We start from the raw sequence: 1,153,433 nt of genomic DNA, 5'->3' as shown, positions 1-1,153,433 counted from the left end.
GGAGAAGAACTGGCATTCCATACTCTGTGTGGTTTATGAGTAGCAAAATGTATCATGTCGACTACGGTTAGCAGACAGAACAGCAAAAATATGAGTAAGAAGAGTAATAGAAAGGAAAAAATGATACTGGACCTCAAAGTGCTAAGCTGCACTTTTATTTTTACCATTTTGTGACTGGCTTGTTCAGAAGCTTGGGCCTATTAATGCAGAAATTCTGTTGTTACACTAGCAGACCAAATGCAAATAAATAACTTCTCAATTTGCTGAGGTAGTGATTTTCTTTTAACAAGCTGAATCACTTCCCAATCTCTGTTGTATATTTAAAACTTGACTAACTTTCAACAAGTATCATTGTTGCTTGTGACTGTCATGATTAAATTTAAAATACCTCTAAGATGTACAATTATTCCTGGGAACCAAAATGGCCATAATACTCATTTGATATGAGGCTTACTCATGAGTTGGGTTCTGACACCAGAGAGACTATTTTGTCTCTGTATAAAAGATGGCTAGAAATAGGACAAGAGCATTACCTCTTTTGATTTTATTTGGAAAGCATTGCTAATTTCCAATTTCGGCTTGCTTTGGCAACCTTTTTCAGAGTGCACCGTAGATTTATTTGCTCTAGTTTCTTTTTGCCTGTAATTTTCTTCAGCTCTGTAGTATTTAGCTTTGGGAGGACTATCTGGAAAATGGGACAAAGTTAACTTGCAAACTCTGCAATTCTCTGCTGAAACACAAAAACAGCCAATCAGTTACTTAGAGCCAAGAGTGTCTCATTCCATCTAGAAGCACTGTCACTAGCCATGTAGCAAAAAATACTGAGAAGAGGCAAGAGCTGATTGGTTGTGTGAGCTCATCATAATGATAATGTCATCTGTCAGCTAATTTACCCATATCTGTGACACGAGACTCAGTAATTCACAGTCAATTACTGGTCTAACATGTATCTTAACAGTCAAGAGAGGCTCCCTGTTATACTTTGAAATACAGTTCAGATTTTTTTTTATTCAGTTCATGTTCAGATATCTTGGGGGAAAAAAGGTCAATTTTAAGATTTCGGCAAATTTTTACATCATCTCATTATATCATCATCTGCATTTTAATATCTCACAGATATCTTTAAAAAATTACAATTATGTCATGTTAAATTTAATGTTTTCAGAAGCACCATCTCTTTAAATACCTCAAATAACATTCAAAATATCTCAATATAAAGGAAATCACTTTAAGAAATCTTAAAATAAATTAATGTTTTTTAAATGTTTGAAGTAATGTTGAGATAAAGAAAATTTTAAGATACCTCACAATAAGTACATTTGTTCACAACTTTACACAAACAGGCACCAAAATATAAAAAAAGAATTCAAAAGTGAAAATAGTAGCACAACATGCAGTGACCTTTCCCCCCCAATACGCTAAAAGAAAGGCTTTTCATACTTTTGCCTTTCATTTAATTACTATTGCTGTTGCTTTCATTGAAAAGCAATCAAAAGTGAAAAATTAATAACAATATGAAAATGTTTATTGTTTTCATTAAATTGTCATATCATTTTCCCTGCTATCTATCATTTGACCCCTGTGTATTATATATATTCAATTAAACATTTCTTTTTCTGAGATGAATGCAGGTCATTTTTGTGTGCATATTTTGAAGGGACCTACTCTGTATAACACATGGGTGTCAGAGATGGTAATGCTGCCGCCTCACCACTCAGAAACTCAGGTTGATTTCCTGGCTTGGTCATTGCATGTGTGGATTTTGCACATTCTGTCAATATACAAGCTGGTTTCCTCTGGGCACTTTGGTCTCTTCTAGTGAAAAAGGGTATGTTTTAGAGAAACTCCTGAATCTAAACAAGCCCAAAAACAGTGATTGTGCTCGGCAAAGTGCATATTGCCTGATGGTGCCAGGGTAGGCTCCAGCTACCAACAAGCCTGAATTGACAGGAATGTGTTCTGGACATAAATGGATGTTTAACCCTTTCATCTTGTGTTTATCTGGACCATATTACTGTGTACTTTGTGAAATGTGGTTGAAGCTGATAGTCAGAGACCCTTTTTAATATAACAACATAATTCATTTCTGACACATTTGCACATAATGACAATACATAACTTCTTTGAATTTTGTTTTACTACTGTGAGTTCATCTCCTTCAAAATTAAGACTTTTATGCACGCCACTTGCAGTAAACCTATATAAAGAAAATAGGGGCCTGAAGCCAGTATTTTGAAGAAATCGTCTGCAGCACAGAGAAAAACGTGCCATCACCCTTGCCAGACAATGACACTCAAAATGACCAAGTTAAAGAAAGAAAGAAAACAAGTTAAAAGAAAGCAAATCAAACCAAAAAAGGGAAACATGAATCAATCATTGAATAATCTAATAAGAGCTGCCTTTCAGCAAAGAGGTTTTGAGAAGTTGGCAACATCTGAGTGCCATTGATTGGGCCAGGGAAAACCATTTAAACAGAATCATATACAGTTTAAAATACTTCACAAACACAAACAACACAGAATTTATATTTTGAAAATAATGCATATCATTGTTATCCTTTGAGTGTTACTTGAAATATCTTGTGTTTTATGTAGCTAATTTCCTTTTTCTTTTTTTAAAGGGAAGTCAAAAACACATTTTATTCATTCAGAAGTGAAAGTAGACGGGTAAATTATTTGATGGGGAAAAAAAAAAAAAAATCGCAGTGCATCATTCTTGTAAACAATCAAAGGATTTTTCTTCCAAACCCACTGGGCTAATAAAAAAAATAAAAAAAAATACAATATAACAGCTTCATTTTATTACTATTGCTGTTGCTTTCATTGAAAAGCAAACAAATGTGAAAAATGAATGTCAATATGAAAATATTTATTTTTTCATTAGGCACTTGGTATGGAATAAATAAAATTAAACTTCATTCAATTAGCACAAACTTGCGAAAAGATAAAATGCACGCCAAGAAGTCATTTATTTCACATGAATAGCAGGATCTATTATTGTGGGCTTTCATTATTATGCACAATGACTTTTTATGGTTTTGACAAAAAATCTCTGATGCCACATAAAACTGAAATAAATAATACAGAAATAAGAGTATTACGCCCATTAGTAGAAAAATGAATATTCCTATCAATCCAATTAAACATAGTAAACAACTATCTGATCTGTACAAAAGTGGCACTCCTTTAGACATTCTTACCTTCATTTTAATTAAACAAAAATCAATATAATGCTTAAAGGTGTACTGCTCACAGCAAAATTGTTCATTTTTGGGAATGATATTGAGAACACCAGATATAACCAGTAGTGAAAAATTATATTCATTCAGGACCAGATTTACAATTTAGGCATGTACGGCACTGGCTCCAGGTGGCTGGCTGGCTGGCTGGCTTGCCACTTGATGATTGTTTCTTCAGTTTAAGGCTGGCAATGACCAGTAGGTGATGTATCTAACACACTATCAGTATCACAGTGACACCAACCCCCTGAGGAACTGCCAAGGCATTTGCCAAAAATGTTCTTCATTTAAAAAAAACACTGTTGCATTTGTAATCAAGTAAATTAACATATGCTGTCTCCAATGTGGCAGTATCCTACTTGAAAAGAATTAAACATTAAGCACAAGGAGCCAATAAACAATGAGAAATATAAATCAATAAAGAGTGACCTGTCATATGACTTTTAGTGTAACTGGGTCATTGTAATTGTCAGAATGGTTGTTGCTCCCAACATGAAAGTATTTAAAAAGTACAATGGTCAAATGTCTTTTGAGCATGGAGAATATTAAGTCAAAGTCCATGGTATGGTGTACAGGGGAGGTAGAAATATGTATGCAGAGTTGTGGTGTGACTCTGTCATTAAGTCTAACATGTAAATGTTTGTGCTTGGAGGCCCCTAAGCGGTAAGTTCTTCAATGGATTCATATATATATATATATATATATATATATATATATATATATATATATATATAGGAATGTATATATGTATAGGACAAAGATTTTTCAATAAAACACCTGTGTCTATAGGTCTGAGTGGTAAATCTGGCCCTGAATTTATTATTGGTATAGTATTACTGAATTACTGAGTGTCATGTAGAGAGAAAAGTGTGATGTGTTGGTGAGACAACAATTGGGCACAAAACCTCCAGTGCCTTTAGATTCTTGAGAGATAAATCTGGCCCTGAATTCTTCATTATCTGTGCCATTGTGTACCTTTAAGCAGAATCAAAGTTTGAGTGCTATAGCATGTCCTTTTTATAAATGTTAGTGATAAGTCATGAAATGATAAAAAAGGCTCATTCAGACACAAAGCAGTGATTTGAAACAGCCAAGGCAGAAAGTATTCAGTTGCAAGATGACACGTTTCAAGTGAGAAATGCACAGCAATAAAGAAAACGCGGCGGCTCAATTACAAGGAAGTTACTTACAAAACTGTGAAATGGGTGCATCTAGCTGAGGAACATTTCCTCCTTTAGCATTCAGTTTTTGGACCTGGGTAGGTGGTACAGGTTTATGGGACTGGCCTGTGGCACGGTACATTGCTTGGACCCAAAGAATGCGGTCTTGCTCGTCATCACTAGCAAAAATCACCGTGTCACCCTCTTTGACAGCATTAAAGAAGGCTCTGCCACCATCCAAACCTGAGAAAGAAGAGCAAAAAAGTAATTATCTGAAAGCTTGGCAGTCAGGTATAACCTCGCCCTTTACCCTTGTTCCTCAATTTATTCTAGCATTGTTTCTTCAGTTCTTCCATTTAAATGAATCTTTTTTGCTTCTATTATTTAATGTGATTTAAATGACTTGGTCATGGTTTTCTGAATTTTCCCTTTTGTTCTTGTCTTTTAACAATTTACTTCTTTCCGCAGATTGGTATTTTGACCTTTGCATGACTTTGACTCTGCCTCTGCCCAAAAGAAATGAAAGTAAATATTTTGCTTTTACCTGCATCTCTCAACCATTGCTAATGTTATACTTCCTATCTTTCCAACCACCTCAAGAGCTCTTCTTAGTTTGTCCTAACCAAATGTCTCATACTGACAAAGACACGTGTTGAAGAGCTGCTAACCTCCCCACCTTGCTGATTAAGAGTGACAGCTCAGAGGAAACTGCATTTTTGAAGTGGCCAAGCACAAGTGTGAGGCTGGGGTCCATTAGAACCACCACACTACACCTTTGTTTCGATCGCCTGACTGACTTCACGCGTCACCCAAGCTGTATACTGAACTTTGTATGAAGGTCAAAAATTCTTCTGGATATACTTCAAGACAACACCTTAATATAAACACATTGACCAAGTCCTCACTTTTCCGGGGCATGTCAAGGGCTTTCCTTGATGTGCACACAGGCCTCTGACAAGACCAGAGAACACGGTATCACCATAAAACAATGAAAGAGGAATATTATAAATACATAAACATGGTTTTAGACAATATGGTGAAAATAAAAATAATACTTCTAATATTACGAATGAAGAGGACTCAAAAGCAATTTGGTACTGGTTCCAGGTGTCTATCTTTAACAAGAAAGAATACTACAAGAGGTGAAACTTGTGTATAAAAGGTCAATTTTCTGTATACCAAACACAGAATGTATTTTTTGTTTTCTTCATAATGTTTAATGCATGATGCACGATGCCATGTCATTCCAGTTTTATTGTTATATCCACATAGACGTTGTTGCTGTGCGATTATAGTTCAAGATACTGTCACCAGACAGTATTGCTTCCCACAGTTTAGTATGCCATTAAAAAGGGAAAATGTCTCCACTTTCATTCATATTTCTGTAGCATCCTTGAAGGAGTGATTTATGAATGATATTTTAGCAACAAAATGGAACAACTTATTAATTATTGGTATAATTACTTCTTGCTTAAAGACTCCTCTCCCTTCATTTAAATGGACACAACTGAAACTATATTCTTCTATTGCAAAAACTGTACTAATGCTAATTATTCCATACTGTCATCCCAGACTGTCCATCTGTTCCACTGTACATTTCAGTTTATAATAAAAGTTTATAATCTTATTTAAAGATACTTTATTTACTATTTATTCTGAAATGTATCCTTCTTTATTATGTAGAATGTATGGTGATGATGAACTTCATGAATGGCACTATATAAAGTTTAATTTATGAACAGACTGAAGCATTACACTCTTCTTTCTGTTACATATTGCACTAGTGTCTGTTCATTCAAAAATATTTTGCCATTTTCTGTTATTTTAAAGAATCTTGAAACAGTACCACAAACTTCTCAGATTTAATTTATGCACAGCTGTAATATAATGCAACATTCTCAGACTCACTTAATCCAATACAGAGTGGGTTAGAAGACACAGTGTAATATATATTCATAATACTTAATTAAGCAATTAAAACAAGCTAAAATTAGCCTAAATACCAGAGTCCTTATTTATGTCCAGAACAGCTTTTACAATAAAAAATTGTACTTTTGTAATGGTGTTACATGATGAAACATATAAGCAACAAAGTTAAGTGCATTTCCTGCAGGCATGCTGTGTGTGCAGTTTTAAAAATGATAATAATAGAAAAGCATTGTGCTTGTGTTTGTGTAAGCCCGAGTCGACAACGCCCTCTAGTGCACGTGACAGCATGAATAAAGCAAGAAGCTCGCTGAGATTTTTGTGTATTAGATGGGAAGGCAAAAAATTTCCCTGCACTCATGTTTGAGCAGAGTGTGCAGTTAATTGGCATTATAACAAAACTCATATTGAGTACATTTGTCTATTGTAGTCTTGCTGCATTACACCAAATGAAACTGATAAAAGCAACATAGTCATACTGAGTTGGTAAAAGGGCAACAATATGTCAAACAGAGTCTTGTAGTCAGCATGACGATACAGGCAGAAATCTAATCAGTTAACCTAACAATAGCATGGTGAAACTGTAGGAAATTCCAGGTTGGTATGCATTGCACATACTGAGAAAGGCTAAAAGGGGCTGTAAGATTTCATAGGGGCTCCAAGGTTTCATGGGTAGTTCCAGTGACCTTTAAGAAGAAGAAAAAAAACATAGTGGAAATAAAATGCAAATAAGGCAATCTTGGCTCCAACTTCTTCCTAATTGTAGTGGACTTTCTACCTTACACTCAACAAAAGGAAACAACAAAGTCAATGAGAGAAAAGAAGCCTAACCACAGGCTGACTAAAATTAGACAGAGAAGAAGCAAAAGTAAATAACAAAAATACAAGAACAAGTCCACAAACACAGAGAAACCAAACAAATGATAGCACAGAAGAATGCATAAAAAGAAATGTTAGAGAGAGAAAGATGCAGCTCTGCTTTAAATGCAGTAATATGACTGAAGAATAATGCTAAATAACTTAAGATGGACGGGGTCCAGCAACATGTGAATGGAGGGTGAGGGGCAGATTCTAAAACAGATCCCAATTCTGCATTTAACCACTCAGCTCTACTTTGAAAACCTTGAAAGATTTCTGACCATATCAGTCCTTAATGTGTTTCGGCTATGCTTGTAAGACAAACTTAAGTTATGTTTTTGACACATCTTACACTGCACAGATTTTTGTCAGTGCTTTATTACCTGCAAAAACTTGGCTCTAATTTTCAGTACCAGCTTAAGCCTGAAGAAGGCATGTTAAAGTTTGATAAACCTTTTGTATAAACAATCAGAAAACCTGTAGACAATTGTACAGAATTTGGATCTCAAATTACAGAAGTTCATAATTTGCAGATTTAATTTTCAGAGTATATTTGTATATTCTGCCAAGCACTGGAAGGTCAAGTGAACCACTTTGTGCATCTGGGATATTTGAAGAAGTGTCAGAGAGGCTACGATACTTACTCTAGGTTTTATGCTTACAAATGTTTAACATTCTAATACTAATCCTCTGGTACAAAGAATACACAGTCCCAAAATGTAACATTTGCTTATTTAATATGGCAACATAAACTGATAAAAAGCACATACACAGAAGTTGGGAAACCACATGCCATAATGCAAGACACAAAACTTAACTCGTGAAGAACCACCACTTGCTTATTATGCTTGTTTTATATCATTAATTCCTCCACAATGCAAAAGCAAAACCATAGGATGGTAATTTCTTTCTCATTGATACTGTTCTGGAGTGTCATATAAAGAACATGCAAGCACAAAATCCAATTATGACTACACACAAAATTTGGTAAAGGACAGAAACAACACCTTAGGCAAATTTGCAGACATTCTTCTCTAAGGAGGTATTCTACATACTCAGAAATGGATTAGCACCACTAAGGCTATTACAAGAATCAATACTTCAGAATCAAGTCAACACCAAAATGCTGAAAACATAATGGTACTAGTTTTTTTATAGTATTGGTACCAAAGTGAAAGTCAGTACCACAGTGGTGAGTTACTGCAAGCAGTTGTAGTACTTCTGAAAGCACAATAATATGTGATAAAAGTAAAGACTAAACATGAAAATGGCTAACAGTGATGATTATTTATTAAAAAAAGGCCAGAGCTAGCTCAGAAATAGATTCATGTGTGCACTTAGAAATCATGATGTCACTTACTTGATGCGAGTTATAATTATTTAACTTACAGATGTATTAACTGCTCTAATACCTACTCTTACACTGTCCCAATAACAGAACAGAAACTTTGCATTCATTTTCTTATTGTTTGTGTATAGATATCTGTCTGAGTATCCATCCATTTTCTAAGTAGTGTCAGGGTCACGCAAATAGGACCGTGGGTTGTAGGAGGAAATTGCTCATCAGCAGTGCTAACAACAACTGTAGCGAGTAAAAATCAAGTCAGGTTTCAAACAAAGAGGCTAGCTGGCTTGTATACACCACTGGTGAAATGAGCTGCTCCATTTGTTAACAGCAAAATAAAATGTATATTGTGCTTTGAAGTAACAGAGTAATATGACATGTACTGTGATGCAGAAATGCATCAGAGATATGCAGTTATACCAATACAGACAAAACAGCATACTGAATGCAAATCTACAAATACTAAATTTGTATGAGTAGTTTAGTTTTTAACGTCATATATTAAAAAGTTGTGTTGGTGAATGTAATGCAGTCTCCCAGATACAATTATCTGAATGCAAATAACAGCAGCCCAGTTAATTAACATATTCTGGATTTATACACAGACTAAGCAATAATGAAGTCTGATCACTTGTACTTTCTTTTACAAAAACTAAAAGGGAAAACAGCGTAACACTCTGCACCACCAGCCTACCAAAGAGTCAAGTGGCAGAAAAAGCTTCCCAGCTGCAATAAACACCATCAATCCTTATAATGGTTTAAGGAACAACTGTTTCAACAACAATTACATATGATAAGCATGGCTTAAATTCTCACTATATTTGTCCTCAATCTGAGAATGTTTCAACACCCCTTTTCTTAGAGTGTATAAACTACACACCCCAGTATTTCAGTATCACTAAAGCACTCTTTGTGCTTGCTGTTTGACTAGAATCTCACTGTTGCTTCCATACCTACATATGCTATAAAATGCAAATTCAGTTGTGCAAATTTAGCTTATAGCTTCCATGTCAGACTGTTTATCAAATGATTTCTCTGTAAAGTATACTGTGATTGAGAGGAGATGAAAGGGGCTGGAAGAAGTTGTTCATAATTTTTTATATATTTGATAAATTGTTTTCATCTTCAAATAGGCTAAATATTCCAATGATTTTTTTCACATTAATAGCTTAAAACAAAAAAAAAATGGATGGAAAGAGACTGCTATAACAGGTCATTGCAGAGAGGTGGCATCATTTCTGTGTAAGTAAAGCTAAATGAATATTACAGAAATAAACCTGCAGTTGAAGAAACACCTTGTGATGTAACTGATTGGGGCTACAATGGATCATATTTGGTATCATATGGTATAAATACAATGTCACAATGACAGCTGAATCAAGAGTTCTACTTGTGCAAATTCAAAGACTGAAAAAAGTATAAAGCATCAGAACATCGCCTACACCCACTTTGTTCTTCATGATTTTTCTTCATTTTCAGAAACATCCAGAAAATTTGCCGAAAACTGCACTAAATTATTTCAAGATTTAAAGGCTTCCTGTGCCATTCTAGTCAATAAGTGATATGAATCTTAAACCTCACATCTAGTTATTTATCACTTTACCAGCAGTGTGCAGTAGCTTCATTACAGGGCCTTTTAATAATCTTCCAACTAATCCAAGGTTTAGTCCTAATAACAGTTTGTCATTCTTTTCATTCAGATTTTTCTCTGCCATTAAAACAAATAAAACGGTAAGTAAAAGACTGAAACATATTTTTGAGTGGAATATTAAACGGGAATTTCTAAGATAATAGTAAATTATTAAATTAATGGAGAATATTAGCCACTGAATATTTTATGTCAGAAGATTTCTCCTCTTGTTATGTTTTGCCAGAAAATTACCTATAATGATCGTCATGCTTTGCTAGCATGGCCAGTAGAGGACGATTAAAGTTCTTTTCTTGCGTGAATGTTGTCAATTTCTGTTAAATTGACATGAATATTAACTCATATTGCCAGCATCCTCCAGTTTCACCAATACTAATGAGGATGGACACTGAAGAATTCTTTTTTAATTTTCTCATAGTAAATTTCACCTCTTTAACTTAAACATGCTTCTATCCATTATAACTGTCCTTTGTATGTAACCCAGGCTTACTGTATCTTTATAGGATGCACTGACATGAAAGATTACAATTTAAAATTTCAAGCAAAAGGTTTGATTGGAAGCTCATTACATTTATGATCATGAGGTACTTACTGCCATGACTCCAATAGACTAGAATCACTAATACAAAACAAACATAAACAATAAACACAGCATTGACAATGAATGCAACCTCAAACAATAGACAAAAGAAACACAATTCGAGTATACACAGTAAGTCAGCACAAGTAGCTTCTGATTACATTTATGAACTAAAGGTAAAAAAACTCACCCTGACACTATATTCACGGACCATAACCAAAGTGGCTTTAGAGCAAAATGTATTACATTTATTCAACTATTTTATTTTAAAGACCTATGCCTTATTTGTTTTTGTTGCATATACAGTATTGGTTTCTTTATTTCATTGTATGGCTAGCAGTTATTTTTTCAGTAAGGCTTATGCCATACTTCAGTGCCACCACTTCCTAACAAACTGAGTGAACAAGGACACTATCTTATCTGTCTTCCACTGACCTTTCTCTAACCACCTTGGAGTACTTTAACTTGTGAAACTTGTACCACTGGTGGCATGGCCACAAGAGTTACCACTGCCAGGGTACTAAATCTTATGCCCCAAGTCTGACCTTTTCAACATTTCACTGATTGCAACTGTAATTTATATCTCAGCATTTATTTCTCAGTTTGTCCAGTTGCACTTTAAATATGGTTAAACATTTAGTCTTAATGTATTCATTTGAATTAATCTTCACTTGGTGGTAAAGTGGTTGTAGCTCACAGCACAAGGCTTAACTCAATGTCACCTACAGTAAGTCAAGGAAGTCACTGACATAGTAGCCAGTGAGTTGAAAAAAAACTGATTATGTCCTCAGACTCCAGAACAATAAATAAAATAACTGGAGGCGTTTCACTGTCTTTGAAGAGCCAAACGGTTTATAGCCCTTTGGAAAAACATGCATCCGCAAGGTCAATGGGTTAGTTGTTCGTTATTCAAAAATTAAATGACAGCCTGTAACCTCTGATGACATTCAATTTACGTTTTAAAAATTCGAGCACAAACACAGTTTAAAAAGTAAAGCAAATAGAGAATTACAGAATAATTATATATTCAAAACAGAACAGGCAAAACAGGTAGAAAAGAAGACTTTCTGTATAAATCACAAAACATACAGCTGACCCATAAAAAGTTCACTGTGACTAATAGTAGCTTAATTCAATTGTGAACTTCCAGAGAGGACCAGGAGCACTAATCTTATAACTAACCACATAATTTTGGGATAGGTGGTGGTCTTAATAGGCTCTCTCTAAATGTGTTGTTTTGCCATTTTAATTACTGCTGTTGCAGTATGAGTTATTGGCCAAATTTTCCTACCTCAGTTATTATGTTGAAGTCAAATCATATTATTAGTATTATTTTATTAGCGCTTAAATGACAATATCAACAATGAAAATTTTTCAACAATTGTCAATTATTCATATGCAACAAAGGACTGATCTTTTTATCCCCACTCCTGTCTGCATTTTAAACTGCTCCCACGCAAAAAGTGCCTTCATTTTACTCAGTCATGGCTGCAGCAGAGAATAAAAAAATTCTGTGAAATAATAAATAGATGAAACTGTTATCAGCACACTTTCATTTTAAGGTCAGATCACACTATTTCAGAGGAGCCAAGGAATGTTTAAATGAAACAGTGCTGCCAACAGAAAGTAAATTAATGATGTAATTACACTCTAATAAATAGTGAATGGTGTGATCATGTTTTGTAGAAACAAAAGGTTTTGACTACGTTAATTTAATTTTTGAAGTAAACTATGCATAAATGTATTATATGTTTGTATAACAGACCTGCATTTAACTTCGGTAATGGCTTTGTACAATTTACCAGCAGGTGCCTCTACTGGCTGAAGTGAAATTTTGAGCCCCAAAAAATGTGTAGAAAGTTCCAGAGACTGCTGAATTTGAACACTAAGCGTGATATGGGAAACAGACCTGAATGGGTCACCAGATCATTTTGGGGTACTTGAACACACACATCCAAACTCACTCACACAGGAAAAAATTAGAGTTGTCAATCAGAAATAGCCTAGCGATTTACATTATGCACAACCTTGATAGAGCGAGAATTCAGTAAGAGATGCAACTTCACAAAAACAGAATACATTTCTTGGGGAAGAATAAATTAAGTACAAAATGGAATCTTTGCAAACTCTTACATTTTCATCTAGTTCACCACAAGACTTAGCTTTTATCCCCAAGAGCAGCTATACTGCCATTATTTAGTGAATCATCTGCAGAAACAAAACAACAAGTAATGTATGTTATGTCTGCAGCTTTTAGCTGTATCAGAAAATAGCAACATCTCAAGTAAATATCATGAGCATTCAGCCAATTGCACTATTATGAACAAATGTTCTGAACAGATTAAACAGTTTTGGTAATGGATGGATACATCAGATGGGAGGGGACATGTGGAGTGTAGGCCCCATCTTAACAAAAGCCAGTTCAACATATAGACAAGTGAAAACTAACTAAAAGAAAATATTTTTCACACAGAAAACTATAGACATCTATAAAGAATCACATTGAAAATATCCAATCTTTAGTGCATCTTATGATATATCTATCATGCTTTAAGTTTCTAAACACATTTAGTGTTATTTGTTTGGTTATTTAGATATTTTTTTGTTCTTTTGTTGATATGTTTTCCCATCTACTACCTCTTCTCTATGAAATCATTTAGTCCTAGCATGTAACAAGTGTTGCTATGTGTGCAGTTGCCTTGGCCAGGAGTGCCATTTTCTGCATGAAAAGAGCTACATATAAATTGTGTCTGAACTTTAAAAAGTAAAACTATTTTTACGTGTCAACAAATCATTCTAGTGTTTAAATGAATAAAAAGAAAAAATATATTTTGTAGCAATATTAAATGAAGAAAGTCAGTACTCTGGGTAGCTCATTTAACTTGACGGAGAAAGGAACAGAAATATTTTGCCTGGGGGATATTAAGAAATCAAGAAACATCCATTTTCCAACCTGATTATCCAGTGGCTATAACAGCTTGGCATAAGGTGGGAACCTAAACAGAAGGGAAAAAACGACCTATGGCTGTAGTAAAATGGTCAGGCTATGCCAAAAGCTGGCTTTACTACTTCACATCTAATTATTAAAAAATACTGTGTATATACATATGGATATATTTATGAAGAAATAAACCTGACTAAAATTAATGTCAGCCTAGTACCTGAATGAGAGCTAAGACAGAATGGCTAATTTTCTTCAGACCCTTTATTTTCACACTTTACCCCATGGAAAGTGGTTTACAGTGACTATACATGACACTCCCTTGGAGCAGCACTTCTTACCTGGCTGCGGATCTGTGTAATCCACTGTATACCCGTCAAGCTGCAGCAGTTCCTGTGGCTCTGCTTTCTTTTCTCTGTAACTGCACATAGCAAATGTATACTGGCTGACCTACGACAACAAGAGAAAAATTAGATCAGCATAGAGTCCTTGAAATAAGACAAGAAAATGGCAATAACCAAGCTAATAACGCATGGAAACACCTTCCAGACGAACTGACTCTAAATGGGGGTGGGTGAAAAATCTCCTTCTCAAAGAATTAAAATGGCATCCACAAATAAGAAAGCAAGCAGGACTGTCAGCATGAGGCAGTGGCAGGGCCTGATGCTTGGAGAGCGATGTCATTCAGCCCAGACAAGTTTAAGAGTGACATACTGTCACAAACGATGCAGGCTGGACTGCTAGGTGCCAGTCATATTAAGGAAATTTTAAAATCCTGGCGACCAGTGCAATCGTCACCTCTGCCGTAAGTGGCAGCTCTCACTCCTTGGTATGGGCCTTTCTGACAGGATAAATTCAATGTCATGTTCTTGATGGAAGCTTTTCAAGCTGTAGGGCAAGAATAGGACTCACTAGCTCCGAGAGCCTTTGGGATGCCGAGAGGCCACATCAAGGCCCTAGACCATATTCATTGTTAAAGTTGGAGACTGTCAAGGACTAAAAAGCTGTTATAACAGAGCAAAGGATGCAAAATCCCACTGGCTAGTGACCTTCTGTCAAACTGAGAGTTAAAGGATTTTAAATGACATTGCTTGTTATGACTTCATGCATTGTAGACTTTTAAATAACCTTGTTATTTTGGGTAGTATGTGCACTTCAGCAAATACACAACATGAACACATTAGCAATGTTGTCAATATCCAATTAACATTTTTGTTCTTTAACCTTGGAATGAATGATTGCCATCAAATAAAGAACATGACATATTTTTTGGGTGAAATACTCAGTCCTACTGTACTTCAGGCAAGAGGCAATCACCTTAAAGTTGATTTATTAATCCTCTGGTCTGCCAAACAGCTGAAGGCTTCATTTCATTTGGTACTCTGGTGACACACAGTGGCTAATATGTATTAGTGCATTTATATTTTACACCTTTTTTCTTGAATCCTTTTGCAAAGTGTTTTGATGTGAGAACATCTGTAAATATTCAACGATGCTGATTTAAAAATTAAAATAAAAATTAAAATGCCTACAGGCATCACAACTACATGTTGACTGAATGACAAAGTGGTATCTTGAGCAGAGATTGTACCAAGGATCAACTGGGTAATGCTCATTAAGGATTAGACAATTAAAGAAAGTATATACTGGCATTTAAGGTGCCACATCTACACCTTAGTGTAAGTGAACAGGTAAAAATATAATTCTAATGGCACCAGAAATAAAGTAGCACCATGAAGGGCAGGGCAGGAAGTCAGTTTAGTTATTATAATAATAATAATGTATTTTATTAACGCATATGTCTGAATGGATACAAAATGAATAATAGCACAGAAGATCATTAAATATGTAACAGTGAATATAAACTAATTTCACATATTAAACACCAAATAATGATAATAATAATAAATTATATTTATTTAGTGATTGGCATGGCATGGAAAAAGGATCAGGAGATGAAAATGAAACAGAAAACTAGCAGGGGTCAAAATCTTAAAGGCAAAATAAAGTTAAAAGCAAAAATCTCATTCCAAGAAACAAAGCACTAAGACAGTAAACAGAAAACTAAATATATTCACTCATTGTTCCCCAGGTGAAGCTGGCTTAAAATGTCAAATTAACAATAAGGGGTGATAGAAACTACTTCCCTCACAATGACTTGCCACATTGTTTAATCAAACTACAAAAAGGTGGCCGCTGCAGGAAAAACAGGATGGCAACCCAGTAAATAAAATATATAAATAAAGTTTTTTTCTTGAAGTACAAAATGAGGAACTAGTAACAGTTGTGTGTTCTCTGACCTTTAAAACCATCAGTATTCCACAACATAGCATTCCTAGATAAATGAACTGTTAATTTGCTCTGGTTTTGTCATTCACTATTTCTATTCCACAATCACTTTTTGTGTACTGGTTTTCACACAAATTGGGGTACGGTTTCAGGTTGTTACTATTTTGTTTTGTTTTTTTACTGGGAGTACGTTATGGTATACAATATGTATTATATAAGAATCTACTTGTTTAGATAGATTGTCATAGTTTATTATGCCTCATCTGACAAAAACGTGCAAGGAACATAGAAGAAGCTCCTCTTAAGAGATTGGAGAACTTGTAAGAGCCTCACAGCCTTCTCTGTGTTCTTTGCAGGAGGCATCACAGTATCTGCTGTGCTGAACGCACCCTTGGAGTTTGTCAGGAAGTTCATTAAAACCAGAGTCAACTATAGAGGTCATAGGTAGACCTATCCCTTCCAGTCATGTGTCCCCCAGACAGCAATAAAAGTACAGCAGAAGACAAAAGGCACTTTGCTGATGATCACAAGAGCTGACAGCATTTCCCAGAATGACCACAGGATTATGATAGACCCTCTTTTTATTTCTACAAGCTTTCCTCCTCTAATAAACAGGACTGGACTTAGACTTTGAGGTGATTATATATACTGATAACTTAAACTCTATTTGGTCTTTTGCCAAGGAAACATTAACGTTTAAGAAAGCGCTGTGTTGATAATTGGGGAAAAAGAGAATGGGTTTATTTCTGAGAAAAAAAGTGATTGGAATTACAAATTTTATTCCAAACCATAAAAATATTTAAACGCTGTCTATTCTGGTATTATACAACTATATTATTTTATTATACTGCTTATATATTACTCATTAAGAACTAATATCCTACATACAAATGAAGAGTGTACTAGTGCTACAGGTTTAGTTTTTGCCATCTCAGGTTCTCTCTCCATGTTTAAGTGAACAGCCAAGCTTTACTGATACAAATACATTTAAACAACTCAAATGCAGGAGACACATAATGCATATTAAAAGTATGTTTAGTTCTGGTACTCCCTCCTTACTTAGTTTTGTTTTCTTCTGTCTTTTTTCTATTAACACTCATTCGATAATACAGAGAAATCCTTTCCCTTTTCCATTAGAGAAGTGAATACAAACATAAAAAAATCATTCAGCACCTTTTGATTAACCACACCATCCTTTTCTCAAACACAAATCTCAATAGGGTGGCAATGAACTGGTATAATACTGGAGTAAATGTAAAGAATTTACTTTACCATTCAAACTCTGCTGCCTGAGTTTCACCCATTAATTACAGCTCTTAAGGTTGAACAAAACATTGTAATGAAAGAGCTTACTGCACCTTCATATTATCATGGCCAGTCATGATGCACAAATCCTTACAATTTAGAAGGAAATAACAGCTATTAATTAAAATCTCGTTTTGGCCAATTATAGCAGAGAAAAACATGACAAAAATTAGTGCACTAAAAGAATAAAGTAACAATGAAAACAGATTTCTGAGCTGCACTCTTCCAAAATGAACTCCTCACCTGATTAAGGGTGACATTGAAATTACAAGATCCCATTGAGCATATCGTTCCAATTCACCAAAACCACAAACTCACATTAGATATGTCCTCAGATGAACTGGCAGGCAACAAATTTAGATGATGTCATCAGAGCAAAAATATTTCTTCTTTAACTTCAATCAAAAGACAACCAGGAGACAAAAAGCCTTCAAATATGATCATCCAAAGCTGCTGGGCTATACACATTTTTGATATGTCACTGCTTAGCTAATTACAAAAGCTGCTTTACAGAGTTTTTCGTGTCTTGAGGGGCAACATCTTTGTGCAGCGGACCTCTTCTTTATCAGTAGCTTTCTTATGCCGTAAAATGGGGCTAGCATTCCAAGGCCAATTATATTTAGGAAGACAAGTCAGACCATGCTGTTCTATTTGAATAAAGATTTCAAATATTGTACCAAAAACCTGAATTTGGAAACTTGGCATTAAACTGCAGAATGTCATTCTTTGTTAAAATGCTGCCTTTAATAATGAAAGCAACGCTCCCAGATTCAGTATTTCTATGTTATAAAAATTCCTATTTGTGTCAACTATGTCTTTTACAGCCTTCGGGCAGTTTCATTAATATGTCCTGGAGACCTACACCCAGTTAATTCCTTCTGCTTAGTCGTCTGTCTCTTGGAATATTTACCAACTTTACTTTATTATATCACTTTTTCTTCCCCATATTTTAGTCTCCCTTCCCTTTCCCTTAGTTTCTTTTTAGACAATGTCTAATGTTAATTTTCCTTTATGGGTGTTTTTTTCCACCAGGCTTCTCCTAACATCTGGGTGAAGCCTCCGTCAATAAGTGAGTATGTAGTAGCAGCCTAATTTAGGTGAAGCAACCAACAGTTGGAATAAACAAAGTATTTCCAAAAGCTTTCCGATTTGGCCACCGACTGCAGACACCAATTAGGAAAGTGTGAAAACCATTAATTTAATTCCATTCCCCCCATTTGTTGTTGTAGTGATTGATTTCTTTATTACATACTGTATGAAGTATGTCTTGTTTTAGTAACTAAAAATGAAAAATGGTAAAGATAATTAAAGTCAGAAACATATTAATTTATCTGTGGAATCTATGTTGAATTTGGTGGTTAAATTTTGAATTAACAAATTACAAGTTACCTGAACAAGAACAAAAAATCTCTTCTTCCATCTCTTCCACACATTTTTACCAATTGCCCATAGGTATCTGCAAAAAATGTATAAATATGTTTAATTTTTTTCATCCTCCACCCTTTATTTTTTAGAAATATTCAGAGAGTTTTCAAAGGCAAGCAGTCATATTGGTAATGCAGGTTTTATACCATCCACTAGAGGGAACTCTATAACAAAAATACCAGAGATGTCTTCAGTTTAACTTCAGTGATGCATCTCTGTTGTTTCAACAAGTTCTTTGTGAAAATGCAGTACAACATACACAGAAATTGATAACAGTAAAACCTGATCACTAGAAAACACCCCTCCAGACACTTTTTTTCTATAATTTATCCAATGAGGGTCTCAGAGGCCGCAGTCAAAGCAAAGACACTCAGATGCCCCCTTTCCCCATCAACTCCTCTAATCTCTCTGGGGGAATACTGAGGCGTTCCCATGTAAGCAGGGTGATGACATGAATATTTGTGTGCAGCCACAAACAGTAAACTAAACATTTTTAAATAAAATAACCTAAAATTCTTGAATTCATACATTTGTGTTTGGGTTGCCCATGAAGCAGTGGGCACTTAACAAGAACTGTGAAAAAAGTGCAAGCCCATCACAGGATACACACAAGTAAACAAACACACCAGGCAAATTTAGACTCACCAATCAATTTGATATTTATGGGAATGAGAATGGGAAGAAAAGCAACATGAATATGGACACCACATACACTTCATGCAAGCTGTAACCAGGCTACAATTTGAATCCAGATTCCTAGAGCTATGAGAAGTAGTGTAAACACTGTGACACACTTTAAATAAATAAATAAACAAGCAAATAAATACATTCACACATAGTTAATTTAAACTGGATATTTCCAATTTAAGAATTGTTGGGCATTTCATGCATCAGTAATGAAGACAAGACATGGATAAACTATTTAGAAATATCTTACTTTTTTATTTTATTTTTCAGGTTCATGATTTTCAAAGTTAAACTAGGAATTATCAGATATTTTACAATAACTTTTTTTCTCCTTGGCTAGTGGGAAAAGTGATAAGCTGTACACCAATAGGTTGTTGGTTCAGCCCGTGCCAATGAATTTGCTGATTGCTGTTTGTTATTGTCTAACCTGATGTAGTAATGTTACTTGTCTGTAGGAGACACGCAAGTAATTATATTCTTGTAATTTGAATACATTCACTTGAACTTGATCTGCTTGAGTTCACAGAACAGAAATAAGAAAACTATCCCTCTAGATACTTAAACTTTGTATGTTGCTGGAATTTAAAATGTGCCCAAGATAAATAAAATAGAAATTTGCAGCATGTCTGGTTGTGAAGGAAATATGTTAAAGCACATGTGATCCTCTTGTTCAATGAATCAATCACATGCTCCAAACTAACATTAAAGGGGAATCATTCCAAAATGGAGAACACCAGCCGTGCTGATTGCAAACCTGTTTTCTTCAGCCTTAAGCATCATCGTCTGAGACATTGCCATGTCTGAACATACTACTCCAAAAGGAAGGATGACTCCTTATATAGCCTGCAGAACTTCAAGAATTCATTGATGTGGAACTATCACCTCTACTATAGAAGGTCTTCATGACCCTACAAATTGCAGTATTCTTTTGTTTAGATTAATTATTTCTCTAAAGTGAGACTTTGACACTATGGTGGTGTAGTGGTAGTAAGGAGACCCGGATTCGCGTCTGCTCTGATGAGTATACTAGCTCTCCCCATTCACATGCGAGTTTCCTCCCACAGTTCTAAGACATGCAGGGTAGGTGGGCTGGTGATGCCAAATTGGCCCTAGTGTATGCGTCTGCGTGTTCTCTTTGTGATGGGCTGGTGTCCTGTCCAGGGATTGCTCCTAGCTTGTGCCCCACGTTTGGCTTGGATAGGCTCCAGTTTCCATAAGACCTTGTGCAGGATGAAGCAGGTTCAGAATTTGGATGGATGAATTTTGACTCTCGCCATGTTCACATTATTATTTAGTTTATGCACCGGTAAAAAAACAGTTTATAAAAATAAAGTAGATTTTAAATTGTTTAAATGCTCCTCAAAATAAACCCTCCTTTTCAGACCACTTAGGCAAACTGAACCACTGAAGGTCATCAAGAGAGGCAGCAGTAAAAACTGCAGTGAAGGTCTTGTGATGTATAGTTGAACAATGTAACCACTAGGGGGAAATGATGGCTAAGTAAACCAATAAAATAACACCAAAATAATTTTCCATTTGAGAAATTAAATGATAGCTAAGAAAAACTTTCCAATCTCAAATTATTGATTCATTAAAGTAAACGTTATTTTGAAAGATTGGATCACTAAGAATAATTTGAATTTTTTAATAGGCCGAAATTCATAAAAAAGTTGACATGCTATAATCTTTTTTAACATTTTAAACATCTATTAAGCACAATATGAGAAAACGTCTCAGTTATAACTGAAGTATTAACCAATGTAATGAAAGTCTTAGGTTTTTTAACCAGTTTCCTCAGGTATAGTCTTGCAATATATACCACATAATGCTAGCCTGTGCAGGCCCAAGTGTTCAAGCAGGCGGAGGGGAACATTTCACAAAACCAATCTTAGCTGGAAAGGTGTATGTGTAGAAGTATGAGAAATCAACAAGAGGGATATTAACAAACCCTTAAGGGAAAAGTTTTAAGAAATTCAGCTTTGCATCAAAAAACTTAAAGCAGAATTTATCACTGCGTTATAATTTTTTTTCCAAAAGCTATAGGATGTGTACATTAAAAAATTTGTCAGTATTTGAAAAACAGAATATAAGTATATAGGACAGAGATCATCTCTAACAAACAACGTTGATATTACCAAGTCATGTAACTGGAAACAGGACATGTCAAAGTGAATATTTCATATGGTTTTGAAGGTGCAGTAATAAACATAGATGCCAGAGATGAGAAGTTGATTAGAATAATTCCAAGGCCACTTGAAAGACTAACTGCTGTTTCGGTCTATCTATACCTTTCACATTTGTATATCTGCAGATCTAATAAAGTATGTCTGCAGCTGGTTCCAAGACACTGCTGGAAGTGTGTATGTTAAAATCCTCCTTCACAAAGTGGTCTATATATCCATCCATCCATCCATCCTCTTCCGCTTATCCAGGGTCAGGTCGCGGGGGCAGCAGCTTAAGCAGAGAGGCCCAGACATCCCTCTCCCCGGCCACTTCTTCCAGCTCTTCCGGGGGAATCCCAAGGCGTTCCCAGGCCAGCCGGGAGACATAGTCCCTCCAGCGTGTCCTGGGTCTTCCCCGGGGCCTCCTCCCGGTTGGACGTGCCCGGAACACCTCACCAGGGAGGCGTCCAGAAGGCATCCTGATCAGATGCCCAAGCCACCTCATTTAACTCCTCTCTATGCGGAGGAGTAGCGGCTCTACTCCAAGCCCCTCCGGGATGACTGATCTTCTCACCCGATCTTTATGGGAAATATATACATTATATTTAAATATTATGAAGTATTGTCTGACAATTCCGATGGCAGGCAGGAGGTATAGTACAGTAGCACTATATGCTACAAGGTTCTCAGTTCAATCCCCAATAAAAGTTGTAAACTTAAATTAGTACAACTCCTAACTGTCCACTAAAAATTAATTAAGTTGTACTATGTCTCTATATTTGTAATGCTTCTTGGAATGTTGCTCATTACATGATGTCCAACATATAAAAATAAATGTTATTTTTTGAGGAATTAAAAAAAAAATGTCATCCTTCAATTTTTTTTGCCAGCTTATCCATGTTGTGCCTAAGACATCAACTCTGCCTACAAGAAAGGAAAACAAATCTGGTCAGGATGCCTGTGCTTCTCTGGGCACAGACACACAAACCAATAGTCATTCATACCAGGGCTAACATAACCAGCATTTCTTTGGAACATGGGGGAAAACACTGTGTGTGTCAAAATAAACTACTAAAATGTTTATGAGTCTTTAAGATTTGATACTTTGCGTACATGGCATTTCTGTGACATCAAGCCCACTCAGGACATCCTGTAGGTCATAACAATAACAATAATAATAATACATTTTATTTATATGGCACCTTTCCCATGCTCAAGACACTTTACATTTATTTACATACAAAGCACACAAACTAGAATGGGGTCACACTATTGGCTGAACTGAAGGTCATGAGCAGTGTTACTGGATTTACTCCTTTTTACAAGGTTAAGTGCTCAGTAACACAGGGCAACTGAGAGGTGCCAGTTGAGGTGGTTGGATGTAATAGGATCGCCTCAGGCATCTCCTTACAGGGCTGTATAAAGTACGGTCCAACAAGAAGGTCCAGGGCAGACTCCAACATACACTGAAAATAATGATATCTCGCAGTTAGCCTGAAATTGTCTTTGAATTTTCCAAAAGAAGGTGGAAAGTTTGCTAAGAACAGATGTCTGGTCTGTTAAGCATTCAGTGCTACCACAATAGCCCTGACCAGTAAAAGTCAATAACTTTACAAAAAAAAGCATGTCAAGGCTAGCCATAAGTCAAAGGTAATGGGATCTATGAATCCACTTCCTGGACAATGAAAATGTGTTTCTAGTGTTATCTCCTCATCTTCATTGGATCAAGCCAGATGAAAACAATTTCATATTTTCCATACAGCTTTACAGGTATGTACAATTACAACACATAGTTAATTATTCAACACTAAACATCTCCAGTTCTCTCATATAAAAGATCCAGTATTATGCACTGTACAGCTAACATAATTGACTTACCCGGAGTGCTTCATATTCTGGGGTTTGTCCATTCGAATGGCAAGCTTGATTTTGAGGTCTTGATCTGGGCAATTTTTGTAAACTGTCATTTTGTGTAATTCTGCTTGTTTTGGACTGTTTGGTGTTGGATGTAAGACAACCTGAGGGAATAAGAGTATTTACAATGGTAAAACTAACACAAAATACCAAGAACTGCACAACACGTTTACTTATCACTCTGGAGACAGCAGTAACTATTACAACAAGCTAATCCAAACTGCAATAGGACAAGCAGAGCTAAGATGGGTTAAGGTCTAGAAGCAATACCAACCACAAAGAAGTAGGGGCATAGAATTTTCAAACTAGCAGAGGTATAGCACATGGAAACTTTCAGTATATGCACTTATCTTATGTAGTGCAATACAAACAGAAGTTCTGCTGCTTAAAATAAGTTGTCTTACACCTCAGAGTTCATGTTAATATCCCAAAGAATACATTTAATTTAGTATTTAGAAAATAGTATTTAGAAAAATACTACTCTTATAAATTCTTAACAATCACTTTAGGTATACACAATGTATTTTAAAATTGATATTATTTTAATTCATAACATTAATTGCCTTGAAGCAAAGTTGGCAGTGTTGGTCTGGTCAGGCTAGGGTTAAACTAGTGACTCTATAAGTGTGGGTGTGCACATGAATGAGCCCTAAATTAATAGTTATGTAACTAGCAAATGGTACACAAGGACAGTAAAGTATAAACATAATTCATTCAATCATGAACCAACATATTCTGATAAAATGTCCTGGTTGAGATAAATAAATAAGTTCATGTAGTGATGAATTAGGGCAAAAAAGAGTAAGTAGTGGTCTAGGAAAACAGTTCCTATAAAAACAAATACTTAAAATGCTAAAAATGAGAAGAATATGTTTTCCTCTTATTCCGAATACCAAATTATTGCTGAGTCACAAATGTAGTGGGATTAAATGTAAAGATATGATCAGAGCAACTACTCTTGCTTGTACTTTCATATTCAAGACATGACTGCACCAAGTGATACAACAAGAAAAAATCACTAGAGATGCATCCAGCCGCAGACAAACATTTATGGGCTCTTATGGCCCTGTCAGAGAAGGACATTTGTAAAACTGAGAGAATATTGTTCTTAGACAGAAGTCAGAGACCTAAGAGGTTCTGTCTTTCTGCATATCAACATGCTAAACTTTCTGTGTGGCTTAAGAGCTAAGCGATTTGATTATGAAGCCCAGAACTGTGTGCTGACTTCCTGTGTAACCTTCTACGAGTGTTGATTCTAGAAAGTCACTCTAGTAGCTGTGTATTCCACAGGTTCACAGGTCTAACTTCAAAAGACATTTCATGTATTAACTGAAGAAAAAAACGATCATACAGTACATGCCACAATTAAACAATTACAATTTTTGTGGTAACACATACTGCACACAGGTTGATGATTCTGATCATACTGTAAACAAACACGACAGTGAAGGATGTTGCAGGTAATATTCTGTCCATTATGACCTATCTGCCTCTCTGTACTAGGAGGAATCTCAGGATATGGTCAATTGACCCAAAGCACCAACAGACCAATGCAGTTACTGACCTAGACAGCACTTTGGGGTAATAAATAATAAAGTGACATGCTGCTGCTCCACATCCTTATGGTCTATCTCTCCTTCTGTAAAGATCCATGACCTCTGCAAAAAAAAAAACCTCCAATATTGTTGGCCTGGCAAAATGGAACTGTCTTAAGTAATGGTGGTAGGAAATCCTGGTCAAACAAGATTAAACAGACAACACAAGTGCTAGCAAGCCTCCTGTAGCAGGGACTGAACTTCACCAGTAAAGACCCCAAATGTCTTTGCTGCCACCAACACTTGCATCCAACTGCTCCATCAGACCTATGATTGACTTGCTTCACTCGAACCTCAGTGTTAACGCCATCATTGGTGCCCACGCATCTTATAGCTCATTTTCAACGTGGCCTTCTTTGATCTCCTACTAATGCTGTCATCCCAAATGAATGCCTTGCATTATAACAGAAACAGAACTCTGCTGACAGTCTTATCAGGCTTTTTTTTTTTTTTTTTAAATTCACTCTATTTTTAATTATCAGTTCCCTTTCACTTACACTAAAGAATGTACACAGTCATGCCAAGTCTCCCTGACATTTCAGGAAGCTCCAAGAGTTACTTAGAAATCAGTGTCTTTTCCCAGACTCATGTAAGTGATTCCCAATATCCTGGAAATCCCTCTTCCCCCAATTATTTTAGCAACACCTTGGAACAAAAAAAAAAAATCACTATTCTTTTCTTTCATGGAGTAAACCCCTTCATGGGCAATTCTGTCTAGCATTTTACGGAGGTCCCTTTACCGCATGCACATCATGCATGCATCCAAACTCTTTACTCTTTCAATGTTTGTGTACATGTCACAACAAAATGAAGAAGCACCCTAAAACGTAACGATACAAAATCAGTTTTTCATTAGACTGCACAAAGGCTGACTCTTGCCTAATACCTGTTTAAAGTAACATTACAGTAGCTTATTGCTCTGTTTGTAATCTTTGTTTTAAAGGATTGCCAAGAGACATGTGGAGGTGATGGTGGAGTCAGATATTTGAGTTACTATTAGCTGCTATGTTGTTAAAACAAATAATAAAATACTTAAAATAAATTTGTGTGAAAAGGCAGAATGCGGGTATATTTCTCAGAGAAATGAAACCAAATGAATTCCACTTTCAAATAGAATGTTTACTTACAGAAACTGAAAAAAAAAAAATAATTGTGATATGCTAGGCGGTTCCCCCTCGCAGCTGTTCTCCATTACTTTTCTTTAAAACGGGGCGCCGGTCAGGTGCTTCTCGCGAATACTTAAAAGGCGCACATCGGCCTTTTGCCCTTCAGTGCGTTTAAACTTTTCATTTTACCATGTAGGGCAGTCGTCTGGAAATTTACTCCAGATTATAAGATAAACGAATTCATCACATGCTTTTCCAAGGACTTTACACTAGTTAATGCCAGGTGTTCGTTATGTTTTTTCCTATCCATACACCACCGTTACACAAATAGAGCGGTCACTGGCAGGTATGCCATTTGCATTTTCATGTAAAGTACCTTTTTTTTTTACCTAAAGTCCTAACAACCGTAAGCTCCTCGGTTATCCTCAGCGCCTGCCATAAAAACAGTAATAAGATCATAAATACGTGATCCTAACTCTATTTTTACCTATAAGGTCCTCACCTGCACTCTTGGATTCGTTGTCACGCCTTCATTTCTTTGACGCCGTCTCCTAGGGCTCGGTCCGCGCGCCAAAACTGCTATTTATACTTGCCGCGTTAAGTCACCGGCACGCGACTCGAAAAACGCGCATGCGCTTGTTTGGCTGGCGCCAGCAACTTCGCTGCGGGCCGTGGTAGTTTAGCTATGAGGCCTTTATTTTTCTGCATAATAGCCGGTAGTTAAAAGGGCGAAAAAATATTGAAAGATTTGGTAAAAAGAGATACAGTACCATATAATGATAATTCGGGAGTGTTTTCTAAACTGTTCAAACGAACAATAACGAGTCAAACACTCAAATCACTGCAGCGAATCGGAAGACTCGAAGTTGAATCGGAGAATCCATCATTAATGGCAGCGCGGTTGACAGAAGCCCAATCACTTCACCTTTGGCTCGGTTGGTTAAGACTTGATTTCTAAACCTGGAAATCGCATGAGGACCACCCTCCGTCCATGTTTCGGAAGCTTGGCGGCATGTACACACAGACAGACGGTGCAACCGCGGGCCGTACGCAAGATAAACACTGAGTTCATTAAATTAATCTGTATTAAAACGATATAGCCTTATAGATAAAACATAACCAAACTCGACGAATCTGGGATAAGGCTCCCGTGTCTGACTTTAAAATGTGAACACAATGGAAGTGTTTTGCAGCAATGTTTGGTTTTCCGTTTCACTGTTTGACATGAAGGATGATGACCTGAGAAGGCGGTTTGTGAATCTTTTATCTAATGGAGAATTTCACCACATTGACGTCCTCGGCCTGTACTCTGAGCTCAAGGAGCTAGCAATGCACTTAAAGCCCTCTAGTTTCTGAAGTCCGTCATGGGCACGTTTTCCAACTCGGAGTTCGTATATTGGAGTAAAGTGACCATCACAATGACTGTGGTTTCATGAGAACGGAGCTTTTCAAAATTAAGATTAATTAAGAAAATATCTACGGACATCCATGTCTCAGAAGATGCGATTTGAACTCAGCAGTGATGTTTTTTTGTAGAGGACGTTGTTACAGCCCTCGATTATTGTGATTTAAATTACGAGTTTGCCACAAGGAAGGCCAGAAGGATTAGACTGTAAAACGGGTAAGTTTCAGGGTTTTTTTTTTGCTGTTTATTATAATAAATAGTGTGTAGTGTAGTAGTTCTGCGGTGGGTTGGCACCCTGCCCAGGATTGGTTCCTGCCTTGTGCCCTGTGTTGGCTGGGATTGGCTCCAGCAGACCCCCGTGACCCTGTATTCGGATTCAGCGGGTTAGAAAATGGATGGATGGATGTAGTCGTTCCCAAACCCGGTTATTTATAAGCTTCGGCGTGGGGGGGGTCAATGAAGAAATTACAAAATTTAAATGTGGTAAATTATTATTAAAATGTACTAAGCAGCTAATGTAGTTTTCTATTTATTGTTATCCTGATTTTCATTCTGCGTTTCTTGCAGTTTTGGTTATTTAATCAATTATTTATAAAATAGCCATGGTATCTGTCAAATAATGAATAGCAAATCTTTTGAAATTATTATTTTACTATCTCTTCCCATACGTTTGCTTTCAGCATCTTTCCTCGGTATTCGTTTGTGTTTATCTCAAGTGTGTTCCTGTAAAACTTGTATATTTTCAAGGTACCCTTTATTGTCACCTGTCCAGTTTTATCCTTTCCGTCTTTGAAGTAATCTCTCTCTCTCTCTCTCTCTCTCTCTCCTTGGCGCATGCCCAATCTGCCTTTAGTCTTTTTATGTTTCACTCTCTTTCAATTGGATCACCAAAGCCAAACCAAAAAGATTGCTCTGTGAGACAGGACACACAGACCTTAGTGTTTCATTCATTATACAGTAGAGTAGCTAGGTTAGTGAGGTTAGCACTGAAGTTTCAACATTTCATTATTCACTGCCGTTTGCTTCTGTGCCATTGGAGTAGCATAAATGCATATTCAGTTTGAATGTACTGTTGGCCTGTAAACCAGTTGGTTGTCTTGTCTTATGGAGAATGATATGAAATTCAACTTTTTTGACATTTATAAAACGTGCAATTTAGATTCATACTTGTATGTTAACTACAGGCTTGTAAAGTAACATATGTAAGTTGTGTATTCCTTCCCCCCCCCCCGGTGTCTTCCTGACGTGTTTTCTTCAACCGAGTGTGTTTTTGTTCTGATAATCTGGTATCTGGTCATCATAAGGTGTTTTTAAATAAATGGAGTAGAATTATTATCTGCTATTATTTGTGTTAATTATTATCTGAACTTAAAATACACGTTAGAAACAGTATGTTAAAATTTCCCCTTTGTTGATCACTTTGTTATCATAGAAGTACTCAAATTATTGAACAGAATAGGGTGGGGGTAACTTTCAAAATGTTGCCACAGGGTAAAAGGAGTGAAAAAGTTTGAACTCCTGTTCAATCCAATAACATAACTTTCTCAAACTTATTTAGATGGATTCAGGATGCAAGGTCAAAGGTTTTTATTAATCCTGTTTACACTAGAAAACATTGTCTTGTCAATTACATCCAATAACAGACAGAAATTAAACAAACACAAACAAACAGGACGGGTTAATACTTGCACAGATATTCTGAAATATTTACATAATTTTTAACCAAATTCTTTTGTAACTACTTCTAGCACTTTGATATTATACTTTTTCTTAAAATGGTCATATTATGCATATGAAAAAACTGCACTTTTGGAAATTTTAATATCTTCTATATTTATTAAAAAGATGTATAACTCGTGAAAGAAGTAAATTTCTGTAGCGATTTGTGTGGGTCTTTTAAAGTGAATATCTTCTGTTTTTACTGAAGTTATGTTTTACGTGTAATGGCTGTATGTCATCAGTTAAAATGATTTCAAGTTTATTTAACTTTGCCAATGACACACACACTTCCCAAATCATCTATGTCATCTTTAGGAATGTTAGTGGCATGTTTGGAAATTTGAGCATTTTTAAACTTTAGCTTCAGATCCACTGGGACTCTGGTACAGACTTGCATTCATGTGCAGGGAGGTCAGTGGAGGCAACATGTACATGGAGAGTGATAGTTCAGGTTTGTGATAAGTTTCTTGGCATTCATACAACTTAACATTTAAGAGCCTTACTTGAATGTCTCCTGCAGACTTGTAAATTAACAGATGGAAATTGTGTATTCTTTCCCCCCAATAACATTACATTCTCTAAGTTTCTGTGATGGATTTCAGGTTCAAGGTTTTTATTTATTCGAATTTGGCTTCTCAATTTGCATCCCATTACAGACAGAAAAAAAACACGGAGACGACATGCATAGGATAAGAACTTGCAAACGAGCAATTAATTAAGCTTATGCAAGTCCAGCTAGACACATGCGAAAACCTCTGCATTAGCAAATTGTTTCTGCTTTATAAAGTCTTGAACACAAATAGAAGGGAACCAATGATCAGTATTTCAATCTTGTCAATGCTTAAGTCCTAACAGGTATGTTAAATGATCTTTCTAGCAGTAAAAGGTGTAAAATGCAAGCAAGGAATACTAAAGGTTATCTAGATATGAGTGGCTTACATGCCACAGGCTACTTCATTCTGCAGAGGGGAAATGAACATTTATTCAGTGTTAACCTCACACTAACCCAACCTCACAGCTGTATTATCTGCAGATTATAATGATTCATAGTTTCACTGACAGTTTAATTTACCACATTCAGAGTGCCACATTCACCTAATAATACATAGTGGTCAGTTGCAGTAATAAAGTTTGCCTTTCACTTCTGTTAGTCCTTAACATTTGTCATAACTGAATAGCTCTGAATAATCCCATTTCCAGAAAATTACTGTAGCAAGACATGCTCAAGCAAAGAAGATTTTTTTTTTTAAATTTGATGATTATATTAATTGGCAATTGCAAATGGTTATAGTGTGTAAATATGAGGTGTGTGTTAATGTGCATATGTGAGTCAGAGTGGTCCCTGCTAACATTACTCAGTTATTGTCTGCTTTTTTATTTTTATTTTTTTCATTTTTCTTACTATTTAATTTCATATTGTTTCTTTTATTAATAAAGTGTCTGTCTGTCTGGCCATCCGTCCGTCCGGTCAGTCAGTCAAACTCCTATCTAGGCCTTATTCAGCGCTTTTTTTCCAATCCTGGTGTGACAGCCTTTGGCCCCTGCAACCCTGAAATAGTTTGAGAAGGTTCTAGAACCTATGTACTAAACTGTCTATTGAAGGCTACAGTGTCTGCACATCCCTCAAACACTGTTGAATGTTATACCATGCGCATATTTTCTGACTTGATCAATTCTGATTTGTCAGACCACTAAACCTGGTAATGAAGCTGAATGTGATGACAGACTGGATCATACTGCTGTAAAAGAACAACGTGACGTTTAAATAGTCTGAGTTTACAGAGGAGAAATAGACACTAATTGCAATTATTCCAATAAAGATTATTGACTAGTTCGTACTGTAAGTATTTGTATTTATTCACAATTCTCCCCAGAGCAATGATTAGTGAACATGAAGATTTCTGAGAAAGCCTATCATAGCAGATCATAGACAGAATTATGATTCATGTCAACCTGAAAACCAAAAAATGAATTCCTGGCTGCACCCCTGCCTAGATGTATTCACTTCTTCCTTATTTTATTCTTAAAATAACTTGATAGACATCCAGCTGTCTGGATTTTTCAGTTCTCCATGCATGCTGCAGGTAGAAACATTTACAGAAAAATCTTCTGCAGCCTTACTACTTATCAAACACACCATCACAAGAGTTTTTAAAATATAGGAGATCTTTCATTTTGTCACCCGGAGAATTCCATCCAAGGCCTCAACGGCTGAAAATATTTCCCATTCAAAATGGCTATTTTGGAAATTTTCCTCTGCTGTAATGCACATTATGAAATGACATATTTCAAAGAGGCACACAGTGTTCCACCAAATATACCTTGAAATACAAACTCTAGATTCAATTTCCCTTGAAATTTCTCTTAATGTGCAGCATTAACCTCACAGAGGACTCACTTTTTTATGCAAGCTCAAAACTGTTAAAGGCCAGAGCTGAGGTCAGCTAATGGAGGGTAATTTTGTGATTCTTTCAGGAAGTCATTTTCAATCACATTATAGAAATGAAAAACTCTGCCTTTCAGAGAATTTTCTACTTCAATTTTGTATTGCAAGAATTGTTAACCATTTTTCTCCCATGACATTTCTGATTTTTTTTTTCCTGAGTTTTATATACTTATTTAAAACTTCAGTAAATGAAGGTATGTTACAAGTGCATATACTATTTAAGGTGTACAGGTTAACGTGATATGCAACACTGCAATGTAGTCTTTCCAAATGTTGTGTTTGTATTTCCATACAGTATATTTACACTTGTATACTTCACATAGGACAGATCCATGTGGAGCTTGCATGTACTGCTCAAGTCTTTTTCTTTGGGGTTTTCAGATTTTCCTCTCGCATTGCCAAAGTTGTGCATGTTATTTGAACTGTTGATTATAAATTGGCCACTGATGGTAGGTGATGTGTGTGAGTGGGCTCTGAGATAAACTGGTAACCTTATACCTTTATACTTTATATGTTAATTAAGTTATAAGTTCTACATTATTTTAATATTATGTTGTATATTGCATATACTGTAGGGAATGTAAAATCAAGTTTGAGTAACCTCCTATTTGGAAGCATGCATGGTGATAGGCAAGGCATCAACAGCTGGGAATAACAACATGCATTAGAAAAGAAGGCCAATGTGTCTAAAAGCTAATGGTGTAATTGCCACCTGGAAGTCATATAAAAGACAGGGGCGGACATTTAAATGTTGGAAACTTTTAGTTTCTTGATTAAACTGACAAGAAAGAAATTGTTTGTGTTTGTGTTTTTACTTGCTGCATTTTGTTGCCTGTGACTTTTTTTTCCTCTTTCCAAACTTTAAGAACTGACTGTTCATTTGTTGCCTAATATATCCCACCCCTTGACAGGTGCCATTGGAATGAGATAATAAATGTTATTCACTTCACCCATCAGTGGTTTTAATGTTGTGGCTGATATATATTTTATAATAAACAAGAGGGCAGATTCATAGAGACAAATTATCCTAATGTACATTCAATGTGAAAGTGTACTCAAACATTTCAGCTAAGCTGTTGGCGGCTGATAGTTCATGTAGAGACCCAAAATGAGAAGCTTTTAGAAAATTGTTTTCCACACCACTAAACCTGTGGTGAAATCATTTGAAAGGTGAAAGGTCAATGGAAAAATCTATTGAAGACCATCCAAATGATTTATTACTTGTAGGCAGTGGCCATAAATGGCCAGCTGAACAGCACATAATTGTCTTAGAATGGTTATGAATTACATATCAACATATAAGTAATATTGTTTTCAGCCAGAGTTTGTCACTAATGTGTTTGCTGACAAGCTTAAGGGGCCTAATGTAATCAATAAATCATAATCCTAGATAAGTAGTTTTGACCACTCCAACTTTGGTTGGCAAAATCAATTATTCTTCGAAATTGATAGATTTAACTTTAGATTTCAACATTTGTGTTCATTCCATCTTCAGTGGACAGCCATGTAACGATTATATGTTTATGCTTCTGGAGAAAGTTTTTTCATATGGCTGCTAAGTAGCTTGAATTTAAACCCAATTGGTATGTAATTCATTTGTTTTGCCATATCCAAATAGCACCCTGGAGTAGAAAGGTTGCAAATGAAGGATGGATGGGTACATTTTTGTAATGTATCAAAACAAGTGGACAGCCATCCAGGTCTAACTGCTATCTCCTATAAGCCCAATTTAAAAGCAAGCAAGTAAGTCTCTGTTTTCAACAATAATAATAATGCATTACAAGAAACGATTTGAATAATAACAAAGTATGTGTATACAGAGATGTGTATACAAAGTATGTGTATCTAGAGATCTTTGAGATAAGACAGCTCTATCACCCATGTCAGTGGCATTTACTACTCTTTGGGGACAATCTTATTTTAGGACTTGAGTGATGGGAAGAAAAGATCAAACAAAAAACATGAAATTAATTAATGTGTTACACAAGTTATTAATAAAGTCCAGTAATTATTGATTTTAATTAAATAAGACAAAGGCCAATTTAAAACTGCTTTTGTTTTGCTCAAATATTTTAACCCATAGTGTATATCCAAATTGTTGAAGTTACATAAAGTTCTAATTTTTCCAGTGGCATGATACCATAGTGATTAAAGCTGCTGTCTCGGCTCCAGAGTTCGTGGTTTGAATCTAGGAACAGTCACTGTCTGAACATTGTATGAACGTTTCTACTGTGTTCAGGAAATAAATTGATGTCTCTATACAAATAATGCGTTTCTTTTGTTAACCTCTGTTACTTCCTAAGTAACAATTTACATTTCATGGAAAATAAATTACTAAAGGGCTTCATTACTTTTAAAGGCTTCCTGCGCATGTCTTGATTGGAATGGCCACCAATCTGCTGTCTGAATCCACAAAAATGACTTCATTCAAACTATGCCTATAATGCAGCAGGTCACTAACAAACAGATAACACTTGACCTTCATTTTACTCTTCAGTTTGACGCAGGCTGCTTTCAGTTAGTGAAACAAGAGAGCAGTTAGATTATTAGCTGGTTTCTGAGAATCAGACAAATCAAATGCATTGGCTAATGCATCAGAAAGCCTGTGATTCTGTATAATTTAAAGACCAAAATTGATTTTTTTTTTTTTTTATCTGACCTTTCAACTGTATGAGAAATTGTACTTGACTTTTCAAGGAGAGTCAAAATATGTGCTCTTTGTTTACCTTTTTATTTCAGATGATGTTTATAACAGAAACTAAAATGAACTTAAACACTTTACTATACCTGCAAAAATGTATACTTTTGAAAAACGAATGAACATTATATCCTGAGAGCCTTTCACATGTGAATCTGGTTCCTAGCTCAATGAGGTACTCCTCATCAATATGCAGATAATGTGAGACATCCTAAAAGGAATGCTAAAGAAGGTCCGGTTTAGCACAATCAGAACAATAAAAGAAACCCAGAAACATGAAAGGTACTTGACACATCCAGGCCCAATATTTAATTTGCTGACGACACTACCGTTGTAATTCTAATTACCAGCAATGATGAGATGGCTTCCAGTGCCAAGACAACAGTCTCTAGGAATGAGAGATTCCGTTTTTTGATTTCAAATAAATTTGCAAACCTATCTGAAAAAATGTTTGCACTTTGGCATTATGGGATATTGAGTATACATTAATGGGTCATACTGTACTAGCAAATTTACCCATTTAAAATAAAATGTACAACACAGTAAAGTATGCATAAAGTGAAGAAATCTGAGTACTTTCTGAATCCACTTTGTATTCTATCTATCTCTATCTATCCATCCATCCCCCTTCACCACATAATAGCTAATGTGTCATGAGCATACTGGTGTAGGAATGGCTGCAGTGACATCATTCAGGTGCTGGTTAAAGCAGTTCCCCACTATATATGTGAAGCACTTTGTGTAGGCTTTAAAAGTGCTATTTAAATGTCATTAATTATTATTATTGGTCTGTGCTGATTTTGGGAGTGGACAAAGGTGGACTCCTCTTTACTAATAGCTGTAAAATAATGTTTATTATGTATATAAAATGAGGATCTCATGGTTAGGCTGCAGGATAGACCACTAGAAAAAAAATAATAGTATTGTGGTGCACTGAATCTGGAGCCTCAAAGTGGCAGCACTGACCTCTGACTCTGGCAGGTTAGAAAGGGGCTTTCCTGGCAAGAGATCTTTGAACTAAAGGAGGAAGACAGGAGAAAGAGTACCAAGAGAGAGCCCAGGTGAAGTTGAGTGGGATAAACTGTGGAAGATGGAAACGGACAAAATTGTCTGCATACAGCTCTTAACAGTACAGTAGACCCATATCCAGATAAGAGTTTATTTTTTATTATCTCATTTGTGTATATTTTTATATTAGAACAACTACAATAATTACATGTAGGGGGATACATGTTTGTGTTTTGACCTTTCTTTAGAGTGTGTGTGTGTGCAGGTGAAAGTACAATCATAAATACACATGTGGTTTAAAAAAAAAAGCAGCTTAATCATACTCTTAACTTCTTCCAGCACATGGGGTTAATCTTATGTGCATGCATGTAGCTTGTGAGATCCTAGCACCCCTGTACGGAGTTGGTTTTCATCTTGCATCCAGTGTGGGTGGGATATGCCATGGCATCCTGTCTCCCTGAATCAGATCAGTGGGTTACAAAATGAAAATTTCCCATTTTTTTTTCTCCTGATAGAGATCTACTACCAACTTTTTACTTCCTGTGCGCAGTCACTAAAAGGTGATGTACTGTATAATAACTGCAGAACACACTACACTTAACACTTCCCTAGCGTCCACACAGGCCAGCAGTGCCATTATAAAGCAGTGGTAATCCATTAAAGTGTCAGAACAGCACATATTTATCATATTCGTTAGGCATAAATGCCAGGACAGCATTGGCCAGTTCAGAACCATAAATTACAAATGTGTGGCTTACTCTCCCAAGCTCTTTGTCTTCCAATGCCAGAACACCAGTGCTCTCTGTAAACAGTTTCACTTTCACAGCAGGAAGTGGATGTGTCGTAGTAAAATCACCTTGAGTCCCCCACCTAAAAAAAAAAACAAAATAATTTCATGTAAATATAAAGGTTAACGCGTGTAGCAGCAGCAGTATGTATGTTAAATGTACAGGTTCTCCTGTCTACTCCACATATCGGAGCTAGACCTGTGTCATCTTGGTGTTTACATCTCCATTCATTCCCTTTTACAGGTACAAGTGCACTGACCGACACAATAAAAGTAACAAATGAAATTTTTACAAAAGCCTGTGTCATCAGACAGAGGTTCCAACTGAATGAAAAATGGCTTGATACCATTGTTGGTCTACATTTAGCATTGTAACTATTTTGGTGTTTGTATAGCCAAACATCTAGGGTTCAGCTGACAGAAGGGAGAGTGGTAAAGTGATTGGGGATGGAGTGGGGCTTATTATAGGAGATTGGTGACACTTTAGCATTTAAGTAAAAATGTGGATGTAGATTGGTCTTTAGTGTCAAGCCTTCATTTCACTTATCTGCAAAACTTGGACATCTTGGAACTTCTCCACTTGGGGCAGTTGTTTATCTCTTGAATGAAACAAGCCTCCATTTTCCATAGGGTAACTATGACCTTAGGCTCAAAGGTGTAGATTCACATGCAACCACATCACACTGAACTGCAAACCATTCTAGTGAATGACTGAGATCATGGCCCCATGAAGCCATGAGAGCAAAATCATCTACAAAGAGCAGAGAGGCAACTAAGAGATTCTCATACTGAATACCCTGCAAACCTCTGCTGCACCATGATATTCTGTCCATAGATAATCGCTGAGTCCCACATCAAATCCTCCTGATTTGTGATTTTATTTTATTTATTTATTTTTATTTTTTTTTAAAAAAACATGAGATTCACCAGTTGAGATGATTTGGCCTTATCATTAAGCATGCCTCCCTTGGAACCAACCACAGAAGGTGTAACAGGTACAACCCACTGAGAAAAGACCAAAAGGTCAGTGCCAGGACATAGTGGAGGGATGACTGCTGCAGGACTCTCTGTGTATTTCCCATGAGGGGCTGCAAGAAGTTGCTGGTAATAGGGAAGTCTGTTGAGCCTGGTCAGCCTTGCTTCTTGTAACCATTACCAGGAAAGGTGGAATGAGAATGATGATGATGAAGACATCCAAAACAATGTCATCTTTGAATCACTTTAGTCATCTTTATAACATTACAGAGCACACGTTTCAGGTTCTTTGGCCTTCAGCAGGGGTACTGTACCCTCAAAGTAGTTTTGTGCAGCATTTCTAAAATTGTGGGTTGTTGCCTCCCCTTTTTTGAATATTCCTACTGTTCCAAACTCAAATGTAAAGTCCTTAATATATACCCTCTCCCTGGGTCAGTTTACAACAGGAACACCAAACTCCATTAAAGTACTGACCCACAAGTTAGGAGATGCATACAATTAACAACTTGAACTTGTCTTTTGCATTAATATAATAGATATGGATAAATTTGTTGGTGTTAAACTGGTTGTCTGTGAGCATTGCTGGATGAAGATTCCTATTGTGCTTTGGCTTTGTGTTTATTTGAATGTTTTCTTTTTATGATCTTCACTAAGATCAAATTCCATGCTATTATCTATCATTTTGTAATAAAGTGTAGTAGAGTAAAGAACAGCATCCAATCTACAGTACATTAAATGTCTCTCCCCATCTTCCTCCAGCTCCGTGAGACTGAGGCCATTAGGCCGTCGTAAAACCAAACCACCTGCCTGCCTTTTTTTTTTTAAAACTCCATTTCATAGCATTTTGTCTTTATTTCTATACCAGTACCAAATAGCATTACATACACCATTTTCTGAACCTGCTTTAACTTCAGTGGGTCATTTTATTATGGTAACGATGGTCACACTGTACATTCTGTTTAATTCTATTCTTCTTTGAGCACTTTGTGTTATGGCTTTTTGACTCAATCAATCCTCTATTTGCTGCATCATGGCGCAGGCCTTACATTCTTAGACTTGCATCAGGGGCAGACAAAAAAAAAAAAGAGAGAAAATTTTTACACTGACTCTAGGACTGTTCAACAAACTTCAAAATTAGGAGATGCTATACCAAGGTTACTTGTACAAACAAATCATAATTAACTGTAGCCAGTAAGTTAAATTTACTTTAATTTATTTTGGTTAACAGGTTAGATTAGGTACTAATTATAATGCACCTATTAATCACATATTGTTAATGTAATAAGGTCTTAACAAAGGGTTCTTTTGGTCTTAATAACACTTCAAAAGTGGCATATGAGGAGCTGGCAATATGCTGGTGGAATGACTTGTGAATATGACAACTTCATTTGGTCCCATTCAGCATTCATTAAGGATTCACAGACCTTTTGCTGTGTATGCAAAATAGAGAGACAGCCCATGCATTCAAAAAGTATTCAGACCCTTCAGTCTTATTTTTTACATTTTTATATGTTGCAACCTAGTGCTTAAATTGTTTAAATTCATTTTTTTCCTCAAACGACAACACTCAACACCCCAGAATGACAAAGTGAAAATAGGACTTTAGAATTTTTTACAAATGTATTAAAAGAAAAAAACCCAGAAATATCGCATTGGCAGTAATGCCAATTAAAGAAACGGTGTGAGGAGCCCGGAGAAGGACCCACCGGAACACTGGGGTAACATGCTAGCCGCACTGTGCCAACATATGAACTGACATGTGCCAGAACATACCATACCATTTTCCAAGCCTGCTTAATCCTTTGCAGAGTCGCTGGAGAGCTGGGGACTAACCCAGCAAGTAAGGCACAAGACTGAAACAATCCCTGTAGAGGGTGCCAGTACATCACAGGGTGAACACCCTCACACACACAACAGCCAATTTTAGCATTGCCAGTCCACCTAACCTGCATGTCTTTTGTCTGCGTGAGGAAACCAGAGCACCTGAAGGAAACCCACACAGACATGGGCAGAATATACAAACTCTATGTTAACCCTGGTCACCTTACTGCGAGGCAGCAGTGGTATCACTGTGCTGCCCTGTGCCCGAATATACAGCCCCAATTGATTTTTAGGAGGCAGAAACGTGCCATTGTTGCTTTTGATGTTTCACCAGTGTACATTTTTATTTCCACTATAAGTTGGCTAGGAATGTGATTAGGGCATACAGATTTATGTGCCACTCAGCATCTAGAACTGCTTGTGCCCAGGCTGTGCACCCTTATTTCTGCTTTATCCACCAAATGAGATAATGTTTTAATGAAGTTGTTTATTTTTAGATTTCCTGTGTGAAACCACAACCTCGGTGAACACCACACCTGAGAAAAAGTGACAGTCTATAAGGAATCAATGTGATGGAGAGAAATTTAGAGGCATCAGTCATGTTGTTCGCATAAAAAAAACATCCATGCCATTGGATTTGCTGGGAAATGAAGGCTGGCATGATGTCATTCGTTGCTAAGGCAACAGCCTGTGCAAGGCCATGCTTCAAGCCACAGAGACATTTGTATTCATACCCAGCCGTCTTTCCTGGGCGGACTAAATTCCAGATGAACAGCTTTGATTAAATTAGCGAGCATGGCTAGTAAAAGGACATATGTCATTGGAAGGAAGGCTAATGAAGGCCGGATGATTGTGTTGGTATTATATCTAAACCTTGAAAAATGGCTGCCAAAAAGCCATCAGTTCAAGCCTTTCATCTTTATATCTCCAGTTTCCATCTTCTTGGTGTTTCTTTGTTGCTGCATTCTGATCTCTATGCCAGGTCAGTTCCAATTTATAAAAAAAAAAAGTAGCCACACCAAGCATAAGCTCAAAAAATCATAAAGTTCACCTGTGAAAAATACAAATGGCTTACTTCAAGTCTGACATTTTACATATTTTTATCCCAACTCAAAACAGATTAAAATTTTTTCACAATTATGAAAGTTGGCAAAAAATAGTCTTCATGCCTAACCTTCTAAGATGCCATGCAGCAGGGCTTTGCTGTTTCCTTAATTGAAATGCAGATGTGAAAGGCGTTACATAAAATGCACAGTGGATTCACAAAGTATTCAGACCCTCAAACACCTTGCTTCACAATAGGGATAATATTAAGCAGGTGTCGAGCAGTGCCTGTTTTTCACCAGATGTAGTGCTTGAAGTTCTGACCAAAGAATTTGTTTTTTGTCTCCTTAGACCAAGAATCTTTTCCCTCATGTTCTTAGAATACTTTGGCTACGCAAGAGTGGTATCCATCTGGCCACTTTACCATAAACACCTGATTGATGGAGCGCTGCTTAGATGGTGGTCCATTCTGCAGATTCTCAGATTGCAACAGGTTACTTCTCTTAGAGTGACCATGGAATTCTTAGTCACCTGCCTAACCAAGGCCCTTTTTGCACAGTTACTCAGTTTGGCTTGATAGCCAATTTTAGCCAGAGTCCTGGGGCCTCATGTATAGTGCCGTGCGTAGAACTCCCACTATAACATGGCGTAAGCACAAAAGCGGGAATGTGTGTGCACACAGAAAAATCCAGATGCAGGAATCTGTATGTACACAAACTTCCACTACATAAATCCCGATCAGCGTGAAAAGTAATGCACGTGCACGCACCTGCTGTCCCGCTCCAACTCTTCCCAGAATTACGCCTCTTTGAATATGTAAACCAATATTAATTGCCCTTAAGCTCAGTGTTCTGTGAAAAGACAATGGCAAAACCACAAGGAAAATAGAACAATTTCAGTGAATACCAAGTGGAGGCAAGGAAAAACGTACTATTTGTTGGTTTAAACAGTGGTATAATCAACAAAAGGAAGCTGATCGAGTGACATAGCGTATCAGAGAAACTCGACAGCTCAAGTTCACAAAGTCGCACGGTGCCGAAATAAAAAAGAAGTCGCATATCAAAGTTGCTGTGAAAAGGCGAGTCGTGGCCCACCGTCTGAGTGTCATATGAAAGTTTATTAAGGTACAGAGAAAAAAAGGCGCACAGTGGGGAAGAAGCACGAAATGTCAACTTTAATCTCGAAATTTCCACTTTAATCACGTAGTTTATTTTGTCATTAAAGTAGAACATCATAAACTTAGTCGTAAAATCGTTTAATTTACTAGTTTCTCAAATCCCAGCGTAACTAAAGTAGTACGTTAAATGCTTTGTTTTGTATTTGATCTTCTATATGCTCTATGTGTGTGAATCACTACGTGCTTCTTAAACCGTCTTTCTCTTCCTCCGACAGGACACAGAGTCCATTGCATTCATATTACAGCTCTCTGAATAACTAAAATACTGAGATGTATACATGATATCATTTTCATGATGAAAGGAGTTAAAGCACGTTATTAAACATGGGAACACGGTGGCACAGTGATTGTGCGTAACCTTTGATGAAATAATTTATTGCAGCAGTACTGTCTCTTTCAAACGTACTAACCTCCAATTCCTTTCCGTCCTTTTCTTCCTCCAAATACCCAATCGCCACACAATCAACTCTGTAATGGACGTTAAGCCATCTGTAAACTTATAACGCAGATTCTTCAAAACTTTTAAGGAACATTGAAATGTCTTCGTAGTACATGTTTAATTATTCTATCCTTCACACCAGTCCCAGTGAAGCATACAGTGCGAGGCAGGAACAATACGTGAACGGAGCGCCAGATCCTTGCTAGCATAGCGACACTGTGTCCTTTAATTATTAACAATATAGATTATTTAAAGTTAGTTTTATCTGTATAATAAACATATTTTTATGCATTTCATCTTAAAAAATGATATTGTTATCATATGTAAATACACGCTTTATAAAGTGGCTCAGGTTGTGCAATATTATAACTGTATCGCAAGTTTACAGTGAGGTAATTGTACTTATAAGTGCAAACAATTCTACAAGGTGCAGTTGATGGAGTGATAGTGTGCATTTAGAGCTGTTGGGATGAAACTCTTTCTGAACCGCGATGTCCGTACAGTAAAGATTTTGAAGCGTTTGCCATGTGAGAAGCAGTTCATAGAGGAAGCATGGCAGAGGCAGCGTCTGCTTGATGCTGTATACCGATAATTCTCTTTCCGATCAGCTGCTCCGAGTGGTGCAGTGAGAGTAATATGGAAAAAGATGATCCGCTGTGCCAACCCCTAACGGGAGCAGCTGGAAGAAGAAGTTGCAGTGAGAGTAACAACACTAAAGCAGCTATGGTATTTAGAGTAGTTTGATCATTCTATGGACCATTATATTGTTACTGGTTAATTACAATCAGATGCCTTAAAATAATAAACAATATGTGGTTAATTTCAGGGTATTTAAAAAGCTGCGTCAGTAATGTGGATCTGAAAAAGAAAGATAAACCACACAGTAACAACAGCATTGCTTTGACGCTGGGCGCCGGCAGTTTGCAAAACCGAGTGGAGAACTTGCGTACGACATGGTATGAGGTACAATGGAAATGTGCGTGGCTTTATGCCAAGTTTAGGTTTTATACATCACGATTTGAATGTGGAGACGTTCTTGCGCAACATTTCTGTGCGTATGTACTGCTTATACGTGAGGCCCCCGGTGGTTCCAAACGCCCTTCAATTCACAATTCTTGAGGCCACTGTGCTCCTGGGAACACTCAACGCTTTAGAAATGGTTTGATCTCTTTGCCCCAATCTATACCTGAGCATAATGTGATCATGGAGGACTACAGAGAGTTCCTTGGATTTCATAGCTTGTTTTCTGTCCTGACATGCAGTATGAATTTGTACACAGGAACACGTGGACCTTTCTAAACAATGTCCAAGCAATTCATTTTGCCACAAATGGACTCCCGTGAAGTTCTGGACACATCTCAAGGAGAAATAAAGCCAACAGGGGGCACCTAAGCACAATTTGGAGAGACGTAGCAACAGGTCTGAATATTTCTAGGGATGAGAGATTTCAGTTTTTAATTGTTAGTAAATTTGTACACCTTTCTGAAAACATTTCACTTTATCATTATAGGTTACTGAATATAGATCGATTTGCAGAAATTGCATATTTGTCAATTTTAAAATTAAACCTACAACCTAAAAAAGTGTGTAGAAAGTGAATATGTCTGAATACATTCTGAGTCCACTATAGATAGATTGAAAATATATAATAGACTGATGGATATGAAATTTTATATATGATGGATAAGTAAATAGATACAGAAATGACTAGGTGGTTGTTGTTAATGTATACATCACTGTGATAGTGTGTTTTTTTTTTTTGTTTTTTTTTTATTATTATTATTTAGTCAGGCATACAAAAATGCGACATAAAAATATAGGGGCAACTTCAGAAAAAGCAACATGTGTACTTTACAGCCAGCATGAGGCTGAACTATGGAAGTTTCTAGAACATTACATGAGCTTTCATAATGTAATATGAGACTGAAGCGGGTTTAGCCATCAATTCAGTTGGAAAATGAAACTAGATTCTGTATTTCTGCCAACAGAAAATGTATGTACATTAGTGCAGATTAATCTTCATATTTTTGAACATATATATTGCCCACTTGGATGATTTATTTGAGAAAATGGACTTTAGGAATAATAAAAAAATTGGCACTCTGTGGGAGAAGTTGAAAGTCTGCCAGTGGAGAAAGGACTGATGATAAGTACTTCACTTACTTTGTAACTACTTTTACTTTGTGAATCCACTCATGAGAAAATGTGGGTTGGTCTATGGACTTCTTTCAGCTATTTCAGTCGTTGAAGAAAGTAAATCAACATTCATGCAAAAAGGAGTATGTTTTCCTAGTGTTTTAATTTTCTAGCAGTTTTGGGCTGGGATGTCATCTCGGTTTTGTTGTGGGCCAAAATAACACTTAAACATGGGCCAGAATATATCTACAAACATCTACTGGCTCATTTTCTTTACAAACACGCATGCATTACATCATAATCTTATATTCTACCTCACGTCTCCTTTGAAACTGTCTTTCCTCTTTATCAGCTTTTCTTTTCTTGAACTCTGCTGCTTATTAGGAAAGTTACCAGCTATTTGAATAATTATTTGCATTTATCAGTAACCTGAAATAAAAGTGTCCAGTAAGTGAATCTATATACGGACTCACTCATCAACAAAAACACTATTTCACATTTAGTTAAAACGTTAAAATTTTCAGGATTTGTACATCTGAGGCAGTAATTATCCACTAAGAGAATATTTCAGTGTATCACTATTTAGGGGTAAAAAACACCCCTGCAATAGAAATACTAAATATTCCATAATCTAAAAAATGCTTTGACTGATTCCATTAAAATTTAATGACATTACAGAAAAAGAAAAATTAGCTGACATGTTTTTTATTTGTCAATAATAATACTGTACTGAGTATGGCATATTAACATGCTGTATCCTTTTTTGGCTCAGCTCTGAGGTGAAACCGAAACACATACAGTACCACTCGGCTGTGTGCGACTTTCTAATTTATACAAATGAAGGCTACTAGCAGAAGGGATTGGAGGGGCGCACAATGAGCAGCACTAACCAATGTGGTGCACAATCAAGTGAAGAAGGTAAAAGTCATGGCTTGTTATGTAGTATGAAGAATAAGTCAGAGGAATGTTCAGTGAGGCTCAAATAAGATTTGGTTATCAAGTGCTCTATTAGACTTGAGTCTGCGTACCACCTACTGTGGCTATGAGCACAACTGTTGGAGTCATAGTACATTTAAAGGGTTAAAACAATCCCCAATGTAGAAAACGTTCAGTTCATTGCATGGACCATGTATATCAGCAGCCTATAGACATCATTGCTGTTTGTAATAAGTCAAAGTAAAACAAGCTGAACTATATTATCTAGCTATGGCTTTTGGAATAAATCCATACTAATAAAGTTTAAAAAAAAAAAATCAACAAAAAATAGATTAAACATACAACTGATGTAAAACACAAAAACAAATGCATGAGTAAACAATGTAAACAAATGAAAATCATAAACATCTAACAATAATAATAATAATACTATCATACTGAATCCCCCCACATTACAAGAGAACATTGTGAGAACTGGTGATTTAACTCAAAAACAAATTCTTGAGTGAAGGAATTAAAAACACACATCTGAACCTGAGTTTAATTCATTTGGCATTACTGATACATATGCAGTGTGCATAGCAGAGTTAGATTTAAGGTTTGCTCTACTTTCTATTTGATTGTCCATTGTTTTCAATTTTGTAAGATTATCTGAGGTTTATTTCACCTCTTTTATAGTTCCTCACTTTTCTCGGAGGTAAACTGTTGCCTCCATATCGTGGGCCTCTTTCAGTTTGTATACTGTTTTGCTTTTCATCTAAACCATCTAAAACTTTGTAATGGTGCCAAGTTAATAGATCAACATGTTACATTAAAATCTGATTGAAGCTAACATTTTTGCAGGATGTCCTACAGTATAGATATATACAGTATATACGTGGCACTCTCCAACCGACTCCTTGCTTGCTTTGGAGAAGGCAGCTCGAGTGTTCACTGCCCCTCTCCCACATCATGGGCTCTTGTCCATTAGGCGATGGTCCAGGCAACACAGAGGTGACCTACTGCTCTGCGTCCTTCCTGTGTCCAGTGGGCATGTCATGCCTGCGAGTAGCGTGGCGGGGTCTTCAGTGCTCGGATACTCGTAGCTCGCATGGCTGTCAGCTTCCTTGGGAGCTCAGAGCTACCAAAACATCCAACACAACAGGCAGAGGCATAAGTCCCAGCACAACTCGGGCTTTATTTTAGTGGGGTATTGCTTTTCTTTTGCTCCCCACCTTATTCAGCATGGTAAAAAGCACCAAGCACAATAAATAGGCACACCGCACTTCTCCTTTTCTCTCTCTCTCCTTTCGCCTCCACTCCTCCTGGCATGCTTAGTCCACTTCCTCCCGACTCTGGCTCCTCGAATAGAGTGAGGCAGCATCTTTTATGTTACAAGTGGGAGTGTTTCAGAAGGCTCATCAGGCTTAACTGGAACTACTCCCAGGTGAGATGGAAACTCAAAGTAGGGTTCTATAGCTTCCCCTGGCGGCACCCACAGAACCCAAAAAGGGCTCCGCCAAACTCCAACTCGTAACGTACCCTGTGGGAATCAGTGCTGCCACAACTGCCCAGGAAAGCTGCCCTCTAGTGTCCCGGGGAAGGTAGTGCCTTGTGGATGCTCTCTCCCCCAGTCCTTATATTCCGGCATCCTGGCTGGGTAATGGCCGTGGCCTCACATCACAATATATGCATTCAAAATTCACACTATTCCTACTAATTACCCACTTCAGTTCAGACCATTACAGCTTCCTATAAAATTGTGGTTTCAACAACCATCAATAGAATCCAAGGTCAGTCACTAGGAAAAGCAAGAATTGATGCATGGCAGGAATGTTGTACTCGTGGGTAATTGTATGTAGCACGTTCAAGAGTAGTGAGCTGCACTGAACTAATCACACTAGCTCCAGATAAAAACATAAAAAAAATATAAATATTGTGTACAGAAAAGTACCCACAGATATACTGATGGCACTATGACTGAGGCCCATTGTCTTACAAAATTCCAGTTAGTAGTAGTAATAATAATAATAAAATAATGGTGCCTCATGGATGCAGCATCCCAAGTTCAAATCCTGCTCTCGGTCATTTGCTCGTTTCCCCTGTGCCTGTGTGAACTGGCCTCCAAGCATTCCTGTTTCTAACCAATCCTGCCCCCAAGGCCCTGAAGACATGAATGTAAGGTTGTCTGGCGATTCCCAATGGGCCAGTGTGTGATATTTTGTTTTTGTGTGTTTCCTACAAATGACTGGCACCTTGTCAAGGGCTGCTCCCTACCTTTCACTCAGTGATGCCAGGATAGGCTCCAGCCCTGCATAACCCTGAGAATGCTATGCCAGTAATGATTCTTTAGGTTATGAATGAGCTGTTTTCTTGTCGGTATTCTTTTCACAATATACAAGGAGGATTTTTCCAAAAAGCGGTATTACAGTTTTTGTTAAATCTTTCAATATTATTTGAAACTTTTGTAGAGTACCTTGTTCTGAATGGATACAACGCCAAGATAAATGAGACTGTACTTGTCACTGTGTCATGTTGCCCTGTGTATGCATCTAATATGTACAAAGAAGTGATTTTCAGCTCAACTCTGTGCTGAGACAGGAGCCAGCAGTAATGTAAGAGAACAGAAGCCTCCTTTCATATTGAAAATAAGTTCGGAATACAACTCTCCATCATTTTGCCAAATTAAAAAATCAAGCAGAGCAGCAGAAATTATTTTGCGAAAGTTTCTTGCTGACACAGTGTTATCCATGAGGAATCTTTTGCACATCCTTATGACTGAGCAAGGAATTTCAAGTTTCCTCTTCTTTATTTTTTAAGTAACTGAGTCAGTTTAAACTCCAAGGCCCCAGTGAAGAGATGAGCACTGTCAGTTCCTGCTCCACGGCCAATAAGAAGGTTATACTTAGAGCAGATGATGTCCTTAGCACATTATTTCTTAATTTCTTAACCTTGTGTGACAGAGCTTCTAGAGGTGCAGCAAATCTGTGGAAGATTCATTGAGTTTATTACATTAAGTACTGTGTGGAGTTGGCATGTGCTTCCCAGGTCTGCTATGCATGAATTTTTCTTCAGTTATTCTGGTTTATCTCCCATATGTATGATGTAGATAAGGGGTACTAAATTGGGCCAATGTGTGTCTGTGTGTGAGCATAATGGATGCTTTACTCCCTAATTTCTACACAAAGCACATGCCAGACATTACTGGTTAGGTGTTTTTTTTTTTTTGTGAGCGCGAGGAGACTGTTTTTTTTTAGCAAAAAATCAAAAAAGGAAAGAAACGGTAAAAAAGAAAAAATATGTCTTTAGTAAGAAAAAGAAAAGAAACATTCAACACAGTGTGATCAGCAAGAGCTTGTTTCCAAGTAGAAAAGAGTAAATTGCCCGTTATTTGTTTGTTAGGCAGCAAAGATTTGAAAATACTAAATAGAAATTATACTAATAATAATTAAAGAATAGAAATAAGCTAGGATCAATTACATGATACTTAGTTGGTATCATGTAATTCTTAAAAAAAAAAAAAAGTTTCTTATTATATTTTTGATTTACCATTTCAGAAAATGTGCAAGCAAAATATGTGCTGCAGTCCCTGATTTTTAAAAATGCTACTTCTGATGCAGCATTTTATCATGTAAAGCACATGCCAATGAGATGCAAATATGACTTCATCAGGGTGGCAATGAATAAAATGACTAAAGCAATGATCAAATGTAATTTTAGAAGAAAATATGAAAAAAGACTTCAAAATAATACAAAAATGTCTTTAACCTGTTGGGAATCCTTACCTGTTACATGACATTCTCACAGCCACTTAACTCAATACAGAGCAGCAATATGAGTCACTTTGGACTTTAAGGGTGAGATGACCATGGCGGTTTCTGCTCAGTGACTACAAATATGCAGTCATGCAGCATTTGGCACAAGGCAGGAACCTAATGTTAGTCTGTCATTCACTCTTCATTTCTTTTGGATGCTTTTCCTTTTGGAGCATAGGATGGTGAAGTGACTTTCTCATAGTCGCACAATGTCAATAGTGGGGTTTGAACCCACAGCCTCAGGGTTTGAAGTCCAAATCTTTAACTCCTATAGGAGGTCCTTGGTAAATCCAACTCCAACAGCCTCCAGATGTGGAATTTGAAACCACAAAGCTGAATCCATAATGCAGCAGCCCTAACTGCTGTACCCTAAGAAATATCTATCACAGCAAATCTACAGTATATCCAAGAAAATTGTTCAGCAACAATTGAAAAAGAAAGAAAAATGGGGTTTTCTGACTTGGCTTAGCTGGTTTTTAGATTAGAAAATTCTATAGAATTGAAAGAATTTGGTGTCAATTTGATAGTAGAGTTTAAGTTTGTTTAGCTTACAGAAGTAATCAATCATCTAAGGAAAAAAGTAAAGGATTACAATGTTTACATTTTTAATACACTTAATTGTAATAGCTGTATATTCACTTATTTTGACCAGTTTCATTATCACAAATCTAAAATCTATATTATCTTTTTGTGCTGCCAGCCATGCACGTGCTCTCCTCCAACAGATTTAAATAGGATGAATGTCAATGTATGTAAAACAGGGTGTGCAATATTATTAGAGAGATGGAGTTTCCAGTTCCAGATTATTAGCATTCAGCCAGGGTTATTGCCCTGTCATACATTTTGTTCTTGTTTTTAATGTTTTCATTGTTATTTACTTAAGTTTCATTGTTTCTGTTTTCTATTTTCTTTCATGTAAAATATTTTTTTCTCATCTTACTTTCTTTACTTATGTAATGTTTAAATATTCAGTTTCTATGTGTAAATGGGTATTTTCCTATGCCCCCTTTTATTTTGGAGGTGAGCCACCCTGGCATCACCATTCCTGTGCCTTCCTCTGCCTGTTTTGCTTAAAGCTGAGAGAGCTCAGGTGTGGTGCATTGTACTTTGTTTGGAGTCTTATCTGGTTGATTTTCTTTTTGGTAACTTGCATTCATTAGAAATGATCATAATATTAATTAATGATAATAATCCAATTAACTATGGTATATATTGTTTTAGTTGATTGATGTATGGAAAATGTATGATAAGGTGTAATGTAATTAAAGTTAGCTTTATTATCATTTATTGACTTTTCTGTTTTTGGATGATGTTTCGCTCTGTTTTTGGCATTTCTCTTGCTGGATTTCATATTTGGACTTGTTTGCTAAAGATTGTTTTGGCAATTTTGCTTTTTCCAATACATATTTCTTTATTACAGTGGCGATTTGGTAGCTTACAGCCTTGCAGTAAGGAGATGAGGGTCTGTGTCCTGGGACCTCCCTGCGTTTACAGATTCTCCCTGTGTCTTCATTTGTTTTCTCTGGGTACTCCGGTGTCCACCCACAGAGGAAAGACATGCAGGTTAGGTGTACTGTCAGTGCTAAATTGGCCCTAGTGTGGATATGTGTGTATGTTTGTTCATCCTGTGATGGACTAGCGCCTTGTCTGGGGATTTTTCCGGCCTTGCACCCTATGCTTTCTGGGCTAGGCTTTAGCCCCCCGTGAACCTTCTCAGGACTAAGTAGGCTTAGAAAATGGTATGGTACATTTTATATTATACAGATCTCCTTGATCTTGTTTCTTCAACTAAAGGTTTTTATAGTTTCCTTTATTTGAAAGAGATCTTTTGATATTTTGGGTGCTTTAAGTATATTTTTGAGGCTTAAACCCTTTCAAAAGGCCAGTGGACATAGGGCTGAGCCCTTTGAGTGAGGCCTTTTCCAGGCAGGCATAAGCATGAACAGTGAAGACTTTTGGAAGCCTTTCATCCCTTTCTTATTATGGTTCCAAGTCAGAATACAGATGTCCCGTTTCCAAATGGCAGCTCCTAATTTTTTTTTCTCCTGGTTTTAAACTTTGCCTTAATTATTGTTATGTAATATTAATAAAGTGTATGCATGGAACATGTTTGTGTAATTATGCGTATGGTAATAGGAAATGAAATGGAGGGTATGTGCATGCATAAGGAGGGTGTATGCATATATGTGTAGCATGTTTGTGCGCGTGTTTGTATATGGGATGTTTCTGTATATGTGCATGGGACTAAATGTGTGCATATGAGAGGTTTCCATGTGTGGGCATGTGTGCTCGTGCTTTGCATGAGTCTTACAAGACTCTGACGTATGTTTGTTAATAGGATATGTGAAAGTATGTGTATGTCTATGCTTGTGTGTGTTTGTGTATGAGATGTGGATGAGTATGTGATGCACCCATGTATGTATATATGTGTGTATGTGTACACGACTTATCAATTAACTTACTCAGTCAGTGCCCTGAGGCTTGAACAGCAGATATCAAGAGCAGTAATAAGTTATAATCAGCCCAGCCCTCCTCTGCAGAATTAGTTGACTAAAGCTCTTCATGTTCTTTCTAATGAGTATCTGCATTTGTCCTGTGTTAGCATGAGGGAGAGAGGAGAGAATGTTGGTGAGAAATGAGCAAATATTGACCAGATTAGCAGATGCATGCAGCTGTTCTTCAGTGCATGCTCTCTACTTGAAAAAGTGAGATGGAGGAATTAACAGGTTTGTTAACAAATCCAGTGTATAACTCAGTAAGCAAAATAAATAGATGAGAATGAACTGCTTGTCTGGGATTAAATGGAGTTTAAAAAGCCAAACATTTTCCCTGGGTTTTAATCTCTACCCCACTGCTATTTTTATTACTATAAATGAGGTTGGAAAGCCCAATAATTATTATTATTATAATTTAGCAGTGATTGGTGATGCTGCTTCACAGCCACAAGCACCTGGGTTTGATTTTTTTTCCTTCCTGCTCATAGTCCATGCGGTTTGTATTTGGGGCAAATGTGAGAACCAGGGAAAGATGGAACACCAGTCCATTGCAGGTCAGCCTCAGTCAAACAATTCTTCTAAATCATGGTGGGCCAATTTAATGGCACTAGTTAACCACCTTTGTGGAAAAATTCATGCTGGAATGGGCACAATTATACAACTTTACATAGACAGTCACCTGGAAGAGAATCAAACCCTGGTTCCTAGAAAGGTGAGGCAGTAGTATCAATGAGTGTGTCAGTGTGTGCCTCCTGTAATCGGCTGTCCTAGTCTCAAAATACGCATAAAGGGAGGAGTTTGTTAAATTACCTCATGAAGAGAAATTAGGACCTTCGATGCATTTTGCACTTCATGTATTGTTATCATTTCAGTACCCTAGGTCACCTAACTCCACATTTCAGATGTTATGTTAGAAACCTCATATTGACTCTGATTTCAAATTTGATAAGCAGTTAACAGTAAACAGTAGTTAAAAGTAGCTTTTTCCAGCTTAGGACCATTACTAAGGTAAAGCTACTTCTGTCTTTTAATGATTTGAAAAAGTGTGTTAAGGTTTGTTTTTTTTTTGTTGTTTGTTTGTTTCCCTTCTTATTTTATCCCAATTAGATTTTAGTATTTTCCTCTATACTGTTGTTTACCCCTTATCTCAGTTCCACCTTCAGTTAGTTTAAAATACTACTGCCCAAGTTTTGACTGACACTAAAAAGACATCACGTATGTATGTTAGATTCTCTCCATTGGCTTTCTGTAAAGTTACATGGGTCAGCTGCAGCTTATCCTGCTTATCTCCTCTGTTCCAACTTACCCACTGGGTTTCTCGTGTCCTCTGACCAATTCTGATGCTCACTTATTTTCATACCTGAAAAGTACCAGTTTAGAGTCTCCACTCCCCTTATCTTTTGGGTATGGGATGGAAACTTGCATTGGCAGAAGGTGCAGTCTTCACACAAACCATGCCTGAGCACATGGTTTGAAACCAAACTTCTGGATCTATGAGGCAGCAGGTCTATCCACTGTGCCACTCAGGTTTATAAAATGGACAGATTGTATTACTCGCTGTAAAGGATGTTGCTCAGTATTACAGTTCTGTCAAGTAATTTCGCCTGCCTTTGCTTTTACTGCAGAAATATGGAAACAATTAGGCAAATATTTTACCCTAAATTGGCTTATGGATGACTTATGGTTTGAAAAATGCACAAGTACACTGTGTCGATGAAACAATGTAATATTTGTGTGGAGTCAGCATGTTTGCCCTGTGTTCTGATGGTTTTTCTCTCAAGCATACCAAACATGTGCAGGTTAGTTTGACTGGTGAATTTGTTAATTCTGTATGAACGAGTAGACCCCGTCATGAACTGGATCCCATAATGGTTTTGCTGCTTCCTTGTCCCCAGTGTTTTCCGGATTTGACCTTTGTGACTCATAACTGCATGAGCAGCTTAGATAAAATGATAATGGTTTTTTTAAAACAACATTAGAAGATCAGTTTTGTGGGCACTGTGCACAAAGCAGAAAAACTTCCAATGCTAAAAGTTTTAATTTTTTGTTTGTATATATTTCATTCTGTCTTTATTTCATGGTATGATTCCCTCCGTGGAGGAGCATTAAGTATATGTCATACCGCCAAAGCTGAAAAATTAGATGTTTTACTGGAAGGTTCTTTCAAGGAGAACTGCTGGCTGCAATATGGAGTAAGATTTGGAATTTAAGCCACAAGTAGAACTAGAAAGTTACAGATATGTTGTTCTGGGGGGAACTATTTGATACTGAATGAAGTATGAATAACCAAATAATCATCATTACCATTCAACTCTCAGCATTACAAACAGTCTGACTGTCTATGGCTGCTTTACAAGTACAGAGATGTGGTACTATTGTTCTTCTTAAACTGCTGTATTTTGTAACCTTAAGTATATAGGAAAGGAAAAACAGGAAATGTCACTCTTGGGTCACTGAGTGTCTGGCTGATGACAGATCACCTCAATGTCCAAAGAGGCTCTCATCTAGATATGTTCAATCATCTGCTTCTAAAATTTATAGACCTTCATGTCCAGGTTTAGGGAGATAAGCAGGGTGGCAGACCAAAATAAGTCTCTAGATACTGTTTTTAAAAGAAATGACTGCATTGAAAAAGTTACAGGCAGTGCAATAAAATATTTTAATCGGTTCATGAAATCCTAGGAGACAGATTCGATAAGATAAAGTGAAGTCTTTATGTTGGAGATTATATTTATTTAAAGTTCAGTAAAGTGACATACAGCCTTTATTTAATACAACATGGCATAATAAAGTTAGGATAAGTCTTGAATGTGCACACTGCACTGTGTTCCTTGGAAGACTATAGATTGCTTCTTATTCTTTCATTTGTGGCCTAATTAACATGCCAGTTGTTCCTTGGGTGAACGGCAAGAGGTGATTACTAAGTGATTTTCTCGGAAGCAGTCATCAGTTAATGACTACATGGAATCAAATTCCGCAGTGATGGAGGTGTTTTGTTCGCAGTGTGTCCATGCACTGGTCATCCTTTGACTGGACTAATGCAGGACTCTCAAACAGTACCATTACATACACTGGCACTAGGTGCCATACTGGATGGTGATTTATGTTTTGTGGGAATTCTTTAAGGCATTGAATTCAGCATGGGTTCTGGTCCTTGCTGACTCGATCCTACAGATTTTTTTGGCTCCCGAAAAAGCTGTAGTAGAGACCAGTGGACTTTGCAAAGCACTGTCATTAACCTAAGATACTGTTCTGTTCACAAAACCAGCCTGAGATGATGCCTGTTTTGTGACAAGTCGTGTGTCTATTTTAAATGGGAGAAACTGTGGCCATATGTCCATCTCTCTCCCTCATGCACACATACTGTACATACTGATTCCCTATTGTTTCTCAAATAACTCTCTCCCTTCTAAGAGAATCTCTTTCCTATGTCCATGAGTCCCTGCCAGAACTTCTATTACAAAACTCCAGTAGTCCCATTCAGTACAGTTAAGATTTGCAGATGCTTATTCTCACAACATAGGGTGTTAGGTCAGAACCAGCTCTGGATGAATTGGTATACTGAAGATACTTAGTGGGGACAAATAGGAAGTGAATTCAAGATGGGCACTTCAAAGAAAAGGTTAGGAGACAAAACTGCTGAGGCACGTAGTTGAATTTGAAATGCCAGTGGCTCTTTAGGTGCATTTGTATGAAATGAGGAAGCAGCTATTGTTATCGCTAGGTCTCTGTCTGTCCATCACTTTTTCTGTCTGCATAAAACAATCTCCCAGTGAAGAAATTTTGTTGAAATTTGTTGTTTTTTTTTCAGGTTTCTCAAATATAGCACACTATACTATTGTTTTTAAAATTTCTTAGCGTTTCATTTAAAAAGTTTTAGCAAAGTTTCGAAATCGTATCTTAAAATGGAGAAATTTTATGTGCATCTTCAGAAATTCTGTTGAGAGAGACGTTGTTTTAGCTTATATATTTTCTTTTTTTTTACATGTCTGATAGCCTCTCCTCATGGCAACATGGATCTCTAGTTCAAGTTACTGAAATGGCAGCAGAGTCACAGACTTTAAGATATGTCCTGCATCGGATTAATCTTTCAAAATTGTAGTTTATAAAGTACAAATTACAGTCGGTCACAGACCAAAAACTAACAACAGGACATGAGTGGATGCCATTTTAACATTTCCTGAGTTGAACTCTACTGTTTATGAAGTTATTTCAGTCACCACAAGATTATTTGGACTTAGTTTTAATGACATTATATTGTAAAATAATATTTAAAATCACTGACTCTCCACTCTAGTAATACATTCTAACTTTCCTTGTCACAATTGGTCCCAAATAGTCTCCCTGATTGATGTCTACTCGATTATTTTAAATCTTTTGTAAGGTGATTTGGATAAAAGCATCTGCTAAGCAAATAAATGTAAATGTATGTGTTATAGAAATAAATGTTGTTGTCCTCAATTGTATAAGTAGATAAGGCAATGTAAAGACAATGGTTTCAGGCTTGAAAGGCCCAGTGGGGGAAAAAGTCAAATGTAGAAAAGGGTGGAGCTAATCTAGGAATTGCTGTATGAGACCAGGACGACGGTCATGGTACTACTGTAGGGGTGTTAGCGTATAGTAGTTTTGTTTCACTTATCCTAAAAGATGAATAAACCTGTTATTTCTGAATGTCACTCATTGTAAAAATTCGTAAGAAACAAAAATGTGATATTTCTGTCTTTAAGTGGATAAATAAACTAATTAAAAAGCTCCAACTTTACAAACAGCTAAACAAGTTCACAAATGCACACCATGCATACTTTTTCAAACTTATTTAAAATACAAGATTGTGATAACATGGACAATTTGGCCATTATGTGAATGGTATCAATGTGTTTCATCATTTTATATTTTAAATTGCATCTTTCATAACCAGCACCATCCAGCATGGCTTTTCAGGCCCATTTTTCATTCCAGCCATTGAGAGGATAACTGAAGGAACTGATTAATCAGATGAAACCTCCTCAGCATTTGGGTGTCAAGTTACAATGCACATGCAGTAATCCGTTTGGTTTCATTTTAAAAACTGTTTAGTGAAGGATTTCTTTTGTGAACAGATGACCATTAATCCTTCCATGAGTGTTCACTTAGACTTGAATCTCTGATTTTATTTATTTATTTATTTTTTAAAAATAGTTTTAATGCAAGTCATGCAGTTATGTAGTGATTGGCACTGCTGCCTTTTCTCTCCAGGGACCTAGGTTCAATTCCAGCTCTGGTCACTGTCTGCGCAGACATCATCACTCTGTCTCGGTGTCTGAAAGATTAATTTGTGACTTAACATTTACAAACTGTGGGTGTGCATGGGTGTGTCCTGTGACAGACTCGCATCCAACCATGGATGGTTCTTTCCTTGTGCCTGAACGTACAGGATAATGCTGCCACTGCTGTGAACCTGTAATAGTAAAAGTAGCTTCAGAGAATGAATGAAGAGAGCGTTAGTATGGACAGCTTGAGGAGAATAAAGTGATGCTGGTGCACATGAAGGTGACCTCTGTGATCTGCCATTCTGTAGGATGCATTGTTATTCCCTTAGTGGATGCTAGTGGTTAATTACCTGTTTAAAATGCATATTCTGAAACAATTAAAAAGCAAAAATTAAAAGGTGTGTAAATTAGGATGATGATGAAAAATGAAAGGACGGTGTAAATCAACTATAATTAATTTAAATTGTCTGCACAAATCAAAGCAGCTCTTTTCTAAAATTTAAAAAAATATATGAAAACAATCCACATTCTTTTGGGCATTTTAATTTGCCAGAATGAGACCATAAATAAATAAAGTAGTGAAAGAGAGGAGCTTGGGTTCATCATACTGTATTTATCAGAACAAACGACTCATGTCTAACCTCACTACTCCTGTCTCTCCATTGAGAATCACTGATGCTGGCAATCTCGTTGTCCCCCAAACCCACCCATGCTGTCTGAGTGACAAACTCTTGGCTATAATGCACCCACACTTTGGAATGGCCTTCCTAAATTAATTACATCTGCTAGCTTATGTTGTTCTTTTAATTGTAAGCTTAAAATGCATTTGTTTAGAGAAACAACTTAAAAGTGTCTTTTTTTAACCTAACTCTCAGTCCCTCTGTCTGCCAAGATGTGTTTGTGTCACATATTATGTTATCATTTAAGGTCGTCTTGTGATATTGTGTATTTTTAAAATTTTTATTCAGGTTTGCTATTTTTTTTGCTAGTTTTTATTTTAATTCAGAATATTGTGTTTCCTGCATTTTTCTTTAATTTGGTACTTAATGTTGATGCTACTTTTGTGTCAAATATAGTAATTTGATCTTTTTATTTACTTTTACTGCTGTTATTAGTTTGAATTTTTCTGTAGCACTTTGAGCATGGTAAAGGTGCTGTATAAATGTATTAATATTTGTGGTGGTAGTAGTACTACTACTACTACTACTAAAGTATTGGCAGATAGCATATACTGTACATAGTTTGCAGTACCTTTTTGAAAACAGAAGGTGGCACCATTGGAATTTACAGCACATTTAAATAAGAGAAAGAATACTGCTGAAGTACTCTAATGAACCTTTGTAGAAAAACCTGTTTTTTACATGTGAGATAATACATCTTGTCTATTACATAATTTAACATAACATTTCTATTACAAATAAAATAAATATCTGTTTATCTTTCTATCATATACTGTAGTGTATTTATCTATCCATCTATATATCTACAGTATTTAGCAGGATGTTGTTGAGCAGAGTTTGCTGTAATACTTTGATAGGGTGCCAGTGGTCAAACAATCAACAGCTATCTTGATTGTATGAACTCCACAACCAAAGGCAAGCTAGGCAGGACTGTGTATAACAGATGCTGAAGTGAGAGCAAGACCACCAGGTCACAGTAATATATGGTAAGTGTGCGTAGTTAAAACTGCTCCACGTCACTTACATTGGGCTAGATGCCCACTCTCGGTTGACTCACCAGACTACCTGCATATGTTTTTCCCTTTTTGCCTGCAATTGTGATTTTCTTTCCTTCTAAATGAATGTGAGTTCACTTGCCACCACCAGACTGGGGATTAGGATCGATCTGCACCCCTGTTAAAGTGTCAGCTACTGTACAATATAAGACGAGCATTTACACGGACAAACTAAAGACAGTATATTCAGTATCTCAAACTTACAATGAGTTAAGATGGTATTATTTTGGTTCAAATATGGGTTTTGCTGGATTCTGTCCATCTGCATACTGTTCTTGTTTTCTTGTTCTCATCCATTGAATCATTTGTATCAGTTTTCATATTATACTGGGAAACCTAAGTCTGTCAAGAAAATTGTAAAGCAAACCTGCTCACCACCTCATAAGTCTGTTGGCTTAGATGTCTTCCTGCTTTACTCTGCTACTAGGCAATCAACAGAGGTTGGGACACCTCTGAAAATTCTTTACTTCAACCTGCAAGGCTTAATTTACTTTAATTGCTCAGAACATCTATAGGTTGTAACCTATTGGTTGTTCCACGAAGAAGGCCCATTTGTAATATTCTGAAATTTCATTTTTTCAGTTTTTGCTAACCTAAACTTTAAATTTAAACCTTTGGCAGTTTACTGCTTATCGTTTCACTATTTTAGGTCATTCATTGCATTTCAGCTGATTTAAATTTGAAGAAAAACTGGACTGTGGGCTTAAAATGGTCTATGTATCTCTGTGTGTGTGTGTGTGTGTGTGGATACATATTATCATTTACTTATTTGGCTGACGCCTTTATCCAAGGTGACTTTCAGCATTTGAGGTACAATTGGTTAAATTTTTTCATGGCCGGAGTGTGTAGCGGAATTTGAACCTACAAGCACAGGGTATGAAGCCCAAAACCTCCAACTCTGCACCACACAATATGCCTATTGTATGTATAACTCATACATACACACACACACATTTTGACCGGAAGTAAGGTGTCAGAGCCCCTAAACCCATAGACTGCTGCAACACAAGTCTCAGGTTCAAATAACTATTTTTTTTATTCAACTAAGTTCCTTTTTCATTTCACCTCTTCTCCAGTAAAGTCCAGCCTACAGTTTTCTGTCTTGCTCCTCCTCCTCCTCGTTCTCTACTTCTCTGCAGGTATGCTTTAACCTTCTTCATTTCCATCTCTGATTCTCCTGAGTGAGGCAGAACAGCTTCCTTTATGCAACTGTATTGCACCCAGTAAGCAGTTCTGGGTCAGATGGAACTTCTATCAAACTAGTGAGTCTGTCTCCAACAGCACTCTGTTGCGACTCCCAAGGACTCCAAAAGCAGGGGCACTATAGATCCTATGCATCCCTGCTGGCATCCAAGCAGTAGTGATGCCAGATTGATGCTGCCACCCAGTGGAGTGGGGGAACACATGGTCCTGGACAGTAGTCATCCCACATCAATCCATTATGTCAACCTTTTGACCGGGAAAGCGAAAAGGAATCATCCGAGCTGAGATGAATATCCATCCATGCTGTTCATTCATTCAGTTCAGTGCTTCCCAGTCAGGTGGGTCGGGTCATGGTGCCAGTCCATCCATGATGTCTGTCACATTATACATATCTAAATTATTTTGGGTTGTAAGAAATGCTACCAGGGTGACCCTCCTGTTCCAGTGCTAATAGTCCTGTATATGAAGACACTGTGTTAGTGCTTGCATGACTTTTCTTTTTTTAAGCCCTCCTTATTTGAATTTTCTTTAAAGAAATCTTTATTTCTATCCTGGTTAGCAGTCTGAATCCTAATTCTCTGTGTTTTTTTTTTTTTTTGCCTGTGCAAGTGTTAACAATTATATCCAAAACTCCCTTCAAATGATTTTCTTTCTTGCCTTGCCATGCAAGTAGCTTACAGAAATCCAGCAATTCATCTTGCAGGTCGTCCATGACAGGACTGTGCCACTGCCATGCCTTGTGAGAAAAAATGCTTCTATTCATTCTTCCTAGTTCAGTGGCATGGGGCCTTGGTAAGTATCCTGACAGCTTTGGGTGCAAAGCAATGTAGAGAGCCAGTCTATTGGAGGGCACACTAACATACACTGCCAGCTGAGCCAATTCAGATTCACCAGTTAACAAAACATGCAGGTACCTGTGAAGTGTAGGAGACACAAAGACACTGGAAGAACATCCAAACTCCATAGAGAGTGGCACTGAAGCTCAGTTCTGTGATATATGTATTTTTTATTTTCTTATTTTTAAGCCCAATTTTATAAGCAGTATTTTAAAGTGTAATCAGAATGCCCTGCATATTATAAAACAATTAAAACAGTCACAAAAGAGAAGGCTAGTGATGTGTTCAGGCCCTGTGTTTGTCAGTAGGTATACTTTTTGAAAATGTAAAAATTTCAAAATGTGATCACTGACGGCAAGGCAATTATCTTTGCACCGAGGTGATTTTATTCTGCATGCCACCTTCACCAACAAGGCCCCTTTAAAAATGCTCTTCTTGCTTTTCATATCGCCCATTTCCATCACCAGATAACAATTTCTGTGAGCTGAAAACATGAACAAATGTCCAAGACTCAGCCCAGATCCATCAGTACACAACACTCTGGGGATTTGCCTCAGACCGCCAGCTACTCTAATTAAAATGAGACAAAAAATCAATCTTGTAAGAAGTTGCGTTCCGGCTCATGTAAATACCTGCCGCTGTGAAGCGGATCATTTCTACTGGGAATTAAATAACAAAAATGTGATGTGCCACAGTTGGCACACTTGAAGACTTAAGTGCCACAGGTGCTTTTTAACCCTTTCAAGTCCTGGTAGTCAAGTATTTAAAAAAAAAAAAATCACTAACAACCCCACATAATCCAGTCCAGTGTCATTTTACAGTCAGTCTGTGCCAGCAGCAAGATAAGACCTGGTTTTAGGCAAAATGTCAGTCCATTTCTGACTTTATATAAGTCTATTCACCTTATATACTGTACTGCTTTTCACTATAATGGTCTGCCTACCTCATATAGTGGATTTCAAATTAGATGTCCATTACCATTTATAATTTTCTGTCCATCAATTCATTTTTCATATCACTTTATCAAGTTCAGTATCCTGGAAGAGGGGGGTCACAGCCTGTTCCGGCAGCATTGACCACAAGGTATTGACCCACCTTGCATGGTGACGACAGTGTTGTTATGTCTTCTTAAAATCAATCTGTCCACCTTTTATAGCATCTTTCAAGCTGAATGGATACCCATTAACTGTTCCATTTATGCCTTCATCCTGTCATTTTGTAATGTGCTTAATCCAAGTGAGGATCAGAGCCTACCTAGCAATATGAATGGACACTAGTTGAGGCCCAGGCCTTTCTGTTCTTAAATAGTGCCACATACTATGAATCTATCCATCTTATACTGTGTTTTTCAAATTGGGTCAATACCCAAAAACACTTTCATCTCCTACCTTTCTATCCCATCCATCTATCCGTTCAGTTTCTGATCAAAAGGAAATGCTGTCTTTATAATAAAAGCAGTAAAATGTTTTTCCAGATATTCTACAGATACAAGAAAATATGAAGCTTGACAAACATTGGAAAACCATTTAGTCAGTCTTCTCTGTTTAAATTTAAGGTGGTTTAATTCCGTGAGCTTATCAGAGTAGGAAAGGCTCTTTGGTCCTGGGATGGCCCTGGTTGCTCCTCTCTGCATCATTTTTAGAGCTGCTAGTCACCCTAAGGACTCCAGATGCAGTATCATTAGGACCACCTTTAATAAGTCAATCGGGTTGATTTGATGAGATATTCCTTTCATGAGCCCATGTTGGCTGTTCTATAATATATTATTTTCATACATCTGGTCTTTCTAATTTATTTCTGATTTATAGTTTCTGTAACATGTTACTCTATAAAAGTAAAGCTAATTGGCTTGTACATAATGAGATTCGTTTTGCCAGGGTTTGAGAATGTTATTTGTTATGTCATTTTGTTGCTGTTCCAGTTGATCGGAACTAGAGGTCTGTGTTCCCTTGACATTTCACACTCAAGGTTTTGTGGGATCTAAAATATCAGTACAATACAGACCTCTGAATGAAGCCACACTGGCCACTTTCTAAACTTTAGGCACTCCTATCTGAAGTGGTTGCTGTAATATGCTAAGTTAAGGTTCATAAATAATCTCTTTCATTTATTTTAACATAAACAATAAAATGCCATCAGACCAAGAGGTTTTATGAGTATCTAACATAGGAAGGACCTGACTTCAGTTATCCAAAATCTATAAACTCAGAGCTTGTTTTGTACTTCTGCATGAGATGTTCCTTTTATTTCTTCTTTTATAAAGACTTCGGTGAAGTGCTTATTTAGTTCATTTGCCATGCACTCTCAATGACTTCTCATTCTCCTCTGAGGCTCCATAAGTTTTGTTTTATTGTTTTCTTCATCTGCAATGGACTGGTGCCCTGTCCTTCAGGTGTTGTTTCTGCCTTAGGCCCTGTGATTGCTTGGATGGGCTCAAGCTGCCCCATGACCAAGCTCTGGATTAACAGGTTTGGAAGATGGATGGATTTTTTTGATACTTTGCTGTAGGTTTTCAGTGTTACTCAGGGTGTACATTTTTTTGTCTTTTTTTTTATTTTTGTGTGGAGTTATATTTTAGTCTTAGAGTTTTTAATATTTTCTTTTTCCATCAGTTTCATTAGTTTTTCCATTTTCTTTGTCATTGGAATACATTTATATTGGGTAGGTATGGTGTCAAAGAGAGGAATGAAGAAGGTCAGAGGATAGTGGATTTTTCCAAAAGGATGGACATGGCTCTGGTGAATACGTATTTTAAGAAGAGGGAAGAACATAGGGTTACATACAAGAGTGGAGGAAGATGCACACAGGTAGATGACATCCTATGCAGAAGAGTTGATCTGAAGGAGAGTGAAGACTTGAAAGTGGTGGCAGGGGAAAATGTATTTAAGCAGCATAAGATGGTGGTCTGTAGGATGACGTTGGAGATCAAGAAGAGGAAGAGAGTCAGGGCAGAGCCAAGGATCAAATGGTGGAAGTTGAAAAAGGAAGACTGCAAGGTTGAGTTTAGGAAGGAGGTGAGACAGACACTGGGTTGTAGTGAAGAGTTACCAGACAGCTGGGAAACTATAGCAGATGTAGTAAGGATGACAGCAAGAAGGGTGCTTGGTGTGACATCTTGAAAGAGGAAGAAGGAAAAGGAAACCTGTTGGTGGAATGAGGAAATACAGGAGAGTATACAGAAGAAGAGGAAAGCAAAGAAGAAGTGGGATAGTCCGAGAGATGCAGAAAGTAGACGAGTACAAGGAGGTAAGGCACAAGGTGAAGAGAAAGGTGTTGAAGGCTAAAGAAAAGGTGTATGATGAGTTGTATGAGAGGTTGGATACTAAGGAGGGAGAAATGGACTGGTGGGCTACAGAGGGGCCGAGCTGGGAAAGATGAGGAGCAGGTTAGGGTGATAAAGGATAAAGATGGAAACAACTCACAAGTGAGGAGAGTGTGTTGATAGGATGGAAAAAGTACTTTGATAGGCTGATGAATGTAGGGAACGAGAGAGAGAAGAGATTGGATGATGTGGAGATAATGAATCAGGTAGTGCAATGGATTAACAAGGAGGAAATAAGGACAACTATGAAGAGGATGAAAAATGGAAAGGCCATTGGTTCAGATGACATACCTATGGGAGCATGGAGGTGTTTAGGAGAGTTAGCTGTGGAGTTTTTAACCAGAATGTTTAATGGAATCTTGGAAAATGAGAGGATACCCGAGGAGTGGAGAAGAAGTGCACTGGTGGGCCGATATTTAAGAATATGGGGGATGTGCAGGACTGTAGTAATTACAGGGGAATAAAACTGATGAGCCACAGCATGAAGTTATGGGAAAGAGTAGTGGAACCTCAGTGAACCTCCTAACGGTAGCAGCCGGAAGAAGAAGAAGTCATTTCCAGGATTTCAGAAATCCATTAGTTATATCTATTTTATTATTTCTAAGTGTTTCTAATGATATTCAAAATTAATTGCGTTCTACTGCAGCACTGTAGTATTTTTGTATGAGCACAGCTATTGTTGTTGACAGTTGCTCTGCAATTAAGAGGCAAGATGAACAGTGTGCAGCACATGACATCATTAGTGTGACTGTATGAAGGTCAGCATGTACATTTCCCAGTCATCTGAGATCTCATATTTCTCTTGAAAAACATTTTGTGGTCATTCTTATTAGTGTATTCCACTTACAAATTCTTCTGTTCTTTGACTTTGTTTAACATCTGTCTACTCAGTTTGGCTCCGGTTGTGTGTCCCCATTTAGATATGAAATCCTGGACTTGATGCTTGATTCGTATCTTGAGATTTTTTTTCATTTATTTTACATTTTCATGGTTTAAATGTTTAGTTTATTTCTACTTTGTGACTTCTCCTGATTCCCTTTTCATTTAAAGCTCCGGCTACTCAGTGCAGACAGTTCACTAAGATGTTAGGGTAATTAATAACTCTGAGTTGTTTCATTTAGGTGTGTGTGTATGCCCATAATGGACATAATGTCTTGCAATGGAACATCTCCCTCTGCTCCTTCTAGCCAAGCAGAAAACATCAATTGATTAATCCATACTTCGAACTCCTACAGGAGGCCTTGCTTCAGTGTTTAGGACAACCTGCACAATGGGGTTATTTTCTGTTTTTATTCCTTTTACTTTTTTGTATTAACAGATGTTTTCTGAAACACTGATTTGGGCTACTTATGACAAGTTCAGAATTCAATTAATACAAGCCACATTCACATGTTACAATGACTGGTGATTGATTGCTTAAAAATCTCTAACCTTCCAAAGCATTATCGTACTGTGAAGCATGGCACAATTCAAAGGCATTTTGACACATGACTTACATGGGCTTGGAAGCCTCTGCCTGGTCGGTTTGCAGTTTTTCCCCTCCTTCGACTTCCATGGTGCAGTAAACAATCCGATTGGGAGCCAGAGATTTTAAACCTTGAACTTCCATAATGACTACCTGCAAAAGATAACAAAATTGGTGTTAGAGAATGGTGTGTCATTCTCTCGAACACTACACATGTTTATTTGAAGTGTTGGAGATGGATCCTATCTCAGCAGCCTTGGTTGCATTGTCTGGTCATGAGTCATTTTCAGGGCACTCTAACTCACACCTGGCCAATTTAAAGACACCAGGCAAGCAAACACTGAACGTGTTTGATATGGGAGAAACCTGGAGTAACTGAAGACCACCATTATGGACACCGAGAGAAAGTGTGAACTCCACACAGATAGTGAGTGGGGTAGGATTTAAACCCAGATCAAGATAGTGAGCCAGACGGAATTTGATTCCAGGTCCAGATAATGACCAGTATTTGAACCCAGTCTCAAATAAACCCAGGTCCAGATGTGAGCAACCAGAAAATTTTATCCCAAGTGTAGATAGAGAGGACACTGAGATGTGTTCACGGACCCAGATTGCAAGAAGGCTGAGATATTTTGTGGGCTGGAATTTGATCTGAAAAGAATATGAAAGTGAATGTGCCAGGGTTTGAACCCGGGGCTTAAAGCTGTGAGAAAGTTGTGATAAAACCACTGAGCCACCCAGTTGCAACAACAAAATTTATTTATTTAGCACATCTTCATACAAATGGTACAGCTCAAAGTGCTTTACAAGATGAAGAAATGTTTAAATGAAACAAACATAAGATTTGGCAATACTAAGTAACAAAGAATAAAGTAAGGTCAGATGGCCAGGACGACGGGAAAAAAAAAAAAAACTCCAGATGGGCACAAGAAAAAAACATCTGCAGGGGGTCCAAAGGCCAAGAGACTGCAAAGCTCCCACTTGACATTTTACCTAACATAAATGATCTAAATTAGTCCTTATGGCTTTCAGGCTTCACATACAAGAATTTGATGATGATGGTCATGTGGATATATGGGGACTGCCATAAATCCATCAATGGAGGGACTGCATAGTGCCCTGATCAGGTTGTAGTGGTGCAGAATGCCGCCACAGAAAACCGTAAAAAGAACGGCAGAGAATAGTATGGATTCTGGAACCATGATGAAAGTGATAGTTCAATGCACATATAGCTTAACAGGGCTATGCTTGAACATAGCTATGAGAAAGCCATGTTAAGATAATGGGCTTTAGCAGTTTTGTTTTTTTTTTAATGCTCCACCATATTTAGCCTGGTGAATTTCTATCGGTAAATGTTTCCAAATTTTAGGTGCATAACAGCAGAAGGCTGCCTCACCCCTTCTTTTAAGTTGCCACTTAAAATGTTTGTAAGTTAATAGGTAATTTGTGAAGATTCCCATAATACCATATTGTCTGTTTTTGTGTTTGAATTGTGGCAGTCATCTTAGATGCTTATTGTTAAGTCTTTATTACTGTGTTCTGCAGTATGCTGTTACTCTTGCATTTGCCAAGTTATCCATCTTCGCCTTAGATCAGGATCAGAAGTGAATGGAGACAAATGGCATTACAAATGACAGGCTATAGTATGATATTACATAATACCCTTTTACATGCGCACGCAAAAACAGGATTAGGTGAGTAACCTTAAAAACCTCTGTTTAAATACACAAGTCCACTTATGGAGTTCCCCCTGGCAAAACGCTCCAACAAGAGTTAAACATTATTAATTAGCTGCCATGAATCCATACTCAAGCATGTCACCTGTGTCTCTCGAGCAATGTGAGGATTGCAACAGACATGTACAGACTGCAAAATCCTTAGGATTACATGACTACGTAACTGGGTTACTTGAGGAGAAATCTATGTTTGTTAACCTGGTTTCTCAGAGACCAAATCGCGGTTTCTACAGTCAGTGACATTTTTGAAACCGGGTTTCAGTGAATAACTGGGCTATAAAAGTGAAAATTGGTTTGATCCAGTCTTTGAGGGATACTATATGAGTTTCATCCAATTGGCGTGAAGTCACTGACCAATCAGGGTGACCGTGTTCCATCAGGAGCTACCTTGTGTTAACAGAAAGCAGTAAATTATTCATTTTGGGCATTGCCTTGTACCTAATTCTGCCAGGATAGACTCCAGACATTGTGAGCCTAAACTGGATTAAGGTGGTTCAAAAATGGATGGATATCATGCAACCAATCTGAGGAAGTGACCCCTGAAAGCAATCACTGAGTAAATATACTAGAGGAGCTAGTTCTTTGCAGCCTCCTGGGCCACCATTCCGTAAAGCTTCTCAGAAAGGGCATGATGTAAATCAACACAGTATAGTATAGTTCATGACGTATTTAATTAAGTGAGCTTTGGTCATTGGAGGGGAAGCATTCTAAATTAGACGCCAAATGCATCCATTTAGCATTACTTTACACTTGAAATCGAGCCTCTTAAGGACAAGTGTTCATATAATTGAGCAGCAATCCCTGAAATTAGCAAATTAGCGTGTTAATCAAGAATCACTTACAAACCTTCACACCTTCCCAGGTGGCCAATAAGACTAACTAAACACACAATTTGCAGCATCAGGTTTGAGGACACTTGTTAAGGATGCAGTGTATGACTGTTTGGCTTTGATTTTTTTCTTCCTAGGCATAATTAACATGTAATTCCATAGCCTGTTGTGTACCAGGTCATGTTATTTTGTGTTATACTGTATTCCAGTCTTGTGTACTTCATAATGATTCTCTTTGTTAAAGATACTTTAGAAAGTAAAATTTGATTGATTTTTGTTTTTTGTTTTCTGTTTTCGGAAGAATAAAGCATTACTGGGTGGCACATTGGTTAACTCTACTACTTGACAGTTTCAAAATCTGTGGTTCAGAATCCATCTCAGTGTAAGGTCTTGTGGAGCTGGCATGTGGCTTTTCTCCAGGTTCTCACGTTTTCTTCCTCGTACACATTAGGTCAGTAGGCCCACTGATTAGTGTCATCATACCCTTCCTTTTGAGAGGCTGATTTGGATGGAAGGGACATCTCCACCTGAAATGACCATAGTACAACAGTTGTCCTCCCTCGTGTTGTTGCAAGTTTACGTTTCAGAAACATGCTCAACAATAACCAATTTGTTACTAAATGTCAGGATGGGATCCCAAAGGAGGCCTTAAAAACGATCTGCGCATGAGGTTTTCATGATCTACAGTTCCCAAGGCAGAAGCAATTCATTCCACATTGTGCAGGATCGACACCTGCAGAAGACGCCTTTTAACTTTGATCACTGTCTAGTTAGTAGATGACTTGAAGGGGGTCAATTGTGGGGGTCACATCGGGATCAATTCAGACTGTCATATAACCATTTAATGGCTAGCCATTGACATCTCGGATTGTTCTTGGCTTCAGCCTCAGCTGGATGTATCAAAGAAGCCAATAAGCTGAAGGGGAAGGGACTGAACAAACCTGTCAGTTATGTGCCAAGATTTGTAGACTTTTGGTGAACAGTTTATTTTCTTTTGACCCTGAACGTACCCAACCATGTGTTACAATGGGAAATTTATGGCTGGCCAATAGAGTTAGAGTAAGAAAATGTCATCACAGAGATCCACTTCTGATTTACGTGGGGAAGACAATTAAGAATTGCAACGGATCAGGTTATTGCTCTGCTTTAGCTAAAATTTCAAAATTTAAACAAAAGAATTTTTATTCACATTCAAAACATTAAAATTTTTAACTGTATTTTTAATGACCATTGTAGGAAATCGATAATCCTGCATTTGTCCTGTGCACTGAGAAGCAAATACCTGGCTGCAGGTAGTCGGCAAAGTTTTTGGACAGTCATTGAAACTTCTGCTCAAGTCTGCATTTTCTGTCCCTGTTTTTGTGCATCTTCCAAGCTGCTTCATTCTAAGCTTTAGGCACTGCGCATGCACTACATTTTCCTGAGCAGCAGGTGGTTGCAAGGCTCTCACTTTACTTAACATTTAAATCTCTATTGCTGTATTTTGTCAGGTGATGACGATGTCACAAGAGATCACAGTGACCTGATGCCAATCAACATAGACCAAGCACATGCTTCACATTATTTGATTGATACTTTGTGACGTGAACAGTGCATGAACTTGACATTAGCAAATGACAGACAGACATGATTAGTTTGATAAGTTCATGTTTACAATAAAGAAGTCTGCACATATGTTGGAAATATCTGTAATGGTCCCACCACATGACATCATCTAGATTTTGTGTGTAATATTTTGCAATTATTCTTTGTTTTTTCTTAGAGATACTCCCATTATGAGAACTTTCCGTTGACGGAAAAGGTAAAGCCAGCCAGAAGGGTGTGACAAGTGATATCATTGGGTAGCAGTTTAAAAGTCAGCTTTGTGTGCTTCCCAATCATCCAAGTTTATGGAGACAATCAAAAAAGTTAGTGTCATTTCTGAGTGTTGTTATTAGAACTCTGGCTACAACTTTGTTTCTGTTCATTGACTTTTGACTTATGTTCTTCGTTTTGGCTTTGGTTACCTATGTATAAAATATCTATTTATATATATATATATATAAATATAAGACTGTCATATAACCATTTAATGGCTAGCCATTGACATCTCGGATTGTTCTTGGCTTCAGCCTCAGCTGGATGTGTCAAAGAAGCCAATAAGCTGAAGGGGAAGGGACTGAACAAACCTGTCAGTTATGTGCCAAGATTTGTAGACTTTTGGTTAACAGTTTATTTTCTTTTGACCCTGAACGTACCCAACCATGTGTTACAATGGGAAATTTATGGCTGGCCAATAGAGTTAGAGTAAGAAAATGTCATCACAGAGATCCACATTTATAATCTTATATATATCTATATCTATATCTATATCTATATCTATATATATATATATATATATATATATATATATATATATATATATATATATCTATCTATCTCTTGGTCTTAATTGAAAGCTTATGATGTGATTTGCAGTCTTGAAGCTAAAAATAGGGCTAGTGACAACCTCCGTGAAGTCATCTGGATTTGTGTCTTTCATATAGCAAACTGCATAAGTAAAGTGATCAAAATGGTGACATAGAAGGGAGAAAGATAAGAATTGTGACATCTGCTGAGTGTGAAGCAAATTGCAGAAGCCAATTATGCAGTGCCTGAAGTGGTCCAGTGCTCACCAGCACCTCTTCCAATTTCAACATAGAGTACTGACACCTCTTCAGAAATGTTGAAAGAGGAAAAACACACACACTTTTTGAGATTGTCTGTCATTGTATTGCAACAAAATAAAACTGTAATCTCCTCTTAAACCCCCAACAATTTGATCGAATGTCACTGTATTGCCATAAATAGAGTACCACCAGTAATTTGATACCACTTCACACACTGCAATTGAAAGATAAGAAGAAGAGTGACAGCACCAGCATTTGCGGCACATAGCCTGCTGGTACTCACAAACTACAGAAACTAGAATTTTGATCTTGGGAGGATCAGAGGGTCCACGTGTTTTCTAGTATGATTTATTTTTATTATCAACTCCCTCACAATGTTCTGAGACTATGAATTTTGTTTCATGTTCTGTCTTTTGTTTATTGTATCTTTTGTCTTTTTGGTATCAACCCTTGCCTGTTATACTGGCCTTGCTCAATCTCCTGATTCCATTTCTAATTACAAGAACTATACAAAAAAACTGCTGCCATTCTGCCTGGGCAGTACACCGTAATTTTCATGCCAAAAATGCCACTGACAGATGCACAGTACACTGTGCTCAAGGACAGCTAACACAGCCTTTGCCTACCTTTTGTACCGTGTTCTCAAAATGAATGCCACTGGGAGCATTTTCAAGTTTAGAACACAATATAAAGACTAACGTAAAGAGAAATAATTATATACTTATATTTTTAAATGTAGATCTGCACAAAAGCTTTCATATAAAAATATTGTGATCTACAGAAGGACTTTCAGCACAAACTTGTAACACCAAAGCTACCCCAATATCTGCCTTATTGTTAATTATACCTGAACAAATTGGAGGCACCTTTGCCTTTATACATTAAAAGTTTTTAAAATGCTTTAAATTCAACATTAAGCAACCTTCTACTGTGGATCTCAATATCTTTATTCAAAAGTGCTATCATTTTATTTTCCTCTCTTTATTACACTAAAAGCAAGTCTGTAGTTGAGTCTCATTAATCATGATCCTTTCCATGCCAAGTACAAACCCTTTTTAACTTTGGTCATTTGTAGATTTCATATGGAAAGGAATAGTTTGACGCAAATCACAACAGACATATGCTTTGTTGTTATAAATCCTTAACGGACTGATCAAAAACATTTAATATGAGATAATTTTGGATAAAACACAGGACAAGAAACGCATTTATGCATGAGAAAATAAATGAGGCTGCACCAATTTAACCGACAAGACTTGCAGACTCCATAATTATTGCAATGAAAGTATTTGGACATTCTGTCAAAGTGGAAAAGGTTTTATTGTACAAGCATTCAAAAGTTTGAATAAATTGAATGTATTGAAGTGCACCATTATGTTTCTTATACAGCCTGTTTACATGTTTAAGTTCAAAAATTAAATAAGAACTCAGTAGACAAGGAGCTGACAATCCTGCCTGACAAAATGTATATAAAAAGAAATGAATGGAATAAAGAGTCAGAACCTACAACATAACTCATGGAACATTCTCCAACCTGCTTAATCCAGTTCAGGGTCCTGGGTCCAGAGCCTATCCCAGCAGCACACGATGTCAACATCAATTTATTTTTTTAAGCCCCTTTCAATAACAAAAGTGCTTTACAGCATTTTAAAACACAACCAAATACAATAAAAGTAAAATAATTAAAACATATACTGTGACCCTGTTCCGGATAAGCAGGTTCTGAAAATAAATGGATGGATATTTCAAAATGACAGATCTTCTATTGCAGTTTAGATGAGGAAAACAGAGCTTTTTGAAAAAGCAGAGGTCTGATTGTCTCGAGATCTGACACTGAATTCACTTTTGTTGGGATATGTGCAGGGATGGGTGGGGTGACAGTCCATTGCAGGACATAACAGGCATTTGTTCATCTGGAAGCCCCAAAAGACATGGGCACAACATGCAAACTCTGCAAATACTGGGTGTCTGAAGTAGTAGCATTTAACGCCTTTGCCGACCAAAACCAAATTTACCTTCAGCAAATGATATCTTTAATGGCAGGAAGAGCTCTGCAAGAACTGAAATGGACATCAGTAATGATATACAGTATGCTTTTTATTTTATTGCTGATTTTTTTTTCCCCCCTTGTTTTTCACTTTTGTTATTCTCAGCCAATTCAAGGATAATGAAATCTTTATTTTGACATTGTCCTTTGTTTCTGAGCCTAAGTAGAGTTTGCGTCTTTTTTTAATAAAAATACATTAAATGAAACAAATATGCTAAAACTAAAAACCAACATTGTAATTAACCATTCCACATCTGAGAGTCCCAAAGTAGGTCATACATTCATTGGACTCATCGAAGATGCCGGATACTATGGTTGTCATCTGTCAATTTGATTATGATTAAAAAGAAAAATAATGTAACACAATAATGCCGTTTTCTCGGAATGTTGCTGCATTGAATTTGTTTTCAGTTGGATGACTTGTAATGATTAGGCCCTGATTCCACATGACGGAAATATGGGACCGAAGAACTAGGATGATACAGAATTCGGTATCAGCCAATAAAAAATGGTTGCCATTAGCCTCTGCATTTGTCACCCCTGATATTATCCATTCAGCAAAAGGGCGTCCACTAATCAGGCAGTAGTAAAACATAAGAGCAATATGTGATCAGAACAAAATCCTTGAGTTTTTAGATGAAACAAACTGGTCCTCATTTTTGAAATTGTTTTTTTTTCTGTGACTGTATTATGATTATGATGTCCAAGCGGTTTTTGCAAGTCTTCACATTTCATTTGACCAGATATACAAAATGTTAAACATATTCCTGCATTATTAGATGTTTACTGCAAGTAATTATCACTCAAAATAGAATTTATCAACACCAAACTCTGAATTGTTAGGTAAGCATAACCTTATTTGATCTTCATGTTTATATTTAATTTTGATCAAGGTTAAGGAATATTATATATTTCTTTAGGGCTGTACAATGGTTAGCTGGGTATTAGGTTCAAACTTCAGTCTGGGTTGTATTTACCAAATGCATAGTAATGCTAAGAACATCATAGAATTAATTTTAAGAACTATCTTTTAATTTGTTTGTTTTTTTCAAACCCCAGATTAGCATGTTAAATCCTTCGTAATCTATGAGCTCCTTGACCCAATTGTTAAATTGTAAACATGTCCTAAACAAGCTTCCTCTCGCTACAAGTGTAGCCACAGGTCGTAGTTGCCAGACAAAATATGTTAAATTCACATAATGACAATTCTCTGTACTAAGATTTATATTGAGATTATTATAATATTTTAGTGATGAAATGCATTAAAGCATTCGTAGTATGACATTTTATAGATAAACTGTTAAAATATTTTTAATAATATAGACTGTTAATAATTACAAATTTATAAAGTAATATCACTATTTTCTTTCAAAATTGTGAGGAATTGGTGTTCTAAGGTTTCATTGCCTTTTACTTTTACTGAGATGATTTCTGTATTGTAAAGTGTTATGTGGAAGAGTAGGAAGAATGAAAAGGGAAGGACAGAAACTAGGTGTTGATGTGTTTGGATTGAGACGGCACAGCTGCAATAAAGAAAGCCGGCAGAGAGGAATACTCATTGTATTCTGTGTTTCCAGCCACCATGTTGTGGATCCAACACTTGCACATTATTTATATAAACTCAGTGGGCTGCAGCTGATACCCATTCATATATACAGTCTCTTGGAGCCTTGCTACACCTGCCATAAAGGTTCTCTACATTGAACTCTGATTCTGCAATCACTAAAGGCTTTTTGTGGGTATTGTGGCAAGGTGCCCTGAGGTTACTCACAGTGCCTTTGTTGGGTGTCTAAACAGTGTTTCAAAAAGCAAGAAACAATTAAATTAGTAGTAGATGGCTACTGTGTGATCGTGCATGTGCTCATTGTTCATACCTGTTGATGCCTGTAACTAATACTCATGACCCGGCTGAAGAGCAAGAAGCAGCCCATCCGCAAACCTGCAATGTGTAGAAAGCAATGGATAGGCATAGCTGTATGAAAACTCTGCTGTCTTCATGTGATTTCCTTATGTTTGATATAATATTTATTGGAGAAGTAAACATACCATGCACCGTCCAAAGGATTGTGTAGGGATTTTTAATGCAGAAATGGATTTCGATTTTATTTGATGATTGTGAAAATATATTACATTGTATAAATCAGTATATACCAGGCTATCTCAGGCTGTGTCTGAAAAAGAGTAAAATATGTTGAAATGTGCAGACATATTCTCTTCATTCCATTACACCACTCCTGCTTTTCTTGCTGCTGCATGTCTTACTAAACAACAGCACTAAAAGAACAGGCTCATCTTTAAAAAAGTGTGCAATTCTTTCATGGCATGCCTGTCATTTCCTTTGTGTTTATCTGAGAGATAATTTGTGTTCAATTTTATGCTTATTTTTACTTTGTCATATTTGGTCACTAAATTATTATGTTATTCCACTAAAGGACTAATGATGAAAACATATACTGATATTATTATTAATCCACTGCTTCTCAATCGACTTGTGATGCTTTTTTGTAGGCGACGTCTGGGGTGGATTTAACAAAGTAGTACTTTATACCTACTGTATTTTGAAAAATGCATGAAAAAGTAGTTCATGCATTACATATGAGCATCTAAAAGGAGCTCGGTAAAATTTATCATTTTCCGGGAAACTCAGCCCAATTCATTTTTTGACATTTCCATGTTCTCTCGTCTGTGTGAGCTTTATTCCAGGTACTGTACTTCAGCTTTACTCCCACATCAGTTAGTTGACAATTCTGAATTGGCCTAGTGTGAGTGTGCTCATAAGTGGGCTCTGTGACAGAGTGGTCTGAGTGTCCCTTGATTTTATAAGTTGACTTCCAAAGACTGGCACCAGCCTTACACTTAGTGCTGTTGGGCTCCTGACAACACTTGTCATGTTATTTCACTCGGCATTTAAAATTGTGTATTGCATTATGGACCCTTTAGAAGCAAATATTCTACAAGTTCACATACAGGTTTTATTTGTACAAGTAATTGTGTTTTCAATGATTTTATGTTAACTATTTTTGGGTATATACTGATCAAGTTGTTATAATCAATAGTAGACCTCCAGGGATGTATGGGATTGTATTAGATGATCCTGGATATCTTCATCTGCACCCATTACAAGTTGATTGTACAAGTTGATTTCATAAGTTGACTTCCTGTGTCATAGATAGATTTATAGGAGCCCTTTACGAGAAGATACTGTGCATGTCCTCACATTATGGATAATTTGTAAAATGCTGCATAATCTTAATTTGTATATGCTTGATTTGTGTTTTGGCTCGCTGCAGCCAAATACTACACAAGTCGTAGGCATCTTCATTTTACAGCTTCACTATATTTTAGTCAGTCAGTCATCGTCCAACCCACTATATCCTAACACAGGATCACGGTGGTCTGCTGGAGCCAATCACAGCGCAAGGCAGGAACAAATTCCAGGCAGGGCACTGTGACGATGTAGCTTCAGGCTCCACACTCCCTTTGATATTGGAAGCACATGAACCCAACACCGTCGATAATGTTACCGAGTGAGCTAGTCAGTGCAGGCAAATAATTCCAGCAAGGGGAAGGTATACAAAAAGTGCAACAGTGCTTTTATTTATAATTGTCCATCAAATCAAAAACAGTGTTCCAATAAATAGTGCAGATCTTCAATAAAATAAATAATCCATTAAAAGAACACGTGGGGGTTAAAACTAAATAGAAAAAACAATCCTTAAAATCGAGAGGTTAAAATGATCAGGAAGCTGTCTTTAAAACAACAACAAATAAGCTTGGTGCTTCTTTTCTGTATGCGTCTCACCTGCTTATCCCGTACGGGCTTAGCAGCAGGCAAGACGCTCTCTGCAGCTGCCCTCCTACATCACACGCTCGAGACTGGAGACCTCCCGATCCCTGGCTTCGGTCTGGCACTCATCCCAGTCCCCGAGACTTGATTACCCTCAACGGCCAGGTCGCCCACGTTGGGGATTCCATCACCAAGTCTCCCGACTTCCGCTGCCTTTTCCATGGCCTCTCTGCGGCCCGTCGCTTTCACCTTGTCACTCCCGCTACCAGATCACTCAGCGGGAGCGACATCTACACAAACACCTGGGTGTCGGCCCAACACCCAGCTTCCTCGCAGCTGCCCACGCGCTCGAGCGCGCTCACCACACGCTCCGCGTGTCCGTCTCTCTCCTGCACCGCTTGCTTCCACGCTCCCTGTAACCTCCGTCCTCTCCTTTCCTTTCTCTCCAATCGATTCTCGCCCCCTCCAACCGACTTGCGCTTCTTTTAAAAACGTGAGGGGCCATCACAGCTGCAGCATTAGCCACGGGAGCAATCACGAATGTGGGCAGTTCCTCACCTGTGCACACGGTGAGAAACGCCCACATCGACGACTGCCCAGCGGCTCGCTACAACAACGCCCCCCTCACGAAGCCACCTCGGGTGCGGTGATTATTTATTTAAAATCAATGGCCTTTTCTCCACGAGCTGTGGACCCATAACACCACAGGCACCAGCCCACCGCAGGACACACACCATGCGCAATTTAGGATCGCCAATGCACCTAACCTGCATACCTTTGGACACAGGGAGAACACACAAACTCCACACAGGGAGGACCCGGGAAGCAAACCCAGGTATCCTTTACTGCGAGGCAGCAGCACTACCACTGCGCCACCGTGCCGCTTATGTTTTTGTAGATTAAATTTTTTTTTTGTAATCCTTTGTGAGACATTAGTGGTCAAGTTCTAAGAGCCAAGACATCTTTGCTTAAACCCTTTAGGAGCCAATGCTGTACAGTTTCCTGTGTGTTAAGACTGTTTTATGGTAACCTTTAATGAGAAGATACTATATGAATTCTTTTGTTTATGACAGATGATTATGTTTCTGCTCAAATTCCTTTATCATAGACACACTTTATTTTAAAAATCAGAAGGGACAAAAAAATTAGGGACAAGGATCCAAACATGGCTCCCAGTTTATTTAGGACTAGCAAAATACCCACGCTTCGCAGCGGAGAAGAAGTGTGTTAAAGAAGTTATGAAAAGGAAACATTTTAAAAATAACGTAACATTTTCTTTCTATTTGTTTGCATAAGCACAGTCCTTCACCAGCAATTATTTAATGTTAGCTCAGACCCTGCACTTAAAAGTTTCTCTCGCACTTTTGCTGAGTTTGTGCCAAACACTATTCTATCCCTGACCATCTCATTTTCGTTTGTATAAGCACAGTCCTTCACCAGCAATTTTAAAAACGCCGGCGGCAGCGTGTCTATAAACTTAATTTAAACTTACGGTTTACACCGTGCTTTGTTTCCGCAGTAGCTGCACTTATGAATATGCTTGTATGCGTCACTTGCTTCATATTCTTTTGCTGCCTTCTCAATTGTGTAATGCGTTTTTTGTTCAGGGCTCTTTGGAGCTCTTCCTTGTTCTCTACATACTGCGTTCACAGTCAGTTCATGTGAGCCGCTCTTTTGTGTGATCTTGCGATGTCCACGGCTTTATTTAATGTTAGCTAAGACCCGGCACTTAGGTTTATCGCTACAGCAATTTTAACTCCGTTAAAAGTAATCCAAAGTCACGTTTATACCTCGTGTCTTCTCATTAAACTTGTATCTCGCGAATATCGTATTCGTCGTAGGCATGACAAACGCCAGCGACAGCGTGTCTATAAACTTAATTTAAACTTACGGTTTACACCGTGCTTTGTTTCCGCAGTAGCTGCACTTATGAATATGCTTGTATGTGTCACTCGCTTCAGATTCTTTTGCTGCCTTCTCAATTGTGTAATGCGTTTTTTGTTCAGCGCTCTTTGGCGCTCTTCTTTGTTCTCTACGTACTGCGTTCACAGTCAGTTCATATGAGCCGCTCTCTTGTGTGATCTTGCAAATATTTACCTTATATAAGCAGGCACTCAATTACGTGGGAGGTGTGATGATGCGGGACACAACTCCGCCTCACACGGCAACCGAGCTGCAGGCTGTGGCCGTATATATGGTCGAAAGTAGGTTCCAGTTATGACCGTTATGCGTAGAATTTCGAAATGAAACCTGCCTAACTTTTGTAAGTAAGCTGTAAGGAATGAGCCTGCCAAATTTCAGCCTTCCACTTACGCGCGAAGTTGGAGAATTAGTGATGAGTCAGTCAGTCAGTCAGTCAGTGAGGGCTTTGCCTTTTATTATATTATTATTATCGATTATAGTAGTAGTAAAATACTTAAGCATGCCCCCAGCAGGACAATTCAAATGCTCTTTCATATCTGAGCGTTTTCAATTTTTTTAAGAGAATTTTTTATAAAGTTGGTTTATTTAACAATATTTTAGTAAAAATATGTGTGTTTGGGATGATATGAGCATACGACTTGATGCCTTGACATGTATATTTTGCGTCACGTTTAATGTGAGATTTTCTCATGAACATTTTGGTATTGTTTGCTGTTGTCTGGCATTGGTCACCATAGATGCCCGTTATATCAAAAGTTTTGTTATCTCTGATCAGCATGAAAACATGAGAGTAACATTTTTTTTCTCAGCCATCACTACAAACTACATGGAATAAGTACCTTCATCCATCCACCTATTTTCCAGGGAAGAATCATGGGGCACCTGGAGCCTATCCCAACAATCATCAAATGCAAGGCAGGAACAACCCTTGGACATGCCACCAACCCATTGCAGGATGAATACACGCTAATTCAATTTAACAATGCATATTCACTTAACCTGCATGTGTTAGGACCCAACCCGGCAGAACCCCAGTCTCCTTATTGTGAGTCAGCAGCACTGCCACTACACTATCATGCCACCTGTTAGGTAAAAAAATAACAAGTAATTTTAGGGAGGGGTATTCCATCTTAATCCAATTCAGAGTGTTGGCAGCACTAATCCCAAGGCAGGAACTAGTTCTGGCAGTGGAGCCCATCCATCACAGCCCCTTTAGAAACAAACACTGTGTGATTTCTATTTCTTACAGTATGGATTTTTTTGGACTTTTTGTAGGCAAATACTATACAACATCTTTTGCCCCAGACATTTTAATTTTAAAATGAAGACATGTAGACTGTAAGAACCCTTCCACTCTGGGGTTTAAAATAAAGCATTCAAGGTATAAGACCTTGCAGAAGACCTTTCATGAAGCATTAAAATAAACATTATCCTATAGCAAGAATGTGCATAATAGCCATTCCTGAAAGGTTAAAGGTCTCCACTATTGGCCAATTTCAGCCTTCAGCACGATGTTGTAAGATCACTCGATGCTGCAGGGAGTCTCAGAATGGCTGTCCTTCACCGAGCTGACGTGCTCAGTTTACCGAGTCATCGCCATTTGGCAGCAGTTCATTTCAGCTTACTGGTGAATGCCAAGCAGCTGCTGCTTTCCCAGTCCCCCTCTTATTTGCCTTTCTTAGCATCTGACAACAACAGCCAGCTTTCCAAACAGATGTCACAGGTGTTCAGGATCCCCATTGAAAGAAGCCAAAGAACAAATATTTGAAGATTTACCTCGAGTGAGAAGGACAGCACCACATCTGATTTAGAGAGCTGGTTTTCGTTCTCCTCCCCCATATCGATGATGGATGTGTTGTGGCTGCGTTTCAATTTCTGTAACTTAAACTCGGAACCACCTTTGGACACAGGCATGCTTTCCAGGTTTGCCATGAGTAAATTCACAGAGGACTTTAGCTCCTCGATGTACATGTTCTCCATTTCCTTTGACACAAACTTGGGAAACTTGCGCTCCTGTTTGGAAAACGTAAAACAGTGAGTAAATATCAGCCCACAAAATAAAAAAGCAATAGAAACAGTAAAACTAACCAAATTACACTAAGAATTAAGAATATCACTGGCATCCTATCTGTGGTTGATTCTTTCCAGGATAGGCTTCAGCACCCTCAACCCTGTGCGGAAGTAACCCATATTTGTTTGAATGGATAGAAACTGAATATAAAATTTGTCCATCCATTTCCTGAACCTCCTTTTTTCAATTACAGGGTCACTTAGAGCAGGAGCCTCTGTTGGCATCAGTGCAAATGTACGAAAGCAGACCACCAAAGGGCACAGCTGCTCACTCACACTGGGCTTTTGGGGTAAACGTAATACAAAATAGCCAGAGATAAAAACCTGGGAGACCATGCAGATCTTTTGGATCAAAGCCAGGAGCCATGACACAGCAACATTAATAGCAGCAGCACTTTTACTATAATGAGAAAAGCCAGGAACAGATGGGTTGTGAGTTATAACAATAAGCAGTCATCCATGTATTTCCTGTCCGACTTAGACAGTTCAGGGTCACAATGAATAACATCATCAGCAATATCAATAATAATATGTGTGTCCATTCTGCCAGGTTTTAAACCATTAATGCAGTATAGGGCCACTGGTATAATAAAAAAAAGGTTTATAGCATCATTATAGAATAGTAATAAATGTAGTTATCCAGTTCAGGGTCATAAGGATAATACTACTACTAATAGTTATATTACTGCTACTGCTAATAATAATATAACTGTTTATACCTCCATTTTCTAATCAGAATTACATAAACGGTAAAAAAATAATAAAAAGTAATCGTAATCTATCTGCTTGTCCTTCCATTCTGTATCCTGTACTTGATTCTCAGCAGATGGTACTGCAGTTCTTCTTCCTATGAGCAGACTCAGCAATGTGCCTCATGCTCAGCAATTGTCACTGCTGTTTGTCTCCTTCCTGCCATGTCACCCTCTTGAGAACTTCATTGTAAAAAAGATGTGAACCCTAATAACTTCAGGGAGGTTACTGCTTTCCTGATTTTTTTGCTTCACCAGCATGTGTCATGTCATAACCTTTCGATTAAGACAAACATTAAGGTTCTAATCCTTGTGGTTCACATTCAACCATGTGACAGACGGACAAAACTCTTACCGCTTAATACAGATAGATAGATATGAAAAGCACTATGTAATAGATAGATAGTAATTAATCTTAAAATGAATGGAAATTCTTCCATTTTCTTATCAAGTTCAGAGTCACAAGGATAATAATACTGCTACTGTTAATATTACTACTACTACATCTAATAATAAAAATATATTTGTCTGTCCCTCCATTTTTCTAACCAGTTTATCTAGTTTGCATTCAAGTCCAAGTCCAGTGTCCTATGAAGTGTAGTGAACAACACCAAGATTTGAACCCAGGACTCTAACGTCTGCGACCTGTGCATCCCCTGACTGCTTCTTATAAATTCTGCAGGGGTGCTAGTTTTAAACATTAAGTTTTAAGACCATATATGTTTGCTACTCTTTCCGGAAGGGAGTAAATTTGTATGTTTTATTATTTATTAGGTTTCCAGATGTTCCTCAAACAGGGTTATGATGTAAAAACAAAGCGATTTATATCTACATTTCCTTCAAACCTCATTCTCAGTCCACATAAGTATTAACTGAGAGATTCCTCTTGCACCAGGCTAGCTTTCTATATTAAATGCACTCCATGCATTTTTCAGATGTTTGTGGTGCTTGAGTGGCAGGCTGATAAAATATTGAATGAAGTTCACCTCCACATATACTTGGAATGCCAGGCTCTTTTGTTTGAAGAATAAAAGATATTTCAGAGAAAAGCAATCATCATTATCAGCAATATGAATAAGGGTGGCAGATCAAAGAATGCATAGTGCTCTCTCACTCTTCCTCGATTTTTAAATATCATTTGTTGTTGGGCCAGGCTGTCTGCTTCCCACATCTTGACACAGTATTTTTAAGACACTTCTGTTTTTTATGTTTATAATGGATGGAAACAGTAAAGCAAACACTAAATGCAATTCACAGTTGACAACTATGAAATGAAGTACTGTTGAAGGAAGCCCAGGCAGTGCTGATGATGTAGCTGTACACATCTGAATCAGGATGGGAGCCAGGCTATAATGTATCAGAGTAAGGACTGCACTAATGGCAGAGACTTTCCTGGCCAATTTAGTTAAATAAGGATCACCCTGGGACAGTGGGGGACTGTCTGCAATTATGCAGAAGTCCCCCAAATGCTAGGAAGCCACAAGGAGGCCCATTATATTACGTATATATGGCAATGCAATGCCTATGACATAGCACAGGTGATATATAATCAACCTGACCCATTAAAGAAACATGGGGTCTGGAGTTGCAAGAATACCTGGTGCAACTAAGATTTAAGAAGCCTGTTGTTTTTTTTTTTTTTACTTCTTGGAATCTTTTTCCAAAGGTCCAGATGAACCAGTTTTATTAATATGAGTGGCAGAGATTAAAGGGAAGCTACAGTGGTCTGATATTACCAAGATTAAAATGCTGTAAGTCTAATTAATTCTTTCAAATTTCAAAAGTAAAGTTGATATCACAAATTTTGAGACTGGAAGATTTCTCAGAAATAAGTTCTTCCTTTATTTTCCAATGAAGTTTGGCTATCTTTTGTAATGTGAATTCAGGATGTCATGTGTCACATGCCTAGCAAGATCTCAAAAGCGGCTGCACTCAAGAAAACCTGACACCCAAAATGGTTGCACTCATCAAGAAACAAAATGGTGACAGTGTAATGTCAATTAAATAACTGTGCACAATAACCGCTTGCTTGTCCGTTATGCACATCTGCAGTGCTGAACCTTTGTCTGGCAAATTTTGCACTGATTCTCCATTTGTACAGAGCAAGACAATAGGCTATTTTTTGTTCCAAAATTTGTCTCTTTGGGGCACTTTATATGGTGTCCATGCCTGCGCTTTATAAGGGAAGTGCCCTTAAGTGGTATTTTTGGGACTTGCCATAGGTATACAAAATTGCTGTCCATGATGGGTTTAGTAAGAGACATTTTGGTTTGGGGCCATCTTGGAAATTTATTTTGTAACTACAGCTGAAATTAATTCCTTCCTATGTAGTGGAGATTCCCAGCTAATAAGAAATAAACAAATAGAACATTTATTTTTTGCATAATCCTGACAGCCACAGGATAGGAGTCAAGTGTCATCTATCAAAACAAGTCTTGAGGACAGACCCTAGCTTCTGAGGGAGTTAAACCCACAGCAGCAGGCACAGGACACTATCTTCTCTGTATGTCCACACCAGAGCAAGTGCCATGTCCCAGCATCAGAGTCCCCAAAGTCAATTTAACATGATTGTGCTGAGGAGGAAATTTGTTTTGTCAGTAGAGAAACTAAGACATACCATTAAAAACATGGCAAACAAAAACTTGGCGTCAAACATAAGCCTTGTATAAATACATTAAATATAGTAGTGAAATTAATAATTATGGTATACCATCAGATTATAGATATTGCAAATAAAAATTAAATCTTGACCTTGCTACTGCCATTATGGAATTAGGAAGCGTTCCCTGTTCCCCAGTTGCTGAAATTCATTGTATATCCCAAAGATATGCAGGTTTGGTTAACTGTTCACTCTAAAATGACCTGGCTTGAGTAGAGCTGCCTATAACTGTACCCCGTTATGGAGTGCAGTCCTGGCATAAGAGGGGATATGTATAAGTGGGGCAAGTAATGGAGTGCCTTCCTGTCCAGTGTTATCCTTTCCCCTTGTGCCTGATGCGGTACAGTGCCTTAATAGATGTAAACCATTCTCTCCCCCCACCACATCTCAAAGCTGTGTATTGTATGCTGCTTAATGGCAGTTAGATTGTATATGTGTCAGTGGTGGGCCCTGCGATGAACTGGCTTACTGACTGTTGTGTGATGCTGCTGAACTAAGATCCTGTACTTGGACAAATTTGAGAATTCTGTGTTATGTTAACCTCTTGTTCTTGATATTTTAGCCTACTTGGTATGTGTTCTAGATACAGGAATGGCTTGAAGGTACACCTTGTTGTTCACACCATCCATCAATTATTAAACTCGCTTATTCTAATTCAGGGCCATTGTATCTAGATAGATGAATAGAGAGATAGGAAAATGAGCATGTAATACATAGTTTAGATTTTTAGATAGATAGATGGATAGTAAGGACTTTATTTGACCTAAGGGGTAATTTTCCTTTTACAGAAGCTCAAGAACTATAGAAATAACAGCAACAACTCCCCTCAAACACACACAAAAATTACAAAAATGAAGAAAAACTTTTGAGTTGGTTAAAGATGAGAGAACAGTCCCAGTGAGGCACTGTAAAGATGTATTGCCATAGGTATGAAGGAGCGCAGTAGCTTTCCTTGACTCACTTGTGCTGAATAATTAATTATCTTCATCTCCTCAATGCTATTGTGTCACAAAGAGAAAGGATGTGTAACCTTGTTCATAATGGAACAGCAACTGCCATAACACACACACACACACAGACTTGTGAGATATATAGGAGATAAAAAATTAAGTTCCAGGAGATACACCCAGATACACACAAGGAGGCAATGCAAACTCCATGCAGTTAGACACCAGGGACTTCATGTATAATGCTTTGTGTAGAGCTGACATTAAAACATGACGTATGGAACTAGAAATGTGCATATGCAAAAGAATTCAGATGCATAAAACTGTGTGAGCAAAGTTCTACGTACTTTCCCTTTATAAACCCCAGTCAACGTGAATTTTAACACACATGCGCACGTCTACTGCTCCACCCTGAATTTCTCCTATTTCAATGTGCAAATCAATAAAATTGCCCCTTCCATTTAGTGTTTTCTTAAGAGATAATAACAAAAGCATGTGTTAAAAGAAGAATTTCAGCAAATGCAAAATGGAGGTCCTGCTCAGTGAAGTGGAGGCAAGAAAAAACATACTCTTTGTAGCTTAAGATGTGGTATAAACAACAAAAGGAAATAGTTGGTGTGGCACAAAGTGGCAGAGGCACTCAAAAGTTTGAGTTTAGAAAGTTGCACCGTGCCCAAAATAAAAAAAGAAGTGGTCAGATATCAGTCAGAGTCGCAGCCCATTGTCTGAGTAACATCACTGGAGTGGGTAGTGGAATTTCGGGCCTCACACCGTCTGAGCCACGAGCTGCTGCAGTTATTGGTGAGACACTTGTATATCTCGCCACAACATTAATGAGACACATTTTCTCATCACAGATAATTTTCACAATAATAGAGTGGAAATGCTTTCTACTTACTAAGCAAATTCATTCTCTGTAGCAGCCTTTATAGCAATGTGCGTGCTGTCAATTGCTCCATTCATTACATTTGGAAAACCAGACTTTGCTGCGAATTGTGCTTTGATGTTTGCCCATTCAACCATAGCATATAATACCATCCCATACAACTGGTATAGCACAACTCAGTGATGACTGAACAGCCAGTTCATGTTGAAAAGATCCTGTGGCTAAAAACCCAAGGGTGGACAGAACTTGCAGAGGAGCAAATAGAGCACAGTTCCTCAAAGTCTGCCTTTGTAAAGCCGGCACCAGTAGCTGCAAGGCGATAGCTCTTGAACATCTAAATCGACTTAGGAGCCAGTCATCATCATGGTACAAGAAATCAGCATGATCTCTAGATATGCGCTCTCTTCAAATTCTATCATTTGAAAGGTTTTCTAACAATGTCGTAGTAGTTGGAATAGTTTGGCCATTTCGTGCACCTTTATTTTGATACAGATTGATTGATCAAGTACCTTAAATTTGTAACCGATATGCAATTAATTTCATTGTATTTGATAAAGCCTGCATCATGGATTTGAATAGAAAAAAGAAAGGGAGACCACACAGATACAGTAGCACTGCATTAACGCTGGTTGCCGCCTGTTTACAAAACCGAGCAGACCCGTGCGTACACATGGTCTGAGGCTGTTGTGAAAATGTATGTGGCATTACGCCAAGTTTATTTTTTTTTATACATTTCAATGTGAGGCCCCAGGTGAAGAATTCAAATCTGCACTCCTGGAACTGTGATGGAAGAGACCTAACCATTGTGGGATTCTGCAGGCTGCCCCCCGTGTGCATGTGTGTGTGTGCTTTTATTTTTTGTTTGTATACAAGTGTGAACATATGAATAGAAGTGTCTATTCAGTGTTGTACCAAAATGCAGTTCAGTGTGAAGATCTGCCTACGCATGTTGGCTTTTGCTTTGTTTTCCCTTCCTTTCAAATAGCCAGCCTGACTCCACCATGGGTGAGAGCTTCTTTGTAAAGTTCAGCTTAGGTCCACTATTTTTAAAACAATTCTTTTTTTCTTTCATTTCCCTTAATGAGCTTTTCTGTACCTTGAGACTTTAAACGGTTACATTATGTTGTGTTTTGTTGCACTATATGGCCAAACATATGTGAACCACCTTCCAAACCTTGAGACTGTTATTTTAAAATGAGTTCGTCAAGAACACAGAGACATAGTTGGAAACTTGTTAAGGGTAAATTTGACACAAAAATTAGGAAGTTTTTCTTTACACAAAGAACGATAGACACTTAGAATAAGCGACCAAGTAGTGTGGTAGACAGTAAGACGTTAGGGACTTTGAAAACTCAACTCAATGTTTTTTGGAAGAAATGAGTGGATAGGACTGGTGAGCTTTGTTGGGCTAAATGGCCGGTTCTCATCCAGAGTGTTCTAATGTTCAAATAATTGACTTGAGGTATTTCATTGTTAACAGATGCATCGAATTAAGCACAAAGCCATGTAGTCACCATTAACAAATTTCTAATTTAACATTTCTCATTAACAAATAATCTAATCTAATATAAATATTGGCAATAGAATGGGTCATACTTAAAACATTAGTGACTTTAATGGTGGCACTGTCATAGGATGCCACCATTTCCAAGTCTGTATGTCAAATTTCTTTTCTATTAGATGTGCTGTGGTCAACTGTAAGTGCCATTACTGTGAAGTGGAAGTGAAAAAACAAGCTTAGCTACAAAGCTATAGAGCAGGGCTGCCGAGTGCTAAATTGTGTAACTGGCCTGTTCTCTGTGGTATCATTCACAGCAGACTTCTTATCTGTCTCAGGATCCGCACAAAAACTGTGTGTCTAGAGCTTCATGAAGGAAACTGCACACAAGTCTAAGATTTGTTACCATACACAATGCCTGGACGCTGGAGCAGTGGAAACATGTTCTCTGGATAGATGAATGACATTTCACTCTCAGGCATTCTGAGGGACTAAGATGTCTTTAGCAGATGCCAGGAGAACACTACCAAACTTTATAGTAGGCACTACACAGTCCTGAAGGTAAAGGATGGGTAATGGCAGGTTTTGCACTAGGCCCCTTGGTTTTAGTTAAAGCTACTGTTAATGCTACAGCAGACAAAAACATTTTGGACAACTGTGTGCTTTTTGTCCTTGTGTCACCAGTTTGGGGAAGGACCTTTTATGTTCCAACATGACTGTGCCCCAGTGTACAAAGCCTACTCCATAAATACACTGAAGAACTTGAATGACATGCATAGGCCCCTAACCTCAGCTCTGTTGAACACATATGGAATGAACTGGAATGCCGATTGTGAGCCAGGTCTTGTTAAGCATCAGTACCTGACATCACAAATGCTTTTTTGGCTAAATGAACACAGGCTCCCATAGACACACTCCACCATCTTGTGGAAAGTAGAGCAGAGGCTGTTATAAAGGGGCCAACTCCACATTAATGCCCATAATTTTGGAATGAGATGTCCAACAAGATCATATACATGTGATTGTGGACATCTCATTAACATTTGGCCATGTGTTATGTTACCTTGTTATTTTATGTTTTCTGTATGGTGGCCCTTCAATGACCGCTGGGAATCTTTTAAGTAATCACTCTGAAGTCATTATTTAAGGGCACCAAGCAACCTCTAGTTCTTCTTAAGCTGCTCTGACTAGACAAAGACGTTGCTAAATTTACTGTATATAGGCCGAGATAAGAAACAACAGCTAGAGAGCAGTTAATCATTCTATAGACTTATGAAAGTTGCTAGGAAAGTTAGAAGCACAATGTACACAACAGATCACATTATCAAATCATAGCCATTTTAAGGCGTATCTGGCTGTGATCCTTTGTTTCAATATATATATATATATATATATATATATATATATATATATATATATATATATATATATATATATATATATATATATATATATGTATGTTGTATGTATGTATGTATGTATGTATGTGTGTGTGTGTGTGTGTGTGTGTGTGTGTGTGTGTGTGTGGAAAAAAATATAGAATAATACATTTTTCTTCATAAAACATAGTCACGTAGCCTAGCTGATTGTTTCCACACACTGCCTTTTTGAAATTCTGGATCATTATTATTGCACTATTAAAATCTAAACTAAAAGACAAGAAGGCCAAGAAGCAATCCGCCTTACTCTTGCGATCTGGTCAGCCATCTGGAGACGTCCATCTAGTTCTCTTCTAATTTGGGCCGCTTGTTCATCAGGATTATCCAGCTGAAACAAGAGAAAATGTCCATCAATTTCTACAAAAAAGGGAAAAGACTCCTCATTATCTGTGAACCGGCTTGATCTAAAATATAATGGAGTTAAACCTTTCTTGTCATTTGCATTCCAGTCTGTGTGCTGCCTTCCAAGACCACATGAATCACACTGTCTTAAAGTAAATTGAATTTACAATGCCAATGCACATGGAACAGTTCAGTAAGTCAACAGTAGTCAATTTTTTATTTTTAAAGCTCCTTTCAGAGAGGTCATGTTACAAAGGCATTTTACAAATAACACAAGGGCATAATATAATCCCTGTGTGACCCTGAGTAAATCAAATTTTAGGATGTGAGCAGTTTAACTGTATGCTTGGATAAACGCATCAGCCAAAAAATACAACAATACTGACATCATTGGATAAAGAAGGTAGAAATATTAATACTGTGAGTACATTCTGCAAGAATAGGATATATACAGTATAAGGCAATAAACTGAATGCATGTTTGAGTTAATATGTATTTATATTGAACTTCTCTCCATACTTGTTTTTATCCATCAGTTTTCAAGGACATTAGGGATGTGAGATAGTGCTGCAGTGGGGTTACCTTCTGCCTGGAGGTTGGATTGGACCATGTCCTAGAGCCAGGGGCCAAGGAGCCATTTCAGGAGTTGGTACAGACTACTACCCAGATGGAGGGTTAAAAATCTTAAAGGCTGGTGGAGGAACACAGTTCCTCCTGACCACTCAGATGTAGTAGAAGGGTGCAACTGTGCACCTTTGAGCCACTTGATGGTCATTTGAGCATGATTCCAGATGTTTTCTTGGGGCATCCTTTAAAGGTATACTCCATTAAAAAATATTTTTTATTTTTTACTTAACCCATGTAGTTTGTAGTGATCCACGTTAGGGGTGGCGTATAGCCTAACATCCTACAAGAGTTCTTGATTGCTTCTGTCCACTGTCTGAATGTAGGTAGTGACCAGTCCACTATGTCTCCCTTCTAATTAGGTGTACCTTTTGGGTGTATTCAGAGCTAACATTTTTTTTTTTACTGCATGTAATATCTTGCATTTACTTACATCAAATTTCATCTACAATTCTGCCCAGGTCCCTCAGCAATGATTTAGCTCACTCTACATTACCTGCCTTAAATATATACTTCTTAAAAAGACAGTTGGTCCAATGTGAGTAATTTGTAGGTCTGAGCTGAGTGTGCCCTGTGATGGACTGGCATCCCATATAGAGTGAGTTATTACCTCACATTTGTGACTTCCAAGATAGCTAAGAAGCATGCATAGAAAATGGAGGAATACATTTAAAAGCTAACACGAACAAGCAGTCTTCAAATTGAAGGACAATGGGAAGCTAGACGTTCTCATGTGGTTCTTTTTCATCATTACACCTCACCCTGTAGGCTGACGCACACCGTGGCTCTGGCTCATTATATCCTCAGTTCAAGGCTGCCAAAAATCCGGTCCATCTTACAGTTTTAGTTGTGTTGGAGCTCTGTAGTGAGGCCACTGGTGAATGATGCCAGGAATTATAGGCATTAACAGCAGTTCTTTTTATAGTGCAGAGATTCACACAAGCTGCAGCAACACTCTCACACTTTGCGCAGCTCAAAACACACGTCTTATACATTTAATTCGATTAACACTGCATAAACACTGCAAATGGAAACGTGTTACATATACGGAATAGCAGAGTAAGCCTTCTGGATAATGGATACAGTGCAGTGTTTGAGGGACATGCAGCTATTAAAGGTGTGTCTCCATCCTGCAATACAAAAATGTCTGCCTGGATCTGGAAAAAAAAAACATTTGGCAGGTCTGTAGAGCTTCTGCCTACTATTGGCATGGGCCCCACTACTTTGGGACAAGTTCTTTAATCGCATGTTATGATTTACCATTATAGCTTGCTCAACAATTGAGCCTAAGCTCAGGTGTGTTTTGTATAGAAGACATAAACATGACAAAAGTGACATGAGGCCTGCTCAAAGATCTATAAAACAGTCTACTACTTTCACCAGCCTGCTTAGAGGAGGTTTCACCCCAGGGAGCCATTCCCGATAACACTACCAGCATGCCTGCTCAGGCCCAAAAGTGGGGAGCTGGCATTAAAAGTTCAAAATACTGTAAAAGTCTTAACAAGTCCAAAGTCACAATCCAGAGGAGAAAACCAGGGGCAAAAACAAAATAATTAAAGTCAGAAAATCAAAAGAAAATAGCAATATTTACAAATTCCTATCACACACGGTGGTCTCCTACAGCCGAGCATACCCTGCTCTGACTAATTAGCCAGAGGGAGAGTCCAGGATTGAGATGTCAACGTGGCCATTCCTCCAGGGGCTCCACCCACAACATAACAAAGAATATAAGGACATTTAAAGGAATGGTACATAATTGGAAACATTACAGAAAATACATAAAAATATGAAAAACAATAATTTAAAGACGTCAATAAAACACATAAACACACATTAATGTATAACACCTGTTTGGGTTTTTTTTCTTTCTTGTATTTGTTTGCTTTAGGTTTTGCTTTTTAGGCAAATCCACAACTGTTTTCCTGCTTTGATTTTTGGCTTGTTTTGAAATTGTTTGGCTCATGATTTTGTTTCTCATTTTGGTTCATTAATTTGGTACTTTAAACTTACCAGTTTTGACATTACTTTTAAACTTCTTTTGTTCTGGCTGTTCATCTCCTGGCTCAGTTTCCCAACACAGTTGATAAACTCTCTGTTTTTGTTGGCATTATATTTGCACTGTGAAGTGCTGAAGTCATAAACTTGACGAAAGTGTGGTAAAGCCTCCAAAAAGAACCACAAAAGTAGGTCAGGACCTTCACTGATAAGCCTGGAGGTGATGCTGGAGAATTGGTCCTTCAGTGGACATTTATGTTTAAAAAGTGCTACATTAAGTATTGTTGTATTGGTTTTTTTGTTGCTGATTTTTGGATTTATGTATTGAATAACAGTTTTTATTTCTCAAAACAATTACAGAATTATAATCCTGGACTAGGAAAACACCAAAAACAAGTTTGACAACACAAGATTTGTGCAAATTAATGGACACCTAATGTATTCCAAACCAGAACTTTTCAGATTCCTCTCCCTCTTTGGTATATTTAGGGAAATTTTAAACTTCAGATTTTACTTTTAAAAGTTTGTGCCCATTTTAGGCCTTTATAGGCCAAAGCCTGCCTCTGGTAGATGGGAGGTGGGGGCTGGGGACTGACTGCCTGGGGTAAGACCATATCTAGGCTGGCAAGTAAACACCCTGGCCTGTTTTGCGAGACTTTTCAGAAACCTTACATCCTGTTTTGATATTTTGTGCACACCTTCATAACAGCAACTCAGATTAAATTGTAATCATTTGCACATATAGTGAACAATGAGCTGTCAAGGCGCTAAACCCTCTTAGCATCACAAAACAGTGGTAACACACCAGTAAGGAGAAGTCAATGGCCAAACGGGGGCAGATGGGAGGGTTTAAACTGGTAGGAAGGAAGGGTGAGATGGATGAATCAAAATAATTTTTTATATAACATTAAAAATGGATGAAACAGTAAGAAACATCTTTGGAGAATCCGAAGGGTTGAGCTAAAAAATAATAAATGTTTTGATAAATCCATGTTCCTTACTAAAAGTTAATTTTCTTATTTTATCCTAAGCTAGCTGTGACAGTTCTACAACCCTGGGATCACACCCCCAATATGAAAGGTGTGGATGAACAGCAGCATCTAAGAAGGGCATCTTCCCCTTCCCCCACTCTAGCACATGTGTATTTTAATAATATAACAGATTTTGAACTCTTCACCTTAAGCACGCTCCAGATATGCTTCAGACTCCGGCGAAGTCAACGCTACTAATCTATTACACTGTACAACAAATAAACAGACACTTCAGATTTAACGGGCTATGCTATAAGATGCTGTGCCTGTGTGACCAGAATAGTAATTGATGGAGAACACAGAAATGATGTTCTTTGAATACCAAGTGTCCCGATGGCAAAGGGTATAGCTAATGATACGATGACAGTTATTTAAATCGTCGGAGGGATGTTAAAGTGTTTGACATGTTATCATTATTTGTGATGGGGGAAAACAAATCCAATCTGCCTGCCGCATCACAGAGATTCAGTAGCATCACACCGCGCCGGCCCCGTGTCCCAGATTAGCACACGGCTACTCTTTACTGTATCTTTGTTGAATTATATTACCAACACCGTAATACCAAAATAAAGGCAGCCTTCCGTGTATGGAAGGAGGACAGATTGAACAAATGAGGGCCTGTGATTCAAAATGAGGTCAGGCTAAGTAGCAAGATTCCATTTTCCGCTGTGGCGCCCTAAATATTGATGTCTAAGATAGTGCAGCTTGATCTAGCCCGAGTGCCATGCAGGCCAAGTTTTAATGTATTAATTATTCAAGGGGAGTTCTCACACTTTCTTTCTTATAAGTCTTCTATTCTTTCCATTGTTTTTAACAAACTAACTCTGTCCAGCTGGAAAAGAGATATGTAGGTGGAAACCAAACCAACCTAGCAGCAAATGAGGTTCAAAATATAAAGGAAAACTGCCTTACACCATACAGATACTGTAAAGGATTCGGATCTCTTTGCCGGATCTTGAGAGACCCATTCTGCACTGGGCCGTCTTCTATTTGTGGTGGCAGTAGCCCACACTCCAATGGTGGTCTTCTGGTTCTGATCACTAATAAGCAGACCTACAGGTTACCACATTGACCCGGTGCCTGGCATGTTTGGGGCTCATTCTGTACTCCTGAGGGCCCAAGCGCCACATTTTTCCAGAGCGTAATAAAAATACTAAAAAATTTACAAGCTTTTGGGTATTAATAATTAATTTCAGCCTCTGTAGCAGGCAAGTAATTTATGGCCACTGACAAAGTGAATGTGCTATGGGCTGGCATGCAGAATGAATGTCCTCAGTGTTGATTTATTTCACAGTAGTATTAACATGGTGACTGAGCAACCTCCCCCAGTCATCCCCCTGAACCACTGATATTCAACTGAGGTAGTCTCAACACCGTAGGAGGAGTGTGGTCTAGTGGACGACCCTGAGCAAATCATTTAACCTCCCATTGTACTAATTATATCTTGACAAGTCTAATATAGTGATGTGCCTGTACAGAATCTTGGGAAATTGCTTATTATGTAAGGTGCTATATAAAAACCACTAGGGTCTTCGTTCAGGTGTCACCAGTAACTCAGCAGGGGAATCACTTAACCTGTCAGTGCTCCCATTCTACAGATGTAAACCAGCATTCTAATGTTTTCTGCCTGTAAACCGCCTTAGGTGATTGTTTACTATGAAGGAGCTATACTGTATAAAATCATACATTTCCTACTTTAATTTCACCATTAAGTAAGTAGTTGACCCTGAGCAATTCACTAAACTTATAGCCCTGTACCTTTAAGGAATTTTGGTATGTTGCTCACTGTAAAAGGTGCTTTATAAAACGACATTGGTTTAGTCCTCACCATTAAGTCAATGGATGGCCCTAAATGAGTTTCTTAATGTGCCTGTGCCTCAGTTGAACAAATTTAAACAGTTGTTCTTTTCCTTTAACGTGTAAAACTTATTAGTATGGTATTTATTATGACAGGATGCTATATAAATTCACAAGTTTTCTGTTTTTCAGGCCAAAGCCTGCCTGTGGTAGCTGGGGGGCTAACTGTGTGCGGTAAGACTATATCTGGGCTAGCTAGTAAACACAATGGCCTGTTTTGTCAGACTTCTCTGAAACCTTACATCTTTTTTGATATTTTGTGTACCCTTCACAAAAGCCCATTACCATGAAAGGTGCTATATGAAACAAAAAGATTTTCTGGTTCAGTCCTCTTGTGTATATGAATGTGCGACCCTGATCAAGTTACTTAGTGAACTGCAATATCAAGCTACATTACAGTGAAATTTCACATCTTTTCAGAATAGTCACAGTGATACCACACTAACAAAGAGACACACAAGAACGCAGGCATACATAAAATTATATATGTAGAAAAGTCTGTAGGAGTCAAAAGACATTTGGATGTCTGTTTGTTTTTCTCTTTTTTAGTTCTATTAATCATGCAAAAACAGCTAAACCGATTTTCAAGAAATTTTGCATGTGCTTTGCTGTTGGTTCAAATTAAAATAAAGATTTATATAAAGTATTGTGAAGAGAGGTTATAATAGGGGCGTATTAGCAACTCAAAAAATGGCACAGACAGGGGACTACAATCCCATCAGGCAGCAAGGGTGTACTGGGGCATGGATATCAACATTAGCGCAAACAAAGTGGACTCTTACCTGAGACCACATGTATGTACAGTAACATGTTTACTTCACAATTAACGGACCAGTTTCATTGTCTCAGAGGATTGCCGCTTTCAGCTGTGTGTACGTATTTTTGCCTAATCATCGGTTGTGTTTAGCCATATTAAATTTTCAAAAGACTGTTTTTCACCCATTTATTTATACCCAGACAACCCCATGTACTTTGGCTACTATGCAATATACTGTATTATATACAAGAACACAGACAGAACCTTACAACCTGAGGAAAGAAATTTCTTCTGAATCTACTGGTGTGAGTGCCAGTGGGGGAGAAATGAGAAAAACTACTGTGCAGAGCAGCTGAGCTGTTTAAAATAATAGTTTACCTTTCTAGACCAAAAATATGATCAAAATATATTAATTATACTACGTTTCAATAGGATGGTGATTACTATAGAAAGCAAAAAATAAGAAAAATGTAAAGTCTGTTTGTGCCTTTGTTAATCTATTCTATTGTACTTTTCATATCTATTACATAGTGCCTTTTATTTCTATCTATCTATTTTATATAGTACCTTTCATATCTATTTTATCTATTAATATAGTGCTTTTCATTTCTGATAAAATAGCACCTCACTGTATCTCTTATATACTGGCTTTCATGTCCAATTATATGAAATTTTGTGGTACAATGACTCAGTCACTGGACTGTAAACCACAATATGCCGATTCAGTCCTCACTGTATGACACAAAAAGAGAAGCGAGCTGAGGCAGAGCAGTTGTACAGGCAGACTAAAGCTGTGACTAGCAAGACAGGACAGGATCAAAGGAGATCCTAAAACGTAGTGATGAGGTCAGCAGAAAGACAATACACTTAATCTCAGTAATCAAGCAAAAATAACCAGCCAAAAAACCCTGTAAGCTAGCGCTTTAAAATCAAAATATCTAATGACAACAACAAAAATGGCCATGGCATGATATCACAAGTAGGCTGACAGTTGTGGCTGCACAAGGCTGGTAGTGAACAGGAGCCATGGGCCATGAAACTAAGTTGGCAGAGGTGCCACATCAGACTTCAGTGCTGAAAGTGCCTCATAGGTCCATCAACATGGTGGCCAGAGATACTGAAAAGAGGTGTTAAAGGCAGTGCTGTGGGTTGAGATGGGTACAGTATATCTCTAAGCATTCTTATGTGGCAGGTAAGGAATTAAAGAGTAGCTTCCACAGTCATCCATTTGTCTTGTGAAATTGCTGATCCTGCTGAACTGAATGTCAGCTTATCACAGAGACTCATACTCACACACCCTACAATTTCTTAATTGAGACTTTCCAATCAACTTAATTTCTACCTGTTTGGCATGTGAGAGATGAATGAAGAAGACCTTATAAAAAATCATGTGAATATATTGATACAATGCTTAGCCATGGATGTGAAGTAATAACTCTGGAGCACAATGCCACCCTTGATTATCATTCCACCAATGTTTAATCCAATTTTTAGGCTCACTAATAGCTGTAGGATATCTGCCAGCATTGGGAAAAGAAGCAGAAAGCAAACCTGCAAAGGGTGCTAGTCCATCACAACACTTATCCACAATGAGTCACTTTAGACTTGCTTACCAACTTAAGCAGGTGAGAGAAAAGTAAAGGGAAGAACCAAGGAGAGGTGCTCAGTCAATCCCAGATTTAAAGAAAGACAACCCCAAATGAAAAGGAATGGTTAGACCTAAAACAAGGGCTAGAGGTGGGGCTCAAACCAATGTCCAGCATAGTGGAAAGGCACCAGGTGCAGCTGAAGACAATCTTTGTCTTAAAGGAAGAACTACTGGCTGGGCCCAGGCCAACCCAAGGCATAGTGGTAAGGTTGAGGGGAGATGACTCAGTCAACCCCAGACTGCAGACATAAATTAGGGGCTAGAGACCTAGCCATGGACAATTCCACACCTAAAGGAAGTGTTCAAGTCAATACCAGACATAAAGAAATGGCTAGTGTTGGGACAACAACCAGCCTAACAGAAGGTGTGAAGGCAGGATTCAGGCCAATCCTAAATATGAAGTAAAGGTCCAGGGCAGAACCTCCGGAAGAGATAGCAGAACTTTGAGAACCTTCAAATCTGAGCTCAATAACATTTAGAACAAGTTAAGCAAATAGGGACTGGCAAACTGTGCTGGACTGATTGGCCCATTCTCCTCAAAACTGTTGTCATGTAGTCAGTCCCTGATTAAGGACAGAAAGTGCACAAGAATCACAGAGGCTATGGAAGGAATAAAAATATTTTATCTTAAAAAGTGTTCAATAAAGATTTCGAGCAGTCCCTTAGCAGTACTCAGGTTCTTCAAAGGCACGATATGCGCTTCTTGAGAAAATCAATCTCTGTCAAATAAAATTGTGGTTTAATCATTAGAAGGTAATAAACTCCATGGATAAAAGTGGCCAGGGCCTATTAGGCACATTCAGAGTATACAATATGCCAGCAGGGCACAATTCATTGTTGTGAAGCAACTACATACCTCTCAGGCCTTTACCTGTCCTTGTACATTTATGAGGACTAGAGGACAGCAATGGGCTCATTTTTTGTCATACTGTAGCACTAAAATTGTGCTCTATGACAAAATGGAAACAGGATTTTAGGAAATTTTGCAAATTTATATATATATTTATATTTTAACCTGCAGTTGAAGCTTTGCATCATATTGTTTTAACATATTAACACCTAAAACATCCAATGGAGGCAAGTTTTTGATTGGCTGGCTCAACAGCTTTGGCACTGAATAGTGAATGAGTATTGAGGACTCAGAGGTCAGGCAACGAGGTGTCAACGCTCAATGTCAAATGCAACAGAATACATGAACGAGAGCTAGGCAGTTAAGAAGAACAACTCGTCATACATTCCAGAGGACACTTCAGCCAATGCTAAGATGGCCATGTCCCAAATTCATAACACGCACCCAGCCTTAACACTGCTGATTTAAAAGAGTAAGAGGACATTAGAGCTATGAGAGACAGCGGTGTCGGGAAATCAAACCATCACATCCTTGAAGTGTGTCTGAAGTGCATTCTCTGCTCCTTTAGTGCGTAGCAACAGGAAGCAAACAGAAGCTGTGCCTTTCTGACCCGACCACTGCATAATTGGAGCTGATTGTCTTTCTTTCTTTCTTTTCTTTCTTATGCCCATTCTCTCATAAGTGATAAGCAGATCTATGGATATGTCTCTCCAGTGGCTTAGTGGGTAGCTACACTGCCTCATAGATCTATTGACCAGGGTTCAGTTCCCAGCCTGCTTGCTGTCTGTATCCAGTGTACATATTCTTCCCATGTTTGTGTGACTTTTATCTGGAATCCTCTGGTTTACATCCACTTAAATAAATATTCTGTGTTCATATTAGATTAAATGAAAAGCACACTTACATATGTATACATTGTGTATTCTCATCAGCATTGGCCTCTCAACAAGATCTTTACCTGGGCTGAATGCTTGTCCATTGCAGGACCTGCTCACACACCCTACCTAACACCTTCAACTGTCTGAGGTTACAGTAGTGCCTACACACAGTCAGAACACATAACCTCCACTCAGAATATGGCCAGGACAGGATTTAAAGGCAGCACTTTGGTGGAGGAAGGCAGCTGTGCTGACCAGTGTGTCACTGTGCAACTTAAGCAGAGACTCCCCTCTCTAAAATAAATGAATCAATGAATAATCTACCTCATTCACCCTTGTGCTTTGTGACTTAATGTAGGCAAAAGGAAGGCAGTGCCAGTCATTGCAGAAATGCATGGACACCATCCATCCATTTGCTGAGTAATCCAGTGTCTTGACCCTCTTAATCCATTCCATGTTTGTGAAGGACCAGACCCTGCTCCAGGATCAGTGAGTACGAAGCAGGAATCAAACCAACATGGGGTGCAATTCAGTCACAGGTCATACATCCAATAACTAACAGTGTTCCTTTAGTACCCACAAAGAAAGACCATATAAACTCCACGCAGGCAACAACCAGTCCTTGGATTTAAACCTAGGACCCAGGAGTCAGGTGAGGTTGGGGACATCTGGATGAGATGCCAGGCTGTCAAACATACTCTTAGTTTTTTCATTACAACTTTATAATTTTCAGAAAAGACAGGATGGTGCATCAGTGGTTGCCACTGCCTTACTCATTGTGGTCTAAGGATACTATACTGGGCTGGACACCCATGCAGACAGTAAGCCAGCTTTTAGAGACACCAATGCTTACAGTTGGGCCACAGTGTCACCTCTTACAATAGGTGCAGAAAATTTTAAAATGGTTCATCATTCACCACATTTGGGAATGTCATCTTACAGAAATCCCTTTTAACACCATCACCATGTCTGCAATTAGAGTAACTTTAGCTAGTGTTGTGCTTAGGCACCAATGCCATGCTTTCAGATGGTGATGCTTCAGATCCACCCACACAATCTGATTGAAGAAATGACTTTGTTTCCAAAAGATGAAGGGTCACATTGGTGTTGGCTCTGCCACTGACAGAGCGCCACTTCCTGGTACTGTATGAATTCAGACTCTTCAGTAAATCATTTATATGCCACCAGAATATCAACACTTATTTTGCTGATATAAGAAAATGGTCAGAAAAAACAAATACAGAAAGTATACAGTACCAAGTAGCATGCAAGCAAGCAAAGTCATCTCTGCTCCTCTCAGCAAGGCTTCAAGCTGAAGAGCAATCTGCTTACCATCTATTTTTAGCTGAGCGCCACACTTTGTCTGATAGGCCTGTTCTCAGCCACATTCAACAGTTCAGTCCTGCCATCTGGCAACTATGTCACTCCGGGGCCAGTTATCTCTGTGCCAATGGCACTCGGCACCTCACCCATCAACCCAACTATGCCATAGTTTCTCATTCACTGCAGTACAGCCTTCTATCGTGATCACAGATTAGAGCTCCTCAAGGCCTACTGTAGAGAGCCCCTGCGGCTCTCTAGATGCCCGCGCTATGCTGCCTTTCAAGTGTCAAAGAACAGAGAGGCATGAATTGTGAGCAGTGACCTATAGATGGCAGCATTCATGAACCTTGGAGCCAGAGATGGAAGGGTGATGATGTCTGCATTCTGACAAGTTCTCAAAATGTTAAGTTGATCAGATGCTTGGGAAAAACAAAAGATATAACACTGGCACCAAAAGACCAAGTAGAGCATGCTCTTTAAATGGCACAGGACAAAAACATAGACGAGAACACACTGAGAGCCAAAGGACCAAAGTGACCTTCACAAGGGTCTGACCAACTTATAGTTGTAGTGTCAACACAAATCAAGATGTACACCTGTTCAAGCAAAAATAGACAACCGAGGACAAGGAGAACCAGTTAGTTTAGAGCATCAGGACACCAAAGAAAGGAGGTCTTTGAGAGCGTCCAGCATGATGAGTGAGAGGGAGAGACATGAAGGAATAAATAGGCATGAAAGGAGCTATATGCAAGAGAGAGGTGGATAATGAGGGCTATTGGGGAGGCATGTAAGGTGCAATAGGTAAGACTTATTGATATTCAGTGGGTACGGAAAGTATTCAGACCCCCTTCAATTTTTCACTCATTGTTATATTGCAGCCATTTGCTAAAATCATTTAAATTAATTTTTTCCCTCATTAATGTACACACAGCACCCCATATTGACAGACAAAAAAAAGAATTTTTGAAATTGTAGCAGATTTATTAAAAAAGAAAAACTGAAATATCACATGGTCCTAAGTATTCAGACCCTTTGCTCAGTATTTAGTAGAAGCACCCTTTTAAAGCTAATACAGCCATGAGTTGTCTTGGGAAAGATGCAACAAGTTTTTCACACCTGGATTTGGGGATCCTCTGCCATTCCTCCTTGCAGATCCTCTCCAGCTCTGTCAGGTTGGATGGTAAACGTTGGTGGACAGCCATTTTTAGGTCTCTCCAGAGATGCTTAATTGGGTTTAAGTCAGGGCTCTGGCTGGGCCATTCAAGAACAGTCACAGAGTTGTTGTGAAGCCACTCCTTCGTTATTTTAGCTGTGTGCTTAGGGTCCTTGTCTTGTTGGAAGGTAAACCTTCGGCTCAGTCTGAGGTCCTTAGCACTCTGGAGAAGGTTTTTGGTCTTTCCTAATCAAGTCCAATCAGTATAATCAAATACAGCTGGACTCAAATGAAGGTGATCTCAAGGATGATCAGAAGAAATGGAAAGCACCTGAGTTAAATATGAGTGTCACAGCAAAGGGTCTGAATACTTAGGACCATGTGATATTTCAGTTTTTCTTTTTTAATAAATCTGCAAAAATTTCAAAAATTCTTTTTTTGTCTGTCAATATGGGGTGCTGTGTGTACATTAATGAGGAAAAAAATTAATTTAAATGATTTTAGCAAATGGCTGCAATATAACAAAGAGTGAAAAATTGAAGGGGGTCTGAATACTTTCCGTACCCACTGTAAAAGGAACAGTGATAAATACAGTAGATGTATAAAACACTACATAAGCAGACAGAGATACGTGAAAGATGCTATATAAAGCGCAGAAAGACTGACTGATAAAAAGAGTACAAACCCTGGACAGAGCTCTAGTCCATCGTAGGATAGTCACATATAAAAAGTTTTATATTTTAATAGACAGATAAAGTTTTATTACAATGTATTGTCATGCCCAGCTGAACTGGAGCTTGTCACACTCCATGTCATATTTTTAAGCCCGGTGCGTCTAGTGAATCCCCAGAATCTCCCTGTGTGTTCATCGCTGCGTTTAAACGCGAGTCATAGCTGAATGCGCTGAATTCACTGCAGCCACTTACAAAGTGGGAAATTGTTTAGACATATTAATCCTTGGCCTTCTTCATGAATGATTCAGTTTCCGCACAGCACGCTGCCTGCTTTGGTGCTTTTATTGAAAGGCAGGAAGGGCGGCCCAGGCGAGTAGTTACACATATGTAATTACCTAGAATCCCACAGTAGGACACGATCCCAGGAGAGCTGGCCTCAGTGCCCTGGAGACAAGCACTTGTTACTTTGAGCCTCACTGACACACTGAGGAGATATCAAAGGACTCCACGAGTGGTAAACTGCAACGGAACCTCATGTCCTCTCTCTTCCAGTTAGCATACCAAGTCTGTTTGCTGTGGTGTGTGTTGTGATACAAATGATCACCAGGGGAGTGTTAGTAGGAGTGCTGACACACACAGAAGCTAGAGGGGTCTAAGCAAGATCAGGTACAGGTATCTAGTGCACTTGTGTGTTTTAAGGCTTTGTCCTACTCTGGGTATGACTGCACCCTAACACCTACTGTTCAAGATTAATACCTCTCTGGAATGTTCCTTACAGTGTGGCACTCAGACTTGTCATCCCTAACTGGAAAGGGAAGGGTGATCGCCTGGATTGTGGCAACTACAGGGGATAACACTGCTCTTGGTGCCGGGTAAGGTCCTTGCTAGGGTCATCCTCAATAGGATCTGTGATCACTTGCTCACTTACCAGCAACCACAGCAGTCTGATTTTATGCCTAAGAGGTCTACCATCGACTGCATCCTGGCACTGAAGGTTCTCATGAAGCGCAAATGCAAACATCGGCAGAGTTTCTTTGCAGCCTTTGTCAATTTTCGTAAGTGATAGACTCAGTTGATTGAGGTGCCTTGTGGAACATCCTGAGACTTTGCGGGATCCCCTCAAGGTTGCTGGATATAATGGTTGGCCTGCTGACTGGTACTGTGAGTACTGTACGGAGGTCGCTAAAAAGGGGTATGTGGCACTCCCAATATCTATGCCAAAGAATGAAGGTCCAAGTCTTTAGAGTCCAGGTGCTTCCTATTTTGCTATATGAGACATGGATGCTATCCAGTGACCTGAGATGAAGACTGGACTCCTTCAGTACTGTATCTCTTCTGAGAATCCTTGGGTACCGCTGGTTTGTCTTTGTGTTGCTCACGGAGTCCCAAATGAGGCACATTACCTGCATTCTGAGGGATGATCAGTTAGGGCACTATCGCCATGTGGCACAATTCCCCGAGGGTGATCTGGCTCTCAGGATCCTCATTGTTGTGGACCCAAGTCACTGGACTAGGCCAAGGGGACACCGTGTAACATCTGGCTGCGGCAGATAGAGGGTCATTCCTGGAAGATGGGACTGCCTAGAGGGTTGCCAACCAGGATCCCAAGCTGTTTCATTGTGTGATGTTTGTACCATTGCGTGCACCTCATCCCAATCTGACCTGACCTGACTTCCATACATATTTGTTCTATATTAAGATAAACCTGATCTGGTGCATCTCATTCTAATTTAAGGTGTCTGAGATACTGAAAAATGTAGGGGTGTACTTACTCTTTCCACAAATTTTGCATGTATGTTTATTTAAATTATACAATGAAGTACAAAATAGGAATGTATTATGATATAATATTTCTCTATCTACATATACTGTTTAAATGAAGATCAAATCTTGCTATGTCCACATATGTTTAAAAAAAAAAAAATTCATGTGGTGCGCATGACATAATATATTAAAAGGAGTGGACTGATCCAGTCCCTTATCCACTGAGCCCACTGCCTACCACAACATGAGCCTGATCCTAAAGCAAGTCATTTACCTCTTGGTCTGGAGTTACTAGGATGTCTAAATTAGCGACTGCTGTTTGCGATTTGGACTGCGTTCTTAATCTTTTCATGTTTCTTGCTTGCTTGTGCAGCCCAGGCTGCTGGTTCTAAGGGGTGATGCCATTGTGTAGTGGTTAAACACTTGCAGTCAGGTCTAAGTACATCATTTTAGTTGTCTTCATTATCTAATGGGGTGTTTGTCATCCAGGTCTTGCATATGCGAGCACTCAGCAGTATTTGTCTGATTTCACTGAAGCTTATTGATCAGTTGTCACCCGGTACAATATTATGGTTAATTTAATTTCCTCAACTGAGTAGCAGATTTAATTATGGAAATGCCAATTACAATATCTTCCTATAGTGTTTGCAGAGGGGAAAAAAACAGCTGACATTGGGCCCTTTGTTCATTAAATAAAAAAGCAAGTAATTAGTGGCCATGACTAATTTCCACTCCTTTGATTGCCCCTCAGTGATGATGACTGTACATTTCACATGACTGAAAAAAATTAGGGCAGCTCAGTGGTGCTGCGGTTACCATTTTTGAGTTTGAATGCTGCATCTATGTGGAGTGTGCGTGTTCTCCCCGTCTCTGCATGGACTTTTCCTCCCACTGCCCAGAGATATGCATATTAGGGTGACTGTCAATTCTCCAATGGCCTCGTGGGTGTTCGTCTGAATGAGCCCTTCCAGGGCTATTTCCTGACTATCACCCAGTGCTGCTCTGGTGACTTTCTATATGCACGTTTACACCTTCTTCCCATGTTTCGACTCGCATCCCAATAACAGGCTGATAAGCCAGCTAGATTCAAAAATCAGCCCAGTGTGGATTTGCCCTGTAAAGGTCAAACATCCCCTCCAGGTTTGACTCTTGCTTGGTGCTTTGTTGCACCATGTGCACTCAATTAGTAAAGATGGCCTCCCTTTACACCAAGGAAATTCATTTTCTTCCAGCCTTTTTATAAAAAGAGGCAAGAGTGCAGCCAACAAATGCTACTTGATTCGCTTATTAATTAAAATGCTGTTCTTGATGAAGGCTCCCACTGAGACTTTCAGTCTGGCTTATTTGGCCTTCAGAATTGGCGTCCTTTCCAGGTGTTGCTCCTGCCTTGTGCCTGATGATTGTTGTGAGAGGGTCCAGGTAACTTGTGACAGTGCCCTTGATAAGCAGGTTAAGAAAATGGATAGATGGATTATGGATCTTAAAGCTGGTACAAACCCTGTATTTAGCCAACAGGGATCGTTAAGGGAGCAGTATAGAGCAGAACAACTAGGCAAGTAGGGCACTCCTGTCAATGTATTGGGTGATCTCATACTTGAGGGGCAGAGCAGAGTCCCACTAGAGTATATATCAACTAAACAAATTTATTGGGAATATCTGTACACCTGCTTGTTCACATGATTCTCTAATCAGCCAATCATGTGGCAGCAGCGCAATGCTTAAACGTCCTACAGGTTCAGGTAAGGAGCATCAGTTAATGTTCACATCAAACACCAGAATAGGGAAAAAGAAATGTGATCTCAGTGACTTGGGCTGTGGCATAATTGTCGGTGTCAGACAGGTTGGTCTGAGTATTTATGTAACTGCCAATCTTGTGAGATTTTCACGCACAACAGTCTCTAGAGTTTACTCGGAGTAGTGCAAAAAACATCCAGTGGGTAGCCATTCTGTGAGATGCAAATGCCTTGTTGATGAGAGAGGTTAGAGGAGACTGGCCAGAGTGGTTTGAGCTGACACAAAGGGGTGGCCACTTAAAATACTTAAAATTGAGCATTTAAATTATTGAGCAGGGGTTAGCATTCTTGGTTCAAATCCCACACCCACAGATTGTTCTCCCTGTGCCTATGTAGCATTTCCTGTCACATGCCCAAAGATGTGTGTGGTAGGTGGATTGGTGACTCAAAACTGCCCTTAGTGTCCAGGGTGGCATCGTTAGCTACCAAGACAGGATCTGACTGCCCCAACCAAAACTGGATTTAATGTTTTCAAGGATATACAGTGCATTCAAAAAATCTTTGGGCCCCTTCACTTTTTCTCATTTTGTTAAGTTACAGTCTTCTGCTGAAATCATTTAAATTCATTTTTTTCCGTTATCAAGCAACACTCAATAATACCAAATGACAAAGTGAAAAAAGGAGTTTAAAATAAAAAATAAACTGTCACATTAACACAAGTATTCAGTCCCTTGAAATTTGGCTCAGTTGCATGCCATTTTGTTGATCGTCACTGAGATGGTTCTATGCCTTGTTTGAAATGCACCTTTTGTGCACACCTTTCTATGAAGGTCCACCAGATGACTTAAAACCAAGTCATGAGGCACATATCTGAGGAAAGCTGCAAAGAAATTCGGCATCATTGAAGGTCCCCAAAATCAGTGTGGCCTTTGTAATTCTTAGATGGAATTAGTTCAGAACAACCATGACTAGAGCTGGCCACTTGGCCAAAGTGAGTATTCAGTACAGAAGGATTATGGTAAGAGAGTTGACCAAGAAACCAATGGTCACTCTGGCTGAGCTCCAGTGAAACTCTGTGAAGATGGGAGAAACTTTCAGAAGGACAATCACCACTGCAACACTCCACCAATCTGGTCTTTATGATGGAGTGGCCATGCAGAAGCCTCTCCACAGTAAAAGACACATTAAAAAGTCCATTTGGTGTTTGCAAAAAGGCACCTAAAAGAGAAACAAGATTCTTTATTCTGATGAAACCAAGATTAGAGTCGTTTCTGGAAGAAACCAGGCCCCACTCATCTCTTGAGTAATACCATTCCAATGGTAAAACACAGTGGTGGCAGCGTCATGGACGGGGCACTAGATGGGCTTGAAGGAAAGCAAAGTACACAGAAATCCTTAATGAAATCCTGCCTACAGTGCCCTGGACCTCAGACTTGGCTCAACAGATTAAAACAAAGACAACACAAGAGTGGCATAGGGACAACTCTGAGAATGTCCTCGAGTGTCCCAGTCAGAGGCTGGACTTGGACCCATTCAGATATCTCTGGGGAGACCTGAAAATAGCTGTCTACCAATAGTGTCCGTCCAACTTGACAGAGCTTACAGAAAAGAACAGCATGAAATCCTCAAAATGTGAAGCTTGTCACATCAGACCAATGAAGACCCCAGGGTGGAATCACTGCCAAACTAAGCAAAAAAAAAAAATTGCCATGTGCAACTTCTATCAAGCCATCTTAGCCAGTAAAGCCAAAGCTGAACTTTGCTTGTGTGGCAAATAGGACTTTAGGGTGACTGCTACACAGACAATGGACAAAGGCAATGGTTGTTGAAAACTTAACACAAGCTGGCACATTTTTTTGTAATAAATATATAAACTGACAGGAATAAAGGTCAGTCATAAACCTCAAAAGCTACCTTGTCACAAGATGTGCCTAACCCACACCCTATAATGGTAAGTGCTCTGTGATCCCCAAAAACCACCGCACAATTCAACACTGTACACTGGGCCGTACAAGAAATCCATTTGATAAATGCCTGTCACATCTTTCATAACCCTCCTCATCCATGGCATTATAAATTCGGTTTCAGCCCATTTGCAGGATTTGAACGTGGCATTGGGGCCGCCATAAGTCGGCAACACTAACCACTGTGCCACCTTATATTAACAATATGTGTGCAAAATTTTGCATGTATGGTCAGATTAAAAGTGCAAATGTCTTAGAAATTTGGATAAAAAAAACCTTGTTTTACAAAGTCAGATTTCAAGAATTTCTTTTTTGTATGTAGCACACCTCTCCTAAACCATAATCAATCGATACTATTATGGATGCCATAGCAACTGCAAGTGTGCATCTCCTCCAAAAATCAGAATGAAGTCCACCGATCAGTGGTGCGAGTGCTGGGGCAACATGATTGACGTCCAAAAGCCTCTTAACGAAAGGCTTTGCACTCAATTGATCTCGGCATGAAGAAAAACCATTTACGGATGTGTCATAAGACCGAGAGGATTCACAATCCAGAGAAAAGTAATTCGAGTGACATGATCCAAAGGCCTGAGTAAATGACACAGAATTAGGTTGCGGGATACTTTTATTAATGGCCTACTTTTATTGGGTTTGGAAACAGCTGGAAAGCAATTGACTCCAGAAGTTATAAAAATAGCTGGGAAGTGCTGAGCAGCCAAGTCATAAGGAAGACACTGGGACCTGCTGATCTGAATTGTAAGCTCAATCAGTCAGTCTTTATTTGATATGTTGCCCTTCACAGTGAGTGCTACCAGTTGAACCATGTCAAGTAGGCATAGCAACAATGGATATTGAGGAGTTACATTATACGGCCCAAAGTAGGTGGACCACCTCTGCCTTACCGAGTTCAGGTGTTTTCTTCTTAACAGGTACATCAAATCAAGCACATTGCCATGCATTCTCCATTGACAAACACTGAGTCATAATGAAGAGCTCCATGACTTTAAATGTAGCACTGTCATAGGATGCCACCTTTGCCACAAGTCAGGATGTGGAATTTCTGCTCTGCTAGAGCTACCCTGGTCATTTGGAAGTGCTCTTATTGTGAAGTAGAAGCACTTTGGAGCAGCAACAGCTCAGCCATGAACTGGTAGACCATCCAAACTCACAGAGCAGGCCACCGAGTACTGAAGTGCATAATAGTAGCATATACTTGGTGGCTTCACTCACAGCAGAGGTCCAAACTGCCTCTGAAAGCAGCATCAGCACAAGAACTGTGTGTCAGGAGCTTTCATAAATTGGGCTTCCATGACCAAACCTAACACCACAATGTTCAGTGGCAAGTGTCGGTGGGAGTGATGTAAAGCACACCACCATTGGACTTGCATGTTCTCTGGAGTGATGAATCACGCTTAATGGATACCAGGAAAATGCTACCTTCTATGCCTACTGTAAAGTTTGGTGTGGGATGGATAATGGCATGGTTTGGGCTAGACCCCTCAGTTCCAGTGAAGGGTACAGTTAATACTAAAGCAGACAACGACATTTAAGACAACTTTGTGACAGCAGTTTGTGGAAGTCCCTTTTCTTTTCCAGTATGACTTTTCTACTGTGCATAGTAAAAACATGGAGGAACACCTTTGGGATGAAATTAGAACACTGGTTGGGAGTCAGGTCTTCTCATCCACCATCAGTACCTGACTTTACAGATGCTGTTTTGGCTGAATGGACACAAATTGCCACAGACACACTACAAACGGTTGTGTAAAGAAAAGTGCAGGCTGTTATGGGTGTGAAACTCTGAATTAATGCCCATAATTTTGGAATGGGATGTCCAACAAGCTCATGTAGGTATGATTGTCAATTGTCCGGTAACCTTTAGACATATAGTGTATTTCTCGTAAAATATTGCACACATAGATAGATAAAGAAAGGCACCATATAAACAATAGATGGATAGACAGATGTGAAAGGCACAAAATAATAGATATTGTTTTAAGCATGTATAGAAATGGGTGGATGAATTAATTATGATTTAAAATTGCTGTTTTTTTTCCCTCAAAAATGATCAATTTGTTTTTCACTTAGATATTGTTTGATAAAAGATTTAGGTCTTACTTGATTTGAAAGTTGGAGCATTTTAAAATGCTCTTGTCACTGCATGAAGGGCCCAGTTATCACAGATTTGTTTATTAAAAATTTTTGTGACAGTGAGTTGTATATAAAAATGAAAGCCATAATAGAAGTAGGGCACATGAAACACCTGTTTTTAGCAGCACTTTATAGTATCATATAGTAAGAAATGGAGCCAAATAGACTTGTGGGGGTTGAAATAACAGTCATAGACCGTAGACTCACGCTGGTGATGAAAAAATGGTATTGATTGATCTACTGTAGTTGGTTGTTGGCTCTGGGGGTGGGGGGAGTCTGTGGCTAATTGTAGTTACCTTTTTTTAAAAGTTAAAATTTTCAAGGAAGTACCTGATGAAGATTTAAACTCTGCACTAAAACTACACACTGAAATTGTTGGCTGCCTTGATGGATAGCAGGTTATTGCGGTGCTTTGCCTATAAATTACAATGTCAGATAACTACTGAATCATTGTGATTTGCAGGTAATGAAGTCGTGAGGTTCTTTTTAGTGTAAAAGAAATCCTGAGTACACATTTATTCACTGTGTGCATAACTTGTCACAGAGCCACAAGGAGCTTGTTTCCTCTTTTATAAATTTCTACAAAAGTTAAGTTGCTTCCATTTTTTACAGTTATGATCACAAACCTCATGTAGCTTATCTGTTATGATTACTAGCGGCAAGAGAAGTGAGAGTGCTGGGAGTGAGGATCATGCAAGCAGCTGTGGAGCCATAGAAATCACTTCTACAGTTGCAGTGAGCACATCATTTCACCGTTTTGTCATCAGGAGTAACTGTTCAATCTGTACATTTTGATCTTTTACTAGTTTAAGTACCCTCTGTCATAGGAACTTTGAAACAACTCTTACTGTTTCACAGCACACTCTATTTGAACTTTCTGGACAAATTTCCATAAAGAAATAAGAGTGTCAAATAAAAAAAAAAAAATCGATTCACTTGGAGCCGAGTTATTTCATACTGACAGAGCAGGCATGGCACCAGTATGGGGTCTGGGCAGGCCTACGCTCACCCTTCTTACTTATTGGCCTACCCTGTTTTGCAGTTTAACTTTTCACATATTTTCTATACACATAAAAATTAACATACACTGCATACATGCATTTACATCTCACTTGATTGAAATATCAATTAATTACAACCTACAGATCAAAATCACCAGTCTTACTTTATCAGTATAAGAATTAATTTAAGACTTTAAAAGTATTTAGAAACATATACAGTGTATGAATAGAGATTTTACAGCATATGTCAAGGTTAAAGTTCACCACGCACAGCCACTGAAAATGGGATATTAACAGGAGGCCATCAATTGCTAACTTTCTAAACTTAGTAGTTGTGTAAGTAAGTCCTTTTGGAGGAAAACATGAACTGGGTGAAATTAGCACAAATGATGTCTCAACAAACAAAACATAGAAACCTTCTAGGTTTTAATAACCAAATGAAGTGACCAGGATCACAGAATGTTCTAGAGTCTGATGGCAGCACTGCAAATTTCACTTCTGCCCCAGAGGGCAAGCGATAACTGCCTCTAGCTGTGCTAACACTAGGGATGAGTTTGCTACTGGTGTCACTACTGAGTATGCTGGGAAATCTACAATCACTTCACCACCAAATATCGAAGGATCAGCCTAGTGACAAATGTGTTGGATATTCATGAACCAAAGTTTCCAATTTCTGTTAATAGCCAATAAGGCGCACAGCTCATTGGTATAACAGGCATAACATGTGGCTGGATGGCAGAACATCAAAAGATGGAAATTTTGGTGATCACCTCATTGAGGACAGATTCACACACTGATGCCAAAACGCATGCATCATACATGTTTAAAACGTGAGTCAAGTTAAACTCACAGGGCAGCTCTTTATAGATACACAGATTGCAAGGAAAACCAAAAAAAACACATTTTATTGATATTTTTTTGCAGTTTGTACCTTGGTTGATGTCTCGTACATACCATCAAAAGGCTGGCAGACAGTTTACTTTCACCATTTCTGAGATGATTTAAATTAGTGTAACAAAAAATCATGCAAACTAAACATAAAAAGAACAGAAATTTTTGTCTCTAAGTTGAAATAACTAGTCGTATGAAATGTTTTTAAAAATGAATGTACTGTATATTTAAAAATAATAAACAATAACGTGGACTCGTGACAAATTGAGGCCCACCTTTTTTTGAACTCCTAGTGCCACTAATGGGATACACAGACATGTGCCAGCGATGGTTGCATTTTGCATGTAATGTGAACTGCTGTACCTAATAAGGGTATATAGGTTCCCATGGTGCAGTGGTAGCACTGCTGTCTCATAGTAAGGACACCAGGGTTCTTGTCTGCATGGGTTTCTTCCGGGTGCTCCAGTTTCCTCCCACTCTCCAAAGACATGCAGGTTAAGTGGATTGGTAATACTAAATTAGCTCTAGTGTATGGGTTGTGTGTGTGTGTGTGTGTGTGTGGGTGTGTGTTCACCCTGCAAGGGACTGGCACTCTGTCTGGAGTTTGTTCCTTCCTTGTGCTTTATGGTAGCTGGGATAGACTCCAGCACTTCCCATGGCCCTGGTCTGGATTAAGTCAGTTAGGCTATATGTCCGATGCATCCTGTGTATTCTTAAGCAATCCTGACAAAGCAGTCAGATTCCAACATAAAAATGAATCGTGTACTATCCGTTCTGAGGATTATTCGCTAGACAGGGACGTGTATTCTGCTCTCTTTTCCTACAGCCTCAGATTTATTAATTGAATCACAGGACAGAGCATGGTTCCCTTGAGCAAGAGACGGAGTGCAGAATCAGAAGGCGGATTCCAGCGATCTGAAGGGAGCAGAGCCACGGTCTGTGGTGCTGAATTCCGACTAAGTGTGGTGATACCGGCCAGCACTTATGTTAAAGGCTCCTTGCTGGCCTGAGTGCATAGTGAATAGGAAAGCAGACCACGTGCTGGGTGATCCTGCCAATATTTTCCCTCTGTAGCTTCATTTATGTTCCCCAAAGGCTGCATGGCGTCTTTGAGACTGGTATGAAATAATTGCTTGCATGATCATAGAGGAAGGAGGTAGAATTCACAGCAAATTATAGCAGTTCTGCCAATCTTCAAATCACAATGTATTATGAAGGGCACCTTTGAAAGTGAGTGCGTTCACGACGAACTACACAAGCCAATTCTCACTGCAACACAAGGTGGAAAGGACAAGGAAAAATAATATCAGTAATGCATGTCTAACAGGCGCTAAGTGCAATAAGGCAATACGGATTTTAATAAGTCATTAGGAGGTCTGTGACATTATTTACCACAATGCCGTTAGTGAGGAGCCACTTGTTCTGAAAACATTTATACCCCCAAGCTTGAAGCTGCATGTCGGCAATACAAAGCTTTAAATATGTTTCCTAGCCCCAAAAAGTAACTCCATTTTACTAAAACAAATACCTCTAGGACAGTTAAATACATCATGTCTCCATGTTAGGGCCTGCTATGCTGTAAAAACCTGCTCTTCTGTCTTAGCAGACAGTAAAGGCTTTTTTTTTTTTTTAAGGACTGGGACAAAGACAAGAAGCAGAGCCATGCGAAGATTGTAAAGCAGAATCAAGCCCATCTTTCACCAGATGAAGGGCCTAAATGAGAATTCCATCCTTCCAACCATTATCCAACCTGCTATATCCTAACCACAGGGTCACAGGGGTCCGCTGGAGCCAATCCCAGCCAACACAGGGCACAAGGCAGGAAACAAACCTCAGGCAGGGCACCAGCCCACCGCTGTAAATGGGAATTGAACTAAAGAAATCCAAACAATAAGTCTTTCCAACATAATACAGTTCTTTCTATGCATGGTCTTTGCATGGTCATGTCAATGGTGTCATACATAGTGTTACCCTGTGGAACTCGGGGACACATTGTCATGACAACCACCAATGCTGATACCAAGAAATGGTGGTGCCCACAAAAAACAAAATGGCATCATGGCACAATGTTAAAAATAATAAACTTTTTAAGAACATCTTGAATCACAAAATAAGCATAAAATTATAATGTCCTCTGTGCTAAACTTCAGACAAAATGTGTAGATTGTCCCAATTACACAAATTTTGTGCATACATTTCTGAAAACATTTTCACTTTGTTAGTGTGAGTTATAGAGGGTGTATTGTTGGGCAAAAAATGCAAATTTATCAATTTAAAATAAAATCTACAATGCGACAAACTGTGCAGAAAGTGAAGCGGTCAGAATGCTTTCTGCATCCACCATATGTCTTAAGGATAAGTGAAGAAAGCCATTTGGACATCAGGTGAATGTGCAAACACCACACAGACAGTGGCCGGAGTTGGTTTCTGTCAGGATGGGTTCCAGATGCCTTCCACCTAAAACTGGAATAGGCAGATTCCAAAAATGACTATCATATAGCATCTTTCATAATGTGCTTTACAAACCATCTAAAATAAGCAAGGTGACAAGCTTTTTTTTTTTTTTTTAAATTCCGTACAGGCGTTTCATTTGATTGAAAGCAGAAGCAGCAGTCTGATTACACTGGGGGCCCAGTGAAGGGCAGGAATTAGGACAATGGGATCATTTGCATTGACAAGTTGCTGTCAGCTGTGACTCTCCTAGGGCCAGATAGATAATGCACTTCTATTATTGTTAGAATCATGGGAGCCACTTGTTTGATGCTTTCTGAATAAATGAGGAATGGAGCAACATGGTGACATAGTGCTTTGTACTGGATATGACTCTCAATCTGGTTGCCCTTTTTTGTGGGGTTATTATATTCTCCCTGCACTATACGGACAAAGGTTTGTTGTCACCTGACCAGCACACCATTATGAGCCTGTTGGACATCCCATTACAAAACAGTGAGCATTAATATGCAGTTGTCCCAGTCCATAACTGCCTAAATTCTTCTTCCCATAAGATTCTGGAGTGTGTTTGTGGGATTTTGTGCCATTTCAACCAAAGACCATGTGTGAGATCACGTACTGATGTTGGACGAGACCAGGCACACAATCAGTGCTCCATAAAATTCTAAAGATGTCTAGTAGAGCTGAGGTCATGGCTCTGTGCAGGCTAGTCAAGTTCCTCCATCTGTTTATGGACCAGGGGCACAGTCATGCTGGAACAGAAAAGGGCCTTCACAAAACTGCTGCCACATGGTTGCCTAAAATGTATTTATCTGCTGTAGCATTAACAGTACCCATAACTGGAAACATGGTGTCTAGCCCAAACCCTGCCAATATCCCCCCTCCACCAAACTTTACAGTAGGCACTGTGCAGTCCTGAAGGTAGCATTGTTGTGGCTTCTGACAAACCCAGATTCATTAAACAGACTGCCAGATAATGAAGTGTGTTCACTGCTTCAGTCCAATGCCTCCATGTTTTACACCACTCCAGCTAATGTTTGGCATTGATTAAAGTGATCTTAGGCTTGCATGCAGCTGCTTGCCAATGGAAACTCATTTCATGAAGCGCCCAACATACAGTTCTTCTGATATTGCAGCAGTTTGAAACTCTGTTGTAAGTGATGCCACCAAGGATAGGCCATTTTTATGTCATAAAGCACTCTGTGGCTCCACTCTGAGTTTGTATAATAGTTCATAGCTGAGCTGTTATTTATCCTCAATGTTTCCACTTCACAATAATAGCACTTACATTTTATCAAGGCAGATTGGGAAGAGTAGAAATTTCACATACTGAATTATGAAAAAGGTGGCATCCTATGACAGTGCCACATTGAACGTCCCTGACCTCTTCAACATGATCCAGTGTTTGTCAATGGAGATCACATGGCTATGTGCTTAATTCACTGTCCCATTAACAAAGGATGTGGCTGAAACAACATCTGAAGTCAATCGTTTGGGACGTGTCAGTATACTTTGGCATACATTGTACCCTTTTAAAGTGAATTTTTGTAATGCCAACTCCCCATTATAATTACTTTAAATGGAAAACATTTTAAGGGGATCCCTGGTCTTAAAAGTGCCCCCCATTTTTGTTTCAAGAATATTGCTACATGAACAATGGCAGAATTAGTTCAATAATATTAGTCATCAAAGCCAACCTTAATACGGCATTACTCTTCATTAAATAATATTTAATAAAGCACGTATATTGACTTTATCTATTCTACTTCTCTTTAAAAGGAATGGCCTTTCATTTTTTCTTTGGCTTTTCCCACTGGTTTATGATCAGCTTTGGAGCCGTGGTTCCCAGGATAATCTGATTAGACGTGAGCAACACGTGAATAGGTGAATGAACCATAGTGCATAAAGGCTGCAGTAAGGACAGCATCACCAACGTCCAGCTCCGCCCCAAATATTGAGCTCCACCCTGTTCTGCAGGCTGTAGTGCGGTGTCCTCAGTATGGCTGCATACAAAATCAGGTGTTAGAGCCAAAAGTGCATCTTTGAAAAGCCAGACAGGCCAGTAGTTTAGATAACTGACTGAGCAAAGCATTGTTCATATTTGCATAGGCCTTTTGTGTTCTGGTTTAACTTTGCAGTAATGTGTTTAGCAAAATTTATTGAGTAAATAGTGCTTATTTTCATTTGACAATGTAGTTAAGTAGAGGTGACAGTACTATAGACAGAAAATGTAATACTCAAAGCAGAACTGCTATATTGCCAAGACATACTGAAGCATAGTAACACAGTATTGGTGTCAGATTTAGAAGTCATTCTAAACTGGTCCAGTGTTACTGGGTCTTGTGATAGACTAGCACACTGTTCAGGGCTTGTTTCACCATTGATGCCCTCTGCGGCCCTAAACTAGACTAAACAGGTTTGCGAATGTTATGGCACGTTAAATGAAGGCTGTCCAGGTGAGGAACCCCCACTAGATGAATGGCCCCAGGTGGCTTTCACTTGACGCTCTGCCACCAATTCACTCATTTGCCTCTTAATTAGTCAGAAGGCATGAGGTAATTTACAAACTAAAAGAAATTCTAATACATCAATAAAGCAATTAATAGAATGTCTGTAGAGACAGCACCACAATCAATTGCACAAGATTCAAAATAATTAACCCCTTGCATGCCCATCTTGGCAACTTGAGGGTCAGCACACCAAACTGATCAATAGATTCTTTCATCAATTACCGTACTTGTCATTGCTGTTACAATACAATAAACCGATAATGACTGTTTAAGACCAACAAGAATGCTGATGAAATGGATGTACAAAGTAAAAGTGACACAGCACACCCAGGCAGGCTAATACACTCTGGAGAACAAGTCAGGGGATTGTAGCTCAACAGAACACTGCAGTTATCATTTGTTTCTTCCTGGAATGTGTTTTTATTTTTTGGATCTTTCAGTGACATACTGATTGGTGATACTACCTCACAGTTTTAGAGATGTGTTTGTATGGAGCTTGCCTGTTCTACGTGAACTTGCATGATGTTTCCTCTTAGGATTGGATTAGACAAAAATGGTGACTCTAAATTAATCAAATATGAGTGAGTATGAGTGCCTGTGTGCCTAATGATAGACTGGCATCCAGTCTAAGGTTGGCTCATACCTTGTACTTTATGATGCTGGGATAGGCTGCAGCTATTCATAGCCCTATCATGGAAAATTATGGGTTCTCAAAATAAATACGAGTGGTTGAGTATGTGTCTGACAGTGTACCCTAAAATGGACTTGCATTCAGTGGTTTATTAGTTTGTGCTTTGGGCTCAGTGATGCTCTATATGGCCCTCTGTGAGAAAATGAGGTTTTCCAAAATGAACTGATTTAATTATTATTATTGTTGTTATTATTACATTGTAGTTAGCAGTGCTAATTCAAAACTGCTGAGTGCCCAATTAGTGGCTGTCTAGTGTCTGCATATTATCAATGTGTTTTCTTTTTAAATATTCAGTTTTCTGAATTCTATACATTGTATTACAATAATTAAGCTTCAAAATTACAAATCAATCAGACACAAAATATCCCAACATTTTCAAATGGTCTTCAAGTTTCCCATCAGCACTCAGGTTTCCTCTGATGGTCAAATGAAAATTTTGCAGCAGTGAAGGCAGAGCCCAGTGATAGAGCAGCACTTCCGAGAGGACTGGCTCTTGCTTTGAACCCAGTGCTGCCAGGATGAATTCCACGTTCCCCCAACATTAAACTGGATAAAAAAAATTCAGACATGAGCATTTGTAGACTTTGCGCCCTAGGAACCAAGTTGCTCAAACTATTTTATAAAATTTTGGTAATTATTTACGGCTCTGATGCTGATCTTTCTGATCATAAAATAGGTCAATACGATAGCAATTGACGAGAAGAATTCATAATTAATTGCAGAATAACTGTATTTGAGGGTTCCTCTAGAGGGCTTCTTTCTCTTGCACAATTTAACTCAAAAACGAATTAGTACATCGTCATCCCATAACAGGCTTAAGTTTCGAATTTGGTATTTTTTAAGAAGGAAGGAAGTTAAAGTCATATAGCACTTGTCCACAACTTCTGTTATATTAGGTAAGTGCAAGTCTCCTTGTAAACACAGCACACCTCGGAGTACTGCATCCTCCAACCATCCTTCTGTTGATACCAGCGTAGGTTAGACGTCCCCACCCACAATTACAGCAGCCCATGAGAGCAGAGAGCTGAAAAGACTTTGTGCCAGCAAAACAGCGGGTCCAGATCGTGTATCACCACAACTGCTGAAGGCATGCGCATTGGAACTGGGGAGTCCTCTACAGCGCATATTCAACCTGAGCCTGGAACAGGGGAGAGTCCCAAGGCTTTGGAAAGCATCTTGTCCCAAAGGGATCACGTCCTGGTGAGCTGAATGACTTCCGGCCTGTTGCTCTGACGTCACATCTGATGAAGACCATGGAGCGGCTGCTGCTTCACCACCTGAGGCCACAGGTCCGCCATGCTCTCGACTCTCTGCAGTTCGCATACCAGGAGAAGGTGGGAGCGGAGGATGCCATCATCTATATGCTACACCGATCCCTCTCCCACCTGGACAGAGGCAGTGGTGCTGTAAGATTTATGTTTTTGGACTTCTCTAGCGCCTTCAACACCATCCAACCTCTGCTCCTAAGAGACAAGCTGACTGAGATGGGAGTAGACTCATACCAGGTGGCATGGATCATGGACTGTCTTACAGACAGACCTCAGTATGTGCGTCTCGGGAACTACAGGTCTGACGAGTTCAGCAATACAGGGGCGCCACAGGGGACTGGACTTTCTCCGGTCCTGTTCAATCTATATACATCAGACTTCCAATATGACTCGGAGTCCTGCCACGTGCAAAAGTTCGCTGATGACACTGCTATTGTGGGCTGCAGGAGGAGGAGTACAGGAAGCTAATCAAAGACTTTGTTAAATGGTGCGACTCAAACCACCTACACCTGAACACTAGCAAAACCAAGGAGCTGGTGGTGGACTTTAGGAGGACCAGGTCCCTCATGAACCCTGTGATCATCAGAGGTGACTGTGGAGAGGGTGCAGACCTATAAATACTTGGGAGTGCAGCTAGATGACAAATTGGACTGGACTGCCAATACTGATGATCTGTGTAAGAAAGGTCAGAGCAGACTATACTTTCTGAGAAGGTTGGCATCCTTCAACATCTACAATAAGATGCTGCAGATGTTCTACCAGACGGTTGTGGCGAGTGCCCTCTTCTACGCGGTGGTGTGCTGGGGTGGCAGCATAAAGATGAAAGACGCCTCACGCCTGGACAAACTTGTTAAGAAGGCAGGCTGTATTGTAGGAGTAAAGTTGGACAGTTTAACATCTGTGGCAGAGTGACCGGCATTAAGCAAACTCCTGTCAGTCATGAAGAATCCACTGCATCCACTGAACAGGATCATCTCCAGGCAGAGGAGTAGCTTCAGTGACAGACTTTTGTCACCGTCCTGCTCCACTGACAGACTGAGGAGATCGTTCCTCCCCCACACTATGCGACTCTTCAATTCCACCCGGGGAGTAAATGCTAACATTACTCAAAGTTATTGTCTGCTTTTTCATTTTTATTACTATTTAATTTAATATTGTTTCTTTGTATCAGTATACTGCTGCTGGATTATGTGAATTTCCCCATGGGATTAATAAAGTATCTATCTATCTATCATCTATCTATCTATCTAAACACGCTCATGTAAGATGTTTCAACAGAATGGAAGATTAAAATTTGCTGATGACAAGAGACCAAATCCTCATTTCAAAGTGGAGAGATTATGTTACGTGAGTCTTGGCTCCAAACTTCAAAGTGGAGCTTGAAATTGAACCGCACACTTTCCCAGTTTGTATCTTTAATGTGTTCACACCACAGCAATGCTTCCCAAATGAACTATCCATCCACGTGACCCATCCTTCTACTTAATCTCTCAAGTATTCATTCACTTGTTATGTAGCCTCTGGCCTCAAGCTATTCCACACTCTTAAAAATAATGATTCTGTAAAGTCGCTTTACTGGGTTTTGTAGTTACTTATAGTGCTGCTGCCTGACAAATATGAATATGCATATGAAGTTGGTTGTTTGGGCTTTGTGAAGCGTCCTAATATGTGGACAGAACAAAAGTGTTTAATGTATAGTAGGCTATGTAGTAGAATAATAAATAAAACCTGAACTCAGCCTGCATTATTGTCCTTTTGAAATCATAAACACACTGGCATTTCACAAAATCTCTTCTAATCTATTAATGGTTATTTATGAAGCCTGTTACGGATCTAAATAAATAAAGCATCTTTCTGGATCCTTCATGTGGATGGTCCTTTTGGGAACTAAACATGGTTCCCCAATGGCATTGCTAACCACTTTGGCACCTTTACATTTAAGATCACAGCATTTGAGGTGACTATTGGTGACTGTGAGAGGATGAACTATAGGGTGGTCCAGATCTAATTATGCAATTTTCATTACGCTATAACTTATAAAGTTTATTACATAGAAAATCACCCGAAAAATCCCGGACCATTGAGAAGTGCGCAAACTGACAACATGAAGAATCGTCTTCGCTCCGAACTGGAATCTTCCCAGCATAAATCAAAGTCATCCAGACAATCTGGATCTGCATAATTAGATCTGGACCACCCTGTATTCTCACGTGCAATGGAAAAATCTATTTTTTTATTTATTTTTTTTTTTCAAAACTGAGTTTTGTTCGTTTTTTTTTTTTTTTTGTATTTAATTTTTGGAGTTACTAGTTCTTTGTGATGTTTATAAGGTAGTGGTGATGGCCAAATATGTCTTCATTCTTGTCATGGCACGATGGAAGAATCTAGTATGTGCACACTATTTTACATACTGCAGGACAAAAACCTAGCAACTCCACTGACCAAGAAGTTGTGACATATTAGGTTTTTCCATAAAGGCTGTCCAGTGGCTGGTACTCGAAAGAATCATCTGAAGTGCCATAACTCAGAACATTATTCTCTTTCCACCTTCAGTGTAATCCTCTCTGTCATTACAAGCCTCACCAGTGCCATTACAATATTATATCTTATCTCTTTATTGGACCCACTTAATCCAGTTTTAGGACTATAAGGCACAGGAGTCCACCCCAGAGATATTAAACTCCAGTCAATTACAGGCCCAGACTACACAAATTAGAATCTGGGTCATTAATGAACCTAATTCACACATATTTAGGATGTGGGAGGAAAACTGGAGTAATTTGGGAAAGAAATCACAGATATGGGGAGAACACAGAGAGTGATCACACGTGAAATGGAGGCTAGGACTTTGAGGCTGTGAGACAGCAGCATTATGCATTGTGCCTTCTGGTTATTCTTCAGGCCAGAGCAGGGTGCGGTATAAAGTGTGCCTCGCTCAGACTCAGCACCTCACAGGCTCTTATCTCTTGTCCTCGCTGGTAATCTTGCACATTTGCTTTGGCCTAACACTGTGCATTTTGACATTGATGAATCTACTTAATCAGTCCCTCTCTTTATCTCACTGGGGATAATCTAAAATATTTCAGTATTTGAAAACCTGGAGCTTCTTTTGTTTCACAGGGAGGTGTAGGAGTAATGATTTCTGTTTCAGGGTCATAATTATTAGCCAGGGTGTCTTAAGTTTAGTGAATGGCTATAGTCGTCATACAAATGCATCTGATGTTATATAAAGAACATGTAGGGCCCGATGGCATAGCAAGGAAAGCATGGCAGTAGTAGGGGCTGAACTGAATTTACTTGAAATATCAGGCTCATCTATAGCAATGTTATCAGAATGTCTTCTGATAAGAAACAAACTTTATTTCATATATAGCAGGGCAGAGTGGTGCTTCTGAGACTAGGGATCTGTGCTGGCCATCGGAAGGTTGCCAGTTTGAATCCTGTAAACGCCAGAAGTGTCTCTGCTCCATTGGGCCCTTGAGCAAGGCTCTTAGCCTGCAATTGCTTCATCCTGGGTATGACATTAATCTGCATCCAGCCCTGCAACAGATCCTCCAACTTGCAGAGAAAATTTGGTGGTTGGTGGCTGGTGGCAGAAATGGCACTCCAGCCACTGTAAAAAAAAACTTGCACTGTTCCACTGTGGTGCTGAGGTGTCACCCATTGCACAGCTGCACTCCGGTCCCAATCAGGGTGGTTCATCATGTGGTGAGTGTGGCAATGCGCTGTATCGGTGCATGCTCCCAACCTCTTTCTCTCATATATAACCTTTCTATAGTGAAACAACACCCCAAGGTGTTTTACAAATATTCCCTTGTATTTACAGTATAGTGAATTGAGAAAGTACTGAGACCCCTTCACTTTCTGCATACTTTATTGTTTTGAAGGTTTAATCTTAAATAGAAACTACCATTTTTGATCAACAGTCTGCACTCAATAATAATGACAAAGTGAAAATATTTTAGGATTCAGAAAAAAAAAAAAGACTGGTATCATGCCACATCCCCATTGCACTTCACTTGACCTAACGCCCCTTTTGCCATTCTGTTACTCCATTTGTTTACATGATTGTTTGTCTTCCCATTGCAGTCCCACTGGACCTTTTTTCCCCTGCTCTGTTTTGCCTCATTTGTTCCCACTCTGGTCCTGGTGAGCCTGTGCAGTGCGGGCATTTGCACACAGACTTACAGTAAGTACCATCAAATAACATCATATCTGGACATTTTCCCAATTTATTTCAATCATTGAGTATTTAGATTGCCCATCTCCATTCACATTATAGGGCACTAATCAGTTTTACTGTTTCCAAGTACCTCATGGACCCTAACACATCCATCCAATCTCCCATAACGGGCAACACCATTGTAAAGGTACTCCTTGCACCATGTACTCACTTGGCAGGCGTTATATAGAAGCTGGTGTTCAAACTTTTTAATTCCTAGAATCTGCTGGAACATCTCGTAGAGCTGCTCCTTGCTAAGGATGAGTTCTGAGGCGGCACTTGCTGTCATTCGGGTCTGCTGTTTCCGAGGGTCTTCCTCACCCCTGTAAATTGCATCGAATTTGGCCATCCATGAACTGAGCACTGTCTCCTTGCTGAGCCCATCAATTTCCGGTAAGCTGCGCACCCTCTTCTCGATGTGCTTTTTGAACACTTCCCTCGAGTCATTGGCAGAGCAGCCTCCACTTTGCACCATCCGGGAAACCCGGTCACTTTTCAGAAATACCTGTTGGGTGAAAAGAAACAAAAGAGAAGATATGTTGAGAATTGAAGGAGCTGATCAAGGTAGAAAAAGAAAGGAACCAACCCTGGATGGGATGCCAGGCTGTCACAGGCTCCCTTGTGGACACAACAGAAGCCAGTGAATTTAGGGTCACTAGTTAACCAAACATGCAGGTCTATCTGGAGGCAACTCACCTGTGGTCCTGGAACTGTTGGGACAAACTTGTGATGTTAAAGTTTTATATAGTGCCTTTCCAGAGTGAGCGACATGTCAACATGCTCCAGACATACATATGCCACCACTGTCTCAACAATGTGAGCACTGGTAGGTGAAGTGGCATGCTCAGGGGTACAAGTCACTGTAGGACAACTGGTTCTGCATTTTAACAATGTGAGTCCTGGCAGATGACCTACTTAACTCAAGGTCACACATTAAGGTATTCCAGCAGTTTGAACTTGTAACCATGTGCATTTATGTAATGTCTTTGCAAAGTGACTGCCATCTCAGAGTGCTTTAAGGGTACAGCAGAATTCTTTCTACATTAAAACAAATTGAGCACTGGCAGGTGAGGTGGTTTACTTAGCATCACAGAGCAAGTCAATGTATTAGTGCCTTTCCATTTCTACCTTTGTGTTCTCTACCAGACTGTTTGGTGTAGAGAGACTTGTGATGCAGTGCTGCCTCAACATACCCCCTTTATTTACTCCACCGTGCTACTGCCATATTTTTTGTCAAAACCTTATAATCCCAAAGCAGAGAAAAAAACAGCTAAAGACTATGGATGAGGGTACAGATGGCTTTATGGACATACTTAGTCTTCTTAGAGAGTCAAGGCTGGGGGGCTGTCAAAAGGCAGGACCTGTTAAAGCCCATTGCGGCACTAGCGTGTGATTTTGGGGTAAACAAAAATAAGTTGTATTGTACAGTACTGCGGTGGGCTGGTGCCCTGCCCAGGGTTTGTTTCCTGCCCTGTGTTGGCTGGGATTGGCTCCAGCAGACCCCCGTGACCCTGTAGTTAGGATATAGCAGGTTGGATAATGGATGGATGTATTGTACAGTATGTGAGGCTGGCTGAGATTAAATCTCATTCAAGTGCTACTCCCTGCTCCGCTTTTCACTTGCTGCCCATTCAGCCAGTAAAGGCTCACTGGCCACTCTGATTCATTCAGGTTGACAAACATGTTGTATGACATTTCCACAAGTCAGCATCTTCCCAGATTGGCTTTACCACATGCTGGGCTTTCCTTGACTAATTCTTGGTGACAGAAGAATGTCCAGACCACAAAGCGGCCAGCAAGGACATAGAATACTTGAATGGGCAACTGGTTACCATGAACGCAGATCTGGGTTACTCCTGTTTCCAGTGGCATGAAAACAAAAAGATGTGAATTGATTTGGTGCAGAAGTTAATATTTGAGACTATCACATGTGCTTGATGGACTGCATCTGCAATTCCCTGTTCACAGCTGGTTTCCTGCCTTGTGTCCAATTATGCCAGGATATGCCATTGTTGCCCACAATCCTGAATTGGTTTAAGTAGGTTTGAGAATGTCATATTATGTTACATGACATTGTGCGCCACAAACAGATATGCATGCAAGAGTGTTATTAATAAGGCATATGAAAAAAGGCATTGGCAGAACTAATACAGAAAGCCAGATTCAAAATAAACAAAACTAGAGCCTGATGTCCTGCTTGCCCCAGGTCAGTCCCCAAGTGCCATGCTCTGCACACCTATGGCAGAAAATTTCCTTCAGTTGGTACTGAAACATATACAAAATCCAAGTCATTTAAAGGAGGGCTTCTTAAACTGTGTGTCGTGGGTTACCTCCTGTGGGTCATGAGTCACTGTTGTATTTAATGTGAATGTGTCACGTGTTTGCAAAGTGGGTCTCATTGGTTAGATTAAGTAATCAACATTTCTCCAACAATCTTCCTCAAACCAAAACCTGCCCCAAACCTCTTGCTCTGATGAATGGTGGAGAATTCTAAAGACTGTCTGTATAGACAAATGGAACAAAATCCCACCTGAACACTGTGAGAGACTTGTGTCTTCATACACAAAGCATCTTGAAGCTGTCATTGCAAACAAAGACTGACAGAAAGCAGTATCCTTACATTTGCTTAAACCAATTTAGAGTTGCTGGAGGTTAGTGTATTCACTGATGGCACTTGGCAGAAGGCAGGAACTAACCCTGTACACATTGATGGCCCAACACAAGCACCATCTCACACCACCAGTTAATCTCTTGTACGTGTCTTTGAGAATGCAACAGGAAACTCTGGCACAGGGAGAACAAGAACATCTCCTTGTGGACTAGGCCAGCATTCAAGCACATAAGTGCTTGTCAGGGTCTCCTACTGCACGGACCCCTAGAGGACAGTAGTGGACCTGGTCCTGCAGTGACTTCTTGTTCTACTCAACATGCTCACCTATTGGATGGGTGTGAGTAATAGAACTGTTGGTGTGAACTTTTACATGTTTATTTTGTTGACATGACTTGTCCATCCATCCATTTTCCTAACCCACTTTTCCATGTCATTTTCAGTTAATAATATGGAGTAACATACAGACAGTCCTAAAAATTATGTACTCCTGATGAGCTAAGTTCCAGTCCTGAAGACTGCAAGTAGCAGGAACTTTTCACATCAAACCAAACACTATTCAAATGCTCCATCTTTGGTCAAATGTTTAAGTCTAATTTGCTTTTTGTTTATTATTTTTAAAGAAAGATGATTTAAAATGCCCAAGTGAAAGATAAGGCCATGTGTAATAGTCATCTGCTTCTTAGCTTTGCAGTTACCATTTAAAGACAGCAGATGGCACACAACTGTTGAATGAACATCACCACCTCACTCACTCACTCACTCTCTCAGGAGTTCTGCTCTGCTGCCCTTAATGGCGCCTGACTACGAGGAAATGTTACCTAATGAGTGGTTATTGAAAATGATTTAAAAGCTTGCAATCCATCCTTACACTGCATTTTCTTCTGGGTGCTCAGTTTTTCTCCCACATTCCTTGAAGGGCACATGCATTTCTGACTTTCCAGTGTTCATACCATTGTAGATCTTTGCTGATGGCTGATATTGGCACGATGCATTTAACGTTTACACACAGTGAGTGGCACATTACCAGAAAATGAGGGATAAACAACTAAAGTAGTGCGTTATTCATCACTTGCCAGCCTTTCTACCATCGGACGGTTTTAGACCGCACAAATACACTTGACGTAATGTCACCTCATTAATTTACAGTGAGAGAGACTGCAAGGTGATGACATTTGGTGAATTAGATTGGCCTCTCTGGACTAAATGATGTACTGGAGTCAAGGTGTGCTCAGTGCAGCCCTCTCATCATAGATGGTGAGACTCCCCCAGGACTAGCTGGAGTTGTTGTTGTTTACTTAGAACCTTGGGGGTATCATGACATGGCAACTACCTGGCATGAAGCAACAGGCATCGAGGGGGAGGGTCTAAGTTGATGACTCACAAAATAAACAGATTATCTAATGATACAATACTGTATAAAGCAACTTTCATATCTACGTAATATAGTATTGCCAATCTGTTAGTTTTAGGGGGACTTCAATATTGTTGATCTGTTGCAGGGTGCCTTTCAGATCTATCAAAAATGAAGTGCATTCACAATATCCATATGTTATTAATGTAACTTTTTCATATGTATATTTTTAATGTAATATATTTTATGAAATATTTATATTAGTTATAGAGTGCTTTTCAAATCTATTATATAGCACCTTTCATTTCTGTGTTTCTAATACTGTTACCATTTACAGTATTTACTTATTAATTATTTATTGTCTGACATATCTCTTTTTGATATAGCACCTACGCAAAATCTGTCTCTACTTAATATCAATTATGTGTGTTACATAGTGCCTTTCATCTATCAATCAATCATATAGCACTTTCAATATCAGCTATCTAACTTTTTTTTTACCTATATTTAGCACTTTTAACAAAATTAATTAAATTATATTGTGCCTTTTTATGTATATTTGTACATTATATAATGCCTTTCACAATGTCTGTCTCTGTACTGTTTTAATTATTTAGCAACTTTCATATTTTCTAATATAGCGCCTTTCACAGTATCTATATATCTATCTGTAATTTATTTCCTGTTATAGTATCTGCCAATCTATTCATTATATAGTAATTTTTTCATATCTCTCTTTTAATATAGCACCTTTCATAAACATCTGTTTATTTTAAATTGCCCTTCATATCTACAGTATGTATACATTATATAATGCCATTCACAGAAACCATATGTCTGTCTATTAATTAGTTAGTGCCTTTCATAGTAATGTGTCTAATATGACACCTTTTAAAGTTTCTACATACTGATCTATTATTTAAGGCTTTTTACAGTATATGTCCCTCTATTAATAGTTTAGTACCCTCCATATCTGTCGTTTTAATATCGCACCTTTTGCAAAAATCTGTTAATTATATAGTGCCTTTCATATCTATTTAAACAGTAATAATGCCTTTCACAGTACCCATCTCTCCATATGTTAATCATTTGATGCTTATTATCTGTATTTTTGATATTGTAAATTTCACTAAATATTTTAATTTATGAATTATATCTGGCAATATAGGGTCCTCCCTGCATGGAGTTTGCATGTTCTCCCCATGTCTGCGTGGGTTTCCTCTGGGCGCTCCAGTTTCCTCCCACAGTCCAAAGACATGCAGGTTAGGTGGATTGGCGATTCTACTGTAAATTGGCCCTAGTGTGTGCTTGATGTGTGGGTGTGTTTGTGTGTGTCCTGTGGTGGGTTGGCACCCTGCCTGGGATTGGTTCCTGCCTTGTGCCCTGTGTTGGCTGGGATTGGCTCCAGCAGACCCCCGTAACCCTGTGTTCGGATTCAGCAGGTTGGAAAATGGATGGATGGATGGATCTGGCAATATGTCTGTTGTATAATTTCCTTCATATCTTGTAGATTTAATACAACATCTCTGAGTACCTGTATGTCTGTTGATTATGTAGTGTCTTTTATATCTATCTAGTTTTATATAGCATCTCTCCAATCAATCTATTGATTATATAGCATATTTCATATTCCATTTATCTATAACATCTCATATCCGTATTGTTAATGTGGCACTTTTAGCAAACTATGTTGATTATATTGTGCCTGTCATATCCATTTATACATGACATAATGCCTTTCTTGGCTGTTTGCTTAATCAGCCAGTCATTTTCTAGTATAGCACTTTTCACAGATTAACCTGCCACAAATTGCTGTTTGTTCGTTAAAGAAATTCTCACAGTTCACTGGAATTGTTTTGAAGACATCCAGTTTTATGGCATTGGTGCTTTTAGCCTCTCTTGTTCTTTTTGTTTTTTTATCCAGTAAAGTGAAGAAAGATTAAAAAATTCCCTAAATTAATTCTTATGGCAGGCTTGGCACTGCACATTCTGGCTTCCCTGCCTGTCCACAGTGCCCCTCAGGCAAGGTGTGAAGAGGCCGCTTTTTTCTTGACCCCCTACAGTCGTGTGTCATAAGCAGTTGCTGGTTGACTGTTCTCTCACTTTGACCTATTTGCTTGATGGAAATAACCAGTCGACATCTATTACTGCCTCATTAGCCCCTCGGATATCTCATCTTCTGTTTTGTTATTACATAATTCTAACGCAACAGTGGGGAAGTCTGTCCAGCAGGGAGACCCACTAATATTTCTTACTATCAGTTCTTAAAATCAATTGATGATGTCTGTCCATACATTCTGGGGACCTGCTTCTTCCATTTCAAGGTTATAAAGCAACATTTAAATCTGCCCACAAAGGGATGCCAGTCATAGAAATTGCGTTAGTGTAGAGTCAACAATTAACACAGTTCAATTAAAAAAGTAATGTCATTAATACAATTCAAATCAATTCAGTTTCATCCAAATCCAAAGCGTTTGCCATCTACTGAAATTCTCAGATGACTCCTCCATCATAGGCTGCATTAATAATGGAGATGAATGAAGTACAGGAGGATGGTGGAGGACTTCCTCTACTGGTGCAGGGGAAAATCTCCTGCAGCTCAACATCAGCAAGACAGAGGAGTTGGTGGTGCACTTCCCACGTGCCTCTGAGACCAGTCACCCTCCAGGGGAAGGTTGTGGAAGTGCTGCACAACTACAGGCAACTGGATCGAACTGGACTGGTCTGACAACACAGTGGTGCCGGAAGAAAAGAGCCAAATCAGACTGGACTTCCTGAGGAGACTCCGGTGTTTAGGTGTATACAGCAAGCTGCTGGAAATGTTTTACCAGTCCGTAGAAACCAATGTGTTGTTCTATGCCGTAGTCTTTTGGGAAGCAACTTGAGTTCAAGACACAGAATGTCTCATCAGACCTATCAGGAAAGTCTTCTCCATCAAAGCACTAACTGTGGACACAACAGAAGCCATTGTGGAAAAAGAGAGAGGTGACAAAATTGGATGCCTTCATGAAAAATCTATTGCATCCCCTCCAGGAGGCGCTCTCTTTGAGCACTTTTAGCCATAGGCTCATTCCTCCATGGTGTGCTAGGAAACACTTCGTGGGGGTCTTTTTTGCCCACTGCTATCAGGCAATTACATGTAATTGCTTCCTCTTAACCTCCATGACTAAATACTTATGCTCTTTTTTTCTTTTCTTATTTTTGCAAAATATACATTTATCTATCTATCTTTTTATGTTTCTGTTCCTGTATGCATCAAAAGTTTCACTTAGGATGAATGAAATTTATTTAATGTAATTTAAAGCAGGAACCAACCCTGGAAGGGATGTCACTCACTCATATACAGTAGTGCTAGTTTAGAGTTACTGATTACCATAATGGTGTTCAATTAATATAATTAACTTAATAAATAAAACAAATTAATCCTGTGTCTGGTCTTTGTATTCATGAATGGTGCCCTGTCCAGACTTTTTTTTTTTTTACACTCTTTATCTTGCCTTATATAATTTCTTATATTAGGAATTTGTTGGTTTTCGCATACCACTTGGGGTCAGAGTGCAGGGTCAGCCATTGTACAGTCCCTGGAACAATTGCAGGATAAGGGCTTTGCACAAGGGCCTATTAAGTGAAGGGTTCTGAATACTTTATGAAACCACTGGATCTGTACATGGCCTTCATGAGGTTAAAAGCCCATCTAATGTCCATGTGTTTATTACTGAACCCATGTTATGCAGTTCAGGGTGGGTCTTATCCTGGCAGTATCAAGTGCACAGTGCAGTGTCACATACCAGGTAACAAACTTGAGTCCCACTCAGAGTGACCCAGCCAAGATTCAAATCCAGCATCCTGGAGTGTCAAGGCAACATAAGAGCAATTGCACCACTATGCCACCTTGTCACCTAGAGTGTTATCTTTTTAATCGTCAACCCTTTTGCACCAGCAATGCCACAGTAAGGATATTTTGCTCATTTTTCAGTGGTGGCAGCTTCACATTACTCAAAAACGGTGCCACCTCCTTTCCTGCGGCTCTTCTAGCTTCACTGCATTTTTGTTTTTGTCTGGGCAAGGTGAACGGTGCAGACGTCAGCTTGTCCTCTTCTGAGCGCCTACTCGAGGCTTCACGTGTAATTGTGTGGATGTGGGATGGCCTCTTGGCAGCTGGTGATTTGCATTTTTCCAAAAATAGCTTCAAGTCCTGGTCAGATTGAAGAGGGCAATTACACCGCTCTTGTCTTACATAAGCCCAAAGCCGGGTGCCAAGCCTTTTGAAGCAGCAGAGTGTGTGCCCAGCTTGGACGACAGGGCAGAGGGTGGATAAAAAGTGGTGGGAAGTGAGATATAAAGGCACTATATTGGACAGATATTAAAAGTAATATAGAAAATAGAAATATATGAAAAACACTATATTAGACAGATAAATACATAGCTATGGAAGTCACTACTTTATATATAAATATTAAAGATATAATAAAATGAGTGTTTCATAGTGGTACTGTGTAGGCAAAAGGGACATCCATCTTATGGTGAAGACAGGGTAGTCAAGGGGGACAGCAAGCTTGTGGAGTTGTTCTTTGTTACTTGGTGCTGTCAGCTCTCATATCTGTGTATTCTCTCCTTGAGTGAAAGACACAATTTTTGTATCTTTTGCCTGCTGTGCATTTTAATGGGTGTGGAGGACTGCGACAAGAATTCACTAAAATCGCAATAGATATGTAGGTAAAGTGAAGGGCACTATATGATAGATATGAAAGGAACCATATAACAGAGAGAAATGAAACATGCTATATTATAGAGATGTATACATGAAAGGCACTGCATGATAGATAGATAATGAAAGAGGTTGTATAAGAGTTTGAAAATTGAAACTCACCATTTGATATTTTGTTTAAATTGCCTATGTGGACTTCTGTAATGCTAAGGCACTGCAATTCATGATTTTATTCTAGAAAGCAAGGAAAAACAGGCTCACCTCGTAATAACTTTGTACAGCATTGATAAAGGCTTCATCTGCTACAATCTGGGTTTCTCCATTGAGAAAGGCTTGAAATCGATCTTTAACAGTCTGCAGTTGTTGCTTGCTTATCTGGAAAAAGTCAAAGAGAAAAATAAAACAATTTAGTGTTGCCATGTCTCTCGAGAAAGGGCGAACGGGAAGCATTTCCAGGAATTTCATGAATCAGACAGCTGCAAGCTAATTGTCTAAGTTAGCTTTGACCCTTTAAGGACCCATCAGACACTTTGAAGAAACTGAATGTGCTGGCAAAGTTGAGATTTGTCAGACAAGGTAGAAAATGAAAGAGAACATTAAGAGTTCAGCAGTGACCCGATGACTGTCCGAGCTCCTCTGGCATTGTTCAGATCCTTATTACCAGCTGCTTCATGCCAGACTGAGGTTCAATGAATACAGGGGGAGCATGCAGTGCACATGCAGGGGCTCGAGCCTCTGCTCCTCCTCAATTGGGCATAAAATATCTAAATTGTGGTGATGTGAAAACCCAAGATTCCGTGATTCTCCTTTCTTTGTATTTAAACTATGGTACAGACCAAAGACACCGTTTTTAAGGTATGCAAGATTTGTTTTTGGCTCCAGAGCAATGTGCTTCAGTACGCCGTGACCGAGGGGCTGCCGATGCAGTGGCAATGCATCCGCTGTAACCCCCTATATTTGCGCCCTCAGTCAGGACCTGTAAGGCTAAATATTTAGTCAGAAGCTATGCTCTTTTAAACTAGAATGAAAATGGGAATGGAAAAGTATTAACGATATTCAGGTCAAAAAAGCTTTTTACAGCAGGTTTACCAGTGATATCATATACACAAGGATGTTTAACCATTGTTTATACATCACTGCAATGTCATAGGATATTTAAATTTGAGAGATGTCATAGGATCCCTGATTTTATAATTTGCAGATGTTTGTGACAACTGTGTAACTTGTGAAGCCATTAAAAATTTGTTAGGAAAGTTAACATCCTAATAAATTACTTTTTTTTTTTTTTAATTCCAGTGTTCTTGTCCATTTAAGTTAGGACACCTGTTTCGCAATAGATTGAAATTAATTATCAAATTAATATAAAAGACTTTGTGTTTTTTATATATATATATATATATATTATACACACACATACACACACAAGGGGGTCCTCGGGTTACAACGTTTCGAGTTTACAACACTCACTCCCATTAAAACTTTAAAAAAATTGAGACATGAAAAGGAATAAAGGTAAGCATTTTTTTACACTAATTTTTTCTGTTACTACAGTACAGTATATTTATGTCCTTTTCTTTTTTCTCAGGCGTAGATTTTGTGTTTTTATGTTCTAGATTATGATTTTGCAAATGTGTTAAGATAGGTAAGTGACTTAGGCTAGAGTGTGTTTCGACTTACACCAAAATTCGGGTTACATTACTGTTGTAGGAACGGAACTGTGTCGTAACCCGAGGACCCCCTGTATATAATAATTATAACAAGGTCACATGAAGCTGTATGTTCTTTCAACGTTGGGTTTAAATGTTGACTGTGTGCACAACCTGTGTCTGCTTTGTATGTTCTTCCTGTGCTTGGGTTGGTGTTTTAATCAGTTTCTTACAGCTGTGCTGTATCACAGTCAGATCTACAGGAACACACATCTACAAAATTAAATTTCAATGTTCATTTATTTTCCACACAAATTCACACCACTGAATGGACGCACACGCACACGTTGATGAGAAGCAATATCAATGCTCTTACATTTCCCCTCTCGCTTATACCAATAGGTAATTGCAGAAATATTAATGTTTAAAATTTTAATTAAGACTAGACTAAAGGTCAATTTGGCCTCTTAGAAATTCATTAATCAAAATTGGATTTTTCAGGAAGCGAGGAGACGCGTTGTGCAGTACGAGCTGCACTGGACTTTTTGAGAAGGGTTGTGGGCGAGTCAACTTGATGAGACCCACTGCATCAGATCTTCAAGGATGATAATAATAAATAACTTGCTCACATTTATGTATCGTAGATTGCGTGGATGTAGGTGTGTGTTGGTTCCTGCTATAAAACATCCTAATGAAATGTTTTTTAACTTTAAGACACGCTGCTTACTGATCTTCAGACTCATGTAGGTTAAGGCACTGATTCTGCCTTACATCATTTTGATCTGTTTTTAAATGACGGCATGTAAGAAGTCATTGTGACTGAACCCAAACAACTTGTACAACAACACAAACTGAAACCCAGTTCCAGGTGCACATGAGCTGCCGGCTTTCTTTAACCTTCTTGCATATCAAGGCACAATGTAGAAGGCCGAAGGCGGGCGAAATGTGCTGATCAACCAAACCTTTATTTTCCATATACAGTAAATTCGCACACAGGCGAGCATACTGAATGGACGCACGCATGCATACACGTTGATGAGATGCAACACCAATTCTGTTGTATTTTCCCCACCTGCTTATTTGAATATCTGATTGCAGAAACAAGAATGTTTACATTTTTAATTAAGAATATAAACTAAAGGTAGATTTTCTTTGAGGACAGCATATCTGAGTGAAAAATGTTTCAGTTCACATCCAAGGTGTTTGCATTTTGTTACCTGCTTCATGCAACAGTGAGAAATCCTTTTTGAAAATAAAACTGTTCTTTGAAGCAATGATAAGCAGATTCACTAAGTCTACACACTTAAACCAATCAAATATGGTTTGTTTGGAAAGCTCGTTTGAAAATTAAACGATGCAGACATCATACTCAAAAAAAAAAAAGAAAAAAAAAGCTGGACAGCGTATCAAATGCAACCCACCATAAATCAGTTTCCATTACCTCAAAAATCTTCAATACATGGGGAAAAATAAGTCTGCAAATTGTAAGTTTTTCTTCCCCTACTATGCAAAGGTATGTGGTTCACCAGGAAGAAGTGGTAAAAGGGTGCATTTTCTTATGGAAATATCATAACTTTGGTGTTACTGAAACAGTGTTTTTACTGTTTTACATTTCACAGTTGTTTGCCATCATTATTTACACTGTAAAATTAACAGCCATTTTTTTCAGTGTAACCACAGTGCATCAGTAAATGGTATGTAGCATATTTTGAAGGTAGAAAAATATCTATTTTACAGAACTTGGTTGTAAAAACTAAACCTGTCAGTGTCTTTTTATTTTTGTTTATTTGTTTTTAACAGCTGAAAATACATGCTATTGTAAAAGTAACTATAGTTTAAAAGTGTCTATCCAGGTCTGCTTCTCTCTCTCAAAATAGACAATTAAAGAATCCGACTCTTTGTTTTTAATATCTAACATGGCACATCAGATGTAGACTCCTGTTGAATTAAAGGTAGCTGTTTCATGCAGTTATTCTGGCCATCTTTTTCTTGCACTTGTGTCCACCCCATATGCGTGCAGTCGCATTTATCTAAGCGTCCCTTCTCTCCATGATTCACCAGTCAAAAATCAGAACAGTAGACCAGTTCATCACTAGACACACTCATTCACAGCATGACAGTTTAGACTCAGAAGTTCTATCAAAGTGGAAATGAACAGGAGAACCAAGAGCAGGTGCACGTGGGGGTATAGACAGTGACGGGACAAAGAGTCGAACCCAGGTCCTTAGAACTGTAAGACAGTAGCATATTCGTACCACCGTGCTGCCAATTTGTTAACACTTCTGAGCAGAATACAGCGCCTTCGCAAAGTTTTCAGACCCTTCCTTTTTTACACGCTTTATGATGTTGCAGCCTTGTACTAAACCAGCTCAATTCATTTCTTCCATCATCAAACAACACTCAGTACCCAGAAAGACAGATTGGAAGCATGATTTTAGGAATTTTTGCATATTGATTACAAAAAAAATTTCTCACAAAAAACATCCGACTATCCATTCCATCCACTGTCAGTCACATATTTAGTCCTCATTCTTCCAAGCACTGGGTGTAAGTCAAGATCCAACCCCAGACAGGATGCCAGGTTATAGCTGCTCATTGAAATAACTGGCAAACTGACTGAAAAGTGATGGACTTCATTTTAGCACATCAGCGTATCACAGTCATTCAACCCATTATTCCGGGAAAATTAAACATTCACCAAGAAGTTAAAAAGGGGTCATTAAAGATAGAGTTCTATTTCTGTATCTTTTAAAAATTAATCTTTGCCATCACTGCTGTTGCTATGAATATTCAGAAATGGTCATTTCCAGAAGGCACCATGGTATCAATTCATTTCTGGCAGGGTTAATAAGACGTTGCAAGTCACCTTCTCTCAAGGTCAAATGTGCAAGAGTTCTTTGCACTAGTAACACTATTGGGGCGACGTAAATTTTGTATTTTATTGACTTGCACAAAGTAAGGGGTGATTACAGGTTGAGTACAACATCACAAATGAAGAAAGCAAAGTGTAAAGGTTTCCCTGCAACCTTACCTAACTATGTAATCTTCTTTGTGGTCAGGTAAGATGGTTCCTTCACTATCCTACCCTTCCATGCACTTTATCCTCAATGACCTAATCTTCTTTGTCTTCCTAATCACCCTGTCTTGGTTTTAAATGCTGCCAGGAGAACAGCAGTGGATCTACTGTATAGAGCCTTGTCTCAGCCACAACACGATGCCCTCTGGCTGTCATTCAGCTCATTGCCTGCTGAGTCCCATACCTTTTAAGGGTGTTTTCTAGGTGACTAACCTGCCCCCAGGAAAATACCCTTGCTAGTTGATGCCACCTGCTGTCTAGAAGAGGTGACCCTACTATCAGAGGGTAATCCTGGTTAGCTGATGGCCTTGTCTTCTCAAAGGAATGCAACAGGAGATGTCTGTCGCTACAAGCATTCTGTGTCATTTAGAAAAGTAAATCGGGGTCATTTGCTAAATTACAGTATGCATCCATCATTTTACTATCCCCTTCATTCCATCCATCCATCCATCCATTCATCCACCCTTCTTTTATGAGAGTGTTTTCTGGGATTGATTTATTCAACAATTTACAGTGCCTTCAGAAAGTCTTCAGACCCCTTCACTTTTCACACATTTTCTTATATTGTAGTCTTGTGTTAAAATCTTTTAAATTCATTTTCCCTCAGCAAGCAGCCCTCCAAGCCCAGAATGAGAAAGTAAAAACAGATTTTTAGGAATTTATGCAAATTTAGTACAAATAAAAAAAATAACTCTCACACTGATGCAGGTTTTCATACAATTTCCTAAGTACTTAAATGAAGCCCCTTGGGTAGCCATTCCTGCCTGGAGTCTTCTTGGCTTTGACATAAGAAGTTTCACACACCTGGGTTTGGGGATTTTCTGCCACTCTTCTCTGCAGGTCCTCTCAAGCTCTGTCAGGTTGGATGGAGACCGTTGGTGGATTGCTATTTTTCGGTCTCTCCAGAAATGTCTGATGGGGTTCAAGTCTAGGCTTTGAATGGGCCACGCAAAGATATTACTAGAATTGTCTGTAAGCCATTCCTGCGTTGTCTTTGCTTTGTCCTTTTGGAAGGTGAAAATTTGGCTCAGTCTGAGGGTCTGTGTGCTCTGAACAGGTTTTCTTGAAGGATAGCTCTGTACTTTGTACCATTCACGTTTCCCTCAACCCTAACTAGTCTCCCAGTCCCTGATGCAACCACCACCAATCTTGCTGTTGAAATGCTATTATGTGGTGATGGGTGATGCCTGGTTTTCTCCAAACATGATACTCATGAAGCCTTACAGTTCAATCCTGATTTCATTAGACCAGATAATCTTGTTTCTCATAGTCAGAGAGTTCTTTAGGTGCCTTTTTGCAAAATCCAAGTGGGCTTCCAAATGTTGTCTGCCAGAAAGCCATGATGATGAGTCAGTGGTGATTGTCCATCTGTAGGTTTCTCCCATCTTTAAACAGGTTCTCTAAAGGTCAGCAGAAGAGACCATCTGGTTCTTGGTCACCTCTCTTACCAAGACCCATAATGAAACTGCATTCATTCATGAGACCAGAAAGATCTTGACCCATGCACTTATCGCCAAGAGAACACCAACATGGACAAATAGAGACCGCAGCCTGGCTTGGCGTTGAACCCAGGTACAAAGCGTGGCCCTATATTACCCACCATGCCACCAAAGAAAAGACAGATGGTACCATATGTATGTGTTTTTTTGTGTGATTTAATAAAGCACCTGTGTTCCATTGAATTCTGTAAACTTTAAGCTATTGCATGTTAACAAATATTCCACTCTTGGATTTGAAGGGGAATTGCTGACTACTGGTGAGGCAGATTAAATATTATGACATAACACCTACTGTGCTCAGGTGAATCGGAGTACTGAGCACAGTGGTGGCACGTAATGACTGTAATTGAGCCCCATATTGATGGCCTCGCCATTCTAAATGTTAGTTGTTTTTTTTTTTTATTTGTGGTACTCTAACATTAAGGGGACTCTATGAATGACTAATGTAAACATGTCAGTCACCCCACACAAGGAGGATCTTCTCCAAAGCAGACAAAAACCACAAACTTTATCTTATATAGCACCTTTCGTGATGAAAACCTCCCAATGCACTTTGCAGCAATATTGGAACTGTGGGGCTGTTTCTGAATCTGGGGCACTGCCAGTTCATATGGTGACACTTAGAGGTGGAGTGGGCATGAAACCAGACTGTAATGAACCAGTGGGGTGACATCTGCTGTCCTCAGTGTTTGTAGTGACAGTAGATAGTCAAGAAGAGGACGTCTGGCCTTGCAGTGCTACGTCCAAACCAACACAGTAGAATTTTAAAATACGTCTTTTATTTGTTTTGGCCGTTCATCCATACTGAAACATCAACCACCAAAAACTGATGATTTGAGTGTGTAAATCTGAAAAAACATAAGTGTTCTGTCGAAATATTCTGTCAGTCAAGCTGTGCTGCTAATGTTTACTGCACAAGCTCACGTTGCAATTATTTTACACCACGTTTTGTTGTGTTTAGGAACATTGACATAAAGTCATACTGTTGCAGTTTTTGATGTAGTGTTTGAGAGTTTTATGGGATCTTTAGCAGTATTAATGTTACTTTTAGTTGAAGTTTTTAAGTTTCTTAATATTCTGTTTTCTATGATGCTTGTGCCATTTATTATATCAAAATACTGTCAAATTAAGTGCAGAAAAAGTACAATTACACATGACAATGAATAAGGAGAGCAACTACATCGAACTTATATGGCTTACAGTCTCTGTTTATTACTCTTATGTAAAAACAGGGCAAAACCCGAGGAGTCTGATTCTTGAAATGAGGCGACTCCCTCTGTTTGTGCAGTCACAATTGTTTGTTCGAAACTGAATATTGGGAAAAAAAAAAAAAACATACAATGAAGCCCTTTGGTATTTGAATGTTTTAATCCAAAACAGATAAGAAAATCTGGTCCTTTACTACTCATCCACAGTATGTAAGTCCTCCTGTAACAGGGTACCAACTGAACCCATTGCAGTTTGCCTATCGAACAAAGATTGCAATGGAGGGTGCAATTATCTGTCATAGCAGCACTGTGAGGATATGTTTTGATTTCTCCAGTGTTTTCAATACCATCCAGCCATCTCTGTTAAGGGCTGAGCTCAGAGACATGCAAGTGGATGAACCTGTGGTGTCCTGGGTGGTGGACCATCTGTTGGGCAGACCGCAGTTTGTGAGACTCAAGGATTGCATGAGCAACACTGGAGCAACACAACGAACAGGCCTGTCTCCTTTTCACTTCACTTCATATACCTCAGACTATAAATATAACAGCAGGTCCTGTCACTTGCAGATATTCTCAGATGCTTCTGCAATTAAGAGGGTGTATTAATAAGGGGGAGTCAGGTGGGGAACATCTCACAAGTGTCTGCTATAACATGAGCAAAACCAAGGAACTGCTTATTTGGTCCTTGGCATTAAAGGATGTGGAGGTACTTGGAGGTCCACATTAATGACAGGTTGAACTGGTGTCGCAACAGAGGAACTAGAAAAGAAAGAGCAGAGCAGACTTTTTAGTCTTAGGAGACCGTGCGGAAAGAATTTCAAATAAAAAAGTGACATTTACATACAGTGGTATGAAAAACTATTTGCCCCCTTCCTGATTTCTTATTCTTTTGCATGTTTGTCACACAAAATGTTTCTGATCATCAAACACATTTAACCATTAGTCAAATATAACACAAGTAAACACAAAATGTAGTTTTTAAATGATGGTTTTTATTATTTAGGGAGAAAAAAAAATCCAAACCTACATGACCCTGTGTGAAAAAGTAATTGCCCCCTGAACCTAATAACTAGTTGGGCCACCCTTAGCAGCAATAACTGCAATCAAGCGTTTGCGATAACTTGCAATGAGTCTTTTACAGCACTCTGGAGGAATTTTGGCCCACTCATCTTTGCAGAATTGTTGTAATTCAGCTTTATTTGAGGGTTTTCTAGCATGAACCGCCTTTTTAAGGTCATGCCATAGCATCTCAATTGGATTCAGGTCAGGACTTTGACTAGGCCACTCCAAAGTCTTCATTTTGTTTTTCTTCAGCCATTCCGAGGTGGATTTGCTGGTGTGTTTTGGGTCATTGTCCTGTTGCAGCACCCAAGATCGCTTCAGCTTGAGTTGATGAACAGATGGCCGGGCATTCTCCTTCAGGATTTTTTGGTAGACAGTAGAATTCATGGTTCCATCTATCACAGCAAGCCTTCCAGGTCCTGAAGCAGCAAAACAACCCCAGACCATCACACTACCACCACCATATTTTACTGTTGGTATGATGTTCTTTTTCTGAAATGCTGTGTTCCTTTTACGCCAGATGTAACGGGACATTTGCCTTCCAGAAAGTTCAACTTTTGTCTCATCAGTCCACAAGGTATTTTCCCAAAAGTCTTGGCAATCATTGAGATGTTTCTTAGCAAAATTGAGACGAGCCCTAAAGTTCTTTTTGCTTAAGATTGGTTTGCGTCTTGGAAATCTGCCATGCAGGCCGTTTTTGCCCAGTCTCTTTCTTATGGTGGAGTCGTGAACACTGACCTTAATTGAGGCAAGTGAGGCCTGCACTTCTTTAGACGTTGTCCTGGGGTCTTTTGTGACCTCTCGGATGAGTCGTCTCTGCGCTCTTGGTGTAATTTTGGTCGGCCGGCCACTCCTGGGAAGGTTCACCACTGTTCCATGTTTTTGCCATTTGTGGATAATGGCTCTCACTGTGGTTCGCTGGAGTCCCAAAGCTTTAGAAATGGCTTTATAACCTTTACCAGACTGATAGATCTTAATTACTTCTGTTCTCATTTGTTCCTGAATTTCTTTGGATCTTGGCATGATGTCTAGCTTTTGAGGTGCTTTTGGTCTACTTCTCTGTGTCAGGCAGCTCCTATTTAAGTGATTTCTTGATTGAAACAGGTGTGGCAGTAATCAGGCCTGGGGTGGCAACAGAAATTGAACTCAGGTGTGATACACCACAGTTAGGTTATTTTTTAACAAGGGGGCAATTACTTTTTCACACAGGGCCATGTAGGTTTGGATTTTTTCTCCCTAAATAATAAAAACCATCATTTAAAAACTGCATTTTGTGTTTACTTGTGTTATATTTGACTAATGGTTAAATGTGTTTGATGATCAGAAACATTTTGTGTGACAAACATGCAAAAGAATAAGAAATCAGGAAGGGGGCAAATAGTTTTTCACACCACTGTATGTATCTGTGTGTTTAATGGATGAGTTGAGCAGAGTTTGATTTGGGCTGATCAGCCAGCAGTTCTCCATAATTGATAACTGGATGGCACCAGAGGACTGACAGAGTTCTTCTTTGGTTCCAGAATTTAATGGGTGGTCTTTGTACCTCATATCCTTGTGCTGCAGCAGCTATCCTGTAGGACACATTTATCTTCTTTGTGTTTCATGATGGCAGAATACAAAGTTAAAGCCACATACCACTCATCGAGTGGCTGTGTGCGTGTGTCGAATCAGCAAACTGGATTAGATCTCCCGGACCTCAGCTCCACTCCACAGTTTAATACACCATATTAATTAATGAAAATCGCGTAATGGATTCTGGTTTGGAGACACCGCTAGGACACCAAAGGTAAAGTAACCTTCTGCCATCCAGAAAAAAATAAATAATCAATGAAGGGAAAAAGCAGCTGACACAGCAAAGTCATACCACTTACATCTAAGACCCGTGGGCCTGACGTCCATCTGGGCGTTTCAAGCACCTCCTGCCCGAGACATTAGCAGGAAGAAAATGGAATTAACAGGAACACAGCACAGTCCACATCCGGCGCTAAATGGACAATTACTGTGTTAGGGAGATTTGCACAGCCACCTCCTGGCAGAAGAGCACAAGCTGGAAATCACACTTGGGATGTCTTAAAGCGGGCACTGCTAGTATTCTGGCACACTGTGTGTGAAATGTGAGATCGGCGCACTGTGCCATTTACACAACAAGGAGACGCCACGTCTAATAAAGGAGCTAATCACAAAGACAAGGCTAATGATCACTCAATTGATAAAGTTGTGTAGTAACGAGTGACATTGTCTGCTATGGGGCAGCAGCACCTCACAACCTCTATCTATTTTTGTGGTCTCATCATGGAAAGGCTGCTTTTGCTGTTTCCCCATCTCCGTTCTTCTTCTCCGACTACTCAGGCAGTTTATGCCATAGCCCAAAAGCAGCAGGCTGACCCTGCACGGCCCTTGGTAGATTGCGTCTGTAAATCATGAGCAGAGCACCTCCCGTGCTACACGGTGCCCATTTTAATGCCGCAGATGTCCATTACATTTTATTTCATTCTCACAAAGATTTTGCCATCCGTTGCTTTTCTGTTGAATGCATAGACATCCTGGCACTGAACCCAGGTCCCTGGCATTGTGTAGTGCCAGCTCCAACCACTGAGCCAGAGTGCCAGCCCACCATCACACTTCCAAATTAAACTGTGTAAAGGATGGAGATTTTCCGTAGGAAAAAAAAATGATCTGTTTAATGATTCGACGCAATCAAATGATTTAATAAGCAATAAAAGTCCTAAAAGGTATGAAAAGAAATCAAAGGGAATGCAAATGAGCATTGGCATCACATCACAATTAATTCAATTAAGTGAAAATGAGGCAGCACTTCTTTATCTCGATCTGGGCAAACTGCTTGGGAGACATTGTGACAGCTTTTGTGAATTAAGTGGTTGCCCATTTTTGCCTTTTTGTGGATTGTGCCTGGGAAAGCGGACTCATTTTGAACTTTCAATTAAAAGGCCATTTTGTGATTTTCTGCGATATTCCAGTTGGGGGCAGTGTGTTCCCCTTCTTATGGGCTCACAATGAGTAAAAAGGAAAATGTATACCAGTAGATGCACCACTAAATGAATCATTTTTACATTGGTGGGCTCAATTTCAGCAGTGTTAAATTAGAGGAGTTCAATGGGCAAGGACCTGGGTTCAAATACCAACCCGGGCATCTTTGCTATGAAGTATGCGCATTCTTTACATTGAATTAGATTTTTTGTCAGTTTGTTCCAGTATCCACACAATGCAAATATATGCATATCAGGCACTAGTGACAATGGATGCAAATTCAATTCTTGCACCTGTACAAGTTGCCTAACTTGCATGTGCACCAGCCATAAAAATCCAATTGTATTGCATCATTATGTTGAAAGTGTCCATCTTATCGATATCAATCTTCCATATAATCAAACAATCAATTGACATCACATTAACAAATCATTATTTTTTGGTTCCTGCTTTATGACTGGTGCACCCAAGATCCTGAAAATGGATGATTGAGCTCAGTAAGTGGATGGATGTGTCCAGTTTGGCTGAGCCTGAGTGAACTGTGAACTCAATGTGAACTGGCATACCACCCAGGCCTGATTCCTACATTTTGGCATTGTACTACCCACAACTTTGGCTCCTGATGATCCAGAATCTGTTATATGGGCTGAGTAATTGGATGGATATATGGATACTTTTTATGTCTCCATGAGTGAGTGCCTTGGAGGGGCATCCTGTCCAGAACACCCTTGATGTTCCACCATAAGCACACATACTCGCCATATTACTATGAAATATAAAGGAGGAGAATGTTCACAAAAGCTCCAGAGCAGTTGGGATCCTCATTGTCTGGGCCGGAGATGCCACACCAACTCATCATGTCATGCTGAAGCACATGAACCTTTGGTGGCTTTTATGACACCAGGGCTCCAAACGCGATGGACATGCATATCTATTGAGTGGATGCGCAGGCACTCATCATTTCTACTCTTTAACCTCTGTACTCGATGCCATCTTTCATCATGAGCAGCACAGAGCCACCGTCCCAATGTCACGTTTCTTTTTCCTTGACTTGTCCTTGAGTGTCACTTATTGATGAAGCAATCTGCGTCTCAGCTTACTCAATGGCGGCAGAGCCGTTGATAAGCTAATCAAGCATGGGCACTCGTGTTCCTTTTTCTGTGGGTCTCTGATCTGTTGAGTGGCCCTCCTGGACAGTGTGGACGGTCCCCATACCGACCCAATGATCATGGAGTTTCAAACTGGCAAGAGTGCTCGTCTGCAGTGAACACAATGCTAATAATAGGGGAGGCTGTATACACAGTGGCCATTCCTCCACTGACCCAGACACTCGTGCTTTCTTGTAGTCTCTCGTTACATTGGTCGGTAACCTGTGGCCAGAAGATCCTGACATTCCCCAGTCTGGCTCCTGGCTCTGCTGTGACAGATGGTGCATCCTCTCTGTTCTCGTGTAACATGTTACCTTTGAAGAGAGTCACGCACAAGTGGCACCAAAGCCAACCTGTGCGGCCTCACTCCTTGTTTGTGTGTGTACAGAGAGATGTAAGAGTGTGGGTGTGTGAGGATGAGCATGAGTGTGTGTTATCTATATGTTTATAACATTCATATGTGTGAGTGTGTGTTTGCGTGTTTGTGGTTGTGTGAGTTACAGTAAATGGGTGTGCTAAATGTATTGGGCGCCTTGACATAAAAAGGCCAAACTGAATCAACCCAACCTTAGATGGGAAAACCAATGTGAAGAGTAGCAGAACACGCAGACTTCACACAGAAATAACACCCAGCCAGTTGTAGAGGAGAATCGTTTCAACATAGAGGGCTGAGCCTGCCAACTCCAAGCAGAAGTATCCCAGGCATAAAGGAGAGAAGAATCAGGTGAACTCTAGAAGAGCACACAAATTCCTCGCAGCCGTACAGCCCTAGCCTATTGTGGGGGAAAAAATCTAATGAAGACAGGGAAAACAGGCCAATTCTACGCAGTAACAAGCCAATGTAAAGAGCATGTATATAGGGATAAACACAGCAGACATGCCATGTGATCACAAGGAGAGCATATCAACTTCTTGGAGATGCTTCTCACCTCTGCAAGCAGACAAGCCCAAACGAACAGCAGGAGCATTCAGAAGTACAGCAGCCTAACGTGGGGGAAATCTCAGACAAACACCAGCTGAACATGCAAAAGCAACACAGGCTGCTGACATGACAGGACAATGCAGACACAAAGAGAACACATCAACTCCACACAGAAGCAGACCAGCCTGACAAAGAGCCCGAGTTCAAGTGTGACTTGTTGCCTTCCTGTGTGTGGTTTCAGTCAAGATAGCTAGATAAGTGGGCTTAACCTGAGCCCACTCTTGTTGCCCACTGTGCACTGTCACTCCTTATTTTGTGGGTTTTCTTTAAATGACCTGAAGCCTTGACCATCTGATGTTTCGTAGCATGTTGGTTTAACTCCTGTGTAGCCTTTTATCTGTCCCCCCCTCTCAGATGTCTCCATCGTAACCCGGCCTTCCCAGTGCTCTGCTCAATGTCCTCCAGCTTTTCATTTCCTTTCTTTTTGTCCTCATTATCTCTCTCGACAGACTCCACTGATCATCTCCATCAGGCATCCCACCTCTTTATTTCATTTTTTTTTTTTTAAATCTGATTGAGCAGCGTACAGGCTGACCAACTTGAATCTGTTTTAATCAAATATGAATGGACACAGTGGAGTTAATATCAGTGCATCTTTATTATGTACCTCATTAAAGAGATGACCGACTCAGGGTATAGCACCTCACAGAGGGCGTCCAGTGTACTGAGTGGCCTCATTTGTCATGAGGCCAAACTTTTGAGAAGGAGGGCAGTCGGCCAGCCATCAGAAATGCTCATTTTAAAAATGCACTTCACGTCTCCCAGGTGCTGCTTGATGCCGCATGGACGTGAATTACAATGGCGAGTGCGCTTGAAGGTTGAACACGTCTCCTCATTAAGGCGTTATGTTGTCTCTGTCCATTAATCACTTACATACACATACAGTAGCGGGGACAGGCTAGCAAACTCAGAACCAATGGAAACCAAAACGTCAACAGTGTGAAAGATACACTCATGATCACACATATGTGAAACAGAACACGGCCCACCATCAAAAAACATTTGGTGACCTGCTGTGGGATAATAGGCTAATGACGAGCCATCTGTAGCATTGTGGTCAGTGGCAGGAAATTAATGGGCCACTTGGAAAACGAGGTCAGGAGTCAGATGGTAAGAGCATCCATTTGAGCTTTGTTTCTGTCTTGGATTCCAGGCCTAAAATGAAAGCTTGCCAGTGCAATGCTGTGACAGGCTCAAGTGGACAAAGCAACAGAAGTCACATTGAGAACCGAGGCACGGGTTCAAGGAGGTTAACATCTGGCTGTCCATGACTGACATAGCCAGAGGAAAAAAACAAAATGTGATCAGTCCAACTTTTATACAGAAAGCAGCTAACCCATCTAAAGTTATAACTAAATAACGCATCAAAAAATTAAAAAGTAATCCCAACTGTAACAGCGGGTCATTTTCAGGGACTCCTCTATCTTAAATAGCACCTTCCTATATATTGTCTAACATAGCTCCTAATTCTGTGTCCCATTATTACATCTTCTAGATGTACCTCTTTATTCAGTAAAGCACTGTACACATCTGTCTATTAAACAATAGCTTTAATATTCATCATCTGCAGTGAGCTGGCGCCCTATGTTGGCTGGATTGGCTCCAGCAGACCCCTGTAGTTAGGATATAGCGGGTTGGATAATGGATGGAAGGATATTCATCATGTCATATCAACAGCTTCTATATTTTATATCGCACCTTTCTTGTCTCTGTTCATCTTAAATAACACCTTCTGTATCTCTTACTGTGTGTCTTCCAGATCTCTCTCTCTACAATATGTACAGTATGTGTGTTACCGTTCTTTTTCTTGTGTATTTATTGAACAGCATCTGGCATGTCCGTCTGCCTTATATGGTGCCTTCAGTTTGTTTCCCCATGGCATACAGCACATTGCATATCTACTTTATAGCGCACCTGAAATGTCACCAATCTGTCCAGCACACATCTGCAATCTCTGTCTGCCTCTCTCATAAAACAACTTCTGAATCTGCCATTAGATTTATATAGTGACTTTCATGTCCATTATATCTCACTTTGATTGTGTATGTGTGCATCGTCTCTTGTATGTGACACTTTGTGCATCTTTCTCTATACATGTTGCATCACATTTTATAAAACTTACATAAAACCTTGATTATTTAGAAGATGATTATATAGTGCCTGTTATTTAGTATCATATAGTGCCTTTCATATCCATCTATTAAATAGTGCCTTTTATATCCATATGCAAGTGTATCTATTATATAGGGTTTATTTAGTCAATATCACCACATGCACCGAGCAGGGGGAAATTCTTACTCAAATGCTAATGAAAATGGAATATAGTGAAGTCAGTCAGTTTCTAACCCGCTTTGTCCTGAACAATGTCATGGGGGTCTGCTGGGGGTCTGCTGGGGGTCTGCTGGAGCCTGTCCCAGCAGGAACAAACCCTAAACAGGATGCCAGTTGCATCACAAAATGGAATACAGTGCTTTTCATAAATTCTATTATAATAATATTAATACATTTTGTTTATATAGTGCCTTTCCCATGCTCAAGGTGCTATTTATAGTGCCTTCCATATATATCTATTCATTGGTCTGTTATATAGTATATTTCATTTCTGTTACATAGTGCCTTTCATATCTCTCTGCACACCTATTATATAGTGTCTTTCATATCTACCTATCCATCTGTTCATTGTTATGTAGTGCTTATCTAGCTATATAGTGTCTTCCATGTCTGTCTGTCCATCAATCTATGTATTATATAGTATTTTTCCTGTGTAACACAGTACCTTTCATAAATTCTTTTTATCTATATAGTGCCTTCCATATCTCTTCAGCTAAATATTATGTAGTGCCTTTCATTTCTACCGATCTATCTTTTATATAGGATTTATAGGTTTATAGGGTCGGTTTTGTCACATATACAGTGAAATTCTTACTTGCATGTGCTAATCATCATGGATTATATCACCCTTCATATCTACAGTATGTATGTACCTGTACATACTGTAGTGTCTTTCCTATCTCTCTATTCATCTATTATATAATACCTTGCCTATCTATCTGTCCATTTATCTATTAAATGGTGTCTGTCAGATCTATCCAACCTTCTGTCTATGAAGTGCCTTTCATGATTGCTTCTGTCTGTTATATAGTTCCTATCTATGATACAGGGCCCTACGGATCTATCAGTCTGACTATATAGTGACTTCCATATCTGTCTATCCATCAGTCTCCTATATAGCACTTTTTATTTCTAGCTATCTATTATATTGTGCCTTTCATACCTATCTACCTACATATTTCCTTAATCATATCTGTTCATATATTATATAATACCTTTCCTATCCACTGTCCAAGTCCCTGTCCCTACTCTTCAGCCCTCCTGTGCTCGCTCATGCAGTGACTTCAGATGGAGTCGGCAGTTGCTACAGCTTATCAAGCCCTAATTAATATTTAGTTCCAGACCCATTCTGCTCGTTATTGATATGTTTATCCAATTCCTTTGGCCAAGCGGCTGCAGTTTGAAGCGGAGTGGCCGGCCGGCTGTTTTATATTTGTAAGCCAGTGCTTTGGAGGCCGCCTTTAATCTGTGTAATCACTTCAAAGAAGATTTCATCTGGAAAAGGAAAAGCAATTGGCATTTCATCTGCGACAGTTTTCTATCCATTTGTCAGGGCCACCAAGCTCTGGTCGTGGTGCTGAGGCTGTGGCAGCCGTTAAACCCTCATCTGCCCCTCCATTGGATGCCCCTCTCTACTCCCCTCCCCCAGCCGCCTTCTGGACAAGCTGCCACTGCCTCTTACATAAGAAACAAATACAGCAAATGGAGAACTAATCTGAGATTAGCGAGGGCGAGTGCACAACCGTCTGGTGTGCTCACTGACTCCGTATGATGACCAGGACGAATTTGACATCCTGAAGGTGAAGTCAATGAAGAGTGAGGGAAAGATGGCATGCAGTAAGGGCCCTCAAATTTATGAATGAGAAACCTTTAAAGTTCAGAACGTCTGAGACACTAATGTAAATCTGAGTAATAATAATCAAAAACAGGCAAATTAGAAAAAGGGAGTATGTGTCAGATGGTGCCACGATGGTGACACGTCCCAAATTCTGGGTTCAAATCCCAAGGCCAACTGTCTGTGTGAACCCTGCATATTCCCCAAGTGCCATTCCAGACTGGTGGGTGTGTGTGAGGGGGCCCTGTGGAGGATCAGAGTTGATTCCTGCCTTGCACCAAGTGCTACCCGGATAGGTTTCCACAACCCTGAACTGAATGACATGGGTCTGGGAATGTTATGATCACATAAAGGAAATGACAAGAAACCAGGTCATTCCAGAAGAATCCAGAATTACCAGAAAGACATCAAAGAAATGTGAATAGAACTTCAAAAAATTCAGATGTTCTAGGAGCAGGAAACACTCAGAAATGTCATTGAAATTTTGTGCTGTCAACAGAGAAAGTGAAAATGTCTGAAAATCCAGAATGTCCAGGTTCTGTATGTTGGCACAGCTGCTTTAAACCTGCAGAGTCTGCTGTCTGTGTGGCATTTGCATGTTCTCCCTGTGCTCATGTGGGATTTTCTCTGGGCACTCTGGTTTCCATCTCATATCCTAAAGAAGTGTGTGTCTGGTAATAGGTGACCTTATATGAGTAATATGATGGGCCATTCTAGGGCAGGTGCCTGCCTTGCTCAAGATGCTACCGGGATAGGCTTCAAGAGCTAAGCAGGATTAAGACAGATCAAGCTGCATAGAAAATGAATTGCTGGATGCAGGAAAGATTCTGGAATTAGCAGAAATCAGTCTGAGAGTGAGTAATGTGAGAATGCAGAGTCTCAGGGGAACCTCAGAGAGGGAAGGCTTGAGGGGCGCATGTGGCACATGAAGGCTTTTGAGAAGATCCTGTGTGAGAGGCTTGGGGTCAAACTACAACAAGTCGGAGTTTGAAAAATTGGCTTAAACTCAAAACAAAGGCCAGGCAGGGCTCACATCCCGGGTGCTCCCTATGTCCACATGGATCTCCTCCTGGTGCTCCAGTTTCCTCCCACAGCCCAAAGATGTGTAGATTAAGTGAATTAGTACTGCTAAATTGGTCCCTGATGTGTGTGTGTGTGTGTTCACCCTGTAATCGGCACTGGAGTCCTGTCCAGGTGTCGTTCCTGCCAGGCATGCCAATCTCTAAGCAATGCCTTTTACTCAGCCATATCTTCAGAGAATACGCCGGGACCTTTGGACTCATCATAATCTCATTTTCATTTAAGATTAATTTCCTCCAGAGAATGTCAGAGCAGATGTTGTGGCTTTATTGACGCAGGTAACGCCCCTCTTAAACCCTCCCCTTGTCAGTCCCTGAGGGTGTCACAGCATGGCCAGATGACCACTGCTTTACTAAACAATGTGACCGCGCCTGTTTGTTTCTACAGCTGTGGGCAGTGGTGACAGAAGGGGAGGCCAAGCTGTGTGACGCTTTTAGACCTCCTGCCATCTCCACTCGTCACAGATGGAGTCATAAATAAAAACCATATTCATCCATCCATTACAGAACCCACTTAATCCATCTTAGGGTCATTAGATCTGGACCCATCACAGGGCTCACTCTTGTATACCCATGATGAGCCAAATTAGAGTAGCCTACACCACAGTACAACTTGGACAATCGCATTTAATGGTTTTCATATTTTGTCATGGAGCCGTCCTACCTTTGACTTGTGGTGTCACCATAGTTTGACACTTTGGGTTGTTTGTATGCATTTGAATGTCTGAATCGACATGTCTTTGGGTGAAAAAACAGATGGTCAGGCACCTCATGCACCCATCTTCATCCATTCATCATCAAATCCCACTTTGTCCAATTTAGGGTTATAGGAACAGAGCCTGTCATGGCAGCACAGTGCAGGAGTGCTTACTGGATGGGACAGCCACCCATTACAAGGCCAGCTCACAAACACACACCAGTGCCACTTAGCTATGCTAGCCACCTAACTGGCATATGTTTGTGGACTTTGCATGTTCTCCCCATAGTACAATTTCTCAAAGAGAGAGAGCGTGACCAAGCCTGGATTTGAACCCAGGCCCCCAGAATCATGAGGCAACAGTGCTTACCACTATACCGGTCATGGAAATCACAATAAAAAAATTTAAAAGAAAGAAAAGAAAGCACTTAGCAGGCGGCCTGGAGGCATGCCAGACTGTAGTAAATCAATCTGAGGCATCTTCACAAGACTAATGTGCTATTAACAAAATTATAATAATCAATAAGACCCCATGTTGGAATAAGCAGTTCTGGACAATGAACAATTAAATGAGTGAGACCCTTCACACTCAGTGGACCACAAGAGGTTTTCGAATCCCAGGCGGTTAAGCCTTCCCCAGTGCCACCAAGACAGCCACCATGCAGCAGATTTCCCATTTCATCAGATGCTGCACTTTTTCTTTTTTTTTTTTTCTTTGCAGAATGTAGGAGGGGACGTGGGAGAAAGAACCAAGTGACAAAACAATAAGTCATGGCCATGAAGAGTCTGGCAGCCTGTTTTTTAAATATTTATTTCATACATAGCTGTCATTTATCGTCTATTATTAATGCAAATTTGTGTTTGGTTTTTTCATTTTTTTCTCCCATAAAGTTCATAATACATTGAGGGCAACATATGAAGCCCACCTTCCTAAAACTCCATTCTCCTGATAATACTGTTAAGCCACAAGCCTCCAACCCCCAGCTCTGTGACAATATGGTCCACCTCCTTGAAACCTAATAGTATTACTCACTAGTGATGGGCCACACCCACCTCATTATACCACAAAGACCACCTATCAGACAGTGATGAACTGTTTCATTCCACACTGGAGGATGAAGCCCACCTCTCTAAAACTCCAGTCTTCTGGTTACAGCCATTAAACCACACCTCCTGCCCTTTGAAGCTTGATACCATTGGTGACTTGCAACAGATCACAGCACATCTCCCTGTGACATGAAGCTCATCTCTCTGAAAATAAGGATTTCATCTTTCTTAAAATACTAATGGACTACCCGCTCCTCCACAGCACAACTGAAGCCCACATTACTGAAATGCAGGGCTCTTGGCCTTAGTCAAATATGTAACATAAACCTGCTCCTCTGCCAACTTTTAAGCCCACCTTTCAGAATCTCACTGCTCCTGGTCGATAGATCCCATCTCTCTCTCTCTCTCTCTCTCTCTCTCTCTCTCAGTCTGGAAATCAAAGGCATTTATTAACTATGTCCTCATCAAGTCTGAAGCCCACCTCTCTAAAACACCATTGTTCCCTGTCTATAATGATGGGCTCTGCCCCTCTCAAAGTCTATTTTAATTAAAATAAGGACCCTCTGAATGTTAGGGATAATCCACCTCCATGACAGCATCTGCCTCTGTGGTCAGTAAGGGTCACCCAGAATCCCTCTTCCCAATACTGAAGTCCACCGGACTGAAACTCTGCACTTCTGGCTTACTGTCCATTATCTAATACTACATCTATGTCCCTGTAGCCCCTCAGAAAAACAAAGGCATAAATGACACCCCACCCTCCAACATTGAAGCCCAACTCACTGAAACCAAGGACTCCTGGTTTGTGGCAATAACCAAACACACCCAGTCCATTCCATTGAAGCTGACTAGAGGAATTAAAGAGCAGTCATTTCAAGTCTATAATTTGAAGACCACCTTCCTAAAAATCAGAGATAGGCCACACACCCCCCCTTCATGACAACACCTGCTTCAACCCCTTCTCCCCATAATTAAAGCCCACCTGAGTGAAACTCGGCACCTCTGGCCAATGTCTACTATTTATCTCCTCCTCCATTTCACATAAAGCAGACCCCCTAATACTGAAGCTCACCACACTGAAACTCAAGACACCTGACCTGTGGCAGTAATCCAACAACACCACCACCACCACACACCATGAATTCCTTGTCCTTACGTGGAATCAAACAGCTCCACCTCCAACACTGAAGCCCACCTGTTCAATACTGAGAGACCCCTATCCTCACAGGCCTGAAGCCCACTACTCTATTACTCAGTGGGTTTTGCCAGTATGAATAGATCCCTGAGGACTCCTTTTCTGAAATTTGGAGGGTCTATTCCTGATGGCCACCCCTACAAACCCCCACAGTACCAAACACTGATGCTGTAGCACTCCACATTTTCGTTCAATATTGGCAGACGTTTCTGCAGACAGACCTGTGTGGGACGTTGTGTTGTGTCCTCAGGCAGCTTACATATCCACACCCCAGATGGGATTCAAACAAAGCAGAGCACCTGGCGTAAGGTATTGTGACGATCGGGGAGCACAAACATCCTCCTGGGCACACAAGAGCCAAGTATAACAATGCCATCCCTCTAAAAGTCAACAACAAAATACAATGAAGGACAAACAAAGGCCTTGTCCCGCTGAAATGTGATACACTGCTCTAATGGGTGGACCGGCTGCTGCTACGACGCACTGCAGCTCCACAAACACCTGCCAGCTCAACACCCACACCTCCTGGGCTCCTGGTCCCCTGGCTGTTCTCCTTGCCCACATACCTTCATTCTTCCATCCAGCTCCACCCTTATGTGGCCACAAGTTTCATACACATCTGATTCTCCTGTCATTTAAACTCCAACACAACCAAACTAGGGCGCTATCTGCTGGATAGAAAATGACTGCTTCTCAGGCAGAGGGATTTGGTGTGTGGCACCCTCTGCACTCCTCTGGAACTTTCTGCAGTAAATGCATGGAATGTACTTGGAGGGTCCTGCTGTTGTGCTGTTCCTAGATTGTGTTTACAGCGGCACCTCTTTTGGTGCTATTGTTTAACTGATTCAGCTGGTCATAGTCTATGTGGAGTTTGCATGTTCTCCACATGTCGGTGTGGCTTTTCATTAAGGTACTACAGTTTGCCGTAATCCCAAAATTTAGGTTAACTGGCTGCAGGTGTGGGTACAGAGAGGGCCCCTTAGCTCATGCTGCTGAGGTAGGCTGTGCCCCTGAACTGGACTAAGCAGGTTAGACAAGAAATGTGTGCAGGTGCACATAGAAAGATACACATACATACATACATACATACATAAATACATACATACATACACACACACACACACACACACACACACCTACACACTTGAGGCTACCCACACAATCATACACAATTAAACATGTGTACCTACACATGTATACAAAGAAATACACTGTACACACTTGCAGGTACTCATACAAAGATACATACGTATACATACACACATTCACATGCTAGCACATAACTACAGTACACATACAGTGCATTACATATAAACACACACCCACTCCTCGCCTCCCACAGATGGCGCTACACAATCTCACATTGCACCTTCATTTGCATGTCATTTGCTTACCAATTACTTTCCTAATTGCTGCTGATTTATTGAATTTTTCTGAGGCTTTCCACACTTTATAAATCGTTTTAATATATCTATAAATGAAGACTAATTTTTAAGCGGCAGCTCATTTCAAGTTCTTAATGTAGTCATACTTTTTTAAAATTTATCCCTCTCCATGATTAATTCTAATCAGCTCATACACATACATTGAAAAGGCATTCATCATTTTAAAGTTTTATTGCACTGATGCCTGCTGCTTTGAGTCTCATTTGGCCTTTTTTCTGTTACCACTCGAGCATGTAGCCCACCCAGAAGGTTGCCACGTAAGGATCTAGCTCTGCCCAGTCTGTTGTCACTCCAGCATTGAACCCTACCCAGCCTTTGATGACCTGGACACTCCAGTGTAAGTTTATAAGTTCCTGGGTCCATGCTGTCTCATGTAAAGAATGTGGTGAAATTCTTAATTGGATGTGCTGATCAACATACAACATGTCACCAGTCTCTGACTCCATAAATCGCAAGCAGAAATACCCAGTCTTGAAACTTCTGCCTTTCTTATCTGAACCGTCTTACCTTGAAACAATGATCTCCCCGACTGCATTGCCCTCTAGTGTCTGAAGACTGTGACAGGGTTTATATGGTCATTACTCTCCTGTGTACAGAGTCCAGTGACATTCTTACTTGCACATGGGATTCAATATAAAACATTTTGTCACTCTTTGGATGTCACAGTTGGTGGGTGTAGCTATCTTACCTTGAGAGTTCAGTGTTCCTTATCTGAAATTATTCCCTTACCTTCAAGTTACCATTCTCCACCACCGTCCCTCTCACCTTCTCTATTATTGTTCGCTCTTTCTTCTCAGCCCTACTTGACGTGTGCTTCATAAAAAGAGCCACAAAGGAGTCGTCCCCACACAGCTCCAAATTACTTTTTCTTGCAAACCCAGTAACGAGTGTGGAGTGATTTATAACACCATTATGATGTTAAAAGTTATTTTTAGGGCCTGCTCACTCATGAGTTTGATTTTAAGGCTCAGGGGGGATGGACAAATATGTTAATTAGGAGGTCTCAGATTCCCCGGGTCCTCCAACTTTTACATCAGCATACACAACAGATCTTTGGCTTGATTTGCGTGTTTGTCCAAGTTCTGCATGTTGATGTCATTTCCACGACCTTGTGACCTTTTTGCTGGCCTACAGTTAGGCGAGCTTGGGCCTTTACAATTTAAATGATAAACATCAATGAGCTGAGAGCTGAATTACTGAAAAGGCAAAACACACAAAAGTAATTCTGTATGTCTTTTTTTCTTTTCATAGTAAAGAAATTGGACATTTTATTCAATATACTGGTAAATCCTCAATTTTCACGGGGGTAATGATGCTAGAAAACAGCACGAAAGTCAAAGACATGAATATTAATTCATTGAACCTATGAGACAAAGGGTTAGACTCCTGTAGCAAATTCACAAACACTTTTATGAATACTTTCCTCCTTTTTGCATATATAACAAACTGTCAATTTGTTTACCCCAAACACATAGCTGACAGCAGCTGTATGGAGTTTATCTAACCTCTATATTCTCTTAGTAAGCCATGTCACTGACTTTACACACTTGGGCTTAGAGCCTGAAGGATTTGCACTGCGCTTTGGGGTTATAATTATGAAACAAAACAACAAATTCACAGGTCTCTTCACTTCAAAAACAGACCAGTAAAGCATCTCGTTGGACGTCAGCCACTCCAACAGAGTGTAACTGCAGGCTGCAGTACCCATGAGGTCAGTCACTTAATGGTTCAACATCACCAAACGCCCACCGTATGCCCAGTTACGCTGCGGTTAAGGTTAGGGTTATGTGAGTGTCATCTGACTCAAAGGGCATTTTGTGACTGACGTTGTGGCTGTTACCTGATTTATGTCACAGGTATTGCAGGCTGCCGTTACACCCATCTCAGCCACTCTCATTTATCTATGAAGCCCACAAATTTGCATGTTTGCCAACACAAAAGTAGAAATGAGGTTTCAAATAAAATTGCGCAAACACTCAAAGTCATAAAAGTTACATATGTGAATGTTGAGAATTGACTGTACTGTAAATAAGTTCCAGGTGACAAAGTGGTGTAGTGGTAGCAACTCTGCATTGGAATAAGGAGACGGGGGGTTGTGTCCCAGGTGCTCCCTGCTTGAAATTTGTATGTTCATCCTGTGTCTGCATGATTAGATAGATAGATAGATAGATAGTATCTATCTATCTATCTATCCATCTATCCATCTATCCTATCTATCTATCTATCTGTAATAGTCCGCAGACATGCAAGTGCAGTGAATTGGAATTGTTAAATTACCACCTAATGTGTTTGTGTGTTCACCCTGTGATAGACTGGCAGAATGTCCAGGCTCCTGTTCCTGCCTTATGCTAATGCTTGCTGAGATGGACTCCAGCTTACCCATGATAAGAGGGTTAGGAAGATGGATAGATGGATAAAGAAGTTCCTATTTGTTGATTTGTAATTATACATTAGTAGGGTTGTAGCTTTTCAATATTGCAGTAAAAAAATGGATTGCATCAGTTGATCTGCTTACAAAGTATGCTTGCCACAGATGTTCACGCAGAAGCACACAGATATCATGCCGGAAAGAAATCAAATTACTTTCAGAGATGCATTCAAGGATTGTCGCTTATAAATCTACTGACAACTTCTAATCCAAGTTTTATCTCCATTACAGCCCCTTTGCTCGCAGTACGTGTGACAGTTTGATGCCACGACGTTCTCTTCAGGATCACAAGCCCTGCAGCCAAGTTTCACCCTTCATCAAAAATAAGGAGGGAGCAGGCAACTCAAAATGCAACACAGGAAAGTATTTGGTGCTGGATGTGCCAGTTAGAAACTCATGAAATTGAGTATATAGAATAAAATTAGAAATTAACAAATACTGAAAAGGCAAATGAAAAGCAAAAACTGTAGGGGCCAGCTTAGATGTGCTTGATTGGTATGTGTGGTGTGTTACAGTGTGACTCTATGGCACCTTGTTGTGGAGGTTAAAGTTTTGTTTGCTGAAACCTGAGGCTTCTGGACCCTCCACAGTTTTGTGGTGAGTTGAAAGTAATGGGGGCTTTACCCATGCAATCATCCTCCATCTTTCTGAATCCACTTTATCCTGAATACGAGTCGCAGGAGAGTTGCAGCCTATCCCAACAAGCATAGGGTGCAGCACCTGGGCAGGGGCCAGGTCTGTGACACTCACTCACACATACACACTCATCGGAGACCAACTTAGCTTCACCAATTTAGCTAACCTGCAAGTCTTCAGACTGTAGGAGGAAAACCAGACAGACACAGAGAGAACATGCAATCTCCAAATAGGGAGCATCAGGGTCATGAACCCCTGCCTCCTTGTTGTAAGGCAGCAGCAGTACCACTGTGCCACACTGTAAACTTTATTTGTATTGTAATTAGGCATGACCCCACCCCCCCATATGTCCTGGTGCCAACTGGAGTTGAGTTATTTATGAGTTGTAATGTTCAGAGCTGGAAGATGTTGGCAGACTATGAATTCCTAATTTATTTTATGAAAATTAACTTAATATTACTAACGCAGTTCAAATTCCGATATTTCACTGCACATTTTCAGTATGTTTTCGGTATGTGGCAGCTTGGTCCACCCAGTCTGATGTGAGCCCTTTTGAGTATGGCTGAGGGTTCCACCAGTGTTAGTGTAAACTAATCCTCCATCTCAGGGTTAGTAGTTGGTTCTGTCCCACTCCTAACACCAATATAACAATTTGGTTAGTGCAGGCACAGCACTTGGAGAGCACTTTGATTGTGTCTGCCAGTATTTCTCAGGTGTGGACCCTGGCTTTGGGTGGGTTGCCTCTGACCCCAGGTGAGTCAAGTGAGGTGGAGCTGAACAGCATGTATGTTTGTGACAGCAAACAAAAACAAAGCAGCTGGGAGCGCATCAAAGCCACAAAACACATGAGTGGTGTGACAGAAGCACCCACTAAAGATGTCAACGGCTATTTACCAGCATTCAGCACAGAGCGCACATCCCAAGGCGTTACAACACAGAAGAAGAAAGAAGACAGTAACACAGCTAATAGATAATAATAATCCCTAGCAACCATTGACATGAAGCTCCGCCTCCACCCACATGACACACAGTTCCTTAATCGCACGTTCTCTCTGTGTGCCGTGAGTTTCGGTGCGAGGGTGGCAGGCTGCCGAGTGTTGTCTGCTGTGCAGTTTTTTTTCTGCAGCATTCAGCTAATTTTATTTTGGGTAAAAACCTCATATTGCCTTTTTCTAAGCTGTTTGCAAAAATCTGCATTTTTTTTTATTATTTATTTTGGAAGTGTAGTAAATAAAGCATGCTACGTTATCCCCAGAATGTTTTGTGTCGGTTCCAGCCGTACGACAGAAGTGCTGACGGATGCCTCGAAAGCGCAAATTCAATTCAGATGGAAGCGTTGCGTGCTTGCAAGTAAAGCCCACACTCGCACCTCCCCCAGCACTGCCCCGGGACAGCAGTGTGCATTTCGGCTCCTTTGTGCTCTTTTAGTCTGCTTGAGGCGGTTGAGTTATTTCACGCAGCTGGCAGCCCCGAGGGTTTACCGAAGGTTTGTGTTCTGAACAGCACCAGGGACAGCGGCACAGATGACAGAGCATCTACCGTTTAGCTTCAGCAGGGGACTTGTCAGCTAAAGATTGGAAGTTTTCCTCAGGAACGTTCATACCAGAAAATACACGCTGCCTATCAGGATACCCAAGAGGACCACTTTACCACACAGCCTATTAAAACAAAAAAGCCCCAGGCATATATAGCCCCTTGTTCAGGAGAATGTGGATGCATAATTGCATTTATGGGAATAGCAGGCACCCACTTGGCATATTGGCACCTGATATTGCACACTCTTCTGTTTCACGCATCTTCGTCTGAAGAAATTCCATTGACACTTCATATTGTTTGTAACAATGGCTGAAAAAAGGACAAATTCCTTTGAAAAAAGCTACCATGTGTGGTTGGAATGGCAAATGAGTGCTGCTAAGAAGCACCGGGAGAGCACCGACTGATTAAAGAAAGGAACAGCAACCGCACAGCCTGGCAGCCACGCTTAAAGGGTATCGCTCTGTGTGTGTCTTTTAATGTTTATTAATTGTCAGAAAAATAAAGTGATCTTAAACATCTATTTCATTACTCCTCCGTTAACGTGGTTCTCAAAGTGCCGGTCTGCCCAAATCCTTATGTGCCCAGCGTTCTTCAGATCTTTGGAGCTCAATGAACTTCAACCAGTGGCACCCCACTAGATGTTGCGCAAAAGAAATAATAAGCTTCCTCCATCTTTTAAAGGAACACTTTATCCAAAAATGAGGCTTTTTATGTGTCACTTATCCTTTATGGTTTGTAGTGATGGCTGAAAAAATTATTAAATCTCATATTTTCATGCAGAACGGAGATAACAATGTTTCTGGTAGAATGGGAATCTATGGGTCCCAATGCTGGACAAAAGCAAACAACATCAAAAACATCTAAAAATAAATCTCACGTTACTCATGCCGTATAATCCACACATCAAGTCGTCCAGTCAAATACAGTGCTCTAAATACTGTTAAATATAATCCATCGGAAAATTGGACACATTTGGCCACAGACAAGCAATTGAATCACCAAAATCACAGGTGATTTGGGCCCCTGCTTTGATAGCAGTCACTAAGAATGGCCCAGCCGTCCATTTTTTAACTAGCCTGTCCAGTTTATGGTCGTGGGAGTTGTGAATGGTATTAATGAGTTTTATTTGCTATATAGCAGCTTTCCAATGATTTAAGTACATTACAAATATTCAGAAGGGTACAAAAGAATAAAAGCACCATTTAAATAAACAACAATGTATACAAACATAAACATCAGTTAATGCATAGGAAAAGCACTGATAGATACAAAAAACACTTTATAATCAAAAGATATATAGCTAAAATAAAGGCTCTATATAACAAATAGGGAAAGCACTATATAACCAATAGATGTACAGCTGGATAACTATGAAAGGTGCTAAATAACTGATATATGCGTGTGTGTGTGTTTTCATATATATATAATATACAGTATATACAGACATATATATATCTACTATATAATAAAACACTAAGGTCTGTGTGTCCAGTCCCTCAAAACAATCTGATTGGTCAGTTTGTGCTCTGGTGTGATTGGTTTGGCTTTGCTGACGTTACCTAAATAGAAGTGCGAGTGTGCGATGCATGAGGAGATGAAATATTTCTTAGTTATTCTGTTAGCTATCTTTCAAGGGTACCATGCCTATTATATACATTATATACTGTATATATGAGTTCAGACACTTCCAAGTGTTTGGGGAGGAGCCAGGGGAGACACTGATCAGCAGACTGCTGTGAGGGGTTCCTCTGCCTTTGCGTGCTGGGTTTTCACTCCTCTCTTTGTTTGTGTTGCTCACGTTTTCTCACATTATCATTGGCATCACAGCTCTAAAACAGATCAGCTGGAAAAGCACAAGAAATGTCAAGAAGCCCTTCCTTTGAATGTGATAATAGGTGTGATGGTCAGGTGTCCACAGACTTTTGGTCATACTGTGTATCTTTGTTGATATCTGTTGCTTTTTAAGCCTATTTCAATACTTAGGGGTCACTCTTCACTGCTTACACCCACTTCTTAGAGGCTTGGCAAAGGGGCTACCCTTTCTGGGGTCACTTACTGAAGCCCCTGTTGAGTGCTGCCAGCCAGCCTGACACTCAGACGTGCCGCTGATTCTTCCCCCATACAGCTTTTTAGACTCTCTGGGGAGGCGTTTGCTGTTAATGTGTGATTTACAGAATGTGATTGGAGGCCGGGGACGCGTTTCAGTTATTTATTAAATTCCAGTCGGATGTGTAGAATAGCAGAGGATTAAAAGCCGCTGATATCATCTTCACTAAGGGCACTGGGGTAGATGCAACCACAGGAGCCTTTTTCCTATTATATTATACAGCAAACAATCAGGTCAGTGGTCATTATTTAGCACCTTTCAGGCTTTCACAAAGCAATATGATAGAGCAGTCTCTAGGAATAAATGCTGCACCCAACAATGGACCTGTGGATCAAAAGGCAAATCAGTCAGTCATTCTCAAACCCACTTAACCCAAGCTGGGACACACAGGGCCAGAGATGATCCTGGCAACACTGGGTTAAAGGCAGGCATACTCTGGGCAAGGTGCCAGTGCCATGCTCTCTCTCTCTCTCTCTCACACACACACTCATTCTCTCACACACACACACGCACACACTGCGGCCACTTTCGAATTGCTAATTCACCTAACATGCATGTCTCTGGGAGGAAACACAGAAAACCTACTAAGGCACAGGGAGAACATGCAGACATCACATGATCAAGGGATTTGAACCCAGGATGCTGGATGTGCACTACTGTCTATTTTGTTACCCACCAGCCGAGCTGGGACAGAGGTGTGAATTGTCCCAGGATGGGAGACTAGACACTTTAACAAAAACTGAAAGGAGCCAATTCAGAATCATCAATCAACCCAGCACAGTGTCTTCGAGATCTAAAACGGGAAATCAGAGCGGGGTAGAGAAAAGAAACGACACCAGGAGGACATGCAAACTATACATTGAGAGTTTATTTCACAGTACATAGCTCCTTTCACAGAGCGCATCAGTGTTCTGCAGAGCAGCTGGATAGTGGAAAAGGAACCAGAAGAGGAAATTTTCCAAGTTTGTAACTTTTTAATTTCAGATTACACTATAGGCTGTGACTTGCCCCAACAAAGTCAAACAGAATGGGAAAAAAATGGGTGGATATTTGAGATGAAGTCGCCGTACCAGTAAAGCATTCGTACAGCACCACCTCCCTCAGCAGGTTACTGGCTTTCAGAAGAGGTGCGAGCTCACAATGCTCTAGAAATGTGAAGCCGAGATGGAAAGGGATCACAGAGTCATGTAATTTGTAGCAGTCTGCCAATCCTAGTCTTGTAATCTGACATCCTCAGGCAGGGACAGTCATCAGTTTTGACATTCCCTCCAATTAGAAGCCATTTAATGTGAAGGTCAGCACAAACTCTATTGTAAAGTGATCAGGGGAGAGTGGATGGCCAGTTGGCCGAAGGTCTCCAGAACTCTGATTGTGTCTGACCTTGTTCTAACTGGCCACGAGTCCCCCAGTGGACTATTTTAATGTAAATGAGCCGATATTGAGCTCTTACTCAGTTTGCTTTGTTTTACTGCATGTTTAAATAAGTCTGCATCTTAACTAGCTGTGCTACCCATCTAAGATGGTGTCACGCATGTATATCTGATATCGAACTCGTCAGTGGTAAGTGCTACCACAACGGGACTGCCGTTGATGGTACCATGTCTTCTTCCACCCACAGCTCCAAGAAGACTCCCCAGTCAGGGCAACTGACTCCACCCCTTCTGGTCCGTGGACTGTAGACCAAGATGCTCCTAGAAGTTTGAATCTGATTTGGGAAAGAGCAAACCACCGGACAAACCTCCCACGTGAGTACTGACTGCTCTTCAGAGTTCCCTAGTCATGTATGTGGAGGCCCTTCAGCCAAACAACTGTTATTTTTTGTTTGTGTTTGCACCAACATGCATTTGTTTGATTTGCCTTGCCAATACCATTATTAAAAGGGGAAACCCAGTTGGCAATCTACATTAATTTTGGACTTGTATGTTCTTTTGCTCAACCACAAAGGGTGGAAATCTAAGTAATCAACATAGACCTTAGCATTGATGTTTGTTGTGCACCATCTATTGGAGTGTAATTTGTAATACATACAGTAAAAAAAAAAAATGTCATTCCAACAAATGGAGAAATTGCAAAACATTTGTAGCAATAAAATGCATGATGCACCATCTCTTAGAATCACAGTGCAATGCGTATGTGTCTATTATATGCCATTTGGCATGGTATTCATAAAAATAGTGTTAGTGTTTGTCATGTGTCATCTGTTAGAATGAAAAATGCTATGCATCTGTCTCAGTTATATGCCATTTGGTATGGGATTTGTAAAAAGTACTGTTAATGTTTCTGATGCACCTTCTATTGGAATGACAGGCATAGCAACCAGACAGACATAAAGACCCTTGTCCTTTTACTAAGATGGATTGGAAGTTTGCAAAGTTGTAATTGTGTTTTACCTATGAATTATTATTACAGCACTAAATTAAGATAAACTGAATTGAAATGAAAACTAAATGTATGGAAATATTAAACTCAAAGCAGTGTTGGAGCTGTGAGATTCACAAAAGAGCCAGCATGCGTGTATGGCTCTGATTGCCCACTGAAGCTCCCTGATGTTCATTTACTCATCCTTTTTGCTCATTTTCAGTACAATCCAAGCCCTGGATGGGACGCCGGTCCACCAGACTGTCCTGTCCTTAATTCCTATTCAGCTCTTTCTTTCTCATTGTGAATCTTCATGTGCAGGTTGCACTTCAGTCAGGCGCACTGCTGGATGACGCTATCTAAAATGTAGCAGATGGTCTTCCGTTATTATTTTATTTTTTTCTTCAATTTCATAAGAGAATAATTAAATGTACCGTTTCACTTTCCTCCCCGTGCTGTTGATTTAATTTAGAGAGTGAATTTGAGGCTGAAGGATTTATTTTGCAATTAGTTTTTCACGCCTTTTTTAATACAATTTGCACATTATCTGACTACTGCCCTGCCTTTGATTTTGCTGGTTTGGTTGCTGCCTAGTCCTTGATACTGCTGGGTTACGCTTTGGTCCATTGTGAATATGAATTGGTTTAAAGCAGATGTGTTATACATGCGTGGCTATGCTTTGGAATTGACCTCCCTTCCAGGGTTGGTTCCTGCCTTGTGGCGAATGCTTTTTGGAGACACTCTGCAACTTTAAAGAGCAACTTGCACTGTTAATAGGACATTGAATCCCACTGGACTGAATTTGGCTTTTTGACACCAATCAATCTTTTTTTTTTTTTTTTTAACACCCGTTGTGGTTCACGTGACACAGCCGACTATACAGCACCTATAAGAAGTCTTAGAAGTTGTCTAAATTAACAACATATTAAAACAAAAAATAACTGATTGCACAAGTATTCACCCCCATCATTGTGATACCCCTCAGTGGTGTAAGCCCACTGGTTATTAGGAGTCACAGAATCATTTCAATGGAGATCACCAGTCTGTGGTTTCAGATGATTTTATGTGAAGGTCCAGCTTGTGGCGGGTCAGTATGGTGGTCTAATTAAGTGTTTCACAACCACTGGCTTGTAACCAGTGGGTCAGTAAGTTGGTTGCAGGACGTTGGTGCGGTAATTGTGCTTGGTCCCCATTCTGCTTTAATGATCATGTTCGACTCACCAAGGGAGACTTTGCTCTGACGATCATGCTTAATTTGTTATCTTGATTGGTCATGAAGACACTGTATGGAAAAAAGCAGGTAGTGACACCAATAGGGTTAAGAAACACTGTCCTGACTTACACCATGAAGACCAATGAACATTCCTGGGAACTTAGTGAAAAGGACAAATCAGGGATTGAGACAAAAAAATCTCCAAGTCACTGATTATCCAGTTAACTCTCATGAATTAGTGGCAGAGCTGGAAATCTGCTAGAGCAGAATGTCCAGTAAAACTGAAGAAGACATTTAAGAGAGGCCACCAAGAGACTTTGGAGGGAGTGACAAGCTACTGTGATTGACATTGAAGAGTCAATACCTTTGATCTCAGATTTTGCTTCATTGGTTTCTGAGTTTATTCCATTTTTGACCCTCTGGTTTTGACTTTGCTTTGATTGTTTGCACCTCCCACCAACCCTCCACCCCTTCATATCCTGACTGACCTTCTCAAGACAAATCAGCTGAGGTGTCATATTTTTGACCCAAAAAAATTCAAAGGAGCCATTTGCCTCCCTCCTTGTCTCCTTCCGGAGGCTTACAAGTGCATTTGTACCTTTTATGAAGAGCGGGCAGAGAGAGCAGTATAATTAGCGCGATTACCTCATGCCTTCTACGAGGAGCACTGCCATGCAGCATTGGCCAGGAGGGAAATCGGATGCTTGTGGGATAACACGGCGGTATCTGCCTTCAAACCCTGGGGATGACACTGAAGAACACCCGGAGTCAGGATGTGAAAAGGCTGCCAGTAATTCCCCTGCATTACGAAAGAAGAGTCACTTGAGACAACCCGTTAAAACAAATGCTCAGCTGAAAAGAAAAGGAGAGAAAGGCTCGAAGAGAAAGGCTCAATATCATTTTGAGATAAGGTGTATGAAGTCGTACCCCACAACAGATGTAGGCCTCAAGCTTCAGGCCTGCAGGCTGGGCTCAAATGGACAGGCAGTCATGCTATGTTGCCATGAGCCATGAGATCCTATGTCCATTAAGCAGCAGGGGGTCCTTGTCAGTTTCCTCCTCCTCCTTGCCTGCTGGGTGGATTCATTCACAAGCAGCTGTGGTCCTTAATGAGGCCAATCAGTCATAAGGCACAAAGCTAAACACAAAAGGACACCCTCCTGTCCCGCTGTCTCTTAACGATAGGGCTGCGATTCAAGGATGGATAGAAGCTCCAGTTGTCTGCCCTTGACGTGGAGGCCATTGCTAAAGATGGCTGGCTGAGAGAAAACACGCGAAGCCTTTTCCTTCAAGTGCCCATAGCCTTGACACCAAGAATTTGGCTTACATCAAGACTAGTGATGACAAAACAGTTTTAATTTGCATTCAGTTCTGCTAAACTGACACTAAAATTTATTTTGCAGATGTTTTCATAAGTGCAAAACATAAAAGAGCTTTGGGAGGTTTTCAAGTCTTTTTGAGGTGCAAAACAAGAAATGCTGTACCCTGAAGCCTCATTCACACTTCCATGTATACCTGTTGAGGCCACTAGGGGGCATCGGATACAACCCATGACTATCGTGCTTTGCAGGACAGTGCAAAGGACTTTATAAGCAGATTTTATAACCAAGACATAGCAGAAGTGACTCGAACATCAGGAGATCAAGAAAAACAAAATCGCGAGGCAAGAATTAGAATCGAAAATGTCAATACAATGTTATTAGCCAGCAGATCGTTAAACAAATGAAAGCAACGATTTGTTTTTATTACTTAGATTGGTGAACTTGGATATGGATATGACCTCACGGTGAACTTTCACATCCTCCGAGATCACACCCCCGACAACGAGTGCTCAAAAATGGTGCCAGAAAGTTTTCAAAATATTTCACAATAAAAAGTGAAAGACTAAGGTCACCATCAAAATCCTAGGGGCAGAAACCATCCAAATCAACTTCTAATTTGTTCCCAAACGTCCAGAAAAAGTTAGAAAAAATGATCTACAACAAAATGTACAACCACTCTGTCCGGGTTCAAGTGAAGTTTTTATTTTAAAATATATGAGTAACACTTAGACCTCCAGTCTTCAAAGAAGGGCCCCTCATGTGACACAGCAGCTCAGGCCATTCAGATGAGATCCTTGCAATGTCGTTCATCACTAAAGTGCTACTTACGGTTGAATTTACACCGAACAGTGGTAGTGAGTCTTGATCTTCTTTGTATCATGGCAGTGTGTATCACTTTCTTTTGCAATGAAGAGTCACACTTGGTGGTCAGCAGATGACGCTGCTGATTTTCTTGCCGATTGTATAATTGGTCTGTGCTATGTGTGTGGAAAGGTGGCCATCATGAAACACAGCAACCCAAGTCACTCTGCCGAGAGAGCAGCCACCATTCTCGTGACCTAATGGTGTAGGATTTTTTTTTTTTTTTATTTTACTGTCAGAGTGTCCTTCACTGCAGTTCAGTGTTGCCACGGCTGTCTTACTGGCAGTCATTCTCGTGCAGCCAATGCTTTCTTGTCATCTCTGTCACATGCACTGCTGTGCTTTTCATGTCCGCTGATAAGTGGTCTAAACCCAGTTTGGTGGCCACCGCAGCCCACATGTTCAATTCATGTTTCACATGTCACAGCATACACTGTGGTTTGAGACCAAGATCAAGTGTCCGGTCCCAGGGGTTCACGAGTATTAGCGTGACAGATAGAGCACCCTTAGCGCACATATATATATAATAACTGTATACTGTACTTCTCAATATGCTTCCTTTTTTACAAAGACCCGTAACTCAGTGACTGACAACCTTGATGGATAAAACTTTGCACCGATAGTCAACCAAAAAGGATGGGGTTATGTACACCCAAGAAACCAATGACAAGACATCCACCACTTCCTTTATAAACTATTACACACTCCAAATCTATGCACTATGTGTTGAGCTCACTGCTCGTCCTGGCTGTAACTTCTGCTCTCTTTCGCAGAGACCCCATTCCCTATAGGGTGTGGCCATAACAAGCGGACCCTTTTACGTCAATGGGCAGCCTGGTGCTGAACTGGAACAGTGGAAAACTTGCCTTTATTGGAATTGGACGAGGGGCTCATTCCTTGCTAAGGAAAAGAAAGTGCACAAGCACTTAAATTGTAGCTTCCGTTATGTCATCAATGCAACAATTGCAGTGACATGAGCTTCAAGACATCATTGTGTAATAAATAAAGAAAACAAAGACATTAGCAAAAATGAACTTTTTATATTACAACACAAAGCATGAAAATAGTAACAAATGGAATCCTCATGATTAAAAACTCCATAAAGAGATATAAATACACATCTAAACTAATGTTAATACTACATTTTGCTCATATAGCACCTTTCCTATACTCAAAGGTACAGTATACACTCCGTATGTCCTTATTCTGTCACCTGTCATCACTGTGCTGCTGACAAAGTCATTTTATTTAACCCTTCTTGTTCCCTGGAATTACCTGCCAAGAATGAGAGTGGAAAGAGCTGAGCTGCTTGAGGTCTCACATTGGCAGCTTTACGCCCTACTGGCAGGCTCGAATAATAAGAAGTGGTGTACTGCACAGACAGACATATGGCACATGCTAGCAAGCACATCCTTACTCAAAGATACAGGGTTGGCTCTCATGGCCAATGGAAAATCCATCTATTCTGGTTGGTTTGAGGCAGCACTACAAAAAGATGCCACACTGGTAAAATGCACAGTTCCTACTCAACATGATTGCATGTGTTTGAAATTGCTAGCGGAACCTCAAGTGAAGTTAGGGTTACCTGCCAGCTCCTCAAATTGAGAATTGAGCCAGTGATCAAGTTCTAGGATGTTCTAGTGCTTTGTACCATGCCAGCCAGAAATAGCATATCAATAGATGATCATTTACAATGCAGACTTGTGAGAATAATGTAATCCATATCTGTCACAAATTGCGGAGAATACTTAAAAATAACGGGCGTAATGAAGAGTTTCAACTTCTGTGACAAATTTCAATCCAGTCTCGTGTTTTTCCAGGATTTCTCAGTGGGAAAAAATCCACATGAGCAGGACAACTCAGTGTTTGCTGACATCACTACTGACTACATGGGGATTGTGAACTGAAAATGCCACCTATTTGGTTAGATGTTTGCTTTTATAACATTTATAAATGTTATTGTTTTGTGTGTCAGGTACTTCTTCCTTTCCGCATGAGACAACTTTTGATGAAGTTTGTAAGGAAAATTCAATTTCCATTGCAAAATCTCGAATGAAGTGTGCTGTACTAAGTTTTGTAATTTAACAAACTCACTTCCAAAAAGCACTGGCAACTTTTCAACACTGTCTGTCTTAAAACAAAGAAACAGTTTATGCGTCCTCAATGACTGCTGGATCTGCTGTTTCACATTTGCAAGAAAAGAGGACAGCTTGCCATGTAGATCTCGTGCCTTTTCCTCTTTTACACATCCGATCGCCACTTCAGCTCTACTACCACTTCCCTAACTTGTGTTGGTGATCTGTTTTGTTGGCAGCAGGTGGGAACTGAATGTGACTTCAGCATGAGACCTTTTCCAGAGATTTTAACTAAGTTAAATTAAGTTTATTCACTTAACAGATGCTTTTGTCCAAGACAACTTATGGATGAAGTAAACATCAGTTTGGAAATGTGCTACAAAAATGAACCAGAACATGTATGTGCACCTGCCCATTAAAGACATTCAAGCCCAAGACCAGGTGAGTGAACCTTAACTTATCTACACAAGAACCTCACATCAAACCAGCATTCAGGAAAATATTCACAAGATGTGAAAGTCTTCTTAAACGCACTGATGGAGGTCTGGATGAATGTGGGCAGCTTGTTCCCCCAGCTAGGAGTTACACATTAGAACAAGCCATTCAGCCCAACAAAGCTTGCCAGTCCTATACATTTAATTCTTCCCAAATAACCTCAAGTCAAGTTTTGAAGGCCACTGAAGTCCTACTGTCTATCACATTACTTGGGCACTTATTCCTTGTTTCTGTGGTTCTTTAATGTGAAGGAAATTTTCCTAATGTTTGTTCTTGATGAACTCATTTTAAAGTCACCGTCTCGATCCACTGCATTAATTCACTTCATAATTTTAAACACTTCACTCAAGTCTCCTCTTAATCTCCTTCTATTTAAACTGTAAAGGCTCAACTTTTTAAATCTTTCCTCATAATTCATCCAGTGTAGTCATCGCTTTTATCTGGTCTTCATCTGGTGCTGCTATATTCTTTTTGAGTCTGGAAACCAAAACTTCACTCAGTACTCCAGATGAGGCCTTCATGAGGCCTTGATCATGACTTCCTTGGACTTGTATTCCAGACATCAGGGCACTGTATAACCTGACATTCTGTTAGCCGTCTTAATAGCTTTTGAACAATGACTGGATGTTGATAAGTGACCAGTCCACTATAACTCCTAAATTCCTTTTCATTAAGGGGTACTTTCTAGTTTCAGGCAGTTTGATTTTGCCTTTAGTCACAAAGGAGGCTGTGTGGATGTGAGAGACAAAAACCAATGAACGCTCATCCAAAAGTTCAATGCGTATCATACAGCGACAAAGACTAAGGAACACAGGTGTTTTGGACCTCACAGTCAGAAGAGGAGCTTGTCTGTCTGATGTCCCTTGTTTAATGAACTTCAACAAAACTAAAAAGAGTGCTGAAAGGTTGCAAATTAATTAGCACATGCAAGTAAGCATCTCACTGGTCTGTGTATATGTGACAATAAGGACCCCCGTACTCTTATAAAAGTAATTGTGAGTCTGAAGACATGTGGATGAATTGAGAGAGATGACCAAACTCAACAAGAGCATTCATAGGCAAGACCCTTTCAAAAATATCTGTAAGCAGGACACATCTAAGATGTCCCTACATTCTAAAGAACACAAAGCAGGACCTGGCTGGTTGGTGAAACCAGACATCTTTACAGAGCATAGGAAGACCATATGCTGGAAGACACACTGGTAGCTGTTTTGTTATCCTGTTTTTTTCCAACTTTGCTAAAGTAACACCTTAACAAAATTCTCCACTATGGACCCCAATCCTTTATCGCTCTTTGTCTTTTTCTTTTTGACAACATCCAGATGAGTTCAGGGAGAAGGTTCAGTTCAACAAGATGATCTTGAATAAGGCTCTACTGAAGTAAACGTCTGTGCTTTTCCAGCTTTTTTAAAAAGCAATTAACCAGGAGCCATATCTACAGCTACTTGGTTTTTGACACTGAAATATTTCTGAAGCATCTTCAAGGAGCCAGCTCGTTCCTCGGGCACTCGCTCATGCACCGCCTCGTTGGAAACCAATACCTTAATCACACAATGCCCACTGTGGCTATGCTGCTTCTGCTAATTACACAAGCTATTCAGCGGATTTACAGAAAGCTCAAAAGAAGCTAACATCGAGCAAAAATAAATTAATAATTGACTCTTTTATCATTGTGAGTGTACACCTTGTAGTCATGAATTATGCAAGGCTGAATTAGCCATCTTATGACAAAAGACAGCAGCTGCAGAGGTTGCTAATGGAGAGCACAGCATGTCACTGGCGGCATGGAAGATGACTTGCTGACTGAATTTACAGTCCCTGGAAGGGTTCAGAGAAGGCTGAATTCTCAAAGAAATATTTGGTTGCTCCTGGCAATTAAACACATATTAGGCTGGCATCCATTACACTGATGAGTTAAGGCTGTTCATCAAGGTCAGGCCTTCACATTCCCCACAATCAACCAAGGACAACAAATACTGAAACCAGTCATGACATGGAAAATCTGAGGTCAGACTCTTAATCATTAATGGATGACCAAGAGCTTGGATGTACATTGGGACTACTGGGATTCTCAACCAGTAACAGGCTGCCAAGAGCTGGAATGGGCTTAAGGACAACTGGGATCGTTGACCAGTAATACGTGGCTAAGAGCTGGGATGGGCTTTGGGACAACTGGGACATTTCTCAGTGAGCTGCTCTTACTAAAGGTGGTGCTTTTGGGCCACAGACGTTATTGTGAAACCCACCTTAGCCTGGTTAAGTACGTCCATACTTCATACACATACGTAGTTCTGAGTTTCTTTTCTGTTTCTGTTGCCTCTTTAGGATTGCGATCATTACACCATCGCAGTACATGTTACCAGAACAACCACAACATAAAGATGACAGTTCAAGCATGTGCCTTCATGTGACAGGAAATGACTGACTTTTTTCCCTCTCTAGAGGTCATTATGACAGGTAGATGCATGAGGAATTAATTCATCAAGACCCTTCCAGATAAGAATTACACGCCTTTCCTCCTGTGCTGACCTCAAAACAGCATTTGTTTTGCAAATTTTCTGCAACTCAAATTTCTGCTGCAGATTTAATCAGTTTGCTCATCACTAGTCATGGCAATGTCAGCCCCAATCCTCTGGCAATGCCAGAAAAAAGTCATGCTAGTAAAACCGAGTTTTGTAAGTCTATCGCAGATGTCCAGAGATGTCCATTCATTTCAGGAATTACTACATAAAGACAGAAATGACAAAACCTTTCCTCATGTATAAATGGCAGAAATTTCATTGGGAGCAAAATGTTATCAATTTTGCATATTTTTTGTGAAGTGAAACAGAGTTTCGCAGAGAATTCAATTTTGCACAAATCGTTTCGCTTGTCACTACCAATGTAATGCTGCTGAGGTGACGAGAGATTTAAAGGGCAAACCAGGAGACAGACACAAATAACAGAAAAATGTCAAAACTGGGAGATCAAAAGGAACTGAAAGAACAAAGCCAAAGAGCCGGATGAAAATCAAGCCAGAAGAACGAGGAACCTTGCATTTTCATTTCAGAAACAAGGAATTCTCTGAGAAGGTTTAACAGAGGTTTGCTCTCCGCAGCTCCGGTAAGACACTGTGACAAATAAACCCGCTTCAGAAATTACCTCCAAGTTACGACTCTGGGAGACACGCCCCCTAATGACAGAAAAAGCTACCCAGGCAATAGGAATTAAAATCCGGCACTCCTAAACTGGCTGCCAGAATGGACAAAATCCAAACAAATAAACAACAGAAACATAAAATTTCACATTTCAAGTATATTCCACCCTTTGCCCCAAACCAATATGAGATGTTTCATCACATTCCCAAGAAAGCTGGGCACAGTGTCACACCAATTGCACTGGATAGTACGAACTGAAATGATTAGTGAAAATGTGAAATGGTTCAATCATGTAGGGCCAATTTTTTTTAATTTCACAATCCTTTGACGAAAAGAGACTTCTGTGTTGACATTGTTTAAGAATACCTACAGTGAATGGATTGGCTAAGACCTCCCATGAAAAGGAACGGGTGGAAAGTGTGCAGTGTGAGGATTTAAGAGGAGAGTTCTCTGCAGCGATTGAGAAGTAAAACATTTTGAAAGTAATCCGCTGTGATTCTCATGAATAAGCTTTACAATCTGTATAAATGATTTTGATATTTTAATGACTCATGATGTGCTGAGAGCATTTCATCATCGGATGTGTTCATGGTCACAATTGTTGCTTTTCTTGATAATACAGAAAAGGTGACAATTTCCCACTTTTTCTACTGCCGTATTTTAATCCTATTTGAAATTAAAACCTAACCTTTAAGCATTTATTTTCTATGACTTTTTGTGTCAAATATATATTCACATATATACAGTATTTATTCATATTTATATGCATACTGTACACATCTACATATTGTTATTGAAGGCAAGGGTTGGCTGTTGACCCAGCCAGGAAGGATGGTTCCTTAACCCGGCCAGGAAGCCATGGTAATAGAAGTGTGGAAGGAGACCATTGGAGGACAGGTGTTCCCCCACTGTGACAGGTGGTAGCAGCTCCCTGGTGGACCTTCCATATTCACACCTGCCTCCCCTACTTGAGAAATGTATTTCCGATCGACAGTCCTGCTGGGTTTCATGGGAGCCATCAGAGGGAGCTATGGAGAGGAATTTTCCTCATTTTAGGGAGGTTCCACTTGACCCAGAAATGCTTTATAGATGCAGTGTGGTAGCACCAGAAGAACTCCCAGGTCCGGTATAAAGAGAGCCACTCCTCCTCACTCAGTGAGTTAGAGTTGGGCAGAAGAGGACAAAAGTCACCATGGTGGAGTGGAGGGAAGGAAAGAAAATACAGATAAGTGAGAAGCACTTATTGTATGTTACATTCAACAAAGAAGCCTGCATTGAAAGGTATTGGGGTACTGGTACGCCCTCTACAGGTCACAGTATATATTTATATACTGGACTCAAGCAATCCAATTCAATTCAGGTGCAAGACTGGAATTTGGACAAAGCTTATGCTTTGAAGCAGTTTTTCTCACATACGATTCCCTCCTTCTGTCATCACCTGCTTCCAATGTCCAGTCTACCCACACCACCTCTACTGCATCAACAACTCCTAAAACTTCAACTGGTACGGCCAGTAATGAGTCCGCCTCTGAACAACCAAATGAAGAGACAACTTGGGAGCGCACACATAGGAGAGCCACAGGACCACAAAGTGACCAACATTGTGGCATCCTCTGTCACCAATTCAGTCTGTCACTAAGGCTCTGCTGTAGAAAGCATCCTGCATTGTAAGATGGGCAGCTTCACCTAATGACTACAGACCAGAGGCCTTTATGTCCTGCATCATAAGAGGCTGGTCCTGGACTATACAAGTCCTCTTGTGAAAGACCACCTGAACCCATTAATGTGATTAAAGACTGTAAAAGGTGCTGTTGCTGTGAACAATGCCCTGTATTTTTGTTTTGTTGTTATTCTTTGTTATAACATTTACTTATTGACCTTCTGTAAAAAGCTACATTTTCCCATTTGGAGAAATAATGTGCCACACCTACTACCCATCTATTTTATATATAAAAATCTATGCTATATACAGTATAAATAATATTATATATATATACACAACGTATAAATGATGACTGATGGCACAGGGCAGTGTGGCTGGTTGCCACCCAGCAGTAGATCATAGTATGTAAACTGGAATGCTGGCGGATTTGGCCTATGAATAGTTTTGTTCATATAGCTGCAAAACGCATCGTTCTTGAAATTGAAACTCGGCCAGATTAGTCATCCTGAGTTTCTTTATTGTAATCGATCAGCTTCTTTGGTTCGCAATGCCTGGCTTGTCAACTGAAAGAAATTAGTTTGAGTTTGGCCCTTTGTGTTGTTGTTGTAGTGCTTTTTTAAATAGACTCCGAGCCAGCCAAGCCACTTTGCCTTATATCTTGACAAATTTATTTTAATAAATGTTTATTTTGCAAATATTAGAGACTCCCTTTCGGTCAGTCAGTGAATAATTGGGAAAAAATTGAACAAGGGCATGAATAATGGCACTAAATGATTTCTGTCTTGGATTCCCTATTAGTTTCTTTCTTGTTTCGAAAATTACATTCAAAGCAAGTTTTTTTGGGGGCTTTAATATCCTTTTATGAGCCACTGTGAGATTATTAAACACAAACAATTAAGCAATTTGGAGAAGCCCAGGGGTATATTCAACTAGCAGCTGATGGGGTGGCATAGTAGGCAGGAGCAGGAGGGCTGTGAGAGAGGTGAGCGTGGAGAGATACAGATAAAGCAGGTGTGTGGGGCTGGTAGAATGACCTGGAAATGAAACTCATTTGATGGAGATGCAGGGGAAGAGTCACATCCAGAACCAACACCAAATCAGTAGACAAGAAAACTGGCAAATGTCCCAACTCACCATAAGTAACTAAACTGTGATGTAAAGACAGGTGGTTTTTAAGAGGTTTGTCCATTAACTTGGATGCTAAGAATTTGTGTTATGGCGTTGCATGTCATGACATTGTGAAGCATTCATCCAAAACAAGGACAGTGGCAGATAGAGGAAAACGTGTTATGAAGGAGTTTGTAGTTAAAATGATTTGGGAGATTCTTAGTGTCTTACTACATGTTCTCATACTCATTTTAAGAGTTGTATAGTTCCTGATTCTGAATCTGACATTATTTATTTTTAATCTTTTGTAGAAGTGTTCTCTTGCTTTTGTTACTTTTCCTGTCATTAGGACTACTTCCCACATTGTTAGAGGATGTGTCCTTGGAAGTCAGGACCATTGGTTAAAAACACAACGGGATTTAAAGGTCATGAAAAGGAACATTTCCTATCTGAATTTGCAGATACAAAATGTCCTTTTGCTTTTCAAGTCTCTTTCAAAAGTTTTTTTTTTTTTTCTGATTTCTACTTCTGCATTTATTTTTGACTTTTTTGACATTTCGGTGACAGCTTGATAGAAGTCTTGGTCTCGTTACTATTTTTGGCTTTTCTCCAAGTTACTCTCAAACTTTTTTTCCGTAGTCTTTTATAATAATTGGGTATCAGGTGATGAAACCTGCTTGGGAAAACAGGCCACAGTTTTATAAACCAAGTCATCAAAGCCAAAACACAAACTAAATCAGTTAGGAAGTAGCCAGACTCCAATCCGTGACTCATTTGTCTTTTGTTTTTATGTTCTCTTTTTCTTTGTTCTTTAAATATTAAATTTAGTTTGGGGTTTGTTTCTGTTTTTATATTGGAATCATTCTTTATGTCTTGTTTTGTTTATTTATTGTCTTTTATTACTGTATTACTAGTTCTGTTTTCTATATAGCATGTCATTTTAGATTGAGCCAAAAGGGACAGGGCCTCCTAACACTGAGTTGCTAGTAATAAACCAGACATAATGCCGTGAAAGATGCAAAAAACATTTTAACTTCTTTAATTATGTTTGTTATGGCCATGCAGTGTGCACAGTGATTATGGAAAGCAAGAATGACCAGGAGATCATCAGAGCACTACAATGACTTGGTAAAAAGGAAGAGCATGAGTCAAACAAACAGGAGACAAAATAATAATGAGCAACCTAAACCAGAGGGCGAGATGTGAAACAAAATCAAAGGGATCATAGTTCAAAACTAGAAAATCTCAAAAATTGACCGTTGGGACTACAGGAAATTGAAGTTAATTAGTGTTATGATTTTACACTTTTATGTGATTGTTTGTCACCACTTTTTGTATTATCCAAGGGACCGCATCATGTTTAAATAATGGTGATGCAGTGTTGCAGCCGTGTGATCCCCATGTTTGTCTCAGTGTGATGACATCTCTAAGAATTTATACATTGCAGTAAGACAGAAATGTTGTTTTGAGGTTGACAAAAGATTAGGTTAGACTTCGGATGACAAATTCGGCATGTTATCTCCTGGTCCTCTTACAAAATCGTCACTGTCTTAATCAGAGTAGTACAGAGACAAAATTTAAGTGAACTAACTGGAAAAATTAATCAGAAAAATTTTATGACAAAAAAACTGAGCGATAAAATGTGGTCAAGATTGAGCCCATGTTGTAACTGCAAAGTCAGAAAACCAAAACGCTAATCCAAAAATCAAATTTCTTAATATGAAAATGGAATAGGGTGGGCTAGAGGCTTGCGTGCCAGCAGGCTGACAGGGTTGTAGGCTTGAGTGGCAGCCAGCCCAAAAGGGCACAAGAGGCAGCAGTATAGGCAGGGGTAGATGAAGATCATGTCCAGGTCATAACCAGAAAAGTCCACATTTTTTCGTCTAAACTGAAACACAAATCCAAAAATCACAGTTCTTAATGCAGAAATGGGATGGACTAGAGGCTTGAGTGACAGCAGGCTGGGTGGGGCTGGAGGCTTGAGTGACAGCTATGTGAGAGGGGCAGAAGAGGCAACAGGTTGGGTAGGGCTAGATGCCTGAGTGTCAGCATCCTTGATAGAGCTATATGTTTGAGTGGCAGCATTCTGGGCAAGGCTGTAGGCTGAAATAGCAGCCCTTTATTTTTAATCAAATAAGTTATAGAGATCAATTTCCTTCAAGAATGCAGTGTCATCCTTGCTTTCCACATCTGTAAAGCTGAAGCCAGTCCAGACCCTGAACCATCCTTAACTGCTCCACTGTGTAATCGAATTCATAACAAAGATGGCCACCATTTCCTATTCCTTAATTCTCTTTTGTTAACAGTGCCCTTCAACACTTGTGGATGGGAATGAGAGTGCCAGCTCAGGAACAGTTTCATTATAGCCATAAGACTATGTCCAATCCATTGAATCCTCAGTCAATGCCAGTGTATTACTCAACACTTGACATTAATCCATACAAGCTGTCAGAATTGGAATTTTCATGATATAATTAGAGCAAAGAACCCACCAACCAGCCCGACGTCCTGAGCTATTCTGACCCAAGGCTGCCTGTCTTGTTTATCAGCTATTTTTTGTTTTATCACTGGACAGATGGCACTACCATTTTGTAAGGATTCCTCTCACTTCCCTCTTTCAAGCCAGAGAAAAATCGCTTCGCCCACACAGGAAGGGTCTGCTCTTTCACCGTGCCGACTTATGGCTGCCCTCAACAGTTTTCTGCTGCTTCAGCCCCAGGCAGGGCAAGGGAGCTCTGAGGACTCAGTTGGTGTAAGGCTTCAATGGAGGGCAATTCAAATCAAGCTGGGGGGAAGGCAGCAGTGTATTTGACAAGTATTCATCCCCTGGGATAACTATGTGTCAGTGGGTACTGCTCCTGGCATCAACACATTGCAGTGGGGTGTCTATTTAAACCGAGTCCTGCCTGTTGATTCATTGGCCACAAGCTGCCATAGTGTGACTGGTAGGGACCTTGAGAGGGTGGCAGTAAAAGTAATGTGGCAACAAATCCATCTCAGAGGCCAAAGGAGCTGCCAAGCTCTGCTCAAATTTTAAATACCGAAGCTTTCACCTCAGAAACGCGCTGCCCTGAATTTTCCAATATGATATCAACAGATGATCAGCAGCTCTTGTATGTTTTGATTCTTTAGAGATGTTCCTGTTCCGGAAGGCATGCCACCTGCTCCTAAAACTGATCTCAGCTGTTTAACTCCATGCCATGTGTTCCAAGGGTCACTGGTGGTGACTCCCTAGTGACTAAAGCTTTGAATTACAAACCACAAAGCTGCTTCCTGCAGTTTATACTGAACCCATGGTGCTTGTTTTTTTTTTTTTAAATATACAATCAGAGGATATTTATCAATAATTGTGCTGTACAGGCGTACTTGTGAGGTGCTGGCACAATGTCACAGAAACCTCATTTCAACCAGTGACATTTGTGATTTCATTCTGTAAGTCACAGTGACCGGCTATGTGAAAAAGGACGTAGAGTGACCATTAAATAATCGTTTAGTTTGTGGACTTAGTTCCTGCTTCACCACAGTGGTCTGTTAGAACAAAGTGCAAATTATATACGGTGCTGGGGGAGTAGAGGGACCCCCCTATTAATGTTTTGGACCCCCAAAATTGGGAAAGTTAAAATTTTAGAGTGATTCTGAAAATGTATTTTATTACAAGTGGTAATGGTGTTCCAAATCACGCACTGCCCATTCTTGGGTTTTTGAGATCAGCCAGCAGATAGCTGTTCATGGGCTGGGCAGGGCAGTAGTCATCCATAAGTGCCACACCAGCTGGGAGGGGCTAGAGACCTGAGAAACCAGTCAAGGCGGGGCAATACTCCAGAGTAACTACAGACTGGCCAGGTCTAGATGTTTGAGTCACAAACATCTGGGTGGGGCTTGAGTGACATCAGGCAGAGCAGGGCTTGAGATTTGAGTTAATTAATGAGTGGACAGATATTATCAGTTACCATGTGTGTTAATCAGTTTCTACTGTGTGTTTTATGTGCACTAATTCTATATTTAGTAATTTACAAAATTTATACTTGCATTTTACCTGAGAACTTATCACAGTGCTCTGCACGCAATGAAGAGTGCCATATCAAAAGTAATGGAATTGAATTGAATTTGAGTGGCAGCAGGCTGGGCAGGGCTTGAGGCTTGAGAGGCCAGGCTCGGCAGAGCTAGATGCTTGAGTGATAATAAATTGGGTAGGGCTTAATAGCTGAGTGACATCGGACTGAGCAAGGCTTGAGTGGCAGCAGATTTGGTGGGACTTGAGAGACCAAGCTGGGTGGGGCCACATGCCTGAGTGACAATGGACTAATCAGAACTAGATCCCTGAATGGCAGCCATCTGGGAAGGGCTTGAGTGGCAGCAGGCTGGGAATGGCAGCAAATTTGAGAAAGAGATGCTCAGTGTGTATAATTTAACAGAATGTGCTGGTACTGATGGTGCTCATCCTGTAGCAGAGCATAGCTTTGCTCCTGAAATGCCTGCTCTTCACTTGGCAGAGCTGTAGTGCTGGTCTGAGCCAGGGTGGAGAATTAGTGACAAGTGGGTGCACCAATCCATTTGACATGTTTCATGATCAGTGGCTGTTCTGTGTAATGCTGGTCAGCAGTTCAGGGTGTTGTGGCTTTTGTTTGCGATCTGTGATGAGACAGATAAGTAACCTGCAAACACTGACAGCATTCTTTTTTTTTTTTTATATATACATATTTCATAGCCCAGATTAAGATTTCAGTGTTCAGCCAACAGTGGCACATTAATAGGACCTCCTATGACCACGGTGTATTTCGCACACTGGGTACAATTTCCTCAAAACTACTGCAGGCTCTCCCATTTAACTAGTCAATCTCATGAGTGCCTCTACCTGTCTTGTGAACGTGTGTGTGTGTCTGCGTGCCCTGCAGTGGACTGGCATGCTGTCCTGGGTTGGCACCTACCTTCTGTGACCCTGTCTGACTTTGGATGATGAAGTGGACGAGTCATAAAAGACATTATATGAAGAAAAAAAAAACCTTACTGAATTCCATCAAAGTATATGAAATAAGGACAAGTACAATCAAACAATAAAGGCTGTACATGAAACAGAGAGTAGAGCTCTATCACCTTACTGAAGGCACTCGAAGAAATAAACTGTAAAAGCTATTAATTATATGAAATAAAAACTTATGAGTTCTATCAAACCATACAAGACACTACAATGTAAGAAAAACGTTGATCAAGCTATAAAAGGTGTTTTATGAAAAATAAAATGATTGACTTCTATCAAAATATAACATTATGAAGTAAAGACTTGAACTCTGTGAAATTGTGCAAGGTCCTACATGAAATAAAAAAGAACTTCTGGGTCCTGCTCAAAAAGCAGACGCCATCTCTTTCTTGTTGTTTGTTTTAGACTGGCCTATCCCTACTGCAAACCCTGAACTTAAGGTTTGTGGGGGTAAGGTCAGGTACACCAGGGTCCCGAATCTGAAAAATTTAGAGTATGTGCCTAATCTTATAATAGTGTAAGGGTGCCTAATCTTAAAAACAAGTGGTGTCTGCTTTTTGAACAAAAAGCGAAGTTCTTTCAAAATGTAAAAGTCACTATATGAAAGACCTACTGAGTTGTACCATGCTAGAAGAGGTACTTTATAAAATAAAAAGTTGAGTTCTATCAAAGGTGCTATATGAAACAAAGTAAAAGGCACTGTACAAAATAAAGGCTTGAGTATATCAAGTTCTAAAAGGTGCTACTTAAAGTCGAGTTCTATGAAACTGTAAAAGACACTAAATGAAACTGTGACTCAGGTTCTATCAAACTTCAAAAGGTGGTATATGAAATAAAGGATTGATTCTATAAAAGTACAAAAGGCACGATTCAAAATAAAAAAAACAAAACTTGAGTTGTATGAAACTTTAAATGGCAGTGTATGAAATACAATTACAACTACAAATTAAAAAAAATTGAAATTAAAATTCTCAAACTGTAAAAGGCTCTACATGGAGTAAAGGCTGGAGTTTATCAAGATATAAAAGGCACAACATAAATAAAAGCAAGTTCTATAAAAGTCACTAAATAAAACCAAGTTCTGTCAAACTATTAAAGGTGCTGCAAGACATTAAGACTTAACTGAGTTCTATAAAACTCTAAAAGGCACTATATGAAATAATGTTTACCTCTATAAAACTGTAAAGGGTGGTATATGAAATGAAGACTTAATGATTTTGTATCAAATTATAGAAAAGGCACTATATGAAATGTAAAAAACCATGTAATGTGCTATACAAAGCTTTTAGAGGCATTACACTGTGTGCACAATTATTAGGCAAGTGAGTATTTTGACCATATCATCATTTTTAATGCATATATTCCAACTCCAAGCTGTATTAACTTGAATGCTTATTGGATTTAAGCACGTCAGGTGATGTGTATTTGTGTAATGAGGGAGGGTGTGGCCTAAGGAGATCAACACCCTATATCAAGGTGTGCAGAATTATTAGGCAGCTAGTTTTCCTCAGGCAAAATGGGCCAAAAAAGAGATTTAACTGACTCTGAAAAGTCAAAAATTGTAAAAAGTCTTTCAGAGGGATGCAGCACTTTTGGAATTGCTAAGATATTGGTGTGTGATCACAGAACCATCAAACATTTTGTTGCAAATAGTCAACAGGGTCGCAAGAAACGTGTTGAGAACAAAAGACGCAAATTAGCTGCCAAAGATTTGAGAAGAATCAAACGTGAAGCTACCAGGAACCCATTATCCTCCAGTACTTTCATATTCCAGAGCTGCAACCTACCTGGAGTGCCCAGAAGTACAAGGTGTTCAGTGCTCAAAGACATGGCCAAGGTAAGGAGGGCTGAAACCCAACCACCACTGAACAAGAAACATAAGTTGAAACGTCAAAACTGGGCCAAGAAATATCTGAAGACAGATTTTTTTCAAAGGTTTTATGGACCGATGAGATGAGAGTGACTCTTGATGGACCAGATGGATGGACCTGTGGATCAGTAATGGGCACAGAGCTCCACTCCAACGTGGAGGTGGGGTACTGGTATGAGCTGGTATTTTTAAAGATGAGCTAGTTGGACCTTTCTGCATTGAAGATGAACTCAAAATCAACTCCCAAACCTACTGCCAGTTTTTTGAAGACACTTTCTTCAAACAGTGATACAGGAAAAAGACCATGATTTTTATGCAGGCCAATGCTCCATCACTTGCATCGAAGTTCTCCACTGCGTGGCCAGCCAGTAAAGGCCTTAAAGATGAAGGAATAATGACATGGCCCCCTTCCTCATCTGACCTAAACCCTATCGAGAACTTGTGGGCACTTCTTAAACGCTAGATTTACGGGGGAGAAAAACAATACACCTCTCTGAAGAGTGTCTGGGAGGCTGTAGTCACTGCTCCACAAAAAGCTGATAGTCAACAGATCAAGAAACTGACAGACTCCATGAATGGAAAGGCTTATGACTGTTATTGGAAAGAAGGGTGGCTATATTGGTCATTGATTGATTATTTTTTTTGAAATGTCAGAGATGTTTATTTGTAAATTTTGAGGTGTTTGTTTATTATTCTCACTATAACAGATGAAAATAAACAAGTGAGATGGGAAAATTTTCATTTTTCCTTTAGTTGCATAATAAATCTGCACACTAATAGTTGCCTAATAATTGTGCGCACATATGTATTCCCCTGATGATGTTCACACTCACATTTCCGTTGTGAAACATTCAGGTTTCAGGTTTATTAACATTTTGGATTGACTGATAGCACTGTGTTTGTTCCATATTAAAATTAATCCTCAAAAATACAACTTGCCTAATAATTCTGCACACAGTGTATATGAAATAAAGATTTGCTAAATGAATTATTTTAAGAGGCACTATATGCATTACAAAAATGAGTTCTTTCAAATTGTCAAAGGTACTACATGAAATAAAGTAAAATTCTATGAAACTTTAAAAAGGCACTATATGAAATAATGTATTGAGTTTATCAAGATATGTAAAAGAGACAGACGTTAGGAGGGTGCACTGATTACAGCACATTGCTGCAGCCACCACACAAGGAACCACTCAGATTGGGACCTGAGTGCAGCTTTGCAACAGGTGATACCTCCGGACTACACAAGTTTGTTTTTTTTTTTAACCATCCATCCCTGAGGTTTCCCTGCATGTTGGAGGACCTGCTTCCAACGTCATACCCAGGATGGAGCAATTGCAGGTTAAGGGCATTGCACAAGGGCCCAATGGAGCAGACTCACTTCTGGCAACCTTCTGATTGCTGGCTCAGAGCCATCACTCTGCCCCATGATGTAAAAGGCACTATATAAAATGAGAAGTACAAGGCACCTAAATGAAATTGTAGGTTAACTTCTTTAAAACTTTAAAAGGTGCTCTATGAAATTAAAAATGATGGTATTCTATCTAACTTTGAAGGCACTATATGAAATGTATTCTTGAGCTCTATGGAACTTTAAAATGTCCTGTGAGAAATAAAGACAAACTGTATGACACTATGAAAAGTGCTTTATGAAATAACTATAAATGACCTGCATGACATGACACCTTAAGACCTATCAACATTTATTTATATAGCACATTTTCATACAAAAAAATGTAGCTCAAAGTGCTTTACAAAATGAAGAATAGAAAAATAGAAGACACAATAAAAAATAAACATAAGTCAACATTAATTAACATAGAATAAGTAAGGTCCGATGGCCAGGGAGGACAGAAAAAACAAAAAAAAACTCCAAAGGCTGGAGAAAAAAATAATAAAAAAATAATATAAAATTATCACGTGATAAAAGATGCTACATGAAACAAAGACTTGCTGGCTCAGTTCTATCAATTTGTCCATGAAAAAGTTGCTATATCTCCCAAAGATACTGTGCCAGATTTTCAACTGCAGTTATGTTGGAGAGGCCTCCTCCATGAACTTCACTGGGCTTATTTCATCTTTTGAATGGTCAGAACGCTTTGAGTCTGCTTGAAGGCACATCAAATTTCCCATGATGGTCAAAGTCAGAATTCACTTTACTGGCCCAATACACTAATGTATACTAGGAATTTGCCTTGACAGTGTTGGTGCAACATACTGTATCAGGACAACACAGAACACAAAAGATAAATATAAAATGATAACATATGATACAGCATACAAGGCCAATACAAAAAATAAAGAGATAGTAGATATCCAGGCTGCCCAGTGCATAGGTCTACATAGACACTGAGTGGAAGCTCAGGCCTGATTAGTAAGAATAATTGTACATTGAAAAAAAAACTGAGGTGGACATCTTGTTTTAGCTTTCACTGCACGAAGACGTTTGCTGGAGGGAAGTCTTTGGAACAGATTGTGATGGCCTGGGTGAGTTGGATCAGCATTTAAATTTGCATCCCTTTTCCTTACCCTGGACTCATATAGGACTTCAATATGCTGTAACTTGCACCCTATCATTCTTTTAACAGGAGGGGTAGCCGCCAGCTTGTGATAATGGCATGGCAGCCCTTCAGACATACAGTTTTTTACACCGTTGCTGTGAAATACTCTGGAGTTCCCACAGGGACAAAAAAAGAATTTAGCTGGTGGCTCTCTTGCCTTGAAGCATGCACAAGGCCATGACTCAGTGCCATTGTTTATTAGGATCACTTGATGAAGAGCACAGAAGGTAACTGGCCACCATGGCTGACAGGCTGGCACTGCTACGTGAGCTTTTTTGGACTTCGGTTTGCTGAATTATGAGGAACTGAAGTGGTGCGTCTGCTCTGTCGTGTACCCAATGGATTAATCGTCATTTCTTACAGCACATTGTTCAATATTTTCTGGAACCACTTAAAGTAGTCTAAGAGTCATGAGGTGCTGGTAGTGTGGCAGGAACCAACCCAGAATAGGATGCCAGTCTATTGTAATGCCAGTTTAGAGGGACTAGTCGACTAAAACGTCCTGTCTGCACACGGTGATTGGGAGTTCAAACTCCATATTGATAGGAGCAAGAATGGAATTTGAACCTTGGATTGATGGACTGTGAGTATGTGGTGCTAACCAGCGTGGCACCTTTCTTAGCAGATATTAAATCTAACGAAGGCTTAATGAACTGGCATGACCACTGGACATGCAAGCTACTAGCCTCCTTAATAGAAGAGGAAATCTGGCTGTGTGCCCGGGGCTAGCACTACCTTTGTGTAGGAGTTGACCCAAAATGGACAATAGCCAGCATGGCAACCCATATTATGTTCTGTTTGACCATGGCAGCTCTTCAGGAGGTGTTTATGACTACCTGTGTACCTGTGTGGACTCGCGTCTTGGCTATTCATGTTATATCAGCACATCCATACTGGAGCAACCCATGTCAAGGAAATGGTCAATTGACACCTTGATTCACTGGGGCATCACCATGTAAGTACATTTTGGAATGACTGTTTTGTTTTAGTTTTTCTTTTCATCTTCACTTTTACTTTTTTTTTTGGAATCATCTCCATGTCAAAGTGTGTGTTGGCTGAACCGTCTTCTGTCACTTTATATTTTCTTCGGGAGGACTACGATGACCTCATGTTTTAGCTCCCTCTCAGTAATGAAGCCCCTCCATTAATCCCACTGAACACATCTAAATGTTTCTGGGGTCCTGCAGTAATAGTGTGGTCCTGCATCTCTGATGAATTTCCCTTCATTTGTTCTTTTCTCACTTTTTTGGTGCACAGCTGCTTCTTCAAAATTTGAGCTTTTATATTTGCAGCTGGACTCACAAAGAACGGATGGAAAACTTTCCATTTCTCTCAACATTCAAGTGGCTCGTTTATGTGAGATTTAACCCATAATGTGTGAATGGGGGGCCTTTTACTTCACATCGCTCTTTTTTAGCCCTGTAATTCATCCCTTGCTGGTAGATGGGCCCCCTCATATGTCCTCCATAAGCCCCCATAACAAGTCTCATACACCGCCATTGGTCTCCAGGAAGTGGACAATCCAGGGTGAGAGCATTGTTGGATTTAGAGTGGAGTTGATTTTGGGCTCCCGTGCCCCATGTTTGTCTTCTATGTTCTCTCAGAAAGGGTAGCAGCGTCTAGGTGTCTGTGCTCCACTGTATCTGACCATTTGACCTTTGTGGGCCGTGAAGTTCTGATTAGGACAACTTGGGGTTCAAAGCAAAAGAAGAGTTTACCAAGGTGCTGCTATCATGGGTTTCTGAGAAGGATTTAGTATAATGTCACCTGTTACCTGATTAATCAAAAGCTGCTATATAAAATCAGCACCACTGATTTACAATGTGACCCTGAGCAAGTAACTCAACTCCCAGGTACCTCAATAATAAGAGCATTACTTAATTTCATTTACCATTCCTCTAGTTATGGACAATACCATCCATCCATCCTCTTCCGCTTATCCGAGTTCGGGTCGCGGGGGCAGCAGCTTGAGCAGAGATGCCCAGACTTCCCTCTTCCCGGCCACTTCTTCCAGGGGAATCCTGAGGCGTTCACAGGCCAGCCGGGAAACATAGTCGCTCCAGTGTGTCCTGGGTCTACCCCGGGGCCTCCTCCCGGTTGGACGTGCCCAGAACACCTTGCCAAGTAGGCGTCCAGGAGGCATCCTGATCAGATGCCCGATCCACCTCATCTGTCTCCTCTTGATTCGGAGGAGTAGCGGCTCTACTCTGAGCCCCTCCCGGATGACTGAGCTTCTCACCCTGTCTTTAAGGGAAAGCCCAGACACCCTGCAGAGGAAACTCATTTCAGCCACTTGTATTCGCGATCTCGTTCTTTCGGTCACTACCCATAGCTCCTTACCATAGGTGAGAGTAGGAACGTAGGTCGACTGGTAAATTGAGAGCTTTGCCTTACGGCTCAGCTCCTTTTTCACCACGACAGACCGATGCAGAGCCCGTATCACTGCGGTCGTCGCACCGATCCGCCTGTCGATCTCACGCTCCATTCTTCCCTCACTCATGAACAAGACCCTGAGATACCTGAACTCCTCCACTTGGGCAGGATCTCTCCCCCAACCCTGAGAGGGCACTCTACCCTTTTCCAGCTGAGGACCATGGTCTCGGATTTGGAGGTGCTGATTCCCATCCCAGCCACTTCACACTCAGCTGCTAACCGATTCAAGAGAGAGTTGAAGATCACGGCCTGATGAAGTAAACAGGACAACATCATCTGCAAAAAGCAGTGACCCAATCCTGAGTCCACCATACTGGACCCCCACAACACCCTGGCTGCACCTAGAAATTCATACACTTATCACTAATACGTCTTTGCAGATCACCAGAGTGTGGTGTTTACTGTGGAAAGGTGCTAAATAACATCACAGTATTGCTGCTCTCATCTGTGACCCCCTGAGGAAAATAACTTCACTCTCTGGCACTCCGTGGACATGGTGTTGACTGTGGAAAGGTGCTGTATAAAATCTCAGGACTCCTGGTTTAATTGCCACATGGCACTGGTTTACAGTGAGACCCTGAGCATATCACTTCACTTTTTCATGCTCTAGTTATATACTTTAATATTGGTCTTTCTCAGTTTATGAAGTAGACCCACAAACCTTTTTCAGTTTTTTCCTCCTCCCATAGGCCCTGACGTGACTGTGAAGGCCAGGATGTGTGCTGAAGTTTCTGGAGAATTAACGGCATTGAATTGAGAGTGGACCTCCATCTGTGACTGCAGTGTGACAGTTCTATAAAATACCACTAACAATTATACTACATCTCTGCGTTGGTAAATGTCCCATAAAAAGGGTTTCATTCTGGAAAGGCGCTATATACAATTTCAAGATCACTGGTTTAATTGCCACCACTGGCTTACTGTGTCACACCACACAAATCACTTAACTCTGGAATGCTCCAATTATTAAAAATACGCATGGCAATTTGTACTATTAAAAGGCTTAAGAGATGGTCTTCACTTTTGAAAGGTGCTATATAAAATGACAAGTTTTATAGCCAACTTTACTGATGTCAATTAGTAAATCATTTACCTGCTAGTTCTTAACTTATAGAATTTTCTGTTTGTCATTAACACAGAAGCTAGGCTGACTCCCTGCAGTTCACTATGCAAAGGCACTATATAAAATTATACAAAAATAATTGTTTAATATAACTGCAGGTTTCATGACTTGAGATCTGTCCAGAACCCTTGCACTTTAAGGTCAATGTCTTAGCCCTACTGTCATACAGTCTCCTAAACTTCTGGAATATTCCTTTGATTTGGCAGGACTACCTCCACGGTTCCTGCCTCATACATCATTGGGCTCACATCCCAAAGTAGCTTTAGGTGCCGCCAGACAAAAGGAACTCACTGCTTATACCCAACTGAGACAGGAGGTAGAGGAGATTATGGAAAAACTCCACTTGTACTTCAGGAGTACCTGAGGCTGACAATTGCATTGCATGATGAAATACCTTCATGGAATAAGTGAACGTGTAGCTGAGCATCCATCTTCTGGCCAAGTGCATGTATAATATAAGCAGCTAGGCAGATCTTGCTTTAAAGTGTCCATATTGAGTGCATACATAAATGGTGGCGGTATCATTTCAAAGGAACAGATTCATTTACACACACATACTTCCAGATGTACAATTCCCACTCAACAGATTGCCTCTGTTTATTCTCAAGCAGCAATTCTGGAACAAGAAAGGTGGCATGATGTGAGCAGGCCACATCACTCCATGCTGTTTTCCACAGATTCATGGTCACATCACAGGAAGGAGGGGAGTCGGACCAAGGAGATATTGCAAAGATGTGCCAGAAAAGACAAGACAGCTGTGTTATGTGCCGTTTCTGCTTAAACAAGCTTAGCAGGCAGCAACGGGAAAGAAGAAGTCCTGCAGCAAACTCAGCCCACACACCAGCATCTCAGAAATACTCTAAGCAAATGAAGCGAGCCTGACAACATGCATGAAAGTCCATGTAAAAAAACAGGCATTTGTCAAGAAGAATCCTACTGACTACACTACACAATCAACCAGGCGGCACCAAGGAGCCAGTGACCAGTACACCCATTAGATGACCTTCCCCATGCATCTAGGGGTCTGTCCATTGTGCCAGCCTTTACCACATCACCATTACATTGTGTGGCACAGGTGCCTGAGTGTAGAAAGTGGGCCATATGGTGCAGCTTGGTCACTCAGGCTGAAGATCCCTGCAGTGTCCAAGCTGGAATGAAAAGAAGAGGCAGTAACACAGTTAATGCTAAAAGGTGAAAATTGTCCTGCTGGCCAAGTCATTGTACTGCTACTGGCTCACAGCTCTTCTGTCCTGGATTCAGATTGTGCACAGCGTGGAGGAGCAAGTTCTTGTGCAGGGTGGATGACTGGTGAATTTTAACTGGCCTAGAATATCCTGTGATGAAGAGGTATCCTGTCCGAAGGACCCCAGTATTTCCAGAGTACACCTGTGACTGGTTAGTGGAACTTAGATGAATGAATAAATGTTTCATTCAAGCATTAAAGGAGAGGCAGGGGCCATTTTGAGTTCAGCGACTTCATCTTAGCACAACATGTGGAATTTTTTTTTTTTATTGTATTTTGTGTAATGATTTTTGAATGTTTTGAAGTACAGATTGTACTTTGTGTTAATTTGGAATTACTGTTATGGCTTTTCATCCAGGGTTATTGTGTTTTCACATTGAGCTCTAACAGCAAAAATAGCATGAAGCCTCTGAAAAGTAAATGAAAACAGGACAGGACCTTTCCTAACCTGCCCAGAAAAGATCTCATCTAAGGCAGCCTGACCCAAGTACTCAATTGGCTGGATTCAGCTTACACAGGCCTAGAAGAGATTTTTGGCTTCAAAAGACCAATATACCTGTATATAGTACTTTAATGTCCCAAAAACACGGCAGAATTGCAATAATTGCCCTTCTAGAGAGAGGAACGTTTGGATAGGGAGGATAAGACCAAAGAAAAAATTCTAAAATTATGTGGACATGTGTGTGTGTATATATATATATATATATATATATATATATATAGTGGAACCTCGGTTCATGAACATCTCGGAACACGCACAAATTGGTTTACGACTAAAACGTTCGCCAAACGTTTGCATCCGTTCATGACCACACACTCAGTATACAAACAAGCCAAGTTTCCCTTTCGGTTTTTGCGTGCGGATGATTTCCGCACATGTTCAGTCTCACTGTGAATTCCCTGTGCAGAGAGAGAGACAGACAGACATACATATACACACACACGAGAGAGAGAGAGACGGCTGGATGCATTAGGCAGAGAAGGCAGTTAAAGAATGCACCAGGCTTGTTTTTAAAGAGACAGATCCGAGCATTGTTTTAACCTCGTGTTTAATGAAGACTTTTTTCTATTGGATTTTAACCTCCACTTCACTTCTGTTTACAGCAATCGGTTCATAGCATGCATTGTTGCAATGTTACTTTTCTTGGTGGTTTATTAAATTACGGATTTTTCAAATGTTCATTTTTCCCTGTGCTTAAAACTCATTAAAAAAAGTGTTTTTAGCGAGCGGTTCGTAGCGCTATAGTGTAAACTCTTGCAGTATTAGTTTTCTCTGTTATTCAATGCTTTTACATTTAGTTTACTATTACGCTGTGCATTCTATGGTGTGATTAACTATATTTGTGCTTAAAAAACTTTAAAAAAAATATATTTACATACAGTTTGTACGGTCTGGAATGAATTAATTGTATTTACAAACTATCCTATGGGGGAAATTACTTTGGTTCACGTGAACTGAGGTTCCACAGTATATAGACATGAGAGTCACTGTCTTGCACTCAGAAGACGAGGTTGAATCTAAGGACTTAAGGTATTCAACTCGGAACAAGAACAGCAATGTTGTTTATTGAAGTGGGAGCTACCACTCTATACAGACAGGCAGGGCTGGGGCTAGGTCAGTGCCCAAGGTATGATGTTCCCTGTATCACCTATTGGGCGACAGACACGTTGCACAAGGAGACGGTGCCTTGGCGATGGACAAGCAGCCCTCAACATACGCATCAATCGTGTTTTGGCATGTCACCCCATTGGGGAGGGTCTCAAAAGAGTTAAAAAATCTCAGTCTGTATATACAGTATAAATGCAGGGAAAATAAAGCAGCCCAAAGCAAACAAGTTCAGAATTGCAATCCAATAAACAAAATCCACAAAACAGAAGGAAAAATACAGAAACCAGCAAAATCAGTACTTAACAAATGTATGCACTAAGTGAACGTCAATGAACCACTAAAGGATTCACCCACTGCCTCAGAATCCAGAGGCCAAGGGCGGACATTCAGCAGTGAAATTACAGTGGTCCTGCCTAATTGGGCCACACCCACAAACACAAGAGAACACCACAGAATATATCAGAATTAAATAGTAAATAAAGACAATGCTGGATTGTCTTTGGAACAAGTCTGGCACTGTCCTCGAGTGGCCCAAACAAAGCCCAGACTGAAGTCCCACAGAACATGTGTGGAGAGACCTGAAGATGGCGCTTTACAGAAGCTTCCCATGCAATCTAAGGGAGCTTGAGAGGATCTACTAGGATAAATGGGGTAAACAGAGAAAATTCAGGTATTTAAAGCTTGTAAAGACTGAGATAAGAAGACTCGAAGCTGGAATTGCTGCCAAAGGGGCTTTTACAAAATACTGAATTTTGGGTCTGAATGCTTCCAGGAATGAGAGGTTTTAGTTTTTCACTTTTAATAAACGTGGAAATTCTTCTGAAAACATGTTTCCACTTTGTCATTATGGCTTATTAAGTGTAGATCGATACACAAAAAGGGTATATTTGTCCATTTAAAGTTAAATCCATAATGCAATAATAAAGTGTGCAAAAAGTAAAGAGGTCTGGATACTTTCTGAATGCACTGTATTGTGACAGACACCCTGTGTGCCACCTTCAGCTCCCTATATAAATTCATGACTGATGATAAAATAAGGGTAGAAGGGCCCGGTTAATCCTGCACAAGGGGATACTGCATGTTGTGTGTTGTCTGCACTGGTTGGGGTCATCGGATTCCTTCTTTGCAGGCTCAGATGTGCCACGCAGGTATCAAATGAAATGTCTTTAATGAATTTACCTGTTGTACTGTGGCTGCTTTTCCAACCTCAAGTGCAGCATTAACTGCAACTGCCATTCATCAAGATAAAACCGACCTCTCTGCGGAGAGAGGCCGGCAACTTCTGAGGTTTGCTGACTTTGATCTGTGGCTGAAATATGCCACAAGATGGCTAATAGAGCATCATGCCATAGGTGAGGCAGCAGAAATTGAGGGTGTAAAATGAGTAGAGACCTGGCAGTGATGAGGACTGGTCACATTGTTTGGTGGGAAGATGGCATGGTGGTTAACGACACTACTGGAGTCCTGGGTTCAGGTCCCTTTCCTTGTCTGCTTGTTCTCCCTGTGTCTCCAATCTTTCTCCCACATCCCCAAAGACATGCATGCAGTTCTAAGGAGGCCCTTGTTTGACTGGGCCCTGTGATGAACTAGCACCTGGTCCATGGCTGTTTCCTGCCTTGTGCCTATGCTGCCACAATAGGCTCTGGCTGTATATGAGTAAATGAGTTTGACAATGTTATATTTGTATTGCACCTTTCACATCTTGCACAATGTATATCAACCAAATCTGAACTGGAACATAATTTTGGTGGATGTCTTTCTTGCTATTCCATTTTCAAACCCATCCACACAGTTTTGTGTCCATACAGTCCTTGATGTGGGTATGCAGTACCAGCACTACTACCACTTTGAACATAGATATCCTGCATGTTTTCGTAGCATACCAGTCAGTGTGTACTGGCACCTTTTCGTGAAGGTTCATGGGACCACCGTCCTCCACACTGTTTACTTGAATATAACTGTATCGCCATAAAATGAGTACCACCAGTAATCAGTTGTCCAATCAGTTGTCAAACTTTTTGAGACTGATTCAGAGGCAATGGAGGAATGGGCTCTTTCAACAGTAGCCAAAATTTTCAAATGTGATTTAATTATAGTATCTTGGGGTTGGAGGAGACCATCATGGCAGCACTGGGAACAAGATAGGCTAGTCCTCCATACCCTGGATGGAGAGCCTGTCCATCACAATACACACTCATCCATGCCAGGTTAAATGGGATGTATAAGCAAATCTGGAATTCATAGAACAAATCTGTAGTGACATGAGGATGACATATAAACTCCACATGGACAAAGACCAGGCATGTGATTTGAACTTAGGCTGCTGGATTCATGAGGTAACAGCGCTAAGCACTGCACCACCAGGCCATCCAACCACAAACAAATATTTTTGCTGTTTAAAAAGCACTCCTTAAACCTGCTTCTTTACATCTGACACCAGTTAACACACATAAATCAAGGTGACTGGCCCACTTTGCGTAATAGAGAAAAAGAAATCGAACAAATTAACATCATGGCGTTGAAAAATCATCCCGTCAAACCACTAAGTAAGAAGCTTTCACATGGATTAGCAATAAAGACAATTTGGGAAAATCTGCAGAAAAGGGCAGAGGTTCTTCAATAAGTAATTCTTGTCTATCCACTTTCTTCTAATTGAATGCATGCACTGAAGCTCAGTCCAAACTAACATGGATACATGTAAAAATGCTTCACTTTTCATTTTCAAGATATTCCTCCCACGCCAGCATTTTTAGATTGTATTCATAAATTTTATTGTCGGCACCAAAACACCAAAGACGTGTAAATCTTTCTTATTGAGCACATGTGGTTTGTCACTCAAGGGCCAAACCTGAAGTAAAGTGAACTGCCAAAAGAGCAAGCAAATAAGTAAACAGAGTAATGAAACACAACTGTGTTTAATAGATGCAGATCGTTTTTAATAAATTTGCAAATAATTTTTAAATCGTTTTTTCACTTTGTCATTCTGAGGCATTGAGTGTTGCTTGATGAAGAAGAACTTGAACTGAAATGACTGTAGCACAACAAAATGTGAAAAGATTGAAGGGGCCTGAATACTTTGTGAATGCACTGTGTATATCCCGTGAAGGGGTCTTGTTCCTCAAATGTGCTCTCTGTTCATTTAATGGCTGAGATTCTGCCTGTCTGTTAGGTTGACAGACGACTCCAAATTTCCTTAACTGTGCCCTGTGATGGTAGGAAAATTAGACACAGTAGCACCCATCCTCAGCACACTGATATTCTCTCCTATTTTGGTGGCCATCAAATAATCCTGTGCTTCTGTTGTCACCATTTTCTAATTAGAAGGTGCCGTGTGCTTACGCACATCCGGTTTGTATTCTTTATTTTCATTTTCAATTTCCCCAGATAGTAGAAGTTAAAGAATCCATCCAGCATTTCCAGTGCATTTATTTGTGGATTGCTACAGTCCCTGCTGTAGTTTGAATGTTTTGGATGTACGTACTAGATGCTGCCCATATGAGAGACATGTTATTGTTTTCCTGTGCTTTGCTTCCTTTCATTAGTATTTAGTACGTTAATGTCTTCCAGTTATTGACTATCCATTGCACTCTCTGCCATTTACAACTACTAAGACACCTTCTTCATGATATTTCAAGCATTTTTCATTACTGTGATATGACAGACTTTCCAATTTTGGATTAAATGCTAACGCACCTTCTGGTAGAAAAATGTGATAAGCCAAAGATGTTTTCAGTTTCTATTCTGGGATTTGCAACATTTTATATTTGTTTTGTTGGTTTTCTATCTTTCATATTTGCTGTTATCTCCATTATAAATGTTGGTGAGAGTTGTCAGATGACGTGTGTTTCCAGGGGCAATCATGTATTTCTTGCCCAATTTTGGTGTCCTAATTTATTTATTTTTTTAATCCCTGTTTGTCCTATATTTTAAACATGACTCTTTTATCAGTTAATGAGCAGTTTGTAAAAAACGTTTTCCAGGTCCTTCAAAAATTCCCAGCCCAAAGACAGTTCAAAACCCACCCAAAGGCACTGGAAACCAGTCCAATAAATGGCATATTTTGCCATTTGACCATAATATATGAAATAGAGTTTTGTATCAAATGTCGGAAATGGCTGTCAAGACCAAGAAAGGACCGGATGAATGGGCTGATCGCGTCAGGTCAGGTTGGGGAGCATACACTGGTAACAGCTCAGGGTCCTGGTTGGCAACCCCCCCAGGAAGACAGGCGGCCCAGTCCTACCCCCCAGAAATGACCAACTATTTGCCACAGCCTGGTGTTATGTGGGCATCCCCTTGGCCTGGTCCAGCTGCTCAAGTTCTCAAAAATGAGGGTCCTGTGAGCCGGATCACCGTTGGGGAATCGCAACACGTAGCCGTAGTGCTGTAACTGACTCTCCCTCACAATGCAGGTAATGTGCCTCGTTTGGACTAAATCCCTAGTGAACAACTAGCTCACTTTACACTCACATTAACATAGTTTACGTTACGTTATGCTATAAGTGACTAAGCCTGTCATTTTTTTTCTGCAGTCACTGTGCTATATAGCATTTACTTCATACTTTTCAGTCCCGTTTTTGTTTGTTGTTTAGTTTCTTTCCATTTGATCAGCTGTCATATAAATTGATAACAAACCTGGGCTGTTCCAGTTTTTTGTCTTTCGTACCATGTTCACATATTCCTTATCCACTGCAGCAGGGACTGAGTGGATGACAGTTTGGAACTGTAATGGTGTGTCCTTTTGAGGTGACTTGAATTCGAAGCAGCATGTTGTTCTCTTTCCCCTGTGCTCCAACACGCAGTCCATTTCCCAGAGTTCTCCTGCAGTCTTAGTCGTCTGCACCACCTCACCTTTCTGTCGACGGGCAGTGCCCAATCTGTGTGCGAAATCAGTAAAAGCGCAAGCACCAGATAGTCCATAAGCCACACCCACTCCTGTAGTCTCTGTCTGTTTGAGCCGTAGTTGCCAGTTTAGTTGGTTTCAGGCCCAGTTGGGCCACTTTTAACTGCAGCATGCGTGTAAAAAATAGCTTAGGCGTGACCCTTCATTTTGTGCTATTTTTACTGAAATTGCCCGTGATTTTGTAAAGATGAAAATGTCTGTATTTATTTCCCTGCCACTTTAACCTATGAAACAGCCTAATTTTCATTCCAGCCTATTGACAGCACTAATGGATGTCCAAAAAATGAATGCAGAGTTGGAATAACTGCTGTACAAAAACTATACTATTATTGGACCATGTATTGTAAACAAGCGGGGAGAACAGAAATATAATAAAAGAAATGCACAGGAAAAAAATGTTTTGGAGGATGCAGGAAGATATTCCTGATGTAAACAATGGATCACTTCTGTTCTTGGAGAAAATACGAAGGTTAAAGACAGTCACATAGCATTAAACTGGCAGCACATTTTTAAAAGGGTGATTCTAGTGTGAACAAAATGTGCTGTATTTCACCATGACATGTTGCCTGGCTTTTAACTGTGTCATACATTTCTCTTAAGGCAACAAAATTAAAGGTTATTTCCAAGTTGAATAGAAAAGAATGGAAGAGACCTGAAGTTTTGATGACACATGCGATAAGGCAGAGTCGTGGCTCTGAGGCTAAGGATCTGTACTGGTATCCATAAAGTTGCCGGTTCGAATCCCTGTCACTTCCAAAAGAGATCCTACTCTGCTGGGCCCTTGAGCAAGACCCTTAACCTTTAATTGCTCCCGGGGCGCTGTACAATGGCTGACCCTGCGCTCTGACCCCAAGGGGTATGTGAAAAACTAACAAATTCCTAATACGAGAAATTGTATAAGGCGAAATAAAGAACAAAAAATAAAAGGCTGAAACGTTGCACCTCTTTACCTTCTTTCCTCTTTATCATGGAAATGACATTAAGCTTTCTGCTATGTTGTTTCACCTTAAAAAATCCAAAAGATATAGCGAAGTGGGCTTTTATGGAGTTAAATATTAACTGCCAAAAGTCTGTGCCCGAGTACCACACATTTTCTAAGCATAAGTTACATTTTGAGTGCATTTCGTAGGTGCAAGTTAAAATCTAACTCCATATGCTTTTGTCATATTTTTTCTACCATGTATTTTATTTATTTGAAGATTGCTTTGTAGCTTGTGCCGTTTGCCAGACTTCTATTTAGGAAAATTAACCCTTGAAATTTGACTGCATGGCCCCACTCTATCATGCAAAATAAGTACCAATTCACCATTCAGAGGAGTGACATCCACGGATGTTTGCAGCCTGCCTTGGGACATGGACTAACCATTTGCAGGATTTTGACTGTGATTGGCCTGTAGAGTGTCTGGTAACCCTACTTGTCTTCACGCTCCGCACGCCAAACCACCTGGAAGGTGCGCGTGCGCAATATCAAGGCGCGAAGTTCAGTTCTGAGATGGCTTGCTTTAGTCACATCCTTAATCCATCAATACAACTGCACATTTGTGTTTATTGAATGAAGAACTTCAGAGAGAAGTGGAATGTCTGAAAGCAGAGATGTTTGGTTCCGAGAACAACAAACTAGTATGCCAGATGTGCAGACAGATAGTCCGTGTTCCATGGAGATATTACTCATCATATCAATACAAAATGCATGAAGACGTTGAAAAAAAGGAAACGTGCCAGGTAAGCAGACACAGTCTATGTCCACATAGGGCCATCCACATATCACTGAGGTGCAGAAATAAAATACAACTTGAGTGGCTGTTTAGGGTTTTCTTATTCAGTCGAGTTGTCAGATGTGCAAGCAGTGTCAAAGTGCATTGTGACATAACAGTACGCTCCAACCAGGGCACGGGGTGCTGTTTAAAGAGTCTCATTATCTATGCGAGTGGATTTGAAGGCTGGATATGTGGCGTTTTATTCTTTAGAGTTGTTGTGTGTTAATAGTGTTAACGTGTTTGTATACAGCATTGTGAAATCGCGAAAGCCCCAGCCCCCACTAGCGCCTCCACCCATGTTGGAACATTTGTAAGTGTAAAAAAAACCGTGAGAGGCCTCCCCTCGACTTTCTCGTATACTCAGATATGAGGATGGATATTTGAGGAGTAAACCGCAAGACAATGATTATATTTTTTTAAAGAGCCATCAACAACAACACAAATTAATGTTCTATGGAACAATTTTTATAAAAGTAAAGTTGAATAAATCGGACTCTGGAGCTGCATGAATATAAGGTAAAGTACCACTACCAGTTAGCAGAAATAGCCCAAAGCTTGATAGAAATCCACGTTGTGTACCTAATACTTGTAAGCAAAATGTGGTTGACCTAAGTGAAAGCGTACTCAAGTTATCGTGTTTACACACACACACAGACATAATTCCAAAAATGGTATTTTCAGACTCAGGGAGGATTAATCAAAATCTCGAAATGGAATTTTGGAAGATTCCAATACTTTCCCTACACTTTGTATACGAGAAAGTAAAAAAGTATACAACATAAATATGTGATTAGCGAAAAATCAATTTGCAACATTTTGTGGTTATGACTTCTCCTACGATTGCCATTTCATTTTTTTTTACAGAAACTTCTAGCTTTAAACATCACCCCACTATTTATTGATGCGGTTAATGTTTTTTTTTTATGTATAGCGTCCGGTTTGATACCTAAAAGTCTTGCAGAGTTTATTTAATTTTTGTTGTTTTGTTTTGTTATTAAAATTCCTTCTAAAGTTTTTAAACACTCACTTTCGATGTATTTTAACATTAACACCAATTATTTTAGAAGATTTCATGTGGTTGTATACAGTGGTCCGTAAACGGCGTGAATTTATTTTAGACATATTTAAACTGTCACAGAGGAAATATTTCAAGTCATAGTTCACAAATGCCATTTTGGGTGCCAGTATTATTTCCATGCGTACACTTCCAGCCGTTTCTATCCTTATTTTTCTTTTTTTTTTTAATCCCGTCCCTGCACGTTTTTTCGTTTACGTCTGTGAAGGCAGCAAAATCTGATAAGGAAGGCCGATCTGTCAGCTCTCTGTTTAACACACACGGCAACAAAATGTGATAAGGCGACAAAAAATCGCAGAGCACCGGTTCTCCGCTGAATGACACTGAGCCTGGAGCAAGGACATCGAGCGCCTCCTTTTATTTCGAGATTAAGAACGACAACGTTCTATGCAGCTACGATAAGCAATAAGGGATCACAAAATGAAATGACATGAAACGTGAATGTCTGTGTCTTCCAGATGACGGGGTAATAGCAGTGACTACTGACCACAACGGTCAGTCAGCGCGTTTATTTGGACCCAGGCGCCCAGTGGCACGCGGCTTTAGCATCATCATGTGAAAATGCCAAGCAGAAAAATACGAGCAGCACGTTCTTGAAAGGAAAGATTAGACAGCAGAGAAAGAAGGATCATGGCGCTACCGAACGCTAAAACAAATGACTTTCTTAAAGCGTGGCATTAAAATAATCGGGACCTGCGCTTACAAATCTGTCGCTCGTGTAAACGTCTTAGTCAGCTGCAGTTTTCTTCTAGCAGTCTCCTGACGACCTGCGTGGCTGCGCGAGTCCGCGGGGAGGTCAGAACACAAGCGCCAGGTAAATCCGTGTAATTGGCAGCAAGCGCACGGAGGACAGGATAAAAATAACCCGAGTGATCCTGCGGAGCTCCGTCGTCAAAATCCGCGAATCTAACAATAGCAGCAGTGTGCCCGCCGTAACTGCATCGTGTGCACCGGGCTAAATATAAACAGACGATCGGTATTTAGAGCAGCAGCAAGCGGCACGACCGGGCACTTCAAGGTCCATGGACCGCGCTGGACAGAGTGAAGACTTGCTGGACGCCCATGGCTGGTATATGATGAGTGATTAAACACACCAGACGGGGTGTTAATAGGGTGCCTATTTTCTAAGTGGTGAAATATTGACACCTGTCTGCTAATATATGTGAATTACAGGTGGATTCAAAAGTGCTCACTTCCTGCACACTTTATTGTGCTGTAGGTTTAATTTTAAACAGATAAGTTGACTGTTTTTTGCCCATCAATCTACATTCAATAACCCATAATGACATAGTGGAAAGGTTTACAGATTCAAAAATTAAAATCTGTCATTCCTACAAATATTCAGCATCTTTGCTGTGGCACTCCAAATTGTGCTCAGGTGCCTGTCACAGTTTAGAAAGGCACATGTGTACTTGTGTGTATATATGGTCACACAATTCACACTGCATCTCAGGACAAAAATCAAGACCTGAAGTCCAAGGAACTTTCCGGAAACCTCTTTGATTACATTGTGGTTAGGCATAGATTAGGACAAGGGAATGAAGTCATTTTTAAAGCTTTGAGTATTCCCAGGAGAACAGTGGCCTCAAGAATTGAGAAATGGAAGAAGTCTGAAACCACAGGGACTCTTCCTAGAGTTGGATATCCGCCCAAACAAAGTAAGCAAGGGACAAAAGGGCCTTAGTCAGGGAGGTTGGAGAACCTGTCCAAGGGATGACTTTCTCAGCATCCCTCCATAAATCAGGTATTTATGGTAGACTAGTGTTATGGAAGCTACTCTTGACTATAAGGCATATCACAGTTCAAAGCATGAGGAGGCAAGAATCGAAACTCTTTGAGCAGAACTCCAAGCACTATGTCTCAAGAAGAAGACCAGGCACTGCTCATCACCTGCTTAATACCATCCCTACAGTGAAGCATGGTGGTGGCAGCATCATGTTGAATGATGAAAGCAGCAAAGTACAGAGAGGTCTTTGAAGATAACCTGCTCTAAACTGAGGTGTCGGTTTGCCTTTCAGTATGACAATGACCCAAAGCAGACAGCTAAAACAAGGCTGGGTCAGCTTTGGGACAAGTGTCTGAGTCTTCTTGAATGGCCCAGCCAAAGCCCAGACTTAGAATGTGTGTGGAGAGACCTGAAGATGGCAGATTACAGATGCTCCCCATCCGATCTGGTTTCCTCTAAACATGACGCCTGGCGTTCACACCAAAGAGTTCAATCTTTGTCTCATCAGACCAGAGAATTTTGTTTCTCATGGTCTGAGAGTCCTTCAGGTGCCTTTTGACAAACTCCAGGTGGGCTGCCATGTGCCTTTTACTAAGGAGTGGCTTCCGTCTGACCACTCTACCATACAGGCCTGATTGGTGGATTGCTGCAGAGATGGTTGTCCTTCTGGAAGGTTCTCCTCTCTCCACAGGGGACCTCTGGAGCTCTGACAGAGTGACCATCGGGTTCTTGGTCACCTCCCTGACTAAGGCCCTTCTCCCCCAATCGCTCAGTTTAGATGGCCGGTCAGCTCTAGGAAGAGTCCTGGTGGTTTCGAACTTCTTCCACTTACGGATGATGGAGGCCACTGTGCTCATTGGGACCTTCAAAGCAGCAGACATTTCTCTATAACCTTCCCCAGATTTGTGCCTCGAGACAATCCTGTCTTGGAGGTCTACAGACAATTCCTTTGACTTCATATTTGGTTTGTGCTCTGACATGAACTGTCAACTGTGGGACCTTCTATATACAGGTGTGTGCCTTTCCAAATCAGGTCACATCAACTGAATTGACCACAGGTGGACTCCAATGAAGCTGCAGAAACATCTCAAGGATGATCAGGGGAAACAGGAGGCACCTGAGCTCAGTTTGGAGCTTCATGGCAAAGGCTGTGAATACTTATGTACATGTGCTTTCTCAGTTTTTTTAATTTTAATAAATTTGCAAAAATCTCAAGTATTTAACTTTTTTCACGTTGTCATTATGGGGTGTTGTGTGTAGAATTCTGAGGAAAAAAATTAATTTAATCCATTTTGGAATAAAGCTGTGACATAAAAAAATGTGGAAAAAGTGATGCGCTGTGAATACTTTCCGGATGCACAGTAAAGGCACCATATGAAATGAAGCTGCCAGCCACTTTCATTTAGGAGTCTGATGTCTTAGAGAAGCAGCAATCAGTCAGCCATTCATTTCACATAACCAAGTGCACCATTCTGAGGCTAATACGATTACAGGAGGCAGAAGGGGCAGATTGGGGTGTGAAGAAACTGAGGGGGGATGCACACTTTGGAGGTGCTCATCGGACACCCTTTACCAGTTCTCTCAATGGAGACAGATTCAGCCCCGCTATCAATAAACTGGGGCCCCATTTGAGTCCTCAAATCTTCCCCTCTGTTGCATTTCTAGATATTTCTTTCATAGCACATACATCTGTTCTGATAGGTACTATTGGCCATTCAGGTTACCCAGGATTACCCACAACTCCCAACAGACAAACTACAAGTCACACGACAGGAGTAAGGTGACTGGAAACAAGGCAGACCCTATCAAGCAGGCACAGCTTAAAGAAGGCATAGAATTGGAAGGAGACTTCCACAACTTTCATGGTCACATGGTGCTATTTGGCTGCTTTGGAGACCACTTAAGAAGGTGAGGAATCAGTGAGAGTGGTAGCCACCCAGCAGATGGAAAGACTGAGAGAATTTGCTGGAACAGAAAGAAATGCTAATTAAAGTGAAAGAAAGTAGACAAAAAAGGTGCCCGTTTTCTAATTAAACATACAAGACACCAAAATGGCACTAGAAATGAAAGGAAAAGAATTAATAAATGAGGGCTGTTTGAAAAATCCTGTGCAAGTGTGACTCCTGCCCTTTGTCAACATTCATAAGGCTAAGACAATGGATGAATGGAAGGATGGATGATTTTAATCTAAGACATTCCAAGAAAACCCAGAATGATTCAGGGATATTGGTGCTCCTAGACCAGTACAATCCCTCAAAAATATGTCCATCCATCTATCCACCCATCCATAGACTTATTGATCGAGTCCTACCATTGGTGTTGAGTTTGCATGTTGCTTAGGGCTCGTTTATACTTCACGCTCAGAATGCGCAAGCATCATGGCTGCCACGCATTCCCAGCTTTCATTTGACACGTCCTCAAAAATTAACGGGATGTGTGCGCGAGTTGCAGTACCAGCAAAAAGTCAGGGGGTGCAGTGTGATAAAAGTCGGAATGTGATGTCAGAGTCTCTCTTTACTATCAACATGTGACAGAAAGCCGTTCTGCAGATCCTCTGGGATCGATGTGTGTGCTTCCATGTTTGATGAATGGTTCGATGTGATGAAGCAAAATGCTGACATACAAATGCATTCGTGGTGCTTTTATATTCAAGCATTCCCCAACATGATACATTTTGAAGGTCTCACATACCATCTACTGTGCCATCTCATCAGAATGTACGGCGGGGTATTTGAGCCACAGCAAAAAAAAAAAAAAGGTGTATTTGGTGATTAAAGTGGAACTTTTGGCTTTAATCTTGAAATGTCCACTTTAACCTCGTAGTTTACTTTCTCATTAAAGTAGACCGTCATAAACGTCATCTTAAAACCGACCCAGTTGTTAATCGCTGCCTGCTTCTGGGTCTTCCTCCTGACCTGACAGCACGTTACATGTATGATATTCCAGCTCTCTGCACATTTAGAATCCTTAGATTTATACTTGATATCATTTTCAATGATGAAATGCATTAAAGTGTGTGTGTTACATTTTACAGATAAGTTGTTTGGCTCATTTAAATAATGAATACTGATAATAATTACACATGTTGTGGTGGCACAGTGGCAGAGCGGTAGCATTTTGCAGTTTGCATGTTTTCCTGGTGGGTTTCCACAGTGGGCTCTGGTTTCCTTCTAAAGACATGAAGTTTTGGGGATTTGGTGATGCTAAAGTGACGCTAGTGTATGTGTATGCTTATGTTCACCTTGTGATGAGCTGATGCCCTGTCCAGGGATTTTGTTTCTTTCTCGCACCCGATGCTTGCTTGCTTGAAATGGACACATCCCTGGATTGATGGCTGTAATTATTAAACATCCTTTTCAGAAATATTGTGGCAAGGTATCCTCGGAATTTAATAGATGCTTCAGGCAATTCACGACACAGCGAAGCCGAATGTTTTCTCACCGTGATGATATCTCGCACTGCCACCTGATGGAATCTTCCAGATTTGCGTAAAGTACGCGCACAGGTATAAACAGTACAATGCTTGCGTAGCAGTAGCGTCTGTTGGAGCATGCGTTATGTCGCGTGAAGTATAAACCTGGCCTTATGTGTACCAGGTTTTGGCCTCGCTGTTGGTGTGGAGTTTGCAGATTCTCCTTGTGTCATTTTTTCTCATATTTTTCCCCTACAATATGACTTAATTGAGGGGTTTCCCAACTTTTTTTTTCCCAGTTTATCCCGTGACAGCTTTTCAAAAGTAAATTTACCCTCACCCTGTTTTGTTCAGTAATTTGAGTTTATACTTCTACCATAATAAAGGAATCGAGAAGGGGGAAATTTTAAGATACAGTTTTTAGCATTTTTATTTTAAGTTCAAATAACGGTAATAATAATAATGTCATCTCACTTATTTAAAACCAGCCAATGATGAGCAGATGTTGGTATACCAGAATGAAAAGCATCAATCACTGAGACGCTTGTTCTGATTTTTCACCTACCATTTTGGATATCCTTGGCGCAATTGTTGAAATAGCAAGTCTTGGGTCGTCTTTGGGAAGTAATTGAGATCTTTGTGACTTCAGCATTCCTAAGTAAATGTACCCCCTGAGTAAGTGAGATTTACCACCATCTGGAAACCCCTGGCTTAATTGGAGACTCCTGGCCCAATTGGGTGTGAGAATGAAAGAAAAGTGCCCCACATTCACACTTCACACAGGCAGGAGAATTGAACCCAGGACAGAGCATCCACGAGGCAACAGGGCTAAGCACTGCGCCACCCCATGTGCACGTCTAGCATTGTGAAGGCTTAGTCTTGAATATGTCAAGGAAGACAAATGAAAACACAATGGGGATCACAAAAACCAGCATGTGTGTGCAATTGCAAGTATATTATTTTATATTTATTAATAAAAAGTTTGTACAAACTTTGACTTATTATTTTGGACAATGTCGGGGAGTCTTAGATAGAAATTAAATTGTGATGTCAGTCTCGAATCCACTTAATCCAGTTCAGCATCAGAGGGGTCCAAAGCTCAACCTGGCACCCCAGAGGACCATGCGGGAAACAGCAGTGAACAGGGCAGGTCACCAGGCCATCGCATGGCTCACTCACATCCACTCCGGGGACAATTCCTCTCAACTTTACTCTCCTTGATTTTCAACAAATTAATGGACAGATGTTATGGCCTTCCATGTATATTAATCAGATTCTACTTTGTGTTCTGTGTGTTTTAAGAAATCTCTGCATTTATATGTACAATGTATGCATTTAGAAGTGTTATATTTGCATTTTACCTGAAAACTTGTCATAGGACTCTGTTAAAAGCGCTATACAAAAGTAATTGTCAATTAAACTGACAAGCACATCTTTGGGTTTTGGGGAAAATGGATGAAAAAATCCATGTCATTTGATATTGAACATAAGGAAGGAACCACAAACAAAATTAAATTTGTGAATAAGGGAACACGGTGTCACCATAATCACTTTTAAGTTTATATACATGTGTGTGCCTGTGATTTTTTTTTAACATTAAAGCACAAATTTTATAATCGGGTTTGCCTAAAGTAGAAAGCCAGTTGGAAAGTGCAGAATGTGGCACCAATGCAGCCATCCATCCATTTTCTAACGTATGTATGTAGCACACACCAGGCCACAACGTTGACATTAACCAGCAGGATTAGAACTATGGCCAGTAGTACAGCCTGTGGTAAATCTGTTAGTATAGTGTGGACACAATAATGACCAAAACTGTAAGTTTAATGACCAGTGATACTACACATGGCAAATTTAATGAACAATAATGTAATATGTGGTAAATCTAACTTTATTGATGAATATGGTAAATCTAGTCACCAATAGCACATTATGGTATCTTTAATAACTAATACGGTGAACTGCATGACCAATAGTATAGTTTAGGAACTTTAATGAGCAATCCTGCCAATCTAGTGACCAACAGTATAATAATTTAAATTCATTGACCAGTACTATATGCAATATGGCAAATTTAATAGCAATGTTATATGGCACATCTAATGACCATTAGTGTAGTATGTGGTAAATGAAAAGGCCTTTAGTCTTGTATGTGGTAAGTTTAAGCACCATTAGTGTAATATGTGGTGAATCTAATGAACGGTGACCACCTTAAGGTGACAAACATTCGTCTAAAGATGTCTAAGCACTGCTTACATAACGCTGAGGAAAACAGATTAAGTGTCAAACAGACATCCATCCATCTGCCTGTCTATTTTCTGCCTTGTTAATCTTATTCAGGCTCACATGGAGCTGGAGCCTATCCCAGCAGCATTGGGTGCAAGTCAGGACGCAGTCTTGGATGTGGTGCCAGTCTGTGTAGGGCATACACACTCACTCACACGGAGTCAGCTGAGATTTGTTGTCTAATGTAATGTGTGCATGTTTGGAATGTGGGTGGAAAACCTTGAGTTTCCAGAGGAAAACCTGAATGAATAAACAGCCTTGCTTTTTTAATCATTCCTTTCCATAAATGTGTATTTCAAATGGAGATCAATAATTTAATTTTCCAATTGTTTAATTTTTGCAATTGGAGCCCAGTCAAATTAAGGGACTCATTCATAGAGACAGAGTGTGAGCAATGCAGGAAAATAAAGATGAAATAAGTGAATAAACAGTTTTAAATCTGAGGAGCAAGCTACTCGCCCTCTTAGAAATGCAGTTTGCCGTGTCCTGATTTTTGTCTCTTTCTTTTTATGTAACTGTAAGCGTAATCCATTAATTGTGTGTGTGTGAGTATCCACATTCCCAGATTACACTGCAGGACTCAGAAATCCTGAACACCATGAAATTGGATCCTTTCAATGAGTACCTAGGGTAAGGAATGGAATTTAATCATCGACATGAGTCGTTCTCCTTCAGTCTCTGCAAAACAAGGCTTAATTCAACATCCTATTGTGCACCACATATTTTGTCTCACATTATCTAAAAAGCTATCATGGATAGATCCAAACTGTGAACAAGGCCAGCCATCAAGCACCAGTCTCTCCAGGTCATCTGTTTTGGGGAATGCCCCACAGTTAAGCCAGTCAGAGAAAACTATGTGCTTCTTTGTCAAATAGGGTTAGATTTACAATTACTCCAAACTATTAAATAACATTATTTGGAGAAAACAACAGATAGAATAACATGGGAAAAATCTATTGTGATATTCTAAATTACATTCTCTTGTGGTAGACCACCTGGACCCACTACAGTTTGCCAATCAGATGAAGATTGGAGTGGAAGATGTAATTATCTTTCTGCTCCACGAGGCTTATTTCCACCTGAAAAAAGCTGTCTGCACCATAAGGGTAATGTTTGTTTTTTTATTTCTCCAGTCTATTAGTACCATCCAGAAATCCTTGCTAAGAGGTAAACTCAGAGATATTTAGCCTGAGGTGTCCTGGACTTGGTGATCAACAGACTGCAGTCTGTGAAACACCCTTAATGGAGCCATTGTTTGTCTGTTTAGCTGATGTGGCAGTGAGGGTGAAGCTGGCTCACTTCAGCAATCTTTGGCATACTATGCCATTTCTATGTCTGGCTGATATATGTCTTTGAGTCACAAGAGATGGTATAAATGACATGTCCAATATCATGTACCCCCTGTTAAAGAGTAAGTGCGGGCATGTTCAGGTGGATGAGTCTATCGTGTCCTCTAATGGACTAATAATCTGGCAGATGGCAGTTTGCGAACCTTAAGGACTGTGTGAGCAGCACTGGAGCACCACACGGAACAGAACTGTCAACTTTTGTTCATCCTGCACATCTCAGACTACAAATATAAGACCAGGCCATGTCACTTGCAGAAATTTTTCCGATGATTCTACACATAAGGAGTGTGTTCATAATGGGGTTGAGACAGACTTATCTAAATGAACAGGAAACCCTACAGCCCAAACTGCCTCACTCAGTGGGAAAGTGATTAGTACCTAAACCAAATGACATCTTCTATATAAGGCATGGGTCAAAGTTTTTTTTTTTTTCCCGAATATGTCAAAGAACTAATTAATGCTGTTCTATAATAAGCCTGTGCTTAAAACCCTTGATGTCACATATTGGGTACTCACTGGAGGGTGTTAAATCTGAGTGACTTACATTTTAAATACAAATATCTCAGTTACAGTTATGTTTCTGTTATTGTGATGCGATTTATTAGCTGAATAAAATCCAAAAAGATAGAATGAGAAATGCACATTCACTACGTGTGAAATTGAAATTACATCTATTGTGAAGGACACTGTACTGAAATACATTCATTCAAATGACCTTATTTTTCTTTAACTACATTTTTGTGGAATATGAATCAATCCGTTTTTTTTATGTGAACAAGACTCATTAGTGAAAGGGTTCACGGATCTTTTAGAGATCCAGCCATCCATTTTCCAACCCGTTGAATCCGAACACAGGGTCACGGGGTCTGCTGGAGCCAATCCCAGCCAACACAGGACGCAAGAGATCGAATTACAAATATAAGAAGACTGAATACTGTTGAGTTTCCACAGAGAGAGGTGAACTGTTACCAAAATATAACGCATATTGAACCAGACACGGGCTACAGAGTCCCGTCTATTTGAGACCATATCAATATGGACAGTGTGTGTGTACTATTAAGTAAAAGCCTTCTTTATTATTACTTCTGGTCTGGCTGACGTCTTTATCGAAGACGATTACAACATTTGAGATGCCGTTGTTTTTTTTTCCAACTGGAGCACAAACAGGTGGTGAAGCGACTTGCTCATGGTCACACAATGTCAGCAGCGGGATTTGAACCCACAACTTCAGGGTTTGAAGTACAAAGCTCAACCAAGACTTCACTTTGCCTGTTTCTTTACAGTGACTCTTGTGCTCACTAACGACACCTTCGGGACGAGTCCCCTTCGCGAGGAACGAACGGCCCATATACGCTTACGAAGCGCGCGGACTCCGTGTCATCATGGGCGCTAACCGCTCACGTGGTGCTGAAACTGCGGCCTACAGCTGCGGCACGTCGTAAAAAGCAGCTGCGCTGACAACGGAAAGCTGGCCGGCCATCCATCAGCTGGGGTCGGTGACACATTTACAGGTCCACTCTGGCTGACCCGTCTTGCGGCAAATCCTGCGATCGACTTCGTAAAACAGCAACAATAACAATAGTATTTAGTAAACGGAGTAAATTACTAAAGAGAAATCATTATTGGCATCATCATGACTGACAATAACTTTTACTCAGCGTCAAGTTGTGAGGCGTATTTAACGATACAGTGATACAAATTCAAAATCAAATGGACATATTTATTGCTATTAAAATACAGCATTCTTTGAACTGAAACTGAACAGTTGTATTCTTTCTCATTTAATATTCAGGCTGTCTATCTCGTGAACAGTTACAACCCGTAAAAGGAGAGTATTTGAAAATGACAACCTTAGACGTCTTAGATGCCCGTGTTGTAGTACTAGTCCCAGTGTTTACATATGGGCTTGTGTCTAGCAGCGCCTGTTGTGTGTCTACTGAAGAAGTCACTTTGTGTTTTATTTTTATGTATATTTCCTTTGACTGCACCTTGAGATTTAGTGCAAAGTGTGTTGGGACTGAGAGAGTAGTCGTAGTACTAAGCACAATTTTAATAAAAGTGAATTTCAAGAATCAATAACCTGCTATCTATTATACACCTTTTTCCCTATCTATGTATTATATAGTGCATTCTATATTGTTACTTTACCTAATACGACTTAGAAAATTTGAGAGAAGCAGTTGGTTGCATTTCTTTTGTTTTTTTCCAAGGTGAGATGATTTGTTCATTGTCACACAGTGTCATTAGCGGGACTTTAATCTACAGCCTCAGGGTTTGAGGTCCAAAGCTTTAATCACTACGCCACACTGCCTGCGTCTATCTATCGATCAATCGTATAGTCATTGTTACAATACTAAAACCATTATTATCGACAAGGACAGAGTAATCACCACAATGAACATTCATAATAAAAGGCGTTAACGTTTTGTTCGCCCAGACCCGACGCTACTGGCCGCAGCTTAAGGAGATAACACAACCTGGAAAGGAAGCCAGTCCATCACATCACCATAATAATAATGTGAACGACTCTTCGTTCTAGGCCTGACAACCGTAAAGTGATGTTCCGTTTATTTTTGTGAATGCGTACCACCTGCGCAGCTAACTCGTGTATGACACCGATTCTTAACAATGGACAACGTGTTGTTCGCTGTTATATCTGTTTATTTTAGGAAACCTCGGGCCAGTTGTTGTGACACAAGCATAAACCCCTTCTCCGGCACAGGCTGACATCTCGATTATCAAAACAACTTTTGCAGTTATTCGGCTGCAGCGGCGGGGTTTAATACGCCTTGGAGTTCAAATGCGTATCTGCAGCTTCTGATCACACAGGTTCACATACCGCGTCTATTGGAGCACATTGTGAAAGCAGTTGCCAGGCTCTCGTCATGTTTTAATTTCACCGTAGTTTGCCTGCTGCTCTGACCATAGCAGATCGTGTTAATTTTGAGGATGCACGCCCCGAATAACAGCGTGAACCCTATATCCCCCCTTTCCCTTAAAATAACATTCCGCTTACCTTTTGCTGCCTCCTCGCCATGTCTGTCGGCTGCTTAGCATTAAAAGGGTAGGCAATACATCTCATCACAAAGACATACAATTGTAATTTCTTCTTTCGCTCTTCTTCTTCCTTTTGCAATTTCTCCATTTCTTCTTTTTCTTTTTCACTCACCACTGAGGGGCTGGGGCTCGACGGCCGGACGCTGCTGCTCCGACTGCTGGGCTGCAACCCGCCGGAGCTCTCGCTAGTCCGGCTCGGGGACAGGCGAGCTCCGGCCTGAGGGGCCATCACTTCTTTGCTTTCTACTTCCACGGTCTCATCTGATTCCTCTTCACTGGACGAAGGGTCCAACATTTTGTTTCTCTGGAGTGGTTAGGCTAGCGGATTATTTCCGACAAAATGGATAGGAGATCACAAAGAAAGCCGGTGCTCCTGTTTGGTGTGCAACTGCAGACGAGACGAGAATCGACGGATTACAAAGCAATTGTGAGAGCGTTTCTTCGAAAGATGGAGGGAAAGGAAATCGGTAGAAATGTTCACATAAAAAAGGAAATGAATGGACAGGCAAAGCCTTCCAGATGGCTGTTTCCTTTGGAAATACAGAAAGGATGCGAATTCACAGGACGCTCAGTGTCAAAGTACCCGGTGTAGCTGTCTGCACATCAGCAGAGCTCGCTCTCTCTCTCTCTCTCTCTCTCTCTCTCTCTTCCCCGCAAGCGCCACTGCTTACGTGTGCCCTCTAGTTTAACTCTCCACTCACCGGCGGCGACTTTCAAAGAGAGAAGGGGCGGAGGGGGGAGCCATTGTGTGAGTAAAACATTTACAGAATCTCGGCTCATTCACTCGCCAGCGCTTCCTGCTGAGATCCGTCAATGCAATCGATGGCCACTTCGTGTTGCTACTTCCTACAAAACACCGAGAGAATAAGTGCAGGGCGGCTAGGAACTGACCAGGGTCCTGAAACAACGCCGGGCGCTTGGGGTAAAAACACTCTGGGTAGGAGTTCACGACAGAGTCAAGGAGTGGCAGTGTAACAGGACACACATTTTAAAAAATGGGAGGTGTCCGCTTAGAATCGCAATTGTTGAACGACGGGAAAGAATCGGTGGGTTACGAAGTTTAAACGGCTTTTCGAGATATCCGGTGACAAAGTATGAGACTTCTTCAAAAACACTATGGTGATATACACGTCAGCCTTGATAACAGAGGCAGACATTACACCAAGAAGGCACACCTTTAGAAACTGTAGCTACAGTGGATTCAGACCCCTTCACATATTTCATATTTTTTAAAGTTGCAGCCTTGTGCTAGAAGAATTTATTTTTTTGCCTCAACAAACAACACTCAATACTAAAAACAGGATTTAGAGTTTTTTTCAATTGATTTGTTGAATCACAGTGAATGATTTCATTTGCCATTTAGACTGATAGCCAAAAATCTCCATTTTGGTCTCATCACACCATAGAACCTCCCCTTCTTCTTTCCATACACCGCCAGGCAAGATGTCCTGTGTGTGTGTGTGAGTGTGTGTGTGTTTTCTCTTTGGCACTTTTCTGTAAAGCTCTGAATGGTGAAGCACCAGGGCGTTTGCTGTTTGTCTAGAGTCTCCAGTGTCACTTTTGACTTATTCAGGGTTCTTAAAGGTCTTTTGGTTGTCTCGTCTTCTTTAGGTTTTGTGGATGGTCTGCTCTAGCAGATATACAGCTGTGCCATACTTTTTCCATTTACTGTGTTTATGATTGATTTAACTGAATATTCTTTAACTTTTTTTCATTTTTCCATCCCCTGATTTGTGCTTTTCAAGGAGCTGCTTGGAGTGCTTCATTGTGGCCCCAGTTTGCTATTGTGTTGTGAACTTAACATAGCATAAAGTATAAAATAATGTAACGATAAGGTGCATAATGTAATGTAATGTGTAATATATTGTAAAGTAACACAACATAACATAATGTACTGTAACATAACATAACATTATATTACATTCACCAGTGGGGAGCTGCAGCCTATCCTGGCAGTATTTAGCCCAAGTAGGATGCAGAGGTGAATAGTTCATACACACACACACACACATGCACAGTGGTCAGTATGGAGCTGCCAAATAAGTTAACACACACAAATGTCCCCCTGGGGACAATTACAGATCTATCTATCTATCTATCTATCTATCTATCTATCTATCTATCTATCTATCTATCTATCTATCTATCTATCATATAGTGCCTTATCTATCTATCTATCTACCTATCTATCTATCTATCTATCTATCTATCATATAGTGCCTTACTATCTATCTATCTATCTATCTATCATATAGTGTCTTTCATATTTATCTATCAATCTATGTGGGAGGAAAACCAATGTTCTCTGCAAAATCAGGTTAGTTTGCTTCAAGTGCCTTCAGAGTCAACAGACATGTTAATGGACAGCATGTGCTTCCTCTGGCATTAACGAAGCCACAGGAAGAGCAGCTTCGAGTTTAAAGTATGCTGAGATCTCTTTGAATTTGCGTGAAGAGGGTCTCAGGGCATCATTCACTCTCCAGTCTGAGGAGTCATCGGCTTCTTTTAACTTTGAGGCTGCTGTCTTAACCCCGAGTCACTGAACACTGAGTCAGTCAAGTGAGTTCCTTGTGGATGATATGGCATCTTGTAGGGCTCTCCCATAAACATGAAGTGTGACGGAGATTTGAGGGCGAGGTTGGGAGGATTTGTTGTGTGTTCACATAGTATATTAAAAGCCATCTTTTGAAGGACTGTGAACTGGGCTGCCGTTGATGAATCAGTTTATTGATTCAAAACATCACTGACTTTGTGCATCTTCTGCTGTGTATGAAACCTGTAAGGAATATGCTTTTACTCATCACTCCATTTTTCCATCCATCCATCAGGCGGGCATACATTTTTATTCCTCCATTCATTATAATTTAACTTACCATATTGTTATTAGGATCACACTGGACTGGAGCCTACCCTGACAGTATTGGGTGCAAAGCAGGAATGAACCATAGATGTAGTGCCAGTCCATCACATGGCATACTCGGGCACATACTTGCACTCACTCATAAAACAATTTTGTTAAACCCACCTAATTCTTTTCAGCATCATGGTGGGATGAGAGCAAATCCTGGGAGTAATGGGTGCAAGGCAGGAATCAACTGTAAATGTACTGTCAGTCCATCAGGTGGCCCACTCAGACACACACTCACAACACCATTTTCTCAGAATTACCTAATCCAGTTCTGCGTTGCAGGGAGGCCGATCTAATTTTGGCAATACTTTTTACAACTGTGTGTGGGGTACCAGACCATCTCCGTTTCTGCTTATGTCTGCACAGTTTAATTTGGGAGTGCCAGTCAACATACCCCATTTGTAAAGTGAGTAATAGTAATGCTGGGTTGATGGAGGAGCACAGTGAAATTCTACCTGAATGTTAGTGCCCCACTGTTGGCTGAACACTGAAATTTGAATCTGGTATTATTATTATTATTATTATTATTATCTGGTCATTTGATTACATTTAGTTTTGGCATGGCTGAAACATGCTTTTGAATTGAAATTGAATGAAATACATTTACTTTGCTTTTAGTTATGACACGCAATTTTTAGACATGAATTAAAGTACAGTGTGCTTTTCTATTGAATTTTAAACTGACACGAAAATTACGTGCTGTAGTGAAAGCAATCTGTCATTTGGTTGATTTGTTTCTAAGTGTCGCACAATAAAACTGTGCCCAAATGAAACACACCACGTGCATATGCTTTACATTTCAATGTTGTTAAAATGTTATATTACGTTTAATTTTGTCACAAATAATCTTTGATATCATGCATATGTGAATACTCCATAAATTATTCACACATGTGAGAAGCAAATCAGGCAGTGGCATAGAATGTGAGGTGTGGAGAATGCTTATGGTACACATCTGTGAACATTCTGTGTGAGTGCAACGCAAAACGAGCAGGTGGTGCAGATCGGGCAGTGACATCCTCCCAGATAAGTGTTGCCTGTGCGCTCTCCTGGCTCTGACTCACCTGGACAAGGCAGTGCAGTTCTTTGTATTGAAGTCTCAGAAGTACTTTCAGTGCTGGAGCATTGCCCATTGGAAACACTTCCATGTCATAGGGAAGTCCCAAAAAGTTAGGAGTGTAATTCCCTGCAGTATACCCTAGCGACACCCATGAACCCCAACAGGGCTGCCCCCCACTAGACTACAATTCCAGGCATTCCCTGCAGGTGTCCAATTGGGTACCAAAGCTCAGGGATGCTGCCATCCAGCGGGTCAGGGGAGCATACAGCCGTGACACAGAGACTCCCCCAATCTCTCAATTGTATTGGCCTCCCGACCAGTTAAGGAAATGTGACTAATACCAGTAGAAACACCAGCCCATGCATGATGTCCATTGCATTAGGCACTGTATAATGTCTGGCTTTCTTTCTTTTGGTCTGACGTTGTAGTTAACAAAAATTATTAGGCAACTTTAAAATGTGGGGTCCAACTGTTTAATTTTGCTAAAGGAATAAAAGAAAAGGCACAATAATTGCACCATCCCCAATAGCTATTGATCTCCAGCTCTTGCAGTCTTTGGTCCATAATGAATATTTACTTCCAGTGGTCATCTAGCTTATATAAGGGATCTCCAGAAAGGCAGGTCTGGTGAAAGAAGTGGCATTTTTTGTTCTCTATCTGCCATCCCTCTAAACTGAATAGGGAATGGGAGATGAGGACAGAAACAGCACCCCCTCTCATCTTAAACTGGTATTGCTTACCTTGCATGAGCCCGAAAGTATCCTCAACTCATGGATATGTGACTGAAAGATGAGTTGCAGACCCTCTCTGCCTCAGAAGGAGCCACTGCTGGCAGTAGTGGGCACAAGGCAGAAAAAAAGCCCTGTACAGAACACACACAAGCAGCAGGTGAGTTTCAGTGGATTTCAACCCAAAACACCCAATCTGTAAGACAGCAGCAGCCCTACCCACTATGTGGCTTGCAATCTACTAAATGGCCATGACCTCAAACATACATTTTCCAAAAGAATGAAGCTCTCTGTGTCTGGTGTGTTCAGCAAGCATGCATACTGATACAATTTGTGGATGGCCTTTCTAGATAACATGATAAAAAGTTGAGTAAGAAATTAGATGAAAGGTGGGGGGATGGACAGTTTTACTCTTTCAGGTGTCCATTATAGGTTCTTAAAAGCATTCACCATATGCATGTGGGAGTGCCACAGCAAACGCCTACTCTGAAATGTGAATAAATCGGAATTCTCACTTCCACTTTGTCTCGGCTATGGAGATGTCACATCATTCAGCTGTTTGTCAGATGCTGAACACCCCTTAACATCCGTTGATCCACTAGTGGGCAGGCTTCCCTTAGTCCCTGTACCCCACGGGGTAGCAGATCAATTTGTTATTTATGTTGTTGCACATTCATTTTCCCGTGTTGATGACTGGCTGAAAAGAACCTGACCACAGACGACTTTTTCTTGAGGTGGGAGTAGCACAGATAAAATTAAGGAGCGACTTTAGCCCTCATTACACATTCAAGGGAGTATTTTTACTGTGGAAGGGCAGCATTAATGATGATATGCAAACATTTTAATTATCAATTCATCATCATGTTAAAATGACATTAGTCTTTGTCAGTAATTCTTTTAAAATGTGTTACCTTTAAACTAAATTTAAAATGTCATGCTTTCATTAATTATAGTGAACTCAAAAGTATTTACTTGCTGCTTTCATTTTAAATGGATAAATCTGCCATTTTTGTCCAACAGTCTATATTCAATAATCCAAAATGAGCAAATGTTTTAGAAATAAATCTCTCATTTCTAGACATATTGAGACCCTTTGCTGTGACACTCCAAATTGTGCTCAGGTGCCTCCTGTTTGTTTTAATTTTCCTTGAGATGTTTCAAGACCTTGACTGGAGTCCACCTGTGGCAAACTGAATTGACAAGACTTTTGACTAATAAATGAGGACGAGAGGCAGATCTTCAATATGAATGATCAATTTTATGAGAAGGCATGTCCTGTTTATGATGTGCTCTAATTTTTCTGGAATTATCTCTTTAAAGTGTTTTGCATGTTGTGTGCATATGACTGAAAGATAGACATGTGGATTATGTGACAAAAGTAACATGGGATCTTTTTATTCCTTAAATCCATGTTTGTGTTTCACATTGTTTGCCATTTTATAGCATTGATCACCATTGGTTTCTATTCAATTATAAAGTTTTTTTTTTCTATTTGTTCTGCTTGAAAACATGAGATTAAAATTATTTCTGGAATTATCACTAAAAAATATCAGTTTTGGGTGGAGTACTCCCTTGAAAACCTGCTCCCCATTTATAGGCCTGCCTAGGCTAAAGCCTGCATGTAGTAGGTGGGTGACTGGTTGGCTTGTGTGGACGTTTTCTAGGCTGGCAAGTGAAGGTCCTAGCCTTCCTTATGATCATTTTAGAGGTCTCCCTCCCCATTTTGCCATGTTTAACACTTTTATCTCAAAACCTATTTTGAAAATTGCACAGGCCAAAGCCTGCCTGTAAAGTTTTGGGTCTGGCTGCCCGCAGTGAGGCCTATCACTAGACAAGCCAGGTTTGTGGAGGTTTTGGAGGACATCATCTCTTTTGCTATCCGTTGTTCTGTAGATCATAACAATTGGTTGCTAAAGCACTGAGAGTCCGGATATTCACCAGCCTCCATGAATTGGCTAAGGAAAATTGGGATAAACCACAGTTTTTGTTACAAAATGTGTTGCCCTTTTCATTTCTACTGGCATAACTATAGGCACTGCGGTAGGCTCATACCACTGGAAGGCCTACGGTGACTGCATGAAGACTGTTATTAACATGCTTGGCAAGGCAGAAGCTTCAAGGTAAGGTTGTTATGCACACTAACTATGGTGTGTGGTGAGTGGCAACATGTTGGGTGTAAACTCATCAAAGTACTTGACATCGTAAAGAAACATTTAATGGTGCTGTCATTGCCACAACCCCATAGAGCTTCATTATGACCATACAGTATATCCTTGATGGATCTCTGACGGGGTCATTTTTAAATTAGATTTCATTTCATTTCACAAGGATAATGGCTCATTTATTAAAACATTTTGCACTTGGGTCAATTAAGTTCTAGTTATGCTGTTGATTGGATGCACAACCTTCCTTATTCTAAGTTGTGCCATTGCTAACTAAGTAGTTTGTACAGAAATATAAGTCAATTATGTCTCTTTTGCTGAGTGGTTGCTCTTTCTCTTTTTGAATCTTTTTGCTTAGATGACAGAAAGGCAAGTAAAGTTTACTTAAGTTACAATCGTGTTATAAGTGAAAGAAAGAAAAGTGAAGTTTACTTAAATAAGCAGAGCTATGTTTTCATTTCCTTTTACTTCATTATAATAAATATTAAATATTACAGATTACAGTCCTACACCAGATTAGTGATCATTTAATATCTAGCCGTTTGCTTTATATAGGAGCATCAAAAATCAGATAGCTGTGCCATTTAATCAGTCCTCAAACTTTGAGATTATCATTATAAGTTTAGAGGGTCCTTACTGTCCCGTCTAAAGAGCTCTGCTGAATTCTTGCTTGTTCATGCTAATCAACATTTAACACATTTCCTGTCTCTGGAGCCATGATTAGTGAGCAGAATTACTCTACCTGAACGGGAAGCCTCTGCCTCTGCCTTTCTTGCGTGAAAAAACTGTCACATCTCTGATGCCATCGCCCTCTAGTGTCTCAACCCTGTTATCAATGGTATCCCAGACCACATTATCCTCTAGTGTCTCATCTCATTTACTGACGGTGATCCTGACTACACTGCCCTCTAGGGTTTGAACTCTATTGCTGAATGTATTCTTGCCTATTTTGTACTCTATAGGGTGGCCCAGATCTAACTGTGCAATTTTCATTACACTATAACTTATTAAGTTCATTACATAGAAAATGACCCAAAAAATCCCGGACCATCGAGAAGTGTGCGAACTGACAACATGAAGAATCGTCTTCGCGCTGAACTGGAATCGTCCCCGCATAAATCAAAGTCATTCAAACGATCTGGATCTGCTTAATTAGATCTGGACCACCCTGTAGTGTGTCAACTCTGTCATTGATGGTTATCCTGACCACATCGCCCTGTAGTGTCTCAACACTGTTATAGGTTTATATTATCCTTACTGTCTAATGTATAGAGTACAGTGAAATTCTTCATTGTATGTGCTTATCAACACCAGCGCTTTTTAGTCACAAACTGGAGTTTTGTTCGGTTTCTCCCTGTTGTGAAGCATTTTGCTCTATTTTTGAACATGAATTTTATTTTTTGAATTTAAAATCCAGTTTTCCCATTTTTGGGCCTGGTCAGGCTGAGGCGGGCTGTTGTAGTTGTGAGTGAACTGAAGTGGGTGAGCCTCTTCTAAGCTGGCCAGTGAAGGTCCCAGTCAGCTTGTGCAGCTTCTCTTGGAGGCTTTTCACCCACTTTTTGTAATGTTTGTGCTTATTTGTAATACTTAATTATTTCTGACTGCCACATAAATTAAGTATGATTGTTTCTGATATCCAGGCAAATGTAGTATAATATGAAAAACTACCAGAGTAAACACAATACACAGTTTTTAAATGATCATTTCATTTATTGAAGGAATAAAGTTCAGCGATACCTAAAAGTCTACCTGTATATAAACATGTATATGTATATGTCACTTTGGAATTTAGAAAGAAGAATGCTCTAGTCATTTCCAGGTTGTGGGAAGTGCGGCATAAAACAGCAAACTGAACACGACTGTTTTCACATTGTTCCTCCATCAGATAACTCGGCCAATGTCTCCAATTGTTTCCCCTTTGTTGTGCTTTCTTTCTGTAAAATCAAACAAACAAATGGACTTTTAAAAAAAAAGGTGCCCGCTCAGTCCACTCCTCTGATTTACCGATATCATCAAGTCATGGAGCCCACCAGTGCCTGCACTCAAACCATCATATACTGTACTCATATCATGCCATAGACACTTAGTTTCCTCAGACTTAAGGATCTCATTTGGGGGAGGAGGGAGTCATCTGTGAAAAAACGTTTTTCAATTTTCAGGTAGAAAGGTCCACCAGTAAAGGAACCAGACCGTAAACCATTAGAATGCCAGTTCAGTCCTTAGCTCTGATTTGTTTAATTGTGTCCATTGCAAGGTCTGCGCACGCACACACACACACACACACACACACACACACCATCATCCTGACATTCAATAATAATCATAAACCTGCTTTATCCACTTCACAGTCACAACAGCAGCATTGGGTGCCAGGCACAAAATTCACTTGCGCTCACACACACACACGATTTAGAATTGGCAGCCCGATCTAACACACATGCCAGGGAGATCTTGCAGACTCCACTCAGATAGCCACTGGGCACAAACGTCAGATTCAGGATGCTGAATCTGTTACATTAGCCACTGCGCCATCGTCAAGTCCTTTCAGAACTGAGCATTCTCCAGGTACTTCTCATTGCTAGGAATAATTGAAATTCAAGGATAGCTTGAGCTAAAACTCCTAAATAAAAGCAATACATTGTTTTATCGGTCACTTCTCCTGCAACAAACTCTCATTAATCTCCCTGCTGTTTATTTTTAACTCCATCCAGCAAGGTCAAAAGCACCAGTGATATGATCAGGTTTCAAGGATAATGTGCTTAAGGAAGCGCCATGTGGGGTGAGATTCAACCTTCAGTGGCCCACTGTGTCCTCTTAGCTTACATAGTCTCTAACAGGCTCCATGATACACAACAAAAACAAAATAAAGCAGTTAAAAGAAAAATGAAAACAGTCAATGAAACCCTTGAACCTGATACAAGTCATGGTGGATGAGTTGGGCTTAAGAGCACACTGCAGACTGACTGCAAAGGATGAGCTAGGCTATGATACCATTTACACAACACAAAGCAGAACACAGGGTGGGCACACCAGGGAATGGAAAACAATTTGCAAGTGGTGACTGGGAGCCCAGCTGACAAGGGGCTCCCAGAGGCAGGAGTTTCATTGGAAAAGATGCAGCAGGGGATGGACCCCACAGAGAACCCTTAAAACAGGACACTAAAGGGCCTAAGTAAGTACCAGAATGTAAAGAGGCACCAGGAAACCATATGCTGTTCATCTCTAAAGAGTCCAGGAGTAATCACTGTGTAGGCCAGGGGCGCCAGCTCTGGCACTGGAGGTTGTCATTCTAACCCTTTTCTTAAATGGTGACCGGTTTTTGCTGCTAATTAACTCCTTTCCTTTGATTTCTTTTTTATTTTGCTATTGTATTGAGGATTACTTGTGTTCTGTTTTGTGTATTGTGTTGTATTTACCCCCTTCTTTTTGACACCCACTGCACGCCCAACCTGTGTGGAAATGGGTCTCTCTGTTTTGGGAGTTTTTATTTGTCCTCTCAGAGAGTCAAGGCTGGGGGGCTGTCAAAAGGCAGGGTCTGTTAAAGCCCATTGCAGCACTTCTTGTGTGATTTTGGGCTATACAAAAATAAATTCTATTGTATTGTATTTTAATTGACTTTTTTTTAAGATTGGTTCGCCTAGACTTCTTTATCGTTGCTCTGAGTTGCTTCATTTCTTTCCTTAAATGGCACCCAAACGGAAATGAAATGTGAAGTGAGTGAGCCAACAGAAGACCAACTTAGTCAGGACCTCAAACTCCAACCAGTTGCTGAGTTAGGTGCTGATTCTTGTTGTTAATTAAACCCATTCTTTAATTCCATGGCTTGTTGCTGCTCTTATTGTGCAAAAGCAGACATTTCTAAAATTGTTGATATTCTCTTTTCTAGAGCACAGGGGACCTGAGCAGATCAGCATTCCTGAGACCTTTATTTTCAGATATTGTATGATGGACACAGTTTGCTGGTCATGTTTTGGCTCATTTTCTATCACAGTATTGTTTGGCTGTTAATTAATGAAAAAGAAACAATTAAGGGGTTTGAGTTTTTAAGAGCAGGTCAAATAAAATGAATTTAAAAGAAGTCAATTAGCAGCAAAAACAGGCTCTCCAGGAATGGAGTTAGGGAGCCCTGCTGTAGGCACTAAGGTAAAAGAGACAACATGGGGGCTTCAGCTGCCGCTGGTAGGGTAGCTGAGTCAAAGGCAGGAGTGTAGAGAGGAAAAAAGTGAAAACGAGCGAAAACGAGCATGGTGTGGGCAACGGGCAAGTCCTGAACTCAAGTAGCCAAGCCCCAGGAGGAGCACACAGCTTATCTACTGTTTCATTTATGTGATATTTTGTGGAGCTCTTATAATCATCCCTCCCATGTGTGGTTTTGGTTGAGTTAACGGCAGTTGTTAATAAAGCTTTGCATTTTGTGCTGTTCGTTTTTGTTTAGAATAGCAATATCTATCTATCTATCTATCTATTATATAGTGCCTTTCACGTCTATCTATCTATCTATCTATCTATCTATTATATAGTGCCTTTCACGTCTATCTATCTATCTATCTATCTATCTATCTATCTATCTATCTATCTATCTATCATGAATTCAAAACCATATTATGCCCCTTTCATGTTATTTCATTTTTAATGGATAAATTTGCTATTTTTACCCATCAATCATAACCCATAATGACAAAGTGAACATATGTTCACAGAAAGGTTTGTAAATTTATTAAAAATCAAAGACTGTGGCTCTCCAAATTGTAGTCCCATACCCATTTAACATTTTCACAATATAATAAAGTGTACAGAAAGTAAATCTATTATGGTGCCTTGAATCTGTCTATCCTTTTAGCATTTTCTTTCTGTATGTCTGTTTTTTGTACAGTTCCTTTTATCTTTATTTTATAGTGCTTTTCCAATCTATCCTTTTAATTTTATTGGCTACAAAGCCTTGTAGTTCCCAGTTTCAAACAGCAGATTGCGCCTTTCTTAATGCAGTGTTTTCCGTCAGTGATCTGCCTGTACTAACTTGTGTAAGAACTTCCTCGGTGTCATCATGAGGCATCCTGCAGTATTTCTGGGCATGTTAGTATTGTTATTTTAATTGTTTTGTAATTTTTTCCATTATTTATTATTTTTTGCCAGTTTGTTTGCTATTTTTCTATGGATGCCCCCATTTTGAGAAGCTTTTTTTTGAGCTTCACCCTTTTTCCTCCAAGACAATGATCCTCCATTGTTAGTCATGTGATTTGTGATCAATGATGTCATCGCACTTCCTCTATAAAAGATGGCAGTACACTCAGTAATTTGTTCAAATCTTTGGATCTGTGACTCCCAAAACATTAACAGCTTAGACTAGGGGTAAGGGGAAGGTTTCAGATTTTTGACTTCTCAGTTTTGGTGACATTTGCACTTTTGAGATTGATTTGATAGAACTAAACCTTGACAGACCCGACAGGCGTTTGGTTTTCCCCTCTGAAGGTCTGTTATTCCTCAGTCTGATATTGTTACCCTTTGTACTTTTAAATGCTTATTTCTTTATCACAAATGAGCTGAGGTGTTGGGCTGTGATGTCATCCTTGACCAACAGGTCATTTTCTTGATAAACTTGTCTTTCCATGGATGTCACAATGCACCAGCTTCCTTTTCTTGGATTTATGCCTTGCTTCGTCCTTCCCAGAACCCTGATTGGGGAAATCTGGATGGATGGCTGGGCTGTGCCAGTGCCTGGACAATTTGTAGGACCCCTCTAAGAATCCTCCTTGTAACTGGGCTGTGGTGAAGCAGCAGTTTAAAAGGAAACCTTCATTTCTATCTGAGTCTTTTCAAAAGAATAGAAACACTAAAGTGGAACAGGAGTTGCATTGAACGGTCGTTAGGAAAGATGAAAACAACTGCAGTGTGGAACAGAGCAGCTGGAAGGGCCATTTCATCAAACCAGAGCAAAGCATGCGTGCAGGGAAAGGGGTCATAAGGGGAGGCACGGAGAAGACAGATTAATGACGTGGCTTGGAGTTCGGCTTGTACATCAGGCCTGCCAGCTAAAGGGCATCATTACATGGCCGCCGTCGTAAAGCCTCACCAGGCTGGTAGGAGCCGCTCAGTTCACAGAAACCTGTGCTGTTTTCACTCCAATCATATCTTTCACTGTTAGCATTGCTTCTCAAGGTGGCACACTGGTTTGTACTGTCACCTCACACTTTGGTAAAGTCTGTTCAGTTTGCCAGCTAGTGTTACATGTTAATATGGGCAAAAGATCACAGATGTCGGACAAAAGGTGACTGCAAAACACATATTAGTCTCAGTCGTCTTTTCACTGACATAACAGGCCAGACTTGTGATAGAACCCAGGATGCATGGGCTGCCATTTCCTTGCAGGGCACACTATCACACAAGCACACCCAAATGTGTGTGTTTTATTTCTCCAGATACTCTGAATTCCACGTTATGACAATCAAGTTAGGAAGGCTGGTGATTCTAAATAGAAAACTGGAGGAATTCAAAGACCCAGGAGAAATTCCCATGTGCATGTCCCTGGTGCCAGGTGCCCAAAATAAAGCTTTGGAAGGCAGTCATTTTAAGGACAACATAATCCAAAGGTGTGGCCGCTAGTTTCAACAGATGGTGTTTCATTGTTTAGTTATGTGTGCCCAACAATGTGTAGAATTTGTTAGTTTGACCATAGAATGGGAATCACAATACGTTGGGTACTACAAGTTGGCACCCTGCTGGCCTCCCTATGTATTTTGCTAAGCCTGGCAGTCTTAGAGACGTCCGTTTCAGGGACACCTGATACACCCGCATGTGTTGTTGCCTTCTAGTGGCCAAAATTTCCCCAAATTTTGCAGGTGTTTTGTAGACCATTCTACTTAAGACATTATCCTGGCCACACTTTCCAGAAAATTCTGCAGTCCCATACACATATATCTAATTTGCTCAATTAAATTTGGACGCTTGCCCTCTGGGCTGTACTGATTAAAATCTTTCAAATGAATTACATTTTTCATTCCCTTATGGACACCTTCTGTGAATGCAGTATAATTAAATTTTGTTTGAAAGGCTTCTGACATTGCCACTATTTTCTGACTCATCTGGACCAAAGGCTTACTGTTTGAGGTCTGTCAGGATGATGCAGTGTGAAATTTCAACAAATTAATACGGTCAGGCAGGAAAGCTACAAACACCTGGTATGTCCATCCATCCACTGTCTAAACCAGCATATCTGTATTTGGGAACTGGAGGTGGGAGGAGCCTATCAAACGAGTACAACACTTAACAGCTCCAGATTGGACACCTGCCCACATCAGGACATGCCAATGTGGAGTCAGCTTAAGCTGTTAATCTTTAGGATATGGGAGAAAAATCGCACACAAACACAGGAAGAACATGCTCTGGAAGATGGTGGTCCTCACACCCCAACTCAGAATGCAGGTTCAATACCCCATGATCTGAGGTTAGATTAAGGCCAGCATCCATGTTGGGTGTCAGAAAAGGCAATTAAAGGAGGTTGGTGTCAGGAAGGGCATCCGGCTATAAACATTTATGCTCTTTTGAGGGAAGGCAACTAATTAAAGTGGGTTAAACTGGCAGAACGAATCCTCTGGTTCAAAAAGTCTTGTTATTTTTACAATTTCTTTCACTAGCAACTTTTTTCCCCCTTTACAATTCAGCTAATCCTCCCCCTCCTGTCCGTGTTAGCTTTGCCAGTTCTCCACTTCCTACTGTGGCGGAGGGACCCCAATTTGATCTGGACCCTGGAAATGTGAAGAACGTTTTTTAATTAGTTTTTTTAATTTTTTGAAGTTGTTTTAGGAACTGCCATGAAGTTGAATTTTCATGGTTATGGAAACCATTCTGGGACCATTTTAGGGGTTTTTTTTTTGGATCTGAATCCAATGTTTATTTTTGGAAATTCCAATCGCTTTAAGAGTTAAAAACCTTTTTGGACCATTTTATCTACCATTTTACATTTTCATGATTACTGCCATTTTGATGTTTACATTGTTAGGACCACTTCATGCATTGCAAGGGACATAACATTTGGAGGCAACCTTTGGGTAACAATGCAACAGGATAAAAGGTCATTTGGGAATTCATTTCTTTACATGAGTTGCAGATTCAAAACCTTCTTACAAATTGCTCTTTCTAAAAGGTACTTCTACCTAAACACTCTACTTTTTGAATATTTGACCACCATTTTTCTCTTTCGTTTGGCAGTGACACAGTATGTTTTCTATCTGCCAGTTTTGACCCTTTACTGTTTAATCGTCTCTACCTCCTGGTACATTCTCAAACTCTGTCCACAGATATAACAGCTCTCAGTTAGCCCCAAAATCTGTATGCAGCACCGACAGTTCACTACTGTGCAATTTGCAATGTAACTACACCAACTGTTTTGTCGTATAACAGATAGCACACAACACAATCCATTTCAGTCCAGACATTTTCACCTGCAATGCCTAGCTTATGGTGGCACAGTGGCGCAATGGGTAGCGCTGCTGCCTCACAGTTAGGAGACCTGGGTTTGCTTCCCGGGTCCTCCCTGTGTCTGCGTGGGTTTCCTCCCACAGTCCAAAGACATGCAGGTTAGGTACACTGGCGATTCTAAATTGTCCCTAGTGTGTGCTGTGTGTGTGTGCAATCCCTGCGGTTGGCTGCCTTGTTTCCTGCCTTGCGCCCTGTGTTGGATGGGATTGGATCCAGCAGATCCCCGTGACCCTGTAGTTAGGATATAGCAGTTTGGATAATGGATGGATGGATGGATGGATGCCCAGCTTATAGAGGCGCTTAGAAACAGCTCCTTAATGCACAGAGCAAGAGAGAATCTTTCACACTGTCATGTGCAGGTACAGCCTCTAAAATGCCACAAGTGGTGCAATTGCTGGTAATATCAGTTGCTCTCTCAGCCAGGCTACACCTTACATGCAACATTGAAAGGCCACTACACATTTACATTGAAAAATCCTGCAGACTACGCCAAGTGTTTTGTTATGGAGTGGCTGGGAGACACTGCAATACGTTCCAGTCCAGGCATTTGCACTATGGTAACTAATGACACCGGCTGAGCTTCCAGCCTCCACCCTGTGTACAGCACCAACAGGCGACTACAGTGCTTTCCACGCCATAAATCCTGCTGACAACAGGCGTTTTATTGTGGAATAGATGGAATACAACAGGATACATTTCAGTCCAGACTTTTGCACTGCAGCAACTGCCGGTGGTTAGCTGCAAACTTGCAATGCTTAGCTTACAAAGGCACTCAGAGATAGCCCCTTAATGCTTTAAGTAAAAGAGAATCTGTCATGCTTCCACTGCACCGTACCACAAGTGGTACACTTTCTGATGACATCAGATAAGCTCTCGGTCAATATCAGCCTGTGTGTAGTAGCACTGATAAGCCACTTGTCTCCACCCATTTACAGCGCACATCCTGCCTACTACATCAAGTGTTTCATAGTAGACTGGATAGGACACACCACAATGCCTTCCAGTCTGGACATTTCCACTGTGGTCACTGTGGGTGGCTTGCCACAGATCCATGAGGCCCACAATGTTGGCACAGTCTCTAAACTTTCTGGGAACTTCAACTGAGTTCTCAGTTAGTCACCACCCTGTGTGCAGCACCAATTGGCCACTACAGAGGGGTAATTTCAGGGATGCAAATTTCTGACGATAAAGGAGTTGAAGCTCCAGGTGAGATCTGAACTTTTAAGGGCTGGAGACATGAGGTGCACCAAAGTTGTAGACTTTGACAAAACAGGTGGGCTGACATCAGAAGATCTAAGCCATCAGGAATCACTTGATAAGACTTTGATGGTTCATGGTTGTTCCCCAGTTGGAGAGATGGCCTGTTATTCAGTGCCAAATCGGCTCATCCATCCTTCCATTTTCATTATCTAGCTCTAAAATGCCGAATTCAGGTAGAATCAAAGGTTGTCTTTTTAAATGTAAAGATATAATAGATGTAGATGCGCACGTCAGGCATGTTTAGCACATATTTAACCCCCAGATAATTGCCACACTGTGAATCTCTTTCAGCTCACAGAGACAATAGACATAAAAGCATTTTTGTTCTTGCTTCTATTTTCTGTTGTCAGTGTTTTATTAAGAAACACAAAAGTTGAACATTTCTCCGAAACAGAATTGCTATGGCAATACCCAGCATTTATTACAAAGCCCACCCTGCTCTCATCTACAGGAAAATATGTTGAGCCACTTGAGCTCCTTGATAAAGAGACACAATCAGAGGATCAAAAGCAGACTCCTCTGACTCATCCCCTTACTGTGTGCCATTTGACTGACTTGTTACATAACGCCATCTAGCCGGTGCACAGCCGGTCTTCAAAGCTGCTTTACCCACTGGAATAGCCGGCTATGGCTGCAGCTCGTTGCTGAGTAAGCACTTGTGTGTGGAGTGGAAGTGAAAGCCGTAAAGCTCCCCATTTGAATTCTATCACTGTTCTAGTGCAAATCTGTGAGCTAATTTTAGCAAGGAGGATCTAAAGAAAGGTATATACAGCACGGTCCGTATTTGGATGCAGGCACAACTGGTATTAGTGACGCTGTGTCCCCAAGCCTACTGGTACTGAAATGAAGCATTGGATTTGAGCGCTTAGTGTAGGCCTTCAGCATTAAGTTGAGGGGATTTACATAATAAAACAGATGAATGGTATACAAATTCCAACACTTCATATACTTGGTGCCCCTATTTTAAAGAAGCAAAGGTAATTGCACAGCTGGCTACTTCTTAGTTATCCCTTGGGCAGCTGTGTCTTACTGCATCGTCCAGTCAGATAAAAGGCCGACAGGTGAATCTAAGTGTGGCATTTCCATTTGGAATCTGCTGCTGTTGCCACTCAACATGAGGACAAAAGAGGTGTCAATGCCAATAAAGCAGGCCATTACGAGACTGAAAAATCAGGACAAGACAAAGCAAAAAACTTTGTTTGCCAGAAATAATTGTTTGGTACATTCTTCAAAGTAAACTTTCACAATCATTCTTTTTAATTTCCCAATTTTTTCTATATAAATGTCCCTTTGTTCATAAATAAATGTTCATTTATTTATGTTAGTTTTTCATTTGCCGTATTTGCCATAGGACTTTTAACAGCATTTCTGGTGTTTGTGCCATCTGTTGGAATGAAAAATGCACTGCATTTTATTATTGCATTATTTTATTGTGTTATCAGGTAAATGGCATATCTAATTATATGACTTTTCTTTTCCAGCGATATTCAGTCATGGCCTTCATTTATATCATCTTAGTGAGTCTGAGGCAGTCAGTATCGCACTTCTGTGAAGGCCAGTCCTATAGTCTGAAATACCCAGCAACTCACTGCGGCTACTCTGCGACTGTCAAATTTGATTTTGTCTTTAGTTGTAGGAGTAGGCTTTGTGTGCATGAGAGCTGACAACCAGTAAACTTAGAAATGCAATGCATAGAATGCAGCGACAAAGAATAAGGAACATTTGAAGTTTTTTGGATATGAAAGCTAAGGTTTAACCACAAAGATAATGATAATTCAAAGAAGAAGGAAAACATAATATGGGAGGACATTATGCTATGCTGCATATAATACTTGCTGCTTCGTAACATCAAGAATATTGTAATGAATGACTGTCAATGAGAGAAAAGCCTGATAATGGACATGTTTGTTTAACAATGAATATTCCACAACCTTCCCGCTTTATGGGTACGCCTCGTAAAGTAACAGTTACTGAAACTACCCACAGCGCTGGTCCTGAAGTTGCATCCACTGTTCCGTTCTTACCAATTGTCTGGCACTGTGATGTGCAATGCTTCTCTCTATGATTTCCTTCTCTGTTTATCCCTAGTAGTCTCCACCTGCCTCCTTGAACCTTACCGGGCTTGTACATCCATCCATCCATCCATTTTCTAACCCGCTGAATCCGAATACAGGGTCACGGGGGTCTGCTGGAGCCAATCCCAGCCAACACAGGGCACAAGGCAGGAACCAATCCTGGGCAGGGTGCCAACCCACCGCAGGACACACACAAACACACCCACACACCAAGCACACACTGGGGCCAATTTACAGTGCAGCTCAAATGTTCCAAGGTTTGGGGAATACAGAGCTCAGCATACCTGTGTGACATCCAGCGCCCCCTCTCCTCAGGGTAATATGTTGGCTACTGCAGTACAGTTTGCATTAATGAGCACCTGTGTATTGGTACCGTGATTCACATGTGTGTGCTCATCTACACCTGGGGCAATGTTCTTCACGTGTGTGCTGATCCGGATGAATGCAGCTTGCTTTAACAATACCTCATGAGGAGTGGGGGGTAAATATATAAATCTGGGTTTTATACCCCACACGTTATAAGGACGTTCAGCATTTGTTGCAAAATTTGAGAAATGGTTGGTTGTGACATACCCGGATTACTGCTGTTGCAATGTTGCATTTTCCTACCATGGCCAAAAAATGTAATGTTGCCAATATTTTAATTTTGGCTGCCAGCATGTGGCTTCTTTACCTAGATAGAGCAATCATGTGACATTCAAGATATGTTACAATACTGATGATTTCGTCTCTGTCAAATCGATATCTTTTTATGGGTTTGTTACTGCAAAACATTCTGCTTTTACAGGAATGCGTGTGCCAATCTCTGCCTCAGCGCCATCTTCTGGCAGCTCCTAGCAGGTTAGGATAGTTCATCAGCTCCCCTAAATCCTGATGAAGTTTGGAAAGTTTCCTATATTTGGAAAACAACAATTCAAATGCTTCTAGCCTGACTCCTGAGGGTAGGGCCATATTTGCATTATTCTGAGATTATTGAACCACTTGGGATTTTTTCCTTTTCTGGGCGCTTGATAAATACAGGTACAGGTTGAAATTTAGGCATAGGACTTTGGATCTTATTTCATCTGAGTAATAAGTAGCACTTGTGGAATAAGCTCTCTGTTGGTGCCTACCCGACACAGACTGACACCAGGGGCACGTAAAAATTAACAAAAAGATTTATTTTCTTCACCTGTGGGGCACATCTTCCCCATGTCCCACAGGCACAACACAGTCCCCCAAACCACACACAAAAGAAAAACCACACCACAAAACACTCTTCTTTCTCCTCCACTCCTCCTCCTCCCGACTCTGGCGCCCAGAGTGGTGACTGTCAGCTCCTTTTATAACCCACCCAGAAGTGCTGCAGGTGCTCGTTGACCTACTTCCGACTGCACCTTGGGGTGTAGCTGCGCTCCTGCCCAGACAGGCTTGTTAAGCTGTGCAGCTCCCCCTGGTGATGGGCACGAAGCCCAACAGGAATGAGCTCCGGTGTTCCAAAATTGTGGCCCCGACACAACCCAAGGGGGTTGCCACCAAGTGTTCTGGGGGACATAGTGTGAATCCCATGGTTGCTCCCCAAGATCTAGTGTCAAAGGGGTGTCCCGGCCGTCCGTCACACACTGTATGTCTTATGTGATTTACTTAATAAACACTCTGTATGTATGATATTTATAGTGCCCACCAGGAGGGGCTGCAGCTCCCCAAACTCCCAGCATAAATGCACAGTCACAAGTCCCTATTAATATAAAAGTTTAAATTCTTCATGTACTTTCACAATTGGATTTTAAAAAGCACACAGCACACACCATACCATTTTTCAAGGCTTTTCTTCACCTGCACTTCTCCAGTCAAGCTTCAGTCACTTCTTTCCGACTCTGGCTCACCTGGATGAAGATGGCTGCTCCTTTAATATAAAAGCGAGGAGCACTTCCAGTATTTCGATACTGTGGCTCAGGAGTACTTCCTTGTATGTCTTTAGCCTTGCAAAGTAGGGCTTGTAAAACCCCTCAACACCATCCTGGTGGCACCCATGGGACCCAACAGGGCTACCTATAAGAACTACAATTCCCAATATGCTCTATGGATCTCCATAACGGTATTGAAACCCAGGAGGGCTGCCACTCAGAGTATTGGGGAGATAATGTCCTGAATAAATCGTCTTCCCCTGCCCTTCCAAGGATCCCAGATCTGCTCTGGTCAGGATGCCAGTCTCAGCGTGCCATCTCTTACAACATATATGGTATCTATAAAAAGTATTCAGCTCCACCGGTATTTTTCACATTTTATTTTTATTCAACTTTGAATCACAAGGTAGATTTGCCCTCGTTGTCCTGAGGAATACTTTGTCAACTGATCTAAAGGCAGTATTACGGACTTGTAACAGTGCATTTATCTCTAGTGTCACCGCTGGATTTGCAGAGGTTTTGATGGACTTTGAGAGAGTCACATCATCTACACACATGTTAATGTAGCTAGTGACTGATGATGCATACTCCTCTAAGTTGATCTGATGGCCATAGGTGGCAGCTGCTTTAAACCTGGCCGAGTCCTTAAAGGCTGAAACAGCTCCCTCTGGCCACAGGCTAATTTTGTTAAGATAAGAAAAACTGAGATGTGGACAAGAGAGCACAAGAGTTTGTAAACACGAGGTCCAGTCTGTTCTTGTCTCTGTTTGGAAAGTTCACGTGTTGATAAAAGTTGGGGAGAACTGTCTTCAAGTTTATAGGATTAAACTGTCCAGCCATAATAATAAAGCCACCAGGAAGTGTGGTTTGCAGCTCCATAAGAGTTCTGTGTATGGTATGCTCAGCATCTATTTAGAATAACTTCTGGAGGAATGTAAATGACTAAAATTAAAACAATGGTAAACTCCCTTAGCAAGTAAAAAGGATGGCACTTTACAGCTAGACATTCCAGCACTGGAAAACAATGGCTTGGCTCTGCTGCAGCATTTCTGCATCATTCCATGTTCTTATAACACACAGAACTTCCTTCAACTGTTGAAGCAATTCTGCCTGCTTGGAAACTGATCAGTCCATCCACCTAAATGGCCGAGTAGGAGTTTATTATGCAGCCACATTTCAGTAAAAATAAAAATGAAACAGTCCCTTGACCCTCGCTAGGTTATCCGTTGAAGTATGAGATCATCCTGCTTGTTTAAGTGTTAGCCAAAATTTGAAAGCAGGATTTTTTTCTATTCCTGATGCGGGCATCAGCTCATTTACCTTATTTCCACTTCCATTCTCATTGTTTATGGTGGCAGTGGGCCTTTCTTTTGATAACCAATTTGATCGAAACCGTCCGTGTTCTGATCTTCACAGAATGCAAAGGCTGCTCAACTGCTCCCCTAACGCTGGGTGAAGTTGTCTCATCACTGATGTGAAGCAGCGTATTGCAACAGTAGGTTCTCCGCATATTAGATGCACTGCCATCCACATGAAATATTTTGCACCAAATCATTCAGACCTGAAGCAGCCTCAGCAGCTACTCGTGCCTTACCAGAAATCCAGTGTGGTAGGGTTTGATCTCAGGTGTTGTTACTGGCCTTGTGAAATCTGCCCATTTTCCTTATCTCTGTTTGAGTTTTCTCCTTGTGCATAAGTTTTAATGTCAACTGGCCATTCCAGACTGGTTCTGTGTTGAGTGGGCAATGCAATGAGCAGATCCCCTGTCCAGGATGTGCCCAGTGCTTCCAGGATAGGCTCTGGCCCCTATACTGCCTTGAATTGGATTAAAGTATTTTTAGAATGTTCTGTTGTGTTATGACTATTTTAATGTAATATTAATGTATTTTTTTTACATTTTAAATATAAAGGGTTATTTCTTGAGAAGTTAGCCAATAAAAGGTGAAATCTCACCCGACTTTCTCTTATGTTTTAGTCATAATAATAATATAAACGAATAATTATTATTACCATTTTCAGATTTTTCGAAGGACACCGACCTGAAGTTTTTCGTGAGCCGCTTTCCACAGTGGTTTCGTATTTCTTTCAATCGCCTCACACTCGAGAAAACGAAAGCAGACGACTCCACAGCAGACGTGGAAACGCCCACTTTCTTATCGCTTTCGTTGCGTTCGCGTTGTTATTAACTCGGCGCCAGCGCACCCACCCCCTTACTTCTTTCGTATTGGTGAAAACTACCAGGCTAGTCTTACGCGATTGGATGAGCTGGTGGGCGGATCGCACAGGAGGTGTGTCATTCTTGGACGCTGCGTGTCTCGCGGTCTCAACGTCAAGTGTGATGTCACTTTACTAGAACCACTAGTCTGTCAGTCACGCAGCATTGGAATAGCGAAACAGGGGGAAAAGAAATAAAAACTATCGAGCCGAAACGAGAAGGATGGCGGCGAAGGATTTTAACATTTTATTGGCGACGGACTCTTATAAGGTAACGTGCTTGCCGTCAGATGCTTTATTCATCGCCCGCTTGATTCAGAACATCGCGATACGATCCTTTCGCTTTTGAGGTCAGCTCTGTTCATTCTGTTCAGGGGGCACTCGCTAAGGTGGTGGGCTCGTCGAGAACCGAAGCTTTATGGCGCAGCCACCTCACGAGGTACGCCTGGACTGGGTGAAACACTGAAAGCAAGTGTCCTGTCATATTGTTTGCTGTCACCGTAGGAAAAGTTCGCAGAAACTGTCGGCTTACAGTTCATTTTTGTATTCCCATAGACAGCGTGAAATGAACTAAATTAAATAAAGAATAAACGAGTATTTAGTCTTAAAATAACGTGTTAAAGTGTAACAGTTTAGACAATTCTGGAACCTCTAATGATTAACCCGTGAGCTACAAAGGCCCCATCTACCCGTCTATCCATAAACTGAAGCTTTGCCGGGGGTCCTACCTGGCAGCAGGCCATTGACCAGCTTTGGACTGGATGCATGCCCTTTGAGTGCATTTTTTCTCACACTGGGTATATTTCGTTTTGAACAGCGGTTTACAGTCTACTTATATGTGTCCATGCCCTGACAGAGAATGTTTTTTAGAGCAATACATATCCATTCTCCCACATATCAAGTCTATTTTTTCCAGATGTTGAGACTTACCACAGCACCAGTGGGTGCAAGATTTGATGCCAGCTGTGAATGGGATAGGGGTTGGGACCACTTAGTTTGAAGTAGGGCAGAGCACCTGTAGTGGAACCATTGTGTAAGATAGTTGTTGGAGCAAGCAACAGAAACTTTGTTATGGTCTACAAAAAAGGTACAAAGCTGAGCTTTTAATATATATAAAGTAAAAAATGAATGTCTTCATAGTCAAATCACTGAACAAGCTGAAAAGTGTGGGCTTAGGTACATCACATTAACTTATTTGTGTTTTCTTTTATAATATAAATGTGCATGTAATACATTGTTTATCATGCACTCATAAAAATGCTGATTCAAAAATGGCACATTCCAAGGCTATGTGGTTTATTGTAAAAGTATTACTTAAAAAACAGCCATTTAATTTTGGAAATGTTCTTTGCATATGAAGTTTGGTATTTGGGCTTTAAAAAAGTTCCTAATGTGTGGACAAAACAGAAGGAGGGTGACACAAAGGTGCGGTGGTTTGGACTGCCATCTTGGAGCTCCTCTTGAAGTGGGTTCAAACCCTGGCCAAGACACTATATGAGGAGTGTTTGCAGATTCTTTTTTTTTGTCATGTTTGTGTGAGTTTTTGTTTGGATTAGGGTTAGGCTGACAGATACTGTAAGTGGAGTTGCTGTTTTATGAGTGAGTATGCCTTCCAATGGACCAGCATTTCATCCAGACCAAAGACAGACAGATCAGTGAATGGAGAGGCAGACAGATCAGTTCGTATTTTTCAAACTAGTGTTTGTCTACTTCTCTTTCACTTTTATTTATTCATTTTTTAAATCTTTTTATTTTCTTTCTTTTTTTTTATCTCAGATAATTTTGTTAGCAGCACTTGCCGTCACTTGTCCACCTGTAGCCACAGGTCGAATGATGCTTTCTGTGTGATGTTAACCCTTCCTTTACCTTGGAGCTGCAGTTGTTCGGTTGTTTCTTTTTAAAATTAATGACTTCATGGGAATTTCATGTCCTTCACAGCACAGCACATTGGAATGTGCAATATAAAGAAGGGAGGTGCTCTGGATGTGTGATGATTACATGATGTACTTTTCGCACAGGTTTCTGGTCAGGTGTCGATGAAGACACTATTTATTAATGTCTGAATTAAAGAACTCATTTAGGTAATCCTGTTGTGGGGGTACCAAGCTGGATCATTCAGTCTTTTTTCACCTAATGGCGTTCTTAGACCTGATTAATCTGGTTTAGGGTTGCGGTTGTTTGGAGTCTGTCCTGGCAGCATTAGGATTAAGGCAGACACCAGCTGTCAGAAAGACACCAGTTAGCACCAGTCAGTTTAGAGTCACCAGTGAACACGGCTCAGTAAATCTGATCAATGTAGTTATTATTGTTGAGACATTAAAAGCTTTTCTAGGAGTAATACTTTTGAAGTAATAGTTTTGAAGTCCATCAATCATTTCTGGATATGTAGTTTTTGTTCATATTATAAATCAGAGATTAAATGTTTTGTTCATTTTACTGCAGTTCTTTTTTGGTTATAATTTGGATTCTGCTTGTATTGTTTTATATGATTTTCTTCAATATCCAGAGATCTGGCACTTGTTTTAGGTGGTGGTAAGGGTTGCAGATTTGGTTTCAGATGTTTATTTTGTAATTTGTACGACTTTTGCTATGACGTGTTATTATTACGATTGCCGCTATGATTTATGGTGCGTCACATTGTTGTGAAATGGGGGCATGTGGGTCTCATGGCCTGTTTGATTTTCTCATTTAATCTGCCGGCCGTTCTCAGGGCAGCGTTCCACATTGTTAGAGATGTGCCTTTCCGAGGGCGTTGACCTTTGAGTAACAACGTGACGGGTTAAAAGGTTACCCTGGTATTCATTTACTCATCCAAGCTGTGGAAAACAAAACACTTTTGCTAAAAATATGCCAGTTGAAACATGCTACTGGTTTTTGACTTTTGTTCTTTTGACCTTGGCTTCTTGCCTCTCGTTTTGGCTTTGACACTTGGGGTTTTTGGTTGGTTTTTTTTTGTTTTTTTAATCTCCCAGTGTTGACCTTTTTTTCCTTTTTAAATGTTTTATCTTCCATGTCTGTTAAATCTTTGTCAGTTTGCTGACATAACGTTTTGAAGATGCATTCCTGGAAGTTGTATCGTGTCATGTGATGTCTTTGACATGACTCTTTATAAACTAGCGTGATGGAATCTGCTTCATCCATGATTGATATATTCCTAGAGAGTTTTTGTGTGCTTGTCTGTCTGTTGATTTGTGGTACTTAAAAAAAGTTTAGCTATCCTTTTTGACTTTGATTTTTGGGTAGCGTTTTGGTTTGGCAATTCTCTTCTTGACTTGCTGATTACAATGGTTTTCCTTGACATTTTGACTTGTGACTGATGTCCTGTTCCTTCCTTGCCAGCTTTTTTTGTGTGTGTGTGTGTAACAAGGGATGCGTGGCGTTCAACAAACAACTTACATCTCAGGATAGGCAATCCAACTTAACTGTTAGCCACTCGGTCTGACATCATTTACTGGACACTTTCTTTATCTCACCTCTGCCATTTTGCTACAGCAATATAGAAAGAAATACATATTGTAGGATTCTCTCACATCTGCTTAAACCAGTTTTGTGTTGCTGATGGCTGGAGGGGCCACCCTGACAGCATCAGGCACAAGGCAGAAACCAGTCCTGAATGGGATGCCAGTTACCAACAGCCAGTTTATAGTCAATATAATACATGTACAAAATACATTATAATAACTTAGTTAAGCTGGGTCTTCTGGGGCTTGAGCACATCCTAGTACCATCAGGTACAATACAGAAACTGGTCCTGAAAAGGACGCCAGTTACCAACAGTCCGTTTAGTGTAACCAATGAACACAATTCAGTAAATATGATTCATGTTATCAATACATATCAAGTCATTCTCAGGCCTGATTTGTCATGAGACACATATATATCAGAGGAATGGATAATGAAGAGGAGAAGATAAGTGAGTCACAACTGAGAAGTTTAAATAACCAGGAATCAAAAGGGCAAAAGGAAAACCAGCACACCTGTTGCTGCAGCCTATGTACGGTGAATTAAATATGTCTTTTATCGACTGAAGGATAACTCATAATGAAACTGCCAGCATCATGTCTGTGACATCATCGGCATGATGATCGCGGTCACTTCCAAAAAAGCTGTGTAAACAAGCAGCAACATGGCATGAACAAAATAAAACTTTCTTCAAATTCAATCTAATGGAAAAATAAACCTCAAAAACAGAATCTTGATGACAAGAAATACCATAACAGAGTGATATACACATATAGGATGCATTATATGACACATGCTTTATCCGGTTTCGCATCATACTGTGCTGGAACCCATTGGTTAACTCTTTAAGGTCTGAATATCTTTTCCAAAAAACACAGTTTTCTGAAAAGCACCCAAAGCAACAGTTTCACACAGAAATCAACATGAAAAATCTGTTGATGTGTGCTGTGGCTGCCATTTTGACAGAACACGCGGCAGGTTGCCTGCCAGGCTATCTTCATGTGGTAGAGATGGCAGCGCTGGTCGTGGTCGCAGTGCATCTCAATCTTGTTGGTACCTATTGTTGTTGTAATTGGCAGTCCTCCCAGGCGAATGTTGCGATACACGAACCAGTTCAGGACCACCATCAGCTGGGGACCGATCTCCAGATGCTGTTATCTCACACTTATTTTCAGTCATTTGGAGTCCAACAAGTCAGAGTCCAATTCAGCGAGAATATGCAAAACATCGTCCATGGAGTATTTTGCTTTATGCATCGACTTTGATCTCTCGCCAGATCTCTCATTGTTTGTTCCTTGCTACTCACGCGAGCGCAAGAAATCATAGACCAACAAAGTTAACTTTCCTTCGGGCTAAGACAGACCAACTTAAACATAACGCCGGGTTTTGTCACCGTTTGTAATTTATTACTACCATGCACCACTCCTCTTGACAAAAGAGCTACATATGGAAAACCTATGGAAATATGAAATCTGCCTCAAATAACTTTCATTTTCCCTGTTTTTGGTTTGGGTCTGGTGATAGATTTTTCACTAAATAACTCAAACACACTTGCTGCATTAAAACAAGTAATAAAATGTATTTATAAAGATCTATTATACTGTCTATATTATTATACTATTTACATTTCTATTTTACTTATCTGTCTATCTATTAATTATATAGTGCCTATCACATCCGTCTATCTATATATTCAAATACAGCATATAAAGAAAAAGGACAGTAATAAAGAGCACAAAACCTAAATCTCCACCTGCTTAGTTTGATCCTTCTGTTTCCTGTTGCAAAAGTCACATAGCTTGTGAATTCTGCTTCTTTAATCCTTATCTAAAGAATTACCCAGGACACATAATTGTTTTGCTTTAAAATGTTCTAGTTAGACTTCTGGTCTTTCAGCCGGCTAGTTCTCAAGTTTCTGGAGCCTGCCCTGTGATGGGTGCTGTGGATTTCTTTTATGTAAATGTGACTTACAAACTGCTGCTGGCAATGGGTTATAAAAGAAGGAATGGACATTTTGCCATTGGTTTCTTTGGTGCACACAAGCCCATCCTTTAGGTTGACAATTGGTGTAAAGTTTTGTGCATGAAGGTTGCTGGTGGTTGAGTTGTGGCTCTTTGTTCACTGACCAGGTGTTTAAATGGTGAATCATGGAAACATCTCTGGATGTCATTTGCCTGTGATTGGTCAGTCTGATCAGATGAGACCCAGAAATGCACTCCAAACAGGAGAGCTGACACTGGAGCTGAAGTTAAGGGGGCTGGTTGGTGCTTTTTAAGCAAAAGAATTATGTGGCAAAGCAAAGATCATGATTTGGTATGATTTTTGGGTCCTTAAATGCCGCCACTGTTTATTTCTGTTGTAGGGTTTGCTTCTACTTGCTAGGTGCTTGACCTCTGAGGTCAGGACCCATGAGTTGTCAACGTGGCGGGATAAAAGGACGACGGTCAGTTCAAATCGTTATCTGCTCTGTGGATACCAAATCTGTAAAAAAATTGAGTTTATCTTTCTGCTCTTTTCTCCCGTGTACTTTTGAATTTTGACCTTCTTGTTCTCTCAAACACGATTATTTTCTCTCATATTGGACTTTGGTTTCATTTTGCTCTCTTACTTTACTATTTTGTTTTTATCATGTGGTGCATCTCCCAGTTTTTGCTCAAAAAGTTTAGCTAACAGTTTCCTAACCGAACAGCAAAATGTGCAAGGTCAGCCTGCCCCACGCTATTCGTTGGGACATAAGAAGCCAGAGCTATCTTGGACGGCTAGTGATACTTGCTTAGCATATTAGTATAATTTAATGAATCCATATAATGATTTTAGTCAGTATAAGTCAAATGATCCGTCCATCCATCCATTCTCAAGTCACTCCAAATCCATTTCAGGGTCATGAGAAGCCAGGCTCATTAAAGATTCTGAATTGACTCTGGGCGAGTGCCCGGTCCAGGGCTGGTTCAGACCTTGTCCCCACTGCTGATGTTGAATTGGATTAAGTAGGTTTTAGAATGTGATGTTAAGTTATGTTACTTCAGCTGATATGCCGAGTGTGTGCATAGTAGCTAAAAGGTCTCAGAGTCCACTCTACCAACGTTTAGATAACACTGAACAACTTCTAAAAGTTCATTGTTTATCTGCAATGGTAATGTGCAGTAACTTTCAAGTGGACTTTTGTTTTCAGGAGCACATTTATAAAATAAATCAGCTTTACATTTTCTAATGTGGCTACAAAGCACAAAGGGATTTGCGGCATATCTCACGGTTGTGAAATGGAGGCATGTAAGCCCCAAAGCCCCTTTGAGTTTTGGTTTAATTTGCCCGAGTCTTTTTCTCTCAGTGTGGCTTGTATCTTAAATTTGGAACACAGAAGGTTGGCAGTTAGGTAACCATGAAATAATCCAACCCTTTACGTTTACAGGGAGTGTTCAACCGAAATAGAAGGTGTGTATGGAGAAGCTATTGATGACACATTTTAAATGCCACTTGGATGAGCCTTAAATGGCAGGAAATAAAAAAGAGAGAGTGAGAGAGAACTTCATTTGTGCCCAGAGGGTAATTTAGCTTTTTACAGAAGCTCTTTAAATAGATAGATACACACACACACACTCACACTATATATCTGTCTGTCTATGGTCTGAACACGTACCAGAATGACTACAAAGGTAGAAAATTAAAAAGAGAGAAAACTTCTTACTGCATGTCCCAGTGAGGTCCTGTACAGGTGTACAATTGTACTTTGTAGTGTCAATTATGAAAAATTTTCAATATCATGTTTTCACAGAGAGAAAGAACATAGCAGAGTTAGAACAGGGCCCGATGACTACTAACACTGGACAACAGCAAATGCCTTTAAAAAAATACTTTTGTCACATAATCCACACACAAACTCATTCAGCCAAATGTTAAAAGCATACAAGACACTTGTATATTTTATTAAAATATATTGTTAAATAAACAGCAGAACATGAAAGTAGTCCACAAATGGGAAGCTCCTTCACAAAGGTTTGTGCTTTTGAAATGAAGAGAGGATTTGGGACCAGTGAATGAGGAGGCGAGCTGGGTCTTCTGTTTAAAAGCATATTATACGACTCGGGTAACGTGAGATTTTTTTCATAAACTTTTGTATATTTGAAAAGTCACAAAATTGTTTTCCAGTTGTGCCACATAGCAGTGGACATGTTTTCTGGTTATCTCGTCTTAATCACTAATGCATAACCTTGAAGTATTGGGCACTAAGCAGCTTTACAGGATGCTGGACACACACACACACAATGGCACCCTCACTCTGACAAGGCCAATTTAGAGTTGCCAGTTAACCTAACAGACATGATTCTGAGAAAGCAGAAGGAAAACTGGAGTACTGGGAGAGAAATGCATGTACTGTGCTATTTTTAACCTGAATAATTAACAAAATGTATATGTTCGTTGTAAAGATAATGATAGCCTGTCGTGTCAGCACAGTTGGTGGAGGAGACACTTTTGTGAGAATTACAATTAGAACACAAGTTTGAAATTAACATGACATTGCCAATCCGGGGAATTCATTTCAATGTGGTGGGCAGCCATAGCCTATTCCAGCAGCATTGGTCACAAGGCAGGAACCCAACCAGGACAGGGTGCCAGTCCAACACAGCGCGCAGTTGTTCACGCACTAGGCCAGTTTGGAGTCATCAGCTTCTTTAGGAATTTGATTTAAAAACCCTGTGCAGATGATGAGAATATGCATGTTCCACGCCATTATGAATCAGCAACGCAAAACTAGCAAAAAGGGCCTCAAAATAAATGAAAATCCCCTCCGAAACAGGCCTCCCCTCAGGCAACCAGATCCCAAACTGCAGAAGCTGCCTTTGAGACCTGCTCAGACTCCTAATATGGCAAAAATTATTTAAAATGTCCTAAATAAAAAATGCCCTTCAAGGGAAAGGATAACCATAAGGCTTCAGGCTTAAAGGACAAAACCAAAAACAAAGGTCTTTAAATTCTCAAAAAAAAAAAAGTTCCAGTTGCTATCTCAAGACAAAACCTTAGAAAGCAAAAATTCAATAAACCAGAAACATGACTGCTACTGCAACAACTCCCAATGATGTTTTGTAGGACTCATCTTGTCCTCCTGAATATAAAGGTGGAGGGTGGTTCCTCAGTAGTGATGTCATGATGAACCCACCTCTTGGGGATTCCACCCACAAAACTCAAAGAATAGAGCTTACTTGCAGCAACTCACAATGCACAATAATTAAATAATATTTAACATCCATCCTTCTAACCATCTTTCTCTCCTCAAGCAACACACAGTACCCCAGAGTGACAATGTGAAAACAAGAATTTAGAATTTGTTTGCAGGTTTATCAAAAACAACTGAAATAGCACATTGACACAAATTTCAGACCCTTAACTTTGGCTAAGGTGTATGCCATTCTATTGATCATTGAGATGTTTCTTCAGCTTGTTTGGAGTCCACCTGTGGTCAATTCATTTGGCTGGACATGATTAGAAAAGGCACCCACCTGTCTGTAGAATGTCCACAGCTGAACAAAAACCAAGCCTTGAGGTCAAAGGTTTTGTCTGCAGAGCTTAGAGACAGGATTGTGTTGAGGCCCAGATTATGGGAAGGCTACAAGAACATTCCAGTAAATTGAAGGTTCCCAAGAGCACAGTGGCCTCCATAATTTGTAAAAGGAAGACGTTTGGGATGACTCTTCCTAGAACTGCCCACCCAACCAAACTAAGCAACTGGAGGAAAAGGTTCATGGTAATTGAATTGACCAAGAACCTGATGGTCACACTGGCTAGGTCAAGTCAAGTTGGGGTGCAGGCACTGGTACAGTGCGTTGCTGCACCCACTACATGACAAAACAACTTGGGATCCCAAGTTGCAACCCCCGAGGCAGACACGCGGTCCAGTCCCACCCTCTGGAAATGACCCTCCATTTGCCGCAGCCAGGTGTTACGTGGGCGATCCCTTGGCCTAGTCCAGCCACTCGAGTCCCCAACAATGAGGATCTTACAAGCTGGATCACCCTCGGGGAAATGAGCCACATGGCCAGTGTTCCGTATTTGACGCTCCTTCACAATGCAGGTCATGTGCCTCATTCGGGACTCCGTTAACAACCGCTCATTCGACACAAAGTCAAACCAATGGTACTCAAGGATTTTCCGGAGAGACACAGTACAAAAGGAGTCCAGTCTTCATCTCAGGTCACTGGATAGCGTCCATGTCTCACAACCATATAGCAAGACAAGGAAGCACCAGGACTCTAAAGACTTGGACCTTCATCCTTTTGCAGAGCCACACACCCCTTTTCCAGCGACCTCATGAACCCCCGTGCTCTCCTAATTCATCTACTGACTTCACAGGAAGAGTCACCATTGACATGAATGTCACTGCCAAGGTAAGCAAACCTCTCAACAAGGTCGAGACTCGTGCCCAAGAGGTCATTAAAGGCCTGGATTGTTGGTTTTTATCCAGGACACTCGCAAGCCCAGACACTAAGACTCCTCACTCAGTCTCTCAAGATCACCAAACAGAGCCTCCATTTTTTCCGCGAAGATCACAGCATCATCAGCAAAGTCAAGATCTGGGAATCTTTCTTCGCCATCAGATGCCCCACAGCTCTGCCCAACACCCAGTCCATACAAGTATTGAATAGAGTAGGAGCAGAACGCACTGCTGACGAACCCCAGAATTAACTGGGAAAAATGCAGAGGTCCTGCCTCCACTCTGCACAGCACTCACAATGCCAGTGTACAGGTCGGCCATGATATCCAGCAACCTCGAGGGGATCTCGCGAACCCTCAGGAAGTCCCACAGGTCTTCTCAATCAACTGAGTCAAACGCTTTGCGAAAATTGACAAAGGCTGCAAAGAAACTGTGCCGATATTCGTGTTTACGCTCAATGAGAACACTCAATGCCAGGATGCAGTTGATGGTAGACTTCTTAGGCGTTAAACCAGACTGTTCAGGTCACTGGTAGGTGAGCAAGTGATCATGGATCCTATTGAGGACGACCCTAATAAGGACCTTACCCGGCACCTTTGAGCAGTGTTATCACCCTGTAGTTGCTGCAATCCAAGCGGTCACCCTTCCCTTTCCAGATAGGGATGACAAGTCCTGTTTTCCAGGCAGTTGGGATGATGCCAGTCTCCCAAATGGAAGCAAAGATTGCTTGCAATGCCAGGAAGACAGCCTTACCACCAGCCTGGAGAAGTTCACCCCGGATACCACAGATCCCTGCAGCCTGCAAAGAACCCAACCCCAAGGCTGGTTCACCACCTGTGCAATCTCGGTGAGATGGGGTGGTTCACAGCTAATCAGGGGATCAGTCTGAAGAACCATGGACCAGAGGTATCCAACATCCTAGCCTCAGGATGAGCTTTGAACAACTGCTCAAAGTAGCCAGCCCAGCGGGTCACAACTGCAGTGTCATCCGTAAGGACCGTTCCATCAGCTGCACTGAGCTGAGCTCCAGAGAAATTGTGTGTACATGTGAGAAATGTCCAGAATGATAGCCGTCGCTGCAATACTCCACCGATTTGGGCTTTGTGACACAGTGGCCAGACAGAAGTGTTGTGATTTACACACACACAAATAAATGGTGAGGCCGCCAGACCAGACCAGACTCCTAATTTGCCTGCCCAGATAAGGCTCACTCCCAGGCAGCCTGACTTTCTCCTCCAATGGCTGGCGTTGCTTCAAAGGTTCAAAAATATAATTAATTTTCACAAAATTCAAAACCCACCCACCGGGAGCACAACGGAAACCCTCTTCTGAGGGTGAAATATCAAACAAAGAATCTTTATAAGTAAAACTTTTTTTTTGCCTGAAACATCAGTTCACAGTAGCCAAGTACTAATGCGTTGCAAACAAAAGGTGAAATCCTTAAATTGAGCAAAAATGTCAAAAGAGCCAACATAACAAGTGCATACAATGTACCGCAGAGGGACTGCATTACCCATCAGCCTTTGCAGGCCTGGGAGTTGCCTCTTAATCAAGATTGACAGGTTGTCCTGCCTCTGGCGAACCACCCACAGAACACAGGGACCATAAATACATTTAAAGAAACATGCCTAAATGTTTTTAAACCTAACAGAAGTGATAACAAATTGAATGTATTTATAAAATGACAAATGAACAGAACAATATTAATAAAAGTAATCACAATAAATAATTGCAAAATTGAGCAATAAAGACAAAAACTCAGGGAAAAAATTCTACCCAAACATAGCAGGAAGGGGGCAAGTAGTTTTTCACAGCACTGAATTGACTTGCCTGTTTTTTTTTAGAACAATTAGAACAATCTAGACGAGAACAGGCCATTCAGCCCAACAAAGCTCGCCAGTCCTATCCACTTGCTTCCTCCAAGAAAACATCAAGTCGAGTTTTGAAAGTCCCTAACGTCTTACTGTCTACCACACTACTTGGTAACTTATTCCAAGTGTCTATCGTTCTTTGTGTAAAGAAAAACTTCCTAATGTTTGTGCGAAATTTACCCTTAACAAGTTTCCAACTGTGTCCCCGTGTTCTTGATGAGCTCATTTTAAAATACAAGTCTCGATCCACTGTACTAATTCCCTTCATAATTTTAAACACTTCAATCATGTCACCTCTTAATCTTCTTTTGCTTAAACTGTAAAGGCCCAGCTCTTTTAATCTTTCCTCATAATTCAACCCCTGTAGACCTGGAATCAGCCTAGTCGCTCTTCTCTGGACCTTTTCTAGTGCTGCTATGTCCTTTTTGTAGCCTGGAGACCAAAACTGCACACAGTACTCAAGATGAGGCCTCACCAGTGCATTATAAAGGTTGAGCATAACCTCCTTGGACTTGTACTCCACAGATCGTGCTATATAACCTAACATTCTGTTAGCCTTCTTAATGGCTTCTGAACACTGTTTGGAAGTTGATAGCTTGGAGTCCACTATGACTCCTAAATCCTTCTCATAAGGTGTACTCTCGATTTTCGACCGCCCATTGTGTATTCAAACCTAATATTTTTACTTCCTATGTGTAATACTTTACATTTACTGACATTAAATTTCATCTGCCACAAATCTGCCCAAGCCTGTATGCTATCCAAGTCCTTCTGTAATGATATAACGGATTCCAAATTATCTGCTAATCCACCTATCTTGGTATCATCTGCAAACTTAACCAGCTTGTTACTTATATTCCTATCTAAATCATTTATATATATTAAAAATAGCAGCGCCCTAGCACTGACCCCTGTGGAACACCACTCTTAACATCAGCCAGTTCTGATGAGGTTCCTCGCACCATCACCCTCTGCTTCCTGTGTCTGAGCCAATTCTGCACCCATCTAAAAACATCACCCTGAATTCCCACTTCTTTTAACTTGATGCCCAACCTCTCATGTGGCACCTTATCAAATGCTTTCTGAAAGTCCAGATAAATAATATCATAAGCTCCACTTTGATCGTATCCTTTTGTTGCCTCCTCATAGAATTCCAACATGTTAGTAAAACACGACCTCCCCTTCTGAACCCATGCTGACTGTTCAGAATAACTCCTGTCCTTGTCATGTGTTGCTCAATCTTATCCTTAATAATTCCTTCCATTAATTTTCCTGTGATGCTTGTTAAGCTTACTGGCCTATAGTTGCTTGGATCTGCCCTGTCACCCTTTTTATATAATGGGATGATATTTGCCATTTTCCAGTCCTTTGGAATCTCTCCAGTGCACAGTGACTTCCTAAAAATATGTGTCAAGGGTTTATATATGTACTCACTAGCCTCCTTAAGAACACGAGGATAAATATTATCTGGGCCTGGTGATTTGTTTGATTTCATCTTATTTAATCTGAGCAGCACTTCTCCCTCTACAATTTCCAAATCCCTCAGTACCTCCTTAGTAGTTGTGTTTACCTCTGGCAGGTTATCCACTTGCTCACTTGTAAACACCTCAGAAAAATGTAAGTTTAGGGCATCTGCTATTTCATTGTCTGTATCTTTTAATTCCCTTTACTATTCCTGATGAACTTGACCTCCTCCTTAACTGTTCTTTTACTACTAAAATACTGAAAGAATCTCTTGGGGTCTTCTTTCGCCTTATCTGCTATATTCCTCTCCAACTGTCTTTTAGCCTCTCTGATATCCTTCTTAATGGTTGCCCTCATGTTCTCATCGCTCACGGTTCTCTTTGCAGTCATTAGTCTTATATGCCTTATACAGCAGTTTTTCCTTTGCAACTTCTTTTTAAATCTTTATTAATCCATCGTGGAGATTTTTTTAGTTTCCTATTACTTCCAAATTTAGGTATGTATCTGTCCTGCATTACATGTAAAACATTTTTAAACCTGTTCCACTGCTCCTCGACTGTCTCCACATTTAAAAGCTTATCCCAGTCTATCCTACTTAGACTTTGTCGCATCTGCTCAAAATTAGCCCTACTAAAGTTCAACTTAACAATTTTAGTCTTTGCATCTGTACTCTTACAAAATACTGAGAATTGTATTACATTATGGTCACTTGACCCTAGTGGTTCAATCACCTCTACACCCTCAATTCTATCCTGATTATTACAGAATACTAAATCCAGATAGGCTTCACCCCTTGTTGGTGCTTTAACATGCTGTGTTAAAAACAGTCGCGATTACTTCTAAAACTCCTGCTCTTGTGCTCCTCCATCTGTAAGGTTATCCCAGTTAATATTTGGATAATTAAAGTCCCCATGACTATAATATCCCCTGTAAACTTGCCTTTTGATATTACTAAAAGATGTGTGTTGAAATTACTGTCTGAATTGGGTGGTCTATAACACACTCCTAAAATGAGACCTTTTTCCCTAATATTTTCCAGGCGAAGCCACATGTCCTCACTAAGATGGGGCTCATCATCCAACTGAAGATGACTTACATTTAATTCCTGTTTGGCATAAACAGCAACCCCACCTCCTTTTCTGTTCTGTCTATCCTTCCTAAAAAATGTGTATCCCTCTATGTTACACTCATCCCCATCTTTGTTATTTAGCCAGGTTTCCGTTATTGCTATAATATCATAATTGTGCTCTGCTACATACAACTCCAACTCACTTACCTTATTTTTGATACTTCTAGCATTAAGGCAAGCTATTTTTAATGTGTTAATCCTTCTATCTTTACGTGTTTGCTTAAAATTTACATTACTATGCATTTTTATTTCTACACCATTGTTTGTTCTTCCATGTATAGATCTAAATCTGGCCTGTCCTAAACTCCCTGCCCCCCCATTCCCTAGTTTAAACAATCCTCGACTAGCCTACACATACGCCTCCCCAATACATTGGTGCCCCTCCGGTTCAGATGTAACCCGTCACGGCGGAACAGGTCCCATCTGTTCCAAAAGGAGTCCCAATGCCCCATAAACCTATACCCTTCTACCCTGCACCAAGATTTGAGCCACGCGTTAAGCCTTCTAATCTCCTCAATCTTACCTGGACTGACGCGTGGCACAGGCAGAACTTCAGAGAAGACTACCTTGTCAGTTCTGCTCCTCAGCTTGGTACCTAACTCTTTGAATTTGGATCGCAGAACTGACAGACTACCCTTTTGGTGCCTGCTTCCTCCATTTCAGGTTCCTCCATAGTCAAAGAGTTTCAACCAACTCTACACGGGACTCCATAATGCAAGTGTGGCAAACTGCAGTACTCAGTAGGAATTTGCAAGCAAAGAAAATGTGCCCATGGAAAGCAAAGCCATCACAGTGAGTGAGTGTGTCATATGAAGTGTATATGCAATGATTTATAGCAGGTTAGTGGAAAAAATATACCCTGTGACTTTGATGTTAAATAGTTGGCAGCTACAGCCACAGGTTGATGAAAGGGCTGGAACTGCCATTGGCATTTTCAGAAGTGAGTGGCATTTTGACAGCTTTCCACCAGGCCTGCAATTCTTAGCAGTGAGGTGTACAGAAACAATGTAGAGTGGAGTTCGGCAACAATGAGGCATCTGCGTGTTTAACTGCACTCCATGTCAATAGAAAAAGGCAAGGCTGGGCAAAAAATAGGAAGAAGTGTGTTGTGCTTTTGGATGTTGGCGTAGAGGATTTAAGTGCAAATCTGCCATTTCAGTGTGTTTAGCTGCTCGGGTAGTGGCAGTGACAAACAGTGCTGTGAAGAAGTATTTGCCCCTTATCTGATGGTCCGTTTTATACATCTACAGAACAACATAATCAAATGCATACATCACAAAAGCATGTATAAAGGACAATGAAATAGAGAAAGACACAAGAGCCAGGCATGAGACCTTGGCAATACTGTGATGCCATGTTGCTAGGATGAGGCAGCCTCTTCTTGTGATCCTTCATTAAATTAAGCGGCTTCAGCAGTGAATGGATGGAAGGTATCAGAGGAGTGTTAGGCCATTACACACATTCTTTTCTTTATTGTATTTTATATCAGCTTAGCTTCATTTTAAATGTTTCCTGAACTAAACAAGAATGATTCTTAGTCCTGAATCCTTTGCATTTTCATTTCAGCTTGCACATTTAGAGGTTGAGTAGGCATTTCTGGCATAGCAGGGGGTATTATAGTGACATTAACTATAGTGTAAAAAATTACTGTGCTATTTTTAACATGACTAATTAACAAAAAGTGGATGTTTGTTGTAAAGATAATAATAGGCTTGGCTTATCTGTGCAGTTGGTGGAGGGTGCCAGAAAATTAAAAATACAATAAGGGCACTAACATGCCTTTCTTATGCCTATTTTATGCCATTCAGTGTGACAGATAGGGGGCTCCACTGAGCCCCAAACCTCAGAAACAACTAACCCACATACAGTCACAGGTTGAAAACAGAGCCATTTATTATAAAATACCTCATGACAGTTTTCTTGGTCACACAAGCACAAATACACAATACAGTGATCCCTCGCTATATAGCGCTTCGTCTTTCGTGGCTTCACTCCATCGCGGATTTTAAATGTAAGCATATCTAAATATATATCATGGAATTTTCGCTGGTTCGTAGATTTCTGCGGACAATGGGTCTTTTAATTTATGGTACATGCTTCCTCAGTTTGTTTGCCCAGTTAATTTCATACAAGGGACGCTATTGGCGGATGGCTGAGAAGCTACCCAATCAGAGCACGTATTACGTATTAAATAAAACTCCTCAATTATACGATATGTTTCCCACGTGGTGCTTTGCACACTTAAAAGCTCCAACAGCCGTATTGATTTTTCATTGTTTGCTTTTCTCTGTCTCTCTCACTCTCTCTGACATTCTCTGCTCCTGACGGAGGGAGTGTGAGCAGAGGGGCTGTTTGCTTAGAAGATACGGACGCTCCTGTAAAAAATGCTGAAAGACTACCTTCACATTGATCCCTTCATTTTGGCCGCTTTATCGCGGGTGCTTTGTATTCTTAAAAGCCCAAGAGCACGTATTGATTTTTGATTGTTTACTTTTCTCTCTCTCTCTCTCTGACATTCTCTGCTCCTGACGGCACTCCTTTGAAGAGGAAGATATGTTTGCATTCTTTTAATTGTAAGAAAGAACTGTCATCTCTGTCTTGTAATGGAGCACATCTTAAACTTTTGACTAAAGGGTGTTATTTCATGTCTAGAGGGCTCTAATAATGTTAAAAAACGTATTTAGAAGGTCGTAACCAGGTTTTCTATGCTCTAACTGAGAAAATATTAGATTTATAAATAAAGAATCCTACTTCGTGGAAATTCATTTATCTGTCTGGAGTGGATTAACCGCGATAAAAGAGGGTTTACTGTATAAGTGTGCGGAGAATATTTATCAACAGTGTGGGAGAGTTTCTAAGGGCTTAAAATATATAAAAATAACCATACAAACATATGGTTTCTACTTCGCGGATTTTCACCTATCGCGGGGGGTTCTGGAACGCAACCCCTGCGATTGAGGAGGGATTACTGTATAGTCTTCTTCTTTCTTTCTCCTTCTGTCGTCTCTCTGTCCATCCACCTCCCTAAAGCGAGTGTTGCCTTAGTTCTGCTGCAGAGGTATACCTCAAAGGAAGCCCTGTAGGTCCGGCAGAAGTCCCAAAAAGTTGAGACTCTTGGATTTCCTGGAGCACCCCATGGTGACTCATATGGAACCCAGCAGGGCTGACTCTATTCCCATAATGACCCACTGGGTTCCACATGGCTACCATGGACCCATGATGCTGCCATCTAGTAGATGGTGGGGTGAAAATATCCAATTTTAGGAGCTTTTGACCACCATTCCTATAGCTTATGTCCAACCCCCCGTCTAGGTAAGGGTCTCTCCTACTCCTCCTGGCTGAGATGCCCCCCATTCCTGGTTGGCATTTACAACAGACAATAACCACTTGTAGAATTTCTGCCACTCACCTTGAACTCATTATGTCTTTATTCAATGTGTACTCCAAAACCAAATAAACATGGTCTTTCAAAGCGTTTGCTTTGTTCCAAATAAGGGGACATTTTGTTTCTTTGTTTTTAATTTGCACCTAGTTCTGTTGTTTCACACTGTAAACATTCAAGTGAATAAACACCCCATGGGTGTGTCAAGGACTTCTCTCATTGGGCCGAAACATTTTCTCATTTTCTGGAAATAAATATCATGGCGGGTATTTGCATACCTCCACCTTTTCCATAATTATTAACTGTGAGACTACTTGAAAGTTATGCCCTACTAAGTTTGTGTGCCGAAGGACACGTTTCAAATCAAATAGCTGAGAGTACAGCAGAAGACAAGCTCTGCTGATGGCATCCACTGATGTGCTTCAGTTTTATGACAGTACATTTTTATGTAACTGTATGATAATGTGTATTTTTTTCTCCCGTGGCCATATTATGAGCATAAGCTCAGTTTACTTTATGTCGAATTACAGGTTTGACTCTTGTACATGTTTGTTAATAATGTTCATTTTGGAATGCCTGATAAATATTGAATTTCAATGCTTGGGTGCGCATTGAGAGGACACCATGGTGTAAGAGTGTAGAATGATTGAGTGGCAACCTCTTGGGCCACTGCTGTTCATTTCTTGCGTATGTGTCCTGATCGACTTAGTCACTTAAGTACATTTACACCTATCAAAAAAAAAACAAAATAAAACCCTGAAACGATAAAATAAAACTAAACCACTGTCAACTGCTGTCTGATTGTGCACTTGACAGGGTTAGACTGAGACTGAATCAGGTTCTGCTCTGATTGAGCGAGCGATTGTGCAAGTCATGTTACATTTGTACCTGTTTGCGTATTTATTTTTTGCCCTTTAATTGTTTGAATTTGTCCAGCGGAGAAAATCATTGACTGTTGTCTCGTAACACTAAAAGATCTGTTCATCGCCAGAGTGATAAAGAGAGCAGGAAAGATTGCGACTGACTCCACTCACCCCAGCAGCCATCTGTTCATCCCTCAAAGAGCAGGTACAGGTCTGTCGTCACCCGCGCTACACACCTCAGAGTGTTCCGATCCTAAACGGACTTCTGTAGGGTTACTTCTTACTGTTTTGGCAACATATACTTGGTAACTGTGCCGTTTGTGTATTTGTAAGTTTTTCCTATTTGCTCAAATTGTACTATTTATTACTTTATATAGTTTTGCTCATAATTGACTTAATTTATTGAAGTTTGCAAATGTTTTGTTGAAGAAATTGTATTTGTATAGTGGTTTGTACAGCACTACATTAATTGTCAGTAGCGACAGTGTTCGCTATCCCGGAAGCAAGCTTCTTCCCTCTTTGACTGTCTGCAGGAAGATAAATCATGGTTGTCTGCTAAATTAAATAGTGAAAAAAACAGCTTCTTCTGGTAGAAACTAAATCTGATTTGGACAAATGTGATAATATTTCATTGACTATTGATAATTCTCTAATCTCTTCTTCCTCCCAGGTTAAGAGCTCATGTGTTATTTTTCATTGTACCTTAAAATTTCCATCTAGATATCATCAGCCATGTACTCCCATCTCTTTCAGCTCCCAGCACTGCTGTTTTTGTTCATGCTCTGGTTGCATCTCATATATTGATTATTGTAATTGTATCCTTTCTGGTCTTCCACTTCAGTTGGTTCACATTGCTGCGACTCATATTATTAGCAGAACCCTGCCTATTGAACACATCACTCCTGTCCTTCAGCAGCTTCACTGGCACCCAGTTAAATATCGCATTGATTTTAAGATTCTGCTTATTGCTTACAAGACCCTCCATAATCTGGCACCTCCTTATCTTTCTGATCTTCTTCACATCTCCATTCCTTCTTCCTCTTTCAATCTTATTATTTCCTCCTGCTCGCTTGACTTCCACCGGGTTTAGAGGTTTCAGTTGAGTGGCTCCTCGCTTCTCTCCCACAAGATCTTCGTAATATTGACTCTCTTCCTACCTTTAAATCTCGCTTTAAAACACATCTTTTAAAGCTGGCTTATTTTGTTTGTTATAAATTTTAGTTGATTCAATTTTATTATTGTATTTATTCTAGTTTTATTGTACTGTAATATTCTATTAATTTTATATCATGACTATTATTATTAATGTGTTCTGTAAGGTGTTCTTGTGTGCCTTGAAAGGCGTCTATAAATAAAATAAATGATTTTTATTACCTCATCACATACAGTCTGATCTTGCAGATTTTGTATAGAGTGAATCTGCAGGACAGAGACATTTGTATGTAACATGGTCATTGAAGGACAGCTGGTCATCGATTACCATCCCCAAGAAGGTCTGCCCTTACCAGGTTGAGTTCGAAATGGTGCCCCCTCACACTGGATATCAGTGAGACATGTTAAGATTCCAGCTGAGACCCCTGTGGTCCCCTGGCAGGAATAACTGGTACAGCTGCATATCATCAGCATGGCACTAAAATGAGAAACGATTGGACAGGATGATTGAGCCTAGTGAGGAGGTGCATAGAGACGAGAGGAGAGGAGAGAACCAGCACTGATCTCTGGGGCATTCCTATGCTTGCCTGGTGCACCCTTGACATCTCCCCTCTCCAGAACACATAGTAGGATTCAAACCACCTGAAGGCAGCCCCAGTGATGCCAGGGTCAGAGAGGGTGGCAAGGAGATCCACTGTGTGTCAGGGGCACTGTGTCTTCTCGCTGATGCTGTATTTACATGCTGTGGTTCGGTCAGCTTGTACTGCGTGTTGCTTGGGTGTCTTCCAGCATTATTGTGAGTCTCACATCTGAGGAAATACTGTGAATGAGACGGAAAACCACAATAAAGTCTGAAAAGCCATTCCTCTGAAGGTAAAAGTTGAAGTAATAAAGTGTAGGTTTGTGGCGATTTATGAAGGGCAGCATCTTTGTGATGTAAAATGGCTGCCGTCGCACCATCCAGATGGATGCTGCACATTGGTGGTGGTTTAAGTGACACCCACTATGTAAAGTGCTCTATAAATGTAAAGAGTTATTATTATTTTTATTAGGGTTTGTTTTGGCCACTAATGATATTGTTAAACTAAAGTAATTTTAGCTTTGCAAAGTGGGTTAAAATATCTGTCATCCCTGCAATGTAAGTGATATCAATAATGAAAGATGAATCATCTCTTACTATATATGAGTGGGCCATAAACCTATTGACCTGGTGTGTCGATTGAAATTCTTCTTGCGGTATAGATTTCAAATATTATTTATTTATTTATTTATTTATTTATTTTTTTACAACTGTTTTTGGTGGCTAAAAATTCACTGCATCCCTAATGAAAATAAAGGTAAGTACTAAAAACAATGTAATTAGGACTAATAAGGACTGTCAGAAGTTTTATTTAATTTAAAGTGACACATGCCTTTTAGAACAAGTTAAAAAATATGTGATTACAGTTTTGAATCGGTAACAAATGATGTATTACAATGCATTCAAAAGCATGTTCATTTGTTGGAATAAACTGAATTGCTCATATGTCAATAGCCCCCTACCTGCTGATTGTGATTTTCCTTTTTCTTTTTAGATTACACACTACAAGCAGTACCCTCCCAACATCAGTAAAGTGTATTCTTACTTTGAGTGCCGCATAAGAGAAGGCGACCGCTTCAAGGCAGTTGTGTTTTTTGGTCTGCAGTATCTATTAAAGAAATATTTAGCAGGTAACTGTATAACATTTGCATTTCAGTATATTGGCTAGGATAATGAGTATGTTAATCCTTTAAAATATGTTATGCCTTTACTCTGGAGACATGTTTAAAATAAGCTTTTGGTGTTTTCCTGATTTCCCATCTGAGACCTGGACACCTATAAAGGTCCCATGCTGTGGCCATGGTTTACCTTTTAGAAATCCTCATTCTTGGGTTGTGCCATGTTAGGCCCAGAATAACCCTTTAAAGAGAACAAAGAAGCTGAAGAGCATCGATTAAGAGCACAATCAAGATAATAGTAAAACAATAAAAGAACACAATGTGCAGAAATTGGCAAGAATTATTATTTGATGTAGCTGTCTGACTGGCGCTAACTTAGGATGGCGTGTTGTGTGTGTGTCCTGGTTTGGACGCTAACATAGAGGTGAAAACTCCTTGTAACTAAACAAATTAACATGACAAGTCAGTGTTCATTGGTGTAACCACAAACCCCACGGCACTAAAGAGGCAACTGGCCTCCACTCACCTCCGCATGTGAATATTTAGCCATTGCCTTCGCTATGCCCTGAAGACGCTGTGCTTCACTACCACTCATTTACGCCACACCCCAATCATTATCATTAAGTCTCCATTGTCACGGACCTCTTCTTATCAGACACTTATCCAAGGAGGATATTCAAAGAAAACTGCTGATGGCCTAGTCTCAAGTAACAAATAGTTGTTATAGCATATGGTCCTCATTCCTGTCGTGACAGCATTATGGAAGACTCTTACTAAGGGACAGACCCCACCATTAAAAAGGTTCTTGTGACACTCTCTCATTCTGAAACCAGGGAAGATGGCTGCTGTAAATTGTTAAAATGTCTCCTTGTGGTCCACGTCTCACAGTGGAGCAGCCACCTTCATTCCGGGACAGCTTTTATTTATTGAAGCAGCTCGGGGCCGCCTTTCCGTTCTCCCCACATACAGTGATTCATGGTCAAGCTGCCCACTGAAGTTATCACCTCTGTTAGTAACCTTTGTTTTTATGTGTTTGGCAGGTCCAGTTGTAACGGAAGAAAAAATTCAGCAAGCAAAGTTGTTTTACCTCTTACATTTTAAACAAGCTGTTTTTGATGAAGAAAGATGGAGATTGCTTTTAGAGGTGAAGACCGATTTGCTTCTTTTATTCTTTTTTCATCTTAAATATGTTGACTTTTGCCTAATGTGGAATAATTTTCATTTGAATTTGACCCACAATACACTATATATATTTTAAATATATTTTATCCAAAGTGAGACATCAGGTGGAGCGTTGCGCAAGTGAAGGTTACTAATTTAACTGTAGCATTTTTGTGTCAGCTAAATGAAATTCCTGTTTATTTCCCTACAGTGAGTTTGAGCAAGCAGCCCACTAGCTACGCCACCTGTAACGACACTTCTGCAAACTTCATCGCAAGCATGAAGAGATACCTTGACCGTGAGAGCGTCAGTCACTGCACACACTAGATGGTGCAGTTTTGTCCTGTGCTCATTAATCGTGCGTCCCAAAATCAGAGAGCATTGCTATCCAGTGTAGCAGTAGAGGTTCTGTTCCACCACTTGAACCCTCAGGTACCACTCCAAACACAAAGTAAAAGTCCAAGACTCTTTTATTCTTTTATAATACAGTGCACCAAGCACCTTCCCCTCTACACTATTCATACAATACTTCAGCACAATCAAACAATCCTCCTCTCCCAGGCACTTGGCTACCCTTCCTCCCAGCTCAGCCCAGTGTCTGGGCTATCCCAGTCTTTTATACCCCTTGACCCGAAGGTGTTCCAGCCCCACAAGTCCTTATCCCTTCCGGGGATAAAAAAAAATACACTCTTTCCATTTTTTCCAAGCAGTATGTAAATATGTATTGTGATGGAAACCAGGGCATCAACATCCCAAATCCCAACTCCCAACACGAACACACACGCACAGTCCCAGGTTCAAGTAAAGGTTGATTTATTAATCAAATCCTCTCAAATATGTCACCACAAGCACAAAACACAGGTTTTCTCTTCACAATATTTTCTTCTTACCGCACTGTCCTACTCCACTTAAGCATTGGTCCACTACCTCCTAGCTCCGACTCACCTGGAAAAGGGAGTGCAGTCCCTTTTATTACAGGCCCGGGAGTACTTACCGGTGCCAGGGCCATTGCCTGATGGAAGCACTTCCGGGTCACACGGAAGTCAATTATAACAGAGGAGCTTGTCTGCCTGCTGTGCCCTCTCGCGCCACCCAGTGGACTACATTTCCCGGCATGCTCTGCTGGCTTCCCGCTGGGCACAGATATCCGGTACTGATGAAATCTGGTGTGCTTGAGGGAATAAAAACTCCCCAGCGATCTGTTTTCTTTTCCATGGGCTGTCCATCCATCTTTTCCAATCCTTCCTTCCGGGTCTGCTTCTTGTTTCCTTCCCCTCCAGCCCATGTGGCATCTACAGTATTATGTAAAAATTTGTACATATAATCCTGAAAATTTGTTTTTTAGAATTCCTATTGAGGGCCTCATCCCCATGGTGCCAACCATGGGTGGCTTGTAAAACTACAAAAGCTGTTTTGGATAGTTTTGAAGTTAATCTTGTGATTTTTCCCATATATGCCAAAGATATGCGTATTACATTCATTAGTGGACTCTGATAGATTATGAAGTGTGAGTGGGCACACTCATAAGTACTGTTAGTCTGATTACTTTTGTATTTTACATGTTTTTGGCTTACTTTTTTACAATAATTTATTTTTATTGTTTTAGCAGTAACATAATTGTCTTTTTTTTCATCATTTGTGCTGTGATTTTGTGATGATTTCTGATAGCTGTGGCCTTATGCTCTACAAGCATCACTAGCATGGTTGCCACCATGTGATCACCATGACATGTGATTGTTATGAGTTGCAATGCTCTCTAAAATCAAATCCCTCCAACAAGTAGGCCTCAGGGCTCAAGTGAGGCCTAGCAACATGTTGTAGGCTTCAGTCAGGGTGTGTTTCTTCACACTCGGAAAAGTAGAATCCTGAAGTACTTTAACAAAGAGTTACATCACCGGTTCCTTCAGATTTTGACAAACAATATTCTGGATGTTATGTGCATAGGAATTAATGACCTGTGTCAGGTGGTCAAAACAGTTATAATGTGCAGCTAAAATGATTCATTTTCAGAATTGTTTTTTTTATATTGTTATATATCTTAAGTATGATTGAAATATTTCAGGTTAATACACCAGTTATTTTCACTACAGAAAAACTTTACCAACATGTGTTAAATGGAAGAAGGTCATAATTGGAGTACAATTTATTGTTTCAGTTCAGTTTTGAAAACTTCTTTGTTAATGAGACCTCACTTTTCTGCTTAGTTGTATTTATGTGTGTTAGTTCAGTTTGTTTGTTTGTTTGTCAGAAACACGATGGTCGACTTCCTATTCGTATCAAAGCAGTTCCAGAAGGAATGATTGTTCCCAGGGGTAACGTCCTTTTTACAGTTGAGAACACAGACCCCGATTTCTACTGGCTCACCAATTATGTGGAGGTTTGTATTTCATTCCATAGATTGTTATTTATGCTTATGCTTCAAAAAGTTTCATTTTTTCTTTATGTGTAAGGCATTAGAGATTCGTGTCTTTTCATTGTATTGTCCTTGGAGGTTTGTTAGTTTTGCACACTCAGTCCACATACACATTGGAAGAGCATACAGACTCCATACAGACCTTGACCAGGAAAGAAATCGGACATGAGCTCATGGCGCCGTGTGACCGGAACACTAGATGTGTACCACCCCTGCTAAGTGTGTATGTGTGAAGTCTGCTCCCTTTATTGCAATGATTGAGTGTTACACATCTGATTAACCTGTCACTGCAACAATAACACCAGTGAGTAGAGAAAAAGTGTATTCTTAAAGTTGATGATATACATATATGAAAGTAAGCATTTTAACCTAGTGCACATTAGTATAGCAAGGGTTAAATCACAAAAAGGCCTGTGCCTGTATATTTTTTATTTTTCTTAGCAAGCTGGAAACCAATATTTCGTGAGCCAAGGTCAGGTACGTAGAGAGATGCTGACAGGCAGAAAAGCCCCTTCTCCCCAGATGGTGAAAGTGAGCTGAGGACTGGAGATAAGGGTGACAGGAACTAGACAGGTTCAAAGTGGGGAGAGGGTCTGTCAGGTGGGCACAATAGGTAGAATAGAATGCTATGCTCATTAGGCTGTGAAATATTGGTGGCACTAATAAAAGGCAGAACCAATGGGCAGCGGGAAGTTGGGAGTTAGATAGGGGTGACAAATAAACTGAGTATGAGGTTAACTTTTAATAAGAACTTCTGTTGCCTGTTCTGAGTGTCTGAATTCCTTCTTAGGGCAAAGAGTGCCCATCTCCACTCATTAAGTGATGTGAATAAACATCCATAGCTGGCTACTAGTGCTCTGATTTGATCACAAAATATTGCTGTGTAATATAATGATAAATGGTAGTGAATTTATTTGTTTATTTGCAAATACTTACAGACCTGGGTTTTCATAAACAGGAAGCACAGGTGGTTGATGCCAGTGGCTGAACTTTCTTCCTCCTACAGTTTAAATGCAGGCCGAATTTGAATTCAGGGGTGACCAGTTGAAGTTAAAATATCCGCAAAGGGAACGGGTTTCATGTTTTTAGCAGCTTTTCCTTGAAGTTTGAGTAAAAGCTGCCACTCAGTGACCATTAGCTGGACATCATGTGACTGACGGTCAATTAGCCAAGTAAAGCCTCAGAGTTTGTCACTGGCAAGTGCCGATGCTTCACTGTCTGCCCTCAGTTCTGACTAACAGCTGAAAATGACCAATAAGCTCACCAAAATATGCCAGCTGATCGTGAGACTGTGATGGCTGCTGGCGAGGGGTGCCAGCACATGCCATATGTGAATTGGTGTTCTTTTCTGAGGAAAAGTTACAATGGTACTGTTTTAATTTGTATACCTGAAACTGTGCGTGAAAATCAAATTCACAAAATCTAGTTTCATTTTCATTTTCTTTTTTCATTTATTTCTGTTTTTTTGACGTCTTTGTTTTCTTTTTTCATTTGTTTTAATTAGAACATCATACTTCATTTTAGTTTTTGTTAATGAGAAAAACACTGAATATTTATATTATATATATATATATATATATATATATATATTGTATATACATATAGGTACAAATTCAGGAAAGGAATATTGTGTTTATTGTATATAATTGTACTAATATAATTACAAGTTATTTACATTTCTATAGTACTTTTCTTACTACTTAAAGCACTTTACATCGTAAGTGGGGAGCCACTAATGTGCTGCATTCACCTGGATGATGCGATGGCAGCCATTTTTGCACCAGTGCACTCACCACACATTACCTGTTAGGTGGTGAAGTGGTAAGAGACAGCCAATAAGAGACAAGAGATGATTAGGGGGCCAGAATGACTTGGCTGTGGTGGGCAGGATATCAGGATGCAGCCTACTCTTTACGAAGGATGCCCACACTGATTCAGGACCTCGGTTGTACATCTCATCCGAAAAGGACAGCTCCATTTTTACAGCACAGTGTCCCTGTCTCTGCACTGGGGCAATGGGATCCACATTGAGACCACAGGGTTAGCGCCCCCTGCTGGACTTGCCCGCACCTCTTCCAGCACCAACCCAAGCTTTTCCTAGATGGTCTCCCGCTGAAGTACTGTGTGGGCCTGAACAGTTCTGAATTCAGGTGGTTTGGCTGCTGGTTACATGCCAAGTATTTTTTATTTTTTTGGTATTGTATTATTCTTACTGTCCCATGAAGACAGACAAGTAAGGATTTCCTAATTTCCTAGTGCCAAGTACACATGACAATAATCTTGAACTTGACTTAACAATTCAGTATAGCAGCCTAATAATACTTTTCACAGATAATGGGTCTCATACCATTTTTAAAGCAGTGTAATGCCAGTGATTATTTGTTGCACTCTTTTCCACTCTATAAAACTAAACTAAACGTACTACAAAACAAATCCTGCACTATTACATTCAATTGGCAAATGTGGCAGCCAGCTAATTCATTTATGTATGTACTTATATTTGTAGACTATGCTAGTTCAAATTTGGTATCCAATTACTGTGGCGACTATTTCCCGGGAGTTTAAGAAGATATTGGCCAGACACTTGAAGGAGACCTCAGGGAGTCTTGATGGTCTGGAATATAAGCTGCATGATTTTGGCTACAGGGGGGTGTCTTCTCAGGAGGTGAGTGCTTCTGTTTTGGGAGTTTATGACTTGTCTGAATGCTACCAACTGTTGGCATCACTAAAGCTGCAAATTCCCTCTATAAACTATATATTTGTTTGTTCTCTTTGTTACAGTCTTTAAAAAAAAATGTTATTGGATTTAATTAATTTAAGAGTATTTTTCTCTTGGTCAGTGTCAACATGAAAACAGATTTCTGCAATGAGGTCTAATTTAATTAACACATTTAAAACACAAAATAGCTGACCATTAAGTATTAATCCTTCTCATCACTTGTGAAGCCATTTGGTTTTAGAAGTCACATGATTAGTTTGATTGTGATCACCAGCCTGGGGTTCCGTGGGATTGTATCTTAAGAGCCAGCTTGTGGTGTGTCATAATGCTGGTCTGACCTGCACATTAATGACAAAAGAACACTGTGTTAAGAAACTTAGAAGAGTATGGCATGGCTGTCAGCACGCTGCCCACAAAAGTGAAGAAGACGAGCGAGGAAGGCCACCAAAAGACATCTGAGAACTCTGAAGAAAATACAAGGTGAATAGCATTGGAGAAACTACAGAAGACATCTGTGCCTGGGTGCTTCACCAGTTGCAGCTTTATGGGAGAGTGGCAAAGATAAAAAATGGACAGGACAGCTTGGCAGAAGGCACATCTGAGACTCTGCAGTCAACTGGAAGACGATTCTGGTCTTATAACACCAAGAATGAGTTTTTTGACAATTGGAATGAATGTCCTGTTACATTGCACCTTATCTAAACCACACCATCTTTACTGTGCATGGCAGTGGCAGCGTCTGGCAGTGGGGATGCTTCTCTGGCAACAGGCTGTGTGAGGCTTGTGATGGTAAATTCAATGCAGCAAAATATGGGGAAATCCTGGAGGAAAACCTGATGCAGTCTGCAGGAAACCCTCAACTTGGGAGAATACCAGCCAGAGAACGAGCCCAAGCATAAAGCCAAAGCTACACAGGAAAGGCTGAGAAATATCAATGTGAATGTCCTGGAGTGGCCGAGTCAGAGTCCAGATCTCAGAGACTTCGTGGCTAGACATGAAAAAGAGGCCACTTAACGATTCCCATGACACCTGACAGATCATGAGCAATTTTAAAGAAGAATGAGGAGAAATGGCGGAGCTGACAGAGAGGGAGACCTGAGCACACAGACACAAGACTGTCATGGCTGAGTTGAAGGTGTGCATACTTGTGCCATCAGTTATTTACTGTTTTATATTTATAATTAATTTATTCCCAGAGATATGTCTTCACTTCATTTGTGACCTTAATGTGTCTTTTCCTGTTGATCAGTGTCTAAAAAGCCAAATTAAATCCACTAGAATTTAATGTTGTGCAGCAATAAAATATGAAAACTTCCAAGGGGACAGAAACTTCCTTTGGCACTGTATGTTCCATTTCTGCTGATAACTAAGACTGCTGGTTTCTCAAATTATTTTTTTAAATGTCACTTCATTTTGAGATAACATTCATTTAGCACCTGGTAATGGTTGAGTATTTCCTCGGCATCCCACATCCACACATTTCCTGGCTCATATTTAAAAGCCTTTTTCATGTACGCTTCTTACCTTATGAATATTGAGCCGACTGTCAAGTCACATTAACTTGGGATTATTCCAAGCCATTTGCCATCACTTTGCAGGATGCTAAGCTCTGCAGTCCATGAATGTCATGCCTGCTTGGATCATAAAGAAAATGACATTGACACTGACAGGAAATTGCAGTTTTCCAGTTTTTCCCAGATGTTCTCCTCACTGTGTACTTAGCTTATTTTATTCCCAGGGTGTTTTCTAACTATAGTTAAGCTTCAGGAGAATGTGGATTACCTTTACATGTATAACGTGTTTTATATATATATATATATATATATATATATATATATATATATATATATATATATATATATATATATATATATATATATAATATATACTCTGCTGAATCTGAAAAAATGTGTTTTTAATTAATTATTTATCTTTTTTTTTTTTCATATAGAAAAATTCATAAATTATTCATATGCTGTTTTTCCCAACTTGAAACAGTACTGTTTTGGTAGGAAACTTTTAGGAAATGGATTTAACAAGACATAACATTCTTAAACCCACTTAATGTAATTTGGAGCAATTCAGCCAATTCTACCAGCATCGAGTGCCAGAGAGAAACTAACCCTGGATGGGTTGCCAATCCATTGCGGTTCCTCCTCACTCATAAGCGACTAATTTGAAATCGTCATACAAACTACACTACACATTCTTGGCATGTGGGAGCAAAACTGGGGGACTTAGCAGGAAGAGAGTAGACATTGATAAGACCTGAAGATTTGACAGTGGGATTTGTGTCACCTCGTGTGTAAACTTGACTTTGAAAGTGAATGCTTCAGTCCCTGCACCTTGGCTATTTTGCTTCAAAACCTGCCATAACACATACACAAGTACACTATATGGTCAAAAGCTTGTGCCACCTGACCATCACACTTATATGAGCTTATTGGACATCCCTTTCCAAAACATGGGCATGAATATGCAGTTAACCCAAACCCACCAGGCATCCTCCACTTTTCTGAGGAGAGTGCATGGAAAGATTTTTTCTCCTTCAGCCAAAAGAGCAATTGTAATGTGGACAAGGAGTCCTGATCAGCAATTGGCACTCCAGTTCAACCCATTGAGTGAGGTCAGGGCTTTGTGCAGGCCGCTCGAGTTCCTCCATGTCTGTATGGACCTGACTTTGTGCACAGAGCTACAGTCATACTGGAATAGTAGAGGGCCTTCACCAAACTGTTGACACATAACTAGAAGTGCTCAGTTGTCTACAATGTCTTTGTCAGCTGTAGTATTAACAGTAGCCTTCACTGGAGACAAGGGGCTCAGTCCAGACCCTGCCATTAGCCCTCCTCACCAGACTTTACAGTAAGCACCATGACATCTTGAGGATAGTATTCTCTAGCATCTGCCAAACCCAAATTAATCCATCAGACTGCCAGATGGAGTGATGAATCATCCTTCACTGTGTTTCCATTGCTCCACAGTCCAATAGCAGCGTGTTTTACACCATTCCAGCCGACACTTGTCATTACACATTGTGATCTTAGGCTTGTGTGTAGCTGCTCGGCCATAGCCACCCATTTCATGAGACTCTGCGAGTGTTCTTAAGTGGCCCAGCCAGAGCCCAGACTGGAACCCAAATGAACATCTCGTGAGGGAACTGAAAATAGTTTTCATTGATGGCCTCCATTCAGCCTTAAGAGGATTTGCAGAGAAGTATGGTGGTTGTTTTTAGATCAGCGTGCAGGAATGAAGGAGCATGTCTGCACATAGAAAGGAGCAACAGAGGAGTCCAAAAGGAATGTCATTGAAGTCAGAGTATCATAAACAGGTTTAGAAATTAACCCTTATTTAGGAACTTTTTCCTGGTTGCCTGATATTCTTCCTTTGACTTTCAGCTACCTGGTGAAATCACTTTCTCAGTTTGTAACAGAATCTCCACACTTTAAACCCTTTTTTTGTTGGAACATAATGAGCTTTTTAAAATGAGAATTATTCCTATCTGATGCTGCACTTTTATGTTTTCCAGTCGGCTGCCTTGGGAGGAGCATCACACCTGGTGAACTTCTGTAGTACGGACACCGTCGCAGGCCTTCTTATGGCCCAGCAGTACTACAGCTGCCCCATGGCCGGCTTCTCGATCCCAGCTGCAGAACACAGGTGAAGACAGGAGAGGGTGACTTCTTTCATATGCGATTAGTCCTTGCAGCCCTTTTAGGCTCTCATCTATTTAAATGTCCCAAAGTTGACTCTTAATTTGCATTATGTGTTCTATTCAAGTTTAAACTAGATTGTCTTCTGTATAAACAGTTTGTTTTAAACGTGTTTATTTTTATGTTGCGCTGTTCACAGTGACAAGCTCAGAGCATTGTACACACTGAAAAGCTAATATGATTTAAACAGAAAATAACATTAAGTAATATATCATGCAACATTTGCATCTGTGTGTGTGTTTGAATATGAGGTACGACGCACACAAAAACCTAGACCCTATACCTTGGGAATCAAGAGTGGAAGGGTGAAACAAAAAGATGGTTCTAGAAGATGGTCTAACTTGTCATGGTGGCAAAATGCTCAGTTCGATCACTTCACTCAGTACGAGTGGACGCATTTTCAAATATTGACGTTTTCTTACCCTCGTTTGGAAAATGTCGGAGTGCAATAGTGAACAGTGAGTTAACATCAAGTTTCTTGTGAAACTGAAGAAATCCACAAGAGAAACTTTTCAATTATTGAAGGGTGCACATCTCATGTACGCATTTTGAATGGCACAAGTTAGTGTTCAAAGGAACCCGTTTTTTTTGGCGGTAGAAGTTGTGAAAGTAAAAATGGCAGAAATCCTCAACCACATTACAGAAAGTGATCTGCAGAATTGCTTTGAATGTTGGCAGCCACGTATGGACCTGTGTGTCAACTCAAAAGGGAACTGTTTTGAAGGTGATCGTAGTTAATTCTCTTAATTTGTTAACTAAAGAGTTACAAGCACAGTCTCAATTTTCTTTTTGTGTTGGACCTCATATAATATACTGTGTACATAATACATAATTATTATGATGGATGACATGGATGCACAGGCATTAATATTGGTATTCCATTTTATATTGGGAAGCCAATAAAATGGAAGGACATCCTTCCAGGATCTTCTGTTCCTCTCTCTGCTGGGTGGTTGTGTTTCTATGACGGAGTTCCCATTTGGACATCCACAAGACAGCTACACGAGAGTTGTAGTTCCAGTGGGCATCCCCGTTGGGGGTCCTTCTGTGCTGCTGGGAGGAGGCTCTACCTGACCTAAGAGTGCTCCCAGTATGCATTACATTTGTACTGGAGATGCTTCTAGGTCCAGCTGCTTAGTCCGTCTATATCACACCCTAACTCCATAAAGCTTTGCTCATTATCACTCACACCTACCAAGTCAGTACATGACCTTGGGGTGATGATTGCTGACCAACTATTGCTTCTTACTGTTGTTCATGCAGGTTCACTCTATATAACATCTACAAGATCAGGCCGTATATAAAGGAGTATACAGCATAACTTGTGGTCCAGACTTTGGTCTTGTCACGTCTTGACTACTAGAACTGTTTATTGGCAGGGGTACCTGCTTGCTCAGCCAAAGTACTGCAAGTGATTCAAAATGCAGCAGCACGTCTTGTGCTCATTCGTCCGAGACAGGCACTTGTGACTCCTCTTCTCAGGTCACTACACTGGCTTCAGGTAGCAGCACACATTATGTTCAAAGCTGTGGTGTTTGCTTATATAGGGTAGTCCGTGAGTTGGCATTGATGAGGTCCTATACTCCTTTTCACCGCCATCACGTCTGCTAATCAGTGGCATCTGGTGATGCCAACTCTATGTAGCATCATATCTCAATCCAGACTCTCTTAATTTTTGGCTTTTAGCAAGTGTAATGAGCTGCCCACCTCCATCTGAACTGCTTACTCCTTCAGTATGTTTAAGAAGCGTTTGAAGACTCTCTTTTTCTGTGAATATCTAACTGATAATGAAGAGAGGTTTTGTAGCTAATCTGTTTGTTTCCGAGCTCTTCCCTTGTGACGTTCAATTTTATAATTTTGTCCTTTAACACCTTTTTCAAAACTGTCCCCAGACTGGTGTTTGCTCAACTCTAAGTCAAAAAGTACCTGCTAAATGAGCAAATGTTCATTTAAGTGCTATGCAGCTTTGGTGGTCCAGGGATAGGTGGGGGGTGGGCAAGCCAGACTGGTGTAGTGGGCCATTCAAGACAAGGCCAGGGATCAGACCAGATAACCAGCTGCTCCTTCTTCCTCTTAGGGGAGTCTAATGCTAAATTATTTGAAGACGGCCTGAGTGTACAATGTAAGAGTTGAGTTGGCAAAACAAAATGTCTTATTTGAAGCACAGAAAACGATTTTTCAACATTATAAGTGCTTGTATGGGTTATGATTATAAATAAAACTTTCTGGTTTTATGAATGCTTCTTTTCACGGGTCAGGCTCAAAGCGCTTTGATCAGCCCTCCTGTCTGTGGTGAATGTTGCTTTACTTGACCCCCTAAACATTAACCTTGGAAAGTTTATGTGTAACTGTGACCAGTTCAGATCTAATCATTGCTTTTCTCCCTTATCTTTGTTTTTTTTTTATTTCCTTTCTGTGTAAATTGAAATACTTTCATCATAAACATTTATATTTAATGCACAGTGTTTTTCTTGCTGCATATGCAGGGAAGGTTTCACTACCTGCTGTGTCAGAAAGTGAAGTAATCATTGTTAGGCATTTTCGAGATCCAAGACAAATATTTGCTTTCTGCTAATGCAAAGTCACTCACTCTTATTTTCACAGCACAATCATCTCATGGGGACGGAATCGAGAGAAAGAAGCATTTGAATATTTGCTGGAACAATTCCCCTCAGGACCTCTCTCGGTCGTTAGTGACAGTTACGACATTTTCAAAGCCTGCAGACATATCTGGGGGGGGAAGCTGAAGGAACGCGTCATGGAACGAAGCGAGGACTCCAGGCTTGTTATCAGGCCTGACTCGGGTGATCCAGTCGAGACCATAATTGAGGTACTGTGTGTAGCCCTGCTTTGCATGGGGTTCTGTTCTGTTTATTGTATTCAAGTGTGCCATCAGTGGTCAGCACTGCTGACTGATTTGATCCAGATCAAGGTTCGAATCCTAGGCCAGGCACCGTCTGTATGGAGCTTGCTTGTTCTGCTTATTAATGTGTAAGTTCTTCTAAAGACGTGTCACGTAGGAGATTCTAAATGGACCCAATCTGTGTAAATGTGTGTGGGTGAGATCCCTGCCACTTACATTTATTCCATCCATGACTGGTCTGTTGTGGAGAATGAACTCACACATGGAGTCTCGAGATGGGCAACAAGAATAGACTTTATTGTAAAGATGCAAAAGCCATCTCAGCTCAATGAAGTGAGCGCCCTTCATTGGGAGAACCGTACATTTATTACAATTATCAGTATTTCTTTTCCACTTGAACATTTTTCATCATTATCTGATAAATCCTCTGTAGGCCCTGCCTTTCTCTCATGATACGCTCCATGCCACCTTCACCCTCTTTTGCATTAATGTGTTTGCATGCTATTGGAGTGTGTGGTGTTTCGCCTTCAAACTTCAGTGCATTCACGTGAAGTTCCATTCGGACTTTTCAGAGATTTGTTACTTGGTCTGCCTAAAAAGCAATTAAAGATAAACTGGATGTTTTTCAAGAACATAAAGAGCAAACTAAATGTTTTAAACGTGTATCACTTTAACTGACCGGTTTATATGTTTTTATTTTATACAATTGACTAAGAGGAGTGTGGAACGAGCCCAGGACACAGACAGGCAGACATGTTGTTAAGCACCACCACACGTTTATTTAGAATTTCTGTTTACAAGTTTAGTGCACCACAAACCCCCAAGACTCCCCAAAGTCCAGGCCTCACACTGCCTCTTTTCTTCAGGCCGCCTCCACTCTCTCCCCATGTAGCTCAGTCTTTCTCCTCACCCGACTCCAGCCCTGAATGAAGGGAGGCAACCCCTTTTATAGTCACCCGGATGTGCTCCAGGTGCTTCTCGGCAATCTTCCACCGGCACTCCCCAGTGTGGCGGAAGTACCGGCTGTGCAGCTGGAAGCACTCCGGTTGTCCCTCATCCTCTTTCCCCCCAGCACTCCCGGGTGTGGTGGAAGTGATGAGGTCCAGGGCTCCAACGGCAACCATGGGCCCCTACAGGGTTGAGCTTCCAAGCCCTGCACCCGTGGTCCCCAAGGCAACCAGGGCGGCCGCCCCCTCGTGGTCTGGAGAAAGTGCAAGCCCTCCTCCGGTCCTCTTGGGCGTCCCGGCTGGGCAGCAGCCCCAGCCATTTGACACAGGAGAGTGTTGCATTACAACTCAATTCTGTGAATGTGGGTACCTTTTATATTCTCTGAATTGCCCTACTTGTAGCTCCGAGTTTGTAGGGCATTCAAAGGGAATTTCTGACTCGGAAGCTCACAGTTGCCATCTTTCTGATAGCATGTGAACTAAGTAGGCCCCAAAGACTAGATGGCAGGTTTATTAGCAGCGGACAATTGACACAATGTGAGTAAGTATGCCTGCAGACATCCCATCCAGAGTTAGTGCCCCACTCCCCCCAGTGTATGGTTCACCTCACAATGACTTTGTTAGAAAAAGTGGGTCATTTTCTCACCCAAGGGAGTGTGGGTGTAGGTGTGTGAGTAAGTGGGCTGTGAGACAGACATTCTTCTTAGGAGACTGTGTTCCTTTTAATGTGGGTAGTGACATCCATTACATGTTCTGTAACTCTGAGATAGCCAGTGTGGTATGCTGAGCTGGTAACATCAATTCAGGAGAAGCCCACTAAATCAACGAGCTGATCAAATTTAATATGGCCCCAGATGTTAAAACTTGCTGAATGAATCAACATGGATGTCATTATTAATGTTGGCAGTGCAGCGGCTGTGGGAATGTATTTTTTAATGCATGTATTTATTGATGTAAATACCTTCCAACAGATGACACATCACACATGTTAATGCTGAAAACACCCAGCAGAGCTAGAACTGTTGACCAAATAAACATCAACTTATACATACAGGTTGTTTTAGTTTCTTATCGAAAGAATTCATTTAGCAATAAGAAGATGTACCAGTTTACCTCATTAGCTGTTGTGACTGCACTTCATTTTCATGCTGTTTATCCTGTTGGCAAAATGCTCAGCTAGATAAACCAGGTCGCCGGTGCTCAGCACGTTCTTCCAGCTCTTCCTGGGACACTCCCAGATGTCCCTGGGCCAGTCGAGAAGTATAATCTGTCCAAGCATGTCCAGGCTGTGCCACCCGGGGGTCTAGCTCTGTACATTTCTGCTTAAAGGTGCCTGGGGATATCCTAACCTTGGGCCTAAACCAGCTCAACTGGCTGCTCTAGAGGCTGAAGTTTTTCCTGAGGTCCTCCCATTTTGTGCAGCTCCTCACACTATGATGGAAAATTACTATTAGACAAAAAAATAAAAATGAAGAAGTGGACAAATAAGCTGTAGCGAATTACCAAAAAAAAGTCTGTCCACACGTAAGCATTAAGCATCTTTTCTAAATTTTTGCAAGAAGTTATATTGTTATTGATTTATGAGACAGCAAAGGGCGCTAGAGCAAGCTATCTGATTAATGCAGAAGGTCAATGAAGATAAATTTTAAATGTAAACTTTGGTCTGAGGGGGAAAAAGTCTGCAGGACCAGAATTACCCACCCTGCATTAAGTGCTTGAAAACTTCCTTGCCTTGGGGATTGAACGGACAGTCTTCACCTATAAAAGTCCAGTGCCTTAGGCGCTCCACCGTAACATTCTGTGCAAATAAACTGCTGGTGTGACATGTAGCGTATTAATGGGTGACTCGCAGACTATTCAGTCTTTTTAAACGGACTGTCATCAGTGAGACACAGTCATTTATTTTGAGTGCAAACTTATGATTCAGTGGAGCTCAACAGGAGTGCCGTACCACATGCGGAGAGTCTCTTGTTTCGCAGGTAGATGTCTGAAGTGCAAGTACAAGTTCTACCTGTCTGATTCATATTCATTTGACTTACCCTTTATACATTCAACAAAGTAGTGAAACTAAATGAAACCTTGTAAACTTGTTATTCTGGTTTCTAAAACATTTCTAATGCTTTCACCTTTACAGTAATGTGCATTTTTTATGGCTTATAGAATGCACGTGTCATTTGCTGATTCTTTCAAGGTCAAATTGAATCATTACCTGAGAACGAGTCTCATGATTCTCACTCATTTGATTTGTGAACTGATTTCATTACCTAAGAACAAGGCATCGTTCACTCACGATTCTGTCATGTGTCATCCGCACAGGAAGACTTCACTTTTTTATCATAACTACAGGGAGCTCAGGGTTGTGAACAAAAGTGTCAAACAAAGCACAAGCTGGAAAGATAAAATTTAATGAAAAGTTCTAAAATACTACCCCTATAAAATGTGTAAAGATTGAGATTTTTTTTTAATCTTTAAGTAAACTGTCTTTTCCCTTTTTAGGTGTTAAACATTTTAGAAGATGCCTTTGGAAGTACAGTCAATTCAGTTGGCTACAAACTGCTTCCATCTTATATACGAATCATTCAAGGAGATGGCATAGACATTAACTCCATTGAGAAGGTACTTTTTCATATTTTTACAACATTTTTTTCCTAAAATGCTTAACACTGATTTTTTTTTGGTGTTTTTGGTTAAAATGATCAGTCAGAAGAATCTCATTTAGCATGTGTGTAAATTCTCAGAACACAATTAATGCAGTTTAGAGCAGCGAGGGGCTGGAGCCTGACGTAGCATTACAGAGCTCACCCATGGCAGATCACATATATATATAGTCATGGCATTCATAGTCTGAATTACAGTCTGATTGTATGGGTGGTTACCTACCAAATAACGCTTGTGGTTGGTCTGCAAGTCGGCAAACATCCGCCACGATGCCCTCTTTCAGTTGCGAGAAGTAGATCACAGAATGGTTGAATAGTTTCCTGTCAAATAATGCAAAGAATACATGATGCGTGTTTCGCCCTAATTCTGGGCTCATCAGGCGTACACACTCGCTGCACCCCCTCTCGGTAATCGAACCATTCTATGATCTGCTTCTCGCAACTGAAAGAGGGCACAGTGGCGGATCTTTGCCGACTTGCAGACCAACCACAAGCATTACTTGGTAGGGTAACCACCCATACAATCAGATTGTGATTCAGACTATGAATGCCATGAATGTAATTACCGCGATCTACATGCTGTCAAATACACGAACCACACGCCGTGGAGCAGCGTAAAGAGGCTTTGCGTCTGACGCAGACGTCCGAGATTCAATTCCTGAGAGGGGGTGCAGCGAGTGTGTACGCCTGATGAGCCCAGAATTAGTGCGAAACACATGTTGCGTACTCTTTGAATTATTTGACAGTAAACTATGCAACATAGAAATATAAAATAGAGAGAGACCGAGATTTTTGGCAAGTTTACACTGCTTTGACCCCGATTCCATCTTTATTTCAGACTCCTGCCGTTTTCTGCAGTCGCCAGTCGATAACCATCCACACTTCTTATGTTTTCAGATTCTGAAGAAGCTTAAAAGTGAAGGGTGGAGTGCAGAAAATGTCAACTTTGGCTGTGGCAGTGCCCTTCTACAGAAGATCAATCGGGACACCCTCAACTGTGCCTTCAAATGTAGCTATGTGGAAACAGAAGGGAAAGGGGTAAGTAAGCGGCTCTGTCTGCCTGGCCCTCTCACTTCTTTTGTACATTTACCTTTTTCTTTTTGTATTGGGAAGGCATTTGTTGATTTTTTTTTTCCCCGTTTCAATGACTATAACCTAATGTTACCCATTGGAATGGCTGCTGTGACCTTGGTGTTACGTATAGCTTTAAAAATGGATTACTTTTTGGAGAAAGGCTTCATGATAAAGTTGACATTTTTGGGCTAGCTGCTGTGGCACATGTATGAGGCAGCCGTGTACGTTGGATGCTGTTTCACCGGTGCTCGTGTTTTTTTTCATGTGGCTAGCATCTATGGCCTACTTTAGATTTGTAGATTATGTTTAATTGTGAGTTTTTCTGTGGTCAGTGTTATTTCAAGTGAGAGCTGATGTACGAGAGAATGGAACGCTGTCCAGGATCATTTCCTTGCATGCACATGATGACGCCAGGACTCGCTAAACTTTCATTAAATTAATACACAACACAAAAATGATCATTTAGCTGTTACTTACACTGTGGTGGTTGCATTGACGGCTGAGAAAAAATATTAAACTCATATTTTCATGGAGAACGCAGATCACAAAGCTTACAATAAAAGAGGTTTTAGTAAGAGCCATAGCTAACAATATTAAAACATCCATGAAAAAAATTTTCAAAATCTCAAGTTACTCAGGTTATGTAATCACATGTCAGTTGTCCAGATGTAAGTTCACAACATCCAAACTGCTATGCTTTTTTTTGCTAAAATATTATTTAATATTTATTAAAAATGAGAGTAGTGCACAAATTTGCCGTGCGTACAAGCAAATGTGAACATTTAAATTGGAGATCTGCCAGCACTCCCTATTGGTTATGAGGCCTGTTTGATCTTTACCTTAAAAAAAAAAAATCCTATTTGGTTGAGAGTTTTTAGGTTTCTAACTGCAGCCCTCTTCTGTCGTTGCTTTAAGTTCAGCTTTGCTTACATCACCAGAGTTCACCTGAGTGATCAACTTCCGCCTGCCTTGAGATACTTGAGGTATTTTTTAAGTCCGATTTATTTCTTCGCAATCATTTGCCGCATTAAATTTTGGTGTGAAGTGAAGCCTGTTTTATAAATTAAAAACAAAACTATGCTGTTGTTGCATTTTTATAATGGAGCTAATGGGTAGTGGGGTCTCAGCATGAGAGAAAACCATAAGATGTACTGAATACGTCCTTTTTTCAAGCTGAAAGTATCACTGAGAATTGATCCATGTCTTGAGATTGCACACATATTGTAAAACGGCGTAACCATCATTTTAAGAAGGAAAAAAAAAAGCAAAACATTGTTCTGGAATTCAGCCATTTTAAAAGGAGACCGGCTCACTGCTCATCTTCCTCCATGGCAGCTTTATAGGGCAAGAGGTGTGGACTCTCCTCAACAATCATCTCCAAGGAACGTTATTGACATTAAATGGTGATGCCCAGACGTGAATGTTTGTCTCTTTTTTGTAGATAATCACTGAAAAAAGCCAACCTTGATGATTCGTCCTTTATATAGAAATTTATTTTGTGATTTTGCAAAGGTACTGTCTGGTGCTGCTACGCTAATATGCACACATGTTTGTTTTGCTGGTCTAGCGAGAGCAGAAATGAGCATTTGCGCAGCCTGAAAACAAGTGACAAGAACTGAAAAGATTTTACAGGCATACATTTAACTATTTTCAGGTTTTGTACTGTTGTTGTAATACAAGCAGAGTGGTAGTGCAGAGCTGTCACTCCTGCCTCAGTGCCAGGTGCTGAATGGAGTTTGCACGTTCTCCCCATGAATTTACGGATCGATTGGCCTCCATGAGTGTCGGTGAGTTTACTCGCTCATAAACATTGTCCTCAGTTCTTTTACTACCGTATCCTAGGCATGAGTGACTCACCATCTGCTACAAAATTCAATAATTGCTTTTTAGTGCTTCAGTCTGCTCTGTTGCACACTCTGCCTTTTGACTTTTCATTGCGCATGTGCTTGACATGCCAACGAATGGCTTGGATATTCAGAAATCTAAGAGTTTTTTGAAAAATACCACGCGGTGTAATCAGTTTGAGTGTATTGTTATTTGTACAAAGTATTATTTACGAGGAGCTTGTGGAAGGCGACCCTAAGGGATTAATTCAAGTTAAGCAATTAAAAGGCAATGAAACCAAATACTAACAAAGTGGGTGGAGGCTTTTGAGCCTCTGAAAAATCTGATGTAGTAAATAAAGGCTAAAATAAATCTTGTCTGTTAGTTATTATTGTAACATTACTATTTCAGCAACATGACATGTAATGAATCGTGAAACACCAAGTTTGTAAATCTTTAGCCAAGGTGGAGGGAAACTTTTGGCCTCGACTTTATATATTTACAAAATAACTAATACATAACCAATATTGAAAGCATACTGGGAGATCATAATCATCATATACAGCTTCATAACGTAGAAGATGGAAAAACCAAAAAATAAACTTAAGCCAGGAGAAGGCACAGAATTGGAACCTATGACATGAGATCTGTGAGGCAGAGGCGCTAACACCACTGTGCCACCATGCCAATATGGGATTAAACAGCCCAATTTTCACCCTTCACCCAGAATGTTTCATATCTTACGCCTTCTAGTAGTTGACTTGGGTGTTTCAGTCCATTCACAGGCCTGATTACAAAGTACCGAGCTGGTCTTTAAAGTTGCCCTTTGCAGTTGGTCACTAATGATTGGCTGCAGTCGGTGTGACGCCATCTTCCCAGTGGATGAGCCTGCAAATAAAGGTGATCAGAGCTCCCTCTAGTGGGACAGCATTATACTGGACAACTCTGAAAACAATCTCAGTGTATTATACACACTTTCAGACTGAAGGTTTCATAATTTGGTGGATTTCATTTTTACCCGTGTCAGTGGTAGTTTTCTAGTTTAGATGTACCCATCCATAACAATATTTTCAAACCTGCATAATCTGGTTCACAGTCACAGGGGGTACAAAGGAGGAATTTAAATGTTTTTTAAATGTGACACAACATTGTCAAGCCTATCTAATCCAAATGACAGTCTCGGGTGGCTGGAGTCAATTAAGCTTCTTTATTATAACACGTTTATCTTGCATTAACATTTATTAGCACGTTCTGTTGAACATCTGAAAATCTGTTGAAGAAGGTGAATGTTAGAGGAAGTAAACAACTCAACCACATTATGTCTTGTTTGAGTAGAGGTTATTAATTAGATAGTGAAATATAAACTAATTAAATAAAGGATAAGGTTGATTTTCTTGTAGCCAGTTTTAGTACAGCGTGTTTGTTGTTACTTAACTGTTTATTGGCACAGAATGTCAAGGTAAAGCTTCACTTTAGTAGTAGTTTCAGGGTCTCCTTTTTACACAAAATGTCGACGCGCTCCTACAGATTTTTCCCTGTCGCGGGCTGAACCAGACCCCTTGTGATTTCTTTTTGTTTGAGACACCGCCCACATGCCAGCCATGCCCTCAGACCTCCAGGGGCCACCTGCCAGTCACCTCTACTAGGAACTGCCCTGTAAATCTCCCACAGTTCCTGGCACTTCATTTCAAATGTTCCAGGGGTGGTGATGGGTTTTCTTTGTGCCTTTTCTTGTGCTTTCTGGTTGCCTGGGTTTTGAACCCATACTCTATTTTTGACCATGGCTTGGATTCTGTTTTGGGTCTTTGTTTGCTTGTGATTGCCTCATTGCTTTGGGCAATTCCTTTAATTCTTTGTGCTCAGTGCAGCTTCATGGTATGTCTGATCATTTTCATTAAGAATAAACCTTTTAATTTTATACAGATTCCTTTTGTATCTAGATGGGTTTTGGCAGTATACCCCCCTCTAGTGGGCAATTATTGGATCTCCCCGGGATTTATGTGCTTTGGGACTCCTAGTTCACGAAAGAATATACATACCGAGTCTCATGGAAATCATCTGAGCCATTTCAAGCGATGCCCAGACATGCAGGCAGACATTTTTAACTACAGTATATTTATATAGAGGGGGAGATTTCTCTTTGAGAAGCCCTCTATTTAAATTGGTGAAAAAACCATGAGATGTCCTCAATGGAAGGTTTACGGCGTTGTGCCTCTTAGCTGAAGCACTGCTTAGGAAAGCGACCTCGGCTGCAAACTGATTTAAAGCCAGTGTGGAGGAGCCATTTATTTCCACCAGAGAAACATATGAATTTATTTCCCAAGAGAAACTGTAAAAGAACTTTTAGGATGACTATTAAACAGAAAAATGACAAGGAAACAATGCTGGACACATTTGATCTAAGTCATAAAATACTTTTGTCAGAAAACTTTTATTGGTGTGTGCCAACTACCCCGGGATCAACTTTGTGTGAAGGGCCTGATGTGAATTCCAGAGCAGACCATTCACTCCGTCTCACTCCTTTGTCCACTGAAACCTAAGCTGATGTTATATTTCTACTTGAACTCATTCTAAAGTGAAACGCAACGTAACCGAAAAACTCAGACACACTCAGTCCAGTTCAGGGTCACAATGGGCAGCACTGAGAACAGGGCAGGAGCCAAACCTCCCAGTTGGGATGGCAGTCCATTTCAGGACCCACTCATGGACACATCGGGCCAATTGTGAATCGCTGATTAACCTGACGTGGACATCTTTGGGATATGGACCTGCATTGTCCATTAGAGGGTTGTGAAGACTTGAACCTTAACCAAGTAGGGACAAATCCTGAATCTTATAATGGGATAATGCAAGACAACTCATTCATTATTTTTTTTTAATCTGCTTAACCAGACCAGAGTCACAATAAACCAGCAGCTAACTTATCATCCCTGGACAAGGCGCAGTGTATTTCAGGGACTATTTACATATCAATTAACCAAACTTGGACATTATTCAGATGTGGGAGGAAAACTGGAGTACCAAGAGAAATACCAGGGAAGACACGGCCAGAACATGCCAAGTCCACACATACAGTGACCGGGCAGGCACTACTTTTGCACTTGTTCTTTGTTCCATGGGGTTTCAATACTCAATGCAACCATTTGTCTTAAAGAACCAACTCAAAAATAATAAAAGTCAAGTCCAGAGTCTGGGGAACAATAAAACGTTTAGTGAGTCGAAAAGGTTGTAAACCAGAGAATCACAAAGCAAGTAGTTAGTAATCCAGTATTGAGTACCCAAAAGTCCAAGAAACAAGCTTGGTAAGCGTGGCTCAAATCTTGGTGCAGGGTAGAAGGGTATAGGTTTATGGGGCATTGGGACTCCTTTTGGAACAGATGGGACCTGTTCCGCCGTGACGGGTTACATCTGAACTGGAGGGGCACCAATGTATTGGGGAGGCGTATGTGTAGGCTAGTCGAGGATTGTTTAAACTAGGGAATGGGGGGGCAGGGAGTTTAGGACAGGCCAGATTTAGATCTATACATGGAAGAACAAACAATGGTGTAGAAATAAAAATGCATAGTAATGTAAATTTTAAGCAAACACGTAAAGATAGAAGGATTAACACATTAAAAATAGCTTGCCTTAATGCTAGAAGTATCAAAAATAAGGTAAGTGAGTTGGAGTTGTATGTAGCAGAGCACAATTATGATATTATAGCAATAACGGAAACCTGGCTAAATAACAAAGATGGGGATGAGTGTAACATAGAGGGATACACATTTTTTAGGAAGGATAGACAGAACAGAAAAGGAGGTGGGGTTGCTGTTTATGCCAAACAGGAATTAAATGTAAGTCATCTTCAGTTGGATGATGAGCCCCATCTTAGTGAGGACATGTGGCTTCGCCTGGAAAATATTAGGGAAAAAGGTCTCATTTTAGGAGTGTGTTATAGACCACCCAATTCAGACAGTAATTTCAACACACATCTTTTAGTAATATCAAAAGGCAAGTTTACAGGGGATATTATAGTCATGGGGACTTTAATTATCCAAATATTAACTGGGATAACCTTACAGATGGAGGAGCACAAGAGCAGGAGTTTTAGAAGTAATCGCGACTGTTTTTAACACAGCATGTTAAAGCACCAACAAGGGGTGAAGCCTATCTGGATTTAGTATTCTGTAATAATCAGGATAGAATTGAGGGTGTAGAGGTGATTGAACCACTAGGGTCAAGTGACCATAATGTAATACAATTCTCAGTATTTTGTAAGAGTACAGATGCAAAGACTAAAATTGTTAAGTTGAACTTTAGTAGGGCTAATTTTGAGCAGATGCACAAAGTCTAAGTAGGATAGACTGGGATAAGCTTTTAAATGTGGAGACAGTCGAGGAGCAGTGGAACAGGTTTAAAAATGTTTTACATGTAATGCAGGACAGATACATACCTAAATTTGGAAGTAATAGGAAACTAAAAAAATCTCCACGATGGATTAATAAAGATTTAAAAAGAAGTTGCAAAGGAAAAACTGCTGTATAAGGCATATAAGACTAATGACTGCAAAGAGAACCGTAGCGTATGAGAACATGAGGGCAACCATTAAGAAGGATATCAGAGAGGCTAAAAGACAGTTGGAGAGGAATATAGCAGATAAGGCAAAGAAGACCCCAAGAGATTCTTTCAGTATTTTAGTAGTAAAAGAACAGTTAAGGAGGAGGTCAAGTTCATCAGGAATAGTAAAGGGAATTAAAAGATACAGACAATGAAATAGCAGATGCCCTAAACTTACATTTTTCTGAGGTGTTTACAAGTGAGCAAGTGGATAACCTGCCAGAGGTAAACACAACTACTAAGGAGGTACTGAGGGATTTGGAAATTGTAGAGGGAGAAGTGCTGCTCAGATTAAATAAGATGAAATCAAACAAATCACCAGGCCCAGATAATATTTATCCTCGTGTTCTTAAGGAGGCTAGTGAGTACATATATAAACCCTTGACACATATTTTTAGGAAGTCACTGTGCACTGGAGAGATTCCAAAGGACTGGAAAATGGCAAATATCATCCCATTATATAAAAAGGGTGACAGGGCAGATCCAAGCAACTATAGGCCAGTAAGCTTAACAAGCATCACAGGAAAATTAATGGAAGGAATTATTAAGGATAAGATTGAGCAACACATGACAAGGACAGGAGTTATTCTGAACAGTCAGCATGGGTTCAGAAGGGGAGGTCGTGTTTTACTAACATGTTGGAATTCTATGAGGAGGCAACAAAAGGATACGATCAAAGTGGAGCTTATGATATTATTTATCTGGACTTTCAGAAAGCATTTGATAAGGTGCCACATGAGAGGTTGGGCATCAAGTTAAAAGAAGTGGGAATTCAGGGTGATGTTTTTAGATGGGTGCAGAATTGGCTCAGACACAGGAAGCAGAGGGTGATGGTGCGAGGAACCTCATCAGAACTGGCTGATGTTAAGAGTGGTGTTCCACAGGGGTCAGTGCTAGGGCCGCTGCTATTTTTAATATATATAAATGATTTAGATAGGAATATAAGTAACAAGCTGGTTAAGTTTGCAGATGATACCAAGATAGGTGGATTAGCAGATAATTTGGAATCCGTTATATCATTACAGAAGGACTTGGATAGCATACAGGCTTGGGCAGATTTGTGGCAGATGAAATTTAATGTCAGTAAATGTAAAGTATTACACATAGGAAGTAAAAATATTAGGTTTGAATACACAATGGGCGGTCGAAAAATCGAGAGTACACCTTATGAGAAGGATTTAGGAGTCATAGTGGACTCCAAGCTATCAACTTCCAAACAGTGTTCAGAAGCCATTAAGAAGGCTAACAGAATGTTAGGTTATATAGCACGATCTGTGGAGTACAAGTCCAAGGAGGTTATGCTCAACCTTTATAATGCACTGGTGAGGCCTCATCTTGAGTACTGTGTGCAGTTTTGGTCTCCAGGCTACAAAAAGGACATAGCAGCACTAGAAAAGGTCCAGAGAAGAGCGACTAGGCTGATTCCAGGTCTACAGGGGTTGAATTATGAGGAAAGATTAAAAGAGCTGGGCCTTTACAGTTTAAGCAAAAGAAGATTAAGAGGTGACATGATTGAAGTGTTTAAAATTATGAAGGGAATTAGTACAGTGGATCGAGACTTGTATTTTAAAATGAGCTCATCAAGAACACGGGGACACAGTTGGAAACTTGTTAAGGGTAAATTTCGCACAAACATTAGGAAGTTTTTCTTTACACAAAGAACGATAGACACTTGGAATAAGTTACCAAGTAGTGTGGTAGACAGTAAGACGTTAGGGACTTTCAAAACTCGACTTGATGTTTTCTTGGAGGAAGCAAGTGGATAGGACTGGCGAGCTTTGTTGGGCTGAATGGCCTGTTCTCGTCTAGATTGTTCTAATTGTTCTAATTGTTCTAAAAAGTGTCTCGGCAGAAATCTTTTCGAAGTGTTTGACCAAATATCTCCATGCAGCTCTGTCCAGCACCTACTGTCCAGTCAGAGTGAGCTTTCAGGGGCTCATTAAGTAGACAGAGGGACGCTGTTCAGCTAGGCATGGAACACTAAGAACTAGTAAACGCATATTTATAAACTGTGTTTAGGTTATGTTGGATAACACAATATTCATTAAGAAATAATAAAGTACCAACTGAAAGAATGTGTAGAAGATATTCAGTAGTGTAAATAACAAAATGATATTCAAAAGACAGTGAAACCAACAAATAAAAGGAAAAGACGATTGAGCCAGGGAGGAGGGAAACCCTTTTGTGACAGCACTTCTTCCTGCAAGGATCAAAATCCATGCTGAATCCATGCCATGAAAAGTTGTAATTCTTTTGGAGGCAAACAAAGGCCTTGCTCAGCACCGGATGGCTGGACTGAATAAATGTAGGTACGCATCCCACCTCCACACCATGCTAGTAAAGTTAACACGTTTGTGTTGCATGCCTTCACTCTGCTTCACACCCTCGGCCCTTTTTACTACTTATTCAGAGAAACAAAGTTTAGAAAAGTCGCCTTTGGCTAATATCCCGCTACTGTTTAGCAATTCAGCTGAAAATGTGCGCAGTGGGAATGCCGGCGGCACTTTCATGAAGGGAGCCTGCTGTGACTTGGAGAATATCAAAGTGTGCTGGTTCACTGATCGTATGTGAAAGCAGACTCTCGTAGGAATCCTCCGCCAAGGGTTTTACATTAGTCAAATAGAAATGCATTTCCACCTCACGTAGCTCAGATCTGAGGAGTTTCTGGCTTATAACAATTTATTGTTTTTTTTTTTCCTTTTCTTTTCCTAAAGACACAAACCTATCCATAGGCCTGGTCATGAGCTTCTGAATTTGTCAAGTGAAAATTTGTAATAAACATTTTTGAGCTACTGATGGCATTAGTCCATTTTTAAGAAATATTTGTGAAAAAGAACAAAAAAAAAATCTCATCAGTTACAATTAAATTAGCTTGCTACCATCTGTTGACTATAAAATTGCCTTTAGTTGCGGCATCACTTTCACCGCTCATTTCATAAGTTATTCATCACCAATGGGCCAAACTGTAATTTATATCAATTAATGCAAAGCAAAGTCACCACTTGAAACAAACAGCAATTTGAAAAAGAATGTGCTTAATGAATAATAAATGATCACACTGATAAAAGATTAAGAAAAAATCCGTAAGAAAATGACTATCAAGCAATTTATTAATAAAATATAAATTAAACAACAACATACTTCTTAAACTATGAGAATGCTGTTCTAAAATGATGAGTTTTTAGAAATGTCTTTAGAAGCGAATTGTAAGACCGCCAGGGTAGAGGATGGATATTCCATAGGCTTAGACCCGCTGCACAGAATGTCCCGTCACCATCGGAGTGTCACTGGGATGAAGGAACACAAAGTAGTTGACCTTCAGAGGACTGCAGCTCTCAACAGAGAAGGTTATGGAGATGCACAGCAGCCAAATCATGAAAATAAAAGTAACGTATTCAACGTGACACAGGGAGCCAATGCAGATTGAAGAATGGGAGTAATGACGGTTCCGTGAGGAATTGTGGGTAATTCTGGACATGCTGCAGTGTATTCAACGCACGATTAGACACTCCGAGGGGAAGTGTATTGCAGTAGTTCATTCGTGAGGTCCCAAAGCACATATGAAGGTTTCAGCAGCTGCAGGATTAAGAAAAAGACATAATCCATCTACGTTTTTAAATGATAAAACTGACATTCTAGTGATATTTTTGGTATTTGAATCCAGAGAAAGAACAGAGCCCAAAAAACACTTTGCCTGCTGTTTCTACCTGCCCTGGGACTCCACCCTCACTGACCCCTCCTCTCTGCCCCCCCATTTCGTGTGACATTGGCCCCTCATGAGATGGGTCCCCTCAGCTTGTCGTTGAGCATTGTTTGGAGATTTTTGCAAGTATTTGAGTGTATTGCTTTCTTTTGATTTTTCTGGTCTCTTGATATTTTTGGGGTTTATGGTTTCTGGATTTCATATTTAGGCAAATCCTATTTGTCCTTATTTTGTATTGGCTGTTTTTTCTGTTTTTTTTTTTTTCAATTTTATTTAAATAAATTTTCTTGATTTATAAAAATTCTTTGTGGAATTTGCCTCATTAAGGCAAAGGTTTTAAGACTTTTCTCTTTCACAAAGCATTTTTTTAATTTTGAACTTTTTAATCCTACTTGTCATTTGTGGACCTGTGTAGGCTGCAGCCTGCCTTTGATAGTTAGTTGGGGGGTTTGCTGCCATTTCTAGATTGACTAGAGAATGTCCTCATATCCCTTTTTGCTTTATAGCCACCCCAGGCCTGGGTTTGTCCCATGTAAATTACACTGGCCTGCGGCCAAAACGAGAAGGATCGTCCGACTTGATTTTCTGGTTAGCTAGAACTGAATGTTCCCACTTCCTCATGCAGTGATTCTTCAACAAGCCCTTAGGCACCCAATTCAAGCCAGGATTCAGTTCTCCTAGGCACCAAACTCTTTTCACCGGAGTAAAAGCCGGCACAGAAGTGTCACTGATTTGACGCTTTGGCTACTTTCTGTTGTTCCTACAGCTTATTATGTTTCTGTAATGATAGCAATGGCATGTAGTTTGATTTTAGTGAAGCTCCTACAAATAAAACATCACTGCAAATGCACAGCATATCGACGGTAGACATCTTTCTCTAATTACCCACAAATGACTCAACTCAACAAGTGTGTTCATCGGATTAATGAGCTAGGATTTTCAGTCTTGTTTTGTCTTCATTTTTAGTTTTTGCTTTGTCTTCATTTTGTCTGGTGTTGTCCTTTTAGCTCGACTTCCTTGTCTTTATCAGTACGGAATCACAGACGCCACATTAATTCAGTCAGCAGTGAGCCATGGGCTCCATACAAGACCCCTACACACCACGTTCTTAAACTGGGTTCGTTGGCTCCCTTTTCTGCCTTCTCCCTTTGTTAAACATGGCCATCTTTTTTACTGTAATTACTTTCATGTTCTTTTGTGTAGCCCTGCAAGGTGCTATATACTTCTGGGGAGGGAAGGTTCACATGACGCTGGGATGAAGATTTATTTTATTCTATTCAAAGCTGGAGAGCTCATATCAAGCCTGTTTCATCCTTGGCTCAAGTGTCTTTTCCTTTCACTTTTCATTTTATTGTTCTTTCTGTAAATGAGGTTTCTAAAGCTGATTTTGTCTTTCCCCATTTTGGATTTTATTATTCTCTAAGTATTTATTTTGTGTATTTATTTTTGTGTGCTGTATTTCGTATGTATTTCCAGTTAGCTGATGTTTGTTACACTCCTTGCGTGTTGGCCCTATGAGGGTGGGCCCTCCTGACGCTGCAGCCCCACTCAGAATCCCAGCCCCAGTGTCCCTTTATAAGAGGCGAGTAAACGTGGTGCTGGTGCTGAGGCATTAGTTAGTTTAAATGTCTGTTCTCCAACTGTCTGTCAGCTCACATTTAAGGGTCTGTTTTCAGAATTCGGGATTTGTTTATTTATTTTTTGTTTTGCCTCTTCCAGGCAACAGTTTGCAGTTGGCATTTTCTATTTTTAATGCTTGTATTTTTTTTTTTTTTACATTTTTTTTAATTAACTCTTTTATTAGGGGCATTATACTATTTGTGCCAAAAGGGTTTTAACAGTTTCCCTCATCTCTGTCTCGTATTTTCAGTCACATGTACACAATACACTGAAATTCTCTCCCGCATGCCTCCTCACATCAGCTGACAATAATCCAATAGCAGCAAAGACACACACACGTGTTCATAACATGCAGCATAAGCAGTGCATTTAGACAGTATTCGGACCCCTTCACTTTCTGCCCACTTTACTGTGTTGTAGGTTTAATTTGAGATGGAAGAATTTGCCATTTTTGTCTATCACTGTACACTCAGTAGCCCTTTGTGATGAAGTGAAGATGTGTTTTCAGAAAGGTTTGTAAATTTATTGAAAACCCAAAACTGAAATCTCTCATTCCTAGAAGTATTGAGACCTTTTGTTGTGGCCCTCCAAATTGTGCTCAGGTGGCTCCCATTTGTTTTGTTTGTACAACCTGATCAGAGCCTACCAGTGCCAAACTGAGTTGATTGGGCATCATTCACCTGTGCATAGAAGGTCTCAATATTCATATTTAATGTATGTGTAAAAACCAAGCCAGGACATCCAACAACTCTCTGTAGACCTCAGGACAACCATCTCTAAAGCTTGGAGTGTTCCCAGGAGCACAGTGGCCCCAATAATTGTGAAATGGGGGAAGTTTGGGACCACCAAGACTCTGGCTAGAGTTGGCCATCTGGCCAAACAGTAACCTGGCAGGAAGGGCATTGAGGAGGGATTTGACTGAGAATGCAGCAGTCACCTTAACAGAGCTTCTGAAGTCCTCTGCTGAGGTGGGAGAACCTGTTGGAAAAACAGCCATCTTGGCAGGGTTCCATCGATTAAGCGTTTATGGTAGAATGGTTAGGCAGAAGCTTCTCTTGCATTTAAAGGACTCTGAGAGCAAAGAAAAAAGATTTTGTGGTCTGGTGAGGCAAAAATAGAACAGTTTTGGCAGAACCACAAGCACTGTGTCTGGAGAAGACCAGGCACTGCTCTTCACCTGCATAGTACCATCCTCATGGTGAAGCATGATAGTGGCAACTTCATGCTGTGGGTACAAGGAGACCGGAAAGAACTGAGAGAAGGACAAATGCAACCAAACACAGGGAGGTTCTTGAAGAAAACCAGAGTTCACATCACCACTGACTGGGGCGTTGGTTCAGTGACCTGAAGCAAACAGCCAAGATAATACTGGAGTGGCTTCACAAGTCTCTGGCTCTTCTTGTCTGGTGCTTCCTAAAGATCAGATTAAAAAAAAAAAGTGAACAAATCCCCCCCCCCAGACCCATAAGTTGAGACAATTAATGTTTAGTTCATGGAGTGAGTTCACGTTTCACATAATGTGTGCACTTGGTGTGATTCAAAAGTAAGTTTTTTATTGAGCCGGCCACTTCAGGATTGATTTTTGTGAAAGAAAGCACAAAAAAAATATGAGTGAAGAGTTGGGCGTCCCAAATGGGAAAACATCAAAGAGGTGGATTTTCGGAGGGTTTAACAAAGAATTGCCTCCGGAAACACTGGAGCAGCTGTGTCCAGCGGTGTTCTCATCTTCCTGAGTTGTGTTCATGTAGTTGTCCTCGGAGGTTTATAGTTCATTGGGCAGAGGAGACGGGCAGCCTGGCAGTGCTTTACCAGAGTGTAGGAAGAAAACAGACATACGACTCCCTGTGCACACAAAGGCACTGTCCTCCGCTGCCCCCAATCGCACCGTGCACTGTCTTGTGCACTAAGGGAGCCGATGTGTGTTTTCACAGCGTACAGATGAAGAAGGCCATTACTTACTTTCAACCTTTCTTTTTTTTCATCTTTTCCTTTGCAGATGGATGTTTATAAACAGCCAGTCACTGACCCTTCAAAAGGCTCCAAGAGAGGACGACTGTCTTTGAGGAGAAACTCCGACGGATACATGGAGACGGTAGAAAAGGGGAACGGAAAGCCTGAGGAGGTAACTTAATTATCTTCATGGTTGTTGAATTCTATTTAGTCCGGAGCCCTGAAGCAGGTTTTGATGATGATCTCAAGTGTTACTGGGACTGTTTGTTCAACGGGGGCTCATCTTGCAAATTAATGAAGCTCATGCCTCCCAGGCAGTACAGTAGCATTCAACTAATGAAACATCTAGAAACTGAATTTACAGGTTTCTTACCTTTTTGACATGCCATTTTCTGCTGCTTAATTAGAAATCGAAATAAGAGGTGTGGTTCAATTATTGTTAGATTATTGTGGGTGTCTTGTCACTCACCGTTATTAAATGACACTCCATGTTGAAGTTCGATTCTGTGCAGTTTACTTTTGTTCAGGGCTCTTTACTGAGTGCAGGCTCAAGGTGCTTGCACAAGTGTCTACCTTTAACATAATAACAGAACTGGTTAAACCGTAGAGTATTTGCATACAGTATGTGGACCCCCTTCAAGTGATTGGGTTCAGGGGTTTGATGTGCATAAAATCTAGCAGACCACCACGCAATCTCCGTGGACAAACACTGGCAGTACAAAGGGTCGTACTGAAGAGCTCGGTGACTTTAAACATGCCACTGTCATAGGATGCCCCCTTTGCCCCATATCAGGGTGTGAAGTTTCTGCACTTGTAGATCTGTCCTGGTCAAATGGAGGTGTTATTATTGTGAAGTTGAAGTGTCAAGGAGCAACAACACTCACCTGTGAAGTGGTGGACCACACAAACTCACAGAGCGGGGCTGACGAGTGATGAATTGCATACAAATGGCCTCTTCTCTCTGGCATCACTCACAACAGGGCTCCAAACTGCTTCTACAGGCAACATCAGCACAAGAACTGAGCATCAGGAGCTTCATGAAATAGGAGCCTAAGAACTCTCTGGAGTAATGAACCGCGATTCACTATCTGGCAGGGACCAATATGGGTTTGGTGGGCACCAGAAGAATGCTCCATTTTGAACTGCATGATGCCTATTGTAAAGTTTGGAGGAGGAGGAGGGATAATGTCAGGGTTTGGGCTCTGCCCCTTGGTTCCAGTGAAGGGTACTGTTAATGCCACAGCAGGCAAAGACATTTTAGACAACTATGTGCCTCCAACTTTGTGGCAGCAGTTTATTTAAGGTTCTCCTCTGTTGCTGTGGTCCATAACATCATGGAGAAACTTGAGTGGCCTGAACAGAACCCTGACCTCAACTGTATTGAATACCTGTGAAGTTAATTGGAACGCTGATTGGGCGCTAGGTCTTCTTGTCCAACATTAGTACCTGACCTCACAAATGCTCTTTTGGCTGAATGAGAGCAAATTCCCACAGACACACTCTAAAGTCTCTTGGAAAGATGAGTGGAAGCTGTTATGGGCTGGCCAACTCCATATTAATTAATGTGCATGGATTTGGAATCAGATAGTGAACAAGCTCATGTTGTGTGACGGTCAGGTGTCCACAAGCCTTGGACCACATAGCATAGAGTTTCTCAACCACTGGATCGCGAGTTTTGAATGTTTATAATGGCAGTGTGTTGGGTTGCCCACATGGGTGGTGGTGGGTCATTGCTCCTACAATTGTACTCGATCTCAAAACCCAGGATTTAATGATTGTGCTCTGTTCACCAAGGTGGGGTCTGGGGGTACCCCCCCACCCTGCTCTGATGTTTGTACCCAAATCACCAAATGGAAAACAAAACGCCCTGATGGTCTCTCTCGGTTGACCAAGGTGGAATCCCCATCCCCTAGGTGGATTGTGAAGACTCGACCATTGAAAAAGTAGGCCACAGCACCAAAAAGGTTGAGACAAACTGGCACAGTGAACATGAAGACACAAATTAGATTAAAACGCAGTAAAGGAAGGCATCTTCAGTTTGGTGAACATAAAGAAATAATGACCATGGAAGTAAGGTCCCTCCCCAGGAGTTGTACGATGTTACAGGTGTGGACGAGCTCTCAGACTCAGTCCTGGGGTGGTCTGCTTTCTACCATGTTTTGGGGTCTGTGTAGAAATACTTTAGATAGAGTGTGCCGAGCATTTTGAGGGAGAAGCTCGGGTTTGGTGTGTTTTTTATTTTTTTTTTTTACTTGCTTTTTTAGACTTACATTGTTATTGTGATTTTCATTCTGCTTTTCCAGTTTCCGATTATTTACTAAATTATTTCATGCTGAGCACATCAGTGGGTCAGACGCTGGGGTTGTTGCAGCATTCGGTGTCTGCCGTGCTCGTTGTTAACTGTCGTTGGGCTGAAGGCTCTCACTGGCCTTGGAGTGGCGCTCAGTGTGGGTCTTCCTGTACAGCTTAGTGTTTACCTGAGACTGGGATTGTTTTGCCTGTGCACTTGTTACGTCACCCCGAGCCTGCACCCGGTGAAGGGCGCTGTGCAAAAATAAAACCAAATTGATCTGAACTGAGTTTATTTTAACAAAAGCTACAGCAGTGGAGCAGAGAAAGGCAACGTTTGGAAAGATAGAAACCTCTGGTAACCCCCGGTCTTCAGCAGTTTTCCCACCGCATAAAGTTTCTTTTCAGGCACCAATGAGTTCCTTTACGTCGTAGGCCCTTGTTGGCCTCTTCTGTGTGTTGTGTTCCCATTGCATAATAGGAACTGTAAACTTTATGGAAAATATGTGACGTGCAAAGAAGAGTGATGTAGTGTGTAGTGAGGTGTGTTTGGGGGTTCATGGGGAACACCCAATCTACCCTGTCCCCAAAGTCAATTTTGCTTAGATGTGCTTTGGGCTTCAAGTGGGGGTGCATGGCACAACATGGAGGCAGCTGTGAAGAGTGATGCAATGCCAAGTGTGGCACTCCATCTTCACCAGCAACACTCTAAACTACTAACAGATTTATAAGATGGCACCAGTGGTTCACCATTCAGCACAATTCATTGCCTGAACCCCCTAACACCTCCAGTTCCTGGTTGTTCAATACACACACTGGAATAGGAGCTAAAAAAAGTACCAAAAACCACAAATGGCCCAAGTTGCAGTGGTAGGAATTCAACAAATTTTCCCGAGATTCTTAAAAGACTCCATTTCCTGAAAAAAACTTCCTGTGGTGAGAAAGCACCCCCTTGCCTTCCTTGGCCAAATGGCCCCTTAGCCCTTTGTCTTCATTCACATTCAGATTCGCAGGGCTGTGCCCCTCTGGTGTGGGTGGATAGATGTGTGCGTGAGTGGCCCATCCCAGTCTGAACCCAGTATGGGTCTTACCGCTCATGAACCTGCACTTGAGAATGTTATTATGTTATGTTAATCTTAACTGTATGGAATTGCATCATACCGTATGCTAAAACATTTTTATTCCCTCCAAACAAGGACATCTTGACCACAGTTTTTGAGAACGGCTCAATTCTTCATGAGTTCACACTCGATGAAATCCGGAAGAATGCCAGACTTCGGGAAGATGATATTCAGGACCATCAGAACTCCTTGAATGTGGACACGCTGTATCCCGAACGCATCTTGAATGGACTGCATTAGGACGGTGGCCTCACGGGTATCTTATCAGTATTCTTTGGGACCAGTCATTGCCCTCAGCTTTATTTTGTTAAAATATATTTTATTTTTTCTTCAGAATCTTTATCTAACAATTTTCAAATTTAGTGTTTTTTTTAAAATAATGGCTCTTGTCCAGATATGTTTGTTGTAAATGAGGTGTTGAAGTGTGAAATGCAAGTTGTTCTTGTAATGTTTGTCACTTAAGTGTCCCGTTACCCTTCTGTTCACATGTTGACCGATTTTGAAAATTTCAGCAAGTCGAGTCTCGGGACACCTCGACCGTGAGACATAAATGCGTCAAAGAGCTTTGATTGAGCTCTTACCGTGTTGGTCCATTCATAATCACAGGGTTTACTCAAACTTGAATAATCCACCACAGTTGTCTTGCATTCCATTACAAACAGATTTGTTTTATTGATTATTTCTGATACATTTAAGGTCCTCTTAATAACAATTAGCAGTACACAATAGTTTCCTGAAATTGCGTTCCCTCCTCATGACACGATGTGATCATTGCTCCACATCTGTTGATATAAAATGGGCTTGTGGGTTCCATCGAGTTAGCCAAATACAGAAGTGCCTTTTCAGATACATCAGTTCGGTAAATGTTAAATTAGCTAATAGCCATTGACAAAGGTTTGTTTAAGACCAAAATAAAACGTGTAGGAGTAGAGATTTGCCTTTTATGCTATGCATATTACTATTGTAATTAATATTATCATATTGGTGAGTAACTCGGTAATGGACCACCAGGAAATAAAGGTGATAAGATTGGCCGCCAGCAAGCGGGGGACCCTGAAAGGGAGATGCGGCCTGCTGTCCCATAATGGAGCACTCCACTCGCCAGGAGATCGAAGGGTTAATCAGAAGTGAAGTGGACACAATGTGGAAGTCTGTGCATATTAATGAAGTTATTCAGTTAGTGTTAGATATATTAGCAACTCAGTTATATTATTTAATGAATATCCAGCACAACAAAAAAGGGTAAAGACGCATATTCTCAACAAGACGTGTGCTTTTAAAGATTTGAAATCAAATGGATTACAATAAAAAGGTATTTTATTGCGATTATTTGTGCATTAATGAAGTTGGCCTTTTTTTTATTTTTATTAATTTTTAATAGAAGTGAGTGAAAGTCACGTGCCCAGTGTGACGTGCAGTTGGCTGTACCTGCTGGATAAGATGGAATAAATCCTTAATATCAAAGGGAGTGAAAAACAACAGGACAGTCCCAGTTACTATGTTCTGTGCACACTAATAATGGGGTTTGTCTTTAGAGAAATCACATTGGAAATTAATGTGCAGTCCAACAAAGGACCACCAAATGAATAATTAATGTACAGTAAAAATTTGATTTTTTTAAAATTATTAAACGACTAATGTGGTGTTACTAAGTGGGCAGTATTGTCCTTGACATTTAATGTTCAGTCCAGCAAAAGACAAAAAGGTCAATTGTGGCGCTTCGAACCGAGATCTGCTTGATTCAGTCTTTGAACCAAACCAGCCGGCTGGGTGGCTGCTCTACCATGTGCAATTATTTGGTTATCAATGAAGTCGCCATGTTTTCAGCCATTGGTTCAGCTGGGTGTTGGCAAGAGGGTGACAAGTGTATTGTCAATAAAACATGCAGTCTGGTACAGGAGCTCCAAGAAACAAAGGCCAGCCGCAAGAATCGGCGGAGGATGCCCACTGCATCACATTCTGGGCTCATTAATAACATCGGCTGTTTTTAAAGAAGCGGTCCAATTCGGCGGTAGCTAGTGGGCGACGATCATTGCGTTAATGCGACCTTCAGTCTGGAAGCACCCTGCTGCTTCAACCAGGACAAGATGGACTGAACGTTTAAAATCCTATGCAGTAAACGAATATTGTGTGTTAATGATGGGGATTATACTTAAGTGAAATAATTAGATTATGTGTTAACAAGTTACTGAAAAAAATGTTTTTTACCTATTGACAAATATGGCTTATTGTTGTTTTTTTTTTATTTTTTTCATGAAATGGTTAGATCTGGACGGCACGGTGGCGCAGTGGTACCACTGCTGTCTCGTGTTCTCCCCATGTCTCTGTCAGTTTCTTCCCACAGTCCAAGACATGCAGGTTAGGTGAACTGGCGATCCTAAATATGTGTGGTTGGTGTATGTGTTTGTTCGCCCTGCAATGGACTGGCACCCTGTGCAGAGGTTTGGTCCTGCCTTGTGCCCTATGCTAGCTGGGATAGGCTTCAACAGACACCCGCAGCCCTGTTCAGCCCTGGCTGACTTTTTGATTCTGTGTTAGCAGGTGGGCAATGATCATATTGTGGATGCGTCACCCAATCCTGTAGAGAAGCACCAGGACTTAAAGTGACATTAGAAACCACAAGTTTAAAAAATGCACTTCAGCGATGTTTTGGCATGGACGTCTGTGTCTTGATGTGCCCTAACCGCACCATAAAAGAATTTCATGCAAAACAGACAGGCTGCTCACCACAGTTGCCTTACCGGTCAGCCTGACACCACCAGCCAAACAGTAAAGTGACACATAAAAATGGAAGGAGACTCCACACTGCACTTTTCTCAAATGGAACCAGCAGTCACCAGACAGACGTGTGGTGGACACGCAAGTAGGACGTCCTATTGGACTCTTCACAAATTAGGAGTCGTGGTGCTGCGGTGGGTTGCAGGCCTCAATGCGTTTTTTGAACGTGACAGTACTGACTTAGTTTGATTTTTTTTTTTTGTTTTGCTATGCTATTGATGCTGCCAGAGTCCGGTTGCACTGCCTAAATGGTGTCCAGGGTTTCAATTGCATGATCTGATTTGAAATATAAACTGGAATTTAACTCATAGGACTGAAGTGAAAAAACGATCACGAGTGTCTCAGACCTCGATAAGTCGTAATGGCGAAACAAGAAAGACGTTCACACAAAAAAGCAGCATGGCACAGTCCTGTGAACGTGAGCAAACACTACAGCAGAACAAAAAGGAACAGTGTGAAATGCTTCCTTGGTATTTTGTAAAAGTAAAAAAATATATATGCAAATCAAGTATGGAGTTTTACTTTAAATATTTAAATTTATTGTAGAAAGTGTGCTATTTAATTAAATAAAGCTGTGCCATTTGTAATGGAATTGCTTGGACTTCTTGATTTTGCTCGGCAGGTTTTCTCTTCTGCAGTGGTGCCCATCCTTCCAGGAGAAAGTCAACTCATGCAAACTGAACAGGAAAAGAAGGCCACGCCTGGAAAAATGGAAATGTCGGCCCAAAATAGCAAAAAGGGAGAGCGCAGGCCTCACCACAGGCAGCCTGGACACAAACTTGACAGGCAGGCTTAACTGTGTTTTGTAGGTTTTTTTTTTTTTCTGCTCTTCTATTCTTAAACCAGATATCATTGGTGAATTTTAGGTTGACTGGAAACGTGCTACTTGTTTAGTTTCAACACGTTTTAGTTTCAATTGTTATCGAGTGTCATACATGCATCCAGAGCCACAGTCGTAATTCATTACAAGTGGAATAAAAAACAAATTTGCCGATGCTGCTGTTGATCTGAAGAAATCGGCCGATTCTCCTTTTACTCATAATCGCTGATTCACTGACTGAGCAGATTATTAGAACTCCTGTCATCTGCTCCTCCATGCGATTGTCATATCCACCAATCACGTGGCAGCAGTTCAGAAACCTCAGAATGGGATCTCAACAGTTGGTGCCACACAGGCTGGGTGACTCATTTCGGTATCTCCTGGGTTTTTCACACATGACCATCTCAAGAGTTGAATGGTCTGAAAAGCAAAAAAAAACTTCTGTGGAGCGGCAGTTCTGAGGGTGAGGGAGGTCTGAGCAGAGTGACCACAGCTGGGCCACCCGCTCCATAAAACTGGGATTGAGCAGAAAAGCCCAACACGTTGAACCCTGGGTTACAGCAGCAGAAGACCATGTCGGGTTCAACTTCCCGTCAGCCAAGAACAGAACATGGAGGCTACAGGGGGCACTTGGGCTTCTACCACGCGCACAATTTTGTCTTTAACTGTCATCACAGGTGATGAGTTGGGTGGGCTTGTTGTTTCTCCCCAGAGTTTTATTTTTTCAGCTTTCAAATGACGAGTTCAACTTGTCCACTCGGAATATCAGCTGCAGCTTCTTCTGGTGGGGACTTTCTGTTGAGGTCACCTGTTGCTTCAGTGTGGTCCCGATGAAGATCTCTTATGAAGAGAGCGTCCTTCTCTTCAGTAGTCGGACCCCCTCTTTTGATTTGGCTCCATTTGATCTTACAAGCTTCTCTTGTTACCTTCCAACCTCTGTTCTCTGGATGAGACACAAAATCCATTAAAGGTCTCTGGGTATCTTTTGTGAAGAGTAGTGTTTACCCCAATGTCCTGGCTAAATTGGGGCCCTAATCATCCCCCTGTCTCTGTTTGGCTCATAGCTAATGAGTGGTAAGCCTAGGCGCACAAAATGGCTGCCATTGGATCCTCCAGGTGGATGCGGCACATTAATGGTGGTCGAAGTGGCTCCTCCCTCTCTCTGTAAAGAGCTCCGAGTGCCGTGAAAGGCGCTATATAAATGTCATGCCCTCTTCTGACTTTGGTAAAGGCACTTCTGGGGTCGTTCTTTATGATATTTGATTCTGTCTCAGCACACTTGGCTGTCCTTCATCACTGCCATTGCCGTTCTGGAGACCTCCATGCTTGCTTTTCTTTGCTTCTTTCTTTAATTCAGTCAGTTTAAAGGTTTCTCTAGTCATCCATTTGTCAATTGACGCTGGTTAGATCAGTGTTTCTCAGCCACTTGGTGGGTTTCAGCTCACTATTGTTTATCGTGGCTTGTCACTCCCAACTATCCTGCCCACCAAGGGGGACCCCAAACATCCCCTTCCTGACGATCAAATATGATGCACCAAGGTGAACTCAACTCCAAAGGCCCCCTACTTTTATGATTGTGTTCAATTTAGCTGGAGGGAGGGGGGATCATCCCCACTTTGTTGGGTCATGAGGACACTGATTTGGGAAAAAGTGGGTTGTGACCAGGGTCGTCTTAATAGCATTATAGGCCCCCAGGCAAAGCAGTGCACTGAGGGCCGCTACCTACACAACTACTCAGCAAGTCACAACATACACAAATTATTAGAATGGGGCCCCCCGGCAACTGCCCAGCGTGCCCATGCGTTAAGATGGCCAGCTTGTGACACCAAAAAAGTTGAGCAACTCCTGTTTTTGTTTTTTTTTGTTAGATTGTGTGCCACCCTGGTAGTGAAGATGTTAAACTGAAGATAATTAACTGTAAAGTTTTAAAATTGTCAGTTTAATTCTTATTTGAGATCTTTTGTGTGACTCTAAAGAAAAAAAAATCCTGGTGTGACCAGTGTGCCCTCCAGTGGTGAAGGTGTGGAACTGTGTAGTCCAGTGTCCGCAGCTTCATTATTATTACAGTACTGTACATGTGGAGTCTTAGGAACTATCCTGATGTATCCATCTAGTGAGCCCCCCAGTGGTGAAGCCGTTGAACTGTAGCCTGTTGAATTCACACTCTTGGCTCTTAGTAAATACAGTACCTGTATATTACTTGTGTGCCCTCCAGTGGTGAAAATGTTGAACTGCAAGCTATGAAGCTGATGGTTCAGTTTCCACCTGTTTCTGACCAGCTGGGTGAGCCTGAGGGAGTCGTCCACCTGCCAGATCTCCATTGATGCCACCTGGGACTCAACTGAGCTGTCACCAGGTATTTGGGGGCACCTCATTCAGTACAGAAAAGGATAATGTTCAAGAAAATACATAGTTGAGAAAAATCTATCCATGTATATGTCTATTATATAGTGCCTTTCATATCTCTGTGTATTATATAGAGCCTTTCAAATCTATCAAACTACCCATTATGCGGCCCTTCCCTGTCTACCTGTCTTTCTACTATGTTCTGCCTTTCGTATCTGTTTGTTATATGGTGCCTTTCATATTTAGCCGCTCTATTACTGACACTGTTATTGTGGGCTGCATCAGGAGTGGGCAGGAGGAGGAGTACAGGAAGCTAATCAAAGACTTTGTTAAATGGTGTGAATCAAACCACTTACACCTTAACACCAGCAAGACCAAGGAGCTGGTGGTGGGTTTTAGGAGGCCCAGGCCCCTCATGGACCCCGTGATCATCAGAGGAGACTGTGCAGAGGGTGCAGACCTAGAAATACCTGGGAGTGCAGCTGGATGACAAATTGGACTGAACTGCCAATACTGCTGCTCTATGTAAGAAAGGTCAGAGCAGACTATACTTCCTTAGAAGGCTGGCGTGCTTCAACATCTGTAATAAGATGCTGCAGATGTTCTACCAGACGGTTGTGACGAGCGCCCTCTTCTAAGCGGTGGTGTGCTGGGGAGGCAGCATAAAGATGAAAGACGCCTCACGCCTGGACAAACTGGTGAGGAAGGCAGGCTCTATTGTAGGAGTAAAGTTGGACAGTTTAACATCTGTGGCAGAGCGACGGGCACTAAGCAAACTCCTGTCAGTCATGAAGAATCCACTGCATCCACTGAACAGTGTCATCTCCAGGCAGAGAAGTAGCTTCAGCGACAGACTTTTATCACCGTCCTGCTCCACTGACAGACTTAGGAGATCGTTCCTCCCCCACACTATGCGACTCTTCAATTCCACCCGGGGGAGTAAATGATAACATTACTCAAAGTTATTGTCTGCTGTTACATGCGTTTTTATTACTATTTAATTTAATATTTTTTTTTGTATCAGTATACTGCTGCTAGAGTATGTGAATTTCCCCTTGGGATTAATAAAGTATCTATCTATCTATCTATCTATTATATAGTGCCTTTCATATCTCTAACTTGTATATGGCACCTTTCATATCTGTCGGTCTTTATATTAATTATATATTGCCTATCCTGCCTCTGTCTAGTATATAATGCCTTTACAATCTGTCAATCTGTTAATTATATTGTGCCTTTCCTGTCTCCATTATATGTCTTTATCTGTCTATCTGTTATATAGTGTCTTTCTTATCTGTCCTTATTTGTTGAACTAATTCTTACTTTATTCCAGTATTATAACATTGGACTACACTCCACCCTAAGGGTCTCATGTTATTGTGGACTCATGTTGTTATTTGTCAATTGTTGCATTACCATATGTGTCCTGTGTAACCATAGTAACGGTACATTCTTATTCCTACCCACACCACCAACGCTGGCACTGCCCAGTGATGTTGTAATCAAGCGGGTGCTGTAATTACTCATTGTTAAAGTGATGCCCCAGGCTATAATCCCGAGTGGTTGTTTTAGTGCCTTACTTCCTACTCTTATTTTGTCTTATTTGTGAGGATTGTACTTATTTTTGGAAACAGCACTCCCAACACACACATTAACCTCGCCAACTCGGACATCTTCCCTAAAATGTTTCACGTAGTTGTCGTTTGTCTCCAAAGTTGAGCTCTGAGGCTTCCGCGCTCGAGAATGCGATGGGGAGTAAAAAGTAAGACTGTGGCGCCCTCTGGCGGCGAAAGGAAAACATTGCAATGGATGGAAAACTCCTAGCCGGACATCTTTATGTAGAACTCATGTAGGGGACACAGAAGGGGCATTCATTAACCAAGTTACCTTTTTTGGTGTATAGCGCCATTCCTGAGGTTTGACAAATGGGAGCAGATGACCAACCAGTTTTATAACAGCTTGACTGGGATGAGTGGAGAATATATAGAAAATATTCTTTTATATTTTTTTTTTATTTTCTACATGTTTTATGTATGTGTGTGTGTGTGTGTGTGTGTGTGTATATATATATATATATATATATATATATATATATATATATACATACACACGCACAAGCAGTCCACAACAGATTACTTGAAGTCGGAGACCATGAAATCAGAAAAGCACCCACTGTTCAGGGTCACACATAGACACGGGTGTGACATGTGACGGTGATAATTCTCAGCATTGACACCTTCATCTAAGGACACATTGCGACTGTGTCCAGGCTTGCTTTATTTATTTATTTTTTTTATTTTCTTAAGGCTGGACTGTTGGCAGGTTAAGTGACTTCCTCTGAGACGCACACTGAGGTGGCGAATGAACCAGCAGCCATGGGGTTGACAGTCAGCTGTTACGCCACATGGCCTGAGAGCACAAAATCCTCAAACTGTCAATGGCCTCTGGGCCGTGTGGTGTACGGGTCTCAAGATAGATGTATCGTTTTTAAATTGCACTGATATCTCATCGATAAACAGAAAAGGCACAATATAAAGTTATATATATGAAAAGGATTATTAGATACATAAATAGATATGAAAGACTCTATGTAACTGATAGGTTGAGACATATGAAAGGCAAAATATAATTGTGAAGTTGATATGAAATGCACCTCATAATTTCTAGGTAGGCATGAAAGGCACTATACAATTGCTAGACAGGCAGATATGAAGGGCAGTTTCGCCGTTGTGCTTGACGGACGTCTGGCCAATTTGACGTGAGCCGTGTCATTGGCTGATTTTACAAGATGTAATAGTTTGTCCATTATAAAATCAGCCCTAAGCCACTGGCACAAATTGGGCCCACAAGGAGGTGACTGGCATATAATGTGGGCTCTTCTCCTTTGGTTAGCTTCATACAAGGAGCTTTTTCTCCATCGGTTGGTGTTGCTGCACCATATGGGTATTCCGTGGCCAAGGCCTGCCAGGTGCCAGTAGTCCTTGACCTTCTCTGAAGAGCTGTAGACATGTTCAGGGTCATTGAATGGACTGTAGTGGGAGATCACCTGTCCAGTTCTGGTCATCTTGTTAAGGGCTTTGGGATTGGTATCCCAACCACCTAACTGCTGCAGAGAATGTTGTTTGGAGTTTTCTGTGCCCATTGTAGATAGCTGAGACCCTGCTGCCAGACTGTTAAGCTGTGATGCCAAAGCTCATGTGGACCACAGCTGTGGTTTTCTGCTCTTTGTCTTTGGTCACAAAGGTCTGACGGTGTGCCTTCATAATGGTGGAGCTGATGGTTGGCTTTTTGGACATTTCACTGCCAAAGCATGTGAAGCCATCGGAGTCCTTCAGAGCTGTTCAAGTGATGGTGTTTGGCACAAGTTTGTCCACCAGGCCAGAGCCATCCCAGTGACGTCTGTGGGCTCAGGCTGGAAGTAGAGGGTGGTCAGTGGTGGGTCGAGGTTGCCGTTCAGTCTCAGTATTATCAGACAGAGGGCATCTGAGTGGATGAGGAGTACATTTTTAATTTATTTCATTCATCAAATAGACAGCTGACCAACTGATGCTGTGTGAAATTGTTATTTCCTAAATAGACAATAAAAGTCTGCCGACTAAACAGCCAGGTATTAAACGCTGCTGGCCTGTTCAAAGTCAGCCTCACTAATCCGGACCCCTGAGCATCAAAGTCACGGTGCCAGCACATAAATTCAAGGGGTACATCAGCCACCATGAAAGGAAATTCTTGGACAGATCAGAAAAGGTCAAAAGATATCTGTCAGTAGAGAAAGGGTTACACAAAAGGTGCAAAATATAGGAGGGGTCCCAGGGGTCTAATGAGTCCTTTGGGCCCACCTAAGATGCCAAAAATCCAAATTCTGATGCCAGGAAGACCTTGAAATGGTACTTTAAAAACAGATTGTGGTGGTCAAAATCATTTAAGTGTCCAGTACTGGGTTTGCAAGGCTGGGCAGGGCTAGACAAGTGATAGGCAGCAGATGGGGTGGGGCCAAATAAGTATGTGGTAAAAGACTGGGGGGTGCAGTGGGCTGGCGTCCTGCCCGAGGTTTGTTTCCTGCCTTGCGCCCTGTGTTGGTTGGGATTGGCTCCAGCAGACCCCCGTGACCCTGTAGTTGGGATATAGCGGGTTGGATGATGGGTGGATGGATAAAAGGCTGGGTGGGGCTACGCTGACGATTGGCAACAGGCTGGGAGGGGCTGTTGTGGCATGTGTGGCAGCTGGCTGGGCAGAGCTCTGTACTTTGAGTGGCAACCGGGTGGGCGGGGCTAGATGACAAATCACAATGTTAGAACAACAGATTGACACTTCAGAACAAGCCATGTCACCTTTAGTCTCACAGCTTTTATTGTTTTCTACCGTCCATTGTAGGGACCTAATGCCAAACCTGCACCTTTAATGCCAGAAGCAACGCACAATAACACTTCACATGATCTTCACTGTCTTGTCATCACTCATTCCGTGTCTCCCGTTCCCTGTGAAGCTCTCACTTCTGGCGTCAAGAGCCTGAGCTCCGATGGCTCTGGGGACGATGACAAGTGGGGAGTTTGACAGGGGTGGCACGCCTGTCACTCTGTAATGCAGCTGTCCGAATGTGAGCTCAGGGAGGAGCAGAAGCTCTCTTTACCTGATGGTACGTTGAGTGTTTTGAGATGCTGCCATGCTAAAGTATAACTGAAGTCTTGAAACTTACCGAAAAAAACAGAACTGAGTTGGAGATAAAATGCAGCAGCGTAACTAGACAGCGGTTTAATATGTGTGTAGTCTGAGATTGGGTATGCCAGCCAGCCGGGTGGGTGAAGGTGGCAGAGGGGCGGCCTTTTGGGAATGTCTCTACAGCTGCACGATTTTAAAAGTAGAACAGGGCTTTGACGGTGGATTGGTGGACTGTTTTATATATTTATATACACAGCTGGTTCAAACAAAGGGTTAATGAGCCATGCCCAGGCATCACCATATATGGGTTGAGGGTGGTACTTCAGTGGTGACATCACAGTGGCCCCACCTCCATCTACAAACGCAAGAGGCACAGGAGAACACGACACCCAGATACTAAATAATAAATTAACAGAACAATATTAACAAAAAAAACAAAATGACAATAAACACAAGATAAGTAACACTTTACAACAAACGGGAAAGGAAAAGAAACACAAGCTGGGGACATAAAGCAGGCAATATTTTAATATATTGGTTTATACGACTTGGGCCCGAGGGGCCGCAGTGTGTTGGTCAGCTAAGACTAAGACGTCCCCAGCGACGTTGACATTTCTTATTGACTGTCACTTTTTTCCATTTGAGACACAATTGCTTTCCGTTTCTTCTGTTTTCCCACTTGGAGCACAGGCAGGTGAAGTCATTTGCTGAGGGACACATGGTGTCAGCAGTGGGATTTAAACCTCAGTCAAGATTGGCTGGAGTTCCCAGTCTTGTTATACGTCTTGTTTGGTTCATTTTTAAATATTTATGTTAATATGACTTTTGTTATTTTTTTGCATTACTCCTTCTTTGTCACTTTCTCTCTGTGTGCCTGGTGTTTTGTGGGTGGTTCCCTAAGAGGCGGGACTATCTGCCCATCACCACAGGGACTGCCCTATAAAGGCGGTATTTTCCCACAGTTCCTGGCGGTTCATTCGAATCCCTCAGGGAACCGGTGAGTGTTTATTGTGTTGTTACTTTGCTTTTTGTGACTGTTGGATTTTTTTTTTTTTTTTTGCTTTCACTCCATTTTGCCTTTTCGTGCTCCACAGAGCTTCCTGAGTTATCATGGAGCCTTTTTTTTGTATTAAGGAGTCGTTTATTTGTAAAAATTTTACATGGCCCTCTGTGCTACTAGCAAGGGCTTTTCATGATGTGCCCCCCCATTGGGCATTCCTGGTACTATTTGGGATTTTCGTGCTTTTGTAACACAAAGCCTTTACCACTACACCACTCTACCAGCCTCATGCCATGTGTTGCCAGCCCACTATCCTTTGAGCACCTCTATGGACCTGGAGTGCCCGACTGCAGCTAATTTTGGGGGCATAGTACCCTTTGCTGGTGGCCCTCCCAGCTTTGTAAGCAGCTTTCTATCGTCTGGCTTGGACGGTGTAATGCAGACGTCTGGCACTAAAGAGTTCCGAGGAGATAACAGAATTACGCGATCAGATCGTGTACAATTTAATGACATGGCTGATTGCTTTTGGGGTCCATTAAAGGAGAAGTGAAATGAGCCTGGCCGAGAGCTCGCCGTTTGTTTATACGTGTATTGTCATCGTCTTAGCCGTCACACGATTTTTTTCTCTTGCTTTGCCTGCAGAGAATTTACAGTCCAATTCAGTTTGTCGTGCTTCATCTAACTAATTAGATGACAAATTGCTCCGACTCCACTGAGGCAGCTAGAAACAGCGGCGGAAAACGGCAGGAAAGTAATAATAATATCAATAAGAAGAGGGCACGGGAACAAGCGCCGAGGAACAGTAGGAAGCCCATTTTATGGTTTGGCTGCCCCTGGCTGAGTGTAAAAGGCTCAGTGGATACCCTAAGATTCTCAGCCGTTTGCATTATGGGGGGCCGGTCACTCTAATGCCCTGCATGGAGCTGGCATATCCCGCCTTGTGTACTTTTATTATTTATAGTGACTCTGGCATCCCGAGTGGATGGATGGATGGATGGATGGATGGAATGTGCCGTTAAGCTCCTTGTATGCTTGTGTGAACTGCAGACTGATTTACTGGTGGACATTTTAGTGGCCTGTAATGGACTGGCAACCCATCTAGGGGGGGCTGAGGTGGGTTCCTCTCTTGCTGTGTTTAGCAGTCTCAGACCTATCAAAAGTGGGGACGTGACCTCCAAAAGGACCCACAAAGGAGGCCATTCTCAATGCAGTGCATGCTCACCCCCCTTGGCAGCCAAATACCGCCTGCAGGCTTCGGCCTAAGCAGGCCCTAAAAATGGGGAGCTGGCCTTTAAAGTTCAAAATGTCTTAAAAGGCAGAGAGAAAGCCTTAAGACTCTGGCATGTAAAGACAATCCACACAGGAATCTTCATTACTTGATTTATTGTTGTGACCTGCAGTGGACTGGCATCCTGTGGGGGACTGGTTCCTGTCTTGTACCAGACGCAGTGGGTATCGGCTCCAGCTCCTGCCATTCAAAAAAGCAGGCTTGAGAATGCTGAGTTATTTTAGTTGTGCTTAGGAGTTTCAGACATGTTGGAAGAGGGTGTGAGGCCTCCAAGATGAGCCACAGGACCTTCACTGGCCTTTCTTAATGTGGCCTGAGCCTTCGGCAGCCATTCTCCAATGAGAGCTGGCTTTTAAAGTTCAAAATGTGATGAAAAATCACAAAATACATCAAACTATTATCTTACAGGGGACAGAAAACCATGAAACCCTGGCTTGAAGAAACAATCCAAACAGGAATCTTACTGAGAATGTGTTTATAAAAATCGAAAAATAAAGAAAAGACACAAAATGGGTAATACAGTACAATTTATTACCGTAGAACCCAAAATCACACAAGGAGTGCCGCAATGGGCTTCAACAGGCCCTGCCTCTTGACAGCCCCCCAGCCTCGACTCTCTAACAAGACAAGGAAAAACTCCCAAAAAACCCCAGTAGGGAAAAAATGGAAGAATCCATTCAAAGAGAGACCCCTTACAGGCAGGTTGGGCATGCAGTGGGCGTCCAAGAGAAGAAGGGGATCAGTACAATACAATACACAGAACAGAACCCAAGTCATCCTCAATATACAGTGGTGTGAAAAACTATTTGCCCCCTTCCTGATTTCTTATTCTTTTGCATATTTGTCACACAAAATGTTTCTGATCATCAAACACATTTAACCATTAGTCAAATATAACACAAGTAAACACAAAATGCAGTTTTTAAATGATGGTTTTTATTATTTAGGGAGAAAAAATCCAAACCTACATGGCCCTGTGTGAAAAAGTAATTGCCCCTTGTTAAAAATAGCCTAACTGTGGTGTTTCACACCTGAGTTCAATTTCTGTAGCCACCCCCAGGCCTGATTACTGCCACACCTGTTTCAATCAAGAAATCACTTAAATAAGAGCTGCCTGACACAGAGAAGTAGACCAAAAGCACCTCAAAAGCTAGACATCATGCCAAGATCCAAAGAAATTCAGGAACAAATGAGAACAGAAGTAATTGAGATCTATCAGTCTGGTAAAGGTTATAAAGCCATTTCTAAAGCTTTGGGACTCCAGCGAACCACAGTGAGAGCCATTATCCACAAATGGCAAAAACATGGAACAGTGGTGAACCTTCCCAGAAGTGGCCGGCCGACCAAAATTACCCCAAGAGCGCAGAGACGACTCATCCGAGAGGTTACAAAAGACCCCAGGACAACGTCTAAAGAACTGCAGGCCTCACTTGCCTCAATTAAGGTCAGTGTTCACGACTCCACCATAAGAAAGACACTGGGCAAAAACGGCCTGCATGGCAGATTTCCAAGACGCAAACCACTCTTAAGCAAATAGAACATTAGGGCTCGTCTCAATTTTGCTAAGAAACATCTCAATGATTGCCAAGACTTTTGGGACAATATCTTGTGGACTGATGAGAAAAAAGTTGAACTTTTTGGAAGGCAAATGTCCCGTTACATCTGGCGTAAAAGGAACACAGCATTTCAGAAAAAGAACATCATACCAACAGTAAAATATGGTGGTGGTAGTGTGATGGTCTGGGGTTGTTTTGCTGCTTCAGGACCTGGAAGGCTTGCTGTGATAGATGGAACCATGAATTCTACTGTCTACCAAAAATCCTGAAGGAGAATGTCCGGCCATCTGTTTGTCAACTCAAGCTGAAGCGATCTTGGGTGCTGCAACAGGACAATGACCCAAAACACACCAGCAAATCCACCTCTGAATGGCTGAAGAAAAACTAAATGAAGACTTTGGAGTGGCCTAGTCAAAGTCCTGACCTGAATCCAATTGAGATGCTATGGCATGACCTTAAAAAGGCGGTTCATGCTAGAAAACCCTCAAATAAAGCTGAATTACAACAATTCTGCAAAGATGAGTGGGCCACAATTCCTCCAGAGCTGTAAAGACTCATTGCAAGTTATCAAACGCTTGATTGCAGTTATTGCTGCTAAGGGTGGCCCAACCAGTTATTAGGTTCAGGGGCAATTACTTTTCACACAGGGCCATGTAGGTTTGGATTTTTTCTCCTAAATAATAAAACCATCATTTAAAAACTGCATTTTGTGTTTACTTGTGATATATTTGACTAATGGTTAAATGTGTTTTATGATCAGAAACATTTTGTGTGACAAACATGCAAAAGAATAAGAAATCAGGAAGGGGGCAAATAGTTTTTCACACCACTGTAATAGAAAGTACAGAGCAGAATCCAACGGACGATGATATCCCATAATATGATTTGGATTTGTTTAGTGTCCTGGGGACCTCGGCCATCAAGCTGCCTCCCCCTATTGGCCATTCCACAGGCCTTGCACTCTGTGTTGGCTGGGATTGGCTCCGGCAGACCCCCGTGACCCTGTAGTTAGGATATAGAGGATTGGATAATAGATGGATGCTCCTGCCCTCTTAACTGACCATGTGTGGTGCCAGCTGAGGACACTTGTACCAGACATCGTGACACCTGGTGGGCTTCAGCCTGTGTGCCACCGCCGAGAGGACTGAACTGGAAGTCTGCCCATGTGGGTGAACCCGAGGGAGCATCAGCGAGGTCATCACTTCATCTCTGTCTTGTCTGCCTGGGCTTCAAACTCACGTGTTGTGTTGTCTTTGCTCATTTTTAATTCTTCTGAATGTCTTTGGTTTTTCTTTGTATTAATTTGTCATATTTATGTTTCAGTGCCTCGGCTATTTTGCACGTGTTTTGTGGGCTGCCGGCCAATCACCACCAGGAACTGCCCTCCACCCGTCTCCCACAGCCCCAGGCGGTTCGTTGTAAATGCGAGCTCTTGCACTTTTTTGTAAATTCTGTGCACCTTATGATTTTTCTGCATTTTTTTTTTCGACCTTCAGCTCGTGTTTTGACTTTCCTGTTGGAATCCATATTGGCTTCTGTTTGATTTTCGGTTGCCTTCTTGTTACACACAATTCCATTGTGAATACATTTTTGTGAAGAATATGAAATTATTTTTTATTTTTTGAAAGATTCAGCGCTTGCCCTTGTTACTAACTGGGGTTTGATGGGGATATCCCCCTCTAGTGGCCATTAATGGAAGTGTTTGGCATTATGTGCTTTGGAAGTCCTAGTTTGTCAGATTGAATAGGTGGGCAGCAGAATTTTAGACCATCTGCAAGCGGGTGTGCGAAGGCAGTCGCAGCGGTCAGGTTCACAAGACATAATGGCACGTGTTACTCTCTCCGAATCATGAAAAGAGAAAAACTTTAGTCAGGATTCTCGATTCTCGTTAATTAGCTTGAACAATCAAGGGTGTTTACTTATGAAATATAACAACATTGTCAAAAACCTCACCCAAGTTCTTTATGTAAATGAGATTATTTACATAAATGTGAGGAGGGCCAGTGGAACCAAATAAGATAGATAGATAGATATAAAAGGCACTATATGATAGATAGATACTTTATTAATCCCAAGGTGATGTTCACATACTCCAGCAGCAGCATACTGATAAAGAACAATATTAAATTAAAGAGTGATAACAATGCAGGTATAACAGACAATAACTTTGAATAATGTTAACGTTTACCCCAAAACCCTGGTGGAATTAAAGAGTCGCATAGTGTGGGGTCTCCTCAGTCTGTCAGTGCAGCAGGACGGTGACAGCAGTCTGTCTCTGAAGCTGCTCCTCTGCCTGGAGATGATCCTGTTCAGTGGATTCTCCATGATTAACAGCAGTCTGCTCAGCGCCCGTCGCTCTGCCATGGATGTCAGACTGTCCAGCTCTGTGCCTACAATAGAGCCTGCCTTCCTCACCAGTTTGCCCAGTTGTGAGGTGTCCCTCTTCTTTATGCTGCCACCCCAGCACACCACCGTGTAGAAGAAGGCGCTCGTCACAACCGTCTGATAGAACATCTGCAGCATCTTATTGCAGATGTTGAAGGACGCCAGCCTTCTAATGAAGTCTAGTCGGCTCTGTCCTCTCTTACACAGAGCATCAGTGTTGGCAGTCCAGTCCAGTTTATCATCCAGCTGCACTCCCAGGTATTTCTAGGTCTGCACCCCCTGCACAGTCACTTCTGATGATCACGGGGTCCATGAGGGGCCTGGTCCTCCTAAAATCCACCACCAGCTGCTTGGGTTTGCTGGTGTTCAGGTTTAAGTGGTTTGAGTCGCACCATTTAACAAAGTCCTTGATTAGCTTCCTGTACTCCTCCTCCTGCCCACTCCTGATGCAGCCCACCATAGCAGTGTCGTCTGCTAACTTTTGCACGTGGCAGGACTCCGAGTCGTATTGGAAGTCTGATAAATGATAGGATTCAGGGAAATTAAGCACATCCATGCCTTAGCATCCTTAATTCAGTTTAATATGTGATTTGTAGAATTACTGTTCTGTTTCTGAGACGTATAAATGTGTGTATCATCTGCAAAGCAATAACTCGAAATGGTAAAAGACAGACCCTCAAGGGGGCACGCAGAAAGAAAGTAAGACTGGCCTGAGAATGGGCCCCCAACCTCCTGCGCTGGCCTGCCACCCTCTGCTGGTGCCCAGTGTCTTTATCCCACGAGGGTGGCTCGCTCTCTGCCATGGTCCGATCTGGGAGAGCCTCAGCTATCGACTGAAAGCCTGCAACAGGAGGAGTCCATGGAATCCAAAGCGTCAGCAGTGCCAGGGCCACCACAGCTGCAGTTACTGATTTTGCTTTGAGATGGCATCAGAGGATTGCATGCCAACTGGCAGCCTGGCACCGGGTCGTGTCCTTTTGTCTAATCTGCGTCATCCTTGCACAGAGACATCTTCCTAAAATGCAGATCTGATGAATGGCTCTTTGTATTTGCGGCGGATTGTTGTCCCGTCCAGTTACTGTCCCGGACTGGTTGGGTCTGGTGTGACGTCGAATTAAATCAGCAGGTTTTAAAAAGGCCTTGTCGGAGTGACGATCACTTAAAGTGTCTTTCATGAAAACAGCTTTTCTTTTAATCCGAGGAGCCTTTTTTATTTGTATTTTTTAACCTCACAATCATAAAAAGAAACTCTCTCGCTGCGCCCCCCTTTTCGTCAAGTGCAGGGTGCTGATGAAAAGAGATTTCTTTCCGAGTCGGGCTGCTGGATTTCATTTGCCTGACTCCCTTTTCAAGCTTTCAGAAAGTAAAGAAGTGCGACACGTGCAGTCGTTTCAACGAAACAAAAAGGAAGCCAAGCGCCTCGTATTCTGCAAAGTCACAGCGCGCCAGCTGTCAGCACAGAAAGCATCCATGAAAAGACATCCTGTGTGCCGCCACTGCCACGCGAGCGGGGTCACCCGCTCTGTGTACCGAGGTGAACCGTGTCGTCACTGCGGGGGCTCACTGAACCGACGCTGGCTCATCAAACAACACTGGACACCACAGAATGACCCAGCAGAGACAGGAGTTTAGGAACATTCAGAAAATAAAAAGAAAACTGAAGTGTCACGTCGACACAAGCAGTCAGACCCTTGGCTATGACATTTGAAATTTGGCCCAAGTGCATCCTTTCTGTTGATCCATCATTGAGATGTTTCTACACCTCATTTAGAGTCCACCTCTGGTCACCTCACTTGACTGGACACCTAAGGACAGGCACACACACACACACCCACCTGTCTACAGAAAGTCCCACAGAGGACAGAAACCAAGATGTGGGCTCCAGGCTTCTGCCCACACGTATCAGAGACAGGATTGAGTTTGGAGAGACAACAGCGCTGAGGGATCCAAAGAGCACAGCGACCTCCATGATTGTTAAATGAAAGACATTTGGAACGATCACAGCTATGTCTAGAGCTGGCTACCTGAGCGATCGAGGGACAGGAGCCTCAGCAAGAGAGGTGACCGAGAACTCAATGGTCATTCTGCCTGAGCGCCAGAGGACCTCTGAGAAGATGCTGGGAAAAAACTGAAAGACTCCGCCAATGTGGGCAAGAATGGCCAGACAGAAACTTCATGGACGTCCGTTTGGAGTTTGCAAAAAGGCACTCAAAGGAGACAAGATGACAGAATGAGTCGTCACCTGTCCAGTGTCATCTCGACAGTAGTGGACAAGGAGATCAGTCAGGGTGAAGAGCAAAGCACGAGAGACGCCCTTAAAGAAGGCCTGCTGAGAGGTTCAACTTCTGACAGGACAAAGCAAAGACAACACTGGAGAGGCTCAGGGACGAAAATGGGAATGTCCGGAAGTGGCTGGGCCAGAGCCCAGACTTGAACCCAACTGAACGGCCGTCCACCCTGACAGACCTGCGAGGATCTGCAGAGAAGAGCGGCAGGAAGTCCCCACGTCCACATGTGTCAAGCTTATTGTCATGTCAGACCGCAGAAGACTCCGGGCTGGGATGGCTGCTTCAAATAAGTACTGAGGAAAGGGTCTAAAAACGTGTCAGTAGGAGATTTCATGGTCTTTTATTATTAGTAATAACTTTTTAAAATTGGCAAAGTCCTGTGTTAAGATGGATTTAAGTGATTTGAGCAAAAGGCAGCAGCTTCACAAAACGTGAAAACAGTGAAAAGGGAAGGCTGAAGACCCCTCAACTCCTGAGATGTGTCTACAAATCAACACAGATTAAGATGAAAGGAAATGGGTTCTTAATTCACAGAAACTGCACCGGGGTTACCGATATACACACACATCACATAGATAGAGAGACACAAAGACACAACACAGTAGACACATCACTCCTGGCTCCAGACCAAAATAGTAAGGTTGGCATCTGAAATATTAGGTGGGGCAAAATATGTTAAAGTCCCAGTGTGAGGGGGGCATACACCTGGCTAAACGATGTCCTAGAGCCAGATATGTAAGAGGCACTACAGTATACAGTAGAGATGGAGATGTGCAAAACAGGCACTTAACAACAGAGATAAATATGACAGGCTCCATAGAGGAGACTGATTGAGTGATATGAAAGGCACTATATAATATATATATACATATACAGTCCCGATCAAAAGTTTAAGACCACTTGAAAAATGGCAAAAAATCATATTTTGCATGGTTGGATCTTAACAAGGTTCCAAGTAGAGCTTCAACAGGCAACAAGAAGAAATGGGAGTGAGACAAAACATTTTTTGAGCATTCAGTTTAATGAAAACTAAAACTAAATTAAACTAGATTAAACTGAAACAGGCTGTTTTACAGCTGATCAAAAGTTTAGGACCACAACTCCAAAAAAACCCGTAAACCCTCCAAAACAGAAATCAAACTTCCAGACATGAACTCAGTACTGAGTAGCTCCACCATTATTGTTGATCACTTCAAAATTTGTTGCGGCGTGCTTGATGCAAGCGTTTCCATGAGGTGAGTGGGAACATTTCTCCAAGTGGTGAAGACGGCCGCACGAAGGGCATCTACTGTCTGGAACTGTTGTCCATTTTTGTAAGCTTCCCTTGCCATCCATCCCCAAAGGTTCTCAATTGGATTTAGGTCAGGGGAACCAGCAGGATGGGCCAAAAGAGTGATGTTATTCTCCTGGAAGAAGTCCCTTGTCCTGCGGGCATTGTGTACTGAAGCGTTGTCCTGTTGAAAAACCCAGACGAGGGTCCTCAGTCATGAGGAATGCTCTCTGCAACATCTGGACATAGCCAGCGGCCATTTGACGCCCCTGCACTTCCTGAAGCTCCATTGTTCCACTGAAGGAAAAAGCACACCAGGCCATTATGGCGCCCCCTCCACTGTGGCGCGTAGAAAACATCTCAGGTGGGATCTGCTTGTCATGCCAGTAATGTTGGAAACCATCAGGACCATCAAGGTTACGTTTTTTCTCATCAGAGAATAAAACTTTCTTCCACCTTTGAATGTCCCACGTTTGGTGCTCTCTTGCAAAGTCCAAACGAGCAGTTCTGTGGCGTTCAAGGAGACGAGGTCTTTGAAGACGTTTTTTGTTTTTGAAGCCCTTCAGTCTCAGATGCCGTCTGATGGTTATGGGGCTGCAGTCAGCAGCAGTAACGGCCTTAATTTGGGTCGAGGATCGTCCAGTGTCTTCACAGACAGCCAATTGGATCCTCCGGCTCAGTGCTGGTGAAATTTTTTTGGGTTTTCCACTTGAGTTTTTTGTTCCATAACCCTCAGGATCATTTAAGAAATTCCAAATGACTGTCTTACTGCGTCCCACCTCAGCAGCGATGGCGCACTGTGAGAGACCCTGCTTATGCAGTTCAACAACCCGACCACGTTCAAAAAGGGAGAGTTTTTTTGCCTTTGCCATCAGAACGTGTGACTACCTGACAGAAAATGACAACGAATCCACATCTTTGCACAGATTTGGCCTTTTAAAGGCATGTGCTCCTAAAATCTTGATCAGCTGTAAAACAGCCTGTTTCAATTTAATCGTTATTTTCAATTAATTGAATGATGAAAAAATGTTTTGTCTCACTCCCATTTCTTCTTGTTGCATGTTGAAGCTCTACTTGGAACCTTGTTAAGATCCAACCATGCAAAATATGATTTTTTGCCTTTTTCAAGTGGTCTTAAACTTTTGATCGGGACTGTATATATATATATATATATATATATATATATATATATATATTGTAAGATATGGCCGCCATGTACCCCGCCAATACCCCCAAGCCGCCAGGTGGAGCCCTCCTTGCAGCATGGAGGTCCCCAGAAGACCAGCAGGGCATTATGGACCATGTAGTTTTATGCACCGCCCTGCTGGATGCCATGGGGCCACGAGAGGGAGCTGCAGGGAGGACCGAGAGTTCTTCATGCCCTATGACCCGGAAGTTCGTCATAGGAGGAGCGACGGGCTTCCGGGGTGAGAAAAAACATTATTTACCCTGACCCGGAAGGAATAAGGACTTGTGGACTGTTGGGAAGGAACACCTCCGGTCAGGGAATATAAAGGGACTGTGGGAGCTCCCGGACGATGAGCTGAGTTGGGAGGCAGGGTGGCTAAGCGCCTGAGAGTGGAGGATTGTTTATTATTGTGGTTTATTGTTATTGTGAGTTGTGGAGAGGAGCGTGCTTTGTGCACTTATTATTATAATAAATATCATCTTTGGACTTTTACCTGGTGTCTGACGATAGTCTGAGGGTACAAGGGTGCGAGAAGCATCTTATTCTGTTACAATTGGCGAGCTCGCAGGATTCTCTGGCCGCCAGTTTGGCAGAGGACCTGAATTTAAAAATTTATTGTGGACAGAATATCCCGGAAGACAGCGCCACGACACACACAGAAAAATCGCCAGAAACCTCATCTTTATCAAGTCCGTCATGGGAAGAAGAAGACAAAGCAGACGCCAGCAACAGCGGAGGTCTAGCGCCGGCATTGCCTGCGCCAAGAGGAGCTATGGAGCTGCTACGATTTCGAGAGATTTCCGAGGAGGACGCCACCGACGAGGTATGTACGGGAATGTACTGAATAATCTTTTAAATTAACACATGATGTCCCATGTACATACCTCCCAGATGTCCATCCGAAGGCTCTGCGGGAGGCAGAAGACCGACCCGAAGGCGATGGCGCGCTCTCATTCAGGCAAACGAGTAACCCGAAGCACTTCCGCATTACGGGTGCCGGCGAGGGACACGTGACCTACCACAAGGGATTCCAGGAAGGTGACGTTCCAGCTGTTTGTGGCTTCGCCCAAGAAAAGACGGACTTGAGTTTTTCGAAGGGGAAAGGGGAGGCGATCGAAGTACCGCTCTCCCTACAAAAAGGTAAGGAGGTCCGGAAATGATTGATCGGTCCGTCGATAAATTGATACAGACGGATCACAGTCAGCCAAAAGCGGCACCGCGGTCCTCCAAAAGAACTCCAAATCCCAGGCTCCCTTGCGGGACCTGTCTGAGCACGTGCCAGGAGCGCCGTGTTTATTGGCTCCCACCCGGAGGGTAAGGCTAATGATGGCTCGAGCATGCCTCCGGGTGAATTAAGTAACTTTGACGTGCACGAGCTGGAAAAGTTGCTTCAGCCCGCACAAATTTTACAGGTGGTGGAGACAATAAAGAAGATCACTGGGGATCTGGGAGCAGCGGCGGCGCCTTTAAGGAGGGTGGATGAATTCCTACGGCGATTTGGTCAGGAGTCTCCCATTATGATTGATTTGGCGGTACAGGTGAGTTTTACCGGTACCGTACAGAATAAGGGGACACAGAGTGACGCTGGCCCGCGGTTAATTAGTAGCGGTGCCAAGTCACTACGAGCCCTACAAACGAGTGTGGTGTGATGACAGAAGGGGCGGTGGAAGCACTGATCGTACCAGAGCAGCTGAAAAGTGCTGTCTCTCGGAGCGATGCGGTGCTGAAGACGCCGCTCTGGTTTCTTTAAAGTCAACGGGCATGCAAACAGCAAAGAGGCTCTCTTCTCTAATAGAGAGACTCAAGCTGTGCGCCACCCCAGAGTAAGCAGGAGATCCCCGAAATACACCGTGGGTCTCCTGACAAGGTGGGAAAAAGGGCGGAGAGCAGCGAGGCGGCCAGAAAACCCTCCTTGGCGGGGGAAAGGGTGGAGCTGACCGAGTTCCCGAGATGTTTCAGGTCTCGGGAAAAGAGCCAACCAGGAGGACTTCGTCGGTGCTACAATTGCCAGCGACCGGGTCACGAGTGGCGCCAATGTCCCCGGGGAGACAGGAGGTACACCGTCCCCCCAAGGTTTGCTCGAGGACAGGGCAACGCAGTCAGAGCCCGGATGACGCGGCCCTCTTGAGGAAGACTTCCTCTCGGGGCAGGCCGCCCGAATCTTTATAATTGCCGCTGGGGAATACTGTAAGATATGGCCGGCCATGTACCCCGGCCAATACCCCCAAGCCGCCAGGTGGAGCCCTCCTTGCAGCATGGAGGTCCCCAGAAGACCAGCAGGGCATTATGGACCATGTAGTTTTATGCACCGCCCTGCTGGATGCCATGGGGCCACGAGAGGGAGCTGCAGGGAGGACCGAGAGTTCTTCATGCCCTATGACCCGGAAGTTCGTCATAGGAAGAGCGACGGGCTTCCGGGGTGAGAAAAAACATTATTTACCCTGACCCGGAAGGAATAAGGACTTGTGGACTGTTGGGAGGGAACACCTCCGGGTCGGGGAATATAAAGGGACTGTGGGAGCTCCCGGACGATGAGCTGAGTTGGGAGGCGGGGTGGCTAAGCGTCTGAGAGTGGAGGATTGTTTATTATTGTGGTTTATTGTTATTGTGAGTTGTGGAGAGGAGCGTGCTTTGTGCACTTATTATTATAATAAATATCATCTTTGGACTTTTACCTGGTGTCTGACGTATAGTCTGAGGGTACAAGGGTGCGAGAAGCATCTTATTCTGTTACAATATATATATATATATATATATATATATAGATATATATATAGTATAAAAAGCACTATATAGACGGGAAAGGCACTACATGGTAGATCTGTCTATAGAAATATAATAGATACATTTAAAAGGGCGCAGATCATAAAGGGAAAAAATCCAACCGCATGGGTTAGCTACCAAAAAGTCGCTTAGCACGCTACTAAGCTTGGCCTGTGGCGCAAATTAACCCAGCACCAGCACTGACAGCAGAATATAACAGAGAGATCGATAGATGTGAAAGGCACTATATAATAGATGGATAAATAGATGATGTGAAAAGCGCTATATAATAAAAAGTAATTAAAATCATTCTGACTATGAAGACCTTGCGCCCCCATTTGGTTCTCGCCTTACACACTAAAATGACCCTGAATTGGATACCCGGCCCATACGGAAAAATGGATAAAGAGCACCCAATTATTTCATAAAGCGTCTCGAAGAAAGCAAAAGTCGCACTCAAATCCGTCACGTCGCTCGTGAACTCAAACGCCGACATGAACTACCGGTAGCCCCACCGTAATGCGTGCAGCGCAGTGCTATGAGGACATGACTCGTTGCCCTGTAAAGTTGGCGGTGCCATTTGTTTTAGAAGTCTGATATAAGAATCAGAGCTGGGAATGCACTTTGACCTGCGCGTAAGGTGCCAGAATTGGGCGCAGGCGGCAAAAAAGGCGCAAAAGGCAACTGCTCAAGACCGTCGACTGGCATTAAGATTTCGCAACGAACATCGATCGCGTTTCCAAAAGCGCGACAGATACAATCGGCATTATATCGAGCCCGTTATTTGTTACTTTTCCAGTGTGCCTTAAGTGTCACAAAAATCGAACCCCTGTGTTTATAAACCCTGATAAGAAACGTGAGAGGGCGCACATGCCAAGCGCCCTTATCTTTCGAATCTCTGCCGGGCACAGCCGTTTAGATGGCAGGTCCTGCCCCGCTCGATGAGCCTTTCCATGCGCGCTCGCCCGACGTGTGACCGAAACGTTATCAGTTTACACCCAGCAGCAATAAAAAGCGTTTCGAGCTCAGTGTCATCCAATGACAAAAAGCGCAGAGGCTCGTGGATCTTCGGAAAACCAATCGGCTCCTGTCTCCGTGGCGCTTTCTTGGTTTTGTCGGCAGCCTGCCGCGGTTCGACTCACTCCGTGCGGAGTCGTGATCGAGGAGCGGATTCGCGCAGGAGTCACGGGAGCGTGAGCATCAAAGGGGGTCCGCCTGGGCATCGGGATTGCTGGAGCGTGCGAGTGTGTGCAAGAGAGCGCAGAAACAGCTGGGCAGAGCCGAGTCAAGCCAAGAGCGTCGCCGGGCACATCGGGGAGGCTCTTCTCAAATGGATACCGCTAACCAGGTTGGACAAGCTTCATTCAGGTGTTTTCCGCCGTCATCATCGCCTTGCACCGAATTCCCACACCAATCACTGTGTTCTCGTGATCTTTACAGCTCGTGTCAGTTGGAAGGTTTGGAGTGGCGAAGGAGCCCCTGGGGTTTCTGCGGATCTTAGAGTGGGTAAGTTGCATTTTGCTTTTATTCTCTATTATCTTTTCAAAGTGGAAGGGGAGTAGCGCTGTTGTCCTCAGTGAAAAGTCCGAGTGTTCCTGAAAAACTGCGATACTTTTCCGTTAACCCAAGGCTCAAGTTTGCAGAAATTCCCTACTAGAAAATGCACGCAGAGTGTGGGCAGTCTGATAACTGGAAATCGGATTTAATTTCTAAAGGAATCGGACTGACCCAAGCGCAGAATTCTCTCAAGGCTTTGGGATACTTTTATTTATTGGTGGCGCTCACGTGCACGCGCTTCGTGTCCAGCGAATTCTGTGGTTACGAGCTTTTGTGCCGCTCAGCTCTTTTGACTGCCTAATCGATTGTGAATTTTGGAAGTTACATCACTACGCACGTTTAAAACGCACGCGTTTACATTTTCTAGCGCAAATTAGTCTCACTCCGATAACTGAACGCTTTAAAGACGCTGCTTAATGTCTTGGAAGTTTTGATTTTATTCAGCAGGCATCGATTTCCATTCTTAAAGTGAACAGAAGGCTCTGAACTCCACTTTCAGGCTTCCTGCGTCTGCACGTAAGCATTCGTCTGCTTCAAATATGTCAAAAGAACCATTTGATAAGGACGATGACTTGAAAACCGACACTTCATCTGCGTGAATCAGTCCCGCAAATTAGCAGCTGCAATAGGAACAGAACGTTAGTGCAATTGAAATAAACGCAAGAATGACGGGCTGTGGCGATGTGTTCCTGACAGCATGTCCTCTGATGATCCTTTCTGTACTGATTTTGAAATATGATTTTATATTAACATATGTATGTATTCTTTAGCTTTAGGAGTATTTGCCAGATGCTCATTGAGTGCTCGTTATTTTTATTGTGTGCTTGTAAGAGATGCAGCGCCGCCAGATGTGCGGTAATTATCATATTCTTCTAAAGTGACAGCCTGTACAAAAATGTACAATCAAATATTCTGAACTATGGTGCCTGGAGATGCTCTTTCTAACACGTGCCCACCCCGTGTCTCTCTCACCTGCTGCTTTACACCCGCATCCTCAGTGCTAATCTTGGTGGGGCCAGCAGGGGGCTCTGTATGTGGACCCCAGTGTTTATAAGGATTATAAGAGGTCCCTGGGCACTTTTGAAAAGAGTAGGGTGTACCCCGATATTCTGGTATATAGCGATATTATACAGGGCTGGGCAAAAGTAGGTTTACAATTGTGAGTACACAAACCTCGCAGGTTTATTCTTGTATACTTATGTATTAATAATTGTATTATTTGTCTTCTTCTCATTATTATTCATGTGCTTGGAATCATAACCTGCATGTCTTTTTCCATACAAACAAATACAAATCCATTTTGTTCTACCCCTGTATGCAGTATATGCCTTAAGGGCGCTGGTGCTCAGTTGGTTGTTCATGGGCTGTAATTGTTGTACAATTACTTTTAGCTCAGGTTGTATGTTTGCACTGACGTTTCATTGGTATGTGAGCCTCACCAAATCCACAATTCATGGACCTCCAGTCGGCATGTCAGACATTTTTTTTATTATATACAGTGTAACGCTTTTATTTCGAAGTTCTGCTGTAATAACTATGCCTGTAACTATTAATAAGGTCATAATTAATGTGACTAATGAGACGTAGCCTGGCCACTAGAGGGCGCACAAACAAAGAACGCCTCCACCATTTTCTGTAAACCTTGACCTTCTGGTGCAGCCCACGTCACTTTCAAAAAATCCCTAAATTTCAGTTGCTTTGAAGGGTGTAAGCTGTCTGATGATTGAATGCATTGGTGGCAGAACCAGACTGTGCTGGGTGAGGATTCTGGACGCAATTCCACCCGTCAAAGTCCAGTGAGGAGCAGACGGCTGGCCGTCCACAAATTATGCAAATAGCTAAATATGGGCGTGGCCAAGTAGCTCTCCAGGGTTCTGACTGGCCATGTGAGGAGGTGTGCAGCTTTTGGGGGTCGATCCTTTGAATGGGTGGAATCTGATGGGGGCAGATATAAAGAGATAAATAAGAAAAGTAATATATAAGAGAGACCGATATGAAGGGCACTGTATAAAGATATATAGACAGTTATAACAGGCAGAATATGATCGATATGATGGAGAGCAATGAAGGGCGCTTGATAGTAAAGAGATATAACAGGCACTAAATGATAGATAGATCTGAAAGATAAATAAGAAAGGCAATGTCTGTAGGGACCTGTATAAAGTAATAGATCACTATAAAGGCCATATATATATATAACAGAGAGACAGGCAGATAGATAGCTACGACAATTATGATATACAGTAAAAGATAAATAAGTTACAAGTCATAGGACTTATAGATATGAAAGACACTTTATAGAGATATATACATAGTTCTAAAAAGAACTACACAATAGATACTGTAGATATGAAAGGGACTTCATAAAGAGACAGATAGACAAACATGACATTTTTTAACATGGATAGAAATTTCATGCACTAAAAGAAAAATAGACAGATGGAAAAAACACTTCCTGATAGATAAACATGAAGGACACAGCATAAATATGAATACATGAACATGAAGGGCACTATAAGATGGGCATTGTATGAAGAGACAGATTAAGGGCAGTATAAAATAGAGCGAGTCAGAGTCAGAGACAGGTAAATAGATATGGAGGACACTAACAGAGAGATGTACAGGTAAACAGGCCATGTAATTGACAGGTATGAAAAGCACTTTATGAGAAATATGTGCAAATGAAGGGCACTATATGATTGATAGACAGACATGACATTTATAAAATAGATGAGAATGAAATGCGCTCACTAATAGAGAGGTTGATGATGTATCTGTAAGACAATATATGGTAGACAGATATGAAGGGCACTTTATGAAGAGATAAAGATGAAGGCGTATATATAATAGATAGATAGATAGATAGATCGATATGAAAGTCAGTTTACATACCGACAGATATTAAAAGCACAGTAAGAAAGGCTGGCGGATATGAAAGGCACTATATGACAGATAGAGATGTAAGGCACTGGCTACTGTACAGTATATGTTATAGGCAGAGATATTTATGAAAGTAGCTCTAATTGTATATACAGATGTGGAAGGCGCTATATGAGGTGTGCTGTGAGGGTGCTGTACGTCGTCAGTCGTGTTCTAACCCTCTCCTGTGTTGTACCAAGTTCCTCTTTAAACGGGCTGCCCCTACAGGGTCTCGGAGTGAAGCCCTCCTGACGCTCTGCGGCTGTTTTCTCTGATGTCCTCTGTGTCCGTGTTGGTCGATTGGCGAGAAGCCCCCATCTGTATTTTAATAAGATTCTTATTATTCTTTGAGGTACCATAATCCCAATGTCAGGCTCATAATGTCATGTGCAGAGTTAATTAACAGAGCGCAGCATCCATCTTGGCACGGTGGGCACCTCGGCATTAGAAAGACACCCGGCCCCTCGAAAGTCAGTGTATTAGAGGCAAGTTCTCTGTTGGCAGAGATGGCTTCTTATCTTGAAGCAGCTGCGGTGGCCGCATTTCATGGATTTCGGTGATCGTTATTCATTGTGATATTTGCGGGTCAGCTGACAAACTGCCAGTAGGTTAAGGCACCATCTGTATGTTCAGGGCAGCCTTAATGAAAAGTTCACAGTGTGTCATCTGAAATTATTCAAATGCAGTTAGTCAAATATTCCTTTTGCTTTGCTTCTTTGCTGGAATCGGCATACGATGAATCAGATCTGCGTCTGCGTTTTATTGCTAAATGGACTCTGGCTGCTGGTTTATTCTCCTCACAGCTTTTCTACGCGTCTTTCCTTAAATCTTTCCTTCTCTAATGATTGTTTCCACTTTACCTTCAGTGCTCGAGCGATAAGCTGCCTGCCACACCACTTTGACAAGGGTGCTGGGGGTGCTGTTGGTGCACAGGGCGTCTCAAACTCGAGTACTGCCATTGCATTGCCTTGTTTTTGGCAAATTCTCACCACATCAGTTCATTTGAAGACATTTTTTTTATGTAGCACCACTCTTAAGCGGCTGACTCAGAGAGCTGCACATATCGTTAGACACAAACCAGAAGAGACAATCGCTAAGTAGGGATCTGATAAAACACAAAACGTCTGTCTGCTAAGGCGTATCACACCGGGCAGTGCAGCTTGGCAGTTAAGGACTCTCAACACCCAGATCACTACCCCCTGTACCCGCCAGTGCGCCACTTAACCACCCCGGCCTCCATTTCTAGCACATTCATGGAGGTGATTGAGCAATAGCAGTGCCTTGGAGGGCGCTATATACAACCCACATGGTCATATTCACCTCACTGTGACCCCTCAACTGAGCCACTAGAAATGACCTTTGCTCAAATCACAAAATAATATTCACCTGAGGTCCACTTATAAAGTATCTTTGGGTATCGGGATGGCATTTATCTTAATAAAACCAGATGGACCCGGTTTAATGAGTGGCCTTTAGGGAGTCCCTGTGTCCAGACTGTGCAAGGTACAAATATGAGACCAATGGTGACAAGAACGGGCCATTCAGCCCATCAAGCTCGTTCATCCTGTTCACCTACCTGGATTGTCCAAAGTAAAATCAGGTCAGGATTTGAAGATCCCCAAAGTCCTACTCTCCAGCACACTACCTGATTATCTATGACATGTGTCTGTGCAAAAAAACATCCGAACATTTGTGGGAAAAGTGCCATTAACACGTTTCCAACTGTGTCCCCAAGTTCTTGTTGCAGAAAGTATATTGTGACAAGTAACAACTGCCCTCTACTGTACACATTCTTTCCATCATCATGCCACCTCTTAATCCCCGTTAACGTCGGCGTCTCCTCAGATGCTCAGACCTCTCTAATCCACCTCGTCGCTCTCCTGTGGACTTTCTCCAGTGCTGCTATGTCTTTTTTGGAATGTGGAGACCAAAACTGCAGTAGTGTGCGGCCCGGGTCCAAACTGCGAGGACTGGGAGAGCAAGCATGGCCAGAGTGTTACCTACCCCGGGACGCTAGAAGGCAGCCCCCCCTGCATTGCAGCGATGCCATGAACTCACGCAATGCTTCATGGGAGTTGGAGTTTGGTGCAGCCCTGTTGGGATCTGCGGGCGCCGACGGGGTACTGCAGCAGGAGCTGCTGAGCCCTTATGGGCAATTCTTCTGCCACACCTGGAAGTGCTGCCGGAAAGGAGTAATCAAGTACCTGGAGCTTATAAAAGGAGCCAGAGTTGGGAGGAGGAAGATGAAGCTTGACCAGAGGAGTGGAGGAGAAGGAAAAGAGTGAAGGAAGAGTATTGTTTGTGGGCTGTTCTGGGACCGTGTTATACTTGTGGGGAATGGGGAAGGTGTTTCAGACGAGGGAAAAAGAAAATAAAAATCAGTGTGTGCCTTGAACTTGTGTTAGGTTAAACTGGCAGTGCCAGCCTGGTGGTCCACTCTACACACAGTACCAGGTGAGGCCTCACTAGTGTGTTACGTAACTTAAGCATAACCTCCCTCGCTTCTGTCCACAGTGACCAGTCCACTATGATTTTCAGGTTCTTTCTAGTTTCAGATCTCCTATTGTGTATTCAAATCTCACATTCCTGCTTCCTACACGTGCTGCAATACTTTACATTTATTTACATTACATGTCATCTGCCACAAATCTGCCCAAGTCTGTAAGCAGCCCAAGTCCGTCTGTGAGAATTTAGCTGATTCTCCATTATCTGCCCTTCCAACTAGATTGGCATCATCTGCAGATTTTACCAGCTTATTGATCATTTTCATATCAGATCATTTTTATATGTTACTAGCTGTCTGCCCGTGTAGTAGTGAAACGGGACAAACTTTAAAAATCAATAAAAAAATGTAATAGAAAAATTTATATTGATAGCCTTTGTATCTGAAGGCTTCTTGATATTTAATATTTTTGGTTTTGCTATCAGGGTGAGAATGTCACTGTGATCTCTTTGCCAAAAATGTAAAAAGTTGGCAAGGTATCTCTGGCTAAGCGGAAACTAGGTGCACTCTAATGTCAAACGTTGCCACTGTATCTGATCGTGTTCAGCACTGACGGGAAAGCGTCCCCCATGTGGGGAGAAAAGCACATGGCCAATGAGCAGCTACCCTCTAAAACACACGTAGCTCTAATCTCTCTCTCAAAAACTTCAAACGTTACTCCTTAACAGTCTCGAGATGACAATGTCTGCTGAACAAACAAACCAGTCCTAGCCTAGTGAGTCGCTCTTCGCTTGACTTTCTCTAGCGTCGATATGTCGCAACAACAACGTGACATTTGACAAAGAAGCTAGAAATGAAGCCTGCACAACTGAACTAAATCAAGTGCTCTAACAAAGCGACCTCCGGCCGACGAGGGCCTAGCGGGCTCTGGGACGCTTCCCCGCCACCGAGTCGGCCTCGTTCCGGTCACGTGCGCGATGAGACTTTATAAATGCCGTGAGTCTGCGTTGGCGCCTTTTATAACATTCGTGCCGTGGACAAAGAAGAGTCGAGACGCTCAGGAGGAGATGGTGTCGGTTAGGGAGACTGAAATGCTGGAGTGCAGAGAGTGGACACACTAAGAAAAGAGTTGCCTGGACGCTCACGCCTTTCGGACTGAAGACACAATAAGGAGAGCACAGTAAGTTCTGTTTATTTTATACAACTGTTGTCGACGTCGTGCTGTTTTAACCTGTGAAAGTCTGGCTTTGCTTGCAGCTGGGCTGCTTTTTCTGCACGCAGGTGTTGAAGAGAATAGAATATTGTTAGTTCATTTAGTTTATGGGAAAGAAAATTCCCTGAGTTTTTAAAGCCGAATTGTTTGTCTTCACAGTTTTCTTGCCCTTCGTTCCTCTCAGAGCTCCAACAGGGGCCGTGGCTCACCGACTGTAAGCTCCGAGGAGCCCGTCAGTGATGTTTTGGTGCTTTAATGTTTTATTGAGGCATTGTAATTCACGCTTTAATATTTTATTGATGTAAGCCGCCGCTACACTAAACGACTTTTCCAGTCGTAGACTTCATGTACTCGTCTTAACGACTTGTGGACAGCCGTGGCTTATGCCCGTGATTGCTGTGCTATAGTTGGACATCCTCGGCGACTCATTCACGGCGGTGTCAGGTTATACAGTTGAACCACCCAACACACAAAATGAGACTTTTTTCCCCATTCTGAAAAAATATTTGAATTATTGTTTAATAATTTTCACACCTAATAAACGCTGTTTTAAAAACCGAACGCTGCTCAATAGAGGAGAATGATTTAGACCTCGTACAAGTAAACCGATTCCAAAGCGGACGAGTGAAGTGTCTCTGGCTACAGCGGTAGTAAAATATGTATAAAATTAATTCTGACGAGGAAACTTCATTTCTATATACCATCTGCACAATAACGCCATGCTTTTGCACTTCATGTGGAATATTCACCTATGGTAGCCACCTGTTATTATCCAAAGCAGGTTAGAATATTTAATTTCGAACAGTCATGTTAATGAAAAACACAGCGAATGTATTTAATGAGCTTACTGGATATAAACCTCAAACTGCACTGCAAAAATGTAAAGCTGTGTTCGCTGCTCTGATATGAACTATTTCAAGTTAAGCTGAACAACTAAATACTGTAGATATGAATCAACAGAAGCGAAGAAATCTTAGAAAAGCAAAGGTAATTATTTAAATAATAATGACACGACATATACTGTACACTTGTGTATTCCTGCTGAATCTCTGCCTTTGGCTTGATGCTTTGGGATTTGTCATTTCAAATGGTGGTAGTTATACTGAAGCATTTGATTTTGATCTTGCGACGCTAAGTGAGTGGACAACTTCACAGAACTCTGCCTGCTGATAGAAGCGCTAGATTGGAGTTTGTGCTCAGCTGGAACTCTTAACTCTTGTTAATAAGGCCTGAAAGATTCACCAGATGAGTAGGGGCTGGGACAGGACGGGACAGGACGAGCACGCCACTGTTGGGTGTCCCTTCAATCCCAGAGCCCTACAACCCCTTACCGGCCCTATATGAGCTTTGACTTCACGAATTTGTGTTTTATGCTTTCTGAAAGTGTCTGGCTCCTTTTTTCATGTCGTGGTCCTGCCCTCCTGCTGTTTCTTTGTGGGCCTCTACTTCAACATCTCTTTGGGTCACGTTGGTGGTCTTTTTTCCATGTTCTTTTTTTCTTCTTCATACCCCTTTTCATTCTTGTAAAAATTTCCGTGAGTTTTTACCTTCTATGATCTTCCTGGCATCTCTCTAGAGAAAAAAAAGACCAATGCCTAATAAACTCATGGAGGAACTTATTTTATAATATTTCTTTTAGAGCTTTCAGCTGCTTGCATGAATTTCTCTTCAGTTTATCCTTAGGAAAAGGAGCTGTGCTTCTTAAAATTTGCTTATTTTGTTCTAATCGGGATGTGTAGGGTATGCTGCTAGGCTTTTTTTTTTTGTTTGTTTCAGCCATCACCATATGGGTGTGCAGGATGAGAACTTTTTTTTGATGTTGACTTTTATCCTGTGTTCCTCCTTTTTTAAAAAAAAAAAAAAAAAGTTTGGCAAAAATGAAGTAATGATGGGTGACTGTTCAGCATGTGTTGGTTATTGCTGGGTGATAATTTCAACTTGGCAATGGGGAAATGTGAGAGGTATGGAGGCCTATTTCTTCAGGAAGATAATTCACCAAGCCACACGGACTGCTCAGTCGGCTGAGTCAGGCGGCTCCTGTGTGCGAGAGTTGATGACCAATGACTGTTCAGCGTGAAGTGCAGTGCATACGAAATAAGAAAAGTGTTTGTACTGTAAAACAGAAGAGGGGCTTGTCTGTCCAATGTCTCGTGTTTTTTTTTTTGTGCCATGACCCAGTGGAATAATAGAAAAACGGGCAAAGTCTGCCAGTGAAATGACAGGATCAGCAAACATCCATATAGCCACTGGTGCTCTCAAATATATGGCGCCCTTATGACTGTTGAAAAGTTGTGAGGCAGTCGTGATGTCCTCCCCGTGATTTCTGTGAGATTGAGCAACCACAGTCGTTAAATCTGATATCCTGTCCATTGATTCTGATGAGTTGGTGCATGGAAAGGGAAACTGAAAATGGGATTTTGTGTTGGTATATTAGGTTCTTAAAGGTAATGCCTTTGCATTTTGAGTCATAGGTAAACTGTGTGATTAGTGAGCCTGCCACCTTTAAGGGTATTACCCAGGGTGCCATGCTGTTCAGTCTGAATGCTAAGTTGATGCAGACTGGAAGAAATGACCAGAGAAAACCATGTCTTGTGCTGCGTTTACTCAGTGGTGCCAATGTTGAGTGAAAGAGAATGTAGTTTTGTAAGTTTAAGAGTTGTTTTGGTATCTGGTACACGGTGTTAATCCCCAAGGGGAAATTCCTTTTTGCAAATCTGTTGTCAGTTCAGGGTCTGCCATTGTACAGTGCTCAGGTTGAGGGCCCAATGGAGTAGGATCCCTTTAATGAATTGCTTTTTTATGAGGTTCTGTTTTTTAACTTTTATTTTAAATAAGCAGTTGTCACAGTTGGAGACCATTTGCTCATGCTGTCTATCGATTGGTGTTGGAATGATAAATATGTGAAACTAACACCTAGCGAACTAGTGTTAGAGGGCATTCCAAATGAATGGTGTGGTTCACAAGGCTTTCTAGCTCATGGCATCAGAAGACATACCAATTTGCTGAAAATGCCTCATTTGTGAGCTCCTGTAACTTGACAAAGTACAGATGCTAATTCCAGACGCTCAACAAAAAAAATATATTTTGCAAACATATTGCCTGCTGCGATTAGAACCATTTTGCATGTAGTGTATGGCAACTCTGCTACCGCTATTCCTATATTAAAATCTGTAGGTTGCCCAGAGGGGACTGGGCGGTCTCGTGGTCTGGAACCCCTACAGATTTTATTTTTTTCTCCAGCCTTTGGAGTTTTTTTTTTGTTTTTTCTGTCCACCCTGGCCATCGGACCTTACTCTTATTCTATGTTAATTAATGTTGACTTATGTTTATCTTTTATTGTGTCTTCTATTTCTCTATTCATTTTGTAAAGCACTTTGAGCTACATTTTTTTGTATGAATATGTGCTATATAAATAAATGTTGATTGATTGATTGAGTAAGCTTACTAAATTTTACAAGTAATCCAGTTCAAACTAAAAGTATAACCTTTTCACTACGTCACACTTATTGTGAGCTATATGTGTACTTCATCTCTCCCTCTGTAGCTGTAAACCTGACTGAACCATTTGTGTGCCTGATGTTCCCAGCAGCATGCAGTTTCTTTGCAAAATGACTAAATAATAATTCATAATTAACACAATAATTTGCATGAAATACAACACTTTTGAGGCGGAAATCAGCTTTTATATATGTGTGTGTATATATATATATATGTATATGTGTATGTATGTATATGTGTATTTATGTGTGTATATATATATATGTATATGTATATGTATATATATGTATATGTATATATGTATGTGAATGAAAACCTGCATAGGCTCCAGTTCATTTGTTTCCTATGAGATTCTCTGCCCTCTTTCTATAATTCTACTTTAAAAAATGTGCCTCTTTTCCTGTCTGAAGAACTTTCTGCACTCAATGCAGTATTTTCTTCCAACCTCAGAAATGGGTAGTGTGTGATTTATAACACTATTAGCTATCTTCCCTGTTGAACAGAGGTATTGGAACGTATTTAAAGACATGTACTTGATATCTCTTGGACTCGGCGTTACTCCTGCACCTCTCTTCAGCATCTTCGTGTGTCTCGAGCTCTGTTGCCCAGCTCTTCCTCTCTTGACCGTGTTTCCATTCAGCCTGCTGCTTAGACTGTCATATCGGGGCAATTTGCTGACCTCCTCCCTGCTTTTGAAATATTCTTCTTATTTGAATACTTAACCTCTTTAAAGGTGTCTCAGGTTGTGTCTTTTTCTCAGATCTTAGAGAACTTGTGTGGACTACCTCATGAGCTTCCTATCTTCTGATGTTGTATTTAGTTTTTTTATTCCTTGTAGCAAAGCTGAATGCATTTGAGAAAATCCATTACATTTACGTTTTGAAATTTACATGGAAACAATAGCCATATATCAGAGCTATATGTAAAGCAAGATGGCTATATTTCATCAAAATTTACTGAAAGTGGAATTGGTGCTAAATTACTTTTCTCTGTGATTCAAAAATCTGACTGACTAATGCATGTAATGAATGTGCAACATTTAACAACAAAAACAAGTGATAGTTGGACATCTAGAGTATTAGCCTTCCCTTCTCAGTAATTACAACCTGTTTGAAATGTACTTTTTTTTTTTTTAACAAAGTTCTCTAGAAATGTGTCTGTCTTCAAATTACTAATTTTCTGATTAACATCCTTGAAAATTCAGTCCGATTTTGCAGCATATCATAGTACTGAGACAGCTTTATTAAAGGTAGCTAATGATGTCCAGTTTGGCAGATTTGAGTAAGATTTCTATTCTGATCTTATTAGACTTGAGCTCAGTGTTTGATACCATTGATCACAATATCTTGCTCTGACGTTTAGAAACGGTAGGAATTTCATTCACTGTATTCAGTTGGTTGAAATCTTATGTCAGGAATCAGTTTTCAGTTGAAATTTAGAGAATCTTTACCTTTTTACCAATCAACTATGGAATTACACAAAGTAGCATCCTGGGTCAGCTGCTCTTTTCTCTTTATATGGTCCCTGTTGGTGGTAATTCCAGGCGTTACGCTTTTGGTCTTCATTGCTAGCAGGTGATACCTAGCTGTATGTGAACAGAGGACCTAAGGGTCTGGGTGTAACCGATTTGCATCTGTGTTAGTGGCTGTAAATGAGTGGATGTGCAGTAACTGTCTAAAGGTCAATGAAGAAAAACACTGCAGTGATTGTCATTGTCCTCTGGCAATGAGTGAGACAGTGAAGTCTGGGCTTCGTAATCTAGCAACTCCAACTAAATCTGTAGTTAGAAATCTTGGTGGGGTTTGGAAGTTGATTAAAGTTTTTAAACCCATATATGATACAGCATTTTTATGAGAAATGTAGCAAAGGTAAGACCTTTTCTTTCACTGAAAAGCTGCTGCATGCTTGTATTACAAGTTGGTCTGATTATTCGAACTCCTTTTTTGCTGGCTTACCAAAAATGATTGCTCATAAACTACGCATTATTCAAGATACAGCATTTATGGCACTGATGAACAACAAAGAAAATGGTTCACGTTCTACCAATTCTGCATGACCCTTATTGGCTGCTGGTATTTTAGTGTAGTTTTTGATGATCGATTCACTCGCTTATAAAGCACTGGATGGCCTAGCACCATCATACATTACTGAACTTACAACCTTGCTCATTTCCTATGAGAACCTTGAGATCCAATAATTCTAAGATTCTTTATATGAGAGAGAGAGTCAGTCGGTCAGGTTGGTAAGCCACAAATCTATGCAACACACTACCAGATGTTAAAAGCCAAATCACCCGTGTTTAGTAATATTTTAAAGTCCTATTGTTTTACTTTGGCATTGTAAATGCATCTTTCTCTGCCTTATTCACTTTGTATCACTCCTTTCATTTTGTATCTTGTGGTTGGTTACTTATTTAATCCATAATGCATTTTGTGTGTGAAAGGTGCTATTCAGGATTAAGCAGGCTTAGAACATTGTATGGTGAGGTAGAGAACATGGCAGTATGGTGCCAGGCTCATAACCTCTCACTGAATGTCAGCAAGATCAAGGTGCTAGTGGTGGACTTCAGGTGGAAACATTTGATCTGCTGCCCCACCCGCGTAAATGGTGTTCCTGTTGAGCGGGTTCAAGTACCTGGGTGTGTTCATCACCAAGGACCTGATGTGGACCCAGTGCACACACACTCATCAGGAAGGCAAGGCAGTGCCTTTATCAAGTGAGGGGGCTGAGGAAATTAAAGGACTTGCCTATTATTTTGAAACCTTTTTATACTGGCACCATCGAGAGCATCCTAACACGGAGCTGCACGTCCTGGTTTGGGAACTGCTCAGTCTGAGATCGCAAAGCCCTGTACTTACTTACTATGAAGCCACTTTATACTTTTTACTGTGTTTACTGTTTCAGATTTTAAGCTAGTTTAACTTAATTTAGTTCATTTTAGTTTTGTTTCCTTATTTATTCCACTGTGTGGTGTTTGCTTTTGTTTTGCATAATCTGTGTAGATCAGCTTTTCATTTCACTACTTGTTGTACTTCTATAACTGTTTGTGTGGTGAATAAAACTCTTTAATCTTGAGTCTTGTAGGGTCACCATTTAACTGAATATGCATTGTAATGTGGGAGGAAATCCTGCACAGGCTGAATATCAAGCACTTGTACTCAGGATATCGTAGCACAAAGTACTGCACTGCCATCTAATTGTGATCACTAAGTTTCTTTACAGTCCTGTAGATATTGTTTTAGTTGGCTATTTTTTAAACTAAAATTATAACATGGTTGAATAACCTGCTGAGCACTGAATGAGTAAAAACTAAAAAAAACTAGAAAGAAAACCCTCAGTCCTTAACTCTGTCACAGGCTGCTCAGGATCATGAGATGTTCTGCACGTAGGCCAAGTCAGTCTGCTTCTGCTCGGGAAGAAATGACAAGTTACTTGACAAGCTTCTAAAGGGGTCTGAAAGTGAGAGCGAACGTCGCAGGCAGACAGCTCTATATTTGACACAGCGCATCAGTCGTTGGGGGGGGTAATGAAGACGCGAGACGTCATCGGCAAGTACAGCACAGATCCTGCTTTGCCGTTACCAGCAGTAAGGAACACCACTGCCTTTCTGCAGCATTACAAACTCTGCCTACTGCTGCTCACATAGTGGTCATAAACAAAAAGGACAACACAAATGGCTGCAAGTAGCTGGCAAAGCTGACTTAAAACGCTGTGAAGTCTAACATATTTTCAGTCTCTCAACAAAGGCCTGGTTCTTGTCTTGCGTCTGATGCCAATATAGGCCCTGAAGTGGATTAAGTGGGTTCGTATTATGTATTAATGCATATCTGGTTTTGAACTGTCAAAGTTTTAGCATTTTAGATTTTTTTTATGTACCTTGTTCTTTGTAGATGGCACCCCAGGAGGCAGGGCCACCCTGACATAACCACAGCTGAGTCCTCCCTCTCTCTCTATTTGTTAGCTGAGATGTTTCAGAAGCAGGTGTTTGTTTTGTCCATTGTGCTCGTCTTTGAGCATTGCTTTTATTGTTTTGATCTACTCCTTTTTTTGTTAAATTGTTCCCTCCTTAGATTTTGCCTACAGATTGTGTTTTGGGACATTTTTTGTGTAGATTACCTTTTAAGGGAAATCCTTTTGCCTCTTTTTGCTCTGAGCATGTTCCTGGATTTTGCTTTTTTTTTTGGTAAATCTTTGATTTTAAAAATTTCTTGTTTTTTTTGTTCTATTGAGAGGTTGACTGTTATCCTCCCTCTTTCAGGGCTTTTTGATATGTTTGTGGGAATTTGGTTTTGTCAGCTGTCACTTTTTTGGGCAAACTCTGGCTGAAACCAGCTGGTAGTATTTGGGGCTTGGCTGAGCTACGGTGAGCCTCTTTTGGGCTGGTTACCTGAAAATCTTGTCCGGCTTCTTAGCTTAAATAAGGTAAATAATAGTGCATCTTCCAGTAATACTATTACGTGAAGACTTGCGTTACACAGTATTCATAAAATAAAATAAAACAAGTGCAACTTGGTGATGACATCTTTATCAACTGAACCATCATTTAGGCAAATTGCATTAATATGGACCTCGCTTCAAGCTAAGTTATATACAATGATTATTATTGTTGTGTACATAAATAATAAAACTGCAACTTGTATTTCTAATGCTATTTGTGATATAGCCCTACAGAATCATATTAGGGCCATGGGGAAGGAAAAAAAAAAAAAACTGTTGAATAAAGTTGACATGTTGAGCTTATTCTTGGTATTTCCACTTTAATCTCGACGCTTATATCAAGATTAAAATCTACTTTCCACTTTATTCTCATAGTTTATTTTATAATTTAAAGTAGAATGTTGTAAACTAAACTTCATCCTAAAATGTTTCATTTACTAGATTTTCTCAAACCCTGTCAAGTTAATGTAGCACATTAAATGCTTTGTGTTAAGTGTTCCCCGACCCAGTTGTTAATCACTACGCACTTCTTAAACTAACTTCCTCTGCACTAAGGAGGCACCGGCAGCAATCGCCGCACAGAATCCATTCACTTCATGATATTCTTGCTCTGAAAATTTAAAGATAAATACTTGATATCATTTTCCTAATGAAATGTATTAAAGCAGGTAATAAACATGCACGGTAGTGAGGTGGTAGTGCTGTTCCCTCGCAGTAAGGGGTGTACAGTATGTTCAGTGTAGAGAACTTTATGGCAGCTGTGATGAGGCTCCAAAAAACTGGATGTATGAATGGGTACCGCACAGGTTTTACTTAAATATTGTGTAAATGTTGGGTTCGTGATCTGGTGGTCCGAGACACGAACACAGAATTCAATGGATGTTTTTCTGAGTGGGCTTTCTTTATTGCATGTGTGCTGTCTGTCTGACGTACCAAACCCCCAGTTCCTATCCTTTTTCTTTCTCTACATAACCAATCGCCACATGATAAACATCTTTTGTGAAATTAAAACTAGCTATAAACTTAGACCACAGTGTTCAGAATTAAAAAAAGAAAAAATCTTCGTTATACTTGTTTAATTATGCCATCCATTCAGGGTTGCGCCCATCCCAACAAGCATTGTGTGTGAGCCAGGAGCAAATCCTGAACACCAGCACATCGCAGGGTGAATATGAACACCACATACACTAGCAGGGTCAATATAGCATAACACAACCCCACATCCTACATGACTTTGAAGCATGCCGAGCGAACCCACCAGAAAAACATGCAAATTCAAGGCAGGGTACACCCGATGCCCCCTTGCTGCTAGGCAGCATTGCAACCTCCACGCCACTGTCCCCCACATGAGTAATACATGCTTTAACGCATTTCATCATGAAAATCATATCAAGTATTCATCTTGGCATTCTAAATGTTCAGAGAGCAGGAATATCATGAAATGAATGTATTTTGTGTGCTGCTTGCGCCGCCTCTTAGTGCAAGAAGTCCGTTTAAGAAGCACACAGCGATTAACATGGCTCGGAGAACACTTCACACAAAGCATTTAATGTGCTACATAACTTATGAGGTTTGAGAAAATCTAGTAAAGTAAATATTCATTTTAAGATGTTTAGTTTACGATGTTGTACTTTAATGACAAATTACAAGAATAAAGTCAACATGTCCTCGCACTATTACACCGTACCCAGGTATGTTACACAGTACTGGAAAAAAAAAGTACAGTTAGGCTTGCAGTATTATCCAGTAGTATAGAAACATTATTCACAGATTTGAGCATAAGGGTCCACATCCAACACTTTAAAACCAAATTATCTCCAGAATGCAACTCCTTTTTTTCGGCATAAGTTCTTCTGTGTCATCATGTTCAGCTTTATCGTCTGCTGCAGCTTCAGTTTCGGAATCTTCTCTGTCCATTTTCACCACGCAATAGCTCCACTACCGCATGTACTCCATTACATACAACAACAACAACAACAACATTTATTTATATAGCACATTTTCATACAAACAGTAGCTCAAAGTGCTTTACATATTAAAGAATAGAAAAATGAAAGACATAATTATAAAAAAATAAATCAACATTAACATCGAGTAAGAGTAAGGTTCAATGGCCAGGGGGGACAGAAAAAACAAAAAACTCCAGACGGCTGGAGAAAAAATAAAATCTGTAGGGATTCCAGACCATGAGACCGCCCAGTCCCCTCTGGGCATTCTACCTAACATAAATGAAACAGTCCTCTTTGGATTTAGGGTTCTCACGGAAGGGCTTGATGATGATGATGGTCACGTAGACTTCTTCCTTTTAATCCGTCCATCATTGTTGGAGCATCATGAAGCTTTGAGTAGGTGGAGGTGGCGCAGGCCACCACCACAAAGAAACCGGAAAAAGAAACAGAAAAGAGAGTAGGGGTCAGTACCGATTTTAGAGCCACCATGAATAGTTATTATGATGAATTGAACATACAGAGTATCAGGATTAAGTTAAATTACGATTAAAATGAAGTTATAAAAGGCCATGTTAAAGTAATGTGTTTTCAGCAGTGTTTTAAAGTGCTCTACTGTATCAGCCTGGCGAATTCCTATTGGCAGGCTATTCCAGATTTTAGGTGCATAACAGCAGAAGGCCGCCTCACCACTTCTTTTAAGTTTTGTTCTTGGAATTCTAAGGAGACACTCATTTGAGGATCTGAGGTTACGATTTGGAATATAAGGTGTCAGACATTCCGATATATAAGATGGGGCGAGATTATTTAAGGCTTTATAAACCATAAGCAGAATTTTAAAGTCAATTCTGAATGACACAGGTAACCAGTGTAGTGACATCAAAACTGGAGTAATGTGTTCGGATTTTCTTTTCCTAGTTAGGATTCTAGCAGCTGCATTCTGCACTAGTTGCAAACGATTTATATCTTTTTTGGGTAGTCCTGAGAGGAGTGCGTTACAGTAATCTAGTCGACTGAAAACAAACGCGTGAATTAATTTCTCAGCATCTTTCAGTGATAAGAGGTCTAACTTTACTTATGTTTCTTAAGTGAAAAAATGCTGTCCTAATGATCTGATTAATATGTGATTATACCGTGTTTAGCGGTGTAGCAGTGAAAAAGGTCCCCCCGCTGTGCCACGTTCCAGATGTTGTTTTGGCAATTTAAACTGGTGTTGTGGTATAGGAGAAATCCATATCATAACAAAAATAAACTGTTTATGGTATGAACCAGTATACCGCCCAGCACTAATTCTACCCTTTCATTTTCTAAGCAAGCTGTTTCCATTCCTGAGAATTAGTTGCAAAGCTGTTAGCAGATGGGACTTGGACAACACCGGATGCCTTCATATTGTGTATGAATGAGGGAAAAGGAAGACCTACCAGGAAATGAAGGGCTAGGATAAAGAATAATTAAGAAAAGAGGTCAAAAGTACCAAGCAGATTAACTGAAACGGGCAAAAGTTAAACGTTACTAAGCACAGATCAGGGGGTCAAAGTAGCAAGTAAAGTACCGAAATGACAGGTTTTCTGTGTTATTCCCATACTAGAATGGTGTGGTGATGTCGCATGCAGTGCATTATCAGTCACGTCACCTGTGGTTTCCATGGAAATGGTAAACCAGATAGAAGTGCCCAAGCACAATGAACACACAAAGGTGTGACACATTGAAAAGTCAAAATGGAGTTGTCAAAATTTAGAACAAAAAAGCATGCAAACTCGTTACAAAATTTAACGCAATGACTAATAAATGACACGTCACATGTTCTATATCAACTTAAGTGTTTGTTGGAATTTTTTTATTTGTTTTAGTTATTCTATTAATGTTGGAATTATGTACTGTCTTTTTAAATGTACACCCATTCCTTGTTTTGTGGGTGGAGCACCAGGAGGCAGGTCCTGCCTGACATCACTGCTTTTAGCTCCTCCCTCTACCTTCACTTTGAGGTCAGAGCCTGAAGTCTGGCCAGTGGTTCATTAGTTTGTATTAGGAGGGTCTTTTTTGTGAATATTTTGTGGATTGCTGGATTTTCTTTCCTGCTTGTTTGGATTTCCTTTGGGACTTGGTTCCTGTGGAATGTCTTTCAAGCAAGCTTTTTTTTTCCTATTCAGTTTTAAAGATTCTTTGCTGCCCTTCTCTTTACACACCATGTATTTGCGGTTCCCCCCCTGCCTAGAAGGGCATTGTAATATATTTTGGATCATTTCTGTTTATTGAAAGGTAAAGCCAGTTTTGCCCACTTTGGTCCTAGACATAATGTAGCCTGCAGATATATTTCTGGGTCACAATGGTCAGGAGTGAGCTTCTCCTGGACTTACCAGTTAAGTTTCTGGCCTGCTTTATGGTTTTGTGGAGGCCTCCTTAGAATACACACACCTCACATTGTGTCGAATAAGAGCTGCATGTAACTTTGCATATGAAGATGTTAATGGTTTTAAAGTCCATGCACAGGGGGTCATTTCACTAACTGATCTGTGTGTGCTGTGTAACTGATTATTTATTGTAATTGGTTCAACTGAAATGTTCAGCCTTGCGGATGCTCCTCCAATCTTTTCTGTGCCCTAAGTTCAAGTAAAGCGGAGAGACCCAAGCCATTTATCTATAAATTCAGCTTTTTAATTTTTTTTTTTTTTTTTGCAATCTTTGTCTTCAGGGTCAAAAACGGCAAACATCTTTCACGTTCTGAAATGCCTTCATTAAAATGGAGCGTTCTGATGCTTGAGGACATCTGAAGCCCTTCTAGAGACTTTTACCAGACTATCTCCTTTTCTGCTAAATTTAAAAAGAGGCAATATGAAGGGAAATTTTTAAATACAAGTCCCCTTTACATAAGGATGGTTTTATTACTATAACTCTATATAAATGAAACATCTGGATGCGGCCACGGCTACCACTTTGCAAAAGCGTCTTAATGAGAGATCGTCAGTGATCTTGTCTGATTGTAATAAATGGCAGACACGCAAGGATAAGATGATTTGAAGCGTTGTGTGTTGTAGCAGGAGGTGCCAAGCAGGAAGTGGACTGACTCGGCCTTCACTTAATGTGTTCAGACATTGGGCTGCAAATCTGTCTTTGGCAATCTGAAGTGCAACCCCCTGCTGTGTCGCTTCAAATCAAGTATTGGAGAAGAGAGGAGGGTGCAGTCAGAGCACTGAAATGTCTACTGTTGGTTGGAGGAGGAAGAGTGCTACAGTCCTGTGATTACACATCCGGTTTGCTTTAATTCTCTTTGAGATGCGTCAGGAACTGAACTGGAGAGACGGCTTGTGGCCAACTGAATTGAGTGGATGTTGGTGTGCCTCTTATTGTTTGTTTGTTTGTTGTCTTTGAGATGCTCTCAATCCATCAATACATTTTCTATCCCAGGTTTCACAGTTCATTGTCATGGGGTTCAGTGCCTTAACCAGTGCACAAGGTGGGCACTGTATTACTCCGTGCCTTCCATATTCTCATTGTCCTCTCTATTCTCCCAGCAGTGAAGAATTGGGGATCTCATGGAGATCCTGGTTTTATAACAGTGCTTAGTAAAGTTGAACAAGAACACAAAGGAACCAAAATGCTTTATTCTGTCGCCTTCAAAATAAGGGCTTGTTAGGCTACAGAGGATGCGGGTATGATGATGAACCCCACTACTTCTGGTAGCCCCATTTCTTGTGTAGGATTGGGGTTGGGACTTCCAGGATGATCCAGAAGTTAGTTTGGCGCTCTTCTGTGGGCTGCTTCTCCATTTTTGGGCTAGAAAATGGGGGAGAGCGTTCTAGTGGTTTCATCCAATCCCATCCCCAGTTTCAGCTCTTGCACAGAGCCTGCAGCACACTCCAGTAGCGTGACACTATCTGGTTTGACTGCTTGTGCTTTACCTGACATGAATCATTTCTTTTTATCCTCCGTGTTACATAACTGACACTTATGTGTGTGTGTATATATGTATGTGTATGTATAAAATATAATATACGCATGCACGCACACGTGTCAAAAGCTAGACTGTTTAAAAGCAGAAGAGTTTTTGCACGTCCTGCTCATTGATGATTTGATGACAATCAGTGACCGATGGTTCAGTCTAGAGTGGACTGAACATTTGATCTTATTAACATAGAAAAACCTTAAAAAAAAAAAAAAGTCCAGTCCGGTTTATCTTCTATGGTTTTGTTTTCAAAGATAATTTTTATATTTGTTCCAAGTCTTCTGTAAATTAAGCGTTTGGGGCCCCCTGACCCCGCAGTCATTACTGAGGCATTAACATTCTGTTTATCTTGTTCATTTTTGGAGTCCCATACTTTTGTGAGTGACTCATTTGATTTTTGTGGTTTTGAACTCTTGCTTTCATCTTTTGGTTTTTAAATTTTGGATCTAATACTTGGTTTTGTCTGATTTTTAGGTTTGCTTATCATGCCAATTTATTTACTTTGTTAATCTTTTTATTGCCATTTTTAACTATCAAGATATTTTGGCTAGGTGTTTTTGTAGCCCCTTTCCACTTTGAGTTTTATTAGTATGGACCTCTTTTTCGTGTGGATGTCGCTAAGACTACTTGTAGAATTTTGGGAGCCAAAGTTACCTTGTACTTGGTGATACCTGCTTCTCGGGTATTATGGGGTCTCAGGAGCACCAATCTGATTTTTGAGTTTGAGTTTCATGTGCTTTGAGCAACTAATAGCACAGATGTCAAGAAGCTCTCAGGTAATTGTGGTCATAATGACCTCTGCACCAGTATGTGATGAATTGATGTTTTGGCACCTTGGGATTTTAGGAATTTGTCCAAGTGTTTTTAGCGTGGTTTGTTTTTTTTATTTTTTTAAGATTTTGACATCAGTGACACCTTTTCAGATGATTCTTTGAATGCTACCTTTTTTGGGAATTCATCTGTGTGGTCATGGCCACATTTTGAGTGAATACTTTCCAGGTGGACCCTCAAGTAAAGCTAGAAGTTCACAAGGTCATGGAGCGTCCTGTTACCTGAGCACGGACCACCCTGAATGACACCACCTTTCACATTCTTCCTTCAACAGATAGTCCAGGGCTCTCCAGATCTAAGACAACTTGGAATTTGCCTTTTGGAGGGTTCCAGTGTAGTAAGGCAGAGGTCTTTTAGATGCAGAAGACCCTTTTGGGGAGAGGTTCACTGGAATGACAATAGGCAGTGACACCAATTCGGGGGAGCCTCCCAAATCTCAAAAATGGCCAAAGTATGCACATGGTTAAGTTTTGAGTAAAATACTAATAAAACTATAGGCCACTTGGATTTGTTGCTTGGCAACCTCCCTTCTCCAAATGATGAATGGGAGGAGAAATGGAGAGTGGGCTCAGATACATGGTCTCCCCTTTGGGTCTTGATCCAGCCCAGGGGGACACTGAAGGTGGGAGGCAGGAGCTTAGAAGCTGGAGGAGGAGAGGCCTGGCTTGAAGCGAAGTCGGAGTCCTTCCAAGTTTGGTTGCTTAGCAACATCTATTTTTTCATACAGGTGGATGGCATGGTTTTTTTGATTGCATTTTCTGCTCTGTTGTGTGTGGGATGTCCAATGAGCAGCACATGGATTTTTCTTCTACCAGGATTTTTGTAATGTCTGTACAGTTGAAATGTAACAGTTACTGCTGAGTCCACATGGCCTCAGTTGTATGGCCAAGTATTAATGACACACATTAATCCAACATGTCATTACTGGTGGCGAATCTGTACTTGGAATAGCACCTTGTATATTCTTCAAAAAAAGACACCAGGGCAGGTTGAGGTGTGGAGAGTGCTCAAGGTAAATTTACTGTCATGGGTCCCAGAGCATATCCAGCTGTGGCTGCCCAATCACAGATGGGTAATGTGGATATTGGTATATCCTGATTCAAACATTACTGTTCTGTTATGGAGAGACCCTTCAACACAATATTTACAGTGCCACCACCTACAGTGCATCCGGAAAGTATTCACAGCGCTTCATCACTTTTTCCACATTTTATGTTACAGCCTTAATCCAAAATGGGTTAAATTAATTTTTATCCTCAGAATTCTACACACAACACCCCATAATAACAACGTGAAAAATGTTTACTTGAGGTTTTTGCAAATTAATTAAAAATAAAAAAATTGAGAAAGCACATGTCCATAAGTATTCACAGCCTTTGCCATGAAGCTCCAAATTGAGTTCAGATACATCCTGTGTCCACTGATCATCCTTGAGATGTTTAACTGGAGTCCACCTGTGGTCAATTCAGTTGATGTGACCTGATTTGGAAAGGCACACACCTGTCTATAGAAGGTCCCAACAGTTGACAGTTCATGTCAGAGCACAAACCAAGCATGAAGTCAAAGGAATTGTCTGTAGACCTCCGAGGCAGGATTGTCTCGAGGCACAAATCTGGGGAAGGTTACAGAAAAATTTCTGCTGCTTTGAAGGTCCCTTGAGCACAGTGGCCTCCATCATCCGTAAGTGGAAGAAGTTCTAAACCACCAGGACTCTTCCTAGAGCTGGCCAGTCATCTAAACTGAGCGATCGGGGGAGAAGGGCCTTAGTCAGGGAGGTGACCAAGAACCCGATGGTCACTCTGTCAGAGCTCCAGAGGTCCTCTGTGGAGAGAGGAGAAGCTTCCAGAAGGACAACCATCTCTGCAGCAATCCACCAATCACGAGCCAGACGGAAGCTACTCCTTAGTAAAAGGCACATGGCAGCCCACCTGGAGTTTGCCAAAAGGCACCTGAAGGACTCTCAGACCATGAGAAACAAACTTCTCTGGTCTGATGTGACAAAGATTGAACTCTGGTGTGAATGCCAGGCGTCACGTTTGGAGGAAACCAGGCACCGCTCATCACCAGGCCAATACCATCCCTACAGTGAAGCATGGTGGTGGCAGCATCAGGAACTGGGAGACTAGTCAGGATAAAGGGAAAGATGACTGCAGCAATGTACAGAGACATCCTGGATGAAAACCTGCTCCAGAGCGCTCTTGACCTCAGACTGGGGCGACGGTTCATCTTTCAGCAGGACAACGACCCTAAGCACACAGCCAAGATATCAAAGGAGTGGCTTCAGGACAACTCTGTGAATGTCCTTGAGTGACCCAGCCAGAGCCCAGACTTGAATCCGACTGAACATCTCTGGAGATCTTAAAATGGCTGTGCACCGACGCTTCACATCTAACCTGATGGTGCTGCAAAGAGGAATGAGCGAAACTGGCCAAGGATAGGTGTGCCAGATAGCTTGTGGCATCATATTCAAAAAGACTTGAGGCTGGAATTGCTGCCAAAGGTGCATCGACAAAGTATTGAGCAAAGGCTGTGAATACTTATGTACATGTGCTTTCTCAGTTTTTTAACTTTTAATGAATTTTGCAAAAACCTCCAAACTGTTCATATTGTCATTATAGGGTGTTGTGTGTAGAATTCTGAGGAAAAAAATTAATCCATTTTGGAATAAGGCAGCAACATAACAAAAGGTGGAAGAAGTGATGAGCTGTGAATACTTTCCTGATGCTCTGTACGTTGTGGGTGCTATAGATTCTGTTGGAATTTCACCATATCTTGCTCAAGCTGGCTTGGAAGTCCTGATATTTTGTTCCACATCTCCTCCTGTGCTCACAGTTGGTTTTCCTGCATAAACTACCTCCCCATAATTCATCCTTGCCATTATATAGTTATTTGTTTACTGGGTCTTGCTTTTCCATTTTATTATGAAAACATGCAGACCTGCGATGCTAAAATAAATTGAAAATAAGTCTAAAGATAAGGGCCTGTTGATGCCTCTTCTGAACTATTTGACAAATTTCTTGATTATTACCCTGCATTTCTTTGTATTTGTTCTTGCATTCATACTTGACACTCGGCAGATGTTGCCGTTCTTCTTTCTCATTCTGCCATGTCACTTGGTTTTGTGATCACTTTGCTGTCATAAAGAAAAAAACATGCATGCTGCTCACTTTGCAGGGGTTTGCTGCTGCCTACATTTTTAAACTTCCAGCACGTACCAGGTGGGGGTCTGGGTCTTAATGGAAAGCTTAAGGTTCTAATCCCAGTGGTTTGTGAGTAATCACGTGACAGATGAACACAGCCCTTAGTATTTTATATACACAGACAGATTAGGAACAGGCACTGATACGGCACATTGCTGCACCCACCACACGACAAACCAACTCAGCATCCAGATTAGGACCCAAGTGTAGCCATGCAACGGGTGACACCTCCGCGCCACACTAGTTCAGATGGAATAGAACTGTGTGACATATTTTATGGTGACCGGAGTGCCAATTCTGCCACCAATCCCCACGTTTTTCCCTGCAGGTTGGAGGGCTGAATGCAGATTAATGTCCTACCCCAGGACGGAGCAATTGCAGGTTAAGGACCTTGCTCAAGGGCCCAACAGAGCAGAGTCCCTTTTGGCATTTATGGGATTCAAACCAACAACCTTCTGATTGCCAGTGCAGATCCCAAGCCTCAGAGCCATCACTCTACCTTAGAGTCAGCTAAGCAAGAATTATAGTCTATGTAGTTTATGCTTGTATCTATTTTCTTGATTTTTAATTATCAGATTTATTGTGTTCCTCTTATTGAACTATTAAAATGACCTTTTAGCTTTATAAAATTTTTTTAATCTTTTGTCATCATCCGTAACTGACTTTAATTAAACAATTTTTGGTTGATTTTCTTATAGCTTGTAGCTACTGGTTGGATGAGCGATTTTGACTGAGTGTCTGTTTCTTGGTGAGCACCCGGTCCTTCCAGAGGCTTGAGGTTCCTTTTGACCTTCTAACTGAGAATGAATTGTTTACAGTTGAAGGAGTGGATGGATGAATCTACCATATTCAGGATATCTCCATCTTGTTTTGGCTCTGTAGTGGACCAGACCTGCTGCAGCTATGATGGCCGTGGCTTCTGTCAGAAAAGGCTTGTTCCCAGGTGCCCCTCTCCTTGTATTTTTTTCCCCCTTCAATTCTGAGGTAAATCCATGTTTATGTGATTACACAGTGAATAGTTGTGCAGCCTGTTTGTCAAGTTGTTCTGAAAACTGGGGGTGAAGCAACTGGGGATGCCAAGGTGCACTTGCCCCCTTTTCCGAAGCAAAGTCCCACTATAACAATTTTCAATGTTTATACCGTGGACCTTCAGTTTATCTTCATTAAACTGAATTGCACACAAAGGGCCACAAAGGAAATGGCTTATTGCTTTCCCACCTAGTGGTTTCCAGGCCCACCCACTTTGCAATTTCTGAAGATACTAATAATCTGAATGGTGCCCAGCATAGAGCTACTTTATTATTATCTTGAAATGTTGGTAGACATACTTAGCCACACCAACTTAAATAATCAGAATTCATTATAACCGTTGATTATTTTTAATGTGGATGTAACACTAAGTGCAGTGGTCTGGGTCTGTTGTAGTTCCATTATCCTCCCTGCTTTCTCCAACCTGAAATAGTCAATGTCCTGACCAGACCACCCATTCAGTTTCTGAGCCCATTTTCCAATTAGTGTATTGTCAAGAATCAGCCCTCAACGATGGGGCACACCGTCCTCTGAGCCAAATTAAATCACACATTAAATCCCCACACAGTCGGTCACTGGGCTGGGCTTTGAACTCTGGTCTGTGAGGATAGGAGGCATCGGCACTTAACCACTAAGCCACCAATATTAGTCTTTATAATAAAAAACAATTGGGGAGGAGAGTGAAGGATACATTAGATTGTGTTAAAGAGTTGGGGGTACATTAAGTGGAAATGTCATTGCAGATAATTATTGTATTTAAATACAATGAAAGAGTCAACAAGATGTAATGTCTCTGGGGAGCAGTAATCCTGCCTCGTTGTTTCAAGCGCCCTCTGAGCAGTGACAGCCTTATCTCCCAGGAAGCACGCAGCCTAATCACGTTTGGCACATTTCTGCCTTTCAGGCTGGGCAGGGATTTCAGGAAGTTGGCCCATTGTGTGGCAATTTGAAATCTCAGCATTGCTGGACCCTGTGCTGTGGATCCTGTGCCGTCCAGGAGCTTTTAGACACGGGCAGGCTGATGGGTAAAATCTCACTGCGAGTATTTGTGTGTGTGTATATAGTGATCTTTGAAAGTAAGCAGACCCTTGGGATGTGGTCACATGTCATGAAATCAGCATTGATTATCACAGAGTCAAGCTGCTGCTCTGAGGGGTAGAGTGGTGTTTTGTTGACCCTTTTTACTCTTTGTAATGCAGACTTTATGAAAATTCTTCAAATCCTGTATACTTATTACTATCTGGTCCTTTATCTAGAATGTCGGGCAATTAGAATGAAAGTAAAATGAATGGAACAAAAATAGTTACAACCTATACAGAGGTACATCACAAGTGGATATCGGCTTGGTCTTTGTTACCACATGGCCTTTAAATGGAGTATTGAACCAGGCCACATGCCTGTACCAATATGGCTTCCTCGAGAGTTGCCTTCATCATGGAGAACTAGCAAGAGAGGTGGTATTCATCGCGCGTGAGAGGAGAGGTGGAGTGACCAGCTTAGACCATTCCTCTCACAAATCCTAAACCAGTGTGTCCAGGCAGCTCCATTAGTTCATTCAATCCTGTTTTGGAACAGCTGGACCAATGGGGTAAAGAGTGACCAATTGTCAGCAGCCACATTTCAGCCCTCCAGACCCTGCTTCATACCAGCTAGGCAGTTCATGGCGCTTCTGTTGTGGTCACTGATGTCCAAACTGAGTCATCCTTGCCAAGCGAGTTTGACACATGCCCCCTGCCTCCCGTAAATGTTGCATCCTGAGTCGGCACTTATTGACTATTGGGAAGTAGAGTTAAGAGTGAAAGCACAGCTGTTACCAGTAACGTATAACATGCCCCCGAAACAGCGTGATCTAATACAAACTTCAACCAGTTCTTAAAAGAAAAGACATTTATAACAATGTTAGATATCTCAAATATGCCATAACCAAAGAAACTTAAAACAAGTGCACTTTGTGCCGTCCTTGAATTGGTTCATTTGTTTTTGTCTTCTGTTTAATTTCTGAGCATGGATTGAAATGAAAGGCACTGTATAGGTGAATAGAAAAAGAGCAGTAAATCAACATGAAAGGTATGAAAAGCACTAAATGAAAGAGATGGGAATAAAATACGCTATATAATAAAAAAAGTGCTAAGTTTGGATGTGTAAAAGTGTTACATAAAAGAGAAATGGATTTGAAAAGCACTATATGCACTATGAAATGCAGTGTATGAGACGTGAATTATATCAATTAAAAGCACTGTATGATAGGTGGGTGGAAAAATAAAGGTAGTGAATAACAGACTAATGTGAAAGGTGCTGTGTAAAAAAAGATGAAAAGCACTATGACAGGCACTATAAAAATGCATAGAAAAGTGTTAGTCTGATATGAAAAGTGCTATAAATATGAAAGGCACTGTTGGATGCAAGAGATGCTACATTAGATATAAATAAAAGGCACCATACAGTATGTTGAGTGAACAGAAAATAAAGGTACTAAATAGATGAACATGAAAGGTGCGGAGTTAGATGGGTAGCCGTGAAAGGCGCTACATGCACCCACAAGACTACTTGTATTGGAGTCTCCCAGCTGTCGTGGCTTCCAGTCCAAGAAGAATGTGGTGACATTTGTTTTATTTATTTATTTATTTAATTGTACCTTTTTATACTGCAGTTTAAGGGTGATGAGCCCAACAAAGCGACTGACCTTTCCGGGCAGAGCAGGACCACCTGAATATGCAAGTGTGGGAAAACAGGAGGTGGTAGTGTATTTGGTGTGGGCAGAATGTGTGCTGCACGTGCCCATTGTTTACAGGCATAAATTCATATGAGTGCTCACAGAACCATAAGGAGAGCCCAGCTGAGTTGGGTCAAGCCAGATTGTAGAGGTGGGTACGTTTTAATGCACTGTATCTCCATTTGTTGTTGGTGGTTTTGTTTTTTTTTCCTTGTCTGGAAGTGGTGAATGACCACCTGAAACCATCCATTACCACTTTGTCAAGCCTTCCATTCAGCCCCGGTCACATTTGTGAAAACACAAACCTCTAGCAGTGAACCATTGACACTAAAGACCAATATCATTTGAAGTGTTGGCAGTAAAAGGTGCTGACTAATATGGGTTTTGTCTGGTACTATAGTATGAATATCTTCACTTATCTCTCAAAGTGCTCACTCTGAAAGGTACAATCTAAAATAGAAATATAAAAACATTTGGTTGGTGTGCAATAAGTAAATGCAGATTGCCATCCATCTGTCCATTCATCCTTTTCTGAACCTTTCGTCCTGAGTAGGGTTGTGTCAAAGCTGGAGCCTATACCAGCGGGCGTACTGTACAGCCAGCTATTAAAACTGCTTCATTGTTACCAGCAAGGGTGCAAGAGACTTAAAAAATAGAAAAAAATGACTGGTCAACAACAAAAAAAGCTTCTAAATGCCCAAGCAGATCTCTGGCATCCATGTATCCCCTTGTTTTGTGCCCTTGCGTGTGCAGCCTGTTGGTCACTGATATATAAGAAGGCAGTGCCAGCCTTGCATTGAAGTCAGTGCTTCTATCTTGTAGAGGTTCTTAGCTGTATCTGGTGTGCCCTGACCATCCCCCCCCTACTGTCGGGCAGTGGTATGGCAGTGTGGCCGATTATATAATTTTCTTCTCTCCTAATTGGTTTCCAGATGCCCATTGCGCCCCAATGAGTTCCTCTGCCACCGCATCACCCAGTTAGAGCCTTGGTCAGATAAAATCCCCGGTGGGTGACCAAGCAATCTAAACATAGTGACAGTACCCAGGGGGCAGGGGTTGGGCCAACTTCTGGGTCACCTGATCATGTTGCCATAGTAACCCCCGAGGTTAAAAAAAAAAACAAAAAAAAACCCGGTTATCAAATTGAGATTTTCTGCCAGCTAATGCCTGGTGAAGCTTGAAGAGATGTTCACTTCTGTCGGCTGAAGCATTACAGAAGCTAATTAGCATGTCTGCAGATGAATAGCGCTTAAAATGTGGCAGCTGCAAGTGGCGCACACAAATGCAAATAAATAAATTGGAGAAAAAAAACACAAATAGCTTCAACTGATAAAGTACACATTGTGTTGCAGAATGCCCAAAGACATTGTGTCAGGTGGCCCATTGAGCCTTTTTACCTTTCATCAAGACCCTTTACAGTGATTACAGTAAATAAGAAAAGTCTGCCCACTCATCAAAGCATTTGGCTATGAGGATGGCATTATCTACCATGGCCTGCATTTGGCCTTTAGCCATGTGGCTTAACAAGCTTCATGCTCCTGGCTCCTGGCAAAAGCAAGCAGTTGAAATGCCTTCACTAAATCGACCAAATAAAGGCGGCATGGCTTGGGCTTATGAGCAGAGCTTATGAAAAAATAAATGCCACCCGATGTCAGTTGGATTGTAACCTGGCAGAAGTGGAACATTCTCTTATTGGTTATTCTTGCCTTGTTTCCCTTGTCTGTAAAGGCTTTCTGAGGGTGTGATGCATCCCAGCAATGGAGATTTTAAAATAACTGGCAGTGTGGAGGTGAGAGTTGGAAGGGCATCCTTTCCAGAGAGGATTCCTGTCGCCAGCAGCCTTACCACCTGCAATTCAGAACCGGCGATCCCGCTAAAGATTAGCATGTTTGGCCCTAGCCAGTACTTGGATGGGAGACTACCTAGAGAAAGCTTGGGTTGCTGCTGGAAGAGATGTTGGTTAAAGCCAGCAGGGGGCTGCTGACCTTGTGGCCTGTTCAGTGATGGGTACAACACACTTTTTAAAAAAAAAAAAAAAAAAAAAAGAAAATTGGCTCAGCCCTTCGGATGAGATGTAAAAAGCGAGGTCTTTTTATGATCATTAAACATCCCTGGGCATCTTTCAATAAGAGTAGTGCATTTCCAGATGTCCTGATTAAGTTGCTCACCATAGCCCGGTCTTATCATCCAAGTAGATGCTGCACATTGGTAGTGGTACGGGTGGCTGCCCACTTTCTATGCAAAACACTAAGTCAGTTAGAAAAGCGCAATATAAATGTTATTAAAGAATTCCACTTGATGGTGACCCACTAAGAAACCACTTTCTATGAACTTGCACATGAAATGGTGGCCAATAAGAATATAGGAGTTTGCTTACTTATGTGCCGGCATGGCATTCAGTTCTAATACTGCTAGGGTTTCGATTGCCTCCCTTGGTGCAAAGAAATGCAAGTGTGAATTGCCTAATGGACATCTGTGCAAATGTGTGTAAAAAGACTTTCATATAGCGTCTTTTCTAGCATGTAACCATGACAGCTGATTTATAACATGACAGGTGCTTTATGAGACAAAGTATTCAAAGCATTACATCATTGTATACGAGTCCGTAATTGGAGCAGAACACACATTCCTTGAAGTGCTTTGGATTGACAAGGACAACTCAGTCTGAGGTGGCAAAGTGTCACCAGGTTCTGTTTTATACAGCTATTTTCCTGCTGTGCTCTATAACGAACACTTTACATTGAGATTAATGACACACGTGATCAATAGAAGTGTATCATAATTTACTTGTAAAAGCAGATATAGACCAACACATTGCAGGATCTCACGGCCATATTGTATATAGCGCCTAATAGAGGGCACTATGACAGGTGATTTACAAAATTGACACAGTATTAGAGGCATGTCATATTAATCTGACAAAGGAGGATGCAAGGGTAATGAGGGTAGTGTAGCAGAGAGGATAGCAGTCTTCGGAAGGGCCAAACCAATAATGGGGTAACCTTGGGTCGGTCTCTCTCAAGAAGAGGTAGGAGCTTGAGCTTGAATGAAAAAGCCAGATTATGGATGGTACTGTCACTGTGACTGCAGGTGTCCAGCACTTTTACGGCTCAATCATGGGGTATGGAGTGTTGGAAATTTAACTGAGAAGTAGGTAAATTCTTAAACCTGCTTAATCCAGTTCATGGACATGGGGATCCTCAGTCTAACCCAGCTTGTGGAAGTGTGACATTTTAAAGGATTTACAGAATTAAACTGGAACTGTAGATAAAAATAAATTGAAAAGTCCAACTGCTGTCAACTTCAACTCATAGGACAGTGTAGACGGCACAATTCCATCTGCCAAGTGGACTTCACCAGCATCGGTAACTCTTGGGGTAATGTAGTGGGTAGGATCCCAACAGACAGATGGCCTGATTGCCATCAACTAGCTCCTGAGATAGTGTAGCTGACAGGATCAGGAATGCTCAGTGGTCTAGCTGTTGTCAGTAGTTAGGCCAAGCATAGAATAGCTGTCAGTGTCCCAAGTAGCAAAGGGTCTAGCTGCTGTCAATCACTGCTTGGATAGACAGATGAAAATACAGTGGTACCTCAGTATACGTCTGCTTTGGAATAAGTCTAACTTGGTATACGTCCTGTTTGCTTGGAATACGACTCGCGTGCTAGAACACCACACGCTGCCCTTGTTAACCTCTCTTGAGACAAAGCCACGACTGCCCACAAGCATCAGTACGCTATTTGCTAGCATTCATTGAACAACCCGCACTATAACTCTATGTGAAATTTCTCGTGATTTTGTGTTTTTCACGTAAATTTGAATTAAATGTTATGTAAAAGTATGAAGGTGGCCTGCGTATCTGGGACTTGGCTGCTGCATACCGTATGCCAAGACCGACTATCTACGATTTGTGAAAAATAAAGACGCTATTAAAAAGTAAAGTGAGGTTAAATTTTCATTTTTTCATTTAATTGCTTTTGTATTTATGTATTTTAGTATTAAGCAGTGTTTTAAATTTTTTTATACAACCCCATCAATATATAATATGCCAATAACAATAGGATTTTTTTTTCATGGGAATGGATTACTCAATTTCTCTATTTGTTATGGGGAAAAATTTGTTTGGTATAAGTCAAAGGGTCTGGAACGAATTAAGGACGTATACCGAGGTACCACTGTAACTCTAAAGTGAAATCTGTGTGTGCTATATAAAACTGGATAGTCAGACTTTAAATCTGCACCAAGAACAACAGTCTCTAATCCTGAGTGAGTCATTACATCAGTCAGGCATTGAATATTAAAAATCTGTAAAGCACATTTAGTTAATATTCACTATGAAATGCACTAGATCATATTTCAAGGTCCTCTTTTTAATGCCCACATTTTTGAATTTGAAAAAACAAGTTTGTTTTATATAGTAGAAATATGGAAACATTTCAATTGCATATGTTGAGCATGGTAGGGTGGTGCATACAGTTAAAGGCACAAGGTCACAAGATGAATCTGGTCCACTGATGCCATATCACTTTATTCTCTCTGTGCACATTTTTTCTAAATTAAAAATAATTGTAAAGTACCTATGAAATGTATTTGAGTGATATTCATGATTAAAGGCACTATAGGTGTTGTACTGTAGGTTCTGTCCCCATAATAAACAACTTGTGTGACAAAACAGTGTCCATATTCATGTAGTCGAAATATGGAAATAAGTAGCTGTGCTACTGTTTGAAATGGAAGTAATCCATGCAAACCACATCGTTAACATTTGCAGTGCATCGTGTATTGACATGTATTTTGTAACGCATGCTGTAATAACATGCATTACATTTGTCATTCCAACAGATGGCACATTTACCACAGAGGTCTGTGATGCACAAATGTAATGCATACGTCTGTTGTATCCTCTTTGGTATGGAATTTGAAAAAGCGAGGTTGATATTTGCTGCGTGCCATCTGTTGGAATGACAAATGCAATGCATTTAATTACTACAAATGTTTGTGCCATCGGTTGCAATGACAGACACTAACTGGACTGACTTTTTTTTTTTTTTTTAACCCGTAAAGTACAGTGGTTTGGTGGTCTGTTTTAAATAACAAGATCACAAGTTCAGTTCCATTATCGATGTGATCCTGATTGTGCCTCTTCACCCTTAAGTTCACATATTGTACAAATTTGGAAGTAGTTGTACAGTAACTGTAAAAAATGGTGCGATTAATGCTCAGCATGGAAATATGATATTTAAAGTAATGGTTTGTCGCATTCCTTTAGCTGTACTGACATGCTGCCACTAGTGGCTTTTACTAGAAGTTCAGTAGAATGCTGAAACTCCTCCATGCAACTGTCAGGGTGCCAGTCTAGTTCTGGTGACGCCACAAGTGAGTAAATTAACCTACCAGTTATGTGACTGTAAAATGTTTAACAGTTGTATTAGCACTTTGATCATGGGAAAGGCACTATAAAAACAATGCTCTTTATTTTAACCTGTGATCCAAGTATCTATGTATGTGTGGTCATTGTGCAGCAACATTGTGGTGCTTGCTATGGTAAGGCGCTAACATGAAATAGACTTTGTTAAAGAGGCAGGTGAATTCCACTTGGGGTCTTCTGTTTTGATGCCTACTCCTTTGAGTCTTCTTCACAGCAGAGCTGCAGCTTACAAGCTGACACCCCAACATTGGTGTAACTTCTTCTTTTAGAGAGCCATTCTTTGCAAGACACCCTGTGATGGTGCTATATGAAGTTGGGTTAAGTACTTTATCCATACTGGCAAACTGAGAAGGCTAATATATGCAGATGGTTCTGAAAGGCATTATATAAAAACTGTTTGGAAACAGGGTATTGTGCTTTATCCATAGTGGCCAACTGAGAGAGAAATTGCTGGATATTTGAAGAGGAGCCCCAAAGGAGCCATTTAAAAAGATTTAAGGATTTTTAAACTGGGCTGTATGCTCCATCCATAGTGGCGAATAGAGAGAGAGAGAGATGGATTGATAAATGTATGCTGGGGAGCCCCTGTTGCTCAATGTATTCCTATAAAATGGAGCTGCTGAGGTAATCAGAAGTGATTGACACTTGTGACGGCACAAAATGAGGTCTCCCACCTGCTGCGATAAAGCACAGGTACAGCTAAAGCAGATTGGTGTTTGATTGCCTTGAGGACTCTGGATTCTTTGGAATCCCATTGGGAGTTGCAGTCTTGCTCCACGTGGCATGGCCGTTCCTGTTCTCGCCCCTCACCACGCCCCTCTTAGCAAGCCGCATCACTTGATTGCTAATTGTCGCTCCTCTCTGAGCTCATTACCCGCCGGCTGTTTGTTTCTAATTAATCACCCACCATATCTGAATGAGCTCTTGTCATTTATCCATCACTCATTCATGGAGTTACTAATGATTGGCTTCCTGTGATTTGTGGGCTTCTGCAGACTCTTGTTGTAACCTTTTTCCTGTGCCTTGTCGGTCATGACTCTTGTCTTGTCGTCTTTCTCTTGGAAATTTGAGTTATGTGCTGACCTTGGCCGCCTCCTTGTTTATTGGGGTTTGGGTTTGGCTTACAAGTCATTCCTTACAGTGTTATTTATAGCAGCTGGCCTTTGTTAAACTTGTTCATGCCCCCCACATTTTTCTTTATGGCATGTTTCTTTAGCCGCCTTGGTGGTTTGGGTTTGATTTTCACTCACAAGCAGTGTCTAGAGTCTTTTGTAACACTGTTCAGAAGCTGTCCCCTTGTTAATCTAACATCTGTTCATTTTTTTTTCCCTGGTCTCCTTGGCAGAATTTAGGTTTGGGTTCAGCTTACATGTGCCCTCTAGAGTCTACAGTGGAATTTTAAAAATCTGCCTCTGTTACTCTCCATGCTGTTTATGGCCATTTTTATATTTTCCTTGCTGGGGCTATTGGCATTTGGGTTCAGGTCACAAGCACACGAGTTTATAATTGATATCTTGAAGCTGTCCCCTTGTTTTACTTTTTAAGAAACGCTTTTTTTTTTTTTTTCCTCTGGATCACTGGCATTGTTTGCATTCAGCTCACAAATGCCCCCTAGAAGCTGCAGCAGTTGGCCTACATGCTACTTAAAGCCATTAATAAACCTTACTGGTTTTATTGATGTGTGGGGTCAGCTCATGTGTCCCCTTGTTGTTTAACTCCTATTAGTATTTTTCTCCAACTCCATGGCATTATTTTGGTTTGGGTTCAGTCAACAAGTGCCCCCTTGATGCTACAGTGGATATGTGGAAGCTGTCGTCTTGGTAATCTATTTGCTAGTTAATGTCTATCTTTTATTACCTTTCTTTTGGCTCAAGTGCTCCTCTGTGTCTGCAATAGATATTTGAAATTTGTCCCCATTCTAATCTACTTGTTTAAACTATTTATCTGGAGACTCTGCCTTATTTAGGTTTGGGTTCAACTCAAGCATCCTCTGGAGTCTGTAGTGGATTTTTGGATGCTGCCCTCTTATTAATGTAGTTATGTAATGTGTGTTTATTACTTTGGCTTCCTTGGTGTTTGGGTTTGGCTCAAAAGTGCCCTCATGCAGCTACAGTATTTTTTTATTTTTAATTTTTTTTTTTTTTTATAAATGCTGTTCCCTTTGTTAATCTTCAGCAAATACTTTCACTTTAAAAGAGACTGAAATGGCAGCCGGTTTAGTTTGGGAGCCCCGGAGGCAACGGACAAAGAAACCAATTAAAGGCAGAATAAAAGAGAAGCTTAGTGCTTAAACACAAAGGCCGTGATTTGTAAAATTAAATTCCCCACACTGCCTTGTGCAGCAGATAAGCATCTCTCTCTCTCGTGATGAAATTAAAGAAAAATGTACCTTTTCTGCGTAAATATTCAGCAGTACCTACAAAGTACAGATGGCCGAATGATGATGATGGTCTAAAGCCTCAAATGGCCAGGCTGCCTTGTTTTGACAATGTCCACTCTTATAGGGGTGGTAGGACTGGATGCCCCTTTTCTCTACAGAAGGACATGACCTGCAGTGCCTTCAGAGGGTCTTAAGACCCCTTCACATTTTTCACATTTTATGTTGCAGCCGTGTGTTAATATATTTAAATTGATTTTTTTCTCTCTTCCTCCAATACCACTTAATACCCTAGAATGGCAAAGTTAAAACAGTTGTTTAGGAGTTGTATTAAAAATTTTAAAAACTGAAGTATGACATTGAGACAAGTGTTTAGATCCTTTACTATGACACTTAATCTGGCTAAGGTGTGTCCCAGTCCAATGGTTATGACAGAGATGCTTCTGCCCCTTGTTTGGTTTCCATCTGTGGTCCATTCTTTTGTCTGGACTGATTAGGAAAGGAGCTCACAGTTGGACCAAAAACCAAGCCATGAGATCAGAGAGCGTAGAGATGGGCTGTGTTGTACAGGTCTGGGGATGGCTACAAAAATTCTTGCAGCACTGAAGTTTCCCTCAGAGCACAGTGGCCTCTAATTCTTAAATGGAAGACGTTTGGAACAACCACAACTCTTGCCTGAGCTGGCTTCACAAACTGCAATCTGTGGTGAAGGACCTTGGGGAGAAAAGTGAGACAAACTTTCTAAAGTGAGGGAGCACTTAACCCAAAAAAGGAAAAAGCTGACTGCAGATTTTGAAAAGTGGAGCTTTCTTTTCATGGCAGCACCACCGCGATGCATGAGCATCTGAAATGCAAGCATTCTGGAGCTGTGGTGCCGCCGTCTCTTGAGAATTTAGTTAGGGTCAGATCGGGAGGGAGGAGAGCGTGAACGAGACTGAGAAAATAAAAGTGAAAAAAGCTGTCTCTTACAAGTAACAAATCTACACCCAATCTGTTAGTTTTCAAATAATACTGCTTTAGTACAATGGGGTGTTCTGATTGGTACTACTCGGGTCGTACAATGATTTCTTCAAAATGTCACGTTTGTCTCTTCCTCCCTGGTGCTGCGTGCTGACACCAGAAGGCGTGAGCTTATTCAGTGCTAGCAGCAGCACGCTGGTGGCCGGTTGCTTGTGCTGTAACAAGCTTGACCTGGCGGTGACTGTTCAAGGCATGTACGGGGTCCACTGAGAAAAGAGCATTCATGGCTCACCTTGCAGAGGAACATTCTTTCTTTCCTCTGCATGTGCTGGAGTCCTGTGCAGACTGGGCAAGATGGGGGAAGAGCATGGTCACTGATTACAACTGCAGGAAGGTACGCGAATGAATATGAATAATGTTGCTTCCATGCCACAGTGTTTTCTGTAATGTAGTATAAGGTCATAAAATGAATAATTCCAAATATATACCCGTTTTTTTTTTTTTTTTTTTGTCGGTGCAGTTTTAACATCATGGGCCTTAAGGCGCATATTAATTCAGCGTAAGCAGGAACATCCAATAAAATTTAATTTAAAAAAAAAAAGTGACAATGAGATACGAATAAAGCCGATTCCCCAGTGTTTGTCAGCTTTTATCCATCCAGATCAGAGAATTTCCAGTTCGATTGTCTCAAAACACCACTCTCATCTACAGTTATTCCCAGTTTCAGATCTAAATTAACTGCGTCAGATGCCTGGGGGCAGTAGTATGTATTGTGATTGTGACTGAGAGAATAAAAGTGGGGGTAACTTTTACAAGTCCTATACATGTACAGTGGCTGTTAGACGCAAATCAAATGTATGTGTTTATTGTATAATAACATTAAGAGCAACTCGCTACTCAAAACGGTAAATATCAGGGGCAGTCAGGATCGAACCGGGGGACTCTTGATTATAAGTCAGCAATTCCTACTGATGCACCACGGAAGTTATTGTATTGTCCTTGAACCTTTTGTAAAAGTGTGTGTTTGATCTTTGCACTTCAGGCTTTACCCATTTATATAGTTTGTCTACATTTTGTCATTTATTACTAATATATCAGTTTTAACGATGTATTTTTTGGTTAAGTTAAATGCACTTTTTTTGTTTAAAGACTCCAGTACATACACTTTAGTTTGTATTGTTTAATGCATTTCTTTTTTACTGTGATGGTCAGACTAATATAAAAATGTGATTATTTTCAAATTCATGTGTTTCACTGGTTATTTTCATTTGACTATTAATTTTAATCGTGTTAATGCAGAGACAGGGTGACATTCACAGGTTGATAGACGTGAGCAGATGAGTCAAGACACGCACTGAAGCCCAGAACAGGATATGCAACCGCAGGTCGCAGGCATGAAATAATTGTGACTAATCGAAAAATAAATTGACCGATTAGTCGACTACCAGCCCTACTGGTCTGATGAAACCATCGTTGAACTGTTCGGCCTCAGATTGAAGTGTCACAGCTGGAGGGCCCATCACACATTCAATACCATTCCAGTGGAGAAGATTGGTGGTGGCAGCATCAGGGACGGGAAAAGCAAAATGGAGCAAAGTAGAGAGAGGTAGTTAATGAAAACCTGCTCAGAGTGCAGTGGACCTCAAATTGGACTGAAGGTTCATTGTCTGAACAGGGCAAAGCTACGGCAATGTAAGAGTGGCCCTGGGACAACTATGAATGTTGTAGAGTGGCCCAGCCAGAGCTCAGACTTGAACCTGATTGATCAACTCTGGAGAGACCAGAAAATAAATAGCTTGAACACGGACAGCCTTCTTCCAACCTCTGAGTTTGAAAGGATCTGCAGAGAAGAGTAGAAAATCCCCAAGTCCAGCTGGGTGAAGCGCGTCGCTTCAAGCAGAAGAAGGTTGAAAAATGGGCTTCAGCAAAGTACTGAGTAAAGGGTCCAGATACTTACTTGTGTCAGTGGAATATTTGTTTTACTTTTAATGAACTTGCAAAGAATTCATACCCTGTATTTGATTTGTCTTTCTGGGTGTTTAAATTTTGCTTGATTTTTGGGGGAAAAATAAATTTTAAATGATTTTAGCACTAGGCTGCAGCAGCAGTGCAAAATGTGAAAAAAGTGAAGGTCTGAATACTTTTTGAATCCACTGTATGTCAGATGAGTCCGTTCAGTCCAACAGTGGGAAACTAGTGGACCTGATGGAAACCCCTCAATGAGCAGGTCCACCTTTGGACCGTACCCTCTTATTTAGTTCTGATCCTTTCATTTTATTCACAAACTCAGATTGGACCTGCACGTTAACATAGCCGTAGCCTCTCACATTAATGTGCCTTTGAGTCACTAACTGCCCAATAGGCATGTCACACACACACACACACACACACACACACAAACAAACTGCATAGAAGGGCACTGTACCAGAGTCTAAGCACCATTCCCCTGCCGGTATGTTCAACCTGCTGCTTCCATCGTTATTTCACATAGAGTGGATGTCAGCGGCAGCAGTTCTTTAGTGTTGCAGCATCACAGCCCCAGTGACCTTGCTTCAAATCGCACCTAATTTCTGTATGTGGATGAAGCATGTGATCCCTGTGCCTGCCCTATTTATTGTGTTAAATCTGATAAATTGTCCCATTCTTTATTAACATTTACTTATTTGACTGATGCCTTTATCCAAGACAACTTGCAGCATTTATGGTACAATTGGTTACATTACTTTTTGCACAAGCAGGTGAAGTGACTTGCTCAAGGTCACACTGTCGGTAGTGGGGTTTGAACCCACAACCACTACACCTCACTGCCTGCCAAATATAAGTTTTATTGGATTTAGCGTGATGTGGTGGCCAGCACTTCTGTTTTACTGCACCAGAATGTTGCGATCATATCACTGACTGTGTGCAGTTTTTCATGTTCTCCCCATGTCTGCACGATACAGTGCTTATATGTAAAATCACCCAAATTAACTTCTGGGGCCTCCTGTATAAACCCTGCGTACGCATAAAAATGTTGCGTAAGAATGTTTCCACGTTCAAATCGTGATGTATAAAACCTAAACTAGGCGTAAAGCCACACACATTTCCACAGTAGCTCATACCCTGTTGTACGCAATTCTGTGCTTGGTGTTGCAGACTGGCGGCACCCAGCATCAAAGCAGTGCTACTGTCCTGTGTGTTCCCTTTCTTTAGATCCACATCCCTGATGCAGCTTTATAAATACATTGAAATTAACGGCATATTGTTTGTTAGTGTAATGCATCTGATTGTAATTAACCTGAAACAATATAATGGTCCACAGAATGGTCAAACTATTCCAAATACCATAACTGCTTTAGTGTTGTTACTCACTGCACCTTCTTGTTCTTGTTCAGCAGCTCCCGTTAGGAGTTGCCACAGCGGATCATCTTTTTCCATATTACTCTCACTGCACCACTCAGTATTTATATCACTATCTGAGTAAGGAATCGCAGCTGATCAAAAAGAGAATTCTCGGTATACAGCATCCAGCACACGCTGCCTTAGCCATGCTGTCTGTTGAACTGCTCTCATGGCAAACACTTCAGAGCCTTTTCTGTACGGACCTCGCAGATCAAACCGTTTCGTCCCAAGAACTATAAATGCACTCAATCGGTCCAAGTGCTCCTTGTGGAACTGTTTGGACTTCTTAGTACAATCACCTCACTGTAAACTTGTGATATTTATAATATTGCACAACCTGAGCCACTTTAAAGCTTGTATTTACATATGATAAGTTTAAGATGAAATGCAGAAATATTCTACAGAAAACTTTAACTTCATTTAAATCTATATTGTTAGTTAAACATGTGAGGACACGGTGCTGCAGCACTACCGAGTCACTGGCGCTCCGTTCACGGATTGTTCCTGCCTCACTGTATTCTTGCTGGGGCTGGCGCAACACTGGAAGGATAGATGGTTAGAATAATTAAACACGTACTACAAAGATACTTGAATGTTAGTTTTGAATTGGCGGAGGAAGAAAAGGAAGGACAGGAATTGGGAGTTAGTATATTTGAGAGAAACAGTACTGCTACAGTAAAGTATTTCGTCAAAGGTCACACTGCAGGCGGCATCTTGTGTGAGACGTGAACAATCACTGCGCTACTGTGTTCCCATGTTTAATAACATGATTTAACTCCTGTCATGAAAATATCACATCTCAGTATTTATTTTAATTGTTCAGAGAGCTGTAATATTGTGATGTAATGGATTCTGTGTCCTCTCGGAGGAAGAGGAAAGCCCAGAAGCACGCAGTGATTCACACACACAGAGCACATTGAAGATCAAGTACAAAACAAAGCATTCATTGTACTACTTTTGTTACGATGGGATTTGAGGAACTAGTAAGTGAAACTATTGTAAGATGAAGTTTATGATCTGCTTTACTGACAAAATAAACTGTGATTAAAGTGGAAATTTAGAGGTTAAAGTTGACATTTTGTGCTGTGACACCATACGTACCCTATTAAGCTTTAATTTGACACTCGGACGGTGGGCTATGACTCGCCTATTCACAGCGACTTTGATATGTGACTACTACTTTTTTATTTCGGGCACTGTGTGACTTTGAACTTGAGCTTTCGAGTTTCTCTGACATGCTGTCACTCAATCAACTTCCTTTTCTTGTTTATACAGTAGAGTCTCACTTATCCTACCTTCGCTTATCCAACATTCTGTATTCGACGTCCCACCCAAAAAAAACATGCATCAATCGGCAACAAGAACTGCAAGTTGTGAGCGTGAGCACAGTCTAGTTTTTGTTGCTCCCAACTCTACCGCAGCTAATTACACTGGAACCTCAGTTTGTGAACATAATTCGTTCTGGAAATGTGCTCTCAGTCCAAAGCACTCGTACTGTATATCAATGCGAATTTCCACATAAATGGAAACTCAGATGATTCGTTCCACAACACAACTATTCATATAAAAATGATTAATACAAAATATAAAGTGAAAATGCATAAAGATCAACTTTACCTTTGCAAAGAATCATGGCTGGTGTGAGTGAGTTTCTAAACTCTTGTGGGATTCTACCCAACAGGACGACACGCCGAAGAGCATCCCAAAGCAGTTTGAAAAACTGTAGCAGGTTGATGTATAAGCCAATCCGAAAAGATCGTGGACATGCGATAAGCGCCTGCCGTATAGCGTGATACAAGGAACATTATAAATGTGCAGGGCACAGTATTACTTCCCCCCCAACCCTGCCTGACTGTTGCCTGTGTAGAAGAGAATGGCAGATCCCGCTACAATAAATAACCGTGCTGTTTCAAGCTTCATAAAGCTGGTGTTGCTAGAGTACGGAGACTCGGCTTTGTGCTTTGGGGACTCGCACATCTCACACACACACACACACAGTCACAATGCTGTAGTAAACAGTGTACGCTCGTATGGATGTTGACTATATGAGTGACGGAGTTAAGGCTCTAGAAACTGCAAATTACATTGAGCAACAAGAAGCTACAGGAATTGACATAATTAGGCTGCAAAGATGGCGAGACTTGACAGCGAAGAAACGGCACTCATCAGGAAAGCAGACTACGATCAAAAAAGTCTTTAAATCATCACAGGACTGAACTTTAAGTACAGTAATGCTGTATTTAACTTCAGAAAATTTTGTAAATAAGTTCATTTTTTCCAGTTAATGTATTCCGTTTTGTTGTAGCACATGATGATGATTAAGTTTGTAATGAGTAAAATTATAAGTTTGACGTTTTTAATATGCTTTTTCTTAACACCTGCCATTACCCAACATTTTCGCTTATCCAACATTCTGCTGGCCCGTTTATTGGATAAGCGAGACTCTACTGTACCTCTGTTTTAAACCAACAAATAAGTTTTTTTTCTTTGCCTCCAATTGGTATTCGCTGAAATTCTATTTTTCCTCGTGCTTTTGTCATTGTCTTTTCACAGAAGGCTGAGCTTAAGGGCTATTTATATTGATTTGCATATTCAAAGAGGTGTACGTTTGGGAGGGGACAGCAGGCGCATGCACATGCGTTACTTTTCATGCTGGCCGGGATTTATGGAGCAGAAGAACATGGAAGTTGGCAAACGCACAGATTATGCATCTGGATTTTTTGTGCGTTAAGCACATTTCTGCTTGTGTGCTTACACCGTGTTATATTGTGAATTCTAGGCATGGCGTTATGCATGAGGCCCCGGTCCTTATTGAGATAAACGGGTTTCCTTTTGTGAGGCTGCTTCATAGCTCCAGTAACCCAGATTCTCTTGTCCGCACCATTGCTGTCTTTATGGAGTTCCATGTTCTTCCACCTCTCTATGGGTTCTTTCTCCTGGCAACCCTGTAATTTAAGACATGCCGCCTCCTATCATTCAGTGATCTAAAATAAACTTGTGCTTAGAGTGTTATGTTTGGTTAGTGCGGCTGCTTTATATGTCCATTGACCCGGGTTCAATTCTTACACACTCCCCATGTCTCCTTTAGGTACTCTGACCTTCAATTACTCCAACTAAATGGAGTCCTCTTTCTTATGGGTATGACATGGATTTGCTTTTGTGTAGCACACGGGTTAGTGTTGCTTTGCACAGTTATCTTGGTTTATTATACACATTTCTCAAATTCTAATGCAGTTTTGTATACAACAGCAGTAAAGCTGGACATTAGTTTGTTGGTATAAAGTTAATTTGTTTTTGTGTAGCACAGCAGTAAATGCTGTTTCACACCTTCAGTGAATTGGGTTCACTTCTTGTATACTCGCTTTGTGTGCTGTTTGGAGGTTCTGCCCATGTCTCTTTTTTTAGATATTCTGCACATAATTCTCTTTGCATATTGCTTTTCTCTCTACTCAAAGCACTTCAGGTACCACCGTGTTGCATCTGCCTGACATTAGCTGTTAAGTGGTGAAAGACACAGCCAGTTAGAGACTGGGGATGATTAGAGGGCCATGGTGGGCAGTTTTAGCCTGGACATCAGGATACACCCTTCTTTTTACGAAGGATGCCTAGGGGTCTTTTTTTGACCACAGTCAGGACCCTTGGTGTGTGGTTTTTTTTTTAAACCCCCCTCATCTGATGGATGACACCATTTTTATAGCAGTGTCCCCATCCAGTTAAGCTGACTCCTATTTCTTATGGATGTGCTTTTGGGTAGCGCAGTGGTTCTTGCTGCTGTCTCACGGCTCCAGTGATGGGGATTCAGTTCTCTTCACAGTCCCTGTCTGTATGCCGTGTATCTGTGTGGATTTTCTAGTTTCCTTCCATCTCCTAAAGATGAACACGTTCAGGCTAAATGGGTGACTGTCAAGTGGGCACCACTGTAGGTAGGGTGGGTTCTTGCTGTCTGCTCAGTATGCCCTTGAGCTTGAAAGAGAAGTTTCCGGTAATAGATGGCTATGCTTAGTAAAATGTTTTGGCAGCGCTTGTATTATCTTGTCCAGATTTTTTTTGAAACGCCCTTGCTCTTTTTGTGTTGTCAGTATTAACCGATGTAGAAATCTTGATGTTAAATAAAATGTAACTGTGTAGTGTAATGTATCCGCATCCTCCCTGCTTCGTATCAAACGACCTTGGCGCTGCCAGTGGCATCAGTGCCTGGCTAAATAAAGACAGGGACCCATTGAGCAGGCTTCAAACACAGGCAGTACGCTTTGAAGACCACAATGCGACTTTATAGAGGAAAGTCAAAGTGACATGAAAATAGAAGAGTGGTGAGGGCAAGGTCAACTGGGTGGCACATTTAGCATCCCAGCATTCATTCATTTTCCAAATCCACTTATTCCATCCTGGCATCCCAATAGAGGAATACACCCTGAATGGACTGCCTGTTCTTTGGGCACATGTATACATGCAACCTTTATCTAGTGCCAAGTTGGGGTTGCCAGTTAAGTCTCTTTGGAATATAATAGGCAATCACAAGTACCTGGAAAAACATCGACACAGACATTTGGAGATTTAAGTTCACACAAAGTGACTGGGTCTGTGACTTGAATTCAGGATCACGGCTGAATTAACAGCTGTGCCACGCAGCTGCGACAGTCACTTGGCATACTACAATCTGAATGGAATGTCGGGAATCAAAACGATTAATTGGGGAGGGGGGGTTAGAGGAAAGGACCCAGGTGGCTGTATTCTGCCACCATGTCTATTCAGTGCACGAGAATTAGAACTTGAAATTGGAGCTCCCCCTAGCTTTGTGGGTTTAACGGACGCTTCTATCTTGGTTGAAATATACCCAGTGATGGTTTTGGTGGGTCATCCAGTAGACCAGGGGATTGAAGGATCCTAGGAAGGGATGGCACATAAGTAACAGGCATATGAAGTGGAAAAGGCCTAGGGCACACCATGTTAACCTAGAAAAACATGTCCGAATTGGGAAATAGGGAAGCCAAGAAGAATAGAGAAGAGGGAAGGGTTGCCTGGGAGTAAAGCTATTATGACAAGTGATATGGGACAGTCAACACAATTGTGATGCTCCTCACTCCAAGAAGAGAAGGTCGTTGGGGAATGGAGAGCTAGAGAGAGCGGCTGAAACACTTGACTTGAACTTGAGAGAAACCCACGGTCATGGACCAGTGTCACAATTCATTTGGGTTTAAGAGGATGACTGGGAAGTACTGGGCTGGCAAGCTCACCAGGACAATCCTTTTCAAAACTTGAGATGATATTCTACTTTCGCTTTCAGTAGAATTTAGTATTACAAAAAAGTCAGTTTCACATTGGCATTTGCACTCCAGCCCTGGTGCCCGTCCTGCCATGGCCACATGCTCTTCACTAGTCAGTGCCTCTGTGTGTGTCCTGAGGTTTAGGTGGCTACGTTTCTGGCTCACTGACATCTGAATTCTGCATAGCTGGCTTTCCCTCTGCGCTCAAGTGAAATGATGAGCTGTGAACTCTGAGACAGCCATCATCTGACACTTGATTCGATCTGTCATCTAACCCTGAGATGGACCGAGTTAGCGCGTAATGATTTCAGCCTGAAAACTGCAGCCTTGTGAATTCCATAAAGTGGCAATGGTAATGATACGAGTTGAAGATCTGTCTTTAGGAGAGGGATTGTGTAAAAGAAGGAAACCAAACTGGGATGGAGCCATATTTTCAACCATCTGTTTTCAGAGGCTTTTTATTTTTTTCTTTCTTGTAATGGGATCACAGTGAGCTACAGCCTGTCCTGGCAGAGTCCGGTATGAGGCAGGAACTGCAGTAGCTCTCAAATGAAAGCCATCAGTCTGACCACTTCCTTAACCCCATTGTCACTTCAAGGTTAGGTAGAGATGGATGGAAATATGGTAGGATTTGGCTCTGAGCCCACCAATGGAGATCTCAAGGACTCTGTGATGAACTGTTGCCTCATCCTGGTTTACTTAACCACCTTCTACCCAATGCTGCTGTTCTGAAGCTGACCTGTATAACCAGGGTTTTAAATGGGTAGCTAAGATTTACTGCCAGGCTAAAACATCTTTTTTTTTTTCCCCATTAGGCCTCCCCAGAACTGGAGTTTGTAGCCTTCTTGATAAGCATTCACTTATTCTGAGCCCCCTTCATCTAGTTCCTGGATCTAGGGGGCTGGAGCCAACTCTTGAAAATGTAACCAGCCCACCATTATAGTGCAGGGCACAGTCACACAGGCCAATTAGGAGTCATCTGTCACCCTAATACTTCTGTTCTTAGCATTTGGGAGGTAAACTGGAATACACAGGACATGGAGAGGACATGCAGAATGCACACAGATAGTGAATGTGAGACCATTTAAAACATGGAAAATGTACTTGGTGTGCACTTTGTGTTGACATGAGGGTGCATCACAATATGAATGTAAAAAGGATTCTTGAAGATTTGTCATTACATGAACTATTTTTTTAGATGTTTTTTCGGTCACGGACATTTGTTAGAGGAAAGCCCAGCTTCAGTTTTGTATCTGGAAACCTAAACAGCCATACTGTCAGGACCACCATCTTGAATGCCAGTTCAATCAAGTAGACTTTGTACAGCCTGCATTGTTTGCGTATTTTAACCATACCTACGACTTGTAATAGGCCGAGTAGTCTGGTGGGTAGAACATTGGTCTGAAATCCCCAGTGTTGCACTTTCAGCCTTCTCTGAGTGCGTCAATTAACCCGAGGGTGCAGGAGTCGGTTTACTAAATGTGCAGTATTTCCAAAACTGCAGTACATAAAGATTCATCTGTCTGATGTAATGGCTTGCAGACCTTGAGCATAACTTTACTCCTGTCTTTTCCCACTAGGTGGCAGTGGTGTACTGTATCCTATTCCTCATTGAGTGATGAGGGGGCTGCTCCTTTAGCTCAGCAGGTTAATGCTTCTCAGATGGATTTGTTGGTACTTTGTGGTGATCAGTTGATCCTTCACAGGGGAAAGCTTGTGCATTGTAGTGGGACTGAAGAAATTGATCATGAAAAGAAACTACCAGCTCACCCATCATTCATATTTATATGTTGTGGAGGCTGGCCCAGACAGGCAGACACGTTCATGTCACCCACAAACGCGTTTATTTACACGGTTCAAGGTGCTTCAGAAACCCCCAAAGTCCTGGCCACACAATGCCTGCCTTCAGACCTCCTCCTCTCTTCTCCAGCTCCGTCCACTTCCGACTCTCGCCCTGAATGAAGGGAGGTGGCCCCTTTTATCACCCGGATGTGCTCCAGGTGGGTTCCGGCAATCTTCCACAGACACACCCCCATGTGGCGGAAGTGCCGGCTGCATCCCCAGAAGCACTCCGGGTGTCCCTGCTCCTCTTCTCTTGCCCCCAACCAGCACTTCCTGGTGTGGCAGAAGTGCTGAGGTCCAGGGCACCAAAGGCATGGGGGTGCCCCCTGGTGGTGACCACAGGCCCTTACAGGGTGGAGCTTCAAAGTTCTGTACCCGTGGCCCCCAAAGGAACCAGGGTGGTCGCTCCCAGATGGTCTGGGGAAGGTGCAAGCCGTCCTCCGGTCCTCCTGGACGTCCCGGCCGGGTCGCCACCTCTGACAGTGTTCGTATATATAAATATAAAATACACTTTTTATTTTTATATAGAGGGAATGTTGGCCATACGATAAGGATGAATGGTGCAGACTCAGTCAGCCATTAATTGGCACATGACTTTAATGCTTTCTAGATAAAGCCACGCTATACTTTATAGAAATGATTGACTGCAGCAACCTCTGTAGGTTGTGCTACATTGAGCTTTATATTACTCTGAGGAAAGATTCCCACTGCACCTCACAGGAATTAACATTTCTTTTTACTGTAGTGCCCTTTGTAGGTTGTTGTCCGCTGCATGTTGTGTTTAAATGTTGTTTTAATGTGTACTAAACCATCAAGAATGTAGAAGCAACAAATACGTATGACAGAAATAAAGAAACTCTGGCGTGCATTGTCTGTGTCATTCCAGAGACCTAAATGTGTCGTCTTTTCAATTCCCTGCAAGCTGACGTAGGCACTACCAAGGTGTCTGGCGAGACTCGGTTACTCCCCAGAGTTTTGCTTATGGCACTGGGCACATACTGGAACTGACAGGTCTTAGACAACATCTTGTATGTACCACGCACTATTACAGATTTATCCCCACTTGACTCTTCTGGCATTGCCAGTTGACGTGATCACCCATCGTTGGTCTGTGAGGTGAGCTCCACAAGAGACCAGTTTTCATTGCAGGAAATCTAATCCTCCATTTTCTGACCTGTTAATCCAACTTGGTAACATACAGAGAAGTTACTATTTAGGGTGGGGACCCCTAAACCTTGCTGGGATGCCCATCCGCTGCAGCTTACAGCTTACCACAGGGGAAGAATTTATATAGCCCAACGTGCATGTCTCTTGGGAGCCACAACCACAGAGAGCCTGTAAACACTGTGCAGGTGGGGATCTGAACACCGGACTCTAAAACATTGAATTGGCAGCTGCCATTCCACCTTGCAGAGTCTAAGCGGATTGTGGAGTGTTTTCTAAGATATGCTTGAAGGAGAGCACACCTCGTGAAACGCTTCAGAATTGGCAGCAATTTTCACACTCTTGCACATAACCTTTGGGGATTTATTATCCTATAGTCGCATCACTTAACTGTCCATGAGCAGAGCCTTTTGGTCAAATGGGGCTCACCTGAGTTGTCTGTGTGTATCATTGTCTTCATCAGGGCACCCTTACCTGTCAACCTTGTTTTCATCCTATTAAGCAGTTTCTCAGCCGCTGGGGTTAAACAGCCTGGCAGCCGTGTGTGCAGGTCACACGAAAACAATTTGTGACTCTTTCAGGCTTTGTCAGCCTTGATGTTAACGTAATTACAGAGTGCGGCCGGGTGCCCATTACTGGTGGCCTTGGATGGCACTCATTTCCTGTTCTACTCCATGTGCAGTTAATTTGGTGCTCTGAAAATCTTAATTCTGCCCTTTCAGTCATACCCATAAATAATGGGTATCTGTCGAAAGCTGTTGGCAAGAAGGCTTGTGGAAATGTTAACTGTTTGCTCATGCCATCGTAGCTGTGTGGTCAATGACAATATCATAAATAAGGAACAGTGACAAGTGTGAACAGAATGCAACATAGTATGTCTCATGGGTGGCGCGGTAACCCAGTGTCCTGACTGTTGCAAAATGGCAAAATATTCCTGGCTGGAAAAGGTGCTAGAGAGTGGCATGTAGGGGACAAGTATGAATATGGAGAAATCTCTCTGGCTCACCTTTCATGTTAAAGGGCAAGCCTCAATGAGTGAGATGTCAAGGCAGACATGTAGGAATTTGTCAAGGAAGACTAAGAAGAAGCCATCATGCTACAGGCTACTAGCCAAGGTGCCTGGATCAGTTCCCTTTTTGCGGTAGAAATAGTGACAGTTTAAATTCCTTATAGTCGATAGCCTCCACCCCATACAGGGAAGGGGGGGGGGTCCCCAAAATACACTATATAAAGATGCTTGGCAGGACTCTGCAGGTATTGAAAAGCCCACTACCCAGCATCCCTGTGGGCATGTAAACCCTGGACTGGTCCTTTGGGGTTTTGCCAAACCAGTCTAGTCTTGTAAGTAACCGAGGAAGGTGTCAACCAATCGAAGTCTGAGGGGTGAAAGCTGACTAATGAAGATGCCAAACTCCAGCAGAGAGAGGAAATGAGAGGAAGATGGCATAGGAAAGGTTTGGTGAGGGCAGAATGGGAGGGCACCACCCCACATGACCTGTGTAGCGAGGTCCATTAAGACCTTCAGTGGTGTGTGTTCTCCCTTATGTACTGATTTCAGACAACTGTTCTTTTCATTAAGCTGGCATTATTACAGTTTGCAGTGATTTTTCTCTTGGGTTATTGATGTGACACAAATTCATGGCCAACTGTTTTTAATCCTTGGTCATTTATTCCTCCAGTTACTGTCTGTGTGGAATTTAGGTGTTCTCTCTGTTTTTCTTACCATTTCTTTCTCGTTACTCCAGTTGGTAAATTGGCACCTTCAAATGTGGTGTGCATGGGTATCCCCTGTGGTCCACTGACGTTTTGTTCCTACTTTGCTCTAACTGCTTTCAGGACAGGCTCCAGCTCGCCCAGCAACCCTGAAATGGACAAGAAGGTTAGTAGATTGAGGCATGGTTTTTAATAACGGATGGCTCTGTTCATCTTTGAAATCCAAATTGGTAAACCTTTATTTGAAGTCTGCATATTCACTTGCCTTTATTTATTTATTTTTTTCCTCTGACAGTTGTGTGAGAGACTACCAGCATGATGCTGCTGGGATAGTGTCCACCACCTGGACCTTTAACGTGTTCTAGCAGGTTTGATACTGATGGAGCATTTGGTCTACATCTGTCTGTTTGAAGTGTGCATTTTCTCCCCTTCTCTCATTTTCTTTCCTCAAACATCCAAAACATTTTTAACTGACCTCTTAATTGGCACTCTAGGAGTGTTTGTCGGCATGCTGTGCTGGGTCAATCTCTGGTGCCTCATATCCTTGCACTGAATTAAGTTTGCCCAATAATGGAGGAATGGAACAAATAAGATGTGAATCCCAGGTCTGCCATATATATCTATGTGGAGTCTGCATGTTCTCTCCATGCTCCATCTCCCAAAGACATCTGGTAGGTTAACCGGTGACTGTAATTTGCAGCTGGGACAGGAAGGCCCCCCCCGGTCCTGAATTGCGGCCTCTGAGAATAATCCTGAACAATAAAGATGGCAGAGAACACTGCATGCTGTGTGTTTAGCCGTTCCTTAAATAGAAATTAATAAAATGTGCAATTAAAGTGTCAAGCCGTGACGGGCGACTAAAAATACATTGGGCATTTGGAAAGTGTCCTCGTCGAAGGAGCTTCTCTTCAGAGTTTCTCACTTTGATCTGTTTGTAGCTGTGATGTAAACCTGAGGCTGTGTGGTGCTCGAGAGTAACCTCGCTCCCAAATGTCATACCATTCATCGATGGCGTCTTAATACACCATTCGGCATCTTTCCTTTCTGTAAAGTGGCACAGTGTACAATATGGCTGTCATTCTGATCCTGAGAAATTCTGATTTATTACCCGTTGTAACAGCTCTGGAGCACATGCTCGTTAAAACACTGGTGCCAGCCTCTGCCCTCTGTTAATCATGGTACTGACTTACAGCTGCCTTCAGCATGGCAACGTGTGTTGGGCACTTTTCCAGTCGGGCAGATGTTAAATTATCTCCTAAGTAAGGGGTGAACTTTCTTGGATCAATTTCTGATCTGCTCTGTAACTACAGACCCCCAACACCACCTTGTACACTGGGCCCCATTCCTTCATCTTCTTCAGTCCATTCCCCTCTAATGGATGCCCCACATTTCTTGCCTGTTTAATGCCTCACTGACCTCTGGTTATCTTATCAACCGATTTTCATTAAGTCTCCTGTTCCCCTCTCTCAACCCATCCGCCATACAGAATTACCATCCTTTCTCCCTTCTGCCATTGCTGTTAATGACTCTAGAAAGCATAGTCCTCAAACAAGTCGTCTTTTGTCTGACAGCAGCCTACAAGACGGTCTTCAATCTGGATTCTGGAAGGGTCAGTCCACCGAGACTGCCCTGCTTCCAGTCACAAATGCTTTGAGCTGCTTCTCCCTTCTCTGTCCTCCTTGACCTTTCGTCAGCTTTCTATGCTGCTAAACCATTCCTTGCTCATCTTCTCCCTCAATCATCTTGGCTTCATCCCATTTAGAGTAGTCGAAGTGTCCAAGCCTATCCAAACAGCATCAGGTTCAAAGCCCAACTGTGGATGGGGTGGCAGTCCTTGACCAGGCCCACCCAATCGCGCAGAGTCAATTTATAGCTGCGGGTTGGATATATAGATTGGAACATCAGGAGTACATGAAAACTCCACACAGACGTGGTGGGATTCAAATGTACACCTTGTGACACTCTGGGATGCTGTAATTAATGGATTTATGGTTTTTATTTATATAGCACATTTAAAACTAGAAGTTGAGCAAAAGTTCTTTACATAGAGTATGAAATAAAAGCCAGATACAGAATTGAGAGACAAAAAGAAAACATACATACATGAACACATATATACAAACACGCAAACATAAATAGCAATGCATACAGAAGATGAACACAGTATAACAAAATAAATGGAAAGATTTAACCACTCGTAAGGCACATGAATAAAAGTGCTTTTTTTTTGCAAAAACTTAAAACTGAGGTGTGGGGGCCATCGTACAATGGATATTATATTAAAAAAAACAATGAAATGGTGAAGTGGCCTGTAGTACAATATGGCAGCCCGTCTCAGATTCGCTTGACTTTGGAGAATTCCAGTGTTAATTCAAGAAGGGACCGGCATTGGCGGCTCCAGTGGCAAGTCGGGCAGACTTTTAGAAGACTCCAAGTGTGCTGCCTAGACTAAGGCATTGTGCCAATCTGGACCTGAACTTGACGTATTTGCCCATCCACGTGGGTCTTTTCCTGTAAGAGTTTAAAACATTGAGGGACGCTATACTGTTGGATACCTACTCTCCGAATGGTGCCCAAGTCCTGCCCCTGAGCTGCCATGGTCCCTCCAGTCACTTAGCCTTGCCCGTTTGTCAGATGTGACTGCAAAAAGAGGTGTGAACGCTGCTTTAGGCATCAACTTGTAGGCACACATTCGGGTGACTGAATTGTCATTAAGTGAGTGTTCATTGCCATTCTAACTGCCAGGTGTTTTCCTCCTTGTCCCTAAGATATGCTTCTCACCTGCCATGGCTTACATGTAAGTGATGGATTGACATCCCATCCGAGCATCTAATGCTGGTGGGTTTGAGGTTTAGTTGCTGTTTAGCTAGATGCTTGAGATTTTTTTCCTGTGCATAGTGATTAAAGTTGCTGTTTTAATCAAATGTCTCTCCAGCACATCCCGAGCTCAAAGAGCCTCACGTGTGGAATTGTCGTGTTTTTTTTTTTTTATTTTTTTATATATTTATTTCCCCCTCTTCTCCCCACCCCCCTTTCCGCTCCCGACACACTGAAGCCAGCAGTTAAACTGGCTTTTTTTTTTGGGACCACTTTGACAAAGTTCTCATTTAAGTACTAAAATAAGTGCCAAAGGGGCTTTACCCATACCAGTGAGCCAGTCCGATCGGCGGATCTGTGTTTCTTTTTTTCGCCCCTTCCCCTCATTTGAGACTCCTGACCAGTCTGTGACAAACGGGGTCTTTGTGCCTGGTGTTGGCATGAGCTCTCAGAAGTGAAACAAATCTGCAGTGACAAGCTATTCCTGGACTGACTGCAGCTTCTTTACAAAATACTTGGGGCTAAGTATTCATCTTTGCATAATGTGAGGTCTTCACTGAATGTGGAACTTTGCTGATCAAGTGAATTAATGTCACGTGTCCAAGAGAGCTGAGCAGGCAACCTCCTTTAAGCAGAGTCCAATCACATAAATATACATAAACAGCATATTATCACGTTAATGTAACAACAACTCCTCTCTTCCTGCAGTATTTCAGTGGCCTAAACCATCATTACTGGTGTTGGTGCACAACATTTTGGACCTGGGTTCAGTTCGTAGCCCTTCAAATTGTCTTTGTGGCGTCTACACACTCTCCCAATGTCCAACTGCTATGTCAAGTGGTGACTCTTAATAGACTCCGCATGAAGTTGGCCTGTAATAACCTGGCATCTGTTTCCAAGGTTGGTCCCTGCCTTGTATCTGATAGGTAGGCTCCCACCTTGTCACGGTCTCCATGGAGTTTGCACCTTTTTATGTCTGCAAGTCATTTTTCCAAATATCCGTATTTTCTTTCCAAAAGGTTGACCTGATGACATTTAATGGGTGGCTGTAAATTAGAGTGTGAATGTGTGTTGTGTGTGCCCTGGCGTCTCCTAGGTGGTTTTCTTGCCCTGTGATCAGTGCTACCAGGGTTAGGTTCTGGCGCTCTGACTTTTAAATGGGTTTTAGAGGGTTTGAAAGGGTTCTTATTCATCCAGTTCCTTAACCTGTTTATCCAGAGCAGGGGTCCCTGGGAAGTTATAGCCTGTACCAGGCGGAGTGGTGGCTCTTAAGCTAGGGATCTGCACTGGAAATCGGAAGGTTGTTGGTTCGAATCCCATAAACGCAAAAGGGACTCTGCTCTGTTGGTGCCTTGAGCAGGGCCCTTAACCTGCAATTGCTGAACGCTTTGAGTAGTGAGAAAAGTGCTATATAAAATGCAGGGAATTAAATATTCCCAGCAAGCACTGAGCACAAGACAGGAACGATCCTTTGATAAGACGCCAGTCTGTTGCCGCATACTAAGGCCTATTTGCTGGGGGAAATTCACGCAGACACAGCACCCCAGACTTGAACCCTGGTCTCCTTTTTGTGAGGCAGCAGTGTCACCACTGAGCCACCATGCCACAGTCTAGTCTATTCTATTTTATTCTCAAATTGGTCTAATCTAACTTTAGAGGCAAGTATTAGATTATATTCCCACCTATTTTTCACACCAGCCTTCATCCTATTATAAAGGATTATATTATGTTCTCATCTTTTTCATACCAGTCTAATCTAATTATAGACCTGAAGACAGTATGTTATATATCCAAATGTCTACAGTACAGCTGATGGATGACTCTTTAGATTTCACAAATTTGAATCTGGTGTGTAGCATAAAGCTAAAGTGCAATTCATTTTTATTATATCATGCATTACAAATACATTCCAACAGATGGTGTATTGCAACCATTAATGCAAAAATGAATGCAGTGAATGAGGGGTAGTCAGAGTTCCCAGAGTTGTGATTATAGTGGAAGACTGAGAAGAATACGCACACATTAAGGTGAGCACATATGTGGACCAGTTACAACAGGTCTGGATTGGTTTTGGCTTATAGTATTTTAATTACTGTTTGATTTAGATGTGTGCATAGTCATTTGGCGCAATGTTGCAGTTCAAGCAACGTGCCAACATCAAGTTCGTGGGAAAATCGGCTCCAGATACGCTAGCGGCAAGTGCTTACGTCCATCTCTATCATCTGGCACACTTCAGATGTTTTTGGTATTTATGGTCGCCAGTTTTTACTCTTGGTAAAGCATACAAGTACACTTGGGTGTGTTCTGTCTGTACCTGTAACAAGTTTATCCATTTTCTCATCTTCCTGTTGTGCTTGTAGCTGTAAGCTCTGTGCGCCTATCAGTATTACAGCCTTTTCTCCATGGACAGCAGGATGTGCCTTAAGCTATGAAGGCTGAGGGTGGTCCTTCAGTGGTGACATCAGTTTGGCCCCACCTCCTGGGGGCTCCACCCACAGAGCACAAGTAACATAGTAGAACAAAATAAAATACATGGAAATGCATTACTAGCTAATAATTCAAGAAAATAAAGAGAAACCAATAATGAAAGATGTGGATATATTAAAAAAACAACAAATAGTAAATATACAAGGAATAAACTTTAACCTGGCTGATTCGTAACAGACTCCCATTTATCCTATAATGAAATTGGAAGGTTCAGAAAATGGGGTGAAGTGCCTGTGTAGTAATCATGAAATTATCAATTAGTCCATAAAATGTCTCACCAAGTGTAAAGGTTGTGCAAAACTAAATGTGACACAAGAAAGCCAATACAAAGTGTGGGTTGAAAGTGTTCAGGACAAAGCACTTACAGTAGTGTCATTTTGTGAAGGCTCACAATGGACAAATGGCTGTTACTGTCTAAGTGTAAAGCCCAGATCAGAAACTCCTATATAATACTTTACACCTTTACAGGAACATCGCAGAGCGCGGTCACCGATTTACAAATGCAAAGCAGTAAGAGGGACGTGGATTTCTCTAATGCAAGGAGGAACACCTTGATGTGAAAACTCCACTCCCATCAAAGTTGAACATGGAGTTGGAGTTGACAACATCAGCCTCTAATCCTGCATCTGCACCCCCCCAGTGGTCTGGTTGTAGCAGTGCCTGCTGTGACTGGAGTCCAACTCAAGAGTGGCAGTCCTGTGTACAGCAGAACATTGAGGGGGCTAATGTCTTGGGCTTCCCATGGGCTGTGTTGTCAACTTTCTGCATCAGTTTGGTTTCATATCTTGATGTCTCATCGCTACCTGATACCAAATACCCGTTTGAGGCCACAGACGGCCATGTGGTGGTGTGGATGATGCCGAGAGCCTCGGTCACGCTTTAGTGCATCTCGGGTCATCCTATTGTCCTCTTGCCAGATCTCCAACAAGGAGGTCCTTGGGTCTCCAACCATCAGACATGTGTGAAATGTGACCTAGCCAGTGCATAAGTCATCAGTGCTTGAGGAAGGTGAAGGTGAAGATGGAGGTGGTGCCCTGCCCACTTGAACACTACATCATGGGTGATCTAGTCTAGTGATTCCAAGTAAACCTGAGCCAGTGAATGTGGAAGGAACTGAGCCGCTGCTCCTATTTTGTGCACAGCGTCTGTCTCATTGGCATACAGCAGCATGCTCCACGTGTAGGTGATGTGCATCTGGACTTTGGTGACCTCGCTATTGGCGCATACTCTGACAGTTTTGAAAATTATTGTAGCTGCCTTTCCGATGTGCTGCTTGTTTTCATTCTCAAGTGACCGGAAACCAGATATGGGAAATCGTGGATGACTTCCAGCTTATAGTCGACGATACTCTTGGAAGGGTCTTTTTCAGACTGATTGTGAAGTGTGTTGTGAATGCTTATAGCTCCTGTAGAGTGAGTGGTGATGGCTGTGTCATCAGCAAACAAATCTTTGTCACAGCAGCACCTTGGTCTTTGTTCAGAGCCTTCACAGTGTGAAGAGGTTCCTGGGTGATCTTCTCCAGTGATGAAGGCCCTTTGTGGACTTGCCTTATGAGGACCACAAGAAGGGTCCAAACAGCATCGAGTGAGAGAACACCCCTGCTGTGTATGTTTAAGGATTTTGATGTTGAGCTGTCCAACACCGTGGTCCCCTTCATGTCTCCATGGAATGACTTCAATAAGGAGAAAACAAAGTGAGGGGGCCTGGTTATCCAGGGTCTGGACCCTGCTTGTCAGGAGAGACTATTTTCCCACTTCTCCGTTATCCTAATTTACTGTGCCTAAATTCCCCCTGCAAGTACTGTGCCCTCCTCTCTGCTTACCCTTCCTGACAGTTGGCAGCTCAACTCTGGACTCAAGGACACAGTGTCCTTCCAAACTTAACCAAAGGTTACCACAAGTACTTTTTGGAGTCCTCGGAGGTCAGAAGTGGCCTCTGTGGGTAGGGTTAGGGTTTCACATCAGCAGGATTAATATTTGTTGGAATGCCAACAGTTGTGTGTGCTCATTGTTTCTGGCTCGTTTTGTGTTTACGAGTTGTGTACGTGTGCATCAATCTTGTATTATGTAGCTTGGCTTGGTTTCAGTAATCGGCACGTTCAAGCCCAGATTAAGACCCCCACAGGCCCCTGCATGACGTAGCTCCTTGATGGACAGTTGATCATACAGTACTTTTGACAATACCGCGTGCAGACACCTGGTCATTTTAATGCAACGTGATATTTGGCATGAAGACACTTGATCATTTCCTTTGGTTTATTGGTAGTAATGGCCCCCCTGGGCATGCACTTGGAACTCACTGCTGATATTCGTCCTGACCACATTTAACTACATATAAATGTGGTGTTTTAAGGTTGAGGAATGTGGAAATAGGGTAGCTGCTAGTAAGACCCCCTTATAAGAAGTGGTCCTTGGTGAGTAGCTGCACACCTGATCTGACAGTTTCTCATCATAGTTGGGGATTCATACAAACTAACACACTTCCTGTATCATACTGCCCCCTAGAGGTTCTTTACTTGCATTGGCACTTGAAGGGTTTTCAAGCTCCTTACCTAGAAATATAAACCCTGCCATAACCATTCAAAAATCTGTGCACTTTTTGCCAAAGGTAGCCCTACACGGCAGCTAGGCATCCCACTCCAGTTCCTCAGCACACACATGCATCTGTTTAAATGAACATTAATAGTGAGATTCGTCAACTTGGGTTAAAGTCGATTGAAATCCCAACTAGCAGAAAGTGCAAGTGCTCAGGTACCATAGTTTGGGCAAACAGATTTTCAAGGCTGATGTTGTCTGTACAGTTGCAGGTTGGTTTAAATTTCACTTAAAATGTATTCTAACTGAACAGAAAGGAAGTGGGTGGGTGGGGGTCGGTTCGGGGGAGAGAGTATGACGGAAAGGACCTGGGCGCTGAGAGGCAACGTGAAACGCAAACACCAGCTTAGAGCAGCACCTGTGCCAGCTGCTGCAGATTTCAGGAAATGTTTCTCATTGTAAAGCAATTGTGTTCCTCAGAGGGCATTTTATTTGCGAATCTGTTGGCAGTAATTGTTGGACCCAAATCTGCGGGCTTGACGTTAACTTATGTAAGCAATGGACAGCCAGTCCTGCTGATCTGAGTGACACTTCTGGGACAGGAATCGTCCATTGGCACTTTGTATTACATTTCTCTTTCAATAATCATCGGCCTTTTTCCATGTGCTATTCACAAGAATGAAATTGTTCATTTCTGCTTAATGTCAAATGCTTTTGTTCACGTTTTAATGTAAAATAAGTCCCTTTGAACCTTTATTATTGCTTACAATAATCGCAGATAAAAAGGCCATATTTGATGATTTTATTCTAATCTGGTCTGAAGTTTGCATCACATTGTGTTGTGGATGGACCAGGGTATTCAGTATGAAGAGCATCATGTAAGGTATGCAGGTAAGAAGAGAAATAAAGCGAAAGACTTATCAGTCCCTGTTAGCCAGGGGGGGGGGCCTGAAATTCTTGCAGAATTGCATTACTTGTAATCACTGGCAGCCGGTTGGAGTATGTATGTATGGAAGGAGATAAGTTGAGGGGTGTCCTGCATGTTCTGACCGTCAAGGCCCATTCAGGGTTTGTGAATTTTCACTTTTAATCCTTACCAGTCCTATGCCTCTAGGATAAGCAGTTAAGCATGGGGGTACAAGAGAAAGCTTTAACTCTTGGCAGCTGGTGGTACTCGGATCTTCCGTACATTTCTAGTATTCTGTTGTGCTAAAAACCCTAGCAAATATTTGTTAAAGTAACTGGGAGATCTACTCCACTGCTATGGTGGGCTGCATCAGGAGTGGGCAGGAGGGAGTACAGGAAGCTAATCAAAGACTTTATTAAATGGTGCGACTCAAACCACTTACAACTGAACACCAGCAAAACCTAGGAACTGGTGGTGGATTTTAGGAGGCCCAGGCCCCTCATGGACCCCGTGATCATCAGAGGTGACTGTGCAGACTTAGAAATACCTGGGAGTGCAGCTGGATGACCAATTGGACTGGACTGCCAATACTGATGATCTGTGCAAGAGAGGACAGAGCCAACTATACTTCATTAGAAGGCTGGCATCCTTCAACATCTGCAATGAGATGCTGCTGATGTTCTATTAGACGGTTGTGGTGAGCGTCATCTTCTACGAGGCGGTGTGCCTGGGAGGCAGCATAAAGAAGAGGGACGCCTTACACCTGGGCAAACTGGTCAGAAAGGCAGATGCTATTGTAGGCACAGAGCTGGACAGTTTGACATCTGTGGCAGAGCGACGGGCACTGAGCAGACTCCTGTCAATCATGGAGAATCCACTGAACAGGATCATCTCCAGGCAGAGGAGCAGCTTCAGCGACAGACTGACAAGATCGTTCCTCCCCCACACTATGCGACTCTTCAATTCCACCCAGGGGAGTAAATGCTAACATTACTCAGTTATTGTCTGTTTTTACATGCATTTTTATTACTCTTTATTGGTGTGGTGTGTGTGTTTTTATTTTTTTTTTTAAATGTCTGTATACTGCTGCTGGATTATGTGAATTTCCCCTTGGGATTAATAAAGTATCTATCAAAGCCAAATCGGAAAATCAAAATGTCATTCAGACCAAACCATGAAAAAGCTTTTTGAAAATAGGTTGTAAAAGCACAAACCATTGACAAAGGATTTGTTTTTATTAAATCTTCAAACTCCAATGAGGAAAAGCCCAAAGTGTTGACTGCTCATGACCCCTAAGGACGCACCCCCTGACAGCAGGGTGGCAAGACTGGCTGTGATGAAAATAACCAAAATGGCCCAAATTGACAACGTCCCCAAGTTGTATTAAATAGGTTTGAGAAAATGTCAGTTGCCCTAAATAAAAAATCAAGGCTATGCTGTAAGTGATCCGCTGTTACTAACCCACCGCTCCAGTGCCCACTACTGCTTCTCTTGTGGTTTGCCATTGTGCCCTGGAGGCTAGTCTGCCATTTGGAGATGATCCCTTCATTTCTATTCACGTTATGAAAAGAAAAAATGTTGAAATGGAATAAGAAGGAACACTCGGGTGCACCGAATCTTTTGGGTTACATAACATTACTTGATTTTCATGAGAAATGTTCCTACAAAATGTGATTTCTGTATATATAATGCCGTCATGTACCACTATTACAGCTATCTGACAAAGGCATCAAAACTGTTACAGCAACGCAGAGGACAGACTGGAGTGGGGGTCGGGATGGGGGGGGTTGGCTTTTTTGTTTAGGGCCAAAGAGCAGAAATTCTTCCATGCAGGGGAGGTTGTCTGCAAATTAGCTGCAGGCTTTCCTGTATGCACTAAGGAGATAAGGCTGAAACCAAATTTGTGAAATGAAATAAAAACACTTATCAGCACCGTACCCTCCTTACTCCTGGCATACATGCAAGCATCCTCGGCACTTATTTGCTTTACGGCACGTTGTGGAATCGCATTTAGCTGGCAAATTTGTAAAGACAGATTATCTGGGCATGGTGTTAATGATGGGGGTTCATTCTATTTCCAATCTGAGCTTTTGTCAAATCCAGCTGCTTCCACCACTTACTTTAGGAGGGCTGCATCCACTAATGTCCAATTGTGTCCACTAAAGCAGTCAGCTTGATGGTTGGTTTGTAAGCAATGAAGAACACGTGTGAGGATTAGGCGGTCTCCTTTTGGCCAAGTTTGGGCCTGAGCACCACTCGTGGTCTCCTTGGTTAAAAACAAAAGAGAGCTTATGGCAACCCTTTAGCTTCCCCTTGTAGTCGGTATTAGGCCCGAGCCGCACCACAGGGCCTCCTTTTAGTTCAGATTGTACCCAAATAAGGACACACATACATTGTAATGGCTACACATTAACACACTGATTTTGATTTCCATACCAAATAGAATATAACAGAGGCATAAGTAGTGCATTTGTCATTCCATTAGGTGGTGCATCACAAACATTATCACTGCTTTTATGAATTCCATATATTACAATACAGTTTATTTTTGTATAGCCCAGAATCACACAGGAAGTGCCGCAATTGGCTTTAACAGGCTCTGCCTCTTGACAGCCCCCCAGCCTTAACTCTCTAAGACGAGGAAACTCCCAAAAAAAAAAAAAAACTTTGTAGGGAAAAATGGAAGAAACCTTAGGAAAGGCAGTTCAAAGAGAGACCCCTTTTCAGGTAGGTTGGGTGTGCAGTGGGTGTCAAAAAGGGGGTCAATACAATACACAGAACAGAACAAATCCTCAATACAGCATAAAAATTTTAGAAGTACAGAGCAGAATTTAACAGTAGATGATATCACATAAGATTTGGATATTTTTAGAGTCCTGGAGACCTCATCCATCAAGCTGCCTCCCCCATTTGGCCATTCCACGGCTGAAACAGTGCTGGGCCAGCCAATCCGATGAAAGGACCCCTCTTTCCCACGATTCCTGTGATCCTCCATCAGGGATGACTTTACCTTAGGCAGGCAAACAACTTGGCAGGTGGGCCGTGGCACCAATTGCCACATTTGAGTATAGAGAACAGAAACAGAATAGGTGAGGGTTAGTAACAAATTATAACTCATGTTATGTTTAAGTGCTAATGACTAACAGATATGCAGTCTGTTCAGTTAATCAGCAGCTCTAGTCAGGGTGTGCTAAACTGAAGTGGTGAGTCTTCAGCTGAGATTTAAAAGCTGAGACTGAAGGGGCCTCTCTTGTAGTAGCAGGCAGACCAGTCCACAGTTTAGGGGGGTCCTATAACTAAAAGCTCGACCTCCCCCTGTTATTTTATTAAGTAGACCAGCATCTTGAGATCTTAATGTACACTCTGGTTTGTAAGTCATGTTAAGTTCAGACAAGCTGGACCTCGGCCATTTAATGCTTTATATGTTAAAAGAAGGATTTTGAAATCTGCCCTAAACTTAACTAGGAGCCAGTGTAAGGATTTAAGAACTGGAGTTGTGTATGTGTAAGACATACCAAATGTCTTGTAAGACGTAACTCATTGCATGGTGCTCTGAAGTCAATGTTGATTACTCCAAATTAATGCGGTCTTGGACAGGTAGCACAATTAGTTGTTATAAACCCATTCCTCAACAATCAGAAGCCATTCAGTTTCTTAACAGTGGCAAACTCCCAGCTCTCTAACTCTGCTCTGTCTTCTGCCTCCATTTCCAAACACTTCTGCACCCACCTTACCTGTCTGGTGGTATTTGTTTTTCTGTCCTTTTTTTTTTTTTGCCAGACTAATCGGTCATTCTGATCAAAAAGGCTTCCATTCACGGTCTCCTGTCCAGAAAGGAGTTATTGCTGGGTCTTTACTAAATTACTACCTACCACCATACTGCAAAGTATGTGAATGTGGGTCAGGTTCCTCCTTTCCCTTGGTAAAAGTAAGACCGCTTTCAAACGTGGGTAGGGATGTGCACAGGGTAAGAGAGCCTACTTTGTATCCGAATGAACCACTTGGGCTCTGTTACTATAGCAACAGGGGTGCCAACTTGCCATCCTAATAAGGCTTCTTCAGTTGATTGCAATGATGGTTCAGTTTTGAGATGAATAGTGCATATTAATTAATAAAGGTGGTGTCATTTACATTGACAGCAAAGAGAGAAAAACGTGAGCCAAAACGGCAGAGCTTCTATTTATACACTAAATCAATTGGTTTTAAAAGAATAAAACAGCAAGTCCTAAACAAGAAGCCAGTTGATTGAAGGATAGACTTGCATACCCACACTAGTTGAGCGAACCTGCTCATCTTTAGGCTGTGGGAGAAATGCCAGGATGTGTGTACATACTTCAGCTCCATTTACAAATTTATTACCAGTGATTGTTAAAACTTTTGTAAATAATTCTCGAGATATTAAGTCCTCACTAGGAAGAGCTTTAGAGCCAAAAATAGTTGAAAAAAATGCTGGAGTAGAGAGGTCATTGTATCTGGTAGGAATTGAACCTGCACTATCTATGCTTTTAAAAGCCAGCTGTGCCACACTATGAAGTCAGCCATTACAGTACTTCTCTGTGGACAGATCACACCAAGTGTTTCATGTTGCCAACTGCAGTGCCAGAAAGGAGAGAGAGAAAGTGAAGATAAAATCTCAATATCCTGATCTTCCATGTAAAGTACAGGTACATGTGTTCAATTGTCAAGTCCGTGGTTTGACAAACAAGTCCATAGAAGCCGAGACTGCAGCGCTTATGCTTCATAGACATGGAGATGGCAGAAGAGGTAAGCACCCAGAAGGCACTGTATAAAAGCACTTGGACACAGGTCCAGTCTAGAAGATGGTGCGACCCTGAGCGTTCTGATAACCCGCCACTTCCATTACAGAAATATGGGTTGTATTCACTATGCAAGGCGCTAGATGTGAGCAGAGTGAGAGGTTCAGTCATCTAGATGGTTGTGACCGTGCGCAAGTTGATAGCCTGCCACTTACACACATTAAAAAAATGGGAAAACCACTCTGAAGTATGCGTAAAGCTTTGAGTTTGTGTTTGCTAGGAAAGACATATTTAACAAAAAAACAACCATGAACACAGTTTCAGTCCCTACCATCGTGACTCTGAAGAGGTGATGACAAGCTTGTTCCATTATAGCACAACAACACAACACTCTCAAACATGCTTAACTGTGGGAGGAAACAGTGCTGGGTGGGCACCATTCCATTACAGGACACATTACTGTACACCTTCACACTCCCAATTTGGAGTCTGCAGTTAAGCTAACCTGCATGTCTCTGTAGGTGAGGAGTGGAAGGTCCACATACTGTAAATACAGGAAGAACATGCAGACTTCACATGGGCATCCTCTGGAATTAGGATTTGAACCCAGGATTCTGCATTTGTGAGGTGGCAGCACCCCATACCAAGTACAGTAATGTCCCAAATCACTTCCTTTACAGACACAGGCAAGTAACTGCAGAGTAGAAGTAAAGAAAATCATGAAAGGCACTGTATAAAAGTAACTCTCTTCCAGATAACTCCTCCTCATTGAAATTTGTGTATTCATACTTCATTATTTTTCACATTTCAGAATGCAAGCAAAAGAAAATGTAAACTGTGGAGTCGCTCAGATTGTTGACCTCCTCTTTATGGTCTATTGATGGGATATGTAAATGACCACCACAGTTTTTAGCAGTACTCTTGTATCCTTCAGTTTCTTTAAATACTGTGCGCCCGCCCCAGAGTGGGCAGGTTTTTGAATGTAAAAATCCTTTTAAGTGCCTCTCTAGATCTTAAATCCTCAATCTCCTGCTCAGCCAACATTTATTGTAGCACAAATACTAATCATACATTTTATTTATATAGCATATTTCCCATATAATGCAGGACCTGAATTGAAACATGATGGGATATCTCAATGATCTTCCAGATGATTTGGGTGCCTCACTTCATAGGTGTTTGCTACCTGTAAACTCACTTCTTAGTAAATAGTGTGGCCCCCTAGAGGTCAGGGTACTACATGCAAGTTTCCATTTCCAGCCTTTAGTTATGAGAGGTCTTTTTGCCTGCAACATAAGTAGGTGCTCCATGTATGAGTCTGGACGACCCCAAAACTAAAGGAACAAGTGACGTTCAGAAAAATAACAGATGCGAGGGGATTCATATGCAGAAGCAGCGGAAATCCTTCAGTGATTCTTTAGTGGTAGAACACAGGATGTGACCTGAAAATCTTCCACCAGGGGGAGGCAGATCTGTCATGTAGACAAACTGGGTGTCTCCTTCTGCTGTTGGTGATCTTCTAGGACATTGCTGAGTGTTGGCCCCAATCCTAGGTGAGTGGTCCTTTCATACCACAAGTTCAGGAGTACAGATTTGCTATGGGGCACCAGAGAGTATTTATGTATCTGTGAAAAACTGACCTTTCATGCTGAAGTAATTAAACTGCAGGTGGGGTTTCAAATGTGTGTGCCGAGTCCTCCTGTAATCCACCCTGAAGTTGACCGGGAGATGGAAGTAAAAGCTGTCTTTTATTGATGAGGGTCTACAGCTCCATGTAAGGTGGTCTTTGTGCTGCCCTGTGTCACTTTTCAGTTTGGATCTTTCTTGTCTACTCTTGTTGTCATTCAGCCCAAATTTCCATCTCTTTGCGGTGTCCATTTCAGATTAAAGGGCCAGGCTACCATAAGCAGTTATTCTGTACTATGTCTGGAATGCAAAATGGGGACAGGTGCTATGCAAAGCTTGGAGAGGAGAGTGCCAAGGGGACAAGATGCAATATAAAGTAAGATTTCTATGCATTTTTAATTTCTGTGCAAGCAATAGTACTAAACATCACAAACGTCTCTTTAGAAATCTTCATCTGCTTCCAGTCTGAGAAGCTGTGGTTTTATTATGTTTCATTAAATTATCTAAGCTAAAAGCTTTTAAGCAATTGCAGTCCCATTGTAGATCTTGACTTTATTTTTTTAGCTTTTCTTAACTCTTGAAGATTCCCCTTGCTGCCAAGTTTAGGCAGTGCAGTTGCTATATTTTACCACCAGATGGTACTAACCATTTAGTAAAAGTAACCAGGAAAAAATGATATATGCTACAGTATATATTTTATATATCTCCATTGGACTGATTGCAATATGATTTCTGTGTGGTCACCTTCCAGGTAACACTTGTGCTTGGTCAAGCAGTCTGCAAACATCCGTCACACTCAATTGTGAGAAGCAGATCATAGGCATGTTATGGAGTACCAGTCAAATGCAAAGAGTACACAACACGTGTTCCTCCCTAATTGGGGCTCATCCGGTGTATGTAAACCTCTGATGTCGGCACCTGAGCCATTGCACCACAGTGGATTGGTCACATACTTTGTAGATTGGAGTATTACATCCATGGGTCTGAATCGCATTCTGATTACTTGAATGGTCACCTGCCACATAATGCTTGTGGGTGGTCGTTCGGTCGGCAAACCTTCACCACACCTTCTCTATCTCGGAGAGGGAGTTTTCAGGCACTATATTTTGCAAGGCAAGACATTGAAAGCATGAATGCTAACCGCTGGGTCAAATTTTTGTGGGTTGTACACATTCTTCTCGAGTCTGCATGGGTTTTCCTGCAGGTGGCATTAAGCACTGAGCATGGGAAAGGTGCTATATAAATAAATTCATTATTATTATTCATGTTTTACCCTCATCCCAGTGACTTGCATTTTAGATTAACTAGTGATTCAAAATGGTCCATGGCTGCGCGAGTGTGCCCTCTGTTGGACCCTTGCACCCAAAGTTTTTTAACTTGTGCTGAATTTAGCAAATTAGAAAATGGATGTGTATTTTTACTGTCTTTTATTTGTATATCCTTTTGCCATTCTTGTCCATCATGAAAACCTGTTTGGGTTGCTTTAGCAGAATTGCAGCAGGCTATCAAAAGAGAGATCAATTTCTACTACTCTCCACTAGAGGGCACTTGTGCCATTCTCCTTACATCTCTGCCCAGCTTCTCCTCACTTCATTTGTGTTGTGTTTTTTTTTTTTTAGTCTTATAAAACATTTTTTATTGGCTCAAACTGCGGAGTATGTTTACAAAAATAGAATCATTTAAGCAAACAAAACCAAGATGAAGTCAACAATGGCCATCTATATGACTTCATTAACGTACTGAAGGGTCTGTTTGACCACCCAGAAATAATGGAAAGGCGCACTGCATTTACGGTTCTAATGTACCAATTCTATTTTTAGGATTCAGATCATCTGAGCAAGCAATTGGTGACATTTCCCTGAAAGTTCTTTTTATTTAATGTAAAAGAAAAATAAAGGTATGTATTTTGTAGTGCTTGCTCTCTCCGTCATATAGATAGATATAGACCCGTTCTGTGGAGCAGATAACCATATAGGCTCAGAGGATTTTTTTGCCTGTCTGCCCTTTTACAGTGAAGGAGGTACGTCTGGTTTTGGTCTGTGTGGAGCATAGGGAGATCATGAAAAAGTTGTTCTCAATTTGAGCGTCTGTCACATTTAAAATGTAAGCGTCGTGGTCCGGAGATGTTTGCCAGGGTTCTTCAGCAGCATTTACCTCTAAATGTCTGTGAGCAAACATAAAGCAATCCTTCAGCGCCTGTTGCACTTTGAGTGTCTGCACGCCCTCAGATTGTTCTGTGTGCACATTTTAAATGCAAACAGTGTTTTGTATTCACGTGATTTTATTTTATTTTATTTTTTTTTTGGTGTATGTGGATGCCTAAAATCCCTGGGTTCGACCTTTTTGTCTGTGCAAGTTACCGTTTTGTAGGCATTTGAGCCCCACGCAAGACTTTTTTTGCAAAGTTTTCCAGCCAAGTATATTTCATCAGTGTCTATTGGAATAATCTGGGCAGGAAGCAGACATTGCAAAGTATTTTATCACTAACACATTTATAGGGTCATGCATAACTGTTGTAATAACGGAGTAGTGGGGCTCCTTCATGCCAACAGCAGTGTGCCCTTTCTAGTGCCTCACTGGGACTGCTCATTGTTATCTTTAATCAAGTCAGAAGTTTAACTTTATTTGTAGGGTTTCTTATCTGCATTTGTGTGGTCGTCGTTTGCTATAGTATTCATTTATTGTGCTTCTGTGAAAATCTCAAGTAATCATCAGGATGATAGTGTTATCTAGTAAACAATATCTTTAATCTGCTAAACCTGCAGGTTCAAAATACCAAGTACTTGAGCACTCCTCAGAGACTTGAATGTTACACTTGGTCTTTAACCATCAGCAGCTACTTTATAAAACACAGAATGGTAGTGATGTGGGGTTAGGGGCCGTGGTAGTGTTCAGGCTTTTGTAGATATAGAAACTGCGCTCTGGATCGGTGGATGCTAGTCATTAATAAGGAAATTGGTGGTGCACATGTGATGGAGTGATCAGCCAGCTGGTTTCCTTTAATATTCTGTGGGTCATTTTGGTGGAGCCCACCTGCACCCAAAGAGAACATAAAGTGCTGGAGCAACTTGGAAATGGAAACGGAAACAAGACTAGACTACGGGAGATTAATTCCAGGGACTGGCCCATGGCATAGCCGGGTGCTGTGGAGAGGAGGATTGGCGGTCATTGAAGACGTCCCATATGGAGCAGTGACGCTATGGAGAGGTACGGTTGCTGCTGATTAACACTGCAGAGAGGAGCGGAGCGGAGTGATCAACTGCTCCAAAAGTCTCATGAGTGCCAGTGGCAGAAGAGAATAGGGCTATTGGGGTCCCTGCAGACACAGGGGTGGTAATAGGAAACCAAAACAACTAAAAGTTGACCACTCTTGCTGGCAGGCCTCTGTTTGCTGAGACCTTAAAGGTTGAGCCAGATGGAATATCCTGAAGTTATTTAAAACCTGGTGGAGGAATATTTATTTGACTATAATCTCCATGAATATGAGTATTTATTAGTTATGGATTAGTAAATATGGGATAATTATGGATTCCACCACATTTTTTGCATCATTTGGATTGTGTTAGTGTACTGAGCCCTTTTGGTGCACCTGTTCTTGCTGTGTGTCCTCGTTTGCCATAGTCCATCTTGGTCTAGAACTGTTGATGACCTGAGTTCAGTGATACCCGGCCAGCTGCGGACAACTGACATCACGATATTCAACACTCGACCTCATCCTGACCACCCTTTAAAGCGCTCGTCTTGCAGACTCTCCTCCATGCCAACAGCGCCACCCTGTGCGTCCTTCCTATTTCACAAGTAATTTATTAGCAAATAATAAAATACAACAGAGAAACTGCAATAAATCTGACGTTCCACGTCCCCCCTCAGCTACCATTAGCTAAGCCTTGAAGTGAATTTTTTTTTTGGAAAGATTTGTTTTAACTGCTTACCTGAGGAGGTTGAGGACCAACAAATAAATGAGGTGCTCTGTTTCTGCATCAGCATCTTTATCACTAATTGAGGTTGTAGTGAGACACTTGTAATTGTGCCATTGCAGACCCAAACAACCCTGGAAAAAAGCTAACCAATCCTTTTGATTTGATGATGGATCAAACATGCATACTAAAAATACTTTTCCTTCCATTACAAACACTTCTGCCCAAACCCACATGCAGACTCACATGGGCCACTTTGGAGTCGCTGGTGTGTTTTGGGGATGTGGGAGGATATGAGAACAAGCCGAAGAAAAATGGATGTGGTCAAAGAGCGACCATGCATCCCCCTGACGTAGGATTTAAACCCATTACTCCAACCAAGCAGTGCATTACTGTGGCAGGAACGTTTCTTTATTCTGTGCTCATGGAGTACTTGCTAGGCTCGGTGCTCGTTTACATGCGACTTGGGCACAACAACATTTTTAGATTTTTCTTTCTCGATCACCAGCGGGGTTTTCCCTGCACACTGTTTTAACAGCCATGTTCAGCACCACCATGGCTCACCTCCGCCTGGGCTTGCTGCTTGGCTTGTGCCAAGCGTGAAGAAGTGAGGTGTTTTGCCTCAAGCCGAGAGGAACTCAAACGTGCGGCAGCAGAAATTGAGCACAGTGGTGGTGCCCCGGATCAGTGGCTTGAGACTAATGGCATCTCCAATTGAGCGCGGAGTACAGCAAACCTCAAACACAAAGCGACTCCCCTTGGACACCTCGATAAAGGGCATCACTTTCACGTGCCAGCTGTCAAGTTTCCTTCCTTATTCCTTATGCTTGCCTTAATGTTGACACTGGCATGTGAAGTGACTTGCTTGGGGGTCACAGGTTTTTAATGTGTGGCGTTTCAACTTGCATGTCTATTTGGAGTATAGCATCTTTCCTGTCTTATCTGTCTGGAACCACTACTATATAGTGCCTTTCATATTTGTATATCTAATTCAGTAAACTGTATGTTAGTCTGTTAAATTGGCTTTCATTTTTATTTTATAGGCTTTTCTTATCTGTTGGTGCCTTTTCAAATCTATAAATTACCTTTATATAGTGCCTTTCATATTGTTGTTTTATATACTATATTTCATATTATCTGACCTTCACAATGCCTTTTGTGCATCCACCTCTTTCCCTCTGTACGTCTCATGTCTAGTTTATGGTGCCTTTCCATATCTGTGTGTGTAGCTCAGTAAACTGCCTGTCTATTATACAGTGCCACTTATCTTCACCTGCCTATTATATAATCTTTCATATTTTTCTCTCCCAGTAGTGTTATATGCTGACATGCCTATGTATTATATAGTGCCTTTCAGTGCTGAAATTATATGCTGAAACTATTCTCTTGTATATAACATGATTAGGTTTCCATATTTGTAAAATTAAGGCATATGGCAGGTAAGTTAACTCTCCTGGGGTTACAAAGTTAGTGGTGAGGGCAGAACTGATCACCTTGTATGTAGTGCTTTTCCTCATGGTGCACACTGCCTGCCACTGCCTGCTTGTGATTTTATGTAGCGCTCATACTGGCATGTGAAGTGACCCACACAGATTGTTAAATCTTTTTGTTCTTGCACAGCACCACCTTGTTACAGTGGTGTGTACTGGACAAGCATCCCAGCTATTTTGTCACATCTAATATTCCTGCAATTTGAGCCCCGGCAGGTGAGTAGTGGGGCCCTGCAGTTCAGCCTCTTGGCCACTAGGTGGTCACACTCTCCTCAGTGCTCCTTCAGGTCTCACCAGATCAGACTACTACTTTAGCTCTCAATTTAACTCCTCAGTGGCACCTAATGACAGCAGTGAGGCGTGAGTCTGTGTTATAAAGAAGAGCGGAAGTACGTGCCAATCACCGAGGTCCTAAGAACTGACGGGGTGTGCCACAGACTCCTCTAATTGAATTCGGAAGTACTGTGGGCCTTCTCAGCTTGCATATAACCAGTAAATGTCGCCTTCAGCCACAACCACACACACCCCCCAAGATCGCCTCCTGCTGCTTTGTTTTCATGCTGCAGACACAATTATTCAGTGGTGCTGCTTCAAAGGATCAAAATTATGAAAAGAAAATCTGCTTCCACAAAAGCCTAAGGACATGGCTGAACGTTTCTGAGAGAAGATTATGGCAAATCGTAAACTTTTTTTTATTAGCTTTATTCAAAAAAAAATGAAAAAAGGAGAGAAAAAGCCCTCTCCAGACCCCCAATCAAAGCACAGAATCAATTTTTCTTAAACCCAGCTTGAAATGTTGCTGGGTGTGTGTTTAATCCTTTTAATACAATCAGTAATGTGCGGCCTTCTGTATGTAAACCAATATTAGTCGTGCAGACAGTTAAGACAGTTGCTTAATTAGAATCTCCTCCTCACTCCAGAGATCGTAGGCTTGTGCAGTTTACAGATTTAATATCCTCTGATGTCATTGATCAGATATATACTGGTGGGCGCTGAGGTACCAGAATGGTCAACTTTACCTGCAGGACACCTTGGGTGAATGTTTACATTGAAAGGCACCATATAGAGTGAAAATGTTATGGACAGCCAGTGAGATGCTGAGGTGGCCCCTTCAACAGCAAAGCTCACCGACGCATGGAGTATGAAAGACACGACATTGAAAATATGTTTGATAAATCAAACTTGCACTGCTGACTGAAAAGTGTGATCTGCTAAAGCTATATAGTGTCATACCTGTGCAGTGTACTTTTGATTGGTCGTCACCATGAAAGACACTATATGACATTCACAATTGAGTTATTTATCATCACCAATGTCCTTTAGAGTCATGAAAGATGGACTGACAGGTAGAGAAGGTGTATATAATGGAAGAGAGTTATGAAGGTCACTGTGAAATGGATCAGTTTGAAATGCTCAACATATTGGATGGCTATAAAGGGCTCTCTCTCAATATAGATATCTATAGAGATGTCTACCTTTCATGAGAAAATTATAGAAAAAAAAATGATCAAATTCTGTAATTCCAGTTTATTTTGCGACTTATCTTGCTAAGTATCAGTTCAGCTGTGGCATGAATTTGTGAGAATCAGAGGCTGAGGTGGGTGCCAGCCTCTGTCTGTCTACCTCACGCCACGTGTTGGAGCGCACCTCGCCTCCACTTAGCTAGCGATACCTGTTTGTTCAGCAGACATTATCATCTACAGATTGTCAGAGTAATGTTTGACGTTTTTGAGAGAGAGATCAGAGCTACGTGTTTTTTAGAGGGTACCTGCTCATTGCCAGAGAGATCACAGCCATGTGCTTTTCTCCCCACGTGGGTTGATGTTGTTCTGTCAGAGCTGAGCACGATCAGAGAAGGCTATCAATATACATTCTTAATACAAATTTACTTTTTAATTGATTTTTAAAGTTTGTCCCGTTTCAGTAATATGTGGGGGACAGCTAGCCTAGTATAAATTAACATGAAAGGTATGACATAATGGGTAGATATTGGGTGGATATAAAAAAGTTACATGAGTAGAAAAATATGAAAGGCACTATATAATGGATAGATGTGAAAGGCACTATATAATGGATAGATGTGAAAGGCACTATTTATTGCATATAATGACACTGAGGAGGAGATGACAATGTCTAAGAGTTGGGGCACCAGCCTGGAGACCCCTTAATTTTAAAGTATAAACAAAAAGCATGCGTCAAGTTGCAGATGCATCTTTTCAGATGAGCGCTCAGAATCGAGCTCTCTCCAAAACGGCCATACTTGAAGTCCTATGGGGTCCAGGCAGGAAGAGAGCGGACAATGGAAGCTCAGTCATTGAAGAAAAGGCATTAGAAGGCAGGTGATTACCATTACCAGAGCCCTTAGGCTGCCTTGCATACGTGTGACAATACTTGGATGTGAAAGGCACTATATAACAGACACGGTTCACTGAATTAGACGGACGGTTTGACATGGTGATAGAGAAATGATAGATGCTGCACGATGGCTTTTTAAGACGGTATATACAGTAATAGATCAGCATGACTTTATAGAACAGATACATGCACAGTTTTCTGAATTAGATAGGCAGGATGATATGAAAGGCACTATATAATGGGTAAATACACATGAAAGGCAATGTAGTCCATAATATAAAGGCAAGAAGTTACATGTTAGGAGAGATATGAAAGATGCTATATGATGGATTGATTAATATTCACCTGATCCACCTGAAAGGTGCTACATAACGGCGCTGTATCAGAGAGACGTATCCTGATCTCCTGTCGTTGAATGTCAGCTGCTCGATGTCCATGTGGCTTAATGGGCTCGTTGCCTTTGACTTCTCCAGTCCTGTGATGTTCAAGTCTATGAAGGGGTAATTAAGCTGGTGGTGCTCAGTGTGACAGTAAATAGCAGGCCACACGCGTGCTGACAGGAGCTCACGCTGATAAATGGAGCCGCCTGCTTCTGATTTCTTTTTTTTTTTTCCTCTTACAATCTCTTCCATGTCACTTTCTCCGACAGTAGCACTTGGTAACAGCTCTCTGTAATTATCTTGCCAGGTGGTTCTACAGCTAAAAGGATTTGTTCCTTCTTTTGTTGCCTACTAAATAACTATCTAAAAGTTTTAAACTGACAACTTAAAAGGTTACAGCTCAGCCCCGCTCTAATTTAATGAGAGAGCTGAGCAGTCGTCGTTCTGCATGGACCATTTATTTTTGAAACGCAGTGTATCTTTAGGGAGGGGATTCTTCTTCAATACACTTCACTTAGCCTTTTCAGTACAAAAGAAAGTGACGGCAGTTCATGTTTTTCTCGATGAACGTATTGTGTTGAGCTTTTACAGTATAAACACTGATGGTTTGCTCAAGTGCAAGAATTGGGAAGTCTTTATCAGTCAAATAGGAATAAAAAAAAAATCACATTATTACAAACACACGGAGTAACTCAAAGAACAGTAAAACACAGCGTGCTGTAACAACCTGCTCGATCCAATTCATGGTCATGAAGCGCTGGGGCCTGTCCTCGCAGCATTGGGGGCAAGGCAGGAAATGGCCGTGGACAAAGCACCAACCGAGCACAGCCTGTTCAGTTTAAAAACCGCAATCGTCTTACAGAGTAATAATAACTTCCATCCACCGATTAATCAGCTTATCATACAGTATAGTGCCTTTCACTCTGTTCAGAACTGCATGTCTGTTATATCTGTCTGTCTAATTCGGTGAAGGTCTCTCTATTATGTAGCACCTTATATAGTGCCTTTCACAGCAATGTGTTTTATACCATCATTCGTATTATGTAGCACATCTCATATCTCTCTATTACAGTGCGTTTTTAATTCACTGGTCGGTCTTTTTAATTATATAGTGCCTTTCACGTCTGTCAAGTTCAGTGAGATGCTTGTCTTTTGTTATATAGTGCCTCTGCTTTTCATATCTCTGCCCATCTATCATATGCTTGTCTCATTTATCATATTACACCTTTCATTATCTCTCTGCTATGGTAACTTTTAGCCATCTGTCTGTCGGTCCGTGTATCTAATTCATTGATCTGCATGGCTGTCTATTATATAGTGCCTTTCACATCTGTGCACCTGTTTGACGTGCTGTCTTTCAGATTTATCATATCACCTTTCATATCTCACTGCTACATTGCTTTTTTGGTAGTTTATTCATAAACATACACAAGAAATTTGACAAACGAGAGGAGACCATTCAGTCCATCCAGCCCGTTTTTGTTCAGCTCATCTATCCAAAGATCGTGTCCTGATTCTTCTCAAAGGTTGTCCAGGTTTCTGTTTCAACTTCACGTCTTGGACAAATTTCCATACATAAGCTTATGTTTATGAACAGCCAACCGTCTGTCTGTCCATGTATATCTAATTTGTTGAAGTACATTTGTTATATAGTGCCTTTTGTGAATTTTATTTGTCTGTTATGTACTGTACCATTTTGTATCTAGCCTATTATATAGTGTCTTCCATGATGATCATATCAGTGCTTTTTGTCTGTCCGTCTGTCCATGTGCAGTTTGTGGTAGTCTTGATTGCTCTACCCTTGTTAGTTACAGGTGACTCTAATGGGGCCTTACTGGGCCTGTGATGGATGGATGGAGGCCCAGTCTTCTGTGTGGGTCCAATTTCATTGTTCCTTTCTAAAAGTGACAAAGATCTCTGTCATATAGTGCCTTTCGTCTGTCTGTCAGCCGGTGCCAACACAGACCTGGCCTCGCAATGACCCTGAAATGGGTTAAGCAGGTTTTTAAATTGGATGAGTGAGTGTGGCGTTGTAGGAGTAATGCTTTCTCGGGGGGGGCGGGGAAGCTTCATGAAATGAAAGTCTGGGCTTTTTAAAGGCGTCATTTATTATTTTGTGTTTTATATTTTGGCTGGTCCTATTAAGATAACTTGTGTCATTGCACAGTAGTGTGAAATAGTAAATACCCCTCTGTTAATGCTCTGGTATTACCTAGCAGCACACATGCAGTCCTGAATCACATAAGGGCGACAGGCAGTGTGGCGTAGTGGGTAAGGCTTTGGACCTCATATCCGAGGTTTGACCCATGGATGGTGTGTCACTTGGCCTCCTGTCCTCCAACTGCGATAAAAAAAACAAAAGAAATGGAACCAGATGAATCAAATTCTGTGAGTCACCTTGGATAAAGGTGTCTGCCAAATTACTACTAATAAAAATAAGGGGGTGGGGGGGTGTGACACATGGCACAGCAGTTCTGGATTGAAACATCAGCACAGTCGTTGCATGTTCCCCTGTATCTGTGTGGAATTTCTTCCGGGTTTTCCTCCCACATGGCTAGAGTGACTGGTGAATTGTAAATTCACTGAACGGGGTGAGTGTCTGGATGGGTCCGGGGTAGATTGTCCAGAGCCTCATTTTGTCTGGTACTTTTTTTTTCCCCCGCCTCTACAACAACCTGAATTAGATTTAGGAAGTCAGAAGGTTGTGTTATGGTATGTTAAACGGCCAAATATAACTGCATTTGTCACCTGAGGCACCATTTGTGCCTTTTATGACTTGATTGTCAACTGTGTCCTATAGAGGTGGAAAAGAGGGGCATTTACTTTTTCACACCACTGTGAATCACCTAATAGGCCCCTTACTTTGAAAGCTGGTGCTACAAACAGTAGCACAGACATGTTGGCTAAACAACCTCCCACACCATCACAATTAAGACCGCCACCGTTAAGTCAGTGATCTGCTGGCAGTGAAGGTCGCGCCTCTGGCAGAAAGACTGACAGCTCACCAGACTTGTCCTCCCTTTTGTAATGATGGCCACACCCACCCCCATGGCCACACCCACCCCCGAGTTGCAGTTGCCTTGTGGGGGCTGTCAGCTGGCTGGTTTGACTTCATCCTTCTCCTTCCAAGTTCTCTTATGTAGGGCATCAGGAGCCCTTTGATGGCGTCCCCGGTCTGCTGCCGTGTCTCTGTGCTCATTACTGTCTCAAACACGCAGCTCAAAAAAAAAAAAAATAACCAAAAGGCTTCATAAATTCTTTCGTTTGCCTAGCCGCTCTTTGTTTATATTGCAGTGACCTACTTTAGACAGATACTCGGAATTAATCTGATCTGCTAGCCGAGGTAGGTAATGCGAGGCCGTCTTGCTATTGTAGGTAACCTGATTTTAACTCTCTACTGCCCATCTCTTGAACCTTTGCAAGTCAACTTGGGTACTCGGAGTTGTGGGGATTTTCATTGTCGCCTGAAGATAGGAAAATGAAATTTTATTTATTGTTATCCAATTTCTGTCTCAAGTTTTGCTTCTTAAAGCTGTTCTTTACATGCCTCCACACTGGCCAAAAGCTTATCCATGTGCCCTTAAGGGATGTGTTCAGATTCTTAATAAAATCGGTCAAAATTCTGTCCAGATTCAAAATCTCAAGATACAGTTTATACAGTAGTGTTGGATTGATACTAAAATTCTGACTTCTATACCTGTAGCAGCGTTTGTACCTCAATACCAAAACAGTACTGAAGCAAATAATGGATAACCTCTCTGGCTCCCAGATGCTCTGCTGCCATGGCCAACACACACACCCACTTGTGCATGCTCTGCTTGACTTGGCCACACTCCACTTAACCCGACTGCCACATTTTATTTATATAGCACCTTTCTATGCTCAAGGTGCTTATCCTCCAGTCCCTCTGTTTTTTATAAGCTGATGTTTAGTAATGCGTTCAAACCTCTTAACGTAAGTGATTTGACAAACTGGACAGGGTGTACCCCTTGGATGTCGGAGCTCAAGGTGAGCTGGAACTGATAAATCCTAGTATGGTCCACTTCATGGCAAATTTTGCATAATCCTCGTGTAGTACCATTTTTAAAAACTGGGTATATCAGTCTTTTTTTTTTTTTTTTTTAGTACTAGTATACCTCACGACGTTAATGTACAGCTCATTAGGTTAATGGTGGTGAGCGAATCTCTGAAGAGTTCATTGTGCCGTGATTTCACTATGGAAGTGTTCAGGAACTTTGCCAGACTCTTAATGCTTTGAAGTCAATGGGGAAGGAGGAACTGAAGTAGTTTTGAGTGGCTTACAATAGTGTGATGGTCTTCTAAATGTCCCTGAGGACTGGGGAGAAGTGTCTGCCAACTATTTTGGACTGAATTTTATGGCCAAAAATGTGATTGGACTTGTGAGGCAGCAGTGCGAACTACTGTGTCACAAACAAAAGTGCTGACGGAACAAATACCACAAACAAAATCCAAGAAATGGCCACAAATTAGCAATGAGACAATGCAATATGCACAGGCCCAACTAAAAGCGGTAAGCAGTAGGAAGCGACCCATTCAGCCTAATGGAGCTTGAGAAGATCTGCCAGGAGGAATGGGATAAAGTGTCCAAGTCCAGGTGTGCAAAGCTTGTAGAGACTTCACCCAGAAAACTCGAAGCTGCAATTACTACCAAGGAGGCATCTGCAAAGTACTTGTAATTAAGGGTCTGAAGGGGCGAGAGATTTGTTTTTGATTTTTAATTTGAATCCTTTCTGCCGATGTTTTGATTGTCTTAAATTTGCACATTTCACGGATTTGAACTTGAATTGTCATGAATTTGAGTGCAGACTGATGGATAAAAATGGCAAACAGTGAAGGGGTTTGAAAAGTTCAAGTCAATTGTAGAAAACAGCAACCGGATTTAATGACAAGAAAACCAAGTTGAATCTGGAATGAATCCTTGTCCTCTTCCTGGCATCATCCTAACACACCTACAAATAAGAATGAACATAATGGACAATGCCCAGAGCAAAATGTAATAGGGTGGGCACATGGGCAGAGCCATGATTGTTTACAATGCTGTGTTGGCTAAAGTTTTAGAAAATTGAATGAGACAGGTGGGCGCCTGTTCTGTCATGAGTTGGAAATCTGGCAGGCCACCAGGGCAATGGGAGAAGGACCAGGAAATTAAATTGTAACTGAAAAACTAGTAGGGGCTGAATCACAACATTGCCAGCTTTGACTTTATAATCCATTAATCTGCAAACTCGCTTAAGACGAATGTCAAGAAAACAAAGACAAGGATGGTGCTGACAGAATTGTCAGATTTAAAGAGAATTCACAGACTGATTATGGGATGTCCTGTCCCGTACATGGAGTCCTCATGCGCCTTCTGGGAGGACTTTTTTGTTTTTTTGGTTTGGATCTAGACATTCACTTTTCAGCCTTTAATTTCTGCCTCCAGGGTTCTGTTTGAGAGCAAGAAACATTTTGATAATTTTGCATGGTGGAATTTAAAGTAGAATCCGGCCGCCTGAATCCTTGCATGTCGTGTAGATGAAAAGGTAACATTTCCTTCAGTTAAAATTTGGTGGAGTTCCTCCATATGTATGCGCTGCTCTCGGAGGAGCTCTCAATTGACATCCGAGTGCTGTCTGATGCTGAGCTTTCATCTGCAGATGCTGCATCGTTGGCTTTTATGAGTAAAAGAGAAAGTCCTCCGAGTCTGCCGATCAAAGGCTGACACCTTTAAAAATTTAAGTTCTAAGGCAAGTGTGAAAAACCAGGTTGTGGCAGAGCAGAGTATAATTGGTCAAAACTTGATGGTTGTTGTATACAGAGAGGGGTGAAGCTGCCTGATGGCTCGTGAGTCCTTAGGCCTTCTGCAGTGGTACTGGCTCAGTTCATACAAAGTCTACTTTTTGATATCTGCTGCTTTTAAGATGCCAATCCACCCTGTCACATCTACACTCATTTGTATTCTGCCAGTTTAGAGACTTAAGAGTATGCTAACCTAACCCATGTGTCTTTGGCATTTAACAGGAACCAACCCTGTAAGGGATGCCACTCCATCACTGGGCACGCTTGCGCACATTCTGCTGTTTAATACTGGGCCATCTTGGAGCGGGCAGTTAACCAGACAGAGCTGAACTTGTCCAGAATGTGTGAGATGAGACAGGTGCCTAACGCAGGCAGAATCTCTCCATCACAGAGCAGAGACACTCGTGCTCCAGTCGTGTTGCCCTAAATTTGAGCCCCCAACTAACTGAACCCCATCCATCATTCTTGCATGCATTCCCATTAACTCCAAACTAGGCCAACGTACAGAATATTCATTAATTCATTAATTAATGTCACACTTGGCCCGCGGAGGCCAATCCTGGACTGAACATCTCTCCAATGGGAACACTCATGCAAACCAAACTTATTCACTCACAGTAGGCCAAATTATAGCCATCAGTTACTAACCCTCAAGTCTTTAAGATTTGGCAGGACCCTCTATAAACACGGCACACATGCACTCATTCATAAAGGGCTAAAGTCCTCAATTAACTTAACCCACGTGTCTTAATGTGACAGGACCCCAGTCCACCCCTGGGCTCACTGATACTCGCAGTACTTAAATGTACTGATTAGAGTTGCACTTGGTCTGCATGTATTTGAGATGTGACAGAAACCAAGTCAAGACTGAGCGAGTCTCCGTCATTGGGCAGAATCTCAGACTTAGTAATGGCAGACATATTTTAAAGTCACCAGTTAATATAACCTGTGTCTTTTGAGATGTGACAAGTGCCAACCCTGGACTGAACACCTCTTGGTTATTGGGCACACTCGTCCCTAAGATCCACATTCACTCAAAGCAGAACAATTTGCAGTCCACCAGTTAACCTACTTGTCTTTATGATATGACAAGATGGATGGGACGTGTCTCTGTAACATGGCATACTCCTACCTATTCACTTAATGTGGCCTGATTTTAGAGTGCCCAGGTGGTTACCTGCGTGTCTCCATCATTGAACAATCACACAAGTTCATCCCTGGGCTAAACATATTTCTCTAACATGGCACACATACTCACACTTGCTCATATTGGGCTAAAGTAAAGTCACCAGTTAACCTAACCCAGGATTTTATGATGCAAATGGATGCCACTCCATCACAAAGTTGGCCCAGTAGGAGTTAATGGAGAACTTTATTTGCCCCCAGAGGAAGTTTGGCTTTTTACAAAGGCTCTTTAAATGAAATACATAAATAGGTAAACAAGTAAGTAAATAAATATATACACACATGCGACTTGATCTGAACACACACTGGAATTACTATAAAGCAAGAAACTCCAAAGAAGTTACAGAAGCTGTGACTTTACTGTCGCAGTGAGATTATGCAGACGTATTGCTGTGGGTATAAAGGAGTGACGGCCCTGCTTCTGAATTGGTTGGCAGAAAGTACCAAGTGTGTCAGAGGGAATGTGCAGCATTGTTCATATGGGAGTGTGCATTAGAGTCCAACTCTCCATCATCGAGGTGCTCCTACACACTCGCCAATACAAGACACGAAGTCACCAGTTAACATGACCTGCATAACTCTGTGATACGACCGATACCAAATCCTGGACTAAAAGCCTTTCATTCACTGGTCACACTCGCACATAACATTCACTTAAAATAAGTCGGAGTCGCTACTTTACATAACATTCATGTCTGAATTTAATGAAAAGAAAACTTGGTTGAGTCTGGAGTGAATCCTTGTCTATTTCCTGACATTAGCTTAACAAACCTACAAATATCGAGATACAGAACTAACTGACTGACTACAACTAGAACCAACCATGGATGGGTTGCCTCTCTCTAACATGGCATACTCGTGCCCATTCACTCTGGGCTAGTTTAGAGTGTCCATATACTAACCTGCATGTCTTGAATATGTGACAGGACCATCCCTGGACTGAACGTCTCCATCATTAGACACAATCATGGGATCACCCACGTTCAGGCAAGGCCGGACAATTTGAGTCCCCAGTTACTAATCTGTATATATTTTGAGGTGTGACAAGGACTGACCCTGGACCTGACACCTTCTCTATATGGCACACATACATCTACTCCCGAATTCCTAAAGTCAGCAATTAACCTGAGCCACAAGTATTGATGTGACCAGGAGCAGCTTGGAATGAGCACCTGTTTGTCACTGGGCACACTCACGCTTACAGCCACATTGACTCAAAGTATTTAAAGTCGTCAATTACTAACCTGCTTGTCTTTAAGATGGGACAGGAGCCATCTCCAGACAGGAAGTTAGATCATAGACACACCAGTTACCCAATCCATATGTCTTGTTTTTACAGGATGCCATTCAAACACTGGGCACACTCATGCACACACTTCCATTAACTCCTTCTGGGCCATATTTGTGCTTCAATTACAGTCCCACTTGGCCTGCATGTCTTGGAGTTGTGGTAGAAACCAACCCTGAGCTGAATGCCTCTCTACAACATGGCACTCACACTCGCTAATATGACTTTGTAATATGGTAATTAATTATGTATGTATGTATATATATAATATATAATAATTATATATTAACTTGACCCACATGTTCTAATGCAACAGAAGCCAACCCTGTACTGAATGTGTCCATCACAGGATACACTCGCATACTGAAATTAGAGTCGCAGATTAATCTAACCCCCATATGTCTTGAAGTCACAATAGCCAACCCTGGTAGGGTGCCAGTCTGTTAAAGGAGACAATCTTAACATCCCCACACTATTTCTAGGCCATTTAAGAATCACCAGCTACACTCCTGTATGTTTTTGATATATGGGAGGTACCCATCCTGGAAGAGGTGCCAGTCTGTTACAGGGTGCTCTTACACACACTCTTATTCAGAATCCATTAGAGTCACCAATTGAACTAACCTTGCACGTCTCTGGGATAAAACAGGAAAGTACCTTGGATAGGATGGCACAGACACGCATCCTCCAACTCGTACTCCTCTATCTGGCTAAATCGGAGTCACTCACTAACCTAGTCTGTGTATTTAGGATATGACCGAACACTAGCGTAACACACGCCAAAGTCACTCATGCAGGACCAGCTTTGTTTCCAAATAACCTAAACTGCATGTTTTTGAGGTTTAGGAACAAATCTGATGTGCCCAGACTTCGGGAGAACGGGCAAAGTCCTCCTTGATGAAGACTGAGCCCAGTCGTTTGGAGCTCCGAGGTAGCAGTGCCACCCACTATTTTGGAATATATTCGTTTATTTTTCAAAATGATTTACTCCAGGAATGTCCAGGAGTCAACATATCTAGACAGCGACCGGTGCAGAAGCAGGAACAATTCCTAGTTAGTGTGAAGGCACACTTACACCTGGTTAATTCTGAGCTGCCATTGCTGCTTATAGGTAGAGCAAGCAAACTGCATCCAGAAGGCCCGAGGTAGGAATCGGACAAGTGCTACGGCTTCCGTGTCGCTTAGCAGTTTTAAGTCCATAATGAAAAGTAAGAACTCCTCACAGGGAGAACATGTCACCTTCACTTAGTCCCTGGGTTGGCTTCTTAGATCTTAGGCTCACCACGGTGTCTCCACTGAGCGCTCCTTCAGTTTGTGTGCATCCCACTATTAAGTTGTTTCCAGAGGATTAGATGGGCTTTATTACCATTGCCTGAAATCCAGCAGTGTTTGTTGGTTTATTGTGTTTATATCTCTAAATGATTTTTGTCAAGAAGTCGTCTGTGACAGCTGAAATACAACTCCTGGTTACCATGGCAATAAGAGAGCAAGGCTTTAATGCGTTTACAGGATGCGCCTGTCTAAATAGAAATTGGGCTCTTCAAGGAAGCTTCGCTGAAATCCTATCATTTATCTTAGAGTTGACCTTTAAGTTGACTGCAGAGCTTTGCAAGCAATGCCATGGCCGCTCCTACAGCACGCACTGGGGACTGATGGCTGGAAATGGATCTGAATATCCGCTCTTATATTTTTATAACCTGCGTCCATCTATGGCAGCCAGCAATATGCTGCCACTCCAAAGGGGAGGGTGGAATTTTGCTAAAGAATTGCCAGATAACCCAATAATGTGAAATAATGCAGATATTGCCTGCTGCCATCGGTGGTATTGTGCATGTGTGTGCGTTGGTCATCCACTCACAGCTAGATAGCTTGCAGTCAAGTGACAAGAGCTGAACAGATGCAATTTATTTTTGTAGAGCCAAAAATCACACAAGGAGTGCCGTAATAGGCTTTAACGGGGCCCTGCCTTTTGACGGCCCCCCAAGCCTTGACTGCCTGTTACAGGCATTCATTTTGTTTTAATCTGGTTCAAGTTTAGTACAGATGTTTTATCCCTGGTAGATTGAAGCACAGTGCTGTCATTCCTTCCTTGCTCGCAGCGCCAGAGTCTGCATTGGTTTTGCGTGTTCCTCCTATGCGTTTGTGAATCAGTTGTTATCACAAAGTGCACTTAACTGCCTCTTTCAACACTAAAGACAGGAAATGTCAGGAAGAGTTCAATAACAAGTGTTTAGTCCTTCATGTGCTGTGAAATAACATCCATCCCCTTCTTCGATTAAACACTAACCACTGCCCCACCAGATCACCCTGTTTCAAAATAGTACCGAAAGCAAATAACTGGATTAAACTACAGATACTTTATATTTTCTTTTAGGTACACAGCACACTTTTTCTGATTGGCTGTGCCATTATATTCTGCAAAGGACCAATGTGCCACCCAACCCACCATGTTTGTTTCCTGCTTTACAGCACGTGCCCCTGGGGTAATCCCAGACTTCCTGTATCCCTAAACTGGGCAGATTAAATTTAGCCCTCTGCCCAGGTTGGATTAAATGTATATTCCTGTAATGTCTGTCCAGTTCTTGTCTCTGATTACGTGGTATGCACACGCTTAGTCTGTCCCACACTAGCTGTCATTAGACGACCGTAGGATGCACATGCATGATACTAATAGCAGCAAGCAACATCGTTCTGAACTAACACAAGGGTGTCCGTACCGTGTTGGCCGTTATGGATGTGGTGAGAAGTTAAGCAAAATGACACCTTTTATTGGCTAACTAGAAAGATTACATAATTATCTTACCTGAAGGGGCCTGAGTTGTCTCAAAAGCTTGCATATTGTAATCTTGAGTTGGCTAATAAAAGGTGTCATCTTGGTTCTGACCTCATGAAGTAACACACATAAAAATTCTATTTTGAAATTTATTTCTTTTTGATGGGTGAGAATAAGCTTGCGTGTCCACTGGTTTATTCTGATTTAGGCGTGGGACAAGTGAACATCCGTGTCCAGCTGAACTGTTTTGTGTGGTCCCCAGGTCCTTGTGGGTTTGCTTCAGCTGCCTTTGTTTTCCTTCCACATCCCCTAAATTGGCCCATTCCAGGGTATGTTGTACTCCAAAGACCTGCACTTTAGGTTAACTAGAAACTCTAATTTGGTCCAATGGGAGCAAGTGTTGGTGTGCGTATGTGTCTGGGATATCGTCTGGTGACCACGCTACAAGAGAGCCCTTGAAGCTGTGCGGAGGTGAGAGCTGCTGTACCAGGTACGTCCCAGGACTGTGACAAGCTCAGGGAGTTGAACCTGTTTAGTCTGAGCAGAGGAGACTGCATGGGTACCTAATCGAGGTCTTCAGAATCCTCAAAGGCGTTAAGAGGAAACAATTCTGCTGGATCTCCTATAAAGGGTGAATTGCACATTCGAGGACTGCAGTGGATGTGCATTTAAGACTGAAGCCAGAAAGCACTTCCTTACACACACAGCTGTGGGAATGTGGATCAAACTACTGGGAAATGAGGCAGAAACCTTAAAAACCTTTAAGGATTATGGAGGAGAGACTGGGACACTTTAGCTATTTGCTACACAAACAAGCTTCGACTAAATGGACTCCACTCGTTTGACAAATTTGATGTTGTGTGTGCTCGCCTTCGTATAAATTATCAATCATCCCATACAGGAGATGTACTGGTTGTTGTGAAGTAAAGAGTTCTTGTGCACAAAGTCCTGAAAATGCCCTCTATAGGGAGAAGTAATTGTCAAACACCGGCTAGTAATGAAAAGGGCCAACAAATTGTTTTTAGTAAAATAAAAAAAAATCTAGTTTTGAAAAACTGAGGCACAAAAGACACAGCGAAGGATGCAGAAAAATGGCAGTCTAAGGGAAATGAGCCCTAATTCCAGAATGCAAAATCCAAAACACAGCATTAGGCATTCCAGTGAATTACAAATTAGAAAGCGATAAACCAAAGAAAACTCGCCACCACGGCAAGCAGTGAACCACAAAGACTGCGGGCTTTCCTCACCTTTTATAGGGCTGAGCGCAGTCTCCTGTGGTGATAGAAGATACTTTAAGGATAATATTGTTTATTTAGTGAACAGACAAAAATGAGCCATTTGAGCCCCAGCCGTGTCCATTGGGGTTTGCTCCCTTCACTCCCTGTCTGAAACACGACACTGGAAGGGGTGGTTGTGCAATTCAAAGTTTAGGAGAAGGGCTTGTGAAGGGGTCCCCCTTGGGTGCAGGAGATGGCGAAGAACAAATGATTGGAGTTCTGTGCCAAGCGCACATGGACCATTTGCCATTTTACCTTTGTTTACTTTCTCTAGAAATTGTTTGCACCATTTTGTTGTATTACCAAAAATAGGACAACCTCCCAGTATCAATTTTTAGCTATGGTTAGATTTTTGGGACAAGTCTTAGGTGGCTCTTAGTGACAACTAATATTTTGTGAAGTGTCTGCATACCCACAGTGCATTATTTCTCACAGTTCTTCAGATTGCCCATGTGGATGACAAGCTGAATATTTTACATCCTTAAGTGCAAAGGCTAACCTGGCACTCGGATTCATTCATACCAGCTCACAAAATAAAATGAGGCTAAAAAAGCCTTAAAGGTTGGCTTTTACTTTGAAAATCCTATTGAAGTAGGATGGATTTTTCTCTTTGCACACATTTCCCTGGAAAAAGACTGCAGGTTGACTTTCTTGGAAATAAAATGTGTGGTTTTATCAGAAAGAAAACAAATAAAGAAATCCTTTCAGACAAGGTGGCTCTTAGTATTACGCTTTACTTGCATTCAGTTGTTTTTATTTGTGACCCCAGGCTTGGATTATCACCTTTACTAATGCATCTCACGCTCCTGCTGCTCTTCATTTTCAGTGAGCCTGTCAGAAGGCTTTTAATCAGCAGGTATGCGCCTCCTAGTGGCCACTCACTCAGGCTATCTAGACATGAGTGCATACCTATATAATAAAATACATTGTTTAGCTGTTGATCCTTTCTTTTTTTTTTTTTTAATATATTAATCCTTGAGTGGAAATTGTCATCTCACATGACCTTTTGGAGGTTGTGGTGTTTGTGATTCCAATCATTCTCAAGCCACCATCTCTCCCCCAACCGTCCACGTCACAGGCCTCTTTTTTTTAAACTGGTTCCATTCTGGTGTATGCCTGAGTGTGAAGATGAGCTCTGTAACTGTTGCCAAGTCAAGTATTGCCCTGTATTGTCGGGGCTCTATTGATGGCACACCTGACTAGCGACCGCATTGCTCTTTAGTGTCTGAACTGTTAGCAAGCCAAGTATGTTGCCCTCTAGTGTCTGAACGCGCTCATTGCTGAACTCCAATGCACTCATCCACCTCACCTTAAAAAACATAAATGCACGTTCTAGGGCTCTGGAACCACCGCAGATCTATCATGTTGGCACTTTAGTCTTGAACTATTCTATGAACTACTGAACTATCAAGGCTCTGGCGGTTCATGTACCTCTACAGCAGCCTGCATGTTAGTGTGTTCCATTTAAACTGCTTTCATATTTTATTGTAGATATTTTATCCAGATTTTATTTACTGTATAAATTTTCTGTATTAACTTTCACTAATCATTCTGTATATACTCTTGTCTGTACAAATCCCTCACTACTGCATTTTTTTTTTTTTTTTAATTCGATTACTTGGAATTAAGTTATAATTACACTTCTGGTTTGATTCAAAACTGCATTTCATTGTCATAATACTTGTAACCTGAATCCAAGTCTCTTCCAACTTGCAGGGAAAACATGGGGGCTGGTGGTAGGATTGTCAGTCCAGCCATTGTTTGTTGTATTTATATTAAAAAAAAAACCTCCATTTGAACTAGTGTGGTGCTGATGTGCCACCCATTGCATGGCTGCGTTCAGGTCCTAATTTGGGGTCCTGAGGTAGTTATCAGTGCACGCTCCTAACCTTTCAACTGTTTTCAGTGACAAAGTTAAAACCTGATCTAATCCTATTGATACCGTCCTGGACTAGATTGCCCTCTAGTGTCTCAACTCTCTTACTACTGGTATCCCTGAATACATTGCCCTCTAGTGTCTAAATTCTGTTACTTAGATGGTAAGCCAACTATATCGCCCTCTGGTGGCCTAACTCTTACTGAAGGCACACCTGACTACATCACACCGAAGTCTCTGAACTCTTATTGAGGGCACAACTGGCTGGCAACTACATTGCCCTCTAGTGTCTAAACTCTGTCACTGATGGAATCCTCAACTAAATCTCCCTCTACTGTCTGAACACTGTTACTTGAATTTCCCTGACCACGCCACATTCTAGTGTAGGGGTCCCCAACTCTGGTCCTGGAGGGTCACAGTGGCTGCAGGTTTTCATTCCAACCCTTTTCTAAATTAGTGACCTGTTTTTACTGTAAATTTTGAATTTTATTTGACTTGCTCTTAGTCTCAGACCCCTTAATTGTTTGTTTCCTTAATTAGCAGCCAAACAATGAGATACAAAATGAGCCAAAGCATGACCTGCATTGTCAATCATACAATATCTGAAAGTAAAGAAAGGTGAAGGTCTCAGGAATGCTGATCTGCTCAGGTCCCCAAAACATTTTAGCAGATCTTAGACGAGAGAAAATCGACAATTTCAGAGATGTCTGCTATTGTATAATGAGTAGCCACAAGCTGTGGAATTAAACAATTACAGCTTAATTAAGCAATTGGTTGGAGTTTCAGGTCCTGACTTAGTTGGTCTTCTGTCAGCTCACTCACTTCACGTTTCCATTTCTTTTTGGGTGCCACTAGGAAAGAAATGAAGCAAATGGAACAAATCTTCAGTCAATTAAAATTAATTCAGTAAGACCTTAGCAGGAAAAACGCCACTAATTAGGAAAAGGGTTAGAATGAAAACCTGCAGCCACTGGGGCCCTCCAGGACCGGACTTGGGGACCCCTGCTGTAGTGTCTGAACTCGGTCATTTGTGGTATCCCCTCTACATTGGCCTCTGGTGTCTCAACTGTTATAGGTTTATAGTATCGCTATTGTAATGCGTACAGAGTCCAGTGAAATTCTTTCTTGTGCTGTCTTGATAAGTACATTCATCACCCACTCCAATGCCGTGTTTAGGGAGCAGTACTACCTCTTCTCAAAACTACTTTGGTCTTTATTACCTAATAAATCTCAAAACACATCTGTCATAAAATGGCATAAACACATCTTACCCAGTACAGGAAAGGCGAGCCTAATCAAGAAGCCACTGCATGTGAATATTCTTAAGCTAATAAGATGAATACTTAAATATAAGCAGATAACTGTTAAAATGCTTAAGTACTTCACTAAGTCAGGTGTTAACTGATCACCTCCACAAATTCAATTAAATTTGAGGTGAAAATACTCATTAAATCTTTCAAATCCAGAGTGATGTGAAGCTCTGGCTGTGTGACAGATGGGAGCCCAGCCTTCACCTCCGTTTTGCTGTCTGTCACTTTTGTGTTTTATTCTTCAGCCTCCGTCCTCTTCTGCCCACCTCCTTTATTTGTCTCCTTTTTCCGTTTTCCTCCTTTCACGCTCACATTAGTATATGGCAGAATTATGGGTGGCTTCTCATCATTCTGGGTAGTGCCATCTAGATCTTCCGCTGGTATGGGGGGGTCAATGACATTTCTAACTTAAAAGGTGTAAGTAGAAAATGATTTTGCTTCTACATTTATCAGACTTGTATTCAAAGTAATTTACAAATGAGGTCTGTTTTGAAACTTTTAAAGGAATACTCCACCCAAAAGTTGAATGCATTTTCTTGTGTTACTTTTACCCCATGCATTTTTTTAGTGGTGTGTGAGGAAAAATTGTTAATCCCTTGAATTTGTGGAGAACATACACAGTAAAGCTTCTGAGAAAATGGGATCCAATAGATACCAGAGCTGAACAATGGCAAACAATGTCAAATACGAAAACCTCATGTAATTCATGTCATAATCCATGTTTGTTATGGATTGTTTGCTAAAATATTATAAATATTTTCTTCTAGAAAACAAATAACAGGTGTATCCCCTTAATGCATTTCTTTAGAACTGAAGACCGGATTCTTAACCAATAAATGAGGAGAAGTGCCCAAAAATTATTTCCCTTGATTTCACTCCTCCACCTTCCATGCCCCACTGAGTCTCCTCTACCTCATTTTGCAACAACAATAAAACTTCATTATATTAAAGGTTACTGATTTATATATTTAAAGGATACTTTGTGTGTATGTATGTGTTTTTATATGTGTGTGTTATAGACAGATATGCCGCCTATTCTGTCCCCAAACGCCGTATTGAGGCTTCTCTCCCAAGACCAAATCTGTACGGAGTGTGCGCCACCCAACTGGTTGTAGTGAACGTGGACAGATAGTTTGAAGTCAAGGCTGAGAGTCCGTATACTTTAATGTAGATTTCTTGCCGTAAGTAATACAAGTATTAGGACGTAAAACCATTGATAACTTGAAGGTAAAAGGACGATAATTTCCTTAACCTAAATACAATATTGTGAATTTCCCCTTGGGATTAATAAAGTATCTATCGATCTATCGATCTATCTTAAAAACAAAAGCGGTGCCAATAGCAAAAGGGAGCTAGGGACATACCAAATGTATTAATTAAATGGGGGTGGAGGTAGGAACGTACCAAACGGTTGAATAACAATATTGACACGGGCTGCGGTAGCAGCACACCTATCTTTTAGTGAAGGTCAGAAATATGGTTAGGTTATTTTGGGTTGTACAGGAACACATTGTAATGTTTCTCTTTAATTAAAGGAAAAAGCAAATTAGTGTAACCCATCCTAATTTGGGGCATTTTTTAAAAAAAAAAAAAAAAAGTCATGAGGCAGAATTTCTTAATAAACGAGAACAGTTGCATCAAATATTTAAAATATTAAAATGTATCTTGAAATTAATGTTAAGTCTATTCTTGATTGTAGTAGAAATTGGTCACCCTCTTATAGAGGACCACAGAGGTCTAATAAAGGATAGAAAATAACCTCGTATTCATGACTGCTGAACTCCTTGAAATAGTCTAAAACACATGCTTAGGTTTGGAATTTATTGTTTAATCATCTGGGAGTGGCTTTTAGGGGGCTGGGACCACCAGTAAAAAATCAAATTTCAAAAATATGCTCATATTCATAATTAGTAACCTTCCTGAATCATCATAAATGTGTACATATGTAATTTGCTAACAATCTGAACAGTGGAATGAAGGGTATCCCATTTTTAAGGAGGCAGCTTAAATAGATAGGGGGTCCTAAAGATGCTGTGACAGAACCCAGATCTGACTTTTCTAAAGCACCTTTCACAGTGAAACAGTACAAGGCCCTCTGAGACAATCGAGACTGTGACACAATACAATGTGTTCTCTTAGGGAGGGTAGAAGAAGATGGACTGGGATCAGGTGGAGGCTCCCTGAGCTCCACAACTTGCCATACCGTGCTGAGTTGACAGAATAAGCAGAACAAGGCGTCAGCCTTCAGATCGCTGAGACGAGAGTGGGCGGCAGCCATGCATTCCTATTGTTGAGATTCCAATTAGAGAGAAAACATGGGCAGAAACAGACGGAAGCCCACGGTGATTAGGCTTTGTGATGGCAGCAACAGAAAGCTTGAATTGATTCAAGGTTGGCACTACACTGAAAGTAACTGAGGGATGCCTGCTTCATGATATGGATTCAAAATATGGATTATCTGAAGTTAGCAGAACAGGACTTTCAATCCGTCTCACAGCTTTATTGGGCAAAGAGGAAAAGTTGGAGGCCTCGGAGTAAAGATGGCAACTTAAGTGACTTGAACCTTCTCCCTTTGTTCATTTTTGTACAAATTGGCCACCAGATGTAGGAGCCCATTGATTTGTCTTGCAGGGACACTTGCACTGGTCAGGGTTAATGAGAATTTGAGTTTGTGATGCAAGACGCTACCCAGCATTATGCACTAGTGAGTCTGTTCACTCACATTGGGCCGATTTAGGGCCACCTAAGAGGGCGGTGGTCCTCCTAGCCTGTCTGAAGATACAAACGCACAGAGATCATGGTGACCGTGGAGAGGAGGTACACTAGTTGGGGACTGAAGTATCATCCAGCTAAATCAAGGTGGCCGTGCTAACCACTGTGCTTCAGGAAGTGCATAGGAAACTGAATGGCATTGGTGACCAAGCTTTCTCTGCTTTGTACTTTTACACACTTCTCAAAGGGCTCCTTGTGAAGGTTTGGGTGTTATGAAGGAAAAAATAAACAGACTTTTGACAAGAGCAGGATTAAAACCCAAGTCCCTGAACGTGTGAGGTACCACAATGCTCTTCTGTTCAATTTATTTATCTGCTGGGTGGTGCACTACAAAGTGCTGCTCCCTCATGGATTCAGTGTCCTGGGTCCAAAGTCTTCACCAAAGCGTCTCTTTGATAGTTCACAGTGGGATCTGTGATTGACTGGTGTTTGTTCCTGGACTGTTTCCTGCCCTATGCCCAGTTCTTCCGGAATATCGACCAGCACCCCTGTGACTCCAAATTTGAACTAAGTGGATGTGGGACTGCTAGGTTAAGTGATGAAGAACCCTCTACATACAATACACATTTCACCAGCAGGGTCATCCTATATGTCACGTGGACCAAAAACCTTTAGAAATGTGCACAGGGCACTTCAGCTCTACGAAGATGGCAGGTGGTATAGGTAACCACTTTAGAAACATGCTAGTTTGATGTTGAAAAGCGAATGATTTTTTATGTAGGTTAAGTGAGCCATCACACCTGTAGTCTCGGACCTCCTTCAGATTTAGCACCAAGTGATCATTTGTTCAGATTAAGAGACCACCCTTTAACTCCCAAATAATCCCAATCTTGGCCTCTGCCAATTTCAGCACTGTGTGACCACTTCTTGTTGAGAGATCCATCCACCTACCCCTGCCCCACTCCTTACCCCAACCTCCATTAGGTTTGGAAGTAAGTAATTGTGTGTGCAGTTGAGTAACCCACGTCCCCAATGTGGTCTTCGCAGTAAGTGATTTCTCTGGTTGACTGACAGATCTGGCCCTGTCCCACCCCCTCTGACTACACCCCCACATTCACTACCAGCCTCCATTGAATTCAGCAGGGTTGAGAGGTCTACACTTAATCTCTGATCTCCATTAGATTTAGCAGTAAGTGTCCGGGTGGATGGACTCATCCATTCACCCACCCTGAACTCATGATCTCTGACTACCAATAAATAGATTCAGCACTAAGTGAACATTTGTTTAGGCGGAGAGACCCACTGCCCCTAACATGGACATAGTAGGAGGTGGTCTTGTCTTCAGGTTGAGTGACACCTCTGGCCCCACCCCAGACTCCTCCCTTCACCTTCATATTTAGCCTGGGTGGAGTTAATCGGGCGTGACTGACTCATTCCTCCATCTCCACCTGGCCTCATGCCTCCTCTGAAATCAGCATTAAGTGAGCATTTGTGAGAGCTGAATGTCCCATTTCTCCACCCCTTGACTTAGACTTCCAACTACTTTTGAGTAAAGCATTAAGTGAGCATTTGTTTAGGTTGAGACCCCACCAGAGCTCCAGCCACTTGACTCCACTCCACAACAGCACACTTAGCCTCTGCTGATTTAGTTGGCCTTGGCCTTGGATTTAACAGCAGATGATCATTTGTTCAAGTTGAGGTGCAGCTGTGTCTGGACTTCACTGTAGTGACGTGTGTGTGCGTGTGTGTGTGTGTGTGTTGGGGGTGGGCGCCTATGGATTACACGTGGTCATTTCCTTACTTCACATTAGCTGTGTTCATGCTCCAGTTAAAATGTAATCTTTTAAAAGTAATGGCCGATTGATTTTACATTAAAAGGAAAATTCAAACTCTGCTGCTACAAAAAAAAGATAAAAGCAGAATGTAATTTTGAACCACTTCAGAAAATGGCTGTAATTTGTAATAAATACAATAAAGCTGCCCAGGACACACATTGTAGGATACTAGTGTATTGTGAGCTATAAACCAGTGGACAGAAGAATTCCAAGCAAGTGGGTGCTATAAAAGGCGGAAACAAAGGGAAATCCCCACTGGCATGAAAGTTATGCACATAGGAATGAGGGCACCTCTAGGGGGCAGTAGAACTACTTGTGGGCAGATATTAACATTTGAAAGAAACCATCAGAATATCAAAAGGAGCAATGGGACAGTTGAAGTAGAGCGGTGCTTCCATTGGGGTTCAACATTGAATTTAGAGCCCTACAGGGAGTCATGAGGACTGTCTGCTACTGTACATACCGTTTAATGTGAGCTTTGGCAGGTCATGGGACTCGGGGTGCTTAAGCTGACATGGTGCTAATGCTGCCTGTTCTGAAGAGTGGCCACTGCTACAAGGCACAATACTATTGGCATTCCGGTGGGTTAAGTAACTCGGGGTCATGGGCGCTACACCCACAGTTCATTGTGAGCACAGGCAGGTTAAGGGGTGCAGAGTGGTGGTTTTGAAGGTCTGTGACAGCAGCCTCGTGGCATTATACACTTGAGTGTGACACCTCCATGCAGATTAAACCAGAGACCTGCCACTTTTTTTTCTGTGTGCGCCATCAAGGCACTATATACATTCCGTCCAGTTTAAGCATCGGCAGGTTAAGTGGCTTGTTCGGGGGGTGCATTGGCAACAAGGTGCATATGCTGCTGGCTGTGAATTGTGGCCTCCTTGTCAAGGCACACTACTTTTCACATGGCGTTTAATGTGAGTAGGCAGGTTAAGTGACTCTGAGGGTCACAGAGGGTCCAGTCCATCTTAGAGCCTCAATAGATGACTTGGTGCATATAACTGCATGCCACCCGAAGGTACTGTACATATACAGTTCAGGTTAAGTAACGCTTTCTGGTGAATTGAAGAAATGACCTGGCACTTCACACCTCAACATCTCGCACACTGGGGAGATGCCCTGGTGTTTGCATCTTTCTAGAACTACAGTGGCATTTTGCAATGATCCTCTCCTGTATTGCGTGCTTGGTTAGCACAGTAAGCTAATTAAAAGTAAACCTTCAATTATGTCCATCAGCGTTCCTGGCAATTGGACTCGCACAAATGTGCGCATTAACGTTGTGTAACATACAATTTAGCAAGAAGTGGAAGACTGCCACAAGGAACAGCTTTCAGCCCACGCATTAACGAACTGTTAGTCAATAATTGCACATCACAAAACAAACTGAGCGAGTGCATCTCGTGGAAATTCAAACGGAGAACAAAAGATGGAAGTGAGCTAAGTGAGATCACCGCTTTGTAAGAGCGATCAGTGGCTCGGTTAGACAAGCTTGTCGCTCAGGGCAGGTCGGTCTGTACTGCTGGGTGTGGAGGGCTTGGCAGTGTGCCAAAGAAAGGGGATCTGGTCGTGGGATATCAGAGGTCCACGAAGTATAAGGCTGCCCATTCATGGGGTCCAGCCCCTCTGCTAGGAGCCCAGCAGTATGCCAGCACTGTATAGTTTGGTCTTAAATTAGCCCCGAGTTTCAGGACATTCGTGATGGCATCTCCTGTGTTTTGTGATTTCTGTAGGCCTCTGGCTTTTTGGGGTGCAGTTGGGCTTTTGTTTTTAGATCTAATTTATAACGGATAAATAGAAAGAGGGATGGATGTGATGGGGAGATGTGGAAAAACACTCACAGAAATATATATATATATATATATATATATATATATATATATATACACATATATATACACACACACGCCTTGTCTGTATAGACTCCTATTTATCCTATCTAATCGTGTCTTTCACATCCATTATATACTGCCTTTCAGGTCTAGCCATCTATTATAGTATTTTTCATATGTTGGTATACAGTGCCGTTCAGATCTGTCTGTCTATCCATAGTGGCATTCATTTCCATCTATCTAATTGTAACTTGCCTCTGATTGGTTCCTGCCTCTATTGGCGTTGCCCTAATGTTGTCTCCATAGGCTCTCCCCCTGAACTGATTTATGCTAATTAAAGTTTTTTCACTGGATGCTGCAGGAAACGCTGATGTCTGTCTTGCTGCTCCTCCATCATCCACATGTCAAGTCCTGGACAGACGGGTACTTTGTGACCTCTGTATCTGCCCTCCTGCTTCGTTAGACTTTATAATTAAAACGACGGCAGACAAACTTTCTTCTTGACACAGTCTGGAAATGAACATATGGCGTTGATCCACCGTGACAAGTGTAACTGTTTTCTTTGCCACTATGCTGCCCAAGTCTGACACAGTTGGATTTGATACAATTTTTATTTTCGGGGTTAAATGTTAGAGCAAGAATCCGCTTTTAAAAGCTCACGAGTGCCATTGGTTTGAAAATCAGATTATTGCTGGAAATGTCAGCGTTGATTTGAGTTCCCTGCGGTCCTGGGTGTTCATTATTTGACGTGTCAGTTGCCTCGTCTCTGCACACCCATAGCTCGATGCTGCCAGCAGACTGGAGAATCTGGTTTTCCTCATGCCCCCAAAGTAGGCTGTCATGCCTTTTATTCAGTGTCTTCTGTTTATCCAGCCTACCATAAACACCTGGTTTGATGGGATGTTGTAGTGACCATGACTACTAAGGTACCTGTCCTTGCCACTAGGGGTCATATTGCCGATGTTGATGGAGTAGCTGAGTGTCATTCGAAGGAGTCCTGATTTACAGCTGAACGTCTTTGTGCCTAGAGGGCCACACTGCCTGCACAAAGTGACTTTTCCAGGATCGTACAAAGAATCGGTAAATCCGGCCGACTTGGGCTGTTTGTCCTCAAGTGACACGTCTTTGTTCCTGTGGCCACAGTGTCTGCACAGAGTAATATGTTCAGAGACCTTCTGGGAATTGACGATCAAGTCTGACCCATGACCCTTTATAGTCTAGCACATGGGCCAGTAGGGGATTTACTGCCTGCACAAGGTGACCGTGGTTTTGCCTGAATCAAGTCTTTGCTACTGGGGGGGCGGCCATACCGAGTCATTTTGAGGCTCATTGGTTGAAGCTACACCCTGACCTCATAATTTACAATCCATTAAAGCTGGCCAGTAGAGGGCAGCACTGCCAGCTGGTTAAGGGGAAAGCGGCTATGGAAAACGCATCTGTGGGCTAAAATATATTTTACAATGAATAATACATTTTCATAGTATCCTTTATACAGCAAAAAATGATTTCAGTTGTGCTTTTGTTGCAAACGTTCGGCACATCTTGAGCTCCAGATTGATTTCTTTTATCTGAATGTAAGGAAGCCCAAGGCAAGAGAAGAGCAGTCTGCCTAAAGACACCGGATGCTTTCATCTCCAAATTGTCTGCCACAAAATCTCGATTCGCCACTTTCTCAATTTTGTGTCCCATTGCCAAGGAGCCCAGCCAACGAATGAAAAAAGAGGGGAGAAACTGGAGCCAAATTGTCCAGAGACGTGCGTTCAGTTGCATTTCCTGCCCCTTGGCACACCATTAACAGGTTTTAAGGGCAGATGTCTGGACAGCAAGGCAACGAGAATAGGACGTCTCTCTGGAGATGACCAGATGAATTAAGAGCTTGATTATCTGTTAGAAGTGAATGCTGTGCTTTTGAATCTACTAATTGAGGAGTCTCTATTTTCAATGTTACATTTTTAAGACTCTTACAATGGCGCTCACCACAGTTTTGTAAAAGGTCCACCTGTAGGAAACGATTGAGTCTGTTGGGTTGACACTTTTTTAGGCAGCTCTGTGAGGGTAGACTGGTATCCCATCCAGATTAAGCTCCTGACTAGTGCCCACCACTGCTGGGATAGGGTATGCCCACCCACTGCATCAGAGTTGAGGTTAAGCAGGTCTGAGAATTTCGGGTTCTGCTACAAGTAGGAGGAGGAGATGAGGAGATGGACTGATGGCCCTATTGAGGTTGCATGCCGCTCCACTCATCATTACAGGACTCGGAGCATTAAACAGACCTCCAAAACTAGCGAGTTAGAGAGACCAGGCCTGGTGGCAATAAAGAAGATAAAAGTGAGCCCACAGGTAAACGTCCAACAGTCCAGCACCAAATGGCTGTTCTGAAAAGGCAAACTGCATTTTGCATTAATACCATCGCCCCATGTGCTTTATAGTCACATAATGTGACAGGTGCCCAGCTGGCAAAAGGAACAAAATGAAGACCTGACAGGGCAATAAGCCAGAAGGCACACTGGCAATTGGAGACTAGAGGTAAATGAGTGCTAAGGGCTTGTGAAGTGGTCCTGGAGGAATTACTCGGTGGCTGCGGATAGAAGTGGACAGACTTTGCATTGTTTTTAGGAAAAAGTCCAGTGGGGTTAATGGGCCATATACTGTATGACTGAAAAGTGCCAAGGGAGCAATTGCACGGTGGGCATTGATGTGTGTTGACAGCCTTTCTTTCCAAGCATCAGTGTGAATAAATGGAGACGATAAACCATATTCACAAAGTATTCAGACCCTGTGCACACTTTAATGTGTTCACCTTTCAACACAACAGTGACCTTAAGAACTTCAGGACAGATCTCTGTGCCGATCTGCGTGCCTTAGCTTAAACCCCGTAGACCGTCTGTGAAGAGACCGTAAGATGGCAGCTTACTGGCACTACCCATCCAGTCTAATGGAGCTTGAGAGGATCTGACAAGAGGGGGATGAACTGCCCAAATGCAGGTGTGCAAAGCCTGTAGAGACTTGGCAAGAAGACTTGAAGCAGGAACTGCTGCCAGAGAAACTTCTACTACAGAGTCTTAAATCAAGGGGCTGAATACTTGCAGGAATGAGAGATTTCAGATGATGAATTTTTAATACATTCGCAAACCTTCCTGAAAACGTTTTCACTTTGTCATTATGGGTTATTAAGTGTAGAATTTTGGGCAGAAAGGGAAAATTTATATCCATTTACAACAGTGTGCAGAAAATGAAGCGGTCTGAATACTTTCTGAATCCACTGTGCAGTCCCTTGACGTCTGCTTTTGGATGGTAAAGCCTGTGCGTGGTCAGGAGCTTTGTGGTCTTGGTGTCCATCCTCTCAGTCTCTGATCTCTTCCAGTTGATGATCCTAAAGCTAGGACTGGAATCGACAAACTGTTAATCCCTGATATCTCAGTTCTTCAATGTGATCTCAGACAGTCACTGATGGTAGTCCATTGCTGTCTGCTGCTTCTGAATACTATCACTTTTGTTGATGCCCACGTATTTATAGACCTCGTCCTGGCCTAGCCTCTGAAACCCCTTCTCATCAGACAGCAGAATGACCTTTTGAAGACTGCAGTGATCCACTCCCCAGAGCCAAACTCCTTTCTGATGTCCTCACTAAATGCTTTGACTGCTGTCAGGACTTGTTCAGACTGAAACTCCTCTGCAGTGGACAGCTTGACGTCATCCACATAAAGCGCATTGGTGATTTGTCGACTGTATTTCTTGGACCCTGTCTATTGAGCATGTTTGTCGGTGCCATGCAGAATAGCAGAGGTGATGAGGACTCGCCCTGGAAGATTCCTCGTTTTGATCACAATCTTCCCTTTTGTGACATATCTTTTGAAAGATGAGCCTTTTAATTCTCCATTCCTTCATTGATACCTCTACAGACAGAGTGATTATTGGAAACAATCGTTATATTTCCAGGAAGACCTTTTAGTCTCTCTAAGCCATCCCCAGATTCCTCTTTATTATCTTGCTGATGAACAGCAGGTTTTTCCATCTTCTTGACTCGTTTCAACAGATGTTCTGCTGATCTAGGAGGCTCCCATTCCTCATATTCTTGGTAATCGCCCTTTGTGTTGAAGGCAGTAAGTCATTGGCCAGTAGTTCTTCAGCTTCATCCTACCCTTGCCATTTTAAAACAAAGGAAGCTGTTCGAGATGCTAACCACTCGGGCTGTTACTTGGATCTTTGGCAACAGTCAAGACCCTGGTTAGTTGCTCATGCAAGGCACTTAAACTTCAGCACTTATCTGGGCCTAGGGGGTTTCCAGCTGTGAGTCCAGTTGATGACATGTTGGACCCCATTAACTGCCTGACTGGTCATCCAGCTTGATGTTTCTGCTGCTGACAGATTTGCCACCTTTGAAGACTGCAGTGGCACACTTGGCCAAGCCAACATGGTGCTTGCTCCTCTTCTCGGTGTGTCATGGTGGAACATTGGTGAACAGTGTTGTCTCACAGACCCAGCATCCTGGGTTTGAAATACTTTGCCCAGCCACTGTTTCTATGGATCTCTTACTCTCCCAGTGTCCATGTGAATTTTCTTCTGGGAATTCCTTATTTTTTTCCTTACCGCAAAGACAAGCAAATGTGGGCTTAACAAGAGATTCTAAATGGGCCCAGGTGTGTCTGAGTGGGCCCTGCTATGGACTTAGGGTCCTGTCCACTTTTTTTACCTGCCTTGTGTTCGTGCTGCCGCTCCCTCCGATGCTCATGAAGCTGGACTGAGTGAATTTTAGGATGGTAAGTGCTTTTTATAATGAGTTATTTCTTCTCGCCCGTCGGTTTGCTGTTTATAGCGCACATGCGGCCCTGACAGATGGACTGAATCACTACAGTGGGCTTCCGTGGCCACATGAGAGCGCTGCTTCTCCTCCCCCCGAATCGCCAGCCTGCCAAGGCTTTTGAAGTTTTCATGTTTCCTTATTTATAAACTTTATTTAGTGGATGCATGCTGGGCTCGGATTTCATTTGTTTATTATTTTGTACACGAATGAATGATTCTTATAATAAGCTGGTCGGTCTACATTAACATTTATGGACTGGGCCAGCATTCTTAGTCTTACTGATTTTTAAAATCATCAGTGGCCTATTTCTAAATCCTCTGGAGGGTTAATTGTTTGTTTGCTGCACTGCAGACCTCCATGTTTACGGTTCAGCTGGTTAGCCACTATGGGACCACTCAAATATATTTGAATATCTGCATATGAAGTCTGATGATGATGATGATGATAATAATGCATTACATTGATATAGCGCCTTTAATCAAGAGGAGACCATTCAGGTTCATTTGACTAGCTGATCTGTCCCAGCATCTCCTCCATATTAGTTTGTGAACGTTGTCAAGGTTTGTTTGAAATGCAGATTGAGAGAAGCTGGGTCAGAAGGGATATGAGACAAGGGAAGGCCATGGCTATAGGGGGTCTTTAAAACGCATCATGTCATCAACCCCTAATTTGCACTGCAGAATTGCAATACATTTTACAAAGCTGTGGTGTGTGTTACCTTTTACGATATTCTGTTTTACTTCAGCTTTGTCTTTATTGAGAAGTAAACATTTTGTGTTTTTACTTTAACTTTTCAGTTTTACAAGGCTATGATTAACGGAGAGAGTTCAGCTGAGTCTAGTTGATGGGAAACGCACTTTTAGAAGAGGTCAGAAGCCGGCTGTGAAAGCCGCTCCCTGCGCAGGTAGAGCGCTTACAGAAGACTGCGTGGCCACCGATGAGACTTGGGAAGGGTCCTGGAGGTAGAAGAAGAGTCGAGCTGGGAATCATTGTGAGCGCAGTGACGAGCCTTCCAAAAGGTTCTTAAAGTGAGAGAAATGAATTCAGATTTTTCACGCTAAGCGGCTCGTTACCTAATCCAGTCCTTTGATGACCTCTGCCCGCTGTTATAATCCCAAATAATAATTTGTCCTCATTGCCTGTCAGGGTAATGAGCTCAGCTGGTGAGCACACATTGTGATACAAATGAACCAGAAAACGCACGCGCCGTTGTCTAATTGCTCCCGTCTATCATTGTAATAATGAGGTGTCTAAGTGGATGTGTTCTCCGTAGTGCGCGTGTGTGTGTGACAAGAGGGCACTGGGCCAGCGTGTTAACCCTACACAGCAAAAGGAGTGGCCATCCTTGTAAATGACAAATTTATCTGTGTGAGGTGGACAAGGTGAAAGTGTTCCTAGAATCTATTATACGTAGTCATGTCAGAAGTGTAGTCATGAGCCCCCCAACTCATCAGTTACTCACTGGCTGAAGTGGTCAAACCCCAAACCAGAAAACCCAATTAGAACAAACCTTAAAGGACCACTGCACACAGTGGGGAAAACAAGTGCAGAGAATTAGTTTAATTGGGCTTTAAATTTGAGGGCAAATAATGCGCTTTGCTAAACAGGATAAGCCGAGCGACATTACGATGAATCGAGTCGCCGTGAGCTGCACGGCATCCGCTATTTGTTAGTCCAATTGGCTCATTAGAAACTTCGGTTGAGTGGACGGATGTGTATTGCCCTGATGAGCCCCTCATGATTGACTTCACGTTTTGCCAAGAATGCCAATGCTAACCTTTCCGTTTGAGCCCCCAATTCTCAGACAGCAGATGAACGGCCGGAGCGCTTTATGATCTTTCTGGTCATCTCCACCCAGTGCTTTGTGTGTGTGTTGGGTTCTTAGTTCTTCTCCCAATGTGTTTCAGATTTAACTGAGTGGGGGCTCCCTCCGTTTCAAGCTCGATGAGCGAGTGTACGTCTTATCAGCGAGCAGTGTGGGGGTCACCCTTGGAGTGTCGATCAGAATGATACTCGAACATTCGATCAGTGAGCTTGGGTCCTCCTTGAAGGTCATGGCTGGTACACCTTAACAAAAGAAATGGAATACTGCCAGTTCACCACTTCGGGCCCGGATTTCATTATTTTATCTGATGTCTTGCAGTTCAGGCTTGTCTAAATGTGTTTTTGTTTCCTCATTTTGTGACTGGACACAAAGTGCGGCGAGTTGTTAAGTTTCACTACTTCAGCTCTCTCGAGTGTCCAATGCACGATGTGAAAGCGGTGCTGGGCAGCACTTGTCTGATTTCCGTCTTAACTCGTAAATACGATGGCTGAACGCATGTGCCGAGTAAAATCCAGCTTGCTTCCCAAGTCTGAATATTTTGGACAAAATTAAAATCTGTATAAAACAAAACGTCCTGGGTCTGTCGCCCAGTGTACATAAGAGGGCTGCATTGTGTGAAGCACAAAGGACGTATGGGTTAGCATATCTGGTGAGCAGAGGTTTCTCAACGAGATCGAAATGGATGGCCTTAACCGTTGAACCACTGTGCCCGTTTTAATACAGAGGCATTAAGCTGTGCTAGTCAATGAATATGCAGTAAGTAAATGTACCATGAATGATATCTCGGCATAAATTGTAGAGCGCTATTGTTCATATACTATTAGCTATTTACAGGGATCAACTCTTTTGGGGAAGTTCATAACAAAAAAAAAAATGTAATTATAAATAACGTGCACTTGAGTATTTCGAGCCCCGCGTCTGAGTCGGATGGTTCCCCTGGTCACCAATTCGTGTGTTTCACTAGGCCCACTATGCCTTTCAGTCTTCAGCTACCCATGTGCATTTGTACGGAGGAGACCTTACAGAACAATGCCGAAACGAAACGCAACTAAACCTGCTGCTGCGAGAGAGGACACATTACAGCATGATCACGAAGCAAAGAGGCAAAGGCCTGACAGTCGCTCGCAAGAAACGGACACTCGGCATTCACACAGATTAGCTCAACGACGCGTCTCTGCTGCACAACGAAAGGCAACTGACAGAGAGAGAAGACAGACTACGCCGTGATCGCGAAAGAAAGAGGCAAAAGTGTGCCAATGAGACACCCGACGAGCGGTCCTTACGATTGAGTCCTTCAACTGTGGCCATCCAACGTGCAGTGTAGCGCGCGCCAAGTTGCTTGTTAAAAAATAAAGTACTATCTGTCGTGTCGGTATCAATCTTGTATCTCTCTTTCCATCTATGTTATAAACAGGAAAAGAAATCGAAGGCTGGATGGCTGTACGGTAGCCCATTTAATTCTGGGTAACATGCTGATGCTGTGCTGCTATATTAGTTTTCCAGAGGTGAGGACTTCCTTAATAGGCTCTGTTTTAGTGCTGGGGTCACGTGGGGCTTCAGTGACATCACTGGTCCTCTGGTTGAGCGAGACCTTGACCGAGGGTGACGGTAGTTGTAGTGTAACTCTTTACTGTTCTCCTGTGTACCCTTTAAGTTGGACAACAGAGCAGAGAGACCTCACTTCTGTGACAATATTCTGTAATTCCTTTTTTGTTTTAGTAAGCCCTTCATGTCTGTATATCTGCAGGTCTTTTTTCAGTATATAGAGCATTTCATGTCTTTATCTATTTAGTGCCTGTCCTGACTATCTGTTACAGTTGCCTGTCATGTCTTTATCTGTCTTTCCTGACGACTCTGTATCATTGCTTTTTATTTAAATATCAGTCTTGTAGAGCGCTTTTCAGATTTATCTATTGTAAACTTTCAGAGAAGCCCTCCAGGTTTGTGGTGCTATGGTTTGTCCCATTCAATGCTGTGTCAACACTGAATTATTTTGCTCCTGTGCTTGTTTTCAAGTGACCGTGACTGCCTGAATAAGTGGCGTTTTAAAGTTTGGGTGCTGGTGGGTCGAGGTGGTCGTCTTTGCTGAAGGTATTAATGGAGAGACTCCCCTGTGCACCCTTTACACTGGACACCAGAGTAGAGAGACCCCCACGTGTGACGATATTATACTATAATCTTATTCATGGCTGCCTGCCTGCCTTCCTATTTACCAGTGTGCTAATAGTGAAACTGCGTCTATATTACTACATTGTGGACGATGGGAAGTGAAGAGGGTTACACTGCAGGTCAGCGTTACTTTTCTCTCCTATCACTGTTATAGCCAACAGCATAGTCTGGGTGGGCACAGAAACGTCTGATTTTATAGTGTCTTTCGCTGTAAACCCCACCCTAGGTCACACTGCAGATCAACTACAGTTGGGTTCCTCTTTGTACAAGAGAACTAAAGTCCAGAGAAGTGATTTCATCAGGGTCAAGGAGTGAGCCAGGGATGGAAGCTGGCCTTTGATTTTAATTATGGTCTTCAATAGTGCGTCATACTTCATATCAGAGCCCAGAGAGACCACTCTTGTATGACAATATGATTTATTTCTCGTACGTTGCCTTTCGTGCCCGTTTTCTGAGTCTGAGGGCAGGTTGCTGTTCACTGTATTATTCAGGAGCTTGTGCCCATGTGAATGAGTTGTCCTCGTCATTTCTGAAGGCCCCGGCACACAATGGGATTTGATTAAAGGAGCTGATAACAAACGACTTCTGAGGCGCCTGCCGTCCACATGTGCCTGAAGTTGTCAAAACATTTTCTGTTGCTGCATCATAACACTCTCATAATGCACTTTCTTTCAAATTCTGACTCATTTCCAACAATTTGTTCTTGTGAGAAGGCTCCGAGAAATCATTTATCTATTCATGTCTACTTTGATTGCTTTTTTTTCATTTTCTTGCAGCACTAATACATAAATGATTCATCTTGGTATGGGATTTCAGAAAATATTGTTCTACGAAAATGGCCCTCATTAATCCCCACAATTAAAGTCTCATCTGTTTACTGGAACAACTTCTGATGAGCAGCCAGTATCATCCAGCGGGAGTAGTGTTAGCTCCTCGAGTATGGCAGACCTGGGCAACGCCATTCAGAACTTCTTGAAAAGGAATCCTCACAGTTTTCATTCCATTTGCCACTCTGAGCTGGTGGGCTGCTTGCACTTGGTACACAGCCCACAAGGAGAAGCAGGTGGTTAGAACTGCACGCCCCAGTGAAAATCGCCATTTAGCTTATTAGGTATGGTGATGTGGCACAGCTGGCATGATGTTGGGCGTTTACTCGCATGGAGGGCTGATTGATAAAGACTCACAGCAGGTAAGGAGGCCCAGTTGATGTGGAATGGAAGGGCAATGCTGGCATGACAAGGGCAAGTCTGACATTTCTTTTGTCTGGCTATCAGTCTGTCTGTAGTATAAAGCTGGCGGATTACAGGAGACGGGAGGACACGTATTTTATTCTTCTCTGGACGATCCACAATTCTAGAATGAATTTAGTTTGCTGGCACAGATTTAAAATCAAAAGTACAAGAAAGCAAGTCTGAAAAGGAACCACCCAGATTACAATCCTGAGCGACGCAGTGGTTAGAGATGCCGCTTCAGTTATAACAGACTGGTTCAGATCTTGGCCCTGGCACCTTCTGAGGGCAGTTTGCTTCTTCTCCCTGCTTTTGTAGGTACTTATTGATGTCCTCCTCAAAATGTACAGTTCAGTTAATAGACTGCCCCATGTCCTCGAGTGTGGAGACGTGTGTTAGTCTGCCAGGGCTGTCTCCTGCCTTACGCACCTGGTGCAGTAATTGGCTCTGATGTCAATGAGTGGGTACAGAAATAGAATAAAGTGGCATGGCAGTGTAGTGCTTGGAGCTGCTCCCTCACAACTAGTTTTCTGTTCTCTGTCTGGAGTTTGAATGTTCTCCCTGTGTGAGTATTACAGTGCTGTTAGGGTGTATAAAGAGTCTGCAGCAGCTAGGGGGCTCTGTGGAGCTGGTGACCTTTTGACAGGCCGCTGCCTTTAGTATTTGTACAGTAGGTACGGACTAACTGGCTGCTGTTCAGCGTCATCAACAGCAGTTAAAGGAACTTCCATTTAATAAAGATGACAAACTGTACATGTGTGTGTTTTTGCTTTGTATGCTCTTCCACCATAACCCATCATCTATGGGGGAATAGCAATAGCTTCACATTTCAATCACCATTTTATGACGGATCTCAACGTTTTAGGGTCCCCTGATACTGAAAATGATGTCTTAATGTGTCTCAGTTTCTTGAGGACTGTAGGGGTGTCCCGCTCTGGTCTTGGTGGGCTGCAGGTTCTCATTCTAGCCGCCATCTTCTTAATTAGTTTGCCGTTTTTGCTGTTGATCGTTTTGCCTTTGTTTTAAGGGATGTGAGTCAGACCCCCTTAGTTTGTTTCCTTAATGAGCAGCCAAACAGTAAGACACACAACAAGCCGCCGTATGACCAGCTAACCTGAAAATAAAGAAAGGTGAAGGTCTTAGTCATGTTGGTCTGCTCAGGTCACCAGAACATGTTAACGGTGGTCTGAGACGGGGGGACAGAAAATCAACAGTCTGCTGTGGCAGAATGAGAGCTGCAGCAGGTCAGGATATTCAATAACGGCTTTAACAGCAAGAATGGGCTTCTCATTAAGAAACTGGTTGGAGTGAAATTGGCTGGAGTTTGATGTCCTAATTTAGGTGGTCATATGTTGGCTCGTTTCACGTCTCATTTTTGTTTGGCTGCCATTTAATGAAGAAACGTAGCAATTCAGGGGTCTTAATCCTTAAACACTAAGCTATTAAAATGAAGGGAAAAGGAGGTAATTAGCAGTGCAAACTGATTAGGAAAAGGGTGAGAATGAAAACCTGCAAACCCTCCAGGCCTGGATTTGGACACCCCGGTCTCCAGCTAAAACCGCTTGACAGAAAAACGCCAAACTTGAAACTTGAGCCTGTTATGAGATGGCGAGGTGCTGATTTAGTTTTTCGGCCAAATCAGGCAAGAGAAAGAGGCCCTCTAGTACAATCCTGAAATAAGAATTCTGCAATTAATTGTTCTCGCCAGTTGCTGTTGTAATGAGCTATTTTATAAGGTTGGGGGGTAAGGAGATTAGAGCTCTTAATGTAAACTAATCAAATAGTGTTCTAATGGGTGGCATGATGGTCCAGTGGTTAGTGCTCACGATTCAAATCACGAGCTCCATTGTACCCCATGTGCTGGCTGCTCATTCTCCTGTGTCCAGTATCAAAGTTGGTCTTCTGTGGGCATGTGTGCCCCGTTAGACTGGCACCTTGCTCAGTGTTTCCTGCCTTGTGCTCTCTGTTGCTGGGACTGTGGATATTTATATGTAGTGTATACTGTGTATAAACATTTATTACCAAAAAACTCGTGAGCCTCTTCCAAAAGTGAATTTGTATTTTTAATGTTGTTCCAATATTTAACTGAATATTCATGTATGCTAATAAAGGATATTGATAAATTTCAAAATGACATGCTCCCTCATAATGCTGCCCATGCAAAAGTGTAGTCGGCAGGATTTCATTACAGCACATCGAGCGTAATTTGATTGCCACCATCTGCAGGGTTTGGAATGTTGTATGGGATGTCTCAACCAACATATCAATGTGTACATCTAATTCACAATGGAGACGTTGATTTAATTCCAGCTGTCGGTATGCCTGTGTGTCTCATCTTGGCTCACGGCTCTTATCAGGCCCACTTCGTGTCAAAGCAGGCTGGAAGAGGAGCATCAGACCGTGTGAGCGTTGAGCAGGGGGTGAGTACATGCAAATATTATGAAGGTGGACTTTTTTATGGAGAAGATCGGGAGGTAGGAAGGAGTAAAATGAATCCATCTGGGGCGAAGGATAGGTCAGCATTCATTCTCTTTGTGTGATTTTAAATCTTTGTTTCACTAGACCTTCTGCACTAGCCAGGTGCCTTTCTGGACTCCGATCATTCCAAAATAGTCATACCGTAGAGAAACCCCTCTGCCACTATCATTGTGTGCTCACACGGTGCCATACATCAGGAAGGGATGAGCAAAGGATGAAAGACGTGCACTTTTTGAACAGCCTAGTCATGGGGTTAGAGAAGAATGAGGGTTTACTGCACAGGTCACCTCAGGAGCCGTCCTCTGTTCTGGGATTGAAAGAGAAGCCGTTCTTAGTGACACTGGGCTTGCCTTGCTAGATCCACGCAGACGTTCCCCATGTGCTCGTGTGTGCCACTTGGGGTTCCAACACATAACGTAAGGTGTATTGTAATGAATTCTATTGTCAAATTCATGATGACATCACTGCTGAAGGAACCAATCCGTTCTGTCCTTTAATTGCTGGCTAGTTGACAATGGAGAAGAGGAAAACAAAACTCCAGTCAGCAGCATCCACATTAATAAAATTTATATATACCTCTTGCCACATTGACGGTGCCCGTTTGTAATTGAACATGGATGGACCCAATACCCCATCCATGAGTCCTGCTGTCCTCGGCCACCTGGCCACCTACCCCTTGCTGGTTACTCTTTTGTAAAGTGTGTGCCCAGTGCTGTCTAGTATAATGACAGAATATTTCCATCCGTTGATTCCAAGTATCTCAGATGTCTGTTGTGAGGTGCCAATGAAGGACAGGAGAACCAAAGAAAATTTACCTGCTGACTGGGCTTCTCCATTTACTGCCAAAACGCAGAACAAAAATGAGTGTTTGGTGGTCAACAGAAATCGGGCAAAATTGTTGTTTTCTTAGCTTTTGTGGTTTCTCAAAACTTTCGGCTCTCTTGAGCAGGTCTGGGTCAACAAGCTCTGTCTTGTGGGGTTGCGTGCCTCAGACGGTGATGTTTGAATTTGTAATCCTGACCAGACGAGGGGTTCTTTAGCTGAATGGGGGCATGGCTTGGGTGTCTTCACGGGGCAGCTTCTCAGAGCAATGGGGGAGAAAAGAGACAGCCTTGTTTGTGCTGGCGTCCTCTTTCCTTGGCGAGGTATTGCATACCTTGTTTGATCTTTGGGCATCCAAGTGTGATGCACTCCAGTGTCGGGAGAATAGTTTGAAAGTAGAGCAGTGGCACCAAGTGCCATAGCAGGACTCCAAAAAGAGAACAGAGGCTCAGTAGCGGTTCATAGTTGTATTATCTTTACACAAATAACTAACAAACAGAAATGCAATAAGCGTAGCCTGTCCACAGACTCACTAAAGTCACAAGTCCTCAGCCGGAGGCTAAAGTGGCAGGCAGCTTTGTGGCCCTCTAGCTAAAAACCTGACCTGTTGTTTGTTTGATATAACTTGGAATCTTTAGTTGGGTGGCATCTTGATGTTAATGTTACTCCGGTTTATAAGTAATTAAGTCCACAACAGGTGAAAAGTCCTGCTTATGTGAACGAGAGAGTTCTTAAGCACAGAGCCCCAGACTATACTCAATCTCCAAACCCCAGCTAGTCTACAAAAGGGCAAATGTTGAAACTATTTATTATAAGAACGTGTGAAGGCCTGAAGGGCAGAAAACACACAGCAGTACAGGTACTGTAAATACGCATCTATTGCTCATGTACTACTGTATAACAAATACTTGTTTTAGAAATCATCAGCAAGGTGTGTTCATCTCTGGAATGTCACTTTGGAGTGGCCTGAGGTGGCTTATCCGAGACATTTCCCATGATATTCCATAATTTCGTATAAGACCTGTAAATCCTTCATATTAACAAGTCATTTTGCCATCATGTCAATATGCCCCACTGCACAGAGATCAAGAGCCAGTCTACTGTGGTTTTATAAATTTTATGAAGACCAAATGAAGCCTTTGTTGAGCTCTTCTTATGTAAGATTTAATGAGTAACAGATGCAGTTTTGCAGTACCTAAACTAATGTGTTACCGTTCACCAGCCACCTAACTGAGCATTCAGTGAAGTGCAAAGTACTGTGGGGTTTTTCTTTAGCCGTTCTAGAGTGGAGAACAATCTGTTGTAGTGACAGACGGGCGCAACCACCCACAGGGGGCACAGAAGTAATTGCATACGTAGACCATAAATGACCAACAAATAACGCAAGAATCAAAATAAAAAAAGGAAATGAAATAAAAATGACATCTGAACCCCATTTGGGGTGGTAACGCTGGTTGAAACGTAACCTCATCCATTTAAGGCTTTATTTTTAAGAGAATGCTGAGCTGGAAGCCATTGTACCAATTCAAGGACGGGTTATGTGTTTGTACTTTCTAGCTCTTGTGTGGATTCATCCCTCAGCATTTTGAATTCACTACCAGCTGCATACAGAACAGCTTGAATAGCCAGATCACCGTAGTCGGTCCAATTAGAAATTAATGTATAAATTGAATATATCCTCCATATTTACAAACCCACCTAATTTTTTTTTTTTTTTTAATAAGTTGGAAAACACAGGTTTTAGATAGTTGTGTAATGTTGTTCAAAACATACTGTTCAAGGTAATGTCAGTTACACGCTGATTCAGAAAGATAATTAGTCGAACTGAGCTCAAAAGAGACAGAATATTGGTGCAGCTTCCATCAGTCCCCCAAGAAGTAACATTTCTGTATTTAGAGTCTCACAGACGCACACGTGTCCAGAGGGCTGACTGAGTTCACAATCAAACCAATCTGCACAAAGTATAGGAGAACACCAGGAGAACAAGCAAACAGAAAGGACCTCGGCTTGGAACCAAAGTAGGGCTCAGTCATAAGGAGGAGTCCATGCGCTCCTCAGTCTTCCATTGGCACCCTTCTTACTGGAGGCAGTGCTCCTTCACCAGTGAAGGTAGATGACAGTCTGCCACCTTTTTGTTCCTTCACCCTTCATTACTCCATGGATGTGTTTATCAGCTTGTACTGGTGGTAAACGGAGAGCCAAAGCTGAAACTGTTCTAGTTTTCCACCAGATTCATGGTCTCAAGACGATGAGGCATGACAAATTGTTTGTCTCCAGGCCTGAATGAATGCACTAAATAAAAATAAAAAATTGAAGGATTCACATTTCCCCTTTTTTTAAAAATATTTCAGCAAAATGACTGTCCAGCTGCTGCTGTTTATACAGGAAGGAAGCCGAATGTTAATGAGATGTCAAGTCTAATTAGGGTGATTATGTCTTTGTAATGGCCTCTGGGAGTCGAGGAGAACTCGAAGCACAAATGTAAATGAACTGATGGGGAAAAAGAAGTGAAAGTGCCTTCAATGAGTTCCGAATTGCTGAAAGCAACGCATGTGGAATAAAGCGCCTTCCTATTTCCTGCAGCTAGTCAGGTCTTCCTTTGATCCTGATAAGATCAACTTCATCTTCCTTTTGCACTAGCAGGGATAGCCAGCATGGCCCAGAATGGGATAAAGTGCAGGTTAATAGTAAAAAAAGGAATTCCCCAGGGGACACAATACTGAAACAAAACAGCCTGTGCTGCTCTCACCTGTACAAACAGCGAATCTGTCAGTTACTTACCAGACAAACATGTTCAGGTCTATACAGTAGAGTGGATATAATCCTATATGATCCTCGTCACTGTAATTGGACTTGTTTGAAAATAAATTGGAATAATAGATAAATAGAACTTTATTTGTCCCCAGAGGAAAAGTAAATACATAAGCAGATATATATCTATCTCTATCTATCTCATAGTTTACTGTCAAATAATGCAGAGTACGCGCCATGCGTTTCGCCCTCATTTGGGCTCGTCAGGCATACATACACTCCATTGCTCCCCTTGCAGGGATTGAACTTTGGACGTCAGTGGCAGAGACAAAGTCCCTTCATGCTGCACCACGGTGTGTAGTTTGGTTATTTGACAGCCTGTAGATCGGAGTAATTACATTCATTGCATTCGTAGTCCATATGGGTGGTTACCTACCAGGTAACGATATACCAGAATGACTCAAGAAAACTTCTGACATCCCAGTTCGAGTGAGGAGCAATACAATGGTATTCCCTGTGGTATAAAGCGCAACACCCCCCCCCCAATTTCTTGATACACTTCTACTGAATGATTTGTTGGCTGAAAGTCCTCCATTTTGGTTTCAGACAGCGGATGTGCAGCATCCTTTACATCCTTTGCTACTCTCTCCATGATGTCTGGAGTGTATCTTATAACTGAGCCTGCCCTTGTACTTCTGTGCCAATCTTGAAGTAATGTTACCTGTCCAGTGTAGAAAATTGGGCTGGCCATCAGAGTTGCAGAAGAGGTGGAGGATATCGCTACCCATTTAAAGGAATATATCCTCCGTATTGAGCTAAATGGCTGCTTTTACTAATAAAAATACTTAAGGGAGAGGCGAGCGTAAGCAGAAAACAAAAATACTAGTGCCCCAGACAGATGGACCTCCCCATCTCTCTAATGGGGTGGCATGTTCACCTACCCAGTAAAGTCACACCAGGTGCTCCTTTCCAACCTTCCAGATTGGTGTCAAGACCCTGGCCACTCTTCCTTCTGCAAGTCACTCCTGTGACAGAATGACCGTGTCGAGAGTTATGGGTACCATACCAGTAAACCCTGTTTGACAAAATAAAATAAACAGCCATAGCCGTGGTTCAGAGTGTGCCTGGATTGGTTACTACGCCGTAGCTCTGTCTCAAGGATGCAGGTCCCAAAATGAACAGCTGCTTCCTGTGAGTGGCCAATATATATTCTCCTCTCCAGAGAGACGAGCAGGACTTATGGGGCTTGAGGGGAAGTTAGGTCAGGTGTCTTCCTAGACTTGCATTTTGAAGCTGTGGATGGAAAGGAAGGAGGAGTTGGGAACAGCAGCCTCTCTTAACCTGGAGTGGAATCGCTTGAAGGTGTCATCCCCAATTAGCCCTAGACTTAATACACTCAGACGTCTAATACCCTTCCCCAGAATCGTATTGAAGGTAGTCCTCTTTTTACACTAGAGGTGTTACACTACAGCTCCACCTAATGGCCTCGGGTGTTCCTGCACCTCAGGCCACCTTCTGCTTTAACATAGATCTTTTCATATAGATACGCCTTCAGCTGCAACCTTCCTTAAATGATTAGCACTCTTCTGTACCCTGTTGGGTGGTCAAAAAGGTCACTGGTTGTCTGCAAGACCCTGAATGGTCAGCTAATTCCCAGCTAGTGCCCACACGAAGCCTTCCTGCCTTGCACCCTACAGTCTCTGTCTTAACGTGAGGGCTGAAGAACATGGTTGAGTGAATGGCAGTATGGATGGGTGGCTGACTAAAAATGCTGGGAAATTTCCACAATGTGCCTCAACCTGCTGGGGAGAAAATGACAAAATGGGACAGTTCTGGTGGCAGCACTAGCCACTGGGTCACAGACTTTTTTTTTTTTCTATTTCGGGGTTTTATAAATCTGAAGTTCGCAGAATGTGCTTTTACAGTGTTGGTTTATTTCTTTATCTAACAGTCTGTCTGGATCCTTAGCCTAAGATGCAAAATTAACCCGACTGCCTCGGGTGCCAGCCAGTAAATGAAACTCATGGTCATCCGCAAGGACAAATCCGATGAGTGCTGAAGGGCACAAAATGACACTTTTGAGTGTATTTAACTGATCACATTTAATTTATTTCTTTGTAAAGCTTGGCACATGACTCTTCATTACAGATGGGCCACCTACCAGTTGTATAAAGGCTTCTCAGAATTCAGAAAGGTCCTAAATGAATTCATTTTTTAATTGGGTTTAACCCCAGAACTGGTGCCTGTGAATTAGTGGTTTGTGCTGATGCCTCACAATTCCAGATCCCGGGTTCAATTCATGCCCTGCTTGCTGTTTTTGTGGAGATCACATGAGTACATTTTTTAGCATTTAAACAATTGGGACAAGAAGCTTGCCAGTCCTATTCGCCTAACTTGTCAAAAGTAACATTGAGTTCTGAAGGGTCTTAAAGTCCTCCTGTCCAGCACACTATCTCTTCACTTACTCCATGTGCTCTGTGATTTGACTGGCAAATTATCAGGGCCCAAAATTGTGACTGTGTGTCTATGATGGAAACGGAAAAGGTGTCCAAAATTACTGTGCGAAGGATCAGTTCAGGAAAGTCTGAATTCAGCAGTATGAGTTTATACCTTAACTGTCTGCTGTACACGTGGCACTTGGCAGGTGAGGAGAATTTGTGTCCGCTCTGCTTCCAGTTCACCAATCAGAACAGTAATTGGTAGAGCCCACCTTCTCATTTTTGACAAATTTAAAATGACCGTTTTCCAGGAATTTTTTTTGTGTGTGGTGTGTCACAAAATGTTTTTCTTGATTTATTCTTGATGCATTTTAGTTCTTAAGTATTTATGGTCACATTTTTTTGGCGCAGTCACATAATCCATGAAGCACCTATTGCAGTAGCCCTGTTTTTCTGTCAGTTTGAAACCACTCAGCCCTTTGTTTGAACAGTTCAATTTTCATCAAGATAACTTGAAAAGATCACAATGTGCAGTTTTAAACTCCCAAACTCTCCCCTTGAAAAGCACTGGTGAATTTGCAGGCTTGTCTGCCTTAATATGGAGAAACGTTCCATGCAACCTCAACTACACGTTAGTTTACTGTTTCATTTGTACCTGGGCAGCGGTTACAGCAACTTGTATATTTTGTGTATTTTCCTCTTTTTTCACTTCTGATAGCCGCAGACTGCGTGTACAGGTAGGAAGTCGCTGTTTCACCGGCTGCTTGCATGTGCAAGGAATGACATTTCTTCATCGGTGAGTGAAGTTTTCGCAGTGGCCTGAGCACAAACAGAAGAGAAGCAGTGCCTTAGTATCTCACTCTGGCTGGTGCTGTAAATTGTAACAGGTGCGTTTGAAATGATTTTCTAAACAATGAAAGTATAAAATGCAAGTATGGACACAAAAGGTTATGTAGATCTGATTGTAGTACCTTGTAACGCATAAGCTGCTGAGCGCAGAGCCAATGAACATTTACTTGGCGTTGACCTTAACACTACATCAGCCTTGCAGCTCCGTTATCTGAAGTTTCATAATGAGTTACTATTTCACCGACGCTAATTTACTAGGGTGACCAGATGCCAAAGTGACAGTCCTGATTTCAGGCAGTGTGTCTTTATAAATAAGAACCTCAATCTACCAGGCTGTCCATGTATTAAAACATTGCTCTGCTGACTCAGACATCCTCAACATATATTTAGAATATTAATGAAATTTCAAGGGGCACAAATCACCTTCCCGCTGTTGTAAAATTTGCCTTTCACTTCTGTTATTCCCTAATTTGTCATAACGGAGTAGTTCTGCAAGTCCCATTTCATGAACATCACTATGGCCAGACCCACACTCGAGCACAGAAGGAATTATGAAAGGGATTTATTTAAAATTTATATTTATTAGCACTTACACGTTGTCACAGTGTGTGTGTGTAAGAGTGGTTATTTACGGTCACATTTCACAATATTTTCTGTATTTGGTTCATTTTGTCTGAAACACTCCTCTGTACTAAAAGACAGTATAAAAACATACAGTCAAACCGGGGTTATCCGAGGTAATGTGGACCGATGCTACGTCAGGTAACGTAAAACTCTGATAAAACAGAGGGCTGCCGCCATTTCAGACTAAAAATTACTGCTATTAAAGGTTTGTCACTTTTCAGTATTAAGCTTCACCTCTGTAAATCGGGCATTAATATTCAGGGTCCTACTGTATGTACTGATGTGTAATGTTTAGATTTGTGTATTTTATTTAATTTTTGTCCAATGTATTTCTCTCTACTTTTCCATTTCATAATTTGAATCACTTTAATTTTGCCACATTAAACTTATCTACCCAAGCCTGCATATGACTCGGGACACTCTAATGATTGTGCTTTACTGGTTTGGATTTTCAAGTATTCTAAATTGTCTGCCATTCCACTTCATTTAGTGTCATCTGCAGACTTGACCAGTTTGTTCCTCCTTATATTAGAAAGAGCACTGACCCCTGCTGGACACAATGATTAACACCACCTAATTCTAATGCTGCTCCTCTCCTCGTAACCCTTTGCTTGCTGTGTTTTGAGCCAGTTTTGCACACCCCACCCCCACACACACACACTTCATTTCTCCCTCCTTTTACCTTTGCTTCCAACTAACTACATGGGGGCGTGGCTAGAAATAGAAATGTGTGAAAGGGTGTGGCTAATGAACTGATTGCCTGTTGGGGGCGTGGCCAGAGGCAGAATTGACTGTGTTAACAGTACCCCATGACACTTGACATAAGTTAATGGTTATAATGAAGTATATAAGGGTAATGTAACTAGAGGGTGAGCAGACAGGCAGGACCTTGAAATCCTAGTGCCAAGGACTCGGGGAGGTGGCAGGCCTGTGGCTTTAGAACTCATGAAGACAAATGGCTCCCCTGACCAGTTCATATACAGTATATCATCTTGCTAGCCATGCTGTGTGTAATTGCTCTGTCAAATGTAATGAATGTTTAATGGACTACAAGTCGATTGTGGTGTCCTGCTCTTTGGACAGACTGCTCCCAACAGAATGCATTACATTTCATCTGCCATGCCTCTGTGTAAGTCTCTTTTTGGTTTTGGACCATCTCTGCCTGTTCCACTTGGGTTGGTATCAGCAGCAGCTTGTTCTCTCTATTCCTATCCACCTAACTTCTGTGTATTAAAAAGGACATTGGTCTCCGCACTGACCCCTGCATGACAACACATTTTACATCCCATAATTGACCCTTTGCTCCTGTGTTTGAGCCCATACCCACTGTCTCTTTTAGTCTGTTGTTCTCTCCTCTTTGTCTTAGAACTTTGTTGCTCACGTGCATGGAGTCTGCTTTTTATTAGTCTTCACCTGTTCCAACTGAGACATCCACTTGTCATATCCTTCAGCCAGTACAGCCCTCATTGCATTGGCCACCCTGGTGCCTGCTTTCCCTTCTGATTAAGGTAAAGGGCCACCTTAGCCACAGGTTGGCCATCACTGTGAGCCACATGCCCAAACTATCAACTGTTTTGTTGATAGGTGCCACTACCTTGACTCTTCAGACATCGTCGTCATGATTTGGTCCAAAGAGCCAAGCGGAGTGTTTTCATCTCCATGGGATGGAGTGCCTGTTTGTGATTGAAGATCAACATTCCCTACCACCCCATGAGAGGTTTTTAGTAGAGTTTTGCCTTCAGGTAGATAGATGAGCAGCATTATCCGGTCCCAGAGCACTTCTGTAACTTGGTGCTAATTCAGACTTGTGCTCTGGCACTGAAGGTACACTAGTGAGCCCAGGTACTTGAATTGGATGACCTTGGTGAGGGGTTTGAATTGTTTCGTCCATTTGAGGTCCATATTCTGCCTTGCTGAGCTGCAGGCCATTTTCTTCCACAGCTGCATGTAGGACTCAAGTTCACATTGTGTTTCTCATATTCAGGGTATCATCAACGTGGAGTAGTGACCATGGGTATGGTGTCTGTCCCTGGCCATGTCCATAGCTAGTATGAAAAGCCAAGGTGAGAGGGACAATCTTGATAAATGCCAGTTTGAATAGTGAATGGAGGTGAGAGACTGGCACGCTACGGCACTGCGCCTGTGAAGCTGTTAAACAGAAGTTGGCTCTTCTCAACTCTCAATCACTGACGTCTCTTCTCAAAAGCTTTCTGGCAGTGCAGATCGCTAATATCAGATTCACTTCACTGATTGTCGGCTTTAGAATTCCAGCACGTTAATAAAACACAAGCCCCCAATTACCCAGTTTGTCTGATTATGAATTGCATTTTCTAGTTTAACCCGTGGTTGGCCCACAACTGGCTTAGTGTCAGCCGTGTTAAATTTTGGCCAAGGCTCTGCTATGTGGCAGTTCCTGTCTTGTACCCTCCACCCTCGTAGGTAAAAATGCAGGTTGAAAATCTGGATGGATGACTAGCCATGTGGAGAGCTCAATACTCCAAAATGGTAAGGAGGGTCCATGTTAAGCATCACCCTGGGAGATGGAATAAATAAGAATGGGCAAACTCCTGAGGAAAAGAGAGCAAATCTCTAATTGAATACTTTCATTATCTAATTCACTGCCACTAATTAAGAAGCCCACTCTACTCGCTTGTTTTGGGGGTGGGAAGTGTGGGCGTTCTTTTCAAGCACATCATTTCTACAGAGAGGAAGGCAGCCTTGAAAGATGCTGTTGAACGTACTTAATAAAAGACGGAGCGACACAAGTGCTGCTCACCTGGAGACTGATGTTGCTCATTTTGCTCTGACAATGTATGACTGTGGCTGATTTGGGGGTGGGGGGGGGCTACATATTTAAAAAAAACAAAAAAGGTCTCACACAGGCCATTGTCACTCCTGTCATTAGCTGCCTGGTCTCATTTTCTTGTAATTGTCAGCCACTTCATTTCTGCAATAACCAAGCATAGCAAACCTCCCCTGGGAACTGGTCCATCCTTACAAGTATTTAACATGCATTCTCTCCCAGAGCCATTCCTGGCAGCTACCTAGAGAATGGAGGAATTGGCCCTGAAGTGGGTGACAGTCCATCACAAGGATCCTCCATACTTGGTTACCCAAGTCTACTGCTCAAGTGGGAGAAACGTCACACAGACATGGACACCATAAAAGGCAGCAGCTGTCCTATTGTGTCTCCATGCTGCCGCCCAAAATAGGACGGTGCTGAGTGGTTGGCTACCCACGTTGCAACCTACCAGCTGCGTGGAACCCCAGGAAAATTACAGTGCCAGTGTAATCTGTAATAGACTAGCTACCCCTTCAGATTGGGTTCCCTTCCAGTGCTGCTGCTGTTTGTAAATGGAAGGATGGAAAAGTCCAAAAGTGTGACCACCTGAATCCATTCAAATCCCTCTTCTGCCTCGCTGTGCAACCATCACTTCAGTTATCTAGTAATTGAGCCCCTGACCTGTGCTGGTTCAAATCCCACTTGTCCCTCGGAGTGGCCCAAGTTCCTTCTCTTTCCAGTTCTCTCTAACTAATGTAGAGTTTGTGTTAAAATCTGTAATCTAAAATGGACTGATAAGCACAAAAGCAGGAGCCATGAACCCCAAATACTGCAGTGCCGAGATGTACCAGAGACCAGACTGCGTTTAGGGTTTGGCCCAACAGAGGATGAAAATGAGGGCATAGTCAGACACCTGTGCACGTGGGGGTGTGGCCTTAGAGTGAAAAATGGGGTGTGGTCAGACTTAATCGGTCTTTAATTACCCAGGCACATTCAAAGTGGGGGGTGTGGTCAGAGTCAGGCTGAATGTTGGGTCTGACCAGAAACAGACTGTATGTGGGGGTGTGGTCATAATCAGGATGTCCACTGGGGTGAAGTCATGTGATGATGATAGGAAATGGGAGCAGAGTGCATGTAGGGGGTGTGGCCAGGGGCAGAATTATTACTAATGTCCAAGGATGCAACATAATGCTGGACATGTACAGTGCTGAGTATGATACACTATGCCAGGGTAATGGAACAAGGGGTAAGCAGACCAGGCAGGACCTTGAAATGTGGCAGCCAAGAACTGCTTTAGTGTGCAGGCTTGTGGCTTTAGAGAGAGAGCATAGAGGCAATTGACTTAACTGACCTGATCACATGCAGTATGTCAACTTCTTGCCAGCTATTCTGCATGTACTTGTAATTTAAAGTGAGGTGAATGTTAAGTGGCCTGCAATCTGATCATGGTGTCCTGTCCGGCTCTTTGTGGCTTAGTCTGGGCTCTATACCTAACTCAGACCTCATTAGACTCCAAGGGAGTGCCCAGTCCCCTTTTGCTGAGGATCTTCCTCCCTTTGATGGCACCTCAGACACACCCCAAGCTGAATGCACCCTAACAATCGGTCACCTTTCTAAATCATTGAAGTGTCATCTTCTAATAATGACTGTCAAAATAAAGATGACAAAGCTGGGCTGGACTTGAATACTAGACCCGGAGCATACTGGCATGAGACTTGTTCCATAAGCCCTGTAGGGCACACCAATCTGGATGCCCCTGCTGATTATCTCTTTGTCTATAGTGCCTGAATGTAGAGGACAAAGTTATCGATGGGTCAAAACACTGCAGAAATCCGCAGATTTGGGGACAGCAGTGGAATTAAGTATACCAACTGTGTGTGAAATGAGTGTCTGAAGCGTCGGGTATAACTCTCACCCCAAGTGAGTGCTGCTGGGCACACAAAGCAGGCGACACTGGCATCCAGTTTGATGCCTGACACAGTCTGGCCTCACAAATGTAATTCTTTTCAGTTTTAAGTGAGTCACATATGGTGTTGCTGCTGCTTCCCAACAGGACAAAAAATGCCTGCAAACAACAAACATCCTCCATGGAAGACAGCAGCAGCCGCCAGACAAAAAGCATCAGGTGGCAAAGATGGAAAGAGCTCATTATATGTGTGGCATATTGTGGTGGCACATGTAATATTGGCACAATTTCATTTTTTTTTTAATTTTTTTTATAGTTGGGCAGTTTAATCCATCCATCTGTACTTATCCTGTTCTGAGTTATGGGATGCCAGTGCTTATTCCGGCAGCTTTGAGTGCAAGGCAGGAAACAAATTGGGAAGGGGCATCAGCCATCTCTACTCTGGAGGGCAATGATGGCATTACAGCCTGAATGGAGAAGACTGTCCAGGCAGGCCTTATTTGCATATCAAGCAGATAATTGGCTATGGGTGATTGTGAGCCATGCCCCATTGTGAAAGCTCCACCCACACCCAATAAGACACAACACCTGCATCTTGGTAAAAGTCTGTGAAAGATCAGGTCAGAGTACAAGTAGCCAACCTAAAGCTATACACCCCTGTTTAATATAGTGCCTTTCACTTTGAGGATCTGATACATACATACTGCTTCAAGTCATCGTTTTATCTTAATCTTATAGTCCGTCAACTCATCTTTCTTTTTATGTAGTGTGATTAAAAGAATGATGCTTTACTGGGCCAACATTATATACACGTTGGCAGTTTGTTTGTTCAAACTATCTAAAGTTAAATTCGTTCAGTTTATTCTTATTAAATGCCCCTCCAATTATAAATCCAGCACACTAATTGTAAATATATACTTACTACCTAGTTTATAGAGTTCAGGGTCTTGGGGGTGAGGGAGCTGATGGGTACAAGGCAGGAAACAACCGGGCATGGGAGTGCCAGACTGGGCACATTGGGCTCACCAATCAGTCTAATCTACAGGTCTTAGAGGAGAAGAAGAGAGGAAATCCCACGGGGGGCACATGCAGGCTCCACGTAGACGTGCCCTTCAAGCCAGTGATGTTAGTGAGAGCCACTCTTGGCGAGTTCATTTTGATGTTAAATTAATGTACTTGTTTGTTTAGGTAGATAGAACTTTACTTGTCCCCAGTGGGAAGTTTGGCTTTTTACAGAAGCTCTTTAAATAGATAAGTAAGTAAATATATTTAAGAGAAATAGCTTTGTATTGATACATCGAGTCAGTGCAAAGATCAAAACTGCAGTGCATTCATGTCCAGGAAAGCATTTTTCGCTAAATAGTCATTTCTGTTCAGTTCATTTTATGTCCTTTTTTATTTTATTTAAAACATCTAAACATCAGATAGATACAGTAGATACTTTACTAATCCCAAGGGGAAATTCACACATTACTGTTAACTTTTGGGTCTGCTGATGAGCCATCATCAAAAACTTACAAGATGACAAGAGCGACCAAAAAAATAACCGAACAAGTTAGAAGATCTCCACCTGGTGTGACCCTCCATTGAACTCGTTTGTAAGTTGGAGCATTTGATGTTGTGTTTTTTGGTTTTTTTTTGCTTCAAAGACATTTTATTTATGAATTATTTTTGTAACAGTGAGTCATATAGATAAACAACAGTGGCAGTGTAATTATGTGTTGGTAGACTCCATTCAAACCACACTTTACAAGGTAATGCAGTTAAAAACAAAGCCCAGTTTGGCTGCTGGAGGTTCAGAAGCTTTCCCAGCCTGCAGAGTCCAACTGGAGATGTGCTGCTCCTCACGTCCTCAGCCCACCCCAAACCCCCCAAGCTTTTCAATGGCAAGAGGAGGTCATTTGTTTTTGCTACACACTGAAGACATTTGGGTGATGCCAGAAACATTTTAAGAGCTGTGAAGAAAACCCACAGTCGGTGACCTCACCAACATCCTCCACAGGACAGAGGTGACGGTATCGCAATCCAACATTTGAAGAAGACTACGAGACCAGAAATGTATACAGGCCATAGCACAAGATGCAAGCCTTCAGTATTAAGAATTGAAAAGCCAGGTTGGAATGTGTCACAAAACAGTTTTATGGAGTAATGAGATCAAGATTAACCTGCCAAAGTGATGGGAGGCCAGAGCTGTTCTGCTCCTGATCCACAATATAAAAGCTCTTGTGTCAACCACTTGGTGATGTCGAGGAGTCGCAGTCTTGAGATGCAAGCAGATGTCAAATGTAATTTACTTTGACCACCTTTTCTTGTACGTTTGCTTGCCTAAAAATTGGGTGGTCTCCTACAGAGAGTGCTTTGTTCTGGGTCAGTACCGAGAAGTCAAAGCTGAAATTTTAAACTTGTCTTTCGATCTCGTTCGTGTAGAGGAAAACAAATGAAATGGCCTTACTTTCACAGAGAATCCATCGAGATTATACTGTGCACTACCTCCAGGTGGCAGCAAAATAAATGATCTAGAAACACGAGTGACCAGCACTACAGCGGGTCCAGAGAGCATTTGAACCCCTCAGTTTCTGCACATTTTATTGCACTATAGGACATTGCCACACACACCACCTGGATTGGGACCCGAGTGCAGTGGGTGACACCTTTTTTGTGGTGGCTGAAGTGTCAATTCTGCCACCAACCACTAAGTTTTCTCTGCAGGTTGGAGGACCTGTTGCAGGGCTGGATTCAGATTAACGTCGCACCAGGATGAAGCAATTGCAGATTAAGAGAGTGGAGTCACTTCTAGCATTTATGGGACTTGAACCGGCAGCCTTCTGATTACAGGCACAGATCCCTAGCCTCGCAGCCACCACTCTGTGCTATTAGATTTCATTTTAAATGGGTCCATTTGCCATTTTCTCCCATCAACCGATGCTCAAAAACCCATGATGACAAAGTGGAAAGTTTTCAGATGTATAAAAAAATCAAAAAGTGCTTCCAGGCAGAAGCCTGTGTGCTGGCATCCATTGTTGTGGAGGTCTTCCAGGTGGTACTCCTCAATCTCTTCTCTATCTTGTGGCCTCTGCCTTCCCCCTCTGTCTCTGTTAATGCTGTTTTCTCTTTCTTCAGGGGGTACCATGTGTAAAAGTGAAAAGGTTTGGGGTTCCACCCCATATACTTGAAATAAGGTTGGTGTAGACATGAGCTCAAAACAGAACTGAAGAGAAAACAAAAATGGCTGCCATATGCATGGTGACACGGGTCAAGAGTTGTCCTTATTCTTGGCAAACTGCTGCCAGACCAGCGTCTCGCCCGGAGTGGCGTTGGGTGTGAATGTGTGTGAACAGATTTGTATTTCACAGTTCTAATACTTTATGGAGTTTATATGTTCTTGCTGCGCTTAAGTGGCACTTCCTTTGGGAGTTTTACTTTTCTCCTATCCCAGTGATGTGCAGATTAGGTTGATGGGTATCTTAGTTGTGCCCAAGTGATGATGGACTGGCACCCTCAGGCTTGACATTACTGGACGTGAAAATAACTGATTGCAAATCCTAAGTACTTTTTTTTTTTTTTTTTTTTATATAAAAGTGTTTGTGTTTAATTGTTGAATTCTATACTTAAAATGTACTGAATTTCAGCCGCGTGCCATTAGCATTGGCTAAAGGTTTATGCCATGCATGAATCGATTCATTTATTTTTCATTATTTATTTAAAATAAAAGACGCTTAAAATCTCTTCACTCAACCTCAACCTAAATTTAGTCCAAAGGTTTCTGGCAACAAAACAAAGACTCCGCTTCCACAGATGGCTTTCGTTCTCGCCGCCGAGGGCTTTGTAAGTAATTTCTGTAAAATCTCACATTAACCTTTGTACGAGCGACAGAAGCTGCCGAAGACGGCAGAGCAGATTGCAGGCAGAGTAGGAGAGTAAAGCTCTGACGGTGCAGACGTGACTTTCTTTGTTTCGAAGGCAAGAACGTTTTTGCCAGCAAAACTTATATTTAATTTGGGGTGCAGCATGTGCATCTGAGATCTGCCACAATGGAGGGGCCACTGTGCGGTCTCAGATTTCACTGGGGTCCTGATGTGGACGCTTACAGCATTTGCCTGGAGAGCCTCCTCAATGTATCTGATTATTTTGAGCCCCCTAGTAGCCACTGGGCCTGCTCTGTCACTTGAAGGCTGGTTCTCTTTCTCTTGTGACTAATATGGATGGGCACTTATTGTTACCCCTCATTGAATAAAAGCCCCTTGTGTCAGGATGCGTCTGAAGGTTCTGCCCATAGCCACTGTTTATATATCAGGCCCAACCCTTTTGTGTCTAGGGCTCCGCCCCTAACCACTGTTGCCTGAAGTTTGCGCCTCTAGCTCCTCCTATCAGTGTCTGGGGCTGCACCTCTTACCCCTCCTTTCACCTGCCTTATCTGGCGACTCCATCTAGAGCTTTTTTGTCTGATGTTTGGAGTGGCACCTCCCATCAGGTAATAGGCTCCACCCCCTAGCCTGGTGTTTGTGCTGGCCCCTCCTATGTGTTTATGCTCCTCTGACCCAGCCTCTCCTTTTGCCTGCTCTTTACACCAGACCCCTCCTAGCTTTGTGTGTAGCTCCACCCCAGCACCTCCTTTTGTTTACTGTCTGCCCTGGCCCCTCCTAACTGTGAATGTGGCTCCGCCCTGCACTTATTTTTCCCTGCAATTTGCCCCCTGGCCCGCCTACTGGTGTCTGTTGCCAAGCAACATTAATTAGACTTGGATTAAGCGATGGAACGGGCAAGAGAGATAAGAGGGAGCTCAGCAGACAGCCTCCTGGCTGGCGTTCTTCAGTTTGAGTTCTAGTGCTTACCAATTATTTTGCTCTTATTTGCATCTTCTGATTTTTATTGTACGTAGCATTTTAGCTTGCTTCTATCTTTGTATTAATATCTAAGAAATGAGCGTGTTTGGATTTCAGTCTTCCCATAAAGATGGTTGTTGTTCACATGTTTTTTACATTTACATCTTCAGCTCATTTGTGTTCTTTGCCCACTTATTGGGTTGGCATACTGTGCTGCAGTTCTGCAACTTGCTTCCCTGGGGGCAAACCGATGCTGCCTCCATCCATTCATGTATCAGGGCCGGGAAGAAGATACTTCAGATGGAGTCCCAGTACCTCCCAAAAGATGTAAGTGCAGATTTCAAAAAACAATATCCTCCTCTTCTCAGATAAGGAGAAAGCTTTTCAGAAGACCGCATACATCAGATAAAGCTCAAAAATATGAGAACAGCAGAGCAGGTACCACTGTGTGGTGTTGGCCTGTCCTTCACCTCGGTGTCCTCCACACTTGACCTACTCTGTCTTCTTGAGGAAGAAGACTGCAATGTGATTGGTGTGAAAATGCCCTGTGGCCGAAGTGGAGAGAGAGAGAGAGAGCTGCTGCCTCTGTGGACGTGTGTCTCGTTCAGGTCTCGTCAGTCTGCTGTGACCCAGTCGGCCATAAGTAGGACATGCAGGCAGTCGTGGCTCTGAGGCAGAAACGGCTAGTTTGCTGTATTTTTATTTCAGTTTCACACTTGTGTGCTAAAAAGGTGGTTCAGAACCAAAAAAAAAAAAAAGTACAGTTGGCTGTGGCTCCAAGTAGAATTAAACATGCCATTTTCAACCTCCTGGCAGCATTGGGCACCCTGGACAGGGCATACTGAGAATTAAACACAATAACTGTTCTGACAGGTCACTCCCCACTTCAGTGGGTGCAGTTCACCCTCGCCACCTTCTGTTGTTCCATAATATCAAACTGGCTCTCAAGAGATGGAGATCAGAACAATAATTTAAATGATTTTTTTTTTGTGTAAATTCACGTGCAAATCCTATCAGTATCCATCTTAATGAAAGAATAAGTGCCTGTGTGTTTGTGTGTCTGTCTGGTTGCTGTGTCTGTCATATCAACAGGTGGCACATCACAAACATTTGTAGTAGTAAAATGCATTGGCTTGCCATTCCAACAGATGGTGCACCACAAACATTTACACTGCTTTTACAAATCCCATGCCAAATGGCATGTGTATTGCATTTGTTACTCCAACAGATGGCACATCACAAAACATTTGTATTCATACATGTTATTATTACAAATGTTTGTGATGTGCCATCTTCAGGAATGACAAATGGAATGCATTTTATCACTACATGTAATCCAACAGTTGGTGCACTGCAGACTTGAATGATGAGGTCTGTGCTGATTACTTTGATTTCAACTGGTCTGAGACAGGTGGCACAGCTACTGTGTGTGTGTATAAATATAGAAAATATACAAAAGTTTACTTATTTGGCTGACGCCTTTATCCAAGGCAGCTTACAACATTAATGACACAGTTGGTTCCATTTCTTTTGGTTTTTCAATTCGAGCACAGGCTGGTCAAGTGACTTGCTCAGGGTCACACGGTGCCAGTGGTAGGAGTTGAACCCACGACCTCAGGGTTTGAAGTCCAAAGCCTTAACCACAACACCGTCCTACTTGATTTTATGACAAAAGAGAAAATGTGGGGTGCCAACCTGATCTTCCCTTTTTAATGTCCAACAATTCAAGAAAAACAAATGCTCTTTGGCATACTTGCCCTCCAAATATCAGAGATGAAAGCCAAGCAACCTGCTGGTTAGCCACGAGTTTGGGTCAGTTTCTCAGGAGCTCTGTCCGGTGTGTAGCTCTTGCCAAAAATGACACCACCTTCTTTCAGGACGTCCTGTGAGCTTTTCTGGAGAACGGATAGAAGGTGCTGAGTCAGTGGTCCTCACTGTGGGGGTTAGAATCCGCATCCCCTCTCCTCCTAGAGTGTTACACACGTCAGCAGAGACTGAGGAGATCCTCGAGACATTTATGAGTGACACACACGAGTCTGTGTACGGTATATACAGTATGTATGTGTGCGAGATTAATATGTGGACTGAACGATTTTGAGGTTTAGTTTGGTCTGTTCTCTATTTAAACTTGTTTTAGCGCAGTGCCATTTGGCTTCCCATTTAGGCACCGCTGTGTTGGTTTATGTTCCTGATGTCCTTCCCAGAGTTGCGCTCATTTGTGACGTCAGTTTTGCGATGATACAGAGATCATCCTGAGCATTCTTGTCTTGTCTTGTCTTGTTTCTCCTTGATATCCCTGCTATTATTTTTGTGCTTTTGACTGTGAATCACATTTTGGCTTTGATGAAAAGTCTTTTGTCTCCTGCTTTTGAATTTTGTTCCCTTTTTATTTCCTAACTTTCAGTTCCCCTGGTCATTTTCATTTCCTTTTTCTGTCTCTCACAAGTCAGTATAATTCTGTTGATTGGTCTCCAGTCTGATGTGCTCTGGCATAACCCTTGGATGGACTGGCAGAAGCTGGCTGCATTGCCGGGTGAAAACCACCTCTGTTGATCATCGCCCGACGGTAGATTCTGTTCATCCTTGGCTGTGCTTCTCCTGTGGTTTCGTTGAGCAGATTTGTTGGTTTGGGTGTTTTGAGTACTGAAATCTGCATCTCCTGTGGCTCACTGTTCTCGGCTCTCCGTTTGATTGGTGTGACACATTTTTTAGTTTAAATGCATATTTTACACTTGCCGTTTTTCACAAGTACCGCTGTCAATTCTTTCAGCCTAACATCGACTCGGACTCTTTGGTCGCAGCTGAACAACAGAGAGCAAACACGGCACCTCTAATGACGTATCCTTCACTTTTAGCACACGTCCATTGCTGCCTTTGAATGCCGGAGTGGAATTGGAAGTTAAAGTACGGGTTTCCCTTGCAGCGGGTTAGGTTTACTTTTAACACGTGCAGTGTACTCTGGCCTTTACGTTTCGTGGGATTGTTTTTAGGTCAGTTTTCGGCCGTAGACAGAGCCTTACTGTCGTGTCGGATCAGGTTAACAGTTTTTCTATATGATAGATAAGCTGGATTATGATGACCAGGCTGAGTTTGCTACAACAATTTTCAATTACTATTTTTTTTTTGCACAACAGCGCCATCTGTTGGAGATGGAGGCAGAACCCACCTGCCCTTAATCCAAAGGTGCCACTGTGCAGTTTGAACCAAAGTGTGTTAATTTGGAAACCCCTTCAGATTAAAAAGTGCCAGCCAGATGTAGAGAAACACAAACCGGTCAGGCCCGTTCATCTCCTTCATTCTTAGTATCACGCAGCAGATTGATGTGAAAGAATGAAGAGTGAAGCCATCATTAGAACGAGGGGTTAATGGTGGCCAAGGAATCAACTCGCCCCACTGCGCTGTGGGTAATCTCATTAAAATCGGCACCCCTAACTTGAGTGCCGCCTCCATGTGGCATTGGATTGGTTTAGAATTGTGACACGCAGTGAGCCGTCTGATTGTTCCCGCCCACTTTTATGCACAATTCACTGGTGGTCATCTTCAGACCACTTATTGTACGTCTGGCTCAGTGAGACTACCACCTGCTCATTGGCTTTATGGAGTTTGCGTCTTCTCCTCGTGACGCTTCACCAAATGCCAATGATGTTGAGTAAATGTAAATTAAAGCAAGCGTACCCGTCGCCCAGAACATCATCCAACCACAGATCTGGATTATTATTACCTCTCTAAATAAAATGACAATCAAAATCTGTTACCTTACAATTAAAAAAAATCTAAAACTATATTATCACTTTCTCTAAAGTGATTTTCTTTTTTGATTTGCGAAGAACTTAAGAGTCCAGTAAAAGGTAGAATATTTAAACAATTAAAGGTGGTGGACTTGGTAAATGTTCAGATAGATATGAACGGAAGCCAACACTAGAGAGATGGGAAAGGCGCTATATTATAGTTTGTTAGACAGATGGATGAATGGCACTCTGTGCAGATCAAACGGATGCAAATACATTTATCAGGCTTGCAGGAAAGAGCAAATGAATGAAAACGGGTTCTCCAGAAATGACTGTGTCGGCGTGCCTCCATCTCGTGTCCCCTTTTTAATTCGGCCTCTTCGTGGCACTGATACACTTTCTCTGTATTTTGTTCTTTAGTTTTTGTTTTGACCAAACCTGAGGGTGATTTGCCTTTTTAAGGAGGACCTACTGGAGTTGTGTTTCTTAAGGTGGAATGTGCAAACCTGTGAACTGCAGACACTTGTTATTTATTTATGTCACAGCTACTAATGAACCAAACTCCTGCAAAGCTGACTAATTTGCTGTGATCGCAGCAACCCTTTGATTTCACTTCTCCTCTTATTCTTCAAAGAGAAAGTTAAAGCAAACGTAATAGAAGGTGACATTTTATTTAGTTGCTGTGCAAGGCTAATTGGGTTTAGCATCTAAATCTCACCGCTGGGTGAACCCCAAAGCCTCGGCATTAGAGGTTTGTCAACAGGAATGTATCATTACAGGAGCAGCCTTTGGTCTGGAGCTGATCCCATACTCCATTTTTGTCTGTGTTTGAAAATAGTTAATCATCCTCGTCTCCACCATCATCTTCATCGTAAATTGAACAGATGAGAAGAGACACAACAGACTGTCCTTGTGAGCTCAGGATGGCCAAGCTGATGGCATTTGCTGTTCCAAGCTGTTTTTTTCCTGCTGGTGGCAAATCGGTGAAGATCACTAAATGTAGTGATGCTAGCTGGGTAGATGATGGCGTGTTCACACATAGTGAAGGGACTGGGTGCCAAGGCTTGAGTGTTTTATTAAAGTGTGATAAGATGGACTTATCTGTTCATCTGTCAACCAGAATTCCTGTTGATCTAAACATTGGCAGTGCCACACTGATATGAGACTGACTGTTCATATATTGATTTATATAGTGCCTTCATGTCCATCTGCTTATGACAGAGTGCCTTTCCTGTCTGTCAGTCACACAGCGCCTTATCTTTTTATCTTTGTTAACAGTACCTTTTAATACCTATCTCATCTATGTAGAGTATTGTGCCTTTTCTTTCTAGGTATTTGTCATATTTGTGTACTGGAAACAGAAGTGATTTCCTTATGGGTAGAACAGTAAATTTTATATAGGAAGCACCATGCCACACATTATACCAACATTACGATGTTAGTATGTTGCATATTTTGTAAAAGTGAAGTGATTTTCTTATGGATCAAACAGTGAGTCAGTGGTAGAGTCTGAATTTTCCGAGTTTATATAGTGCCTTTAACAGTAAACCTCATCTCATTCCACCTTACAAATGACAATACGATTGCAGCCCTTCTCACATAATGTGTGCAGTGGCTGGTGAAGTCATTCCCACAGAGTTACACTTCAAACCAGGGTCAGACTCTGATATAGTGCCTCTTACAGGAAACCCCATCCCGAGGCAGACTGCTAGTAGAGTAGGGGATGTGAAAGAACCGCCTGGACACCGAGACTCGCAACGTTTATTTCTTCTTTCTTTCCGGCTCCCTGAGCGGAGTGAGGCGGCCTCTTTCATACATACAGCACCCAGAAGTGCTCCAGGTACTCCCCAGTTAACATCCAGCAGCACTTCTGGGTGTGGCGGAAGTGGTGCATGCCCAGACTCTGGAGCTGTCCTGGCATCCCCTGGCGGTGACCAAGTCCCTCAAATAGGGTTAAGCTTCCAAGCTCCGTGGCTCCCATGCAATCCAGGTGGGGCAAGGTCCCCAGACTTCTATAACAGGGACTTGGTGTTGGCAACTGACACTTGTGATTTTATATAGTGCCTTTCATAGTGAACATAACCTCAAGGCTCATTAAAGATAAAATACAGTAGCAGCCATATTTATTAAACACTAGTCGTCCCCCGCGGCTCTGCCCACGTAGAAGTGAAACAGGGCAGTGAGGAGGGTCCCGCCCGACTCCCCACCCCTTGGCCCGCAGCCTCTTGTTTCGGATTAGCACGAATATATCACTCCTGCAAGCAAACTGTGATTCTTAGTGTGATGGGAGAAGTCGCAACATCAACTGGAATGTTCAAGCAAATTCTAGAAGAAACCTGATCTAAATCCGTTAAGTGGTCCTCTTGTGAAAAGCAGACAGACAGACAGATGTTGGATTTTATAGATACAGAGATGTGCAGTGGCTGGTGAAGTCGTCCCCTCAGAGCCACCGTAGTTTGTGGTTTTTATTTAGTGTCTTTCATACTGCATAGCATCCCAAGGCAGATTAGGCTCGTTTAACTCTTAATGTGGCATTGGCAAGTGAATCTTGTGATTTTATATACAGCCGTGCCTTCCATCAGTAATGCGACTCCATGTTTTATGTGAACAGTGCAATTGCTTGCCTGTTCCTTCAATGTAAGGAATGTTAAGTGATTTCCATGTGGATCACTCAGTGAGTCTGTGGTGGAGCCCGAGTCTTGTGCCTTTATATAGCGCCTTTCATAGTAAACATCATCTCGGGCCACATTATAGATGAACGCTTTTGCATTTACAGGATATTTGTACAGCATGTGCACTGGCAGGTAGTCATTTTGTCTGTGTTAGAGACTTGGCACTATATAAAATCACAAGGCTTTTCCTAGTAAGCCATACAATAGTTGACCTATCTGTGTAACGTGAAGTCTCTTGCTTAGCTCACTCACACACACAGATGGGTGTTGACAGTGGACGTCTCACACAGTAGGCACCACACAGCTGCATACTAAGGTACAATTTTAAACATTTTTGCTTTGTGAGAAGTGTCAACGTCAACTCTCCACTGTGACATCCTGTGACTGAAAGTGCTCATCTCAGAAGGACTCGAGGCTCTTGCTCGGCCAAATGAAGCCAATAAAGCTGACGCACTCTCTGCTCCTAAAAATAAAAAACTGGCAGTCAGACTGCGCTGACCTGAAACTCGGCAAAAAAGCGCGAAACCGTGCAGCACCTCGCTTGCAATCACAACCCACCAGAATCGGAGGGCATAAAGGAGGGCATCTCACACTGAATGAAAATGGCTCATCTTGACAGGGCAAAGAGAGTCGATAGCAAACTTTGTCACGCAAAGAAAAATGGATAGAAGAGCAAGCAACACTCGGAGGTCAGGGACCCCCATATGCAGTACATCTTAATCCTTTAATTTGTTCTCTGGATCAGCACTCCTGTTGACCAAGAGGGGCAAGTTAAGGAAGATTTGGGTTGCTAGTGCTGATGGCCATGGGCACCTCCTGCCACATAGATACTGGTGTGGCACACTTGTAGAAGACCCCGATGTGCCTGGAGCTTGCACCTTGTCACCATTGAATTACTTTCAGCTTCAGTTTATTCTTTCCATCTGCCAAAAAATGTGGGGGGGGTCTCAAAAATAACAAAAAAAAAAAAAGTGCATATTTCTCCGAACATTTCCAAAATGTAATCCCCCTCAAAATACTCCCCCCGAGACGCAATTCATTTGTCCCACCGCATTTTCTATTGTTCAGAAGTGTTCTGAAACTCCTTCAAGGTGACAGCCTTCAGTGCCTCCCTCGTTTGCTTCTTGACCTCCAGAAACATCCGGAAAACGCTTTCCTTTAAATTCCCCCTTCATTCTTGCAAATTAGAACAGGGTGCCGGTGTTGGGGGTTATGCATTGTCATCATCCCATTTTTCATGAAAAACTGCCGCACACTCAGTGCTGTGTAGGCCGGAGCCTTGTCGTGATGCAAAAGCCGCTCGCCTCAATTCGGGCCGTTTACTCTGCACTTTGAGGACGCTGCTTGACCAAATGATGCAGTGGGCAGTCTAGTACCCGCACCTAGTGGCAAACGATGGAACTAACGCCCCTCCAGAAAAAAAATCTTATTTTTGGGTCCCCTCTCTCGTGTGTGTTTGGTTAAATGCCAAATCTGAATGTGCCCTTTAATGGAGTCAAAGGATTAAGAAAGATTGCCAGTAGTATGAATGATCAGAATAAAGCAGGCTGTGTTAGATACTTTTTGTCCCCAAGAGCAAATTCAAAACTTTAGACGCCCTCATACAGATACACGTATATATGCCGTACCCTAGAAATTGAGCCACATTGAGGCTGAGAATATCTAAGATGGACCCGCTTTACTCGTAGCTTCTCTTTGTCTCTGCTCATGTTACGTTAGAAGCCCTAGCAAGAACATTTAGAGAAGAGACACAGTCTGAAATCAAGAGTCAAACACAAGGATGGCTACCTCACTGCTACCAAGGTCAAATCAAAAGTTCAACCAGGAAAAAGGGTTTTAGAAGTAAAGAAACAATTGACAAAACGGTGTTTCGAATCTGCAAACTCGGATGAGGAAATGGCAACCTTTTAACCTGACAGGTTACCAATGGCACACGACCTCTTTAGACACGCCGCCTGGCGAGGGGATGGTAAAACTGGCAGCGAAAGTAACAACACCAAAAATAAGACTCTGGCCCGAAAACTGAAGTACAATTCAGAGTTAGGAGTTAAAAAACACAAAACAAAATGAACAAAAAGATAAAACGCACTCTGTCTCTGAGAATGGGGGCGTCTAAGGGTGGACTTGTGTTTGATAACTGAGGGCTGCATTCATGGAGGAGATGAAATGGAAATGTATGATGGCAAAACGTGACGGAATAAAAATGAAAATCGCCTGTCAAGCGGGATTGTGTTCACAAACCTTCCAGTGAAAAGTCCAGCAGCTGCAGAACACGGTGCCGCTGAAAGGTGCTATATAAAGTAAGCCTTAATTAAAGAATACATTTGTTTAATAATGACAGTTTTGGATCAGGACTGGATGTGCGGGGCACATCTGTGCTCCCCTAACGGCGCTGTCTGACTAAGACCTTAGCCTGTAAGCAATTAAAAAGCAGAAAAAGAAAAGGCCAAAGCCTCTTCATGTGCTCAGCCAACCGGCACTGACGTTTCAATTGTCTCACAGTTTACTGTAAATACCCCACTAAAGTGTGTGGCATACAGACGAGCTCTTCAGACTGAGACGCTGTTAACACAGCAAAGACTGGGAGCTGCTGGCCACCCTGGTCCTTGCCTACAACATTAGGCAGAAGGGAGAGAATAATCAAAGAATTAAAAATCAAAAACCCAACAATTTCAACATACTTAGCCAAACTGAAAGAAGGGTAACGAAGGTGAATCAGAGAACAATGGAGTGTCAATCTCCTCCATCCGATCACATGACTGGATGGGCGGGGTCGGCAGCCAGCAACTCCTGGAGGGAGGAGCCAGTGGGGTGGAGTTTAGGACAACACCTTAGAAAGACGGTCGGCTGGGTGTGGCTGTTGGATGGATTCCTGCAGTCAGTGGTGTCATTGGGTTCCTTTGGCTTTGGTGCGAAAGGTTCAACGCCTTCCAGCTTTCCTCCTTCTGATTGACACGATTCTGGATTTCTGTAATGTTTTCATGTGCTTCTTACGACAAGGAGATGTACACAAGAAGTTATCTGGCAAGATTTTTCAGTTGAGAGAGCTGCATTTTTAGATCGGAAACAATGGTGCAAATTTGATTCACTCGTCTCAAAAGGAAGTGGCACCAGATGAAACGAGACTTCAGTAACCCACCAACATGGCTGGGCTCCTCCTGCGGTATGTGTAGGCAAGCTCAGACCAGCTGACTCAGTGGACAGGGCCAGAGATATGAAAAGGGAAATAAATGAAGTTACTATCCACCTAAAACTGGATTCTCCTACCTGTAAAGCTCAACATCAGGTGGGTTTCCATAAATACGAGAGCAACAGTTGATGTCATTTTGTTTCACAACAATGTGATTCCAAGAGGCAAGTCCAGGCCGACATGTTCAGTATGTTTTAGACTTAAAGCAGAGGCATGAGGCGTCAATTTGCAAGAGTCACGGTCAGCCAATAGCAGTAGTTATTAATTACATTTATATAACGCCTTTCAAGTTCCAGACCGAGGGGAGCCGCCAGTGTTCAGCATTCAACTGAACGATGTGACAGCAGCCATTCTTGCACCAGTACACTAACCACCCATCAGGTGTTGGGTGGTGAAGAGGTGAGAGAGACGATAACAGAATGGGGATGACTGGAGGGCCAGAATGGACATCGTCGCGGTGGGCAGCTTGGCCAGGACGTTGAGTTACACCCTACTCTTTACAGACCATGCACAGGGATCGTTCTGACCAGGTCCACCATTTTACATCTCATCCGAAGGTCCGCACATTCTTTCAGCATATCTCAGTCAATGCACTGGGAGCCACACTATAGCACCCCCTGCTGGCCTCACCAACACCACTGACCGCAGCATACCAAACGTTTTCTAAATTGTCCTTGCGCCCTGTGTTGGCTGACATTGGCTCCAGCAGACCCCTGTGACCCTGCAGTTAGGATATAGCAGGTTGGATAATAGATGGGTTACCTGTCCTGAAGTGCAGGCAAGCATGGCTGCCGTTATGTAATACAGTCAAAGAAACGGAACTGGATGAAAAAATGGTGGGATTGAGAACGAGACAGTAAGTAGGGGCTAAACTTCAGTGCCAAGGATCGGAAAATAGGGAGAAGAATTAGACTGGGTTGATGGTATGGAGGTGGTTATCCACAAGCGACAGATTGTACAAGCACAGGCTCACAAAGATACAATACAATACAACTTATTTTTATATAGTGCCGCAATGGGCTTTAACACACCCTGCCTCTTGACAGCCCCCCAGCCTTGACTCTCTAAGAAGACAAGGAAAAACTCCCAAAAAAGAGATGAAGACCATAAGCAAGTCAAGAGTGGAGTGTGATGTCAGTTGGGAGTGCACAGGATTTATGGAAGAGTGTTCAACTGGCATGCAATGTCACGATTAACAAGAAGGCATTTAAAATGCTGTAGGTAACTTTGTTTTATTTAAAAGAAAATGCACAAATCAAAATGTGAGTACATGGCCGAGTCCGTGAGGTCTACGATTCCTTGAAAGTGGGCGTGTCCAGCTGTGGTCCTGGTGGGCCGCTGTGGCTGCAGGTTTTCATTCTCACCCTTTTCCTAATCAGTTTTCACTGCTAATTACCTCCTTTTCCCTTCATTGTAATAGTCCTGTTTTTAAGGATTCAGTCCTCTGAATTGATTCATTTCTTAATTAAATGGCAGCCAAACAGAAATGAGATGTGAAACGAGCTGACAGATGATGAGCTAAACTGGAAAGTCAAACTCCAACCAGTTTCTTAATGAGAAGCCGATTCCTGCGGTTACTGAATATCAGGCTGACTTGTTGCTGCACCACCGTCCAGATGTTTTGGTGACCTGAGCAGACCTGCATGACCGAGACCTTCACCTTTCTTTATTTTCAGCTGAGCTGCTCATGTGGCAGCTTGTTTTGTGTCTCGCTGTCGTTTGGCTGCTCATTAAGTAAAAAGAAACAACTAAGGGGGTCTGAGTCACGTCACTTTATAACTAAGGCAAAACCAAGTTAATCAGCAGCAAAAAATGACTCGGTAATGAAGAAGACGGTTAGAATGAAAACCTGAAGCCACTGCGGCCCACCAGGACTAGAGGTCTGCTTTAAAGGCAGGTAGGCTCACTAGGTCTGCTGTGGTTTGTGCAGTTGGCTTACAAAAATCTCCATGATTAAGATTAGAATCACCAAGTAGGTCAATTTAAATAATGTACTGTTTATTTGTATGTTTACACTCTTTATGCTGTACACAGTTCAAATCTGTTAGAGTTCTTGAAGGATTATTTCACCCAAAAATATATATTGATTTTTTTTTGTGTTACTTTACATCTATAGTTGGTAGTGACAGGCAAAAAAAAATGTTTAATCTAGTTTTTATGCAGAAAGGAGGAAAAAATGTTCCATATAATAAGACCCAATGGTGAGTGGTGCTGTACAACGGCAAAAAAAAAAGAAAAAGCCAAGAAAAACATCCACTTGGAAAAGAAAACAAATCTCCCGTTCCTGTCCCGTCACAAGCTCTTCTAGAGCAAACATGCAAACTTTCATAAAATGTAGTTAAATAAACAAATTCCAGAAAAGTCCGCTTGCATCACATACAGAAAGTGTGAATTATGTGGGACTGTCTCTTTGAATTGGACCAGACGTTTTTAATTTTTATTTCTCTCGTTTTTCCCAGGACAGTCTCGATTCTATGAATTGCGTCCTTGTTTAATAATTGCAGCACCACAAACTCTGTAGTGTTTAACAGGCTGGTTATCACAATAAACAGAAGTTGAAGGTGGACCCCACTCGAGCCCCAGGCTCCTTGATTTAATAATACGTGTCACACGCTCTGAGGGGGACCCCACTGCCACCTTTAGATTTAATACACATCAAGGTGACTTGTTGACCCACATTTGATCGCTCGATTCATAAGTTGTGCCCTGTTTCTGGACTATGAAAATCTGCTCAGCCTATGAAGGGAGGACTCGACCAACAAATGGCAGAGGGAAACGGGTCTTCAATTCAAAAACTCAGTCCCATCTGACTTGCATTTCCTGTTTATGATCTGAGCTGATTAACCCCCCAAGTTTCTATATAATATTTTAGCAAAAAAAAAAAAGCTTGCAATTTGCACCTTTTGTTTATAGGACTGGATAAATGGCCTGTGGAATATGCGACACCGCTGTCTACCACCCATGGACATTTGCCGTTGTACATCATTTGTCACTATTGGCTATTCATTTCCCCTTGCCCCTTGTGAAAATATGAAATTACATTTTTTTTTTTTTACCATTACGACAAACTAAGTGGGGTGTGTAACATAAAAATATCCTCTCTGCATGGAGTATTCCTGTAGAGCGCATGCTTTTCTTGGTCGGATGTTGGTAATGAAGTAGAAACCTAAAAGTCTCCTGACAGAAATCTTAGCTGACTTGTTATGCCCATTGCCCTGTGGGGAGTGAGATTAAGGGGCGCCATCCACTCGGTGTGGCCCCTAAAGCACTTTGTTCAGACGTTTTCAGAATTAAACGGGAGAAAGAGGAACGGAGGACGTTGAAATTGGCAGCTCGAGGGTTAAACATCAATGGAGTACTTCGTTATTGCAAAAATATAAGCTGGCATATTCAGCTATGTATATCGAGGGCAATTAGGCAGAGCATACGCTCCATAAATAAAATGATGTATTAAATATGAAGACGAGCTTTAAAGACCAGAAGAAACACCCCAGCCCAGGGAGTGTCTGTCAACTAATAGACACGCCAAGAGACAGCAGCGAGCAAATTAGCGCAGCGTTTAATGATCGCCCATAAGAATTAAAGTGCGTCTCTGATTGCCAGGGCTCAAGTGCCGCTCTCGGCTTCTGCGGTGTCCATGTGCAAAGGAGAAGTTGCACGCTGCCAGGGATAATTGGCACTACCTGAAACCTTCTCATCAGCGCTGCGAGCCAGTTGAGGTTTGAAGAAGTACAAGAGAGTGAAAGGGGGCCTTCCCACTGTGGGATGAGTCTGTGTGTCTCTCTCTCTCTCTCTCGCGCGCGCACACAAATTGTCTGCATCTCGACTGGCGAGCGAGCCCCTCTGCAAACGAGACCACGGCCGCCAGCCCACCGCACTGACAGGGAAGCCGGCGCTCTCTCTCTTCTCTCTCTCTCTCGACATTGATTTTGGCGCTTCTTTCTTTTACTTTGCGAAGAACGAGGGACCCTGAAGCTGGCAAGCCGCACGCACCGTCTCGGCGATCCTTGGAACCCTTTTAAATTAGCATGAGCGTGCTGCCACAGCGCTTCTTCTGTGGAGTTAAGCCGGATTACTCATTCTCTTTTAAATGTGTATGGTGATATTCGCTCCGGTAAGTTTACTACGGATTTGGTTTTATTTTTTCACCTTCTAACTTATTACCGTATAAGTCTTGCCTTAAAAATACACTGAATTGAGTGCTAAGTTCTTGAATCCTGTTTGGCTGTCAGGCATCAGGCAAGTCACATATGGGTATGGCATGTCCACTTGTGCATATACTGGAAAGGTGTGTGTGTGTGTGTGTGCTGTAGGTGTTCTCATATAATGAGGATGCATTTACAGTGTGGAATTACAAATACATATATGCATGTATAAGTTAGATTAATGAAGACATGTGTACTGTATGTTCAAGCATTGGTATTGATGTGAATATCATGCGTGTAGGTGTGTGTGTGTACGTACCATTAGTTACATGCAACAATACATTCATATATTTCTGTTTTTAATGTATAGACATGTGAAACAGAGTACATGAACCTAAATATACACACAGTATATGTACTGTACAGAAAGGTGTGAGTGCATGTAGTCCTCGAGCACACAAACACATACACTCATGCATAAGTGTTGATGTAGGTTTATTATTGCACATAGAAGCATATATGATGCTAAGTGCACAAAAAAATCTTTATTGTGAGATGCTGAGTTATGTAAAGTGTTTAATGTGCCCAAGGTTTGTGTATGGACACAATCCAGTAAAAGTGTTCATGTAATGTACTAATCTACAATTACACAGAGATACATGTGCAGTTAAAAATACATATACGCACAAATATGTGCATTGTGTGCGTGTGTGTGTATATGTAGGTGTATATATGGTTTTAATGCACCTTTAAATATTTGTGTGTGTGCACATGCACACATTTGTATGTAACTGCATATACAGTAATTGTACATAAACATCATGTAAAGACAAATAACGTATACAGTAGATATACAGATGTTTATAAAACATGCAGTATAAACAGTATATGCATAAATAGATATGAAAGGCACTATATAAAGCTAAGTGATATAACCCCAAAGTTGCGTAGGTATGAAGGGTTCTAGGGTATACACAGATATGCTTGAAAGGCATTATATAATAGGCAGACATGAAGTGTATTTTATAGGCATACAGCTACAAAGAACACAATATAACACATGCATAGAAACAACTAATGAAGAATTATGAAGGCTGCTGTGTAACAGAGAGAGCAATTTGGGGTAAAACAGACCAGTATGACATGTTGTGTTTTAATAGCTGAATATATTGTAAAGATTCCATCCAACATGCAGTCAGATTTAGAAGGCTCTACAAGACTGTCAGATAAGAAAGGTTCTGTACAAAAGGCAGCCACTTATAATATAGATATGAAAGGCACTATATAGGTACTGTACAAGAGGCACTACATAAAAGATGGATATATACAGTAGGCACTATACAATAGATACATTCCTGCCTTGTCTTTGATGTTTGCTAGGATAGGCTCCAGCTTCCCTGTGATTCTGCTCCAAATAAGTAGATTTAGAAAACTGGCTGGCTGGATGTTCTATGAAAGAGATAAATGTGAAAGGCGCTATATATGTATATATATGTGTATATATATATGTGTATATATATATGTGTGTGTGTGTGTGTGTATATATATATATACACACACACAAGTATGTATAAAATAGAGTAATTTAATATGAGAGGTACTTGATAATACTTAAATAAGCAATATTAAAATAGTAATCAAATTTTCCTTGCAATGCAGAGACAAATATGAAAGGCAAGATGTAATAGAAATCTGTGAGAAGTTCTATAGAGCCAGATGGGTTGGAAAGGTCTGAAGTAACAAACATTTGTGAAAGACACTATATGACTGTTAGATGAGATGAAGCATTTCTACTCCCACATGTATGTTTCGTTTCTTTTCTTTTCTGGAATTTGTTGAATGCTCCTGTGAATTACGCAGTAACTCGAACCTCCGACACGATCTCAGCCACACATGGTGACACAGTACATTATCAGTGGAGTCTTGTAAAGTTTTCTCTGATATTGGAACTGGGATTTCTCTTGGCCTTTTGTGTTATTTAATGCACGGCAGGAAATGGAAATTGATCCACTTTGCCATTTGCAGCTTTATATAGAATCTTAGCAGTCGAATTGAAATTGCATTTCATCCTGGGCAGTGCAGGTTTTCCGATTTACGTGGACAGTGGGTTTTTTTAGCTCACATATGCGGTAAGAGGAAGACGAGCACCACACACACCAACAATGAGAGCCTCCAGTGCACACAAATCCAACTCCCACCCAGTAGCTACACACACACACACCAAACCCATCACCCCCCCGGCCCCCTGTAACATCCTCCAGGATTTTCATCTGCTATAATTTGAATAATTCATTTCTCCAACAGAGTTTACAGTCCTTTTATTCACCAAAGAGAAACCATTAGAAGCCATCATTAACCTTTTTATACCCTAAAAATCTGCAAGGTTGAAACAAGCCTTCTGGTAAGAGGAGATTTTCAGGGCTTACAAAGTGAAAGAAAAGCAACTACTTTTATATTGTGAAAAGGTATTAATGAAATTGCTGACATTTGGCACCATAGAATAATTAGCTTGTAACTCTCAGGTGCTAGGAGTGACTTCAGTTACCTTCTGCTCTGCCCACAGCCCCCTGTACAGTACAGCATGTGGTCCTCGGTTTCCTGGGATTGAATCTGCAGCTGTGCTCCTTATCTTTTTTTTTTTTTATATATATACTTTTAGTTAAGTAGGTTATCATTGAAGGTATAAACAATGCATTTGCGATACAGTTGTTGTTGTTTTGTTGTATTGAATTCATAAATTAGCAGAGAGACACTCGCTCATATCTTAGATCAAGCCACAAGAAAACAAACCAATCAAATGTTCTTTTCACGTTTCCTAGGGTGTCTGTCACTCTGACATCGTGGAAGTGGAGACGAGAAACAGAACCCCCAGTCAGCTCGCTTTACCTGATGTTCTGTAGGCAGATATCCCAGGTCTTTGGCTGTTCAGCTTTGAGTTGCTGCTCTTACTGATGCTGACCTTGGACTCCATGCCGCTTGTTTCACCTGCTTTTCCCTGAAGGAACATGAGGCCGTGCTCAGACACCAGCCTTGGCCTGTCATCTCTTATAGCTGCATGGGCACATGCGTCTGACCCACCTCGCGGGCCCTGGTCTTACATGTGCAGTGACCACGTGTGAGCTTTGGGTGGGTCAGGGACACAGTAGTACCCAGGACTTGATATTTCAGACAAGTGTGACGTAAGACTAGCATCACTCAGTATTGCCATTGGTATGGCGGAAGATAAGGAGTTCTGTGGGTTTGGGGAAGACGCTCCAGGCACATCAGATCAACCGATGATGAACTGTAATGTCTTTGTTGGCAGGGTGAGGTCACAGAAGGTCACAGTGCTTCCTCTCAATGCATGGATGTTTGCTTGGGGTCCTGGCTAGAGGGCCCACAGTGCTCAGAGGGCATACACTAAGTACTTTAGGCGACTACCAGCTCTGATGTGGCTTGGTGCTGGCAAGTGAGTGAGCATAGTAGACCATGGGCATCCAGAAAAGCACAATATGATACATAGATATGAAAAGTAGTATATGGTAGATATGAAAGGCATGTGTTTGATTTGATCAGTAGATATAAAAATAAAATGTAAGTTTATTTGAGGTTTGAATACACAATGGGTGGTCTGAAAATCGAGAGTCCACCTTAAGAGGAGGATTTAGGAGTCGTAGTGGACTCTGAGCTATCGACTTCCTGACAGTGTTACATTGCCATTAAGAAGGCTAGCAGAATGTCGGGTTATATAGCGCCTTGATGTGTGGAGTACAAGTCACGGGAGGTTCTGCTCAAACTCTATAACACATTGGTGAGGCCTCATCTGGAGTCCAGGGTGCAGTTTGGGTCTCCAGGCTACAAAAAGGATATAATGGGACTAGAGAAAGTCCAGAGAAGAGCAACTTGGCCGAGTCCAGGGCTACAGAGGATGAGTTATGAGGAAAGATTAAGAGCTGAACCTTTAAAGGAGATGAAGAGGAGACCTGATGAAGTATTTAAAATGATGAAGGGAATTAGTGCAGTGGATCGAGACGATGACTTTAAAATGAGTTCATCAAGGACACGGGGACACAGTTGGAAAATTAAGGCGAAATTTCACACACAAACATTAGGAAGTTTTTCTTTACACTAAGAACGACAGACACTTGGAATGAGTGACCAAGTAGTGTGGTAGACAGGAAGACTTCAGGGACTTTCAAAACTCGACTTGATGGTATTTTAGAAGAATTATGTGGACAGGACTGGTGAGCTTTGTTGGGCTGAGTGACCTGTTCTCGTCTCGATTGTTCTAATAACTAGGTAGGTAGATGTGAAAGGCACTCTGATTTCATCAATAGATTTAGATAAGTAGATGTGAAAGGCACTATATGATCAACAGATATTTGTATGGACAGGTAGAACAGATATATTGACACATCTGTCTCAACTAAAACTCTCCAAAATGTTTCCAGGTCTTGATCCAACCTGCGAACGCTGCTAACTAGTCCCAGCCTCACTGGCTCACATGTTCTGGGCCTGCACCAAATTAACATTATTCTGGACGAAAATTTTGAATTACCTTTCAGACAGCCTTGGACTCACAATCCCTCCTAACCCATTAACAGCTGTGTCTGGGGTTCTTCCAGATGGGTTTAAGATGGAGAAAGACGAAACAAATTGTGATTGCATTCACTACATTGTTGGCACGCAGACTCATTCTGATAAAAGAGGAGAGTTTGGGTTCTTCCAGTTTAAGTCAGTGGGAAACTGATGGGTTATACCATTTGAAATTGGAAAAAATCAAATACTCAGAGGATCTGTACAGACTTTTTTCAAAACCTGGCAGGATGTAATCAGTAATATTTTAAAATAAGTTCATAAAGCACAGAATTTATTAATTTAGGTATGTTTACAGGTCTTAAATTTCACGCCGTTTGATTGCTCTCTCTCTCAGGGGTGGGGATCGATTTGTTAACTCAATGTTTCTTTTTGTAAAAACTTGATTGATTTGTATGGATTGTAATAAAATTAATAAAAAGGAATAAAAAAAAAAGTACAGATATATTGATAAATTTGAAGGGTATCAATTGATAGATATGATATGAAGGACACTCTAAGATGGATAGTTAGACATAAAACGCTACATAATATATCGCGATGAAAGGCACTATTTGATTTGATTGATAGATGTGAAAGGCGCTATATTAGATAAATAGCTAAGAATAGCAGTATATATTGATTAACAGATGTAAAAGGCACTGTATGATAGAAATACAGTATATAGGTAAGTAGATGTGACAGGTGCCACATGATGGGTCAGTCCATATATACTGCCATTGATATATCTAGTAACAGATGGATGTGAAAGATTTCCTTATGATAAACAGATAATTCTAATAACTTATAACATTTATATAGCACTTTCCTCACTACTAAAAGCGCTACCACACAGGGAGGACCCGGGACGTGAACCCTTGATCTCCCTACTGCAAGGCAATAGTGCTACCCGTACACCACCTCTGTTATACACAGACATTCGTTCACTTATTTCCATCTTGTTTATTTTATTCAGTGAAAGGCACCATATAAACAGGTAGGTGGAATGTGCTTTTAACGAGAATGGGGTCCCAGGGTGTCAAGAGGCTGCCAGGGGCAAGTGTATCACCAGGGTGGCACAGGGCAGAGCTACAGTCTGTTAAAAGCTAAAAAGCAAGAGGAGGCACACTGGCAGCCAAAGAGGTCTTACCAGTGCTGATGAGCACAGACAGGGAATCTTGGGGGTCCTGCTTGTGAGCGGACTGCCTGTAAATGGTGGCCAGCAACTCCACGAGCAGAAGTGTAAGAGTGAAGGATTTGACTGTTGAAAGCCTCCAGAGAGCAAACAGCCCAGCAGTTGGAGAGCCATCGGCTCACTGGTGAGAGGAAGAGTGTGAACAGGGACAGCAATGGCCGTCTAGAGAGACAGAAGCATTTTGCAGTGGTATGCTGGTGGACACCCGGTGGTTCAAGGCCCTGTGAGACAGGCCAAGAGAGGCATCTGTTGTTTTTGTATCAGCCTTCGTGATTTTTCTTTTTAATGAAGTCACCACTCTTGTTAACCTTGGCATTTTTCTGGGTAGTGAAATTTATCATGTGAGGCCCTCCTGCCACTATAGATAATTGGATTTCCATCCAAAGGCTTTCCCCTGATGTTTTGTGTTTGTGGTGGGCAGTGTGGATCCTCCATATTTCAGGGGTCACCTGCGCAAAGACTCTTAACACTTAACCATACTGAAATGTCACCCACTGGTGGCTGCCAAGGCCCACACTTACACCAATGAAGAACAGTATGGCAAGTAGTTCACACACATGTATGGCTAATGTGAGCATTTAACTAAAAAAAAAATTGGGTTTAAATAAAAACATACATAATGTCACAGTGTAGTGTAGTACTCTCTAAAGTCAATAGGAGGTGCCCTCTCATGCCAGACTCGGGTGTGACACATTAACTAAAGTCGTGGGGTATGGAAGATGTGAGGAGCCCACAAGCATATTGGTGGGCTGGGGCATCTGGCATTAGACTTGCAGTGGGTAAGATGGACGGACAATACTGTAGTGCCGTATTCTGTGTCCTGGATGCTCCTCAGTTTCTCACATGGCCTTGGAGAGGCTTGTGGCTTTGCATGACTTCACTTGAGTTCTCATTTCCTGTGTTTTGTTTCTTATTGCCTTGAACTGGCAGCCTGGAGCCTCTAATTTTGTCTTCAGTTATGGCGGCTTAATGCAGGGCCTCTTTACACATTTGTGATGCGCTTGGATGAGCTTTGTGTTGATCTTAAGGAACGCTACACCAATTATTCAGCTCTTCTTGGTTTAGCTGATTCCACGTCCCCCTTGAGATCCTCACTGATGATTTCGTTCATTAGCAGCCTTTGGTGCTTTATGGTGCAGTCTGCATCGAATCATCTTCTCCCACAGGACAGTAAGGAGAGACAGATTGAGTCTACAGTAATGTGCTGCTTGTTACCCATCTTGATGAGATGGGCACATGGGCTAACTGTAGAAATGCGTCCGGCATCGTCTCCTTTTTTGCCTCCTGATGGCTCTAGGTGGCACTGTTGCCTTCACTTCACCTGCTATTCCTCAGGAGACTCCTGTTGTTCTGCGTGGGCCTTGATGTGAAGCGACTAGGGACAGAGCGAGACACTGGAGGTGCCACCGTGTTAGCAGTGGCCCCTTGTGTGGACCATAGTCTGGCATCAGATGGAACTCGTATGGACCTTCATTTGGTATTTTTTATAACCTTCCATCAGTCTTAGTCTGACATCAGAACATTGGCCTTGAATTTGCACCACACAGGACCCATTGGTCAGAAATGTGATTTGAGGTTATTCATGTGGCCTGTGGAGTGACCTCATGAAGACTTGCATCTATGGTGTGTGGTCTCCATGTACTTCATTTCACATCTCTGCATATTTAAAATCCAACACATTTGTCTGTCTGCTGCTTTTCACAAGAGAACTACTTAATGGTTCAGATTGTTTTGTTTTTTTTTTCTTTTCTATAATTTGAACATTCTGGTTGATTTTGCAACTTCTGTCATTGCGCTGAGAATGAGAATTCACTTGCAGGAGCGAGACGGAGGCTGTGGGCCGAGGGGAGGGGGAAGCGTGACATCAGGAGGGAGGCGGGGCCTCGGGAGAGAGGTGGGTGGGGCCTTCCTCACTCACGCGCCAGCCTCCATTTGAGTCGCTCTGCCTCACGCCGCATGTTGCCTCCACTTAGCTCAGGGGTGCCTAATTCCAGTCCTGGAGGGCCGATGTGGCTGCAGGTTTTTCATTCTAACACTTTTTTTAATTAGTGATCTGTTTTTGCTGCTAATTTAACTTCTTTTGAATTCATTTTAATTGACTTGGTTCTTAAGAAATGTTTCCCTGGATTTCTTCATCATTCCTCTGTTTTCTTCATTTCTTTCATTAAATGGCACCCAAACAGAAGTGAACTGAGGGAGCCAAAAGAAGACCAACTAAGTCAGGGCCTCAGACTCCAGCCAGTTGCTTAATGAGGCGCTGAGTCTTGTCGTTAATTAAACTTGTCCTTTAACTCCATGTCTTGGTGCTGCTCCCATAGTGCAACAGCAGACATTTTCGAAATTGTGGATTTTCTCTTTTCTAAGAGCAGATCAGCATTCCTGAGACCTTTACTTTCAGATAGTGTATGATGGTCACAGTTTGCTGGTCATGTTTTCGCTCATTTTGTAGCTCATTATTGTTTGGCTGCTAATTAAGGAAAAAAACAATTGAGGGGTCGGAGTCTTCAAGAGCAAGTCAGATAAAATGAATTCAAAAGACGTTAATTAGCTGCAAAAACAGGTCACTGATTAAGAAAAGTGTTAGAATGAAAAGCTACAGCCACTGCGCCCCTCCAGGACTGGAGCTGGGGACCCCTGCACATTGTGTGTCCTGTTTCACTGCTACGCGGGGGGAACTACGGGAGTCGGCTAGTTTAAGATAAGCTGAGGTCACCTTAGTCCAGCATTTCTCTACCTTTAAGTATTTACTACCCAAGTTTTCATAACAGTTTTAATTGCCCCCCCCCTAATGTTTTTTTTGAAAGGAGCCCACTAATACCAATTTGTTCTTTTTTAATTAATGATATATCATAGATGCATATTTTATTATACCTATTTAACTTTTATCAACATTTATCTATTTTTTTTTCTAGTATCAGAATGTAGTTTAAGTTCATTTATTTTGGTTTCAATAGATGTATTTTTCATATTTTTGATTCTTGTTTTCCTTTTTTACACATCTTCGCGCTCGCCCCACAGTTTGAGAGCCGCTGCCTTAGTCTGACATCTGATGTGCTGCTACCCTGGCCATGAATTTGAACCATTTTTAACGTCTGGTGGGATTTGTTGTGGTGTTGGTTTGACATCCGAGAATGACCCTACGTTGTCCTTGACTTGGAACCATTCCGAAAAGTCTTCAGACCCCTTTACTATTCACACATTTTGTTATCTTGCAGCCTTGTATTAAAATCATGTAAATTAATTTTTTTCTTCCATCAACAAAACAAAAAGAGGATTTTAGAAATTTGTGCCAATTTATTAAGAATAAAACTGAAACCTCACATTGACATGAGTGTTTGTTTACTGCCTACTCGATACGGCGTTGAAGCCCCTTTGGCAGCAATTCCTGCCTGGAGTCGTCTTGGGTTTTATGCGGCAAGCTTCACACACCAGGGTTTGGGGATTTTCTTCTGCTCTTTTCTGCAGATCTTTATGTCCTGGTGGAAGGTGAAGCTTGGGCCCAGTCTGAGGTCCAGAGCACTCTGAGAAGGTTTTCATGACTTTCCTCCATTCAACTTTCTCTCAACCCCGACTAGTCCTCCAGTCCCCGAAGCTGCCACCGCCATCCTGAACCGTTGGAGTGCTATTGCACAGGATTAAAGGGGGCTGCTTTCCTCCAGACATGATGCTAATCTTGGTTACCTCGAAGCAGAAAAGCTTCTCATGGTCTGAAACTCCTTTAGATGCCCTTTTGGAAATTCCAAAGAGGCTTCCATGTGCCTTTTACTATGTCTCCTATCTGTGCCTCCACACAGTCCTGATCCTGCGCTTGGCAGGCCGTTCCTTTGACCTCGTGGCTTGGGTTCTGCTCCTCTGTGGACCTTCTGTAGATAGACAGACAGACAGACAGACAGACAGGTGTGTGTACATGCGCTGATCCACTGAATTGACCACAGGGGAACTCCAAACGAGGCGTAGAAACATCTCAGCGATGGATCAACAGACCGGGATGCACTTGAGCTAAATTTCAAGTGTCATACCAAAGGCTCTGAATTCTTACATCAGTGTGATATTTTGGTTTTTCATTTTTAATACATTTGCAGTAATTCTGTGTTTCGCTTTGTCATTCTGGGGTATTGAGTGCTGCTTGATGGGGGGAAAAAAAATGAATTTAACTGATTTTAGCAGAAGGCTGCAACATAATCAGATGTGTGAAAGTGAAGGGTCTGAAGATTTTCTGAATCCACTGCTTGAATGGGTTATGGTGTTTGGGTTGGCACCTAGAATGATGATCCGTCTGGTATGACCCACATGGATTGTAACTTAACACGTGTGGACTTTGGCCTTTTAGCCAATTCGCCCCCAGATTGACTAGAATTGGTACCATTTGAGGTGCAGTGTGAACGTGGTATGGTAATGGAGTGAACCCACGCTGACATTATGTATGAGCCAGCTGGATCAGGGAGTGGGTGGCTTAGCCAAAAATTCATATCATGGCATAATAAAAATTCTGATGATTTTGGCAAATAACCAGTAAAATGTATTTCTGTGTACTTTATCAGACTAAAACCTTTTTTTAAACTCAAATGCACTGTTGACTAATTTTTCTCGCTGCTACGACTCTTACCTGTTTAAATTCTCGTTAATGCTCTGCTACACAAGCCGACTCGATGGCAGGTAAGAGTAAGTGTTTTTGGTTTTTCTCACTTGTCCACATGCCAGCACATTACAAGGTGACGTTTCTTCATGTCCACCTTCTTGTTTACATCGACTACACGGCACTCTGGGTAATATGCTTAGGCTGTAAGAGAAGAAAAGACATGGGAGATGGTAAAGATTGGGGGCACCCAAAGACAAACGCCTTATAGCAGGGGTTCTTAACCTGAGGTCCGTGGACCCTTAAGGGGTCCGTAGGGTCAGATAAAAATTAACATTTATATTCACTATACAGCCCGGTACTGTTGATTTCAATCAAATTTCGATAAATAAAGTACATTACATTCATTACATGAAAAGTCGTGTTTATGTGAATATTTCTGGGGAAAGGGGATCCATAGCTTTCATTAGAATCTTGAAGGGGTCTGTGACTCAAAACAGGTGAAGAGTCACTGCCTTATATTGAAAAAGGCAAACTTAAATCATTTAACAAAACCGCTCCCCATATGTAAGTTCCAGCGCAGACCGAGGTTAAAAGGGAGTGGGCAGAAGGGGTGGGATCAAGGGGCTGGACCCAGGAAGTGATGTCAGATGTCTTCCTGTCGCCAGAAGTGAAAAAATGAAATGCATTAAGCAACAGTGCCAACCCTCAGCTTGGGGTGGAATTACAGTTAGATGGACCCTGAAGTTTTACCCCACTTATTACACATGGGCATTACCTATAAGAAACAAATATGCCGACACAAAATGGCGTTTTTCTCGTTTCCTTCTATAGGCACATTTTGTGTTTTGAAGAAATCTTGCAAGCACATTTAACTTCTACCATACTATTAAGGCTGATATCTGAAATCCATACTGGTATACTGGTTCAGTCCACTCTTAAACTAGATCTTTCTTATAAACTTCTGTGTGTTTTGTCTGATGTGGCCTTGAATTGGCACAACAGCCGTGATTTTGTGTTAACATCTGATCTGAGGCTTCTTTATCTCTGGCCCAAGTCGTGTAGCTAACTAACTAAGTTGGCCCAAGCCAGTGTGGGCCTTTGGCTGGCATGTCTTATGACCGTATGTGCTCTTTGATTTGGCATCTGACTTGGCCCTGCTTTCATGGTTTGATATGTCACTTTGTATGCCTTGATGCGACACCTGATATGGTTCTGATCCCACCTAGGCCTTAGTTTGACTTCACCTACGATGCTATATGGACATTGCCTGGCACCTCTCACCATAGTTATGAATTTGGCGGCTTGTCAAACTTGAAGGGGGTGGTAGGCCCACAGTGGTCCTGGAGTTCACAGCTGACCTGACCCACGGTGGGCTTTAGTCTGAGGTCTCATTTGGTTGTACTTGGGCCTCAATGCCAGCCACCCACTTGGAGTTGCTCTTGTCACACTAAGAGGGGACTTTAGTGTGACATTGTGATGCGCTCACTTTATTTTGTGTGGTTCTTCATTTCTGTGTTGCCAGTAGTTATCAAAAAGATGAGCCAAATATGCTACACGGGTTACTAAATAATTAATGAGCTGTTTAATTATTAAGCTTATCTTTAATGAAAACTGTGACAATAATCCTGCGTTTAGCTGTGAAGTTTTCATAACTTAAGGCTGCTGCCGTCCTACAATCTGAAGAAATGTGTCTTTACTCTGCTAGAAGGCCCAGATGTGCACCGCCTGACAGTGGGAGTGAACTGGGCAGACTGGGCTTCTTCATTTCTTTGTTCCTTTCCATCAGAACATGACTTTTTTTTTTTTTTTTTTTAACACCCTTTTTTGGTTTTATTTCAGTGGTTACTACTTGGAGAGGTACGAGCATTCATAGATATTTAAATAAGAACGAGGTGAGAGCGTTCCCTCCCTCCATCAAGCCTTGTTTGTTTAGCTCATAGCTAAGCTGTCCTAATATCTTGTCCAGATTCTTCTCAACGGTTCTCCTGGTTTCAGCTCCATCTCTCGGTAGTTTGTTTCAGATTCCCACAACTCTTCTTGGCTTCAGTCCTAAAGGCACTTCCCCTTACTGTCCGCCGATTTCCTCGAGTTCAGTTGAAAGGAAGATGAAGACCTGGATGAGGGTCTCACTCTCAGTCTTTCTGTCTGTCCTTAAGTCAGTCCCGTGATCTCTCCTCTGCACAGCTTCAGGTGCTGCCATGTCTTTTTTTTTTTTTGTAGTTTGTTGATCAGAAGCCACTCATGGTGCTCCAGGTGTGGCGTCACTCTTAAATTACAACGTCCCTCCACTTATGTTTGATAGTTTTAATGATTTAACCTGACATTTAATTTGCCTTCACATCTGTTTAGATGATAAAAACGCTGAGTCAACATAAACCCCCAAATCCATGTCACAGGTTGCTTCCTGTAGCTCAGTGTCTCCCATCAGGTATTTATAATTGACCTTCCTTTTGCCCACATTTTAGCTCTTTTCTACACTTAACTCCATTTCCCAAATGTTTGCCCAGGTTTTCTCAAATTGACTCCACAGAGTCCAAAAGAGTTTAATGAACCCTGCAATTCCAAAGAAACAGAGCAAAAGCTACAAGTCTGCACCAAAGCACAGTCAATGAACCGCAAGGGACTCTCTCTTGCTGCACGTCTTTAAAGGCCGGGAGTGGCTGGCTCCTTCAGGGGAGGTAAAAAGCACAGGTATGCAATGCAAATGCACTGTTGGGAACCATTACAAGTGATGCAAATCGTATAATACAAACGCACATGCATTATGATCAGTGGTTAGTGCGGTAATGACCGTGCAGCGTGATCTCGTTCTTATATAAAATGGCCAAAGAGAGAGAGTGAGCAAGCGAGCCATGTTTACTGACTGGCGGGCACAGACTCCAGTGAGGCAGGCGATACAAACAACCAAAACTTAAAAGTGAGTAGAGGCAATGGTGTTACTGGGTCAGAGGTCATGACTTGGGACTTCAGCAGTGCAACAATATAAATGTCGGGTTTTGTGTTCATGCAAGTTTGATAGATTTTTCTCTTATTTGTTTTGCGAAATATTTAATGTTTATATTCTCAGAGTAAAGTGTTGTTCATCGCGTATGCTTTATTGTATTCTGCTGCCCTTTGTACTTTTATGGATGATGATCCGTGTCTTGAGGAGGCGGGGCTTCTTGACACTGCAGCTGTAGCTCCGCCCCCAGCTGATTTAAGGGATAAGCTGGCCGCCAAGACATCCGTGTAAACGTCTGTTGTTCAGCTGTCCTTCTCTTTATTGAATCTCTTTGGATTTTATTTGTGATTGCTTTTCTCTTTTTAACCTTTGCTTTTGGGTTAACTTTACTGGATCAAGGACTTGATTTTGGTTTGCCTTTTCAGGTGTTTTGCTCCTCTTGGTTACGTGCATTCGTATCTTTTGTGTAAAGAACTCACTGCGGTAGCCTTGTCTGCTTCTGTCTGTCCACATGAAACGACTCAACCCCTGTGGACCATTAATGTTGAAATGTGTCTGAGACCGCCGAACGGATTGTGCTGCCCACTTTTAAAATATGAAAATCTCCTCCCTTTGAAAAGCACCGGCGAATTTGTGAACTCGTCTGTCTTAAGATGGAGAAATGTTCTGTGTGACCTCAAATCCAAACTCGTTTCCTGTTTCAGTTTTACCTTGACAGCGGGGTACCTGAACGTGCGTATTTTGTGTTTTCCTGACGGCCGCTCGGATGCCCAGCGCAAGTGAGTCAGATGGCAGGCGGGCACAAACCGCTAACACCTCAGCGCCCTCCACTGCTGTTTTAGGTAAGTGCCAATAACAAAAAAAAAGTCTCTTCTCTATAAACAAATAGAAGGAGAAAGTAATTCTGTAAGACTAAGATGACTGAACTAATGTTATGTGCAGCTTAAAGAACCAACGTGATAAACTTGTAATTAAACGGTGCGTGAACTCATTAATAACACGAGAAAGGCGCTGCTGCCCTCATCAATAAAAACACAGGCCTGGCGCAGTAATCGGACCCGCTAGACATGCAACAAGAACAACCACGCTGGCCGCTGATAGCGAGATCCTGGCGGGGTGACGCACACCACACTGAGCGTGCATTGTTGTCGTTCACCCGTCTGTGTTCATCTGTCACTCGTGTGTATCATTTCTTGTTCTCTGTATATTCAGTTTTGTTTTCTTCTATTTTCCAAACATTTCAAGCTCTGCCTGTTCCACACCAGTTGCATCGCTGGGTTTTTACTACTTGGTTCGATTTTGCTGGGCTTTCGGCCTGTGACTCTGAGGGTGTTGGTCACATTATAAGAGCAGGAGTGTCGGGACAGGTGACACAACTCCCTTAGCCACTTCTCAACACAGTTTCTAATAGGCCTTTAGCTCCGCCTCCATCCCATAATGCCTCAGCATTGCGTTTTAGCTTCGAGTGGCAGCGCACAAAGACAGGCTGGAGGCGGAGTCAAACTCACCGGGTCAAAATGCCACACATCAGGCTCACCCTACTGGCCCAAACCAGTGCCCACCATTTCTTAAGGCTCTTGGCTCTTTCTTCAGGCCCGAACACGCAGCAACATGGCCACTCCGCCTCGCCTCCCTCTCATTTCTAATGATGTTGCGCGCTGCCATTCCTTTTCAATTCTGACTTTGCTTTTGCTTGTGGTGTCACACATCTGCTGGCACCTTTTCAAACTAGTAATAAATAATGGATGGGGGAAAAAAGATGAAGGTGCCCAACTCCTACTCCTCGTCAGGCACTCGTCAAAAGGTACTGCACTCGCTCGTTTTCTCCCACCCTAAAGAAATGACAGCCCTTCCTTTCCCTTGTTAATCTGTCAGATCCAATCACCTGTGTGTTCCCTGCAGCCCCTCGGACGTAACTTGTGGGGCTGTGAGAAGGAATTTCAAACGTCGCCCCTGACTGTCTAGTTAGGAGTGATGAGGAAGGACAATAAGAAGAGAAGGCCTGGTGACGCAGTGCTTAGTGATGCTGCCTCACAGGTTCAGGGCCCTGCGTTCAAAAACTCCTTGGTTTTCTATGGTGCGCCTTGTCCCACCGGGGGAACTGTGGCCTGTCACTGGCCATGGGGGTTTAGGTCTTGTATTGTGATAAGTGGGCTTGGAAGTTTAAGAATGAAAACATCACACTATTAATAATAATAATCTTCATCTTCTGCCACTACTATGTGAAGTTGAGGTGCTGAATCCACCTTCTCCATTCAGCTTGGTGTTGCCCCTCTGATAATAACTAATAACCGCATCAATAATAATAATATAAGATAGTTACATAACTAAGATGAGTTTCAATGATAGTTATTAATAATCATAATGATAGTGATGACCACAACACCATCAATAATAGCAGTAACAATAGATATAGTAATAATGATAGTTGATAACAGGGCAACATGGTGGCGCTGCTGCCTCACAGTAAGGAAACCAGGGTTCCAGTCCTGAGCTTGTATGTTCTCTCAGTGCCCAGGTGCCCCCGTCTCCTCCCACCACTCAAAGCCATGCAGGTGGGCTGAACTGTGTGTTTGTGACGGACTGGCACCCTGTCCAGGTGGTGGTCGTCCTGCCTTGTGCCCAGTGATTGCCTGGCTGCCCTGCCCCAGATAAGCAAATTAAGAATGGGTAACAATAATAATGACCGCAACGTCCTCAGTACAATAATAATAATGAGAGGAATAAGATTAATAATAATAGCAGATATGATTATCTAGCAGTAACGTCATAGTGGTAGTGCAGTAGTATAGAAAGCTCCATTGTATGTTTTTGTTCTTTATACAGTTCCACACCAATTGTGTCAACATTTTCCAAACAAATCCCACTTTGGCAGGAGGTGACAGTGGAGTACGTTGGGGTCTTTGTACTACAGTGGTGTTGGAGGACAGCGCCCCCTGGTGACTCCCAGCAGAACAGAGTGAAGGAGTGAGCCGACATGTTACTAACCTAGTGCCCACCTGCCCGCCCACACGTGTATGTGTATCTTTTCCAAGGGTCGATCCGCCACTCATTAGCACGCGTCTGCCAGTGCCGGGACACACAGTGATGAAGGAGCTCAGGGAGACGGGCGGACATGAGCGGCCGTTTTGTAGTCTTCACTAAGAGAGATGTCAAATATTCAATGAGAAAGAATCAGCGCCCCGGGAAAACTTGAAAAGGAAGAAATCAGAAGAAAGAAAAAATTAAATAAAGAATAAAATCTGAAAAAAAAAAAAAGATTGCTGGGGAGCGGACTGCCTGAGGGACGTTTGTCAGATAAGGAAATGAAAGGCCAACATTTTCTTTTTTTTTTTTTTTCCCCCCATTTTAAATTAAGAGTGCCCTGCTTGCCGCTGTCGATTCGTTCTGCGTTTTATACTGGAAGCACACAAATTCAAGTTGAATGGCGGCGTGTGAACCAGGGAGCCGAGTCTTACAAAACGGCTCATTTACAGAGCTGTTTAATCCATGAGGCGCTTCATCCTGGGCAGGGTGCCAGTCCATTACCGGGCACATGCCAAGCCAGTCAGGCTGTGGGGATGAAAAGCAGGGTACCTAAAGAAAGATGTTGACACACACGGGGAGAACATGTAAACGACACACAGAGAGGCACCGGGCTGAGAGTCGACAGGCACCACGGTGCCACCAAAGAGAGGCGCTGGCTGACCTGGCGTCCCTCAAAGCCCTTGTGTCTGGCACACCTTGTTTGCTGAGCTTGACGCTAATCCAGTGCCACACTTCATGTGTTCTCCAGTCAAACAACTTTCTGGGGTCACCTGCTGTCTGTATGGGACCCTCATGTCCCTTCAGGCTCTGTCATGTGAATGGTGACATCTGTGACATCAAAAAGGTATCCACATTGAAGAAAGTCTTTGTATTGTGTCTTTCCTATGGCACCGAAGGTGTGCGAGGCTTTGAGAGGGGGGCGCAGTTGTGTGGCCGAAGTGACGGTCCTCACTTAAGTGCACAGGTGAGGAGCCGTCCACATCCATAATTGCTGCCAGGAGCCACTGATTGCTGCATCTGATCCACGGCCCTGTAATAAGTAGAAGCGCGAGGCGGCTGGGGGGAAGAAAAAAAGGAAGGAGGAGCGAGAACGGGAGGTTAAGGGAGAAGAAGGCTGGAGAAGTGTGGGAGCGGTGCGAGCGACAGCAGGCTCGTATGGAACCCTGAGGGAATGTTTTGGCCGACACTCAGGGTGGATGGATTGGGTCACTCCTGCTGAGCCTTTCAGAGGAGCAAGAGTGACCAGGATCATGGATGGCTCGCCACGTAAGGCCGAGAAGGCAGCGGCAGTCGCAGAGGCTTTGGGAGTCTACAGCCCCAGTGTGAGCGCCCTGGCCGCTGGGGGAAGGAACCCAAGTCTCAGTCCAGTGGGAGCCCAACGTATCCGGAGATCGGAGGGCTACCGGACCAGTAATGGAGGGAGCTGCATTTGTTGGTTGTGGGGCCCGTTTGGGAGACGCTGGTAGTAGAAGGATGCACCGGATTTTTTTTAAAGAGACTGCTTTTAGCCGTTATTTTAACCTCGTTGTTTTTAAAGGATCTCTTCTTTGTGTTTTTAACCTCCACTAATTCACTCATTCTAATGGATTATTTATTTAATGACTTATTTTGATACACTGCACTTTATTTATTTTGAACATCTTGTTTTGAGTTTGTTGATTTTTAATAAAAGCACTTTGCACTTTTTGCACCATTGTTGTGCCTCACTGTCTAGCTCATCGGCGACATTTCCGACGGTGTAGGGTTCAAAGGCTCCCAGAAGGAAGATGGGGGCATGAAGCAGAACCTGCATCGTCACCGACCACAATAAAGAAGAGGCAGGTCCACCTGCCAGTCGCACCCTATTCATCCAGAGGGTCTCCCCAGTCCTTTGCAGTTCATTTCAAATGTGCCTGGGAGTTGGTGAGTCCACTGGTGTTTGTGCTCTGCTGGCTGTATTTGATTACGGTTTAGGGGTCGGTATTAGGATGTTGTTGGCTCGGATTGACGTCTGCGTGTTTCAGGCGACTCCTTTTCAAGCTCTCCACAGCTGTTTTTTCATTACAGGGCATTTTGTGCAATTGATCCTCTTTATTATTTAGAAGGATTCTGGGTTTTTTTGCCTTTAAATGATTCCCTCCTATATTGCGGATTTTTCTTTGGAACATATCTAACATTTAAGCAGTACAGTAAATCATTAAATATACGTACATTGTACACTACAGTAGACAGAGTTGCGTTGCAGTACCCTGATGATTTCTTACAAGGCCTGTTATTGACTAAAAGAGGAGACTCAACCAATCAGTGCAGGATTTTCATTCTCTTGTGCTCTGATTGGCTGCTGCTAGCGTGGTGTGATCTCACAAGAACAGCGAGTGTGTCCCCCGACTCCACGCGTACACGTACCTTGCTTGTGGTCGATTGTTGTGAGCAAACTTTGTCCTTTAGTTTTAAGCCCTACAATGGCGCCCAAGCATCCTGCATATTCTAAGAAGGGAAGGAAAGCGTTACACGGACGTTGCTCGCCATTATGGCTTGAATGAATCGACGGTACGCTACTTATTATTATTATTATACAGAGTGTCCCACACGGGAGTACAACTTTAAAAATGCAAATTACTCTGCAACGCGTGCATGTATCATCATGCAACAAGGTTCAAAATATTCCTTATTTAATGAAGAATTGATTCTGTGTCAAAAAAAGAGGCAGGCACCACTACAGCGGCCTCGGATGTGGCAGCGGCCGGGCTGCGCCAGCCAGGCATAGATGGCCGTCTAGCCCCAGACACCAACCCTGCAGATTTGCAAAAGCAAGCATGCAATACTTGTCCATATTTGACGAATTTGTGAAACAACTGGACGACTACGAACTTCAAGAAGGTTACTTCCAACAGGATGGGGCAACGTGCCATACCTCTCATGCCAGTATGGAAGAGATCCGATCATTTTTTGGAGACGGTGATCTCGAAAGGTTTGTGGCCATCTCGATTGCCCGATTTAACTCCCCCAGATTTTTTTCTATGGGGATATTTAAAGGCCAGGGTTTATGCAAGGAAACCCAGGACCATCGAACAACTGAAAGCAATCGTCGAGCGTGAAATTGCTGCCATCAACAGTGACATGTTGCAGAGGACATTCTCAAGTATGGAGCATCGCGTTTCCTTGTGCGCGGATGTTAGGGAGGACATTTTGAGCACCTTTTGTTTTCCACTAAATACAGGTATGTTCAGTTCTTACAACTCACCCTTACGTTCACGTGTTCGTGAGTAATTTGTATTTTTGAAGTTGAACTCCCAAGTGGGACACCCTGTATTACTCACATCCTTAGCCCGACATCCACATATCATATGTGATTACAAAGTGAGTGTTAATAAGTTTCCATGTGTTTAAAGCGTGTTGGGGGTTATTTTAAGGCTTAAACGATACAAAACTGATTATATGGTCTTTCTATTTTGTGGATTTTCACCTATCACTGATGGGTCTATTCCACAATAGGCGGGGATCACTGTATTGGCTTTATTTTAAGTGGGATTTGCTGGCATATCCCCCTCTAGTGTGCATTTTTGGAAGTGCTTTTAGATTTCTTGAGTGCCCGAGTCTATCAGCTCCATGACAAGGGACTGACTGGGGCTAACTGGCCTGTGGATCACCTGTCTCTTAAAAAATGGAGAAGTGGGAGATACATGTGATGGGTTCTCTGTGAAAGGCACTATAAAAAGACAAGATTGAGTTACTCATTCGTCAGTTGACTGGCTGATTGCAGACCGCTAACCTCACCTTCATGCACTTGTCAATTTAATAAGCATAAAAGACAGAGGAACGTGTGATTGAATATGTGGTGGACGGTGCTGTATGATAATTCAGTGTGCAGTGTCCTTATTGTGCCGACTCCAGAGTCGTGATGAGTGAATAGAACTGTTGTGTCTACTCAAAATGACAGTCTTAACCTGAAGCAATGGTACCTCAAGCACAGCGCCCTCCACTGGTGGTATCCTTAACTACATCACCCTCTAGTGTCTCATCTTCGAGTACATCGCCCTCTTGTGTCCAAACTCACTCACTGATGGTATCAGTGACTACATTGCCCTCTTGTGTCCAAACTCTGTTATTGAAGTCACCATTGACTGTGTCGCCCTCTAGTCTATGTTTTCTGCCACTGATGATGTCCCTTTCTCCATCGTCCTCTAGTGGCTGAATTCTCGTAGGTCTGTCAAGTCCTTATTTTCACATGCACACAGTCCAGTGAAATGCTTACTCGCCTGTGTCAACTGACATGCTGTATATGCACCTGTTCCTGTCTAAATCTGACAAATAAAGAAACTTGTGATACGACACACAATAACAAGGTGCAGTATAAAGACTGGCTGCTTCATCCATCAGCGTATGGACTGACTGCAGATAGACACCCTTACTAAATGTTAAAGATAAAGGGAATATATGACTGGATATTCAATGAAAGGTGCTGAAGAGTGTAAAGCCTTTTGATTGATTGATTATTCATGTATTCTTTGATTGATTACAGATAATCTGATTTATATGCCCTGTACCTGACCCTTAATTAAATGTTAAAGATAAAGGAGCACATGATGGGAGTTTCAGGTGCTGCACGGAATGGTGACTGGTGGCTCGTCTTTACATGTCCAACTCTTAATAAATTAGACTAACGGTGTGTCTCGTGATGAAAGACGCTATAAAACAAACCAGTGGCTGTGAGATGTAAAGCATCGCCACATCCGCCCCGTCATAGATGAGGACTTCACACACACACACACACACCACGTGGTGATTTATTACCTGACGAATGCCCCACGACCCTCAACTGGATACACAGGTTTGGGTTGAGGGATCGCTGGATGGACCTGATGAAGATCATCTAAGCTCCTTAAATAAAAAACTGAACACGGAACATACGACAGGATATTCCCCGAAAGGAGCTGCGTATATAAAATAAAGATTTGGTATGGATAGAAAACGTAAAAATGACAGCATCTGGTATCGGGTGAAGATGTCATAGAATAAACAGCGGCTGACTAGCCGATGACTGACTGACCTGACCCTCTGCTGATTTAAATAGGAAAATATGGGAGATACGGTGGGGGGGCTTCTGTATAAAAGGTGCCATGTAAAACAAAAATTGGATTGAATAAGGAAGCCTCCAGGTCACTAGTTGGCAGCAGCAGTTGTTTTGCAGCAAGGATCCAGGGCAGAGCAAAGGCTCCTGGGAAGTGTAGTTTTAGGTGTTACATGACTACCTGCTGTTGAGGAGGAATGGCAGGCTTGTACTGTAAGGACCACCAGCACCACTTCCTCATTCAGACAAGCCTGCCGAGGGCTCACCTAGCGAGGAAGAAGAATATCTGGAGGTGGAGGAGCCACATGCTCTTTGAGGCCTGGGAAGTTAGCCCTGCTGTGTTTTAGCCGTTTGGGGGCTCTTTGTGGTGCTTGAGATCTTCTGTTTCCCCCTCCCTTAATTTTAGTACCTTTTTATAAACTGAGACTGCACTGGCCAGGGATCATTCTAGAGCCCCCCCATTCAGTCCCAGCGTCTGCTCCACAGCGATAGAGAAGCCCCTCTGCCACTGCCATGGCGTGCTGACATACATTAGAAAGGAATGAACAAAGGGTGAAGATGGCCACTTTTTTTAATGCTACTTCTTATTTTGACAGCCCTTTTGTCGCTTTCTCTTTACATGCATCACCTTTGGGGGTAACTGATTGAACCCTGAGGGAAGGGTGGGCTATGGCTGGCACTATAAATGACTATTGAGCCCACTTCCCAATAGCCTGTGCCCCTTAAGTCTATGATCAGAGAATGGGACTTCTGCCCACCGCTGTCCATACCAACTTCTTGAAAGTTGGCGGGGTATTCAAGACATTCAGATTGTAGAGTGAATGTGCAGCTCTGTCGTACCATATAGCGCCTTTCCATCGCACATTGCAGGCAGACGCCCCACTGTCTTCACTAGAAGGTCAGCCAAATTGTTGAATGTCAGCAGCAGCAATCAAATGAGGTTTTATATGCAGGTTTACTAATTTGAGGTACTTTACAGGGGGCATTGGCTGACTGCATGACGCCAGATTATTTTATTTACTCAATGGTGGGAACTGAATGTGCATATAGCACCTTTCTGTAGTTTAGAAAAACGTAAGACACCAGAATAAACTTCACTCGTCTCCTGCTTTGTAGAGTAAGGCGAGCACCGGCAGGTTAAGCCATTCATTCAGTCCAAGACCGTGAATCTGTGATGGGGGCTGAATGGACGCCCCATTGTAATTCATCCAGTGCCTTTCTGAAGGCTTTACTACCTTAAGGCACTTCACCATTGCAGAGCTGGGTGTTCCTGGTTTTTGTATTGTGACAAAAGGCACATCGCCCTCTAGTGTCAGGGACAAGAGAAACAGCAGAGCTCAGACTCCAGAGGGCGATGACGTCTGAGCGGGTTTTTACTTTCTCTCTGACTGCATCGCCCCCTAGTGCCTCAGCTCTTACTGGTCCTCTATTGTCCTGTTTACAGGGTCCAGTGAAATTCAGACTTGAATGTGCCAATTCAAATGCCACACCTTTCGAGTCTCGGGTGCCAGTAGTGAATAGCGTCACCTTAATTAGAAAATTCTGTCCTCTTTACTTGAAAATGCCATGCAGATAAATGTTACTGTATGATTAATGTGTGTGTATATGTATGTATATACTATATTATATATATATATATATATATATATTTTATGTTGCCTTTCCATAGTGAATTCTGCTTTAAGTGCTTCACATGTAGCGCTGACTCCAGTTACCCGAGCGTTTGCTCAGTTTGTGTGTGTGTGAATCAGCGAGTTAGTCGACTGTTTAGCGCCTCACACTGGTCTTTTGTAGTGCCTTTCCATAGTGCGTCTCACGTTCCAGGTATGATTTCATTGATTGTGCACTAGCAGCGTAAGGAGATTTGTTTTTTGAGTGGGTTTGCCACTCTATGTAGTGCCCTTTGATAGTCGGAGTTACCTTCGGGCACTTTACAGACAGAATGCCGTTCACCAGTCGTCTTTGCTGAGCGGCTAAGCGAGTTTGCCTGCTGCTCTTTGACTTTATATAGCGCCTTTCCACCAGGAGCCCACCTCACTCTGTAACCGAGCAGAGTCACTCACGTTGATGAAGTAACGGAGTTTATATAGCGCCTTTCGTAGACAGCGCCCCAAGGTGCAACACTGGTGTAGCTCACACGTTTCTCCCTGATGAGTTCTGTCAGTTTAACGTCTTCACCCAGAGCTGTGGCAGGGCCTTCTCTCTTGAATTTTTGCGTAGCGTCTTCCACTGTGCCCATGAGCCCCGTCCCAAATGCTGTATGTCACGTTTTCATGAGGTGCTTTGTTGAGGGTCCTGTGATGAGTCGGTTGGGTACTGAAGTGGCTGTGGCTTTCGCCCTTTAAGTCACACACTTATTAAGACGGCACATAAAGGTGGAGATGGCATCGTGCCCAAAAAAACAACCCACTCCAACCGCACCAAATCCACCCCCCCAAGGCAACTGATTGGCGGGCACAAACGTGGGCTCCCCACTGGCAGTTTCTAGTGAGTGACAGGGGAGGACTGGAGGGGGAGATCACAGAGAACTCCACCAATCAGAATGAAGCTCACTCGGAGGACGAATTTCTAGGAAGGCGGTGGAGGTTTGGCAGCCTAAGCCGGTGTAAGCCAGCGTATCCCACCGGTCGTCACGGAGAGCTTCTGTAACCGGCGCCTCAATTAAGCCACATCTGCACGTCAGGGTGAGGAGCGACTGTTCAATTAAACGGACGTCTCTGGCTAATTATAGAGAACAGGCGATGTGCTCCGTCACAAAGCGCTCGGCTGCCGCTAATTCTACGTTACGCTAATCCAAGAGTTGCTTATCAGCGGGAGCGTCTCCAGCCTGCTGAAGCCCCTCGCAGTGGAGGCCGAGAGTCTGCGTCATCTTTACAGGAAGATCAGAGCCGAGGATGCCGCCTGTTCCGCATTCCCTGCTGCTTTGCTCCCCAGTACTAATTCTGGGGGCTGAACAGCTGAAGTGTCAGAGACCACCAAATGTGGGGAGGCGTCGTTCTGAAAAGTACTATATGATGGGTTATGGGCACACTTCAGACATGTTTTTTTTTATTACTACTTCCTGTCAAGTGGGGCAGAGCCCATCCTGACCGTTGTCAAAAATAGGGGGAGATTTAAGTTAAGTCGTATACGGAGCAAAAGCAGGGCCTCCCCAGGAGTCTGAGGTGTACGATTATATACAGTATAGCGCCTTTCCTAAGTGAACACCCTCCTCTTCTGTAACGGGAGAACAGACACAGGCAGGGAGCAGAGGATGGGGCATTTATATAGCGCCTTTCCGTGTGGAGCAGCCCCTCACCACCTCCTAGCGCTACAAGAGAGTCGTCTCCACGCAGCAGGTGAAGTGGCGCATTAAAGGCCATCTGGTGGGCCTTGACTAAGAAACACCACATCCGTGTTTTAAAATGTAAGCTGAGCACAGATGGGCCAAGTCACTCATTGTTGGCCATGGGACACATTTTCATATAGCGCCTTTCTTATTTTGCCTTTAGAGAAGCTCTGTCTCTGCACTTCTGTAATGTGAATAACGGCAAGAAAAACGATAAAGACTTTGCAAGGAGTCCATGGTGGGCACTCAATGGTGTACTGTTGTATAGCGCCTTTCTTTAACAAGCACCACCTCATTTTGTCTTCATGTCGGAGGAGAATCGTCTGTGCACCTCTGTAGTGTGACTGAGAGCAGGTGACGTGGCTCTGTGGGGGGGACTAACCATTGCACTGTTGTATAGCGCCTTTCTTTAATGAGCAACACCACAGCAGATGACACAACATTCATACGGGTATGAGCGACTCGCGGGAGGGCACTGAACTACCCAATACTGTGATATAGCGCCTTTCTTTAATGAGAACCCCCCATTATCTCGTCATGTTACAGGAGAGTCGTCTCTGTGCCTCTGTAGTGTGAATAACAGCAGTTTAGTGGGCACCAAATGCTGTATTGTAGAAAAACAGAGCTAGCTGTGAAAGGCGCTATATACTAGAGTCAGATACACAGAACAGCAGACGCCACATCCAGTAGACCGAGCCTCTGACGTCTCCCTAAATGATGACATTCCTGTGCCCGCTGATGCCAACTCTACACGGCAGCCACACTGGTTGGCGTCATCTCTGATTCACACAACGGCGGGCACACTCCAATGAGCAAGTCCTCCATGCAGCTGCCGCCAAGTGAGTCATCCCCTGGCGTGTTGAGGTGTTACATCAGGGTGACATGAAGTACAGTCTCTGCCTCGGGGACAGTAATTGGTCACTATATCACTTGTGAAGAGCCTCCAGTGGAGGGGAACGCAGCTGTAGACATACAGTAACGGATGCCAAGTGGCGTAGTCTGCGGCCGAAGTGTCGAGCAGCCAATGGAGTGTGTCAGGTGACCGTGCCCACCACCAGGCGAGCCCTGCATGAACAGCAAATGCAACAAGGGCTCAGAGGAACCCATTCTTATCTTTATGAATGAATGAATGTCGCACACTAAAGGAGATCAGCTGGCAGTGTGACCCCCCCAAGGTAACGTCACCGTTGGCTCGGGCACCCTTCACTTTGCTCTTTCACACAGAGGGTCTGGAGCTTATAATTAACTGGACCTTCTCAAAGCTGATTACTCCTGTCCACAGAGCCCACTCCGTGTCCATGCCCTGTGGATAACTGCAATTAAGGCCAAAGGCTATATCTGATATACAGTTGTGCCCTGCTGGGCATGTGCAACTCGGGTAATAAACTGTGAAGAGTCAGCTGGGCACCGCTTGTGCACTCTGTGTCCACGTCCTATGGACATTTGCAGTTAGGCACAAAAGTTTTTTTTTTGATGATGTGCCCTGCTGTGGGCGGAGGGTGCTGCTGCAGGGGATGCCCATATCGCAGTGCCCACACATGAGTCTGTCACTCATCAGACTGAATTCCTCACTCATTCCACTGAAGGCCGCTAGGATGATATCAGCCACAACGATGAATCCGATAATAAAAGCAGCAGCTCTGCCAGCTCACCACTCAAGAACAAGCGAGACGCACAGACGCCTAACAATCAGCAGGCACGTCAGTCAGACTGGCTGTGATGGGGGACTCGCACACTGGCGCTGCCCCTCGCTCGGCCGGCTCCTCTTATTAATTTCTTTTCACAGCCTCCTACCAGTGGGGGGTCCTCCTCACCTTTAAAGCTCATTTAAATATCCACATTCATCGCCGTGGAAGGTGGGCACCCATTCTGATGCTAGTTGTACCCTTATGCCCTTACGGAAGTTGGCATTTCATTCTTCTCTTTTTGACTCAGCACGGGCACTGCCGTTTATATCTCAGAACGTATTGATGGGTCCACTAAGACTCCCCTCACCCGTCCCAGGACGGTGCTGCCGGGCTACTGTACCTCAACAGAACTTACCCAAGATGTGAGGACACTAACTGGAGAAAGTGTCTCTGCTGCCACCTACTGGCCTGGAGGAACTGCCCCTTGACCTTCAGTTAGATATACGTGTCTGAGAGGATACCTTAGATAATTCAGAGGTGGGTCTCAGCACCACCTGGCGGTGCCCGTTTGCCCATGCTCCCCAATTGCCAAGGTGTATTTCTTCTTTTTCTTCTGTTTTTGGCTGGGACTTGTGCCTGCCCTTTGGCATTATGGACAGATAAGCCAACACCTACAATATGGGCATCTATCCAGGGAATTATTAGACCACCACAGTATCCTTTAAAAGAGGGTGAGGAGGATAAACTGTACGAGTGTCAGTGGGGGGTATCAGCCCTGTGGACCCAAAATAACACCACCATGAGCAGAAACATTCATGAGACCTGTTCAGAGAACCAACGTTTATGACGGGGGGGGCCTCCGTAGTACTCACCCCTACATTCAGAATGACACCAACAGGGTCGGCAGGATCTAAAATGGCAGGTTCATTGAATATTCATTTTAAAGTTAGGGGGCGCTAAATGCAAAATAACACCAAGGAGGCCAAACCTTTCCAGCGTAGTCTGTTTAGTGGATACCAGCCATGCTACCCGTCTAACGGGGGGCTGACCTCCGTGAACCATCTGTCGAAATGTATTTTGTAATGTTTTTAGTAATAAAAGACATTGCATTTTTCATTCCAACAGATGGAGTATCACAGACATTTGTAATAATAAAATGCTTGAGTGAAAATATCGGTGATGCACCATCTGCTGGAATGACAAACGCGATGCATCTTTCTATTATGTGCCATTTTGGTATGGGGTTTGTAAAAACAGTGTTGATGTTTGATGTGCCATTTGTTGAAATGACAAGTTCCATACATTGTATCATTCCATGTTTAACAGAATGTTTCAATCGACGGTGTACTGTAAACATTAACGCTGATTACTTAGATGGTAGCACAGCTAATAACCAATAAGCAAAACAAGCCCCATCTGGCAACTGACAGGACCTAAAGGGTCTGCTGCTGACATCTTGGTGCCAGGATGCCACAGGACCCTCAACAGGACTTGTGCAGTCCATGCCATGATGAGTCAGAGCTGCTTTGGCGACACGAGGGGGACCATCACAATATTAGGGGGTGGCACTGATGTTGTGACTAATCGGTGTATGTAGTGCCCTTTGTATCCATCAATTTCTGTATAGTGCCTTTCAACTATGCCCATCATCTTCTATATAGTGCCTTTCATATCTCTATATATATTTTGTATCGGTACATATCCCTCTATGTATGGCCAATGCCAGCACATTTAATGAACCGCAAGGGACTGTGGGATACCCTCCACCTTTATAGGGTGATGGGCAGTTGGCCCTGCGTCTTGGGAGAGCCCCGCTCAAGACACATGGAATGCACTTACAGGTGTACATAACAACCTAAAGGGATACGAGCAGAAACTGGACATTAAAACGGCGCACAACAGAGATGCAGGATCTGGCTTATTGTACACACGCATGTTTTGCTTAGGTTTTGCCTACGGGTGGCGCTGTTTTGGAGCCTTTTGTATTTGCTGTTTCATTGCCAACATTTCCCAGAGTACTTTGCAACATGCTCATTTTTTGATGTCCTCTGAAATTAGGGTATTTGATTTTGATGGACAATCTATTGTTTCACTGTGATAAGATTAATTTTCGCTCGTCTCGGGTATTGACTCTCTGCTCTTGTTTTTTGACATTCCGAGTTTTGGTTTTGACGCTCGGTCGTGTTGACTCCCAGTTTGTAAACTTTTGCCCGTTCACTAGCTACGATACTCCTGGTCATGTTTCATTTGTTTGTTTTCCCTTCAGTGTCTTTTGCAAGTCAGTACACCTGTTTAAGATGGCGGCGTCCTACGTCTGTTTTAACGGAGTTAGGGCTTCACTCGACTTGACTAAGGTTTCTGGTTTATGTGTCGCCCTCTGATGTTTTGGGGGTTTTTTGTATCTGATTTCTTTGTCTTTGACCCTTGGGCTTCGTTTCCCTCACATCTGCTGGTCTTTGCTCACATTCTGCCTTCTCAAGGTGCTTTATACAAAATCCACCAACCAGTCGCATGCAGCACCGATTGGTTTATCTCACACTGATTGGCTGTCTATCCATGAGTCGCCCAGAAATGTTGCCCTTGGACTTCCCCTCTTGCTCTTTAATGGTGGTGTTTCCTTAAGAGTCCAGCAGTTTAAAAGTTGAGGGTCCGCACCGAAGCACACAGTCCAACACATGGCGCCACTCCCAAGTTGGCATCACTTGGATTGTTAAATACACGGACGCCTGCATAAGATGCTTAGTGCCGATTGGGTATTCGCCTAGCGCCAGTCCAGGTGACCTTTTCTTCGCCGACTTAACTTCCTTTTAGTTAAACCCATGCCGACGTGCTTCCAGTACTGTTGCTTCCTGGCAACGGTTTCTCCCAAAGCTGCCTTAATCGCTCTCTTCTGCCTCTGCATATTTAAATCGGCACTCTTTTGTTTTGCTTTTCCTTAAATTATGGAACAGCGGCGCGCGTCTCCCAGTCGGATGGATAGGACAACGTCTGTCTCCATAGACCCATTAATCAAAATGTCAGAGGTCTGAATATTCTCTCGCTCGTCGCGGGCACCCCGGCTCGCTTAATTTATTAACTCCATGCACCTCTGCCTGCTAAAGGACTTGATTTTGCTTTTAGATGAGATTGGCTCATTTTCATTTTGAGATCTTTTTGGAAGTGAAGATGAATGACTGATCTCCCCAATAAATGCCGGTGCTGCTGATGCCAAGCATTTTACACGCGCCCTTTGTTATGCTAGACATACAGTTGTTTGTTTTCTTTGCACGGTTTGTTCCGTTTTCTTCTCCGTCGCCCTCATTTTCCTTTCTAATAACATGCTTGACCCCTTGAGTTGTGCCACTGGCCACTGAAGGAATGTCAGAACTTAATACAGAATTCATTCTTCAGTCTAATTCGGGGCCGCGGGAGGCCGGAGCCTGTCCTGACAACATCAGGAGCAAGACGGGACAGAATGCCAGGCTGTCACAGTGCCCCCAGACTCGACTGGCTCTGCCAGTGACCACCTCTGTACACCTCCACTCCTTTTAAATGAAAGGAGTTTGAAAGAGCCACGGCTCTCCCTATGGCTGGTCACCTGACAAAAACTGGGGTGGGGGCGTGTCACCTTGGCTGAGCTCCAGAGGACCTGCATGAAGTCAGGAGAATTTTCCAGAAGGACAACCATCACTCCACAGATCTGGGCTTTGGGGCTGAATGGCCCGACTGAAGCCCCTCTCCTTAATGAAAAACCCATGGATGTCTGCTTGAAGTTTGTAAAATGGCACCTGAAGGGCTTTTAGACTATGAGGACCTTTGAGGTTACCAGAATTAGCATCCTCTCTGGAGGACACCAGGCACTGCTCACAACCTGTGCAGTACCAGGCCGCCAGTTCAGCATGTTGGAGGCAGCATCAGGGACTGGAGGACGCTGAATGGAGATGTCCTCTGGGCCATTCACCTTCTAACAAAGACTACACAGGACAACTCGGGGGAATGTCCTGGAGTGGCCCACCCAGAACACAGTCGAACAACGCTGAGGGTCTCCATCCCACCTAACAGAGCTGGAGAGGATCTACAGAGAGAAAAATGGCAGAAAATCCCAAGATCCAGGTGAGTGAAGCTTGCCACTTCAAACACAAGATGACTTCAGGCTGGAATCGCTGCCAATGGGGGGCTTCTGCAAAGTAGAGAGTCTGAATACTCAACTGGAGGAAGGCGGATGATGTTGAAAGACCTAAACCACCCAATGATTCCAGGAAGATCACTACAGAGCGATGAGCGGAGAGACCACTGATGATGTGTCCAGAAACTCCAACAGATGGCAGAACAAGGCAATCAAGTACGACAGAAGTGGATGAGATATTTAAGAAAGTACAGGAGAGAAGGATGAAGTGCTATGGACATGTGATGAGGACAGATGATGAAGATGTGGGCAAAAGAGTGATGGGAGTGGAAGTCCAGGGGGAAAGGAAGAGAGAGAGGAGGCCAAAATGGAGGTGGATGGGTGAAGTAAAAGAGAATTTTAAGGAAAAGGGCTGGACTGTGGAGAAGATGCAGGACTGAGATGAATGGAGAGAAGGTGGATCAGGTACACCAACCTCACGAAGAAGGAAAGATGAAGAGGAAGAAGAATCTATTAGCCTTTCTATTTACTTCTTTCCTCTTAAGTTGCATGCAGACACTGACCAGCCCACTCCGACAACTTGGGCAGAACATGCTCCTCCCCCTCCAATCTGGATTCTCCATAAGCCCCCATTCCAGCCTGCCCCCTGAACCACATGGCTGACTGCCCTGCAGCCCCTCCGCACTTCTTTACATCAGAGGAGGACTACAAGGTCGCAGTTAAAAGGCCATGTCGCTGATAGCTGCTTTATTAGGATTATTGTCACTGAGTGCAGGTGACACGCCGGCGAGTCATTAGGACAACAGTCAGAGGTCAGCGTCAGGACTGGCAGGCGCTCCACGGCTCTGTAATCACGGGAGGCGAACACGGCGACTCGGCCCTGTCAGTGATGAATGTGAAGGGCCCGGCGTTCCCTTAATTAGGACTCAAATAATGAACATTTGGTGTTATACATATGGAGGAGACGGCAACTTGACAGGCAGTCGAGATTTATTAGGAAACGCTGACATTCAACAGTGCGGGCGAGAAAGCGGAAATTCATTAAAACGAAGGGACAGCCAGGATTTGATTGTGTTGAGATTTATGGAAATGACATGTGAGTGAAGAGTAAAGAGAAGCCATTTGAATACATGATGGCAACCATTAGAGAAAGCAAAATCGGGGTGTGCGTCAAGATGGTCGGGCGCCTGTTGGCTAAATCGCTCGTCTGCGGCGCATCATCCTCAGGAGGTGCCACAAGCTGGCAGGTGCCCGTTAGATCAGGCAGCGTAAGATGCACTTCAGGTAGAAGAGTCTGAAAGGCGTCAGACACGAGTGTGTGCCTGAACAGGACTGATGCTTACGCTCGAATAAAGACCCCCCAGGCTCATTCCACTGACGCTTACAAGTGCGGAGGATTAGTTCACGCTATAATGAAATGCAATCCAGTGTGCGAGCTCACCGAAACGCAAGGCTCACTTGCACCGCGGGATGATTCAAAACCAATCAATCCAGCGATTCCCTGCTTTTCATCACTCTGACCAAGGAATGAAGAATCAAATGATGTGAGCTTCCCCTGTTTTGTTCTTCTTATGGCTCTTTACACCATCTTTCTTAATGTGGTGGGCTTGTGGTGCCCCTTAGTGCCCTCAAGGAGTTGGCTCAGTTTCTGGCCCACAGTCTGTGTGCTCTCATGGGAGTGAGTTTTTTACAGTGCCCTCTAGTGGCTGCACTTGGTGAAGGTCTCTCCTGGAGAATTGCTGCCTCGTGCCACTTTCACCTCTGGCACCTCTTTGCCAGCCTGTTGGATTGTCCTGTGGTGGGTTGACTGGTGTGTACATTTATGTGTGATTTGTGAAGGACTGGCAGAGCGACACTGAATCCCTCTGGATGATTACGAAGACGGGTCTGATGTAGAGTTTAACAATAATGTGAACACAGAAATTAATTTGATTTTCTTTGTTCTTTTACAGCTTTTTGCAATTTTTGCATTTGCAACATGTGGCGGCTACTCGGGACAACTGCAAGTGAGTGTCGAGTGTGCAAACAGGTCAGAGAGCATCCTGCGTATCCCCATCGAGTTTGCCTACCCGTTCAGGTATGATTTTATTTTTTACTTCTAATTTTTTTGGGGGAACGAAAGCCAACAACTGAGACAAATGTCTGCGTTTTTAGCTGACGGTGTGGTAATGTGGGTGGAGCCAAAGGCCCTGCGTTTTAAGCCCTAACTGTAAAACGATGGACATCTCATCTCACTGCCTACCGATTTTAAAAAATACCACATTTACGTAGGGTACCCACCCAGAGCATGCGGTCTTCTGAAGGACTTCTGTCTCCAACGCCGAGGGCTTCATTTAATAAACAAAAGAATGATGAATAATAAAAATGATCCATTTAGAAGAAAAAATGCTAAACAAAAAGACCAATTTAAGCAACAGTAACGACGACGACAGGTGTGCGCCTTTACCAGTCAGCTCACTTGACCACAGGTGGGCTCCACACAAGGTGTACAAAGTGATGAGCAGCAGAGCCAGGGGTCTGAATACTTATGTCAATGGGAGATTGACGGCTTTTTACTTATTTGTTTGTAATAAACTTGCAAAAATGTCTAAACTACTCGTTTTGCTTTTATTCTGGGGTAGTTGGCGTTGCTTTACTTCCTGGCACAAAGCTGTATCATCACACAGAAGTGATGGGGTCCACAGACTTCGTAAGTCAATACCACCCTGTGCTCTCCAGCTGCACAAAAGGCCGGTGATTTTAAATGTATGGGCTGAAGCTACTTGACCCCAGGAGAGAAACAGACAATCTTGGGATGGTGGCAGCGTTGGCTCGTATGCCACTGTCACATGGAAGAGGAGAATGCCGGCACAGGTGCACATGATTAACAAATTATGTGGCAAGGTGCCCTTCGGTGAGCTTGGCATGCCAGCCGAGTTCTGTGCCAAGTGTCTCACACACAGATACCAGAAAATAAGTGTCCTACAAGCAAGCCTTTGAACCCATGGGGACTTTCTCCATGGCAGGTGGGCACAGCTCCATTTGCTCATTTGCTATGCACGGAGCCCAGTTCTGCCACCTTAGAACATAAATTTGACAAACGAGAGGAGACCATGCAGTCCATTGGTCGCTTGTTTGTTTAGCTCCATAGCTCAGCAGGCTCCATATCACATACAGGTGGTCCTGCCTCGGTAATTTGTTTCAGATTCCCATAAGCCTGTGTGTAAAGATGACCTGCCATTTTTAAACGAAAAACGATCTTTGCCCACACTGACATTATTACATCTCTACAGCATCTGTCTTGTCGGTCTGTATGCCTGTTTTTCACGAGAGAACTACTTAATGGATTTAGATTGAGTTTTTTCTCTAGAATTTGCTTGAACATTCCGGTAGATTTATGGGCTAAGAATCAGAGTTCACTTGCAGGAGTAGTATACTCACGCTAATCCGAGACAGAGGCTGTAGGCCAAGGGGAGTACAGCATGATGTCAGGAGTGGGGAGCTGGACAAGGCCCTCCTAACTGTCCTGTTTCACTACGACACAATCGGAGCCGCAGTGGACAGCTACTCGTTTATAAAAATATTTTCATCCATAATAAAACTGAAAATGCAATTGAGACGAGCGTCCACCCACATGTCTCAAAGCAGTTTTGATGCGATTTTGAAGCCCAATTTGCAGTTGCCCGCTGATTTTGTGAGTCGGCCCGAATTTCACATTCATCTTCTGTCACTTCACGTGCCGTACTAGAGGTGTTGCAATGCCGATTACCCCTCATGACGTCTGTCCTGTTGGAAATCTCAGATGGTTGATTTACAGAGTGCGCAAACTCACTGGCCGAGTTTCTGATGTCACAATAAAATTTCCTGAAAGTCACAGTGAGCATGCATCGAATCGTACACGTTGTAGTATGAGCACCCATCTCATGGCATGTCAGTCTGATTGAATGGCTCATGCACTTTGAGCGAATATCCGACTGGCCACTATGTTAAGCGATTTTTAGAAATCGTGGCCAAGCAACTACTCGCACTGCATGAAACGCAATTTAGATTCCTACAAGTAATCAACACAATAAGCGCCATGGAAAGCAGCTCTTCTATGTCCGCTGTCGTGGAAAATGTTATATTTCCAGTAAAGGTAACCAGTCAGCGAATGGGACGTTGTAATGAGCCAGTTCAAATCGGGTAAGGGCCACATAACGAGCACAAACCAATCTGAAGTCGACGTGTTTTAGAAGTCTTCGTTCTCACCTGTCCGCACTAAAACACCACGCCAGCTCTGCAGAGCATTTTGTTTGTTTGTTCTTTGCTGGATGAAAACACCAGAGTATCGTGTATGAAAGGCGAAGGGGGAGACAAATGTGTGCCGCTTTCAACACAAATGTGTGAGTGCAGGCGGCCCCCAGAGTAGATTCTGTTGTATGGTTTGCTTTTGCCAACCATTGTAGTAGGCTGTTCAAAAAATCTAAAAGGTTGGTTTGACATGACCTTCCTCTCACGACCCTAAGATGGCTGTTTTTCAGTACGTTGTTTTCTTTTAGGGACTTTCCCAATTTATTGCTTATTTCCATAATTTTGGAGTCATATTTGCAACTTTCCAGTCCTCTGGTGCTTCTACTAATAAAGTTTTATAAATTACAACTTTCATTTCTATAATGCATCTGGTAAAAATCCCACCAGGTCTTTTAAAGGTCCCTTGTAGCGGTGCGTCTTGAATGTGTTCTGGGCCGAGTCGCGTCTTTTAAAGTGTTGTCCTGTTTATAGAGTCTACTGTGTGTGGGAAGGAGAACGTGATAGAGCTGTAACTCCTTGAGGCAACTGTCCCTGTCAACCACGTCACTTCTGTCCGGGCCACTGCTTTATAAACAAGAGGATCAGTTACAACCTGGACACTTCACTGGAAACCAAAGACAGACACCCATACTGAATGTACTGTACACCCTTTTCACGTTTGCTGCTTTCGATGCCAAACATTCAACTGCTTCACCATCACTACACACACCGCGGGGTTCAGGATCCTACCGGTGAGACTGTTTTTTTATGTCATTTAGGGAAGGAGCGAACAACCGTTTTCATCCATATGTTACTTACTGGGGACACTTATCAGCCACACAAGGTTCACTCTCATTACTCCTCTTCCATTTACTCTTACTGAGAACAATGTGAACAGTAGGATCAGCAAGGCATCTGCTGTCTTTCAGTGACTATCTGATTTGATCCTCATCGTCACTGATCAGCACCATCATAAACATTCAGATGTACAATACCATCGTCGTGTCGACAGCCATTTATGCCAGTAAAACGTGGAAGGTTACCAAATGTGTCTTCCAGAAGCTGAACGACTTCCACCAACACGGTCTGCACCGGATACTCCGCATTTCTTATGTGGACCCTATCATCATCGAGAGACCCTGCAATGGAATGACTTAAGGAAGTTGCAGATCTAGAGCCAGGTGACTGGCTGAGCGCCTACCAAAGACTGCAGGGTGCTGGACAATGGCAGGCAGACTAACAAAGACATTGTGTGCGGCGTTCTGAGAAGACCTTCAATACATCGTTATCAAATCAGAAGATGCAGATGTTGTAACGTCAGATGGAATTTGATGGCAGGCGTTAGGTGCCCAATGTGCCAACCAGCACAGGGGACACTCGGGGCACTAAGCTTTGCCACAAGAATGCCCTCATCCATTAAAACCGCCACTCCAGGAGAAGGAATCCCCAAGGACCCAGACTCGAGCCGAGTCCAGTAAGTCTTTGTCGACCAGAACTCAGCAGGGGCTTTGGCTTCATGCCACCAAGCAGATTGATTTATGGCAGCGTTCTCCAATTCACAAAATATTTCTTGGAAAATTAACAAAGAAGAATGTCAGACTGAACAGCAGGAAAGTCTCATCGATAGCGCTGACTAAAAATGACAAGATGACAAAGGGGAACAAAAAAAAGCAAAGTCTCCTGGGCACTCGTGTTCAGTTACATTTCCAGCGTTTTCTAAGTGACTTTAACTATTCGGCTGCTAGTTAGAAAAAGTGACATTCAGACAGCGGGGTGCAGAATATCAAATTGTTGGCATGTAGGATCGTCACCGGTGGCCTCTGTACGACGTGTAGCCCAGGCAGTTCCACCATGAAGGCACATACAAGAACAACAGAAAATCAAAAGCTGTGAAGCCCCCCAGCATAAATGATGCTTTGTTTAGCTGAAGCCCACACCCTTTCCTTCTCAGGACCCAGCTATTCTAGTTAAGGGGATTAAAGGCTCTGCCTATGGCTATACATCCCATTTTATTCACTTCTAAACCCCATTCTGTAGTCTTCCTCATTCAGAGTCTTCCTCACAGAATGCTTTATGCAAAAAAAGTTCAAAAAGGAAATCCAGGGTCCAGGTTTGCACTCCTTAAGGTGTGTGTGTGTGTGTAGCCCCCAAAGGACTGGCCTTGTAAATTCAGCAGCTATTTCTCTAAGGCGCACCACATGGAGTTGCAGGATTGCCCAACTTTGCGTTTCTCCAGACACGCTTCACAGATTATTGGCAGCTCTCATAACTGCCTTTCTCGTGGCACGCCGTGACTACCCATTTTAAAAACTGGAGAAAGCAGCTGTCTAGCAGCAATCCTGCCCAGCACAGCAGCAGTGTGGGCACTTAGCCATCTGCGCAACGCATGCCAGAGAGCCAGGACGCCAGCAACCTGTTCTGGAGCAGAATGAAAGCATTTCAGGTTACTTCAGGGGTCCGCACTGTTCACGTTTAGATAATTTGTGAGCCTTGACCAAACTCTGACAGGTCACACTTTTCATTTTGGTTTCATGCAGGTGACCAAACAGAAGCTGTAGTAACAGGGAGACCACCTGTGGTGTGAAGATGACTAAAATCAAGTAAAAGCCCCTCAGGCCTCAGTGGTAGAATATACAGTATTATAATCGGACATGCTCAGCAAGGACCACTGCAGCCGGGAGCCAAAGGAGCGAGGAAGTGCTGCTCTCTGGGGTTGGTTGGTTTGCTCTTCTTACATACCAACGCTAGCATATTTTGAGCTGCAGGATATTTACCCCCACAAGATGGATGATTATTAAATCTGAGGGGGGGTCACACTCTAGCACACATTAAAATGCCTCAAAAAGACCACCAGGGCTGTGGCCCTCATTGAGCACTGCCGATCTGTGACATGTGAAAAATGTACCCTGCAAAGCAGCAGCTTACCGCCACACGGCACAGGGTCCTGATGGATGAGCCTTATATTGTTGAGAAGTGCAGACCCGCCTTGGCATCTGAACCCTCTGAATAATGCAAGGCTGTTATGGCTCAGTGAAAATTAGGATTTGATTTAATGCAAGTCTGCTCAGGACGCTCTCCTGCGCTGCAGTTATAAAAAGGAATGAATCTTTAATGGCGCCTGCAACTGGTGTAGCGCCACCTAATGGTTCATGGTCTCGTGTGCAGCATCTAAGGAGAGGGATGGGCGAATCGCATGAGAATATATACCAGGGAATTCTGAATTTACATGTCCTCTCAAAACACTTGGAAATAATAAAATGCCAACTAAGATGCACTTATGTAACTAACAGACATTGTGATGCAGTGGTTAAGGCTTTGGACTTCAAACCCTGAGGTTGTGGGTTCAAATCCCCCTACTGCCACTGTGTGACCCCGAGCAGATCACTTCACCTGCATGGAAAATTAGAAGAAAAAAAAAATCAACAAAAGAAATGTAATCAATGGTGCCTTGATTGTTGCAAGGCATCTTGGGTAAAGGTGTCAATCAAAAATAATATTAGGTCACTGGAGATACTTGCATTCAATTACAGCACAGTTTTACAGGCAAGTGTACGCTTGTGAATTGAAACGGGTGAAATAAATTATCATCATTAGTAAATGGTTTGATTTCTATTTGTTTGCGGCGTTCAGTCAAGTACACCATTTCTTGTGTGTGTAGTTCCCCTTTAAAGCCTGCAAATGTAAGTGTATATGCAGCACAGTGCTTTTTGTGGGTGCACATGATTCTCAGAAGCTCAAGTGCTACACCGACACATTAATGTGAGGAGCACAGAGCATCGCAATTTGTGTGGCGTCTCCCATCAGAAACCAAAACGCCAGGACTGAAGATGGACGTTGGAGTATTGAGTCACTTACGTAAGAGCTGAACCTGAACAGTGGGTTTCAGGAGGGGAAAACCGTTTCCCTTGTAGTTTCCAGTAATGCGACTGGAGGCTAAAGGACGATGAAGTGGAACAGATGACCAGAATGACAGCCTGAGGGCATCCAAGAGCACTGCTAGTCAACGGCTTGTTAACATCTCAGCTTCGCCGAACGTTCTCGGTCCATTTCACGTCTCCGTTTTTTTTTCCTGTCCAGAACACCAGCACGCTATTGTTTATTGGTACTATTTGTACGGCCCGCCAATCGCTGCTGCGCCGCTGTTTGATTGCAGACTCTCAGTGCAGCACAGAGCATGTAGAATGCCATAATAATAAATATTGATAAATGAAAAACAAGTGTTGGTTAACTTTCTATTTTCAATAACGTCATAAAATGTCAATTCAGGCATTTAATTTTTTTTCTTTTAGATTTGAGGGTATTTCATTTTTGTATTGCAGAGGACGGGTTTACCCCTAAACACCGATATCAAAATGTCCTTTCTTAGTGGAGACCCATGTTGATGTACCGCCCGGCCAAATCTCAGTGTATCAGTCCGTTAACTTTGCATTTTATATACTTTATTGATAGACAGACGGACAGTACAGTGGGCCTGCATACATTTGGTATTTTTGCCCAGCAATCTGCTCCCAGTAACCTATAATGACCGCAGAAACCCGTTTTGAGAAAGGTGTGCAAAGATTAATAAAAATCAAAGTCAAATCCCTTTCCTAGAAGTATTCAGAACCCTTGCTGTGGCCCTTCAGGTGCCTCCCATAATGCTTTTGTTCTCCTTGAGAAGTTTCTAGAACTTCACAGGCCTGTCTGCCATATTGTGCCTTTCATGGCCATCTATTTATCGATCTAAAACTCAGTGGGCACTTTATGGGGTTCATCTCTCATTAATGCAAATACCCAGACCCTCCTAACGGCCAATCACGTGGCTTTGTCTCAGTCCATATATCATACCAACAAGATTGACTACTGAAGGAGGTGTATTTGTAATATTACTGTATGTGGCCTTGAAAGGAGGGGGAGCAGGGGTTCACTTTTGCAGGGTCCCAGCTGATAAGGACACAACGGGCAGTGGCAGTGAAAGGCAGCCCTTATAGCAAATGAAGCACTTAAAATAGGAGAAGATGAAGTAAAATGAATAATTAAGGTGGTGGGGATTAGGAAATGGCAGGAGGTGTGGGCCAGGTGTTCATATGGCAGGTGGTATTATGAATTATTCACTTCAAGTCGAGCTAAAAAGAAGGAAATATGGATGGCACGACTCAAACTAAAAGAAGTGGGAATTCAGGGCAGAGTTTGTAGACTTAAACACTGGGAACAAAGGGGTCTGGTGAGAGGATGATGTTAAAGATGGTGGCCAGCAGGGGTCAGTGCTGGGGCTCCTGCTCTTTTTAATATCTGGATCACAAAAGGACCAGACCAGGACCTCCATACTCTCCCTCAAAACAGGCCTCACCCTTTCCAGCTAGACCCCAAGCTCAACAGGCAGGCCTTCAGAGGCTCAAAATAGGACACGGACTTTAAAAATACTTTTTAGTGGCCCCAAAATACTCAAAGATGCCCTTCTAACTTGAGAAGATAAGTCAAATGATTAATCTTTATAAAAGAGGAATCTTTTCATTATAACAAAAAAAAAAAAAGGAAAATAGGAAATAAAGCCTGGCTGAAACATAAAATGTGGGAGGAATCTGCAAAAACTAAGGAATCCCCCATCCATATAACATAAAGGGGCAGCAATTGAACCAAAGTCCCTGGAGCTGTGTGGCAGCTTCTCTCACCTCCGTGTCACCGAGACTAAAATTAGATGAATGGAAAACGAAGGCCGCTGGGTATAATTAGAGAGTCACACTGTTGTATTTTTATATGTAAAGCGTATTCCATGTACTTGGAATTTAAAATGACCAGTTATTAGACATAAATTTCAATACTGATGGATTTTCATGTTTCCCCAAGTGTGAAAATGGCCAACCTTTGTCTGGCGCCCTGCTCTCCACATTAGCATGCTAAATTATTTTCACAAGTCTCTTTCATTTCACCTTCTATTAGAAATGGCAGATTGGTAGAAGACACAGTAGGGTGAGGATTCTAAATTGTTTTGCACTTAAATCCCCTGGCCAGCTCTACATATTTTATTATTATCTATTTGTGTCTCTCTTTTGTTGGGTTAGTGATGGTCACGTATGACAACCTGTTTGACTGTGATGTCACCACTGACACATAAATGACCAAAAAGTGACCAAAGGTGCAAGTCAAAAAGTAAAGAGTAAGTCGCTACGCAGCTGTACTGTAATATCCAACCAGTCAACCATCCATATCCTGTTTAGTCCACAGGACTCAATGTTACAAACAGTAGGCAAATAAAACAATGTTAGGTTTTATGCAAATATTTTTTTGTTTGTTTTTTTTTTAAGATTTTAGCAGTGAAACAAACACTTTTACAAGCTACTTGTAATGGAGATGCAAGAGCCTGCCTAACACCAACTAGCTGCTAAAGAGCTCAAAGAACCCACCGTAGAGTTGAAAACAGACAGACAAGTGATCCGACCATCCACAGAACAATTTGGATCAGAGGAGGCCATTTAGCTCAACAGAGCTCACCAGTCCTGTTCACCGGCTTTTTTGTAAAACATTTAGTCAGTTCAGACTCGGAAGAGACAGTCAGTGTGTAGCAGGGCTACATAATTTGTTTTTTGTCAGTGCTGAGTGTATTTTGTTTTCAATGTCCCGTTTGCTATATTACAGGGTGGCACACGAAAAACCAAACCATCTCCGACTCCAACGTCGACGTACATTGCTTAGCCTGTATGCGAAATGAAAGATATGCAATACAAAAAAATCGGTACTAACTGGTTAGAGGAGATGCTGGAAATGATTTCCTTGTGCGTCAATACACTTTTCTGCATGTCACACCATATTGTCATAAACACAACGCAGCGCAGCCGCTTCAGTTTTTCCAATTTCACTCCAAATACCGTCCTTTAGTTCCTCTAATGTCTTTGGATTATTCACATACACTTTTCCCTTCAGATTGGCCCACAGGTAAAAATCGCAACTGGATAGCTCCGGTGATCTTGGTGGCCACAAACCTTTGCTGACAGTTCGTTCCTCTGTGAGGACGACGTGAATTTGATAAAGTTACTCACGGGAAGTGCGACATGTTGCTCCATCCTGTTAAATGGTGTACCAACTGGCTCACAGCTTCCTTAGTAATGCACAGTTAAGGCTGCTGAGCCCATCGCAACAATGAGGCTCCACGATCGCAACAGTATAATAGTTTGAGCCAGCTGGTCGGAGACGGTTCGGTTTTTTTGTGTGCCACCCGTTATATGTGTGTATCAGTAAATGTTGTCCCAGTAAGTTAAAAGGGGAAGGATGATTAAGGGAGACTGCGACCCCAAGACGGAAATTACCTGCGGAATCTACCAGTTACTTCCAAGACATTCTGTATGTAAACAAGACGAGTGAAAGGCAAAAGAGGAAGGAGAGAGAAGAGAAAGAATCATTTACGCATCCATACTTCAACTCATTTACATTCATCGTACAAGTCCATTACTTGCTTCTTACGGATCCGTAGCATTATCATGACTTCTGGCACCGAGAAACCCCTGCTGAGGACGCTTATCGTGAGGTTGTTTTTTTGTGTTGTTGGGAGAAAGGAAAATATCACATCAGCCAACATTCACTATTACCACACTATTAGCTTTTGGACTCATTTATCACTTTCATTTCAATTGCTGTTTATCATTAATCTGTGCTTGTGTTTCATGTTTATTTGGGGCAAGGGAGGGTTTTTGTAAATATTGTGTATTCATGTTTTCATATAATTAATAATTCACTGGTGTCATTGGGATAGTGGTGGTTTGTGTGCGCATATATATTTAATATTCATCTGTCCTCGTGTGTTATTTATATTTATCACTGTCAATATATCTGTTATTTGGTTTTACAATTCAGTCTACTGTTTTTTGCTTGTTATTTTGTCATTTCAGGAAAAATAGCACAACCTGTAAGGAGTATGGCTTGTTACCGTCTCGAGAGTCTTCAGGCTAGTCCAAGGAAATAGTCTTGGCAGTGTAGTGGCCAGTCTGGTTAAGGGGTCGGCTGTTACAAGTGACAACAATGACCAGGAGATATGGCAAAAAAAGGCCACGTTCATTCGAACTATCGGCCAAGACAAAACTCGAATCTTTGAATTCCAATTTATCATTTTGCCTTTATTGAAATTGGAGAAAAAAAATTCTTTAACCGGGAAATCAAGAGCAAAATGTATTTTAGAAAGTCAAACGTAGGGTTTTTTTTTTCCCCTGAAAATCTGGATAACCAACCTTTGTACTATCTTTCTGATGACATAACAAGCGTGTTGCAACTAGGGCATTGTGGGTAAATGGGACATCACAGGAACAAACTTGTGAATCCAGACGTAATCCTGTGGCACAACTGGGGAAATGTGACCACGTCTTACTGCCACCTCCAAGCCCGTTGTCTGAGAGCAGCAGCTCTCTGATTGTCCAAAACAGAAGTTCTTGAGTGAGTTTGTGGTTTTTAATGTACTTTTTTTACATTTTTCTTGAGCTTCTGTGTAGTCTTAATTTCCTCTTGGGGACAAACAAAAGGATTTCCAGTGTATGTATTATCCCTCGGTGGATATTCATCTTTTCAAAATTCGCTTGGTATTAAGTAGATAGATACAGAGTATAATTGCCGCCATATTTATATCTTCACTTCTTTGAAGCCACAAGCGTGCCGATCGTGGCCACATGACAATATCAGGATGGCTCCACAGTCGCTAATATCTTTTCACTCACTCCTCTGTTCTCACCTTATGCAATTCACGCTATGTGACAATAACAGTTGTTTGAGTTTTCACACTGTTTCCAGGTTGTGCATTGCAAGTAACACTGGATGAGCACGTTTTTGCCATCCATTTGATGTAAATGATGCTTGGATAAGAACACCACCACCACGTGAAGGTAAACCCCATAGTCCACTTGCCTGCAGTGTGTCCACGTCAGAAATTCATTTAGTAAATCAATTTCATTTGCTTCAAGATTTGATCCAGCAACCCCTTTACCCCAAACTGGGGTGGGTGTCCATCGATTACCGGGCAGCCCGTCCTCTAACGCTGATGTGTCTTGGTCTTCTCTCCTGTCTTGTCTTTCAGATTGCACCAGGTATATTTTGATGTTCCGACATGTAGAAACTCAGCCCGGGAGAGGGTGTTCCTGGCTGGAGACTATTCTTCTTCTGCCGAGTTCTTCGTCACCATCGCCGTGTTTGCTTTTCTGTACTCCTTGCTGGCTACTGTAGTCTACATTTTCTTCCAGAACAAGTATCGTGAGAATAACCGAGGCCCTCTCATTGTAAGTAAAAGTGACTTCCTTTTGGTAAGATGGCAGGATAGCAGGTGAAACTCTGCGGAGTATGATGAGCTCTGTGATGTCTGTGCTACCAGGCTCAGGCCTAGGGGTTATCGGGACCCCACTACAAATGCTCTGCAGTTCATTTTGGCAATCGGATGCTGGAAATAAGCAAGATTATCAACTTAAGAAACAGCATCACATCACAGTCAAGCACCAGTAGGTGACAGTCAGTGACCCACCTAAACTTAACTTTAGCATGAAGTTACAGGCACACACACTGTGTCCAAGGGCTTTTGTGACTGAAATGACCAGGAGAGGATTGGCAAGGATGAAAATCCCAGGAGACCAAATGAGAGCGACATCAATCTTGGTTTGATTTTGGGCACCACTGTTTTCAAAGCCCTGTTGTCGTGACGCATCTCTGGGTTGCTGGGAGATGTGTTCCTAGAAGTCGCATTTGTGATGTCACTTTATGTACCAGTGTGACAGAACAGTTTTCCTCCGAGATCAAGATACCGTATATACTCGCGGATAAGTCAGGACTTGATTTTATCGCATAATTTCTGGAGTTCTATAATGTTGGTCGTATAAGTCGAATGCAGAAAACTCACACTATTGGTCCAAGAGATTACAATATGCTAATGCCCACCTGAGAGAGAGTCACCACGGAGCACACGGCCTTTTGTACCTACGTGACCCCACGGTAATACCCGAACTATTCCGAAGCGACGTTTGCACCATTTTGTGTTTTTTGTATCTCACACCCTCATACACCTTTATCCTAAGAGCATCCGTTACCTACTATGGAGCTTTCAATCAGAAGAAAATATGAAGCTGGTTTTAAATTAAAACGTCATTGAAGTAACGATAGAAATTGCTAACTATGCTGCTGAAACAAAATTCAATGATTATGAGAAACTGGTGTGCGATTGGATGAGTCTGGGTCTTTTTTTTTTTAATCGATTTTTCAGGTTTCAAGACCTGACTTATACGCAAGTATATACAGTAAATACTAAAAAGCTTCCCTCTAAACCTCAATTTGTGTTTAAATTTGTCATCAAAACCAAAACGCTAAAGGCTTCTGTTTTGGTTTGCCATCCTCTTCTGACTTTGGTTTTAATTTCATTTTCTGGCCCGTTTTAAAACTCCGTACAGTCAGCAGTGACGAGGATGAGAGATTTCTGTATCCCCAGTGAGGGACAACTGAAAGTGCAGATGTTGTGATATTTACACATCATGCCCTGTGATGTCACATACACAAGTAACGCAGGCACGTGGTGGTCATGTTTGCAGTATAAAGGAGGCAAACCCTAAATAAAGAAGGAGGAGGTGATCAGAAGACGATGCAATTAAAAAAAAAAATACAAGAAGAAAAGATCATAAGTGAGAATTGTCTGGTCTGTCAAAGCCAAAAAGGAGTCCAAGAACACCAATAAAAGAGAGCAACACAACAGCTGCAGAGAGATTTGTTTTGATTGATCCACAAACTTGAATGATGAAAGGTTGTGCTGTAGTAGGTAGTAGTGTATTTTTTATCTATTATTCTCCTCCCCCCCCCAAGAAAGAAAGAAGGAGATGACAATTTAAAGAAGCCCGCTGCGATCAAGTTGTTCATTTAGGAGGACGGGTGTTTAATCTGTAAATCGAGAAGGCCTCCCCGTGTTATAATTCCCAGCATGTGTCACAGGTCTGATGACTTCTCATGTTGTGTGTGTGCGCGCTGTGGATTCAGAAAGTATTGAGACTCCTTCACTTTCTGCACACTTTATTGGGTCGTAGATTTAATTTTTATACATATACGTTTGTCATTTTTGCCCATCAATTTACACGCAATAAGCCATAAGAGCAAAGTGAAAGCATGCGACCGGAAAGGTTTGCAAATTAAACAAACTGAAATCTCTCCTTCCTCGACGTATTCAGAGCCTTTGCTGTGGCTCTCCACCTTGTGCTCAAGCGCCTCCCGTTTGCTTGAATTCTCCTTGAGATGTTTGTAGAAGTTGACTGGAGTCCTCCTGTGCCCAACTGAATTGACTGGACGTCATTTAGAAAGGCCCATGGGAGTACCATAATCCGTATCGCATGTCCGGACAAACGCAAAGCTGTGAAGTCCAAGGAACTCTCTGTAGACCTCCATGAGCCAACTGTGGGGATCCCCAGGGCAAGGGGATCAAAGCATTTTTGGGGCTTTGAGTGTTCCCATGAACACACTGTGCCTCAAGAATTGTGAAACATAAAAGTTTGGAATGAGCTTCAGGACTCTTCGTAGAGTTGAATGTCTGGCCAAACTGAGCAGCCAGGTAAGAGGGGCCCTGGTACAGTAATGGAGATGACCAAAAACCCAAAGGTCATTCTGGCAGAGCTTCAGAAGTCCTCTGCCGAGATGGAAGAACTTGCCAGAAGGGCAACTACCTTGGCAGCACTCCATAAATCAGGCATTTGTGGTAGAGTTTCTAGATGGAAGCATGGCATATGATGGCATTTAAAGGACTGTCAGAGCATGAGGGAGAAGTTTCTCTGGACTGATGAGACAAAAGCTGAACTCTTTAGCCAAAACTCCAGGCGCTCTGTCTGGTGAAAGCCAGCCACAGATCACCACCTGCCTACTACCACTCCTCTGGTGAAACATGGTGGCGGCAGAAGCAGCATCAAGCTGTAGGGACAAGGAGACTGGTCAGAATTGAAGGGAGGACACATGCCGCCCAATGCAGAGAGAGGGGTCCTGGAAAAAGACCTGGGACAAGTCTCCAAGGGTCCTGGAGTGGATCACAAACTTAAAAACCATAGAACGTGTGTAGAGAGACCAGATGGCACTTACATGTGCCAGCCAATGTAACGCAGCTTGAAAGGACCTGCTAGGGAGAAGGAGAGAAACTGCCCAATCCCAAGTTCCATTCAAGTTCTCGATACATCAAGGAGAACTAAAGCAAACAGGCGGCAGTTGGCCACAGTGTGGAGTGCCAAAGCAATGGGTCTGAGTACTTCTTAGAATGAGATTCCAGTGTACGATTTCTAATAAATTTGCAAACCTTTCTGAAAATGTCTTCACTTTGTCATTATGGTTTATCGAGTGCAAATTAATGGGTACAAATTTCACATTTATCCAATTTTAAATGAATTCTACAACACTATAAAGTGTGCAGAACACAGAGGGCTCTTTCTTAATCCCGTGTATTCCTAATGCCAATGGTACGCATTTATAAAGCTGTGCCGATGTTGGAGACGTTCCCAAGACTTTGAAATGCACGATTCAGACGCTCTCAGCCGGTTCAGTGTTCGATTATTTCGTACTTGTGTGCAGTAAAGGAGAATTTCCTTTAAAACTGAAGAAGAGCTTTTTATTATTTCTAAGTAATTACATCCCACTTCCCCATTACTATAGCAACAACTAAATCAGTTTTCTAGGAAGAGCCTTGCATTGTTAATCCCGCCATGCGCCATCCTTTCCCATCATGTGCCGTAGCAGTAATTACACCCCCCTGTAGCTCCCTGCTTTAACTGCCACTAAAATGATAATACATGTATATAGTGCCTTTTCCATGTTCCCCAACGCTCTTAATCATACATTGACAGATAAATGGGAGCAGACCTCTCCTGGGTTTATGATGCAGTGAAATGATTCCACTTCCATTTTTGTTGTGCTACTTTCCAAAATTCTAATTACATTTAAACAAAAAAAAAATCAAAAAAGCTCCAAGATGGATGACTGCTTACTGGACAATGTCTCCATGGCTAGAAGAAATAAAAGTGATGAACAAAGTGCCAAGGAGGTGTGAATTTCAAGTGAAGTGGGTACCTCAGTGTTGTCTGGTTAAACAGGATCAGTGGACTGCCTGTCACTCTCGGCCTCTGTGACCTTCCTGTGTTTTGCTTGGCAGGACTTCATTGTCACTGTGGTGTTCTCATTCATGTGGCTGGTGAGCTCCTCTGCCTGGGCGAAAGGACTCTCTGATGTGAAGGTGGCCACCGACCCCGAGGAGCTCTTCTCTGCTGTGGCTGCTTGTAAAATTCCATCCAACAAGTGCGTGGCCGTGCGCTCGCCGGTGTGGTCCAGCCTGAACACTTCTGTCGTAAGTATGCAACATCTGGAACAAGGAGGAGGACAAAAGTCAAATACAAGGGAAGGGGATAATCAAAGGGATAAACACAGAATCCGGAAAGACCACAGTCGTTTGGCCTGAACTCATGGGGTGGGCTTGAAGTAGGCAAAGCAAATCCACACTCTTCCCCTTTTCTCTCTCTAGTTTTGCTTCATCTCATCTCTCAAGCTGAACCTTAGTTGGCCACCAACAGAATTAACTTTAACCCGACACACTGAGGCAGCCAGCAAATGTAAGGGGTCAGGAATGCCCACTGAAGCTCATGGATCAGCCGCACCAGAGTGCCTTCTGGTACCCCCGCACTCCTCAGTTAAGGTACCAGGTGCTCTTGCATGCCCCCTGAAGTTTAAACAGATACAGAGGAACTTGATGCTGCTGCCACCTATTGGTCAGTTCTCCTGGCACTCCCGTCAGTTGTGGAGATCGATCTTCAGAAGAGCCATACATCCGTTCAAGCCGAGCCCCTTATAGTGGGCTCTGGTATTGCACCTGTTTTGCAGCCAAATTTTGATTTCTTCGTTAGGGTTTTAGGTCATCCCCCCCCAAGAAAAGCTAACAATTTGTGACGAATATTAACATTTTTTCATTAACACTTATAGGCAAGAATTTCACTGTCTGTACAGATGACAATAAGGACCCCAACCACCTATAAATAGGAATAAGCCCACTTCTCCCTAAAAGAGTTTATTCAGGGTGGAAACGCCCTCTCAAATTAATGTCAGTCATTTTGGGGAAAAAACTTCTTTGACTTAATACCTGGAGAAACAAATGTGCATCTTTTTAGGTGGCCTGTATTCCAGGGGGAGTCACTTGCTGTCATTTTCTCCCCGTGACTTCTCCTATGAAGAGCACCCCGCCCATCAGAGGTTATTAATGGGTCTCCAGCTGGCACTGGCTCTAGTCTGGCGGGTGCCAAATTGTTTTTTTTTTTCTTCCCCATATAGAGGGCCGAGCCTACTGCTGCATTGTTTTTCTCAAGAGGGGAACCATTTTTAGCAACCATGTTTAATAGCTCTAAAATAAGAAGAAGAAAAAAATCAGAATCTGTATTCTTTCTAGTCGAGGAGTGTTTTCAGCCTCACTCCGGGAGATCAATTTCCTATAGAAGTGAGTGCTGTTTAAATTTAGGACGCTTCGGGCCATTTGTGTCTGTCATAACTCAAAGTGATTCTCCCCTCCGCCATATCTGGGTGGAACTGTCGGTGGCCAGAGAGGGAGCCGTCCTCAAGCTGAAAAAAAAATGGGGGCAAGCGCAGAGGATTTGTCCTCTTTTGGTGTACCTTTAGGACACTAGAGGACTGCGCCAGGCCCAAGAACAGGGCTGTTCATGTTCGTTCCTGGAGTTCACTGTGCCTGCACTTTTTCCTTCCAACCAATTTTATAATCAAGTCAGGTAATGGACTCCATTGCTTAATTCAAAAACTAGATTTGTAAGAAATGAACATTTTTTGCCATAGTTTTAAATGTGTAGTCCCTAGTTTGCTAGTATAATTAACATTTTTTTAGTTTGTGTTATTTGTACCCGACTACTGCCAATTGATAACTAACAGCGCAGACGCAGGTGCAAATGGCACTGAACACCCCATGTGCTGTCTATTAAAGAACAGTGACCAGAAGGGGGGACCTCAGACAATGGGGATCCACTCCAGGCTCCCCTCCACATGTTAGGGGCCTCTCGAACCCGACACCGTCAACAGTTATGACCAAATGAGCTGACAAATCACACATGGAGCAAGAGCAAGGGGGTGGTGTAAAGCAGCAAAACAAAACCTAAATTGGCGTCCTCAATGCAGTGCTTCAAAAACGTCCATAAATAAATAATTCAGAAAAACAACAATAAATAGATCCATTAAAAGCAGAGGTTAAAAATGCAAATCACTGAGGTGATGGGCTGGGATCATCCTGATGGGAACATGAAGGAACCAGTCGGCTCACCCATAACTCAGACTCAGCAGCCGTGAACTTCATCCTCTGACCCTCGGCTTGGCAGCCTCCTCACAGCACAGCCAGACTGTCCGAGGTCGGCACTCCTTCCGTCATTCTTCACACACCTCCGATTCCTGGGAAAGGTCATCAGTCATGCTGGCCCCACTCTGCACCACTGATCAGTTGGGTGAAGCAGCCCCCTAGAGCGTCACCACCTACACTCCTTCGCGGGGTCTCCGTTCGTGCTGCCTTTCCTCTCTAGGTGGGCAGATCTTCCTCACCAAGACTGCTCTTCAGCCGGCTTTTTAACCTCAATTCCTCTTCTTGTTCCTTTGCATTTTCCCCTTTTTTTCTCTCTCCCCCCTTGTGCTTTTCCTTTTATACGTAGGGACGTGGCACAGGTGTGGCAATTGACATCAATTACAGACATGGAGGATTCCTCACCTGTGCACTTAAGCGCGGAAGCTTCCACACCGTGTCTGGGAATTGCTCTGGCCACACTACCATGCAGCCCCAACCCCCCCCTCCCCGGCCATGATTGCAGTGATTATTTATTCTAAAAGGCAATGAGCCACAGACCTCACCTTACCACATTCGTCAAAGGTTTATTCCACGTTAACCAAATTGTCCGTTTTTACTGTTGCCAAACTCAAAAGCAGCCAAAAAATAATCCATTAGCAGAGAATCACCGCAAAGCACCATCCATCTCAGATGCCAAGCAAATGGCCAGTGTTGACCTTTTCTCATGACACAGGTCGTGCAGTTCTGTGCCATTTCCTTAGCAACCTCATGATAACCATAAACAAAATGATGCCACTGGTGAAAAACAAAAACGTGGCACTGAAATAGATGCAAAAATATTTTAAGTAATTGAAATAAATTTTAAATCGTACACTATATGGCCGTAGCACTTCTTCACTGCGAGTTTATGTGCTCTGCCAACACTTAATGGCACTTACTGTTGACCAGAGCAGGTGGCATCGTCTGACAGTGCCACTTCCAGAGTCACTGAGCCCTTCAGTTTGACCGATGCAGACTGCATGGCTTTGTTCTTAATGTTATCATGGTATGCTGCCCTAAAAGGAACTCTGTCCACATACCTCTGGCCATGCTCTCTACCTCGAATAAAGTGTGCTGTGCAAATGTTTGAATTTGTGAACTCGTCTGTTATTAAACAGAGGAACAATCGTGCGACTGTAGTTCTGGATTAGAGCGGTCACTCATTCTTACCTCACAGACTCATCGGATTCCCAATGCAAGTCAAATGCGTGCGCTGCATGTGTGCCACTGGTACGCCAGGTCACTTCCGCTGCTCGAGAGAGAACCTAAAAAATATAAAAACAAAAAACAAATGTAAGGCAAAAAGTCACTTTCTAGAATTGAATACAACTAAGTAAGTATTGCTCTTTAACCAAAGAGGGAATAAATGTGTCTCAAGATTTCACATTGCACTCAAATAACCCCAAGGCCTCATTATCTGCACTTTCTGTTGATTAAAAGACTTCTCTGCACGAGGGAAATGCTCTTTTAAATAGTCGAGATGACCGTCATCAGGGTCTCCAAGATGGATGTCCTTTACACTGGAGGAAGTCTGTCGTATACCAGTCAGTCCTCCATGACAAGACTACAGAATAAAACAAAACGACGATCTGAAGTAACTTCATTTGCATAACACAGTTCAGAAACACATCAGTCTGCACCAATCAGCTTTCACATAAATGGTATAATAATAATAATAATGTACTTTGTATTTATATAAAGCTTTTCTCACTACTTCAGCCACCATTAATGCGTAGCTGAGACCTGGATGATGTGACGTCAGCCATTTTTTTTTGCCAGTGTGTCAAGCACGCATTAGCCGTTAGGTGGTGAAGTGGTGAGAGATAGTTAGCCAATCAGAGACAGGGATGTTTAGGGGGCCAGAATGACTAGGCCGTGGTGGGCAATTTAGCCAAGACATCAGGATGCGGGCCTGCTGTTTACAAAGGATACCCAGGGATCTTTAATGACCACAGAGGGTCAGGACCTCTGTTTTATGTCACATCTGATGGATGGCACCATTTTACAGTACAGTGTCACGGTCACTACACAGGGGCATTGGGGTCCACACTCGGACCACAAGGTTAAGGCGTCACCAACACCTCTTCCGGCGGCAGCAGCCCAAGGTTTTTATGGTTCGTCTCCCATCCAAGTATGGGCCGGGCCCAAACAGACTTAGCTTCAGGTAGATGACATGTTGTCAAGTGCAGGTGGTGTGGCCGCTGACGATTAATCTTCAGCTCACCTAGAAAGCAGAACCAAACCTTGGATGGGGTGAAAGTCTGCCACATGGCACTCTCGCCACTCACTACTTCAGTCGACCCAGCACGTATATTTCTGGGCTCAAGGAGGACCTCTCTGCAGCCAGCAGGTGGGTCAGCATTGCTAAACTCTAAGCAACGGTTTCATCTCAATTCTGATTTATTTTTCTTATGTGAAATCATACAATTATCCTGAGACGTGCGTTCACTCCCGTCAGCCCAGTGGTGCAATTTGTGACCAGAAGAGCAGCCAAAACCGAATATGATCCCACACCATATACTTAACAAATGGGTTTTAAACTCGTAGCACTAGGGCTCCTGGATTTATAAATCCAAGTCCTGCATCCAGGCTAGTAATTTAAGATTTACAGATTTCTATAATTGCATCGAGAGCAGCAGGGAAGTCATTGTAAACTAATTCTGCTTTACGGGCAACACTCAGAGAGAGCCGCTATTCTCAGTGGCACCAACGCACTGTAATTTAATGCCCTCTATTATCCGCCATATTACTGGCAATTTACACCAAACTAAAACCCACTATTATCTTTTTGTTCAGAAATAATCGGATATGGCATCTGCTCTCCACCTTAATGCTATGAGAACATTTTCTTAAAAGTTCAGTAACAATCACAGCCTACTCAAATGTGGTATTGATCTGCGAGAGAGAACTGCAGCCGGCTGGGTAGGCGTGAGCCCACGCCGAGGGGGTCTTAGAGGAAAAGCCACCATCAGCCTGTGGAGTGGAGGAGATTTACAGCAGAGGGACACTAATGGAGCAGGACAGTAAATCCTGACAAGACCCCCGTCACCACCTCCTTGGCCTTGCAGGGTCTTTGCAGACCTCTGGTTAGCTGCAAGAAAATGAGGAGCAGATGACCCCAGAGAAGAGAGAGAGGCGGGACTGGGGTGTCATCAATTACAAGAAGATACACCAGACAAGCAAGGAAAACACAAATTTGAGTGTAATATTAAAAAAAAAAAAAAAGTGTAACAGTACAACAAATTCCATGTAGTCACGTCACCGTAAGGGAGAAACCATATTTGGGTGCTACGTAATATTTTTAAAAATCTAAAGCTATACCATAATACACACACACACTGGAAATGGACAGAGGAAAAAAAAAAAAAACACACTCTGTAAAACAAATAAATAAACTGAATGGGCCAAGTGAAGAAATGTGGAAGCTATGTAATATTAAAATAATAAAAAAAATATATATATAACAGATAAACCAAATCAGAAATTGGGTGGCATGTTAAAGTTTCTAAAATATAAAAAAAAAAAAAATTGTAATAAATACACCAAATGGATGGACAGAAAGAATATAGAAAAGAATATTTAAAAATAAACGTGTAACAACATAAATTACATGTAGCTGTAATGAACAGAGAAACTGCTTTTGGTGACTGTGTAATAAGTAAGAAAATTTAAAATATGAAAAATATCCAAAAATAAAGGCAATTTGAAAATCCCACACTAACCACAATGGCGCAGACCTGCAGTGGAGCCCCCACGTTCATTTGAGCTTGACAGAGCACTATGGGATTGGGGAGGGGTGTTTGAATTACCCATAAGCCACTGCAGCTGTGTTGTGGTGCATCAGCTTCTATCAATTGCAGTTGCTGCATAATTTTCAAATCACTTTTTGATTTACTCCCGTACATACCCCAAATGGACAAAGAGGAAAATTCTACAAAAAAAAATGTAATAAACTAGCAGATTCACCCAAAAGGCGGAGTGAAGGACTTTTGCCGCTATGTAAAGTTGCTTTTTAAGTTAGTATACAACACTAATAAATTACAGAGAGACATGACAAATAGACAGAGATGGAATTTGGGTTCTTTGTAATGTATAGAAAATAAAAAAGTCATAAAATTACAAGTAGATCTAGTACCAAATCAACCAAGACACTGAATGTGGGAGCTCTGTGCTGTAGTGCATTTATAAAATTCTACAAATGAAGTCGTTATAAGTAGGGACACCAAATGGACAGAAAGAAGACATTAAGAGTGCTATGTAATATTTTTATAAATTGTTAACAATTAAGTACATACCCCAAATGGACAAAGAGAAACAAATCTCCAAAATATAACAAGTAGATCGATACACAATGGGCAGAATGTAATGTTTTTTAAAAATCAGTATATGAAAATGAGATAAATTATAGAGAGACAGATGCCTAACAGAAAGAGATGGAGTTTGGGTTCTTTGTAATTATATATATTTTATTTATTTATTTTTTTTTTAATCTAAAAATGTAGTCAGTTACAAGTTCTGTAACACACCATTTTCTTGCCCTGCTTAAGGAGCTGTAGCCAATCCCAGCCTTGGGCACAATCCCTTGGACAGGATGCCAGCCCACTGCAGGGTGAACCAGGCCCAGTTCGGCACCACTTACCCACCTAATTGGCATGTCTTTTTGGTGTACTTTGGATCACCAATACACAGGGAGAACATTCAAACTCCATGCAGGGAGGACTCAAGAGCTGAACCCTGGTGTCTGCTCATTACGAGCCACTCATTACAAGTAGATAATGCCAGCTTAACTGAGAAATTGAATTTGAGTAGCATGTTAAATATTTAAAAGATAAACCAAAAAGATGGGCTGAAAGAAGTTGGGTGCAAATGTAATATTTTAAAAAATGATGGCAATGTCATAAATTATTGGTGGTTACAAAACTGGAACGAGAAACTGAATCCATTAAAGTTATATTTTTGAGATGCTCAAAATAGAGAGAAGAGGAGATTGGAGTCACGTTCTAGAGGTGTCAGCAATTCTAAGCAGATCCTCCAAATGGACAGAGACACAGCATGTGAGGGCCACATCAGGTCTACAAATAGTAAAGTAACTGAAAAAGGTAGAAAATGTTGCAAATACTGAAAAATGTATCCGCAGATAACAGCAAATGGACTTGTAGCTCCGAGTGTGTAGGGTTTTCATGTGGAATTTCTCACATTTGCCACCTGTCCCATAGCAGGGGCACGCAGCACAATTGGTGTGCCACCTCTACCAGGCGGGGGTTTGGTCCTTTGGTCTTTGGCTCATCCTCGTGTTTCACTGGTGCTCTCTTCATTTTGCTTTTCTTTCAGGTGTTTGGTTTCTTAAACTTCATTCTGTGGGCTGGGAACATTTGGTTTGTGTTCAAGGAGACAGGCTGGCACTCCACTTCCCCGAGGTACCCATCGTCGACTTCGGAGAAACAGCCGAGCAGCTACAACCAGCAGTCCTACAACCAAGGAGGGTATGAGCAGGAAAGCCTTGGCCAGTCTGGCAGCTTCAACCCACAGGGGGCCTATGGGCAACAGTCAAACTATGGCCAGGGAGGTGGCTACGTCCAGTCGGGGTACACCCCCAGCGGGCCCACCTCCTTTACCAATCAGATGTAATGGCTGCTCAACCCCTCACTGCTGCATTCATAAGTCCAGAAGGAGCACGAGCAGTAGTAAAGGGGCCACTCGGCAGTGGGGCGCCCCCTCTGTGTTTAGTAGTCTAGTGACTGAGGGGCCATGGTTCCTGTTTGTCTAGTTTTTAGGTAGATCCATGATGATGTTACTAAGGGTGGCGAAGCCCGACTTCAGTATCGTATGTATTAAATAAACTCATTTTGCTTTCTTTATTTTGTACTTTCATTTGGGGGTGGTGACCGTTTAGGGTGGCGGGGTACGTCGTATTCCACTCATCCACGTGTGTCGTGCTTGGTTCCACACCAGAGGGCCGCCATGGTCCCATGTTTTTTGAATTGTTTTACACTCTTGTGACAGAAAGTGACCATTTGCATTAATGATGACATTGTGATTTTATTCTCTTATTTTAGAAATGAAAAGCGCATGATAATCGTGTATTGCAAGTTCTCAACTGCTTGAGTGGACGTGCAATAAATTTATTTTTATAGCTTACTGGCTAGTTTTTTTTCGAGGTTCTTTGTGCGTTTTTTTGGGAAATTACATTTGTACTTTTTGTAACACCTGAAAACCTTTTGTAACGTGGTTTGGAGTTTTTGACTTGTTTGTTGAAATTTTAAGTGTTTTTTTTTTCTCTCTTTTTTTAATTTAATTCTGATTGTCGATAATCTTGAATATATTTATTTATGTATGAAAACCGAAGATCGCGTTTCCTAAGACCTTGAAGCTCTTCTTGCACACGACTCTCTCCCTACCCGATAAATCTGTAGTTGATATTTCGTGACTCCCTCTCATGGTTGTGGTTAATGAACTATTTCTGACTCTTCCTTTCTCTTAAAATGTACAAATGAGCTTTATAAAAGATTTTTAGCAAAAAGCAAGCAAGCATTTCAGTTGAGATCAAGCCTCTTCACGCTGGCAACTTCCACTGGAGCGAAATGCACGTATGACGCAAATCCAACGGGCAGCCGGAGCTCAACGAGAAGGACCAAAAACAAACATCACGTGAACGTGGAACATTTTTTCAACCTTTGCAGAGAACGATGTTTGTTTATACACGATTTTGCTCGCATGTACAATACGTTTCTATGCCTCAAGAATATTCCAGGAAAAACAAAAACAAATGCATTGACATTCTGATAATGATGCCATGAAGATTTCCCTCCTGTGACTGAACTTTGTGTCTTGGCCTCCAAAGCATGTGGTTCCACCGATTCCTGTGATGCATTAGTAGAGCGAGACCTCAGGCCATCTTTGTGTTCGATGTTGTTCATTATAGCGTGACGAGATGGCATCCAAATACTCGTAATATGTCAAGAGTTCATCCGTGTGAATGGCACTGTGTATGCATTTCAGATATTGGTAATAAAGCTGTTGCAATGAGCCCTACACCTCTTTGACTTTTGTGTCCATTTTTATAAAGTCCTGATTATTTCATCTCCAGTCAGCCATCGTCTTTATTTTGCGTTATACAGAACTCCATCACAAAAGTCTATAAAAGGAATACGCCACCCAGACATTTTTTTAGTGTTACTTTGTCGTTTGTTTTTATGGCCAAATAAAAAAAAATTAATCTAACATTATAATGGAGAACAGAGATTGTCACAAAGTACCTGACACAACGGGCATCCACGTAGGTCACTGCTTAATAACGGCACACGATGTCAAGCGGCTTCAGTTTACTTGTGTTGTGTAATCCACACGTTGGCAATCCCGTCGTACGCTCACAGCATCTGAGAAACATACAGTGGATTGAGAAAGTCTTTGGCCCCCTTCACTCTCTGCACACTTTACTGTGTTGTATATTTAATTGCAGAGAATACATTTGACGCCATCAATGTACACTTGGTAACCCCAGATGACTAAGTGAAGACGTGTGTGCTCAGTGGTGGCCAAACGTTTGTTGAAATGAAACCACTGTTGGTGTTCACAAAGTCTGCTACTTCAGTGTTTTTAGGTCTTTGTGTCGGACGCTTCTCTGGTGTACTGAAGTAGAATGACAAGCAGTTCAGAAGTTTCAAAGGCTGTGATTGACAATGACATGACGTTTATGCTCAGAGTCCATATTTGCATTGTTGGCCCTTCTTTCTTTTTCAAGACGACTCTCTGCAATTCGCCCTGGCAGGCTGTCAATCAATCAACTTCTAGGCCCAATCCTGACTGATGGCAGCCCATCCTTACATAATCAGTGCTTGGTGTTTGTCAGAATTGGTGGGTTTTTATTTGTCCACCCACCTCTCAATGGGGTTGAAGGTCTGGGGAGTTCCCTGGCCATAGACCCCAAATATCAAGGTTTTGTTCCTCAAGCCACTTAATCCTCACTTTTGCCATAAGGCCCGTTGCTCTGTCATGTTGGTCACCAAACGGTTCTTGGCTGGTTAGGAGAAGCTGCTCTCGGAGGATGTTTTGGTCCCATTCTTTATTCTTGGCTGTGTTCTTATGCCAAATTGTGAGGGAGCCCACTGCCTTGAATGAAAAGGAATGGTCTCTGGCTGCTTTACTGTTGGCATGACACAGGACTGATGGTAGTGTCGCTCACCTTTTCTTTCTTCCAGATGCCCCAAATAAATCAGAAAGGGGATTCATTAGAGAAAATTACTCCCAAAATTCCAACAGGCCTTTGCAGTCCAATCCCAGAATATCAGTCTGTCCCTGATGTTCTTCTTGGCTTCTTTGCTGCCCTTTTCAATACCCACCAGGCCATCCTCCAAAAGCCTTTGCCTCACTCCCAGCTCTGCCCTGGTGGTGCAACTTCACCCAAACATCCAAGAACAGTTTGGTGACCAACATGACGGAGCACCGGGCCAGAAGGCAAAAGTGATAACTAAGTAGCTCAGGGAACAAAACATTGATATTTGGGGTCTATGGCCAGGAAACTCCCCAGACGTTAATCTCATTGAGAACTTGTGGTCAAGAGGTGGGTGGACAAACAAAACCCCACAAATTCTGATGATGCCAGAATAGGCAGCAGCCATCAGTCAGGATTGGGCCCAGGAGTTGATTGACAGATAGCCTACCAGGGTGAACTGCAGACGTCTTGAAAAAGAAAGAAGGGCCAACACTGTAAATATGGACTCTGCACCACAAACTTCATGTCACTGTCAATAAAAGCCTTTGAAACTTCTGAACTGTTTGTAATTCTACTTTAGTGTACCAGAGAAACATCCGACAAAAAGATCCAAAACCACTGAAGCAGCAAACTTTGTGAAAACCAACACTGGTGTCATTCTCACGACTTCTGGCCACGACTGTAAGCATAACTTTAATATGTCACTGTGCTCTATGCAAAGGGTCTTCTAAAATGTGATTTGTACTCGCATTGCCAGATTCAGTACAGAAGCTGACACACAGAAGTAAAAGCAATACGACAAAATGACAGAGTAGGACAAACTGGCACCGTGGGCAGTCAGACTGTGGCAGGTTCGAAGCACGTACTGATTTTATCTGTTGAGTCAGCACAAAGTTGGAGAGCATGGTGGCCTTGTTTAGAACTGCATGCTCATCTGAAGGGGGCCCTGGCTGAGGAGTTGGAACATTGCCTGGCACACACCTTTGACGCCAACGAACGGATGGAAGACGTCACCAGCTGTTCCTGAGAATGCCTTCCACACCTGCATTGACGACACCGACAGGCTCGGCTCCGCACTCCAGGACCGGGTCTTGTCGCTGGCTTCATTCGTCTTTGAGCTCTCTGCAGTGTAAGCCGACATTAAACAAAGCCAAGTTATTTCTCCTACGCAACTTCTTGCTGCCATATCACTAGGGAAGGGGATCTTCTTTTATATTATATCTACAGTCCATAGATTGGGGGGGTAAGTAACACACCCCAATAACAAAAGAAATCATTCCCAGGGAGCAAGTGGCCCCTGCTAGACACAAAGTGTTCAGAAAGGTTTGCACATTTACTAAAAATCAAAAACTGAAATCTCTTGTTCTTAGAAGTATTCAGACCCTTTGCTGTGGCTTCGCCCATGCCATTTGCTTTCATTCTCCTTGAGATGTCGAGAACTTAAATGGAACTTAGTAGAAGCTCCTCTGGTAGTCATCTTGGTAAGTCTCTACAAGCTCTCTGCCCACCTGGATTTGGGCAGTTTATCCTGTTTGGATTCTCTCAAGCGGATTTACGTTGAGCCAAGACACTCGCGCAAGGATCTGAATAATAGTATGAATGAGAGTTCAGGTTTTGATTTCATTCTGAATACATTTGGTCATTATGGGTTACTGAGTGTAGAATGTTACAGAAACATTTCAGACTCAATTATTTCAAACTAGCAAAATACCTGCGCTTCGCAGCGGAGAAGTAGTGTGTTAAAGAAGTAATGAAAAAGAAAAGGAAACATTTTGAAAATTAACGTAACATGATTGTCAATGTAATTGTTTTGTCACTGTTATGAGTGTTGCTGTCATATATCTCAAAATAGCCATGCTTCGCAGCGGCAAAGTACTGCCTTAAAAATTTTATTAAGAAGAAAATTAAACCTTTTTAAACGGAGGGAAAATATACCAATAATTATTTAAGGATCTCTTTGTATACCACATTGTGAGTTCGGCCCTCCGGTTGTAATCTGACCAAGCTGTGCGCTGAGCTGACTCTTAAACATGTAACGTACAGTTGGCCATGTGAACAGTAAACTTGTTTCAAATCTCACAGCTTGGATTGCTGCTGTCATAATCGGTTTGAGTTTCATGGTTTGATTCAATTACGACAGTATTTGTAGGACTTGTGTTGAAGAGACATTCAGCATCTGTCAAGCGTAAGCATACAACCAGTTTCATCGATAACTTCACATCCAGCTTTCGAGAGTTTAAACATTCATAAACATCAAAGTGTCCACTACTCAAATCGTCACCTGTGAACCTAAGATATTTAAGAGGCATTGGCGGTTGTTGAAAGGTGTAAAATATTCGGCCATTTCGGTACACTTGAAAGCGACAACCAAACAATTCAGTGGAAGCCATCAACTCACATGCAGAACCATAGGTGAAGGGCTTAAGCATTTCACTCTTCTAGTGCTCCTGTGTAGTATAATTATCTCCTGTACGTCATCAGTCCACACCTTGAACCTGTCCAGTCATTCAATACATAAGACACAATGGATATCAAGAGTGAGCCTGATATGGCCGTGCAATATGTAACACAGAGAATGGAAAAGGTAGGTGCCATCTCCGAGCATGAAAACCACTCATTAAGTGACAGTTTTTTGATCGATGGTGATCACCTCGATAGATATGGTAATGGGGGTACAGTTGGAATGATAAAGGAAATGGGTATCTGAACAATGGAAAGTAAGTCTAAAATACCTACACAATAACTATAATCGTAATAAATGAACAATAAAACAGCAGAGAAGCCGTGGATTAAATAAAAAGGCTGTAGTTATCAGCAGGGAGACGTGAATCCCGTGGCGAAGCAAGGAAGGGAATGTAGAGACTGGAGCGATGGACGGCCTTATATAGGCCGAGCTGCAGGCTATGGACGTATGTATATATGTACATAAGTAGGATTCAGTTAGCGTTGGGAACCCGCGTACCAAATTTCTTGAAGATGGGCCCATAAGTAACAAAGACTGTTGAAAAGTTCAATATGGCGGCCGACAGTGGCGTCATACCACCGAAATAAGTACATACATTGGTTTCGGTTAGCGCAGGGAAGCCACCTACCAAATTTAGTGAAGATGGGCCCATAAATAAGAAAATTCAACATGGCGGACGTTATGACCATTACGTGTAGAATTTTGAAATGAAGGTTGGTTCCATGTACTTTCTCAGTCCACTGTATGCCCTTTAAACAGGGTAAAACCTCCACAGTTGCACCTGATGGACTCAAATTTTCCTCTCAAATGAACTGATGGTTCTGAGGGCTCAAATATGTTTTCACACACAGATATTTCATACACATGGGATCCTTTTCATAAATAAATAAAACGAACGAGAATAATGTGTAATGGACCTCGAGAATTTTAGCACTGTAGCCACAAGAGATTTGCTTAACTGGCTACACTTAATCATGAAGGACGGGGTTCAAAAACCAGGATTAATCCAACAGTGTTCATATTCTTCCCAAATCAACCACCTGCTCAAATAAACTGAATACTATATGAGGGTAAAGCTTTAATCCAAATATTATCATATATGACACAAGATATTTACAAGACTTACAACACCACCACCACCCCCAAACTAGGAACAGGCACACATGATCATCAGAGTGTCATGTAAGTGAGCAACAGTGCAGATGGGCTTGTGGATGAGTGGTGGTTAGCATTCCCTGACAAAGCAGCTTCTCCCAAAGAAATAATCAACAGTCCTACCAGCAAATCCTGAAGTACACGTGTACCCCCCAGGCACACCTTCTACAGGGGTCAAGCACTGCTTGGCAGGTGTTGACAAACTTCACCCCACTGATCGTAATTCCCCTCGGTCCTTGGTTTTTCTCCTGTCATCGATGTTGTAGAATACCACAAGATGAGGGCAAGCCTCAAACTGCTGTTCAAAATGGCCTCTCCTCTCCTCTCCCCAGCTTTAAATTGACTCTGACCCATACACAGGCACAAAAAGGGGGGAGAGCCAACCTTAAGAAAAGCAATGGAATAATTAAAAGGGGGATAAACCACATAAAACTGTTGAAAACAATATGAAGTGAATTGCAAAGTAACAATCAAATGCAGATATCTCACAAAAGAACCAACAAAGCCAATTCACAATCCAGATGATAGAAACCAGAAACCGGACAAGTCAACATCCAAACAATGGACTTAGAAATGTGCCCACCACGCAACTCTGGAGGGCCTGATGCTCAGTCTGGACTTGGTACATGGGGATTTGGGGCCTGTCCTCCAGCTGGCCCCTCCCCTAAAGTGACATCATACAACCAAACTTAAAAGTAGTGCATGCAAACACAAGAGCACGCGAGCCAAGTACAAAAGCCCGAGTAAATCATAACAGGGGAGCTCTGCCCGTTACTCACTAGTGTTTCACCTCCTCCAGCATAACCTGAATTTCAAATTAAAAAGGGCAGCCACAGGCCAGTTGGCTTTCATTGGCCATTACACTAGGAATAAACACGGGTTCCCACATTACTGGGTACCTGCTGGGCGTCATGGGTAGATCAGATTGTCAGCACTACAGCGGGTTTGTCAGTCAGTTATTACTGAACCCACGATATCCTAACACCGGGTCACGGGGGTTTGCTAGAGCCAATCTCAGCCAGCATAGGGCACAAGGCAGGAACAAATCCCGGGCAGGGCACCAGCCAACTGCAGGACACACACAGCAAGCACACACTAGGGACAATTTAGGATCGCCAATGCACCTGACCTGCATGTCTTTGGACTGTGGGAGGAAACCAGAGCAGACATGGAGAGTACATGCAAACTCCACGCCCAGGTCTCCTTACTGCGAGGCAGCAGCGCTACCACTGTGCCGCCCACAGCGGGTTTGTGGATCTATGAAATGTGAAAAAGGGTTTGCTTTAGAAGCACAGTGGGCCGATCCTCCATCGGCAGCGTTGACACCAACACCTTCCCTCCTCTCCTAAGGGTGGGAGACAAGGAGTCTCAAACAAAGCAAAATATGGGGTGTGGGACCTCCAAAATAAGCCATAGAAACAGGCTGGCCAATAGGAGAGGCTCCCCACCAAAAGAGCCGGTGCCACACGTGCTTCCTGCACTTCAGTCTCATACAGGGGAGCTTACTTTACAAGATGTCGAAGAAAAAGAAGGAAATATAAACCAATTCAATTAGGTGAAACTAAAAATAAAAAAAAAGTCAATCAATACCAGCTTCTAACAAAGATCTAATTACCACAAAGCAGAGTGTACAGTATATCATGTCGTATTTCAAGTCTCTACAGCTGAGAGGGCTAGGAGGACAGAAAAAGAAAACCAAAAAAAATAATAAAAATCACCAACTAAAAAGAACACCAAATCTGCAGGGGTTCAAGATGGGGCCAAAGGACCAACCAACCCCACTGGGCATTAGACCTAACACAGATGTTCTTAAGTCGCTCCTTGAGGATTCAGTGCAGTGGGGGTCTCGTGGACAGCTGGGGCACCCGCCTTCCTTCGAGGACCGCAGGTGGCTGCACAGGACTTTGATCAGGTGGTGTTTGCTGGTGGAAGCACAGAAAAGAAAGAAGACAAAAGCAGTGAAGATTGCAAACCCTGTAGAAGATGACAATTCTGTGCATGTACTGTCCATTAGCAGGACAACTAAAATGCAGCTACAAAAAAGCCAAATTAAGAAAGTGTTAGCCTGACGTATCACCACTTGGTGTGTATTACAGACATAACAGCCAAAGGCTGCACCACCACTTTGATACTCGGCTCTTGGAATAACAAGCAGACCACCATTACAAGATCTAAGGTGACAACTTGAGAGTGTAGGGGGACAGGCAGAGGGGTTTCCTGCCTTCTGTACGCAGTTACGAGGAGAAGACACGGCTCCCGAATGGCATTGGGTAAGACTTTTAAGTAAGCCAGCGGGAGACTTTCAACCACCGGCCACGTACCGACTGAGTAAAAGAGCAGCTTGAAGCGAGGAGCTTCTTCAGATCGGTCAGTTTGCAAAGCAGGGTAATAAAAGAGGAGAAAAGCATTACACTCGTCTCTCCTGCGACACATGACTCACAGGTTTAACGCGCTGTGCCGCTTGTGCACAACTTTTGCAGTCCCAGCCCCCCCAGAAGCTGCACTTGATTGATATCCACTCAGACAAAGAACAGAAAAAAAAGATAAAACCGAAGTCGGCACCTGAGCTTTAGGAGCTAAGCCTTTAAACACAATTAATGGAGGCCATAAAAGTCCTGCCTGCTGTGACTCAGCCGGGGTTTGTTCTCTGGCTTATGCATCTTTTCCTTTATTCTGTCACATTTATTGTTTTTGAATTATTTTTCAGGTGTCCTTTGTCATTTTTAATGGGTGGAAATCAAGGGGTGGGGTATCATGACATCACTGTTGAAGGACCACCCCTATGCCTTTATATGTCCAGCAGGAGAGATTCGGTCTTCAGAGTGCCACTGTGGTGTTGTGGGGTCTGTGATGAAATGGAGAAAAAACAGAGAGGAGCCCACCAAAAGGAGCTACACAAGCAGTCCACAAGAGGCTTACTCACTCCATCTTACTCCCAACTGGCATGGCAAGGCTCCAGAAGTGGAAAAACTGATTCTACAGCATCTTGAGGATGAGAAAGGTGCTATATAAATAAATAATTATTCCAAGTAGACTTATGCCTCCCAATGGGGAGAAACTGAGTGACAACTCAGGCTTGGGACCAAAAAGCAACAGGAACAAAAAGAAATAACAAAAGGTGTTGGAGAGTCACTAGAAAGGCAGTCCTGAGGTTACAGAGTCCCAGTACACAATCCAGAAATTGAAATCTAACAGCAGTAACAAAAATAATCAAAGAAATGGCAAAAACTTCAGTGAAGATGCTGCCTGAGCTTCAGTCTTCGGAGCTTTCAATAGCCAGGGGGCGGAGTCAGGAGCAGTGACATCAGATGACCCCTCCTCCTGTGGGCTCCACCCACAAAGCACACAGTATATTAGGGCTTTTAAAGAAATGGTACATAAATACAAACATAATGGAAATGACAAAATGAATAAAACACCACAATATTACATAAAAGTAACAGATTGTAACATCACAAACCAAACTAATAAAGTTTACAAAATAATAATTTGGAAAAACAACAAAAGAGAAAAAAAACTTGGGCCAGGAAAAGAACCCTGGCAGAGCCACGACAGTATCAGGACGACACCGACACCCAGGCACCATCTGTGGCTTTAGGCCGCTTTCCTGTTTAATCTTTTGTTGCATATTTTGTAAATATGCTTATTATGTTGTTTTCTCTTGTCTACATATGTTTGCTTAATGAATATTTTGTTGTTTTGTTGAAATTGTTACAGGCCTTTTGGTTCCTAAAAAAAAAAATACTCCACCATATTTTTATTACCCCATGTAGTTTGTTGTGATAACCAAAAAAAATTATTAATCTCGTGTCCTCATGCAGTACAGAGAGGAAAAAAGTTTATGATATAACAAAAGCAAATTGTGACCAATGCTCGATCCATGGACAAAAAGAAAACATCTCACGCTACTCCTGTCCCATAATCAAATGTCAGTAATCCAGTCATGTGCTTGATATATGCAGCACACAATCATTTGAAGGAGATACCACCGGAACATTCCGCGCACGTCAAACTAGAAATGCATTCCCATAATGCTCCGCTTTGCATACGGACTCACAAGATGTGGTCGATTGGAAATAAAAATGAGCAGGAGAAATCTGTGTCATAAAAAGTCACAAACGATCCAACACCCCTGTGATTTCTGGGCAATAACTCCCTGAAGACAGCCGAAAACAAACTTAACAAAAATGGGGCCTAAACATGAAACAAAAAGGGTGTTGCAACAAAATAGGATCAAATACTCCACTTTCTCAAAACATGTTCCAGACAAGCCAAACCCCATCTTGAGTCTTGAAATCATACAATCCTTCAAGAAATTAACAAGAACTGTATGTGAAGTTACACCCAAAAAAAAATGTAAAAAATCATCGTAACACTTTGAATTGTAGACAGCACTCTTCACCAATGAATGAGGGGAAGAGGTAGACATAATGGAGGCTTTCACCTAACAGGCCCCAACCAAACAAGAATGACCAGCAAAATACCTAAAAAATAAAGCAGAATCCCAACAAGAGGAGGGATGACTGCAAACCCCAGGCGTGTATACAAAAAGGCAAACAATCAATCTTTGGAATTTATTTGAAAAAAATAGAAAATAAGGCAAAATGTTTAAAAAGAGCAAAAAGAACTTCCAAAAATCAAACAAGTCCCAACACATTCATCTGGAATTGTAATCTGTAAACAGAAATACAAGGGATGAAGCAGCCAACATTAATATGAAACAATAAAATAAATAACGTGAAAAAAATACAAAAAAAAAGACTTTAAGTGTAGAAAAGCGCCTCTGTCTCAAGGGGATTTTTTTGTTTTTGATTAACAAAAAATATTTCTGAGCTCTGGAATAATACAATTCAAGTGCCAAGTGTTATCAAAATCAAATTTGATCATGTCTTAAATTAGTCTGGAATGACCCGTAATTAGACTCTGCGGCTTCTGCACTTCCTTCTCCGACGTGGCGCCGCTTGTGTCTCGTGGTCCTCTCTGTTCACAGTTTGTTGTATTGGGGGCTCCTGATTTGTGTCCTCTGTAAGGCACATCTGACTCTACAGGATAACGTTTTATGCGCTCACGTCCATTCAATTTGTCCGTTTTTCTTTCATTATACTTTATATGAATTCTGCCGGAGCAACATCCGCTGGATGCCTGAACCTAAGAGAAGTCATTACTGCCGCTGTGGGTGCCGTCGACAGCAAATTTAAATTTGGTATTTTACGGAAAAGCAGAAACTGTTTTCTGTTCCACTGTGAGGCAGTAGTGCAGGCACCTGAACCTGAACCCGTCCTTTAACCCATTTCAGTTATTACGGTCACAACAAAACAGCGTTGCCAGTCTGCTGCCACTTTTTGCAACCTTATCAAAGTTAGGTCACAAAAAAAAAAGAAAGAAAAAGCAAAGTAGCTGACAAGTCAGGCTGCCTATCAGATTCTAGTCCTTCATAGACCAAACTGAGAAAATCTGCAGGGCCAGAATTAAAAAAAAAAAAAAAAAAAAAAGAGCAGAAGGGAAAAAGACTTGAAAGGGCAAGTTTGGAATTAATCCTACTGAAAGACACCGAGACATTTAAAAGCTACTCTACGCTTTAAATATCTTCCCTTACAATACTGCAGCAGTGACAGATTGGACGGGTCTCAGATTTGCTTGTCATGTTGTTCTACCCACAGCTTCACATCTATGATAACACGTGTGAAAAACAATAAACAAACACATTAATATTAAATAAAAATTCAAGTAAACCATTGTTTAAAACGTCAGAAATAATAATTGTAACACCACCAACGGGGCGGCTCCTGACTGTCTGACAAGACGCAAAGTAAAATTAAATGACAAGTCATGCGAGACTGAGAGGTAGCAAACCAAATGCTAAAGAATACAAAACTGAATAGCATAAAGAAAGAGAAACAAAGTGGCAATCACACAGACAGGATACACATGGCCTAGATAGATTAGGCAGATTAGATCATTTTTGCAGGAGCTCAAGAGATGTTTAAACAACCAACCACCACCTCCTTATGCACAATATAAGAAACCCTGTGACCTGGCTAACGATCAGAGAGGAGTCCCAGCGAGGCACTATATGGGCGTATTGCTGCGGCTATGAGGCCCACTAGAGTTTCTTGACAAACTTCTGCTTGGTAGCTCACTGGCTGAAAGTCCTCAATGCCAGTTTTCCACAGTGGCCGTCAGGTTTGTCTTCATTCTCTCCTCTATTACTACCTCCAGCAGGTCCAGAGGACCTCCTATAATTGTGCCTGCCTTCTTAATCCGCTTGTTGATTGGGTGGGCCTCGATTGAAGTGATGTTACAAGTCCCAGGACCACACCGTCTTTCCCAGGACATGTGAAAGATCTCAGTGCCCATATTAAATGATTGTAGACTCCTAAATAGTCTGCTCTGCCCGTTCTTCTCCAGTTGCTGTTTGTTGCGAGGCCACTCCAGCCTGTCAGTGAATTGGACCCCCAGGTCCTTGTAGCAGTTGCACTCCCTGAATAGTGACTAGGCATACTGGGTCTTTGCTGTGGCGAAAGTCAATAAGCATTTTCTTGGTTTTGCGGATGATCAGTTGCTGACAATTCTCAGTATTCTCCACCTTAGTCCTCTCCTTTGTCTCATCCCCACATTCTCTCCTCCACTCCCACCTTCAATGGTTCCTGAGGGCTTCCCATAGATGAACCACCAGCCTTCTTTATCAAAATTTCTAACAATATTACTTATAAACACAAATTAGAAAAATGGAGCTAAGGAGGTGCCCACCATGCATAGTCACAACACTACATAATCTAATTCAAGGTGCCTGTGGGTAGAGCACTGGGTACAAGACAGACACCAACTGTGTTTAGGGCGCCAGTCCATCACAGGGACCACTTGTGCACACACCTACAAGAGGCTCATTTTAGAATCGGACGTTAAGATAATGTATACCTTGGAGATACCGGAGTCTAGAGAAACATGTGAATCCAGTGAGAACGTGTGCCCTGGTGCAGGCATGGGATTTGAACCCAGGAAGTTGGATCCATGACCACAGTGCCAATGCCCACCAATGTTTTAATTCAAATTAAAAACTTTCTATAATGCCCTCCAGCAGTTCAGAGTGTGTTAACTGCAGCCACACCATAAACCCCACATAAGCCGGGCATGTGGGGCACAAACCTGCTTAGAGCTCACCATGATGGCTGCCAGCAGATCGAGTTCAGCTCGTGTCTTCCAGCCCTCATTTTTACAAAGCCATCACTTTACGGCTTTTTCTTTTTTGTGCTTTCGGCATTAATCTTACATTGGCCTTTCACACCACATTTGGTAAAAGACACGGAGAAGCAGGTTGGCCGCCGCATGTGCTTGACTGCTGACCCCCACAGATGGCTGGCTGCACTGCCACGTTCTGTTCTAATTAACCTTTCCTTTCATTTTAGCAGTTTGTTAATCTTTTCCATTGGCTCTCACAAAACAATCTGAAAGAAGGGAGACGCATTCTGAACACTCTTATGGGGGGCTCCTCACCATCATGCACGTCAATGGGTACCTCAGAGGCTGAAGGGAGCCCCGTTGAGCGCAGCTCCAACTCACAGCAATCGGCGCCGATTTAAGGGCATTCGAAAGGATGGGCAACGAGTCTGAAAACAAAATTTCAGAAAAGAAAAAGGATTTCAAAATTCTTCAAATGAATGCAGCGCAGCCTCGGGGCCCCAGTGACCTTTCAGAATGTCTCGTCTCTGATAATCTCAAGTAGTGAGGAGTCCAGTTCTGGATATGCGGCTCGCTGGGCACTTGGCATTTTGTGGCCGTGTGCACAATGGATGATGCCTTTCAATGGATCATCTAACAGCCTGGGGGGACATTTACTTCAAGGCTGTGGCATTTTGGGGCTCATTGCTTGCCCATCACGCCACCTTGTGCCCAGTGCTATGGAGATAGGCTCCTGTGCCCCCTCAAGAAAGGGCAGATGGTAGGAAATGACTGGGGGGTGTATTGCAGCGTTGGGAGTTTGGGGCTTCTCATGTGTGAGATTTTCCAGTGGAGGAAGCAGAGTTACAGTTAGGTCCATAAATATTTGGACAGAGACAACTTTTTTCTATTTTTGGTTCTGTACATCAACTGCATCGGAGTTGTTTCATTTCAAATTCATTGTGGTGAAGTACAGACTTTCAGCTTTAATTCAGTGGGTTGAACAAAACGATTGCATAAAAATGTGAGGCAACTAAAATCACTTTTTCTAACACAATCCCTTTACTTCAGGGGCTCAAAAATAATTGGACAAATTAAATAACTGGAAATAAAATGTTCATTTCTAATACTTGGTTGAAACCCCTTTGTTGGCAATGCCAGCCTGAAGTCTTGAACTCCTGGACATCACCAGATGCTGGGTTTCCCCCTTTTCAATGCTCTGCCAGGCCTTTACTTTCAGTTGCCGTTTGTTTGTGGGCCTTTCTGTCCGAAGTTTAGTCTTCAACAAGTGAAATGCCTGCTCAATTCGTTTAGGTTCAGGTGACTGACTTGGCCAATCAAGAATTTTCCACTTCTTTGCTTTAATGAACTCCTGGGTTGCTTTGGCTGTATTGTTTGGGTCATTGTCCATCTGTATCATGAAACGCCCACCGTCCAATCAGTTTGACTTAATTTAGCTGGATTTGAGCAGACAGTATGTCCCTGAACACCTCAGAATTCATTCGGCTGCTCCTGTCCTGTGTCACATCATCAATAAATACGAGTGTCCCAGTGCCAGTGGCAGCCATGCACGCCCAAGCCATCACACTGCCCGACTCCACCGTGTTTAACAGATGATGTGCTATGCTTTGGATAATGAGCTGCTCCACACCTTCTCCATACTTTTTTCTTGCCATCACTCTGGTAGAGGTTCATCTTGGTTTCATCTGTCCACAGAATGTTTTTCCAGGACTGTGCTGGCTTTTTTAGATGTTCTTTAGCAAAGTCCAATCTATCCTTTCTATTCTTGAGGCTTCCGAGTGGCTTGTACCTTGCAGTGCACCCTCTGTATTTACTTTCATGCAGTATTCTCTTGATGGTAGACTTGGACATCGATACGCCGACCAAGCCCTGGAGAGAGTGTTGTTCACTTGGTTGGCTGTTCTCTCCACCATGGAAATGATTCTGCGATCATCCACCACTGTTGTCTTCCGTGGACGTCCAGGTCTTTTTGCGTTGCTGAGTTCACCAGTGCTTGCTTTCTTTCTCAGGATGTACCCAACTGTAGATTTTGCCACTCGTAATATTGTAGCAATTTCTCTGATGTTTTTTTCTGTTTTCGCAGCTTAAGGATGGCTTCTGTCACCTACATAGAGAGCTCCTTTGACCACAGGTCGTCTGTTCACAGCAAAATCTTCCACATGCAAGCAGCACACCTCAGATCAACTCCAGGCCTTTTATTTGCTTAACTGATAAGACAGAACAACGGACTTGAACACACCTGCCATGAAATAGCCTTTGAGTCAATTGTCCAATTACTTTTGAGCCCCTGAAATGAAGGGATTGTGTTCAAAAAATGCTTTAGTTGCCTGACATTTTTATGCAATCGTTTTGTTCAACGCACTGAATTAAAGCTGAAAGTCTGCACTTCAACGTCATCCAAGTTGTTTCATTTTAAATTCATTGTGGTAATGTACAGAACCAAAAACAGAAAAAAAGCTGTCGCTGTCCAAAAATTTATGGACCTACCTGTATGTGCATAATGAGGCATTTAGGTGGAAAATATGCAGCACGTCATATTAATAAAATAAAAATAAACGTACTGCACCCCCACTGATAAGTTAATGAGGGGCATACAGGACGGGTCTGACTGGTGTGCCTCGAATTACATGTGCTATGTAGCTGTGGAACACAACATGGAGAAGCACGGAAGGGTCTTTATGGAGGAACACGTCTCGTTTTCTACCCTAAAATTTCACAAAAAATGAGTTTCATGTATCGCAACTGGCAAACTGCCTGCAAAGCCAATGTTAACGTCCATACTGTGAAACTACGTGAATCAAAACTCACCCCATCGTCATTTAGCCAACAGCCATCCCACTTGCACTTCAGAACAGGTCAACCACCTGAAGCCAAGTCTCTTGGGGTCCGGCCAGTACTTGAATAGGAGACCACCCAGGAGAAAGCTTGGGTTATTGTTGGAAGGGGACAGCAGGGGGCGGCTACCCTGTGGTCCAAATGTGGATCCCAATGCAGCTACAGGGGGACACAGTGTTGTAAATACGATGCTGTCCCCCTTAGGGGAGGAGACAGAAAATGGAGGTCCTGACTCTCTCTGGTCATAAAAATCCCTGGGCGTCCTTCGTAAACAGCAGGGTGTATCCCGATGTCCAGGCTTAACTGCCCACCATGGCCTGGTCATTCTGGCCCCCTAATCATCCCCTGGTCTCCAATTCTCCCGCTCTATCGCCACTTCACCTGCTAACAGCTCATGTGTGGCGAGAGTACAGGCACAAAATGGCTGCCATCACATCATCCAGGCATCTGCTGAACATTAGTGGCTCCCCACTTGAGTACCTAGAATAAATTAAATATAAATAGAATTATTATTATTGATGACTAGTCGCCACTTTGTGGCTTGGCTGCCATGATGCACGATCTCAAGGCCATCTCACATCAGGCAGACTTTTCCAGCCATTTTCAGCTGTCACTTTCATTTATGTAATCTTAGCAATGTGGCTGGCAGCACACTGCCATCTAGTCTGACATACCCAGTGTGGCTCATTCCAACTCGTCTACGACTCGCCCCGACAAGACTGTCTTTAGTCATAGAGGTGGACTGTGTGTGTGTGCAACAGCCGAGAACTGATGAGCACTCACCCAGTTCAATGCACAGAATGCAGCGATGAAGAACAGGAAACGTGGGCGTTTTGGGCCTGACAAACACAAGAGAACCTCATCTGCCGGATGTCTCGTGTCCTACTTACCACAAAACAATGAAATAAAAAAAGTAACAAAAAACTATGAGATGGCGATCAACCGTACCCGTTAATCATTTGGACAGCACGTTACTAACCGTCATAAAAAGGGGCAAGCACAACAGTGCTGGACAGTTGACACGCAATCTCCAAGTTTCACATTCTCAGTGATTTTCAGGGGCGGCATGGGGGTGCAGTGGTAGCTCTGCTGCTGAGCAGTAATACGTGTCCAGGTCCTCACCGAGTGGAGTCTGCATGTTCACCCCGTTTGTGTGCTACCGTTTCCTCCCACTGTCCAAAGACGTGCATGTTCGGTGAATTGCCAATGCTAAATTAGCCCTTGCGTGTGTTTGCTGTGGGGGTGCCCGGCGTCCTCTCCTGGAATTGTTCCTGCCTTGCGCTCTGTGCTAGCGGGGATTGGCTCCAACTCCCCCCGTGAACCTGGTCTGGATCAGGTGGGTTAGAAAATAACACAACAGGACTGCGATTTTCACATGGTCCGCAGCCACAGTCAGCAAGTCTGACACTCCCAACAACTAGAAGCTGCGTAATGCGATGTCGGCTTCAGTGGAGATATAAAAGTGTGCATAACTTCGCATGACTTTGGTGTGTGTGACTTGCAGTTATGCCGGCTTTGACGTATCTTCAGGGTTTCTCACTTTTTGATTTGTGTTTTGGCTTTGACGAAGGACCGATAGCTGCTCGGGTTTCAATCTTTGTGTTCCTTTTGACAAACGTTTATTCCGTTTTCCTTGCCCTTGCGACTCACCATCTAGCAATCTCCTGGTAGCGCAGTAGCATTTCACACAACTCTTTCAGACCCTGTGCCACCAGCCGAGCTGCAAATTGGACGTCAGATACCCAACTTGTAGTCAGAGGGACCCGCATGCCAAATTTCAAGCCTGCGGCCTGAAACACACAGCTGTGCGTGAAAACCATAACAAAAACAGAGGTCACTCTATAGATGGGACGATTCACTTCCATTGATCCAGCATTCCAAAACCATACCAAGGAAAACGATTGCCCACCTGCAGGCCTCTGTGTCAGAGTGCAGGGAACGTGCAAAAGACTGAAGGAGACGCATATATCCAGACTGAATACCAGATGCCCAAGAATGGGGGTCCTCCAAAGCAGGAACAAACCCTGGAGAGGATGCCAGTCATGCCCGAGCCAATTTAGAGTCTCCACAGGGCCAAATTGTTTTGGTCTGGGAAATGAACTGGTGTACTGTGAAAATATTTACTGCTGGTTAAGGTGGCTCAGTAGTTAGAGCTGCTGCCACAGCTCTAGATGACCATTTCAAATGCCAGCTTGGCCACTGCCCGAGTTGAGTTTATTTATGTTTGTGTGGACATTCTCTAAAGGCTCCAGTTAGGATCCAGGTTTGCTCCAGAGGTGTGGCAGCCAGTTGATGGTTGGTTCCCACAAACTGAGACGCTAAAGATGGATTAAGCAAGTAGATGAATTGGTAATTTACACAATGGGAGAGCCTGGTATGGTTTCAGAGGCAGTGACTACCACCTGCATGCCCAAGTCTGGAGCAGAAACTGGTAGAGGCATCTAATTGGTACAGTCTAGACAATACAAAGATGGCACATGGTGGCCTTCTGGATTTGGGCACCTACCTCAATTTTCTTTTTGTAATATGGCCATTTTCGAAGGTACTATATAAATTAGAGGCTCCCCTCAAGATCAGTCTTTTCTCATTTCTTACATACAGAACGCCAAAGCAGCTAACCCGTCAAACTTGTGCTCGTTGGTGTGCATCTCTGCTATTTTAAGAGGTGTGCATGTCTAACGGAGGAAGCCGATGGCGCCTTGAATGAGAGAGATCATACCCAGAATTAGGACCACATGTGTATAAATAGGTGGAGAATAAAGCTGGTTGTCTTCCGCCGATGCGGAAAAGCGGCAGTAACAATATGCTTTCCGTCCTCGAGGAGACACAATGCAGAAACACTGGTTGCTGCGCTCACAGCTTATTTATGGCTTCCCTTCACGGTGTCTTTTTGTGCCTCTTAATTATCACCAGACAGGGTCTGTCAAGCAGGCCAGTATTCCAGTACAGCCGCAGCTATTGTGGCCTCGACAAACCTCACTATTCTTTTTTGCGACCAAAATTTTACTGATGTTTGGGAAGAAAACAAAGCATTCACAAAAATAAATTCAATAATAAAAGCCAAACTGAAAAAAGTAAAAAAAGTAAAAATAATTTAGTACCACTCCCACCGTCGCTGCCTGCCTTTGTCCCTGAGCATCTCGAAAGTCCTGAACAGGACAGACTGAAAAATAGGCAGGCTGGCGATACCTGGTCACAGTGAGGAGAGACGAGAAGATGAAGGTGGAGACTGGTGGCAAGGACCACAGCACACCCGTCCCAGCATTAACTGCACCACAAACTGCCACCGAGCAAAGCGAGGGCTGGAAGTCAGTCTCATTAGTCCTCGCTGCCAACTGTAATGTTGGATCAGTTTGTCTGTCTAATTTTGGGTTCTTACACAAGATTTTAATGACGACCTTTGATTCACTTTCAGTTTGTTTTAATAGTGTTGATTTTTTTTAACGGTCTTTATTTTCTTCATTATTCCATGCCGTTTTGCCTACATTCTCATTACTGTTCTTATGGCACATCACTAACACCTCCATTATAATTATGGTAGCACATCGCGTGTCCCTCAGTGGATTTTCCTGACAACTAAATTCTTAGTGTTACTTATCTTTTTTTTTTTTAAAAACACAGTAGGCCTTTGCAGTCAGTCAGTTCAGTTCTGGTAATTGATCTTCATCCTGGTCCTTGTCTGAAAATGATTGTGAAACCGAATTAAAACTGGAAGATGGTCCAAAAGTTGAAGGAGAAGTCAGTGAAAACAAGGAATTAAGCCAATGGAAGTGCACAAAACAAAAAGGCCGGGACAAGGACGCAGATTAAAAGACAGAACCAAAGTCAAAGGAGAGCCCTTGGTCTGCTCTCCTGCGTTATCGAATTGTGAGGGTCTTTTAGTTGTCTATTAAATATTTTCTTAATTGAATATACTAGCTATGTAAGCCATGCTGTAAAAAGCCCGGGGTCCCAGAAACTATTGAAATCGTCAGGAAAAAAAAAACTGAAATGTAGAGACGTTGGGTAATTGAAAGGGACTGCTCTGGGCGTCTCTCTCCTAGGAGGATTCATTTTGCCAATGTGCTCACCTCACTGGCGTATTAGCGGTGGGAGAAAAGTAAAAAGGATACCGTTTTGCCGATATCGGCTAAGCGACTTTGTCTTTCTTCTGAGGTTGTGTTTTGCTGATGTGCTCACCTCGCTTGTGTTATTAGCTGCTAAGCGAGTTTTCCGTTTCCTCGAGAGCGGAGCCCTTACCCCCAACTCCACCTCTCATTTCTCGACCAGACAGACACAAACAAACACACACACACGGCCACACACAGACGTTTACATAAAGAGGTTTGTCTTCTCTTTAATGAATATTGCTTTAACGTAGTGTCAATAATGTAGATTTCTCCGTTTGTGTCTAATTTTCTTTATATTGAGCCAAAGGTGTCAAGGCCCATTGGCACAGCATCTGTGGGACAACTCTAGGGCTCACAGACACCTGAAAATTGCGCATGCAACATTTCACACAAACGTTGGGATTTAGAAAAGAAAACTTGATGAGGGAACTTGTGTATATTTACAGCAATTCTTACCTGTCCATACATAACATTTCGGAGAAAAGTAGGAAATTGTGAAACCCTGGATAAAGTAGGGAAATGCAGCCAAGCCAGCTAAATGATGACTCATGCGTACAATAAGTCCTATCATTGAACTGTTAGCATACCGTGCATTGACGTGACAAACATATTAAACCTCAAAGGTGATAAAAATGATATGCCGACTATTATAGTTCCCTATAAAGATGGCCAATGCTGTATATTTGTTCTGAAGTACTTTGTTGTTTTGTTTTTTTGTTTTTTTTTAATCAGTTTATATCGGCTACCCGTTATCTCCTCAGGATAACAAACCAAAGGACAGCATAAAAGCACTGGCGTGATTCACTCCCTCTCGTATCTCATAAATCTTGTGTCCTACAGCCTGATCATAGCCTAATGGTTTGAAGCAACATGGCTTGTCTGGCGCTGCTCAAAGACGACGATGTTTATTTCTAAAGCACATTTCCATACAAACATCCATCCATTATCCAACCCGCTATATACGAACTACAGGGACATGGGGGACTGCTGGAGCCAATCCCAGCTAACACAGGGCGCAGGGCAGGAAATAAACCCCGGGCAGGGCACCAGACAATGAAGCTCAAAGTGCTTTACAACTTTTCATAGAAGTAGTTACATGTACAGAATTAGAAATTAAATTTAGATAAGGCAACGCAAATGCTCATATACGAGGGGAGCAGATTTCAGGGATCGACGGGACAATGATGAAGACTGACCCGAGACGATCTGGACCCTAAAAAGCCATTCAGTAGGAACCATGTGCTAAACTGGGCCTGGTACAAAAAAAAAAAAAAACACACAACACCACAGACTGCCTGACAAATCAGACACTCTACCTGTTCATATCCAAGTTTTAAAAATGGCTGGCATTACGGCAACAGGCACCTACCTGAATTCCTCTAGGTAAATAAATATTTGAAGGAACATTTATTTTATTATTATGGGCCAGGTTTGCTGTAGTTCATTCTCTCCCATTTCTGGACAGTTTTGTGTTTTTAAAAGCCATCCCTTTTTGGTTGAGTCTTCTGGGGGAGATGTGGGTGTGTGGCGAGGGTTCGTCTGTGGGACTGTCCCCGTCCTCCTCCTCCATGCTATTTGTGCTTTGCCCTTGGCACAAATTTAGAGCACATACGGGAAACATTTTGAGAAATAAGTGACAAGGTCTATGTCAGGGTTCAATCTTGGGTTTCAATTTAGAATGCAGAGCATTCTAAAAGAATTAAATTGACATTTTTGCTAGAGATAGAGAGCCTCCCTAGATTTGGGTTTTCCCAATTTGCCCCTTAATGCTTATGCCCTACACTGGCTCTTCATAACGTGCCATCCTTCTACAGGGTATGACAATATGAGAAGATGAGCTCCCCACATGATTTGCCACAGTCCCCTCAGGTCGATGTCCGGCTGTTCAAATGGCGGCACTGTGTCCTTTTGTGGAAGGACCTCCTGGGCTCCCATTCTCATGTGCACACAGATATCATTATTCAACTTCATTATTATTCATAATTAAATTAGCATAATTAATGTATGCATGCATTAACATTTAAAAAGTCAAGTCTGTCGTGCCAAACTGTCCCCAGGTGCACCATCCCGATGGCAGAATATCAGCGGGCTGCTCTCATCTCGACCACCCCGGCTTCTGAATTTCCACAGACGAGGAGAAGTTGGGCACCACGGAGTTCTGTAATGGTCAATGTCCGTGGGATCAAAGAGATGCCAGTGCTGCAGTGAGGGACAGCAAGAAACCAATATGAGGGGCATTCAAAAAGTTTCTGCACCTTTTTTTTTTTTTTTAAACTCTATTTCTTAAGAATTTCAAAAGCAAATGACATCACTTTTCTACATGGTCACCTTCCGTTTGGATGCAATTTTCCCAGCGTCATACAAACATTTTAATGCCATCAACAAAACAGGTTTTTGCCTTCATCGTTTCCAATGAAAATCCCTTGCACCATTGCCCAACTTTCTGAAACCTCCTTAATCCAATGCCAGATTGCAGAACCCTAGCCTGACAGCATCAGGAGCCATCACAACAGTCACTTAAAATTGACCCATCTAACCACTGTGCCACCATGCCACTAAGATATACAGATGGAAAAAGCAAAATGGTAATGCGTATAAAACAGACTCCTGAAGTCCTGAACAAGTTCAATTTTTTTTTTTTTACCACCAATTTTTGTGTGAACTGTTTGCGTTGAATTGTGTTTACTTTTACGATGGAGACGCCTGGACGGTGTTTTTTTTATATATATATATATATATATATATATATGCTGGACTGTTTCCTGCAGCTGAATTTGGAAACATTTTGAAAATCCTCAACAAACCTAGCATCATACAGTGTCATTGTTTGTAATACATATATTGTTTTATTTTTGTGTATTATTCACTTATTTAATATTGTGTTGGTTATAGCAAAGATACACTGCATAATGGGAGTACTGTATTCAAAATCCTGCATCACAATATGCATTGTATGTGGTTTAAGCTTATTGTCTCCTGGCTTATAAGGCAGGAGGGTGGCAAAAATGTACCCTGCCTCAGGTGGCAGCATTATTTAAATGTACTGGGAATCTAAGCAGGCCCACTTCTTGAAGCAGAGTGTGCCCACACCAGTTATTGCACTGAAGTAGCTAGTGTGGTCATGCTTGCACGCAGTGTCAACTTTAGTGTGATGGAATGATGACAAAATGGGTGTCAGCTTGAAGAAGAGGCGAAAAATGGGTTAAAGAAAAAAAGGACGAGACCCTTAGAGTCACAGGCACACTCAGCTCTGCAAGGCCTGTCTGCCGAGTGAAAAGTCAATAGTGAGCAGCATTTGTTTAGCCACCAGCAGCCTCCTCCGCAGTGCCAAGCAATAAAAAGTCAGGTTGCTAAGTGACCCTGGCGTGCGGGCAGGGCACAAAGACGCAGGCCTCTCTGCTGGGTGCCGACCATAGACAGAACTGAAGAGTGTGCCGTCTGAACAATGCCCAAGCCGTAAGTGTTTTGAGATTTCCATTTGACTTTCATTTTATCGCATGTAAGATGTGGAGGCTAAGAGTGAAGGTGTGTATGGTTTATAGATGCCACTCTCGGCCACATTGCCGATTTTCCACTCTGAAAGACATAGGAATTGGGCACACAGTCTAAGTGGATTCTTAAAACATCTGCGGTGTAATATCTGCACTCTTAAAATCATTTAATGGCTCTTTATTGGGTTGTGTGGTTCCTCGTGGAGCATTTCCACATCTAAGAACCTCCTCATTCTGGGAAGGGTTCTACACATATGAAGCGGGTTCTTAGGGAATTTGACATGTGGACAAAACAAAAACCTTTAGATGTTTGGTAGGCTAGGAGGACACGAGCAGATCAAGGAAACCTGAAGAGAGCCCGAGTGACTGTGCGCAGCGAGGGTCCTTTAAAACCAGAAGCCCACTGGTGTTTCACAAATCCGTTATCTGTTTGGGGAGCCTGTTATGGGTCTAAAGAAATAAAAGTTCTTTCTGGAATATTCATGGGGAACCAAAAATGGTTTCCCTATGGCATCACTCTAAACTACCACACTAGCAGCCTTATTTTAAAGAGTTCCCGACTGGGAGAATGTCGACGGGCCGCCAAAATACATAGGCGTTTTGGTCGCTGGCAGTGCACGTGCGTTGCATGCCGGTGTGCACATAAGCTTAACACGGTGCATATAAATAGTAAGCCATGGACATGCGTGCAGCTCTGCAGCCATATCAAACGCTCAGAGCGACTACGGAGGGTCGGTTTGTTTATCGACAGAAGCAACAGTCCAAGATGTGAAAGTGGAAAAAGACGAATACAAAATGTACATGTTGAGGTGACCCCTCTCAGATCTGAAATACTAAACTACTGTAATCCGTAACTGAAGTTGTGCAGAATGTTTGTTTAGTTTAAGGATAAGCAGCATACAAAAATGAGAGATTTAAGGGTAGGACACATTGAAATGATCATATTCATTGAAAAAACATAATTTACAAGGTGGCATAAAGAAAAAGAAAAAAAAAAAATTGCCCTCATGGTGTCCCGCCTCCCAAGGCCTCAGCTATAAAACACAAGACATACAGCAACATGCATTCACATTACACATGCAGAGGTCAATGCGAGCAAACACAAGATTCAATACATAAAGAATACACTGCCAAGAACTTAAGAGTTCCAAAACATGCAAGTCCCAAAAAGCACTTCCAATAAGGCCCACTAGAGGGCTAAAATCATCCAAACCAGGCTATTAACACGGCAAACACAGGATCTTTATACATAAAATATTTACTGTAAGTAGCAAAGTGCACTCGGTGTGGGAAAGGGACGGACGGATGGATGGATGTTTCTCCTGCTAGCTCTATAAAGTGAGTTTTAGCACACTGTGTTCGTAATGATGATGTTGAATTTTGAAATTCTGACTGACTGATGGTTAAAGGACTGACTATTCACATTCAATGAGGACAGACTGACATCTAACCCTGAAATGGTTTCATATTTTTCTTTTTATCACAGGGTCTCCATTTCCAAGCAGCTTATGTCGATCAAAGGCAAGTCTTTCTTTTTCTGATTCTATTTGAAATATCAGGCAGATGTGCAAAATGAGTGATTACAGAACTCTGTGTGTCCATCTATCCATTCAAAACCTCTTAAGGCCACAGGGGTGGGAGTAGATGAGTAAGTGTACGTGTCCTTCAGTGAACTGGCAGCCCACCCAAGTGTTTTGTTGGAAGTAGGGGAGGGACTGGGAGAGGAGGCAAAGTCAAAACAGTTGTATCAAGTTGGGCACCAGAAGATCTACACCCACCATTTACCAAATCCAAAAACAAAATCCAGAAAGAAAGTCTGAAGGTGCAGCTAAAGTTTTTACCAGGAAACGCTAAACCAAAGAAATTCACGTACAAGCTCTCAAGGAATTATCTGCAATCTCATATATCCAGAAGTGCACCATCCTGACCTTTAAACCTTTGCACTGGTGGCATCATGGGCCTGTGACAAAGAATGTCGCTCTCTACTGTTGCCAAGGGAATTTAGCTTTAAAATACTCACAAGTTTTGGCTGGCACAGTGTGCAACACCCCGTGTAGTGGCAAGGTTGGCACCAGACCACACAGCGGGTGTCTTGTAGTGCAGGACCAACTGGGATCAGATTTGTCAGATGTGGAGACAGACACAAAAAGGTTGTATTTCCAAAACGAGAGGGTTTATTTACAGGTGCAACCAAACAACAAAAATAATGTCCAATCAAAAATAGTGAGCTATATATTAGCAAGAGTTTGAAAATGAAGGAAAAAAAAAAAAAAGTTTCTTGAATTAGAAAGATTTACTGCAAGTAATAAATGCAAGAAATAAAGCAAAGCAACAAAAAAAGCCATTCAAAAACATCAAGCAATCATAACTCCACGAAACTCAAATCAACTATGAAGGAGCTTAACCTACAACCAGACTCAACAAGCCAGGGGGGCGGTCTTTAGCTGTGACCTCATGGGGACCCGCCTCACAAGGCCCCACCCACAAAACACAAGGCATTCACATAACACAAGTCATGGTGAGTAAAACAACATTTAATACATAAAGTTTACACTGTCGTGAACCTAGAAAGCGCTTCCAGTAATGCCCACTAGAGGGCTAAACAACATAAAAATACCAGGCGAGAGAGAGAGAGAGGTGTCAAATTCAAAATCTTTATTGATGAAGTATTTTTTTTCCAAAATCCTTCTGTAACAAGAAGAAATGTCCAGGGGGCACAAAGGCAAGGAGTTGCAGCCTAAACAAAAAGGTAAACCAAAGCAAACACAGGCCCAAAACGCAATGCAGACAACAGTCCAAAAAAACAGCAGATGGTCGAAAAGTAAGAAAAAGAAAAAAGAAAAAAAAAAGGATACAAAGCCCAGAGAAACACAAGAGCTCACCAACTCCAGAGCGCATTCACAATGAACCCCCAGGAACTGTGGTGACTTGGCAAAATGGATGACACTCGCTTCCTGTGAAAGTCTTTTGATTGGTCCTTCCCATGAAGCTTTAGGACAGGGTAAAAAGGCATCCCCCACCAGGGTCAGTTCTGGCTTTGCCCCCAGGTGCTATTGGGGTGGGCTCCTACTCTTCATCGACCCACAGAACAGAAACAAAAACGGACTAGAAAAACAGAATGGATGAACACATGCAAGCAGGCGACACCATTCTAAAACCTTCATACTCCAGCGTTACATAGGGGGTTTCCTACAAACAGACCACCTTCTCAAGTGCACAACGCAGACGCCACGTCCATTCAGTGACCTTTTCTCTTTTTGCATGTTTCAGCCTTCAATAAAGGAACAGATCTGGAAAAGGCGATGACGACTGCTGCGCTGGTGTTTTATAATGCCACGGGACCCGATGGCAAGCTGAGTGGAGCGCAGGCTAAGGAGCTGCTGCTGACCCAGTTTCAGGTTTTTACTTTGGTAAGACCTTTGAAATCTCAAAGAGCCAACAGGGTATGAAATATGAAAACGAATCCTGGCGGAGGGTGAGCCACATGCGGGCAATGAAGGTGTCAGCCAATGGTGGGGGGCCACGGGGGTTCAATGTGGTAGTGCAGTCTGATTCCTGTAATGACTGTAGTGTACCAGGTTGTACTTTACATTCAACAACTTAAGCAGAGCTGCGTGACTTGTGTTATGTGCTTCTTGATGTATCAGGCGAGGATGACAACAGGACTGAGGTCAGGCAGTTCACTCACCAATGACGACACGGGAGAGGGCGACTTGGCACACATTGGTCAGCACATGCGCCGTCAATGTCCAAAAGACTCCTAGGACCCCAAAACAAAAGTAAAGTCAATGTCACTCCGTTTCACATAAAAGCTTCAGGAGGCTACCCAACCTGTGTCCTTCTGCCCGATTTCCATTGCGCAAGTGTGTGGGTTTCTCTTGGGTGTACAGCACATTCTCAAATCCGTACCAGAGATATGTGGCGTTTTACTATAGAGAAACATTTGTGCCAAATTCTTCTTTCTGCTGCTCCCATTAGTGGTCACCACAACGGATCCTCTTGTTCCAGGTCTTTCTGTCCTCGTCCTCTTGCTCTGTTACACCCCCCCACCAGCATATCCTCTCTCATCACATACATAAACCTCCTCTTACCTTTTAAATAAAGAACTACAAAATAAATTACCACATGGAAGAGAGTAGCGATACACAGGGCCTTCAGAGAGTGTTCAGAGCCTGTCACTTTCTGCACAGTGTTGTGGATTTCATTTGAGATGATCAATTTGCCATGTCTCAATCTACATTCAATAGTCCATAATGACAAAGTGGAAACATGTTTGAAAACAATCTCCTAGAAGTATCCAGACCCTGCATGCGGCACTTTGTAGAAGTTTCCAGTCTTCCAGGTGTGCAAAGCTTGTCGAGACTTCCCGAGGTTTGGGCGGTTTACACCACTGCACCTCACAGAACCTCTAGGAACATCTCAAGAAGAATTCAAGCAAACAGGAGGCAGAGGGCTACAATCTGGAGTGCCACTGCAAAGGGGCAGAATACTTACATTAATCAAAGATTTCAGGTTTTTAATTTTTAATTATTTTGCAAACATTTCTGAAAACATATTTTCACTTTCTCATTCTGGGTTAACGAGTGCAGGTTGATGGGTACAAATGTCAAATTTATCCATTTAAAATGAAATCTACAACACGATAAAGTATGAACAAAGTTACGTTAAACTGAATTAAATCTGGGCGATTTTTAAAAATTACCTTTTTTTTTTATAAAACCCATTTTATTGACCAAGTCTTTCCAGTGCCAGCGCGGCTTATCTCAGAATGTTCTCTTCATGATGGTTTCCTCACCTGTCAATCAAGGCCAGTGGGTGGGATCAAATGAGACCATTGGTTGATAGCCACCACATAACTAACATTTTTGCCATCTGCTTGTCCAGTTTTTCACGCAGACCTCTGCTGGTTCTTCATGGGCACTTTTTGTGGACATGGTGCTCAAGCACTCGGGTGACTTCATCAATGGAGACATTTCAGATATGTCATCAAGTCATCCCAAAAAAGCATCACATGTTGAATCATCTCGACTCTCTCATCTGCTCCACAGCTTTTGACACTCTGAACTACAAGAAAAGCGCTAAAGACCTTTCATAGCCTTCTGCACAGAAGAAATCGACAGCATGTGACTAACTAATAGGAGAGGGCTTTGATTGACGGGTGATGAGGCCAACATGACAAACAGCTCAGGCACCGAGAAGCCACTCGAAGTGACACATCTGATAAACAAGGCAAATTTGAAATAAACCTTGTGATCATTCAATTCATATTAATAACTGAAACTAAATTAAGTTATGAAATAGGACTTCTTAAGAGTTGGACGGCTTTTACCATTGTCATCCCCCCCATTGCATCTCATTAACAATCCTGCAAAAATGAGGATGTCTGTGTACAAGGACGGTGACTCAGTCTTTATGTCAGACGTATGTAAAGCTAATGCGGCTCATTATAGAAGAGCAACGGCTTCTTTTTGATCACCATGTGCCTGTTTTGATGATGTAAAGAGAACATCGAGATGGGAGAGACGCACACGTGGGGTCTGCTGATTGAATCACACAAACTCTGCAGGGTGCCGGCCCACCTGGTCAGTAAATAACTTTTGTCTGATGGCCGCCACACTTGTGGTCATGTTACCGATTACCATCTCCATGTTTGCAAGTGTTTGAGTGCTTAACTCCGTTTTTTATTTAATTAAAAAGACTTTTCTTTTTACTAACAACTTTATGATCCTTCACTGGTCGGATCACATGCGAGAATGGCCCAGATGAGTCATTTATGGGTTTCACTGCTTCGTTTACCTTCACTGTTATTGCAATACTGAAAGGACATTTGAAGGACATCCTCTGACCCCTCCAAGTGGCACGGAGTTGCATTAACTTAAAGAGTAACACAAAAGTCCAGTTCATGGTAATGGGGTTACTTTCGTCAAGAAGTCATGAGTGAAGCAATCCCATCATTTTGTAACGGAGGACCCTCTGAGTAACCACCACAACTCTGGTGCCAGCTGTCCACTTTGGCATCACCGATGACAGACATGACATGCCATCATAAATCAGCTCCACGAACTCCTCGATAAATGTGATCAGCTCTTACTGCGCCGCTTCCAGCCATGGTTACTATAACAACTCAACGTCTTTGGCATTGTTAAGTCACCATGGCAACCGGATCACATCCAGGTGCCCTGCTTTATCTGGGCTTTAATTGTAAAGCAAAGTGTGAATGTTCTGGGCTGCTTTATAAGTCATTGATGAAAAGAAAAGGAATCCAGATTGGGATCGGCATCCTTTAAGATTACAGCTCGTCAAGTCACATCTGCCAAACTATGTATCAGTAGTGCCCTGATATCATCCATCTATCCACTTTATAGTGCCTTTCACATCGATCTACTTATTGTTTATAGTGCCTTACAATTTAATGCATAGAGAGAGAGAGAAGTGTAACTTTCATATCTGTCTGACATTTATACAGTGGCTTCCTCTTCTGTTTTTCATTTTTATGCCAAGTATTATATAGTGCCTTTCATATCTATCATATATATATATATATATATATCTATCATATATATATATATATATATATCTATATATATATATATATATATATATATATATATATATATATATCATATATATATATATATATATATATATATATATATATATATATATATATATATATATATATATATATATATATAGTCTCATATCTCTATCCATTTACTGCCTTTCAGATTTCTCATTTATATAGCGCCTTTCACATCTCTCTCTATCTATATGTACTATATTGTCCCTTTCATACATATCATTTACTTAGTGCCCGTCACATCTCCCTAGCTACTGTGTCTCTCTCTATATAAAATCCAACATCTGTCTGTCTGTCTGCTTTTCACAAGAGAACCAGTTAACGGATTTAGAACGGGATTTTTTCAATAGTTTGCTTGAACATTCTGGTTGATTTTGTGAGTTCTCTCATCACGATAATTGTCATAGTTTAGTTGCAGTACCGATTTATTTGCGTGAACCCGAGTGAGATGCAGCGGGGCGATGCCCTCCTCACTCATGTGCCAGCCTCGGGGCGTACCTTACATCCACTTAGCTAGCAAACGAGAGAATTACTTCAGATTTAGATCGGGTGTTTTTCTAGAATTTGCTTGAACATTGCGGTGGATTTTGCGACTTCTCTCATCACGATAAGAATCAGAGTTCACTTGCAGGAGCGATATATTTGCACTAATCCGAGACAGTGGCTGCAGGCCGAGGACAGGGGGAAGCGCAAGGGCAGGAGTTGGGAGCCATTCTACCTCTGCGTTTTGGAATATACCTTACCTACGCCCAGCTAGCGGTACCTTTTTGTTGATTGATGTTTAATGTTTGTCCCGTTTCACCACGACATGGGCGAAGCTGCAATGGACGGCTTGTTAGTCAGTAGTGTATTACATAATCCCTTTCGCATCTCTACATTTTTTAGTGCTTTTCACATCTCTCACTTATATAGCGCCTCTAACATGTATTGATCATACAGTGCCATTTCCCTCTATCTGGATTATATAGTTCCTTTCGTCTACATATCATATAGTACCATATCTGAGGGATAAACAGATGGACTGAGAGTTGGAGATTTGGGAAGCTGGACAAATGGACAGAGTTTGGGAATTTCTCAGATGCACAGACAGTTGAATGGATAGAGAAGATGAAGGTAAGATGGGTTTAGAGGATCTGAGGGATGGATACAGGAATGACACACAGAAGGGGGGAAAGGGGTGGCTGGATGGTTATGTGATGGTTTTGAAAGTTGGATGGAGAGACAGTACTTGAGGTATGGATGGGGGGGGGGAAGGTGGGAATGGAAGGGCAGATGTGTACATTAAGGATTGGAGAGATGGAAGGTGTGATGGACAGAGGGCTGGAGAGTTTGAGGGATACATGCAGAGTCCATGGAGGGATGGGTGTGCGGGTAGACAGTGTTTATGCTGGGGAAGTTGGGATAAACAGATGGATGGAAGGTTTGGGGATAATGAATGCGCAGTAGGACAGACGATGGATGGATGGATGGTTAGAAGGAAAAGTTTAGGATTTAAGTGATGGAGTGGTGGGTGAGTGGATTGGTGGAGGAATGGAGAGCTTTGAGTGACGACTGCACAGCGAGACCAAGGGATGGTGAGATGGAAAACCGTAGGGTTTAAGATGTGATGGAAGGATAAATGATTCAATGGAGAGACTGAAAGTCTGAAAGAGAGATGGAGGAATGAGTGGATGAACACAGATGGATAGACGGAGGTTTGAGGTATACAGTAGGTGCAGGGATGGTTAATGGAGAATGAGGGTTTAATGGATGGATAAAGAAATGGGTGGTAAAATAGATGGAGGGCTGCTTGTTTGAAAAGACTACCTTTAATGGGCGGAAGGATAGGTGGAGGAGTGCCATCACCACCCAGTCTTTCTTATATAGTGCCTTTCCTACATTTGTTTCAGTCAGATATCTCCCTGGTCACAGGGTGACATGACACCCCAAGTTGTGGACATAGTGGTGACAAACTGAACGCTCATGGACTTCACTTTGTACACTTTGAATAAAAATAAGAAGTCAACACGCAGCAGGGTGGGACATGGGTGGAGAGGAGATAAAGAACGCCGTCCTTGTGAATTTAATGATCAGAACAACAATTTTGTGTTTCAGGGACAGGAGAACAAGCCAAAATATAAAGAAATCCTTGCAGACCTCGAAGAAAAAGAAAATACTCTGGACATGGAAGACTTCATGGTTTTGCTAATCAGCATCATGGTCATGTCAGACATGATGCAGCAGATCCAGGCTGTGAAAGTGGTCGGCTGATGAGCAGACCAGCCCGGTCCTTTGGTCACCTTGCTTCAAATCTCGTCCTTGTTTTGTGAGAAATGTTAGACATGCTTATCTGTCACCGATTTCCTCACTGCTGACCATTGATGAGGTTTTACTTTGTTAATAATTTGCTTTAATCTCAACAGCTGTGTAACTCCCCGTTATTAGCATTATGAGATGTTCTCCTCAATTAGGCGGAGCTGCCTGGATTTTTCATGTGATGCCAGTTGAGTTGTTCATCTGCCTGTCTACATTACAAGGTCACAGAGTGTGGCAGCCTGCCCTGGCAGTATCAAGCAAAACGAAGACTGGCATCCTGAGTCAGCCTGGTGCAGTGGGTTCTAATAATGCTAGGGATGCAGAGGTAAAACTATCAGTAGAGGGCGCTAATTTCAGATGGCTCCATGTTGTCATGGTGTAAGAGGAGTACATCCAGACAGCATCTGACCCAACAAAGGGGTATGGCGGTTTGGAGTCACTGGGCAAAATGCAAACTGTGAAAGCTGACTGCACTTGGGGCTTCTTTACAGTCCCGATGTACACAAAATATAAATGTATTCAACCAGCCTATGACTTATGTTCAGTTTTGCTGGAACACTTCTGATACGTGCCTGCAGGGGGCACCCACTCTCACCACACAGAGCTCTTCAGTAATAAAAACCAGTTGGAGTTATCGGGTGGGTATAATAAAAATGACACTCCCTACATACTGTACTTAGAACAAGTTTACAGAAGACACAATATCATATTCCACATGAATTGTCAATGGATTTTTTTTTTTTTAAAAGGTATATAAAAAAAAAAAAAAATCACAAGATGGGAAGGGATGCCACAAAAAATGAAAAAGAAATCTTACCTGCAGGGGGCACTCAAGGTTGTTGCCCAGTGTAACAGTAGTGTGTTTAAAAGATTGATAAAAAGGCACTATATATACACTGTTATGAAAAACACTGAATACACACACACACACACACACACACAGAGGTGCCAGTCATAAAATTAGAATATCATGACAAAGTTGATTTATTTCAGTAATTCCATTCAAAAAGTGAAACTTGTATATTAGATTCATTCATTACACACAGACTGATGTATTTCAAATGTTTATTTCTTTTAATTTTGATGATTATAACTGACAACTAATGAAAGTCCCAAATTCAGTATCTCAGAAAATTAGAATATTGTGAAAAGGTTCAATATTGAAGACACCTGGTGCCACACTCTAATCAGCTAATTAACTCAAAAGCCTTTAAATGGTCTCTCAGTCGAGTTCTGTAGGCTACACAATCATGGGGAAGACTGCTGACTTGACAGTTGTCCAAAAGACGACCATTGACACCTTGCACAAGGAGGGCAAGACACAAAAGGTCATTGCTAAAGAGGCTGGCTGTTCACAGAGCTCTGTGTCCAAGCACATTAATAGAGAGGCGAATGGAAGGACAAGATGTGGTAGAAAAAAGTGTACAAGCAATAGGGATAACCGTACCCTGGAGAGGATTGTGAAACAAAACCCATTTAAAACTGTGGGGGAGATTCACAAAGAGTGGACTGCAGCTGGAGTCAGTGCTTCAAGAACCTCCACACACAGATGTATGCAAGACATGGGTTTTTTTAGCTGTCACATTCCTTGTGTCAAGCCACTCTGGAATAAGAGACAGCGTCAGAAGCGTCTCGACTGAACTGCTGCCGAGTGGTCCAAAGTTATGTTCTCTGATGAAAGTAAATTTTGCATTTCCTTTGGAAATCAAGGTCCCAGAGTCTGGAGGAAGAGAGGAGAGGCACAGAATCCACGTTGCTTGAGGTCCAGTGTAAAGTTTCCACAGTCAGTGATGGTTTGGGGTGCCATGTCATCTGCTGGTGTTGGTCCATTGTGTTTTCTGAGGTCCAAGGTCAACACAGCCGTCTACCAGGAAGTTTTAGAGCACTTCATGCTTCCTGCTGCTGACGAACTTTATGGAGATGCAGATTTCATTTTCCAACAGGACCTGGCACCTGCACAAAGTGCCAAAACTACCAGTACCTGGTTTAAGGACCATGGTATCCCTGTTCTTGATTGGCCAGCAAACTCATCTGACCTTAACCCCATAGAAAATCTATGGTGTATTGTGAAGAGGAAGATGCAATACGCCACACCCAACAATTCAGAAGAGCTGAAGGCCACTATCAGAGCAACATGGGCTCTCATAACACCAGAGCAGTGCCACAGACTGATCGACTCCATGCCACGCCGCATTGCTGCGGTAATCCAGACCAACTAAATATTGAGTGCTGTACATGCTCATACTTTTCATGTTCATACCTTTCAGTTGGCCAACATTTCTAAAAATCCTTTTTTTGCATTGGTCTTAATTTATATTCTAATTTTCCGAGATACTGAATTTGGGACTTTCATTAGTTGTCAGTTATAATCATCAAAATTAAAAGAAATAAACATTTGAAATACATCAGTCTGTGTGCAATGAATGATACAGATATGAAAGACTCTGTATTTAGAAAGAGATGAAGGCATTGTATGAGGTGATGAGAGTCAGCACCCCTAAATCCAAGGCCATGTTTCTCAGCCAGAAAAGGATGGCGTGCTCTCTCCGGGTTGGGAACACATTACTGCCTCAAGTGGAGGAGTTCAAGTATCTCGGGGTCTTGTTCATGAGTGAGGGAAGAATGGAGCGGGAGGTTGACAGACAGATCGTTGCTGCATCCACAGTAATGCGGGCTCTGTAACAGTACATCATGGTGAAGAGAGAGTGGAGCCAAAAGGCGAGGCTGTCGGTTTACCAGTCGAGCTACGTTCCTACCTTCACCTATGGCCATGAGCTTTGGGTAGTGATCGAAAGAGCAAGACTGTGGATACAAGAGGCCGAAATGAGTTTTCTCCGGAGGGTGGCTGAACTTTCCCCTTAGATAGGGTGAGGAGTTCAGTTATCCAGAAGAGACTCTGAGTAGAGTTGCTGCTCCTCCGCATTGGGAGGAGTCAACTGAGGTGGTTCGGGCATCTGGTCAGGATGCTCCCTGGACGCCTCCCTGGGGGGTTGCGCCGGGCATTATATCTGAAGGGATTATATCTCCCAGCTGGTCTTGGAACGCCTTGAGGTCCTCCCAGAGGAGATAGAGGAGGTGGGAGGGGAGAGGGAGGTCTGGGCTTCCCTGCTTAGGCTGCTGCACCCGTGACCCGACCTCAGATAAGCAGTGGAGGATGGATGGATGGATGGATGAAGGTATTGTATCAACAAACAGAGACAAAAGGCACTAATATATATATATATATATATATATATATATATATATATATATATATATATATATATATATATATATATATATATTAAATGAAAGTTATTTTACAAAAGCTAAGTTTGAAAGGCAGTGAATGTAATGAATTCTTCGAGGAGTACATTTTATGCAGGCCCTTTGTCTGCACATGCCTGTACCGTACAAGGCACTTCTCGTCTTTTACATTCTCACTGCTTGTGTTTTTTATTTTTAGTCCCCCACACCCCCATCACGGTGTCATGCCGTCCCTTGTCAGCACACTTTCTCCTCAGATTAGCTTCAGGCAGTCTATTGTGCAATGTTTGAGTTTAGCTTAGCAACCAAGAATTTTTGTAGGTTCTTCCTTGTGGTGACAAAGGCAGAGGCTCGGTGCTGTTGCGGCTTTGGAGGCCATTGAGCAGCCGGACACACAAGGTACAAATGGCTCGAGTTGAGCTGGCCGTCTACAGCCTTTTAGAAGTCTTCCACAAGTACGCTGCGATAGAGGGCGACCTCCTGCAACTGAACATCAGGGAGCTCCAAACTTTGCTTCAACGTGAGCTGCCCACCATCAAGCAGGTAGGAATTTTAATGATCGTGTGGCCAAGATGTTTCTTCAGTATTCAGTTCCTTAATGTTCCTAAGCACTGCACACTACAAAAATCATTTATAAAATGAAGCAGGGCTGAGTGCAGTGTGTCTGTGTAAAGTTGTTCTGCCACAGAGGAAAATGACGGAAAAAAATTGATAATTTTTTTTTAAATTGCAAAGCCGAAAAGCTTACAGGTCAGCAGGATTAACTGCCATTTTATACCAAAATTGCATTACTACAAAAGGGACAAGAGACAAAGTGTAACAAAGTTGAACACAGGAGGTCAAGAAAATCAGGCATCAAAGCAAGAGTTTTGTGATCTTTTTGTGACGCTCATTCTCTCGACTGCTCCCTTCTGAGCAGCCCTCTAAAAAACTTTCCTCATTTTTGCAGACTTTGTCATCACCTGTACTGCCTTTCGCCGTAGCAGTGGGTTAAAAGAATTTTTAAAATAAAAAAAAATAAAAAAATTCCAAAATATCACAGGTCTCAATTTTGCCCGGCTGATTTTTTTTTTTTTTTAAATAAATGCCATCATCTTTGTACTTAAAGACCTCTTCACGTTCCACACACTTTGTGTTGAAGGTTTAACTTGAGATGGACGAAGTTGTCATTTTTGACCATCACGTTACACTCAATAACCCATCCATCCATTTCCTAACCCGCTGAATCCGAACACAGGGTCACGGGGGTCTGCTGGAGCCAATCCCAGCCAACACAGGGCATAAGGCAGGAACCCACCGCAGGACACACACACACACACACCAAGCTCACACTAGGGCCAAATTAGAATCACCAGTCCACCTAATCTGCATGTCTTTGGACTGTGGGAGGAAACCCACGCAGACACGGGGAGAACATGCAAACTCCACACAGGGAGGACCCTGGAAGCGAACCTGGGACTCCTAACTGCGAGGCAGCAGCACTACCACTGCGCCACCGTGCTGCCCCACTCAATAGCCCCAAACGACCAAATGGAAGCATTTTCAAAAAGGTTTGCAAATATAAAAAAAATAAAAATTATAAACTAAAATTTCTATTTAAACCTTTTGCCGTGAAACTCCAAATTGTGCTCAGCCGTGTCCAGTTTGCTTTAATTCTCCTCGAGTTATTTCTAGAACTTGAATTGAGTGGACATCGTTTAGAAAGGCACCCGTGTGCCTGTGTATAGAAGACCCCACCATTCACACTGCATGTCAGGACTAAAACAAAGGCATGAAGTTCAAGGAAGTCTCTGTAGACCACCACAATCAAATTACAATGATGCACAGACTGGGGTAAGGAGATCAGACAACCTGTAAAGCTTTGAGTGCTCCCAGGAGCATAGTGACTTTAATAATTGTGAAATGGAAGACGTTTGAGACCACCAGGAGTTGGCCATCTAGCTAAACTGAGTAACTGGGCAAGGTGGGCCTCGGTCAGGGAGGGGATTAAGAACCCAATGGACACTCAAACAGAGCTTCAGAGGTCCTCTGCTGTGGTGGAAGAGCCTGTAGGAAGGACAGCCATCTCAGCAGCACTCCATCAGCTGCCAAACTATATTTCAAGAATTCCAAGAGCTTGAGGAAAAAGATTCTCTGGCCTAATGAGACAAAACTCCAACCATTATGTCTGTCAAAAACCAGGCACTGCTCACCATCTGCCGAATACCATCTCTACAGTGACACATGGTGGTGGTAGCGTCATTCTAGGGGACAAGGAGACTGGTCAGAATTGGGAAAGAATGAGTGAATCCAAATACAGAGAGGGCCTGCTCCCGAGTGCACACGGCCTGGAGTGGGTTAGGGACAAGTCTCTGTGTGTTACCGAGTGGCCCAGCTAAAGCCCCGACAAACTCCATAGAAAGTCTGTGGAGAGACCCGACGATGGCAGTTTACAGAAGCTTCCCATCCACTCTAATGGAGCTTGAGGGGATCTGCCAGGAACAGTGAAATAAACTGCACAAATCCAGGTGTGCAAAGCTTGTAGAGACTTAACAAGAAGAATCAAAGCTGAAATTACTATCAAAGGGACTTCTACAAAGTACTGGCGAGAGAATCTGATTACTACTAGGAATGATCAGTTTCAACATTTGATTTTTAATAAATTTGCAGTCCTTTCTGAAAACATGCATTCACTTTGTCATTACAGATTATTTAGTTTAGAATGATGGGCAAAAATACCAAATTTATCCATTCCAAATGAAATCTACAATAAAGTGCAGGAGTTTGAATACTTTCTCACTCCACTGTATAACCCACAGGATGACCCACTTTCTGAGATGGATTCAAACCATGACGGAGAAGTGGACTTTGAAGAGTTCATCATCTTCATCACTAAAAGCACAGCTTCCAAGTGGGAGAGCTACGTCCGCCAGCTATTAAAGGGGACAAGGTAATTTCTCCATCCAGGGGTATTAAGACGGTCCAGAGGTTTTTAAGACAACACATTTGTCATGAGACAGACGGGGTCTCATCCCTGCCTCAAATGTGCCTTCTTTTACTTCAAACTCCTCTTTAAATGTTCCTACTGATGACCTTATTTTCTCTGTATATGTTAACTCTGGGGAGCAGCACGGTAGCGCAGTGGGTAGCGCAGCCACCTCCCAGTTAGAAGACCCGGGTTCACTTCCCAGGTCCTCCCTGTGTGGAGTTTGCATGTTCTCCCCGTGTCTGCGTGGGCTTCCTCCGGGTACTCCAGTTTCCTCCCACAGTCCAAAGACATGCAGGTTATGTGCATTGGTGATCCCAAATTGTCCCTAGTGTGTGTGTGTGTGTGTGTGTGTGTGCGCCCTGCGGTGGGCTGGTGCCCTGCCTTCGGTTTGTTTCCTGCCTTGCGCCCTGTGTTGGCTGGGATTGGCTCCAGCAGACCCCCATGACCCAGTAGTTGGAATACAGCAAGTTGGATAATGGATGGATGGATGTAAAACAAAGAATGTTTCCAGTGTTGCATTACCCCCGCCAAAAAAAACACTAAAACCAAAAAGAAAATTTCTTTTTAGTGAGGTGTGTGTTTTAATTATGAAAATCGCAAACAAAATTAACTTCAGTGTCTGTTTTGCAAAACCGTATGTTGATTGAAAATTTTATACTATGCATATTTTGTAATTATTTTTTGGCTTTATGTCATCATGTAATGCGTTTAACTTATTTGTTTTTTGCTAATAATTTATGCAGCTTACTTAGTTGTCTGCTGGTCTCCTTTATGTAGGGCCAAAGGGGGGTGCTGGCCCAGCTAGTATTTAAAGTGAGCTTCGGCTTTGCATTTCAATTATTGTTTGTGTATTTGCTTGTTTTGTGATATTTGAACTTTTCCCTCTTTGATGCCGGTTTCATTCCAAGGTATAGTTTCAAGTTTGAGTTAACTGGAATTGCTTACTTAATTTTTCTTATGATTTATTTTATTTATTTATTTTTTTTATTCCATATCCTGCATTACCACTTTTCCTTTTTGTTGAATCTTTCAAATAACTCTTTTATGAATATAAAGAAGTTGTCAGGGGGAGAGGTTTGAGTAGAAGGTGGACATTTACTTCCAGTACCGAAAATATCAAAATGCTGGTAGCATCCTATTTTAAACGTGGGGTTTTATACTGCACAACCTGAATTGGGTTTAGCTGCAAGTTCCCTCGTCTTTCTACTTCTGACCCTCACTTGGGTTTTGCTCCTTTGTCCCTGTCTATGTGGCCTGTCAACTTTGCACCAACATTTGGCAGAAAGTTTTGGCTTTGGAGTTTGAGAATTAAGGGGAGTATTTTTATTTAGCCTTGTTACTTTTAGGATGCTCTGGTTCTCCGGCCATTACATTGTCATGGCTAACACCGGGGAGCTGTCCAGTCTTTACCCAACGGTATGATGTGTTTTAGAAATGAGAAACTCGAGGACGAGACTTCGACAGAAAAGGCCATGACGGTGCTGATTCAGACCTTCCTGCAGTACGCAAGCAAAGAAGGCAACCCGCTGTGTCTGGAGATCAAAGAGATGAAGCACCTGTTGAAGGCAGAGATGCCCACCCTGTATAAGGTAAAGAGGGGGTAGCATTTCAGAACTGGGGTTTTAAGAATCTTTTTGGAAGTTATGGGTAGAAAAAACAAACCAAGCCTTTACTAGGGTCTCGCTTTGAGTGACAGGTAAACGCACTGGGGCAGGGTGTCACCTCAGATCATAGGGGTGGTGCAGTGGCCGTTGGATTTTGTTTCAGCTACTTGAACAGGTCATCAATTACTGCAGCTATTGAAACAGAGTTCACTGTGTAAATTTTAATTGATTTCTTTCTTAAGATTCAGATCCCTTAATTCTTTCTGGAAGCCAAACAATGAGACGCAAAGCAAGCCAAAAAATGGCTGAAAGTGAAAAGAGATCTCTGCACAGTGGTGTAAATTAATAACAAATATAAAGTAGAGGTGATTTTTAGCAAGACTGTGCTGACAGCAACTGATGTCCAAGTGCTTCACCTGTCACAGGCATTACAGCAAAAGGCACATGGGAGACTCTGAAGATCGATGGAAAAAATGGCTGTGGTCTCATGAAGCCAAGATTCAGGTTTTGGGCCGTTAGGCTAAGCACCTTGTCACACTGCACAGTTACCACAAACACCCCATCTCCACCACGGAGTATAGTAATGGAAGCATCGGGGTGGTGGAATGTTTCCCTGCTGCTGGCTCTGGAAGGCCTGTGAGGGAAAAATAAAGGCAGACAAATATGGGGAAGAAATCCTGATGAAGTCCATGAGAAACTTGTGCTTTGGGGGATCGGTTTTCCAGCAAGACAAACAAACTCAAGCATGAAGTCAAAGCTACAACAGGAATGACTTCAACACAACAATGTGAACGTCCTGGAGTGGCCAAGTCAGAGTCACAGATCTCAATCCAGTTGGGAAATTTGTGGCTGGACTTGACAAAGGCTCTTCACTCGCGATCACAAGGACACATGACAGAGTAGAGTAGAATTTAAGAAATGGCAGAGCAGACAGAGACCCCTGCGCATGCAGACTCAGCTCTACTGACTTCAAGGGGGTGAATACTTACGGGATCAATTATCTCTTGTTTTATATTCTTAATTCATTTAGCTCACATCCCAGAGATCTCTCTTCTCTTTCATCTTAATGAGTCTTTTCTCTGTTGATCAGTGTCAAAAAAGGCAAATTAAATCCACTGTAACTTAATGTTGTATAAAAATAAAAACTACCAAGGGAATGAAAACTTTCCGTAAGCTCTGTATATAAGTTCATAAAGCTCCTTACAGTCACCTGTACAGAGCGCAGTTCAATTCTTACTTATGTGTACAGAACAACATGCAACACATCGCCACTCTTTGCGCTAAGATTAGGCAGAACAACTTCCACACCTTGAAACCTCTGTTCATCTTACCAGAAAGAAATCTTTTACTAGACAGTAGTTTTGGCTTCTAATCAAGGGCAAAATAAGCAATGGAGTGTTTGAATCTAAAAAAAAAAAATCAATTAAAATTAAGGCAAAAGAATTCTGATCCATTAGCAGCAGTAATTGGTCATTAAGAAAGTGGCCAAAACAAAAACAATCAGCCAATCCACCACACAGGAAGCAGAGTTTGACCCAACCCCTGGAACTTCAGGGTCTCCTTCTGTTTTGTTTTAGTGCTTCACATCCCACCACAGAAGGACTGCAGAGATTATGAAGATGCTGGACACGGACGGAAATGGCGAGGTCGACTTTAAAGAGTTTATGACTTTCATTGCAAAATTTGCTCTAGCAGTGGACATGGCAGTGATCCGCACGGTCGCCTCTTCAGGCACTTGAACCTTTTGGATGGTGGAACTGGAAAACCAATGGCAGCATGGAATCACCGGACTGCAGTCACCTGATAGGACCACTTTGCTGCATGTCCTTACAGTATGTATTCATCTGAGACCCCCCCATGGATGGCAAGCAGGGGGGGAAAAAAAAAAAACCCACCACAAACATGCACACACACACAAACTTGTGAAAAAGGTCACTTTTTTTTTTTTTTTTATTGTGACTTGTGAAATGTTTTCTACCGCTTACTGATCCATTTAGAGGTGGCAGCTAATTTAACTTTTCCTATCTAGCCTATAACAATTTCAATCTTTTGCATATATGTTGGGTGTTTACAGCAGATTACATTTTTTTTTATTTCTAAATAAATCAAATTTTCAGCTTCTAAATGTCTCCAAGTGTTATAGTTCAACCAGGGTTTTATAGATGGTTTCGGTCTGTTAAATCTTGTTGTAGCCTACTGAATATTATCTTGTATTATTGATTTCATATATACATAATTTTACATTGTATGCTTGTTAATTAATAATTGCATGTTTAGGAATAATATTCATTTTTGTGTGCCTTGTCCTTTAATTTTTGTTTCTTGTGCCCTGCAAGTCAAGGGCTGTGGGTGGAGCTAACCAATGCTGAAGTTGAGACCCCGCCCACAGTACTATTTAAGAACAAACAATGGACAAAATGGCCACTTTAGCATTAAGGATTGCTCCTACTTATTTGGATGTGCTTTTTGTTGATTTTTACATAAGTATATTTCCTCCAGTCAGACAGAAATAAAAAATGATTGCATTATTTTGCAAAACAATTGTACTATTTCACAATTATTGTGTTACTTCAAAAAGCAGCATAGTCTGCTGTTGCCGGCAACATCCTGCACATGCCGCTTCAGTTGTGTAGCAACAGTTATTGAGGGAGAGATTAATTACACACATAGCTGTTATGATGTGGAGTCTCAAATATAAAAATCATGGGTGAGAGACTTCTTAAAAAAAAAGGACCATAAAGGCAGTGCTACGGCCTAACCAGACTGTCCAAGGAGGATCATCCCAAATCCAGCTAATCCCAGAGCTGCTAGCTACAGGCTTCTGGCCTAGCAGATCTCACCCAAGGAGTGCGGGCAAAACAACAAATGACCAAAAATGCAGCAAAAACACAGGCAGAATGACTATAAATGCCAGACTTGTGCACAAAATGACAAACAAGGAAATCTTATAAATAAAAGCATTCATTTACAAAAATTGAAAAACACCAGGAAATACTTGAGAGCAAAAACTGGCAAAAGGCAATCCTACAGCAAGTAAGCCCCAATGTACAGTCCATAATTCTAATCCATAAAACTGAAGCAAGAAAGCCAGAAAAATCCAAAGAAAAACATCAAATACTCGCAGAAATACAACACACACAATGATTTCCCGATTTGCGCTTACTCAGCTCTCGCATTAAATAGTCAGGAATGGTGATGTCAGGATGGCCCCACCTCCTTGTGGCTCCATCCACAAAACAAAATTAAAGCATATTTAAAAGAACATAATTGAAAATAAACACATAACTCAAAAAAAAAAAAAACAACAACCTATATAATACACAGATATGGACCGATACGTAACAGTAGCAAGCAATCGAGTGTCAAGAGATGACCCGACATTATAGTAATTAACTAGGTTATAGTTTGGCACGTTTTGTACCAGTGTTTTAACACATGCAATCCAAATGCACGGCATTATGAGAATATCATCTTTCCTGTTTACTACGAAGTGACTTCCTTGAATGGCAGCATTAATATTTCAGCAATAAACGCACACATGCTGCACATCGTGACGATAAAACTGGATATCAGACGTGTGGATTAGGAGACACGAGTTATGAGAGAATTTTTTTTTCTTTCTATGGATGTTTTTTCACATCATTTGCTGGTCACTGCACAGCCCCCTTCAGTTTGAATATTCAATATACAATTTCACCACAAAAACATGAGATTACGTTTTTTTTCTTGGCCACCACTACAAAATACACGGTGTAGGAAACATTTAAAAAAAAAAATTTAAATTTGAGTAGGGTATTTCTTTAACTTCTTCCACACAAACTCTCCCTAGACGACCACAGCATGCATGTGCATGATGATGTCAACGGACGGGTGAATGAACAGAGTTTTTCTTGCAGGTTTAAATAGTAGGTCAGGGTGCTACTTGCTCACAGAGATCACTTCACATTCAGACCCTGGTGACACTCCATGTTGATTCTGCATATTATCTATGTGCTCATTTTGAGGCTTTTCATTACATATTCTACTCTTCCTTTCATATCCCAAACCTCTTATTAAAGAACGTGAGGAAGTGTTCCTTGTGACGGGTTGGCATCTCATCCAGGTTTCATTCTTGCCTGGTGTTGCCTAAACAGGACTGAGTTTTTCCATTACCAACAGATGGATGGAGTTTTCCTTGCAGGTTCATATCTCTGCTCAGTGATGCTGCCTGCTCACAGCTAGGCAGACTTGGGTTCAAATCCAGGACTGGTGGCTGTCTGTGTTGAGATTGCACATTCTCCTTGTGTTACTGCATGCTCTACTTTCCTCCCACATTCCAGAAAAGTCTAAAATTTACCTCTTATTACCGACAATAAAAGAGATGTGCCCTGTGAGGAATTGGCATCCCATCAAAGGTCGTCTCTTTCTGAACATCCCGTGCTGCTAGGTCAGACTTATAACCCTGAATGGAATTACGCAGTTTTCATTTTGATCAGATGCACTTTACTGCAGATTTGCGAGACATGGATGCTATCCAGTGACATGAGATGAAGGCTGGACTCCTTCAGTACTGTCTCTCTTTGGAGAATCCTTGGGTACCGCTGGTTTGACTGTGTCCAGAATGAGGCACATTACCTGCATTGTGAGGGAGCGTCAGTTATGGCACTATGGCCATGTGGCGCGATTCACTGAGGGTGATCCGAGTGGCTGGACCAGACCAGACCAAGGGGACGCCCATGTAACACCTGGCTGCGGCAGAACGATGGTAATTTCCGGTGGGTATGACCAAGACCGCATCTCTACCTGGGGGGTTGCCAACCAAGATCCCGACCGGTTTCACCGTTTGGTGGGTGTGGCAACACACTGTACGAGTGCATGGTCCCCAACTTGACCTAACCCTGGGGTCAAACTCAGGCCTGGTGACACTGTGTCACTGTTGCTTTTCATTTTACACTCTGCTTCCTACCAGATCCCAATCCACTTACTACTGAGCCTCTAATTAAGGAAGCGTACTCTCTGATGGATCGCCTTGCAGGATGAGCCGTTTCTCTTTGAAACTGTCGAATTGTATTCCAACAATAGATGGTTAGAGTTTTGCCAATTTGTGCGACACCCCAGTGGGTAAGGCGTTGGACTGTCCACCCACTAACACAGAACGAAGCAGGACTGTGGGTGGGATCTATGAAGGCATTATGTGGCATCTGAACACCTACACAGGCTTTGTTGTTCATCCCTCCTGCTGACTAAAATTAAAGAGTAACAGTGGCACTCACAGACGACTTCGTACTTGGATATTACATGTGTTTAACACATTTAGGATTTTTTTTTAAATATGGCCAAAGGAAAATTAAAACTCTCAGAGAGAGGAGAGGAGAGAAAAAAAAAAAAAAAACCCACACTTTGAATGTGTTGTGTCACTACATGAATCGGAGCAGAAAACTTTCTTTATGCTCATGGGTCCACTTATCCACAATTACACCTCACGTCAGTTCAGGAGCGTTTTGCGAGAAGGAAAAGGTGGCCCTTACTCCTTGAACAAACGGAAGAGAAAGCAACGTGGATGTCAGGGATTACATCGTCAAGAGCCGATGAGCAGACCTGGCCTGCTTACCTAAGCACTGGACAGTAAATACAGCACAAGGTCAATATGAGGAGTCTCAGGGAAACGGACACATGGAGATCTCAACTTTGAAAACTAGTATTGCATCTCTGAAGGCACATCATAATGAACGTCATAAGAAAAAGGAGTGGTCTCCCCTCGACTTTCTCGTATACTCAGATATGGGGATGGATATCTGACCACAAGACAATGATTTTTATATTACAGTGATCCCTCCTCGATCACAGGGGTTGCGTTCCAGAACCCCCCGCAAAAGGTGAAAATCCGCGAAGTAGAAACCATATGTTTATATGGTTATTTTTATATATTTTAAGCCCTTATAAACTCTCCCACACTCTTATAAATACTTCCCGCAGTTATACAGCATAAACCCTTTGCATTCTCTTAGATTAGGCAAGACTCATTGAAATTACTATGTAAACACACTGTTTATATACAGTAAAACCTAAATATTACCTAAATATTATTTTAAAGATCGAGCACCTCCAATATCACAGATGTTACAGCCATTGCGATAGACAGGCCACTAGCAATAAATCCGTACAATGCAAGAAAAACTATACAGTAAATGTGTGTACAGTGACACTAAAACATACATGTACGGTACGTAGAAAATTATTTATGATTACTCACTAACAACAACGATGACTTGTCCAATAACAATGAGTTTAATGTTACTGCACAACAACGGAGAGCGTTACAGCTCTTCTAAAGGAGCCTCTTCAGGTGATGGTGTAACACTGCCGTTGTTCTTCTTCCGGCAGTCTTCAATCCAAATCCCTAAAGCAGATTCCATCCGGACTACTGCCTTATTACGTCCACTTACAACTCGTTTTGCACCCTGGTTAAAGGACACTGCGGCCATAGATCTTATATTCTTTTCCTCCATTTTAAATAAAAAGAATCGTGGACTCATTGATGCCGTAATGGCAACCTACAGCGGTGTAGCTGTTCCCTTACTTCAACATATCCAAAATTTTTACCTTTTCGGCAATGCTTCAGGGGCCGTGCCCAAGCGCCGACTGTTTTGGAGCCATAACGAAGGGCTTGACTACGCACAAAGTTGAACACAAAAGTTAACTCTTTACACAGCGAAACACGTTGATGCTGAATGAGCGAGACACGATTTCCTGGTTAATGCAAAGGAATCGAATTTGGTGCTCCGTCGCTGAGCCAATCAGCACACAGGAACTTAACTGCATGCTCCGATTAGGTAGCTTCTCAGCCATCCGCCAATAGCGTCCCTTGTATGAAATCAACTGGGCAAACCAAATGAGGAAGCATGTACCGGAAATAAAAAAACGCTGTCTGCAGAAATCCGCGAACCAGCGAAAAATCTGCATTATATATTTAGATATGCTTACATATAACATCCGCGATAGAGTGAAGCTGTAAAAGTCAAAGCACGATATAGCGAGGGATTGCTGTATGTACATTAAAGAACTATTAACAACAATCAAACCAAAATTAATATTATATTAAACAGTTATCATAAAAGTAAAGTTGAATAAATCGGACTCTGCAGCTGCATGAATAAAGTATCACTTCCAGTTAACGGAAATAGATTTATATCAACTTTTGTACCCAATACTGGTATGTAGGATTTGGTTGACCTAAGTGAAAGCGTACTCAAATTTTCGTGTTTACACACACACACACACAATTCCAAAACTGGTATTTTCGGTCTCAGGGAGGTCTAAAACGTCAAGATTCATCAAAATCTCAAAAATGAATTTTTGGACGATTCCAATACTTTCCCTATAAAGGGTGGTCCAGATCTAATTATGCAGATCCAGATCATATGGATGACATTGATTTATGCTTGGATGATTCTTCATGTCATCAGTTCGCACACTTCTCGATGGACCAGGATTTTTCGGGTGATTTTCTATGTAATAAACTTAACTTAGAGCGTAAAGAAAAAATTGCATAATTAGATCTGGACCACCCTATACTTTGTAAATGAGAAAGTAAAAAGGAAAGTGTGATGTGAAATAAGCCAAGGCCAGCTTTAAAGTAAGAATTTCACTTACATCTGTTAAATCATTAACACACTCATTAGAGCAGCCACAAAGGAATAGGGGGACACCAGGGGTGGTAAAACTGGCAGGAAGCTAATGATGAGATGGGAATAAAATTCAACAAGATGCACAATTTATTGGGCTAAATTAATTCTTATCTACATCAACATGTCAACATTCATGACCTGTCATGTGATCATAAATCACAGCACTTACACTAAATACATATTCATATATGTAGATAGCTACAGTATACATGGTTCTATATGAAACTGATAGCTAGCGTTGAGAGAAACTCCAGAAAGACAGATGAAAGGCAATATAGAATAGACAGAAAGACAGATAACACTTTTTCATGCCAGGTATTATGGGAAGTGCTGTTAAAACCATTGAGCTTTACAGAAAGTAATTCCCTGAGACCCTGATTTTAAACAAGATGATTTACCAAGTTAATGCACAGATGGACAATCGTACATTAAAATTAAATTGATTTAAATTAAAAATGTTTGACACATCATACAGTGTTGCTGTCCCACTGCACCATGAGGCTGATTCAGTTCCCACCTGGCCCACCTACTGTTCTCACTTTGACATTAAAAAGTCTCTCTATTGATCAACGCTAAAAAAGCCAAATTAAATCCGTTGAGAGTCAATATTGCAAAACAAAAAATTGTGAAAGCTTCCAAAGAGGTGAATACTTTTTATAGGCACCTTAACGCAGTACATAACAGACAGACAACACCTTTCATGCCGAGTATTATGGAAAGTCCTATTAAAACTAAGGAGTTTCACAGAAAGTAATTCAGTGTTACGTTGATATTTAATAAGAACATTCCGAAAGGAATGCACAGGTGGATACTAACATATTAAAATTAAATTGATTTAAATTTTAAAACTTTGATGCATCATACAGTGCAGCTGTCCCACTGCACCGTGACGCTGGTTTAATTCCCACGTGGACCACCTGCTGCCGGTGCGTGTCGGGCTTAATTATTTTGTGTCTACAGGGCTGCGCTTGACAACGCAGCCGGTCTCAGTGACAGTGTCATTAGGAGTTGTAGAACTAAAAAAAAAAAAGTATAATAAATGTTATAGGACAATGAAAAGTTATTTTACGATTGCTACTGCTAGACAAAATTATTAAGGAAGATTACTGACCGACAAAGGCTGTGCAAATACACTTTGGAGAACTTCACCCCAAACGATTCCCAATGTCGGAGTACAGACTAAAATGGCCGAATAATAATAATAAATTTAGATTTACGTAGCGCGTTTTCCGTCCTCAGGGCATTTAGCACAAAATTCGGACCCTTACTGAAAAGTGCACTTCCAGTAGAACCCCCAATTTAACTTTTCAATTTTTAGCGTTTTCCTAACATTTAAAAGTTTTTGGATACTGTTGTTAAATGCCAAATGTCTTTGTCTGAAGAAGGTTCGAGTCGTTTAAGGCTCCGTTCACACTGCATGTACAAGTCACTCGACCGCGAACACCCTGGCGTTCAATTTTGAAAACAAAAGAGAGCGGCGCTCCTTCTGCAGCACAGTTTACACTTCGTTCACTCATATATGATGGGGACGTTATATTTTAAGAGTAAGTACCATTAGCAAAAAAAAAGAAATGGAAATAAAACTTTTCCGAAAAGACTTACATTGGTCTCGTGACGAGTGGTTTCCACATCCAAAAGTCCTCGCATGGCACTCTCCCGAGTCCCGCCTTCCTCTTGCGTCTCTATGCAAAACACAGGCAGCTATAAAGACGCTCGAACCGTCGCCTCCGATCTTCAGTTTTTTGCTTTTCTTCCTTGTCCTCATATTTCGGTTAACAGACGACAGTCATATATTTATTGTCATGTTTTGGTGGTTTTTTTTTATTATTCTTATGTGTCCCATATTTTAAACACGAGTCTCGACTCGTTTCTACGTTTTTCGACGACTATGCATGTTGGTGTAATAGCGCGCTTTAGATTTACAAATGACCAATCATGTCAACTATATTCAAAACCGGGAAATAACAGACCAATTAGATAGTCTGTCTGCCTGACGTAAAGGTTACAATAGGAGGAACTGCGCAAGCGCGGTACGAAGGCGCGGAGTTCTGCTTTACCAACGAGCTTAATTCGTCGTAGAATTTAAGAGACTTGAAATTCTTGAAAAAAAAATGTTGTTGGTTCCGAAAATAATAAACTGATACGGCACAAATTGCGAAGGAAGTAGAGAGTTTACTCAGCATATCAATACCAAAAAATATAAAGACACCGGGAAGAGGAAGTATGCACGATAAGCCAGCACTTTAATGCCGCGCACATAATTTCTGCAGGTGTAGGGCTGTTCGCATATCGTTTAGTTGCAGATATTAAATAAGAATTTAAGAGGCAGAGCAGGGCTTTCTTATTCACTTGAGCTATCGAATGTGGCAGCTGTGTCAAAGTGTGTGTAGGTAGCACTGTAACATAACACGTAGTACACCCCGGCCAGGACGAGGATGAAGGCGGCTACTAATTCGCAGCAGCTCCGTATTCGGTTGGCAGAAAAACAGATAAGGAGCTGCGAATGCGTACCGAACTTCAGCCACGTCCAGCCAGGGTATAAAGGTGTTGTTTAAAGTTCATAAATAATAAAGTGCCGTGTTATACGAGTGGCTTTGAAGGTCTGATCTGCTTGACTTTGGAGCCGCATGTGAGCAGCGTAAGACCGCCATACCCACCGTCCCGCTCCCTGACAACCCTCGGCTTCCCCAGAGAGGCCGTCACGTACTCTTTGAGGGAGACCTCCATCAGGAGCTGAAGAATCTGCAGACATTTAGCTAAGGTGTCGTTGCTACAAGGAAAAGGAAAAGCAATCTGAAACAAAAAAATGACAATAGTAATTCCACCAACTAAATAAACAAAATTAGGTCACTTCAAATTGGATATTATAAGTATTAATCCTAAAAATAAACTGCTATAAAAATAATACAATAAACTCAGACCTGTGCAAATTGGATCCTGAGAAATTAGGGACAATTTCCTGCATTTGACACTTGCTGTTGGCATTCAACTGTATTTGAAACTTGTCTGTCTCATTAATGAGGTCAAAAAGTATTTAAAGAAATGTTTTTTCAGAGACCAGTTTCACCAATCCCATCTTCCACTGATGAGATAGATAGATTGATAGAACGTTATTTGTCCCCAGGGGGAAATTTGACTTTTTACACAAGGGTCAGGTCAGGTTGGAGGGCATGCACTATCTGGCACAGTGCGTCGCTGCACCCCCCTTACACGACGAAACATCTCGGTGTTATGTGGGCGTCCCCTTGGCCTGGTCCAGCCGCTCAGGCACTCAACAATGAGGATCTTATGAGTCAGATCACCCTCTGGGAATCGCGCCACATGGCCGTAGTGCCATAACTGACACTCCCTCACAATGCAGGTAATGGGCTTCCATGAGCAACACAAAGACAAACCAGTGGTACCCAAGGATTCTCCAAAGAGACACAGTGCCGAAGGAGTCCAGTCTTTGTCTCAGGTCACTGGATAGCGTCCATGTCCATGGCAGCATTTGGGTCCCAGTTTGAGATGGCCCATCCAGGTAGGTGCGTGTAACTTCTTGTCTCTCTGGCATGATGTCTCTTTTACAGAAGCGGTACTTGTGTACTAAATGGATGGCAGTGAAACATCCCACTCGGAGCACAACACCAGAATGGGTGTCTCTAGTTTTCCAACCCCAGAAATTAATATTTGGATAATATTCCAATTTCTATATTTTTGTATCCCAATAAATGTTATGAATTCATCAAAACACTTCCGTTTTCCTTTGTCATGCCATCCTTTTAGTGCACAAGTACTCAGAAGCTTCAGAATCATGTTGAAATCAGATGAATCTTTTTGAATTAACATGTATGATAGGTAGATAGAAAGATAGATGTAGTACTAGTAAGAACATACTGTCAGTAGATAGATGGGTAAAGCTGTATATAATAGATACCTAGATAGACACATCAATGACCTCCACACACACGGTGCCACGCAGGCTCCCCTCTCCCATACTGGCACTAAACACACTTTATAACTCCAGTATTAAGCAGTTGTTAGTATGTTTAAATTGACCCGCACATCCCACTCTCTTGTCCTCATTACAGCACCATGCACCATACATGTGGCTGAGTTGCATGAGTGACAGTGTATATTCTGTCCTTTATTTCTAAAAGTCAATGGACAAATCATTTCACTATTCATTCACACTTTACTTCACAAAGCAAACAAGAACACTATGTAACAACATAAGTAAGGCACAATACCAAATAATGAATACCATGGACAGCTTGAACATCTTCATTCTTCCATGTCAGTACTTCATTATGTCTTCTAACTACATTTTGACTGCTGCCTTAACTGTTGATACATATTTATACACATGTTCTTCTTTACATTTCTTCTTATTATTTCTTTAGAACTGATGGAAGTTCGGAGTGTTTTTCAGCAGCTGAAGCTGCCATAGAGAGCTCAGTGTCTTTGAACAGCCTGTCTTCTTCCACTTCCCTGACAATGATTGGGTCCTTCCACCTTCTTGCGCCTGATCTGCTGTTGTATTTATATCTCTTTCCAGTCACTAAAACAATTAAAAGCAAAGTGGGCTTTAGTCCCAGACAATCAGAATGGCTTACACCCATAAACGTAGCCATGGCAGTGTTTATATGATGTTGTAGCTGTAATAATGAGTGCCTTCCCTAAACACAGGGGCCCAACAGACAAATTCACTTTGGGATCTCAGTATCACTGCTGGCTAGTTTTTATATGGCATTTTCGACATTAAGTGTAGATGTTTCTGTGCTATCTGTGGTGGCCTGGCGCCCTGCCCGGGATTTGTTCCTGCCTTTCGCCCTATGTTGGTTGGGATTGGCTCCAGCAGACCCCCGTGACCCTGTGTTAAGATATAGTAGGTTGGATAATGACTGGCTGTTTCTGTATTATATGTTGGCTTATTTTCCTTTTTTTGGTCATTGTTGTTACTAGTAACATGGCAGTGTGGAGTCCTCTAGTTCTGTGAAGTTGCCATGTGTTACTATGGTTAATTTGGGCTGAGGATATAACACTGGCACCACAGCAGAACATTTCAAAATCTGCAAAAGGCACATAACACCAATTACAACTTAAAACCGGGCTGTGTCTTCTATTCAAGATATTTCGTTGTAAGTTGAGGTCCTCCTAACAACTCGGCTCATGAGGGGTCACAGGCCACGCCACCTGCACTCACTTTCCCAGCCCTGTGAGCTGATCCAAGCCAGGATCCTTCCCAAACACGCTTAGCTTCAGGTGGATGACCTGTTCTGAAGCACATGTGGTTATGGCTGCTCCAACTCTGCCTCAGTGCAACTGCAAATGCACAGATGGGCAATTCTCAATGTGTCATTAATTTTGAGGACTGTAATTTAAGCTCATAGTGGATTTGAAATTTATCAGGCATTTGTTTCCTGACATTGCCCTTTGTAATAATCCAACACGCACACTTTCAGCATTTCGAGAGCCTCAGTAAAACCTGCCTACACACAGATCGTATGTGCAGACATGTCACAGACAGTGACCGGCTTGTGACCTGAACCCAGTTGTCCGAGGCTGACGTGAGCAGTTTTAACCAGACCATCACTGGACTGTTTTGTGTATTTAAACCTTACCTGGGTCCACGGCTTCACCATCAAACACTGTGTTGTATTTCTTTATTTCCTGAAAAAAAGAGATAAATGTATAAAGGACACATTCAAAAAGGAAAGTCAGCAATGTGGCAATAAAACCGTTTCCACCAGAAATGCCACAATGGGGTACAGCATGTCACCAGTTCACAGCCCTAGCCTGGGTGCAGTGAGAAATATCTGGCATTTGCTTCTATATAAATTGATATTTTTGTGGACACAAATGATTTTCTACATCTCACATAAAGAGAAATCTAAAAACCAAAGGATAACAGAATTAATCAATTACTGCCCGTCTCCAGACTTAGTAATGAATATGCCAGACTGCTGTCAACTGATCTGGCCGGTTTGTGAAGCAGAATTCAATTTATTAACTGCAAGAGGAAATGAGCAATTACTGTACTACTTACATCATGACATTCTTACTCCAAGTATGAATAAAACAATGAGAAGATGCGGTAACGTCGCATCCAATACGTCTAAAAGAGGTTTGGAAGTTTGCAAAACTGCACATGTCCACCAGCACAAAGGGAGGAGTAGTGGTGGTGGCATCATTGGAAATTCTAACACAGTGTAAAGTAGTGAATATTGCAAGAGTGATGCTCAAATTACATTTATTAAAATTAATCTACACCAGTTACAAATGTGGCTGACACAGTTGGACAAGTAATGTTGATCTTTGACCCTAAAATTTCAGGAACCTCAAACTCTCCACAAAGTAGAAATTGAGCAGGCCAAAGATGGCTGTTGTATAAAATGATTTAGAGAAATTAAGTCTGTTCATGGTGAAAGTTACTATACAAGTAGTCTCGCTGAAGGCAGATGTATAATAAATACCAGGAGTCCCCAACTCTGCTCCTGGACGGCCGCAGTTTTTGCTGCTAATAGTTTCTACTGAATTCATTTGAATTGAATTGTTTTTAAGATTTGTTCCTCTGAATTGCTTCATTTCTTTCCTTAGTGAGTGAGCCAACAGGAGACCACCAATGTCAGGGCCTCAAACTCCAACCAATTTCACTCCAACCAGTTACTTAATTAGGCTCTAATTATTTTATTCTTTAATTCCATGACTTGTTGTTGCTCTTATTGCGCAATAGCAGCCATTTCTAAAAATGTTGATTTTCTCTTTACTAAGAGCACAGGGGACCTGAGCAGATCAGCATTCCCGAGACCTTCACTGTTCTTTATTTTCAGATATTGTATGATGGTCACAGTTTGCTGGTCATGTTTTGGCTCATTTTGCATCTCATTATTGTTCTGCTGCTAATTAAGGAAAAAGGCACAATTAAGGGGTCTGAGTCTTCAAAAGCAAATAAAACCAATTCAGAACAAGTTAAAAAACAGCTCACTAAATAAGAATAGGGTTAGAATGAAAACCTCTAGCCACTGGGGCCCTCCAGGACCAGAGTTGGGGACCCCGATCTATACAGTGTGTCACACCCCATTAAAAGGACAGCCATGATAACAAAGAGCCACTGGAGGAGTAGATTCCAGTACTCAAACAACTCAACACAACACATCAGCCTAACAACACCAGTAGGTGCACAGTTGAGGCTGCACAGCATCCACCTTCTGACTGCACGTTGTGGAAAAATAATTTTAGGGTAACATAGCATTCCTCTTAAAGATACAGTGTAAAGGGTTAATAAATGTCAGAAAGCTGTTCAGGCATATCAGGAAACCCAATAACAGTCACACAAACAACAAAAGACAAGAATCTACCAGGAGAAGGTTGATGTGATGCACCAAATGCACAATTAAGAGATCCGCAGATGTCCTGTAAACAATAAAACCAGGCAGTTGTCTCATACACGAGATTTCAAGGGTAATATCTAAATGAAGAGATATTGAGGAACAAGGGCATAATGGAGAAAGGCGTATTTAGGCTGGTTGTGCTCTATGCTGAACACATCATGTCTTTTAACTAATCAGAGTATGATGTGTCAGCATTAATCAGCACGGTTATGTAAATTCAGTTAGCAATAAGTATGAGCGTCTGTTTTTATTCTGTGGCCATTCTGTAACAGAAACTTGTCAAGGATGTTCAACATGATGCTGCAAGAGAATAAATGATGCAATGAACAGCTTTTCTCCTGCCTCATTACTGACTCAAATGTTTTTTTTTTTAATCAGACTAGGGGGCTCTGCCCCCTGCTCGCTTTGCTCGCCATCCCCTGTGTCTGCACCACACACTGGCCTCTGCGGTTCCGTCACTCGTGTATGGGGATGCAGGCGTACAATTTGAACAGATTTTTATTTTCATGGGAATTATTACATAGGCATAATAGAACTATTTTACATTACAGCAAGTAATTCACCATATTATAAAAGAGTAAAATGCAATCATTTGAAAGTAAATTATGTTTCATGTTGCGTTAGAGTTATTCGCTACGTTATATAATAAGCCTTAAATAATCTCGCTCCATATTATATTTCGGAATGTCTTACACCTTACACTCCAAATTGTAACCTTAGATCTTCAAATTATTGTCTGCTTAGAATTCCAAGAGCTAAACTTAAAAGACGTGGTCAGCCGGGCGGCCTTCTGCTGTTATGCACCTCAAATTTGGAATACGAGTTCACCGATAGGAATTCACCAGGCTGAAACGGTGGAGCACTTTATAAAACGCTGCTGAAAACACGTTACTTTAACACGGCTTTCTCAGAGCTTCATCTTAGTTTACTCCTGATGCTCTGTATATTCAATTAATTATTATTCATGGTGGCTCCGAAATCCGTGCTAACCCCTACTTTTTTTTCTGTTCTTTTTCCGGTTTTCTGGGGTTGCGACCTGCACCCCCTCACCTGATCAAAGCACCGTGATGTCCCTCCATTGATGGATTAAAGGCCAGAAGTCCACATGCCCGTCATCATCAAATTCTTCCATGAGAACCCTGAATACAATGAGGGCTGATTGAGGTCATTGATGTTAGGTAGAATGCCTAGAGGGGGCTGGTCAGGTGGTCTCGTAGCCTCGGACCCCCTGCAGATTTTATTTTTTTCTCCAGCCGTCTGCAGTGTTTTTTTTTTGTTTTTTCTGTCCTCCCTGGCCATCTGACCTTACTTTTATTCTATATTAATTAGTGTTCCCTAATTTTAATTCTTATTTATTTTCTCTTTTTTTATCATGTAAAGCACTTTGAGCCTCATTATTTATATGAAAATGTGCTGTAGAAATAAATGGTGTTGTTGTTGTTCTTATATGATTTTGTTCTGCTTGGCTTTGAAATTAACACGTAAATACTTTTTTTTACTGTAAAACTTCAGTAAAAACATCCATCCATCATCCAACCCGCTATATCCTAACTACAGGGTCATGGGGTCTGCTGGAGCCAATCTCAGCCAACACAGGGCACAAGGAAGGAAACAAACCCCGGGCAGGGCGCACACACCCACACACACAGGCCAAGCACAATTTAGAATCGCCAGTGCACCTCACCTGCATGTCTTTGAACTGTGGGAGGAAACTGGAGCACCCGGAGGAAAACCATGAAGACAGGGGGAGACCGCAGGGAGGACCTAGGAAGTGAACCCAGGTCTCCTTACTGGGAGGCAGCAGCGCTGCCCACTCCGCCACCGTGCCGCCTCAGTAAAAACAATTTTTTAATTACATTTTTGTCAGTATCGCGTTGAATTTTGATTCTGTGTTTGGACTTTCATCGTGACAACGCAATGTATAACTGCCCGTGAGTGAATTTCACTTCTTTCTATCTATTAAATAAAATGACTTTTTCAAATGTTTGGAGATTTATTAATTGTCTTTGCAAAAGTTATTCTAACGGGAAACTGATATGCCAATTGCATTAAAACACTACCAAGAGCTTCTTTGTTATGTAATGTTATTCCCTGAAGTTGGAATACATTACCTTTCTTGGATACATCCTTTTTTCGACAGTAATTTGGCCGGTTTAAGGCCGGACGGTATTAACGATTGTAGATATTCTACGGGATATTGTAAGTTGATGTTTTCATCTTCCGCACCATCACCACCAACTGTCTCAGAACAGTCTAGTGATACGTATTTAACCAATTTGTCGTATAACCGATCGACATTTTTGGTGTTAATTCATTTGACTTCATCGTGTCTCAGTGCTAGAATTGCCCGTTTACTCATTTCTTCTGTTGATAACCCTTCAAGATAAAATTCTTCAATAAGATTTGGACATATCGTCTTCTTTAATTGGGAACTTAAAGTGAGGAAAACGTTAAAATTTATAATAGCTGAGAGAGCAGGAAGTGTTCCTGAGAAAAGCATTCACACCAATGAGAGGTGAGAGGGCGTGGATTGAGAGGAGGGCGGGACCTCAAAAAATCTCATGGCCAAGTTCTCAACTCGCGGGACTTGAAAAAATCTCTCAAAAAGTCTCGTCTTGTTGCAGGATTATTTTTATTATATTAGAGAGACTCGTCTTGTTCGAGGATAAGTTTGTTTCTTTAAGTAAGATGTTAATTTCTACCATAACATTGAAGTGAATAACTAAAGAAAGTTAACATTGTTTTCTGATTGGAAATGCAGACATGCCTGACAGAATATGGCCACAGAGTCTTCACACACATTATACACGCTGACCACAATGCTCATCTACACTGTGTGCGCTGTTTTTATGCCATAAATTGATTCAATAGTCAAAGGTACAGAACGATATTGCAGCAGACTGAGGCACTTGTGACATGTGGAGCCAAGTGGCGCCGGTGGTCTCCTCAGACACAGTGCTTCATAAGCTTCGATTACTGTGTGCTACTGAGCCCCTGAATTTATAACAGTAATTTGAGCTTTTTATTTTCTGTCAGTGTCACGTCTTTTGTTCAGTTTATTTTGCTCTCTCCCTGAAACCCCGCAGTTTAAACTTCATGGACTGGAAGAATTTTGTTTTAAGAAGAAGCCCCATGGGCTTAGGCTTTGTAGCGTAGGATTTTGCCGTTATTTATTACAAATTTAATGGGTTGTCCCCATGAGAATCACGTCTGGCCCAGCAAGACTACTATATAAAAGAAAGATCAATAGATGGACTATATACTGCATCAGAAATTATTCAGACCCCTTCAGTTTTTTCACATTTTGTTATGTTGCAGCCTTGTGCGAGAATCGTTTATAAATTCATTTCAACACTCACTACCCAAGAATGACAAAGTGAAAATAGGATTTTTAGAAAGTTTAGCAAATTTGTTTAAGAAAATAAACCTGAAATAAGCCACTGATACAAGTATTCAGATCCTATACTCCGTGCTTCATCGATTCCAGCTTGGAGTCTTGTTGGGTCTGACGCTAGAAGCTTTACGCACCTGGATTTAGGGATTTTCTGACAATGCCAATGATTTTAGCAGAAGGCTGTAACATAAGAAAATGTCAGAAACGTGAAGGCCCTGACTACCTTCTGGAGGCACTGTAAGATAGAGAGATCCAGGTGGACCTGAAAGGTGCCATTTTAGACAGGTAGATACCAGACCCCTTTAGGTGTAAATCCAACTCAGGCGCCTAAACCGTGAGCTGTACTCACCCCACTATTCTCCTGCTGAGACGTTTAATTGTACGTCTCCTTGCCCTTCCCTGTACTTTAATTTAGGTGTCTCTAGCGCATAATCCAAACGGATCTCTTTAATCAGGAAATGGACAGCAAGCATGAAAGGGTACTTAATATTCTATATCTGAAATTTTACTTACTGTCGTGGTTTTCATTTTTTCCTTCCTTGGAGCTGAATTAGAAAAAAAAAAAGCAGACAGATATTGTCATGAACTAGAAATCCCAAAGCACTTAGTCACAAAACCACTCTTAGAATGACCACTAGAGGGGCCAATCACCATCAAACCAGAGCTCGTAATTGGGAAAACATAGAGTCTTTATAAATAGATGTACTCTTCACAACTGCTTGTAGTAAGAATGAAACTGTGTAGGAGCACAAAAGGCAAAAAGGAGTTGCCTGCAACACCAAAGGCAATGGAAAGCAGACCAGTCCTAATACAGATATTCAGAGGATCGTCAAAAGAGAGAACAGTGGGTTGAAAATCTAGAAATCCAATAAATCACAACTGAACACCAGCAAAACCAAGGAGCTGGTGGTGGATTTTAGGAGGCCCAGGCCCCTCATGGACCCCGTGATCATCAGAGGTGACTGTGCAGAGGGTGCAGACCTATAAATACCTGGGAGTGCAGCTGGATGATAAACTGGACTGGACTGCCAACACTGATGCTCTGTGTAAGAGAGGTCAGAGCCGACTATACTTCATTAGAAGGCTGGCGTCCTTCAACATCTGCAATAAGATGCTGCAGATGTTCTACCAGACGGTTGTGGTGAGCGCCCTCTTCTACGTGGTGGTGTGCTGGGGAGGCAGCATAAAGAAGAGGGACACCTCACACCTGGGCAAACTGGTGAGGAAGGCAGGCTCTGTTGTAGGCACGGAACGGGACAGGTTGACATCCATGACAGAGTGACGGGCGCTGAGCAGACTCCTGTCAATCATGGAGAATCCACTGAACAGGATCATCTCCAGACAGAGGAACAGCTTCAGAGACAGACTGCTGTCACCGTCCTGCTGCACTGACAGACTGAGGAGACCCCACACTCTGCAACTCTTCAGTTCCACCCGGGGGGGTAAACGTTAACATTATACAAAGTTATTGTCTGTTATACCTTCATTGTTATCACTCTTTAATTTAATATTGTTCTTTATCAGTATGCTGCTGCTGGACCATGTGAATTCCCCCTTGGGATTAATAAAGTATCTATCTATCTAAATCGCAGAAATACAAGCACAAGTAAACGCGCCACTCATTACAACTTTCAGAATGAACCATGAGGAACTGCGTGTGACCCTCTATATTTATAGGGTGGAGGGCAGTTCCTCAGGGGCTGTGCCGCCTCTTGGGGGACCTCCCAGAAAACACATGGAATGTAACATAGACAGCTCACATACATACATTGACAAAACTGAAAACAAAGAATATAACCCACAATCAAAATAGTAACATTAACAGAATCAACATAAACCAGAAATTCAAAAATGAAGACCTGAGACATGAAGCTGAACTCAAGCCAAGTGGAGGAACCTTGGCTGAGGCATGACAGGCAGGCATCAAGTCGTTTTATAAAAAGAAGACCCAGAGCGGCGCCTGAGGTGACAGTTCTGACTGCACAACGTCAATATGACACTGAGATTGTGCCGCCACATCAGCCAGTGATAATCTTATTTGTCAGACTGCTCTTGGCATCTTCCTCTACTCCCCTCCTTCGCTGTTACATACTGCATTGATACATACCCAGCTCAATTTTCCTTCCTGCTGTGCTTTAGTTTCAGTTTTCTTTCAGCCATTTTGTTTGCCAGGGTAGTGCGATTATCACATTTTTAATCCTTAAATTTGTCATTGGAAAATAAACCCAACATACTTTGTAAAATGTCTCTTGCTGAAGCCTGCATTAAAGCATACAGATTCTCAGCCTTCTACTTTCTTGGTGAGTAAAGCTATCTGTACACATCTGCTGCAGACTAGCAGGACAATTCGCCCACTTTGTCACAAATTTGTATCCAGTTTCAGAATATGACCAGAAGGTGGCACAGTGGGAAATGCTGATTTTCCACCTCAAAGCACTTGGTTAAATTATTTAAGTCTTTGGTTAAGATGACCCAGGAATTGAATAATAAATCATTTCACAAGACATACTGTAGACATATTATTGTGGAAATGATCTCTTGGTCTTGCAATTACAGAACAGCCCGAGTTCACATCCTACAGCCAGTCGGTGGGTTGTGCAGTAGACAGGTGGCCATTGCTCTGACTGAACTCCGCAGCAGGGACAATAAACGTGAAACAGGCCTGATTAAACTGAAATATGTGTGATATCCTAACACAGGGTGACGGGGGTCTGCTGGAGCCAATCCCAGCCCTGCTCCAGCAGACCCCCGTCACCCTGTGTTAGGATATAGCAGGCTGGACAATGACTGACTGACTGACTGACGGATGTCACTCTCAGGAGTCATCCATTTGAAATGGAATTATTTGTGACAGCTGGGCCCACTTGCTTGGTCAGTTTTAATAATCTAAGGGATTAGATAAGGAATCACACTTACCCTCTCTGAACACTTTTATCCTGGATTGGGAAAAGAAGAACATAAAGGTTAAATGGGCCGGTGAGAACAAATCATATCAGAACATCTCACTATGTCTGAGGATTCTCATTAAATGGATTTAGAAAATGCGAGTGCTCCATGGCGTTCGGCTCTGTTTAACTAACATATAGCGCCTTCTATTGCAAACACAATCACAAAGCACTTTAAGCAAAGTGGATCATGGTACAGATTAGCCTGAGATGACAAGATAATAGAACATTAAAGCATGAGATGAAATGCAAGGAATTACCATCCATCCAACCAGTTCCTGAACCACTCTTTATCAAGGAGATAATGAGCTCAACTCGCATCAAATCTACTTATGGGACTCTGTCCTCCAGCTCTTTTCTCTGCCCATTTTGTGTTGTCTCTCTTTTTCCTCAACGGTTTTCATCTTGAAAAGGGAGACCCTCATTGGGATTGCACTTAAGACATTTCCACATGCTACAGGAAGACGGACATGGACTGATTAGATACATTGGTGACGTGTGACCTTGTCTGTGTACTTGAACAGTTGCCACAAGGGGGCGCTATTCTCTTTGTTTTTAGAAGGTGTGTTGGTTCCTACTTTTGGGAAGAACTTTGGCCCATACTACATTGGAATTAGTGGGTTCAGAAAATAGAGGGATGACTGACACTTGTGCCAGAGGTATTCTGCTTTACTTCTTCTCCAGAGTCCATGATTCGAGTGTCTGTTCTGACTGCGTCTGTGTGACAATTGCATGTTGACCTCATGTCAGGGTACTTTTTTCATTCAGTTTCCTCTCACATTCCAGATACATTCTGGTTAAGATGATTGAAGAGTCTAACAGTGTCTGCCACGTGCATGACTGTGTCTTGTGATGGACTGGCATTCTGACAGGAGCTGGTTCATATCTGAATAAGCTCCAGGTCCCTGTCACAGAAGTGGTTTCTGAAAATGGATGGACGATATCCTCAGAAAAGCTTAACAGAACTCAAATGTTGAACCTACTTCTTTGGAGCTTTCAAGCAGCAGCTCTCTTTGAGACCCGTAGAATTCCATACAAGGCAGCATAAAAAAGCAACCAGCGCCACAAAAAACAAGGCCATCAGGGTCAGGACCAGGGGGACGTACCACGCCTTGTCCTCATAGGAGTTAACAGAGGGGGTCAAGAGGGTCAGGCCTCTCCGGTGCTGTGAAAAAACCACAGATGAGCAGGTGATTAGAATAAAAGTGAGAGAAAGATGACCAGGCTGGCCTGCTCAGTTCATTGCTCTTAAACATTTAGTGTTAAATTTGTAAATCTGCTAAGAAAAAAATTATTTCAAAAAAATGTAACTTTTATCTCTAAATCTCAGCAATAAAAGAACAAAAAATAGTCAAAATGAAGGAATATCATTTGATACTTAAAGTCTGACCCATTGCCACCTTGAACTCTGTCATCCTGGATAGAGAGCAGTGTCACTTTGGCATGAAACATCTGGTGGGGCCATGTGGGCCTGGGAGAGAGAGGCAATGTCAGAAGGGGTGGAACCTGGGAGAGAGATGCGGTCAGAAGGGGTGGAGCCTGGATAAATAAATGCTGTCAAAAATGGGTGGAGCCTGGGAAAGAGAGGCAATGTCAGAAGGGGTGGAGCCTGGGAGAGAGAGAGGCAATGTCAGAAGTGGTGGAACCTGGGAGAGAGATGCGGTATAAATGGGCGGTGACTGGGAGAGAGAGACATGCTGTGAAAAGGGGTGGAGTCATTCGAAGAAACTGTGCAGAGGATGTGAATGAGTATGAGAAAAGGGAGAGACGGAGATGATGAAGCACTTAAAAGCAGCACTTATTAGACCATTGGACTGCCAGTGAGCCTTTGTAAGGATCAGTGGTTTTGGGGAAAATGAGAGCAGATGATTTGGCTTTTGAGCACAAATAAGTGCTGTGAGGCCGAGCTGGTGGTATGAATGTGTACGCAACAGAAAAAAGATCATTGGAATTGCATTTAAGGAGCTGTGAAACACTGGAGTAGCCACAGCAGTGTGGGAGGACAGCTTCCAGTAAAGTTCATGAGAGGAAGTGAGGGAGAGACATGACATTGCACAGCATATTAAGATACCAGCACCAGTGATGATAAAATGTCAGCCAAACAATTTTGTAAAATGAAAGATCTATGAACACATTGTCTTAACAGTACATCCACCAAAGAACAGGATTAAAAGATATTTCAACCTTAATTACCAGGCCATGTAGTTGAAGAAGAAATTTTGACAACCTTTAACAAGGATCTGGATGAGCTATTGGGACATTTTAGCAATTCGCTAAACAGACAAGCTTGATGAACTGAATGGTTTCTTCTCATTTGTCATATTTATCAAGTTGTAACATCAGATTCTCAACAGCAAAAGCAGAAATGCAAATAAATACAAATCCATTTCCAAATGTTGTTCCTTGGGTGAAGTGCTAAATCATACTGTACATAAACCATGGACGTGATTCATGGTAATGAGATACCAGATGTACCCTTGCCTTCAAACCCCCTTCTGCCCTTTGGCATTGACCTCATGCTGTCATCTGCCTCAGGGGTACGGCCCCTTTAGCCAGCATACCATCGTACTCACAGCCCTTTGGCGTTTGTCTTACTGTTGAGGTGTGTGTTAAGGATCCCATTAAAAAAACTAAAAGGTTTGTCCAGCACCTTGCAGAAACCTTGATGGAGGTCCATCACAGGAATCACCATGGACTCACTGGTTGTAGAAAAAATATTGTTGGCAAAATTAGAGACCATGAAGACGATTTCTGCCTATTCTCCATTTTGTCCGGGCTGGCTGCTCATCCCACTATGCTACTGGGGTCTACAGTCATTAAACTGGATAATGCTTCTTTCTCTCATGCCCATCTTCACCCTAACCTAATAATAGACATACTGGCACTGAGACAACATTTCTACCTAACAGTGAATTAAATGACTAGGAGAAGAAAGGTAGACATGACAAAGTGACCTCTCCATATATTAGTGGGCTGTTAATTAATAAACGTCATATATTGAAGGCGCTGTATGAAATTGGACTGTTTAATTTACTGTCTCCTCCTACAAACTACAGGGTTTCATCCACTGGTGTTACGGCCTGTGCTTTACTGAAAATGAAGCGACCAAGTCGAAGCTTGCAGGTACTTCTCATCCAAAGAAATTTCTTAGTGTACAAAAAATGAAAACAGAGGGTGAGCTCCCCTTGTAAGTCAACATTTGGCGTCAATGTCACTTTGCCTTGTAGGACACGTCCAGATAAATAAGAGAATGACTGCGACTTTTTTCAATTCCTTATGACTACTCACATAGTAAGAGGTTGTTGGGGGCGCAGGTGTTGCAGCTTTCCTCACGCTAATGTCAACCAAGACGGAGCCTGTCCTCGGTTTACTGACTTTCACGTTGTCATCAATGATGAAGACCACCAAGTGGTAGAAGTCCTGCATGTCGGCATCACTGAAAGGGGACTTTAAAATCATCTTAGGAGAACTGGAGCCCCTGGACGGGTCAAAGCCAAAGTGGTTGTTCACATTTCCTGTAGAGACAAAGTAAAGTTTGAAATTATCTGCAGATTAGGGTGGCGAGTCATGGCAATTTTGAGGCACCAAAACATCCAGATAGCCAAAACTGAAGGGATGGATTCTTCTGCCACAATTATTTGAAACTTTCCAGAAAAACAATTAAATGGAAAAAGCTGAAATATAAAGCAGAGTGAGGAAGAGGAGAACAATAGAGCAAGAATCATGCAACTGGAGTGGGGTCTGTCAAGGGCACGATTAGTCAGGGGATCCCAGGAGAGGCTTGTAAAGAATGCCAGGGGCATCTCTTTGTGCCCCATTGTTTTTTCAATGCTTTCCTTTTCTTATTTTCTTTTTTTTTTTTTTTGGTTGATCTATGGACTTCCTGTGGAAAATTCAATTCTGTCATTAATGTTTATTTTTGCTTTCATTTTGATTTGTTGCTCAGCTGTATGTGGATACTTCAAGCAGACTAAAGGAACTAAAAATCAACCCCATTCAGCAGAGGCTGCTGCCAATACCTGAGACGATTTCATAGCGTAGCTCTTCATCGGCCGAGTCGAAGTCCTTACAGCTCAGTCTGAACATGTTGATGGGCGTTCCCACCGTGATGTTGTCAAAAATGACCGATTTGTAAGTCGCTGGGATGCACACAGGCTTTTTGTCGTTTTCTGGAACGATTTCAATTTTCACCTGCAATGGAAATGACAAACAGTGGTGAGGGTCAGAGTGCCACGAGCTGGCATCAACACTGGCATTCTGGGTATGACAGACCATACCATACTTGGTTGATGTAAGAGCCTGCAGGATTGCACAAGGCCTTTTTATTCAAGGCTACCTCAAAAATATTCATGCAATCTGTTCTTAACTCTATTTTTCTTTTTGTAAAAACTTGATTGCTTTGTATGGAGTGTAATAAAATTAATAAAAATAAAAAAAAAATAAAAATGTTCATGCCAAGAGTGCCATTGTGGTGTGTTCTGGTGCAGCCTGGGCTGTTACTGCAGTTCAAGTGTGTTTTTAGATTATTTTTATTGTTTTTGATTATTTTATTATCTTTTTATTCTGGTCAAAGTATTATTTTTATGTTAGTTTTTTTTAGTTTGGCATGTATTTTATTTATTTAATATGGTGTTGTTTATTAATTATTTTTTAATGTTGTTTTATGCTAACTTGCTGCATCCTAGTGCTCCTTGTTCTTTGCTCTGCCTCCTGTATGTGGAGCCCAGAGAGGCGGGACCACCTGAACCTGCAGTGATGGGCGGAGCCAGCAGTATAAAAGGAGAAGTTTTAGATTGTACTGAAGTTTTGGCTTTGATCCCCTTATGATAGGTTTTTGATTTCATTTTTTGTGTGCTACTCTTCATCTTTTTGTGAGTCTGAGTACTCGTTTTGAGTTTTTGTAGATCCTCAATCGGATATCAGTTCTTTGAGTAGAATCATTCAGTTCTGTTTAGAGTTTTTTTGTTGGGGGTTCCCAGTTCCCAGGACGTATTTAAATGAGGTACATGTCTATTTGGTGGGATTTTGGGTTATGGAATCCAAATATATAATTCTGTTTAGGAGTAATATAAAAAAGTTTAGATTTATCATCATTTCACCACAACACCAGCTTTAATTTGGTAGAGGCACCGTCATTTTGGAGATTATGTGTCGAGTGTTTCCCTGCAGATGCTTCCTGGAATGTCTTCAGGACGGCCATGTTTAGATCGGCATGAGGATTACTTCTGCATCGGAGACTTCTAATCGTGTGTGATAAAACTCTTTAAATTCTTGTCTCGCTCCTGTGTTTTGGTTAATGAGTCTGCTTAGCGGTTTCATTTTAAAAGATCGGCTTGGTTGCTTTTCTGGCTTTGACGGCAGTTTGTTCGGACTTTGTCTTTCTCGAGGTTAAGAACCTCAATGCCTCTTCCTGAGTCAGTATACTTACTTTGGTTTTATTAATTCATTCATTTTGATTATTTTTATCATGGCCATTTTGTTTCCCCCGTTGCTAGGGTTACAGCCAGCATTGTAAGGGGTGTGTCCTCACAGGCCATAACCATTGGTTAACAGCACAGTGGATTTAAAAGATTAGTAAATGGAACAATTCGCATGCGAGTTTACAGATTCCAGGACCCTTTTTGTCGATGGTTCTCATGCTCCATAAAATGTTTTGTGAAGGTTTTCCTGGTTTTCAACTCTTCCTTAATTTTCGACTTTTAATTTGAGAGAATTCCCAGTTTTCGATTGTTTTTCTGGTTCATACAACATACATTTTCCCGGTTACTCTTAAAACGTTCTTGCTAGTTTTCAATACTTTAATAGATTCATGTTTCTAGATGGCTGTGATTCTTTTGTATTTGGGGTTTCTGGCTTCTTTAACTGTTTTCTTTCTTTCTGTTTCTTTTCTGTCTTTGTAGCTAAATCACTTAAATGAGTCAAAGTCCCATAGAAGGAAGTCTGAAACCAAGAAGACTTTAACTCACTCGGGCACTGGCAGCATTCTGAGGTTTCTGTCCAATCACAGATAATTAGGAAGTTCATGACCGCTGTCATTTATACGGTGACATCATGGGTTGTGACCTCCAGTTGTTCTGCTTAGAAACATTGGTAGCAACCATACACAAGCTAATCCAAAATGGTGCGCCAACAAGAAACAAAATGATGTAAAATATTTGAATGATGTTAAGGATTGCCTTTAGAACAAAAACGGAATTTATCATTTTCCAAAAAGACACGGAGAACATGAAATAAACACCAAAATATTAAAGAAAAAATATCATAACAACAGTCGTGAGGCCTGCTTTAATTCTGAAGTACTGTTGGCTGTCTGGCTTGGATTTGTTTGCTTTAGTCATAAATGATATTTTTACTTCTTCCAATCTTTTAATCATCTTTTGAATTCTGAATGTAAAATTAACAGATGGCAGGGAGAAAATAAAGGATTGGGGGACAGCTGGCACCCCAGTAATGCAAAAATGAAAAACTGGTACAAGGGTAAAGTTCCAGCAATATGTTGTTGAGGAAGTCGCATGTCCTTCTGTGCCTCCTCTCACTTTAATTGTCGTAGTAGAGCGTTGTGTTCTTTAGTGTTGGGTTTGATCTGAACGACAGTTTCCGTGATTCCCATTCTTTAAATATCCCACAGGATGGAAGATGCGGTGCCTCTGGAATCAAAGTGGATGTGATGTCAGTGCGTTGTGCCCTCCGGGCTGCAGGTGAAAAGAGAGAAAATCCGTTAGCAGCCGCCTTTCTTCCTCCAGCGCTGGTATTGGTGCCCTTACCTCAACAATGCTGTGGGGATGGTCACGAATCACTTGTGTGCCACAGTAAATAGAGACCTGGACCAGAGGTTTATGATTTCCTTCCTCTCCGGTTCAGAATATTTTGAGACTTTTTCCAGTTTAAAAGCCTTGGCTCCATTTTTCGTTCAGTGCATTCAGAAGGCCTGATATTTGAGTGTAGGGCTAGGCTGCCTGGGGTGAGGCTTATCCAGTAGGCCCCAGACCTGTAAGAGGACAAGTTAGGCCTTTTGTGTAGGTTTTCTGAGGCCTGCTCCCCATTCGGTGCTTTGTTGTGACTGGAAATCCAACACAGAAGCGTGGATTTTAAATGTACTCAAGCACATCAGTTCTCAATAAATCCATTGCTGTGCCCAGTGAAGTACATTTATTTCTCACAGGTCAGGGTCTTGACGTCTCCGTTAATGAAAGTGGGGGCTCTAAAACTGAAAAAATATCTGTCAGTGACAAACATGCATTGCAAATACTGCATCGGGTCAGGCTGGAGGAGGAAAAGAGCTGAAGCACCTCCTCACCCAAGGAGCCAATAAAGCCTCTTCTTCATCATCTTCTTCCCCCACCGCTACCCTTCCAGCTGTCCCTTTATTGTGTGGCTCCAGTCTAGCCAGTGACGGTTCCAGACTTGTAGCTGAGGGCAGTAAGGTGACCATGTTGTGTGGTTAAGAGTGAACTACCTCATGGTTACACAATGTGGTGCACAGGTTTAGGCGATGTAGCTTTGTATTCATTTGCACATTTTATGTTCTGTCAATCAAGTATAACTTAGCATTCTCAAATTCACTTTATCCAAGTCAGGATCCGAGAGGCCCACAGCCTGTCCAGGTATCACTGGGTGTAAGGTGCAAAACTGCATTGGATGGGACACCAGTCCACCATAGTGGCCACCCACAAGTCTACCTTGGAATCATTTGAGGATGGGTGAGAAAAACTGAAGGACTTTGGAGGCACACGGAGAACATATAAAGTCTACATGGACACCTGAGCCTGGAATTCAAAGCGTGACATTGCCTTCCATAAATAAAGTTAGATACTGATCCTCAACATCAAAGTGGAGTCGAGCAGCACTTCTCATCTGCCGCCGCCTACTGTCCTCTTGATACCAAATGTCCTTTGGACTGTCATGTCAGTCTGTGAACACAACCATCCCAGCGAGACACTCACCGTGGTGCTGGTGCTCTTGACGTTAACAGGCCCACAGTCCCTCGCTTGCACGGTCAAATTGTACTCCCGCACCGTTTCTGCATCGGGGCTGGTCATCAGCTCAATCGTCCCAGTAACCGGGTCAATCCAGAACCGCTGCAGGCGCTGCGAGTCTCCGCTGGCGATCGTGTAGGACACACAGTTCAAAGGGTAATCGGCGTCCGTGGCCCGCACGCTTCCAATTTGGTAGTTTTCTGTAACACAAAACATAAAGGTGAGGGCCCACTCTTTGTTTTCTGAACCAATGGACATATTTTATCTATCTAGTATAGAGTGCCTTTCACATTCATCTGTCTTATATGCTTCTTTATATAGATTTGTTACATATTTGGTTTCATATTTGCCTATAATGTAATGCCTTTCTTAGCTATCTTATATATTGCCTTTCAGATCTATCTAGGTATCTGTTATATAATGCCTTTCATAAGTGTCAGTCAGTCATATAGCATCTTTCGTATTTGCCTGTCTATTTAATGCCTTGCATACCTCTTTATAACACATCTAGCTTCATATTTATCTAATATATAGTGCCCTTCACATTAATCTTTCTGTTAAATATTGCACTTCAAATCTATCTAGGCATCTATTATATAGTGCCTTTTATAAGTGCCTATCTGTCATATCGTATTTTTCATATGTATCTGTCTTACATGCTACCTTGCATCTCTCTCTATTACACATCTAGCTTCATATTTATCTGTTCTAAGTGTGTTTCATATCTGTCTGTCTACAATATAGAGCCTCTCATAACTGTCTGTCATATAGCACCTTTCATATTTACCTGTCTTACATGCTACCTTGCATATCTCTCTGTTACACCTCTTGCTTCTTCATCAGTCAGTCAGTCATCTTCCAACCCGCTATATCCTAACACAGGGTCACAGCGGGGTCTGCTGGAGCCAATCCCAGCTAACACAGGGTGCAAGGCAGGAATAAAACCCGCGGGCAGGGCGCCAGCTCACCGCAGGGCACACACACACACCAAGCACAATTTAGGATCGCCAATGCACCTCACCTGCATGTCTTTGGACTGTGGAAGGAAACCCACGCAGACACGGGGAGAACATGCAAACTCCACGCAGGGAGGACCCGTAAGCGAACCCAGGTCTCCTTACCGTGAGGCAGCAGCGCTACCCACTGTGCCATCGTGCTCCCCCTTCTTTTTTCTTATTGATCTTATTATGTGTGCCTTTCCAATCTATCTAGATGCTTGTCACATCAATCAATGTATTATATATTGCCTTTCACACCTATCTATCTCCTCACGTCCTTTCTTTCTCGGGTTTACAATAATTGAACGCAATCACTTCACAAGGGCTACATGCTCCTCTGCCTCATTCCATATCATTTTTTTTTTTTTAATGCTGGTACTTGGATTTTGCCAAAATAAACACAAATGTGCCAGGCTCACTAATGATAAAGCATGCAACTTATTTACAAGTTTTCAAGAAAGTCATGCAAAATAAACATAAAAACCAAACCTACCAACTGAGGTTTCAAGGACACTGAATTTATAAAGCGATGACTCAAAAACAGGAGTGAACTCATTGACTGCGGTCACCTCCACTACGACTGTCGCTGTTACTGCAAAAAAGAGATTTCAGAGTTCAAGTCTGCCAAGTGAGCAGCCACGTTTACCGTGTAGTTACCTGACGACTGCCACCTAGTGGTGATGCCTGCCAGTAGCCATGCCATGGGACACAGAGATTGTTAGGGCTCAGTTCAGATGGCCCAAGCATGAAAACAAGAGCGTGATATCAGTTCAGACAGGTGGAGTGAGAATCCTTTGCGAGGTGCACCCGACTGTGCACACAATATGTTAAAGACTCCTACGGCCCCTCGTCCTTCTTTTCGTTATTAGTATTCTTATTTTTGTATCCTTGTGCTGAGTTCTCCTGCTCCGTTTTTGTAGGTCTTATTACTATCCACTGTTTCTTTTTAAAAACAATTTAAAGAGTCTGATGGGGGCTCTCGAGAGACTGAGTGAGGAGTCTGAGTGTCTGGGCTCGCGAGGGTCCTGATAAAAACCAAGAGCCAGGCCTTTAGTGACCACTCGGGCACGGCCATCAGCAGTGTGTCTGTCTGCGGAGAGAGTGTCAATGTCGTCAAGAGGTTTACTGACCTCGGTGTGACATTCATGTGACTCTGGTGACTCTTCCTATGAAGTCAGTAGACGGATTGGGAGAGCATGGGGGGTCATTAGGTCACTGGGAAGGGCTTGGTGGTGCTCCTGATATCTCTGCAAAAGGACGAAGGTCCAAGTCTTTAGAGTCCTGCTGCTTCCCGTTTGTGACATATGGATGTTATCCAGTGACCTGAGAAGACTGGACTCCTTCAGTACTGCGTCCTCTTCTGAGAATCCTTGGGTCCCGCTGGTGTGACTTTGTGCTGCTCACGGAGTCCTGTATGAGGCCCATGACCTGCATTGTGAGGGATCATCAGTTACGGCACTACGGCGATGTGGCACGATTACCTGAGGGTGATCTGGCTCACAGGACCCTCATTGCTAAGGACCCGAGTGGCTGGACCAGGCCAAGGGGACGCCACGTAACACCTGACTGCAGGAGACAGAGGGTTATTTCCAAAGCGTTGGTCTGCCAGGGGGTTTGCCAACCAGGATCCCAAGCTGTTTTGTCGTCTGGTGGGTGCGGCAAGGCCCTGTACCAGTGCAGGCTCCCTGACCTGACCTGACCTTCTTCAGTTTTCAATTTTGGGATTTTTATACATTTTTGAAATTTATTTAAACTAGTTTAGTCATGGGGTCGCACAAATACTTAACTTCTAAATGATCAAATTCTTTTTCTACTCTTATTTTGCATTCAGAAATATGTGATAGAATATTTACAAATAAACAAAATTCAGAAATTTGCATTTTTGCCATACCTTTTGATGTTAAAAATTATGGTAAAAGAAAGTTAAGTTCACCTTTTTCTACGGAGTTAGTGACAAGCAGTGCAGACAAGGGTGCAGATAACACTGAATGGTAAAGCAGAGCCGCTGCTTGTAGCTCAGTCTGTTCAAGTCCCCCTCAGCTTCATCAGAGCTCCATGTTCTCGTCCTCTTCAGTGAGTTCTCAATAGCCAGCCCTCATCATCTCCATCTTCTTAACTGCATAGCCCAATCTGACCCTTAGCCGCATCTCAGGGCCATGACCCCATGGAGCCCACCACCCTTACCTGCATGGCTCCCCATTCAAGTTATACGTCAGGTCCACTAATCGAGATGTCATAATATTTAAAAATAAAACAAAATCATTGTTCCTAAAACTCTAAGATGTCCACAACCTCAGTTAAGTGACTTTCATGAAGTGCACTTACCATTGTGAACAGGGCTGGTGGAGTCAGAGATGACTATCATGATCTGGTAAATGTGCTCAGCAGCCACAACTGCAGGATCATTAAAGTCCAGAGTACGAGTGACCTGTACGGAGAGAATAAAGTCCCTGTCAGCATCAAGTTGACTTCGGTCCACTGGCCTTTAAGTATAATCTTGAAGTCTCATGAGAAGCAGATTGAGTCCTTTTATTGCTGAAGCTGACCTTCTCTGGTGTCTCGTCCCATAGTCAGTATAACAAGTAACTGAGAAGAGAAACTGACTAGAAGAGGGCAACAAGGATGGACTAAGATCAAAAACTGACCATGGACCTTTGTCCACTCTGGACCATCACAGTCAGCTGGATAACCAACCATGTTTGCACCATCCTTTGGTCCATCCATACACATACCATTCTCTACTGATTTGTAACAACTACAGCATACTGACTGTGACAAAAGCAAAGGGTGGGCAGACACTGCCCTTTCTCCAGATCCTCTGGTTTTCCAGCCACATCCCTAAAGATACATATGTCAGGTTAACTGGGAATTCTAAACATGGACCAAACTATAATACAGTTAGGCATGAAAAGGTTTTGTTCTGTTCAGCCACCTTCAAAGTCAGCCAAGAGACCAAGAAGCTCCTAACTAGGGTTTGCACTGAAACATCAGAGTATATGATGTAGAACCACAGAACCCCAAATCTCTTTAAAATATGAAACGGATCATACTGACTACGCCAGATTACAAATCTACTGGTCTATAAGTAAATTATCTCATCATACCAAAGGCCAGACAGATGTTGCCCTGTCCCTAGATACTCCAGTGTTAATCCCACATCCCTAATGACATGCATGTCAGGTTAACTGGCAGTTCTAAACACAGTGAATGGTTTCTTGGTTCCAGGGTTCAGCCACTTCAGTGGTCAGCCAAGAGACCAAGAAGCCATTAATTAAGGTAAGCACTGAAATATCAGGGTACATAGAGTGTAACCCCACGTCCCACACAGATTTTTACCAAATCTGGGAAAAGGGGATCATGCCGGCTACGCCAACTATTCCCTGTTGATTTATAAGTAAAGTAGCACAGTATAGCGATGGCCATAAAAGCAATAGCTAGGCAGATGCTGCCTTGAGCCCCAGCTCTTTTTGATACCACTGAAGAAACTTTGTCCTCCTTCCTCTTCCCAGATTTGTTGTTCTGCTCAAACAGATGCTACACTAGACGGAACATTAATTGAAAATAAACATATATAGTGTGGCCGATGGCCAGGTCATCATAATGACCCTCTATCCACCGCAGCCAGATGTTATGTGGGTGTCCTCAACAATGAGGGTCCTCTGACCTGGATCGCCTTTAGGTAATCGCACCACATGGCCATAGTGCCGTAACTGACGCTCCCTCACAATGCAGGTCATGAACCACATTTGAGACTCCATGAGCAACACAAAGTTAAACCAACGGTACCCAAGGATTCTCTGAAGAGACATTTGTGAAGGAGTCTAGTCTTCGTCTCACGTCACTGGATAGTGTCCATGTCTCACAAACAAGGAGCACCAGGACTCTAAAGACTTGGACCTTCATCCTTTTGCAGATATCGGGAGCACCACACACCCCTTTACAGAGACCTCAAGACCCCCCCCATGTTCCCCCAATCCGTCTACTGACTTCATAGGAAGAGTCATATGAATATCACCACTGAGGTCGGTAAATCTCTCAATGATGAGGTCGACGCTCCCTCTGCAGACAGACACCCTGCTGATGGGCATGCCCACGAGGTCATTAAAGGCCTGGCATCTTATTAGTTAAGCAGCACTGACAAATCACTGTGTGGGTCATCCTGGACATACTCGCTCTCCAGGAGGGGCAAACTCTGTTAATCAGGCTACATAACAAATATTTATAGCTCTATGGCATTTGGGGTTTCACTATGAGGCGAGTAGACGAGTGTGGCAAGCACTAATGGGGAATTTTAAACCTACTAATAACCCGTGTCCCTCTTCTGGTCTCAAAATAACTTTGTCAGTGGGTGGCCACTGTCTGAGTGGTGTGGCACAGTGGGATATTTCTGGCTGCTCGTGAACGTTCCCACATCCCAAAGGCACACACATTACGTTGACAGGAGACTCTGAATGGCGGAGGGACCATGGGAGAGCGAATGATGGAGTGAAGGTGTGCACGTTAACCTGCCCTGCAGTGTTCTGTTGCCCCAGATTCCTGCCTGATGCCTACTAATGATCTTCAGTAGAAACCACAAATTTGAGAAATGTTACAAATGCACACATAAATGGTCATTTGAATTCCATTCTGTTGCATGTCCCGTCTGTTCTTATCTGCCATTTCCCCAGCTCAATTGTAGCATTTTGCTTCTTCTGTTTACACATTCTGTGATGGCTCATCATCCATTTTCAAAAGCATTAAATCCCATTCAGGGTCATTAGGGATGCAATCAGGACAAGTCGCCATTACGTTGTTGGGTACATCTACACACTCCCCCACACTTGTCTTAAAGTGGTTGACTTAGGGTTTCCACTTATCCTGACCTGCATGTCTGAATGATGGGGAGGTAGAAGCAGAGGGAGAACATACCAAGAAATCCCACCTTACCTGAATGGTCATCGGTGAGCCAGTGACCTGCTGAAACAGCTGCCCTGGTCCCAGAAGTCCTCCATATGGAGTGTACTGAAGAGCATCTGGGGGTTTGTCACCGTCGAAACAGTTAAGACTGGCCACGGTGGTGTTAGCAGGAATGGAGCCTGCACGGATAAAACTGAGGACAGTAAAAGAAAACCAGGTGAATTATGACAGTCGCAGAGTGGCACCTCAGCAGCATTTGGTTCAGTCGGCACGATTGTCCTTTCACTTTTCATGAAATCATGAAGGAAACGTGGTGGTGCAAGAGATCTGCTGGGATCAGAGACACTTGTGGGGAACCTTTCAGGAACGTGCAAGTCATGGTGCACGTAGACCCTTCACTTCTTACCCATTATCTTATGTTGGAGCCTTGTTCTAAAATCATTTAAATTCATTTTTCCCCTCATAAAGCAACACTCCACAACCACTAGAATGGAAAAAATGAATATCGGATTTTAGGAATTTTTGCAAATTTATTAAAATTGACACAAGTGTGGAGATCCTTTACTCAAAATTAGTGAAGCCGTTTTGGCAGCCTGGTGTCTTCTTTGGTTTGATGTGACGAGCTTCCCAAACCTGGATTTAGGGGTCTTCTTCTCTGCAGATCCTCTCAAGTTCTGTCAGGTTGGATGGAGACCATTGGTGGACAGCTATTGTCAGGTCTCTCTGGAGATGTTTGATTGGATTCAGAGCCTGGACCACTCAGAGATATTCCCACAGTTGTTTCTAAGCCCCCCATTATGTTGTCTTTGCTTTGTGAACCTTCGCCCAGTCTGAGCTCCAGAGCGTTCTCAGCAGGTTTTCATTAAGGACATCTCTCCACTTTGTTATGCTCAGCTTTCCCTCAGTCCTGTCTGTTTTGATGCTACCACCACCATACTTCACTAATGGAGTGGCATTGCTCAGGTGAAGAGCGCTGCCTGCTTTCCTCTAGACATGACACCAATATTGGTTTCTCCAGACCAGAGAATCTTCTTTCTCACAGTCTGTGAGTTGTCTAAGAGCCTTTCTTGGAAACTCCAAATGGGTTTTCATGTGTCATCTGGCTGTTCTGCCATAAACCCCAGATTGGTGGAGGGATTGTTGTCTTTCTAGAAGTTTCTCCCATCTCCACACAGGGTTATCGGGTAGACTGATCATCAGGTTTTTGGTCACCTCTCTAACTAAGGCGCTTCTCCTCAAGTTGCTCAATTTGGCCAGCAGGTCATCTCTACAAAGAGCTGTGGTTGTTCCAAACTTCTTCTATTTGTGAATTATGGAGGCCAGCCAGTGTGGTCTTGGGGACCTTCATTGAGGTTGACTACCTCAGATTACCACAATTGCTTTGACCTCACGGCTCGGTGTTTGCTCCTTCTATACACAGGTGTGTTTTTCCTTATCGCTCCAAACAGTTGAGTTGACCACAAGTGGACTCCAAACAAAACAACACAGTGACCATCAACAGAATGGGATGCACCTGAGCCAAATCAAAGCATCCAAGATCTTGCACCAGTGAAATGTTTGTGAAAAGCTTGATGAGGCAAAAGATTTTAGCACAAGGGCTTCAACATAATAAAATGTGAAAAAAGTGAAAGGTCTGAATACTTTCTGAAGGCACTGCAGGCTGGCTGGAGAAATCAGGTGAAGAGGATGTGGGATCCTAGTGGGTCAGATCGCCTGCTCATACCCAGAGTGTTCTATCTAGAAATCTGTCAGCCTCCCCTAGCAGCACCAGGGCTGCCCGAGTGACCCCCTACAAACAGAGCGAGTCTACACAGTAGCAGGCTGGCTGTCCACACCAGTACTCTTCCAAGTGTGGGCACGCAATCCACCCAGTCCTCGTGTTACGGTAAGTAGTTAGGGGCAGAAGAGCACCGGACCCTCTCAACTAACTGAGGATGTAGGAAAAGAAAAGACTTGTCATCGTAGTCCTGTATCACCCCCTAGTGGCCACAGTGGAACTGCAATATGATTAAAACACTGCTTAACATTGATAAGTAGATGGGATTATACGACAAAGAGGATAGATAGATAGATAGATAGATAGATAGATAGATAGATAGATAGATAGATAGATAGATAGATAGATAGATAGATAGGAAAGGCACTATATGATAGATAGATAGATAGATAGATAGATAGATAGATAGATAGATAGATAGATAGATAGGAAAGGCACTATATGATAGATAGATAGATAGATAGATAGATAGATAGATAGATAGGCATATATAGATAGATAGATAGATAGATAGGCACTATATAGATAGATAGATAGATAGATAGATAGATAGATAGATAGATAGATAGATAGATAGATAGATAGGCACTATATAACAGATAGATAGATAGATAGATAGATAGATAGATAGATAGATAGATAGATAGATAGATAGAAAGATAGATAGATATAGATAGATAGATAGATAGATAGATAGATAGATAGATAGATATGAAAGGCACTATAGAGCAGATCCATAAAGGCACTAAATGATAAAGATGAAAGGCAATACAGGGTGGATATGAAAGGCACTTTATAATAGATGTGAAAGGCACAGTAAGATGGATAACAAGATAAAGGCACCATGTGATAAAAATGAGAAGCAATACAGGATAGAGAGATGGAAATGAAAGGCAGCATAAGATAGATATGAAAGGCACTATATGATTGATATAAGGACATTGTTTTTCTGTAAGGGGAAATAAAAACTTTACAGAAGCACAAGAAAAAAAAAATCTAAACATCATAAACAAACAACACACCTAAGAATGTCTGGCTGGCATAACAGAGAGTTGCTGTTGGTCAATAACAGGCTTGTAGCTGGGCACTGAGATGGCCAGACCTGTGCAGATGTACCACAGGTTCTCATTTAATTGCGTACTAGTAACATTTAGATATGGCAGTCCTCCAGGACCAGAATTAGGGAATGCCAACATAAAAGAAAGCAGAGCTAAGTGGGCAGAATGCCATTCCAGGCTGGCACAAACCTGTAGGCTCCAAGACGCCTGAAGCCCAAAGTCCCCTCGGCCGTCTCTCTTGTCTCCTAACTTGACTGTGTATTTCCTTCACTGCAGCGCCCTCTGGTGTTCACTCTAGCAATTCGCATTAACGTTTGTGGTTCACTTTAACTTTTTAGATTCATTCGTTGTCTTTCCTCCCTTGGATTTATTTCATATTTTCGTGACTGTTAATCCCAGTTTAGGTTGCGGTTTGAGCTGAATACATCCAGACGCTCATAGTGTCGAGTGTTATGAGATATTGATCACTATGAAAGTGCTTTGAGTGTGGGAAACAAGAGAGAGAGAGGTTAGGAGCAGGCGCTGATACAGTGCATTGCCGCACCCAACACATGACAAACCACCTCAGGATCCCAGATTAGGACCCGAGTGCAGCCATGCGACGGGTGGCACCTCAGCACCACACCAATTCAGAAGGAATGGGACGAGTGTGAGGTTTTTTATGGTGGCTGGAGTGCCAGCTCTGCCAGCAGCCCACAGAATGTAGGGTTTTTTTCCCTAAAGGTTGGAAGGCCTACTTGCAGGGCTGGAGGAAGATTACCGTCATACTCAGAATGGACAGGTGGGAAAGGTGCTATATAAAGAAAATGTGTCATTAAAAGGTGCTAAATAAAATGAAGATTGGCTAGATAAGATTGATAATCCAAAGTCTTTTGGGATATTGGCTGTTGTGAAAGGCACCATATAACATAAAGATCAACTAACTCCGACTAACAGTGCTATTGGGAACTGTGAAAGGCGCTTTAAAATGAAACCTCGTTAGAGTAGATTGATTATCTAAAGTCTTCTGTGATATTGGCTGATGTGAAAGGCACCGTATAACATAAAGACTGAGTAGCAGAGATCAATAGCATCAATTGTTCTGTACTATTGGACACTGTAAAAGGTGCCATATAAAATAAAGTTTGATGAGCTGAGATTTTTAACATATCATGCTGAGCTATTATCTCTTATTAAAGGCACTATATATAATAAACATTGATGAACTGACACTAATAATATACATTTTCTAAAATCTCGATGGCCATGACATTCTTTGAGATATTAATTACAGGAAGGCACCATAGACAATACATAATGCCTGATTGAGGTGGCCTGAGCGATTGGCTACTGTGAAAGGCGCTATATAAAGTAAAGGCTGATTAACATCAATAGCAAATACTGTTCTGAGATTTGCGTCACTAAACTGAAGTGTTTTGTGCCAACGTCTCCTCTGGAGGTCCTTGTGTTCCCTCCTCCTGCCTTTGTGCCATTAGTGCCATCATGTGGCAGACTGCAGTACAACACTCAACTCCTTTACGGATACATCTAAAGTTTGTAAGCTGGCCTTAAAAATAAATCAAGAGGTCCAGACATTTGAACCAGCGACTCCGAGAAGACGGCACAGTTAAAGTGTAAAACTCACTTGTAAAAGGACTGATAGCAGTATGGTGGCACATCATTAATGGGCAGAACTTCAAGAGTGGCCGGGATGGCTGCACATCTCCCGCCTCCATCGCAGACCATGACGGCAAAGGACTGGAGTGGCACAAAGCCATCGCTTTCCACATCCATCCGAGCCGCTGTCAGCACACTGCCAGCTCCTGCAAAACACAAGACAAGAGTCATGCTGGGCACACACACACTCAGAGCTACCCAAACAGCAAACGGGCATGAAGGATGGCACAGTGCATCTGCTAATGTCCCATTGCGTCACCAGTACTCTGCACCCCGGCTCTTCTCCCAGTTCCCGATTATTCTCGTTCTCCCCTCTTGTACTCCTGGCCCTCACTTACCCTTCCCTTTTCTAGTATTGTTGTGATCTTTGTGACAGGGACAGATTTAAATGGCGCCATATTGAATAAAGAGTGACTGACTGTTACACTATCATTGCAGCCCCTTGAGTGCCATTCAGCCCAGTGTAGCACATTTGGTGTCAAGAAATGGAAACTGGGCTCTTTAAGTGGTCAGGATCTTTTATATAGCGCCTTCCCTGGCCAACTCAATGGGCGCTGCACAATACATACGCGTGCTGACCGACAAGAGGGGGTTATCCGGCTGAAGGCGGAAGGACAGGTCGTTCATGAGGTCCGCGTCACTGGCCACGCAGGTGGCCACCAGGGTGCCAATGGTCAACTCCTCGTCCACTTTGAAGCGGGCTGTCCCACCTGAGGTCGAAGTTTGAGGCACGAGGGTTTTAGTGCCAGCACTGTAACCTATGAAGCTGAACAGAAAGAAAAAGAAAATTGAGAAACGATCTTGGGCTCTGCCCTGGCCACGCGTGAAGTGAAGGCGGACTGGCGGACGCTGAGGATTGGTTACCTGAAGTGGGTAAAAAGGCAGAGCGACGACTAAACAGAAAAGGCCATCAGAAACGTCAACATGCCACCAAAGAAGAGAAACCCTGAAGTCATCCATCCGTCCATTATCCAACCCGCTGTATCCTAACTACGGGGTCACGGGGGTCTGCTGGAGCCAATCCCAGCCAACACAGGGCGCAAGGCAGGATGCCAGCCCACCACAGGGCACACACACCCACACACCAAGCACACACTAGGGACAGTCACTTCATCAATCCCAGGTGGGTGGATGGATAGATAAATGGACGAGGATTGAATAGATGGGGAAGAAATGACTGGAAGGATGATATGAAAGAATGGGGCTGGACAGCTAAATGGATGAACTTTCAGAAAGGTGATGGAGGACTGAGGAATGAGCAAACAAGGAGAGCTGAATGGACAGGGATAGCTGGGCAGATGTGTGGAGCATGGACAGATGGACGCTGGCTTCATGAAGCACATTTATCTAATGACAAGGGTGAATGCTCCCAGTCTGCACAACTTAAACAATTCACGTTCATCTTCACACAAAAGAAGCCCAGCGGTGTCGCTCAATTCCCAGCTTTACCCAAAGAGGGCAGCCTCAGCACGGAGAGAGAGAGAGGATGGCAGCATGCGCTGTGGGTATGATGTTAATCTGTGCCCAGCCCTGCAAGCAGGTCCTCCAACTTGCAGAGAAGAAACTGGATGTTGGTGGCAGGACCGTCTCACACTCTTCAGTGTGGTGCTGAGGTGTCACCCGTTGCACGGATGCACTCGGATCTCAATCCTTTTATTCATTTGTGGATCAGATTGCATTCAGAAAGATGAAAGAACGTTGAGAAACTGTGGCTGTGAATGAGCTGAATTTCTTCTGTTTAGGTTCTTGATGAGAATCGACTCGACGGGGGGCCCCCGGGTTCTCCTGCCAGCGCTGCCAAAGCGCTTGGCCTGCCTGGTGTCTCCATCTCCCGATTACCACTCTGCCTCACCTGTTCCTCCTGGCTTTAGCTTCATGGCCATCTTCTTCTGCCTCAGAAGGTGAGCTGCTATGTCCCATCACTCATCCCCTGGTGCTGCACTCATGGATATTGGGGGGTCCACAAAGGGGCTGGGTAGCCAGCTGGCATCGGACTCATCCGATTTGTGTCCGACTTGCGCCTCCCTGAGTGTTTTTCTGTGTGTGGTTCCTCTCAGATGTTTTTTGGGTCAGGTGACTTTTGAGTTTGCCCCCAGTGCTCTGTGCTGCCCTCTAGTGTTTATCTCGAGTTCACGTGTGCTCTCTCTCTTCCTCCACTTTTACAAGATTAGGTTCAATGATTGGCATCATTAAACTGGCCCAGGTTTTGAGGGCACATGAACTCACCTACTAATGAATTGGCATCATGTTTGGTGTTGGTACCTAATGCCAGTGAGATGGATTCCAGGAACCCCATACTATACACAGCAGTGATGGATAGATGAATGTGGTACTCACGTGCAGTTTAAGGTGGGTCCATTATCGTTGACGTTGGTGATGTACACTTTGATATTCCCGAGGACAGCAAGGCCTCCGTGGTCCTGAACTCTTACTGAAACCATGTAGCTTTGAGAGAGAGAGAAGGTGAAGATGGTTGATCTGACCTCACAACAACACATGCAGACAGAAGCTGTGCAAGAAAGAATTGCGCTGGTCAGCTCCTCGGCATGTTGTGACAAGGAAAACCTGCCAAGCACAGATTAATGTCTGGGCACCCCGTCCAAATCTGAGTGGCATGGCATTCTGTCCACTGAGCTGAACACAGGACGATGGTCGGCATAAAGTGAAGCACATACAAATAAGCCAGTGCCATGGTGGGGTAGGTTTGGGCTTAGGTACAATGCCAACACATGGCACCCATACTAACGATTGAGTGGGCATGCAAACCAATGGAAAGTATCCTCATCTTTGGAAGGGATTGTTCCATTGGACAGAATGTAGGGACCAACAGGGAATGGCATTCCAGGTGTGAAATATATGAGGGTCTGGAGCCCCCAAAATAACCCTTTGGACTCTCTGAAAGCTTCAATCTGTGGCAGGTATCCCTGAAAAATACACGAATATGATGGTGTCATAAATCAATGAGTGCCCATTTCTAGGTGTGTGGGGCTAAATGTTTGAGTGGCAGCAGAGTGGGTGGCACATGTTGAGCTGGACTAAATACTTGAGGGGCAACAGGCTGAGGTGGGGCTATATGCTTGGACAGAAGCCGGATGGGCGGGGCTAGATTTGTGAGTTGCAGAAGTCTGGGTGGGGCTAGATGATTGATTGGCAGCAGGAATGGGGAGCTACATGCCTGAGTGAATTGGTGGACAGGGCTATGTGTTTGGGTGCCAGCAGGCTGGGTGGGACTGTACAGTATGCTTGAGTGGCAGAAAGACTGGGCAGGACAGGATGTGTGAGTAGCAGCAGGCTTGGTGGGTTGAGATGTCTAAATAGAAACAGGCAGGGTAGGACTATATGATTGGGTGGAAGAAGGGTGGGTGGGGCTAGATCTTGGATTCAAAACCGTCTGGGTGGGGCTAATGAGTTTCAGCCCACTGGAAAGGAATAGAAGGATGAATTTGGCTAAGCCTTGAGGTGGCTTGACTAAGAGGGCAGAGGATTTTAAACAGTGTACGTGGGGGCTCCATGCAGCCTTTAGTGTTTGCCGTGGACGCATGCTGAAGAGCAGGATGGTGGGTAGCGGTTGATGACTGCTGATGCCCTGATGCTGACAATGTATCCATATTTTGCATTGAAATGGCCTTCTGTGCTCTTAGATAAGTGGAGCTGCAGTGCTGGTGTATGGAAGAGTGGCACAGCACAGACAATCACCACCTTATTCTCTAATGGCCACTTTAACACGACATACACATGCCACGAGTCACGTATTGGGAACGGAGCCGAGTTAGGAGAGCAGGATGTCATGGGGTGGCAAGGTGGGTGGTAGGGGGTTTTGATATGATGGAGAACACCAACATTAAATTCAAGGTTAAAGTAGGATGTGGTTATATAGCGCCCCTCCCATCCCCTCCACTCCACTCAGTTTGCCTTTGTCTTTAATGGTTACCCGATTTCCCAGAACACTTTGTGGTTTCCAGGCCCCTTCTGTCATTGCTAGGCAACTCCATTTTAATCGTGTACTACACCCATCTGGGCTGTCCATCTTGTCCTGAGAGAGACTAAAGGGCCAGCAGTCACATGTACCTTTTCGTAGCTCCTTCGTAGTCAAATGCCATCACCGTGAAGATCCCACCGGAACCATCAATCGAAAATCCCGTGTTTCCTGGGGAAATGCTGACTATGGTGAACTGCAGGCCAGGATAAAACAAAAAAACAAAAAAACATGTGAGTGGCATTAAGTGGCAAAAGTCCCCACAAGCCGGTGACATGTGATGGTACCTGGAGCTGGAGGTCAGTCACGTCTGGGTCCTGAGCTGCGACTTTATAGACGAGAGTGTTGTTCACAATGTCCTCTGGGAGGAACACCTCAGCATCTGTGACGGGGGGAGACAGCATTAGGACCTTTAAGGGGATCTTTTTATTGACTGGGAATTTTTAGACAAAGTTCATAAAAAAAATCAAGTGGAAAATAAGAAACTGATATATCCAGCTATGTTCCCGGCGGGCTTGTTTCAATGCAGGAAAGTGAGGAGTGCAGGACCGAAATCCAGCAGTGTAGTGGGGCACAAGACTTGAAGGAAAAGTATCTCCACCCTGGGGGACACCCCTAACTTTTATTTATTTATTAATTAGCTTGTGTTATTGATTACTAGTTTAGTGTCCCAAATTCACCTAAAAGGGGTTTTTGGGAGGAGAATTGGACCTCCAGGAGAAAAGTCTCCATAGACCCTGGCAGAACATGCACACTCCACACTGGCAGTGCCCAGTCAGGTTTGAACCCTGGAGCTGTGAGCCACCCTCAGTTGTTTAAGATGCGAGTCTTCACTTCCTTCAAATGCCCAACGTCGAGAGTCGAGATTCTTAAGAAATTAATCGGCGCCTCACACTTAGGAGTTCTCACGTTCTCCCGTTCAGCCCGTGGCCGAAGAACAAGCTGATCAAGTCAAGTGGAGGCTGCAGACATCTATGGAGACGCTGGCACTGCTGAGCTTTACAGAAATGCGACATCCAAACATTACTGAGAAGCCCGGCCTGGCATCGTCCCCCTGGTGCCTCAGACGGCTGTCACTTAACACTGAGAAATTCAGGCCGAGGTGCGTGTGAAATGACGCCCCCATCAGCAGCTCACTGGAGTAAAAGTAAATATAGCAACACATGGTTTTACGTATCATTTTGTTTGCGTCATTTCGTTTTTAGATTGGTGCAAACTGACAAGGTTTATTTTGGCTCACGTCTTATTGACTTTTTTTTGAGATGGGTCCAGCTGCAGGCCTCTGCAGATAATCGATTCAGGATCACCGCTGGACAGCCAATTGGATTGCAGGTTTTTGTCACGTGTTTACTCAGATAACTCCTCCCCCAAGCCTAATCTTAGCCATAGTGTAACCCGCTGTCATCAATGACGTGAATTCTAAAAGTGGAGCCCTGGAGGGCCGAGGCTACAAGAGGTTGGATTTTTTCACGTCACTGTTTGGAGACGTCACGTGGGTGCAGTTGTCACATGGTTGACGTCACTATTGCAGCGCCATTCCCAGCTTGTGTTACTGCTCGGTGGATACACAACTTTTAGTTAACGTCTCGATGAAGCAGAGTTAGATTCTAAATTCAAGGGGGCTCTGTCATTAGGTTTGTGGGTTTTGGTTTTTCGACTTCCTTTTGTTCCTGACATATGAGTCTCATCTTTAACCCTTCGATGCTCTGGCTACTGTGTCATCACTTTGACCCTTGTCTGGTTTGATCACGTCTTTCTTTCACATTCACCATCTCCTGGTTTATTTATTTACTAGCAAACCGTGCTTGCAGAAATTTCGCAAGAATAAAAGCATTAATGAAATGATGATGAGGGAGAGAAGAACATGACACGTTACAGTAAGAAAGGAGATTATTTTAATAAGTAATGACTTGTGAGGGGACTCGGTATTACAATAGTCACACGATTAGTATGGGATGTTATTATAGTCACTTACAACAGCGTGAATATTTACAATCCAAAGTGTAACATGAACTGGTTAACACAACATTTAGGATAAGAAGGGTGGAACGGTCAGCACACCTGAAGATTGGAAGGACCGGGAGAGGAGGAACCCTTGGAGTTTCAGCAGGGGTCTGCCACAGCCCACCTACAATGCTGCCAATTTTAAAATCAGCAGATTCCAATTTCCAGTTTAGTTCTTGCTGAATTTGTTAAGTGACCAGTAAGTCATCAGGGGTAAATGTAAAGCATAATTATTTAAAATGCCTCAAAACTGACAAAAGACCCTCAAATTAGTGGATGGGATTAGAGTGAGTTCAGTAGATTCAACAGCCCACGTCGAGCTAATTTGACATGGTAAAGCAATGTGGGCCTCCCCTTAGAATCGGACCCCCCAGTCTAGACAGATACCTTGTAGTGCCAGGGCCCCGGTAAAGAAGGGAGGCTCGTTCACATCGCTCAGCTCCACCGTGATGAACTGGGAGGCAGACCTCCCCTTGGAATCCTGCACCAGGATCTGCAACCTGTAGGTGGGAACAGCTTCAAAATCCAGAATGGGAGCGGAGGCGGTGATCACCTAGAAACAGAAACAGACATCAGCTTACACATTACGTTCATCCATCCATCCATCCCTTTTTTTTTTTTTAAAGCTGGTTTGCCCAGTTCAGGAGTATAGTGAGCTGGCACTTTTCCTGGACTGGACGCAAGCCCATCGTAGGACATGGCCAATGTAGACACCCATGTGGGACCAATTAGGAGTCACCATTTAATCGAACTTGAATATCTCTTAAGTGGAGAGGTGGCTCTGAGGCTAGGGATCTGCACTGGCAATCGGAAGGTAAATGCCAAAAGGGACTCTGGTCTGTTGGGCCCTTAACCTGCAATTGCTGAGTGCTTTGAGCAGTGAGAAAAGCGCTATAGAAATACAAAGAATTATTATTATTAAGAGGGCACTGAAGGGGAAAAGCACCACAGATACATGAGGGGAGCGTGCAGACTCCACACCGGCTGGTGTTCACACCTGGGAGGCTCGATTTGGAATGATTTATTACGGATGTATTTTCTATGTTTGTGTTAATCGGTTTAGTTCTGTGTCCTGTCCTCTTCAGGTAGAATTTCAGGGTCCGGGGCCACCTTGACATACAGTGGGAGGACCGCCCCTTCCTGTAATTCCCAGAATATCGTGGGAGGACCGCCCCCTTTCTGTAATTCCCAGCATACAGCGGGAGGACCGCCCCTTCCTGTAATTCCCAGCATATCGTGGGAGGACTGCCCCCTTTCTGAAATTCCCAGCATACAGCGGGAGGACCGCCCCTTCCTGTAATTCCCAGCATACAGCAGGAGGACCACTCCTTTCCTGTAATTCCCAGCATACACTGGGAGGACCGCCTCCTTCCTGTAATTCCCAGGCAGAGGGTCAGGCCATCCAGATCAGCACCAAGTCACTGAGTGTGAGAGCAGCTGAGAGTGTGTGTGTGTGTAAGAGATCGAGTGACTGTGTTAATATGTGAGACAGAAACAGAGAAAGTGAGTAAGTAAAGGAATACATGAAACAACAAGGGAGTGAAATGGTAAACAGATATATGAGCAAGCACACGGGTCACTCACAGAAAGACATGACAGATGGGTGAGACAGTGAAAGAGTTAATAAGTGAATGAGCGAGGAAGGAAGTGCATTAAGCAGTATGAAAGTCATAACAAAAAGGTACAAGAGTGAGACAGTGGAAGAGTGGATAAGTGAGATAGCGAACAAGGCACTGAGCAAGACAGAGTGAGCGAATAAATAAGCGTGTGAGTGAGTGAATGAGTGTGTGAGCAAGTTGGAAAACAAGTGAGAGAATAAACAAGGGAGACATAAACAGAAAGTGAGTGAATGAGACAAAGAGAAAGTGAGAGTGAATGAGCGTGTGAGTAAGAGAGTGTCCAAATGAGTCTCAGCCCCCACACCTCTATTCACACCGAGCCGCGCTGAGCAGGAACCCATCGTGGAAGAAAGGAGGATTGGCAAATGAAAGACGTTTCTTCATTTCTTACTAGATGGCTGCCCTCCCAGTTCAGATGCAAGTCACCTTCCACCCCTCGCCATGGACCACCCCACCATCTCTAGAACCACTAATAGGGCACCAACACACAGAACTTTACACTCCACTGGCTGGCAGCACTGGAAGCAATGAAGAACGGGTGGTATGCGGGGCTTGAATTGACGATGACAGGGTTTCCATTCAGAGTGGCGCCAACAGGCACTGAGACGTTGATGGAAGCCACCGATGTCCCACCAGGACAGTTCTCTGCGATGGTCTTGATTAGAGGGTCCACAGTTATGGTCAGGGCACTGAAGACATCTACAGGAAGAGGAGAGCAGGAAGATGATGTCACAGCAAAGGGGGAGTTTAGAGAGATGGACAAAAGAATCAGGATAAGAGACCTTGAAACAGCAGTCCTCCCAATCGGAAAAATCTCAGCAGTAACAGCTGGACCAGGACATGCAACTGAGCATTTTCCACAACAGGAAGTACTGACTTGTAAAGCATAACAAAAAAAAAATGTCCACTCCTTTTTTACCATTAAAAATAACCTGGACTACCAAAAGTATACGGTGTGACATTGACACAAACATGGCATATAGCAGGGCAGGGCCTTTGCTGACCTTCCTAGATAAAGCCTCACCCCAAGGCAGCCAGTCCCCAACTATCATATGCACACTTGAACCTAAGCAATCCCTAAAAATGGGAAGCAGGAAGAATTAAAATTACAAAACACAGAAATATCAAAATGCCTCACAAGGAGAGAGAAACCTGGGAGCTCTGAAATGTAGAGTCAAAAAAATATCCAAAGGGCAAAATAAATCTGTCTGTTATATAGCACCTTTCCCATCTCTCTGTCTACCTGCTGATTTTATAGTGCATTTCATCTGTGTCTGTTACTGTATGTAGCAGCTCTCCCTTCTCTATCTCCCACCTTGTCTATTACATAACGCGTTTCCCTTCTTTGCCAGTATCTGTCTCGATTCTAGAGTGCCTTTCCTATCTGTCTACCCACCTGTCTATTATAAAGTACCATTCATATCTATTGATTATATAATGTCTTTTCTATATCTGTTATATAGCACCTTTCCTATATCTCTATTATATTGTACCCTTCCTGTCAGTCAGTCAGTCATTCATTGTCCAACCTGCTATATCCTAGCACAGGGTCATAGGGATCTGCTGGATCCAATCCCAGCCAACACAGGGCGCAAGGCAGGAACAAACCCCGGGCAGGGCGCCAGCCTGTCTATGTACCTATCTATTATATAGTGCCTTTTATACCCATCTATTGAATGACACCTGTTCTATCTCTGTCTGTTATATAGTGTCTTTCATACCTATCTGTTAATACCTTTTTGCATTTTTTTTATAACGCCTTTTTCCGATCTGTCCATGTGTCTATTTGATTCACTTGGACTGTTCCTTCCCAACATGTACCTCCTCCTCTCGCCTGTTCCCAGCCTCTCATATCCCACTGACTGAATAGGAGGACTCACCGGAGGGCAGAGCCAGACAAATGACAGCGAGAAGCCGATTCCACATGGTGTCCCCGGACTCGGTCCGCCGTGGTCCAGGTTTGCCTGGGTGCGTTTGTTACTCTCTGGTTTCTAGGTGTTACGGGGGCACCTGCCCACACCACTTTGTGCTCTTCGGAGTGTCACACAGACGTTTCTCTACAGCGTCCTGGCTGGCAGTTTAGGTGTATTGAGTTTCATTGCCAAACAGGAATATCAAGTGAGATTGAGAATTGGCTGGTTTGAAGTTCCTTCTTTTTGAGGATACAGAAAAATGAGCTCCACATCAAGTGTTAACACCTCCCTCAGCCTTAAACCACCACATTCTCAAGATTAGGAAACGCTCAGGAAGAAGATCTTCTGTATAATAATGAACTTGGACTTCAATCCACAAAGAGATTACATTCATATCCCACCTCTGCCACCAACAGGGGTCACTGTAGTTCTAACAGATGGGGCACCCTTAACATGAATGAGTGACTCGCCAAGCGCACTCATTTCATACACATGAATGCTCTCATTTTGAGAGTCGACATCATCCTGCTACAACCATCCGGATTGCCTGCGATTCCCATAAAAGCAGAACACATTAAGGTCTTCTAAATGTCCATGTGGTGGTACATCAATATCACTCCGACAAGAGAGGCATCAACCACAAACCCAACCTGAGCACCAGAAGGCCAAACGGAACCCACAGAGGCACAGGGAGAACCGAGAAACTCCACACAGCTGATTTCTGGGCAGGTACTAGCGTCGAGATGTCTGGAGAACTTGGGTGGTCACACCAAATAACAGACCATTTAGTTACAGAAATTCAAAGAGTCATCCATGACACGCAACACAGGACTTTTACTGGAGACCACCGAGGAAAAAAAAAAAAATGACACATTGTCAAAAAATGCGGACCTGCGTAGGAAGACTGTGCCTCCTGTAAATCAAGTCCATGCAGCAGTTTGGATATGAAGCTCCTCAAATTACTTTTAACTAAGCAGCACAGTGCTGTGAGAAATTATTTGCCCCCTTCCTGATTTCTTCTACATATTTGTTACAACAAATGGCTTCAGGTCTTTAGACTAATATTAGATGAAGTGAACCAAAGGAAACACGGAACACCACTGCTAGGCGGACAATTAACATATCGGAGTAATAAAGTTAACCAGCACTTGTATTGCTCATGTGAAATCTTCACTGCTGTCTTTGTATTGTTGATTGGCGAAGTTCACAGCAAACTTTCTGGATTTCTCTGCACAATTTTTACTTGAAAATTCACCCATGCAGCCAGTTTAGACAAACTATTTTTTTCTCCTAGCGCCCCATGATGCTTTGCGAGGCCAGGGTGACCCCAATGAGCTGAAACGGCTGATGCTGTTTCTGTGGAGTGACCATCACTGATGGACTGAAGTGGACACAACACGTCTTGGCGGCTCACCAGCACGTCCGCCTTCACAGACGTCTGACAACTGCACGCCTTTCTCCATCAGTTCTCATGAACTTCTACAGCTACACTGCGGAGTCCATCCTCATCTTACAGGTGCCATCTGTGCAGGACATACAGGACAGGCAAAAAATCCGAAATAAAAAATCAAGAGCAAGGCAGGAGGAAAAAAAACAAAACAAAAACTGTGCTTTCATTAAAGACCACTAGAGGGGGATATAAACACACAGCAATGGATGTTGCTATTTATAAAGTGCAATAAATTTAAGGCGTCACAAGGACGGGGTATTAAAATGTCACCCAGCTTTAAAGATGGCTGTAGATTGTTCTAGACTGTGTCACAGACCCACTTAGCAGGGGGCTCTGACAGCTTGTTAATTTACACTACCAATGATACCCATCTTCAGTTTAGACCCAGAGAGGTCAGAAAAAGACCTTGGATCATAAATAGCGCTTTACAGAGAGGAGGGAGCCACTTCAACAACCAGCACCAACGTGCAGCATCCACCTGGCGCCAGTATGCTCACCACCCATGAGCTATTAGGTGGTGAAGAGACGAGAGAGACAGTCAGCCAACTTGGGATACAGTGCATCCAGAAAGTATTCACAGCGCATCACTTTTTCCACATTTTGTTATGCTACAGCCTTATTCCATAATGGATTAAATTCATTTTTTCCCACAATGACAACGTGAAAAAAGTTTACTTGAGGTTGTTGCAAATTTATTAAAAATAAAAAAACTGAGAAAGCACATGTACATAAGTATTGACAGCCTTTGTCATGAAGCTCCAAATTGAGCTCCGGTGCATCCTGTTTCTCCTGATCATCCTCGAGATGTTTCTGCAGCTTCATTGGAGTCCACCTGTGGTCAACTCAGTTGACTGGACATGATTTGAAAAGGCACACAGCTGTCTATAGAAGGTCCCACAGTTGACAGTTCATGTCAGAACACAAACCAAGCATGAAGTCAAAGGAATTGTCTGTAGACCTCCGAGACAGGATTGTCTCAAGGCACAAATCTGGGAAGGTTACAGAAAAATTTCTGCTGCTTTGAAGGTCCCAATGAGCACAGTGGCCTCCATCAGTGAAGTGACTCGCCTGTGGTCACGCAGTGTTAATAGCTGGGATCTGAACCCACAACCTCAGGGGTTGATATCTAAAGCCTTAACCACTACACCACATTACCTGCTTTAATATCGATCAGTTCAAATCAACTGATCCATATTACAAGAGGAAAAAATAGATCATCTTGCCTATTTAACAGTTATTTGTTCTTCAATACTGGCAATGTGATTAGTTAAGTGGGCTTTCAAAAATGGTTCAAGATTCGTCCATGTTGCTGTAGCTACAGGTCCCGTGTTTGGATCTTTGAGTGTGCTCCTCCATCTGTCCTCTCAGACTCGTACAGGTGCACAGTGGTGCCCATCCACGAAGGCTGTATCACATTCTGGCATGGCACAAATATGGCATAAGAGCGCAAAGCACTGCAGAGGGTGGTGAAGGCAGCAGAGAGTCTGCAAAATTCACCAAAGCGTCTTTCACAACGAATATACTGTGTTCACTGCTGACCTCCTGCACCAAATATTTTCCTGGAGATTTGCTGTGCGGCTGGTTTAGATGAAGGTTTTTTTTTCCCCCAGCGCCCCATGATGCTTTTCAAGGCCAGTGAGAGACCACAGTGCTGTAGCAGCCACGCATAGAGTCACATGTACAAATTGTAAGTGTGCCCCACCTCACATATTTTACATTGCATGTCTGATGTCTTCACTCTTTTCGAATTTGCACCCCATGTGTGTAAACGGAAAAAAACAACAAAACACTCGCAGGGGTAAATCAGCTTAGATTATTCTGGAAAATAACAAAAAATGAAACCATATGACAAAACCTGAAACGCACTGAAAATGGTTTAATTGACTACGGAATTTCAATAAAATTTCAAAAAGGACTGAGAATATAAATACAATGCCACATTTTTGAAAAGTGGCTTTTACAGAAGAGCAGGAGCTCGCTCTTCTATACTCTTTACTCTCGACCTGTCCGCAGCACACGCACAGGACTCTACAAATATAAGGGTCAGGCCTTCTTCAAAGCCGAGTTTACACAAAATCAAAAGTAGTAATAGAAACCTAAACCTTTCAGAACCACAAGCAATGTTACCAACTGTAGGTTTCTGAACAATTTGAAAGGTATGGCGTACAGTTACGAGTTCAGCTTGCTTTCACTGCCCACTTTCTGTTTCCATGTGGCTTTCTTGGGACTCCTCAACTTCTGAAAATTTCTCATCATCTGTAAAATAAAGGAAAAACAAATTTAAAACATGTTGAAATATAATAAGCATTTTGATATTTCTGATAGCATTTTGGGTGGGCGATGGGATGGTAGTGGTGGGCTCACTGCATTGAGGCATGTACAGTTCACTTCACGAAGTCTACGAAGGAGACGTTTTCCACAATTGAGATACGAGTGTCAAGGAATCGGAGAGGAACGCCGAGGTTTACTTCTGGTACCGTAAATCCCATATGGTTTCAAAATGTGCTCTCCTCAGTACCGGTATACCGCACAACCCTACTCTTAAAACAGCTTTACAAGATCTGGAGCGTCTTTTTAGCGATATATGGTAGCTCACACATGACGGCCAGAAGTTGATGAGCGGGGCCCTTCATTTGGTTTCTGCTGCAGTACTGGCCATTCTTCTACCTCCTGGTAGGTTTCTGAAGTTGTACTTTATTTCTATATCTACCGTATGTATGTACACTACCCCCCCACCACCACCACCATATGGTTTGTAGTTCATGTGGAGAGTTTCTGTGAAAGCTGTAACATCTGTCTTTCAATTTTTGAAAGCCGGTGTGCTATATAACAACACTCTGACGCGGACTCGCCTTATCTCCAGCTACCTGTTCCACACTTTTCACTTTGCTAGCCACAGCTCGCTCTTACTTAGGAACGTTTCTTGTTGTCCTTCCCTTTAACCAACATGCTTGCTGTCACTGTGCTTGTATCATTCTGTGTGCTGCTTTAACAAACTCTTTAATATCCACAAGTGGTAATGTTGGCAGAAAGTTCAACCAGAACCAGCTTCCTTCTTTTTCTCAATTGTTAGTAATGTGTGGGCTTTAATTTCTTGGAAAGCCCTCTTCCTATTTTTTGATTGAGAACATCTACTGTCATCAATGAAAGGAAGGCCGCCTGTGGAGAGAACAGAAACGTTCCTTCCTTTCCCAAAGTTTTGTCCCCACATGACGTTTAAATCTGGCCTGAGCCTCAATGAAGCTCTGTGAACCAAAATCTTTGTAAACAGTTTGAAAAGGACTGACTGACTAAATGAAAACAAGTTTTATTACTAATGCTTTTTGCTGTGGAGTTAACAGACTATTCTGACTTGCCAAACCAACTACTGAAATTGATAAAAGTCGCCTTTTAGCCTTCTTGTGATATCGAGAGCACAGCAAATCAAACACCGTTGAGTCTGTTAGGCACCTCACTTCACTCACCTTCACTACAGTGTCATGATGAACTAATTAAAGCTGATGCTACAATGTCCCTAGAACAGTGTTCTTCAACTGGAGTTCCACGGAACCGCCAAGGGTTCTGCCGAAAAAGTCCTAAATCTCCGGAAAATGCTGGGACAAAATGCAGCATTGTGGTTTTATGTGGTTATTAATCGTTCTTTAGTCCTTTAGTCAGTTGCTGTTTCTCTGTTCGTCTATGTCACTGCCCCATTCTCATCTGCCTGCTCCTCCATTCTTATCTGCGCCCCTCTCTCGCTCCCAAAGTTAAATGACAGCCAGAGTACAAGGACGTGAACTTTCACTGCTATAGGTGGCGGTTGTGCGGGGACAGCAGTTTGTGTGGTGTAATGGCAGTTAGGCTTGTCGTTTGCATTAGTTTTTGTAAATTATTGTTTTGATTTTGAACATGGACGATTTGTTAAGAATCGTAAATCAGAAGACGCCGCAGCACACGACGATACTCAGGTTCCAGAGCAGTTGATTGAAGCAGCAGCTGCTACCGTTAGCACTGCAACCGCTCAGCTGCATTTGCCGAAAAATGCTGCCAGCAATCCGCAACTCAAAGTTCGCCAGTACAATGACAGCTACTTAGCTCTGGGATTCACTTGGACCGGAGACCCTGACTGTCCTTCACCACTGGGTATTGTTTGTGGAGAAAAACTTGCCAGTAGTGCCATGGCGCCAGCTAAACTTAAGTGGCATTTAACAACTAGACATCTGGAGGTATCAGACAAAAACGCACAGTACTTTCAGAGGACATTGGCCTTGAATAAGAAGCAAACGGCTGCATTTGAGAAAAAGTTCAAGATAAGTAAGAAAGCTCAAGAAGCAAGTTATGCTGTGGCGGTGACTGTTGCTAAGAAAATGAAACCGCATAACGTCGCTGAAATGCTAATTTTACCGGAATGCCAAGAAATGGTGAGGATTATTTTTGGGGAGGATGCCGTATCAGAAATTAATAAGATTCCGCTTTCAGACAATACGATAAGTAGGAGTATTGCTGACATGTCCAGCAATACTGAGTGTAATGTTCTCTCAAAAATTAAAAGTCGTGGGTTCTTTGCAATTTAGGTCGACGAGAGCACAGACATCAGCGGTAAAGCACAGCGGCTTGCGTTTGTTCGCTTTATTGACAATGAAGTTATTATGGAAGACTTTTTGCTGCACAGAGTTGCCAGAAACAACAAAAGGACAAGATGTTTATGACGTTTAAAATTCACATTTGCAGTCTTGCGAGTTGACTTGGGAAAACCGTGTTGGCATTTGTATGGACGGTGCGCCTGCAATGACAGGAAATGTCAAAGGCTTTGTCTCGCTGGCACAACAACAGAATCCCAATATTATCGTCACTCATTGTTTTCTTCATAGAGAAGCAATGGTTGCTAAAACAATTGGACCTGAACTGAAGTCTGTACTGGACATGGTGGTGAAAATAGTTAATTACATGAAGATGAGACCACTAAAATGTCGTCAGTTTGCGAAAGTGTGGAAGAAGACCACGTCACTCTCATCCAGCATACAGACATATGATGATTGTCTCGGGGAAAGGTTTTGTGTCGTTTCTACGAACTTAGAGAAGAGATGCTAGTCTTCTGTTTGCAAGGAAAACTGAAGAACTTTGCAGAAGTTCTGGGCCATGAATATTTGGTGTTCTAAGCTAGCATATTTGGCTGACATATTTCACGAATTGAACTTCTTGAACAGTGGCATGCAAGGCAGGAACGAAAACATCTTGACGACAACGGACAGAAAAAATTGACAATTTGGAAGAAACGCGCAGGTGCAGGGAAAGTGGAAATGTTTCCTAGTGTTGCTGACAGAAACTATCAGGACATTTTGCCACTGATTTTGAATCACTTGGACACACTGTTGGCAGGTCTCAGCAAATACTTTCCGTCAATATCCATGGACCAGTACGACTGGGTTCGAAGCCCACTTGTAGAATTTGAACCGCCCAAAGGACAGTTCACCTTGTCAGAAGAGGAACAGCTTGCTAGTGTTGCAAGTGGCAGAACACGGAGGCTACAGCACTCAGTTAAACCAGGATGCATTCTGGATGCTGGTTGAAAAGGAGTACCCATCAATTGCTCAGAAAGCCCTGCGACTGTTGGTGCAATTTTCAACTTTTTACTTGTGCAAGTTTGGATTTTCAGCCTTAACCACAATTAAACACAAGAAGCGAGAACGACTGTTGTCAGTCGAAGAAGAACTTCGTATGTGTCTGTCTAAAACACGGCCCAGAATTCAACTTATCAGCAAAAATCATCAAGCACAAATTTCTCATTGAACTTTTGACTACTGCGATGTAATGGGAACTATAATAAAAGCACCATCTTAAATTTCTACTATAGATAATTGCGGATTTTAACTTTTATGTAACTTTTTAAAAAATTGTTGTTAGTAATGCTTGGTGAACTGAGAATAGGCCGAACATAAATTTTGAAAATAGTATGATTAAATATAAAAGTTAACGTTTCTGCTCATCTGGTTTATTACATGATATAGGACATATTGGTGGATAATTGTACAGAGTTCTGTGAGCAAGGTAACCATTCGCGCAGGGTTCCACTCCAGCGAAAAGGTTGAAACCACTGCCCTAGAAGATCCATTATATAACACAAATATGTACATACAATAAATCTATTGCATATTTTAAAATAAAATGAATAATTTCTCTTTTGTATACTTACTTTCCAGTGTTTGCTGAAGTTCATGGATGGTGCTCAATAGGACGTGAAACTGTTTCTTTCTCAATTCCAGCTAAGTACATAAAGACAAGAGGAAAACAGCAAATTGTTAAGTTCAAAATACATTTCATAAATCAGGCACAGGGAGACGGGCTACAGACGACATCTTGGGTACCTTTTCTTCTACGCTTTCTTTTATATGGCAGAGGCGCTGCAGTTCTTTGTCAAGAGCTTCAAGCTGTCTGCAAGGACAAAATACATTTTAAATTGGAAGAAGAAAAATCCACTTTCATTTTTTCAAGATGACTTTATTAATTGTTCTTCCAGAGTATTGCCATTTAGATAGACAGATAGACATAAAAAGGCACCGTATGATAGACAGATAAGCGTAGTTGGCAGCGATAGATAGATAGATAGATAGATAGATAGATAGATAGATAGATAGATAGATAGATAGATAGATAGATAGATAGATAGATAGATAGATAGATAGATAGATAGATAGATAGATAGATAGATGTGAAAGGCCCTATATAATAGACAGACAAATAGACAGATATTAATTTGTCCCGAGGGGGAAAAAAATTAGCTTTTTTTTTTTAAATAGTGCTGGGCAACGATTAAAATTTTGAATTGCGATTAATCGCAGACAATCACATTATGATGTGCAAAATTCAATAATGGACTCCAAGGTAGTGCATTTGGTTTGCAAACACTTTAAACACATTTTTAACAGCAGTATTCCTTCCCTTTATATAGTAGCAGTTAAAATATTAAAATAAGAATGTAATCAAATCAAACATAAACCCCAAGCTATTTGCCACTGCCAGGGTGTTAACGTTTTATTGACTTCGTTATAGAAAAACAAGTCACCCTCCGAGTCCAGAGCCACGATCATAACATCGTAACAGCAAGTTAACTTTTCTAAATCGGTTTTCTTTTTTATCTGAACATTTTCATTTACCAGGGAGCAGCAGAAGCAGTCGTATGTTCAGTAGCAACTCTTTGAGGGCTAATATTTTTTCCAAACAACTCAGTTTTCTGAAAAGCGTACAAAGCAATGGTTTCACACATAAATCAACATAAAACGTCTGTTGCTGCCCGTTTGTGGGCTCGACAGCCAGCAGGAATGCACGGTGGATTGGCTCCCTGGCTGTCTTTGTGAGACACAATATGGTTTGTACCTCCTGTCATCGTGAGTGTCTGTCCTCCCAGGCGAACGCTGCCTTACTGTGCCATGAAAAGCTCTCACTGAGATATGCTATTTAAAAAACAAACTAACAACGTGAAAATCTCAAGACACTATACACGCCTTTCCTTAAAAATGATTCTACACTCTACATTATATGTAATTCACACACACTTTTTCACTACATATATGTAGGTATCTACAGCAAGACCCTTTCACATCCAATGAGGCAGCTACTTATAAACTTATTACACCTAAGGGTGTGCTGGTAACACTCGACTGTATTTGTGATCCCCTAGCAGTGCCGGGAAGGTCAGAAAACTTGGACTCGGCACCAGATACTGTGATGTGTATGCTGTACAGTTTATAATTATACCAAAATTAACTGCCATTTACCATGAGAAGCTCTGACCGAGACATAATATTTAAAAGGCAAACTACAAAAGTGAAAGCCACGTGACACTAACACACCTTTCCTTTAAAATCACTCAATCTACACACGTACACACACCTACAATATATATCATATACACAGCTTCCACTACATATATGTAAGTATATACACAAGAACACTTGAAGAATTTCATGTAAAAATTAGGCCCTATGCTATAAAAACTGGTTTGAAGTATGAACATCTGATGCTCACAGAAAACTATCAGTAAAGATGCAGGAGAACATATTCTTGACGAGTAACTCCAATGTTAACTGTCACCAAAATGCACCAAGAATTTGGAAATAAAGCTGCATTACTTACTTGAGTGTCTCGTGCCGGTCTGGATGCTGCTGAATTACCTTTGCTAAAGCATCGTATTCTGTGGGAAACAAGATGAAGAAAATTAAGATGAGTTTGGACAAAGGGAAGCGAGGATGAAGTTACACATGCAAAAGAAAAGCATCTAAGAGTCAAATGTATTAAAAACAAGAATGGCCCACTCCTGTACGCTCTCAGTTTGTGTTTAACGTGTTCAAGTCCAACTCGCTAGTAAAGAAAACACTTCAAAATGTATCTGCAGAAAAAGGAAAGGCAGACTCCCCTACTACAGTATGTAACCGACAGGAGAACAAAGACTTTAGTAATGTACACCAACAGATCTAACACTAGAAAATGAAAGAGAATACATAAAAGTGTCAAGAAACTGTATTATTACTATCCATATACTAGAGCAACTGTCCATTCAAAGACATTACTTTTCCAATTTCTTTTTGGCCGAGCAGGATTTCTAACAAAGCCAGCCTGATGTAACACAGTAAGAAATGGACAACGTGTGAAAAATAAGACATGAAACTGTTGTGCACACTGAAAAGAACGCCAAGCAATTCCTTTTAATGAACCACCTAATGGGGTCTGTGACTGCAGAAGAGGGACGGACAGACGACTCAAAACAACGGTGATGGATTTCTTTGAAAGGAGAACATAAGGAGCTGTAAACATTAAAATGAAGAACAACATTACAGTCATGACTAAAGATGAAACAATTATCTATCTTATCTACATATGATACATTTTGTATTCCTATACTCCAATACTTTTTATTTCAGAAATGTAAATGACGAATGCTAATTTCAAACAATTAAATAAACGTGTAGGTTTTCCATACTAAAGCCAGTGATATTTACTATATGGCTGTCTGACTTGACATTTTAAACCAAAACACTAGAATGCTGTTACAAAAGTGCTACATAATGCTGTGTGATAGTATTAATCTTACGCATTACTAATCAAATCTTTAAGCAGGCAGCTCTTACCCTGCCTATTCTTCCGGATTCTCTTTGCTTGAAGAATTTCTCTTTTACACTCGGCTATTTTTTCATGGGCAGCCGATATACTTTGCTCTATAGAGTAGTGAACAAAAAAGAAATAAAGAGTTTTACAATGCAGAACATTATTTGTTACATATATAGAAGACAAACCTCGATTTTAATGATCAAATACGTAAGTCCGAGATTCCGACAATCAAAACATCACAATTTTAAGACAACTTGAGGGTAAACAAAAGTGGTCTCTGCAGTTGACCGTTTTTCACACGGTTTGGGGGAGGCAGCATTACATAAACTGGTGTCCACCTTCGATGGTTTTTAAATAATTAACGATTAGCCCAGAATGAGAATTAAGAAGGCTTTTATTGCTGCATTCGCCGTCACCGCTGTCCATTTTCTTGTGAAGGTTTGTCCCACGTGTTCCCTGGATGGAGTTATCATTGGCATTGTGGACACCAGATACGTAACACACACAGCGCAGTGTTCAAAAAAATACAAGAACAGGCTGTTCAAGAAAACCAGTCAGGCTCAAACTAATGTCTAGTTTTAAATGTAAATATACATTGAATAAAAATCTAAATTTCCCCTTGGGATTAATAATGCTAATCTAACGTATCCAAGATATGGTCAGTAAGATAATGACTACCTTTTGTTATGTAGCTATATTTTTGTTTGGAGTGGTATCAAATTTCACTCTTAAGAAACTTTCATCTGTGATCCTGTGTGTCTGTTGAGTGAATCTTTTAATATTATAAAAGAAACCTTTAAACTGGATGCGAGCTACTGCTTTAAAATAAATTCATCAAGATGAACAGATTGTTTTATTTGTTCTTCATGGCTCAGGTGGAGATCAAAACTCCACACAGTATTACATTCTACAGCTTAAGGACATCCACCTTTCCACGCTTGTACTTCACACAGCAATGGTGTTCTAACAGCCCAGTATCTCAGAAGGGCAAGTCTGGTGACCAGTAGCCCTGACCCGTGCTTAAGACGTTAAGCGTACTCAGCGACTCTTCAATGTCTGTTATTACCAGACACTTCCTAAACCATTACATCTTCTCTACCTCAGGGTTGAGGACCACTTTTTAACCAAAACAGTTTGGACAGCATCGGTACTATTTAACATGCGGCTGAATGTGATTGGTCAGTTTTGAACATGGCCACACTCTTAATTAGAATAGTGGAGTGCATGATTATGCCAAAAGGATTTTGTAAGCTTTTGATTTTTACTATAAACAATTTCTGATTTGCTTTCACTGTCTTTGTACAGGGTGTACTTTCACAACAAAGCTCAAAACAAATTCAGACATGACTTGTCTTGGTTTCATTTTTTAAATCACAAAAGGGGTGTGTAGGCTTTTAATATCCACTGTACTGTATAATCACAGGACAATCTGGTGGCAAGACTCTACCGTACAAGGAACTTTAATGGTAAATGGTGACTGAGCGGAGAGACATGCTGCAACCATCTGGAAAACGTCTCATTTACTTTATTAAGAAGTTTGTTTTAAACATTAATGTATCCATATTATCCACAATATCAGTGCTTTTACTAAAGGTTACATTTTCATTTTCAAATGTGTAAAATCCCCAGGCTTATCAAAAAAAGTGTGCTGTACAAAAAAAAAAAAAAAAAAAGATGAATTAAATTAATATTTAAAAACAAAAGTATACTGTCAATCTGAAAAAAATAAGACTATTAAGAACTTTATGTTCTTTACCAATATCTTTGTATATTTTTTCATAGTTCTCCATTTCCTTCAAGTTCATGTCATATACAAGCAGCGTCTTCCCCATTGAGAATTCACATTGTGTCAGACTTCCTAACATCCGCTGGTATTGTGTATATCTGAAATAATAAAAAGATACACACTGCTTATAGGAAACTGGATTTTTTTTTATTTATTTCAAACAAATCTGAAAACATTAACTGTTAAAAAAAAAATTAGTTTCTTATATGGATGTGAGCAACATTGGAGCACCAAAAGGAACTGCCCTGTCTCCTTTTAACTTCACTTTATACACTTCAGATTATAGATAGATGTGAAAGGCGCTATAGAGATAGATAGATGTAAAAGGCACTATATAGATAGATAGATGTGAAAGGTGCTATATAGATAGAGAGATAGATAGATGTGAAAGACACTATATAGATAGAGAGATAGATAGATAGATGTGAAAGGCACTATAGAGATAGAGAGATAGAGATAGCACCAACTCATGCCAATTGCAGGAACTCTCAGGTGATCCTGCACAGAAGACAGGAGTCAGGGGGAGAGCTTTGTTTCGTGGTGTAGAGAGAACTATCGGCAACATAACATCAGCAAACAGCTAAATTAAAGAACGGCTTACTGACTTTTGTCGCACTATCCAGTCAGAGTGTCCAATCACTATTCAGGGAGTGGATGTAGAGGTGCTGCACTCCTACAATTAGTTAGGGATCCACAATGACAAGTTGAAATGGTCTTATAACACAGAAGGACTAGTGGAGAGAGGGCAGAGCAGACTCTTTAGTCTTAGGAGACCTAATGGGGGTACGGACATCCTTCACATCGTCTACAACTCAGTGACGGCCCGTGTGGTGTGGTGTGCTGGGCTGGGAACATCATTTCAAGAGGGGCTCACCGAATCAGCAAACTAATTGAAAGATCAGGCTTAGTTACGGTGCACATTTTAGACTACCTAGAGGTCGTAGCAAAGGAGGGAATTAAAACAAAACTGAGTGCCATTATGAAAAATGCTGCACATCCTCTTTGTGACAAACACACTGAGGACTTTCAACCAAGGAATTATTGGGCAGAAGTCCGTCAAGAAACGCTACAGGGGCTCAATTATACAAACAGCAATACACCTGTATAGTGCCTCACTGTAATCATGAATGCCAAGTCAGAAGTTTTGTTTCTTTTTAATCATTCTGGTTTGTGTGCAAGTATATATTTATTTAAAGAGCCTCTGTAAAAAGCCACATTTCCGGAAATGACAAAGTTCTACAGTACATGGCCACAACACAGCAAAGTGTATAAAAGGTGAAGGGGTCCGAGTATGAGGCCATCTCAGGTTTCATCTTCTCAGCTGTCAATATTTCACACGGGCTGTAAACTTCCACCCTCTGGTTTAGTTTCTTTCCCTTTCCTCATGCCATATTCTCCCTTCACTATCCACCTTGTAGCATAACTGATGATGGTGCGGCATCTGAGACGTTTAGTTTTTCATTTTCTGTTTGAAACAAATTTAATTTATTCCAATACACGTAATGCGTCTCTAGTCACAATTTCTATAATATGCCTCAATCTGAGAATGATAAAAGAGCAGCCGGCACTTCAGAACTACAGGGTTCAATTCTGTAACAATTCCAACATTAAAATGTTGAGTACAATCAACAAAGGCTCCAGGACCTACCCTTCCTCTTGAGAGCCGGAATTACACCATTTGATGAAGCTCTTCATGAGAACATTAATCCTTCTGTCATCTCCTGCTCCGTCCCCATCAATAAGCAGCCTTTTCCTGATTACTTCATCTATTGAGAGAGAAAAAAAAACAGGATGGAGCGCAGTATAAAGTGACAAATACAAACAGATGGGATTTCATATTTCACATTGTAATTTACCAGTATGGATTTTTTAATTTGCCTGAGCTAAAGGAGACATTTAAATACAAATCACCCGAACAGATATTCAAATCTGAATCTGCTTCACACCTCAATGGCCATAGCTATTTATTTCAACTATGTCTTTTTTTTCTTTCCTTTTAAACCACAAGCAAAATCTCACAGTTAGTGGCTTATGTCTTAATCATTTCTCTATGGAATGCAGAAATACGCGCATCACAATCTAATCTTTTAGCGCACAAGAGTTACGTCAGTCTTTCGCTTCGTTTTATTGTTTCGTGACATTCGTATTCCCTCTGGTGCTGTGCTTAGTGCGGCCGTCTCCAGGGCTGCCCCTCTCACTTCTGACAAAAGCAGCTGGCAAAGGCACCAGCTTCCCAGGGTGGCAGAGTGGCACAGATCTGACGTGTTTGAGAACACACGTGGTGGTAGGTAGTGAACTACTTTGATAAAAGATTTTAAGCGATTATTGTAAGGATTTCTGACACAGCAGAGAAGAAGCAAGCAGCAAATGGGTTCATCAACTGCAACATGGCGGTATTTGTGCTTCATCCTCCAAACGTTCTGAATTTTTAGTACATTCAAAAAGTGGCAAAGTGTTGCAAATATGTAAGAATGTGTCTACACTCTTGAGCATGGGAAAGGCGCTATATAAATAAAATGTACTATTATATGATAATATCACTTCTCTTTGAGATGGGGCTTACTTAACAAGAGAACACGAAAACTCCAAGTCAAGTCAGCGGTCATACAGTCAGGTCCATGGAGGCGAGAGGCAGCAGGGAAAAGCCATAGTGCCACTTAACAGGAAACAAATTCAACTTATTCTTACTACAGTGGGGGAAATACGGATTTGATCCCCTGCTGAACTTGGAAGTTTGCTCACTTACAAACAAACAGTCTCCTAATGTTTAAGGTAGTTTCATTTTAATGGAAAGAGACAGCATGTCAACCAAAAATCCAGAAAACACACGTTACATAAAAGTCATTACCGTATAAACTCGCATATAAGTCGGATCTTGAAACCCGAAAAAAAAACGATTATAAAATCAGACCCCAACTTGTACGCCCGCTCAAAAATGCAACACTTCAATTTATTTATTTCTTTTCTTTAATCTTCTTGCCTTCTCCAATCTCACATCAGTTCCTCAGACACATCGAATTTTGTTGCAGCAGCGCAGCTACCGATTTCTTTCACCACTTCAACGACTTTTAATTTAAAACCAGCTTCATATTTTCTTCTGATCGAACGCTCCATCGTAGATAAGGGATGGTCTAACGATAAAGGAGTATGAGGGTAAGCGATACAAAAAAACAAAACAGTGAAAACGTCGCTTCAGAATAGTTCGGGTATTACCGTGAGCTCACGTAGGCACATAAGGCCATGTGTGCCGTGGTGACTCGCTCTGGCTGCCATTGGCATATCATAATCTCTTGGACCAATAGCGCGAGTCTTCTGCATTCGACTTATACGACCGACATTATAAAATAACGGAAATTACAGTATATGGTAAAAATCAAGCCCCTTCTTATCTGTGGGAGAACTTCAACGCAAGTATATACGGTAACTGATCTGCATGTCATTGGGTGAAATAAATATTTGATCCCCTACAACCCAGCCAGAATTCTGGCTCCCACAGATTACAATCAATCAATCACAGATCCTCCTGATCTCAGCTCATGACGTGTATAAAGCCCACCTGTCCACAGAATCAATGTCTTCCATTCCAACCTCTCCAGCACCGTGGGCAACAACAAAGAGCTGTCAAAGGACGTCAGGGACAAGGCTGGAATGGGCTACAAGAAGCTTGGTGAGAACGTGACAACTGTTGGTACGATTATTCGGAGATGGAAGAAATATAAAATGACCATGAATGGCCCTCGGTCTCGAGCTCCATGCAAGATCTTGCCTCATAGGGTGAGGATGATCAGGAGAAAGTGGAAGGTCAGCCCAAAACTACACACTTGTGAATGATCTGAAGGCAGTTGGGACCACCACAGTCCCCAAGAACACCACTGGTAACACACTACGCCGTCATGGATTGAAATCTTGCAGAGCCCGCAAGGTCACCCTGCTCAAGAAGGCACAGGTACAGGCCCGTCTTAAGAGAACCTCTGAATCATCACCTTTAAAATTAAACTACCATAAGAACTAGAGACTGTTCATTTCTTTGTATGTAAGCAAACTTACAAATTCAGCAGGGCATCAAATAGTTTTTCCCCCCACTCTAAGTGTACTTCTAGTGCACTATGCATCAATTACAAATACAGCTTAAAAATTAAATGCTGCATGCACAAAAAACATAAAATTTGCAACATAAAGAGAGAAACAACATGCAATATGCAGATATGTAAAACTGACATCCATACAAAGTAGGGCTGCATGGTAGAGCTGTGCCAGTGAAGTACCAAAAAACTCAAAACAGTACGTAAGAACAATTCAGGATATTCTTGTACCAGAAGTAAACGTCAGCCTCCACTCAAAAAATCTCCCTGACATGCAGTAGAGTATCCTGGGAAAGCCAGCTAAGGCGTACCGGAGACTTCACGAAACCACATGCTTCGACACAATCCAGACTTCAAGGGGACAACCCATAGCTTCAACACAATTGATACTTCACTGGGGGACAACTAACCCCCCAAGCACTTGCTTAGAGACCCACTCCATGTTATGAAGAGGGAAGTGGTGGGCAGTGCGCCCGTTATTTACTTCAGAACCGTTCTGGTACCGAGGTCCAAAAGCTGGGATCAATATCGAAATCAAAATTTTAGAACCAATCCAACACCACTACAAAGATTCACCAACACCGAGGATCGGTTCTGTTTTTTAACTTGGGATAATTTCAATCCAGACCCTCTCCTCTCTATCCAAAACTCTCGACTGTGCCGTCTCTAACCAAGTCTCTTCCTTCCTTCTGTAGAACAGACTGCTTGATCCGAATTAGCCAGGCTCTAACAGAGGCCTAACCTGCATGTCTTTGGACTGTGGGAGGAAACTGGAAATCGCATTGGTGACTCTAAATTGTCCCTTGTGTGTGTGTGTGTGTGAGCCTTGCCCGGGGTTTGCCTCCTGCCTTGTGCCCTATATTGGCTGGGATTGGCTCCAGCAGACTCCCGTGACTTTGTATTTAGGATATAATGGATGGATTGATTAAGAGAGACCATTCTACTTATTGTCATGCACACGTTACTGCTGGCTAAACCAACATGTCATCAGTCATCATCCTGTTTGATCTGTCTTCTGCCTTTGACACAGACAACCATCAGATGCTCTTTGCCACCCTTTCTGAGCCTAGCATCACTGGACTTGCCCTTGTGTGCCTTGTGTTCTGCCTCTTGGACTGATCCTACCATGTGTCTCTAATCCATAATTCCTTCAACTAGAGCTTGACAACTTTTGGGTTGTGAAGAATCGTGACTCAAGATTGTATTCAACAGGAAAGGGTTGTACGGTTTGAGAAGCGTCTCACAAAACTGCCACCGTCGGCAGTTTAAGCAACTGACATTGCTTCGGTATTACGATTCTCTAAGGGGTAGCAGCTCCCTCCTTGCTATTACTGTCAGTGGCGATTCTGCTAGGGGAACAAGAGACCACCAACCCCGATTGGACAGTTATAATAAATAAGTCTTGAAGACACTAGGACAGGGTCACGAGAAAAAATGTATTTTGCATGTTTTCCTTTAATCTTTCCTTCTATATTGTACTGTGATGTCTTGGACTTTATTGTCTTTCCTTGTGTCCAAAGCATTTCATTTTCTTATTATATTTTCCACTTCCCAGGTCTTACTCAATGTATGCAGAACCTCTGCATTGGCGATTTTTTTTTGTGTATGTAGAATGCCCCTCTAAGTCGACATGTCCAAAGCATTTATGATGCAAATAGGGAGTCAGATTTAAGCGTCCAAGACACACAACTGTAAAGGCATGCTGAGAAAACAAACTTTTAGAATCTAAAGCTTCACTTTTACATTTAACTGTGTGTTACAATCACCGTTTTGTTTTTTCGTTTATATAAACGCAGAACATGCTTGTTCTGTTCTAGTTGTTTAGCCATCTTTGTGGCTAAGTGGTAGTTAACCAGACTTCCACAAGTCCCGTGACACCCAAGTGCGATGTTTAGTTGAATATGTCGACCTCTCTAGTAAGTCGCTTTGGAATAAAGCGCCAGCCAAGTAAACAATTGTAAATGGTAGCCTTTATTCAAAAGTACTGTAACTGGAAGACGCAATATCTCTGAGAATGCGGACACATTTTATATGACATTTTCTATGAGGGGCACTGCCATCAACATGCAACAGAAACGGCGACAGCCTTACCTGAATACAAACTTCTGATAAAATCGGACACGTTCATTTGCCTTGACTTAAGCATACCTTTGAAATTCAGGTAACGAAATAAATCAAACCCACAGATTAGGGAGTACAAGATTCCGGCTTGCAGCTTCGAGTCCTTAACGTCTAAAAACCACGCGACTTGAAGAGGAATGGCATCATTCACGACCACACGACCCTCCATTCTCCGTCAATTTTCTGATCCCGTTTTCCTCCCTGAAAAGCAGAGGTTTCCAAGAAGGGCACAATCCCGGACGGGACACGTTTGTCAACCTTCACTTGCAAAAGCGAATTTAGCATGTCCATTCTCCGTAACGATACGAATATGGCCTGTTCGAGAACTGTGCCTTAGTTGTTTGGTTTTTTTTCGGCGTTTACAAGAATTCATTCAATCTGCACTGCAATCACGTAAAATCAACGGGCGACGGCTTATATTTTTACTCGTTCGGCGCCACACAACGTGGCTATGCTTACCATCGGTTACGGCCCCCATCGCCTGGCGTGTATGCAACTGCAACGGAGACTCTCAACTTAAGCAATGTAATAACCTAACGTGTTAAACAATAGAAGTAACTCTCAAAGTCGCTATTGGCTGTTGAGCGTCGTTCCCGGTAGTTACGCGACTGTCGTAACGCACCGCTACCTTAAGCTAGCGAAGAGCCGAAATGAAGACCGTTTCACACATACTAATGCGACTTATAACTTCTAGACTGTAACATTACCCAACACTAGAGCCAAGATGGCAACCAATCCGCCGCGTTCCCTACAGGTTGCACAAAATGTCTGCCATCCCAGTTACAGTTTCACTAAAACACTCGAGAAATGCTGTTAAAGAGGATCCAAAATGGCGGTTTACAGTCACGAGTACGGCGCCTGCGTGATGACGTCAGAAGAAGCTCGACGTAATGCTCCCAGAATTCAATCTGGTAAACAGACATGGAAGCGCCTGCTGAAGACCTTTACAGTCCCTGAGCACTGCGATTGCCTTTTTTTTCTTTCTGACCCACGTTTTCTTGTTCTCAGCCGCGGCCTCGTCCTAGAAACGGGTCGTCTTTCGAATCAGACGGTTACCCCGTGCAAGCTCGTCATATACAGGTAAGAGAAAATGAAAGTTACGTCTCTTTATAGTGCACAACAATTGCCTCTTTCTTAAAAACAGAAACTGCTACGTAAGAATGCACAAGAAATCACTGCTGCAAAAGGCACGTTTCGGTTTTTTTACATTTCAGATATACTTTCCATTAAGATGTATGTCATTGTATTCTTTTGTAATGTTATTTCAATAATAACGCAAGCAGCCTTGCTGGCATTACTATGTATTTCAAAACTCTTTTATGGCCAGAGTTGCTGTTTGAAACATGCAATTAATGTAAATGCAGTTGCTCTCCGGATGTACAAAACGGGCACAATTCGTAAAAAGGGGAGTAAAATTGATTGATTGGAAGCACGTTTTACATTGAAAATATTTTGAGTAAGTGTGGCCTGTAGACCCTCTTTGCTAATACCTTAAGCTGCCGCAAATAAACAGCGGGTTAACCTGGAAGTGTGGCAAAGATTTGTTGCCTGAGGTGGAACAACAATTAAAAGTACTTCAAAGTCGAGGGTTTGCCCCAGAAAGATAACTGAAGTGACGGACTCGCTTTATACAAATGACCGACGGCCTTTGACAAACTTGGTGGTGTGCTTTTTGAGCAGTACGTTTGAGACTTGCTGGAATTGAGACACCGTGCTTTTCAGTTTCGATTCTGGAGGGCCGCATTGACTGCAGTATTTTGTTCCAATCGATTTCTTTCTCAGTATTTTCTTTGCTGCTATGGAAAAGTCTTACTGAAATGTGCCGTGTGTGTTAGCGCTCATGTTACTCCATTTTGGGCTTTTCTAACAAAAAAGTCCAAATAGAAATGTATTTGTCACATACAAATTGTACATACATTACAATAATTTGTGAGGTAGTGATTTTCTCTGTCCACGGTAGATGTGGAATGCGCCTGGAAGTCCACCCGTGCAATGTATTTATCTTGCATAGAGTGTTTGATTTATGTGTCTTAACACTTGAAGCTGTAAGAAATTGTTGACCGAATATAAAGTTGTAGAGTCCGGGGTTTTAATTTTCTGTTGCAAAACAATGCTTTTCATTTTTATAAATGCAGAGCGTACTTGTTCTGTTCTAGCTCTTATGACCTGTTTTGTGTCAAAGTGGTCGTCAACTGTCCTTCCTGGATTCTTCCCTGAAGTCTTGCAACACCTAACACTAAGCAGACCCCCAGACTGTTTTCTCGAATATGTCGTCCTCTCTAGTACGTCGCTTTGGAATGCGATGTCTGCTGAGTAAATCAATGTAGATGATCGACTTTGTTCAGAAGGAACTGGAAGACACTCGTGTCTTTGAGAATAGTGGCACATCATTTTATATGGGCATTGCCATCAAGATAGAACAAAAATGGTGACAGCCTTATCTGAATATGTACTTCTGATAAAATTGGAAAGGTTCTGTTGCTTTTATTCAAGCATACATTTGTAGTGCACTTAATGAAATTACCTTGATAAAATAAAGCACGTATTAGGGAGAAAGTTGTAGTGGTTTAACTCCAAAAATGAGCATTTAAGAAGCATATAAAGGGACAGTAAGAATAATGACTTTGTTAATGTTAATAAAAAATAATTCATGTGAAATGACTGAAATAGTATACAGTACAATAAAAGTATAAAATATGTGGTAAATAATAACTTAATGTAAGAGAGGTAACAATAGGGTGTCATGTAGCTCTAAGATGTGGATGGACTATGAACAGAACCTCCTCTTCAGTCTCTCTGCACCGGTCTTCAGGCCGAGGTGTTGTTTCTGTGACCGTAGCACAGGTGAGAGGCGCTTGTTGGAATAGCAGGTTATTGGTGGAAGTGTTCTTGTCCGTGGTCGGACACTGCTTGGTGTAAATGTGCTGGAGGTTAGAGAGTGCTCAACCAGTGATGCAGTCAGCTGACAACATTTATTTATGTAGCATATTTTCATACAAGCAGTGTACGTCAAAGTGCTGTACAGGGTGTTAAAGAGAAAGCTAAAGCAAAACCACACCATTCTCTGCAGTGCTTTGTGGATCAGCTGTGTGCTGTTCCGAAACCAGGCAGTAATACTTCTGTCAGGATACGTTTGATGCTGGATACATAGAAGATCTTTAGTAACTGAGTGGGCATCGAGGTGGTTGAGACGTCGTCATGCCTTCCTCACCAAGGTGTTCCTGTGCTTAGACCAGGTCGGCTCCTCTGTGATGCGGACATTGAGGTATCTGAAACTGTCTACCCTCCCCACCCGAGTGTTGTTAGTGCTGAGGGGGCTGGCACTGCGTCTGCTGGTTTCAGTATTTCAGACTCCCCACTTCATCCAGGTAAGCCTACTCACTGTTGTTGGATGTCAGGCTTGACAGTGGTGGTAAAGTCATTTAGAGGGAGTACAGCAGAGGACTTCGCACACAGCACCACCCAAACCACTGAAAATATCTGAAACTGCAGCAGGTTACCAGAAAGGCAGCAAGAGTTACTGGAGCTGTTTGTGTTTATGAGCTGATAGGCCAGAGGGCGATGTCAGGGTTAAGTGGGGAATTGTCTCGAGTGATGGCGTCGTCTTTTATATGGACACTCGTCTGGGAGATGTTTTCTGTTCTGTGCCATGTGTCGTCTTAGGTAGCAAAGGATCAGGTTTGTAGAGCATGGTGCCTACTTACAAAAAGCCATTGTCAATTGTTACAAGTAGTTATTGAAAGTTTTTTTTTTAATGTAAATGTTTCTAGATATTGTGAAACTTGAACCTTTTGTCTTTAGGTGCTTTTTGATATTGCTTCTGTGGATGCAAGTAAGAGGACAATTTTTCACATTTTCTGTAAAAAACCTGGCTAAATGAAGAAAAATATTCAGATCATCCAAGTGTGTTTTTTTTTTTGAGCACAGTAAATTGGTAACTCTCACTCCTTCCTTTTCTTCTGCCTAAGTTCTTTAGAAATATTTTACTAAATCAGCTTAGGTTGAGTAGACTTTATTATCTCAGAGGGAAATTTATTTGCAGCAAGAAAGTACAAAACTTAAGGATTGTTACACATGCACAAGAAAATAAGCCAAGACACAACTGACAACTGAAATGTTCTCATAAATACAAGCAGTCAAGATTAGTATCTTAAACAGAGCAAAAAATAATCATTTGGAATTCGGCACCATCACTACTAGCAGTGCTGGGGAGCTTTTTAAAGAACTCATTTACTAACTCAATATGTTACATAGTTACTTATTATATAATGTAATGTGTTACTTTTTTGTTTGTTTTTATTTTGTATGAAAACTGAATACTTCACTTACTAGAATTTGTTACTGAATCCTTAATCCAGTAACCGCCATAAAGCTGACCAGCAATGCAGCCCAGTTTGACCACTGTGTTTTATAAATGCTGTAATGCCCCTGAGTCCTGATCTGAGGTGGTCATGCTCCTCAGGTGGCTGAAACCTATCTGAGAGGGGGTGGGAATACCTGGAGAAGCCCCCTAAGCAGCAAGGGGGTTTGGGGCGCAGACACAGTACTTGGAGAGCACTTTGATTGCCTCTCCTGGATGCTAAAGCCCATCAGCTTCTTGCCTTATACACAGTTCTGCTGCAGTGATCATCTTCAGCTCATGCAGGATTGAATGTGTACTTTTAACTTTGGTTCAGTAGCTCCTTCCTCGCTGGTTGTCACAAGATTACAGGAGTGTGTGCTTCTCCAAGAAAATAAGTACTACTTTATATTACCGGGTATTTTAAAGAGTAATCTGACTGTATAGGCATAGAGAACCATAACAAGTTCTCAGGTAAAATACATAATGATTATGTAATTGTGCAAATACATAATTGTGAATTTCCCCTTGGGATTAATAAAGTATCTATCTATCTATCTATCTCTCTATCTATCTCTATCTCTCTATCTATCTATCTAGTAAAGGTACAAAAGTATTTTTGAAGCTAATTAAAATGTGTGACCCAGCACGTCTTCTCCATTATTTGTTGAACTATGGCCGGAGGACATCGGAGGAGAGTAAAACAAACTCCAACCAGCAGCATCCCTGGAGAAAATGAAACCTCCAGAAGATCCACAGTCAAGCAGAACTGAGAAAGTTAGAGACCTTAGTCAACGAGTCTCCCACCCGCTCCTTGGCAATCCTGGGTCATCTAATCTGATGACAGAGTCTATCCATTGAATCTAAAGCTCTTGAGTATTCTGAGGTGTCTTTTCCAATGGGCAGGAAAACAGCATGACAATTGAGCAGTGGCACAAAGTACAACAGCAGTATATAGAGGAGAAACCGAATAGAGGAAGATGAATGGTTCAAAGTGATGATATTCTTATGCAAATGAGTAATAAACAGAGATGCAGAACTATTTAGCAGCTCTAGTCAGGGTATACTATATTAAAGTAGTGAGCCTTCAGCTTGGATTTAAAAGCTGAGACTGAACAGGGAACCTCTGATATAAGCAGGCTGTTCATTCCACAGCTTTGGGGTCTTGTAACTTTAATGTTATGTTTTGTAAGTAATAATAAGTTCAGATAAGTAAGCAGGGCCTTGGCCATTTGTAAGAAGGAGGATTTTTAAATCTACTGTACTCTTAACAGGAAACCAGTGAAAGACTTCAAAAGAATCATAAATATTGCAGTAGACTGGCACCCTGTTCAAAGTTGGTCGCTATGTTGCATCTGATACTCCTGACATAGGAAGCTCCAGTCTCAGGCACCTTTGGAGAGGATTAAGCAGGTTTGATAATGTTATACTGCTCAACTTCCAACTTTATTTATAATATAATGTCCAACATTATATAGAAAAATGTAACGGCTTGAAATGTGAAGCACCTACAAGTAAGTGTGACATTGAAAGCTCTTGGTGTTAATGGGTAGCAGTCAATAAGCATACTAAAACTTTGTGACACGCAGTAATTGAAGGATAAAAGCTGTGAGTGGCTGTGGTCTGCGTTTCTGAAGGGCCATAGAGGTGGGTGATTTGTGAAATATGACACGGTGTTCTTTGGTTTTTATGTCCTCAATTTATATAAAGTTAATCTCTGACAAAACATTCTAGATAGCTTTTCCATCCTGTTAAGTTTGTTCTGTCACACAAGTTGGGACACCTTTTTGTAGGGTCGCAATTAAAGTTTTCCACTTTATTTTCCACCCCAAACTCCCTGGAATCAACAACTTCAGCTGAGTTCTCATTCAGTGCACTTTCACGTATGAGCCCTGCACCGTATAAAAGAATTACAAATATAATATGAAAAAAAGAGATGAAATGTGAACAGAGAAACATCATGTAATACAAACTTAAAACCTGCATATGTACATTAATATGAGGGTGATACCAAGTCCACATGCAACTCTCCAAAATGTAACTTTAATAAAGAGTGCTTTTCATAAATTTAATGGCCGACAATGTGTGACCGTAAACTGTGAGCACTGCATGTGTGACTCCAGCAAGTCACATAACTTACCTGCATTCAGATGTTTAGGATGGAGGGGAGGTAGTTACGTCCATGTATCGTTTGTTAGACACGCCATTCTCAAACCAGCTTAATCTAGTTCACCAACAGGGGTGCTAGATCATATTCCACAAGCACTAAGTATAAGGCAGGAAACAGTCCTGGAGGGGGCGCCAGTTCTTTTTGGGGTCCACTTTCACACACCTTCAAACTCTTGGTAGCACAGGGCCAGTTTGGAATTGCTTGTTAAACTTAGGAGCACATCTTTGGAACAGTTTGATTGAAACTTCAGGAAACTAAATGTGATGCTAAATGGAACTGAAGACGGCACAGCACTTGCAACATTCCCCAGTCTGAATCTCCAGACCCAGCTACCATGACTCTAATGGATTGTCTTTACATGTATTCAGTCTCCTTCCATGCATGTCCTGTTGGTTTGTCATTGCGTAGACTGTTTCTAATTTTTTTCCTTGTTATTAATCGTGTTAAATGATGTTCTTATTTAGATTACTTTAATATACTGCATCTAGTCATGATGCTTTAAGTGAATTATATTATTTTAACCAACCGTTTGGTTTATTGTCTACTGTCAACAGTTAGTATTTAGAACTGTTTAGTGTTTTTCTTAATCCAGACAAATATATTTGCTAATATTACACCTCTTTCAATTGGAAAATTAGTTTTACAGACCTGTTGGGAACCAGCAAGAATAAAACATGTGGAGATGGAATTCATAAATTGATGAAAGTGTTTAAAAATAGCTAGCACTTCTTTATCTGAAATGCTTCCATTTTTTTTTCCCAGTTTGTACTTTGTACCTGTTCTTTAACACCTGTGTTTCATTAACTATACAAAACCATTATAAATGGTTATAATAATGTATAATTTTACCCAATTGAAACAAATCTGAAAGTTTAACTTCACAACTTTATGGTCCAAGTCAATCTCATAGTGCTAATCATGTAAAGAAAATATTAAATGGTATAGCATTTATATACACAGTGCATCCGGAAAGTATTCACAGCGCATCACTTTTTCCACATTTTCTTATGTTACAGCCATATTCCAAAATGGATTAAATTCATTTTTTTCCTCAGAATTCTACACACAACACCCCATAATGACAACGTGAAAAAGGTTTACTTGAGATTTTTGCAAATTTATTAGAAATAAAAAACACTGAGAAAGCACATGTACATAAGTATTCACAGCCTTTGTTAATACTTTGTTGATGCACCTTTGGCAGCAATTCCAGGCTCAAGTCTTTTTGAATATGATGCCACAAGCTTGGCACACCTATCCTTGGCCAGTGTCGCCCATTCCTCTTTGCAGCACCTCTCAAGCTCCATCAGGTTGGATAGGAAGTGTCGGTGCACAGCCATTTTAAGATCTCTCCAGAGATGTTCAATCGGATTCAAGTCTGGCTCTGCTCTGTCTGGGCCACTCAAGGACATTCACAGAGTTGTTCTGAAGCCACTCCTTTGGTATCTTGGCTGTGTGCTTAAGGTCGTTGTCCTGCTGAAAGATGAACCGTCGCCCCAGTCTGAGGTCAAGAGCGCTCTGGAGCAGGTTTTCATCCAGGATTTCTCTGTACATTGCTGCAGTCATCTTTCCCTTTATCCTAACTAGTCTCCCAGTTCCTAATACTGCCACCACCATGCTTCAATGTAGGGATGGTATTGACCTGGTGATGAGCGGTGCCTGGTTTCCTCCAAACGTGACGCCTGGCGTTCACACCAAAGAGTTCAATCTTTGTCTCATCAGACCAGAGAATTTTGTTTCTCATGGTCTGAGAGTCCTTCAGGTGCCTTTTGGTAAACTCCAGACGGGCTGCCATGTGCCTTTTACTAAGGAATGGCTTCCGTCTGGCCACTCTACCATACAGGCCTGATTGGTGGATTGCTGCAGAGATGGTTGTCCTTCTGGAAGCTTCTCCTCTCTCCACAGAGGACATCTGGAGCTCTGACAGAATGACCATCTGGTTCTTGGTCACCTCCCTGACTAAGGCCCTTTTCCCTCGATCACTCAGTTTAGATGGCCGGCCAGCTCTAGGAAGACTCCTGGTGGTTTCGAACTTCTTCCACTTACGGATGATGGAGGCCACTGTGCTCATTGAGACCTTCAAAGCAGCAGGAATTTTTCTGTAACCTTCCCCAGATTTGTGCCTCGAGACAATCCTGTGTCTGAGGTCTACAGACAATTCCTTTGACTTCATGCTTGGTTTGTGCTCTGACATGAACTGCCAACTGTGGGACCTTCTATAGACAGGTGTGTGCCTTTCCATATTATGTCCAGTCAACTGAATTGACCACAGGTGGACTCCAGTTAAACATCTCAAGGATGATCAGGAGAAACAGGATGCACCAGAGCTCAATTTGGAGCTTCATGGCAAAGGCTGTGAATACTTATGTTCATGTGCTTTCTCAATTTTTTATTTTTAATAAATTTGCAAAAACCTCAAGTAAATTTTTTTTCATGTTGTCATTATGGGGTGTTGTGTGTAGAATTCTGAGAAAAAAATTAATTTAATCCATTTTGGAATAAGGCTGTAAAATAACAAAATGTGGAAAAAGTGATGCGCTGTGAATACTTTCCGGATGCACTGTACATACATATATTTAATTCATTGGAAGAAAAATGCAAAGGCTTTGTTTCTTTATTAGGGCCATCCATGGTGCTTTATTAAGGAGTTAATACCCTCACGATCATGTTAACTAAAGTAAACGAATGACACTACAAGGCAAAAGAATTGCTGCTCTTCCTTGGCAACTTGTAAGTTTTTGTGTTTCTGTCCAAATGTCCTCCACCCCAGCAGCTTCATTGACACAGAGCTTCTTAACAGCTGCATTGTCCTTAATCTCAGAAATGAACCCAACAGGGTCGTAGGCTGATACGGTGTGTGGTAAGCCCACACTTGTCTTATTTCCTTAAACAGGCTCACTGTATACATCTTTTTATAATTTGCAATCCATTACCTTTATATGTTGTAGTGAAGCACACTAGGAGGTCAGCAGCTGTGCAGGGTTTTTAGAAAAAAATAGTATGGCAGCACAGGTCCTGTTAGTGTAGGTGTGTGAGAAGAAAGCTATGTGGATGCAGAGAACCTAATGAGGAAGTGTGCTAATTGAATGAAACATGCATTAAGGCAGTTACCACAGCTGTCGGACCCACACTTACAGGGTATTAGAGGGACCCAAGAGTGAAAGGAAAAACAAAGTGTAGAGATAAGTCAAGAAAAAGACAGAGAGATGAAGAACAACGTCTGGATCAAGGTTGACCCAGGTACAAAGGAAAGCAGGCAAGGGGGTCAGGAAGCCCAGTGCGGAATGAGTGGAACGCGGCGCCAAGGGTAGTGTATTGCTCCTGCTGAACTTTGTAGAGGTGCAGGAATGTCCAGTCAAGATTTTTGCACAGATGACGAAGGATGGGGCCAAGAACTTAAAAACCACATCACAAAAATGTTTCTAAGTGTTCCAGTGGCTCATAGTGTCCCCTGACCTAAACCCCACTGAATACCTGTGGGATGAGAAGTAGAGGAAAGTCATGAAGTGTGACGGATCTACAGAGATTCTGTATGGAGGAATGGTCTCTGATCCCTCACCGAGTTTTTTACTTCAATTAAAGGCTCAATTTAAAAAAAAATTTTGAATGAAAAATCCAGAGAATAAATAATGAATGTATCAAGAGTGCCAATATTAGTTGCAGGCACTACATAGAAGCTTGGGTAATACTGTACCTGCTTTGGGAGTTTTCAGATAGTTTCCTTCTTACTACACAATAGTGTTTCTCCATGTCTTTATCAACACCATGCATGCTCGGACGTTTTCTTTGAGCTGCTTCGTTTATAGCTCACCAGTACTCCGTCAAAACCCAAAACCCTCCTCTTGACATTTTTTCTGTAGCACCTGGATGATGTATTTGGCATCTTTCATTCTGCAGGTAGATATTTAATAATAATAATTCAATTATATTGTCATTGTACAGCAACGACGAAATGTGATTCTCGCACACCCCTTGGGGTCAGAGCACAGGGTGAGCTATTGTACTGTGCTACCTGAGCAATTGCAGGTTAAGGGCCCAATGGAGCAGAATCCCTTCTGGCAGTACCGGGATTCGAACCGGCAACTGTACGGATACCGCTTCAGAGCCACTGCTCCACCAATTAAAGTGCATGATCAGGTACTGAACACCTGAGTTCGTGTTTCCTATTCGCTTTATGATTCTTCCAACTTCAGACTGAATTACCGTCAACGATGTATCCATTTTTTTTATACATTTCATTATTGGAATAATTTTAAACAGAATATATAAACATAATTTTAAGCTCACATGGTTATGGCTGTTTGTACCTTCTACGCATCAGTCACACAAAATTGAACCTTATAGAAATATTCTCATTTGTACCAGTTATTTGCTTTTACCCTTACTTTAATACACTTTTTTTATGGCTCATTGACTACAACAGGCATGTATCATTCACAGGTTCTTATTATTCTTATTGCAAGGAGTTGGAACGAGGTGCACAGTTCTCATTCATTTGATTCTCGAACTGAATTGTTACCCAAGAGTGACGTACACGATTCCCGTTCATGTATGATTTTCACGCTTTCAAACAGGACCATGTTATACAACGTGACTTATTAGCATGTTTAATATAAAATTTACAATATATAATAATGTTTCAATTATTTGATTAGCTACAGTATATTTTGTGATTCATTTCAAGGTGGAACTAGCAGTTTTTTCTCTACTGCAAACAGCCCTGTATCCTGTTGATGAATCAAATGAATCGATTCACTTAAATGGGCAGTCAAGTTAGTGAAGTAAATCAAAACGCCTGTCACTAAAACGTCCATGTAATGCTCTTCACCGTCTTACCCAAGCAACCACCAAGGGGCAAGAAGGTGACAACTCCACACTGCACCATCCAGAATAAATATCCTCTAATATCATCATTTAAAATGGTAATTGACCAGTGGCCTGTTATACAGAAAGTGGTGTTTAACCATGGAGTTTGCTTCAGGACATTAATTTTTTGCACGCTTTCTATTTAAATACTGAGTTTTTCTCATTAGAACTGTAGAAGTGGTTGCTTTTGCAAGTACCTCACCTACTATTTGTAAGATGCTTGAATGATGAGTAAACAGCAGCCACTTATGTTCAAATAACATTCAGAGTTCACTACTTCATAATTTAAAGTTGCATCGAGGTGTTGGTTTTGTTCAGTGGCCCAAAGTCTAACAGAGTGTCACCAGGGTATAATGTAGGCTTGCAATGAATCGTCATATCTGACTGTAGCTACTTTTAAAAAGGAGAGACATCCTATCTCATTGAGTAGCCTGGCCGGAGGACTAAAACAGCAGGATGACTGGGGTGGGGGGGTCTTAGCTACCCATCTTAACTTCACCCTTTCCATGTAGGACATCCATGCCAGTCCCACATTTGTATGATGGTAGCTATGTGTATAGAAACTTGGACCTGAAGAACTCTGTTCATCGTGAGGCTTCTCAGGGCAGCTCTCCACACCTGCTTTGGTGCTCATTGAAATTGTGAAGGCAGTCGAAAAATTTGGTGGAGGTAAGGGATGTGGAATTCATGGATACTTTAATGTCATTCACATTAATAATTTTACCAATTGAAGGTAATGTGCCTGGCAGAAATTGAAAGTACATTGGGGTTGTTTGAGTCTTTCACACCCTCATCCCCTCTTATGACCGACTGTGTTTGCACAACCATATGTTCTTTAGGCCTGCTGCAAACTGAACAATTTAATGGCGTTTTTTTAAAACATTAGAAAAGCACAGGAGCATTTTCACAATCAGGAAATCTGCCAAACAATAAAGGTCTGTGTGGCACGGCAACAGGTTCAGCATGAATATGGGATTACCACGAGTGTTATTAATGTAAACAGGGAGATTGCATGGCAAGCTGCTCAGAACAGGTACACTGCCCATGGAATCGTACTTGTTGACATTTTAATCGTGTGTGTGTTGTAGGATTTTTTTTTTCCATTTATGCACCAAAATCCTTTTAGTGAGTAGAATGTCTTGCTTGTTTATCTTTGTTGATGTGGTGTTACGCTTTGCAAAGGATGCCAGCAATTACATCAATAACAGAATAATGTTCTAGTAATACATTTGCACTTTTAGAAATTCCCTGGGAAATTGAATTATTGAACTCCAAACTGAAAGACTCTCAAGTGGTTCTTAGTAGATTGGATTACCTGGTTGGCACTGATGGGGTGTTCCATAAGTAGCTCATGTACTAACATGAAAGCTGTCTGTAGGAAAGCTAGAATTACTCCTGTCAGATGCCATTATCATAAATAATAGGTTTTCTAGGTGGATACATACAGCAGGGAACGCTCTAAACAGTTATTAAAGTGAGGCAGAGCAATTTACCAATTCTGCGTCATAACAGTCTTTCGTACTTTTTATACCTTTAGATTTATGAGAAAGCTGGACTGAAAGACTTGAACTGTTAGGGAAACAAAACCAATGAAGCTCAACTGCTAGTCCTAATTGGATTGCTTTGCTACCTTTTACAAGGTAAGGATTTTATAAATATTGTACCTTAGTGATAGTTTAACTGTAATTGTCTGTTTTTATCAGAACGGTCTTATGCTTTTAATAATGAACATTTGGAAGACACAAAAGAGAACTTATGTTTTGAAAAGGCTCTTGTTGGTTTGGGCCAATGACACAGGTGACCATGAAATCATTTCCATTGGCTCAACATACACAGCAGCCGAAATGAGAAATTGGAGAGGTAGTTCCAACAACCTTAAGGAAAAGATAACTAACATAAAAGAAGAAGCCATCATAGTCTGGTTCCTTGTGCTTATTTATGAAAATCAACGTTTGTAGAGGTTAACTACACACTCCCTCAATCTGAACTGATTCTTTACAGACAGCAGGTCAGCCTGTCCTCGAATGAAGACTGGAGTGCAGCTCAGTTATTTTTCCTCAGTTTTAGAAGAAAACAAAACTGCAATCCTTACATTGGATGCCTCAGTACACTTATTTTCAGAGCAATTGCCTACATTTTGTTGCTACCTTATTTGTGTTCAAGTTCGTATTGCCATCTCAAGACACCAATGTTGGCATCTGAAATGGATGTTAATGCAGTCAGTGGATGTGCTGAGCTGAACAACACTTCACCTGAGAAAAGTCTGCATGATGCATTTATATTAGTTATAAGCAGTTGTGGATTGCTTGTGTTTAGATTTTCACTAAATTTATTGTACTTTGAACTAACATACAGAAACAATTCTGTTATTTTTACTTTCTCGTATACGAAGTGCAGGGAAAGTATTGCAATGGTCCAAAGATTTGGTGTCTCTTTTGGTGAATCTCTGCATTTTAGACCCCCCTGCCATTTTTGGAATTACTTTTTGTGTGTATAAACACGATAACTTGAGTACGTTTTCACTTTGGTCAACCAAATTTTGAATACAAGTGTTAGGTATAAAACGTAGATTTTTATCAACTTTAGGGCTATTTCCGTTAACCGGAAGGGGTACTTTTTTCATTTGTGCAGCTGCTGAGTCCAGTTTATTCAGCCTTACTTTTATCGTGATTGTTCAATATATTAATTTGATTTGATTTGTTGTTGATGGTTCTTTAATGTACATAATATAAAAATATAATTGTTTTACTCCTGAAATATCCATCCCCATATCTGAGTACATTATACAAGAAAGTCGAGGGGAGACCACTCCCGATTTTATTCCTTTATTGTTTGTGTTGTAAACACTTTCACTGTTGATGAAAACACTTAAGTGCGTGCTATTTTTTTTTTTGTTTTGTTTGTTTTATGGTTAACTGTCCTTAAAAGTTGTTAAGTGTGCTTTAAGAAAGATGAATGGATGGCAATTGGATTTAAAAGTGATTTTGTGCAATTTCTTACTGCACAGATGAACTAATGGATTCTGTAAATTACAGCACAGGTTTGGGCTTCATAATTAGTCATATATTGATTGTGACTACGATTGCTGGTGCAGCGATAACTAATAATTGACCGACTGTAAAAAGTGTCGATTACTGTTTTCCATTTAGTACTCCAGTTATCAAGTGCTTTGTAATTAATTACACAGACATTTGGTAAACGCAAGAACATTGGTGAACATGAAAGGCTTGCAAAATGCATTGTTAGGGGTATGGTCTAGCAACATTTTAAAAAAGGGAGTTTGCACATCAAAAATGTTGAGCCCAGTTCACCTTACACTTTTTACATGTCTTAGAAAAAAAAAAATGAAGAGAATTGTCCATATTGTGACATTATTTTGTTTTTCAGTACTGATAATGTTTTAGCACTGGACTCAAATATTTTTTATAGCCATCAAAAAATCAACCATATAGTCTAGTATGTGAATGAAAGCCAAGCTCCAAGTCTCAGTAATGCTGGGTCTGCAGGATAGACAACCATTACTTGTTCACACTATAATGTGTGTCTGTATTCAGAAATGCTATCAAAATCAAAAGCAAATAGTAGTCACAGCATTTATTTATCAAAAGATAAGGCTCTGATTAAAACTGTGTACAACCAGGGGTTTTAAAAAATGCTCCATCTCCCAAGGTAAGACAAGACGTACACCATCTCCTCCTGTAATTTTCCCAAGGTTGTATTGTCTTTACTTTATTCGAAGTGTTGGACCAAAATTGAAAATATCCAATACACGGTGGTACTTTATGTAACAACAGCTGAATTGTGACTGACTAGAACTGTGGAAAGATGCCTGAACATAACGGTTCATTATATTGATAAGGAATTTATGCTGAAAAGCAGATCCTTGCCAATAGCATACATTCCTCCAGAACAGAGATGCAACTTTTCAAGGACTGAGAGTTGCACTGGCTGCCTGAAGCTTACAGGAGACGCAGAATGTTTGCATGATTACAGATGACGGGGCCAACACCATGAGCACCATTGCTATCAGTGACTGAAGCAGACAACAGTGCTTTGGCCTTAGGCTAGGCATATTCTGTGGGACACCATGGTGTCTATGCTGTTGCAGTATTACAATATCTTATCTACTGTGTAATAAAATTTGAATGACTGCATGCATGCATGTGTGTGTGTGTGTCCTGAAACCCATACCTTGGTCCCTCAGAGCAGTTTGATTGGTCAGTTTGGCCTTGATGATGCGTTTGAAAGAGTGTGAGACACACAGAGAGGAGTAAAGGCATTCAGAGATGGAAAACAGAAAAGTGTGCAGGAGGCGAGCAAGGTGCTTCAAAATGACAAAGGACGGGAGTCAGGCTTTAGAGGAACATATTAAGGAGAGGAGCACCGGACAAGAGAGATTCCAACCCACAAGGATATCGAGGAAAGGACATGTAGGCAAGAGATGTCAAATATTTTTACATTTATTGTATTACCTGTCTAGCATATGCAAATGTGCAAGCACTGTGTAAGCAAATAGTGAACCCGAGAAGTACTTAAGACCGTGATGTTCTTTTTAATTTTAAGGCTGCTGTATTTGTATTCCAGCACATTATAGAAATGACACAGTAGCAGCAGCATGTAACAGTTTGTCAACATCTAACTATTTCTTGGGTTTGCCATATACTCCTACTTTTAATGCTTTTACATTTCTTATACAACAAAATTATCAGGTCATATTTTCATACTCTTCATTGTTTTACATTATTGTAACTTAAGTTTTTATTACATGTGTTACACTCTTCTGAGTTAGTTTGGCATAAACTGATTCTTATCCCAACAACTTTACGGTCACCTGCAAGCCACCCAATCCCTTAATCTCTTGCGGTGAAAATGACATGATCACTTGGATTGGCAAAAATGCCACCTGCAGTTTCTAAAATGGATTCTAATCAGTGCTTTAGTGGCACCTTGATGTTCATCTCTTCAAAATGACAAACTGGAGGTTGTAGAATTCTGTTGCCACCTTAACCGAATCAGCCAATGAATGCATTTATAACTCGCTCTTCCACATATATAAAAAACAAATTGAAAATGACCTCATGTCCTCATAATGCACTACTCTTTACAGATTAACAAACTCATATGAGGCAAAAAATGTTGATCCACTTTTCCATGATTAGGGTAAAAGCTACATTTACCCCATCTGAAATTGATATTTGATTATTGTCTGGAGACCGGAGCGTCCAGTTTCCTAGCATAGGCCTTTTAAACAAGGCCAGGGAGTGTGCTACATCAGTAACTGGGACCTTCACCACCAATGAATGTAACACTGAAGAGCCATGTTAACATACCTGTAGATAGATGCCTCAACAATATCCAGTGCCTTCAGTATTTTTAGGTAGATATCATCCACTCACCTGCAGCCTTAGCTCTGCGGTTCTTTTAAACCACAAAACAACATCTCTGCCACGGAAATGGTTCTTAACATTATTCATTCAGCCCGGCCCAAAATGGATCTTCACTTCCTTTTTGCAGTTGATGGATAAATCATTTTTGAGAGTGAGTTTGTTTATAATGTAAGAGTTGCTAGCAAAACTATCAATGCTTAATTTTAGTAACACTTAGAGCCTAATTAAGATATGAGGAACAGACAAAGGTGAGGATATTGTCTAAAATAAAGATCTGGTAGAGCACAAGCTAAGTTATAAAGTGCAGTGTACACGACCGTGTCACAGGGTTCAGATATACTCATTCTACACATTAGCACTGAAGCAAAAGGTGTGGAAGACTCCACCAGCTGAGCCAAGTGTAAAGTTAAGGAGTCTGTTTAAATGCAGTTGTGAGTAGGTGAGTTGACTTTGGATGACAACCTTTACTTTGTTTGCCCTGCAATTTTTCATGATTGGTACGATCTGAGCCAGAAGACAGCACATAGCCAGGGTGGTGAATAACATAATGCCGAGTGTGTTTAAGAGTAGAGTGTGGCATGGTTGTACACTCTATGTTGTGCATATAGAAATGTCCAAATTTATATTTGGAGAAAAGCCTTTAAGTGAAGTGCCCAAAAATCTCAAAACAAGATTGCCCTTAACTGTATATTAAGAACTCTACAAGGCATTGTATTAAAAACACACTACATAATTAAAGACTGTCATTCACCATCACTAAGCCACATGAAATTGTTGGTAGCGAATTATTTCATAACTTGGATTGAATCGAAAAGAAAGAAACAGGCAATGAGATACATGTGTGAAGATTTACCAAAGTGGTGATGAATGTGGCATTTCAAACTTCACCAAATATTTCCACCAGGTGTTTCCTCTCTTGTGTATGGCTTCTGGACTCGGGAGATCCTTGAAGTATTTGCTACAGCGTCACAATATAATTCTCATCTGAGGTCAGTGTTTGCCCACCTTTGCTGAAGAAAGCCTGGACAATGTCCACTTTGCCATGCCTGAGTCATTAAATGTTTTGCCAGTTGTACTTAGATGTTTTATAAAATTTGTTCTTCACAACTTTATCAAACTTTTTTCTACACTAGTGTGTAATTTCTCCTTGACCCTAGTTGCTTGTTTCTTGGAACTGTCCCACAGATGTCCTCACTGTCTGTGCCAAATGAATACCAATTATTTTGCAGCTCAACATCTCTTTACCATAGTTTATATATCATATGACTGCAAAGTCAATTGTGGACCTTTGGCTTAAGGTGCCGTTGCACAGCTGAGGGCATCCTTGAGTATAAGCATGGTGTTTAAGGACAGTCCATGTAGAGCCCTAAAATCCACCTCCTAGATTTAAATTGGGAAGAACATTCCTCCCAAATATGTCTCTGTGCGCCTTGGTCATTCTCCATATAACTTGGTATCCAGTGCAATTACTAAATCAACAGGTCAATGCCATGCTGATCTAAAAACTCTCCTCTATAGGTTCAAAATCCACGTTTGCAGTGCCATGTGGGTAATTTTGAGCAGCTGCACATCCATCCATTACCTCCCTGTATTTGTCCTGTGTGACTCCTTCATGCCACCAAAGTTTAGTGTCTCCAGAGCCTCATGTGACCATCTGACAACTAGCAGTGTACTTTGCAGATAGTAACCCCAAATGGTTTCTCAATAAGGATTCCTTGAGTGTACTGGACTTATTAAAGCTCATCAAATCTCCAAAAGTTCACCTGTAAATGTCATCAGTAGGACTGGTTACATGTTCTCCATGTTTCTGGAAAGGTTTGGATTTGTTTGGTCTTTTGTGACTTGTTCTTTGTCTGTTTGCTCCACTAGTAATTCATGCACAAAAGTTGACCATTTTGCTAAAGGCAACCCTCCTAGAAACACAAGGCTACCAACATATTTCAGTTCTGATCAGTTTGTTTTCCTATGGTGCTTTTAGTAGAATTAGTATACGCGGTAGTAGTAGACGACACAGATTTGAATAAAAGTGCAAGAAAGCAAAGTACTTTGAAACAGATTGACGTAAATGGAAACCAACAAGATCTCTCCATTAATTAATTGCTAGATAGCAAAGGAGAAAAAAAACAAACATTCCAGTCAGCAGCATCCCTGGAGAAATAAATCTCTGAGGGACCAAAGTCAATTGTTAGAGAGAGAGAAACTATAGCAGAGTCTGTGCTGGGCTGTACAATCTGATGACATAATCTTTCCATCCGATGATTCCAAGGCTGCCAATATCTCCGCTAACGTTTCCATGGGTAGGAGAACAACTTGGCAGTGGTACCAAGTGCCATAACATGATATCAAGAAGAAACATGGAGTAAAAGATGGTTAGTTACAGTTTATAATTACTGTGTTGTTTGTTTTTGTACAAGTGACTAACAAAGATAGTCAATGCACAACTAATTAGCTGCTCTAGTCTTAAGAATCTTAAGTAGGCTGGCATTTTGAGATCTTAGGGATTCTCACTTCGATCAGCCATTGATTGAAATCGTTAGACTTTCACTAAAAAAAAAAAATACTTGATCGGTGATCATAAAAAAGACCGATCACCAAAACCACTATTTTCAGCCCCTGGTTTTCTAAGCTTCATGGTAATTTAGTTGTAGTGCTCCATTATGCATGGTAATACAGTAGTTGAGCCAGTATGTGTGTGTGGGTTTTTTTTTTTTTAAGACTGCAAATACTTCTTGTATTGTAAGCAAAGAGCAGCGAGTGGAGGCCTATTTTATTAGTGAATGAGGGGTTATTGGTATATTAGCCTTTATGATAAAGAAAGTGGAGTACTAAACTGAAAAAAAAGTAATGGAGAAGTCGTCCTGTCCAACTAGGCAGACGGTAAGAATAGCTACTTTAAGGAACTCAGACTTTTATTTTGAGCTTTAAATTAAAACACACTTTTTTAATCTGGACAGAAAGCTTAGTTAAAATGCAGTAGCTTACACTTTTAATTTAAAAAAAGATACAAAAATTTGAAGTTGCTGATTAGTAAATAGACTTTTTTTTTTTTTTTTTAAAGATTGGTACTGTGTGTATTATTTGTTGCTGTGTGTCATTCAGCATATTTTTGGTAAGAAACAAGTGCTACGTAATTAGAATGGTTTTATAATTACACTCCAAGAATTCTGAATGTCTAGTTGATACACTAAAGACAAAAACACACCTGTAAATAAATATAGTAAATATATATTTTAACAGCAAAAAGCTGTAGTGCAATTAATGATTTAAAATGATTAAAACATGCATGTATATTTACATTTAAGCAGAATTTTTTTATATATGTAATAATATATATATTATATATGATAATTTTATATATATATTTATTTATTTATTTATGTATTTTTGTTAGAAACATGGTGAAAACTACTTTTTGTAATTAAGCCTTGTTTCAGATATGCACATTACAGAAAAAACTAAATGTGACAGTTTGTAATTAGTAGGTTCCAGTTATGACTGTTACGCGTAGAATTTCTAAATGAAACCTGCCTAACTTTTGTAAGTAAGCTGTAAGGAATAAGCCTGCTAAATTTCAGCCTTCTACCTACACGGGAAGTTGGAGAATTAGTGATGAGTGAGTCAGTCGGTCAGTCAGTGAGGGCTTTGCCTTTTATTAGTATGGATAAATGTTTTGTACATATTTTATTAGTTAAGGTGTATATTTTAAGGAAATGTTATTTATTTTTGTGAATTATGGTCACTGAGCAATAAGCCTACATAATTTCATTTTGTTAATAAAACATGAACAGTTAACGTGTGTTCTATAGTTTAATTGTAAAAATACTCTTGATACAGGACACAACTTCTATTTTTGTGGTTATACGGGACTTCAAAAAGTTTTTTTTTGAAGAGATAAAGGGGAATCTGAATCGGCCAATCAAGTAACATGAAATTGGTGATCGGTATCGGCCTTTAAAAATCTTGATGGGTGCATCCCTAATCTTAACGCCTACTGTGGTTTGTAAGTGATGTTAAGATGAATTAGGTAAACCAGGCTTTGGCTGTTTAAGGATTTGTATGTTAAAAGGAGGATTCTGAAATTGGCTGTAAGCTTAACTGGGCTCGCCAGTGCAAGGACTTGAGAACTTTCTAGTTCTTGTAATGATTCTTGCAGCAGCATTTTGAATGAACTGAAAGCTCCATAGAGTACGATTTGAATTGCCAGTGAATAACGCATTACAGTATTCAATACTACTAGAAATAAATGCTTGAATTAATTTCAGTATCGTGTATATTTAGAAAACATCTTAATATTCTAACATATTTAAGATGAAAAAATATTGTAGACTGTTTTTTGTGGTCTGAGAAGGTTCTAACAGTGTGGTTTGTACTTCTCCATAAAATTCAGAAACATGGCTGTTAGTCTGAGGCTTTAGTGTGCAGAAGTCTTGTGTATGCACTTTTCACTTCAGTTTAGCTTTCTTGCTAGTTCTGACTCTATGCTTCCTTTTTCTTAACTGGTTGGCAAATAATAAAGTGTTCACATTTTGGAATCATTCATTTATATGTTCATAATAAAGTTGCTATTTAAAAACTATATGTAGACAGAAATGCGTCAAGGCGTGATGTTAACTATCCTCTGCAGTCTGGTATGTTTTATTTTCTTTAAATATGTTAAAGTGCCATAGCAGAATTAAGTGCAGGCTCAATTCATAGTTCAGTGGTAAATGATTGGCCACTGTTTGATTTTTCTGCATCTTTGTGTATTATTTTACAGTAAATGTGCAGCCTGTAATAGTACAGGGTGAGCCAAAAGGAAGTACCACATTTCAAACGTTTATTCTACCAAAATGCTATAAGATAAAATAAATTTCATTATGACACAAGAAAGGGTATACAAAACAGATTGTTTTCACTGCCTTTCAAAAATGTTGTCTTCAAGGTGGAGACCATCATTAGTGATACACTCTTTGAGACAATTTCTGAATGCTCACATAACTTGTTTGGCCATTTCAAGGGAAATAGCGACGGTTTTGTGGCGATTAGCGTCCTTGAGGGTTTCAAGGTTTTGAGGTCGGTGTATGTATACCGTCAACTTGAGAAGAAATCTCACAGAGTGAGATCGGGTGAACGTGAAGGCCACCCGACATCGCAAAAGTTTTGCTTATTTACACAACCATTCAAATGGAGTTGTGCCTCACCGCTGCAAGTGACAATGTCATCTCAGTGAACGGTTTGCAGAATGTTGGTGCACAACTCTCTACAGCTCTCCCAGTCTCTCTGTGAGTTCCTGCACTGCCATCATTTTGTATGGATGTAAATTAGGGTCCTCATGCAAAATCAAAGATGTGTTGGAAATGCTAAAGGCAGAAGCATTCTGAATGTCTAGGAGACTGCAAAGTTGATGCCCTTACAGTTTGGATGTTTTCAGGCATTCATACAGTCCGAGGACGGCCTGGAGATTTTCTGTTCAATGTTGTACCCGTCTGTCTAAATTTAGCCACCCGCTGAAAATCTGTTTTCCAATTTGGGACGTCACCGTTAGGAGGAATGCTGAAGTGCGTTCAGAAGGTGCGTTACGTAGTGATGATGGATTTGTTGTTTTTGAAGAACACTTCAACAGTGAAAACACGATGCGCACTGGACCAAAGCATTTGGCCAACTGAAAACTACAAGGTATCTCCTATCAGAGGGACCCCCCCAGCCCACCCCACTTGGCTGCTTTGAGAAATGTGGTACTTACTTTGGTTCACCTTGTATATATAAGAAAGTCTACTTGTTAATATGTTCAACCTTAAAAAAATTATTGTCCCAAGCTGTGAACTTCGGCAAATTGCAGGTATGCCAAATCTACACCTGACTCAGTTTTGACCTCCAGAACCTTCATTTGTGTTGATTGTGGATCTTCGTCATTCCAAGAGAAGCTACAAAACCATCTCACTATATACAGCAGGCCATATTGTCAGGTATTGTCAAAGAACATTTGGGGTAGTAGCCAATCTTCCCAGGCGTGCCTGTCCTTCCTCATTTAATCTAATAGATCTCCATCAAGTTATACAGAACCTGCAGGCTCATTTAATCTCTAAGGATCCTCCTCTTAAATCCACATTTTGGAAGACACAGTGTTCAAGGACAGTGTGGACCATGTCTGTGAAGACCTGTAAGAACCTCACGTGAGAACTCAAAACATGTTGATAGTTGTGTTATAGCTTGGAAATCCTTTGCTGAAGAAGGACCTCAGCTGTTTGCCAGTACCGAAGGAACAATGACTTCTGCCCTGCATGAAAGGATTCTTCAGTGAGCTTGCTAGTTATTCATCCATAGCCTAGAGCTTCACAGGATCATGCAACAAGACAGTGACACAAACCACACTAACAAGTGTAGGTCAGTATTGGTGAAGAAAAAGACAACTCGAGTTTTGAAATGGCTTAGTCAGAGCTTGGACCCAAACTCTGTAGCAATTATTACAGCAGGAACACCAGCAGTGAATGCTTGAAAATCCACAAATATTGCCAAATTGAGCATGGTCTTATAAGTACCAGTAATGTGTGATTTCAGTTATTGTAGCTAAATATGATATAATCAGTTGCTGAGGCCCAGGGACCAGTTCATATTTAACTTGGGATATTAAGTGTGACACAACTTTTTTTAGATAAATAATTACACAGCATATTATATAAACAAAGTTGTGAAATGACCAACAGGTGGTAGCTGAAGTGCTAAGAACAGGTTAAAGAGGATGGTGTTTCATTCTTTTTTTTTTTTTGCTTATTATCATGTAAAAAGTATTTCACTTGATTAATGATTGTTTTCTGTATCATTTTATCATTTTATACTTCATTTGTGTAAATTGTGCGTTAGTCATTATACCTAGACATTAAATAGTGCAGACTTAATTTTTCCACTCTTTGCTGAAATATAATGATGAACCTCAGTGGTTGATTTAATTTCTTTTTGCAAAACCTCTTCTGTTTCCGGATCTCGTGGTGCCCAGACGCAGCAGCGTCGAGCACCAGTCTGTTACAGGGCATACTCACTCACTCCAAGCCACTTTTTGAGTCAAATGGTAATTTAAGATGCAATTGTTCGGAATGTAGGAGGAAATTGCAGTGTCTAAAGAAATTCCATGAGATATGAAGAGAATGTGCATAGTGTCCACAGGCTGGTGGGATGGGAGACTGGTGGAATTGTTGCTTGGATTTAAACCTAGAAGTTTTGATTTTTTGAAGTAGGAGTGTTAACAACTGATTCACCTTGCCTCCCTATGTAGTTCTTTATATGTTTAAACTAGGGGGCTTCGCTTACCCCGCCTGCACTACACCCCAACCACTTTGCATCTCTGCCACTTGCGTTGTGAAGAGGGGGACTGAACGCATCCCATGGAGATGCAGTCGCTCTTCCAATCCTCTTTTTTAAACTGTGAAACAGTGGGAAACACGTTTTTTTTACCTCCTCTTTGCCCGATCAGCTGCTGTGCTGCGTGATCTGCATTTCGTGTGGCACACTTCTGTCATATCACCTATGTCCATATATTCGATCTTTTTTCACTTTTACCTTTTCATCCATATTACAATGAATTTTGATTCGGTGTTTGTGAATCACATTGTGATAACGCAACATATAACGGTCTGTGAGTGAATGTCGTTAGTCTGACAAACCCACACAGGACTTTTACAAATCTCTTTGCATAAGCTCTTGTCTTGCGGGGCTTTCGCCTTGGGCGTGGTTACATCACTTGGCACGAAGACTTGTCTCGCGGGATGTGAAAGTGTCTCTGAGACAATCACATCTTGTCTTCTTCCAAGATTTTTTTTTTTATTATAAAATAATAGAGAGACATGGATGCTAAATTAAATGTTCATCAATACTGCTTAATGTGAGTAGGTTTTCATAAAATAAATTACAGTATAAGTAATGTTCTAACCCCTGAATCACACAAGGATTTTGCAGCCAATCTTTAGATGTCCAAGTGTTCACCTGTTGGTCCCAGACGCCTGCTCCATTACCACCTATACAGTTAATATCCCGTTTTAATTACATATTCTTTACCTGTCATTTTGAGCACCTTCTTCTCGTTTGCCACGTTAATGGAGAATTAATAGTATGTTTTACATGTAATTTGTTTTATGTGAGAGTGTATACTTTGCGTTGTGCGTAATTGTTTATTTTGTCATAAGGGGGGGGCGACTTTTCCCATACAATTCATAAGTCTATGATTTAGCACAGCAAGAAACGACCTTATCTCCCCATAAACTGTCTAGCTTTACTAACTTACACACAAAACTGAGTGCTACTCACATTTCTGAACTAGCATTTGAAAAGATGGAGCTCCTCACATCATAATTGACATATATTTGAAACAGATGAGTCCATAAGAATAAAGTGTTGTTTATTGACTTTAAATTTGTGGCTGGAACTTGGATTATCACCTTTGCTTTTATTGGACAATCACATCATGTTTTGTTCTCTTCTCCTGTGTTCCAGGGCAGAGATTTCTTTATCTTGCAGATAGACACTTGGTGTAAATAAAACAATGTAGCTTCATACAGTAGTGTGTTCAACAAATAGTGAAATGGCACACTGCTTATGGTATGCTAACATTAAACTTCAAACTTGAATTCTGTTCACTTTGTATTAATTATTAAAAACCTACAGTACAATAAACATTTTATTTTCCTGATAAATTTGAGAATTTTTTCTTTTACCCTTTTGTCTGTGAGAAGTAGGAAAATTAAAAGCAATAAAAGGAGAAGCTCAGAAAGGACCAGCACTGTCACTGTGTGCGACCTGGTCAGCCTAAAATTGTGATGTAGTTACTTTTAATCTATAATACCATTGTATAGATTTAACAGAAGATGCATTTACACCTGCCATTGATGTGTCCCAAACATTACGCTGCCCTGAAATTGGGGCGGGGGTTAGAATACTATATAGAAAAGTGTTGTGTGACCAAATTGTATGCAAATCCCCTTAAATGAAAGTCTGCAGTGTGTCTGCAACAATTTAATCCCATTAAATTGTTTGATTTGTTATTTGTAAACTGTGGAACAGAAAGGGAATCAAGGGGAAAAAATGTGTCTTTTTCCCAAACATTATGGAGGATACTGTATATTTTTATGTCTGACCATTTCTCAAACAAATGTATTTTTTTTAAATGACTAATTCTAATTTTTGTCATACCATTGCTGAATATGTTTGAAATATTTACAGCATATCAAACCTGGGGATGTCAACGTTTTGTTTAAAAAAAAACATCTTAATCAAGTGTATTAGAGAACCATTAATGGCTGTAAGGTTTAATAAGAGGGTCACTTTTAGTAATCCATTACAAGCCCTGTTTAAATATCCTTTTAAGTGGGTGCAGATACTGTTATCATTTTATGAACTCTTCTTTACCATAATCATACACTTGTGCCACTTTACCAATCACTGTAAACCACGATTAGCACTGCTAGCTCATTGACTCAATGTCATCAGTTGCCAGAGATGTTCACGTGAGGTGTTTTGGCTCTTCCAAGTTTTCACTTAATGAGTTTGGTTGTTTGTATGGGTGGACCGTGTGATGGACTGGTACAGCCTCTATGCAGGTTCCCACATTGCACTCAATGATGCCAGGTTATCCTTCATCTAACATCAACCTGACATGAACTAGTAGTTGCTTATAGTCATTTTATTATTGACATTAAATAAAAAAAAAATGAACTGCATTTAGAGAAAAAAATAGTATAATGAGAGTTTTGAGTGATTGGGTGTTGTTTCTATAGGCATGTTGTTTTAGTGTTAGCAGGCAGCAAGTCATACAACTGAGGTTAGCGTTTTATATAATAGCTGTCTGTACATGGAAAAGGTCCTTTGTCACACACTCTAGTGATTCCATAATCTGTGTGCAGTACAAAATGCTCTCCGTTACTCTCCCTGGGGGTTAATCTGAATTGAAATGAAGAACGTGAGATTGCTTGGCAAGGTTAGCGGCACAGTGCCAACCTCTCTTGAAGGGATTGTTTGATGTGAAACTCCCTGGAAGATCTTAAATGGAAGTGTGTGTATGTAAGTAAATCACCCAAATTCCTTCACCCTATCCGACGTTAGGAATGCAGCCAACTAAAGCACCTCATATACATGTTAACATTACTAAATGTTGCTTTTATCATGTATTGTTATTTCTTTTGGGTCTCCATTACACTGTATTGGTCATTCAGACACAGTAGCTTAGTCAGAAAACTGCTATGATTGGTTGCATGGCTCATTGCATCGACTTGTGTCCTTTATTTAAGAAGCATTGCTTTGTGTTTATTTTTTATAAGAAATTAAAGTAAAAAATTGCTGTCAACTATGCAGATTTTAATTATGCAGCAACTGTATTTTTGAATAGTTTTTTTGTCTCTGTGTTGCAAAGATAGAGTGAATTATTTTCAGATAGAAGTTTGTCACAAATTTTGTTTACCCAGTATCCTAGGTAAATTTAAGGAAACATATTTGGCATTGTAATACAATCCAATAATTCATTTGTGTGTGTACTAGGGGGCTTTGCTCACCAACCCCTAGGCCTGCGCTATGCACCAGCCACGTCGTGTCTCTGCTGCTCGCGTATGTGGATTTCACTTTCACCCAACAACAAATCTTTTAATTCTCGAGGATACACGTCTTCTTTGGAAGGAACACTGCTTTTCCCTGATGGCAACATGAATTAGACGATTTCCAAGTCTCCGACTTAAAGTTTAGATCCAAACTATATATTCAATGTCTTTTCGCTGTTCCGTTATTTCACCGAGTAATCATTTCCGTTGGTTTGTGCTAATGCGATCTTTACTGTCATTTTAGTACAGTGGAACTTCTGTTTGCATGCATAATTCGTTCTGCAATTGTGCTCGCAGTCCAAAGCACTTGTATATCAAAGTGAATTTCCCCATAAGAAATAATGGAAACTCATATGATTCGTTCCACAACCCAAAACTATTCATATAAAAATGATTAATACAAAACATAAAGTAAAAATGCGTAAAACAAATTAACCTGCACTTTACCTTTGAAAAGAATCATGGCTGGTGTGAGTGAGTTTCTAAACTTTTGTGGGATTCCACCCAACGGGATGACACGCGGAAGAGCGTCCCAAAGCAATCGCAGTCTCCCAGCACTATAGCAGTTTGTCGTAAAAGTGAATCCAAAAAGATCGTGGACATGCTATAAGCGCATGCTGTCGATAGGTGATACAAGGAACATTATAAATGTGCAGGGCACAGTACTACTTGGCAACGACCCTGCCTGACTGCTGTCTGTGTATAGGAGAGTTGCAGATCCTGCTACAATAAATAACCGCGCTGTTGCTGTTTCAAGCTGAATAAAGCAGGTGGTGGTAAAGTACTGAGACTCCGCTTCGTGTTTTGGGGCTCAAGATGGGGACTCGCACGTCACAGCGCGCACACACATAGTCACAATGCTGTAGTAAACAGTATACCCTCATACGGATGTTGACTATATGAGTGAGGCACGCCAACTCAGATGGAGAATAGGAGATGACTGCCCGAGAGAGAGACGCACGCGCACACACACACACGCACGAGAGAGAGAAGAACCATTAGCTCAGTTGTGATCACATGACGCTCAGCAGACAAAGCGTATCCGTACTACTCGTATTGCAAGAACTTGCTCGTTTATCAAGTCAAAAAGCTTGTCTTGCAAAACACTCGTAAACCAAGTTACTCGCAAACCGAGGTTACACTATACTTTCATTATCTCTAACCTGCTCTGCATGTGTGTCGCACCCACATTTTTGAACCTCTTTATGACATTCTATTTTGTCATCTACTCTTTGTCTTTTATTTCTCGCCCCAGGAGTGATTAAATCTTTTGGCACAAAGTCTTGTCTCATGGGTCATGAAAGTATCTCTCTCTGAAAATGTTGCGTCTCATCTTGTCCCAGGACTTTATTATATATTACTATTATGTTATTTATTTTTATTGTTTAGAAAGGTGCCTACAAATAAAGAAAATGTATTATTATTATTATTATTGTTATTATTATAATAAAGAGATATGTAAGTGTATATTTTATAATTATAACTCGCACAGTACCTTGTAAAATATTGAGAACATTTTAAACTTTTTTAGATTTTGAAGGATTAAAAATTGCACAAATATATTGCCATTTTTCTTCCACAACTATGCCTTGAAGAAACAAAAAAAGATTTATCGTTGGGTATCTTAACGAAGTATAGTACTCCGTTCAAAAATGATATTGACCTGTCCAGCAGGCCCTCATTCATTGGTCAAGAGTCCCACATTCTATTCAAAAGCGCCACATTACGTGACTGCATTTTCTGTTTATGATGTCTGTCAAATTTCCTGGAAGTATCTAATTTTTACAGTATATAAAAGTAGTTGTGATTCGTAGGTAATGGTTTAACTTAAAGAAGTTTCAAAATTGCATAGAGCCCAGTGGTTTTTATAATTATCTATATTTTTAGATTGGAAACAAGTGTAAATTGCTTTTTGCTTGTTCTGTAGATGTGGTAGTAATTAAGCCTTACATTCTGCAAACTGTTTGATTTTTCTCATAGAATGGATATCACGGTTGTCATGATAATACATGTAGCAATAGGGGGGTGTATAGAATTTAAATGACATACATATAAACTGGAGCAAATTTAAACTCCCAGCTAAGTAAATGTGTGGTAGGAAGTCGGACATGAACTAATAAAGAACTAATAAATAAAGAATATGGCTAATAGATTTGGTTTAAATGACAGAATACAGAAGATGGCAATGGAATATTCACTGGGAAGCAAAAAGACGTTGCTATGACTAGAAACAATAAAATAATATAAAATAATTGCACATTTTAATGCATAAGGAACTGACGGTAAAGGAAAGGTGTGAACAACCTAAAGTTTTAGATCTCTGTGGGACTATGATGAGAGATTAATTTATAGTAATCAACACTTTTTGGCTTTTGGTTGTTCTGCACATATTGTTGTACAACAAACCTAAATTAAGATCAAGATTATAAATAAAAAGGATACATGTGGTACTTGAACCATGATACCACTAACTTGCCATCACACTTGGCCACTATTTTGTGCTCTTCTGATAAAACCGGAACTAAGATCACCTTTTCTTACTATTAAATGCAAAACAACATTGCCATTTTCTCAGATTTTTTTTCATGATTATGTTAGTTTTCCAGTAAGGTTAGTTTATTCTGAGCCACAGGGTCTTGAGAGAGAAAACTATGTACTATATATAGACATGACTAGTTCATTATATACTTGAAGGGTAATGATTGGCAATTTACTTTTGTGGCTTTTGCTTATCATCATGCAGGCAGGCTGTCATATGTATTGTGTAAAGCTGGTTTTATGTTGTATTCATAGTTTGGCTGTTTTGGTCCGATTGATTTGAAACCGATTACATTGCACATTTTATCAGTAAATAGTAAACTTTACTGCTTTGACTATTTACAGGTGCCGGTCATAAAATTAGAATATCATGACAAAGTTGATTTATTTCAGTAATTCCATTCAAAAAGTGAAACTTGTATATTAGATTCATTCATTACACACAGACTGATGTATTTCTAATGTTTATTTCTTTTAATTTTGATGATTATAACTGACAACTAATGAAAGTCACAAATTCAGTATCTCGGAAAATTAGAATATTGTGAAAAGGTTCAATATTGAAGACACCTGATGCCACACTCTAATCAGCTACTGTAATTAACTCAAAACACCTGCAAAAGCCTTTAAATGGTCTCTCAGTCGAGTTCTGTAGGCTACACAATCATGGGGAAGACTGCTGACTTGACAGTTGTCCAAAAGACGACCATTGGCACCTGGCACAAGAAGGGCAAGACACAAAAGGTCATTGCTAAAGAGGCTGGCTGTTCACAGAGCTCTGTGTCCAAGCACATTAATAGAGAGGCGAATGGAAGGACAAGATGTGGTAGAAAAAAGTGTACAAGCAATAGGGATAACCGCTTGTACCCTGGAGAGGATTGTGAAACAAAACTGGGGGGGAGATTCACAAAGAGTGGACTGCAGCTGGAGTCAGTGCTTCAAGAACCTCCACACACAGACGTATGCAAGACATGGGTTTCAGCTGTCACATTCCTTGTGTCAAGCCACTCTTGAACAAGAGACAGCGTCAGAAGCGTCTCGACTGGACTGCTGCTGTGAGGTCCAAAGTTATGTTCTCTGATGAAAGTAAATTTTGCATTTCTTTTGGAAATCAAGGTCCCAGAGTCTGGAGGAAGAGAGGAGAGGCACAGAATCCACGTTGAGGTCCAGTGTAAAGTTTCCAGAGTCAGTGATGGTTTGGGGTGCCATGTCATCTGCTGGTGTTGGTCCATTGTGTTTTCTGAGGTCCAAGGTCAACACAGCCGTCTACCAGAAGTTTTAGAGCACTTCATGCTTCCTGCTGCTGACGAACTTTATGGAGATGCAGATTTCATTTTCCAACAGGACCTGGCACCTGCACAAAGTGCCAAAACTACCAGTACCTGGTTTAAGGACCATGGTATCCCTGTTCTTGATTGGCCAGCAAACTCATCTGACCTTAACCCCATAGAAAATCTATGGTGTATTGTGAAGAGGGAGATGCAATACGCCACACCCAACAATTCAGAAGAGCTGAAGGCCACTATCAGAGCAACATGGGCTCTCATAACACCTGAGCAGTGCCACAGACTGATCGACTCCATGCCACGCCGCATTGCTGCGGTAATCCAGGCCAAAGGAGCCCCAACTAAATATTGAGTGCTGTACATGCTCATACTTTTCATGTTCATACCTTTCAGTTGGCCAACATTTCTAAAAATCCTTTTTTTGCATTGGTCTTAATTTATATTCTAATTTTCTGAGATACTGAATTTGGGACTTTCATTAGTTGTCAGTTATAGTCATCAAAATTAAAAGAAATAAACATTTGAAATACATCAGTCTGTGTGCAATGAATGAATCTAATATATAAGTTTTACTTTTTGAATGGAATTACTGAAATAAATCAACTTTATAATCATATTTATATTTATATTTTAATTTTATGACCGGCACCTGTATGTTATACTTCTGCTAGGAGTTGGGTTTATCCCCTTTAGACAAATCTACTGCAAAATGCACATAATTTAGGACAGGGACAGCTTTCTGATTGCTTGCTGACATCATGGACACTGTATTACATTGCAGGCCCCAGCTCTGCAGCCCTTTTGGCACCTTGTGTCTGAATCCTCAAGTGCAAATAGATAGATGGAACTTGTGTAAACAAGTAGCACTACATTTCTATTCGTTTTCTTTAAAAAGAAAAGCCCTCCAACAATCCATTGCCATTGTGTGAGCTTGTGTGTGGATTGTTAGTTTAAGGGATATTAAAGGAGGTTGAAAAAGACTTGGAAGGTGAAGATATGTACCCAAACAGTATAGATGGACACCCAGACTGTTGCACTTTCCGTAGTCTTATCAGACAGTAGGTTAAGTCTTGTTCTTCTTTTTGCATTTTGGAAAACTGTTTTGTAGTAGTATTGTTATATACAGTTTAAGACACCAGTAGCCACTGAGATATTTCTTAAAGCTGTATAGCCTAAAAACTGTAGCTGTAACTTTAAAAGCATGTTCATTAAAGTAGTCAATTTCTTTCAAGCTATAAGTTTTCAAAATGTGCATACTTTTACTGCATGGTGGACATGCAGCATCAGACTTTGGAAAACTTTTAAAAAGAAATAAACAGTTAAATAGGTTGTATAAGAATCTATAATGCTTTGGGAGTTGTGAGCAAATATAATTAACGTAAACATTCAGGATCATTGCACAGTGCATATGAAACTGTATTATTTACATAAAGAAAAATGATGCAATTTAAGAAAAACGTTGTCTCATCAAAGCTGTGTGCATCGGTTGAAGCTGCAATAGGAATGCCAGACGCAATCAGTTTAGTTAATTGCAGAGGTTATGGGGAATCAGATTTTACTAAACTGGAATTGCATTCGGCATTGATGACTTCATTCATTCACAAATCTGACTTCGGAGCTTATTTTAAAAACCACACTCATCCCCCCCAACCAGGGTGTCACTGTTAATTAGCCTAGCTGTATTTGTTTGAACTCGGAGAGAAGTAAAAACTGAAGACCAAAGAAGAAACATTCAGACAACAAAATGTACACAAATACAGAGAGGCCAGCCATTTGGCTTGTGGGAATGAACAAGCAGTGTATTCATGAATCAGCAAATACTGAGCTTATCATTCAGTAGGGGTTTTAAACAAAAGTAATATCCATTAATACAATAATTACAATGCTATGACACTTACAGCACATAAATGACCGGGGCACAGACTGCAGTGATGAGAAATGGCCAGTTTGGTAGAAGTACACAAGCACGAGCAATGATGGAGTTTGATTAGGGCGCCAGTCCATCACAAGGTGAGCACACTCGGACTATTGAGGGCATCGTTCTTTTAAAAACGAATAATAGAAAAGTATCAGAGTAGCACTTTGAAGATAACTGTCTACAGGCACAAGTGGAACTATAAAATATTAAGTGCATGTTTTATTTTGTAGAGTATAAAAACCTTGTTTTGTGGAGTATCACAATATTCAAGATGGGAGCGCCTTATTAAGTTTTTCTGAGAGATTTTGCAGTAACCGCTTTTTTAATTTTTTTTTTTTTTTTACTTGTTCTGTATAAAGTATGCTTGCTTCACTGACTTTCTTCTTATATAATACACACTACCGTTGGCTGTATGTCTGTCAGTCCAGGATTTTAATTCACCTGTAGCTCGCAATCCGTTTGACCTGAAATTTGGTACACGTATACTATGTGACCTCTACTATCCGCTTTCAGATGCCAAGAAAAGGAGAGAAGAAGCAGGCCACTAGGGTGGAAAGAAGAAGAGCTACTCAGGAAGCAGCAAGCGCATCAGCCTCTGAGCAAACGAATGCTAAACGTACAGAGAAAGAGTATAGTGAGAAGTCAAGCAAAATGACACCTTTTATTGGCAGATTAATAAGATTACAATATGCAAGTTTTCGAGGCAACTCCGGCCCCTTCTTCAGGCAAGAAAAAGCTTGCATATTGTAATCTTATTAATTTGCCAATAAAAGGTGTCATTTTGCTTGAGTTCTCACTACATTCATAATGGCTAACACGGTACGACACTCTAGGACAGCAGACAAACAGTATCATAATTAGGAATGCTCAAGTCAAGTGTATTCACTGCACGTTATCAGTAATATATAATTGCCTAGATTTTTTTTGTAATACGGGAAATTTACAAAACATTTCCTTGCAAGACATTACTGCACTGTCTCTCACTCACACACAGGGACGGTTTAGAATTGCCCGTTAACCCAATGCTGACATCTTTGGGGTGTTTGAGGAAAACAAGAGTACCCAGGGGAAAAAAACAGAAACTAGTGCAATATGCAGACCGCATAAATATGGAGGTGGACAGGGCTTTTGAGCCCAGCATTTACAGCGCAGTGTCTACATTTTCACTATGATCTTAACAATGCTGGCCAAATGAGTTGCTTTCGTGCCTGTAGCCCATCAGAAATGTGCAAGTTGCTGCTTTTCCATGTATCCTGTGGTTTATGGCCAAGAATGGCTGTTTATGTTTAAAGTTGTTATATAGTTTGCTATAATACAGGGAATTTTATGGAAAAAGTGAGTTTATTTTGGTTGAACACATAATTTGTTTTTTAAGTTACACTTTTTTTGTTATATAATGTTTCTCTTTTTTCTAAATTGGTCCGGTGCAGGTACACACACTTTCCTGAAGTTCTTTTATAAAACACCAGAAGCAGCAGAGCTTGTGAACATAGGCCGTACTAAAGAAAAAATGCTGAGTTGTCTTACTGACAGTTGGAGCATCTAAGTGGAGGTTTCCTAAAACATCTGTGAGTGGAGAGCTTTGTATATGTGCTGCTGCCTTACAACCTCAGCATCCTGTGTTAAAAATGTCATTCCAGGCCTACCCAGTCATGGTGGAGTTTTCATATTTCCCTACCTATCTGTGTGGGTCTCCCTGTGGTTTCAGTCAGCTGCCGTGTCTACGTTAGAACAGTGTGAGTGGGTGAGTGTGTCCTGTGGGTAGATTTGCATTAGATCCAAGGTTGGTTCCCAGGTGGGATAGGCACTGAATCCCCAGAATTCTGAACTGGATAATCAGGTTTCAGGATAAATGGATGGTCTTTTGTAAGACACCTGTTAACTGTGTAATTAAATATTCTTTTGCTAACACATAAAATTATACAGTTAAATGATTTAATTGAATTGGGCATTCCTATCACTGACTGCAGCTTTAATCTGTGCCATTCGTTTAAAGGTAGTAGCTTATGCCCATGTAAAGCTTACACTCTTTGCTTTATATAAATTATAAAACTCGCACAACTTAAAACCAATAAAAATATTAAATTAAATAATATGCTGTAAATAAGTGCAGATTCACAACAACATTTAAAAGTTTGCCCTTCTTATGCAATTTCCTTTATTAGAATGCCATGCCACTGGAGAAGCAACTTAATGGCTGTTTGTAAACCTATTTGAAAGCGAGATAAGCAGTCCACTGTTTGCTCAAAGGAGATTAATTTCACCAGAAAGACAAGAAATTGAGGACTCATTATTTCATGAGAATAAAAACAGCATTGAATGCCAAATTCTATTTTAGTGCAGTGGTGGCACCATTTTTGTCTGAAAGAAAATGAATAGTTCAGTGAGTTAAGTGTGTTGTATTTGCCCTGCAGGTGCAATAGCAGGGTTTGATCCCAAGTTGTGGATAAATTAAATAAATAAGTTGTGGAGTAAATGCAGTTCTAGTTAAAATATAAAAATTAGAAAGGTAATCATAAAATAAACATTTATTAGTGCTGTGACAGATAGAGGGTGTTATTGTCCTCTTGAACCCTCGGACAATACGTCAGACACCCGGTAAAAGTCCAATAGTACAACTCTTTATTATTAAACAGTGCAAAAAGCACCCTCTTCTCCACAATACTCATTAAATTCTCCAATACTCAATAACAATAATCAATCCACCACTCCCAGACGCGTTGCCACCCTTCCACCCAGCTCAGCTCCCCATATGGGGATTTCCCCACAGTCCTTTATATTCCCTGACCCGGGTCAGATAAAAAGTCCTCTTCTTCATCCCAGAAGTACTTCATTCCCTCTGTCACCTTGACTAAGACGTACTTCTGGGTTATAGGTGAATCCACAGTTTCTGTGTCTTCCTGCAGCGTCCCCTGGAGGTCCCCTTTGTATCCAGCAGGGCTGTGATGAAAAACTCCACTGTCCATGATGCCCTGCTGGAACTCGGGGCACCTCTATGTTGCATGCAGGGCTCCACCTGGCAGCCTGGGGGTATTGACCGGCCATATCCCACTCTGCATAAACTGAAATCACTCTTTTTTTTCCAATAGTTTAGTAAACTATTCTAATTTACTTTCCTATATATATATATATATATATATATATATATATATATATATATATATATATATATAAATATAAATAAAAACTAGGGGGCTTTGCTCACCCAACCCCTCCCATGCTGCGTGTTCTGCTTGTTGCATTGCGCGTCGATCATTTAAAAGCGTGTACAGCAGCTGTCCTTTTATCTCACTGCCTTGTCTCGCGTAATGTTAAAGTGTCTCTCGCAGGACATCAAATTGTCTTCTGAGAAGATCACGTATCGTCTCCTTCCAACCCTTCCAAGATTTGTTTTATAATAGATGCATTTAAAATTGTTTTGTTCATTTTGATTCAGGAGAATCACTTGAGCTGTTGCAGCTGCTTTCTGGTTGCCATTTTAAGTACACACAACCATTCCTGATTTAAATACACACAAATTGTCATTTGCTATGTGATGCCATTAGCTTTTAAAACAACTGCGATATTAGAGGGAACAGCGGTACAAAAGTAATTTAGACTGTACAGTTTATGTAAATGTTAATCTTTTTTTTGGTAATATGCCTAACTATACAGTCCTCCCCAATAAGCACAGCAGATATTTTTGATATGATCTCTTTTCAGGCACTCCTATTAGCCACAGTTGTAAGGAAAGTCCTATCTGTAATCTACCAAATGACATGCTTCTTATATAGCAATTCTTAAATATTTCATATGAAACTCTTCTGAAAATCAAAATCAACACAAACCATCCACTTTAATGTTGACAGCATTTGCTAAAGGAGTCTCTGGTGCTGTGGTTATGCCAGTGGCAAGCCATCTTTTGGATTAAGCTATACATTTTGCTGTGAAATGTGTTGATGGTACATTACATTAAATGTTGCACTGAAATTGCTTGTTCTGCCGCATAGAAAATATAAAAAACAAAATGAAGAAACCACTTGTCCTCAGTTAGTTGAAGATACTTTACAACTACAAAATGTAATACCCTGCCATGTTGATGTTTTCCCCTACTTCTATGGAACATGCTGTGTTTTGAGGGGGCTTTTGATAAAAGGTTCAGAATGCCATCCAAGCTTCTACTGTACAGAATGTCTGTGCCCTAATTCAGCACCCCATGACTGCAATTATTGATAAAGTGTGAAACTAACTAATAAGTCAGTAGCCCTTGAGCAAGGCCCTTAACCTGCAATTACTCCGTCCTGGGGTATCCAGCCCTGCATTTAGGACCACCAACCTACAGGGAAAAACCCGGGGGTTGGTGGCAGAATTGGCACTCTGGCCACCATAAAAAAACCTCACACTGGTTCCACTCCATCTGAACTAGTGTGGTGCTGAGGTGTCACCTGTTGCATGGCTACACTCGGGTTCCCAATCTGGGATCCTGAGTTGGTGGGTGCGGCAGTGAGCTGTATCAGTGTGTGCTCCTAACCTTTCTGTCTCTGTGGCGTATTCCATTCTTAAAGGAATACTCCATCTAAAAATATATACTTTTTTCCTACTACTTACCCCATGCAGTTTGTAGTGATGACTCCGTAAAAAGTCTAAATCTCATTTTTTCATGGAGAAGAAAGAGAAAAACGTTTATGATATAATAGAAGCCAATGGCAAGTGATGCAAAAAACATCCATGGGGGAAAAGCGCTCATGTTACATGCGTTACTTAATTCACATGGCAGTTATGCAGTCATATGCTCGTAATGTGCAAAACACATGCATTTTTAGTAAAATGTTCTTAAACAGAATACATTTGGAAAAATCAGCACCCATCAATAAACAAGAAATACAAGTACACTTGGGCCTGCCTTTTGACCTGAAGATAAGACTATGAAAGCTTGTGCAGTGTTGGACTGAAATATGTTGAAAGACTAGTGGGACCTTTATGGAAGAATGATATTTATTGTAATAAATGGTGTATAATGCATATACTCTTGTATATTTCAAGTGAAGTGACATTACGCTTGAATGTGTATTTTCCTTTATTGTCAAAATGTTTCCATTGTACATAGTAAAAGAGGGCAAATATAGCAGTTAAATGTCTCATTAGATCAAAGTTGTCATTCTGGTTACATTGATTAATTACAGTATATCAACTAACTCGTATATTGAAAAGAACAGACAATCGTATTGCATAATGTGTAGTGAAAATTAAACGGTGAATGCTGTGAGTTCAGAGCCTCTATTCATGAGTTCTTTAAAGATTTATTCACAGACATTTCTTCAGAAGTTAACTATTTTAGTATCAATACTCATGTGAAATAAGGAAAGGAAGGTAAACTCCACTTTTGAAAGTGTTTTTTTTTTCTCTACATATTTAAACTTGAATAACCTGGAATTATTCCACTAAATATTTAGATGAAGATAGTTATGGCAGTGGCTTATTTGTATTGAAATGCCTCATCAGTGACATTCAGTACAGAAAATATTGATAAACTGCAAAAAAAAAAAAAAAATAAATAAATTTGCAAATGTAAAAAGGCTGAGCCAAGTTTGAAAAGAGGTTTGGTATGTCGTTCAGTGCAACTGTGGTGAGAAGATGAAGTACAGTATCTTCCTTCATACTTAAGTTAATATTTAACTGAACAAAACCAGTTCAACTCTGCCTAATATACTGTATATGCACCATATTTGTACAATAAACAATTGATACTCTGTTTTCCCCTTAATCCCATTATGAGTTCTCAAACTTTTTTGGTAGAGAAATTAATAATACCAATAATACATTTTATTTCAAGGCGACTGTCTAAACACCCAAGGATACCGTACAGATAATAAAATCATAAAGCCAACAAGAACATGACTGTACATATACACATATATGTATTACAGATGATATCTTTGTCATAAGCAGGCCATAAACTGTATAGAAGGATTCACAAGAGGCCTGACTAGTGCTGTGTATACCCTTCTTGGTTTTTGTTGGACACTGCGCAATGTCACCTAACATCTTAACACCTAGCCTCTTTAATCACTGATGACAAGACCACTGCCACTCCCAAGCTCTATACGTTGGACCATAAGCGTGTTTTCACTTTTTTGTTAGTGATTACTGAGTGTAGATTTATGGGAAAAATGGCAACTTATTTATAATTAAATCTGAAACTCAAAGTGCAGAAAGTTGATGGGGTATGCAGACCTCCTGAATCCACTGTAAATAAGTAAATATGCATATTCAACCTGCAGTATTTTACTATCAATGTGCTTCATGAACTTGCTTTTGTGGTGAAAGTTGGTCACTACAGCTAGACCTATTCTGGAAGGAATGTGTGCAGAACAGAAATAAATGGATAGGACACCATTTAATTGCATGCTAGACTCGGCATAGAAAAAACTTGTAGGAACAAAGGGAAACGTCTAAAAAAAAATACACAGTGAAGACACCTGTACCCCAAACGAAAATGTCTGAGTCGGAGATGCTAAGGAGGTAGTGGTAATTGGTGCGCTTCACCGTTAATTATGAACCACGCGCCTCATTGGGTCCTGCAGATTTGCTACGAAACTTTGACAGGATTGTAAGAAGGCATATCAAGCCGGGCTAATCAATGGAAGTGTACTTCTTTATTGGAATACATCAATAACATATCATGATTTTTCCGGAGATTGATTGGAATGAAAAAATTGGCGTCACCAAAGCGGAGATTGTCGTGTTCATGCAGCGCAGGCTTGATAGAGGCGGCTCTGACCACCGAACCGTTCCGCCGCTCTCAGCCTCCTGGTGCCGTAGCACTTGGGTTTGTGTGTCACGGCGCTGACGTCACCGCCTCCTGGTGCCGTGCGCTACGCGTTGACGTACAGTGACGCCAGTTTAAGGAAGTAGGGCAGCTTCGGCCCACGCGTCGGCTCAGCCCGGTCTGCGAACTTTTCCTTGTCTTTACGGGGAAGAATAGAAAAAAACTTGGAATTTGTAAATGTTCTTAGAGAGCGGCATCAACACACAAGAAGGGTTTCGCGTGTCAGGCAAAGGTTTCGCAGATGACTGGGTGCTGTCTTCAGCAACCGTTCGCGGCTCGGCTGCCAAACATTGAGGCACGATCGCGGAGTGACACAGTGCAATGCTGAGCTATTAAGTAAGCGCTCCTACGTAGTGTTCAAAGTGGTGCTAAAATGTGTAATGGCCTGGGATAGCTTGCGCAGTCGTTGGGAAAAGTATCGACTGTAGATTTCCTCGATCGGCCCAGACCCTGTTTTTTTTTTTTTTAAAAAAAGAATCGCTATGTCCCTTCATTTCGAATTCATTTAAGTCAAGTAGTCACAGTTCGGTGCAGGTGCTTCACAATGTCTTGTTTCGAAAAGAGGGAAATGTCAATGTGCAAATTACCGGGATTCCAGTAAATGACTCAACTACGTCAGAAGTCGAACTCTACCGCCCCTCCTTAAGTATGATTTATTGTTAAAGTGGTACCTCCATATCTGAGCACGACAGCGTCGATCGAGGCTTTTAGTTTTACAGTTCTTATTTTATTGTAGTAAGGTCTGCTATGTGTTACGCTTCCCAAGGATGCGCTTGTTAGACGGAAACATTGTGCTTCTCTATTCCACCTTAAAAACCTGACTGCTGTTTTGCTATATTATAGCGGAAAGAATGTCGGAAAGGGCCGATGATGACGTCAGGGGGGAGCAGCGCAGAGCGGCCCGGCAGCTAAAGCAACAGCAGCAGCTTCAACAGGGAGAAGGCTCCACAGCAATGGCGACTGTAGGGGAGCGCAGAGCACTGCACAGTCCTGAAATCCTGCTGGGGCAGCCTTGGAGCAGCTGGGTGGACGCTTCCAAACAACACGGCAGCGACGGTGAGTGCCGGCCGCGCAGTCCCACTCTCTGCCCTTTCACGTTTTTCCTTCTGCTTGTTGCCTACAGTTTCGTTATTTGATCATTTGTGCGGGTGGTGGTGTGTGTGTGTGTTTGTGTTCGTTCATAAATGTGAGTTTGCAAGAAGCCCCCGCGCAGATGAAATCTCCAAGTGTAACTGTTTGACCGGTGTGCCTTCTTGCTTGTCCAGGTGCAGAACCCGAGGAAAGTTTAAAAGAGTGGGGGAAAAATCGAGAAGCGATGAGGCTCTGTCGAGAAGGTGAGTACACCGCTGCCTTTTACTTTTTTGCTCCCCGAGCACTCGTGCATTACATTCTTCCCTTTTGTGACCCCCTAAAGTGTAATAAGTTGCTCAACTTGTTCCTCGTGAAAGTAAAGGCGCCTTAGAGCGTCCGAGTGGTAAGTAGGTATGTGGGTGGGAGGCGGCTGGTAAGGCCCGCAAAGTTCAACTTTACCGCACTCTATGGCGCGACGAGAAGGGCACACAGGTAATCGCCGTTTTTTTTCTTCTTCTCGAAAGGAGTGGCACTTTCACCTGTGGCAACTGTTTTAAAAATGTATTTTTTTGTTAGAGTTTATAGTACTTTACCTGTTGAAACACAAGAGAGAGCACAATTTTGATTTACGTTCGGTAGACTCCATAGGCGTAAACTCCAAGCACCAATGATGAAAGTTAATATACCCGGGTGTCACAGAAATGTTAAGTGCGTTTTTAAAAATGATATACGTTTAACACCCAGTGTTGGGATGAGACATTTGGGAGTCTGGTTAAAATCATGCAAGTGACTCATATAAAGATCACTGTAAAATAATTGGGGGGGCGGGGGGGGTAGGTTTGGAGAGTGGGTGTAAATTTATCATTGCAAATGGCTGTTTTTGCTTTTAATAAGAGAAACCTGGGAATATTAGTCAAAAACAGAACACTTATTTTTAATGATTAATCAGGACACAAGTATGTGTAGCTCAACCCCAGAAGAAAAACCTTGCTGTGCCTCTGCCCTATGTCCGTATTGACGGGTTTGTGTGTCTTCTTACAATATTTGTTTAGATTAAAAAGACTCCGTCCTATAGACTTTGCTCATAGCTCTTGTTTGGCTATACAGTAACTGAGCAGCTTTGCACTGTATTCTGGCTCAGAATGATCTAGACAGGAAGCGTTTACTTGTCAGGAAGGCAAAATCGTATTGTTTTTCCATTTTTAATACCAACTATATCCTGAGCAGGGTCTTGGGAAATTTGAAGTCTGTCCCTGCAAGCATAGAGGTGCAAGGCTGGAACAGTCCCTGGACAGAAGCCAGTCCATCGCCGGGTGTACACACTCAACAGGGGCAATTTAGTTATTGCCAGCCCACCTCACCTGCATGTCTTTGGTTTTTTAGTAAAGTAACAGCATAACATTTTTAAACCCACTTAACCAAATCAAGGGCATTGGGATCAGAGATTTATCCACGAAGTGTCAAACACAAGGTAGGAAAGAGACCTGACTGAAGCAGACTATATCACAGGTTAATTGATGTGAGTAGGTTCTGGCATTCACAATTCTGAAATGTAGTGCAGAAGGAGAATCAGAATACTTGAAGAAAAACCAACAGGGAGGATTTGCAAACTCCACTGTCAGATGTGGGATAATTCTGGACTAAGTGTAGCGTCATGGTGCTCTGCAAATTAACCACAATTTTCTATTTTTGAAAATCAGCAGTACAATGGTATTCTACTTAACAAATAACATAACAGATGCAACCATTTACTTCAAAATCAATACAGAAAACAGAGGGGAAAAAAGCAATACAGGATTTAGCATCTTCCCAAGTAACCAAACAATTTTGTATTGTGATTTATGTAATTACTACATCCCTCTTTACTGGTTAGATATGTGTTTTTTTTTTTTTTTTATAAGATTATTTCTTAAAATGCAAAATTGGTAGGAATAAGATGCCAAATTGGTCTTTCTATTACCTTTGCCATATTGGTGGTTAATTTTATAGTTGACGTATTAGTGTTTATAATGAATGCAGAAATTGGTATGTTTACTAATTACATTTTGATTCATTTGAGGAATACAGCAATTTTCCTGTATATCTCACTGTTGGAAAAAAGTATGAAGTGGGATTAAACTGTGTTCTAGTTTTGTTCAAGAATTAACACTTTGCTGGCATGTTTAGTACTGAATTCAGTAGCCCAAACACCAAATTGAAATCTTTGGTTTGATTTTATGGCTTGCATAAATATAGATACTAAATCCCAAAAGTTGTAGCCAACCCTTTTGATAGTTTATCACTCCTTCCAGTTTATTAAGTAAGGATTTGATTCCTGTTTGTAGACCTTAGGTGAACTGAACACGTTTTCTTGGCCACTTTACCATTCAAGAAATACTCAGAACTTAGGGTGGCATAGGTTTTCTGAGCTTGGTGTTCAAGGCAGTCTCTTGATAGGCATACAGGTATGAACAGAACTGAATTCTCTTTAAATGAGAAGACAATGGCAAAGATGTGAGCACATTAAAGTGATCTATTCATTATTGTTTTTATTACTTTATATTAAAGTGTTTTTTCCCCCCTACCTTTGCAAAAATAATAGCATAAATGAGGTTACTGAAAGACATTAAAATCAAATCTTTGTCCTTGCTGGAAAATAGAAAAATAGTTGATAGGCAGTCCTCAATCGTGGTATTTTACAATCCCTTTTGTAGTTGTAGCAGTAATAGTACGTGTGTCCTGTGAAGTTTTGACTTGCATGTCCAGCTAACAAGCACAGTTCATGTTTACTAATCAGAGTTTATGATTGGTGGGTAAGTAATATTTTAGCTGTCTTCCTACATTAATCTAAAACAAATGTTCCTTTAGTTAATTTGGAAGTTGCATATTTGGGAATAAATGAGAAAATATTTTCAACTAAAGTTTAAAACATGCTGAAAAATGTATAAAGTGTCTAAATTCTAATTTGAGATTGTGCTATGAGAGACTTCTACGTTTGTGGTAGAAGGCACAAATGAAATCCACTTAAAGTTTAAGCCTGCATTTTAAGCTTGAACATGAACGGAAAGTATTGCAGAATATTAAAAAAATTATGCAGATTAAATGTGCTGTATGGCATGTGCCTGTGCATTCTAGAATATGCTTGTATGTATGTTGTGTCTGGGCTTTATCACTAAAACCGATTACTTCAGAACTTGGAGAAGTGCGTGCCATAGGTTGTTACCATCATAGATTAATTTTGATTTTATGGTATTTAATGCTGGTCGGTGGCAAGTTCACTGTAATAGGTCAACTTATGTTTGCTTTGCTCACTGTGTCCCTCTCAGATTTGCATGTTTAATCACGACTGGACTGACAGTTGCGTTATAATAGCACTCTTGGTGCTTTCAGTTAAAGAATTTTCCACAAGACGCTGATGCTAATTCTCCAACAGCTATCAGCAAATCTATTTTCTGACAGATTTATCATACCTGGGGTTGGTGGGAAATGAGCCTAGCAAATGTGTATGCTAACAATATCAGGTGAAACTCAGACTTTGACTAGTAATTTCAAACTGTCCTTGTACGACAGAAGCCTACATGACCTTTGAGACAGTTGGCCTTTCACACTGATGTCATTTCTTTAATACTTTATTGGATCCATCTCTCAGAACTTTCTAGCGGACAGTCAATTTTATACAACCGCTTTCAGAGCTCATAGTCAACAGAACATTTTAAACATTTTGAAGACACACAAGGACATTTTCAGAGAAGTATGATTTCAGAATTATTGATTTTTCAAATTGTTGCCTTTAGTGTGTAGAAAGTATGCTAATTATCTGGCGAATCAGACTTATTTTAAACCATATTTAAATGTTTTATAGAAATTATAAGTACCATTTTTATTTAATATGCTGACAGTGTTCATTTTGAACTGGTTAGGAGCGAAGTAGTAATTTTTCCTGAATGTTTTCAAAGAACATTATTGAGGCATTGAAAGAGTGGAATTTCCCGTTGCTCTGCTTGTGCTTAAAAGGCAGACGTAACTTCTAAATATGAGAGAAACACACTGCCACATCTTGCTATGGTGGAAGCTTTTTCATGCATTTGTTTGCCTTATTAATCAAACCAAGTCTATTTCAGAATACCACTCTGCTGTAAATACTTAAACTTCTGTATGCCTGGAATTGCCTTCATTACAAGATTGCCTAGTTCAACTGTAATTTCTTGAATCTTAGTAAATAACTTCTGTTTTTAAAATACTAAAGCACATCAGCACTGGGCCTTTTCTATTCCACAGTTAACATGCTGCCTATAAAGTAATTGGTACTGGAAGATCATGCAATAAATTGCATCTTACCGTGAGCATACATTTACGTTCAGTCATTTCAAAAGGTTTTTAATTTCAACTCTTCAAAGTGTTCATACTTATTAGGCAGTACAATATTTTCAAGGATAATTTTTAGTTAGTGGTTCATTAGCTGATTTTGATAATTGTTAAATATAGCTATACAAATGGCGAACTAAGCTACCAATGAAGTTATTGGTGCAGAACAAGATTTGAACAGGAAAACTAATCCTGAAATTTAGGTAAGGCCATGGTTCTCTTTTATTGATACATCTTCATCAGTAGAATGTCCACAAATAATTATAAGCATAATAATAAAACTGCTTAACTGAAACTTTGCTAAAAGCTCCAAATTCACCATGATTGATCTGCTACCAATTAGTAAGATGGGAACAGAAGAAATGGCAGACTATTTGTCCAGATGTGCTTTAAATTAACAAATTATTTAGGTCAACTGAAAGCCAAGTCCTTCCCAGAATACTTAGCTCTTTGCTTACTTACCCCCAGATCACAACAGTGGCGTTTGAGCATGTGGATGGGCTTGCATTATTTGTCTCATAAAACTAAAAAAAACAAGCCACATATGAGCATCAGCTGTTTGAATAGCTAAAAAAAAGAAACATCTAGACACATCTCTAGAATTTTCTTTGCCCAGTTACCATTGAAGCCATGTTTGTGCTAAACATGTGAACCCACCATGATAGTCATAGTTGCCATCTATTGGCTTCACCTGTGATAAGTGTGTCTAAACATACTTGTTAATATACACTGCTTCACTTTCATGTCTGGTGCCAAGACACAGCTCTTTTTAAAAGCTGCTTCATGCAAAAGTATTTTGTGCAGCTCTGGGTGAACCCCAACACCTCTTTGGGCAGAAAGCATTCATAGTTCATGCTGTGTTGCTTTGGGTGGGCATGATATTCTCAGCAGTTCAATTTAGAAGAAAGGAATATAAGTCAAGTGTGCTGAAGTAGTAAAAAGCAGACTTCCAATGAATTCATGTTTTAACATCTTTACTAATCTGTAGTACAATTCATTGTATTAAAATGTAACTGGATATTCTTCATTAAACATGAAGACATCTAGTGCACCAGTTCAAGGAGAATGGATGTACCCTTCTGACTTTTTTTTTTTTTAAAAGAATAGTAAAACAATGTAATTTAGTACTTTCGTTTTCACATCAGAATATTGAAAATATCTGAATGTTTTTGATTTGAATATTGAAAATTCAAAGATTTAAGATCTGTCTATTCCAATTCATGTTATGTACATCGTATGTTTCTTTCATTGTTTCATTTGTCTGCATTTGCAAATCTTCTCCAATTGATTTCAAGCTTTGGTTGGATTCCTCATTTTGTCATCAAGAAAGTGAAAACGTTCTGTCCAGTAATGCTGGATGGTATACCGGTTCATACCGAAAACCGTTTATTTTTGTTATGATATGGATTTTTCTTATACCACAACACCGGTTTAAATTGCCTAAACAACATTTGGAACGTGGCGCAGTTTGAAACTGGGGGGGACCTTATTTACTGCTACACCGCTACAAATGCATGCAACGGCGGAGTACATGCGGTAGTGGAGGTATTGCGCGGTGAAAATGGACAGAGAACATTCAGAAACTGAAGCAGACGATAAAGTTAAACATGACACAGAAGAAGTTTTGCCGAAAAAAGGAGTCACGTCCGTTGCCTGGAGATACTTTGGTTTTAAAAGGTCGGATGTGGACCCTTATGCTCAAATCTGTGAATACTGTTTCTATACTACTGGATAATACTGCAAGCCAAGTTGTACTTGTTTTTTTTTTTTTAGTACTGTGTAACATTCCTGGGTACGGTGTAATAGTGTGATGACATGTCGACTTTATTCTCGACATTTCCACTTTAATCTCGATACTTATGACGAGAATAAAGTCGATATGTTGACTTTATTCTCGTAATTTGTCATTAAAGTAGAACATCGTAAACTAAACTTCATCTTAAAATGAATATTTAATTTACTAGATTTATTCAAACCCCATCATAAGTTAAGTAGCACATTAAATGCTTTGTGTTAAGTGTTCTCCGAGCCATGTTAATCGCTGTGTGCTTCTTAAACGGACTTCCTCTTGCACTAAGAGGCGGCGCAAGCAGCACACACAATACATTAATTTCATGATATTCCTGCTCCCTGAACATTAAGAATGCTAAGATAAATACTTTATATAATTTTCATGATGAAATGCATTAAAGAATGTATTAATCATGTGGGGGCACGGTGGCGTGGAGGTTGCACTGCTGCCTCGCAGCAAGGTGGTCTCAGAGTGTTCCATGCCATGAATTTGCATGTTTTTCTGGTGGGTTTACTCGGCGTGCTTCAGTTTCCATTTAAATTGATGTAGGATGTCGAGATTAAAGTGGAAATGTCGAGAATAAAGTCAACTTTATTCTCGACATATTATTATTTTTTTTTTTTTCTTGACCGTGACGATTCTGTAGGGCTATACCACAAATAGCATTAGAAATACAAGTTGCAGTTTTATTATTTATGTATATTGCATTAATATGGACCTTGCTCCAAGCTAAGCTATTTGCCTAAATGATGGTTAAAAAGTCACTTTAACATATCAGTGGACAGAGTTTAACATTAACAGAAAGTGTAGTTGGTTTACAAAAAATATTTACTATTTATTTCTTTTCTAAGACAGGTTCCGTGCAATACAACTTTTGAAAAGCACCTCTGAATATTTTACTAAGTCTAAATGCCTCTTTGGATGGTTGACAATATGTTGTCAAAATTTTAGTTTAAGTTGTTTGCAAAATTTGTTCAATAAAAAAAGGTTCTATATTTTGACTGCATTTGACATGCAATGTGATTCCTTCTCTTCATTAGTGCCACCCCCTTGAAAACTATCACTGTATAGGGCCATGCAAACCTGTATTAATACTTGTGTGCACATTAAAATGTTTTTTGTACAATTCTCATGACAGTGGAATAGGTTATTCTTAGCCAGTCTGCTGCAGTAATTGCAGTGGAAAATATGGTTAACATCCACTCATGCATGGGGAAAAAAAATACTGTTGAATACCGTGAAACCGGTATAATTTTGAAAAATACCGTGATATAGAATTTTGGTCATACCGCCCAGCACTACTGTCCAGTAAGTGTGGTATTTTTAAATTTAGGTCAGTCTGTAGAGGGCTTCTAAATAACAGGGAACATGATTTTTCTAATGGCGACTTATTTATATTTTATGGGCAAATGAGCTTTTTATGGTCTTTTAGAAGCCCAGCACTGTGTCTGCAGGACTGAAGCCTTCATAACCCATGTGCTATCACATGGCGAAAGTGTACAAGCACAGTAGTCCCGCTGAAGAATTGCATGCAACGAAAAGAAGTATGGCAGCAATTGGTGATGATAACACTAAGATTTAGTATATTCAGCTGCTCTAACAGTAAAAAATATAAAGACTTGGAGTGCCCAAACTTACATAGAAAATGTTGGCGTTAGTTATCTGTTCTAGGTTTTTTGCAGCACACACGGAATTACAAGCTGCCAAAAGATTAACAGCTAGGAAAAAGGTTATTTTTCCAGGGTTAAACGATCCTGTTTGATTGTCAATTTCCACACTTATTTCTGACAATTATTGCTCAATATTTGACCATTAATTGATTCATTGAGCACAGCAGTGACCTGTTACCTTGTTTATTATATGAAGTTAGAAAAATGCCATGCTGAATATTGGCATTTGATGGGTTCACATTGTATTTGAAGAGATGTGATACTTGCTTGATGTGCTTTTTTACTTTCTCAAATAAAATTAGAGATATTTTTTAAATATGGATTGAGAAGCAAATCAACAGCAACCTAGCATTGCTTTCAGAACTCCTACTGGAAATGCGTACAAACAGAACAAAGTGGCAAGGTATACAGTCATATGAAAAACTTTGGGAACCCCTCTTAATTCTTTGGATTTTTGTGTCTCATTGGCTGAGCTTTCAAAGTAGCAACTTCCTTTTAACACACGACATGCCTTATGGAAACAGTAGGATTTCAGCACTGACAATAAGTTTATTGGATTAACAGAAAATATTCAATATGCATCATAACAAAATTACACAGGTGCATGAATTTGTGCACCCCAACAGAGATATTACATCAATACTTAGTTGAGCCTCCTTTTGCCAATATAACAGCCTGTAGATGCTGTCCTCCTATAGCCTTTGATGAGTGTGTGGATTCTGGATGGAGGTATTTTTGACCATTCTTCCATACAAAATCTCTCCAGTTTAATTTGATGGCTGACGAGCATGGACAACCTGCTTCAAATCATCCCATAGATTTTCTATGATATTCAAGTCAGGGGACTGTGACGGTCATTCCAGAACATTATATTGGGTGGTCCAGATCTAATTATGCAATTTTCATTACGCTGTAACTTATTAAGTTTATTACATAGAGAATTTACAAAAAATAATTTTTGTTGCCGATAGATGGCAGCACCTGCAATGCATTCCAAAATGGCGGTGAGACAGTTGTCAGTCGAACAGTGGGTGCGATGTGTTCGCCTTTTCATAATTGCATAATTAGATCTGGACCACCCTGTGCTTCTCCCTCTGCATGAATGCCTTTGTAGATTTCTAACTGTGTATTGTGTCATTGTCTTGTTGGAATATCCAACCCCTGCGTAACTTCAACTTTGTGACGGATGCTTGAACATTATCCTGAAGAATTTGTTGATATTGGGTTGAATTAATCTGACCCTCGACTTTAACAAGGGGCTCAGTCCCTGAACTAGCCACACAGCTCCACAGCATGATGGAACGTCCACCAAATTTGACAGTAGGTTAACAGGTCTTTTTCTTGGAATGCGGTGTTCTTCTTCTGCCATGCAAAGCGCTTTTTGTTATGACCAAATAACTCAATTTTTGTCTTTCCAGTCCAAAGTGCTGGCTTGTCTAAGTGAGCATTTGCATACAACAAGCAACTCTGCTTGTGGCGTGAGTACAGAAAGGGCTTCTTTCTTGTCACCCTGCCATACAGATGTGCTGAATTGTAGAACGATGTACAGATACACCATCTGCAGCGAGATGTTCTTGCAGGTCTTTGGAGGTGATCTGTGGGTTTTCTGTAATCATTCTCACAATCCTATTCATATGCTGCTCCTGTATTTTTCTTGGCCTGCCAGACCTGCTGGGTTTAACAGCAACTGTGCCTGTGGCCTTCCATTTCCTGATTCCATGCCTTACAGTTGAAGCTGAAAGTTTAAACCTCTGAGAGAGCTTTTTTGTAGCCTTCCCCTAAACCATGAGACTGAAATCTTTGTTAAAGTTGCTTTGAGGATCTTCAGAGAAGAGTCAAAGCGAAGCACAACTTGCAACTGACCACCTTAAATACCTTTTCTCATGATTGGACACGCCTGTCTATGAAGTTCAAGGCTTCACGAGCTAATCCAACCAGTTTGGTGTTGCAAGTAATCAGCATTGAGCAGTTACATGCATTCAAATCAGCAAAATTACAAGGGAACCCACATTTTTGCACAGCCAGTTTTTCAGATTTGATTTAATGTTTCATACAACTAAATACTGCTTCACTAAAAATTTTTGTTCGCAAAACACAGCAGTACTCAGATGTTCCTAGGAAATGAAAGACATACCACTGTTCTCTTTTTGTTGAAATGAGAGTCAATTCTTATGCAGGCTGAGAGGGGTTCCCAAACTTTTTCATATGACTGTAGTAGCGCCAGTGGTGACTCCCAAGCAGCAGAAGTTCATGCTGTGCTGAACTTTTTTTTTTTTTTTTTTTTTGACAGCAGCCAAAATTCTGCCTTTATGTGAAGTGTAAGTTTGATTTAAATCAGCTGTGATGTTGATCCTCCAGCTCACTGGGAAAATGAGAAGATCATCTATTTAATGCAATTTTGAAACCAATACATGCTATCTTTAAATACAGTCATAACGTCGTCGTCAATCGAGATGCACCAACAGTTCAGTTTACTTGACTGCTGAGAATTTGCCTAGATGCCTTCTTCATGATGTAGTGAATGAGATCTACGTATGACGCATGCACTGGGTTTCCTCTCTCCAGACAAAAGGGGTTATGTAGCAGCTTTAGGCAACAACTCCCATATATCTTAATGGGAAAGAGAATACAGGACCCCTGAATATAAATAATACAATAGAGTGAACACTGAAGATTGCGGAGGCTAAATTTGAATATAGAAGGACCCGGGTGCATAAATTGATCAGACTTAAGTTTAAGGACAAAGCTTCACCACTTGATTAAGCTTGATTCTATTTGAATGCTCGATCTTGTCAGATAACCCACATATCTTCCTCCTGTGAGATTAGTACTTATGGTGAAGTTGATGGTATCCTGAATGTTTTGTCACATCTTTACTGCAGTTGACTTAATTCCTCTTGTTGTGTGATATCTGAGGAACGTCATCCCTTTCTCTGGTTGATGTATGTTGAATCCAAATGAGGTGTGGAAAGTGTGAGTTTGTATTATTTGTGAGGACATGTGCTTAAAGTCTGCAGAAATTGCCACTGTCGTAGAACTTGGTGCTACTTATACTGTAATTGGTCTAATAAATTATATTTACCTCTTTTTATTTTTTTAGTAACTTTTAATATTTTCTTAGTCTGATCAGGTCTTTGCCATACATGTGTTTGACTTGCACATTACACTGCATGTCCAAATAATGATAGATAAAACTAAATTAAGTCACTATTTAAAAATTTAAAATGGTTCAAAAAGCACTGCAAAATCACTGAATGGAGAGTCTCCACAGTTCCTTTTAGATGTTAATTTCAACTGAAGGAACAGTTTATGGAAAATGGCCACTACATACGGTTACTCAATCCACAGGCACCAAAATTGTGTGTGTATCATCCCGAAAGTAATTTCTTCTACATCCTAGAGTAGGGTTTCTCTCTACTGATATAACTAGGACTATACAGGAACACCCAGAACATGTTTAAGAAATTGAAACTTTGGAATTATTTTCAGTAAATCTACAGGAGGGAGTTGATTGTATCTATGGAGTTAGCTGCAGCTGTATAGAACCGTCCCATTTTCACTGCAGACTGAAGGCTGTCCATTAGAGGATACTATCGGTCACAAACAGTCTGGCACAAAGTGTTCGTCATGCTGCCAGAAGATAAAGATTGGCTGAGATATTCCTGGAAATTGGTAGAGGTGTTTTGGCCAAATATTGCATGAGGAATACGGACGGGTTAGGGATCACACTCTTTGGCTTTATTACATGTATAATGTATATACAGCAGATACTGTATCACATACCAATGAGCTGCTCCTCACAGACTGAGAGGACGTGGCGGATGTTTGCCAACTGGCTGAACTCAAGCATTGCCTGGTAGGTAATCACCTAAATAATCAGATTGGGATTTAGAAGTAAAATATATATAGAGATAGATAGATCTATCTATTATATAGTGCCTTACATGTCTGTCTGTCCTATCTATCGATAAAATATAATTTTTTAAATCACCTCCAGCAGGGGTAAGTCTTGAGCATTTCTAGCTTATTTTATTCTATTTGGTAATGTTACGTTTCGCCATCATAGGTAGCAGGTACAGCTTAAATGTTATGTAACAGATGTGTCATGACAAACCCATTAAAAATGGTGTTGGAGAAAACACATCCTTAATGTTCTGATAATGCTGAAGATAGTAATGGCCTTAAAAAAAAAAAAAAAAAGGTTTGGATACCCTTTATCAGTCACAGGACATCATTCAAGTGTTTTGTGAAGTAAGTGCCAGGTTGGTAATGCTCAGGTGCTTTAGTTTGTTGTTTAGTTTATGATAATATGCTTACTGAATATCACATATATAATATCACAGCTTGGATATAATAATGGCCAGACTGACTTGAATCAGAGTCACATCTGTGATTTTACTTTTATTCTTTCTGAATGTCCTTACTCTAGATGGACATTGTTAAACATTAGACTGGTTAGATAGTATAGAAAATACTTTTGATTCTGTGTATATTCATTAAATTAGCTTTCTTTCAATAACTTTTTTCCATAGCCCACATGGCTTACCCTCACTGGCCAGTGTATTTCTAGAACAGATGTATGTATATACAGTTAGATGCAGTGATTGATCATTAAATGGTGTTTATTTTGCTCTACCTAGTGATGAGTAAAATCTGTTGTAATCCACCGATTCACTTCAATTTACACATTTTTACGACGCGTTGCCTCAAGCACATAGAAGCTGAAGATGATTTAGACGTGTAGAGGTACACTCATCACAGAGTATTTCTGCTCCTAAGCTACTTTGAGCTGAGTAAGTACTACTCTTAGTAGTATGCCACCATTGAACATTTTAATGCTAGTCGAGGCATTGAATGAAAGGATAGCCGTATTGAAAGGACAGGAGAGGTTGGGATCATTGTTATTATTAAAATGCATGCATAGTCTTTTTTGTGTTTTAAACAATACATTTTTGTTCCACTTGTCCTGAGAGCTTCAGGTCACTTGTGCTTTGTGCGCCTGGGTGGATAGAGAGGCTGTAAAGCACAAAATCCATGTCTTCAGAATTCTGCTCTGAGTTGTATTTTAAGATTTCTGTTAGCACCTTGTAAAGGATTTGCAGTGTGTCCATTTTGTTATGCGTAGGAAAACCTGTATGGTGTGTATGTGTGTGCTTAAGATTTGTAGGATCATCTGAATGGGTTTCTTACCTCTTTAAGGCTGACCAGAGTGCTTTATGCAGATTGATGTCACAGTGGATTGGCTGCTGGATATTTTAAAAAGTGGCCATTTGAAAGAGAAGAGGAATAGTTGTGTCTGGTGGTGGGATACTGGTGTGTACTTTGCAATTGTCCTGCAGTGTGGAGCGGCAATGTTTAATCAGCAAAGAGTGATGCCTATATCTGTTTGTGCCTAGCTACTTTTTTTGTATCGGTATACTGCTGCTGGATTATGTGAATATCCCCTTGGGATTAATAAAGTATCTATCTCTATCTTATCTATCTATCCTACGGATTTCATAATTGCCCTTCTCCAGAACTTTCATGCCACCTCTTCCAACTTCACACTGCTTCTTGGACTTCATCTGATTACATGAGTATGGCTTTACTATTGTGCCGATTTTTGTTTTGTGTTATATTCTGATGTGTAAGAGTGTGAAGTTATGAATTTGAGAGTTATGTAAATATTATACCTTCATATTGACTTTTTTCTATTTGGTTGTCTGCGTGGTTGGTTGTAGAACTACACATTCATGAACGTGCGTGACTGAGTTTGGGTAACATTTTTAAGGTTGTATTGGGGCTTCACATTGGCATTCTGAATCAAATTTAAATAAAATAAGCTGTAGCTTTTCAACATGTGTAGCAATGTGAATCAGAAGGCAGTATCCTGTGCTAGTATTACAACCTTACATTACTCTTTAGCCTCTGTGAATTAAATTTAAAAACATGATGGAATTGGTACATTTGACTTGGACTTAATTCATCATTGTGCTTTTTGTCAGTTAGTCACCTTTTCCATGTTTGTTTTGTTAATGCTAGTAAAGATTCTTTGCACTCCAACTTATAGCTTTGTTTGTGATAGTGGCGTTTGGGCACAAAAATTATAGTGCACCAAATCATTCAGGAATGTGAGCTGCCCTTTAAGTCATACTGACTTGAATAGCTGCACCCACATGTGGATGAATAACCAGCTTCCTGAGCCGCTAAGGGTAAGTTGCTTGTTCTGAGTTGATCATGGCACCTAAGCCTCAAAGTTATCAGCCCTAGAGTGTCTTCAGATCTCATCCAAACAGCTCGACGAAGGATATTTCAGGTACCTGCTGTTGGCACATCTTTTACTTTGGAAGACATTTGCACAAATGTCATGTTCACAATATAAAACTGTGTGGATCATTTTGGCAGAGTGACTGACTCATGTGAGTGCTAAACTATTTACATAATCCCTATTTGTGGCTAGGTGATCAGCAGCTGCAAGTGGGCCAGGGTGGTTCCAGCAGATTCTTTCCAGGGCTGGCTACAACCATGTCTGTTGGCAGTACTGCAGCTGCAGAAGGTCCACTTGACTTGAAATTCATCTGGACTTCAAGCAGCACTTTAGGCAGATTGGTGATTAAAAGGCTTTTGTTAAATTGTTACGTACTTAACACAGCTTGTTTTCTATTTTTTGAAGCTTTGTCATGCACATTGGAGACATCTGTCTGTATAGCAAGCACGGAGTTCTAGGCATTTTAATATTGCAGATTTCTCCAGGTCATCAATTACAAAAAAGTGAAATTAGAGTAGAAATTGTGGTATTGTTACCACATTGGATATCTGCTGTTCACGATGTAGCAAATTGAACAGTAACAGTCCTACAATTGATAAACTAGAAAATGTGCACTTGCAGTTAGCTTGGGCTAAAAACTCCAGCCATCCGTTTATTTTTACCACCTGCATATTGCAACTTTGGGTCACAGATGGGCTGCAGCCTTACTCAGCAGCACTGAGCATAAGACCAGAAACACTGACTGGTTCACCAGTCCATCAACAGGATATGCGTATGCACTCGCCCACACCTGGAGGTACAGTGAGTGCCAAGTTACTACTTAACTTGATACGTGTCTTGGGGTTGTGACAGGGAAGCTAGTATACCCAATAAACTCCAGACATCAATCTATCACTTGTAACATCACGAATCCTGTGGGAGTTGGTGTGGTCGAGTTGGGGGCAGAGGGGTGGGGAGTGGTAGAATTTAGAATAAGATTTTCAGCATTTTTTTTTTCTCAAACCCTGTTTAGCATTGCAAGGTTGCAGATCACACTGAATTATAATAGTCATTTTAAAAATGCCTTTTGTTGAAAAATAGCATTAAGTAATTCTTTTTAATCCTATTTTCCACAAGTATTCCAGGTTTAATTTTGTCTATTTTTTTTTTCTTTTTAAGACATGCCAATATTTGGCCACTGCCCAGCACAAGATGACTTTTACTTGGTGATGTGTAACCATTGTAATCAGGTTGTCAAACCACAGGCTTTCCAAGCACACTATGGTAAGTGAATCTGAAAGTTATACTTGATATTGATATTTTTTTTTTATTTGCGCAGAATATACTTTCCATTTTCATAACTTTTTTTAAATTTTTTTTTTTTCATATTTATTACTTTAACGTGAAGATGTAGTATTATTAAACTAAGAAAAAAATTCTCCACAAGACCCCCCGAACCCAAAGGTACAGACGATTGAGTTGAAGGGAGGCTTTTGCCTTATCTGTGAAATAATTGTAAATTTATTGTGCTGTTTGTGAGGTATGAATCATTGACTTAGGGAGCGCTAGCTAAAGTAACCAGTGTTTCCTGCTATAAACAAATATTACAAAACTGTCTTTTGAAAATTCATTGCCAAACATAATCTATGACGAGACAAAAAGACTTACTAAACAAAAGCTGTAACCCTGAAAGACAATGAAATTGTCATCCAAATGGAAATGAGAAGAAAACACTATGTACCTGTGGTCCTCAACGAGTCGACTTTGGCAGCTTGAAGACTTCTTGCTTGTTGGTGGTGATATCATCACTCCCCATGTTGGCACTGTTTTTGTTTTTTTTCTTTTGAGCTGACCACAGAAGCTTTGCTTTTTCAAAAAAATTTGTTTTTTTTACCCAGGCTGATTATTCAAGCAGTACAACATCTTAAGATAAAGCACATTGGTTGCGAAAGGAACATCCAGGCACATGTGGCAACTGTGATCTGCACTCCAGCTTTCCCAGCAAAACTGGTTCTTGCTAAGCAAAGTTCTTTATAATGTCCATTGTTCGGTTTCGTAGCAGACAACCAGCAGGTGATTGGAGATAACTGCAGAGATGTATTGAATACACACTTATGTCTGCTTAACTCTAAAAATAGTTGTAGTCAGATAACTCAACTAACCAGTAATTTACATCGTATCAGAAGTGACACATCCACACTGTGTAAGCTCCCACAGTCTCCACTGTATACTGATGCACTACAGGTCAGGTCAGGTTGGGGAGCATTCACTGGTACAGTGCGTTTCCACATTCAGCACATGAAGAGCGAGCTTGGGCTCCTGGTTGGCAACCACCTAGGCAGTCCAGTCCCACCCTATTGAAATGACCATCTATTTGCCGCAGCCAGGTGTTATGTGGGCATCCCCTTGGCCACTCGAGTCCTCAACAATGAGGATCATACCCTTAGAGAATCGCACCACATGGCCGTAGCGACATAACTGACACTCTCTCACAATGGATGCAATGTTTTATACACAACCGCTTGTTCTGCACAAAATCAAACCAGTGGCACCCAAGGATTCTCCAAAGAGACCCACTACAGAAGGGAATCCACTCTTAATCACTGCATAGTGTCCATGTCTCGCAACCATATAGCAAAAAGAAAGCACCAGGACTCTAAAGACTTGGACTTTTGTCATTTTGTGAAGATATTGGCAACGTCACACACCCCTTTTCAGTGATGATATGGCCACCCATTCTCTTCCAGTCCATTTACTACTCCTAAGCCCAGACACTCAGACTCGTCACTCAGTCTCTCAAGAGCCCCAATCAGAGCCTCCATTGACTCTGCAAAGATCACAGCATCGTTGGTAAAGTCAAGATCAGTGAATCTTTCTTCACCGACAAAAACACACTACATGAGGCAATAAAAACAACAGCCGTTGTTTGTGTGAATTATTCAATGACTGTGTGTCAGTTAAGGAGTAAAATCATACTGGACATTTTCATTTTGATTTTTTCTTTTTGTTTAACCAGTGAACTGTACTTCCTAATTACAATAATAGATACTCGAGCACATTTTATTGTGAAATAACATTTATAAATACATTGTCCTGGTGATCTTTGAATGCACGTCTTTTTTATGATTTACTTAATGTATAATGGTCTTCGTTTCTAATTTTGTTCAATCATATTTTCTGAATAATAAAGAAATCCAGTTCTTCAGTTTTATAGTATTTATTTGTATATGTAGTCAAAAATAATGAAACCGCAGTTAAACTACACCAAATGAGTATCTTTGTAGTATGTCAGTATATATGATATTTTTGCAGCACTTTTGATAGGTCAAGTTAAAATGGCTTTAAAAAAGTTATCAACCAGTTTTTGAAACAAATCAAACAGCTTTAGTAGATTATGCATTTATCTACAAGGCATAGCATGCAGTGCTGTATTCCAAATGCTGCTACATACTGCATGTAAAGGTGTGAATGAATGCTTGCTAGAATGGCAATGTATAACTAAGAGTAATCTTGACAAAGCTACTGTAATCTTTTTGAACAGTTGATTTTTTTTTTAACTCTGTACTGTAATATTTGATCATTGACACACACAACTTAGAATAATTGTAATAATTCACAATCTGTTTTTATTCCTGCTTTAACATTTCAGTAGCAGAGAATGGGTGAAATGGGAGGATGAGGGTTCACATGCCTGAGTGCCGCCTTTGTATGCAGGAAGTGTTTGGTTTTTTTGATGCTGTAATGTTTGATGACGCGGGTTCGCTCCATGCTCCCATCCGACTTCTGGGAGCTCTTGAACCCAACACTGTTGGTAATGTCACCGAGATGAGCTCTCATATGAGGACAATTCTGGGGCCCCAGCTCGTGTTGTCTCCTCCTTCCAGGCGGCCAGATCATAGCTGCTAAGACTGCTCTTTCACGTCCTTTAACCTCCTGCTTTCTTCTTCTTTTCCTCGATCCATTTATCCCCCCAGCTTTCCTGGTGCCAACCAGTATATATACATCCACCTGCACCTAAATCACATGCTGCAGGAAGCCAATGAAGCAATTGTGAACAATTACACCCACATGTGCAGGTGTGACTCGCTCCAACTACTTCAATTAACTCCCCGCGGCCGTGCAATCGGGGACTGGGGGCTGGGATTGCTGTTTTTTTTTCTCATGCAATTGATGTGCAAGGACAATTGACAATTTATTTAAAATCAATAGCAATGGAATACACATGCTGTTTGTGAGTAATAACTTGGCTGATCCCCTGTTTCCTTCATTGTTGTTGGTAGATTTTTATGAAGATTGTGTAGTTTAGCTTCTAAACTTTTAAAGTTGCATAGATATGCCCTCTATCCCAATTAATTATAATATGACTCATCACGTGGAGAATGAGACCAAAAAATGTATGCACTGTTAGTCCAAACCCCTCACCTTTGTCTTTTTGACTATTGGCACTTGATTTTTTTGCAATACAGTTAAAGTGTGTTTAATTGTTTTATGGTTTTAATACTAAAGGCAATGTATGCAGGGTTGTTTAAACTTCAGTTTATTTGCACATGATATTTAAGTTTGTATTTGGAAGTTTTTCTCCGAAAGTGATTTTTTTTTTTTGTCAGTGTCAAGCTTCACATTCAGTTTGTCTGCCTGCTTGCAACTTTCTATCATTGTTGTAGTGTTTTGTTTTAAGTCCAAGCTCTTTCAGCTGTAGTTTGTGATAGAAGTCTGCTTGATGAACTGCTGTGGCAAGGTAATCAAGGAAAGCCAAGTCAGAATGATGGTAAACAAGTGAGAGTTTGTTCCATGATATTCAGTTGCTGTCTTTGTGTGTGCAAAATCCCAAACTTATTTACTGATAATACACTGAAACAGCTGTGATGTGTTTTTATTTTAGGTTTGAAATGATAAAAAGTACAACAGTGCAACGCAAGTTAAATACTGAACATAATTTCCTGCTAAAATGTGTATGAAATTCTCTATAGAGAGTGACTTTCATTCTTGCCTGCATTTGAGCCTTGGTTTGTCTGTCTTTATTTCCTTTTAAAGCAGTCCCCCTTAATGTTGGATTATGCATGTTTCTTTAGCCATGGTAGAAGTAGGTGAACCTGACTCCATCCACACTGGACAACTGACCTAAGGTACTGACATGAAAGCAGTGGGAGCGCATAGGGAAGATCACATAACATACCTTCTCTTAATATGTGAATGCACAGCTGCTTTTCAGGCGAGTCAAATGAGAATTTCTCACATCATGTGGAGATGAAGAACTATCTGAGAAGTCTCAAACATTTTTAAAGTGTTTTTTCTTAATACTGTAACTTGTAAGTTTCAAGTTTAGCACCTTCTATAAGTGTGCATGTGTTCTTGCATTGCTTTATCACAGGAGGAGAAGGGTTTTTGTAAAATAGTTTATCTTAGTTGCTAGTTGCAGCTTTCAATTTTAGTTTTACATTCCCTTGACTGTTTTAGCTTTGGATTTTGTTATCCATGTTTCGAAATGTGCATTGACTTGTACAGTAACTTTCTTATACATTCTTTTTTAAACTTGCTGCATTGTTTTTGCAATCAAACTATTGAAATAGTTTAATTTAATCTATACAATTTTGCATTTTATCTTTTGTTTGATATGTAAGGATACATTCTCACATTACACTATGATTTGAAGCTGCTTCATATTGTCTTGTTGGAAAATTATCTTAAAAATAATTGGATTTCTGTTTTAACATTTTCAAAGGTTTTAAAAATGTTCATGTTTTTTTCTTTTGATTTTTTTAAATAATGAAAAAAAAAATCCTGAAAAAATAAACTTCTTGTGAGAATTTTTTAAAATGTGTCCACTAGAGGGTGTCAGCTGAACATTTTAGAAGGGCATTGTGTAAAATGAGTATTACTTTATGGAGGAATATTTCGGACAAAATTAAATAAATAAATGCGCAAATAAATAAAAGTACTGTGAAATGAGAGCATAAATAAATGTGTCACGAAATAAGTTTTTTGTTGCTTACTTGTTTAATTTTGTCCGTTACATTCCTGAAAACCATCATGAAATACGACTTGAAATAAAATTGCCACTTTCACTCGTCAAAGTTGAGAGGGTGGGCTCTAACACACCCTCTAGTTACTGATTGGTGAATCGATAGCACAAGAATTAATTAGAAAAATTTATCGGAAGAAAGTACAATGTTGGTGACCCTTTTAGACTCTGATGTAGATGAAACTATTTTTGAAATTATCGAAGAACAGGTGGTAGGGACTCGACTACACTCCAGTTCTGGTGACACAGTTTCCTGCTCTGGACGTCCATCCTTTGACATTCCAGCAGAGTCTATAGAACACCTTACAGCTCTGATCAGTTTGAAAAAGTATCTGTGAATATGCACCTGACTTTATACTCGTAAAACAAGGATCAAATACTCAGTTCTCAATGTTAGTTGGCACTGCTTTGGTCATTCCATTTCAAAGTACCTAAACTAATACAGCTGTTGCAGCTTACCGTATATCAAACTGGCTCATTTGCCTCCCCGATACACCATATAGATCTGGAATCTGCCTGTTCTATTGACTCAGCCTGAATTGCCATATTGCTTAGGCATAAATGATGTGCTTTAAATGTAATTTCATTATTATACTTTTCTAAGCAAATGTTTTTTTAAAATGTTAAGCTTAGAAATAATATACTTGTTTCCTGCTTGGTGAGGATTTTATATTTTATTTGGGTAAGTGTGCCTTTTCATTCAACAATTCACTTGTTTTCTTTCCATCACATTTATATTTTAATCTTTTTCTTTTTTAATTAAGGCACACATTTCATTTTCACTTTAGGTGCATTTCTTTATTACATGGTGTACTTCAAAAAGAACAAAACTACACTATATGCATCTAGTTTTTAAAATACTAAAGTTTCATGAAACAATTGTTTTAGTCCATGATTCTAATGATCATATTTTATCTGTAAAGGAAATATTGATTGAGAAAGTACTGATCAAAAACTTTTGGTACGACTAGGGTTTTTTTTTTTTTTCCCTCTTACTTGGAGGCTCCACCCCCTGCTCGCTTTGCTTGCCCACCCCCGGGTTTGGTTTACCGGACATACAATTTAAAAAGATTGTTATTTTCATGGGAATTGTTATATATGCATTACTTTCACTTTTTCTTTAAAAACAATACTTGTCCTTTATTTCTGTCTCCGTGCGTGGTTAAATCTCTTTCTCGCAGGACGGTTAACGCTGCTTCTTTTGTGAAGGGGGTGCGGCTGAATGCACGCTAAGGAGATGCCGTCGGATTATCTGCCTGATCATTTCAAAGCCTGTACAGCAGCTGTCCTTTTGCCACTTTGTGTTTTTCCCTATCGTGTTTTGAAGGGTGGGGTTAAGGTGGCTGAACGCATGCTAAGGAGAAGCGGTTGGATCATCTGCTGGCGAGCTGCGTGTTTTGCTTGTCGTTTTAAGAGCTGGGAGCGCATGAAGTGAGTCTGCCAAAGCAATCGCAACAACTGCTAGGTTAGATGTCCGTGGACTTGTTTTAAATAATGTCTCACTGCCTTGTCTCGCGTGACGTTGTTAAAACAATACTTGTCCTTTATTTCTGGCCCCAGGTGTGGTTAAATCTCTTGTCACAAGGAGTATGCCCCCATGAGGAAGTGAAAGGTAGAAAGGTTAAAGCAGGCCGAACAAACATAACCAACAAAGCTCGATCTATTCCACCATTAGCATTGTGCAGATATTCCCACATCGACCTGGCAAGTGCCTTCATCATAGAAGTCCAACAGAGAGTTGATATCCAAACAATAGGCAAAAGTGGACAACAATCGTTCTGCACGTCATAGTGCATGATAACTCGGGGTGTTGTAAAGTTTGCACAACATGGGTACCCACACAGCTTACTGATCTACACAAGCAACAGTGCGTGGAGATTGTGACAAAATTCCTGAAACGTTATGATGAAGAAGATCCATGTGTTTAGGAGCAAATTGTCACTGGAGATGAGACCTGGGTGAGTCATAGAGCAAGATACAAATCATGCAGTGGAAACAGCCATCATCTCCAGTAATGAGGAAATTCAGATGACAGCCTTCTGCCAACAAAATCGTGATGATCACCTTTTGTGACGTGAAGAGTCCTATTCTTTAGTCAATCAGTGCCCAGTGCAGCACAATGCTTAGAGAAGCTGAAACCCCTAAAATAGTCTTGCTGCTTCCTGACACCGCATGTCCCCATGCAGCGTCTACAATGGTGGAGGCAGTGCAACATCTGTGGTTTAAACACCTTCCACGTCAACCGTACAGCCCTGATCCAGTACCATAAGGCTTCGGTCGTTTTAAAGAGGCTGTACATGGTTGTAGGCTCAACTCTGATGATGAGGTTAAGGAAGCAGTGCAGACCTGAATTCGGGATCAGACAGAAAGTTGCTTCTCCCATAGAATGAAAAAGTTAGTGGAAAGATTCAAGAAGTGCTCCAGCTTTAGGGAGACAATGTGGAGAAGTGTTAGAACCGTTATTTTCATCTGTTCACAGCTAACGGCATTAAAAGGTAAGTTGACTTTACGTTTTGATTCGCATTCCTATTTGTAGCACACTATCGTGGTCTACCCTAGTAATGGAAATCTTGTCCAAAGCATAAAATGGAATTAGTTTTGCCATTGTCATGTATAGCGGTAGTCCAGTATTATACAGATTGTTTCAATTGAGTAATCTTTTTTTTTTTTTAAACAGAAATTAACGTAACCAACTTTGATACTTTATATTCAAAATTTTGGAGATGCTTAATCTGTTGTGAATAATCATGTAGTTTGCTCATAGCATTACCTAACCCAGGGGTCCTCAATCGCGGTCCTGGAGAGCCGCAGTGGCTGCAGGTTTTTGCTCCAACCCAGTTGCTTAATAAAAAGCACTTATTGCTAAAGTAACACTTCTGCTTCACTTTAGTGATTTTGAGCCCTTATTGCTTAATTTTGTCTTAAACAGCTATTTTAATTGCTCCTTATGAATAACATGCAAATGACAAGAGAGAGTAGCATTTCTCCATTTAGCTTATTTACATTTACACCTGTGTGTATTTATCTGCACTATTGGGTTTAATTAAATACTTGGAAGAGAAAAAAGTGAAGGACTGAGAATTACTCGTCCATTTTAGCCTTCAAATCATTTGCATGATAGAAAGGGAAAGAAAATCTAGGATATGAGAATGACCTGACATGGCAGAGTTAATTTAATTTCATAGCTTGTTAGTGCTTTATTGGCAAGAATTGCTTTCTAATTAAGCAACCAGGTCAGAACAAAAACCTGCAGCCACTGCGGCTCTCCAGGACTGGGATTGAGGACCCCTGACCTAACCCATTAAAATACACTTGGGGGTCTGTAGTACAAAATAGCAAGTAGATGGGGGTTACTCTGAGCTGTTTATTTCCCATTCCGTTGGCCAGAATATGTTCCTAGGCCTATGTAAGGAGTTCTAAGTTTGTTGTAGTCTTTAAACTAGGGGAATAAAATGCAAATAGCAGGAAATAATAAGTTGACAAAGTCATAAATTTAAGTAGAACTCTACAGCTATACAGAGTTATCTGCGGTTAGCCATAACTCACCTTGTGGCACCCGGCGAGTCTTGGATGAAACCTAGAAGTCGTCTTTCTTGGGTGCTGCTGAAAAGTTGTGTTAATGTAGTTCTGTCATGTTTTTTTTTTTTAATTGAGTAACTTAATTACCCATGACACCCCTAATGCGATTAAAAATATGTGTTGGCAGTTCTATCAGTTTCTTGTTTTACATTTTCTGAAGGAAATGCTTTTATCTGAAGTATCTTTTCATTGTTTGGTTTGTTCCTTGCTGAGATGCTATCTTGGACATAAGGTACAGCAAGGGATTTCTTGTGATACTTGAATGTTTTTAGAATGTTTGGATATCCTATACAGTACAATTTTTCTTGTTTTTGAAGTCTATGCTTATTTAGAAAGTGTTGTGATCTTTAATTACTCCTTGTACAGTTCTAGTCATTAATAAAATAGTGATTTACTAAATGCGTTGCTATTTTAAGACTTTCCAAATTGTCAATTTGTTGAACTCTTCCTGAGATTTTATTGAATGGCATAGTGCATTACACCAACGTTTATGAGATGCTCCTAAATGAGCATAAACACTTGGTAAAAACAGCACCTGTAACTAATATAGGCACAGTACCACATTTTCTCATTATGGTTTTTTTTGTTTGTTTTTTTTATGAAGATTAGGGGGCTCCGCCCCCTGCTCTCTTCACTTTCCCGCCCCCATGTTTGGTTTACCGGATATACAATTTAAAGAGTTTGTCATAGGAAATATTACATATGCATTATTTTCACTTTTACTTTAAAACTTTTGTAAAAACAATACTTGTCCTTTATTTCAGGCCCCGGGCGTGGTTACATCTCTTTCTCGCAGGAGGTATAACGCTGCTTGTGTTGTGAAGGGGGTGCAGCTGAACGCACGCTAAGGAGATGCCATCAGATCATTTGCCCGATCATTTCAAAGCCTGTACAGCAGCTGTCCTTTAGCTACTTCGTGTTTTTCCCTATCACATTTTGAAGGAGGGTGGTGGTTAAGGTGGCTGATTGCACGCTAAGGGGAGGCGGTTGGATCATCTGCTGTCTTTCTGCTGCTGGTGAACTGCGTGTTTTGCTTGTCATTTTAAGAGCTGGGAGCACATGATGCGTGTCTGCCAAAAGCAATCCAACAACTGCTAGGTTAGATGTCTGTGGACTTGTTTTAAATGATGGCTCACTGCCTTGTCTCGCGTGACGTTGTAAAAACAATACTTGTCCTTTATTTCAGGCCCTGGGCGTGGTTAAATCTCTTTCTCGCAAGATGTATAACACTGCTTGCATTGTGAAGGGGGGCCGGCTGAACGCACGCTAAGGAGATGCCGTCTGATCATCTGCAGTCTTTCTGTTGCTGCTGCTGCTGTTGCGCTGCCGGTCGATCATTTTAAAGTCTGTACAGCCGCTGTCGTTTTTTGCCACTTCGTGTCTCTGCCGCTCTCGTTGTGAAGAGGGGAGTTAGGGTGGTTGAACACACGCAAGGAGAAATGGTTGGATCATCTGCTGGCTTTCTACTGCTGGCGAGCTGCGTGTTTTGCTTGTAGTTATTTTAAGAGTTGGGAGCAATTTAAAGTGTCTCTCAAGGGATTTCAAATTGTCTTCTGAGAAGATCACGTCTCGTCTCCCTAGTCTGTCTCCCCAAGATTTTTTTTAATAATAGAGAAATGGAGAGACAATATCCTTACACTGGAGTTTTCACATTGTTTCCTGTCCTTACTGAAGCGCATGAAAATACATATGACCTTCACCTACACTAGGCATGAGAGCATCAGTAAAAACAATTTCATGAAGAGACTGTAGTTCTGAAAGCGCATAAAACGCAAGGGAATCTGAGTTAGAAGTATATGTGTACACAGGCCACTGATAGCACTTTCACAGCATAGATAAAAAATATCCTTTAAGGAGCTGCAGCAACTAACCCCCATGTCACATTAACATCCTTAGCATTGCATTTTTCTCAAAAAAATAAAAATGTAAAAGGTGTTTTGATTGAAAATGACATTTTTATTAAATTTCGTCTTTCCACTGTAAAACCTGCAAAACACAAAGTACAAAGTCAGATGTGATATAATAAATTCACAAATAATAATGAGTAATAATAATAATAAATGAATTATAATGACGATGATGCTAAAACCATATTTACTGTTGATGTCTTTTGTGTGGTATATCTTTGAATGTGAAAACTGCTTAGGTGTACATGGTGCAGATTTATTAGAAATACTTTGTTTCACTGACTAAAGACAGATTAATGTCATCATCACTGCTATTGAAAGGCGCCTCAACATCAGTGCTGCTATCACTGTCAAGAGCATGCTGCACCTGGGCTGCTGAAAACGTTTCTTACGAGATGCCTTTGTGAGGCTAGGAGAGAGAATATGCACCTACAACATTGCCCGAGTAGCGCTCGGCCCTGACGCTTATGTAAGGCATGCCCATACCATTGTCCAAGTAGCACTCAAGACTAGCGCTGTAAGCACTTTTACAGCCCAAGTAATCCTTGGGTCTAATGCTCACATGAGACGCATCTATATAGTTGCCTGAGTGACACTCGGGACTAACTCTCAACACTGTTTTCACATGCAAAGTAATGTCTGAGTCCAACACTAAGCAGGTTAATGCTCTGTTTACAGTCGAAGGTGACAGTCTTCAGAACTGGTGATGGGCGTCTTGTCATTAGATAAAAACAAAGCAAATGTTAAAGCAACACACAAAAAGTGTTTAGCGCGATGTTTATTTACAAGAGAACCATTTATAAGCAGTCCACAGCAATCAGAGCACATCTTGCACCAAAAAACATTTGTAAAAGTAACTCAATAGAGAAAATAAATAAATACATGAATGGATGCATGTGTTCATTTGTATCTTTGGTTTATTGCATTGTGCTTTTGTGTTTTTCTCCCTCCTGTAATGTTGTGATCCTGGCTGCATTTTACACCCTTCCATTTAAGCACCTTGTTATTAATTTTGCTGTAGAATGTGCTCCGACTTACTTAACAGGTAAAATAATAAATGTTAATTAGAGGCTATCAACCAAGTTAGTTGCAATAGATGTTCATGAAGCTCTGACTTTTTTTCAATAATGGTAAGGCTGCCAGGCATGGGATTTATCACAAAACTGTGGTGATTTGTCAATAATTTGCCTCTCGGGCATGTGTGACATGCATGTTAGGTGGACTGGCGATGTGACCCTAATGGCGGGGCGGTTGTGTGTGACCCTGCGATGGACGGGCTCTCTGTCCTAAGGATTGTTCCAGTCTCGTGCCCTATGCTTGCGGGGATATGCTCCAGCTCCCCGTGACATTGCTCAGGATTAAGTGGGCTTAGCAAATGGTATTGAATGATACACAAGATTTACTGTTAATTCATTTCTATATAGTAAATTTGATCATACACATTTATTTATTAAGGAAATGCTTTTCTGGAATGATTGCAATCATTTTGTGCCAAGAGTTAATTTTTCACACTTTATGGATTGCGTCGTTCAGGCACTGTCAGTTTAGTTTTGTGCTCAAATGTTTTATTCCCTACTAGGCCCAGATACTCTTAATATCTAAAGCATTGTTATTTAGATCTGTTTGCACCATAAATAGTTTCCGGTCCAGCCCTTTGAAACAGTTAAAACATTGCCTTTGTAGTGCCGTGGTTATTTTGCATAAACCAGGACTTCTGGTATGACTGTATTAGATAAAATTAGACTCCTCCTGTTTTTCTATTTATCTGCCAGGACCTTTGTGACTCAAGTGTATTTTTCTGTCGTAGCAATCATTACATTAGACCAAACATGGAGTCCGTGAGCAGTTAGTGAGTAAAAGACAACAAACAATCCTGGATTTCAGCAATGTGTGAGCTGGAAGGAACAAACTAATTATGTGAAACAAGACCTCTTGGCGATGCCTGATTAAGTGGCCGTCTCTTGTACAGAACTGTAAGCGTAAGGCAAATCTTCTTGTGCAGTTTTTCTGAGGCAGTCATTGGCAAGAAGCCCAGAACTGCATGGAGTTTGCAGAAGGTTAGTGGAGTTAACTCACCCGAGCACGGAACAAGTTGTACTTTGTGCATCAGAAGTTGGATTTATTTAATATTTAATCTTAACACCTTATGCTTTGTACTGATTTTGATCATTTTTTGCACTTGTTTTGTAATTGCAGTTTTTTTGGATTAAATCAGATGAGGGATTAGTTGTTTGGATCCGTCCAGCTATTCTAAAATGTTATTTGAGTGCTCTTGGACAAAGTTTTGCAGATGGAGGAAAGCTGCTTATTCTAACTACACCACCCATAAAATAATGCCAAAACTGATCACTTCCGGCTATGCATAGCCGATTAAAGCAAACAAAATCTACAGTACTAGCTTAACTGTTTTCCACAAGAATATGCATAATTATATTTGGCTACAAAAGAGGTACCAGTATTTTTTAAATATACGCCCACATTTCATTTCACGGTTGTTGCAAGAGACCAGTACATAAAGCAGAACATAATTGTGATTCATAATTATTTCAGGAAAGCAACAATAATTTATTGCAGGTAATACAGAGCATGTTAGAAATCTTTTTGAAAAGAAGTGTTAAAAATCAGGAATGCATGTTCTCTTAGTTTATTGTTGTGGCTTTGAAAGCCAAGAGTTCTGTAAGCAGGAATTTGAACCTGACAGTCGTATTTAAACTGATTGGAAAAACCATTTCACGTAATGTTCATTTAAATACGGTTGGAATCCGGGCAGCATGCCTGAGTTCAGACCCGTCAAATATCGAAGAAGATGCACTTCATCGACATTTGTGACCATTCTTTGTTCCACCAGGCAATGTTGTCATTAAATCTGAGAACAGTTCTGATGTTTAATAGTTTTAAAACTGGCCTGTTAATTTAGGCCATTGTTTTGATTGCAGTCTGAGAAAGTCTTTATAAAATATTAGGTCTTGAAATTTGTTCTGAAATTGTGGATATCCCACACACAATTAGTAGTTCCCACAAATTCTAATTCAATATTTCCCACACGTTTTATTAAGCCTCTTGGGCTTATTTTATATTTATTCCTTACCTGTTACTTAGGAATTCGTTTACTTTTTTGTGTGTACATTTTATTAATCTTACATGCTTAGGATGTCACTATCATGTCACCATTGCTCTTGACTTGAACTTGCAGCTGCTGAATTCAGACCTCACCTGTGTGAATGAGACGTGGGCAGCACATGATGCTCGGTGTTGAAGAAGTGTTAGAAGAAACCTTTTGATAAACTGAAGGCTAAAAACCATCTGAAGTGTATTCTTGCACTCAAATCAAAAAATCAGGAAGTTAAGGAAGACCTTAATTGTTTCCTCAAGTTTATTCAGTGTCATTACTTTTAACTGATAAACTAACTGTTCCCAATTTTTCACTGTACTATAACACTTGAGGACATATTATTTTTTATAAAATGTTTATGGTGAGCTAACTACCTTTAACCCTAAATGTAAAAAATAAAGTTAGTGACACTCAATATTATAAGAAATAATCCTCAAGAATAACTTTCAAGAAAATTGTTTGTGGTTATACCAGTGGCTATGACTGCCACCTCTCTAAATCTAAAAAGGACATTACTTGCGAAAAATAACAAGTTGTAGGACGCTTTTCCCTTTGATGTCATAATGCACCCTTACATTCTTTTATGGTCCTTTAGAATTGTTGTTTGGGTTTTGCAACAGTTTGTGGTAACCTGAAAGTAAACCTGTTATGTTCACTGGCAAATTATTAAAAATAATAGACACAGTCATTCTTAAACCTGCTTACTTGAATTCAGAAAAGGAGGCAGCAATAGCCTATCCTGGCAGCACTGAGGCTCAATGCAGGAAAATGGGCCTGGTCAGGGTACCAGTGCAGCATGATCCACTCATGCACATACTAAACACCCAGTGTGGCCGTTTAACCAAAACTCCAGGCTTTGAGAAAATGAGAGGAAAACTGGAGACCAGATGAAAAGTACAGAGAGACATGGAGAACATGCAAACTTCACATAGACAGTCCGGTGCTGGTATACTGGATCTGTGCTTTGCAGTCTGTAACACAGTGGCACCTAAGCTAAGATCATTTATTTGTACATTTTAAATATGTCAAGTTTGTTAAACTAGCAACATTCAGAAAATTATCCTCTGATGGGAAAAACACTACTGTATGGATTAAAAATAAATGTGTTTTTACATTACAACCTTGATATTATTTTTATTAAAATTATTTGAGATTGGCTGATAACTTTCTCTACTCCAAATATTAAAGCTACTGTTATCACAGAGAATAAGTTGTAACAAAAAGTTGCCTGAAATAATAATCTTGAAGTGCTTTTTAAACTGTGTTTTTTTTTTTTTTGGTTTTTTTTTTTGAACCCTACCCAACAGAGTTCTAAAATCTCTCCTTGAGTTCTGAATATGTACAGTCTAAGATGATCTTGGAATGAGCTGTGGTCTCCATAACATTAAACTGAATGTCGGCATTTTGTGGTGTGGTATTGTAGCAAAGCAGTTTTAGAGAACAGTAGACGAAGAGAATATTGCAGTCGTTGTTACTTGTAAGATGGGCGTACCATGCATTACTGCTTACGAATATTTGGTACATCTGTGTATTTCTATGCCATATTATTGTATATCAGAGTAATGACTAGGCCACCCAAAGAACCTTCAGCTTCTTCGCCTTCTTATTTTGTAATTTTTTCCTTGTACTTTGTACCGTCCATCTTCCATTTTGTCTTGGCAAGTGCCTTAGTCCCAACAGATCAGAAACCGACCCCACCACACAATGCTTACATTCTCTGCGTTTTAGTGCAAGAATGGTGCTCTTTAAATAACTAGATTTTTGGGGGAATTCACCAGACGTTCAGTTTTGCTCATATGGCCACACATCTTGCTTTTGGTCTCATTTGATCACAGGAAGAAAGAAACCTTTGGCCAAAACATAAATGAGTCCTAATGTGGCTTTTTTTTTTTGTTGCCGCTCTCCCTGCGCAATGCAAATTTGTGGATTACGTCTGATATTGTTATGTGCACGCAATGACCAGCCTTTACCATGAAGACCTCTAGCTAAGGGGTCTGGAAAATCAATCCTGGTGGGCTACAGTATAGTGACTGAAGGCTTTTGTTGCAACTCCATTTCTTAATTAGAAGTCAATTCTTGCTGTCAAAGCACAAGAAACATTTTTTTATGCTTTATTGTAGTTTTTCTTGCTTGTTAAAATTTCCCTCCCCTAAATGTTTGTTTTATTTTCCCCCCTGCTTTTAATTTGTCTTTAATAGCAGTGAGATGCAAATGAGAAAGGAGCCAGCAGTTCTGAATCTGACTAGTTTCTGTTTACACCAGTGTGCATTCATCATGAACTATCTGGTGTGATAAAACAATCTAGATGCAAACTAACGAGAAAAAAGTGAAATACTGGGAATTGTTCACTTTGGAACAGAAACCTGCAGCCACAAAGGCCATCCAGGACCCACCTCTGCAGACCCCTGCTCTAGCTTGTCCAATGTTCCCATCAACCTCTTGACATGACAGCCTCTCTAATCAAACTTCCTTCTTCTTGCTTGACCATCCAGGTCAGATGCACAGCATGATCTATGCCAGGATTAGGTGGTGCCTTATGCCTTCCATTTCTTAATGTGTTAGTCTTCACTCTACTCTGTGGGGGTTTTTAAATGTTAGAAATAATTTTTATACCTATCTTGCAACTTCTGCCTTTCCACCACTTGATCTCAAATGCTCTTGAATGACACCTTTTGGTCCATAGTGAATTATTTTCTCTGAAATGCATTTCAAAGCAGTGGAATGCTCTAGAAACTGGTTTTTATTGTGAATTAATCAAAATCAGCACAATTTATCATAAATGGGAGGCAATTCATTTGTTGTGTGATCTATAAGGTTTTCAGTTATGCCTGTGAACATTGATTAGTTCGAGGGGTGTGTTCACTGGTTTTGTTTTAATTTTAATTTTTTTCTTGGCATATGTTGAGTTACTTTGTGCATAAAAAAGGAACAAGTTTAACTGATGTCATTTTCAGAAAGTCATACAAATATTGAAAGGAGATGGTAAATTCCCTGTACCCACTGTAGTCTTTATATTGAATAATGTACTTTATAGAAATTATATAAAAATAGTTCACTATTATTGAAGCTTTCAGTGTTTTTTGAGTGTCAAGTGTTGTCTTATTAAAGCTTCATTTCTCATTTTTTTGCCTTTAACAGAAAGAAGACATAGTTCATCTAGCAATCCTCCCCTTACCCCAACACCCACTTCTGCCTATTCACTCGCCTCCACGCTCCCGAAGAAAACCGTCAGTAGCTACAGCACCAGTCGTCCACCTGCTGGAAACAGCAGTTCGACCAATTCCAAAAGCTCCAAGTTTCCCAAAGAAAAGTTGCATGGAAATAGTGGAAGTAACAGGCCAATGCATCTGCAACACACTGAAAGGATGTAAGTATTTGTTGTTGCTCTTGTACTTCACTATTCTGTACTTACTTTCTGTAGTCTAAAGTATTTAGAATCACATTTTTAGGATGTGCCTTATATCTGAAACGGCAAACCTGAGTAACCTACAGTAATAACCCATTTTGTGCACAACAAGACTCCCGTCTGCTGATAGTATCTGTGTTCAGTGTATTGTAAACTCTCTAATAGAGATTTGACAGTTTAAGATATGAACTTGTGCAAATCGGAGCCGCGACTTGAATCTGGCATTACATGCATGAGCTCACCCTTTCATGCTGTTAGACTGACTCTTGTCATTGTTTTGAATATACAAATGTAATCTGCCAGCTTCTAATACTGTGGCATCACTGTGTCATGACAGATGTAGTTCTCTTTGACAGCCTGTTGCAGATATGGACCAACTGTGCAACAATTAAGTGGTTATTTTCCAGTCCTTTCCAATTTCTTTATAATGATCTGGATGAGAATCTTATTCAGGTATTCAGAATTATTTCAAGGGAATTAATAAAATTGGTTTAACAGAATTAGTTCAGTTAAATAGTGAATAATGTCCTTGTACACCCTGGTTGCAATTATGAAGAGGTGCATTTTATGTCTAAAGACGAGAAGCACAAGGAGTTGTCAGAATCTGAAATAAATGGAGTCATGTGATTGAAGCGCAAGCCTTGCCAACATTTTAAAAGTATCTGGGACACCTTGGCTAATCGAACGAGCTTGATGAGCTGAATTGTCACGTTTTTTTTGTCAGACATCTTATGTTCATTTTTAGTGTCATAATCTTATGTGTGAATTGAAAGGACAGAAAGTGAAAGCAAGCCCTGCCCAGGTTTAAAAAGAAGTTTTAATTTAATCAGTCGCCATGGTTTTTGGGTGTTTTTTTTTTTTTAAGCTTAATAAGTTTTAAGCAATAAGTTACATTGACATTCCAGTGCCATGTAACAGAAGTAGAAGAATTACCTAGGCACTGTATAAAATAAGTGCCCGTTCATGCTTTTAAGAAAGAAAATCTGTTCATTACGATAATTAGGTGATTAACTGATCTTCCTTTGTTTATAGGATGACATTCATGCTCTGTAATGAATTTTTTGGTGTCTATAATTTAGGAGATGCTGTATTTGACATTTTTAGTAACCATTTAGTTCAGTTCTGTTACAGTACAGTTGAGGCATATTATTTTTGAGTATTTGGGGTTTTGAAACAGGAATTATGTGCAGCAATTTTTTCAGCCAAATAAATAAATGTAAATCTAAAAACCACACAATCCCCAATAAAGCCCTTCTCCAGACTGACATTATGGTAAACAGTAGGGACACCAGCAAGCGAAAAGAAAAGTACCTGTGAGCAACTATAATTTATAAACCAGCAAATGCAGCTTCTTCACTCTTCAGTTAAACGTAATAGATCACTGACTTGATATATCGTCCTGATTTTCAGGTTTGAGCAGTTAATTTGAACTAATACATGAAAATATTGAATAACAGAGTGCTTAAAAAACTGGAAAGTTGTGGACTTTCACATTAAAAAAAATCTAATCATGGAATATCCCTAAAAGCTACTCATTTGGTTAAAGGCCCTTCAGAGGTTTAGAGTAATTTTCTAAGCTGCTTTGTTCTTAAATAAGCACTTAAATAATCTTATCATGAAAAATATCTGAACTTTAGTCCAAAAAGGATCATCACCAGTGCTAGATGTAAGGAATGGAACTCATTTAATGGTAAAAGTCATCCCTGGCAAGTGCTCAACCTGCTTAACACTGGCTAGAAGACTAAAATTGCAATGTTGTGCTTCAGGAAGACCAAACATTCAAATCTAGGGCAGGAGTTTGCTTCTGCAATTAAAATTTTAATATCTGTAAACTGAGTAAAGGAAGCATTCAAAAGACATTAAAGGGCAAAAACACTGCAAGCTAAAGAAAATGTACACCATTAGTCTGATGATGAAAAACTTCTTTTGGTCACAGTCAGGCCTTCTGTTATCCCCAAAAGCAGCAACAAGTCTAGTGAATCAGCACTGCCTAGCAAGCTGACACCAACCCAGTACCACCTCCATAATGGACATGGTCCCATTCATTTCCAGTGAAATGTGGAAATGTGTACAGGCATGTTAGTTGTATCTAAATATCAAGTAAATTGTGGTGTTTGTGCTGTTATTGTGTTTAAAATTTTAAACCCTTATTGTGTTTAAAATTTTAAACCCTAGCAAATATAAATATTACCATAAATTAGTCTTCACCAGATAGTGTCATTTTTACAGTTAACACCCCCTTGCATAGGTGCTATTATTTAAGGCCCACTGATCCCAGCCTGGATATTAAATGTAACATATTGAGGAACTGAGATACTGACTTTACAGACAATTTTGCCTTTGAATGATTATGCTCTTTAAATTGTTTTGCTGTTACCTATAGTGTGCATTTAAATTTGATCAAAGTTATGTTTTTATATGTATAGATTCCATAATTTCTCTTTTCAGAATGACTCCTCCAGTTAAAGCCGAGAAGATGCATCAGAATCCAAAGGTAGATGGTACATCTTTAAAAACTGTTCCCGGTTCCACTGTGAGTTCCTCGATAAAGCCAGGCCTTAATTGCCCCTCAATACCAAAGCCACCCATGTTGTCTCCTGGACAGATTCCCAATGGAAAAGGTCCATTGTCAACTCCAGATAAAAAACAGGATGATAATGCCAGTAGTAAAAAACAGTTATACAAAAGATTGCCAGGTAAGTTCCAAGTATGACTAAAACCATTTTATCTGCATATGTTAAACCTTTTGTGTAGTAATTTACTGGGAATAAAAAAAAAAAAAACTACTATCAGATAGTTTTGTCCTTAGTAAATTGCCCTGATAAAGATTTTTTTTTGTCCTTCTCACTTTTTTTTTCATTGAAATGTTATGAATCAGCCATTCCAATTATTCTCTTTAGATGCTGCCTTTTGTCTTTATACTTTTATTTCCAAACCTACAATTGCACAGGCACTCTGCAAGGTGTTAAGCATGTATAAATGACCAACTGCTTAGACATTACTTTACACTTGCGCTAATAACACAAAATAGCCATTGTTTAAACAAAAATAATTATTTAAAGACCAACAAGTAAAGCTTTCTTGTCTTTTTTTCATTTTTCTTTGTCATTTCACCTGTGGTCACTTCTGTAACTCTCAGAAATTCTGTAACATCTTTGTCTGCTCAGAGTTACCTTGAAATGGTCAATTATCACCAAATTCTATACAAAGCTTTCTACAAAAATACTTGTTGGATCTCAAGCTGAATAGGTAAAGTGTCTAGTTCAGTCCCACTTGCTACTTTTGAGTGTGATCTCAAATAACTTGCCTTCTGTGGTGTAAGTCTTCATTTACCTGTGTAATAAATTCTGTATATGCAGTTTGTTTTGTACCTTGTATTATGTTGACTATTTTATAAATTTGCTTTTATCAGAGCGTGAATTTAACCCTGATATTCACTGTGGAGTTGTGGACCAGGAAACAAGAAAGACTTGCACAAGATCCCTTACATGCAAGGTTGGTGTCCTAATTGCTGAGTTGACTGGTAGTGATATTTAATACATTTTTATTCTTAATGATTCACAGTATGAGTCTAATATGGTTGGGCCAGATTTCTGTAGCCGTTTACATTATTTTACTCAAATGACATGCTAAATACATAAATATTTTTAAAGTATGATTTCTTCATATTGTGTCTCTTACATGTTTGATCATATTATAGGCACATTCCTTAAGCCAGCGAAGAGCAGTGCTGGGTCGAAGAAAGCGTTTTGATCTCTTATTAGCTGAGCACAAAAGTAAAACCCGGGATAAAGACCCTCATCGAGCCTCAGAGCATGCTTCGCCAGCAACCCCTCTCAGGGAACCTCATCCCCCCACTTCACGGGCCACACTGGATATGCATCCAAACTCTCATGGAAGTGCATCTGAAAGCAAGCTTTCTACACCTAACAAACCCAGATCTCATAATCCGAGTCTTCCGAGGTGAGTGCCTTAGTAGGTGCAAGCATTGAGCTTTGGCAAACTGTTATTGAGTCATAGAGTTGCACCGTTCAATCCGCCATTGCACAGAATATGCTATTATGTTTAGTAATGTCTGCTTCCTGGTAGGTTGTGTATGTGAAGAACATAGCTTTACTAACTGTGGTGTGGCCTAAGAAAAGGTTGGAGCAAACTTACAAAATGCAGAAGTTGGGGGAGTGCCCAATACTTGGGGTCATTACAGATGGACTTAGAATTCAGACCTGGGCAGATAAGTGCCAGATGAAATCTAATGTGTATTAATGAAACATCTAATACTTTACATTTAATATTAATTGTTACATATAATTTCATGAGGAGTAGCTTTTGAAATTTTAAATTATATGTTATGAGAAGGTCTTGGGTTTTATAGTGGACTTACTGCTGTCTTCATCTGGAAGTAATTAAGGAGCCTAATATGATGGAGGGAATCAAATACAAATCAGAGGTGGTTATTAAGCGAATCAGTGTACTTGAGAGGCCTCATCTAGAATGCCATGTGCAGTTTTGGTTGATATATTATAAAAGATATAATCGTTTTTTGTTTTTCTCTTCTCCCCCTCTCCTCATTCTCACACTGTAGTCCTGTAATAAGATGAAATCTCAGAGAATAAGAGATAACAAGACAATTAGTAGAATGGATGTCAACTGTTACTTTTAAAATTTAGTTCTTCAGTGAGAAATTTGTGGCACAGATGCAAGCTGATGATGTAAAATTTTGCAAAAACAATGCATTTCTTTAGCAAAATGTAAAGGAATAGGGATTGACAAGATTTACGACTGAGTGGCCTTGTTCAAAATGTTCTTAAGCCCTTATGTAGAGCAACACATTTTGAGGCTTTGGCTTAGTGTTTTTTAATATAGTCCTAAGCCAATTGGTTGTACAGTTCATCCTTCAGTGATTTGTGAGATGTACTACAGTGTGCAGAGTATTAGCCAATGTTTTGTTGAAAAAAAAAAAAAATAAAGGTCTAACGGAAGATCTTTAGCTGCTAATCAGCTGACAGTCAGCATGGGGTCAGAAGGGGGAGGTCGTGTTTTACTAACATGTTGGAATTCTATGAGGAGGCAACAAAAGGATACGATCAAAGTGGAGCTTATGATATTATTTATCTGGACTTTCAGAAAGCATTTGATAAGGTGCCACATGAGAGGTTGGGCATCAAGTTAAAAGAAGTGGGAATTCAGGGTGATGTTTTTAGATGGGTGCAGAATTGGCTCAGACACAGGAAGCAGAGGGTGATGGTGCGAGGAACCTCATCAGAACTGGCCGATGTTATGAGTGGTGTTCCACAGGGGTCAGTGCTAGGGCCGCTGCTATTTTTAATATATATAAATGTTTTAGATAGGAATATAAGTAACAAGCTGGTTAAGTTTGCAGATGATACCAAGATAGGTGGATTAGCAGATAATTTGGAATCCGTTATATCATTACAGAAGGACTTGGATAGCATACAGGCTTGGGCAGATTTGTGGCAGATGAAATTTAATGTCAGTAAATGTAAAGTATTACACATAGGAAGTAAAAATATTAGGTTTGAATACACAATGGGCGTCGAAAAATCGAGTACACCTTATGAGAAGGATTTAGGAGTCATAGTGGACTCCAAGCTATCAACTTCAAACAGTGTTCAGAAGCCATTAAGAAGGCTAACAGAATGTTAGGTTATATAGCACGATCTGTGGAGTACAAGTCCAAGGAGGTTATGCTCAACCTTTATAATGCACTGGTGAGGCCTCATCTTGAGTACTGTGTGCAGTTTTGGTCTCCAGGCTACAAAAGGACATAGCAGCACTAGAAAGGTCCAGAGAAGAGCGACTAGGCTGATTCCAGGTCTACAGGGGTTGAATTATGAGGAAAGATTAAAGAGCTGGGCCTTTACAGTTTAAGCAAAAGAAGATTAAGAGGTGACATGATTGAAGTGTTTAAAATTATGAAGGGAATTAGTCCAGTGGATCGAGACTTGTATTTTAAAATGAGCTCATCAAGAACACGGGGACACAGTTGGAAACTTGTTAAGGGTAAATTTCGCACAAACATTAGGAAGTTTTTCTTTACACAAAGAACGATAGACACTTGGAATAAGTTACCAAGTAGTGTGGTAGACAGTAAGGCGTTAGGGACTTTCAAAACTCGACTTGATGTTTTCTTGGAGGAAGCAAGTGGATAGGACTGGCGAGCTTTGTTGGGCTGAATGGCCTGTTCTCGTCTAGATTGTTCTAATTCTAATGACTCCATCCCCTTTGTAGTTCCCTTTCAGAGTTTTGAGGGATAACTTGATGATGATGATGATGATAATAATACACTTTATTTATATAGTGTCTTTCCCATGCTCAGGGTACTTCAGAGTCACAGAAAGAAGAGCATTGTATTATGCAACATTGGATACAAGTTTTCTATATAGAACACTAGAACAGATAGGATATACAAAGCAATAAATAGAGTAAAGAGAATAAAATCAGAGTAAAATACTAAATTCAATACTAAAAGCCTAACAAAAAACTAACGTAATTAGAGACACACACACATTGTTCTGAGCATTTGGACAGAGAGGTAAACTAAAAGAAATGCCAGTGTTAGGTTAAGTTAGACACCTTCCTGAACAGATGAGTTTTAAGTTGTTTTCTTAAAAGAATGAATTGAGTCAGCTGATGTCAATTTTGGTAGGTCATTCCACAGTCGGGTTGTTCTGTGGATGAAGGCCCTGTCACCCAAAGAGGGCAGGTAAGTGTGGAGTATAAACAAGATTGCCAGAATCGGAGGACATTAGTAGGCAAATGGGAGCAGAGTGATGGAGAAGGTCACTGATGTAGTTGGGTGCAAGGCTATTTAAAGTGTTGTACTTTATTAATAGAATTTTATATTCAATCCTGTAAGACACAGAAAGCCAGTGAAGGAGAAGTAGGATGGGCGTTATGTGCTTGCTGTTGCTGGTTCGTGTAAGGATTCTCTCAGCAGTTTTGAATCAACTGGAGCTGTGATATAAGATTAGCAGGGGCACCTGGCAGAAGGGAGTCACAATAATCAATGTGGGATGTGATTAAAAGCATGGACAAGTTTCTCAGCATTAGAAAAGGAGAGGAATGAGCGAACACTGCATATTTTACAGAGGTGAAAGTAAGAAAGTTTCTTAATGTGGTTTATGTGGGTGGAATAAGAAAGGGAGGAATCAAAAATGATACCAAGATTCCTTGCATTAGAAGGAGGTGTGATGAGATCACAGTCAAGAGTGACTGAAAAGTTAAGTTGCACTTTAGTGCCAATTTGCAGGAGTTCAGTTTTATTGCAGTTTAATTTTAAAGAATTCTGCTCCATACAGGTTTGAATTTCAATGAGGAATGTTGTGAGCTGAGAAAGCTCTGATGAAGTTTCACTTTTAACAGTGAAACAGAGTTGAATGTCATCTGCATAAAAATGAGAACCCAGTCCAAAGCTACAAATATGGCCAGGAGGAAGCATATACATAGATATAGAAAAGCTGAGGACAGAGCCCCGAGGAACTCCTTGTGTGACTGGCACTGAGCTGGATCTGCCGTTTCCAAGACTGATCGAAGTGGTTTGAAACCCATGCCCCAACACATACCATGAGGAAAGAGTATGTGCCATATAATAAATAGACTGGCAGCACAATTGCCTTTGTGCCTATTGCTATATACAGTAATTTAGACTCCCTCTGTCTGCTGCACTGTACAGTTTTTAAAAAAAAAAAGGATACATAGGTAAATCGGTTAACAAGAACCTGGGAAGTAAATACTGTTATCCTGTCTGACGTGACCTAAAGGCTGATTAATACCTTAATATCTGTTGAGCCTACACAGTAGTCTGTGTTGCGCTGAAAGCTAGTTGGTGGTGTTTGCAACACACACAAAAAGCGAATAATCCATTAAAGTGCAGGACGTTTTTGCCTTCCAGGATTACCTTTCCATATTTTCTTACATAGCCAAACGTATTTGTGCTCACATTTTCCCACTTTTTCATACTATCGCAGACTTCCACACTGTTGTGGCCAGTTTATGGCATGAAATATCAGCTGTCATCTAACTGTCTTTATAGTGAATAAAATGTGAATGTAAATGTGAGTAATAAATAATAAATGCAAAGTCTTTTCTCAATCTGATCCATATTTACTTGAGAATAGCGTAAGGTGAACAGAAATGCATTTCAAGAAATTCGTAGTTAACAGTCTGCCCAATCAGAGTCGTAGGATCTGCCTCAACATGATGCCTTGCCACATTTTTGAGGAGGTGTGCAGCAGGCTACACTGTGGTCTTTTTGCAAAAGTATAAATAAGAACAAAGTCAAAATTTTGATTCTTACTGCTAATTTAAAAACATGTGAAGCCCTAAATCAGTATTTTAAATACTTAAAGTTAACTAGTATATTTGAAAAGATGGCAGATGTTGTTTTAATTCCTCTTCTGTTTTAGAGTCCTAAAAATGGTGAATTTAGATTCACCAAATGTTTTGATTTTATGCCAGTTCCTGTCAGTTTTCATGTTTAGATATGTCTAAAACCGCTACCACTAGTGTCCTGTTTCAGTTTTAAGCAATATCATGAATCAGTTTAAAGTGTGTTGGTGGAAATAGATGCAGGCTGACAGTGTGAAACAACTTAGGTTGTGTTTCTTTCAGGTAATTCCTTTTTTCTTTATATTTGCATGCAGGTCTCTTGTCTGTCCTACCCAGGGTGTTGGAAATGTTTCTAATGACTTGACATTGGCCCAGGAGTCACCCCATCATTCTACACCAGCGGTTGATGTAGCATCACGCCTGTCAAGTGATGAGGGGGAGAATGAAGAGGAACCAACCGAAAAGCTTGACTGCCACTATTCAGGATATCATCCTCGACCCGCAGCGGTAAGGGATTTTAATTATTTAGCAGGGGTAGAAAAGGTTCATTTTGTTAATTTACAAAATAATGTTTTGTTAGCACAGCATGTACTGATGCTAAATGATGCTAGTTTGTTGGGTTCTTGAACATACAGCTGAGATTGCCTTGTGTAATTTCTGAACTCTTCTGTTAATTTAAGCAACTAAAGTCCACAAGACAAAATAATTAATGAATTGATACAAACTTTTTGAACTTCTACAATCATATAAGCATTCATTCCGTCGAGGTTTTACATCATAGAACATTACATATCTTTAAAGCTGTTGGCTTCATTTTTTTTTTTTTTAGTTTTTATTATTTTTGAGTGAAAGTGAACGACTAATGTAGCCTTCTTAAATAGTAGAATAGAATTTACTATAGAGAGAGACCACAAGAAATTTAGTCAGTCTTTATAAAGCGGTTTGTTACTATTTGAGATAAAAAAAAAAAATGGAGTGAGGTTTGCTGCTATAGAATTTCCCAATTTTACTAGGCAGCACATGCATGTGCAGTCGGATTCTGACATGAATTATATTTCTCAGTCTACATTGGTTACTATGAAACAGAAGTCTTGGTACTATTATATTTTTTTATTTGCTTTATGGTATACACGGCTACTGCCAAAACTGTATACCAGAAATCCATTGTTTTAGAAGAAATTGAGAACCAGGTACTGGTAAGGTGGTATTTTGTTTCATTGATGAAGAGTAATATCTATCTCCCTTCCCAGCATTTGATTGCAGTAATCTGTGTTTATTGATTCCTATAAGAATGGGATCAAGACATTGAAGGATTTTTGAGTTATTTGTGCAGGGGACTGTGGCTTTTACTCCTTGCAGATTTAAGGTTTTATTCACTGTATGTCTCCATATTCCAAACTAGTTCTTTCACATATTATGGATACACTACTATTAAGGATTCATATAGATAAAAAGAAGTTGTTGCTAAATTTCCTGCATGTCTATAAAACAACTCATCCACTGAATGAGTGGAAAGGTCTATGTTCACAACCAAAGATGAGTGGAAAGCACTCTAGAGCACCATTTGTAAGAGTGCACTACATACACTTCACTAAACTTAGACTTTCTAAAATTACCCAGGATTGCACTAGAAGCACTTAGGTTCTTGAGGCTTCATTAACCATATGTTTTGGCTCTATTCTCAACTCAGATTGTACTCCTCTATTTTTACTGTACTATGAGATGCTCAAGGCCTTCATCCTCCTATCACCCTCTTTCAGGTTATCCTGCATAATACACCCCTTTTGCTTTAGTATTTGTTCTGGAGGGGATTAAGGAGTTTGTCAGTTTGTTTGTTTTTTTTATCCTTTTTGTTCTAGATCTGCACTTTCGGAAGCCGACATATTGGGAGAGGATGTTATGTCTTTGACAGACGGTGGGAGCGAATTCGCTGTGCACTTAATTCAATGGTGGACAAGTATGTTAATTCTCAAATGTGGAAGTGAGTTGTCAAATCTTTTTTTAATGTACTGTATCTTTGTATTTTTTCTTTGAATTTTATATACATCAAGTATTTAATACGCATCAGAGATTCTCTTGTCAAAGTATTTATGATCTCTTACTAAGTGTACAGTATTTTAGTGCTGAAATTGCACCTTTATGTTGAGAAAACCATGTCCTCATTCACTCATTTCTTATATTTTTTTTTAATGTACTTTATATTTTATAGCAGTTAATTTGATTTGAAATGCTTTAGATAGTAAATATTTTACATTCAATAATGAATTTTCTTGCTTTGGTTTTTTCTGTAGAAAAATTCCTCCAGCTTCAGAGAACAGTATGTCAACACCAGCACCACACAGGACAAGCACAAACTCTTTGCCTATGTTGCACTGCAGTGTGAATGCCACTGGATATTTGTGCTCCAGCCCAGTAATGTCTCCTCCAGTGCTGGTGTCTCCACCTTACACACAAGCTTGTGACAACAAATCAATTTTGTCTTATGGGACTACTTTAAATGCCCATAGTTCCCCTATGGGCTCTTCAGAGCAGACTGTGTATACTTTGCATTCAAGGCAAGTGTCTTCATCGCCCCAAATGCCTTCAGGACATTCAGCAGTAACTTCCTCAGTATCCAGCAAACCTCAGAAATCCAAATCCAGCAGCAAGTCTTTTCGATCTAAGGAGTCCCCTGCCACAGTCACAAACTGTAATAGTAACAGCTCTGCAAAGAAGAGGAAAAGCAGCTCCCCTCTCCCAGCTTATTCATCTTCCCATTCTGCTGAGACAGCGTCATACAGAAAAAACTGTGCTTTGAACTCTGGTGGCTCAGGGAGTTCTTATCACTCTTTTGTGCCCTCGTCTGCACACAGCAGTGTGCACAATGCCAGCCTCAACTGTACTAATAAAGCAAACTCACTTGGCCTCAGACATGATCAATCAGGGAGGGGCCCTCCGTCAGGAAGCCCTGCAGAATCAATAAAACGTATGAGCGTAGTCATGAACAGCAGTGATTCCACTCTTTCACTTGGACCTTTTGTTCACCAGTCTGTTGAGCAAAGCATGAACTCTCATGCCAACTTTTCTCACTCGCATGTTCCCATAGACAAGTTGGAAGGTAAAAAGCGGAAAGGCTCTCCGGCCTCCAGCAGTATAAACAGCACCAGACCTACCAAGATGGCCAAATCACCCACAGTAAACAACATCCACACAAAGCACACCCGTGCCATCCCAGGAACACAGGGTCTTCCAAGCAATTCACTTTTGCAGCAGGTATGCATATCCTACTTCACAATTTAGTAGCTGAATTTTGTTTGTTTGCATTAATTTGTACAGCACCAGCAAACCTAATGAAAAGTGTTTAGAATTATGAAGAGATTGAGTGCAGTGGATCTCAGATATTTAAAATAAATTCTTTAACAAGAACATGAGGACTATGGACTGACTTTGCACAAATGTTACAGATATTTTCCTCACATAAAGATCCACAGACCTGTGAAATAAGTGACCAAGTAGTGTTGTACAAAGTGAGACATTAGGGATCTGCACGACTCACCTTGATGAATTTTGTGTGCGTTTTTAGGGGAATGTCATTGGTGAGCTTGTTTGGCTGAATGACCTGTTCTCATCCCAACTGTTCAAAGAAGAAAAAACCTTGCACTGTGGACTTGCTTGTGATTGCAGATAGGACCCGAGTGTCTTCAAGCTAGTATTTAGGAAGAAGCACTTTCCTAGAAGATTAATTTTTTACATTTTTTTAATTCCAAATTTTCTCTTTCAGAATGATAATAAATTGCAAATCTCATAACATTTTAAATAGATTGTGTACCGATTAATTTGACTAACCTCCCTGTTTTTAAACAGTGAAAGTTTGGCTTTGCATACAGTTTCATGAAAACTAACACTAAAACACATATTTAGGTGACAATTTCACAAATCGGGAAACACAAAACTGACTTAAAACAAGGAGTACGGCTCTCTATAATGACTCGTTCTCACTTACGTGATTACCTGTGCGCTTTGCAGCAGCTGCATAATGCAAGTAGTCTGTTGCACACCTGTCGAATCAATTCTATTTATATTTCTCATTACTGTCTAGGTGCAGTGCATTTTTGGGTTGTGGGTGTTTGTAAAATTCTGTGCAGATTTGTTTTGTTCAAAGCGCTTTGCTCATCACTAACATGTACTGATGCTCTCCTCCAGAAGAAAAATGTTTTTGCTGACTGTACATTCATCTATCTGTCTATCTATCTATGGCATAGTCTTTGGTTAACATTGTTAAATTTTTGTTGAGACTTAAAGACATAAGGAGGTTTCTATTCTTTTGCCGTCAGTTTAAATCTTTAAAGGTGAGATGCAAAGGATTATTACCCATCCCAGGTGAGAAATCAGTCAGGGTCCCCCTGCTGTCCACTTCTCATCCTCACACAGAGAGGCTGGTCATGAATTCAGAGCCTGAAAGTCGGTAAGCAGCATCTGATCCAGTTGAGTTGAAGAAGATCTCCTTTGATTCAGTGCCAGCGGGGCAAGTGTTGTGAATCCTGAGCAAGAGGGTGCCTGCTGCTACATCAGAAGAGGCCCTTTGCATATAGAAACCTGATTGTCTGCTGGCATGAGGACATTTTATTTAGCTCAACTGAGTAAGCTAGCACTTTCTGACTGGCAGGACCTGGGTTTGTGATACCCTTCTACCTTTGAGCACATGAAATGGAGAGAAGTTGGACCCTAAGCAGTGACATTACCCCAGCTTTATCTGTTAGCCATGGAATTATTGCCTTGTGAAAATGGCCAAAATGGCATTCGCAGTTTCCTATTTTCTTAATCATCAAAGCATCCGTGGGTGAGGTGGCACAGCAGTGTTCACTTCTGGTTAGCTGCAGTATCCTATGGGTGAATGCTAATCGTGTTGCAGCTGAAGTCCCTGAACTTCTAAAATGTCTACACGTCTTTTACATAGCTGATATTTGCTGTGTAACGTTGAATCATTTGAACCATTGTATGACAGTGTATAGGTGGTGCTATTGTGTGAGTGATTATCTAGTTTCAGCAGGTCACACTTTAATACTATTGATATCACTATTAAGGGGAAATTTAGAATTTTGTGGCCACAGGAGTGCAGTGTTAAAATATTTCTTATTTCCATGGTGTGCCAGTGAATTGCTGCCAGAATGAATACATTTTTATCTTAAACCGTCGCATTTTTGCATGCGTTTACACATTTGAAAAGCGACCTCTTCGGTTGTGCTGTGTCTGTTTAGTAAATGTCGATTTGCTCTTTTTCAGCCAAAGGCACGCCCCTGACAACTGCTTTCCCATTTTTGAAAACCTCCAGACAGACGGTATCCAGTTTGTGGTACTGTGGACTGCAGATGGCCTTTGTGTTATCTTCACTTCCCACATCCCAAAGAGGTGCGCATGGCCTGGACAGTCCGTGTCAGTTGGAGATCCCTGAAGCCATGTTTGTAGCCATGCAGCAAACGATCCCTCTACATGATCACTGGATGTTGCTATAATCAGTGTTAACTGTGGAAAATACTGCTGACTGTACAACTCGCACTGAAGTGTGGATTTCCTTTCCTTGTTAAGTAATGCAGGATAAGGGCTGGGCAAGGAACCTGTGTGGGTTCAAATGTAACCCTGAATTACAAGTTGCATGCAGGAGCAACTCAAGTGTTACCTTTTGAAATGCTTTGATTTGTTCCTTTTCTTAGGTTTTTTTGTTTTTCTTTCCCAGGTTGTTAAAGTTGTATTTTGCTGTCTGTGTGCACAGTGTTGCACGCATATATGTGGCCACAGCATGGGAGTCAGACTGGGAAAAGCTATCGGGTGGGGGATATTATTAAATCATCAAAAAAGCCTTGCCTGTAAACACATGAACGGGAATAAGAAACTGACAGGAGTGCAGTGCAGCCAGTCATGTTGGATTTTTGCAGACATTTTAAATTTAATTCATTATTTTTACCAGGACTACATGGGAATCATGTTCTCTTTTATGAGCACTACAATGTTTTTTTTTTTTTTTTTATTATTAGAGTTGCCAAAAGAGTAAAAAAAAAAAACAAAACAAAAAAAAAAACTATTTTGTAGACTTCCCATGTTTTCTTTTTTGTGCCCCCCATTCCAGCCTCACCAGATTATACCGCCATATCAAAGTATCTTGAAATCAGTATTCTGAATTCATCCCAATCCCCCACAACTCATCAGGATCAGAGAGACTTGGTATTTTAAAAAAAAAAAAAAGAGCATGCATATCATTTTGGTAGACGTCTGGCACACTTAAATACTGACGCAGCTGACCATCCAGTGTTCTGTTTACGTTCTCCATTCCTGGGCAGTTTGTTTGTTTGCCAGTTTTCTCACTTTTTAGTCCTGCACGCTCCATGCCCTGAACTGAGACATTGATTTCAGATTGAAACCATGACCCGAAAAATGCAAAAAGGTTGGAACATATGTATGTGCAGCAAAACAATTAGTCGACAGGCTGACTGACCAAAATGAATGAGTGAGTGAGTGAGTGAATGAAAGGTTAGGAGAGTCGACCACTGGGATGAGTCTCGGCGTTATACTGTGAAAGTCTTATCAGGAAAATTTAGAACTTCTCTTTCATTTGAAGTGCTCTGCTTAAGCAATAGCTCTTCTGATGGGCCAAGTGCTGAGGCGTTCAGTGCCGTTTTATTTTTTACTCGAATGTGCACATGGGGGGTGGGGGGGTTGTTTTGTTGAAGACTTAGAGTTCTTGTTCTTTGTTCTCTCGTTTCTGATATCTGGCACCTCATGGGCAGTTGCATGTGGGGTGGCTCAGTGACTTTGACTCCTGCAGTTTTCTTAAACCCTGAAGTTGTGCTTTGAATGAAGCTATAAAGCAAAGTCAGTTTTGTACCTTTTTATTTTGGCTTTTTTCTTGTAAGGATTATATAGATGTTGGAGTATCCCTATTTCAGAATACATATTTTGTTAAACAAAATTGTACATATTTAAATATGTATTTTTGCACAGGCATTTTTCTTATATCCAGTTTTGGTACAATTGAAATCATCTGATATTTATTTATGTAGTAAAAAAATAAATAACACAAAAATAAATTTTATTATTTGAAGTGGTTCACTGCCAAGCCAATAATGCAATATGCCTACAATGTTGATGGGTATCTCGAATAACGTGCTGATCCTTTAAAGGTCAGGTGTTGTCAGCCATTACCTTTTACTGGCATCAAAATGGAAGAATCTCCATATGAGAAAGTCTTTCAAGTTGAGCCCCCTTGTGATGTTCAAACTCTAAATCTGCCCGCTCTACCCACCCACCCATCTTAATTATGCAGTTACCCTCGATGAATGAAGAGTTCAAATGACAGCACTTTCCTTTAGTATTTGAGGTTCTCCACAGCCAGACAAATGGAAAGTCCCAACACTTTAGGGGGGAAATGATGCAAACGGTTTGCATCTTTATTGCCAAACTATACATTGAAACACAACTTTCGAAATTCTTTCTTTGCAGCTTTTTAGAATATAATTAAAACAAGTTGAAAAGTGCCTGACAATTTCACACTATGACTGTTGGAAGGACAGCGTCTTTTTTTTTTGGTTCTTCTTTAAGACTTGAATGTCCAGAACTGTTACGGAGCTTGCTTTTTCCACCTGAACATGGGGTCTTAATTGTGTTCAAGACTGACATAATCTAAAAGGATGATGCTTTTATTTAGTTCAACATATAAATATTTTTTTCTCTTTCTGTTCTTTCCAGACTACTGTTAATACTCATAGGGTGCCAATTCCTCCTCACTTGGTGTGTCTCATTGTAGTAATATGGTGTTGTTTCTTTTAGGAGGTATTCAGTGGTTTTTGACAGTTCTGCCATTTTTATTTTCCGGTTTATAAGATTTGAGGAAGCACTACATACATGTAATGTGAATCTAAGCAAGTAATCCGCTTGTCTTGAAAATGGTTCTAAAAGCAAACTCCTGTGTAAAGTGTGAATAGATGACTTTTGTATACATAATCAGATGCATTTGATCAGCTGGACCTTTTTTGTTGGCTGCTATATAAATATATATATAAATATATATATATAAAATTCATGAACAAATGTCGTAGGATAGATTTACTTTATTTAAAATGGAATTGTATAGTTATTCATTTTGTAACAGGTTTCTGTAAATAAAAATAATTTATACTGTTATTTATACGTAAAATAGGTCTTGGCTGCTTCTGTGAAGGTATTAAGATTTTTGAATAGACAATCGTTTTTTCGGCTTCACTTGAGGCGAATGGCATCTTAAACACTTGGATAGCACGCAGCTCACTACAGACGTCCATGAACAGGAAGACTGAAGATGCTGGACACGCTTCTCACAAAAAAAACAGCCCGTGACTACACTGGCCTTTTCAGTAAGTAAATAGTCAACGTGCCATAAGTTTTGTCCCAGTAATGATAAAGTATGACAATGACTCTCCTCACACTCCATTGTAGGCACCCAAAGGCTGCACATTTTTTATTCTGTCCAACTTCACAAACAGTGGGTTGTTTTACCTCAAGCTGATTTAACTTCATTAGCTCATCCTTTTTGTCTGCATTGAGAAGCACAGCATTGCCATTTTTTACATTTAGAAATAGTATTTTGCTAAAGTTATAAATGTTTAAACTCATTTTTGTTTTTCTAATGATTTGCCTTCTCTGTGTTTATCCTAATAATGACATAACAGTGAGCAGAGTAGACACCCAATGAAAAAAGGCTTTAACCACTTGAGCATCAGCCCCCTCTGAGGTGCTCATTATGGAATAAGGATTAAATAACCAGAGAACCCAGGAAAACAAATTCTTAAAAACCAAGGAGAAGAAAAAGAAATACTAATAGTCTGATTAAAAAAAATTAATAAATTGATCAAACTTGTTTTTTTAAATGTTAATACATTTACCCCAAAACAATAAATATTGGTAGCCTTGCATTTTCTTCCAATAATGCACCATTCTTCTGAAAAGTATTTAAAGGATCTACTGTAAGCAAAAAGTCAAAAGATTTTTTTTATATATATTCTACAAAGACATAGTAAATGGTTAAGACAAAATTATTTGAACCTTTTTAGAAGGTATAAGAAGTAATGGTCTTGTAGTGATCTTTCAAGCAGATCTGTGTTTCTTAATGATTTTCACAGGTGCCTCCTCAGTCATTTGGCCAGTTTATAAATGGAGAACATAACTTATTGAACTGTTTTGTGTCACACTAAACCTGGGAAAGGAAAAAAGCACAAGCAGAGAGTTGTCTGAGGAGGAACGACAGACAGTAACAGCCAGGCAACATAAAGGCAACAAGACCATCTCCAAAAGCTGGATGCGCTTATATTAGATATTATCAAGATGTTTAAGGCCCATGCAGTAGTACTGGACACCCTGCACCATGGCTGCCCGAGGAAAATTGATTGAAGGTTGAAGTAAAAGACTGAATGGGCCCAAGGAAAGGCCAGGCTGCCATTCAAGGTGAATGTGCAACAGCTTCAAGTCATACCATCCATCAGGACTGGATGGATGAAAATGGTTACCATGGTAGAAGACCTCTCTTCTCGGGGTTTGGGAATCTCTGGAGTCTGTCACAGTGCACATTAATAAGCCAAAATGAGAGAGTGTTGGTAAAGGAAAAAAACAAAAGCTTTCAAAGAAATGAACACTATCCCTTCTGTGAAACATGGACTAGGCTCAGTGCCATTTTGAGGTAGTGTTGCTGTCTCTTTGAATATGAACAGAACCCAGAAATATTTAATGACTATCTGGGCATTTTACGATGAAACGTACAGCAGCACAGTGTCTCAGTCATAGGTCATGTGCCCTCCAGCTGGGTAACAGTTTGAAATAAACACACCCAAGAATGGAGGAGAAAATACCAGACCATTCTAAGGTGGCCTGCTACAAGGAGAATGCCCCATCAAACACAAGAGACCTGAAGAAGACTAGGTGAAATGATCACTTGAAAAATGATAGAATCTCTCGGTTGATGGTCATTGTCTCCAAATGCTGTGATACACTTTTGGTTAAAGGTAGCGGTATTTGTGTCTAAGCCATTTTCATGTGTTCAGTGAAAAAATTCAAAAGTAAAAGTTTCTGCTCTCTTAAATGTGATGAAAAACTGAGCTCAAAGAAAACTTAATTTTGAAGTGAAAGGGTTACCAGCATTTTCAACCATGTCTGTAACGGCTCAGTTAGGCCTCCAGTTAAAAGGAGAAACAAAAACCTGCAGATACAGATGGTCCTAAGACTAAGTGAGTTTAGTATTGCAAACCCTTTCCCTCCATCCTACATTAAATAGGCCTTTTAAAAAAACACCATACTGTGAGTATGGTAAGGTCCTTGCTAGCGTCGTCTTCAATAGGATCTGTGATCACTTGCTCACCTACCAGTGACCGGAACAGTCTGGTTTTACGCCTAATTAGTCTACTGTCTACTCTACCCTGGCACTCAGAGTTGTAATTCAGCGCAAATGTGTTTCTTTGCTGCCTTTGTCGATTTTCGCAAACCATTCGACTCAGTAGATCGAGCTGCCGTGGGACATCCTGAGGATTACAGGATCCCCTCGAGGTTGCTGGATATCATGGCCGGCCTTTACATTGGTACTGTGAGTGCTGTGCAGAGTGGAGGCAGGACCTCTGCGTTTTTCTCCGGTTGATTCTGGGCTTCGTCAGTGGTGTCTTCTGCTCCTTCTCTGTTCAATGCTTGTATGGACTGGGTGTTGGGCAGAGTCGTGGGGTCCAGCAGTTGGAGGGCATCTGTTGGTGAAGAAAGATTCACAGATCTTGACTTTGCTGACGATGCTGTGATCTTCGTGGAGTCCATGGAGGCTCTGATCGTGGCGCTCGAGAGACTGAGTGAGGAGTCGGAGGGTCCTGATAAAAACTAAAATCCAGGCCTTAAATGACCTCTTGGGCATGGCCAGCAGCAGTGTGTCTGTTTGCGGAGAGAGTGTTGACCTTGTTGAGAGGTTTAATTACCTTGGCAGTGACATTCATGTCTCTGGTGACTCTGCCTATGAAGTCAGTAGACGGATTGGGAGAGCCTGGGGGGGTCATGAGGTCGCTGGAAAGGGGTGTGTGGTGCCCCCGATATCTATTGAAGAGGATGAAAGTCCCAAGTCTTTAAGAGTCCTGGGGCCTCATGTATAACGCCGTGCATAGAACTCGCACTATAACATGGCGTAAGCACAAAAGCCGAAATGTGCTTAAGCACAGAAAAATCCAGATGCAGGAATCTGTGCGTACTCCAACTTCCACTACATAAATCCCGATCAGCGTGAAAAGTAACGCTCGTGCACGCGCTTTATGTAACGCCCCAACTCCTCCCAGAATTACGCCTCTTTGAATATGCAAATGAATATAAATCGCCCTTAAACTCAGCCTTCTGTGAAAAGACAATGGGAAAAGCACGGGGGAAAATATAAGAATTTCAGCGAATACCAAGTGGAGGCAAAGGAAAAACATACAATTTGTTCAAATAAGCCGTGGTATAATCAACAAAAGGAAGTTGATCGAGTGATATAGCGTGTTGGAGAAACTTGAAAGCTCACGTTCACAAAATCGCATAGTGCCGGAAATAAAAAAGAAGTCGCATATCAAAGTCGCCGTGAAAAGGGGAGTTGTAGCCCACTGTCTGAGTGTCATATGAAAGTTTATTAGGGTACAGAGAAAAAAAGGCACAGAGTGGGGAAAAAGCACGAAATGTCAATTTCAATCTCGACATTTCCACTTTAATCACGTAGTTTATTTTGTCATTAAAGTAGAACATCATAAACTTCATCTTTAAAATCGTTTAATTAACTAGTTTCTCAAATCACATCGTAATTAAAGTAGCACGTTCAATGCTTTGTTTTGTATTTGATCTTCTATGTGCTCTGTGTGGGTGAATCACTACTTGCTTCTTAAACCGGCTCTCTTCCTCCAACTGGACACAGAATCCATTACATTCATGATATTACAGCTCTCTGAATAACTAAAATACTGAGATGTATACGTGATATAATTTTTATGATGATAGGAGTTAAAGCACGTTATTAAACATGGGTTTCACTTTGATGAAATAATTTATTGCAGCAGTACTCAGGACAGCTCTAGGCTTGTGGTGGCACTGGGCAGCAGAAGAATCGGTGGCTCCTTCACCCGCCAATGTCAGTAAGGTAGCTTATGCACGGCGGATGGCCATGTCTGTTGCAGACACTGCATAGCCGCCTCGTGCTCATAACACAAGCATTTAACTTTTGCCGAAATTTGTTGCTGCGTTTTTAGCTGTGTTATTTTCTTTGTTTTATATTCAATATATATTGGCGTAGCCGCCACTGTAGTACTTGCTTTTCTTTCCCCAAGTAACCGATCGCCACACAATCAGCTCTGTAATAGAAGTTAAGCCATCTGTAAGCTTAGCGCTGATCCTTCAAAACGTTTAAGGAACATTGGAATATCTTTGTAGTACATGTTTATTTATTCTATCCTTCACGATACTCCCAGTGAAGAATATAGATTATTTAAATGAAGTTCAAGTTTTATCTGTATAATTTAATAAACATTTTGCTGCATTTCATCTTAAAAATGATATCGTCATCATATGTAAATATGCGCTTTATAAAGTGGCTCAGGTTGTGTAATATTATAACTGTAGTGCAAGTTTACAGTGGGGTGATTGTACTTATAAGTACAAACCGTTCTACAAGGTGCAATTGATTGAGTGCGTTTAAAGTTCTTGGGATGAAACTGTTTCTGAACCGCGAGGTCCGTACAGGAGAGGCTTTGAAACGTTTTGCCGTGGCTGAGGCAGCGTGTCATTGATGCTGTATCCCGATAATTCTCTTTCCGATCAGCTGCTGCTGTGATTCCCACTCAGATACAGTGATATAAATACTCCGAGTCGTGCAGTGAGAGGAATATGGAAAAAGATGATCTGCTGTGGCAACTCCTAATGGGAGGAGCTGAAAGAAGTGGTGAGAGTAACAACGCTAAAGCAGTTATGGTATTTGGAATACTATGGCTGTTTCTTGGACCATTATATTGTTACAAGTTAATTACAATCAGATTCGTTACACTAATAAACAATATGCGGTTAGTTTCAGTGTATTTATAAAGCCGCGTCAGGAAAATAAGGTGTAACCACACAGGAACAGTAGCACTGCTTTTACGCCAGTCTGAAAAACCAAGTGGGGAACTTGCGTACGACAAGGCATGAGGTACCGTGGAAAAGTGCGTGGCCTTACACCAAGTGTAGGTTTTATACATTGCGATTTGAACGTGGAAAAGTTTTTACGCAACATTTCTGTGCGTACGCACCGTTTATACATGAGGCCCCTGGTGCTTCCTGTCTTGCTATATGGTTGCGAGACATGGACGCGATCCAGTGACCTAAGACGAAGACTGGACTCCTTTGGTACTGTGTCTCTCCGGAAAATCCTTGGGTACTGTTGCTTTGACTTTGTGTCGAATGGGCGGTTGCTCATGGAGTCCCGAATGAGGCACATTACCTGCATTCTGAGGGAGTTTCAGTTACAGCCATGTGGTGCGTTTCCACATGGGTGACCTGGGTCGTTAAGATCCTCATTGTTGGGGACCCGAGTGGCTAGACCAGGCCAAGGGGTCGCCCACATAACACCTGGCTGTGGCAGATAGAGGGTCATTTCCGGAGGGTGGGACTGGAGCGTGTGTCTGTCTGGGGGGGTTGTAAACCGGGATACCGAGTTGTTTCGATGTGTGGTGGGTGCGACAATGCACTGTACCTGTGCATGCTCCCCAACTTGACTTGATATTGTGAGTAAATAAAGACTTGAAAAGACTAACATTCAAAAATCTTAAGTTTATTATGTACAGTTAGAACCAAAAAAAAAAAGTTGTGAACTTGAAGATAGTTGTACAAATTGAATTCTTACTCCGAAATATTGAAAAATGTAACGAGTGCCAGTCCTTTCTGCTTGACTGTGGCCGAGTCCAGTTAGACAGACTCCTCACTACATGTTAATAACCCGTGACAGTTTCTGGACTCTGTTAAGCAGGAGGTCTCCCTTCTTTATAGTTTCCTGGTACTGCCAGTTCTTGCTGTCAGGTCTGCAAAAAAAAAAATGTGTTTAAATTAGAAGGCTGTGATGTGCTGAGAGTTCACACTTGTATTTATTCTTCTGTTAAAAGCTTTAAAATCTGTTTACTTTGTACCTGTTTGTTTCAACTATTTCATTCACTTTATCTATTTTGCAGTGTAGTCTACCAGCTGCAATAAACCTGGAAAGTTCCCTACAAAAAAAAAAGAAAACCAGATGTTTACAGTGTGAAGCATGCTCACCAAGGTTTATTTGTAATTGTGACGTACACTTACTGATCAATAAATTCCACACTGACTCCAAAGGCTTCAGCCATGTAGCCCAGCGTTAATGAGCGGTAAGATTCCAAAAGCTGGCTGTAGGCGTGGATTCTCATCTCGCGCACATAGTAGCGATAATGAGGAGCAAAAAGCCAGTCCTTCTTGAGCTCCTGCTCTACAGTTGCTGCAGATGGGGGGGAACAAAATTACATCATAAGCATTCACTGTCTGCTTCAACACCAACTCCCCCCCAAGCTTTTTGAAAGTCATTGTGTAAACATTCCAGGCTAGACAGTTCAGCTCATCCTTTCCCGAAGAACATTTTCAAAATCCTCCTGGAGAATTCCCAAACACTTTAAGGCCAGTCAAGAGATACAGTGCCCTGGGTCATGTCTTGTAGGTACTGAGTTTGAAGCGCCCAGTGAGCATCCTAGCTCCAAGCTGAGACCACTTTAGTTGGCTCTTCTCAATCTGGAGAAGCAGCAGTTCAACTCTACTGTGCTGCTGAAGGCCTCACTCCACCATGAAGAACAAGCCATGCAACCTTGGGCAGGACCCTCAGTGGGGCTTCCTCTGTTTGCCATCTCAGTCACGACCCAGTGCTCTTAGCTATTAGGTGAGAATGGGGAATTGGGATGAGCCATGAACTGAAAGCTCCATCCAACTACTTAAAACTTGGGGGATGTCAAATTTGACAGGTGCAGATGTCATCAATGGAGTGTGTCAATGTACACAACTCAAAATCACCAGGGATGTCAAATGATGAGACTGCCTGGCAACATTCCAGCACAATTTTATACTTCCAGAATATCACAAGGTTGCCTCTTTTTCTAACTGCCAATAACCTGCCATCTGCTGGGGACAGTGGATGTGCAATGGAGTTAAAAGGTACAACTTTAACCCCTTTTTCCCCTATTCTGTTGTAGTACATAAAGAACAAGATATCGGACAGACAAGCCTCTTTTCTGTTTGCTAGGTCTAAAACGCCCTCATTACCTTTTCCACGTCACCGCATTATCATCAACCCCGGCTACAGTTCTTGACATTCTAGTGTGGGTGCACCCCATCATTTTGTCATAAGATGAAAACACATTAACAAAGGCATCAAAGTAGACCCCTCCAAATTATTTCAACTAAATAGTAAATCACATAGTAGAGGACACCAGTGGAAATTAAGAATGAAGGCAAGGACACACTTCTTTACTCAAAGACTACAGTGTCATGGAGTTGAAGCGGAAACCTGGACAACCTTGAAGTAGTATCTGGATGAGCTATTGGGACAGCTTGGCTTGGGACTGAATGGTCTCCTCTCGCAGGCCAAAGTTCTTGTGTTTGGTGCAGTGCTGCTCTTAAGGTGTAGGAAGGGGAAGATCACGTCTGCCCTTGTACTGCCTCCCATTCACTTTGTCCCCCATTTTATTTATTTATGTTTAGAAAGTGTAGAGAAAAATACTTATTCTGTTTTAACTTTTGACACGCTGCTGCGTATTCCGTTTTATTCCATCCAAAAACCTGCAGAGCCTGTCACTTGAAGAATGTAGTTGTCCTTCATGCTTACCAGTACAGTACTATTTGAAAAGCAAGAGTACCTCAAATATATAGACATTTATTGTATTTTCATAGGTTTAATATTATGAACTGTCTTCAAGCATCAGCTTAAAGTGGCCAATGAGCTCCTACTATCACACATGTCAGATTACAGGGGTTTCCAGACCCTAACTAAATGCTGCTACCATCTTCGCTGAACTTGACTCGCTGCAGAATACTACTAGTGTGGTAAAGTTAGAAATTAAAACACAAGTTAAATACATACCTAAAGACTGGAAGAAGACAGAATAGCGGCACTCATAGAGGGAAAACAAATACTGTCGGACTGATGGCAGACTGTGCAACACTTCCAATATTTCTGCTCCTTTTATCACCTAAACAAAAATAGAGTTAGTGGAGATGTAACTCAAATTTACCGACTGCTACTTTCAATTCCACCCTCTTGATTTATTGTTTTAATTGCAAGAACTGGCAAATCTGCATCTGCTCAATTTGTCTACGGACGATTCAAACTAGGCCTGTGCTTTTCTCAGCTGTTTTGGACTAAGCGGTAACAATTATTCTTCACTATTCAAAACCGGTCTGAAAAATTGCAATTTTGTAAATTGTAAATGTTGTAAATTGTAAATTCACCAACCAAATTGAAAACCTGCTCTTCAGAATCTGCATCCAGAAATGTTTAACAGCGTGTGGCCGCAAAGCATGCAGTCGTGTCCAGCTTTTTTAGCAAATATTTTGCTCCGTTAAGTGAAAATTTCTTAATCTCTTGTGTGGTCAGAGCAACAAGAGGAATGCTAGACGGCAAGACAAAACAACTGTCACAGCATGTGAACGTGATCAGGACATTCAAAAATGCAATTAGAAGCAGGTATCCATCTTGAATTTTGGTTTATTTACAGCCTTGGGATGGTGGTTCACATCCACTGCTAATGGAGATGGCTACTCGAAGAACCTCATCAACAAACCATAGACTGTTTCAGCTCTTCCCAGCGAGCAGCCCTCCAAGATCTCTCTCTTCTCTCCACCCAAACCCAGGTCACCACTTCGGGCAGTAAGTAGCCACTCTTAAAATGACATTGTTTTTATTTTGTCTTGTGTTATATTACTGTCATGTGTTTTAATTGGTCACTTACATTATAGCATATTCACTTGAGTGTGTAAGGAAAATGTAATCGGTAGCCGATATGTGATGGTATTGTTGTGTATTGCACATGAACACACACATTAATAGACTAGTTAAGTGTTATTTTTTTATCAGGCAAGTGAGTTTTAGTTTTCAAAGGCTTTTACATTATTGCAGACAATTGTATAGGTGGCCCCAAATCGCTACACTAACTGCAGTACATTTCTTAAATGCATTTTAAAAAACAAAAACCCACCACACCAATGCCACTTTGCAGTGTAGTTACCCCCACAATTCACATTTTGTACTTTGCTGTCCCATTATAGGGCGACAGATTTTAGTACAACAGCTAAACTCATCTTGGATTCAGTATATGAAGCTGAATGTATTTTGTGCGGTTGTCGCACATGCAGATCTCCACCAGATGCCCCACTCGTACAGGGGAAGACCACAGGTTAGATTTTATTCTGAAATAAATGAGACATTTACTGACTGCACCTGCATTTTATTTTTGAAACGCCCCAGGGAGCTTTTTTGGATCTGGGCACAGGAATGCAAAGTTGCTCCCCACTGTGGGTTTAAAATCAGAGACATTTTGGTTTAGAGGCAAAAGAATTCCGCCTGGGTAATTGATGTTGTGCCCACACCTGCACTTGATTGTAGCCCGGCAGCGATGGGTACCCCTGCTACTTTTTAACATAAAATAAACCAATTACAGAACACCAGCAGCTCAACAGATGCATGTGCAGCAGCTTTATAAAAAGGAGCCCGTTTTAGTCCATTCAAAGTGTTTTGTAATATTTAATGTTTCTTGCTATGCATTCTGCTCCTACTCGGAAGTTGAGACGTTTACAGCTTTTGTAGTCAAGTTCACTGAATTGTGGCATAATTGCAAAATTAGATGACACAATCAAAACTAAAAGGGGACAAAACCTTCACTTTGTGCTCATTTTCTGCACTGTCTTGTGCTTGATGGGATCAATAATAAGCTGTGCTTTTACCCCTTTATTATAAAGGATAAGAAGTGCTGGAGCTCACCTTTTCCCGAAGGTCTGGCCGCTTCAGTGCAATCATGCTGACGTAGACCGTGTAGGTGACAAACGTTTTATAATCCATGAGTTCATAGGAAGTAAATGTTGATACGGTGTCCAGGAAGAGCTCTGCTGCTTGCTTGAAATCCCGAATGGCCACACAGTAAAGACCCTGGTAAACCTTTAGACGATTTCTTCTGTCCCAGTCACCACCTTCTTCAATCAAACTAGAATGGAATGGCATTTATTATAAGACAGGAAATGAGCTTTAATGTTGTGCCTCTTTTGCAAAGAAATGTTTAAGTGAACAGATAGCATTACTAGGCTAAATATCTGGCTTTTTTTCTCCCTTTCTCACAAAATGCATTTCATATGTACTGTACTGACGCTAAACACGGGTCCAAAGATCAAGTAATTAAAAGAAGCCGCTTCACCAGCTAGCAGCTGCATACATAAAGGAAACCAAGATGGCATTTACAACACCCTCACTTTTTTCTGAACCACTGTGGCTTCTCGGCTTATTTGTTTCAATTTATATATCATCTAACTTTCACACCTGCTGTTTTTAAGGAAAAAAAAATTGCACAAAAAAGTAATACAATAAAACACATTGTGAATAATCCCTTCTCAAGTGAAAGATATATAAAATATAACACAAAATATAACCCCAACCGCCACGATATTAAAACAACCTGCCTAACATTGTGCTGCCAAAACAGCTCTGACCAGTCGAGGCATGGACCCCACAAGACCACTGAAGGTGTGATCGGGTATCTGGTGCCAAGGCGTTAGCCGCACACCCTTTACATCCTGGAAGTTGTGAGGTGGGGCCTCCCGCAGTTGCTCAAATGGACCGAGATCTGAACCGTTTGTCGTGTTCCTCGGATCATTCCAGAACATTTTTTTTCAGTGTGACAGGGTGCATTCTCCTGCTGAAAAAGGCCACTGCCATCAGGGAATGCCATTGCCATGAAGGGATGTTTAAGGTCAGCAGCCATCTTTAAGTATGTGGTATGTGTCAAAGTAACATCCACAGAAATGCCAGGACCCAGCAGGACATTGCCCAGATCATCACACTACCACTGCTAGCTTGCATTCTTCCCATGGTGCATTTGGCTACCATCTCATCCCGGGGTAAATGACACACATACACCTGGCCGTCCACATTATGTAAAAGAAAACACAATTCATCAGGCCAGACCACCTTTTTCCATGTCTGAGGGGTAACTTTCTGACACTTGCATGCACATTTTAGGCCAAGTGCCAGCGGGTTTGCTCGGACTGGTCTGCGGCTATATAGCAGGTTGCAATACACTTTTGAGTTCTGACACCTCTCAGTCACGTCCACCCAAGTTTTCAGCATTTGTGCTACAGAAGTTCTTCTGTGTTATCGAATGCTAGCCTTGTCCTTCCTTGGACCACTTTTGGTGGGTACTAAAACCATCACATACCTGGAACACCTCACAAGACCTGCCGTTGTGGAGATGCTCTGAGGCACTTGTCAAAATCGCTCAGATCCTTACGCTTGATTGTTTTGCCTTCTTCCAACACTGACAGTTCACTAATGCCTCCTGTAGCCCACCCCTTGACACGTGCCACTGTAAAGCGATAATCAATGTCATTCGCTTCATCTATCAGTGGTTTCAGTGTTGTGGCCGATAGGTGTGTACCACACTAGTTATAAGCACACGCACAAATAATTAGATGTGAAAGGATAACAAAGTGAGTCATGGTGGCCTTCCGCGAACCCACACTGTCTGGAGTGTAATGGCCTTGAAAAGCAGCTTCTTATTACCTGAGCTAAATGGAGCACCTGGCCTCGGCCTAGCAGATCCTGGATAAACCCCAGAGAACTTAGCAGCAGACCAATACATAAAGTGAATTACAAGTTTGACTTGAAGAAAAGAGTAAAAACTGGTTACCTCTTTGCCTTTTCAGTGTTTCGAGTAATAAGGTCGTTGTCCATGTAAAACAGTCCAATTCTCAGCAAATAAAACACAATGTCTAGGCGATGCCCAAGTGCCACAGTTTTGTCATAAGTCTTGCGGAAAGCTGTTAGTGCTCCTTCCTGAAACAGGCAAGAAGAGGAATTTGAATATAATTCATCAATATTACCCTTATGATTCTTTTTCTTCATTCGTGTAGAAATGTTAAATGAAACCAGTATTTTAACTATTCATCCATTCTTACCCACAGTTTTCAGTAAAGAATTGTTGGTGGCCATGCCAGTAATAATGGGCACAAGGCATCAGAATTGAACAATGCAAAATTAAAAATGAGATAAAAGTCGTGGCATATCATTTTTATGTGGAGGTTTAATTTTTCACCCATGGTGGTGTATAATTTCACTGTGTGCCAGGAGCTATCACTCGCTAAACAGCTATACTTCTAAATGAATGCCAAATACCAGTCAGATAGAACAAGCAGCAAACTAAGTGCACATGTCTGGCAACTCCTCGTAACTAAAGCAAATCTTCACACTCATATTTAAGGCGACATTCATTTTTATTTTACTCACCGTCTCTGCACATTCATTCGTTCAGGGTGTTGCTCTCCCTCCTTGCTGGTTTCATAGGGTGACTTTATTGTCTCGAGGCTATTTTGCATTGCCAGGACACTTAAAAATGTTGATGCCAAATCCCCCACCTTTTGTTACAAAATCAAAAAGCAAGCAGCAGCTGGTTTAAATGATTTAAGGTGCATGCCAGTGCCTCTTTATGAGCAAAGCAACTGCAGAGAAATCGCAATCTGTCAAGGAGAAAGTCATGGCTGTAAACTCTGCTCATTTGGTGTAAAATACACCAGATGAACCTGCAGATTATTGCTAAACTTGTAATGCAGGTTAGGTTCAGTGTGTTAGGACAACCAGCGGAGTAATGACTGGACACTGCCGGTCTGTGGTCACACTCACAGTGCTTTTGGCATTGTGACAGAGCATCAGTTACGGCTCTACAGCCATGTGGCACGTTTCCCCGAGGGTGATCAAGCTCGTAAGATTGTCATTGTTGGGGACCAAAGTGGCTGGACCAGTTCAAGGGGTCACCCACGTAACACCTGGCTGTGGCAGATAGAGGGTCATTTCTGGAGGGTGGGATTGGACCCGTGTCTGCCTGGGGTGTTGCCAACCGGGATCCCGAGTTGTTTTGTCATGTAGTGGGTGCAGCAATGCGCTGTACCAGTGCGAGCTCCCCAACTTGACTTGTGAAGATAGACATTATACCAAACACAACATCTGCCGTTTACTCATTTCAGTTTCTAACCAACTGATAGGAGAACTGCAGCTGCACTTGCCTTGTGCCCTAAGAAGCTATCTGCCTGCTAAATTCTTATATACATGAGCATAGCCCTGGTATAGTAATGTTGTACTTTACTTTCTGAATACATTGACGGCATGCTTTGTGTACTTTTCTCACCTCTACATAGTAAGGGAAAGTTGACTATGGCACCAAAAAGGATTCTTTCATTTGCATGAAAACTTAGTGAAGCTGGAATGCTGGATTCTACCAACAACCACCAGAATAAATTCCCAAAATCCTATACTGTGAAGTCGGAAAATTAATCCAAATTCACTAAACCCAAGATGCTGTTTGCTGGCATTGCTTCAAACAGACAGTCATCCATGAAATGCTCAAATACAAGCAGGTTGCCAGTACACTTAAAAATAATTAATCGCCCTGAAGCTCCTGTTCAGTCGACACCATTCAGTTCTTCTCCAGGAGCCTTACCTTCTACATCTGGGTCATAACCTTTAGGATTCATTTTTATAAGCAGATACAACTTGTAGCCTTTTATTTACTTTTTACTTCGGCTATTTGCAGTAAAGTTGTTTTTGAGTGTTTACATGAAAACATAATGTATACTGTTGGCGATTTATTCAATTTAATTAAAAGATTGCACAGAAATGATGGATTAGTGATATCAGATGGGTGCCTGGATGTGAAGTGCTTGACTCCCAAATGAGGCTCCAGCCATCCTTAATGGCATACTTTATATAGATCTCTCACCCTCATGTAGATAGAGATATTGACTGTTGCATTAAAACACACAGGAGATGTGAAGCAAAACCTAAAAATGCTTTTTCATCTACTTGATAACCTTAGTCCAGCCACAATGTTAACTTCCAGAAACCCTGTGCTGGTTAAAATGTGGTCAAAAAATGAATGCAAATCACACCTGACCTGTGCCTACCATGTGCAAGAATCATTCGTTCCCCTGTCCCAATCACAACTGGGGGTCATCATTACCTGCTCAACACAGTCAGATTGACATAACAAGAAGAAAAGAGGAGGCTCTTACTTTATCACCAATCCTAATCAAATATTCCGCTTTTGCCATCATGGCATCCCTGATTTCGCTTTCTCCAAGGTTCTTCTCTGCATCTTCCAGAACATCATCTAGGCGTTTTAGCTCCTCTTCGTTGGCCTTCTTCATTTTACTTAGAAGGTCGGTGTCCACCTGCCACTTCAGCTCTTTGCAAAGAGTTTCATAATATGGTGCCATATCTGGAAAAAAAAAAATTTACCATGTAACATCTTTTAAGAAACATACAGGAGTCAGCACAATTCTTTGTTAGATAATGTGTGTTTCATTAGAAATCTTTAACAAGTATGTTAAAAAAACCAAAATAAAATCTTTACTCTCCTGTCAAGTCCCTCACAGTGTACTACTAGTTGGCAAGTGGCACAAGCACAACAAAGTATCCGAAATTGCAAACTACAGCACATCCAGAAATAGAAACTAAACAACAGAAGCAGCAACTAAAAAGTACATTTAATGTTATTTTTAAAACGTAATCACTTGAGGTCATTTTACCAGACCAGATACCATCAGTGGTGCAGTGAATACTGTAGAGGGTCTTGGGTTCAAATCCTGCACCTGCTCGCTGTTAAGAGTCTTACAATGGTGGTGGCCAAAGGCAGTGCTGCAACCTTACCAGTATTATATTAAACTTGACTTTTGATAAAATATTCAGGAGTACATTTGGGAAGAAATCAGTGAGATGAGGAGGGCAGGACGGTGTATTCCTGCCCAAACACAGCTTTAACCTCGAAAGCTGTCACAGTGTAATCTGTTAAGTCAGCCAATAAGAAGTGTCATTTCGCTTGACTCCTCATTGCGTCCGTCATGGCTAACACGGAACAACAGCCCACTACTACTTAGAAAAGCAAAATATAGACAATCGGACACCGATTGCGTGGCGTGGAGGCGTATTAATAAACCAATTATCAACAATCCTTATGTGCAATGACAACTGCCAGCACTCACCATTCTAACACGTCACAATAATATAAATGTTACGACTTGTCCATTAATTGCTCGAAGAGGCTTATAAGGAGGAAGCTTACCTAGGATGCTTGTCCCTGCCCTCCATGCTGATGTGCGTTACCTGCTAACGTTCGAATAAATAATTCTTACAATTTACGGAGTGCTTTTCTCTTAAAAAAAAAAAAACTAACCTTGTCTTAACTTTAAACGTGACACTAATGTGAACTCATTCCACAGAAAATTCGACACTGCTCAATGAAAAGAAGCTAACGTCCGCTTAGGCAGTGATTTGACACAACAGGCGGCCCGAACAACACAACGGGCAGCTAAAATCAACGTAGCGCCCCACACTCTCCACCCGTACAACCAGATGACAACAAAATCATCAGCATTTCGTAGTTGATATTTAGTCTACAGTCCTGAACGCGGGCCCCGGCTGAGCGAATCACTTTAGCCGCCGGATGAGACATGGGCCCAGGTGACTCTGCACATCCGTACTGAGCGCTATGCACTGCCTGCACTTACTGTTCTGTTTGACGGCCTCCATCAGCTCTTCTTTCACCTTCACGTCATCTCGATGTCCATCGATAGTTAGTAAAAACTTCAGCTGTGCGATCCGTAGATCAGGGTTTTTGGGTAAACCTTCTTCTTCTAAGTTTTCTAGCGGCATTTTAACAGAGGCCGAGAATACCACTTGTGCCGCCCGTAGTGTGAAAACTGAATGAGTCGGGAAGCTTCGACAAAGAAATACCGGGTGGTACGTAGCAGTGCGACAGACAGAGTCGGCCGCCCTACAGGGTTCACAGCGGCACCTGCTGGTTGGGAGGTCTCCTTGATTGCTGCCGCTATACAACTCCTATGAAATGTTTAAATTGGGTTCAAATGCCTTTTTAGCATATCCAACCTCAAGACTGGTTTACATTTATTCGTAAAGACTAAAAATACCAAACGTATTTGTGATCATAGTAAAAGTAATAATTTAGTAAAATGTGCGATTATTAAAGTCATAATCAGACTAAATTAGTTACATTTACACTACTTTTATATGCTTAACGGACTAGTTTATCCAAATCGTCTTAAAAGGTCAACAAAAAGCTCGTTAAGCTTATTGATTTAACTTGTTAGTCTTATTTGACAATCTTTTTATATGGTGAGTCCATATCTATATCCTAATTCATAATGTAAGGGAATTGGTACAGTGCATCTTGGATATTACTTTAAAGTACATTTTTCGATCAAAACCCTTGGACACAAATGGAAACTTGTTAGGGTAGATTCTTCGAAAATTTCATAATATTTTTCTTCACACAGAGAACCACAGACACATGAAATCTATCAGTTTATTAGATAGTGCCGTTCACATCTCTATCTTTTCATACTATCCATAACACCGTATTGCAGCATACAGTGGAGCAAAATAACGTCCAATCTATTGTATTCTATTTGTTATATTGTATGGTGCCTTTCACATCTATTTGTAGTAATCTCTTCTATTATCTACCATATTGTGCCTTTCACATCTATCTATCTATTATGTAGTGCAGGTATTGGGTGCAGTTTTGAGATTTGTTATTTTCTGCAAGAGCAGGAGATGATCAGACCTTTACAGTTTAAGTTTGGATTCAGGTCAGAACAATACACAATAACGTATTGATGTTATCTGTAATAACTGCCATATCTTTCTTAACACTGCAGCAACAGTTTAAATTGATGCCTTTTCTTCTTCCCCAGTTGCATTTCTCTCTTGCACTAACTGTTAAATGTCACTATTTTCTTGACTGTTGGTTTTAATTAATGTAAGGGTCTTCCTTTTTTGTCGTATTGCTGTATTATTTACAACTTATTTATAATCACATTTTTAATTTCATTTTTTACCCAAACTTAATTCTAAAACTGCTTGTTCTGCGAAGGAGAGGCACGCCCATCATACTGTTGTCCAACAGAAACGTCGCTCAAAATGTTGACCACGCCCACGGTTATTACGGGTATACACGGTGGCGCAGAGAAAAGCAGCCCCGCCCCCGCGCCCGGTAAGGCGAAGTAAACGGGAAGGCTCGTGCACGCTTTGTTAGTTCTGACGTCAGCGTGCGTGCTGTAGAGCCGAAGTGCCGTATAATTAGAAGAGCGTGTTTCGATTCCATCTTGACTGAAGAAGGGGCCTGGGTTGCCTCGAAAGCTTGTATATTATAATCATTTTAGTTAACCAATAAAAGGTGTCATTTTGCTCGACTTCTTACAACATCAATAATGGCTAACACAGTTACTACACACCATACTTCTCAAACTTGACACTTACAGGATCCTCCTTGTGAACGCTGCTGAGAAACGTGCAATTCAGTGAAAATGTTGTGGAGTCCTGATTTTGTGAGCTGCGCATTGAAACCAACAAACTGTGCAGTCTGATACTCGGAGGTCGTCGCGGACCATGGCGGATCGTTGGAAAAGAAGTCCTCGTAAATCAGGACGTGGATCGTGAAGGTTACGGCGTGTGGAAATTTTCAACGCGGTCAGCCCATCCTTTAATGGTGAGTAACAGTGTCTAATGAAATCGACATAACAGAGTTAACTTTTTTGCCACATTCCTCGATTTTTCAGTCGCAGATTTAATTTACATAAATGGAGCCAGGTGAGAAGGCGCGTAATCTTTACCGCCATTCAGCCTGCGAGCGCTTCGAGTCGTAGGGGCGGGCTCTGCGAGAGTTGATAGCCAATAAGCGCTCACACTGAACTGTGACGCGTGCTAGACAAGTGCCTGGAATGAGCGCGGGTGTTTTTGACAGCCCGGACAGATGAGGGGCGTCCGCCTGATGTGTCGTGTTTGTCACACCATAAACCGAGGGACCTTAGTACAGCAACGGCACTGTCAGACAGCACGTTATTTACGAACTGAAAGCTAGCGATACCTGGAAACTGAGCTTGAAAGTTGCCTAATTTGTCATCTATCTCTCTTCGTATTTGTCAATGTAATCGTGCAGTGCTACTTTGTACTCTTCGGCTTAGAGTCACTTTTTTCTTCCATTACTCTGTACTGCCACGCGGTGGTTGAAGTGGAACCAACTTACTGGTGGTCCTGTTTTTTTATGGCGAGCGGTAGGATGACATTGATAGAGGTGCCGGTCCGTTTCAAGTCCTGGATTCCGACATGTTAAACTGCAGCTGTCACCTGTGCATTTTGGTAAGCGGCGGCACACCACCTCCAGTCTTCTACCTGATCTGTCCATTGCTTCCACTTCAGCCACTGCAGATGTGTAATGTGATATCTTCAAGGTGACGGGATCAAGTCTGACATCCCGTCCGTGTACAAGTCGTGTAATGTGTCGCCGGCTTTAAGAGAAGACAATTCTTCATTTTTGGCTCTCACTTCTTTTTCTTTTAGTGTTTATATGATTTATTGAACTACTCTTCTAATATACCTGAAGTTTTTTTGTTTTAAGTGTGTCTCCTGATTTTATTCTGGCGCGGTTTATTAATCATACTGCCATTCTTACACCTTCGGCCTCTGCCAATCTGCCTTTGTTTTTTATAGAATGTTCCAGACCTTTGGTTCAGTCTCCACAACATTCGGCACGCACATTCCACCTTGTCCGAAAGAGACATTGGACAATTTTTAAAATCGAAATGTTGAGTCTGGGGGACTGTCGTGAGTTTTAAGGACACAGGCTTTTCCCAGATTTAGACCCCTGAAATAAACGAAATGACTTGAATTTGACTCTGGGAGAGGACACTTTCAGAGACCCCTTTTATAGAATTTGGATGTTTCTGACTTAAGATGACTTAGCTGGGTTTTGTTGGTAGTTAATCATAAAAAGACTTAAGTTGGGCTGCCAAACCTTTTATTTGATTTAAGGGGGGCTGGTGGTTGTAACTCATTCAGTCAGTCAAACCAGCAAACTGTTCAATCAATCAATCAGTCATTTTCTTAAGTTGCATCCACATTGCTAAGTTTTTTTATTTTAAAATGTTGTTTTTAAGTGAAAATGATTTCCGTCCACACTGGGATTTTCATGTCCTTTTCATACGTATCTCTGCCAACACTACAACGACCGCAAACGCATTTGACGTAGACGTTCACCCACAATGGGCACCGTGGGATTTATCGCCAGACTAGCGACTGGCACGTCGTTTATTTGCCTTTTATGCGCGTGTGCAGCGTTCAAACTGCACAAAACGTACCGTAGAAGCGTCTAGTTAATCAACACGGTGAGCGCCATGGAGAGCTGCGTCTCTGTGTCCAACGTGTTGGAATGTCATCTGTGAAGAGTGGCCAATCAGGGAATGACACGTCATCAGGAGCAGAATCCAATCGCGGAAGAGCCACGTAATAAGCAGGAGCCAATCAGAGTGCAGTTAGTCTGCGTTTTCACCAAACCACATTTGCAACAACAAGCTGGCATTTTCAGAAATATGCGGCTCTGGAGAGCGTTTTTAAAAGTCTGCATGTTCATTGGTTAAAAACGTTGGGGTAGGGTGGGCGACAGGCAAGAATGGTCAGTTAGTAAATTAATCAACCAACAGACCAATCAATCATTCAGTCAGCCAATCGATTAAATGTTCACATTCAATCAATAGATCAATCTAAAAAAATGGTGAATGTGTCAACATACCAACTGACCATTCAATCAGCAGTTCATCAGGCAGTCAATCCTAAACTAAAAACCCAATCAGCCTATCCGGCAATCAATCAGTCAAATAATCAATCAGTAAGTCAGTCGGTTCATCAGTTGATATATCGGTCAACCAATGAGACAATCTGCTCATTTGCTAGTCAGTCAAGTAGTCAGTTGGTCAATATGTTAGTAAATCAATTAACAAACCAACTGATCAATCAATCAGTCAGTCGTCCAGTCAATCACTTAATCCATCAATTAGTCATTGAATCGGTCAATAAATGACTCAATCAATCAATCAGTCAGTCTCTTTATTTACATTGTCCCGTGAGTCGATCGATCAGTAATCAATCAGTCCTCCGGCCCGCTTATCGTTTCGCTCCTTATGTCGCCGGTGTCTCGTCTTGTTCTCGATGTCGGAGCTCGTTTTTCCCCGAGGTGCCAGTCTCTCTTATTTTGCTGCCTTGAGTTTCTTTCTTAATTCCTGGCGCTTTTTAATTAAACAGAAGATCAGAAATAATCTGAGGAGCAAACACGAGGGGGGCTGCATCAAGAGGTGCAAAGTGCCTCCTAACTTATCGCTCGGCTTTCACCGTTAATTGCCGCCATTCCTGACCAAGTACTTGTGTGCCAACACAGATGTGCCTGGCGCCCCGAGTGGCATAAACAATCCCGGAGATCAAATCCTCGGCTCTTAAGCCATTCCTCTCTGCCGGCACCATCTGCTCTGCTCTTCTTCCCACAGACTCCATCTTTCTATTTACAGGATAAGTTAGTTTTAATTTTCTTTCCTCCGTTTTCCACTCCAGGAGATGCATAAAGCGACGTTCACTTTAACAAAACGGCAGCCGAAGAACGGCCTTGGCGCCCAAAATGAGTGAGTGAAGCTCATTAGACAGCATGCGGCTCGCTTAAACAGAGGCAGCCAATGGAATGGCTCGGGCCGCCTGAGGGGCGGGACTAAGGAGCAGCAAAGGGGTCAGCTGTCCATTTGAATTTTAGGTTTATTTAGCTGGTTGACACTTTGAGTTCAAATCCTGGTTTGGTTGTTGTCTCTGCCTGCAGACCAACGATCAGCAACGCCAAATCGTGAGCACCCCAAAAAGTGTTGATTCTTACCTTGCACCCAAGACTGCCACTCCTCACATCCAGCAATGGGATGATGCTGCATGGATGGATGGATGAATGGCTGGCTGGCACTAAGGACGTGCTGACGTCACATTTTACATACAAAGTAGATTCCATACAGCAGAAGGAGATGCCTGGTGGGCTTTGACTAACGTCGAGGCTTAACTGGCACACTGGTGCTTTACAATGCAACGTCCTGTCCACTAGAGGGCGACAAAGTGTGAATGCACAGAATAACTGAAGTGGGGGCAGTGATTGACAAGGGGTTGGCACACACCTACCCTCACCGTTGGACCAGCAGCCTCTCTCATGTCACTCATCAGCCTCTCTGACAGAGAAGGTGGATGCCAGTCTGGTGCCCCTCATGTCCTGCTCGTGTGGCTGCTGCACTGGTTTGTTATTTCTAATTTGAGTTACCACAAGCAGCACATGTTGTATTATATAGCACCTTTCACAGCATTTTATAAGTGTGGCGAATCTTTTAAAAAAAGTCTTCAGAATGGGCAGGTTAAGTGACTCATAAAGGGACTGAAAAACCAAAACTGTGCTTTGCAGTACTGGGCTTTGCCACAAGAGGGCACAAAGAGAAAGAATGCTGGCCACGTGGTTTACTTACTGCAATGACTGCCTATTGAAGTCAGTTTAACGCTATATAGCGCCTTTTTCCAGTGGATACTATTCTAAATCATGCTACTGGAATTGCATTATTATTTCAGGATTTCTAGAATTTCATAACTGGAAGATTCAATGATTTCCTCAAAGGGTCAATCTGACACAGTGCAATGTTTTAGCCACAAGGGGGCGACCAAAATAATGTCTGTTAATTACTGTGTTGGTTTCAGTCGATTCTTTAGTTGAATTGAAGGGGGTCTGAAAATGGATGGATGGATTTACCTCAGACAATAAAAAAATCTTGCCTTTATAGCGCCTTTCATAGCAGATACTATGTCTAGGCATTGTATAATTATGACTGAATTGTTAAAAAAAAAAAAAACCTGTCCAGTTAAGTGACTTACTCAGGGTCACACGGGGACTGAAAAGGCTAAACTGAGTTGTGCCCTGCCGTGACGTTGCCACCAGAGTAATGGCCATTTGTTTCACTTGTTGTCCTTGAAGAAGAGGTTGACATTATATAGTGCCTTTCTCCTTGGATGCTGTTCAGGGCGTAGCAGCCACTCAAGCCGACACAGACAGACGCACTTACAGAAGGCCACGTTTTTTACTTTTCTTCACCTCCCACTCAATACTCAATCCTTCTTCTTCTCTTTCTTCTTCTCCTCCATTCCTCCTCCTCGACTCCCTCCCACATTTCTGCTTACAATGCTGTGTTCTGACCACTAGAGGGCGACAGTCACTTGCTTTGCTCGGATTATTCTCAGTGTGATTCGCTACCAGCAAAAAAAAAAAATAGGAAATGGCTTTTTATTTCTTTAAGTGTGGCAGAATTCTCTTTGTAGTAAGTGAGAGGTGACACATCAAGCGACTCACTCGGGGTGACACGGGGACAAACAGACAGAGCTGAGCTGTGCAGTGCCTGAGAGAACAGCGGCCAAGTTATTTGTGGCTGATTTAACACTATATAGCGCCTTTCATTCTACTGGCATTGCAGTGTTAGTTAGAACTGGTGGGTTTTATGACCCTCTCATGGTGCACACTGCCTTGTGATGTTTTAGCCACTAGGGGGCCACCAAGAGCAGTGCGCTAATTCTTTGTTTCAGTTGATTGTTTTGTAGAATTGAAGCGGCTTTGAGGGTGGGTGGACAGATGGATGGATGATTTACCACAAACAAAAAAAAGTTTCATTATATAGTGCCTTTCATCACAGTTTATAAGTATGGCAGTAATGTTGTGTCTAACTTGTAAGAATCAGCAGACTCAGTCGAGGTCACTCAGGGCTGTGCTTCGCAATGCAGCGCCTCGACCACCAGGGGGCCTCAAAGCGTATCGGGGCTGCTGAACCTGCAGGTGGCCGCCGGTCGTTTGTTTCCCAGATTGCTGCTGCTTTACTGACCTCCCCGTCTGATTGGCTGCTGACGACACGGAGCTGGTAGACTGCAGAGCTCACTGCTGTGCACTCGGAGGTGAACTGGCGTGTCTGAGCCACCAGGGGGCCTCTTGGAGTCCACTGCAGGAGTGTCACGTCCAGCAGCTCAGCTCATAGTGGACACTGCAGTTCACACTCACGATTCAGAGTCCTGGGGCACCTGCACACACCCCCCCCACGATGGGGGTCCTACTCCAGGTCAGGGTGTTCAGGGGGAAGAAGCCTTCGTAACCAAAGAAGGGACGCCAGACCATCGCCAGGCTCGGGTGCACACATACACTCGGTGTAGATTTGGGGGGCTATTAATGGCATAGCAAGACCAGCAGGGGGCACCAAACAGAAGGTTTTAGCAGGAACAAAAAAAAAAAAAAAAGAGGAGAGGAGACCCCCAACGCCTGCACAGCCGAACTGACCAGGTGGATACACAGAGAGAAAAGCTCAACATGCGTGGACAGATGGGAAAGGCGCTATATGATAGAAACTGAAATGTGGAAGGCAGGCAGCGGGTGAGAACAGAAACGGCCGCATAAAATAAATCTGCGTCTGAATGATACAAGCGGTATGTGGTCAGGTGGGTTTGAAAGGCACCATCTCCATATATCAATATGTAAAATCCAACGTCTGTCTGTCTGTCTGTCCGCTTTTCACGCGAGAACTTCACGCATTTAGATTATCGGCTTTTTTTTTTCTTTGCATATTTTGCTTGAACATTCCGATTGATTTTACAACGAAGAATCAGAGGGGGCGGGGCCTCGGGAGTGGGGAGCAGGGCGGGGCCTCGGGTGGGGTGCTGGGCGGGGCCTCAGAAGTGGGGAGCTGGGCGGGGCCTCTGGTGTGGGGAGGCGGGCAGTCTGGGTGACCTCAGACAGACAGACAGACCGACCGATACACAGCGGGGTAGGATGTGTGGTTGTAAGCACAAGGTCATAAGAGAACACGGAGGCCATTCCTGGCCTTCTTTATCATTAGGGGGGCCCCAGATGGAGATGAGGGGTCTTGTGTTGCTCACTTACTCAGAGATCAGCTCAGTCAGGTGGACCACCCCAGCCACTGGTTATTAAAAGATGGGCATCTGCGATTTCCCACCAGGGGTCAGTCAGCCAGTCTTGCGTCACGTGGTGGCCACACCCACTCTGGATGCCCTCCTTCATGTTCTTGTGGTCCCGTGCAGGTGGGCTGATCAGTGCCAGGCTTGGCTTTTTCTCCCCTTGAGCACAACACCCCCCAGACACCCCTCATTGTAATTAAATTTGAACGGCGGGCTGCCCTGCAGACGCTGGCGACGCCGGTGCCATGATCCTTATTAACAGAACAGAATATTTTCAGCTCAAGGACATGTTAGCCCCTTCAGCATGGCTTCAAATTCCATTAAGCCCCCTTCACTGGCGTCGCCTGATTGACGTTTGCCGATTAGCATAAGAGGCAGCAATTATCTGTCGCAGTGAAGGACGCGAGGGGCATCAGACTGGCATCCACCTTCTCTGTCAGAGAGGCTGATGAGTGACATGAGAGAGGCTGCTGGTCCAACGATGAGGGTAGGTGTGTGCCAACCCCTTGTCAATCACTGCCCCCACTTCAGTTATTCTGTGCATTCACACAGTAGATGGGATGGGGGGGCAACCATGAGGTGTCAGGCAGAAGTAGTTCTGGAGATGGAGCCCCCCTGCAGGCCACAGCTGGCATTGCACCGTCACATCAGGAGCAGTCAGGCTGTTGGCATCAAAACCTACCAAAAAAATGAAAACCTTCCAGGGTAGCAGGCACACTTCTCTGTTTCAGTGCGTTTGCCCTCTGTGTGCAGCTGGCATGCTTGTTGGTGGCGATTCTCATTTGTGTCCGCAGTCCAATGCTGTTGGGTCGGTGGGCTCAGGACGGGCATTTCTGGAGGTGTAGACAGCCCACCCAAGATGAAGGGAAGCCATTAAATATACCAGGAAAGGGTGGGCTGTGGGGGAGTGGTGGGTAGGAGGGGCCATCTGTGACGTCGTGCCTCTCGCTGTCTGTCCGTGTGCCCCCCGTCTGTAGCGTAGGGTCTTATATAGCGCCTTTCATCTCTCCTATAAGATTAGACATTTGTGTCTGACTGGTGAAGTGTTTCAGTTTTATTTGCCCACAGTGGTGCCCATCTGATGCCAGTGCCACCCATTGGTCTTTTGGGTAGAAGCCCAACGTCACAGACCTTGAGTCCCACGCCATCACTTTTGCTCCCGGCATGGGGGCTGGCGGTATGGTGGGGGGGCTCCGATCGTCGCTGCTTGTCCAGGTCCACCTGCCATCTTCCTCATCTTCTTCAGTTCTTCATCGCCAGTCACCTCCATTACCTTTCAGCTCCGGGGGGGTCGTCACCTGAGAGGACAGCGCGGCCCCCTCAGTAGCGGTGGCTCCTCGTGGACCGGCGAGTGTCGGAGCCATCAAATGTGACACGAGCCGAAGAGAAGACCCTGCGTTGTGCGAGGGGCCGCGCCACCCTAATCGACCTCCACCATCCTAAATGGTATGTCACATCTCCATGGTAACAAGGCAATCATTGGGTGAAGCTGTGCGCTGATACCCCTGCCCCACACCCCCGCTCACTCACCCGCCCAGCCGTTTTATTTCCTCTAAGGCTAAAGTCACAAATGAACATCAGTGGGGGCACCGAGGCAGTGACAGTTTAAAGGGGGGGGCACTAATGGCACCAGGGGACTGAACTGACCACAAGTGACAAGGACAACAAATAGAAAGAAAACTGAAAGAAGCACATTGATGGGAGTGGTGGATCTGGGACCCCCGGAAGTGCTTGCCAGCTGCAGAGGGGCTTCAGGTGCCAGCCACACAACTTTTATTTTGAAATGGTCTCGTCTTGTGGCTCTCTGGTGGCCCCCCGGTGTCTGAACACAGCAGTTGATTGCTGGAGTATGGGGGTCCTGTGCAGTAATGGATGGGCAGTGCGTCACCATGACGACTGTTTGTGTCCTCTGGCCCTGAAACACTGCGGACCCCCATTGTGACGTGCAGCCAATGTGCCAAAGGGCAGGATTGAATATTAAGACCCTAAAAGCTCCGTGTTTGCTCCCTCGTGTCTCGTCACTGGTGGGCTTTTCTCAAGCGCCGTCCCCTAAAGCCCACTTCTCAGTCTCTCTATTTATTTTTGAGGGGCCTTTCTTGCCCCCCGGCTGGTTTTATGCTTGCCATCTTTGAAGGCGACTCTGCCAGCGTGGGCCTTTACTCCTCCTCCTCCTCGTGTGTCTCGGCTGCTTTGGCAACACCGATAAAGAGGAAGAGCAATTGGAGGGGCTGCTCACCGAGACCCCCAGTATTTTATCTCACCAAGGAGTTTCAGTTTATCCCTCCATCTTCCTAAGTCGCTTGTCGAGGCCTGGGTGGCACAGCAGGTACTGGCCAGGGTGGCACTTCTCAGAGCCCCCTTTTTAAGTATTCAGCTGGTGGGCTTTTTTTAGAAACATTGGGTCTTCACTTTAGAGAGAAACCTGAGCCTGCAGTGCAGCCCTAGCAGCCGAAGTGGGCACTGAGCTGCCCGCTCTCATCATGGCAGGGGCACCCTGGACTACAGCATGTGAGTGTCGATACATTGGGGTCATCCATCTGTTTGTTGGGGGCTTGTCTGCTGCCCTTTTGCAAGATAACAATGCCAGGTATGCCAGTGTGTTGCCAGCTGTGCCTTCAAGCCTGTCTGTGGTGGGATGGCAGCTTGACCCCCCTTTGCCTCATTGGGTCCCTCTAACCTGTCAGGCCTACAGGACCCCCAGCTAGTTGGCCAGGTACCCCCCGTGGCGTCTCTCATTCCAGCATGTTGTCCGGCCGGCTGCCCCTTTTTGTCTGGAGGGATGCCAGTGATGCCCGGCTCTGTGGTTTGCAGGGTTCACGTGGCACCGTGCAGACCATTCAGTGCCTCACCTCTCGCCCGTCCTCCTCACAGCAGGGCTGAGGGGCGGTGGAACGATAAGTCGGTCAGTGAATGGGACCACCATGAATAGTTGTCTCCCTGGCCGCTGGCACCACAGCTGAGTGCTGGTGGGACCCTGGGGGGCAGCACTGGCTGCCAAGGCTCTCCACTCATTCCTGAGTCATTGGTGACAGCACAGGCCTGGTAGTGGGGGTCCGGGGGGGCGGTGGGTGTGCAGTTTCAGGACCTCCTGGGCTTCTTGAAACCTCAAAGCTCCTTCTGAGATCTGGAGAGCGAAATTCAAGCTCACCTCAAACTCGAGGAGCAGGCTTTGTGGCCTACGCAGACCTTAAAGGGGGGACGACTAGAAAAGCCCCGGCCCCCCAAACCAGAAAGACAATTCATTTGAATTAAACAGAAACCCCGGAGCAGGACCTGAGGTGGCAGTCGCTGGCTCTTCCTCTGCTGTCGTCGTCCTCCACCTCCAGCTGACTGAGCCCCCTCTGCTGTGCCCACCCACACTTGCTGGCCAGATGTCACGTGACACGAGCTCCACAAGGAGGTCACATCATTGTCATATGCTACATGGCTCATGGCTCTTGCCCCCTGTCCTCTGCTCTCTTGCTCATTTCCTGTCAAGACCCCTGGACCGGTGTACACAAACATGGCACACAAGGTCGCGGCTCCATGGCAACGCTGGATTACCTCTTGGCTCAGATCCAAGGACCCTACCATTGGTGGCCACTTTCTGACTGTGGGGGGCTCTGATGGCCCCGATGATGTGGGATGGCGCCGGTCAGTTTTCTCATCGGGCGTGTGTGCCACTCTTCTGCCCCCTTGTGTTTCACAGCCGGACCCCCTACTTTCCCTCTGACCCCCCTCAGTTGGCCTCTCGGTCCTCGATTGAATCTTCCTTTTGATTTCTCCGTCCATCCACTTTCAGACCGTGTGGGCAGAGCAGGGGGCATCAGGGTCGGGAAAAGTCCCTTACACTGTGCCACCTCAGAGTCACAACGGCGACAAAAACCAAAAGCCATGCAGAAACACCACTTTACACGGGGCAGTGTTAAAGAGATCCACAGTCGGGCTCTGTGCCCACGTGACCCCATCTGCCATCTTCTCTGTCGAGGTGGGCAGAAGTCACAGCAGCCAACTGCCCAAGTGTCTCAGGGCTGAGCAGGTTGGAGGGGGGATCTGGACATGGAGATGGGGTTGGTTATTAAGGTGGGCAGAGCGATTTCAAGGTCAGGTGATTCTCCTTGTGCCACTCACCATGGCACTTAAGGCTGGCACCAGTGTGCTTGTTGATCAAGACTTTTTTTTAGGCTCGACCCAACACCTATAGCAGAGTTCAGCCACTAGAGGGCAATATAGTCCATGGTGCCAACATCGGGCATTTCTTCTCACTAACGCAATTGGCACACTGGACTGGTAAAACTACAAAGAAAAAAGAAACTTAAAAGAAATGAAAAGTCAAACGAGCCGAGCAGTTTGTACCAATGAGCAGCGGTGGTCTTGGGGAGGGGAGGGGCGGGGCCACATGTGGGCATAGTGTCTCCCCCCCCACTCCTTTTCTGCCCCCTTCAGTGGCCCATTTTAGGCCTGTGCCCCCTCAGCACTGGCCGCTTTCTCATCTTCAGTTTATTTAAAAGGGAGAAGTTGGTTAGAAGAGGGCAGTGGGCACACTGGCAGCTGATGGTGCCCATCTCTTATTCGGACTTCAACTTTGTACGTCAGGCTTCTTTTATTTATTTAATAGCTGATGTCATTGCAGACCTCGACACTGGGGGGGTCACAGGTCTCCATTTACCCACCGGGTCAGCTGGCGAGATCCGACTTCGTGTAGACAGCCAACCACAGTGGTGCCCAAGGCTCTTATTTTTTAAAAAAGATCGCAGGCATCCAGTGGGAATTCCAGCAGGGGGCTGAGTGAGCCAACGTGGACCTCCAGGGCCAGATGATGACGATGATGATGTCGGCCCACCTTGCACATCAGGTGAGGTGGCACACTTCAGCAGTTTCAGGGTTCAAGCTGGTGTGACAGGCTGGCACTGTCCTTCAGGCCTTGGCATGCTGGCATATCCTTCAGGCCTTCTTTGTCCGTCTTCAACACGTCACATGACCGGTCTGGAATGTGTTGGGTAAAGGGGTGTGGCAAACAAACCTCTGGCCACTCCCACTCAGCACTATCTTCAGACTAGGGGCGGAGTTCAACTCTCTTGCCAGATGCCATCCCATAATCTCCTGCAGCATGCAGTAGTGACCTCTGCACCAAGAAGGTCAGTGGCATCCATGAATACATCGCCCAGAGACCATGGAAAGTGGCTGGCACTGCAGAGCGGAGAGTGCACGATGGTGAAGAAAGGGTTAAGAGGAAAAGCTGGTCCACGGGCGAGAGTCGAAACAAGACCCCAAAAATAAAAAAGGGCAAACCCTGGCACTTCAGCAAACCAAACAGGAAACATTCGGGAGCGGAAAGCAATGGCGTGCCAGTCTACTGCAGGGGAAGGATGGGCGCAACCGTCTGCATGCCAGGCTGAGGTACTGATCCGGTGGTCCACCTGAAAGGACTTTGGAAATGCAGAGTGGCAAAGTGCCAGTCCTGCAAGAAGACAAAAGTATCCTCGCCAGGGTCATGGAAAGGATTGTCACTTGTGTGCCATTAATGACCCAAAGGCAAAGTGCTGGTCTAAATCTCAGAAGTGACATTATGCCCAATGTGACAGTTACAGGCACAGAAGTGGCTTTTTACTGTGCCACGGGTGAAGCTCTGCCCGCATACTCAGTTTGTGCTTTGGATTGTCTTGTCAGATACCAACTTTGGGGGCGGGGGGCGGTCCCTCAACTAAATTTACATAAAGGGTAGCGTGGCCCACGGGCACAGAAGGCCAAAGACGCGAGGACCGAGAGGAGGAGGGCGAGACCTGCGGGTGGGCAAGTCGACATTCTTTGACCAAATCGTTTCTTGTTTGATTTTTTCGCCACCGTTTTCTCGTCGACTTGATGTTTGCGTCTTTTTGACAGTTTTCAGTCCCCTCTCCTGGCGGATCGCTCCGGCGTTGCCTTTGACGTCTGCCTGGGGGGAGTGGGAGCCAAACGTGGGGGGGCTTCCGAGTCCAAAGGAAAAAAATGGGCAGACGTTTTCCGTGAAATAACCGTTTAATTCCAATTCAAGACATGGCCAGCAAGGAAATATTCATGCATTTATTCCTATTGGTAACTTATAATACATTAAATGCTGCTATCGTTACAAAATATAAAAATATGTAGTAACTCATTTACACCATATATACACTAAAATACTTAACTTAAGGAAATTGATTTTATGTACAAATAACAATTAAATTAAAATCAAAGCAACGGAAGAGTAGAAAACAACAAGCAGGAAAGAAAAATGGCAGAGCTGCACAATTTTGAACGGTTTTGCATTTCTAGAGTGCAGGGCTTGGAGGAGGCGGGGACACGAAAGGAGCCAATGGGAACGAAAAGAAATCCAAAAGAAAAAAGAAAACAAAAACAACTTCCAATTGAAATGTCGAGACGGGCAAACATGCAGAGAGGGGGCTGTGCTGTCCATAGCGGAGGGCGCAATCACAAAGCGAGCGGAGACCCGTGAAAGACCAGCGGAAGGGGAGGAGACCCAACGAACATTCGCCAGACTGTGGAAGTGCAACTGCGCAAATTTTACATTCGAGGAGCGAGGGAGGAGGGGACAGGAAAGGGCGGGGAGAAACCAAAAAGACGCCTAGGAGATGATGCAGTTCTTACTCTTCCTGCGTTTTCGGGTGTGCAGCTGACCCCGCCCACCAAGCGCTTGGGGGCCTCCAAGCACCGGCGATCCGTACTTGTGCAGAAGCTCTTCGCCCGTGAGGTAACGCAGCTGGACGGGCCTCGGTATCGGCTCCCCTAGGAAGTAGCCTTCATCGTCCGATTCCGAGGAAGAGGAGCAAGTGGAACACCAGTCGTCGTCGTCGTCGTAATCGTCATAGTAGGCGCCCAGTCGGTGCCCGATTGGGTTTTGCAGGGTCAAGTCGGAGGTGGTCCGTGGACACTGGATGTAGGGGTCTCTTTTGTATCCCCTTCCCAAAGAATCCCTGCCTCCGCGGGGTAACATAAATCGATCGTAGTCCTCGCGGATACGCAGCTGCGGCCGCTCCCGAATGTGACTGTGCCTCTCGGCAGCTAAGTGAAGAGCGTTGTCGGACCTCGACCTCCGAGACCGCCTCGAGCGGTGATGGTGGTGGTGTCGACGCCGCCCGTCGTCTTGTCCACTCGAACGCCTGCGTGTTCGGTCGCTCATTGGCGGCAGCCTGGTGATGTTCTGGCCACTCATCGCGTTCAGGGCGTCCTCGTCTTCGAAGCCCATTCCCTGTGCTGCCCTCGTTAGCGGTGGCGACCCCTGGTATTGCACGTTGTAATTCAGCCTTTCCTCGGGTGCTTCCACGTCTCGGTACTGCGGTATGCAATTTAAGCTCCTTAAAGATTCTGAACTTTTAAAATGCACCGAGGAATTAAGCGTCCCCATGTTGCTCTTCTCGGACACATTCATTCCGGAGTCCTTACTTAAATCTGGCATTGAAAATCGGGATAAATGCTCCTGACGCTTGTTGCCTCCATCTACGGAAGTACCTACGTGAAGAACAAAAAAAAAAGGGGAGGAGTTAATTCAGAATTGCGCCTTTCAATGGTTCTGTAGACTCAACAACCTAGGGTACAAGATGGGGGCACGTCGAAGGGTGACACACGCGCCTCAGGGACTCGTCTTCAAGTCGCTCCTGGAGGTGCCGGGTGTGCTGACCAGAATGAATGGCAACTTCCTGGATTGCTGAGGCTTAGCGTGTGCCCGATGGCAGAGAGGGAGGAACTCCAGGGCGGGAGGTGGGCAAGGGCACCACCACTCCCTCCCTAAAGCCCTGAAGACCCTCGCACTTCAGCAAAGTTTAGGGTCGTGAGACGAGAACGTTGATCTTTAGCTCCTCCCAGGTTTCAATTCTTTTCTCTTTTTTTTTTTTTTTTCGTAATTCAGTAAATCGTATCTCTCTATCATAAAACAAAATCTTGGGACGAGAGACGAGACGTGACTTTCTCAGAGAGACACTTTCAGGTCCTGCGAGGTGAGACTAACCACCGGAAATAAACAGAGAGGACCCCACAACGGTGATCTGCTAACAGCCCACCAGCTCTCATTGATGTGCCTTTGTGTCCTCGTCACCGTGATGGACACCTGACCTGACCTGACCTGCCCAACCCTAAGGTGGCCCACCATTAATACAAAGAGCACATAAATGAATATTCAGATTCAGTGATAACAGGACCACCTATGACGGCACTTCACTTCTCGTGTCTGGACATCTTGACTGATTAATCGTATTTTAAAATCGTTTACTGTCATTCATCAACACAAAAATGTCATTAGAATTAAATTAAGTGTTGTCACACTTCCTCTGGGGGGCGCCCCACACTCTGGTCTCGGCCCCTCTGTCTTTCTCCCCCAGTATGTGTGTTTCCCCACATTGTTGAACGTATTCACAGATTTTCTCGTTCACGGGGGTCCTGTGCCCCCCAACCCCGGCACATCCCAAGGCCCGACTGCAGTCAATTGTTCATCTTTGTTACTTGTAAAGGTGGCTCATTGGCGAGAGTCGCTGCCAGTCACTCTCAGACCAGCTTAATGTGACTCGGGGGGCACACAGCCTGTCCCCCACAGCACGGGGGTGCAAGGCAGGAGTAGACCCTGGAGGGGCTCACTTATAGGGCCAGTCAGCCGAAGCTGTGTGTCGTTGTGGGAGGGAAATTTGTGGTGAAGGTGGAGTTCCAGAAATGACCGTCATGGCCTCCTGAGCCCCCTCAGAAGCCAACGATCTGAGCTCACTTGTTACTTTAGCAGGCTCTTTGCTGTGTTCTCACACTTTTCATGATTTCTAAACCTGGATGTGTGTGTGGCCGGCGGTCCCATCCAGGGTGGGCACTGCACAGCTGACCCGCTCCCACAGACGCTGCATGGCGGCTCAGAATGGTCGTCGTCACTGATGACAGGTGCAGGGTCTCCACTTACCAAACACAGAAAGGCTGGTAAGCGATTCTCGTTGATGACGGCGGCCGTGCCGTGTTCCTGCGTACGGAGAGCCCTGCTGTCCAACACCAAACAAGTCGCCACCATCGTCAGTCGCCCCCCCCCCTTTATCCCAGTCACCCCCTGCCCTTCTCTGATCGCCCTCCTCTGCCCTGGTTTTCAGCTTTATGAAATGCCCACCATTATTAACGTATTAATAGAACTAAGAGCTTGCAGGCCTTCACTTATCCACCAGCTTGTCATAAACATGGATGGGACAAAGCAAAAAACGATAAAATTCCGCCTGCCATTGCCAGGCTTTCAACGGAATCAGAAAGTATTGAGAGCCCCTCACTTTCTGCCCACTTTATTGTGTTGTAGTTTAAATTTGAAATGGATCGGTTTGCCAGTTTTGCCCATCAATCTCCATACAAAAGCCCAGAATGACAAAGCGACAACATGACCAGAAAGGTTTACAAAGTCATCAAGAATCGAACTCTGTCATTCCGAGAAGTATTTAGGTAGAAGCCCTTTTGGGTTGTCTTGTTCCGTCTCTACAAGCTCCGCACTCCTTCATCCTGGCAGAGCCTCTCAAGCTCCGTTAGTTTTGATGGCCATCCATCTTCAGGCCTCTCCACAGACCTTCTATGGAGTTTACATCGGGGACTGAAGGACACTCGGAGATTTGTCCTGAAGCCTCTCCAGCGTTGTCTGCTTTAGGTCACTGAAATGTCGCCCAGTCTGGGGTGGTGTGCCCTCTGCAGCAGGTTCTTCTTCAAGGACCTCTTGGTGTTTGGCTGCATTCCCCGGTCCTGTAATTCTGACCAGCCCCCTCGTCCCCATAGCTTGATGCTTCACCCACTGCTCGTCACCTGCCTGATACCATCCCTGCGGTGGTCTTCAACAGACATGGTGCTTGGAGTTCTGCCCAGAGTTCAGTTTTTGTCTCGGGAGACCAGAAGGTCATCATCCTCATGCCCTCTAAATGCCTTTTACTTCAGAGTAGCGTCAGTCCAGCTCGCTACCATAAACGCCCGACTGACGGACGGAGTGCTGCCAAGATGGCCGTCCTTCAGACAGGCTCTCTAATTTCAGCAGAAGACCGAAGAAGTTCTGTTAGAGTGACCACTGGGTTCTCAGTCACCTTCCTGACCAAGGCCTTTCTTTAGCTGGACGGCCAACTCTGAGGAAAGTCCTGGTGGTTCCAAATGTCTTCCATTTGACAGTTCTGAAGGCCACTGCGGTACTGGAAATGGCCAGAGCTTCACAGACAGTTTGATCCCCTCGCCATCATCCGATCTCCGAGGTCTTCCCTTGGACTTCATGGTTTTGGTGTTTTGTCACCTGATCAGCAGTGTGAATTGTGGGCCTTTCTCAGGGATGTCCAGTCCATTCAGTTTGTCACAGGTGGGCTCCACTCAAGTTCTCCGCACATCTCAAGTAGAATTAAAGCAAACAGGAGGCGCCTGAGGACAACGTGGTGGCCCACAGCAAAGGCTCTGAATACTTCTAGGATGAGAGACTTTCGTTTTTGCACACCTTTCAGGTCACGTGTTGTCACTTTGACATTCTGGGTTACCAAGTGTGGACTGAGGGGCAGACGTAATCTACAAGCCAGTCAAGTGTGCAGAGAGTGCAGGGGTCTCCGTACGTGTGGCTCATAGACAGGTCCGGCGAAGTCAAATGATTTCCATACACAGCAGACGAGTGAGCGGCGAGCGGGCCTCGGGCGTCACAGGAGAGCCGTGATGGGCCTGCGGAGTTCAGTTATAAAACCTAACATGAAAAACAACTCCGCCGAAATTCTGTTTCACTCGACAGCCTGAAAGCAAACATCGGGCAGGAGATTATTCAGCCGGGACGGCTGCCCCCAATCTGTATCGCTACGTCTGCCTCCGACGAATGGCACGGTGGTGTAATGGCTGGGCGCTCTGCCAAGAGACGAGCCGCTAAACACAGGGCTGCTCTCCAGCCACCGTAAGTGGGCACTTTCAGTTCAGCCCAACGCCCGCCGTCCCGCTTTACTTGTGAATGATGTCACAAGTAGGCGTGTATGGCGGGCGCTTTGAATGAGTGAAGAGCAAGTGACTGGCTGGCTGGCTGGCAGAGAGGGCACCCCACTGGCACATGAGTGGGCCACACAGAGTTTGAACACATGGTCTCTTATTCCAGGTGTCTGCGGCTCTCTGTGTGAAGAACGCCTCCCTAATGTTTGTGCGTACGTGAAAATGGCAAATCTGCCCTTCGGCTTCCAGCTATGACCTGCGTCCTTGATGTCGAATTTATTTTAAGGTAACAGCTGGGACCCACTGGACTCGAGCCCCTCATAACGTTCAACACTTCAGTGGTGTCCCCTCTTAATCTCCGTTTGCTTAAAGTAAGAGCAGAGCTCAGACCCCCCAGTCCTCCAGTCCCCTCGGCTCTGGACTTTCTCTTTTGTCTTTGTTGTAAAATGGAGACTGAAACTGACCACAGCCCTCCAGGTGCAGCCCACCAGCACGTGACCCCCTATGGCACTATATAACTGAACATTCTAGTAACCTTCTTAATGACATCATCCCGCTCACTAGTCCCGACAGTCCCACTATTGACATGTGTCATCCTCATCAATTAGGCGGGTGCGGAGGTTCATGTCTGCTTCTGAAGGCCTCAGCCCACTATGGCCACCTTGTGATCGTCTGGCGTTTATTCAGAGATTTGGAACCCGGCCAATACAGTTAAGTCACACGCTGTCACGTTTTAGTCAGCGTCTCGGCTCTGCCTGCAATGTCACTTCGTTTATGGTGATCTTTCTGATGTCCTTTAGTTGTCATTTCTTACGTCTCAGCCGGGGTGCACATTCCTATTTTAGGTCTTTTTTTTGTTCATTTGTGATTCTGTCATCCAAGTTAATGTTGTTACTTCTGTCATTTACTTGCATTGGTTTATTTTTATTTTATTAGGTTTGTGTATCCGTGCCGGTGTTCGCGTGTTCCTTGTATTTTGTGGGTGGGGCCAACTGTCCCAGTCCTGTCAAGGGATGAAGACCCCCAGGGTCTACCCTATAAAGGCTGGGGAAACAAGCAGGTCATTAAATGTGCTAGTGGTGTTGGTGGGTTTCTGGGGGGATCAGAGCTTCAGTTTAAACTCTGACTCCCATGAGGCTTCACTTTGCTGTTAGTGGTCTGCACTGATCATTCCGGAATCATCTATTGAAAAATATTTTAGAGAGAAAAAAAAAACATGTTTTGAATGTTTAAAGCAGGGGGTCTCCAACGCCAGTCCTGGCTGCAGGTCTTCATTCAAACCCTTTTCTTATTTAGTGACCAGTTTTGCTGCTAATTCACTCTTTCCCTTTATTTTAATGGACTTTTCTTGAGACTCTGACCGCTGAATTGATTCTTTATTCTATAAATGCCACCTAAACATAAATTTGATGTGAAGTGAGGGAGCCAACAGATGAGCAACCAACTTCACTCCGTTTCTTGGCTGCTAATTAAACCCGCTATTTCATTTCATGGTGCTCGCTCTTTCTGCCATGGCAGACATTTTCTTTTTTAAGAGTGCTGGCTGTCAGAATGTTTTGTGGACCTGAGCAGATCAACATCACGGAGGCCTTCACCTTTCTTCCTTTTCAGTTATGGTGTGATGGCCGTGGGTTGTTGTTGATGTGTTGGTTCGTTTTGTGTCTTAATGTTGTTTGGTTGCTAATTAAGGGGCCCGAGTCTTAAGTTGTGCATCAATTAAAATGAAGGCAAAGAGTGAATTAGCAGCAAAAACGGGTCACTAAGTAAGAATGAAAACCTGCAGCCACTGCGCCCCTCCAGGACTGGAGTTGGAGACCCCCTGAGATGTGGACTATGCGACACGAGTACCGCTAGTTTTCTTTTCGTTTTGTATGTCGTTTTTCTGCATTGGTCGTTTTTGGCTTCTATCATATCGTAAACGTTTTTCTCTCCATTCTGCATAAAAACACGGAATAACATTTTTACACGACTCCAACCTCATCCTAAACAAGCCAGGAGCATCTCCGGTGTGTACACCACCATTGTGTGAACCGTTAGACCGTCACATGGCACGATTCACAGCGGGAGCTAAATGACCGCACATGTGCCATCCGTGTTTAGCGCAGAAAAGAATACTCTTAAAAGTGGATGATCTGCGCATATTCAGAGAATCCTAAGCATATTTGAACGTACGTATGATATCGTAAGGCTTCAACCATAAAAAGCCCTCGCCTGCTTATTTTATTATTTTCCTCTTTGCAGATGCAAACCACCGACATGTTGCCTCTAAGCTTAACAAACTTAGTCAAGGACACGGTGAACTTTGGGAAGGCCTTCACCACGCGAGGAAGCAGGACAGGCCGTGTGCTTTCCCTTACAGCGGCTGGGCCTCTGCCTCCCTGGACAGGTGACGACAAGCCAAGGAAAGTGTCGAGATGCAGACCTCTGGCCTTGAGGGATTTACTTGACTGGGTCCGCTGGTGGGAATCGATCAATCGATCAATCAATCGATCATCAGGCCTCAGACACCTGCACAGGGTTAAGGAGTAATGCTGCAGAGTTTCAGTCAGGTGATGGGCATTAGGTAATGGGGTGTGAGGAGCAGGATGCAAATAATGATGGACCAGGACCAAAGCTACAAGGTGGCTGGGAGTCAGAGGAGGATGAGTAATGGGGTCTATGATAAGAACCGTAATAAAAATATGGGCGCTCTTCATTTGAATAAAGCTCGATTCTGCTGCCTTCCCGAGACTCCGTGTGCCTTCTTTGGGCAGCGTGTATTCGCCACATTAGTAGGATTGTCATTTTTGTTCATGCAGGACCCCCAAGCTCAAGTCCCCAATAAGTACAAACCTGTGATGTTGGACAGCGTGAGGGATTCCATGGAGCCTTGCGGAGACTGTGCCATCGGCGTGAGCTCCTCGGTAAAGCTGAGCCCGTTGATGGGATTCCTAGTGCGGCACTGCTGAGGGAGGACTTCTCTGTCTCGCTCGTAGCGATGCAGGCTCACGGTTCTCTTCTCTGAAAACCCAGGATTTGCATTGTCGTTAAAACTGCTCTGAGCCACCAGCTTGGGTGGAAAGTATTCCTCTTGATTCTCGTGAAGCCAGCCTTCAGAGTGGCCCTTCATTGCCGGCATGGAGACCCTCTTCGAACTCGGCTCCTTAAGCCAGGCTTCAGGCTGCACCCCGGCACTCTGCACGGGATTGTACGAAGTTCGGACGTTGCACTGGCTCAGGAGCTGCAGCGGACTCTGCGATTGTTCGTTTGCATTCCCAAACTGGTAGAGCTCGTCTCGGCTCTTCCATACTTGTTGCTCACGGTTCAGGCTGGGGGCTTTACTTGAAAGGCTTAGCAAATCCATCTGCAGTGACAGGGGGTCTATATCAGTCGAGAACCGGTTTGAAGCAGCCAGCATGGACGCCGAGGGCCTGGGCTCAGATTTGCAGCTGTTTTTACCAATTTTAGCACTTCGGCGGGACTCCCGTGATCTTGCGCTCTGGAAGGCCGAGTCGGAGGAGTCCGAGCCATTGGGGTCATCTCCAACACTGCAGGCTCTGGAGCAGAAGATCTGGCCTTGCTTGGGGAGGAACGGGCGGCCCAAGAGCGACTTCTTGCACCGTGCACAGCAGAAGCAGTTCTCTGTAGCGTGCCAGTGCTGTCCGTCGTAGGTCATCTGGCCTTGGTCAATACCTGTGGGAGGAGATGGAAAATCCAAAGAACACGATTAGAATTACTGAAATGACTACGTACACGCGACGATAAGCTTGACCTGTCCTCACTCGAACGTTCAGCAAGCAAAACGGAAACTAATCAGAGCTGTGATCTCCTCAGAGGGTCACTTCCACCAGTCGTTTATCAGGCAGGGGCTGGAGACTTGTCGTGAGTTTATTCCGCATTCATTTTTTTTATTACGCCTTAAGCACGTTTTTTTGCAGCCATTTTGCATTTCCTCAAGTTTGGCAGTGGTTATGTTCAGTTCTGATGACATCTTGTTTGTAGACAGTGCTGCCGTTTCATGAGTCCCATCGCCAACACTGCAGCAGGGTAAAGGGTCACGACTGAAGTTCATTCCCGCTTGACGACGCTCTGCTGTGCGTTTGCTACTTCTAACATTTGATTCTTCTAATTCCTGATCTTTAAGCCCTGAGTTTTGTAAACTACCATTTCCCGTCTCGTTTAGGTTTTGTCAAAAGTATATTTTGACTTTCCAGTAACGATCAGAGCCTATATTTTAACGTTGTTTCTTTCCCCCAGTCATAAATATTACAAACCCCTCTGTTCTTTTGCAGAAAGAAGGAAACCAAAGAAAGCACTTAAAGAAAAAACAAGACCACCAAAACTACAAAACGCTACTCAAAGTCATAATAAGAAGTTTGTTTTTTGTCTGCTGAGTGAGTTTTGTTTTCATTCTACACTTTCTAGGATATACTGTATGTGTGTATCAGTAAATGTTGTCCCCGTAAGATAAAAGGGGAAGGATGAGGCAGGGAGACCGCACCCCGAGACGGAAGTTTCCTGTTGTTTTCCACCAACTACATCCGGGACTGTCATTATTTAAACTAGAGGAGCGTAAAGGACGGGGAAGCGAGGAGAGAAGGAAGGGGCCATTATTTACAGTCCTTTCCACCCATCATCCCGTATATTGCGCCATTCCTTTACTTGCTTTTCTCAAGATCAACATTTATGGCAACCTGTGCAGAGAAACCCCGGGGTTTGGATTCACACCAACCATTGCTGAGGACACATATGGTGAGGTCGTTTTTGTACTGTCGCGAGGAAGCCAGTCGTCAATATCCACTGGACTTTTACAGCTTTGGGACTCGCTTATCATAGACGTTTCATTTGCTGTTTATTATCAATCTGTGTTCGTGTTAATGTGCTGTGATAATTCGTTTATTGTTTAGGGGCGAGGGAGGGTCTTTGTAAATAGTATTACTGTTGAGTGAGTATCTGTGCACTCGTGTATGTAATAATATTTATATATATACTGTATAACTATATACACACACAGACAGTGGTACCTCAGCATACGTCCGCTTTGGTATACGACCTTTGTCTGGAATACGACTCATGTGCGCTACCCTCTTGAGAGACAAAGCCACGACTGCCCACGAGCGTCAGGATGCCAGTTGCTAGCATTCAGTGAACAACCCGTGCTATAACTTTCTGTGAATTTTCTTGTGATTTTGTGTTTTTTTCGCATAAATTTGAATTGATTGTTGAAAAGTATGAAGGTGGCATGCGTATCTGGGATTTGGCCGCTGCATACTGTATGCCGAGAACGACGGTATCTACGATTGTGAAAAACGTTATTAAAAAGTAAAGTGAGGTTAAATTGCTTTTGTATTTATGTATTTTAGTATTAAGCAGTGTTTAAATTATTTATACAACCCCATCAATGTATAATATGCCAATAACAATAGGATTTTTTTTTTTATGGGAATGGAGTAATCATTTTCCCTTTATTTCTTATGGGAAAAATTTGTTTGGTACAAGTCAAAGGATCTGGAATGAATTAAGGACGTATACCGAGGTACCACTGTGTGGTGTGTGTGGCCCCCGGCCGGGAGGACGTGAGGAGGGCTTGTGCCTCCTCCAGACCGCGAGGGGGCGTCCGTCCTGGTTCTGTTGGGGGCCACGGGTTGAGGGCATGGAAGCCCTTCCCTGTAGGGGCCCGTGGTCACCGCCAGGCGGCGCCCCGATGCCGGTTTATCCCGTGCGTTGCCGGTCGGGCAGGAGCCCGGCCGGGACGCCTTGGAGGACCGGAGGAGGGCGAGTGCCTCCTCCAGACAGAGTGGGGGCGTCCGTCATGGTTAGGCAAGGGGCCTCGGGTACAGGGCTTTGAAGCCCAGCCCTGTAGGGACCCGTGGCCACCGCCAGGCGGCGCCCCGGTGCCTAATTATCCCGGGAGCCCGGCACTTCCGCCACACCAGGAAGTGCCGGGGGGAAGACTTTGTGTGACGCCCGGAGAGCTGCCAGGAAGGCAGCCGACACTTCCGCCACGCTGGGGCGTGGCCAAGGAGCAGATGGCGGAAGCACCTGGGGCTCATCCGGGAGCCTTATTTAAGGGGCCGCCTCCCTCCAGTCAGTGGTGGAAGTCGGGAGGCAGAAGGACTGAGCTGGAGAGCGGACAGGAGGCGGCCAGGAAGAAAGGCACAGAGACTGTGGGCCCTGGACTTTGGGGGATTCGGTGCAAGAGGCACTGGGGTTCGTGAGTGCACGTGACTTTGTATATTTGATAATATTGTAAATAAACGGTGTGTGGGGAGCAAAATATGATGTCCGTCTGTCTGTGCCGGGGCCAGCGGTCACATGTGTATCTATATAATATATACTGTATAAATATATATATACACATACAGGTGTCATTGGGATAGTGGTGGTTTGTGTGCACTTACATATTATTAAGTATTCGTCTGTCTTGTATGCATAAAATATATCTGCATTTGATTTTACATTTCTGTCTACTGTTTGTCCTTTTTTTCCCCCCCGACACAATGAAATAACAAGCAATCTGTAAGGAGTACGGCTTGTTATCGTCTTGAGAGTCTTCAGGCTAGCCGAGGTAACAGTCTTGGTAGTGTAGTGGCCGGTCAGTCGTTACATAAGGTCAAAAAAGCACTCTGTCCCTGGTCTGTTGGCCTTTTTTAATTTTTGTTATGTTAAAAAAAAAAAAAAAGTTATCTTTGATCAAAAAAGTGGATACTTGAAAGAATGTGCCGCCATCTTTAATAGGTGTACAGATATAAGAGTTTTGAACAACAAAAACTAAATTCTACTTATAACAAAATCCCCAAAAAAGCAGAAAAGGTACAAAACAACATAAGAGCAACTGGATTGAGCTCCTAATACAATCGCTCTCGTGATTCAGCGGTTCTCTTCTTACAGTGACCCATAAACAAAGCACAGCAGAAGTCGACTGTAGGCTGGTATCAAAATGGTGTTAGGATTGACTGGTGGTGCTTCAATACGGCCGTCGTGGCACCGACTCTACAGCCCACGTTACGAGTGCACTGCAGGTTCGCTGTGGCATTTCACAGTTGAGCCTGGCAGTCTACCAATGGGCCAGGCTGGAGCTGCAGCCCCCTTTCTTATAACATCTTTATTTCTGAATTATACAACTATGAATCGCTGCCAGCCTGTAAATGGTGTGGTTTGTGGTTGTGATGCGACGTTTGTTGTTTTTCTACCTTTTTTTGAGGTCAGTTAAACGTTTAACACGTTAAGGTGAGGCTCTACGGTTATTTTCACCTGCACACCGCTCTACTTCTGCTCTGCTGATTGAGGGGCAACAACTCTTCAGCAATACGACTTTTTCAAACCTCGGCGCAAAGTGTGTGGCTGTAGTACGTTAGGTTCCTTTTATTTTATTATGTACGATTTAAACATTTTTTTTCTTGTAAGGCTCTATACCTTTTCAGTGCTCATTTGCATACATTTTGGTGCTCGTATACTCTGTATTACAGTAGAAACTGCTGAATTATGGTAAGGTGACTGAAGTGACAGCTGACTGGATTTGCCCCGCTGTGGTGTCGTGGAGCGTTTTCTTCTGAGGTGTGTCACGAACAGTTGCGGCTCAGCACGACACTGATGGCGATTTGATGATTTTGCTCACTCTGATGGCAGCCCTGTTGTGTTGCAGTTTCCTCAAACCGTTAGATAAACCAACCCGCTCATGCGAGTTGACGACTGCGGGTAGACGGGACCAGGAGCTTCTGGGGTGGGCCGCAAGGTGCATTCTGGTCAACGGCAAGACTGCTGACTACTACTTACTTAATGATTCCTGTGCATTAAGGGTGAAATTTTCTATTGGCTGTCATCATCAATGTAAGGATTTTAATTCGTTCACAATGTATTTATTTTTACCAAGTTACATACTGCAGTGGGTATCAAAAATGGTACCAAATTTCAGTACTTTTCTTTGTCAGTCATTTTCCAATGCGCTTTTCTTTGTATCAAAATTTTAAATTTTGGTATCGTAACAACCCTAGTCGACTGTACGTACGGGTTAACATCTCCGCAGCCCTAGTAATGGCAGGTTTGTTTCATTGAGGTTTGTTGTTTGCGTCTGCTCAGTGCGTCTCCCCATTCAAACTTATTCTATCAGGAACTTTGTTATCTCCTTGAAAAACACGAGATTCAAATTTCCTCTCAGCCAGGATTACAGATAACGTAGGGTGACTAACGGATTAAAAGAAGAATGTCCTTTTTGGGTGGCGTCTTCCTTTAACTAGACGGATTACTTCAGTCTTTTTTTTCCCCCTCGGGGTTAATCAGCCATTCCACTCGCTTTTGTGGCTTTGGCTGTAATTAAGAAATGCTGTTCTGAGGATTTCGCTTCTTCCAGTCCAGCCATTTACGACTGTGAATTTTTCAAATCCTGTCACATCACATGTTTCCAAGAAACAGGCCTGAAACAAGTTGTGGAGATTTAAAAAAAAAAGAAGGGGGGGGGATTTCTCCTTGTAGACAAAAAAAATGTAATCTTTTAATATAAAGTTAATGATGATACTGGTTTGTTGCTGGAAGACCTTTAGTGTGGATCGCTGTCATCTGTCCATAATGAGGTCGATGTGTTTCATAAATATCTACTGAGTGAGCGAGCGAGTGAGCGAGCGCCCGCGTGTCGAGACCCCCGGGATGAGCCGAGTCAGCAAAGGGCCGCATTGGTGTCTGTGGTGGAGGCCGATGGGCTCAGTTTAGGGGCAGCCTTTGTTTGAAACATTTACTGCATTGTGAAGATTTGCAGTGCCCGGCAGGTCCACAAACTGCTGGCAGGGAGCCCCTTCAGACTCGCCCGCGGGCTCCTCTAGTTTCCCACGCCATAGACACATTTGCTGCCTGCCTGCCCGCTCCTTAGGGAGATCACATTCATCTCCTGGGGGCAGGCAGTGGGGGCCAAAGGTCAACTGGTTTCATCTTCTATCAACAGCTCCCCACCCATGAGGACAGCAGGTCTGAAAACCCCAGTGAACGGGTAGAGCAGGGGGTCTTGTTGGTTCCTGGCTTTCATTCATTTTCCTTTTCGTTGTTGTTTTTGGATTTGTATTTTTCGTGTGTTGTTATGTGTTAATATTAATGATTAACAAGTACATAATTGTATTTATGTTCTTCTTGTTCATGGATTGTGTAGATGGTCTTCACGACTTGTGTTCTGAGGGTGTGGGGGTGCCCTGTGCTATGAGAACTGCAGCGCGGATGACTTTGGGCATCTTGTACCAATCATAAACCAGGGTGGCAGAGAAAAATGACAGACAACAGGATTAGTCGAAAAACATAAAACAAACACTTTAGAATTGCAGTACCCACTAAATGCACAACTCCGGGCCAAGCAAGGATTCAGCAAAACAGTACAAGTACTTTGATATGGAAAAAAGTGATATACTGTACAAAAATAATTAAAAATATAAAAGATGTAAAGATCAGACTACTCCCATTCTTTCTCCCTTAAAGTCAGTGAAAGCCTCCAACATGAAACACATCCTCCAAAATAAAAAGAATCCGCCGTTTCAATCACAGTTTGCCGTACATCTCTGCGGCACTAGCGCTACTCTAACGGACTCTTTGGAGGGCTCTTCTCCTTCTCTGACCAGTAAATCAGGAGGCTCCTCCACCGATGCAGAAAAAAAATCGGAAGGACGCTGGCACAAGCGGAGAAGACTGGCAGAACCGAATGGAGCGGCACTCAGTTGCCTTCCCCTGACTAGCGACTGTAGCACCATTTTAAACTCCTGCTGCGATTCCTCGAGCCAATCCCAAAAGTCACTTAACCCGTCTCCTCCAATAGGACCTTTCGCCAACACGGTTGTGACACACTTGTGATATACCATAACTAAATAAGCTGCTGCAGCTGTAATTGGGGCAAACTAATTTACACGAGTGCAAGGGACGCCATGCTGCGCCACCTCCGTCCAGGCACTCAACCTGAACACCACACAGGTGACCTTTCTTCCGTTTACCCTCGAGGTCCTCAGTTGGCTCCTCTTTAAACTCAGACATACACGTAAATTCAAACAGATAGACGGCAGCATCGCAATGTAGCAACAATACAACCTTACATACAACGACGTCACTAAACCCACACATAACGGCGGCACAATGACAACAAAATATGACAATAATAAAATAGAAACATATTCAAACTGAAGACACAAAATAATAAAAATAAATTCTTCATGGTCTGAAACTATGGGATATCATTTGCGCCAAATTACATTTAAGTAAAAAGGCAACTATGAAATGTCCACATGAAAAAAATGCAGCGATCTACAGGTTGGTTCAGGGTTACAGCAGCGGACTTGGCGACTCTGTAGATGTAAATGAGCACATAACACTCCAATGATTCTTTTCAACATCTATCGACTTCTGCTTTTTTACTTAAGAAAAGAAACAAACTCGTTTTGACGCGAGTGAATGCATAGCAGCAGTCACTCTCCTGGAGGTATGAGATGGTACCACTCAGCACCTTGTCACCATTATCAGTCATCATGTGCACCTCACACGCCAAACCTGGCATCCCCGGCTGTACTCACCTATATGCTCCCCACAGGCGTCACAGTACTCGGCATACAGGGACTCAAAGCAGTTGCAGCAGTAGGGCCTTCCTTCTTTCATGATGTACCTCTGGCCTCCCAGCACCGTCTCGCACTCAAAGCAGCAAAAATGCTTCATGTGCCAGTGTCTGCCCTCAGCCTCGGTGCACTCGTCTGCAAAAATGATCTGTGGGGAGGAAAATGACACACGAGGTTTATAGGTGTGACAGCCACGGTCCGAGTAGTGAAACTAGGGGGGCAATGACTTTTTCACATGAGTGACAGGAGTGTTTGACGATTTTGGCCCTTGAACAAAGGCAGGCAGTCTGTATGCTGGGTTCACTCAGGTTCCCATTCACGAATATTACATTTTGTTTGAAGGTGTGAAGTCACTCATCATGTAAAATGTATATCATATATAAAGCAGACTGTAACAATCTTATGTATCTATGTTATCATCCAGTTGACACTCGGAACGTGTACTGAAGCTCCATCTGTCGGCTGATTAGGAGGCGGACATTAAACTATCTCCCTCTTATATACAGTGCATCCGGACAGTATTCACAGCGCTTCATCACATTCTCCACATTTTGTTATTTTACAGCCTTATTCCAAAATGGATTAAATTAATTTTTTTCCTCAGAATTCTACACACAACACCCCATAATGACAATGTGAAAAAAGTTTACTTGAGGTTTTTGCAAATTTATTAAAAATAAAAAAACTGAGACATCACATGTACATAAGTATTCACAGCCTTTGCCATGAAGCTCCAAATTGAGTTCAGATGCATCCTGTGTCCACTGATCATCCTTGAGATGTTTAACTGGAGTCCACCTGTGGTCAATTCAGTTGATGTGACCTGATTTGAAAGGCACACACCTGTCTATAGAAGGTCCCAACAGTTGACAGTTCATGTCAGAGCACAAACCAAGCATGAAGTCAAAGGAATTGTCTGTAGACCTCCGAGGCAGGATTGTCTCGAGGCACAAATCTGGGGAAGGTCACAGAAAAATGTCTGCTGCTTTGAAGGTCCCAACGAGCACAGTGGCCTCCATCATCCGTAAGTGGAAGAAGTTCAAAACCACCAGGACTCTTCCTAGAGCTGGCCAGCCATCTAAACTGAGCGATCGGAGGAGAAGGGCCTTAGTCAGGGAGGTGACCAAGAACCCGATGGTCACTCTGTCAGAGCTCCAGAGGTCCTCTGTGGAGAGAGGAGAACCTTCCAGAAGGACGGAAAGGAGGAAAAAAATGAATTTAATCCATTTTGGAATAAGGCTGTAACATAACAAAATGTGGAAAAAGTGATGCGCTGTGAATACTTTCTGGATGCACTGTATATGTGTGTGTATATATATATATATATATATATATATATACCTGTATATAATAAAATACGTCTATTTATCCGCTTTTCACAAGAGAACTACCTAACGGACTTAGATTGGGTTTTTTTTCTATAATTTGCTTGAACATTCCGGTTGATTTTGCGCCGTTTATCATCATGCTAAGAGTCACAGTTCGCTTGCAGGAGTGAGACAGCGGCTGCAGGCTGAGGAGAGGGGGAAGCGTGACGTCAGGAGTGGTGAGCTGGGCAGGGCCCTCGTCTCTCATGCGCCAGCCTCTGTACCTCTGCATTTTGGAGTATACCTCACCTCCGCTTAGCTAGCGATATCCGTTTGTTTATTGATTTTTAAAGTTTGTCCTGTTTCACTACTACGCAGCTGGAGCCGCAGGGCGACGGCTAGTATATAATAAATAAAAAGAAGAGGATATGAGGAAGGGGAAGATCCTTTTTGACGGCGTTCTTCAGTCTGCACGTACTTCATGACATTTATGCTTTGTGTTTATTCTTCACACTCTAGTGGTCTGGACTTTAAGTGTGGTGTGCTTATTTATTTTATCGGAATATCCCGAGCGAACAATTCAGTCGTCTCAAAGACAAACTGAGGCTCTGTCCACATTCACATTTTCACATCATTTAACAATGTGTCTCCGTTGATACTTCAAAGACCGAACACGCATGTGACGGAGACATTTGCCTGCACTGGACATGCACACATCGGTGGGCAATCTGATCAAATGGTCAAAAGAATGCATCACAAAACGCATTCAAACTGGACAAAATGCAATTTTAGATGCATTGTATATGTGTATAATATATTATATTGTTTTATAGGATCTATATATCTATATATATATATATAAATGTTTTTCCCCCTCGGGGGTGACCAATCAGAGAATGAGACGTTGTCATGTGCAGGATCCAATCAGGGAAGGGCTATGCACTAAGCATGAACAAATCAGAGCGCAATTAGAGTTGATGTCTTTGCTTTTTCAGAAGTAGACAGCACTGGAGTCGCCTTTTTCCAGCGTTAAATACACCAGGATAGTGTGGATGAAAGATGAACACGGAGACCACTGTGTATGTTTTTTAGATGAAACTGTAGCAGTGTGGACGTAACCTGATGCTTCAGAGGTCAGATACGTGAAGAGGACTCTGCGTATCCCTTTGCTCCTCTTGTATCTTTGGGTCCTCGAGTGTGAGCAGCCACCAGGTTTATTAGCTCTGCTGTATAAAAGAGTGAGACGGCACTCCACCACCACCCCACTCCTGCCATCCCCCACCTCCTGACACTCATACCATTTTATAGTATCTTGGAAATAACCTCCATTTAGCAGTGCGTGTGTGTGTGTGTGTGTGTGTGTGTGTGTCTATCGTGTAGGTGATCAATAACAAATCAAATTAAGACCCCTAGGCTCAGGACTCTATCCCATAAAGCTCAAGCTGTGTGTGGGGGGGGGATTATAAACAACGGAGGTCACAGTTTGATTTAAACTTCACGTATCTTTCCATAAGCCTGAAATGTCGATTTCTACTCACCTCATCACAGGCAGCACATCTGGGCTTCAGTCGTTCGGCATGATGCCGACCGCAGAATATCTTGCCGTCCTGGTAGAAATAAATGAGATCCACAAGCAGCTCATCACAGATGCTGCACACAAAGCAGTGCGGGTGCCAGCAGACACCGTGACCAGCTCTGGAAGCAAACACTGCGATGTCACCTCCAGTGATCTGGCCGCCACACTGTTTAACAAAAATAAATAAAACAGAGAGGAAGAAGAGGGTCGGGGAAACAGGAATTAGAGAAATTGAGGACAGGCAAGCAAGTCTTAGAGATAAAGGTGCCACTGGCAAACCGGGTTTAACATCCCAATTGCCAAAAACAATACAAAACAACACTCAGCTGACGCTTTGCCCCAAACTGAACTACAAACACAGCCGCTGCCATACTCCTCTGGTGTCAGCACTGAAAGGTTAAAGAGTGCAACTGATGAGGACTGAGCACCATCATCGTTTTTTAGGCCATCACAGCCTCCACTTCAAATTCATGGCTCCAGTCTTCCATTTGTGTCTTCTGGTGTTTAGGAATTTGCCTAAGTGGCAAGGGGTGCATCCAGGGTGACAAAGGACAGGCCAAGAAAGCGCTTTAAAGAGTGAGGGACCCTAATCCTGTCAGAGAGCCACTAGGGGGCGATAATCCCTGTATGCGTTATGGCCGCACTGGAAGTGAATTGTCTGAGGGCTGACGCCCAAGTGGCTTTGGGAATGTTATGTTACCAGAATAATGTATTGCTAGGGGATTGGAAAAGGATCAGGAGAAGGGGCAAAGTCATCTAAACAAAGCAAAAATCAAAAGTGGGGGTTCAAAAACTACCTTTCCCAGAGCACAAAATTTCAACGAAAAATCAGAGTACATAAAATGTGTGAAAAGTTTATTAACAAGAGAGCCAAGAATTGAAAGTCTTTTGAAATGCTAAATCCGCAATCTCAGATAAAGACCGGGCATGAGCGACAACCTTTAATTGTGTTGCCCAATGCTGGAGTCAGGACCGTATTGAGAAGGACAGGAGGCCTTCAAACCAACACCAGGGCAGGCCAGGATCTCCAATGGTCTTTCCCACTGATGGCTGCCACATGTCCTCTGTCTGGCAGGCAAACCTAAAAACCTGGAAAATGTCCGGACTTTTGCAGATTAATAGTAAATGTCATGGCTTGCAGTGGGCCGGTACACACCGATATGGTGTACTGACACTATTCTGTTTAAGGGGCTTGGCCATCTGCCACCTCATGTTCTGAACCCCTTGAATCAATGGGCTCAGAAGTGTGCGAGCCCCCAAACTCTCTAATGTGACGTATAGAAACGTATGTGCTGAAAACTTCACAGCACTAGGAGGACACAGAAGCTAACAAAATGGACAATACCACTTCCACTTCAAGCACTGCTTTGGAGACCCCATGAGTGGCTCCTCGGGTATCTGGCAATCCAAGTCCAGACTTGCCTTATGCCAGCCAATCCAGCCTGAGGCCTCAGCCTACCAGGGCCACAAATGAAGACATTGGCTTTAAAATAAAAAAAAAATGCCTCCAACAAGAGAAAGGAAAACCTAAAAACCACTGGCTTGAAGAAACAAAGCGAACAAAGTAATCTTTCTAAATGAGGGTTTACAACAAAAATTGAAAACTATCAAGGAAAGCTCAAAAATCAAAGAATTGCCTAAAAAGACAATCCACAGTAAACACGTCCCAATGCACAATCCATAAGGATAATCCAAAATTCAGAGCAAAAATAATCGGAAAGGCAAACTCTAAACAGGAAACAATTGTTACAAAACTGCCTCCGAATGTAAATACATAAATAGTTTGAGGACGGGCTGAGGAGTGTCACGACGTGGAGAGTTCCTGAACACAATAAGTCCCACATGAACTCCCCCCGCTGACCACGACCCGAGGCTAAGAGACGGGGGGTCCAGCTGACCTGACCACCTGGCGGCTCGCGGTGCACTTCTGTCGTCCTCAGCGGCTCCTTTACTGTGCCTCTCGACTTCAACACTAAGTGTGGCTCACTTGGGGTCTCGCTGCAGCCTGGCACTTTATGCATTGTTAACACTCCCATTAAAACAAAAACTAACGTCTACACGGGCCTTCATTTTCTCTGTCTGGGTATTCAATACGTTATGCGAGTGACACCCTGAGACTGGGAATGCCTTAGTGGACTACGCAACGCACAGCAATTTATACCCACGTCTGCAGAACCCCTCCATCCCCCTCCTCCTTTCTAATCACGCCATTTGGTTTGTAAGTCACTTTGGATAAAGGCATCTTTTAAATCAAGAATATTAAAGGTACGCCAAACGTCCCTCAGAATCGGAAACAAACAATGAAGGCCCAGCCCACATGCCAGCACACCTCCTACTCCATTTTCCGCCTGTAAATAGCATTTTTTTATTATCCTCTCCGAGTTAAGAGCCGCAGTCCCTTGGGGATGATGAATTTTAAATGACGGCCAGCGCAGTCCACACCATCAGGCCTTTCTCATTTGCCGACTGTCAGTTGACGGTTTCAGAGTCAATCTTTTAGGAAGCAGCTCTTGCGTTTTTGAGAATACGGCAGCGGTGGAAAGTGCGGCAGAAATTACATTTTCAAATATCAGCCGTAATCATCTGCTGACCTTTCGGCGAAGCAGAGAAAAGTGTAACAAATTGCATCCATGACTGAAGCAACTCAGCAGGCGGCTTATTGATTTATCTTCTTGATCAATGGCACGTGAGCAGCATGAGTTTAGGGGGCTGCTTATCTTCTACAGGCGGGTGAGCACTTTACAAACGTTTTATGCTCAACATGTAAATGGCAGCTCCGGTGAGGAAACAACAACCTGCCGACTCACCAGATTTATTGACGCTCTATGTAAGGCAAAGTAATAGCAGCAAATTGATTGAACAAATTAGGGGACTTGCAGTGTGAGGGTCCATCTTAGTACCAAACGAAACTCACAAGACGACTTACAACTCGTTCCATTGCTTTTGTTCTTCCCATTGGAGCTCAGGTAGGTGAAGTCACTAAATATTTCATGGTCACTCTGTGATGTTAACTGTAGGATTTGAACCCTCAACCTCAAGCTCTACACCAGACTGCCCGCCGGTCTTGTGGGCACTGAACTGACTTGACACACTAAATCAGTGGTGGGCTAAGCTGCTGCTCTTGGAGTTTTACAGCCCTGAGATATCAGACTAGAATGGCCATTTTATATATCACCTCTCAAAGTGAACACAGAGCGTTTGTTTCAACATCTCTACTATGTGAGCACTAACGGCTCACAACTCTCTCAGGGAATGCCAATGTCAAGGTGCTCTGTAAGAACGGCACATTTGTTTCCACAGCTTAAAAACTGGAGGAGAAGTGGATTTTGCTGCTCACTTTCAGGCACAGACGGAGTTAGAGGAGGAGGCTGAACGAGGCCTCCTAAGGTACTGGGGAGCCCCTTTAACAGTGAACACCATACCAAGAGGCACGTCATACGTACAGCAAACATGCCCATAAAAACACACATGGCAGGCAGTGCCAGCTGAAGAGGCACACAAGTCACTAGTGAGAACTGAAATGACAGCCTCCTGCTTTACAGTGTAAAATCTGACCACTAGGGGGTGTCACTTAGCAGTGGCCTGGTTGAGCAAAGTCACGGTACACATGAGAAGGCGGGCGGTGTAAAGTGCTTTGTGATAGTAAAGGTGCATTATAAGGTAAGACAGCTGCCATGGAATGATAAACATGAGCCAGGCCAAGTACTAGTTAGGATGACCAAGAAAAAAAATAAATAAATAAAACATTTTATTGTTTCAAAACTGGGGTCATAGAGTATGTGGTCGAGAACAGCATTGTCTCTAAACATACACCACACGCATGTTAGGTGTGCGAGTCCGCATATGCCGATATCTCCTACATGTACATAGAAACATGCGCACCCAAATACACCCATATATACAGTATACACACACACACACCAGTATGGAGGGACTTCAGAAGGTATGCAGTGCAGACCCCTTTCACATTTTGTGATGTTGCAGTCTTGTGCTAAAATCCTTTAAATTCTCTCTCTCTTTTTTTTCTTTTTACATCAAACAACACTCCGTACTCCCAAGACAAAATTAAAACAGGATTTTGAATTTTTTGTTGATTTATTAAAAATTAAATAACTGAACGACGCCATGGACACACAAGTATATTCAGACCCCTTCCTCAGGACTTCCTTGATTCCACCCCGGAGTCGTCTTGGTCTGACGTGACGAGCTTCTCATGCCTGGATCTGGAGATTTTCTGCCCTTCTTCGCTGCAGATCCTCCCAAGTTCTGTCAGGCTGGATGGAGACCCGTCAGTGGACAGGAAGGAGTCTGCTGGTCCGTCCAGAGATGTTCAGTTGGGTTCAAGTCTGGGCCACTCCTGTGTTGCCTTTGTGTTGTCCTGTTGAGCTCAGTCTTTTCATTGAGGAGGTCTCCGAGCTCAGTTCAGATTTCCCTCATCCTTGTCTAGTCCTCCAGTCCCTGATGCCGCCACCATCCTTCACCACTGCAGTGGTATCATACAGGTGATGAGGAGCACTTGGTTTCTTCCAGACATGATACTAATGTTGGTTTCATCAGACCACAGAATCTCGCTTCTCATAGTCGCAGTCCTTTAGGGGCCGTTTTGCATTGCAGACTCGAAGCGGATGGTCATGTGTCCTCTTTCACCTCTGCCATAAGGCCCAGACCCAGAGTGGAGTGTTGCAGTGATGGGTATCCTTCTGGAAGTTTCTATCATCTCCACACAGGTTCTCCTGATAAAAAATGGCCACTGGGCTCTTGGTAACCTCTCTTGTAAAGGGCCTTTTTCCCTGATTGCTCAGTTTGGTCAGATGGACAGTTCTGGGAAAAGTCCTGGTGGTCCTGAACTTCATCCATCAAATAATTCCGAAGGCCACCGTGATCCTGGAAACCTTCAAAAAGTGCAGAATACTTTGCAGCCATCCCCAGATTTGGGCCTCCACCCAGTCCTGTCTCCGAGCTCTGCAGGCAGCTCCTTAGACCTCATGTCTCGTTTTCTGCTCCACCGTGGGACCTTCTATAGACAGCTGTGTGTCTGCTCAAGTCAGTGCAATCAACTGAACTGACCACAGGGGGACATCTCAGTGATGATCACAAGAATGGCTGAATACTTACTATAACTAAATTAGCAAAAAAGTTGAAATCTTGTTTTTGCTTTGACATTCTGGGGAACCGAGTGTTGCTTGATGTTGGGAACACAAAGAGATTCAATACATACCGTATATACACACACACACGCACACGCGGCCCTTATTTAGCAGAACATACACACAGTCATAACAAACCTGTGCTTATTGTGGCCACCTGGTGAACTGGAAGCCACACTCCCTGTGTGTCCTCGAGGGAATCGCTTATGATGCCAGGATTCTGGTTTTACAGACCCAGCCCCCCAAGTCCATTTGAGTAAAAGCGTCAGCCGGATCAACAAATGTATAGAACTGTAAGGGAAGTGTCTGTCACCTGTTCACAGATGGCTCCAGTCATGGTGACAGGAAAGGGCCTGACGTTGCCTCGGCCCAGATTCTCGCGCTTCCTCTGGTTGCTGAACAGTTTGAGCTCCCTTTTCTCCTCGTCGTCTAAGGAGTTGCAGTATCGCACCTAGTGGGAGAAAATTAACAGCCAGATGAAAACGTTTTTCACGTGGAACAAGGAAATTGTCAAGTGGGAAAGGGAGCGGAGATGGAAATAAACAGAGGTGGTCTTGGAGGAGAGCATAACATGGCGCAGGTGTCGGACTGCATGTCTTTGTTTCACACAAGTACTTAATAAGACATTTATTTAATTCTAAGAAATAACATGGCACTTAATTCAGTTTCTAAAGTAAACCAGACTAAATATTTTGGGGATTAATAGTCTATAACCCTCAACATTATCCTCTCATTTTACACATGATGTCCTGTTGTAACACACAACCTTTTAATGAACACCAAAAATGCCAACTGAGCTAGTCAGCCACCAACCAAATAAGGGAAACAATAAGCAAACAAAGGGAGCTGCCGACTTGCAGTGTCAATACAGAGAATCTGCTGCCCACCATTAATGACCGTCTGTCTATCTAGCTGTCTATCTTGCTTTATATCTAATTCAAATATCTACAAACGCACATAGATATCTATAGTGTCACACACATGCACATGGCAGACAGCCCAAGGGCTCTAGTAACGAACCAGGGGTTGGCACTGTCACATAATGACCTTCCTCTTCCTCCCTCTGCAGGTCAGAAAATGAATGACCTCACCAACTCTGACGTCACTGCGACCTCCACCCTTCTGGTCCCACGACTTCTGCACCCCCAGATTGAGCCAGTCTTCTTGTTGACTCCTGTCTGAAATGTTTGTTTTGTCTTTTGCTTTCATCCAGCTTTACGGGGTCCACCATGGTGCCCCAAACCTCTTCATTCATTGACTTCTTTGTGCTTTGTTACTATTTTATATATCACACACACACACACACACTAGCTGTGCTTCCCTTCTCAGAGAGGTTGAAATGTTAAGTAATGGATGTGGACCTCAGTGTCTCAGCATTAACGTTTGCAGTGTACCATGCAATGCATATGTCTCTGTTGTTATGTCATTTGGTATGGGATTCATATACACAGTATTAATGTTTCTGATGTGCCATCTGTTGGAAAGACAGAGACAGTGCAACCAGGCAGATTCACAGACACCCAAACTCTTATGCTTTTATAAATGTGGATATTTATATAAAATGCAAAACTCACAGATCTCCACCATGAAGGAGTCCTAATGAAGACCATCTACGAGATGCTTATCTGATTGAGTTTACTTATTATTATAATCTGTAGGGGGCGCTCATGGTGCAAGTGAACCCAAAGTAGATAACAAAGATGGTTTATTACATAAATAATACATACAATGAGAAATGATTAACGGAAGAATTCAAAGAAACCAAATCAAGGGGGAACACTCGTACCCCACCCGGCCACTAGGTCCTTCTTAACTGCTGTTGCCTGCGTCTATCAACTAGGGGTTCTAATGCCCTTACCTACCACCACTCTTCCCAGTTCCACCCGAGTTGAACCCTTGCTCTGCACTCCTCCCAACTCCATGGTGAAGACAAGACAGGAGGTGGGAAGATCTTCCATCTTCAGATCACTTCCAGGGCAACTGTAGAGACCACATTTAACTCTATTTATGGTCACAAGGGCTCCTTCCCTTTTGATCCACCTCTCCTAAATGATTAAGGACCTTCCTAAATATCCAGTTCTACCCCCCTCATGCCTCTTGTCTGCCCGACACCTCCTGTCTTTAACATCACATCGAGGCGGCCATGTTAATGTTTTCTTCAGTATCCACAGGAAGTGGACTGCCACAGCACAAGATGGCGCCTGAAGACTCACCTCGTTGTCGTGTGGTGGTAACTGATGGAGGAGCTGCTTGATCCTGTACTTCTCGCCTGGGCTGTTCACATAGGGGACCTTGTCTTCGGGGAGGCAGTTGTAATACTGGTGAACCTGGGAACACAAGAGCGAGACCCATAAGAATCAGTATCGGCATCTGGCAGTTTTTTAGATGATGGGGTGCTGCCAGTCATGTGACCCTTACCCTCAATTTTCAGACCCATTTAATGTAATTCAGGCTTTGGCCACACAAGCAAAGCCAGCCCTGGAGTTGGTGCCAGTTAATGAGAGGACACACTCGCTATCACCAATTAAACTGACCAACGATGTGGGAAAACTAGAAATCTATAAAGCCCACCACACCAGAGACAGAGACCCCATGGAGGTCAGGAATCAAACCCAGTAATGCTAACTAACCACTGCGCCACCACACTGCTCGCCAGTTACACCAGCTGCTCTGCCATCCTGCCAAAGCAGGTGAACAAACACATGGGTATAAATGATGGCAGCCCCAACACACCTCCTTCCGTCCTTCCATTTCCTGGGCATCTCTTGCCCTTATAAACAGGTGAAGTTCTGGGGGTCTAATTGACTTGCTGAGGGTTCCACAATCCGTTAAGTGGTGGAGTCCGACTCCACAGTCCCGTCATTAACTGTGCGACACCTTAGCCACTAAGGGGGCCACGCCGACTCATTCCATGGCCATTGGCTCCAGCAAGAATACGTGAAAAGCTCCCGGGTGACCTGATCTGCTAGGGGGCAGAGGCTAGAGAGCAATGGAGGGGTCAGATATGGGCGGCCTGTAGAGATCACAGATCTGAGCCCTAGGAGTGCAGGCAAAATCCACAATACACACGTGAATCAGGAATCAAAGGTTGGAAATTGATCCCCCGTCCCACAAGGCTATTGGGCTTACCATTGAGACGCTGCAAACCCAAAGATAAAGAGGGTAGCAGAGGGGTCAGAGCCACTACCTCAGATCTCCAGAGTCCTGGGTTCAAACCCACAATCTACCCCTCCAGTGACCCCAACATGCACATCTCGAAGACACTGGAGGAAATCAGACCTCCTGGAGGACCACGCCAGCTCCATACTGACAGTAACAAGGCCAGGATTTGAACTGCAAGGCAGCAACACTAACCACTGCGCCGTTACCGGCTCTTAAGGATTCTTCCAGGTGGGCATTTCCTGAACCTGCTTTACCGATTACAGGACCCACTGTGCATGGGATGGCAGCCCATTGCAGGGAGCCAATTTACAGTCGCCAGTTGTCCAACACATCTGTGGAGGATACCTGAATGGACAAGTGGAGACGGTGTAGCCCATCCAGACAACGGCCAGGCAATAAACTATCAAGCTAGCGCCTCCTTATGGAGCCGAGGGGCATCACAATTAGTTTAGCCCAGTTTGATTTTGATGCCCAGCCTGGACACTGACCGTGTACATCTCCAGATTAGCCCAGTACGATTGTGCCTTACCAGGGTTCTGTGTTGGGTCCTTGTGCCCTGTGCCACCGACACAGGCTACTGCCCCTGACTGTGTGCCTGTTCAGGAACTAAAAACTTGAATGAGAGGGTAGAGCACAGGGTGGCAAAGTGCAGGGGTCATTAGCACTACACAACAACAGGAACCTGGTATTGATGTGCAGCTCTACATGAACCAAGATGCCCTGCAGCAGACTGGCATCCCATCCAGGGTGTGTCCAGCACCCATAGGCAACCCTTATATAAATATGTGTTAAAGAAACTAACTGCATGGAGTGAAAACAGACCAAACAACATGTCAGTCACTGGGATGGTGCCTTCTGAGACTGGCACAGGATGTCACAGTCTGTGCCCTTGCTGACTCTATATGGCTTCACGTAACTGTCCATTTCCTCAGGCAGCCAAAAGTGGAGACAACTCAATGCTGTGCTCTGCCCTGGATAAGCAGGGGAAGAAGATGGAAGGGCAAACCAATGGGCATACAAACGGGCACCCTTAGCAGTTCACACAGTAACTGGGAAAACAAAAAATGGCAGAACTCTGGCAAGTGAGCCTCTGTCTCATTCTTATTACAGAAAACCCCCCAGCATCTCTGGCTCCTCCGTGACTCAGTGGGCACTGCATGAACTCTCTCCTCCCAAAACCCTGGCATCCATGGGTGCCACGTTCCTCTCGGCAGGTACCTGTTCTGGCTTGAGTCCAGGGGGCACCCAGGCGTACTCCTCCAAGGCGCAGCCCGAGTCGTCGTCCGAGGTGGAGTTGCGCTGAAAGTCATACATGAGCTTGTTGACCGTTTTCTCCATCTCGAGGGGCATCACTGCCGCTGCATGTTCTTGCCGGGGGCACTTACAGTGGAGGCAGATCTTCCTGTAGGAAAGCAAGAGAGCCACGTCTAAGAGAAAGGCACTTCAGGCAGAGACGCTCGACTATAAACACATTCCTTGGCAGGGCGCCCAGGTACCCGCCACAGCTTTTGTGGAATATGAGCCCAGCCAGTGCGGGTTAAAGGCCGGGTCGGATGTGGAAACAATGCAAGCCAGTCTGAGAATGACAAATTACTGTTAAGCAAATCCAGGTGGCACCACCAAAGTCATCCTTCTTATCAAAAGACAAACGACGAGGTGCAGCAGGAGACCCCTGTGCCCGCAGCAGAGCAGAAGATTTCACACCTTAGCAATTCAGTGGGCTGGACTATGGGGCACTGCTACCCCAAAATGCCAGTTTGCCCAACTGTGCAGAGTGAGGTGACTTTTTTATAATGCAGTAAGGTGGCAGACCTCCCAGTATCTCACTAAACCCAAAACGATGCCAAGATAACCAAGGACTTATTAAAGGTACTGTGTTTATTCACAGAGGAGAGCAGGGAAACCAGAATACACCAAAGGGAACCCTGGCAGCCCTTCCTATACAGGCGCTTGGCACCTCCCAAATCCTTCCTGCCACTTCACCTCACGCCCTCCATGCCAATGGGCCTTGAGCCAACTTACAGCACTTCTCAAACCCCGCTGCCAGGGGAGGCGGCCGTTAAACCCCAAACCTGAGATGACGTCAGACACCAGGAGAGTGCAGTGGCACCCAGAGGCTGCTAAGATGGCTGCCCTTCCAACAGGTTCTCCCATCTCAGCTACTGGGCACCATAAAAGTCATCCTTCTTATCAAAAGACAGACGACGTGGTGCAGCAGGAGACTCCTGTGCCCGCAGTAGAGCAGAAGATTTCACACCTTAGCAATTCACTGGGCCTGACTACTGGGCACTGCTATTCCAAAACGCCCCATTGCCTCCCTGACCAAGACCCTCCTTGCCCAGTTATTCAGTTATGCCAACTCTAGGAGGAGTCCTGGGGGCTCCAAGCCTCTTCTGCCTCACAGTTCTTGAGGCCACTGCACACCTGCAGAAACGCTTTGATCCTCCACTGCCCTGCCACATGAGGCTAGACGCCGACAGCCCCCAAGATAGATGGCACCGGGCTTACACAGGCTTGGAAATGGGCAGCTGCAGATGCTCACATGCCACGTTCAAATGTATTCAGTAGCTGGTCCTTGAAGTCCATACAGGAGGCGAGATGTCGGATGGTCAGTAGGGGGCGACATGCCATACGCACTTCTGCCCTGGCTGGACGGCTGCAGCTTCAGCCACCTTTAATACTCGGACATCTCATGAACTGAACTGGCATCCTGTTTAGGGTGTGTTCCCGATTTACACCCAAAGTCACCAAATATGTGCCAGCTTGCGTAACCCAGAATGGATACGTCAGATTAAGATAATGAAGGAATGGATGAATGGAGCGTTATGGGCAGCACTGGACAACTAGGCCAAATTGTGCCGTTCTGCCCACAAAAATCCAGCTAGGAGGTCTCGCTCATTCGTGAGTCGTTCATTTTTGACATTTCTGTACATCACTGCAGTTCAGAGGCTTTACATTTGTCCGGAGTACACGAGTCCCCTCACAAGCCGGGCTGCTCTGATGGCACTCGTCCCCTGATTGAGCGACGTCCTGCTATCGAGGAGGAAACGAGCGCCGACACACAAGAGGACCGTCCACTCTGGATGTGGAGGCAAGGAGCTTGTAAATGGGGCACCTCATGCCAAGAGGAAAATGGCAGATAATAAGGAGCTGAATTGTGTGGGATTGAAACCAATCAATGAATTCATCTACCGCCAACTGCGAAAGAAAAACACGAGCGCGATTTAGTGAGTCTGGAGGCAGACTGTCATGAACGACGAAGGCCAGCCAGGCTGACAGCAGCTGGTGCCCTCCAGTGCACAGGGTCCAAATGCCAGCGGTTCTGAGTCTGGCAATTGCCATGGAAACAGTACTGTCACCTGGCCCTTTGAGGGTGGCAGGTCTCCTCACTAAATCCGACAGATTCAACCTGCTTAATTAAAGGGCAGCTTTGGTGGCACAGCAGTTGGCACAGCAGCCTCCCTTTCCTAGGCATTCGCCCTGCAGTGGTTCCTGTGTCAGTTCTGCATGTTCTCTCTGCGCCTGCATGCATTTCCTCAAGGTGACTCAATAAACGCTGGACGCCTGGATGCGACTCCCCCACCAGTCCCCGTCTGCGAGGGGTTTCCACGTTTATCATAATTAACACTCGCCAGTGACTTAACCGGTCAGTGCAAATTGAGATGGTGTGAGGGGAGACATGGGTGCAGTCCCTGATCTGACCCGAGTTTTCACAATCTACCTGCGCTGTAGAGCATCTCTGATTACTCAGCACCTTCAGGGTTAAACAGAGGCCCCAGTGCCACCCTGTCCTCCCCCACAATGGGGGAAATGGGACTCTTTGGTACCCAAACTACACATCCCCTCCAGTGGGGGTAGTGGAATGAAAATTCAAGTAGGGCCACACAGAGCAGAGAGGGAGAGAGAGAGAGAGATGGTGATGTCAGAAAGGGCGGAGCCTGGAAGAGAGAGGACAGGAGGGGTGTGGCCTGGGATAAGAGAGAGGAAAAAAATACTGTGAGAAGGTGCATTGTGGGTTGGAGAGGGTGCTTTGCTGTTAGGAGCTTGGGGGAGAAAGATGGGGGGTTCTGTTAGGAGGGGCGGAGCTTGGTGAGAAAGGGTGGAGCCATTTAAAAAGAAAGAGGGAGGTGCTGTGAAGAGGGGGAGGAGTCTGGGAAAGAGCTGCTGATGATGATGATGATACTGATAATGAAGCACTTAAAGCACAGCACTTAGGAGCCCCACACCTCTGCTACAATTTATTGGCCTGTGGACCTGGCTGCCTGCGAGTGTCAAGGAGGATCCAGGCTTGGAGTTGGAGAAAGTGAGAGCAGACGCTGTGACCTCTGAGCCCACGTGAGAGGTGTGAGGTGAAGCCAGCAGTGTGAGTGTGCAGGCAAAGGCCATGACAGAGGAGCGATCGTTGGAGCTGCATGGATGGAGTCACACATGGAGAGTGGAGTGGTGCCAGTGGCAGAAGGAGATGGCGCCCAGTGAACCTCGCGTAATGGAGTGACAGGGCATTTCACAATGTGTTAGGATACCAGCACCAGTGAGGAGACAAGCTTATATACATACAGTATGTAAAATGACGATCTTATTGAACAACCATGAGAGAAGAAGTTTAAAAGAGATCTCAACATCAAACACCAAAAGCAGCAACACAAATGAATATTCATCAATATCCAATTTTCGTTTGAAATGCTAAATCATATTGGCGAGCACATGAAGTACAGACGCGATTCATAAGGACGACGATGACTCCAAAAGAGCGAGACGTTCAGGTCCACCGCCGGCCGACACCCCGTCAGGCTAACAGAGCTCAAACCCCAAGGCAGATCTGCACCCACACACAGCGAGGACACGGAGGGTCCAGGGGTCTGAAACTTCACATACCATGAAGAGGAATCTGTTGGTAGAGAATACATTGAGCTCATCATGGGAGATCACAACAGTTAGACTAGGATGACCAAACTGTAAACATTATAACAGAACTGGGACTGTTTGCCATAATCTCATCATATTTATTTATGTATTTATATTTGAGCTTCTGTAAAAAGCCAAGTCTATCATCTATTACATTACTGAGGTGACCTCAACACTTCACTCATTCCTACAGAACTGCGCCATCTGCTGGTATAAGACAGGTAGGAAACCACAAGCCTTTGAAGCAGACATGCTACTCTAACCATCTATATATTGAAATTAACTATAAACAAGAATTATTAGGAAAAATAAATCAATAAATATCTAAAAGAATAAAAAAAATCAAACTGACGTCTGGGCTGTGTCTGTGGTATAAAATACTGGCATCGTAAGCCACATACTGTACCCTTGGTCTCCTGGGGTCTGTGAAATGTAAAAGAAACTTCTCATTTGCACTGGCGCCACTACATCAAGCTAAATTTCAATTGGGACTGGCATTTGAGAATACTTTACTAGGGTGAGAGAGGTGCCTTTAATGAGACAGATAGGCAGCATACAGACAAGACTTTGGGTGGGCATTTCTGTGCCAGCCAGTCAGCCAGCACCATGATGTATAACCCAATGCCAACTGCACATTTGGCACTAAATTGTCAAAGCTAATGGCATCTACCTGCCAGTCAACATCAAACAGAAAGTGACCAGCCCAGCATGGCGCTCAGAGAGGCACCAGTGCCAACTGAGCCGGCTATTTCGATAATTAAGCTGTCCTCTCCAAAATCAAAGAAAGTAACAAGCGGGCGGCGCCCACAAAGCTGCGTCCGACATGACAGCCTGACAGCTGACGCAGAAGCTTTAGCTGGCAGCTGAGATGCACCTGCCCCCCTGCAGCCTGGGGGGTTTGACGCCAGCTTGTTCACTCTGATTGCATTTCATGTAGCCATAATTAGAGGCCACGTCGTAATGAATGCGCCCGCCACCAGCCCCCTGTGCCCCTCCCCCACTGGTGGCACACTCCCCAATTGTTTAACCCCTTGGCCTATTAGAATTTGGGATTAGCAGGCCTTTTAAGGGGCTCAACGGCAAGCCCCGCCTCCTCCAATTTGTCACATTTACTCTTAACAAAGGCCATCATACAAAGTCCCAGCGACTGGTAAAGGCAGCTGCATGCAGGGTCCAATAAAAGCCCACCAAGGACGCCGATCTCCACCTTGAACCCTGACCGTGCCAGTTGGCTAATCTCAGATTCAAGGAATGTGTGTGCAGACAGGGAATGGCAGAATTTCCTAGAAAATTATTAATAAGTCTCAGTGCCACCTGGGCATGAAATGCAAGGGGGGCTAGTAATACAAACCCCCCCCCCCTTCAGTATGTGCCCTCTGACTGGTCAAACAATAAGGGGTCAAATAATTGATGTATTAAACATTGAGGGAAGTGAACAAAACAGAATCATTCATCTTGTGTGCCATTACTAGGATGCCACCTTTATACAGCAGTGCCACAATAAATACTCGCCAATCAAATAAACTGAAAATACACCAGTGTGTGCCACTGCCTATGTTACAGCTATTAGACCTGCTACAAATACAGTGCCTTCATGGTGCCATTATACCCTAAACACTAGTACCCAGCCCACCGTGACCCTGACCTAAACTGAGCAGCTTTGATAATGAATGGACGGAATGACTGCCATAGTACTACCAGTGGGCCCCTACGACACACTGGCACAGCAGCCTGGCACTACCTGTGTGAAGTCTGTGGGACCCAAACCCGTGTCTTCTGACTTTCACCACTACCACCGCTGCACCCCACATTGGCTGGTCAGTTTAACTGGTGACTTTAACCAGGCCAAGGGGGGGTCCCAAGATGGACTTGCGTCCCCATCCAGGGCTGGCACCTGCTATTTGCCCAAAATTATCAGAAATGGGCTTACTGAATGGATGGGTGGGCTCTGAAAAAAGATATGCATTTGTCCCATGCTGAAAGCTATGCTTAAAAATGGATCAACCAAAATGGAGAACGATAGGAAAAACAAACAAACTAACAAATAAAAAGTCCAACGGATCTGAAACGACGGAGGCAGCAGGAGCAAAACAAGACAACAAACCAACATGTGGCGCGTTTGAAGTTCATCAGTTCACAAGTCAGAGGTGAGACTTATACATGTATTGACTCAGAAACCGTGCAAGTTTATATAGCGCCTTTCATTGTAAACACCACTGAGTGAGGAGCACAGACAGGCGGACTGATTCAGTCTTACAGTGAGTCAGAGAGAGAGAGAGAGAGAGAGAGATGTGAAAGGCACTATATAACAGACAGATAGATAGATATGTGAAAGGCACTGTACAACAGACCCCCATCTCCACTTCATGGACCCTGAGGCGCAGAAGGTCACTGAGCCAGCAGTAATAAGCCACACAGCACCACCCTGAGTTGCCACGCCACAACTCCTAAAGGCGTCACATGGGCAGAAGCATTGGAGCTAGGACATGGCATCAGTCCGTCACAGGGCCCACTTACACACTCGTTGAGGACCAATTTGGGGTCACCAGTTAAACTTAGAAGCTACCTGGTCAGGTGAGAAGGAAACCAAAGCACCAAATGAAAAGTGAAAACACAGGCACGGGGAGAACATGCAAAGATCACACACAGGCTAAACCTAAAACACTGGCACTACTCTGCCAGGGTGCCACCTTAACACTCAGGTGGCACTTTAAGTGACTTTAGATCAAAATTGGTTTGCTAAAACAGGAAATGAAGGGCCATACAAAGATTCCTGAATGTTGTAAGCATCTGCATCCCCCTCAAGTGCAGACTGGGACAGAAACAAACATGTATTATTGTAAATTAATGTCAAAGGACCCTCCACCAAAGCTGAGTCACCCCACCCACTCACATTTTCTGAACGTTTTGTCAATTTATCAAAAATCAAAAACTGAAATCTCTCCATCATGTGAGTATTGAAACCCTTTATTGTGGCCCTCCACATTGTGCTCAGGTGTCTCCGGTTTGCTTAAATTCTCCTTAAGATGTTTCGAGAAGTCGACTGGTGACCACCATCCTTCAGAAAGGTTTGCGTGTGCCTGTGTATAGGTGGTCTACAATTCACATGGCAGGTCAGGAGGACACAAACCAAGCCATGAAGTCCAAGGAGCTCCATGATCAAATTGTGGGGAGGCAGCCATCAGGGCAAGGAGATCAAACCATTTCTGCACCTCTAAGTCCTCCCAGTAGCCTCAGGAACTGGGAAATGGAAGACGTTTGGAGTCACCAGAACTCCTCCTAGTGTTAGCCATCCAGCAAAACGGAGCAACCAGGCAAGAAGAGACTTTGACAGGAAGGTGACAAAGAACCCAAGGTTACTCTTAACAGAGCTTCACAAGTCCTCTGCTGAGATGGACACTCCTGCAGTTGGGCGTTTCTGGTAGAGCGGCCAGCAAGCATGGAGTTTTCCCAAATGGCATGTAAAGGACTCTGAGAGCATGAGGAGCACAATTCTCTGGTCTGATGAGACAAAAACTGAACTTGTTGGGCAGACCTCCAAGTACTATATCTGGTGAAGACCAGGCACTACTCAACACCTGCCTAGTAACATGCCGGTGGTGAAGCATGGTGGTGGCATTGTCATGCTATGGGGACAGTGAGACTGGTCAGAACTGAGGGGTGAATTAATGCAGCCAATTTCACAGAGGTCCTTCAAGAAGACCTGCTTCAGAGTATAAGTCACCTCAGATTGGGGCAACAGCTCACCTTTCAGCACAACGACAAACCAAAGTATACAGTACACCCAAGACAAGGCTGGAGTGGCTTCAGGACAAGCCTGAGAGTCCTTGAGTGGCACGGCCGAAATCCCACAGAACACGTGTACATGTGTGGAGAGACCTGGAGAATGCCATCTACCAACACTTCCCATCTAATCTAATGGAGTTTGAGAAGAAGAATGGGATAATCCCCCATGCCGATTTAGTGCCGCCAGTCCACCTTACCAGCTTGTTTTTGGAGTGTGGAAGGAAACCCATGCAGACATGAGGAGAACATGCAAACCTCATACCAGACATGAAACCCCCCGCCTCCCTGCTGTGAAGCGGCAATATTACCACTGTGCTGCCATCCAAATTATGCATTTAACATTAAATCCTCTAAAAAAAATAAAGTGGAGGGGTCCGAAGACTTTCTTAATCCATTACATCTCCAGAATAAGCAGCAGCAAAGGCCAAGGGGAAATCTGTAAACTCCACACAGAAAGCCAAGGCGCTGGTGCCTTGAGACAGCAGAAGTTCTAACTACTGTGCCGCCTTGCCATTTCAGGGCTATCCATCTTGACAATTTATATCTAAGCAAACACACACACCTCCTCTTGGGCTGCCTTAAGAGTTGAGCCCCCTAATCTCTGTTTGGGCTGTTGTCTGGCACCAGAATTGGAGGATGCAAGATGTTGTGAAGTTCTACATTGCCAGCTGACTTCATGTCATCTGCACCTTCATATTTCTCGCATGAGAAATTCTGTTCCCGTGCTGAGGCGCACCACCCACTCCTGGAATGCCACTCCATGGCGCCCAATTAAAGCCCTGTTAATACCCCCCATGGATTACTGGCACACCTGCCATTAGAAATATGAATGAGCCAATCAATGCCCCCTGCTGGCGCCACTGTGGCACCTGCAAACGCGCCGAGACGGCCTCGTAGGGGGTCAGCTGCTCCACCTCGCTCGCATCATCCTAATACAATTAGGAGTAATTTTATTTCGGGAGGTAATTACTTAACACATCAAGGGGAGGACGCGTTTAAAGGCGAGCAAGGCTTGATGGATTCCTGCTAATTTGATATTCAAGCTTGATTACAGCTCCCACCCGAAGGCTCATATAAGCTTGGGGTCCGCCGACACGTTCCGAGCCGCCGCTGCATTTCTGAATGCCCATCTGCGCAGGACGATCGATCTGCGTGTCCAGCGCGCAGAGCCGCCGGGCATCTTGCAGGGGTCGTCTTCTTTTGTCTTGATGATACAAACAAAAACGTGTCAACTGCGTCGCAATAGGCCGCCCGCGTGCGCTTTTCTTCTTCTTCTTTTTTTTTTTTTTTTTTAAAGAGAACCAGGGGATCACACGGTGGGGGTGACGTTTTCTGCCCCCCCCGCACCGCATCTGCCAGAGTGGCATCATCTCCGCGGCCATTCTGTTCAAATGCTAATCCTTCCGTGACCCGTCCTGGTTGAATCACTCCTCGGGACAGGGGGAAGAACCCGGTCTCCAAAACAAACAGTAATCCAATTAAAATCGCCAGGAGACAAGGGGGTCATGCACACGTGACAAGAGGGGCGCAGAGCCGAGAGGGAAGGACGGGGAAAGAGGATGCGAAGGAGAAAGCTGCCGCACCGCGCCTCAGCGCTAAATGAAGCGGACTGCTGGCGGATTTAGGAGGTGGATCAGCAGGATTAATTTTATATTGGGCTAAAGAGCTTTAATTAAAAAGAAGAAAATCCGAAGTGATGTCTTTATACTGCTTATTACCACTGCGGGGCGGTCTTTGTACCCTCTCGTCCCCTCTCTGACGTCACACAAGGTGAAACTGCGCACAGTGGAGCACAGAGCACTAGCACGGGGGGCGAAAGCGGAGACACCCCGGGCCCAAAGTGGCGTGATTATGGGATGGATGGATTAGCTATTAGATACTCGATGAGGACAGGTGGACGTATCAAAGAATGGGCGGTAATTATGTGTTGTGACGGCCGATGCAGTGCAGAAGACAAACGGCCAGGAAGATGTCCTGCTATGTACGCCAGCTCCGCCAACAACAGCATTTAGACTCACAGCAGCCATCAAACAAGCGACACGACCAACACACGTGTTTAGAGAAAGATATTAACATATAGCGCCTTTACCAGCACGCACCATTCCACTGCGCAGGAATCACAAAATATGAAAGTTTCACTAATATACCGGCACGCACCATCACACGTTTCTACAGAAAGTGACCAAATCATACACTATTAAGGGTTTATTAGTATAGCGCCTTTGCCAGCACACACAATCAATTGCTAGGCATTTTAAAGATCGAAAAGGGTTAAACCAGAGCAGAGACGAAAAAAACTGTCGTTCATCAACATTACACTTCTAACACAAATAAAACGTGAAGAAGCGGCGACGAACAAAAAAAAAAAACGCGCAGGTCAGTAAAATGGGAGTCAAAAAGATTGGGCAGAAACTGCGATTCGAGTGACGAACACTGACACAGGGACAAGAATATCTTAGCATACCCCGGCACCATATTGACCGGGCAACAGTGTAAACAGAGACGGGCGGGCACGGTAACCAACAGGAAAAGAAACTGACGAGTGAGATAAAGGGCACCAGGAGGGACAAACGGAACAGACCGGAGACCGAAAGGACCACCGAAATAAGTCGGGAGCGGCAACCGGTCAGCGAATAGCAAGTAATGGACGCGTTGGCTGACAGGGGCACACACGGTAACAGCTCTGTAGAGGGCTTCTAATGGACAGACAAACCGTAACTGCTCCACGGGAATGGACAGACGGACGGTAGAAGTGGTAACATCTGACAGACAGACAAGCGTACGGATGGTGACAGCCTCGCTAATTGCGGGTAATCAATGGACAGACGTACAGTAGGTGCAAACACTAGTCAAGTAGTGGACTGTGACAGACGGGGTTGACGCCCACGAGTAGACAGCACGTACAAACGGCATATTCGCCCACCGTATGCCCGGTCAATACAGTTTATCAGTTAATCGGATGGCCAGATAGGCGGGCACTGCACAAAGCCTGTTTGCCCACAGGTTGGGTAAGGTGTACAAACAGGAGTCACCCACTATAGGGAGGGTCGGTAATGCTATGCACTCACACCAGACAGGACCCATTTTTGGCTCCCACAAGAACCGTCCACATGAAACTTTTAGAAAGATCCTTAATTTACGTCAATCCGTTACAGGTTCCACAATGAACAGATACTGTGGCCGATTTGTGAAATGATTTTGAAACGACCCTCACTGCTGAGGATCACACGGGGTCAGATCCTGCTCACTACACTTTAAACATTTCTGTTTTGTCTACACATAGGGGACAATTCAAAGCCCAAAAAGCCAATTTCATGAGCAAAGTCCCCTGTTACAAAACGAAATAGTTCTCCGTCTAGCAATAGAGCTACGATGAATCAGACAGCCCAGTAAAGTGCCATTACTGACCGTTATTTTTCGAAGTGTGGGGTTACAAAACTGTAGCCGTGATCGGCTGGACATACTGGGGGCTACAGACGATATTTGCTCAGACGTTAGGCAATGGGCACGAATAGTAAGACATAGCTGGTAATGGACAGGGGGTGTAGTTTGTGGCGAACTAACGGATTCTAGTTGATTGACTGGGTGCAAATAGTAACCGGCGTACTAACGGAATGACAGTAACAGATCAATGGATACTCGGAATAATCAGACTGAACAAGTATTAAAAGACGAGTATTTTAGCAGAGACGTTACACTGAGAGCCAGATAGACCAGCAAATACTAAATGACGGACAAGACGTGGCACCGGAGTGGAGTGGCAGAAACCGATAAGCAAAATGACGCACAGAAAAGACGAGCGAATAAAAAAAAAAAGTAACCGAAAGCCAGGCACGTTCTCTCCGAATGATCCAGACAGATTGCGCAACAGAGTTCGGTGACCCGCACGGAACGGAACGCGACCGATTCTGCTCTTACCTTACGGACTCGTTCACTCAAACACCCGCTTGTCCACGTTTACAGGACGCCCGTAGGCTCACTGAAAGCTCCGATCATGGCTTCGCCGTCCTAGCCGCACAGAAAGCGCCTCGCAGGAAAGGTTGCAGCGGGCGCAACGCGGATGGCTCATCGTGGCCAGCTGACTTGGCGCAGCTGTGGCGCTGTGGTCGCTCGCCGTGTCCGTCTTTGGGCAGGACGTCAGAAAATGCCGCACGCGCCTCTCTCTCTCTCTCTCTCTCTCTCCCTCTCCCTCCCTCTCAGCTCTTGCTTGACCGCTCTCTCTCTCTCTCTCTTTTTTGTTTACACTTCGCTTCCTTTTCTTTTTCGCAGGTGACAGAAGGGACGCTGGTCCCCAACTAGCCGGGCGGATTCAGAGCACATCTCGCTCGCTCTCTGGATGCCAGCATCGGCAGATGATGATGATAATGATGACGATGATGCACTCCTCTCCGAGTGCCAATGCAGCTGATGATGTCAGCAAGTCTGTGTCCTCACATCAGAGTAATTAGCGCTCTCACCGACTGCTATTTTAGTTTCATTTGCATGCAAATCAGGCAATTTCCCCCTCAATCAACAGCCTGGGGGGAGGGAGGTGTTGCGGGATCGGGGCATGGAGACCACTGGAGGCAATTGAAGCACCTCGATTTTGACCTTCATGTCAGAAACAAAAAAGGAAATAATGAAAAAGAAACCTTAATCGTTTCCTACTGAGGCGCAGGCTCAGCGGCTGACCAGTCGTTTTCGCCTGTGATTCTTGACACACTGAATGTCTCCATCTATCCAGTGCATCCAGAGTTTGGCCCATTGGGAAGTGCAAGAGTGGCTGGAGGGGGGCTGCTTCTAGGGCACAGTAGTGTGGGGCACACCAGAGGGCAATGGTAAGAGAAAGCAGTTGGCGTGCCAGGTCTGAGAAGATGACCAAGTGTAAGTGCCCCTGCCAGGGTGTAAAAAATGAAGCAAGCACTGCAGATTTCCACAGTGGACACCATGCCATGGCACAGTGCAGGTGCGATTTCTATCTGCTAACGTGGGCACTGGCACAGCTTTGTCTCAGGGCTCTGTAATGCGTCAGAGGAAGCAACTGCTTACAAATCCACTGCTGTGCATTCAATTACTTGGTGAGGATTTTTATTTAAAGGGATACTCCACCCAAAATGTTATAGAGATTTTAATGTCACTTATCTCATGAGGTTTGTAGTGATGGGCCAAAAAAAAAAAATAATCTCACTCGAGATCGGGCGAGAAGCTCAACGATTTGGGAAGGCCTCAGAGTGGAGTCGCTGCTACTCCGGATTAAAAGGAGCCAGCTGACGTGGCTTGAGCGTATTTGTAAGGATACCCACCCGGACCCACTCTGGGCACAACCCACTGGGAGGGCACCCCTCGTTTTTGAAGATTATATCTCCTGGCTGGCTTGGGATCATCTGAGAATTCCCCAGGAAGAACTGGAAACCTGCAGCTGGAGACAAGGAAGTCTGGGCTGACCTGCTTGGTCTGCTGCCAGTTTCAGAAAATGATGAGGATGATGATATCACACGGTGAATGAAAACAGAGTCTCTCAAAGAATGGGGCCCAATGGTGATCAACGCTTAATAACAGGTCAAGGAGCTCGCACTGGTACCCGCCACATGACAAAACAGCTCGGGATCCTGGTTGGCAACCCCCCAGGCAGACACACGGTCCAGTGCCACCTTCCAGGAATGACCCTCTATCTGCCACTGCCAGGTGTTACTTGGACGTCCCCTTGGCCTTGTCCAGCCACTCGGGTCCTCAACAATGAGCCGGATCACCCTCAGGTAATCGCACCACATGGCTGTAGCGCTGTAACTGACGATGCAGGTCATGTGCCTCATTCGGGCTCTGTGAGCAACACAAAGTCAAACAAGCGGGACCCAAGGAGTCCAGTCTTCATCTCAGGTCGCTGGATAGCTTCCATGTCTCACAATTGGGGAGCACCAGGACTCTAAAGGCTTGGACCTTCATCCTTCTGCCACAGACTCCCTTCCAGCGACTTCATGACCCGCCCATGCTCTTCCAGTCCGTCTACTGACGTCATAGAAAGAGTCACCAGTCACATGAACGTCACCACTGAGGTAAGTAAACCTCTCAGTGACACAGTCGACACTCTCTGTGAGGACAGACACACTGCTGATGGCCGTGCCCACGAGGTCATTAAAGTCCTGGATGTTGGTTTTTATCAGGACCCTCACAAGCCCAGACACTGACTAACAGCAAACATTATTAAAAGCGTCCATGAAAAAGACCTCCTGTTCTCCGTATCGCATGATCCACACACCAAGTCAACTAGCTGTATGCTCACCACAGGCAGAAAGCATGCATTTTTGTGCTAAAATAATGTTCAATAAATCGTTCTGGAAAGTGAAAATAGTCCTCCGACAAGAAGCCCCTTTATTTGGAATTCTGAATCAAACCATTCATTGGTCAAGAGTCCGGCCTTCAATTCCAAAGCCCCACCCCGTGTAAAGCAGCTTCCTGTGTGTGTGTGTGTGGTCCACGTTGACTTCTCAGTTATTTACTGAACGATATTTCAGCAGAAAGTACAGGTAGGTGTCTGGCACACTGCGAGCATACGGCCAGAAGATCCGATACGTGGAGAATGCGACACAACTCGTGGGAGATTTTTTCATGGTAGTTTTTGACAAGGTTCGTGGTCATCCAGCATTTTTCACCATTGGGTCCCGTTCTCTCAGAAAATTTGTTATGTCTATATAATATATATTATTTTTTTGGATGGCGTATTCCTTTAAAGCCAGTCAAATAACACGAGTGCACCTGGAGCTAAATCCTGAGCATCGGTCAGTTCAGCCACTGGCTTAGGGTGGCACTCGGAGTCGGTAAAACACCCGAGAACACAAACCAAAATCGAGCCATAGCACAGTGAGTTCTTACCATGTTACGCTTACCTGGCGCCGTTATACACAGGTTTTTATATAGCGCCTTTCATAGTGCAGCATCTCTCGGTTTCTTGAATGTGAGCCCCAGTAAGTAAACGGATTCCCTCCGAGTCACACTTGAAGTCAGTGGCGTAGACTGTACCCGCAGTCTTTATTTCATTTTTCCACATTTGTATAATGTGACCCCTTCTAGGTAAAGGTGAGACCCAACTGGCAGCCTTGTGGACAACATGACCCACTAAGGCGGATGACTGTCACCATGCAAGGCGCTATAAAACATAGAAGAGATCCGCCTCTCTACACGTAATGTTCTTCACAGCACTGCCACATCCCACCAGGGTGTTTGTCATTTGTCCTTCTTAACCTTGTAACCGATTGTCACCTGCAGCCACTAAGCCAATTTGCTTCTTTGTGACTCGCTTCCCGAATTAGATAAAGGGAGCATTCTGGGGAGGGAAAAAAAAGAATGGGCTTCTTAAAGCCAGAGTTACATCACCTGTGATAAAGCAGAAAGCCCACCTGACATTGAAGGAATGAATGGAGTGCATTATGGAAGGGGCTGCCCAGTGTCTTCATGGCGGGTCAAGGTGGTGTGTTTTTGACTTGGGTAAGAGAAGGAGAGCACAGCCCAATTGGGGTGACCTCATGTTGGGTTTCCAGACAGCTGGGACCCTAAAGTGACAACTGTGACATGCGATTGTTGGGTGGAGGATGCACAACATGCTTGTCGATTGTCACATCTTCTACCGGGCTTAAACAGCAGGAAAGGAAATGATAGACTGCAGGAGCAAGTGGCATGACAAATGGGCAAAGAGCGGATTGTGGCCCCTGGGTACATCTGCCTGGCCAATAAACAATTCAATTGTGCTACTGGGAAAAGTTAGGAATAGAAAGATCAAGAGAGGACCTGAGGCCACTGATCACCTGTCATCCTGCTAAGAGTCTTACGCCAGTGCAAAATAAGCAGGAACGAGCCGCCTCCTCCCGAGGAGTTTTCATCGGTTTACGTAACACGGACCTCAGCTGATTCAGGCGAAATTTTAATCCGAAGAGTCTTACAAATCGCAATTGTTTCTATACTTGTGCAGTGCACGTCTGGGCAGTAAAAGTGATGGACTCAGAGTCACGGAGGCAGTCAGTAATTCGGACTGAATGGGCAGGAGTTGTGGTTTGACCGCTAGGGGGCACCACTGACTGAAGATTATCACAAACTAATGACAGACAAGGTTTAACAGGAGCACCGAGGTCCGAGACAGACACGTCACACAGTCCGCTAGAAGGGGTCAACACCAAACCCTATAATTCTCATTTTTAATAACGATACAGCATACCTTTCACTCCGAGGAGGAGCCTGCAGGCCGGCTGGCACACTTGATCTGCGTCGCCCCTTTGTGCTCAGCAGTGATTGTGCAGTTGTCTTCTCTAAGAGGGTCACGAACTGTACGGCGCAATCAGGAGGTATTATCAAAGGATGCCCCCTATTACAATAATGAGGAGCAGCCTTGTTAACCATGACTGGCAAGATGCACTCTCATTTTCTTAATACTCGCCTTGTCACACAGACAGTACACATGCGAGTTCACGCAAACGAATACTAGCAGTAATGAAGGGTCGCATCCTGCAATCAGTTCATTTTTCTCCCAGGATACCAGTGATGTGCTTGTGAACTGGAGCGGCCATTTTAAAGGCCGAGCTACGGGATACAGGCGGGGCACGACCCACAGTGCCACTGAATTGCCACCACAGACCAGCTCTTTCCGGCTATTAAAAACTAGTATAGCAAAACACCCGCTTTTAAAACAAGCACGACGGTACAATGGGCGAGTCCGTCTGTTTCAATCATGTCTTGTGTTTGGGATCCTCTGTTCAGTGGAAATGCTGGCCCTTACGACCTTCCCTCTTTGTGCGTCTTGTTGCCTTTGTTCAATCGGACATTGCAGCCCTTTTGTGGACGCTGGGCGGCATTACACCCAGGCATGGTCGCCAGACATTTTGTCATTTTATTTATAATATATCGATACTAGCTGTATAAGCCCGTGCTGTAAAAAGCCTGGGGTCCTAGAAACTATTGAAATCGAAATGTAGAGATGTCAGGTAATTGAAAGGAACTGCTCTGGGTGTGTTTCTCCTAGGAGGATTCGATTTGCCGATGTGCTCGCCTCGCTTGTGTATTAGCGGCGGGAGGAAAAGTAAAAGGGATACCGTTTTGCTGATGCTAGCGGCTAAGCGACTTTGTCTTTCTTCGTTGGTTTCGTTTTGCTGACGTGCTCACCTCGATGCGTTATTAGCGGCTAAGCAAGTTTTCTGTTTCCTCGGTCTTATCCCGACTCCACCTCTCTCTTACGAGCCAGACAGATACACACACTTCCAATAATAGACGTTAATATTTAAGATATACACATACACACACCTCAGCATTAATGTTTGCAGTGCACCTCCTACTGAAACGCATGTTGCAATTAAACGCATTGCATTTGTCATTTGAAACAGATGGCACATCAAAGACATTAGTAGTAATAAAAAGCATTACTACAAAGGTTTTGTGATGCACCATCTGCTGAAATGACAAATGCAATGCACATGCCTCTGTTATTTGCCATTTGGTATGGGATTTGTAAAAGCAGTGTTCATGCTTGTGATGCAAAATATGCTGGAATAAGAGAGACAAAGCACAGAAGGTGGATGAGACACCATGGTGGTGGAAGGCCTTCAGGAAAAATTATAGAGACTGGCAGATTAATATATAATTCAGCAACTCAGCAAAGTTCATAAGCAAAAGTTTGCCCTGTCCTTCTACCAAAACTCAAAATCAGAAAACAGGAAAATGCTGCAGAGAAGTGAAAAGACAAAAATAACCGAGAACAAAGCACACCCGTGTCAAACAAAATGTTAAGTAGTTCAGTCCTTGACTTGGATAATTTGGTAAGGTACACAGCAGCCGTTATATGTCATTCACACAGAAACATGCACTTTGCTACCGCTGACACCCGATTACCTTTGTAGTCATTCCAAGTACCCTTCTCTGCATCCTGTGGAATGGACTGGGACTGAATACTGGTGTTGGTGGTGGGGGGACTGGACTGGACGGGTTCACATACTACAGTTCAGTCATCTTGTCACATATATTGTGGACTATGGCCAGCAGTTTATCTCAGCCAAGACCCCCAAGCTGCCAGATGGAGCCCTCCCTGCAACGTGGAGATGCCCCGAATTCTAGCAGGGCATCATGGACTTTGGAGTTTTAATACACAGCCCTGCTGGAGAACGTCGGGGCCACCAGGGGACGCTGCAGGGAGGCACAGAGACGTTTATTTTCCACACAGCCTGGAAGTACATCCCAGTCACATAGTTTTAAGAAATAAAGTGCTTCCGGGCTGACGAAGAAAAGGAGTTTTCACCTGACCTGGAAGTGCTGGATAGTCACATGGGCTGAGGGGTCAGGAGCACTTCTGGGTCAAGGACTATTTAAAGGACTGTGGGATATCCCAGGGTTGAGCTGAGTCAGGAGGAAGGGTGGCAACGTGTCTGGGAGTGGAGGATTATTGATTATTGTAGTGATTATTGTTTATTTATGAGTATTGTGGAGTGGGGGGTGCTTGGTGCACATTATTATTATTATAAAATAAAGTCATATTGGACTTTTATCTGGCGTCTGATCAGAGGGTTCAAGGGAGTGATAGCGCCCCCTATCTGTCACAATATGCAGTATATGTATCATTTTCTAGGTATATACTGTACACTACATACAGTCAAATCTGGACCAACTGCTGGCACATGCCCAGTGGTGGACTGACACCCCTTTCCAGACTTGGTTTCCGCCTGATACTAACTGTTGCCAGGATGATAGGAACAAATCAAGTTTTAAAATGGAGGGTATCATACACGATGTTGAGGACGTGACAATAGCGCCCCTCACTGACGCTTAGCTTAGCAGTCCAGTTGCTGCTCAGCTATCCATCCAACTTTTAAGCTCACTTCCTCCATTTCGTGGCTGCAGGGAGCTCAAGTCCATCTGAGAAACTTTGGGAGAAGTCAGGGGGGAAATGGCCATGAAAGACAAAGGGGGAATCAACCTGATGTCTCCTTGGCCGTGAGTGATGGTCCTGAAATGACAGTCGTCTTCTCTTCTCAGCTGTTTGCATCAGCCATTAGTTAAATACATGCAGCTCAAGTTCTTCTTGTTTAAATATTTGTCTTAGTCTCCCTCCATGGGTGGGGGTGTGTGTGGTGGGCTAGAGAGTATCACTCAACTCAGCCGGCTATTCAGGTGGGAGACAAAACCCTTTGGAGGAGCTTCTTTCATTTTTGATTTCCTCCCACTGCCCTCGTGCCAGCGAGACGTTTCCAAACGCGAGACGTGGATCATTTGTTCTACTGACATCAGCACAATGGCATGTGCAGAGGAACAAGGAAACGGCGCTTCTGTGCCGCAGGCTGCTTTGCTTTATTCTTTTCAAAACAATCCTGCCGTCTACACCCGTGAGCCCCCCCCCAACCCACAGCCAACTGCCCAAGGAGGTCCGGCCTTCCAGTCTCTTCTGTTCAATGGACAAATCTAAAGGCGGACCTAATAAGGCGACTCCCATGAGCCTCGCAGTCACATGCAGATGTGCCACCGACATGCCAAGCCACACAGCTCCACAAGGCAGTATGGCATTACATAAAGAGGCGCTCAGCTCCAAGTCTTCATAAATGCACCGTCTGCCCGTCACATACTGAAGCTCCTCTCATACCTATTATCTACTGCACAGCACTGTTCATATCCCTTATATAGTGCCTTCCAGCTCAAATGACCAATTCATCCATCTCCAGTACCTACAGTATTGTAGTGAGCTTCTCTTCTCTCATATTTCACCCGTCTATTATTTCTTATTGTTTGGCTGACGTCTTTATCCAAAGTGACTTACATCATCTGAGAGACAACTGGTTACATGTCTGTTATGAAGGTGAAGTGACTTGCTCATGGTCACTCACTGTCAGCAGCTGGATCTGAACCCACAATCTCTGGGCTTGAAGTCCAAGGCTTGAACCGCTGCCCTCCTCATCTGTATTTATTATATGCAGCAGGGCCTCTCACACCTTTCCATTATGTAGTGCCTTTTACAGCTCTATCTATTACAGAGCACCCCTCAGATCTTTAATATACCGTGTTTCCCATCTCTATTACGGATTATAGTGCACTCTTCCCATATTTATCTGTCTATCATATAATTAATGTATTATACGGCACATCTATTACATTGTGCCTTTGTCATCTTTATTTAGTGAAGAGCACCTCTCGCATCTCTCCGTTACGTAGCTCAATGTATCTATCTGTTATATTGGACTATATTTCATGGCTGTTTTAATATAATGCACTTCTTATCTCTATTTATTATATGTCTCATATCTATCTATCTATCTATCTATTATATGGTGCCTTTTCCTTCTCTGTATATCTGTTCTATAGCTCTCTCAGATCTTTTATGTACTGCCTTTCCCAGTTCTTTTTAGCTATCTAATATTTTATATCTTTTCCTATCGCTATCTGTCTATCTTATAGTGTCTTTACCAATTCTATTATATAGCACTCTTCATACTTATCAGACATTACCTTTCCTATTTCTGTCTCTCTATTTATCTATAGCACTGTTCAAATCTGCCTTTCCTGACTATCTGTATTATTTATATTGCATCTTTCACAGCTACTAATCTATTATATGGTGATATCTAATTATCAGTCATACTATGTAGTACCTTTCCCATCTATCATATAGCATCTTTCCCCATTCTCTCGGTCCATTACACAGCACCTTTCATACCTGCCGTATTTTCCCTTTCCCATTTCCATCTACTTAGTTATTGATCTGTAACGTAGCACTGGTCATTTTCATTAAGCAGGCCTTTCCAAGCTCTCTTTACACATTTACTATATGGCAGCTTTCATATATATATATATATATATATATATATAGATATAGAGCCATTACTATCTGTCTATCATACAGTGACTTTTCCAATTCTGTCTATTATATGGCACCTTTCATAATGTCATATCGGACCTTTTCCAACTCATTATCTCTCTCTATCATCTCCTTACCTCTCTGTCCATAACACAGCACAAAGGTTAATAATCTACTATCTGAATGAATGGAAGCAAATGCACTTCTATGGCACGTTGAGGTAACGTTCACTTTGGACAGGTGCTATGAAAAGCACCCTGCAACTCTAAGGGAGTCACTATAAATCAGAAAATGTGCAGAAATACACGACCTGCACTTGTACAACTCCTTGCAATAGTAGTCACACTGGGAAGGCGCTATATAACAGCTTTCACCACTCACTCACCGTGTGATCTCGAGCGAGTTACTTTCTTCAGAGTGTTGATATCACAAACAAGCTGAAGGAACGCACTGCACCTGCAACACCCCCTTATTGAGAGGCACTATATAAAAGAAAAACTTTACAGACTGAATCCCCCCTGCGAGCTCACCTTGTGACCCAGAGTGAGCGACTTCTCTTGAAGGTGTTCGTTATGTCGAGATAATTTAACAAATGCACTGCACCTGTAAAGTGCTTCATAATGGTGTGAAAGGCACTATATAATACACAATACAATACATTTTTTTGGCCCAAAAACACACAAGGAGTGCCGCAATGGGCTTTAACAGGCCCTGCCTTTTGACAGATTCCCCCCCCACCTTGACTTGCTAAGAAGACTAGGAAAACCCTTGTAGAGAAAAAAAAATGGAAGTTAGGGTTAGGGAATGGCAGTTCAAAGAGAGACGCCTGTCTAGGTAGGATGGTCGAGCAGTGGGTGTCAAAAAGGGGGTCAACACCACACAATACTTTGCAGAGTCAACCTGAACAACCTGATCCTGCCAGTAACTTGAAGTGAGCTCCTGCTCTTCAGAGTGGTCCCGTTGAAGACATACAGGGATAAGTATAACGTAACTCTAACGTGACTTGGAGTGGCGGCCATGATGGAATAACATTGAGCTGACAGGAGTTTCTTTCAGGAATCACGGATTACACCGACAGTACAAAGGCATTATGACGCCACCTCTAAACAGCCCCTGCCTATGGAGTGCCATCCTACCCCGCTAGGACCACCATTTATGAACTGGTGGTCTCTCCTGCTCCTTATACATGACTGGACCCTAAAGGCAGCAGCAGAAGCCACAGCTCCTCTGAAAGTGACCCACTTCTTAAAAGACTTCATTTTTCAAAATAAACATGGAGTAGTATGGCTGTGAGTGACTCAGACAGAAATGAAATCCACGGACATGCCGGCTTCATGGACAGCGAGTGATGCAGGAGCCGAACAGAAAAATCAAAGTTCGCACCTCAACACAAAGCCCCCTAATTTGCCCCTCATCATGCTGAGAGTACGCATTGAAACTTTAACATATGCTAATATGATTCATGCTGTATAATTATCACCGCCTACGAGCTTCTGGAGACGTGAGGCGACGCGGGCAGCTACATCACACTCTGACTTGACAGTTTTAGACCTGAAGCTGCAGGACCGGGAGGACGAGGGGCTGGTGACAGGGCAGCCACAGATGGCACAAGACCCCCAGTACCTGCAGTGCCATACCCTGACACCTTTCACCCTGGGCACCTTCCCCAACCTCCACTCCAATAACTCTCTGTGTCATCAAAGGCCCCCATTGATCTATAGAGACCCCTGGCCTACAATCACCCCATCCCTCCACCTCACTCACCCCCCAAACACCCATAACTGTCACTTCACTTGACTTCCTCATCACCATACCACTGACACTAAAGCATGATGGGCCAACTCCTCCACTCCATTCACCTCAAACCTTCACACCTCCCTGACACCCTAAAACTAATCACCCCGTAACACTCTTCACTCTGGTCACCCCTCAAAACAAAAAAAAAAGTCCAAAGCACCATCACCTTTCTACATCCTGGTCCTCACACCACTGACACTAAACAGCTGTGCACCAAGACCATACAAGCCACCACAGACACCTTCCTGTCCCCAACATTTCAAGCTGTATCCCACCTCCACCCCATCTGAACTCCACTCAGTCCCACACCTTCCCAACACCGGACAGCCACGTTCCCCCTGTTGGTCCACAGATGGCTGCACCCTGGTCACCTCTACTCATAATTTCAAGTTGTGTCCCCCCACCACTCCCATTCCTGCTTCCTCTCAGTGCAATACCCCCCACCCCGAACACCCCCAACACTTGAAAGCCATGGCTGACCCCACTCAGGACTACAGCCAAGCCAACACTGCTCACAATTGTTCTGTTCTGTTGTCCCACCTCCACACCATCCATGAGACAGTATTGTCCCCTTGCTGGCCTCACTCAGCACCCCACCAAGGTAACCCCTCCTCATAATTGTGTCCCCACTGCCAGTCCCACTATGTCTGGCCTCCCCAAGACTAGACAGCCATGTCCCCCTGCTGGCCCCACCCAGGTCACCCTCTTCATAATTTCATGTTACGAACACCGCCTGGCTTGGCCTCCTCACTGCCTCCACGTGTCTGACAGCCAACGCCTTACCAGACCACCTCCTCCTCCAGCCTGCTCTACACCCAAGTCACCTCCTGTTCCTGAAGTCCACACAGCTGCTCTTCCTGGACACCAGAACTAGAAAACACTAGTAAACCACATCTCACAATCAACGTCGTCCCCCCAACCCCACCAACATATCTCCCCTCATAACCCACTCAAATACTACAATCAGTTTAGCCCTCCTCACAATTTCAAGTTGTATCCCACCATACACCCAACCTGACCCTGACTAGACTGCTACGTCCCCTTGCTGTCCCAACCCGGCGCCCCACACCCACCCATAATCCACTAGTAGACTAGAAAGGAAAGGTGAAGGTAAGACGAGATGCCAACAGAGGACTGGAGATTTGCAACTGGCAAATCCGTAACTGAAGGCAACTCTGGATGCTGACGGATGGGCACATGAAACCCGACGCGGCTGCCTTACTCGCGGAGGGCGTCCCCAGGGGAGGCTGGTCATACAACATTCCTGCCAGTTGCTTGGCTATTAAAGGCGTTGTGTAAAACAATGCAGGTTGCCATGGGGGCTGCCAAGGGACGGCTTAGAGGGAAGGAGGAGAGGAGAGGCCACTGTGGTGGTCCTATGAGCCTCTGAAGGCACAAAGATGGAAACCGAGCCCTAGGCTGACTGCAGGTCTCCACTAAGCACGAAGCCAAATGGTCCACGAGTTTTAATTTGAGATAAATGAGGGCAGATGACGACGGTGATACAAATCGGGCATCTCCATACGCAAAGCAGAGGCTTACTGAACCTGCGGCCTCGCTGACTACGTATATTCTAAATATCTAGTCGTCCATTTAAAGTGCCTGTTGGATCAGTTTTGGAAGCCCATTCAGGCAGCAGCAGCAGCAGACCACCCTGGATGGTATGTTGGTGCGGCTTTGGGGGGCCGTCCTTCGGAAGACACCGACACCAGCCACTCTCAGCCTATGAGCCGTGCAAGAAAGTGCACACAACCACAGGGAGGTCATGCAAACCCCACACAGGCAACAGCAGCCAATAACGAGCCACCAGAAGTCAAGGAAAGAACATTGTAATGGAGTCTAACAAGGCCTACTAGCATGGGCATTAGGCGGGCAAACAAAGGGCATCAAAAGTAGCCAAAAGAATGGAAGAAATCAACTGGCAAAATGAGGGAGGAGGTGGAGGAGAAGCAGTGAAAGAGAGGAAGATCAGCATATCAACACCAAATGGACAACACAACTGTCATCATCAGAACACAAGAAGGTAAATGATGGCTGAAAGAGCATCAAGTGGGGACCTACAAAGGAGCCATGAGGAAGACTATTGGGGAATATTAACCACAGGATGACCACTAGCACAACAGAGAGCACAGCAAGCATGAAGAGGGAGCAGGGATCACTAAAATAGAATGACACAACTAGATCTGGAATGATGATCACCAAATTATAGAAAGGGCGGATCTCTCTTGAGGAATTACAACAGAAATCACCACAGGTGATGGTCAACATCAAGAGCAACCAGGGAGCATTAAAACAAATGGACACCACCAGGGCGGGACTGTCCATCATCAGATTATCAATCTCTAGACCACCAGAGTAATAAGCGACTTTATGATTGTGATGGCCTAATGTGGACAGGTGGACATCTACACAGGAAATCATCAGAGCATAATAAAGGACCTTAAAGCCGGAATAAGCAGGTTCAGAATTTGCTGGATGGATGGATAATAAAACATGAAGATGGCTATGGGGATCAGCAACCTCTCAAACCAATTTGAGACCATGGGTGCTGCATTGGCACATTTTAAACAAATGTGCTGAACATGGAAGACAAATTCTGAAAACTCCTGGGCACAATTTACGGCCAACTGGGGCACATGCCAGCCTCCACAACCTCCACTCCAATAACTCTCTGTGTCATCAAAGGCCCCCATAGATCTATACAGACCCCTGATTACCCCCAAACAACACCCATAACTGTCACTTCACTTGACTTCTTCATCACCATACCACTGACACTAAATCATGATGGACCTCAAACCTTCACACCCCCTGACACCCTAAAACTAATCACCCCGCAATACTCTTCACCCTGGTCACCCTTCAAAACAAAAAAGTCCAAAGCACCATCACCGTTCTACATCCTGGTCCTCACACGACAGACACTAAACAGCTGTGCACCAGGACCACACAAGCCACCCCCTCAAGCCACCACAGACACCTTCTTGTCCCCAACATTTCAAGTTGTGCATCATCAGAGTATATGATCAGGTGGACGTCTCTGGATCACTAGAGTGATAAACTGCTTTATGACTATGATGGCCTCAGGTGGACATCTACACAGAAATCATCAGAGCATAATAAAGGACCTCAGAACCGGAATAAGAAGGTTCAGAATTTACTGGATGGATGGATAATAAAACATGAAGATGGCTATGGGGATTAAATGTGCCGAACATGGAAGACAAATTCTGAAAACTCCTGGGCCCAATTTAGGGCCATTGGGGCACACGCCTGGCTTGGGGCAGGACTTCCAGAATCCCCGCAGTAAAACCCCATGCAGAGACGGTGGGGACCTTTGGTTGTCTTGTTCAAGTCTGCCATAATGAGCTCGGTAAAATGCAACTAACTCTCTGCCTGCCATTTCTGCACGTACTCTTGCAGGGCTGACTTTTCGAGTGCCTCCTGCCACCATGTGGAAGCTATTTTTGCATTCCTGCTCAGGGCATCTGTAGGGGGCACTGCGATATCGTTCTTCTAAAGCTTATCATTGCCGTCGGCACCGTCCCAAAGGCAGCCGGGGTGAAGCCAGAGCACAGACTTCGTATTTTCTTTTTTTTTTTTTTCTTCCTGAGACAGCAGTGATCCTTTGGAAATCCACAGGGAGGAGAGGCTAACTGACCTGAAACAGGCCCTGAAATAATTAGCAGATGTCAGAAATGGCACACGTAAAGCTGGCGACATGTAAGGCTGTCAGCTGGGAATGTGCCTTCAGGGGGACGCCACACTGTTTTTGAGCCTGACGTGCTCTGGGTGTCTAATCTCGGCAAGCTGTGAGGGTACTCAGATGTGCTTACACGGATCGATAGGAAAACGGAGGGCCCGTGAACAGAACTCACCTGCCACTTCCATGGAATTCGCCGGGCAAACGCCATAAAACATTTTCTGAGATAATGAGCCGAGTACTCATCAGACCTCTGCTGTGTTGGTCATTTGTGGCTTCTGCTCAGATGAGACCTGCCAGCTGCACAAGAATCCTGCAAGGCCTGATGTTGGGAGGCTTCTGAGAAACGCATGGCTTGGGTACTTGTGGGCAACCACCTGCCCTCCTTGACCTGCCAGTTCAAACTCTCAGCTCATCCTCACCATTTTTGTATCCATTCATGCAACCATTTTCTGTAACCCCGAATGTTTTCTTGGCCCACATTAGGCCTCTCAATACTAAATGAGCGTCATCCGAATGCCTCGCCACACCAAAGCATTATGCCAATCACCCCTTAGTGGCCGTGGTCTTCTCCTTCTATGATTTGCTTCTCATCATCAATTTAGAGAGGACTTTGGATATACAACAGGAATGAGAAATGGTGGACGGCACTGATAGCTTCTGCTTTGATCACTTTGAGTGTGTGCCACGTCAGAAAGTATTTGGGCCATCCTTCTCTTTCTGTACACTTTATTGTGTTGCAGGTTCCATTTTCTGCCCAACAATCTACACTCAGTTACCCATCATGACAAAGTGAAGACACATCCTCAGAAAGGTCTGCAAACGTATTCAAAATCCAAAACTGAAATCTCTCCTCCCTAGAAGTATTCTGACTTTTTACTGTGTCCCTTCAGATTGTTCTCAGGTGCCTCCTGTTGGCTTCTCCTTGAGATGCCTCTAGAATTTTGATTGTCGCCCACCTGTAGCAAACTGAATTGACTGGACGTCAAGGCCCACGTGTACCCATGTCTAGAAGGTCCCTCAATTCACACGGCATGTTAGGACAAAAACCAAGCCATGAAGTCCAAGGAAGTCTCTGGGGTCCTCCACAGTTAAACAGTGGTGAGGTGCAGATCAGGGAAAGGGGATCAAACCATTTCTAATGAGTGTGCCCAGCAGCACAGTGTGAAGTGGAAGAGGTGTGGAACCACCAGGACTCCTCGGAGTTGGCCATTCATTCGGCCAAACTGAGTAACCAGAGAAAAAGAAGAGCTTTGATCAGTGAGTTGACCAAGAAACCAACGGTCAGTCAAAGAGAGCTTCAGGAATTCTTGGCGAGTTGGGAGAACCTGTTGGAAGGACAACCATCTCAGCAGCATTCCAAAAACTGGCCGTTAACGGTATCTGCGGCAGAAGCCATTTTTGAGTAAAAGGCATTTGAGGGGCTCTGAGAACATAAGGAAAAAGATTCACTGGTCTGACAGACCAAAATGAAACTCTTTGGGCAGAACACCATGCACTCTGTCTGGTGAAGACGTGGCACTGCTCGTCACCTGCCTGATATCATGGAGAAACAAGCACAGTGGTGGCATAACATGCAATGGGGACTGGAGAGTGTTCGGCACTGAGTGAAGGACAAATGCAACCCAATACAGGGAGGACCCTGAAGATAACCTCCTCCAGAGTGCACGCCACCTCGGAGTGGGCTGACAGTTAAATGACTCGAGACAAAGCGCGTAACAGTGGCCTCTGGTCTGTCAGCTGCAGGTGCGTAAAGGTCACCACCGGAATATGAGTCACGCTTCACTGTGGCGTTCTGATGGACCAATCTGCAAAGTTGGAGTGGCTTCAGGACAAGTCTCTGAGTGCCCTTCAGTGGCCCGGATCTCAAGCCCACACTGAAGATGGCAGCTCACAGACAATTTGAAGAAGCTTGATTGGATCTGCCAGGAAGAATGGAAGAAACTGCCCAAATCCAGGTGTGCAAAGCTTATAGAGTAGAGGTCTCCAATTCCAGTCCTGGAGGGCTACTGTGGCTGCAGGTCTTCATTCAAACCCTTTCCTTAATTAGTGACCAGTTTTGCTGCTAATTCACTATTGCCCTTTATTTTAATGGACTTTTTTTGAAACTCTGACTGCTGAATTGATTCTTTTTTCCTTAAACATACATTTGATGTGAAGTGAGCCAACAGATGAGCAACCAGCTCCAACCAACTCCACTTCATTCAGTTTCTTAGTTGCTAATTAAACCCGTTATTTCATTCCATGGCGCTCGTTCTTTCTGCCCTGGCAGACATTTCCAAAACTGTTGATTTTCATTGTTAAGAGTGCTGGCTGCCAGAATGTTTTGTGGACCTGAGCAGATCAACATCACGGAGGCCTTCACCTTTCTTCATTGTCAGTTATTGTGTGATGGCCGTGGGTTGTTGTTTATGTGTTGGTTCATTTTGTGTCTTAATATTGTGTGGTTGCAAATTATGGAAAAAATAAAGAATTAATGGGCCCGAGTCTTAAGTTGTACATCAATTAAAATGAAGGCAAAGAGTGAATTAGCAGCAAAATCTGGTCACTGATGAAGAAAAGGGTTAGAACAGGGGTGCCCAATGCGGTAGTGCAGGTAGATCACGTGGCATTCCCAAAAAACATTTTTGTTAAACGTTAGTCTGTCCTCCCTATGGCATTCGCCACTTGACTGACATACAGGGCGGCCAGTCTGAGATCTCGTCTCTTCTAACACACTGGTCATCCCGCCCGCACGCACAATCAAACGCGTGAACTACTGCAAAACTCCGGCTATCTAAGTCATCTAGTTAGCCTTCCAATTTATATCGACTAAAGAAGGGATTTAAAATAAAATTTGTTGGTTAGGGGCTGGATGTGGAATTGGAAGAGGATTTTTTCTCTCACAATGTCACAATCGAAGTGCGTTTGTCTGATCTGTCAATCTGTCATTGCTATTCCAAAGAAGGAAAATGTGGAAAGGCACTTTGGAACTGTTCATAAAAACTACGAAAGTGACGTCCTTCAAAAAGAGAAAGGAGAGGGAACTAAAATCGCAGTTAATCGGGGAGCCGTCATTTTTCACTCAGGTGAATTCAAAAACTCCTTAACTGCATTATTCGGCTCTACTTATTTATGAGAGTCAGCCTTTACCGACATGACGGTTATTAAATCCAAATACTGTAGTGACCATAAATGTACTGAATTGTTACTGTGCCATAAAGGTTATTCAGTTATGTTAGGTACGACAACATACATTTTATGTATAAAGTATACTCAGTGTGTACGTGTGTGTGTGTATATATAGCATTTTTAATGTAGATAACGCATTTCAACCTGATCATTTTAAAAGTAGCTCGCAAGCCGAAAAAGTGTGGGCACCCCTGGGTTAGAATGAAAACCTGCAGCCACTGCGGCCCTCCGGGAATGGAGTTCGAGACCCCTAACAACACACAATGCCAGAACTGCTGCCAAAGGGGCTTTTAAAAGTACTGAATTAAAGGTCAGAATACTTTTACTTGTATCTATCCATTGAAATGAAATCTACAACACAATATGGTGGGCAAAAGGTGCAGGGTCTGAATTGGGTCATTTCAGCGTGTGTAAGAGCGGCACTACAGCCTTTCAGTTTATTGGTATGAAAAAGCTTGAAATCGGCCTGACATGCCATCCGTGTAGAATGACACGAGCGCCACTTGATTAGGATCTTCACTGATTCCCACAATTCAACAACACCACCACGTGGCAGCAATGGTACATGGTAGAGATTTGCAGGTTTCAGAATGGCCGAGCCCTCGTCTTCCTGTAAAGTCAAGCGGGAGGATCTGTGAAGATGGACGAATGAATGTGTTGGCGAGTGACGGCCTGTTCTCCCAATATGACAAATCGTTCACAGACACAGAATAAAGAAAGTAAGGAGGACCCCCACCACCACCACACACAGATACAGTATGCAAACTGGCACTCACGCTGCTTTACAATATGAGCTCCTACTGCCTGTTACCTCCTAAAAAACAAAAGCAAAGGCACAGAAGGGGAACATCTCCACATCTGAAACAGGACGAGCTCTCCAGAATGAGAAAAGCGAACTGCTCAACAACACACAGTACACGGCGCTTGTCACGGAGGGCTAAACCCATCGTTTTACAACTGGAGGCACTCGATCAAATGCAAGCCACCAGCTGCCTAGGTTACAAGCTTGTCCTCAGACGGACCTGTAAATGAACTCTTTGGGACTCTTTTGTGCAGAACAATGGCGTTTGAAGGCTATGCATAGTTGCCTTTGTTGTTATCTCAGTGGATAATCTCCAATCAGAATGGTCAGTTTACAAGATAACAGCAAAGGGGACTGCACAGGTGAAGCCGACGTAACGTTACGCAACTTCACGCCATACAGACCGCCGCTGCCGAGTTTGTTGCCGGATCACATCAATAACGTGACTGAAAAGCACTGAGCATGTTGTGACGGACCCCGGCCGGGAGCATATCCAGAGTGGTACCTCCCCCGGTGGGCTAGATGGCAGCCCCCCCGGGTTGCAGCAGTGCCTCAGACTTTGGGTTTGGTGAAGCCTTGTTGGGTTCTGAGGGCACTGCCAGGGGGTGCTGCAGCTGAGCCCGAGCACCTTATAAAGGGAGCCAGCAGCCACTAGTTTGGGGAGCCAGAGTCAGGTGGGAGAAGACAAAGCTTGCCAGGAGGAAAGAAAGAAGAAGAAGAAGAGTGTTGTGTGCTTTTGTTGTGCTGAACTGTGTTGTGCTTGTGGGAAACGGGGGAAGGCGTTTCCTACGAGGGAAGAAAAGAAAATAATAATAAAAAAAAAAAAAAAAAACAACACGTGTGCCATGCCTGTCTGTGTTGGGTTTGGAAGGCGCTGCGCCCCCTGGTGGTCCACAATGTCAAATCTAGCAACTACTTTTCAGCACGGTCACCCTCCCTCCTTTAGGTGACAGAGAATTACGCGCCCCCTGGATGGAGCCGGTGCTGTACGGCGAGTTAACCGGTACAGCGAGCGAGTTCAGCTGCGGTCACAGCCCTTTCCCCCCCCCCAATCTGCCATTTCCACATAATTAAATATTGACTTACTAAAGTGTTATGGAAGGAGGGTCCCGTGCTGGGCACATCATCTTCAAGTGGGATTGATTTCAGCCACTGAATTAAATTGCCATTGCAGCTGCTCTCTCTGTTGGTGCCAGAAGGTCACTTTGTCAGCTACGACCCCTCATTTTGTTCTTGTTGCGCATGTGGAAAGCCACTGCACCATTCAATGCCCTTCTTTTCTCTAGACGGACACTAGAATGACCAAAAGTACATGGGCGATCTGACAGCCCCCCCAATTACCAAGTCGAGGTGTTTCATTGTTAACGAGTCTATTAAGTCAAGCAATTGGCCTCACAATCTCCAATGACAAGTACAGAAGGGCTCAGTGACTATAAATGTCTGTGGCATAGCATGCCAATTTTGCCACAAGTCTGCACTGCTTGATCTGCCCCCCTTCAACGCATCGAGGAGAAAGAACATCTCAGCCATGCAGTGCATGCAAACTCTCAGAGCTGTGAACACAATGGCCTCTGGGGTCTATGGCATTGCCCACAACAGAGCCACAGAACTGTGTGTGCATCAGGACCTGCACGGCCAGGCCTAAGATCGCCATGCGCTGTGACAACTGTCAGCTGCAGGTGTGTAAAGGTCTCGCTTCACTGTGGCGTTCTGATGGACTAATCTGGGTTTGGCAAATGCTACCCTCCAGACTGCGTGCTGCCTACTGTAACGTTTGGTGGAGGACGGATAATGGCAGGTTTGGGCTCGGCTCCCTGGTTCAAATGAAGTTAATGCAGCAGCACACAAAGGCTCTTTACAAAACTGCGCTCTTCTAGTTTGTTGAAGGTCCGTTTGATGGTGCCCCTGTGGACCACAAAGACCTAGAGGAACACAAGTGGCCTGCACAAAGCCCTGAACTCAACCCGACTGAACAACTTTGGGATGAATCGGAAAGCCGACTGACTGCGAGTCCGGTCTTCTTGTGCAACGTCAATCAACGCCTGACCTCACAAAAGGCAGTTTTGGCCAAGTGGGCACAAAGAATTGGACCACAACATCCTCCGAGAGCAACTTCTCCCAACCATCCAACAACAGTTTGGTGACCAACATGATGGGGCACCGGGCCATCAGTGGCTCGGGGAACAAAACATCAACATTTGGGGTCCATGGCCAGGAAACTCCCCCGACTTTAATGCCATTGTGAACTTGTGGTCAAGAGGTGGGTGGACAAACAAAAACCCACAAATGCTGATTATACAAGAATGGGCGGCTGCCATCACTCAGGATCGGGCCCAGAAGTTGATTGACAGCCAGCCGGGGTGAATTGAAAAAGGTGGTCCAACACTGCAAACATGAACTTCATGCCATTGTCAATCAAAGCCTTTGAGACTTCTGAACTGCTTGTAATTCTACTTCAATACAGCAGAGAAACATCTGACACGAAGATCTAAAAACACTGAAGCAGCAATCTTTGTGAAAACCAACAACCTTTGGCCACGACTGTACACGGGACAATGAGCCTTTGCAAATGTGCTGTACATCAGAATCTTCAATCCACTGTGTCGTTCTCACCTTTACCTTTACTTTTTGATTTATCCTCTGTGACAGAAGCACTAGGGGCGTGCCAGCCACCCAACCCGACACAGACAGACGCAGGAGGCCCACTTCCTGTACTTGTATTTTCTTTCCTCACCTGTGGGCACAGGCACAGGCACAGGCACAGGCACACACACTCCCACTAAGCACAACACTTCACAATTCTCTATTCCTTTTCTTTGTCTCCCTCCTCCCGACTCTGGCTCACTGAGTAATGTCTGCTGGCCTCTTACAGAAGTCACCTGGTAGTGCTCCTGGTGCTCGTTGCCCCACTTCTGGCTGTGGCGGAAGAACGGCCCACACGGGCTCATGAGCCGTTACAGCGCCCTCTGGCAGCAGCCCCGGATCCCAACAGGGCTGTATCCAACTCCATCTCCCATGAAGCCCTGCAGGAGTCCGAGGTACCGCTGCAAGCCATGGGGGGCTGCCATCTAGCATACCGGGGTAGGTAATGTTCTGCCCACACTTGCTCCCCCGGTCCTCTCAGTGAAGGGGTGTCCCTCACATAAGCCGATAAAGCCATATACAAAATATTATTAAAAAACAAAAAATAACACACAAAATAAAAATTACACAAACTGAAAAAAACAGCTGAGCCAAGGAGGAGCCAATGGGTGTTGTAGAATACCGAGAAGGCAAACGCGCCCACCTTCCCTGTGCATGACGAGACCCCGGCGCCATCAGTACAGTATACACCACTGCTTACACACATGCCATTAACGGAGAAGCCTCTCACAATAAATCACAAATAAATAAAATAAGATAATGAATGGCAGACCAGTTTAATTTGCTGACCATGCTGGGTTATTCTTTATAGGTAGTAGGAAGTGGGACTGGACCCCTTGTTTCTCAAAGGGTCCATGTGTTATTTTGCATTTTCCTCCAATTCCTCCTTCCTAGATGCCAGCAAGCCGACGTTGTGTTAAAATATTCAAAGCCATCATCTGATGCCACTCGTTACAAAGCCCATCCTGGTGAGGCAACCTTCTGTGGCACAAGCAGCAACGTCTCTCTCTCTCTCTGTCTCGGTTTCTCTTTAGGACCCACCCAAGCAGCGGAGCGCTGGGCACCAGCTGGTAGGCCTCTCAATTTGACAATCCTGTCTCGGCACTCCAGGTTGGGTAGCCAACATGAAAATGTAAATATAGCCGGAGCCAGAGTGTCACACGCAGCTGTCCCAGATTTCTTCGACTGGTTGGGCTCCCCTGTGTCAGACGTGGCCTAGAAAATCAATTCCTCACTGGGACGCTGAGGCCTCCCATTCCAGCGCTCACAGCAAAGCACCATAGCAACCTACGGAGTCGCTTAGAAACCCATCTTGAGCAGTGGAGGAAGGAGTCTGGGGGGCTCCCACCAAAGTCGTTTGGTGCTCATATGCTGGCCAGACCATCCCTGGTCCTCAGATCTGTCCCCTTAAGTCATCCTACCACAGTGAGGCGCGTTAAAGAGGGATCTCTTCATTGCTGTCGCTGTTTCATCAGCTGATTTCACTCATCGGACTTTAAAGTGTCTGCTCCATTTCTGTTTCTTCTTAATTAGGTGAGGTCTTTACCCAAAGTGACTTACAAATCACAAGGCTGTAAGGATTTCCATATTTAAAAATGGGACACCTGGCAGGAGAAATGCCCTGCCTAAGGACAAATGGAGAGCCCATGTTTGTGACGTTTCAATCTGATACAGCGTGTGAGTGCCATGAGGATGGACGGGCATCCTGGCCAGGAGGAAGAAAATGAAAGGACCATGTGAGTGACGTGGAGACACAACCCACTTGGAACTCCTTGAAATCTTCATCCAGGTTGGGACTGAGGAATAATGGATGGACTTGCCAAAGGTGGATACCAGGAGGCAGTGGGCAAAACTCACCAAGAGGAATGGAAGGACAGGAAGAAACTTGTTAATTCATAATTGTGGTATTTGTGGCTGAGGTCGCTGAAAACAAAAATTTTATTATTTTAAACCAGGAGTTGTCTTGGGTGATGTTGTGCCTGACGTTTGGGGCTCAGTGGTGCCTACTCAGTGATGCCGTAGTTGGCAGGATTTCGTAACGTCAGTGATAATGTTTTGTATATCGGTTTATCAGTTTGTACGACGGTACACCAAAAAGTACCCAAGACAATATGAAAATTAAGTGGCAACCACAGTGGATAGAAGCTGACGCAATACAACACGTTCGCAAAGGCTCATGGGTAGTTGAAACATTTACAGTGCAGTGCTCTGCTGTTAGTCTAGTTGAAGCCAAGGTCCACTGAACATGGACATTCTGCTGTGGGATTGCACCAATAAGTGACGAAAAACGTACTGGTAGGCAGAGGGAATGAAACCTGCTGAAATTCACCAGAGGACGTTGGCACAGGGTGGAAGTGAAAACAGAAACAATCCAGCAAAAAGTTTAAGAATGGGCAGAAAGGTTTCAAGTGGAAAGAACAAGGGTGTCCGCCAAAGCTTAAACTGGCTGGCCATCAAGATGGTGAACTCCTTCATCGGAAAAGGCCGATGGATTACTCTGTCCGCACATTTGGATATCAGCTATGGATCTGCTCATGCCATGGTGTGTGACGACCTGGAGTACTGCCAGCTCAGACTTTGTTATTCCTTAGTCAATACGACTGCAAGGCACTATACAGGTACTGTGACATGAATTGAAAATACTTTCAAAAATCTATTAAGTGAGCACTTATTTCCTCAGAAATTAAAAGTCTGGCTTAAATAAATAAATAAATAAATAAATAAACAATCGTCAATGGAGCCCAAAACCTGCAAATCCTTACCAGTCTGAAAGCTACCAGTGGGTCACCAAAGGTCACCAGTTCAGTTACCTTATAGCTTTAGACCCCCCACACTCAAATAACTCAAGCAAACGAGCACATTACCATAACTCCGCCCCATCACAGAATTACATCTATTAGCCAATCAGCAGTCAGTACAGTCACTCTGCCATGACTGTACCGCCACACTCAGTCAATCAGACTTCTTTACAGTCTTCAGAATGTTTGCCTGTCAATCAGACACAGAGGGGCTCAGAGTGGCACAGTGGGCAAGGCAACCCTGAGATTGTGGGGTCAAATCCCACCACTGCCTCCGTGTCACCCTGAGCATGTCACCCACCTGTGCTCCAATTGGAAAAACAAAAGAAAAGGAACTAATTGCATCTCAAATGTTGTAAGTCATCTCGGATAACGACATAAATGAAATGACAGGATACTTCAGAAACCTGCAATTTCATAAAAAGAAGAATGAAAGCATCTAAAAAATGAACACCAAACCTTTGCCCTGCTGCCTGCCAACTTGTCCCATGGCAGCACAGCTTGCTGCTCCTTGAGATGGACCTGTCAGGGTGTGCCTTGCTTGCCTGTTGGTGGTCTCGGTCACGACGCCCAGTACGAGCTCACCCTTTGATGTCCCTCGTAATTCCTTTATAATTATGCTGACATTAGCTAATGCTCTCTTTATCTGCTTGTAAGAACAATTTAAGAATAATTACAAAGGGAATAACCCAGGAACAAAAGGAAAATGTCATCCCCATTTAATGTTCAATAGTTACTCTCATCCTGGTTATTACCTAAACATTAAAATTAGCCAATCAATGCATAGCAAGCTGACTACAGAGTTACAAGGGCTACCTGGTGGTGCAGTGGTCAGCGCCCCGGTCTCGTGGACTCTGAATGTCCTTCTGTATCTGAGTGCATTTCCAATATTCCTGCCCACAGAGGGTGTGTGCCCTCTGATAGACTTACGCCCTGTCCAGTCCCTGGCCCACCCTGACCGCCGAGGCGGATTAAGCAGGTGAGAGAAGGTAATATGACGACATTAGGGTCTTTATGGTATCATTTTTCATATCTAGAAATTCTTCATTCATTTTGAAAGAATTTTTTTTTTTTGTTTAACATGTGCCTAATGCCTTTGATTTGATGACGAGGGGACCTTTAAGTCACTCAGTGCCACCCCACTTTATCCTGGTGGTTTGCCTGCAGAAAAGATTGAGGGCCTCCATTGGGGGCTTTGTGACACTTAACTGAATCAAAAAAGAGGGGATGAGCTGGGAGGCCTGCTCAGTGTCAGGTGGTCCCGTCCCTGGGCATTTTGTTATTATCTTTATTTTTTGAGCTTCCTTCTCTTTGTGTTGGTCTTTTCAATCCTTCTTGGTGTTAATTCCGAGTCTCTCTCAAGTTTAGCTGCTATGGTCCAAAGCGTTAAACCCACGTAATGTTTCATTTTGTGTGTCTGTCTGGCCAGGCGGGTTTTATTTTTCCTTTTACGTTTTTTTTAAAAGCCTTTGCTCCGTTGTTTGCTCATGCAGGCCACAGGCTTGTCTCTCGAGTTTGGGGTCAGGCTGCCTGTGGTTCTGCACATTTGTGGAGTAACGAGCCGGTCGGACTTTTGGTTTTCCGAGGCCCAAATCCTGAGTGATCTGGGACTGGCTGCCCTCCGCACACCCGTTAGGCTCATCATCACCTGGGCAATTCTATGATTTGCAGCTTAATTATAAAGGGACTTTACACTTTGTGTGTCTGATTGGCTGGGGAGATTTTTGTTCTCCATATTTGAATTAAATGTTTATAGTTTGCGTCCTTTCTGGGCTTGTGCAGGTCATGGGCCTGCCTCTTGAGTTTGGGGCCAGGCTGCCTATGGTGCTGCCGATCCGTGGAGGTTTATGAGGCCTTGATCACTGCCAGCCAGCCAGCCCCCATGAGGTTGGTCGCCCCCTCGACTCGACAGGCGCCGTTCAGAACATTGGACAGCAGCTCATTTTAATTACTGCTAACATCTAACAAGCATGAAGCCTTAAAATGAAAGCCATAGGGGGGCAAATTAATTAAACATGTAAATCCGGATGAAGTAAGTGCACCCCCCTCCAAGTGAATAGGAAGTGCGCACAGATGGTGGCAAATGCCCACTGAAATGAGTCCAAGTGCTAAACGGCACAAAGCTGCTAAGTGAGGAGCCGAGCAGGGGCCTTTAATGCCACTTGAGCGGCTCCAGCTGGGGCTGGGACAGAGAAGGCTGGCGATGTCTGTCTGTCTGTCTCTTTCCGATGCCCGCTATTCCGTCTTCAGGACACACAGCTACATTAAAAAAAGCCCCTCATAGAGGGTTGAAATATTTGTTTTTAATTTTGTGATGTGCAAAAAGAAACAGATGGCCGATCAGGTTCAGGAAAGCACATTTCTTCAGTGCATCGACAGAGGAACTCGCCTTGGTGCCCCTGGGTGTCTGATCTTTCAGTTGTGTCTTCTCATAAGTCACGTCTGATTGGTAAAACATGGCACGTTCCATCAGAATTGTTTTCGAGGTGAATGTCATGCTACACTGACTCACGGGCACACAGCTGGCAGGGACATCCCATAGGAGGCACAAGGCAGGCACTGATGAGAAAGCTTTGCCAGCACCAAGTCACCAGCACTGAAGCAGCAGGTACAGTGGGCAAGTCAAGGAAAATGCCCTTTGTGTGTGAAAAGGTGCCCAGCAGGACAGCTCGGGCAGATAGAGACAGGGCATGGCAAGGCCCAAATGGTGGGCACTGGCACTGCCAACATAAATCATTTATGGCAGTATGAAAAGAAGGTCACCTTCATCGGGCAGTGTGGCATTTCTATTTAAACAGCGCCCCTTGTGGGGACTGATGGACCAGAAAAGCCATGGGAGGGAGTAGGGGGTTGGCAGTGAAGGACATCTTTGCCAACATATAGAGAGTGGGCAACCTGGGGTCTATGAAGAGTGCCTGGCATTATAATTGTCAGCATTAAGATGAAGTGGCCCGCTGCTCCTGAACCTATGGAAGGCCTTAAAGGCTGATGGCTGACCAATGGCCACTTGAGCAGGGCAGGACCTTTATATAGTGCCTTTCACACGATGGCAGACGCTACAAAAGGAGGCGACAAACATTTGAAACAATGTGAATGAGATGACAGAATAAATTACATGGCATCCATAAAGTTCTGCCTCACTGTTCATCAAACCATCTCTTTAATATAGTGCCTTTCATGTCAGCGTGAATAATCATCCTTACATATCAATGCAAATAATCTCAAGAAGTGTAATTAACAATGAAATCCACCGAATAAATCTCAGAAAACCTATTCGCTCTGACTCTTGTGGTCTGGAGAGTGGCAATTGGGGATTAAAAATGCATTTTATAAATCGCCTTTCAAAGACCGAGTGAGTAAGAGGTGCCAACGATCTCAATAAGTGGCGAGGACACGACTTAAATTTAAGAAATGGAACAAATCGCCGGGCCTCCGTCTGAAACCCACTTGCCCTTCTGCAGCTCCTTTCATAAAGTGGCAAACACTTCATAGAGAGCTTGAAACACATTTGTCTCAATTTGGATCGGATACGGAGGTGTTTACGTTCTAGTGATTAAAAAACAAAACCAGGAAAGTGTATATATAGTGCCTTTCACATTTAGCCTAATCCACAATGGTTTCTAAAATGAATCAGAATGGAAGAAAAAGAGGAATAATGAACAAAGTGCCCTTCATGCCGAGTACTAAGAAAAGTGCTGTGAAAGTGGTGCACGGTTATATAGCGCCTTTCACAGACGCAAGGCCAATCAGATGCCTTTCACGCCGAGTGCTGCAAAGCGAGCATGAAACCCGTCTATATAGTGCCTTTCACTCTGAAAGCCTTTAAGTCAATGACAGAAGCCCACGCTGACAAGTCAGAGGTGTCACGCCGGACACCAGGCTAGGGTGCTGTGACACCCGTTGGTGTTACGTCTGTAAAGAAACCCGTCTATATGGCGGCGTTTACAGCGAGATTCATCAAGAGTATGAGATGTGCTCAATGAGAAAAAGAAATAAGTGGACAGAGTGCTGCTGCGTGCAAACTTCTCTAAAGTGCTTTGTAAACACATCCCTACACTAGAATAAAGACAGCGTTTATAGTGCCTTTCACATTGCGCAGAATATAAACGCCCCTAGAATGTGACAAAAAGAGGGGCTAATGTGCGGCTTATAGTGCCTTTCACATTGCACTCTCTGAAAAGAGCCAAGAAACCAATTAGATCTGCGGTGAGAGAGAAAGTAAAACGGTTATATAGCGCCTTTCACATTAAGTATCGTCAATAGAAATGTAGAGACAGAACTTGAATGTAGGACCTTGTGCATGAAGCTTATCTATGTAATATATGCAATATAAATATTTTACTATTACATTAAGAAAGTGAAGAAAAACAAATATAGCGCCTCTCACCTTGGGCACTGACCACAGACAGTGGAACAACACGTCAGCAGCACAGCCACCACACGCGATGCCCGAGGCCTGTGGCGGCAGTCAGAATTAAGGACAAGTGAGCCCCCGGCAGACCCTCGGGGGCAGCGGGTCTGATCACTTGCCCCCATTCCTTCAAGCGAGTAAACGGACAGCCGTGTGTCTAATTGGCTTATCCTTAAAACGTTTGCCCTGTGCACCCGGGGCAGCAGCCCGCCATTGTCATGCTAAACTGCATTTGTGAGGAGCAAAGAGAGATACGAAGCCCCCATCACCACCCAGCTGGCGTGTCACACTTGTTGTTTTTCAAACGGCAGTCGTGCTGCACGTCTCGGCAGCCGCTGTGCCCAGCTGAGATGATGTCATCAGGCTGGTGAGCACTTTGGGACTCTCTGCTCGCTTTGGGCGAAAATCTCTTCTGCCGTTACCCGTCCAGACTGCCCATCCACAGGGGTGATCATCCATCAAATGGATTTACACCCCCCCATTTATATTTCTAATTATGAAAGGCGAAACACAGAATGAAAAATGGCTGGTGGAGAGACAGTAGATGTAATGTGGGCCACTTTTAATAATGGAGGTACAGCATGTGACAGACGGACATGAAGGGCAGGCTGACTGATCTTCTTATAGGACACCACGAAGGGGTCATAAACGACAAACAAGAGGCAGCTAAGCAGAAGGTGACAGTCAGTCTGTAGTCCGGTGGGCTTGATCTCATTCACTCACACTGTATGCCAAACAGGAGGTGACCAGGGCGGCACAGTAGGTTAGGTGAGGGGGTTGAGCCACCAGAGGGCGACGTCTGCAGCCATACCATCAATAACACTTCAGACACTAGAGCTATGGGCTCTTAACTGGAGGTCTGTGGACCCCTAGGGGTCAATGGATGGGTTTCAGTGGGTCCGATAAAAATGAACATTTATACTGACTACACAGCCCGGTAATGTCGATTTATTCATTTATTTTTTTGAAGTTTTATTAATTTTATTGCAATCCATACAAATCATTTTTTTACAAAAAGAAAAATTGAGTTAAGGACAAAATGTCTGTTGATTTAGAGTACTGTAGATGTAGTAGTAATGGCAGCAGAAAATGTAGTAGTGCCGTAGTAGATCTGTTTCATTTGCACAAGATAATTAGAATGAATGTATTGTTTTAGATTGTGTATGTCATGTGTATGCAAGTATGAGACAATCAAGTCATGATAAATAAAGTCCATTATATTCATTGCATGCAAAGTTGTGTTTATGTGAATATTTCTGTGGAGAGGGGGTCCGTAGCTTTCATCAGATTCTTAAAGGGCTCTGTGACTCGAAAAATGGTTAAGAATCACAGCACTTGAGGGCAACAAAACTGGTAAACAACATAACAGGCCACCTGACCTACGATGAAAATGGAATGGCGCCCCCTTCAGGCCTACTACCTCCATCCACCTACTGAAGGTCCTCCAGGACGTCCACGGCCCAGATAATAATTACTGGGCCCAAACATGGCTCTGTAACCAGACCTCCAGGGGTTAGAGGGCAAAGGTCACGGCCATTGAAACTGTGGTGGGTGTTGTTGGGGGCATACAGTAAAGCTAACTTTAGCCTTCAGCGTCTTGCAACAACTTACAAGACAAGACCACCTGACACTTGACAGCCCACCTGTGCCAGATTGACAGACACAAATGACAATAAGAAGCAGAAGGGCCAGGGCCAGGGATGAAGTGGAATTTGGGAGGGGAGACCGCCTGAAAGAGCGAGCGGGACAGCTGGAAACGGGCGGCGGCCACTCGGCTAGTCAAGTTCGCTCTGTGGATTTCATAAGGAGGCTGAAACTAAAGGGACACCTAAAGGGTTAACACAACTAAAGCATCATTTGTCACTTGACAAGTGGATTTAAGATCCCACCGCTGCCTCCCGTCCTGCGATCCCATAACAGAGGGCCTTTTGTGTCAAGCATTTCGTCTGAAAGGTGCAATATTAGAGAGCAAGCTGGACTTGATTCTGTTTCTCTGGCATCATCAGCTATCACCCTCATTGCCCGATGTGGCTGATTAGAATAATAAAAGGATAAGTCAGAGGGTACAAATAAAAGGAGTGTGGCTTCTATGCCAGTTCAGTGAGTCATGGCATCTGCTAAGAATGACCTCCCCCCCCCACCAAAGATGATGGGGCAGTCCTCAGACCTCAAAAAAGGTGCTGGTCACACCAGGGAAATGCCCATCCTCGCCAGCCCACACAGAGTAAAAACACAGACATGAAACGGGTGTGCCCACTAGGTGGCGCTTTTTGAAGTGCAACTGGATTGTGATGCAGGTTCATTCCACTAGGGGGTGCTATTTGACATCTGAATTATTCATCTGGCGTGGCTATAAACGCAAACAGGGAAGCAAGGTGGCATGACAGCAAAATGGGCATGCCACTCGGTTCACCCAAATTCATGAGTGTGTATTTACTTTATTCTCACTTAACGAGTTCAGCTGGCATCCACCTGGGAACAAGAGAGGAAAAGTTCAGTGATATGGACAGTGGCCATTAGAATTTAAATCAGGTCTGTGGACCTGTGGGGCTTTACTGCTGCCCTCTGTGCCCCTGTGCTGCCCATCTGTGTTTCAATAAATGCCTCTCTGCTTAGCTTCAGGTGGATTAGCTGTTCTTAAGTGCAGGTGCCATGGCTGCCGACTCTCACATTCGCTTTTGGCCTTAGCCCACTTTCACACATTTTCAAGGCACCAACGAAACAGAAATGAATTTGGGTGTGCCCACTAGGTGGTGCTTTTAGATGTGTAATTGGGTTTTGGTGTTGGCAGCCCACCAGGGGGTGTGGTCTGAGATCTGGAGTTGATGACACTCTTAAGATTAAACATTTGGTAGGGCTATAAACGGAAATGGGGGTTAGGGGTTTGACAGCAAATGGGCATGCCATTGTGTTCACCCAGATTCGCTGTGCTTTCATGAGTGTGCAGGTCCGAGTACTTTTTCTTATCCCTTTTCTAACCCGCTTATGTCATTCAGCTGGTGTCCACCAGGGCACTGACCACTATGCCACTCTGCTGCCCCTATTGGTGTCAATAACTTGCTTAATCCTGACGAGGGTCACAGGTGTGGGGTGCAGGAGCCTCACCCAGCTAGCACAGGGCACAAGGCAGGACAGGGGGTCAGTCCATCACAGGGCAAACACACACGGGATGATTTAGTGCCACCAAGACACTCAACCTGCATATCTTTGGACAAGGGGAGGAAACCCACGCAGATACGGGGAGAACATGCGACGTGAACCCCGGGCTCCTTACAGCGAGGCATTAGCACTACCACTGCGCCACCATGACGCCCGTCTCTCTGTCACTGTTACAATCACTAATTGTGGGTGAGAGCTCATGTGGCTTTTATTTTCGAATTACAACGTGCCCAGTATGGGCACAGGAATGGGCGCCCTGCCCTTCACATGGCACTGATGTTCCTCGTCCTACAAATCACTTTCCGCAGCACCCCCAGATTGATTGACAGCCATTGAGCAGGTGCCCCTGGTGGTGTTTTGACCTGCCCACATAATTTGTTGTGGGGTTTGGAGGGGCGCTTGGGAGGGGGTGTGAAGAGCGTGAACCTCACGGGACAAGATCAAAGACGGGCCGCGATGTGACGTGGCGGTACGAGATGCTGGACCATGACAGCAGCAGAAGAAGAAGAAGAAATGTGAGACCACAATGCCCCCCCGCCTCATTCTCCGGAGGACTCTGCTTTTTATTATTCTCTTCTTTATAAACCTTTTACGCCCGCAGATCATCTGCTTCCCATTTCCTGTTGCATGTCAATGCTTTCTGGGATCAGCTGTTTCAGATTGACTAAAGGCAGCGGGCCCACAGACATCTGCAGGGGAAAACTAAAAAAGAAAGGGGAGCCCCTCTTGTTCACCAGCACGCCAGAGTCTGACCTTGGCCTGGCATTTTGGTGGCAGGCGCTATATGAGCTACAGATTGACTGAGTGAGGATGATGGGATACGAGCTGGGCACTCACTGGGTGTACATCAGACAGACCGCCTGACCTCAACGCTGTTTCATGACTCTCACTCACATACACACTCTCACTCACACACACACTCACACACTCACACACAGGGGCACAGCACACGGACTCCCACCTTCACAGCCCCGTTCCTCTAATTCAGGCCTACTCCAAGTTGTGCAAAGCACCATCTGGCGGCATCGGGCGCAAGGCAGGAACTTTGCTGTGGCAACGAGGATCCTATAAACGCCACACGCACACGTTCAATAGCGCTGCTATACAGAACAGGGGAATTGCTGGGAGCAGTCAGGGACATTTTATTTACTAAACGGACACAACCAGCAAAACGCCTGCCAGTCACAAGCAGCCACCAGCTGTACCCCCTGTGCTTCAGAGCCTCCGAGTCCGGGCGAGACCCCAACCAGGAAAGCCTGGCTGGAAGAGGTGTTGATTGGGCCAGCAGGGGGCGCCTACCCTGTGTGTGTGTGTGGACCCCAGTGCCCCAGTGCAGTGACGAGGACACTGTGCTGAACAAGTGGTGCCATCCAGACACAAAACCGAGGTCCGGACTCTGTTTGAAATGAGTAGGGTATACCCCAAATCCTGATCACTGTGGCCCCTTAGATCACCCCCTTGTCCACCTCATATCACATCATCCAGGTGGACGCTGATGGTGGCACAGGCGGCTCCCCACTGCTTATGTAAAGCACTCTCAGGAGCTAGAAAGGCGCTATATAACAAAATGAACTGACTTGGACTCTTTCTCACATTCGTTTTTTCTTTAATCCGCCTTCACAATCTTTCAAACCCACTTCCTCCAGTTTTGCTCAAAGACCATCCTGACGAGGTTGGGCATAAGGCAGGAAGCAACATGCAGGTAAGTATTCAGTGGACAGTGAGGAGGCTAGGCAGTGTGGCAGGTCCTCACAGGGTCCACACACCCAGCAGCATCTGGGTTATCAGCTACAGTTGTGCTCTGTTACACACCAAGTCTGAATGTTTAATAGGAAAGGCGCCATATAGAACGCAGAAATTGCTTGGCGCAGTCACTCTGGGACATTTCATTGGTTGTTCTTATGTTGTCAGTTAAAATGTGAAATTAAACATACAGTACAAATACAATATGAGATAAAACGCTTAGAGACATCAAGCGTATGCACGTATGTCAATATCTATATGGAGAATTTCCTAAACTGAGGACTTTTCTAGCATAAAGCCACCCGCATTGGCATACACGCCGCGCACACATGAACCCTTTCAGGCGAGTGCCCCTTGTTAGAATGGCACCCCTTCAAAGTTGACTCCCAAAGCTGGCGCCCCATGATGCCAACTTGAATAAGTGAGTTAGAAAGAGGACGGGTGGACTTTTGTCACATAATCTTCCTGTTTGTGTTGGCACCCAAAATGAGTGGCACCCCATTACCAGCTCACCATGTGTCAGACGGCTTGATGAGCAGACTCGTGCACTCGGCCCCCCACACCCCGGGCTCAGACATCAACCTGCGCCAGCTGTCAGGACGTTCACAGCTCCCACTGGCACCTTTTTCAACTTCTTATTGATGATCTCGACACCTCTCTGTGCTCCCGTTTTCGCCGCCATATGTGTCCTCAGCTGTCTGCCCTAACTGTGCCAGGATCAAAAGCCCCAAAGCGGTGTGGCAGCAACTTTGCTGCTGCCTGGACAGACCTCAGCCTCAGTCAACGTGAGCAGCGAATGAAATGTGGCCTGCTTGCTAGGGTGAAAGGTCAACAGCCAGCCTCTGTTCCTCAGCCCATAATAGTAACGTCTCGCTCCAGTGGCACCGGGTATGGCTCCGTCTGCAGCCGAGTAGCCCGAGTCATCACAGCAAGCACCAAAGAGAACTACAAAAAAAGCAAACCATAAGTGGCTCTCTCAAGACTGCAGAAGTAAACACCAATGCCCCCCAAACGACAGCGAGACCAGCAATCGGCCCCACAGGGACAAGGCAAGACACAAATAGCCAATCCAGCACGGTGTCTCCCTCCAAACTCATTAAAGGCAAGTGAAACCCAACAGGCGGCCTGTGCCACCGCAGACGGACAAAGTGGATGAGGGCTGGAGAGATGGACCCCTCTCCATGACAAGCTTGGCGCAGCACGCAGAGGCGAAAGGCATGCAGCTCGACTTACCTCAGCGACAGGGGAAGGAAGGAAACCCAAATCAGTGAGTGCAAGTGTCTCCTCGAGCCGAAAGGAAAGACGCAAACAACTGGCAGCGGACAAGCAGATGCCACCGCTCTGCTCAGCAGACTTCAGCTCTTTGAAGAGCAGGGGAGGAAAAAAAAAAAACACAACAACCGCGATCCAGTGGTGAGGAGAAATAAAAAAATAGAGAGACCGCGAGAGAGAGAGAGAGAGAGAGAGAGAGAGGAGAGAGAGAGAGAGAGAGAGAGAGCGAGGAGTGAGAGAGAGCGAGGAGTGAGAGAGAGAGAGAGAGAGCGAGCGAGATGTCCAGCCCAGGCCCTATGGGGTACTCAGAGAGAGCTGGAGACACACGCTGCAGACCTGGCACAACCCATCTACCATTCTCGCCCCGGGAGGACAGCAGGTTAGGTCACTGCAGGGAAAGGACAGCCGCCTGCCCCTTAGCCCATTGGAGTGAGTCATCAGTTGGGAGCCAATCCTCGGCCAGCAGCCAGGCGGAGAGGCAAACTGCAGCAGCAGCTGCCGGCATGAGTGGAGGAACTGGAGTCAACCGGATGGGCACACGAGCCAGTCGTCTGCCCGGCAAATGTGCTTTGACTCAGCTGGCAGAGTTACACCAGCCCAACCCAATACTATTAAACAAACTGGGCACTCTGAACAGCACATGGGCAGCATGGTTCACCTGGTCTTCACAGATCTGACTGGTTGGGCCGATGAGCACCCAGCACCTAAAACAGTCATTCTGTTGGTCTCTCTCTCTCTCTTTCACACACTGGGGGTCCTGAAGCAGGCTGGTCAGCAATCACGCTGAACTGGCCCGATTATCAACTCAGGCTACACTTACAGCATCCTGACATACTACGGAGAGCCACATCAATACAACACAATACACAGAACAGAACAGAAGTCATCCTCAATACAGTATAATAGTAAAATATAAATATTACAAGTACAGAGCAGAATTTAACAGTCGATGACATCACATGATATAATTTGGATTGTCCATCAATCTGGTCATCAATCATCTCCTTAAGCCACTTTCCGATATGACCAGTCCCTACTGAGTGATGGGCCTTCACTGTTGGCATTGATCTATTTTGTTTCAAGAGTGGTAGGACAGAACCCTGAGAGAGCACCAGAGAGCACCGACACCATCCTGCTCAGAATACCTGACAACACAGCACAACTACTCAAAGACAGGGTCAATGGAGAAAGGCACTGGTCACCCGAGGGCCTGTCCCCTGGCTCGTGGACATTACGATGGCAGCACCTTCACTGGCCTTTGCAAACAAAACCGCAGAGTGACAGAAATGAGTAACAGACTACAGAAGCAAGACTTTAAACAACCAACAATACCACAATTCTAACACGTGGTCAGTGACACCCAAAGACCTGCCCCTACTGGTGGGCATGAGTATAGCAGCTCTGTCAAGAGCCTTACTAAGCACTAACACACAATCTTAAACATGACGACACTAGGACTCTACATATCACATCCTAGACTATCAACACAACAAGAATATTCAAATAGGCCACCAGAATAAAAGACGACTCGTCACACAAGGACCTGCCCTCTGCTGGTGGAAATTAACATAGCAGCACCTCCAGTGGCACTTGGCAAACAAAGCTACAGAATGATAAGAATGAGTAAAGACACCACGGCCAAGAACTCAAAGTGCTGACAATACTACAGGACTACTCAAACAGAAGCTCAGAGCAGAACGCGACTTGTCACAATAGCAAAACAGCAGCAACACAAATGCACAATCACAAACTTGACTTGCAGGTTATCAAGAATGACGATTACCAACAGGACTATAGAAGATTCAAATCTGCAAGCAGAGTGAAGGGTGACCTGCCCCCTGCTGGTGGACGTTATGACAGCAGCAATGTTTCCTTACTAACCCAAAATGCTCAATGATAAAAATGATATTGGGACTACATTTGAGATTAAAGACCACCATCATGACTAAGAATTCTTAAATATGCAAGCGGAATAAAAGAAGGCTTTTCACACTGAGACCTGCCCCCTACTGGTGGAAATTGAGATTGCAGCAATGTCACGGGCTTTAATAAACACAAATTCCCAATCACAAACATGACACTGCTGAGATCCAAGACCACCAACATACCTCTAAGGTACACTGAAATATTTACACAGAGTGAAAGGTGACCTGCCCCCTACTGGTGGATATCATGATAGCAGCAATGTGAGGCGGGCTTACTAATAATAATAATAATAATTCTTTGCATTTATATAGCGCTTTTCACACTACTCAAAGCGTTCAAGAATTGCAGGTTAAGGGCCGCCTTGCTCAAGGGCCCAACAGAGCAGAGTCCCGTTTGCATTTACGGGATTCGAACCGGCAACCTTCCGATTGCCAGTGCAGATCCCTAGCCTCAGAGCCACCAAGCACATCTGCACAACGACACAAATAATAATGGGGTTACACAATTGAGACCCACATAAGGTTATTTAAATATGCAGTTCGTCATACTCAGACCTGCCCCCTACAGGTGGACATTATGACAGCAGCCTTGTCAGGGGTACACCTACCAAAAATAATAAAAATGTCAATGGGTCAAGGCAATGGAGAACCAAGACTACCATAATAACAATCACAAAGACTCATATCTGCAGGCAGAAGTAAAGGCGGCTCGTCCCACTCAGACCTGCCCCCTACTGGAGGAAGTTCAGATAGCAGTGTCGGGTGACAGAACACCTCCCTATGCAATGCAGTAGGTCAGCAAGCACAAGTCTCCATTGGGGCCCCCCCACTTTGGAAGCCAATGTCAAACGCACCTGCAGCCATGCCACTTCAATGCCAACTGCTTGTGAGTCACTCTGTCACTCCAGAAGGGAAGGCTTCACGGCTCAGCCTGCTGCCAGCACAGTCAGCATCACAGGGCACGTCCTGTTCACACGGACAAACGGAGCGGCCGCTCTGCCAGAGCTAGTGGGGGGTGTGTGGTGGGGGGGGTAGTTGTTTAATTAGTCCCCGACGGGTCAAGTCATTTCTCGTTGGTAAATCTGAATGTACTCAGTGACAGATAATCTGCACAATTAAAAGCTGTCGAGACGCTAATGATGATATCGAGGGGCCGCACACAGTCTCATCTTTTCTACTGCCCAATTAAAGAGGGAAACGGGAGAAACAAGAGAGGCTCTCATCTGTCATGTCCCACGTTCAAACTGACACACTAACGAGAAAATGGCCAAATCTAAGCCTCGTCTAGACAGTCATTTAAGCAAAAGTAAGAGGGGTGCAGCACAGAGACACAGACAGCATGGTAGGGAATGAGCCATAATCTCCAAATGATCCCCATTTCAGCGGGTCTTAGCGCAGCTCACTTTCTCAGAGGATGGCCTAGCAAGTCACGGCGTGAATGTCACACTGCTGGGCTGCTTTCCTGAAAATGGAGAGAGACTGAGACAGCGCATGACATTCCTCACCATCACCTTCACCGCTTTATACCGTTTATATTACAGCGCCTTTCTTATCTATCTTTTGATAGAAAGACCAAATGAAGCAGATTTATTGTATAGCAGCTTTCCTATTTATCTAATACCGTTTATAGAATACTGTTCTAAGTTATCTGTCTCATTATTTACATAGAACCTATCCAGTATATAGTGCTTTTCAAATATCCATCCACCATCCATCCATCACAGAGTGCATCGCCCAGCTATTTATATAGCACCTTTCACATCTATCTGCCTCTCCGTTTATACACAGCAGCACCTTACCTATCTATTTTACAGTGCCTTTCTATCATAGACATCCTTCCCTACCTTTTTTATATTCTAATTTCCCCCTGGGGACAAATAAACTACTCTTTCTCTCAATATTATAACTTTCCTTTCATGTGTTATACAGCACACTTCATGTCTCGTCTATCATAAGCACAGTATATAGTGCCTTTCCCATTTGTCTATCAATCACGGACTGCCTTGCCTGGCTATTTATAGAGCACCTTTCTTATTACCTACCACTGTACCATTTATCTTTCACAAGCACAGTAAATAGTGCCTTTCACCTCCATCTACCTATTAGGCTATTTAATACACAGGATATAGTGCCTTTCCCATCTATCTCATATTAGACAATGCCCTTCCCACCTATCTGTCGGTCACATATTATATAGTGCCTTTCCCATCTGTCTATTTATTGCTAACATATTTATAGAGCACCCTATCACCCCTCCATTATATCCTCTTTCACCACTACAGTATATAGCGCCACTCCCATCCGTCTGTCTATCCAGGTATCTGATAAATAGTAAAGGCAATAGATACTGTGTATCATTCAATCACGTATTATATAGCACCTCTCCCTTCTATCTATCTCTCTCAAAGTATGTAGTGCCATTCTTGCTGATTTATCATAGATGCCCTGTCTATTTATAGAGCACCCTATCACCCCTCTATTATATCCTCTTTCACCACTACAGTTTATAGTGCCATTCCCACCTATCTGTCGGTCACATATTATATAGTGCCTTTCCCATCTGTCTATTTATTTATCACAGATTCCTTGCCTATCTATTTATATAGCACCTTTCATTTCAACGGCCTTTCCCATCCATCCACCTATCCAGATATCTCATACACAGTGTCTAATGCCTTTACCATTTATCGTGCTATGACATCGTATATAGCGCCTTTCCCACTCTGCTGAGCCTGTCACAGACTGCCTTGCCTCTCTATTTATAGCCCCCTTCTAATCTCACAGTACCCTTCACATATCTCTTGATGTTTATATACACACATACACATATATAGTGCCTTTCTCTGTCTGAGGCCTCTTTCAGCAGGGTGCACTGATGCATAAAGAGCCCCCCCCCCATACACACACGTTCAAGCTGCTGGTTTCACAAAGCACTAATTTCATCTCTTGCTCTGGAGGTGGGCATTCAAGTAGCAGCCCGATGCCAGACGTCTGTGCTCTTTATTGTGCAGAATGATGAAATGTAACACTCTCGTTTGAGCAGACGTGCTAAATCACTCTATTTTTTATTTCTCTTATTTTTGATGCGTGTGCTGGCTCATTATTACATAATTTGGCGTGCCTTCCAAATCACTGAAATCATCTTGTTATGAAGAAGTAATTATAAAAAAAGCCCCCTTTAATCCAATTTGGCACTGCTGCCTCTGGTCTCCCTTCTGGTCTCTTTTCACAAAATAAAAATAATTAAAGGGAACACAGGCACCTTCTGGCGGTGGCGTGTCTTTGGAACGGTCTGAAAATCAATGCTTTGCACTTAGGAACTCGGAAGTCACTGTCACGGCCTACTCTCCCCATCCCACCGCCTCCCTTTGTCATAATCTTGCTGGTGAGGACCATCACAGCAAACAGAGACCACCATGGCACGATGTCAGGCTGTCACCCGTGAAAAGACACGGGGACACTCAATTTTAAAGTTGCGCTCCTAATGTCAACTTCACAACACAAACCTGTTACCTTGAGAAAATGAAAGGGAATCTCCCATCAGCTTACAGAATAAAAGCTCCACCACCCGTGCCCCTCGACCCCGGACATGACTGCAGCCTGCGAAAATAACTGGATGTCCTGCTTTATCATGCAGGCTTCATAATCAGAACATTCTATATCTTTGGACAGTTCCTCATCCTTAGCGCCCTTTACACTGCCTTGTGATGTAACCCAATTCCAATTTTCTTGCATGGGAAGACACGGATCTGATTTGGAGTAAACATCACTGGTGAAAGACACTTGGAAGCCCAAGTGTTGCAAAAGACATCTAAAGGCCTCTCAGACCGAGAAACTGGATCCTGTGGTCTGCTACTGTCTGGCCTCAGTTTTAAGTGTCATGTCACATCACCACTCATCACCTATGCAGTGCCACTCCAGCGGTGGCAGAATCAGGGACTGGAAGACCAGTCAGGGTCAAGGCAAAGCTGAACAGAGCAAAGTACTGAGACATCCTGCTAAGGTGGCTGTGGCCTGAAGATTCACCTCACGCCAAGAGAAAGTAAAGACACCACAGGAGCAGCAGCTTACAGGGACCTCTGAGAATGTCCTGGGGGTGCCCAGTCTTGAACACAATCACACAATTCTGCCCAATTTGGCCTGGTCCCAAAATCAAGAAACAGGATGTCAGTTTTTCACAATCCAAGAAGCTTCCCATCCAATTTAAAGGACCTCGAGGGGATCAAACCCAGATTTATCAAGCTCGTCACGTCAGACCCAAAAAGACTTCTGGCTGGAATGGCTGCTAAAGGGGCTTTAGTGAGGTATTGAGTAAAAGTTCTGGATATTTGTGTCAATGGGATATTGCAGTTTTTTCATTTTTAATAAATTTGCAAAAAATTCCTTAAATCCCATTTTTGCTTTTGTAAATTAGGGGTATTAAGTGCTGCTTGATGAGAGACAAAAGGATTTTAGTAGACGGCTGCAACATAACAAAACATAGAAAGAGTGAGGGGGTCTGAGTACTTTCTGAAGGTGCTGTATCTATCTATCTATCTGTATTTAATATTGCCTTACATATTGTGGTAGACGGCTGGTGCCAATGCCCTGCTGGGACACCTCCACGCTAGGAGGACCTGGGGAGCAAGCGTGGCCAAAGCGTTACCTAGGCCTCCTACAGGGCTCCTTGGGAATTGGATTTTGGGATCCAGGGGTGCCACCAGGGGCGGTTCTTCTGCAAGCACCTGGAGAACTTCCGAGGGCATTATAGAAGGAACCAGCAGATACTACTTGGGGAGCCAGAGTTGGGAGGAGGGAGATGAAGCTTGCAGAGGAGAATGAAAAGTGAGAATGAAAAGAATAGAGAAAAAGAATATTGTGCTGTGAATGTGCTGGACTGCGTTTGACATGTGGGGAAGGCGTCTCCCCTAAGGAAAAGAAAAATAAAACCCGTGTGCTTTTACAAATGTGCCTCCTGTCAGGTTGGGTGGTACCTATGTCCCCCTGGTGGTGTCACAATATATACCTAGGCATCCATTACTCTGAAAAAGCGTCTTCCTGCAGTAGAAATCCACAAAGTCAACCCAGTGCCAGAGGAACAGCCCAAAAATCAACGTTCAGGGAATGCAGGCCTCCTGACATTTGTTCAGTCTGAAGATCTGAACAAAAGCCAACTTTGACAAATCTGGGGGTTGAATAACAGGGCCTGGTCAGAGGGGGGCGCTGTTGGAGTTTAGCTAACGAGTTTTTATCAGCCCTGATCTTACAGGGGCTCCGCATGCGCATATCCACCGTCTGCATCAGTGAATCAATTGTCATACAAGTGTTCTTAGTCTGACTGGTAGGTGGCGCTATATAAAGCATTTCAAAGTAAACCTGGTGTGCCCACCCTGTACCTTTCATCTCTCCTTTTCACTCCATCTGCAGCTCTGGCCCCTCCTGTTCCAACCAGCCGCTGTCTCTCCTATCACTCCAAGACCCTCTGGTTGTCATCCAAAGGTCACTTCATAAATCAGGGGCTGCTTTCCAATTGGTGTCTCCCTGTGATTCCATATAGGGCCTTTCATTAATGACTTTACAGATACAATGCAGTGTGATTTACTCCCATTTAAACAGGGTGGCCCATATTTATGTGCATGATTAAAAAAGGCGTTCTTGTCAGGAAAGTACCAATGTTATTATCAAGTAACATAATGGAACAAGAACATTAAGAACCTCAGATGTTTTTCACTCCTGGTCCTGCCCTCCAGATCAATACACGGCTGAAGATGAAGGGCACCGTTGTCATAGCCTGTGAAACGTCACATACATAAATATGGGCCACCCTGTAGATCCGTACTGCGGTCTCTTTAAGGGTCACACACACACACACACAGAGTGTCACTGTTGATGACTGAACGTGTCACACTGAGATTCCGTACAGTGCCCCCTATTAATGACTCCACAGATACAGAAGAGCACAACTGTTGCCACATGTCTGGGTGCTATGGCTCTTTCGGGGTGTCAACTGAACCAGTCACTGTGTGTCTTTCAGTTTCATTCTAGAAGTCCACGATGGGATTTCTGAAGTGCCAATGACAACCTTGACATGACTGTCAATCCAAGATAAAAAAAAAAAAAAAAATATAGAAAATGCTAAAGCCACTGGCCCACCTCTTAAGGGCTGGTGTGGTGCAGTGCCAGGCTTGGCAGGCTGCTTTCCCAACAGAAGGTGCGGACGCATTCATGTGGAAGGGATGCACTGGGCCCAGCGGGCATCACTGGCAGCGCTCATTCAGAAGTGTGCTGGCACATCTGCACATCTTTTGTCCTTAGAAAAGAAATGAAGTCAGGAGAAGACCTGAGCACAGACTGGAGAGTCCTGTGGTGTGATGGCTGCTGTTGTCCCCTTCCTGGCCAGACTGACAGATGGCTTTGCTGCCCTTGATGTGTGTGAAGCGACTCCTCGGGAATGCAGATGTTAATGTATCAGTTATGATCTCGGCTGTCCTGAGCACACGGAGGGATTCGAGAATTATTATGAGAGACAAGGGAACCAGGAGATGGTAAGTGGATGAGACCCTCAATGCAGGCAGACAAGAAACGGTCAAAACTGGGAAAGTGAAATAAAACTGAGTGCCAAGTTAAAGGGGAGAACCAACAAGACCAAAAACCAAAAACTAAAAATGAACAAACCCCAGCGCTTGTTTTATAAGCTAAGCTATCGAGAATGGATGCTTTTCTCCGTCCACGAGGGGTACCTCTGTGTGTAGACACCGCCATATTTACATGTAAGCAGTCGTGATGTCACCACCGAGATGCAAGACACCGTTGCCTGAAGCAAACTCCACCAGGCTGCGCTTGTATGGAAGGTCATTTGTGCCAAAAACACACGTAATCCCACTTTAGCTCTGTACTTCGTGTCATCTGTACTCGTATCATAACACAGAGTCACTCACAGTGCACAGTGACAAAGAGGTTTTGTTGTGTTGTACGTTGAAATGTGATGCATCTGAATGGGGTGCATTTTATTTTGGCATGGCTTTATCGTGTCATAATTAAAAAATATATCAGTTATCATTCATTGCGGCGCACGATTTTGACATCAGTTCAAAAGCGCACTGCATTTTAATTCATGTTGCATCACAACTAAATGCAAAGCAAACGTGCTGCACTTCACATGGTGGCTGCTCCGAGTGGACTGCACTTCAATGCCCACACACCCCCCACCTATTACCACAGGTTATTCCACACACTACTATAGAACTCATCTCAAGGTCACTGCTGGGGTCAGGGTGGGCTTACAGTTATCTCTGGGACGTCAGGCTAGGGCTCCCTCTAGTGGAGGATAGGCCACCATTTTAAATGCGTCTCTAAAGGGACGTCAGCACCCCATACATGTGCCAATCTGGCATCGCAATCTTTCTCTCTGAGGAGCTCAGACATTTGAAGTGACTGGAGAACTCCTATTGTTTTGTGTTGTTTGGACTTGTGCCAGTCTGGTGGTGGTCTTACCCCACCTGGGCACCATCCCATCTAAGTGTTCAAACCCATAGACTCTGCTCATTTTTTGTCTTGATGGATTATGAGAAATACATCTGACCATTTAATGGCGGCCACGGAGCTATATGGAAGTCATTCAGCTGCTCTTCGCGTCCCTTGAGTCAAGCACCGTACCATCATAGCTGTCTACAGCGCTCCTTCCTAGAACGCTGCTCTCCGTTTCATGTTGGATTTGGTCTAAAATATCCAGCGGCACGTGTTTGCTCGCTGGTAGCCATGTAGGCGGCATTTCTGTTTTTAGATACAACACTCCAGCAATTAATTATCAGCTCCTTGGCTGAAGCGGAGCCTGCCTGCCTCACTCGGAGAAGGTGGCCCAATGGTCTCCGTGTTTATAGGACAAGGATAAATGGAGTCCCCAAAACGGGGGACAGGCTCTACAGAGAGTGTAAATTTCCATTCCAATTGAAGTTTTAAAGCCGCCTTAATTTTCCTCGTCACGCACTACGACGGTGAGAATCCTTCTGCTTTATTGTTTACGGGATTTTGATTAATGAGCCGAGTCTCGGGGCTGTCGACTTGCTTCTGGTCGTGAGAAGGTGCTCTGCTCTCCACTTTGGCTAGCGGGCTGGCAACATCGGGAGCTGATTGAATTAAGAGGGCCGGCACTGGGTGGGGGTGGTCAGGGTTAAGAGTGTGATTCATGGAAGGGGGCCGATGATTAATGGCTGATGAGGATGGACAGTGGAGCCGACAAGGAATCTGTGAGGGTCCACGTGCATTCATCCTGACATGTCCGGGTAATTGCTGCCATGAGATGAATACCAGAGAACCTAATTAGAATCTAATGAGATTGGGCAACCTCACGGGGTACCTAATGAGATTAAAGATGTCCACCCTGACTGCCGCTGGCGCTTTGGGTGTCCTACTGTGTGTGCCGAAGGCGCCCTGGCACATTCAAATCCTCAGGAGGGTCAGCCAGGGCTCCTTTTTCCCAGCAGAGTTAAAGAGTCGAGTGGGTTGCATTGCCCATCTCTGGTAAGGGGCACTAAGAGTCTAATGAAGAAGGGGCAGACGCAGCTTCGGGAGTCTTTATTGGGTCAGCAGATGGTGGTGGTGGACTTCTGGCATGACAGTTCAGCCACCATAATGGGGCATGGGGAAGGGGGTCCAGACCTCTAAACACCCAGGGATCCATCTTAACAGTCGACAGCATCGGGATGATTGGACAAAAAGGCCCAGAGAAGGAGCTCCAGACTGTGACTAAAACGATGACAAATGCAACATAAAAATCAGAATTTGTGACAAGAATTTAAAGTTTAGTCATAAGTGACACCACAGGGCTGACATTTGTCATTTAAATACCCTTTACCGCCATCCTCAGCAGTTGAATCTTTAGCCATATGCAGACATCACACACACGTCTTCATACCTAACAAGTTTCATGTCATGGCGTACTCAGTGGCTGCCTTCTCAGGCTGATCGGATGGCAGGAGCCTAGTTGAGCATTTGTAGCCACTGGGGGTGTTGGAGGGTTTAATGAATGGCGCAGGGAGAGTGGAAGTGGAGTGGAGTAACAGATCTTCATGGACAGACAAGGAAAGTGAGACGGGCGAAGGTGATGGTGGAGCAAAAACCGCAGTCAATGACACAACTTCTCGATCTGCGTGGGGCGAGAAAACCGCTGCTGCTGTTTATGGAATCCCCAGGAAGCAAAGCTGATGTACTGGGAGAATTGACGATCCCTTACAGTATTTACTGAGTACGTGACCGAGACCAACAGTCGTGAACATCGCCACACACTGAAGAGCACCTAATGAGCGCACTACTGAATACACCAACACATGTACTGCACATTGAAACACACGGGGGGTTAAGAAAGTATTGAGACCCCTTCCACTTCTTACTTTGGGCTGACGCCTTTACTCAAGGAAACTGAGATTTCAGGTACTTGTGGGGTACGCGCCTTTATTTTCCCCACAACTGTAGCACAGGTGGGTGAAGTGACCTGCTCAGCGTCACACTGTGTCCTCACAACCTCAGGGTTTGAAGTGCAAAGTCCGAATCCTTAACCGCTACGCCACACTGCCTGCCTGCATATGGAAACAGAATGCCACTTTCTGCACACTTTGTGTTGGAGATTTCATCTGAAATGGATGCCATTTTTGCCCCTCAATAACCCATAACAACAAAGTAAAAAGATGTTTTCAGAAAAGCTCACAACTTTATTAAAAATCCAAAACTTAAATCTCTCCTTTCTATTTAGAGCTTTTGCTGTGTCCCTCCAAATTGTGCTCAGGTGCTTCCTGTTTGTTTTAATTCTCCTTGAAATGTCTCTAGAACTTGACTGGAGACCACCTGTAGCCAACTGAATTGAGTGGACATCATTTAAAGAGCATGAACTTCTGTATAGAAGGTCCAATATTTCACACTGCATGTCAGGACAAACGCCAAGACATGAACTCTCTGAAGACCTCCGAGATGACATCGTGGTGAGGTACAGATCAAGATTTGGTAAATCTCTCGAGTGTTCCACGGATCACAATGGGCACCCCATAAATCTTACAACAGAAGAAGTTCAGCTCTTTCTGCGGTTGGCTGCCCTGCACACTGACTGGTCGGTGACAGAAAGGCCTCGATCAGGGAGGTGACCAGCAACCCAATGGCTACGCTAACACAGCTTCAGAGGTCCTCTACTAAAATGGCACAACCATCTCAGCAGCACTCCAGCAGTCGAGTGTTATGGTAGAGTGACAAGACTTTTACCCAAGGGTGGCATCCGTTTAATGACAGTTTAAAGGACCTCAAGAGCCTGAGGAAAAAGAGCCTGGTTCGATGAGACCAAAACTGAACTCTTTGGGCAGAACTCCATGCCTTATGTCTGATGGAGAGCTGGCGCTTAGACAAGAGGAAGTCTCAGTATACACGAAGGCCAAATGACACAGATATTGTGACGTTCAGTGAGGAGTGTTTGTGACTTTAGATAGTTCTGTCGTCCTAACAGAAGAGCATGTAGTTTTAAAGTGTGGACAAAACACCAATCAGCAGTCAGAGGCCAGCCATAATGGAGAAGTGTGAGAATCAGGTGATAAAAGACATGACCAGGCCTACAGGCACTGAACATTTGAAATGTTTAACTTTTTTATAATTTGGATCCTAAAAGTTTCATTTTAAGAGCCAGCTGCTCCCAAGTACCTCTCGACTTTCTCGTATATGAAGTACAGTGATACCCCGCTATATCGCGGAAAAATGTAATAAGTACATCCTACCTGTAGTGTACTTTGCAGCCAATTCATAACAAAGCATACAGTTTTCAGCAGTCACTACGGCAGACAAAGAGCTTTGCGTTACATTACCCAGATGGTTTCTTACAAGGCACGTTATTGGCTGAATGGGGAGACTCAACCAATCAGAGCGGGATTTTTATTCTCTTGGGCTCCGATTGGCTGCTGCTAACGTGGTGTAATCTCACAAAAACAGTGAGTGTGTGCCCCGAAGCAACTCGGTTGTTGTGAGTGAACTTTTTGTGAGCTTTTCATTTTGTTTTAAGCTCTACGATGGCTCCCAAGCGTCTTCTAAGAAGGGAAGGAAATAGTTACATGGACGTTGCTTGCCATTATGGATTGAATGAAACAACGGTACGCTACATTATTATTATTATTATTATATTACTCATATCCTTAGTCCGACACCCACACGTCAAATGTGCTTACAAAGTGTGTTTTAATAAGTTTACATGTGTTTAAAGCGTGTGGGAGGGGTATAGGCTTAAACTATAAAAAAATGTTAATTTATATGGTCTTTCTATTTCGCGGATTTTCATCTATCGCTGATGGGTCTGGAATGTAACTTCCACGATAGGCGGGGGATCACTGTACGGGAAAGTACTGGCATCGTCCAAAAATTCCATTTAGACAGTTTGATGAATCGCAATGTTTTAGACCTCCCTCAATCCAAAAATAACGTTTTTCGAATGATGTCTGTGTGCGGGGGTGTGTGTGTGTGTGTGTGTGTGTGTGTGTGTGTATAAACACGATAACCTGAGTACGCTTTGCTTAGGTCAACCAAATTTTGTATACAAGTATTGAGTACAAAACTTAGATTTCTGTCATCTTTTGGGCTATTCCCGCTCACCGGAAGCGGTATTTTACCTACTCATGCAGCTGCCGAGTCTGACTTATTCAGCTTTACTTTGATAGTAATTGTCCAATATATTATAAATTTGATTTGATTTATTGTTGAGGTTTCTTTAATGCACATAATTTAAAAATATAATCCTTGTCTTGCTGTTTACTCCTCAAATATCCATCCTCATATCTGAGTATATGGGAAAGTCTGGGGGAGAGCACTCCCGATTTTTTCAGTCTGGAGCGCTGCATGAGATTTGGGACCTTTAATGGGTATGAGTCTGTGCTACCAGTGCCTTGTGGACACATTCCTGTACTACTCTGTCTGAATAAACCAATGAAGGAGGCCCACTGGAGTACATGGCTGGAAAGGACGAAATTAGAGGCTACCATGAGTAATGCGTCCCAAACGCAAGTCAATACACCGTTTAAAGAGCTGTGGCCAGTGAATGTCTGCTTGTGTGTCCTAAACGTAATAACAAATCATTTTCACCTTCATCCCATTTCTAATGCTGCCTGTTGCAATTCAAGGCAGAAGCCTGTTCTGGTGGCACCAAAGAGAAAGCAGGAGCCAGCACTGGTTGGGAGGCAAGTCCATCATTAAACACTTCTTTGACAATCTTTTAAGTCATGATTAATCGTCCATGAATGACCTTCCCGCCTGGCTTTTTGTTAACCTTAATGGACGTCCGACTTGAAATAGCTCAGGCCGTTTAACACTAATCTCTTTCCCTCCAGGCTCATGCCATCTGTTCCCTGACCGGTTCTGTTGTCCTGCCAGACCTCAAATGGCTGCTCATTGTCACCTCCAGTGTGACTGCAGAGAGCGCCAGCTGACTTTGGTTCAGGAGAGGAGTGCAGTGTTGGGCCTTTCTGAAGGCCAGTCTGATCACGATGAAGGTCAGAGGTTTTCCATGCAGAACTTGTTTGCTCTTTTCCTTCCGTGACACACGGTCTTACTCATCTTGGGGTCCAAGTTGCTAATGTGACTGTAATCTGCTGGACCGGTGCCATCACTTGCTTACACATATCCCCAATTTAAATAAACTGTAGAGCCAACATGAGAAAGAAGCAAACTTCTGTTTAAGGAATATCTACCGAGAGGTCCTGAACCTGCCACGGGCCACCATATTTACATGACAAGTACCGGTGACGTCACTGATCATGACTTCAGCGACAATGTGAACAGAAACGATGACGCAAGGTGAAACGAATAAAACAAAAAGATACCCCTGGGACAAAAAGGGAAGGAAAAACTAAACTGAAAAACAAAAATCCATCCTACAGTACAAACCCCCAAATTAGGCAGAACACACATATAAAAATAGCTAAATACTCATCCACCCTGACAACCTTGAAATAATGCATCTAAATAATCTTTAAACTTATAACCATCTTAACAGTCGACAGCATTAGGATGACTGGACAAAAAGGCCCAGAGAAGGAGCTCCAGACTGTGACTAAAACGATGACAAATGCAACATAAAAATCAGAATTTGTGACAAGAATTTAAAGTTTAGTCATAAGTGACACCACAGGGCTGACATTTGTCATTTAAATACCCTTTACCGCCATCCTCAGCAGTTGAATCTTTAGCCATATGCAGACATCACACACACGTCTTCATACCTAACAAGTTTCATGTCATGGCGTACTCAGTGGCTGCCTTCTCAGGCTGATCGGATGGCAGGAGCCTAGTTGAGCATTTGTAGCCACTGGGGGTGTTGGAGGGTTTAATGAATGGCGCAGGGAGAGTGGAAGTGGAGTGGAGTAACAGATCTTCATGGACAGACAAGGAAAGTGAGACGGGCGAAGGTGATGGTGGAGCAAAACCGCAGTCAATGACACAACTTCGATCTGCGTGGGCGAAAACCGCTGCTGCTGTTTATGGAATCCCCAGGAAGCAAAGCTGATGTACTGGGAGAATTGACGATCCCTTACAGTATTTACTGAGTACGTGACCGAGACCAACAGTCGTGAACATCGCCACACACTGAAGAGCACCTAATGAGCGCACTACTGAATACACCAACACATGTACTGCACATTGAAACACACGGGGGGTTAAGAAAGTATTGAGACCCCTTCCACTTCTTACTTTGGGCTGACGCCTTTACTCAAGGAAACTGAGATTTCAGGTACTTGTGGGTAGCGCCTTTATTTTCCCCACAACTGTAGCACAGGTGGGTGAAGTGACCTGCTCAGCGTCACACTGTGTCCTCACAACCTCAGGGTTTGAAGTGCAAAGTCCGAATCCTTAACCGCTACGCCACACTGCCTGCCTGCATATGGAAACAGAATGCCACTTTCTGCACACTTTGTGTTGGAGATTTCATCTGAAATGGATGCCATTTTTGCCCCTCAATAACCCATAACAACAAAGTAAAAAGATGTTTTCAGAAAAGCTCACAACTTTATTAAAATCCAAAACTTAAATCTCTCCTTTCTATTTAGAGCTTTTGCTGTGTCCCTCCAAATTGTGCTCAGGTGCTTCCTGTTTGTTTTAATTCTCCTTGAAATGTCTCTAGAACTTGACTGGAGACCACCTGTAGCCAACTGAATTGAGTGGACATCATTTAAAGAGCATGAACTTCTGTATAGAAGGTCCAATATTTCACACTGCATGTCAGGACAAACGCCAAGACATGAACTCTCTGAAGACCTCCAGATGACATCGTGGTGAGGTACAGATCAAGATTTGGTAAATCTCGAGTGTTCCACGGATCACAATGGGCACCCCATAAATCTTACAACAGAAGAAGTTCAGCTCTTTCTGCGGTTGGCTGCCCTGCACACTGACTGGTCGGTGACAGAAAGGCCTCGATCAGGGAGGTGACCAGCAACCCAATGGCTACGCTAACACAGCTTCAGAGGTCCTCTACTAAAATGGCACAACCATCTCAGCAGCACTCCAGCAGTCGAGTGTTATGGTAGAGTGACAAGACTTTTACCCAAGGGTGGCATCCGTTTAATGACAGTTTAAAGGACCTCAAGAGCCTGAGGAAAAAGAGCCTGGTTCGATGAGACCAAAACTGAACTCTTTGGGCAGAACTCCATGCCTTATGTCTGATGGAGAGCTGGCGCTTAGACAAGAGGAAGTCTCAGTATACACGAAGGCCAAATGACACAGATATTGTGACGTTCAGTGAGGAGTGTTTGTGACTTTAGATAGTTCTGTCGTCCTAACAGAAGAGCATGTAGTTTTAAAGTGTGGACAAAACACCAATCAGCAGTCAGAGGCCAGCCATAATGGAGAAGTGTGAGAATCAGGTGATAAAAGACATGACCAGGCCTACAGGCACTGAACATTTGAAATGTTTAACTTTTTTATAATTTGGATCCTAAAAGTTTCATTTTAAGAGCCAGCTGCTCCCAAGTACCTCTCGACTTTCTCGTATATGAAGTACAGTGATACCCCGCTATATCGCGGAAAAATGTAATAAGTACATCCTACCTGTAGTGTACTTTGCAGCCAATTCATAACAAAGCATACAGTTTTCAGCAGTCACTACGGCAGACAAAGAGCTTTGCGTTACATTACCCAGATGGTTTCTTACAAGGCACGTTATTGGCTGAATGGGGAGACTCAACCAATCAGAGCGGATTTTTATTCTCTTGGGCTCCGATTGGCTGCTGCTAACGTGGTGTAATCTCACAAAAACAGTGAGTGTGTGCCCGAAGCAACTCGGTTGTTGTGAGTGAACTTTTTGTGAGCTTTTCATTTTGTTTTAAGCTCTACGATGGCTCCCAAGCGTCTTCTAAGAAGGGAAGGAAATCGTTACATGGACGTTGCTTGCCATTATGGATTGAATGAAACAACGGTACGCTACATTATTATTATTATTATTATATTACTCATATCCTTAGTCCGACACCCACACGTCAAATGTGCTTACAAAGTGTGTTTTAATAAGTTTACATGTGTTTAAAGCGTGTGGGAGGGGTATAGGCTTAAACTATAAAAAAATGTTAATTTATATGGTCTTTCTATTTCATGGATTTTCATCTATCGCTGATGGGTCTGGAATGTAACTTCCACGATAGGCGGGGGATCACTGTACGGGAAAGTACTGGCATCGTCCAAAAATTCCATTTAGACAGTTTGATGAATCGCAATGTTTTAGACCTCCCTCAATCCAAAAATAACGTTTTTCGAATGATGTCTGTGTGGGGGGGTGTGTGTGTGTGTGTGTGTGTGTGTGTGTGTGTAAACACGATAACCTGAGTACGCTTTGCTTAGGTCAACCAAATTTTGTATACAAGTATTGAGTACAAAACTTAGATTTCTGTCATCTTTTGGGCTATTCCCGCTCACCGGAAGCGGTATTTTACCTACTCATGCAGCTGCCGAGTCTGACTTATTCAGCTTTACTTTGATAGTAATTGTCCAATATATTATAAATTTGATTTGATTTATTGTTGAGGTTTCTTTAATGCACATAATTTAAAAATATAATCCTTGTCTTGCTGTTTACTCCTCAAATATCCATCCTCATATCTGAGTATATGGGAAAGTCTGGGGGAGAGCACTCCCGATTTTTTCAGTCTGGAGCGCTGCATGAGATTTGGGACCTTTAATGGGTATGAGTCTGTGCTACCAGTGCCTTGTGGACACATTCCTGTACTACTCTGTCTGAATAAACCAATGAAGGAGGCCCACTGGAGTACATGGCTGGAAAGGACGAAATTAGAGGCTACCATGAGTAATGCGTCCCAAACGCAAGTCAATACACCGTTTAAAGAGCTGTGGCCAGTGAATGTCTGCTTGTGTGTCCTAAACGTAATAACAAATCATTTTCACCTTCATCCCATTTCTAATGCTGCCTGTTGCAATTCAAGGCAGAAGCCTGTTCTGGTGGCACCAAAGAGAAAGCAGGAGCCAGCACTGGTTGGGAGGCAAGTCCATCATTAAACACTTCTTTGACAATCTTTTAAGTCATGATTAATCGTCCATGAATGACCTTCCCGCCTGGCTTTTTGTTAACCTTAATGGACGTCCGACTTGAAATAGCTCAGGCCGTTTAACACTAATCTCTTTCCCTCCAGGCTCATGCCATCTGTTCCCTGACCGGTTCTGTTGTCCTGCCAGACCTCAAATGGCTGCTCATTGTCACCTCCAGTGTGACTGCAGAGAGCGGCCAGCTGACTTTTGGTTCAGGAGAGGAGTGCAGTGTTGGGCCTTTCTGAAGGCCAGTCTGATCACGATGAAGGTCAGAGGTTTTCCATGCAGAACTTGTTTGCTCTTTTCCTTCCGTGACACACGGTCTTACTCATCTTGGGGTCCAAGTTGCTAATGTGACTGTAATCTGCTGGACCGGTGCCATCACTTGCTTACACATATCCCCAATTTAAATAAACTGTAGAGCCAACATGAGAAAGAAGCAAACTTCTGTTTAAGGAATATCTACCGAGAGGTCCTGAACCTGCCACGGGCCACCATATTTACATGACAAGTACCGGTGACGTCACTGATCATGACTTCAGCGACAATGTGAACAGAAACGTGATGACGCAAGGTGAAACGAATAAAACAAAAAGATACCCCTGGGACAAAAAGGGAAGGAAAAACTAAACTGAAAAACAAAAATCCATCCTACAGTACAAACCCCCAAATTAGGCAGAACACACATATAAAAATAGCTAAATACTCATCCACCCTGACAACCTTGAAATAATGCATCTAAATAATCTTTAAACTTTATATATATTTTATTTTTACATTTTTTACCAAACAGCTAGGCTTTTATCCCTGTGTGTTTAAGTCTTTTATAAAACGATATTCAAAAATGACACTTTTGTGCTTGAAAATGGCTTTTTTTTTTTTACCTTTGTGCACAGTTATTCTTGTATTTGTTATGTATGATTTATTTTTTAATTGTCTTTGTATTATCATTTTAATGTTTTAGAGCTGGTTTTGTTTTGCTTTGGTTTTATTTGTGTTAATAAAATCTTTAAATATTTCTAAAGGCTCCCCTCATCTCTTTTCATGCAAAATATATGCTTAGCATGTTAATGCTTCTCGAGTTGGCAGCCATGCTTACTTGTGTAATGGAGAATATCATCTAGCGAACAGGTTGATATTTTCATAATATAAATGTTTAAACAGGCAGGGAAGTTAATGTCTAACAATATTTAATTTTATAATTCAGGGATGCTGGATAAGCCACATTTATGACCCTACTAGATCGGACAGGAACTTTTGTTAAATGCTCTGCACATCTGTGACAGGATGAGGGGACAGTTGACCAGAGTGGGACACCTCAGAGACATTATTTTACTTTGCATGAGTTTATGAGCTCAAACCCAAGAAGAAACCCTGGACTAGGAGGCAGTTTGTGACTTTATTACCTGTATATCCTTTCTTCCTTGTTTATTTTGTCAAAACTACATTTGTGGATCTGTTTAACCTGAAACACTGCTGACAGGAACAACGCATTGGCTGGACTGGTGGGGCCAAGTGTCCCTGAGCTGTTTCTTTGGTGAATGCTGCCTCCATGTGAGTCAGGAGGTGCGTCAAAGACTGTACAGCTGTAATAAGTGGAGGCTTGAGTGCTGCTCTCTCTCTCTGCCATTTTTCATCCTGAGAAGAACATCTTACTCAGATGCAATTTTCTGACACGCCACGCTGCCTGTTTTTGCTACCACATTCAAAGATGTCAGCGTAATAAGACAGAAAGCCACTTGGTAGCCCATTAGCAGGCTGTATCACCTTATCAACACTCACATTTGTACTCTGTGTATATTTTGGGCATATTATCTATAATACAGGATGAGTAAATGTGTAGCTTCCTCTCCACACGGATGGAAAAGAAAGGGAGTGTGTATGTAACTACTGTGACCAGACTTGTAAGAATAAACACACAAAGGCTACGTAGGATTGGAGACATTCTGTTAAGGTCTACATAATGAAGAGTCTGAGAGGATGAAAAAGGTCACCCATGACAAAACACTTTGTTTCTGGGCCCTTCTGGAGCTTTGAGTCTTATTATGAGGCCTAGTGTGGACATGAAGCCTGTGGTAGAGTTTCATAAGCCGTGCAAATGTTAAGCCTCAGCCAAATAAACTTAAAACCTGTTGTTGCCATAAGCAGTCCAAACACTTGGCTCAGGACAAGTTACACACACTCAAAGAAATTTGGGTAATTAATGCAACCAGCCTGATAACATTTACAAATAATATAAATAAAACGGAGACACTTGATAATGTTCTGGATATAAATTAAAATGGGATAAGAAAGTTGAGCCAGAGATGAAACACTGGCTGTTCCATCCCAATACCACACCACCTAATACATGATGTTACCCTAGCACAATATCAGCCCTCTCAAAGACCTACTGTGTGATCACACAAGCACACTTTATAAGATGCCATTTTTTAAAACCACTACATACTGTGTTATTAATTCAATTTTGGGATTTTAGGATTTTTCACCCTTAACAAGTCAAGTTTGTGATTTGTACTTCGCACTGTGGATTGGCCACACTCTTTGACCAGAAGCCGGACGTGGGAACTTGGAGTTCAGCCTTCGAGGGGAACTTGTGGGTGTGAAATTTGGAGCAGAGACACCAGTGAGCTGTTAGTCAGCATCTAAGGCAGAATCAGCCTGCCAGGTCCTCAATGTACGGTGGAGTTACAAATTAAAATACTGATAACATATAACCAGTGGGGTCATTACTCTCACGCTGTGGATTTGGCATGGCATTTTCATTTTCTGTTTTATTTTATCTATATTTATAAGCATGTCCAGCATACTGGGATCATAGATAGATGTGGGCTATATTAAAAAAAAATAGACTGAAACAAATGGCCTTTGAGGCAATCCGTGTCAAATCAATAGACTTGAGAAAACGTTGCCGACTGACCATCTCCGATTTGCTTCATACTTGCTTAAAACAATTGCATTTATCCAATAATCAGTGTGCAAAAGTTTAAGTTTACACATTCCTTGGATTCTGAGCTATGGGGGCTTTAAAAAGGGAGTGTGGCCCTAATTTTAGGAAAAGAAAAAAAAGAGAGTGCCACCAAAAAAATAACATTTATATAAATAAGCCATAAAGTTTAAGCTGTTACTGCTAGATGAAGGAAATGTTCAGGGATTATTCTTTAATAATAGATGTATTTATCTTCTCAAATAGTCAGTCCACAGTTGCAGAATTGCCAACTTATGGCTTGCTGAAAATTGTAAAAGAAAATTTCATTTGAGCTTTAGAACAACTCTGGCCCTCGATATCTCCACACTAAACTGCCTCAGATCTTTCAAAAGGTATAACATGTTACTGGTGCTCTTTAGCAACCACAGTAGGTGCCTGTCCCTTTGGGGGGTAGGGGGGAATCAAGGTTTCTGATTTATGGGACTTTAAAAATGGAAAAAAGCATTTCACATTTATACTTTAAATGCAGTTTGGCCACGGATGACAAAGTCTACCATAAAAAGAATTATAACACCGGAAAGAGCTTGGTGTGACTACGAGTACATGCAGAAAATATGAAGCTGGAACCTTAGACCAGACTACATTTACTAAGGCATACCACAGTATACTACCTGTAAACATAAATGTTTTTTTAAGGCACAGAAATAATAAGAATTACTAGTAGTAGTAATATCAGTGTATATATTATATATATATTATATATGTGTGCGCAGATTTGTAAAAAAAAAAAAATAAATCACAAACATTTCTCAAATCTTATAAAACATAAGTAAGATTTCGGAGTTCAAACTACATTTACTAAGGAAGCCAACATGCCATGTTATACTGCTTGTTACAGGAATGTTCCAGTGTTCTCCCCAGAAATTTTTTCCAGCCGGGTGGCAAGAAAAAGTAGCCGGGTGGGGCGGGACGGGGAAATTTGGTGGTGTGGAAAATTAAATGTGCACTATTTTTATTAGGTAATTATTATTAATTATTTTCCAAAGCTCAAAATGACTTCCTTTTTTAAGGTTTGACACTTGTGAAAGAATATTTTTATTAAATTTAAGAAGTATCCAATTCAGAATCCTGCAACCCTAACAAAAATTTTAAATAAAAATTGTTATGACATAAACCAAGTGGCACAAGTATTGTCGCTGTCGGGAAGAAAAATGAAAACAATGAAAAAAAAGTATAGGAAATCTAATGAAGAAAAATTTTAAAATATTCTTCAAAGCCAACTTGCATATGTAGAAGGTGCCTTCAGTTAAATATTTATTCTTCTTTTCTTCCTAGAGGCCCAGTTGTCTGAAGCTTTCCCATAATCAAAGTCCCCAGGATATGGACCCTCCAAGGAGATCACTCATACACTGTCGTAGTGACTGTGTTGCAAAGTCATCAGATAGCCATCTAGTGTCACCGGCCATTTTCAACTTAATTTGGGGAATGTTCAGAATATTTTGAATTTCCGTTAAACCAGCCATCCTAACTGAAGAATTTTGGAAGAAATAGCTGCCTTAAGATGTTGAGTTTTGTTAAATAAGGTACAGCAGTTGTTGCCTGGGCACTTGGTGGTTTTACACAGTGGCAGTTGACCAAGAGTCCAGATGTTTTATCTCTAAGCAGTTTTGCCACACCTTTCTGTTTCCCAATCATAACAGCCGCTCGATCTGACCCTAGTCCAACCAGATTAGCAGTTTTCAAGCCTTGAGTGTCCATAGTCTCGCTCAGTGCGTTGCTTATAGTCTCCGCTTTGCCGTCAATCATATTGCGGGATGATGCAAAACTAACTCTGACCTCTTTAGTGACCTGGCAAACATATTTAATGTAAATAATTGTTTTACATCCAAGATATCTGAGGTTTCATCACACAGAATACTGAAAAACCTTTCTGTGTGTATATTTTTCAGTATGTTAGATTTTATTTCTGATGCTAAGACATCCAGCAGCTCTTGCATTATTCTTTCAGAGGTGTAATGTGCATTTTTACCAACATTGAGATGTAAAAAGGAACAACCTATTTCTTTACAGTGTTCCAACAGCTTTTCAAACAATGTTGTATGTGGCAACTCATTTTTTGCCAAACAATGCATGGATCTTAAAGCTCCCACAAAGGCATCTCTCTGTAAGTTATTTAACACAGATATAGATCTTTCAATTTGACCGATTCCAGTTTGCTCTAGTACACGCTTTCCTAAAAGGTCAGCAGAAGACTCAATGTGTGTTTTACTTTTTTCATGGTCCACCAAGCTTTCTTTTCGAATTTTTGTGTATGGCACGTTTACCCAAAGTAACCCCTCCTTGGGGGGTGTTTGTTTGAGTATTTCATGCACAATGAGCATCACATAACATTTTCTTTGACCATTAGCCAATCAAAATCTTTAAACCATTGTTTGTTTATGCTGGATAAGCGGTGCTTAGATTTATCAATTGGCAGAGTGTGTGCTGAAGAGACTTCCCCTGATGGACCAGCCTCTGCAATGTCTTTGTCTGAAATTGCCACATGAGGAGTTGATGCCGCACCTTCATTAGTTTGTGACGTCTCTTTTCTGAAATAACTGAGCAGTGTTGTTTTCTGAACACTTCTTTTGCTCTTGTTAGTAAAACGTTTGAAAAAAAGTTAAAGTACCTATGAATAAGACTTTTGAGTGGGAAAGGGATGTTGGATATTCAATTCACACTTGCACTACGGCAGGTACACACTCTCAACATTCCCACTTTCTTCTCGCCGTTTATCTCGAGATTAAATTCGACATGTTGACTTTATTCTCGTAGTTTGTCATTAAAGTAGAACATCGTAAACTAAACTTCATTTTTAAAATGAATGTTTAATTTACTAGATTTTCTCAAACCCCCGTCATAAATTATGTAGCAACATGTCAACTTTATTCTTGTCATAAGCATCAAGATTAAAGTGGAAATGTCGAGAAAAAAGTCAACATCTCGACTTTATTCTCGACAGTTTTTTTTCTTCACTGTGGCCTTAATACGCTTTCGTACAAAAACCCTCAGCAAATCATTGACAAAACTTTTGCTCAGTACACAGTGTGTGCTGCAATGGTTTCTGCACACTTTTTGCAATATGGACGCAGGTCCAGATATGAGCAAATATAAGAACGGCAGATGGGGTCACTTTAAACAGGAACCACAGTGAGGGCTACAAGGATTTTGCACACAGAACACACCAAATGCTTAAACAACTGTATGTGTGTATGTGTATATATATGTTTGCTATGTACTTTACAAGAAGAGAGCTGCTGTATGCTCAGCCGCACTATACAGACTGCGCTGATGCTGAGAACAGAGATATTACTTCCTGACGCCTTTTTTCTGATATCTGACAGGCTGGTTTCACTAGACTTTTTTTATATAAAATCAGTCCTCCTCTTTCCCGCCCACCTCCACATCCTCTTGGCTTGTGAACTGCCGCTCCACTCCCGCTATTACCATGTACAGCCCCCTCTCGCCCACCCACCCACCTCTCCATACTCCTTGCAACTGTATTAAGCCGCTACACCACCGCTATTACCATGTACAGCCCGCTCTCGCAACCCCACCACCCCATACCCTTTGCTTGTGAACTCTGCTCCGCCTTGACACCCGCTATTAGCTTTAGCAGTATTTGCCCACCCACCCGCTCGTCCCTTGCCATCTCTGCAGATCATTAGATCTGCCTGTGCCTGCAGATCTGCGGCTGTCGTCTCACAATGTCATGCGAGATGACAGCCGGGCGCTCAACTAAAAGACGCTAGGGAGAACACTGTGTTCTTTTGGGACATACTGTATACTACTACTGCTACTAATAATAATATTTATACGTGTGTGTCTATAATAGTTACATCATCCGAGGAGGAACAAGATTTGATCAGTTTTGGTCTCCAGGATACAAAAAGAACATAGCAGCACTACAAAAAGTCCAGAGAAGAGCAACTTGGCTGAGTCCAGGGCTACAGGGGATGAGTTATGAGGAAAGATGAAAAGAGCTGAGCCTTTAAAGGAGATGAAGAGGAGACCTGAGTGAAGTGTTTAAAATGATGACGGGAATCAGTCCAGTGGATCGAGATGGTGACTTTAAAATGAGTTCATCAAGGACACAGGGACACAGTTGTAAAATTGTTAAGGCGAAATTTCACTCAAACATTAGCAAATTAGTCTTCACACAGAGAACCACAGACACATGGAATAAGTGATCAAGTAATGGGGTAGACAGGAGGATTTTAGGGACTTTCAAAACTTGACTTGATGATATTTTAGAAGAATTAAATGGATAGGACTGGTGAGATTTGTTAGGCTGAATGGCCTGTTCTCGTCCAGATTGCTGTAATGTTCCAAAAAAGATGTACAAGTGCTACTTCTGTATCCCCATGGTCCCTCAGAGACTTGCAATTAGCCCAAGAGAGAGGACATCTTTTGGGTTTATCCTGTGCATACCCTGATACCCCTGATGTGGAAAAGGACATTTGTGCATTGCTCCTACTCTTAAGTAAACTCTATTTCTTTGGAGTTTGTTTAAAAATTGTACAAGGGGGAGTCAAGCTAAAGATAGAAAATGAGATTTATTAGAAAATGGAATGAACCTCCACAATACTGATGTTGTCATTTCTCAATGCACTTGCGCCAACTGCCTGGCAGTTCCCGGATTGCAGCAGAATAAAAGGTTTTGTCTTGTCCTCGCCACCACTTGTACACCCAAGTTATTGTCGAACACAACATGCCGAGGGGTACTCCAGTCACTAGTGCAGTTTACTGTGACTTGCCGGAGACCAATGTGAAGCCTGCTATTTGTTCCAAGCAGCGGGCACTGCTGTCTCAAGGAGTCTTCTTGCTGCAAGACGATACCCGCCCGCCTGCCCGCCCACACACTGCTAAGAACACCAAGGCTTGTCTGGAGACACTGAAGTTTGAGGTATTGCCACATCCTTCTTATTAGCTAGATCTGGCACCGTATGATTTTCAACTTTTTGGACCACTGAAGAACAAAAACATCTGGGTGGTCGTCAATTCAAGACGGATGATGACGTGAAGAAAGTGGTGTACGAGTGGTGGCGACGACGAGACAAAATCTTTTATTCTGCTGGCACTGCCAGGCAGGTGGCACAGGTGCATTGAGAAGGGTGGAGACGATATTGAGAAATGACATCATCAGTTTTGTGAAAGTTTGTTCCATTTTCTAACATTAGCTTGACTCCCCATCTTAGAACTAGGTTTAGTGAAATATGACAGAATAAAATCGTGGGCTAATTAGACATAAAATACACGTATGGATTCACAGATACGTGTTTGCTTATCACCACCCTGACCGAGACCCTTCTTGCTCACTTATTCACTTTGACCAGATTGTCAACTCAAGAAAGGAGTCCAGCTGGTTCCAAATTTCCTCCATTTCACAACTCTTGATGACGTGGTGTTCTTGGGAACTTTCAGAGCTTTAGTAATTGGTTTTATCCCCTTGCCCTGATTTGTGCCTTACCACGACTTTTTAAACCTTGCTGTAAACATAATTTCACTTTGTCATTATGGGTTATTGAGTGTATCATTTATCCATTTCAAATGACATCTACAACACGATAAACTGTGCACAAAGTGAAGAGGTCTGAATGTTTTCAGATTTCACTGTATACTGAAGGCCATTTCTTCTTTTTTTTCTGCTTGTATTTTATTTTTGTCAACTGCTCTGAGAAGCCATGTAGATAAGAATTTCACTATCATATGTACACGTGACAAACAACATGAACTTGAACTAAAAGGCCCATACTGGTTGATGGGCATTCAGTGCCACCCTACACCCACTTTCAAGTTTGTAAGGAGGGCCCAACCCCTAAATGCCCTGACAGAACGGAGCTTTGGATCTCTGTGGGTTCCCAGCATTTCTCAACATCTCCTGCTATTGCCAAGAAATGAGACGAAAGTGCTTTAAATTGAGTTATACAGCTAACAGGGGGCTCTTTGCAGCCCTGGGCGAATTAGGAGGAGACGTCTCAGCCTGGGTGGCCAGCTGCTGGGAATGCATGATAAAGGATTTCCAGAAAAGCTAAGGGGAGAAAAAAACGTTGAGTGTGGCAGAAAAATAAATAATGTGAGGGACATTGTTTGGAAATTATAAGAAGGGAGCAGCAATACAACACTCGAGGAGTCTGAACTTTCCATCATCTCTTGGAGTGGACTGCATTCTTGTCGTGGGTGGCCACTTCCAGGCTCCACGGGGTTTAGGAATTCCACACTGAGGAGCGTGGATGAGACGCAGGGCACGCCAGCTTACACCAGGCCAGTTCAGGAATTTATATTTTCCTGTTTATCTAATATTTATGAATTTATGGTGTGGAAGAAAAAAATAAAAAGGAATTACTGGAGTAAAACTCGTACATACACAGGAAGACGTGGAACAGAATTTTAACGTTTCATCACTTGGGAATTAATCTTCATGTGTTGTTTATGATTTCGTTCTGCCAGAAGGTTGAAATATGTCTTATATATAAAGATCTACGCAGGAAGTGTGTGTGTCTGTTTGTCTGTCCGGAAGTGAGAGGAGGAGTCGGGGTAAAGGCTCCACCTCAGAGGAAACACAAACTTATTAGCTTAGCCGCTAATAACACAAGCGAGGCGAGCACGTCAGCAAAACAAAACCTCCAAAGAAAGACAAAGTCTCTTAGCCACTAATGCACAAGCGATGTGAACACGTCGCAAAACAAAACTTCCTAGGAGAGAGACGCCAGGAGTAGTTCCTTTCAATTACCTGACATCTTTACATTTCAATCTTTATTCTGCCGATTTCAAAATTTCTAGGACCCCGGGTTTTTTACAGCACGGGCTTACACAGCTAGTTCTGTATATACAGTATGTACGTGTATATGTGTACAGAAGGCAGGCCACTGGGGCAAATAAGTGGGACCAGATGGGGACCGTGGACCACTGAACTATGCAATGGTCAAACCCTGGAGATCAAAAGACTTGAGTGTCAAAACTAAAACATAAAACAAAATTATAGTCAAATAGCCCATCCAGAAGTCTACATGCAGACAGAATCTCCAAGAAATTACACACACACACACACACACACACACACACACACGAGTGTTTCCAATAATATCCACAGTCTTGGATGCTGCATTGTATTTTAATTTTTTGATTTGATCCAATATACTTTGTGAATCCTCAAATGTCAAAACCCCAAAAATACTCCAAAACACACGTCTCAAAATGTTCAGAGCTACAGACGCCACCCGCCTCTTCACCAGCCCTTCCTCATTCTTAACTGCTTTAGCCCCCTGTGTGCTGGAGGGTTGTGGTTTCTTCCAGGAATCTCCTATGGTGGACTGGCAATGTAACATGCGGGGTCCCACCTCACTTGTTGAGTTTTTTTCACATTTATTGTCCACAAGTGGAAATTTGCTTTGATCCAGTCAGCAACAATTCTACCCACATAAAATACAAATTGAGGACGATTTAGACACACAAAAACAGAATTCCATAATAGTTCCTTATTTCAGCAAAACTCAATTTGGCCTCTTAAACAATTTTATTACAGTTTGAATAACGCTATTTCAAATTCTTTTTGTTTTCAATTTTGGCAGCGAGTATCACCTTCTAGAAGGTAAAATTGAGAAATGAGTCTCAAGCAATCCGTCCAGTCCTTTATAATCTTGTCTGCTTTTCTCTTTGACCTTTTGTTACACAATTCTTGAAGTTCTAGTTGTGATTGTCCACAGAGAGCAGACCCCAATGGGTTATTTTCTTAAGTTTATTTTTGTTAGTTTTGAGAATGACTCCAATATTAATTTTCAAAGTTTGCTGCTTCAGTGTTTTAGATCTTTGTGTCAGATGTTTCTCTGGTATACTGAAGTAGAATGACAAGCAGTTCAGAAGTTTCAAAGGCTTTGATTGACAATGACATGAAGTTTATGCACAGAGTCCATATTTACAGTGCTGGCCCTTCTTTCTTTTTCAAGACCCCTATATCCTGGCAGGCTGTCAATCAACTCCTGGGCCAAATCCTGACTGATGGCAGCCCATTCTTGCAGAATCAAGGCTTGGACTTTGTCAGAATTGGTGGGTTTTTGTTTGTCCTCCTGCCTCTTGAGGACTGACCACAGGTTTTCAGTGGGGCCATGAATAAAGAATAGGACCAAAACATCCTCTGAGAGCAACTTCTCCCAATAACAGTTTGGTGGCCCACAATTCCTTTTGCAGCATGACAAAGCACCGGGCTGGGCCATAAGGCAAAACTGATAATTAAGTGGCTCTGGAAAGAAAACATTGAAATTTGGGGTCCATGGTCAGGAAACTCCCCAGATCTGAATGCCATTGAGAACTTCTGGTCAGTCCTCAAGACGCGGGTGGACAAACAAACTCCAAGCATTGATTCTACAAGAATGGGCGGCTGCCATCAGTCAGGATTTGGCCCAGAAGTTGATTGACAGCCTGCTAGGGTGAACTGTAGAGGTCTTGAAAAAGAAAGAAGAACCAACACGGCAAATATGCGTAAACTCAATGGAACTGTCGATCAAAGCCTTTGAAACTTATGAAATGCTTGTAATTCTACTTCAGTATTCCAGAGAAACATCCGACACAAAGATCTAAAAACACTGAAGCAGCAAATTGTGTGAAAATTAATACTGGAGTCATTCTCAAAACTTTTGCCCACAACTGTACACACAGACCCTCAAACCAGGCCAGGAATGAAAAAGTCTGCATGCTCTCAATATGACGTGCACTGTAGGTCTTTAGGATGTGAGATGTGACGCTCATTCTCCTCAGCCTTCTCAATAAACAGCTGGGCTCTTGACATGTTTTAAAGTGACTTTTCATTATCCATGAAGGTTCCCAGGTACTTAAACCTACCAACTCTCTCAAGTTGTTCTCCATTGAGGACCAGTGGTTGCACTCATTCAGTATTCCTCTTATAATCACTGAGCAGCTCTTTTTCCTTCCTCACTTTATTTGCTTGCTGGTCCTGCTCCTGCCACCACCACTTGGACTTCAGGAATTCTTCTCCAAAAGCATCTAACCTGCAAGTCAACCTAGACAGCAGAATTTGAACAAGAATGGCAACCACAATCTCATAATGTCATTTACTTCCCGTCACACCTAAAACGTCCTTCTTTCAACTCCAGTGTGCTCAGTCGCTCTCGTTCTGAAGCTCATCACAGCTCCCCAGAAGGCCCTTCGAATTTTCCACATCTGCATTTCATCATGGCAGGCTTCCAATTCTCCAACAGCAAACTGTACAACAAGCAGCGTGTATGTTTTCAAGTTCTCGCTTGGCGGCTCTGCGAGGTTGGAGCCAAAGGGAAGTTGGACTTGCATTTCACTCCGCGTGTATTCTATTTGGGGCTCTTTGAAGAGGACGTCTGATAAGGATCCAGTTACGCACTGGCCTTGTGCTCTGTTACTGCCTGGGCATGGATTAGCAAAAGAAGACCTGAAATGTAACGGAAAGCCAAACATGGATTCTTCAATCTAAAATCTGTCCACTTCCATCAGAATTGAGGGCTACGAATAGAAACGGAATTGAAGATCTGCCCCTACCCCTCATTTGTTAGTCAAGAGTCCTCTCTTCACTTGAGAAAGTCAATCCAGTGTAACTTATGCTTCCGGTTTCCAAACACAGATATTTCTGGCAGTATTCATTTAATAACAATTTAGCAAACGAATGCATGTGGTTTTTTGTATTTGGGATGCAAAGATAAATCTGATCACCACCCTGACCGAGACCCTTCTTGCTCACTTATTCACTTTGACCAGATTGTCAACTCAAGAAAGAGTCCAGCTGGTTCCAAATTTCCTCCATTTCACAACTCTTGATGACGTGGTGTTCTTGGGAACTTTCAGAGCTTTAGTAATTGGTTTTATCCCCTTGCCCTGATTTGTGCCTTACCACGACTTTTTAAACCTTGCTGTAAACATAATTTCACTTTGTCATTATGGGTTATTGAGTGTATCATTTATCCATTTCAAATGACATCTACAACACGATAAACTGTGCACAAAGTGAAGAGGTCTGAATGTTTTCAGATTTCACTGTATACTGAAGGCCATTTCTTCTTTTTTTTCTGCTTGTATTTTATTTTTGTCAACTGCTCTGAGAAGCCATGTAGATAAGAATTTCACTATCATATGTACACGTGACAAACAACATGAACTTGAACTAAAAGGCCCATACTGGTTGATGGGCATTCAGTGCCACCCTACACCCACTTTCAAGTTTGTAAGGAGGGCCCAACCCCTAAATGCCCTGACAGAACGGAGCTTTGGATCTCTGTGGGTTCCCAGCATTTCTCAACATCTCCTGCTATTGCCAAGAAATGAGACGAAAGTGCTTTAAATTGAGTTATACAGCTAACAGGGGGCTCTTTGCAGCCCTGGGCGAATTAGGAGGAGACGTCTCAGCCTGGGTGGCCAGCTGCTGGGAATGCATGATAAAGGATTTCCAGAAAAGCTAAGGGGAGAAAAAAACGTTGAGTGTGGCAGAAAAATAAATAATGTGAGGGACATTGTTTGGAAATTATAAGAAGGGAGCAGCAATACAACACTCGAGGAGTCTGAACTTTCCATCATCTCTTGGAGTGGACTGCATTCTTGTCGGGTGGCCACTTCCAGGCTCCACGGGGTTTAGGAATTCCACACTGAGGAGCGTGGATGAGACGCAGGCACGCCAGCTTACACCAGGCCAGTTCAGGAATTTATATTTTCCTGTTTATCTAATATTTATGAATTTATGGTGTGGAAGAAAAAAATAAAAAGGAATTACTGGAGTAAAACTCGTACATACACAGGAAGACGTGGAACAGAATTTTAACGTTTCATCACTTGGGAATTAATCTTCATGTGTTGTTTATGATTTCGTTCTGCCAGAAGGTTGAAATATGTCTTATATATAAAGATCTACGCAGGAAGTGTGTGTGTCTGTTTGTCTGTCCGGAAGTGAGAGGAGGAGTCGGGGTAAAGGCTCCACCTCAGAGGAAACACAAACTTATTAGCTTAGCCGCTAATAACACAAGCGAGGCGAGCACGCCAGCAAAACAAAACCTCCAAAGAAAGACAAAGTCTCTTAGCCACTAATGCACAAGCGATGTGAACACGCCGCAAAACAAAACTTCCTAGGAGAGAGACGCCAGGAGTAGTTCCTTTCAATTACCTGACATCTTTACATTTCAATCTTTATTCTGCCGATTTCAAAATTTCTAGGACCCCGGGTTTTTTACAGCACGGGCTTACACAGCTAGTTCTGTATATACAGTATGTACGTGTATATGTGTACAGAAGGCAGGCCACTGGGGCAAATAAGTGGGACCAGATGGGGACCGTGGACCACTGAACTATGCAATGGTCAAACCCTGGAGATCAAAAGACTTGAGTGTCAAAACTAAAACATAAAACAAAATTATAGTCAAATAGCCCATCCAGAAGTCTACATGCAGACAGAATCTCCAAGAAATTACACACACACACACACACACACACACACACACACGAGTGTTTCCAATAATATCCACAGTCTTGGATGCTGCATTGTATTTTAATTTTTTGATTTGATCCAATATACTTTGTGAATCCTCAAATGTCAAAACCCCAAAAATACTCCAAAACACACGTCTCAAAATGTTCAGAGCTACAGACGCCACCCGCCTCTTCACCAGCCCTTCCTCATTCTTAACTGCTTTAGCCCCCTGTGTGCTGGAGGGTTGTGGTTTCTTCCAGGAATCTCCTATGGTGGACTGGCAATGTAACATGCGGGGTCCCACCTCACTTGTTGAGTTTTTTTCACATTTATTGTCCACAAGTGGAAATTTGCTTTGATCCAGTCAGCAACAATTCTACCCACATAAAATACAAATTGAGGACGTATTTAGACACACAAAAACAGAATTCCATAATAGTTCCTTATTTCAGCAAAACTCAATTTGGCCTCTTAAACAATTTTATTACAGTTTGAATAACGCTATTTCAAATTCTTTTTGTTTTCAATTTTGGCAGCGAGTATCACCTTCTAGAAGGTAAAATTGAGAAATGAGTCTCAAGCAATCCGTCCAGTCCTTTATAATCTTGTCTGCTTTTCTCTTTGACCTTTTGTTACACAATTCTTGAAGTTCTAGTTGTGATTGTCCACAGAGAGCAGACCCCAATGGGTTATTTTCTTAAGTTTATTTTTGTTAGTTTTGAGAATGACTACAATATTAATTTTCAAAGTTTGCTGCTTCAGTGTTTTAGATCTTTGTGTCAGATGTTTCTCTGGTATACTGAAGTAGAATGACAAGCAGTTCAGAAGTTTCAAAGGCTTTGATTGACAATGACATGAAGTTTATGCACAGAGTCCATATTTACAGTGCTGGCCCTTCTTTCTTTTTCAAGACCCCTATATCCTGGCAGGCTGTCAATCAACTCCTGGGCCAAATCCTGACTGATGGCAGCCCATTCTTGCAGAATCAAGGCTTGGACTTTGTCAGAATTGGTGGGTTTTTGTTTGTCCTCCTGCCTCTTGAGGACTGACCACAGGTTTTCAGTGGGGCCATGAATAAAGAATAGGACCAAAACATCCTCTGAGAGCAACTTCTCCCAATAACAGTTTGGTGGCCCACAATTCCTTTTGCAGCATGACAAAGCACCGGGCTGGGCCATAAGGCAAAACTGATAATTAAGTGGCTCTGGAAAGAAAACATTGAAATTTGGGGTCCATGGTCAGGAAACTCCCCAGATCTGAATGCCATTGAGAACTTCTGGTCAGTCCTCAAGACGCGGGTGGACAAACAAACTCCAAGCATTGATTCTACAAGAATGGGCGGCTGCCATCAGTCAGGATTTGGCCCAGAAGTTGATTGACAGCCTGCTAGGGTGAACTGTAGAGGTCTTGAAAAAGAAAGAAGAACCAACACGGCAAATATGCGTAAACTCAATGGAACTGTCGATCAAAGCCTTTGAAACTTATGAAATGCTTGTAATTCTACTTCAGTATTCCAGAGAAACATCCGACACAAAGATCTAAAAACACTGAAGCAGCAAATTGTGTGAAAATTAATACTGGAGTCATTCTCAAAACTTTTGCCCACAACTGTACACACAGACCCTCAAACCAGGCCAGGAATGAAAAAGTCTGCATGCTCTCAATATGACGTGCACTGTAGGTCTTTAGGATGTGAGATGTGACGCTCATTCTCCTCAGCCTTCTCAATAAACAGCTGGGCTCTTGACATGTTTTAAAGTGACTTTTCATTATCCATGAAGGTTCCCAGGTACTTAAACCTACCAACTCTCTCAAGTTGTTCTCCATTGAGGACCAGTGGTTGCACTCATTCAGTATTCCTCTTATAATCACTGAGCAGCTCTTTTTCCTTCCTCACTTTATTTGCTTGCTGGTCCTGCTCCTGCCACCACCACTTGGACTTCAGGAATTCTTCTCCAAAAGCATCTAACCTGCAAGTCAACCTAGACAGCAGAATTTGAACAAGAATGGCAACCACAATCTCATAATGTCATTTACTTCCCGTCACACCTAAAACGTCCTTCTTTCAACTCCAGTGTGCTCAGTCGCTCTCGTTCTGAAGCTCATCACAGCTCCCCAGAAGGCCCTTCGAATTTTCCACATCTGCATTTCATCATGGCAGGCTTCCAATTCTCCAACAGCAAACTGTACAACAAGCAGCGTGTATGTTTTCAAGTTCTCGCTTGGCGGCTCTGCGAGGTTGGAGCCAAAGGGAAGTTGGACTTGCATTTCACTCCGCGTGTATTCTATTTGGGGCTCTTTGAAGAGGACGTCTGATAAGGATCCAGTTACGCACTGGCCTTGTGCTCTGTTACTGCCTGGGCATGGATTAGCAAAAGAAGACCTGAAATGTAACGGAAAGCCAAACATGGATTCTTCAATCTAAAATCTGTCCACTTCCATCAGAATTGAGGGCTACGAATAGAAACGGAATTGAAGATCTGCCCCTACCCCTCATTTGTTAGTCAAGAGTCCTCTCTTCACTTGAGAAAGTCAATCCAGTGTAACTTATGCTTCCGGTTTCCAAATGCACAGATATTTCTGGCAGTATTCATTTAATAACAATTTAGCAAACGAATGCATGTGGTTTGTACGCTTTGAGAATACAACTGGACAACTGACAAGTGGATTATGCGTCACAAGTAAGGGGAGATTGTCTTTCCTTTCTCCAATGACATTTTTATTTTATTTACCATTGTACGGCACTGGTCACCATTGGTTTCTTTTATATTATAAACTATTTTTTATCTTTATTATGCATTAAAAAACAACATTAAAAATTCTTCTCCACCATCACTACAAACTACATGGGGCAAATAAGAAATAAAATTTAAATATCATATTTGAGCAGAGCATACCTTTAAATGAAATCATGCAGTTGTAGTAATATGGTTAACATGTGAGACGAAGTTTAGGTCAGAGTCCAGAACAACGCCTACATCTTCACTCCCGCCTTGACTTTCAAAGCTAAAAGATCAAGTTTATTTCAAAGACCTTCACTACTTCTATTTTTGCCTAAAACTAAGATTATTGTCCCCATTTAAGATTATGAAATGTCAAAGCATCCATTCCAAAAAGCAAGACAGACACTGAATCACATGACGAAGAGTCTCACTGTCCTCACGTGCTAGAGATTGGTAAAAGTGCGCGTCATCTGCACAGCTGGGGTGGGTCACCTCGTGTTTGGAGCTCATTTGACCGGACAGGAACATATAGATTGAAAATAATTCTTACAGTACCCCAGATACAATACCGTGGATCCCCGAACTTCAATCACTCCAACTAACAGACGAAATGTCTACCTGTTATGTAAGACTGAAACCAATTTAAAATCACCAAAAGGGAGACCCAACTATTAGCTAAGACAATTTTTGAGAATAAAAGCTCCACAAACGTCAGCCTGCCCAGAACAAGCCCACCCCAGACCAATTACAAACCTTTCTGAAAATGCATTGTCACTATGGATTATTGAGTGTAGACGGAGATGTGAAAATGGAAAATTTCTCAATTTAAAATTAAATCTACAAGGCAATAAAGTGTGCAAGAAGGGAAGGGGCCTGGAAAATTTCTCAATCCAGTGTATATGTCAAAAAAACAAACACAGTCCACAAGAATACAATCCAAATGACTGCAAGCAACTTCAGGACTGGACTGCTGTGTCTCACCTCTGACTGACTGGAGATAAACAACCAGGAGGAGGAGGAGCCAGGAGGAGTCATGCTATCTATGTGGCCCCGCCTCCTGGGACTCCACCCATAAAGCACAGGGAATGGAGGCTCATTTAAGGGGACACAACACAAATGACAAATTAGTAAAACTAACAGAAATGCTATAAAACATGAAAAAGAATTCAAACGAGTATAAACAATAAATAACACAAAACACACATACTGTAAATTCAAATCGATATATAACACCTCTCTGCCATAGGTCTCTTCATGTCCGATGTTTAGTTTATATAGTGCCTTCCAAATCCGTTACACATTTGTCTTTTTCATAGTTCCCTTTTCACATCTCTCTGTATCTTTTCTATGTTTTTTTTTATATCTAATTAATTATTTACTTTTATGTAGCGCTTTTCTAACCTACTCAAAGTGCTTTAAATAGTTCGTGGGGTGCCAGTCCACTGCCACCTATGTGTATCCCCCCACCTGGGTGATGCGATGGCAGCCATTCTTTTGCCGGACTGCTCACCACACATTAGCTACCAGGTGGTGAAGGGGTGAGAGAATTAGTCTGTCAATAAGAGGCATGGGGATGTTTAGGGGGCCAGAACAACCAAGCTGTAGTGGGCAATTTAGCCAGGACATCAGGGTACACCCTACTCTTTTTGAACGATGCCCAGGGATCTTAAATGACCATAAACAGTCACAACCTCAGTGTTATGTCTCATCTGCAGGATGACACCAATTTATTCTATACATATATATATATAATTTACCTATATACATCAGACTTCCAATACGACTTGGAGTCCTGCCATGTACAAAAGTTTGCTGATGACACAGTTATTGTGGGCTGCATCAGGAGTGGGCAGGAGGAGGAGTACAGGAAGCTAATCAAAGACTTTGTTAAATGGTGCGACTCAAACCACTTACACCTGAACACCAGCAAAACCAAGGAGGCGGTGGTGGATTTTAGGAGGCCCAGGCCCCTCATGAACCCTGTGATCATCAGAGGTGACTGTGCAGAGGGTGCAGACCTAGAAATACCTGGGAGTGCAGCTAGATGACAAATTGGACTGAACTGTCAATACTGCTGCTCTGTGTAAGAAAGGTCAGAGCAGACTATACTTTCTGAGAAGGCTGGCGTGCTTCAACATCTGTAATAAGATGCTGCAGATGTTCTACCAGACGGTTATGGCGAGTGCCCTCTTCTACGCGGTGGTGTGCTGGGGAGGCAGCATAAAGATAAAGGATGCCTCACGCCTGGGCAAACTGATGAGGAAGGCAGGCTCTATTGTAGGAGTAAAGTTGGACAGTTTAACATCTGTGGCAGAGCGACGGGCACTAAGCAAACTCCTGTCAGTCATGGAGAATCCACTGCATCCACTGAACAGTGTCATCTCCAGACAGAGAAGTAGCTTCAGCGACAGACTTTTATCACCGTCCTGCTCCACTGACAGACTTAGGAGATCGTTCCTCCCCCACACTATGCGACTCTTCAATTCCACCCGGGGGAGTAAATGATAACATTACTCAAAGTTATTGTCTGCTTTTACATGCATTTTTATTAGTATTTAATTTAAAATTTTGTTTTTTGTATCAGTATACTGCTGCTGGATTATGTGAATTTCCCCTTGGGATTAATAAAGTATCTATCTATCTATCTATCTGTCTGTTCAGCACAGTGTCCCCGTCACTGCACTGTGGCATTGGGAATCCAGACACAGACCTCAGCATAAACGCCCTCTGCTGGGCTCTCCAAAACCTCTTCTAGCAGCAACCCAAGCTTTTCCTTGATGGTGTAGCTTCAGGTGGATGACCCGTTCTAAAGTGCAGGTGGAGTGGTTGTTACCTTCCTATTGGTCTGTTTTATAGCGCCTTTCATTTACGTTAGGCAGTGTGGTCTGCTGTTTGAATCATTGATCTGCACGCCACAGGGTTCAATCGCCGACTCCAGTCTCATAAGCTGCTTGTTGTTCAATTGATAAAATGGAAACCACAGTACAACAGGCATCTACTTGGGCAGCCCCCTGAACAGAATGAGTGAACGTAAAAGACAAAAGGCTGCAAGTGAACTGCTCACCGCCTCCGTCACGCAGACACCTAAGTGGAAGCAGAGAGCATGGTGGAGTAGCCGAGATTCAGCTGAATAATGGAGGGTATGTTTCAACTGCCTGCCTAACGGTACTGTAGATGAGGAGGCACTTGGAGGTCCAGCCCGATATCCCACACTCGCCCTGTTGTAAGCTGATGATGTACTCCAATGGCGTGTGATTGGCTCTACTCGACTCACGTTACTGTAAGCAGGCTGCATGGCCCAGTACTTAAGGGCGTGTGTGTGTGTGTGCGCGTGTGTGAGGTGGCGTCCTGTGTCCAGCTGTATGGCCCTGAAAGGCACTATACACACAACACAACTGCTTTTTGATTTGCACAAAGCCCCCTCTTTGATAAGATGGCTGGAGCACATCAGTACCTGTGAGGCCGGGCCTGGCAGCCTTCTAAGGTGTTCAAGGCCCAGCTGCCTGACATTTAGGTGAAAATTATTTAGACATTTGCTTTCTCGCTCTCTTCTCTCCATTTTTTTCTCTAATTGCCATCTTTCTCAGCCCACACAAGCCGAGCTGTTTTTTTTTTCCCCTCCTTTCTTTTTTTGGGGGAGGCACGTGGGGGGGCCTACCATTTTAGAGAATGATTCACTCAGTCGGTGAGAACAGTTTTTACCCTGCACTTCATTTATTTCTATACATTCATGATTCATGTATGTGCGAGGGCTATCATTATCACTATAATGGTTGCTATGGCAACCAGCCTTCCCTACGCTGCACGCTGCCTCTGCATTTTTTCTCTCTCTTTCTTTCTTTCTTTATTTATTTATTTTTTATTTAATTTTTTTTTTCACTGGATGCCTGCCACCTCTGGCGCTAAGTTTAATTCAGATACAAGTTCTGCACGGCAAGGTCAAGTGACTGGCGTACGGCGCACATGAATTTTGTGCGTGGGCATCCCAAACCTGCATAATGAAACGCGACAGCTTAAGAGTTCAGTGCAATCACTTGCAGGAGGTCCGGCTTCTCACCTAGCGATGACGTGTGGAATGCTGCGTGATCTGCAGCTCACCGGCTCCTTGCCAACGTGCGTCTTCTCGGTGCTTTCATACTTAGCGGCACAAGGATGCATCTTCAAAAAGCAGAGAAGAGCCTGCACATTACAGGGCCACCACCTGCAACCCAAATAAAAGACCACCGGAGCAGGTCATGTGTCAAATGCACTACTAAGTAGGTCAACTTCCAGGGCCCTTAAGTCATCACGTGTTTGGCAGCTCAAGCGCCTTCACTCCAGCATCAAAGCCAACATGTACAATGGACACCAGGTCTGAAATTTAAATCCAAGGGCATCACCTGGGCACCCTGATAATACATTTGTGTGTACGTGAGTGTGAGTTGGGGTCTTGTTTCCATGTAAGCAGCCATATACAATAAAGTTGATCTGATTCAAGACATGCAACACGGTCCAGAAGGCCTAAAAGGTTTTTATTCAGCACTTTCACAGACTGATTCATCGGACTTAAGTTCTGGGCATGTAATACTCGAAGCACACATGAGCCGAATCAGATAAGCCGTCACTCTCTATGGCGCCATTCATGGTGAGCAACACAAAATGTTACACGGCATCAGTGAACGTCTCAGACTTGGGCAAATCAAGTCAAGTTTATTGTCAAGTGTGCAATGAATGTCTTACTGTACTTGCATTTTGGCTACAAGAGACACACAAACACCTGTGCATAAACCAATAAGCTCTGCAGGCACTGCCTTGCCTTGGTGTGTGTCTTTAATAATCAAGTCCAATCAACTGACCACAGGTGGGCTCCAACAAAGGCGTTCAAACATCTCCATGACGACTAACAGAATGGGATGCACCTGAGCCACTTTGGCTATTCGGGAAATTCGGTCATTGCATTCGCAGAGCTGGCACCTGTTACTCTGTGCTCTTGTATTGCAGGGTACTGGCATTACTGAAGTTCAGTGCTGGGTTCAAAATGGCCAAAATGAAACGGCCTTCTCAAAAAACAGGTCAGTCTACCGTTTGCTTTTTTTTTTTGGCAGAATAAAGTTTGTCACATGACAAATTGCAAAAAAACTGAAGATGTCATACAAAGGGGTCTGTTACTGTCTTGAGAGGAGGGGGCAAAAATGGATCTGACCAGGATAGAAGGCCCAGAAGGACAAGAGGAGAAGGACATCAGAATCTGTAGTGTAAGAAACAAACACCTCACTAGTCCTCACTTGGCCTCTTCCACTAAATACCTGCCAAATAGCAGGGTCATCTGAAACCGTAAAAAGGCCATTCTGGGATGCTGGCTTTAGAGGCAGAGTCACAGGTGAAAACAGCAAGTACAGTAAAAAGAAAAGATGAAAATGGGCAGAGAACACACAAAATGGACAGAAGGTAACATTTATGGTCAGGATGCCGGAATGGTCTTTCATCTGCTGTAGATGACAATGGTGTTTGGTGTGTACTCAAGGAAGAAGCCAACTGAGGACCTGTGAGGCGGCGGCGTGTTTCGTACACTACAGATTCGGATGTCCTTCTCCACTTGTGCAGTTGTCCATCTGGGCCTCCCTGCTCTTTTACTTTCCTGGTCAGATCCACTGTGCCCTCTTCTCTCAAGACAGTAACAGGCGCCTTTGTAAATCTTCAGTTTCTTGACAATCTGTCACATGGAATCACACTTCATTCTTCAAAAACACCGTAGATTGACATCATTTTGGCCAATTTTGAACCAAGAACTGAACTTTAAGAATGTCAGTACCTTGCAACACAGGTGGACAGAATAACAAGTTTTAATGTAGCTAATGCAATTACAAAAAAGTTTCTCTAATAACTAATTAGAATTTATACATAAATAAATTAAGGATAAGCATTAGGACACTGAAGGAATGGCGGCTTAAAATGGGGCTTAGCAGTTATATGTGAATAATAAATTCAAAATCTATCATGAAAAAGTACTTCTAGCCATTAGAAACACTAGTGACGTCTTGGCTGCATTTTTAAATCAAGTTAACGGTATCTTGATAGAAAACAACACCAAAAAAAAAAAATTGTGAGTGGTCTCCCCTCGACTTTCTCGTATACTCAGATACGGGGATTGATATTTGAGGAGTAAACCGTAAGACAAGGATTATACTTTTATATTACGTACAATCAAGAACCATCAACAACAAATCTAATCTAATTAGTAAATATATTGAACAATTATTGTAAAAGTTGAATAAATCGAACTCCACAGCTGCATGAATAAAAGGTGAAGTGCCACTACCAGTTAGCAGAAACGGCCCAAAGGTCGATAGAAATCCCCATTTTGTGGATGACCTAAGCGTACTCAGGTTATCGTGTTTAGACACACACACACACACAATTCCAAAAATGGTATTTTCAGGTCTAAAACATCGAGATTCATCAAAATTTCAACATCTGGACGATTCCAATACTTTCCCTACGCTTCGTATACGAAAAAGTAAAAAAGGTACCAATTTGTACCAAACACGTGAAAATTTCTCTGTGTATCCAGGCTTCTGACTGGTTGTGTATTTGACAGGTGTTGGTGTTTTCTGAATATCATGTGCCCTTCAAGAGGGGTGGGTGGCCGTGTGTGGCTCCAGCATGCGGAGATGGCACCCAGTGGCCATGCTAGGGGCACTCTCTTCCCCGATACTTGGGTCTCTTGCCTGCCTTGTCCTGCCGTATTGTGTGCTCTGCTTTCTGTGTATTTGGTTTTTTGTTTCTTTGTATCTTTACCATTGTGAACAGCGGTGTTTGCACTCTCTGAAAGGCACTATATAAAATGAATGCTGAGCGAGAAGCTGTTGCTTTTAATATCACACTGGCTTAATCTGGTTTAGTGTCGGGGTGACACAGGCTTCTCAAACAGTATCAGACCAAAGGCAAGTAACAACCCGTTCTACTGTATAGTGAGGCCTACTCACTCACAGAGGCCATTTACAAACTTCCACTCAGCCTAACCTGCACGTTACTTGGATGAAGTGGAAGGAAAACCCACCTGGACATGGAACACACAGAGCCCTCACAGACAAACTGATTCGAACCAAATGGCACTAACCACTATACCAAACACGATGAAATGGCGTCCCTATAAATATCCTTGACCTTATTATTCTTATCATAAGAAGCCAAGCCTCCTCCACTTAAATCCCCCCCATATTTGATTAACCGGATGAATAGTTTTGCTGTTTAACTGCGTGAATGAAATTCTGCATCCGTGCTGGCCTAATAAAAGATTCCTGGCAGGCTCCATGCCCTTAGGGGTCACTCTATTATTAGTGTCCCCAGTGCGTGGCTGGTACTTGTTGGCTTGGTGTCCGCGCTGACGCTCTGGGCACTCAGCAGCTGCCGTGGCCGTACTGAATCAGTATTGTCCCGCCGCTCCCAAGTGACAAGTGGTAATTTAGCTGGCCTCGTGCCTCTGGGATGTTGGAAGCCTGTCCCGCCTTTGGGGCATTCATAAAAGGGCATGCATGCCGACGAGACTGCTTATTGCCAATTTCCATTTCATCAATTTCTTTTTATCAAAGAGGCCTGGCTCCAGGCGCCAACTCTCGGCTTTCCATATGGAGAAATTCCCAAAGGCTGGACTGAAAAGTAAGATGGTCCGTCTATTAAAGAAGTGGAGGTGTTCAGTGGTTCAATAGCAGTGCGGCTCAGCCATGCGAAACTGCTGTGCGGTGAAAGCTGCCTTTGCTCAAAGAGAAGATGCAAGGTGACCTGAACAGACGCTCACCGTCCAGCCCCCGTGGACTCTTGGCCCCTTCTGCTGTGGACCTCGCCTGTTACTGTGGTGACCACCGTGAGCTTCCTAAATGGGCCTGTCCTGTTCTACAGAGTGGGACCAGTAGCTCTGTGGATAATCTGTGGTCTCTTTTCATTCTGAATCGTGGGCCTCAAGGCCTGTTCAGCAGACGCGCATCTGAGCCTCACCTTAAACTTAACAGTGAATTTTGGTTTTTTTTTTATAGCAGCTGCAAGGAATTTCTTGTGTTCTTACATCCTTCCACATAACAAACATAAACACAATGATTTAAAAATAAAGCGCCTTCAGAAAGTACTCAGACTCCTCATCATTGTACACATTTGTTAAACCGCAGCCTTTTGTTAAAATTGTTTAAATTCGTTTTTCCCCTAAACACTCAATACTCCAGAATGACAAAGGGAAAACAGAATTTTAGACATTTGTGCAAGTTTATTAAAAATAAAAAAACTGAAATCTCCCATTGACACAAGCCTTGCTTTGGCGCAGATGCGTTCCGTTCTATTAATCGTCACTCAGACGTTTCAGTTCCTGGTGGAGTCCACCTGTAGTTGCTTCAATATATTGGACTGATTAGGAAAGGCACACACCTGTCCATGGAAGGTCTACCAGGTCCTTGCAGAACTTACAACCAGAATTGTGTCAAGGTGCTTGGATCTCAGGAAAGCTTGAAAATAAAAAAAAAAATCCCGGCAGCACTGAGGGTCCCCACAGAGTGGCCTCCATAACCTCATAAATGGAAGAATCACGACTCTAAATGGAGCAATCGGGGAGAAGGTACTTAGTAAGAGAGGTGACCGAGAATCTGATGGTCACTATAGCCGAGTGCCAAAGAATCTGTGTAGTGATGGGAGAAACCTCCAGAAAGACAACCACCACCTCAACACTCCACTAATCTGGGATTTATGACAGAGTGGCCAAACAATACATGAAAGCCCACTTAAGAGTTTGCAGAATGGCACCCGAGAGACTCTCGGACTGCGACAAACAAGATTCTCTGGTCTGATGAAACCAACATTGAAGTGCCTGGCCTCTGCTGTAAGCATCACATCTGGAGGAAACCAAGTACTGCCCTTCACCAGTGCGATGCCATTCCAACGTTGAAGCACGGTACTGACAGCATCACATTGGGGGGACTGGGAGAGCTGAATACAACAAAACACAAATATAGCATGGAGTTAAACCTGCTAAGAGCTCTCCAGACTTCAAACGGAGTTCAACAGAACAAAGCAAAGACAACACAGGAGCGGCTTAGCAACAACTTCAGCAGGAAACACAAATCGGCTTCTATCCTGCAGGTCTGACCGCCTCACAACTTCACATATAGCAGTAGTGAATGAGAACATCTTAATGGTGCAGCTCGGAGTCAGCCGATGGGCTGGCATTCCATATTCAAATGAGCAGCTTCAATGCCAGCTGCAGGGCAGCTTATAAAAAAAGCACAAGCCTGCCCCAGTCACGTGACCTCCGGGTGGCGAGGCTCAGTAAGCCATCCTTCTAAGTCTAGTGAGCTACCTCAAAGAGCAACAAGCACCATGCAGTGCTACATGAATTTCAGGAGCAGGACGAGTAATTCAAGAACCCAAAAAACAAACATGCATGTTGACGGAGAGTCTCAAAGCTAAGATCTGGGACAGGATCAGAAGTATTGGGCTCTGGAGAGCGTTTCAAACATCTGCACTTGTAAACAGAAATGTAGTCATGTGGAGGCCGCCTTAGTTTTCCTCTCCTCTGTTCGCAGATCTCAATTACAATGTCAATGGACCGGACACTGTCGCGATTGGATTAGGTTCATCCAGCTGAAGCGGTTCTGTCTTAACTTCACGTACGTAAATGTTGTACGACTTGATCATTTGCTCCTGATGCATCCAAGTTATGGATTTCTGTATGCGTGCTGTGCCTGAAGAGCTCATGAAGAGCACAGCACAAAAATAAACTTGAAACTAAAGACAGGAAGCAGCCCTGGATAGGTGCCAGTCTGTCACTGAGCCCATCGACACACACACACACACACACACACACACACACACACACACACATGCCAATCTAACCTGCATCCCCTTTGAGATGCAAGAAAACAACCAGTTAGTGCTGCAGCTTCAAAACTCAAATCCCGACCGGGCCTGTTTCTACGTATACTAGAAATTCAAAGTGTGTACACATCTGGGGATGCTCCTTACACCCTAATACAGTCGGATGTCGCCACATGTGCAAGTTAATGACTTCTGCATCATGCCATAAATTATGCACACAGGCAACTTTCCTCTATGAGGTCTTGTAACACATTTAAGAATTGACGTCACCACACCACACTGAAGAAGAGCTCAGCAGCTTCAAGGGCTAAGAATGCATTCCTGGCAAAGCTGATCGCTTGAAGCCAGGAAGGAGCTGACCTTTAAGTGGCACTATGCCAACCTGTAAAAAAAAAAAAACTATAAGAAATACATACAATAATATGTGAGTGAACCTGAATACATCAATGACCTTCTTTCTTATGTAAAATATTGAAGCAATTTGCACAGTAGCATGATTGGACTGCTCTGTGGGGGGCGCTATGCCAACTTGAAAAGAAAATGACATAACAAGCCACTCCAGGTCAGTCTCATATGTCAACAAGCTACTGTGGCTCCAATTTTCTTATTCAGAAGTACAGTAGCAAATGTTCGCAGGGGCATGATGGGATTGACCAGCAGGGGGCACTATGCCAATTTGTAAAGAGAATTGCATAATATCCCACACAGACGACGACAACTGGGTCAGCCATGTGTGTCAATGAGCTTCTCTTGTTCCAGTTTTCTTGTCTAAATAATAGAAACAATTTTCACAGGAGTGTGATGGAGGTAACCTGCAGGGGCTGTGATGCCAACTTGTAAAGACTGTTATATAACAAGCCTTGCATACAATAACAACTGGACAGCTTCTGTGTGTTGATGTGCTTCTCTTGTGGCAACTTTCTTATCTAAACTATAGAAGCAGTTTCCACAGGAATATGATTGGATTGACCTGCAGGGGGCGCTATGGCTGCTTGTAAAGATTATTATACAATAATCCTTACATACAGTGCCAACCAGGAGAGTTAGTCAGTGCCAATGTGCTTCCATTTTTTCCAATTATAGAGGCAATTTTCACAGAAGAATAATGGGACTGACCTGCAGGGGGCGCTATAACGAGAATTACTTAGTAAGCCAATCACACAACAATAAAAATCAACAGAGAGAGTCTCCTGTTTGGACTTTCTTCTCGAAGCTACGGAAGCAATTGCCACAGAGGCCTGATGGGACTGGCCTGCAGGGGGAACTATGCCAATCAGGAAAGAGAATTGCATCAAATAAGCCGTACACACAGCAGCAACCAGGTGAGCCTAATGTGTCTCTTCATAAAAAGCTATTAGGGCAGTTATCACAGGGACTTGACTGGACTGACCTGGAGGGGGAAAACTGTGCCATCTTGTAAAGACCATTATATAACTATCTATCTATAACAAGCCACACATACAATCACAACTGGGAGTGCATGTGGGCAGCAACTACTCTCCTTGTGCAGACTTCTCTACCTAAACTACAGAGACATGAGCGGGGGAAACTGAAATGCAGAGGGTACTATGCCAATCACTAAAGAGAATTACATAAAAAGTCATATACTCAAAACAAAAACCGGACAGGCCTTGAGTCAATGATCGTCTCTAATTCTGATTTTCATATCAAGATTATTGAAGCTATACCCACGGGAGCATGATGAGACCAAACTGTAGGGGGCACTGTGCCAACTTGTAAATAATATTATGTAATAAGCTTTAAATTACAATGACAATAGGGGAGCTTCTACACATGGACTCAGGTCTACTGCTACAACTTTACCAAAGCTACAGGAGCATGACGGAACTGACCTGCAGGGGGCACTATGCCAATCTGCCATGAGAAGTGCTTACTAAACCAAACTCGCAACACAAATTGGGTGAGACATCCATGACAATGAGCTTCTCCATCTCCAGTTTTCTCTATTGGAGGGTATAGAAGCAATTTTCACTGCAGAATGATTGGATTGACCTGAAGGGGGCACTATGCCAACTTGTAAAGAATATTATGCAGCAAGCCATGCATACAATCGTAATGGGGGATGAATGTGGACATTGTGTAGACTTTGTTCTAAACTTCTGAAACAATTTTATCATCTTGAGTATAAAAGGGCTGACCTGCAGGGGGCGCTATGCCAATCTGGAAAAAGAATTACATAATAAGCCATCCATTCAACAAAAACAACTGGGCAAGCCTTACTTGTCAATGAACGCTCGTGCTTTAATTTTCATATCTACACTTGTGAAGCACTTTCACAAAAGCATGATGGGACTGACCTGCCAAATTTTAAAGATCCTATTATATTTCAATAAAATAATAATATCTGTCCATCAGTCATGCAATTATTTGCACACTAGTGGGGCTAGAACTGTGATCTTGGTCTTGATCGAACGTTATTTCAGGTAGAGGAACCTTTGCTTGTGTGTTCGTTACAGTAAAAGGGATCAGCAAACAAAGTGCCATGGCGGAAAGAAAAAGAAGAGCCGTGACATCTGAGGTGTGTTAAGTGTGGGATAGAATGCAAGAACGACAGACACATTCATGCTAGCAGAGTGGCGCGTGTGTCACTAGTATTAAATGGCACGTCATACATATACAATGACGACAGGAGAGCCTGTAGGCATCAGCGAATTCTCCTTATTCTAGTTTTCTAAATCAAATTATAGAGGCAATTTTCCAAGGAGCATGATGGGGGCGCCATGCCAATGTGCATGATAGGACAACAAGTGTGTAACAATCACTTGGCAGCACCGGTACACAAACCCTTTATCAACCTGCAGGTAGAGCTGAACCTTTAATTGTTACGAGACGTTCCAAGTGAAATAAATTCTAAGTGCTGAAATTACAATCCAGTCTTTTATGAATTAGGCATAATGGACGTTTACACTCTCCATGTAATAACTCCTTTGTAATCAAAGTGAATGCATTGCTCTTTGCAGGACTGTCACAGTTAAAAGCCTTTCATTAAATGGACGCGCCTCGCAGTTTAACACTACAGCCCCGACGCTGACGCGGCCCTTCTCTCAAGTCAATGTGCTTCCACCTGCTGTTCCCGGCTGCTGTGACACTGCCATTAAGGCGCTGCAAGTAGGAATGTGCCAAAACAAAAGGTGGCGACGGACAAAGCCAAGGCAGCTTACACTCTGAGACTGAGATTTCTGCTGCATTGTGTCTTACGTCTGACAAGCCTGTAAACTGCACTGCCCTTCTCTGCAAATGGGCTTCCTGTCAGCTAATATGAATTACGTGAGAGCCTGGCGCCCCCTTTTGGCTTCATGTTGTCGATGCCGTTTCAGGAGACAAGCAGGGCCCAATGAGACTTTGATCCGGTTATTAAGTTGTGTTAAGCACTTTCAGCTACATTGTTTTGTATGAAAATGTGCTATATAAATAAATGTTGTTGTTGTAATGAGTAGTGCAGCAGGTTTTGATGGTGGTAGAGGGACAAATCCACAGTAGGAGGGAAAAAAAAAGATGGGAATAGTGAGCTCCAGCAGGTTAAAAGGCTCTGTGGCGCAGTGGACACCTCTGGGGCTGACCACATAAACAACTCCTGCTTGAACGTAAGGCAGGAAGGACAGAGACACAGGCAGACATAAACAGAGGGCACGGTATCACAGAAAGGCTCGTTTCTCCTCCCAAATAATAAGTTCACTCAAATAACAAGTAAAAAAAACTTCAAAATATTCACCTAATACAAATTATAAAGAACATCCACCCATCCATTATCCAACCCGCTATATCCTAACTACAGGGTCACGGGGGTCTGCTGGAGCCAATCCCAGCCAACACAGGGCGCAAAGCAGGAAACAAACCGCGGGCAGGGCACCAGCCCACCGCAGATTAAAAGAACATTACATTTCTAACCCTAAATATAAATATACTATGTTCACGCTCTTAGAAATAAATTTCATAAATCGCACATCTTATTCCCTACACACATTATTAAATACAAAGTTTAATCCATTGCCACGCCCCCACTATACTCCTCCTACTCCGCATATTAATTTGGATTAATATCTGATATAAATAAATGGCTTCTCTACCCCTACACTCTGTCACCCAGCACATATTTTAAACACTCACTCAGATATTACAGATGACTTGAATATTCAAACTCCAACATTATACATCTCTTTTTTTTGTAATAATTACAATTACCAATTAATTCCTCTTACATCTTCATGTTTTTATGTCGCCTTTTTTATTCCGTGGCATGTATTCATTGTATTTATGTTTGTTTATTTGCCATTGACTGTGTTCCTGTTTCCTTTCAGTGCCTTTCTGATGTTTCCTGTGTGTTGTGGGCAGTCCCCCAAGAGGCGGAGCCACCTGCCAATCACTGACCTCAGCCTATAAAGCTGGAGGGTTTCCTTCAGTTCCTGGTGGTTCATTTGGAGTATACGTGGGAGTCTGGTGTGTGTTTCTTTGTACAGTTCTGTGCCTTTGTGATACGTTTTTGGATTTTTGACCATTTGATCTTATTGTTCAGTTTGTGACCATTCTTCAAATATCTGTACTGGGACTTGTTTGCTTTGGAGTTCTTTTGTGTTACAGAACTACTTCTTTTGCCTTTTGTGCTCCTATGGAGCCTCACTCTTACGGAAGAGCATTTTTTGTGAATAGTAAAATATTTGATGAAACAGAAAATGCAAAATGGGTTCCCTTTGTTGACAAAATGGACACACCGGGAGGAATGACAGCCATAAAACAATTGGTGGCTACAGCAGCACCTGCGCCTTTCTGAAAATGGATTTTCACTCTGTCATTATGGGTTAAGCTTAATTTATTTAAAATTACGAGGGACATTCAAAAAGTTCCCACACTTTCGTTAGAAACGGTGTGGAGTAGTAATTGGGCATTAAAACGTTGGCACGACTCTGGTAAAATTGCATCGTAACTTTTTGAATGTCCCTCATAAATCTACAACCCAGTTAAATGTGCAGAACTTTCTGAATCCACTGTACTTCTGGTGCAGAGGGACTATGGAAGGAGAAAACCTAGAAAGTGATCAAGACGGCTTTCAGGATCACCACTGTCTGACCTAACAGGACACTTTAAAGATGTCCACTCCAGTTGACTTAATGTGTTTATGCAAAAATAAACACATAAAAAAGGAAGAAAGAAAGAAAATGGGGGCGTAGAAAAAAATGTTCATGAATTCCAAATGATGAAAGCAATCCGGGCAAACTCGTCACCGAACAGATGGAATCTCGCAGAGCTGTCAAAGCAGCTTATTCAGTTAAGCCAGAGGGGTCTGATTAAGAAGATGAATAAAGTGCTCTTTAATTAGTAAAAAGAGAAAAAAACAAAACAAAATGGAGTTCAGAACATCCCCACCCCATTCAGAGTTAAACATATCAGTGAGTGTCTGAGCCATGAGCTTCAACACGAGGCTGTCATTTTATCATTGGGTTTATTTCTTTTGTGACAGGGTTACCGCCATTTTGAGAAGGCTTATGACTGATTGCCACACTAAGAGGTCTGGAGGAGCAGGAGAGAGAAAAAGGAGGACCAGACACGTATGCGAAGACTCAGGGTAACAGACAAGACCCCAGTTAGAGGAGGTCTGCACCAGAGATGATCTTCAAGTCTTTACCACTTTTGATCTGCCTATGGAGGTGTTGACTCATGGGATAAAAGACGAGTCCCTCTGGAGCAGGCTGTGTGCTGTATGGCATAGTGCTGTATGGCAGCAGAGAGGAGGAAGTGGAGAAAAGACAAAATATATGAGGTTTAATGATGATGAGGATCCAGACATTGGCCTGCAGGGGGAGACACTGAAGAGAGTGGTTACATTTAAATATCTACAATTAGTGGTAGGCCCAAGATGAAGAGTTAGTTGCAAAGGAAACCCATAAAATGCAGTGTGGAAAGAACAACCGGAAGAAGGCATCAGGAGTATTGTGTGATAGAAGAATTAAAAGGTATTAAAGACGTGTATGGAGCCAAGACACGGGCAGTAAAGGGAGCTCAGGAAAAGTCGTCAGATGTGACAGCAATGAGAGTGTTGAGATGGATGTGTGAAGTTACAAAAAAGGACTGAATAAGAAACGAGTCAATCAGAGAGACAGGAAAAGTGGGAGAGACATCTAAGAAAGTACAGGGAAGGACGCTGAAGTGGTATGAACATGTGATGAGGAGAGACAAGGAATATGTGGACAAAAAGAGTGATGGGAGTGGAAGTCCAGGGGAAGAGAAAGCAAGGGAAATCAAAGCGGAGGTGGATGGATAAAGTAAAAGAAGATCTGAAGGAAAAGAAAAAAAAAGCGTATGATGGGCGAGGAGGTTCAGGTCCAAACTGAATGGAAAAGGCTGATCAAGTACATCGACTCCACATAGACGTGGGAAAAGAAGAAGTGGACACCATTTTGAGATTCTCAATACATCTTGTTGCTGTGATTTAGAAACACTTGACATCATCACATTAACTTGAACGTGGCGGTGCCCCCTTCCTAACATCTGATTTTATCCAATATAAAGAACATATAAACTCTGTGAAAACTGCTCTTATTTTTGCATCTAAAACCCAAGAAAATTATTTTCTGTTTTTGCAACATTTCCATGCATTACTTTTAAAGTATTATTTAGATTTTGCATTCTTTAATTTTGTTTGGGTGTAATTCCAAGGCCATTCTGAGAATTGTTTCGCTGTTCAGGTTATCATTTAGCATTGTTCCATTACGGCTGCAACGTCTTTGTGGTATGAACATGTTGAATAACATCCCCAGGATTTACAAGAGTCCAAAATGGGCACATGAGAAGGGCTCTCTGCTCAGTTTACTGGAATGGACCCCCGTCTTAACCTGTCTATCCAACATGAGCCTAAAGGGCTCAGCTTCACCCTCTGATCGCCTCAAAATGCACAGGAGGGCATCACCACAATACCCTGGAAGGCCAGATGGGCATCACTCAAATTTTAACCGCTGCCCAAGCTCTTAAGATATCTCGATGTGCTCGTCTCCAACGCTCTGCCATGCTCACAAATACAGGCTTCACTTTGATCAGCGCCCGCTGTCTGAGGACAGCAAACACACTAATTAAGAGACTTTACCTTGAACGCTGCATGGAATTTTTTTTTTTTTTTGCGTTATGAATTCATGAAAAACACTAAGAGATAAAAGTGTTCTTTTCTCCAAATTATGCAAGTGAAATGGCAGAGATGTAGAATCAACGCCATGGGACTTGTGCAGCGTGTTAATATGGACACTTGGTGAATATCAAAGCTGCCTTGAAATGATAATACAAATTAGCAGGAACGTCTCGGCGGCCGTCATAACACAAATAATGATGTCCACCACATTGGAGAAAGCAGGTCCTCTCAATGGCACACATTAATGATTTCACTCCAGCCTACTGAAACTAATGCAAGCTGTTACGACATCTTGGTCCTCTTTTGATATCTTTAATTACTTTCTGTTGGTCGATATTTTAGACAGACAGACAAATAGATGGTTTATTTTCACATAATATAACACATATATAAGTATATCTATTATCTATCAAAGTTTTTCAATTTGTTTCCATAATGTCTCTCAACTTAATTTATGTATCCTTTTTTTCCCTACTGGGGTTTTTTTTGGGAGTTTTTCCTTGTCTTCTTATAGAGTCAAGGCTGGGGGGCTGTCAAGAGGCAGGGCCTGTTAAAGCCCATTGCGGCACTCCTTGTGTGATTTTGGGCTATACAAAAATAAATTGTATTTTATTGTATTGTATCCTGTGCTCTGATATGCTGAGCCAAAGGAGGTACGGCCCCCACCTCTGTAGCAGTGGGACCCTTTACAGTCGTCCATCAGTCCAAGATGTCTCAGCACCACTGCCGAGTCATTAGCTCTTCCTCTTGTTGTTCAGCTCGCCATCTTTCCATTTTCTTTGTGTCACCATTTTTATTCTCTGGTTTGTCAAATTTTTCTCACGTCTTCGGTTACGTTATGTGTGCAGGACATGAAATGGCCAAAGCTGTGCGAGACCTCCAAAATATTACCATAATCCAAACTAGCCTGCCCAGAAATGGTTAACTCCTAGCAACCTAAGTGTGACTCATGGTTAACTGTAATTGCCAGAGGTTAAAGGGCACTGCTTAGTAAAGGCACATCACCAATGCTCTCACCATGAAGCTGTATTTATAATGGTGACAACAAAAAGGTGGCATGCCAAAATGAAAAAAGGTTCAGCTAGCTCTATATGAGCCACCAGAAATAATAAAATACTTTACAACTTCTAGAACAGGAGGTCCACGTTTCACTTGTAATTAGAAAATATGGTGTGAGAGAAGAAGATGTGAAAGATTATAAATGTGCCCCTGTTTTACGTTTCAAGATTTTTGGCATTTATTAATATACTCATAATATACTGGCTGCAATATTCTACACCGACAAATGGAGAGCGTCAGGCCATACAGAATGAGTAGGTGACAGTAAATGTGTCCCAAACCACCTTTAATTCACTACAAACGAACTTCGTAAGGGTGAATGGAATCAGAAGACGCACATCCTCCTCAACTGAAACCCACTTTCCAAGTGCTGGCCTCCCCCTGCTTGCTATTTGATGCACTGGCACTGAGAGAGGATTTAATAGATTAAATGTAATTAAAAAGAAAATGTAGCAGGCTTTCTACTTAAACAAGTGAGGAGCAGCCACTAATCAGAAGTGAAGATAATGCCGAGATCCCAGGAGTCGACCCCCAGGGCAGGACACCATCCACTCAGGCTCGTTCTGCGCCACTCTGTGTGTCTTTATCACTTGAGCTGCACTCCCCACCCCCCTCTGCTCTGCCCTCCTAATCACTAACAGATGCCCAGGGTTACAAGTTGCTTTTTTTTTTTAATTCCAAATACTTTGATGCTTGTAAATGAGCCGCATTCTGCCACCCCCAGCAAATGGAGCTGGAGGGCAGCAGACAGTGAAGGTCACCTTTGAGTCACCTGGGGTAAAATGGCACACTGACTCATTTGGCGAGGTGAGAGAGGTCTCGTCTGCTCTGCGCACGTGAGGGAACATCTGCCCCTCTTCTGGCAAATGGAGCTGCCAGCGTGGCAGAGTGGCATTTAGAAGATCAAACTCACATTTCACTTTGCAGAATGTTTCACAAAGGGGAGCAGTGGGTAGCACTACCGCCTCACGAATCCCACGTCACGTGCTTGGACTCCACAGCCCGATACTTAACGTCTGGATTGGCACATGCTCCCTGGGTTACTGGCAGTTTTTCTTTCCCCACATCCCCAAATAGGGTTGGAATTTTATTGTGGAATCATGGGTATCACACCTAGAATTTAAAAACTTAATAAGGAGTAATAAAAATGTCACTTAATGTAAGAAAATCTTGCTGTGCTTTCAATGAGAGGGAAAAAAAGGTCAGTAAGATTTGGGTGCCATTGTGGAATTAGCTGAGAAATACAAATAAACAATTGGTGCATACCCTGAGCACGATGTTGTGATCAATTGTCTGGCAGCGGAGTGGGTGGCGAGGTTACTGTCTTTTGATTAAAGCGCAGTAACACAACCACAATAACGGAATGGAGGCTTCATGTTCATCATCCTCATATGGTATAAACACGGCTGCATGGTCAAATACAGGTAAATGTCAATCTGTCTAACTCTCTGTCCATTATCTAACCAGAGTGTCCATTTCCAGATCGCTGGAGGTAGGTGCTTATCCCAGCTATTTTGGGCACAAAGGATCCAACCTTGAGGTAGGCCGCACCTTCACACACATCAACACATCCATCTACACCTTAGTCACCAAAAAACAGCTGCATGTGGCTCCAGCACTAACCGTAGGGCATATGAGAGCAACAGTTAATATTAGGAAGGCTGAAAGACAGCTGAAGAGAAATATCACAAAATAGGTGAAAGACGACCCAAAGAGATTCTTTCAATGTTTTAGCAGTTTAAAAAAAAAAAAAAAAAAGTGAATGAGCGGATGTTAGGAATGGCCAAGGTGATCTACAATATACTGTACACAGTGAGACGGCACATGACTTGAACCTGCACTTTACACGTGTGAAGAAGTCAGTAACCTACCAGAGTGAACAGACACGACTAAGGAGGTATTTAGAGACTTAGAAATTGTAAAAGGGAGACAAATCATCAGGACCACATGACATTCATCCTCGAGTGCATAAGGAGGTTAGTGAGTGCAGACCATTGGCAATTCATTTTTCAAAAATCTGGAAAATTCTTAAAGACTGGAGGCTAGTAAATATTATCTTGTTATGAAAAAGGGTGACTGGGCTGATCCAAGTAACCATAGGCTGGTAAGCTTAATGGCATCATAAGAACATTAATTGAAGGAAGGAATTATTAAGGAGAGCAGCACCTATCTACAGCAGGAGCATTAGGAAATACTCCTCATGGGTTCAGGCAGAGGAGGACATGTTCACAAGTATGCTGGAATTCTATGAGGATGCGATATAAAGGAATACTATCAGAAAGGTGCATCCATCCATCCATGCTCTGCTGCTTATTAGGGTCTTGGTTGTATGGGTAGAAGTATAAGCAACGGTATCCAAAACCCCTTTTCCCTGCCACCTCCTTCACCTCCTCTTGGGGGATACGAAGGTGCTACCAGGCTGGCCGAGAGATGTATTCTTTCTGATGTGTCGGAGATCTCCTCCTGGTTAGATATGCTCCGCACCACCTTAACTGGTTTCTTTTGATACAGAGAAGCAGCAGCTTAACTTTGAAGCTCCATCCCAAATGTCTGCCCTCTTTGCTCTCTCACTTTAAAGCTGAGCCCGGACATTTTGCAAAGGAAACTCATTTTTGCTGCTTGTATCCGTGATCAAGTTTTTTCGGTCACTACCCATGACCATATTTGGAGGGCAGGAGCACAAGTTGACCAGTAAATCAAGAGTTTCACCTTTAGACTCGGCTCTTTCTGCACCATGACTGACTTGTACCAGTGCTCTGACACTGCTCTGATCCACATGCCGAGACCCTGCTCCCTTTTCCCCTCACTCATGAGCAAAACCCCAAGATACTGAAACTCTTCTGCTTGAGGCAATACCTCATCCCAAACCAGGGCAAGGCACTCCATCCTTTTATGACTGAGAATCATGAGCTGGGATTTGGAGGTGCCGATCCTCATCCTGGACGAGTGTGTGTCGAAGGTTACAGTCCAGTGAAGCTGGCAGGACCACATCATCCACAAAATGCAAAGATGCAATCCTGAGGCCACTGAACTGGACACACTCCATTCCTTGGTTGTGCCTAGGAATTCTGTCCATAAAAATTATGAACAGAACTAATGACAAAGGGTAGCTCTGACAGAGTCACATACCTCCAGGAATGAGTCTGACTTACTGCCAGCAATACGTACCAAGCTTTCGCTCTGGTTGTAGAGGGACTGAATAGCCCACAGCAGTATACCCAGTGCCCCATTCTCCTGGAACACCCCCACAGGACACCTCAAGGGATTTCCTAAATCCATAAAACACGTGTAGACTGGTTGGGTACACTCCCACAAACCCTCCAGAATCCTCCCCCTGAATCTGACACTCAACCAACAACTGGATCCACCTTTCCAGAAGCCTGGCATAGGCCCTCCAAGAGGGGTTAAGGAGTTTGATCCAGGGAGCCGTGTGGGGTTGGGTGGCTACAGGATTGGTTCAAACACAGGAAGAAAAGACTACAGTGGAGGGAAAATTTTTCAGAATCAAATGATGTTAAAAGTGATGTCCAAAAGGGGTCAGTGCTGGGGGTGCTGCTCATTTTAATATGCATAAATGATCAGATAAGAACCTAATCAATAAGCTGGTTAAATTTACAGATGTTACCAATCGAGGTGGGAGGGTGGAGGATCGGCTCAATTGTTACAAAGGGACTTCAACAGCATTCATTAAATGGAAATTGTTACATGTAGGAATGTAAGATTTGAATAGACAATGGGTGGTCTGAAACGTGAAAGTACCCCTTATGAGAAGGGCCTGGGTGCCATACATCCAGACAATGGACAGAAGCAATCAAGGTGGAAACATCCACAAGGGCTGTGTATTATTACTGTACCACTTACTGTATCATCCCAAGAAAGAGACCCCCTGAAGTGCTGTCAACACCAACAAGAAAAACTGCAGAATATTTTTATAATACGAATAAGTAGATGCTAAAAAAACAAAAGAAAATGAATGGATGGATGGATGGATGGATGGATGGGCCGATGCATGCAGAGGTGTTAAGTGCAGTTGTTTAGGTGTCAAGGATTCCTCTTTCTTTCCATTTACAGTAATTTGAAAAGCTCCAGTCCTCCCACAAACACATATTTAGGTCCCCCTGCCCTCCACTCCACCCCTTACATACACACACGTCCCTCCACCTTGTGTTGTTACCCTTCTGAACCTGTCACCCAACACTTTTTTTTTTAAAATATATAAAAAGCCCTAATGTAATCTAACCCTGACTTCCTTGTGGATTTGCAGCCTGGAAATCCATCCCTGCACTTTTGATGCCGGGAGAGCTTTTGTTTGGCCTGCCAGCTCCTACCGAAATGAAAGCCTCTATAGGAGGGTGTCGACTTCTCAGTGCCGCCCGATGTCACTCAGCCTGCAGCTCTTTTTTCAGCCTCTTAAGTAAACGTTCAGCGTGTCTAAAGCGTCACAGCTCCACCTTCTCGCTTATCAAACCCGGCACACTGAAACTTACGGAAAATCCTTCATATCCACATGTCCCTCTAATAGCAACGTTTCAGATTCTGTAAGTGCCAGGGTCCCACATTTAAATGAAAGCATCAGAATGAAGCTGAACACCCACTAAAGAATAGTTAATAAACTTTCCACCAGGAGTGTGCCATTGCTGCCATCTGCTCATGGACAAAAGAACGGGTAACATTAGGTGGGCTTTGGGATGCTTTTTGAATCAACGCCTTAAACGGGGTTGGGGAATATGACTTGTTGTGGGACCACTAGGGGGCAACCTGGCGGTGGGTCCTCATGATCTGGCCTGGCATATTCTGCAAATTTCTAGATGGTTTATGTGTAATTCATGTTTGCCATTAGGGCTGAACAACTTTGGGGTCCTTGAACCTTTTCTGTGTTGTCACCGAGTCTCACTTTTGGCCCCAAGTGGCCTCTTTCGAGGGTCTTTAAAGACAGTGCTATGGCGTCCTGTTAGGTTCATCTTTCAGTCTAATTCACTGACCTCACTGGGTAGCATCCTGGGGTTATGAAGATCTAAACAAATATTTTTCTTGGATTACAGTATATGCCATGTCAAGTCTGTACCTTTTCAGGCACTCTTGAGGCACATGGCTTTAAATGGTGACAAGCAGGAATGGGCGATACACCAGATTAACTGGTGTAGTGGACGACACCCCCCCCATCATGCTAAAAATGAGCAGACAATCTGCCAACACCTTTAAACGCAAAACAAGCATGCAGATGAAAACCGGAAATGTGATTTGTATCTTGAGGGTAACATCTTTTTGTATAGACCCCCATGTGAGGTGCTACCATGTGATCGATGCAAACAGGAAGGTGGGACGTTTAGAAGCCGCAACTTGTCATCACTGCTGCCAAACGAGCACAGCACTACATCAGTGAGCAAACAACCGAGAAATAAAATAAAAACCGTATTTTTATCAGTTTGAGAGGTGAATACCTGCTATTGCGTCTGTGGGAGTAGCAGAGCATTAACAGGAGTTTCAATGGGTAAGAGTAGCGCCAGTGTGTGCAATGACTCAGTAGTCCTTTAGCTAAACGATACATTTCAGCCGCAAAAATTGAAGTTCATACGTATACAATGTACTGCCAAATTTTCAGAATTTGTAATTATACAGTACAAGGGTAAGTGAAAAAGTAAAAACAGTAACACAGTAACTGCAATGGGCAGAAACGGAGACCAAACAATAGGCAACACTCTGCTGTTACTCTAGTTGAGGTCAAGGTCAGATGAAGATGGACGCTTCACTCCGGGATTGCACCACTGTTAAACAACGTGCTATTAGGGAGATTTCAAAGGGCAGAGGGAGAGAAACCTGATGAAATTCACCAAAGGATGTTGTCTCAGTACGGAAGTGAAAACAGCAGGGCTCGACATTTATGAATGGGGAGGAAGATTAAGTGGAACTGACGAAGCTCAATCTGGTTGACCATCAACATTGTGCACATCGACTCTGCAAACGCCTTCATCACAGATGACCGATGGGTTACATTGACCAATGTTGCTAAACATTTTGATATCACCTGTTGATCCACACGTGGTAAAGTGCATGATGACTTGGTCTTTGCACAAGATGGGTACCCAAACAGCTTACTGATCCACCAGGAAACATCCTTTGGAGAATTTCAGCAGGTTTCACTCCCTTTGCCCAAAGAAATCGCGTTTTGAGTCTGTGAGCAAAAACGCAAGATGCTGAAGGAAGTCCTCAAGAACTCCAGAAATGCATCATGGGACCTCTTGATAGCTCTTGTCACTGAGTCTACTATTAGAAAGAGGCTGCACAGATGAGATTTTCATGAAAGATGTGCCAGAAGGAAACCACAAAGAAGTTCAGGGCAAGACCATTGTGTGCCTAAGGCAAAGATCAGGACTTCTGGGATTGGGAGAGGCAAAGATAGAGCTATTTGGCCATGTGTGGCAAACACCAAAGGCAGCATTTGACCAAGAGAACCCAATAGCAGCTGTAGAATATGGTGGTGGAAAGGTTTCAGTTTGGGTCTGACTGGCTGCATCACAGCCCGGGCAGCTCACCATCACAGAAAATCACTAGGAATTCTCCAGTGTACAAGAGGGTGCCCGAAGATAATGGGACAGTGGACATTTTCAACATGAAGAAATTGAGTGTTTGAGAACGAGATGCTGTTGGGGATTTGAGATGGGCTTTGTACACAAACATGGTACAGCTGAAAGAAATTCTGGATGGAGAAGTGGGAAAAACGTTCTGCTGCTCGACGTCAAAGACTGGCAGACACTTCAACGAAACGTCAATTTGAGGGGGCAACATCAGCTGTTAGAGTCAATGGTGGACTTTTTCCACAGATGGAATTGGCATATCTGTTCATTTTTCATGGAATAAAATTACAAAGTCCAATTTTCACTAAGGATAGTTAAAATGAAGATCAAATCTTGACGTATCCACATGTGCTAAAAAAGAAAGCACATTTCACAGGGTGCATTTACATTTTCCACACACGAATGTACAAACCACCAGTATCCCTAAAGGTGCGACTGTAACCGTGAAATCTGAAGGGGAATGAACAGCTGGTAAGCAGACTCGTCTCAGCACTCGCCATCGCTCCGGGACAATGACGCTTTACCAGCCCCTACTGCGGGAGCTCCCAGTGTCTTTCATACAAGTGACTGGCCTGCTCTCTTTCTTTCCATCTGTAAACAAACAAAGCAACAGGAGCCTTCGCCATCTTTAGGAAAACAACACAAGCCTGCCTAGCCAACAGCCCTGGGAATGAGGCTGCCATCTCTGAAGTTGCCTTTGACTCTTAATAATAGAGGGGTGCCAACGGGAGCAACAAGACTCTGTCGCTTCCAAAAGTACGGAGCAAAATAAACGTTCTCAAGTGTGTAACCAAGAGCCTTTGACGGCTGAGAACTGCGAGCCCTGGAGTCAATAGCACCGCTTCAGATAAAAGAGGGCATTTTTACTGTCTGCCGTTGGGGCCAAAATCCGTACAGCAGCTGAATCCAAAATTCACAGAATTGTCTGTTCAAGGGAGTTGGGGTTTGCTTGTTTAGGGATTTTTAGAAAACATCAGTGCAAAATGAAGCGACATTCCAGCACAGGGCGACAGCAGTGCAGGAATGGGTCATACACACTTTTATTTTTCGAGCTAATCAGTGGCAAAAAGAGAAAAAAGGCTAATTAGGCAAACTAGTAGGCCGATTGAAATGGTAAGTGCGGTTTAAGCAGACATCGCTTTCCATATCAAAGGCTCCGAGCAGTGAGGGAGAACACTTCTGAATTATAGTCATCATCCTCCTCATGAATTCCATTTAGCACCTTGTGGAGCAGCATCACCATGCTAATGGTGTGAGTGAAAGCTGTAAACTCCCAGCTCCTTTGTGGGTGCCTGCTCCCTGGGCGATGACGCATTATTTAAAAAAAACACTTTAAAAAGGCCATTCAAATGCCAAAATGCCCACCCCCTGTCCTGCATCTGCTTCTTAAACAAAACACTGCACACTCTCACGTCTGCTCAAACACCACAGAGAAGCATCTCAGCGCAGCGCCGAATGGAGTGGAATGAGGAGCTGCCCATTTGGACAATTCAGGTGCCGTTACTCACAACGCCAACAACTCACAGAGTTTGCTAAAATATACCCAGGTGTGTTTTAGGTACGTATATCATGTATAAAACCTCTAGAAATGCTGTAACTGCAAACGTAATTTTCTGTCATCAGAATATTTAAAAAGGATATCCAAAGTTATACAACAAAAAAAAAAAAAAAGATGTGCATATGGGACCCCCACCACATAAGAAAATGAAAATAAGACTCGGACAGTAGAAAAGCGGGTGCCTCGCAGTAAGGAACACATCCCGAGACCTCCCTGTGTGGAGTTTGCATGTTCTCCCCATGTCTGTGCGTTTCCCCCCACTGTCCAAAGACATGCTGGTTTGGTGGATTGCTACTAAATCAGTGTGGTGTGGTGTGTTCGCCCCATGATGGACCGCACCCTGCCTGGGGTTTCTTCCTGCCTTGCACCCTATGCTAGCTGGGGTAGGCTCCAGCACCCCCCGTGACCCTAGTCAGGATTAACCGACTCTATTAAAGGCCCCCTTTGTAACACTCAGTTGCACAATGTTCAACAATAATGACAGTCTTCAATGGTTTCTGGTAACCATCTAGAAGCTTCTTGTGCCTAACTGTTGGTTATTTCTCTCACTCTTCAGCTAAAAATGTGTTTTCACTCTTCCTTTTCCCCAATAGCTTATTTCAGTTCTTTCCAAGGGTTTTTCAGTCTACCCATTACTGGCCAGTTTAACACAGTTCACATTTCCCTTTTGCTACTGTTTCAGAGTGTTTTGGGCCATTACCCTGAAGGTAGGCCCGTGATGTTTGACCCATACTTTGTTTTCAAACACTGGGCGGCATGTTTCCCTCTGAAGTGCCCTGGTAATCCTCCGATTTTAAGATTCCCTTAATTTGTTTAAGGCCTCTGGCACCAAAATCAGCATTACTGCTCCATGACATTATGGGACCTTCGCCATCTTTAACTGCGAGGTGCACATGTCCTTACGAGCGCCAATTCATCCATCCATCCATTATCCAACCCACTATATCCTAACTACAGGGTCACAGGGGTCTGCTGGAGCCAATCCCAGCCAACACAGGGCGCAAGGCAAGAAGCAAACCCCGGGCAGGGTGCCAGCCCACTGCAGGCTTCAATTCATAATCTGGATATAAACTGCTGGTCTGAACTGCCAAGGGGCTCCACTTCGGTTTCATTATTCCACAGATCATTTTTCCCAGATGGTTTTCTGTTCCTCTAGGTAGGTTTAGGAAAAGGTCAGTTCTGCCTTCCTTATGTTTGTCTTCCAACAGTGGAGTCCTACTTGGAACTCTGCTTGATTTTTGTGGTGGGTGTATGCTACAGGCTGAACCCGTCACTCCATGTCAGCTTCAAGTCCTTTACATATTTTACCTTCAAAGATTTGTTTGACCGATTTTCCTCTTCCCACTCTGCCCTGGGGTTTCTTTGACAGTCCCATAAAACGTCTTAATAAATTGGTAAATTGTGAATGCTGGAGTGCCAGTGTCTGTGAGGATGCCTGCCTTGTACCCTTTTATATTTTTTATGTCTGGTGGTCCCCAAAGGTGGTCTTGTCCTCCACATTGTCAGAAAAGAACAGCCAATGAGAAAGAACTTTTATTGAACATAAAAGCCCTCATTAATTATTAGCTAATCCATTTCATACGAGTACTGGCGATGTCAAATTCCACTGCTATGAGAATCAAGTCGTTCCAGTCAAATTGATTTGAACCATTCAAAAGGTGGAAGAAAATTGTGTCATGGCAACTTTAACACCATTTGCACACATTTGTTACTGTTTGATCCTGTGCGGATATGTTTGAAATAAACAGGTCCACACAGACCAAAGCTGTTTTACCACTGTCCAATTTATTCTCATATTGTACATGCTATGCTGTACCTAAAATGCCAGGGTGCCAATCATTTTGATTACAACTGTTAGAACAACTGTGATGACAACAGGCCATTCAGCCCAACAAAGCTCACCAGTCCTGTCCACTTCATTTTTCCAAAATAGCATCAAGTCGAGATTTGAAGGTTCCTGAAGTCCTACTGTCCACCCCACTACTTGGTCTTTCATTCCATGGGTCTGTGGTTCTTTGCATGAAGAAAAACCTTCCTAAAATTTGTACGGAATTTGCCTTCGAGTTTCTAACCACGTCCTCATGTTCTTGTTAAAGAATTTATCTTAATATAAGAGCTGGGATCCCATGTACTCCTTTCCCTCCATAATTTTAAACACTTCAATCGTGTCACCTCTCAATCCTCACTCACTTACTTAACTCCATCATCTCCTCAGTCCTGAATCAGCCTGGTTGCCCTCTCTCTGGACTTTCTCTAATGCTACTCTGTCTTTTTTGTAATATGGAGATGAAAACTGTACATATTGGGTGTGAGGCCAGACGCTGTCCCCAGTACATTTTTGAGCAGCAAAACAACAATAGGTCAGTTAGTGGGATTCTTCCAGATTTATTAACAGTAGAGCTCCACAGACTGGCAACAATTCCAGACCAGCTTTTTGCAGACCAGGAGTTAGACTAACAGCATTAACATACATGCCATACCGGATTTTCACAGACTGGCAAACTATTTGTACGCACCAGGGCCGGTTCATGTATCAATGGTTGGGAAACATTGATCTAAGCGACAGGACCTTGTTGATGGCACACATGGTGGTGTGCCAGCTGCCTTTGTGGGATTTTTCTGTACTCTGAGAGGTTACAGAGAATGGGACAACAGACACAAAAATACCCAGTGAGCGTCAGTGACGGAGATCAAAGAGAATGGCCAAACTGGTTCAAGCGGACATAAAAATACTCCAGTCAAAGCTCTTTGTAACAACGATATGCAGGGGGCAATCTCTGAATTCACAGCACTGTGGGCCTTAACCAGCATGGGCTACAGGTGCAGACCACCATATCGAGTTCCATTCCAGGAATACAAAACTACACTAGGCACGTGGTCAGAAAAAATGGACAACTGAAAGTTGCAAATGCCTCACCTGCTCTGCTGTGACATGCAGATGTATTAGTCAGAGTTTGGTATGAACTGCATGAATTAATGGATCCATCGTGCCCTGTGGAAGAATATTTCAGACATAATAAAATAAAAATGAAAAATGTATTGTGAACTGGTGCCTGTGCAGAGATTGATTCTGCCTTGAGACCTCTGCTTTCTGGGATAAGCGGCTTTGGAAAATGGATGGAGAGAATGGATAAATGTGTTGTGAAATGTGTCAATAACACATAACACTCGCAAACCAAGTTACTCACAATCCAAGGTTCCACTATATGTATGTGTGTATTATATATATATATATATATATATATATATATATATATATATATATATATATATATATATATATATATATATATATATATATATATATATATATATATATATATATATATATATATATATATATATATATATATATATATATATATATATATATATACATACATACACACAGTGGGTACGGAAAGTATTCAGACCCCCTTCAATTTTTCACTCTTTGTTATATTGCAGCCATTTGCTAAAATCATTTAAATTAATTTTTTCCCTCATTAATGTACACACAGCACCCCATATTGACAGACAAAAAAAAGAATTTTTGAAATTGTTGCAGATTTATTAAAAAAGAAAAACTGAAATCTCACCTGGTCCAAAGTATTCAGACCCTTTGCTCAGTATTTAGTAGAAGCACCCTTTTAAAGCTAATACAGCCATGAGTTGTCTTGGGAAAGATGCAACAAGTTTTTCACACCTGGATTTGGGGATCCTCTGCCATTCCTCCTTGCAGATCCTCTCCAGCTCTGTCAGGTTGGATGGTAAAGCGTTGGTGGACGGCCATTTTAGGTCTCTCAGAGATGCTTAATTGGGTTTAAGTCAGGGCTCTGGCTGGGCCATTCAAGAACAGTCACAGAGTTGTTGTGAAGCCACTCCTTCGTTATTTTAGCTGTGTGCTTAGGGTCCTTGTCTTGTTGGAAGGTAAACATTCGGCTCAGTCTGAGGTCCTTAGCACTCTGGAGAAGGTTTTTGTCCAGGATAGGCACTGCTCATCACTTGTCCAATACAGTCCCCACAGTGAAGCATGGCGGTGACAGCATCATGCTGTGGGGTTGTTTTTCAGCTGCAGGGACAGGACGACTGGTTGCAATCGAGGGAAAGATGAATGCGGCCAAGTACAGGGATATCCTGGACAAAAACCTTCTCCAGAGTGCTAAGGACCTCAGACTGGGCCGAAGGTTAACCTTCCAACAAGACAATGACCCTAAGCACACAGCTAAAATAACGAAGGAGTGGCTTCACAACAACTCTGTGACTGTTCTTGAATGGCCCAGCCAGAGCCCTGACTTAAACCCAATTGAGCATCTCTGGAGAGACCTAAAAATGGCTGTCCACCAACGTTTACCATCCAACCTGAAAGAACTGGAGAGGATCTGCAAGGAGGAATGGCAGAGGATCCCCAAATCCAGGTGTGAAAAACTTGTTGCATCTTTCCCAAGAAGACTCATGGCTGTATTAGCTCAAAAGGGGGCTTCTACTAAATACCGAGCAAAGGGTCTGAATACTTAGGACTAGGTGAGATTTCAGTTTGTCTTTTTTAATAAATCTGCAAGAATTTCAACAATTCTTTTTTTTGTCTGTCAATATATATACACACACACACACACATAGTGACATACATGTACTAACAAAGTGTCACACTCTAGAATAAGACTGACTGGACCCTTTGGAAACTTTGTAGAAGCACTCAAAAAAATGACACGCCATGAAAGAGAATTCACAGTGGATGGAAGGAGGAGGGAAAATCCCAGCCATATCCTTACACCTTGCATTTACACACACAACAACGACACATCCGTCTTCTTTAAAATGTGTGCAAACTTCTAGGCAAGACCTGCCCAGAACCCTCTCTAGCCCAGTGTGGTGCATGTCCTTCATACGAGACAGCGTATCAGATAGCCGGTGCTCACCCAACAGATGTTATTAGTGCTTGTAATGAGGTTCATTAGCACAAAAGAAATCAATCAGGCCCTAGACATGCATGCATAATTTAGAAGGACCCCTGCTCCCTGCCTGCTCATCTGGCCGCAAGGAAAGAAAGAACCTAAACGACGTGTCTGAGCCAAGAAAAGAAGAAAGAAAACTAATAAAAATGTCAAGGTTTACTTCAGTCAGCCTTTATTTTATATAGCACCTTCCACTCGGCATTATCATCTCAATAAACTTTATAAACCAGACACAAATTGTATATATGGCTTTATCATTTCTCTCCCATATTTTAAAAGAAACACTTGTCAGTTTAAACTGCAGCTCCAAATTGTGCACATGACGGGACCCTGTGATGCACCCTCGTCCCATGCAAGAGTGGCATCTGTGCAGGACACAATCTGGCCACAATGAGCCCCGCTTTCCAGTGATCCGTCAGTAGACAAAGCAGGTTCAGAAAGTGAATGAATAGATGGGTACATAGACTTCTTTAATAATTCTAGAACTATGATAAAGAGCATAAATATATGAATTATTATACTGCAAAGAAAGATACAGAAATTGAAAACACCAACACACACGCGCGCACACCACACACACACACACACCACAACACACACAAACAAACATTAAAGACAGGATAGAAGAGAAGCTCTATATCCACTTACCTAGCTAGACATGACAGTCGCTATACTACAGTATATGAACTACAGTATATCCAACGTTTAAAGCTGAATGTGCGTCTGTCTGGTATGCAAATCCACACAATTGCTCATCTCCTCTACATTTTGCAGAAACTTCTCACTTGTGCAGTGGGACGATTATCGGCTATGCTTTGTTCCAAAATTGTTTCACCTTGGATTATTTTATTTAGTTATTATAGAAGGCATTTTTAGGACTTGGCAGAAGTGTACAGAAAAGTTCTTCTCCTTGGTGGGTTTAGTCAGTGAAATTCTGATCAGGCCACAATGTTTTCAACTGGGTATTTAATTCAGTGAGCACCCCTGAACTTTACGCTAACCTGGGCAGTGCTGGATAACCCTGTTTGTAATAAACAGATAAGACAGGACAGGCACTACATAATAAGCAGACTGGTAAGGAAGGCAATACGCAATAGTCAGACGTGATACTTAGGAATGGCGCGCCTTACAGAAGACAGCCATGAAAGGCACTTGTTCATCTCATCTACCTAATGCAAGTCAACATCACACCATCAGAGTCCACCAATGCAGAAGAAAGCCCACGGTGTTCTGCATTAGTGGTCAACAATGGCTGTGCCTCAATACGGCACCAAGGCCCATAAACCCCTCTAGTACAGGCTGCTAGAAGGAGTTTGTGGTGGCAGCAGTTCTCTGCAAGGGTTCTGCAAACTTCAGCTGTGAAGAGAGGGTGGAATCTTTTAACGTTAGTAAACGCAGTTATTCTATCCATCTTCCAAACCTGCATATCCAGAGTAACCAGTACATGGACCTAACCATGACAGAAGTAGTAGCGGAAAGTCTAAATGAACAAATGTCCAATAGGAGATGGGCATCAGCGTTTGCAATTTGAATAACAAAGGCCTTACAGGTCCTCAGTTGGCTGCTTTTCTAAATACACACCAACTACCAGTGCAATCTGGACATGCATACTGCCCAACTAAGTTTACATCGATGTTTATGAGATCTTCATCAGATCTCCATGTTGTCAAGCAAGATGGATTACAGTACAGGCCCCACATTCCACTTGAAATGAAGCGATGCCACGGACTACAATACATCAGGAGCGACCGTCACCGGCCAATACGGCACAACAGCTACACACTTTCTGATGATGAATAGAAAGAAATCACACACACACACACACAGAGTCAGTAAAAGGATGACATGGACAGAGGCATCGAGACACCCCTGCCTGTACCAGTCTGTCTGTCTGCCTGTCTGTCTGTCTATGCAGCCTGTTTACTTCATTTTAGTTTCAAATTAAATATTACTGAAGTTGCTCACTTGATTCTATTTCTCATTCATTGTACTCTAGGTTCACTTGTGCACAGAAGAGATGTCATACACATCAATGTTCTTATTCTGTATTATAGCACTGCAAACTCTTATGTTGAATGATTACCTGCGGTATCACTAAAATGTAATTTACATGAAAGTACCGGATGGCCTGCTCCATACTAATGTTCTGGTACCGATATGCAAAGTAATATCGCTGCATCCTTCAATGGAAATAGAAAGTCTACCCCGAAGTGTGTGGCCTATCAGTTTGTTGTTCTTGGAACCACATGCATCTCTTTCAGAAATTTTAATTCTCTCAGGTCTTTGTTAAATGATCAGAAACGAGCAGTCGTAGTGACAGATCAATCACGTGGCTGACAGTGTTGTGAAATCGCGCCTGTGCAGTGCCCACTTTGTAAGCTTCAGGTCATACAGTAAATGCTAGAATATCGGACAGAATATCAGACAGAACTGATATGACTGGTGATTCTTAGTGCATTGAAGGATGTCCACTCCAATGTGCTCCGTGTACAACAACAGCTATACAGCTCTGACCATCAACTGAGAATTAATTATGTTTAAAATATGAGACAAACGGGAATTATTTACTAAGAAGTTGGGACCACAAAATTAGGCAAGGAATAAGGGACTATCCCAGAAAATACAGGAGATCTGGTCACTCTAATAATAAGTAAACCCTCGATACTCCTAATAATCAAAAACTCAACAAAGGTACAAAAAACCCACCGAAGAGTAACTGCGGCAGATGTAACACATTCATGGCACCGCTTTGGTCCAACATGTCTACTCAGTTCTAAATAATCTCAAAGACAGACTGGCACCTCTGCTTTCCTACCTGGCTGGGAGGACATCTTAACCAATGGTCAGGAAGAGAGGTGTGGCATTCCCTGCCCCAACCAGGAGGCTGCCATGGATGAACACTAGGTGGAAATGGGAGGCCAACATTGCGGATCAACAACCCAAATGGAGAAGCATCCAAGCCGAGATGGTTAATATTCCCAGTCAGGAGGCCAGAAGAAATAAAGGGACAGTGGGGGACAGACTCCCACACTCATGTCATTCCCCAGTACACTTTTGGGGAGCCCCTAAGTGGATGCCCACAGGGAAGCATGGCAATTATAGTTCCACAGGGACTACTTCCCTTTTCCTTCATTTTTAATCTTCAAATACAGAACACATAAAATGCATGAAGTTCTTTTCCGTGTACGACCATCTTCCTTTTAATTACAGTACAGAACTCCTCATGCTAATTTTAGTTATGCTTCTCTATAATTATTTTAAAAAGCACATACACTTATTGTTTAATTAAATATTTCAGAGCAGAGAGCTCTGGTTATGACACATCACTTCACTTACAACCCACAAAACAGAAACTCAACTCTGAGGTTTGGCAGACTTGCTCCATACTTTAATTCAGGTCTTTAGCTTTGTAATGTTCAGATTATTTATTTAATTGAACCTTTTGAATTTTCATATGTTAACGTGAGCGCTGCCAGCCCATTTCACCAGCCAGTTGGGCAGAGTGGGCTGTTCATTTGACAACACCTGCCAAACAGACTCCATTTGTCTTACCTACAACTCAAACTGGAAAACACCGAAAGGCAAGACCAGTTAAGCCTTCTAATGCCTTCATTTCTCTCCACAGAGTGAATTGGTGGCGTTTGGCACGAGGCTGTGAAGGGTTAAAGTCTCTGTGAAGTGAGCTTAACATTTAAGTGCCCACCTAAAGTGCTATCACTGGCACCAGTGGAGTGCTTTGCTGATGAATCTTAAATATAGTAATTTAAGACGAGCGCCGGCACACATTCCCCGAACGCTGCGCTCTTCTTCTCAGTTTCTCCAGGACGGCACTAAAATGACTGTTATCCACTTCTGGGAATGGGCCACACTTATTGTTGTGCCACAAAGGAGAGCAATTAAGGACACATTCCTGCACTGGCAATTGCGCTCCAACACTCCGGTTCACAAGCCATTCTCTCCTTCTGCAGCCCCCCTCCTGGCGTGTTGTAAATTCTGTATTTACAGCACAAAGTCCCTTTTCCTCCTTTTTTTTATTGACAGAGATGAATTGTGGGCCCAGGAGGGGAAAGTGTGAGGCTCTTTGGAGACTAAGTGACCTTTCCGAAGCCCACAGGCTGAATGCACTCAACTTTTTCAGCCTGTCGCCAAATAAAACATTCCTCATCGCGCAGAAGTTTGGCCTCGAACCTCTCCGAGCACCGGCCAGGGATTGTCTGCAACTTGGCCCACAAGGAAATCTTTTTGCCACGTTTAATATTTAACCGACAGGAAGCCACCTTTAATTTTATCCAACTTTGATCAGTGGAGACAAACATCTCCTGGGCCCCCAAATCACAAGCCTATCATGCAAACTTGGACACGTCCAGCGAATTTTGAATAATGAGTCATTTCAGCAAGCAACAAAGAGATGTCGAGGAATGCTGGCTCTGCAAAATGTTTTTTTAATGCCTGTACACAACCAGCAGCTGTTCATTAAGCCCCACACACCACCAAAAATCAGCCTTTGATGAAAAGACCCCAAAGAGCAGCCAATGTCATTTGAAAACTGGGCGTCAAAATCCACTTTCCACTCGGTGACACTTTGAAAGGCAGCGTGAAACAACACTACACCACAGTAAATATAATACAGTATACAGTGTAAACAACATAGCGAGACAAAGCACATACCTCCATTTATGCAAGACAAAGCCGGGACACTGCTCCCCACATACGTTACATGGCTGCCCGCTTTCTGACTCGTCCACAGCAGGTAACTGGGGGGGAAAAAATAAAAAATTTAAGACTCTTGAGAAAAAACAACAAAAGGAAAACAGAAATGACATCAAGAAGGTGAGCTGCAGCGTTATTTAAGCTGCCAACAATACCTCGCTAACACACCACTTCACTCCAGAGCTGCCATTGTATTAGCGGGCCTCATTGTCACGGCAGGTCACACTGGCCAGGGTCATGAAGGACCACCGTCACATTCCTCTAGAGCCAGTGGACCTCCGAGTACAAAAACAAGAGCACGACTGGAGCTCCCAGTGGAAGTGAATGCATTTCCCCAGGCTGACGGCGAGCCCTTAATGGAGCCTTTGCACTACCGTCAGCATCATTCAATGTAAAAGGACCCCTTAGTTACTGGGTCTCCTTATGGTCATAGTGGAGCCGTCACATCTTACGTGTGCTTATGATGAAGCCAGTGGATCTGAAGCACTTAATGGAGTACCTGGACCGTCTGATGTCCACGGCAGAGCAAGCAGACGAGTTAACGGTCCGGGAGAGACCAGCAGGAGTCCACGTGTTCTTGGTGTAGGCCCAGCATCTCCTCGCACTCACAGTGACATCAACTGTGCTTATAGCCGTTTCTCGTCCTTGTAATCAAGCTATGCACATTACATTTTCTTCTGATATTTTGATTCAGCTCTATTGACAGTTGCCTAAAGCAGCATAATTGGGGTTGACACATTTTTTAAACAAGGCAGACTAAGTTACTTAAAAACATTCAAACACAATCCAACTGCCCGAGTTCCATTAACTTAATCATATTGTTTAATATTATTTTTGGGTTACTAGCGAGGTTTTAGCATCTAATGACCTACACAAGTGGTCTTCTAAAGCCCAGAATGCATGCACTGTACTCCGCTCCTCAGGGGCTCCCTTTACACAAACTGTTCCTATTTGGTTTGTGTTTTTCAGGAGTAGGTTCATAGTTTTAGCTTTATCATCATGGGTACCGACTTGTCATAAACATGGCTGGGTATGAGGAGATAGATAATAGATAATAACCCAACAACAACAACAATAATGAAACCTCCCAGATAATATTGTGTAGGCCCCCCTCATGCCGCCAACACAGCTCCGACCCGTCGAGGCATGGACTCCACAAGACCTCCGAAGAAGTCCAGTGGTTTCTGCACCAAGACATTAGCAGCAGATCCTTTAATTTGTGACGTGGAACCTCCATGGAGCGGGCTTGGTTTACCAGCACATTCCACAGATGCTCAATCAGATTGAGATCTGGGGAATTTGGAGGCCAAGTCAACACGTTGAACTCTTTGTCATGTTCCTCAAACCATTCCTGAACACGTTTTTCAGTGTGACAGGGCGCATTATCCATTGCCATCCGGGAATGCTGTTGCCATTAAGGTGTGTACGTGGGCAGCAATAATCTTTAGGAAGGTGCTATGTGTCAAAGTAACATCCTACCGTTGTGGAGATGCTCTGACCCAGTCGTCTCACCATCCCAGTTTGGCCCTTGTCAAAGTCGATCAGATCCTTAAGCTTGCCCATTTTTCCTTCAAGAACTGACTGTTCACTTGCGGCACCGTTGACAGGTGCCTTTGTAACGAGATAATCCATGTTATTCACTTCACCTGTTGGTGGCTTTAACTCTGTGGCTCATCAGTGTATAATGATAATAATAATCAGCCTTAAACTGGCGGAACATCAGACGCCGTAAAATAAAAGTAAACAACAGGACTGCCGCTCATTTAACCCAAACTACTAAAATGTGTTGCCGTTCACTACCGTCTGTAACAAGTGCTCTTCATATGCTAAAAGAGGTCTGCATAGTCCGTTATTCACTGGACTGAAAAAGTCCTTAGAGGGCGCACATTGATTGGGTTCTTATTATTCACTGCATTGATTTGTATCCTTGAAAACAGGGCTATTAAAATGAAGGGAAAAGGAATAAATCAGCAGTGAAAACTGGTCACTGATTAGGAAAAGGGTTAGAATGAAAACTTGCAGCCATGGCTTGGAATTCACCCCTGAACTAGGGGAACTTTGGGAAGAATCAACGTCTATCAGCATGTTCTGTTTGTGGAAACAGCCAGTTGGACCTCCTTAATCCAACTGTTAAGGCCTTTAAGTGAAAACCTGTAGAAGAACTGGGCAGATGTGTCCACGTCGTACTCCCACCTACAAGTCTGTTACAGCATCAGCTCTCTTATTATCCTGGCCAGGCGTTCTTGTGTGCGTTTGGGAGGTTGAGGTTTGTTGTAACATTTATATTTTTCTTGGGCTACTGTAAAGCTTTAATTTCCCCTCAGGGACAAATAAAGTATTATTTATAGGTCTATCAAACTGTAAAAAGCATCAGCCAGGGCTTTCCAAAATAGTAAACCGTAGGAAGCCAACATTCAAAGAAACTCACCTTATACTCATTTTTGCAACACTGACATACAAATGCAGTAAACTTTCACACATTATTACACAGCAGCTTGTCCAAAGCTTAAGGTGCAAAAAAAAGTGACGAGACTTGACCACCAGAGGTCAAACATTCAAAATCCTCCTCACTATCATTAAATAAAAAGGTCACCACAAGCTAGGCTCTCACATGGAAGAGCCTGTAGACACAGCTGTGGGGCGTATTGTCTACTGCCATCTCATTCAAACACCCAGCAGCAGCCGGAGACAGGATGTGCAGTGTTAACAAGAAGCTAAAATCACAGATCCTGGACTATGCAGTGATTCAGAGGAGAAGGAGAAGGAGGAGGAGGAGAAGACTAACTAACCCTGGCCAGCAGGCCACACATTTGCTCCTACCACCTGCCCTGGTTTTTATTGATACGGACTGGATGTGCAGACAGACATGGAGACAGAAAGAGAGAGGGAGAGAACTGGATGAGCAGATCATGACACACAAACAAAGGGAGATAAAAGGTGCTTTGTGAAATGGAGACAAAGAGAGAGAAGACATGAACAGTGCTACACTAGACAGACAGACAGAAAAGGCACTATATTATATATGGTTAAGATATGAAATGTATTTTGTGATAGAGATAGATATATATATCTACTGTATATCTATAGATAGATAGATAAGATAGAGAGAGAGGGGTACTATATAATACATAGATAGACAGACAGACAGACAATACTTTATTGTTCTTAAGGGGAAATTCAAATCTTACATGAATATTTACAAATGTTAAATGTACTACAGGATTCCTAACCAGACAGACGCTCTATAGCTGGTTATTGAAGATGCTACCTAAAACATGGCACAGTAGGACAGACAGATGCTACATGACAAGCTCATCTATGAAAGTTGCTGTGGAAAATGTCACCCCCTGTGGCTGCCGAATTCTCTCCCAACCAGTTCCACAATCTGTAAATCGTTTTTACCTGTAATTGATCTCAGTCCGTGTGTTTATATGCACACACATAACCGGGATAATGGGAGTAACCGGGTTAAGGCGGAATCCAAGTTTCTTACAATTCTGTGTTTATGTGCACCACTAATCTTCTGGACTTCTACTTTGACAAACCCCCCCAACATCATTAAACTGCACTCAAAAAGTCATCACTGGCCACCGTACGTCTCAAAGCATGCATGATGCCTGTGATCATTTTCTTGTGTTTCATAAACACATTTAGTCCTTCAAGTGCTGTGAGGTAAATAACAACATCCACCCCTTTAAACCTCTCCAACCCCGAGCCCCCCAATGATTTGCGGGATGTACATTGGCTGCTGTGTTACTCGATTGCACTGTTAATTTCTGCCTCTGCCAATTTTTCTTGTGAACACTTCTACCTTAAAATGAGTGTGAAGCTAAGCAGACAAAGAGTGCAACAAAGATGGGCAGACGACCAAATCCTTAACTGCGAGTCAGCTAAGGGTTCACGTGGCCACACAGCCGGGTTATTCACAGACAAATCCATTAACCAGGCTACTCCGAGAGCAATAAGCTGCCTTTTCTGACCGTGACAAAGCTTTACATGGCCTTTACAAAGTGGGTGTCTGTGAATATTCAGGTTATTGAGGTACACGTGAAACACACCACTTGTCAATTTCATTAACTTTTTTCCCCTCCTCTTTTTTTACATTAAGAACTTGCAGAAGATTGAGATGAACATGTATACAAAATTAACCAGTTGTACGTGTGTCTGTGTCTTTACGGTTTAGTTATTTCTCTTCGTTTCACTTTTACTGCATACAAATACTGCAATCTGCAAATACCCATAAGGGTCAGCAAATTCAGCGTTACTCATCGGTGGGCTTAGTAAATAATGACTTAACTGTCCAGAATATTAGAATAATAAAAAAGCAAAAAAATAAAAAATGAATTCATAACCAAGTAGCACAAATATATTCTTCCTTTGCTTAGTAAACATTTAGCATAACCAGCTTGTAATTTGTTGATTGACATGAAAAGAAAAAAAAAAAACAATAAAATTAACATAATATTTATGGTCATTGCTCTCAAAGCTGCAATATTTAGTTTGACAACATTCCAGCAAATAATGGTTTGTTCACAAAAAGCCAAAATACTCAATACATGTACACACAAACATGTAGAGAGAAGCAAGAGAAAACTGACATGCAGCACAACAACAACAACAACAACGGGTGTGAATAACAGACACTGCTAGAGAATATCAAGATGTCCATCTTGGTAAGAAGTGCACTTCCAGTTGCCATGTCTCTGTCATTCCAAAGATGGCACATCACAAGCACCAGCACTGCATTTTACAAAACCCATACCAAACGGCATACAGGGACTTATACATTGCATTTGTCATTCCAACAGATGATGCATCACAAACATTAGCATCGTGATTACAAATTCCATACCAAATGGCATATAACAGAGACTTACACACTGCATGGTGCACAGCACTCATTAACACTGAGGTCTACTTTGACTCCTTAGATTTCAGCCCATCACAGACCGGTAGCACAGCTACTGATACTATAAAAAACACAACCATAAGGTATATAAATAGACAGGGATGTAAACAGAAAAAGAGCCAAGATGCAGGATTGCAGTTTAAGGGGGTTATTGCACATATGAATGTGTAGATACAGGTTATATAGAAGAGTGGGCAGAATTACAGAGAGAAATGGAGGTGGAGGGATTATTTCACATGTCCACCCAGTAGGGTTGTAACGAGGGGAATGTTGTGTGGGTTGCAGGACCACATTTTAGCTGCTCTTGGGTAGAAGTTGTTCCTACATCTACAGATCTATGTCCCCATAACGTTAGCCAGAGAGCACAAGATCAAACATGCAGTGTCCCGGGTGGAACAGATCTCGGATGCTATCCGGGACCTTTGTGTAATATTGGCCTCTATAGATCTCCAAATCTTGGAGTTTGGCACCAATGGTGCATTGTGCCCCCTTTGCCACTCGGGCCAAGTGCAGACAGCTCGTCAAACTGCCCTGCTCTCTTTTGGCTATAATAGAAGTGGGTCATAAACTGCTGCAGTCATTTGCCATTTTTCAGTCTGCTTAGATGCTGCTGTGTGCTGTTTTGGGACCAGGAGACGTCCTCTGCCATGTGGACCTCAAGACATTGGACGCGAGTTACTCTTTGTACTCTTTCCACTTTATTCTGAGGGATGTCTCCTCTGTCCTATTAATTTATTTATTTTCCAGATATCTTTGTGTGTGTGTGTGTGTGTGTGTGTGTGTGTGTGTGTGCGCACTGAGTGACAAACAGTTTTCTGCTTAGTCAAACCGAACTATGAAATAACATCATGCTGATGATGGTAAGAATCTCATTATAAAAAAAAAAAAAAGGAAATTATTTGGCATGAAACCCTGCAGTCACGGGACCCTGTGACGCACACTCTTATAAATGATGAGTCCTTAATGGCACTTTGCTGGGTCCTTACCGGACCATTGTTTGACAAAAAAATATATATATATATTTCATTCAGCGAGGGTTCTTTGAATATAGAATTGGGTCTTTGGGCTTTGAAAAGATTCCTAACATGTGAACAAAATAAATCTTTAATATACAGAAGGCTAATTAGCAGGATAAGGACATCTGAGTTTAGCTGTACTATTGTATGCAGCTTTAAAATCAGGAACCCACTGGCATGTGACAAGCCTGTTATCATCTATTCACAGTTATTTATTGAGCCAATTAACAGATCTAAATTAATAAAAGGAGCTTTCAAAAACTTTGATGTGAATGGAACTTTCAGGAACCAAAAACGATTCTCCTGTGGCATAGCTTGGAAGATCCACTTTGGTGCCTTTACTTTTAAGGGTGTACTGCCATATAAGACACACAAATACACAGAACTTGTTAAGAGATTTGTGTAATGTTGGCATGAACTGCCTTTTATATAAGTTATCCGTACGTTGTATTAATTTGCAGTTTGGAAATTTGTACTAGGTTGGAAGGGGGAGAAGCCATAAATCAATATGCTATTTAAACATTCATTGTGAATTTCCAGCACATTTTCTTTTTATTATTTTAATTGTAAAGTTAACAGGTTCTTTTTGGGCTCCTTGTATATTAGAAATGCGGCATTTTACTGTACTCTATCTGCAGCTCAAGTTCATGTTGATTTCCCCTCAGCTGTAATTTGCTGTGTGAAGTGCCTCCGCCATCAGACGGCAAGCATTGAGGTCAGCAGGAGTTTGGCTCTCAGTTAAATGACAGTGAGCAGTGATGTGTGGCATAGTGGTGAAGGTTCAGGATTTCAAACCCTGGGGTTGTGGGTTCAAATCCTGCTACTGACAGTGTGTGACCCTGAGCAAGTCACTTCACCTGCCTGTGTTCCAATGAAAAAAACAGAAATTAAACTAATTGTCTCTCTCAGTGTTGTAAGTCACCTTGGATAAAGGTGTCAGCCAAAGAACAAATAATAATGATATCTAGGATAGGGTTATTGTAACGAACATTTTTTAAACAGTTTTAAACATTTTGTAGATTTCAAGCTTTGTGCCGTTATTGTGAAGCTTAGTCTGGTCTCTTACTTATTCATTGCCGCTATAGGGTTTCACATTCTCAGCCATGACAAACCTGAAGTGATGGGGACTTCCGTACTAGAGAGTACGGAATGAGACCCCCTCATCTACAAAGCTCACATACAGTAGCTTTTCTCAAATTGTAAGTCATTCTACTCAATTCCCGTTTATTTTGGTATAATTCCCAGGAGGTGCAGAGTGTTGTGACAAGTTATCAGGTTAAATGCTTTTATAAAAATGCCACTATAAATTGAACCAATCTCTAAATTCAGAATTAGTATGCAGTACTAGGGTGTTGTACCGTGTTAGCCATTATGTATGTAATGAGAAGTCAAGCAAAATGACACCTTTTATTGGCAAACTAACAAGATGACAATATGCAAGCTTTCCAGGCAAGTCAGGCGCGTTCTTCAGGCGAGATGGTTCCAAACTGACTGAAGGGGCCCGAGTTGCCTTCAAAGCCTGCATACTGTACAGGGTTTAGTTAGCCAATAAAAGGTGTCATTTGGCTTGACTTCTCATTACAGAATTAGCACAAAATGAGGAGTTCAAACAGCAAAAACTGATTAACAAATATGGAAAGGAACAATATCTGTCCATTCATACCAAAATGAACTGAATCTACTCCATGTCATATCAAGAGTAATTTCGCTTTTGTCTTTCGGGTTTGTTAAGGAGGTGGCGTAATTGTACTTTTGGAGTAAAAAAAAAAAAAAAAACGTCTTCATCGCATTACTTTCTTATACTTCAGGGGGAAAAAGTCAAATTAGTAACAAATATGTGTGATTGTGTTTTCTACGAGCCTCATTGTAGCCTTTAATTCTCACGGGGCTTAACTCAAGTTACAAAAGCAGAAAGTAAAAGACGACCATCTCTGTCAGGCTCTCGTCATCGCCGTCCCGGCTCTTAGGCAGGCACCTTTTACAGCTGCGGCTCGTTTTGCCAAGTACCCCCCGAAACACCTTGAGGAAAGGAAGAGCGTGGTAAACGGACACGAAGCCAGGATGTACGCTCTTAATCATTAACTTTCCTTATCTGACAAGAGGATGGCGATCGTAAAAGCAATAAAGGTATCGAGCGGAGCGGGTACTTACCGATCTGCCGGAGTGTCGCTTTCTGGCGCCGCGAGCGAACATGACAAGAGCCGGAGAGTGGCGGCGCATAGTAGAGCTCACTTTCATTCACACCAGACGTGAGATCAGTCCATCCCACCCTTCGACATTCCCCACGCCCACCCCTTCATTAATACCACTCGGCGGGCCAAGAGTGTCCGAAAAGCCCCGCCCTGTTAGACTGGAGCGTACGACTGGAGTTGCCACAAAATTAAAGTGGAAACCAGTCTTCTGGAAGCGACCGTCCGACCCCTAGGGACGTCCAGCAACTTGCTGGTATCAACAACTTTCCAGTGCGGCTGGTCCGTACGAGTGCGTTGTGCAATATAAAGAGAAGTAAATAAACAAATCAAACATCGGCGGTTTCCAGCAAGTAGGCTACGAAGAAAGGCTCGACGTCAGAGATGCCAGGGGAGCTAAACTACAGCTGGTCAAACACTGTAAGCGCCAGCAAACACAGATCGGGTTTGGCTTTAATGGACGACTTTCACAGCATACAACATCTTAACCTTACGTGAAGTGTAACGCGACATCATTAAAGTGCACACTCGAGTATAAAGGAGCGATGCCAAGGCTTACGAAGTTTATGCGTTATTTAGAGTGAAAAGGGGGTGCTCATTTGAGACAATTTAACGGATCAATTTAATTGGGTACGTCACAAAAGTCAACGCAACAAGCTAAGCTAAAGCGGCCCTAAACGCTGCGCCCATGTCTGCCTGCGGGGAGACCGCAGTTCCTCCCTGTTTGAGTATGCCTGCTTTTACTTTTCTTTTTCCCCTACGGCTACATGCAGGGTTAACTGTCACTGTGTAAATCGACCCCCATGGAAATGCACCGTGCATTCTTTAAAAGAAAAAAAAAAGTGTGCCAGAGTGGTACTTCTGGGCGATGGCACGGGGATCCGTTTTTGGTTTCCTGAAGAACCTTCCGCGGTTCAGGTATCGGAAGGTATCCTCATTTATAGTTATTCATAACAAGCTCCATAAAAAAGCATGAATATGATAACAGATGTGTAAAATACAAATAAATGTTTGGCAGATTTTGAAAGGACTTTCGTTGTATATAACAATACAAGCTAAGTTCAGCTTTTGTTGATCTGTTCGTATCCTGCTAGGTCGTCTTCGAGACAGTAAAGGTTTCTGTTTTGTCCACATATCATGTACCCTTTTCAAAGCCTAAAGAACCAACTTCATGTGCAAACAGTCCTTGGATAGGATGGGGAAGGGAGCACACACACAAACCACTAAGCTGCCGCTACAGATCCAGTATCGTTTAGAGTGTGCAAGGCGCTGGCGCCCCGTCCTGGTTTGGTTCCCATAATGCCGCCAATTCTGAAGCTGCTCAGAGTCCCCCCGACCTCGATTATGCGAATTCACAAAAAAAATGGATGGAGGGCTGGATGTTGGGGCAGATCTATCAGCTGGGGGTTCTGGGTGGGCACCCAGGGGTTTGTGAAGGTAAAGGGGAGCCTTTTACCAATCAATTGGCCCCAACCCGATTAAAACGGTCACGCTGCAATGTCAAAAGTAGGACGTACAGTCTATTCAGAAGCTAAACCAGGGGTGGGGGTGGTCTCATTCCGGACTTGGCTGTATGATTTTAAGAATACTTACGACCTATGTAAATGGATGTGACCAAAATTTACAATAAGGTTACAAAGACGGATGTAATGACTTGTACTTTAAAATTGCCACCCCGTTATATATTTGTGTTTATGTTCACACTGCGATGGATTGGTGCCCTGCCTGGGGGATTGCTCCTGCCTTGTGCCTGCTACTTGCTAGGGTAGGCTCCAGCTGCCCCGCGATCCTGCCCTGGACATGCGGGTTCAGAAGATGTATGGACGACACGTCTCTCGTGGCACGGAGTTTCCATGCCTGATTTGGCAGAGCTGATACCAATCCTGACAGCAAAAGGAAGATGCCAAACCATTGCCCAGCTCCAGTCCATCTCGACGTTCACAACAAGGAATCGGCAAATTTACAGAACATCGAGAGCTGAGGAAACACTTCGGTCTCCACGGAAGAGGAACACAAGCGGTAACTAACCTGGGAAGTGAATCGAAGTCGTTTGCGCAGCGAGGCTGTCACATTAAACACTGCGCCACACACCGCCCAACGCTGACATTTGAAGCACTGTTTTGACGGATTGGGGGATTTGCCTGACTTGAGGAAATGCAAGGAAGCCTTCCCTTTTCTACACGTACGCTGCTAAATTTACTGCAGCCGATGTCGTGACACAGCGACCCAGCAACAAGAGGCACTTGCAATCCGCTGTGCCACCCCGCCACCTGCTCGTGTTAATTGGCTAATAAGCACAATTGACATTAGCGTTGACTTCACACCGGATTAGCAAACACCGGATTCCCCTTTCCCAGCAGCTGTTGGACTTGTCCCCATATCTTAATAGTGGGCAACAGCTTCACCAGTAAACACAGCGTAGGATGGGCGGCTCGAGAAAGCAACGTCGTGGTTTGGACAGAAAAACGCTCTTCGTTTGAATTCCGCAAAATATGCATGTAGTTGTGTTGCCATAGTTGGTTGGCTACTCATCCTGCATCTTTATAACATAAAATTCCCAAAACCGCTTAATTCAATGTAGGGTCAGGACTGAACAGACCCCGGCAGCACCAAGAGCGGCACAAACAGGATGAGCGTCCCAGGGTAACTTAGCGTCGTCAACAACGCCGTAATATGCACGTCTTTGTGAACTTGGAGATACACCGAGCGCCTGCTCCGAACTACCTGTAACGCTGTCCTCGCCCAGCTTCTCGTTCACTTTCTACATAATGGCAACATACTTTATATCTCTCTCATTTGGATCCGCACCTCTGCCATCATACCACCTGGGCGAGTAAACCAACACAAACTTCTACGGCCAAAGAGTCCGGCGTTGGTATCCGTGAGGATGGCTCCTACTCGGGACCACAAAGACGGTCACATGACAGACTTTCTTACTGCATACCAAAATGGTTCACAAGCTTATCAAATGCCACTTCCCTGAAATAGATTCATATTTCCACTACTTACCTTTTTCCCGGAGGATTCCAGGAGCCTCCTATGAAATTCGACGATTTGCGGCGGAGGACTTAACCGCCTGACGCTGCGACGCTGATTGGTAGGCGACCGCTGACGTCCCCCACGTGACCAGCCGGGAGCGAAGACTTGCTTTTCGCGCCATTTCAAATGCTTGTGACGGTGGGAGTTCGCGCTCACGATGGCGAAATAAAATTACGAGCGCGCTGCACGGCCGCGTTTGGTTGAACAGCAGCGTTTATTTCGACATACAAGGTTATGTGACAAAAACGTGCAAAAGAAAACGATGAAAGAATGGTGGCGTAAAACTGCGGCGGAGAAAATATATAAAAAATCATTGAAGAAAAGCATGAACACTACGGCGGTTTCCTCGATATCTTCGACATGGGTGAGCACAAACAGTGGCGGCTGGCCAATAGAGGGCGCTAGGGCGCCGCCCTCCCTGAACCACACACACAAAATAATAATTATATAAATTATTTAAATGTATAATTATATGATGTGATATATTAGAAAATCTTCTGTAAAAAATAAATGTTTTCACCATCACCATATAACTTCTCTGCCTGTCAGCACGTCTCAATTTCAGCTGAGGGGCGATCGAGATATCGCCCAAAGGAGGCGGGTCTTTGTAGAATTTAGTCAAATGCTGATTCAAGATATAAATATATTCAAGATGTGACATAAAATTTAGCCAATCAGCGTCCTCAAATCTTAACTGAAATGGGCGATTTTTCTGTCGCCCCAAGCAGCTAAAATCAAGGATGGTCTGTAGTGGCGCAATTTTCAATTAACATTACGTGACAATGGTGGACTCAGGTGTTGTTAATTCGGACACGAACCCAACTCTGTTCAATCTCTACTCCAATATCCGTTTGAGAAGAGAACTTTGGCAGAAAAACTGAAGGTAAAGGAGCTGGGTCCAGATCAGCCTAACCTCTTAATCAGACAGCAGATAAGCGAAAAAGGGAAGAAGTACACGCGAAGCTACTCTTCCAGTTGGTACACCAAAAAGGCCTGGCTATGTGGATGCGTTTCTGCTAATGCCTTATTTTGTTTCCCGTGCTTGTTGTTTAAAGCAACTGGGACAGATCCTGCTTGGACAGTTACGGGAGTGAGAGATATGAAGCACCTGTCCGAGAAAGTAAGAAAACATGAGAACACCAGGACACACATGGATAATTCCGTCAAACTAGCCATTTTGGGAAGAGTAAACATCGCTACTCAGTTAGACGACGGTCACAGGATTGCGATAAGAAAACACAACGAGGAGGTAGATAAAAATCGGTATATTTTATCCAAGATAATTGATTGTGTTAAATTTTGTGGGGCTTTTGAGTTGGCCTTGCGTGGGCACGATGAGACTGACTCGTCAGACAACCCTGGCATTTTTAAGGGTTTAGTGGATTTTGTTGCCTCGCTAGACAGTGTGCTAGACAGTGTGTTCCTGTACAAATAAGTAAAAAAAAGATGCAGTTTTTTTTTCCCACCACAGTTATTTTCCTGTACATGGTTGTCCTCACATTTGTCGTGTGTGTATATATATATATATATATATATATATATATATATATATATATACTGAAATAATTGATCAGACATGATTTAATAATGTTCTTTAACTTTGTCTGCATTGCAATAAATCATATTGCTTTGATTTGTGAAGAATTGTTTGAGAAATTGTTTGCTGTACCACAGCCCCACCTCAAAACATTTTCACCAGCCGCCACTGCACAAATATATCCGTCGTTAAAATTATATTAATGCAGTTCACTAGTTTTCATTTATTGTACAAATGTGATCTTTGTCCTCCCTGCCTGTAAGACTGTGCTTCAAGGGTGGTTCGGTGAGCTGACGTCCCGAATTGAGGCTACGCAGCCTGGTTTTATGCGTTGTCTCCGGGAATTGTCAGCTGTTTTAAGGCCGCCGAAACGCCAAGTGAACCCCGAGCAGAGGGACCTCGTTTTCCATTGCATTTTACAAGGCGCACAATAATCCCCCAACATTTTTCAATTTTATTTACCCCTGCCACTCTCGCCGGCTTAATGAGTCGTGTACCCAATATTGAACCACACAATTTGGTTGGCCTATACACGAATATCTCAGTTTAGGGCTTGTCAGTCAGACGTGGAGCCCCAATATCGTGTATTTACAGAATCCCAACGGCATAACGCCAACACAGTTACAGTTGGATGAAGTGTGAGCCATTTAATGTGAATGGTGTCCACATTCTTGATAAGGCGGAATATCTGTGGCAAATTCTTATTGGCGAATTGTCTGTAAAATGCATGTATGTGCTTTTCTTTATTTGGGAAAACCTGTGCGTTATGCGAAAACTGTGCGTTGGATTCGAGTGCGAGAAAAAGTTGTCCAGAATTCCTGTGCGAAGGACCTGCTTTCATTCAGGAAACACCAAATTCATCCTTAGGGGTACTGCATCTGAGGAGGCTGCTGTGAATGCGGAACTTGATGGCCAGCAATAATGCAGCCTCAGAATGACTTGATGGTCAAAGTTTACTTGTCCCCTCTACTGCTGATTCACCAATCAAAAATCAGTACTCGCTAGAACCCGCCCTCTCGGCTTTGATGAGTGAAAGTGACAGATTTCATCAGAATTCACTTTACTGGTCAAATACTGTACACTGTGTACTGGAAATTTGTCTAAGTAGTATTAATGCAATCCACAAGGACAACGTATCCAAAAATAACCCTAGCAGGCCTTTTAACTTCTTTCTAGCCACAGGTTCAAATAGCATAGGTTTGGGTGCTGAGCAGAGCCAAGGGCTCACTGGTACGCAGCATGAGAGCCATAGGTTCAAGGCATTGATTGTTTTCTTTGTTAATGTGTTTTCCCTGAGTGGAAAACTTACCTTGAATTTTATTTAGTTAAATTACCCCTCTTTTGTACTTTTGAGTTCTTGGTCATTTTGGGTTTAGGGTATGCACTGTAGCACCGAAAAATGTGAATTGTTTAAAAATGTTAAAGTCCTAGACTTCTGATCCTGAATAGATTCCTTACAGCAGTGTGTGGTTAGTTTTATGCTTTGCAGCTAAAACCTTGGCAAGATAAGACAAGCATACAGTCTCTCGTGCAATACGGTATTCCCATATGTTCAGTCTCTTAGGTCATAGTTTGAATGTATATCATAATAAATGTCATTTGAAGCACAGAATGCACATCTGTGCCCACAGGTCAGCTGTTCCCATCACGTTCAGATGAAATTTGATTAGTATGTTAGCAGAGTGAACCTAACTTTAGTAATTTAATTCCTTATAAAGGGAGTAGAATATTGTCAATTACCTTTTTTCATGGCAGGGAATGTCCTTGTTTTTGTTGCAGAAAGACGTTTATTCAGCTGAAAAGCAACCATAATAATGCAAATGTGATTTTTAGTGAGGATTAAATCAACTTGTGCTTGAAGCATACGACATGGGGCATACTGCATGCTGCAAAAGATATCATTTGATATGATTTGACTTTTTGCCAAAACATCACTTTTGGGGAGTTCTGTTTGTATGACTTTCACCAAAAACAATTTACATCTCCTGCCGTTCTATGGTTCTGCAAGTATTTTCACCATAAATTCTTTAACCTCCATATTTAGTGCATGAATATTTGTTACAACTCCACATACAATTCACATAGTTTTACCCCCATTAATAACGTAGTGCCCTGCAGGGTCCAATATTTATCCTATTTGTTCAGATTTTCACTGCTTGGTCTTTTAACTTTAGCTAGCATGAAAGATCTGGCCACACCAGTTCCTCTTCCAGTTCAAACCTGATCCTTAAGTGGATCTCTGGCAAAAGTACAGTAATTGACATCTAGGAAGTGAGATGCTTTTTCACTTATGTTGATGATAAAGACATTAATGGTTCTGGGTTACACTTTTTTTATTTATGTCTAAACAAATTAATTCTTTAATTCAAAAAAACTGCAGAAATGTCCTGAAAGATCAGCATCTGATTGTTGCTGAGAAGAATGTCTGCCTTCTCCCTGGCACAGAAGAGCACGTTTCCTTATCCCCCAAAATTAGTCAGATTTGACGATGGTGCTCTTTCAGCTTTTTGCTTTTCCACTTCTCCTTGTATTTTAGTGATGCTCTCAAACACCAGTTTCATACGATTTTCACATTCCAGCCCTGTAGAAGAATTCTAGGCCTTTTTTCTTTTTGCTTTGTCTTCTAATTCTATTAATTTATTTTGAAGTGCTTTACATTCTTTTTGTATGCCAGTTAGTGGTTTTTTTTTTTCCATCTGCCATTTATTCAAGCTGATCAATGTGGGATGTTAACATGTAGACTTGCATCATTATATTCATTTTACTCTCCATTTTTGTAAATTATACTTTCAGTGCTTACCTTAGCATTTGACTTTATCCTTCATTTCCTGCTTAGTGATTCATACCTTCTTGCCTTTCATATTCATCCCTACTTTAACTGTTACCTTCCTGAGATCAAGAGCGTTTTCTGTATAATTGTCTAAAGTTTTTTGTGACATCTGCAAACTACTTGGTGTGGGTGTTTAGATGTGGAGCACATCTCTGGGTCCAGTCCAGGACTGCAGTGGCTGTAATGGGGCCTATGTCTGTCACCTCTTCCTCTGCACTGGTGCATAAGCCCCCCCTGCGTAGCACCACTCGTTTCTTCTTTGGCAGTTCTTGTCCATTTTTGGACAAATTCTAAAAGAAACTTTACCAACAGTGTTAGATTATGGGATATTCAAAATAATTGAAGAATATCAAAATTTTAGCTTTGATGCTAAGGAGAATTATCTCAAACATCTGTTCCACACAAATGTGTTGCCATAAACAGAAAATGGGTTAAAAAATACATGTATGTTATTGCTTGATAACCATCTTTATCCAAAGGCAAAATAGCCATATTTGTTAGAATTCGTTTGTTTTGCCTGGTGGCGTGACATGCTCAGGGTCACACAGTGTCAGTGGTGGGATTTGAGTTCACAGCCTTAACCACTACACCACACTACCGGCCAGTACTTGTGGAACTACAAACATGGAACATATATGATGTAGTAATGAAGTACCGGTAAGAAACAAAGCAAGCTAAATTTGTGTAACAGTAAAAGCACACTGGAAATAATTCTCCAAAGGAAACAAAGACCTAGCGGTTTTAAAAGCGCCAGTGTGTAGCACACATAAAAGCCAAAAGACAGGGAAACACAAGAAGGGCATTTTATTCTGGGAAAAGTTATTGGATGTATTAAATTCCCTTGATTCACTGAAGAGATTAGAGTCAAAGAACATTCACAGTGCATGTAAAATCTATGATGCAATACATTCCTGCAGTAAATCAGATTAAGGCTTTTGATGCCTTTTTTTTTTTTTTTTAAACAGAACTTAATCAAATCAGAGCAAGAGAGATCGATCTCAAACACCACGGACATCCCGCTTTGAATGCATGTGCACACTTTCTTTCTCTTGTAGAAACTTTGAATTGACATTAAATTTCCATGAATTTTAATGATTTGTAATTTTATTTTAACAGAACTTGCCACAATTATTTCTCACTCAGGTTGTCTTTCTTGGGGTGTGTTTTTTATGTTTCGTCTCCATGCTGATGAAACAGTAAGGCGTATCGAAAAATTGTGTTACGGTCACTACTGTGGCTTTAGCATCCGTGTTTGCTGCTGAGGTTACCAGTGAGCCAGTACCAAGAATGGTGGGAATGGGAGCCAAACTGGGACAGGATTTTAGTGCATTATAAGACACATTACCCTGTATTGGGTTAATTTAGTAACACCGCAAGATTTCAAGGAATTATCATGTAATATTGCTTAGTATCTTTTCTTGAAGAGTATCCTGGGATAGCACATGATTTCATAGGATCCATGTAAAACAAAGAGTGATTAATTTGTTAATTTTATTAGGTCATGTAAGACTTTCGCTTTTCAGATTAGTTACATAAACTGTCTCTGATGAAATAAAAGCTTCTTTGGGATGCATGCCATGCAGGTCGATCCGGCTGGGTATCCCACCTGAGCACTAAAATCCGTCTCGGGGTCGTATCAATAAAAGCTTTGTTTAACAAGTGCCTGGGTCATATTTCATCCTGGTGACATCTTGTCTTTACCATCTGACGGCTTGACCACTTCCACTTCAAGATCGGCTCTTGGCTTTGTGCCTCTTAAAGCATGAATGGGCAACGTGCCAGTGTTAGTCTTTGAATTTAAGACTGTGGAATCGGCCACATTAAATACAGCAGAGCTGACATTCTTTTCATTCTCTTTATGAGTTCTGCATATTCTTCTCTCAGAAAAGGTTCACATTATGGAAAAATGAGGTGAAGAGAAACACAACTGAGTTTGGGCACTAATGCTAATGATGTTTTATGCATTTATACTGAAGATCACCCCTCTGTGCTTTACATCTTCATTATAAGACTACTGTTCCTTATTTCTCCAATAAGTGGTATTCAAGGTGAAGTTACCGGCTCACAGTCGCACAGTGAGTCAGAGTTGGGTATTGAATAAGATTATATGTCATGCATTTCCAGAGTAGACCCCAGCATAATGCACTTTATATCTACACTCCAATGCACACTATGGGGTGAGCCTTCATAAAAACAGTGTCTCAGATGACACTTTCCTGGCACGAGACAGTTCACATTATCAGAGTATAACCCTTGTGGGCCTTTCTTGTGATGGGACGCCAGTCTCTGTTCACTCCCCCTGGTTAAGTTACATGCAGCAGGCAAAGTAAATTATAGAACCTGCTGTGCCACCCCTTGTGCCTGACTGAAGCCACGTGGACATTGGAGGGTCACAGAAAATGTTTGTAAACGGGAGTGTGAAAGAGGTGACACTCAAAATGTACAAGTGTTCTCCCAATCCTAAAGAAACCTATAGAGAGAGTTGAACACACTGCTAGCAGAAGTCACCTGGGTGGAAATTTAAGTTGAACTTAAAAATGAACAACTGTTGATTATTTCCTCTCACAGTCCAAAGACATGCAGGTTAGGGACATTGGCGATTCTAAATTGTCCCTAGTGGGTGCCTGGTGTGTGTGGCGCCCTGCCCGGGGTTTGTTTCCTGCCTGGCTGGGATTGGCTCCAGCAGACCCCCGTGACCCTGTAGTTAGGATATAGTGGGTTGGATGATGGATGGATGTTGATAATTTCCTTCTATAAAGCCGCATTATGTTTCTGTGTTATCAGTGCATGTTCCTGACCCCCTGTGTTGTGGTGTTTGTGTGAAAGATCAAGTCCTATACAATGACTGCAGAAAGTATTCAGACGCCTTTTATGTTCAGTACACTTTTGAGTTGTAGATTTAATTTTAAATGGATAATTTTTCCATTTTTGCCCATCAACCTGCAATCGGTAGCCCATAATGACAGGATGTTTTCAGAAAGGTTTCTACATTTATCACAAATCAAAAACTGACATCTCTCATCCTTGTAAGTATTCACACCTCTAATTTATCACTTTATAGAATCCCCTTTGAAAGCAATTTCAGCTTTGAGTCTTTACAGTAAGTCTCTACACGTTTTGCGCACCTGGGTTTGGGCAATTGATTCCATTTTTCCTGGTATATCCTCTCAAGCTCCATTAGATTGCAGGAGACGTATTTCCATCTTCATGTCTCTCCACACATTTTTGGACATGGGGCTGGGCCACTCGAGGGCAGTCGGAGACTTGTCATTGTCTTAGCTGTATTCCATGGGTCATTGTCATGCTAAAAGTTCAATCATCGGCACAGGCTGAGGTGGCTTGCACAATTGGAGAAATTTTACTCGTAAACCTGGTGGTTATGTCCTCTTTGACAAAGGCAGTACCAGAAGCATTAGTTGTGGATGTGCTGGTATGTTTTGCCTTAGGTCTGGCAGACTGTAGTGGTGGTCCCCATTTTTAAAAAGAGGCATAAGAGGACATGTTCCAGTTCCCAACAGCTGACAGTCTTCATCCTGTCAGGAACACCTATACAGGGGTACAGGAATGGAGGCACCACCTGAGAACGACTGTGGAACAGCTTGCCAGTCGTTTGTTCCAGCGCAGGGGTTTGCAGACGCTCTCTACATGCACTTTGTGGAGTTGGATATTTGTGTTTGCGTGTATGATGTTAAGCCAAGTCCACTCATTGCGGCTATCAGACCCTAACAAAGGGGTGTCTTATCTTTTTTCCTGCTGATGATTTTCGTGGACAGCATACAAAAGTGAGGCTAAGGTTTGGGGTGTTTAAGGGTTGTACATCAGGCACTGCAAATGATATCCTCCTGGCTTTATCAGAATGTGGCCTATAGCCATCAAATGGTGATCTGCACCACAAGATGAGTGTAACGTAAATGGGGCAAGAATCAGCACTTCCAAATCTATGGATCTGGTCCTCTGCAGGGGTAAAGCAATTTAGACTGTTACATTCTTTTTGGGAATTCTGGATCCTGCTGGCCAGAGTGCTTTTTTGTGGTATTTTGGACACATTTTCAATCCAAAGGCCTGATGTCCGGTTTCTCTTAGTCATGCCAGGTGTGACAATGTCAGTATGTATGTCGCTGCACTTTACAAGACTGGCATCTGATTTCTATTAAGGATTCTAATTCATATTTGAATGACATAATGGATTACATTTTATATGGTAAAGAGGAGCGAGCTAAGAGAGTGTGGGCAGCTGCCACAGAACATTCAGCACATCACATTTAGTGTTTTAATGGCATCACCAGCCCCTCAAGCTGTACCTGCACCTTTGATTACCTCAATGCCTCCACAATCCACTAATTGTTTTAAATGAGCAATAAATCAGAACATCAGTCTGGGATGATGAAGAGTCTGCCGCTGGGGCTTCTCCCTGGCATTTGGCTATGTTGTTGCCACGCTGCTTTGTGCTCGGACGAAGCTGAGATTTCAGACCTGCTTTCCTTCATTAAAGGACGAGGCAACCCGTGCTGCAGACGTCCCAGATGCCACTCCTGCACACGCTCCACACGTTTTGTTGCTGAGAATCAAAGTTACCCGACACCCACCGCAGTAATCGCTTTGCACAGTAGGCTGCGTTCCATTTACCTCGGATGTTGGAGCCGGAAATGATGTCACACTCGAGTTGACCACGTTACTGTCAAATGTTCTGTAAACCAAAATGGACGCTCCCATGGAAACTTTTCTTGTGGTTGTACTGCAGTTGTGTGGGAATACAGACCAGTACTGAACAATGCTTGTGTACAAGCAGGGGGTCAGTCGGGCACACACACACACGTACGCACGTCAAGGTCTATGGGCCGTCCTAGACACCAACCTTCTCACATCTCCATTAGAATTGGTGTTGGGTCAGTAGAAGGCTGTCTGTCAGGACCAGTAGTCAGACATTTCTCTGCGATGTGCCCATGTGCTGCCCTGGCACACTCTGATGTACTTTGTGGGCATGCCAGCCTGCCATAGTTACTGTTTCACTCACAGAAAGAAACTGTACAAGTCGGGGCAGGCTGGGTAAACAGTCCGAGATAGCGAGGCGAGTAACCAAAAGGCGGCACTGGGTACTTCATTCAAAGCTAATCTATTGCACCTAAAGGGCAGAATCACTGGGCACCAGCACAAGGTGGCACCTCTTCATTAGCTGTGGCTGGGTACACACTTATCTGTTGTTACACAAAAGGACATTTTTTAAAATTCTTAAATCTGTTTCAGAGTTACAGGGAAAGGCAGAAAGCAGAATTCGGTCTGGAGCCAGCCCATGAATGAGGGGCCCATTCATGCACACGTGGACCCCCACATGGGGCCAAAGCTGTCCATCTTTAGGGATGTGGGACAGAATCCCACACACACGGGGAGAACATGCAAGCTCCACACAAACAATGACCAGGTGGTGTATTCGAAGCAGACATACATCAGTGTTAGTCTTGGGGGGCTTTGAATGATTGGCTATTACACGCTGATATAAGATGGCATTGGTTTAAGTCTTGATGCACTCAGGGCGGCAGGCATTTGTGTGACGGGCCGTCTTAGAGGAGGTCTGTTTTGAGAGAGTGGAATGGCCACAAGTGGTCTTTGGCAGGAAGTGGCCGTCTTGCATAAGGGCAGTAGCAGGCGGAGTGACGGGATGTTGTGTTGTGTCTCTTGGTAACCTGACGAGTGTAACGGACTTCTGTCCTTTTTACAAATGCAAAGTTGCAAGAGAAAATGTGCAAACCCTCTGCAGTTCATGGCATGAAGTACTCATAAGTCACAAACACAAAGTGCTTCAGCTAATAACACACACAGACACCTAACTGGATTGCTCCTTGTCGATACTGACGATGAGTCACATGTCACCTGCAGGAGCAGGTGTCCTTCTAGTTGTTCTGGACTGAGGGTGTTAAAAGCGACGCACAACCGAGGTAGGTGGGTACCAAAATAGGTAGATTTGAAAGGACCCTCAAACATACCCGCTACATCTAGCAGCTCTTAAGGCCTGTCCTCTGTCACCATTCAGTCTGTCACTAAGGCTTCATAAAGTGCCACTGCTATAGAAGACCTCCTGTATTGTTTCAGTTTCAAAGCAGGTGGGCACTGTGACAGCCCGTGTAGTGGGAATTGGTGTCACCAGCATGATCAGGATGATGGTGTAAGACAGGAATACACGGACACAAACAGGGTTGGGTTTTTTGAAAAATAAAGTGAGGTTTTATTTACAGGTCCACTTTAAACAAAAATAATGTCCTGCGGAATTTATATATCAATACACAGTCCAATACCGCAAAGGACACACAAAAACAATAATTAAATGGAGTCCAAAAATGACTATCTACAGCATTTACAGTGCTGCCTGAAAGTCCCCAAATGAAAAAGTAAAATACACACAAATTAGTGAAACCCAATATATACACAAAAGCAAAATGTGAAGCTGTCTTCATCCACAGTGATACAAGTTAGGAAGCTGCTCCTTCAAACAGTGTATAGTACAGGAATCACTCAAAAATATTCAAAATACAGAAAAAAAAGTGTATATACAAAAATAAACAGTGCACCAATAACCACAACCCAATAAATACCTCCACCAAATTTAATCCAGAGATATTTATATATACAAGAAAAAATATTTAATATTTACAATAATCACGGCACAAGCAGTAGTGCTTGGTAAATTCAAATCGCTATTCTACCAAGTACCTTTCTCTAGCAAGATCTAGTCAGAAGAACCAGCCTCTAGAGGCCGTAATTCCTTTTTGTAATCGGCGCCCTCGCGCCAACCAATTAAACTGCTCTACGTCATCCCTCCATTGGCACACGATGATGTGAATGCATCTTAGAAAGGTGACTTCTCCTGTCCCGCATAATTACTATAAAAATTTGAACAGCCGGCGTGTGTGCGTAGCTGTGCCAGTCTTTGAGACGCAGACTGCTCTTCTGCCTTAAGTGAAAGTAAGCGCTTTTCAATTTTTTCCTCCTTCCTACAACCCAGATGACTGCAAACACGGGATCCCTTTTCTAAACCGTGGTAAACTAATATTAAGGTGCTTCACACTTTCTTTTGCTCCTGTAGTGATATGAGGTTGCGGGAGGCACTCGCAGGAGTGGAGGACCGACAATGTCATACGGGCCAGTCAATGGCAAGGCCACCTCTCCAGTCTACACGAGACCCACCACGACACTCCCCAAAAGGCACTAATATGGTCAGTGAAGACGTCTCAGTGCACTATATAAAAGCAATGAAAAAGGCAAGTTTCCTTTCTTTATACTTTTTTGTCCTTTTTTTCCACAAACAGGTTAATACTGCAAAGGGCACTTAACTCATTTTATTTAATTGCTTGTAATGCCAGCAAGGCACATTACCACAGGCACACCTTCATCTAACGACTGCACACCAGTGGCCCACACGTTCCACATCATGAAGACCTTCAAGAGGCTGCCCTGGACTTTACTGCATGTGGTCTCTTGTGGTAGGCCACCTGGACTCGCCTGTCGGACAAAGACTGGGGTGGTAGGTACCGTATCTGTTTGCTCCATAAGATCATGCTAAGCTGTCAGCCCTGGGCAGATGATGAGTCTCTGATTTGTTCATTGCTTTCATTAAGAATCAGTCGTCCATGTTAAGGGGTCAACTCAGAGATCTCTGATATGCAGGCGGGTGGATATTGGACTATCTGTCGGGAAGATCTCTGTCGATGAGACTCAAAGACTGTGCCAGGGATGCAGAGGTGACTAGCACTGGAGCACCACAATGAACTGTGTGGACCCTATTACTCTTCAACCTGTCACTTTGAGAAATTCTTAGGTGACTCTGCACTTAGACATATCGAGACGAAGGCCAGGAGTCAGGTGGAGAACTGCGCATTGACGCTTCGCTGCACCCAAAAGCCTCGACACCTGGTTACTATACAAGGAGTGGATGTGGTCCACAATGACAATGACAGGCTGGACTAGTCTCATAACACGGAGGAACTGGAGAAGAAAGGGCAGGGCTTCTTTAATGCGGGTAGGGACATCCTTTACAGTATGGTGCAGTGGGCCAGGAACATCAAGTCAAGTAAGGCCCACCGAATCAACAAGCTAATTAAAAGGGCAGAGTCAGTTATGGGACATACTGTGGACCCCCTGGAGGTAGTGGAGGAGCAGAGAATGAGGACACAACTCGGAGCCACTATGAACGACGCTGCACATCCTCGCTGGGACTTCCCCAGCATTGAAGACTTTAAATAAACAAAATATTTAGCAGAAGTGGGTTAGCAAACACTACGGGGGCTCCTTCATACATATGACGGTACGCCTTTATAGCGCCTCTCTGACTGGGGCTGCTTTTTCATAACTCAGGTGTGTATTTATTTATTGATCTTCTGTAAAAGTCAACTAGAGTTGGTTTGCTCATTTGTTTGATCTATCAGTCTGTCATATAGTGTCTTTCACATCCGCCCATCCATCACCGTGTGTCGGCTTCGTTCATTAGAGCTTCAGAGCCTGCAGTCTACAGACGGTTTGGGGGGAAAAGCAGACATGGTTTCTGTGAATCAGTACAACATTCTGATTTTGATCAAAATGACATCGGGGGTTGCTGGGGACAAATGGGCTGAAGGGATGTGTGTGTGTGTGTGTGTGTGTGTGTGTGTGTGTGTGTGAAGCTCTGGAAACATGAGAAGACGAAAGACATCTCCATGGACTGAAAACTGGTGCCCTTCTTACCTCACCTGACTGATATAAAATGCCGTATATGAAAGACCTGCTTGGCATTTGAGAGAAACGTGCGCAACTCCGTGTGATCGCTTCAATGCGTAATGCCTGTACTGTGTAACTGACATGAAAGGAGCTATATAATCAGGTACTTCTGTTACTCCTCTTACTGCAGGGCTGGAGCTATTCACACAGGCCGACTTCTTGGTGCCGAATGGCTGCTTTGATGCTGCTGCTTGTATTTGAGCTGAAGGCTGAGGAGGAGGGCACTGATGCCAACCTTCAGGTGGGTGGTAAATGTGTAACGCTGAGAGTCGTAGCCACTGATAAAGCAAGGCGTAAAATGTATGGTTGAGGAGATGGGGCTTCGGAGCGCTCCTGTGGGGCTCCCAAGTGCCGGACAGCTGAAAATCCTATTGTGTGCTCTGTTGGCAGTTTAATTTCATCATGGAAATCGTCCCTGAGGCCAAAGTGAATGTCGCTCATGCATGAAATGAAACCGAGTTTGTATGAAATTGATTCTGTGACCAGAGAGTCCTGAATCAGTGAGACGAAAGAAAGCGAGCCTCGTGCTTTGTGTCTGCTTTGTTCTGAGCAGCCACTTCTAGACGGCCATGCTGACCAGGGGGGTCCTAGCACATTAAAGCAATCAGATGTGAGCTGCAGATGTAAAGCACAACACTGGCCTGTTTGTGCCATCTTGGCCACTTTACAAGTTGGTGATGTCCCTGTAGCCAACAGAGTGATGTGTTTTTGAAGAAGGAAGCAAATATGAAGGCAGACGAGGAAGGCGAAGGTGGAGAAATGGGGAAGAATTTTATCAGTTTACTGCGAGTTTAACATTCAAGTCAATGTTTACTAAGCACACTACAGATAATAGAAACAGTCCACAAAAATGTGTCCCAGACACAGCCTCCAGAATGATGAGAGTGCATCAGTGTGCGTGCCAACATCGGATACACCTCTACCACATGAAACGACTTCTAGTCGACTCCAGCTGCTGATCTCGTCGCCGGACCACATTCATTTACATGACTGAAAATCGCCGGGCAAGTCGAGTTTGGTGACTGCGTGATGACTTTCAGGCACAGATGTGCTCGCCTCTTTTTCTTACAGTTTGTGCAAAGGGGTAACCGGTACAGAAAGTCCCCCAAATTCTATCGTAGCACATAAAACACGAGACATCGGACAGACAAGTTTGTCTTTGCTTTGTGAGGTCCAAAACACCCACCTTCCTTAGTCCTCATGGCTGCATTACAAGCACAGTACTTCTGGATGAACACTTGTTGGTTTTTGGCTCTCATGCACACATCTGCAACTGAAGACCAAGTCAGACCTGACAAGGGCAAGTCGTTGGTTTGTCACACCAGACGACTGGCCATCACGGCATTGCATCGCCAACTGCCTCTGACTCGCTAAGATTATCTAAATCAATGCTACGAGTGAACTGATGTGACAAGGCCTGTAGACAGTTCAGGATGGATGGTGACAATGGACATGGGGCTCACTTTACACCGTGCTTATTTACAGAATCACACACAACTCTTCTGTATGAGGACTGCTAGCGTCACGGGGCTGTGTAGCACTTATATCAGCCATAAGCGAGTCACATGGTAACAAATGTTCTGTGGCCAGTGATGTCATGGCGTGCCGTTTTCTCCGCACTCCGCTCTGTCAGCATCACTAAACCAGTCACTATCTTTGTGTTGACTTTGTATGTTCTCCCCATGGCCCTCTAAATACAGTGTCTTAACCCCACCGATTTGGGCCCACCTGGCAGGCCTGACTGGAGCCAGTGTGCGCGTGGATGCCATATGAAGGACTGTCTCCTGTCCTGCTCCTGATGCTGCTGGCTCCAGTTTCTAGAATGGAGAATTGGATTACGTTTGGGCGCATTATGATGCAGATAAGAAAGATGGGGTAGCGACACCAGCCCAGAATGTGAGCACACACTGCGTTACGACTACAGGGCTTTGCGGCTGAGTTTGTGTACCTAATGAAACAAATCTGTAAAGAGAGCAGCTAAATGTGCTGAAAAAGAACCAAATGGTATTACGCTACACGCGCGTTTTAAATTGCTAATGTGGGCACGGCCGAGTCATTCTCTGTCGGTTGGTCACTCACAGAAAATTAACAAAGGATGTTCATTCAGGACAGGAAGCTGGCCGGACTGTGAGCTGCGAATCTGCAATCTGACCAAACTTTGTCTGCATTTCATTTTCTCCGTCAATTTTTTTAAATTGATGGTTTTATTTTGTGTTTTGAAGTTTATTATTTTATTTTCACTCTGCGTGTACCTTATGTATTAAGTATGTAATATTTGGTTCTTTTACCATTTATTATTGTGCTACAACAGTGTCTTTGTTGTCTTAGGCAAAAGAGTTAGCATGTCTTGTTGAAAGTTTGACTGTGGTCCTTTGGGTGGCATTTTGGTGCTCAAGTCTTTTGATCTCCTGGTCTCTGACTTGTGCTCGTCATTTGACTTTCACTTTTCTTCCTGTGCCCAGGACTGTCTGTTTGCCGTGGTGGTGGTGAACCTCGCGGCACCTCAGGACACGTCAACAACTGGACAGGAGCGAGGAGGGACACCACAATGGGGGGTCACCCAGTGTTGGAATGAGGCGAGTCCTACTGTGTGTTTGGTGGAGAGGGGGCCTACGGCGTGATGGTGCAGAATTGTGGACAAGGTGACAAAAAACTGTCAGAGTTGTCACAAAATGGGTAGAATGGTTGACTATGTGACATAGTGACTTGAACAGAATAAGAGAGCACTCGGCAGCATTTGGGCTCAGATCTCTTACGTTAAATTGTGGTGTGTGAACCCTGTAGCCATTCGGTACTGAAGACAACTCGGGCAGAGGAGAAAGTGATAGGAGGGGCGGCACAAGCTGTCACCAGCGTCACACCACCTGGAGTGGTCTTCTACTTCAGCAGGTTTGTAGTTCACTTTCTCCCATTCTTCAGCTCAGAGGTGGTGGAATGGGACAATCCCAGAATCCATAAAAACTAATTAAACTGAAGCCGACATGTCTAGGAAAATAATTTATTTTGTAAATGGCAAACAGTACAAGTGACACATCTCAGTGCTTATTTTAATAAACACAAATTAGACACAAACAAGACAATAGTTTTCCGTCAATAATTTAAATGTAGTAAATGCCAATTGATGCTCCTAACAGTATGACAGTAGCATCAATAGTGACCCCTGAGGGCCCTCGAACCACAGCACAGGAGCACCCGAAGTAACCACACTGATTCCATAGGCTGTGGAAATAACATAAGACAATGAAGACAAAAAAAAAGAACAATAATAAGAATAATAATAATACTGGATGGAGGGAAGTCAAGGCTGAGTAAGTGATGCGGCTGATCTGAGGTACGAGTGAAGTGGTCATGCGGTTTGAGTAGGCGTTACAGTTGTGTTCTTCATCACTCTGTTCAGTACCTTTATAAAGTAGGGGAGCTCAACCTGCCGAACTCCAGACCCGTCTGGCAGTGCATCCCAGCACCGGGCAGTAACCAGAATGATCAGCTAAAGTTACAGCTCTTACCTTGTTGTTCTTTGTTAAGGCCAATGTGAAGTAACCCTGGGCCTACCAACGCTATTTGTCGAATACTTCACCCCGGCGTGCCACTTAGCCTCTTCATCCCGCTTTTTTGGCAGAGTTAATGTCCATTTCAGCACTGTCAGGGTTCTGGTTGATAACCTTTGGAGATTTAGCCATGTTGTCACAACAGCTCAGACTGGTGAGACTGGGGGCTTCCTGCGATAGGCAGTGTAAGGCACTTAAGTGACAGGCTATAGTACTCGTAATGGGGCACAAGGTGGCAGGCCAGTGGCAGCACAGAGAGGGTCATGTCCTGCTTATTTTCATCACAGTAAAACATTTTCACATTTTGACACCTGTTAGGTCACAGTTTTACATTAGAGGTAACAAAATCCAGAAGGCGCCAAAAAAGGGAAGGAAAAAGCACAACTTTAAAAAAACGAGGCGTGCAATTAAAGCATCCCTAATGCTGAATACTGCTGGTGGTGTTAGTGCCAATGGTGTTTACCGCCATTTTGCAACTGTATCGGTCACACCTGAGGCCTGCTGGTTCAGAGAGCAGGGTGGGCAGATGTGCAGCTCTTTCACGCTGGTCGGAGGCCTCATCTTGGCCATTTATACTCACTAATGCTCAAACGTTGGTAAAGACAACAGATTATAGCACAGCCCCGTCAACGAGCCCGCCAGGAGCCGAATCACCACACAGCAGGAGACGAGGTACCTGCACCTGGGCTATGCTAAGAGGGCAGCAGCACCACCTGCTGTGTGAATCCTGGGCAGCTCCTGGCATCACAAGAAATGGACCTGGACAGCAGCACCAAAATGAATAATGACTTACTGACCCAAAAAAACAGATTTAGAAATGAGGCGAGTTAATGGAAAAAATGCACTTGAACAACAAAAGTATACTTCATAGACCATGCATCTTATAAAAATATAAATAAATAAAGTTCAGGTATGTACAAAATGTACACAATATTCTGTATGTACAGCTTACAGGCCTCCAAGGTAACATTATAACTTAAGATTCTGACACTGCCAATGGTTGGATTTTTTCCAAAGTATCTGCAAAACAAACATAAGAGCATCACATGAAAACAAATTAACTTCCATTAAATCTGTCAAAGTTAAAAAGATGAGATTTAACATAAAGGATGTCAACTAATCAATAAATATCAACAGACAGGCAAGTCTTTGCATTCCAGGAGGTCGTCACTCACCTCTGTCACCTACACCCCGACCTGTAGGCCTGTGCCAGACGACGGCGTGCACTTCCCACAGTAGCCACCACACTTTCCAGTCACTCTGCTGCCATCCTGTGGGCAAAGAGAGGAATTGTTAGAAGTTCATCTCTGACATCAAGTCCTTAAATGGATCGTTTAGGCCTGCATCAGTGTCTTTCATGCTTATCCATTTTATTGTGCATATTATGATATACTGTATATATGTACTGTATATGTAGTATAAGTCCAAAGTGGATTGTTTAGGCCTGTATCAGTGCTTTTCATATTTTTGTGTACATTTCATTTTACATCTGCATTTGCTTTTTTGAAATTTTACTTGTACTGCATAATGCCATTTAGCAGCCAGTAGCACTACATAGCCTGCCTTTTTCATACAAGACGTACATTTCTCATTAGTGCTTAATTACACATCTGGGTTGCAGGGGGCTGCAGCCTGGTAGTTTAGGGTGCAGAAAAAGGAACCAACCCTGGATGGATGCCAGTCCCTTATAGGGCCCACTCATACACTCGCATGCCACATTGTACTCGTATCTCCAAGGGGTGCACCCCCTCTCCTGATGCTCGGTGACATCATGTACGTACAAATATGAATGCACTGCGATCTCCAAGAGGGGCATCTCTCCTACCCCAGCCTGGGGATGCCATGTACCCTTCAGCTGGCACTGCTCACGGTCACACAATACACAGAGTGCAGTACGTGAGCAGATCAGAATTCCCGATAAACCTACACGCACATCTTTAGGGATCTCTCAGTCATCAGCAGTGGACAATCAAAATGCCAAGGTCAACCAAACTATGAAGACCGTAGGCAGGATCCAGCTTTGTGGAGTTTTCACTGCCTTTTTTCCTGTTGTCATCTGGCCATAGCTATTGTTAAAAAATAATAAATGAATGACTGCACTGCATCATCACTTGTGGGATAAATAGGAAACAGTTTCAGCAAATTTTCAGTTATTCTATATACCATATTATTACTTCAGGATAACCTTTGTGGTGTCTCTTTTAATTTTTATATACAATGTATACACATAATTACTAGCTGTGCTACCCATCTAGAATGGGTTTAAATCGAATTACTCAATGCAGAGCTCATGTTTATGTGGTAGACGGCTCGTCCATTTGGTCTCGTATAATAATAAGCACCTGATCCTTTTCATCTTCGGATAGAGCTGTCCATGTTCGCCACTTCCCCTTTTGCCTTAATTGTAATTGACTTGTTATTTAAGGCTCAGACTCCCCTAATTCTCTTTTTCTTAATTACTTGCCAAACAACGAGATACAAAATGAGCCAACACCTTTCCAGCTAACCTGAGACCATCCTGCAACATTTGTGAACCAGTAACGGCGCACCGCACGTTATCCAGTTGACTTGAGCGTTCCTAGGTGTCATCGTCTTTCTTTCTCTGTACGTTGATCATTAGTTTGCTCAGAGGTTGATGCGCTTGATGCTTCCTGAGCAGCTCTTCTTTTCTCCACCCTAGCGGCCCGCTTCTACTCTTCTTTCATCGGCCATCTTTTTGTGTTAACACTGATTAAGTCAGTGTTTGTGTTGCAATTACTTGGTATGTTTTTCTTAATTTTTCACTTAAGCTGGCACTCAAGTCTTCAATCTGCCACAAGAATGATTTAAGATATGAAGAGGTAGGGGACGTAACGGCGAAGGTGGGGGAGATGAGAATGGCGCCCATACACATGCACTGCATGGCCAACCTGCTGCCAAGAGCTGATTCTACAATAAATAAAAATAAAAAGAGGAGTAACCTTGGAGGTCAATTAAAACTCAGAAAGCAGACAGTAGAGGTCACGTAGTATGTGTTTACCAAATTTCAGGTCAAACGGTTTGCAAGGTGATTTAAAATCATGGACAGACAAACGGACAGCCACGGTAGCGTATTAAATAAGAAGATAAAGAAAGGTGAAGGTCTCAGGAGTGTCGTTCTGCTCGGGTCCACACAACATTGTGGCGATGCTCTTGGAAAAATGAAAATTGGCAGTTTTAGAAATGTCTGCTGTGCCAGGATGAGACCCTGCCAAGTCATGGAGGAGTTCAATTAACATCAAGAATCGATTTCTAATTAAGAACGAGGTTGGGGCTTGTGGGCCTCACTTACAGTAGCTGGTCATCTGTTGGCCGACTTCACAGCTCGTTTTTGTTAGGTTGCCATTTAACAAAATAAGCAACGCAGAAGACTAAAGTGTTAAAAACCAATTAAATAAAGGAAACAGACGTCAATTAGCAGCAGAAATTGGACACCGATTAAGAAAGTAGCAGGAAGGAAAACCTGCAGCCACACCGGCCCCCCTGGATCAAAGTTGGCCACCATACAGTTTCAGAACGGTGCAGGTGTGTCCCCCAGTGGGTTAAGTGACATCACGGGTTCAAAGTCCGGTGCTTGCGCTGCTAGAACCTTCTAAATGGTGTCCACATTGCTGTCTTGTTTAGCTTCATATACGAGTTACGCCGCAAGCAGAGCAGCAGTGATGTTAAGATTTATTTTTATTTCTCTTTCCGACTGAGGTAACTGAATATGATGATACTCGTTACACATAATTACGTGCCACTGAGAGACGTACATATAGAAGTATACGGTCGATGGCTGTCAGGCGCTAATCAGCAAAAATAATAATTATATTTCAACTAATGAAAAAAAAATAAAGAACAAAGCCTAATTTCTGTTTACGCAGACTTTGACATAGTAGACTCAACAAACCTTGGGGTGTTTTTCTATTTTTTTGTATTTTCAAGACCCTCTGAATTTCAGCATCTTGTCAGAAGCCCACATCTCAGACAAGAAGTGGTTTGTTGTGGGTAAACAAGACACCAGTGAAGGCCAACTTGTCTTTTTAAGGATTATAGCGCCCCTGGCCCCTTTTCTTCTCTTGCCAAGTCAAGTGTTTACTTGATTAACATGAGAAAGCCGCTGTCTTCACTCTCTCTAACTCGTCAGGAAGTCAGCAGGGGCTCAGGGGAAAGTTGGAGGAAATCAGGAGGTGCAGGTTGCATTCCCAGAGTGGACCATTCAAGTCGGCCTGACCTTCACGACCTGGTCATCGGTAGCCATGTGTGAGGCAGCTTAAGTCCACTGTGAGCACCAACGTGAGATCCCAGGACTGGCATTCTGTTCAAAGCCATTTGTGCCTGACATGAGCGGGCGTCTTGTCCACATGCACCATATGCTGCTGTGGCGGCCCACCTTGGCTCTAAAGCTGAGCTAATTGGGTTTGGACGGATGTAAGCACGTCTGTCTGAAGGACCAGGAGTAGGAAGAGTTTTAATCAGTGAATCATTATTTTATGTATTGGCCTCCTGGATGAATGACCCAGATTTAAATGAGATATTTTTCATTATTGTATTTACAAGCAGTAAACTATTTAAAATATAACACCTTCTGGCAGGAAGCATCACCCCAAGTCCCAGCACCAATGCAGGTCTTGAATACAATTACAAAACAGTTTAGTTTAGGGTCATAGAGTGCTGGAGCATCAGGGACCGACCGTGGACGGAGCAACACCTGCCACCACTGGCCCAACTTGGAATTACCTGTGCGGGATGGAAAAAGCACAGGGAGAACATACAAACTCTTAGCGGGCAGTGAGCTTCAGATTCAAGAGGCTTCATCCATGAAGCAGCCACACGTGAATGTGATTTTATTAAACGGTTTGGGGTACAGTCACATTAAGAAGGTCAGCACTGGTGATGGAGTAACCACCTTGTAAACTGTGACTTGAGTTTTCAGGCCAGGAAGACGCACGTTTTGAGGTAAGGCCGTTCTACTCTCTAAACGTGGCACCAGATATGGGGAACATGTGGCATGTTAATTATCACATGGAAGTAAGAATTTCACTGGACTCGCTACATGTGACAATAAGGACCCTGTAATGAGGTTAGGACACAAGAGGGTGTTGTAGTCAGGGGTACCGCTACTTCAGGGTAAGCTGGTAGTTTCATGTAAGGAAGACGGACATTCTGATGTCAGGGAGTTCACCTCACTAATGATGGTGTCGGAGAGTGCGATCTGAGCTCTGTACACGGGACAATAAGGAGCATTTTCATTTTCTGAAAACACCGTCTCTGTAAGGAGCACTTCCACACTGTCCCACTAGGTGTCGCTGTGTACATGTTTAGTGGGAGACCTCTGCTAGATTTCACTTGGGTTATTTTCTTTCAGGCAGGATTTTCAAAACCAAATGCACCTTCATGATGTCCCTTCCCCACTGAGGATTGAGGTTCCTTAGCCCACTGAAGTAGGACATGGCCTGTAATTCTGGGCAGCATTTGGTGTCAATCCCGAATGTCATTTTCACTGTTGCTCTATAAACTCTCAGATGAGTTGTCCTTCATTTTGTTTTATGGTGTAGTTATTGGGTGATTAACACAACATTCACTCAGCGTCTTTAGAATGAATGTACTCGTCACCGTGTTATATGGGAAGTCAGCGATTATCAACATGAAGATTAGAGGCCTTGACCAGTGAAGGGCAGGGGGTCTTCAATTCAAAAGCACAACACTATGTGAAGGGTTCCCTGTTTATGGACTACTTTCATTTTCCAGAGGTATTTAATTAACTATTTTAGCAAAAATAAAAATACGTGCCTTTGGAATGTTGTCCGCATATGGCTCGATGGCCTGATGTGTGGATTACGCGACACGAGTAATGGCAGATTTTTTCGTCAATGTTTTTTGATGTTTGCTGTTCTGTCAGAGATGTTGCTATGTCCGTTCTTCACAAAAACATCAGATTACATTTTTTTTTTCTCACCCATCACTACAAACTACAAGGAATAGGAAACATTAAAAAAAAAATTATGGGTGGAGTTTTCCTTTAAATTAAAAGACTTGCGGCACTTTCCAGTGCTGGTGACTGTGCTAAGCTTTCTGTTTGATTACAGGTCCAATTATATTCACAGATGACAGAACCATGTAAATCCATAGAAAGTGAAGTCAGAATTGTGACCCCTTTGTACAGCTTTCCATATTCTGTATTTATAATAGCATATACTGTACACCTGCAGTATTTGTTGTTATTTGCTGCTGATAATGCTAGCATCAACTGTCTGCTTTGGCAGTACTTCAAGATAGGCCATTAAAAATGTGTATTATATGATGCCATACAGTACAAGGCATACCAATATAAAACACAAAGATCATAACCCAGTAAAAGTTAAGTGTCAAGTCCTGCTACAGAGAGATGAGCAGCCTGCTGTATTTTACATGGCAGGTCTTGTGACGTTTGTTAGCCTCCCTTTAATGGTGCACCTTTCAGATCCTCATAGTGATAAGAAAAGGCCGTACTCTGGGACAGAATGAAGCTAATGATGTACCGTATGGTGTATTGATTGGCCTCTGTGCAACACTGTCATAGTGGCGACCATAATATACAGGCCAGGTGACTAACTACTATGTCATCCTGAAGAATTTACAAAAGGGCTCACAAAGTAAAATCGATATACGGGGAGGTATGGTTCTGCAGAACAGGATGGCATTGGGTTCATTATGAAAGGTCATATATCAGGGGTATCCAACTCCAGTCCTGGTGGACTGCAGGTTTTCATTCTAACCATCTTCTTAATTGGTGAGCCATTTTTGTTGTTGATTCACTCGTTTGGCCTTCATTTTAATTGACGTGACTCAGACCCCTTTGTTGTTTCTCTTTCTTTAATGAGCAGCCAAACAACAATGAGACACAAAACAAGCCGCCACATGATCAGCTAACTGCAAAATAAAGAAAGGTGAGGGTCTCGTTTATGTTGGTCTGCTCAGGTCACCAAAACATCTTGATGGTGTTCTTAGAAAAAACAGAAAATCAACAGTCTGCTGTGGCAAAATGAGAGTAGCAAGAAGTCAAGATATTCAGTAACAGCTTTAATTAACAGCAAGAATGGCTTCTCATTAAGAAACTGGTTGGAGTGAAACTGGCTGGAGTCCGATGTTCCTGTTTAGCTGATCATCTGTTGGCTCATTTCACATCTTATTTCTCTTTGGCTGCCATTTAATGAAGAAACAAATCAATTCAGAGGCCTGAATCCCTAAAAGCAGGGCTATTAAAATGAAGGGAAAAGGAGTTCATTAGCAGTGAAAACAGATTAGGAAAAGGGTGAGAATGAAAACCTGCAGCCACAGCGGCCCACCAGGACCAGAGCTGGACACCCCTGTGCTATATGAAATAGAAAATTGACTCACCGATTGCAGGGCAACGGAATCGGTTACAACATTGCAATTTGTGACACACTTTGGATACATTTGTGGTAAATATTTAAATGTAAAAGTAATGTTTCAGTTCATGCAGACTTTTTAAAAAATAGACATTAAAAGTTTCTTTCCTTCAGCTAATCCAGATCATAGTTGTGAGGCACCAGCGCCTATCCTAGCAGGAAATGTCATTGGACAGGGTCCATCCCAGAGTCCACACCACTTAACCTACCCTGGAGTACGATGGTGATAGACGTCAGGAGAACATGCAGACTCCACATGGCCACTGACCCGGAGCTGTTTTAGGTTAGCTTATGCACTTTGTGAACTTACTTTTAAAGATGCTATGTAAATAAATTGTTAATATTGATGAGGTGATAATGGAGAAACTGAAGAATATGAATTGATTGCACAGACTAAGGAGAGAAATGAGAGCCGGCTTACCGGAGACCTCTTCATCTCAGCCACAGCGTAGTTCCCTTGGGAGACCCATTTTGTTTCCTCAGTGATATAAAAGCCTGTTCCAGAGAGATCAACACTGAAGCGACCCTAAAAAACAAAGACTAAATGGTTAATGATCATGTAAAGAGACAATCTTTTCCCATGGCAGTCCTCACCAAGGTGTCCTTTCACTGTCTGTTTAGTCTTTGTTCAGACCAAATGAATGGTGTAAACATGAAGTTCATGAATGAACAGAAGGCTGGTGAGTTTGATGCAACTGCCATGTCTCTCCTTTATTTGGCACTTTGTATAAAGGATGTACCTAAAAACAGGATGCACTTGGAGAAGGACCCAAATAGATTGTCCAGAGGAGGGCACTAAAGAGTCACCTTTGGTGTGGAGAATAAAGCAGCTTCATAGGCTGATAAATGGAGAGAAGAGATGGCCGGGGTAGCCCACCACTCTCATTTCATGTGGTCCAGGTTGGAGCTGACTGCTTATCTTTGGATTACAGGAGATGGAGGACACTCCAATGGTAGAAATGAACTGGGGGCCCGGAATAGAGACCTGCATTCTTGTGGTGCAATATGTCATTTTTGTGGAGTAAAATTGTGGGAATAAAATTATTGGAGTATTTAAGAAAGGTTCCTCAGTATTTGCTCCAAACTTCATATATTTTTCCAGTTTTTGAAATTTTAATGTCAGAACACAAAAGCAGACAGTGATACTGAAGGTAATGACAGACTGGATCACACTGCAATTAAGAGACAGCATGATGTCCTTGTCCACTTTAAATAGTCCACGTTTATAAATAAGTGTTAATTGCATTTAGAATAGAGACTTTTGTGCTAATATTCCAATTTAGATTAATAGCCAGGTGAGTTCCTGCACATTTATACAGTATGTAGTCACTTTTTGTACCTTCTTCCCCAGAACAAATAGTGAACATACAGATTTCTGCCTCTTAAAGTCAAGTCTTGTTTATTTAGTCTTTTTGACATTCAGAGTTAGAGGGTCTTATTGCACCAATTTACTAAACAGGTCCTTGATTGAAGTCATGGCTTCCATCCTCCCCAAGTATGCATCCTATCACCACAGTGTCACCAGCATACTTGATAAGTGAATGATGGTCCCTGTCCCGTCTCAGGTCACTAGTACTGTACTGTAGTGTAAATACTAACAGCACCGCCTCGAGGAGCCCCCTGTATCTGAGAGAGTCACCTTTGAAAATGTCTCATATACTTGAACTATTCCAATTGCTTTAAAACAAAGTCGAGAATCCATGATGTAACAGTTGGGTTGATATTCATGCTGTTGAATTCCCAATCAGTATGTGAAGCAGGATGGTATTGAATGCTGGAGAAAAATCCAGAAATGGAGTTCTGACGTTGGAACCAGGAGCACCAAGAAAGGAGTAGGCCGCTCTCCACTTCAGGTATGTGGACGTCCATCCCAGTAATGTTGCTGCCATCTCTGCAGAGCCCACTCCTTACCTGTGCTTTATGTATACTGAAATCATTTGGGTAAACAAGTCAGTTCATCAGCTACTGGACCACCTCTTGACTGCCCCCCATATGTCATTTCACTTTGTTTAACTGACTTGTTAATCCTTATGATGTTTTGTGATCAGCCTGCCCTCATTAGTCTTAGGAGCTGATTAGGTGTTGGCTCTGCTCAGAGTGTTCCCGCTAGTCACTCATCCTGTAAGTGGCTCCGTACACACAAAGCGTGATAAGCCCCTTACAGTTAGCTGGCCAGGGGGAATCTTGCCTTAGACATCAATGGCACAATGTTAGCTGTGTGTGGAAGCAAAACCCTGAGCTGGCAGGCTGAATTTGAGCTATTGAGAGCTGCTAAAGCTGTTGGACAAACTGAACACATCTGGGAGTTACAAAAGTCTCTCTTTTAAAACTCAAGCTTATTTTCTAACACAACAGTGATAGTACAATTGTTAAAGTCACTCTGAATACGTTGTGTTGGCCTTCTCTAATTTTTCTTTTTTTAAGTGGTCTTATAAAAATGAGTATTTGGCTTTACCCAACTCGCCCTGATGCATATCATTTTTTCACTTTGCTCAGTTTGACTAACTTTCACTATTTACCCTTTCATTAGATAAAAATATCAATTAATTTAAATAAGCAGAGTAACTTAAGAGTCCTAATTCAATAGTGTCACTTGGGCAGTTGAACACAATGGTACCAACATCAGAACTGGCAATGCCAACAGTTCTTGTCCTTGTGTGAACACTGTTTAAGCGCAGCTTCACAAGATCATGCCACGGCACACACCACTTGTTGCTTACCTGTGGACACTTGGCAGCACTGTAACAGTCTCCAGCAGTGGCAAATGGAACATGGTGTCCTTCTGAGGTTTGTGAGAAGAGCCAGTCTGTGGCTGAGGAAATGAAAACACTTAATGTCAGTCAGTGGGCCCCCGAACAGTCAGATGATGTGCACAAGGTCGTACGCAGTCCTCCTGGCACAGGGTCAGGCTCTCAAGAGACCTCCAGGGTTTTCACCACCATCATGATTTTAACAGGCTGCAGCTTCCCACCTGATCCCCTAAGTGCGTTGTTTGCTTCCTATTGTCCCTTGTGACCTATGAAGCCCCCATCCCACCCAACCAATCAAGGCTGACAGGGAGTTGGAGCCTATCTTGACAGAGCTGGGCCTCACCAACCTCCATTCTGAAGCCTTACATTCTGCACAAATCATAACACCTGGGGCCCAGACTTGTTTTCCCCTGTGGTTTTGTGAGGCCTTAACACACTTTCTTCTTCAATGTGTTCCCTTGAAATATACAAACCACCTACTGCTGTTGTCATATCGGTCTATCTCAGCTCCCAGTATGCCGGTTTTGCTGAAATTTGGTATGCCCGTTCTTCAAGGAAACTAGCAAACCATTTATGGCATAGGACGCATTGTGCAAGTTATTGAAAACTTCCCATTTCTAAAGATTTGGAGAAAAATCATAATCCTTTGTCTTAAAAAGAAAAACATTCAGCGTGGCCTCACATACTCAACTGATTAATTTACTGTTTCATAGTTACTTTGAGAGATGTCCGCTCAACTCTTTTACATGTCCATAAGCCACTCTTGTCAGCAAAACAAAAATCAAGGAATTATTGTTTCAGACACAATAAGTTAATGAGTAGAGTAACATGTAAAATATTTAAAAACAGAAGACCTGCTGCCCCAGCGGACTTTCCTGAGCAGGATGCTCTCCTATCTGGTGGGGGTCTTCACTCTCCAACAGTCACAATCAAGCACTCCTTGTACCTTTGCCTCTTTTCCCATATGGTGTACCTTTGTCATGCACATAACTGATTTCTCAAGTCAAGACGGACTGAGTTTGGTCCTGGCATGGAGTGCTGGAGTGCTTGAGGAGTACTTCTAGATCAAACCCATAGTCATCTGGGGCCAGAGATGCTATCTGGTGGTTCCTGATAAGCCTTTAAAGAGCTTACAACCTGCCTATTTACTGTTTGCCCTCCCCATCTGTTGGTCTGAAAGAAATTGTCTTGCCATCCTGTCATTCCTCCAGGGCCATACTGCCTCTTTGATACCCACTGTGAATTTGGGGAACACAGCCATGCTGGGCATACCACCCCTTGATGACACTGGCAACCAGAAAGACTCTTAAAAAATGGTTGGGTGGAGTGTTTATTTTACTTACCGCCTGTAGTCTATAGTGATGGCTAAGAAGATTTCAATCTTATGTTTTCATGCAGAATGGAGATTAAAAAAACTGCTTTTTGGGGGAGAGACAGATCTTCAATTCAAAAACTAAGTTCCATGAGACTTTAGTTTTGTATTTATGATGTGCACTGATTTTTCTGAAAAGTATCTATTATATTAGGAAAAAAAATGTTTTGTACATTGTGAACAAATGAGTGGACATGTGGATTATGTAATACTAGACATTAAGCCCGTTACAATAACAGGCGCTAGAACAGTAGTGCATAAACATTAGTATGAACAGTCTATATTAAATGGCAAGGGACCTTGTATGTGGCTGTAATATGCGTCACTGTATTGTGTGCCTTTCATTTTCTCTCTCAGTAATACTGGTTTGTATTTCTGTAAAATGCCTGTAATTTTGTCTGACAGTAATACAGTGGAACCTCGGTTCACGACCATAATTGTTCCAAAACTCTGGTTTTAACCCGATTTGGTCGTGAACCGAAGTAATTTCCCCCATAAGATTGTATGTAAATACAGTTAATCCTTTCCAGACCGTATGAACTGTATGTAAATATATTTTTTTTTTAGCACAAATGTAGTTAATTACACCATTGAATGCACAGTGTAATAGTAAACTAAACGTAAAAACATTGAATAACACTAAGAAAACCTTGAACAACAGAGAAAACTAACACTGCAAAAGTTTGCGCTATAGCCTTACGAACTGCTCGATAAAAACACTTTTTTTTAATGAGTTTTAAGTACAGGAAAAAAAAAGAACATTTGAAAAATCTGTAATTTAATAAACCCCAAGAAAAGTAACATTGCAACAACGCACGCGCGCGCCTGTGTGTGTGTCTGTCTGTCTCACGTGTGTCTGTCTGTCTCTCTCTCTCTCTCTCTGCACACACAGGGAATGAACAGGAAGAGACTGAACACGTGCCGTGTGGCCCCGCGCATGCGCAATTCACCAAAGACACACACACACACGCACACCTGGACGCACACAGAGGTTTTATTAAAGAAGAAGAGTAATAACATGATTTTTTTTTTCTTCTCTCCATAGACATTTTTCACATTGTTTGCTGTTGTGCGGCGCTGGTTGCCATCTACTTATATTGCATCATACATTTTTCTTGGCCATCACTACAAACTGCACGAGGTAAGTGACATATAAAAAAAATGTCATTTTTAGATGGAGTATTCCATTTAAGTCACCAGTGTGAATTTTTCTTTCTAAATATGGCTCTCATCACAACATGCTGCCTCAGAGCCTTTTAGGTGGCACTGAACTTCTTGCCAGCCAGGGCACTCATCACAAATCCTACATTGCACCTTATTAATATTATTAAATTGCTCCATACGTCCACAGCCAAGTGGCAGGCAGATGAACGTCTCATGGAGCCGTTTACACAAAACTTCTGCCGTGGATGTGCCGGCTTTGCTGAGTATGGAGTCAGGTGTCAATAAACCTGTTCTGAATATAAGGTTTGTGAACCCTTTACTATCATCTGTGTTCCTGAAATGCAATCTCATCTTCATCAGCATCATAACTAATACAAAAATAGTGCACTGCAGATTATTTAAGAAGTTTGCTGTTTTATAATGAAAGATGGGAGAGTATGTGATCCACAGCTTTACTAACTGGTGTGACGTTCTGTACACTCATCATGCTGGTCTGCAAGCCTGGCTTCATCTTCTTCTACTTCTGGAACAATGTGACTGTTCCCAAAGAGCATTAAACAGGTGAACCTTACCTGTGGATCTAGAAGCTCGTCCATGCACAGACCGAAAACCTCTTCGGCTGCCCATGTTTCGGACAGTCGTCAAAGACCACGTTGAAAAAAGTTGTACTGTCCAGTGGCCGTCCTTCTGATGTTTATACATAAGTGTGAAAGCCGCATCATTACCAGGTCTGCTTTCTTTAGTACCGTATTATCTTGTTTTAATCCTAGCTGAGGATACACTTTTGTTGTGTTACAAGTGCAAATCTTAAAAGACACACCATCCCAGGCAGCATACGTCTCAATCCCAATAACCAAACTCACCTCGTCAAAGCTGATCAAACTCGGGCCGTGTCTCAGACAGACTTGACTCACCTAACCTCTACAGACATATCTGTTTGTCTTTGTGAGTTGAACTGCTTCTGCAGACGCCACCACATTTCAGTGCAACGGAGTTCAGGGCTCTACGTTAGATATTCTAAAATGTGGAATTTCTTCTCTTCAAGCCATTTTACGTGGAGTCCGTTTCATGCCAAGTTCCTCTTCTTCACAGCTGGTATGTGCAGTGTATATGTAACTCTGTGTCATTTTACCAAAATCATTTCCTTTTGTCTCCTCTGACCACAAAACATTACAGAACATGTACTGTACTTGATCTTTACTGTCCTGAAGGCAGGAAGCAATATTTGTTTCCCTATACAGTCATCTCCTTTGTGTTATAGTAACACATTTTTTTACGTATGTCTTTGTAGTGTGTACTTTCTGTTTTGAGAATTTTTTTTGTTTCATTTTACGAAGTTTATTTTCATTCACGTCTTGTACGCAACACAGGTCAGAAGTGTCATGTGACATGTTACACCTTAAAAGGTCTCTTATTGTGAAGCACAGTTAAAGAGACTTGTGGGCACGGCCTCTGAATGTTATCAGCTGGAACACCGGACTGCAATTCCCATCATTCTTAGAGCTTCACCTGCTTATTACATGTTTGATGTTAAATACTGTATTTAAATATGCTAAAGAGAGACATGACAAGCACAGTCTGCTGCGCCTCATGGTCTGAGCGTGTCTCTGTTAAACAGAGAGATTATGGGCTGGCAAGAAATGAAGGTTCATGTTGTCCTTCTGTTGTTTTTTTTATTTGTATCAGCTTTGCCAGATCAAATTCTGTACAGCTGACATGGTTGGTAATAAATTGCTTGTTTGTTTACTTTCTCTGCAGTTCTCCTGTGCTTGGTCATTTGTGAACACGGCTACAACAGAAGGCTTGCATCCTGCAGTGAGATTTATCATAATAAGGACTATTATCTGGTGACCTCCAGCTGTCCTGATGTGCCCTAAGCAAGTGGTCAAGCTTGTTATCCTGAGGAATGCCTGACATCTACCATATGGAGTCTGGAGCACTGAGAACGTGTAAGTTCACACAGAAACCGTGCAACATGTCCACGCCGACGGCAAATCATTGGTTAGTTTTTTACATGCTAGCTGCCCTTTTTGAGACTTGCATTAGTAATTTGAGTAACAGAGAGACCGATATCTAACACCTAAAAAAGACGGGCTGAGTAAAATGGGTTGGAGAAAAGAAATTCCACATTTTAGAATATCTAACTTAGGGCCCTGAACTCAGTTGTACTGAAAAGTGGTGGCATCTGCGGAAGCAGTTCAACTCACAAAGACAAACAGATATGTCTGTAGAGGTTAGGTGAGTCAAGTCTGTCTGAGACACGGCCCGAGTTTGATCAGCTTTGACGAGGTGAGTTTGGTTATTGGGACTGAGGCACATGCTCCCTGGGACGCTGTGTCTTTTAAGATTAGCACCTGTAGCATAACAAAGGGTAATATGGTACTGATACAAGTATATTTTTATAGCGTTCTTCAACAACATTTAGACGTTTTTAATAAAAGAACAAAAAGTAACACAGTATATGTATTGACTACAGTGTGATTGGTCCATAGGTCCATCACGTTTAGTATTTTTGTACTTTTAGTGTTTTTTTGTGAATGAATTAGAAGGCAAAGGCTGTTTCTTTGAGAAATGGTGGCTATATTTAAGAGATACGTCTTCATTGAGCCACCACAAGGGGGTGCTAATGATTGAAGGATCCCTGACGCTCAAATATTTTCACAATAAGAAGGCTTAAGTTACACTGTAACTAGGTGGGGGTTCTGGGGATGGCTGTTTAAGCAGAATGGCACGGCAGCAGCTTTGGGGTGAAGAACACAATTTTTATTACATGTGTACTTTTCTCTGTTAAGACTCCCTTTGTGAGTACAGTAAATACACTGAAAAAATAAAGTGCAGGATGTGTGACTGTTCTAATATCTGAAAGGCACAGAATGTCATGGAGAACGGGGCCAAGTCTTTCCCATATACTGTATATTAACTCCACATTTTTGGTATTTTAAATTTAGCAAAAGCTGAAAGGAGGCTGTTTCCTATTCATGATATTCTAGTCTTTAAACTTCGGATAAATGATGAATCAAACAGTGGACGTGACTTTCTTACTCAGCTGCCTGGAAGGATTTGTGTGTGTGTCTATATTACTACGTTTTAATTTGAAAAAATGTCCACACTAGCGATTTCACATTGCTTATGAAAAGTATCTCCGTCCACATTGAAGCTAACGAAAGCACATATGACATTGAAGTTTGTTTACCTTGGGTATGCATATATCAGTAAAAAAAACCTTGGAAGGGTGTCGTGAGGTAAGACTGTCAGCCTCAGGATTTACTGCCAGACTGTAGCGACTGTTAAAGGATTTGCCTTTTGCACATGTACAGTAAGCAGCATTCCAACTGCACAAAACGCAATTGAGAGGCATACAGGTAAGCAACACAGTAAGGATGCTATGCCATAGGGTGCTATGTTGGAATAGGCGAACGATCAGGCAGTGGGATGGTAAAATTTACAAGGGAAAGCCACGTGATGAGCACAGATAAGTGAGCGCTCAGTTAGAGTCTGCGGCTTCACTCATCCACATTGCAAGGCTGATCTGGCATTTTCAGAAGTATTCTGCACTCGAGAGCGTTGTTAGAAGTCTTCCTTTTCAAGAGCTAAAAATGCTGGAGTGGCATGGATAATAAATGCATGTGTTTTTCAAAGTAAACGTATTTGTGAGGGTGTAGCATCATTCAAAAACATAACATACACTCAGGGTGTGTAATTCAAGAGCAAATGGCGCATATAAATCTTTAGTTACTTTAAGGGTTTAATCATCTCACAAACTCTGAATTACCAATTCAAGGTCTGTCATTTGTATTGTCTGCCCAAGTTATTTAATATGTTACCCCTAAGTTATAAAGCAGTTATAGTTTTCAGATGCTGCTTTGTTATTTTTTTATGAAAGGCAAACAGAACCAGCATTGAGGGTTGGGGGTGAGGGAACTATGGGAACTGCGTCCATGACATGAGTGATTTTAATTTGTGGTGATGATCATTATGTAGTTCAAGTGTGATGGAAAGAGAGGGGCACTGCACACGGTGTGTAGGCTCACATGTACAATGACCTCTGCTGACAGAAGACCACCTCACACTTGCTGAGCCCTCCCTGCTGAGATCACATTTCCTCTAACGAAGTGGCTCAGTGTTCTCAGATGTGTTTTAAAGCGTCCTGACAGGGACACACACGGCCAGGGCTCTCTTGCTTGTTTTGATGCTGAGGGAACTGTAGGAACGGGGGGTCACATAGTTATATTCTCACATGGAAATGATGTTAAAGATCACAAAACTCTGAATACGACTTCTGCAATACTACTCTGAGTTTTTTCGCTGTTATACGATTACATTTTAAATAGCTGAAAAGTCAATAATTGTAGGATTTTCTTTTTACTTGCATTATTCTTGTGTGGATACAAACTGCAGCACAAATCTAACAGGCACTTTGGTCTCCTAGTAAGTTGTTAAGAGGCTGGCTTGACTGAACAAAGGGTCCAACACCAGCACTAACACCCAGTGTGACCCTGAGCAGGTCAGGTAACCTGCAGATATATAGAAATAAGTCTACTGTGTCCCTCTGTTAAATGGGTTTTAATGTGGATAGGCACAATGAAAAATACAAATATGTGTTTATTCACCAAGAACAATGTGAAACAAATTCAAAATTCACTAAAACATTGGCAGGATGGTCCCCAGTGCACTGCAAGTCCCGCCACTGACACACAATGGAAGTGTGAATGTCTAAGCCTGAATTCCTCCACTTAATTTTCCGTAGAGCAGCACATTTGATTTTCATGAGACGTAACAGAGCTGTAGGAAGGGCTCGCAAGATTGATGATGTGTCTGTGCTTACTTGGATAGAAGTGGAACAGAGTTAATAAAAGAAAACAAGTGCCAACCCACATGGGTGGCTTCATCAGGAACACCGTGGCTACAACTGTATTATGGCTGTGAAGTGCCTTAAGGTGGACTTCTGTTGAGAATGATGTTATAGTGAAGTGAGGCCAGGCTGTAGGCCACTGGGTGAAAAGACCTTCAGTCTGTGGCATGGGCACCATGAATACAAATGTGCTCATTCAGTGTGAACAATGCACTGTGGGTACAAATTCACTCACTCGTGCTACCTCTAATATTGGCAGTACTGTAGAGTTACCTAGTGGACTGTAAGTCAGGACGTGACAGATTGGGGTCCCACCGTGGACTTTAGAATGTGACACTAATCTTGAGACTTGCATTCCCATGGGACCCAACTTAATTCCTTACAGCACACGGATTGCTGCATTAATATTGAAAACATGTTGCACACTGGGTGAAGTGAATATGAGACTCTTCAACGAGCCCCTTAAAGTGTGTTTCTGTATCCACAGACTCTATTTGTCCTTGGATTCCAAGGCCCCCAAGTATTTCCGGTGACTTTTCCCCTGTGCAGGAAGGACATCATTGAAATGAACACTTTTGCATATTCATACCCTAACTGTGCCTTAGAAGGGTAAAAAAAAATAACTCTCCATATTGCTATATGTTAGCAGACATACGCCCGAGTGCTTGAATTGACAAGTTTTTTTTTGTTTTGTTTTTCTAATTCATTTTGCTTTTTTACTCACTTATTATTTGCATTTTGTTGATGTCCAGCCTTACTTTGCTGAACTTGGTGAACCCAGCCGCAGTATAATCTTTTCGGCAAATGCAGTCCTCTCGGCGGCTCCCATTGTAGGGGCACTCGGTGGGGTTAATGAGTCTGTGAGGGGAACACAGAGGCACAGATATGGTGACAGATACAGAGCAGCCCTGACAGGCAGGCAGGCAGACAGACAGACAGACAGAGACAGAGAGACACCCACCTAAATCCAAAGACTTCTGAGAAGTTCTCTCCATCAGCGCTCACAAGAGTGATGTACTCTCTTGGACTCTCAGTCTGCATTCCAGCACAATAAATCTGCACCCCACAAAAACAATCGTGAATTAGTGAAATGAACGCCCTGTCAGCACCTTCATGAAATAATCCTGGGTTAATGAAAACAAGCTCAGACGCAATGATTTGTGTGACTGAACGATGTGGAAAAATAAAATTGTAATCCATGCATGATAGAAATATACTTTAAAGTCTTTCTGGGAATCTTTCTAATACAAGGATTTCAATTAGACAGATTACCGGAACGTTTTATTACTTGTGTCTCCGGGTAAACACAATGTAGACACACCAGCGGAGGTAAACGTAACGCTCTTTGTCTCGGAGGTCGCAAACTACTTTTCGTGGGCTGTATAGCGTCTTTACTAAGCCCAGGTGATCAATAAACCATAAACAGATTAAACGTGAATGCATCACATAAAAGTACAAGTTCAGTAAGATTATAAGTAAAATTTGACTGTTGGACATGCAGAGGAAAGAAAATAAGAACTCCAGTCACCGGCAAACCTGGAAAAAAAAATCTGTGGGGGTTCAAACTCATCATTCTGATGCCCCCCATCACCCACCTGGGCATTCTAATGTAAGCAGAGAGTCCGCCAGATCACTATAGAGGGGCTCGGGCAGCATGCAGGTTTGAATGAGCAGATTTGTGTTGGATGAGTAGACGTGTGACGGACCTGGTAGTCATGGGGGACTTGTCACTATCTACAGCCAGACAGGTGATGAAGAAGGCTAACAGGGTGTTACGTTATATAGCGCCTTGATGTGCCTCACCTGTAGTACTGTGTTGGTCCGTATATTACAAAAGAGAGACAGCAGTGTCAGAGGAAGCCCAGCGGAGGGCAACTAAGATTACTGTAGAAGGTGACCTGGCAGAAGGGTGTAAAACTATGAAGGGAACCCGTCACCAAACACAAGAGGACACAGCTGAGAGCTTAAGGGCACATTTCACACAAACGTTCATGCAAAGAGCCACAGCAACGGGGACTAAGTGACCAAGTAGTGTGGTGGAGAGTGGCACATTCAGATCTCCACTTGACAATATTTTGGACAATCGAGGTGAATAAGATGGATGAGCTTGTTGTGCTGAATGGCCTGTTCACATCACAACTGCTCAAATACACAACGGTCAGAACGGAGTAGCAGACTGAATTCTAAAGTGTCCAGTATTTGTGATGTTAGGACCTACAGGTAAAAAGACATTATGACTGAGTAAATCAGAATTAGGAAAACCAGGAGATGAAATATGGGAAGGGAGGGAGGGTACAAGCTGAAACAAAATGGCAGAATGTCAGGGAGTGCATTGCTGTGGACTGCCATAGACCCCCAGCCTCTGGCCCAGTATTATTCTTATTTTGTGTACTGATGACAGTAATTCTTCTTGGTCTTGTGTTTTGATCTTGAGTGTGCGTTTTTGCAGTGACATTGGCTGTCTGTGTTTATCTGTTTTTGTATTTCCTGCTGCACACAAATTTCCTGCTGAGATAATCGAGTCTACCTAATCCCAAACCAGCAGTGCTCTCCGTACGACACGACCGTCAGTTCACCACTGGACAAATCTTCACACTGAGAGGCTTCCTGCAGTCAACAGTAATACAGGACGTCAACAACAAGGTCCATCGACAAAGAGGAACCGGAATTAAAATTAAAATAAGAAGGTAGAAGGTTTCGTCACCAGATACTCTTACCAAATCTAAACTGCTAATTGTAAGACTTGTTTTGTAAAGTTTCTATTCACAGATATACTCTGAGGGCTCCTCGTTTCTCTGCGCCTCTTGATGTATGTGGTGGTCTGAAATTTATCTTGTTGAGGGCTGTGGAGTTTTAAAGATTTCATTCCCATCGTGCTTACCAGAAAAAGGACCCTTCCGTGTGTCTATGGAAATGCTTGCTTCCCAATGTCCATCGACTGATCTTCAGATACCTTCCAACTTTGCATTTTGATTGATTTGATAAAAATGTGTCCTGGTATGATAGGCTTGGGTAGCACAGTGGATGGCACTGCTGCCTCATGAATCCACGTCCTTGGGTTCAAAACCCACACCCAGTCGTTGTCTGCTAGGAGTTTGTGTGATTTTCTCGTATCTACATAAGTTGTCCTCTGGGGACACTGAACTCACTGCGACATCTGAAAAGACTCTCTAGGTTAGCTTGACTGGCAGTGCCTAATTGGCATTGGCCAGTGTGTGTGGGGGGTATGGGCATCAAAGGGCTACTGCAACGGATTGGCACCTGGTCTAGCAGTGTGGCAGGACGGCTGATTCTGAACTGGAGGAAGGGTTTTACTTTTTGGTCATCACATTTGTATTGAAAGAGAAGAGTATAATTATCAAGTTACCAGACTTTACTGAGATTGTAATTAAAACAAAACAACAGGGAACAATGCCCGAGCTTTGGTGGCCCCCACCCAGTTACTCAACTCCACACAAAGAAACCTTATTTGAGAGGTTGAAAAGAAAACTGAGTACATAGAAAACGGATAAATAATTTGGGAAACAGAGACCCCCCCACACCTGCGGTATGGCTGGTGCACATGGACATATCAGGAGTTAAGGCAGCCACTCGTCATTACAGCCCCTGAACGATGGTGCCCTATTGACCCTCGCAATCGAGAACTTGAGAAGGAGTAGACATAATTAGGTGGAGAGTCAGCAGACCTCCAAGAGGGGGTCAAAACTCCCTTAGCAGTAATTGTTCCCAGAGCAAAGAGTCTCTGAGAAAGAAAAAGATTTAGGAGAAGGAAAATTTCAGGGAATAAGGGAATCTTAACAGCCAGAATGGAGGAAGGAAAGGCATCTAGAGTGGACCAAAAGGGTGAAACTCGGAGGAAACTCCCAATGTGTGTTGAGAAGTTCTGGAGTCCTTGACAAATAAAGACATTAATTAGGATATTTAGATAATCCCGGGGGGAAATCAGGAGAAGAGCTTTGTAGAATATTTCATATTATATTACTGGGTGCCCCGTGACGCATTGATTCAACACGGCTTCCTTAATTATGTTGAAATCGTACTAAAGAGTTGGGAAGTGACAAGCGACGCATGTGACAGCAAATCAGCCGGTCCTATGCACCTGTGTGTGGACATCGGAGGCCGAGTGTTTTGTAAGGAACGACGTTATTTACTGTAAACACATCTAACACAATAACTGCCTTAGCAAAAGACCTGAACAGGCAGCATACAAATGGAGGTGCTAAAGACGTCTTGACTAAGCAAGACACAGCAGGCTGTACATAAAGCCACCTAGCGAGTCCAGAAACAAAGAAATGAGAGGCCAGATTAAGACAGGATTTCTGCTAGAAAGAAGAATTAGCTACTGATTACATGCTTGGCAGTCACTGCCACCCTGTCTGGCAGTCGTGCAGTAACGTTTATTGGGCTTTAGGACTCTGTGGAACACCGAGGGAGAACCTTGTAAGGCAAACAAGACCAATAAATCTTTTAGCTGGACAAACAAACATGTAATTTTTCCTTTGGACTCAAAAAGTATCCCTGGATGTGCAAAAACCTAAGTAACTTGAAGTGAGCTTTTTATTTGAAAGGTTCCCAGAGTGGCCACTTTATTAGGTACACCCGCCCTCTTCAGGTAACCGATTGCCCATTCGGTGTCATTTAAAGGTAGGCAAGTGTGTACCCAGTTCAGAGGCAGAACTGACACAACTAAACATTGAAGTGGCTGTGGTAGTCAGATACACCAGTATGACCACACCATTACACCACTCTGGCACATTCACATATCACAGAGGCAAAGATGCATCAAGAATGGCTCACCAACCTAATAAGTTTCAGCCAACAGCAATTCTTTGGTCAGAACCACCCTGCAGATACAAAGGATGAGCAGAGGGGGCACAACTTGTACCAAGTATCAGATGGCTAGTGTGGCTCAGCTTATAGTGGACTGTAGCAGTGGTGCCAACAGGGTACATTACAGCACACATCCTATCACACACTGGCACCGATGGAGTGTGACTGATGATGAGCACACAGTGTCCCACTTTTTTCAGGAAAAAACAAGAAAGTCTGGATTAACGAACACAAGTATCGTACGCCAGGAGGGCGAGGACTTATGTGTGGTGTGATGAACGCTGGTCTCTGCTCTTAGCCTTTTCATGTTCATGGCAGGACCAGTGTGTGGAAATAAAATGAAGCCACGTGTCTCAAGAACACACACACACACCTCGACATTATGGCACCTCCTCTAGTCTGCATTCCCAGCATGATGAACACATGGAAGGTGTTGCCATAATGACGTGGGGGGCATGTTCTCAACACCTGCAGGGTCCAATGCTAGAAACACAGAATAAAACGGGGTATCTGAACACTGATGATTGGCTTCATTTTTCTGGGAGCAGTCTGCCTGTCTGTGAACGGCAACAACATTTAGATTTTTAATGTCTAGAGCACATTTTCACACAAATGATGGAGCTCAAAGGGCTTTACAAAATGAAGAAAGAAAAAAGGAAAGAAAATAAACATTAGGCAATAATAATTAACAAAGAATAAAATAATGTCTGATGGCCTGGGAGGTCAGAAAAAACAAAAACAATCAGCAGGGGGTCTGAGGCCACAAGACCACCCAGCCCCCTCTAGGCATTCTACCTGACATCAATGGTCTAAATCAGTATTAGACGATGATGATGATAGTCATGTGGACCTCTGGCCTTCAATCCATTTTGTGAATATGAATCTGTGTGCCAAAGCTCCACGACGCCAAGCTGGGCACATTTAATACAGTGTACTGAATCATCGGCAAAAAAGTCAGCTACATAAATCGCTGTAAGATAGAGGGACGCAACGAAAAGGATGTGTGAGTATGTAACGTCCAAAACTACACCTGAAACAGTTAAATTAACGAAAAGAAACAAGAAACACACACATGAGTGGGACGATCACAAGGAAAAACACATCAAATGTTGAGCTTTGGATTTTCATTGGGAATCTTTGGCAAATGCTGATCACTTTTGGAGGGTCAGGAATCTGTGGCTACCGTAACTCACAAACGATTAACTTAGTCCTGATGAAACCACCCACGGTTATTAACACTGCAATATCAGAAGTTATTTACTTTGAACAAAACCACTATGGCAGATTTTGGATACCCCGATATATATATATATATATATATATATATATATATATATATATATATATATATATATATATTATATACTGTATACGGTGTTATGTGGGGAAAAACCCTGCACTGGATACGCTTTCATTCTCAACTTGAGCCGTCACCACGTGGTCGCAGGTCTGAAATGCTGTTTTTATACTCGGATGTGAGAGCAGAGCTCATTTCTCTAAGGATGCCCTTTCTATCCAGGATGACAAACCTTAACGACTTTTCCAAGAATATTCAGCAAGTGCTCTCCGTCTTCGGAGATGCCTGTCTGTCTCAGTACATCATAGCAAGTTCTTGGGAATGCGCCTGAAATGAAGGATTATGGCAGCGTATTAGAAACCCTAGCAGACAAAGGTGCCACTGCAGTGTGCCAGCAGTCTTGGAGTGGTGACGTCTGTGATACTTACAGTCTAAGATGTGACAGACGGCGCTCTCCTCTGGCTTCATATCTACTGGACATTCACTGCTCTTCTGACCGCTGCCATCTAAGCACTGGACACGTCTTTGCATGACTCCATCTCCACAAGTTGTTGAACACTTAATGGATAAAAGTATTTGGTTAGAAAGTGGACAAAGATTTAAGCCCAGCATTCAGCAGAACACCGGTGACAGAGCTGTAGCTGTCATCGATTTTGATGGCTTATGCTTGAACTTACACGTTCCCAGTTTGCCACTCTCCAAGTGGCGGGTGCCACACATTCCTCAGGGTAACAAGCCTGAATGCTGGTGGGGGGCACACCAGGACAGTTGGAGGTCACTTGATATCCATATTCATAATGGTCCTTATCGCTATAAACCTCACTACAGGACACAAGTCTTCTCTGGTAACCGCGTCCGCAGCTTACAGAACACTGGAGGGAGGGACGGACAGAAAGGCATTTTAGGAGCTAAAAGAGCTCACGGACCACCAAGCAGTAATGGAAATCTGTGTAAAAAAAGGTGAGCTGGGTGACTACCGCAGTGCCTTGGAAGGATCTCACAGACACAATTACGTTTATGAATGGACATGAAAGCACCTACCTGTGTAATCTGTCCGCCGTCTCCAGGCTAGGCCTGCAAGGGACCTGTGCTTATAATAGCAGTAATGGTGTCAAGGCAGAAACAAACAACCTGGAGGGGGCCATCAGTCTATCGCTGGGCTACGTCACACAGGGCCAGTTATGGGCTTGGGGATGGAAATACTGGGAGAGCAGCAGACTCCACAAAGACAATGGGACGGCGCAGGGTTTGAACCTGGGAGGCTTGACCTGCTGCTCTTTATATGAATGAAAGGATTTCAATTTGTGACCCAACTAACAGCAGAGATAAGTTATGGAGATAAGTCTCTGATTGCAAAATGTTCACACAAAAGTTAAATTCATGTGTTTGTCTTGGTGGGTGAGGGTCTGAGTGAGTATTTTATATAAAGTAGTAGCCGTCCCCTGTGGCTTCACCAGCACATTAGTGACACAGGACAGCGAGGAGGCCCCGCCCAGCTCTCTACTCCTGACGTCACCCTTCCTGCTCCCCTCGGCCCACAGCCTCTGTGTCGGATTGGCACAACTGTATCACTCCTGCAAACGAACTCTGATTCTTAGCCCGATGAGAAAGTCGCAAAATCAACCGGAATGATCAAGCAAATTCTAGAAAAAAAATGATCTAAATCCATGAAGTAGTTCTCTCGTTCGCTAACGAATCGGAGTTAAGGTTACGCCCCGAGGCAGACACGTGAGTGAGGAGGACCCGCAGCCCGATGAGTCTCTCTCGGATTCACGCTAATAAATTGGTACCACAAGTGAACTCTGATACTTAGCGCTATGAGAAAGTTACAAAATCAACTGAATGTTCAAGCGAGTTAGAGAAAAAAACAATCTAAATCCGTGAAGTGGTCCTGTCATGAAAAGCAGACAGACAGACAAACGGGTCTAAAAAACTATTTGAAATTTCACGCTTGGACCTTAGCAAGCGCCTCTGGGCCAGGGGTAACCTACATTCCAAGTTTCATGTCCCAAGTCCTCCTGGTTTGGGAGATTTGTGATGAGTGACTCAGTGGTATTTGGCTTTTATAGATATAGATTAGTAGTCGTATTGTCACGTCTACAGAGTATTTTAAAATTATTATTTGTGTGGCCAACAAACGTTCAACGTGTTGCCCCAACCTTGACATCATGATAAGCAAAAAATGGGTTGAAATGCAGAGCTCCATTGTCATTGATATTTTACTGGGCTTTTATAGGTCAATCAAGGCCAACATACTGGGACTCTGGCTGGCATTGGTGCCCCGGGGTGAGTTTGGCCACCGGGACAGAGGCTCTCTATTAGGAGTTTCCACGCCTTCTTTCCTCTGAATCAGCTGTGGACTGTGGAGTGATTGTTGTACGTCACTGTGTTTTCTCCTGCTTTATATCCAGTTCTACCAGCACAGGCTTTCCCTTCCCAAACCTTCTATTATAAAAATGGATGGATGGGCTCAAAGTGAACCTGTCGCAGGATGCCATGGCCAACCCGTTGAAAGGCACTAGCAGCTGTCCTACCTAAAGATGGCTTGGGTGCTGGCTCATCACTTTTTAACAGGTTTACCACGAGGGTGCAAGGCTTTCCAAAAATACAAACTGAAGTGCAGCTGGGAAACAAATCTAAAGGGAATCCCGTGACATTATTATATATTTTTCTTTCATCCGTTATCAAAACACTGGACACAAGACACAAATCAACTCGGCACAGGGACACACATTACCCTCCATATCCATTTACTAACATTCTTAAAAAAGGGTTAATCCCGTTCAATTTCAGAGGGGCCTGGAGCTAATCTTGGCAACGCTGGGCACAAATCTGCAAACAGTCAAGTGCCCCCTACTGCATGTCTTCTACCAGTTGGGCCTGGCATTAGTGACCACACATGTCACTCTACCCATCTTGAATCCAAATCCTATTATGGGATATCATCTGCTGTTGGATTCTGCTCTGTACTTGTAATATTTCTGTTGCACTGTTATATGGTATGGAGGATGACTTGTGTTCTGTTCTGTTCTGTGTTGTGTTGACTCCCTTCTCTTTGACACCCACTGCACGCCCAACCTACCTGGAAGGGGGTCTCTCTGCCTTTCCTGAGGTGTCTTCCATTTTTTTCTGCCCTACTAAGCTTTTTTCTTGTCTTCTTAGAGAGTCGAGACAGGGCCTGTTAAAGCCCACTACTTGTGTGAGTTTGGGCTACACAAAAATAAATGGTATTGCATTGTATTGTATCTGTGGGGCTGTGGTGGGAATACAGAAACCCCCAATAGACGACAGAGTTGAGATTAAAAGCTGTTGGCCCGTTTGGGTCTTTTCAACAGAAACAAACTGCATGGCTGTGGAAATGCAATATGTGTAAGTGGGATGGCTGCCTGGTTTGTTTCACTGTGAAAATAAAAGACAGGCATAGCAACAGGAAGGGCAAAACAAATTTGAAAGGCCACTGGACAGGCAATGTTCTATTCCTTAAAACAAATCGCTCCTGAAACTGAGTCTGCTTTATTAAGTAGAAATTCAGACAATCTTCATAACTCTGGTTCATCCTTAAATCAGGCAAAGCACACACAAAGCACACGACTTGAGACAAAGTGGCATCACAGTCCAGAAAATCAAAGCAAGCAATGCAATCAGTAATCAACTAATAAAAGTAAAATAGAGAAAAACAACAATAAAAAACAGAAAGCGCACAATGCAGTTGAGGTCACTTGATCAGCTGTTATCATTGTGCCCCTTCATACAAGTATAATAAATCATTTCTGACACATCCTGCACCCTCACTATCAGCGGCATGGCGGGCTAGTCCTACTGTGTCACTGTCCTGTCGCTGCCTTCACATTCTCCTCGTGTCTCCACAGATTAAGTGGAAGTTGTAAACTGGTTTTATTGGATGTGCCCAAGTCCAAGTTTGGCTGCTGCTTTGCTGCCAGGCCAGGATTTGCCCACTGTGGCCATCTGAGAATGTTATGTCACTTCTAGTGGGTGTCGCTGTGAGACTTTTGTAATCCAGAAGACTTTGCACTCACCTCAGACCATTCCCCTGTAATCCAGATGAACTCACATGGCTGCACATTACAGCTCTCCGTCTCTGGGGGTCTTTTGCGACTGTCACAGTACTCGGAGCTCAGATCTTCACCATTGTGCTTTTGACAAATAACTCTTCGGTGTCTCGTTCCAGGTCCACAGGATTGTGAGCACTAAAATGTTAACATTTCATCTCCTTAGTTATTCCACACAATGACAAATATGAACAGAAAACATGAAATACACGCCAAGCATTCTGACAAATTGGAAGGAGCCACTGAACTTGGTGACACGTAAGAAAGAAATGACCCTTTACTATTTTGGAGAAGTTTGGGTTTGGCCCAACATTTGTGCATGGATTAAATTACTGTATACTAACCCAGAAGCTTCAGTTTGCATCAATAACATTTGCTCAGACTACTTTAAACTAGAACGTGGCACAAGACAAGGATGCCCTTTGTCACCACTGCTGTTTGCAATTGCCATTGAACCACTGGCAATACATTGTCGAAATACTGATCAGATAAAGGGGATTAGCAGAGAAGGACTGGAACAGAAAATCTCATTATATGCAGATGACATGGTACTGTATATATCGGACCCAGAAAATTCTGTGCCTGCAGTCTTAGCAGCACTCACAGAATTTCAAAAGCTCTCTGGTCTCAGAATTAATCTGAATAAAAGTGTACTCTTTCCGTGAATTCGCAAGCATATAATATTAGATTAGACACCCTTCCTTTTATCATTGCAGAACAGTTTAAATACCTCGGGTAAACATCACAAGTAAACATAAAGCTCTTTATCAAAAAATTTAGTGTCTGTATGGAAAAAATTAAACAAGACTTGCATAGATGGTCAACCCTTCATCTCACACTAGCTGGAAGAATTAACACTGTTAAGATGAATATTCTTCCTAAGCTCCTTTTTTTATTTCAAAACATACCAATATACATTAATAAATCGTTCTTTAAGCAATTAGATTCAACAATAACCTCATTTATTTGGAATTCTAAACATCCACGCATCAAAAGAGCGACCCTACAAAGACAAAAGGCAGAAGGCGGCATGGCTCTACCTAACTTCCAGTTTTATTACTGGGGCAAATATACAGTCGATAAGAACCTGGACACAAATAGAAGAACATACACAGGCATGGACCGCAATAGAAGTAAAATCCTGCAGTACTTCTTTGTATTCCTTGCTTTGTGCTCCAATAAACACACGTTATCGGCAATACACTAATAACCCAATTGTGCTCCACTCACTTAGAATCTGGAACCAATGTAGAAAGCATTTTAAGACGGAGAAGCTTCTTTCTGTGGCACCCTGCAAAAGAACCACCTCTTTCAACCCTCACAAACATATGCAGTTTTTAATATCTGGAAAAAATCTGGAATTAACTTGCTTAGAGATCTTTATATAGACAACGTCTTTGCATCCTATGAACAATTACGTTCCAAATTTAACATTCCAGCTACAAATTTCTTTCACTATCTTCAAATCAGGAACTTTGTTAAACAGAACCTTCCAGATTTTCCTCATCTTGCACCCTCATCCACGCTGGAAAAATTATTGCTCAATTTCAAGGAGTTAGACTCCATCTCTACAATATATAAAATCCTTTTACAATCCCTTCCTTTCAAAGATCCAAGAGGACACTGGGAAAATGACCTCTCAATTAATATATCAGAAAAGGAGTGGAAAGTAGCAATGCAGAGAATTCACTCAAGCTCCATATGCGCAAAGCATACAATTATACAACTCAAAATTATATATCGAGCACATCTGTCTCGACTAAAACTCTCAAAATGTTTCCAGGGCATGATCCAACCTCGAACGTTGCAACCAAGCCCCAGCCTCACTAGGTCACATGTTCTGGGCCTGCTCCAAATTAACATTATTCTGGACAAAAATTTTAATTACCTCTCAGACAGTCTTGGACTCACAATCCCTCCTAACCCATTAACAGCTGTGTTTGGGGTTCTTCCAGAGGGTCTTAAAGTGGAGAAAGACAAACAAATTGTGATTGCATTCACTACACTGTTGGCACGCAGACTTATTCTGATAAACTGGAAGAACCCAAACTCTCCTCTTTAAGTCAGTGGGAAACTGATGTGTTATATTATTTAAAATTGGAAAAATCAAATACTCAGTTAGAGGATCTGTGCAGACTTTTTCAAAACATGGCAGGATCTAATCAGTAATATTTTGAAATGATTTTATAAAGCACAGAGAATTTGTTGATTTAGGTATTTTTAAAAGCCTTAAATTTTACACCGTTTGGCTTGCTCTCTCTCTCAAGGGTGGGGATCGATCTGTTCTTAGCATAATTCTTTTTTTTTGTAAAAACTTGATTGCTATGTATTGATTGTAATAAAATTAATAAATAAAAAAAAAAAAAAAAAAAAGAAAGAAATGACCCTAAAGTCAGAATAAAGAAAACTAGCTACACAGGTAGTGACCACTGGATAAACCCTCTTTGGTGGGCAGTGTGCCCTGGTGTGGAGTCTCGTCAATCACAACAGATTGGAAGTTAAGGCCCCATAAAGTCTCGTGCACCTTCTACCAGGGATAAGGGAGCTGAGGTCACTTATGTATTCCTGTAAAATGACATGAATGTGTTGTCAAGCCAGGCAGGGTGGCCTTTAGAAGGTCTTATGATGGAGGAGGTCATTTGTTTTTGTGTCCATGTGCAAGTCTGGCCAGAAGATGAACTCATGGTGAAGACGATCTACTGCAAGCCGTCATCAGACCAGGCTGTTTGAATGTAACAACTGGCCAACCGTTGACATTACAAAGGACTCTGGGTAGGATGCCACATTACTACACATGATGGACAGCACTGACATGGGTGATGTGATGAACACATGATCTCTTGACGGGCATCAGAGCTTCCTGTAGCATCATATCACAGTCACAGGCCAGCATGTGCCCTGATGCTAGAAGACCAGTGGCCCAGTCTCACTTGTGTGTCTGGCTGATGATCACAAGTGCAAGACATTTTTGGTTGTTATGGCAGGAATATAAGAATCTCAAGAGGGCCAAGTCCTGTCCACTTGTCACCATTTGTACCTAACATGATACTCTGTCTTGAATGTGATGGACATAAAGGCCTAGACATTTTCATGGCTCGCTATTCAAAACCTTTTTAGCCAAAGGAGTGATCACTCAGTGCCCACCTCCTTATTAATCCAAATCACCCGCCGCGCCAAACATCCAGTTGTGTGGCAACAACTCAGTCTACGGTGGGGGAGCCTGACAGTAACAGACGAGTAGTTTGGAGTTATCAAACATGCCACTGCGTATTGTATGCCTGCGGTGCGCTCATCGTGCTCAGCTGATCAAATGCGTAATTCGGGCATTTATTGTACAATCATGCATGTGACTTTGGCATTTCTTTTTCAGCACGCCGCAATGGCAGCTGTTCAAGAGAACATCACATTTAGTTGATAAAGAGTTTGCTCCTCATGTTAATCAGCACACCACCCTGAACTGATCAGGTGTCTATGGGAACTCATCACAAAGAAGCATCCGGAGAAGCGGTGCATCCAAAACTGGACTTTGACCCAAGACGGCGCACTTGCACACATCGCGTTCAGCCAGAGTTTTTGGCTAAAACCAATGTGGTTGTTGCTTTATGCCAAACTAATAAACTCAAACACACACTCCACAATCGGCAGATCTCACTCCCAGGAAATGTTACCAGGAATGGGAGAAGTGCTACATCTCAAAGAGAGGACTTTGAAGGGAACTACTGTAAGGTTCATAATAAAGGTTTATTCTTATTTATTTATTTTAACAATTCCTGCCATTACGTAGAGCATGCGAGCACAGTCTAGAGGTTTAGTTGTTGTTTCACCAAAGGGATGAGACATATTTGACTGTAGAATGATTGCAAGTGTCAGACTTGATGGTTCCAACTACCCCGTCAGTGGCACAAGTCAAACCAGTGACTAAGATACGACGGAGCACAGTGCCAGTCCATCGAGACACGCCTCTGGTGAAGAATGAATAAGGAGTGCCAAGGCCTGAGAGCTGGGAGGTAGACATAGTAACAACCGCAGTGCAGGTTTAGTAAAACAGGGGTCTGCCGGTTTTAATCACAGTGTGGATTTACGAAGCTCTGTGCTCCACATATGCTAGCCCTTACATTCCTCCTTCTTTGTGCTTCTTCTCGCCTTTGTTTACCGGACACTGCAGCCTTCTTGTGGACGCCGGAGGACACTGGGCCTGGGTGTGGATGTCGGATGTTTTGTTATTTTTTTATGGATATGGGGTTATTGACAGTCTCCTGCACCTTGGTAAGCGAGTAGAAAAATCTGACCTCCACCTTCCCAACCTGAAGAATCTCAGAGTATGTTTTGTTCTGGAAGGATCCATTGAAATGGAGCTCCATATGTGTGGACTGCAGGTGCTGTGCTGAACCAAGCAGACCTTATTTTGTACAATGCCTTTCAGAGTGCAGCAGACTGCTTCATGGCTGCAGTCCTTAAACCTGAGGTAGGACCAACAGTATAAAGCTTGATTTCTACAGTAACACTCTACTGCCCTGGGGCACAAGCTGGCACAAAGCTGAAGGATCTTCCAGTTCAGGAAGACATTGACAAAACGCTTCACATCAGACGCTCCGGCGCAGGCCACGCACAGTCCTGTCACTGCTTCATATTTACACAAATGGTGTACTGACGTCCAAAGCGGCCCTTTCTAGAACAGTAGTACATATAGATAGTTAGTGTCAAAGAGGTGTGAATTTGATTGATGGCTTTAAGCCCCGCCCCAAATATGATGGATGACATTAAGCCCGCCCCAAATATGAAAATATGAAAAATATGAAAATTATGAAAATATGGAAATATGAAAATATGAACTATGAAAATATAATTTATGTAAATATGAAACTATAAAAGTATGAAAATGTATTTATAATCTTAGGACCGTGGGTTTATTTTATAAACATTAGGTTCAAAATTAATACTGTGAAATTAAATATACACTTATCTTGCAGTCATAGCTATGCTTATGTGTAACTTTCTGAAAATATTCACAGACCGCTAAGATATAAACTCACGACCTCATTTTATAAACATTAGATTCAAAATTAAATATTAATTAATTAAATACAAACATGTCTTGCCGTCATAGCTATGTGTAAACTTTCTGAAAATATTCACAGGCCCGCGCTAAGATATAAGCACGGACACATTTTATAAGCATTAGATTCAAAACTAATATTATAAAATTAAATATACACTTATCCAGCGTGCAAAGCCACATATGTGACTACATAAAAACGCTATAAAATATTCACACAACCGCTCTAAGTTATAAACTAATTGCAAGAAAATAAATATACTGTAATATCCCTTCCCAGGACGGGCAAGTGTTAGTAAATTATCAAATAAAAGAACTAATCAATGGTTTATAATCACTTTCCTTCTTACTTCAACAAGCTGACAACCACAGCGTAGGCAGGACAAAGAAAAACGCGCACCACTAAAAATCCTACACCCATACAAGAAAATAAAATTTTCTAAAAACGATTTTCACTCCACCTCCAAGTTTTAAGTTCACGACCACGCGTCTTTATCTTTCCTTCACCCCATAACTGAAATGATGTTCACCCACAGCCAACTCAAACCAAACTAACTAAAACGAGCGCATATGCATGACTACATAAAATATTCACACAACCGCTCTAAGTTGTAAGAAAATAAATATACTGTAATATCCCTTCCCAGACGGGCAAGTGGTAGTAAATTATCAAATAAAAAAGTAATCAATGGTTTATATTCACTTTCCTTCTTACTTCAACAAGCTGACAACCACAACGTAGGCAGGACAAAGAAAAGCAGCCACTAAAAACCCTACTCCCATACAAGAAAATAAAATTTTCTAAAATCGATTTTCACTCCACCTCCAAGTTATAAGTTCACGACAAGAGTCTTTCCTTCATAGCCAACTCAAACCAAACTAAGCTCACGGCACACCCTTAAATAAAACGATTTTCACTCCGCCTCCAAGTTTTGAATTCACGACCGCGTCTTTATCTTTCATTCACCCCATAACTGAAATGATGTTCACCCCTCAAACCAGACTAACTAAAACGAACGCATATGCATGACTACATAAAAACGCTATAAAATATTCACACAACCGCTCTAAGTTGTAAACTAATAGTAAGAAAATAAATATACAAATTTCTAAAAGCGGTATAAGCTGCATTAGAATCAAAAGCACGAAAATACATGGCCACTCCAAATGCCTGAACGCCTCTTTGTAAACTTCACGGTTCAAAAACTTAAGCTAAAAGACTCGTTTTCAATTCGTACCTCCCCATCGGAATGCACCAAACATGATCGATCAAGGCCTGTCTCTTAATTTAATTACCAGGGCCTTTCTGATAACCGGCTGTTTTAGGCATTAGCCAGGCGTTACAGCAATTAGGTCCCCTTCATGTTATCAATTAACAAAAGTCTTAATCTAATTTAAACGTGTTCTATTTTTATATCATAAAGTAAAATACTTATTCTCACCCGAATCAAAGCGATTAAGAATATATACACTCCTTCTGATTTTTACTAAAATTCTTAACACGCTTTTCAGCACTGTCTCTCGAACACCCACTAAAATTAAATATACAATTTTCTAAAAACGAAAGGGACTCTCTGCTCTAAGTTATAAGTTAACGACACGCGTCTTTATTTGATAAGCACTAGATTCAAAACTAATATTAAATATACAGTACACTTATCCTGCATGCAAAGCCACGCATATGTGTGATTTTCTAAAAAAATGTTCACTCCTAAAGTTCTAAGTTATAAACTCACCATACACGGCCTCATTTTATAAACATTAAGAAATTAAATACAGTATATACACGTCTTGCCGTTATACTGTAGCTATGTGTAACCTTCTGAAAATATTCACAGACCCGCGGTGATATAAACTCACGACACGACCTCATTTTATAAACACTTTTCATGCTTTTTAGTCATGTATAGTTCTGCGTAGCTGTAACTGTCTTAAAAACTCTATAAAGTGAAATATTCAATTACCATAAGTGTGCCTCCTTTAATAAATTGGGGAAAATAAATTTTCTTTCACCGCCATGAGAACACATTTGGCCGTGAATTTTAAATGGAAACAAACTTTCTTTCACAGAACATGGATACCTCTGGTATTAAACTTCAGTTGAGCAATAGCGAGAACCACGAAGCCCCATGCAAAGCGAACACATTTGACCGCCAATTTTAAACGCTTGGGAACAAACTTTAGTGTTAAAATATTTATTGTAACAATTCATGCTTTTTATTTAATGAAATCGGAAAATCGTACGATTATTAAACCAACCCCACACCATTCAAAGGGGTTTGAGAATATAAGTTGCCTTTAAAATTCATAAGACCCTGCTCTTTGTTAACTCGTTAATCGGTTAAATGTCAAAGCCTTTTTACATACCTATGGTCTAAGAACAATATTATTAGACGAACTACTTCCTACTAACGATTCTCTCTTATATACCAAAATGCACAATGAACTTTAAAGCTCGAGAAAAGTTATTAAAACATCCGCGTTGAACACAGCGGTTTCTCGCTGTCTATGGCACTTGATAAAAGTTATTTATATGCAGTACAAACACAGCTCTTTCTGATACTGTATTTCAGCCGCTTTAATCTTGTAAATATCAAAATTGATCTAGTTTCATATGGTTTGCATGTATACCCATTTACATCAACTTTAAAATACACGTGGCTACCTAAGAAACGATCTCGGTAAAACATAACGTTTACATGATTTAAGCCCTTTCCAATTGATATCATTCATATTCAACTTGGCCCTATAATGCTGAAGTCACAAAAATCACTAGAGACATAAAGCGAAATGTTAAAACAAAAAATGTACAGAACGTGTGCACCCCGACTGTAAAGCCACGCCCTTTTCTACATTACCGTGACGTGTCTCTCTGTTGGTGTGGTCAGGCTTTAGCGAAATGCCAGCCTCATTGTTAGTAAATAACAATTTAACCCTAAATGCATTGTCATTTAGATTCAAGCTATTATCACTCCAGCCTTTTGTTGGATTGTATGTTATGGTCACATTTTGGTGCCTAAGCTTTAACACTTTATTTACATTTAACCTTTCTTTAACATAGCATTTTCTGTCTCTAAGAAGATATGTCCTAAATGTTATGTTTAAAGTACACTATATTTTTGGTTGTAATTATCATCTTAACTTTTCCTGCATTATCCTGATAATATCCTAATTAGCACAATTCTGGCAAACCACCGAATAGATCTGAGAGAATGCCATATTCAGGTCAACAAGGTATTACAAATTATGGCCACTACAGATGTAGTAACACTTTCAAATGCTACAGGATCCTGGTTGTAATTTTTGCCATGCATTAAGGGTGCCCACATTAAAAAAAGTGTGGAATGTTAAAGGGATTAAACGAAAATTTGCAAAATGGCCCAGATTAAAATATGCATAAAATAACAATTTACCAATACAGCGGCCATTCTGCGTTGATAACATTTAGCCAAAAACAGATGAGGGATTTATAAAATGTATCAGAGTCTCTCTTAAATCTTGTTGACTGTAAACATGTCAGTTTGTACACTTTACCATGGGTTGAGGGAAAGAAGGTAGCAGTACTGACCCTATTTGTATAATGTTTACATGTTCTCTCTCTAGCCACAGGGGCTTTCTGCTGATTTTTCACAAAAACATGTAACTCTGGTTAATTACAAGCTCTAAACTGGCCCTGTTTCCTGCAATGCCATGAGCCCTAAATATAGTAGGTGACATGCCAGACCTTATGCCTGACGCTGGCCTTGGATTAATCATGTTCACAAATGAACGTATGTACTTAAAAGGTTGGGTCCTCCACATGTTGGTTATGTTTATGCAATGTAAGTCTGATTTAGAATAGTTTTCCCCAAAACTGCAGGAACAGGTTCTGATACCACATCCTGAAAATGTATGGATGGTTGTGACTTATTCAAATGATCCTGATAAAGAAAACCCAAGCCACTGTTTATTAATACTGTTTTAGTATTACACCCAGATTCAGTCTGAGCAAGCCTAAAATTTCCTTTCCCGGATTAATCAATCCGAGCTAAATCGCATACAACCTTGGTGTAAAGAAAATTTGATGCTAATCAGATGTTTTGCCTTCTGCATTATGTAGCATGCCAAAAGTATCTGGGGAATGAGAAGTTCTAGTTTATCATGTAAAGTCAGGGAAAAATATAGAAAGCCCTGTCCTAAAGCTTTGTCACTGTGGGCCTCCACTAAACTATCTGCATTTACTGGAAATTTTGCTCTTCAAGCAGTCTGAGTTTTGTCAGGAGGAAGTTGGTGAGACACCCAGGATATACAAATGAAAGCCATTGTACTTACCGTTTGATTATCGGCATACAGCTTAAGGTGATAGCCACTGACCCCTTCAAAACAGTGAACCCACTTTTTGTTCAGAGCACCATCCACCCACGTCTACCATTTTGAATGTCAGCTCTTTAAAGGTAAACATGTTTTCTACGATCCAGTTGTCATGTCTCAGGACTGGAGAATGTCTTCAATGGTTAGGGATATAGTCAACGCAGAAATGCGATCAAGGTCATTAAGATAGTAAGCCGTGTTATCCTCCAAGTGGCATTCATTGGAGCAACAGAAGCACTCTTGAAACCTGGGTCAACCCCAGAGCCTCTTCATGAACCCCTTTGCTCTCAGCAAGACTAGTCAGTGCAAACAGCCTCATAGGCTGTCAGGGTTGTGAATCTCAAATTTGAGGGTTGCCAGGACTCTTGTGATTCTTGTCAGGGAGTCAAGGGCTTGTACTCCATGCAGGCCTCAAGTTAAAGCCACCATTGTGGATTATCTTCATCTGCTTCACTATAGTGCTTTTTTCCTGAATTGCTGGTGCCAAGGAGAAGAAGCTTGATCTCACAGCATTGCCGCTGACTCTCAGAGCGCAGGTGTCGGTCGATTCTGCGAGAACACCGAGCGGCCTCCTTTTCCTCCGAGCTTTGCCAACATCCCATGTTCATCCTGAGAGAGAGTTAGAGAAAGTATGCGTGAAGGAGGATGATGAAGCAGGGACACGTTTAGCTCTGCTGTAAGTGAGTAGACAGCCTTGATGACCGGTGCTGCTTCCCAGTCATATACAATGCATTGCTGCTGGCGTCCTGCTCCTGACATACACAACGGCCTTCCAACTTGCTCCTAGCACAAGGTTGCCAGACTGCAGAGCGGTCAGGTAGTGCTTCTTCTTTCGGCCAATATCATAGCATTTTCACATCCCACAAGCAAACTGTAGCACATTCCTGTTAATGGAGCGATTTGCCTCTCCTCTGCTGTTCCACTGGAAACAGAAAATCCCTTCTCCCTCCACCTCTGCATGGTTACTTCATGTCCTCTGTTCCAAATGTAAGGTGCACGCTTATCCAGCGGTTTCTGCTCGCCTGAGAGGAAGTGGCGTTAGCCGACAATCTGGTTGGTGTAGAGGTGAGAGACACTTGATGGAGGCAACTTCGCATGCATAACAACAGAGCAGGAAAATAATCTGTAAATTTTAAAAAACAGTGCTGGCGCCTTTTAGATAGATTTGTGCGTGACATAAATTAATAAAAGCCACACCACACGGCAGCTAGGCCTAGAAATACGACACTTGAATAACGGAAGTTCAGCGATGTTTTTCTTTTATACATATATTGAGTGCATTTCTTTTCAGAACCTGATGAAGCTAATTTCACAAATAGTCAATGAGTACAGTAACATACCCATCCCAGTCTGTGTATCAGATTAACGCTCTGGCACTGCACCTCAAGAGATATGGCACCTCTATTTGTAGTTTACAATCCTACAGTTGTACCATTTAGAACGGGGTACTATGTAGACCAGCGGTGGAAAAGATACTCGGCAGAATGTTTGGTAAAATGATGTTACTGTCAAGTAGTACAGTTACTCCTGCTCAATGCAATTCTGACGGCAATTTTGTCAAAGACAATATTTTCTCACCCTTGCAAATCACATTACAGTAACTGTACTACTTGACAGTAACATCATTTTACCAAACATTCTGCAGTATCTTTTCCAGCTGGTCTACATAGTACCCGTTCTAAATGGTACAACTGTAGGATTGTAAACTACAAATAGAGGTGCCATATCTCTTGAGGTGCAGTGCCAGGCGTTAATCTGATACACAGACTGGGATGGGTATGTTGCTGTACTCATTGACTATTTGTGAAATTAGCTTCATCAGGTTCTGAAAAGAAATGCACTCAATATATGTATAAAAGAAAAACATCGCTGAACTTTCGTTATTCAAGTGTCATTTCTAGGCCTAGCTGCGTGTGGTGTGTAAATTTATGTCGCGCTAAATCTATCTAAAAGCGCCAGCACTGTTTTTAAAATTACAGATTATTTTCTGCTCTGTTGTTATGCATGCGAGTTGCCTCCATCAGTGTCTCTCACCTCTCCACAACCAGATTGCGTGCTAACGTACCACTTCCCCTCTCATGCAAGGCGCAGAAACCGGCTGATAATGCGGTGCACCAGCATTTGGAACAGAGGACAGAAGTAACATGCAGAGGTGGAGGGAGAAGGGATTTTCTGTTTCAGCGGTAACAGCAGAGAGAGGCAATGCTCATTACAGGAAGTGCTGGCAGTTTGCTTTATGGATGTGAAAATGCGATATTGGCCAAAGAAGAAGCACACCTGACCGCTCTGCAGTCTGGCAACCTTGTGCTAGGGAGCAAGTTGAAGGCCGTGTGTGTATGTCAGAGCAGGACGTCAGCAGCAAATGCATTGTATGACTGGGAAGCAGCACCGGTCATCAAGGTTTTCCACCACTTACAGCAGAGCTAAACGGTCCCTGCTTCATCATCCTCCTTCACCATACTTTTAACTCTCCCAGGATGAACATGGGATGCTGGCAAAGTCGGAGGAAAAAGGAGGCCGGTGTTCTCGCAGAATCACCACACCGCGCCTGGGGAGTCAGCGCAATGCGTGAGATCAAGCTTCTTCTCCTTGGCACCAGCAATTCAGGAAAAAGCACATAGTGAAGAGATGAAAAATCCACAATGGTGGGTTTTAAAATTGAGGCCCAGGAGACAAGCCCTGACTCCCCGGGCAAGAATCACAAGAGTCCTGGCAACCCCCAAATTTGAGATTCACAACCCTGACAGGGCCCCGAGGCTTTTTTGCACTGACTAGTCTCTTGGAGAGCAAAGGGGTTCATGAAGAGGCTCTGGGCTGACCCAGGTTTCCAAGAGGCTTTGTTGCTCCAATGAATGCCACTTGAGGATAACACGCTTATTTTCTTAATGACCTTGATCGATTTCGCGGTTGACTATATCCCTAACCATTGAAGACATTCTCCAGTCCGAGACATGACAACTGATCGTAGAAACATGTTTTCCTTTGAGCTGACATTCAAAATGGTAGACGGGTGGATGGTGCCTGAACAAAAAGGGTTCACTGTTTTGGGGCAGTGCTACACCTTAAGCTTTTACGAAATCAAACGTAAGTACAATGGCTTCATTTGTATATCCTGGGTGTCTCACCAACTTCCCCTTTACAAACTCAGACTGCTTGAAGAGCAAAATTTGAATGCAGATAGTTTAGTGGAGGCCCACAGTGACAAAGCTTTAGGACAGGGTTTATATTTTCCCTGACTTTACATGATAAATTAGAATTCTCATTCCCAGATACTTTGGCATGCACATAATGCAGAAGGCAAAAAATCTGATTAGCATCAAATTTTCTTTACAAGGTTGTATCCGATTTAGCTCGGGTTGATTAACCGGAAAGGAAATTTTAGGCTTGTCAGACTGAATCTGGGTAATACAAAAACAGTATTAATAAACAGTGGCTTGGAAAAAACTAAATTTCTGTTATCCCTTTTTAAATAATTTTAATTTTTCCAAATCACATGTAAAGCCGGAAAAGGAGCCTTTTAATCGACTACACGCGCTCTGATTTATAAATGTGGATTTCTTTTCTAGAACAAATAGAATTCAGAAAAACCCTTGGTAATGAAGCTTACACATGCTCATGGTTAATGGAATCTAGAAGTACACCACATGAAAATAAGAGCCTGAACCACGTGAAAACCCGAAATTGACCAGGGTTTTTTAAATGACCTTTTAGACAAAGCTCAATTTTAAGCAAATTTACGAAGTTTCTTCTCCAATCATCAGTGAGAAAATGCTCTTTTAATGGCTTTACGATGCATTGCGGTGTATGAGCCCTAACATTGAAGATTCTCCAGCCAGAATGACAATGACGTGACAGGCTTAAAAACCGTCCAAATGGTCGTGAATGCCCGAAAAAGTGAACATGGGCCCGGAGGAATTCCCCTTTTGGGGGAACCCCGGAAAGTTTAATGGTCGGCGCCGGGCCACCATTAAAATCGACTGCTTGAAAGTTTCGTGCAGACAGGGAGGCGTCACATGCGAGAGGCGTCTCGGGGTTTGGATTATCTGATTAAACTCCCAAAACCGATCCCAGGCTGTAGGCAGGGCAAAATCTAGAAGAGCAAATTTTTACACCTGTAATTTATAAGCTGGATTATCGGAATTCATTCAGATGACAGATCCAAAACAGGCATTAACGGGCAGTGGGTTTTGGTCATGGAATAAACCCAACCTATTGTTCGATCCTGTCGCAAGGGAACTTTTAAGGGATTAATTATTAAAAACCAGGGGGCCCCCTTTTCTTTCAGGCTTGATCAATCAAGCCAAGGCAACAGGTTCTATGCACTCAGGTTTCGTTAAACGCAGTTGGCTGGTAATTAAAAAGGGTTAAAGCTAGTGAAAACAGCAGAAGCGAAAGAAACATGAAATTAACAATAGCTGGCTTATTTTTTCTAAAATTTAAAGGGTCGAAAAAGGAATTGAGGGAGCCACTTTTAAACCCATCTTTTTCAAAAATAACTAAACCAATGGAATGCACAAACCTTTTTGATTTCAATTGAATCGGAACCCCAAACCATTTCTTTCAAAAAGGTTAATCACGGCCGGTATTTTAAATGAATCCAGTGGCACAATTTTAAACCCGAATGGAAAAAGGATTTCCATTCAGTGGTGCTTCCAGCAATTGAAAAATTAGGTTACTAAACAGGGTTTAAAATGTATGCCAAAAATGATTTTAAACTAACATTTGATATCTTTTGGGGAATCTAGTTTAAAAGTTAAATGTAAAGTAAATAGGACCAAAAGGAAACCTGAATTGAAGCTGATCCAATTAAACTTTAAAAAGATGGGTTCGTATTTATTACAACTCAGTGGATTTGGAAAGCCCCCAAAAGAATAGCGTACAGGATGAGAAAAGGGATTACAGGGCAGGACGTTGAATTTGTTTAAGGACTCAAAGAATGACCAGCAAGTATAGGGCAAGGAATATTGAATGCGAAACTGACGACATGTAAAACGATCAGAACGGGTATTAGCAGCATATTTGCGAAGTTGGCCCCTTTTGGATGAAACCTAAACGCAAAGTTGATATTTAGATGGCGCTGAAACATGAAGAGCATGTGAACCCGGGGCATAATAACTACGCGGTACAGGAACTGTTCGCACAACGTAGTTGCCGGGCTTTAAAGTTCATTGTTTTTTAAAGGGAAAGTTGAAAATGAAGTCATAATGTTCTTGACCATAGGTTGAAATTACATTAACATTAATTACAAGGAGGAAGGGAAGGATTTTAAAAGCCAAGCTTAATTTCAATTTAAATGGTTTGTGTTTTTAACAAGGTTTGCATTATCCATAAAAGATAAGGCATTGCTTTAAAAAATAATTCAATTTCAAAGGGTTATGTGTTCTTTGAAGGGTTGGTGGCATTGAAAATCCAAATTTTTTGAGGCATTTTAATAATTTTTTTAAATTAAAAAATTTTCCAAGTGTGAAAGAAAAATTTTTCAACGTAAAATATTAGGGAATTTTTAAGATTTTAATAAATAACGCAGAACTATCTGCAAAAAGTGAAAATTTTTTAAAAAAGAGGCCCCTGTGGGGGTTTTTTCCTTGGGGGGAAATTTTCGAAAAAATATTTGGGAAAGGAAAGGGGAAAGGGGGGCCCAAAAAAAAAGTAGGGATTTTAATTAGAATTTTAAAAAAAAAATACCATATTTTTATGAAAAGGTAGTTGAACTTAGCGGAAAATTGGGCTGAAAATTAAAGAGAAACCGTTAAAAGGGAAGTCAATTGGGGATTTAAACACGTTGCAATAGTGGAATTTAATAAAAAATGTTCCAATTTAACGGCTGAAATGCGTAGATTTATCCAAGCCAAAGCAAGATTATTTCAGGAACAGATTTAGGATATGGTAGATGGGAAAAAATGCGAGAAATTAATAAATAAATGGTAAAGGGTTTGAATTTTTAAAGCCAACAGTATTCCCAAAAATTAGGCAGGTTTTGGTTCAATGAAGAAAATTTAAAAAGACTGGGTTTAAAAGCTGGATAAAATTTAAACGCAGACGAGGTGAGTCTTTTTTTATGATGAGTGGTTAACCAGTTGACTTGGAAAAAACAGGGTTTAAATGCGGAAACTAATTTTGTATTGGTTATGATTAACAAATGAATGATTCCCGGGTGAAAGGGGCATAGTTTTTCAGTGACAGCCGGCGAGGCAATGACAGGTAAAGGAAAGGGTCTGATTTCGAACGTGAAATAAGCGGTGTGATAAGTAAAGGAATTAAGCAGCTTTTAAGTTACAGTCAAAAATTCATCGCTGTTAAAGGGGGAAAAACTCGGTTAATTTAAAAAGGTTTTTTTGAAAGTGGCATCTAGCATTGGGTTTTAAAAGGTTTTTAAAGATTTTAAAATAAAATTTTACCATCAGATATTTGAAAATTGTGATTAATGACCTTAACTTAGAATGGGATGATTTGAAAGTTCCATTAGCAGTCTATTAATTTTTTTGATTATTCCTTTTGAGGTTTTCTTGAGGAATTTAAAGAAAAAAGATAGACGTGGATCGGAATTTCGGGTTGTCAAAATGATAAAAAGGGCGGATTTAAGGAAGCGTGTATATACTGTATTTAATTTCTTAATGTTTATAAAATGAGGCCGTATGGTGAGTTTATAACTTAGAACTTTAGGAGTGAACATTTTTTAGAAAATCACACATATGCGTGGCTTTGCATGCAGGATAAGTGTACTGTATATTTAATATTAGTTTTGAATCTAGTGCTTATCAAATAAAGACGCGTGTCGTTAACTTATAACTTAGAGCAGAGAGTCCCTATCGTTTTTAGAAAATTGTATATTTAATTTTAGTGGGGTGTTCGCAGAGACAGTGCTGAAAAGCGTGTTAAGAATTTTAGTAAAATCAGAAGGAGTGTATATATTCTTAATCGCTTTGATTCGGGTGAGAATAAGTATTTTACTTTATGATATAAAAATAGAACACGTTTAAATTAGATTAAGACTTTTGTTAATTGATAACATGAAGGGGACCTAATTGCTGTAACGTCTGGCTAATGCCTAAAACAGCCGGTTATCAGAAAGGCCCTGGTAATTAAATTAAGAGACAGGCCTTGATCGATCATGTTTGGTGCATTCCGATGGGGGGAGGTACGTAATTGAAAAACGAGTCTTTTAGCTTAAGTTTTTTGAACCGGTGAAGTTTACAAAGAGGCGTTCAGGCATTTGGAGTGGCCATGTATTTTCGTGCTTTTGATTCTAATGCAGCTTATACCGTTTTAGAAATTTGTATATTTATTTTCTTACTATTAGTTTACAACTTAGAGCGGTTGTGTGAATATTTTATAGCGTTTTATGTAGTCATGCATATGCGTTCGTTTTAGTTAGTCTGGTTTGAGGGGGTGAACATCATTTCAGTTATGGGGTGAATGAAAGATAAAGACGCGTGTCGTGAATTCAAAACTTGGAGGCGGAGTGAAAATCGTTTTATTTAAGGGTGTGCCGTGAGCTTAGTTTGGTTTGAGTTGGCTATGAAGGAAAGACTCTTGTCGTGAACTTATAACTTGGAGGTGGAGTGAAAATCGATTTTAGAAAATTTTATTTTCTTGTATGGGAGTAGGGTTTTTAGTGGCTGCTTTTCTTTGTCCTGCCTACGTTGTGGTTGTCAGCTTGTTGAAGTAAGAAGGAAAGTGAATATAAACCATTGATTACTTCTTTTATTTGATAATTTACTACCACTTGCCCGTCTGGGAAGGGATATTACAGTATATTTATTTTCTTACAACTTAGAGCGTTGTGTGAATATTTTATGTAGTCATGCATATGCTCGTTTTAGTTAGTTTGGTTTGAGTTGGCTGTGGGGTGAACATCATTTCAGTTATGGGGTGAAGGAAAGATAAAGACGCGTGTCGTGAACTTAAAACTTGGAGGTGGAGTGAAAATCGTTTTTAGAAAATTTTATTTTCTTGTATGGGTGTAGGATTTTTAGTGGTGCGCGTTTTTCTTTGTCCTGCCTACGTTGTGGTTGTCAGCTTGTTGAAGTAAGAAGGAAAGTGATTATAAACCATTGATTAGTTCTTTTATTTGATAATTTACTAACACTTGCCCGTCTGGGAAGGGATATTACAGTATATTTATTTTCTTGCAATTAGTTTATAACTTAGAGCGGTTGTGTGAATATTTTATAGCGTTTTTATGTAGCCATATATATGGCTTTGCACGGATAAGTGTATATTTAATTTTATAATATTAGTTTTGAATCTAATGCTTATAAAATGTGTCCCGTGCTTATATCTTAGCGGGCCTGTGAATATTTTCAGAAAGTTACACATAAGCATAGCTATGACTGCAAGATAAGTGTATATTTAATTTCACAGGAACCTAATGTTTATAAAATAAACCCACGTGTCCTAAGATTATAAATACATTTTCATACTTTTATAGTTTCATATTTACATAAATTATATTTTCATAGTTCATATTTTCATATTTCCATATTTTCATAATTTTCATATTTTCATATTTTCATATTTGGGGCGGGGCTTAATGTCATCCATCATATTTGGGGCGGGGCTTAAAGCCATCAATCAAATTCACACCTTTTGACACTAACTATCTATATGTACTACTTAGAACATTCCACTTCTGACAGGCCTTGAAGGGCTCAGCCTGTAGAAACTGAACCCTGGCTTACTCTGTGATTTACATCAAACCATAAAGTAAAGGTTAGCACTGCCTTCATTTGGACGAGTTCAACATTTGAAAGATGTCTGTGCTTTACAGCAGTGGAGCTGGATACCAGCAAGGCTTGGCGCAACACTCACGCCGGCTGTTGTACATCACACTTGAACTGTCTGATGCAGTGCCAAGACTGCGCCACTTACCCACTAACCTTAGAGCTCTGGGGTCGACAGAACTGCATCTACTCAACGAGAATCACAAAGAAAGACATGAATTAAAGTATAAAAAACAACAGATATGGAAGGTGCTGTATGAGAGCCAGACAGAAACACGATAACACCGAGGAAACGAGATAAGATAAATATAAAAGGCACCGTACGAAAAACAGCGGATTTATACAAAAGTGACAGTACTCTATAAAACACACATATATATATACACATTAAAGGCACTATATAATAGAAAAATAAATATAAAATGGTATGAACTGGAGGGGACTCATTCAAGCTGTCCCCAAACCTAAAATGACTCCAGTGTGCTAAACAAAAGTGTTTTAACAATTAAACAACAATTATAACGAGAGGAGAACAAAGGAAGAATACAAAGTGCTAAACAAACCTACTGGCCGTTTGTAACTGTTTCTCCGACGCTCAACAGCACGCTGCTATCTTACCTTCAACAACACTCTGGTCCTCACGAAACCACCTGTGGATTAGGAGTTGGCTTCCAGTTGGACCAAAGCACCAGAATGCAGCTCCCTGCACTGGCACCAGGTGACCCTGCAATCCTTGACATAACATTGGCCTTCAAACTTCTTTTAAAATGGAAAGAGTGCCATAGACACCTCTTACTGCCTGACTGCCATCCTCCACCCTTACCAGACCACCTCCACGACGGCACTGCGCACTGCTCTATTGTGGCATCGTGTCATCTTCAGGACTGGGTCCCGATTCCCCCTTGTGACTTTCAAAAAATGTAAACCACACCTTTCTTCTGTCTATGTGATATAGCACCTTTCCTATTCATCTGTCTGTCTATCGCAGCAGCTTTCCTAGTTATCATATACTGTACTAGCCGTCTCCCGCTGCTCTGCCTGTATTAGTCGTGATACAGGACAAACTCTAAAAATCAGTAAAGAAACGGGTATCGCCGCTAGGTAAGTGGAGGCAAAGTACGCTCCAACATGTGGTGAGAGGTAGAGTGACTCAAATGGAGGCTGGCACATGAGTATGGTGGGACCTGCCCCCCTTCCCATGGCCCACAGCCTCTCTCTCCAAATTCGCAGAAATAAATCGGTACCACAAGCAAACTATGATACATAGTGGGATGAGAGAAGTCACAAAATCAAATTATAGAAAAAAAGCCAATCTAAATCCGTTAAGTCGTTCTCTCGTGAAAAGTAGACAGACAGACGTTGGATTTTATAGATATGGTAATTGCCTGTCACATCAATTCTATAACGCTTCTCATCCATCTGTATGTATCTGTTTTATTTAGCGCCTTTTCCTATCTGTGTGTCTACCACAGAATCCTTTTTTGTTTATCGTCTACTGCCCTTCATATTGAGCTAGCTGCCATATAGTGCCTTTTCACTCTCTGTCTGTTTATATTGCGCCTTTCCTATGTGCCTGTCTAAAATACAAATGCATTCTTAAAAATTCAACATTAAAGCAAAAGAGAGGTAAAAGGCAAGACCTCGGTCAAGCCTTGTGCGGAGCTGGGGCTCTCTTCTGCCTTAATGAGCTGGACGGTCACGTCTCAGATTATCTCCAAGCATGAACCTCCCAAGTGGGGCCAATGGACGTACAACCAATTGCATCTGCAGCACATTAGAGTGGCTCCTGCGGCGGAGTGGAGTAATTAACGGCTGGGAATGCCGTAACCGATTTCTTGGAATCCGGTCTGTCAGAAGGTATAAGATTTAGATGCGTAGAAGCAGTGAAGTGCACAGACAGAGAGGGGCATGTGAGGGGCATGTGACCCATCTGTCAGGCCGGCACACAAAAAAGGCCCGGTAATGACCTCCAGCTGCCGAGTGTTGTGTGTGTGTGCGCTCAGGACTAATTAGACACTCCGGGCTGAACTTACTGTTACTCACCATTTACTGACCCACATTCAAGTGAATCAAACTATTGGTATTAAAACTGCTCTCCGAAACTTTTAACAAAATGAAGCAGTCAGCCTCTGGCGCATTTTGCGTTCAGCGCATGAAATCAGAAGCATTCTGGGGAGCCCACCGCAAGGTAGCATGCGGACCTCCACCTGTTTGGAATTGCTTCATGACAATAGAGGCGCTCACAGGAGGACAAAGGACGGACAATATGAGACACTTCACGTGACGCCAGCTGTTATCCAGAAGCTCTCTTTGTTTCCCATCACGATGTGACAGTGTGGGATTTTTCAAAAGCATACAAGTTTGCATTGGATTGCTAAAACATTTCTCTTTACTAATCCCTCTGAGATTCACAGATATCCTAATCCTCCACTCTGTTGGGAAGTCACCTTTAAAATGCTGCAGCGACTGTGCCGAGGACGGACAGACATTTATAAAGGAGTGAATGGCAGCGCTGAGAGGACGACCCCCACGCCAGCCCCCTCCACTGTGCCGAGGAAGTGCAGCCCTGATCTCGGAGGCGACTCTGAACAGTCGGAGACGGGCGCCTCAGCACTCGGGAACGTCACTCTGCTGTCCGGCTAAACAGGCTGTGTGACAAAGGTAAGGCTCGCTCTTGGTGTGGACCGACCGCGTCTTGTTTGTTAGTCTCCAGTCATTCACAATGGAGCTTGGGGCACTCGATATCCAATATGACTTTGTTATTTACTCGGAATGCCATAAGCCTTTGCATCCTCGTGGGCTTCATGCGACTTTTAAGGTTATAGTATACAGTAAGTGTGAAGTCACACACAACAACAGCTTTATAGTTTAACCAGCCGTTTAATCAAATATCTGTGACCCAATTCATTTCGTTATTTAGTGTCTAGTCATTTCTAGCCGAGGTCGAAAGCTGAAAAGAACTTTGAGCAGGACTGGGAAGCTTCTGAAAAAAAAAGGATGGTCCAGATCACAAAATTATTACTGGGTTACAGTGGTTAGTGCTGCTGCATCACAGATCACACATTTGGGGTTTGAACTCCACGCCTTGTAGTATATGGACAGCCTGTCTGTATCCGTGGTGGTCTTCCTCCACTCATCTCCAAAGATGTGCCACTCAGATTAACTGGTTTTGCGTGTGTGGGTGGGTGTGTGAGTGGTCCTGTGTCAGTCAGACTGGCACCCTCTAGGGTGGAACTGATGCTGCCAGAAGAGGCTCCAGCCCCCCATATGCCCCTTGCACAACGTGTGTCTTTTAAGTTAACTGGCGACTTTGAGGCTAAAGGTGATTCACCCGGTTTATAGTTTTCAAGCCATCGAAATCTGATGAGTGCGCACAAATATTTAGACTGAATGTGCACAATAATTAAAAAGAAATTGATCATATAGATGCAACCTGATAGACCATCATAGATATCAACAGCACACTGTGTCAGTTTGTCAGAACATGACAGACAGCAAGAAAGAGAAAAGAAAATGAAAGGTCATAGCTGTCTCTTTAAATACAATCATTGCTGCTTTATGTGTATGTAGAAACTTGTGGACATTTCTTATTTCATTTAAAATGCCTTTCCCAATTATACAGGAGAAGAGCCAGAGCTGCAGGGTGCGAGATGTGGAGAGGTTTCTTGCAAACTGTGGGTGGACAACTTCAGAATGTTGATGGGGACATTTGGTTACAGTACGTCAACATCTGTCCACAAGAGTCTTACCAAAATGTTCAATGGAGAAAAGGCTCAGCAGCTGAAACGCTCAGCATTTCATTACCTTCGTCTTCTTTGATAGCTGAGGGTTACCTTGGTGGCAGGACGCTGCCTGAAGGCAAAATAAACCAAACAGGTAGAGAATAAAGGAAGAGCTGAGCACAGGCCAGAGAGTGAGACAAAATCACTGAATGTCAGTGTGGGATGATGGGTACCCTGGGCACTTGGAAACAGTTTACTTGAGAACTTCAGAGCAGCGAGGGCACCTCCTAGCACACAATGGGGACCCCAAGGCAGAAGACCACATTCCCCTTTTAAGAGGAGCCCAGCAAGCCCCAGCTGGAACGGTGACATTATATCGGGCTTCTAAACCGTGGAGCCAAAAAGACGACCAATAAATGTGGCACTTCCAGGGTGGCACAGGATTCTCATGGCTGCCAAGTGAACCGCTCACTTTGCCTCCCTGTACCCATACAAGGACAACCCCTTCTCCTGGAAGTGACACCGGGTGGGGTGTGTGGTTCTCTTTTCTGATTGTTTGTAAGACGATTCTTTATTTAAATAATTTAAAGTTCAGTCAAGGAATATCTGTTAAATAAGATGGTGTCTACTATGTCACCAACTGACACATGTGCACGGGTGAAGATCCTGTTCACCTGGAAATTCAACAGAGAATTTCTGGGATAAAATGCAAATGTGAGAAGGACTACAGGGAGAAATAGGAAGTGAAAAGGGCGCACTTGTGGACTTACTTCAAGTGGATCAGAAGCCCCACCATATTGCCAAGGTTTCAACAGAAAGACTAAGCGGGCTTTGTGTTCTTGTTTTGTTACCTTGAATCTTACCTTTAGTTCATCACTCCTAAGAGTTTATCAATAAATACGTGCACCACGTTGGGATTCCAGGCATAAAGAATAAACAAGGCCTCGTTTGTTGGTGTGAAGGATTTCTCCACAGTTTAACCACAGCAGAGTGCTGACAAATGGATTGAGAACTTCACACATGGTCAGACCAGTGGAGGGGGACACCTGTGCACATGCGCTACCAGTGACTACATCGACCAAGTCTGTGCCATGAATCTGATGAACCAACCTGGGTTTTGGCCCCTGGTACACCTGCAGCCCATAGCAAACATGTCATTGCTACTTTTTGGTGCAAATGTAGAACAGAGTGGCCATGTAATTAGGAAACAAGGGAAACTGATGAAGGTCGGAACTTTACCACTGTGACCGCAGACACACCAGGTGTCCACATGTGCTTGGCGAAAGCTGTACGCCAACCAAAGTGTGGACGCTCATTGACTTACCTTTGTGTATATACTGCACCTGTGTGGAGGTGTGTGCGTGTGTGTTCATATCTACAGCGTAAATATAAAATCATATTAATACAATGTTACTCAACATTGGAAAGCTTTTAGAGCCGCTGCTGTTCAGTAACCTTCAACCGTCCTTAAAAATCCAATGCAGGCAGAGACAGAACTGGGCGGCCATGAGGCAGGATCGGCCTTTACGTTGACTTGGATCCTCTGCTGAGTGAGTATTCTCTTCTTTTGACCATAAGCAGGATGTAACTTGTGAGTTTTCTCCTGGTTTTCATTGGATTTCAGTGACTGTATACTTTTTAAAAATTTAAAGTATTGAAATTCCTTTTTTATTCCATATCCAATCCCACTACTGATTTTAAATTAAAAGCAATTTCTTAACAATACCTGTAATTCATTTGGCATAAACATAAAAATGAAAAAAAACGCACACACCTACAAAAAATTCTCAATAATCCCTTATTTAAATTCACATTATTGGGGGTTAAAAAATCCGACCTTAGGTTGTGCCCTAGTAACAGTTTAGCAATTTACAATTTAAGATTAAAAAAAATGGTGGCACAAAACATTTCAGTTCCTGGAGGTGGTATGTATGCCAAGGAGTACGGTTGAGTACCCCAGCCAAGGGCTATAACATGAAATTCACCAACAGTCTGCTACAATAAAGCTTTTGCGTTGATTATGAGGTCTGAGAATATCCAGAATGATGTTGTGGGACTGCAGTTAGTAAAAACCAAATCAAAACCCCTGACCAGTAGTAACAACTTTTTGGGGGTCTTGGATAAAAACACATTGGAACCCCTGGCCTAGAAGATTAGGTGTTAGCACCCGCAGTGCATGTTTGCAAATCGCTCCTGATTCTTCATATTCATGAAGTTGATAACTGACTGAGTAAATTATTGTGTGTATCCGCACAGCCCTTCTGTTTCTGGGTGTAATATCACACTAACCAATATGTCCATCAAAATAGATCAGAGTTATAGTAGCCATTTGCATTTGAAAGTTGTACTCAAGTAAAGTAGAAATGTTCTCAAAACATACTCAAGTACAGTAATGAAGTATTTCTGCTGTGCTGCCCCTTTCACACTGCGTGCAGGACTGGCAAAAATCAAGTCATGCTCAGTGCTAAGTTGCCTTATAATAAATAGGAGGTAATGACACTGGATTATTCAAAGCCTGCCGACCTTCAACTACAAAGTGCACTGACGGTTTCTCTAAGACTTTTCACCCACAGCGTGGACGGAGTGCACGGGGAGGTTCAGTAACTTCACTAATGTGTGCCTCCATAAGCACGTACTGATTAAGACTTGCCGATTCTTTTCCTGCCCTTCACAATAAAGCACGGTCTGTTCCTGCCGAATTACTTCTTAGCGTCTTTTCTTTGACCTTGTAGTCAGAGGTTTAACCGTCAGCTCTTTGACCAAATTGATTGTGCATGTGGACAGGACTCAAGCTGTGCTCAGGAAGCTGGGTTCACACAAGTGCAGGCCCCTGAATGGCCACAGTGTGTTCTTGTTCAAGGAATCTCCACAGGGGTGCAACTTAATACAATTTGCCGTTCATTCATTCATTCAGCCATTTTCTCACCCACTTGTCTATCTTAATAAAAGGACAAGTGTCTCTGTGTGTGTGTGTGTCTTGTCTGTGTGTCTGTCTGGTTGCTAGGGTTTGGAAGAAAAATTAAAAAATAGGAAAAACCTGTGGAAGAAGGGTAAAAAAAATCATGATAAAAATAACAAATAGGGGGCTGGTGCTATCACAAAGTTCATTACTAGGCCGGTCTACTCTCGCACTTTCACACACACACACACATTGAGATCCTCAGTGATCCCTAACTGCCACACAGTGGACCCCAATCACAGGAGTACGTAAGAGTGAGGCCTCTGTACTCCACACAGAGACTCGCTGTCACCAGCACTGACAAACATACGAAACACACCGAAATAACTTCATTATAAATAATGGACAGTCCACTTGATAAAAAGACACAAGGCTGCCTTACCGGTCCCCAGTGTCCACTTTTCCATTTGGGACATCGTCCCCCTCTGCACTGCTTCTGTGTGCTTGGCTTTGTCACATTGTGGCACCTCTCCTCGTCCACCTGGGTGCCATCTTTACTCAGGCAGGTGACGGTTCGATACTTCAGACCTCTTCCACAAGTCACTGAGCACTGAAAATCAAGATAAGGAACGCCATGGGGTTAAATATTTCTGTTCACAAAAGGTTAATTAATATGCAGTCTAAATGTTTTCTAATCTGAAATGGGCTGGCAATAAGGAATGAAACATTTTTGTTTTAGAATGAAAACTAATAAAGCTTGTATTTAATTAAAATTATTTTCCCTATTAATATAATGGTAACAACATTTTAAGTCACAGCTAATATTCATGGTTGCATTATGTAACAACATTTCTATTTTTTGTGAAATGCACAGTTGTCAGAGGAACGAGGAGGCGGTTACCCTTGGTGACCTGAGTTTGGGTGTGGGGGTCTTTAGAGACGTACCCTGTGGTGAATTAAGAGTGACCGTCACCATGGGAAGTAATCGAGTGCAATCATCAGAGCTCACTTGAAACCCACAAGTGGCAGCGGCCTGAAAACCCCTGATGTAGAGGAAATTGAGATTTATTTAGGGATTTACTTTTTATTGTAAATTATGATTTATTCAGCCTAAATATAACAATTCAATATGTTGAACACAATCTAAACAGCATTTCCAAAATATGAAATAAATTCTAATGAACAGATAAAGCCTGATCTGAGCCCCTTAGAGAGCTTTGTGAACACATGAAGTGCCCGTCCTAAGACGTATATTAAAACACTGGCAGAGTCCCGGCATGCTTACCTTAGAAAACATTAATATGTTCTTGTCAAATTACAAAAAAGTCATGCACCTTGCAAAGAAAAGTTGATTTTTGTATTCTATTGAGCAAGAAACGTAGACACATAAGCAGCATAGTGTATGAGATCAGTGAATTTATTGTTATATAATCTCACCCTATGCCATGTTACTCCAAACAAGGCTATTAAAGAATTAGGAATACGTGCGAGTTCAACACCATCTGACAAATGATCCTAATTCAGGACAAACCCAAAACACATGACTGTGTGGGGCGATGCTTGATGGGACTCTTTATAGTTTATGACACACAAATTCAAGTTACTGATTGAAGGCCCTTTTCTAATTCCATTCAGTTCAGTTTTATTGTCCCAAGAAGGAATTTTGGGTTGGCAGCAAATTTTACAGAGAGACCACGATGTGACGTTAAAATCACATCACAAAAAGCACAGCCATCAAACATAAACTTTGTACAAATAAATAAAATAGTGCAGCTAACAAAATACTTCTGATATAACATGAGATTCCACATATTGCAAATAACAAATTAAACCAACATTACGACTTGACTAATGATTAATGCAAATGCTAACTGCTCATCCAATGATTAAAGCCTGTGGATGTTTGTTAAAGTTGATTTTATTACTAACAATTGAGATAAAGGAGCACTTGAACAATCCTTGTATTTATCCTTGGGACCTTGAACCCCTGTCCAGATGGCAACAACTGGAAGTGAGAATGCACTGGGCGAGTCCTGTCTGCTTTCTGTAACACTGAGCACTTGACTGTTGAGACCTTCTTCTTTGACTGCTCCATTTTACAATTTGATTTATTCTATGTTTGTTGCTGACATTAAGATTTCCAAACCTGGCCAGCAGACAGATTTATAAAAGAGTGAGATAACGGTAGGACGGAGTGACACTAAAAGGCTCGGCTTCCTCAGACAATGGAGGAGCTGCTGTCCCTTTTTGCAGTTCTGTATTTTAACTGAAAGTCACTTTTGAGTCTATGATTATCCCCAGATATTTATACCTTTCAAAAATCTCCACTGCCTGGTCTGTCAAGATTGTTTTATGTACAAAAAGTGTTTCTCTTAAAATCGATTACTACTTTCTTGGTTTTTTTGTAACATTTAGCTGTAGAAAAGACTCGTCTCACCAGTAAACAAAATCATCTACTCCTGGACCATGACTGGTTTCACTCTCACTAAGTAAGCTTACAATCACTGAGCCAACAGCAAATTTGAAGATGAACTGGTTTTCAAATTTACTACGACAACCACTAGTGTAGAGAATGTACAAAAGAGGTGAACTAACAGACCCCCAAGGGGACCCTTTGGGTGAGAATAGCCTGTGTTTTATCATGGAAAGTGCACCTAACATGAAAGGTACCAACTAACCTCTTAGGTTCTTTTCTGAATGTCAAAACTAGCCACATATCTGCTACCTGTAACCTCTTGTCTGTCTCACTCTCCATATCGTGAGTTATATTTGGACAGTCAGCTGCTGTTCTCCATTTTAAGGATTGGCATTCAGGGTTGTATGCCCAGTTTACAACATCTGTGGCCACCAGGACTCTGCCCAGGAACTAGAAGGGTGCAGATCCATTACACATGAATGTGGTCTGAGTGAAGGCCCTCTCACCCCAGTCTGTATAAGGACAGCCCCAAAAAGTGCCACCTAGACAGATGCCATAGTTATCTCTTATGATAGCCAACTAGGAAGCTCATAGGAGACCTGCAAAGTGTGTATGTATGAAATGATTTATGTATGACTCTTTGTATTTATCTCCTTTTAAATATCTGTATCTGTCCATTTTGTTTTGTTGTACATTAAATATACATATCTTCAGACTTATAAACAAAGGCCTGGTAAAACAGACAAAGAGTTTGGACTATCAGGAGTCTGAGGAAAGAAAAACGTCATGCCTGACTGCCAGTGTGGAAGAAGACGCAGCTTAACTGCTGGATGTATCATCTGATAAGAAGGTTTCTGCTCATTTTAGACTAATGGCAGTGGATCTTCCCTCACAAGGAACAACAGCCTGAACAAACTGAGGTTGGCAGTGGGAGCTGGTGAGTGGTGTCTTTTGTATTTAATTCAGACCTGATTGCGGTTTTTGCATATTTCAGTTTTTAAAGACAGATAAGTCGACCAAATGTAAAAGTCCGAACGCTCTCCTGTGGGGTATGTGATGTTTTGGTTGCTAACCATGTAAACTCTGGGCACCGCCTTCTATTCAGTATTCTTACTCATTTTTCACATGTGCCTCTTTGTATGACGTTGCAGGGGAGTGGGGCTGATATTATTGTTAGTAATAATCTTGAATTATTTTGGCTTAGCTCTGCTATTTGAGTCTAATATTTGACATCAAGCCAGTTCTGAATCAGATGAAATGAACCTGAGGCGTGGGTCCACTTTGTAGAATAACAGCACCAAATCAGCAGCAAAGGGAGAGCACTGACTAACATGAAAAAGTATGCGAGTTTTGATCGTTCCTCGGCTCTTCTGAGTATGTGTACACATATTGACAGGCAAATGAAGAGCGGAAGCTCAAATGTTAATCTAACAAGTGGTAGAGTGTGTCACCATGCTGGAGTATTCATATATTACATACACACCACAGAACCTCAACTACACAAATTCAACTTTACTGGAATTGTTGACAAAACATAAATAAGAAGGAAGGTAGTGGAAAACTGAATACTGGCACTGCCTGCGTTGGCACCCAATTTTTCTTACAATCAGCTCCTCAAAACTCTCTCCGTCTTTCCTTCTCACTAGTGTCTACAGTACATAATTATACATATTTGTAGATATACGCAGACATACATTTGCATAGAGACAATCTTTCAGCTGTCAGTACAGCTTTTGCATTTCCTCCAACAAAACACTAGGAATGTTGAACCTGGCTAGATGGAATACAGACACCTGGACAGGGCACCAGTACAGTAGATACAGTACTTCTGATGAAGACGTCCATGGTGAAGTACAAGTGCTTTATAGGGCTGTGTCTTTGTGCTGCCTGTTCCTCCCGGCAGCGGGACACCACTAAGGGAAGCCGGAAAGCTTTGCATACCAAGCCCTGATCATTTAAAAGTTCAAATCTGTAGTGTCTGTTGTGTTCAGACACCCCAAGGCCCCGTGAAAGAAGTGTTTTCACATGTGTGTGCCACCTGCAGAAATACAGCATAGGAAATAACAATCCAAACCCAGCTTGAGACTTGTGTAAAACAAAGCTTCAGAGTGCGGGGGCCCAAGTCGTCTCCTTTATTTCAAGAGTGGTTGGATGTCCACATCTCCATTCATTTCATTCAAATCCAGAAAGCACAGCTGCACATGAGGCAGGGACTGGGACCACCGGTTTTCACAAGACATGTTCGGAATGGATGGAGACACTTTAGAGTTAACTGGAGATGATGTCAACTTACACTTGTCAAGAGGATTTGAAAAAGGAACCATAACATACACTGGGCACTTATTGGGTACAGAAGGGGATGAGAACCTGTTTCAGTTCACTTGTGCTAGTAAATCCAACCCTCCACTATTCTGGAATCTAATCAACGTTATGAAACATGTAAGTGTGAATTTCTGTGGACTCGCAACACAAAGCCGCCTCACAGTTTGAAGATCTGCACTGTGGCTGACTGTCGGTGGTCAGTTCTGAACCTGTAGTCTCTAGCTCAGAACAGTGTCAGCTAAATGGAGGGCTCCATCTATCAGACGCGCAGATCCTGACTCTGACCACAGTGAGCCATGAGCAACCCTGGTGATGTCAGCTCATCTCCCTCTTTGTCAGCCCACACCTTCTCTGCGCAGCGTCGTCACTACACTCCACCCGTTCACAGTGCAAATCCCAGCCTTGTCGCCAACTGAACTGCTGTGGACTCGCACCACAAACATTTGCGCTGTGGTGAATTGCTAGTGGTGAGCTGCAAATTCACGTTCACTGGCCTAAAGGCTAGAGCTTTGCGGCATGAGTAAAATGGAGAGCTCTGTCTAGTCAGTCACGCTGAGCCCGACTCTCCATGTCAGCCTCCACCTTCTCGGCGGAGTGTCGCCACTACAGATGAAGAGTACACACAACTTGTATCTGTTTATTTTTAGCCTGTCACAGTCATAATATGACAATTGTCCAGCAGGTTTCTGGGAATCACTTTATTTTTAGCAGTTGCCCCATGATGGCCATTTGCCCTTTACAACTGAGTTACTACTGAGCTAGTCTTGCAGTGCCAGTAATAATAATATATACATGTCTGGAGTTAACCAGGAGTGAAAATGGCTTAACTATGGCTAGGAACAATTAGACGGTTCACAGTCCACACCTCGTTGAAGGCGGAGGTCAGAGCTCAGGCGCGGTGATTTACAGTAAATGGCAAAGAGCAACGGTGCTCTTGTTAACCCAGTGTGACAGACCGCCAGCTTGTTGGCATGATGGATAATCCCTCTACAGTTAAACAGTCTCTTAAAAGACCCCTGATAAACGTATAAATAAATGTGTGTTGTCAATGCAAGAAGACAGTACACGTTAAAATAAACATAAAATGAACAAACACATGTGAAAGCAAATTATACCGGATGAAGAAAAGGGTCGAAACAAGTAAAAATGTAGGGAAACTGCAAATACAGAAACTTGGTAATTACAACAAACAAAATGAAAATGTGCCAAAATACTGATTTACAATTAGAAAATTCTGTATACTCCCCGTGAAACACAGTGGGGCAGTCCGGCAGGTAAGTTGGGGTTAACCTTTAATCCAAGACAAGCTGGAAAGGAATAACACAAAACTAAAAAGAGGTGTTGGAGTTGTTCAGGATAACAAAACGTGGGGTCCCCTCTCCTGTCCAACTTATAAACTGATCTGCTCTCCCATGAAGCACTGTGCTGATCAGATCCACTGCATGGCGATTACCTCATTTTGATGGACAGAATTTGGGGCCTCTGAGTTTTTTTGGAGTTGGGTTGTTGAGAACCTTGCACTCCTCATATTTTTACACTTGGTGGGGCAAAATAAAAAGAAATAACAGAAATTGTCAATGATGGTTAAACCAAAAACCAAGAGAACTTGGATTGTTCATGAATGGTAATAATGGAACTCACTACTGGAGCCAGGCTAGCTGGTGATATTAGCCATCTATTGGCTGGGTGACCCATAGACATGAGTCAGACATGTGGAGCTGCCAGGTGTGATCATCGCCTTTGGTGATAGGTATATACAGAACAGAGCAAGTGGCCCCCAGGTCAGTCCTGAACCTGGCAGGCACACGCTGCTCTGAGGAGATTCTGGAAAAGAATGTGGTGGGTGTGTGTCCACCTCGTGGTAGAGGTCACTGTGATGGTTTAGAAGCGCCATAGTTTCATGGCTAAAGGAGTGGATGCTGGATATCGTTGGGAGACTGGAGGTTCTGCACTACTCCTTCTCAAAGTAAGCCAATACTGGGTTGTTGGAGTGATGATTTAGGCCATTAGTTGAACGTGCGATTCAGAAGAAGCAATATGGAATTTATTCTAGCTGCAGAAGAGTGGACTAACACTTTGTCCTTTTGTAGGTGTCAGGAGAGTCACCAGAGTCTGCCAGCCTTGTTCTTACGATTTATGGACTGGAAGAAGGCTTATGACCGCACACCCTACATATTGTGGAACATGTGCTTTCGGTTATGAAGCCAATGCAGTGTACCATTCTGTATCGGTGAAGCAAGAGTTGTCGTTATTCTTGATGTCAAATCAGACCATTTTAAACATGGCACAGGATGGTGGGAAGAGTGTGCATCATCAGCTCTCCTTTCCTGTTCATAATTTCCAAGGACCAGGCATCAAGGTTCATCCAGGGACTTAGGGTCCACCACATTCGGGGACCAGAGGGTTGTGTTGCTACTGTATGCAGATGATGTGGACCTCTTGGCCTTGTCTAAGCGTGATGCCCAGTGGACACTGGCCAGGTAAAAGTGAGGCAGCTTGGAAAAGAATCGGCTGCTTTAAGTCTGGGCTCATGAGCCTCTTCAGCAGGTAAGTGGTGGAGGACTTTAGTTCTTGGGGTTTATAACGAGTGAAAACAGAGGTAAGTCATGAGACTGACCACACTTTGGTGTGGACGGCCATTTTAACTTGCGGTGGTGGTGATGAAGCTCTTGATTTGTTGTCCAATATCCTTACCCTTGTTTATTGATTGTGGGTGGTGACTGGAAAAATGAAAATGAAGATACAAAGAACAAAATAAGGTCCTTCTATGGGATTGTTGGGTTAAGGATGAGGAGCTCAAAAGATAAGAAAGACCTCTGGGCTGATCCACTGCTCCTCCTAATCGAAAAGAACCACCTGAATGAGGATGTCCACCAGACATAACTCACCTAGAGGGCTTAACTCTCCAAAAGGAGCTGAGGACTTGCTGAGGTAAGAAGGTTTGTCGAGCTGTTCTCAACACAACATCTACAGAACCCATAAGGAAAACAAGAATGAGGACAATCCAAAGCTTATTCTTTTTTAATATATTTTAAACTTAGAGTCTCAGCATGGAACCAGCAGCAGGCCTTACTATGTAACATTATCAAAGCCACTTAATCCAATTGAGGGTCATGGGGCTGGGCTGTACACTGTCAAAGTTAGGCACAAATTAGGAATTGGCACTGAACATGGTGCCAGTCCACTGCCAGTTTAGAGTCACCAGATAACCTAACCTGCATATCTAAAGGAGCAAAACTGCAACACCAAGCAGATGCTTGGGAGAAGAAGCAAAGTTCACATGGAAACCAAAGAGATGCCGGATCCATGAGAAAGCAGTGCTAAACACTCTGCCAGCCACAGCAGACCTTAGATGAGTTCTGCTTTTTATCACCAGGCAGTTCAGCACCTGACATCAGGACAGAAATGGGAAACAAAGATGGCACTCAATACTCCGATTGCCATTCGTAGTCTGATATAGTTGGCTCATCCAGCCTACCCCAAACTTTATTGCTTTGAAAATGTAGAAATGTCCAGAGCATCAGCACATCTGGAGATCCATGTTTATGCCTTTACTTGCGTCACTAAGTAACCATGCATGTTGTGTGTCATAAAACATCTGAAAACGGGAGGAAAAGTGAAATGCGTATGTAAACACAAAGGCCATAAAAACACCACAAACTTCACATTGGGTTTCTTCACCAATTCTGATTAGAAGATTTAGACGCACAAGTTAAAATGTGGCTTTAGCGCCAGTCCACACTAACATGGATACATCTGAAAACACACCTTCGGGCACACTAAACCACCACTGACAGTTAATCATCTTGAAGATGCTCTCCTAAAGCGTGTGACTGTGAAAATGGTGTCTCGTGAAGTAGCGTGGAGGGGAAAAATGGAGGTTTTCAAATACGCTGATGTATAATTGTCACTGACTTCACTTTTGATTCTTGTGATCTCATCATTACATTTTGGGACACTCTGCCCTTTCCTAACTTCTTTGTATCAGTTGATGGGTACGGAGCAATGAAACACTTGAAGGCTTTGCTGTATTTATTTTGGCAGGAGTTCCAGTTTATACTTTCTAAGGCTTTGGCATCCTAATACTCATTTGTAACCTTTAAAAGCTGTTGTACTGCGTGGTCTGGGCTCACAAATGACTCTGATTAGTTTCTTCTTCATTCATTTGGCATTTCGAGTTTGCTCCGTAACCAAACACCACTCTTGGCCGACATGATTTACGCATCATAGTGGCTGATAGACTGAGACAGAAAAAAGGCAACGTGAAAACACTAATGTCTGTATCAGTGCGGTCTGACCCTTAGGTTCATACTGTATGTGGTTCAAGTCATAAACAATGAATAACAAGATAAGTGAAACAAAGTCATAAACCGGCCCAAAATATGAGAAACAAGAAAAAAGTGCGTTAATAAAAGGTAAGAGTGCCAAAGCAGATAAACAGATGGAAGACATCCCTCGTCAAAGTGTCACGCAAACCCCGTGAATATCAATCACGGTCACCGAGTCAGTCTGAGTGTGGGAGGTTAACAGACTGGCGGTCTGCGGAGAGGATCGATGTGGAGGAGAACTCATGTGAGTAGCAGATACTTTTTAAGAGCAATTGGAAAGGTAAAAGTCAAGCATAGCAGGATACTAAACACAGAACAGGCACACAAGCAAACTGAACTGAAATCATCAAAACAACACATTCAGGTGCGTTACGGGCTTTTTAATTTTTGTTTAACAATTTTTTTTCTTATAACAATGAGTCTTATCCAAAAATAAACTTGACAATAAATGTGCATTATTATTGTTCGTAAAATCCCTGTTTTTTTAAACAACATTTGAGAGTGTCACATCATCAGTTAAGAATGGGATCCAAGCAGACCTGTGCCTATAGAAACAGCTTTATCTATCTATCTATCTATCTATCATATAGTGCCTTTCATATCTATCTATCTATCTATCATGTAGTGCCTTTTCATATCTATCTATCATATAGTGCCTTTCATATCTATCTATCTATTCTATCTATCTATCTATCGATCTATCATATAGTGCCTTTCACATCTATCTATCTATCTATCTTTTACAGAGAGGAGAGTCCAACTGTAACGTTTAAAACTTGTATGGATTGATAGGCTGTCGTTAGTTTAAGATAAAATGTTTACATTCTTTTTTTTTCTTTCTTAAGATCAAACAACTCTCAGTACCCCAGAATGTCAAAGTGAAAATAGGATTTAAGGATTTTTTTTTTCAAAATTATTAAAAGGAAAAAAAGTGAACTATCCATTTGACACAAGAGGCTGCAGTACTGAAGGCTGCCAAGAGCCCAGTGGCCTTGGTAAGAGCTGAGCTCCAGAGAACCTGCGTGCAGATGGGAGAGATTATGAGTTGGCCAAGCACCACTGCTAGCGTAAGGTCTGTGTATCTGGGCAGTCTCTGGGGTTCCTAGCATTGGGCAAAGTGGACTTGGAAGACATTGTGTTGTGGGCCATAGGTAGTAACAGTCGTCAGGGGTTATTTATATGATGACGAGGTGACGATATGCTCTATAAAATACACATGGAGGATGGTGCTTTCTTATCTGACATGGAACCTTCTCAGGCTACGTCTACACTACTTCTTTTGTTATTTAAACATAATATACTTAAATGAAAACAGACTTCACCCACTGTAGTGGTTTCATGTCATTTATGAAGTATCCCTGTCCACACTAGTCCCGAAAATGCACAGGATGTAGACATTCACCTACACTGGGCATCCGTGGAAAAATCCTTAAAAGAATGGTAACATTGCTGGCCATGTGATTTATCGCAAAACTGTAGCAACAAATAAATGATTCTCCTTTTATGTGTGTACACAACATTCAGACAGTACAGAACACAATCAAGACACATACTGGGAAGAAACACAACAAGCACCATGAAAAGCGGCTCCTCTACATCCACCATGACAGAATGTGTCTTCTTCTGTGAAGGGTGACCAATCAGGGAATGAGACTGTTTTAATGAGCAGGATCCAATCAGGGAAGGGCTACATAATAAACATGGACCAATCAGAGTGCAATTAGAACCTGTGTTTTTAAAACTCTTCTTTTTCACTCATCCATACTGCAAAGGCAAAATAGCATTTTCAAAACTACACGACTGTGGAGAGCGTTTTTCAAGAGCCGCCATTTTGGGAGGTTAAAGACGCCAGGGTTGTGTTAATGAACCATGAAAATGGAGACAAATGTCTGTGTATGTGAAAATGCATCAAGTGTGGAAGGGGCCTCAGAATCGTGGCATTTGGCCTGAGTGCCACCAAATAGTAAAGGTCAGTGTGCACTGGTTGGCATCAATGGAGACAGTTAACTGATTTTGAGTCTTTGGCTTTCACAGCTCAGGTGAAATTGTCCCAACTGACACTAAGCAAGACTTGAGGGCATCTCCTCTGGATTATTATTTGTTTTATTCCAGAACACCGAGTTTAAATGCAGGCCTTGGCTCTGTCTGTATGGAGTTGCAGGTTTCCTCTGTGTCTGTCTTGGTTTTTCTCCCATCCCACAATTCTAGTGGTTGTGTGGGTTTGCATCACACTGAGGAGGACTGAAGGTTGAAGAGTCAGGAATGAGACTGACAAACCCTCACATCCTGACAAGAGGCGAAGTCGAGGGAGCAGTGCGTACCCAGAGGGATTGGGACCCTTATGATTGTTTCATTCAGATAATGAGAATCCCCAAAATATACACACCAACTGACAAAAAAAAAACCAAAAAAGAGTTCAAAGCCAATATCAGATGGACAAGGTGACTCTGACCCAGCCATCTTAATGTCCTGCTGCCTCACGTCACTGTCAACATGAAGGATTCCACTTCTCTCTTCATTCGTGTCTTTTTGGCTCACTAGGGATTTGTCAAGGGAAGATTAACAACTTTACTGCAGTTTGGTGCGTCACTCCAACGTCCACTGCCAGCATCTGTGGGAGAACAACACATCTGGTGTGGACCTACAGGGGCTGGTTAGGTAGGCCTCTGGATGACGAGGCCAATGCTCATCCAATAGATCAACTGAGGAGCCCTCCACTCCTCCACATGTGTTCAGAGCTCCCCCCATTCCTACTACGCCATGTCTACACTAGCTGTGCCTGCCTTACATTTTTTCCAGAGATTGTGAATGCAACACCAAAGATACATCTGGGCCCTCATTACCTGACACTCGTGTACAAGACTGTGGAGTCGAGCTAGAAAACTCGGCTGCATTTTGTTGGTTTCATAAAGCTCTGTAGCTGACTAGCCGATCTGATGCCTGAGACTGCGAAGAGGGAGAGCCGTGTGGTCAGAAACAGGCTTGGAGAAGGTCCGATATTACACTGAGGTGGACAGGATGGTCAGGAGACACAAGGACACAGCTTTGTGTTTTAATATTCTGTCAGCTGGGCTGCACACGAGGTTTACATTCTGGAGTCAATAAGCTGCATCCCTCTTGTATTTAGTGCCCTTCCATCTTGTCTGCTCTGTTGTGCCTTTTCTTACATGTATTGTCTCTCTTTATATTATATGATATCTTTCATACTGCGCCTCTCCTATCCATAGCTGTACCTGCCTTATATGTTGTACTTTCTAAAGTACTTTTTCTGTCTTACACTGTGTCTTCACTGTCTACTGTTTGTCATATCTATCAGTTTATTTTATATAGTAACTTTCCTATCTGGCCATCAGTCTTTCTTATCCATATAGTATATAGCGCCTTTTTATCCATCTTTTGAACAGTGCCTACCTGTTTTTTCATTGATCCGTGTTTCTTTTATGTAGTGCCTTCCGTAGGTATCTACCTGCAGTGCCTGTCTTTTCTATAGTGCCTTTCCTATTGCCACTTATTATACTGTATGGTGCATTTCCCATCTATCTGTGTTTTATGCGGTGGATGTCCTATTCATCTTATCCACTTACTATAGGGTGATATTCCCACTTTTCTGCCATGCCGTTTCTGTTTATCAATCTTGTATATAATGCCTCTCCTATTAATCTACTTATTTTTATTGTACCCACTGTCATGGTTGGCATTGTGCTCTGGTACTGCTTTGTTTGCACCCCCCTCTGTTCCTTGCCACCTCCCTGTACTCCTGTGGGTTTCTGTTGTAGGTACGCTGGTTTTCTTCCCACATCCCCCAGGTATTTGCCTTAGGATTATTTTTATCAGTAATTAATCGTCTCATGCAGTTTTTGATGTTTTAGGTCATACGCCGGTTGACCCAGCTGTTCTGCCCGAGTGCATGTTGGTTTTCTCCCTGAACTCCGAAGTTGTGCAGGTTCAGAGGCGGTGGGGATTCTGTGCTGTCCTCAGGAAGTCACTGCTCTTTGTTTGATTTGGGGACACGGGATAGACTTGGTGACATGGTGGTAAACTGCTAGCACTCTGATGAGTCTGCTGAGGTTTTGTAAAATTAAAACATGTGGCGTGTGCCATAAGCACAGATGCTCAGCATTTGACTCTTAATGGTCCCTGGAGCTCTAAATATCATTTATATGCTGACATGCAGGTGAGGTGCACTGGCGATCCTAAATTGTCCCTAGTGTGTGTGTGTGTGCCCTGCGGTGGGCTGGCGTCCTGCTCAAGGTTTGTTTCCTGCCTCCGTGACCCTGTAGTTAGGATATAACGGGTTGGACACTGGATGGATGTTGTCTGAGTGATATCTGATACCCGGGAGTCCTGTCATTTATTTTTTGTTTCAATGCCTCTCCTCTTTAGTTATTTTTCGCATTATCCCACAGTGCCATTTTGTTTTTTTGATGGACACCACGATTTTGGGACTTTAGTGTTGACAGCTGATATGTGTTTGTTAGGGTGACATCAGGGGTCAAGGTGTATACAGAGGCCAGCCCTTGGATGTCCCAGTTGTCCAAGTTTGGCATCACATAAAAGACGACATTGAAGGCTTTTTGGTTTTGAAATTTTCCGTTTCTAATCAAGATGGACATCACTTGTTTTGACCCATTTGCCCGCTTATTTCGGAGCTCAATCTGCTCACTCCCATTGGTCACTACATTCCAGGCTAATGGAGGAAAATGGTCTTAACTGGCTCAGAAATCTCAGAGGGATGGAAATTATCATTTATTTATTTATCAGACACCAAGGTGACTTACAAAGCAAGTTATAATAAATACAAAAATGAAGGTGCAAGCATCAAAACAACAGAGAACAAGGAGCACAAGGGAGAAGGACGACTACACCATGATACCTACAAGTAGGCCACGACAAAAAGACACACATCAGAGCCCTACACTCTTAATCAGTACGACAGCAGATGGCCTGCAGGAGAAAAGCTAAGTGGATCCGAACTATTTCATAAAAAGACGCCTAAACACAAGGAAATGGGGTGCAGCTCAAATTGACGAATGGAGCTTTGGAGCAAGAAAGGAGAAGCATAGACCAGTCATGGCACGTCAGGCACAGGCAGAGACACCAAGGACTGGCGATACTGAAGAGCAGACCCGATCAGAGAACTGTAGGTCAGGACAAGAGTCTGAAGCGGAGGAGCAGTAGGAGTGAAATGAGGGCCACTCTGAGGTGCTGCAATAAAAGCATTTTATCAATTTGTCTAATTAGCAAACTACTCCTAACTTCACCAGGATTTAGGAGAACTCACTAGGAGCTGCCAGCAGATGACGTTGAGGCAGAGAGCGACACGCACAGTCCAGGAATGTTTGGGAAACGCTGTAAAACAACAGACTCGTAGAAATATATCGATTAGACAGAGGTGGAGTGACGTGAGTAACAAACCGTGATGTTAAAGCAAGCTGCACTCCTGTACATCGGCTCACATCACATCACACAGACTCGTGGACTGTTTGTGTCACGTAAGTGGAGATTCCTGGGGCATTGGATAAACAGAGAAGACAAGGTGGGGACACTTGGTGACAACACAAATGTGACTTCAGACACAGCAGCGCGGCTAGTTGCACTAGAAATGTTACTTTACGAGGCTGACCTCTCACCTGCCTGCCATGTGTGTCTTAGTCTTTCCCCTCAGTGTTTGTTACACGATCATTCTTCATGTTAAGAAGTGCCAACATATATTTGCAGCTTAGCACGATATGCTACCTTATGTTCCCTTTCTTCTTTGAATATATTTGCTATTACCATAATTACTATGTTGGTGCTGAAGCCTTAGTGTTATTACAGGAAAACTACAACATGTCATCATTCTTGTCATCATGAGTGCCACTCCACAGCTCGAGTTGCCATGAAATCACGACATTGTGAATTCTCAAATGTGAACACCTACTCCTGGGTGAAGGACTCTTCCTAAATACTCCTCGTGTCGTTCTCTGGGGAGACACTCGATGAACATCAGCGCTCTCTCTCTTTCTTTCTTGCTGTGGCCGCCATCATGCCCACTCTCTACACTCGCACCCTCCCACGTACTTCAGCTTCGTTCCTATTCATTCACACCGACACCAACTGCATTGAGACCTGAGCTCACCGCAGATCTCTGCTTTAAGTTTGGTTTGTGAACCTAAATACTTCCAGAGATTCTGGTTTATCAGTTTACACCCCATAATAAAGCTGCCTTTTGCAATTTAACTCAAAAATCTTATGGGTTTCACTTCTGACGTTTATTTTGTGTTCAGATGACTTGAGGAGGTTTCTTTCTGTTTGCTGTGACACCGTTTTATGGCATTTGCACTCTTGGTTTCCATCATGAGGTGTCCCTTGGCGTGTGACGTCATCAAGGTGACTGTATGAAGGTTGGCTCTTGCACTCCCTTATTACTAGAGATTGTGAGTTTCTAGTTAAATGACTTTATTATTTGACTTCTTGACAACGATTTTTAGCTTGTCAGTCAGTACTTTGGCCTTGTCGCACGGCTTCTGTTCACATTTGCTCTCCTGATCTTCTTACTAATGCCGTGTTCACGTTCTGTCGGACTACTCGGAGGTACCCGCTGAGATGGTTCACCTTGCCAGTTCATTGAGTTTATGTGGGCTTATGGTCTGACTTTTTGGATAAACACAAGATAAACTGCATTTCTGTAGAAATAAATAACAAACTCAGCACATTCAATGTGCATCACTTCGCCCCAAAATGCAATTCAACCAAAAATACCATTTTTGGTTAACCAAGTACAATTTTTTATCTTATACAATTACCTAATATGAAAGGTCAGTATTACATCACAACTCTGAGAATTTCGGTAGCTTTATTTTCTCCAGATTACTCTAAATTCATAGGCCATTCATGTAGAATTTCGTAATTACCGTGTATACGACAGCACGTGAACGCAGAAGAGCACTCCCTACTGTCTCTTTGAGTTAATACACCCAGGAAATGACAAAACAGAGAAAGAGGCAACACAGATCTTGGTCTCAGAAGAAGCAGGGTCAGAAACATTAAAGAGTCCTAACACCAATTAGAAATCAGAAACACTTCCTGGACTGTACAGACGTGGTGTATTTACGAAGCAAGGACTCTCAGGAATGGACTGCCTGATGTTAACGCACAGAATGATGAAGTCATGTGTAGCAATGCTAAGGGCCCCCCGTGAGTACCAATGGAAAGTCATTTGTATTGAAGGTACAGTGATAACAATCATAAAAAATAAAGTACATAAGTACAAAAACTAAGAGAAATAAATCCCAATTGGGAAGAAAACTCAGAGTGTGTTTGTGAGGCCTTCTTTTTTGTTTTTATTGCAAGCATTCAACTCAATAAACATTGGATGGCAACCTTGAAGGGGGCAGGAGCCTGGCAAATTATGCCAACCCTTAGTTTGGTGCTGAGGAGCCTCCATAAATACTCACGCGGTGCATCACATGACTGCCTAAGCCACTCAGATTAAGGGGAGGAGCTAAGAGACAGCTGTATTTTAAGGGAGGCGGGTCCAGGAGCATGATAAAGGGTGGAGCCTTGCAAATCCACTCCCTCAAGCACACACACACACACACACTCTAAGTTCTTGTTTATTCTTCACAAGTCCACAGTTCTGTAAATGGACTTTTAATTTTGAAAACAGCTTCTTGAAGCTCAAATAACACAACAGCCATATAAACAGGAAGAGGCCTGTACATAAAATCATAAAAACAATAAATACAAATAAAACTACAAGAGCACACCTACATGACTTTTTTTTTGTCCAGAAATGGAAGCACCTTAAGCCGCTCTGACTGAACGGCCACATGAGGTATGATGAGGTGTTGCACCCCCTTTATAAAGTGCTTGTGACTCTCCGCCATTCCTCAGAATGTTCTAAGGTTTTATCTTCTCTCACGATGACGATGAGATTAAATGTCTTAGTCACGTCACTTCTTCAATATTTACTACAACTGACATGCTCAGCAGTTCACTGACACTAATCGTCTATGTAAGTGTCGCTGGGTGGCAGCCAAAGAGTCTCCAGGTTCCAGTCTGCTGCAAAGCTGAAAATGACGACACACAGAAATACTGGGACCCCAAGACACAGGCTGCGACCTACAGAGCTGGCATGCGCAGTCCGGTGCCAGTCAGCTGCCTTTGCAGTAAGTGTGGCACTGTGAGTTGTCCTTTTCTGTGTTTGTTATGGAGCTGAACAACTAGGATAGGGTGGCAGGGACGGTTGGCTTTCAGGTTAGGTATCTGAGTTGACTTTTTTGTTTCCTTTACTCATAACTCCTCAAAGAAGATATGAACAAGTCCAAAAAACTGCTTCATTGCCAGCTGCCGGGCCTTGCAGGAATTCTAAGTTCTCCTTTCTGTGTAAAAGTTTGCAAGCTACTGTACTCTAAACTGTGTACAGAAAATGGGATCAAAAAAAACAAACAAGGCTACAAACAGGGAAAAAAAATGATTTAGGGTCGTACCGAGCTCCAAGGACTGCTGTTCCAGCCAGCTTGTGATGGGCAACCCTGAGTGTTACACTGCTCGCGATCTGGGGGCTTGTCGAGGATCTCACAACTCAGGTCACTGAATCGCTCCCCATTGGACCTCTGGCACACCACCTGACGTGTCTTTACTCCACCGCCGCATGACTTGGTGCACTGCAAGGGAAGAGAAAAGGTGTGATGTGGAGTATCAGGGAGCCACCTACATCCTACACATTCAGATTTCATCTTTCCCTTCACTCCAGTCTCCATTTTCAAGCCACGATGGCAGAAAATGTGACCAACCAGGGGATGCACAGCCTCCCCAAACGCCCGACACAACAGACTTTTTATTTAGCAGTTTCTTGTGGGAAACACTTCCAAATAGTCATTTTTCAACTGCCCATGTACAGTCCCAAAGCACAGCACTCAGTACTTTGTCTTTCTTCTCTCTCCTCCCAGCTCTGGCTCCTTTTATAGTGACCATGGGCCCCAGCAGGGCTGAGTTACCACAATCCAAACCCATGGGGGACTGGCTGGGTATGAGCCTTTTGTCTCCCTCTCTGTGCCGGCCTCCTTTTATTGCTTTCCATCCCATTTTTCTATCATCCTCCTCTCCTTCCTCAACACATAGAAGCTGAACATCCACTGCTTGCAAGTAGTGTGGTCCCCTGTGTGACGTGCTGGATTTAAAGTCACTTTGTTGTCAGGTCTACATTGGCTTCATGGACATCGCTGACTCTTTTTTAGACTCCCTGACCCATTTAACAAACTGTGGGTCCTCGCATTCTGCTTTTCCAATAGCAACCTGGTGCCAGGCTAAGCTAACCGCTGTGCCTCCAGGACACACATTCACTTGTGCCCATTTTGTTCTTCAGTAGCATTCTTCTTGCACTTGTTTCATCTCTTGAAGCCGACACTGAAGGTCCTGTTCTACTCTGACAGACTCCAGGATTTAAACCTCTTCAGTACTGATGGGGGGCGCGCCGTGTAGCGACCTGATCGAGGGGTCTGAAACTCTCCAAGGCATCGTTTGGACTGTCAGAAGAAGGCAAAAAGATTTTAGAGGAGCACCAGATGAGAAAATGTAGTCAGAGATGTGGTTTAGTAAATGGGACGATTTTTAAATAACTGAGTCAATGATGTCATCATCGTGCCATCTGGATGAATTGTAGCAAACACTGCCTGGGTAACAAACGACATGACATCATCCAAACATTGCAGCACTCGTTGCCCACACAAAATGGCATTTAATGGTATGTCCTACAGCACAGCCTTTCTCCACATCTCCGTTGGGGTGCATTTTCATTTTGTAGTTTCGTCCTCAGAGAGCGTGATGTTTCTTCAGAAGTGTTCTTTAACACTGATGCTGTGTTTCACATCTTCTGATCTCATATGCCATCTGACTCCCTCAGAAGTTGAGTAGAGGTGACGTCTTGATGGCTGATTTCAGTTAGTGACATCAATCAAAACCCAGCTGAGTGAGAATCTCCTTTGGTCTTCCTACCTCTCTGCGTGAAGTTACTTTAAGCTGTTTAGGTAAACAAGAAGGAGGACCCAATAAAGTGCCACACTGAGTGTACTTGGTATATGAAGCGCTAATGGTGTCCACCTCACGCCAGTCTACTGGATTCCACATCTCCAGTTCCAGTTTTCTGGCTACTTGAATGCTCTTTTTTATTTCATTCAGCTCCCTTTTGTCTAGTGATCATTATCTTACTGTACCTGCACTTTACACAATTGGTACAACTGTTTCCTATTTTTTACACAGACTCATTCAGAGTGGCATAGAGATCGAGATTGAACTAGTTACAGTCCTGTGAATTATTTGCTGTGCCACACTGCTAATGTCCATTTCAGTCAGCGCCTTTAGTTAGGTGTGGACTTCACAAACAGCGAATTCATTTAAAGACGCCCTCACTTGATGACGTCCCGGCTCCCTCTGCAGCCTCATAATTAAACTAAGAACAAACTTTCATGGTAAGAAGTAATGTGAGCTCACCTCGCCCCAGCTGCCAAACACCCACTGAGGACACGGCCCAGACTCGCATGACCGCTGCTCCACCGGTCGTCCGCGCTCCTCACAGTTGCTTGCCGCATATCCATTTTCATCCTGACAGACAACAGCTCGCCGTTGAAATCCCCCTGCGCAGGTACTGGAACACTGGGAGACGGGCAGGAGAGGAGCACAGCAATGGATGTTAGACATTTTAACATACGAGAGGTCCTACTAAATTCATGGCTACAAACTTAATGAAATTGTCCACCTTCAGTAAAAAAGACGACACTTGTCACAAGTTGCACCCTGACATTCCACTGGACTAATCGATCGATTTTTATTTTATCACGAGGCAGATCTATTACTTATAAAATGGAAATCTTGGTTTAACTGTCCTCACGTGGATTGTATGCTTCATGCTCTCTGAGTTGCACAGTCACGTTGTTATTTTCAGAGCACACAGTTATGGCTCCTTGCCGTTTTATTACGGACTCTCCAGCTCGTCTTCCCTGGACTGTAACATTAAATCTTTGACTGAGACCCGGACTGTAAAGGCTGCCATAATCAGCTATTAATTATTATTAGTAATCTGACACAGATTGTATTTTGCAATTCCTAACCCTTTAAGTACTCAACTCCACTTGACTACTGGCAAACAGGAAAGCTGGAGTCTGATGGGGACTATGAACACCATGTTTAAAAAAATGTGAAAAAACCGAACGAAAATACACCTACTCCAATTGTGAAAGTGTCACTTACCGCTCCCCAAGGGCCCATTCTCCACTGGTTAGCACCAGGAGGCTGGGCCCGGCCTGCATTCCGATTTGGGAGCCCATGAGAAGGGGGCACCTTCACTCGAGGGTCAGTGGGCAAATTGATTCTGCCCCTATCATTTGATTGGGAAGGGCAGGCAGACATGGTGCACTCTTGCACTGTTGCAGGCCGATCATCTGGATCACACTCACTTAGGTCCACGACCTGGTCATTGGAACTTATGCACACCACCTGTCTTGTGGCCTTTCCTTGCCCGCAGGTCACTGAACACTGTAAAACAAAGGGTAGCATATTTTAACACAGAAGTGGCCACACAGCCTGTACCTGAACTGGTGAACACAGACAACGTGATTTCAGAGGTCTTCTCCCATGGTGTGTGTATGACAAGGGTTAGAGTTAGGGTCACACACATAGGCCCTTCCTGTTGAATTCGTCACAACAGTCGTAGTGTGTGAGCCTGCTATAGTGTGGTGCTGGCACAGCTGTAATGCAAGTCGCCCTTAGTCCTTCATCAACTTGGTAGGTTAGGTTGCTTATGTTTCCAATCCATGCCGGAGTTGGGATCACTAGATCTCGAATGGGGACTGGCCAGTCTAATGGTCTGGAACCCCTGCAGATTTTATTTTTTTCTCCAGCCGTCTGGAGTTTTTTTTTTTTTGTTTTTTTGTTTTTTCTGTCCCCCCTGGCCATTGGACCTTACTCTTATTCTATGTTAATTAATGTTGACTTATTTTGTTTTCTTATTGTGTCTTTTATTTTTCTATTCTTTATTATGTAAAGAACTTTGAGCTGCTGTTTGTATGAAAATGTGCCATAGAAATAAATGTTGTTGTTGAATATAAGTTCAGGTGAGACTTGTGGTGAGCAAAGAAGAACTCAGAAATGAGATCCTCTTCACTGAAGACAGTAGAAAGAGCGACAGCGTGTAGCGTGTGAGCTCCTGCATTGCAGTCTAGTGACAACAAACACTTGCAGAGCTCGCTGTCCTGGGTTTGATCCCCGTGGGAGTGAAGCCCCAAAGCTGCATTTGCTCCACATGTATGTGACTTGCAGTTTTCATCACTCAGAGAACACGGACTTCAGCAACATGTGCCGACTGTGCTGCACTGGAACTCAGTATGGACGAGAGAAGTGCAACAATCTGAGCGAGAGAATCTCACTTCTGGCCATAAACTCCTTCCTGGGCCTCCCTATAAACGTTTCCAGAGCCTGCTGCTCCAGGAGCTAAGAGCTGTGCTGCATTTCTCTGTCACAATTCCAGACTCTGATTTTCTGTGCTACAGCACATGTGATAGTGACAGCTTATTAAATGCTATATATAATGTTCAGTCCCGTTGTAGGCTGTAGGGAGGTTTATGCCAGGCCATTTATTACAGTCGGGTTGCTGTGCAGTTGCAGGGACGGCAGGAGCCAATAGATGGAGCTCTAGCCTGCGGTTTACTAATAATAATGATCATTTTTTGCATTTCTATAGCGCTTTACTCACTACTCAAAGCGCTCAGCGATTGCAGGTTAAGGGCCTTGCTGAAGGGTCCAACAGAGCAGAGTCCCTTTGGCATTTACAGGATTCGAACCATCAACCTTCCGATTGCCAGTGCAGATCCCTAGCCTCAGAGCCGCCTCCGTTTCTGGTTTATATATGCCCAATCCCACGACCTGTCCTCGTTCTGAGTTCAGGAATTGCAGAAACATCCCCTGTTGGTCATGGGGTCTCCATCTTTTAGGCTCTGTATGTGCTTCTTGAGAATTTGAAAAACAAACCACAGAGTGAATGTTACCGTAAAGGGGGGCACCGCAGTTTTGTGTGAGCTTCACTAAGGCAGCACACAGGAAGCTGGCACTTTCACCACATAAACAGCTCTTATACTTGCTTTTCAAACAAGGTAGTCTGCCACCAAGGTTAGACCTTTTACATCTGCATTGGAAGAAATTAGCTTGAATTGAGCTGTGAATAAAAATGTAATTTAATGTCAAAATACTCCTCACCAGCGTCCATTCCAAAGGCTTCCACTGCCCACAGGCCACAACAGAGCAGACTTCCCGGGATGGTGGCTTGGGCAGATGTGAGCAGGCAGAATCATCCGCTACGCCCCCTTGATGGTCTCTGCAGCTGACATAGCGCTGCCTGCTGCCTTTCCCACAGGTTGCTGAGCACTGCCAAAAACAAAGCACTTCATGCTAATCATTCAGCCATTTAAAATAAAAGCTGCTAAGCAAGGAGTTAAAGAATGGCGCACTCTGCCAGCCCAATTGTGATGTGCCATTTAGTCCTTGTAAGAAAAATAGGGGCCAGAAGGAATAGTTCATGCAGTGAAAGTAGGGGACGGCACGCATGGCAGTCCATTACTCCTTTCTGAAAGAGCCGCAGGCAGCATTTATTTTGTACCAACAAAAGCTGGAGGATTACTTACCTGGGTCCACGATCCAAACCGCCACTGCGTTCTGTGACCAGCGTGCTTGAGGACTTTTGGTTCCAAATCAGGACATGCCGTTATTTCACAATCCTTAAAAATTGAAATTGTGTTTAATTAGAAATCAGTTGCATTTTAAATTGCCTTTTTTATAAACTTTTCTTTCATTTCAGTGTCTCTCTATTCATTTCTCCTCTGATGGACTGGCATCCTGACGGGTTGATTATAAAAGACAGAGCAGTGCAATGGATATCAAAGAGAACATAAAAGAAAAATGTAAAAACAAATGTAACAAACTGTGACTTTAAAAATGTACATTATATATTATCGAAAAACAAAATGACTTGATTAGAATTTCAAACCAGCAAAGTCAATGGGGAGAAACCTACTGATTGCGTGTTTTGTCATTACGTAAATCGTAAAGAGCGTTAAAGTAAAAACCAGAATCAATATGCGGAAGTGAGCTGGCGATTCTTAAAGGGCCACTTCTGAGAGTGTGTTGGAGTTTGTGCGAGAATCACATCTAAGCTACTGTCGGTGTTCGGCCAAGGAGACCAGGAAGCAGGCTGGATTTGAGTTCTACAACCAGAAGAAGACAAGCAGTTAAATAAAGAAGCCAAAGTCAAAACATGGAAGTCAACGAAGCCAAATATCAAAGTCAAAATGCTAAGCCTAAAATAATAAAAAAAAAAAATGAAAAGGATCGAAACCAGGAATTCGTAAGCAAATGAAACACACATGGAAAAGTCCTTAGTGGAATCCATAATTGTGAATTTCCCCTTGGGATTAATAAAGTATCTATCTATCATATAGTGCCTTTCCTATCTATCTATCTATTATAGTGCCTTTCCTATCTATCTATCTATCTATCTAATTTTGGATAGCATGGAAGTGTGTGGCGCAGACGTTTACACTGTTAAGGCTCACAGGTCGCAGTCTCTAACCAGCTTGGTTCCAGTCTCAGGATCAATGATGTTTGGATGCATTTTATTTCCACATGAGCCACTATTGGACAGATGGAAACTATGGATTGAATTGTAGCAGAACTGCTTGATCGTTAAAGGTGAGCAGTCAATGGGGACTTGGGGTGTCATACTGTATCTGCAATGTGCTGTTAAAATGTGTTCAGTGTACCAAACTAACATATGATGGTTCCCTCTCTTTGCCTATCACAATAGATGCCGTTTACCAACCCTGAGACAAGGTGGGGTACCCTCCTCATACTGCGATGTCATTAATCAGCATAGTCAACTGACAGGACATTAAAGGCTGGAGGGGGTGGTCTTATTTACTCAGTCCAGTCAATGTTGGCTCAAATCCATTCATTTTCAGAGCCCACCTAATCTAATCACTCTTACCTCATTTATGGGAATAAAAACAAGAATCTGTCAGGGTTTGAAGTCAGTTTTGATTTTCTTTACCCTTCTAAATCTGAGAACGGCTGTAATGATTCTGTGATTTGTGAGTATGTTTTCTGTTTTAACGTACATACATGCAGTACATAAACATATTTTCAGGGAGCAGTGACAGACTAAGAATAGTGAATACAGGTTAGTGATTGGATCAGGGACAGTCAAACAGGAAAAGACAGGACGGGCTAAGGGAAAGCAAACCCAAACAGCAATGGTCAGTGGAATCTGCAAATACCATGTGCTGCATTGGTACTATTGGTGGTGTTGGTCAGGAGAACATGCAGGGTATAAACGCCTGTCAGAAGCCCCATTGGCACAGATGTGATATTGACTCTGTGCCAAGAAAAATGCCTCCATGCTCTCCTGAAGATGGACAATGCAACTGTCAATCATGCCACTGAAGAAGTGTAGGACAAACGTATTGCTCCAATGGCCTCTCTTATATACTGTATATTATGTACTGCCGTGTGTATTAGGAGTGAAAGCCAGTTTAATACATTCATTCTTTTGTACTATTTGTTCTTGCCTTAATATCTCCACCGTGGTTACTGGGAAGGGACATGTGCAGGTTTAAAGTATGAGCTGCACTTTCCCAGGAAGTATGCACCCCTGTTGGATACAACGGCTCTATAAATGACCTTAGCTTGCACACAAATCCAGACAGTCTGGAAAGACAGAAACCAAAAATATTTGTGACATGACTCTGAAACCTACAAAACTACACCAGTCATCAGCAGCAAATGAATTGCCTCAGGCCTGGTCTGTCAAATGCAAGTGTCCATAAATGACATAACAATCTTATATATAAACGTCTACGCATGTCTGTCCAGCCTGAAGTGCGAGACTACAGCATTAGGCTCAAAAAGCCAGCAAGGCAGCCCCAAGTTCACAAGTTGGAAAAGAAAGAAGTACGAGGCTACAGCATGAAGCTGAAAGAAAGCGACTTTGTCGCCAAAGTGAAACTGGCAATGAATGACAAATGAGAGAGAAACTCGCTTAGCCGCTGATAGACAAGAGTGGCGAGCACATCCGCAAAACAAACTGCCAACTCTGCATGTCAGTTTTTTATGACGATTTCAATAGTTTCTAGGAGGCCAGGCTTTTCACACAGCTAGTTACATGATAAACACTGGTGGTGATACGTCACTGCACTTCGATTAACAATGATACGATACAAACTGATCCAATTGGAAGCCTCTATTTTGGAATATTTTGCACATGTTTGATGACAGAAACAAATGTCCGATACGAAGACAGACATTCGCAGACCAGGGCAGCATAGACTCACCCACTTAACTGATATGCATGGTTTTGAGGTATAAGAGGAGCACCCACAAGGACAACGGCAAAACTCAATACAGGCATTGACTGGACTGAAAACAGAACTTCTCAGAGCGGTTAAGAATCAGTGGTAACTGCTATGCCCTTAAATGTCCTCCTGTTAAATTCTACAATCCAAGTGTAAATTTTAGCTCTGCGACTCTGTATGATCCTAAGCAGGATAGAAGAAGCAGGTGGTACTCGGTGGTACTCTGTAAACAGCTTGGTCACTGCTCCAGCATGTCGTCATCATCAGTCTCTTCAGCGTAATCTTTATTAAGCTACAGTAACATGATCCCCCATCCATTGTGTGATTCACTGATCCAGTTCAAGATCTCAGAAGACCCGAGCTTGTCGGGGCAGCACTGGGTGCAATGTGGGAGACAAGGTGTTGGTCTAATGTGTGGCACACTCACACTCACACTCACACTCACACTCACACTCACACACGTACACCTAACCTCACTGATCTGTCAGATAACCTGAAGTGTATCTGGTACGTTGGAAGAAAGGAGGAGGACGAGCACAAGGAGGATGTGCAAAGAGCTCAAAGAAACTGACCATAACTTTCATTAAATAGACTTTGTCAAATAGGAAAATACTCCAAAAAATATATTTTCAGAATTTAAATGTGCACATTATATAAATTCTTGGGACTTAACCTTTTTTCGTATTTTGTTGTTCAACATATCACATATGTGGTTGTTTGGGGTTTACCATTTGAGTAAATGCGACTTTTTCAGTTTTTTTTAGATATCCAGTATATACCAGTCTTACTACAACAGAGGGGAAAAACTATGGCTCGACTCCCTGCAAACCTCCCCAACCCATACAGCGAGAAAAAAATCTATGAATGGCCTCCTCAACCTAAATCCAATTTTTTTTATTTATTTATTTTTTTGTTCACTCAGCACTACTAAAAGTTTCAAACAGGGAGACCCCCCAAGGGCATTTTCAAAGCTCAGACATCGGGGAATGGAAATGAAGTGGCTTACCCGAAGTTTGAGGCCTCTTGTAACAAAACGTCAGGTCAGTTTTCAACACTGAACCCCGGAAGAAAACGGCCTATCAGTGCAATCAGTGGCTCATTAGCATCACATTCAAAATGGCCCACTGCTAAGGTCAGCTGGTCTTCATCATAGCCAAGCTACAAGCCCGCCTGCAGGCAGCCAAACTAAACTTCACTGAGCCGTAATTAATGTAAAGAACCGAGCCAAATCAACCTGATATGTTTTATTGCAGCAGGTTTTGTTTGAATAAAAATAGCAGGAACAGCAAAAGCAGCAGGAGTTAGGAATGAGAAGAAGATATGAATCTGAACACAGCCTTTTGGAACCACAATTATGGAAGCCTGGGGGAAAATTCATAGACAATATGGAGAGATGAAATGTAGCATATGCTAAGGGCTGACTTTACAAAAGACACAGGAAACCCGAGAAACGCGGCATTTGTGAGGTATCAGCCCAGACAAGTACTGCAGGGATGCCTGGCACCCCCCATGTCTCACACCTTTCAAGAGTGATTAGGGCAAGCTGAACACCTCTAGTGGATGCACACATTCATTTGGCACTTACTAAAATGTCACAACAGCCAAGTGTATGGTTTGCATCAGTGTTGCTTTCCAGCCATGCAGGGAGTCGGCTTGCGCTTGTCCTGAATAAGGAACTGGGAGGCCTTTTCACGCTAGCATTCCTTCAAACTGTACTCCAAAACACAGACTGGCAGCACTCCTCTTAGTAAGCGCATAAGAATCACCAAAATTAGCAACACACCCTCTGCCCTCTTGGATTGTGATTAAATAGACATTTAAGTTAGCAGTGTGCCCTTATGGGTGAGAGTTTCAACTTTAATGGACCGCTGACTCTTTGAAATGGCACAACAGTGGCTAAACACTACTGCTTCACTGCTCGAGAGACCAGGCCTGATTGTGACGCTTGGATATTCCCTCAGTGCTCATGTGGGTCCTTTCAGGTATCTTCAGTTCTCCTTCATGTGCCATTAATGTGCATTTTAGATTGACTGGAAAATGTAAATTAGAAACATAAGAACAACAAATAAAAGTTGGTCCATCATGCTCCTGTGATTAATTATTGCCAAGGTGTCTCAATATCTTATCCAGATACTTTTAAAACGTGTCTATGTTTCTACTTTAACTTTCACGACTTGTTAAATTCATTCTAGAATTTTGCAACCGTTTGTGGGAAGAAGTGCTTTCTGGCTTCAGATTTAAATGCACTTCCCTTAGTCTTCATTAGGCGTCCACCGTTTAACTAATTCTGATGGAGCAGTTTGGTCAATGCCTTGGTCATTTGGAAACCCTGAATTAAGTCTTCACATAGGCTTCCTTAGAAGGTCCATTATTCAGCCTGAGATGCTCCTCCAGTGTGCAGAGTTCAATCAGTTAGGATGGCCCGGCAGCAAGCATTGGATGGAGGGGTTTTAAGCTTCTCCCAGAAGACACTCTGGGCGTCTCTGAGAGTGTGGGACCACCGTACACGAGACTAAACTGCTTCACTTCTGTGTGTCTGTCACAGTTAGAGATGCTCTTTAATCCCAAAGTCCTTTCCTGCACTGATTCAGGTGCAGTTATGGCTTTTTTACAGGGTGGTGTCCAGAACTGCACGCAGAACTCCACACACCTTGATTGATATTTAACAGTTTTTTTCAATATAACTTAACATTTTCTCTTCTGAAATGCTTCTGCACGAATGCCTAGACAATACAAACATTTACAGAGACTGATTCTAGCAGGTCAGTGCTGCCCGTCTTGTATTTCAGACTGTGAGTGTGTGAGTCAGTGTGTCCAGCAATGGAATGAGATCTAATCCAAGACTGGCCTTTGCCTTTCTCCTAATACTGATGGCAGAATCCTGAGCTACCAGGACATAGATAGATGAATGGACAACTCATTTGAACATCCAGAAAATGAAAAATATATACATTAAAATATTATAAGGTGTATTTAAGACATACTCTACCTGAGTATCTGTGGGTCTGGTAGCTGCATTACACTCGGTGTCATCCACAACAGAGCCATAGGACCCCAGCACACATTTAACTGCTCTCATTTGGTACCCTGGTCCACAGGTGGTGGTGCACTGCAAAAATAAAAAAAAACAAAATGAACAAAATAAAAAATTCCATGGCAGTCGCTCACAGCAGCAGATCTCATTCTCCACCTGTCACACGTCTATCTCCACCCTCTCTGAGTAGCAAAGGTTAAGAGCTTTTATCAGAGCACAAAGACAAGGGGAAGTCAGCATGAGCAACTGAAGCTGGCCATAGGCTGCTCTTTTTCTACTTCACCAGTTTGAGTGAATTGAGGTCAAACTTGTGTGACATGGGTTCTGCGAAAACTGCACACGGTTCATTTCATGCCTTCAAATATACATTTAGCTTGAATGACAGCGCAATGGTATGTGAATGCATAAGCTCTGTCACACGTTTAGACTTATCGGGGATCTTCGTGCAATCTTACCGCAAAGTGAAAATGCTGCAGCTATCTGTTCAAACTCTTTTTCCTGCAGAACAAGCATGGAATTAAACAAAAAATCCTACAGCCAGAAATACTACAAATGAACTGAAGCATCAAATTTTGCTCTGAACTTCAGCAGAAGAGTCAAACAATTGACTTTGAAAATTCATTACGAGCATTAAGAAATGTGATAGCGTATGTTACACTATGCATACATTTGTCTATATTTATACCAATTTTGTCTTAACGTGATAATGTTTGTCCTCTTATTAATGTATTCCCTGTGTGTAAGTGTGCTCTTACCATTTAGTTTATAACTTTTTCATATGTGCCACCTTATCCGAACCTCATCTGACCATAAAAGAAAAAAAAGTGGAAGAAAAGTGTCCTGATCATCTATACCTTCTGATGGACACTTGAATTGGATTAAGTGTCTGAGATTTTTAAGAAAGGTTGCAATTGGGTAGTCAAGGTCAAAACACAATGAGGAAAAAGATCGACCATCAAGTTAAAGGATTACACAAAGCCCAAGACAAAGCTAGAGGTCATTCCTAGCAGAAAAATGTGTTCAAAAACTATTTTCCCTGGGCAGGAAATCAAATCCAGGTCTGGGGATGTATGAGACAGCACTGCCTAAGGCTTGTGCCACAGCGCCACTGACGAGAGTAAACAAGTGACACTTATTTCATTCATTTGAGAGGATTCACAAGTGGCTCAAGAGTGTCTCACACAATTTGATGTGCCCCTACAGTCAACACCAGTGAATTTACACAAGGCGGCTCTAGTAAAGGTTACACTTTTGTATTATGGGCCCACCTCGCCCTGCCCGGGGTTTGTTTCCTGCCTTGCGCCCTGTGTTGGCTGGGATTGACTCTAGCAGACCCCCGTGACCCTGTAGTTAGGATATTGCAGGTTGGATAATGGACGGCTGGATAGGTGCACCTCTCTAGTACCAGGTAGGACCCTGGAAACATTGTTTGGACTTGACAGCATCACGCGGTTCCTGTTGATGTTTTTGCTGCAAATCTTCTTCTTCAAGGTTTGACAAGTTGTGCATTCAGATAGGCCTTCTGCATACCACTGCTGTAAGCAGCTTGCTAGGTGATTTTTACTTTCACTCTCTTGCAATGCTTTTGGGACTTTGTTTTGAGAGTGCAGAGTTAGTTCTCTTCAGTATTTTCTTTCTTTAAAGGTGTGGATATTAAAGTCTGTTTTTATTTTCATTCTATCTAATGTTTATCATGTTGTCATTTTGTTTTCTGGTGGGTGCTGCCATTTTGGTGTGGCGTCTTCTGGACACAGCAATTCATCATTAGGGCTATGGCTCTAGAATGTGTGTGCCAACGTGTCACAAGTGTAACAGTATAAAAGCCGTAGACTCCGAGCTGGCATCATCTAAGATTACAGATAAACAAACGAGTTTTGTGTGTGATTACTATTGCTCCTCCTTTTGGCTAGGAGTTTTGTTTAGCGTGTTCACCTCCTGACTTCAGTCAGAACACTGAAACTTTGAACAAGTGTAGCCATTCTCCTCTGACCAGTCTCATTAACAAAACAGCGTCCCATGGGATTATTTTTTTTAGTTATTGGCTCTTTTGTTGCCCGGTTTTCTGCAAATTCTGGAGAATGTGTTGCACGAAATTCCTACAAGGGCAGCTGAAACCACAATGACTGGCAACAAAAATCATAACACGGTCCTAGTTACTTTGGTTACATGCCTGGCCCATTCTAGTGTTGAGCCAGAGAACAATTAAACCTTTTGACTGGGCCTGCACGCTATACAGCTTAACCTGGCGCCACATAACTGGAGTATAAGCTGTTCGCATGAACTAGTAGATGGACCTAAGAAATTGCCCACTGAGTGCATTTAAAGTACTGCAATTGGTCAAAAGTTTAACTTTGGGCTTTCAATGGATTTATACATTTAGGTATTCCTGAACTAGATTTTGAAATGATGTCTGCTTGTGTATCAGGATGTAACATCGTGAACACAATAAATCAGAAACTCATCATTAGTTCTGTTAATTCGGTTATCAGCAGTGTACAATTCTAGAGCCCAATTTATTTTGAGCAAAACCACTCCAGTAGAGTTCGCACACTTGTTCATTTTGCATATTATGGACATATCTGGGCCAATTGCAGCACACACGGGGAAAGATAATACATTGTTTTTCAATAAGACGTGATTTTTTCATTTCATTGCTCATAATGAAATATATGCCTATAATATTTTACTTCTAAAATCAGCTTTGCATAGACACACCAATTTTTTTATTACCACTTCATTGCCTTGTTTGTTAAAGAGAAAAAAAACTCTTATAATTTCTTTGCTTATGTAGCATTACTTCTGTTTTCTCCTCGATATTTACCTTATCCAGTAAACCATCATCCTTTCCCTAAAAAAATAAAAAGTCAGAAAGCAGAACTATAAGGCCTAACATTTCCCTGGAGAAAGCTGGCATACGTTTTAAAAGAGCGAGCGGAACAAACCTCCCGTTTAGCACCTCTCAGACTCACACCCTAATCGATACAGCAGCTCACATGGATGTCATCCTGATGTTCAGTTAAACAGCTCGCTCCTATGATCTCTAAATTGTGACAAACAGGATACTTGGAGCAAACTTCAATGTTAATACAAATAAATAAACGGCTGGAGAGAAGCTAAACACACAGTCAAAAAAAGTGACTTATCATGACAGTACCTGTCCCCACGGTCCAACCTGCCAGGCAGCGCACTCCTGCTGCTGACATGTGAGCACAGAATGTGGCTTTGTAGAGGAGTCACAGAATCTGTCATGAAGTCTGTCCTCTCCAAACTGACACCAGGCCTGACGGTGCTTGTAACCCTTCCCACACGTCACCAGACACTGAAGGAACAATCACAATGAAAGTGAACAATTAATGACATGCAGCTGAAACACCACACTTCCTTCATGTGCCTGTTCAGATATGATTCACAACTGCACTTATTTAACAAAGTGAACAATATTAGTGTAGTTTTATTGTAAAGGTATAGTTAACATATACATTGACACATACATTAAGAGGAATGAGTTACACTACTATTATCATACACTGATAGTTTCTCTATTATCTATATCTATTATTTAATTATTATACTACATATTTATTGACTATATTTATGTATCTAGATTGCATAATACCATACACTGCATCAATGTTCATATTGCTTACTACACATCAATATTGCTGCTACTTCTTTGTCTTGTCTTATTTGTGTTTTAATTTAAATTTTAAATCTTAATTTTAATTTTTTATTTGCACTTCAAGTTGTTACACTGTGAACCCTGAGCTTCACAATTTCGTCTAGCTGTAGTCTTGTATATGGTTAAGATGACAATAAAGTTCGCTTTGACTTTGAAATACAGACTTTGCTGGACGTTCTATTTGGTAGAGATGATGGCCTAAACAGAGCAGAAGGATATCCGACTGACTGCCCAATTATTCTACCCCTCTGTGTTTTTCACTCCAGAGTTTGGGTTGGAACTGCAGATGTGATGCAGCAAATGCAAAGGGTAGTAAATGGGCCTGCTAAGATTAAATATGGCTGACGGGGTGTCGAGAGGCCACAATAAAAAGATTTAGGTAATAATGTTCACTGTAGAAACATTTACGGATGAAAAATTGTTTTTTTTACTTTAGATGATGCAAAAGGTGATGTTAGCCACCTTAATCCACTAGAGGGCCTGACTGCATGATCATCAATGTCTTAGAAGCTGTGTGTATTGATATAACAGCCAAGGTTAGACATCTTTACACTAATTAGGTGTCATGGCACTTGTAGCCTACTCCACTGGCACAGGGTGGAAAGGCAATATGCCGGTTGATCTGGTACACCAGATGAATTTCTTTTACCAGTATGGATATTGAGAAAAACATTTACTGGCATGTTAAAAATTAGTGAGAAATTTGTGAATATATTTAGAACACAAAATGTTCACTCAAAAGAACACAGGAAATGTGATTTTGTGTCAGTGTGTTGATGTCTTAAAGGTAGTATCTTTGTGTATGGACTTCTATTTGATCTGTTCATAACCCCCTTTAAGAATATTACCCAGAGTGCTGTGAGGCTCAAGCTGATTGGTAGGCTAATGCCAACATGAAGGTAGGACAAGAAGGAGTGACGTCTTGTGCTAATTACCTGGCAGTGCTGACACGAGTGAGCAAGCGAATACTTTTATTGGTTCAAGTGAGGTAATACCTGTAAGTGAATCTATGTACTGTAAATAGAAGAGTGTTAATAAGCATTTCCATGGATTAGAGATAAGTCTGTGTTAATTAAATTAAAGAATTCATTAATTACATTATTCAGTAATGCATATGCAGTTTGTTTTGTGTAATACACCCACAGCATCTCCATCTCTTGTTCACTGTAACATCGCTTAGACCTGAGGATCATCCTCTGCTAGCACCGCACTACATACTCTGGTCTTGATACAGTGATAGTATGGTATGGAACTTCCTCAGGGACACGGCAACTGACCTCATAAGTGCACAGATTTAAAATTCAGTCTGCCAAAGGTGTTGTAAGACAAGATAGGTACTGTATATTAACTAATTATGGCGCTGAAGAATAGGGATGTGCTTTGTGATGACACACATGCACAGACGAATTTGGCTGTACTCTGTAAACAAGTCAACTGTGGTCCTATAAACTTATATGGATTTAAGGCCAGCAACCATCCCTGAAAATGATGCTAATTTAGCACAGGACACACTCACAGACTGCCCCATTGGCAGGTGTCTTAAAAGCAGTCTGACTTTCACCAAACCACAAAAACAGCAAAAGACAGCTGCTTCAAAAGTTGTGCAGCTGACAAGAGACATTTCGATTATGAGCTCAGGAAGGTAACTTGGCACTTGTGAACAGCCCATGTTCAAAATGGTTGGCCCCCTCCTGATGAAGAGGAGTCACGCTGTACCGCCATGCAAACATGTCTTGTTCAAGAAATCAGACCACATGTATTTGGTAAAAAGAAATATTTATAGGAAAGGTCAGAATTATTAAAAATGCAGTCCATTTTCAACTACAATACAAATTTTTTACACCTAAAATATCGTCAAGCTATAGCTATTTATTGTGCACAAATTGACCAAATCATTCCTCAGATATTAATTTCAGATGACATCAAACTGTGAGCATGGACTCCTTTTAGAAACTGATGGTTTATTTGTTAATAAAGCTTTAAGGTAGAAGCCACGTTTCTTTGGCCAAGCAGACAAGCATACAGTCAATGCAGAATTCATAAGATGAACTACAGTATACAGTATAAACTGTATATTTAAACAGACTCTGTATCTTTAAAAACTGAATTCACTCTTTCAGACATTCTCAATTATTTGGCCAGTAGTGTTAAATTGAGCCCGTGTTGCTGTCAGAGCACAGATGTACCATAAATGTACCTACGCCACTGCCTTGTGCTCTGTGTGCAGCGACCCTTTCCCCGATTCTTGCTTCTGAGAAGTTACAGACACACAACTAGAGCCATTTCCTGGCATAAACAAGCTAAGCGACTGCTCAGTGCAAAACAACCCTTCTTACTCTCCTTCTTTGTGCGTATTGAGGATCCCCACTGCCTGCAGGCCCCAAGTAGCCACTTAACTTGCTTATGCCAAGGTGGAGGCCCAGAATAGGTATGCCACTTAAGGCCACAGAAAGGCTAAAAACTCCCCCGTAGGAAACAGTCATTGATTGGGATTTTATCACAAGGCAAACTGCTGGGATTTTCTTTCTGTTATTTCACTAATTTCTTTGCTAGAAGCTCTTTTCCCTGGACTTCGGCACAGCATTCATAAACACTTTCACTACTCAAATACTCGTGACAGAAGTATTACTGTTATACAAACGCTACTGTCTGTATTACTGCACTGTTCTTTGAACACCTGGTATTTAGGTTCTGCCTCTCCAGTACCACTCCTGTGCCCTACAGACTGAAATTGTACTGGCACATTAAAGTGTATGTAAATAGTAACATAATATTCTCAAAGCTGCTTAGCACAATTCAAAGCTGTGGGGTGCCATTGACTATCCTGGCAGCAGACTGAGCAAGTTGGAATGGCACCTTTCCATCACAGAGCCCAGTCTGGCACTGACCACAAATAGTAAATTTAAAGTTGACAATTAGCTTAACATACATGTCTTTAAGATACGAGACAGAACTCGATTAACCAACGGAAAAGCCATGCAGACTGGCGGGAGTTATACAGACTCCACGAAAACAACAACCAAGTGCTGGATTCAAACCCCAAAAGTATATCTGTGAAGGAATTAAGTGGGTCAAGGAAATGAACAAATAAACAAATGATTCCAAAACTCTTCTAAATATACTCTGATGTCACCAGCTTTCTTTAGAAGACAAATTAAGAGGAGAAATGACCCCACCTGTGTGCAGTGCAGGTATGCTACACGTGTTCTGGTTAAACACAAATGTTTTAGTCGTGGTACACACTGGGAGTACCTCTATTTGTATAACCAACTATGAACCAGACCCTTCTCTGAATAATACACGGCAGCCTTTTCTTAATAACAACAAGGGTTGCCTTATCCATCTAGAACTCAAGTGAAGGTTCAGTAACCTGTGATCCCAGTTTCCCATTAAAGTCAATATGGAATCTCCCAGATACCCCTTCCCTTCCTGAAATTAACATCACAGTCTATAAAATTGGGCCTCACACATTTCTAGATGGATCATGGCCATTCTGTTGTCTTAAAACTTGATGGTGCTTGATTGTAACTAAACTCAAAGCCTATCAAAGTCCTCCTTAAATGCCACTCACTTCAGACCAGTCGCCAGTTTTCCACTGGGGGCAGAGAAACTCGTTGCACTGCTGTATGTCCAGCTTGTCCTGCTGATTGCATTTGCTGTTATCCAGAACTCCACCAAGAGAACTGACACAGACAGCTCCTCGTCTTCGAGTGCCACCGCCACAGCTTTTTGAACACTCCACAGACAGAGAGAATTAGAGAGAAGAAGACAGAGAGGAAGACAAGCAGAGGGATGTCAATTTGGGAAGGTACAAGAAAATAAAAATGTGTCAGCACTGGGAGCACCAAGGGAAACTTACTTCTGTCCAAGAAGAATACTGCCAGCCTCCTACATTACAGTCGCCATGACACACCTCCCTATCATCTGGTTTGCGTTGGCTGCTGCAGAAGCGGTCATCAATCTTTTCAGTTTTTCCCTCTGAGCGGCTGTATTTGGCACAATAAAGCTCTCGTGTCCTATAGCCTGGTCCACACTGAGCAGTACACTCACTTCTCCTGGCTATATGCCACCTTCAGAGGGAGAGAGACAGAGTACAGTTTAGATTGCAACTATACATTCAAGGGGCAGATCCCATATTATCAAATGTCTAGGATCACACACTGGAAGTGGGGCGCATAGTGGTGCATTAGTTAGTGCTACTGCCCTAGAGTTAAAGCAATCTGGAGTCAAATGCTAGAATGGAAACTGCATGCAGGGGCTCCTCTATGAACACCCCAAAGACAGCACTTAGTGCCATGCTGCTATAAAGTATCTTATACCTGACGGCCCCACCAGCAGTGCTGAGCAATATGCAAAACTGAAAAAGAGGCACAGCTTTGATCAGTTTTAAAAAACAGCTAATTTTGCAGAGGCTGAGAAGTCAGCCCCTTTAAAGATCATAGCCTAACTGTCCCAAACCCACCAAAACACAGGTCAGGGTCACCGTTTGGAGGGGTCATTGGGGTTGCATGGCGTTCCCTAAAATACCCTTTGGCTCAATTTATTTTTTTAACTCATGGCCAAAGGGTTTTAGCATACTGCTACACTTTCTTTGCTTACCTCAGTTCACATTCTGTGTTGCAAGGCTCTGTTATTGCAGAGGGTCTCTGGGAACCATAACATCTTTGATCAGAGACCACAACTCGATCGGATTCTCTGCTGCAAAGGATTTTCCTTTTCCGTTCACCTATTTTAAAAAAAAACAAAACAAAAAACATTCTATGCAACCACACTCGAAAATATCCTGCCAGCAAGTGTCACTGCCTGGTTTAGAAACAGCAAAAGGCAAAATGGTAAGACTCTGAAGTCACTGGCCTGGTCGGCTGAACACATCACTAGGCGTGCGCTCTCTGACCTCCAGGACAACTACAGCAAGCAGTGTCTGACCAGGGCAAAGAAAACTATCAGTGAAGCCAGCGTATCCAACAACGGCCTCTCCTCTGTGCCGCGATCAGGCAGATGGTATGGCTGCCTAAAGACAGGTTCAGAGAAAGAGACTGAAGAGGAGATTCTGTTCACAGTTTATCTGCATCTTGAACGAGGAAAATGTCTCAAGGTACAGGATTCCCTTTTGTTAATTAAGTTATTATTTATTGTCTGCTTGGCGTGTTCTGTAATTCTGGTGAAATGCATTCATTTAGCATAGTGATTTCTTTGATATTTATAAGTAAGAGGATCAGTCACTTTAAACGGTAGTCGGGGACAATGATGTGTGTACAAAGACCACTGGGACTTAAGATTTAAATTGTTTTCCTTTATTTTTACTTTGTGTTCACCCAAAAATGAATATTCTTTCCTGTGTATTAAATCCCCTTCTTGTTTTACAATTTTCTGTCTACTTGCTTTTATTTTTTAGGATTCAGGATAGCACAGAACAAGATCTTATCACGCGCTCTTAAATAACTTGTCAGAACATTAGAGTTCACTATGAGAGGCACTACATATAATGGAGATTGAGTGACCAGTCCACTATGACTCCCAATTTCTTTTCACGAATGGAGCTTTTGAGTTTCCAACTTTCTATTAGGCATTCAAACGATACAATAGCTTTGTTTATTATGGACTATACACGCTCAAAAGAATTCTATATATGTTCCACAGTGGCACTATAGTTTGAGCTCCATGCACATACGCTAATGGGCCAGTCCATGGAAAGGGAAATTAGGACAGCATTTATTTGTAAAGCATATTCTGAGAGAAGGAATTCAATTTTAATATTACAGTCCTGGTACAAATTGTTGCAGTTTGTCCTTCTCAGCACATACCTTGGCAAAGCTTGCTGCACTCCTGCCAAGGGCCATACACATCCCAAAAGTACTGCTGTGGTTTATCCTCAATGGGAATGTTGAAGGAGTACCGTACATCTGGGTTGTACAAGTTTCCCACTGATAAGACCTGTTTGGATGGTGGAGGTGGGGGTAAGAAAAATATATATTAGAAATGTATGTGGTTAGCCAGGGAGGAACAGACACTAACTAGTGTGCTTCAGAAGAAACAGAGAACATAACCTGAAATTCTAAAACCCTCTTAATACAGGAATGTGAGGGGCTGGAGCCTAATTTCACAACATCAGGCACAAAGCAGGAACCAACCCTTGGCAGGACACATGTCCATTGAAGGCCTCATTCATGCACACACTCACACTGCAATTTTTAATAGTTGACAAATAACCTAAACTGCATGTCATTCAGATGTGGTGTAGAAAACCAGAGCACCATGGAGAACACACGGGAGTCCACACACATCAGTAGGGACAGTATTTTGAACTCAGGACTCTTGATCTAACAGTAGCAGCATCACACATTGAACAACCAGGACACACCAAGAAAGGTAACAAAAAGAAATGTAATCAGTGAGATAAACAAAGAAAAAGCAATCATATTTACATATTTGGCTTGAGTTTGGAGGGTAGATACATTACAAAAAGTTGGACAAGAACGTGCTGTTCAGCCCAACAAGCTCACCAGTCCTGTTTCATTAGATTCTCTTAAAAAACAATGAGTCGAGATTTAAAGGCCCCTTAAGTCCTGCTCTCCACCAAATTACTTTGTCACTTATTCCATATGTCTATGGTTCTTGGTGTGAAGAAACATTTTCTTTCATTTGTGCAAAATGTTGCCCTTAACAAGTTTCCAACTGTGTCCATGTGGTCTTAAGGAAGAATTTAATTTAAAGTAGCAGCAGGGATCCACTATACTAATTCACTTCATAATTTTAAACACTTCAATCATGTCACCTCTTAATCTCTTGCTTGCTTAAACTAAAAAGGTTTAACTCCTTCAGGCTTTTGCACAGCTCATACCTCTCAGTCATGAATCGACCTAGCTGCCCTGCTCTTGACTTCATCTAGTGCTGATCTGCCCTTTTGTAATATGGAGACCAAAACTGCATATAGTACTCCAGCTGAGGCCTCACCAGTGTAGGGCACTATATAACTTACTCATCCTATTAGCACCTTTTCAGCCTGGAAGTTTCTGGATAGAGGGTGGTGAAAACTGTCCAGCACATTTTTGGTGACTCGTTACTCGTAACTTTGTCTGTGGAGGGCACATAGCATCATCAGGAACCCCTTTCACCCCAGCCGTGGTCTGTTTATCCTTTTACCTTCTGTGAGGTGTTATAGGAGCCTTAGAAACAGCTTCTACACTCCAATCCAAGTTCTAGGCCACCTCATCTTAAAAATCATACAGGGCTCTGCAACCCCGTCAGGTCTATCATGTTTGTACTGCAGTCCCGGACTATTACTACCTCAGGTCTATCAGGGCTCTGCTGTACTTGTAGCTATACAGCTGCCTATGTTACTATTTCTATTGTTTAAACTGATTTTATACTTTACTGCCTATTCTAATTCTACTGTACTTATTGTATACACTGTCCCTAAGTCTCACTAATCGTTCTGCATATGTTATTGACTTACTATGGTCTGTACAATCCCTCACTGCTGTATGTATTTATATTTATCTGATTACTTGCAAGTCCGGTTAGACTGGAAACTGCATTTCATTGTCAAGGTACCTGTAATTTGTCCAATGACAATAAAGTTGAATCGAATCGAATCTAATCTAATGTAATCTAAATGTGTCCTGTGTGTGAGTGTACTTTGAGTGACTCTACACTGGATTATGCAGATTTGATAATGGATGGATAAGTAGAAAATTTGTCAAACTATCTACTTATCAATTGATATGCTAGATTAATCTGCTTACCAAGTAGATTAATAGACTGTACCTTACTGATTCCTTGAAGAAATGAATAAATCATGATAATGCCTTTATCATCAATAATTTATGCTTGTGCATGATGGCTTAACAAAATCAGGATGTATGTAATAAATGAGGGGCAAGCTAAACAAACAAAATCATCAGCATTCCAGAAGCTGCTATGCATTTCTGTGAAAAATACTGAAGCAAAAGTTCAATTTTGAGAAATTGCACTGTCTCTGTTTTTTAAAATAATACCAAAGAAATAAAATCATAAATAAAACATGACTTTGATCTGCATACTCATCACTGTTGCCCCAAAAATGCATTTAAACCAGTAAAGGCATGGAGGTAATGAAAATCATAGTCATTACCAGAGAGTGCCATGTGTCTCCTATAATATTTTAGAATTCTACTTATTGCATTCAGTGTTGTATCGCAGCACTTAGTAGTTCTTTTGAACTGCGTGGAGGTGCTTACCATGGTATATAACCCTTAAATCGATTTCTAAGTTCATTTAAGTCTCTTTACAGGATTGTTTTCAGGGTACAAAGCCATGTTTCCTGCTTAGGTAGGCACTGTAAACTGGTCCAACAAGGGTAACAGTGAGATGGCCTAATGTCGTGTCCGGGCTTGATGGCTGCCTCTTATCTCCAGCCACCTGTGACCATGCACTGAATAAGGAGGTTCATAAAAAGACAATAATGGAAAAAAAATCAAATTGAATAGTTAGTTTAAATATAAAAGAACACTATCTAATAAAGCATTTGTTTCTTGCATGATTGTGCCATTTAGAGTGTTTAATTTGCATTTTCAAATAATAGCAGGGAAAATACAGTAGAACCTCTGGTCACGAACGTTTCCGAACACGTACAAATTGGGATACGATCAAAAAGTTTGCGAAACTTTTGCATCTGTTTGTGACCACACGCTCTGGTGGCGAACAAAAAGACTGGCGGCCAGTTTCCCTTCCGGTTCGTACGCGCCAATGATTACGCATGTGTTCAGTCTCTCCCTGTACATCGTTCTCGATCAGACGTGCATGTATTCGCTGAGAACTCTTTGTGCTCTATTTCATATGCTTTTGCATTAATTTTGCAAATACTGTAACCATGACCTCTAAGCAAGTGAAGAGTGGTAGTGTTGGTGAGAAGAAAGGTTCAAAGAAAATTGAAATCCAATTAAACAAAGAAATCATTGAAAAGTATGAGCATGGCATTCAGTCGTAAATGATTCTGAAATAAAAGGGCACACATATCTATAATTGTCTTCTTAGAGAGTCAAGGCTGGGGGGCTGTCAAAAGGCAGGGCCTGTTAAAGCCCATTGCAGCACTTCTTGTGTGATTTTGGGCTATACAAAAATAAACTGTATTGAATATATCATTTAAACTTGTGATTTGGTTTTATTCAGTCTCGGAGTGGGTTTGATAAACTTAACAATATCTTCTGCACATACAGTATGTACCTTCTATATCCAGGTGTCAAACTATAGTCAGAGACGTGCATTTTTTCTTCAGGACAAGTGATTTTGGCAATACTAACAGTCAGAAGGGGCCACTACATTTTTTTATTACAACATCTTTCAAAGACAGATTGATGATAATCCCTGTGCTCTTACTAGTTGGGCAATTTAAAGAATAGGTAGGTAGCATGTAGAAGTGCACTGAGGTAAAACTGTCTGCTTATCGATCATTTTGCTACCTCAGTCATTCTGAACTATGCAGTTTATTGCTCTTGTCCAGCAGCATTGGTACTTTTGACCCCTAAACATCAATTGCTTGAGTTTAAACTGACCTAACACAGTGCACCTTACTTTATTAGTCTAAAAAGACAGCAGTCCCAAAAAGACTACAAAAGATTTTGTTACAGAAATGCCAGACGAGCATAGCACAATATAAACTAGTCATCCTCAGACCACTTTATCCAATTCAAGTGATTACAATAGGGAGCCCACAGAGCTAATAAAGAGATGTCAACTGATCTAACACACATACCTTTGGGTATATGAGATGACATCCACAGTACCAGGAAGATAGCTGATACAGTTAATTACAATTAAACAGGCAAATATGAGACTACTTGATCCATAAGGCTACAGCAGGATTTGCAGCTGTGCCACCATGACACTCTAAAAAGAGTAAATGAAACGGATTACCAAAAAAAAAAAAATTACCTGCACTGTGATTTCTTCATCCAAGCGATCCGTGCAATTAATTCTTTCAATCTCATGGTCAGATCCACTATACTCAATTATGGCATTCCCAATTTTGATTTCCCGCTTGAACATGCTGACAATAAATTCACCATTTAATAAAAATTCACCACGGCTGTTAGAAATAGCTGTTAAGAAACAAACAAACCAACAATGAAATAAAGATCTGTAAGCTGACTGCTTTATCCAAACACTTCCTAAATGCACAGATCTGTAGCAACATTCTCAGTACCCTGAGGTCTTTTTCTACAAGCAGTGCTGCAGTGCAACTCAGGGTTTCTTGGATCTGACTCAGAGAATAAGAATCATTAAAATCCTGAAGAAGGTAAGAAGGCAGCTATAAGGATCATACAAAATCAATGTCAATTCAATAAATACATAAATAAACAAACAAATAAAGGGTTTGGTTTATGAGAGAATGCATATCTGATGAAAAATGCAAAGCCCAAGTGCCCAGAGCTCAGATCTAGGCAATGAACAGTGCTATAATACAGAAACCAAATACATGGCTTGGCAAAAATGCATTGGAAAACCTGAACATGACATAAATGCCTATAATCAGGAGCATAAAGAGACATCAAACACTTAGCAGGTTTGCCAGAAACCAGCAATTAAACGACCCATTAATGGCAGGAGCATAAAGCGTCAAAGATGGCCCCCAAGACACTGGCAGTAAGCGAGGAACTGAACCAGACCTTCACAATCATGCAACATATTCTGGACTCCATTTAAGCAGAACACTAGGTTGTGCTTGATTAAGAGATGAACGTTTACAGGAGGCATTGGGTTTTGGGGAAGAAATATGCTTATGAAAAACTGGGATTTGTATATTTAGTCACAAAAGGACAGGGAGCCATCATACCAATTTAGCTTTCTGGTAAAGACATAAAGTCAAAGATGTTTAGTTAATAGGCAAACCATCAGTCCTAACAAAGAGCAAAGATATAAAATAGAGATGGAACCCACACTACTTCAAGAATATGAATTCAAACTAAATCATTACCAGAAACTGACTTGCAGGGCTCTTGTTGACTTATAATTCTCTCAATAACACAGTCTTTTTTCGACAGCTCACTGTCCACACCCAGCAGATATTGATCAGCGAGTCCTCAGTGTTCAAACTGAATCATCACCCACAAATGACTCGGACAATTCTCATTCTTTTCATTCTCATACTAACTCAAACCCTTGACTTTTGGGTAGTCTGCGTATCACACAGTAAATCCCAAAACACACCGTATTATTAGCAGCTATTTTGTGAATGGGATGACTAAATGCAGCTAAGCATTATTTTAATGATTTATATTTCATATGTTGTCACAATTGTGCTTTAATTGTAGAGTCCTGTCAAAGACAATACAGTTACAGTATGTGTTATGAATCATCAGTAATCAAAGTGGATTGTGATTTTTAGCTTAAGGGATTATTATGGAAATGGGACTTTTTCTCAATCATAAAATTATAACAACATGAAACTGTGAGGGTGGCTTACTGTATAAGAAGGTCAAAAGTGTATGACTGGTGCCACGAGGTAAGGGTGTGTGTGTGTGTGTCATCCTCTCATTTTTGACACACTCACACACAGCCTTATTTACTCATTCAACTATTTAAAGAACTCAGAGAAAAACGCATGCAGGCATAGACAAACTGTGCCAACTCCATGGATCCTAGATGAAAGCATTTCATTAGCATATCAGTTAGAGATTCAGCATAGTGTGTGGCTTATTTTGGAGTATATTGATGTTTTCTCAAACTGTAAAACATCCACAAAAGACATGACAGAAAATCCTTAGTATCTTTTTAATGTGTAAATACATACTTAAAATAATTCAGAAAATTAAGGTCCTACCTAAATAGTTGTCATCTTCTGGTTTTCCTGAGTAGCTGTGTTGCCGTACATCTATATTTGTAGCACCAACTGGGATACGAATGACTACATTGTACCCTAAATGGGAGACCACATGTAAAAATTAGACATTCACTTTCAATGTTATTTTCACATTTAATGTTAACAGCTAGCTCTATCAGCAGCCTACCTAAGAGCATGACATTATAAACCCACATTAGCCCACCATTTCTTAGTCATTTCCCTCATATCCCAGTGGTCTTCTGTTTTTTTAGTACAACTGCGATATTCACTATGAATGGGATATTAATAATAAACTACAAATACAAACAAATGTAACTGCTTGGCAATGTTCCTTCCCTGGTCATTTAACTTTCTCTTATGTTTCCTCAGACTTTAACCTTCTGGGTTTTGGTTACAAACGACATATAGAGCACCCTATAACACTAAGAACTAACCTCACAAATATGCCATAGATCCGTGCATGTGATGTGCTCTTAGTACACTTCAGTTCAACAGACAAGTTAAAATCATCTGCTTAAAGCATTGGCACTTGGTTTGTGATGTTTCTTTCTGATCTCAAATATTTCTTAGCTTTCTGAGAGTTCTAATCTGGAATGGTAATAAAATTGTCATTACCATAATGAACAGTGTTAAATGTGCCAGCAACAGTTTTGCATGACGAATTATCACCGCCACAGATGCCACACTTGTCCCTCCTTGCCTTGGAATTCAGCACATGGTCACATCCAGCTTGCTGCGGAAAGAGAAAATTAAGTCAATGTCAACCACATGAGTAGCAACAAAAACGAGACATCACAGTGCCCTCTATTCATTAGAATATGCTTGATGCCAGCCTGCTTGTCCACTGCATAGCTGCTGGATATATTACCATGATACAGGAGACATATGATGTGACAGAACCTCTTGATTTACCTATCAATGATTTACTTAACATTCAGAGAGGCAATAGACTGGTTGTAAAAACCCACATCAACAAGGGAACATGTTGACTCCGTAGATACTGTATAGTAACGGACCACAGGACCTTATATACATATATACTGTATACATAATACTATAATATACTATATATATGTAATTATTTAAGAACTGTTCATCCTAATTAAACATATCTATTAAAATTAGTGACTTTATGAATTTACTGCGTTCTTTCTCAATAAATATGGATTTTTTTTTAGAATACAGGAGTGGTGTCCCTTTATTTTTGGTCTCTCAGAGATAAAAGTCCCACGTCTCAGAAATGTCACAAGTCAGTTCATGCTATTGGCAAAAAATATTTTCTTCAGAACAAAACACTTTCTTCATACTGACATACAGTACGTCACATGCAGGAAGATGGAAGGTGGCTCAAAACAAATTATGTTACCCGACAAAGGCCTTGCACACAGATATCATTGGTATCGGGCCCGCATGGTGTGCCATCGATCACTCTGTCCCTGAGTTGATAATACATCGTCTTCCCAGCAACTCTGCAGAAAAGCTTGCAGCGGTCTTTCATTAAAACTGTGGAGAAAAAAGCAAAAGAAAGCATCTGAGAATCTTACAAAGCAGTAGGTTCACACAAATAAGGATGCAAGTGCTATCATTTTGCTTACTTCCACTGTACTTAGGAACCCAGCGGGGCTCTTCAGGGATATTGTTAATACTGAAGCGCCTTCCATTGAATGCAGCACACTGTTCTTCGCGGAAATCTTGTTTTTGCTTGGCACATGGCTCAGTGTTGCAGGACCGAAATTTCATTCTTCGCCCAACACAGTATTTCCCTCCGTTTTTTGGCCTGGAGAAGAAAAGTGAAGCAGGTACAGATGCAAAGGGGCAATCTACTGTCATTTCTAGCAGGTACCTGGACAATGGAGGCTTGACACTCTAATAAGATTTCACCACTCATTATCAGAACTAACTGTAACTATGCAATCCAATGTTAATGAAAGCAGGAGCAATCCAACGGGCTGAAACGTTTGTCAATTATCTATCTCATCTCCTATATTTTATGTGTTTAAGAAGATTCTAGCAAAGCAGGCTTCAGCTATCAGGTAGCAGCTAAAACGAATCCACATAACAATGGGAAATTATACTATCCTTTCTATATATCTATTGTGTCCAGAGATGACAATCTGTGCCACTTTTACTCAGAACAAAAGAAAAATTCCACATTGAAAATAACAGATCTGTTGTTATACTACCAATGATAAGGGAGGCATAAATAATGAAAGAACACAAAGCATCAGATAAACAAAAAGAAAGCCACATCTGCTATACTAAGTCTAGCTAGACATGTTTTGGACCTTGTCTATATGGTGAAGTAGCTTGTCCAACGTCCACATTTTACAAGGTGCTTTACAACACAAAGACGACCCCAGTTCAGTACATCCCACCCAAATAAATCCATAATCATGTGCACCCAGTCAGACACCATCAAGAGCATCAAGAGCCAATATGCACAATAACAACACACTTTACACTGTCTCAGTAAAGTGGGCTTACAGGTAGAAGTAAGGAAGTTAACAATTAATAGATAATCAATGAACTCATGTTAACAGTTTATACTAAATAATCTTATTGGTTATTCAATGACTTAAAATTTGCATTTGAATATACAGTATAACTGATTGAGGGTGTTTTTCAATAATGGATTCTCTTGCATGCCAGTCACAGCTGATTGTATCAGAACAATATTACTGCAAACAGGAGAACAATTTCTTTACGCAAACAATTTAATAATATGATGAAAAACATTAAACAAGATGTTAATAGATGTTAATCTGTATCTTACATGGGAGAATTAATATTGTCAAAATGAATATCCACCCAAAGTTTCTCTCTTTCTCAGAGAATACCTATACAGTATGTATTAACAAATCCTTCTTTTAGTATTTAGATTCAATGGTAACCTAATTCGTCTGGAATTCAAAACAGTCACAAATCAAAAAAATCTGACAGTATGGAGATCTAAAGCAGAAGGTGATTTGACATTTCTATTACTGGGCTACAAATATACATACACTAAAACACTGGGAAAGAGTCCATTAGGCCAGAACTTCTTGGTTATCCATAGAAAGAAAATCCTGCCCATAATCTTGTATGTTCCAGTTGACACTAATTTCTTTTAATTTACCAGGGGCTGCATTTTTATTAAAGACTAGCTGCCCCTCCCCATGTATTAGTGAAACAGGACAAACTTTAGAAATCAATAATAATTAAAAAAAAAAAAATGTAATTCTAGCCAAGCAGCCTTCCTCAACACACTATTCATTTTACATCTGGAAGCAGAACAGACACCGACTACAACCAAAATATTTCAGCCAGACATTCTGCGGAGAACCTGCCTAAAACGTTACCTGCTGCCATTCAGTCACAGGCACTCACATAAAGCATCGTGGGCACTAAATCACCCACCCCAGCCCAAGAGGGCCTCAGTAGAATGTTCAGCTTGTACACTCCATGTTGTGTTCAATAACTGAGTTAACCAGTATCTTAACTGGGGCGAGAGACTATAATTATAATAATTATTAATAATACTACTTAATTACATTTATACTGTGCTTTTGTCACTACTTAAAGTGCTTTCCATAGACAAAGGGGAGTCATTTCAATGTATGGCACCCACCTGGATAATGTGACGGCAGCCATTCTTACATCAATACACTTACCACACATTAGCTATTAGGTAGTGAAAGGGTGAGAGAGACAGATAGTTAGTTAGAGACAGGACATGATTAGGGGGCCAGAATGAATAGGCCATGATAGGCAATTAACTCAGGAGATTGGGATAAACCCTACTTGTTTAAAAGATGTCCAGGGATCTTCAATTATCACAGAGATGGTGCCATTTTTACAGCGCAGTGTTCCTATCACTGCACTGGGGCATTAGGATCAACATGGTGTACAGACCACAGGGTAAGCAACCCCGATGTCCTTACCAACACCTCTTCCAGCAACAACCCAAGCTTTTCTTAGATGGTCTCACATCCAAGTACTGACTGGCCCAAATGTCTAAAACACTTCCCAGTAATGTAACAGTAAAACAAACTCTTAAAGGGTATAATACATAGACAAAAGATTTCTGGAACATTTACCCTTGAATTATGCTCAGTGTTATTCAATAGGCTGTCTCTATGAAACAGTTATCAGTTATTGACTGATCAAAGAGGATTGACTATTGAGACTATTGTTCAGAATATCCATTTCCTAGGTAAATTTTGGGGTTTAAACAACAAAATGGATTAATCTACATACAGACATAGAGATGACCACATCTAATTATATAAATATAAGTATATGAGCAACAAAAGTTAACATTGATTTTTTCAACATAAAACACATTATCATTACTAAATACTTAGAAATTCAGCCATGCATAAAGTGGTAACAACAGGTCACTTACATTGGCCGATTGCATTCGCGCACAGCAATCTTGATGCCTCCGCCACAAGTCCTGGAGCAAGTCCCAAATGGGCTCCACACACCCCATGCCCCATCTATGATCACAGGCTCCTGGTCTTTGACAATGCATACACCATGATGGCAATGCTTCATAGAGGACACAAAAGAAAGCTTCATTAGGTGCTAGTGCTGCCAGGTAATCCTGCTACTAGGCAGAAGACATTGAATCAGAGCTCTCTGACACGCCTTTCCACCAGGTCATGCTCACACTCCTTACAGATTGAAGCAAAGGGTTGTATTTGATTAGACTGTCTTAACAGCATATACCATACACATGTAAGTTATGACATGGACGGAAAGCCGGGTATATTTTTTGCGAATTAAAGGGGAGTGTTATTGGGGATAAAAAAAAAATAATGCGGTTAGAACTGACATAAATGTCTTTTACGGCATCTTACTTTGCCAGGCTCACACTCGGTCCCATCTGCCCAAGGCATATGTTGTGTGCGGCATCCCTTCTGAGCTCCTTCAGGACTGGTGCACCAAAGACGTTTGCATTGCATCTGAAAAACAAAACAAAAACAATAGCTTTACATATCCAGTCATTTTTTATGTAGTGCAAAGGGAATTTAGCAAAATGTATATATCATTTACTTCAATTTATTTTGTATCACACCATTCACTCACTCTGGTATTATAGTACTTTATTGCATTAATAGGAAATTATTAAAGATGTGGTGCTTATTTCTAAAGATGCTCAATGAAAGAAATCTTGCTTTAGCTTGAAAGGACAGTGTGCGTGCAGTGGCTTTCAGAATGTAAAAATTATGTGGTACTTTGTCCATTATCGCCTACATGATATTTAACAGTTCAGATGGATCTCCTCTCACACAGCATGTGTTTGCTTGGAGAAGAGCTGCATACGGAGGAGTGTTCCAAAAACATATGTTGAGTTTCACCACACCATTAAACAAGATACACTAACAGAGAAATGCTATTTCTTAGATTTTTATGTGACGCTATTAGCACTATATATCAGGAAGAAAAACGTTGGATGGATATGGTGGTCCACCGACTATAAACTACAAGCTAAAAAAATCAATTCCAAACCTGACTAATACCCTGACCTTGAATGACTCAGTTAACCTAAGTTCTGACAGCGGAAAAACTGGTGAAACACTTTGGGCTGGAGTTCACACAACGGCATAATGAAAAAGCCCAACACCAGGAATCAAGACAACAGGCTACCTTCTGCCACCAACAAAGGCTCAGCCTAAGAACAGATTCGGGTCAGAATTTAGACCCTGGCAATACTAACGGTCTAAAAAAACAGAATAAGGGTAAGAAAAAATGTGGTATTGAAGATGATTACCAATTTGTCACAAAATGATTTTAGGGAGAATTTCCTTTGAAGGCTAAAACACAGACAAGCACCTAGCAACACAATCATTTTACTCTTATACTTATTTAACAGGCATATATTTTACTAGAGCCTGTTTGCACATTACAAGGGTATAAAGAGAAAAATATAATTAGGTTCACATGAACAGCATACATTTGTAGGATCAAGATTATAGATATTGTAATAATCTAATATAAAAATGTGACGTGTAATTATACAGTATATATGTGTGTGTACAGTGTATATCTATATATATTATATATATGTACAGTATATATATCTATATACAGTATACATATTTTACAGTATATATATATATACACATACTATATATATATATATATATATATAAGAAATTCATTGCATTTAACATTCCAACAGATGCAGCATCTCAAATAGATATAAAAACACACATATATATATATATACATATATATATATATATATACATATATACTGTATATATATCAACCATAATGAAAGGAAACGTGTCTCTGCATCTGTTTGTGTTTACAGCATCTGTTGGAATGACAAATGCAATGCATTTTAGTGCTACATGCATTACAAAGTACATTCCAATAGATGGTGCATTGCAAATGATAATGCTAAATTTTAAGTAGATAACAAACATTTTAAGCTATCTTTGTTTGATGAGTAGGACAGCTAGTGTGTATATACATATATATTTACATTTTCACATGTGTCATATTTAGATCTAGTTTAGTTTGTACACTATCAGCTAAGCGTTATCCTCTCGTATACCAATATACACAGATAGATGGTCTTTTCACCTCTCTGATTTGAAAGGGTGCAATTTATGGCAAAATAAGGTTGCTTCTTAGAAATCTCCAACTGCCTGGATACAAACAGCAGAAGAGATTAAAGGAGAACATAAACCTTAGCTATTACTACAGTGGCAGGACAGCTCCAAACGCATGTTATATGGTTGTCCATTTCACAATCATAGCGACATTGACAAGAAGACAGGAATCAAACTTGAATGGAACACCAGTCTCAGGGATACTATTTTATACACTCTGTATGCAGATGTTACTTTGAAGATGAAGTATTAAGGCTGTAACAAGTCCATAATAATTTGTAAATATTGCACTGCATGTGGAAATTAAGACACTGTCCCAGCAGCAAATTAACCAACTTCAGAGGTGGAGGGAAAGTTTAACAGAAGACTAGCAGAAGGCAGGACTGAAAGTGTTAGGGTGAGTGTCTTGATAAAAAGGGCAAAGTGAAAAGAAAAGTACAGACTTTGTAAGAACCCAGGGATTGTTTTCATCCTTCTTCTGAAATATATACAATACATGTTACTATAGAATAAACGTAAAGCCCATTAAGTGGAACACATACAAACCTCATTCCTTGGATCATTTCCTGTGGTTAATTGTCAGAACCCTATACCTATTACTCTGAAAGAAATTGTTCAGGTGAAGTAAGCAGGATTGTCTCTGCTCAAACCAACACCAACTAAACATTTAACACTAAAAATCTGAAAAAGACGCGACTGCACATTTATAAATACTTAAAGCCTGTTTTTCCTGAATACTCTTCATGTAACCAAGATGAATGTGAAGCTTTCCTTACCATATATGGGCACAGCTGTGTCCCTGGCCCAAAAATGAATTCACATTGTTTGTTTACACTGTATATTTGTCCTGGAAGTTGCTGCAGGAGGGAAAATGGTCTGGACAAGGGTTCATCAAGCAGGCATTCTCCATATCCTGTACTGATAACAATTAAAAAAGGAATCAGAACTCCAAGATTGTTGCAAACAGACTTTCAGTGAACTTGTCCATTTTTAACCCTATAAAAGAAGGCATCATGTCAGTCTAATAAGGCCGGAGCAGCAGATACTGTGGCCACCTGATTCAGTATATCTGGGCACTTTCCAGTCCACTAGTTTAACCTCAAGAGTGAAGGGGGTATTTTTATTCAACTGATGGGCACCTGCTTTATCATCCATTCCCTCACACATCTTTATAGACTCTGAACTTGAGCTCAGCCTAGTATAATTCATTTCGAAACTCAATGCCCAAGAGAGTATAGAAAGTAGCAACGCTACATCTTTAGGTAGGTAGTGTGGCGTTGTGACAAAAGAGTTTGGTACTCACCTCTGACTGACTGACTGACCCCAACCCTGAGCAAATCACTCAGTTGGTCCGTGCTAAATTCGTAAAAAATACATGTAAACATTTATATAATGTATCAGCACTTGTAAAGTGCCTAGGGATGATATTTGCTACTGAAAGGCTCAATTTAAGACAGAGATTGTTTGTGTTAGGTTGCTAAAAGCAATCCAATGGAAGCCATTCTGTGTGAAAAATGGGGAAGACTTTCCAACATTCTACATAGAGGCTGGCAAAGAAAAACTGTAAGCAAATTTACAACATGCTAGTGTGCCAAGGAGAACTTAAACACCTAAGCTAAATGTTCACAGTCACTGATGATATAAATTAAACTTAATGTTAACATACTCAAGGAATTCTGTAATATATTTCCTGCTGCATTTGGACCACATCCATGGGTTGGTGTAGTAGTTCAGCGTGGGTGCCATGACGTGCTGCTGGTTCTTCACCCCTTCCTCTGTACATTTGTTGCTGTCATCATGAGGCATGTTAAATCTGAAGGCAGATTCAAAAGACAAAAACAAACATTCCTCAAGTCTGCACTGAAGCCACTTTGTATCACACACAAATGTGGGACTGTCTCTAGAAAACACAATGGTAGTGCCCTGAAAGCTTGGTGTTGATGTGGCGTAGTTGATCTTCCATTACTGTAGCAGAGTAGGGAAATACTTTTGAAGGACAGCGTAGATGGTACTAAAACACACTGTTGTCACCCTGATGAAACACTACTGTGGCCCTTCCTGTATGGAATCAAAACACTAATGCACCAGAATAGTTGTTTGGCCTTATTTATCCATCCATCCATTTTCCAACCCACTTATCCTGTTCAGGGTTATGGAGAGTAGATGGCATTAAAAGGTGCTCTGACATGAAGACATGGCTCTGTTTACTGGACATCAGAGAATTTTCCTGGCAAATAGCATATCATGTGAGGTAAGGTCAGGTTTTACCCAATTAAAGTATGGAAATGGCAGGATGCCAGTTAAAAACCATAGGCTTTAAAGACAGAATTGATGCAGTCTCCAGGTGGAAGAAGTGGAAATGCATTTCTTGTCTAAATCTAAGGTCCATATGTACCTGACAGAGCACTGTGCTAGGGCATGAAGAGTCACTAAGAGAAAGGTATTCTCCCTACATCAAATGTAGTGCTGTCCCTGACCCCAAAGTGAATCAGGAGATTGGCACAGGAGAAGGGTTCACTGGCTGGGGGTACAGAGAGAGTGAGAGTAAGATACAGTTAAGAAGGGTTGTTCTAGTTAGCCTGGAGGGACAACTTAACTTATTAGTCTTCCTTGGTGTGTTTGCTAACTTTTACTTTTTCTTACATAACCAAGTCAACATATATATTATTATGATGAGGTCAAATGTTGACTTCAAGTTTTCAGTGGATTTACTGTACATGTATTAGGCAACTCTGTATGCAGACCACTCTTAAAGAGATGTCTGACTTTCAGTGTTTATATGTCAAGTTGAGAATCTATGCACATGATAACTACAAAATGAATCCCCTAATCCAAACTATATTTGGCACTGTCAATACCATTGTTAAACAAAAGAAGTCAACTGACTTTGAGCAAAAGCCCTCCAATACGTTTTTTTCTACAGAGATACTTACATTGCATACTTTGTTCATATTTGTGCTTCATATTCAGCACAAAATGCAAAGAGTAGTTTTTGGTGTGACGTATCTAACTGTCATTAAGGCCAAGGCCCTGAAGACTGGAAATTCTAAAATGTATAATCCAAGGCATCCTAAAACAAAGCTGTGACTACATACAGTATATATGTGTGGTAATTTACTGTACACTGTGTTATGGTTGTCCTTTAAAAATGGGCTCTGCATGGCCCTGGTGTGGTCTAGTTAGGTATCCAACGTTTACAAGGCACAACACATTTGGTTTCAACTTGGTAACACTTACACGTGGCCAAGCTCATGGGCGATAGTAAAAGCTGTACTTAGGCCATTGTCCTCGCTGATGGAGCAGCTTCGGTACGGATCACACACTGTGCCCAACTCTGCCAAACCTACCAGTGAAGAAAAAGATTTCAGGAGAATGCCCGACATTCAGCAGCAAAGCCTTAAACTTTAAAATACTGGACTCCATATTAAGAGGTTTGCTGCTGTCTCGCTCACAATTTTAAAAAGACAACGAAACAAAACCTCCTACACACAAAATAATTTAGCTCACCCAATGTGTCACATTTGTCTCGTGCTCTGCAAATGTCTTGTCTGCAAAACCAAAACAAAGACAGACAGTCAGGCATTGTCACACAATCAGCTAAATGGCATGGTAATGGCATAGATGTTACTAAGACTGACCAACTATTCTGCTAATTTAATACAAAATAATGGCTTTCTTCATAAATGCTATCAGGAAAGAAAAATGCAAAGTTCAAGACATAACACAAGGTTGTTGTTAACACATGATCACCAGCCCACAAAGTGAGTTGCCAATAGACAGACAGCTGAAATTAGAATCAAGGTCAACATATACAATAATTATTGATATAGACAGTAAAATTGTGCAATTCGCTGATGGCACTAAAATCGGAGGGACTGCAGATGCTGAGGAGGCAGTAAAACAATTTGAAAAGACCATAACAATCTTCAAACCTGGGCTAACAGGAGGTGTTTAATATAAAAAAACCGGGACTGGTCTCCCCTCGACTTTCTTGTATACTCAGATATAGCGATTGAAATTTGAGGAGTAAACCGCAAGACAATAATTATATTTTATATTATATAGATTAAAGAACCATCAACAACAAATCAAATCAAATTAATAATATATTGTACAATTATAATAAAAGTAAGGTTGAATAAACCGGACTCTGCAGCTGCATTAATAAAAAAGTACCACTTCCAGTTAGCAGAAATAGTTGAAAAGTTGATAGATAATCTACGTTTTGTACTTAATACTTGCATGCAAAATTTGGTCAACCTAACTCAAGTTATCGTGTTTACATACACATACCCACACACACACACACACACCCACACCCACACCCACACCCAACACAGAAACACAATTCCAAAAATTGTATTTTCAGACTCAGGGATGTCTAAAACGTTGAGATTCACCAAAATCTCGAAATGGAATTTGGACGATTACAATAATTTCTCTAAGAGAAAGTAAATCCGACCCTGGGAGGTCTAAAACATTGAGATTCACCAAAATATTAAGGTCGAATTTTCAGACAATTACAATACTTTCCCCTATACTTCGCATATACGAGAAAGTACAAAAAGTGTATGGTACTATATCCAGGCAAAAGGAACATTAATTATAAATGCAAGGAGACAGCCTCTGAAAAGAAATTAGGTCTTTTATGTTGATGAAACATTCTTGTTGTCTTCTCCTTCAACTCTTGTTGTTTAGGCAATGTGCAGAAGTAATTACAAAGGTGTATAAAATGTCAGATTATAAAGGAAACACAGTTCATTAAAAATCAAGGGATTATATGCTAAGAAGTTATGTGGTGCTAGTGAGACGACACATGGAGATTTATGTGCAAAGCATCCATTCCACCTCATCCCAAAGACAGTCTATTGGACTGAGATCTGGCAACTGTTCAGGCTCTTGGAATAACCTGATTCTGTTAAGCCAACAGAGACCACAATCCTTAGAGAATGCCTGCAGCACCTAGATGAATCAATAATATAAGAATAATTCAGTTCTGGAGGCAAAAAGGGGTCCCTGCTAGGTACTAGAGAGGGGGGTCAAATAAAGTGGATACTGACTTGATACTCTCAAATTTGAATCAATAACTGTTCCTGACTCTCCCAAGATCTCATAATGTTGATCAACTCTTTTCTATATAGGATAATTACATATTCATCTCTACATACTGATCACAGACGGTTCCCTTTCTTTCCTTGTAATCTGTCATTCTTATTCCTCTCAACTGTATTCTTAAATATTTCTACTGTTTATAAATCAAAGACCATTTAAATCACCACCTTTTGATGAGTAAGACATGACTGGATTTAAAAGACACACCTTGTGATGAGTACAGCAGTGTCATGATGAGAATGATGGCTGTCATCGGGGTGATTCTGAGTCTGCTGCCAGATACAGAAGTTTTTTAAGGTGGTCTGAGCATTAAAGGATATAGCAGGACCATCCTGGTGAAAACAAAATATTTGGTAATATACACCTTACTTTAATAGCTTTTGAATTATCGAAATGGTAAGAAAAAAAGAACACACACCTGCTCACTTTTAAGGATCACTAACTTTACAATTACAATATGAATAAGGTTTCCAATACTTGGATCACGATAAATAGATGCTACCTGAAAAACAAAAAAAAATATTATTCATGTTCTCCAGGTCCAGGCGCAAATGATCCTAATCTTTATGACTCATCCCAAGATACTCCAATTCACTCTTAATTGTATTTTCATAAGGCATTTGTACTATGAAATGTGACTGTTTGTTTAAATTATTTCACTTGTTGGCCAATACAACAGTAAGAATTACATTACAGTGTCACAGCCCAAAAGAAAGGAATGCTTCATGTAAAAGATCGTGGGGGTGTGAAGTACCGTTGGATGACAGACAACAAATGAATGGAAATTAGGTTCAAATCTAGTATGAAAGCTAATTATTTCAGTATCTGAGGCTAGGATGTTCAAGGAGGAAGAGGAGGATGCAGAGCCCTGGCAACAGTGTGAGGACCAGAAGATTGGCCGTAAGCATCGCTGCTCGTCTGAATCTGCAAACAAGTAGAAGAACTGCAACAAGAAGAACTGCTTGTGATAATTTAAATCCCTAAAACAGTAGATATGTTCACATTGTCAGCATTACGTAACTTATTTCCAGTTTATCGACATATCTAACAGAGATCCCCACTTGCCTCAGCTGTTCAAATGGCCAAAAAATGGATCTGATTTCAGTCAGACATCTTCAGATTTACTTACCTGGAAAAAACTCAAAAGAAAACTCAAAAACAATAACAAGAAAAATATTGCCTTTTCCTTCCATGTTATTTCAGATGTTTATGTACTGAGTGTTGGTGTAAATATTGTGACACCACTCTTGGCTATCATTTGTTTTCTGACGTCTGTCGTTTCAGGATTCACAATTGGCCACAAGCAACTATAAGTATGCACAGTATTGACAAAAAAATTGATACAGATAGAAAAACCTGAAATGTGCTTTTAGTTTTTTGAGTGTAAAGAATGATAAAATGCAAAAAGAGAAAAATAACTGAAAGACTGGAAGAGACACACAGGGTGGTCAGTCAACAACATAACTGAGGATGTGCAGATCTGAACTTTGTGCAGATACCTCAGCTCCTGTTTTGGGGTTTTTGGTGAATGCATGTTGAGGATTACACTGAAAGGAATTTGAAAAGAAAACTTAACAATAATCAGTATACTGTGTAAAAGTAATATTTGATTAGGGGAGAGGATTATGAAAGGATTAATACCATTATGTTTTAAAGACTGCTCAGCTAGAGGATAGTGTGACAGTACTCAACAAAAGACAAACCAATGTCAACTGCAATTAGAACAAGAAGCGGGCAGCAACGCCTTAAAAGCCTTCAAGCATGAGTGCCTCTTACAATGCAGTGATGGTAACACTCCTGTATGGCAAGCCAAGCTAACATTTAGAAGTAATTCAAAATGTATTTGAAGACTTCTGAAAATGAACTAATGATATCTGATAATATGTTTATTTCAAAACATTTTAAATGCGTACTTGGATATCTCAGATATATTTCAAGACGTTTTAAAATGCCATCTTGGTCACTTTAAGATATCTGAAATCAACTTAAAAGGTTTCTCAAATAAATTTCAAAATCTCAAGGAACAATTTCTCATGCATTTTCAGATATCTTAAAGTAACTCTGTGTGTCATTTGACAGATCCAAAATGCACTTCCACATATCTCAAAATAATTTCTTATGATTTCAATAGGACGTCTTGTATGGCAACAAGGCAAATTAACATTTAGGGATATCTCAAAATACATTTTAAGATATTCAGAAATACGTTTAAGATATCTTAAAATGAATTGCAGAAATGTGAAAATACAGGGTTAGGGTTAGGGATCATGAAAGCATTTTAAGATAATTCAAACAGATTTCAAGATACTTTGAGATGATATGTCGTTCATGTTGAGATACCTCAAAATAACTTCCTGTAGAATTGCCTATGTTCTAAATAGGACCTCTCGCCTATTTTAAGATATCTTGAAATGTATTGTAGGACTCAAAGTGAATTTCAGTTATATCTTAAAAGGCATACGTGGTCAATCTGACATATCTGAAGGGGTATTTGAGATTTTTTTTTAATGCAATTGGGGCATATCAGACTGTATTGTGGATATCATAAAATGTAAAAGAACATATTTTGAGACATCTGGAAACAGGCTTCATATATCTTAAAAAGTAAATATATCAGAATTTCAGCTTTAGATGTCTCTAAATGTTAATTCAGCTTTCCATACTTCCTGTAATTTTAAAAAACTTGATTTGCATTAGAGATGCCTTGAATTGCACAGAAAGTTCTTTTAGAGATATTCTGGAAATGCATTTCAGATACACTGTGAATCCGATAGAACATGACTCTCTATACCAACAGAATCACTTATAATGTGGTCGGCCTCCATTTCATGTGTTTCAAATTGAATTGATTTGCTGTTTGTTCCAGTGTATTTACCTGTTTGGTGAATGTTTAAAAAGTTTTCACAAGCCTCGTGGGATGATGAGCATAACTTCAATCGGTTGCATGATATCCTATGGATACACTTTATTACAACACGTTTACAGTTTCAGCCATCTTAATGCTTGGTTTTCCTTTGCATTAGACAATGGAAATTTCTCAAAAAAGAGATAAATACGTGGAAGAAAAAGGACAGTGATGTGTGAGCAGCATGTTTTTACTTAACCTAAACCAGGTGCAAGTACTTGACAATGGAGGAACTGGAGGGCTATCGTGAAAAAGGCTGCACACTCTTGGCAACAGCTTCAGGCCATTATAAATACACACATTTTCAAATACACTTAAGCCAGTTCAAGGTCACAGGGGAGCCTCAGGGAAACCAGCCCTGGACAAGGTACCAGTGCATTGCAGGGCAACATTACTAAATAAAAAAAAATATGAAAGGGAACTCACAATAGACATCAAGGTTAAAACATAGTGCTGCAGGTTATTTTCATGGCGTTCCACCATCTTACTGTCTGCCACTACCATGACTTCAACAAAGCGAGGGTAGGATAAGAATCTCTTTGATCTCCGGCGTGCCCCAGATTCACTGGTTTCATTGCTGTCCCGCTTTTTGCTAAAAGCATCAGCTGCTGCGATATTTGTTCTTAAATAGTCCAGATCTTCAAAAACATGATTTGTGAGATTTTCTTTGCTTCTTTGTATTGAATGATTGTGTCCTGATTACAAGAAAAGAACAAAAAATAATCAGATATATAAAGGTACTTAAAAATGCCCAGGCCCACTCTGCTTGATCTCCTTTAATATAAATAGCACCCCTCACCCACATCTGTGAAGTAGGAATTCTCACATTATAATTATTACTATGCCACCCTGCAAGGAAAAATACCTTTAGAAGAAAAAAAAAACAAAAAAAAAAATCATTATTAAGAGCAAACGCCCAGTCTTGGCAGTGCCTATTCAGAGAAAAGAACTGCTAGAAAGAGACAGTCAGGTCACATCAGGTGAATCTGGCAGCGAGCCCCATGCTAACATGAAGCAACTTCTATCTAATCTAATACCATATGGACCCAGCTGGGCGGCTAAAGCAGGACTGTCAGAAGGCTCACTGCTCAGCCCTCCTGAGGTCTCACTCAAGATCTGATCTCCAAGGTTTAGAGGAAGTTGGACATGTCATCCAAACAAGCACTGCCACACACCTGGGCAGAACAATATTTGGAATATCAGCTTTATAAGCCATGTGATGACATCATTGCGACTTTGAAAAAATTAGAAGTGATTTCAGCTCATTGGTTTTGGCAGGCATTTTGGAGCAAATGCAGCTAAACCACAGGAATTTTGGACTTGGCCAGTGACCACAAATGCATATAAACATCCAGAAAATAATTAAAAGAAAATCTATTTCATTGAATGGGCATCATTAAAAAAGAAGTAGGATTTTATTAGGCCCCACAACCCTGAAATGAAGTTAAAACATGTCCAGAAGCAGATAGACGGAACTCAAACTTCCTCTAAATGTATACTTTTCCGTCCACAGTAAGCAACTTCACTTTTGGAAAGGAGGACAACAATGGCTGAGATAAGGGAAGATTCATCAAAGGGAGGCCCCTTGTACTAATGGAAAGGTTTTAGTTGAGGTGACTGCCAATGAAGATCACTATATGCTGTACACATTATACTGTACTGTCCATCCATCACGTTTAGGAAAATGAATATGCCTGAATATGTCAATTTATATGACTAGAAATCACTGAAGATGTCAAATTATGTGACTGTTTTTCACTTTCACACTCCCACAATATCACATGAACTCCCCTTTTCTGACAGCCAATAATATACTGTCTGCCTGACTGAGCTGGGGGACGTGTGAAGAATTTTCAGGTGTGGCGAGTTCAGTCCCAATTTCTGGCCTTCTTTTTTCAATTCCGTTGTGGTACATTAAACAAGAGACATCGGACATATTAGCTACTGTACTGTTTGTGAGGTCCTAAAGTCCCAAGTTCCTTACTCCAGGTAGCCACCTTATACAAACTGGAGGAAATTAGGCCACCCTTATGGCTTAAGACAAAATCAAATGGTGAAATGCAGATTAGTTATATCTGAGCATATCAGACTCCATGACTGCCTCCACCTCTCAGATTATGTCAATGAATCTACAACTGAAAAATATGTGTAATGTGACATGGCCTTTGCATTTAAGATTAATTAAGGCTTGGTTTGAGTAATTTTTCCTTTTGAGATCATATCCTCAGTGTTATCCAAAATATACACATTAATAATAATAATAATAATAATAATACATTTTATTTGAAAGCGCCTTTCAAAACACTCAAGGACACTGTACACAGTAAAAAATAATAATAAAAGTAAGAAAATAAAAAGCAGGCAAAAGAACAGGTAATTTACAAGAACATAAAAACATAAAACAGTTCCAAATAGGAAAATGGAGAAAGTTATGTGGGATAAGCTATTTTGAATAGATTAAGAGTACATTAAGAGTACATTTTTGATTTTAAAGGTCACGTCCACAATAATAATACAGAATACATTCATCCACTTTCTCATTCCAATACACAATCAAGGGTAGCTGGGGTCTATCCCAGCAGCAACAAATACAAAATTAAAAAACAGTCCTGGCTGGGATGTCTGTTTACCATATTTATTGCTAAAATAAGACACAAACCTTAATTAGAATACAAAATCAGCATGCAATGATGCACAAAAAATAAAATTGAGATATACACATAGAAACAAATACTCTTGTTAGCCTCAGTGAAAAGACACTCATTTATATTCATAATTATCCTGGTATTACTACCTCCTAAAATCTGGGCACCAGTAACTTCACAGAACCTACTCAAACATACACCAACACTCACTCTATTTAGAATCGGAATATGGACAGAAAACTGAAATATCTGAAGGATATAAACTGGCATGGGACTCAACCCAAAGATGATGTACCTGTGAGGCAGCACTACTAGACACTGTTGTACCTTACCACTCCCATAATAATGACCTAATGCCCATATCTCAAAGGAGACTCCAACTGCGCCACCAACTACATTACAAGAAAGAACGAAACTGTATTCATTCAATTCACGTCTGTGGTAACGTATTGAAACGCTCACCCTATATTATTGAAGTTTACTTTCTGGTCTACCCGTCTTGACAATGTAATTTCAGAAATTGTATGTTCCCAATTAGGTGTACGCTATTCTAGAATTTTCATCTGCAGATAATGTGTGTGTCTGGGCTGGATTTATGGGAGGACATTAATATCCCTGATAACATTAATCAGAGAGCATAACTAAAGGAGCACCTTACCTACTACTTTAATGACTGCCTACAAGCATTTGCGGTGGGCAAATCTCCATTAATAAAATACTGAGGCAACATGAAATACATTCAAAACTTTCCTATGTTCCCACTTCCATTTTTTGCAATTGTAACATTATAATGTACACGTAATTAGGCAGAACTTGTAGCCACGGGGACAGGTAAGTGGTCTTCCATGACCTTAAGACAGTGGGAAATGATTTGTGGACTGATGAAACTAACTTTGAATTGTTCGAGAATAACACACAGCAGTACATATTGTCTTAAGGTCTGAAGAGCTTGGAATCACTGAAATGAAAATGAATTTCCAAGTTTATTAAGAAATGCTGCAGGATAATGCAAGGGTGGCTGTTCACCTAGCTTAAGCTTAGCAGAAGCCAGGCAATGCAGCAGGACAATGACCCTAACATAGAAATAAATCCACAGAATGGCTTCAGAAAAAGAAAATATGCCTTGGAGTGGCCCAGTCCATAACTCAATAAAGATGCTGTGGAATGACCCTGAAAGAGCCATTCACGTCAGACATTCTAAGAATATGTCTCTGTTTTGTAAGTAAGAATGGTTGCTCCTGAACTCTGTGAAGGCCAAATTCTCAGCTACTGGAACTGCTTGTTAGAGGTACTTCTGCCAAACTACCTGTTAAACCCAATTGTTCACTTACCTTTTCCACAGAACTCTGTAAATGTTTGATGGCTGTGTTTGATAAAGACATGAAAGGTTATAATTGTTTAGGTGTTATTAGCTGAACCATATCATGTTTGTCTATACTTATGACTTAGATGAACTTCACATACATTTTGGGACCATTTAATGCAGAAAATGAGGTCATTCCAAAGGGTCCACATTGTTTTTCGTGCCACTGTAGTTGCTTCCACTCTAACATTTGTTGTCATTTTCAGCTGTCTCCCCACTGCTCCTCACTACTTGTCAGGATCAGCAGAGAAATAGATGAATTAACAAAAGACAGCAACAGAAATATAAGCATTTAAAGCTACAGAAAAAAATTCTGACATTCTTCTAAATGTAAACATCACACACTTTTCTGAGTGCAAAAACGAAAAAGATCAGTTAGGCATAAGAGTGATTTACTGATATGTGAAAGTGGATGGAATGAAAGCCTGCACTGATTGGGTTGGGTGCAGGATGCCAGGACTGAACCTAAGAACACTTGTACCAGACACCTTGTGACTTTTAACACGGAGTCTACACACTAGAAAGTACTCCAAAAAACAAGAAGCACACGTATTGAGGACCTTTCCATTGGCACACTACATAGTAACGGCTGATGAATGCCTAAATTGTGAGTACTAGTAGTGGAGGGGAGTAAACCAGCAATCACGTGAGATGCAGTGTAGCTCTTTGGTCACTAGGGGCCCCACTATAGTCCTCAAAGTAAAACTGAATTAATGTGACATTTTTAGTTTTGCTATAAATTCATTGATGTAAGCTGACAAAGGTTATTGAAAGTAACTCAAGGCATCAATTTATTTGTGTTGGGAAGGCGGTCTGCAGTGAGCACACAAAAGAATGCAATTAAAACAGCATGTTCTGAAACGCTGGGAGCAATCTGAAGCCTTAGAAGAAAAGCCAAACAGAAAGTGTTTCAGGTGTGAACATCTGTCGCGAGCGTTTGCCACCCATTACCAGTTTGTTGAAGATATAAACTGAATTTGTGTTTCTGACTCAGCAAAGGAGACAGCTGTGTAGTGTGAATGCTCCATCCAGAGTTTCATATCTTATCTGGTGTTTTCAACACATATTGGCTGTGTTATTTTTTATATTCTTTACACATTAATGTCTAATTCAGTGCCATTTTGTTCTGGTTTTTGGTGCTGCCTTTTTTTTTTTGTAAACCCATTGCTAGGACACAGTTCCCTTTTTCTAGGGAGCATTTCCTCATAGGTTTTGACCATCACATTACGATGCAACAGGTTGGCAACTAGCATAACCTCCTCATCTCAGGCCTTTTTACAATATCTTCTTGGTTTTGATCTTTTGCTTTGTACTTTTGATTTTTACTTTACACTCTGGTTTTGTCAAAATGATTCTTGTGGCTCTCAAGGTTACATCTCTAGCTTTGTTTTTTGGCTACACCTCATCTTCTGGTCATTCTACTAGTTTTTTGCTAGCATAGCATTAATAAGTTAATGCAAGTCCTGGCAATAGAGATTCAAACGTTCTCCTCACTTTGGGCTTCGTTTGTATCTTATGCCACTTTGGATTCTTTAAGGTCAGTGGGAGTGTCAGTGCTCTACTCACAGTAAGTAGGGACTGGAGATCATTTTAATGAAGGGACCAGAAGATGAGATGTCATCGATAAAAGAAGCCAACTTCCTACACCAAATCTCAGTCCTACCTTACTTCTAACCTAAAACAGTACACTAAACCATAATCAAAGTTCAAAAGCACAAATTTGTTTACTAATGCACATTGAACTTGCCACAAACCCAGAAATGCTCAGCATCAAGTTTTATTTCATTGTGCTTCTGATGTCTTGCGCCAACCAATTTTGGTCATTTAATCCTAGCGACTCCGTAGCAACTGATAGCATAATATCTCCAAAATAGCGGCACCCATTAAAGTCAAAGATGACATTTAAGTAAAACAGGAGATTCACTCGAAAGAGGCCCCGAATATTCTGTTGTAACTTCTGTTAGGATGAAGCATTCCGAACCAAAAAAATATGCTCTATACCTTGACTTATGTGTAATCGATTGCATTGCATGCGATGCTGGAAGTGGTTTCTTTTTCTGCCAGACACATTTCCACACTGCGCTCCATGCTCCTGAACGTATCAACAAGCGTCTTGGGTTAGCCGCAATTTCATGTTGGATGTTTTCCTTCAAATCTCCTACAGTGCGAGGTTTGTTGTGATAGACTTTTCCTTTGAGCAGACCCCGAAGGTTCTAAGAAGTCTGGTGGTGTTAGTTCCAGTAACCATGGTGGCCAAAGCCCCTTTGAAATGACCCTGCAGCTGAAGGAGGACTCAATTTCTGCCATGCTCCTTGACAATGTGTGACACGTTGCTCCATCTTGCAGGAAGTAAATTTCTGTTAACTCACGATAATCCAGTTGATTCTGACATCTCTTAAATGAATTGGTGACCCAATAGGTTTGCACCATGAAGACACGCTGCTCAATACTGTACTCCACCATCCTGATGAGAAGTTGAGTGACTGAGTGAAGGAGTACGGGCGCTATGCACCCAGATGTTGTAAACAGAGGCTAAACGTCACAACGGCTGTCCGGTGCCTACCTCATCGCTCCAACGCAGGGGCATCCCGACTTGTTCGAAGCTCCATATACTGAGGAGCACATTGCATGTTGTTTTATTCAGATTGCTTCTTCCTAGCGAGAGTTATTACAAAATATTCGGGGCTTCTTTTGAGTGAATCTCCCTGTATTATGACTTACTTAAAATGATGTGCAATAAATGAATATATGCAAAATATGAATTCCATATTCTCAAAAATATATTCTAGAGGCAAAGGCACAATAACTCTTTAAAGCTAGCCAATCATAACAGTCAGGAAGCCACATGAAAAAGCGGGTTATGTCCACATACTGCCAGCCAAAGCTGTCATGACCTACGTGGCATTGGCTCCACTCCTCTACTTGAGTTTTCAAGTGATAAGATGGGAGTTACTCACATCCCCACATTTTATGATTTTGATTCATTTTACATTTTTGTAAAATCACATTGATTTATGTTTTATCTATTATCTTTGATCACTGATGTTATACTTTGATTTCATGCCTCGCTCTAAATATCCAAGAAATAATCCCAAGAACATTTGTATACGTCAAGCGAAGCTCAGAAAAAATTAATGAAAAAGTTCCAATCATAGCAGAAATTTCCAACCTAACATCTCTCTATCGCTTTATTCATCTACTTCAGTGCACAAGCACAGGAACCTGTACCAATTACAGCAGAACACACTCACTCACTCATACGCTCAAACACCTAATTTGAGTTGCCAATCAACTGGAATGAATGTCTTTGGACTGTGGGAGGAAAAAACAACACGGGGAGAACAAGCTAAGTGAATACAGTAAAAAAAAACAAAAAAAAACACAGCTGGAAACTCGACCAAGGTTCAAGCATTATGAACCTGCAAAGCCACCTCATTATTTCTGACAATCAGCAAAGTTTCAAGATTTTCATTTACCAAAGGCTTGATGCTGGGCCTCCTCTCTTAAACCTGCCCTTTTTGGAGATGTAAGCTTTGGGTAAATTCTGCCTCGCTATGAATGAAGATATCATTTCCATTCTGCAAATATTTAGCAATTCCATGAAAGCAACAAACAAATGAATTTGATGTGTATAATTTTTTACTGCTGAGGTCATGACTCCAGAAGAGACCACCCAGTAAGCTTCTAGAAAGTAATCTATTGCTGGTGAGTGAAAGAAAAGCAAAGCAATGTTCACACACACATTCTGAAACCCACTTAATCCAGTTTAAGGCTTCAAGGGGGTCAGTGTCTGTCTGGGGAGGACTCTGCACAAGCTGGAAAACAATGCTGAATACCATGCCATTCCATCGATGGGCATACACAAGCACATTATATTCGGGCCAATTTATTACTGAAAATTACGCTAACATTAGAATGGTGTGAGGAAGACCCTTGGAGACAAAGAAAAAGCCTGGTATGGCATCTCAATGTAGGACAATGAATCTGTGATCTAGGTGCAATAGCTATTAGGCCGCCACAACTCTGCAATGCAATATCCATCCATCCGTCCATTATCCAACCCGTTATATCCTAACTACAGGGCCACGGGGGTCTGCTGGAGCCAATCCGAGCCAACACAGGGCGCAAGGCAGGAAACAAACCCTGGGCAGGGCGCCAACACAATGCAATAGGACTATAGCAATTAAGTCTGACTTAGTGGACAGGCCCAAGGGTGCTGCACAGATTTACAAATATAAGACACACAAAGTAAACTTGAAATATCATTCAACATGCAAATTGTAACTAGTGAAAGAGACCTAGAGGTGTCTCACTCTGCCAGTATAATAACACAAAAGAGGCCAAAGGCACTATACAGTATCACAAAAGTCTGCTAATTAACAAACATACAAGAGAAAGATCAACAAGAAATAACGCAAAGTACTAGATAATCAGAACCAATGGAAAACTCTGCTGCAACTCTGGGCCTACTTATTAGAATTTTTCAACCCTGCCTGAGAAGTCCACCTTTACAATGCCACCTCTCTGGCACTCTCTCTCTTTTCATCCTGGCCTTCGGCTTCTATAAGCATAGGCTCACACCAACCGTCCTAACTCGACACTTTATGTGGTGACGTTAAAGCACCTCCTGATGTCACATTCAGCCAAATCACCAGCAGGGCTGGGCTTAGAATGATAAACGCTAGCACCCTTGAGCCTTCAGCAGTGCCTTTTTGAGTTGCCCCCATTATAATCCCTCATTCAGATACAACATGTAGCCTCTATTTTAAGTTGGACCAACAGCAAGACACAAGCAAAAGTTAGGGAAAATCAGTTCAGCCTTTTTTGTGTGATTAGGAACAAACAAACAGCCTTCTAAATAGGCTAACAATTTTATTTAAATATTTGTCTTTTCATTAGATATGTCAATTTTGTTAATATTGTTCTTTTTATTTATTATTTAGTTTCTGTGCTATTCTCTTGTGTTCCTTGTGCCTTGTGGGTGGAATGCCAGGAAGCGGGGTCACCCTGATGTCACCACTGAAGGACTGCCCTCAGCCTGAGCCTGGGGAGCAGGTCCTTTAGTGGGTCACTGATTGTTGTTTGGGTCTCGAAATTTTGCTTTTGGATTTCCTGCTTCTGTTTTTGGGGTTACTGTTTACTGGACTGGATTGCTCTTTAGGGTCAAAAATATTTTCCTTCTTTGATTTTCAAATAAATATCTTGATTTATAAAGACTGATTAGGCATTACCCTTCCAAGCCACAGATGTTTTACAGTTTGTCTCCTTTCAAAGGGCACTTTTGATATTTTTGGGGACATTAAGGTATATTTTGTACATCTTTTAGGCCCATGTGTTCGGTGTCAGGCTGCCCACTGTGTGGCCTTTTCTAGGCAGGCTAGGGAAGGCCTTAGCTTGGTTTATGGGTCTTTTTGAGCACTCGCACCCTTTCGCTCCTTGAAATGCACTCATATCATAACAGAGGCAGGCAGGTAGTGGAGAAGGAAATGAAGAAAGACTAAGACATCTGATAATGTTGGAAAAATGTAGCCATCCCCCAGTAATCATATAGAAAACAAACTTCACAACTATAGAACAGGAATGTTTGTGGTGTGCTATTGCCAGATGGGCATCACATGTAATTCATACTATGTATCAGCCATGTATCAAATTCTAAGGATGAGCCTCATTGATTCTCAGTATCAGCCACATTTAAAAATCACCCTTTCAGTTATTTTCCCTTTCATTTTCCTGAACAGTGAGCAGCAATTGGGTAAAAAGATACCCTTTTTTTGGATTCCTGCTGCCCAGCAGCTGGAGCAATGGACATTGGCAGTGGTAACAGATACCCATGGGCGCCTTGCATTGCTGCAGATATGGGGGTAAACCTTGAGCCTTAAAGAGCCCTGCAAGCAAAAAGAGTTAAAAATTAAAAAAAAAAAAATTTAAAAATGAGGGTATATTTTGCTAGAAAACAATGACAAGTCCATTAACAATACATAAAGGATTCTGAACATATAGAAAAGGCTGCAGTCAGATGCCACTGAGGCGGAAAAGTTGGGGTCGTTCAAGAAAGGACTGGATGCTGCCTTGGACAGTGACATAAATTGCTTTAATTATAGGAAATGTAGCTAGCAGCCTAGAGGGATGGTGACTTGCTCAGCAATGGACTCCTGTGTGGTTATTCTGCTCAAAATAATTTGTTGGGGATTCTTCATCCCCCCTTCTGGGACATCAGCAAGCACAATACACAGAAATGAACTTGCTCTTCTTTGGGCTTTTATATTCTAAAAATGAGTTTGCGCGATCCCTCAAAAGGGTCCTGCCAAGGGCGACTGACAAAGAGCTCCTGTGGGCTGCACACACAATACCCCTTGTGACAGCAGTTAGGCCGATGGGAAAATGTGCCATTCTGTGATGAACCAAAATCCTGATAATCTGTGACTTTTGTACATGGAGGTCATTTAAAGATTTACCACAGAATTTGAAAAACAGCTGAGTTCTGGGTAGTAAAAAATCTTGTGCACTATAAATCAAATACAAAAAGGTGTACATTTAATTACAGGATTGTTTTATGAATGCTGGAGGAAACTGGAGTTAAACTGCTGCTTATTTGGATGGAGGGGTGCCAGTTGAAGTGTTCTGCCCTCTGTTCAATGTGCTCTGGAGATTTTCTGGGCACAGCCCACTTGGATTGCTGGAGGGATTATATCTCTTGACTGGCTTGGGAGTGTCTAGGAATTCCTTGAGAAAAATATAAAAATTTGCTGGATTATTGGGAAGCAGTATGCTGTCTCACAAGTCCAGGCACCTAAACACAATTCCCAGAATGTTCACCATGTAGACTTTATAAATTCTCCTCCATTTTCTGAGTGTTTTTTGTGAAGTACTCCAGCTTCTCCTTACATTCCAGAGGCATGCACTATGGCTTACTTGGTGATTCAAAGCTAGCCCAGCATAAGTGAGGGTGGACGCATGAACCCGTGTATTCTCTGACAGACTGGCATACCATCTAGCGTTGGTGCCTGTTATAGGTCTGCTGCTGAAAGGCAGACCTGAATTAAAAGAATGTGGGGCAGAAAATGTCTGTATTGTTATTTTTATTTTACCAGTACTGATGCAGTTCACTGGTATCCTTTGCTACCTTATGCCAGGCACACACTTTGCAATTTTTAAAAATGGTGGTCACGTGACTACTGACACTGCACAATAGAGCCGTATATGAACTCAAACTGCAGGAGCAAGCTGGGTCCAATTGCCACAATGTCCATGCTCAGACTATACATCTTCAAGATCTCAGCCGATAGTATAACCCATTGATATTTTACAATAAAGATTTACTTATCTGAAAAAAAAATATGACCAAAGGCTTCTTAAAATGTCAACAAAGAAAAGTGTTACATCTCTTACTGTGCTCTGAAACTACAAAGAAAGGAAAATGGCGTAAGTGAAGATACAGATGGTTGGGACGGCGTGGGCAATGTGATCTATCTGCTTGTCAGAGAGTTGGAGGTGCGTAATCTATGTTTGCAGTTTATCGATGTGTGTGTTGTGTTCGGGTTCTTCCAGTAATTGTTGTTGCTAAGATACTATTGTCATTGGCTATTTAGTTGTATGTGATTTGCTATATGATTGTGTGCCTTTTGAAATCAAAAAGGTGACAAATGAGTAGAACAAACCACTCACTCCAGTTGTTGCACAATGAATTTTGGGAAATTTGATAGTGACATCAGAAAATGAACTCGTGAGATTGCCCTTACTAAAGAACAGCCGAATCATAAGATGAAATCGGGCATTGGAACCCCTCACATACAGCATGTGAAATGATGGCCAACGATGGTAAAAGTTTGGGCCAACTCAGAACATTAGCCTTTCACTGCAAATCGTGCCAAAATCGCTTAGTTTCTGCCTGGCATTGGAGTACTAAAGGTCTATGTGTAAGTGCCCTCCTGTACACCATCTGTAAGAAATCTGCACATGATCTATGTGCCTGTGTGGGATTCTTAATGCACTCTAGCCTTCTCTCATCCCCCAGACATGCATGTTAAGGCTAATTATGTTTATATTCACATTTATTTGTACCCTGTGCTGAACTTTGAAGGTGTGGCTACTGTCTTGTGCTCAATGCTACCATAGATATGCTCAGGCTCTCTATGCTTCCGTATTAGATAAAAAGTGGCACACACATAAGTTTGACATTATTCAGGCTTTTGCTCTGAAAAAAGTAATTATCAGATTAAGGTTTCCATGAACATCTTGTTATATTGATTATCTCACAGTTATTTAATCTGGCAGGTAATGTGGTTGACTAAGCAAGTCTTTAGAGATACGATCAGAAGGTCACAGATTAAATCAGACTTTCTATGCATGTCAAAATGTGGCTGCAAAGTATAGCTATCATATCCTTGAAGGCAGCCATTGATTTTCTTAACCCACATTTTTCAGTACAGGTAAGCGTGTCACTGAAATATGAGGGTTCAAGGCCATAATCCAGGCACTCATTCTGCTACAGTTGTAGACCACATCACTGGAAATACTGGCAGAGAGAGGAGTAAAATAATTCTGATTTACAGTACAGGTCAACCAAGCTGGCAGTGAGTGAAGCTACCGCTCAAGTACACCTAACTAGATCAGTTCGTTCAAGTAGAGTGCGAAAGAGAAGTGGCTACAGATCCCAATCACTGCTTCAGGAGCACCTAGCTGGTGAACCATCCAAAATAAGCTGCGCTCCTGGAGGACGAGTGCCAGTTCCTCCAAGTGACAGGACAAGTTTAGTAGATACATGATGACAAACCCCCTTCAGCTCCACCTTCAGACTGACCTCAGCTAACAGGAGTGCAAACTCCGCCTCGCCACGCGTCACCCAGACCGCGTCCTGATGTTCAAAGTGGGGAGTCTTTGCAATGGCATTCAGAAGCTTTTCTGCTTGACAAAAGCAATACAAGCGTGATGTTCTTTCCTGAAAACTAAAACAACAATTCCCTTTAAACTCTTTGTCGCTGACAGTATCAGGTTTCCTTATCTGATCACTGTTAAGGTTATAGGAAGTGCAAAAGTCTACAGGAATGTTAAACACAAAATTAAGATCCCAAGATAGGAAACCTACAGTTTTTTTTTGTCTTTTTTTTCTTTCTTCTTCACATAACTGCTAACAGCTTTACTGCAGCCATAATTTAAACGTACTGCATCCGTGATAAAGAAAATGGGGAATGTACATCTGCAGATAGTTCGGGTACAAGAGCAAAAAAACGGGTGTGCCCGGCTCACAACTTTCGCTACACAAAGTTTTTAAAATATTACAGGCCAATATCTTATCATGTGGAATGAAATGTAAGAATTGTATCTCGAAGAAAAAAAGGACATATACTGTACTGTATAATTCTCCCCAAAGTATGCTTTATTATGCCAAAAATGTCTAGCAACAAAAATCGTTACCACGCTAGACCAAAATCTGATGGGTAGTTTTGCTCAAAATCAACAGGCTTTTAGAATTTTACAAGGCGAACTGGGCCAACTTCTTTTTTTTTCAGAATGGAGTGGTTTGTTTTTAAATCACTGTGCCCATGGCGTGACATCCTGACTCACATATGAAGACAGAGTGGTGTAGTGTTTAAGGTTGTGGACTTCAAACCTTCAGGTTGTGTGTTTAGATCCTGCTACTGACACTGTGTGACCATGACCATCACCTGCCTGTGCTGCAAATACAAAATAATAGGCAAAAAATACGTAACCACTTGTACTATTAATGCTATATTTACATTGAGTTACATTTACTCATTTGGCTGATGCCTTTACACAAGGAAACCTGCAACATTTTTGATACAATTGGTTCCATTTCTTTTGGTTTTCCAATTGGAGCACAGGCAGGTCAAGTGACTTGCTCAGGGTCACATGCTATAAGTAGTGGGATTTGACCCCAAAACCTCAGGATTTGAAGTCCAAAGCCTTAATCACTACACCACACTGCCTACAGTTGTAAGTTGTCTTGCTTAAAGGCATCAGCCAAATATTTAAATGTTCAAATGACTCGCTTGCAACACTCTGAAAGTAGTCAGATCATATTCAGGGATGCCTCCAACATATAAAAGCACTGGTGTATGTAGATGTACATAAAGATATACATATATATAGTCACACAGGCATGTCTAGGGACCACCTTTCTGGGACGAGTGAGGGTGTTGGCACTATCTTCTCCTTCCTCCTCCAAAGCCAAGAAAAGACAAGAGGGACGAATGGCCTTGTCCACTGCCTGAGAAAAACTCCGACCCTTCCAGACTTCACCATATAAAGCCGGCCCGTTCCTCAAAGGTGGTGTCAAATGCTATACTTACTTCAGCAGAGGACAGAGCTCCAACTAGCACTCTCAAAGTATTTCTGTTTTGAGCTGTGATCATCTGTCTTTAGTGTGAATATTAAACAACCCTTTCTTTGGTTCTCCAACCTTTCTCCCTGCCTGGTCACACCTTATATATTTATATATATAATCAGATTGTGTTTCAGACTACGAATGATATATATATATATACATACTGTACATACACACACAGTGGTACCTCGGTATACGTCCTTAATTCGTTCCAGATCCTTTGACTTGTACCAAACAGGACGTATACCAAACAAATTTTTCCCATAAGAAATGAAGGGAAAATGACGAATCGGTTCCCATGAAAAAAAATCCTATTGTTATTGGCATATTATACATTGATGGGGTTGCATAAAATAATTTAAACACTGCTTAATACTAAAATACATAAACACAAATGCAATTAGATTAAATAATTGAAAATTTAACCTCACTTTACTTTTTAATAGCGTCTTTGCTTTTCACAATCGTAGATACCGTCGTTCTCGGCATACAGTATGCAGCAGCCAAGTCCCAGATACGCATGCCACCTTCATACTTTTCAACACTCAATTCATATTTATGTGAAAAAACACAAAATCACAAGAAAATTCACAGAGAGTTATAGCACGGTTTGTTCACTGAATGCTAGCAATTGGTGTACTGACGCTCGTGGGCAGTTGTGGCTTTGTCTCGAGAGAGGTAAACAAGGGTAGCGTGCGGTGTTCTAGCATATGATTCGTATTCCAAGCAAAATTTTTCGCATCCAAACAGGATGTATACCAAGTTGGACTTATTCCAAAGTGGACGTATACCGAGGTACCACTCTATATGTATGTAAGTGTATATATATATATATATATATATATATATATATATATATATATATATATATATATATATATAGTATAAGCCCGTGCTGTAAAAAGCCTGGGCTCCTATAAACCATGGATTCTGGCATTTCAATCAATCAATGACATCGGTTGTGCATTAGCGGCTAAGTGAGGTTCTCTTTTCTTGGCGGATTTGTTTTGCCGATATGCTTGCCTTGCTTGTGTCTTAGCGGCTAAGTGAGTTTCTCTCTTTTCTTGGCAGTTTTACTTTGGCGACAGGGTTGCTTTCTTTGTGCTTCATGCTGTAGCCTCGCACTTCCGGGCCGGACAGACAGACACACTTCCACGCATAGATGTTTATATATAAGATATACCGTATTTACATGTGTACCACGTGCACTTTTTTTCCTGAAAATTAGCATTAGAAAATCAGGTGCACATCATACACGAGGAAATGTAATTCTGTAATGTTTAATTCTTCTGCTTGGGCTCGCTTGCGCACTCGCGCTCTCTCTCTCTCTCGCTTACTTGTGCACTCTCTCTTGCTCACGCATTTGCGTGCTCTCTCTCTATAAACACTTCCTATACAATCACAACACGTGTCGTACACTGGTCAAAATGATTTTCACGATTTTCTTTGTATAAATTAGGGTGCGCGTCTTACAAGTGGGCACGTGGAACACACATATAATATATATATATATATATATATATATATATATATATATATATATATATATATATATATATATATATACAGCCTTCAAAATGTATTCACCTCCTTGAAAGTTGTCACAATTTATTATAAGACATCACTGAGTCTCAGTGGATTTAATTTGGCTTAATTAGGTTAGGCTGGCTGGTAACTTTGAATTGTAAAATGAGTGTGAGCGTTTGTATGTGTGTATTTTATGATGGAGTTGCTCGTTGTCCAGCATTGGACCATACTCCCAAGCCCCTATAATGCAACAAGAAGATTTGGAAAATCCAAATTCAATTCATTCTTAGTAAGCACACTTCTGTTTATAGCCCCAATATTGTATACAATGATTATATACTGTGTGTAGTATGAACAGGAAGAGAAAGATAATATAAAAATACAAGAACAACTAACAGAGATCAGTTTCACCCTTAGTGCCAGGCTCCTTCATCATATACTGTTGCCTTCTCCCCAACTTAAATTTGCTATCGTCAGTTAAGACATCCCATTTCTCACACTACTATAAGCTGAGGGTCAGCCTTAACAAAGACTCTGGGCTGATCCCCACCTAAATATTGAACGATAGCCCTTGCACTCACACCCTCACCGTGGACTGCATACACAATAAACCTAAAAAGTAAAGCTAAGATGTGCTGTTATAGCTCAGATGTTTAGCTCTTTTGTTATTTGAGGGGTGGTTTCACTCATTGAATATTTATGGATTATTGCAGTTTCCCCAACTACTTACTAAACTTGCCATTCTCACTCAAGCACATCCCTGGTTCTAATAAAGCTCTAACTGTAACAGGCCTCACTTTCAGCACTTGCTGTGGATCATTCCCCAAGTGTCATAAAACAACACCCCTCATACTTACAGCCCTAAAATGCACTGAGCACATAAGTGAGCTGATCTTGACAAGACCTAGCACAGTGCAAACAGCCAGAATCACAGTTATCTGTTGTGGCAATGCTGTCACTACACTATAAACAGTCTGTCACATTATGTTGCATATCTGTTTTAATTAGCAACCTGGCCAGTGTGGAGTTAGGATAATCTCATCATATCCATCTTGTGTTCTCCAGTGTCCTCCCACAACCCAAAGCTGTACAGAGAATGCCAATTTATGACTCTAAGTTGACTTTGACTTATTTGATTCGGTTAGGTTGTCCTCTAGAAAGACAGACAAAAAAGATGAAAAATGACTTCTAATGTTATAGTAAGACTAGACATCAATGATTTCTACAGATAAAAAATATTGAATCCTAAGAATGTGTTGAAGTAATTATAATAATAATAATAATTCATTCCATTTATATAATAATTTAGAGTTTGGTGGGGCTCCTACATCCGCTACAATTTAAAATGTTCACAGCATTGTGGTGTAGTGGTGATGGCACTGGACTTTAAACCCCAAAGGATATCGATGCAGTTCCTGCCTCTATCTCACTCTGTGACCCCGAGCAAATCAATGTACTAAACTATGCACTAACTGTAAAAAAGATCTGTAAACAGTTAGAGCGTATCATAACCTCACAAACTTTAAAAGTCCCCAAAGTCCTACCAATTATCATACTACTTAGTAACTTATTCCTTGTGTCTATGGTTTTCTAAGTCAAGAAAAACTCCCTAATGTTTGTGAGAAACTTACCCTTAATGTGTTTCCAGCTGTGTCCCTGTGTTCTTGCTGAATTCATTTTAAAGTAAAAGAATTGATCCACAGTCCTAATTCCTTTAATAATTTTAAACACTTCAATTATGTCACGTCTTAATCTCCATTTGCTTAAACTGAAAAGGTTCAACTCTTTTAATCTTTCTGCATAACTCATGCCCTGTAGTCCTGGAATCAGCCTAGTCACTCTTCTCTGAACTTTTCCTAACCCTGCTATGTCCAAAACCACACAGTACTCCAGATGAGGCTTTAACAGTGCATTATAAAGCTCATCTGACATGGACTTTACACATTGGGGTATATAACCTGCCATTCTGTTAGCCTTCTTCATTTCTTCTGAAAACTGCCAGGACGTGGACAGTAAATAGTCAACCACAGCTCCTAAATCCTTCTCATAAGGTGAACATTTGATTTCTAGACCTCCCATTGTGTATTCAAATCTAACATCTTTACTTCCTATGTGCAATACTTTACATTTACTTACATTAAGTGTCGTCTGTCACAAATCTCTACAAGCCTGTACGCTTTTCAAGTCCCTCTAAGCAGATTCAGCAAATTCTATATTATCTGTCAATCCATCTAACTTGGAAAAATCTGCAGACTTAACCTGCTTGTTGTTTATCTTCCTATCCAGGGATGCGTTTCACAAAAGCTTCATAACACTAAGTACTTCATTATCACGTACAACTAAAGTAGTACTTAATCTTTTTTGGTAAATTAACAAGTGAACAAACCAACTTATTACTTTTAATGTCGTCCTTTATTTGGACTTTTGCCTGCAATTCTGTCACAGAGACACACAGGTCACCTTAAGTAGATCATAAAAAACACACTGATGCTCTTATTTAGACAAAATAACAAAACCACAACAACCAGCAACAACAATAATAATAATAATAATAATAATAATAATAATAATAATAATAATAGTAATAGGTCAATGTTAGGAAAAAATCTAAAATTATCATGTAGGGTTTTTGTAGCTTAAATACCTATAGGCAATTTGAGTACATAATGAGTTAACTAATCAAACTCCCTATATCACCAGTCATATCCTTTAAAGTCAGAATGGGAATCGCCCCTCAGTACCAGTAAAGACAATGGTAACTTTCCAGAGAATTGTGCAACTCAACTGGAGATGCAGTGTAAGACGATTGCTGGTCTAAATGCTCTTTTGCAGGCAGACACGAACCCCTTTGCATTATCTCAGTAATCAACAACTAATAAACACAGGATGTCCAGCGGTGAAATAGTGACCCTCCTTTGTCTGGTGCAGGACAATTTGGAAAAACACAGTCCCACTGTTAAGCTTCTGACAGCTTTCTTTGCCACCAGTGGATTCCTGCAGACCATCGGTGATCAGCACATGGCCTCAGAAAGGTTGCTGTCTCCAATTCTGTGCATGCGGTAATCAGAAAACTATTGCACTATGCAAAGCAGTCTGTCCAGGATTTTAAATCACCCGTAGCTCGCAAACTATTTCACCTATTGACCTGAAATTTGGTACACATATACTACGTGAGGTCTACTATCCGCTTTCGGGGTGATGATTTTTATTCCTCTTTTTATTTTTATTTTATTGTAGAATTAACTCTCGAATGCGTGCAGCAGAGTGGCCGTGTGGCGCATGCGTACGTGCACCGTTTTCATTCCCTACCACTTTCACGGTCACTTCCCCTTCCTCTTCATATCTTAAATTATTCTCGAGGCAGATTGGAGACTTAAGTGCCAGCTTAAGTGGAAAATTAAGAAAAACGTACTAAGTAATCGCAACACAAAAACTAACTTAATCAGTTTTAACGCGAAAAGATGCCGACGGAAGAAGAGAAGCAGCGGGCCGCTAGGGTGGAGAAAAGAGGAGCTTCTCAGGAAGCAGCAAGTGCATCAACCTCTGAGCAAACGAATGCTAAACGTACAGAGAAAGAAAGAGGATCAAAACTAGGAAAGCTCAAGTCAAGTGTAACGTGTAGTGTGCCGTTACTGGTTATATATAATAGTGTTTATGTGTCTTGAGCCTCCAATTGCACAGCTCAATGGCAATGGGTAATATAGAACAAATCAATAAATCTAATAAAAAATTAAAAACTGTGTATTGTGTTTACTCAGATTATTTTTGTATTATACTAACTTTATTTGGAGATAAGAAACAATTAAGTGTTATAATAAGCAAAAATAAAGGAAATCAGGAAGGAGTAAATGCTTTATCACAGCATTGTAGACATCAACCAGACTCAGGATCTGAACTGTGGTTGTTGGATCTACGGTATGAGGGCACTTTGCTTGTATAAATTGAATTTGAAGATGGGTTTATTAAGGGGTAGATGAAGAAGAGGAAAAATTAATCCTACAAACACCTAAAATCTGACAAAAGAAAGAAAAAGAAAAGCTACTTACTGTAAGTCCATAATGTAAATTACAAAAAGGTGGAAACACTACATTTTGGCTGATGTTGAGACTCCAGGCGTGAGCAGTTGATAAAACAGCTGGAACTCTGTGATTTCAACTTTCTTCTTATTTTTTTTCCCAGAATGGAGATAACTTAACCTCTTTTTTTCCATTTTGCTGATTCAGCACTAACATTTGACATGGTGACATTTTCATTGGGGTCGTGTACCCATTAATTGTAAACATCCTAATACTCGTCTACAGATGTTCCAAGTGAGAGCTGTACTCTTTGCTCCAGGTATGTGACTAATTGCTTTTCAAAGTCTTGCTGCACATTGCTATATGCCTTTAAGTAAACAGACAAAATAAACTGCTTGTTATCTGCCTGACTGGATTAGACGGCCTTTGAAGGAAGACATTAGCTCTGATTTACAGGCCCTGTGTCAAGAGTTTATTTTCTGACTCAAACTTTATGGAATATTTTACAAGACTTGTACACCTTCAGATTAAACCCTAAAGCAGCCCCCTTTGAATGCTCTAAACCAGCAGACTGGTGTTGTCTCGTTTTTGAGGATACTTATTAGCTACCTTTGAGCTACACCACTAATAAGACTTAATAAAATAGACCTGAACACAAATGGCATCTCAATATCAAATGTCTGCTATTTGTATGAGAAAAATCAAATTTAACAGCACCAATGCAATCCTTAATTGGATCAAATATCTATATAGTGTAAATATCCATAATTAAAGAGAAATAAAAACTTGAAATAGTGTCCAATAAAAAGGATTTAAAACAAAACTCAAATACAAATCAGTGCCACTGAACAGTCACAGAAATGGAACCTTCTACACCGTTCTGAATATTCATTGCTCATATTATAATATCACTTTTAAACAGTTTATGTTTCATTATATCCTGCCATCCAGATTTTCCCTTCTGCCTATCTATTACACAGTTCTAACCTAATCGCTACCGAGTTCAAAGTACATGGAAATCGATGTAAAGCCCATTACCTGATGTTTCACAGGCACTTGTTTTCTTGGACTCTTCTTCATTGCTTGAATCTTTTCTGTACACGAGATGAGGTTTGCTGTGTTCTTCTTCAAAGGATTCTCCCTGGTGGTGATGCAGAGGCTCTACAAAAAATTCTCCCTCGGGAGACCTGAATGTACCAAGCTTTAAGAAGAAAAAAATGGGTTACAATAATTGTGTGGCTTTTTGCTTGATAAGGTCACATAGACAATAAACTTTTACCTGACAAGCCCAATTCCACCCCCACTGCCAATGTGCTTCACCTCAACATATAAACTGTGTGTGTGTGTGTGTGTGTGTGTGCGCGTGTTTATATGTGCATTCATTCACTCTATTTTATGAGTTCATCTATTCCAAGTGCATCGCTTGGGGGGCTGCTTTGGGCACAAGTAAGTCACCAACTCTGGATGAGATGCCAGTACTTCACAAGGGAAACTAATGCACGTTGTGTATACTTATACAGTACATGAATTTGTATAAGAATAGAACCCTTTGAACATTAATAGACATTTCAGTCCAACACAGCAGTCCAAAGTAGTTCATTATTCACTATGTATTGAATGTTTCCAAAATATTTTTTGTGTATGCATTATGCGTATATACTGTATAAAATATTCAGTCTGCTTTCACCTGGGTTGCCTTCTCTTTTGATTTGTGTCTAACCTTGATGTGTGTTCTTACAGTATATATGCATGTGGTATAGTTTGTACTTTTTGATAATACATAATAACCGTAACTTTCTGCAAGCACTCAGGTCAAATTCAGAGAATGAAACTCATTTTCTGGCCGCACTCAATGCCTACTCCATTACTTTTGAGCAATGGCCACACAGCGTTTACTTTACTCAGGGCCATCTACAGCACAATGTACAAGAGAAACAAAAATGATTTGCCCAATGATTCCACACTTAAAAGGCAATTTGTATATACATTAATATATTTTCAACTTCAACTCAATTTATTTTTAACTACTGCTTGTCTCTGTGTACTGACTCATACCACTTGTATACTGTATATTCACAATTATCATGTATTAACAATAAATTACAAACCATATAACAGGTATAAACTGGATATATACACATACAAATGACACTTAACTAACAACAATACAAAGTCTTTTCAATGAAAGCATAAAACTTACAACAGGGTAAAATCACTTGAAAACTAAACAAGTGAACCACAATCTCTAGTTAATGGTGTTCCTTAAGAAAATAAATCACTGGGGGCCTGCGGTTGAATATTAGAACATTAGAAAAGCTGTGCCAAGAACAGGCCATTCAGCCCAAGAGGCTCGTCCACCCTATTCATCCTGATAGGTGTTTCCTTAACATTTTGGGACTGTGGAGCCCTACACAAAAAGAGATTTGATCCACATAACCCCTATGAAAATTAAAAAAAATAAATACAAATTACAAAATAGTCAGTTACGTGAAAAATATTTTTTATCAAGAAAACATGAAATATATGCATATACAGTATAAATTTATTGAATAAGACAAAATAATACAAACTGTTTCAGGCATGAAGTGTAAATGTAAATAAAAAGGACTTGCTCACACTGTACTACATAAACCATCGATATACAGCATGGTGTAAAGTTTGTGAAGGACAGTCTCGATGTAAGTGTCATACAGTTTCTAACCTACGCTGATCATTTGTTTTGATTGCAGTGACAATCAAACATCTACTTTCCCATAAGCACGTAGAAGCAAACTGCAATAAGATCTTAAATGCTCACTGACTTCAAGGTCCAGATTCACCCTGATTTTTCCCTATCAAGAAGTAAACTAGTCTTCATTTTTTTTAACAGAAAGTCTGAGTTAAAATCATCCACCACATACTCTTCATTCATTGATAGCTTGCTTAAATTGCTTAAATGGACCCAGAATCCTCAAAAAACCTTCCCTATAGTCCTGACTTTTACGAAAATACTTTTCAAATGTAACTAATGACATTTTGTAGATGATTGATCCCAGTAAGATTTAATTGATTAAAATTGCAATCTTCCTTTATCTTTTCTGCCTCATTCATTTGGTCAGTTATGTTTTTAAATTAGCAAAGAAATTATTTTCAATTCTTTGTATCCAAAGTTTAATTTTCTTCTTTGGGCCTTCTATTTTATGTGTTTCCTGAAGTGATAAGTTAAACTTTTTCAAAAACCAAAGTATGTCGTCTACAAGGTAACATAACGTTATGTTCCAGTCTGTATCTTTAAAGAACTGCACAAGGTCACAGTTATTGTTTGATATGAATATAATGATTTCTGCTCTCAAACTATCACAAATCTAACTCTGTGAAAACCAGCAAATATCCACATGTATTAATAATACAAAAGGAAATCTAACTTGAGATGTTTACACATATTAGAAAGATAAACAACCAACCACAGTAATATTAATACATTCAGTTTAGTTAATGCACACAACTAGATGCTCAATGACAAATACCACACTGTATGCTTCAAACATCATTTCATTTCAGTGGTAGAGACGTTTAGTAACTCTCATGACAGACAGCGTTATCTCTCATTCCTGGTTTGGGTGAGCTCTGAGACTTAATCAGTGCTGCATCAAATTCAGCCTATTTGTTGCTCATCTGTCATTTTCCCAGTAGCTACAGCTGATTCACAGCATTATGACTGATGGCTCACAGAACTCCTATAAGGTTTTGCAGAACCCTTCGATTACCCCAAACAAAATTTAAGAAACTCCGCTCCAGATTGTCCAAAATAGCATCAAGTCGAGTTATGAAGGCCCCTAAAGTCCTGTGCTACACTTCAGTGCTTGCTAATTTATTCATTGTATGTATGGCCCTTTGATGGATGAAGAAAAACTTTCTAACATTTGTGTGATATCTGCCCTTAACAAGTCTCCAATGGTATCTCTGTGATCTTGTTGCAGAATTTACTTTAAAGTAACAACTGGGATCAACTGGACTAATTCCTTACATAATTTGCAACAGTTCAAACATGTCTCCTCTTAATCTCTGCTTGCTTAAACTGAAAAGGTGGAACTCCTCATAGCTCATACCACTTCAATGGTGTGGATAGGATAGTCATGACAGACATAGTTCTGGTGGCCATATATAATGTGTTTCTCACTAGTGGGTGCAACTGCTTGTTGATGGCGGTCCCCACTTAGAGAGGGGGCACCAATAAATAATTTCATAACAATATGATATAAAATAACATATATAATGCATAAAATAATTTTACAACAAAAAAGGAACACACGTAAATTTTAATTGAATTACAATAAAAGCATATCCAAAATCCACAGATTACACAAAGGTCATGGCCACAAAAAAGACATACACATTTTTAACTGAATCCCATTTTCTAACTTGCTATAATAAGCAGGCGGTCAGAATCCTGTTGTTTGCTTGGCACAAGTTCAATTATTAAAGGAGGGGAAGGATTATGGGAATTCATTTTGTTTGGGAGTAAGGGGAGGGTAGTGTTATTTCCTAAAAGCCGTGTCAGATTTGTCTCAAAACAATTTGCAACAATTTTTTGACAGAAGGCATTTAATATTTAAGAATTGTAATTTCTACAATCTGAAAAAAATCCTCAGTCATTGGACTTGAAGAGAATTGCAGTGCAAGACTGTTTCCGAGTTGTTACACAATGAATCCAAATAGCACAATGTGAGAGCCTCTAATAACAACAACAGGAGCAGCGTATGAAAGCAAACGCACGCCAAAGACAACTTGGATGCAATGTGACCATAATAGGGATTTAATAAATCAATTTCATTTGCTTCAAGACTGGACGCTTAAAATGCCTTAAAAGCCACTAAGAGGCTGGCACATATGAATTACTGGGTGAGAAATCGAGTTTACTGGGTGGCTCTCCCACTTATTTTAATGGAAGATAAAATGCAGATAACTGTGAGTATGTGTGCATGTAAGAAGACATTAAAGAAATGCTACCTTGCTATGTTCGGTCAGTTTTATCAGGCATGACTTGTCACTCTCCTGAAGCTGGCACATGTCAAAGGTTTTTGCAGAGAGCACAGTGTGTTCCTAAATGCAGAAATCCAATGATGGTGGTTCTAGATATCAGTCTGATTAACTCTCATTTTGTGCCAAAAATTAGGCCTAATATTAGTTGACTGAAAAATGGTTGTTGGCATCGATATCATCCATCAATGTATTTACAATGGAACTCTTCATTGCTAGAGAGCACTGCTGCTTTCTTATGCAATAGTTGTCTAGGCTACTAGTGAGGACAGTGCATTTGAGATAACGTCTCACTCTATGGCGGCTACAAGACAGAAATAGAGGAGATTGCAACAGGGAACTCTAGGGCACTGCCTCAGACCTTCTGTGTGGCATTTGGGGCCCAGGAAGTGTTTTCTGGAGTACACTCATAATTATTTCCTGGCTGAAACTTAAATTGCCCCTCCATTCAGTCGGTGATAGAGCTTGGATTGGAATGAGAGACACTGCTAAGGACTAATCTGGCACAACGGTGAGAGGCCGGGATGTGGAAAAGGAGTTTCCTAGTGGAAGGTGAGCAAGGATTGCATAATGGAGTAATTGTTTGTACCATGAGAAGACCAACCACCCAATGACTGCTCATTTAGTTAGGCCATTGGGGGGGCATTAGGTCTTTATTATTGTTCCTTCTAATTGCACTTAGTAGTTATACTGCCTGTCATGTTAACCTTTGCTTCACCTTATAAAAGTTTGGCCTTGTTGCGTTCTAGGACTTATGAATGCCCCCTACTGTCAACAATTTATATACATACACATAAGAGTAGAGGTGAATAGTTGTGTACATGTATGTATACTGTATATACACACCTGTATTTACTAGCATATACTGCGCTGTCTTTTGTGTCTTATTGCATTTTATCAGTACTCTTCTGAATGGATTCATTTTATAAGGTGCTTTCCCTTTAACAGTTTATAATTTTTTCATGTCTGTACTGTGCTGGTCTTCTGTGAAGACCCCTGCACACTAATCAACTGAGTAAGCTGAATCAGTCAATTACATGATGAATGTATGGCTGTTTTCTGTTATATTGGTTGTTAGGTGGCTGTTGAGAAATGAGGATTCCTGTTGTCCTTATACTGTATTCTTGTATTGATGTTTTGTTATATAAGTTTTACTAAATCAAATGTCATGAAACTAAGGTTGTCATAGTAATAAAGCACATCATAAATCAGTATGAGTTCTGAGTCTCTATAATACCAGAAGAAAAGAAAAAACAGCAAACCGATTGGTATTATTATGTGAACTGGATGTCAAAGATGTACAACAGACTGTACTACAGACCACCCAGATTTAGGTGAGGCTTTTCAAAACCTCATCAATCACTCAAATCAGAGTTGATAATAAGAGCTGCCCAATAAGGTGACCACGGCATGACTTTGTCAGAAGCACCACACCAGTTTACATGTAGCATGACTCAGGAAAGGCTTTTCATTTCCAGCTTTACTTAGATAGTTTAATGCAGCTTGTGGGGTCTTCCATTTTCTACTAAGATTAAACAAAACTACTGTTGCTTAAGCCTGCACAGATTGGGTGTTCTGAAGAAATCATCACCTTTGTTTTTTGTTCACTCTCTCCTAAAATCTGAGTTCATCTACTGAATCGCCATTTAAATTGGACCATTCGTTTTCATGCCATTGTGTTTTCTGGTGTGTGTTGAAGTATCATGTAAGCAGCAGCCTGTGAAGGATGCTAGGAAGCCAGTTGGAAGCAGCATGGTGTACAGTAATGTGGAATTAATACAAATACACTTAATTTTAAATGTAAAAATTATTTCTGAATGTAAAAATAAAATGTAAAAATTAAGTCTCAACTGCTGCTTTCATTGCTATAAAATTACAACTATAAGCTTGCCATTCCTGAAGCCATCTGCCAGTGATGATGCATGCAACAGTGAACGCTTGTCACATATATAAGCAAGGAAAGAGATTAAAAAGGAAGTCTGATTTTTTTAAAAATGGACACGTCTCACAAAAATATTTTTTTATGAAAAATACCTTTGTCAATACATGTACAGTGTCAAAATGTAAATCGATACATAGGAGCATTCATAGCTTTAAAGTGGACATATGCCCATGGAGAACTATGTTATCCTAAATAAAGATTAATTATGCAATTAAACACATGTAGTGTGAAATGTGCAAATAAATAAGTAATAACAATATGAAATGTGAGTCAACTCTAAATAACTAACTAAATGTGTCACAAAATATATTTCTGCTACCTGTTTCTTTAAGTATTTAGTTATTTCTTCATTCATTTAATCCATTGATGCTGCACACAACGTGAAATAAGCTCGGAAGTGAAAACTGTCACTTTCATTGGTCAACCTTGAGAGGGCGGGCTCTAGCTAGTGCTGTCGTTTGATTGGTGACTCGTCCACAGAGTGGATGGATGCACTTTGCTTAACTTGGGAATTCTGTGGCTCAGGCGTATGATCAAGGCTGTTGTGACTGTGCACGTCAGATATGAGTCCAAGAAAAAGTTGCTCAGAATTCCTGTGCAAAGCAGAGACTTTAATTCAAGAAACTTCAATTTTATCATTAGGAGTTTGCATGTGACGTGCCTGCTGTAAATTTGGCACTTGATAGCCAAAGGTTTATATCCACTCTGATGATTCACCAATCAAACAACAGCATTAGCTAGAGCCCGCCCTCTCAGCTTTGACAAGTTAAAGTGACAGTTTTTGTTTTATTGCTTATTTCATGTCGAGTGTGATGTCTGTGAAATAAATGAATGAAGAAATAATTACATAAATACACAATAAAATAAGCAATTTTTATTTATTGTCACATTTCACTGTACTTTTATTTATATTCATATTAATTAATTTCTTACATTTTATTGGAAATATTCCTTTGTAGGTGCCCCTGTGATGGCAATTATAAGCAATGGATGGAGATATAGTTCTGTTGTTTAAATTACAAAAACAATTTCACTTAACAATGCACATTTCCAGGGCAAATGAAGCTATGCCACACTTGAGAAAAAAATAACTTAAGAGAGCAAATAAAACAGAGTTTTCCCAACACACCAGACAAACATGACTGCTGTCTTACTTCACTCCAGTAGTGAAGACACATCCATGACATTAAGATTGTTGTTTTTAAGCCATTTCTGTGTAGCTTTGGCTAAATAAAAGCAGTAAAACTAAAAAGGTCCTTATGTATTGAATAAAAAAAATAAGAATCCACCACATTTACTGTATATACTGCCTAGGAATCCATGTAGTAAGCCCACATGGCAGTTATCCAGGCTGCCATGACACTAAAGTACCACTGGTGTCAGAGATGTGCACCCAATGTGTCTGTGTGCCTAGTCTAATGTGGCAAGGAATGCAGTAGATGCTCCCTTGCCTGGTCAGGTTTGTCTTTGATCATCGGAGCTAATAATGCCAGTCCATCTTAACTTGGCAAGGTTTAGACCGGCTGCTGGTTCCAGTTTTCCCCAATCTCATTTTGTGATGATAAGAGTAGCCACTTGTATCAATCAGACCAGATGAGAAAGAGAACAGACCCTGATGCCAGTGTGCCAAATGTGACATGATTATGAACAGAGCATCTGCTAATCCCAGTACTCCCATTCAAACCTCACTATGTGGAACCAGCCCATGCTCAGAAAGTCCTGCCTAATCTATTTGTGAACATAGCATCCTGTCCATGAACAAGACAGCCATTAGTGTGAATGTGCCCCATCCAATACACAGTAGCTAGTGAATGGGATAGCCACTGATGCTCATGGTGTGCCCTGTCTAATCTGTCTGATATCTGAGAAGCCATTTGCACCTTTCTACCAAGTCTAAAAAGGGAATGACTATGTGGTGTGGTCTAATCTTCCAATAAACACTGAAGTCCACTGGTGCCACTGTGCCCAATCTAACCTGCCTACACACAGAACAGAAAAAGACCATGTGTGCCTTGTCAGATCCAGCTACTAACAGTAGTAATTTATGTCATCATGCAAACTCTTCTATCGGTGTACCAATATTCTGCCACCACTGCTTCCTCTATTGCTAGTCTAATGTGCCTAAACCATGACAAACTGCTTATGCCAGTGATCCCAGTCTAATCTAGCTAGAACTGCAGCAGATACAGTATGCCCAGTCTAGCCTGACTAAAGTTACAGCAGCAGAGTGTAATCTGATTAGAAGCCATGCAGCCACTAGTGCCAAAGTGCCCCCCAAATCCTAACTATGAAGGCAGCAGCCACTAGATTCTCTGTTGAGACACAGAAGACACCACCAAATCAATTGGACTCAGAGACGAACAGCCATTGGTGTCCTTTCCCAGTGTGACCAGTCAGTCGTTGTCGCTTGTGCTCTCCTACATCCTGCCCTTTACGATGTGATGTAATATTCCCACCCTCGGTTTAACGCTGTGTCTGTGCAGAACTTACCATGCCGGCGCAGAGGCTGATGACTGCCGTGTGCTCCTTCTGCGAGTTGACATGTCCAGAATAAAAGCAGTGCTTGAAATCGGTGTCCTCCTCGTGGGCAGAGAAAGCCGTAACGTTTTTAGCTCCCAATATCGATACAGTGTAGACAGGAGCAATGAAGCCCGCGTCGGCAGTCAGGTTGAGGTGGAAATCACGGCCAAAGACGCTGATCTTGTACCAGACCTGCGGTGCGCCCCAGGTGTCCGTCATCTGTCCGTCCGAGAGCGGTGCGCTTCGCCTCGTCCTTTTCCTGAAGTGAACGTCGTGGGGAAAATTGTGTCCGGCGTCGTCCACTCGGCGAGGGGTGGCGATCTCAAACAGTTGTGCTGCAGACGGGGGTGGGGTGTAGAAGAAGGGGCACAAGCAAGAAGGTGCAGGTCAGAGGGCGTTCGATCGCGCACTTTTCGAACTAAGCGAGCATCTCATAGGAAAAATCAGTGAAATCATGAGAAAAGATAAATGGAAAGCAAAAGAAACCGAATCGGGCGCGTTACCTTGCCGCATGTATCCGCGGGGGCTCCCTGAGCGCACAGAAGCTACAGTAAGGGCGTCCGGGACGAAGGTTACCAATCCCAACGCCCACAGCACCAGCTTCATGATTGTCCGCTTCAGTCCCAAAGAGGCGCGCGCGGCGCTACTGCTCCCAAGACTTGCTCCTTCCACGTTCAACAGCGGCTTCCAGGGGGCACTTTAGGGGGGCTTCGTCGGCGTGTCTCGCAGGGCAGGCGCATAGTGCAACAGGAGGTCCCGCGCGCGCACTCGGATCGTCCTGTGCGCAGGACTCCTTCCCTGTTCAGAGCCGAGCTGTGTTGCTCTATCGCGCTCTTCGGTGGGCTCTGCTTAAGCGGGCTGCGCAGGCGGAGCAGTTGGTGCGCTCTGGCCAATCCGGGCAGCCAGGCGAGAGGCACTCACTCGGTCCCGCGTGGACTGTCAGAGTCGCTCAGAAGGACTACAGCTGCGAGGAAACTTGGCGATCTCATATACTGACTGCGAGGGAGATCCATCATTGCATGCCAAGCAAGTCCAAGTGACGCATCGCGTCGTAAAAGCAGGTAGCGGAAAGAGCGGCAGAAGCCCAGGGGATTCGAGACATAACGGCGCACTCGCTAGCAGTTAATGATAACATTCTCAGTTTATATTTTTAAAACCCTAATTCTTAATATTTATTTACTGATATTCAATTTCGAGTATTTATCAGAATCAATTGGCATATACAATACAGTGCCTTGCACAATGATTACAAATCAGTAAATGTCAACTGTCTGCGGTGGGCTGGCGCCATGCCCGGGGTTTGTGCCTGCCTTGCGCTCTGTGTTGGCTGGGATTGGCTCCAGCAGCCCCCCGTGACCCTGAAGTTAGGATATAGCGGGTTGAATAATGTATGGATAAATGTCAACTGCCAATAACTTTTCGATCAAGATCAGAACAACATCGTGAAGGAGGACCGATCATAACGTGGTATTTACTTACTGAAACGGATTCGTTCTGTAGTTTGCTACGTGCTCTTTAGTCTGTAGCATTTAGTCAAACATTTTCTTTTTGCTTTGTTATACAATTATTGACACAAACAAAAAAATCTATATATAGTTTTGTTTTAAACTAATTGTCGCTATTAGCGACTCTGTACTTTGACACAGTGGCCACGGCTTGCATGTTTGTCAGACAAGTATGTAAGGAACTCTGTTCACATTCAATAAGCCTGACCTGGAACTTGACAGTTTGAATATACACATTTCATTTAAGATTCACTGTGATTCTTTGGCATGACATATCGACGTGACAACAGCGCAGAAATGCAAATAAATGAGTGTTATATGTAAATCTGCACATACCGTATGTATGCTGTATACTGTACATGTGGGTAATATTTATGTCAGAATGGACTGCACCGAGTTTGTGTGTATACTATACTGTACATAATATACAGAAATTATACATTGATGCCTATGTGTCAGTGTGGGTATGGGTGGTAAAGACTGTCCCCATGCAGGATTGGTTACTACCAGAGAAAGGATTGAAAATGGTTGGAAGGATAATACACATGAGCTTGTGTGTTTGTATACTATATACTGTACTATACCAAATAGTCAGTCAGTCAGTCATTATCCAACCCGCTATATCCTAACACAGGGTCACAGGTGGGGTCTGCTGGAGCCAATTCCAGCCAACACAGGGCACAAAGTGGGAATAACCCCCGGGCAGGGCGCCAGCCCACTGCAGATACCAAATCTGTTTTATGTATTGCTGTATGGACCAACACACTGTGTAAGTACAGTATATTCAATTTCAAACCCACTTAACCCAGTTTAGGGTCACAGGAATCAGGGCCTAAACTAGCAGTATTGGGGGGTGAAAACCGGTCCATCGCAGACCACACACTCCCCAGGTAAATATCCAGACTCCATTTACTAATCCTTGTTTTAGTTACCCCTTAGTTTCACTATAACTTTGTAATTGAAGAAGTCTAACTGTCAGTCCTGAAAAGTGTGAAATAGCTGAGTACGGACTCCAAGAAAAAAAAAAAAAGCAGAATTAGCTATAAGCCACCCTAATATGGGGTGTTCTTAAGAAATGTAATGATTCATTTCATGAGGTAGAAGTACTTAATAAACAAGAAGAGCTGCATGAGATATTTGAAATGTTAAACTGTGTGCTGTAATTTAAATGTTTAAAGTCTAAATATTCTCGATTGTTATAGACATTTGTCATTTACCTAGGTTGCATTATTAAGATTCAGGTAAGAGATTGGGGAAGTGTAACTATTGTGGTGGATGGCCGGCTTCATATCCCGGCCGCCAAGAGGAGCTCTCCCGACAGCATAACGGGCCCCGAATTCCAGCAGGGCCTCATGCACTATGTAGTTTTTATGCACAGCCCTGCTGGATATCTTGGGGACCACTGGGAGTCGCTGTCAGGAGGCCCGTGGACTCATATATGCCCTATAACTCGGAAGTGCGTCATAATCCCGTGACAGGAAGAAATGACGTACTTCTGGGGTGAAGATACGGACTATTTACCCTGACCCGGAAGGAATAAGGATTTGTGGACTGTTGGGCCGGAACACCTCTGGGTCAGGGAGTTTAAAGGACTCTGGGAAAGCCCAGACAGCGAGCTGAGCTGGGAGGAAGGGTAGCTAAGTGTCTGAGAGAGGAGGATTGTTTGATTACTGTATGAATAGTGTAGAGGGGAAGGTGCTTAGTGCACTGTATTATAAGAAAATAAAAGAGTTGTGGACTTTTACTTGGTGTTTGGAGTGGTACCTGAGGGTTCAAGAGGTGGATCAGAACCTCTACTGCAACACTATATTGTCCAAAAGGACTCGTTCCATTATAGGGTGACTGAGATCTAATGAGTTGCATCACACACATGGGTGAAATGAATTCTGTTTGGGGTCCCAGTTCGTCACAAAGTCATCTGAGCACTGACATTACATACATGGCCAAACCTTATGTCTTTGACTTTGTGAGGAAACCAGAATACCTCTAGAAAAAAACATAAAAAACACGAGGAAAACGTACACATTCCATATAAACAATGACCAGGCTTGAATTTGAGACAGCAGCACTACCAATAAAATGGGTGTTAGGTTAATTAGTGCAGTGTAAGGAAGTGTGCTTTGCAATAGACTGGCAATCTGTCCAAAGTTGCCAGCACAGGCCTCAGCCTCTTGTGTACCTGAATGGGATTAAAGATTTGAAAATTGTATTGAATAGGGCTTTGGTAAAACTTGCATAAACTATTCCTGTCAGTAAAGCTCTTTTGAATTGAATTGTGACTGATTAACAAATTCATGTTGAGACATAGTGATTTAAGTGGAAATTTTTGTTTTTACAAATAATCAGCTTTTGGTTTTCATGTGTTCTGTCAAGCAGCATAATCATTTGGATGGGCAAAAAAAGGAAACACAAACATAAGAGCAAAACCAAATTTTGTTAGCAGTAGAAATTGTAGCAAAAGTAGAAGTTTGTGAATGACAGAGGTCGTCGGAGAATTGCCAAACATCTTCACGATAACCACTTTTTAAAATAAGAAATCACTGACTGTGCCACATCTATACCTTGAAGGAGATGGGCTGTAGCAGCAGAAGACAACATCAGGTGGCACTCCTTTCAGTGGGCATCTGATCACCAAACTAGACAACTGAACTTTGGAAAAATGATATCTGGTCTAATGAATCTCAGTTTCTGCTATGATAATCCATTAATACATGTTACCTTTTGTCAAAGGTACCATCTGGTGGTGGTAGCTGTGTCAGCAGAGTGTCAACTAAAGGCCACAGTGCATCACCCCTTATGGTCACAGTCTACCATTTTTCAAATGGATAATGCATGACAGAAACTCCGTCTCACTCAAAGTGCCTATGCACTCCCTGATTTCAGCCCAACAGATTGCCTGTAGGATGAAGTGGAAAGGCTGGTGTGCAGCATGAATGGCTAACACCTTAGACATCAGGGGCTACCTTTGCACATCTATCAGGTGTATAAGTCTGTATTGATTGGTCTTAAAAAGATTTATAAAGCACCCATAACACTTTAGAATTGAGATTATTAGTCAGTTACTGCTACATAATAAGACCTTGAAGGCTTTGTTTGTCTTAGTTAGCGCTATAACAAGCATGTAAAGCCCCTGTTGTAAATGGTTAGTCATGGATGTGTGGCTGAAAAATCTGCAGAGACTGTGTTGCGTTGTTAAGCCACTGGACTGAACAATATGTTTCCAGCACCTTTTTGAATCTATGCCATACTGTTATGGTGGCAAAAGGGTATTTACCGGTTACTAAATAAGAATACCGATTAAAGGAGCCGTCAAGTATAAAACAAAGATTCATTGCTTGGTGAACAACATGCAAGTATGTATTGAATAACACAGAGAAAACAAAAAACAAAGCCATATATTATGGTTTTAAGTTAAGTCACTTTTTCGCCAGGTATATTTTTAGTATTCTGTTATGGAAACATGAAAGTGTCTTTAATGTACGGTTGTCACTCTGCCCCCTACTGGCTGAAAGCTGCACAGAGATCCTCGAAATAGATTTGAGATACCACCCAATGTGTGGCTTTGGGTCTCTTATTTTAGATTATTTTTTGTTGTGTGTTAGGGCTTTGTAGCTCAGTGAGCGTACTGTAAACGCTAAAAAGAAAAAGCTTGTCGTTCTGCTGCTTAACATTTTATACTTTAGTTACAAAGCAAAGGTGCATTGACAAAAAGTAATTTGAAAGGAATCTGTTCATTCCAAAGTTTCTACGTTTGCTATGGAAGGCAATGGTGGAATGTACTGTTTCCATCATTTTATTAATATTTTTAACCACAATCCCCTGCAATGCAGATAAAACATTATCAGCTATGATGCACCACTTTTTTAGCTATATTTTGACAGACAGCCATTATGATTAATTTAAGAAATATATGTTCCAGCCCTGGTAACAGCATGGCTGTAACGGATTTTCTGTTCCAGCTTTGCAGGTAAGATGAAGTTTTTTTCAACAAAAGGAAAACAGAATCATGTAGGAACAGCAGTCAGGTTATTACTGCAGGGATCACTGCATTAATTATGTTGTTAAATTAGTTTCAGGTGTGGCTGTACACACCCTTCATTTATTTTCCAAAGCCACTTTTCTATCACTTGATATTCCTTCCTCTAATAGTACCAACAAAGGCACATTTTTGTCTGAAAGCCTTTCTTTATGACATAAAAGACTCCAGGAGAAGTAAACACAGATCAGCACCTATGGTATGAACTGCTAAACATGAGTACAGGTGAGGCAGCGTGAAAGCAGACCATTGGTCAGCCAGGCACTTTGCTGCTTCAGCACTGGCCATCATTATGTGATCTTTATGCCATCCAAAGGATTGAATTGAGGACATTTTGGACAATGTAAATTGGACTGTTTTAGCAGGAGTTATAAGCTCAGGTTCTGATAAACACTAAAGCAAGAGTAGACAGCAACAAATGATAAACTGTATTCTACAGAATGCCTTCCTACAGACAACACCATCACTGTCAATTAACAAAACACTATGCAGTAACTGCATTAATATTTATAGACAGTAAACATCAGCAGAAGATGCGACTTATACAGACTTGTGGGAGCAGTCGATGGTGGAGCCTGCACTCTTGTGCTCTAGCCTTAGCCAACAGGGCACCACACTGCCTTTGAATAATATATAGATTGTATATACAGTAGCAACTTTCTGGTCACAAAGCACTTTACAAGAATAATTACATATCCATACTCTGAGGTCCAGTAGATGACATGGCTTACTTTATGTCATATAAATAGTCAGGGGTGGGTTTCTACAACAGGCAGAAGAACTGGCAAACTGAGGGTGAAACAAGAAGTCAGTTGCTGGAATTAAACTTGTGTAGGTGTTTAATATAGCGCCTCCTGTTGTAAACAGCATCCCTAGGCAGTTTAATGAATAGTATAAATGTCGTCATCTTTGTAAATTTGGAGATCTCCCATGAGAAGTAGTTATCTCCGAGTCACTTTGAGAGTCAGTCATAGAAACTGAATCGCACTTACATAGTGTGTGAACAACAGAGGGCGCTTCAGGCCATCCCATTGCCACTTAATGGCATGAAGGTCAAAGAAGTACAAAAAATTTTTTTTTTTATAAAATAAAAACACACAAAGCAAAGAAGACATAGTATATCAGACAACAATGCTGACCCCTATTTGACTTGAAAACATCACTGATTTCTAAGCTCTGGTAATAACTGATCTGAGACATTCACTGCTGTGCCTTGTCGGTGACTGAAGCTGATGTCACATCACACAACTTCTAGCTGGAGGGGATGCCAGACTAGACAACTGCAGTTGCTGATGTCATTGCCTGAGGAGGTCAGATGATAAGACAAACAATTGCCTAGGATGTCAAATTAAACAACAGCGTAACGATTTTTCATCACTTTCATATTTCCAAAGTATCTCAAGCTTGCCCTTTTTCTGAAAGCTGTCATGCATGTGTGTAGGTGGGTCACTTTCCAGGCTCAGCTGAGGTATGTAATACCACCCCAAAATGAGAGGGGGTGCTGTTGCTAACGTTGTCACCTGTTTCTGCATTCACAGATCCAAGAAGACACTGCATGAGGGTAAGGTTCTGTAAGCCAGCAATACCTTTAAAAGAGATAAGGCTACTGCCTATATTTTCAGTTCTGTAGCACCATTGTGCACAAGAATTCAACATGACAATCCGGTTGGTGTCCCAACATTTCAGCTTGATCCTGGGTTTCACTGCCGTTCAACCACACAGCCAATAACGTGCTGCCTGATGGAGCTGGTGCCTGTCTGAAGGCTTTTCAGGGTTTTTTTCCCCCATTCTATCCTGGTACATAAAACAAGAGACATAAGACAGACCATCAGGTACAAAGCACTATTGTGTTCCTTGTTTTTCATGGCTGCAATATAGATGTTGTAGTTCAGGGTGAGCACTCACTGTATCTCACCTCTGACATACACAGAGCCCTGTCCCTATGACTTAAAATACAATCAAACCTGGTAAGGCGAGTGGCAGACTGATTGGACTGAGTCGATGGGTATGTCAGACTATGTGATTGGAGGTCATAGGAGTGCATCCCAAGTGAATCTAAACTCTTGACTTTGGCTTGATAATGCACTGTTCCACTGCTACAGTTTGTTTTTCTGACACTCTGACTTTTACTACCTGCTGGCACCCCCTGAAGGGGGTCGTATGGGTCGCTAGCCACTTTCTTTTTACAAGTAACTTTCATAGTGGTCACCCTAAGACACATTTACAGTAGTTTCTATATTTCTAAAACATGAACTTTGGCAGATGACTCACTAAAGAAGTCAATGCTTGGGACTGAACAGGCCAGCTTAGAAATTTAAATTATGCTTTTCCATACTAACAACAATCCAAGGCAAATTACACTTTTAACACAACTGATTTGGCATTTTTACAATGTAGGATGAAGTGACTCACTGTGGATAACACAGCAAGTGATGAGTGGGCCTTGAGCCTTCAGCTCATTCTTTACTGCCCAATGCCTTTAGGCCAGGGTTCTCAACCATTTCTCTTGGCATACCACCTCCAGCAATTGGAATGGTTCAAAGCATCTCCACTTATTTTAATCTAAAATTATTAATAATGAACTTTTATTGGACAAAACTGATGATGATATTGCATCTGGGGATTCTAATAAGGTATTACGGATAGTTTTTGTGTGCGTTTAATTTTTTTTAATGAATTATATTTTAATGTAGGAACAGTAGTGTGCTTTTTTTTTTTTGTTCTTTATTTCGCCTTATACAATTTGTCATATTGGGAATTTGTTAGTTTTCGCATACCCTTTGGGACCAGAGCGCAGGGTCAGCCATTGTATAAGGTTAAGGGCCTTGCTCAAGGGTCCAGCAGATTAGGATCTCTTTGGCTGTGACGGGGGATTCGAAACAGCAACCTTTGGGATACGAGTGCAGATCCTTAACCTCAGAGCCACCACTCCGCTCCACGATAATGATAGTGAACAAAATTAGAAAGCCTAAAAAATTATGGAAATTATACAATTACATATGAATTCAGATCAAAAGAGGAAGAAAAGCAACTCAAGTTATTTTCACAGTACTCACAGTATGACTTCAGATCAACCATCACAAATGTTTCCAAGTTGGTGCTGAGGCTAAGGTTACTTCATCACACAGAGGGTCTTCATTTCAGGCTCCAGTTTTGACAACTTTACGCACATCTGCGTCTGCATTCAGTAGATTCCATTATTTAGGAAAAAAGAAGGAAACCGGACACTGGTGACTCTGTCAAAAGCAAAACTTTCTACTCTTGATTAAGATTAGTGAAAGTTAAAAAGAAAGGTTGGAAATGTTTATTTTACCATTAATAATTGTTAATATTTGCTTTTGATCCTCATTTTATATTCTTCTGCACTCATTTGGCAAACTCAGATTTTCCTAAAAATGACGGAAAACCAAACAAGTTTACCAAATCTAAAAATACATCGGATGACAAATTTGGGAGGCTTATTTAACATCCTACTCTGTAATCTTTGTGTTGCGTTTAATTATGTATTCCTCCCTGGATCCTCCACACCTCCCCATATAACTTGGCACTTTCTCCAAATGTTATGTATGTATGTATTTATTTATTTAATTAATATGTGCGTGTGCCTGCCCTCGTATTACACCTGGTAACCACTTTTGTGCCTGCCCTAGGACAAGCTCAGCGTGGGAAAGGAGCTATATGAATAAAATGTATTTCAATAAAAAAGTATTATTATAATAATAATAATAATAATTATTAATAATCCTCAGTATCTGATCTACAAGTACAAGTCAAGTAGTTAGGAAGGAGAATGTCACTTTATCTGAACAAAGTGCTGTTTATATCACTGGCATGAACTCATCCATTACATACTTACTTATGTTTTTATTTACTTATAACTAGCATGTTCCTTTCTGACCTCTGTGCTTCTAAATGAACTTTCCTGCTGCTATGGCCATGGCAGATTTAGTGCTACAGATCCTTCTCAGATACGGTTTATGCATGTTATGGTTGTTTAAATGATCGTATGTCATGTTTATACTAATGGTGAGCGAATGGAATTATTTATTAAAAAAAGGCGAGAAGCTTTCAAGGGGCAATTCCTTCATTCTGTGCATCCCGATGCTTTATCACTTTTGTCAGGTCAACACAATATTCAAGGTCAGTTGGTTATTAGAGTTCACCAGGACTTTAAAAAATATGTTTTGAATTTGAATGTTAGTATTTATGACAGACCTGCTACATGTACCAGGCAGTGTGGCAAAGCAGTAAAGGTTTTAGATTTCAGACTCTGACACAGCTGACACTGTGTGACCGTGAGCAAGTCACTTCACCTGCGTGTGCTCAAAAACAAAAGAAACTGAGCCAACCGTAAGTCTCAAATGTTTTAAGTCATCTTGGAAAACGGTGTCAGTCAAATAAAAATGAAAATGTAAGATGTAGTAAAAATGTAGTAAAACAAGTGTGGTGACTGAAACACTGACTTCACAGTAACTGTTAGCTGTAGGTGGTCTTCCATATGTCTGACTTTAGCTAAGAGTCCTGAGTTCAAAACACTCTGAGAACCTCTGTTGTAGGGGGCCATACTTTCCGACGATAATGGAAGTAAGTGAAGGTACAGTATGTAGGAACATCACTTCTATTAACACTAGTCCAGTGTACCATGACTTGATTTATTTAACAAAGTTTTTTTACCCTACAGTGTAAATCTGTTTTTTTCACTCCTGCTCATGGGTATTGATCTGCAGCTTCAACTTTCAATTAATGTCTGCAATCGAAGAGCTTTAAGTCACTCAACAATCATAAGAAAAACGGAACTGTCTTGTAGAGAAAAGGAAACAATCTTTTTTAAACCACTAGCCAAGTAACTGCACTGTGTTCTGTCAAGACATGGCACAGACAGCATGAACCCTGGTCTTCACAGAGGGAAGGAAAAGACACATTGCATCACACTGCATGTGGCAATGAGCTGAAGATCATCTGCAACTAAGCAGGCACTGCATAAGTTCCAGCTGTGTTCTGGGACAATTTGCTACGTGCCTTTAGAGTCACAGCAGTACTCATTGTAACTGTGATTGCACTGAGCAAGACGTAAAAGCTTTATCAGCTCATGAGTCAGATTAGACTGCAAAGGTAAACAATTCAGGCCAGGATATTCCCACTGTGTCATGGAATCAAGCAAGTCCAGCCCCAGAGCCTGCCGTCACTGCGATCTAACAGAGAAAACGCCTTGGCAGGCATCTGAGCCCATACTCTTGGAGCTGGGAGGCAGCACAGTTAGCCACTGAGCCACCATACATATGAAAGTAAGACTTTAACCTAGAAATGTGCACTTACTTGTTACACTTCCACAAAAAGCCTACAAAGAATTTCTGAGCTGTCACACTTAAAAAAAACTTGTATTGATATAAGGGGGTTCAGAAAATACACAAGTGAATGGACATTTGGACAGATAGATCTGTCGAGGTAGGTATTTAAATGTATAGGTTTGTGTTTATCTGCTGTTACTTTATAGTATAGCGAGAACATTTTGATCTGAACAGACAAAGCTGGCATGGCAGCACAGAGATTATTAGCTCACAGTTTTGAATGAGACGTTTGTCCATTCTGCACATTTTTCTTTGTCTCTTCTCCAGGTTTCCCAGTCTCCTTCTATATCCAGACATGTTCCAGGTGTGCATGAGTGTGCCTTGCAATGGGCTGACCTTGTATCTTGGGTTGTTTCCAATTCAAGCTGAGTCATTCCATGACCTGTAATGAAATAAGTAGGTTTAGAAAATGAACAAATGAATAGATGGACAGATGGATGGCAGGCAATCAAATATCTGTGTCTATATACGAGTGAATGTTGCATAGTTTTATATATGTTTAAGGCATTTAAACTCCTTTTCAGGAAAGACTGCCCTGTACAAATATATTGATGGGATTGAACAGGCAGATGGGTGTTGGGTTTCAAATAATCTTACAAAATGGTGATGAAATGATGACATTGAAGTAAAAGTAAATAAATAAACTATAAAACAAAATTAGGACATTATTTGGGCAATCCCAAGAGTCAGAATCCAAGTTCAGGGATGATAACACATTTTAAGAAATATATTCATTCACTAGGACGTCAGTGACAGCCATATGATAAAGTAAGCCGCCAAGTATGCAGGAGACTTTCCTCCAAGTCCACTAATCCTCTGATGCACAAATTTAAGAGGAGCTGAAATGCACCCCAGCAGACACAAGGCTCAAGTCTCAAGTCTCAGCTACACAAACTATGACCAGAAGATATTCCTGCACACACAGAGGATGCAAAACCACTGAAGGAAACTCATGCCAGCATATGACAGCTTCATAAAAGGGATGTGTGGCCCTGTACATATGGAGTTAACAAGGAGGCATTGTGTGAATATATTTATTTATTTATTTATGTAGCTGACATGAAAGCAATTTATAAATCGCAAGAGTACATTATATAACATTTTTTGTGGAGCACTGGCGTATAAATGACTTGTTCAGGGTGACATTGAGTTCACCGACCCACCAGTGTTCCAACTCTCTAAATATGTATTACCAAATATAATGCCTCTGAGATGTCTGTGATGACATCCGTTGTAAAAGGCACTATATAAATAAGACTTTTTGTTGGATACATTGAAGGGTAAGTCATATTTATGCAACAAATCAGATCTCGTTCGTGTACTTTCTGTCACTCTGTTGTAAGCGATTATCCGTTCCCAAGTGCTGCATGTTACATTTCCCAAATTTCAGCAGAACAAATAATCCCAAGATAGAACAACAGCTGTTCTGTTACACATCAATGAGGATGGTGCTCTTTGGCCTACTTCCCTGGAAACGATTTTTGCATCTACTGGCTGTTACAGACGCAAACCCTTTTTTTCTGATGTTTTCCTTGGACAGGCCTGGTGGCATAGTGCTTAGCACTACACCCTTAACAGTATATGGGATTCTGATTTTCCTTGTCATTATTTGTCTACTATCTCCATTGCTTCTTTTGCAAAGATACTTAATAACTCAGGCCATCCTAAGGTGTGTGGAGTAAGCAGACTACTTATCCATCCATTTTTTGAACCCACATGTTCTATTATAAATCACAGGAACAAGCCATGGAAGAGCGGTTTTCTATCCCAGGGAACACTTGTGCAAACACAACTGTCTAAAATGTCCTCTGTGTAAATGTAGTTACTGTTTTCACAGTATGAACTAGTTCAAACCACAACATTCTTCTGTTTTCTTATTTAATTTTCCCGTTAAAGCCTTTGAGTACACATGCCCATGCTCAAAGGAGGAAGCAGAGACAAGAGTTAACACAATGTCCCATAACATTCCTCATTGCTTGCTCACTCCTTCTACACCTCTAACAATCGGAGTGCACTTGCATGCCACTGAGCTATGCTTCAGGCAGAGACCATCTAATTAGGATTAAAGTTAGGGTTAGCCGTATCAGGGATCACATCCAGGTTGTCAGTTAATTTAACTTACATATTATAATGCCATCTACTGGCTCCTGCTTGCATTGCACTATAAATTTCTCTGTAAAGTCCAAGGCACCTGACTCCCTAGCTGCCAGGACTGTACCACACCCAGCGGTGCCCAACAGGATTACTGAATTCTCTGGCTGTTGTCTCGAGTGAACAGGGACATCGGCCTGCCCTTGACTACGCTCTAAACTGACAAGACTCTTCTTGTTCTTCAGATACTGACAAATGGTCCTTTGTCCCCACATCAGCTCCTATATGGGAACATTCAAACCCTTTTCATAATCTAGAAAGTGTGTCAGGCTCCTATGGGAATTAAATACCTCTTCATTATGAACATCTTTTCATGTTTGGTTTTTGATAAATGTATTTTTCATTTATTATTTCCATTCTTTGTTTTATTGCTTCCTTATTCCTCTGGTGCCTTTCTCAGTCAGGGATGTGTTGATACCAGGCTACTTTAGTACAAGGTAACCTTTTGTTAACTCTTTATGTCAAAAACAAAATATATTTAAGTTAATCATTTAGTTTGATCATCTGGTGTAAATTTTTGCTTCCATGACGCTGAGCAGTTTAAGTTAAATTCTTCTAAGGAAAATTTGCTATAGAAATAAATAATATTAAAATACACATCCTTGGGGAAATTCAGAATGCTGTTTCTGCTGTAGACTTTGATTTCTGGATTTTCCCATAACAAAATTAGCTCAATTGATCAAATCTTGCTCATCCCATGGAGGGGACCTTGGTACCTTGTACTTAAACTTCTGCTTCCCAAAAAATAAAATTAACTACCAATGCTGCATTATAACTTTAAATGAAACACACTCTTGCTAGTCAGTGTGCAGTCAGGTAGTACTACCCTTTGTTAATACTGTAGGTTTTCAGTACATAACTAATTATCATCTCATTCTCACCAAGTCCTAAAATTAAATAAGTCTAACCTCAGGTGACAACCAACATCAAAAGCAATTCACTTTCTCATTATTTATTTAACAAAAAATTAGAATGACTATTATGAAGTGCCTTCATTAGTAAATACTGACTCAAGGTAATTTAACAGATTAGAGCGACTGTTTATATATTTCTGTAGTTCGAGCACTAACAGGTGAAGTCACTCACACAATGACACACATCTGGAGAGCGGTGAGAACAGTTCATGTGCTTTTATATAATGAGCATAATCTCAAGAAACTTTGGAAACGGCACAGTTGTTTCTAACAGGGCCAGCTACACTACTGCCAATTGTCACCATCATAATGTGCCACTCAGTGTACACAGGTGCATGGGGACAGTCAGTATATTATCACAAAGAAAATGGGTGGGATTTCACATAGGTCAATGTCAGCCTCTGCGTGCATGTTACCCTAAGACGCACCTTATGCAACCTCCCTTCTCTAATTCTACAATGAAAACCCTGATAAAATGTAATCAGACAGCAGAATCTAAAATGTGAATTTCAAATATGGGCAATGGGTATAAAGAATACATGTGTATTGAACACTGAGATGCTAAACAGTCCTAAGGTGTCACCACCTTACATGGATGGACTGAAAGGGACCAGTGAAGATGTGCCCAAACTCCACAAGCTCCCAAAATCAATCTAATGGTATGATGTTCAACCAAATGATAACTTGGACACAGCTGTAGTGTTTTGGCCAAAATTCCCTTGGGGAAAAAAAACCTACTCTGTTAGTGACCTTGGGTAAGAATAATAAGAAGGAGCACCATTAAAGACTGATATTAGTTTGAACCTAGACATACCTTTTTGGTTTCAAACCAAATGATAAAGAAGAGCGTTACTTTAAAAAAGGTAAGCTGAAATACAAGTAATTTGTGGACACACATATAGGCTATTTTTGGTGGTGAAGTGATTTGGACATTTTAAATAAAAGTGTGGAATATTTGAATTTTGGGTAAAAAAATAAACTGCACTGTTTTTAAAGAGAAGTTGATTTTTAATAGTTATTTGAAAAGATAAACAGCATAACAATAAGAACATTTATTTGTATAGCACGTTTTCATACAAATGATATAGCTCAAAGTGCTTTACAGATAAAGAACGAAAAAAGATAAAAATATACAAATTAGACAATAGCATACTGACACAGTCCTTATTAGTAGAATGAATAAAGGCCATAGCGTTTTAAAAAAGGAATGGAAAGATCGGAAGTAGGCTTTTGCAGTGGTGTCAGTTGTAATAGGCATTCTGTCAGATAGACAGGGGGCTCAAGTCTGTTTCGTTAGGCCCAGTAGGTCTATAAGGCTTTGGCTGGTGCCTTATTTCACACTTCAGTTTATTCCTTTTGTAAGTCCTTCACCATTGTCATCTTTTCATGTAATAAAACACTTTTTGCACTTTTGGCTTTACCATTCATCCAGGGTTTGGCAATGGCATCCGAGTGCCCCATGGGTCACAGTACATAAATAGATCAATGACAATGAGTCAAAAATGGCCTGGAGCTAACATCCTCATCCCTTCATTAACAGTTAGAATATGCTGAGTTTCCGTGCCCAGCATTTGTTCTTGAATGTCTGATATTTACCTTGACCTCACCTATTTTGTGTATTGCTATACAGTGCTTAATACATAGTAGTCATATCATTCTTGGTTGGGCACAAAGGACCTAAAAGGGGATCAGTTCAGATGGTGGCATCATTTAAACATTTCTTTACTTACCCGTGCAACAGCTCACATTTAGAGATCCTGACACAGTATCTTGTGTTTTTAACTTCTGCTGTGACTTTCTGGGTTTTGAACTTTTTCTTGCATTCAAGTCCTCACTCTGATCTACAGTTAATGACCATCTGAAGGTTTATTGGATTCTCTTTGTTCCTTTGCTCTTTTTGCATTATGATGCCTTTGAAATCATTTCAGGTTCTTTGTTTGTTTTTGTCAAGAGCTACTTGACTTTCAAGTACAAGAAAACCCCACATATGGCATACCATTTGACTTGTCTTGATGTCTAATCATGCAAGATGTTGTGGCTTCTGGGGTTCACCTCTATTTTAGGCCCTGTACACCTGAACAACCCTCATTTTAAGACTGTTTTTTTGTAGGAAACTACACTCGTGTGATAAAGAGTAAACCAATAAATATCTTCAGTAAAAAATGATCAGAAAGACTTGAAGTTGTGCAGGCTACATCAACTGACCCCAGGGGTCCCACCCATAATGAAGAATGAAGAATGAAATGTACTCTTTGTCACAAAACTCAGAAAAAATGGGGATTGGTAATATAGGCATGTGAAGCGTCAGTTCAGGCTATTTTGAGGTTGCTGATTGCAGATATGATATTGATATCTGATTCTTGACCCCTGGTCTTCTAGCCCTCGAACAGACACTCCTAGAAGGTAGTTCAAACATAAATAAGCATGTGGGGTACTGTTTTAGACAATTTCAGGGACAGTGATTATGGATATGATGTGAGTTTTGATCCTTTACTAGGGATCTGTCCCGATAAGTTCCTCTATCAGGGTGTGAAACATGATACGTTCATATTACAATTGAGAATAATTTGTCTTGAAGCATTTGTATTGAAATACACAACCCCAAATTAGAGCGGCTTACACTAATTCAGACTTTTTGGATTTATTGCTGAATCTCAGTGCCTATTCTATGACCTTCTGCCAGCTCACTTTTTGTAAAACAGACTCATTTGTTAAGAAACTACGAAATCATAGCTCTTTTGTCATGTCTATTCGCATGCTTGTTCATGGACTCAGTCCATGTGAACATATTGGCCCTATGTACGCATTTCGACCGGAGTTTGTGCTGCTGGCCTTGCTTTACTTGGCCATGTGCTGTCTTGGGGGCTCGTGGTTTGGCTTTTTCTGTGAAGAAGTCAAAGTCAAGGGGTTATGCTGGTATGAGGATGGTTGGACTATGCCTGCCTGACAATGCTTCTATTACCAGATGTGTCACATGGTTGCCTACAAATCAGAACTTTTTCTTTTTCTTTTTAAATAAATCAATCTCCATAAAAGTCAGTGTCAAAGTGTTACACTGCTATACGCAATGCAGAATAACACAAAATTAGCATTTTACATAGTATTAATATTTGATATGTAGTGAATTCCTAAATATTTAGACCTTTGAAAGATTTAGTACATAGAGGCATAAGTGGATGGTACATTTTCAGTGGCATTGCAAAAATGACAAAGAACAAAGTAATCAAAGTCAGTTTGCCTCCGCTGCTCACTCATAAGCATCCTGCACCATTTGTTTATCTGCAAAACTCCTGAGGGCTGTAGTAGAATTTTTCTTAGGCAGTGTTGTATTGAAATAGAAGTAAAGATGTACATAATAATATTAATAATAATGCATTTTATTTATATACATGGAAGCATTTACAAGGGAAGTGTGGGCTTTTGTTGACAACCACCAGAATTACAGCTCCATGAGGAAGAGCATCACAAAGCTGCCTTCCTGAAAAAGAAATTAACAAGAAGACTGGCCATCTTGGTCCCCCATCCAAAGCTCAGCCTAAGAGCGGCATTGGCTCGGAAATGGACTGACAATACTGAAGGTCACTGCAATGCTGGCCACTGCTGATTAGGCACGAGACAGTTAACAAATGAAGTAAACAACACACATCATATTCCACTGTGAGTACTATGCAATATACACAATCACATTCTACCAAGGCTGTCAATCTGAAGAGGGAAATTCCCTGAAGAAATGCAGGCGCAACTCCCCTTCTGTTCCCACCCCTGCAATTTGTCATGATGACTGCCATAAACAAGAGGCCTCAAATTCTGGCTTCAAAAACACTGAGCAGCTGCTAGTTAAAGGACATCACAATTAAAACAATGCACGTTCATATTCTGTTCTAATGCAAGCTAAATAAACTGTGTTCCTCATTTATGCAATGTGACTGCTTAATAAATAAACCAAGAACATAAACAGTTGTATCACCAAAAAAAATACAAGATCGAAATGCGATATGATTTGGCATAATTATTCATCATTGCTGTAATTCTGTACTTTAATCCATTCTGAGATGGAGCTTATCCTGGCAGCACTGTGCATTGCTCTAATCAACACTGTCCCAAATGACATGCCATTAAAGGCCACATTTACAAACTGTTTTCTGGTCCTATTTACTTAGGGTTGTGGCAACCTTGCAGCACTCAGCAAAAAAGAAGAACTATCCTTGGATGGGGTCAAAGTCTCTTTCAGCACAAACATACATTAGTAGGCTGTCTGTATCTCCTATAAAATCTGGTGCTGAGACCACTCACTTCTCCAGTGTCTTCTTTTTCCCAGATGTATTCAGATATATACTCTGGCAGAAAACAGTAATTCCACTGGAAGCACTGGTCCCATTTGCATGACAAATATCATTGAGGCCTCGTGTGGAATTTAATAGGTTGGCATGACTCTTAAGGTTTCCAAATGCCTCAGACGACATTAAGTATGCGTGCCGACATGAAATCTTCGAAAGTGTATTTTTGTCATAGATGTTTGCGTATTTCACAGTTTGCACACGTGCATTTGTGTTTGTGCATAAAGCTGGCAGCATGTAAGCAGTCTATGTATAGATGTTCACACAAATACAAAAATTTGCAGAAAGCTCTCTGGACAAATGTGGTGATCTAAACTGACATCAAAATAAAAGTGGAGTTACGTATGGGCAAAGCATGAGCAAGTGTTTACAATCACAGCCTGTGAAAGAATGAGTATGTGGCTCACAGTAACAAGAAAACCACTGAATAGAGTGAAAGACGTTTCTCATCACATCTACAGAGTACAGTAAAATGTATTCTTATTTGCATGCCTGACCAAGATGAACTGCAGCAATTACCATTCCCCAGTGTCATTATCAGCAAGTCAGTTCTGATCAAATGTGGGCCACAACTCCTAGGTCTTTCTCATGAGTTGTAGATGCCTTTACGACAATTGCATTGCTACTAAAATATGCCAAGAAAGCTCTGACTACAAGTCTGAAAGCAGTACGAGCAAATGAGAGATTTGGAGCATTTCACCACCAAGGGCGTGCATGTGGGTGAGTGTGCCTCATGACAAACATGCACAAGTCTTCTGAATCCCGTTTTTTCCTTGCAGGGTCCGGCAGAGCACCCACTCATCCAACACTAGATTCATTTACGAACTATAACCAATGCTACAATATTTTAGTGAAAAATTCAGAAAAAGATCCATGCTGACTCAGAGAAGACAAGCAAACTCCAAACAGAAGTTATTCTAGGTTACAAATCATCTAGTGTATATACTGTAACTGTGTCATCCGTAATCTAGGGTAGGAAATACGGTGCAGAAGCTGAGGACATGAACATTAAACTGCAGAAGAAGATGACATTACATTTATATGGTGCTTTTCAAGAGACTCAAATTGCTTTAAATTGAAAGGGGATACACTTCAACCACCACCAATCTGCAACATCCACCTTGATGATGCGATGACAGCCATTTAGGACCAGATTGTTAGCCAATAAGGGACATTGGATGATTGGGGGCCAAATGACCATGCTATGAGAGGCGATTTAGCCAGGACATCGGGGAACACTCTGCTCTTTATGAAAGATGGTTTTACATCTCATCCAAAAGACTCCAAGGTTATTGGTTCAGTTTCCACCTCTAGTTCACTTTGTGACCCTGAGCAAGTCACTTAACCTTCTTATGCTTCAAGTGTAAAAAATAAAAAATTGTAATGGATGCCAATCTTGTAAGTCAGCTAACATAAAGATGTCAGCCAAATATATAAAGATAGATAGATATAATAATAACAACAGTCATCCTCTTCATGCCTTTTTCCATGCAGAGATGTGGGGATCAAGAGTCTGATATAGGACTGGTCCTTCAGTTATAACATTCTGCACTGTGTACAGCTTACAGAGAACACTTTAGATTTTGCAAATTTGAAACCCGCATGCATATTTCCAAGCAGAGTACAATGTAAAGCTACACAACATACAGGAATTAATGCACTGAGTATGTAGATAATAATAAACACACACCAGAAGGGGCAATTAGGGCAACCCGCACACAGAATACAGATTTCAAAGCTAATACATAATTGTGTTTTTATAGCCTTATTACTGCATTCATTTTTATACTACACAGCATTTTGATTTGCAAGCCCATATGCAATTTTCTCCATCTCTTGGCAAACTTTAGATATTTATTTATTGATGCCAGTTTTTACACAGAGCTAAGCAAATGTTACTTGGTGTAGAGCAATCTCAAGAGCAAAAGTTAAAGTAAATGTTCTTAATTCTGAAAAGCAAGAAAAACTAATTCCCAATATGGACTGAGTGCTTACTCAAAATGTTGTGTATAAGGAAGCATTTTCTGCTAAAAAAAAAAAGGCTATTGAATTCAATAAGGAATTACAGTATGTAAGGATATAATCATTTCTACAAGAAGATAACAAGTTATATGCAGTTTGTCTCCTGCCTTGCACCCTGTGTTGGCTGGGATTGGCTCCAGCAGACCCCCACGACCCTGTAGTTAGGATATAGCGGGTTGGATAATAGATGGATGGAAGTTATATGCATGCAAAGAAGAAAATAAGCACAGCAGTTACTTAAGCATTTTCTCATCCTTATGTGATTATGGCTGTAAGATGCTGTTCACTCATCCAATACTTCAGCCTTCTTTCCAAAGACAGAAGGACGTGCTGTTACAGCTACTTAAACGTGAAAACCAAAGAAAATTCATGAAAACACAGAAAGAACTAACAAACTCTACAAATAAGATAACCACTCAGACGTCAAGCCGCTGTGTATAATGCTGCATTCCACATAATTATACTCTACAGTATATAATAAAATCTAATTTAATCTAATCTCATCTGTAATGCAGATATCTACTTGAAAGCCTTATATACAGTAATATAAAGTCATTTTAGACAAAGTGACCCGCTCAGGGGAGTCAGCAGAGAGAACTGAGTGAGACATTTTCTGTTTCACCATCCAATATCATAGCCAAAGAGTCATTACAGCTAACATGAGAGGAGAGTTGTAGACTTTGTACAAAGAGCCAAGTTTCAAGACCGATTCTGTGTTGCTCTGACACAAATGCAGCAGGACAGTCAGGCCCCTTTACAAATGAACTATCAGCAGGTGTAACTTATGCTCAGCTTGGTATTACAAGCATGATATGGTCTTACATTTTGAGGTTTGGAGTGAAGATTTAATTGCTTTAAACATACTTTAAAAGAAATAAAAAGAAAGTAATGTTAAATCTGTGATTTTGTTCACCATGAAAGGAACAGACTTTGCTATTTGAGCAGGTAACAGTTAGTGCTTGTCAAGTCATCACAGAAAAAGCTTTCAGAAACACCACTGAATTGAAACTGAACCTCCCTCTTCACCATCAACACAGTTCATAGTCTAGACTGGAAGGAGCACTGACGGTGCCTTTTGGGAGTCATTAAATATAAGTTACCAAGTGTAACTCTGACATTACTGCTTTGCAAAACGTGCAATGACAGACCCGCAGAGACCCCCAAATAAAAGAGCATTATGTATGAAGGAACAGACCGAATAAGTATTCATTAGGGCAGTCGAGGTCACACGGGGACAAAAGCAGCAGGAGCGCAATTGACCCGCAGGCAGGTGGAGCGAGATGCGTTTCCATCAGCGGATCCCATGCTCTCCACTGCACAGCTCATATTTCATTTGCCTTACTTAACATTTATTAATTATCCAAAGAGACCCAACAGCTTAATATAAACATAAAAAACGGTTACAGTCCTAAACTACTATACTGCTTCACCGTACACATATGGTTCAGTTATTTCAGTCCTCAGAAGAGAGGGTGCTTTGTCCTTTTTTATTTTTTATCTGGGCTTTGAACTCACTACACTCATCACCAGATGAGCAGGACGGATGGACTACTCCCCCACAATGGTCCTGCAGCCCAGCTGCATTGGGATTCTCTTTACATTTAGTAATACTGTGTACAGATGCATAGCCCTGCTGTCCTGCCGTCCAAGCCATTTGTGAAAAAGACATTTTTTTGTTCATTGCGGTTATAAATGATTTAAACAGTGAATACGACTGCAGCTGTTGAGAAAACTTGGAATTTCAGGCATACTGGGGTCAGTGCAGGACAGGTGAAGGACTAAGTTGACTTTTATTGCTGAAATCACTTGTCTTATCATTGAACTTAACAGACCGATGTTAACTCTTTCTATGTCAGAAGATTTGGAATGATGGTGGAGCCGATGTAATCTAGGGATGGATTCTGGACTTACAGTACCTTTTGGTTTACACATGGAAACATTGGTTTAAGGTAAGGGGCCAGAGAAGAGGCAACTCAAAATAAAGGCTCCCAATAAATACAGTTAAACATCACCTCAAATGGGAACAGAAGATATGAACAATTCTAACAGGCCATTCAGCCCTACAAGCTCACCAATTCTAATCACTCGGTTTCTCCAGAACAATGCTGACTTGAATTACCACATTATTTGGTAATTTATTCCATATTTCTATGATTCTTTGTGTATGAATGAATAAAATTTGACCATAGGAAGACTGCAACTGTGTCTCCGTGTACTTGTTGAAGAATTCACTGCAAAGTAATAGCTGCAAACCACTGTACAAATTCCATTCACAAATTAAAACACCTCAATCATGTCACCTCATAATCTCAGTTACCTTAAATGAAATTCTGATAGCCAAGACTCTAGGTGGTCTACACTGGTGAGCATCTTTTGAATGGGAAGTTCATGCTGCCAGTTAGGCTCAGGCTAAATTAGAAATTTGGATCTACCAAGTACTCTCTCCTATCGTAAGTCAAAGTATTGGGTTCAAGCGACGCTGGCAGAAGAAATGACCTTTTGGGGTGTACAGCATGCATTTCTTTGGTGTTAGAATTCTTATGGGAGAATACAAAAAAAAAAACCACACCAGCTGCGTAAAGTCAGGCTCACCTCTACACCCAGCAATGGTATACTGTAGTAACTAAATCTAATTAAGAGTGGCCGTCCTCCTACCTTAAAGTTTCACCATGGCATCTTATCAGGTGTGGAGATCCTGAAAGGTCCCCAGCTGGATGTCTTACAGATGTTAATTTGTATCAGTCAACAAAGCATTCTGCTCCACATTCAATCAACATTCCTATACAACTGTATGCTATTCTTTCTTGTAAAAATCAATTACATTTTTGAGGATTGGAATGTGGACTGGAGCAGATAAATACCCCCTTAATAAAATATTTTCAGGGAAAAATGACACATTAACACATTGATGAACACATTCAGGTGCAAATTACACAAGATTAGCAGGTTGAATGTTTGATAGCTAATTTACACCTCGCTGCTAACTGACTACTGTTAAAGAAAAAACACACTCTGAACTCAAAATCTTAAAGAAGCAACTGAATTAAAATGAAGGAAAAAAAGGTATAAACTGAATCACTGCCTCTTTCATAAAAGCTATAGCTGAAGCCAGCTGAACTTCAAAGAGAAGGAAATGCAGCACTATTATGAATTTCTATGATCACAGACAGAGAGCAGGAGCAAGCTATCAAATTGCACAGCAAGTTCAGCTGGCAATAAAGATGGACCTCAAATTAAGCAACTGGCTGATACAAAAGTCTACATCCAGTGTGACTTATCAGGACTGAAGCTGCGCTTCCCTACTGTATTTAGTTTATGAAAAGTTTCAATAAAATATTTCTTTTTTCCTCAAAATAATGTTTAGTGGTAATTTGCCTCCAAAAGATACTACATAAAGCCAAAAGATCACCCCAAGGCGTCTTTGCGTGAACAAGCCACTACACCTGCCAGGACTCTCAGATACAATGTGCTGCTGGTAAGCATTTGCCAGGATGGCACAGGGTATGGTTTAATCCTACAGAACAGAAGAGGTCTTACATATGCCAGTGTGGAAGCAAGCAGACACCAGCACAAACTTAAGAGTAAGAAAACTGAACAATGCTTAATTACCCAAGATGACTTGGGGGGATAATGGGACCCAAAAGGAGTTATCAGTGGTGGGCTACCACCTCTGAAGAGAACATATGGAAATGTGCTGTCCCTTTAAAGCAACTAAAGGCTAAGTAGGACAGGGGCAGAGGGGCTTGCTAGTGTCTTGCTTGATGTGCCTGGAGTTGCAGAAGCCAGAAATAACTGTGTGTCATGTACTTAACCATTTTGAATCAATTTGCAACTTAACATAACATTCTCAGACCCCACTTAATCTAATTCATAGTAGACCGGAACCTATCCCAGCAGCACTGGGAAAAAAAGCAGGATACACCCTGGACAGGACAGTAGTAGATCTCAGGGCCCACACACATGGCCAGGTTACAATCAGCAGTTAACCTGCACATTTTTGGGGGTGTAGGAAGAAAACAGGCGTATTTGGAGGAAAACTCAAATGTGCAAACTTTACACCGACTGGAACCCAGATTCACTGGATGTGAGGCAGTAGTAGGCAGCTACCTAAGAGGGCACCCAAGATAAAACTGTCAGCTACATAAATAAATAGAAATGTTTTCTGTCCACATATGTTAACACTGCAAAGCACTTTACATGAAGCTGGTATAGAATTAATTACGTTTACCAGCTACAATGAAACATTTGAATGTGTTATTCACAAATGTGTAAAATAATCATAGGCCAGTTCACAGCCAACAAAAGCATTAAATAAAAATACTGACCTGGCCAAAGAAATCCCACAGTCTTTAGTTAGCATAGCACCTGCCATGACAAACACCATCAGGAAGTGATATTCAATGATCAAAAGAATACAATGTAAAGACACACAAAGCATTATAATAGAACACAAGGTAACCAAATTCAAGATTCATTTCAGAGACGTATTGAGACAGCAAATGAATGAACATCAAATGAGAATATAAAACAATGAACTGAAAGCAAACCTCTTTAAAGGCATTAATAAAACAACAAAAGTACTATGGAAGCGAGGTATTTCAACTTGAGGTAGACACAATGCCAAGAACACTTCACTCCTCGCCTTGCTCAGCTCCACTGGATTTGTGTCTGATGCCAACCATCTTGAGACTGATGTTACTAACTGGTTAAACTGTGAATTCAAACACTGTCTTCAATTCTGTCTATGTAAAATCAAGGGAGACTGGTGTATTTTAATTTTGTTGCTCTCCCCACACCCAAATCCTTAAAACAAGTGATTATTGGAAGAACGGCCTAACCTTGCATCCACTGGCTCTAGACAGGAAGCAGCTGTGCACGATGCCAGTGCATCATGAGTTCCATACATTAACCATAGAATATACTGCCTGCGTGTAAAACATTTGGAAATATCGTGATGAGAACAAGCAATTCAGAGCCACACAGCTCATTTATAGCTTTACAATCAACATCAGTTACAGGACCCTAGTGAGCTAGCGTGTGCCACAGATTTATACCTCAAGTTTGATATATTTGCAGGTCTTTGTGTGAAGCTTATGACTTAGAGAAAACACAACAGCTATACAAACAGAAACTTGATGTTTCCCAAAATGTTTTTTGCAAAAAAAAACTTTAAGAACAGATGAAAATGCTGCGAGTCAGAGAACTTTTGAAACTTCAAATCAGTTACATCAGAGGTCTGTAAAAGGAAACTTGGGGTCGCATCAACATGCTCTTCTGTCTTTAAAGTAGTCTGTCATTGGCTTGATATGTATTTCCTCTAAGTTATGGTTAAGTGCCAAAACCGATAGACTTAAATGTTTGTGCCGTTTTTGTAAACTGATTACCATGCGCTGATTGACCCTCAGTTGCAGTTCCTACATAAGAGCGAGCAAAAGAAAATGTCACATGCATTACAAGGACATGAATTAGCAAATTAAGTGAGAAGGTCACAGATGATACTAAGCCAACCATCCATTCCTAATCATGTCATTTATTTTTCGCCCACCCAATCAAATTCAGATAGTAGCTGTGGGCCCATGCTGCTGCTGCCAACTGTAGTGGGGGTGTCAGTCTGTCTTTGTAATGCATACACTCATATTTATCCATTTCACATCAGCCAGCCAGTACGTCTTTGGAATTTTGGCAAGAATGGAGTTCTTAGAGTATCAAGTGATGCTGGTGCTAGTATTATCTGCTTTGCCACCATGTCAACCACTTTCAGTTTTGCTGGTTGCATATTACAGATCCTTTTCATTGTTATTAAAATACAAACTCCATCAGTTCTGAAGCTGTTCAAAATCATTTTTGTTGTTGCCTTAGTATTTTCTGTCTTTCTCGTCTATGCCTTTACAAACAGTGCCATGTTCAGCTGAAAAGTGAATGTTAGACTGTTTAACTAGCGGAAACATAGCACTATCATTTTAAATCTGTCCAAAAATCTTCAATAGCTTCTTATATAAAGAACAGCACTGTAAAGTTTATTTTAAAGGTCAGGATGAATACCAAGCCATGAAGTCCAAGAACTCTCCGTAGACCTCCATTATCAAATTTTGGTGAGGCGTAAATCAAGGCAAGGGGTTACAACTATTTCTAAAGTTTTAAGCATTCCCAAGAACACAATCGCCTCAATAATTGTGAAATGGAAGACGTTTGGAACCAACAGAAACCACTCTTGAGTTAAAAGAATCTGAGGGCATGAGGAAATAGAATCTCTGGTCATATATTTTTTTTTTTTACCAAGCACAGGCCTTATACACTTATACATTAACTACCTAATGCAGTATATTCGCCACATAATATAGAACAATTCTTCTATCTTTACCAAATTTCTTAAATATTAACATATCACTTTACCCTTCCCTTTTTGTGCAGTATCTGCAATGCTAGACTGACAAAGCTGAGCGCTCTAAAGTGGTATCAACTGAAAAGCAAATCCAGCTGTGCACGCAAAGCCTTCTTTTACCAGGCAGTCATGAGCAGCTTTGAGTTATACGCTGTGGCCGTTTACTCCACTGACAAAATGCAATGGAGCCTGGTCACTCAAGCATGAGAGAAATGGAAAAGGCTTTCCTCTAAAGCACAAGGCGGGCTCCTGAAGTTGTGTCTCCCTATGGCAGCTGCGTTAGGCCTTTTCTTTTGTTTCCTTATATATAGCCCTGTGTTCTGGGTCACAAATTCTATTCTCTTACTGTCACTGCCTTGAGAATAGTCTGGATTCAGTCCCGCTGGCACGCACAGAGGGCTCTTGGCAGGACGCAACTTCCAAATCCCACAAAAATGACAGCTTCACAGCAGTGAGCAAACAGATATTGTCCGCTGGAGGAAAAATAATCCTGACAAGATCTTCAGAGTGCCTGAACACAGACGCGACTCCGATCTGACAGTAGCACTTTGAAAGGGATAAGGTTTGTTGCAAATTCCTAAACCACTCTGCTCAGAAATATTTGAATCATATGCAGAAAAAAAATTAGGGGAATTTCTCTGAGGTAGAAATTCCCATTATGGCACTCTGAGTAGTCAACAGAGCTTTAGGCTAACATTTATTAAACCTAAATCTAATCTATAAGCAGTACGGCATTGTGCTGTTAGTGACAGCTTACCCTTTTTTAGGCAAGTTGTAACGCTTCCTTCTTCCATTTAAAAAAGGTCAGTAGCCTTTAACTGCACACTCCAGCTTACCAAGAATCTTTTCCTGAAGAACTGAATGTAGAAAATGTAATGATTTCACCTAACTGGGTTTAGTTGCTGCAAACAGCTGCACAACCTGGAGTTGACACAGAGCTGCTGTTCCTGGAATGCACCACAACTGTACTGCAGCCTCTTCCAAAGAGCTCAGAATTCCAACACTGAAGGGGAAACAATGGACTGAGAAAGTATAAACTAATAGAATTTATGCATTTCAGATGAGAGGGTCGCGTCCAAAATGATCTCCAACAATGAGGGGAAACCATTAATGTCCTGTTAAATAAGGAGCTAAAAAGGCTAAAAGATAGTTGGAGAGAAATATTGCAGGAAAGGTCTAAAACGACCCAAAGACATTCTTTCAATATTTTAGTAGTACAAGAACAGTCAAGGAGCAGGTGAAAAGTATTAGGAATGGTAAAGGGGAGTTAGGATATATAGACAGTGAACTAGCAAACACTTTGAACTTGCACTTTATTTAAGTTTATACACATGAAGAGGTTGATAACCTCCCTAAAGTAACAGAAACTACTGGCTACTTGAAAATTGTAGAGGGGAAGAGCTGCTTAGATTAAATATGCTGAAATCTAACAAAACACCAGGACCAGATAACATCAATCCACAAGTGCTTAAGGAAGTTAGTGAATCTATATACCGGTACAGTATATAAACCTTTGGCACATGTTTCAAAAATCTCTTGCACAAATTCCCTAAGACTAGAGGCCAGGAAATATTACCCTTTTGCATAAAAGGGTGATCAGGCTGATCCAAGTATCTAAAGGCCAATAAGATTAATGTGCATTACATGTAAATTAATGGTATCAATTATTAAGGAAAAGACGAGCCGCACAGGTCTAGAACAGGAGCATTAGCAAATACTCAACATGGTTCAGATGAGGAAGGTCATGATTCATTAATATGCTGGAATTTTATGAAGAAGCAACAAAATGGTATGATCAGAGAACTGCATGTGAAATTATTTATTTTGAAAAGGTGTTTGATTAGGTACCACATGAAAGGTAAGAGATTAAACTAAAAAATGAGGGAATTCAAGACACAGTCTAGAAGTGGGCACAAAACTGGCTCAAAAACAGGAAGCCAAGGGTAATGGTGAGGGGAACTTTTACAGAATAAGGTGATTTGAAAAGTGGTGTCCAGCAGGGGTTGGTACGGGGTCACTGTTTTTTTAATAAACTTAAATGATCTAGACGTGAATGTAATCAATAAGCTGGTTAAAGCTGCAGAATCTTGATTTCTTCTTCGAGATTCAGACGTTAGTGTCAGTATTTCATCAGAATAAACCCTTGAATCCATCTTTCTTTTGATGAATGGAGACTGGTGCTGGTAGTATTATAATGTGGGGATTTATTTCTTTGCACACATTAGGCTGGTAATACCAGTTCTGTCTCTTTTGAATGAAACGGCACACTTAAGCCTTGTTGCTAACCATAGCCATAGTCTAGCCAAAACAGAACACAAAACAATATTAAAGAAAAAAGTAAAAAGGCAAATGATGACTGTGTGAAGCACACACACCTTTGGCTCCACTTGCCACAGTCTCTCTCTTCATGGCGCATGATGTCTATTGCAGCCATAGTTTCTATAATACTTTCAGTGGGATGGGGAGACAGATTACGTACACAGCCTTGTGTCAGATCAGGGAATGATGACCATGCGGTGTTATAAACAGGTCAGTGAGCAAAGCGACCACTTTATGCTTACAGTCAGAAGAAGGTACCCACCCATAAAAAGAAGAGGGGTTGAAGAGAGATAAGTGAACAAAATGAGTATACTGTACTGTATATGGCCTCATACAGGCTAACACTAACCCTAACCCTAACTATAACCCACCTGTTTATGCTGCTCTGATGCTGCAGTGACGGAATCTATAATGGAGGCAATGTGGAAAGACTGTTACACGATGAGGCTTTGAGTTAGCGTGTTATCATTAAAAGCGCTCAGGTGCCTTATAGATTTCAAGGTAACTGAAAGGAAATGAATGGAATTACCTTGCAGTGTGAAATACAGGAGCCGAGTATAATTCAGCAAATGCTTTAAAGTTTTGACTGCAGCTGAGGAGTGAGATGCAAGGCTAAGGCTGTTGTCAAATATGGTTCTAAGGATATTTCCAAAGAATGATGGAGTTAGCTGTCAATATTTAAAAAAAGGCAAGATTTATAGATGTTCTGACTGAGATTCCACAAGAAACCATTGTATTGCACTGGTACATCTTTAGAGGGTAGTTTGTAGCTATTTAACCATTACTAAGGAGGATGTGATATGAAGCTGGAGAGCACTAGTATTGTGCAATGGCATCATTCAATGATTAATTTGGATCTCTACATGTATTCCAAAAAAGCATTTTCAGGTGGAGGTCAGCTAGCATTCTCATCATGCCTTTATCCTCACAAATATTTTTAATTAACAGAAGGTAGCTTCAGCAAAGTTCCTTGCCACCTACTGCTGTCTTTAAGTATGAAGATCTGTGTGTTATAAAGCCAGCCACTTGTAATATTGCTATGCAGTGGGTCCGCGACAAATCAGTACAGAGTGCCCAAAATGATATAATAAAAGTGAACAGCCACCTAAATATATACACTTGTATAAGGTTACAGCAGAGCTAGGCACAGCTGAGAAAATCTGTTCATAATCCTTAAGTGTAAAACTATTCATATATTTAATTTGTTTCCCTTTACTTGTTAAAAAGTGATTTTGATAGGTGAATTTCATCCATTAACTGAATGAATTCCTTCCTTATTTTTGCATCATTGCTATCAGAATTACCAAATTAAGAAAAAATAACAAATTGAATAGAAAAAAGGTGGAGATACAAGTACATAACCATATACAGTAAGTACATAAACAAAATAATATACGCTATCGAAAACAGCATTACCAAGCAACTGTTTTAATTTACATTTATATTTACTTTTTGTTGAGCTTTCCGGAAGCTTAAAAAAAAAAAAAAGATATACATTTTTTGTGGTGGTTCATGAACCAGAAAATCTTTTCCTGTTGTCTGTTTTTAGTTTGGAGATATTATTTATAATTTTGTAACACTATTTTCAACATCATTGTAAGGATTTACGTTTCTTTTTAACATGGAAGCTCATTCCAGGACAAGAAACAAAGAAAGAAATGGAAATAGAAGCTCAAAAGACTTAAGGACATTGCTAAGAAACTGAGGACATCAGGTGATCTCAAGACTAAGCATTCTGTTGACTGGGTGCACCCATCTGTAGTGATGCCAGTTAAGAAACAGAAGTGGATTTGTTACTATGCAGTAGAGTACAAGTAATGCTCAATAAAAGATGTTCAATTAGTATGTTTGTGTTGAACAGAAGATATATTGTCGGGTAAATGACATTCTCTCATTCTCTGAACTCACTTTTCCATTGCTGAATGGGCAAAATTTGATGTAAAGCAGGCAAGAATCAGCCTTGAACAGGATAATCGGTATTCATTGGGTCACACGCACAGAGCCACACACACACACACACACACACACACGATTTAAACCTATTTAGAGTAGTTAGTTTGGATGTGAAGAGAAGCAGGAATATCAGTAGATGACACATGTGGCAACAAGGAGAATGTCCACACAGCAGATACTAATCAACAAAAGAATCTAATGCTAATGTACAAAATCGATTTACTGACTGTTTGGTGAACTTGGCTTGAGTACTCGGATACTTTCCCTTTACTTGCGCTTTCACCTCATGGTAATTTAAGGTATGGAGGAGGCCTTGACGCTGTTGTTAGTGATATTGTTCATACATGTAGTAAAAAAAAAAAATAGGCAGCAGACAGAAAAATCAAGAAAACAAATCTTTACAAGGCGGCGTTCAAAACTAAACTAACTAACAGGATGAGTCTAGGCTATACATATGGTGGATTAAAGGAAGAGGTTGAGTAAGGGAGGCCAAAACAGGAACTGATGTGGTAGGTATGTTCTGGGTATTGGGAGTGATGTCATCAGTGGGTGGGCCGGTGGTGATGTCACTGAGAGGCACAGTCTTTGATTGGTTTGCAGAGGGACAAGAAGAGAAAAGATCAGATGACAGCACCAACCCCTGGTCTGGCTGAGAAATAATACTATTTCAGTCTGTAAACTGTGTCACACGTGCACACGTGTGACACACAAAACGTGTTTGAATTGCAATTGATAAAGGAGCAGCATGATGGGAGAGTAGGAATTCCACACCCAGCTGTTCTACTTGTGGGGTCTACATATTTTCCCCCAGTTTGCAGGTGTGTTAGTGAGGTATGCATCCATCATGGACTGGTGACCTATACAGTTTTGCTTTCTGCACTATGCGGGATACTGCGGGGACAGGCATCTGTCCCCTGTGACTTTGTATTGGAAAACGAAGGTTTGGAAGATTCATAAATGCAAATTGACCATTAGCCATGTCATGTTTTCAAACACCACCACCAACAGAAAAAAAACATCAAACTCTGAATGTCTTAAACTCAAATCACTGTTACGGATTTAGAGCAACAATGTATGTAACAGTGGAAGTTTCAAAACTCACATCAAAACACCAGTAGGTATGGAGGGGCTTAAAGAGATAAAAAAAAATAGATTTCAAAAATCAGAGATTTACCAGGAAAAAGAAGAATGGGTGTTTGAATAGAAGACAATCCACCGCATGAGCTAATGAAACACAGAGAAACGGCAGGGATGAGGTTTCCCCAAGGCAGATGTGGACTGCCAAGGATGACAGCTTCACTCCCACATGTCTGCTGGCTTTGTTTTTGCACTTAGGGGAGTAGGAATTTAACAGTCATGTGCCTGGAGAAATCTCTTCATGTTCTGTACAAACAACAGGTAGGTGCATTAAAAACCAGAAAGAAAAATGATATCCAATCAATTTAAATGTGCACTGAACTGATTTGTGGTATTCACCACCATATTAGAAAGAAGTGCCCAATAAATCTCAGAGGAGCCCAAGGTCTGAAAGTGAAACTATAATCTTATAGTTATAATATGCTATGCGTGAAAATTGGTGAAAATGGGTCAGTATCACGTCCAGCTGTCTTATAGAATACGAATATACACTACTTGACACTCTCATCCCAACCATGGGTGGGCTTCGATCTCGCAAAGCCTGGCTGTCCCAACATCAAGTGTGGTCTTGTGGATACAAAGCTGTGAGTTCAGTTCCTACCACTGATGCACTTTGTGATGGTAAACAAATCACTAAATTCTCTTGTGCTCAACATATACATATATAAGTTGTGAAGTGCCGTGGGATGGTCTTTTAAAGTTTTCTTTTTAACCACAGAAGCCACGAAGCACTTCTACATACAAAGAGCCATGGACATCTGGAAAAAACTAAAGAGCCGTGTATAGCAGTTGAGGCAGACTCAGATCTAACCAATCTTAATATACTGAAATGTCTTCTTTCATTTGTTAAATGTTATTAAGAGGTCAACAGTAAATTACTGGGTGGCAAGGCTTGTTCTTATATGGAACCCACTGCTGCAGGATTAGCTCTGGCATCTTGTACTCTTGACTAAGAAGAGTCAGGTAGAAAATGGATGGACAACATTTAGTTTCTTTCATGTATTCTCATGAGAAAGTTGCTTACCTCATTTAAATTTGAATACATTTAAAACATGTTACGAACCTCACTATGAAACACTGGCTTAGCTGTGGCTCCAAATGAGTGGGTGACATTTTTCAGAACACTACCATTCAGTGTCATGGTTATACTGGGTTCAGGCATGATATCTGTCTCATACGTGATGAGAGAGATTAATGAATAAGAAGTTCAAGCTTCCTGTAATATTCCAGCTGCAACATTTTAAGAAGAAAGTGGGCACAACACTCTTCTCATTTTATACCGTTTAACTTTTTGTCTTATTCATGCTACACGCAATGTGTTTGCCACTCACTTACTATAAACACAACTGTTTCAGATATTTCAATACAAGACTGAACTTTATGTTTTTTATTTGTCCTTTTATAAAGTGTGGGGATTAAAAATGTGTTTTAAACAATTTCAAGGCGTGTTAACTAACTGATTACACACTATGCAGGGCCAGTTTTCTGGATGAAGTTATTTCCACGTTTTTGTTGACAGTGTCCAGTGTAGACATATTTTTCTGGGGTGATGTACATGTCATCTGCTTGCCTTACTGATACCTGCAATTTGAATGTAATGCTAACAAAGTTTATTTCCCTTTTCCAATACAATTGCCAAACAGTGTAGAGGGGTGGCTTCTTTACACTATGACACAGTACCATGTTTTAAAGTTACTCACTTTGAAGAAAAAATATAGTAAGCTTACGCTTTGCTTTGTTAGAATCTATTCTGAGTAAAGGCACAGGAATGCAATGCAGTACTACAGTTCTGGATAGAATGCCATTCTGCCACGGGGCTCTCACCTGCATGTGCACGTTGGGTCAGTTTAAAGTCTAATCAGCTCAGATTATAATGTGTGGACATTAAGAGCAATCAAAAGTCCTGAAGCCAGGAGCACATGAAAGAGCTGGTGGGATGCCATCTCTGGTCATTACTCAAAGCTGTATTTAAGGTTACAATTCTTTCAAAATTAATCAGTTTTTGGGTTATAAATGTGTGATGCGCAATCTGATGTAATAAAAAACCTCTGAAATCTTAATTAGTGATGACTAGTGATTTCTGATGCAGCAGCAAAGAACTTACAGTGCATTACTCAAGTTTTATTCTCCTCTGGTATGCCTTGGAAATGGTGGTCTGCATGTTCGTCAGTGGGGGTTTCTTCCAAATATCTAAGGACATAAGTGATTTAAGTGAACACTGTGAGGGGTTGGGATTCCACAGGGTACAAGATGGACACCATCACATGGCCCTCTCAGGCATACTGTACATCCATACTCACATTGGTGCTGTGGGGAGTCTGTCTTCAGCTAGAACTAACACACACATACAGCCATGGGATGATAAAAGAAAATCAGAGTTAATGGAGCACCACTATCCACATGGATAAGAAATGATCTGTGCAAACTCCAAATGGATACGAAACTGCTTGTGCAAACGCCACATAAGCGATGTTTGGGCATGGATTCCAGTCGTGAGAAGGCAGTACTGAACTGCTGTGCCATTGTGCTACCCAAAGCTGAATTTGATTACTTAGTAACTTTTATTATTGTTATATTATATTATATAAGTTTATGGAGCAAATACAGAACAGAAGTCATTTGTTATCCTTTGCTATCTAGGAGGTAGGCAAAAACTGAACATGTAGTCATTTAACATGAATCAATTGAGGCCACAGACAATCACATAAAATATTTGTGTGTGTTTTTTATGTACAGTAGTTGTGTTCAATTTTTAAATAATCTAATTAAAACATGTCTAAATGATTCAGTGAAAGTGATAAAAATATTGTTGGTGTTCCCCTTTTTACTTTACATATTATAAACATTTATTCTAAAACCCAAACAGGTGATCTTGACACAACAGAGTCATCCTTCAGACAATGCGCAGAAACAATTAAAACAATTAATACAATGTCACGTCATAACAAAGAATTTGAATCAAAGACTGTCATGTTCATGTGCCTCTGAGGCTGCCTCTGGAGTGTAGTGTGCAGCTCTCGTGCCCAGTGCTAAGTAAAAGAAACAGCAGCTGGGGAATTGGAGAACATTTCATATTATCTAAAAGAATAAAACCTTGATAGTCTTGAAAAGAAAAGGCTAGGCTGGAACATACATCAAGCCTTCAAAATGATCTTAGGAATTTGTAAAATGCACACAGCAAAACAGAATAACTTTCACAAACCTGCTTAACTCAATTCAGGGTTGTGCGGAGCCGTAGCCTAATCCAGCATCATCAGGTGGAAGGCAGGAACCATTCCTGCTTGGGACGCCGGTCTACGGCAGGGCCTAAACACAAGCCAACTTGGAGTAACTATAGGCAGCAGTGAAGATGGATGATGCCACTGTTACTGTGGTCTGTGTATTGAATATGCTTATATAAATAGGCTGCCCATATATATTTTTTGTGATTATGATTATTATTATCACTGTGTCATGGTGTTCACTTTTGTTTTTTATTTTTTAGCTGTATAAATACGTGAGAAATTATTTCTTGGGCTCTGTTGGGATAAAGGCCAAGAAAATTCTTTTTCTTTGTTAAAAGTTACTGTATACGCTGATTGACTTATTGCATCAAAACAACATTATCCTCAGGTTATCACAGCCTAGCATGTTGAGACCTCACAACAGCTGGACCCCTGACACACTGGAGTAGCAGAGCTGCTGATTTGCTGAACCCTGGGATTAGCTGCCCTCCATTACTACCCAAACCTGAGCTTCTGCACACTCCTAAAACTTCTGGAGAAGATAACAACATGAGCTCCGAGAGCATCTCAGCTCTGACTGCTGTATTCCTGTCTGCCGACTTTTATCTCAAGTCTCCCGACAGAGCCTACTTGTAGATGTCTATGCTGAAGGATTCTTTAATACTTGCATATTCTTTTTATTTTACCATGATTAGTTTAAGTTCCTGCTGTGATTATTTTGACACTGTTGTGGCTTTAAGGTGGCCCTGTCCATTCCATAGCACACAGTTACCAACTAACCTAACCAGCACATTATTTAGGGATATGGGAAAAAAAAAACCTAAGAAAAACTTGCACATAATTATTTCAAATAAAAAGTGAATCATCAACTGGTTGAAAACTAATTCAGACTAATGCAGGGTTGAAATCAGTAAGACCTTATTCAAGCTAAGGGCTTTGAGAATCTAAGAAAACACAATTAAGCTGTGCAGTTGAAACCCCAGTGACATTTAAAAAAACATGGATTTGAAATATTTGAACAAGTTGTGCATTAGCTCTTCAAAATAAACCTGATGGAAGGTGCGATTCCCCTCACATTTTATATGTTCTTATCCCCATTCTGGCCCAGAGTAGGAGGAGAAAGTACACCACAGAGAACGTGAAATGCAACTTTGATTCCAAAGACTCAATAGGTTTAAAGGGCCACTATTGTCACCTGCAATGAACTTCTTAGTAGCATTTGCTAATCAACATGCAATGTGTCACCACTTTCCAGGGCCATCAGTAGTGAGTATAACTACCATACTTCAAAACGTCAGTCTTCCTTACGTGAGAAATCTCAGAACATATTTGTCATTAACAGACAAACAGAATAAAGCAACAACCTGAATGCTGACTCTTTTGTGGATCATTGTGTAAAAAAGGTGATGTATTGTTATTGATTGCGAACATCTTGACATATCCAGCCCACCACCGTCCATCAGCATTTTCAAACTGTGCCTATTCTCTGCTGCTCACCTTCCCTACTGAGTTCAGCTGGTTGTCTGTTCCATATCCGGTGCTTTTTTCACATTATTACTGAGCAGCTTTGCTCCAAGCCTCTCTCTCTCTTTATAACAGTGAAAAGCTTTAAAATTTCAGTTTCCTGCTTCTAAATAAACACCTTGAAGTTTATTTAAAGACAGCTGCTTGGTGAGTGTGCTGCATCCAAATAAGTCCTGCTCACTCGACTAAGAACATCAGCAGAATTGTGAGTTCCTTCCGACTAACTATTTGAGCATTGACTAGCCTTCCAACTGTAAGTTACCCTGTAGCTCAGACAGTGTCAAACAGAGCTTTGCCTAGCAGAAAGCAGTTTTGTTCACCATTAGAAAGCAGACAAGCCTAAAGAAAAGCCTCTTAGGTGTCAGTCACCAGAGCAGCCATTACTGGGTTCCCAGGGCCTGTGCAACAGAAGGGCTCAGCTGGACAGTATGAAGTAGCCTTTCTGCCATTGAGCTGAGCACGAGAGCAAAGTGGCCACATTCCAAAAAAAAAGGGAGTTTATGTGGCAAAGAGGTTTACTTCAGAATCACAACAATCGCTGAAAAGGATCCTGGGGGAGTTGTGGGGTGTAATGCAACGTCTTCTGGTTTTCATCCCAGCCTGACCTCTTGTCTACTAAATTAATCTAAAGGTTTGAAGAAAAACATAGCCTAACACCATCATCCATCATCACAGTAAGCATCTGGAGTGAAAAATACATCTTGTTTGATGTGTTTCAAAAGTGTCATATATGCGAACAATCAATGTGTTTACAAGATTACATATAAAACATTGTGGACAGTTTTGATCACCCAAAATTTTTCGTGTGCAGAATCGGTTTAGAACGACAATCCAGGCTTACATCTATGGTAACAGATATGATTACATGTTTTTAAATATAAAATTTCTTTCACAAAGGCCTCTTCCCAGAAGCATTTTATAATACAGGGGTAAACTTCACTCCATTTTCTTGGGTACCCTTGCTTAGTCTTTCAAAGAAAAGTCAAAGACCTACTTGAAAATGCTAAAAGATGGTCAGCAGACATAAACACCCAAAATCAGATAATGCTGAACAACCAGAGTGTGACTTGCAGTTAATCTGCAAAATATTAGCTTATAACAGCAAGCCCTTTTCTATTGCCATCTGTTTATGCACAATTGCTTTTTATATCTTTCTTGGTGATATTTTACCAATAAAAATCACAAACGCTGCCAGAAATATTGTTTCAGTTATCATTTTTTGTATTATTAAATTATCAAGATGTGAGGTGTGCTTCAAATACAGTCTTTTAAAATTAAAGGAAAAGCAAAGACACGTGTTCTAACAATGAAAATACGATTCAGCACAACTAGAAGAACCCAAACCCACCTCTCATACCTCAATGGGAACTGATGTCTTAAATTATCCTTAGCTGGAGAAAATAGTATTTATTAGGCAAGGAGCAGTTAAAGAATTTTTTTTTTTATTAAATTTGGCAAAAATTCATAAATAGTATTCTAAACTAAGTACCAGACCTTTTTTGTTGCTTTGATATCGCTCTATTATATAAAAAAATCCTGGGACGAGATGAGACCTTTTCAGAGAGACACTTTCATGTCCCACGAGACGAGACTTTGTGCCAAGAGATTTAACTACACCCAGGGCTGGAAATAAAAGACAAAGAGTAGATGACAAAGTAGAATTTCGTAAAGAGGATCAAAAACGTTTAGCACAATACACATGCAGAGCAGGTTAGAGACAATGAAAGTACGAAAATTCGAAAGTCTCAAAAAAAGGATAGCAAAGATCGTATCAACACAAACAAATGGAAATTATTACTCGGTGAAATAACGGAACAGCGAAAAGAGATTGAATAAAATGTTTGGATTTAAACTTTAAGTCGGAGACTTGAAAATTGTCTAATTCGTGTTGCCATCAGGGAAAAGTAGTGTTTCTTCACTATGAACAAGTGCATCTGCAAGAATGAAAAGATCTGTTGTTTGATGAAAGTGAAATCCACATATGTGAGCAGCAGAGATACACAGTGGCTGGCACGTAGTAGAGGCCGGGGGGTTGGTGAGCGAAGCAAGCAGGAGGCAAAGCCCCCTTGTATAGGAGAACAACTCATTACAATAGGCTATAGTTGATTATTTTTCAATTTGTTGGCTTTTTTTGGAACACAACATCTGTATTACTATACAGGTGACATGATTGGATCTTTGATGAAACTGCTATTGTTTTTCATTTTGTTCCCTTAAAAAAGAAAAAAGAAATATGACCAGCCAGAAAGAACCAACAGAAAACACTACGCACAACATCTACTTCCTCCATCTCAACAATCAATTTACAAAATTAAGAGAAAAAACTTGAATATAGCAGGCACCCCACCTACTACACCTCTCCCACATCAACCTTCCATTCAGAGAATGAAGATAAGAGACCCAAAACATAAAACAAAAACCCATCCTAACTAAATACCTCTACACTATCAATAGCCACACCAACTTCTTAATTAGGAAGCGAGCTCAAGGTGAGGGCCATATCAAGGCACATTCACACTCACCCATGCTCAGAAACATGGACTACTTGAAGATACAAGAAAAACATATGAAATGCACACAGCAAGTGCCCAAGAAGGGACTCAAACCCAGGACTCTGAAGATGTGAGACAGCAGCACTAACTATTACACCACCATGCCTCCCTCACAGAAAAGCCAGACTTGACAGACTGGGCTAAAGTTGCAGGTACTGTATGCAGCTGCCAGCCTCAGTGGGTGATGCCATATGTAATGCTGTGGGTATCTAAAATGGTGATTAGCAGCCAAAAGAATTTCTATTCTATTTGAAAAATTCAGCTTAGAATTGCTGCCCCCTCTGTGCTGGATCCATTTGTTCCAGGCAGCTAACTGGAGGAGTTGAGTTACATCAGACCGGCTGTGATGCTCCACATGCCTGAAGTCATGGCCCCCAATCTAGTGGTACGGCAGCCAAGAGGAAAAACTCAAATCGTGCACTTTAAATAAGCGCTGGTTAAATATTTTTGCTTTTTACCCAATGGCTGCTATCATTCTTTCAAAAATATGTTTTATCATTACAAATACAATTAAAATGTTTAAGATTCCTTTCAGTACTTGTATGTAAAACTTTACAGTCAAACCACACTTCCTCAATAAACAGCATAAGCAATGAAAGCACCAACGACCTGTCGTGTCACGTTGCTTTTATTCTGCATCGTGTGATCCACTGTTTGTTGCTTATTGTTCTAAATTTCCCCATGTAATTAATAAAGTTGATCTAATTTAATACTGTAATTGTATTATATTGTAATTTTGCCATTTCTGCCCTTTTATCTAAACTCAACAACCAACAATGACTAAGTGCACACGTTTTCATGAAAGTTTATAAACGTACTAGAAAAATCTCTCCTTCATAGAAGTATTCAGATCCTTAGCTGTGGCACTCCAAATTGTGCTCAAGTGCATCCTGTTTGCTTTAACTCTCCTTGAGATGTGTCTAGAACTTGATTGGAGTCAACCTGTTACAAACTGGTCTGAAAACATAAGGAAAAAGAATCTCTGGACTGATGAGAATAAAAACTGGTGAAGACCAGGCACTGCTCATCAGCTGCCTAATACCATCCCTGTGGTGAAGCATGATGATGGAAACTTCAAACTAAGGGAACAGAGAGACAGGTCAGAATTGAGAGAAGGACGAATGGAGCCACAGTGACTCAAAACGACCTCAGACTGGGTGATGGTTCACTGACCCAAAGCATACAGGCAAGACAACGCTAGTATTTCTTTGGGACAAGTCTCTGTGTGTTCTTGAGTGGCCTACCCAAAGCCCAGACTTAAAACCAATTGAACATGTGTGGAGAGACCCAAAGATGGGAGTTTACAAGCACTTCCCATCCAAACTATCGGAGCTTGAGAGGATCTGCCAGGAACAATGGGATAATCTGCCCAATTCCAGATGTGCAAAGCTTACACAAGAACACTTAAAGCTGTAATTGCTGCCAAAGGGGCTTCTACAAAGTACTACATTAAGGGCCGGACTACTTATATGAATTGGAGATTTCAGTTTTTAACTTTTATTACATTTGTAGAACTTTCTAAAAAACATGTTGTCACTTTGTTATTATGGGGTATTGAGTTTAGATTGATGAGCAAAAATGGCAAATTTATCCATTTAAAAGTTAATCTACAAACCAGCTCATTGGATTATACTTATTACTGCCTTCATTAGAACTTAAGCCCCAGTTATCTGGAAGGGACACATAAAAACAGGAGCTTCAAAATATATATTACATCACCTTACAGTGGTAAATGATATTAATAAAGATGTTACTTAAAAAAATGCTACATGACTCTACATATTGCCATCTCTCCATAGTGAACATATTCTTTAGGCAAATGCCGAGACCAAAGTCAACCAGTAAACCTTATAAAGTGTAATTCACAAAGAACCCTTGCAAAGGGGCTATTTACTAAATGCATGCCAGTATGATGCGCCTATTAGGTAGAAATTAATTAATAGCCAGGAGAGAAACATCAATAAATCAGTGAATCTTTAGTTTATATGTTATGTTGAAGACTCCAAGTTAATGGCAGAAATGTTTGATACATTCTAAAAGGTAGAAATTAAAACAAAATGAAATAAAACACATTTTACTATGTGCTTTTTACAACTAGGACAGACAATGACAAGGTTCATTACAATGGGCATGAAAACACAACAACAGGACTATGCATACACAGGAAAGGGGAAGAGAAGAGAATGTATAATTCTGCTGCCTTTCCTAGCTTTTCTACATAGAATTTGAACCCTGCACATCAAGTTAAGAGCAGCTCACCCACTAGCTCATATCTTCAGTACCACATTAAGCAAACCCTACTTCAAAGTTCATTTAATCTTCCTCACGCTCACTCTCTAGTCTGACCTGTTATAATTCCATCATTGATCCCCTGTGTCAGCTATAGCTCTACACTCAAAGTGACTTTCCTGAAGCAACTTATAAAGACTAATCCAGAGTCACTTCTAGTGTCAAGGGAAGGTTCTAAAAGTTCCAGCCACAAAACTACTCGGACTTTTTTCAAACGTCTGATATCACTGCAGTGTTTACATGCAGACTCTGAGCTGTTTTACATAAAGGAGCAAACAAATAGGTTAGGTTAGGGATACACAGACTTTATTATCAGAGGAAAATTTGTTTGCACTTCTTTGGCACTTCCTCCCACGTCTCCAAAGGCATGCTGGTTAGGTATGCAGGATCCAATTTGGTTCTTGTCTAAGTATGAGTATGTGGGCCCAGCAATGGAATGGCACCTGTCTTGCACAAGAAGTTGCCAAGATATGCTGTTTGTCCCCTTATGGCTTTGAATTGGGTAAAGCTTGTTTTAGAATTTTATGTTAACTTTCATGCCATCAAAAGGCACTTAACAGATGCAAAACTAATTAACACACAGTCAAGCACTAGAAAATAATTAGGGAGAGAATACACATTGGATGGACTCCATGTAGTAAACGTATAAAGGATTTAATAAACAGCCCGGCGGAGCCTGTATCAGAAGAATCAGTAGAAGTGAGATCAAAGGACACGTCAATACGCAGAGCCAATGACACTCGACATCAACTATGCAATGGCAGACGCCTCCTCAGCTCTTGCACTTGATACAGTGGACCTCAGCCCACACTAGAACTTAAGCAAAGAAGTTCCACCATACTCTGGTTACAGGCCTATGACCTCAGCCTATAAATATACACAACAATGCACATTTTTGGAAAGCAAAAACCTCAATCATTTATTTTTTCCAAATTCCATAGGGTTAGGGAATTCATAAAGAATCGAAGAGTGGTGGTGGTTGAGATTTCCACAGTGCTTGTTTATAAGTACTTCATTTTAAAATGGAATCTTTTATGGGGTGGGTTGTAGTAGTATGAGCTGGCATTGGAAACAATAATTATAAAAAACAAACAAACAAAAAGCGTTTGATTTGAGAGATCTGAAGGCCATAACTATGCTTTGAACTACTTAGTTGCCCTTATGTCTTTTATTCTTTAAACGTGGATCTAGTGTACGCATGCTTTTAACTGAAAGAGAAGAAAAGCCCAGACTGCAAGCACTAGTAAAAGACTTTTGTTTAATTCAGTGCATGTATTCGAAAGACACTTGTTGACAATTTATCTGTATTCATTGAGCTGATGCTTTTCTTCAATATGACTTGAAAGAAAAAGTGTCAAGTGTGACCATTTTCATATTGCTATAGTTAAAGCCCTGGCCCAACTCCATAAGTGAAAATGCCAGGAGAGAGGATTGACCAGGTACCCTTCCTACATATAACATCCTTCCACAGTGAACTCTGCTTTATAGTTAAAGCACAACTGTACAGTTGAACCACTAGCCTGATTTGCTCAGAAACAGAAACAGAGGTAATGGAGGAAACTGACCAGGCAATTCTGAAATTTACAATGCAACAACTAAGCAACCAGGCCATAATACACTGAGCCCTTCCACAGTAAGCACAACCTTAAGGTTCAGTACAGACATAGTATAGAACACTTGACTAAATACACATATTCAAGGAAAGATATAGTCATTTACACTATGTGACGCAGTGAATCAAAGGTGCACACTGAACATGGAGTACGTTGCTCTAACATAGCACCATTCCAAAGTGAGTACATCCCCAAGGCACATATTACCCAGCCACCCATCCATTTTCCAAACCAATATATTCCATTACAGAGTCACAGGAAGATGAATCCTGTACAAGCAGCATCAGATAGAGAAATACAGCACTATGCTTGAGCTGAATCATAGTCTCTAGTGAACCTCACTCGCACATACACCAACACTCACAGAGAGCACATTCATTAACTGAAAAATAACCTAATACCCTAATATTTGAAATGTGTAAAGAAACAAAAAGTATCCACATGAAAACCCACAGAGATCAGGGGGGCTTTGTACCAGCTTCACACAGACTGTGACCAGCATGGAATTTGAAATTGGGTCTCTGAAGCATTGAGGTAGCTTCACTACCAATTGAGTTATCACACCACTTAACAGGTAAAGTATAACTGTTCAGATATTTCTACAGATGAAACTTCAGACATACAGATTATTACTCTGCAACAACAATATTCATTTTTATGAAGCACTTTTTTCACACATCCTTGAAATGCACCTTCTGTCCCCACTCTTTATTGCAATTTTAGCATTATGCTACATTCAGATTTTTGGCTACTGACCAATCAGTGTAAATTTGTGAGGCTTCAACATTGAAATTTTATTTCTAAACTGGAAGAAAAGAGAAAGATTCTGATATATTCTAGCTGTGGAAACAAAGTTTGGGTGCTCACATCACACTTTGGTGTGGGTATAAGTGTGCCTTGCAACAGACTGGTTACTGTCATACTGGGGTTACTGTCATGCGTTTAGTGATGCCAAAATAGGCCTCTGGACTCTGTAGACAGAAAATGGTTCTAATTGTGTTAATAAGCAAAAGGCAACATAGAGCAGGACTAGTCCTTACATATGCCAACACCAAGAGGCAGGCCTCAGAACATCTTCTTCACCACCCAACTGACACAATGGAGGGTTAGAAGCTTTTAGTAAATGTTACCCAGTCCTGACAAGTAATTTGTTTTAGCCCTTTTCATCTCTCTATAATCTCCAATGTAATATAAATGCCATATTCCAATTATCACTTTGTAAGCAATAGGATGCCACTTTTAGAGAGTTAAAATCATCAGCTGCAGACCATGAAATTATAAATAGCACAGTGATGCGAAAGCTTTTTTGCTGAGACCAAAGGGACATGAAAAACAACATAAATTAAAGAGTCTTAAATGAACAAAGATGAAACTTGATCTGCAATGTTTCCCCACAATAATGCTTACTGGATTCATGTTTATTTTTTGGAAGGATAAAATGTTGCTAGCAGGCTGACTGGTTGGTAGGCTCTTATATTACTTTGTTCAACGTCATGTGTCTTACTTACTTGACGAGGACAAGCTCCCAGCCCCCAAACCACCCCTCAGGATGGGGTGCTTGAATTCTTCATATTTTAATTAGTGGTGGCGCGAGAGGCCACCATATGAAAGTTTATCTGACACACAGGAAACCCATTTCGAGGCTTTCTTGATTAATGGATCTTTTGGGAGAATACGCCAGCCTACAGGATATCTGGCATAAATAAAAATGAACAATTTGCTTAAAATAAATCGCAGCAGCAGGATGCTTTGTGGATTTCTAATGCCTTTCTTTTATAAACACTCTAATGTGTATTTACACTAGAAATATCCTTGGAAGAGGACCACTGCTTGAAACAGCAGCAGTGTTGTTACTTCATGTGACTATTACAGGACACAAATGCAAATGGACAATAGGAGGGCATCCAATATGGTGGGTAATATTTGGTATTGAACAATAAAATATATGAAAACAATTGTTAGAAATTATATTCACTGTAGGTGTGAACGCAACCAATCCACTCACTGAAGTCTCCTTGATGTGGCTTAGTGGTTATGGAATTGGACTGTAAATCACAAGCTTGCAGGTTCTCTCTTCCCTGATCAAGTCACTTCACTTACCAGAGCTCTAAGTGTTGAAATGCAAGAGATGTTTCTCTAAACTGTCAAGTACTTTGGAATCTAATTTCCTTTTAAATAATTTCTATTTAATCATTTCTAACTATACTACCTCATTCCTGTGTAAATTACTCTACCTGCAAATGGCGCCGAGACCAATGAAAAGAGGCAACTGTAATTATAGAACTGCGTCTGGGGAGAGAGGTGGTGGAGCCACTCAGGTCTTCATCAAGCAATATCTGTGAGAGGTGGATTATGGAATAGGCAAATATTTAGGCTAAACACATAATGGAAGATATCGGAACAGAAATGGTTGGTGCTGCACTGTAAATACTGTACCTCCATGCTTCTGGCAGCAGTTTGACACTACAATGACCTATAAAGCAGCAAGATGTCCATCGCTATGGAAATTTACTACAGGAAACAGCTTTTTGTTGCATGGTTATTAACATCCAGAAGCATCTCAAGATTACAAATGGCACTGCATTTACACTAACCATACTTGTTAATTTAGAACAATATTGTTGTTAGAGAAGTTGAGGAATGATGAAGAGACCCCCAAAGAAACCCATACGAACACGTACATTCCACAAAGAAGATATTCCACTTAAGGATTAAGTCTGACATCTTAAAGCAAAGCGCATTTCACTAGAGCAGTTTACCTTTCACATTGCATGGCTAGTGTGTGTGTGTGTGTGTGTGTGTGTGTGTGTGTGTGTGCGCCCTACTGTGGGCTGGTGCCCTGTCCGGGGGTTTGTTCCTGCCTTGTGCCCTGTGTTGGCTGGGACTGGCTCCAGCAGACCCCTGTGACCCTGTAGTTAGGATATAGCGGGTTGGATAATGGATGGATGGATGAACTTACAGCATTCTAAACATTGTCATCTTCTCCATACTTCCCCTCCCGATTTTTGGGAACAAGTAAAAATCACAGGGACCTAAATCAGGTGAATAGGGAGGATGATCTAGGACAGGAATGTTTCTGTCAGTCAAAAACTTCTTTACGGAAAAATCATTATGCACGTGAGCGTTGCCTTGTCTTGCCGTTCGCTTTTTTTCACCCAACATTGTCGCAGCAACTCGTGTAGTGATTGTTGTGCAGATCCTGACTGGGCTATTCACAGGATATACCTAGCAGGTCGGCATGTAGGAGGGGATATAGTCCTATGATTCACATCCAGCCAACCTCCAGACGGTTTTCCAGGAAAGTCCTAAGCCCAGTCCGGTTATTTTTGTGTCTCACCTTGTATGAACAAATGGAAATCAGGAAAATACTGTATGTTATATAAAACAGGTTCTTACAACAGTGTAACCCTGAACTAGCTGAAGTGGACAGTTCCCAGCACTGACCTAATTTGTGATGCCAGGCAAGCTGCTTCACCTGTCAGATTTTGGAGTACAGAAATACAGCACATTTATTGTGGTGTCTCTCCATACCCAGAATGATGCCAAGAAAGCCAAAGGAATTGAAAATTATGTGCTTATTAAAAACTGAAATATACGGAGCGGGTGAAAATAAAAGGAGAACACAAGCCACAAATTAACAGAAACAAAGTAACAACCCTGGTAATACCCTGGGTATAAGTGCACAGGTTTCAAACCCTTATCTCCCTGGTGTGTCCACTTTTCAAATATTTCTTTCTGACCTCCACTGCTTCTTACAAAGTCTTCTTCCAGGATCTGACTCAAAGATCAACAAGCCCTTTGTCTAGAAGACACTGTTAACCCCCCTGTTGGAGTAGTTAAAACACAAAAACATTAACAGCATGTATTTATATAACACACTTTTCTATTATAAAAGCAGCTCAAAGTATTTTTCAGTAAAAATAGTCAAATTAGGAGAGCTACAAAAAGAAACTAAAAAACTAAATATCAATTATTTACAAAAGGTTTTTAAAACTGTGAACAAGTAAAAGATGACCTTAATAAACAAACGCTATTGTCACTGCAAGAAAGGTGAAGATAACACAAACTCTAGCTGGTGAGAATGTAGGAAAAAACAACTTCTCAGTCCCATCGGGACAATCTAATAAACATAAATACATCGGTGATTATTGACTGCAGTCATATAAGAGGAGTCTTGTGTAGCTTTCTTCATTCTTCCAGCATCACCCAGTAGATATGTGTTCACTGTGCCTTAGCAAATGGCAGTGGTGCAGCGCAAAACAGAAATAAAAACACAAAGTAGTAACTAGTCGATAAAACAATTGCATTTCATGATAAGCAGGTGTGCTTCTCCTTGATCCTTACTCATTTTGGATAAATGTTGGCAAAACTAAACCTTAGACTAGTATTTGAAGGGTTTAGCCTTTTGTTGTATAGTTCTCCATTTAAATTTGTTTTAAATATTGTATTTTTTCTTTTGGAGTTTTTGCAGCAGTTTTGGGTTTGAGATAACAGTCCAAATGTAGTCAATACTGTTTGATATATACACTACGGTGCACTATATATAAATATAAATATATAAAGAAAGAGAGAGAGAGAGATAATATAATCTTTTAGTTGAAATTGAAAGTTTCTTTTCTAATTTGAGTTTTGTAAATTTGTAATTGTTCTCTCTTCTAATTGAATTTGTTTGATTGCTAAAGTCTTTATTAAGATAAAGGGACTCATGATGAGGGACCTCTTTTGGTGGCATTCAAGATTGATCAGGACAGGTTTTCAGTAGTTTTCTGGAGCAAAGGTCTGGAGTTACATCACATGCTCTGAGTTTGGTCTTTTTGGACTGGTGTACATAATGTGTTGTCTAAAATGCAGCACTAACGTGTTTGAGTAGCTCTTAGGGCGAATTAGCATTTTTATAAAGCTGGCACATGTGCAAGTGTATTAAAGTAGGAGAAACATATGGGTGAGTGCCCGCAGAACCATCCTATTTGCCCACAAGACCACAATATTTCAGTTGTTCTTATCCAAGAATTCACAAATCAGTTCAGCTTAAGTGCAAGACAGAAGGAGTCAGTGAACACTGAAGAACAGCAACTTTAAAGAAAATTAAAAAATAATTTCTTACATACACACAATATATAAAAGTTATTCAGTGGGGCATAATAAAGTAAAACAAACAAACTGCAGCGTAACCAGTTGCATCAGTTTTATATAAGATCTGGCCAATCAGATGACCTGCGATTGGCAAAAATCATGGGCCACAATCACTGCTTGTTGAAAATAATGCTCGTTATCCAGCTAGCCTACTTTTGCCATGGGTGTATCTGGGGACAGATTACTTTAATTGAATAATACAGCCCTCAGACAGAAATCTACCAGCAAAATTTCTCCAGCTAGGAAGAAATATTTTTACAGTAAATTCCAATTTTGTAAATTTTAGTGAATCTCAATAACACTGCTGACCATTTTTGATGTGAATATTAAGATTTTGTGGTGAGTGGTGCAGAAGGTAATGAGATGGTCCGATTCCTTTTTGTCTTTTACTTTACTTCCATGTAAATGTAAGTTTGGTGATGGGGTCAAAAAGTCACTATCGAGTTAAGTTCAGATTCTGATTCTATGATGTTCAATTCATTGAGTAAAGCTGACTTTATCAAGGAGTCTGAATGTGTGTCTGTGGAAACTCAAAACTGCTTTCACTTCTTAAATTACAATTTTCATCAGAAAACTATGCACTTTTTGCATTGTGCAGCACTCCTGGTCGACTACATCCAGTAAAAATACAAATTTAGAACAAGCGCTGTCAGAGATACACTACATGCTAAGATCAATGTAATATGATAACTTCAGAAAAATAGACTTAACTTTTCAAATGAGCTGCATTGTGTTTGGCTTATTACAGGCTCCAGTCCTACTGTACTTATCTCCATAGCCTTCAAAAACGTTCTGATCAATGTCCAAGAATAACTGCCAATACCTGGCACAGGACTTGTTTAATTTAGCCAGGATTTGGGCAGTCTGTTCCATTTAGTCATGGGACCAGGCCTATTGATTTGCAATATTTTTGCACAAGTATTTTTTGAAATACATAATTAATTTAAACATACATGTGTCTACACATGGACACACAGAGTCATACATTATACACAGATTTACAAGTCAAGATAGCCGAAAGCCTGTTTGCCCAACCAAAGCACATCCTTGATAATGAAGAGAAAGAAATTAATACACACACACAAACACACACGTCTAGATCTGGAAAGGCTGACACGCATAGAGGCTTTAAGTAACCCCTGTACCTACAGCATCTGCTGTCTATACAGCTTGTTGACTTCATTTGATCTAATGTGTTTAGGTTCAAATTTAATAACGTTTAAGTTATTCATTTCATTCAATGCCCTGTTAATTTTAGTCTACATTTACTTGTGTACGAAATAAATATTATAGAAGTTAATGTCCTTGATTGCATATTATTATACAGTACAATCAGTTGTATTATAATAAAATCTTCCATTGAGTGCGTTCCTTTGATAGCACTAAAGTGTAATTTACATGGAAGTACTGGAGAGGCCATTCCATGCTGACCTTTTTGATTGATGCACGTGATGTGTTGTCTGCAGTGCAGTAGTAATGTGTTTGAGTGGCTGAGGGGGCCTCTTACTACTTTTATAGTGCAGGCACGTGTGCCAACAGTGTTAAAGTGGGAAAAACATAAGGGTGCATGTTCTGAAATGAGAAAACTAAAAAAAAAATTTTTTTTTAAAGTACAAAAAAAAAAAATTGTAATTGTGTTATGTGCACGTGAGTAGGCCTTGTCTTGGGTTGTTTTCTGCCTTGTGGCAAATGCTGCCAGAACAGGCTATTTAAACGTAGCTCCCAGAGCCCTGCACTGCATTACATACTGTAGTTTTGAGAACAGTATACTGTATGATAGGCGTCTGCCAAAAATATAGTTAAGTTAAAGATTAATATACACTGTAGGAGAGGCTTACAAGAGCAACCTACAATACAATACATTCGTAATCACTGAGGAAAAAACGAAGGGCTTTGTACCACTGGATATTTCTTTGACGATTGTCCATCAGTTGCTGCTGTGTTTATGTGTCATAAGAACACTAAAATAAACAGAACATTCTCAAGTGTTAAGTTACAAAGTCACATAGGGCCACTTTAGAGTCACCAGATAGCCTAACACACTTGTCATTGGCAATGTGAGAAGAAAAGTGGAATTCTTAGAGAAAAACTCATGCGGGCACATGAAGAACATGCAAACTCTAAACAGTAAACGTCCGGGTGCAGCAACACCACCCATTGCATACCCTTTAAATATTTAAAGTTGCCTATCATAAAATAATATAAATACCAAACTGAAGACATCAAGTATATGACATTTCAATTTAGCTTATTTGAGTATTATACTGAATGAATAAGGTTTACAACTTGCACAAACTTAGTCTAGTTTGACTCGATCACGAGACAGTAAACAACATATATATATGTAGTAAACAACACTCCAATGCCCTTCCAATTGGTTTGGCTCCCACTTAAAAAGAAACTTTAAACACCCCTGAATCTTCAACTGCCTGTGAAAGACTGGGTCTCCTGTCAATTGCCCATACTGTGAAAAGCGCTGCAAATCCCCCTTTCTCCAAAAGAAGGAACACAGGCTGCCACCTAGTGGGTAGGCTGGATCACGCTGACCTCCTGCCAATCTTCCCTTGAATGGGATTATAATGACATATACTGTACTGGTACCTGTTGTCCAGGAAGGTGTGTGCCCGCTTGCAGGCTCTCTGCATTGTAACCGTGCTTGTGAAGTGTTTTAGAACGTCGTTCACTTTCTATTTGCTCAACAGAAGAGGTGCTTTATGCTTCAGTTTTCTTTTCGGCTGGTGTGATGCGCAACAGTTACAGAAGGAGCAAATAGAATTATCCCATATAGTGGAGTGTTTCAAGTGTCTACAGAGATCTCTATACTTATACTTCTTTTTAGTGTGAACATTATCACAAGATGGTTCACAAAACCAACACATTTGCAGTAAAGAAAATGTAGAAAAGATTGTGGCAGTTTTGAGAGAAAAGTGGGCAAAAGTAAGACTTCCTAGGAACCAAGGAAAAATTCACAACCACATGACCAAAAGTGTGATCAATTAATCTGTGATTTAGGTACCACTACAAGAAAAACTGTGGGCAGTAGGTTGTGGGTAGGAGACTGGGTGTCTCTTGCTTTGATTTTTGACTGCACCTTTTGGATGACTGATTAAATTACCTCAAGCATGACATTAACTTTACAGTAGGGCGTGATGACCCAGTGGCAAACGTTGAACTGGTTTGCTTGTTTAATTCTCTTATTTATTTATTAATGAAAACCTGGAACAATTTCACCTTTTTTGAGCCATTATGCAAACTTCACAGTGATCAAAGTGTTTTACTTTTGTATAATTCAAACAGTCTCTGCCAAATTGTGGTAATTTGTCTCAAAGATATGATCATTCTCTCCGTCTCAATGATTTAAACCCTGAATAAAAAATTCGAAAAGCTTGATAAATTATGAAAACAAAAAAACACTTTGGTGTTTCTGCACTCCCAACTGTGTCCCTTTGCTGCTTCTCCCTTAGCATTCCACTAGTTCTTTTTTTGAAAGTGTTGCTTGGAATATAAATTGCTATTTTTGGCTGCTTGGTATTTTTCTTAGTTCTTTGTATTATTTTGGCCATATACATTATACAGTATATATATATATATATAACTTTTATTTTTGCCCCCAAATATGCTGTAGAGAAGAAAGAAACCTGAAGAGGACAAAAAGTACAAGTGTCAAATTCATAGATGTTTACAAAGAAGGCATTCTGACCTTCGTAAAATATGAGAAACGCGCATCCACCCATCCAGGAGAGGCGAATGAGCTGCTAATCAAAGCTGAAATCTTAATGTAATACTTGAGCATTTTGGGTCTGCCAATGGGACAAAGCACAGACTAGAGCAACCTCTTCTGTACAAGTTTGTTGGGGGCACAACTGTACAAGTACATTTGTAGGATGTGAAGTTCTTCAAGTCTGAAAATTCTGATTGTATCCACATAACTCCATGCAGACAGGCTGGCCAAAGGTGTGTGTGTGAGGACAGTGAATTGAGGATAAAGAAATGAAAAAGAAGAAAATAATAATAATAAATAAAAAGAAAAATAATAGAACACTCTTAAACCTGCTTAATCAAATTCAAGCTTACAAGTATTGGACCCAAGGCTGAATACAACCCTGTATGGAGTGCCAGGCAACTGCAGGGCCTAATAATGCACATAACTATAAAGGGTCAATGTGGAGGGAAAAGCACAAAGACGTTGAGATAAAATGCAAGCTCCACATAAACAATGACTGGATTTATGAGCAGAGGACACTACATCTGTGTGGCGGCAGCATGAATTAACGCACCATTTGACACCAAGAAGTGAAAATGATGATCCAAAGTAGAAGAGAACAGATAAAACATCTCAAAGACAAACTAAGTGTCTTGTAATTGGTGGACAAAAGCCATTTTAGGGTTTAAGTAATACTGACACTTTTTCAGAGCAGAAAGTCTATTTGGTGAAAAAACAATTAGGAGTGGATATGAATAACAGAGAGCAGTAGAACATCCCATGAATGAGTGACAATACATTCAACAAAGCAGGATTCATGATCCATCATTGATGTCTTCTGCCTGACATGAACCAGACTTTGAGCTGATCCCAGTAACCAACACTTATTTATCTGTACAGTACTTTGTGATGGTGCGTACAATAAAAATGGTAATACCTAAATTAATCATCAACCAGTAAACTAATTAACGGCATATTCTTGTGTAATAGTAGTTGCTTTCTATCATTGACTGAGCTGTGTTAGTTTGGTTTGCATTCTTGTTTGTTCAAGAAAGTGCATTGAGATGGCATCCTTTGAGAAAGACACTATATTAAGACTGATTTACTGTTTCAAAGAACACTGAACATAATGCTGCAGTTCATTTTAATACAACATAGTTTGTTGCTTTGTATTTTAGTCTTAATTTCTTTGTGAAACAATTTCTGATATGGGTCCTCCTAAAAGTCACTATCTATATATATAATTCACTAAGGCAAGACAACCATGGAAAGCACACCGGAAGGGGTGTGGATTCAATGAGCCGCCGACAAGACAGACACCTATGGCGCACGCAGGAAGGAGCCACACCCACCAACCCCTGGCACCTCTGAGCCACCTTGACTGTTCATAGAGACATGTTTCTCGCGGAGGTGAGTCGCCATATGCAGCGTGTAAAACGGTTTACGAGGGGTATCCCATGGGATCATTAAAACATTCCTTTACAACTGAGGTCAAAACACAATGAAGTAAGCAGTCTTTAAAAACCGAGTTTTCGGTTACGACGCACGACCTCGTGCACCATAGCAAACTGTTTTACACGCTCCATACAGCAATTCGCATCCGCGACAAACATGCGTCTTCTTCATTCACGGACAATTATATGTTGCTCTCTCCAGAGTTCCATCTTTTCATTCACTTTCTGTTGTATCCTCAAACCCTCCCTTTTTAGACAACTGTGTCTTTCCAGAAGTGTTCAACCATCAATAAATAATTATGCGGCGTTTGTTATGCCGCGGCTTCACTATTGTGTTGTGTTTTGCTCTCTCCAGAGTTCCATCTTTTAATTCACTTACTGTTGTATTCTCACACCAACCCGTTTTAGACAAACCATGTCTTTCCAGAAGTGTCTAGCATTCAATTAATAATTATGCATGACATTGAGTGTGTGTCTACCCGGTGCAGAGAGGAGTGGGTAAGCCGCTGAACCCCATTCGGGCTGCAAACCGTGAAATTCCTACTAAGTGCGACTCCAACGCTCCCACTGGTACGTCCCTACCCTTTGTACACACCCCCCTCCCACCTCGCTACTACTGTGGTCGGGTGTCTTGGTGGATTATATATAGAAAAGCAGCCAAAACCGCACAGAGCAATGAAACGTCTACGTGAATCACATGTGCATCTGGACTGTGTAAAGACAACAAAGACTCCAGTGACGAGTCGGAGGCGGGCACATGAGCGGGCAGTACATACTGAACGAGAAATCAGCAGACTAGCATGACGGAGGTAGCCGAGGGGACGTCCTTCTCCTCTCCTGCCGTTCCACCCTCAGTGCACTCGCATCCCTCCGTCTGGCAGGACAAGGCATGATGGTGGTCCGCCAGTTTTCAGTCACGGACGATTGTGTGTTGGTTCGTTCCATGAATTGTTACAATGTTGCTTTTCTTGCTGATTTATTACATTACCGATTTTTCAAATGTTGATTTTCTCCCTGTGCTTAAAAATCATTAAAAAATCGGCCTGATTATGCGGCGTATGGTACGCCGCGGGTTGGCTAGTATTAAATAAAGATCAACTGATTGCTCAAATACGATCATATTTGTGCTTGGTTTTGTATTTTTGTTTGCTTGGTTACACACCTTCCAGTAGGACACTTTGTGATTGACAGTTTATAAAATAAAAAACAGATTGATTCATGTGGTAACACAGTGGCTGGAACTGCTGCCTTTAGGGTCTGAATCCTAAAGCCAGTCACAATATGAATGAAGTTTTCACATTCTCTCACTCTCTGCATGGATTTTCTTTCCACAACTCCAAAGACATGCAAGTTAGGTAAACTTGTGATTCACAACTGGCCCTTTGCAAGTGGGCCAGGCATTTCATTGGCACCCCCTTCCAGGATTGGTTAGTGCCTTGTGCCTGATGCTGCTGGGTAAGGCTTCAGCGTGTCTGGGCTCCATGTATTTTGCAGACCGAATACACATCCTGAACAGCAGGTTCTTTTATATCAGAGCCTCCTACTGCCAGCCCACAAATACTTCAAAAACAGGCATGGGAGGATAAAACAATGAAACATTGCAGAAAACGAAAAACACTTAAATCGACATAAAAAGTAAAGCTAATTTCTGGAAACAAACAGCTGTTAAGGCACGGGAAAACAGCATCTAATCAGAACAAGAGTTAAAAGGAAAACAGAAATGCGGGTGAGCTTCAAGTTTATTGCTGACTTGGTTTAGAGAAAAAGTCCAAATGCCGGACAGCTTGATGAAGTCCCTGAAAACAGCACTCAGATATTAAACCAATTTGATGAACTGACAGCCACTGAGCAGAAATATAGTGGTTTTTAATAATTCCAGTACAAGCTAAAATATCTTAATAATATGTGTGAATAAATGCAAACTAAATATACGTGTAAATGTACCAAAAAATACATGTGTCTGCATCATCATTTAAAGCATAAATCATATAGCTACTGATTACTGATCATATTTACTACTCACTACAACTGGATTAAGCAGACTTTAGAATACAGACCTATATATTATTTCTTGCTGTTAATTAGTTTTTACCTTTTGGCTGGAGCAATCTTTAGCTTAACTGAGACATTCAGATGTTACTGTCAAGTTATCCAAAGTCTGTCATGCTGGTGACATCTGAACTAAACCAATTTCTGTATCTGAGACAGATACATATTATGTTATTTAGCATCATTAAGCTGACTTGGTACGTATGAGCGAGTGTGTGTGTGTGTGTGTGTGTGTGTGTGTGTGTGTGTGTGCGCGCGCGCCTTGCTGTCAAGCCATCAAAGTTTGGCACCTACCTTGTACCCAATATTTGCTTGAAATGTGAAAAGTTCAAAAGATGGGAGCTTTTCAGAGGAAAGAAGTGAGAAGAAATCACCTCTTAGTAACTCCTTACTCTTAATATACAGTATTATACCTGCGTTACCAGAGAATCAAACCAAATCCCATCAGTCCCAAACTCCCTCCTCAGAATTGGCCCAGCATCAGTAGCTCATACTTCTTTATGCACGTTTGGGCATTCACATAGAAATCCAGACCAGGCCATTTTTGGGAATCGTTTAACTGACCCTGGTGGAGCCCTATGCAGGCCCCTAAGCAGTGTTGGGACCTACTATGCACTAAGTCAGTCAGAAGGTTAACAGGCCTCTCATGAGGCTGGTAATCCAGTGATGTGGTCCTTTTTTCATTACATAAACCTCCCTCATTTTTAATGAGGGCCCAAAATCTAGAACAGCTAGAGTTTTGATTTTGGCTGGCATGCATGTAAGATGCTGGGCTGGCAACACCACCTCACAGCATCTTACACAGTTAGCCTGTATGATACTTTGCTTTATTTTTTTCAAATCTTTCATTTCAGATTTTTATTTTAATTAAGAAACCACAGTATTGGCTTAATCTCAGAAGAACAAGGGTACAAAGGCAGTGTGTTCTATCCAGCATTCTCAGCTATCCTCACCCCGCTCTGGATTGAATCATTGCACTAATTAAAACAATCCGAGGATTTTACATCTTTTAATCAGAAGCCCCATTCCAACAAATATATTTTTGTCCTTGGGGTATTTGCTTTTGATAGTTTGACAACATGCTTGGAACAAGCTTGGAGAAGGCTGAAGAAAAGCATTTTGTACTCTGATATTGCTGAGCAAGACAGCGGTAATAATTCAAATAGTAGCCATGAATGAGAATTTTATATACAGGGAGTGCAGAATTATTAGGCAAGTTGTATTTTTGAGGATTAATTTTAATATGGAACAAACACAGTGCTATCAGTCAATCCAAAATGTTAATAAACCTGAAACCTGAATGTTTCACAACGGAAATGTGAGTGTGAACATCATCAGGGGAATACATATGTGCACAATTATTAGACAACTATTAGTGTGCAGATTTATTATGCAACTAAAGGAAAAATCTCACTTGTTTATTTTCATCTGTTATAGTGAGAATAATAAACAAACACCTCAAAATTTACAAATAAACATCTCTGACATTTCAAAAAAAATAAATCAATCAATCAATGACCAATATAGCCACCCTTCTTTCCAATAACAGTCATAAGCCTTTCCATTCATGGAGTCTGTCAGTTTCTTGATCTGTTGACTATCAGCTTTTTGTGGAGCAGTGACTACAGCCTCCCAGACACTCTTCAGAGAGGTGTATTATTTTTCTCCCCCGTAAATCTAGCGTTTAAGAAGTGCCCACAAGTTCTCAATAGGGTTTAGGTCAGATGAGGAAGGGGGGCCATGTCATTATTCCTTCATCTTTAAGGCCTTTACTGGCTGGCCACGCAGTGGAGAACTTCGATGCAAGTGATGGAGCATTGGCCTGCATAAAAATCATGGTCTTCTTCCTGTATCACTGTTTGAAGAAAGTGTCTTCGAAAAACTGGCAGTAGGTTTGGGAGTTGATTTTGAGTTCATCTTCAATGCAAAAGGTCCAACTAGCTCATCTTTAAAATACCAGCTCATACCAGTACCCCACCTCCACGTTGGAGTGGAGCTCTGTGCCCATTAATGATCCACAGGTCCATCCATCTGGTCCATCAAGAGTCACTCTCATCTCATCGGTCCATAAAACCTTTGAAAAAAATCTGTCTTCAGATATTTCTTGGCCCAGTTTTGACGTTTCAACTTCTGTTTCTTGTTCAGTGGTGGTTGGGTTTCAGCCCTCTTACCTTGGCCATGTCTTTGAGCACTGAACACCTTGTACTTCTGGGCACTCCAGGTAGGTTGCAGCTCTGGAATATGAAAGTACTGGAGGATAATGGGTTCCTGGTAGCTTCACGTTTGATTCTTCTCAAATCTTTGGCAGCTAATTTGCGTCTTTTGTTCTCAACACGTTTCTTGCGACCCTGTTGACTATTTGCAACAAAATGTTTGATGGTTCTGTGATCACACACCAATATCTTAGCAATTCCAAAAGTGCTGCATCCCTCTGAAAGACTTTTTACAATTTTTGACTTTTCAGAGTCAGTTAAATCTCTTTTTTGGCCCATTTTGCCTGAGGAAAACTAGCTGCCTAATAATTCTGCACACCTTGATATAGGGTGTTGATCTCCTTAGGCCACACCCTCCCTCATTACACAAATACACATCACCTGACGTGCTTAAATCCAATAAGCATTCAAGTTAATACAGCTTGGAGTTGGAATATACGCATTAAAAATGATGATATGGTCAAAATACTCACTTGCCTAATAATTGTGCACACAGTGTAGTGCCTTCCATTAAGAATTTTAGAGAGCTAAGCAACACTGGGAGAGACTGAGTAGAGGCATGCAGTAAGACACCTATGAAAGAGATACACAGATAGACTGAATTCATAATAAAAAGAAATGGAGCAGATTTCCTTAAAATCTGTTGTCTCATTTCCTCTTCTCACACAGAGGTCTCCCCTTGGGTAATGAAGACATTACACTAATTTACTACTTATATGCCCAAAGACAATTATTGCATGATTAACTGCCTATACCAAACTGACCCAGTCTGAGTGTAGATGTGCATGTGCCTATGCCCCACAGTGGACAAGCACCCTCACCAAGATTGATTCCAGGCTGGATGAGTTGTGGCTACCGCAAACCTAAACTGGATTAAGCAGGTTTGAGAATGTGATGTTACTTTACTATTATGGATGGAGGTTTCCAAATCATCTTGAATATAGTCATCGGTCCAATCTGCTGTAAAGGCTTGTATTTTGTCTGCAGATTAACACATATAACTATGTTCTGATGGCAAAAGCAAATATAACACAAAAAAATGACTCATAGAAGCACTAGAATAAGGGCACCCATGGCCTGGTGAGAAAGCAGATGCTGAAACCAGTCTGTGACCAAGACTTCATTATGGCTTTGTGGAAGTTGTTTCTAGACAGCAGACATGGAATCTGCACACAAAGTTGGAATCAGCCAAACAACAACACTTTATCTGGGGTTCCAGGAGCCTTCAGGAAAAAGCAAGCCTGGTTCCAGGTTGCAGCAGAAATCCACTATAACCGAGGCTGCTAGCAATGAAATTTCTATCCAAGAGACGTTAAACATTAAAATGGTGTGCTATAACATGATGCATTTTATATTTTATAAGTGTTTGCTTTATGAAGTTCCTTTTGATAATACTTGCTGTTAAAATGCATGAGATGTATTTCCTAGAACATCCTGCTTTCATGTACCAAGGCTGCAGGTCTTTACCCTCATATGTTACAGGCTGTTTTTTTCTTTTTTTATTCTTCCACAATTTCTAAACTGTAAGAACGCTAAGGTCTAAAATTTGGCAGTAAAATAAAACATATTTTAGGCCATCTACTTTACAAGTGATATTATCCTTATTTGGCAGCAATGGCAAAAATATTTTTATTGGCATTCGCATCTAAAAACTGTACAGGCAATGTGCGGCTCAACTGTTTGCCTTTTTCACTTATGTTGCTTTTGATAATGTAGCATATTTAAGAAAAACACACCTAAATGAAACTGAAAAGCTCCGGATATTATCTGTCACACCGCAACCTAAAGCAATAGGGCAGAGGTGTCAAACTCAGATCCTGAGGGGGTGCAGTGACTGCAGGGTTTCATTCCAGCCACTTTGTTCAATGGTAACCAATAACTAATGGTAACAGAACATATGATGTTGATTTGCTTTTAATGGACTTGAATTTTAATTGTTTCATTTTTCTTTCACCAAGCAATAATGAGGGGCAATGCAGGTCAACAGATTACCAGACTAATTTGATCTCATTTGCACCTCTGCAAATCATGCAACTTCAGTCTGAAAAAATATTGAAAAGAAAATAGTGTCTGAGAAATAATGATCTTCTCTGGCCTGAAAATCATTTGGAGAGCGACAAAATACCTAGTATTTGAGAGAACTAATAAGTCATAGAATTAAATAACACCACGAAATAAAAGATTGGCTGGAGTGAAAAAGGAGGCTCTGCAGGACTGCGCGAGACCCCTGAGTTTACTGGGTCTCAGTGGGCTTTCTTTGCATCTGATTATAGTTGGTTGCCAGGGGAAAATGAAGGGAAAAAGATTAAGGGTACAGGGTCTTAAAAGGCAAGAAAATACAAATTAAGCCAATGAAGTCTGCTCCTTTAGCAGCGGTATCTGGTTACTAATTAAGAAAGAAAAAGAAGGAAACCCTGCAGCCGCTGTGGTCCCCCAGGATTTGAGTTTGAAACTCCCGCATTAGAACTTAAACTATACACTTTCAAGTTCAATCACTGCCTCTGACTCAATGTGTGAACCTTGGACAATCTCACAGTGAACAGAAACAATTGCGTCATGACAAAGCACAGAGTATAATAAAAGTTTGATTTAGTAAATGTGTAAATCATAGCAAAGGATGTTTCCATACTGAACTTTGAGTGTGATACCTAATAAAACATTAAAGTTAGAACTAATCCAAGGCTGTTCTTATCTACTTTGGAAAATGAAGCAAGTTTAAGTAAAGTACCCAGACATCACATCCTTTCTCCTTCTTCCACATGATTGATAAATATAAAATTCACAGCTAATTAATTTAAAATACCTACTGGGGACAATAACACTGTTAAAAACGTCATCAAGTTTGTGGTAGCAGCATACTGAGGTGGACTAACAAGGTGACACTGTCTATCCTCAGCAACTTCTTCAGGCCAGCCAAGAGAGATCTAATCCCACCATCATGTCTTAGGTCTTCTCCGAGTGGACCATGTCTGGTACAAGCTTCCTTTATGCCTTCCATTGAGCATCTTAACTACAATCCCAAAAAAAGAAAAGCAGTGGTTGTATTCAAAGATCAAATCATGTGTGCTAGACCTTGATAAGAGGAAAAAACGCACTAGTTATTTGTGGTTCTCATCAAAATAAAATAGGCAATAAATTCATCTTAATCAGTGATGCCTCCTACTTATCATTATCTGTAGCGTAGCAGCACTTCTACTGTAACTCTTTTTAACGCAAGCCGCTCACTGTAGTGAACTTGTGTTTTGCAAGTACTTCTGGCACAGGAGAAGAAAACAGCAATCACACCGAGACCCAAAAGCCTGACTGTGACACGACAGGAAAGGCCATGTGTCCACTTCCTGACATTTACAAGCCATCCTGAGGGGAAGTAAAGTAAGCCATAAAATCACAAACCAGGCTGAGACAAAATAAGGCCCTCATTCATTAAAATAAAAATGTGATTAGCTATGTGATAAGTTGAACCAACTGCCATATTGAATAATTCTCACAGTAGCATCACAGCAAATACATATGTTTAAAAACTGACCTCAAACTGTCTGAACCAAGAAAATTCACATAGGCTAGGCTATGGAACATCAGAAAGCAATTCTGGTGAACGCCCATCTCAGTAATGTCAGTCTAACAATTTAAGGGACGGTTTTAGACAGTGGTTTTCTGGTTGAGAAGAGAAAAATATATAGGAACAAGTTAGCAAATATAATACTTTACATTTCCTCCTACATACAGTATGTGTGACAGCGTGCTTTGTGGTTTAAGTCACACACACTAAAAACAGGCTTGTCACATATCTTTAATGATGGAAACCAGTACTCACTTTGAGACCCAAATGAAATGAGTTTCTTATTCCCATTGCTCAGTGTAGCAAGACGTCACACTATCTAAACTAAAATATCAAACCCCTGGGGTTTGAACATTCTTGGTAACGGGTCAATCGCTTCATCTCTGTAATAAATCACATAAATGATATACTCAAAATTGCAAAATTATTCATACCTGTAAAAGAATCTAACAGTTTTATTAACTGCAGATACACTGAGTTTAAAAGAGACTGAACTCTGTTATCAATGTAATGACACATCCTTGCATACCTGCATAGTATAAGAATTAGTACAAAATTACTTGCTTATAGTAGATCCAGTTAAATGTTATCTTGCCTCATAACTTGGTAGATGGAAGCTTGATGTATAGTTCCTGGAGGTCAGGAAATTGTACAGGATGTAGTTACTGTGTGTACTTTAAAGTGTATACACTAATAAATACACTGAACCTTTTTAAAAAGCAGCATGTGGGTGTAATGGTTGGTGGTTCTGCCTCACAGCTGAATTTGAATCCCAGCTCCTTCATTGCTGTTGTGAAGTTTGCAAGTTCCCCCCTCATATGCTTAAATTTCCCCCCGGGCACATTGTGTTGCCTCTCCACGAGTGTGTTTAAGAGTGTAGCATGCAATGGGTTGGTGGACGTCTAGGGTTGGCTCTAGCTTTGCACCTGAATTGAATTAGTGGGCTTCATAATGGATGGATTAATGGATGCAATGAGAAATAGGTGAATGGGCTGACCTGAGCAGTCATATATTAGGTGATTTACACAGAATCAGACTGTCTGGAGTTAAGGTAATTAGGCAAAAATGTCCTTTATTGAAGAAAACCACTATGCAAAAATCACACCATCTCAAGTAGCTATATATTGTGAAAAACTAAAATACAGGTAAGTTAAATAAGGTACACAGAAAGGCGCACAGATGCCAGCTATACACCCTACACATGCTACTTCAAGGTCACACTACCTGCCAAATATAAGCACATTGGGGGAAAATGATTTACAAATTCAACCAGTCATTGTTTTAGTGCTTTAGTCTCATAAGGTGATTAATGACACACAAATCTAGCATTCATTTTATTCTAGATTCTAATCTATTGATATCTATTTTTAAGACTGTAACACTTCTAATTCAAAATGTGAGCTGCCGTACTAACACTGAAGCTCGCTCACTGTCCACACCCGCACAAGGAGTGTCCTTTAGAACTACAGGACATAATGAAAAGGTCTGAACTCATTAAAGCAGCTTCTCTTTACATTTTAGTACATCTTTGTTGCAGCTCATTTCCCAGTCACTTGTGTCTCCCATGTTTTCTACTCTTAACTCTTCCCTTTCCTAAACACTGCTTGGATTCTCACTTTTTACAGGCTTACTTTTGGCAACAGAACTACATGCCCACATACTCCCGTACTCTAGGACTTTTCTTAGAGAAGAATTACAACTTCAATGATGTAATGCTTAGAGAAGCTCCTTATTTGGAGACTCGTCATTGAAATATTTGGGGTAAAAAAATCAGCCAGTTTAGTTCCATGACGCATCACTATTTATTCTCAGATCACACTTTAACACCATGTAATATATGGCATATACAGAAATATACACCTACACCCACACATATCTAAACATATAAACAATAATTCTATAGATTACTTCATTTAACTTCATATGTGAACCCCATTCTGATATAGTAGTTGCTGACTTTAAGAATGACGACATTAAATGCTTTGGCTATACATGTCTCCCACGGTAGTTTCTAAAAACATCTAAAGACCTTTGTCAATGGATATAAAATGATACTAAACTGTAACCTTCATCCAGGTGGCATAATCAAGCAAAGTCTGCATTACTAGCATGCAAGTCAAAAAAATCAACCCACCACAAGATCACAAGAGCAGGAAGGCAATGGTGCCATTTACCAAGTCAACTTGCTTTGTCAAAGGGAATACTGTAGGCATTACCGCTACCTCAGTGTTTAAACTCTGGTTCAGCTCTTAGCTTTGTGAGATACAAATGTTCTACTGGGGTCACACATAAGCTGTCAGATAAACTGGTAACTCTAAATTTACCCTGAGAACTTTTCTCTCCTCTGTGCCAGTGAGGGATCAACTTGTCAAAATATGGAAATAATTATGCTGTTTTTCTGAAGGTTCTTTGGAAAGTGATCACGGCTTAAAAGTGTTGGTTTTGCTTCGTTTTGGTTGGCAGAATAAAGAAAGAAAAAAGAAGAAAGAAAGAAAGAAAGATAAAACTGAGATTTGACATTACTGAAAATGCTTCAGATAGAACAGTCAACGACAGCTAATTTGTAGGACTTCATACTAAATTTACTAAATTAAGAGCACATGCCAAGTGTGTATGTTTCATTTTTTTCTTTGACAAAGAAACATTGCTTGGCACAGCTTTCAGCATTCAATAGCCGGATATTTCCTTGAATGTGTCAGCTAAAGATATCAAAAACAGAGCTTATTAGTCATTTTTTTTCTGGCTGACCGCAGAGTAGTAGGACTTCCGTCCTTGGCCAGAATTAGTGACATTACAATCGTAAGGAGCCTGGTGAGGTTCCAGCTTCATTCTGTTCTGCTATTATGTGGTTAGCTGTAGTTCTGGCACATTTCAAGCTGAAGTTTATTGTCATTTGTACATAGTACAAAGTGTGATACAATGAAATTCATACTTGCAGGTCTCCTCAGAACAGTTGACAATAATACAGTAACAAACATATAACATATACCAAAAAAGTACACATAGTATACTATAAACGTATATACATAGTCATATGAAAAAGTTTGGGAACCCCGCTAGGCCTTCATAATAATTGACTCTCCTTTCAACAAAAAGATAACAGTGGTATGTCTTATTTCCTAGGAACATCTGAGTACTGGAGTGTTTTGCGAACAAAGATTTTTAGTGAAGCAGTATTTAGTTGTACGAAACATTAAATCAAATGTGAAAAACTGGCTGTGCAAAAATGTGGGTCCCCTTGTAATTTTGCTGATTTGAATGCATGTAACTGCTCAATGCTGATTACTTGCAACACCAAACTGGTTGGATTAGCTCATTAAGCCTTGAACTTCATAGACAGGCGTGTCCAATCATGAGAAAAGGTATTTAAGGTGGTCAGTTGCAAGTTCTGCTTCCCTTTGACTCTCCTCTGAAGAGTGACAGCATGGGATCCTCAAAGCAACTCTCAAGAATTCTGAAAACAAAGATTGTTCAGTCTCATGGTTTTAGGGGAAGGCTACAAAAAGCTCTTTTGGAGGTTTAAACTGTCAGTTTCAACTGTATGGAATCAGGAAATGGAAGGCCACAGACACAGTTGCTGTTAAACCAACCCAGGTCTGGCAGGCCAAGGAAAATACAGGAGCGGCATATTAGTAGGATTGTGAGAATGATTACAGACAACCCACAGATCACCTCCAAAGACCTGCAAGAACATCTCGCTGCAGATGGTGTATCTGTACATCGTTCTACAATTCAGCACATCTGTATGGCAGGGTGACAAGAAAGAAGCCCTTTCTGCACTCACACCACAAACAGAGTCACTTGTTGCATGCCAATGCTCATTTTGACAAGCCAGATTCATTTTGGAACAAAGTGCTTTGGACTGATGAGACAAAAATTGAGTTATTTGGTCAGAACAAAGAGTGCTTTGCATGGCAGAAGAACAACACCACATTCCAAGAAAAGCACCTGTTAACCTACTGTCAAATTTGGTGGAGGTTCAATCATGCTGTGGGGCTGTGTTGTTAGATCAGGGACTGGTGCCCTTGTGAAAGTCGAGGGTCAAATGAATTCAAACCAATATCAAAAAATTCTTCAGGATAATGTTCAAGCATCAGTCACAAAGTTGAAGTTACGCAGGGGTTGGATTTTCCAACAAGACAATGACACAATACACAGTTCGAAATCTACAAAGGCATTCATGCAGAGGGAGAAGTACAATGTTCAGGAATGGCCGTCACAGTCCCCTGACTTGAATATCATCAAAAATCTATGGGATGATTTGAAGTAGGCAGTCCAGGCTCGCCAGCCATCAGATTGAACTGAACTGGAGAGATTTTGTATGGAAGAATTTTCAAAAATACCTCCATCCAGAATTCAGACACTCATCAAAGGCTATAGGAGGACAGCATCTACAGGCTGTTATATTTGCAAAAGGAGGCTCAACTAAGTATTGATGTAATATCTTTGTTGAATTACCCAAATTTATGCACCTGTGTAATTTTGTTATGATGCATATTGCATATTTTCTCTTAATCCAATAAACTTATTGTCACTGCTGAAATACTACTGTTTCCATAAGGCATGTCAGATATTAAAAGGAAGTTGCTACTTTGAAAGCTCAGCCAATGAGACACAAAAATCCAAAGAATTAGATAGATAGATAGATAGATAGATAGATAGATAGATAGATAGATAGATAGATAGATAGATAGATAGATAGATAGATAGATAGATAGATACTTTATTAATCCCAAGGGGAAATTCACATAATCCAGCAGCAGTATACTGATACAATTAAGAGGGGTTCCCAAACTTTTTAATATGACTGTATATGTATATTTATAGATACTGATAATTTTTTATGTTACAATATTTGTTGTTATGATTGTTTGTTCAGCACCCTTATGATTTGTGAGGAGAAACTGTTTCTGAATCTAATGTTGTGAGTGTCAATGGCCCTGTAACGTCTGCCAGAAGGAAGAGATGAGATAAGTAACAGTGCAGGATGGCCGAGTCCTTTAATAATCCTTTAATAAGCCTTTGTACTTCAGTGAGTGTTGTGCACATCCTGAACAGAAGGCAGCTGGCTGCCTGTCATATTCTGTGCCGCCTTCACCATCCTCTGCAGTGATTTACAATCTTGAGCTGAGCAGGTGCCGCACCAGGATGTTATGCAGCCAATGAGGATGGAATCCACTGTGCATCTGCGGTAGCTAGTGACAACAAATGGGAATAGCTGAGTTTTCCTCAGATGTCTAAGGAAGAAGTGGCATTGGTGAGCCTTCTTCACAATTGTTGGTGCCTTTGTTACATCAATAACAACCATCATTTTTTCCATCTTTACAGGACAGCTTTTGCAATCTGAGGCGGAGTAATTAAACTACTTCCTTACATATGTGCCTGGGTCAGCCTTCCCTGTTCCTTACATCCTCCCCTGGGGCTCCTGATCATGTTCTCTATGGGCTGTTGGCAGCACACTATGAGGAAAACTGCCAGCCGCTTCTCGAGGCAATTAAACTTGAGTAATGACCTGAGGTGATTCACAACTAAACTCATGAGACCGACATCGGGATGGTGATACCTCTCCTTCATCTTACTGTGACCTCTTGCACAACCTTAAGCATGTCACTATCAAGTGTGATACATACAGGATAAGAGTTCAGACCCTGAAATTTCTCCTAGAAAAGAGATACTCTATCAATGTAAAGGTGAATAGCTACCCTTTAGTCAAAAAGCAGGGCCTCAGGGTGAAATTTCATTAAACTCTACATTTTCATTTATATCCCTAACTCATTGTGTAACAAACATCGAGGACAGGACTATGAGAGCAAGTGGAAGAAATATGGTTTACTTGCTAAACCTCTACACGTGTTCCTTATAATGGGGTGAAGGGCTTAGCAACCTGGAGTACTCAGCAGAGGTGCTGTGATTATCTGGTGAGAATACAGTAATCCCTTGCTACTTCGCGGTTCACTTTTCGTGGATTTTTAAATATAGTAATAGTATTCCCTAGTCTAAGAACAACAAAACAAGTTTGGTGACTAAGTGCGTTGTAACACGGGCTGTGATTGGTACATGGGAGGGAGACAACAAATCACAGCTTCCCTCTTTCTAATCGGGCCCGTGATTGGTGCTTTGACTGATGCCCAGATCCCATAGCATCTCCCCTTGTCTCTCTGTCGTGGCCATTTCGCTTCAAGCTTTCTCACCAAGCAGTTTACTTTACACTGTACTGTACCGAAGAAATTGTGGCCCAAGGTTGTTTACAACGACAAAGGATTTACACCTGCCGCAACTTTAGCAACTGGCGATCACAATGTTTTTGCAGCCTCGCAAAAAAGAGCCAGTTCCTACTACTACTACAGATACACCTTTGGAAACCGTGGAAGAGGTGCCCCAGGAAATGTTAGGTAGGTCCCTGTTATTAATAGAGTAAACGGTGGGTTGTAAACAGTACAGGGAGGGTTTAAAAACGCCCAAATACACGTTAAATAATTAAATATATATGGTGTCCCTACTTCGTGGAAATTCAGTAATTGTGGCCGGCCTTGGAACCTATCTCCCGCGATAAACGAGGGATTACTGTACCCCCCAACTGGACTTGTATTGAAAGGAGACTACAAAGCAGACCAGAATGTACTGAAGACATTAAATCTCATACTTGAAATCAGGTATCAGGAGTCCCCTAAAAATAAAATATGTTTGTAAAGAAAGCACAAGTGTCATAGCAAATATGTGGGTGAAAACAGCGAGTTAGAAATCATCACCTTGCTTTAGTGCTGTTCATTGAACTACTGAGGATTATGTGACTTTATTTAACAATGGCCATGCAATATTATGTGATACTATAATGTCTTTCACAGTAAATTTCACATTAAGTAATTAATATTGCATTTCACATTAAGCACTATCTCAAGCTGTTTGTTTTTATCAACAAATATTTACTTTTATAGTGCTTTTCACAGTCTCTGACATCACAGGGCTCTTTACAAAACACACAGAAATGCATTACACAACAAAGGAAATAAAGAAACAGTTCTAACGCCATTGGAAAGGAACACACTCTTCATCAGTCAATCAGCATTTATTTCACAAACTGAGATTTGTAGCTCAGTCAAGTGGTCCAAGGCGCTCAAGTGCCATGGGTATCAAAACTCACCACTGGCAGCAGCCTTGTGATTCACGGTGGATGCTAAGATCTCTGTGATGACTTTCAGGATAAGCTTTGGCTTCAGTGACCCTGGGTTATATTCAGCAGGTTTGAGAGTGTTGCGTTACCTTTCAAGAAGGCAATATCACTAGACACAAAGCACACAATAATACAAATCAAATTAACACAGGATAGCAAGGCTGAAAAATGGCAACAGGTTGAATTTAGGCAGACACGCTGTGGTGTTTGAGCAGAGGAATTCCACTGATACACAAGGAAGACCAAAACAAACATCCCAACTCTCAGCCAGATTTTATAAATGGTGATGTCCTCAAACCCATATAATCTAATTCTGGACTGGTCAGAGCTGGGAGTCCACTTCGGCAACAGTGAGTGAAAGGCAGGAGCAAAAATCTGGGCATGCGCATGACTTGGGCAGAGTCTTCAGTTAACCCGACATTAAAAACAATATTTGGAAGAAAACTCAGGCGCACACGCAAACAATGTACAAACTCGATATGGATAACAAGCAATGGTGGTAACTACCATGACACCATGTTGCTCTTTATGAGAGGAGAATGGACATTTTCCTGTATCCATCATCGTACTAGACAGATGATTTAGTAGAAAACCAGGTCCTCAACATTCCTTGTGTTTACTGTTGATTTGACATAAAAGGGAAGTAAAATGAAAAGTACCCTGAGGTGATCCAATTGTACAGTAAAATCACTGCAATCACTGTCCAGTTGTACATGGCTAATAGCTACCATATGAAAGGCATGTACAATACTGCACCTGATGAAGATTGGACGTGATGCCTCACACAGAATGATGTTGTAATGAATCCCAGCAGACTAATTTATCCCCATATTATTATTTATCTCACTTCACTGAAATACTTGTGGGTTTGGCCCCATCCGATCAAGACTGTCAGAAATTATACTTGGGAGAGGAGACGTTTGACAGCTATAAATGATTTAAAAGGAAATTGCTAGTGATGACTTCGATCAGACAGTGCAGGACATATCATGTGGCAGTCAGCAACGGACTAAATAAACCCTGACAGAAAAATTGTGTGGATACTACGTCTTGATACATTTAGAGTTCTCTGGCTTCTATTTATTAATTCTCCAAAAGATGGGGCATCCTATGCAGAGCTAAAGGCAAATAAGATCAGAGTGCAGCTGTGCCTTCTAAGGAGAATTAAAAGAAAAAAAGTCTGTTTAAATTAATTTATGGCTGATGTTAGTGTTCTGTAATCTTAGTAGGGATGTGTGATCCCATTTTTTCTCTTCTGATGCTAATTCTAAAACCTCAGCATAGGGTATTGGTCTTCACTGAGTTCAATCATTTGTGTGGAAGGTGACATGAGGCTGCAACTATGCATCACTTGTTAATCATGAAATCTTATTTATTTATAAAATAAATAAATAAGATTGGAAACAAATGAAACTAGAAATGTACTCTTAATCAGGCTACTGAATTATGCTGCAGAATTAACAGCAACAATTTATTTCTTGTATTGTCCAAAATCACACAAGCAACCCCCAGCCTTGACTCAAAAACCCTAAAAAAATAGCTATACAGAAAAAATGAAGAAATCTTGGGAAAGGCAATTCTGAAAGAGACCCCCTTCCAAGTAGGGTCAGCGCGCAATGGACGATGTCATGGAATACAACATAGAAAGCAGAAGATAAGTAATCCTCTTCACAGAGCCAGAATACCAATCTATCATTGCCACCCCAGAAAAGCAAAAGTACAAACAACTTTGTTCTTGCACTGTGCACCTCACCAAGTGAGGCAAATTACAAGAATATTATACCATAAAACAAAGCAGAAACTAATTAATATAAATGAAAAACAACAATATACGTTCATCATCTAATTGTAGAATCACTACCAGATTGTAGAAAAGGAGTCAGACAAGGCAGACACAAGTCAGAATTGTAATTGCAACGTAAACTGTACATTAAAAGAATTATTTGTAAAATCTACACTTTCAATAAAAATAGGAATTACAAATGTAAGTAACACAGCTACTTTCAGAGCATAGAACTTTCAGTAAAAATATAATCTGCTAAAATAAAATCACTATTTTCAAAATAAATAGGCTAGAAATCCCAGTGCTACAAGAGTACAACATCATTTCAACAGCTATTTTGTCAGTGTCTTTAAAACAGTTTCCAACTTTATTATGTTAATCCATGTGGGGTTCTAAAACAAAACAAATGACTCTCAAAGCCCCATTGTCATATTCAAACCCTGAAGTTAGCATGAACTTAAGAGAACAACATTATACTGATTTTTTTTCCAAATTTTATTTATTAATAACCAAAGTTAAGCAACATTCAGTGTCTCTGTTTAGGAACATGCCCCTTATCGCAGTTCAATCAGGCCCACCAAAGGGACAGCTGTGTGAATACTGATTTGGGAGTCTCTGCTTCACCAAAATGCGACACTCTTTCTTCCTCATCACCGCAGTAAAGCTCTTACCATACAGATTCTAACAGCAATTACAGCACTCAAAGAAAATACGTGAAAGAATTCACCAGTGATCATCCTGACAAGGCCATAAAGATCCTTGGAGCAACACCCAGAAGTTTGAAAGCAACTTAGGGACTTTCAAAAAAGGCAAATATTATTACTAAGGAGATGCTGCTGGCCACAAACTGGTTGGAAGTCCTCCGCTGCCGGTTTTGGAGGCCATTAAGTAATTATAGGAGTAACCCAATGGTACTTTTTCAGACCAGTAATATGATTAACAAGGAACACAAAATCATTGTGCCAAGTGAAAAACTGACATGCACAAAAGTGAACCAGGGTAAAAAGTCGAGTTCAGCCGACAGTCAGTCACTTGGCAGCAAAAGACTTAGCGTGAGCATCTTGCAGTCAGTCAACCAACCATGCTCCCCTGTAAGCCCTGGCATCTACGAACATTTTCGACAAGATGGTAAATCAGTTGAAGATAGAGTCAGTGCTAAATGTAAGCTCTGTTTATTCACAACTTACTGGGGGCACATACAGTACATGTTGAGCATCGCACAATATGTACAGCCTAGATCTTCCTGCCAACATTAACAATAATTTACTTGTCAACAATGCATAGCAAACTTAGAGCTTGGGGTTAAAATGTGCACATTGTGCACTGCATTAGGATTCTGAAAGCCATTCCACAAAACAAAAACTGAATCAACTTAAGATTCTTTAGATATTTCACTCATGTCTGATTTGGCTTCGTTTTCGCTAGGCTCCACTGCAGCCAGCAGCACAACTTTGATCACATTGAGACAGAAGTCTAAGAATTCAGAATTTAGTCCCTCTGCACAAAGGTCACCAAGTGTTACTCAGAACTGGCACTTGGCTTATAATTGTCAGTTCCATAATGTAGAATGTAGACTTTGTAAACGCAACAGTTAAAGTAAAATGTCTCCCAGGTGCCAAGGTCCTCAACTGAACACTCTGACTGATAATGAAGAATCCCCTTCATTGTTGCATGTCAACACTGATGACATTTGTTTAAAGCAGTATCAAGTATTATGGAGGACATTTGTATTGATGTGCACCAAAGCTAGAAGAAAATATCAGAACGCACGTGTGCCCGGCCACATACAAGATTATATAGTAAGGATGTGACCTATAGCAGACTGGATTCCCTTCACAGCTGGTTAGTGACCTGGTGTACAAATAAAGAACAGATATTGGAAATAACTGGGATGACAATTGAAAAAGGCCTGTATTTTAAAAGACAGATGTTTATCATCATAACTGGGGGCATTTTATATTTTTTCCCATAATAAAGAAATAACATTGCCTGGATGACCAATCAGAACACCAGATAGTACATGGCCTTCTTATCTTAAACTGTAAACTGTTTTTCTATGACACGTGGTATTCTTCAGTAACTGCTGCCTACAATATAAGTATTGGGGCATATCAGAAATTGGTTTATGTGACAAAATCCAAATTATCAATATCCCACCAATACAGAACACAATTTGACATAGAATTCACCATTAGCCACACTGATTCATATTAAAATATAAAAAAAAAAAATCAGTGAAAATATTGCAGTTTAAAATGCGGTTTGCTAAACATTCCCTCACTGGCAAATAATGCTGCTCTGGTTAAAAACATTTTTTTCAAATCTGCGTAAAGGATGTCTCATATAAAATGTCTGGTGTAACAAGAAGAGACTCCAAGCAGGGCAAGGTTTGGGGCAGCCACCCGTTTAATGCGGTTTCCTGGCTGCAAAAGCAAATGAGTCATGTAGTCAAGTTTACACGACAGAGTCCAAAACAGAACTGCCTCCCAGAGCAAAGGCGAGAGGCTTTATAGGACGTTGGGTGGAAGTGACGTCGTCCTCGGGGCCGGGACCGGAAGTGATGTGTCCCGCTTCGAGGTGGTGACTTCTGGTGGGATTTCCCGGGAAAGACCTGTAGGGAACTTAGAAAGAGTGTCAGTGTACCCCCCGTCAACCCGGCAGATGTAAAATGAGTCCTTTCTAAGCCCTTCTGCAGCATCCTATGCACACGTGTGACACTGGTTAAAAGACTTCTGAGTTTGGTGGCTTACCTGTAGCTGGAGTTTGATAGAACAGCATGGAGGTCCACTGCCATTGTGAAAGAAGATATCCTTGTCGTACTCATCTGTAGTTTGCTAATAAGGTTTTACTTCATTGTGGAGTAATGACGGAGAACAGGAAGATTCTAAAATGAATGGGTAAGATGAGACAGGGTCTTCACTGTGGACCAAACTAGCATGGAATAGAATCAAACTCAGCAAGTTGTGTCTTTTGCTATTTACTTGTGATATGGTTGTGCTTTATTTTCAAAGACAGATAAGATAGGCTTGGCTAAAGTGTCCAAGTCCAGAACTCAACAACATTTATTTATATAGCACATTTTCATACAAACAGTAGTTCAAAGTGCTTTACATAATAAAGAATAGAAAAATAAAAGACACAATAAGAAAACAAAATAAATCAACATTAATTAACATCGAATAAGAGTAAGGTTCAATGGCCAGGGGACAGAAAAAACAAAAAAAACTCCAGACGGCTGGAGAAAAATAAAATCTGTAGGGATTCCAGACCATGAGACTGCCCAGTCCCCTCTGGGCATTCTACCTAACATAAATGAAACAGTCCTCTTTGGATTTAGGGTTCTCACGGAAGGGCTTGATGAAGATGGCCATGTAGAGTTTTGCCTTTTAATCCATCCATCATTGTTGGAGCATCATGAAGTATTGAGTAGGTGGAGGTGGCGCAGGGTTAGGGTCTAACTCATCCTACTGCAGAGTCTGTCCATTACACTCTGTGCATTGTACTGCTTCCTGTCCTCCTTTCTGATTGCTAAATCTATAAATAGAATGTAGTTCAGCATTATCTTTTGTTAAATATATTTGTTTCTGTGTCGTTCAGTTTTAGAGATGTGTTATTTTTGTAATTAATGTTGTTTGGTCAAATAAGTCCAGGTTGCTTATTCTATTTCATTTTAATTTGGCTCACTTGATATTGATATCAATACTTGCTTCTCCTGCTTGCCCCCTGTTTAGTACCAACCAACTAGCATATATCCGACCAGCCACCAGCTCATTCTCTGCCAGTCTGAAATTAGCCTAGCACTTCTCCGGACATTCTCTAGAGCTGCTATATCCTTATAATTTATATTTATTTATATGTCTGGCCTCACAATGCTTAAAATGCAAATGATTAACATGGATGCATGTGAAAAATATTTGTTTTAGCTATTGTATGGTTTAGACGACTGTTTTGAGGGAAGAGTAAAACTTTAAACTTCCCGAGATCTACTGCATTTACGGTACATCATTATAACACTGCATGGATATGCTGATAATATGGCTGAGATGTTTCTTCATCTTATTATTATTATTAGTGTTGAGTAGCTTTTTACAGATAACACCTCTGTCTCACAGTGCCTGAGAACAGATTTGATTCCTAGTTAAGGTGTTTCCTGTGTGGAGCTTGAGAAGTATATACCATCTCCCTTTTCTGGATTATCTCCCATTGGAAAAGATTTTGATGATCTGGCATCCCACTTGAGGGCCCATTCCTTACTTTTTATATTTTTGCTAGCAGGATAGGCAATGGTTTCCTTTGATGAAGAGCTCGATTAAGCAGAAGTCACCCCCTAGTGGCTAAAGGTTAGACCATAGCTAATCCTGGTTGCAAGTTCCATCTCTCCAACTGATTCCTTTTGCGTTCCTTAATTGCTTCACCCTCCAGGCATTGTAATATGATGACAACAACTATACTTCAGGTGTCAACTGTCTCAGGGTAGTGTTTAGATCTGAAAGATCAACCAAACGTTTCATCCCTTCCCTAAATTATTTAGGGTCAAGGAAGTGCCAGTTCATGCCTATGCACTATTGAATGGTTAATAAAGATCCTGAAGGGTGAAACATTTCAAAAGTGTTATATAAAACTTACACACTGACTCCACACCACTAACTCATCTGAACCCATGTAAATCACCTCACCTTCCAGAATTAAATTACGTTTTTGCAGAAAATTGAAATAATCATGCATTAAAAGCTTCAAAGAATGGTGCTCAGTAAGGGTAAAAATCTATACAGTATAACAACAGAAGACTGCATTCATTATCAATCTCTGCCTTTGATTCTTGGAGTGACTGGAAACTGAGCACACTTAACTTCTCAGTGCATACAGTGTCCATCCATCCATCCATCCACTTCCACTTATCCGAGGTCGGGTCGCGGGGGTAGCAGCTTAAGCAGAGAAGCCCAGACTTCCCTCTCCCCGGCCACTTCTTCCAGCTCTTCGGGAGAATCCCAAGGCGTTCCCAGGCCAGCCGGGAGACATAGTCCCTCCAGCGTGTCCTGGGTCTTCCCCAGGGCCTCCTCCCGGTTGGACGTGCCCGGATCACCTCACCAGGTAGGCGTCCAGGAGGCATCCTGATCAGATGCCCGAGCCACCTCATCTGACTCCTCTCGATGCGGAGGAGCATCCTTGAGCCGTCACCTTATCGTGGTGGAGGGGTTTGCGTGTCCCAATGATCCTAGGAGCTATGTTGTCCAGGGCTTTATGCCCTGGTAGGCCACCAAGGCAAACTGGTCCTAGGTGAGGGATGAGACAAAGAACGGTTCAACACCTCCAATGAAGAATAAAAACTGTGGGTGACGTTTTCCCTTGCCCGGACGCGGGTCACCGGGGCCCCCCTCTGGAGCCAGGCCTGGGGGTGGGGCTCGATGGCCAGCGCCTGGTGGCCAGGCCTGCACCCATGGGGCTCGGCCGGGCACAGCCTGAAGAGGTAACGTGGGTCCTCCTTCCCATGGGCTCACCACCTATGGGAGGGGCCAAGGAGGTCAGGTGCAGTGTGAGTTGGGTGGTGGCCGGAGGCAGGGACCTTGGCGGTCTGATCCTCGGCTACAGAAACTGGCATACAGTATATTGTAGAAAAAATGAAACTGCATTAATGAACCTGTACTGTTTAATAGTAAGTTAAATTGATATTTTAAAAGAAATGGACAGAAGATAAGATTATGTAATACAGAGGTCTGACAAGTAAGTGGCATTGACACTAACAAGGCTCAAATACGGACGACTCAGAAGAACAAGCAGAGGTGGACCTGGAGGGGTAGTCATTAGTGTAATGTCAACTGAACTATTGATTTTGGAGCATTTCCTTTTAAAACTAAAACTGACACCATTTCTTGGCAACACCCCACCCACCCCCCAACATTGTAAGAGAAGAGGGAAGGGGGAGGATCAGTTGTGATTTCAATCAGGAAACTCATTTCAACCAGGAAAGGTTTGTACCCACTAGGCGCCAAGCCAAACAAACAGGGAAGAAAACTAGACTCAGATCAGAGGAGCTGATAAATAAGTAAAAAAAAAAAAAAATCACCATGTGGTTCCACAACAACGCTAAAGCTTTCTCAACTCCAAAAGGGAAGCCAGCCTCCTAACAGGAGCACACTATAGTTTGGGCTCAGTATGGATGAACAATCCCTACAGAAAGATTTTTAAGAGCTAACAACACCAAGAAAGCTTCACTGATCAGGACCTGTTCAGTTAGTGCTTGGTCCGAAGGTTCAGTCCTGGGGTCCTTTGTGGTTGCATGTTTTTGAACAAACCAGTTTCTCAATCAGGGATTCAATTTTACCTTTACCTGATCTAATTTTTTAATTAACTATTGTTTTTAATCTCTTGTTGTATATTCAGCAACATGCAGTAGTGTGAGATTTACATTTATAATACATGTACAAATATTTATATTTATGTCATAGCTTTAATATCTTAACTTTCTTCTATCATTTTCCTATCAATTCACTTCTCTTCCGTTTGTTTTGCCCTACAATCTACACTCAATAACCCATAATGACAAAGAGAAAATATGTTTTTAAAAAGTTTTTTTTTAATTTACGGAAAATCAAAACTGAAATGTCACATTCATATCAGTATTCAGACTGTTAACTCAATACTAAGTAGAAGCCCCTTTGGCAACAATTACAGCTTAGAGGCTTCTTGGGAATACCTCTACAATCTTTGGACAAATGATCCCACTTTTCATGGCAGATTCTCCCAAGCACCATTAGATTGGATGGGAAGCATCTGTAAACTGTCATCTCGAGGTCTCTCCACATATGTTCTGTGGGATTTAAATCTGACCTTTGGCTGGGCCTCTCAAGGACACTCAAAGACTTGTCCCAAAGCCACTCAGGCATTGTTTTGGGTGTATGCTTCGGGTCTGAATACTTTCTGAATCCACTGTAAATACATTTTACATCCCTCCATAAAGTTACTGTCAACTCTTCAGTAACTAAGAGAGGATTTAAAATAAAAAGTTGAAGTAAAAAGTTTCCACCAGCACCAGGAATTTAAAAAGCATCAAAGTCATAGTTCAATCAAATGAGCCTTACTGACAAACCTAGGAAGATATTTCCTCAAAAAAGTCCTGAGCAGTGAGAACTAGCACATGAAAAGGCCAGTATCACAAAAATCAGAAGGTATTTAACAGGTTTAGACTGGATTAGTGTTGGTGACATATGACAGGGTGCCTCGAGAGGAGCTGTGGTATTGTATGAAGAAGTTGGGAGTGGCAGAGAAGTATGTAAGAGTTGTACAGGATATGTACGAGGGAAGTGTGACCGTAGTGAGGTATGCGGTAGTAGTGACGGAAGTGGGATTACATCAGGGATTGGCTTTGAGCCCTTTCTTATTTGCAATGGTGATCGACAGACTGACAGACGAGATTAGACAGGAGTTGCCGTGGACTGTGATGTTTGCTGATGACATTGTGATCTGTAGCAATAGTAGGGAGCAGGTTGAGCAGACCCAGGAGAGGTGGAGATCTGCTCTAGAGATGAGAGGAATGAAGGTCAGTAGGAACAAGACAGAATACATGTGTGTAAATGAGAGGGAGGTCAGTGGAATGGTGAGGATGAAGGAGTAGAATTGGCGAAGGTGGAGGAGTTTAAATACTTAGGATCAACAGTACAGAGTAACGGGGATTGTGGAAGAGAGGTGAAGAAGAGAATGCAGGCAGGGTGGTCTGGGTGGAGAAGAGTGACAGGAGTAATCTGTGACAGATGGGTATCAGCAAGAGTGAAAGGGAAGGTCTACAGGACGGTAGTGAGACCAGCTATGTTATATGGGCTAAAGACGGCGGCACAGGAGACAGAGCTGGAGGTGGCAGAGATAAAGATGTTAAGATTTACATTGGGTGTGACGAGAATGGACAGGATTAGAAACGAGGACATTAGAGGGTCAGCTCAAGTTGGACGGTTGGGAGACAAAGTCAGAGAGGTGAGATTATGTTGGTTTGGACATGTGCAGAGGAGAGATGAGGGGGTATATTGGGAGAAGAATATTAAGGGTAGAGCTGCCAGGCAAAAGGAAAAGAGGGAGGCCTAAGAGAAGGTTTACGGATGTGGTGAGAGAGGACATGCAGGTGATGAGTAACAAAACAAGATGACGAGGACAGGAAGATATGGAAGAAGGCTCCAAAATCCATACTGACCCCTACTCTCTCTTCTGTTACTTTTTCCGGTTTCTTTGTGGTGGCGGCCTGCGCCACCACCACCTACTCAAAGCATCATGATGCACCAACATTGATGGACTGAAAGCCAGAAGTCTACGTGACCATCATCATCAGGTCCTTCCATGAAAACCCTAAATACAAAGAGGACTGTTTGACTAATGTTAGGTTGATTGCCCAGAGGGGACTGGTCAGGCGGTCTCTTGGTCTGGAACCCCTACAGATTTTATTTTTTTCTCCAGCCTTTGGAGTTTTTTTGTTTTTCTGTCCACCCTGGCCATCGGACCTTACTCTTATTCTATGTTAATTAATGTTGACTTATGTTTATCTTTTATTGTGTCTTCTATTTCTCTATTCATTTTGTAAAGCACTTTGAGCTACATTTTTTTGTATGAATATGTGCTATATAAATAAATGTTGATTGATTGATTGAAGACGATGATCCGCTGTGGCGACCCCTAACAGGAGCAGCCAAAAGAAGATTAAGAAGAAGTGTTGGTGACGGATTCTGAGAGATTGGACTTTTATGTGCTTCTTAAAACATCTTGTAAACTGTGCTCTACGCATGTTGCTACATAAAATAATGCTGGATTGATAAGATGGAGTGCAAAATAAAAGACATTTGAAGATAACTGAATCACAGAAAAATGTCAGAACAGTCACATCATTTTTGACGATCTAATAATAAAGTTTGGTTTTAATCAGGACTCTCTAAGCAGCAGTTTCATTCTCATGTAATGTGCAGATAGAAGACTATTAAGAACATAACTGCAGATATGCAAAAAAAAGAAAAGAATAAAGTTTGGACAGTGAACTAGGATTGTGATGACAGAGTATTAAGGGTTAAGTTCTTAGAATGCAAGGTTTAATGAAAAAGACTCAAGTCTCCAGAGACTGATCCGAGATTCCACAAGAAGCAATACAACCAGTATATGTGAATTTACCCCACTAATGCTTAGCTATGCATTTATAGCTCTTAAAATAAATAATGGCCAATGCAGAATATAAATAATGTCATAAGGTGTTTATAACTGCACTTTCTGGCTCCTCAAGTGTTGAAAGGAACATACTGTTTATTCAGAGGGTTATTACTAGAGACCTGCAAAATACACAGCTATGAAAACAACACCATGGCTGTAGAAACTAGAGCTAACCAGTGAAATTAGGCACTTTCAGTAAAACAGACCTGACATTCAAGTGAAACATAATGCTAGTCCTCTGGGACCAATAATATTGTGATACCCCCACGTTATACTTTATAAGGACTGTGCAGCAGTCAACAATCTTAAAGACCTACCCCATTAAAAAAAGACATGTAGACATGCGGTTTTTAAAGCTAAAATCACAACGGGTACTTTCAACAGTTCAGAGTTTAAACATAAAGCAGGTGATACATTCATTTCATCAAAACCCAAACCTACAGCACTGTTATGAATGTGGTGTGGCAAGACTGTATTATAAAATTACTGTTAAGATGTATCCTGCCTGGAATGCATAAGCATGTTCTCAACTGTTCAGACTGATTTACAGTTACTGTAAATTGTAAAACTGCTTGGTTTTTTTTTTGCCCTATGAAATTAATCATGCTTAAAATCAAGGGCTGTGAAACTAATGAAAGTTAACCCTAGCTATAACCTTAAAGCTTATAAATAGACAACAAAATAACAAGCACAAACTTACCTGTAGAACCAATGGATAATTAATTAAAAATCTCCTATGAGGAGACTGCCAGATAAATCACATCCATTAGATGGTAGCACCACATGCCAGGCTGGGAGAATTAGGACGTTGATGGCCCCTTTAAACACAGAGGAGCTGTCTTGGAAATATAGCCCTGTTAAGGGAAACTGGAGGGCTGGTAGAGAGAGTAGTAGACTGGCCTCCCTGTAAGCAAAAGTAGAGAAAATCTACGTCCCTACAGTTCAGACAAAGGCAAACGAGACCTGAGACAAGGAAAGAGAGAGGGAGCTGTGGGAGGTGAGAAAAGGAAAAGCTTTCTAGAACTCTGAAGTGTGCGAACCATTCTACCTGGCAGAAAACGTTCAAAACCCTTACATAAATCGTAGTGGGGCTTGCTGCTTTGAAAAGTACACCAGAACAAAAGCTAACAATTTATGGAAATAAGGAAACATACTGTATAAAAGACACAGAATGGAAAAAGAAAAACTATGAGTGTATAAATAGCAGATGTTGCCAACTCAGAGACATCTTGATACAGACTCAAAATAAACATGTTCCCAAAATAAATAAAAAGAAACAAATAAAGAAATGGCAAAAATGAATGAGTAAGGATATAATTAACAATGTAAGAATAGGAAGATCACTCCACACGATAATTAAAAATTAAACAGGCAAAAAATTGTGACTTAGAGGTACACTAGACAATACAGCAAAGGATCAAAGAAACATTTAAAAGCTTAAGAGAAACTGAAAACAAAGAACTGCTACTGAAGCCAAAACAGTAACATTTTTTTCAGTTAAAAAACCTAAATAGACTTTAAGAAGCCTCAGGGATGCACACTGAAAATGAACTAAAAAACTAAGTGTTTGTAAAACTAGAAAAAAGAAATGAAAAAACAAGCTCTGAGTTTACAAGTTTTAAAACTAAAGAGTCAGATATAGACCTGTAAATCTTGCAAACTTAAAAAAAAAAAAAATAGCTGGATGACATAAAGGAAGAATTCAACTATCATATGACTAAATGAGTTTGGTGGTCTGAAGGGTCACCTCTTGGTTATAAAACCTCTTATATTCTTTTTCTTTGTGTTATATTTTACTTCCTTTGCTCAACCACCTCTGGTTTTATTAAGTAAATACACTATTTTTGGCAACTTTGGCCTCTTGGTTGTCACTATGGGAGCTCCCCCTACATTTACAGTGCAAAGATGACTGATGAGAATGACTTGATAGCCGTATACTCTCATAGGTTGGAGAGATAAGGAACCAAAAATACCTGTGGCGATTTAGCTATGCAGTGCCACAACTGGAATTATATGCTGCTATGCACAAGTCTCCAGAGCTCCATTAACCCCCAAGTTATTTCATATTTTGTGCACATCTATGGATACAAGCATATTAATGGATTTGTTACAGCAGACAGCCATCTCAGTGACACGCTGGGATATACTCAAGACAATAGGATTTGGCACATGTTAAAAAGTCAAGCAAACAAGAAGGTGCAGAAATCAGGGAACAAGAAGAAATACTAGAACCAAACACCAAAAGTGAACTCTAAAACAAGTGTCTCAAAATAGAAAAAGAACAAAATGTAAATAAACTGGTGAACTGCAAAAAAAAAAAAAGAAAATATAAATAAATTGGTGAACAGTAATTATGGGAAGCCTTTTCATCAAAACAAAAGATGTTAAACCAAATACATGAAACAAAACTGATTATATGAGTATGCTTTCCTTAAATCACTAAGCCCCCAATGACATGCAACACCAAAGCCCTTTTCTTTAGTAAGGTCATTTCTTTCTGATGAATATACAGCAGTTCTTAAGTGCCATTCAAAGAGGATGCTAACACAGGAGCCACAAAAGAATGCAGAGGTTTTATCTGTGGTCATATTAAGTCTCCAGAATATGAGCATGTACATACAAGTTACTATATAAAAAGAAAATTAAAAGTACTAACATAACACAAACAGAAATCCTTGATGCTTACTGTTAGAAAGGGAAATTAAGAACAAAGAAAAAAAAGTGTAACAGGATAAGCAGTTCTGTTTTAGATGTAAAGTTTTAGAAACACACAATTTTATTTTATAGAAGCTAAAAGGATGAATGACACACTGCTCTATGCCCCACCAGCTTACCAACACACGTCTAAACAGAAAAAGCAGTGGAGCTGCAAGCAACATTTTCAGTGCCTATAATGGTTAAAGCAGCAACTACTCATCGACATTCACAGCTGTTAGATATGAGAAAAATTGCTTATTTAATCACCATATTGTGTACTGAATCCAAGACAGTTCTGACACTTCTTCTCCTAGTGTGCTTATACTAAACCCTACAGTATTTAGGTCTTACTAAAATCTTTCTATACTTTGCTTGCTGCCTCAGTAGAACCTCTACACCTGTGCTATACGATAGACACTTGGAATAAGCTACCAAATAGTGTGGTAGACAGTAAGACTTTAGGGACTTTCAAAACTTGACTTGATGTTATTTTGGAAGAAATAACTGGATAGGACTGGCAAGCTTTGTTGGGCCGAATGGCCTGTTCTCATCCAGTGTGTTCTAATGTTCAAATGTTATAAAAGGTGTCAGTCCAGGAACACTTCTTGTATTTATAAGTTCTTATTGTGCACATCATTAAAGTACACAACTTAATTTTAGTAGACCGACCGACCGACCGACCGACTGACTGACAGATATAGATAGATAGATAGATAGACAGACAGACACTTTATTCATTCCCTTAGAGAAACTCAGGAGAGAAACCCAGGTGTACAGTAGCTCTAACACAACAGTAAAAATTATTATAAATTACTAGAAAAAAGAGAGAGAACAAAACATAAATAAATAGCAAAAATTACAAATGGTCAATTGCTAGAATGTTGGAAGGTAGAGTAGTGACCAGGTCATGAGTCACGACCACTACATTTACTTCTCTGACATGCCAAAATGTTGTGGAGAGGGTGACTACTATTGTCATGGATGACCTGTACCTTCCTCTCCATACACCTTTCCATCACCTTTGCCACTGAGTCCACAGTCCTACCCAGCACTGAGCCAGCCATGTTCTCTAGGTTGCACATCCTCTTGATGTTCTTAACTGTCATGCTGCCTCCTCAACAAATGGCAGCAAAACAGAGGACACCAGTAACAACTGTCTGGTAGAACAAAGGCAACATTTCACTGAATGATATGAGTCTTCTGAGAAAAAAGAGCCTGCTCTGTACTATCCTATAGAGATTATCAGACCAATCCAGTCCATCATCAAGGTGGACACCTAGATATTTATAAGTCTGCAGTACCTCAATGTTCTCCCCTTGGATGGCAACTTTTTTTTTAAATCTAATAAAGAGTTTTCATTCAAATTGGCTAAATGTTTAAACATTTTTATTCTGATCCCTACTTTATGCTGCACTTTAAGAAGCTAACAGTGAAAAGCCACACCAAAGCTGATTTTTGGGTAGGTAAGTCTCATGATTTCACTTTGCCCAGCTCTTTCTCACTATCATGTTATTGTGTATACAGGTTGACTCCTGTCTCATATTCAGTCAGACAGTACCACCTATCAGAGGTGTTCATACAATCACTGTGTAGCTTTTCCAAAGTGAGACACATTAGAAAGATGAGAGCTTGAATAAGTCTTTTGTTTGCTATTCTGTCTACGTCAGCAGCAAGAAGATCATTTCCCAGAGTTTGGGCACATATGGTAGCACCCTTTGTGCAAATCAGTGACTCATGTGTAGATAAGAAAACCAGTAAGAAATCAAACTCTGGGGACTTCATCTCTACTCCCCTCTCCTCCGATAAACTACACCTAGATTTTGTTCAGCTGGTTGTCATCTTCCGCTAGGATGCTGGAGGAAGCGCCACCCCCCCAGTCTTGCTTAATAGGAAGTTTAAAAAGGAAATACCCCATGGATGTTAAATCAGGCAGCTTTATATAAAATGTAGGCTCCACTTTGAGCCATTTTTAGACAGGAACACATTCCTTTTTCCACTCAAGCTGCAGCAGCCTGGTGACTAGAGGGTAAGCTTCCTTCTCTAATGTCCTCCACTACTTGAAAGGAGTGAGCTAAATGAAGCCTATAAACACTAAAAACAGGACTCATAGAGCCAAGTAACAAATGTTAGTGCCCCATAAAGATGGTAAGTGGGTTTTGCGATGGGGAAACATTGTTTCCTCTAAATTCAGCAAATAAACTAGATGAAACACAGAGTTTCCAGCCCAGCAATAAATATATCATACAGTATGCACACTTTATGAAATAACATATGGTTACTTTATATAACACTTTTCAAAAGGTTACAGCTTTTGCAAAGATATTGAACCTGTAACCTTAGTCCAGATTGTATTTTGTATAAAAGAACTAAAGTACTTATACTAGGGTCTCTATCAATGGTTTTACTTTGGCACTTCCTACTTTTGTCAGACACCAGACTCATTCTCGCAATTCTTATTTTCCATTTGAATATTAAATTAAAATTTGCACACTAAGCAATGTAGAGCACCATCTTAAATAGGTGTGATGATGTCATGAAGCTCAACCAATACCTTTGACTGGCAATGAGTATCACTGTTAGAACCAACATTGAGGTGCCAACAAAAGTCACACACAAAATAACAACTGCACGAAATCCAACCATAAAATGGCACTATGATAAAGTCACCACAATAACACAAATGTAACCAGTCACATTACCAAAATAAAGCAAATTTAAACATTCACAAACAATTATCCCAAATAAGTATGTCATGCTTCTAACAATTATATTGTTCTTTCAGCACTGTGCTGGAGTTGAGCCACAATGAATATGCAGCATTTGCGTTGTCATCTGCATAACACCTCCAAGTTCAGTCCAGTATGTTTCCTACAGCCACTGTAGACTAAGAATCAGAAAACTGTTGGACATCTGTTTTACCCAAAGACTCAGGACAATAACTAAAACAAAGTGGTCCATTTATTACAATCCCTCTCTCTATTGCAGAGTGTGAAAATAACAACATTAACCATCCAACTTGCCTGTGTACTCACAAAGACCCGTGGGAGGGGAAAGAAACTCGCTTGCAGTCAGAACTATTTATACCAGGATATAATATGTGCTTACAACGTGTTACATTAAAATATTTTCTTTAATTTGTTCTAGGTTTAATACATTTTTTCTTTGGGGCTTCTTATTTTTTCTGGAGTTTTGAAGCCTGCAGAACTTAATTTCACTTTCATTTTTTACTTTTGATTAAATCTGAGATTTGCTATTTTATTTTACAGTCATATTTTGTATGTACCACAATGTCATGATGTTTTTCCTATTTGTGCTGCTATTTTGTGCACCCGTTGCTGTGGGCATGCCCCAGAAGTCGTGTGATGTCATCGGCTGGGTGCTATTTAAGCCAGTGTCACGTACGACTGAGTAACCAAGTTTGTGGATAACTTCTAAAACCTTTTGAAGCTTTTTATCCCTTTCTGGTTTGATTAGTTCTTGGCTTAGTTCTCTAGGTCATAGACCCTGTGATCATCAGAGGTGACTGTGCAGAGGGTGCATACCTATAAATATCTGGGAGTGCAGCTGGATGACAAATTGGATTGGACTGCCAATACTGATGCTCTATGTAAGAAAGCTCAGAGCAGACTTTACTTTCTGAGAAGGTTGGCATCCTTCAACATCTGCAGTAAGATGCTGCAGATGTTCTACCAGACGGTTTTGGCGAGTGCCCTCTTCTACGCGGTGGTGTGCTGGGGTGGCAGCATAAAGATGAAAGACGCCTCACGCCTGGACAAACTTGTTAAGAAGGCAGGCTCCATTGTAGGATTAAAGTTGGACAGTTTAACATCTGTGGCAGAGCGACGGGCACTAAGCAAACTCCTGTCAATCATGAAGAATCCACTGCATCCACTGAACAGGATCATCTCCAGACAGAGGAGTAGCTTCAGTGACAGACTTTTGTCACCGTCCTGCTCCACTGACAGACTAAAGAGATCGTTCCTCCCCCACACTATGCGACTCTTCAATTCTACCCGGGGGAGTAAATGCGAACATTAATTTTATTTTAATTTTTTTCATTTTTATTACTATTTAATTTAATATTGTTTCTTTGTATCAGTATATTGCTGCTGGATTATGTGAATTTCCCCTTGGGATTAATAAAGTATCTATCTATCTATCATTTTTGAGTTTGTGTGTTCGGCCTAGTTACAGTTTAGCTGGATTCCTTGCTTTATCTCCTCTACTTGTCTTAAGATAAACTGTTCATCTCCCAACCCTTTTTCTACTTTTACCCTTGTCTCCTGTCAGTTTACACCTGTTGCAGAACACTATGCTTATATTTTCTGGATTCCTTCTGTATTCCAGACTACCCATCAACAAACGCCAATGTCCAGTGCAAGGAAAAGTGAGATTTTACTGCTCATTAAAATTCAGAGGCCATCTTATAATGTACATTAAACAGTCACACTGACACTCAATGTTGTTAAGAGTTTGTCTTAAAAAGTATTCACAAGAGTAGAAAGAGATACACTTTAAAATACAGAAGAAAAGAAGAAATGCTAGTATAAAAGTCTCTTAATAGTTCTAAGCTATCTTGTGCTCTAATACTAGTACTATTAATACTAATACTAGTGTCCTGTACTCTACAGAGTAATACAGTACTTTTTGTCCATAGCAGACATCATCAACTAGTGTTTTGTGGTGAAAATGGAAAGGCTTCAAAAATGGCTTCATGGTGTTTATATAGGGTAAGTAAGAAAAGTGTTGAACATGAGGAAATCCATTGCCATGCACATTTGGATGACAAAGTGCATGTGGTCTGTGATACATTGAAACATAACCCCCTTTTCTGTCACAACCAAATACTCAGGCCTGCAGGCTTCTGTCTGTGTGGGAGATGATTATACTGTATGAATACGTCATTATGCTCATACTGCTTTTTACTGTACAGTGTGCGCTGATGCTGTGCATCACCAGGCACGATGAGCGATTTGTACAACACTCCTTAACTAATGTATGGTCTCTAATCTGTAAAGCTCTCTAGAAGCTGATCTTAAACTGTATGCTCATGTTTTAGACAAAAATTGGGAATCATTTAATTCGGAATCCCTCAACCTTTTAACATGACACCTTGTAATAAAATATGAACAGCTGCATGTACTTTCAAGCACAAATGACCTTTCCTGATGAAGTCCACTCCAATGCATTCCCAGTAAAATATACACAAAATAAGCTGTCTTCATCCCTGAAGCCACATGACAACACAATAGGGGAGTAAACTAAACTGGGAAAACCCTGCTTACAAATACCACCCAAGGGCCCTTATATGTCTGCAGTAACCAGTGACACTAACAGAAGTCAAGGAGGTTGAGTAGAGGGCAATAATAAATATAAAACCATAGTTACCTTACCTTAATATGAATAATGCTATTATGGGTTGGCAGGATGCTGGCACACTACAGTGCAACTCTATGGTTTTCTTTCAGAATTGATCAAATTGGATTAGAAACTTTGTTGTATGTTTAAGGCACTGAACTGTAAAACACATAATTGTGTGACTCTCAGAATATGCTGTATTGCTTATAGTGTAGAGATGAAACAATTTTATAGTTCTAGTATAAAAAGATATGCTTTGTGAACTCAGTCCCCTGTAGCCCTTCCACACCTTCACATTCTGGGTCTGATCCCACTTACTTGGTGCCATCTTGCAGCCTAATAGGTACAGGAGATGGGAATAATAAAGACTCAGACATGCTGAAACCTGAGCTGAGATAAACTATTCTTTCAAATACTTCAAAGGCAATCACTGGCATCAAAACATATTACCTAATTTTAAAGTACTAAGCTGGTAATCACTGCTTCATTTTTGGCTAAAATACTACCATGGACCTAGCATGCAATGAGCTGTTGGTGATTAGAGTACAATTATTTTTGCAGAACCAGAAATCCAGAGGGAAGAAAACAGATATTTACCCTTTATATCGCACTGTACTGTAAGTTTTTTAATTACTATAGTATACCTACCTTATATGCAGTATCTGTTTAAACAGAAAAAAAATGACTTTTACTAGTTGATCTACTGTATATCCCCATTGTCATCTGGAGTCATAGGCTGTGGAGATGACTGAGGGGATAACACCTTAATATTCATTTTTAGTCAATTGGCTTAGATATTCTTAATGGACACATAACTGGAGTAAACCTAAGACACCCTGGTGTATTACATCAGACAGTATACCAGGGACCACCTGTTGACCCTCCAGGAGTAATCGAAACTTGTTGCTGCGAAAGTTAAACCTTGTCTGCTCTGCTGTTTCCTGCCACTTTAAGCAACAGTCAGATAAAATTGAATATCTTGTCAGCAATGACCGCAATTACAGGTCACTATGAGAAATATTTGCCTCTATCACTGAGACATCACACTAAACACAAAAAGAGCTTATGTTTAAGTTATACTGCCAACAGACTCATTTGACAATAATGGGTTCAGTTCTGGTGCACATGCAATAATAAAAATAGTTATGCTAAAAACCCATGCCCTGCAGAAAATAACAAGCTGTAAAGTTAAAGCAACAGTTCTTTATCCTAAGGGCTCCTAGTGCTCCTTACTGTGGAGCTGAGCAGGTTCTCACGATACCCTTTAGATTCTATCCACATTTCACTTAACCTTACCATCCTTGACTCTACTGAAATTCTTGGAATGGTTAAAAAAAAAAAAAGATTTAGATATTACTAATGCCAAGTGGTACTGCAAATTACAAAGACAGAAAGTAAAGTGACAAGGAACGACTGTTTATAGGGATCACCTTTTTGAAGGTTTGAAACAAGCATTCTCAAGCTCTTATAATTGGAGACAGGAATCTGCAGCAGAACTGTTTGGGGTGAACTTAAGGAAAGTCATATTAAGACACAGAGACAAGCGAAAGCCTCTTCATTCAAAGGGTTGTCAACCTACATGGCAGGTGTGGACATATGAGATAGTTTAAAAAAAGCTGGTCTTAAGATCTGTTTCCTACCCAATGGAGAGCTGATAATGATTTTGGACTTCCATCTGGGTTTTTCACCAGTCAATGCTGTCCACAACACAATCATTTAAGGACCTAAAATGACCATCGCTCTGTGCATTTCATTGGTTGGTAAGTAGAAGCACTGAAGTCGGAACTTTCAAACAAAAACCCAGCTAAAAATAGGATGTCTTAGAGTGCTGCTTAGTCACTCCATATAAATTATCCTAAACTTTATCTAGAATATGTCAATTTTTAGACACATACATGTGTTAGAATATAATCTGATGATGTGCATTTGCTGAATCAACAGAAGGAATTTCCCCCTACCACATTTTTACAACAAAACAGCTGAGGCTATGACAATTAAAACAAGATGCAGCTTCAAAGGCATGTGAAATTATGCAAATGGTTACTGGCTTTTAATAAATAAGCAGTGGCTTTAAAAAAGAAAAAGAACACAACACTCCCTTCCCCAAGATTTATTATGCTTCATGACTGAGTGGACTGAATCTTTCTAGAAGTGGAGTCTAACATTAGTCTAACTATTTCTTGGTAAAATGACATTTCAACTAGACTCCTCATTATCATTTCCATGACTGTCCAGATGCTCTCAGATGTGATTAACAAAGCTAACCTAAGGTCTCTAAGCCACCCATTTCTGTTGGAAAGGCTCAGCTATGTGTTGGAAATCGCCACTTTCACTTGGGTTAGACTCATCTTAAGGTAAACTATTCTTGATCTGAAGTCTGTTTATAAGACCAATAAAGCAGCTTTAGTTGGATTAGCAACTTTTAAGGTGTAGTTTTTTTAATTAGAGATATTAACAAAATATCAATTCAAATTTACTGTACATCTTTCATGAGAAAATCCAGACATTATTTACAGTCATCCAATTTATCTTTCTTGCTTTTAAGAATGAACTGAGTTTTAGCATCAAAGTCAGAAAAGCTAAATAATCCTCCTTCACAGATTTTCCACATGTTGCCATATTTTCCCTTGAGGTGAAATTCAATAAAACTGCATTTATTGTCTTCCAGACACATTAACTTGGAAAAAAAGAATGTTTGAAATGCTGCTGTGCCTTACAGGGCTCTTGGCTCTTAGAGTGCCTTTGAATTACGAAACATCTTCAGGTCTGCAACATTACTTGTGGAGACAGCTGTAATACCAAACCAAGCACCAGAAAACTAGGAGATGACTGAATCACCTTCCTGTCCTTGCCATTTTGTTCTCAATGCTTTGTATAGCCAGATGCTTTGAGGTCAAGCAGGCATGCATTTCTTTCTGGTATCTGCCAGACACTTAAGGTTCATTACATCAGTAAGACAAGCAAAACGATGAATGTTTTTTCAAGGGTCTTTGCTTCATTAATTTGAAACATATGAAAGAAGCCACAATGAATATGTACCTTTATTTCTCTGGTCTTTAAATTCTTGTGTACGTGAATGTTAGCAAGGGACCACAGAAAAGAAGCGTGTATGTGAAAAAGCACAGTTGCTCTAGTGGCTCAAAAGACTAGAGAAAGTGAACCTAATGAGTAAAAAAAGACCAGAGATAGCACTTATATAAAATATAAAAAGTAGAACTAATGAAAATGGACACACATGAGCTGGTAGTTTAACAAGACTAGACAAAGCTGAAATAATAAAAAAAATGGGAACCCAGGGCTGTAAACCTCATGAGATTATGCAAAGTGAAACTAATGAGAAAAGAACACCTGTGTGGGCAGCCTTAAAATACTCAAGATGATAATACAGAGAAGAACATGAGTGAAAATATTTGTAAGACTATGGAGTGAGGAATTAAGGAAATTGGTACACCTGTGCAGGTAGATTTACAAGCAGAACTAATGAAAAAGGGCACAACTGATCAGGCACGTTTAACACAGTACAAAAACAACAATAAAGAAAAGGGCACATGAATGACCAGTTTTCAGAGCTTCACGGAAGATGGAACTAATGTGCACACCTGTGTGGGCTGTATACAGTAAGAGACTAAGTAATTTAGGACTAATGAAAAAGACACACCTTTTGACAGGGCAAGCTTGACTCATTGCGCAGGACAGCATTGTCTTTCTTGAATTGATTGTCAGCATGACTTGGAAATTCCAGCCTGTAATAAGAAGGCTAATAAAAATATCAAAGAAGTTGTGCAATGCTAAACAGCACCAAAAAGAAAAAAATGCAAAACTAAAGGCGAGTACAGAAAATCAGTTTAAAGAACTTCAGTGTATGCACAAGTATTACAGCTATCCAAAACAGTACCGGCATATTCAGCCAATGTGCAAGCAACTCATCGTTTATCATGCTTCTTTATAATGGCAAATAAATAAAATCAGGCTGTTGGCTTCCTTCTGGTTCTTAGTTTTGTGAACAAGAAGCATTAATTGTTTCTAAGGAAACCTTTTTAGTTTCAGTTTAAGCCATTCACATTTATTTGATGTAGTGCACATCCCACTGACAAACTCAGAATTGTACTTTTAAGATATTGTATAGAAATGAAATAAAACTCAAAAACAACATGCAACATGTGCAGTGAAGTTAATCTGGGTAGTGGTACACTTCTTGACCACCAGGGGATGCTACTGTCACAGCAGAGGTTTACTCAGAACCATGAAGGTATGAAGTAACACGAGCACCATGGTGGGGTTTGAGACCCCTCTAGTCACAAGGCGGCAATGTGTTATAGCCTCACAAGAGTACCGGGAAGGACAGGCAGTCTGGCCCTCTCCAATACACCTCTTCAGTACGGCCAACTTGCAGGGAAACCCGGTGCGACTGTGGGACGTTCTACTCATATGACACCTGAGATTGCCTGGGCTGGGTACAGGGGACACCTGGAAGGATGATGGTGATCAACAGAAAAGATCCAGTGAATCAGAGTTGAGAAGCAGTTACTGACGAGGGGCTCAGATGACCAGAGGGAGGAAGGAGAGCAGGGAGAACAGGTAAAAGAGTAGCCAGGGGTTACTGCTGCTTAAGCTTGACCCAGGCGGCATACAGCTTGTTATTTTCTGTTCTGTAGTCCTTAGGTTTTCCCCTGTAATGTTCATTTTATTGTTTTGTTAATAAATCCCCATTTTCTGTTGGTACTCTAGTCATTTTGGATGGTATTTAGGTTTCGGAGGAATATGTGTGACCCATCCTACAGTCTATTATATAGTGCATACAACTATATACAGTATCAAAAATCTATCTAGGTGCTTACTGATCAAATTCTTAAGGATCCTCCTGGCAGGTGGTAATATAAACTGAAGGTCTGTCCAGATAATGTGCTGGTGTGTCTGCAGTGCTGCCACAGTTCAGATCTCGAGAAAGTCAACAATATAAAGGCATATGGTATGAGCAACACCAGGTCTTGACTAAAATATCCCACAAACTATTAAACTACTAGTAATCAACAACGTTAATGGTATTGTTGATTATAAAATATGCATTTTGACAAAGGGCTTTCACTGCCTTCTACAACCAGAAGGTTACAAAGAAAAAAAATGGGGAGTTCATTAAACTTAAAATAAATGCAATTTATAGTGGTGAACACAGGTAGCACAAATAACATGAAGAAAAACAAAATCCCTGCTACAGCCCTGGCCTGAGCAATTTTAGGAATTTTAGGTCTGCCCAGCATTCACTCCCATCTTGACCTACCATGTCTCTTTCTACTAGCTATGGGCTTTCCCTCAGCAGAATCCTGACTCAAGTCAGTTTATGGGGGTCACTTCCAGGATGACAGGTGGGTTTACAACGCCCTAGTGGCATCTGAACACATCCGAGACCACAGAATCCTTTTTCCATGCATGGCCAGTTAAGCCTTGCCGGCAACCTGCAGTTTGTGCTCAAGATTGAGTCCAATTCAGTTTATTTTTACAGTATATGCCGCTCATCACTAAGTACAGTGTCTCCAACTTGATGGTGGGCATCCCATCTTAGAAAAAAACTGTTTCTTAACAGGGGGAATGCCAGAAAGTATTTGTACAAGTGACAGACCTTTCTTTGTAGCAGATCAGAGTTCTGCTTTAATTTGAAAGGCCTTTAACTATACAGTATGTGTAAATTACGAGAGTTAGCGTTTCAGAATGGGCTGAAAATCCTTAGAATGTTTAGAAATTGTCTTGTTGACATTGGAGATTCGCAACCCTGAAGCCCGCTAACCGCTGGGGTGCCTGAGCTCCACCGTTCGGTTTGTCCTCTGGGGTGCCTGAGCTCCACCGTTCGGGGTTGCACCGCATGTTGCTGTCCACGTCTTCTCTAACTCTCTGTTTTTTGCCACCACCCCGGTGGTGCCCTTCATGAGTGGCCCCTGTCACTTTGTCGTCTAGCCCCGTCCCTACTCCGTCTGTCCTCCCTGCCTGCCCGCCCTTTGCTATGAAAATCGATGAGGGCGTAACGGCGCAACGAAGACTTCGGCGTGGTCTCCTCTTACCAGACGGGGTCATGTAACAATATTTGTTATCCGAGGCGACCCCCATTTTGATAACATTGCATGTTTATTGCGTTTTAATGACCAGTTTATTGGGTGTCACCAAGAGGTAACGGCAGCGTTAAGTCCACGTTGCTTAGACGCGGTTTGCCACGCGTGCCATTTTAGAGGGCAATCTTACGTCAAGTGACTCAACATAAAATAAGTATAGACGTCTCTTTAATAAAATTATTCAGGCTATCGCGTAATTTAATTCTATCTTACATACCATACACTTATTAAAGGAAAGTTTATGTTTAATAATAAAAAAAACTTCTTTACCTCTTCAGTGGCTCCTTTACTGAGCCGACCTGCGTCTTTTCAAAGAGTCGAGGCAGGCAGCTAGGGAAGGCGAACTCACGTGTTACCAGCAGATGTCGCTATTGGCCCGGGAATCGCAGCGCGCCGACATAAAAGCCGCGCGTTGCAGTTTTGGCGGGTCAATGGAAGGAGGCGAAGGTGAGGAGGCGCGCGCACCACGGACGGACGGACGGACGGACGGACGGACGAGGAGAGGATTAGATTAGATTGGATTGGATTGGAGAGGCTCGACAGCACCTCACAGCTGCGTACCGGCCACGTCGGGAGTGGAAACTCGGGTAACTACCTGGATTTTTATCCGTTATATTTAATTTATTTCTTTATTAAAGCATTTCCTTAAAAATCGATGCCTTGGCCCCAAGCCACCGTGAGGAAAGTGACTCTGAACTTACTAATTGTAATTTGGGGTCACAAGCCCAACACACGTTGAGTTTATGTCTCCGTTTTTCTGGACCTGGTTACCTCAGCCTGCTCCGTATGAGGGGATAATTTTCTGTGCGTGCCAAACTGCACATATTAATGTATCTTTATCAATTGTGTGTGTAATTAAAGAGCCTAATAAACACACATCTCCTCGACATACATTAATATTTGCCTGACAAGGCGACTTACATTATTTAAGGTACATTTGGTTATGTTTCTTTTTGTATTATTGTTTTTTTTTTTTTTTCAAATAGATCATAGCTAGGTGAGGTGACTTGCTTGAGGTCACACTGCGTCACTAGCAGTATGTGAACCAACAGTCTCAGGGTTTAAAATCCAAAACCTTAACCACTTGGCCACACTGCCAATTAAATAAATCATAGTAAATCTTTTTAAGATTAATGTAGCCTAAATTTAAATGTCTTCCCAGTCTAAGAGGTTTAAATATGTGTCAGCCCAGGGGCTTCATTGCAAGGTTTAGGGGCAAGAAGTACACGATGGCAGGGGCTTCAGGCCTACCGCTGGCAACCAAACCTGGAAGGTCCTGTCACCAGGTGCCAAGTCTGAACCGCAGGGTGTACTTTTCTGGCCTTCTGGCCATCGGACCTTACTTTATTCTTTGTTAATTAGCATTGCCTAATTTTTATATTTTTTCTTTTTTGTCTTGTAAAGCACTTTGAGCTGCATCATTTTTATGAAAACGTGCTCTAGAAAGAAGTGTTATTATTCAAATAGATCAATAGAACTTTAATTGTCTCCAGGGGGAAATCTGGCTTTTTATAGGAGCTCAATAAATATATACTATTATAATATAACAACCCCTCCCTCTCAAATACACACCAGAATGAATAAAATGGAAAAGAAAGAAAAGCTTCTGACTTGGCTGGCCCAGCGCGATCTCGGCTGTGGAATGGCCAATTTGGGGAGGCAGCTTGATGGCCAAGGTCTCCAGGACTCTAAACAAATCCAAATCATATTATGTGATGTCATCTACTGTTAAATTTGCTCTGTACTTGTAATATTTTTATTTTACTATTATACTGTATTGAGGATGACTTCTGTTCTGTTTTGTGTATTGTGTTGTATTGACCCCCCTTTTTCTTTTTGACACCCACTGCCCGCCCAACCTACCTGAAAAGGGGTCTCTCTTTGAACTGCCTTTCCTGAGGTTTCTTCCATTTTTCCCTTGTAGGGGAGTTTTTTCTTGTCGTCTTAGAGAGTCAAGGCTGGGGGGCCGTCAAGCCAGTTAAAGCCAATTGCGGCACTTCTTTTGGGCTACACAAAAATAAACTGTACTAAAGATAAAACAAGCCGTTGCAGTCACAGTGAGGCACTATAAAGGAGTATTGTCATTGCCATTAGTTTATTTCTTTCTATTCACCTTATTGACCTTATCGTTGGACTGTCACTTAGAACAGTGTTTTCCAAACTCGGTCCTGGGGACCCCCTGTGGCTGCAGGTTTTTGTTCCAACTAGCTTCTGTTTTTAATTGAACTCCTGGGCTAATTAAGTGATGTGTTATTTCCCAAGTTCTGTGTTTTGGGAACAATATAGAGAACTATAGGATCTATCTCTATCTCTATATATATATATATATATATATATCTCTATATATATATATATATATATATATATATTATTTATTTTTAAATGTACCAAGCAATTATATGGGAATAATTTTTTTTTTTTTTTTAAAACAATATTTTCATCTTGATTTTCATTCTACTTTTCTAGGATTCTAATTGTTTAATTAATCCATTATTTACTAATTAGTGGGTCTAATGCTAAAGTAGTTGCAGCTTTTTAGGATTCAGTGTTTACCTGCTGCTCTGCTCATTTTTAATTGTCATTAATAAGATACAACGAAGGGGAAAAACTGCACAGAGAAAGGGCAAAATATAAAGAAATCAACAAAAGAGAGTTAAGCATTTAAATCTATAGCCAACCAGAAATATTTCTAAATGCTTTATAAATGTAAAAATCATGCTGCTGTGCTTTTCTGAATGTAGAATAAAAGAAAAATAATCCCAGCTAATTAAATGAGATCAGTGTTATCAAGTGTTGTCATTGATTAGGAATCTGGTTGGAACAAAAACCTGCAGCCACAGTGTGCCCCCCGGACTGAGTTTGGGAAACACTGGTTTAGAGAAATGAAAAAAAAAAAACAATTCTTTATTTAAGGTTTCTCCTAATTATACATGTTATCTTACTGAAGTGTACATTATTGGTTCTGTATGTATAGTTTATACATTATTTTTCTTGTTTCATTTGTTGTTCTTTCCATATAACTACTTCTTTGACATCTTGCAAAGCACTTTGAATGCATCCTATGTATGAAAATGTGCCATAGAAATGAATGTTGTTGGCATAAAGGAGCCCCCAGTAGTGTGTCTTGACACATACGTCTGCTAGGCAAGTTATTGGCTGAAAGCACTCAATGCTAGTTAGCTTTTTGACATTCTGTATAACCTTTAACCTTACTGATCCCCCCACCCCCCGAAGTGGCAGTGGCTGCAAACACTGCTTTGTTATTTAGTGATAGAGAAACAATGCCATGCAACTTATGATGGTGGTCTGTTGATTACCTTTCAACCAGGATATCCAAGTTTGATTTCTATCCATTATATTGAACCTTTTCTTTAATAAAGCATTTCCCTGAATATCTGCGCCATGGCCCCAAGCCGCTCTGAACTTATTAATTGTAATTTGGGGTCACTTCACCTCCTCAACCTGCTTGGCTCTGTTCTGTCTGTTTTATTTGAAGTTACATACATCAAGTTTTTGATGTGAAACGTTTGGATCTTGCCTCCCTCAAAGGGGATGGGGTGAATGATTATAACTGTAACCCCACAGCTGTCTCAAATCTCATAAGAAATTGGAACCACAAATCATCCATCTGTCTATTCTCTAAACCTGCTTATCCAGAGCAAAGCTGAAGGGGAACTGAAACCTGTCCCAGCAACCACTGGGCACGAGGTTGGAAGAATCCCTGTACCAGGCACCAGTCTATCACTGGGTGAAGACACACAGACAGACACACAATAGGCCAAGTTTAGCATTTCCAATCCACCTAACCTGCATGTCTGTTAGTCTAAACACAGTAATTCTTCCCCACGGTTAATTTACTGCAAAGTCTGGAAGTAATTCCTGAGCAAAGCAAAACGGAGAGCTACAGATTCAAAATAGTAAGGGATATGACTGCTGCACTGTGATCAATCGAAAAAGCAGCAGCACCATGCAGGTTGTTATAGGTTTGATTTATAGGGTCATTAATGTCACAGAGTACAATCAAATTCTTACTTGCACATTCTAATCAATATGCAACACATTTCCACTCTCCGGTGCCTAGATTAGAAAGTATAACCACCTCATCTCAAAACTTGTGTCTTCCTTACTTGAAAAATCTCAGAACAGAATTCACAAGACTGTCTACCGACAAAGACATATGAAGTCACACACACAGAAATACTTCACTGTTTACAGTTTATTATGGTTAACATACTTGCATTTCAACCAATAAATCTGGTTTTGATTCCCATCCACTACATTTAGCTTTTTCTTTAATCAAGTATTTCCTTCACCATTTCTGTCATGGCTGCAAGCCACCCCAGGTGAGGCCATATTGTCTCCAGAGTTATTTATTGCAGTCTGGGGTGCTTTGTACAAGAGACAAAAACCAGAAATATTGAATACAAAGAAGCTTTCCAATATTAACACTACTCAGGTACCAAATGTGACAGGTTTCCTTGTAATATGTTTAGTTTTTCATTTTTTTCACTAGTTTTATATAAAATCATATGCCCTGATGCAATTCTGCTATGACTACACCTACGCACACATGCAAGATAACACACATGACCCACGTAGTCTAATACACACCCACACAAGCCTGAATATTATACTTTTAACACACACCCACACTCACTTAAAAAAATAAATACGTTAGTGCTTTAAGTGTATAGAAAAATGGCTTTGTATCTGGAGAACCGTGTCTTCCAGCAAACAGTGCAAAAGCACAAAAAATTTTAATGCATTAAACGGAGCCTTCGAGGAGGGAAGGACTTTATTACCAATGGCAAACAAGAAGTGCTAGGTAGATTATAACAGATGTATACAGTCACATGTCGGTGACTAACCACATGCAGAAGCAAACATCCCTTATAATATTAAAATATAAAGAATCACAGAGGAGCCCTCTGGTGACTTGATATATGCAGTAAGGTAAACAAGTGAATGCAAAGAAAAGGTGCTGTCTCAGTAATATAGAAGCCCAATTAGTGACTTGAACGGACCGCAGTGCACTTTGGCTGATTGGCTGTGACGGCTAGCTTGTGTGCCTCGGGTGCAGACCTGAGTTGACCTTCGGTGAGCCCAACACTACCAACATGTGTGGAGGTGCCGTCTCAGCAAAGACAACCTGCTTACATATGTTAACTGTTTAAATTACAGGAAATTGGCTTTAATTGTATTTGCAGAAAAATACCAGAAGGAGCAAAGAGTAACATCTTTTGTTAGATAGAAGAGATAATATGCCCTGCAGACAAAAAGCCTTTCTCAACTCCAAATCTTCTGTCAAGTCAGATGGAGTATTGCAGAACAGAAGATTTAAACTGTCAGTATTTTTATGTGTGTTGGGTTAGGTATTTGGTAAAATCTATAATCAATATTTTCCCCATAAACTTGTTACAGAGCACTATACAAAAATAAATTCAAGTGAAATGAATTGTATATTCACATAATTAAATTACAAATTAAAAGATCCAAATCTATGAAATATTCTACCAACTGTCAACACCAAAAAAGTGATATCAATGCACATTTAAAAAAGAAATTAAAAAATAAATCAATAGAGTTGTTAACTATGCTTATCTACTGTAATTTGAGTTGTTTTAACTTAAAATAATGATATTTGTTGAAATGATGCTATTTTTTCTAGTTATGTTGACATAATTCTTTTAGCTGTCACATTAACACAATTACATTATGTTGAAAGAAAACCATTAAATTATTTCAAGAAGTGCAGTCAGCCTCACAAATTGTTGTTTTTATTCGCCTATTTCAATTTAATCTTATTTAAAATTAACACTTAATACTTAAAACAAGGTGTGCCCATTTTCATTATAAACAAACTGAATTAAGTTGATTTAACTTAAACAAGTTTTACATATGTGACTCTCTTATGTTGGCATAAATATCCACCCCTTTGGTTACATTTGGTCCAAGACACCCCCAACACCTTTGCACAGCTAGAAAGAAAGTGAGACCTTTAGGGCTTTGATTTATTTATTTTTTTCTTTTGCATGAGTGCATTTTTGATTATTTTGCACGGCCAGATTAAGCAGCTAGTGCTTTCAATTTGTGCTGGAAGGTTTAATGACATTGAATTTAATTACAGTATATTTAAAATGTCATTTTACTTCATGACTTTTAATACACTTCACATTTTTTTAAGTGAGGCTGTCATTCTATTACTATATTGTAAACTACTTTGTGTTGGTACTTTCTGCTAATAGAGCTGTAAAAATAAAAGAATTTGCCTAATATTGTTCATAAACCTTTATTCTAAATGCCATATCTTCTTTCTAGATACGTGGACTGCTTTTCCATTTTAATCATTTCCTTTTTTGATGCTGCTGCTGCACAGGTCAGATTTAAACAAGAATATTAGACGACCTCCATCCATAAACAAATAGACTGCGAGAATCTGCAAATTAAATTTGTATTCTTGGTCAAGCACAGATACATGAAAGGGATGCATAGTAAAAAAAAAAAAATAGCTTTTGATTAGTCCAGTGAAAATTTGCTGCCCTCCAGCTCCAAAACTGAGAATCCCAGCATAGGGTATATGTAAGTGACGTAGTGTAACAGTTAGAGCATTGCAATTTAAACTGAAAAGCTGCTGATTCAGTGCCCATCTCTGATTTGATGTGTCATATTAAACAGATTAGTTACTGTACCAGAACAGTTCTTAGACATTAACAAATTGTACCATATCTATTCTAAAGTACTTTGGATATTGCTTACTTTAGACATTTGTGATACATACAGTGTAAGGCACAGGTTGTTTGTTTCAATTTATTATTTATTACCTTCCTGGTGTAAATAGTATAAGGAACCTTTCATGTCTCTGTCTTTTTATTATATGATAGCAGTGTGTTGCTGAAGACAATGTTTGAGGAATTCCACTGTATCCTGTATATGTGACAATTCTACTACTTTATGCTACAAGGTTGTCAATTCAACCCCTACCTCAAAAGCACTTTTTGCCCCGGGTGAGTACCTTCAACTGCTTCTGTACTGATTATAAGGAGTATACTGTATTATAGAAGTACCCTCACAACTGCTATACGCTGTTTCTGTAATATAGAAGCATTTGGTGCTCCTTTGATTTAGTATGCTTAATATAATTGCATTGTTATAGCCTAATTAGTTTCTATTATAGAGCACTTCTCACTTCTGTCTTTCAGAAAATATTGGTATTGACTAAGGTGGTGAACTTTAAATCACAAAGCTGCTGTTTCGATTCCCAGCTCTAACTCTGTGAGTCTCCAAGTGAATCACTTCACATGCCTCTACATAAACTGAAATACATTTTGGCTATTGAATTGCGAGTCTATACTTGTAAATGGACTACTTAAAAACACAAGGTTACTAGTTGATTCCCCAAATGACTCAGAATGAATTTCTTCACATTTGTGTATTACAGTTACAAAAAATATAAATATAATATATTGTAAATACTGTACACATATTGGTGTATATTGTTTCCATAGGCTTGGGGTCAGGACTCAGCAAGGCCCTAAGAAAGAGATGGAAATATGCACTGCAGAGGATGACAGCTGTCTGAAAGGGCACTGCCAGTCAGACACTAATATGTGTATGAGATATTCTGTAAGGCTAATTATAAGGGCACATATGTGATATAAAGTGAGATGCTGTCTGGCTACCAAAACACAAAGTTTCCCCAGGATGCAAGAGGGCAGGTGACCCTCTAGTTGCCAGGATTAAGAACAGAGTAAGGCCATAGAAGGTTGTGAGAAAACAAGCAGATCTTCAAGCTGACAGAGGATAGCCTCTACCCAGGAGATCAAGGATAATGTTGCCTTTTTAATCATCAAGGTAGTGAAAGGGTTGTCTTGGAGATTTGGTCCATTTAAAGGAACTGACAGTGCACCCGACACCAGCATTTACCTCCAGCCTGTTGGCCCTTTGGCTGCCTCTGGCTCCAGAAGTGATCCCAGGGTTTAAACCTGCCATAAACCCACACAACCACAGAATGTGGAGCTGGGTGGTGGGAAAGTAACTGCCCTAGACTGGTTGGAGAAAAAGAACCAAAGTGTGAAACAGAGATGGGAGGTGGAAGAGAGTTGTAGAACCTTGGGGTGTGTGAGTGGGTGAGCAACTCCACCTCTTGGAAGTGGGTTTAAAACCAATTAAGCAAAGCCCAGAGAAGCAGATGGGTTTTTGCTTCTTTCAGTTTATTATTGATTTTTTATCTTGTTTCCCTCTCCCTAGTATTTATTTTGTCTGATTAAGACATTACTGTATATTTGTGTATTTTGGCCTCCCAGGTAGCACATCCTGTAATGCTGTGAACAGAAAGAAAGTGTAAAATTAAATAAAGTACATGCACCTTACTAAGACACCAATTAATCTATTCAGAGCACTGCATGCCACTGCCTGGTTAACTCCTTAAATACGTCATAGTCAAAGACAAAATGTATTCTAAGAAACCCTTGTCTATTTATCAATTTTTTTCTGTAGCATTTCATACCACTCTTATTCATTAATAATCCTGAAGGAATGTGAAAATCCTATCGGATTAAATCACTTAGCCTGCAAATATACATTTATCTATTATTTGTATCTGTTTTGTCTCCACATAGACAAATAGTTAAACAGTTGTCTCAGATGGGATCTAACAGGTAAAAATATACTGTAGAGCAAAAGGTGCAATGTGGCCACAGAAGGAATACACTATCAGGAAAACGTGTCACTCTTCCTAGCTTTATTGAGCCTGGCAACTCGTAATCAGAGCTGATTTACCCTCCTTTAACTGTAAATTGGAAAATAAAGTGCTTCTCAAAAAAGGTTCCATCTTAAATTAAGTGCTGCCCTGTGGTTAAAACAGAAGGGTGTATTCACCAAGAATATAAGATGTTGCATGTTTGCTTTAGCTGAGGCCATCACTGAAGACAGAATAATTTGTCCTTTGCAATTAATCCCTAATTATTACATAATCCTACTAATTAATTCATTAAGTAAAAGGATATGACTTTTCTAAGGCTTTGACTCTCATCACTTGGAAAAAATTAGCATCATTATGGATTATTGTTAGTGTGGTGCCTAATTAGTTCTGTAGCTGTAGGAATTTTGTGTAAACCAGACCTACAAACATAAAAAAAGAGTAGAACATACCTAAATTTGTAATGTATGCACGGTAATCGCCTCGGTGGAGTACTTTGAGCCTTAAAACTAAAAAGGGCTGTTTTGTTGAATGGAACTAGGATGGTGTAGTAGCTCTCAGGTCTAAAGACGTGTGCTCAAATCCCATTACATTCAGTCCATATGTGAGTGAGGTTTTTATGTTCTTTTCATGGCATTTTTTCAGTTCCCTCTCTGTAACTCTGTAGTGAAGAAGTAATGAATGGGCGGATGAACTGAATTTCAGTAAATGATAAAGTGTCAGCCACATTTGTGAGAGTTGTCCTCTTTGTTGGGTTATTAGGCATTTTAATTTTGCCATTAAAAGGTCAGAAGTGGAAACCTCTCACTCTACTTGTGTTTACTTCTAATTTTCAGCAGCCATACACGACAGGCATTTTTATGGGCGATGCACAAACGCTTTTGTTTTCCTTCTGCATTGTACTTGGTGCAGTGCTTTGGAGAAAGGAGGTTGCCATGACAACAGCATCCTGCGCTGATGCAAGATCGGACTTGAAGTATCAATAAAGACGACAAACTAGTGCCTTCACTGAGCCTTCAGTCACTCCCTGTGAATTCAGAGCAAGATAAAGACAATGTTGATTGAATCACACCGCTGCGTGTCACATCCTC

At 41.7% G+C, this 1,153,433-nt stretch overlaps 11 protein-coding genes and 2 long non-coding RNA genes across 41 annotated transcripts in view; 6 read left to right on the top strand and 7 right to left on the bottom strand.

The window, feature by feature from the left end:
• The window catches only part of cadpsa (Ca2+-dependent activator protein for secretion a), a 364,578-nt gene extending 154,073 nt beyond the window's left edge, over positions 1 to 210,505 (bottom strand). For 12 of the 16 annotated variants that reach the window (XM_039771426.1, XM_039771431.1, XM_039771437.1 and 9 more), the window contains exons 1-11: positions 209,837 to 210,505; positions 130,798 to 130,911; positions 122,039 to 122,371; positions 88,336 to 88,416; positions 79,617 to 79,853; positions 64,901 to 65,022; positions 36,214 to 36,325; positions 23,443 to 23,582; positions 18,680 to 18,746; positions 14,038 to 14,146; positions 4,429 to 4,641 (exon numbers count right to left, since the gene is read on the bottom strand). In XM_039771426.1, coding sequence (XP_039627360.1) covers positions 4,429 to 4,641; positions 14,038 to 14,146; positions 18,680 to 18,746; positions 23,443 to 23,582; positions 36,214 to 36,325; positions 64,901 to 65,022; positions 79,617 to 79,853; positions 88,336 to 88,416; positions 122,039 to 122,371; positions 130,798 to 130,911; positions 209,837 to 210,172 — 1,864 coding nt within the window. In that variant the 5' untranslated portion in view covers positions 210,173 to 210,505. The remainder of the gene's footprint in view (positions 1 to 4,428; positions 4,642 to 14,037; positions 14,147 to 18,679; positions 18,747 to 23,442; positions 23,583 to 36,213; positions 36,326 to 64,900; positions 65,023 to 79,616; positions 79,854 to 88,335; positions 88,417 to 122,038; positions 122,372 to 130,797; positions 130,912 to 209,836) is intronic. The other 4 variants (XM_039771432.1, XM_039771434.1, XM_039771436.1 and 1 more) reach the window with 1 other exon arrangement.
• Positions 210,506 to 232,765: 22,260 nt separating this feature from the next.
• nampt2 (nicotinamide phosphoribosyltransferase 2) lies at positions 232,766 to 290,069 on the top strand. Its single transcript, XM_039770579.1, has 11 exons — positions 232,766 to 232,916; positions 253,970 to 254,105; positions 255,134 to 255,237; positions 257,503 to 257,631; positions 260,174 to 260,332; positions 263,913 to 264,043; positions 266,701 to 266,926; positions 270,403 to 270,522; positions 271,461 to 271,601; positions 285,377 to 285,502; positions 288,816 to 290,069. The coding sequence occupies exons 1-11, from the start codon at positions 232,869 to 232,871 to the stop codon at positions 288,978 to 288,980; spliced, it is 1,485 nt and encodes a 494-aa protein (XP_039626513.1). The 5' UTR covers positions 232,766 to 232,868; the 3' UTR covers positions 288,981 to 290,069.
• Positions 290,070 to 314,165: 24,096 nt separating this feature from the next.
• synpr (synaptoporin) lies at positions 314,166 to 510,329 on the top strand. Of its 2 annotated transcripts, XM_039772904.1 has the most exons (6): positions 314,166 to 314,427; positions 314,520 to 314,585; positions 485,684 to 485,808; positions 497,014 to 497,212; positions 501,088 to 501,279; positions 508,627 to 510,329. In XM_039772904.1, the coding sequence occupies exons 1-6, from the start codon at positions 314,410 to 314,412 to the stop codon at positions 508,921 to 508,923; spliced, it is 897 nt and encodes a 298-aa protein (XP_039628838.1). In that variant the 5' UTR covers positions 314,166 to 314,409; the 3' UTR covers positions 508,924 to 510,329. The 2 variants fall into 2 exon arrangements, with proteins under 2 accessions (XP_039628838.1, XP_039628839.1); XM_039772905.1 differs by lacking the exons at positions 314,166 to 314,427; positions 314,520 to 314,585 and adding an exon at positions 452,776 to 453,293.
• On the top strand, positions 320,742 to 335,250 carry LOC120541360. Its single transcript, XR_005635991.1, has 2 exons — positions 320,742 to 321,178; positions 333,785 to 335,250. It is a non-coding gene; the product is annotated as an uncharacterized LOC120541360 (long non-coding RNA).
• LOC120541359 lies at positions 501,212 to 559,617 on the bottom strand. The gene is made up of 3 exons (XR_005635990.1): positions 558,703 to 559,617; positions 504,466 to 504,560; positions 501,212 to 501,294 (listed from the first exon to the last, which is right to left on the bottom strand). It is a non-coding gene; the product is annotated as an uncharacterized LOC120541359 (long non-coding RNA).
• On the top strand, positions 532,603 to 541,717 carry LOC120541358 (sentan-like). The gene is made up of 4 exons (XM_039772909.1): positions 532,603 to 532,705; positions 534,227 to 534,261; positions 536,011 to 536,150; positions 541,415 to 541,717. Exons 1-4 carry the CDS (start codon positions 532,695 to 532,697, stop codon positions 541,568 to 541,570), a joined length of 342 nt encoding a protein of 113 aa, XP_039628843.1. The 5' UTR covers positions 532,603 to 532,694; the 3' UTR covers positions 541,571 to 541,717.
• On the top strand, positions 544,918 to 551,950 carry LOC120541357 (protein S100-A1-like). Of its 2 annotated transcripts, none has more exons than XM_039772907.1 (4): positions 544,918 to 545,404; positions 547,660 to 547,790; positions 549,262 to 549,418; positions 551,011 to 551,950. In XM_039772907.1, exons 1-4 carry the CDS (start codon positions 545,267 to 545,269, stop codon positions 551,170 to 551,172), a joined length of 588 nt encoding a protein of 195 aa, XP_039628841.1. In that variant the 5' UTR covers positions 544,918 to 545,266; the 3' UTR covers positions 551,173 to 551,950. The 2 variants fall into 2 exon arrangements, with proteins under 2 accessions (XP_039628841.1, XP_039628842.1); XM_039772908.1 differs by having other exon boundaries at positions 550,988 to 551,103.
• Positions 559,618 to 561,267: 1,650 nt separating the features above from the next.
• On the bottom strand, positions 561,268 to 598,939 carry LOC120541334 (cadherin-related family member 3-like). 2 transcript variants are annotated; one of them, XM_039772856.1, is made up of 19 exons: positions 598,653 to 598,939; positions 597,272 to 597,471; positions 595,541 to 595,706; positions 593,437 to 593,531; positions 593,242 to 593,345; positions 591,511 to 591,618; positions 589,743 to 589,939; positions 589,142 to 589,319; positions 584,713 to 584,875; positions 582,112 to 582,214; positions 580,280 to 580,378; positions 578,756 to 578,988; positions 574,832 to 575,003; positions 574,101 to 574,327; positions 571,796 to 571,977; positions 570,784 to 570,803; positions 568,381 to 568,412; positions 562,704 to 562,752; positions 561,268 to 561,640 (listed from the first exon to the last, which is right to left on the bottom strand). In XM_039772856.1, exons 1-19 carry the CDS (start codon positions 598,696 to 598,698, stop codon positions 561,471 to 561,473), a joined length of 2,544 nt encoding a protein of 847 aa, XP_039628790.1. In that variant the 5' UTR covers positions 598,699 to 598,939; the 3' UTR covers positions 561,268 to 561,470. The 2 variants fall into 2 exon arrangements, with proteins under 2 accessions (XP_039628790.1, XP_039628789.1); XM_039772855.1 differs by lacking the exon at positions 598,653 to 598,939 and having other exon boundaries at positions 597,272 to 597,758.
• Positions 598,940 to 601,933: 2,994 nt separating this feature from the next.
• On the bottom strand, positions 601,934 to 617,865 carry thoc7 (THO complex 7). Of its 2 annotated transcripts, none has more exons than XM_039771261.1 (8): positions 617,668 to 617,865; positions 612,654 to 612,771; positions 610,976 to 611,103; positions 609,240 to 609,326; positions 608,248 to 608,305; positions 606,480 to 606,546; positions 606,308 to 606,377; positions 601,934 to 602,391 (listed from the first exon to the last, which is right to left on the bottom strand). In XM_039771261.1, the coding sequence occupies exons 1-8, from the start codon at positions 617,684 to 617,686 to the stop codon at positions 602,324 to 602,326; spliced, it is 615 nt and encodes a 204-aa protein (XP_039627195.1). In that variant the 5' UTR covers positions 617,687 to 617,865; the 3' UTR covers positions 601,934 to 602,323. The 2 variants fall into 2 exon arrangements, with proteins under 2 accessions (XP_039627195.1, XP_039627194.1); XM_039771260.1 differs by lacking the exon at positions 617,668 to 617,865 and adding an exon at positions 617,179 to 617,482.
• A 261-nt stretch (positions 617,866 to 618,126) lies between these two features.
• On the top strand, positions 618,127 to 704,360 carry LOC120540178 (ataxin-7). Of its 4 annotated transcripts, XM_039770727.1 has the most exons (13): positions 618,127 to 618,288; positions 630,121 to 630,223; positions 657,920 to 658,132; positions 658,342 to 658,410; positions 673,359 to 673,463; positions 689,938 to 690,166; positions 692,654 to 692,901; positions 693,618 to 693,700; positions 693,906 to 694,168; positions 698,869 to 699,061; positions 700,414 to 700,535; positions 700,846 to 701,806; positions 703,817 to 704,360. In XM_039770727.1, exons 3-13 carry the CDS (start codon positions 657,928 to 657,930, stop codon positions 703,832 to 703,834), a joined length of 2,496 nt encoding a protein of 831 aa, XP_039626661.1. In that variant the 5' UTR covers positions 618,127 to 618,288; positions 630,121 to 630,223; positions 657,920 to 657,927; the 3' UTR covers positions 703,835 to 704,360. The 4 variants fall into 4 exon arrangements, with proteins under 4 accessions (XP_039626661.1, XP_039626664.1, XP_039626662.1 ...); XM_039770730.1 differs by lacking the exon at positions 630,121 to 630,223; XM_039770728.1 differs by lacking the exons at positions 618,127 to 618,288; positions 630,121 to 630,223 and adding an exon at positions 657,152 to 657,412.
• Positions 704,361 to 712,362: 8,002 nt separating this feature from the next.
• psmd6 (proteasome 26S subunit, non-ATPase 6) lies at positions 712,363 to 722,569 on the bottom strand. Its single transcript, XM_039771042.1, has 8 exons — positions 722,336 to 722,569; positions 720,842 to 721,047; positions 718,468 to 718,613; positions 716,553 to 716,772; positions 714,657 to 714,765; positions 712,859 to 713,027; positions 712,699 to 712,776; positions 712,363 to 712,593 (listed from the first exon to the last, which is right to left on the bottom strand). The coding sequence occupies exons 1-8, from the start codon at positions 722,478 to 722,480 to the stop codon at positions 712,497 to 712,499; spliced, it is 1,170 nt and encodes a 389-aa protein (XP_039626976.1). The 5' UTR covers positions 722,481 to 722,569; the 3' UTR covers positions 712,363 to 712,496.
• A 14,046-nt stretch (positions 722,570 to 736,615) lies between these two features.
• Positions 736,616 to 893,355, bottom strand: prickle2b (prickle homolog 2b). Of its 4 annotated transcripts, none has more exons than XM_039773032.1 (9): positions 893,329 to 893,355; positions 881,614 to 881,699; positions 764,497 to 764,680; positions 762,330 to 762,443; positions 760,430 to 760,567; positions 754,932 to 755,135; positions 752,048 to 752,234; positions 744,366 to 745,205; positions 736,616 to 738,104 (listed from the first exon to the last, which is right to left on the bottom strand). In XM_039773032.1, the coding sequence occupies exons 1-9, from the start codon at positions 893,335 to 893,337 to the stop codon at positions 737,221 to 737,223; spliced, it is 2,646 nt and encodes an 881-aa protein (XP_039628966.1). In that variant the 5' UTR covers positions 893,338 to 893,355; the 3' UTR covers positions 736,616 to 737,220. The 4 variants fall into 4 exon arrangements, with proteins under 4 accessions (XP_039628966.1, XP_039628965.1, XP_039628968.1 ...); XM_039773031.1 differs by lacking the exon at positions 893,329 to 893,355 and adding an exon at positions 889,732 to 889,815; XM_039773034.1 differs by lacking the exons at positions 881,614 to 881,699; positions 893,329 to 893,355 and adding an exon at positions 810,226 to 810,402.
• Positions 893,356 to 908,902: 15,547 nt separating this feature from the next.
• On the bottom strand, positions 908,903 to 1,143,959 carry adamts9 (ADAM metallopeptidase with thrombospondin type 1 motif, 9). Of its 4 annotated transcripts, XM_039772882.1 has the most exons (42): positions 1,143,915 to 1,143,959; positions 1,141,202 to 1,141,286; positions 1,061,042 to 1,061,211; positions 1,058,538 to 1,058,659; positions 1,049,911 to 1,050,275; positions 1,041,498 to 1,041,660; positions 1,020,990 to 1,021,258; positions 1,018,077 to 1,018,160; positions 1,017,866 to 1,017,990; positions 1,016,054 to 1,016,094; positions 1,015,784 to 1,015,889; positions 1,014,213 to 1,014,359; positions 1,013,323 to 1,013,464; positions 1,010,783 to 1,010,887; positions 1,010,326 to 1,010,471; positions 1,007,537 to 1,007,718; positions 1,007,308 to 1,007,444; positions 1,006,557 to 1,006,674; positions 1,005,921 to 1,006,016; positions 1,004,033 to 1,004,199; positions 999,925 to 1,000,054; positions 998,720 to 998,846; positions 997,980 to 998,190; positions 997,692 to 997,856; positions 993,596 to 993,760; positions 990,397 to 990,516; positions 984,687 to 984,779; positions 984,262 to 984,429; positions 982,261 to 982,545; positions 981,505 to 981,666; positions 979,503 to 979,679; positions 962,408 to 962,575; positions 937,183 to 937,353; positions 933,823 to 934,017; positions 933,574 to 933,703; positions 933,378 to 933,472; positions 927,980 to 928,074; positions 927,743 to 927,876; positions 919,601 to 919,692; positions 917,302 to 917,406; positions 910,644 to 910,739; positions 908,903 to 910,488 (listed from the first exon to the last, which is right to left on the bottom strand). In XM_039772882.1, exons 4-41 carry the CDS (start codon positions 1,058,557 to 1,058,559, stop codon positions 910,653 to 910,655), a joined length of 5,490 nt encoding a protein of 1,829 aa, XP_039628816.1. In that variant the 5' UTR covers positions 1,058,560 to 1,058,659; positions 1,061,042 to 1,061,211; positions 1,141,202 to 1,141,286; positions 1,143,915 to 1,143,959; the 3' UTR covers positions 908,903 to 910,488; positions 910,644 to 910,652. The 4 variants fall into 4 exon arrangements, with proteins under 4 accessions (XP_039628816.1, XP_039628818.1, XP_039628815.1 ...); XM_039772884.1 differs by lacking the exons at positions 1,061,042 to 1,061,211; positions 1,141,202 to 1,141,286; positions 1,143,915 to 1,143,959 and having other exon boundaries at positions 1,058,538 to 1,058,739; XM_039772881.1 differs by lacking the exons at positions 1,058,538 to 1,058,659; positions 1,061,042 to 1,061,211; positions 1,141,202 to 1,141,286; positions 1,143,915 to 1,143,959 and adding an exon at positions 1,050,444 to 1,051,094.
• Positions 1,143,960 to 1,153,433: the final 9,474 nt, after the last annotated feature.

The sequence above is a fragment of the Polypterus senegalus genome, chromosome 12 (assembly GCF_016835505.1).
Source record: "Polypterus senegalus isolate Bchr_013 chromosome 12, ASM1683550v1, whole genome shotgun sequence".
NCBI classification, from domain to species: Eukaryota; Metazoa; Chordata; class Cladistia; order Polypteriformes; family Polypteridae; genus Polypterus; species Polypterus senegalus.
The sequence above is the reverse complement of the archived record's forward strand: the minus strand, read 5'-3'. Positions and strand labels throughout refer to the sequence as shown.

What these genes read in the sequence shown, in the direction of transcription:
- synpr (XM_039772904.1), top strand. An exon ending in TTCTGCGGATCTTAGAGTGG is followed by an intron (nt 314,586 to 485,683) that starts GTAAGTTGCATT and finishes GTTCTTTTACAG; the next exon opens with CTTTTTGCAATTTTTGCATT. An exon ending in ATAACCGAGGCCCTCTCATT is followed by an intron (nt 497,213 to 501,087) that starts GTAAGTAAAAGT and finishes TTTGCTTGGCAG; the next exon opens with GACTTCATTGTCACTGTGGT.
- psmd6 (XM_039771042.1), bottom strand. Translation starts at nt 722,480, where the DNA reads ATGCCGCTAGAAAACTTAGAAGAAGAAGGTTTACCCAAAAACCCTGAT. An exon ending in AACACTGAAAAGGCAAAGAG is followed by an intron (nt 716,773 to 718,467) that starts GTAACCAGTTTT and finishes ATTCCATTCTAG; the next exon opens with TTTGATTGAAGAAGGTGGTG. An exon ending in GGCCAGACCTTCGGGAAAAG is followed by an intron (nt 714,766 to 716,552) that starts GTGAGCTCCAGC and finishes ATTTTTGTTTAG; the next exon opens with GTGATAAAAGGAGCAGAAAT.
- prickle2b (XM_039773031.1), bottom strand. Translation starts at nt 889,800, where the DNA reads ATGCGCCGCCACTCTCCGGCTCTTGTCATGTTCGCTCGCGGCGCCAGA. An exon ending in CTGGAGCCATCTGTGAACAG is followed by an intron (nt 755,136 to 760,429) that starts GTGACAGACACT and finishes TTTGTTAAACAG; the next exon opens with TGTGGCGGCCAGATCACTGG. An exon ending in CACGCTGTCCAACATCACAG is followed by an intron (nt 738,105 to 744,365) that starts GTTTGTACTTAT and finishes TTCTTCACGTAG; the next exon opens with GTACTTCCGTAGATGGAGGC.
- LOC120540178 (XM_039770730.1), top strand. Translation starts at nt 657,928, where the DNA reads ATGTCGGAAAGGGCCGATGATGACGTCAGGGGGGAGCAGCGCAGAGCG. An exon ending in GATGAGGCTCTGTCGAGAAG is followed by an intron (nt 658,411 to 673,358) that starts GTGAGTACACCG and finishes TTTCTTTTTAAG; the next exon opens with ACATGCCAATATTTGGCCAC. An exon ending in CTGCAACACACTGAAAGGAT is followed by an intron (nt 690,167 to 692,653) that starts GTAAGTATTTGT and finishes TTCTCTTTTCAG; the next exon opens with AATGACTCCTCCAGTTAAAG.
- LOC120541334 (XM_039772855.1), bottom strand. Translation starts at nt 597,694, where the DNA reads ATGGTAAAAAAGGAGTGGACATTTTTTTTTTGTTATGCTTTACAAGTC. An exon ending in TACGAAGGAGCTACGAAAAG is followed by an intron (nt 591,619 to 593,241) that starts GTACATGTGACT and finishes TCTCTCTCAAAG; the next exon opens with CTACATGGTTTCAGTAAGAG. An exon ending in ACGCTATGAAATCGTCTCAG is followed by an intron (nt 574,328 to 574,831) that starts GTATTGGCAGCA and finishes TTGTCTCTACAG; the next exon opens with GAAATGTGAACAACCACTTT.
- LOC120541357 (XM_039772907.1), top strand. Translation starts at nt 545,267, where the DNA reads ATGGCTCGAGTTGAGCTGGCCGTCTACAGCCTTTTAGAAGTCTTCCAC. An exon ending in AGCTGCCCACCATCAAGCAG is followed by an intron (nt 545,405 to 547,659) that starts GTAGGAATTTTA and finishes TATAACCCACAG; the next exon opens with GATGACCCACTTTCTGAGAT. An exon ending in CAGCTATTAAAGGGGACAAG is followed by an intron (nt 547,791 to 549,261) that starts GTAATTTCTCCA and finishes GATGTGTTTTAG; the next exon opens with AAATGAGAAACTCGAGGACG.
- nampt2 (XM_039770579.1), top strand. Translation starts at nt 232,869, where the DNA reads ATGGCGGCGAAGGATTTTAACATTTTATTGGCGACGGACTCTTATAAG. An exon ending in GGGGGGTGTCTTCTCAGGAG is followed by an intron (nt 260,333 to 263,912) that starts GTGAGTGCTTCT and finishes TATGTTTTCCAG; the next exon opens with TCGGCTGCCTTGGGAGGAGC. An exon ending in CAGTCGAGACCATAATTGAG is followed by an intron (nt 266,927 to 270,402) that starts GTACTGTGTGTA and finishes TTCCCTTTTTAG; the next exon opens with GTGTTAAACATTTTAGAAGA.
- adamts9 (XM_039772881.1), bottom strand. Translation starts at nt 1,050,546, where the DNA reads ATGAAGCTGGTGCTGTGGGCGTTGGGATTGGTAACCTTCGTCCCGGAC. An exon ending in TATATTACAGAATTCCTTGA is followed by an intron (nt 1,013,465 to 1,014,212) that starts GTATGTTAACAT and finishes AATTGTTATCAG; the next exon opens with TACAGGATATGGAGAATGCC. An exon ending in CCGAGTGTGAGCCTGGCAAA is followed by an intron (nt 1,010,472 to 1,010,782) that starts GTAAGATGCCGT and finishes TCCTCTATGAAG; the next exon opens with CATTGCCATCATGGTGTATG.
- thoc7 (XM_039771260.1), bottom strand. Translation starts at nt 617,377, where the DNA reads ATGGAGGGTCGTGTGGTCGTGAATGATGCCATTCCTCTTCAAGTCGCG. An exon ending in GACCGGCACGAGACACTCAA is followed by an intron (nt 606,547 to 608,247) that starts GTAAGTAATGCA and finishes TTGTCCTTGCAG; the next exon opens with ACAGCTTGAAGCTCTTGACA. An exon ending in ACTTCAGCAAACACTGGAAA is followed by an intron (nt 602,392 to 606,307) that starts GTAAGTATACAA and finishes TTTATTTTACAG; the next exon opens with ATGATGAGAAATTTTCAGAA.
- LOC120541358 (XM_039772909.1), top strand. An exon ending in GCAGCTTATGTCGATCAAAG is followed by an intron (nt 534,262 to 536,010) that starts GCAAGTCTTTCT and finishes TGCATGTTTCAG; the next exon opens with CCTTCAATAAAGGAACAGAT. An exon ending in AGTTTCAGGTTTTTACTTTG is followed by an intron (nt 536,151 to 541,414) that starts GTAAGACCTTTG and finishes TTTGTGTTTCAG; the next exon opens with GGACAGGAGAACAAGCCAAA.